Source organism: Aspergillus sclerotioniger, assembly GCF_003184525.1.
Source record: "Aspergillus sclerotioniger CBS 115572 chromosome Unknown BO94scaffold_3, whole genome shotgun sequence".
NCBI lineage: Eukaryota > Fungi > Ascomycota > Eurotiomycetes > Eurotiales > Aspergillaceae > Aspergillus > Aspergillus sclerotioniger.
This window is the reverse complement of record NW_020290993.1, coordinates 283,711-1,295,206: the sequence shown is the minus strand read 5'-3', so window position 1 is coordinate 1,295,206 and position 1,011,496 is coordinate 283,711. Positions and strand designations below refer to the sequence as shown.

Sequence of the window (1,011,496 nt, the reverse complement as noted above, 5' to 3'; positions counted from 1 at the left end):
AGCTTCCATGTGTGCAATTTGACGGTCTTGGGCTTCTTTCATACGGCCCCAGTACAGCTTCTGCTCCTCGAGATCTTTCTCGTACGCGGAGAGATTTCCTTTGAAGTAAGAGAGCTTTTGATCCCGCAGAATGATTATCTCTTCACAGGCAGCATTCAAAAAGTCCCTATCGTGTGATACTATCAACAAAGTCGTTCGTGAAGTTTCGCGCAGTTGCTGAAGGTATTTCTCCAACCAGACAACGCCCAGTAGATCGAGAAAATTCGTCGGCTCATCGAGAATCATGACATCTGGATTCTGGATTAATATGCTGGCTAGCATACACCGCATACGCCAGCCACCAGACAATTCCGAGAAGCTTTTATTAAGCGTCGCCTCTTGGAAACCGAGACCGGTCAGGATTTGACGGGCTTGTTGTTCGGTGTCGACAACATTCACCTATCATTCGATTGCTTAGCGATGGTTAATCACTGTGGTACATGGTACTTACGGCTTCGAACTGAGACTGTAGGTCTTGTAAAGTGTCCAGTGCAGCTTGGGTGTCCTCCTGGATTTCGTTTGCTTCCATTGTCTCCTTTGTCTGGTACAACCTGCGGTGCAGAGTTAGTCAATGTAGCTGAGATTTTGATTGGGTGAACTCACAGCTTGGAGGAAATGTTTTTCCTAGATTCGGCAGTTTTCAATTCCTTCCGTGCTTGCAAGCCTCTTGCTCCGCTCTTCAGATGTGCCATCTTTTGAGCCAGGAAAAGATCTCTTTCTGCATCTGCATGGCGGACGGTTCGAATGGCCCTCACAGGCTGCAATGGATCATCTGACTCGAAGCTCTTGGACAACACTTGAAACAATCAATGGTCGTTCAATGAAGCAAAGTTCTGCAGTGTACGATGGCACTTACAGTTCATTTTGTGAGTCACTTCATTTCTATATCGATCGCTGCTCATGACATACTCCAGCACTTTCCGCTGTGTACCATCATTGTTGTTATCCCCATGTTGAATATCGAGGCTATCCTGTGTTTGAGTATTGGTCTGTTGCAGGATTGCGATACGGGTGGCATGCGGTATACCCGGCACAAGCTTGTCGGCCATGGCTCGCAGAAGTGCTATAAAATAGTGTCAGCAGCAGACTTCGCTTTACCTTTCCATCTACCATCACCTAAGAGATAACCCACTTGACTTGCCAGTTCCATTTCGGCCTATCAACCCGTAGCAGACACCTGCTTTGAGACGCAGATGTGCATCAACTATAAGTTCCCTGGCTTCGGCCTTGGCCTTTGATCTTCCTTTAGGTTTCGATATTGAAGCATTGTCTCCATTCAAGGTAGATGAAACCGCGATAGTCAAACCCTCCACATCGACCTAAGGTATCGTAGCTCTGGCATTAGCCTTCTCATATAGTCAGAATTGCGTGTCAGTAGTCCTCGCACCTCTTGTGACGCCTTGTCGTGGAGATGGAAGCGGGTCTGTTTGCACGTAGCAATGATCATGATTGAAGCACGTTTGCGAAGATTGGATCAGATATAGTAGCTCTGGTCTGGGACGGAATTGAAGAAATGTGAGGGGCTAGTTGTGCACTGTTAAAGCTTGTCTTCCACCAAAATACCATGTAGCTGTGGCCTTCTGGTTATCTTTATAGTTCTCGATGAGGGCAAGGAGAATCGTGCATTGATAACTGTAAAACTGACATTCCGGAGGATGCCCCCCAAGGCCTGGTCCCTGTATGACCACTGCATTAAGAACTCAAGTCCCCACACGACTGGCCTCTGGATTGTTGATGAGGTTGTGTTCCGGCCGCGGGGGGTACCTGAGTGTAGAGTCGGGGTCCTAAACGGGAGTAGCCGATCTGCCACTCAAAGTCACAATTGGCAAAGAAGGTGGCAAGCCACCGAGATGCTTTGACTCATAGCATTTCCACTGACACATTCTCGCCTTTGACCTGGTTTAATTTCTTAATTCATTGAGCGGAGTGCATCTGGATTGATTGATTGATTGGGGCAAGCCCGGTCGAAGCCGACAGCACCATTGGGGAGTGATTAAATCCGGGCACTATACACCAAGTATCCCGGCAAGGGCCACTATTTGATTGATTATCTTCCTGCTTATACGGTCGCCAGGGAACAGCATCAATTGTCTTGGGGGGGAGGTGTCCAGGTCTTATGCCTTGGGGAGGACTGTACGGGTCAGCAGGGATCTTCTCTTGTGCAATGCTCCTGATGTATTGAACAAAAGGCGTACTCCAAGCCTGCTACAAGATATTGGAGATCCTACGGGTCCATCATTTCTCTTGGAAAAGAAAGTGGCGGCCACTTTCGTTGCTTCATTGAGCGAATTCACACTTAACAGCGCTCTATGCAAACGGCACCGAGAGGAAAACCGGAGATGGGGGAATTTTCACCATCCAACTTTCAATAGCATCCTTCTGAAGTCTAGCTCGTCAGTTGCAGTCAACCACAAGACCTGCTGTTATGATGTTTAAATGCCTCACTTGAGCGCCAATAGGCTGTGAGCCTGAGGTGTCGATGAAATTCCAAAATGGTTTAGCGCACTGGTGACAGTAAGCCAACGCGTCCCAACTCCGCTCATTCCCCCAGCCTGACCCTGACCGACCGAGTAGTCACTTTGAGGCAAAAGCATTCTGTTCCTGCAGAACAATCCCTGACACTCGGAGAATCACATGCGACAGAGACAAGACTCAAGATTCAAGCGAGGCCAGGCTAGTCCCATAGTGGAAAGCGATGCGAGCTCACCAAACCCGGAAAGCGGTAAACCGCCCGACAGGTCCCAAGTATAGGGACAGTCGATCATCTCTCTGCCTCATAACTTTGATTGGAGTCCCTGCATAGCAGGTGTGTGGGATGGGATCTGCAGACGATCCTCGGCGTTTCCAAGGGCTCCGAGGCACAGGAACGCGGGGTCAACTGGTCTCAAGCATTCAGCATGCACTATATTCATGTGCCACATCGTTCCATGTTCATCATTTGCTCCTTTAGGTGAAAGAGGCTCCCACCATAATTGATGTCTGATGCTTTTCTGTGCATCTGATTTTTGTTGGGAAAAAGGATCCGCACCTGATGTTTTGCATCTAGGTTTAATGGAGAGCTTTCACATGCTGTGGTATATCTCCTTCCGAGCCTCCGAAGGCTTCTATATTCAGTAATGATATAAAGCAAGGCTGTGCCATTCGCAAAGGCGGGCCATGGTGAGGAGGAGAAACACCGCCGTCATGACTACCACACGCAATCCCAAAGACTCGATGAAGTCCACATGGCGTACCGCCAACCGGGATCAATGGAACATCAGCCACTGGGCACTCGAGCTGCTTAATGCCCATCCCATTGAACTCGACCAGGCGGTGCCGGTACACTCCAAGCAGGACAAGATGCCGTATATGCCACAATTGTCTCTCAATTTTTGGGTGCTCTTCTACTCGTTCATCCCGCTCGCGATCAATCAGGCTTATATATCATACATGGGCCGCAACCTCGGCCCATTTGCTATCTTCAACCTCTACTTCTTTTCGTTCAACACAATCCTTGTTTACCAAATCCGAATTCTCCGTCGACTCGGCCACACCTATGGCTTCTTTGACGGCGACCAGCACGAGCGTGACGGTGTTCCTGACGTTGGTGTGGGGAAGGTTGCTGCCTCGCTCTACAAGACAACTGGTTCTCGCTTAGTTCTGTCGATCTACCTATCCTACAATGCCAGTCAAGCACCTCTGGACATGAACTGGGCATGGCTCCCTCTGGAGATTGGCCTATATGGGATTGTGCTGGACTTCTGGTTCTACTGGTATCACCGTCTTATGCACGACGTGGGCTTCCTCTGGAAGTACCATCGCACCCACCATCTCACGAAACACCCTAATCCCCTCCTCGCCGCCTATGCAGACCATGAACAGGAGTTCTTCGACATGGCCGGAGTACCGTTGATGACCTACCTGAGTCTCAGATTCTTGGGTCTACCTATAGGCTTCTATGAGTGGTGGATCTGCCATGAATACGTTGCGTTTGCTGAGGTCTTTGGGCATAGCGGTCTTCGTGTCCACATGACGGTGCCGTCGACGCTGAGTTGGTTGCTGCAGATGTTTGATGCGGAGATTGTCATCGAGGATCACGACCTCCATCACCGCAAAGGATGGCGGAAGAGCCACAATTACGGCAAACAGACTCGCCTTTGGGACCGCATCTTCGGCACGTGCCATGATCGTCTGGAGTCGGTCGATAGCAACATTGACTATACCAATACCCTCAATATGCCTCTTTTCTAGACTCGGTGGCATTCTCACACCCGCTGGTTCCATCCGGTGGTCCATACATGCAATGGTTCTTTGCAGTGGCCAATGAGGCTTGATCGAGAAGACATGGTCAGACGTTATGAAATTACGACAGCGATTATTATGATGGATTCCAGCGCAGGACACAAGTAATGGTACATATTTTCTACCATAAGCTACACTAGCTATTCAGCATAAACATTCAGTCATGCACATACCCTCATTCACTACAACTAAATCCCAATTTCAACCAGTCATATCTCCACAAACACCCACCTGCCATATTACCATAGTAAAACAACAACACAACAACACCCCAAACCTAGACCAAGTCTAGAACCCATCAAACATTACACATCCCCTACACAACCACCTCCACTGACACCATAACCTGCACCCCCAAACCAATCACTATCCCCCATCGCCTCCCCTCGCCACCAACCCCAAACATGACACCTCCCCTACGTATCCCCATCTCCAACTTCCAAGAATAGATCGCATCTAGAAGCCGCACCATCACCACCGTCCAATCCCGCCAAATCACGCAATTCAACCCCAAACACAATACACAATTATACACAGTATGCACAGTAGGAGAGATCGAACAAAGTAGATACGTACCCATGACCCAACACCAAACAAGACAAACCCCCCCCCCCCCGGTCCCGTCCCACGGAAACCCACACCTTCCATGTGGCGATGTAGCAAGATATCTTGTTTTCGATTCATAAGGAAAACACTAACATAGTATTGTGTACAGTTATGGTTTGATTCATTACGCGAGTTGATGTCAAGCGAGCAACATCATGACTTCATCCTCTCTACCGGGGGATACTATATAATCGGTGGGATTATTTGATCCCCTTACACTAATAATCTTCATCATCAGATCTCATCTACTTACATATCTATCTACCTACTTTATCTATACCTACCAACCAAGAATCAAAGAAATCAAAATGGCATCCAACACCAACCCCGGCAACTTCGCCAACCGCAGCTACGACGAAGTATCAGATATCGCCAAAAAGGGTGGTCAGGCTAGTCACTCGGGAGGTTTTGCGAGTATGGATCCTGATAAACAGGTACTTTTCCCTTCTTACATCCTATTCTTTTCTCTGTGGGGTGTATATTGGGGGATGTGGTGGGCTAACTGTTTGTTTCGTCAGCGCAACATCGCATCTCAAGGTGGTCAGGCTTCCTCTGGTAGTTTCCAGCCTGGAGATCCGAGAGCGAGAGCGGCGGGTCAGAAGGGTGGATCGAGGACTCAGTATGATCAGTATGATGAGCCGGAGGAGTAAACTCTCTTCTTAGTTCATGTCTTGGGGATAAGGGTTTGACTTTGAGATTGATGGGATGAATGTATGTATGGGTTTTATGTCATGTGAAAATGGTGTGATTGGCACCTACGAAATATATAATTTTGAATTGATTTATGTGTACTGCAAATGTGTTTTCTGGGGTTGAGTTGAGGTGTAGGTGTAGATGTGTGGTGGTAGGGGTGGTGGTGAGGGAGGATGAGGTGTGGTTGTGCAGTGACATCACAGTACTACCGCTTTCGGTTGCACAGCGGATGAGGTCATAACACTACATTTTGTATGTCATTGTTCGCCTTCAAACATCATTTAGAGCATTGGCATGTGGTGGCAATTTATACAGTTGCAATTGAAGTTGAATGAGTGTAACTTGAATGATGTGGGTGTAGGAGAGCTGCGAACGGTTGTGTTGTGTGTGCTCTTACTCCAGGCTATGTAGGATGGTTGCCTTTTCTGTCACTTCATATGCATCAGAGGAAGATCATGGTAGGTAATCATGGTGGTACTACAATCTGATGATTGTCAAGTCAGCTGCACAGGCAGCCTCGCAGAAAGCCTTATAGGGCTTGGAGTATCTGAAACCAGACACGGTCAATCCTCGGGAGACACAGAGACAACCGTGCTATTTTTTCTTCACGTTCAGTCTCAGCCACAGATCTGCAAATAGATCACGTCCAGTCTTCCAGAGGCAAAATTTGCACAAGACTATTCCCAGGATCTGCCATAGAAGCCTTAGAAGGAACGCTAGGGAACTGCATCGGTATAGTTTATCGTCTCGGTTGCCTAATAAGGTTATCACGATGCTGCGGCGTCGGCTGCGCCCATCAGGGGTTCTGGAGCTAGGAAGAGATTTGCTCGACTAGTAAAAGCTAAGAGCCGAGTCGACCCTCGAGCGCACAATCGGGCCTGGATCGACTCGGCTTTACCAAGACTGTACGCAGTATCCTACCTGGGACTGGTGGAACGACCCAAGGACAAGCATTTCCCCCGTTGAGAGGAGTTTCATCCATAGTTGATTCGCATCCGAAGCAGTTGCGAGGTCTAGAATTGGGTCCCCGGGAGAAGTTTCGGCCGGATCAGCGTTTCTTTGCCCCCTTGGTAAGGCCATGGAATCGCATGTTATCTGATCAGCCGTCTGCGACACGGCGGCGTGATAATGTGTCATGGTGTCAGACTCTGCTCGGACATCGGCGATACGCCCATTGTTCCTCATGTAGTACTTTTGTCCAACTGGCGTTGAATGCGCAGGACTGAAACCGGCCCTAAAAGTCTATCGATGGGAATCCTTCAGACTATCTACTAAGCGGGCCAAATGTTATGGGCCACCCAAAAGTTGAGACCGAACCACTGGGCGCGAGGCAAGAAGCAGAGGGGGGCCACTTTTCACTGTGAGTGGCTCGTCCATGGCAGCCCGGCGCCAAGCTTTATTTCCTGGGCTAAACCGCCTCGGGAAAGGTCCGGTCAGGGCAGGAAATCGGGGCCGTTACGCTTCCCCACCAGCCTACCAGGGGCCAGCAGACGGGGACACAATCAAACCTCTCAATTTCACCTGAAGAGAGTCGAGATCTCTTTCCATTGGTCATCCTAGAACACCCACTTGCATCAGACAGAGCAGCTGGATGTGGGCTCAACCCTCGACAGTCGTAGTCAACCAGGAGACTCTGTCGTTTCGCTCGTTCGAGACTGGCATGTTCCCCATCCCCCAGTGTCCGACCCATAGGTACGGAGTAGTAGACCCGTCGACAATGAAGACCGAAGACATTCCAGACTACCTACCTACTGAATGGGTATCTATCACCCCTTTTCACAGTTCACACGGTGCCAAATGTGGATTGGTGGACTAGTCCATCACAATTGCTGCAACCAGATCGAAGACGTCGCTTATATTGGGGCCGTCATTGGCTCAGCCCGAGCCACTAACGTCATAAAGTGACGATACATCGGAAGCCAATGTGAACGATAATGTGGCCGGCTACCAACGTGATTGGCGCGAATACATTGTAGGGAGCTGGAATTGTGCTCACCTCTGCCGCCGTTTCAGTGACTCGGAGAAATGGACTTGAAACGGCAAGGTGTCAGAAGGGAGGCAAAAGAGACGGGAAGACAATCAGTCCATTTGCAGGAGACTTCGGGGCAACCATCTAGGGGGCGGCTCGTGAAGAAATTCTCGCATGCCTTCACCTCCCATTCTCGTAAAGAGTCACCCGACGAAGTTTTCCGAGGGTCCTTTTAGGTTGGTCTACATGCTTCACGTCCGCCTAAAGTAGTAGCCGAGCAATCAATAGTAATAACATCCCACACCTGTCAAGGGGCAAGTAAACAAACACCCGATCTTATCGACGATCTCCTGATCGAACCTGGTTTTTGTTCAGAGGGGAGAGAGCGGGTGAAAACCGGTACTAGCTGGCACTAAGGCGCTGGTCCCTCAGGGAGAAGTGGAGGCCGTTCTCCTAGGGTGCTGCCCCCCGGAAGCCCTAAGGTACTCGATTTGCCTTAGCGTGAACACCCCCAGCCAATCACTGAGTTTTATAGGATGGGGCGGACCCTCTTCTCCGCTGAGTCAGCCAAAGGACGCGCAAGCTTTTACCTGATTTCTATTCCTGGCGTGGAGAAGTTGCCCACCTGGTCTCTTCGCTTCCCCTGGCTCAGTGGCTCTCTGGTTCAGTCTCGGCTGCCGTCCTTCCATTGCTGCTGCTGCGCTGCTCTGCTCCTGTTCCCTCCCCGGCGCGCTCGTTCTCTAGTCTTACCCACTGCCCGGCATCTCTCCAGCTCCCTCCTCGCGGGATCCATTCCTCCCTTCTTCTCTCCCTCCCTCATTAACTCGCTCATCCCGTCCGTCCGCCAACTTGGTCGATCCTCCAATTTTACCATCTCTCTACCATCATCATCACTACATACTACCACTACTCCTCTTCATCCTACTACTCCTACTATACTCCTAAAGATTTTGTTTCTCTCCACTATTTGCTATCTTACGTTATTATACTGCCTATTGTTTCGATATCCTCATAGACTACTTGTGTTTCCGTGATTACTACTCCTAGTAACCTCTTTGACCGACTCCCCCCCCTTTCAAACTTCCGGATCATCCTACTGTCTCTCGTTACCCCCCTGTGGCTTTCCGACCGTGCACTTAGGCGTAACGCGCTGCTCTTCGCTCTCGTTAACCCGGCAGCATCACTCAAACCACACTTTCACACAATCTCATCACCATGGCTACATTGGCGGAACATCCGGTCGTCGCACCGACATCCTTCGAACAGGACATCGAGTCCTTCCTCAACCTTGATCAACTTGCCTACACCTCCGCCGAACCAGCCCGGGCCAAGACCGCCCTGGTTAGTCAGCCAACCCTTCCAAGCACCGAGTTCAACGCAGGCGATGTACGAAGTGCTGGGTTTGCTTCAACGACAGCTCAACAAACACCGGTCGCATTTCAAGGCCCCAGTCACCAGTATGATGAACACAAGCAGCAAACTGGCCTTCCCCCGGGCGCTCTGGCTCATGCCATGACATTCAACAACCACATGAACGGCATGGGATATGGTGCTCCAAGCCCCGGGTTTGCGATGAACGGAGACATGTATGCCGGCAACCAGCTGAAGCGCGAGGATGTCCCCATGGACTTCAACAGCCCCCCTATGCGTAATCCTTCTGAGATGGACCTGGAGTCCGACAACATGGGACCCGTTCCCGCTTACTTTATTTCCCCCAACCCCAGCAACAAGAGTCAATTCGTCGACCCCAATGCTTTGGGAGGCCATGAGGTTGTCCCGGCCTCCACCCAAGTCGGCCGCATGTATCCGGGTATGCACCAGCAGCAGGCTGCGATGGCCAAGGCGGCTCAACAACAGAAGCACCATGAGTACCTTCGTCAGCAGCATCTCCAGCAGCAGCGCCGTGTGGAGGAACACATGCACCACAACGGAACCCCCCACAGCCAGACCCCTCGTCCTTCCAACCCTGCTGTGGATGAACGGATTTCCCGCCTTTTGCAACAAATGCGCCAGTCTGCCAGCTCGCCGGATGATTCGCCCTCTCCCCCTTCGATTCTGCCTCAGATGGCCAAAGCCAAGAAGGATGAGCAGGATATGGATGAGGACGAGAGGCTTTTGGCCAGCGAAGAAGGAAAGAAGCTCAGCAGCAAGGAGCGTCGCCAGCTCCGCAACAAGGTCTCAGCACGTGCTTTCCGCTCTCGCAGAAAGGGTATGGAATTTCCTGTTTTTAGTGTAATCACTTGATGAAGTAACTGACTCGGTTTCTAGAATACATTGGCCAGCTCGAGAGCGAGGTTGCAGCCAAGACCAACGAAGCCCACGAACTACGTCTGCAGAACCGGGCTCTCTTCGAGGAGAACGCCCGTCTCACCGATCTCGCCCGTATGCTGTTGTCGTCTCCCCAATTCTCCCAGTTTGTGGATGAAATGGGCCCCAACGGTCTTCCCCTGTCGAGCCAAATGCAGGCCCAGGCGCACCCTCAGCACCACCAGCAGCACCAACAACCCCAGCAGCAACAGCAGCCGCAACAACAGGCGCCAGCCATGTCGCAACCCCCCATGCAGCAGGCTCCTCAAGTCAGCATGGTCATGGTTCCCAACCAAGGACTTGATGTTTCTGCGATGGGCCTCAACAACGGGGGTTGGAACTCGGGAATTGATATGAACTTCGGCAATGCTTCCGTCTTCGCCGTCTTGGAGGTCCCGGAGCCCGTCATCGATACCGAGGCTCTCTCTGGAAAGTCCGACAGCATCATGGACTCATACCTTCCCAGCCTTCCCAGCTCGAAGGATGAGGCTCCTGTCCTGGAGTCTTTGCCATTCGTGAGTGAGGCCGAGCAGAAGTCGGATATTGGCGTCGAGAACCCCGATGTGGAGATCGATGAGTCGGACCCTGCTTTTGCCCTCTTCGCCGGCCTGCCTGCCATCCCTACGTCGCAATGGTCTGGTGCTTCGATCGACGGTGTCCTTGCTGAGAAGTCCGCCACTGTTTTCGAGCTTGTGGTCGATTCTAAGGATGCTGCCCAGCGTGTCGCCCAGCTCTGCCATAGCATGGAAGCCGCCTTCGAGCGCGTCTCCATGATGACTGCTCATCTTTCATGATTCCCCATGCCGCGCACTTTTGAGCCTTTTCCATACTGTAAAGCTGGTTCTTCCTCTGGTATCCATCTTTTCGCTCGTGGTTCCGAAGTTGGAATCCTCCATGTAGACACAAATGTCTTTCCTTTGTCTATGATCTTGTGACTATATACACTCTTCCTGCACTATGACATGGCTCTATTCTGCCTACAATCTTTTTTTTTCCATTTCTGCTTCTTTTTTCTCAGGGGTTCTGATGGGATGGCTTTGGGTGTATGGTCAAGGGCAGGCCTTTTGGATTGGAATCTGGGAATTTGGGGTACTGTTCGGACTGGTTAGGGAATACACTGAGATACAAATGAAATAAATCTAAAAGTTAAGAACCTACCGAGACTCCCTGCATTCATTCGTACTAAGTAAAAACTGCGGGCGATTCTTCATCTCGTAGGGATACTCCAACAATATCGGGGATCGGAGTAAGGAAGGTGGCGATCGTCCCGCGGCGGGAGCTCGTCAAAAAAAGTTGCCGGGCGGCGAGGCTCTGCGACTCATCCAGACCTCCTCTGACTCTTTCTCATTCATTCACATCGCTCCATCTTTTTGCTGGGCTCTCATTTCCCTCTGGCTGGACGGATGGAATGACTGTCCGTTGATCTTGTATTTATTCCTAATTCCATCCCTCACGAGCCAAGTTGGCTTCCCTTCTGCGGTCCGGGGCGCTACTCGCCAGTGTTTTTCGCGGAGTCGCCGTCACTCCCAGACGCCCCTCTCCGACCCTCCTCCGAACTTCGATTCCTCGAGATTATCGAGCCTATCGACCTAGGGCTAACCCGCAGAAGCGCAAGTCTGCCGAACAACGTGCGCCAGCAGCTTCTTCAACAGATCCTCGGATCAGTCGACCTCTCCTCGACCCCGACTCTATCCCACTACCGGCCCCCAAACTATCTTTCAAACGCGGACGGAATTTCCTTCTATACAATCCCAAAGCCTTTCAGACATCAGGGTTCGGTCCTCCACCGACGCCGCCAACGGGCAAGCATCCAATGAAGTCCTACTACGAAGTCCTGACCACGCCCACGGCTGATACTCCCGGCACTACGGTCCTTCTTCACTTTCCCGACAAGCGTTATTTCTTCGGGCAACTGTCTGAGGGCACTCAGCGCGCATGCACGGAGCGTGGTATTCGAATCACTTATCTGACCGATATCTTCCTCACGGGCCGGATAGACTGGAGCAACACGGGAGGCTTGATCGGGGTTATTCTTACGTTGGCTGATGGGATAGCCAGTTCGAACAGTGCTCTGGAGATTGCTGCACGTGAGAAAGAGGAACGGTTTAAAGACTCCGAGTCGAATGCAAACGGCAAGAAGAAACATGGCATGTCATACGCTGTCCATGACGGACAGTTGATCCCGCAGCGAGGAACCCTTACGATCCATGGAGGCCGCAATCTCACACACTCGCTGGCGACGGCAAGGAGGTTTGTCTTTCGTAAGGGTACGCCGGTATTCACGCGGGAATACGATTCGGAGGGCATGGCCAAAACGGGTGGTACTGAGACGGAGGACCCTTGTGAACAGCCTACATGGTCGGACAGCAATATCAAGGTCTGGGCCATGCCTATCAAGCCGTCCCCGGGGTTGCAGCCGCCAGTGTCCTCGCAAGTTCGTTCAATGAGCCCGAGAAAGAGGAGCCTCGATGAGTTCGAAGAGAACAACAGTGCGCTGGATTCCATTGACGCACGGACTCGGGATCAAGTCATCCGGCAGTCGGTGATCACCGACATGTTCAATTCGACATGGAGACTGGATGCTCTGCACGAAACCAAGCTGGCGGATGTCAAGATGCCGGCGGTGATGTTCGTTCGTAACCCGGTCACTAAGGATCTCGAGCAATACAAGGGACCTGCCCCTGGAAGCAATGAGCCCCTTCCCGATATCAATGTCCTCGTGCGTCAGCCTTGGCCAGGCGCGGCCGTCGAGAAGATCCCTCATACCACCTGGTGCCAGGAGTCCGTCTCTTATATTGTCCGGAGCCACGATATTCGGGGGAAATTTGACCCAAAGAAGGCTCAAGAGTTGAATGTCCGGAAGGGACCAGACTATGCGAAGTTGACTAGGGGAGAGAGTGTGGAGTCGCTGGATGGTAAAACTGTCACTCCGGACATGGTCCTGGCCCCAACGCGGTTAGGAAAGGGCATGGCAATTATCGATTTGCCCACTCCGGCTCACGTCGACGACCTAGTGAACCGGCCTGAGTGGAACTCCGCTGCTGCTACCACAAGCCTGGAGGCCTTCCTTTGGATCTTGGGTCCTGGCGTGGGAGATCACCCTCGGCTCCACGAGTTTGTGGCAAGAATGTCTCACTGCAAGCATACGGTGTCCAGTCAGGACTATTGTCCAAACTACCTGGCTATGAAGAGCATCGCTACGTCGACGACACGAATGGGCCTCTTGAGACCTGAGAGCTATCCGACCCTTGTTCACGACAATGTGACCCTTCCACAGCCGGGCACTACCACCTCGGAGAGCGCAAGAGATACGGCCAAGCCTATTCCCTTGCAGCCTGTGGCGCCCGGTGTCATCGTCGACATGGAGCCCCAGTTTGCACTCAATTATTCTGCAGTCGAGCCGCACTTTGATACCGGAAAGGTGGATCAACAGATGCCTCGTGCCATCGAACAGCGTATGAGCACCATCCGTAAACGGGTGAAGAAACCCGAATTCACGCAGAAGCTCGAAAACTTCCGCAAGGACCTCCCCGGATCCGACGTGGAGATTATCACGCTGGGCACCGGATCCTCCGCGCCGTCCAAGTACCGCAACGTCTCTGCAACTCTTCTCAACGTGCCTGGCTACGGCTACTATCTGCTCGACTGCGGTGAGAACACACTTGGTCAACTGAAGCGTGTCTTTGAACCAGAGAAACTCTGCGAGGTCTTGCAGAACCTGCGAATGATCTGGATCAGTCACCTCCACGCCGATCACCATCTCGGTACCGCTTCGGTCATCAGGGCCTGGTTCCAAGAGAACTATCCCGACGGGATCCCACCGACCAACGACGTGGAAATGGACATGTCCAAGATCCTGCAGGAAAAGCGCCTGTTCGTCGTGTCCGAACAAATGATGACCGGCTGGCTAGAGGAATACGCCGCCGTCGAGAATTACGGCTTCGGAAGGGTGATTCCATTGAGCGCCACGCCCTACCTGTATCAAGGCAACATCCGCACCCAATTCACCTACCGCCACTGCAGTGCGGACGGCTCCTATCCCAACCACCAGCTCGACAACACCAAGCCCTCCACCACCAGCCTCAGCTTCAACGACAACTCCTCCCCTCTCTCCGCCCTCCTCCGCGAAGCCACCGGCCTTTCCGACCTCCTAACCACCCGGGTCTCCCACTGCCGCGGCGCCATGGCCGTCTCCCTGGTCTTCCCCAACGGCTTCAAGGTCTCCTTCTCCGGCGACTGCCGACCCTCCTCCGGCTTCGCCACCATCGGCCGCGGCTCCACCGTCCTAATTCACGAAGCCACCTTCCAAGACGACATGGCCGTATCCGCCATCGCCAAGAAACACTCCACCCTCTCCGAAGCCCTCGAAGTCGGCCGTCTCATGAACGCCCGCGCCATCCTCCTCACCCACTTCAGCCAGCGATACCAGAAGCTCGCCCGCATCGAAGAAGGCCCTAACACCTCCACCTCCACTAGAGGCGAATCCAACCCCCACGTCGGCCAAGTCGGCCTCGACGTCCCCGACGTCCCCGACGACGAGCCCGAACCCACCCCCTCCACCAACAACGGTAACCGCCGCAATCCCTTCGGCGACATCAAAGTAACCCGTCGTCCGCGCCTCAGCGTCCCCATCGTCGCCGCCTTCGACTACATGCGTCTCCGCGTCGGCGACATGCCCATCGCACAAGCCCACGCCCCGGCGGTCGAAAAGCTCTTCGATCTCCTAGAACGCGCCGGCGCCGAAGAAGCCAACGAGCGGAGAGAAGCCGCCAAGCAGATCGTGGAGAATAGACAGAAGGCTAAGAAGGCGAAACAGGCGAAACATAAACAGGTTTCTACGAATGCTGCGGAAATGGAGATTGATCGGCCCGTGTCGGCAGCAGCGAAGACGAAGTCGATTTGGAGTGCTAGTGAGAGTGAGAGTGGGTGGAGTACCAGTGGGAGTGATAGTGAGGGGGAGAGGGTGAAGTTGCGGAGGAAGCGGAGGGGGAGTTCTAGACACGGTGATAACTAATTAAGTAGATAAGTACTAAGATGTTAGATTGGAAAAGATCGGTTTTCTTTCGGGGGACATATCATACTCAGATGGATGTTCTTTATGCATATTCTATATTCTTATTATTGTTCGAAAGAATATACACAACTGGTTACAGAGATATTATATGTGTGAGTTGGTTGTTTAAAGCACACATATAGCAAAAAAGGAAGATAGGGATGTGATCTGTAATAATATCTACTTTCTCTATGGGATAATCTAATCTTGATGGTGCAAAAGCAGATCCAAATGCAAGAAGGATTCCAAGATTCAGTTTCCCAATATACATACGGATGGAGCCTGCAGGCGTATGCCGTCATCCATAGCTCTAGAAGCCTGCAGTCGACTTCTCACTGTCGTCCTTACCGTACAGCCCCTCCCCGATGTTTTGCAGGCACTCCTGTCTCCAGTTCTTGGGGGTGAACTTGTCGACGATTTCCTTGAACGCTTCAAGGGTGCAGAAAGACTCGTCGCCGGGGAGATGGTTCTCGGCCTTGGCGGCGCAGCCGGGGATCCGGACGGGACGGTCATTGTATCGGATGCGGACATAGTGGGTGCGCAGGGATTGTTTGGATGATTCAGGGAAGGAAGACAGAGGGACGCGGGCCGTTTCGGATGGCTGGGGGGTATTGTTGGTAGTAGGGGAAGAGCCGGTCAGGAAGGAGAAGAGTCCGCTATTCTTTGGGGTGGCTTCGCTCGTGGGTGCGGGTGCTTGTGCTTGTGCTTGTTCTGCCTTGGAGAAGAGCTCGATGGCAACGGAGGATGTGAACGGAGGCCATATGCCGTCGAAGGCTCCTGTGCTGGAGAGGATGGCGGCGAGGGTCGTGTCGTGGCAACCGCTCATGGCGAACTTGATGGCCTTGCCGTTGTTGGGGGAGGATCCGGATGCGGAGGTCTCACTGCGCCAGCCGCCGTCGACGGCGGTGCTGACCATGCGGTCGACAACGTCGCCGAGCAGAGCTCCGATACCGAGTTTGCGGTACTCATTGCTCTCAGTGTATCCGGCGAACCATTCATCGACGGAGATCTTGTCAATGTATTCTCTGACCTTGCGGTCGTAGAACTCAGAGGGAAGCTTTGTTGCGGGTCCGTGAGCATCAGTGGCGTTGATTGTGTCCATGATTCCGCAAAGCTGGGGGTGACCGTTCACCGCGATTCTGGGGGAGCTTTCTGGCATCCATTTGGACAGGCGCTTGTTGATATAGTCCATCTGTTCGGTGTTGTCCCCTGAAAGATATTAGAAACGCTTCATGGGAAGTTCTTCTTTTTGTTTTCTTGATGCCATGTTTCTTGTTTCCTGTTTCGGGAAATGGGGTATAGACGTACATCTTTCTCCTGCTCTCTTTGCAAACAGTCTGGCAAGCTGTCTGAAACGACGGCAGTTCCCTTCATTAGGAAAGAGCGTTTCCTCCGAAACAGAGCGTGCAACGATCACCGGGGGTGGGAAGTCCTGTGTGCGAGCACTGGCGGGATACATGCCCCAGAAGGCTTGCTGAAGGGACTCAAGGGCACGGGGAATGGGAGTGGCACGAAGGTACATGTCCTCGGTGTCGGCTTTGATCTTAGGCATGAACCCCAGCTGATCGACATAGAGGTGTCGTAGACGCTGGCCGAGTGCAAAGGTTGTCTCTCGTCCTTTGTCTGTCAGCTCACCGTGCTGGCTGTTTACAGTCAGTAGGACTTCCTAGACGCTGACACATCTTCTTTAACTTGCCAGATTCCTTCTATATCACCGCCCGCTCCTACTGCAACCACGGATTGGTCCTTATCGCCAAATGCCTCCGTCTTCCTCCGCCATTGGAACCCGTTCCATGATGTGATATCCTTGTTGCTAGAAGCCATCTGGATCATCTGCCGCGCAACGTTGCAGTAAGGCCAATCTTTGTACAGAATAGGACGAATCAGTCAGAGTCATGTTAAGGGCGTTCGTTGAGTGGGAGTAATTACATGGAGCAAGTCCTGCCTTGGCGACATTAGCATGAAGAGACATCAATAGGAGGGATGGTTGCATACATTCTGAAATCGCGAAGAGACGGGTGTCCGTTCTCCTGGAAACAATTTGTTAAATTAAATCTGATATCAACGCATGACAGTCATGTTATCCTCACCATGACGAAGGAACTGGATGATGAATTAGCCTGCATCCAACCTGTGTATACGGCCGTTAGACCCGCCGTCCATTTGCCGGCACTTACCACTTGGACCAATTGGAGTTTCAGATCTTGGGGATAGAGCCGTTCCAGCTCCTCCTGGGAGTAGGGCTCACGGGGGATAAGGGTTGTCATTCGGAGGCCGTCTGCACTGACGCACCAGGCTAGAGTTCAGTGTGGAAGGAGAGAGCAACAACAACAACGGAGAGTTGAATGCTGGGGGACGGCGGAGAGGCGGTGATGACGCCAGGAGGCGGTCTAAGCGGGCCGCCAATCAGATGGACCCATCCGACCCCGAGGCTGACGGTTGATTGCTGGCGGGGATTTTCTCCATTGCATTGCTCGTCAGTCGTCAGGGGCTCGCATTATCTTATTATTAATTTACGAGGGACAGGACCCAGTCGATGCACGGCCGATCAGGGTCATTGGTTGCTAAGGTGCTCCAGGTTGGGGCCTATACTATGCTCCGTACCACGGTTTTGTTGATCGGGCGCAAGAATTGATTCGCGAATGCCAGTACCGTCTACTACCGGAGTTTCAAGAGGGGTCCGATGATGCCCAAGTTGCACGGACAATACGTCATTGTACAGCCCGATGGCCGAAAGATGAGTAGATAGTACCTAGAAGATGACACACCTTTGATAGTCACATAGGAATTAGTAAAAGTTTATGAGATGGAGAACCACTACCTCAACCTCTGGCCTATGCACCAAGATATATATCCGGTCACCAGGGTGTTGCAGTTGGAAATTAATGTTTCACCCCCCATGGTGTAGCACTGCAGCTGTATCACAACTAGATCGTCTGATTACAGACATGGGTCTGAGAGCGAGCAGAACAGACCATTGAAGTATAATTGTACACAGCCTCTCTGCACTTTCTGTCCACTTGGTGTTGTGAAAGCGGAAGAAACAGAAACACAAAGGCGGAGAGTGCAAGCAGTAGCATCTCTCCGTGCCAAGCCGCGACTCCCGAGCTTATCGCGTAGACGCACCGCATCTCTTTCATGATTCCTTATTGATTCCATTGGCATTGGCACTGGGGCACTGTCTGGCATTGAGACTCCCTGTGCTGTAAACTTACTCATCTCGCAACATCTCGAAGCACAGTTAGCATCATATCCCCTCCACTTTCCCGTGCAAGGCATCCGATCTGTGTGTTCTGCCTTCTGCCCGTGCCAGCCCGCCTATACATCTCGCTCGTATGATATAACCAGAGCATTGAGCCTCCATCCCGTGATTTCTTTCCTGTTTGGCTGAGTGGTCTTTTCGGCCATGAATTTCACACTTTTCTGAGCCACAACCATCTCATATCTCTTGTACGAACAAGCCACGCATCAATAACCCAAGAGAAATTGCTGTTGCTCGGCTATTGCCTTGCTCTGGTTCCTGTGTGAAGATCGTGAACACTGACTGGCATATTTGAATTGTCTCTCATCCTCTGACCCTCAGTCTCCTCTATCAAACTCCACCGATTGTTGTCTTGCCGTGGGGTACGTCGATCCCAGTAGTAAGCGTTTGCAACTTCCCTCCGATGTCTGCCACTGGCATATGCTGATCTCTTCCTATAGGTGGGTATTATCAGCTCTGGTAATTGCACGGAGGTTGCAGCCAACATTATAGCCATGGATGTAAGGATTATCACCCTACTTCTAATCCCTCTTCCCTGAAGGACTGTCGAGCTGTGGGCTTCGGCGGGCGTGTCTCTTCCTGGGGGTTCTGAATTTCTCTGTTGATCTTGATGTCTTTGTCCTTTTTTCTGTTGCTCGGTTCGTTCAAATGGCTCTGTGCTTTACTGGAGCTATCAAGACGTGATATTCAACATCGAATTGGAAGATTGGGAATGGGCTCAGTTCTTGATGTGAGAGTTCCTATGGGAGTCTTGGAGATGTCTGAGCAAAAAGGCAACACTGAACGTGACTTGCACGTGTCAAACATCCCTAGCAACCCTTAGGTCCTCCTCACGCCCTGTCACATTCAAGGCACGTGACATGGATTCAACATTCACACCGTGTGCTGCAACATGATCTCTTCTATCTTCTGTTTCACATCTTTTCTGTGCTAGCTTTTCGCGTGTTTGAAAAAGGCCATGGACTTGCCTCGTTGGATTGGACCTGGCCCGGAGGGATGTCTCTTCGGGAATCATACCCAACCTCCAGTCAAGTCTGACGCACAGCTAACGCTTGAGAACATTGTACAGGGAACAAGTCAATCCTTGGAGCAGCCCTCCGCGAATTCCGGTCATGCTCCTGCCAATAACGCCCAGGACGCTAAGCCTCGTCTGATGTTGATGGGCTTACGTCGGTAGGTATTTTTACCATTGATCCTGAAGCCCTCTAACCCTCTCCAGGAGCGGCAAGTCATCCATCGCCAGTGTTGTCTTTCACAAAATGCCACCCAATGAGACCCTATTCTTGGAGTCCACTACCCGTATCCAGAAAGATTCAATCCAGTGAGCACGCATGTCCCGTGCGATGGACACCAGGTTGACAAGACAAACAGCTCGTTCATGGACTTTCAGGTTTGGGATTTTCCGGGCCAGCTGGAATACCTTGAGCCGTCCTTCGATTTGGAGAATATCTTTGGAAGTCTGGGTGCACTTGTTTGGGTTATTGATGCTCAAGACGACTACCTAGATTCAGTGGCGCGGCTCAACCGCACGATCTTGACCGTCCAGCAATTCTATCCCAATATCAACATCGAAGTCTTCATCCACAAGGTGGATGGTCTTTCGGATGAATATCGCACCGACACGTTCCAGGACATTGTCCAGCTCATTTCGGACGAGCTCAGCGATGCCGGGTATGAGAACGCCCCAGTCCATTACTACTTAACATCTATCTACGACTACTCTGTCTTTGAGGCCTTTAGCAAGGTCATTCAGAAACTCATCCCCAACCTGTCGACGCTGGAGAACTTGATCAACACACTTGCCAACAACTGCGGTTTCGAGAAGACCTATCTCTTCGACGTTCTGAGCAAGATCTACATTGCATCCGACACTCGCCCTGTGGACATGTCCTGCTATGAGATGTGTTCGGATTACATTGACGTTATCGTGGACATTTCGGAACTATATTCCTGGGACCACCCAGACCGCAAGCCCAAAGGAGATCAGAACCAGGAAGCGGAAAGCCACGTTGTATTGCATGATGAGACTATGATCCATCTGCTGGAAATGAACAAGTAGGCAGCCAAGGATCCACCAATTGCCATGCTAATTTATGATAGGTATCTTTGTCTTGTCTCGGTTATTCGAAACCCGGAGTCTAAGGATAAGAAGGGTCTCATCGACATGAACTGCCGTACATTCCAGGAAGCTCTTAATGATGTGTTTTCTCGCAGCTGGGAACAGGTTCAGGAGGGCAGGGTAACTGAGGAGTGAACCATCTTCACCTTATCATCTGCATTGATTTGTTTTGTACCATTGTCCTTACTGTGGGGCTTAGCAGGGAGTAGCGAGACCAAGGATGACATGCCAACTCGGATGTCAGGCTCTATATTGAGACGTCGGGGACCTTTGAAGCTCGGGAAGTTTCAGTCTTCATGATGACTTGAGCTGAGGCTGGTACTTTGACGTATATTATCCAGTTGATAGTTTATACCAATGTATGTAAGTGCACTGTAGTCATGCCTCAGGCATCAAGACATCCACGCCAGGCCCCGCCCGGCGGAACTTTCATCCGGGCCAGCATAAAGCCATCTCGAATTCTTTTCTTCGCTAGTTTTTCTCCATCGCAATGCGTTAATTTTACGCCTTGACTTCAAAAATTGATTGAAGGATTTCTTTACCAGCGACACTAATACTAACATTCCAGCATTATCACTGCCACGCCTCTGACAACAAGACCATATGGTAAGTCGAACAAATTTTATTGCACAAGCAACACAATCCCCTCCCCAATCTCGATGATGAAAATCTTCCTACATTCGCAGTTTCCACGCTAGCCGTCGTCGAGAACCCATCTTAGGCGGCATTGTGCGTATTACTTCCTTGGATGTCTGACGAGATTATTGCCATGCTTTGTGCTTTATCCTTGAAGATTGAGCTTAGCTAACTGGATATAAGTCTAGTTCCTTCTACACTGCTACCAGCCATAAGCTTGGACATGAATATCAGATGGGATGAATAGTGGATATGAGCTAGGATATTGGTCTGAGCATGCGACAGTCAGGCGCTGTCGGATATTCTCCGTCCATTGTAGCATTATCTAGAATATGCATATGAACATTATGAAAAAGAACAATCATTTATACAATTATACTGCAAGTGAACCAAGACTAGAAGCATAGTACACCCGACCCTTAAATCTAAATCAGTAGAGCACTATACTCGGCACATGTCACACCATCCGACTCCGAAACAGCGAACGGAGAGCGCGGAAATACTAAGCCAAGCTACCTACCTTTCATCCTCCACCTATCCCTCGCCTCCAATTACCTACACCTACACCTATCTACCTACTTAACATCCCTTCCAACCCAATGGCCACCAACTAACCACCCACCAAATCCCTCCAAACGACATCACCGACACCATGTCCTCCGAACTACGCCAACGCCAGAAACAATCCTCATCCTCCAAATCACCCCCCAAACCCAAACCCTCCACCCCATCCAACAACAACAATGCCCGCGGCATCTCCATCCTCGACTTCCTCCGTGTCCTAGCGACACTCATAATCGCCACCCTCGGCCTATCCTACTACATGACAGGATCCGAATCCGTCCTATTCGGCTACAGACCCTGGTTCACACGATGGCCCGTCGTCCTCCGCTACATTGTACATCCCCTCCCCGTCCCCATCCCCATCCCCAGTCCCCTCCCCTCACCAAACTAACACCCATATCAAAAACAGGAAGGTCCCCTAACCCTAACCCCCTCCCAACTCTCCCTCTACAACGGCACCGACCTGACCCTCCCAATCTACCTCTCCGTAAACGGCACCATCTTCGACGTCTCCGCCAACCCCCTCGTCTACGGCGCAGGCGGCCACTACAACTTCTTCACGGGGAAAGATGCCACCCGGGCTTTCGTGACCGGTTGCTTCAAGGAAGATCTGACGCCTGATATGCGAGGCGTAGAGGAGATGTTCATTCCGATTGATGACCCGGAGGAAGAGAAGAAGTTGAGTAGTGGGGAGAGGAAGACGAGGAGGGAGCAGGATTTGAGAATCGCGAGGCAGAGAATTGCGAAGCAGGTGGCGCATTGGGAGGGGTTTTTTAGGAATCATAAGAGGTATTTTGAGGTGGGGAAGGTGGTGGGCATTGAGGAGTTTGTTGAGGAGGAGAGGGCGAGGGAGGGGGGAAGGTCAGGGAGCTTTGTACGGCGGCGAGGCAGCAGAGGGGGAGGAGGGATGCTGCTGGGAAGAAGTAGATAGAGGTAGATGGGAGGGGGAGGGGGTATGATTATTGGGGTTGGAGTATTATCGGATAGGATATGCTGGAACTACTATCAAGTGATAACCATAACCATGTGAAATGTACTCCGTTTTAGGCTTAAAGTATAGTGCCATGCTTCTTTACTACTTGAAAACACGGTCTCTCCTACTACCCCATCTTAAGACAGCCTCCTAATCAAAGTATACATCCATCCTACGCAATCCATCAAACCCTACGATACTCCAAAAAAATGAACAGATATAAGGTTGATTTCTCTCGTCAATTTCACTTGACACTAATCCATCATTTCGCCCGACCAGAACTTCCGAATTTTGAGTGATATCATTCGTAGCACAAAGAAACCGCAAGTTAAACATTCATAGCGTCATACGTTTACTCGGCGGTGACGGCGCGGGCTAATCAACAACGTCAGCTTTCACATCCCACCTCAAAAGTTTCCTGCCAGTGGCAATGGGGAACATACTGTAGATGTTCATCTTAGAGTGACCAACAACCTTCTTGATCTGTCCCTTCTCCTCAAGGTCAGCGAGGGCCTGACGGGCCAAGCTGCCGTTGATCTTGAGACGATCGACCAGGGTGGCGACAGTGATCAGACGGTAGGACTGAACATCCTTGTTGAGACGCTCAGCGGTCTGCTTCTCGAGGACGACGGCGTGCTGGGCCTTGTCCTTGACTGTATTGAAATACCAGTTAGTTCGGGATTCCTTCTTCCATCACACGATCTCTCCATCCAAGTACATCGTTGTTGTCTGTTCCTTCGCTATCGGGGTATATATCGACCGTGGACTCTTTCTTTCTTTCACTTCGATGGGGATAGAAACGGGGAATATAGCGTACCCTTGCCCTTGGACCACTTCTTTCTGGTAGGAGCCTGCGAAAAAAAACAGTTAATATTTACGACGACGACGACAAGGCAGCTGCGCCAGTGGTAACTCACCATTTTGACTGTCTGATGTAGCTGTTCGACGGAGGAGAGCTGCACAACAGATCGAACGGCTGGAAGTTTGAGTGCCCAAGTGCGAAATTCGAGTGGGGGATGACTCAGCGTCACGTGTGCTTGAACCCTAAGCCCTGGGATGTTGGGCCCGCTCGGTTAGCATTGGCTGTGGGCGGGGTGATGTGATTGGTCAGTTGGGGATGTCCGTGAGGATCTGGATGGGAGGTTTTCAGGTGGCTGGGCTGGTAGGTAGGTATAGATAGATGGGTTGTAGGTATCTGGACTTTGCTGGCCTGGGGGTAAATTAGGATTAACTCGGTTCTTCTATGTACATGTGTATTAGTGTTGTTTTCTGGGGTTTATTCCATAGAAATGGACTCGAAGCATCTCCGGAGCCTTGGTAGGATTAGATGCGCAGTACTAAGTATCATATGACGTTGCATGAATTAGATTAGTCGGTTATCACGGGGTAATTCGGATGCGGGTTCATAACGCATAGATCATTATCACGCCTATCTGCTCATGCTCGGACCGTAGCCGCTCCCCTTCGCCTTACCATTGATGGTACTGGTTACCTTGAACTGCGGTGACCCTTCGACCCTTTCAAGGTGACCCAGCGCATAATCGTCTGGCGTACCGAACCAGAACTTAGAATCGTCGTCCTCGTCGAAAGATAACCATCTCACATCGTATCTTCCGGTTTCGCTTCGCGAAACGGGAATGCGCGCAATTAGCGGTTGGCTGGCTGGGGACCAGTACCGAACAGCAGCGTAAGCAGTATTCGCTGTAGTAATAAGCAATTGCATCTTCGAGTGATGCCACACCACTTGTCTGACAGCGTGCTCGTGGATTAGAGCAGATAGCAGGACCGGGGTGCTTTCCAGGTCCCATATCCAGACAATATTCGGTCGCGTCTGATCGACAGTGCCTAGAAGAGTTCCGCTGGCACTAAAGGCCATGATCGACACGCCCCGAGGCGATCCGGATGGCTCAGTAGGCATGCCAAATGCAGAAGAGCTGGACGCTTCGGCATATTCCAGGTCCCCATCCCCGGCGTAGCGTTCCCGCCAGACACTGGGGGAATTGTGCTCTATTTGGAGCACATGGGAAAGCGTGATAGAGCAGGAAAACTAGGCCTGTCAGTTCCGTACAATACTCATAGTATATATCGGAGAAACTTACTGTTCGGGTCTTGAGGACATCAACAGTCCCATCGACCTTTCCAACCACCAGAAGCTCTGACACACCGCGTTGCCCGGTAACAGGGCTCCACTCTATCGCTCTAACACCAAGGTCGAGCGAGCTATCGAGCCCCGAAGGGCCACTGTAGGTTCTAAAAAGTTGTCCATCAGCCGTGAAAATCAGGACTCTGGTGCCCGCACTCGCAGCATCCCACACGGCTATCCACCTCCCATCCGGACTCCATTTGAGTCCTTGAGCATCTACCGTAGGCAGAACTGCTCGCCCGATAAGCTCGTAAGATCGAAATTCATGAATCGTGAGTAAATCAACGGCATCCGGCTTCAGAAGAACAGCGAATTGCCTTGTTTTGGGCCGATATCCGAAGCCATTATAGTTTGAAAATTTGGGGCTTCTGATGACCTGGCTGCGGCCGGAATCCAGTCCGAACACTGTGATTTTCGTATTCCAGGCGTGAAAGAAAATGATCTCATTTTCATCGCCGCCAAAGTCGACATATGTAGCGCCGGGCTCAATGCTTTCAATCTCTGCATGCAGTTGTATTGGGTCCAGCTGCCAGACCAGGATGCGTGCATCACTAGCACAAAGCACGCGTCTTCCTGGAGAGTTTACCCCTGCATAGGAGTGCGTGCTTGAAGGTAGGACGGGCTTTGATCTCGAGAACTTTAGAAATTTTGAGGCAGTGTCCTTAAGCTTGATAACTTGTATTTCTTTGAATTCAGGAGAAGCTGGGTCGAGGTGGATGGCCAAATCTTTGCCATTTAATTGTGCAGCATAGTCCCCATCTTCGGATAGAGATATTGAAGTTGAGACTGACGGTTATCAGCGTTGCCGTATGCTACCAAACAACGGGTATAAGCTCACCCCCTGCTCCGGTGGAGTCCATTGTTGATTGCCAGCTGCAGCGCGGTTCAGTGGCTGCTTTTTAGACACGGTGCAGAAGTTATAGTCTGTACATGTACACCTGGTACTATGCACATTCTAGGCGTTGTATTTCATCACAGCTCCGAGGATTTATGTTTCTGGGGATGTTTTGAAGGTTTCCATTATTGATCTGAACCCACTTATTCGACGGCGCCAAGGCTTCACAGTGGATTATCTAAGCAGGACTATGAAGCACAACTTCTACTGGCCATAGACAGGCTTCTTGCAACGGAATGGGAGAAAGTACAACCTCCATTAAAGTAGAGATAGGTCATGCCATTGCAAATAGAATAACTTTTGTACCTCGCATCCATCAGGCTGGTTGGTGCAATCCTGCGTGGCGTTTTGTGCTGTTCCCCAGCTGGATAAGATAAGAGGATCAACATTGATCCCTTCCGAAATAAATTAAACGGCGGGAAAAAAGCCCCCATCCGCATCATTTGCTACTCCAGAATCCACTTATCCGCAAATCGCAACCTCTTCAATTGCTCCTTTCGAGGACAAGGAGCTTCTCGACCGTAAACATTCGTGTCCCTCGGTCCCTACCCCCTTGGCTGGGGCACTTTATCCCCAAGTTTCTTCGCCCCAACGTGAAAATGGCCGCCCCGGAGACACACCCCGCTTCGCTAGGAAGCGTCGCAGACCAAAATGCGCCTGCGACCACACCTGCTGAACCGAAGAAGAAGCTCCTTGGTAGAGAGTTCTACCAGAGCATAGGAAGCCCAAAGTACATCGTTGCACCCATGGTGGACCGATCCGAGTTTGTAAGTCTCAACCGCAAGCTGTTTCACTGTTCGAACTAACGGTCTCGAGGCGTGGCGCATGCTCACTAGGTCGTTCATGTCACCCGAGGACCAGAAAAAGGTCCTCGCATACTCCCCAATGTACCATGCGCGCTTGTTCCGCGAGCAACCCAACGTCCGTGTCCAGCATTTCCATCCGACTCGTGCCTTTGCCGGCAAAGGCGACGATGAATCGCCATACCTCGATGGAAACCCTTCGATCGATCGCCCGCTGTTCGTACAGTTCTGCGCAAACGAGCCGGATGATTTTTTGGAGGCTGCTCGCCATGTCGTGCCTTACTGTGATGCTGTGGACTTGAACCTGGGATGTCCTCAGGGCATTGCGAGGAAGGGTCACTACGGAGCTTTCCTTCAGGAAGACTGGGACTTGATTCACAGGTTAATTAACCGACTGCATACCGAACTTCCGATCCCCATCACTGCAAAGTTCCGCATTCAGGAGACGAAAGAGAAGACTCTCGAATACGCGAAAATGATCTTGGCCGCCGGAGCAAGCATAATCACGGTACATGGACGGAGGAGAGAACAGAAAGGTCACAACACCGGAATCGCTGATTGGAGTTATATTCGTTACCTTCGCGACAATCTTCCCCCGGAGACTGTCATCTTCGCGAATGGCAACAACTTGAACTATGACGATTTGGACCGCTGTTTGGAAGCAACAGGGGCCGACGGCGTGATGAGCGCGGAAGGAAACTTGTCCGATCCATCGATCTTCAGCAAGCCACCTCCAGTCGGCAGTGAAGGACGGGAATACTGGCGAGGCAGGGATGGAAAGGGTGGATACCGCATCGATGCCATGCTAAGGCGGTACTTGGACATCATCTACAAGTACGTGCTTGAGCAGCCGGTCCCAGACAGGAAGCCTCTCTATCTCCCATCAGACGCGGTGGAAGAGGAGCCCGAGCAGGCAACCGAGTCTGCCGAGGAAGCAGAAGACGGCCCACCCAGAAAGAGACAGAAGCGCGACAAGTCGAAGAGGGCAAACTCTCCCAGTCTTGGTGTGATGCAAGGACATCTCTTCCAGCTTCTTCGTCCCATGGTCTCAGAACACACTAATGTCCGTGATGCGCTCGCGAGATCAAGACCCGGCGACATGCCAGCATTCGAAAACGTCCTCTCACTCGTCGAGCAGGCAATCAAGAAGGGTCTCAAAGAATACGAACAGTTCCCGGGACGCTTCGAGAAATCTCCTGATCAAGAATTGACCGGATCCAAGGCGACCATTGCCGAATACGGCAGACCCTGGTGGATCTGTCAACCACACATTCGACCACTCCCCGAGGAGGCTGTCGAGCTGGGAGCTCTTACCATCAAGAAAAAGGGCAACGACAAGGAGGAGAAGCCTCAGGCGGACGAATCGTCGGAGAAGGCCACCCCCGCCGAGGGATCTGCTACTCCTTCCGGGGATCCGAACAAGGCGACTACCCCGGACGCCCTGGTGAGCGGTTGATACGATTAGGAATTGGTGTTTTTGCGGAGTAACGGGGATAGCATTATACCCAAGCCGGGCATAGCTGACTATACATGTATATTTTTAGATATTAGAATATTAGACGCCAGACTACAATGGTACATAGACTACATTCTCATGATTCAGAACTCCATAATGCGCATTTATCCACATACCTCTGAAGTGTCCCTCAACCCATCATCCCCAACGTCTGGTATCATAACATAACTCTACTCCTTAAACTCCAAACTCCAACCCAACCCAAGCAAGTCTAACTAACCCATTCTAGAAATCCATCACAAGCTGCGGCGCCATCTTCTCCAAATCCTCAACCTAGCACATCACAATTAGCAACCTCATCAAACCCCACTCCCGAAACCCCCTTCACCCCAACCCAAAAACCAAAAAGAAAAGAGTCAAGAAAGCTCACCTCCAAAAACCCATCTCCAACACTAACCCCCTTCCCAACCGCCTCCCTCCTCTCAAACGCCGCTCTCGCCAACGCCTCCCTCACAAAAACATCCACATACTTCGCAACAACCGTATTAGCATCCTTTGCGATCTTCGTCTTCTGGTTCTGGAAATGGTGATGAAGTAACCTCGTTAACAACTTCGGGGGAATCACGGGGTCATTCGTCAGTACGGAATCAGATTTTGTCTCGTTGTGGATAATTTCTGCGAGGATGTAATCCGGTTCTGGTTCTGGGGATGCGGAAGGTGAAGAGGATGTGGATGAGGAGGAATCGGATTCGTTGTCGGAGGCGGGGGCGGAGACTGGGGCTTTGCCTTTGGATTTGGTTGAGGGGCGTGCGGGTTTGGATGTGGTTGTTGATGGGGCTGAGGATTTGGGGGCTCGGGGTTTGGGTTTCGTGGTTGGTTTGGACTTTGGTTTGGGCTTGGGTTTGGAGGCTGCTGGTGGTGGTGGTGAGGTTGGAGCGGGGGCCGGGGCGGAGGTCGAAACTGAGGCAGAGGCAGAGGCAGAGGTTCGGCTTGGAGGTTTGAAGGGGAGTTGGCGGCGCTTTAGCGCGGTCTTTCTTTCTGCGGGCATGTTGGTCGTGTTGGTCGTGTAGGTCGTGTGGTTTGTAGATTAGAGAGAGGTTCTTGGTGGCGTCGCGATGGGTCGGGATCGCGGTCCGTGACGCGAAGTCAGGTGATTTGCTATCTATATGGATCGTCATCGGCATTATCATTTTTCAGCGGGAATATTCTGTCCGTGAAGGGGTTTCATGTGCTCATTAATGAATGATGATAATACAGGGAAAATATGCGCTCGGCTGCAATGGTGACTGTTTCATCCAAGCCTGCTGTCCGCTCCAGATAAATATTTCTTCAGCAAAGCAACATAAAAACAACTCTGCCCTAGAGACTAATAATACAGAAACTCACTCCTCCTTCGGTTTCACAACAGTAACCTTGAGTCCTGAGCTCTTCAGAATTTCTTTCGAACGAGCCCACTCAACGCCAAATAACCCAGAGTTGAACTGACAGGACCAAAGCTCTGAAAGACCCTCAAGCTGATCAAGTTGTCTCTGCATATCTGCGACAGCAAGTCCGGTATTCTCCAAGATTGTGTCCTCAGGGCTGACCATCCTCCCGAAGCCGCGAGACGTAAAAAGGCAAATGATCCAGTGTCGCTTGCTAATCCCAGCTTCATAGTCTTTCTTCTGAGGTGGAATGATGAGAGCCGTGCCTTCTGGCACTCGAATCTTTCGCGCCCCTCCATCAATCAGAACAGTATTGTATCTGGGAGCAGATGAACATCTTCGACAATGGGAGCGGTAGATCTCGTATGCGGCAGGGTACTAATGAAGTGTCAGACAACTTAGCGACTGATGCCAACGTGGATATGGGCAGAGCAATCCCGGGCTTACTCTTTCTCGGAAAGCTTTTGCTATTCCCTTGCCCCAGGAACCACGACAGTTGCATGCATCTGAATTTCTTCCAGTTATTCAATGGATCACAAGCAGTCGGTCTGTCACGTACGGATCAGTCCTGTTCCGTCTGGTGCATCGAAAATGTTGCCTTGGATCTCCGAGACTCTGCCACGGACGGCGCTCGACTCCATCTGTCTAGGGTCACTGCGAATATCTTCTATGATGTTCTATCGTTCGTTTTAGGAATATGGGAGCATCAAGAGCAACAGAGTGAAAGAGACAGGTTGAGTACAGAAATAACAGCATCGAATGCAAAAGCAGAACGCGCTAAGGAACAAAAGAAAATGAAATCCAAGGAAGGTAGCTACAGTGAATACCTTCGACCCTTGTTGGCACCTGCGCACATTCTGCTCATAATTGCATAAGTGGTCCGTGAGAAAAGATACGGCACGTCAACGTGAATGATAGTGGCAGAGACACAGAGAAAGACAGAGTGGAGATAGAAAAAAAAAAAAAAAAACACCAAGAGTTAACTTTCAGTGAGTACAAACATCAAAAGCACAGATTACTGATTGTCCCCGGGCTGTTGGAGTCGTCCTGAGCCTTGCCGTGACAAAAAGTGCCGAAAGCCCTTTGGTTTCGTGCCCGACTTTGGCTTGCCCTCGTTCCTCAGAGCTTCGCTACATTGTGAATCCTTTCCTGTCACTGAGGATGCCTGCGTACCACCGCCACCGCAGGCCCATGATGAGGTTGTTGTAACAGAGATAGGTGCGCTCTGGGAGCTACTGGATTTCAGTCTTCTACTCATGGTTCGTGAGATGCTCCTAAATAACCCAGGACCGTGATCTGGAGAAGAGCGCTCCAAACGTGCGAGTTCGCCCATCATTGTCACCCCATTGGTCGCAAAGTTTTCCTCGGAGATTGGTATGTATAAGATGACTCCTCGGTTCGGTGCCACATGGATGATCTCTTGAAGAGCTGCCTGGATCAAAATGGTACTGCGGAGATTGGTTATTGGCGCGATGAGATACGGCAGTGCGAAGACCTTCATCAAGTATGCTGGCAGACTTGATTTTCCAAAATGAATGCATGCCTCTTCCTGGATGGTGGTCATCATAAAAGTCTCAGATTTCTGGAAAATGCGTGCCATATGGGACGAGATGTTTGAGACAAGCGACTCCAACTCTTTGACCTAAACATGGGGTTAGACACTAGACACAGTGGACACAGTGGCGTTGCTTTCACTGGAGACAACTCGGAGAGGATATACTGATACGCACCTTGGTGTTGATCTTGATCTCTACCACCACAACGGAGTCTTGGCTTATTTGAGATCTCGGCGACGTTAACGGACCCCGGGTGCTAAATGCGTCTTCGAAGTATTGGCTTCTAGTCTGAGTCATTGGCTTTTCCTCGACACTCTTCCGCTCGACGTGGGCTGGTCTGATATCCACAGGAGCACCTCCAGCCAGCGCAGGCGTGGACGTTTCATCATCATCCTTCTCCTCGAGAAACATGGACGGCCTCACAGGAGCCCTTTCCAATTTATTTTTCTGCTTGAGGGTTGTCTCGGAGACATTCACTGACGCAAATGCTTGAAACGTCACAGGTGACTGAAGGACAGGGACGGTGGGCGAGGCACTTCCTGAAGATGTGAGCGACGGGTTGTTGCGTCGTCTTCGCAGAGAAAAGTCGATCCTGTGGCGCCTCGAGGTCATTGCGGCGTATTTGAATATGAGGAGACCAGTTTTGGCTGCGAGTAATATGCGATTGTATGGGTTGTCTTAGGTGTCCTGGGATAGTCGGCCTGATGGTTGTCGAAAGGTGAAAGGAAAGGGACTTTGATGAGGAGCAAACATTATGAGCACTTCCTGTATTTGTAGCTCACTTGACTTACTCGACCATGTCCAAGTATAGCAGGAGCTAAGCAGTCTCGAACAAGGGTTTTCATGGGTATATAAAAGGCAACTACATTGTCTACTGTGCGTCATCGGTCGCAAATCAGCCGGGACTCAAACATGGAATGATCTTGACAGTGCACCATAACAGAGCCAGATATTGAATGTCGTATTCAACTAAGAAAAGCAAGATAGTCGAACGCAGAGTTTCCACTGAGGAATATCTTGTCGATTCTCCGTCTCCGATCCCATACAATCTCTCCATCCGAACTGCGTTTGATGTAGAGAATGCGATGCTGAGGAATGAACTCCTCGTCGGTTGTCTCTTTCTTCCATGAGTTGAAGCCAGCCTCCAGTCGTCCTTCGAATCGATCTTCATAGCCAATAATATAATTGGCAGGATCAAATGCATCGTCCCAGATGATTCGATTGATGATGTCTTAGTCTGAATTAGCAACACGCTAGTAAGTGAGCCTTGGCGAATTACCTGCTGCAGGACGGAGTCTATTTTCCACAGGCTCCGGCTTTGATCTGGTCGATCTGAAGGGAGTATAATCCGTTTCTGGGGTGAGCGTAGGGGATCTTGTTCGAGCTTCTGGCTGAGGAGTCGGGGTACGCTCCTTGCCTTGCTCCGGGACATCGTGTTGTCCCTGCTGTGTCTCTGGTAGGTCTGAAGCCATAATGTCGAGGAAAGTCGCTTTTTTATGTACTCAGTCTGGAGAGGATATTGAGATGTCTGCAACAGATGCTCCAGAGCATCTTTCCAGGAGGTTATATATTACTCTCAAGAGACACTCTGGACCACTGCATTGCCTACTACTGATCATTCACTTGTAACCATTTTGGATACAACTTAGGTGGTATTCCCCTGTGATGACTACAAGAAAAGCGCATTGCAGGATGTCTGACAGATCCACTGCACCGCCATATCCAACTGACGATGTCTTGTTGTCGCAGAGACTGGACAGTGAGTCAAATGGCCAAGGCTGAGCCCACTCCTGCGACGGTAAGATGACTCATATTGGAGTAAACACAAAGCTAAAGTGACGATGAGTCAGAGGGAGAGTGTGAATGACGACAAGACGACGGTGATACCGAAATAGAAAAGTAAGACTGCGACAAGGCATGCCAAAAAGAGATCATCAGCAAGGCTGGCTGAGTTGCGACAGAGCAGCTTGAAAAAAACAAAAAGAGAAAATTAACTCCGATAGGGGGAATCGAACCCCCGGCTGCCGTGTGAGAGACGGCGATGTTAGCCACTACACCATATCGGATCTTGTTATATGACGGCATTGTTTGATACATTATAAAGCAAAGTTTAACAATCACAACAACACATCCTCATCATCAGATCAACACGCAAAGAACATGTTAGTCCAAAATCAGGCCGTGCCATAGGATGGAATTGATATCATCACGCTCGTTCAGAATCCTGTCGGTGTTGACAGCGACGTCGGCGTCCTCAAGGTACAAGGTCTTGGCTCCAACGGTTGGTTCCCCTCGCGTGCCGGCCAACCCAGCTATTTTATCCCGCATTCGCGCAAACGCGTCCACCTCCGAGGTACAAAACATCATCCAACCATCATCCGCGAGCGTGGAGATGAACCCTGACAAGACCACATCAATATGAGTGACGCGACTACTTCCCTGCTCACAGAGCACTTCAGCTACACGCCCCTGGTCAGTATGGCCCCTTGCGCACTGGCACTCGAATACAACAGGCTGACTGGTCGCAGTCTCTCATCGACGACATTATCAACTCGATCAACAACCTAATCTACCAGGCCATCTCTAGTCTAGAGACCGGACTGCTGTCTACTCCTCCCGAACGATTGGGCTTTTCTCATGCGAACAATGGCTCGACTATACCCGACACCGATGAAGACGGGAATGTTGTTTACCCGGAGGCACAACTGGAGATTGAAAATGGGCTGCATCAGCTAGAAACGCTTCTCGAGGCGACGGTAGACAAGACTTTCGATAAGTTTGAGCTTTTCGTGCTGCGCAATACGTTCAAGATCCCAGATGATCTGATGGGGTGGATTCGATTGAAGCATTATGAGGTACGGTGCTCTAGAATGGTGTAACTATGCTCTGCGTCTTACTGACCTGTTTCTGTCGCTAGAATCTCAACATAGCTCCTCCGCCCGATGCCCCTACCCAAGAGACAATCACCGCGCAACGGAAGAAGCTACATGAAACCAAGAAACTGAACCGGGCGTTGAAGCAAGAGAGCGCACGTAATGAGGCTGCTATTGATCAGCTACGCTCGATTATAACAAAGACACAGGCCGCAAAGCAGGAGAATGAAGTCACGCCCAACGGCCAAAAGGACTTGGATTTGTCATTCTTGACTTCCAGCCTACCTGCTCAACAGCTACGCGTTGGCGTTACTGCCGGATCGAATACCCAACACACGCCAATCACAACAAACACTACGTTTATTTTGTCCCAGCTTCCTGCACTACATGCGCTGCTGAAGGAACTTCGACCCAAGTTGGCTACTCTACCACAGTCCGGAGAGAAAATGGAGACGGAGTCGAAAGCCGATGCGAGACAAGAATACATTGAGAGCAGGGTCAGGCTGCATCTCGAGCGGGCCGGTCAGCTGGCGGTCGGTAGCGATGGCAATACAGTTGTTGCGGGCCGTAAGATCGACATTACAGAAGCACAGGCCCTTGAGGCTGTCACAGGAATGCTTACGCAAGAGGATCAAAAGTCGGCCTAGAGAGGTGAACCACGGAAACTTAGAGAATTCCTTGTCGATTCTATTTCGCGCAGTCGATCAAGTTCATGCAGACCACGACACGCTCCACGTCTGCTGGTCCCGTCTGAATGGAACCACATCCACCTTGTCCGACTTCAGGATGTTCGGGATCTTCTCATCCTTCCTGTCAATGGTGATAAACTCCTTCTGCTCTTCGCCGATGCCATAGAACTTGCGGCCAAACTTGCTCATGAAGCCCTCAATGATCTCGGGGGTGATGTCTTCCTCCTTCAGGACGCCGTTCTGACAAGCCTGCTCGAAAGCGTCGATGACCAACTGAGTGGTGTGGGGCTGAGTGAACACACCAGCGGCGATCTTGTCGCCTCCTCTCTTGGAAACAGCGGGGTGGGGAGCGCTGTCGGAGCCGAAGAAGAACTTGGGGTTGCCGGAGGCTGCTGCCCGCAGAAGGGCATCACGATCCGCAGGTGTCTTGGCCACAGGCTTGCAGAAGCAGAACGGATCTCCAGCCCATGAATCGATGATGATCGACAGGTGGTGGGCCGTGACTGAGAGAATTGTTATTAAGCAATCTTCCAACAACGGGGAAATCCTCACTTGTTCCAGACACAGTAGGGCCGCACTTCTTCACAGCCTCCACTGCCGCAGCGGTTGTGCAGTGCTCGAGAATGATCCTCAGCTTAGGGAAACGCTCGTGCAGCTGCAGCAGGGTGGGAAGGAAGCGCTCCTCCGCCGTCAGGACCGTCACATCGCCCGTGGATGGGACTTCGCCATGCAGGTTGAGGATCATATCCTGACGCTCCATCTCAGCGAAGACGGGGTAGAACTGGGTGTAGTCGATCACGCCCGAAGAAGAGTTGGTAGTCACACCGGCAGGGTAACTCTTGACACCAGTGACGCCACGCTTCTTGGCTTCAATGATCGTCTCCGGGGTCACGGTCTCATGGAGATACAGAGACATGAGAAAGTTCACATTAGGCTCGATGGCCTGCAGGCGCTGCTTGTACTCAAGCGCCCGGTCAACAGTAGTCACCGGGGGGACCAAGTTCGGCTAATTGATAACATCCAAGTTACTATTTCATCCCAGCAAAGCATCAGTACAAAAGGGTAGTATAGAGTCGAATTTACCATAACATAAACCGTATTCACACCACCCTGTCTAATAGTCGGAGTCACAAGCTCCATCATATCACCATCACGAAGATGCACTTAACTCCACTCCATTAGCCATAACCATACACAGTACATATCAACTGCCACCCATTCCCCTCCCCACCTCCACCATTGGAAAAGACATCATCAAAACGCACCATGAAAGTCCGCCGAAGCGGGGAGCTTCACGCCCTGCAACTTGGAAAGAGGCATTGCAAATCCCGAATAATGAACCTTAGTACAACGAGATATAACCGATTGGGGTCTGAAAATGCGAGGAATCAGCATAAATCAATTGATTCCAATGATGGCTTGCCGCAGAAATGCCTCTTTTTCCCCGCCAATTTTTGTCGCGTGGGGGAAGTGGCCATCCATGACCGCCTTGAGTGTGATTGGTTGAGTGTGAAGGTGGGCATGTGATGTCACGGGTTCGGGTGGGTGGTGTCCACTTCCAGTTCCGATGTCCGGCATCCTGGTCCTTACCTAGGGGGTTCGATGTGTTTTGAGCTATCGGGGATGGAGTACGCTCGTTACTCACTGGTTCGAGGCATGTTGGCACTTGATTGCTTTGTTATTTTGATGAAAGATGGGAATTGAGAGCTTTGACAGATGATGAACTGACTCTGCAGCTTGTACGCCCATTGATGTCTTCGCGGCTTTGATGATTGAGATCCGTTGGTTTGGAGGTCAGCGTCATGTGACCTGATGTATACAAAACAGACTCCCAAAGGATACCTATGCCGCTCCTGAGTCTGTTGCTGAACGACTAATGCCCTAGTACTTGCGAAGGCGGGATGGCTCTTTATAGCGGCGCAGGCTTACTATAATCGTGGACTTGATTGACTTACCCTCTGCTAGTGCAATGCTCTATCGATCAACAACTACTGACCCGATACAATCGATGACCAGAACTTTGAATCGCGATTACCAGGAATCAAATCAATTTCAAACGAGTGCTACCAACATTGAAGTTCAAAACGCGATATACGACTACCCCTCACACTCTCCATGGAACCGGCCTGTCTGACCTGTCTGACCTGTCCACTCTGTCCCCTGATGAGGTGCTCTAACAGACAATCCTCGAAACTTAAGCCGGGCCACCAGTGGGCTGGCTACCGCTAGGCTGACTACCACCGGGCTGACCTCCACTTGACTGACCACCTCCAGGAGTGGACGAGCTGTCATCCACTGCAACACCACCGCTGGAGGTATAGATGAAGCTGTAGTTGGGGTCATAGGTGGCAGAAACATTAACAGCAACAGTCACCCATCCGAAGAGGCCATCATCCAAGTCGTCTCCGAGATAGACATAGTTCAGAACAGGATCCGAATCGGAATTTTCAGTCTCATCGGAGAAGACACGGTCCTCTGCGTTGGTGGTGAGGGTGACGGTATTGGTGTTGTATGGGTAAGTTGCCTCCACGTCGTCGATGAGATTCTGGTCCCAGAAGAGCTGACCAATGTGTGCGACGGTGCCTCCAGTAATGGTGTTGTTTTCAAGCACAGTCACATCCAGATGGGCGACCAAGTGATGATGGGTTGTGCGGCCGGAATAGTGGCCCGGAAAGAGGGTCTCGAAGGTGACCACACCATCCGAGTCAGTCTTCTGCACACCACGCAGGAAGGTGGTGTTCATGTTAGAAGTGTCATCGGTGTTTCCGTTTCCATTGGCGACGAGACCGGAGTAGACACCGGTGGCATTGCAATTCCAGATGTCCCAGTACAGCTCGGGGATTGGTTCGCATGTCTCGACATCGACAAACTGGCCCTCAATCACGACGGGCACACCCGACTGGCCTTCACCGAGGCTCGAGCGGATGTACTCGCCCGGGACATAGTAGGGACCAGTCTCACCCTCTGGGTTAAGGATGCAGGTGCTGGTATTGCCGAATATCTCGCTGACGGAAGAGCCGGGGGTGATATCGGATCCAGTCACAAGGTGGGATGTGTTGAGGACAGATTCAGTACTCCGCGCAGAGAGACGCCTCCGGTGAAGGTCCACCAAGGCTCTCCGGCGAGCTTCAGCGCGAGCATTGAGGCCACTACGCTCGAATTTGTCGGCGCACTTCTCCAAGCCGCGACGCATGTTGGCCTTGAACTCCAGGAGGTCAGAGTTGGCGCGCTTCTCCTGGTGGCCAGGATGAGCGGTCGCAAGAACCGCGCATCCAACGATGGCCAAATTGGCAACACTTTGGAGATGCATCTTCAATGAAGCTTAAGAGATGGTTCCAAGAGACCTAGAGCGGAAACAACGATATTTGCAGAAGTGAAGTTGAGTGAGATGGACAGCTGCTGGATGCCTACTCAGATGGCGTCGGATGAAGCGCTCTTTATATGCTGCTTCCTCCATCATGAGCACCGGTCTCAAGGAATGTGTTGCCGCTTCATGACGCAGTCTATACCCATCTTGGTGCGGACAAGTTTGCCATCGCACGGAGGATGCTCCCTTGTCGAAGCGATTCCAACCTCCAAGGTACTAGTAAATGTCGTCAGCAGTGGATGGAATAACGACGAGACTGTACTGATCCCTGCCTGTTCTCTCCAATGTTACCGGCGAGATTGGCGAGAAGTGTGCCCAAGCGATGCATCTACTCGTCGGCAGGGAGGATGACGAATCCCTCCGCCGGGCCAAGACCAACGGCCGCGGGGACGTTGCGATGAAGCTCGCCCGCCAAGACTGGCTAGGAAAACCCCAAACAACCCAACAAGCACAGGTGCCGCGTGTCATTACTATCCAGGAGCGAGTGATTCGCCTGTTTTCTGGGTACTCGCGAAGATCTGCGATCCACGGCTGAGAATTCATCCGCCATCGAATCGCACAAGATCCTGTGGTTTTGGCTCGTGGTCTAGGCGCAAGCCTGCCTACGTACGGAGCAAGGCCCGTTGTCTTGGCGAAGGAAGAGTTGTCTACAGCCCTAGTCCCCTGGTGGAGAGCTGCACTGGATAGAGGGTCTGGTTTATCCCATGACCTTTGGGATATGACCCCGCTGCCGACTCGGCATTTTGCATGTTTCATTTATACAATGTCATATGGAGACCCCAGAACGGCCATCCACAGGATATTCGAAAATGTTTGAGTTGTTGTTCACTGGATCAGGACTTGGGTGGCGAGTAGAGCATGTGCTGGATGAAAGCGCCCGAGGAAGATTGCACTGCTGACCCCGTCTGGCCAAGACTTGTACAATCAAGCTCCGTCTTGGACATTCGTGGCCATGGTTCAAGGTGGGTTGGATACAAGGACTACGACCCAGTCACGATCAAGGTATTGATCCCGTGGCATCTCTTCGCTCTACTTTTGAGTGGTGATCGGCTCCAGAATCAAAGAAGCGGTCCATAGTGGCTTTTCACTCATCGCATATCTCATTTCGTTAGATACAATATCCACCTATAGGCTGATTCCCCGGTTCCTAAGGCACGATGATCTGTGACGGAGAAACCTCCTGGCCCTTGAAGCTGCCATACCCAAACGGATCCTCAGTGCTGCCAAGCAGGGTGATGGGGTCTTTCATGTCAACATGACCGCAGTTTGGATGGCTGACCGAATACCCTAGCAAAGACTGCACCTCAGGTTCGTACGTTTTGGCGACATCCATGTCAACACCTAGCATCTGGTTCTCATCCGAGCGAAGTGAACCTCGAGTCATATGACAGGAATAGATAATCCTCCGCTCTGGAGGGTTTGTCTTATTCTCTCCAGCACCGTGCCAGATGCTTCCGATAATGAACACAGCATCGCCCTTGTTCATCTCGCAGGTTGAGCAGAGTGAACGGTCGGCAGGTCCACGAATAGCTGCCTCTGGCCACTTGTGGGAGCCGACAATGACCTGCGTCGCTCCATTTTCAAAGGTGGTGTCCTAGTCTTTGTATTAGCAATCAAATCACCAGTTTTCGCCCCCAAGCTAGGTGACGTTTCGGCTGCACACTTACGACGCCAGCAACAAGAAGACCCAGCAAAGAGCTTTCCCCACTACCCTCAAGGTGATCAAAGTGCTGTGCCATGTCATCGCGGTGGAGCTGCTGGGCTGTCGAGGGAGAACCGCGGTTGAAGGCTTCGGACACGGCCAGAACGGGATTAGACACGCAAGTGTACCTCTTTCCATCCCGGTAAACATTGCTATATTGCCGTCAGTATATAGCACGAGGTAAAGAGCAAGACGGACTCACGATTCTTCTCTCAGAAGAGCTTTGGCCGTCTCTCGGAACGTCGGGTGGTTGATTGCTTTATGAGCAAAGGTGGGTGATTTGCCTGCGAAGCCACTATATTCAAATGTCAATAACACCGAAAGATACCAATCATCATACAATAGACTCACCTGAGCGGAGGATCAGCGGCATCAAACAGCTTGCCCACGTAAGTACCCAGTTTGCCCCAGTAGGGCTGGGCCTCGGCATGAATCTGGTCGATGACCTCGGGACTCAGAAAGTTCTTGATGATGATTCCACCATCGCGCCGGATAACGTTGGCAATTTCTTTGATTGGGGCTGAGGCGTCCAACTCGACAACCTGGGGGTTGTTCGCCTGGTGTGGTGGATTAGGCATTTTGGTGGTGGGTAGTAGTGTTGAGTTTCTGTGCGGGGTAAGGTTGTTGGTTCACTGGCCGTGTAGCTGCTTCTCTCTGGCGAGTCAATCAATTTCATATATGCTGAGCTCTTGACCAAGATCTTGAATGTGTTGGTGCCACCTCGATTCTCAGAAAGTTGGATGGCATGGTGGCCAATCGCTTCCCAAACGGGTAACAATACACTATCGGGTCACTCGATAAGGAGGTTCCCGATAACGGCAAGCAACACTCGTTTATCGCCTATCGATACGAATCCCCTTCAAGACAAGATGGAGGCATTGCGCCTCGGTTATCGTCCCCCAAACCAAGGCATTCGAGGGGTACTGCAGTCTCTTCAGAAGTTGCAATGGAATACGTGCGACTAGTCACTCAATATACCCGACGTTCGATGCAATGTCGCTATAAGTGTCGTCGGCTTCGTCGAACTATTCGTTAAACAACAAGCCAGCTTCAATATCCAAGGACGAACCCCCAGTTCTGACATCAATCTCATCAGATTCCAATTTTGCCTCCCCTCCTAGCCCAAACCCGCCTCAAAATGCCTGCCACCGTGAAGCGATTCTCTGCCGTCGCCAATCCCCACGAGATTCATCAATACCTCAAGGCCGACGGCGTCGTGGTCATCGAAGATGCTGCTACACAGCAGACCATCGACTCAGTGATTGACGAGGTCGGCACAGTCCCAGGAGGCCAAACCTTCGCCCTTGCTGGCAAGAGCACGACTTTTGCCACGAGCCTTCTGATGAACCCTCTGTATATCGACCTCACGAAGCGAATCCTCACTGATACATGCATTATCTACTACGAAAACGAAAGAACGGTGTCGACCTCCGACCCTCAAGTCTCCCAAACCTCCATCATCACCGCGCAGCCCGGATCCGCTGCCTGGGGTCTTCGTCGGCATGATGAATGCCACCACATCACGCACCCTGCCAAGCGCGAAGCAGACTTTGGTATCGCATACGCAGCGACCGACATCACAACCAAGACCGGAGCCATCAGGGTGGTGATTGGCTCTAACAACTGGACGGATCTGCGTGATCCGACCAAGAAGGAAGAATATCTCGTCGAACTGCGTAAAGGCGATGCTTTGCTCTGGTGGGTCTACCTCTATCACTCATCTAAACCACAACTAACTAAATGGTTACTACAGGCTAGGATCTACCTACTTCGGCCAGACTGCCAACACTAGCTCCACCCAGACGAGCATCCTCCTCAGCGCCATTGCCACAGCTGGCTTCCGTCGTCAGGAAGAGAACCAATACCTTGCGATCCCGTGGGAGGTTGTAGAGAAATACCCAACCGAGGTCCAGCGGTTCCTTGGCTACTCTATCAGCCGTCCTTATGGCGGATCTGTGGAACATATGGAGCCCCTGGACTTTCTGAAGGTAAAGGGTGATTGGTCCAAATATATTCCTGTTGATCTCATCTAGTTCCTGGAATGATATCCCTGGGGACAGATTGTTCTGTCGGATTTAAAAACCAATGATAAAACAAAGGCATAGTAATCATGACTCTTATACAACAGATATAGCGCTGTAGATATCACGTATCGATATTGGTGCGCGATATTCATTACATTTAGAAAGTATAAATACTAAAATAATCAATATTTAAACATAATACACAGAAACCAACTACTAAGACCCTACCCTACTCAAATCAACCCAAATCCTTACCTCCAAAACAACAACAGCTAACTCCCCCCCCCCCCCCACACACACACTAAAACAAACCATACCTACAAGACGAAACCATATTCCAAACCCCCGAATCCAATAAATATAACCATTCCAGGCTCGGGTATATATAAACCTAACTAATACAGTAATATAAAACCAACAAACCCCCTTCCAAATCTCCACGACCTCCATCATCCATTTTCATTCCACTTCCACAACCAGCAACCCAGTAGATCGATCTGAACATGTATGAGCACTACTACCAAAACCACAATTAACTATTTATACTAACCTAATCCAAATAACGTCTTACCTCAATCTTCGAGTTTCAATCGCAGGAGGAATAAAGGGGATCATAACCCATAAGGTAATCCATAATGCAACGATTCTTTTTCTTGTTTTTGTGGTTCTGGTTGGGGATGGAGATGTGGGGGTTTTGTTGGAGTAGAAGCGTTGTTTGGGGATGGGGAATGGAGGGTTCATTGTTGTTGTTATTGGGTTAGATGGGTGGATTGTAATGGGTAGAGTGGGGGTGGGGTGGGCGATGGATGAGAAGAGAAGAATGGTATGTATTAATTAGGTTTTTTTGCTAGATGGTATGAGAAATAAGGGTAATGGCTACTGTTATGATCTGATATTGTAGAGATCGGGTGGGGTTCCCCGTTTGGGTTGTGATAGCCTATTCATCGATCATACGGTGACTGATATCTGAATATTCTCTAGATTTTTGTACAAGTATGATAAAGTACAGCTCCAAATAGATTTCTTGTATGATTCATCTATTCATGAAGATAAAAGCCATTTACAGCAATATGTTCAATTCCATGCCCAGATTTCTGATAATATCTCTCCATCTCGCTTCCCCCGTTTGATCATTGTCCAAGTACTCCCACACTCTCTTTAGAGTCAAAGTAATTGATAACGGACCTTGAAATGCTAACGAGGTATGCATTCTAGTCAAGCCGGTTTCGAAACACGTCCGAGATTCATCAGTCTGGCAATGAACCGCGATCATGAACACTGGAAAAAGACAGGCCTGGAACCAGGTCAACTTCCTAAAAGGCTCTATGGATGCCTCTACGCATGCCTGGATGTGGTAGTGGCTAGAGGCCAGACCGTATATATCACTGTAAGCATAGCATAGCATCCCTTGTCTCCAAACCTCAATGAAATGTTGAATGGAATCTGTATACTCTGGGTCGACGGCTGACACATCCGGCTGCCAGTTTTGGATTTTGATAATGAGATCAGTGACGTGGGGCATTAGTTCGAGTAGCTCGTCCATACTGTCTGGTGTCACTCGGAGGCGGTCGACTGTAATGGAATACTCGGTCGCTTCTCTCAAGAACAAATGCATACGGTAATCCGGGAGGTTGTCCCACCAGTGTGATTGATGACTGGCCATTTGGATATCGTCAACAACTCGATCGAGAGCCGAGGATGCTTTGCGGGTATATCAGCATGTGATCACCGCCATATGTGAATGGTGAGTTGCCTTACCCCCGTCGATGCATTTAAGTTCTTCGAATACAGCAGGAGGGAAGAAGCCTTTGACGAGCGTCCTACCCATTGTCACAGCCCAATTATATTGCAGCAATACGCATCGTAGTCCGGCATGCACTTGGCCGTTGGACCTGAGAAAGGCCCGCTCGAGCAGCCGACGGCAGCCGATCAGTTTGGAGCTCCATGCATCCAACCCAGTCCCGATAACCTATTCAGATCAGCCAACCATCAAGGCAGCACATAATGGCTACTCTTACATCGAAAATGACTGAAAGTAGGACCGTCGCACCGAGAGCCCAAGACTCGTCTTCTCGCGTCAGGGCATCGCGAAAGGAGTCTCTCATTGCCATTCGATAGGGCTTAATGGCAAAGTTGGGTAGCTGTCCAAGTTTCGAAAGATGCAAGGCAGAGGCGAAGAGGATCGCCTTGAGCAGCGGCTTGGATTCGGTCGCAAGTGTTCCGTATACCACTCGATATGGGTTTTGATCTGACTTGACCGGATACAGTCGCAATGCCAATATATTCATATCTGCCACTCGCATTGTCAATATGTCAACCACTGATCTATCCTTAAGCTTATGGGACGACTTTACAATGGCAATAAAGGTGCTGGTCGAAAGGGTCCCTCGGTGGTGCTTGTGGTGCCGGCTCATCGATGAACATGGCCATCTGTGGACTAAGTTCTTCTTGATTATTCTCGACAATCTGATTGTCTCCCTCGGCCCATGACTGAATGGTCTCTGGGATAATTGCAGGGTATGGTGCTGTGTCAGGATGTGGTGACGGATTGGGGGAGTTGCAGTCGAATGATGGGACCGGCTGCCTTGGAGAGGCCGATTCTGAAGTCTGGGAAGGGGATATTGGTTGGAGAAGCACCTCATTTGCAACATGAGTCATTATTCCCATATCGTCCGAGTTGATCCGAGGCTGTGGTTGCCTTCTCGGCTGGTTGCGTGTATTGCTATCGCCAGAGTCACCACCGGGACCATTCCTCCTTAACCGTGACACCATCTGACCTTTACGGCCGCTGTAGGCAGTAAAGTCCCCGAGAGCGATGCCATAACCTCCGCATTTCACCCCATGCAAGCGACAGTTCCAGCAGGCGGGTTTTCTTTCATCACATTTTTGGTGCCGTCTGCGACAAGTCCAGCAACCTGGACGAGCGTGAGACACAGCGACGAAACGATACTTGATAGGCAAAACAAACCGCTTCTTGATCTTTTGCCAAAGGTCTGGTTATGGTTATTGGTCGACATTCTGGGTGTGGTTGTAGAAAGAAAGAATGTTGGAGGGTGGTCCGAACCGCCGCAAGAAGGAAACCTTCAACCCCGCGTGGGGAAGAGACTCTCGGCATGATTCTGGGCTGGCTAATCACCCCCAAATCCACTCAACCACCCTCATTGTAATCAAATATACTCTTTGATCCTTGGCCATTTGGGTAAATAATGAGAATGGGATATGGTAGTAAGATCTCTAAAGGTCCTGAATCTCCCCCCATCCCCGTTATCGGCGGAGGCAGATAACTGACGGGATCGGAGCGATGAGAGGGGACGGTGAATCATCCTCCTCCATATAGATCGAAAGGATTATCTAGGTCAGAGGTCTACTAGATATATTTTTCTCGAGCCAACCTGGGGATTTTAGCTAAATCTGGGATTGTCTGCACCACTAGGTTACGTGATTCTCACATCAACATGTTTAGTATCTCGATGCACCTGAAACAGATTGTACTTTGAAACCTCAAGTCTAGTCTTTCCTTCGAGATCCAACTGCAGAATGTCCAAGCGCATACCGATAACCACCGGCAAGCATCTGTCTAGGCTATCGTACCCGATTTTAGAAAAGTCTGCGAGTATTCCCAGTGACAATCTCATACAAGCATCACCGCTATACCTGATTTGTGCGTAGCATGCTATCTATAGATGCTATCACACTGGAGACTGACAAAATTGGGAAGCGAACCATTGCTACCACAGATACTACGGTCACAATTATGATAACTAGAAGACCATGGCTTTGTGTATACAATGCGTAGTTCCCATCCAGGTTCAAAGCCAGCCAAGACTATCAAAAAACTGCCATGCCTCATCATTCAGACACCGGGAAAGAACCCATCCCACAACTTTTTGGGTTGTGGAGCGCCATCAGCCTGGGATGGCTGACTCTCAATGTCTTCGGAGGCATGTCCTTCATCATGTTTGTCGGGCTTTCGGCAGGGGGTCTTCCGGCTATTCTTTACGGATTGTACGTTGCCTACAAGTTCTTGTCTCGCGATAAACTATTAACGTTATAAAGCATCGGATCGTGTGCTGCGGTCTTATGTATCATCCTGACCTTTGCACAGTGTGCATCAGGGTTCTCAACAGCTGGTAAGCCTTACAGTTATCAGATCTGACATGTGCCTTGCTGACTGAAGATAGGGGGTGCCTATCACTATGCTTGCTTCTTGGTTCCAGATCAATATCGGCGTCAGGTTGCCTACCCGCTGGGATGGATGAAATATCTCGGTTGAATCTTTACTCATGCAGGCTGTTGCGCAATAGTCGCGACATTGGTATTGGGCTTGGTTAACCTCTGCCGCCCGGAGTTCGATGTCACGTCCAGATGGAAGCTGTTTCTGGTGTATCTGGCAGTGAACGGGTTGTGTTGGCTCTGCAACCTCTGGGGTGTCAAGGGTATCCCAACACTAGAGCTTATAGGATGTATGTTTATCTTGAATCCTGATACGATGGTGCTGACTGTCAAAGGCTATGCTACTGCTCTTGGATTCGTGGCATTCACCACCACCCTTCTAGTCAAGGCACTCAAGGCCGACCCAAGCTTTGTCTTTGTGGACATTAACAATGACACCGGGTGAGTTCTCTGTCCATATCATTGCATGTCTTAAGACCACAATAGATACAGCTCGAATAGCTTCGCCGTCCTGTTAGGGATGTTTACCAGCTTTTCAACCTTGATGGGACTCGACGGTCCTGCACATCTCGCGGAGCTTCATCAACCAAAAAAGCCTTTGCCCCGGATTATGCTAATAGTCATCTTTTCTCAATTTGTTGTTGGGGTTGTCTGGATTATTGTGTTGGGATTTTCGATCACCGATCTCGCAGCAATCACAAAAACCGCAACAGGGTCAGTGCTTCTGTCCAGTCCTTGATCACACGTTGACTGCCCAGTTTTCCAGAGTCCCTATACTGGAGCTAATCAGGCGCGCAACGGGAAGCAACGCTGCAGCGATCGTGTTTTGTTTGATTGTCATTATCAATAATACCGCCTCAGCACTCGGAAGCGCAGTCACGATGAGCAGACAAGGCTACGCGTTCGCTCGTGACGGCGGTTTGTTATGGAACTCCAAGTGCGTTGGCTAGGACAATAGTCCGCCTATGTAATCGCTAACCGTAAATAGGCTCATTGAGATGTCTCCTGGTTCTCATATGCCATTCTGGTCTATCAACCTGCCTTTGTTCCTAGTTGCCGCCGTGGGACTGATGTGAGCACTATTCGCCGATTTATAAAGTAACTTTGCTCAGTCTCGCAGTTACCTCTTCTCTGACGCCACATTTAACCCATCATCGGATCTCAAGCTACGTGCATGATTATCAGCTTCGGTAATACTCATTCCATCATCCCCGGAACTAAACGTTAATGAGAACAGGCTTTCCCAGCCTGGTCCTCCTTGTCACACGAGGCCGCCTACTGCCCGAAAATGATCGGTGGAATTTTGGCACATGGAGCATTCCCATATACGGAATTGCAGTTGGATATTCCGTTCTAGTGGTTATTGTTTCCTTCGTGCGTCTCTTTCAACTGCCACGTGCATTCAAACCTCTAATCATCTGAGTAGATTCCACAGTCGCATCCAGTGACAGCCGTAAATGTGAACTATACGGTGTTGGTCATGGGATGCTTTGCGATTGCCATGGGTTTGGGGTGGGTCTTTGAAGGCCGCAAACTCTTCTCTCCACCGGTTAACGACGAGGTTGTTGTTGCTACTTCTAGTACCCTAGACGGGCTCGATGTTGCTGAGGAAGAAGTGATAATCGACGGGATAACCAATGGTCAAGACAAGTATCATAGCTCTGCACATTGATTGTATTGTGAGAAGCTTGGGAACTCGATGTTAAGGGTGGCAGGCAGGAGTCCCGTTTGAATATGGTTTCTAGCGTATATTGGCTATAGAATACATCATAGATCAATAGAACTTATGTTATGATTGTGTTCTATCTAAAACAGCCGTAATCTCTAGATGAAGGATGAGGGTAGGCAGTTCTACGGCATACCAACCGGACTATCTGGATGATGGCCAGACTTTGTATCAACAATATTCAAACGAGTATATCTCCAACCGAAGCTATACACTTGGCCAACACACTTGTCTTTTCAGTGAATAATCCTGGGGTATCAGCACGCTCTAGCTTCTTTCGGTCACCTCCAGCGATAAGCGATAGGCCGGTTTCGGCTTGGCTTCTCAATCGCTGTATCTCCCATGGATTTGAACGGCAATCTGGACTAGATCCAGCAGCACCAGTGCGATGCAGTTACCCCGCCTTCCAGATGAAAACGGCAGCTGGCCTGGCTAAACTTCATGGCGCTGTTCATATGTATCAGCTGCCTATGGCTTGTCCCAATCTCTTTTACAACCCAACTCTGCCTGTTCACTGCCGAGCGAGACAGAGATTGGTACTTCCGCCAGGTACGAGAGCTGGGTGACTCAGCTTCAGGTAAAAGATGAGGGACGGTCATACAGATGATACTCTATCTGTTGTCAGCCGGGTGGTGACTGCGGAAGCTCAACAGCAGAGACTGGGGATTCCCGAGCCTGCACCCCCTGATCTGAGCCAGGCCAAACAGTACACAATCACCTGTCTGATCTTGATATGTAATTTTATACAGGCAAATCGTTAAGTTCCGCAGTGTCTATGCACTGGCATCTAACATTTGGTAGTTTCTGTCTATGTTTTCTACCGTGGCAGGAGGATTCGCATTCAACGCCAAACTTGGTCATGAAGCCAAACCAGGACAAGCAAACTGGATGGCTGCGGCATACTCGTATGTCCGATCATTTTGGTCAGTCATTGCATCTACTGACTGTTTCATGCTAGACTTCCTCAAAGTGCCTTCGTCCTCATTACCGGTCGTCTTGGAGCAATCTACGGTCACCAAAGATTACTACTACTTGGCTCTTTTACCATTACAATCTTCTCTCTGTGCAACGCTTTCTGCAACACCTACGTTTCATTCGTGGCGGCTCGCGCTCTCACTGGAATAGGAGGTGGCATTATCATGCCCAATGCCGTTGCTACCCTCACCATTATGGTCCCTCCTGGAAAGGCTCGCAATATCACATTGGCCATCTTTACAGCTACACCGCCAGTGGGTGCACTGGTCGGCGCATTGCTGGTTGGGGCCTTTCTTCAATACGCGGAGTGGAAATGGCATTTTATTCTCATGTAAGGCTATCCTGAACTGACGGCTATCTTGAAAATGCTGACTCTCTAGCGCGTGCCTCGGAGTCCCAGTGTTGGCGGGCTTGTTCTTCGTTCTGCCTCACGAAGAACCAGTGGATAAAGGTGGCAAGGCTGACCTAATTGGGGCTTTTCTCGGCCTTAGTGGGCTCTTATTGTTCAACATAGCCTGGAAGTAGGTCTACCTTTCTATGTCTTCTTTATTCTGACTGACTCGATCATAGTCAAGCTCCTTCCGGTGGATGGCAGACCCCATATATCATAGTGATCCTGATCCTATCAGTACTGCTGATGATAGGGGTTTCATCTGGGAGAGCAGATTTGCAGATGAGCCCATCATGCCTCTGGCCGTTTTCATAGCACCCAGCTTCAACGCCCTCATTTTCGTCGTTCTTTTTATCTACATGTCCGTTGGGATTTCGCTTTGGTACATGGTCGCCTGGCAACAGCTCATTCGAGGTTGGACTGTCTTGCATGTTGCAATCGGCTGGATCCCTTACGGAATTGGCGCTTCGATAGCTGTTACGCTTGCTGCATGGTTAATTACTGTTCTGGAGGCACAGTATATCCTGAGCCTTGGATGCCTCACGTCGATCGTCGCATGTGTCCTGTTAGCGACCATGCCAGAACAGCAGATCTACTGGGCGCAGGTCTTCCCTGCGACCGTCATTGGCAGTCTCTGTCCCGATTTCGTCTATGTCGCTGCACAAATTATTGCCAGTAACAGTGTTGGAAAGCGAGAGCAAGGTATTGCGAGCAGTCTGATAGGGACCCTTAACCTCTATGGGAATAGCTTGGGGTTGGGGTTTGATGGCACTATCGAGGTCCAGATTGCGAATAGTACGAATAGTGAGGCCACGGGAATCCGCGCTGGGCTGTGGTTTGGGGCTGCCTTGGGGATAACGGCTCCACTTATTGACCTGGAATTTGTGAGGATGTGGCAGCAGAGCATTTCATCTACTGAAGATGTCATGGGGGTTACAGAACACTCAACTGGAACCATGCAGGAACAAGAATGATAGATGCAATAGTAATGAGCAATGCCATTGCCATTAGAAAGCACCTAAAAGAATAAAATTCTTTCAATAAGATACATGCTTCAATCCTGTTTTCTTTCAGGTATTGAATTCTCCCCAAATATGGAATACTAAAGAAATACCTGTCGGCTTTTCTTCCCTCCTCGTATCCTCCCACATTCCCTCCGTGACTGCTGCAGGTCCCTGGTTCTAGAACTGCAAGAAAAAGAACGCAATAGGCTGTCAACCAGGATTCCTGCAGTCATAATCTCATCGACACTCCCTCTTCCAATCAAACATCCGACCCTCCGAACGATGACAATTAGTGTTCCCGAACATACCAATAGGCGAGCCGACGAAGACCCTGACATGTTACACAAACCGAGTGCTTTGTTCAACCTCCAGCTGTCATTCGCGCTGCAGGTTGCATCGACCTCTGCTAAGCGCCGAGGGGACCCTCCTGCATGCCGTCAGATTGAAGGATTCTGCATCCTCACGAGCTGCAGGAGACAGCAAATGAGCGGCGCGCAATCCCGCTGGGCGGCTATTAGGCTTTGATGGCTGGATGTCTACCTCTCCTATACATGTTTCATCTCCTCGTTCTCCAAGCGCCCTTATTTTTGGCAGCTGAAGATGCTGAAATGGTTGAAGAATTGATGGGATTTGAGTTGCATAAGTAGTTGGTGCTTGCAGCTTTCTTCGTTCTTTGTTTTGTGCATGTTCCTCTCATTTCTCTATTCATCTTTTTCTTCTTCTATCTTGCTTCAAGTTATCTAGCCTTCTGGCAAGGCTTTACCATTTTTCCCAACTTATTCCCAAATACCCATAACCCATTCACTAAAAAAGAAAGAAAGAAAGAAAATAAAAGAAAAGAAAATGACCTCCCTAACCTCCTCCCAAACCACCATCACCACCACCATCACCTCCCAACCCCTAACCCCACCCATCACCTCCATCGAAGCCGAATCCAAATTCCTCACTCGCACCCATCACCTCCGCCACACCCGTCTCGCCCTCGCCATCCTCACCTTCCTCGTCTCCATCCCCACCATCGCCTGCGAAGCCGTCGTCCTCCACCACTACCGCCAAACCGCCCCCTACACGCGCATCTGGCTATACCTCTGGCCCTTGAACCTGGATCTGCGTCCCACCATTGCTCTCCTGGCTTGTGGATGTGTGATTGCATTCCAAAACCTCCTATACATCATCACTGCTCTTCTTCCCTCTGTGAGTACTGCCCTACTCTATACCCTAAAACTGGAAATCAAGACTAATAGAAATAATCAACAGCCACACTCCCACATCCGCCGTCTCAACCTCCTCGCCGCTGCAACCGCCCTTTCGGGGTTCATCACCGCAGTAGTGGGTCTTCTGTTCGTGATATATCATCCTGGAGCGAGACATCCGAGCGGGTTTACGGAGAGTGAGACGTTGCATTCGTGGACGTGTAAGTGGGAGGAGATACGGGGGAATGGAACCACTGCCAGTGGTAGTGGGAGTGGGAATGGGAATGCTACCGCGCCGGTGCATTTCAAGCGTGATTGTGAGGTTACTACGGCGGCGTTTGGGTTGTTGAATGTTTTGCTTGGGTTGGAGGTTGTGATGGGGGTGGTGGTGGTTTTGGGATGGTGGGTTGGGAGAAGGGTGGAGAGGTGGAGGGTTGGGGATGGAGATGGGGTGAAGGGGGAGGAGAAGGGGGAGCGGACGATGAGTTTGGGGGAGGAGAGTGTGAGTGCGAGTGTGAGTGTGGGTGGGGTGGATAAGTATCCTGGGACTTGAGTGTAGGACTGTTGCTTAAGGAGATTGGGGGTGGTTGGATGTAGTGATAGGTAAGGGTGGTGATGGGTAGTATAAGTAATGTAGGTAGTTGACTTGACCTGACAAGAGTATGACACAATATAGTAAATCTCCTATTCACAGAACAAGAAACTACAACTTCGCTCTCCCCTTCGAACTATCCATCCTCACCCCCTCATCATCCTGCTCCGCCACCTCCAACACAGGAAACTCCTTGGGCATTATCCGTCTGGGACTCGCCCCAGGAACAACAGAGTACTTGGAGAAATCCTCCACCCCGCAATACTCCCGCAGGAAGTCTTCATCAAGGGCCAACATACCGTTAACAATATGTGCCGGGGTATTCAGAATCCCGAGAACGGCATCAGAGAAGATAGTCTGGTCTACTTGTAAGTATCTCAACCCACCAACCAACCAACCAACCCACTTCAACGGGAAAAAAAAAAGAAGAAGATCATACCGGCTTCCTCAAATCCTCCTTCAACGAACCCCCCGGATTCATCTCCGTAGCCGCACTCTCAATAGCCTAAACAACCATATCAGCCAACTTCACCCTCACCCCCACCCTCCACCCCAAAGAAACAAAACATACCGTAGCCGGCCAAAGACTAGTAACAGCCATATCCATCTTGCCCTCTCTGACAAAATCCATCGCCAGAGCCTTGGTAAGTACACTCATCGCCACCTTTCCTATACCCATACCCTTATTAGCCTACCTCCCCTCCCCTTCCTCCCATCCCCAACCAAAGAGAAGAACATACCCATAGCATACCCCCCCTTCCCCCTCCAAAACCTCGAATAAACCGGCGGCGAAACCACCACCACCCTCCCCCACCCCTGTTTCTCAAAAACCTCCAACACAGCCATAACCACCGCATACAGACCCTCCGGATTCACCTGTTGCATTAACTGGAATCGTTTTAGGGGCGTATTCCGGATCGAACCCCACCAGATCGCGCCCGAGTTATACACCACCACATCTAGCCGGTTGTTGGTGAGTGCGAGGGTGGAGGTCACTAGGGAGGTGATTTGGGTGGGTGAGCGCACGTCGACGCGAAGGGGGTAGGCTGTGCCGCCCTGAGATGTGATTTCTTGGGCGACGGTGTGGATTGTACTGTGTTGGGAGTTGGGGTTTGGTATTTTGAGATTGGTGCCCGGGGGAGAAGTTGTTTTGGCGGCGACGATTACTGGGGTTTTCTTTGTTAGTACTGTAGCTGTGGTTGGGTGACGGGGATGGGAGGAGGGTATGGTACCGGTGTAGTTATTCTTTGCGAGGTCGAGGGCGATTTGTCGGCCTATGCCCCGGGAGGCGCCGATGACGAGGGCGACGGGTTTGGTGGGGAGTGCGGTGGTGGACATTATGAGTGGATGGTGCTGAGGAGGGTAGGTTACGTAGGTTATTGGTGGTAGTTTGTTTGATATGGTGGAGGTGATATCTGGGAGCTGCTAGGGAGTTATATCCCCCTCTATCTCATGATTTCATCCTCGGTTGAGGGTGATTTGTCGAGCGCGGGTCGGCCCGTCGATATTAATTAGCATGGGGTTGTGGGTTCAGATTCAAATATCGAATGGAATATAGGGTATTATTATGAGAGAATGTCGATTTATACAATACCACCTCCACCTTTACCAGAATGATGAATAGCCTCTTATTCACTAATCTAGAGATAGATAGGTAGATAGCTGAGCTCTCCTTATCTCAACCTCGGCCCCATCACCTCCTTCCTATACTCACTCCGATTGGTCAGATCAATTACATAATTAATTCCCACCGCCCGGCAGAATCACCATCCAGCATCCCGATTTTCTACTCCCTCTACTCTCACCATACAATAACACTCCCATCTACCTACCATACCAATCATAACCTATCAAAATGCCTCCCGATCTAGCCTCCCTGACTGCCGAATATGACAACGACGATGACCAATACGACTCCGCCGAAGACTCCGACTTCCAGCTCGATGACGACGCACTTCCCGACGCCGAGTCGGGGATGTCTGATTCCGATGACGAGGAGGAGGTGACCGCGGAACCGGTAGCCAAGAAACGGAAGACGGGGGATAATAAAAATGCTCAGGGACCGGAGGAGTTGGATTCCGGGGACGAGGCGACGATTCAGAAGGCCAAGGCGAAGAAGGATAAGAAGAGGAAGGGTGATGAGGACGAGGATGAGGAGGGGGGAACGGGGGGGTTTGTGCGGACACGCGCGATGAAAATGAGGATGTATGTCTTTTCTCTTTTCTTTTGGTTTCTCTTTTTTGATGGTTCGGGGAAGGGAGGGGTACTGAGGAATAGGTCTGATGCTGATATCATGCAGAGGGGAAGAGCGCAAACCGCTTGCGAAGATCGATGGCGCTACGGTCGATGTGGAAGCGTTATGGGCGAAGATGAATGCTTCTGATTCGGGAATCGGGGGTTCGTTGTCCCAGGGTGAGAAGAAGGATGATGCTACGTCTGCGGATGGACAGAAGGATGGAGAGACGCGCGCGGATAATAATGGAACAACGACATCGGCACAAAAACCCCAGACAAACTACACCGAGGAGATGATCAAGATCAAACGGACATACAAATTTGCAGGGGAGATGATAACGGAGGAGAAGCTCGTGCCGAAGGATTCAGCGGAAGCGAAGCTTTTCTTAGCGGGCGAAAAGGAAGCAGAGACCGTCTCTGCTTCCGATATGGATCATAACAAAGAACCCATCAAACTGCTGCGTCGACCGCTTCGACGACCCTCTCGATTCGATCCGAATCCGACCGGCGCGATCAAGAAAAGCTGGGAGAAGATGCCCGCTACGGAGACAGCCGGACAGGAGAACGCCCGGGGACCGAAGATCAACACGGTCGAGAAATCTCGTCTGGATTGGGCGGCGTATGTGGATCAAGCGGGTATCAAGGACGAGCTCAACCTGCACAGCAAAGCCAAGGAAGGATTTCTGGGTCGGATGGATTTCTTGGATCGCGTCGGGGCCAATATCGAAGAGGAAAGGAGAAATGCTCGTTTGAAGGGACTTTGAATGTACCGCGTCTTCTTCTGAAACCTCAAACCTCTCACCGGCCCATCCCTGGCCATCCATCCCACGCGGATCAAAGCACATGCCAGAGGACCCATCAGCACCCCAGTCAGACACGTTCCCCCGTCCGCTCTCTGGGCTGGCTAGCCTACCAATACGCACGCGCGGCATATTATCTATCCTCCATAGCAAGAGGTAGGGCCAGACACGTGCGTAAAGCTTGGTCCACAGCACCGAGCGCACCTGCGGTTCGCTTACGTGGAGGACAGTCACTGATTGGATAGCGTATATTGCTATGCATTGAGTAGCATGCCACCCATTATGACTTGATTCCACCTGGGGGTGACGTGATGACTTCATATCGTTTATGGAGACGTGACCTGATGTCAATAACTATCCAGGATTGCTGGGCTTATCCAATAGCGAGATGTTGCCTACGCACGAGGTATAGAATTATGTGTTTAGGATTATGCTTAGGCCTCTATTTGGATCTTCTCTCAATCCGAGTCCCATACACCTATTTGTCTGGGCACATACGTTGCAGCATACATACAAGAGACATAGATGTAGATAGACAATCCGAATTGTATTCACAACGAGCGACTACTACGTACGCGAGCAAGCAATTCACAACTTTTCACCGTGCACGGTTTCCTTCTCCTACACCACTCCAGCAGCATCCGTCTTCTAAGCTATAGAGCTATCAAGCTAGACTAATCTAGTTCTTAAGACCTCTCTTGCGAGTAGCCCTCTTCTTGTATCCGTAGCCGTAGTCACCGTAGCCGTAGCCACCGTATCCGGAGCTGCCGGAGCCGGAGCCGGAACCAGAGCCAGAGCTGCTGCTTGACTTGGGAGGGTACTTGATGCCGGAGTCGTCGCAGTTGGAGTCCTCGACTGTAGAAATATTAGTTCACGCTTTATGATATCGGGATGGGTGACTTACGTCTCTCAGCAGCAACATAGGTTCCGTTGATGGCGCTGCCGCGGACGTTGAAGTAGTAGTACAGCTGGGAGATGGCACCGTCCTCGCAGCCGACGTAGGGAGGGTAGCCGTCGTGAATGGCGGCAAGGGCGTCCTCGATGTCGCTCAGCTTGTATGTGGTGTCCTCGGAGGGAGTGATGCCAGCGTCGGAGAGGGCCTGGTGTGGTTAGAATTGTTTGGAGAAGGTAGGAATGGGGGTGGGGGTGCATACGGTGTAAGAATCCAGGCCCTTGAAGAGGTCGACAACCTGCTGGAAGAAGTCGCCGACTTCCTCCTGAGCGTAGTAGTCGGTGTAGCAGCTGGGGTCGATGGTGTTGATGCAGGTTCCTGTGGGATTATGGGTTAGGTTTTAGATTTTGAAGGGGGATCAGGCTGGCTTACCGTGCTTGTTCCACTCGTGCTCCCAGAAGGTCTCATCCTCGTCGGAGCCCTCGTAGTCGGGCCAGTATTCCTCCATGTAGGACAGGAGCTCGGTGCGGCCTTGCTCCTTGAGGATGGCGGTGATGTTGCTGTACTCGCGGGAGTCGTCGCAGTACTCTTGGTAGGTGCCATCGCAGTTATCGGGCCTGAAAGTGTGTTAGTGGTGGTGTGAGATGGTTATATTGCCACATACCAGAGTCCGTGGATGGTCCAGGAGTCGGTCGGGCCATCGGACGGGTCGTAGTCCCAGAATTGGGTCTGCAGGAGGGAACCTCCAGGGGAGTTGAAGCAGCAGGAAGCGGTGTCATCGGCCGAGCAACTCAGAACGCTGTCCGAGGGGCAAGTGTCAATGCCAGCCAGCACACCGGAGCTGAGCTGCACGGCAGCCAGGGCGAGCATGCCCGCGGAAGGGATGAACGACATTTCGGGCATAAGGGATCGTAGACTTCGTAAAGTACAGAACACAGGATTGAATTGACAATTGAGAGGAATTGGGAGCAATTGGCCCATTTTATACTACGTACATCAGTAGCGTGTAGCTGCCCCATATACTCCGGTCCGACCTAGCAACCAGGCCACCTCAATATCGGTAGCGGGGAAGTCTGCCCCGATAGTGGTTGATAGCACATGTCCTGATAAGGAGCAGCTGATTTGCCGGAGTTGATCGAAGAGGCAGTCTTAAGATAGCGGAGGTCACCGTGAAGACCCGCACTGTTGCGAATGAGGAGGACGCGAATTGGCCAATTGATGGGGGTAGCGGTGGTCTGCAGAGTGCAGTCGGTCACCGTTCCAGCTGATCCGTCGGGGCGCCATCGGAGGTTAGGCCCGCAGAGTGGGTAGAGACCAGCCTAATTGATAAGTAGCGAGGCATTTGAGTCCCGAATCCCGTAGCAAAGCTTGCGTCGGTTCCTGCTTTGAGCTGAGGTCTGCCTTGATTCGCCCCGATCAGAGCGATCTGCAGGACCTAATGATCGATTAATTTCAGGAACCCGGCTGTCCGCCCGCCACGGACGAATGGCATGGCCAGCGTTCATGTTGGCTGATCCTGAGGGTTAGGCCCGGAGGCGAGCCGAATCATGAAGAGACGGACAAAGAGAGCACAACAGGGAAGATGGTCCTGCAGTACTCTGCTATCCGACACAAGCCGGCTTTTAAGAATAGGGGTGCAGCGGTATAGGATGGTTGATGCCGGGATTGAAAGCTTGTGTCACCAACTTGTTTCATCGGCCTTTCACCGAGTATCACACCCGACTCTGGTCTTGATCAGAGGTTATCATAGTGGAGAGTCAACAGTGGGCTCTGCTTGATTAGTGAGTATAACCGGAGATTAAGATGGCTGGAAACGCGAGCAGCATGTGATAACCATCTTATTATGTAGACCGCCAGCCCACACAGCCATGAATATCATGACATCAAACCCTGAGAGCAAGCAGTTCTTTACCCGTCTGATCCGACAATGCCGCCGGATGAGGAGAAAGGGAGGATGAGAGAAAGAGGAGAGATTCTTCTGGTGACCCCCGCTGGATGATGGCCTGAGGCATCCACGCCTTTCCCAATCGGCGTGACATCACGCCCATTTCCTAATCGGGATTGCCATCGCGCCCTTCTGCTGACAGTCGACGTCTCCAACACTCCACGGATTGACCCCAATTGACAAACATCATGCTTTCTTTCCATCTTCTTCGGCCTGAATCTGCTTCTATACCAATCAATCAGCATGAACAGCCAAGCCTAAAGCCCAACAAGCCCGCACCAGCGTCTACAATCCCATCTATACCAGCACTCTACAGTACAGCACAGCAATTAACCTAAGTACATACATATCCACCCAATCTTCAGATCCCATCTAGCTAACAAGCCCCCAAAGACAACCCCAGAAATTGCGCCATTCGAACAACTAATCCACACCAATCCCAACCCAACCACCAACACCCACCACACACAACACCCACAATCCCCACAAGACAAGAACCAGAACCACAAACCACTTCACTTCACTTCACTTCACCTCGCAACCCAAAGAAACAACCACCCAATCCAACCCACAAAATGACCACCCCAACCTACCACATAATCCCCGCCACCACCCCCTCCCACCTCACCACCGCCCGCACCCTCTTCACCACCTACGCCCAATACCTCAACATCGACCTAACCTTCCAAAACTTCGAAGCCGAGTTATCCTCTCTCCCAGGGAAATACAGTCCCCCGGATGGCGAAATCCTCCTCGCATACAGCAACACCTCCCCTCCGATGCCCCTCGGCTGCGTCGCTCTCCGTCCCCTCCCTTCGCCACCAGAATCACCGCGCCAATACTGCGAAGTGAAGCGACTGTATGTTGCCCCTGAGGCGCGGGGGTTGGGACTCGGCAGAGCGCTCGTGAATGCGATTGTGGAGAGGGCGAGGGAACTGGGCTATCGGGAGATGAGGCTTGATACGTTGAGGACGATGGAGGGGCCGGTGCGGTTGTATCAGAGTCTGGGGTTTGTGGAGATTGAGCCGTATTATGATGCGACTGCGGCGCCGTTGTATAAGGAGATGGTGTTTTTGGGGAGGGAGATTTGGGTGCAGGGGTGATTGCTATTTAGATGGGTGGTTTGGAAGGTTTGTGTTGGGATAGGTATTTTGATTTGTTTTAGAGTAATATTGCAATGGATAGACAACACTAATAAAGAGCGAAAAAGTATAGCTAGCATGTCTCTCAAAACTCAGACTGTTGAGCTTGAATTTTTTGGAATAGACACTCATCGCAGATAAACTGCATCATGCCAAAGAAAAGAGATCATCATAGTCAGAGAGACAATGCAAGCTATCCAAAACAACCAGAAACAATAGAAAACGCCATCATATCATTCCGGAATCCACCAAAACTTGTTCATAACCAAGCTGCAGGTGTCCCAGAAACTTTCAACGTTCCCTCGCATACAATAATAGACGGTGAGGATGTATGTTATCGCAGATCAATTGGTCCCAAGCCTGTTGGAGAACATCATCTTCCAAGGCATTGCGACTGCTTGCCAGCCACCTGGATGGGTGGGCATCTGCACGAGTAGGAAAGGAAGAGAAACGGTGAAGATTTTGCTGCGTGGGGGGTATTTATTTGAAGATGTTATGTAAGCAAGTAGCTAGTTTTGGTGTATTGATTAGTCAGAGTGGTTGTGCGTGGATTATGCTTGTGCATCATGGGTATACAGGTTCGAGGAGGAAATGGGTCAATGCAATAATCTTATAGATTATTGTTCTGGTGTTGATATATCATAGCTCTGTGCAATATATCAGCCCCTTGAAAAAACAATTTGGGTGGTGAAATGCGGTGCGGAGTATACTACACCTCCAAGCCCGTGGCCCTGTACAGCCCCCCATGAGGTCACAAATGCCGATTATCCCCCGGGAACATTTTCCTTGTTGCCATGCTAAATGCTAAGTGGTCTGACCCATGCAGGCACTCTTCAATAGGAAAAATCCACATGTGATATCACATACAGACAATAGTGTAACCGTTTCAGTGGGTGTCAAAGTTAATTTGGGAGATCTGAAAAAAGTAGTGGGAGGGATGATCCTAGGGTACGTGACTGCGTGCCGAGGTCGCACACACAATGCCTTTGTGTATGCGTTGGGTTGAGTGGAGGAGGTAAATGGACGGTCGAGAGACTTCACTATGCTGAATCCAGCAACCGGTGAGCAGTTCAGGTGATCACATCGTTGTAGGAAACCTTGCATATGGTCAGAGTCCCATGCTCGTTTGATTTCATAGATGGAAAGTAAGATCTATAGTTTGTCTGTGCACGCATTGCATTAGTGACATCGGATCTGCTGTCCGTTGTGCTGTTTCAATCCAAGGCTAGACGATCATCCGGGCATGGGTCAGCTAGACCAAGTCAGAGAAGGTTAAGGTCGCATCTGACGGTAGTAGTTATTATGCCATACTACTTCAATGTGTTCTTGCCAGGTGTATTCTTCTGCGCGTGTCGGGCTGATCATGTTGAATAGACGACATGGCGCTCGAGGCTGAAGTTACTTACCCGTCGAGAAATACTCTCCGTGGGGGTTGATAGGTTGTGGATGTTCGAGAATGAGGCGTGCTGCAAGCTCACTGCACGGAATGGGAGGGAAAGAAGGTAGAAAGGTAACGCTGCCGCAGAGCATTCATGCCGAGATAAGGCTAGATGCGTGCTTTGGTTGTACTTTGTATCAGCGATCTAGACTGTGGGCTGATGTAGATCTCCATCCAGCCATCATGATTCGAGGTCGAGAGACATGGCCACATTCCGGATGTATGGCAGGTCAGTGCGTAAGTGAGACTTGCTGCTAGTAGTCGTGGTCGAGTCAGGGCATGGAGGTGGAGGACTGCAGACAGAGTATCGAGCATGATCGCTGTGCCTGGGCCAAGGCAGCTACATACTGTTGATTGTTGGATCCTGTCCTCAAAGAAATTGATCAGCAGGCATGTAGCACAAGTGCTCAACTGGCGAGCTCAGCAGCATGAGGCGGTCTAATACCTACCATTAGGATGCCGATTGATAGTAGCCACACCCGCATGGGCATGAAATGTAATTCTAGCCTCGTCCCAAGCGAGCTGGCAAGTATTTCAAATGCGGTCCTGGATGGACCACTCAGGTCGAGAATTGAGTGATACAGAGAAGAGCTGAGAGTTGGAACGCCAACTTCATCTCCGGTTCTGTACTACAGGTTCCCGCCTTAGTCTGTATCACACCGGAGCCCAAGTCTTGTGAGACCCAAGCCGTCTCAGGACGGATGAACACGAATCCGAAGACGCTGACTTGGGAGGTGAGATCAGATCTACGAAGCCAGTGCAACCTACCTACAGGGTCGATTTCATTTGATGCCCGACACCTTGGAAATCAGTGGTCCACGTCCTCTAGTATCTGGTCAGAGTAGCCGTGGACATACCAGGCTCCAGCTGGCATCGTGTCGGTCTCATGGCAGAACGGGGAATCCCGGCGCGGAGCGGTGAACTTCATTGAGTGATCCGCAACAGCCAGCCGCCAAACAACGGCGTGGACGTGCCGTCGTCGAGAGAGAGAGAGAGCAAGTGGGAAAATCATTCCATCGGCAGGGCGGAATGGCGGACGGGCTGGCGGAGTTGGAGGCCCTCAGAGGCTCAGACCGAACGAACGGCAGGAGAAATACGTACTTCCCGTACCCATCACGGGACCTGGCATGTGGGACTATTGTTCCTAGACCCTTAGGCTCAGGTGGAATCCCGGTTGCTGGAATTCCTGGTGGAGTGCGACACTGGTCGAATGCTAATGCTTCAGGTAGACTAGGTTCAGGTTCATGTGCAACCAGCAAGATCCAGTTTGTCAATCGATAGATAGGCCGCGAGGACCGTCAGCCATGATCCATGGATGAGGGCCCCAGGCCCCAGTGACAAGCGGTAGGCGACCCGCCAATAGGGACAATGCCACCGCCTGGGAATGCGGGTCTCGGTGGGGAAGATCGACGGGCAAAGTGACCGGGCTAATGCATGTACCTACTTTAGTCGCTCCCGGCCGTCTTACTATGCCTGCGGTACCTACTGGATACATCCAGCCATCCATCCTCGTCATCCATTCCGCAACCCACTACTCAGTACTACGGAGTAGTAGGTACCGAGTCATATCTCCTGGCCTTCCCTCTCCCGCTGTCACTCGGTGCCAGGAAGACTAAGGGACTAGCCCTGGTCTCCTCCAGTCTCCACGCGTGGATGGATGAACCGAACACGTACCCTAAGTTACTATTACAACCAGTCTACCACCGTAGATGAGACGGTCTGGGTGTGATACGTTCCAGCTCCATCATCACACTGTTGGATCTCGGAGGCCACGCTAGCCCTCGTCGGCTGTAGCACCCTCTCAATCCCCCCCTCCCCCCATGAACCTGACGCATCAGATACCAGACAAAAATAGGTCGGCGAGAGCTCAAGACCACAGCGGAACCGCATCGGACCTGACAGAAAACTAGTCAGCGATTGCCTTGTTTCTGTGGTCGGTCTTCCCTGTTTTCCAGAATGGTTCAGATATCCAATGATTTTTATTACTTAGTAGGTATCTCGTATAGTGTTCAGTAGTGGATGAGACCAATCAGATAAAAAAGAACGCAAGTCAGGTCACTCCGATCGTGTACAAGTAAAGCCATGCCTTCCATGCCATTTTAGCCTTTCCATTTCAATGCAGGATTATCCAAATATAGGAAAGAGCCTCGCCAAAGCACATAAGTTTTGGGTCCAGGAAGGAACGGAAAAAAAAAAGGAAACAACAAAGGAAATGGTATGCGACATTCAATTAAACAAAGGAAATCGTCCGGTGTATATAGCCAGGAAATGTTTTACAAAAAAAAACGCCGTGAAGCGCCGACCGGGGTCTGTTTGGCCCTGTGTGTCTGTGCCCATCTAATGACCAAAAAGAGAACGGGCAACTGTTTGCCCAAGGGTATCATGCTTCGGTCCTCCGATATTAAACTCTATCTCCCCTCACTCCAACCACGCCTCCTCGCTCGTTTCACGAGCGTCGGACATGATGTCTTGGGATTTTGAGTTGTAGAGCGGTCGCCCGTCAGCAGTTAGTTGGCCCCGGTACTCCGGGTTGTAGTCCGGGCTGTTCTCATCCAGTGTCGCAACATAGCGGTTACGTCCACCACGCTTGCTGTGGGTCTTGGTGTAATGCGCGTTCAGGTTGTCGCTGCGCGAGAAAGCCCGCTCGCATCCAGGGACCCAGCACACATGCGGCTTCTCTTTGGAGTGGCTCTTCATGTGTCGCTTCAGGTGTTCTTGCCTCTTGAAGCGACCCTTGCAGTCAGGTTCCTTGCACTTGAACTGGACTTGCTTGATGATTGACGGTAGGTTTTCCAGACTCAGACTCTGCTTGGAGGACTGCTTCCTGGCAGTCTTCCTCGAGGGTTGACGTTGGACTCGGGCAAGGCCATCTCTGTAGACTGGTGATTGGTTGAAATCGTCCAGGTAGTCCATGCCACCCGAAAGGCGGCTCATGGGGGTATCGGTTCCAGAAGAAGTACCCAGGGAGGAACAACGCGCCGGGGTTGTCGGTGTGTGCGTCTTGAAGGTGTTGATGGAACCTGCGAATTCAGAGTAGGATGGCGGGGGTGTAACCGGGGCGACCTGCGACGGGGCAATGGTTTGGGGGGCAATCGAGTCTGTTGGCGGGGCCATCCAAGATATCATGTTGCTCATGGACATTGAGCTAGGGATTCTTTCAGACTGGTGGAAGATAGAACGCGACAAGCAAGGATTGGTCGCGGACTCGGGCAGGTAGGGTGCAGGGTGTTGACGGTAGTGGTTGCGGGCCATTGTTGGATACTGAGGCATTGCCTGGGGGTATGGAAGTCCATGGACGCCATGCTCATAGGCTTTCTGGGCCTCCGGGGGAATCCAGAAGTGCTCGACGTTCTCATCGTATCCGGTAAGGAAGTCGGTCATGGGCATCCGCTCCTGTGCTTCCATATGCCCATATGGCATGCCCATGCTATCGCTCGATGTCATGCTAGCCAAGCGAAAGGCGCTGCGCATCGGCGTCGACTCAGGGTGTCGTTCGTATGCTTGTGCGGGGAACGACCCCCTTCATGCCAGGCGGGGGAGGCCAAAGAGCCTTGACTGTATACACTCGTCGGAGTCGGGGTAGGCGACTCCATGGGGGAGAAGCTAGAAGCCATGGAGGGGCACTCGTTGGAACCCAGGGAGGTGCAGTCAACTTCGATGGTAAGGCGATCGGACATGTTACCCTGGGATCGCATGTCTTCGGTGTCTTCAATCAAATGATCCTTTCGATGCGGGGCGGGAGGGGCTTCGACTCTTCCACCTGTGCAAGGTATCGTTTAGTTTCTGTGGTCAAGGAAAGTAGAAGGAGAGTTTCGCAGGCGGAACGTCTCTCCGGGTTAGATGGGACGATATAAAGAGAGTTTGCAAGGTGCGGTATGTGGGTGCACAAGGTGATGTATGACACAAGGAGGGAGTAGTATTAATAGTATATGAGGGAATGTGGCGAGGCCCAGCGGAGGCGATATACAAGTGAGAGACGGTGGAGCAATGCGGGTTGGATTCAAGTGCAAGACAGATGACAAGAGAGAGAGGGAGAGAGAGAGAGGCACTGGGGTGGGCAGTGATGGCAAGAATGCGGAACGACAGACGAAGCTGCAGGAGACAACCAGCGGAAAGAATGAAGGAAGGTTGCCTCAGAGAAAGAGAGGAAAGGAAGGATGTATGTGAGGTTGAGGTTGGGGAATGGAGGAGGATGGACGAGGTGAAATAAACAAATCGGCCACCCATATATCAGGGAAGGCAGGAAAGGGTCGATCGCACTTACAACCAGAAGCCATTGCCCAGCTATTCCCCAAAGGAGAGGCCGGACGAAGAGACTAGAGTCAAAAAGAAAGCGAGAGGCGCGTCGCGTTCCTTTGGAGGTCTACGCAAGGCCAGGAATGTAGACTATAGAGTTCCTGGAGTAACAACCGCGAATCCCCGTTGGCCGAGGAGGGGCGATGGTTCCTGGATGGGGAGGCCGGGGTTTCGTAGGAGGCGCGACTGTCTCTCGATTAAAAGACACCGGGGCCTGGCGTTTGTCCCGGCTGGGTCGAGAGGGGGCTCGAGATCAAGGATGGAGATAAAGAGATGGAGAGAGGGGGGGGAAATCGATAAGCCTCCCTTGAACGCGCTTTTCTTGGGACCGGGTGGAGTGGCGGAGGGTCAATGAAGAGCGAGGATAAAGTGTCTCAGTCGCAGCGGAGGGATGTAGTTATAGGAAACGCCGGCTGGGCCAGCAAGGGGATCTGGATACAATTGAGAGGACGACGCAGGTGGGAAGGAAGGATGTCTTAGGATTATTAGATGGAAAGCGTAACTTTTTGGTCTAATATTGCACTGGCTTCCAAGGCTGAGGGTTCCTGGCGGGGTGTTGCAGGGGAGATTCTGGGGATTCCGTGGGAGGTTAAATGTTAAATCCTTTTTCAGGCGTCTCTATCGTCGATTTGCTGTTTCGGGCGAAGCAGCAGCAGGCCGGAAGGTGTGAAAAGACCATCCCTCACCTACCATTCTTTTCTTGTTTTATTATTATTATTATTATTCTTCTTATTATTATTTGTTCTTTTTTTTTACCCGTTTCCTTTTTATTTCACATTTTTAATTTTATTTCTCATTCAGGTTGATCTACCTCCACTACTAATTAACTTCCCCCCACCTTCTGGATCGACTCGGATTTTTTAATCTGTGGTTTCTTTTTTATTTTTTTTTATTAATTATTTTCTTTATCATTCCTGCATTGACGTTTATTGTTGGGATGGATCTTGTCTACCTATAGTACCTAGTCAGCAGTACCAAGGTTGTAGTTGATACTACCACTGCACTAGTCGTAGTACTTCCCTTAGCCCCCGGAATTGATAGGGTAGAATCGATTGGTCCTGCCCGTCGGTTCTGATCAAGTGGATCGTCATCATCGTTACGAGATCCCCTTCAAACCCATCAAATTGAAATTAATCATCTCATAATATTATGATATTACTATATGGTGTCAAGAGGAAAAGAAAAGAAAATAAAATAAAATAAAATAAAGAAGGAATCAGTAATAGAATAGTATTAATTACAAAGAATACAACCATCTCACCACCACCACCACCACGAACACCATCACCTCTCACTGGAAATACCGGCGCAGATAATAGCACCCAGATGCAACACGCCAATCCGTTTATTTTCCCCAGCACAGTGCCTGGGGAAAGAGTCACTCACTTTCCTCGCCCATGCCCCGAAAAAGAAAAGGAATGAATGCATGAGACGCAGATGGGAGAGAACCGCCGATGGAATGTTCCAATGTCAGAGCACCCAGCACATCACTGGGGCCAGGCAGGCGATGGGGACCGACTAAACCTTAACGCGGATCATGGAATTGGATCATCATCAGGTCGTCCAGATTCTCGGGATCTTCTCCGGGCAGAAGAAACCCACTTCCAAACCTACTTGCCAGCTGCTGGCTCGGGACACCTGCAAGTAGGCTATCGAAAGTAAAACACCGGCAGATACCAGGTCATTTCATCTTCTCCATTCCTTCTCCAGCATCGTCGTCGTACGACCGACTCTTCGGGGGGGTGGTCTGTCCCACGGTCATCGAACCGCAAAGACCCTGAATGATCGGCGTCACTCAACCTCTCCATGTGGAGCTACTGGAGGTTTCGCTTCGGCAATGAAACATGTATGCATACTAATTTCCATACACGACCATGCGACAAAACAAATGAAGCGGGAAGGCAACGAACGCAACGCTCTGGTAGGCTGGGTGAGGGTAAAACAAGCCCACCACCACCATCGTCATCAGCATCATTATCACCATCACCACCACCACCCCATCAACATCAACGAAGTCTTACACGCCCCCCCTCCCCCCCTCATTCTTAATTTTCTTGCTGGATCTACACCTTACAAACCATAATAGTATCGAGGGCATGTTTAGAACACGGTTCAGGTACACTTCTGACGCCACAGATTCCCTAACCATCAACGATCGTCTGCTGGTACCAACGCCACCGTCTAGACCATCGTCAAACCCTCAGTGCATTGTTGGAACTGGTGGCAGATAAGCGCACATCTACACCAACTCAAAACCCCTCAACGTTCAGTCCGTCGAGATTAATGGCTCCACTCCAGCCGAGACCTGATGAACTTTGCCCGAAGAGGGCAACACGCATGACAATAAGTCCACATCCACATCGATTGACTTGCGTTCAAGGGCAGCGGAGGGAAAAGGTAAAACGCAGGAGGGGCGAAAAGGGAAGAAAACAGGGCCAGCCACAGCACAAAGACAGACCAACACCGCTCCTATTCTTATGATGGTCGCATGCACGCATCTATCTACATAGAAGCAGCGTAGTATTGCGGATGGATACTATCTACATACTATCTGTTGGGTCAGGTACTGCCCGCGCCGCTCGGGAGTTCCCACCGTGGGGATTTTCTTATGGTTCCGTGGGCCGATCCAATCCAACAACCACGGTTTTATTGGCGTATATTTATTTCCACCTGACTTACACCCAACGTTTGCTTGACTCTTTGGTCTGTGCAAACCCGGACGAGTTTGCAGATGAGCCCTGATCTCTTAGGATTGTCGACTGCAGGCAGGCAGCATCCCGATTCCAATCCCGGCCAAACTCGAACGCTCCCGGCCAAACTCGAACGCTCCCGGCCAAACGACGATTGACCAGTTGCTCACGCACCGAGAGAATCGAGTAGTCTCAGAACCAAAGAAGAACCTGAAGAAGTCAATGAAACCGGATCTTCATACCTGGTTCCAAAGCGATGGGAATTAGTGATCCATGTAAGAATATGAGCGAGGGGGGTAAAGTTACTGGCCATCACTTGAAAACTTGGGTGGTTTATTCCGTTCTTGTGTCTAGCCAAATCCCGTAACCACCGAGGGTTTCGTACGACCTTAGTCGGGCTACCTACGTACGACGACTACGGGGGTCGAGAAACTTCCTCAGCTATCCACCACAGAAGTGGGTTTAAATGGAATGGGCGATTGTGCGAAACGATTGCCGGGATGATGCAGCAAAAAGGCCGAGTCCGGTCTTATCCATGTAGGCCACAGGCAGGTATTGGCGCCTGGGGCCTAAGACGACCTAACAATAATGACGCAGAAAGATACCTACTCTGTGTGTATTCCCCGGAGGACAACTGTACCTCTGTACTATACTCCATACATCCATACAGTACCCCGTATGTACTTTCCCTCCCCCCCATTCTGGGATCGACTAGAATAGGCATGAAGAGCAGCCGAAAGGCGCTTTGGCCGACGATCACTGATCGTACGCACATCATCCACCTGGACCAGTGGCCGGCGCCGACAACACTGGCTGGATCATGCAGGTTTGAAATCCGGCCTCCAGCCCCGGTGGGCCAGCCGCACCTATCAGAAACCCGCCAGCCTTGCCAGATGCCAACAGCCACTCGGGCCCTTCGCCCAGGAACGCTCCGGCCTACCGCTGGCCTATGGTGTTCCGCCGCGGTACTGATGTATGTACGTCGTACTATGTACCAGTCACTCTGGAATGTGGGGGTTGGGGCCTATCCACCAAATGTACCTAGTACCTACTGTGAGAAGTACTGAAGGTACCGGATACGTACCAGCATCGTATGTTACCTACTACTACTCTACTACTACTACCAGTAACTAGTTGTAGTATGGTATTAAGTGCAAAGCAGTAAATGGTAGTGCCACTCAACGTCTTCCTCACAGCGTCACCTTTTCCCCCTCCCGAGTCATACCCGATCGTCCCTTATCGTCACCACCGCCTCAATCCCGAGCATGACTGGCGGTTGGATTCTCCTGGTGTGCCACGTCCTGAAGGTACGTACAGCTCTGTGTACATACCTACTGACTACTACCTACCTAGTACTCTTCGCCTCCCCACCAGGTGCTTGTCCACTCACCCCATGACTGGCCTGATGCTTTACTCCCACCCCCCTTCCCCCCATTCTCAACGGTCGCTGGCTGACTCGAGAGCGATCCGAACAGGTAGATACTCTACTGCGTACGTTTGGCCACTATCTAGTGCGGGTGAAAGTTATTCTCGCCCCATTGAATCTTCCTCTTCGCGACCTTCCCCACCGGTGAGACGGCGAAGTTTCTGACTCGTCACGCGTCAGCCGATGCTTCGATTCTGGGCATAACTCCATTGCTCCATGCGAAGCCACCAGCTCGACGAGTCAATCGGTCGGACACGTTGCTTGCTTCCTTCTGAGTCTTGTGAACTCATATGATATCGTGCTGGGACCACTGAGCATGGGGATTCTGCACCACTGCTGGTTCCAGCGGCGACGGTCTCCGTTGCCTGTATCTTCCGAGCATCGTGGGCATTCCATGAAGAACGAAGATATGCTCCTCAATCACTCTCCTGTAGCTTCTCGTTGGCCTGGGTTTCAACGCTCTTCTCCAACTATGCGGCTTCTATGAACAAAACCTCTCATACACCGGAACCTATGGTAGTGCTTTCAGGTCTCAAAATCCGGTCGGAGATCATTGACAATGCGACCTGATGGCCCGATCAACGCTGCAATGTCACCTTCTGACTCAAGATAGACTGTCCAACCGCCATGTCTTACTCTTTGTTGTGTGTCGCAACCTGAAACCTACCCTGGTGTATCTTGGACCTACCTGCCAATGCCATCTTTGTTTACTTGGGCGGGGTCCAAGCGCTATTACCAAAAGCATATCGCTGTATGTGAGATATAGATACGAGGAGAGGTAATGTTTCCCTGCCTTAGTGGCGCGCACAGTCGAAACCCATTGACCCTCTCATTGTCGGCTTTCTGTCAGAGCCCCTCGCTAAGACTGGATAGGCAGTGGGAATCACAAAGGGGATAGGTCCTCATCGGCGCCACAAAGGAAAGAAAGTTTGCACCCGGTGCAACACTAATGAATGGTATCTGTGGGTAGTTTTGACAGCTCCCCTGCTTGGCTGTTCAGCGATATCCTGGGCTACTCAGATTCGGCCGAACCCTGAGCTAGTCTGGACTCACGGGTCACTTGAATTGCCATACTCATCTCAGGCTGCGGAGCCATCACAGCTCAGTCGATTGGCTCTCGGTCTGGAAGCGGCGGGAACGCTTTGGATAGATTTGAATCGTGCAGTGTCGCGGACCCGGTGGGCAGGTGTACTCCGCGAACGCTCCCCGAGCCCATACTATCTCTATTCTTGGTAGTTCGTACTCCATACTTCTCGGACTATTGGTGGTCATCGGCCGGTACTCAGCCACACCATCGAGACACTACTGAGCCACAATTGCGATGGCTCAGCCACTTGTGACTCGTCCTCCCCGCGATCGTTCCAGACGCGACCCATTTCCTGCGGAAGGAAGCAACCGCTGGTCGGGGCCTCCACTTTTCCCAATTTTTCGCGGTCATCACATCGGCCATGCCTCACCAAACGCCCGATGTTCTCGAAGGCTTCACTCACCGATCCGAGGACTGCGCGCCGCTGATCGTGACGAGTAACTACTAGTACCATTGATGAACGACCGTGCCTCGCAGCCAATGGCTAGCCGCATTGGGCGAATCTCGCAGGCTTGCCGGTTTTGGACGTGTAGCAACTTCTGCCTGAGTCTGGGTGATGATTCTAAATGTGGAGTGTGCAGGTCGCATCCCAGGACTATTTCTCGGGGATAATGGCCTCAGTCGACTGTTCCCTGCTGAATCCATCAATCAATCTAGCCCCGCGGCTTACTGTTTTTATCCCCCAAGGGATGCTGACGTCAAGCATCCCTTTGTGGCTGTCTTATCACCTAGACTATGTAGCTATGACCACCCGCTTTGATCAAACCCCGGATTTTCCATTGAACCCTGATCTTCGGCTCCCCTGTTTTCCCATGGAAAAGGTTTCCCAATCTGACGGTTGACCAATAAGTGAATCAGCGCTAAGGCCATCAATCGGGCTCTGCGCGGGTATCAAGGGAGGTAGGTCCCTCTTGTTGTCATCATGCAGCCGAGGACAGGCACACTGACCGCCTGGGATAGTCAGTGACCATGAATCTATTTGAAATGCGATTTTATCTAGGTTTATTGGCCAAACTTCCCGATCCCTTGCCAGGATATGATAATCGAACAGCCTTTTGTGATGGTTGTCCAGATGCCCCTGTGTTGTCCCGTGGTTTTCGTCGCAAATCCCACCAGACACAGGCGCCTGGTGTCCCAAGGGCGAACCCCTGCAGCACGGGCCTGTATGTCGCAAGGAGCTGACCGGACAATTCAAGGGCGTTGAGATCTTCGAAAGGGTTCCTGCGGTGAGATTCGACTCCACTGCACTGGCGATGCTGCCAAGACCACGATAAACCGGGTTCCTGGATATTCCCTCCCTTTCTGATCCTTATACCCACCGGCCAATATATTGAACCCAGATCCAGTCGGCCGCCCCTCGGTCTTCCGATTAGGAGCCGGAGAAATTGTCCCATTGCGGTTTCCTAGAAGCCAACGCCGAAGAAAGTCCATGGGTACGCCACTGCTGAAAACGCTTGTTCGGATCTACGTCGATTTTTCTAGATCTTGGGTTGTAAACGTGTGAAGAAGCAATTCTAACCGGGCTAGAATCAAGGTTCACTTCGAAGTCCTCCCTGATATAGACTGACCATGTCTAGAGCCTTCGATATTATCCGATCTCAAGCAGGGTACAGTTACATGGTCCGGCCGTTATTGATCATCTATTGAGAATAGAGACGGGGAAAAGAAGAGGAGGAGGCGAAAGTCTGCAACTCAACAGCAACAACGAGACGGATGGGGTTCACGATGACTAACGACTTCGACTCTTTTGGCCAGCAACGGGGCAAAGCCTCTCAATCACTCGCACAGCCACAGGTAGGATCTTCTGTGGCTGGACCCCCCTCGGGCTGAGATTACCTGTTCGGATGAGCCGTTTAGGCCTAACCGTCTCTCCGCCTACTGTCCGATCGGTCATCCTTGATTTGCATTGCAGCATTCCGTGTATAGAGTCTCGTTATCTCTCTCTCACGGCGGTGCTGTTCTCCCGGTCTAGGCTAGAGGTTGCAAGCCACCACCTTTGTGTCACTTGGCCTTCAGGCATTGCGACTAGGCCAATGGGCACAGCTCTTGGGTAATCAGCTGAAAATGACCAATTCAAAACAAACTTGGACTGGATCAACGTAGATGGTCATTGGAATATGTTCAGCATGCACTCTTGGAAGGTCAGGAGGACACTTCTCAGTTTGCTGCAGGTACGCTATTCAAGTGCACCGTTTCCTAGTAACCGTCCGTGACGGTGATTCTTGGCCTTTCTTCTGCCCTTCGTCTTGCCCTGGAGAAAGCCACTCGAATAATTGGCTGGTTCCTGACGGACGATCAGGAAAAGTCCACGGAGCATTAAGAAGCAGGATCAACACTGGGTGTTGCACAACAAGGCCCCATTCATGTCTCATCTGCGGCGCAACCCTCCCGTGCTTCGTTCTATTCCTGTTTCATCACCATCCATGCAAAACACGACCTAGAGTTATCAGCTGCAGTTCCCGTTCTCGAGGGCGAGTGGAGAGAAGCCCTGTAGGGGGCGGATCCCAATCGGGTGATCCAACCTCTGCTGCATCGTCCCCCTTGCGTCCCAGGCTTTTTTCCTTCCTCTGCCAAACCCCCCAATAAATGAAGCGGCCCGGGGCTCGCCATTGGCTGCTGGCCGCCATCTCATCAATCAGTCGACCAATATCGCCATTTTGAGTTGCATTGCATTGCATTGGCGTCGAGGGCCCCATTCTTGGCCATGGCCTATGGAGTCTTGCAGAACCCGGCTCGTCTGGGCAATCGATTCCCACCAACTACCCAACCCCACACACTCGTGCGCAACACCGCCATCTTTCCGTTCTTGTCCAACGGCGGTGGCTGTCTGGGGAGCATGGCAGGAGGAGGGTGTGCGAGACGGTCCTCGCGCAACTGCTTATCAAGTGGGCCATTCCACCACTACGTCATAATATTGATTTGCTCGGGCGCTGTACCACCAGCAGGCTATTGGCTGGAAATCCGGCTCTCCAGGGCTCCCTTAATTATTAGCTAATATATTGTTCCTGTTCCAGGGGTTCCTCCTCCTCGGCACATGACTGAAGGGCTTCTCTCCTTCGCGGGTCCGCCGAACATCAACCTACTATAGCATCACCAAACCCTAAAATCCGTTCGGGATTCAGAAAGGGCGGGTGTCATGAGCCACCGCTGCGAGCCACGTCCAAGCTTTAGCATCCTCAACCCAACCCGGTTAGTCCCTGGGTATCATGATGTCCCGTCTGGCTGGAATGTGCAGGCGACTAAAACCTAGCCATCCACAAGCCTTGATCCTACGGTGCGCGCCCCATCCCTCGCCCTGCTGAGGGCGCTATCGCGCCATGCGCGCACACCCTCTCTCATGCGTCCTAGCCATTTACACACATAGGTACATCATCCATGCAACTGTGACACAGGCTCAAAACTCAAAGTCAGCCTTGGAACCGCGGCGAGTGGTTCTTGAGCTTTCCTACTTGGGCATTTCGACACATACTTGGTCCGTGGGTGGCTCGGCCATGGCGCACGTACTGTATATCTGCAGTGGAGATCCTTGTAGATCCGTAGATCATCCTGGTGGACTGGGGCTGCTTGTTGTCCTCCCGGTTGCTTCCGCTGATAGTCTTGTGTTAGGATAGATAGCATGCGATCCGGTGAGCTGGTCCAACTCGACATCGACTTAGGTTCAAGCTATTATAGTAAACACGTTAATTTGCATCACACCTACACATATCCCATAAGCATACATAGTACGTATGGCAAACACCAGTATCGACGACCAGCAGAGAAGCTAAGACCACCACCACCGGGTCGAATCGGGTCACCTGGTCAGTTCCATCCCAGCAGACCGGTCCTACCTTGTTTTCATCCATCCATCCAACAAACTCAAACATACGCAGCAAAGCAAATGGAACAATCGGTGAATAAACCTACGTATTGTTTATAGTAACACTAGCAACCCAATTATCCCAACCCTCAACAATCCACACATCATCAAAGGAGATACATCCATACATCCATACATCCATACATACATACATACATACATAGTCCTGCAGCAAAGTAATGAGAAATTCAAACACAGCATCATCATTTTACTTTTACCTGTATGTTTTTAAATTGACATTAACTACGGAGTATGTTTTTGTTACCTACGATGTAGTATTAGATACTCAGTATCTTTTCTTTGGTAGAATGAGAGATACATGCTTTGGTGAATGTCTAGGGTGTATTTCTTGGGGCAGGAAGGGGGGGAAGGAATCATGGTGAAGGGTTTCGAGGATATTCTACCTTTTCCTCTCTCTCTCTCTCTCTATTGCTTGGATTGGCTATGTGTGTGTGTGTGTGTGTGTGTGTGTGTTTGTCTTGGTAGTAGTAGTGGTGGTAGTATCAGTAAGATTCACATACCAAAATCCCTAATCGCAGAAGCGTCTCTAATTCCCATTCATTGTAAAGGATATACCAGATTCCACTACTTCATTCCCAAGTGAGAGGAAACATTTTCGAATCTGGGCTCAGGGATTAGAGTAGGGTTGGGTTTGATGTTCTTGGGATGTTCCAACTAGATTGTATGTTTGAGATTGTATGTTCCTATAGAACAATATGGAGAAATACTAGAGGGTGGAGAGATCGCAGTATGGGAAACAGGAAAGGGAAGTTCATTATTGAATGCTAGAAGGAAAATATCATATTTATAAGTACAACGAAGATAGTTTAATCTATCCCATAGGCTTCAGAAACTATATAGTATATTCAAATCGTTGTGGTGTGATGACTATACATAACATTCCATCTAACGTCATCCTAGCTAAGTATATATCCAGAATAGTAATAACAAGAAAGATGCAAAAGTGAAAATGGGATATTATTATCGACGGATATAATCAATATAGTCAAGTCATACTGCATAACATATAAACCCAAGGTTAGGAAGTAGTATATCAGCTCACTTCGATTCTTCTGAGACATCAACATAAAAACACTCAAAGGGGACACCTGTACAAAAATGGTATCAAGTTTGTTGTTCCTTGCTCCCCCCCCTAAATTCAACCGGTCCGTTCCCGAGTGATACAAGCAAATCGCCAAACGCAAACCAGGAAGAGTAAAGTAAAAGCAAAGAAGACCTTACCAATAAGGTCCAAATCATACAAAACGCCAACCTCTTTTGCCTTGGATCCCAATTCCTTATGCACAGTCTCAAAATGTAGCAAGGTAAAAATAAGCAAGGTCTTGGATGATATGAAGAAGAACAAGGAGAAGAAGATGATGGATGTTGCATGAAAGGGTTCCAATGCGAAATTGTGTGTGGTCGTGGGAAGCATCATGCACTGCCCAAGTCCAATAGAATATAGAGAGAAGGTGAGGAATAGAGGGTAAGAATCAAAAAAAAAAAAGGCAGAAAAAAGCCTTGCGGCTGGTATAAGGCTCGTTATAACCAATGGTCGTGTTCAGCTGGGTTTGAGCATCTCTCAACTATTGCCCCTGTTCTGCATCATGTTTTGTTGTTGCTGTTGCATTACCTGGGCTTGGACAGCAGCAACCTGAGAGGCACGATGCTGAACCATGTCACGCTCTCGTCGCATGATCTCCTGAACCCAGATTTTGGCTGCATTCTCAAGGCCAGTGGTATATTGTTGTTGGATATGTTGTGGAAACTGTGCGGGCGAGCCGTATTGTGGCATATACTTGGCAGCCATTTCTTGCCGCAATCGAATCAATCGTTGAGCGTACAATTGTTGATAGCGCTGTGCAACACTGTTGGCTTGTGGGGCATTCGCTTGTCGCAGACCTCCGTTGGCCTGAGCCGCTGCCATTAGCATTTGTTGTTGAGGGTTCATATGTGGGCTGTTTTGGTGTACCTGTCCTTGTTGAGGTTGCGATTGCTGGCCTTGAACTTGCTGGTGCTGTTGCTGTTGTTGTTGTGCCTGCTGCTGCTGTTGTTGCTGCTGAGCCATGTGCATCTGTGCGAGCTGCGCACGCATTAACTGAGCCTGATACGCCTGAGGGTTGGGGAACTTTGGCTGCCCCTGGTAGTTTTGTTGCTGAGCCTGTAGCATCTGTTGCTGGTGGGCTTGGATATTCTGCTGCGCGTGCACGTTGGCATGCATCTGAGCCACCTGCTTGGGCGAAAACTGATTTTGTACCATATGACTTTGTTGCGCGAGGAGCTGCTGTCTTTGTTGTAACAGCATCTGCTGTTGCTGTTGTGGAGTGAGACCCATTCCATTGCTCATTTGCGGAGTTCCCATCATGGTGGCTTGGTTCAAGACAGGTGTAGGAGCCATGGTCGAGTGGCTTGGGCTGGCGTGGCTCATCCGCTGCGTTGGTGTGACGTTGCGCATGATAGGGGTAGAATGAGATAATGCTGGGGTGCCATTCAACTGAGGTGTTCCATGTCGGCTCTGTCCCTGCTGGCTCCTGGAAGGCGCCATGGGATGGCTCATAACTGTGGGGTGGGCGTGTTGGAGTGCAGATGGTGGCCTTGGAGGGCTTCCCGCTCCCTGCATCGAATTCGTCATGCTCATAGGGACACCCGGCTGTGCCGCTATCGTGTTGCCAACCACAGGCGAAGATATGTTGTGTGGTGTCTGATTGCGGACTACCGGCGAAGACTGAGGTGCTTGACTGATTCCGTTCGTTTGAGTCATTACATGCCGAGTCTGCTGCTGCTGCGCTGCAAGCTGTGCCTGAGCTTGCTGCGCTGCAACAAGCTGTCTTCGAGCTTCTTCCTTGGCGTGCTCCTCGGCCTGCCGTTGCTCCAGAGCACGGCGTCTCTCTCTCTCTTGCTCCTGCTGTTGCCGTTTGGCCAGCTCCTGTTTCAGCTTGACCTCGTGTTCTCGCTTCGCCTTCTCCTCATGCTGCATACGAATATTCTCTAGCGTCTTGAATCTTGAGAAGCGCGGCTCGAAAGGCGCGCCGCCGCCCGTATCATCCACAACAGCAGACTTCGGTCCTCCGGCACCACCTGCAGTTGTCGGTTCCAGTCGCTCGTCCATGATGAGCATGAATCTCTCTTCCTCGGCTGCCAGCGCCTCGTCAGCAGCAAGCTCAGCCACGGTGCGCTTCCGCCTCTTGGGTGATGGTGGCGGATCACGGTGAAGCGGGCTCTCCATGTGCTTCAATAGATCCTGCATAGCATCAAAGCTATGGACAGGATCTAAGAAGAGAGGGGGTGCTAGCGCTCTGGTCAATTTGGATTCACATTCCAGAAAATCCTGAGGTTCAACCATCATCTTCTGTCGTTTTGGGACAGGCCCGCGGTCAGACTGATTGGACGTCCCTGGAGACGAAGGTGCTGTAGATGAGGATTGGTGAGAGTGAGAAGTGGCATTGGACGCCTGCTGTCTTGCAGATTTGGGGTCGGGTGTAGTAGCAAGCAGTGTCAGCTCGGCCTGAAAAGAACGTGGAGTTGGATGGAGAACGGTAGTAAAGACTCGAGGTTTCGGAGGCTGTTTTGGCTGAGTGGAGTTCGACGAAGTTTCTTCCGCACGACTTCCTGGGTCGCCAGCTTGCTCACCGTTTGTTTTGATATCGTGCTGATTTGCGCTAGGTGCCTTCTCCCCGACGGGCTTTTCCGAGTTTAATTGGCTTTGTTTCGGGTATGGAACATAAGCCGATGGCGTGACATGCTCATTGTAGTTATGGATTGAGAATGGAGTGTTACTCTCATTTGACGCCGGGGCTGTCGATTTCCTTGCATGGGCCGACACCGACTTATGATCTACCACGCGAACGATCAGGCAGCCTGCAAATTATAGAGGTTAGCCAAGTTCACCAGACACACAGGCGACCCGGATGCATGTGGAAGCATGCCTTCATAGAATCGAACGTTGGCCCGCAACAGCTCCTCCATCATATCATGGGGAACGGTTCCGGCACGGATATGTTCGATGATGACCTTCATCTCGGAATTGTAAGGGAAGCTGCCATCTTGTTGCTCGAAGCGAAAGTGAGTCGGGTGGAGATGTAGAATGAGGGAAGGTGGGCTTTTGGCGAATTTCTTGAGGATGTAAGACGGCGTTTTGACTATAACACACCAGATAGTCAGTACACAGGGGCTCTTCGCATGTAGACCTGGCGGAAGCTCACCGTATGGCTCGGGACACCTGTTCCCGGCGCGACGATCATTGTCCATCGATAAGGTCCTCATTAATGGCTTCTGTGCTCGCGAAGCCTGGTCGCCATGAGTTTGCGCCTCCTTCTTCGGTCGGTTCGGAGATCGAGATCCCTTAGTCGAGGTCGTACCAGCATTAGCCGCGCCATTGGCGCCATTCAACGGCGGACCGGTTGCGGAGCTCGCCGATGTCGGTTGACTTGCGCCTGGAAGGCGTTTCGCGGTTGCAGGAGGGGATGAGATGGAAGACTGTTGGGACTTGACTCCGTTGACTCCGGTCTGGACGAAAGGCGGGGGCGGTCGCTTCATCTTAGGGGTATGCGAGGTGGGCTTGGAGATTGCCGTCGCCATAATGTCGAAAGTGAACCGCGACGCGATTACGGCCACAGGCTTCTGGATGCGACTTCGCGTGATCCGGGTCCAAAGGTGATGAGGACAGGCCGTGAATCGTGGTTGATGATAGAGCTGGAGCGCGAGACATGTGGGGAGCGGAGATCGGGGCCGCACGACAACGAACTGGCCCGAAGCAATGCGGACACTTGCACAAAGCGCGGGTCGCTACAGACAAAGGGTATGAAAGTCCATCGAACAAACACCTGCAAAGAAGGCAGGGGAGGCTCGGATCGAGGTGAGTCGGTCGACGGTCGGCTGGGGCTCTGCAAAGGGAGTTTGTATGATGCCAAGCCGCGGGCGACGTTGAAGGAGGTCGGGGTCACCTGACCCCCGCTTTCGGGTTAGTGTGTCACTGCCTCAATCTACCATGACGATGAGACGAGAATCAGAGAGGAGCTACGATTTCATTATGTACTTCACGCTTTATGTCCAGGCGTTCATGTCATTCACACACGTCTTCCACAAAAGACAATTCCATCCTGGCGGTTGGCATGCCATCAATATTCACACAGGCGTAAAACCATCTAGGGAAGTCACTCTTCATCTCATCAAGACAGGGGAATCAAAGAACAAAAACAACACAATCATCATGATAGCAGAGGAAGAGGCCAAGGAAGTAAACATAGGCGTCGTAGAAACGTCGAATGGGTGAGTGAGAACGCTAGTCGAGTCCCGATACCCGTCGTCGCCAATCATCGCCAATCCGGTGGACGTCCACCACATCAATCCGCTTGCCGATGCCAGTAGTGCCCTCCTTCTGCCACCATCTCTCGCCCTTGTCTGCAAGTGCCGACTCGTCATCACTGTCAACCAAGCCCCCGCGACCACCTTCACCCCCGACTACAACCACCACCTGTCGGACCCAGCCGGAGATAAGCTGTACAGACTCCCCTTCGCGCCCGGCCAAGGACTCCTGGACATAGACCGTGTCCGGAGAAAGGTGACGAACCAGATGCACGTACCCTGTCACGGTGCTGAAGGGCATGATTGTGTTCTCTTTCTCGACAAGTGCTTGAGCCTGTGTATACATTGTCTTAAATAGTGGTGTTGAGCCCTCCGGTTCATCCACCTGGCGAGATTCCGTGGCCGACTCTTCACCAGGCAGTTCACCAGAAGCCACAGCTTCTTCGGGAGCAATATTGGAATAGGACGAGGTAACAGACAAGGTGGGGTGGGATGAGCCGCCCTGGGTAGGAACATGCTTCAGTCCCGGCGCGTAGATCATGACGAATACCCTGGCTGTATCGAGGTTGACATGTTCGGGAAGGTGAGAAAGGATAGACTGCGTAGACAACATCAACACAATAATTATCGGGATCCGCGCCGTGCATTTAGACTTACTACATGGTGAGAGACGATCTCATCAGGGTCGACTTGCATTGACTCCGAGGAGACAACAATTGCGACGGTCTTCTTCTTACCAGCAGGTGTTGGGCCCCCGACAATGTCGCGACTGGGCAACGCCCCGGTCATCGTTGGCGCCGGCTGCTCCGCCCGATGAGCTCTCGATTCCATCTCCTCCGACCAGCGAGAATGGTCCTCAAAGTCACCCTTATCCTCCTCTCGGATCGATGTCAGCGCACCACCCATGAAAGCTCCCGCAGCAGCCATGCCCGCAGCGACTCTTTTACTAGCACCATCGAAGATCTGTTGAGGGCTGGGGGTGCGGCGCAGAGCTCCCTGCATGCGCGCCATCATGCTAGCATCATCTGAGATATTGCCATGTATATCTGTTGCTGTCGTTTGGGCATACTCGTCCGCATATTCGCCGCGAGGGTATTCCTCCGCGCCAGGACCGGGAGCGGGGAAGCTTTCATCGTCTCGGGGGGCGTCGCGGTCTTTATCGTCATCGTCATCGCTGCGCTCGCTCCAAACCCAGGCCGCTATACTGATTGTTGCGATGCCTACAGTGACGGCGAGAGGCACCCAGTATCCCAGGACGGTTCGTCTACCAGTGGCGCTGAAGCCGGCTCCGGCTCCGACCCGCCGGCGGCGAGCATCCTGGGAGTAAAAAGACATCGCGATCAATGAATGAGCTTGGTTAACAGTAGCGCATAGACTTGAATGGATCGCGGGAAGCTGCAAGTCACATCGCAAGTCGGATTCGCAAGCAGGAGGGGGCTGGGTATAGCGAGGCAGATGGGGGATAAGAAAGGAGGAGCTAGCTTGCTGCTGCCGCGCGGGCTGGCCTCGGACGAACCGAGAAACATGTGGCTGGTGATAGCCTCCCGCAGTTTACCGCGGGTGTTTTCTGCCAGGAGCAGCAACCTTGTTACGGTATGGTACGGCGACCTTCCCAGCATCCGTACTGACGGGACTGGCCGGGGTAGACCACTAGATTCCAAGTTCCCCCGGTTTGCACCCTTTGCCCCATTTGTGCAACGTACACAGTAGGTGTTGTGTGCATAACTCGGACGAATTTGATTTAGCTCTACAATCGGCACGTGGCTCTAGGTTCGAGACAATCGAAGCTCAAACATCATAGTAGTTGATTAGTTTAATGGTTACTCGATACCTAGTTAGCACTGGAATTTGAGTATCAGTTCTCCTGTGTCTCCTAAATACGCACTTCTCTCCTTCCTCCGATACCAAAGACTTGGCGGTATTGATGAGAATCGATCAAAGTAACCAACCACTTGCTACATGGCCAATGACAGAATGAATGAAGAGTGTGAAGCAGCTGAGGCTCCAGGCCTTCTATACATAATGGACGAAACGTGGCATGTCACCTGATTTTGTAGGAATCATCCGCAAATACTAGGTACATCCCAATTTTTTTCACATCGACTACTCCACTGATTGGTTAGTCTCCACGGTAATTATATACATCGGGCAAGGTCAACAAAACAGCATTGCTCCCACAGCCACAGCCTTTAACCCTCGAATTGCAGTACAGTATCGCATTTACCTGTCGGAGATCTTTTTCAAGCCCTCTTTCTATGGCTTATATATGTTGTATGTCACTGCGGACGGGGAACGAAGGATCGCTGGGATTTTGAGAGGAATGTTACTCTTTATTCACCACATATATCATTGGTAAGTATCAATCGCAAGGATGTCAGAGAAATGCCATGATGTCTAGACCGAAGATCTAGTTTTGGTGACTCGGATACAGAGAATGAGAAATTTATAGTTCTAGCTGAAGCTGACAAGAACTTGAAAGGGCATAGCTCTGCCGGAGGACCAAGGTGACGACAAGCGGACTTAGGTGTAGGCTCAACATATGTCCTGGTGTGGGAAATGGATCTTAACCGGGCAATGTCAATTCCAATAACGCTTATTATGATTAAATGCAGGAACTATCACTAGATGAAACGAATATTGTGAAAAAACAACGCCCCGCAATCCCCAGATGAAGAGCTGGTTAATGACAACTAAAAAGGCACTTTTATTTCAGAGTTTACTTGAGAGTTGAGATGGAGTACAAAGTGAAGTCGAAACATGTACACTTACACCTGAGAATGAACGGAACATCATGGACAAGAACGTATCTTTGACATAAGGCAGAGACAAATGAAATGGGCAAACATGTAAAGCACAGAATGAACAAGATGTAAGGGAAAGAAGAAGCGAAGCATCCGCGAAGCATATTGAAATTGACAAATGAGCTGAACACAAGACAGAGTCTGCTTTCCTCATATAATGTCTGGATAGTAGCTTCTATTATCAAGATCGTCGAGCTCAATAGCTTGGGTCGAGTCTGTCTCGGAATCGTATAGAATGAAGTCACACCCAAATGAAATATCCTGTTGGCATTCACATTCTAGGTCATAACCATTAGGGTCTATCTCCAGTTCAGTTGCGAGGAGATCTTGCAATGACTGCGGCTCTTCTGCAGGCAGATCGGGACAGGGATCGGATAGCATAAAATCATCCAGGGGTGTGTTCTCATTCACCGGATAGAGCACTGACGAGCTTTCATCTGGGGACCTTACTTGGAGGCTATGTTCTCGCATCATCTCAGAGGAAAGCAACCAGGGATTGCTTTCGACGGGGCTGGACTGGTATTCGAGGACGTCCGGCTCCATGTTGGGAGCAACTAGAGGGCTATCGGACGAGGTGACTGAGGCTATCACGTCAGCAGATTGCGAGAGTTGATCATCATCAGTAAATGATGCACTTTCCTGGTACTCATTCTCGGTCGCGGGCACTGACGTGTCGGCAGCGCTGTTTATGGGCGAGTTTTCACTATCATTGTCCATCGCGGTCTCCGATGGGTTGGTACGAGAGGATGCTTCGATACAGGGGACCCATCTTCCATCAGGAGAGTCTGACACCATGGACCAAGTCTCGTCGCCGGAGGAAGACGGGGGCGTTCTGTCGGGGCATGATTTTCTCCTAAGGATCCTTGGTCCTGTGTTGATTTTGGGTATCTTCCTGAGCCAATACATCGGCCCATTAGGACCGGGGACCATTTGAGCATTGGACCCTCGAGATGCTGACGCGGGATTGCTAACGAATGGGTCACTCTGGGCCACAGACGGATCCATTTGCACGAAAGGATGAGCCACCGGTGGCGTCTGAACCCTCTGCGCAGTTGCAGGAGTCTGATGCTCAGCTTCCGCCTGCTGGATGGTGGCGTAAGGGATATCATGTATAATCAGAGGCATCAAAGAGAAGTAAAAGTACGTGGACTTGGGTAGATAGTTAATCCACCGCACATTGAGGCCGAAGTCGCTTTCCTCATCTGTAAGTTGCAGTCAGCTATAATGGCATCGAACTCATAACCTATGATGTCCGTATGTTTTTAGATACCGCAGGTGTTCATATAAGACTCTTCTTCCAATGAATCTAGATATGGGTCCCCGGGGAGAAACCTAGCCCCAGGAGTGATTGGTTGTTCCCATCTTAAATGGTCTCCTCTAGCATAGAAATGAACCATAGAGTGTATGAACTCGCCATCGGTTACCGGAATATCGAGGATTATTTCTAGCATTTTCACGGACATCAGCTTCTCCTTGAACAACTTGTTGCAGTTGGTTAGTGGTGTAAGGCATTCAGGGCAAATAGAGGCATGTATGGCCGCGGCTGGGGCAATGTCTTGGTCAGGTCGACCTCCGAAAGGCACGAAAGCGTTCCACTGGGGATACAAGTGGTTGCATGTGAACCAGTGAATAGTTAACTGGCCCATTCTTCAGTATTGTAGTCACTGCTGGCTTGAGATGGGGAGGAAGATCTTGTAAGGAATGGAATCGGAGAAGAGTTTTTGAGGCCGTAGACGCGTCCTGGGGATGCAGATGCGTCTTGATCATATAGGAAACACCGTGCCAGAGGAGGCAGCTGACAGAAGTATGTGCTGTTAATAGAATGAAGGGCGTAGGCCTGGTGAAGGGCGTAACCCACGGCGACATCATAGTGCCAATGCAGTAAATGAGTCGTGCTGGTAGTCAAATGTATTGCCGCCGGCGATGGTGGATATTTTTATGGTTAACCAGGAAGTCAAAGAAAAATGAACAGATTTATCACATACTCTTGGCACAGCTCAAGCATGTTCACGATCCATACTCATGGCACCAGGATGTAGATCCGTGAACGATGGGTTGATATGAACTGAACCATTGTAAACGATGCACGGCACAGAACATAGCCTACTTGGCACTTGCTCATAAACGGTTTGTCTAGAGCCACAAAGCGATCCAGGGCCTGATATCATTTGATTTCAGGAATATAGCGAGCGTCACAGTAAACAAACATCTTTCTGTTGCTAATATGTGGCGGGGATCGCTAGATCATGTATCAAATGGAATTAGATTGTACCATCAATGGCTTTCGGGAAGGATACTTTGGACTCCATGATATTGTTGGGGGTTCCCTGCGAGGACTGCAGTCTACTCCTTCTATTCTCCACATTGTGTATCAAAACAGCCGTAGATAGACTGTTCATGCATTGGCAGATCTATGAAACATCGGACCATGATTTAACTTGCCGAACTAATGCAGAAACAGCATGACCCTGATCTATGATATTAAGGGAAGCCACACACTTCTGCTATATATTGCTGATGTCCGCGACGGCCTCTGGAGTATGCGCATGTGCATCGCCTAATAATGATGACTCGGTTAGCCCCCTAAAGGCTGATAGATGGCTGGGGCGGGAACTATGGCCATTCGGCTAAGGCAAATCTTCAGAGGCGATGCAGCGTTATTAAGTACCAAAAGCATGCGGGTCTCCACTACATGACTTCCCCACCCGGTCGAGCTCTGCCGTAGCTGATGCTTTTTTTGTTTCAAGGCGATGAGCTGCCATTGAAGAGCTGGGGCTTAGAATCCTCGAAAGACAGTCGGCCAAGTATGTCTGCTATCTGTCTAGGGGGTAAGTGAGTAGAGGCTCGGGTCAAGCAGACATCCGGCCACGGGATGGCATGATGACAATTTATCGTCAAGGTTGACCAGTTCAGTTCATGAAGCCGGTCCGGTTCACTAAATCCTTCTTCTTCCGAAACCCGTGGACCCCGCAGTGGGTCAAGATAGGAAGGTTTGTCTGAGACGATCCCGTCTGTTGTATCTCGGTTCTCAATACTACTTTGGAAGTAGGTAAGATCAATGGCGCGCATGGGGCAATTCAGATATGATGCTGTAAATGAAGAAGACCCGAATCTAATCAAATCTGATGATCATAGTTTCACCTCTTAATTTTCGTGTCAGGAGTTGTAGATAAAGGGATGGAGAGAGAATGAAAAAGGGTAAAAAAAGGTGCATGCAACAGCTGGGTTGTCCGTCCTTCCTTCCTTATCGACTTATCTCGGTGTGGATAAGATCCGGCAGACACTCGGTAACCCGCCCTGGACCACTACAATAAGCACGGAAAAGTGAGAGGTGAGAGCACTTCCAAGTAGTAGTCCCAAGGTCAAACGACTCGAAGGAAGGAAAGCGAGTGGTATCCTGCCGGGCGCACAAACCCCGCTTGGTGGCTTTCCAGTTGCAGCGACATGCAGATTCCGCTAATGGCTTAACCTCCTCGTTTTTGGCCCGAGCATCATGTTGCCGCAGTTACACCATCTTTTTTGATTGATTTTATTTAATTCTTATTCATGTTATTTTTCTTGAAGGGAAATAAGATAGGTCTCTTTCTTGTCCTGGAAGCGAAGGGCGGTGATTATTCCCAATCGAGGGATTTTCGTCCGGGTTGTATTTGAATAGTAAGTATCCTTGGCGGGTAGTTGTCAAGTGGTGGTGATTGTGGTGGTGGGATGGGAAATACGACGCCCAGTCAGATGACCGTGCCTGGCACAGGCACGCGAACCACATCGAGTTATCTAACCCACTCCGGCGAAGGGCAAAGAAACCAAGAACCCAAGAAACCAAGAAACAAGAAGGCCTGGATAAGAAGTGCGGAGTACCCTGTACCGACATCCCTATCAAGGTAGTATCTCCTATCGTACAGCTTGCAGGGGACCATGGATCACAACGGCTTATTATGCCAGGACAGATCAGAGGGTCGTCAGTGTTTCAGGTATATCCCGGGCACAATGCTTGTTGAGGCATGCAGTAGGTCGATGCTACTTATGCATAGTGAAGTGTCCTGCTTAGCCCGATCAAGCGGAAGGGCCTCGGGCAGGAAGGCTTGCTTGTCTGGATCAGATGCGAATCTTAATCTCGACCGCAGGACACTATCTGCCTCCTGGCTCGAAGATGGCGAGCGGGATTTTGATTCTGCTGCAACCAATCATATCCGTATCATCTATCCGTGAGGAATCATTGCTGCGGTGTCCCTTGTCCCTTGCCTGGGGACTCTACTTTGCGATAAGCATTGATGGGGTTCTGTCGGTATGCGCCCGAATGCCCGTTTGGCTTTGCCGTTTCCCTGGGTTGTGCTTGGAGGGGGCTCGGAGATAAAGACAGACTTAACCATCTCACCGTTACGATCGGACGATGGAGGAAATGCGGAAGAAGTACGGACGACGGAGTAATTGATTCTGGTTTCTGCCTAGAGTACGAATTGAACCAATATTTCCTTGTGAACTCTCTATGGATGGAGAGTACATACATACTTTAGGCGCTGTTACCGACCGGCGGTCATTTGGTGTCATCTAAAGGCGTCGGTTCGCGGCGCGGTCATAGCCAGTACTAGCTCGATACTTCTAAGGAATAGCACCAATAAGAAACAATAAAAGCCAGCAAGGCCACCTGGATTTTACCTAATTGTAATCAATTGCGAGTTGCGATGGTACTTCGGTGCTGCCCACTAGTGACTAACTCCTGTATGTACTCCACACTTTGGTTTCCCCGGATATAAGGGATTCACCGTTCGGAGAGGAAATACTATTGAAATCCAACACATGCGCTGTGCGCTCCTCTGCAATGGGCTAGGATTGCAATCCTCTTCGATTGGTCTATGATCGGCGCTCAAGATGTATTGGCTCGATTCCAGGTATTTATTTCCCCGCCCGCTTAACCGCTGCGTTCATCGTGACAGGAGATGCCGGCGGAATGTCGTTCAACATGTTCGCTGGTGTCAGCATCTACCCTAGCTGACCGGAAGCTACCATGCCCCTGCCACGTTACTCCCAACTTTCCAAGGCTTTTGGACAACCTATGATTTAAAGAGGACCGTGCGGCTGGCCATCCAATGGCAGGTTCCCTGTCAGACTATCTGGCCTTTTGAGGGATCTCCTGTACTCCGCATTGCTGCCGCTCCTTAGACTGTATCCGCTATTGACACTCTATCTATCACGTCAATGTGAGCTAGTCAAAGTGGTTCTCGAGAATGCAATGACCTGACAAAATGGTCGACCATGGCGCCGTACGGGGTAACTGACAGCCGTAAAAATGGTCCGACTAGGCACTAGGCAAACTAATATTCAGGCACATCGTGCAGGTTGGCCGGTTGCTTCAACGGTTAAGACAAACCACAAGCAGGGTTACCGAGGCAGTGGGTTCGTTTGAACTCCTTCTATATGGAGGGGTTTGAATACAAACCACCAATGGCGGTATGCTAAAACCACATCATGTCGTTCAAATGGGTACTTGCTCAGATTTTTGAGCTCAGTCCCGGCGTCCAGGTACAAGCGTTATATACTACCCCAAATTATAGCAACGTTGACCCAGTTTTCCAAGCACTCGGAAATTGTTTTACCTGATATCCGCTGGAGGATGGTCTCCGAGCTCCGATGCGTGTGTGAGTGACCGAGTGTGTGCTAAAGCAGTGGAACCGCCTACGGAGGATACTCCGCACCGTATGATGCTCCCTCCATAGCACGGAGCTTGGGATATCCATTTTCTTTTTCTTTCTACGTATCTATCCGTAATTCGTACCTTTAGGCGGCATACTTTTGAGCTCGTTCATAATCTGCTTCATATGCCGGCTCTCCACTTTCCATAGAGGCCCTTTCCGATTGTGGATTCGTGAAAAGGAGCCGGATGCGATGATTCCTGACTCGCTAACTTCGGACTCGGTCCAGGTTCCATGGTTTACAGTGTGTGATGGAAGGCCACGCGAACTAAAACCTGCCTGCCGATGCTGCAGGATCGGAGCATAGGGTATCTACCAGTTTCAACGGCGACTTGACTCCGATCCGATCACTTTGAAGCATTCTTGAGTACGGTGTAAACCCCTGCAAACGAGAACGGCGAAGGGAGAGGAGAGCCGATTGGCAAGCCTGCCGTGGAAGATGATTGCAGGATAGGCGATGATATGCGCCCGCCACTGCCGTCTGTCAGGTTAGGTCAAGAAGTGACGCGGTTGGAAGGCAAAGCCCCGAATGAGATGTTGAGATGGCGACGTTGCTTGCCGATCACGCGGGAACTCCTTACAGGGGATCTGCACTGGCACTAACCGGGGAGAGGTGAAAGATGGAGGAGGAGCTAATCCACACCTTGGGAGATTTGCAGCTCAGGCCTCATCTTTCTCGCGACGACGGTTGATAAAGATGCTCGGTCAATTGAAGGTATAGATAGGTGTCTAGGTCTTGCGGTGTGAGAATTCCCGCCGAGAAGGTAGGAAAACCTCGTACTGGTGAAATACCAGTGGGCCTTTTCACCACTCCCTCCGCATGCTCCGAGTTAACCGCGCCCGCAACTCATCCATGTACTCCGTCTTTCTAGGTACTAGTAGGTAGGCAGGCAGTAATTATCTGTACCCAAGCACCACATGTGATAGAAAGAACTCCAAGCGAATAGAAATTGTACATACTCCAAGCAGATGATCGTGGAGTGAGACCAGTCAGGTAGAGTTGCTCACCGACAGTCGAGGGGAAACTGGGATACGGCAGAAGGAACTCTTGTGGCTAAGCTATTGAAGCTTTTGAGCCCCTCCTCGCTTCGTGTGCTTTACAGCCAACAAATCCCCATAGACTTAGCTCTCATGCTCATCGACTCTATAAAGTAAATGAGAGATTTATCCATGATGGTTGTCCAGTCCTTTGGGTTGAGCCTCGCGAAAATATGCAGCCAAGGATCTGAGACCTTGTACCAAAATCCTCAAAAGAATATAGCGCATCCGGATTTTGTTAATATCGGTGATTGGGCCCACTGATCTTGGTAGTAAAGGACCTCGGGAGTTCTTTCCTGGTCGCGACCACCGTTCGTCAGGTGCAAGCTATGCAGGATCAACAGGATTGCCCATGACATATCCTCTAGAACGCGAAGAAACTGGAGAGCGTTGCATTCATTGTAAAGGACCCGGTATGTCAAATACCGGTCAATGCAGTGCGCTGCATCAATAGGCCCAAATTCTAATCTAGAGATTGACTGTGCATCGGTCTTGTTCGCAATTGATCAAACAGACCTGATCACTCTTAATCATTTCAAGCTCATTTTCTTTCCCCTCCCTCTAGCTAGTGGACTCTCTCCTCTTCTTGGCTATAGCGCGTGGTTAACAGGGAAGAATATGGTTTACCTCCATCACAGCCTTACTGTGCATCTCCCAATACCCATAAATTATCAATCAAGCTCAGCGATGAGTGGTCGCTTTATCAGCATAGATCATAGCTGACATCATGTACACAATTCATCGCAATGAGGGTTATAAAGTTTCGCGTGGGTTCAGGTATCTAATTGATCCGGGAATTTGATCCAGGGAACGATCCCATGGTACACAACCGGAAGTGTAGGAGGCTGCGACAAACCTCCGTACTGGTGGTCACTTCACGGCATTGGGACACGGACCGTGGGTTAGCGATTAGGTTACCCTTGGTGGAACAACCTGAACCGCGGAACTGTCTCACGGGAGGTTCCCACTGGTCGGAAGAGATTGGCATTCCCTCAATTGGACATGACCAGGAGAGTTTCCCTGTCACTGGTAATGTAGGGGGAAAATTCTTGATCTTCAACCTGATACAAGCTACACGGTTCGTTCTGCCTGGGATTTGGGGCGAGCAGGTCACTGATATTTAGTAATTCCTGCGTATGGCCAGATCTGGGGTGACGACGATCGGGGCCAAGATCGTTGCAGGATAATCTCCAGAGATATGATTTGTTTCACCAGAGACTCAACATCAGGGGGAGGAGGGAGGGAAGGTCCCTTTACTTAGGATTGCTATCTACGCTTTGTAGCAGTCTTCGCATCGCGTTAACTATTTTTGTATAATAATGACATTAATCGGTATTATACACAACAAGGATTGCCTAGCATCCGTCGTCCCAGCAGCCGAGGTACGCACCATTGTCACCTAGCGACTGTTACTAACTTACTACTACCTACATATAGATAGTACCTACTGGCTACTAGCTCTCTTCCCAGGCTGTTTCTCCGAGCTTCCGTGCTTGGGTTCCTTGGAGGCGGACCCCGTTTGGTAGTCATGGCGTGACAGCTAAGAATTTTAGTAGGCGTGTGGTCGCAAATCAGCTTCCAATTTGCTCACCCGATCGGACTATTCAGGTCGCTAGAAAGGACTAGATGGTCCCAGTGGTTATGGTCTCATGCACTCAGCACGTTCTGCGTTCCGTTGTTCTCCAATAAAAACCTGGTATCAATTTTTACCTTTTTGCCGCATCAGAGATGTTAAGCAGAACTGAACAAACAAATATGGAAAAAATAAAAAAATAGGAAATAAGAAGGCGGCTCTCCTAGGCGTACTTTACTATTGAGTATTGAGTGTACGGAGTAACCGGTACCTTTTTGACGACCAATACCTACAGTTACGGAGATCTGGTACCAAGTACACCGTATCGGAGAAGCCAATCCCCCACAAAGAACATCTCCTATCAGCAAGAATAATGATGAGCCGATGAGGCGAATGCAAAGACATCTTCCGTTAGACCCGCACATCATTCACCCAGTCGCATGTAGCGTCGCCTTCGATTACCTCCCACGGATGGAGCGGGTTTGGCATTGTTAGGGAGGGGGGGAGTTCTTGACCCGCTCTTAACGTAATATGGAGGTATTATTGGGGACGAATCGTGTGTGCGGTACAATGGTTACCGAATGGCAACAACGGCCGCAGAACTACATCCGCTAGTTCCCAGCCTAACTTTAGTACCAGTTACCAAGATGGAACCGGCCTTACCGTACAGCCCCAAAGGTGTCTTAGTCTCGCCCGTCCTGCTGGTCGAATCAGAATGGTTGGCTGATGCAGAAGGAAAAAGCGAGAGAGATTCAGGAGACGTCCAACCATTAATCTACCTGATAATATTAGGATCCATGATACGATAAGTGAATGATGCCACCATCTCGAGCCGAGCCAGGTGGGTTACCGCCATACTACTAGGTAGGATGATGGTACCTGAGCAGCTTGGATATGGCGAGTCCCTCTGGATTCTGGTATGACTTGCAGCTGCAATGAGAGTAATCGTAGAATACCTCATCCCTACTTGGACCTTGATATTCGAGATCAGAATCCTCAAAAGATTTTTATTCCCCAGGTGTAGATACAAACTACTTACGATACACTTCATCGGGGTTCCCCTCGTGGATTTTTAATCGGGCCCCCCCAAGTGATCTCTTTACTTTTTTTTTGCCCCTTCTCGGTTCTATGAACTTTGATCGAACAAGAGGGTGAACCAGATAACAAGAAAAATTTTTTTTTTATCCCAGGGCCATCGCTGGAGGGGCCCAAGTGAACATAGAAAAAAATAACCAGAGCGTAAAACGAAAAAGAAAAAGGAATACAGGCACGGTTCGGGAGGGTGTGTGCCTGGCGTTCCTTCTCGCGTTCTCTGGAAAATCCCGTCCGCCTGTCTCCGCCTGTCAGTCAGTCGGCCTCCCCTAAAGTTGAGAGCAAGTAGCAGCATCCCATCATTTCCATCCTCCCTCCCCCCCCAATTATCTCCCTATTCCCTTCCCTTCCCTCCCACACTCTCAACCCCTCTTGCTCTTCCTCTCCCCTCCTCTCCGACCCATCTTCATCTCTTCCCGTTCGTCTAGTTTTTCTTTTCCGTCCTTCCAGGCTCCCTCCCCCCTGAACGGCCCGTCTTCTGCTTGATTCAGAAGACAAGGTGCCTAGGATCTGGTTATCGTTTCCTTCTCGATCTCCTTTTCGGTTTTGGCATTGTTCCTTTCTTGTTTCTATTCCATCATTGTTTCTAGCTCTGGTTTCTTTTCTTCTCTGTACATGGCTCGACCGCTCTAGACAGCTTTTGCCATCCCTGGAGCCTTGTGTTCCTCACGTCGTACCTCGTCGCCAGCTCTCCTCCCTCCTCGATCGTCTGATCTGAGCCTTTCGTTTCTTTTGTCCTCCACGCCAGCATTCGTTTCCAAATCGACCAGCCGCTTTTCCTTAATTGTTGTATCAGTATAATTCATTCGGGGCATCTTCCGTGAGAACAGGTACAACCATCCCGCAGCCTGCCTTCCCCCACCCCCCCTTTCAAGACGGCAACCACAATCGCCTCAGAGAATCATCAGTCCTCGAGAGTCCAGCCAATCTGTGAACCCGCTTGTTCTTGTGCAATCCTGACTGACAACTGTGTGTAGTACAGAGTTCAACCCCTGTTGTCTTCTCCCTCTATTCCCTTTTACCCTTTCTATCTTCTCACTCGGCTTCATCTCGACGTTAGACTGGGTCCATCCGGTTTGGGTGCTGCGGATATCCGACGAGCGCGCCTTTCGACACATCTCATCCCGGAACGCCGCCCGCTACGCGTCGGATGCTGTTTCGTTCTGAGTAGTGGAGGAGAACACCATGGCTGCGTTGGTACAGACAATCCCCCAGCAAAGTGGCACGGTTTCTGTGCTTCAAACTCGACCATCATCTTCTTCCGGCACCTTCACAACTTCTTCCCAAACCTCGCAACAACAAAACCCGCGGAACTCGACGATGTCCTGGAACCCATATAACAATACCGGCAGCTCGGGAAACTACAGGGCAGGCCACCCGGTTGTGGCCCCCTACGCCTTTAACAGCAACCCCAACCTCTCGAATTCACCCAATATGCAAACCCGCCAGTCGCTGTCCCCTCATCTAAGGCCAGAGCACCGCACATCTTCTGCCCCTTCAGTGCCTCAAGGGTCTGCAAGTCCTGCCAACGTCGGAGTCAACTCGCGTCTTATCCATCCTGCAGCTGGTTCTGTATCAACTTCTTCCTCGAACTCCTCCGTCCATTCCTATATCTCGAAAGACGACTCTGCGATCCCGACTAGACAGCTACGTGCCGATCCCCCCTTGCGCCCGCTTTCTACCGTCAACCTACCTTCATCTTCCTCCTCGACCTTCATGAACATATCTTCACCCACCGTCGCCCGCCCGTCCCCCGACCGTTATCGTCGTGGAAACCGGCGACCGGATAATGCAGCGGGCGCACAGCCCGCATCGACGCAGCCGAATGGGCCTGGGTCAGCACGTGCTGCACCGATAGCCATGGACGATAGCTTTCTCCACTCCAGCGCCCCTAGCATCTCGGGGACGGTTATAGAGAGCCCTCGCCGCACTGGGCATGTTCGAGTGCCCAGTGCCGATGACACCTCTCGTGCAGACAAACCCCAGACAGAGTTGGCCAAAAGATATCGGCGCCGGAGCTGGGGAAACATTGATAATGCCGGTCTCATCAATATGCAGCTGCATTTGCCTACATCGTCCCCGACCCCGACAACAGGTGGGCATGATTACTTTGACCAGATCGCTCGACCCCGATCGGCTCAGTCTCACAGAGATGTTCAGGGAAGTATCCCATCCGCCAATTCCTCAAGCTCGTCTGTGCGTGATGCAGGACACATCGAGTCCGCATCCTCGTCCAGCAAAAGTGGCAATAAATTGGATGACAGCAAACGATCGACAAAACCATCGCCGCTGTCTCAGCCGGTTGAGGTTGACTCCAAGCCCCCGACTCCGAAGGCATCCCAACCCGCTACCAACCCGAAGCCGATCCCCACGGAGAGCCTTGCTACGCAACGTCTTGCGGAGATCACGCAGGGTGACCTTAAGCGGCCAGGGAAATCTAGACTGAGGAGGGCTTTCTCTTTTGGCAGCGCATCCGAACTTTTGAAGGCCTCCTCGCAAAGCAAGAAGGAAGCTTTAGCTGCCGAGAAGGCTCGCAGGGAACTCTTACAAGAAGAGCTGGGCCCAGAACAGGCGGCTATAGCCGAACAACAGGAGGCGAGCGGCTTAGGCGAAAGCATTTATTCCTCCCATCACCAGGGTCGCATATTCAACAGTTCCACGGACAATCTTTCCGTTTCATCGACAGCATCCTCCGCCTCAATCATGCTTCGCAAGATGGGGAAGGGAATGAAACGATCAACACGGTCGTTGGTGGGGCTGTTTCGCCCGAAATCGGTTGTGAGCACATCCTCGACAGATGGTGTCATTATTCAGCCAATGGCGCCCCAATTGTCCGTGGTCAATATCGAGGCAGAGAGGAAAAGCACAGCCATCACCTCAGACTCGCAGGACCACTCGCTTAGTAGCTCATTGCTTCCCAAGTTGGACTCCGACACATCGAACGCCGTGAGCCAGGAAGATGGAGCCCTTGACAAATCCCAGTCGCGTAAAAGCATTGTTGGAGGAGACAAGGAGCGGGCAGAGGTTCTGGCAGCAGTGAGGAAGGGCATACTTAAAAGTACGTTTTTCGAAACATGAAGTTTGCTGTGATTATGAGGTTGTCATACTAACACATGACCTCAGAAACTTACTCTGACCCGGCCAACGCTACCTATACGGTCAAGTCATCTGAGAACTCCACCGGCAATGACTCGCCGCATTCCAGCGTTCCTAGCACCCCTGAGGACCAGACACGGTCTGGTAATAGGCGGTCCGATGCAGTGAAGATTGCTGGCGAGGATGACTATCTATCAGAAGGACGGTTCCTCACTTCGGAGACAAAGAGTGCACCTATCACACCACAAGCTCTGATGCCAAAGAGTCTTGTTTTTAGCCCTCGGATTCAGTTCCACGAAACATGGCCGAGTGGAGAGTACGATCGACGAGGTGACATTGCAACATGTAACCGGTTGACTCCACTACTTGCCCAGCAAATCAAGGAAGAACTGAACAACTTCAAGATGGTGAGAACCCCAGCACACCTTGCTGCTTCAGATTGACGTGGATTGAATACTAACTTGACCTAGGAGATGGAGGTCCATGAGACATCAAAAATTTATACTCACTTCCTCTGAGTCGCTGCATTTCGAATGGCGTTCTTACTGCGTGTCTTGTGTTATTTACCCTCAGGAGGAGTGTTGGATCTATCAACGGCATGGTATTGAGCCTTGGTGGCTTCTAGACCTGTTTCCTTTTCACTAGAGATATTTTGGTTTCCGTTTTCAGTCCGGCCCCGACTCGGTGTTTAATTGTTCGCCGAGTTGGCGGATGCGACCGGTCGCCCTTTTGTTGCTTTTGCTATGCGTTCTGGGTGTTATGGCGACAGCAACTATCAGGTCTTGGTCTTGTCACTTTTTTCTCTTATCTTTTTTTTCTCTTTCGTTTTTCTGCGCATGGCGATTTATGGGGATTCTACCACAGCAAATGAAGAATAGTGGATCGGATGTTGGAGGCATCGCCTGTGAACCGTTTCGGATCATTTGGCTTCGATCTACGTCGCACCCAGGATTTGGGCTCCGATTTACTCTTGCACTTTATCCCCCGGCGGCCCGGCACGTTCATGGTTCCTGGTTTCTAATCTTATCCTTCTACTCCAGGCCCGTCCCCTGGTCGACCTTGCATCCGAGCCACCGAGCCACACCGTCTTTTAATCTCGTTTTGTTCTGCAAGCGTGAAAATTGGGCAGCATCTCTTTGCACATTGTCTCATAGTGTCATAGTGAATCCTTCGTTTCCTGTTTTGCACGCCCGATCCCTTTGTCGATGTGTTCTCCGTGTACAGCTTTCTGGAATTGGTCACGCAGTGGAGGGCTCACCATTACCGCTCAGCATTGGCTGGCCAGATCAATGCAATACCTTTTTGCAAGGCTTCTCGAACACCTGTCTCCGAATTGTAGACGCTTCATGGGAGTCGCATGTTTGCGATCCTAGCGCCTAGCAAACGCATCCCTTGTAGTTGTAGGTTCATAGGGTTGAAGTAGCCCACTTGCCCCTGGCTTGGTTGCTCTACCTTGCTATCCATCGTGACTAAAGAAAGTTTTTTATTGAGGATTGTACCGTGGCGGGAGGAAATTGAAGACCAGGTGAAGGGCGAGTGGCCGCACTAAATAAGGGCTAAGGGCCGAGGACCCCCACGCTTTCCACGGTTGAGGGATCGAATGCAACGCAGCCCCGTTGCCCTACCACGCGAGAGATCCCGAAAGTAGAAATCGCTCTGTCATCTGTAAGGTCTGAGGGGCCTGGATAGCAAACTGGAACCCGGTCCTTGCTCTCTATTTTGCCGAGGTGGACCCGATGAGGGTAAATGTTGGCCGGTCACGCAGGGTTAAAAAAACTCTCGGACTGGGGGTGCCATGTCATCGGACGGGGGAAGACGTCCTTAGCTTCGCACCGGACCCGGTATGACGGGATGTTCTTCGCTAGCTAGGTAGGTACTTTTGAGCCGTGGAGTTATCTAGTGGGCTGATTTGTTGCGGGTGTTGGGTGTTGGGGACCGGCTATATGGACGCTGATGATCAATCAATTAGCGGTGACTCCTGCGAGTCCTGCGGCTCCTGCGTAAAGGAAGGGATTAGGAATGATGACTGATGACCAACGAGAAGCTCCACGGTGGAGGCACCTATCATGTTTTATCCTTGAGGCCGGTTGAAGCCAAAGCCGGGGGTGAGGTAGGGAGGGATCTTCCGCTCTCGAGCGTCTTTCGGGCCGGGCTTCTTGGCTTTCTCGGGGCCAGTCTGGGGTTGCGCGAGCTCGGCTGGTCCGTTGATGTGGATGGTCTCATACTTTAGTGACTTTTAAGAAGCGAAGCATATCTAGTAAACAACGGATAAATATGATTCTGATTCGGACCAGCCACACGACGACGGAGATGCAAACAGCCGGCGAGGGGAGAGAGTGTGAGTGGAAGGAAGGAAGGAAGGACCCCCCCGTTGGCAGGGACCAGATCACGGGAACCCCCACGTTTTCCCTCCGCTTTTTTTCATCTTCTTCCTGGGCTTCACATCCCGGGTCTCTGCAATCTGCATCATCAGACATCAACATCATTATTCTCCTACCACTTCGGCAACCCCCACGCCAGTCGGGCCTCTCCACCGGGCATCCCACCAGTCGCGACGGTTCCCCTAATGATCCTGATCTCATCTCCAGACTCTGCCCCATCTCCCTCGTTTTTCCCCGACCTGTCTCGCCCCGCTTCGGGTTCCCCCATTGGCGGGGTTGGCATCTCTGCAGCTGGTCTCATTCCCGATCCCTTTTGCCATGTTTCCAACATGCGGCTTTTCCTCTCCCCCCCCCGGTCTCTGCCTCCCTTCCTTCGGGACCTTCGTCGGCTTGTTGCCGCTCGGTCTGCTAGTCCTCACACAAAAAGGTCCCTGATCCCGACTTCAACTGGCACCATGTCCCCGTCGATTTCCCTCCTCTTCTTTCCCATCTCCTTTCCCTCCTTCCCGTCCTTACTTCCCTATTCTTCTCTCCTCTCCTCCGCTCTTCTCTATCTATCTCGCGTTGTTCTTGTCTCTTCTTCTTGCCTCTTCGTGGGCCTAATTACACCACCCTAGACAACCATGTCCCCTAAAACCTCTCATGATATCGAACGGGATCTCGACAAGAGCCATGTTGACAACGTTGAGGTCGTTCCCAATGCTGTGGCCAACGCCGACAGGCCAAATCCCAAGAAGGAGGCTCCAGCCTATGTGGCTGGCCTGACTCCAGAGGAGCGTGAGAAGGCAGAGAGGGCCCTGGTCCGCAAGATCGACCTTCGCCTTCTGCCCATGATCATCATCATGTACATTCTCAACTACCTGGACCGAAACAACATTGTAAGTGACATATTCACCGCATCAACGCCTCTGGCCCTGTGCTAACTGTCTCCGGCTTACTAGGCAGCTGCCAAACTGGCCGGTCTTGTGTCCGACTTGAACTTGGTGGGTGTGGAGTATCAGACCTGCGTCAGTATCCTGTTTGTGGGGTATTTGTTGATGCAGAGTAGGTGCAAGCCACTTGTCATTGATATATTGGATACTAACGATAACAGTTCCATCTAATCTACTCCTCAACAAATTCGGAAAGCCTGCCCTCTACCTTCCCGGTGCGATGATGCTATGGGGTATAATCTCTACTTGCACAGCTGGGGCTCAGAGCTATGCGGGATTGGTCACTGTTCGCTTCTTCCTCGGTTTCGTGGAAGCTGCTTATTTCGTACGTATTCACCGACACGAAGAAGAAGAGTCTTCCAAAACACCTTACTAATTCAGTTTACTGTCCTCTAGCCTGGCTGTCTCTACTTCCTGAGTGCCTGGTATACTCGCAAGGAACTTGGATTCCGGACCGCAGCCCTCTACTCCGGCTCCCTCATTTCAGGCGCCTTCTCCGGTCTTATTGCAGCGGGAATTACTGAGAACATGGACTACAAGTTGGGTCTTCGAGCTTGGTTAGTAAGCCTGAGAGAAGCGCACTTCTACGAGGAATATAGATTCTAACTCTAGTATATCAGGCGCTGGCTCTTCATCATCGAAGGTGCAATCACTATCGTCGTCGCCTTCCTCTCAATCTTCATTCTGCCCAACTTCCCACGAACCACCGGGTGGCTCACCGAGGAAGAGAAAGAGCTGGCCGCTTGGAGGTTGGAGGAGGATATTGGCGAGGACGACTGGGTGGACAGTGAGCAGCAGACTTTCCTGCATGGAGTCCAGTTGGCTTTTACCGATATCAAGACTTGGATTCTGGTGAGTACATATCCAAATAGGGTCTCATCCCACGTTGCTTACCCTTCTAGATGCTGCTCATCTTGTGTATCGTCTCCTCTGCTTCCGTGACAAATTTCTTCCCGACCGTCGTCAAGACCCTCAACTACGGCAACATCGAGACGCTTCTTCTCACGGCCCCTCCGTACTGCCTGGCTGTAATCTGTGCTTTTGCCAATGCCTGGCATGCCGACCGCACTGGCGAGCGGTATTTCCACATTACGCTCCCTCTATACTTCTCTGTAGCAGCTTTCATCATCGCTGCTACAACCACCAGCATTGGCCCGCGTTATTTCTCCATGATGCTGATGGTCCCATCACTATACACGGGCTACGTGGTAGCCCTAGGCTGGATCTCGAGCACCCTTCCTCGTCCGGCCTCAAAGCGTGCCGCAGCTCTGGCAGGTATCAACTGTGTCAGTAATGCCAGCAGTATCTACGCCAGTTATATGTATCCCGACAGCGATGCCCCACGATACAGTATGTACCACCCTCAGTATCCCATGTCACCTTTTCCTTTTTCAATTTTCTGACCATCACAGTCACCGCTATGAGTGTCAACTGCGTCACCGCCTTCGTAGCCATTCTATCTGCAACCGCCCTCCGCTTCATCCTCGTCCGACTGAACAAGCAACTCGACCGTGGTGAGGGAATTAGCGGTGCTGTCTCCTCCGGAGGCATCCCGGGCCAGGCCAGCTCCAGGGGCTTCCGTTTCTTGGTTTAAAACACTTCTCACGTACAGAACCAAGTTGTTCTGGTTCGCTTTATACCCCGATCCGAGCAGGTTATGCTTTTGGTACATTACACAATATCCCCTGCTAGGACTTGGATTAAAGTAGTTCGCTTTTATGATGAACATGCACGATGCAATGTGATGCAAAGATTTTGGTTTGTCCTTTTGGATATTGAATGAAGACATACATATACTATATATATTACAGTGTTTGATCACACTACCCAAATCACACCTGGATTTATTTGAAGATAAACTTATTCATTCATACCCCCACTAACTTACACAATCAAGCATACTTCAGCCTCTCCTCACTCCACCCAGGCCGCAACTTACTCGTCTCCAACCCAGCCACATCCATCGAACTATCCGCAACATAATTCACCTTCCATCCAACACTAATCGCCGCTCCCGCCTCCGTCTGCGCCCACACCGCAACTCCAATCGTATTCTCTCCAGTGTAATCCAAAATACCCACCGGAACCGGGAAGTCAACCTGGTTGCCAATGTACGGATTAAACCGACCATACTGGTACCCGTTCACGAACAACTGTGCCCGGTACGCATTACTCGGGGCATTGGACGGAGTTCCAAGAACAAAGGAGATCGACACGTCCAGTCCCCGTGGAATATCCAGGGGAATCGTAGTGCGGAAGAATTTGACCGTCGCGCCGGTGAAGGAGAGGTTCTGTGCCGATGTGGACGGCCACGCGCTGTCGTCGAAGCCGGGGAGATGCCAGCCGACGCGCTCGGCGTAGAGTCCGTCTTCGTTCCAGGCGCCGCGGACGGGGTCGAGGTTGGATTCGCCGCCTGCGGTGCCGGCGACGCGCCAGTGGGTGAAGGCGTTGGAGTTGTCTGAGCTGAGGAGACGGGCTTCGAGGATTCCGCGGGGGTTTAGGGCCCCGGTGGTTTCGTCGTGGCCTGTGTCATCGTGGACGATGAGGAGGGTGTTTGAGGAGGTTGGGAGGGTGGCGTTGGGGAAGACGAAGGTTTGGTTGGCTTGTTCGATTGAGGCGTTGCCGAGGTAGGAGCCGATGAAGTGACCGTTCAGCCAGGCGGAGAAGCCGCTGGTTTGTGTTAGATGCTATTATTTTCTTGTCGGTTGTGTGTTTGTAGGGAGGGGGGTGCTTACAATGCGCTGCCTCCTTGGACGTTTAGGAAGACGCCGGAGGCGGTGCCGTTGAAGTAGCCGCGCCAGAGGCGGACGCCGTTGTGGAAGCCTGCGTGAGTGAGTATTTTGGGTTTCCTGCTTGGGAAGAAGAAGAGCTTACCGTATTCGTCGGCGTAGAGAACTGGTAGTGTGGCGGGTGGGCTGGGGTTGGCGGTCGTCATATGGTTGGCATCTTGGTCGCAAGGTTAGTGTCGCTCTCAAGTTTGAGTTAGAGTTTGTACTCACCAACCCACGCTGGACCGGAGGCATCGTACGTCGGGAGTACCTCCGGTAGGCTGTCGTTGACTTTCCACGATGAAAAGGTCGGCAATTGAATGGAAGGAGGCGCAGCGATAGTAGCCTTGAGACTACCATATGAGGTCTGAGACGTCTTCAACTGCTTTCCGTTCCATGTGACGGTTTTGACCTCATCGGATGCAAAGGCTTCCAGAGTCGTTTCATTGATGGAGTCGCCCTTGATTTCAAGTGTCGACGTTTCCAAGCTGACAGAGCGAACAAGATACGGACCTTGTATGAGGACTATCGATGGGTAAGCACGAGTTGATGAGGTAGGGAAATAGATGATATTACCAGCCTCATCCTCTGGAACGAGAGGGTCCTCAGTGAGGGCAGGGGCCCAGAAAGTGTAAGCTGCAGTCCTGTCCAGAAGAACTACTCGAATATCGCTGTCGAGCTGCAAGATACTCATGCCCTCGGACTGAGTAAAACCCACAGTGAGACTGTCACTTTCTGGATGGAAGTTGATACTTGAACAACCTTGACATTGAGCCACAGATCCCGTCTTCGCGCCCTTCACAGCGAATTCCCCGGACTCGCCTGTCGGCACCCAGAGTACAAGGGTCGGCTTGCCGTCGATGACGGCGTGAGTGAGGACTTCAGCAGTAGAATACAGGAGAGTCTCCGAGCCAAAGGCGAAATCAGTCACAATGATCTTAGACTGATGACCATTGAGACGGATTACGCCTCCAAGTCTGGGGACTGTTAGGGCCCCCACAGACGTATTGACACGCAGGTTGAAAGTCACGTCGGTGCCCACGGTTGAGTCTTGATGAAGCGTGACATAGAACCCAGCATTGGTTGCGGGGTTGCGCAACTCGTAGGCAGTGACAGCCGTGTTGTTCGTGTACTGCGTTCCATTACCGATAAGGTCGGTCATTGTCAGGTCTGGTGCACTGCGTGTAAACAGTGACAGCAATTTGGTCTCATAGTATTTGGATGCAATGGAGCGGTCCTCGGAGATCGGAGCGGAATAGTCATAGCTGGTTGCCGTCACAGGCGCAGCAATAGCGCCCCAGCTTGTTCCTCCGTACACCATGTAAAGACTCATGGCCGTCACCCGCTGGGCAATGTTCCACCGATAGAAGAGGTTGACGAAGTCCGCACCAGTGTCATCGCTGCATCCTCCCTCAGGGCCAGCCCATGGGTTATAAGAGCCGCCCTGGAACTCGGGCATGAATGATGGCACCGTCGGCGAGAATTCGAGGAAATAGTCGTAGTATTCAATCACCTGGTAAGCCACATACTCTCCATTCGTAGAAGTACACTGGCTAACATCACAAGTCCAGCACTAGAAAGGTCAGACAAGCCAATATTTGATCGCGACAAGCGACTCACCGAAGGATAGGAATCCAGGCCAACAACGTCGACGTTGCCTCCAGCACTGGACCAATCGCTACCCCAAGACATCGCATATAGATTAGGCTCATTTGCCGTAAAGGGCACAACGATACCGTTCTGGCGGGCGCTACTTTCAAGAAGCTCCATGTAGGTGATTGCGGTCTCGTTGGGATCCCTTTGGCTGGGGTCGCTGAGCCATTGATCGCCATATTCGTTCTCAATCTGGTAGCAGAAAGTATTATGACCATTTGTGATCTGGTACTGACTGGTGATCTCTGACATTTTCTCAAAGTATGGTTTCCATGCCGCAGTGTATCGCGTATCGTTGTTCCGCAGAGTTCCGTATTCGCCAGTCGTAAGCCAAAGGGGAAATCCGCCCGCGCTGGCTTCGGCGTTGATATAAGGACCAGGGCGTACCATCACATACATCCCAAGCTCCTTTGCAAGATCGAAAATCGGCGTAATATTACGAGCACCGGTGGAGAAGTCGACAGTGTGATTGTTCGGGGAATGCCACGCCCAGCTCGAGTAGATGGAAAAGGCAGTAAAGCCAGCAGCTTTGATCTTCTCCATGATATCTCTCCATAGCCCAGGGACCGGTATGCGCCAGTAATGAAACTCGCCAGAGAAAACGAAGACCCTTTGGCCCTGAATCATGAAACTGTAATGATCCCACTGCACGTCTGTAGTCAGGCCGTCATCGTGAAGTGGCCATCCAGTTTCTTCTGACTGATTCTGAGTAGCGGCCAGAAAGCCTATGCTTGAGAGCAGAAGAAGGCATAACTGGATGATTCGCGCCATGGCTGAACCTCACGCTTACCGTATGCGGGGACCAGGAATGGATGTCCTTCGAATATCGCGAAGAACGGACCGGGTCAAGAGGATCAATTTATAGCCCGCCGGCGCACGGCAAGGGCAGATTTTGGCATCAAATCTCTCAATAACCCAGGCCCCCGCCCTCCAGCTGGAATTGTGGCGTAGCGTTCATAACCCCATGGTCATTTCCAAAAGTCTCTGCAAGACCGAACGACATCGTCCGTACTCGGCCGCTACGTGAAGAGACTAGCGAGAGCCGAGCGGGCTCAGTGAATCCTTTAGGTGCGATGGAAAATGACTGGGCCGCAAAGCCGGATACACTGGGGAAGTCATCACGGACTGGGGCTTGAATGATGAAATGGTGCCGATTGCCCCAGTTTGACCAAGTGATGGTGAGAGTTTGAGGTGGAGCCAGGTCAGGGACCAAGGCCGTTGGCCCGGCGGAGTTGTCAGCCAACGTGGGGTGGACGTGTCTGTGGGGTGAGCTAGCCAGGGTTTTTCCTCCATTCACAGCACTGGCCGGGGGTGCAATTTTCCCGTGGGAATCCGATGGCTCGACAGCTGCCTAGAGATTATCTTCAGGGAGGTGGTGTGCCGAGGTACGAATGAGTGGCCATCGCGACCAAACTCAAGAACTCAGCATGTCAAGCGTGCAAATCCCCTTGAGTAGATAGATACACCTCCAAACGATGCGATCAAGAACGAGAGGCCCTCATTATGCGGGCGTGTTATCTGGGGAACCCGCGGGGGAACCAGAGCCTTCGGAATTGGACTGGGAAAGACGGAGAGGAGATGGAGAGAAGACGGACCCGAGATGGAGGGAGCCGGGCACATGACCCCACCCCCCCCGACGGGGAACTGGAAAGACCAGTCGAAAACGTGCACTTTCTATCCTTAAAATCGCTCAATTCCAAACTATTTATGACATTGACATAGGTTACAGTACTTTTCCAATCCCATCCTAAACCCCTAACAAAAAGCCTCCCCGTCCAGCTGAGGGTGATGTTCGAAAGAAGTGTATATACACACCACAAGGTCGGAGGGGATGATTATGAACAAGAACGGCGCAAGCAAGGGCAAACAATCCAAGAGGAGCCGTTCAGTGGGGGAGAATAAATACATTACAAAACCGTATACACCTGGACCCAGGGGTAAAGTCAGTACAGTACGAGGCTGCTGTCTGACGGAGGGCCGGCCAAGGACCAGCCAACCTCGCCGGGGCCCGGCGGCGGAGAGCCGCGGGGCTGGCAGGAATGCAGCATGGCCGAAAAAACCCGCGTGAGCAACCCGACCGACATATCATACATCACCGAACCGTCACAATGCAAGCATGGCCAATGCAGCGATTCGGCCCGAGGCGGCATGCTGCCCAGCCCCGAGAAAGATCTTCAAAGAGTATTTTAAACTTGGTTTCGAGTCCCTGACAAGTGACCCAAAACCAACGCTGCCGGGTCTTTAAGCCGACCGGTCCAAGACCTCGTAGGGGTTGGAGTCCTTGGTGTCCACAACAATGGCAGCAGAGCTCTGAATCTCTTCCTTGGTGGTCCGCTTGGCGCTCTTCTTGCTGGCAACGGTCGAGAAACCCGAGTCGGAGTCTTGATCACTGTTGCCGGCACGCGTCCTCTGCTTGGCAGCGGTAGCGCGGGTGCGGATGGGAGAGTTCTCGGCAGTCTTCTGCTGAGCCTTGGTCGCCCGGAGAGCCTTGACCTTGTTCACAGACTCATCCTCCGTGACTTCGCTGGTCTCTCCGCTCATCTCAGCCGCCTTCCGGATCTCGCGGCTCACACCCTTCAGAGCATCCAGTCCGGCTTTCTCGGCCGCGTGCATGTGGGTAGGTTGACGGGGACCGGGTTCCTTGCGGTAGAGGTACGAACGAACGAAGAAACGGGCGAAGAGGTAGGTCAAAGGCAGGAGGTACATAACATTGAGCCAGATGGCGAAACCCTGACCGCTGGTGTCCATGCAGGTAACCATCGGACCGACGTGGAGCACGCGAACAGCAGCAGAGCCTTCAGTGGCGCCCACATTCTCAGCAAGACCTTCGGCACCGGCAGCCCGGAAAGCAAGCTTCTTGATCCACGGCACCAATCCAGCGCCTGCAGCGCCAACAGCCACACCTGGGGTCTCAACAGGAGGGACAGGGGCAGACTGGCCCACGGGGAGCGTGTAGCTGAAAAACAGATAGGAGGCAGCCATGGCGGAGCCAATGACGAATTGAGTGATCTGCATGGTGGTCAAGGATCTCTTGATCACGGTGGGAATGCGAATACGCAGAGCAGTGAGGGTATAATAGGTGTACTAAATTCGACAGTCGGAATATATTAGCAATGAAACTAATCTAGCAAGAAGGGTGCGTCACACATACCATCAAAGCATGAATTCCAGAGTTGACCAGGGTGAAGATCCAGATCGGAGCCGCGACGTAACGAATACCAGCCCACATGCACATCATGGCACCGGCGTGGTGGTAAGTCTGCAGAGTCGAGCTCTTCTTACCCTTGGCCAGGATAATGACGGTATCGAGAACCTCGTAGAACTTGGACAGGTAGAAGATCCAGCCGAGGAAGGCCAATCCCTCGTTCCAGAGACGGCCGAGATCCGTGGAGTCCGGAACACCTCCCGCACCCAGACTGAGCTCCGGGTTGCGGAACATCCACTGGTCGGCTGTAGGGTCGTACGTGGCGGCATTTCCGTAACCACGGGGCCCGTTGATCTTGCACAGCGTATCGGCAACAGCCGCGACATAGTTGGGATCATCCCGAGTCGGCCACGAGTTACGGAAGGCCCGAATCATGCCAGCAAAAGTCCATGCGGAGTAAATGGCCAGGAAGACATTGTGTAGGATGACGAAGAGCTTAAACAGCCTAGTCTGGCTGAAACCCCATGGCTTGTATCCTCGACTCTTGTTCAGGCGATTGACGAGGACGACGGTCACGGCGTAGACACTCGCGATTGTGATAGGAACGCGCACGTCCAACAGCTGGTTGTAGAGCTCCGAAGGGATGTTGAAGGGCTGGTACCACGTCGGCTCGGAAACCACAGGAGCAGGAACGGTTGCCGGGAGCTCGCTGGGAGGGAAGTTCAGGAGGGATGCAGGAGGCAGGCCGACGCGGATGACGGCCGGGTTTGCCTCGCCGCCGACAGTGAAGTCGTACATGGTCGGGGCGCGAATGGTGGAGATTGAAATGGCCTGATGGTGAGGAAGGAGATAAGAAGCGTAGTGGGACCGATTTCAAGGGAGAAATAGAATTAACCGGACACCTTTAGAATCAATGGTGTAGACAAGCAGACGAGGCGAAAAAGAAAAGTCCCCAGGAAAATTTAAAAGGCCAAGTCCACACGCGCGACTGGTGGGAAGGGAGGCGCAAATCCCTCTGTGAATGGGGATAGACAATAATTGAAGGCGCGACCAAACCTTGCGACACGGCGAAGAGCAGGAGGAGAGGGAACGGTTGGTCAAAAGAACCGTGATCGCTGGCTACAAGAAAAAAGCAAGGCCGGACTGATTAATTCATAATTTCAGATCAGTCAATCTCCGGATTGCTGCGCCGTGGATCAATGAGAGTCGTGATGATCGCGGCGAGTGGAGCCGCGCAGCGTTTTGTTGGGAACTCGGCGGTCTTCAAACCTCGGCCCAACAAAGCATTGCTGGAGAGCTGAGCTCTGGCATGCTTGTGAATGTGAAGACGTGGCAGGCAGCGATAGAGAAATGCTGGATTATCCTGGTCGATAACCGTAGATGATAGTAGTCGAAATGGTTATCCTCGGTCCGCCGATCCTCTTTGATGCATGCCTTGTCTATAGTACATAGTAGTATCTACTCTATACTTCGGGTGTTTGTTTGTTCCTCACCTGACAACCTGCCCGTCGAATCCATTGAAAAAAAAAAAAAAAAAAATGAAATCCCCTGGAAGACGAGTCAGGGTTCAGCACTGTGTCCAATCTAATGGACCTCATGCCTCCTTACGGAGTATCTACTTATCAATCATCCACTATCTATCGGGATTATGCTGTCTTACAAGCATGACATCAACCGTCGGAGTTGACAGCCATCCAACATCATTGGGTTTTTCCTTTGCCCGCAGGCCAGATCCAAACTTCCAGAAGCAGTCCAGTGGATCCCGTGACCGCCACATGACTCGTGCGCTGACTCAGCACCTGACATCACTCAACCATCATTGATTCGAACAGGGCATAAGTAATAAAAGGATCATTATAGTTCCAGTGCCCTCGAAGGCGTTTTCTAGCGTCAATCACCATATTGTATCGTCACCGCAGACTGAGATCATCGATACTTCCCTCTGGCGGAGTAGACATGAGGTCATTTTGAAACGGTGTGATTCGTAACATGTGATGGAATTCCGGGGAAGTGGTAGGGCTGATATTGCATATCGACAACAGATATGCGTTCTCCTTCGGATATGTAGGACTGACTATAGAAATATATATGAAACAATAAGGCTATGCAATTGTACATATGCTAATGATACACGCTGACGGACACATCAACCCAGACCTCCGCTCAACGGGGTTTGGTGTTCAGTGGAAGCGGCGGCGGCGTCGGGGCTGTCCCGGCGACAGGCGTGGAACGCATCCCTGCCTTCTTCGGAGGAGGTGGAGGCGGGGCCTTCTTTTTAGCCAACGTATCCGTATCAACACTGAACGTGGAACGGTTTGCATTCGGATGCGGTGGCACTGGGGGTGCTTGATTTTTGGGGGCCTTCTGGTCATCAATGAATTTGTTGACTCGCTGGGAAATCCCGTACTTCTCATTCAGCCCATTCAGCTTCTGCTTTCCCGCTTGGATCTTATCGTTGTGCCGCTCCCGGAAATCATTGTAGGTAGACGAGCCACTTCTGGGGTCGGAGGCGGAAACGGATGGTGGCTCACTGCCATTTGTATTTGTTCGAGCAGGTGGGGGAGGCGCAGAAGCCGGAGAGCTCGACGACGAGGTCCTCAGTTGCGAGAAACGGCTTTGCAATTCGTTCACTGGTGCTTGACCGACAGAACCAGCAAGAGTTGGAGATGCAGAATTGCTATCTCGCTTCCATTGGTTGCCGTTGTTTCCTATTCCAAGAGCAGGCACCGAGACACCAGCCTGAGATATACGGGAAATAGCAGCTTGGTTCAAGTATCCCTCGGCTTGCGAGGGTGTCTGGGATTGTGGAGAGTAGGCCGGGGGTGGGGTAGGCGGATGCGGGGATGAAGTGGAATTGTTTCGAGAAGGGAGCCTAGGCGGAAGGCTGGGTGGAAGGCTCGGTTTTGGCCCGAGACTTGGAGAAGGTATGCGCTCTGCCGGAGAATCCATGCGTCTGACTGGGGGCGGCGGGAGATTGCTGGTATCTAGACCCGTCCGGTTCGCACGGTATGGCACCGGTGGAGGCGCCGGCTTTTGAGCCTCCTCCTCCTCTCTTTGCTCTTGCTGTTGCTGCTGGGCATGTTGTTGACTAGTCTGCTCCTGTGATAGCGGAGCACCTAGTCCTCTCCGATCTGGGGTCACCTCGTTGGGCAGAGCTGCCGCACCATGGTACTTGATATGTTTCGGCGGTGGTCCAAAAGATGCCGGGTCCTTGAGCGAAGATAGAGGTCTGGCGACACGTTCTTCACGATCGTCATCCTTGTCCTTCCCTTTCCCCATCCATCCCGCCTGCAGTCCGGATACAATCGTGTCAGCTAGGGACTTTAATGGTTGCCTGGATGGATGAGACAGACCACTTGATTGATGCCTTTGAAGTCGTTCCTCCAGCTCTCCTTCTTTCCTTCTCGGCCCTTAGGGTGCCAGCCCTCTTTCATAACACCTTTGAATCCACTCATGATCTGTAACAAGGTGTCCGACCAGTGGAGGAATACGTTGCAGCGGTGTGGAATGGTAGGTACTTAGGTTGTCGGATGACGCCGATCCGACCGGGACCGGAGCGAGATAAGAGCGAGAGGCAGTGCCGCCGTCCCCGCGCCTATCCAGATGCGGCTAGATCGCATGTCGGCGACTATCTCCAATCTCCGGTGTCATGTGATGATAGTCCTTGACCAACTGGTCAAGTCTTGACTACTTCTCTATTAACTTAGTTAATGATTGTCATGCTTACTCTTCTGACATGCTCTATTCTTAAAGATTATTTTCTAAAACATATCGGCTGGTCACCCGAAATGTGCGATGATCTTACCTCATCCCCATCCCCACTGGCTATCTGCGACGGTCAAAATCCTTCGGCCCCCATGTCGGGGCCACGCAACGCTGCTACGTCTCTGGTCTCCAACTCGGCGAGCTAATGCGTCGATCAGACCAGCGGACCGGTGATTGGAGCTAGGCTGCACTCCCAGGGCTATCAACTTAGCGGCCCTATGAGCACCACCCGTCCGCCATGAACCAAGGAAATTATTTGAATGAATGTCAGGCGCGTTGTTCTTTGTTCCCATAGGGCGGACATTCAACGGTCCTGGTCCACGACAGCGCTAGATGCGACCCCCTAGACAGCCTGGCGGCGCCTACCATATGAATGGCTAGGCCTCGAGGGGTAGTTATTCGTTTCGTCTAGAGATGCATGCGTGTCGTGCCTTATGGTAGGCAGCGCTTCGTGCTGGACTACCCTCTGCTGATTGGCAGTGGGCGGCCCTCCGTCCGAGGCTATACTTGGTAACCCTAGTCGTCCTTCACTAGAAGCTGCTGCGCCATGTCAGCCTTCCTTTGTGTTAGCTTGGGGGGTCTTTCTCCCCGTCTTTATTTCCTGGACGGGATCCGTACTTTTCTTTCTTTTTTCGTCGTATACATTTTCCCCTTCGCGTACCCATGCGTGTGGTCTCTGCCTTGTGACCGGCATGAACCACATCTACTGACATAACTTTGTTTGAGCCTGGAGAATCAACCTGAGGCTCGCATACCGTTGTCATACAGTAGGTTAGTGTGCTTATTCTCAGCCTCCCGTATTCGATGTTAACCATGAATATAGTTGAGACCAATCGGTCATATACTGACCACCTTGTGTCACCACACACATCACAATATACCGTCCATTGCAATTCCACCCGAGAGCTTATAAACCCATCACTGTGCTACAACACATCCGCGGAACAGGGTCAGTCAAGCACAGGACCCAGCAACTGGCAGGATGTCTGGCATGGACCAGACCAACGACAGACCTGGTGAATACTACACCACCGAGGCTCCCTGGGACACATACAGTACAACAGCCGAAGAATATGCCACTTCAACAAACGAGGTGGAATGGGGCACCACACGCGCCACGACAGCAACAACAGAACACTATCCCGGAGAAAGCACCACCACCGCACATCAATGGTCCCCATTCGTCACCGAGACATCGACCAGCGCTCAGCCCACGACCGCCACCGCAAGCACATCTCAATCATCCACAACATCGACAACCACCTCCTCCGCCTCCTCCAAAAGCAACAGTAGCAACAACACCAAAACCATCGCCATCGCCGTCCCCGTCGCAGTAGTCGGAGCAGCTATCATCGCGGCCCTACTCTTCTTCATCTTCAGACGCCGCCGCCAACGCAACCAACACCATAACCAACCCATCCCCCAAACCGACATGATGGCCGTCACCGTCCCTCGCGATATCCAACCCCCACCCAACAGATCCTCAACCTGGGAATTTGCCCCCACCAACTCTCACGATATACCCTTCTCAGGGCCCATCCCCGGCCGACCCATCACCACTACCACCCCTACTACCACCGACCAACCCCGCAACCTCGATCCGACCTCAAGCACCCACACCAACACCCTCCCTACCGAAGACCCCCTACAGCAGGAGCAACATCTCGCACCAACCGACTCCCGACCCGTAATTACCCCCACCATCCCCGCCTGGCCCGATCAAACCCAACCCCAACCCCAAAACAGACCCACCTCCCCCTTCGACCATCCCCTCGACGACGCTGTATCCGAGATCTCGCGCCGATCCAGAGACTTGGATGATATATCCTCTGTGTCGTCATTCGGGGAGGATGACGATGATGAGCGTCGACCGGCGATGCATCGTGCTTGAGATTTGGGTGCTTAGTTGGCGTTAGATGTGGATTATGAATGAATATGAGTACGAATATTATTGTGGATCTGGATTTGGATTTGAATTTGAATTATGGGATGGGTGGGTGGATCTAGGTAGTAGTATGTATTATCACTCGCTTTACATTTGATGAAAAAGACGAAGAAGAACGGTTGTTCTGTGAGGGAGAAAGGGTTGCATGCATATCATACCATACCATATCTACTGTCGCTATTGTACATACATGCATACATACTTACATAACGGGTTAGGACTAAATCAGAGGAATGGCAATTGAAGATGTTTGGGAGGGATTTATGACAGGGAGCTCAGGAGGGATATATATCTTTCTTGAAAAAATATCATGATAAGGAGGGAAATAATACAGGGAACAGAGGTAGTAGGTCTGTAGGGTGTTTTTTGGCCGATTGAGCATCTATATCAGAGTCGTAGGTCTACGCTCGCTCATTTGAAGGGATGGAAGTTTTGTAAGATGAAGTTTGTTCAAAATCTCAATGGCTATAATTGACAGCATATATACATAGGTTATGGATTATTTATAAAACCAACCACCACGAATCATCTACCCTTACCAAAGTCAGGCTGGTAGGCCTTCACCTTACCCCGAGACAATTCTCTCAAAGCCATAGTGGCATATTGACTAGATCCGAGCTGGAACTTGAGCACGATGGCGACCTTGTCCTGAGCATCGGAGGAGGACTGGGCCTCAGCAGGGGTTTCGGTCTTGCCCTTGAGCTTTTCCAGGTCGGTCTGGACGAATTGCTCGTCGTCTTGGGTGTAGACGCTCACGTCGACGGAGTAGTCCGGTCCTGGGCGGTTAAGCAATTTCCGGTAGCTGCCTGTTAGGCTGACTTCGCGCCACTTGCGACGCATGTCGAACGGGTCGAGACCGCCGCCTTGGGGACTGGCCATGAATTCCTTGTAGAAGTCGGTCATCTTGTTGGCGGGGTAGAGGACGTCGTAGCCGGGCATGGTGAGGACGACGTCGAAGATGCTGTATTTGCCGCTGGCGGCTTCTTCGGCGGTCAAGGCGCGCGCACGAGCGATTCCTTCGGAGACGTAGGCGTTGTCGCCCGCCTGTGGGGTGATGATGACTTCGCCATCCGCGTCAACTTCGCCCGCGGCGGCGGCGGCTTCGTTGGCGGAAGCCTCCTTGTGGGTGTGTTCGTGCACCAATACCAGGTCACCCTCCACCACCTTGTCGCCGTATAGGCGCCAGCGCTCACCAGCGGCAAAGTTCCACACCAGGGACTGGTAGGCGTGGACATACATCAGTCGCAGGTTACGTGGGATGGCTTGGAGAGCGCCGAGATAGTCGTTCTGGGCACGGCTGAGCTGACGCAGGACGGTTGATTCAGCCGAGAACTTGCGAGGCAGTTTCTCAAGAGTCTTGCCAATGTTGCCGGTGGTTTCGAAGATGTTGATGGCTTCCGCACGGGCCTTGTCATCCGAGCTCACGAGGGCCGTCGAGTTCTCGCCCTCCTTGGCTGCAGCCAAAGCATGAGAACTGTACTGGAGGATGGCGTCGCAGGCGCCCTTGAAGTCACCCTGGAGCATCTTGACGCCGACAGTATCGGTACGGGTAGCGAAGGTTCCGAAGCGTTGCAAGCCAAAGTAGTTGAAGTATCCTCTTTCGCGGAGGTTACGTAGTGCCGTTTCCACGAGCTCCTTTGATTTCGCAACGGCAGCCTCGCGGTCCGTGAAGTCGACTCCCGGAATATCGCACTCACGGAGAGTGATGACGAATTCGTTACCATTCAGATCTCCCAGGTCAAGCCCGTGCTTGCAATACTCGAAGTCGCCGACTGCGGCATTGCGGAGGGTAGGGTTCATCTTTGCGAGACGATCGGCCTGCAACCGGTGCGCACAAGCCCTCTGAACAGTCACACCGCGACGGTCCTTGGTTCCAGCAAACTGGAAGTTCTTTGTGTTGACCTTCAGCTGACGCGAAATGAAAGAAAGAACCTCCATAGTATCCTTGTTCTCCTTGTAGAGGGTGAAGTGCAGGTAGGGGCCGCCCAGCTCATCCCAGTTGAAGGGCACACGGGCGCGTCCATTACCACGCTCACCCTGCGCGTTGCGATTATTGCGGTTAGGCGCAGCCGAGATAGACATCATGCCTTCGCTATCGGTCTGGGACTCGAGTTGAGAGTTAAAGATGCGACGGATGGCCTGGTGCATCTTGATGCGGAGGTCGCGGTCGTTGACGACCACAGTGGGAAGCTTACCCAGATCACTCGGCTTCGACTTAGGGTTGGAAAGGGCGCGCTTGTTCAGCCCCAGAATCCGCTTGGTGGATTCTTCACCGAAGAGGGATTCCAGGAGCGCATTGTCTTCCTCTGAGATCTGGAACTCCGGGGTCTTCTCTGCGCTTGGCGTGACATCCTTCTCGGCGGACTCTTGCGATTTCTCCTGTTGAGTTTCTGCAGGCTTCTCCGTGGGCTTCTCGACAGGCTTGGCCTGTTCTTCTGGAGCGGGGATATCCTGTAGGTGCAGGACTTGGCCGGACGGCACGATCTCGTTGACGAGGAAATCGGTATATCTATCAGGAAAAGGTCAGTAAGCGCTAGGTTTGGCTCACGGTAAAGATGTCCTCACCTCTTCTTCAGAATTCCCGAGAACCCTACGTTGTCCGCGCTGACGAAGCCGGTGATGCCGACTTCGAGTTCCCTCGCCTCCTCCGCGGAGAGCTTGGCCGCGTCCGATTCCGCAATTACCTCGTCAGGGGACGGAAGCGTGGCATCATCGGTAACAGGGGCATTGTCGGTCTTGAGACGCTTCCGCGGCGACTCGATGATATCGGCGCCTTCCATAGCAACGGTGGTAGTGAAATCGAGTTGCAGTTGCAGTCAAGTGAAATCATGAACAGCCCCCCGGATTGAAAAGTTACCGTCACGGTTTTGCCTGCCCGCATCGGGTTAGAGTGGGGCTAGCCCTAGGGAGAATCCGGATTGGGAAGTCTGTTTACTTGATTATAGTAGTTACATCGAATGCGATCAATGCGTGTTTTGTGTAACACATAGAGAATAAGCGCTATTGCTGTAGCTATAATGCCCGGTATTATCCATGTATAGATTACCACCATCCTTTCTTTTTCCAGGTGCCTCCAAACCGATGATTTACACATGCATGCTTGCTACTGAATCCCTCTGAACCACTATGCCTTTGCCCATTTCCCCATACACTGATGGGCAACACACAGATACCACCCATTGACTTTCAAGCTATAGCTTCTTCAGCACTCACACAGACACCCTCTCTGATCTTATGAAACGGGGCCCAGGTCACCCGTCTCTGAACCGCTTCCCCAGATGCAGGGACAAGATCTCCTATTCCCGCATCCGCATCAACAGAAACGTTTACCCAGTCATGCGCCGAAGGAAGTGTCTCCGACAAAACGTCAAGAATAGTATCTGTAAACACCCCAGGCCCAGTAATACCCAGGATATCCTTCTCATTGTACTTCAATCCGTGAAAGAACCGGCCCAGTCTTTTATACTGTGCCGAATGCGCCAGAACCCGAACAATGACTTCTCGAAGCAACGGACTGAACCTTTTAGGCGCGAACATGGTATATTGGATAAAGCTGTAGGTCCTAGTCCAATGCCACTCGCGCATCATACGGGCCGAAGCATATGGTTCGTCGACTTCTATTCCGACGACTAGTGAGAATGTTGGGCCTGGGTGTGCCAATCTTGGGAAAGAATGGCTCGAGGTCTGGACATGCCTTGATCTGCTTTGCCAGGTATGTGTCAATGTCTGCGTAGTAGCCCCCGTGATACCAGAGTAAGAGGTATCGAAGGAGGTCTGCGCGAAGGACGTCGTGTGGGTAGGACGTATATAGGTCCTGAAGATCTGGCACGCTTGACAATTTGGCAATGAAGGCGTTGGCTTCTTTATCTGTTATGAGCTGTGCATTGTTGGTAAGATGTTCATTTTGAGCGGTAATTGTATGCATGTATTTACATTGTATCTCCACTCAATATTGTCCTCTTCGAACTTTATGGAGTCTTTTCCTCGGCCGTGATGGCTTACTTTCTCCCCAAGCATTATCTGCCAGATTACGTCATGCGCTCAATCGGCTCCCCCGTCTGCTGCTAGCATGGCTCGCTCTATATTACGAAGAGCATCGGATATCCTTCTTCCGTATTCAAAGTCGGGGTTTTGTCGGAAGGGAGACTGATAGACAAACCGAGGTTTGTCCTCGATATTTTGACGAGTGCGGGAACGGTCTGCGCCAGCGTTCTTCTGAATGTTGAGAGAAGCCGCTTTATAAATGTAGAGGAAGACCAAAAAGGCAATTAAGATCAGAAGAGGGGCCCGGCGACGTCTTGTAAGAGAGTCTACGTCTCCGCCGATGCTGCACGATCATGGCGATAACAGAATAGTTAATCAGCAGCCATCGAGCCGAGACGACATCTCAACTTGGGAGACTCAGTGTGCAGGGAGTAATAGGTTCTTTGTGCAAACGGAGGAAGAAGAAAACCACCCACACAGACAAAGTAGCGCAGGGCCCTTTACAGGGTTGTTCTTTGACCCAGGAAAGCCGTTCAGCCCAGAACCTGCATCGGCATGATCATCCCTGAGGGCCGTCGGAAATCAGGCATCTAAACCACTGAAATGATTTGGGTGCGAAAAGGGTTTAATGTGCTTCTTATATGCCTTGAGGTTGACTATTGAGGTGGCTGGGATGGTTAGTAGGCGTTGGGCTATCTTGTTATCTGCTCTCGGGGTTTCTGCGTCTGGCTGACATAAACAAATATCAACTTAGCCAAGGATGGTTAGCATTCTCTATGTTTCATTGTGGGGGGTGAAACTGGAGAACTGTATGCTTCTAATGAGATCTATACGATCGGATTCGCTATATGTTAGCAGGAAATGATACTATCACTCAAAGCCCGAGTCGGGCTCTATGGGATTCATCGAACCACTCCACCAAACCACAACGACAGGGCCGAAAGTCGGAGATAATCCAAAGAGGTTTTCAGTCCAATATCCCGTGGACATACCGCTATAGGTGGTTTTTAACATGGTGTCAGCAATGAAGGCCGCTTGGCCGCGGGCAAGGAGGATCCCATCGGGTATACAAGGATGAGTCCGGGATAATAGCTTCCATCCCGTCTGTGACGGAGGTGTCACTTGGTCACACTGGCTACCCAGGGACCTACCAGAAGGCACTACTATCCTCAGTGGTAATGGTCTCTCGAGTAGCAGCGACCTTGGTCCGACCCACCTTAATCCCTGCACATACTCGCTCTCAACTGTCGGGTTGTTATGGCGCAACAGCATCCCAGCAGTCGTACAAACTCTTTCAACGCTATTATCAATAACGAATCATCACCCCAAGAAGCAACATCTCTCTCGGGACCATTACCAGGAATGGCCGAGTCAATGACGGAGAACGACATTCGGACCTGAGAGAGCTCGTTTCCCATGGCATAGTCTTCCAAAACGAGGACAATCTTGATGACTATACGATCTTTGAAGGGATCGAATTCCCCATAGAGGAAATCAAGGCTATATACCCTGCATTTGACTTAGCGCCTGACACAACGCGTGAAAGTCGAGAGAAGTCGCACGTCGACTTCCCCGCCAATGGATCGGATTCTGTGAGTGTCGAGTAAGCGATGGTCTGGGACCCGATGGGGCCAGAAGTACGACTAACCTGAAATAGGGACGTTTTGTTCTGGGAGTTTGTCTATTGCGTATGTGTTTTTCGGTTCATCTTCTGGAGTCAAGACTTTCGTGATCAGGAAGATTGTTAACATGGTCGTTGATGGCTTATTACTAATTAGATCTGTGGCGCCCATCGACGGTATCCTTGAGAAGAGCGTCTATTGTGAATTCAGTGTGGAACTTTCCATGTCGTCTACATCCGCTTTGTGCTACAGCGACGAGCACCCATTCTGGTTACTGACATACTCGAAGAAGAGTGTCGTTGATGCAGGAGATGTCTTGGAATTATAGACTCTGGTATTAGCTCGGGCGTCTTATATCTATAGCTAATCTAATCATATATGTCTCGTATTCATCATGCTTCTCATAGTACGCCAAACAAAACAAAACGCTGGAATCATGTGAGGTGTTGCGACCTCACACATATTGAAACGTTAAGCCCAATCCAAATGCAGCCAACTAATTATAAAAAGGAATCACCTAGGGCCTGCCTCGTCTATCTTCGGTGGGTGCATTACTCACAGTCGATTGCGCACAGTGAGACAGTCTGTTGACTCGACACGGCCACCTGCCCAGGTGGACTTGATAGCCTGAACCACCCCCCTTGTCGCATTCCGAGCCTGATCGCGCGCCTTTCCGGCCTTTAAGAGCGATTCATATCGAGTATGAGTGTGTCGAATATGAGCCTCAACGGCCAGGTTCGCCTTGCGTTCATCCGATAAATTGGAGACCCGCCCAACACGCCCAGTGCCCTTGAGAAAGGCATGTTGGAGGACAGTGTCCAACGACTCCTCCGGCATCAACGGAAAGTGAGTGCGCAAGAGCTCGCGGGCTCGGCCCGAGTATTTCTCGTCACGAAGCTTAACAGCGTGGGCGCGAGACTTGGCTGTTTCAGCTGCAGATTGGAGAACGGCTGCATGAACATCGGCGGGGACACGGAGGCCAAGAGTGGTCTTGCCTCGATTATCCTGTGCAGGGTTAGCAACTGGCACCAGGGTACTAAGGGTAGCTTCCATCCTCACATAAACCACATAGACGATCTGACCCGACTCCTTTGTCTTAATTCGGCAATGGCGAGTAATGTAGACATCTCCCTTGGGGACAAACACATAGTGTGCAGGAGACACCTCTCGTTTAAAACAGTTCTGCCCACGATCTGGTGTTAGTGTCTAGTGATTGGCAGCCGGGGTTGCGCTAGGACATGCAGGCAAAGCAAGGGCAACGGGCGCATGGGCGATCAAAACCCTGCTACGGTACAAAGGAAAGAGGGACTCCAAGGGACCTCGACTCGAATACTCACCTTTTCCTGGGGTTCGGTCGATGGTGGAAGTATACTCAGTCTGGCATACCTCCCTACTTTGGGACTTCCGCGCTCAACAGGCTTGGTCTTGTTGCTCGTTGCAACGCCAGCCAAGTCGCCACGATCCCGTTTCTTTAGGAGGCTGTTCCTGCGAGCCTGGGCTAAGATGGACCGGGGCGATCTCGGCGTGATCGCACTCCTCCCAAGGATCTTTTTGCCACGGTTTATTCTTCTGGCGGCCCCGGACCGGGAGCCTTTCTTTGGGGTGCGCGACATCACTAGGGTCTTATAGAACGAAGGGAATGCTCATTCAGATAGGACTCTAGAACGATAGTATAACGGCGAGGAGTAAACCCAAACACGATCCAGACTTGTATGGTACACTTGTATTCTGAGGATGATGATGAGGATAATGATGCAATCTGGACTAGGTACTGGCTGCTTCTTTCTGGAGGGGCCAACAGTGGGTGAAGTCAACAAGCGCTTTGCAGGTGTTGGTGGGTCTTATAGGAAGGGGTAGTCAAGGAAATGGCCATAGTTGAGAGAACAATGGCGGGAATGTCCTTTTCTTTAATTCAAGAATCCATGCTGACCGGGAGTTTGCTTTGTAGTTTATTTCCTGCTTGACAGTAGTTCTGGCTGAAAGAAAGGTTGGGATCGATCCCGATGCCCAAGGAAGGAGTGACTTGACATAGCACAATTACGGTGGATAGAGAGCGAAGGAGCCTGAATCCACGAATGACCGATTCGGCATTTCCTCCTCCTTTTGGCCGGTGGATCTTGGCGGGGCTGTGGCGCCGCCGCTGTGGCTCAGCCGAAGGCCTGCAAGATCAGGCACTCAAGACGGATCTCCCCACAGGATCTATTACATGCTTGCTGTGTATTATTGTAGGTCTGCTTTTGCTGAGTATGCTTCGTCTAGATATAGTGAGTAAAACTTGCATGATAGGTGCTCTTACCCGTCTGTTACCTAGCCTATGCCGCTATGAAGCAACTAGCCTTGGGGTCTTTCAAGGAAGTTGTGTGTCTTGGCGCCGAAACGAAGATGTGGAGTAAACGGAGAACTCCCCATACTTAGCTATATTTACTTGAAGGCACAAGTATCTCTAACGTGGGTATAACCGAATAAAAGTCGACCCGTAATCAGAACAACAGGTGATGTATGCCAGAAGCGTCTGTAGAGGTATCATTATTGCCCCTCCACTTTATGCACCAGATGCATGGCATTGCGAAGCTACTGTAGGATTGATCGCATCGGTTTCGGACGGAATACCCGCTAGAGACCCATATCACCATGGGAAACCAACACGGTCCGTAAAGGGTGACCCATATATTATTATTGATTGTTGTCTGTGCATACTGCATGGAACGGAGCAGTATTTTTTTGCAATAGTCATAACCATGACTCTGCCCTTCGCTGGCATAACAGTTAGGTCATCCGCCGGGGCCTGGATCATGCGTACCATGAATAGCAGACGGTGATTATAAGGTACTACAACCTCATGTCATGCATCGCCAGAATCATGTGCAAGTACGGAGTGTCTACACTTGACTTTCCATGGGCAAGAGATAAGCATTGGCATTTTCCGGGGTGGGATCGAGTGTAGGTAGGCGAAAGGGTGGGAGGGGATGCTCAGCCCTTGCTGGTGTCTCCAACTTTAATCCGGCCAATGGTTCCTGAGGAGCTGCAAGATGGACAGCCTGGCAGGCACCAAGCCCGCACTACATCGAGATCATGTCAGGGGCTCTCTGAAATACAAATAATCAATGCGAGAGGGGAAAGACTGCCTACTAGCTGGCTGGATAGTATCGCGGTCGGTCCTGCGGGTTACACCGCAGGGCGTCTAACTACTACTGCAGGTCCCGTTGCTCGCATGCAGCTCTAGTGGCTGTGACGGAGGGGAAATGCTGGCTCGATCGTAAAGGGGGTGATGATGATGAAGAAGGTGAGATCCCGACCGATCATCACGGTAGGTGATTGAACCTCGGAAACGGCTTCCACATCTCAGGCGGATGCTTCAAAGTTCAACCTGCCCGCTAGACAATAGTCCCAGGAGATATCTGTACGAATGAAAATGAGCTCGGAAGAGAGGAACGGGATAGTAGCCAGGTACCAAGTACATAAGTAGGAGGTACTTTGGTTTAACCGACCGGGTGATTTCTCTATCGCCTGTCATAGGTTCCCCTATCCCACAGGAATGGACCAATGACGGCCGCGACGGACCACAGCATTGAAGTTCACATTAGAATAACAATCATCCAGATAGTCACTTACGACTACTATAGTGGTACTAGTAGTCTAGACTCAGTCCAGTTGGGTCGCCTCACGTCCGATCTTCGTGGCCCAATGAACCGCCGGGCGGGTCGCGGTGAACCCCCCAAAAGGGTTATATTACTTTGTCCATGCGACAAAATATTTCACTCGGGGCTGAAACACCCTCTCCGTATGGTCTCGACAGGTCGGGTGCGAGTCTTGGATCAGTCGAGTCTCCAATCCAACGGTTTCTAGAGGTGACCTCTTTTTGGGGTTGTTTGCCTACGTTTCCTGTCACCTCGCCTTTCCCGAAGTTGAAGCATGGATAGCTGCAGCGGGTGTAAATAGTGTCAACATAGCTCAGGAGCTGGAGGGAGGTAGGGATTAAATATTAAATAGTAGTAGTAGTAGTAGTATTATGGTTTATTTACTTGTACCAGAGAACACGGAGCTGATGGGTAGGTAGGTTTTAAAGAGTGGAATAATGTCGTCATCGGGTTGGGTCTCAAGCTCAGGAGATCGTAATTATAATTACGGGGAGCTATTAATATTCCGGGCAACCTGTCGCGACTCGCGAGAGTGAGACGTGGGATGGATCGAGGCTGGAGCTGAAAAAAGGCCCCAGTGGCCTCTGCCTGGCTACTACTACTAGCTTAGCGGTCGTCGTCGTGGCCGGAGTCGGGGATGAGGGACGAGACCCCAGGGCGTCCGAGGGTCGTTAGTGTTGTTGGCGGTGGTTGCAAGGCTCAATCTCCCGTCGCCCAATGCGGCCTGGATCGACGCTTTCGTAAGGGAGTCTTGCTCACCTCAAAACCTTGTTGGTGGATTCATACTACTTGTACGGAGTACGGAGTAGATAGACTCTCTTCATCGTCAGTTAGGGTTGACTGGTAGGAATCGATCTAAGCCGTAGTCCAGCGTAGTCCGGATGGACGGCGCCTTCAACGGATCGGGGCACTACATTTCTCGAGCCGGCCCCCCAGGAAGAAGTATCATAATGAAAGCAATAATACTAATAATGATTAGGATAGATACGGGGAAGAAAACAATCGAAGACGGATGCAGGTCCAGAGCCGGTGTCAGCACCAGCAACCAACCGATCACGCTGGAGACTGTGATAGACGACCCACGGAAATGGACCGCTGTTCCTTGTTCTTGGGACCACCGCTGGTGCCTTGAAGCGCGGTTGACTAGTCTTGGATTATGGATACGTTCGGTGGCATAATCTCGCTGAAAGGACCAGTCTCGCTCTTAGCTTCCATCGGTCCAGCTGGCTCGTATGGGATTCTCCGGGATGGAGCAGGATGATGATAGTGGGTGGTTTAGCACGAACCCAGGGTAACGTCTCTCTATCTACGGAGTATACCTACATTGATTACCTGGAGAGTATTATTGGGACTCTCCATTTCATACTCGGAACCAGAACCACTGAAATTTGATAGAACCATTTGGGATAAATACTAACACTTCATTCAATTTTTTTCATAGTTTGCGTTACAGTCCGGGGCCATTTGTATCCATCTGGTGCGTCATGATGGTCTCCGACGGAAAATCAGGTCGGTCGTGTGCAGCCGTGAAGGCCGCGGCCCATGTTCCCAGTTCATCTCACCAATCTCACCAAGGCCGAATCTCCACCAGCCAAAGTGGAGGACGATCGGGACGAGGCAAGGTGATTCGGGAGGGCCTCGATGGACAGGACTATAATGGCGGGGGTTTAAGATGGCAGGATCAACGACGATTATTCGGAGCAGCCTTATTTGTCACCAGAAGTGAAGGTACCAAGTCCTGGTTGCAGCAGAACCGGATCTTGACCCTCCAGCGAGCGTAGCAGTTCATACATACTCAGGAAGTACTCCGTAGTAAGAAGAAAAAAAAAAGTCCCCAGCGGTGGATCTGCGGATGTAAGTAAAAAGGAAAAAGAGGGCAAAAAAACTGTCAACTTATTACCAAATTACAAACAGAGGAAAACGAAAACACAAAATTTCCCATTCGGCTTCGCTTCCTTTTCTCTCTCCTTCTCAACAAGCCTATCTATCTATCTTTTGAATCCGATTCTCCTGATCTCCCTTTTTCCTTCCTACTGGTCAAGGGTGAGGAGAGCATCAAAGACAGTGAGCCCTGATCTAAACGCATTCCGCTCCTCCCTTTGTTCAGGACAGCTCCGTCGTTCTTGGAACCTTCATACTACTGCTACCAACCAACCAACCTTCAATCCCTCGAATCCCGACCTGCCTCCTCGACTCCTCTCCTCGACTCCTCCCTCTTTTTCTTTGTCTCCTTCTCCCGACCAGCCGCTGAATCCCTCCTTGAGCTCGACCATCGGACTATGTGCTAGCGGCCTCCCTTCATCCATCCCATCCGCTCCTTCGAAGGGTCACATCAATCCGTCTCTTGTCTGAACCTACCTACCTACTACTACTCCGTCCACTAGTTTTGGCTTCAATGACCCTGTGGAGGAGGCTTACATTCGTCGGCACAGCGATCCCTACCGAACCAACCCCTCCCATCTGACATTCCTGACGACCCCGAAGTATCTGGACTTCCTACAAGAGGGTTGCCTGGCAGCTTGTGCATTGTATGGTTGCTGGGATCACAACGTTGCTGACATGAGTTGGGATCAACCTGTTCACAGGTATGTCGGCTGAATTTCCTACACATATTGAATCACCGGCACAGGCGGGGCTATCTCTCTATCACCACACATCTTACTAGCTACCATATCTCTATCATATCGTTCCCCTTCCTTTTTTTTAATTTTTTTTGACCCTGCCAATCTCGAATTCGCTTATGTGCACATATATTTTTATACACCTTGGACCTGTGTGGCCGTGAATTCTGTGGATTGCGGAGCTCCTACCGAGCTCCGACCTTCCAGTGATAGCTAGTGTGCAACATGATGCTGACCGAACCTTCTTTCATGCTCAGCTTCAGCTATCCAAATGGTGAACCTCAGACCCCTACGAGGACCCCTCCAACCACCACAATCTTTGGCGATTCCGCTTTTCAGACACCCAAACTCGAATCTAGCTTCTTCGATCCCCGGGTAACGTGGGATACGTCGGACCCCTATGCCTCTAGCCCCGAGTTCCTCCGCACGCCGCAGAAGTTCGGGCTGAGCACCCCTTCCATCAACCCCCTCAGGTTGCCGGACACAGTTCCCGACCGACCGACAAATACAGAAGGCAATCTCCGGAGTGCCAAGGCGGAGCAGGACACGGATACGGCCAAGAGACGTCGTCCGTCTAGACCACATGGGCATTTTGGGGAGGATGGTCCTCGCACGGTGGATTCAGCCAAATCGGCAGCCACCATCCAGACACCCCCACCCAGCAGTGCGTCAAGGAAGAAGGTGACGGGACTCGACGAGGTCGCTGGTACAGGCCGCCGGCCGTCAGCCTCTAGTATGGTGGGTGGCCACTTGGAGACTCCAAGCCGATTACTGGGGGCTTCTCCGCGGCTCTTTGGCGACCTTGAATCGTCCCCCGACCCGTTCCAACTGGCATCCCTTGATCCGGTCACCTCACCTTTCTTCCCACAGCAGCGGCTATTCTGGGACCATGATTTCGATCACCATGCGGGCAACATGGGCCTGTCTGCCAGCGACATGTTCGATCCCCACGCCACCGATGCTTTCCACCTCAGCCACACTTCCATCCAGGACCCTCACATCCCCCAATTACCCACAATCGAAGGCAACATGGAACTTCCCGAATTCCATGGCAATGCATATAACCTCTCGTCGGGAGTAACCACTACTGACGCCGCCCTCTTCCCTGCTCCCTTCTCCACCTCCCCTCGCCGCCCCATCACAAAGGCAGAGGATCCAGCCATGTTTCTGAGCTCCCCTGCACGCCGCTTTGGAGGGCCTCAGCCGACCCCTGAGAAGCGGCTCTTTTCTAGACCGACACGCCAGCCCTACCATCATCAAACGGAGGAGTCTAAGAGAGAGGAGCTCCGCCGCGCTCGAAGTGTCAACCACCACATTCCAGTCTATGAGGATGAGGATGACGACGACTACACCCCCCGTCAGCCTAGGCCTACTCTGACTCGTAGCCTGACACACACCGCTATCACCGGGTCTGCTAATCGAGCGGTGTCTGGCTGCATGGCTTCTAGCAATGGAATCCGGAAGAGCCCATCCAAGGGTCGCTCATCTCCAATCAAGCCCGTTCGTCATCAGCTTTCCCGAGCCAATTCAGTGACTGCTAGCCTTCCTAGACGCTCCCAGTCCGTAGTCCTCAAAATAGGCAGAGACGGTAGAGCCAAAGCGGAGATGCAAGCCGTGGCCGAGTCATCTACGGGCTTGACGGACCCCATCACCGGGATGGATCTGGACGGATCCACCACGGAAAGCGAGTATGACTCGGTGGACTTTTGTGAATACCCGACGATTCCAAGCCGCAATCCCTCATTTGCCTTCTCTGACACTAGTGGAACGATGATTGCCCGCAGTGACTCTGGCTCGCGGCCTCATTCGAAGGGGTCTTATACCTCCACCGCTGCTTCGTCATCAGGACGGGCATCCCCTTGGGCTGGCGCCTGTCGGGGACCTTCTCGTCGACCACAATACAAGTCTACTCTGGATGACTGGAAACGGACCCCGAAAAACCAGTCCACCGTGTTGCATTCGGACCTGTCATATCTCAGTGCTGGTTCGCTCGGCGAGCCGTTTGCTGATCCGGAGGATGACAGTGGTGATGCCCAGCATGCACTCCGGAAGGTGCTCCAGGAGAAAGGCCGGATTGCTCGCCCTCACACGGTCAGCTATGGCTCACGGATCAGCCGGTCTGCACGCTCCCTCGCGCACCTCCGATCGTCTCCACCACGATTCGGTGCGGAGCTTGATCTCGCCTCACGAACCACCAACACATCGCCCACGACCATGACCGACCCCGATCTAGCCACACCTATTACGGACCGTTTCAGCAATCCAAGCAACGGGACCCGGTGCGTCTGTAATTCTATGGACAACGGTGGCCACCTGATGATCCAATGGTAAGCCCTGGTGATGACTGTCGATGAACAGGTACTAATTGATGGGCAGCGAATCGTGCAGTCACTGGTTGCATACCAAGTGCGTTGGACTGGAGCGGGCCAACCTGCCATCCGTGTACGTGTGCCTCTTCTGCGCCCAAACCCCGACTCGTCGGAATCATCGGATCCGGGGGCCTGTCGGTGCGGTTGGGCATGCACCCACGTCGCCCTTAGCTCATAAATCCTATCGATTTCGATGAAAGTAATGACCATGGCGTCCCACTGGCGTCTTCCCATTCTTCGTGTACCATTCTCGCAGAGTTTCTGTACGACTTGGCCTGCTTCCCGGGTGGGCTTTTTGCATTGGGTCTTGCCACGGAGCAGACCAGCGCCTTCATTCCCCTTTTGCCGGGTTTCCTTTGTTCATCTGTGTGCCAGAGCTTAGACATACCCCTTTCCTTGCGACGTACATTTTCCCGCTGTGGCGGCATGTATTCATCCCAGCTGCGACTACTGTGGATGTCTTTTCTAATTGTCCTATTAACTGTGTGGCGAGGGCTTTGTGATACCTGTATCGTGTATGTAGCCACTACTATTAACCGATCACGATCGATGACTACTATTACTACTGCTCCATCCATGTTCTATATACTTGGTATTCTGTGGGAATGATCTTATCAAGCGGAGCCAATGGGCGTTTGGTAACGAAATTACAATACAATCTTCAGGCGGTGAGATGTGCCTGGCGACTTCGGAGATTGACACATTCCGATTGGTGGACCTGGCGCTTATCGGCTCACCGCCCGCGATAGCACGTGGTTCCGCTGAATGATTTTCGCCTCCTCGTCGATGACTCCTCCGATCCTCCTCCTTTTCTGAGCGTCTCTGTCTTTCTCCTTCACGGCTCTTGATCCGCTTTGCAGATGTCCGCCTCCCTCCCCGGCAGTCGGGACCTCCCTCGGTCTCAATATGACTTGACAACCTACTGGGGCCGCGTGCGCCACGCGGCTGACCTCTCCGACCCGCGGTGAGTGGGGGAATTCGCCTGCGGTATTGCACTCGTGCTGACTTCTCCAGGATGTTGTTCGTATCCTCGTCGGGTCTGGAGCAGGCCAAGGCGATGGTCTCTTCGTACAAGCAGAACCATCTTCCGACGATGACCCCGGAATTGTGGCGTGCGAAGAAGGTGGTTGATTCCACGCTGCATCCTGGTGCGTACTCCCGCTGGATCACGAAATCCCAATATACTCATTACTCATCTGATTGACAGACACCGGCGAGCCGGTCTTCCTTCCCTTCCGCATGTCCTGCTATGTTCTGTCGAACTTGGTCGTAACAGCTGGTATGCTTACGCCCGGCCTGCAGGTAAGACACCAGCCCTGGACTGCTGACCTATGATTTTCAACCTGACCGTCCCCCAAGGCAACCGGTACCCTCCTTTGGCAGATTGCCAACCAGTCCCTCAATGTCGCCATCAACAACGCGAACGCGAACAAGTCCACCCCCCTGTCCGTCTCGCAGATGGCCAAGTCCTACATGATGGCGGTGTCGGCTTCTTGCTCCGTGGCCCTAGGTCTGAACGCCCTCGTGCCCCGACTGAAGGGCATCTCGCCGAACACGAAGCTCATCCTGGGTCGTCTGGTGCCGTTTGCGGCGGTGTCCAGTGCCAGTGCGCTCAACGTGTTCCTGATGCGCGGAGAGGAGATTCGTCAGGGTATCGATGTGTACCCGGTGCTGTCGGAGGTGGAGAAGAAGAAGCGTGAGGAGACGGGCGAGCCGGTGGAGAGTCTGGGCAAGAGCAAGAAGGCGGCGACGATCGCGGTGGGCGAGACGGCCATCAGTCGAGTGCTGAATGCCACGCCCATCATGGTGGTGCCGCCGTTGGTGCTGGTTCGGTTGGAGAAGACGGAGTGGTTGAAGGCGCGGCCGCGCATGATCATGCCGCTGAACCTGGGATTGGTGCTGGCAACGTCGCTGTTTGCGCTGCCGCTGGCGCTGGGAGCGTTCCCGCAGCGGCAGGCGATTAGCGCGACCAGTCTGGAGCCGGAGTTCTGGGAGAAGGGAGGAAAGGATGGGCAGGTGGAGTTTAACCGGGGAATGTGATACCTTAGCATTGCGTTAGATTGCTTAGACGGATAGATTGCATTTATCAACCAACTTGAAGAGTTCACTAAAATTCTTGCGTGGTTGCTATGCAGCCCGAGCATCATCAGTGTAGCCAGCCCTATAGGTAGCCAGCCAGCCCTATTAGGGTATCATCACTTACCCCCAACAGCGATACTTCCCTTCAATCTTCATTAAAAACTTATCCTACGAACAATCTACAAATAGAACAACACCATGACCCACATCCAACCTGGAAACTAAATAAATAACTACCAGCCACCTGATTAGCTGTCCCCAACGTAGCCTAGAAAAACCCTCGCCCAGAGAATATGGAGTCAACGATATGACTCACTCTAGTCTATATAAACTACCTGCTTACACCCTCTACCCTAACACTACTACTAACCATCACCACCATACCAAAGACCCAGCATTCACATTTACCTCCTACCGAACCCCAAACCCAAATCAGACGACTTGAAAGACTTGAAAAAACCTCAAGAAAAATGATCCACCCAACCACCTTCACCACCCCGCGTCTCACCCTCTCTCCACTCACCCCAGAAGACGTCCACGATCTTCACGATATTCGTAGTCGAGATGAGGTTATGAAATGGAGGTATGTACACCCCCTCCATCCACCTACCTACTTCCCTCCCTCCCCAAACCAACCAACCAACCAACACCCAAAACCTAAAATAAGATAAACAGTCTAAAAGGCACCCCGGACCCCACCCCCCAAACCACCCAAGAATGGCTCACCAGATTCCTATCCCCGGAGATCAGCCCAGATTTGGGTCCGAGGATATGTTACGCTATTCGCATCAACCCTACCACCACATCCCCACCCCCGCAAGGAAAAGTAATCGGCACTCTAGGCCTTCACACGGAACCGCACCCCACCACACCATCCAACAACCCCAAAGATATCTTCGAATTAGGATACATGTTCCATCCGTCCGTATGGGGAAGGGGGTATGCGAGTGAAGCCGTCTCGGCTGTCGTTGATCGATGGTTTTGTGATCCTGGGGCGGAAGATATACGCCAATTAAAGGAATTGCGGGAGAAGGAGAGGGAGGGGGTGGAGGTTGAGAAGGGGTTATTTGGGATTGTCAATCAGGGGAATGAGGCCAGTGTGGGGGTTTTGAGGAAGGTGGGGTTTACGGGGCCCGTGGAGGAGATGGTTGAGGGGGATGGAAGGAGGAGTTTTGTTTATTGGAGGGAGTTTTGATAGTAGTTCATTGTTGTTTGCTATAGGGGTGTATATATTAGAGGGAATGAATGGGGTTAGGGTTTGGAGGGAGTACTGTGTATATATGAGATAGTATGTAACTAAGGGTATCTATTAGCAGATGAGTCATACTCCCATCCCATTCGTAATGCTCATAAATAGCTATATATATACATCGGTAGTATCGTACAATGCACGTCTATCATGCATGCCTCATCACGGCCAGTGACAAGACCGTGTATAGCACGCACACACTACCTCGTCGAAGAGAAGTCAAATCATAGTCAACCCTATGCAGAAGATATTCCGTGTCATGTCACCAGCGCCCGTAGACGGTCAATAAGTCCGAGTATGGAAAATTCACATCGACGATGCTGAAAAGGAAAAATAAACGACGAAGCACAAATCCCACAAGCCCATCAGTCCAGGCCCCTGGACAATAGACGCGATAAATCAAACAAACGGGGGTATTTCCCTCCGGTAATAGATATGTCGTACTGCTTTTGTCCTCGCCGGGACCGACATGCCCCGGCCGACGTTGCGCTGTTCACAACACAACGGAAGCGTGCAAACCCCATACACCTGCCCGGCTGCGGGCAACTCCGTAAATCCATCCCATGTACCCTCCACCAATGCCATTACCCAGTCATCAAACGGCAGCTCGATTGCCGTCACTGCCATCCCGGAGGTATTATTCCAAAGTACCAATACTCTATCGCCTACCTGTACCCAGACAGGGCCGACGTGGCTCCCCCAGTAGTAGAAGGCTCGGCAGCGTCCATCGGGAAACTAACTCATCCTGCGCACGCAACTCCAACTAGTGGCGCTGATTATTGCGCTGCAGCTGCTCCCCAATCCGAAGGGCTTCGGTGCCGTCATCCACTAAGGACTCTTTGAACCACGGGTGCTTCAAAGCTTCCTTGGCGGTGATGCGGTTCTTCGGGTCATACACGAAGATCTGCTGGAGGAGATTAAGGAACAGTTTATGAAACTTGGTGTTGGTGGGGATGAATTCCTGCGCTTGGTTAGCAACCTGACCGACAGCTCGACCGTGAGGTCACATACCGGAAGCTGCTTCATCGCCCGCACGTACTTGCGGGAAGCCCGAGTCGTCTGCTCGTTCGGGTATTCGAGGCGATTGCGGTTGAAGTACCTGGGGATGGTCAGCGGAAACCCAGATGGAAGTCATGAATAGACAACATACTTGGCGGCCTGGTTCTGCCCTGTACCGCGTCCCCCCTGCATCACCTGCCTCACAAGGCGGGTGTCGATCCGATCCCCAATGACAGCTTCCATCATCGCTAAATGCTCCAGGTTGTCATGGGTTTGGAAAAGGGCGTCGCCTGTGAAGAACTCCACGAGGATGCAACCGATGCTCCAGATGTCGCAAGGGAAGCTCCAGCCCAAGTTCAGAATGATCTCGGGGGCCCGGTAATGCCGGGTCGACACGACAGACGAGTGATACTCATCATCGAACGTGGCAGACCCGAAATCAATCAGACGGATCTCGCTGTCTAACAGCACCCGTCTTTGACGAGCGCTCCGAGAAATGGCATGTGATGAAGAGGGGATGGTACGGTTATAGGTAAAGGTCTGGTAAGCGTTGTTGACGAGGAGGATATTTTCAGGTTTCAAGTCGGTATGGATGAGGTTCAGGTCGTGAAGGACTGCATCGGTCAGAAGCGAGCCTATATCAGGCAGAGAAAAAGCACTCACAAGCTACACTGGTAAATAGTTGCCGAGCAAAGTTCTGGATCTGGCTGCTGGGAAAAGGCACAAAGCCGTTTCCCTTGAGGAAATCGAAAACACTCTGCCCGAGCAGATCTGTCACAATGCAAATATGATTGCGATAGTCGAAACAGTCTCGCAGATGGATGCACTTGTTTCGGTTCTGCTTGTCATTGGAGGCCAATGTGGAGAGCACTCGAAGTTCGATTCGCGAAGCATCACGGTACTTCTGGATGGAGCGGATGATTTTGACTGCGCAGCGGGTCTTGCGCTGCTTGTCAAACGCCTCAACCACCTTGCCAAAGGTACCTTGTCCCAAGAGTTTGACGATCGAGTCTGCAATCACGTTAGTGTCAGCCCAAGGGATCAGACTTGGGCATCACTCACATCGGTCGGTCAGGGGTGTATTCGGATTGACGATATAGTGGCCATCGTCATCATCAAACTTCTCCCCGCGGCCGGCATACTGCACTCGCAGGTTAGAAGGCAACACACTGATGGCTAGCAGTCCAGTACTTACATCGCGTATCACAGGGACCGGGACGTCCTTGGCCTTGATGGGCGGCTTAGGTGGCGGAATGTAACTCAAGAACGCATCACCCGCGTTCTCTAACTCCTTTCGTTTCTGTTCGTCTCGAGCGGACTTTCGGGTAGTGACGCGTTTCCGTTTCTGGCCGACATTGGCATCTTCATAGATGATTCCATTGCTGGCTCCCGAACTTCCCTGCGAGAGGGAGGTGGGCGCGGTCGTATGTAGGGACGTAGTCCGATCGGTAGAAAGGGAAGCAGCCGAAGACTCTTCCCCATACTGTTGTGGATTAATCGAGAACGATGGCCGATCATAGTAACCAAGATCGTAGGCAGTATCGATGCCCGTGCGCCGCCTCTTGCCAGCGGGCTGAGGCACGGTGCCGTTGGTTGCTGTGGCCGTGGATGCCGTCGCGAGACTGCGCGAGGGGCCCTTGGACTGATCCGGAGGGGGGGTGTCGTCGATGACAATCACCTCCTTCGGGATGCCATTCTTGTAGAACTCGCCCCAGTTCGGCTTCCTCCTCCGGCTTGTCTGCGCTGTGGACCCAGCGCCCACGGCGTTGTGGGTCGGGGGCATTGTGGTTGTCGTGCTGATGGTTGTGGTTGTCGGGGTGGGTGCGGTAGGCATAATCTTTGGAGACTGGGTAAAAGGAAGGGTAGGTGTCGGTGCGGGAACGGCGTAGGGATATGAGGATGTGACGAGGCGAGTTGTGCCTGCAGCGGACGTGGTCGGAAACGATGCGTTCGGTTGGTAGGGTTGGTGATGGGGGTATCCGTAGTGTTGCTGATGCGGATGCGTCGCGGTAGCCGTTGAAGGGGTGGACATGATGCAAAGAAAAAGTATAATCCAGCCGTGGGGACAGACGGCGGATTGGGCCAGGAAGAGAGGAAGGAAGGGGAGGAGAAGTAGACGAGGAGGAGGGAGAGAGGGAAGTGGAGGGAAGAGGAGGAGGAGGTGGTGGTGGTTCACAGTCGCCCGGCTGGTAGTCGGCCGTCCGAATTGTCGTAGAAACAGCGGGCAGATTGTTGGAGTAGTAATCTCTCTACCTGGGAGCAGGGGACTCGAGCCAAGCCAGGTCGGATACCCGGGGGATTCTCGCGTCGATCCTAGCCAAATGATCACAGGGGATTGGGGCAATTGATGGGGGGTATAGGATAGAAAGAAACGGATTGATTGCAAAGAAGAAGAAGTCCAGATGAGAGAAGGAAAGGAAGAGGAGGGAAAAGAGGAAGAAGAGGAGGCGTGCGAAGATGGAGAAGATGGATGGCGAGGCGGTCGGTCGGGGTACGGTACGCCCAGTACGGTACGGATGAGCTCACGAAGGTCTCATTGGGTCACCGGTCGAGCCCAAATAAGAACCATTGAAGTGTTGCCGGATGGAGGGCATCGGCCTGGAGGGGATCAAAGAATGGAGAGGAGCGATGAAAGGGGGGGCAAGCCCGTGGTGGTCACCGTGGTGGTGCGAGGCAGGAATTTGCAGAAGCCAAAGACAACACGGCCTGGTGACTATCCGACACAGGCCGACAGATGCCAAAGAAAGCGAATAAAATGGGGGGGAAAGGAGCAGACAAAGGAATAGAATGAGGCGCGGCAATAATCAGAATCCTTTACTGAATTGAATTGTGTTGGCCTACAGCAAAGCGGCTACGAGGAGTATAACACTGGATGGACATACAAGGAGATTCAAGATCGAGACGGGAGGGAGAAGGCAGCGCACATCCTGTGTGCACGATGACAAGAGTCGAACACAGCCAGATACCGGACCACTAACCAGACACCGACTGCCAGACAGCCAGACCGGTGGCCCTCCTCACCATCAAGGGTCATGGTGGATGATGGCGCCTCGCCGCACGAGCACCAGAGAAGGTTCTTCGGTTACGACACACACACCCTCTTCATCATCCATTCAGTCAGTGTCATTGGGCCTGCTGGATCAATCAATCCTCCGAGCCTGTCTTCGGCTGAACACCCTCTTCGACTCCGTCGGTCTCTTGCCCTCTGACTGTCCCCCTTTTTCCGGTCCGTCTGGTGATCCAAAGTGAGCGGGATCATCTTATTGAGGGTGGTTCATAATAATCAATAGTAATTCCAATCCCAAACAACGATCTGGCACGGTTTTCGTTGGCGCAGATCGCAAGGCTCATCTAACCCAACCAGCCCCGGAGGCAAAACATAGCGCCGGAGTTGGGGCGAGTCTAGGCTTCCAAGCTCTGGATGACGCCCACCGGTTCAGTCCTTTCTTCCGCGAACCGAAATGTCAGATGTGAAACGCGGTGCACACTCCTCTCAGGGAATCGCGGTGGTGTCCAACCCATCCTCCCCATGGCTTGTCGAATGTCGACTTGTCTGGAAGGCATGTGTGGTGGTGCTGGTGGTCTGGTGGCAAGGCCGTCGTGGCCAAAGTTGCGCCTTGGGCACCTACCGACGGCCGCAGAGGGCTGCATGACATGCATTTCCCACCTCGTCGCAGCGCGCGATGCTCGTACCGCGTCCATCTTGCCTGGGAAAAGGTTTAATAATAACCCGGAGGAACGATGCTCTGGGTGATGACGCCGCGGGGGTGTGATTGGATTGGCTGCGGTGAATCTCCGCTTTTCGGCCTTTTCCCCCTTCCTTCCAATTCTTTAGTCCCTGATCTCTGACATCATCTCCCGAAGTTCATCCTCCCGTCTTGAAGTTGGGGTGGTATTCCGGCGGAGATGATCGTGCTCGTCCGGACCCCGCTTTGCTGCTCTGGCCTGCCGAAGGTAATCAATCAATCGTTGGGACTAACAGTAGTAACGAGGGGCGACAACGTGACGGGCACCAAGTGGTGGTGAGATCTGGTAGGAATCTTATTGGCACCGCCGCCCAACTCAAGCAAGTTCGTCATCCAGTCCGGCTGAAGGAGGCCTGCGGGTTTGGTTCCACCCGACCCCCGGAACGCTCTAGCGTCAACCCTAACCGAACCGGGGAAAGCCAGGCTTGGCATGCAGCCAGATGGCCTCAGGTACTAACCCGCTCGATATCTACCACTACGAGGGAGGCTATAGCATGCCATTCTAGATGTATTGTAGATGAGATGCGGTGACCGGACAACACGGAACAGTGCGGTTTCCATATCGTTTCTTTCATTTCTTTTCGTTTCGTTTTTATCTCCTCGTGACTCGGGTAGTGCCCCAGTTCCCTCCAAACGTCAGGTTGTCATCCTCCAAGCGTCAGATAGCACCGACCTGTCCGACAATCTCGACAGGCCGCAAGGACTGTTGTCGCCTCCTAGCCTTCTGAGCAGGAGATGAAGCACTCGAACCGCAACACCCTGACTTCCCTCCGTAACACAGGGGTATGAAAAGTAATACAGGCAAGATCGTGAAGACCCATGGCAATTAAACAGGGTAGTGAGAAAAGAAAGAGGACATCGTATGCAAAAGGATGACCCCGATAATAATCGGGTAGTCTCGATCGCATGGGGAAAGACAAGCAAATGCACATACAATGAATGGTAATCACGGATTGAGCGCTGCCGAGTATGCCACCTTGCCAAATAACCACGATCCTGCGCAGTTATCACGCGGAACCAAAATGGAACCTCAAACGCTGAAACGAGATGCCAGGTACTAGTGTCAATCTGCTCGGTCCTCCTTCACATCCTTTGAGTACGCTTTTTGGACGTGCCGGGGGCCTCTGCCATCCAGCTCAAGCATAAATAGGACGTCGCGGACCTGGATGCCGGCGCCCTTGTCCTTGTCCTCCCGCCAGGTGCCCAGACGTTTCGCGGGCGCAGCTGCGGGCTCACCGGAGCGCCCGGGCTTGTCGGTGCTAGCAGGCGGCGTGGCAGTGTTGACGCGTGATGGCGTGGAGAATCCGCTGCCGGTTGCTGACCCGCGATTCAGCCAAGAGTAAGATTTCTTAGTTCCGAACATGCGACCAGACAGCATGCTGTTGGTAGCCAGTCGTGCGGTCTCCACCGACTGCTGATGTTGCTGGGCCTCGCTGGCTTTCGCATCAATAAGCTTCCTGGCTTCCTTCTTGGATATCCCCTTTTTATCAAGACTAGGGGCCCTATCCCCGATCGGTGTAGAAGCACCGGAACCTGGAATCTCGACGGATTCCGCCCGGCTTGCTCCGCCTTCTCCCAGAATGGCACTCGCACTGCGCTTAGCACGTTTCGCAGCCCGGGCATCTTCGCTCGAGTTGTCCTTGTCCATGAGCAGGCGGTACCTCTCAGACATTGATTTGGTACCCTGTGGCTCAGTTGCTGATAATGGTCCTGGATTCTGGTCAGCTGGTCTGGAGTACACGGCGGGTGTAGTGGGGGTGCCTACGCTTGGCTGGAGTGCTTGGATTTTCAGCATTCCCATTGACAGCATTAGCCGTAGCCGCCACGTCCTTCCAATCAGCGGGAACAACTCCGTGCGAATGTGCGCGTCGACTTCTAGCAAGTGTTGAAGAATAATCGACCACCGTTCGCAGCCGCTCCTCACACGAAATAGACATCAAACTAAGGATATCCAGTAAAGGGGCGCCGGTTTGGTTCAAGATTGTCTGTCCAGAACGTATGATAGATGATCCATCGGGTCCAGTAACTTCGATGGGCTGTTGGCGGCCGGGTACGGGATGGTACAGGCCCTCTGCCGGGATACGAACACCCAGTTCAAACCCACGCTTCTGAAGCTTTTGCTCCAGAACTTTGGTCAATAGAAACGAGTGTTGTAAATGATACTGTGCGCGCCTAGCTGCTTCAGTGTCCTCTCGCGTTGGTTCATTGGGGTCTTTAAAAGGAGCAGGAGGCTGGGGCGGCGGCTCTGTGTAGTAAGTATCTTGTGTTGTAGGCGGCTTGTATGGCAACGGTTCGCCGAAACTAGGGGTGGTAGAAACGGTTCCGGTCGTAGATGCTTGTGAGGTGAAAGATGTGTTCACAGCGGGCGGTGGTGGCTGCTGTTGCGGGATCGGTGGCTGTTGAGGGCGAGGTGGTTGTTGAGCCTGCACGCCAGGGCCAGAATAACTGCTTGTCAGATAAGCCTCCTCTTCCCGGACATCAATACCCGATGAGGCCAGCACGTCAGTCAGCTCAGCAGCATCCGTTGCCTTTTCTGCCGGTCGAGATGGGGGTCCCATTGCGCCTGGAGGCGGAGGTGGAAGAGCCGGACTTTGAGGCATGCCGTTCATACCCATATTGGCTCCATTCATGGGAGCGGGTTGGTGCTGTGGCAGCTGAAGAGTCCCAAAGCTAGGTGAGGCATAAGGAGACTGAGACTGAGGAAGAGGTGAAAGGCGCTGCCGCTTGAAAGGTGGTGGGACACCTCCATTCACTGGCGACGGGGCACCAGGTGAAGGTGAGGAGCCCGGCGGGGAGAAGGACTGGGTGAGGTGTTGTTGTGATTGTGGCTGAGCCATGGTGACTGGAATTTGCAGCTTCAAAAAAGTGTCGATATTAGGAGGTCAACGGCCGAGTCAAGTCACGGCTTTGGACGCCGGATGGGGGAGTTTCGCGTTGTAAGTATATCTAGAACCGGGCGGACTGCTTTAACCGCCACCGCCACCAACCGGAACCATTTCAAGTCATCGGATGCGACATGGAAATCGGATACGAGGTCGTTCGGAATGTCCTGGCGAAGAGTCAAGCGCGGGTGAGAGAGAGAAGTCAACCGGGCCAACGATGTTGCTCTCGCGAACGGGAAGGGGAGCTTCGAGGTTTGCTCGTCGCGGCGATCCGCTCGGGAGCATCACGTGGCGGGCTTAGGTAAGGCCGCGCCGCCATGGCGGACCTGCGCTTCTTCTTTTTCGATCTCCGTGTTGTTGTTGCGCTCATTCACTGGGATTGTGTTAGAAGCAGAGCTTTCACACAGTCCGGATTGTTGCTCTAACCATCGCTACGGTGCTTGCTTGGCTGGCTATCTGATTCCCACCCAATCTTGGATTGTGCCCTGTGCATGCCATGCGCAGCCAATCCCGCGTTAATTGATACACGCCATACAGAACAGAGGCAGCTACTTGGGAGCACCCGTGCTTCTTGACTAACTTATACCTACGTGCGCCGCTGCGCTTGCTCGCTGGGACCTGGTACTTATACTGCTTGGCTAGTTCTAATCACCTGAAACCTCCCATCATGGCAACAAAACGGAAGGCGTCGGCTTTGAATGCCACTCTGGATGACGAACCGGTCGATCCAACAGATGAATTGGCCTTCTATTGCTTAGGTGGCGGAAATGAGGTCGGACGGTCATGTCATATTATCCAGTACAAGGGGAAAACGGTCATGGTGTGTGGTTCTTCACCCTGTTGGGTCTATATGTGAACCCTGCTGACTCCAGCCTCCTTAGCTTGACGCCGGCATGCATCCTGCGAAAGAAGGGTTCTCGGCTCTGCCCTTTTTTGACGAGTTTGATCTGAGCACGGTGGATATTCTTTTGATAAGCCAGTATGTGGGACAGTCTCTCCTTTGTTCTTCGAGTCACCCCTCCGTCCCTCCTGAGCAGCCACTTTTGTTCACCTCGGTGGGCGACATTCTATACCACTCTTTCTTCCATTTTACGTCCTTGGAAGCAATACTATTCAGTGCCGATATAGCCCCTACACCCGCTCATGTACTGAGAAACACAATACAATATATGCTAGCTATCCATCTTGTTTCATGCGTTGTATCGTTGCATCCATGCATTCCATGCAGTCTGCTCTGCTGTTGCATTTCAGCTCTTGCTCGGCGATCTTAATCGGACAGTCGGCTGATAGATATTCTCCTCGACCAATAGTTTTCATGTTGATCATTCTTCTGCGCTCCCTTATGTGCTCAGCAAGACCAATTTCAAGGGTCGGGTGTTCATGACGCACGCCACCAAAGCCATCTACAAATGGCTGATCCAGGATAATGTGCGTGTGAGCAATACGGCATCGTCCTCCGATCAACGGACTACGCTATATACCGAACATGACCATTTGTCTACGCTACCATTCATTGAGACGATCGATTTCAACACCACGCATACGATCAATAGCATTCGCATTACTCCCTTTCCGGCTGGCCACGTCCTCGGTGCTGCGATGTTCCTGATTTCGATAGCCGGTCTGAATATTCTCTTCACCGGCGACTACTCCCGTGAAGAAGACCGGCATTTAATCCCGGCCGAAGTTCCCAAGGGTGTGAAAATCGATGTGCTTATTACCGAGTCGACGTTCGGTATATCGTCGAATCCGCCCCGTCTGGAACGTGAAGCGGCCCTGATGAAAGCGATTACCGGTGTCCTAAATCGTGGAGGCAGAGTCTTAATGCCGGTGTTTGCCCTAGGTCGCGCTCAGGAGTTGTTGCTCATCCTTGATGAATATTGGGAGACCCATCCCGAACTCCAGAAGATTCCCATTTACTATATCGGAAATACGGCTCGCAGATGTATGGTCGTGTATCAAACATATATAGGTGCAATGAACGATAACATTAAGCGACTCTTCCGTCAACGTATGGCGGAGGCGGAAGCCAGCGGCGACAAGAGTATCAGTGCAGGACCCTGGGACTTCAGGTTTGTCAGAAGTCTGCGCAGCTTGGAACGTTTCGATGATGTAGGAGGATGTGTGATGCTAGCATCGCCGGGTATGCTGCAGACGGGGACAAGTAGGGAGCTCCTGGAGCGGTGGGCACCCAATGAACGCAACGGCGTTGTCATGACCGGCTACAGTGTTGAGGGCACGATGGCCAAGCAGATCCTTAACGAACCTGAGCAGATTCCTGCGGTGATGTCCAGAGCAACAGCGGGATTGGTGAGGCGTGGTATGACCGGAAATGAAGAGGAGCAGAAAGTCATGATCCCCAGAAGGTGTACTGTGGACGAGGTCAGTTTCGCAGCCCATGTAGATGGCGTTGAGAACAGAAATTTCATTGAGGAAGTCTCCGCCCCGGTCGTGGTATGTAGCCCTGTTAGATGGTTTGTGGTATACTCAGTTCACTCACCCTCCTTAGATCCTCGTCCACGGCGAAAAACACCAAATGATGCGCCTCAAATCGAAATTGCTCAGTCTTAATGCCGAGAAGACCGTCAAGGTCAAGGTCTACACACCGGCAAACTGCGAAGAAGTCCGCATTCCCTTCAAGAAGGACAAGATCGCGAAGGTGGTCGGTAGACTGGCTCAAATCGCGCCTCCATTGGAGGAAGACGATGGTCAACTTATGGGTGGTGTCCTTGTACAGAATGGATTCAACCTGTCGTTGATGGCACCGGATGATCTCCGCGAGTATGCCGGTTTGACAACCACTGCCATTACATGCAAGCAGCATATCACGTTGAGCTCTGCAAGCATGGATCTGATCAAGTGGGCTCTCGAGGGTACCTTCGGGGCCATCGAAGAGGTTGGCAACTCCCAACAGGAGATCATCAAGAAGGAACACGAAGGCAGTTCCGAGAAGCCCAACGGAGATGGGGCTAAAGAGGAAGCTGCCGATGAGGAGATCCCCATCGAAGGCACACAAACCTACCTTGTCATGGGCTGTGTGTTTATCCGATACTATCCTCGCACCCGTGAGGTCGAGCTTGAATGGGAAGGAAACATGATGAATGATGGAGTGGCTGATGCAGTAATGGCGGTTCTTCTGACTGTCGAGAGCAGCCCTGCCTCAGTGAAGCGTAGGTGCCTTTTGGATCTCATCATATATTGATTGCTAACCAACGCATATACAGAATCTGCGAAGCAGAAGCATCACCACCATCATCATCATGACGACACTATCCAGCTCCCTAACCCTCACTCACACCTAGGGCCAGAGGGGCGTTTTAGACGTCTCCTCATGATGCTCCAAGCACAGTTTGGATCGGAAATCGTTGCCATTGAGCGTCCACGACTACCTTCAAATAGCATCACAAACGGCAATGACGGTAAAGCTGAATCCGTTGAAAAGTCACCTGTGAAGGTAGAGGAGGACGAGGACGAGGACGCCTTGACGGAGCTGGAAGCGGTCGAGATTTCTCGTCTTCAGGCACTTGGCATTCCATTCCCGGGACTCGAGATCAAGGTTGACAAACATGTTGCCCGTATATGGCTAGAGGATCTTGAAGTGGAATGTGCCAATCCAGTGCTGAGGGATCGGATCCGAGTCGTCATTGAAAGAGCCGTGGAAACCGTGGCAAGCATGTGGACCGAGGGACCCCCGCCTGCGACGGCCACCAACGGAGAGAGCAAGGAGCAGGCCAAGGATGCTTCAGAGATCAAGGCTGCTGCGATTGAGGCCCAAGCTTGAACGAAGCCGTGGTGTGTAACATTAAATCTCCGTCTTTCCACGTTCATCCAGTCATACTTTTTCATAAGGCGAATCCCTAAGACTATACCCGGCTGAAGTTGCTCGGCATGCACAGGAAACAATAAACATAATGAATATACGTTGCCACTGCCATCAAGCAAGAAATATAACATCCATAGTCCGTATTTCATAAAACTCCACCAACCAATTAAGCCGTCTTCAACTTGGCAAAAACCACATCAACCACCTTCGCCGCCGTATCCACAATGATATCAATCTCCTCCTTGGAGACATTATACGGCGGCGCCAAAATAATATGATCCCCTCGCATGCAATCCACCGTCCCATTAGCAGCATACAACGAGACGCCAAACTCCGGATCCAGCCCCGTTTCCTGAATCTGAAACGCCACTCCCAACTCCGGCCCAAACGGCTCCTTAGTCTCCCTATCCTTAACGAACTCAATCTGCACCATCCACGTTAGCCCTCACTCACCATTATCAGATCAATCATGAGAACTTACCCCCCAAAACAACCCCTTCCCCCTAATATCCCCCACATTCGGATGCCCTCCCAACCGACTCCTCAACCCCTCCTCCAAATACTTCCCCATCGTCCTCACATTCTCCAGCAAATTGTCCCGTTTAATGACCTTCTGCACCGCCAACGCAGCAGCACACGCCACCGGATGCCCCTGATACGTCTGACCGTGTCGAAACACCCCCGTGCCTTTGTCCATCACATCCACGATTTTCTCCCCGATTAGCAGACCAGAAACGGGCGCGTACCCGCCTCCCAGTCCCTTACCGATAGTCTGGAGATCAGGCACCACGTTCTCTTGTTCCCACGCGTGGAGAGTCCCGCAACGACCCATCCCGCACATTACCTCGTCGAGAATAAACAATGCGCCGTGTTTCTCGCAGATGGATTTCATGGCGGGGAAGTATCCGGGCAGGGCGGCGACGGCGCCGAGGGCCTGTATTCATACTTCAGGTTAGTCGCTTGACCTCGTGCGCTGTAGGGAATTGGTAACGTACCGCCCCAACAACCGGCTCTGCGATGAACGCGCAGACATTCTCTGGTCCGACGCGCTGGAACTCCTCGTCTAGTTCTGTCGCTAGTCGGGCGACGTATTCTTCGTCGGACTCGCCCTGGGTTTTGCCTCGGTAGGGGTAGCAGGGAGAAACATGGGATGTGTTGCTTGACAGAAGAGGCTCAAAGGGCTCTCGACGAATCATATGTCCGCCGACTGATAGCGCGCCTAGAGTGACACCGTGGTAGGAGGGCTTTCGGGCGATGAATCGCGTGCGTTGGGGTTGGGGGGTGGGGAGTTCGAGGAAGTATTGCCGGGCTAGTTTTAGGGCTGCTTCGACGGCTTCGGAGCCTGTGGTGTATGATTACGGTTAGTAGGTCAATTTATGGAAGAGGAGGGGGTGGACGTACCGGAACTAACGACGAACAGCTTGGACATCTTGCCTCCTGTCGACTCGGTGAGAAGACGAGCGAGCTCTTCGGATGCCTCTGTTCCGAAAAACGCCGTATGGCAGTAGGATATCTGGTTGATCTGGTCGATCACGGCCTGGCTGACTTCCTCATGGCCATGGCCTAGACAGGATACGGCGGCACCGCCGGTCGAGTCGAGAAACTTGGTGCCATCTTCGAGGAAGATGTAACTGCCTTTACCGCCGATGGCTTTTTTGGGGACGAAGCGGGTGTTCCGGTGTAGGACTGAGCTGCTGGTCACGGAGTCTAGGTTATTGTTAGTTAGTTGAGATTGGGAGATCTTATCGGTGTCTGGGTTGGGGGTTTAGGGCTTACCTGACATGGTCATATTGAGGGTACTTGTGCTTAACTACTTAGAAGAGAAAAAACTGTAATCAATTTGAGAACATGTAACTGGAACAGTTTATCAGAATCCATGGTGAGAGCAAGTATTATGCTATTTATGCCTGCGATACGCACAGGCACCTTGTCTCCCCAGGCATCACCCTGTGACTCGGTGGATGTGGGGAGCGGCGGGGAATCGGCATGCCGATGGAGATCCCGAGAGACTGGTTGGCTGTCTCCGCCGACGGGGCCGATCGTGGAGTTGTGGTTATCGCGGCTGCTTAAGTCGTCGAGGGCTCCATCATACTACTACTATCTGCAGTAAGTTTCGGCGTATAGAAGACAGTAGATGGAGATAGGTCGAGTTATCTTATCATCTGTGGGAGATGGCTATCTCAAGGGCCCGATACAACACTGGTGTCTGCAGTTGATAGATACGGTGGTGACTCACTTTTGCAGCCTGCCATATTGTGCTGTCTGACTGCCTGTCAATCCTTTTTGGTTGGATGTGGTTATAGGACATGGACTACGGGTTATAATCTTGTTGGGTTTGTTAGCTTAAGGAGCTCTTTGTTCTTGTGGCCATTGGACAGTATACAATCATTCTATCTAAGCTTGTTCAACGAGATACTTCAAATCTGTCCTTTCTAGAATAGGAAAAGTTATCATCTTTGAGCTAGTTAGGCCTATACATTTTAATTGTTTGAGAAATAGATAACAGAGGTGAGCTCGCCCTTACATATGGCGGTGATTATTCCCGAATTGGCAATGACTATTCTCCGAGCAGTTGGGAGACAAAGTCTTATCTAGCAATGAAGCTAGAAATTGTGCATATATCTCTACAGTAAATTAAGATACAGCTTGTCATCACATTCAAAGCAATTCCTGACTGCATATAATGATTGTCTTCGAAATCAGCGACGATAGTACATCGCCAGAGCAATGCGGGCGGTGGGCAGCTCTCCGCTCCGCAGTGGTTGGCCACTAAAACTCCATTCCGCACAGAAAGGCCAGACTGCTTCACCAGAACGGCCTCCTGCTCAACCCCCCGCTTTCCAGGCTCATTGCCGTGTCTCGCCCGCATTATTCCTCCTCTCCGGTCCATTCACCCCCATTGAATCATCACCATGTCACGACACGCCCAAGTCGAGGAGGTTTACGACTCCGACCCCGAGGAGGTTGCTCCCTCCGACTCCTCGCCCGCCAACTTCCCCAATGAATCCATCCTCTCTGGTGCCGGAATCCCCATGACCGGCTCATTACCCATGAGACCCGCCCCTGAACCTCAGCGCGAAATCCCCAAACACTACCAGTGCCTGTATCCGATATATTTCGACAAGACGCGGTCCCGCGCCGAGGGCCGCAAGGTCGGAAGTGAGCTGGCGGTCGAGAACCCGCTGGCAAGGGACATTGTCGATGCGGTGCAGATGCTGGGCTTGAATGTTGGGTTCGAGCCGGAGAAGCTGCACCCGAAGGATTGGGCGAATCCGGGACGTGTGCGGGTGTTGTTGAAGAATGAGGAGGGGAAGCTGGTTAACTCGAGGATTAAGAATAGTAAGTTTATCTGCCCTCCGGTGTAGATTGAAGTCGCTGGCTTTGATGCTTGGGCCCTTGTCTAACCATTGCTACAGAGCACCATCTCTACGTCCTCGTGGCCCAGTACCTCAAAGCCCACCCCACCACCGAAGAATCCCCCTACCGTCTAAGAATCAGAGGACTCCCCATGCCCGAGAAATTGCCCGCCGCACCTTCGGCTCCTCGTGGATGGAAGATTGGGACTATTCTCCCGATACACTCTCCGGCTTACAGTGGTGGCGGAGTCAGCGATAACCCGCTCAAGGACGCCATGGCCGAGATGCAGGGCATGCAGGGCATGCCTGGCATGCCCCAGATACCTGGAATGCCGGACCTGGCTGGCTTGATGGGAGGAGGTCCGTCCGCGGCACCTGTTGAGAAGAAGAAGAAGGATAAGAAGAAGGGCAAGGCGTGAGGAGCTTCCTGATAGCTCTTCATGTGGTACATAGGCTTCTGATTGCATTGGCATGGGCGAAAGGCGTTTGTTGCTTCCTATATCGAGGGCATCTCTGCTGTTCTCTGGATACCAAGTCGAATGAAATGATATATGAGTGAGGTGGTCCTAATGTAATGCTTAATCGGTAGCACCCATAGCCTTCTGTAAACCCTCGTAGGACACTGACAGGGGAAAAATCAACTCTGTTAAAAGTCCAAGGTATCCAATTGACGCCATTGTTCGGCTTGCGTATATGGTCGCTGTCATTGGCCGAGGCGGAACCATCGCCGATAACGCTGTTTTACCCCAGAGTCACATCAGCATCACCCGATGTTCTTCTCAGCTTCATCCACGGCGCTGTCACTGCAGTCTCGCTCCCTCAGGTGACAAATCATCCGACCAGGACCCTACCTGTTTAGCCTCCCCACATGGGCTGAGACTCATGCACACTTCCCCATGAACCGCCCGCTCAGCCCCGTCGATGGATTACAGAACCCCGCCACTGCGACCGACGGACCATGAACACAAGCGCCTCGAGCGTTCTGTCCGGCTACGGGCAGACGAATGAAGACATCAAACCGAAGTTTCTTCTTAACTACGACTCCTCGCCTGCATCAGCTCCGTCCTCCACTGCCTCCAGGACCGGGAAACCTGGGAGTCGTCAGATCACCCGCAATCGCGCCAGCTACAGCTGCCATACCTGTCGGAGACGGAAGGTCAAATGCGACAAGGTACATGCACCCGAGTTTTTAGAATTGATTGGACTGAACTGAGTACTGGAATACTAGGTACATCCGATTTGCGGCAACTGCGTGAAAAACGGAACCGAATGTGTCTACGATACCGCGCCACAGAAGAACGTCGAGTCGCGCACCGGCCAGCCTAAGGATGGACATGGTGTGAAACGGAGGAGGGAATCCTCGCGACCAATCGAGGATGATATCAATGATATACAGTCAATTTATGGTCATTTGAGGCAGGATGGGGCTTCCGAGCAGCGGTCGCAAGCGATCGAAGCGCGTTTGGATAAACTCACGTCGATGATCGAGAGGCTCAGCAAATCCAACCAGCCATTGGATCCAGCAGAACGGCAATTGCTCGCGCAGAATATGAATCATGAGCAGGCAAAGGGGGATCCTCGCTTGGGTAACGCTCCGACCTTGAAGCCGCCCAGTGAGTCTCGTTCGGATAGTCCGCGTCGCGCGGCGGAGTCGAGTGGCGATGAATTCCCCATTCCTGCTGGCCACGCGACGGACTTGGTGGACCCCGTGGGGAGTCTGAATCTTGGTCACTTGAGTTTGGAGGATGGAGGAAGGTCGAGGTATGTGTTTTGTGTTCGGGCGCAGATGAGTTTCGGTGTAACCGTGGCATAGATATGTTGGGACGACTTATTGGGCTTATATCTCAGATGAGGTATGTGGAGCTTGCCCAGGCACTTTTTTCAAGCTCACGCTAATGGTTATTAGATCAATGAGCTCAATCAATTGCTGCAGGATCAAAATCGTTCTCACAATGAACGACCATTCAATCAGAGCCCCGCCGACGATGCGGCGGCAGAACCCATGGCTGCTACGCCGAGCCGTCAGTGGAAGGCATCGAGTGATGGTGTCCATGAATCGGCCGAAGCGAAGCTTACCAGAGGACAAACGTTCCAGAAGTCTGTACTGTTTCCCTCGAGCGAATCACCTTCGGTCAATGACAAAGTGGTTGAGCCAGAGATGCTGGAGAATATGCCCACGAAACGTCAAAGCCATATACTATACAAAGGATTCATGTCTGGAATACATGCCATTACCCCCGTTATCCACCCACCGACTGTCCTCAAGGTGTACAATTCCTTCTGGGATTGGTATGATTCCAGCAGCTACTCGGGAGAGCCCTGTCCTGACCCGTCATTCATTCCGTTGCTATATGCCATCTGGTATGGCGGGTCCGTCACAATATCCATCCGGACAATCAAGGCCGAGTTCAACGTACCCTCCCGCTCGGGGTTGTCGAAAGCATACAGCGAGGAAGTAACCCGGTGGCTGTCCAAGATCTCTTTCCCTCGGAGTCCGTCTCTGCAAGGACTGGCTGCGTATCTTCTCGTCCAGACGATTCTCTCCAAGGAAGAAGAGCCTCTAACAAGCAGTCTCTTCGTCAGCCTGGCCATGAGAGTTGCACAGACCATGGGCCTGCATCGAGATCCTGCTAATTTCAGCATTGGACCCTGCGACGCAGAGACTCGTCGCCGGATATGGTGGCATATTGTGCACATGGATGGCGTTGTGGCGATGTCTAGCGGTCTGCCCCCGTTGGTCAGTGACGATAACTACTGGGATGTTCGTGAGACTAGTGAAGTGAAAGACACGCTGCTTGGTAGTCCTGCTGCTGAAAAGTATGAGAGGCTTGTAATGACGGGCATGAGGCCACCGGATAATCCCGATGACCCGACCATATGTGGAGGACCTTCTACGGTGAACGTATACTACCTCTCAGCCCGGGGCAAGTATACGATGGCTCGTGAGTTCTCCGTGGGAGTTGTCTTAACTCTGATATCTAATGGATCACTGCAGGTGCTGTCCGCCGGATCATGAAGATCCAACTTGGTACAAAGCCGGTCACGCGGAGGGATATGGAAGAGCTGAGGTCAATCCTAGTCGATTTGCAATATAAGCTAAATTCGATTATCAACCGAATCCCGGAGGCAAAGTCCGTCGATACATCTTCTGTGTCATCTACGAGATCGTGGTCTCTGTCCTCACCGGCAGAGGTTCACACAGAACTCCCGGCAGATGGGCCCAACGGCTGTTTAGAGCAGTACCATTCGCCTGTCCTTGTATCCTTCCACAAATGGGCACGAATTCTCATGTCTCTCTTCATCGATAAAGTTAGTATGCCTTGGAGTGTGCTTGAACTGCTGCTAATTCAGTTCGCCAGGCTTTCTGCGTCGCCTATCAACCTTTTCTAAAGAACGCCAAAAGTCGGATCTGGCCAGCTGCAAGACAGAGGTAAGATTACCATCATTGATCTCAAATCAAATCAAAATGCCTAACAGAACACAGCGCACTTCGTCACTGTCATGGTTTCATGGAAAAATTCGTCTCACTTGCGACCGACCCCGACTTCCAGCCATTCCATTGGAGTTGGCCCGGGAATCATCAACCGATGCATGCGACCATGATCATGCTCATCGACCTCTATGAACGGCCCTATAGCCCCGAGGCTCCAAAGTCACGAGCGTATATTGACAAAATCTTCTCAATGACCGGCCCTGATGGCGGCGTTGTTGGTGGCGAAGATGGCATCTCAACCCAACGACCGCTGAAAGACGGCGGCCGTGAAGCATGGGACATGATCCGCCGACTGCGTCAGAAAGCATGGCAGAAAGCCGGCCTTGATCCTCACAAGCTGTGGTCCGAACAGGCGCAGATCCAAGCCGGCGTCACCTCCATCCCCGAAGACCATGCCAACGACCCCTGCTACTCCAGCGGCACCCCAACCGCCGCTTCACCCTCGATATACCCTGCCCTCCCCTCCCGACGACAACTAACCGACTTCTCCAAGACATTCTACAACATGACCCGCTCTCATCTACTCCCCAACCCAACCACCAACCTCCGTCACAGCCCTCTCCGCTACCAACTCCCCCCTCCAGCCCCTCCCTCCATCCTCCCCACCCCTCAAATGATCCCTCCTTCCCAATTCTCCCAATCCCCAACACCCCCCAAACACCCCATGGACACCTCTCCCCTCGCCACCACCCCCATCTCCTCTCCCGAAAGCATACCCCCTCTCAACCCTACCATCTTCACCAATACCTTCCCCCAAGCCCAGCCTCCCCCAGCCACTAATACACTCCCAGCGCCTCTGCCCTCCTTCATGGACACCACATCCGCCGCCGCGCTCTCCCCAACCAGTCAACCCATCACGGGGGTCCCCACCCCGCCGTCAATGGTGGACCCGAACTTAAACTTCGACTGGGACCAGTGGGACGCCGTTTTCGGCCAACACCTGCCCGTGGCCGACGAGCTTATGGAACTTGACCCCGTCACGGGATTCGAGTTCGGGGACCTGGGCAGTGCCGCCAGAGTGGTGCCTGGGGCGAGAACGGGGAATACTAGTTTGGCGGGGAGTGAGGCTGGGATGAGTGAGGTGCATGGGTCTGATTGGGTGGGATATTGTTGATTTTGATACTTGTTTGACTGAGCTAGCTGGTGTTGGGATATATCCTTCTTTTGGTTTATGTATATATTAATTTTTATTCATTTTGTGGGTCTTGTTTTTGGGAGGGTTTTGAATGAGGGTGTGCATATCCTTCTTTGTATAGAGTGATATTCTCAAATCTAGGTTTGAAATTTACGGATTACGCATGACAGAGACCTTAGAGCTGCGATTCTGGCAGTACGGCTTGTCGTGAATTATGGATTCAGACGGATGACACCATCAAGTAATATGAAGAAAAAAACGTAGTTATGGACTTCATGAGGCGTGACTTAATCAAGAAGGACGCAGCAAGAAATGCGACGCAGGAGCGATATTATATCGAGGTATGGGGATTAGAAATAGCCAGAAGTTGCAACGGAGATAGGGACATCTCCATCTTCACGCCCTGACGTCCACAACCCGTGGGTGCTCGCATAAGAATGATCGCATATTCTGTGTGTATCTCTTCTTATCTTTTTGATTCATGACAACAATTCTCCACATTTCTGTAAGGAGAATTTAGACCTTCATCTCCTCGAGACCGTGCTTCCAGAGGGTGGCGTAGGGGGTGACACCGTCCTCGCGGAAGTCAATCAGGATGTGCCTAGGTAGAGGGTTAGATTGAATTGCGGAGAGTCAAAGGTATAGGTGACATACATGGCATCACCATCCATGGACTGGCCCATGAGGACATCGTAGTTGTCGTAGTTGGCAAGGATCTTCTTGACGGCACCGGGGGCACCCTTCTTGAACTCATCGATGGTCTCCTGGGGAGCACCCTTCTCGGTGAGCTTGGTGAGGACCTTCTTCATGTAGGCTATAGGTGGAAGCATTAGCATGGAAGAGCATTGGAGCTAGAAGTAAAGAACATACTCTTGAGGTGAGCCTTGAAGGCATCCTTGGAGGGCTTAAGACCCTCCTCGACCTTGAGCCAGTTCATACGGAACTGGTCCTCAATGTCGTGGACCATGACGGACTCGCCCTCACCACCGGCATCATCATCACCACCCTCGGCGGAGGGGTTGGCACCCTCAAGCTCGAAGTCCTCGTTGGCCTTCTTGAGGTACTTGCGGCAGTCGCACTCGTAGAGGACACCGTCGACGGTCTTGATGTTGTAGGTATCGGCGAGAACCTCGTCATCGGAGATGATATCCTATCAGGAGAGGAATGTTAGTCTGTGATGGGAAGTGAGGGGTTGACGAAGCAACCCCGAGACGCAAACGGCGAGAAAAATGACAGGTAAGAGGCGAGGAGACCCCCAGGCTGCAGGAACTATGCAACTGTGGATGGTCGCATCGAGTGGGGTAAGACGATGGGACAAAGACGGACCTTGTAGATGATCATTTTGGCGGGTGGTGAATGTAGATGAGAAAGGTGGTATAGAAGGGAAAAGACAGATGAGGAGAGAGACGGAGGAAGAGGAGAAGAAGGGGGAGAAGGAGGAGGGGAAAATTGAAGATTAATATTTAGTGGCGCTTTTCCCTTCCAGTTTCTCGTGGTGGGGTTTTTTTCACGGTCGATTTTCCGTCGCTCGAGGGGCACCGCCGCGCTAGCCCCCTTTGGGCCTGGTCGACTCGTCTGGCCCAAAGCCCAATCCTTTGCCTGGCGACCATGGCAAAATTCAGGCAGCGGGGGCAAAAAAGATAAGGAAAGAAAATAGTAAAAAAAAAAAAGAAGAGAAATAATAACAGGGCTAGAAGTCTAGCTTGCCAAGCAGCAAAGATACACCATTGAAATCAATTCTCAGGAGGTTGCAATGTTGCGGGTTGCTCCAGCTCGGCTGACAGGCAGGACTAGTAGTAGGTCGATCTTCCAATCTTCCAATCTTCCAACTTACTCCGGATATTTCTCTGCCTGAGGCATCACTGCTGTGGCTAAGCGGCTTCCGGTATCTTACGGGCACGTATTTCCCATACCAAACGGCTCGGGGGCTGCAGTGCTGGTTGCAGAGCTGCCGCAGTCATACGGTGCAGTGATACCGTATGACTGGAGAGCTTACCAGGGCGGTACTATCATGCAGCTATCGGTCGGCCTCAGCAGCCCGTGGCGCCACTTCTTCCTTTCCGCCCGTGACTTTTCTGCTCTTTCTCTTATCCTTCACCACGCTGCTGACACTCCTTGGGTTGCTTCTATTGTTATTGTCTTCCGCGTTGCATTTGCCTCTTCTACTCTCCCGGCAGATGGTCATTGAGGCTTTTGGCCATTCTCTTCTGCCTCCTAATTAATCTCTCACACTACCCCATCGGTTCCTCGGCACTTGGTGCCATTGCGTCCCCTGATTTTGGTGGGCCTACTCGGCTTGGATCCCCGATCAGATATCTCCCCATCACCTGGTCACATTTCTGCTGTCCCACGGGCCTTAAAACCTCTGTTATATTTCTAGGTTACGTCCGGAGCCACTTCATCATTATTACATCTAATTCTGGTTTCGACTCTGAATACTTCCCTCTCGAACCGCTCTCGTAACCTTCAATCTCCGCAGCCGATGCGGTAATTCTTTCTAATATCCTTCACTTCTTGACTTGCGCAGCACCTGTGATCGTCTACATCCTACATCATGGCCACCAACGCGTCGGTCATTTTTGACCTCCCACCCCTCCCGACCTATTCCTTGACTCCGCGTCCTCCGGTCCTTGCCCCCATACCAGACAACATTCTGGCTCTGATGCTGCCCATTGTTGCCTACTGGGCTTTATCGATGGTGTATCACTACATTGACGTCAACGACTATTTCCCTCAATACCGTCTTCACACGCCAGCTGAAGTGCTGAAACGAAACCGGGTCACGCGCTGGGAGGTGGTGAGAGATGTCATACTCCAACAAGTTATCCAAACGATCGCGGGCTATGCAGTGAGCTATTTCGACCCTCCCGACTATCTGGGCAAAGAAGAGTACGACATTGCTGTATGGGCTCGCCGTATCCGCCTCATGCAAAGGGGCCTGCCTCACCTGTTGGCTCTATTTGGAGTCGATGCTCTGGGATTGGGGAAGAACCTGTCGCACAATGGTTGGACAATGCTGGGAGGAGCCATTGCAGGCGGGCACTATCCTGCCTTTACCCAGTCTATCATTCTGGATAGTGGTGTAGAAGCGGTGGCTCCCGCTTTCACGAGGTGGGAACTTTCGACGGCCAGCTTCATGTATTGGTTTTTTATTCCGGCGCTTCAGTTCATTTGGGGCGTCTGTGTCGTCGATACCTGGCAATATTTTCTGCACCGCGCGATGCACCTGAATCGGTGGCTCTATGGTAAGTGGGCGGTGCTCTTCCTCGCTATTCTAACCAGCCATCCAAGCTTGTGGACGCCGACTAATAGTTTCCCAGTTACCTTCCACTCCCGTCATCATCGCCTATACGTTCCGTACGCGTTCGGTGCCCTCTACAACCATCCCGTCGAAGGATTTCTCCTTGATACCGCTGGCACCGGCGTTGCATTTTTGACGGCTCGCATGTCCATTCGTCAGAGCATGTGGTTCTTCACCTTCTCCACCATCAAGACGGTTGACGATCACTGCGGCTACGCTTTCCCCTGGGACCCACTGCAGCACGTTACTTCCAACAATGCTGCCTACCATGACATCCACCACCAAAGCTGGGGGATCAAGACCAACTTTTCACAACCTTTCTTCATCTTCTGGGACCGTTGGTTCGGTACTCAGTGGCAGGGTGAAGTGAAGCTCCGCTACGAACGTTCTCGTGAGACTGCTCAGAAGCAGCTGGACAACGATGCTAGTTCCGCCACCAATTCTGGCGTTGACACTCCCGTGTCTGGGAGTGTCACTCCTGTAAGTGCTGTCCAGGAAGCACCGTCCGAGTCAGTCTCTCGCACCCGGCGCAGAAAGACTGTTACTCTGTCCCCCCATGTCGACGGCTTCAAAGGCGTGAACCACTCCGTCGCTAGCAGTGTCCTATAGCGGATGCTTCTTTCTTCGTCCATAATTGCCTATAATAATTCTCACCTTTTGCCTTCGCCGCTCAACGGGGGTCTTTGGAGTTGCAGGACGTCTCCTACTTCCGAATCCGCTGTCTGTTTATTGCTTAATTTTACGCTGTATTAATAGTCAGGTTGATGAGAACCTGTTACGGACCTGTACATTGTTTTCTTCCTACTGTTCGGTTTATCTGTTAATCAGAGCATTCCGCATGACCATGAAGATTGGAAATTGATGAGCACTTTCTTCTGTCTATTCCGCTCAACTTGTCTTCACCGATATGTACAAATTTTACTGATTCTACGGCTTACATCAAACTGAGTAATCTGCAGGCAAGGACGTATGTTCGACACAATGAAATGGCATTCTCATACGAAAGATAAGGAAATCTGCCAGCAGATCCCTTGTTAACTCTGTGTCCACCAAATCAGGTCGAAGCCTTTCTTCACGCTGGGTATTTCAACATCGGTTTCTTTCGTGTCGCAAAAACGATCACAGGCCCAGAAACGCAGCCCAGGAGCGCCGGCTAGACTGCGCGTTATCTTTTTCGCTACCGTGGTCTCCATCTTGGTGGTTGTCGTCTTCATCGCTATATTCGCTGGTATCTTCGTCGCTACCTTCATCGCTACCTTCGTGGTCTCTATCGTCGTTGCCATCTTCGTGGTCTTCAGCTTGGTGGTCGCCATCTTCATCACCATCCTTGCTGCTATCTTCGTCGCTACCTTCATCACCATCTCCGTGGTCTTCAGCTTGGTAGTAGCCGTCTTCATCACTATCTTCGCCGCCACTTTCGTGGTCTCTGTTTTTGTGGTCACCGTCTTCGTGGTCACCGTCTTCGTGGTCACCGTCTTCGTGGTCACCGTCTTCGTGGTCACCGTCTTCGTGGTCACCGTCTTCGTGGTCACCGTCTTCGTGGTCACCGTCTTCGTGGTCACCGTCTTCGTGGTCACCGTCTTCGTGGTCACCGTCTTCGTGGTCACCGTCTTCGTGGTCACCGTCTTCGTGGTCACCGTCTTCGTGGTCACCGTCTTCGTGGTCACCGTCCTCATTGCTGTCTTCGTCACCGTCCTCGTCGCTATCTCCCTGGTAGCCATCGTGGTGGTGGCCATTTTCGCAGTCACCGTCCTTGTCGCTTTCCTGGTCTTCATCTCTTTCCACTGGTCCATCGCTTACACCACTCTCGCTTAGAAGCAATAGATCTGACACGCTATTCATCAGTGGCTGGTATTCTTCTGCTGGCGCGGTCAGAATCATTTCTTGCCACATGGAATCATCTTGAAGGGTAGGATCTTGCGACTCAAAATCCCAGTGTTCACCAGAATCGCTCGATGTCAACGACAGCAACCGTCCTTCGCCACAGTTGACCGCCAATGGACGGGTGAGTGGTATACTCTCGACCGAACTCACTGGATCGGCTTCATCCGGGGTATAGCAGTACTTTGCGATAATACTGTCAGCAATGGTGTCATAGCTCTTGGGGCGCTCTCCCTTCGGGCATCCCAGGTCTTCCAGGAGCTCTTTTTGCTCACCCACGGTTTGATGGGGGGTGCTTGCGTTCCAGTAAATGACAATAGAACGGGGGATCTGCCTGCCAGTGCTCTCTCTTCTTGGCAGTTTCCGTCTTTGCGCTTTGGCGAAATTGTACGCTGCTTTTCTAGCGGTTTTGGCACTTAACGCCATGGCAGTGCTGCAACAATACAGCTCGGAAGCGGTTGCGTAATGTTCAATCCCCGCCTCAATTAGCGCAAGAAGCCTCGGGGGCCGATGGCTTCGTCTCGTTTGCCCGCGACTCAACATCGCGGCACGGAGATTTTGCAGGCTGAGTGGCGCAGTCACGATCCTTGCGATCATGCAAGCTTCGCATTTGTTCTGCTGGAATTTGTCTAGTTCTTTGGGATGTTCTGCCTTGGAATGGGGGGTTCCCCACATGCCGTTGATAGCGTTGAGAGCGCGCGTCAATGCCTTGATATCCTCTGTGAGATACTCTACGTACCATTTCAGGATGGCCAGGCGACGTGTGACTTCGCGCTTGAGGAGGTAGAAAGCATCGTTGATGATGCAAGGGTTCAAGTCTTCATGGGCATCGCAGAGGACAGCGGGAAATAGCTTGGATTGAGGGACCCACTGCATGATCATGCTTCGGCGTAGCTTCCAGGGGAGATTTCGGATGGTAGTTCTGACCGAGCCCGTGGATACTGCATCGCAGCCTTCGCCAAGGTCATGCGTTACGGGGGCGTTAACCTTCTCAGTCTTACTGTCGTCAGCCTTGTTGTCGTCAGTTTCATCATCCATGTCTCCCATGACTAGGACGCTGATGATCGAGTCCAGTTCATCCTTGGTGAGTTCTGTTATAGATAAAGGATACTTCTGTATCTTCGGCATTCTCGGCAGTTTTGGCATGGCGTTCTAGATATGGCTTCTTGGTGATCAAGAAGACGGCATGGGATCTGAAATGAGATAAGTCTAGGCTGCTTACATTTGAGGCCATTTTATAAGCCCCTCGGTGCGATGCCACCGAGGAAATCGGGCTGCAAAGAGGCACAAAGCGACATGACCCAGAGTTTTAACCAATAAAGACAGGGACTCATGGATATGCCGGGGATGCGCGAAGGTTTCTATGTAATCATATTCATATTGCGCCTTTGTTTTTGATAAGAGCAGTTGATGTCGGTCTGAACGGGGGGGCTTCACGTCCAGGGCTATGAGTATAGCACAAATAAGGTTTAGGCATGGGGTCTTTCTGACAATCTGCTGAAGATGACGGATCTAGGGACGTGCCATGATGCTTGATTCGTTGTGTTGTGGAACATTCCGCTTAGTGAGGCTACTGAACTATAATGATAGGATTTAAGCTGTTCTTCATGGAAAACTTGCTGGTACGTCTAGCGCATGAGATGGCACAGTCCAAGTATAGTGGTTATTCGGGTTGCTGCTGCTGCGCGTAAAATGGCATTCATCGTAATTGGAGTAGTCATCATATCGGTATCCGATGTGCTAAGCCATTGCCTATCAGCGGTGGTTATCGCGGATGTCACGTTTGATAGCGGGCATTAGCCTGGCCTTAGTGGCTGGGGCACGGGCTTAGTGTTGCCCGACAGCCAGTCAGAGGCCGTTGAAAGAATCCCAAGGAGGGGTTTGCCGATGCGCTCCCGTGCTTGTTCCTCGTGGATAGACAGTCATGGAGAGTACCAAGAACAACTCGTTGAAGGTTGCTCTGTTGTGTCGTCCACCAGGGGGATTGGCAGTACTCTACTCTGTACGGAATACAGCACAAGCAGGATAGCTGCCTCAGGCAGGACATGACTAAGCCGACGTTATCAAGATGCAGCAAATCGAGGCGATCCAAGGTTCGTTCCGGGGCAGAATTCGTCCGATCCATGAGATGGTCCACCGCTGTCGGCAAGGTCCGTCAAATTATTCCCTGGCGTTGAACCACCGCTTCCTCCGGCCTCTAATCCGGCCTTCCTCAGCTCCGACCGCAGTCAGCATAGCACTATCGGAGCTTTAGATCATGGGCAGTGTGCCGTTGGCCCGTGACTCACACTGATAAAGAGGCCTGGCCCCCCAATGCTGTCTGACAAGGTCCAGAGAGCTCTTGTCTGGTTATGACGCACGCTTGAACAGCCCATGAGTGAGCTTTGTTGCCCTTTGTGCTCCTTGCTTCCACCTCACAATGGAGCCCCTCGTGGCCATAGTGCCTGCAGCCATGGTGTCTTTAACGACCCAGGGCGGGGCTGGGGAGATAGGTCATATTCCTGACCCTGGTCTGGTGCAGAGGTAGGTTGATTCCTTGTAACGCGGTGGGCATGGCTTAATTAGCTTCTAGAGAGATATGGCAATACCGGACCCGGAAAGCCTCGGCTTTTGTTGGTGCTGGCAACTTGCACCTGGCGGCGTTGTTGTCGTCGTGGGTTGTGATCTTGCTGTCAATCAGTGTGCATTATGTTCGACACCACCGGACTAAATCGCGTGCTCCGAAGAGCTCCCCACATGGCCAGTCCGAAATCGTAATCTCCCTGCCGTTCGCGTTCGCGCATCTGGCTGCCGCGACAGCGGCCTGCTGTCTGGCCTGGATTGATATACACCTGGGAGGGAGTTGGAAACGGTCTCTTTTTCTGACCTATGTGGTTCTACTGGGTATTGTACGGCTCTGCTGCAAGAGCTATGGCTGCCGGCGTCATATGTATTGGCATATGAATGCAATGGCAGTGGGAGCGTTAGTTCTGGCAGTGGTGCAGGATATAGCACCAATGACTGTTATTGGGGCGACGTATCGACCAAGCTCTGTCGGAGCTGCTATTGTAGCCTGTTTGGCTGCAGTGGTGGCCGTCGCACTGGCTACGCCACGTCCGCGACGTGCGTTGGTGCATGACACGGAGACGGACGAGTTGGTGGAAGCGAAAGTCTCGCCTGAAGAGACGTGCTCCCTCTTCTCGTACTACTGCTCGTATGAGTGGATCACCTATGTGATCCTGCGGGGCTGTCAGAGGGATCTGACGCTGGATGATTTGCCTCCGCTACCTACATACGATGAGCCGTTGAAATGGCTGGAAAAGATCAAGAGGCAGCGTCTGAAAGGCGGAAAGACCTTCCGAACTCTGTGCCGGATGCTGAAGACTGAGATCAAGACGATGATGTTTTGGGCAGCATTTACGGCAGTGGTGGACTTTCTCGCCCCATACTCCATGCTGCGGCTGTTGGCCTATCTGGAGAATCCCCGGAGTGCGGTGTTGCACCCTGCGCTGTGGATTGCTCTCCTGTTTGTCGGACCAGCAACACGCTCCCTGTGTTACCAGCAGTACATCTTTACGGCTACCCGGCTGCTTGTTCGTGTTAATGTATCTCTAGTCCAGGAGCTGTATCAGACCGCTATGCGGTCGTACATCTACGACGAGTCGGTCGGTCAGTCTGATGAAGGAAAACAGGCCAAGTCGCGAAACCGGGCAGAGTCCAAGGGTGCTTCGAAATCAAGCCAGGCCAACCTGACCAGCTTAATGTCGTACGATGTCGACGCGATCTACAACTCTCGTGATATCTTCTACATTGCTACCGCGGGGCCAATCTCCACCACGCTTGCCCTGGTGTTTCTGTACCAGATGCTCGGATGGCCCTCGCTGTTTGGTGTCTTGATGCTGCTTTGTTTGTCGCCTCTTCCTGCGATGGCCTCACGGAAAGTGTCCCGCATCCAACGGTCCGTTATGCAAGCTACGGATGCCCGTCTATCGAAGATCTCCGAGTACTTGCAGTCGATCCGCACGTTGAAGTACTTTGGATGGGAGCATGCCGCGATGAGCTCCATCAACGATGTCCGTCGGGTTGAGCAGCGCCGCCTGTGGAGACGCAGCGTGTTTGTTGCGCTTATTTCCATGGCGGGAGAACTGCTGCCGCTGCTCAGCCTGCTGGTGATGTTCTCTGTGTACATCTTGTTTACGGATCTTCCGTTGCGGGCCCCGGTTGCCTTTACGTCTTTGTCCATCATGGAGACGCTGCGAGTTCAATTTATCTGGCTGTCCAATATCAGCCGGTACGCTGCACAAGGGTCCGAGTCGCTCCGCCGCGTCGACCGCTTCTTCGATACTGCCAGTGAGATCCAGCGGCATCCGGAAGGGCCATTGGAATTCAAGGATGCAACCTTTAGGCGGACCCCAATTGCTGCCTTTAGGTTGCAGAATCTATCCCTACGGTTTAAGCCGAACGCTCTCAACGTGGTTACAGGCCCCACTGGCTGCGGAAAGACATCGCTACTCCTGTCGTTCTTGGGCGAGACTGTCCTGGAATCCGGAACTGCTACTTGCCCGCGGGATGTCGCGTATGTGCCACAAGCGCCGTGGCTACAGAACGACACGATCCGCCAGAATATCATCTTCTATAGTCTGTTCGATGAAGCCCGGTATGCCATGGTCATCGAAGCCAGTGGTTTGGCGCAGGACCTGCGACAGCTCCCGGCTGGCGATTCGACCATGGTGGGAGAACGAGGAACCTCGCTTTCTGGCGGCCAGAAACAGCGGGTGTCTTTGGCCAGGGCTCTCTATTCACCGTCGAGCACGCTTCTCCTCGACGACATCTTCTCCGCCCTCGACACTCACACCACCAGTCTTGTCTATGAAAAGTGCTTCCGCAGTGGCTTGCTCAAAGACCGGACTGTTGTGCTGATCACCCACTATCCGGCTGCCATGCAGGATGCCGAGTTGGTAATCCGCTTGGAGCATGGCAAGATTGTCCCGGTTCGGGCTTTCAAGACACAGTCTCTATCGCAGTCCCCATCCACCACGCCAGGCACCGATACCGACTCTTCGGTGGCCGTGCCCGTGACCGAAACCCTGGATGCCCCGTCCGAGGGCCCTACAGCTGAGCCACCCGCTGTTGAGACCCGCATCGCTAAGGAAACATCTGCCACTGGGCGAGTGCCTCGCACATTAGGTAAGTCCGTAGACTGGATCTATATTATGCATGCTAACTAGTCCAGCGCTACGCTACATGCTGCTATTCGGCGGCCCCTCGTACGTTCCACTCGTTGTTGTCGCCACCATCTCGGTACAATTTGCCTACTTTGCCATTACATATTGGCTATCCATTTGGACAGGGGCGTACGAAAAGTACGAGCATCCAGACACGCTGTTCTACCTGGGTGTCTACGCCGCGTGCATCCTCACGTTTCTCTCGTTGCAGCTGTGCAACAATCTAATTTACCAATACGGCAGCTGGGTAGCAGCCAAGAAGACACACCACCGACTGGTGACAGCCGTACTGTCGGCCCCAATTGCATGGTTCGACCAGAATCCAATCGGACGCGCCATCAACCGGTTCGGAAATGATACTCGTTCCCTGGACACCGTTCTAGTCGAGTGGCTCCGCATGTCGATCGAGAACATGCTCCGGTTCCTACTACGGATTGCCAGCGTCGCATCCATCATGCCAATCTTTGCTCTCCCAGCGGCGGTTATTTGCTCGGCCGGTTTTCTCATCGGAGAGATGTACACGCGCGCACAGGTATCAATCAAGCGACTGACTTCGGTCAATTACTCCCCGGTGTTTTCCCATTTCACCGACTCACTGTCAGGGCTGAGCGTGATCCGAGCGAGACACGGTATGGACCAGGTATTCCAGAACCTGCTAGCGGATAAATTGGCAGTACATGCCCGCTCATCCGAGGCGCAATATAACTGCAACCGCTGGGTGTCCGTCCGCACGGATTTTTGTGCTGCCTCAGTGGCAGCCGCGGCCGGCTGCGTAGCGTACTTCTGGTCGGGGTCTGCCGGCCTAGTGGGTTTCTCACTCACGAACGCGATCGGCCTCAGCCAGACCATTCTGACGCTGGTTCGGACGATGAACGAGCTCGAGGTAGAGCTGAACTCGTTCCAGCGAATGATGGAGTACGCGGACATCGAACCGGAAGAGAAGCTAAGCGTGGAGGATCAACGCAAGGTAGAAGCACTACCCGCCAGCTGGCCGACATCCGGCCGAGTCGAGTTCACAGACGTCACCGCTCGATACCAAGCCGACGGGCCCGACGTGCTGCGCAAGGTATCCTTCGTAGCCTACCCAGGCGAACGCGTTGGTATTGTCGGCCGGACCGGAAGCGGCAAATCCACCCTCGGGCTATCACTTCTTCGATTCGTCGATATCGTAGGCGGCCAGGTGACCATCGACGGGGTAAACATCGACCAGATCCGACTGAACCGGCTACGCACGAGCGTGACGCTGATCCCGCAGGAACCGGTTCTCTTCTCAGGCGACGTGCAGTCCAATCTCGACCCGTTCGGCGAGTCAGACGAGACCGAGCTCCGCACGGCCCTGTCAGCGTGCACGACGATCAATGTACCCGGTGAGCCAGGCAAGGGGCTGCAGCCGCTATCACTGGACACGGCTGTAGCGGCCAATGGGGAGAACTTTAGCCAGGGACAGCGCCAGGTGCTGAGTCTGGCGCGGGCGATGTGCCGACGGTCAAAGGTGGTGTTGCTGGACGAGGCGACGGCGTCAGTGGACCATGAGACGGACATGCACATGCAGCGAGTACTGCGAGAGATGTTTTCCGACTGCACGATTATAGCGATTGCGCATCGATTGCGGACGATAATGGATTATGATCGGGTGATTGTGATGGGGGATGGGCAGATAATAGAGTATGTCCCCCTTCCCTCCCTTTTTCTGCCGTTGCTAGTGCTAACTAATTAGAAACGATTCACCTGCCAACTTGGTCTCCCAGAGGGGTGTGTTCTGGGAGATGTTGCGAAATACAGGAGAATATGAGGAATTGATAGAAATGATGGGCCAGGAAGTCGAGAGGTAGATAGATCATCTATCTGACTGAGTAGATAAAAAGATTATAGAGGATAGATACAGTAGGGTTATATAAAATAGCATTGATACACACATACAATCCATTACAATCCATTCCCTAAATCAAACTGTAGTAAATACGTACCTGGAAACCTACTCTAGGAACAATACCCCCTGGATTAGGATAAACCCACTAGAATAACTTATGCATTATAAAACAAAGATAAGACCCAATTTTCAATCAAGACGATATGGCCGAGCGGTCTAAGGCGATAGACTAGAAATCTATTCTCTTCGGAGGCGTCGGTTCAAATCCGACTGTCGTCGTTTTTTTCCCCCCACACCCCCCTTTCCTTTTTATTTTATTTATCTGTTTTTTTTGTTTGGATAGAAAACAAAGTTAATAATAGTGCATGATTAAATGAATTGGGGGTATTAGCGGGGAATAGTTCCTATTTACTAATCCTACGATAAGTGTTGTTGTTGATGCGGCTTCACAGGATAGATAGGGATAGATAGATAGATAGTACCTTACCACATTGATTCTGGTGTCTAGTACCTATATGGTTTGGTATAGTATATAGCTTGTTGGTATTTGAAGGTAGTTGGCTGTTACTACTGTGTGGAATAATAGCTTCCTTGGGACTAAGGTGTTATACTATTATATCAATGGGTTGTTACAGTTCACTTTTATATATTCGTATGCATGGAGGAAGTTGTATATTCGTTCATATGAATATATATTCCCTAACTGAACCACACAGTTATACACTGTGCTATGAGCTACTAGTTGCTATTGGAACGAGCCAACGAAAAGCCTTAAGTACTAATAGTAAGATTTACACCGAGAAGTATAACCTTAGAGTTACACTTTAATCAGTAAATCAACCTTCCCTTCCCAGGAAAGAGATGGGATGTTTATCCCACCAGCGGTATCCCTAAAAGCGCCCTCCATCGCGTTTCCCCCAAATAGGCCTATCAGCGCCTAGTGATCTTGAGTATCTAGATTGACGGACCAGATCAAGAGACCCTCGAGACAGCGCGATGTGAGGTATTCCTTCTTGGCCACTCAGTATCAAATAATATCCACTGAACATTGGACCCGTGCACCATCCATTACACGGAGGATACCTACCTCATCGTAGAATGTTTTTGATCCTAGCTGGCCTTCCTTACTGACTACCTGAGCTAAGTCAAGGCCCTCCTTGTTTCCGTCAAATGGATGTGGTATGGACCGGTCCATATATTCTTCTGGTCCCAAGTCCCATGAATGTCATAAGTCGTGATGTTGAATTAATCGACGTACTCATCGAGACTTATTATAATGAAGCAGTGCGGATATCAGTTGCTGGCAGGGTGAGCTGCCATCTAAGATTCTCTCTGTTGAAGGCTTCGTGGATTTTCGCACAAAGTAGGACTATGTTGTGTTGTTGATTTTTCACATTCACAGAGTGATGGTGTATATTGAAGGCATGGGTTCTTCTGTGTGTCACTTGTAGCTGGAAGTGTTGGTGGATAGATACTGCATGAGCCAACTTCAGCAGGTCCGGCACGGGTATAGGTTTGATAATTTCGGCGGCTATACTGATATTGGCATACTGTAGTTCATGGCAACATCTGTGCTCTTATCTGATGGGGGTTGTACAGTGCAATCCTAGCAGTACATACATGATGCCTGTAAGCGAAGAGACATTGGGCCGTACAACAGCACAGCCAACAAAGAAACAGTGAGGGTTTAGCTCTCAATCATCGCCCCCCAAGTCCCGTCATATCCCACCAATTCCGCCAAGCTGGCAGTACTGAGATGTGCCCCAGTCAAGCCCTCCAAATTGGCCACCCAAGGGTCCAAGCGATTCTCCCAAATAACCTCCGCATGTTCATCCAACCAAAGAATCTTGATCGTTCCTGATTCGATAGCTTCCCGATCCACCAAATAAACCCCAACCTGAATTCTCAGCCCTGCGTGTGCAAGGTTCCACCAATCTGCATCAATCTCAGCCTGCTCGACCATCCACGCATCATTCTGCACATTCTTGTACTGCAAATCGCCCCCCTCACCATCCATATCAACCACACCTCCGAAATCGGTAATTCCGGGCATACAGAAGATTACCCTGCGCCAATCATCCTCAAAGTTGTATCGAGTAGGATCGTCCAGGATTTTATTCCCGGAGATACCCCATCCTGGGACACCTGATTGTCGTTTTATCTGTGCGTATGTATTCTCGAGATGCGGGTCATAGCAGGTTCGGAGCCAGATAGTCTGCCAACCATCGCAGGTGACCAGACTACAGTTGCGCTCGTGGATGGTCTGGTGGGTGGCCAGTACGGACCGGATCGCTTCGCTGATGTTCGGGGGAGAGTACTCGGCCAGGTTCTGATAGGGCTGAATGAGAGGATGGATGAGTTGGGGATAGATCTTTGTAGGTTTGTCGTAGCGGAGGGGAGGAATGGATGAATGAAAGGCTGGAGGAACATACCCAGCGTTGAATTAGCGTTAGCTGTTGCCATTCCTCGACGAGAGATTCCCATTGTTGCTGATTGTCTACTGCGGCATTTGGGTCCCATTGTTCCTGGGGAGGTTAAGAAGCGAACAGGACTGGGTTAATGCAGTTTTGATGTAGGAGAACCAACGGAGAGGAAGATGTCAAATGGAAGATGGCCGTAGTTGGCGTCGGGTTGAAGCGTCTCTGACATTTGGGTAATTTGGAGGAAGGGAGAGTGAAGTGGGAAGAGTGAAGTGGGAGACTGAAGAGGGAGAGGAGAGTAAAGTGGGAGAGAGATGGAAGAAGGCCATCGTAGTCAGGTGCCACAAAGCCGCCTTTCCTGAACCTCTCCTCTCGACTTCCAGACCTCAACGTTTGTTTATCTTTCTTGATCTTCCAAGACAACTATGAAATAAACAACATCAAGAACTCTCCTCGGGCCACTTAACCACGACACTCTCCTCCCCCTCCAACACCACCTTCACCACCACCTTCCTCTCCAAATTCAACCCGATTTCATAACTCCCCGGATACACCACCCAGTCACCATTAACATCCACCCTGGCCAACCCCCCAATGGGCACTTCAATCCTCAACTCCCTGCTTTCCCCAGCCTCTATTTTTGCCAATCTCTCCCACCCCACCACCCATTTATTCGGATACGGCGCCGGGCCCGCATCACTCGTATTGGCAAATACCATGGCCGTGTAATCACTCTCCACGGTCCCCGTGTTGGTGATTTGGGCGGTGAAATTAAACAGTCCGTTCTGGGTGATAGTTTCCACGGCTTCGCCGGGATGGGGCTGCGAGAGGATATCTTGGATGTTGAATACTAGTGCTCTAGTGTTGTTGGTGGGTTGTTCGTCGAAAGTGGTATAGAACAATCCGTGACCAAACTCATACACACTCTCCCCGGTGTACCATTTATACGTCTGTCCGGGATTCCCGCTCTTGTTGTCTGGACGGAGACTCATGTCTAGTGCGGAAAAGGATTCTGCGTATGAAGCTGGGTATTGCGTCGTGACGAGTCTGCCGGCTGGGGCACGTACTCCGGTGAGGATATCGCGGAGGGCCGCGCCGCCGGATTGGCCTGGGTAACCACCCCAGATCAAGGCGGAGACGTTGGGGTTGGATTTGAGAGACGAGGAATCGACTTGTCCGCCGCCCATTTGGAGCACGATGAGGGGTTTGTTGGTGCTGCCGGCGTAGGTGGCTAGTTCGTGAATGAGGGAGAGTTGGTTGCCTGGCCAGGCGATGGATTCGCGGTCTAGGGCTTCGGCTTCGATGGTGTTGTCGATGCCTCCGGCGTAGATGATTACGTCCGAGGACTGGGCTGCGGACAGGGCGGCGGAGAAACCGGTGGTGTTGATGGAGGAGATGCCAGTGCCCGGGGCAAAGTGCACGGTGTAGCCGGAGGATTCGAATGCAGCGAGGGGGCTGATCAGGTAGGGAGGTGTGCCGTAGTAGTTGCCTTGGAGTTGGGTGGTGGCGTTGGCCCAGGGACCGATGAGGGCAATGCTGGTGTTGGCTGGGGAGGAGGTCAGGGGCAGAGTGGTTTGAGTATTCTTCAACAGCACAATGCCCTGCACAGCCGCCTCGTACGAGACGTTCCATGCGTCGGTGGAGACGACATCTGACCAGGAGAGATTGCGGTACGGGGATGGGGTGGAGTCAAAGTACCCCAGACGAACAAGAGTCGTGTACAACCGGATCAGACCACGTTCGATATCCGTGCGAGCGACTTCGCCAGCAATCACAGACTCGTTAAAGTGCCATTGGTAGGTGGTGCCGCAGTCAATGTCGGTGCCTGCGCGGAGGGCATCCGCGGCGGCTTGGGCTTCCGACGAGGCATATGCATGGGGGTTGTAGATATTGTAGACGGCATCGCAGTCACTGGACACATAGCCATCAGGCAAAAAGGAAAAGGTGTCGCGGAGGAGAGTCTGCAGGAGATACGGACTGGCGCAGGTGGGAATGCCATTGACGGCGTTGTAAGAGCACATGACGCTGTGGACATGGGCATCCCGGGCAGCAACGTGGAACTGGGGAGTATAGTATTCCGACAGATCCTGAGGCGAGATAATAACATCGTTGCCCAGCCGTGAATGATTGTGCCAGTTCTCCAGATCATAGCCCGCAAAGTGTTTGGCGGTGGCGGCCAGCTTGAGATGGGAACCATCGCCCTGGATGCCTGTGATGTACTCGTAGGCATATGCAGCCGCCAGAGTCACATCCTCTCCCGGAGTCTCCTGACCACGTCCCCAAACTGGATGACGGAAGGCATTGATGTTCGGGGCGTAGACATCTAGCCCGTAGCGGCCGGCGTTGTTGAAAGCACGTCCCTGCGTCGAGATGATGGAGGCGATCTGGTGGATGAGGGTGCGATTGAGGGCGGCGGTGGTCAGGATGGGCTGGGGGAATGAAGTCGCCCACTCGTAGGCCCCTGCATCGGTGAAGTTGGCTCGGTCGAGGCCATGCAGGGCTTCGCTCCATACCTGGTACGGAGGCAGGCCGAGTCGAGACACCCCCAGGCCCGAGTTGCCCGTGTTGGCAATGAGCTCCTCGAGGGTGAACAGCGAGATGAGGTTGGCTGCCCGTTCATAAGGCGTGGCCGACGTGTCGCACACGAGCTGCGAGCTCAGAGGACCTTGGCTGCAGTCCGGAAAGGACAGAGGCAGAGTGGCCACGCAGAGGGGCCACAGGTCCGGATTGGCCTCAATGGAGTAATTGACATAGCTGGTGTTGGCCTGGCCCAGAGCAGTGGGCAGCAGCGCTGCAAAGGCCAACAGAGCGGCCATTTTGAGTCAATGCACTGATTGAATGCTGTATGGCAGAAGACGAAGGGCCTCTGATGATTTAAGGGCAGATCGCGGAGGATCTCCGCGCGGGGTTTTAGCCTGAATGAATCTGGGGTTTAGCCGTGCTGATGACATGAAGAAGAAGATCCTTGTTATTATCACTGGGACTCGTATTATTATTAGGCCGAATAACCATCATCAGGGCGGCTAAATAGATGATGTCCTCCGTATGTAGGGTGACATCAGCCTCGGGCCCTAACTCAACCCCGAAATGCAGCAATTAGCAATTAGCAATTAGGTCCCAATATCCCTCACTCCACAAACCCTAAGCTCTCTCTCTCTCTCACTGCATCACTGCATCCATCACTGTAGCACATTCACCGTCTCAGGCCCCAACAACTCGCCCAATCTGCCCACCACATCGTCCACCTCCTCCATATTCAACACCACAGCTTCAATCTCGCGCTGTCTCTCCTCACCAATAACCCCCCTCGTCACAGCCCTCCACTTCTCCACCACCTCCTCATTCGACAACTCCGGATTCACCCCCCTGGGCGCCTTGAGCATCGTCTCCACCACCTCTCCATCCTCAAACGTAATCCTCACGCGCTGCGCCCACGAATAATCAAACTCATCCACCTCGCGACACTCCACCTTGCCAATCACCTCCCACAACTCCTCCCGATTCAACTTCCCCGGCGCAAACTGCCCAGGAACAATCTCCCCATCGACCACCTGCAATGCCACCGCATACGGCACACACATCTGTGCCGCCGTGACCGTCGCCGGCTTCTGCGGCGCCCATCCGCCCTTCTTCATCGCCGCGCGGGCCATTTCCGCCTCGATCCTCACCATAGTATCCCACTTCGCCATTCTCTCCGGATACAACCGCTGCAACTCGCGAATGCAATCCACCGTGCAGTGCGTCCCCGCCATCAACGCATACGGCTTCTGTCGAATCTTCTCCATCTGCCACGTCTCCCCGAGATTCTTACACACCTCCTCGGGGAAATACCTCGGTTCTTTCTCCGCCCCCAACGTAAACATCTGCAGGAATCCACCGTACGAACGATCAAAGATCTCCTTGATTCCCATGAAGCCCTGTCGAGCGAGATAGGAAGCAAGCACGCCGCTCCGCGCCGCAAATCCATGCTGCATGCGTTTCACCATGCTCTCGAACTGAGCGGACATGAGCCCGCAAGCCTGAGTGCAGGCCATGCCGAGGGCATCTTCGATTTGGTCCGCCGGTAGTCCGAGGAGTTTGGACACGGCGGCGGCGGAGGCCGCGGGGCCGAAGATAGCGCCCGAGTGCCAGCCGATGGTGAGCATGTGGGATCCCCCCAGGGCGTAGCCTACGCGAGGCCCGACTTCGTAGCCGGCTACCATGGCGGTTAGGAAGTCCGGGCCGGTGATGCGCTGGGTCGGGTGCTCTTGTTGGGCGGCGGCGAGGACGGCAGGCAGGATCACGGAGCTGGCGTGGATGGGGGCTTCGATGTGCACGTCGTCCAGGTCGAAGCCTTGGAGGAAGGTGCTGTTGAGGAGGGCGGCGGCGTTGGGGGGGAGGGTCTGTAGAATAGGTGTGAGTTTGGGGTTGAGGTGAGTTGGTAGGGTGGGCATACCTCGTTCCATCCGATTACAGTGCATTTGCCGGTGCCTTCGATGGCCGTGATGGTGTCGTGGGCCTTGACGGACCATGGCAGGCGGGAGCCCAGCAGGGCACAGCCCAAACCATCCAGCATGAGGTATTTGGCCCGCGTGCGGATCTCCTCGGGAATAGTGGCCGGCGAGAGGTCCTCCAGCCAGGTGGCTAGAGTACGAGTGGCCGAGGTGGCCGAGGTGGCAGGGGCAGTGTGTGCTGTCATGGTGTGATGGAATGTGACGGGATGTGATGAGATAGGATGGGATGGGATGGATGAGCTGGGGAAGAGGTGCTGAAGGGGAACAGGCAGCTCTTATAGACGGATCGGCTCGGTGCTGTAGACGGACTCGGAGTCTCAAAGAAAACCGAATCAACAGTTGACTGATGTCTATCCCTGAATGCATCAACAAGCTAACTTCTAGAAGCGAGAGCTATCTACGGACTACAGGATTTATCAGACTTCTGCATGCGCCCCGCCGATCCTCCGCCCCGCCATCAGCAGCCCGCTTGATAGCAGCTCTTATTATTGACGTCGATCCCGGTCGGCGGTTCTTAAGCCCGAACAGAGAGATGAAAGAAAGCACGCGCATATTATTAATCCCGAGCATCAAGACTCCCGAGACGATACCTAATGAAGCCCTAACAAAACAATTTACTCCGAACAAATGATCAACCCAGACTGCCTGTACAATTCAATCCCATCAATCAACCCATCCCAACCTCAGTTGGGCACGTACACCTGCAGTGGCCGCCACAAATCCGGTGCCCGTTCTAGTAGAGTAGTTAGTATCATCAATCACCATCTCAGGACAAAGCTATCTTACCAGTCTGCTCCTTCCAGTGCGCCATCACACCCGACACCCGCGAGCACGCCGCCAGAACCGTCGCAAATTGCGAGTTGATGCCCCTGTCATCGTCAGTAAGAAACTTCATCACACCATCGTCGGAGTCACTTACAGCGCCGTGTACACAAAACTTCCGTACAAGTCCGCGTTCGCCTGCAGATTGCGCTTGACAAAGTACTCATGCGTGCTAGCAATCCGGTCGATCTCCATCGCCACCTGCAGCACCGGGTCCATCTCGCGAATGTCCCGGTCCCGCGTCAGCTCCTCCAGCATTTCGCGCACGTACTTGGCCCGCGGGTCCAGCTGCTTGTAGATCCGGTGGCCGTAGCCCGACAGCCGGCACTCCTTGTTCACCACCTTCTCGATCAGCTTCGGCACATTCTCAACCCCGCCAATATCCCGCATCCCCCGGTACGCCGCGTCGATCGCACCCCCATGCAGCAGTCCGTAGGCCGCCATCGCACACGATGTCATCGACGACAGCGGGTCCGCCAGCGTCGACGACGTGTGCAGGAATGCCGACGTCGAGTTGGTCATCTCGTGGTCCGCGTACAGCGACCAGGCCTTGGTCAGGATCTCCGCCGCCTTCTCCCGCGTCACCGCCGGGTTGTTGTCCACGAACCGGCCCATGTACAAGATGTTCTCAATGTACGTCAGGTTGGGGTCCGCTTCCCGGAAGGTCTGTCCCGTCATGTGGCAGTGAGCCAGTGACGAAGCCACCGCCGTGATTGCCAGCGTGCGGATGATCTGCTCGTCCACCATCTCCGGGCGTCGGCTGTAAAGGTTGGCACCCGCGTGCGCTGGGATCAGCTCTGGCTGGTCCGCCAGGTAGCCTGTCAGGATCGCCCCGAGCACCACCATGGGTGGGGTCGTGCGTCTGTCCTAAGGTTAGCTGCATGCGCGACAATGCCAGGAGGGAAGCTTACGGGAAGGTGGCCACGAGCTGCTTCACGTTCTCCGGCACCACCAGCATCGCCTGGGAAATCCGACGCTGGAACCGCAGGCGCTGCTCGGGAGTGGGTAGTGAGCCCCAGATGAGCAGGTGGGTGATCTCCTCGTAGCTCTTGCCGATGACCGAGGCCAGGGGATGACCGCGGTACAGAATGATGCCTTCGTTACCATTGCTAGCAAGGTCAGTAGCCGTACACCATCGCCGGACCGAAACACATACATGTAAGTGATGCTGGACATCTTGACCGCCGTGTTGCGGTACCCCGGGTCAATCACCCGAAGGCCTTCCTCGAACTGCTGCCGAGGGCTCTTGCCGGCACGGTCCACACAGATCTGACGGAATCCCATGGCCGGCACCGAGTTGCGCACAATGGGAATCGTGTACTTGGAGCCGGTGCGGTTGTCTCGCACGGTCAGCGTGCCCTCACGCTCCCCAGGCAACTCTTGCTCCAGCAGGGCGTTGATGTAGTTGCCCTGCAATGGCAGGAAGCTCTTGCCGGCGTCGAAGAGACGGCCCAGCCAGGATGCCAGTGTGTATGCCATGGTGAAGAAGAAAGGATCGGATGGATTGCAAAGGAAGGTAATCGCTGTTGTTGCCCTGCTTCTACCTGGACTTGTCTGGATCTGAAGCACTTATTTGTACCTCGTCTGCCAGCTGCCGTCTGTCCGAAAAAAAAACACACGGACGCGGCCGGAATTGTTCAGAAGGACGAATGGATAGACCGAGATCGACGATCAAGCTTCGATCCATCGACTAGTGACAGCCTGCAGCAACTATCGTGGTCGATCCAAACACCGCTGTCCGACACGATGTGCCCGCCGGGCATAAAAGGCGGTTCCTTTTCAGTCCGTTTTGTTCGCCATCGCTTTCCTCCTTTCTCTGAACCAATCCAAACATTTCCTCCGAAGCCTATCGCCCCCTCAAACCTTCCCCGTGCGCTTCCTAGGACCATGTCTTCCTCCTCCGATCGGCAGTATGACGAGCCTATTACTCGCCTTGTCGAGTACGTCTACCATTACGAGGTGACCAGCGACCTGGCCATCCTCCGGGCCCGTCACGCCCTCATGGACGCCCTCGGTTGCGCACTCGAAACCCTTCAGCAGAGTCCCGAGTGTCGCGCCCTGATCGGGCCTTACACCCCCGGCCTGGTGGCCCCCTATGGCTTCAAGCTGCCGGGCACCTGTCACCAGCTCGATCCGGTCAAAGGCGCCTTCGACATGGCCACCTTGATTCGCTTCTTGGATCACAATGATGCATACCCCGGAGCCGAATGGGGTCACCCGTCGGGTATGTCCGCCTCTCCGAGGATCTGCAATTCCCAGAAGCTTGGGTGGATTAAGAGCTAACCGATCGACACAGATAACCTGGGCGCCATCCTGGCGGTCGCCGACTGGCTTAGCCGCACGGGCGCCACCAGCCAGCCACTGACTGTCCGGACGGTCCTGATCGCCATGATCAAGGCCTACGAGATCCAGGGCTGCTACCAAGTTCGGAATGCCTTCAACAAGGTGGGCCTGGACCACACCCTGCTCGTCAAGATTGCCTCCACGGCAGTTGTGGCGTGGCTGATGGGTCTGACGGAGGAACAAGCCGCCGTTGCTCTCTCCCATGCTTGGGCTGACGGCCACCCTCTGCGCATCTTCCGACAGAGTCCCAACGCAGGCCCACGCAAGGGCTGGGCTGCAGGCGATGCAGCCATGCGTGCCGTTCATTTGTGTCTGTTGGCTCGCGCCGGCCAGCCTGGCCTGCCCAGCGCGCTAACCGAACCGAACTGGGGCTTCCTGGCTGTCAGCTTCGGAGGAAAGGAGCTGCAGCTGCCACGGCCGTTCAAGACCCGGGTGATGGAGGAGGTGTTCTTCAAGCTGATCACAGCTGAAGGCCATGGTATTTCCGCGGTCCAGGCGGCCATGACGCTGGCAGAGACCATGGCGAGCCGGGGCATCGATCCCGCTACGCAGATCGACCGCATCGATATTCGCACACATGAGGCGGCCGTCCGCATCATCGACAAGCAAGGCCCGCTCACCAATGCCGCTGACCGCGACCACTGCATGCGGTACATGGTGTCGGTGGTCCTGCTCAAGAACGCAGTCATCGAGGCGGACGACTACCACGATACGAGTGCGTGGGCCCACGACCCGCGCGTCGAGGCCCTGCGCCAGCGGATCCGGATGGCTGAAGACCCACAGTTCACCTACGATTATCACCACAAGAAGTCGGGGGCCAGCGGACTCACCGTCTTTCTCACGAATGGAGAGCAGCTGGATGAGGTCGTCGTCGAATACCCCATCGGGCACCCGATGCACGCCGATACTTTGCCCAAGGTGCGCGCCAAGTTCGAACATAACATGCAGGGTATGTTTACGGCGGAGGAAACCAGCCGGGTGATCGACGCGATCCATCAAGATAGGCTGCCGGTGCATCGATTGGTTGACCTGCTGGGTCGCTGATCGGCGCACTAGGGCAGCGAGTGGGGGTGGAGCTTGATGATTTCTGCAGTAGCGAGTCTAGTGGCGCCTGATTTTTGGGACAAACTGTGCATAGTGCGAGATAGACAGGGATTAGAGTTTCCCACCGCAGTGGAACAATACTATTGAAATGTGATGTGCGGTGATGTGATAAGCTGTCAGATCTATCAGGTTATCAGCCCTCGTATGCATTATGCAACTTAAATTAGGAGCAAGGGATGGCTCCAATCGGCATTCTCCACGACGACATCGGACAGGTCTGATCTCGACAGCCGGAAAAAGCTTCCAACCGGGGGCGGAGTAAAGTGCCTCAACCCCGACTGCATGGGCTGTCACAACTGATCAACGCCTTCATTGCTTTTGCCCGTACTTTTGCGGCGCCTTTTAACTTTTGCCTGACTGCGTCCTTGTGGTGCCTTGCTTTTCTCAGCCGTCCAGAGACAATATATCATTAATAGACTCCAAGGCGCGGCCTTACTCCACGGCGAGAATTACTCCGATTCAGGCGTCCCAACCCAGTGGCGCCTATCAAAGTCGGACTGCTTGGATAGCCCTCGTAAGTCCATCGAGGAGGCTGAGGGGGTCCCTTCAAATGTCCCCGAATGGCGCATTTACCCCGGCTAACTTTTGCACACCTCAGTTGACACCGGACAGCATGCTTCTTCCCCTTGTTAGTGCACTGTTCCTCCTGGTGCTGGCCATCAGAAAAATCTCCTTGCGGTTACACTGTAGGTCCGTCGTCCCCTTGCAGTAAAGCAAATCTGACATGGAGCAGACCGCGCTCAGTCGCGCCGCCATGGCTGCCTTCCACCCCCGCAGGAGCGCCATCTGGACCCTGTTCTCGGCTTCGACGCTCTACGCAAGTCGGTCACGGCCGTGCGCGAGCACCGCCTTCTGACCTATATGCAGTCCCGGTTCCGTGAGACGGGATACACATTCGAATCTCGCACCCTGCGAAATGAGGTGCTGCATACGGCCGACCCCAAGAATCTGCAGGCCATCCTGGCCACCAACGCCAAAGACTTTTCCATCGGCAAGCGTAGAATGACGGCCTTCCGACCGTTGCTCGGCCACGGCATCTTTGCAGCTGATGGAAAGCAGTGGGAAAAGTCGCGTGGCCTACTCCGACCAAGCTTCACCCGCGATAACATTGCTGATCTGGACATCTTTGAGCGGCATGTCTGTCAGTTGCTCACCTGGATCCCCGCAAGTGGTAAAACGGTGAACCTGCAGGACTTGTTCTTCCGCATGGTTAGTTTTTCTGAAGAATCCCCTTGCAGCAATAGCGTTGCTGACTGACAGGAAGACTATTGACTCTGCCACGGACTTCCTCTTTGGCCAGACAGTCGGTACTCTCCAGGCTGAACGGTCCCCGGTTGCAACACAGTTCTCGCACGACTACCACAAGGCTCAGGACGGCGTTATTACTCGCGCACGATTGGGGTCGCTTATTCACCTGCAGCCCAATTTCAAACACGAGTTTAAGCGAGCTGTCGCTGGTTCCAGGGCCTATGTACACCGAATCGTGCAGGAAGCCGTCCGGGCACGTAGCACGCCCGGTGAAAAGAAGGTCCAACCCCCGGACTGCTTTCTAACTCAACTGGTCGAGCTCACCAGCAACGAGACTGAGATCACTGACCAGCTACTCAATGTCCTCCTCGCCGGTCGGGACACCACCGCCGGTTTGCTGTCTATCCAGTTCCACATCCTCGCCCGCCGACCGGACGTCTGGGCCAAGGTGAGGGAGGACGTATCCAGCTTGGAGGGCAGACAGCCATCGTTCCGCGAACTGCGTGATTTGAAATATGTGTCTTGGGTGATCAATGAGAGTGCGTCTTCCTACCTGCCTTCCTACTATAGAAAATCCGTACTGACAAGATCTGTCCAGCCCTCCGCCTCTACCCGATCATCCCCCGTAACCTCCGCAAGGCCGTCAACGACACCGTGCTTCCAACTGGTGGTGGCCCGGATGGTCAGTCCCCCATCTTCGTGTCCAAGGGCATGAATGTCACATTTGACGTATACACACTTCATCGACGGCCGGATCTCTACGGCCCCGATGCCGAGGAATTCAAGCCGGAGCGGTGGGAGACTCTGCGTCCTGGGTGGATGTATTTGCCATTTGGGGGCGGGCCTCGTAAATGCATTGGACAGCAATTCGCCTTGACACAGGTGGCATACACAACCGTTCGGTTGGCGCAGCGATTTGAGCGACTCGAGTCGAGAGATGCCAGACCATATGAAGAGGAGTTGACTATCACGCTTGCGAGTCGGTACGGGGCGCAGGTGGGGTGTTTTGCTGCGTAGATCTGGGGGACTGACTATAGATAGTTTCGGTTGCTGGGAGTATCGGATGGGAGACAATAGATATGTAAATGATTATTCGATGGGTTTAAAAGCACTGGACGAAGTGAAGTGAGAGGGGAAAGGGGACAAACACCCTAACAAAGATAAGGCGAGCAAGAATGCACCTGACCACGCTAGGCCACTCCGGGTCACCCCAGCAAAAGCAGCGAGATGCGTAGAATGCTTATAGTTCGAAATAGTTGATAGTTGGTACGGTGCGCGATTTTCTTCATGTATCTTCAGCCAGGACACTCCCTCCACAGAAAAATCAACTGGACCTTTGCATGATGCCGGGATAACTATATACACTCGTCCGACAAGTAGCGCCTACCCGTAATCAGCAATGGCTGATGCAGCGTCATCGGGACTAGGACTCGGAGGCCTTAGTCCCACCCGTCTTCACCTCCTTCTCTAGCGCATCCAATGCGGATGCATACCGCGCCTTGACCTCCTTCATGTTATCCAATTTGACTTGCACCTTTCCTACCTTGGTGGACCGAGTGATCTTCCCATCCACTCCCTTGGCGATCTGACTCGCAAACCACTTGCCCTCCCGGTGTGCCACAAGCGTCCACGCAGATCCTTCCTGACCGGCACGAGCGGTGCGACCAACCCGGTGCACGTACGTGGTAATGCTGGCTGGCACATCATAGTTGACAACATGCGTCAAGGACCGCAAGTCCAGACCTCGCGACGCACGGTCTGTCGCAATGATAACGGAGACCTTGCCCCGACTGTACGCCGTGAGTGTCTTGCGCGAGGCAGATGACTTGTTAGACTTGATGATCGTGCCTATGCGGTCCGCCAGAGAAGGTTCCACCAGCGCCAGCAGGCGAGCCAGTCGTGAGGCAGATTCGGACGATTTAGTAAAGACCAGGACTGTTGTCTGTGTGGGTCCTTGTTGATGCGTTTTCTTGTCTTCCGGCTCCGAGTCGCTGTCCGACGATTCCGATTCGTCGCTAGATTCATCCTCGTCGCTGGACTCATCGTCGGAGGTATCCTCGGAGTCCGAGGAGCCAGAACTGGTATCTGAGCCCGAATCTGAGTCCGAATCCGAGTCCGAATCCTCAGAGCTTGACTCGTCCGAAGTGTCATCGGAATCTGACTCGGAGCTGGAGTCTGAATCTGAATCATCAGATGCAGAGGCCTTGACGCTCTTGGTCTCAACCTTAATGTGTGACAGCAGGAGGCGCAGAAGATACAGTGGCTTCTTCGACTCGTCTCCCACCGTTAGGATGTGCTCCTTCAAGGTAGGTGGCAGGGTGAACTGTTCGTCCGAAGGCGCAAGCACACCGCTCTCGTCCTCATCCGTTGCAGCAGCGTCCGATCCAATAACGACCAGCTTGGGGTTGGCGAGATGCAGGGTATTCAGCTTCGTCACATCTCTGGTCATGGTGGCACTTAGAATCACTTTCCTCGGCTCTTTGCTCTGGACTGTGAGGCCGAGCTGGGACAGAAATTTTCCGGTAAAGCCAAAGGTCTCGCGAGACTTTCGGGCGTCCAAAGAGCCCATCACGACGTCGACCCATTCCTGGAAACTCTCGTTCAGCAGTCGATCCGCCTCATCAATGACAAGCCATTCGAGATTCTTCAGCGTGAATCCCTTGGTGTAGCGAAGATGGTCGACCAAACGACCGGGCGTACAGATGAGAATGTCAACATTAGGCTCCGGCCGGTGAACATAGCCTGGTAAAGTCTCGCTTAGATCACCGGCCTCGGAGACGTAGTCCTGCAGATTGAAGTTTGTCCAATCATCCCCCGTCATCTGAGGGAGCGGGAACGTCGGCGGGTCGTAAACCTCATCAACCCGCATCAGTGAACGTTGCTCGTCTTTGACCGCCACGTTGCCCACTGCGGATGCAACACGGAGGCCAGACCCAGCGGCACAGAGCTCACAAGCCTCTCTGGCCTGTTTTACAAGCTCCCGAGTAGGCACCACGATGAGGCCTCGTAAGCGAGGAGCAGGGAGCGACTCCAGCGCTGTAACCAGCGGTAGGACGTAGGACAACGTCTTTCCTGAACCTGTGGCGGCGGAAATGCAGAGGTCTCCCGGATGGTTCTTGGGACCTTTTAAGAGCAGCGGAATAACCGTCGACTGCACAGCGAATGCTTCCTTGTAGCCATTGCTCTCCAGAACTTGAAGGAGCTTAGAGTCGATTCCCAAATCAGCGAATTTGCTTCGGTCCTGAGCCGATGCACGCAGAGGATTAGCCAGCCACGGCGGAAGCGAGGAGTAGGTTGGCAATTCTTCCAGCTCCGGAGCGGCTTCTGGTTGTGGTAGCGGCTCCAGACCCTGCGCTATAACTGGCTCTGCTGTCGTTGGCTCCGTGGCCTCTGTATCCTTCTCGCTTTCTCGTGCCTTTTCCAGCTCCCGCGACTTTTTCGACTTTTCGAACTTGGACAGAATACCGGCAAACTTATTCTTCACGGGTTTTGTGTCGTCATCTGATGATGCGGGCTCCGGGCTTTTCCTGCTTTTCTTCGAGCCTTTGACCCCCTTCTCCTTGACGTCTTCGGTGTCGTCCGCGTCATAGGCCGCGTCCTTCATATCGACATCATCTCCAGTTGTGTCACCAACCGATGCGGTTCGTCGTTTCCCATCCTTGGATTTCTTCTTCTTCTTAGTGAGGCTGTCATCCGTGCTTGGAGTAGTCTTTTTGCTGCCGACCTGCGAGACAGCACTCTCTTTTTGGGTCGATATCTCTTGATTATCACTGTCGCTCGAAGATCCAGTCTGCTTTCTCTTCTTCCGGGTTTCATCGGACGGGGTAGATTTGGACGGAGAACTCTGATTCTTCTTGGATTTTTTGGTCGGGGTAGGTGTCGACTGAGCGACGGCGGAGCCATCGATGTCTCTCTTTCTCTTGTGGGATTTCTTGGTACTCGACGGGGTTTCTGAGCTTATCCGAGCAGCGTCATTCTGCGCCGAGTGACCACCAGCCATGATCGCAGTGTGAGCGTAGGGCCAGCGCGAAGTCGATAGGGAGGCGTGACTGCTGAACAGTCGGTGTTGCCAAACCAGCTCCGAATATTTCTTTTCCAGCGGGGAATCTTTGTCCTGGCAGAATCCTACCGCCTGGCTTGCCGCCAGGGTCTGGACCAATCCGGGGTTCATCGCGTTTCCAGCGCCGCATCTTCGATCGATGCCAGCTGCGCAACCCCTGACAGAACCGCCTCGGTTGATGCTGAACTGGTCCGAACATGGACATGCTGGAGTCTATCTCATGGCCATTGTCTAGGGTATCATTTGGCTAAATCAAAGACAACTGACCGCCATCATGCCATACAACATTGCGTGAGTGTCTGTTGCGGTCGGAGATGAGTATGTACTAACGGTTCCGCAGCATGGTCAGTGACTTTTTCTTCCCCCAGCCAGGTTGGTCTATTTGTCTTCTTATTGGTGTCTGCCGGTCAGTTGCTGATGTCTATAGGTGGGATTGAAAGTCACATCTACCAATTATCGACCGTGAGCATGCCGAACCATATCATCAAACCTCAGGCCAGCCAATACTCATCGAACTATAGAAGCTTATCGATCGCGGTCATAAAGTCATCATCATTACCCATGCCTACAAAGGACGAACCGGTGTCCGATACCTGACAAATGGGCTCAAGGTCTACCATGTGCCATTTTTTGTGATCTACCGGGAATCGACGATGCCGACGGTCTTTTCGTTCTTCCCCATCTTTCGAAACATCGTGATTCGTGAGCAGATACAGATCGTGCATGGACATGCGAGTTTGAGCAGCTTTTGTCACGAAGCTATCCTTCATGCTCGCACGATGGGTCTCCGGACGGTGTTTACCGACCACTCCCTATTTGGATTCGCCGATGCGGCGTCCATCCTCACCAACAAGCTGCTCAAGTTCATCCTGAGCGACGTGGACCACGTTATCTGTGTCAGCCATACATGGTAAGACAATTGTTGGGTATGTAGCGAGTTCGGCTGACTTTGTGGGTAGCAAAGAGAACACGGTTCTTCGAGCCTCCTTGGACCCGTTGATGGTCTCCGTCATCCCCAATGCGGTGGTTGCAGAGAACTTCCGACCCCCCGAGCCGCGGCCAATGCCGAGACCCATAGCACCCAATGACATCATCACAATCGTGGTCATCTCCCGCCTATTCTACAACAAGGGCACAGATCTTCTTATCGCCGCCATTCCTCGGATCCTTGCGTCCCACCCGAATGTCCGGTTCATCATTGCTGGATCAGGGCCTAAGGCCATTGATCTCGAGCAAATGCTAGAAAGAAATGTGCTTCAAGACAAGGTGGAAATGCTCGGCTCTGTCCGGCATGAAGAAGTTCGCGACGTGATGATTCGAGGCCACATTTATCTACACCCTAGTTTAACTGAAGCGTTCGGAACTGTACTGGTGGAAGCTGCCAGCTGTGGTCTGTACGTGGTGTGTACTCGCGTGGGAGGTATCCCGGAAGTGCTACCTCAGCACATGACAACCTTTGCAAAACCAGAGGAGGACGACATTGTGCTTGCTACCGGAAAAGCTATTGCAGCATTGCGTTCAAATAAAGTGCGGACGGATCGCTTTCATGACCAGGTGAAAATGATGTATTCCTGGACGGATGTGGCGCACCGTACAGAACGTGTCTACATGGGCATCTCCGGGGACATTAGCCCGGAGGAATTCTACGGCTACTACCCTGGACAGGGCTGGGAGGCAGGCCGTGATCGTGTGCGAAGCTTTGCACTCATCGACCGTCTGAAACGGTACTACGGCTGCGGAGTGTGGGCTGGCAAGCTGTTTTGCCTTTGCGTGGTGATCGACTTTTTGCTTTATGTCTTCTTGGAGATGTGGTTCCCCCGTGCGAACATTGACATAGCACGCAGCTGGCCCAAGAAGATCCACCAGGAGAACAAGCAACTCGGGAGTACATATAAAGGCGACCGTCTAGGGCCAGCGTCATGATTTAACGGGCATCTACATCAATCACGGCCATCTCTTCGAATTCAATTTGATTCGCTATGTATACACAAACAGCACGATACCCATATCGATAGACGCGGTGTTTTCATTAATACAAAGTTTCGTTAAAATAAGCATTTCTAAGCATCTTCAGTTCAGAATCCAACCAAGGTCCAGCCCGCGGGGATGCTCAATGCTTATGCCCTCTTCGTCGAAGGCTCATACTTCCACTCAGCCGCCGCCGTCTCCGCCGGCTCGGGGTTCCTATCCTCAGCCGCCAACGCGCCCTTGTCTCCGCGCTGACCAGGCCGAGCCTCATCGCGTTCAAGCCCGCGCTGACTCGGAATCTGCCTCTCAAACTTTTCGCTTTCTTGGGCGCCGACTTGCTGCAGACCCGCGCTCTGGCCCTTGCGACCGTGCTGTCCGTCATGGCGAAGCTCGTTACTCGTCTGGCCTGAGCCAGGGTGTCCCAGACCGGTGTGAACGTCCTGCGAAGTAGCGCCCATCAAAGTATCGCTTGCGGAGGTCTTGACAGACTCTTTGCCATGGCTCCGCTCTACATTGGGGTTCAGTGCCTGGCTGCCGGGCTCCCCAGCGGTGTTGGGCTGGTAAGAGCTGCTGGCGGGCGCAGTGCCGGGGGGATGGGTCTCAGCGCGGAATTCGGGGACGTAATCGCTAGGAGCAACCTTTCTGCCTATTTGGTGCTGCATGCTGTTAGCTACTAATACCATCTTTGACACAGGACATGCAACATACACCACCCTCTTCAAGAGGAGCGGTCGGCTTGACGGAGGGCTTGAATTCGCCCTGCTGGGGGTTGGCGACGGAGTCGACGTTCTGAAAGTGGCTCATGGTTACGTTGTGTCGTGAGAGAATTCGATTGAAATTATAGACGATAAAACAATTCGTGAATTTTAATTGATGTTGTCTGGAATGAATTAGCAGACAGTAACTGGCGCAACTTATATATGGCCGAGGTTGACTATGCTACCTAGTTAGGGCTTCACGGCTATGACGTCAAGGTGACCGGCGTTGACTTCATTGAGGCACCGTTGCTGGGATGTTGAGCAGACAAAGACGTCATGCACTGGCATCTCGAATGTCAATCGGCCCGGTTTCTGATCGCGTGCTTACCATGGATGCGTCGATGGTGGTGGTGATCGGGAAGTATGTGTTGGTGGGAAGTGTGGTCAGGGTCTCCGCTCGGATATTGCATCGAAATGTTTGTTGTTCCGTCATAGATCGATCGATTAAAGGCGAGCGGTGTTATTTTGTACATAACAGTAGCTGGATTTTGTTGAATTATTGGTGCTTTTATGTACTGTACTATTCATGTATGTGTGTGGATTATGGCCTTGATACAGCGACAAATATCTATCTACAGTCATGTATCATCCGCAACAATAATAACATGGAAATCAAATTAATGCAACAATCAGGTATCTTCCAGTATTCACATAGACCTCATAACGCCAGAAAACAACCTCATAACAAAAGCTTAAAGCACGCGCGGAAAATCCCCGCAACACTTCTCACAGATCTATACTCATCACCTGAATCACCACCCCCCATCACTTCATCAACGGCGGCCTCCCCTCCTTATTCCACTTGACTCTTGTCTGCACCCATTCCACCGCCTCCTGGACACCCGATCCCATCAACGCACTAACCGGCAAGACACGACTATCGCGGACCCCCGCCCCAGTCTCCCCCTCAAACACCTTACGCACAAACCCCTCCTTAATACGAACAACCTCCACCGAATCCTCCCGATCCTGCTTATTAGCAAGCACCAGAATCGGCACCCCGGCCACATCAGCATTCTGTAACACAGACTCCAGCACCTGACGACATTCGTCCAGCCGACCGAAGTCGCTCCCGGGCGCATTAATCCCCACCATTTCCTCTGTAAACACACTGGGATGGTTGCTCGACGGGCCGGAGGCAGAGCTCGGTCGTCGACTAGGAAGCCGAGTGATGTCTGGGTCTTGGCCGACGTCGGCGCTATCAACGACGAAGATGATGGCGTGACAGCTGGAGTAGTAGCTTTGCCAGAGATTCCGCATGGTGATTTGTCCCCCCACATCCCATATCTTCAGGTACATGTCTGGTAGGGAGATGGTCGCGACGTTTTGGCCGACCGTGGGGACGGTTTTACCGGGGTTGGGGGCGGGGGTGCCATCGGATCGAGGTTGGTAGAGGGCTTTAATTTGGGAGAGGAGGGTGGTTTTGCCTGCGTTGTCGAGACCGAGGAGGAGAACGGAGTATTCTGTTGATGGGTGGTTAGAATGGTGATGGGAGGAGGAACGGGGGGTATACTTGCCCTCCTTGCTGGTAGCGTACATATACAGCGACTTGGCCAGATGATACATGGTTGCAGCGGAGGGCGGACCTCCTCCGGTGGACGCGGCCTCGAATTCCAATTAGAACCGGCGGGACGAGAGGTCAGATAGGAGAATCATGGCAGCAGAAGAGGCCCTGATGCTTGGATTCCACTTGCTGCTTCGTCTTGCGCTTCGATCCGGTCTCTTGTCGGCGTTCGATGGCGATGGATGCCGAGGGTCCACGCGTCAGCCGCGTCTCGATCAGGAAGGTAGGGCATAGGGTAGAAAGACAACACACCCCAAGCCCTATTTTCCGGATGAGGCAGCCCCCGCAACGTCTGTTGCCGCGAGAGAATGGATTCATGCACTGTCGATCTCCCAATGGATGGACGTGGTCTTACTTGACAACCTTCGATGGGATGGGTGAATGCCTGTGCAGCAACAAGGACAGCAACTATTCACTTCGTATTCCCGGGAATAAGGCATCCTCCATCGGCCGACTTGTTGCCAGAGCCAGACCCTCAACGACCCCGGATGCGCCGGTGGCACGGAGCAACGGTCATCATTGGCAGCGATTGCCCCCACGTCCCTTGGCCGGATCCATACCTACTCGACTAAGTAACGATTACATCGTCTTGCTAAGCTGCTCGGCGGCGGCGAGTTTGTCAGCGATTCCCCAGGCCCTTGTCCGCTCGCGGAATCGGCATCCCCTCCCCTCCCTCGCCTTCTATGGTTGCCTTCCAAGTTTATTTTCTTCCTCCTCGTCAAATGTAACGGCCGCTCGATGGCCCTCCGGTTTCCTCTCCTGCGGCTGGAGGTAGTGGCTTCTTTGCGTTTCTCTAGCTTCTGCTGATTGGAACTTATCGCCTCCTATCGCATGTCGCAAACAGTATGCCCCGCGCTGGATGGGCGGCCGGAGGCACAAGATATGCCTGCAATAATGGAGACTGACACCATCATCGTCGGTATGTCGCCATCATCCTGCTATCGGAGAGGCTGGATTTTTCACTTTCCCCTGGTCCGTGTTATCGTGCTGACCAGATCCACAGGGAACGGGCCGTCAGCCATGATCTTGTCGTATCTGCTTCATGGCCATCTCCCTTACTATTCTGCAAATCCTCCACATCCTGATCCGCTTCTGCATGCGAAGCTCCGGGATTCCCCGGAGCTTCTCAGTCTGGATGTGCATGCTTTGACGGATCATTTCGCCGCCTCGAGACTATCCTACTCCACGCAGGCTCTTCCGGTGAATGTGCTCCTCGACACGCTGGTGCGCACTAGTGTGGATGTGGACGAGCTTGAGAGCACGACTAATGTCGAATGGCGGTTTGTGCCCGAAAAGGCCGTGCCCCATCTGGTCTTTGGAGACGCCCTGCATGGTGGTGGCCAGTGGACTGATAATCCTGTGCCTGCCAGCTGGGACATTCAGACCCTGAGCTATGCCTCGATGCTGTCTCTTCCTGGCTATTCCTTTGCGGAGCACCATAAGAAGGTGACAGGCAAGGATCTTCCTGCATATACTCGACCCAGTCGGGAAGAGACGGCAAGCTACTTCCGCACGTACCCCGAGGCGGTTCAGATCGATGATGTTTTCCAGTTCAATGAGACGCTGTCCGGTATCTCGCGGACAGAGAATGGCTTCTATATCCGCTCACATGACATTCACTGCAAGCATTTGGTCCTGGCCAGCGGAATTTTCACTCAGGTGCTCCAGCCAAGCCCGATGTTGCAGCCCTTGGCATCGATGCAGCCAATCCCGCAGACTCCGCTCTTGGTCATTGGCTCCGGGTTCTCCGCCGCGGATATCATCATATCCGCCCCTCAAGACCAAAAGATCATCCACGTCTTCAAATGGGATCCGGAAGGTCGGTCCTCGCCTCTGCGTGGCTGCCACCACCAAGCCTATCCCGAGTACGCGGGAGTCTACCGCCTGATGAAGCGAGCCGCGGTTGCAGCAGACCCCAGCAAGAAACGAGTGAAGATGCGACGGACTACGTCGACCCCTTTCTTAGAGACTCGTTCCTGGGATGAGATCTACGAAGGACTCCCAAACACCGAAATCGTTGGCGTCGAGATGCAGCAGGACCAGGCCATCGTCACATTTCGCCAGCCGGACGGGAGCACAATTACCCGTGCCGTTCGCGGAATGGTCTACGCCACCGGCCGACGAGGCAGCCTCGAGTACCTCGACCGCTCTCTCCTCAGCGAAGTTGTCGGGGGCAATACAGACACTGAAATTAGCCCTATTGTCTCCGCCCAGACTCTGCGCAGCAAAGCATGCGAGGACACCGAGGTTGCTCCGAACGTCTTCATCATCGGCAGTCTTACCGGCGACTCCCTGATCCGGTTCGCATACGGGAGCTGTGTCCAGGCTGCCGGGAAACTGATCGACGCACGTACTGGCAAAGAACGAGTCCGCAGTGGATCTAACAATACGTCCCGACCGCAGTCGTCGCTGGGGGTCATGCGCGGGATAGATGGACACGACATCACGCCGCCCAACGAGCTCCGCGCTGTAGATAACGACCGCATGGCATCTACATTACCGCAAAGAGTCATGCCGAATGGTCTGTGGAGATGGCTGTGGCGATGGTTTGACGTTCGCTGATGTGTAGCATATGCATACATGATAGAGATAGATGGTGTTGTTTGAATAGTGTACATATCGCATTGCCTCGGTGGCTGCTTTGATACTGAGTTGATTCGCGGTTGTCTTGTTTATATCACTGGCAATATACTATGTGTAGTTGATCTGTCCCAACTCTTGCTGAGAAGTCCTAGTAAGGATTGTATTACCAATCTTTCTCAAACAAACATGACTCCGCATTCCCTACATGCTCAATGACCAACCACCGCAGCAGCCCGCCTTACCTACTTCCGTCCCAAACACCAACTTCCACCGCATAATATTGCTAATATCAAATAACAATACAGAGTCGAGATTCTCGCTAATCTATACAGATGTATATACACAGACCCCGCCTTAATCTTACACACCCCACCAGAACAAGCCAGCAGTCCCACCCCATCAACCAAACCAAACCACTACCTCCCCACAACCCTCAACAATCACCAAACCAAGGATGCTCCAATGCCTCCTCAGCCGTAATCCTTCTCCTCGGATCCAGTCTCGCCATCCTCTCCACCAAATCCCTCAACTCAGGTTCCAACACCGTCCACCTTCTGATCGGCTTTATCGGATTCTCTGGCCCAAAAGTACTAACCAGTTCCAACATGCATTGGAAATACGGATTGTCTTCCCCGATATGTCCCAGGAACAGCTCTAGACCATCTATATCTGCGAAGTAGGATAGATGGAGGGGGAGGATATGGCGCCATGCGTCTTCAGTGTTGAGTTCGACGCCGGGGATGTAAAACGGCATGTGTTTGTGCATGACGTAGATTATCTATGCGTTAGGTAAGTAAGGATCACCAGATGAATTTGTGGATATGATGTTTGGGGTAAGGGTATACAAACCACCAAAGCAAAAGAAAACACATCCGAAGCTTGATCCTGACTAGCTCTTGCCCAACTCTCGGGACTTCTCCACATGGCGTTTCCGCAGAGAGGTCCTTTTATCCATTTTCCGGGGGGATGATCACTGAGTCCTCCAGATCGCCGATCTGGACTTGGGTTATAGTGGTGATTTCTTGGTCTGTGGTTGCCGGGGGAGTGTAGTCTATGAGGATGTTGTTGGGTTTGATGTCTGTGGGTGGTTGATTGTTAGTATTGTGATGTCTTCGGATTGGGTACTCAAGTTGGGGGGCATGTATGTAAACTTCCCAGTATGGTACATATTGTTAGCATGCATGTCGACTAGACCCTGTAGTGCGCTTCGGAGGATCTGCTTCCTTGTGGCTTGGGATAGATTCTTCTGGGGGAATTGGAGCAGGTTGGTCTTGAGGATGGGGTAAATGAATGTTTCGGATTCTTGGATGGTGTCGATTACGGTTCGGATGTTGGGGTAGGGGGATAGTTGGTTGTGGATGTCGCGCTGGTAGTCGAATTCGCCGGGATTAGGTTCTTGAGGATGTATTGTTTGGTTTGGGCGCTGCAAGAGTTAGTGCATTGCCTCTGGGTGGGGGAAGGGTGATCAATGGGTACCTCGCGCGGTACACATGCAAAGTGGTTTTCTCGGCGTGGAAAAGGACCTCTTCTATCTTGTAGGTTTGGTTGGTGTCGCTGGTGACGGTTGTGCCTGGTTCGAGGGGCTCTGCGCGAGAGGTGTATAGCAGGTTTCTGGTATATTGGCGAACATGGCAGGAAAGGGGAGGATGGAGTATGGAAGGGATGAGTCTGGGTAGGAGTGATGGTCGCGTTGAGATACGAGTAGGGATGGTTAGGATGGTGGTCATGATGGAGAGGAGCTACGGCGTTGCGGTGCACGTCGAAAGGATGATGTTGATAGCCTCGTATCGTATCCCTGTCGCGGCAGTAACAGGCGGTGACCAGACGACTTGGTAGAAATGCGCTATATAGTCAATTTGGGTGTACTTGTAGGCACTTGCTAATTGAATACATAGATATCTGCCATCTTGATAATGAAGGGTATAATATAGTACACGCTAGCCCATGATCTGCAACTGGTCATCCGGAGGCCACCGCGTCTGCGCAAAGCTGAGACATCTCTTGATGCTTTGTAGATATTTCCGGGTGATTTCGTCGCTCAAAATATGGGCCTGCTGATCGCTTTGATGCAGCTTTTCTCGTGCGGATCGCTCGTGGATACCCACCATGGTTACACCAATGGGCCATGCGCTGTGAGATGTTAGCCCAGTCCAGATAGAGGAATGAGGGATACGCACGCTTTTCCGATACTCAGCCGTAGATAGGCATCATTGGCATCGACATATCGCCGCTGCTGAGCCTTGGAGACAATCTCCACTACATGCTCCAGCACCCCGTTATCAATCTCGACCTTTTCGAACTTGCGAAACAACGGCTTCATATTCTCCCGCGACTGCACCATGGCATTATAGGCCTGTCGTCCCTGCAAGCTCTGCTTGACCGACACATCTCGCTTCGCCAGAGCCAGCTCCCACTCCCGCAGCACCATATTAAAGTACGACGCCAGCTGCCGGAAGAGGAATTTCTTCCCCTCCAAGTCCTTTGGCACCGTCTCAGGGATCTTCATTTCCACCTCCGGAACCAATTCCAACGTCGTAGGGATCGGGCCATCCGACAACTGCTGCTGTGGCGTCGACGCCCGCTGTACCAGCCGACGATACCGTCGCAGGCGTCCCTTGTGTGTCTCCCCGAATAATATGGCCGGCTCCTCCAATTCCCGCAACTTCTGCAACAGCTCCTCCTCGGGAATATCCTCCTCGCCATCCTTGTCCGCATCTTTATCGTCTCCTGCCTCGGTGGGTGGCAGTTCCGGTAATCCGAGTCTCTTCCTTCGCTCTCGTTCGCGGGATGCTTCCTCCTCCTCGCGCTTCTTCCGCGACTCCTCGGCCAGTTTGCGCTTCTTGTCTTCGCGCTCTTGGCGTCGCTCAGCCTCTTCATCCTCGAGTTTGCGTTTTTGGATGAGGCGCTCTTCTCGCTCGCGACTCAGCCGCTCCTGTTCTTCATTGTAGGCCGCTATGCGGGCGGCTTCGAGGTCGCCGCGACGGGTGTATTTGGGTTTGGCTGTATCCTGGGCGTCAGCTTTTGGCTTAGCCTTGGATATTTCCTTGGACATTAAAGCAGCAAAATCCATTTCCCTTCCTCTTTCTCCACCAGAGAAAAAAACGTGTAAAAAAAGTAGTCAATAGTGGCGTACAGTCAAGTCAAACCAAGTAGATAACAAACCAGCAAACGTCGCAAAGCGAGGTCCCGTCCGTTGTTCGGCAAACTTGCCGCGCCGCCTCCGCTCTCTCCTCCGCCTGCGGCATGTAGCTTTGCTCTGCTTTGCTTTGCTCTGCTCCAGCTCTACCTCAACCTCAACCTCAACCTCACACCTCACCATAAAACACAACACCACACTCATCAACCTCACCCTGCAATGAACTAGCACCCACACCTTCACACCAACTCACACCACAAACACAACACAACAAGCCCATCAAAAATGCCCCCCACGATCGACCGCCAATCCACGCCCCCCTTCCACCTCAAGCTCTTCTACCGCCTAAACAACTACCACCATCTCTCCGACTTTGCGCCCCAATCCTCCTCGTCTTCATTTAACAGCAACTACAACGGCCCCATAAGCGGTCCCAACGCGATCCGCGCGCGCAGCCCACTACCTCCCCCCTCCACCACCACCACAGGCAGTACTCTTCCATCCCACCTCCAAATCTACACCTGGCAATCATGCACCCTTCGCGAACTCTCCCAGCTGCTTACGTCCGCGTTGCCGAGTTTGCTCCCCGACCCGCCTGTCGGGACTAGACTCTGCTTTAGGCTCATTTATCCGGATACGAAGGGAGCTGCGATGATGGGGCCCGATGCGAGAGGTCGGTATCTTGCTAAGGAATTGGGGAGTGTGGTTGTGGGGCCTAGGGGGAGTTCGTTTGAGGGGGAGGAGGAGGAGAAGGAAGCGGGAGGCAAAGGGGTACGCATTCAGGGTCATGATGCTGAGAGGACGTTGCAGGAGGCGAGATTCGTCATTGGGGATTATGTGGATTGTGCGGTTTTGCCGCCCTTGGAGGATGGGTCGGTTGCGCCGCCGGTGAATGCGGGGAGGGGAATGGCGATGGGAGGGGGCATGAGGGCGTTTCCGGGGATGTGAGGGATAGAGGAGAGGGAGGGGGGAGGTGGAGGGCGGGATGGCGATGAGGGGGCCAGGTGGTGGTGGTGGGAGAGGGGAGAGGATTCCGCCGGGGGATTGGAGACGGGGGGAGAGGTTGCCGGAGGGGAGTCTTGGGGAGAGGAATGGTGGGGGTGGTGGTGGTGGTGGAGGAAGAGGGGGAGGAGGGGATGGGCGCCGTATTAGATAGGCTGGCTGGTTTGCTTTTTTTCTTATTGTTGTTTATGTGTATGTGTATGTGTATGTGTGATGTATGTTAGGAGTTGAGGATACCCGGCATCTATCTACCTTACGGAGGGAAGAACAGTGATCAAACCGGTAGAGTCGACTCGACACGGCTCCAACGAGAAAGTCAATAGACTCTCCAACAACGACAATGAAAATGCAAACTTCAGCGGTATAAAAGTAGTAGTAGTAGGTACACGTTCAGTCTCATCCATCATCATCAACACCCACTGAACTTTTCTCGCCAGCCGCAGACCATCACGGACGGAGCTGGACCTAAAACTCCACAATGGTATCGCCTCTACGCTTTCCGCGCAGGTTGTACAGACCCTGTTTCCGTTAACATCCTCACCAAATAACCCAATTATATCAGATACCCAACCACATACATCAGTCTTGTAGGCAACGTAGCCCAGAGAACTCGGGATCAGGACCATGTAGAGGAACGAGAACCAGGCATGACGCGGCGTCCACCGGAAGTACTTGTAACGGTTGGCAGTGAGGTCTGCTGGGGTTAGATACCAGTAATGCGACGAGTCTCATTGGCGGAGATCAGGGAACGGACCGTAGTATTTCTGGAGTGCCGGATCAAGGATCAGGGCTGCGGAGGTGTTAGTATAGGTAGGCTTGGAGAGGAATTGGGGTGGGACGTACACTTGCTGGGGCCGGCCATGGTTGCGGTTGTGGTTGGTGGTTGAATGTGCTGGTGATGGATGATGTTGAAGTGAGGCGGTCATGTGATGGATGTGGATGAGTCAGCGTGCATTGCATAGTCATGTAGTTGTGCATTATGCAGTTATACAGTTATGCATATCATGCAGCATGGTACAACAGTACTCCATACAGAGTAGTCGTAGATAAGATATAGATCCAGACTACAGCATTATAGCTACCTGCATAATACTTCACATAATTCTGTATATCGTATATCATTCATCGAACTCCTGCTACTGCTATCTCCTCCTACAAATCACAAAAATGGGTGCCCCACCATGGCGTCACAGAACATCCGAGGTTGAGTCTGCATTCATCTCAATCACATTCTCGGTCTAGACTAGAGCTGTACCTAGGTTCATACTACCCCTATCTCAGCACTTACACCTATACTTATATCTTATCACTCCCTCATACCATCACTACCACTACCACTACCACCACCAACACCAACACCAACACCACCATCACCATCGCCCAAAATGACCGACCCCAACAAAGGCACCAAACTCACCCTCTACTGGTACCCCAATCCCCCTCCCCCCAATCCCCTCAAACCCTCACTAAACCCCAAGAACCAGGCTCTCCCAATCCCGCTCCCACCGAATCCTCTTCCTCCTCGAACTTCTACACCTAACCTACGACTTAAAAATCTACCACCGCGGCCCGGACAAGCTCGCACCCCCCGAGCTCAAAGAAATCCACCCGCTCGGAAAATCCCCTCTCATGACAATCGAGCCCCCGAACAGCACCTCTCCAATCGTGCTCGCCGAATCAGGCGTCATCATCGAATACCTCCTCGAGCATTTCGGCTCGAACGCGGAGAAACCACTCATTCCGAAACGGTACAAAGAAGGGAATGAGGGCATGGTGGGCCAGGAAACTGAGGAATGGATGCGGTATAGATATTACATGCATTATGCGGAGGGATCTCTGATGCCGTTTTTGGTGATGCAGTTGGTTATGGATAGTATGTTTTTTCCCCCTCCCCTTATCCCTATTCTTGGTTGAAGATGGGAAAGGATGGTTGTGCTAATGGTGGTGGCGGTGGTGATGGTGATAGCTGTGAAAAACCCCCCCAGAATGCCCTTTTTCATCAAGCCTCTTCCGCGCCTTGTAGCAGGACAAGTGGAAAATGCTTTCTTGACGCGGAATATCACCGCGCATTTGGAGTTTCTGGAGGATCAGTTGAGGACGAGTCCTCAGGGTGGCAAGTATCTCTGTGGGACGGAGTTGACGGGGGCGGATATCATGATGAGTTTTCCGGTGATTGCGATGGCGGGGAGGGTGGATTTGAAGGGGTTTCCGTTGTTGAAGGGGTATGCGGAACGGATGCAGTTGGAGGAGGGGTATTTGGCTGCTGTTAGGAAGGTCGAGGAGATTGATGGGAAGTTTGATGCTTCGTTGTAGTTTTAGCTTCGTTTTGAAGGTTATGGGTTGGTTTGTATGTGCTGTTATGGTATGTTGTTTTATGTGATGTGATGTGATGTAATGTAATGAGTGTATTTAGGTAATTATATGTTCAGTTTGTATTGTGGTGCTGGGAATGATGGATTAGTGCAGTGCAGTGAAGGCATCATCTCCGTCCAATAGCCTCAACCTCGACCCCCAGCTTCTGCAGTTCTTTTCCGTCCAGACACCCCCGGCCGTCAAACACCCATTTCGGATCTTTCAAATTGTATGCGATGCGCGCCCACTCCAATGGCTCGCTGGCCACCCGTGGAGCCCGGGACCGGCATGCTGTGCAGTCATCACCGCAGACATCCTGCGGTGTCAGTCGGTAGGTCATCCTATGGAACACCCATGTATCGTCCTTAGGCGCGGGAGATAACATCTCGTCAAGACTCTCATACGCGTCGGAATCAGAGCGTGACCCCGTGCGCTTCCGGCCGTTCTTGAACTGGTCGCAGTCGGTCATCACGAGGACCGCGTGCGCCTGCGAGCAAGCCAGGTATGGATCGGTCAGGATCTTCACCCTCGTAGAGACCATCTCAGCACCGCAGGCAGCTTCGAGTTCTCGCAGGATGTCCTCCTCGTGGCAGAACAGATCGAAGATGGCTATCTCCGCGGGCCGCTCCTCCAGTAGCAACCGGATCACGTCGACAACAGGAGACTCACGTGTATCTCCCGTGTCCTTCTTGAATGCAAACCCTAGCACGGCGATCTTTCGGCCGGTCAAATTGCCATCGAACCGTTCGATGACTCGCCGTGCAAACCGCACGCACTGGTACTCGTTCATAGCGTTGACCTGGCGCCAGTAGTGTGCCACTTCTTCTAATCCTAGCGACTCGGCCAAGTATGCCAGACTGGCAATGTCCTTGCGGAAGCAGGACCCTCCGAACCCGACTCCCGCTTTCAAGAACTGGGATCCGATCCGCGCGTCCATGCCAATGGCGCGAGCCACCTGGTCGACTTCCGCCCCGGTCTTCTCACAGATGGCGCTGATCGAGTTGATGCTGCTGATGCGCTGCGCCAGCATCGCGTTAGCGACGAGCTTCGCCAGCTCCGACGACCATGCGTTGACCTGGAGGATCCGAGCGGGCGACACCCAGGATGCGTATAAATGTGCCAGCATGCGGGCAGCACGGCGACCAGACTGGGTTCCAGAGGAACCGATGAGGACGCGGTCCGGGCTGACGAGGTTCTCAATGGCTGAGCCTTCGGATAGGAACTCGGGGTTTGAGAGCACTTCGAACGGAACACCGGGGCGCAGGGTGGTTAACTATACCGTCAGAACTATCAGATATCATAGAAACAACCAGACATACCATTTGTCGCACCCTCTCTGCCGTTCCACACGGCACAGTGCTCTTCTCTACAACAGTTGCCCCCGGCTTTGCATGCAGCGCAATCTCCTGCACGGCCCCATCGACCGCAGTCATGTCGGTAGCTCTGCCCGCGCCCAGACCGAATGTCTTGGTAGGCGTGTTCACCGCTAGAAACACCATATCGGCTTGAGCAATGGCCGTCGAGTCGCACGTGAAGAACAGATTGGGCTGTCGTCTCGAGTACGCCTCGTTCGCATCCGCGACATCGGAGCCATCACGCGTAGCCCGAACTACATTGTACAGAGTGGGTTCATGTACCGGCAGATGGGATGACTTCCAGCTTTGGATGCGACGTGGGTCTCGGTCTAGCACCGTCACCTCGACAGATGGATTATACAGGGCGAGAATCGCGGCCGTAGGTCCGCCTGTAGAATTAGTTTCATCACGAAAACGAACAGTGCATCTCAGAAGCCTACCGACGTATCCTGCACCCACTACACATACGCTCTTGACGCGGTCGTCCGACAAGAGTTGCGAGCCGGCGCTCGCTGCATCAGGCGAGGAATGCACCACATCGTCTATCTTTGCAGCGCGAAACAACGGACTCGACGCCGCAGTGGTCGGACAAGTCGAGCTGTCATCCAAGCTCCATTCAAGGGAGCTCCGTGGCGAAGAAGCGACATCCATTACGACTGGGTGCTCTGGTGTAACCGTCCGGAAAATATCCGCCCTCACACGTAGATCTATCTAGGGAGAGGCAGGAGAAGAGGGGCGTATAAGCATCTCCCCGCACCTGGCACTGCAAGGTCATCCCTCAGCAGATAAGCGCTGGAACAGGGGTCCATAGTGGTCGCGCGCCTTGCCCGCATGGCAGTGGACGGAAACGTGATAAGCAAACAATGCGCTCGGGATCGCCACAGCCAGCAGATCGGTTGCCACAAAGTGGCATGGGTTGATGCACGCGGGGGGCATCACGGACTGCCACTGGGCCAGCATCTCGGGGGATGCAGGAGGATGCGTCGAGAGCGAGAAGGAAGGGAGGTCGTGCCGGTTGACGACAGAGACATTCTCCCCGGCCCACGTGCCCGCGTCCAGCACAGTGACACGAACACCGTACAACTCCCATTTCTGCGTTGCGGCACCATCTCCATGGGTCATCTGGAGACTGCACATTACCAGCCATCACCGCTGCACTCTGCGACCGCAATGCGCCAAACATAAGTACGTGCCTCGGGCACGCAGTGCCTTGATGGCCTGTCCACAGTTGCCCGCCATGCCGTCCTTCAACCCCCCATCCGATGACTTTCCCAGCATCCTCAAAGGAAAGAGGATTCTCCTGACCACCGAGTCATTGGGGCCTGTCAATGGCGTCAGTCGCACGACAGGCAAACTGATTGAATATCTCCGTCGCAATGGCGTCGACCTGGCTGTGGTTGCGCCGGACTTTGCCGGTCAACCATCACCATCACCATCATCACTATCATCATCATCACAAGCACAAGAACAACAAACCCTTCGTCTTCCCGGGTATCCCCTCCCCTACAATCCAGACCTCTCCCTGGTCTATCCCTTCCATCTAGTCAACAATATCTTCACGCAAACCTTCCAACCGGACCTGATCTACATCGCCAGCCCGGCCTCCCTGGGCTTCCAGATCCTCCTCCAACTGCGCCAACTACACAACCCCCCGCCAACTTTATTGAACTTCCAAACCGACCTCTCCTCCTACAGCGAGATCATCTTCCCCGGATGCCTCGCCCGCGTTGCTGTCTGGCTCCTCTCCATAGTGCAGGGCTACCTCTTCACCCACCCAAGCATCCACACAATCTTCTACCCCTGCAGCGCCGTTCTCACTTACCTCAAAACCACACATATGCCACTTTCCCGAACCTACCGTCTTGGCCGAGGCGTCGACACTACTCTCTTCCACCCCTCCCACCGCTCTCTTTCCCTCCGACAGACCCTAGCTCCCAATGGCGAAACCATCCTCCTAACCGTGTGCCGTCTAGCGCCCGAAAAGGGCTTCGAGTTCCTCGCTGACGCCATTATCTCCCTCCTCACCAGTACTGCTAAACCACCAGCATTCAAACTAGTCATCGTTGGAGGAAACCGTAACCCGGCTGTTACATCCCGGATTCAGGCCCTTTTCTCCGCCCCGGCAATCAAAGACCACGTCGTCTTCCTGGGCTTCTTGACTGGGATAGATCTAGCCCGTGCATACGCCTCTGCGGACCTCTTCCTGCACTGTTCCATCACGGAAACCTTCGGGCTAGTCGTGCTGGAGGCGATGGCAAGTGGATTACCCGTTATCGCGCGAGATCAAGGTGGTCCGTCGGATATCGTCCGGAACCAGGAAACAGGGTATTTGGTTCCGCAGACAGATGTGGCAGTGTTTGCAGGGTTGGTCGGGGAGATGGTTCGGGATGAGAGACTCAGGGGAAAGTTGGGGGTTAAGGCGCGGGCATATGCGGAAGAGATGACCTGGGAGAAGATTAATCGGCGGGTGGCGGGGAGGATGGCGGATGCGGTGGAGAGGAGTGCGGTAGAGGTGGGGACTGAGACGGCATTGTTAGAGGGGGGAAGTCGTATGGGGCTGTCGATAGGGGAGAGGATTCGGCTCGGGCTCGCAGTGGGTGTCGTGTATGCGATGTGGTTGGTGGCGGTGGTGCCCTTGATTGTGCATGGGCAGCGCATGGTGCCGAGGCTGTTGCGCAGAGTTCCCCTGCTGGGACGATTAATTCCTGCTTCTTACTAGAGGTCTGTTATGATGGCGTTAGATAGAATACATGTTAGATGAGAGCAATAGATTAAAGCGTATATGCAACAGCGCCGGTCTGTCTGTCTATAACATGCGCGCATTTATATACAGGATATCTTTATGATGGCTGCCACATTGTTCAGTGGCGGTACATCAGCAAGCAATATAATATCCATGGAGACTCGACCATTAGCTGAACTTCCGCTTGATCTCCTCCTCGCTGAACCGTCGGGTCTTCCGACGCAACATCTCCGCCAGCTCATCGTGCGTCATCCCGATCTGGTCGCCCATCGGGACCAGACACTTGGCCAGGTACCGGTAGTTCTTGCACATCAGGCATACTGTGATCATAATGTAGTCAATATTGCGGAAGACCAGCGCGTGCTCGGCGGCGTAGCGGTCCTTTTGGCGGAGGAAGGCCACGGGGTGGTCGCGCCAGTGGCGGCGGGGGTTCAGGTGGTGGGAGGTGTGGTAGCCGTCGTTGTAGCAGAAGCGGTTGCTCTGGATGGATTAGTATGGCATGAGAGGAGATGAATGAAAGCAAAGCGTGGGCAAACATACTGCTACGTCAATCAAAGTAATACTCGACCGAAAGTCCGAGTTGGGATCTGTCTCATCGACAAATGCATGTTGTCCCCAGTTGCCCACCATGAGACCCACGCGTAGCTGCAGGAATGGAAGAACAAAGACAAACAGCGTGGCCCTCCAGCTGACGTAGTTCCACATCAGGTACATCATCAGGTAGCTGCCGATCTCCCAGAATGCGGCCTTGAGGGCGAAGTAGACCTTGCCCTTGCGCAGGAAGTAGGTGGGCAGTTCCAGCCAGATGAAGAGATAGAAGCGGCCGACGTAGCAGGCAAAGTCGGCCAAGCTGTCACGCTGATACCGAATGGTCGAGGAGAGATCTTCAGGTCCGTTGCCTTCGACGTGGTGGTGCTTGACATGGTGGTAGTAATAAGAGTTCCAAGTGTGCCCCATCAGCGGGTCCGTGATGTAGGGGAACAGCAGATCGAACAACCACCAGAAGCGCTTCTTCAGAATCCCACCCATATGGATGTGCTGGTGCATCATCAGGGTGTAGGTTCCTACGTACCAGGATTGCATGAGCCAATGAAGGACGCCATGCACCCAATGGAAGTTGCAGAAGAGATAGATAGCACTTGGGATAGAGGTTGCGAAGTAGAGCAGGAGATGCGTGAGCATGACCACGTCGGTGTCCACACGGACGATGGAACGTGCGGTCTTGATATAGGGTTGCAGCACCCATTTATCCAGAAGAGGATGAAGCTTGACATCTTTCAAATCCCAGAAGAACCAGACCGTGGGGACAAAGTCGGCATGCTGGGGGTCATTGAAGGCCTCCAGTTTGCTGACGGTCGCGTCGGCATCTGAGTCCGCATGTGTTTCAACCGCTGGGTGTAACAATTAGCAAGATACCCGGGACAGCAGCGGCAAGGAGGCTATAGAGGTGGGTGTACCTGATCTCCTCTTTTTGGGGGGTGCCTGGCTATCCTTGAGCAACTCATCGAGGACCAGCCGATCGGGCGCTGTCAGGTACGGGTTGATATAAGTGGCGGGGTCCACCATGGTGAAAGAGAGGAACGAAGAGGTTGGCGGCAAACGAATGAGGTTCTGGCCCAAAAATCCTGTTGGAGGTGACAATGGAACAAGCTTTAACAAACCCGGAGAAAAGGGGGTGGGACCACGCTGACAGTCGAGGTGTCCACTTCAGCTGCAACTTGCGACCCGTCGAGGTCTAATGCATCCGGATTTACCGCAACGGCTGGAGATCTATCAGGCCATGCTTACACTTGACCGGACGCAAGATAGCTTAGTGTTGTCGATATAGGTAGTAATTGTTGGGTGGCTGTTTCTTCCGACGACCTGGCGGTACAGACTCGCAGAGACTTTTGGTGGGGTGGGCCGATCAGCATCATGATGAGCCCGGGAATCCAGGGATCTCGCTACCTGTCAGATTTTTTGTTCTGTCGGCTCTCTCGGCTGGAATGTGTAACGATACTTGATCGGTCGCTCAGGTATCTTGCAGTCTCCAGATCCGAGGCCTTCCACTGGGGGGATGGAGAATGGAGATGCCCACTTGGCGGCGGAGATGCGCGTCGCTTTTCCGAAAACAGCAAGTCCCGATATAGCTCGCGTCTCCCCGCCGATCATTGGCCTTACTTACTATTTCCCAATGCTTCAAGTTGAGTTGGTCAAGTAAGCATGGTTCAGGGACATGGGAATGTCTCAACTCTCAAGGATGAATTAAGCTCATCCACAAAACGTTCCATTGGACGAGTACAGGCAGTCAAACCACCAATTCAAATCGTGCCTGACTAGCCTCGATCTCGATCATAACATACACAAAACCTACTAGCAGTCACCCCGCATAAGCATAAAGGCCGATATCAAACATAGACCGAAACATTAAACCTAGACAATACACAGTAGGTAACTTTACGACCAACCCAGAATAAGCTCGGACAAAGTTACACTCCACGATTCACTACGTCATCCATCCCCTCACGTACAACATGTACAACTCCCCTCCCAACCTCACATCCCATCCTCACCACCTCCCCCATCACCAAACCACAGCCCATCTAAACAGTCACTACCAAAATGGAACTCACCCTCTTCTCCGCCAAATCCTACGACAAGCACTACTTCACCCAAACCCTCCAAACCTTCAACCCTCCCCTCTGCACCCTAACCACCCACCCCTTCGCCCTAACCTCCTCCACCGTCTCCCTCGCCCGCACCAGCACCGCCATCTGCGTCTTCGTCAACGACACCCTCGACGCCCCCGTTCTACACGCTCTCCACAGCTACGGCGTCCGAGCCATCCTCCTCCGCTGCGCCGGCTACAACAACATCGACCTCCCCCTTGCCGAATCCCTCGGCTTCTTCGTGGCCAATGTCCCCAGCTACTCCCCCGAAGCGGTCGCCGAGTTCGCCGTCGCCTTGATCCAAACCCTGAACCGCAAGACACACCGCGCCTATAACCGCGTCCGGGAGGGTAATTTCAACCTCGAGGGGTTCCTGGGCCTTACACTCCACAAGAAAACAGTGGGGGTTGTGGGTTTAGGACGAATCGGAATGTCTTTTGCGCGGATCATGAAAGGGTTTGGATGTACGCTTCTCGGCGCGGACCCGTTCGGCGGGGCGGAATTCACCCAGGAACTAGGCGGCGAGTATGTCAGTCTCGAGGAGTTATTGGGCCGGAGTGATATTGTGAGTTTGCATTGTCCGTTGACGGAAGGGACGAGACATATCATCAATAAGGAGAGTTTGGAGTTGTTGAAGAAGGGGGCGATGGTGGTGAATACGTCGAGGGGTGGGTTGGTGCATACGAGGGATGCGGTGGGGGCGCTGAAAGATGGTAGGTTGGGTGGGTTGGCGTTGGATGTGTATGAGGAAGAAGGGGATTTGTTTTATAATGATCATTCGGCGGAGATTATTCACGATGATACGCTGATGCGGTTGATGACGTTTCCGAATGTTTTGGTGTGTGGGCATCAGGCGTTTTTTACGAAGGAGGCGTTAGGGGAAATTGCCCAGGTGACGTTGGGGAACTTGGAGGATTTCTTGGCTAAGAGGTCATGTAGGAATTCATTGGTTAGGGAGGGGCATTTGTTGGTGGAGGGGGATAAAGAGCCGGTGAGGTTGTAGGGGGTTCGTTGGGATAGGGATTGGTACTGGGATATTGTGTGAAGAGCAGTGGCTTTCTTGTAAGTGGATGATCTAGTTGTATCTGCATCTTAGTATTCTAATAATCTGGGATCATCAGTTTTCTACCCTCTCGACATCTCTGGCTAACAGAGTTAGCAGGCCCTCTAAACATCATATTCAAAGCCCGGACTTGGCAGGCTGAGAGAGGGCCACTGGGCACATCTACTCCATTATACCCATCGCATCTAGGATCAGACAATGTAGTGATCTGCCCATCGCAAGTACAAGTACATGAAGGATGCGGGCGATATCCACATTTATCCCAACATTCTTTCCTGTGAGTAGTTATTATTAGGCCTGGCATTTATGAGTTAATGCAACTTACGACAATTCACATCCACCTGTGGAGGTAAACGGATATTCCTCGTCACCGGGTAGGTAGTAGTCATTTGCTCCCTCCATATATTCAGTGTAGTCTAGCATTTCCACGATCATGTCGTAGTCTGGGGGATCAATCATATAAGATTTCAACAGATCTTCTTCCCGGAAACACGGTCTGTCGATGTGTTTCTCGATTCTTCGCGCTATGCCGATAGCAGCCACATAAGATGGGTCAATAACCGCCCGGAGCAGCGGCCTCCATTCCTCTGGGAGGGCAAGGTAGATGGCCTGTTTCATCGCATGCATCTCTTCCTGCGGTGCTTCCCCGCTCAGAACAACTGCTCCAAAAGACTCAGTCATGTCATAGGTGAAGTTATCCTCTATAAAAGCCCAAAGTATTTGTTGGAATCTATAGAGGCCGGACTGGACATTTGATTAGCTTTAGCTCACAAGTAGCACAGTATAACAGTTGCCATGGGCTGTTGACCTTTTCTTCAGACTCATCATACTCATATGCAGTTACCACATGCTGCCCATCATAGATTCTGACGACATATTCGTCAACATAACCCACCCATAAGTTGACCAACCCCTCACGACCAATGTCTATGAAGAATATCGAATGGCTTTTGAGATACAAATCACAGCTCTCGGGGAGACTGAATCCTGCACATGTGTCAAGGCGATAGGCATCCCGCACCGCATCTAGATAGTCGGATCTGTACAAGCGATAATCCATGCTCGTTACATTTGTTTCAAAAACCGAGTCACAGAGATGGTTCCAAGAAACCGTGTCCAGGCCACGTGGAAGACTATATGCTGTGATGTTGATAGGCCGATGGAGATATTGGGCCGCTTGCTCCTTGACTTGATGAAGAAGAGCAGCGATCATCTCGGACTTGTCTGACGAGTAGCTAGGCGTGCTATGATCATTACTCAGAATATGTATTTCATCATCATAGCTACTATCATCCGCCTTTTTGTCAGTTGTCCTACGCTGCGCTACTCCATGGTCCTGTTGCTTACCGTCTGATCTTAGAATCAGCAAGTAGCTGTTTCATATGCTCCTGGTATTCTGGGGGCCCTTCTATCTTGACCAGAGGTATTGCTTCATCATCTCCGTTGACATAGGCTGCTGTGCTATCCATGACTATCAGTGTTGCAGTACGTGGCCGTAATTGGACATCGAACGTACATGTATGTCGGCCCAAGATTAATTCCTAGAGCTGTAATGTCACGAATTATTAAAAAAGCAGAGAGAGAATTGAATACGTGGCCGCTCTTACGATATTTATCTGAGGACACGACACAGACAACCAACTGCAAAACAATGCATAGCACAATGACTAGTCTCGCACGATCCAACATCGTTGTCTATTCAGAGACATGTCAATTTGAGGAGTGAGTTCGTCAATGAGACAACATAAGAAGGTATGATGATCGAAGAAGAGACGGTTGAGGTAGGGATGTCTAAAAGGTAGACGGAATTTGTGGTGGTACAACAAAGCTGGCCGGATGCTTCCAAATCATTCACGTCCCAACGGGCTCAGGCCTATCTCTTGCTTTGTTACCACCTGGCCCCTGTTAGCAATCATACAGGGAATGCAGCCATCTCTCTGATCTGTGCCTTTGGTTCAAAATCTCGATAATTCGACCCCTGGAAAGAAAAAACCGTCTCCAACTTAGATGTACTGAGATACTGAAGCACATGAACTGTATGGTATTTGCATTACTAACTTCATCTAACTGAAGCCAAAGAAGACTGCATTTCGAAGCTACCCATATCTAGTAATACGCACCAATGGCCCATAGGCTTATTTTTTAACTGGTCAGCGATGGCAGCCTAGTGGCACTAAGGCAGCCAACATGCACCTTCTCTCCCACTCCCATCCTGACGCTTCAATTATCGTACAACCCTCTAACCTTCTCGACTCTAAACGCATTGGTATTATCGTCCGACTTCCAGTTTTTTGCTTGGGTCTATCTATCAATTGCCCTTTTATCTTTCGTTCCCAAATCCCACTCATCAGCTCCCTTGCCATGTCTAACCAAATGGCAGTGCTACTATGAACGCGCGAACAGAGCCATGCGCGCCTTCAACAAGGCCCACGAACCTATCCTCAGGATCAGATAGTTCGACCTCTACATCAACATCAACAGCGTTGGCTCACTGAAAATTGTACCCAGCGATGCGTATGAACAGAATGAGTGGTACAGGTGGGTGTTCCAGATCCCGGGGTCCTCCCATTTCCGAGACAAAGGAAGCTTGGAAGCTAGCTACTGAAGGTAGAAAAAGCAAAACGTGTTCCGACGCGAAACTCACCACAAGCAGTCTGACCCATGTCCTCGATAGATTCTATAGCAAATCCACCACATGTACATTACTGACTCCAATCTATCATGTCTGACCCGGAATAAATGAATTCGACTTGTGTTTGAGCCTGCTACGGAGACACATATTGGATGACGGAGAGTTGAGCAAGTTATGGGTATTGTGTTGGGCCTACAAAGGTTTGCCTACGATACAGTGGGTTGAAGTCACAGTAAGGGGTATAACAATGCTTTTATGTATATCTTTACTAACACTAAACAATACCATTAGGGCAGGCTATTACATTACCGCCATATACTTTGAAGATCACCTATTCAGCCAAGGACATTACATGGCATCCTTCGCCAATGCATCACTATCAGGCTCGATTTCCTTGGGCCCGGTGTAGCTGCCCTGACGGATGAACCAGAATAGCGTGATAAAGATGGTGAATCCACCCGTGATCAGACAGGTGTAGTTCATCGTTTCGGCATCCACGGGCATCGAGAAGGGGAAAACGAAGATCACGATGAACACGATCATGTATAGGCAGGTGATGATGTTGACAATGTACCCCGTGATTCCACCCATCCAGAACCAGCCCCGGCGGACGCCCTGTCGGCCACGGAGCAAGTGCGGGAGAACGGCAGTGAGGTAGGAGAGGGTGGTCAGGACGACGAACGAGCTGACAAATGCACTGAATGCAGTCGAGTTTCCGACATAAATGCAGCCAAGGATGATGGCGATAACGCCGCAGACAAGGACAGAGTTGAGGGGGTTCTTGAACGTATGGTTGACCCGACCCAGGTAGCCGCTGAACGGCGTGGCACCGTCACGGGCCAGAGTCCAGAGCACACGACTCGATGTGAGATAGCAGCCAACAATGGCAACAAAGAGTGGCAGCATGGAGACGATGATCAGGCCGAGAGAGCCACCCCGAGAGCCGGTGATCTGGACGTAGATCTCGGTGAGGGGAAAGAGGTAAGGGGCATCGAGAACGGCATTCAGGTCGGTGATGCCGTAGAAGATAACAATGCAATAGAGGAGAGCAGTGAAGAAACCCATGACGTATTGAGCCAGCATGCCCAGGGGAATGTTCTTCCCCGGGTTGGGCACCTCCTCGGCCAGATGGGAGATGACATCAGGCGTTCCGACAGCGAAGGCGCCGTTGAGCATTCCCAGACAGAAGACGAAGCCGTCGCTACTATATCCAGCCTCGTTGAGCCAGTCGCGCCAGACAAAGTCGTTGGAGGCATAGGGCTGCCCGTTGACATGGGGCATCACGGCACAAACAATAACGGTGACAAGAAAGCCGCCGACGACCAGGAACCCGCCCAGCGATTCCACCATGGGCAGGGCGCGGTTAGCGAATGCGACCATGAAACAACAGGCTATGGAGCAAATCAGGTAGGCAATGAAGACATGCCAGCGCTGAATGACATATTCGGGATGAAACAAAGCGTATGCGGACACGACCTGGGTGCCGAGTATCTGAGTCGTCGAGGCAGCACCGAAGATCCAGGCTAGGAAGTTCCACCAGCCGGCGAAGAAACCGCAGACGCGACCATATTTTCCTGCCGTGATAGAGGCCCAGTGATACACTGCCGGTGTGAATCAGTTTCAGATTCCAGAGGTTATGAAGGGCAGGACGAACCTCCACCAGATGATGGCATGGACGAGGCCAGCTCAGCGAGGGATGCAGCGATGAACCAGTAAAAGACCGAGGCAGCGATCCTGTGAAACGATCAGCATCGATACTTGCACACAAGGCATTAGACGTACATCTCATAGATGACACCGGGTGGACCTCCATCATAGATGGCCGTGACCTAGAAACTGTCAGCGATCGGACGTCGGAAGAGGCAAATACTACATGACTCACGATACTTCCACCCAAAGCGATCCAGGTGTTCCCGCTGGTCAGGGCCAGCCCACAGATATTGATAAAGCCAAAATTGCGATCAAGTTCCTGCTTGTGACCGGAGGCGTTGATAGGTGCCGTCACTGATGACGGGCTGTCCGAATGTGATTCGGCCACGAGGGGATCGACATGTTGCTTGGGCTCGTGCTGGAACTCCATCGTGCTTGTCTTTCCAACCTTGGTGGACTCGCATAGATCGATAGCAGCGAGGGGTGGAAGGACTATTAAAGATCGGCCAGGAGCGCCGGTTCAGAATTTTCCGAGCTAAGGCACGATTAAATCCTCGCCTCAGAACCTAAATCATCAATTAAATGAGTTCAGGGATTCTGGCGGTTTATTGGCGACTCTGTCTCGATCGTACGACGGAGGAGCAAGGACGGCGTGTCCGTCTTGTCGCTAACACCGCGCGATCGGAAGCCAAGAGGACCGGTGCAAGCGACGGGTGAAGACATCAGATTGTGGATGGGTCGGCTTTTTAGTCCCTGCTTAGCTCTTGTCTAGTCGTCGGAGCTGAAAGTTTATTCGTGCGTTGGAGATTGCTTGGATATGGACTTTGCCCGAAGTCGAGCAGAGCAGGGATCGACAGCGTCCCATCCCCATCGTTCCATCGTTCTCCGTAGTATCGGGGAACGATGCATTATCGCCTAGGAGGAATGCACCAGGGATCTATCTATCTTGCTTGCATGAAGAACTGATATCTTCACGATAACCACCCCGCAACTTTTAAACAGACGTCAGCCCATTGTCCTTGTGGGATGCGATCGTTTCGTGGACCTCTACGGAGGACTCCAACCTTCACTTCGACCCCGGATTGAACCGTGGAAGCTGAACCAGAAAATGGGCATCACTTATTTGAGCATGCAAGGAACCATAGCCTGTCCACATTCAGTCACCATTCAGACAGCGAACCCTCTTGAATGATCTTCTGTTGGGTGTCTCCATCATGTCATCTCCAGCAAACAACATTCCTTAACCCCGAGACAGCAAGCGTTCTTGGTCAACATTCCGAGATGGACGCGGAAATGCTAACCGCATGACCGAGTGGTTCTATTTCTACTGCCGAATGATCGTCTATGTTGCCATCGTCCGTCACGCCGTCATGTTCTTGGCCCGGATCCTGCGTTCTGGCCTGTTAGTTCTGGCAGTTCCAGACACTGCACGCTTGCCACCGCGTCCTTGTCATGGCTTGAGGGGCGAAGGTGGCCGGCCCCCTCTCAGCGACAGGTTAAAGATTCACTCATGAGGCACTCTCAGAGCTGCTCTTCCTGCTCTTAATCTTCCGAGGTTGAACCGACGCCCGACAGAACAATCACTTTCATCTCCAATGTATGGTATATGACCACCCTCTGATTGCCAAGTAAATCAATCAAGCTTATAGTGAACCTAATTAATTTGACACAAAGCTAACTATAAAGCTAGAGGCAAAGAGTCTGTCCATCCGTTCCCACGGTTAACTCAAACTACGTAACCGGAAGTTCCGCCCGCAACATGTCTCAACTCAGCTCATCCTGAGTCGGTCAGCTTTCCCAATAATGTTCCAACACCGCGCATCCAGCTGAGGGGGGATGGAGTTTGGTCCCATTTAGCCTGCCATGGACCACGCCAGTTAAGCAACGAGGGCCGCATCCGGACCGGACCCCTGGAGCACAGATCACTCGGGAAGCCCCAGCCTCCGGTTAGACAAAGCAATTTGTCACAGCTATCGGCCATCATCCGTGATAAACACGCCTTGACTCCACTTCAACAGGCAGCTTCATCATGTTCGAACGTGATTCGCCCTGTCTTGATGCATAAATTGAGCTTGCAAACGTTGCGTAAGACAGAACTGCGCTAGTGAACTTCAATCCCCCGGGGTGGAGTTTGTAGCGCCTTCGGCACGCTTAGATTGAGACAGGTCGAAGTTTAATTCATTGCATTTGCTTCTGGACCTGTCTGTACCTGAGCCCGCACCGGGCTGGCCGGAAGTTAGCGGGTTGAGACCACAGGGCTGCAGTTTTTGCCTTGTGCTGACTGCTGTCGGCTCGTAAATTGCACGAGCAGGACCTGGTTCTGCAATCGCGGAATTATGGAAAGTTCCGATCTCTGTAGGTCATCTCGTCGGCTAAATTTGAGCCACCGTGTAGGAGTATCCCCGAGGATGCGATCTGCAGCTAATGAGACGAAGGGTGTTGAAACCAGCAGGATTTGTCAAGTTTCATAAAGTGTTTCGATCCTGGCTGCTGTTCCCGCCATGTAGCAACGGAAGGGATAAGTGCCGATCTATTTCCTCGTGCCTTTGCCCAGTGCTCGGCCGATACCTGCCCTGCTTGGACCCAAGGGGAAAAGTCTCCGATTCAAGCGCGAAGGCAAAGAGAATGACCAATCAGGAAGGCTTGATCGATACGCAACATTGCATGCTTTGCGACATGATATCGGTGACGAACAATAACCCTGCATAGCCAGCCATTTTTACTGGCCAAAAGTGCCAGAGGATCTGCCACCAACTTCATGTCCCATGAAGCCTTTCTACCAGGTTAACGGGGCAGAATGGACATTTCCGACACAGCTCTCTCCAAAACAGTTCTGATATGGGGCCTAACGTCGTCTGGGTGGCATCAAAAGTGCAGCCAAAGATCCTCGTTTAATTGACACTCTATGGTCAAGCTCATGGTAGGCTTGATGGATAGCAATCTAGAGCAATCTCAACGGGCAGATCTTGAATTCCGACAGATCAGTTCACTTGTCCTTCTCAATGAGATGCAGCCAAAACAAGCTTGCCATTCTTGAATGGTGGCAGCAGTCGCTCTTGATGCTACCCAGTTGAGTGTTTTCTGCGAAGCATGTTACTTCTCCGTTGGACCATACTGCCGGTTATGCACTTGACCATGTCTCCAGCTTTCTAGAACCAGTCTGGAGCACTTTGTCAAACTTCCCAGAACTGGGGCCTTGGCTTCAGAGACATTTTGTTCATGCTGCTGACCATCGAGACACGGGCGAGCTCAAGCCCATCTTTTCCTGACTGGAAGTACCCTTGCACCTAGGTCAAATGTTACCTCCGTTCAAGAGTTCCTGTATGACCTGATGGGGCCAAGCTTACATGACACACAGCCAGGATGCCTCTAATAGTGTGTATAGGCAATTCTGTTCATCTAGAGGGTATGGACGTACTTGAACTTGATGGTTCCCTGCCTCGGTTACTCTACTAGGCTTCTGTGTGGCATATCGCGTCGTCTGTACTCTCACATGCCAAACTGGTCCAAATTCTCCAATCTCTAGAGAGGGATGGTGTTGTTTGGATTTTCTTCCGAGATTGCAGAGCTTACGCATAATTCAGGTGAACACTAGATAAGCTGAGAGGCTTGACATGCGAGCCGCCTTTCCTACCAATCATCACAGTCGGCCGTATCTGTGTCACCGCATCCATTCAGAGGAGCACATGCTTTATTGGCCATACGTTAACGGTTTTCGTCATATCTGGATGTGGCTTGAGTGGACAATGGACAGATCTGGGGAGGGGTGCAGTCATTCGACTTGATTACCCAGGTCAAGGCGTCCCAGCGCCTTGGGGCCCGTCAGGCAAGCGATCGACTGTGAAGCAGAGCCTCTTGGTGTGGACATTCCGGTAAACTACAATGGGCCAGTCGAGGCTATTGTGCCATGGAGCTGTCATTCAAAGGACATGCCAGTGGCAGACGGACGCCATGCCTAGACCACCTGAAGGTCGGTCTTTCATTCCGGAACAAAGACCAGGCCGAGAATGAAGACTTCCAGATACGAGTACTAGGTCGGTCTAGCGATAACCTGCAATGCCCAACGACACCGTGCATGATCCTGGACAGTCACGATCCCTATCCGCTGCACTGTGCATCCTAGCACAGTGTGACCCCTCGCATACTCTGGATGACCTGTCGCAGGTTATCGCGAAGGCATAGGCGCGATAGCCCAGATTCACACGTGTCAAAGGCTAGGGATGAGTCGGAAGTGCGACCTACAAGTCCGACATGGTCGGACGAGTGAGATTTCCTGCGGAGTGGCAGATAGCATGTGGCCGAGCAGGTCCGCAGCAGGCTAAAGGCGGGGTATCCGCATCCATTAACTGGTAACCGCCATGAAGCTTATAGCGGTGACAGCTGGATGCAAGGCATGGGCCTTGGACGAAAACGGTCAATGCTCTATCTGACCTGTGCATACCCGGTGCGATGTTGGCATGATTCCGTTCAACGGGCGTAGTCTGCCTTGATCCCGAGCCCATCACCATTCTCACTTCTCAGATGACGCATGAATTGCATGAAGGGCAGACACGTGTCTGTCCATTTGGGTGCAGATCATGCTAGTGGACGGCCAGGCTCGGGACGTCCGCGATGCTCTCGTATCGAATCTGATCGGAACAAAAGAGGGGCAGCCGCATGTGACTCTGAATGCTGCAGACCCTGGTTGGCGTCGCCGAGTGCTGTGTCTCTTTGTCAGGCTGACCTGCCTGCCTACTCGGCCCGATCGTTGCACTTGTGGCTGATGCCCCCCCCCGCTTACGAGAGATGAAATATCAGAACTGGACAACGAGGGGGGAGCGCGGGGTTCTCCCGATCTTATCTCCAGCTACCAGGTTCTGCCAGCCATGTCGAGGGCATTCGAGACCGTCAATTCGGCCGATAAGCACTCCACCGAGAGGGATCACCGCGGCCAACTCACTCCCGGGTTAGATGCAGCAAATCCTCGACGCCAAATGCACCCGATCGATACTCGTGATGTCATGGCAGTTGAACTAGCGGGCATCACGGACAAACGCGGCTGCGCGAGGGGCTGAAAAAAAAAGTATAGAGGGGAGGGGTTATAGTGACTGGAGAGAAGAGAGGAAGGGAGAAAGAGAGGGGTAATCCAACCACCCCGCCATGGCGCTTTGGGCACCAACCCGCGCAGTAAACATTTCCATCCCTTTCAGTTTCAGCCCGTACAGAGTAGATACTATGAGAATCTAGCCAGAATCCAAACAAAGCCCCTCCTTCTCCCTTTGCTTCCAGGAATAAATATTCAATCCGATCGCTTACAAGCCCCCCTTTCCGCCATCCTAATGATGACCCGCTACAATACCTGCCTCTACCTACCACCGCCACAACAAAGACTACTACCAGCAGTCCACTAGCCAATTCGACGGGCTAGACGGGGCTAGAGCCCCGAACCCTGACAAATTCAATGGCATAATCCCCCGCTAAATATATTCCGCGTATCGATGCGCAAATTTTTCCGTCGGGATCTAGATCCATCCCATCCATCTTAAGTGCGGGAATTTACTGTGTCTTGTTTTTTTGTTGGACGGGGAGCCGACGGTAGTGGACTGTCAGGAATCAGGAATTAGGTAGTAGGGAAGTGGGAGTAGCGGGGTTTACTTCCTTGTTCTTCTTCCTTTGTAACCCTTGTTAGTGTTGGGGTCTAGGGTCTAGGGTCTAGTGTCTAGTGTCGGATGAGACGGAGAACTGAGAAGGGATGTTGTAGGTAGGGTTGGGGGCTGTTTGGGTTGAGTCTTTGACTTGGGGTCTGTGGTGATCTCAGTAGAGGATGTATTTCTCTATCTACCTAGGAGTGATATTGTTATCTTGAAAGATAATAGGTACTTACTCACTCACTCACTCACTCATCCACTCACATCGTATTCAACTCGATTGATGACTCTAATAGCTTCAATGTATCATATTTTCAACAAAATATCTATATCTACATCTTCCAAAGAAAATATCCAAATTCTAGATCGTATCTAGTACCTACCTCCCTACCTAACTGGGTATATTATCCTATACTAATGCCTAAGGCACAACCCCACCCACCACCCCAGGAAAACAATTCCAGATATGTCAGTGTCAGTGTCAAAGCACCTCAAAGCACCTACATACATACACACATACATACATACACCCTACAGACATCATGCACCGCACGCAACCCAACACCATCCTTCTTTTCCTTACCTGCCTTTGCTTTGAAGTAGCGTAAGCAGGTAGGTAGGTATGTATGTAGGTATGAAGTAGACTAGTTATGACAGATGATGCAAGGTTAAGCACGCAATGACACCTGGCAGACCGTGCGTATCTATCTATCTTCTTTACTTATCTGGGTTATCTTAGTGGTTGTTTTTTCTGACGTAGTGGTATCTGGGTGTGAATGGGTAGGCTTATTGATACGGAGGACTAGGTATGGGTATGGGTAAGGGTAAGGATGATATCATAGTTGAGGAGGGTGAGGCTCTGGTGTATCTAGTGATAAGTATGCATGGGTAGTAGTGGTAGTAGTATGTCGCTGGGTATGGGGTTTGATTGGTGGTGGTGAGGCCGGGGATTGAGGGGTTATTATTTGATGGGATATTGAGAGTCAGCGGAGTTGGGTGATTGGATTATCAAGTACTAGTATACTATTTCTAGTGAATGTTCTTGTTACTGGGTGGACTGGATAGTTGAGTTGGGTGTTGTTTGTAGATATATTTTGGTGTTAGAACGGTTCCTAGTGGGGATGAGTGCGATGCCAAGGAGGTGTACATTGCTCGAGTAGAATGTAGAGGGAACACTAAGGAGGGGATGTATATACTCGCTGTTTAGACTCCCTAGTGAATGCCATTGTACTCCTACCGAGTTGCAAGCGTTGGCAAGTGTTGGCATCAATAGATGTGACCTCGCCGAGATCCTCTCCAAGTATCTACGGAGTGGTACAGCAGCGACTAACCCGATCGAGTGCCGTGTGCAGCGATAGGCGAACCCCCCCAAAGATTGGACTGCAGCTGCAGCACCGTAAATCTCCTGTTGAGGTTGCACAACACATCCGCCCCAACTCTCCAGACTCGAAAATAGTCGACGATGCATCCAGCGGTTTCACTCATCAACCGGCCGAGTACATACGTACTCCACGCTATTTTAAGGTTGTAAACAGTAACGAGAATCAGTCTCCATCGCAAACATTGGTTCCGCGCACTGCCTATCTCCAGTCTAGTCGGTTCGGCTGTGTCTAGTGGCACGTACGCACCACTGACCACCCACTACGGATCGCTGGCTGCAACAGCTGTATACGTACTATGGCAGGCCCAGACGCCCACCGCCAGTGATCTTCGGATCATCGTTGTTCATCACCCCGATTTTGACTTTGGGGAAGGCTGAGGAGGGGCAAACCTCGGGCACGGAGGCTTCCACGAGTGTTCGATGAGATTACCGGTTTGGGATGGATCGACGAGCTGTCGAGTCCATCTGGTGAGAACCGTGGTTCGGGGCTGGGGAGGATGGAGGTGTCGGGTTGCGCGGATGCGGTAGAGTTTGGAGATGCCGAGATTTTTCCAGCTCTCCCCTTTGTCTGGTAGATGGTCCGGGGCCACTCTGTCAAAGGGTGATTGGTTGGTATATGATTGGCTTGAAGCTTCCTCCTCGTACTGTAGGTTGTTTTGGTTTTGCTCTCTTTGTACCGGAGCTCCGTTGGACTCAGGGGATAAAGGATGTACCTGCTTGCTGGAGGATCTGGCCTGTCGTCTTCTAATCTGATGGATCGCCCGTCTGGATGCTTGGCCTGGCGCTTAAACACGGAGTCGCCTCAGTTATCAGTCTGAACGCAGGTGCCTGCTCCTGGTTACATCCATGTTTGATGTCTAGCGGTCGATCCGGCGAAGCGCTTAAGCGGCCTGCTTCACAATGGCTCGAAATTGAGACCACCACAATTCCAGGCGCTTCCACATAACACCGGCGGCTATAGCAGTTCCCAGCGCCATCGTCGTCATTGCCTAAGCCGGACAATGCAATCCTGTAGGCTGGCAGGAGACATCCTGGATAGTCAGGTACTAGGCACATCCTGCCCGCCTGCCACCAGTCGCCTCCCGAGCTAGAGCTGCAGCGACAGGGATGTGATGGCCGAGGAAGACGCAGTGCATGTAAGTCCGCGGATGTCTTACATCCATGGCGGCGCCTGCACCAACCAGCAGGCGACCTGTCAGGAGTGGAATCCTCCACCAATTTAGGCTCACCGTAGCGGCTCCCACGCCGACTAGAATATTCGAGGCGGGATTCAGCTGGGGATTTCACCAACTGGGACACCGGGCACAGGGCACTGCACTGGCTGGGTGCCAGATGGCTGCTGCCTCGGTCGGATGCCGCGTTGATTGACAGGGCCCAGTTCGGGTGCAGTCCAATCAGTCGGATGGCAATCGTAAGGAGAGCGACTCCATTCTGGCTTCAAGCAAGTCAAAATGCTCAACGGCCGAGGTACACCGGAAGCACTAACCCTATGCGGCATCGAGGCCTCTACACGCGACGCGGTTCGTTGAATCTGTTACATAATCTCCTCGAGGCGGTTTGCCCGACGAGGCGCCCTGGAGAGGCGACGGGTTCGGGGTCTGTCCGTGCTGGGCTGGGGCACTGACCAATGGCAACGTGGCAAGTGCGGCTGAGCCAATGATGTTGCTGCGATAACGAGCTGCAGGAGGTCTCCAATCCGGAGGCGAGGTTTGAGAGATCCACCGCTTTAGGAAAGGCCGCTCTCCCGGTTAATTGGTTCCCACTTTCACTGTGCAAGCCATCCACCTGGTTGTCTCCGTGAGACCAGTCCCGTTCCCTCAGTCCCTTATCCGATCCGATTGATTGGCACGGGATGGTAGGACAACGGTCGGTCAGTCACCGCCAGAACAGTGGAATTTTAGGGGGCGCCTTGCAAGGGACGGGCAAATGATGGAGGGACCGCTCAATAACTGCACCGCTTCCCTCGATTATTGGGGAGTCCCGCTGTAGGTAGGGTACTACAACTAGGGCCGCAAACTGGTCCTTGTCCCGAGGTTGAGGAACACCCATGTACACAGTAGCATCTGGTCTCGTGAACTCTTCCTAACAGAGCAAGTCAGCGCGGTCAAGGCGGCCAGTGGACCCTCCAGTGCCGGGTGGAGTCCGCTGGCCAATGAGCGGCAATCCTATTTTGATTTGATGGGAGATTCACCGGTCGAGCGTTCCGTGGTCAGTAGCCGGTGCAGAGACGTCGTTCCCAGGTGCGACGATTATCCGAGGCCGGTTGGCGGTTGGCGGTTGGGGACTGACTGGATACTGGAGACTGGAGACTGGAGACTGGAGACTGGCGCACGCTACGATGGAGCAGCGGAGCCCTGATGCTTCAGCCGTCAAGAGCAAATTAGCCTTTGGAAATGAGATGGGAACGGGGACTGCATCGTGAGGAGGAGTGGGGAGAATGGGGATGGCCCAAAGGGGAAAGTTATCATATGCTGGAGTTGTCGAAGATGCCGTGTCAAAGGCGGGCAGGGCCAATGATGAACCGGTTGGCCACTCGACCGGGATGCATACTTGGTTGCTTCAGGTCGATCGGGAGGGAGATGATACAAAGTTGATTCGGGACTGCCCTGTACATACCGCGCGATGAATCATCGATGGCGGTATGTAGATTATTCGATACTGAAGATCCGCGATCGAAGGAATGCCAGTCAACGGACTGGACTGGACTGGACTGGAGGGAGCAAGAGGCGGTCAAGGGGAGCAGGGGGTGTTGTCATCATGACTTCGGCCAAAGGGACTGGCTCATGCAGCCATCCTGTCTGGCCGCTCTCGTCCATGTCCATACATCCTTCCATCCCTCCTTCCCTCCTTCCCTTCCATCCCGCACGGCAACGTCAATACCGTACAGGAATCGGGCAGCCAGCTGAGTCCCGTGAGATTAATTCCTACCATGTAGGTAGTAATATACGGAGACCAATGACTAGTCTACATGCGTCTCATATCAGACGGAATCCTCGTCATCCTCCTCATCAATAACAATAATAATAATACTGGCTGTTAAGAACGCCGTCAGAGTAACACTCCGGCGTTGTATCCGATTTCCCCCAAATCCCGGCCCAAGTAATAATAATAGATAGATGGAGGGTTGGGATCATTGAATGGCACACTAAGGAGGCCTCGGTAAAATGCCGTGCTGGTTTGGGGTTAGTTTGGTCTGAACCCGTCCGATCTGCTGTTACGGATTGGTAACGCCGGACGATCGGTACAGCTCCTGATCCTCCAGTTGTCCTGTTCTTCAGGTTCAGGGGGTCGGAAACATGAGACTTGGTAAAGAGAGGCTGCTGATTATCCGCGGTCAGCACCATCTTTCTACATGTAGAATATGAAATGTATATCTTGCAGATGAGGAGAATATTGTCCGAGAACAAGGGGGGGCAAGGTACATAGGTAGTTGCTCGGTAGGATGTACAATGTATGTAAGTAAGCATTCATCCTCCCTCCACTGTGGATGGATAGTGTGAAAGTAACTTCCGTCATCTCGTCACGATAACTTGCACCGGCCAGTCGTGTCGCCTCCGATCCTCCAACGGCTCCACCGGCTGCGTTTCTTCGGGACTTTCTAGCCTCAACCTACTTGTGTAGCCCCCCCATCGGAACTACCTATCGAATCCAAGCAAACGAGATGAGACGAGAGAGGGGGGGCAGGTTTTAATTAATTTCCATATTTTTATTATTATTATTCTACTACTATGAGTACTGCGTAGTGCTCGGGGGGACTCCATCGGACTAGCGCATCTCCACAATGCATGGCAAAATTCGCCCATTCCCTTTCCCTTCCCAGGTTGTCCATCCCCGTCCGGCGAGTGCCACTTAATAATTCATCCCATTCCTGCGGGCGTGCATTTAGACTATTAGTAGCCCTTCATCGCCCTCGTCTTTTCCCCTTCACTCGTCCCGATTAGATTCGAGTCCCACGACATCTCCTATCTGTCTATCGATACACTCTATACACTCTATACCTTCTATACTTGCTTCTCCACGTATCTGATTCGATTCCCTGGATCCATCTCACCCGCTGCTCATCAACGATTCCCAGCGTCATCGCGAACCTTATCCCACCCACCCGCTTGCCACTGCGATGCTCTTCTGGATCCGCCCAACTACTCTTCTGTCAATGGCCATTCGGATCTAAACTTACTACTGTTACTGTTGGCATCATCATCACCGTCAATTCACTCTCAACCTGTGAAGCAATCAACACTTAATTCCCTCACCTCGCCGCTACCACCACCTGCCATCACTACTACTCCTGCCTACCTCCTGTCCTCCCTACTTTCCACTCCACTACTTCCACTACTTCCACTACTCTTCTACTCTCCTCTCTACCACCATCTCGAATAATATTTCCACCCTTGTTTCAACACTTCTGATATCATATCGATCAAATGGCTACCCACGTTGTTACGGCGACTACCACCCCTGCTTTCACTGTCTACGGCCACCCTTCTCCTGTCAACTCGGCTGAGACTTCCCCCGCGAATAACTCGCCCACTTCTCCTCGCTACCAGCACTTCCCGCTTCAGTCGAAGCAGCTCCGTCCGCTCAAGGGTCCTCTCTATGTCCCGGCCGCTTTGCGCCCCATGGAGCGTCCCCAGAAGGCCTCCTCCCCACCGACTCCTCCCCGCAGTGTGCACGGTTCTCTCGACAGCCTGAACGAAGGTGAAGTTGGCGTTCCGGTCAGCCGTCGTTCAACCATGGAGAGCTATAACAGCGCCCCTGCCGTTAGCAAGCTGGCCGAGGATGAGTGGATGAAGAATGAGCACCTTGGTGAAGTGACTGGACTTCCCACTCGTGACCACTGGAAAGTAAGTGAATCCGATCACCCCTTCCGAACCCGGGTGGGCATGTCCGCTTTATAGTGTCGGCATTGCGCAAGCGGAGCTTGGTGTCGCGTGAGCGCCCAGTTGCGCGATATCGCGTAATTGCTATGACGACATTCGGCGGACCTCGCACAACACCCCTAGATCGTTGGAATCTTTGCTAACAAGCGACCTCTTCAGGCGGACTCTGCTTCTCCCAACTGCGACTCTCCTACCTGCCGCTCCTCCTTCGGCCTCTTCCTGCGTCGTCACCACTGTCGCCATTGCGGCCATGTGTTCTGCTCCTCCCACACTCCTCACGTCGTTCCGCTCGACCAGAATGCGCGCTTCCACCCCGACGGCGTCTCATCCCGTGCTTGCGACCTCTGCTGGAGCGCCTACCAGCGTTGGGAGGAGTCTCGCACCGAACGCCTGAGCAAGATCCAGAGCCTCATTGATGCGCAGAACCATGCCGCGGAGAGCGACAGTGAGAGTGATGATAACACCATCTCGGAGCACTCGGATTCCTCGCCGGACGAGGGTTCCAAGCCCGCCCTTGCTGGAGTGCTAGGCCACAACACCGAGATTGCCGCCAGTGTTCCTCGGGGCTGGAACTGGAGCACCTTCTAAACCATTACGACATCACGTGCTGATGACCATGTCTATATGCGCCCGTCGCCTTGCTCGACACTGCACGGGGGCCCTTCACTTCGTACATACCTGTTTTAGAACATATTTTCGTCGTTTCCGATGTGTTGCTACCGGCTTGCTTCACGGATTCGGACATTGCTGGGAGTTGGGACGATTATTGCGATTAATGGCTAATGGACTACGGGCGTTTGTTTGTTCGATTCTTTTGTGAGTTGCTGCGACCGATCGTCGTCAGATGCGGGGGGTTTCTTTTCTTAATCTTGTTTTCCTTTACTACTCAGGATACCCCGTCATGGTTGCTTATGAGCGGCGATCTCTTTGTTGGTTCCTTTTACGGCGCGGAGTTACCACTATGGTTATGCAATAGAACTATGAGACTGCCACCACTATCTCTTCAGTACTTCGTAGTCTATCCTTTACCATCTACCCATACATTGAACCACCAGACTAAGATAACTGAACCCTCCTCCACATCCCCACATGCTCAATTCCCTCCTCATCCCACCTTCCCAACCCCTCATCCGTCTCAAACCCCATCCGCGCATACATCCTCTCCACCTGCGTCTGCGCATGAACCAACACCAACCCCTTCCACTCCTTCTCCTTCTCCCCAGCAACCTCCGCATACGCCCTCTCAATCTCCTCCGCATGCCCCCTCGCCCATTCCAACGCCTCCTCCACCAGTGTCCGTCCCAGCCCATACCCCCTCCACTCCTTCAACACCGCCACCCGGGTGAGTTTCACGTACGGCTCATGCTCCGTATCCCATTTTGGCAGCGATCCCGCTGACTCAGGATGCGTGAGGGCCTCATGCGGTTCGTGCGGGGGTGGAACGAGACGGATCACCGCCACGGGTATCTTGCTTTCCGTTGGTGAGACTGGGGTGGTGGCGGAGGGTTGGGGCTCGTGGTAGATGACCCATTGCCAGCTGCGAGCATCGTCGTTGTCGATTTCGCCCTCCGGGGTGCAGTTTTGCTCGTTTATGAAGACCAGGGAGCGGATTATGAGGGCGTCGGTTAGGGGAACACCTGAACTGGTGGGTGTTGTTGGGGTGGGGAAAATGGGGAGGTTGAGGGGGGTGGATTTCCCTGGGGGTGGGATTAGGGTGGTTGTGAATGTTGGAGCCGGGGGGGACATTTTGGTGTTTGGTTGGTTTGGGAGGGAGGAGGAAGGAAGAGAGGGAGGTGGTGAGAGTTTGTGGAGGAGGGGATGGGGGGTTAAGTACTGAGCGGATGAAAGTGGCCTTGATAAGATGGAGGAAGTATACATGGTGGGTAGAAGCACGCCCTTCCTGTGACAACTGGATCTCGGTATGGTGGCGGAGGTGCTGTAAGGGGAAGTGGTTGGGTTGTATGTTACTAAAATGGTTCAGAGTTAATTTCATGGACATGGACCTATTAGGTTCTTTTTTTGATTGTCTAGTTGGTTGTTTCGGATTTCTTGAAGACACTTCCACACAGTTGGTCGTTATAGTCCGCCTCAGTAAGTGTAGATCGGACGGAGATGCGGAGATGCGGAGATAAGGATGCCGACTGGTTGGTGTTGATTGATCAGGTTGGGTGGAGGACTGGAAGGGTGGTGGTTGTACATCACATGGAGTCTGCATGCTGTAGACCTTGAGATATAGAAGTCTAGAGTTCATTATTAATCTTATTTAGCTTTTGCCGGTATAAATGTAGAAAATGGACTGGATGTCCTCCGCGGAGCCATCACCAACCAAACAATGCAAACACCAAGTTTTCCTGCATCGCATCGCATCGCAAATCCATCCAGCTTCCACCACCATCAACCATGCAATAACCACAATGTCTCTCTACTACGACGCCGTGTCGATCCTCACGGCCCCTGCCACAGGCGGCTCTTTCAAATCGCGCATCTACAATGCCCGCAACATCAAGGCCTCACCCGCACAAGTGTACGCCTTGATCATCGAAGCTTCAAAATGGGACATTCTGCTCAAAGAAGTCATTGAGGCAGCAGGGATCCTTAAACTGGAACCAAAGGTACTCCATACCCTACTCTCCCACACCTCACACCCCGCCAATATCCTACTTAACCATAAACCCTCTCGAGAACACCAACTAACCAATCCCTAAACAACCAGTTAACCCCCCTCCTCTCCCTCCTCCTCGTGCACGACCACCTCCTCACGAAATCCGGCCTCGCCGCAACCTCCACCCACCCCCTCCGTCTCGCCATCGAGCGCCACAAAACCCGTCTACGCGGCGAATTCACCAAAGCGCGCGTCCGCCGCGGCTGCGCCTCCATCCCAGACCTCAAAGATGCCATCCAGAAGGAGAAACTCGCCCTACAAGGTCCCCTCGCATCCATCTACCCCCGCTGGGTCCGCGTCAACAACCTCCTCACCACAATGTCCCACCAACTCACCACCACCTTCTCCGACTACGAAAAAGTCACCTCCCTAACAGACCTCACCATCCCCGGCCGCAAAACCATGCTCATCGACCCCCACGTCCCCGACCTAATCGCCGTAGCACCCGGAACGGAATTCATCTCCTCCCCGGCCTACAAAAACGGCGAAATCATCCTCCAAGACAAAGCCAGTTGCTTCCCCGCATATCTCCTCATCGGCGACAACACCTGGACTGGCGGCGGTTTACTAGATGGCTGCGCCGCACCAGGAAACAAAACAACCCACATGGCATCCTTGCTCGCCAAAACCAACACCAAAGGAAAACACCACATCTACTCAATGGACCAATCCCAACTCCGTGCGAAGACCCTCCAGAAAATGGTTTCCACCGCGGGCGCCAACAAATCAGTCACCGTCCTCGCCGGACAAGATTTCCTCGCCCTCGACCCAGAAGACCCCCGCTTCGAAGACGTAGAAGGCCTCCTCCTCGATCCTAGTTGCTCAGGAAGTGGAATCATCGGCCGCGACGATATCCCCAAACTAGTCCTCCCTGAATCCAACCCCACCACAGGTTCTTCTACCTCCTCCGGAGGAGCAAACAAAAAACGCAAACGCAGACCAGACGACGAAGGCACAAACGGCCGCGGAAAACCCACCACCAGCACAACCCAAACCAGCACCCCATCCGCAACCGACGAAAACGACGTCTCCGTCTCAGGAACAGACACAGACCGACTCCTCAAACTATCTAACTTGCAGACCCGGATCGTGGAACACGCGCTGAGTTTCCCGGCCGCGACCCGCGTCACGTATAGTACGTGCTCGATCCATCTGTTGGAGAACGAGGCGGTCGTGTCGCGGATTCTGGCGTCTAAGGTGGCGAAGAGGAGAGGGTGGAGGGTTCTGAGGAGGGATGAGCAGCCGGTTGGGATGAGGAAGTGGAAACATAGGGGGATTAGGGTTGATCGGGGGGTTGAGGGTGGGAATGGAGCTGGAGAGGATGGGAATGGGGCTGGGGCTGGGGCTGGGGTGGAGGTGAGACTGTCTGATGAGGAGTTGGAGGGTTGTTTGCGGTGTTGGCCCGGGGATGAAGAGGGGACGGGGGGGTTCTTTGTGGCTGGGTTTGTGAGGGATGGAGATGTGGAGGGTTCTGGTGGCGTTGAGATTGAGGATGGGAGTGAGGATAGGGGGAGGGATGAGGGTAAGGAAGAGGAAGAGGAAGATGACAAGGAAGAAGAGGATGACGAGTGGGAGGGATTCTCAGATTGATTCTCGTGGTCTATCGTAAAGCTAACTAACGGACATGTACAGTATATAAGATTCATGTATCTAGTATAGAGCATTAGGACCCCAGAAACGTCCTCATCCGATTGCGCGTTCGCTGCCGCGTAAACACGTCCAACTTGACTGCCACCATGATAAAATCCATACCATCGCCCTTCGCCCTCGGCTGCAGGCACAGTCGCCACTGTCCGTTGCGCACGACCCAAGGACGGTCAATGGAGCCTTCGTCGACGCGTTTGCGCTTTCTCTGCGGTTCCTCTGAGAGATGTTCCAGGCCAGGCGTATTGTCCCGGAGGATGTCGGGAAAGTATTCTCGTTCTCCATCAACGGTCATATCAGTGTCCATCGACAGCGAGGCCCACAGACGGTCTTCCGGTGGGGGCTGCGATCCATCCATCCCTGCTAGCCGGTTCTGGTTGGGTTTCTTGCTGGCGATTATCTGCAAGAGGCTGGTGATGCGGGTTTTCGTAGCGCCCAGAAAGGTGGGACGTCTGCTGGTCATGTCGAGGACGGTGCTTTCGTCGCCAATCTCGATGATCAAATCGTACTTCTTCTCGTCAATGAACGGCCGCGTATAGGTAACAAAGCCTGCGGACACGACGTCCGCCTGCATCGGGCCGGGAGGAAGAGGGATATCCTCGACATCAATGCCAGACCGACGGACGTCCTCGAGACGGATGATAATCTCATCCCGTTTGCGGACGGGGTTGAAGCTGATATGATGAGGTATAAGTTTCTGCTCCAGCCCACGTAGATGGAAGTAGCGACAATCTCGAAGGAGCTCTTCGCGATGCGATTCGCTTCGAATGTCCAAAGGATACCCGCGAAGGAGGTGGAGGAGCTGTGCAAAGACTTCCCCCGAACGGCTGGGGACGCTGGGGGGTGTGATCGCCGGTGGCCGCAGCAAACCTTGCCGGTCGAGCCCGGGAAATACTTCCGTCGGCGAGGCAAAAAAGGCCGCGAATCCCAACGTGAAGAAGTTCGGAGTATCACCAGGGCCGGAGAAGATGTCGCGAGGGATCTGGAAATTGCGACCACCAATTCGGACGAAGATCTCCGATTCGAACAGTTGGGAGATCAACCGAGGCACTGTGGAGATCAGCAACTACCTTCGCTTGCAAATGACCGGATGGCATCCATACAGCTGTAGAACTGGGCATCGGCGAAGAACTTCACGAATTGGGGCCCATCTTTGGGCAGGATATGGTAGCCTAGTCGAGCCAACACGGTTAACCAAGGTGCGACAATATCTCTCCGCGTAACATGATTCCTACCTTGCAGATGTTTGGCAATCTCCTGGAATGTAGTCGGATCCCGATCAATGTAGAGGGTTCTGACGTTGGAGACGTCTCCATGCAGGCGCAGCTGTTCTTCGAAGAAGCGGGAGAAATATGACGGGGCTCCAGAACGTTTAGTGACAGATCAGCCATGAGGACGACTGAGATGGGTCGACTGACCATCGGAAGCAATGGAGGCCCCTGAGAGCCGGAAGAGCTCCGTTCCTATCTGGATCGAAAAGACCTTCTCCGGCGGCAGCGTGCATTTGGGTTCCCGTCTGCTGGGCGACTGGCTCACGATCGGTCGTCCAGCCTCACTCGCCATCTCTGCAGTCGGAAAGTTGTTCTGATCAATGGAGCCCGTAACGAGGGATTGAATCCATGCGCATTCAGGCCCATCCATGCGTGGATGCGCAGCTGGGAATGCGCGGGCGCGGGCGCGTGCTGCAAGAACGGCCCCCCACGGTGTGATGCACGGTCGCAAATGAAAGCGGGCTTTCACACGAGGCCGGCTGTATGGTCCTTCGCTTCTCGAGGGATGGCTAGGCACATGCAGATAGATGAATCCAATCCAAAGCGATCGGTTGTGGTGGTGGAGTGCCAGGCCGATTGCGCCCGTTCGGATCGTCTCTGGGGAAGATGGAATCAACAAGTCCAGGGAAGAACACGACAAGAAAAGGGCGACAGGATCGACCCTGACAGAGGCATGCAGATGGAGGTGACCACTGGTGAATCACACCCGACCCAACAGCAACAGCATTGGTTGATGGCAACAGATTGAGCTGAAGTTACGCGCCCGGAGCTTCGGCGCAGGCATTCCGGGCTGGCCTCGAAGAAGGAACCGTCCGTCGTTTGGCTTTCGCTTTGTTCTCGCAGTCGGTCGGCCTTAACCAGGGTCATCAGGAGCTTGGATCATCGGAGTTCTGAGCAGCTGAAGAGGGAGCAATCATGGTCGAACAACACTCGTCTCCATCCCAAGCCACCCGTTGAAGTACCGCGGTTATGGCCTGGGCAGCCTGAGACCGTACATCATCTCACACGACATCATGACGCCGAATACAGTCCACCAGATTCATTCTCCGAGAGATTGACAGCCAAACGGATGGCAGCCCGTCTCACATGGCAAGCGCATCCAACGCAGTGAAATACTGCCGACGAATCTCGGTTGCGCCGATTCCCCGCATCAACAGACACTCTTTGGCCTCGGCGGATCCGCCAGCTGGCCATGGCAGCCAACCAGCACCACGCCAGCTTCTCGATGCTCTGGGCTTTGCTATAGACTTTCGGGCCCTGCCCCACTGGTATCCAGTCTGCAACTTTGCTGGCCATCTCAGGCCATCTCAGGCCCCTTTTCAGGGCTGCCTCGGTGGTTTGGGCTGATCGACGAGCCGCACAAATATGGGGTCGAGCCGTGTTTGCCATGCCTGGTGGAGGCCGATGAGCGAGTCGGATCGTATTTGGGAATTAGGGAGGGATCCATTGTGCTTTCCCCGTGGTTTTTAGGCTCCCCTCCCTGCAGTTCGCAAGCATTACTCCTCTGGGACCCCTGCTCGGATTTTCAGGAAGGCGCTCCTTTGTCCGCTAGTATTTGAGTGGCAGCTGGAGAGCTCATTTTCTCCTCCTCGACAACCGTGGGCTACCTTGCTACCATTTATCTGTGGCCATTGTCCTCGGTCCCCTGACCTCACTCGTTTGACCTGACTGTATCTATCATTAATTGAGCAGGGGGATAGCTGTGCCCAATGGCCGAATTGACCGTTCATTACGTCCCTCGGGATGTGACCCTCCCTCCCGTCTCATCCACGCCGGTGTTCACAGACCAACAATGGACGACTCTACTGGCCTTGGCTGACGCAGTCATTCCTTCGATTCGTAGCCCTACGGCGTACAAGTCGGCCTCGACCAAGGTGATACCGCATTCGGACCTGAACAGAACTCTCTCAACATTGACCAGAAGCATTGCCTCCCCTGACGCGGCTACCATTGCCATCCAGTACCTAGAGGAAGACGCATCGTCGAATCCTCGGTTCCGCGAGGGGCTGGAGCGCCTGTTCTCGCAATACGTGCATGAAGAAGGGAGAAATGGCTTGGGTTTCATCCTGAATGCTCTCAAGTACGCAATCCCGGTCTCGGGTGATCAGTGTGGAAGCTAACAGGACATGTCTAGTACACGAGCTGGTTCACTCGTCTTAACAGGGTCCGTGACCCCCATTCAGGATCAGCCTATCTATATCCGTGAAGAGATCTTCTGTGGATGGGAGACATCCCGGCTAAGTCCGCTGCGAGCCGTTTACCGGGCTCTCACGGGGGTCTTCAAGAGGACGTGGGTGACCTTCAGCCCGACTCTGTGCCCGGTCATTGGTTTCCCGAGAGTGCCGGTCCACGGGAAACCCGCCAATGGTTTCAAGTACAGTTTTCTACAATTCCCTTCCTCAGATGAACCGGAGATCATCGAGACCGATGTAATCATTGTCGGTAGTGGCTGTGGCGGCAGTGTGGCTGCGAAGAATCTCGCCGAAGCAGGCCACAAAGTCCTGGTGGTGGAGAAGGCATATCATTACACGTCAGATCATTTCCCCATGAACTTCAACGAGGGTTTTGTTAGCATGTTCGAGGGAGGGGGCGCTGTTGCGACCGACGATGGCTCACTGGCTGTCCTTGCCGGCTCAACCTGGGGTGGCGGTGGCACTGTCAACTGGTCCGCTTCTCTGCAAACGCAGGGCTTTGTGCGCGAGGAATGGGCCAAGATTGGCCTGCCGTTCTTCACCTCGGGGGAGTTCCAGAAATGCATGGATCGCGTCTCGGAACGGATGGGGGTCGATACCGAACATATCAAGCACAACAAGGCCAACCGCTTCTTACTCGAAGGCGCTCGGAGGCTAGGCTACTCCACAAAGACCGTGCCGCAGAACACGGGGCATGGTGAGCATTACTGTGGCTATTGTACGCTCGGCTGCCACTCGACCGGGAAAAAGGGCCCAACAGAGACGTTCTTGGCTGATGCTGCCACCGCCGGTGCAACTTTTGTCGAAGGCTTTCGTGCAGACAAAATTCTGTTTACCGACACTAAAGATGGTCAGGTTGCATCAGGTGTCGAGGGTATATGGAAATCGAGGGACGCCTACCTAGGGCGAACAGGCGTGACTGCAATCAGGCGAAAGGTCATCATTAAGGCGAAACGAGTTGTCGTTTCTTGCGGCACGCTGCAAAGCCCTCTGCTGCTCCTACGCAGCGGACTGAAAAATCCTCATATTGGCCGAAATCTCCACCTACATCCTGGTAAGTTGCATCCGTGAGAATGACAGTACGCAGTTACTGACGAGACATAGTCGCTATAGCGGGTGTGGTGTTGGAAGAGGAGATTCGCCCCTGGGAAGGCACTGCGTTGACCACCGTTGTCAACGAGTTCGAAAACCTCGATGGCCATGGACATGGTGTCAAAATCGAAGCCTTATCGATGTTGCCCGCCGCCTTTCTTCCCATCTTCCCCTGGCGCAATGGTCTTGATTACAAGATGTGGGCTCACAAGCTGCCCCGAACGGCCGGGTTGATCATGCTCGCCAGGGATCGAGGCTCTGGGCGAGTTTACCCCGATCCTGTCGATGGACGATGCCGGATCGACTATACGGTTTCCGCCTTTGACCGTAAACACATTGCCGATGCCTTGGTCGCCAGCGCGAAGATGGCCTTTGTAACTGGTGCGAAGGAGTTTCACACAACGTGGCGCGAAATGCCCCCTTTCATCCGCCCCGAGATGTCCGATGCAGAGGATCCCGAAGGTGCAAATAATGCAGCCCTCCAAGCGTGGATCGCGGAATTGCGGCGCAAGAGACCTCTCGATCCCGAGCGGACCATGTTTGCCAGTGCGCACCAGATGGGCACGTGTCGCATGGGCAAGTCTCCCCGGACGAGCGTGGTGGATTCCGATTGTCAGGTCTGGGGAACGCGAGGCTTGTATGTGGTGGATGCGTCGGTGTTTCCCAGCGCCAGCGGCGTCAACCCGATGATCACCAACATGGCCATTGCCGACTGGGCCAGTCGGAATCTTGCCCGATCACTGCGGAAGGACAGCGACAAAGCCGTCCTGGCCCGTTTGTAATGAGTGATGAGGAAGTTGCTTGGCTCCTATCGTTTGTGCATTCATACTTGGTACATTAATACTTGGAACCGCTGGTTGTGGCTGGATCCATGATGGTTCATATCACTAGCCGCGAGCGATACTCTATTCTTCCGTTGGAACAACGTCAATTGTATTATTTTTTCACTATTGTCATAAATCATTAATGTGTCTGATCCATCGGCCTAGTTGGCCTCCTTTCTTTTCTCGACAAAGTTCTTAGGACCAAAGGCCTCCTTGACATGCTCGCTGTCGAGGGTGCGCTCATACCAAGCCACCACGCCCGGGTAATTCTTGCGCATCTCCGCATCAATCACCATGCTGAAGCCCCAGTACAAGGCAGCTGCAACCGAGATATCCGCCAAGCTGACCTTGTCCGTGGCAATCCAGGAGCGACCAGCGAGGCGGTTCTCGAGGTACTCCAGGCTGCGGTTCAGCCTCTCCAATCCCTCCTTCTCGGTGTTGGCATTGAACTCCCGGAAACCGAGTCTCCAGTAAACCAGTTGGGCGATGCTGGCGTTCAGCTCGCCGTCGGCGAAACAGATCCACTGGCGGATCAGAGCCCGCTCGGCCGGGGTGGCACCCAGCAACTGTCCCGCGGCGGGTCCACTGTCGGCAACGTATTGAGTGATAGCATCCGACTCGACGAGCAGGGTACCGTCTGCGGCTTCGAAAGCAGGGACCTTGCCCATGGGGAACTTGGCGAGGAAGGAGGGTTCACGGTTGGTGACGCGCATGGTGAAGTCGGCGTGGGTGAGGGTCAGGCCGTTGAAGTTGGCAGCCGCCTGGGTCTGTGGTTTGGATTAGTGGGATGTTCGTAGAGAACCGGTGGTGGAGGGGTGTGGTTACCTTCATGACCCGGGGGTTGTCGGGGTAGCTGTAGATGGTTCCGAAAGAGGCCATTGTGGATGTGTGGATGGGATTGTTTGGGAAAGGAATTGTGGTTTGATGGTTGAGGATGGATTGATTGAAAGAATTGGAGGAGTTTAAATAAGGCTGCTAAGGACACGCAGTTATAGATGCCTGGAGGGCAGAGGGGCTTGATTCCTAAACATTGGACCCCGATGACAAATCAGCCGAATGGCGGTGGACTCTGAACCCCCCTGATGGAAAGCAATGGAAGGCAAGTCGATCGGTTGAGACGGAGTTACTGGTATGCTGAGTTGAGATCTACACCATCATTACTGCCTTCATCAGTCTGACCGGAGCGTCGTGGGACACTGATTCGTAGAATACGAGCGTTCTCTGCATGAGACGTCAGATAATCATTCCCGGTGTTCTCCGGGCTCCAAAATTGCTTTGAGGGTACGTAGGGTACGAAAAAAAAACAGAGAAGAAGATGGATATAAGTTGAAGATATACCGATCTGGTTCCTGAGTACCAGAGAGAAGTATATGATGGTTGATTACAAGGTTGGATGGCGTCATCCAAGCTAGGCGCCCGTCCATCGGGTCTGATTGGCATGTCGTCGCTTAAGGTTGTTGGATCCTCGATCCTTCCCTGGCGCGGGGGAGAATTGCCGATGCGTTAAGATAAGCTGCAGAAATCTCATGTATACTTATTTACTAGATATTGATGGGGATTGTTGTTGTCTCTTTAGCTGCTGTGTTTTGTTGAGGTTAGGATCCGAGTTGCACGGGAGGAACGTGACATTTTCGTTTGTGGACTCGACTACTTACTTATCCACATACTACTACACTTGAAGCAATGTAATTTTCCTTGCTGGCTCCTGGCAAGAGTTCGTGTCTGATACCTTAATCCCCATTTGAATCTCTAATCGGGCTTGAGTGCCTTCTCACTGAATGCCAGAATTAATTATTTCAACAAGCACCCAGGTAGGGAGGCACCTGCCACTGAGGTACTAATCTACGAGATATATGTGATATATGACAGTAGCGAAGACATTGCCATTCATCAGCCAAATTGCCACGCTGTTCCTCCATTTGACGCATACAGAATCACCTAGAACTATTTGCGTGAGATGAGGCTGAAGATATCAATCATCATGAGGAGCATTCATGATTCTTGGACTGGCTTGGATGAGAGCAGCTTGGTGGAGCTTATCAGCATGAAATGTAGGACAAGTATAAGGCATTTTACTGTGATTTGGTGTAGTTTGAGCGAGAGGGTATGAATTGGATGAGTACTGTTTGGAGATATTGATGATCAGTATGTCTGAGTCTTTGTTGGTTGGTATCAAAAAAGAGAAAGGATCAAATGTCCTGACAGTTGATGTCCATTGGACTATTGAGACATACATACTATGCCTTTGTCCTTGTTCCTTCGGTATTATAATCACCATAAGATACACAAAACCAACAGGGTATCAATCATAACAAACAAACCCCCTCCCCAAACCCAAATACTAACCCCTCCCCAAACACCCCTCACAAACCATCACCTTCCTCCTCCCTCTCTCTCTCCCTCTTTCTTTTCCCTCCTCATCCCTCTTCTCCATCTCCATCTCCACATCCACATCCACCCCCACCAACCCCATCACCCCCCACACCCACCACAAAAAACCCTCAACTCCCCATCCACCCTCACCAACGTCCCGACCGCATACCTCGCCTCTCCTCCTCCCCCATCTCCCCTATCTTCCCCCCTAGGCATCACCCCACACTCCAAACAAAACCTCTTCCCCCTCTCCTTGCACCTCGCATACCGTCCCCGTCCCTTCTTCAACATCCGATCCGCAAAGAACCGTCCCGGCCGAAGCCGTAAACAATATCGACAGGCATATAAATCGTGGGTTATTGCCCATGGGGAGGTCTCGGCGGAGAGGAGATCGGTGTGGGTTGGTGCGGGGAGGAGGGCCCGGAAGTAGGTGTTTGTTTGGCGGAGGGAGATGAGGGTGGTTGGGAGGCGGGGGAGGAAGGTGGTTATGTGGAGGTGGAGTTCTGGGGGGAGGGTTAGGAGGGTGGGTTTGTTGGGGTTGGGATTGGAGATTGATGGGGAGGGGGTGGTGGTGTTTGGGGTTGAGCTTGGGGGGTTGTTTGGATTGAAGGTGTTGGTTGTTGGTTTGGGGATGTGAGGTGGAGGTTTGTTTTGGGAGGATGCGGAAATGGGATTGAGGTGTGGTGGTGTTGGATGGTCGGTAGGTGATAGGTAGTGATAGTAGAGGTCATGATTCCCTTGGATTGGGGGTTAGAGATGAGCATAAGATGTTGCTGGGAATGAGGTTGGAAGTGAGGGAGAGGGATGGATGCGGGGGGTGATGTAATGTGTAAACCGTGGAGCTGGACAGACACGTGCTTGTGTCTTTGTATTTCCCGCAGGGGTGGTTGTTGAGGAACCGTGGTTCCGTGGTTCTAAATGCAGTAAGCTTGGAGGTCTACTGTATGTGGCATATGCATTCATTAGGTTCATCTTTTGTCTAGGTTCTGTCTAATCCTGTCGAGCAGGATCCTGAGCAGGCTTGTTCTGCAAATATTCATCAATCTCCGCCATAATCTCCGGTGTCAGACGTGGCAACAGCTTCAAACTCTCCACGTTGTCGACAACCTGTTCCGGTCTCGAGGCACCCGTGATAACAGATGAGACGTTCTCGTTCTTCAAGCACCATGCCAAAGCCAGCTGCGATAGCTTAACTTCCATTTTGTCCGCCAGTGCCTGAATCTGTTAGCCAAATCCCCTTTCATATCCACTGGCAGCTTACCTTCAGTCCGACAATCTTCTTGATATTACCCGCCCATTGCTCATTCTCCCAGTCCTGGCGCACACTGCTTGCAAACTTGTCGTTGCTCTCAGCGAACCGGGAGCCCGGGGGAGGCTGCGTCGTCGCATCATTGTACTTGCCACTGAGGAGACCCATCTTCAACGGCGAGAAAGTGGTCAAACCGATGCCGTACCGGGAGTACAGTCGCTGGTACTGGCCTTCCACCTTCTGCCGATCCAACATGTTGTACAGGGGCTGTTCGACAATGGGCGCGATCAGTCCCAGAGCCCTGGCAATGCCGCACGCTTCGCTGATCTCGTCCGCAGACCACTCCGATGTACCCCAGTAAAAGGCCCAGCCTTTCTCAATGACATGGTTGAAGGCCCGCACGGTCTCTTCCATGGGTGTGAGGCGATCGGGACGGTGGGCGTAGATGATGTCAACGTATTCGAGTTGTAGACGTTCGAGGGATGCTCGTGTGCCTTCGATGATGTGTTTGCGGGAAAGACCGTGGTTGTTAATGAGGATTTCGCCATTCGCGAGACCCCAGTTGAGCTGCTTTCGTCAATCCTGCACTTCTTCGGTCATGGAAGGGAAGTGACATACTTTGGTGGTGATGACAAGATCGCTGCGCTTCCAGCCAAACTTCTTAATGGCTTGACCCATGACGATCTCTGATTGTCCGCCTGCATAGCTCTCAGCTGTGTCAAAGAAGTTGATTCCCAAGTCGTAAGCTTGCTTCATGCAGTTGAAGGTAATTTCTGCGAGATTGAACAGTTAGCTGTCGGACACTCGCGGATTGGTTTAGGAATTGTACCGTTGTCGACATGTCCACCGAATCTATGGAACAAAAAGATTAGGTATGCTTCGACATTTCTCTCAGAAGATCAGCACTCACGTCAACCACCCTCCCAATCCAAGTGCAGAGACGTGTAGGCCTGAGTTGCCTACCCGCCGGTAGAGCATGTCGTTGTTCTTGTTAGGCCACGCCATAGTTTATGAGTATTATTAATTTCTGAGAGTGAGATGTCACAAACAGCAGATAGAGCAATGAGAAGAGTATTGAAAGGCAATCAATCCCACGAGGGGCAACGGACCAATTTATCTGCTAGGTTGCGACAGCCATTGCGTCGCGCCCGCGGAGGTGAAATCGCAAGTCCAAGACGATTGGCCAGTGGCACTACTCTCGACAAGAACCCCGGGGCCTCGTGCTGGGTCAAAGCCAATCATAGGGATAGCAGCGCATGGAGGGGCTAATGCGGAGGCCAGCAGAGGCGTCGGAGGAATACTCGGAGGGTCTTTTAGCCTGGGGACCGTTAGCATCGGCACTAGTGGCCTGGCCAGAGCTACCCAGGGTCTATCTTCTTACTGTGTATCGCAACTGAGTGTACGGAGTAGCAATAATGTAGTAGAGAATTGTCTCGGTGAAATTCTCGGGCGTAGATTAGCATGAGAGTGAAAGACGAGTCTGTAGCAAGATACCATGCTTGTCAGGTGACAAGCAGTTGCCGTTTAAAGTCCCAACGGCGACCAACTTTTACCTTCATCTTTGCTGGGATTTCTCTACGTGCCTCGTTCTTTGCTCTTTCTTATCTCCCTGAGTTGATCTAGACCTAAAATCTGTACATATACCAACAATTGCTTTGCAGCTGTCAAATTGAATGCCACAGCATCTGGTGAGGTATGAGGTCAATGCCACAGTTTCACAGCGAACTTCCTTCCTCTCCTGTGACTGCTACTCAGTATTGCTAATTCTATTCTCTTCCATTTCACAGATCCATACTATGCACCTCCATTGTTTGGAAAGGACACGATGCGTTGCTCACACTGTGCTGGGATGACTGCGTGCTGGGATGTCAGGCCCCGAGTGGGTCTGGACAATGGCGTGCCGCGTGGAGTGGAAGACGCAATCACCGCTATCGCCCGTTTGGCTTCATCGCAACAGCTTTCGCTGCAAAAAGATCGTAAGACAAGCAATCTAATGAACATCACATCGGAGTCACCCAGAACTGTTCCATTGAAAACTCGGATACGCCACGCCTGCACCAGTGCCTCGCTTCGAGCTGCACCACTCAAACAACGCATGGCTGCCCCGCAATGACCTCGGGGTGATTGGAGTCCCCTTGACGACCCGAATTGTCTGGAATATGCAGCGTCACGCTACTGGCTGATTTTCGGCTCAACTGACACCTGTCGCCGTCGAATCTTTCTCGACCTGCTCCTGCTTCATCCTGTCATGCCTTCGGCCAGAATACCTTGTTCTGCACCTGTGATTACACTACGCAAAGATGTCCTCCAGAACAAGCATAACCAAGAAGGCATGCGACGGATGTAAGATTCGAAAGATCCGATGTGGTGGTGGCCAACCATGCCGGTCCTGCTTCAATGCACGCATCAAATGCACCTACATTCGAGTCCAGCAGCCTCGTGGCCCCCAGAAGCTGCGTGCGACAACTAAATACCTCATAGACCAAGCGCAACGGGGAGTGGAAGTACATACTTCGTTACCCTCGGCTCCGCTGAGCGGGGAGGTGCTGGAAAATGACCACATCCCAACACCAGTGCCTCAGAAATGCGGCGCGACATCAGAAAGGTGCGTTACAATCCTACTTTATCCCCGCTTGGAATGAGCACACACTATTTCTGCTGCATACGCGAGCGGGCCCGAATATGTCAATCGCGACCACTGACTCTCCAAGCGTTCAGATCTCGGATACCCACCAACATCCTCGCCTCCCCGCTTTACATCTACCACGTGCGCATGTATCCCGTCTGGCCCATTGTGGATGTCGAAAGTGTCATGTCCATTTTACAACAAGATACTGAGGAGAAGGATCACGAAACCTACGCACTGACAACCGCCGTGGCAGCTGCAACAATTGCTCAGTTAAGGCTAGGGCAGAATTCCCTCCCCGACAAGTCGATAACTGCCGACACTTTTGCGGCAGAGTGCATGAAAGCCCGAAGATCCTGCGATTATCGATCGCGACTCAATCTGAATAATGTGCGGACAGCTTTCTTTCTGCATGTTTATTACGAAAACCAGCAGTCGGGCGCAAGCGAATCGCTCTTGTACTTGAGGGAAGCCATCACACTGGCTCAGATGATGTGCCTGCATCGCGAAGTTTCATACGGTGGCCTTTCTCCAGACGAGCAACAAATGCGGCGTCGAGTGCTATGGCTTCTGTTTGTCACAGAACGGTAAATAATCCGATCTTCTCTGCGCCATCAGTTCTAATCCATATCTAGTGGCGTCTGCATCCTCCACAAACTCCCTGTAGTCTTGAGGACCGATATTTCAACGCCAGAGCTTGATGCAAATGATGAGCCCCAGGTTCTCCCCGCATTTCTGAAGCTGCTCAATCTATTTCGCCTGTTTGAACAATCGAAGATGTTCGATATCATTGAGGATGATCATGGTGGAATGGAATCAATCTCAAATGAAATCCATAGCCTTGACAAACGGTTTCTGGGGATGCTGCAGGATAATCTGCAAGACGGGTCGGCCCTGCTGGACCACATCTCAGACGTTCAAAAGGCAGACCTCTGCGTCACCAGGCATTGGATGCGCATGATTCTGTGGAAAGTCTCGTCCAAGAAAAGGCCTGGCTCGTCATCTCACTGGCCGACATCTCCGTCCTTTCCGATATTAGTCGCAAAAGAGCTTTTAAACATAGTCTCTCAGCTGCCGAGAGCGGCAATTGAAGCCCACGGGCTCGGTATGGTATGTTGCTTTGGAGCCACAACAAGAAGGTCGTATCATTAACTATAGAGTGCAGGAGTTGAAACTATACGAGATTGCCAGCTCACTCGCCGATGCCGTAATAGATCTTGCAATGCTGCCTCGCGCCCCCACCTGGGACAATGAAAGCCGCCCCAGCAACATCCTAGCCCGACTGCACTCGATCCTATTCACCTTCAGAGGTGGGGGCAACAAGGAGCTAGCCGAGCTACTGTATAAGAAAATGGCAGATGCCCAGGCTAGAAGTGGTCCTGCGCTATCACTGCCAATAAGAGACCCGCATATACCAGTCAACAATAAAATGCTCCCTGGAACCACCGATTCTGTTCCAGGTGGAGAAAAGCTAGCCCATAAAGGGCCCACTGCTGCAGTGGAAGCTGCAAGTCCCATGCCTGACGACATCGATCCGATCGCCCATTGGTCGTCCCAGCACTCTGGTATGCAACCTATGGGGCATGAGTATTCTCAAGATAGTATCAGTCTGGGGCACGAGGCGAGCGGGTACAACGATCTGCAGTCACTGGAAGAGATGCTGTTTCCAGGGACCGCATTTCCGCCACAGCCTGACTATTCTCAATGTGCATATGACCCCTGTCTTAGCACTTCTCTACCATACTCCTTCTCACTGGACGATACGAGAAACACACCTTTGAGTCTACATTCACTGTCACCTTCTTTACCTTCCGGGTCAGTCGAGATGTTGATCAACGATTTTATCTCCCAGATCCCTGAGGGTCAATTCCCATCCGAGCACTACTTCTCGGGCAATGACTTCCTAGATCCAGCCTTGTCGGGTGAAGGCTTTCTGGCCTGACGTCCAACCCGCACACATTTGATGAGCACGCTCCTACCCGTATATACCCATTCTGCTATCCCCTCAGCATGTCATGAAATAAATGCAATTATATTATGTACCTATGAAATCCAATACCAGATCCAAGTTACCACATTTGGCAGCCAATCTGCCATATACACACTCGTCCATCAGTATTTAAAGCGGAAATCCAGCCGCTTATTCCCCTCCTTTTCGCGCGCCTCCTTGTCAGACTGATACAAGACTCGCTCCTCCGGAGACATAGCCTGCCACTTCCTCTCCTTCTGTCTATTCAAGTACCGCAACAGCTCGCGCTGAGCAACAAACACCACCAACGACAGCACACACAGGGAAATAAGCACCTTATTCCCTGTATAATAGTACGGCGAGTCACTCGACCGATAGATCTCTATTCACCAAGTTAGCAACCACACCCAACCCAACCCAACAACAGGGGGGGGGGGTGGAGAAACCACTCACGCGACGAAATAATCGACCCAACCTGCACAATAACATTATACGTCGCAGCCGTAATAGCCCTCTTCTTCACATCGAAAGTATTCTCCGAGATCCACGCCGACACAATCGGATGAAAATACGGATACCCGGAGATCATAGTCGAAATGGTAAATCGGGGCCAATTGTATCCGTGATCGGGTAATTTCAGTAATGCGATCAGCAGCGGGAGGGACCAGAATTCCCCGAAGAAGCAGTGGAAGGTGCGTTCGCCGAATATGTCGCTGCTTTTGGAGACCGCGAGCATGAGGATAATTTGGAGGGCGGCGGAGGGGATGGACAGCATGTTCGCGTCGAAGGTGTCAAAACCGAGGCGGGTGAGGGTCAGGGAGAGGTAGGATTGGATGGGGCTTTGGGGGATGTAGGCGACTAGGCCGATGAAGTAGAGACCCCACATTGAGGGGTCTTTCCAGGCGGAGAGGATATCGCGGAGTGTGGCGCGTTCGTTGATGTGTGTGAGGCCTTTGGAGGGGTCGTCGCGGAGGAGGCGCTGGAGTTGGGTGGTGAGTAGGGGTAGGGGGTTGGTATGGGGGAGGGGATGGGGGGCTTACGTTGATCATGATGACTTCTTCGCGCTCGGTGTACCAGGGTCGAGGGACCAGGACGCTTTTGGTGTTGGTTGGAGAGGTGGGGAGGTAGAATAGACTCTGTGTGTGGGTAGATGTTAGAGAGGGTTTGTTGGCTGGTTTAGAGGGGAGTGAGTGCGTACGACTAGTCCGATGAGGAACGTGAGTAGTCCATCGATGAGGAAAAGCCAGAACCAGCCTGACTTTCCTTGGACACCGCGCATCTGGAGGATTCCGGCGGCCAGAAGGGAGGAGACGATACGTGCGACCTAAAGAGGTGGTCAGCTTTGTTGATTGAGGGTTCAGTAATGGATGCGATACTCACGTTCAGCGTTGACCAGAAGAATGCCAGTCGGACCGAGAGTTCTTTGGTCTTATAGAAGTAGGTTGCAAAGAGAATTGTACCGGGAATAAAGCCACCCTCAAAGGCACCGATGAGAGCCCTGGTCACGTAGAAACCAGCCCGACTGGTCATCCAGGATTGGGTCCAGGATACCAAGCTCCATCCCAGCATCATGGTGGGAAGGACGCGTTTGAAACCGTAGCGTTTGATAAGAAGTTGGACTGGAAATTCGGCAGCCAGGAAGCAGACGAGTTGAATGGTGCTGCCCTACATGGTCATACGGTTAATGATGCGTTTTCAAACCAAGTTGGGATACTTACATTGTTGTAATCATCGGTCGTCATGCCCAGATCCGCGAGTAGGTGATCTGTGAGTGCGTTGGATAAATTTCCACGGTCGAGTTGGAGTCCGAAAAACTGCTCCTATTAGCAGTTGTTCGGATACAGTTGTTCATGCAATCTAGTATCGGCCATACCATAAAGCAGATCCAAGACAGCAACATCAGGTCGGTTTTCCAGACAAGCTTTCTCTCCTCCTTTGGCGTCCAGGTAGCAGTCGGGTCGAACCGATGGTACCCTTCGAATGATTCATGAGGAGGGGTGACACCAGCAAGGTGCTCCTGTCCAACCTCGATAGAATCCTTGGATGACTGCGAATCTTCGACATCCTGGGCTTTAAACGAGCCCTTGAAGCCCTGCTCGATGTCGGCCATGGCTGCTTCGACAAGTCTTCAGGCGATGAGGATACAGAAAAAAGCCGAAGTGGAGGAAGACCCAAGCGTGGGATTAACCTCCATGGCTAAATACTTATATATTTTAGATGACATGACGGTAGATATTATGGTGTAGTGCCAATATTCGCAATGGCGAAAGGCGATGGTTGCTCTCCCAGCCAACCAAATGCGTGGCGTTGGATGTTACTACAGCAGACGAATACCTTCAATCCAGAAGAAGACTAACTGGATTGCACCAGAGGGATCACCGAGCACATCATCGCCTAGTCGTATTTCAACGGCACCCTGGGAAATCCTGGCCAATGACCGTTAGGGGTTCCGGAGAAGCACCTGGAAAAAGATGGGTCTGATCGAATCAACCATATCCATCTGGTTTACTCCTGTTGAAGATCGCAGCTGCGCTTCCCCAGATGTCCTCTTCTTCCTGCAGCTCGGCAATATGAGGGAAACCATTCCTCATGGGGTCAATGGACGTGCTTCCCCAGGTTTGGCGTGTCGCTGTTGCTATTCTCGAGCCAGTGGCTGTCCACAACCACGCCGGGCAGAGACTTGCGCGGCTTGCGTGCGGCCACCGTTGATTCGGCGGGAGGGCCTTGTTAGCGGCCGGCACTAGAGCAACTGGCTGGCAGCAGCCCTCCGAGAATTTCGCCGATGCCCCGCCGATAACAGGCCCGGCGCGGTGTGACTGGTGGTCAGCGAGGAGACCCTTCACAGTTCACCCGTGCTGGATGCGGGGGAATCGTTGTCATCAGCATGGAACATGTGATAAGTGACAACCAGTCGATGGCATCGGTGTGTGGCACGATTGATTCTCGCTGTTTCCATGTTTTATCTTTCCGACACGCTTCTTTACCGAAGTGGAGATGATTCGTCGATGTCGTGATCGTAGCAAGGCATCCAAGTAGATACTCCCTAAACCTATCCGCTATATAACCGGTGGTGATTCCGCCAGGTGCCGTAGGCCGACTATATCCCAAGCAATTAGCCCTTCTGTTGTATTCAACACCATAATTCTGACGGACTAGCAATCATCATGCCTTCAGCCGTTCAGAATGCTGCCTCCTCGACAATCCGGGGAGGACACGAAGAGTCTCGTCCACGTATTTCAGAACCCCTGCAGTACTCAGGATCATTAGACTCGTATTCCCACCAGGACTTGACGCCGGTCATTGGCAGAGAGTACCTGGGTCTTCAGGTTGCAGAAATCCTCAAGTCGGAGAACTGCGACCAGGTTATCAAGGATCTCGCAGTGACAAGTATGTCCTTCACACTCCCAACGTCTCCGAATCCGGCAATCCTAACAATTCCCAGTCTCGAAACGAGGCGTCGTCTTCCTGCGCGACCAGAACATAACGCCCCAACAAATGCGAGAATTCGGCGAGAAGCTGACCCTCCTAGCCGGCTGCGTACGCATCCAGCCTCCCATCCCTTCGCAGAACAAACCCACTGACACCTACCTCCACAGCCCGAATCCTCCGGCCTCCACGTCCACCCCCTAACAGAAGAAGGCAGCGAACTCGGCGACCAAATCAGCGTCATCAGCAGCGAAAAGCAAAAGAAAGGTGGCGGTCTCACGCACCAACTCAGCGACACAAGCCGATTTGCCTCGGTGGGATGGCACACCGACATCAGTTTCGAGCGCGTACCTTCCGACTACGCAATGCTCAAGATTCACACTCTCCCTGAAACAGGCGGCGACACTCTCTGGGCCTCGGGATACGAGATCTATGACCGCTTGTCGCCGGAAATGGCTGCTTTTCTGGAGGGATTGACGGCGACCCACGATGCAAGCTTCTTTCATGATGAGGCGCGCAGGTTGGGGAATCCGTTGCGGAAGGGGATTCGAGGGTCGCCGCTTAATCAGGGAGAGGACCTTAAGGCCGTTCATCCCGTGATCAGGACTAACCGTATGTGATCATTCTTTCTTTGTTGGGGGTGACGGTGCTAATCAACGTTATAGCTGTGACGGGGTGGAAGTCGGTCTATGTGAATAAGGGTTTCACGAAGCGAATCAATGGTGTGACCAAGGATGAGTCGGATATGTTGTTGCAGTATCTTTTCAATGTAAGTTGGATGCCTCACATGGTGGTGGTGGTGGCTGCAGGAGTATGGAGGCTAATGCTCATGGTTGATAGCTGGTTACTCAAAACCACGACGCGCAGGTTCGCTTCAAGTGGAATAGGAATGATATGGCAGTTTGGGATAACAGATCCACTTGGCATTGCGCTACCTATGACTATGTCGAAGCCCGGGCTGGTGATCGGGTTTGCAGTCTGGGTGAGGCGCCTTATTTGGATCTTCAGTCCAAGTCGAGGAAGCAGGCCCTGTCGGAGGTTTAGGCTATGGTAGTTGGATGTAAATAATCAGTTCAAGTGGCAGGTACCACGGCTATGCAGTAATGAATCACAAAGAATGTGTTTTTGTCAGGCTCGGTGGTGGAGTATGATATTGAAGGTAGATACCAACAATGGTGTCTTGTTTTCGGTAGTAACTTGAGCATTATTTGTTAGTCTGAAACCAGCCATGCTTGAAAGGTTCATTCATGATTTAAAGCAAGTTCAAGGTCATATTATAAGATTTATGCCAGACAATTCTAGTCAATACTAACTATCCCAAAGCCAAAACGCCGGTGATTCTATCACCCCATAGTTCAACTGAGGAGTACCCATTCACTACAGGAGTACATGACTGAATCTGCAGCCTGGAGAAGCACCCCAGTGAATACCCAAACAAAAAAGAGAGAATGACCTCCTAAAATATAAAAGCAACGACAAATACCTGATCTGTCAAAGTCGAACTGAAAGGCCACACATGCAGCTAAATCATGCCTCATAAGGCTCTGACATGCGCATATAGTTCCAGCAAACTGCACTCTGTTAGAAACTCCCACACCAAACCTATCAACAAACTAATCGAATCACTTACTGCTATAGCCCATATCCTCACCAAACATTACATCATGGACATCTTCCCCATCCTTCGTCCCTTGGGCCGGGGTGTACGTAACTGCCGTCTTGCCCATAGCGAGTGCCATCACTGGAGGCACCTCCTGAAGACTGATATACTCCGGCTTAGTCTTTGATATCTCCGATAGCATAAGCTGATGGACATTATTGCCTGCATGATAGCCCATATGCATTGCGGCTCCGCAGCGTTTAATCCCCGACCAGGATGCCATATCACCGACGGCAAAGTGATGGTCCGCGTTGGGAACGTTTTGGGGGAATTGTGTGCTACGCAAGTTAGTCTCGACTGGGTACACACAAGGGAGGAAAGACGACATACGATGCTCGGATTTTTACATAACCATCTTCAGTCAATGCCTCTTTGGGAAGATAAGTCGACGTGGAAACGCTTTTCGAGACGGCGTTCATGACATGACCCGCATAGATATTTCTGCGATCGGCCAGCTCAAGCTTCCAAATGCGTCGTCCGCCCTCAGTCTCGATGGCCGTGATGTCAACAACCCGCTGTCGAAAGACCACCTTGACACCGGCCTCACGAAGAAGAGATCCCACCCGATCCTGGAACTCAGCCGGCAGAGGTTCTGCCGAGAGTACGCGATCGCGTGAGTGGATCAAGGTGATCTTCTTATCGGGATGAAGCATCCTCAATTCTGTCGCCATTTCGATTCCAACGGCGCCTATACAATCATATGAGCTATATCCAAGCACATCATGCACGAATCGACTCACCTCCTCCGATAACCACGATCCCATCTTGACTATTGCGAACCTCATCTGTGTGCTTCTTCGCCTCTTCCAAAAACTCTTCTCGACGGAGAGACTGAGGCACAGTCGGGAAGACACGACGCAGTCCAGAGCTAGCGATCAGGAAGTCGTACTTCTCCTTTCTGGTTTCCTTGGTGTGGGCATCGAGGATACGCGCTACTTTGCTTTGGCAGTCCACGGAGTTGACGCTACCCCTGAGAAACCGGATACTCGGAGAGTTCAAAGCTGGGATGTCTTCGAACTTTGTCCAGGACTTGGATGCATACTTCTCGCATGACAATGCCCGGGGAGAGCCGATTAGGTGGTCTAGGATGGTGTACGTATTAGCAACCTGCTGGGATATCGGAGGTGTGAGATAGATGAATGACACTCACAGAATCCATCCCGCTCATCTACTACGGTTATCTGGATGGGAATTTGTTTCTGAGGAGGTTGAGCATCGGGGGTGTGATTGAAGCGGGCAACTCGGCCATGAGACAAGTCCAGCAGGGTCAAAGCTGCGCTTAAGCCACCATAAGAGCCACCGACCACCAAGACGCGGAACTGTCGCGAGAGGGAAGAGACGCTTGTGACTGACGGCATGTTGGGCACTTAGTACAGAAGACCGAACGTTAAGAACAAGAAACACCCAAAAAAAGGAAGAGAGGAGATGGGCCAAATGATAAGGAGACAACAAACAAAAAGCACCCGAGGAAAACAGGAGGAAGCTCTGCTCTTAAGAACAGGGACGCAACAATTTCGCCGAAAGAGAAACACGTCCCGACACCAATCGCTACCGGTGGATCCAGCAGAGCCATTTCCTCTGAGCAATCGCAGATAACATCATTTCTCTATCGTGGGACGAACCGAAAGCTAACACAGGAAACCGACCAATATGCTGCGCAATACTCCACTGATTGGGGAAGAAAACGTCTGGAATCCACGGGCCAAGGTTTCCGGCCGGATACCACGGAGAACTAAGGAATAGTGGCTTATTGGCATATCTCCATCAGGATCAGCAATACGGTGGTGCTTTGGTGGATGTGGAATGCTGGACACCGGATCGTGTGATTCCGGATATTGCCAGAACTGGGTCCCAGACAACCAATGAGATCCGCTCTCCACTACGGTCCATCTTATCAGATGGGATTGCAGCGAGATCGGGGAGGAGTCCTTCCACGCGACTCATTCGAGAGCCTTGCTGTTTATGAGCCTCTTCATTATAGAAGACACACGGAATAAGAATGGAAAGCCCATTACACAAAAAATATCAAGAATACGAAGAAGTTGACCACTCAAAAAGAAAAATACCATCTCCACTGCCAAATCTCTCGGTCGGTCAATTATTATCTGATCCGCCTCGGCAACCCAGCTACCGCTACTGTTTCCTATTATGGAGTAGTGCTGCTCGCGTACCTATGCCCCTCTTCGGTCTTTCTTCCAATCAGTCAGTATTAAAGTTATCAGATGGAGGGGTTACCCCCATTGCGACGCATTTCGATCACCTAATTTAGAAAAATAGGCAGCCGTTCGACTATAATTAGTAGGCTTCTAGGGGTGATGCAAGAGGACAGATTGAAGCGAAGCTATTTACCCACCGTCCTTCCTAAACCCATTGTATCTGAGGATGATGTGCCGATGGGCAGTGGACATGCTTTATATCTCACATTTCGCATAATAAGTGTTACTCGCGGGCTTGTATGGCTTTTACTATTAGTGGAGGGCATTACGGAGAATGCAGTACAGAAAATTTTTTTGGTGGACTGTTGTTCTGTTGATCGCCTAGCGCCGTGCTCGCTCTTTCTTAGAATAATACTATCCCTATGCTGCTTATAGGAATCGATTACTCAAGATAGAACTCAAGGCGGGCAAGGCAACTATTCCCCTTTGTATAGCATATGGAGAGCTAGTCATGTGATACTTGTGCTCCATATTGGGAAAGGTGTTCGCTTGACAACCTGACATCAGTTTCCCCGCTCCGATAATAATCACATGACAGTCATCTTCTTTGTCCTCTTTGTCATGCGACTGGCGGAACTGGAACATCTAGTTATATTAACGTAACCAACGGTCGGACGGGCCACACGGTTGGGCGGGCCATCTGGTAATACCATACAAAAGATACTTTTTTAAACATAATATATCTCAACCATTATAGTCTAGAACGATTAGATTTCTTCTATATAGATTATAAATAATATGGAGAATATTTATATTCTTTTCAAAAATCCCTATGACTAGATTTAATAGCTTATTGTATTACGATTCCTGTATTTTATGTGTATTGTATGAGAATTTGATCTGACTATATAAAATAAAAATTTAAAAATCAGAAAAAAGTATGGGACATTTATTCTTACATATATAATCTATCTACAGAGTTAGAGCTTCTAAAGTGTAGTATTGATTGATAAATAATAGAATCAAAAAGACATCTTTTATATGGGATAGCAGGATGGCCCGCCCAACCGTGTGGCCCGTCCGACCGTTGATTACGTTACGGCAATTTTGTGGATGAATCAGCAGGTACTGTTTGCTGGGATTGGTTGGTAAATGGGTTTAGTTCGGATTGACTGTTATTTGGACAATAATGACCTGTGAGGTGGCCAAGTTGCCCGAATCTGCTGTTTCAATGAGACCTATAGGGATTACTGTGCGTGTATATGTATCATCTAGATGAGTCTACGCCGGTCTATGGTGTTGACATACAAGGACTGACCAGCACCCAGTTGTGAATTTTGGTCTAGTACTTGGCAAGTCGAGTGACTGCTTAGATATGGCACAGCGGCTATTACTGTTTCGATGAGCGGTGCGCAGCAAAATATATAACCATTGAGCCAAACTATTCTATCTATAGGTTCACCAAGACAAAACAGGTCGAACAAGCGCTCAATTGCAATGCAGTAATTCCCGTAGCGTCCCAAAGATACCCGGGATGCAAGTAGAACCAGTCCTCTCTTTGATATGAGAATCAACAACAGCACGACATATAATGGGAGCACATCTGCCAACAAAAGCGTACGTTTGCATTCCAAGAATTCATGATCCCAGCAGATCGGGATAGGGGCATAGCACAGGACAGAATAACAGATAGATAGCGATATGGGTGATATCAGATGGAGGCGGTAGGTAGTCCAGGAAACGCCCGCGACTTCCAGAACGATGATGATTATATTCAGTCGAGTACTCGGGACATTACCCCCACAATCGTCAGCCAGACATAACATGTACATTCATGTAAAGAAAGGGAATGCGGCGGCTGGCGGGCAGCTGATGAGCCACGGACTATAGTCCTCTATTGCACATCCATGCCCCGCTGCAGCGATGATTCGAGATCGTTGGGGTGGCCGCCGCCTGCGGCGAGCGCTTCCTGAGGCTTGGGTTCCTCATGCTTCCACCCACTCTGCTGGTTATCGGGAATGGGCACGTTGGTCTGCTGGGCAATCTGCTGCTGCTGCGCGGCGGCCTGCGCCTGCGACTGTTGCCGGACCAGGGCCCGGAACCGCACGACTTCGTCATAGATCATGTGGCGCATCTCCTGCACATCTTCGACAACCTCGAAATGGAAGTCGAAGGTCGTCGGGCAGGTTGGCTCATCCGAGGCATCGTGCCAGATTTGCAAGTAGGGGTGCTCCAGGGCCTCCTCAACCGAGATACGCGACGTAGGGTCGAAAGCGAGCATCCGGTCGAGCAGATCGAGAGCATCAGGGTTGGCGTTGGGGAAGAGACGCTGGAAAGGGATTTTAGGCATGAATGGCAAGTTGCGCACGTATTCCTGGGCACGAGGCGAGCCGATGCGGCTCAGCGTGTCCTCATTTGGAGTACCCAGATAGTGAAGAATCTGGTTGAGCTGGTCGACATAATCGCGACCCTTGAAGAAAGGACGGCCACCCAGGAGCTCGGCCAGGATGCAGCCAACGGACCAGACATCGACTGAAGGCTAATCAGCATACAGCACGGTAATAAAAAGAGAACAGAAGTACATACTGGCTTTGGTGTAACTCTGGAAGCTCAGCATAATTTCTGGCGCGCGGTACCATCTTGTCGCAACATATTCTGTCATGTATCCCGCATTCTCCTCAGGATCGATCGAAAAACCACGAGCCAGACCGAAATCGCAAATCTTCAGCTCGCAATCAGCGTTGACGAGTAGGTTACCGGGTTTCAAATCGCGGTGCAGGACGTTGGCCGAATGGATGTACTTGAGACCACAGAGGATCTGGTAAATGAAGGATTGGAAATGGGCATCGGTCAAGGGCTGTCCGGAGCGGATGATAGCGGCCAAATCGCATTCCATCAATTCTATTGAGGATCATAATTAGCGACAAGAATGGAAAGGGTGGGTGCAAAAGAACGGCTCACCTTCGTACAGGTACGTTTCGTTAAAGTTATCCGGGCGGGGAATGTCCATGTCATACAAACAGGTGATCTAAGCCAGAAAGCACTACATCAGAGACTGTAGACATGAAAGCAGAAGTTGGAAAAAAAAAAGAGGGATAACGCACATTGCGGTGGCCTCTAAAGTGCTGAAGCAACTTAATTTCTCTCAAGGCGCGCTTGGCCAAGATCTTCTTGCTGAAAACATTGGTGACCTTCTTGATGGCGACGCCCTCACCGGTTTGACCATTGGTGGCAGCGCTAATGTCGTTAGAATGAAAGAGGTTACTCTCATGAGTTTTCTTGCGATGGGTGACTCCGACGGAGGCCAAACCTACCAGACGATACCGTATGCGCCCTGACCCAGTTCCTTGGTGACAGTGTAGCGTTCATCGACGATGAAGTCCTGGTTGAAGACCTTAAAGACCTTGCGACCTTGCAAGTCGGACATGATGAACTGGAGCGAAAGGACTGGAAAGGATAATGAGAGGAAGGCGAGGTGAGGTAAGGCGGGGAAGGGTAAAGGGGAAATGTACGGCGTCTGGGAAGCCGATGAGGTAGGTAGGGAGAGAGTTGTTCCGATGGATGGCACCAGGTGGGGTAGCAGTTAATAGTCGACGTTGGCTGGGCCGGCGGTGGGTTGGGACTTGGCGGGAGCCTTGGGACTTGGGCGTCGGGGGAGAGACTACTAGAGACTGAATCCCTCCTGCGCTTGTCGGGTTTTTGGTTCCTCTTTGTCACTTTCTCCAGACAGGCCGGTTAGGGTCGCAGCCAGAGAACCAGTCAATTCACGAGGAATGGCGTCTGTCAGTCCGTTGTCTGGGTCGTGCCCCGCCAATGTCCGGGAGGGTCTGGATTACTCTGAAACAGGAGAACTCTGGAACTGCGAGATCAACAGAGACACGGGAGAAAAGCTCGGAGAAAAAGAAGTAGATGAGGCAATAAAAACTATAAAAAAAGTGAGAGAAAGAAGGGGAAAGAACCTCAGAGAGTTTTCCCTTTTTTAATTTTTTTTTCCTTTCTTCCCCTTGAGGTGATGAGATGTGACGGCATTACAGGGTGGTTTCTGATTGGGTCTAGGAAGCGCGCAGCGTGCAGTAGTAAGTAAGTAGTTGAGGGGAACGTACTATAGTCGGAGATGCTACGGAGTAGATGAGAGGAACAAATAATAGTATTTCATCTACCGAGAACGGTCCAGTTACGATGTGCTGGAGGCAGAAGCCTTAACCGACTGATTCACACAGCACTCGGAGGATTGAGGTGCGATCAACTGCTACTTACACAGTACTGGGTTGTGCTGGTGCCTGAGGCAGAAGCGAGCCTTTCGCTTATGGGCAACACCATCATCGTCTTCATTGTCAACGGTGATCTCAGTCATCGGGATTTGATTTCATTAAACCCAATGAATCGTCGAGATCCCACCATTGGTTTTGTATGAATATTCCATGCATCGTGACTACCAAACACTTGCGTATATTGAGCGTATACAATCTTACGATTCCTGCTGATCGCCATTATTTACACCGCAAAGGAATTCACAGGGAAGCTGGACAATGCATGAGATAGATAGGACAGTTGAAAAAGAAAAATGAGTACATAATATACATCACCCATCTCTACGGAGCATCGGTTGCCAATAGTAGCCATTCATGCTGCAAAGTTCCAAACCACCTCCAACACCTCAACCTTCTCAGGTACCACATCATTCACATACATCTGCCTCACTCTTTCTTTTTCTTGAACTGCATCCTTCAACCTGAACGATATCTTTTTCTCGTCTTTGCGTCGTAGCGGCCCCAAACTGAAGGTGAAAGGGTCCGGACCGGTATACTTGCTTGCGTTCCAGGTCTGCTCCATAGCGAGGGGGTCATCTGATATTGTCGAGTATTTGATCACCGAAAATCCGTTGACGAGGTACCATTCATCGGGCAATAGCCACCGATGGAGCAAGCATTCATCCCCACAAATGCTGGCTACCTTGCTGAGAGCTACCATGTCGGCCTGGAACCAAGATTTCCAGTGATGCACAGAGAGCGGTTGAGGCCGTCCAGCCTCGTAAAATCCAGACGCATCGCCACGCAAATCTACCTGGAAGAGATCTCGCTCCCAGGAGAGCTTGGTGTTCGTGTGCGCGTAGATACACTGCGAAAGCATGCGGTCACCGCCCGCTTTGAACGCGTAGCATTCATCAAACCAAGGCTGGAGCTCCGTGAGAAGCGGGATAGAGAGGAAGATCCCAGCACCACCGTACGCCATATAGCCGCTACTGTACAGCTGTTGCAAGTCCTCTGTTACAGCCCCGATATACTGGGGCTTTGTGGCATCATAGGTGGCTAGCCGATCTACTAGCCTCGTCATCGATGGGAAGAACGTATCGTCGTCCATCATAACCACCCACTGAGTGGACTTGTCTTTGTTTTGGTACAAATATCGGGTCAGATAGAAATATCGATCCAAACGTTCGTCCTCTTCCTGAAGAATAGTAAGACGGATCCCCAACGCCTCCGCCCGCTTCTGAGCCTCCTTCTCTGGACCTCCACGATCTACCACGGCCAAAATTCGAGCATTGCTACCTGCGGCCCAATGCGCAAAAGCATCCAGAGAGTCGAGTAAGCGATCAACGGATGTTGCAATGCCAAATATGATATGTGATGCATCTGGTCGGGCACTGGGCGTGGGTCCCTCAATCGTCACGGAGGCAGTACATCTGTCCGGCGACAGACCTTGTCGATGCTCTTCTGTGTCCAAACGCACAGTACTAAACTTTGGAAACCGAGCGCCAAGGGTGTCTGTATAACCAGTGAAATTCTCCGTTGGAGCGACGGCTATCTCTAACCGGGCATATTCTACCGTGGTGCTGGAGACGGAGTACTGTCGGAGACGATCGAGATCCACATAACAAGGATTGGTGTCATCGAGGGAAGGTGCTAGCGAGAGACTGGGATCAAGATCCGGAATTGGAGCGAGTTGGCTAGGCCTGGAGTAGAAAAACACTATGAAGCCTGCGGAGAAAAAGGCCGCCGCGAAGATTAGTACCGACGCCCTTGATTGGCGCCAGGAGCGACGGTTCAATGGCGGAGACATCATGGATCAGTCATGACGGTGATACGTCTGGATCTTCCCGAATGCAAGAGGTTGTTCACCGCAAGAAATCATTCTTCCCCGGGTTGAGAAGGAATCGACTCGGTCCCAAGGAGTGGGAAATGGGAATGGATGGCAAAAGGAAAACCCGTGACGTGGTACATAAACCCCGAGCTGTTTGGGGCGGGCGTCGGAATGGGCGGTCGGACCTCCGAAACTCAACCCGTGTGGCCAGCGAGGGTTTGAAACCAACTCACGGACTGCCGGACTGCCCGTTTCTATCACTGGATGGGACCGAATTCATGAATTATTGACGCTCAGGTAAACAATCACTAACTCTAACGCCCTAGCAAGTCTAAAATATCACCGTCTGCCATGGTTCAAGTGCACTTTTGCCCAGAAAGCTATAGGTACTATACACCTAGAAAGAAATACAACCCCCCGAAGCTCGTTCGTTCATCTGCTCAGTACTTGGTCTGTTCTTTTCAACTAACCTAACATCAATACCCGCATGGCCTCTTATGATCTAGTCTCTAAACCATGGTATATCGACACGTAGATCTCTAGTGTCCTTGATCAAGCAATGCAGATGCCGGAATGCAGATGATAAGCAGGAAGTAGGAAAGAATGGGTTTCTTTACAGAGAGTTGACCAGTCTCCGCTCCTTCCGCAGAGCCCGGAGCTTCTCGCGGGCCTCCTCAAGAGGAACCATCACGCCCATCTTCTGGGTGGCCGGGTCATCACGGTTACGGATGTTGACCGTGCGACTCTCCTTCTCGGAGGCGCCAACAACTGTTTTGTACAATCAGAGACCCGAAAAAAAGTATGTAGAAAATCTCGAGCATGGGAGGTAAACTTACCGAAGATGAAGTTATATTGTTGAAGCTGTCCAGTACGGATCTTCTTCTGCATGGTGTTGCCGCTGATGTCGATGTCCACGTTCAGCTTGTCGCCGCGCAGGATCGTCTGCAGCTCCTCAACATAGTCGTTGACAGCGGGCATGACGGGCACGATCAGGATTTGACGAGGGCTGAGCCAGAAAGGCCACTTGCCGCCAAAGTGCTCGATCAAGATTCCAAGGAAACGTTCAAAGCTGCCAATAATGGCACGGTGGATGACGACGGGGCGGGCGCGGCCAGAACCAGGCGCGCTGGGCTTGGTTTCACCTTCCTTACCGGCCTCATCGGTCACCGGGGCCTTCTCGGCCTTCTCGGCCTTCTCATTCGACATGTACTCGAGCTTGAAGTTGATAGGTGCCTGGTAATCAAGCTGGATCGTGGCGCACTGGAACTCTCGCTTAAGGGCATCAGCGATAGTGATGTCAATCTTCGGTCCATAGAAGGCACCGTCGCCCTCGTCGATAATCCAGTCATTGCCCTTGAACTTAGTCATGGCTGCCTTGAGCTGGGTCTCGGCGTTGTTCCAGGTCTCCAGTTCACCCAAGTACTTCTCGGGGCGGGTGGAAAGTTTCAGCTTGAAAGTAAAGCCAAACAGGCCGTAGATGGCCTGCAGGAAGTCGAATAGACCCTCGATTTCCGACATGATCTGAACGTCATTAGTTGATTGAGATTATCGCAGAGAAATTTCGATTCTCGACACTCACCTGGTCCTCGGTACAGAAAATGTGGGTGTCATCCTGCTGGAACTTGCGGACACGGGTAAGACCACTCAGGGCGCCGGACGCTTCGTTTCTGTGCAAGACACCAAAGTCGGCGATTCTGAGAGGAAGTTCTCTGTAACTTCTTTCACGGTGGCCAAAGAGCAGGAAGTGACCAGGGCAGTTCATAGGCTTGAGACCCCACTCCTTCTTCTCAACGTTGACCTTGAACATGTCGTCCTTGTAGTGGGCCCAGTGGCCGGACGTCTTCCAGAGGCTGACATCATACATGTTGGGGGTCTGAACCTCCTGGTAGCCCCGCTTGCGGTACTCTGAGCGCAAAAGAGACTGGAGAGCGTTGAAGATCTTGGTACCGTTGGGCAAGAGGAAAGGGCATCCCGGGGAAGCTTCGTCAAAGAAGAAAAGCTCTTGTTCCTTGCCAATTTTCAGGTGGCTGCGCTTCTCCGCCTCTTCCAAAAACTTCAAGTGTTCCTGCATCTGCTTCTTATCGGGGAAAGCAACACCGCGAATACGTTGCAAGGAGTCGTTGGTTTGGTCACCGAGGAAGTAAGCGGAAGAGTTCTTCGATATGTCAGCATTACATTTTTTGAGAATAAGTACACACCAATGCATACCTGCATGATCTTGAAGGTCTTGATCTTGCCGGTGCTCTGAATATGAGGGCCCCTGCACAGATCGACCAAGGTACCACACCTGTAGACAGTGCTCTTCTCTCCGGTCACCAGCTTATCGATGTAGTGCAACTTGTACTTGCTGTACGCGAACATCTTCTTGAGATTCTCTTTCGTAACCTCCAGTCTGTCGAAGCTCTGCTTTTCCTTGAAGATGCGGGAGGCTCTGCTGTCCAACGACGACCAATCGGATTCCCTGACGACACGGCTGCTTCACTATCAGCATCTCTGCTCAATCATACAACACCACCCATGCTTACTTGTCCGGCATAGCCATGTCATAGAAGAAGCCCTGGGGAGTAGGAGGCCCATGAGAAAGAAGACATCCGAATTCGCACTCACAGGCCTCGCCCAGAGTGTGCGCGCTAGAGTGCCAGAAAACCTCCCGGCCCTCGGGGTGGTCGAAGGGAACGTAAGAAACGGTACATTCGCCCTCTAACGGACGGCCCAAATCCCAGAGCTCCTTGCCAACCCTGGCGAGAACAACATTGGCGCTCAACTCCTTGGGCACGTTCTTCAGAAGCTGTGCGGGGGTGGTTTCCCAGGCGTTCGCGGTGACATTGATAGAGTTTCCATCACCAAGCTCCAGGGTGACGTTGATTTCAGGGTGGGGCTTGTTCTTGGTTTCCTCGAGAGATTGCTGCCACAGTTCCTCGAACAGATTGTTGCGCTCAATGATGAAATCGGGGAGAGAGCCGGCACCTGGCGCTGTCAACTGGTAAGGAGGGGTCATGGTGGCATTTGGCGGGGCAGACAGTCTCACCAGCAGGTTTGGCGTCGGCGGCGGGCCTGACAGGGAGGTCCTTTGAACCTTCAGAAGCCATGGCTGTATCCCGAAACGTCAGGGTAACGATCTGGGGGGTTGGACCGAGGAAGAGGGGTAAAACCAAACGATGCCTGACTTCCGCATAGAAATCGGACGATCATGAAACGCAAATCCACCGTGACTCAGTGAGTGACCGAAGGCGGTGAAGCACGTGACAGAAAACTGCCCTTGCGGCTAGCGACACTTTACCGTTTCGAGCTTCCCACCATTCGAAAACTTCTCCGGACTCCGAGATCCAGGTCGACCGCAACAACAGCAATTAAAGATGTCTTTCCGTGGAGGCCGTGGTTTTGCGTCTGGCGCCAACCGTGGCGGTTTCGGTAGCCGTGGAGGTGGGTTTTGCAGATTCCGAGAGGCGATTCTTGCGCTGAATAGGAGCTAACGAAAATTTCGTCGGATAGGTCGCGGAGGTTTCCAGGCGCCTATGGGCCCCCCTGCTCAAGTTCTGGGTAATTATACGCCAAATTACGGCCAGATTGATTGCGACTAATGTGGAATGATCAGAGATGGGAACTGTGATGCACGCTTGTGAAGGCGAGATGGTCTGCGAATCGATCAACCCGAAGATTCCTTACTTCAACGCCCCCATCTACCTCGAGAACAAAGTATGGTCGACTTAGACACTTCGGAATCGCATAATGGACTAATACATTCGTCTGATAGACCCCTATCGGCAAGGTCGACGAGGTTCTGGGCCCCATCAACCAGGTCTATTTCACCATCAAGCCCCAGGAAGGAATTGTCGCAACCTCCTTCAAGCCTGGTGACAAGGTCTACATCGGTGGAGATAAGCTCCTTCCTTTGGAGAAGTATGGGCTGCTATTTCTTGTTTATCATATGAACGCCACTGACTTTGTAACGCTAGGTTCCTTCCCAAGCCCAAGCCCGCTCCCGGTATGATATCAGACGTTCTTCGCAGCCATCGGATGTGCGTGATCCTAACTATAATGCAGGTGCTGCGAAGCCCAAGAGAGCTGGCGGTGGTGCCAGAGGTGGTCCTATGCGCGGTGGTCGGGGTGGCCGTGGTGGTCCTATGCGCGGTGGCCGTGGCGGCGCACCCAGGGGACGCGGTGGACCCCGTGGAGGTGGCTTCCGCGGTGGAAGCGGTGGTTTCGGAGGTGGTGGTTTCTCGCGGGGTGGCGGCAGAGGAGGACCTCGTGGAGGTGGTGGTTTCCGACGATAGACAGTCTCTGTCTTGCCTGGTAGTACTGTCTTATTACGGCGTTTTGGGAAAAGGGAGCTATTGCAGGAATTTATTTGTCTCTATATTCTTGTGCATCCTAGGAAAAATTTGCTGGTTCTCTGTACGCAGAGGCTGTCGTGAATCTCGGCCATCAAATTCATGTATTGCAACGATCGATTATGCCGAATATTATTGTTCTTTACCATCGTCCACTGCCTCATCAACCGGAGAGTACATGTGGCGCAGTAGTTCGTCAGTAACAGCCCAAAGTGGCTAGTGTGTGACTGTGGCGCAGGACAACACCGCCTTGCAATGACGTCTGGCCACGCCTGAGCCGTAGAATCTGTGCGCCTGTCAACACTTCTGAAGGCCGCTGCCTACCATTGCATCATTTCTTTTCCATTCTCACAACCTACCTCGACATTAACTTGACATACTCCGCTATATCGATCATTTGCTTTGAGAGCCTTTTCCGTTACTCATTTTCACTTGAGCATGTCTCGCAGGACTTCTGCCATGCCGTCAAATACTTCAACGACTAGCGGTGTCCCACCTGCGGGCGATGGTGGTGAGCCTGCATTCTTGCGATATGCCCCTCAAAGCTTGGAAAGCTAAAGGAAACTAGGTCAGGAAAAGCAGAAGATGCTTCTTTCGTCGGAAACGGGTCATTTCAGCATGATCAGGTTAGCCATCGGGACTTTGCTACTGGGAATCATACCAGGTTACTTACGCACATCAGGGCTTTGCACCTCGCAGATCTGGTGACTGAACTCAATGGTAACTCACCAGATGCCTCCGTGTCATCTATACGATGGCTAGGAATTCACAATCGCTAACACGTTTATAGGATTCTGTGGAGGCAAGCTCAAATTTTATCCAATCGACATCCATGACCCGACACTAACCGCTCATACATAGTGATGTCTGTCTTCTCCTCTATGCGCTACTGCCTTGGTGACCCCCACGATTACGGTGCGGTTTGGGCCGCTCTCATCTTCATGCCCTTTGGACTCTTCTTCGACTTCATGGACGGAAGGATCGCTCGGTGGAGGAAGAAGTCATCTCTCATGGGACAAGAGCTCGATTCATTGGCTGATCTGGTATGATTGTTCTACCTCAATTGTCGCGTTGCTCGGTTACTTACTATCCGCGCTTTTCGCTCTAGATTTCCTTTGGCATGGCACCCGCCGCAGCAGCTTTCGCACTCGGAATGCGCACCAGCCTCGACCATCTCTTCCTCTCCTTCTTCGTCCTTTGCGGCTTGACACGGTTGGCACGGTTCAATGTGACTGTTGCCGTTCTTCCCAAGGACAAGTCCGGCAAATCCAAATACTTCGAGGGCACCCCTATCCCAACAACCTTGTCCATTACCTTCTTCATGACATACTGTGTTTCTCAGGACTGGGTGCAGGAGAACCTACCACTTGGTCTTATCGCCGAGGGTACGGCATTCGAGTTCCATCCCCTGGTGCTACTATTTGTTCTGCACGGGTGTCTTATGGTCAGCAAAACGCTGCACATCCCTAAGCCGTAAAGGCAGGGATTGCTCATCGAGCAAGTGGAAAGCTTGTCTCAACCAGGATTCCCATTTTGATAGAAATGTCTTTTGCGAGCAATATATACCAAGGGAAACCAACAAAACAAAAAACAAAAGTGGACATGGAGCATTTGTCGAGAATAACGCAGTTGTCGAAATGAAAAACGATTTGCATTTTTTGCATAGTGTCTTGCGGTTATTATCTTATTGAGCATGGGGGCTCGGGTCAGAATATCATACCGGAGGATTGTCCCATCCGGGGCTGTTGTATTAGAGGGTCCAATCGTTGTCTTGGTACCTAACTTCTTCTTGCTGTAGTAGTACTTCTTAATTACTAACCTTAATCCCGGACATTCACTCCATAGGCAGGATAGAAAGAGTAAATAAAGCCTTTCCCCACATCCTCCTATACTTATATTATCCACGCAGTTTAAGATCTGCACTATCCTCACAGATCTGAGTATGTTATTAGCTGCATGCAAGCCCGTCACATAGGTAATCATCTCGATAGCCATTAGGGGGTAGGTTCTACAGAGCAGTAGTATGATCATCAACATCCGACGTATCATACATACATACAGTTATCAAAACATGCCACATGACCTATCTACCGTAAGCGGAGTCCTCAAGGACCCAAGCCACGTTGGCCTGAGATCCTGAGGAAGCAGCTCAGTCCGCTCGTGTTGATCAGGATCCATGGGGTTTAATGTGATGACGCTTGATCCTGCGGTCGATTGCTCCCTACGAAATATGGAGTGAAATAAGATCTAAGAGCCCCGTACTCGCCCGATTACGAAGTAAGCAAGTAATCATTGATAGTTATGTCTACGTCTTTACTCCCAGATATGTTGATTAAAGTATGGAGTGGATGCCCGACAACCGAGCAACGATGCACCTGAGGCCAATCCGCAGCCAAGTCCCATTCGTATTTCTGGACCCAAACCCGGGATTCTCTTGGCAAAGCAATAGAAAACCCTGCACTATCGGTTATTATTGCGTTGTGATTATCGAGGGTTTACCATTGACGGAGGGGGGGGGTTTAAAAATGGAAACCCAGGGAGAGACATCGTGGATCCTGGTGACACGTTCTAGACCTCGCCTAGAGTTTCATTTTGAGCTGGGACCAATCTCTCTCTTTCTCTTTGTGTGTGTGTGTCCTAGGTAGGTAGGTAGGTAGGTTTCTGGTTGGGTTTTTGACTCACCGTCTATCTTGCTCGGAGATGGTAATTCGCGCAATTCAGGAGGGCTTCCCGGACTTGGTATCCGGGGGGCCGAGAAAATTGTAAGTCAGTTGGGTTAGGTTGGGTGCCGTCGTTGCCGGGGATCTTCCTACCTATGCTCTGGATGGGGTCGGTTGGTGATGGTTTCTAATATTAATGTGGTTATTTTTTCCTTGCTTTTCTTTTCTTTTCTCTTCTTTGCCGGGGATTCCCGAGCGAGAAGTAGCTGGTGGATTGGGAGGGCGAGAAGCACATCCACTTTTATTCAAGTCAAGCCTTGCCAGTGCGACTGGGTGTTGAAGTAGTAAAGGTAGCACTGCATGCTTTGTGTTCATAGGACATATCTGGAGGAGTGCTGGGTATGTATTTGATATTCGTTCCTGAGCTTCATAGTTGCATCATGAAACACCCGATAAGCTTATTTGGCATGTGAATTGTGAACATGCTTCATACTTCTAGAATTCTTTCCATGCGCCGTGAAATTGGAGCAGTCTATCTCGCATAGTCCGTCTCCGAGGTCTGGCATGTGGAAGTTCCGAGGTGTATTGGGTACTAATGGTGGACATCTTTGTCAACAGGCTCGAGGGTGCAGGGTAATGGCCTAATGTGGCCGGTTGTTTCTCATTGAATAATGTCGCACCCAGTGACTCGTCACCCACTTCCTTGCCATCTATTGCAAACAAGTCAGCCCATCATAGTACGAAGTACAGAGTAGATCGTATCTACTAGACTGCCATGGTCGTCGAGCCGCCGTGTTAATGCATGCATTGAAGCTGTAGATATACGCGTCAAGGGGGGCGGAGAACCCTTACGTTGCGTTACGCCTTCCAGGCCTCTTCGATACGGGGCGAAGCTGCTGCAGGGGTTCCAGCGTCCAGGTCCACCGCACCCCGGAAACGACCCGACCGCTGGAACCGTCGAAACCATCCTGCTTTCCCATCGCATGTTTACACTTTACAATGATGCAAGAGGGCCCCATCTTGAAACCATACTGTCAAGAACACCGCCTTGCCCAAGTGAACCAAGTAAGTGGTCTTCACGGACTGCCGCAACTTGCAACGGCGGTGCCAAGCCGAGGAAAGTCGGACTCGAACTCCTCTCAGGGAGGGTCTGCCTGCACTAAAAACTGGAACGCTTCGGTGGTGACGGCGTAACGCCTAGCCCAAGGGTCCATTTCACCCACAACACCGACTTCCATTGGCAGAAAATGCGGATCCAGGATAAAAAAGGTCTAGCCTGAAATTTGCAACGCCCGTGATCGTTGATGGCCCCGGGTTTGGGCGGTTAATCCAGTCTCCTGGCCAGTGACATCCTCCGCCGTTCCTCGATGTGCCGGCTGAAGTTTGGGGGAACAGAATGAACACAATAATGACGGATGTTTGATGCTTCTGGGTTTGTGCCTCGATCTGATACCCATGACGCAAACTGGGGGGTAGGTTGATGGTACACAGTAGAACCGACCTTAGATTCTGGAGTTTTGCACGAAAATCGCCTTGCAAGTGGCCAGGAACTTGGCTGTCCCCGTCCCGGTTTGCATACACGCAAGGAATGGTGCAATGGGACTTTGTATGTGCAGAGTACAACTCATCACCGGTCGGTCAGGTTCTAAAGTCATCTGTCCATCAATGTCAATGGCTGGCGCCGGCACTTGGGAAGAGGTGCGACTGAGAGGTTTCTGTCCTACCTGGGCCATGAGTGCCCGAGGGCGTGCCGAGGATCCTTTCTATTTATAAATATACTCAGGCGATTCTTTCGCCTCTTCCAATTCTGGTCGGCCGCCGTCTTTTATCCAAATGGGTTCTTCTGCTTCCGATAACACCGCTTAGTAAATGACTGCCTGCCTGCCTGCCATGCCCCTTCAACGAGCACGCATGGAATGTAGCCATATTGAATTTACAATCCGAATACAGGAGGATGGAGTAGCATAGGTAGATAGTACTAGATCGATTGCTGGTATGCCCTATGAGTCGTACACACATTGCTGGCGAGGGACACTGCGGGTGTCATACCTCCCAAGTCCGGCCGGGGCATGGGATGCTAAGTAGGTATGTTCGGTGGCAGCAACGGAGAACTTGAGAAGAACAATTGCACCGGAGCGAGCATGTGCATACTCTCCCCTCTTTTGACTGAAATACAGCGCCGCCACCAGTGCTCACAGTCTCACACCCACCCATCGCATGACCGGGGAAGGTTTAGTGCATGCCAGCAACAGCTCCGCTGTGCCGCCCGTGTGGCCTGGAAGAGGAAAGGGATGAGCCCTGCCCCTGGAAGGATCGGCTGATGTAAGCCGGTCTGGCCGGAAGGGCGCTTCTGATTGGATCCAGGGCGGCAGGTACGCGGGAAGTGGTAAATTACCGCCCTGCGCATCCAGGGTCAGGTCCCGTCGGGGAACCACCTGGAAGCGTACCGCGTCTGAAATGGGGGGCTGTCATTGGGGGAGAAGGGAGGGAATGATGCTCGCTCCTCACGCTTTGTTTGTCCCTTTTTTTTCGCCTGGCCAGTAGGGAAAGTTAGTCCTACGGTAAGTAATAGGTAAGAAGTAGGTACTGTGTGTGTTGGACTAGTTAGTGAGTGGTGAGTGGTGGGTGATACCTCCCCCTACTAGTAGTAGTAGGTATCCGTAGGTATCCATGATCCAACCTGCGCCTCCTGTTTGTTGCCAGTTGGGCTAGTCTCAGTCTCACCCGTCAGTGCGTCGCTTAATGCCTTCCCAGTCCGTCCGTCCGTCCATCGTCGCCTGCCTGTCTGTCTGCGCAGTCACCCTATGAGTTCCCAGGAAGGAGACTGTCTGTCAATCGTTCTGTCGCTTCCCCTTCTTTGACCCTCTTTCCCTCCACCTCAACCTAGTCGCTCTTTTCGGCACTGCTATCGATCTGTGCATTCTTGTTTATTTCCCCTCGTTTCTTCATTCTCTCGCTCTTTTCAGAAGGTATTCATTCGGTTTGGCCTGGCTCCTCGAGCTTCTTCCCACGGCCATAATACAACCACGCCCTCCTCTCCTCCCTCTCACCCCCTGTTGCTGCGGGTGATTTCGACCCTGGCTGATTGACTGCCCTTCCTGAACCGCCCGTTCAGGCTCGCTCATTAAACCCTCTCCGACAGAAAGGGGTGCTTGAAACGACCGGTCCAAAGGGCCCTTCCCCGCCAGGGACCGCCTACTCCCAGCGCAGACACCACACTCTTTCATCGCTATCTTCACTCAAACTCCCATCTTACCTTCACTTGGTGGCCCTCTACTTCGCCCTACCCGACCGGATCTCCCACGTCAAGTCCAGGTCCCATACGTCACCCATCATCAGTATCGCCCCCCTGCCAACGTCTGCGCTATTCACTCCGGAGAATCGACGCGACCAGTCCAACTTTAGGACACAGGAGAGACAAAGAACAATCAGCTTTAAACTAGCTCTAAGAGGTTCCAAGGGTTACGCAGGTCGTCCCTTACCCTTCGATCGACCTCCTTGGCTGTGTCTAAAACAACCTCATATCGTCCCCCTTGTGATCGTTTCTTACGTCGACCATGTACCACACCACGAAATCCTTTACGATGCGGTCGGCTCTTAAGGCCTCGGCCCTTCTCCTTGCTATCAGTCTACCGGCGACATATGCTTATACAGAGGAATACAATGGTTGTTACTCCGACTCAACGCCACTGCAAGATCAGGGAACATACACATATCAGAGTGATGGATACTGCCAAAAGCTATGTTTAAAGAACAGCTATTCCGTCTTTGCCCTGCATAATGGACAGGACTGCCTCTGCGGTAATGAGCTACCAGCCGCCTCGGCGAAGGTTTCCGACAGCAAATGTAACATTGAATGTGCCGGTTGGCCTAGTGTGAACTGTACGCCCCCCATTTCGTTTCTTCTTTGTGTCCTCTGTTTACTAACGGCCTTAATACAGGTGGTGGCAGCAGCACCTACTCGGTTTATCTTACTGGTATCGACAACGACGTGGACAATTATTCGGCTTCGAGCACAACTACTTCCAGCACCGACAGCGAAACCTCTACAGCCACGACTCAACAACAAGCCCACGTTGTCACCAGTTCTGGCACCACGCAGACAGTATATGCGACAGCGGCAACTGAGACCGAGGCGTCGGCAACTCCAGCTGCCGAGAGTGCTACCGAACCTGCAGAGAAGAAGAATGGCTCGAGCGCCAACACAGCTGCCATTGCCGCGGGTGTTGTTGTTGGTGTGGTCGGAGCCTGTGCTCTTGCTGGCGCCGGTTTCTTCCTTTGGCGTTTCAAGAACCGCAAAGCGCAATACCGCCGTAGTGTTGGCGTTGACAACTATGGCAACCCGATGTCGCAGCACAACATGTCGGATTCTAGGTTTGACGGCGATTTTATGGCACAGCGACGTCAGAGCAATGGCAGCATCGACGATGACCAAGACTTTTCACGTCGGATCCTGCAGGTGAGCTTGGCTGCACGATGAACCGAAACGGGAAATTCTAGCTAACATGATATCTAGGTGACCAATCCCGATCGACGCTAGAAGGTGTATGATTCCAAGTCTCCTATGGACAATGCCGTGTGAACCATCTAGGTCCAATCTCTGCATTTTCCGAACGATTAAGCCATGCCCTTGTCTCATATTCTCTTACCTTCGATTCGACCTTCGCTTGTCACAATACGTTAAGCTTCATGAAAGCTGCTCTCTCCCTCTTTTCCTATTCTTGCCCGACCATTCAGCAACCTTGCGATATTAGTGCATGTCTGCAAACAGGATATGATGTCACCATCATTGGCTATGAAACATATCCCGCCCCAGTCTGGGTGCGGTTCATACTGCGCGTGGCGCGTAACAACCTGCCAGGAGCATCGCCCTGTAGGATTCACGGTGATTTCAACTCCCCGACAGCTTGGGGCTCCTTGACGACTATTCGGGTCGCTCTCGGATTACTGGTTGTGATTACACTGCTGACCTGGGAATTTTGTATCGCAAAGGCCTCTGGAGGTCAAGGCTCAACGAGTCGGGCTGAAGCAATCAGTCCAGGATCTCATATTTTGAAAAGGCGTTTGATGTGGGTTGTATTCTAGTCGGTTATCCTCGTGAGCAGCATTTATTACCCCCATACCTTCTGTTATTGAGCTGAGAACCCCATTTGTTCTATTTATGCGATGCTTGTTTCTATTGGCGATCTGCCGCTTTGCTTCATCACTGTGCTGCATCTAGTAGCTTTGGTGTGAAGACTGTAAGTAAGGTGACGGACAGACCTGTAGCTAATGTGAGGATGAATGGATACCATGTATTTTCCAATATCTACGGTATCAATAACTGCCGACCGCGGCTTGTCCTGATATGTAGCATTGTTGACAATATCCCACAACGCATCTCCCTGCCATGTTGTCTCATATCCTTACGCTCAAACACTCAGTCGTTATATAGTTTTACGTATCGAATATCTCCGCCCAACAAAGATGTGCAATTTGCACCACTTCAGCCGAATTAGTTGACCATCTGGAGCCCCCGACATATTTATATACTATTATATCACACCACACTGCAAATGAAGATACTACTTGAACCACATCCACCCACGAGACTATCATTACAATGAAATTAAATACTGTGTGACTTGAAAATCGGCTTGCGTGGGTCATGAGATTTATACTAATTATTACCTAGGTTTGTTGTCCCTACAAAGCATAAGTCGTTACTTATACCATAGACAAGTAAATGATCGATTGATTGGTAGTTGGTAAATGGGGGCTTTGTTTGTGTATTGTTTGAGATTGGGATATAAATAGTAGCTTCATGGTATAGTGTAGGAAATTTGTTTTGTTTGTGTTTTTTTTTTTTTTTTTTTGTTGAGGTTGGACGAGGTTGAGATGTATAGACTATGTGGGTATATATATTTGTGTGTGTGTGTGTGTGTGTGTGTGTGTGTGTGTGTGTGTGTGTGTGTGTGTGTGTGTGTGTGTGTCTGTTTGTGAACAGAGAGAGTGATGTTCGGACAGAAAATAACAATTGACAGTGTAATAGGGTAAGATGAAAAGATAGTAATGTCTTAGTTATGATTTATGGTTCGAATATTTGGGAGGTTGGTGGTTGGGTTCTTTGTTTGGAATGGTGGGGTGGATGAATGGATGGATGGATGGATGGATGGATGGATGGGGATGCCGACCGAGTTGGATTATTTCACTCTTGTGGATTACTATTTAATTCAGTAGATTATAGTGATTGGATTCTGTATGAAGAAGGAAGTGATATGGTTCGAGGTGTCGATTTTAGTGTATATCTCTGTTGATACATAAGGTCTTTTTGTTCTAACATACTCCGGTCTCTACAACTCTGGATTTATTAAATTCGTTGAGAAAGTGACGGATTGGATATGAAGTGGTAGGTAATCGGTGCAGTTTTAAACCAAGAGAGAGAAGTAGTTGTGTGCTACAAAAGGTGGCGTACGATACATCGACATACTCCAAGGGAGACACGGCAACGTACGTCACTGGAGTGGAACAAAGAACCGTCCAACAGGGATGCACGGTCCCTACCCAGAATGCGGGGAGACAGGTCAGAGTACTTAAGCATTCCTTGGTTCTTTGTCTGAAGGCTCTCGAGTCACTTCTTCACCTACTTCTGCTGACGATTGACACTGTGCACCGTGTATATATATCTATCCCTACATCTATATATCGAAACCGCACATATCTGCAAAGAAAGGGGAAACTGATATGTCTCGCAAACGCGATCCAAAGAACGAAAGGGGGGACGGTCTCCCCCTGAATGCGTCAGAGTCAGATCCAGACCGAGCGCCGAAGAAGTTCAAGTCGGCCCTCGGCTCCGGCGATAGCGATGAACAGTCCAGTGGTCTGGACCAATTCCTTCCATATCCGATCCACAAGGTCAATCGACTCCTGGAGCCCGGTCCCGTCCTGCTCGTGGCGACTGGCTCCTTCGCCAACAAGACGCACAACATAATGACAATGGGTTTCCACATGATGATTCAGCACGAAGGACCAACACTTGTCGGAGCCTGTATTGGGCCGTGGGATAAGAGTCACGGTAATCTAAACAAGACGGGCGAATGTGTGCTCGCCGTTCCGGCTGTGGAGATGTTGGAGAAGGTCGTTGACATTGGGAACTGCAGTGGGGAGGATGTCGATAAGTGGGAGACTTTTGGGGTAAACCCGGTGCCGGCTCCTGATCCTGATTTTGCTAATGGGTCTGGGGACCGAAAAGGGGCAGAGGAAGATAGAGCACGGGCACCGTTAGTTGGAGGAGAGGGGATCATTGCCAACATCCAATGTGTGGTTGAGGATGGAGCGTTGGTGGCGAGATACAATCTATGGGTGTTGAGGGTGATTGGCGCATGGATCAATAAAGACATGGATTTGGAATATGGCCAGGAAGACCAAACGCCAGGAGACGATGGTGGCTCTATTGGTGGTGGCAAATTAAGGAAGAGGGAGATGAACATGGCCCACCATCGCGGAGATGGAAGGTTTGTGGTTGACGGACAGGAGGTCGATATGAGGGACAGAATGGTCAAATGGAAGGAGTTTCAGGATTAGAAATGCCCTGGCTATTACACCGGATTGGGACTTGCAGCTGGATGTAACAGATCTCTGCATACTGTTTCATCTCATGTAACTATGTGCACCAGTATGCTGTTGGTGAGCAGACCGTAGGGATTGGAGGCAGTGATGAAACAGTCGTGACAGTCCTCTTACCTCTCTGATCCTAGTCAGCGCGCCCAAAGTCTTTGCCCTGTCGATAGTATCATGCTTAATTTGAGGTTGCAGGAACCACGAGCGAGTCAGCGACAAACACCGAGCCAACATGTTGGTTCCGCATGGTTCCTGTTGGTGGCTGTTTCTGTTGCACTGCGCACATAAGAGTTGGTTCCAATTGGAAGGAGCGTCAACCGCTGTCGGTGCAATACCGGAGTGGGATAATGCGGGCATGCTGGACAGTAATGACGACATTGCTGCCTACGTGAGGGGTCACCGAGTAGTTTGGACAGGGTTTCTACACCGTAGTTGATTGCCCGGAGTTCCCTGGAGATAAGGAGACCCTCGTGGCAACATCCCTGTCGTCTCGAAGCGCTGCATGATCGCCATCGTGCTCAGCAGGTCTCCGCAGCTGGCACACGTGTGGACGGATGAAACACTCCTGACGACATGCAGAAGACTGGGTCCAGGTCGGGGCGCCCGGCATATTAATCCGGGCGCAGTTAATTTGTTCTGAGCTTCTCATTAGTCGTCGGGTAAAGCCATTGTCCGAAGGATTCCTGAAATCATATATGACTAGTGCTCCATTGTTGCTAGCAGGGAAGTTAATCCTTCTGAGCGTTAGTCCGTGATAGGAAATGGCGGTGCACGAGCTGCGTGACACGAATGTTGCTAGCTTTGTCTGGCAAAGCGACTCTTCACAGGTTTGGCTGACGATTAAGGTCAATCCTAGGCTGGCCTGAGACGAAGTATATCTGGGCCCTTGCCGATTCACTCGATCTGACGCACATTGGTCATTCAGACCGCTTGAGGCATGCGAATGCCGGTTGACAAACGGAACACCAAAAAGACTGTATCAGTTCGTGGTCGAACCGGTTGATAGAAGTGAGATCAGACCATGTGGACATCTTCCATCGCAACGCATGGCACCCCTGTTCTGGGGGCGGAATGATGGGCCTCGTGGCTCTGTTGCCTGTAACCCTACTACAGGGTAGTTGCAGTAGCTTAAACGACATGCTGCACGAAGATGTACGTCTCCCAAAGTGGTATCCAACGTAACCCGTATGTTGGCGTATAGAATGTTCCACGCAGCATGGAAGTTCCTTCTTCACCAATAGCAGCTGGAAGAATTGCTGCGGCCGATCATCTTGCCTGGTATCCGGGGCGGCAATGTTACACCGTGTCGAGCCCGGTGTCGGCCACCATTCGCTGATGGGGGCCGTGCCAACAGGGGGGCGTGCTGACAGGGGCCATGATGACAGGGCGACTGTATTTTCCAAGATTGGAATTAGTTTGTGCCTATTATAGGACATCAGTAGGATACCCTGAAAATGACCGAACCAAGGGCGGAAAGAAACGCGATGAACGGGTTATACAGGGGTATACGGATAGCACATCTATGTCACGACCTGGATGAAGTTTGATGCCCGTGCAACTGTGGCTGTTGTGTGGGAACTGGGAACAGACACCGGAAGGGCCGTTCCGCTTCTTGAACAGCCAGGCTGGTCTGGATTGCCTCGAGTGTGTCGATCGCAGACATCATCGGCATTGGCCCGGTCGGACATCCCGGCCCTCGGCTGCCTTTGAGTGCAATGATGAGGCTGATTCGTCTGTTCGCGTAAGATTTTAAGACTTATGCAGCATACGTAGAGGTCCATGGGGGTGGACAATCATGCCAAACTCGACGAACTCGACTGGATTGCTTGGCAGTGGGGGGTATAGACATCTGCGTTAGAATGCGGACTCCCCGTACCTAGCCGTCTCTTCAGTCTTCATCTACTGCTAATTAGTCAAGGGGACCTTAGTAGGTGCGTAGTGCCATCGTTAGCTGGCTGGCTAGGAACCGTCCCCTGGTCCTCCTCCAAGATTAGCCCCAGTGGACGGCTCGAGCGACTTAATTACCTAGACTAGTCCAGTGCACGGCGTCCCCCGATCTTTTTTAGTTGATGCTAGTGTCTTTAGTAGGACGTTAGCTGCAGCGCTTGATGGCTAGTGAGTGCGCCGGACTTATCTGATGATAGCGCGCTGGGTTTTTTCGCGGGACAATTCCGTTCACCTCTCGACTTGGAGACTCGGGAAGCGCCCACTTACCGAAGTGAGGTGTAGACTGTGGAGGGTGTTGGGAAATATCAACCTCCTCTCCACTCCAACGAATAAGGACAGTGAGCGGAGCATGTTGTTATTGTTGTTGACCTTCAAGTTCCCTAGGTCAAAGAACATATCACGTTGTCTTTGGAGGCCAATGGCATTCACCAAATCAAGCCCAGCCATCCGACAGTTGTAGTGTGGAATACCTGCAGCAATGATTGCTTGCCATTTTCAAAAAAAAGATGGGGGATTATCTGCAAGGTAAGGTTCAACGTAGGTATGCCTTCAATGTACGGAGTGTTATTCTGCACAGTGTAGGCACATTCGGGCTATGATCGTCCGATGGGGATTCTGGAGAGTTGGAGACATGACGCCAATATTTCCAGGTGGTGGTGAAGCAGATTACCTAAGGCGTGACAGCCTCAGGCAAGGCAGATTCAGATTTGAGACTCTGATTGCTCATCTCTGTTACTCTTTCGATCGCTTGGGGGAAAAAAGCCTTAGACCCGCAAGAAGGGATGCTCGTTGATCATCTTAGCAAACTACATGGGAACTATGTCTCAGGTTCTTGGTGTACAGTGGTAAGGAGGTCTTCAACAGGTCGAGATGAGGTGAGATGGCCCGGTTTGTCATGCCACCTTACTCTGATTTCCCCTCCATGGAAGGAGAATGTCGAAGGTTTCGAATTGATGGAGTATGATTGCCCTTCTCGCGTGGTACCAGGGTTAGTCAAATCCTTGGGTGCGGATCATTACACAATAGGCCCGACGTGTCGCCAATATCTCTACGAAGATACGATCATCCTTGGACGATGAGGCCTTTCGGATCCAAGGCCGGTGAATGGAAGCTAAGATACGGGATCACGTTGCCGCCCTTGTAGTCCAAAACTGTAAATCCTCCAGGGCTCCAAAAGACCTTCAATTGATGGGGCATCCTGTGGACGGCAACCAGCGCACGGAGTACGGTGCCCGAACCACCACGACCCTCCCTCCCCCCCAAGGACTCGATACCTAGGACTTAGCAGAGATCAAGGATCTAGGCAAACCGGGACCGGGGCAGATTCTGGCTCCGGCGGAGGGGGTTAAGACCGCCGTATTCCGTTCTTTGCCGACAATCCGACAGACTTTACCGGATTGAGTATGACGACTCTAAACAGTATAGATACTCAACCAGGAGAACCGGATACACGGGCGCTGAGGATGCACGTTGTCATGGAAGCGTTTCAGGATTATCAGCAACCAGGTCAGATACTTCCGACGCAATGATGACTGCAGTAGTGATCGTTACTTTGCATCCCTAGTGCCGTGAGAACTCGAGTGTTCAAGGGAACCTTCGCGAGATGCCTGCAGCGCCTGGCGTTACGCTAGTAGGTACTGTACTTACCGCTTGGATACTGTGCTTACCTACTAGACGAGGATGTAGCCAATCAACCACCCCTGTCTACATTTAGCATGTTCATCATCTTCCCTGAACAGCTTAGTACATATACCGGTTTCAAGCTCTTGGTGGGGTGGAAACAGGCACATGACAGCTGAGGTCTTGATTATTGCCTAGATAGGTAGGTCAGGTGTATGTAAGTAGTCACTCTGCCTATCTGTCTAGTACTTACTTACAACAGGCCCCCAGACTACTGATGCTCCGTCCGTGATACTATGACAGCCGTATTCCATATCACCATGCGCATACGACATAGCTGAGTGGGTACCGAGTACTTCGAGTGCCCTCACTGGGCACCTCGTCTATGCTGTACATGGAAAGGAGAATGCCACCATGGATGGCTTTGACCATCTTGACGCATGGTAGCACTTAACACTAGCAGTGCTCAAGAGGTTGGCTCCAAGCCCACTAAGCCCGTGCCCGGCTCATTCTTTCTTCCCCACAGCTGGACCACGTTGTCGACTGGCCATCCCTCATTACCTCGTGGGCGAGAGGCCGGAAGGTGCCGCGGACTACTAACACGCCTATTGTTATTGTTAGCCTAAGGCTTATTCTGCTATCATGCCCGTACCTACAGGGGCATTAGTTGATGCAGATGGGATAATCAACCTGCACCATTCTCCCCGTATGTAGAAAAGCTTTGTGCTCGTTTCGGTGAGCCAGCTGGCCGTAAGATCAACTAGAACTCCCGAAATAACCCAAGCGGCCACATGGGCAGCATGAACTTGACCTGATCCTGTTCATAGCATATCAGCGGATCTGAACATTGTGGCATTCTAGGCGGATTGGTAGGGGAACATACCTATGGCTCCCACATGGGTGATCCTCCCACCCGTCTCATCGTCGCGCCTTGCGGGATCAGGATCCCGGCCTGGGGTCCCCTCCACGTGAAGGCCCGAGAGCCAGTGCGGGATGGGGGCGGCTGGGTGTGATGGCTATGCATGACAGCCCTTAGGTACGTCTAAGCCTGAGGCACCGGCTAGCAAGCAAACCCACAGTAGCTAAGCCGCCTCCTGCATTTTAATTAGATAGCTGGGCGACAAGTATCTATCCGTGTGCCGGTGTCAACTCCGGGGGGCCAATTCTATTCAGACTAGTTTCCCCGACAGGGCAGACTGCGATCCCTCCATCGGCATAGAGTGCTCATGGTCTCAGGACTTCACTACCTTCATTGCGATAGCAATAATTGACTTATCTCGGCCAAGGCCTTGAGCATGATCGCGAGTCATATAGACCGATCAATCATATTATACTATCTGTGCAACTCGCATTGCTGAAGCTCATTCGCGGATGCTGTTACTATCAGTCACTTAGGAACTCTTGGGTCGGGGAGTACAGGTTATATTCCCTGCTGCTAAGATTCACCGTAGAATCCCGCTTACCATGGGGGGCTTTAATCTGCTGGAAATCATACCATGTTGTCGATCCTAGACACATGGCCGCCAAGACAATCGGTGATTAATAGAATGCCTATTATGTGGCATTCATATTAACCCCCCTATAGTAGGGCTGTTATCAACAGTAATGACACGATAATAATAATCTATGGCTCATCTCGGCGTACGTCGGCCTCTATCGATGCCAAACTAAATCGTATTTGGCGGAACGAATCCACCCAGCCACAAGGTCATTGACGGAACGGAATTGCCGCGACCCTCAGATGGGGACAACAGGTCTAGGTCATACGGAAAAAACGGAGTAACTCTCTGTGACCTGGCTCTATTTTAGTTGACTTCAATCTCTCCTCTTTGCATGTTTGGTATGTAGTAGGACTTGGCCGATTAGGTCATCAGCTGCATGGTGAGCTAGAACAAGGCTTATTCACATTCTTCTCGAAGCGCAAGCGAGGCTCGGCTTGCAGAGCGAAGCACTCTGATCAACGACTTGAAACAGGCTAGAAGCTGAGTGAAGATAGAAAGTGGCAGGTTCGTTCTCCTCTTTCCTTCCGTGTAGGGAAACACAGGATGGTGAGAATGTTTGCCCCACAGGGCTGGACATTCTCGTTATCTCCCGTACACTATCTAATTGTACACAGTACTCAGCAAGGAGGTCCTTGGCACCTCGAGGCTCTCTTGTTAGACAGTAGAACTGCTAGGGACTATCTACTCTAAGATACCAACGGATAAGGTAATTGGTACCCCTCCGTCAGGGTATTATCTATTTATTACATTACACGGCTCCACTTAAGAAGCGGGTAATCCGAAGTGGGTAAGGCTAGTGTTTCCTGGCACTCAGATCCATCCGTTCATCATCCTCATATCCCTACCACTGAGTTCTCCGTACTGTGCTTAGGCTTACCTCCAGTCCAGCTTGGCATATTGATCCTGAGCAGCACACATTGCTGGGGTAACCTAATGACTGGCGGCTAGGTGTAAGTATCCTGAAAGCTGGCAGCTGGTCGTGTTCATGGCGAGGATGTAGAGTGCTTATCTCATTCTCAGCTAGTTATTCCCTTCACCGTGGTATCCTTTTCTCTTCTTCCCGTGCCCCTGCATCTGGGTGCTACCTAAGTCTTCCTCCCGTGGTCTGCAGACAGGTCAGGCCCCCAATGATGACAGGCACCAGATCACATGGTATTTAGGGTAGTGCGCATGCAACCTTTCATGAAACATCACTTGGCAGGCAGACTCAAACTGGCCGGCTATAGTCCGGTAGATTTGAAGATCGTCAACGGGGTTAGCCTTAGGCAACATCAACCTGGTGTCATCGCACGTGGTAATATTACAGGTCCCATTACTACTACTATGGGACCCAGTCGCCATATGGGACCGTGACCTGGCGCGCATATCGCTATTGGCAGATTGAGAATTGCAGCACACAGTGTCAGAATACAAGTCAACCCCCAACAGAGTAAGTAGTACAGACACCTGGGCTACTTGGCCCCATACTGATAAGACGACAACCACTCCACACACTAGAGGAGGCTCGATCGATCGTCTATGCTATGACAGTGGACACCGGGCGGGATCGGTTGCGAAGAGCCTGTCCGGTTAGGAAAGTAGCAAAGGCCATCTCAGGCTAGTGCAGCGCCGTTGAGAGGCTTTGTTGTTTGCAACAACGCGGTCGGGGAAAGGCATAAGGCTAACTGTGATATACAAAAACCCGTGCCCAAGAATCAAAAGATTATCGTCGGCTGCAGTAGATGGGTTGTTATTAGGAACCATCAAACATGGGTTTCCTGCAGTTGTAATTTTGAAACAGCCGAACTCTTATTCCGACATGGGCACCTCGAAGGGCGCGTGGCCCGGGCGATTGTTGGGGAGGCAGGGGAGGAGCAGCAGTAGGCGTGCCGTACCACCTACTGAACCCTATCGCTCTCGTCCGGATGTCAATTGTCAAATTCAAATGCACTGAGTGGGCTGCCCCACTTGGTCCACGTTCCAGTCTGGCTTGGATGGAGTATTGACGACCTTGGCCAGTGTGGCCCGTGGAGTACCTACGGAGTAGCCCGACTCTTTTAGCGGTTAAGCCTTTTCTCCTTTGGCTTAGGGCGCTTGTTAGTCTTTGGACTTTCGCAGACCATCTCCAAAGTGGAGCGCTCGAGGCTTGGAGGAAAAGCCTGAGGAGTGTCACCGAGGACGGCCTGCTGGGCTCTCCTAGTCAGACAAGTTCCTGCCGCTACTTTAGCATGCCTAAGTCGGTTGTTGGCTCGCAAGCTAGAGGACCACCGACCTGGCCAGAATGATGCGATCTCATATTGGCGTTAACCGAACTCTCCAATCAAGACGCTCGGGATACCAACAAGATTCCCACTTCCTATGCAGTTACAGTAATGATGGTCTTCAACCTCCATTTTCCTGCATGATGTCTGCTGAGTGCCGGCCTCTCCCTATCAACACTGCCTATATCCCGTACGGTGCCTCGTAGACTGCCCCCAAAGTCCAGTAGCCCACCTATCCTCCACCGTGTCAGCATTTCAATATAATAACAGCATAGGGGAACGAATGACCGGGAATGAGCAACTATGATGCAGTTGGTATCAACCAACTCGACAACGCCAGCCGTCTATAGAGTAGCCTTATCAAAGCCGTAGTACTGCTGCAATTACTCGCATAGACTCGTATACTCCAAGCTGACGGGATCGACTTGGTTGAAGTCTAGCCATGTGCACAGGGTATTGCCGGGGGGAGTGGGGTATCCCTTTCTCCCCTCTTTCTCCATACCTTCTCCGTAGTCCATGGTAGCCCAGCGTAATCCTCCTTCCCCTTTGGAAAGATGTCAAGTCTCGGAGTCCGTTAATTAATTTGATTTGGGCTGGGAAGTGGGAAGGCTAACTTTCCCTGATCCTCGTGGCGGCCGGGACTGGCGATCGGGAAAACCATGGTCCAGCTTATGCAGTGGAGAGAAAAAGGCCAACTGAACACGGGACCGTTGAAGTATACTGAGATGTGGTTCGTCCGTCCGGTTGGACTTGTAGACGAACAAGGCACAAAGAGACGTAGTATATCGTAATAATAATGTAGAAAGAATGAAAATACTTGGGCTTCTTCAGACCATCATGCAGAGCGCCTCAGCCGCACTCCAGCACTACTCCCCTTAGCTGCTGGTCGCTTGGGGATGTTGGCCTCGTGTCGGCTGTCATTTGCCCGTTGAACCAACGGGGCCCGTCTGGACGGTGGATGAGGCCAACCCAAAAGCGGGAATCCATCGTTCCTTCCTGCCCTGGTGCAGTATTGTACCATGACAAAATCCCTCCCGTCCCGGTTTTCTTCGTGTACTCCGTAATAGAATCATACTAGTAATCAGTAATCGTTCCCCTGACCGGTCCATTAGATAGATTGATCTGTCAAGAATCTGCATCGGGCCCGAAATGACTGAACAATAAATTCCAATTACTACTGAATCCAGTCTGATCAGTCGGTTAGCTTGGCAGATGGGCGGGTTTGCGGTGCCGTCGTGCCCCCCAGTCCAACATAGCCATGCTTAGTTGCTTGCTGTGATCACCCTGCAGTGCACTGGTTCGCTTACCACTGCAATACCCGCCTTAAGGTACATTCCCTCCCTGCCGTTCAGCAGACCAGCCCCAACGAGATTGGATGATAATCACATTGTCATATTTATTTTTATCTTTCTGATTATTTTACTCTATTTTTTCTTTTTTCTTTTTTTTTTCTGTTTCAATTCTAAATTTAATTTTGCAATCATAATATCTTATTTTATTTTATTTTAATTTCCTTCCAAATCATTTCCCCTCATGTCCGGCGATCGTTCGGGGGGGGGCCTCTTTTTCACCGGCCTAGCCACATCGGGTGGTTCTTGTATATCACTGCAGCAGCTCGAAAGCTGACCCTTTCTCTTCAGCCCACCCTGGGAGCCTCTCTGCCACCATTCCGTCCGTTTCAGATCCTCACTTTACTTTTTTTCCCCCATCTCCATCTCCATCTCACTGCCCCAAACCGGGCTTGCAGATGCGAGGCATTTTTCTTGCTTCATCTCTTCTGATCTCACCCTTGTGCTTCTGGACCGTTCCCCAATTCTGCTAGCATCGCTGCATCACAGCCCACCTTCCCACTTTCCCCCCATCCCAATCTCCACACTACCACATGTTCCGTTCCTGACAAGTTCTGGGTCTGTCACAGAATGATCAGGGGATCGTCTCCTTCAGGAACCAAAACTATATCTTCCACCCATTCGCCAATCTAACTCCTCTCTATTCTCACTTCACCACGCGAACTCTATAAAGTCAATTGTTCCTGCCCCTTCTTCCTCTAATCTACTACAACAACCAACAATTCTCCCAATCACTACTACTACATAAACAACAACTTTCTTCTGCAACAACTACTACAACAACAACATCATCATCATCACCACACACCACGGGCGGGCAGCAAAGCATTCACAATGCGTCGAAGCACTAATCAATCGGAGATCCCTCTCCCTATTACCTACACCCCAACCACACACCGCATCAGTAAAGCAAAGAAGGGAAAGCGGGTGCATGCCTGCGAATACCCAGGTTGCAACAAAGTGAGATCCATGAGACGCCATCAGAATCACACGACACGGAGCTAACACTTAGATTCAGGTCTTTACAAGAGCGGAGCACCGAAGGTAGGCTGTTGACCTGGTATCTCAATATCTAGCCTCATGTAAATGCTAACCTCTTGGTGTAGACGCCATGAGTTGAACCACAACCCAGAAGCATTATTCCGGTGTACCCACAGCCACTGCAAGAAGGCATTTCATCGTCCTGACCTTCTGGCACGCCACATGGAAAGACAGTTAGTCAATCTGCCGGGGGGACAGCTGATATAGCCTTGTATACTGACGAATATCTCTAGCGAATTGGAAGCACAGATGGATAGGACTGCGCAATGGCAACAACAGAGCCGTGCCCCCATCATTTCTGAGCCCTATGTGCCCAACGCTACGACGGTGCCCACAAGCCAAGGACCGTACCTGCCTGTAACCCAGCCGCAGAATGCGATGTCGGTTGGATCCCTCGTGGCCCCTGCTATACACCCGGACCTCTCCAACGACTGCGGCTTGATGTGGAACAGCGTGGAAATCCCATCTGGACACCAAACTCCCTTGTACCAGGGCCATCATCAGATTCACGAATCCGTTGAAGACAGTCGGTATTACGCTACCCCGGAAACGTGTCCGTCCCCTATCTCGGACGGAACTTCACTCTCAGTTCACTCCCACTCCCGTTCATCTGTTGTCTCCACACCGGTCACAGTCGTTGAACCGTATCCTGAGAGTCTGATGGAACCCGACCTGACTTCCTCGCCAATGTCCATGCAGTCGAACATGCGTTGCTGGGAACAGCAAGACACCAGCCTCCCTTCCCTGAGCATGATGCCGCTCCCCCTCACCGAAAGCCTTCTCCACCCGGTATGTCAATCAGAAGACATTTTATGATATGTTATGACTAACTATGACACCACAGACCATCCACTGCCCTTATCCATCTCCTGGCTGGTCAACCCCTCACCACTTGGCATACGACGATCATACTCTTCCGCCCGCAGCACTTCCGCCTGCGATGAACTGGAAGTCGTGGGCACTGTGAATACTAGCGAAGCCAGCACGAAGTGACGACCTTAATCACTTTAACACTGACCCCCAGCTAGCGGGCTCGCCGGTGCTTAATTGGGGCTTATGAGCCGTTTTTCTATACGACCGATGCGCTATTGCTTACCCTATCGGGGCACCCGTCATTGACGAGGCGCAGCGATGCGTACTAATCTTTCTGATACTCATAATCGGCGCGGATTCAGAATAATGCTACCAGAAAAAGGGGAAACGAGGATAATGAAGAGAGCAGCCATGGAGCCTCGACTTCAACCTGTTCTCCAACCTTTCAACTCAACAGAACTATAATACGACGATAATGCCGCGATGCACAAGACCACTTGAAGCCAGCATCGCAGGAACCACGAGACCTCACAAAACACCAAACACATATGGTCTGGTCCTCTAATTCTTGTGTTTATCCTTCCTTTAAGACTTTCCTACCCTTTCCTATGTTCTCTCTGCATATATCTCCTTTGTTACCTTGTCTGGGAAAAGCCCTGTTATTTGAACCTTCTTCTGCTCTTCTTCTCTTCTTCTCTTCTCTTCTTTGTTTATATATCTCCGATTCCCCAATTAGGGACTGGCTACTCAGCCTGGATTGGTGTCTATCTTCTTCTTCTCATGATTATATACCCCGGTTGTGGCTTTTCTTTTTTTTTACTTTGTTTGCGACGCGCACAAGTGATTATTCATATGTCATGCTATATTGAGTTATGTTATGGTTTACGCTTTGATTTTGTTTCTTGAATGCTTTATCCGAGCTAACGATGCTTTGTTTTGAAGCGAACCTGTACATGCCTGGATTGACTTTCTTATAACTTTTGTATATTAGATAGACTACACTTCTTGCAAGATCAATTGGTTCTAGAATTTGTTTTTCAGCATATCCTTTCAAAGCAGATAGAGTATGGAGATAGCGTTGAGCTGGTCACTCATATTCATAGATTTTCTAGAATGAGAGCGCCGTGCTGGACTGGTATCGAGAATTGCCCTTGCTTTCGCTGGGTTGCTGGGCATGTCTCGATATCAAAAAAAGTGGTGCGGAAGTTTGAGACTAGTACGAAGTGCTTTCAATCGTCTGAATGGACTTGGATTTTATTATGTGTAATTAGACATGATCTCATGTCATAGTGGAGGTATCTACATAGTAGGTAATTAGACCGCAATGGTGGTTCTATCGCTACTGTTGATATCAGTGCTCCTATACTGCTATCCACCAGGCAGGCAGCTACAAGAGTCTATGACGGCCATCATGACCATCTGGCCAAGACGTGCATCATCAACTAGCGCTCCACGACTCATCCCTGGCCAGAATGACTCTCCAACACCATCCACACCAGCTTCGGTGTTGCCCCCGCTCCTCTCTGACGAGATACTCGCCTGTTTCACGCTCATCCTCATGCTCAACCACACAAGCACCGACCGTGACTCGCTTCTTTGCTTTCTGTTTGACCCGTCCTCCGATGCCGATGATCTCTTGTCGGAAGTAGCCAGGCTCCTCTTCTTCGCGATGGTCCCATCCGTCACCAGTGTGGTTGAGGTGGCGTGGAGGACTCTGGCTGTGCCGATGCTCATAGTAGCGGCTGTAGTCAGGGGGGCTCCCTGATGCCTCGTCCGCTTCGCACTCTACCTCCAGCTCGATCTCTTGGGCCGCAAGGCAGTCCTCTCCGCGACCACACTTGACACCCTGACAGCCTTCTCCAATTCCTGTACCGAGACCGCCAAGGTATGTACTGTATCGAGTGCGCCATGTCCATACCCGACGGTAGGTTGTATCGTTGCTGCGTACTTGGTGTCCGCATTGATGGCAGAGCCATATAGCATCATTGCAGGAGCAGGGAGTACGCTGAAATGCAGAGACGATTGGCCGGGGAGGATGTGTGGACGGAGAAGTGTAGGTGTTAGGTGGATGTGTGTGCGCGTAAGCTGGGTCGATAAGGTCGCTTAATGGGGCCGTACGACAGGTGGTGCAGAGTCGACGAATGCGATGCTTGAGCATGTTGCTGGATGGAGGCTTTATGATGCAGTTCTAGGTGACATATGTCTTAGGACGACAACCGTATCACATAGCGTTCGACTGGATGGACTTACTCGGCATACAACTTTGGAACAGCGGCGACACTCAGCCACCATGTCTCGGGCACACTTAGCGACCTTGCCACTGGTCATGCGGCCAGAGCTCCTGGCATTCTGGCTGAGCAATCGCAGAACCGACTTGACACTGTTGGGAATAGCAGCCCCGCTATCCAACATGTCCGACAGCGTTTCGATGTATTCGTTCTCGCAACGCAAGGTCTGCTTGATCAATTGCTGGCGATATGGAGCCAGGTTGGCGTGGAACTGACGGCATGTTCGGGAAAGGGCGTGCAGAGTGTTCAAGTCCACCGAACGAGCCATCTCCTTGATGATTCTGTACCCGTAGTCAGCACAACATACCGAACCAGACACTGGAGCGGCCTGGTTCAAAGTGTCTCATACGGATAGCAGCTCAAAGCAGCTGAGAAAGCGTTCCGATTCGGGTTCTGTTGTTCTTTAGAAAGAGAAGAAATGTTGTGTAACGGATCTGCAGAGCGATCATCGTCTGCCGATACATCCGCTGAGTGATGAGGATCACCCGAACCAACGAGCAAAGGCTTGGAAAACCCGGGGGTGTGGGGTTCTTTGTAGGGATGAAGGAGGGTATGAGAGGGGCCCGATATATGATGCGTGCTGAGCACATCATCATCGTAGTCGATAAACACCACCATCCTGCGTCGAGGATAGAATGATGCAGTATGAGATGAAGAGTTTCACGTTCCACGGGAGCTCGCTACCCGGCGACAGTCTGAATAAACAACGGCAAATCCAGACAATCCAGATAGATCAATTCAGCTGGGCCATTATAGGCTTATATCGCGTAGAAACGAGCGTGTGTGTCCGTTGACCCGTGCAGTGGAATGATACGGCAGGAAATCATCCAGCTCCGGGTTCGGCGCGGGTCCTTCAGATCAACAGCAGTGGTTCGTCTCGGCGATCCAGAATCCGTGGCGGGTTTGGAAGTGGATCCGGCGGTTTCAGGCAGATTCTGCAGGGGACGGGGGAGGTAGAGAGATCATATCAGATCGTCCTCGTGGATCTCTGACCATCTTATCGGGGCGATGGAGGACGAGGAATCGAAGGATGAGCCGACGAGGCACCCCCTTGGATTGCCAACGTCACGCGTCGGCCGTCAGGTGCACGCCTTTCCCCATCCGGAAGGTGCTCTTCCCCTCCGCTCTTCGGCCGCTTCCTCGCTCTTTCTTTTCCTTCCTCCCTCCTCTTCTCGGGTCCTCGTTTCATTCCCTACATGGTCCTTGGGACGGATGCAGTGAGGAAAAGGCCTGAGTGCTCCTGGTGAGTTGATGCTCAGTTGTTTGCCTAGCCAATCCGATCCATGGATGCCTCTACGCCCGCCCCGGAGAGTCCCCCGAAGTATCCTCGGGAAATGCCCCGACTACCCCGATAAGATAGCGTCTCCAACGCGCCGGCGGGGTAAAAGCACGTCTTCCTTTGGCCGCACCGGGTTGATCAATGAATCCATCCCTTCGTTATCTTGTTCCCAGCCCGATTTAGTAGCCCTTAAAATTCCGCTCTTTTCCCTTCGATTCACCTCCGCCAGTTATCCTTTGAACCTGCTGTACTTCACGCGGAGCTCTACCAGACTGCAACCACTACCCGATAAGACGTCAAGATGCCTCTAAACTCCAAAGCTGTTTATTCTCGGCTCAACCCTGATTTCGCCCCTTTTTCGAGTCGAAGGAGTACTGTCCATAGCACCAAAGGCATCGTGTCTTGCACCCAGCCATTGGCGGCCGCCGCGGGTCAAAGAATTCTGAGTGAGGGGGGTAATGCTGCGGTATGTCGTGATTGAACTCGAAATTCCTTAAATGAATGCGCTGCTGACTTCTCAAAAAAGGATGCTGCTGTGGCCGTAGGTCAGTGTGGTACGTGTCTCTGAATATACTGGAAATTAATCACAACGTATCCAATAGCTGCTGCATTGAATATCACGGAACCCTCATCCACAGGAATCGGTGGTGACATGTTCTGTCTATTCTACGATGCCAAAACTAAGAAAGTTCATTCGTTGAACGGCTCTGGCCGCTATCCTGCCAATGCTACTCTTGACAAGATCCGTCAGGATCTGAAGATCGGCCCTAACGAGTCTGGGAGCATACCAATGACCAGCGTCCTGGCCGTCACAACCCCTGGTGCAGCTGCAGGATGGGTGGATACAGTCGAGAAGTTTGGCAGCGGAAAGCTGTCTTTAGAACAGATCCTACGTCCAGCCATCGAGCTAGGTGAGGACGGCTTCCCCGTGTCAGAGCTCGCATCTTTCTTTGTAAGCACATATTGCCATTTCGTGCTCGTCATCCACCGAATACTAATGTCTCTATAGTGGCATGAAAGCGAGCACTTGATTCGTAAAGCATCTCCAAATTACCATGAAATGCTCAAGCCCGATCCGAATGCTCAAGATGGTGTTAGGAGTCCTCGCCCCGGAGAGATCTTGAGAAACCCCACGCTGGCCCACACATTCCGAGCACTTGCCGCAGAAGGGAAGAAGGGATTCTATGAAGGACGGGTTGCGGAGGAATTGGTCAAAGTCGTCCAAGATCTGGGAGGCTACATAACTCTGGAAGATCTCAAGTACCATGCGGAAACGGGAAGCCAGGAAACAGAGGCCATCTCACTCAAGTTCACTGGCCAAGATATTGTGGAGAAGCAGGCCCCTGGCACATCCGATGAAATTAACCAAGGCGTGGAGATTTGGGAGCATCCGCCAAATGGACAAGGTATCGTTGCGCTTATGGCCTTGGGTATTCTTGAGGAACTAGAGCGTACGGGAAAGATCCCGAAGTTCACCGAGTCTCAGCACAATTCCGCCGAGTATCTACATGCTGTCATTGAAAGTCTCCGTATTGCATTTGCTGATGCTTCCTGGTGGGTCACTGATCCTGACGTGGAAAATGTCCCTAGCAAGGACCTCATATCGCGCGAATACCTGGCAGAGCGGGCTAAGCTGTTCAGCCCTCAAAAGGCCTCTGATATTCTTGACCATGGTAGCCCTGCCCACAATCATTGCGACACTGTCTATTTTGCAGTGACAGACAAGGAAGGAAATGGCATATCATTCATCAACAGCAACTACGGTGGATTTGGGACAAGCATTATACCCAAAGGATGCGGGTTTACGCTCCAAAATCGGGGAGCGAACTTCTCGCTGACCCCTGGGCATCCGAATGTTCTGGCCCCACACAAACGACCTTATCATACTATAATCCCGGCAATGATCACCAATGTCTCAGATGGTTCTCTGCATTCGGTATATGGTGTCATGGGTGGCTTCATGCAGCCGCAGGGACATGTTCAGGTCCTGCTCAACATGCTTGCATTCAATTATCATCCCCAGGCTGCACTCGACGCTCCTCGCATTTGCATTGCGGCTGGCACTCCCGAGATAGGGAAGACTATTGATCGAACAGTCTATGTTGAAGAAGGAGTCAGTAATGAAGCTGTCGAAGGCCTGAAGCAGTTGGGTCATCAGGTCAAGGTTCTGACTGGATGGAAAAGGGGCATGTTCGGCCGAGGACAGATTATCCGTTGCCATTACGATGATGGGAAGTTGATATACAGTGCTGGAAGTGACTTGAGAGGTGATGGAATGGCAATCCCGGTCTTGTGAAGCATATACTAGACTATCAAGAGATACGCATCCTAGGAGGGTAACCGATATATTGAATTATCATATCTCAAGCCCAGGAAAAGCTAATGACAGCTAAGGAAAACAGAACGCAAGGTAAACCCTCGTGAAACATGTAGCACTTTTTTTTTCCAGGGACAATAACTAAGATAGAGATATGACCATGGATGGAAGGGAAGTCATCATCATAATTTGCATGCAACATACATGAAACGGTAAGATACAGAAGAATAGAACCGAAATAGGCTAACATGACAACAAAACCCACAAGTGCCCCAATCCATATGCTATGATCGCTGATGCATACAATGAAGGGACTAACAAAGGAAATGTGTCAGGGGGAAAGTACATGAAAAGGTAAGGGGGAAAGAATAGAAAAAGGAAAACAGTGATCATAAGGCATAAGAAAACAAGAAGAACGAAAATCCAAGAACCGATCAGTGAGCAGCAATTGCAGCCTTGAAGAAGCCTTTTAATTTGGAAGGACCGCTCGGCGGGGGAGAAGGCTCGCGGCGATGCTTGTGATGACGATGGCGAGTTTCTCCACTGCGATAATGGCGACGTTGTTCGGACTCCTCTTTTGCCCTAGCTTCCTCCTCTTGTTGCTGCTGTTCGGCTTTTCTGCGCTCTCTGCGAGCCTCACGCCGGGCGCGGGCTTGGGCTTCTTCGTCGTTGTCGTCGGGACGCGATTCCCCGGAACGTTCGCTGCTGCTCTTGCCTTCTTGTGATTGGCGATGACTGCTGCTGTGGTGGCTGGAAGATGACCTTCTCTCGCGATTGTAGACATTGGCAGAGGCTTTAGCTCCGTTGATCTTCAATAGGGGACCGTTTGTGTCTGATTGCGCTTCAGCCATGTATTTGAGGAAGAACTTGGGCCCGGATTGCTGTGTATGGCGTGATGAAGACGACGAACTGCTTTTCCGCTTCATTTCCTGGCTTCCGGAGTGTTCGGAGCGTTGACTTGACCTAGCTGGTGCGGTTTCCTTTGCACTCATGGATCGTTCGGATTGTTCAGCGGAGTTTCCAGGTCGCTCAGAGCGCCTTGGACGCTCGCGCTCTTGTCTCCGCTCCCTATCGCGGGCTTCTTTGCGCTCGCGCTCGCGCTCTTGTTCTCGTTCCTGTTTGCGTTCTTCTCGTTTGCGCTCACGCTCTCGCTCCCGCTCTTGTTTGCGTTCTTCCTCTCGTCTGCGCTCTCGTACACGCTCTCGTTCTCGTTCGCGCTCTTGTCTGCGCTCTTCCTCTCGTTTCCGCTCTTGTCTGCGCTCTTCCTCCTGTTTCCGCTCTTGTCTGCGCTCCTCCTCCTGTTTCCGCTCTTTTTCGCGCTCTCGTTCTTGTTCTTGTACTCTTTGACGCTCCCGTTGGCGTTCCCTCTCTCTATCTCTTCCTCGCTCCGAAGATCGGTGCTCTTTCTCGACAACCTGAGTCTTCTGCTTTTGTTTCTCTTCATGTTGTCTCTTGGACTCCCTCAAAGCTTGCGCCCATCGGCCGGCAAGACCAACACGTTCAGTCTCCTGCCGTTTTAGTGACCGGCGTCCATCAGAGGAGCTTCTTGATTCCTTGCGATCGTAGTCGACTTCAGGCGATTTCCTGTGCCTCCTTCGTGCATTTGTCTGGTGAACTGCTGCGGCGGCTGCGGCAACAGCAGCGCCCCTGGCGGCGGCTCCAACTAGCGTATCTCCTGTCGAGGATTCAATAGCCTCGGTCTCTTCTGAAGGTTCCGAGCTCGGATCTGCCTCGTATCCTCCTTCACTTTCCCCAGTATCTTCTTCCGGAAGTGGCTCCGCGGGAGCTGATGGCTCAAGTGAGATTGATTTCTCGACGATTTCTGTCTCGGATTGAGTTGGCTGCTCCTCGGGAGTTGATTCTTCGATTGGAGCTTGTTCTTCGGCAGCAGGCTCTTCGACGGAAGCAGGTTCATTGGCAGGTTCATTGGCAGGTTCATTGGCAGGTTCATTGGCAGGTTCATTGGCAGGTTCATTGGCAGGTTCATTGGCAGGTTCATTGGCAGGTTCATTGGTAGGTTCATTGGCAGGTTCATTGGCAGCGGGCTCTTCGGCGGCGGGTTCTTCAGGAGCGGGTTCTTCGACTGGTGCCGGTTCTTTGACTGGTGCCGGTTCTTCAGCAGGAGCCGGTTCTTCAGCAGGAGCAGGTTCCTCAACAGGAGCGGGTTCCTCAACAGGAGCGGGTTCTTCAGCAGGAGCAGGCTCTTCGATGGGCGCTGGTTCCTCGACAGGAGCAGGTTCCTCAGCAGCGGGTTCTTCAAGAGGAGCAGGTTCCTCAGCAGCGGGTTCTTCGATGGGCACTGGTTCCTCAGCAGGAGCAGGTTCCTCGACAGGAGCGGGTTCCTCAGCAGCGGGTTCCTCAGCAGGAGCAGGCTCTTCGATGGGCGCTGCTTCTTCAGCAGGAGCGGGTTCTTCGGCAGGCACTGGTTCTTGAGAAGCAGGCTCCTCCACTACTGGTTCTTCTGCAGCAGGCTCCTCAGTGGGAGAGGCTTCTTCAGCGACAGGTTCCTCGACGTGAGGCTCGTCAGCAGGAGCAGGATCTTCGATTGCTGGGTCTTCGACTGCTGGCTCGTCGGCAGCGGGCACCTCCACTGGAGCCGGCTCCGCAGAAGCAGGTTCTTCAGCTAGTTCTGGCTCTCCAGGAGCAGACTCCTCCACGACTGGTTCTTCGGCAGCAGGTTCCTCAGCGGGAGGTATTTGTTCAACTGCAGGTTCCTCCACAGGGGATTCCGCACCGGGAGCAGGCTCTTCAGCTGCAGGTTCTTCAGCAGCGGGCTCATCTACGGCAGCCGGTTCTTCCGCCACAGCCTCGGCAGCAGGCTCGTCTGTCGATTTTTCAGCGGGTGAAGATTCATCAGGTGCGGACTCTTCAGCAGGCTGGTTTTCCTCGAGCGGTGCCTCGATAACCGCGTCTTCAGCCGCAGTAGACTCACCAGGCTCGGGCTCAGGTGGTGTCTCATCTGGAGCTGGAGGATCCTCGGCCGCAGGCTCTTTGATAGTAGTCTCAGCAGGAGCGGAATCCTCAGCCACAGCTTCAGTGGCCGACTCTTCTAAGGCAGGCTCTTCAGAAACGATATCACCACCTTCTTCTGCGAGCACTTCCTCACTAGATGGCGAGTCTTCAGAAGCTGCCTCCTCCGTAGTTTGCTCGGGTTGTTCTTCGACACAACCTGGCTCTTCTGTTGGCGCTTCCTCTGCGGGAGCTTCAGCGGGGGCATCCTCAGGTTCAGCGTGTTCATCAGCGGTAGCTTCCTTAATTGTGGCCTCGGCTTCTGGAGCTTCCTCTCCTATGGCTGGCTCTTCTGGAATCGATTCCTCGGCCGGTTTCTCCTCAGGCGCCGTCTCACCCTCCACTTCTTCCGAGCTAGGTGATTCCGGAGTTGTCTCCGCTGTCGCTGGGGGTTCATCGGTAGAGCCATCGACTGACTCAGGATTTGTTGCTTCCTCAGGCGGTGTCTCTTCACTCGATGCCTCTTCTGCTACTGGTTCCGCTGCTTCAATGATTTCCTCGGGGGTATCTGAAACTTCGGGCTCGTTTGCTGCGTTGTCAGCAACGGGCTCTTCGGCAGGCTCCTCTATGGGCGCAGTTTCTCCAGCAGGGATCTCAGCGGACCCTTCTTCTGCATCGTTGGTTGGGTCTTCTTCAGCGACAGGTAATTCAGAGGGCTCATTGGATGCTTTTTCGCCAGACTCAACATCCGCAGTGGCTTCATCAGCTGTTTCGGGGGTTGCAGTCTCATCGGAAGGAGAATCTTCCTCTGCAGCAACCGGCTCTTCCGGTCCCTGCTCTTCTGCTGGCGCTGACTCAGTATCAGGTTGAGCGTCAGTTTCGTCTGCCGCTGCATCCCCGGCCGGCTCTGGCGCACTCTCTTCCGCTGGTGCTTCCTCTGCGGGCTCTGTAGTATCAGACGAGTCTTCTGCAGCTTGAGGTTCCTGTTTTTCTTGAGCACAAGGCGGCTCTGTTGTATCTGGTTTTTGAGCGGGCTCGGGTGGCGCTTCGACCTCTGGCTCTTGGCCCTCTTCCTTAGATTCCGTAGTCGGCTCTTTGGGAGATGCAGCGCCACTATCGTTCGCTCCAGCATCGTCGGGGCTAGGGCCGTCGTCATTGTTCGGGGACGCAGCTTCTCCTTGTTCGTCGCTTTCCGCGGGAGACTCTGCAGTTGCATCTTGCCCATCATTGTCAACATCGACGTCGATCAAGTCTTCTGGTGTGACTTCCGGTGTGGCTTCAGCTTCGAGCTTGGCGTCTTCAGCCGCTTGCTTGTCGGCTTCTTCTTTTTCGGCTTCGACCTTGTCAAGTTCTGCGGAAGGATCACATTCTGGGAAGTCATCCTCGAAGTGTAAGGTCAGCTGGCTTTGGGAACCGATATTGTTATTGAGCGTACCATTGTTGGGGGCTTCAGTGTTCTCCTCAGGGGGCGTGTCGTCTACATCCGCCGGAGCAACTTCTTCGGCTTGTTCCAATTCTACGTCTTTTGCCTCATCCTCAACAGGTTGTTCGCTGGGAGAGCTATCCTCTGGTGTCTGAGCCGAGTCGTCTGCTTCTGGAGCGGGGCTTTCGCCTTCCTCTTTTGATTCGGTGGTCGCATCGCCGGAAGCTTCATCAGTCTCTAGGGGTGGCGTTGTCGTTTCCGATGAACCTGGTAATAATGATTAGGATGCAAATAGGACAATGATGACATGTACCGCATGAGTGGATGGAATAATACATGTTGCCGTGGGCCAAGGGAGTGGGGGGAGGGAGTAGAGGGAGGTATAACATACCTTCCGATTCAGGAGACGTTGAACCGTCAGCAGAGGTACTATCTGATCCTTCTTCTGGGGGACTCTCGGCGGCCGGGTCTTTCTCTGGTTCGACGGGGTTGTTGTTGTTGTTGTCCTGATCCTTAGCCGGCGTCAGATGATCCGTAGATGTAGCAGTGACAGGGTAATATGAAAATTGAAAAGTTTGACGGTCGAAGGTCTGATAGTGACGCTCGAAAGACTGGTACTCAAACTTGGGGAGCTGTGCATACTGGACCGGGTGGTGCTCCATCTTCTCCGACTTCAACCGCTGCTTCCGGGGCTAGATCAGGGGGGGAGTTTTGTTCTTTGGAAAGTGGAATGTCGTTTACCGGGAGCCGTTGCTTATTATTATTGTTCTTCTTCTTCTTGTTGTTTCCTTTTTTACCCATGGCATCGGATCAGTGGCGTTTCTTGGGCTCTGCTGACCACTTTTAGAATGGGTGTGACAAGCGAATATAAATCTATTGAAGAAATATGACATATGCCTGTCGGGTTCTAGACAGGGCGTAGAAGACAGGGGGATGGCGAATAAAGAATAACCAAAAATAGGGGCAACGCAAGAAAAAGGAATGTGAAACGAGGGAGATGTGTAATTGCTGGGTTTAGCTAGCGCTATAGTATGAGAGGCTGGACGCGCAAAGGAAAAAGCAGCATAGGCCCGATGGTCCGCCAACAACAGTGTGGTTCCTCTCGAGGACCAAGGCGAGGCGACGTATCGTAGTGCATCGGCTACCCAGTGCAATGGGACATTGTCCAGGCATGGCTCGGGCTTGGGGCTGGGAACGTCATGGACGAACTGCCCGACGGCATCTCTTATCATTGGGCCACGTTGTACGGGCCCCATGGCCCTCGCGGACGGACATAGAAAGAGGGTCTCTTCCGGAAGCATCACTGGGGCAAGGGGGAGAGCCGGTGGAGAGCCATCTGCAGCAGAAGCTTGCAGTAGCAAGCAGGTGGTGGCGGGGGAGGGGGGTGTGGATGAGGAGTGTGGTCCAGATAGGATGGCAAGACCGCAGGAATTGGATGCTTCGTAGGGTATGCCATTAGCGTGGTGGGGGTGGTGCCACAGCGCCATCGGGATACCCTTTGGCGTCCACTTTTTCTTGATTATTCTGTTTGCCTGTGTCCTCTTGCGGCCAGGAGCATTGAATAGTTCCAAAGTATTGTTGTTAGCCAATGCCCTGCAAGTACTTTGTACGGGGTAGAAAAGCAGTTGGCGTGAAAAAGCAATGGGTACAGGCAGAGACCTGCGCCTTGAGAATGCAAGGTCAAATGATTGATCTCAGGCCTAGTGAATAAACATAGCCAATCACGCCGGCACCCGGAACAATGAAAGGCGAAAAGCCATCAAAAGTGTAAGGGCGACTATGGTTACTCCGACCTGTTGAGTACACTCATCACCAACATTAGCATCCACACATCCTAGTACTCCGGAGACCGTCGAGAATTCATGCCCAACGATTGTTGCAGCAATAGCAATAGATTGGATGCATGGGACCAGGAAGATGGAGACTGGGTCCCTGGCAAAAAAGAAAGCTAGGGGGGTTGGGTGTAACTAGGGTGCGATGCCATGGCCATTGTCAGGATTACTGTTGCGACTGTGCTCTGTTCGGTGGGTAAGGGCGATCAATCATTGACAGCAGCAGCATCACTATCACCATCACGACAGAGGAGACGGGCGATGAGAGATGAAGATCTCAGCCCCATGATTATTGGTACCATACCATGGAAATCGAGACGAAGCCAGAAGAACCGGGAGGAAACGCCTGACGGAATAATGGAAAGGAATGGAAGGGGAGGAGAGGAGAAGGGATTCGCAACTCCACTGGACACTTCACCCGCCGCAGATCACTGGACCGCCCAACCCGGACTAGTGGCTTCCCCCCCGATCGCAACAATTCAACAATTCCCCTTCACATTCCCCCCAAATATTCCAGGTACTATGTAAGTAACAGTACTAGGCACCACAGACTTCCATCGTGTCTCCAGTCCTCGACGATATTCCCCGATCCTCGGGATCTATCTCTCTATCTATCTCTCTGGTGATAAGCATCTCGATGGGAAAGAAACCTAGTAGGATGATGGACTGTCGCACCCACCGATAAGTGAGGCGTTGCTGCTCTGGCAGTCGGTGAGTGGCTGTCGTCGCACCCACAATCAGGCCCGTTGAGGAGGCGTCGTGACTGATTAGATGGATAGCTGCAACACACAGCGGAATATCGTGATGCTAACCCGATTCCTCCGACACTTTTCTTGGCCACCCGCCCATCAGGCAAGCTGCCCAGCTTGCAGGCCTGCACAGTGCGTACAGTTGACGGCTCCGGCCCCGATCTGACTGGAGCTATACAATCCGCCGGCGTCAATGCCTCTTCTTCCCTCTGGCCAAAACCCCCTCCACGTCACCACTCACCAATCTATCTATTGCCATCGGAACTGCCGTCACAATCTGAGATACATCGATGTGTGCGAGATCTATCTGCGCCTGTCATTATTACTAGATCTTTCTATTGCCAGCGAGTTCGTCAGGTCAGGTCCAGATCGCCGATTGCCCGCAGATCTCTCCTAGGTACCCATTCTACGTAGCGTGCGCCCAAAGTACGGTCGTACAACTGCAGATGCCAGGTCCGACAAAATGTCATTTTCATCGTGACTTTACCACCCCAACCTTTCTTCCGTCAACGCGCCCACCACCCAATGATCCTGGTCGAGGCCGCCTTCGGTGTCATCCCACGCTGGTCAATGCAGCGGGCCGGAAATGGCTGCCTCGCTGCTCGATATCACCACCACCCCTGGCCATAGCCATCATATTAACCTCTAACCATTGAAATCGCTTATGCACCTTGCCGCTTCGTCCCGGCGGACCTCCTTGCTGGTCCCATCTCATCCACAATCCCTCGGTCCGTGGCTCTTTAGGCGAAATACCGTCGGAACCATACACGTACTATGTACTTCGTGCTTAGACCCGCACTGGGTCAGCCTGTGCTGTCAAGGTATCTGGCATCAAAAAACCTTCCCGCCTGCTAAGATACGAGAATGGGATTGTTGGAAGCGTGAGAGCTATCATAATCAACTACGCTCGCCTTTTCTATGGATTGTTTGGGTACCTACCGCTGCCGGCAGTGTAGACACTCGGGCGCAATATGAAACACTCATGAGGCTCCCAATTAGAATTGTTCCGGATTCGTCCAACCAGATATTGATTCGGACCATTTTATTGACATCAGCGTTCAACCCTCTAGTGTCATTGACCCATGCGATAGGTAAGTGTCGTTCGCCACAGCCTAGAAGAGGCATCTGGCCTCGCTTGGGCTTCGTTAAGTCTAAAAATAACAAGATTCATACTTTTAGGTATCCTCAAGCCGTAAAAGCCCCCGGAAGACGTTGAGCCATTCACACCTATTATGTCGGCGCGAATTTGACTCCTCAAGCCAGGCTCGGCTTTTCATGAAATTCGAAGACACCGGCGAATTTCCCGAGAAAAGAAAAAAAGCCAAGAAGGAAAGGCTATATGCAAACCGTCTAATATGATCATGACAATGCGTAACGATCACCAACAGAGTCTAGCCTGAGAAACCAGACCTTGGTACCCAATACAACGCTCCAGGCTCCATACCAAACGGCAAATTCAACCATAAAGGACGTCATTTTCTTAGCGCATCCATGGAATTTCTCCATCGAGGTCCGTAAACTTTCATCACAAAAAGGACGGAGCTGCTTGCAAACGCAACCAGGCCAAGGATGGTGAAAAGCCATCCGTTGCCAATGGCATCGATGATTGGGGCAGTGACTACTGAGCCCACACATGAGAAGATATTCCGCATGAAGTTGTTCAGTGCGACGCCTGCAGAGGACTTTTTGGGCATGAACTCTGTCAGCATGGTCGTTGCCATGCCGAAAATGAGCATTGATCCAACGCCAAAGAAGAAATTGGCAATCATCTAGGCAATATTAGTCAGGAAGGTGTCACGAAGTGTTGCAAAGCAGGACACAAGAAAGATCAGGTGCGTGCGGCAGTCATTGTCAGCCACCAGCAAGAACATACCGGTGCTAGCCAGAAGACGCCTCGGTCTGCACACCAACCATACCAAATTAGCCCAGCAGGATAGAGGACAGCTCCAAGCCAAGCATTCTCCCGCATCCGGTCTTCGGGATGGTAGATCAGCTTGCCATTTTCGTCGTATCGCTTTGCCTTCTTGGCCTCCCGTTGCATGATATTGTCCATCCAACGACCTCCAAAGGAGCTAGCAACAACATAGCCTAACGAGTTGGGAATATAAAGCAGGCCAACAATAATTGTACTGAAGTTGTATGGGCTAGCGCCGAATGTGTGCTCGACACTGACGTTTAGCACATACAGCGAGCCAAAGGTGATGCTCGCATAGTATACAGTTAGTAAAACTGGGGGATAGCGCAGGTAGAGAATGATTTTCAAGGGGTCGAGAAGAACCATTTTAAGGACCTTCAGCCACTTGGTGGTGAACCGAACAACCTTTCGAGAGGACACTCGGCTTAATTGGCGCTGGACCGGTTCCTCGTGCTCGTCTTTTATGTCCTGTGTCTGGGTTTTTGTGTTTGCCAGCGTTTCTGGGAGGGCGAAGAAGATAAACACCACGGTAAGACCTCCATAGGCAGCTAAAAACCACAACGTACTCCGCCAACTCCACCGTTCAGCTAACGCGCCACCCACAATAGGAGCTATCAAAGGTCCACATAGCGGACCTAGATAGAAGATGTTCATGGCTCGTCCTCTTTCTTGCGGGTCCCACAGATCCGCGATGGTTCCTGCGCCAACGGCCTGAACTGATGCAGATGCACCACCACTTAACATCCGTAGTACAATGAGCATAGCGATCGAACTAGAGATGGCGCATAGAGAGTTGAAGACGACGAAGAGGCTGAAGGAAACGAGATATATTGTTCGTCGCCCCAGTCTTTCGCTGAACGATGACCACCACAGTGGGAATATGGACATACTGAGCATGTACAGCGAAATCGATAAGTTTGTGACAGTGGTTGACGTGCCAAGCTCTTTGGATACTTGAGAAAGGGACGCTGTTCTTCCGGTAAGCGCACGGAGAAACGAAGTCAACATCAAGAGACACGATCGACTTACGGAAGAAGATTGAACTACCCATTGGGGCTGCAGCTCCGGCCACAGCGACCACGAAAGTGATGAACCATTTTGTCTTTCGGGGGTAAACCTTAGGGTTCTCTACCTCTGCCAGAAATGTGAGCTGACCAAATAGCCCTCTCCGCTTTAATCTCGGTACCACTACCGGAGGTTCTTGTTCTTCATTTGAGATAGAGCACACAGGTGCTTCCTCGTCTTTCCCTTCAATGACCGGAGTGTCGTCCGAGGCCTGAGAAATTGAGTCATGGGCGTGTTTCACATCGGTGATTTCGTCATCAGATCGGATTGCTTCAGGGTGACTGTGACCAGCAGGGGGGGCTTCCACCACCTCGGCTTCAGGAATTCCTTTCGTTGATGCCGCCATCTTCTGTCTTGTAGACCTCTTCCATATGAGATCTCGAGGATCCGAACGGCACGTCAAAGCTCGTCTCGCCCAGGGCCACAATAACAGTCGAAACAGGCCAAGAGAAAAAGAGAGAAAGGAGATAATACCATGCGCTAAATGGCCTTGCAGGCGATGTCACTGACTAATGGTCAATATGAGGCATAAGGGATGAGCTGCCAGGACTATGGCATAAGTATGGGAGCCGTGGTGAGAGAGTAAAAGGAAGGTCGGTCGCCCGCGATTAGATAGTAGAGAAAGTTGGAGTAGGAGTGGTGCCTCTGCCCAATTGTTATCTGCGGTGCCTGGTCCCTAAACAGGCAGGTAGGAATGGGCCCTCCCCCACCTGCCTCCAGTTGCATCTGATACCATTGGCTTGCATGCAAGACTTGGGGTATTGGGTGGGCATTGCTTAGATCCTGCCCGGATTCTTATCTGGACAGTAAGTATGTGCGCGACAGTGGTTTACTTATCGCCAGGGCTGTCATCAACATCTCCATATCATCTACCTTGTGATACTTAATTCATGTGATGATGAGGACGGTGATACATGTACACCGCCACGCAAATCGCACGCCATTATGATGACAAATTGAGTGAGAAATGTATGATGAATGTGTGATTCTCTAATATGGCACTTTACTAACCAGTGTTCTAGAGCCATGAGTCCATCAACCTAGCCCTCCCTCCATACCATAGGGGGCAAAGTCAAATCCAGGACTGGCCAGTCAGAGACGGTTCAACTTGTGCCGTCCCATCCGACGGCGGTCATTTCCGCCCCTGTGGGCACTAAGTATCTCCTTTGCCGAGGTCAGACTACTGATAGCCGGGGACGTTTCTGTCCCGCTTGGTGGTGGGGATGAAGAATGAGAATTAAGATTAACAGTAAAGCTGTATGGTATCTACCGAAAGCTGATAACACTTTCGTATAGGTATATCAGAATTCCATCTGCACATGGAGCATAATAACTTGGCCACTCGGTCTTCATTTTCCAGAACATACTATCTGTCACCCAGGTATCCTGATCTAGTAATGACCAAGCAGGATGTATTGATATAACTATCCCCATGTTACGCCACTATAATAAAGCTAATGAGAACATGGCTTTCCAATCTAGTGGATCCGGGATTTATTCGCTAGCCTTGACAACTTCACATTATCAGTAAGCTTTGCTCAGCCCTTCATCAAATAACCTGCTTCCGAAAACGGAATATTTTCATATTGCCAGCAGGCTACCTTGGTGGCAAGTCAAATAAGATATTTTGTGTCGTATATTAGCCAAAATAACACTACAATCTCTCTACAGACCCCCCAGAAACATATACAAAACAGTATACTACATAGACATCAACTCAATCCCCCATCATGTTCAACAATAGATATCCAGCCCCCGCAATCCATCCAAAACCCATGGACGACAACTGACCACCCACTCTACTAGTAGTGGATACTCCCTTCCATTTCCGCCAGCTTGCCCCACGCCCCTACCCTCAACCTCTAGACAATTCCACTCCAGAACACCAATTAACCCCAACATCCTCAACTACGTACACCCTACACCCAAAGTACCTATACAACTTCCCCCAGCAACCACTCACACCAAACCCCTGTCACCAATACCTCCATCCAACGCAGGGATCTACTCCACCACCACCACCACTATGTCTAACCCCGCCCAGCAATTCGTCCACAACACTCTAGCCAAATACCCCGGGGAGGAATACATCGACGGATGGGCCGAGATCTGGACCACGAACAATTCTCCTCCGTGGGATAAAGAATCCCCCAATCCGGCGTTGGAAGATACATTGACGCAGCAGCGGGCGACTATCGGTGGTGCGATTGCAACGGACGAAGAGGGGAAAAAGAAGTACAGGAAGAAGGCGTTGGTTCCGGGCTGTGGGAGGGGGGTTGATGTGCTTCTTTTGGCGAGTTTTGGGTATGATGCTTATGGATTGGAGTATAATGGTGCTGCGATTGAGGCGTGTAGGCAGGAGAATTTGAAGAGTACTAATAATGGGGATAAGTACCCTGTTAGGGATGTGGAGGTTGGGCGGGGAGAGGTGGTTTTTGTGCAGGGTGACTTTTTAAGGATGATTGGTTGAAAGAGTTGGGGTTGGGGTTGAATTGTTTTGATTTGGTTTATGATTATACGGTGAGTGTTGGGATCTCTTTACTAAGGTTACCTTGAGTGCTGGCCAAAGGCGCTGGGGTTCTACTGTAGTATATGGACGCTTGCTGATGGTACGATGGCAGTTCTTCTGCGCGCTGAGTCCCTCGATGCGGCCTGATTGGGCTCTTCGGCACACCCAACTATTGGCGCCTTCGCCACGAGGAAATTTGATCTGCCTTGAATATCCAAGACACAAGGACCCGTCGCTTCCGGGTCCTCCGTTTGGTCTCTCCTCGGAGGCTTACATGGAGCACCTCAGCCATCCCGGAGAGCAGATCTCGTATGACGCCCAGGGTCGAGGCAGAATGGACCCTCTCCGCGAACCAAGCGAGCGAGGACTGGAACGAGTGGCTTATTGGAAACCTGCTCGGACGCACGAAGTTGGCAAGAATTCCAATGGTGAGGTTCAGGATCGAGTTTCCATCTGGCGCCAGAGGTAAGGCCCTCATTGAGATTCCTGCGATTGGCAAGTATCTCCGAGGTGAGAGTCAATGCCTGAATTGGTCAATAACCCGATGTTCGATTGACTTTTGTTTATGCGCTTCTCTATGTATGTTTGGAGAGTGCGTTGTAATGCTCCCCAAGTCCGTATGTATGTCTGTAGTAAGCCAACCAGATGACCCGTTTGCTTCCCTCTTCACCTGGTACGTCATCGCCCGGTTCGATCTTTTCGATTCTTCCATCGCCCTGGATGACATTGATCTCAACGCCATATGCCCTCGCAATCGCTTGTAGCTCAAACTGGCCACCCCATTCGGCTGTCAACTTTATTTTCCTGGTGTACTGATCCAGAGGCTCCTCCATGAATGGTTCAAAGTCGTCTTTATGGTCGCTGATGAAGTCCGCGGCGACAGCTCTAACTGCCCGATACCCGTCGTGTTTTGCGGACGCCACTGTATCCACACGAGACTGGGTCGGAGGCTGGAGGATCATCCTCTTCGGATCGGGTTTCAGACCGATTCCTTGCTCGTCCAACTGACACGCAATGGCAGAGAAGAGACAGTGTCCATCAGGGTTTATTTCAACCTCCTTCAACTGCAAACGCTTGAACACGCCATCCATGACCTCTTTCTCATTTCCACGATGATCTGTCTGGTTTGCGGCCTCCTCCGCCGCAATCGCTGACTGGGCTGCTTGTTCCGCTGCACGACGCGCCAGACGGGCCTTTTGACGATTGGGCTTTTTGGGACGAGGACCGGAGGATTGCGGGGCAGTGGAAGGAGGGCTTTGCGGCGAAGACGTTGTCTCGGTGGTGGTATCTGCATTTTCGTGATCTGGTGAGCTGCTAGCTTCATCAGACGCGTTCAAACTGAGGTCTTCCAAGCCATCAACGGGCTGATCTGGCTCGCCGTTAAGTTGCGCGATCTCAGCTTGTTGTCGCTCGGAGACCTCTCTCTGAAGCCTCTCACACTCATCGTTGACTCCCTTGCGAGTTTTCTTGGTGGCAGACTTTTTCTTCTGGGTGATTCGAGCTTGGAGATCTTTTTGTTCCTTGCGGTGTTTAGCTAGTAGCTCCTCCATTCTTGGAGATGTGGGGGGTGCGGTTCCAAGTGAATATCTATAACTCTAGAAAATTTCGATAAAATGGACGAGAAACGAGTGAAATGTTAAACTATGCAAAGTGCGGACAAGGGTATCGTGGCTAAGTATGAACTTCAGTGCTGGACATGCAAATAGGTTGGATGAACCAATTGCTGCCCCGCCAGAGCCTTCCTGACTTTTCTCGACCATCCGGTCGGCTCCTTCCCGTCAAGCATTCCTTTGCGTTTGATACCTTAAGGCATCCAATGACCTGCTGAATCAAACGATCTTCTAGATGGGAGACTCTCCCTATAGGAGGAGTTGCATCAAATACCCAAACAAATTCTATCCTTATTGCATCGTTGTCCTGCTTGTCATTGCCATTGCCATGGCTTGCTGGTCATGTACTGTGAAAAGTACCGCATCATTGTTCCTCCGTTCCGCGCAGCCTCGGTATCTTTTACCAAGGCGCTCAGCAACGGCCGGCTGTTCGGGTACAACGCTGTTTCTATAAGGGGCGGATCGTCATCTCGGTCGAGCCTCGATCATGGATGGCTTATTATCAACGTGACCGATCCAACTCCATCATCGATACACAGTTTATTATCCTAGATCTACAACAATCTCCTCAATTTTTAATAGTTTATCACAACACACCATCACCATGGATGTTCAGAAGCTTTTTGACGTCAAGGTTCGTACTGTACTGCGGAGATGCAGAGTGGACGTCCCCGCTGTAGAGCTGACCCAGATGCCTAACAATGTACTTAGGGCAAAGTCGTGCTGGTCACTGGTGGCGCCAAAGGAATCGGTCGTATGATCTCAGAAGGCTTCGTAAAAAACGGTGCCACTGTCTATATCTCGTCGCGGGATGCAAAGGCTTGCGAGGCAGCCGTGAACGAGCTCAACGCGCTCGGCACGGGCAAGGCATATGCTATCCCTGCGAATTTCTACCAAGAGGAGGAGTGCAAAAAGCTGGCTACCGAAATTGCTAAGCGCGAAAGCAGTAAGTTCAAGCCCTAGTCGGCCACTTCCCAGGAGCCAGTGAATCGTGCAAGGAACTCTAGTTTAACCCTCCCTCCAGAGCTGCATGTTCTCGTCAACAACTCTGGATCCAACTGGGGCGCCCCGTACGATGAATATCCATCCTCTGCCTGGACGCGAGTACTCACGCTCAACCTTCATCGGGTATTCGACCTCACCAGACTTCTCACCCCCCTGCTGGAGAAGGCTGCCTCGTCTGGCGACCCGGCTCGCATCATCAACATCGGTAGTGTTGATGGTATAAGGGTCCCTGCTCTTGAAACCTTTGCCTACAGTGCTAGCAAGGCCGGACTGCACCACCTGAGTCGTGTCTTGGCACACCACCTTGGAAGAAGGAATATCACGTATGTGTAACTCCCACGTTGTCGCTGACCGACGAGGCTTGGACTAACCCGGCACTGCCTGCAGCTCAAACGCCTTGGCGTGTGGTCCTTTCGAAAGTAAGATGATGGCTGCCACCTTGAAAGAGCACCGAGAGACCATCGAGGCGAATGTCCCATTGGGTCGTATTGGTACCCCTGAGGATGTCGCGGGGGCTTGTTTGTTCTTGAGCAGCCGGGCTGGCTCGTATGTGAATGGAGCGACAATCACTCTGGATGGTGGTAGCGTAGTCGCTGCCAAGCTGTAAGCTGTAAGCCAAATAGGATGCGCCCTCCGAATAAAGGGATTATGTGCATGCATGAACAAAATCGATCTAAAGCTGTTTATAGAAGGTGTTACCTAGTCGATTGTGAATTCAACTTAGCACTCTTAACTTAAAGCAACGGTGGCTTGTCTGTGCCCCAGTCATGCAAACCATGATAGTTCAAACTCAGATTCAGGCCACCCGGCTCCTTCCTCGACTCTGTATGGCTTTGACATCATCCCGGGGTTGGCATATGACAGGAAAGTATGTCATGCTGACCCTATAGCTCTATTGCTGGGGGCATTGCACAAACCCTCCCCTGATACGGTGATTGATTGGCATTTGCCTGTCTTGCCTTCTCACCCCTCACAACCATCCATAGTGATTGTCTCCTGCAGCTGATGCACATTACAAAAGCAATTTGATGTTGTCCTGCAGCACCCACGCCCAAGGTTGCTGCGGCGATCTTCACTCGCCGTCAGCTACCTGCAAATCCTATCAACACTGTTGGCTCAGAAAATTCCCTCCTACATCTTGAACGTCTTTTTATCGTGCATCCATCTAAGCTCTGCTGACCGACCGCGTGGGGTTTCCGTGGTCTGTGATCGTATTGGTCTGGGCAAATCTCTCATCCAAACAGTTCTCGGCTTTATTGGCACAAAATAAAGGTCTCACAGCGGGCTCTCCGGGGGCCCTGGTCCCGGAAAACGAGTCAAAGAATACTATCGAAACTAGGTAATCCAAGCGTTCTAGTCTTGCGTTTCTGCCGTCTTTTGAACCTTGTGATTGGCTTGATTTTCAACGCGTTGTCGGGACCATTTACAATCCAGTCCCCAGTCTTTGAGCGCTCCTGTTGCCACACAATATGTGGAAGCTGCAGGTTAATTTTATCGCCTTGCATTGTGCGTTGCAGATTCTGGCGGCATCCGGTGGCCCAAGTTATGCTGATTCACTCGAACAGATGCATATATTATTTTCCTGGGTCTCCTGGGATTGGTCATTCTTTATCCCTATAGCAATCTCCGCGCAATTGATTCCTACTTCTTCGGGGTCAGCGCCTCGACCGAATCAGGATTGAACACGTCAGTCGACTATTTCTATATATATCTCCATTGGTCGCTTCTGGTTGGCAGGAGCAAGGACTGACGTGGGTGGTACCCTTAGTGTCGATGTAAAGGACTTGAAGCTTTACCAGCAGCTTTTCATCTACTTCGTTCCGATAGCCTCGAACATCGCATTCATAAACATCTTAGTGGTCGTTGTACGTCTCTACTGGTTTGAGAAACGGCTGAAACAGATCGGTAACTACTTCCTATGGGCTTCGGGCGTCATGTCGAACAGTCACTAATGCGATGACCTCCAACAGCTCCCGGAGTCCTTGATCGAAAGAATGCTTCGCCCAACTGTAGGGACGAATACCATGACCAAGAGGCAAATCCGAGGGTGTCAAGTGAACCTTTCACATCGGGGAATGAGCCAGCCAAATCAACAGAGATGAAAGATGGTGACAACGAGCGCGCTGTTGGGTTCAAGATTGGACACACAGTACCGGATGGGTAAGATAGTAATCGGTGCTTCTCTGCCCCATAGAGGTCACTGTTGATCATGGACTAGATCCAGAAACGACGGCAACGAATGCTCTGGAAACGACAGCTCGGAGTCCAACAATGTCAATATATCGCGGAGTATCTCCTTTGCGGATCATACCAGGGCACTCTATATTCCTTCACCGTGGGAGCGTGACAGAGGTACTTTGTTATATGGTCCTTTGGCGGCCAGGCCGTGGCTTATTGGCAACAGGGGTGCCCATAGCAGAAGTCCCGACAGGCCCGAGCGGAGATGGTAAGCTCGACTGCAGATGATCTTGGAAACGAGCAGGCCTAACAAAGACGCAGGAATTGACGAGGAAGACATCGAGACAAACCACGCGGGCTCTGGTGATACCAATCAGCTATCCAGAAATATTTCAGGTACTACAGGTAGGCCATTTGAAAGGGTAGCTTCATCTTTGTTCGTGCTTGGAAGACATCCTAGCAGAGCTCGAGAGCCATCGCTCCGGCCGGCCATATCCCTCTCCAAGGATGCAAACCTCCCTGAGCTCTCTGCACAAGCGACTCTTGGAAGGAACTCGCAATTTTACAATTTGACTGTCGCAGATAGAGAGCGCCTGGGCGGCATTGAGTATCGGAGCCTGAAGCTGCTTTTGAAGATTGTAATCGGTATGAGCAAGCAATCTTTCTGATTTCTTTTAACTGGGACTGAAAGGACGCTCATCTATAACTAATAGGTTATCTTGCTGGTCTTCATCTCGTTGGCGTAGTGTGCCTTGTCGCTTGGATTCTGCATGCGGATCCCAAGTATCGGGACTATCTCAATGAATGCGGACAGGACAAGGTCTGGTGGTGAGCCTAGTTCAAGATCACCCTTGCGAACAATCTGACGATGCTGATATTGTTAGGGCAATTTACTCAGCACAAACGATGGTCAGCAATCTTGGATATACCCTCACTCCGGACTCCATGGTGTCGTTCAACGATGCCGTCTTCCCCATGTTGCTCATGAGCTTTCTCGCTTATGCTGGTAACACCCTATATCCTTGCTGTCTGCGCCTTGTCATCTGGATTATGTTCAAATGTGCTCCCGAGAACTCTTCTCTTAAGGAATCACTTGATTTTCTACTGAAGTATCCACGCCGGTGCTATCTACTTCTTTTCCGCAGTAGGCCAACATGGATCCTTTTCGCCATCATCTTCGTGCTTAATTTCGTCGATGTCATCTTGATCTTGGTTCTCGATCTCAGCAACCCTGCAGTGGATGAGCTATCTCCTGGTCCTCGAGTTGCGGCCGCCATTTTTCAATCCGCATCTTCACGGCATACGGGAACTGCATCATTCAATCTCGCGGACGTGAATCCAGCAGTTCAATTCAGCTTACTTGTCATGATGTATATTTCGGTGTTCCCGATCGCTATCAGCGTGCGAGCCTCCAACATATACGAGGAGAAGGCAGTTGGGGTATTCTCGCCAGACACCGAGATGGACGAAGGCAACGGGAAGAGATATGTCTTGACGCATATGCGAAACCAACTCAGCTTTGATTTGTGGTATATTTTCCTTGGGATAATGTGCATCTGCATTGCGGAATCGCAGAAAATCATGGACCCATCCAAGCCGGTTCGTGGCCCTCCATTGACCGTTAGAAACAGGCGTCTAACCTACGGGAACAGGCATTCTCCGTGTTCGCGATATTCTTCGAAGTGGTCTCTGCCTAGTGAGTATAACCACGCCATGACCACGGTGGGTAGACGTACCTAACGGATGCATAGTGGAAACGTCGGCCTAAGCCTAGGATACCCGACCGTCTCCACCTCGTTCAGCGGACAGTTCGGTATATTCAGCAAAATTGTCATCTGCGCCATGATGATTCGTGGAAGACACCGTGGGCTGCCATATCAGCTCGACCGAGCGATTTTACTTCCCAGTGACCGACTTGTCGAGGATGATAAGGTCGAAACCAGGCCTGATATCCCACTGCCACGCATCCGAAGCATGGACCCCATGGACAGCAGACAGCTGAAATTGAAGAGATATCATACGAGATAACACCAAGATTGTCTGATGGATTGGGCCACTCCTTCAGGCCTTCTTGCTTTGCTGGGGGGGAGGTAAACATTGGATGGCATGGTGTATGTACATGTTGTCCCGCGTCGGAAGAGATCTAGAATGTACAGATTCTGGAAGATCGCCGTTCGGTTTCTCTGTAGATATATCGAGCGCCACGTCAAGGGGTTGACCAGCAGGTGCCAATAACCCACAGGCCTCTTTCAACATTCGGATTATTGAATTTTTTTTTCCCGCGTGACCCTCAGGATCCAGCGTTTGCTTTTTTTAGCTTTTCCTTTGTTTTTGTTTTTTTGTTTTTTTAACTCCCCCGATAACCCCTCCAGGGGAGGAAGATAAGTAAAATAGTAGATACATAAATGGGCTGCTAGAGTTGCCCGGAGGCAGCCGGGGAAATACCGAAGGGGGCCACTATTGAGTGGAGCGGCGACATCATCGGGCCCGTGGCGTCATAGTCTCCAAGGGAACTTCATTCTCTAGATATCTAGGCCCTCTCACTGAACCCCCCTCCGGCGACCATAATAATCATTTTGATTCTATTCTAAGCGACACCTTGCCTAGCCGGAGAGTACAAATTGCTTTGGAGATCTCCAGGAGGGTTCATCCTTTTCTTGGTTCCCCAACTAATTGCATGCACACCGCCGGTTGCACACAAACACAAACCACAAAACACAAAACCACCCAAGCGACATCGGGTGTGACGTACCCCCAAACTGCACGGGAGGAAGCTGACTGCCGCTGGTGGCCAAATCCCATCTGGGCGAAACTCTCTTTGTCGTGTGCTGTGACATTGTCCCAGCAGTCATCCAGACCCAACCTTCCTTGTCCTACCAACCCCCAGCTTTAGCGAGATTGTCTTCCGGTGCGATCGCAATCCCTTCCCTGGGTGAGTCTCGAGTCCGAGAAGTGTACAGCGCCACGAACGGGCCTAGCGTCTTCAATAATTGGCGTCGCGGTGTCACCCCTTAAACCGTCGGCCCATCCACCCCTGCCCGCATCCCCATTTCGCTCTAGCCTTTCGTCTACTCGACCTGTCATCGAACGTCTTTTCTCCCATCCTACAACCCCTGACGATGAGCTCGTCAAGTGCCCAACACCAAAGGAACGGCTCTCTCGATCCCTTCTCCGATCCCGATGTCTACTATGGCAACGAGGACAATGTCGCGCGTATGAGAGAACGTAAGCGAGCATTCTCCTCGGTGAGTTGGCAACTATTAGTCCCCCCCCCTTCCCTCTGAGATAAGCACAGAATCAGCCTTGCTAACTCCCATCGATGCCATTAAACAGACGCTCAAATCATTCAATCGGGACGATATTCAAGAATTTCTCGGAGGCGGGTTTCCTGCGAGAAGAGCCAGTCATGGTGCGCGAACGATGCATTTTTTGAGCTACACCGGAGTACATTGGCTGATTCACGTGCTATACAGATGAGACACCGGCAATTCCCCGCAAATTTCTCATTGATGTTGACACAACGCTCCACAGTCTCCTGGAGCGGGAGGACACGGACAGAAACATGCAGATAACCATCGAAGATGTGGGCCCCAAGGTATGTGTGACCTGTAATCTCGGAACTGCAGCCTCTACCGATAACTGACAACACATGCCTTTAGGTGTTCTCCGTCGGAACCGCCGCGTCTTCGGGATACAACCGATTCGACTTGCGGGGAACGTATATGCTTTCGAACCTCCTTCAGGAGCTCACAATTGCCAAAGACTACGGTCGCAAGCATATTGTGCTTGATGAGGCCCGTCTCAGTGAGAACCCGGTCGCACGCCTTTCTCGGCTGATCAAGAATTCGTTCTGGAACGCCCTGACACGGCGGATTGACGGGCACAACATTGCCGAAGCTGGCCGGGACCCCAAGGATTGGACTGACGACCCGCGACCTCGGGTCTATATCCCTCCGGGTGCCCCGGAACAGTATGAGTATTATAAGGGGATCGCAGAGTCACATCCAGAGCTACGCCTCGATGTGCAGCTGTTGGACTCTGATATCACGCCAGAGTACACCAGGAGGCTTAACAACAAACCCGGTCTTTTAGCCCTGGCGATGGAGAAGCATTATGACGAAGCCACCCAGAAGACCGAGTATAATGGAGTTCCGTTTGTGGTTCCGGGCGGAAGATTCAACGAACTCTACGGATGGGATAGCTATATGATGTCCTTGGGCTTGCTGGTCAGCAATAGAGTTGATCTGGCCAAAGGCATGGTGGTCAATTTCTGCTTTTGCATAAAGCATTACGCAAAGATCTTGAACGCAAACCGTTCTTACTACCTGATGCGTTCCCAGCCACCGTTCTTGACTGATATGGCTTTGCGTGTCTACGAACGGATCAAGAATGAGCCTGATTCTATGGAATTTCTCCGCAACGCAACACTTGCTGCGATCAAGGAATACTACAGCATCTGGACGGCTGAGCCGCGATTCGATCCGGTTTCCGGTCTTTCGAGATACCGTCCGGAAGGCGAGGGGGTGCCCCCCGAGACAGAGCCGACGCATTTTCTTCACATTCTCACGCCTTATGCCGAGAAACACGGCATGTCTTTCGAAGAGTTTGTTGAGGCTTACAACGAAAGAAAGATCGTGGAGCCTGAACTCGATGAGTACTTCCTCCACGACAGGGCTGTGCGAGAATCTGGGCACGACACAAGCTACCGCCTTGAGAGGGTCTGTGCCAACCTGGCCACGGTGGATCTGAATTCGCTGTTGTACAAGTATGAGGTGGATATCGCACGGATTATCCGCACTTACTTCAAGGACAAGCTCGACATTCCGCCCGAGTTCCGGACGGTGTCGACCCAAGACATTGCCAGCGAGTCCTCGTCGGTCTGGGACCGTCGTGCTCGGAGAAGAAAGATGAGAATGGACACTTATCTCTGGGATGAAGAGAAGGGGATGTATTTTGATTACGATACCGCTAAGCAGGAGCGGACTACGTATGAGAGTGCCACCACCTATTGGGCGATGTGGGCTGGTCTTGCGACCCCCGGTCAAGCGTCGCAGATGGTGAAGGCACTTACCCGGTTTGAGGCCTACGGAGGTCTGGTTTCGGGAACCGAAGAATCTCGGGGTGCCGTTGGCCTGGACCGGCCCAACCGGCAATGGGATTACCCATACGGATGGGCACCCCAGCAGATGCTGGCGTGGACCGGCCTGATGCGCTACGGCTACCAGGACGAAGCCGAGCGGCTGACTTATAAGTGGTTGTATATGATTACAAAGGCCTTTGTGGACTTCAACGGCGTCGTCGTCGAGAAATACGACGTCACTCGCCCTATCGACCCACACCGAGTGGATGCCGAGTACGGCAACCAGGGTGTGGACTTCAAGGGCGCTCCACGCGAAGGGTGAGATCTTCATTTGGACCCAGTTTCATTCCAACGTCACACTAACCGGTTCATTTTCTAGGTTCGGATGGGTCAATGCCAGCTATGTGTACGGGCTGGAGATCCTCAATGCCCACCAACGCCGCGCCCTCGGCGCCATCACGCCGTATGAGACGTATAACAAGGCTGTGGCCGTACAGGATGCTTAAAATTGGAGATAGAAAGAAACACGAAGAGGGGATGCATGATCGCATTTAGCGCGGCAATCTGTTTTCGCCCGTCGTGGCATTCGGCTTTTGCAAAAATGGGTTCAGCGGGCACAGTTTCTATGGCTTAGATAGGGGGGTTAAACATACTGGCGGGCGGGTATAGAGTCTGCATTGCCTGCTGGAATTGAGGCGACTGATATGTTACATGTTTGCACAGAAAGAAGGGAGCTTGCAATTATTTCGTGGTGGACATGACCAGACTAGATGTGACGTGTCTTGCTGGAGGCGGCGTTGGTTGCTTTTTTGGGTACTCTTTTCGTTCATAGCCATAAAGCCCATAAATAATTAGGTAGTCATGATCAGTAGTTCATTCAGTCAGTCTTTGAGCTTTGTGAGGTATCGAGCAACCGTTCCCTGGGCTAATCGAGCTCCCCGAGACGTAGGCAGATCAAGAAGAGCCCGCAAGGCGCCTGAGTCACATTCCAGAACCTCAGAAAATAGGCACCACAAAGAAAGTCAGATGGAAAAACTACCTAAACTAACCCACGGTCGATTTACATGTGAACCCACCCACCTCTTGTCTCCCCCACAGAGTTTCTCCGTCCAGCCAGCCCCGAACTTAGGCAACACGAATGATATCTATACGCATGCATCACCACCCGCACCTCCGAGCATCCAGCCCATCGATCTACATTTTATCCCTGTCATAGAGGCTACAGTTCTCCGAAACTAACCACCATCAAATGTGACAGATTGACAGGGCGATGAAACCCCTTCGGTCAACGTCCGAAATCTCCAACCCCCCGTATCTTATCCTTGACACGCAGTTGTCGTGTTCGCAAGAAAACGGAATAAAGCTCCTTGATTTCCCGATGTCATTCTCGTTGCGTGTCTGGGAAGAAGACTGGACGGGAGCTGAGGTTGATCTGGTTTCGTGGATCGGCTGTTGAGAGCCCTGTGATTGGTGTAGCGGATGCCGAGGTTGCTGCTGTTTGGGGTATGGCTGTATTGATGCCTGGAGGTGCTGGCGCTACGGTACGGCTGAATGTGGGGTAGATACCAAGGGTCTGGGGTGAGGCCAATTACAGTCAGGGGTGGGAGGTTGTTCGGGTGGTTGTGTGGTCACGTATTGTCATTGGGGGGGTAGGCTCGGAGCCAGACACATGCATCAACGTCATGGCCGTTCACAGTTCGTGTTGATGGTCAGGTAGGATTATGGTGGTGGTTGTTGATGGGATTTCAGTCTGGAGAGATTCGAATGAAGATGGACTTCATTGACAAGATGAGGCATTTCTCCTGCGGGTTATCAAGAATGCAGCTGCAAAGCCATCGGCGGTGGATGGACTCATAAACCAGCCAAGGGAAAGTGGCGACGGGGGGGCGACTGCCTCAGGCCGTCGCGGGCTTGGGCTGGTCCCTTTAGACCGAGGATCGAGCCTGACGAAGATCCTCTCTTCCGAACCACCACCACTCAGCTTCCCCGTTGGCCCCGGCCTGGCTTGTGAACCTGGGACACGGTTAACCTAATCGTTGTGACTCTCTTACGGTTTTCAAGATGCCCGGGGCCCCTGCCCTTCCTTCTTGTCCCGCTGAACCGAACGTTTACCGACCACTGGCCAGTCAATGGCTCTGACGCATCCAGATGGCGCATGCCAGCTGCTGGTCCTTAAGTACCTGGGTCTTTGGCTTGTGATTCCGGCTTGAGAATTTGTGTCTTTCCTCGAGTGCCCTTTTCTACCCTGTCTTCTGACTCTATCTCCCCTCTACCTCTACTTTCTTTTCTTGTGACTTGCTGGGATTGATCCTGGGGATTCTTCCTTCTATATAATCATCTTTGGATACACTGTATTATATATATCCATTGCAATTCAGACTTTTGCTTATCTTCTCTTGATCTCGTGACCTCCTATTCATACTCTACACAATGGGTTACCTCGAAGACGAAGACCGGAAGTACGTCGACGACGTCCAGGCCGTCCAGGCGTGGTGGCAAGACTCCAGATGGAGACACACAAAGCGTCCATTCACTGCTGAGCAGATTGTGGCCAAGCGCGGAAACCTGAAGATCGACTATCCTTCCAATGTTCAGAGCAAGAAGCTGTGGAAGATCTTGGAGAGCAACTTTGAGGTTTGCACCGCCCATGCTACTTCTCTGAGCCGTGCCTGAACTCACGTATTTCTTTAACAGAAAAAAGTCGCCAGTTTCACCTATGGCTGTCTCGACCCAACAATGGTCACCCAGATGGCCAAATACTTAGATACCGTCTACGTCTCTGGTTGGCAGAGCTCCTCCACTGCCTCGTCCACCGACGAACCATCTCCAGATCTTGCTGATTACCCTATGGTAGGTCTCGGAATATGTGACTGATTGGGGGATTATTGCTAAGATCCATTTGCAGAATACCGTTCCCAACAAGGTCAACCATCTGTTCATGGCTCAGCTATTCCATGACCGGAAACAGCGCGAGGAACGCATCACTACTCCCAAGGAGCAGCGGGGCAAGGTGGCCAACGTCGACTACCTGCGGCCCATCATCGCGGACGCCGACACTGGACATGGTGGTTTGACCGCGGTGATGAAGCTGACCAAGCTGTTCGTTGAGCGCGGCGCTGCTGGTATCCACATTGAAGACCAGGCCCCGGGTACGAAGAAGTGTGGCCACATGGCTGGAAAGGTGCTCGTGCCCATTAGCGAGCACATCAACCGACTGGTGGCTATCCGTGCGCAGGCGGATATCATGGGTATGTAGCCTTCCGTGTTGGTCAGCCGTGTGTGCATCAACTGACGTATGCTCAGGAACCGACCTGCTTGCCATTGCTCGAACTGACTCCGAAGCGGCCACCCTCATCACTTCCACCATCGATTACCGCGACCATGCCTTCGTCGTTGGTTCAACGAACCCGAACATCCAGCCCCTTAACGATCTGATGGTGGCTGCTGAGCTGGCTGGCAAGAACGGATTCGAGCTGCAAGCCATTGAAGACCAATGGGTTACGCAGGCCGGCCTGAAGCTGTTCAGCGACGCTGTCATCGAGACCATCAACAAGGGCGCACACGCCAACAAAAAGGCCGTCATTGACGACTACCTGAAGAAAGCCAAGGAAAAGAGCAATCGCGAAGCCCGTGAACTCGCCAAGAGCATCACCGGGGTCGACATCTACTGGGACTGGGACGCCCCTCGCACCCGGGAGGGCTTCTACCGGTACAAGGGAGGCACGCAGTGCGCCGTTAACCGGGCTATCGCCTACGGGCCCTTCGCGGACCTGATCTGGATGGAGAGCAAGCTTCCCGACTATGCTCAGGCGAAGGAGTTTGCTGATGGCGTTCACGCCGTGTGGCCCGAACAGAAGTGAGTGTTGTCTTGATTTTGACTGGCGCAGCAACGGACACTAACATGGGTGCTTAGGCTGGCGTACAACCTGTCGCCATCGTTCAACTGGAAGAAGGCAATGTCGCGCGATGAGCAGGAGACCTACATCCAGCGACTGGGTGCCTTGGGATACTGCTGGCAGTTCATCACCCTGGCGGGTCTGCACACGACGGCGCTGATCTCAGATCAGTTTGCGAAGGCGTACGCGAAGCAAGGTATGCGGGCATACGGCGAATTGGTGCAGGAGCCCGAGATGGAGCAGGGGGTGGATGTGGTTACACACCAGAAATGGAGTGGTGCCAATTACGTGGATAATCTGCTAAAGATGGTGACGGGCGGCATCAGCAGCACGGCGGCCATGGGGACGGGAGTGACAGAGGATCAGTTCAAGCACTGAGCGGAGGTGGGGGGGTAGATCAGCATGTTGCTTTTGAATTCTTAGTGTTAGCTTTTTTTATACCACATTGTTTCGACTTAAACCTTCTCTGGTGCAGCGTTTGAGGTGTACTCTGGATAAGCTACAGAGAGCTATCCGAAAGGAGGACGGCTTGCGAGCAAGTGGGTCTGGCGCATGACTCGAAGTCCTCGCAAGCTGAGGATCCTGGGAATGGGGGCATGTGAACCCCCGGTCAGCCAGGATCCTGCTGCGAGCGAAGGCGATCCCTCAGCTGGAAGATGGGCTGGCCTGGAGATCTCCTCGGCGGTGCCGCGGTCCAGATGGGTTCGCGAAGGCAAAAGGAGGGGGAGGGGGAGGGGGAGGGGGAAAGTGGCATGTGGCAGACCGGCTCGGTGAATTCCTCCATTATTGGGCCGGCTGCGGTCGGGGGTTTATATTTGGGAGGGATACGGGGAGGATCTCGTTTCCATACTCCATTGACCTGATCCCGTTCATTTCCTTCTCGTATTCTCAAACTCCCGTTGAAGGCACTACACGGAGACTATCTACTAGACTCTACTAGACAACCTGATAAAGCCCCGTGCGTCAGCCGTCAGGGGTCGGTGAAGCTCCGCAATTCTTCATCGCTTCGGCTCAACGGCCGCCTCCTGCATCCTGCATCCTTTTAACCAACCTCTCCTCTCCACCTGCTAGTTTCTACACCTCAGCACCTTATTTCACCATGGGCGCCATTGACATCCCCCCCATCCAGTACACCCCCGTCGACGAGGTCGCCGACCGGGTGGCACGAGCCAGAAAGACCTTCCACGAGCACCAGACTCGCGATGTGGAGTACCGACTGGTTCAGCTCCGTAAGCTCTACTGGGCGTAAGTCCTCCCAAATTGCCACCTTTCGGAGGCTCCTCCCCGCCAGGCTTTAATCTCTGGCTAATCTACTTGGTGCAACAGCATCAAGGACCGCACCGAGGAGATCCACGAGGCCCTGCGACTGGATCTGAACCGGCCGGTCTTCGAGGCCGTCATGGCCGAGAGCACCTGGCTGCTCAACGACATTGTGTTTGTGTGTCGCAATCTGCACAAATGGGTCAAGGACGAGAAGGCCGACGACATTGACCTCACCTTTAAGTTTACGAGTCCCAAGATTCGCAAGGATCCGCTGGGATGTGTGCTGGTCATTGGGTATGTTTTTCATTTCCGTTGGGAACTCGCTCCTTTTGGTTGGGCGACAGAAAAGACTAACAGCGACCGCGATGCGGCCAGTGCTTTCAACTATCCTTTCCAGTTGACGCTGGGCCCCGTCATTGGCGCCATCGCCGCCGGCAACACTGTCGTTGTCAAGCCTAGTGAAAAGGCCTCCAACAGCGCAGTCGTCATTCAGCAAATCATCGAGGCCGCCCTCGACCCCTCTGCCTACACCGTCGTCCAGGGAGCTATCCCCGAGACTCAGGCTCTGCTTGCCGAACGGTGGGACAAGATCTTCTTCACTGGTAGTGCTAACGTCGGTCGCATTGTCGCCAAGGCAGCCGCTCCCTATCTCACCCCCATTGTCCTGGAGCTGGGTGGCATTAACCCGGCTATCATCTCCAAGAATGCCGACGCGAGACTGGTTGCGCGCCGATTGTTCTGGCCCAAGCTGATGAACGCTGGCCAGCTCTGCACGTCGCAGAACTACCTGTTGGTCGAGAGACCTCTTGTTGATGCGGTTGTTGAGGAGTTCAAGAAGACTTACAAGGAGTTCTACCCCAAGGGAGCTAAAGATTCCTCGGATTTCTCTCACATCATCGACGATGCGTCCTTCCAGCGCATCAAGGCCATGATTGACAACACCAAGGGTAAGATCGTCATGGGAGGCAGCATGGATGAAAAGGAACGCTTCATCGAACCCACCGTCGTCGTGGTGGACTCTCCCGAAGACTCCATGATCACCCAGGAGAGCTTCGGTCCTCTTATCCCTATCCTTCCCGTTGACAGTATCGACCAAGCGGTTCAGATTGCCAACGGCGTCCAATCCACGCCTCTGGGTCTCTACCCGTTCGGCTCCAAGACCGAAGTTGAGAAGAGTATGTCTGCCCACGCCAATTGCAGCTATAGAGACTGACATGGTAACCCTACAGTCCTGTCGATGACCCGCTCCGGAGGTGTTGCCGTCAACGACGCCGCCCTGCACATCCCCACCCTCCAATTTGGCGGTGTTGGCGAGAGTGGTCAGGGTGCCTACCGAGGCAAGGCCAGTTTCGACGTCTTCGTGCACCGTCGTACCATCACGACCAGCCCCAGCTGGATCGAATCCTTCCTCGCTATTCGCTACCCGCCTTATGACGGCAAGGATGACCTGTTCAAGAAGGTCAGCACTCTGGTCCCCGACTTTGACCGCGACTGCAAGAAGGTCCGCCTCAGCTGGCTCCGGTACATCCTGACTTTGGGCGGCGGCACCGCCAAATCCGGTGCTGCGCGTGCCACGGTTGTTGCTGCTGGTAAGTGATTTCTCTTTACCATGGCTATACGTTTGAAATCTCTCCCACCCCTACCACTGCTCCACTCAACACGCGCTATCCCTTTCAAGATGCTTGATATGCTAGACTTCTTACCGTCCGCATCGACCATCAGACCGAGAGTGAAATCTAGCACGCACACCGTCCGCTTCATTACCATAGATGCAATACCCTGCGATACCACCCATACATCATGCATTCTCCTCTAATACTAATTCATCCCTTGTCTCTGTTATTTCCTTTGTCAAATATTTACAACTAATAAACACGACCATCATATACTTACATTTTTCATCTTCATCACCAGTTGCTTACTTCGCCCTCCAAATGCTCGAGCGCCGGTCCGCCAAACTCTAAACTCTCACAGGGTGCATGTTCTGTTCTGTTCTCTTCTGTTCTGATTGATTGAACTTATGGGACTTGGAGTAGCTATCCATCCTCATGATTGTATCATCGTGTACAGTTTTTCTTTGCTTTCAGCGTTGGCTAGGTTGGTTGGAATCCACAAATTGTGAGGTGGGGAGGGTGATTGATTTGATTGGACTTCATGTATGTATGTATGTTTGTATGTATGATTTTGGGGAGGGGGGATACTTTAGGTATGTACATATGTGAAATGTATTCTGAAGTTGCATTATCATTATGGAAGTATAACAAGTTCCTTGAGGCTGTATTTGGAATGGAATATGAGATGTAGATAAACTGTAGGTCACGTAGTACTTCGTTTTAGCTTTCGACCCTTTTTTATCTTCCCTTTTTCAGTTAGTAGGTTTTCTTTTCTATTCCTATAACTATGTTATATGTTTTATTTCCATAATCCCAACTCCAAAACACAATGCCTCCAAGTAGCCCATCCCATGGCAGCATGATTGTCGACTAAACCATGTCATCGCGCCTCCCGGGATTCCGCTCCACTGCCGCCGCGGAGGTGTGTGACACCACTACCTCGGTCGTAAGAATGATCCCCCGGGACTCTTGACGAGACAGTATATGTTCTTCGCTGGAATTGCTACTGTCACCGTAGGGACTTTTGGTGGTGGATTTCGTCGTGGCAAGGTGTCCGGGGCTCATCCGGGAACCCTCGCGGTCACCGCCAGGGTCCAACCCGCTGAGAGTTCCATTGCGAAGAGACTTCTGCTGGCCCTGGTGGGATCGCGATAACGAGTGCAGACGATACTGTTTGCTGCCGTATGTATATGGGCGCGTCTTCGTCTGGGACCCATAGCTACCCAGGACTTGCTTGAAGAGAGGCTTCAGGGTGGGCAGGCTGCCCGCGATAATGCCCATGTTAGACTCGACACTGGCATGAGACGCTGCGTTAGCACAAGTAACGACATCTAAATGAGACCACACACTCAAGCAACTTACACAACCCAGATCGTGAGGGTTGAATAATCCCACAAAAGATCCCCCGTGCGGCCGTAATTGGGCAGGACCGAAAGCTTCACTATCGCCGCGGCGCAGGCACTAAAGAGCAATGACTTGGGTTAGACTGTTTCCCGGCAGGTAATCCTTTGACAACAAAACTATAATGAAATATGCTCACAAAATTCCCAGTCCCAAGATGCAAATTAACGAGGCTTTGACACGCCGATTGACTTGCAGATGCCTGGAGCCGGGTCATTAGTCAAGGTATTGCCTGTGAAGGCAACAGGGAGTTGGCGTACCGCAGCATAATTGCTGGTAGGACGGCGAAAATGAGGTCGGTCAAGATATTGAGTCCTGGAAGGTATCAGCCTACAGCGCCTTCACTCTGAAGCAACCAAGATTCCGTCCATACCCGTATTTGTGTAGCTCAGCTTTAAGAGCTGTGTGGTCGTGAAACACTTTGACTTGACATTCTCATCCCAGATGGAGCGCATATCCTTGCACTCAAAAACGAGGGTCTGTCAAGAGAAATTAGATGTTTAATTGCGCAGAGGGGGGGAAATGGTTAGGACGGACCAAAAAAAATATTATAGTGTAGAGGGCCATGACGACTACCAAGTAGAACAATCAGCTTCTTGAAAATGGGCACCAGAAATATCGCAAAGATAGTGGAAAACATTTCCATCAGGATGATTCCATAGTCTTCTTCCTATGTCCCGAAAGTCCGCTTCACAATGTGATCTCTCGACGTAGCACGTAGTTGCTAGGTGACATACCCATAACAACCCAAATAAAGATCTTGTAACTCCGGCGTGGGGCAAAACGCAAGAGAAACAATCCAATTGAGATCTTGACGAGGCCTATCACCCACATATAGATAGCCTGGGTGGCAAAATTCAGATGCATCGCTATCGTGACCGTATTTTTGACATAGACCGTATGTCTTCCTGCGCCGTAGAGGACCTCTGGTATAACCACGGCCCACCCGGAGAGGGACTATACGACCACAAAGTCAGTTCTTTTATACAGCAACTGGAGATTTGATAATTGCGCTCCCGGGGGCTTTTACAAGTGCCATGGTCAGTACCATGATATAGTCCTAGACGCGGGTTAGAACCATGTTTTCCAACTAGCAATGTTTCTTTTGATACCTACATCGAGGCCTGCATTCCGGATGACGAAGACGCGGACATATACGCGGGCTAGTACCACGAAGAGTGCGACGATTGTGGTAATTGATGTGGCCGCCAGGATCTGGGGACCCTGACTCACATCAGGCAGGCCCGCGCCTCCCAGATGGGAACTTGCTGCCATAGCCACAGTCGACTCGGAAGGGTATGCTTGTCATTGCACAATCATTGAGTATTCATGGGAGATGGAGGAGGCAGCAGACGATATAGCATCGCGTCGAATTGGACCCGCAATATCAAAGCTTGGTAGTGGCTTTCACATGAGCTGCTGGCTCAGCATGCCGCCTGTAAGCTATGAAAACTTTAATTGCAGACGCTTCGCAAGAAATCGCTGAAGCTAGGATACTTCAGGTCATCGAAGTGGTACAGCCTTTTGCTGCAATAGAAGGAGCACCCGGAGCAGCTCCGAAGCTAAAAGTTGATTATCCATCGACTTCGTCTCCCAAAAGGCAATGGCTCCTTGTTCTGCTCGGTTCTTCCACCTTCGTCCTCTCTAGTGCTGATGTAGATAATCTCGCTTAGACCAAGCCAGGAGGCTCCAGTCGGATAGTTCGGTCCAGAAGGCCGCGGTTGTGCAGGGGTTCTCATTGTCCGAGGCCAATGGATTCGATTTCCAGGCGTCAGATACGGCTGGAGAGAGGAACGTGGCCAATGAGACAATTCTACCACTGAGTTTTGGAGCTTTAGGTAGAACTTCGGAACAACCCTACAGTTTTTAGGAGGTGGATCAAAGGAATCGTACCATCCGCGCATCCACTATCCAGATTAATAAAAACCGCGGCGACGCTAAACACAGACCGAGCCCAAGATCCCTGTAATTCGTACGTATATTGTTGAAAGCGCGGTTATCTCCGATGGCACAGCACTTTAGCGTGGAACTAGAGATAGGGTTCATCTAGATGTAATCAATTTCTCCCGCCTGGTCAAGCACCAAGACAAGACGGTCGTTCCATTAGGGGGCCCACGATTAAGTGCTGACCACAGAAGAGGCTGGGTAGTCAGGTAAAGAAAACAGACAGGAAATTAATCTCGTGTCCATCTGGTTCTAGGACACATCAACGAGGTTGAACCAGGGATGCCATTATTTATGAAGGCGGGCAGTAGACACTTGGACCACAAACGATCGCCAAGCGGGCCAGCATCACCGAGAGGCCATGATTCCACTTTTTCAGGCCGGTCAGTGTCAGTGTCGTTGGGGGGGATGGGGGGAAGTGGAAAGGCTGCGAGCTGACAATGTGGAGCGACTAAAGGAACAGACCTGCTTCGGGTCAGGGATTCCTTCGGGCCGGCCTTGCTTAGCGGGGTTCCGGTACCCGTAATTACCAGGTACGGCACGGCCATCAGGGTCCTTCCCAGTCCGGACCTTCCATCTCGTCCGGTTTGCCCTTCCCTCTTCGGCCATACGAACAAGTTAACAACAAACAATCAACATCCTAGACCTGACTAAGCTATACGATGCCCTCGCTAAGAATCCTTTACGAATTCATGGTGAATCATGGCCTCCTGGAAAAAAAGCCGGATCAGAGTCTGGAAGTGCCGGGTGGAGTAGCCAAGTCTCAGACAGACAGCGCATCGACCCAGTCCTTGGACTTTGGGGATGGCCGTTATCTCCATTTGGCATCCAGGCCATTAGGGCTTTGCTCTGTTTCTTGCCGGTCATCCGATCCCCGCCAGCGCCGTTGATAGCGACATACAATTATACATGTCTACCTACATGCAGGCTAACGGGGTCAAGCACTTAAATTGACGGCCATTCCCCCGCCTCGCCATGGTTTCTGTGCGCAGGCTTCTTCCCGTTCTGTCTCTGCCCTCTCATCTCCCAATCTTTCCAGGAGCTCAACGCCATGGTTGCCCTCAAGGCCCTCAGCTTGGGCCTTCTTGCTTCGCAAGCCTGGGCTGTGCCCACTGCCTCTCACAAGGCCACCTCGACAAGTGCTTCCCCCGCTGCATCCAGCTCCGCTGTAGCTGCCGCAGCCTCCACAATAGAGCAATTGGCCCGCCACGCCTACAAAGTGACGACCGACAATCTCCCCAGCCGCTCGGAAGACAGCCGGGCCTGCACCCTGGAAACCTTGCGCATCCGCCGTGACTGGAGGGATTTCTCCAGGCCGGAAAAGAAGGCCTATATCAAGTCCGTCCTTTGTCTGCAGGATCTGCCCGCTCGCACACCCTCGCATCTTGCAGCAGGTGCCAAGACTCGATATGATGACTTCCTGGCCACCCATATCAACCAGACCTTGGAGATTCACTACACGGTACGTCCATACACCCTGCAAACCTTGCCCAGTCCAGCCTGCAGAGACACTGACATGGCAATGAACACAGGGAACTTTCCTTGCATGGCACCGGTTCTTCACCTTCGAGTTTGAACAGGCTCTTCGGGACGAGTGCGGATACCGGGGCGACTTCCCGTGAGTTTCACCCCAATCTGGAACCCCCTTGACCCTCTAATCGATCGGAACTAACCCATCCACTCCAGCTACTGGAACTGGGGTGCCGACGCAGACGACATGGAGCACTCGGAGGTGTTCGATGGCAGCGACACCTCGATGTCGGGCAACGGGGCCTACATTCCCAACCAGAGCGACATCCACCTGTACCTGGGCGACTACCCGGCGATTGTGCTTCCCCCGGGCAGCGGCGGCGGCTGTGTGACCAGCGGGCCCTTCCAGAACTACACCGTCAACATGGGCCCCGCGGCTCTGTCTCTGCCCGGCGGCAACACCTCCTCGGTGGCCAACCCGCTGGACTACAACCCGCGCTGCCTCAAGCGCAGCCTGACCACCGCCATCTTGCAGCGCTACAACACCTACATAAAGATCGCCTCGCTACTCGTCGACAACAACGACATCTGGGATTTTGAAATGACCATGCAGGGTATCCCCGGCAGCGGCTCCATCGGCGTCCACGGCGCTGGCCACTACTCCATGGGCGGCGACCCCGGCCGTGACGTCTACGTGAGTCCCGGCGACCCCTCGTTCTGGCACCACCACGGCATGATCGACCGCGTCTGGTGGATCTGGCAGAACATGGACCTGGCGTCGCGTCAGACTGCTATCTCGGGAACAGGCACCTTCTTGAACGAGCCTGCCTCGGCCAACACCACCCTTGAGACTGTCATCAACATTGGGTACGCCAATGACAGGCCCCGCGCCATGAAGGAGCTCATGAGTACCACGGCCGGACTGTTCTGCTACGCATATCTCTAGATATACACTATAATAGTATATAGCCCTGGTAGACCAGACATCTCATGGAGTAATAATGTACTATAGATCCTTGAGAAAGAACATGATAGAACATCTGCCTATGATATAGTGCTCTAAACCGCTTTTGACCACCATCAAGATCAATAAAACCCAGATAGTGCTGTTTACCAGGTACAGTCGAGTGCTTCCAATACACTGATACTAGCCATCCATATCCAAATCTTAGATTCAATTGTAGTTAGATATATAACCAGAGAAGTATTCTTTCTTATCTTAGTTAGCATCGCCGTTCCACGCCCTTCCGACTCACACAGATATACTTCACCCCCTTGTAGGGCTTCACGCCCTCGCCTAGTCCACGACTCCGGCGCGGGTCAATGTTCAGACTTTCGACCTTGATGCCGGAAGGGAGCCAGCCTCGGACGGAGAACGAGACGGACGCGGAGTTGGGCATGAGGGTGGCGTTGAGTTGGGTCTTGGTTTTGCGAGGGGCCGAAAGGAAGATGGAGGATTCGGGGGGCGTGCGGGCGGGGGATTGTTTCTGTGATTGAGGCTGGGGCTGGGACTGGGACTGGGGGATAGATGATTCGGGTTGTGGAGAGGACAGGTCAACGGGAGGTGTTGGGGTGTGTGGTTCGGATGCGTCAAGAAGTTCTGGGTCTTCGGAAGGCAGGGCGAGGGGATCGGCGGGTGACGAGGCTGAAGCTGAAGCCTCTGCTGTCGCTGCTGCTGCTGCTGCACGGGAGGATGGTTTCTTGACGACCTTCTTCTTCTTCTTTTTCTTGATCTTGCGTTTCGTGGTGTCTGCTTCGGCGTTCTGGTAAGATGCACTGGCGTCATAGTAGCCTTGAAGGAGGTTGGCGTCTGCGTCGATTTCTTCCACGTCGTCATCCAGGTCATCGTCAGCATAGTGTCCCACAACGGTGCACCGGAGAGTCGCTGTCCCGGAAATTGTGCCGGCGTCTTTGGTCGGCACTCGCCATTCTAATGTGGCGCTGCCGGGCGAGAATAGGGCCTCTCCACGGCTTGCTTGCATGTCTGTGATGTTCCGAACCGTTTTGGGGATTGGGACGGTCACGACAACCTCTTCCAGTGCCGGCATTGACGAGTTCCCGCTTCCTCCGCCGAGAAAAGAGGGCGTCGACGTGCCTGATCCGCTTCTCCCGACTCCGGGTCGGTTGAAAGACGAATAGCCCGGGAAATTTGTGTTGAGAATGAGGCGGACCTCGAAGTCTGAGCCGGTTGGCCCAAGCGACCTGCGAACATCCACGAATGCAGGCAAGAAGAGCTTTTCCATATGACTCGGGGGCTGGTCAAGTCCGGGATCCATTGGCAATAGGTCCACCTCGTACCCGGCAAGGATGAACCGTCCATCTGGTGGTACAAAGCTGAGCTCTCCTGGGCGTTCCCGCCACCGCGCCAGTCTTACACATGGGTGAAATACTGGCAGCTCAAACTTTCGTCCCAGGACTTTTTGGCCTCCGGGCGCTGTCAAGGAAAGAAGCAGATCGGGTACTCCGGATATTTTGGCCGTAAAGGCGATCGTGCCGGAGGATATCGCAGAGATCAGCCGTCCCGATGGCGCTATCGTGACTGAAAGCGACTCTATGATATCAACGTATAGCTCGTTTGAGGTATGTCTCACTCCAGACTTTCTCCAGGGAATCGCAGGGCCTTGGGCGGCGGCGGCGGCCATCGATTGCTTCAAGGCATTGGGCTGTCCCAAGATCGGTGTCGATGATCTGCGTATTTGGCATTTTCAGTTAGTCCATGGTTAAGAAATAGAATGATTATACCCAAAAAAAGAAACAGCACCATTCTGCAACGGTCACTACGCACCCAGGCAATCCAACTCCACCTAACAGCTTCCCCATCCATCCCGGCATCTCCACCACCTCCTGCAGCGCATTGGGCTCGGTATTGCATACGATACCCGCATCGCACATTTCATGGAGCAGCTGCGCGACCACCTCATAGTTCGCCTGCAGCTTCGACGAAAGCAAGGGGGCTCCAACGAAGTCCTCGAGAACATCAACGACCCGATGCAAGAATTCCAGCACAAGCAGCGGTTCGGTATCGACCTCGGATAGCGCCAGGAACAATAAATTGGACTGGACTACTGAGAACACCGTCACCGGCGGCGTAGTACCCGGGATGTAGAGAAGCGAAGGGCGCGGAGCTGCATGGGCGAGATAGAGGGGGAGAATGGCCGGTGCGGAGGGAGGACGGGAGCGATAGACCTGTTCGACGATCGGATTGCTGGATGAACAGGACAGGTCAGTGACTGTTGCGTAACCAGAAGATTGGAAAGGACGGCATGCCTCTGCTCATCAAAGATGTAGAGCGCATCGATCTGGCCGCTCATGATGGCGATGGCGACCTATCCCGACCGGTGGGGGCGTAACGTAGTAGGAAGAGGTGGTCATGGTGCAGCATGATGGTTAGTGATCGATCGGCCCCCGTTTTAGTGGAGTCCAAAACCCCCCCGTTCTGCCGCCGATCCCCGCCTTCCCATGCATTTCCTTTGGGATGCGGCCCGTAGAGCTTGATCGAGCCTCGTCCGGACTGTCGCTAAACTCTTTCTCCGGCTTTCCTATCAGCTGATACCACATGGCCCCGCCCACCGAGAATACCGGCGCCTGGGATGTTCAGCCCAAGGACGCGAAGCGTGCGCTTGCAGAAGATGCCTATGATGACTGCCTTTCTTGCAGGGTGACCGGTGAGCTGTCCAGCGCACTCTCTTTGAGCGTCCCACCATGTGTCTTTCAGCAAAGTCTAAACGTTCATAGGATCCGCTGCATTCATCGGTCTCGGTGTGTACAGCTACTACTCTGGCATGAAGAACCTGAAGATGCAAGAAAAGACAATCATGCAAAGCGCAACCAAGTACAAGATGGCATCTCGGCAACTAGGAATCGCAACCATCTCGGCGACCCTGGTTGGCATGGGGCTTTGGAGGGCCTTCAACTGATATCCTCAGAACAACTTGTATATCATGTACTCTACTCATGGCGTTGGGTTTGTTTCGATGAAGGGAATGCACGTCAAGTCAAGCGCTACACTGTTCGTAATAGACAATATACAAGGCAGTAGATAGAAAGGATCGTACGATTAATATAACACTAGCCGCCTCACCGGGTATCACCGTGTCTGATAACCTCTATAAATTTAATAGATATGATGACCAAGGAAATGGGATAGGGAAAGGAGAATAAAACAAGAGGAAAGGAAGGAGGATATGAGTCACAAGTATAAGGTAAAGATGACAGGAGAGGAAAAACAACCCGTGGCCCGGAGTGCCACATGCAATACTCCCCCTAATGCACCGAAAGTAGAAGAGAGAGAAAACACAAGAAAGCAATCGACCGCTGCGTGACCGTAAGAATATGCTCGTCTAATCGTCGATACCACATCTTCTAGGTAAAGCGGCCACGTTTGCCGCCCCCGAACATGTCTCGATTGCCTAGCCCGGATAGGTCGAAGAAGTCTGGAACGGCAAGCTTTCGTTTCGAGCCAAGCCCGACGGATGATTCGCGAGGGGACGACCGAGGGTTCGGTCGTGAAAAGTTGTTGTGACGGTTTTGTTGCCGAGAGTTTCGAGATAAAACGGAGACGCTGACTGGGGCACCATCCTGAGACGCAGGAGTCGAGCTGTCCGATGTTTGCATGTCTATTTCTTGTTCTGGAAGTTGTGGGAAGGTTGGTCCAGCAGAGAAAGTAAAGATTGTGGGCCGATCGAAATCGTTGGTTTCGGAGGCATGGGACGAAGAAGGTGCTGGAGGCTGTTGCTGCGGTGGTGCTGCACTTTGCTCCTCCGCCACAGGTGATGCCGACTTGGATGGCTGCCGGATAGGTTCGGATTCCGGCTGTGCCTTCCGGGCTACAGCTGGTATCGCGCCTCTTGTTTGTTTCTCAACCTCATCGTCGTCGCTGGGGGCCCCAATACCATCACTCCGTTCTGTGGCCCATTGTCGAACCTTCCAGCCCTCTCCATCCCCAAGACCGAGGTTCTCTCGGTCTAGAAAGTGCAGTAGATCTTCAATTGCTTCTTGGTAGCCGGCTTGTTTGGCATGCGCTTGTTCGTAAACAGCATTCTTATAGAGGTTGGTGACGGACAAAGCGGCGGCCTTGAACGACTGCAGAAGTTGCTCAGGAGGCTGTGCTCGAGGTGTTGAGCTAGGCAGTGATGTGTTCAGAGATCTCATAGAGTCCATGGTGTGCTGGGTGGCGGCTGCTGGGGCAGCCTTTTGTGAAGGTGGAAGACAACAAATAACGTTGCCGTCACTAGGAGGGGTGACTTGAACCGTGCTTTGTGAACAGGGGTCAGGCAAGCCCCGAGGCAACCGAAAAGCAGTCGGATCACGAAAAGTAAGCCGATGAGGAAGAAAGAAAGAAACAGGCCCAAAGAGGGGCGATATAGAGGGAAAGAGGCAAGCTCCGGCAGCAAACAAAAGGACGTGGACTGGTGATGACCGATCGGAAAGGACGCTGGTGCAGCTGATCTTTCTTTGCGTCTGTCCCGGTAACGTGACCCACAGCGGGGAAACTGGTCTTCCGCCCCCTGCTGACTCATGACTGAGTCAGTAACGCCTCGCGTCTCCCGCCCAATCAGCGCGTGGCCTGGCCGCGCTTCTCCGATGAAATTCCATTTGCCATCCCATGAGCGCGACTGGCGGTGCTTCTTCGTTCTTTCATCATCCGTCATTGATTGTTCCCTCGTCACCTCCTTTACGCTTCTCCGGGCACATTCTTTCCCAACCGACCCTCTACAACCGGCCTCTCTACAGCTAGTGGGTCTAGATATTTCCATCGGTCTCATTGATAGCTCCGACCCTTGTTTGTCCTTATATCAAGTCGTGTCCCGCCTTGTATAGCGCCCAACACGTGCGCTAGGTGCGCTGTGGATGGTGATGGCTCCTTCGCTCGCCCCAACTCCCGGTTCGCCTTCACAGGCAGATACCCCAATGACAGATGCGAACCTTGAGCCCGTCACGTCAGTGCCGGTGGATAGCGCAGACGCGCCGATGACGGTGAGTTGGCGCAATTTCCTCTCTTTTGCGCAATGTATCATCGTCAAGCGCGTTCTCTTCGACGATGGAAGGCGCTCCTGCTGATAACCCGTCGGATATAGGGATATCAGGACACCCCAGACTACACGGTAAAAGCGTTCCCGTTGATTGCTGTTCGTCCGACCTACGACCCGGCTAACCCGACTTAGGATTCGGATACGAACCCCAATACCACGGCTAGCAGTGTTGCAGGCGACGCAGTGCCTTTGGATGGCCGGAGGCGGAGGTCTGAAGCCTTTCACATGAGGAAAAGTATTCTGGGCAAGAAGCACGGTCGTTTGGACGAATCTAAGGTACGCCAGCGCAATGGTCGTGTGTGTCTAGTCGCTTACGGTTGATGCTGTTGTAGGAAGATGACTCTATCCGACGATTTCGCTATCTTCTCGGTCTGACAGACTTGTTCCGTCATTTCATCGAAACAAACCCCAACCCGCGGATTAAGGAGATCATGGCCGAGATTGACCGGCAAAACGCCGAGGAGGAGGCAAAGGCTAAGAAGGGTACTGCGCGCTCGGGCGGTGCAGGCGGTGACAGACGTCGCAGGACAGAGCAGGAGGAAGATGCCGAACTGTTGAAGGACGAAAGAAGTGGCGGCGAAACCGGCACAGTCTTCCGGGACTCCCCACCGTTCGTCAAGGGCGAGATGCGTGATTACCAGATTGCAGGACTGAACTGGCTTGTCTCGCTGCATGAAAACGGTATCTCGGGTATTCTGGCCGACGAGATGGGTCTGGGCAAGACTTTGCAGACCATCTCCTTCCTTGGCTACCTCCGACATGTCTGCGATATTACTGGCCCACATCTCATCGCCGTTCCGAAGTCCACGCTTGATAACTGGAAGCGGGAGTTTGGAAAGTGGACACCCGAAGTCAATGTGCTTGTCCTCCAGGGTGACAAGGAGCAGCGGCACAAGTTAATCAATGAACGGCTCCTTGATGAGAATTTCGACGTTTGTATCACCAGTTATGAGATGGTTCTCCGGGAAAAGTCCCACCTGAAGAAGTTCGCATGGGAGTACATCATCATCGACGAAGCCCATCGGATCAAGAACGAGGAGTCTTCTCTTGCGCAGATTATCCGAGTTTTCCATTCCCGGAATCGACTACTGATCACCGGAACCCCGCTTCAGAATAATCTGCACGAGCTTTGGGCCCTTCTCAACTTTTTGTTGCCGGACGTATTCGGTGATTCGGAGGCATTTGACCAGTGGTTTTCCGGCCAAGACGCCGACCAGGACACTGTTGTACAACAGCTCCATCGCGTCTTGCGGCCTTTCTTGCTTCGTCGTGTCAAGAGCGACGTCGAAAAGAGCCTGCTCCCTAAGAAAGAGGTCAATCTATACGTGCCCATGTCGGAAATGCAGATCAAATGGTATCAGAAGATCCTCGAGAAGGATATCGATGCCGTTAACGGTGCCGCCGGCAAGCGGGAGTCGAAAACCCGTCTGCTGAACATTGTCATGCAGCTTCGCAAGTGTTGCAACCACCCTTATCTTTTTGAAGGGGCTGAACCTGGCCCTCCGTACACGACTGATGAGCACCTGGTCTATAATGCCGGCAAGATGGTCATTCTTGATAAGCTGCTATCGCGTATGCAGAAGCAGGGAAGTCGCGTACTCATCTTTTCTCAAATGAGTCGTGTCCTTGATATTTTGGAAGACTACTGCGTTTTCCGTGAGTACAATTACTGCCGTATTGATGGTACAACAGCCCATGAGGACCGTATCGCTGCGATCGACGATTACAACAAGCCAGGCTCGGAGAAGTTCGTCTTCCTCCTTACAACAAGAGCGGGAGGGTTGGGTATCAATCTGACAACTGCGGATATTGTTGTGCTCTACGATAGCGACTGGAACCCTCAGGCGGATCTGCAGGCTATGGACCGTGCTCATCGTATCGGCCAGACAAAGCAGGTTGTGGTATTCAGATTCGTCACGGAGGATGCGATCGAAGAAAAAGTATTAGAACGTGCTGCGCAGAAGCTCCGATTAGACCAGCTTGTCATCCAGCAGGGACGTGCCCAGCAACAGACCAAGAATGCCGCGTCCAAGGAGGAGTTACTCGGCATGATCCAGCACGGAGCTGCCAATGTCTTCAACACGAAGGGCAATGGTGGCAGCTTGTCCACAGAACACCAGATAACCGATGATGACATCGACAGCATTTTGCGCAAGGGTGAGGAACGGACTGCGGAACTAAACAAAAAGTACGAGAAACTTGGTATCGATGACTTGCAGAAATTCAGTTCTGAAAGCGCCTACGAATGGAACGGCAAAGATTTTACAGATCGCAAGAAGGACATCGGTATCAACTGGATCAACCCAGCGAAGCGAGAGCGAAAGGAACAGTTCTACTCGATCGACAAGTACTATCGCCAAGCTTTGGCTACTGGTGGTAGGACGGCCGATCCCAAACCAAAGGTTCCTCGGGCACCAAAGCAGATTGCTGTTCATGATTGGCAGTTCTTCCCACCTGGGCTCCAAGAGCTGCAGGAGAAGGAGACAGCCTACTTTCACAAAGAAATCGGATACAAAGTTCCGCTTCCTGACGGCCCTGAGGAAGAGTTGAGCGAGCGCGAGGCTGAGCGTGATCTGGAGCAACAAGAGATTGACAATGCGGTGCCGCTAACAGAAGAGGAACAGGCGGAGAAAGCGAGGATGTCTGAGGAGGGCTTTTCCACCTGGAACCGTCGGGATTTCCAGCAGTTCGTGAACGGTTCGGCCAAATTTGGCCGTACTGACTACGATGGCATCGCCACCGAAGTGGATAGTAAAGAACCGGATGAGATTGAGGAGTACGCGCAGGTGTTCTGGGAGCGCTACACGGAAATCCAAGATTATCCCAAGTACCTTCGTGTCATTGAGCAGGGTGAGGAGAAGGTACGGAAGATGAACCACCAACGCAAAATGCTTCGCAAGAAGATGGAGATGTACCGCGTTCCCCTCCAGCAGGTCAAGATCAACTACACTGTGTCTACCACCAACAAGAAAGTATACACGGAAGAGGAAGACCGGTTTTTGTTGGTGATGTTGGACAAGTATGGAGTTGATGGCGAAGGTCTCTACGAGAAGATTCGCGACGAGATTCGCGACTCCCCTCTGTTCCGCTTTGACTGGTTTTTCCTCAGTCGTACCCCAGTCGAGATCGGGCGTCGCTGCACCACCCTATTGAACACCGTTGCCAAGGAATTCGAAGCCGATGATGGAAAAACCAACGGGGAGAGCGGTAAAGGCCGAGGACGTGACCGCGACGATGATGAGGCGGAGGATGATGATGGCCCTCCAGCCAAGAAAAAGACAAAGGGCGGTGCAGTTGTAAGTCATCTTGTCAACTCTTTCGGTTGAAATCACTGTCGCTAACCAACTCACAGAACAAGCAGGTCAAAGCTGTCAAGGGAGGGAGCAAAGCAACTTCCACCTCGACGTCGCGCGCAGCCAGCGTCTCCTCTAACGCGGCCCCCAAATCCAGGAGTCGGAAGAAATGATATCTCGTATCTTCGGAGGTGGTCTAGGTGGGCGACGACTGGGATTGTTATGACTGTTCTGTAGACTGTTTGGGAAGCATTTTTGACAGAGGAAGGGGTTTATTGGTTCTTTTTGTTCCATATATGTCGGTCCGGCGTTGGCAGATAGATGCCATTGTAGTTTATGATTCATCTTCATTTATCTCCTTGACTCACATCTGTAAAATGACACTAAGCGGTCAAAACATTATATTGCTGTTATCTCGAAATCCGTGAGAGGCTGTTTTAGGCTCATGTATACTCCTTTATTTAGACCACCACGGCCTAAAGCCCCTGCCACCGAGATTCAAAGGGATACTTGAAGGGGGCGTGAGGGAATTACAATGAAGCTTATGGATGAAGACGCCAAACCCCTTCCATGAGCCAATCATACTCGTCTTATCGGCCTTAAAACCTCACCGCCCGGAGCGGCCGATAAGATAAACGTATCATTGTTGTTCCGCTCTGGATTTCGCGTTTGTCGGAGAAACGCGTCCGGCTGGAAGGACCTCAATATCACCCTGTTGGGAATTCGGGGGTGCAATCATGCTTCCGCGTATATCGCTTTTATGAGGCGCGTCCCTTCCAATCTTTTGCTCTAATCAAACACATCCTCGGTCTTGTTGTCTTCTGGTTTCATCTGTACTACCATCTGTGTGCTATCGCATTGTTCGGGCGGCCTTCTGTGCGCCAATCTATACTTTTTTTTCATCTTAATCTTCATACCGCTATATTTGTCCGACTCAAAGGATCATGGAAACTGGTCAGGCTGTGTCCGGAGAGGGCGAAAGGTCTCACTCGGACAACGAAAATGATTTGGTCATGGAACTTTTCGCCAAGTTCAATAATCCCACCAGTCGCCCAGAACAACCCGAACAACCTAAACCCGAGCCACTGGTGGTTGAAATACCAGGAGTCACAGCAAGCCATCTCTCTGAATATGAGTTTCTACCCGGCCATTTCGATGTCCGCTATGTCATTAGCGAAACATCTGAGGCAGATGCTGGGCTGAGCTATCAAGTGAGGCTTCAGAGTGGCGAGACAGAACTGGTGGGGGTTTCTTTGCGTTCACTGACTCTTATTTGGCCCTCACCTTGCTGACTCTATTCTCTCTCCAGATGTCCTTCGCGCATCTTCAGTCTCTCCAGAACGGACCCGAAGCTCTTTCTAATTTCCTTAACTACGGACCGGATCACTACGTCTCCTCTCGATCCCTCTCGGGTAGCTCTTCAGGAGAGCAATCCTCCTCTGATTCATATGCTCCCAATATGAGGCGTTCCCAACGGGCTACACGTGGTCGCCGATCTGGTTTTACGGCATTCTTTGAGGGCATTAGCAGTGATGACGATAAGCGTCGCAGGAGAAAGAGGGGGACGCCTTCAAGCGAGGATATAATTGCTTCAGCGGGGGCTACCTCTAAAGGACGTCGGGTACTACGACGCCGCACAAATAATATGCGCACGATCATGTCGGAGTCTGATGAGGAAAGCGACTATAGTGCACCTAAGGGCACACGATTTTCCACTAGGACAAGGAAGGCTGTGAGAAGAAATCTGCGCGAAAGAAACGAGGATGACATCTCTGAGAACGAGGATACTCCTAGGATGCAGAAGTTTTTTGGAGCCAAGGAAGTCTTTCGCAAGATCCCAGAGCATGACTCATTTCGCCAACGTCACCGGAATGCGTGCGAAGTCTGTCATATCATTGGAGACGATTATGCAAAAGGGCCTCTGGTGTTTTGCCAAGGGTGCACGAGTGCTTATCACCAAGCATGTTTAGGTCCACGGTCTGCGCGAGAACATCTCGTTACCAAAGTAGGAGAAGAGCTCTTTCTTCTGCAATGTCGGCGCTGTCTGGGGGTTTCGCACACAAAGGACCCATCCAGTCCGCACCAAGGCCGCTGCTCTATTTGCAATATCAAGGGAAATATGTCCAAGCCAATCAAAGAACGTCTAACACCCAAACAAGAACAACAGCTCCGGCAACAAAATGGAGGCAAAGATCCTATCACGCCTTATGATATGTCACGCGTTAATGATGTGGACAATGTATTTTTCCGCTGCACTACATGCCACAGAGCCTTTCACTTCGATCACCTGTCCGAAATCACGCATATGACCTGGCAGTGTCAGTGTTGTTCGTCGGCACCTGGAGAGGTCGGTGCGATAGTCGCATGGCGCCCAGTTGACCCTAAATCGGATGCTGCCAAGGAGGCAGATAAGGAATACCTCATTAAGTGGAAAAACAAATCGTACAACCATACCACCTGGATGCCGGGCAGCTGGGTTTGGGGGTTTGTGAACCATCATATGCGCCGGGCCTTTTTGAGGTCTGATAAAAGCCTCGAACCGCGTATGACCACCGAGGAAGCGATCCCGGATGACTTCTTGCTGGTGGATATTGTCTTCGATGTCAGGTTTTCTGGCACATCACCCGATACTGGTAATAAGCGGACCTTCGAAGCAGATGCTGCGCGGGTGGATGATGTGGCCGAGATGTATGTTAAATTCAAAGGTTTACCATATGAGGATGTCGCCTGGGATACGCCCCCTGATCGCAGCAACCCTGAAAGGTGGGAAAGCTTCAAAGCTGCGTTTGAAGACTGGGTCAAACGGGAATATACCCACATACCAAACCAAGAGAATCTAAGAAGACGTATTGCCCACGTCAGGAAGCAGAATTTTAGCTCCAATGTTGTCAAAAAGGGCCAGCCCGAAACGATGAGTGGTGGGGAGATTATGGATTATCAGAAGGATGGAGTGGATTGGCTCTATTACATGTGGTTCAAACAGCAGAACGCCATATTGGCTGATGAAATGGGTCTTGGCAAGACCATCCAGGTCATTGGCTTTTTTGCGACTCTTATCCAATACCATAAATGCTGGCCCTTCCTTGTCGTGGTACCGAACTCCACGTGCCCGAACTGGCGCAAGGAGATCAAGTCATGGGTTCCCTCAATGCGGGTAGTCACATACTATGGATCTGCACTCTCCCGGAAGCTTGCTCAGGATTATGAGATGTTTGCTGATGATGACCCTAACCTTCGGTGTCACGTCGTGGTGGCTTCTTATGAAACGTTGGTTGATGATGCATCCCGGAAAGTGCTGTCGAAAGTTCCCTGGGCTGGTCTTATCGTGGACGAGGGACAACGGCTGAAGAACGACAAGAGCCAACTCTATGATGCCTTGTCACGGATCAAGTTCCCTTTTAAGATTCTATTGACCGGCACGCCTCTTCAGAATAATATAAGAGAGCTGTTTAATCTCCTGCAATTCTGTGATCCATCCAAAAAGGCAGATGATCTAGAAAACGAGTATGGAAATCTCTCCCAGGAGAACATCTTGGAGTTGCATGAAATGATCCGCCCGTTTTTCCTGAGACGGACCAAAGCTCAGGTTCTCACATTCCTCCCTCCAGTTGCTCAGATCATCGTCCCCGTTTCGATGTCTGTGGTGCAGAAGAAGCTCTACAAATCGATACTGGCCAAGAATCCGCAACTGATCAAAGCCATCTTCCAGCGGAAAAAAGGCAAGCAAACATTGAAACAAACAGAAAAGCATAATCTGAACAATATTCTAATGCAATTGCGAAAATGCCTGTGCCATCCTTTTGTTTACAGCAGGGCCATCGAAGAGAAAACGGCCAACACGGCTGCATCGCACCGGCATTTGGTGGATGCAGCTGGTAAGTTTCAGCTTCTAGAGCTAATGCTACCAAAACTCAAAGTACGCGGTCACAGGGTTTTGATCTTTAGCCAATTCCTTGAGAATCTGGACATTGTTGAAGACTTTCTGGAAGGTCTTGGGTTGATGTATCTTCGCCTTGATGGGCGAATGACATCGCTCGAGAAGCAGAAAACAATTGAAGCATACAACGCGCAAGACTCGCCGTACTTTGCGTTTCTCCTGTCCACTCGATCGGGTGGCGTGGGGATCAATCTAGCTACCGCAGATACAGTCATTATCATGGACCCGGATTTCAATCCACACCAGGACATGCAGGCATTGTCCCGTGCTCATCGTATCGGACAAAAGAACAAGGTCCTTGTCTTTCAACTCATGACCCGAGGGAGTGCCGAGGAGAAAATCATGCAGATTGGCAAAAAGAAGATGGTCCTGGACCATGTTTTGATCGATCGAATGATTTCAGAGGAAGACGACGGGCGGGACCTCGAGACTATTCTACGGCACGGGGCCCAGGCCTTGTTTGACGACGATGACTCTGGCGATGTGCGCTATGATTCCGAATCGGTTGATAAGCTTCTTGACCGCAGTCAAGCCGAGCAGGCTAGAACATCTGATGAGAACAGCCACGAGTCTCAGTTCAGTTTTGCTCGAGTTTGGGCTAATGACAACCAGAACCTTGAGGATCAACTGCAGAATGTAGAGGAAGAGCCTGCCCCGAGTGCAGACGTTTGGGAAAAGATCCTACGAGAGCGAGAACAGGCAGCCGCCGAGGAAGCCCGACGAAAAGCCGAAACCCTTGGTCGGGGAAAGCGCAAACGGACGGCTGTGGACTATGCCAATGATGCACTAATGGAGTTATCGCCTGTCAAAGACCGCTCTGATGCTCAGGCGGAGAGCGACGTGGAGTTCAGAGCAGATGAGGCAGCGGTTTCGGAGTCTGATTCCGCGCCCGATCTAGACCCCGAAGAGATGGAACAGGTGGCCAAGAGGTCTAAAGGTGAGTGCCCTTGCATGTCTGAGAGAGGTCCTCCGATGAGAGGCTGACAATAGCCATAGTACGTCATTTCCACCGCGTGCCCCCGCAGAGCTTGCCCCCGCCGATGGATGGCAGTGTAGAGGCCAGTCCCTATCAAGGGCCACCCTGCATCGCATGCAACCAGGTCCACCCGGTCGGACATTGTCGCCTGAAAATGGCCGGGGTCGAGCACTGTCCGTTGTGTGGGCTCGCCCACTATGGATATTCGCGGACATGCCCCCATTTGCGATCGGAGGCTCAAATCCACCTAATGCTCCAGGCGCTGAAGCAGAGCAAGGAGGACCCCGAAACCGTGCAACTGGCTAAGAGATACTTGGGTGGCATCCGTAGTGATCTTGCACAGCGTAAGAGACGGCTGGCCACTAAGGCTGCATCAAGTCTCACAAATCATGGCGCCCCCACTAGTGCCGTTGCGACGGACTCGCCGGTGGTCGATCTCACAACGGATGATGGCCCGCAGCCGGCTTTTCAACAACCACCACAACAAGAACCACAACAACCCCCATTGTCGGTGCCCCTCAATCCCCCGCGACCCCTTCAGCCTCCTCCTTTTGAGAACCGGCCAGTCTAGCCACGGGCTCTAAACTGTTTCCGGAATAAGGTATTTGGATTGGCGCTACAGGTCACGGGTCCACGGCGGAAGTATCAGGTACTCATAGGCTACGAGATGTACATAAACTTATTAGACTTCAGGGGAAACCGCCAGAAGTGGAAGGATCCCCTCGAAATTCCAGGCGAGGAAGGCGCTAGTCACATGGCCGTCTTTCTGGTTGGTTTGGCCTTTTTTTTGTTTATCTATGTTTGTAACCTTCTATCTTTTTTTTCTCTCTTCTCTCTCTTGCCGTTGCGTTGCATTTGCATGCCCTCCGCCAGGCAACGATACCTTCATAGTCCATCCTACCACCGGCCGAAATCTCTAGAGACAGACACTGAGAGTCCGGGCCGTCTTTCTTCTGGGGAAAGGAGTGCAGTGGCTAGCTCACCGACGTGCCAAAGCTGCCAGCTTTGCTTCCCACCCGACAGCGCGACAGCCTCAGTGCAACGTCCTCATCACCGCTGGTAGGGTCATGGGGGGGCCACACCATCTCTCCTGGGACTAATCGCGGATTTCTTGGTGGGAGGCCGTTTGCTGCTGATTTGCTGGACGGGTGAACCTTGTGTCACCCCAACACCAACGGCCAGTATAGCCGTTTCTCCCGCCACGTTTTTATCGTCCGTCAGGGCTTGGATTCAAGGGCAATCGAGAGAATTGTTCCAAGACATAGGAACTGCAGATCGCACCCGAAGCTTCTGACGGCTCTCTGCAAGCAGACCAACCGCCCCCCAATATCATCGGTCTTGTGATCCCAGAGAGAAGGGGGTTCCGCTGCGGACAGGGACAGGGAAGTGGCAGAAAAGAAATTGCAGTGATGGCTGCTGGCAAATCCTTCAAACTTGGAAAAAAAAATGCGTCACTGCGCCCCAACCACGCTGATGGGAGAAGGGGAAAAAAACAAAATAAAGATAGAGGCAGCCCGTGTGCCCGAGAAGGGAGGCCTGCAGCCATCCGGGCAAGACGGTTGTACTGACCAACATCATCGGACAAACACTCACGGCATTGAGCCAGGACTGGGTCCGGTCTCTTTGGTCTGATGAAGGGGGGCTCTCTTCTTGACGCCCATCTGGGATGTCTGTTGTGCAGCCCTTTTTCTTCCCTTTTGGATGGCAGGCCACCGTTCTAGCGGCTCTCTCCTCTGTCTTGCAAGGAAAGTCTCCGAGGGCATCTCTGAGCCACCGATTTTAGCATCCCACCATGCTCGTCATTCTCTTCCTGCTGGCCACAGCCATTGTAGAAGCTAGACCCGTATTGTTTGAGCCTTGACCCGCGGTCTCGCCCGGCGCCCACCTGGCCTCGCAGAAACAAAGTTCTTGTGTCATGCGCAAACCCCTGCTGCCAGCGTGAGTGAATGTCAACACTATCTTTCTTGCCCATGCACGCCGGCAATTCACCACCCCTCTGAAACCCACGACTTGCTGGGTTTCTGCCATCTTACTTGAACATTCTTCTTTGTCTTCTTCGCCCTCCTCCTGCCCTCTCCCATCTTCCTTTCTCGCCTCTTGCCTTCTTCCCTGGTGGCATCTCTCTACATTCGTTTCACTTCACACTATTATCATTTCCGAACTCCCTCCCCCCAGCTCCCAGATCCCTGACCACCTTACCTGGTATCCCTGTTTCTTTTAGAATGTCGTCCCCTATCAAACCCCAGCATTTCTGCACCCGGCCGGATGGCGTTTCTACTCCGCTCATCGCGGTCGATGAGCTCCCTACACAGATTTCGATCCGCGGGGTCCCTCGGACTCTGCAGCCCGACCAAACCCGGGGGATGACGAGCCTTGGAACGGTGGCCCCTAGGAGATCTCGTACTTATGTGGTCGACTGTTCTGGTTACGCTCCGCGTTCCAGCCGCCCCCCTCAGGATTCCGATCAGCAGGCCATGGTTGTCCGGCTCCTCAGGGACGAAAGCCTCCCTGATTCATTGCGTCTGGCCATGGCCACTTTGCACCAACATGGCCTCCTACATGGCCTGCTTGACACGGACTCTTCGTGGGTGGGTTCGAGCGGTGGTGCTGGTGGTAATGGTGCTGGTGGCAATGGTGCTAATGGTGGTAATGGTGGTAATGGTGGTTCCAAGCAGGTATGTGTTACTCAATATGTAACCTTGCAAGGACTCTACGATAAGGAACTGAGCATGGCTGACCCTACCCCAGGGCCCTCAGATCAACCCCAAGAAGATCTTTTGTTCGTACTGGATCCGGCATGGAGAGTGCGATTACATCCAGCAAGGCAAGTCGACGGGTGCGTGTGGCGGGCTGGAGGATGGGATCACTAACGGCACGATAGGTTGCATTTATCGCCACATCATGCCCCTAGATCTGCAGACGTTGGATATGCTTGGCCTGCGCGATATTCCTCGGTGGTATCGCGAAAAATATAATATTCCGAGCCTGCTTTTGAACGGGCATCATCAACGATCCCTTCCCGACGTCGCAAACCTCTCCCCGATGGACAGCGCCGCGTTCCCCGAACTCCAGTATCCGACACGGCCGCAGATCGAGGGGGTGCCAGATATTCCTGAAATCCAAACCGAGATCAAGCAAGATGCAGCTGGCCCCTCTCTTCCCATGCCGCAGTCGTCGCTGGCGCTGCCTGGTCCTTCCCGGCCTGCTTACGAGTCGAGGAAGGCTCCCGGCTCTCAGAAGCACGGAGCGAAGCATCCTTCTGGCTCGAAAAGGCTTGATCTCATGTCACCTTTCGACAACACAGTCTCGGGCTTCCCTAATTATTCGACCGTGGGCTCTACATCCGGGAACATGTACGCCCTGGGTTATCCACGTTCCCAAGAGGCCGCTGCGTTCGCGGCGAACCCAAGCGGGCAGGGGAACGAATTCTTTAGAAACATTCAATCCTTGATGCCTGGTACTATGGCTGGAAACTCGGCATCTCCAATGGCTGGCCCCGCGCTCAGCGGTCTACCCCCTCAAGGCCGCTCCAGAAGGGCCCAGAGGTCTCGCCGTTTATATGAAGCACGCTCCAATGCTGCTAGCCCTAAACTCGGCAATACGGACGCCTTTGGTAGCTTCAATAGGAATCAAGGCCCAGCACTCTCGACCGTCCCGGCTCCAGTTCCCATGGCTTCACTCGCGTCTCGTCTTACCAGTCCGATCATCGGACCCCTTGTCGGTAACACGTCCGAGCCTCCTACTCGCGAATGCTCTCCTCGAATCGAGCCCGGCTCTCTTTCCACGAAATCCAGCCCCGATTTCCTGCGCACTCAAGTGAACCCAAGGGGACGAAGACCGAGTTTTGGTGCCATCGGTGCCATGAGGGGTCGTCGCCAGCAGTCGTCCAACGGCTCCTCCCCCAAAGACAACTCGTTCATGTCGGACTCGAAATTCCGTGATTAAGGACTAGCCCTACGAGAAGGGTGTCCATGACATCTACTGCGGCCCGAACAGACTTTGAGTACATACGAGACTATTGCGATTTTGATGACTTGTTACGATATGATACACAGCATGGCGATGAATTAAATATATCGATCAAACTACCGACACGACCTTATGAGTCCGGCGGGTGGGCGTTCTGGACATCATCAAGTCAAGAACTTGACCTCCAGTTCAATCCCTTTTCCAGTCCATACTCAGATTCTCTCCTCGCCCACTTCCTTCTCAATTCCTTTTCTTTCCATCTATGTGTTTCTTTCCCAGAGCTCCCATGTTGGATGAACATCGTGAAATTGCTTCTTTCCCTTTCCTTCTTCCTTCCGTCTTTCTTGTTTCTAGGGCTAACAATGCTATGACTAGTGGCCCAGTATGATTACATACATCATACACCCCTTGGTGAAAACAAAACATTAAAGAAAACATCTATTCAATGCTGACAACGCCGGTCTGGTGGGGAAAACAAGTTGTTAATATTGCCTTCTTCTTCTGTTCTTTATGCTTCTTCGTTGTAATTACTCGTTCGTTCTCTTTCCGAAGTTGCTACTTCGCTTTTCTATCTATGGATCTATGGTCTTTTTATTTAAAACTGTCTTTCTTGTATGGGGTATATTTATAGCAAATTGCTGCTGTGTTTATAATCTATCTTTCTTTTCTTTTTCTCACATGGGGAAGTAGTAAATCAGAAAATCATGACAGAATGTGAAATCAATCCTTGGCGACTATGTTGCTCCCTTGTCTCGTTGAGTATATGGGTGGTCGGTGTACTGTAGATATTGGACATACGATCAGGGAAGAACTAGGTAAGTGTCAAGATCATGATGAATGTGATATAATACATTGAGACATAATAAACGTCTAAGACAACCTTGCGAATATGCGCCGCCCTGTTTTGTTTGAGCTTACACGGGATCAAGAAAATACAGTAAACCCTCGAAACAGACACATCAGTTATGGACATACCCATTTCTCTCCCAGAGATCATGTGGTTCATTTCAACGGAGCTTCCTCTTCTGGGCCTTTGCGCCCAGTTTCACGGCGACCTTCTCCCGCTCTTCCGTGGCCTTTGCCTTCAAGGGAGGGTTCAGAGACGGCAGCGTCCGCGCCGCATGCAGAACGACCTTGTTCCCGTCCACAAACGCCTGCCGTTCAGCCAGTCTCTCTATACGTCTGGCTTCCAGCTGCTTTTTGCGCTGTGGCGTCATGGCCCACGACTCGGGGAAGCGGCGCGTGACCTTTGGCTTGTGGTGACGCACGTCGAGAGGGATGTCCGTGAACGCATCACCCTCCTTGGCCTCCTTGATCAATGCCTTAATGGTGTCACCCAGGTAGCGCTTGTTTTGCGCGCGGAGGGCGAACTTCTCGCAGGACATGCGCACGATATCGGTCTGGGGGTTGTAGCGGACACCCACGAGTTTGAGGAAGGTCTGGCGCTGGGCTTCGGTGAGGTACTTGGGAGTCAAGTCCTTGGAGGACAGCTCGACGACGACCTTGGGTTCGGCAGGATGCTGCTCACCCATGTATGTTGTGTAACGGAAGCGGAGGATGTGAGATTCGTGGGGAAGGGTGAAGGGTTGGGCGAGCTCTAAGGGACGAAAGAAGAGAAGACGATCAGCAAGGCCGCATTATCAGTTGACCAGAAGACAGATAGGATAGATGCATACGGCTCAGGAAGGGCATATCCCATGCGGCGATTCGAGTGTATTCTCGAATGTCGCGATGTTCTTCAAGTTGTGCGTACGCCATGCTAGTCATTTCGTCATCGTTGAAATCCTCATCGCCGTCTTCGACGATACAGAATTCATCCGTTTCATCTTCCGCCCAAAGTCCACCATTCTTTAGACGCCGTTTGTTGAACGAAAGGGGGTTGCTCTTGTCAATGTCCATGGCTTCGCGATCGAGCTCCGAAAACATGGCCGCCCGTTTCTGCGGGTCGTTGTATTCTGCGACAAGAAGGCGGTTCTCTTCGTCGAATTCCTGTCGCTCCTCCGGAGACAACATGTCATAACGTGCCCGCTCTTCACTAGACAATAGATCGGGCGAGTATTCAGCCACCGGGGGCAGGTCCTCCGGGCGAGGGTCCCTCGGAGGGTCAGGGATGGTCGGGTCTTCGGGCATGAAGGAGAGGGGAGTGGCGGAAAATTGGCGGACTGGGGTGATGAGGGGCCCTCTCCGGGCCAGGAAGGAGGCCGAGCGGCCCAAGGACCGAGCGAGGAAGGCCATTGGGGAGGGGCAGTCTGGGGAATTGGGATGGAATGGGATGCGCTGTGGATGAAGTCCGGCGGATGTTTTTCATTTCCCCCAACAGCCGCGTGCCACTAAACTGCTTCGGGAAGGGCCGCCCTGACCGCCGGCGATGGCTTCCTCGGGCGGCTTTCCTTCCTTCCACTCGCTCCGTGCCTCCCCTCCCCTCCCTTCCCCCCCTCCCTTCTCTCCACACCTCCCAACAATGTTGATCATCGAGTCGGTAGTATCGTCCAGGTCCCGACTCACGCTGCTATGATCCCTTCACCACTCACTGTCAACAAGCCCTAAACCACCCCCTCACCCACCCCGGATTCACAATGGGAGCTGCTGTAAAGGTATGCTTCATCACCGTCGGTGCTACGGCTTCTTTCCACCTTCTTCTACACTCCATCCTAGAGGATGACTTCCTGCTGGCACTGCGGCGACTGGAATTCACGCACTTGCTCATCCAGTATGGCAAGGATGGCCAATCTCTCTGGGACGCCTTCCAAAGCAGATGTCCGCCCGCCAGTGAGGGTCGACATGGACTGGAAATTGATGGCTTTGATTTCAACCAAGCCGGGCTGGACGCAGAGATGCGCCTGACTCGGGCCAGTCCCCCCGAGGGCCGGACTGGGGGGTTGATTATCAGTCATGCAGGTAATTCAACCATCTTAATGGATTCGTTCTCCTTCATCGACTCAAATGGCTGACATAGTCGTCGTCCAGGATCGGGAAGTATCCTTGGGGCCCTGCGACTGGGCGTGCCTCTTGTTGTTGTCCCCAACCCGACTTTGAAAGATAATCACCAGGAAGAACTGGCACAGGAACTCCAGAAGCAGGGATACGTAGTCGCGAGCGACTATCGGTAAGCTGTTCTCCGGCCCCAAGTGTCTGACGGCCCAAATTTACTGACTTTCTCAGGGACATGGCGAGCGCATTAGACCGTGCAGAGGGACTGCGAACCCGGATGCTGACTTGGCCGCCTGTGTGTGGAGTAAGCCAGAGGCGCCAACAAACGCTGGGGGACGTGATGTCTGACGAGCTAGGCTTCTTAGATTGAAGTCGCATTCGAGACTCTGTTGATCTCAGGGGTGAAGTCGCGTGAAGCGGCGCATTGACGGCGGTTGACCTGCAACTTGTCTATGCTCAATTCTTCACTATGGTGTGAGACCAGAAGCTTCGAGAGCATCGAGATCGTCTAGGATTTGAGATCCCCGGGGCCGAGGACCCTGAACCCGACCATATAATAGTGGAAGGAACGGTCATACGACCTGCTAGTGATTATAACAGCGCATGGAACGGTGAAGCGCCTACTATTAGACTTACCTACTACAACAATGCACCCATTAATTTAAGGCTCGTCAAGAGATAGCTATATCTGTAGACGTAGTACATAGCAGATAGCAGATAGCAGAGGCGGTGCTCCGGCGGTGGTCTGTGCTTGGGTCCCATCGAAGTCGCCCGGCCCAAAAACATACGCGCAGACCAACCCGCTGCGTTGCTTCTCCGTTCTGGCTTTCTCGGCTTCTCGACTGGACAGATTAGCAACTGAGCTTGAGAACTCTTCGGAGAAAGCTTTGCGATCTTGTTCGACGTCAACGTCACCCACCAGCAACCGACCAGGCCGCGGGGCCTTCTCCGTCCCTTCGCCCTTGACAACAAAACACCCGCTCCTTCGATCTCTCCTCCCCGACACCAACATTCTCCCACGCAATGGCAGAGGCCACCCTTCACAACGCCCCCATCGTCATCGACAATGGCAGCGGGACCATCCGCGCTGGCTTTGCCGGTGAGGAGATCCCATCCTGCTACTTCCCCTCGTTCGTGGGACGGCCCAAACATCCGCGGGTGATGGCCGGTGGTCTCGAAGGCGACGTCTTCATCGGACAGCGAGCTCAGGAATTGCGCGGCTTGCTCAAAATCCGCTATCCTCTAGAACATGGCATCGTAACGGACTGGGATGATATGGAGAAGATCTGGCACTACGTGTACGAGAACGAGCTTAAAACGCTGCCGGAAGAACACCCCGTGCTCCTCACCGAACCGCCGCTCAATCCGCGCAAGAACCGCGACGCTGCCGCCCAGATCATGTTTGAAACCTTTAACGTGCCCGCGCTGTACACTTCCATTCAGGCCGTGCTGTCGCTGTACGCGTCCGGTCGGACAACGGGTGTGGTCCTTGATTCAGGGGATGGAGTCTCCCATGCAGTGCCAGTGTTTGAGGGTTTCGCAATCCCCAACAGTATACGGCGGATCGATGTGGCAGGAAGGGACGTGACAGAGCAGCTTCAATTGTTGTTGCGGAAGAATGGGCATGTGCTTCATACCAGTGCGGAGAAGGAGGTCGTCCGCATGATCAAGGAGAAGGTGTGCTACGTTTCGTTGGATCCGAAGCGGGAGGAGAAGGACTGGATGAACAGTTATCACAAGTCAGAGACGAAGTCGGTGGATTACGCGTTGCCGGATGGACACAAGATCAAGGTATGTCTGTTTCTTTACTAGCTGGCTCGAGTGGCCCTAATGGCGACATCACAGATCGGACAAGAACGCTACCGTGCCCCGGAGATTCTCTTCGACCCGGAACTCATTGGCTTGGAGTACCCCGGTGTGCATCAGATCGTGCAGGATGCCATTACCCGGACGGATCTCGATCTGCGGAAGTCACTTTACCTGAACATCGTCCTGTCTGGTGGGTCAACGCTGTGCAAGAACTTCCCAGACCGATTGATGCGCGAGATCAAGCGCCTGGCCGTTGAGGACATGAAGATCCGGATCTCTGCCCCTGCGGAACGGAAGTACACGACCTGGATCGGAGGAGGTATCCTTGCTGGATTGAGCACGTTCCGGAAGGTAAGTTCCCCAGTCATCCCTGCCCGAGATACGAATCGCCCTCTCAACTGACGCACCAAATAGATGTGGGTAAGCGCAGACGAATGGCACGAAGACCCCGAGATCATCCACCGGAAATTCGCCTAGACATGCTGCATCCCACGACGAAACCAAATATCAGGGACATGCGCGATGGACGTATACACTCCCGCACCTGCGAATCTCTCAGGACCATGACAGGACACGTTTCCGCAAGACTCACGCACGCTACTAGAAAAGAGGTCAATGGCGATCCTGACAGCTGTCAGGGTTCCATACAGACCCCGCAGCTTTTAATAGATACCCCTCTTTCCTGTTCGCCTCGATTCAAGCTGCAATACCCATCTAACCACCTACGCGACTTTACACCCACTACAACATCATCTTCAAGTCATTGAAAGAGACCTCGGTGGCGAGCCTCTGTCTATGTATTTGCACACATCACCGATGAGCCCAGCCTCCCAGCTCACCCACCTTCTGCTACTTCTACGTTCCTCCGGACCATTTCCATAGCCACATCGACCCCGATTCTCTCTGAATCCAGGCCCCATCTCTCCAGGGACGACAAGAGACATGACAACCTCCATTTCCCTGCATTTGCTTTTTCTCCTTCCTTTTTCTTTCCCGCTGACCTTGTGTGACCCTCGGAAGTTTTGTGTAAATATTGGATGCATAGATGAAAATATACGAGTCCCTACTTACCCACGTTCCCCTTACATAGAATATCCCCAAATCCACTCAGTTACAGTGGAGAGAGACAAAAAGTCCGCGAAACCGAAGATCAGCTGACTAAGACCCAACAGTCACAGTCACAGTAACCTGGCCAGTGACCATTAAAAAGTCAAGTGCCAGACACATGGCAGTGCAAATGTCCATCCCTACCTACCTGGGTAGGTGGTTTGTTACCTGGGCCCGGGCTCGTCCATCAATCAACCCGAGTAAACAAACCACTCCCTCCTATCTATCTTACACAGTATTTAGCTACTTCCCCTCAAAGCGCGTTACTTATCTACTACATAGATACCTATCCATCTACCTCCCAGGAACCCCTTTCCCTAGGCGCGTTGTTCATCTCCTTCTTCCTTATTTAACTATCCTACCTCTCGAAATAATGACACGGTTGTTGTTTTGGTTGTTTACACGTCCCTTACATACATACGTACGTACCCGATATAAACAAAACTTAGAGAATAATCGGGACGTGTACGTGTTCGGCCTAGATACCTACTACCTATTTAAAAGTGAATATTGTTGTAAGTAAATTGTGTAGGTGGAGGGAGGTTCGTGAGCTGTCTGGATTGTGTTTGTTTTATTTTAGATGATACCTGCCACCCACCCTCTTACATGTTTCCTGGGGGTGAGTGAGTGAGTGAGTCATGTCATTGGGGTGTATTATGATGTCAAGTCACGACATTGGGTCGTCATGCGGTGCAGGGATGAAGTGCTGTATTTTTACAGGGTCACGTCGGGCTTTGGTGGTGAGGTAACAGTTTTGGATTGTTTATTGTTTACTGACGTGTTTGTGGAACACGGGGATTACAGTGGCAATGGAACGCTATGTTTGTGGGGTTTGTGGTGTTTTGGGGTTGATTTCACAGATAACTAGTAGCATACAGGAGAAATCGTGGCTCTATAGCCAACAACACAAAAAAAGCTGCTATGGTGGTGAAAGCAAGGATATGCAGAGATCCCATGCGGTGGAAAAAGACAAGATCCACTGGTTGTCCCAGAGAATCACAAAGGAACTAGCAGACAGGTCCATGTCAACGCCATGCTAATGTCCACGTGTAAAGACGAGACCATGGCTAAAGGGGTATCATGTTGAAAGAATTTGATGTGGAGGTTGAAGATTGGTAGAAGAGAAAGAAAATGAGGAGAGAGTGGGCGGAGAAGTAGCACCACAAATCAAGTCAGAAGTGGTTGAGTTTCGAGAGGATGAGGATGATTAAAGCCGTATTTAGATGAGATAGTAGGGACAATCCTCGTATGTCGAATTGGTTGAAAGAAAGAAGAAATCAAGAACTTTTTTTGGTGGTCGTGAGTCGTGAGTCATGATCTGCTAAGCGCAACGCTTGGAGGCAGGCAGCAATGGACACAATAGGTTGAAGAGAATCCCCTAGTCACACCTATGCCATGCCCCTGAGCTTGCCCCAGCCCTTCTCGATGCTGCGGAGAGCCCGTTCCCGAGTGGAACCGGAGCTGCTCGAGGTGCCATTGCTGCTGGCAGAGAACTTGCGGCTGAGGCTGCTGGAGGAGTCGTCGCTGAAGACCATGTTGCCGGCTCCACCACGGCCGACATGGTAGACGGGGGCGGCGCGGCGAATATCACGCTCAAGCTCCTCGTCAAAGCTGAAGATGGCGCGCTCGGTGCTGCTGTGGACGTTGCCAGCGCCACCACGGCCGGACTTGAAGGTGCTGGGGACATTGGAGTCCAGACGCGTCAGCGAGGCAGGACCGGTGGCCGTTCGAGAGTCGGTGGTCTTGGTGCCTCTCAGGTTGATGACATTGCCGGCACCTCCACGAGCCGTGTGCAGAGCTGGACGGGTGGTGTGGGGGACCGACGGGTGCGGTTCAACGACACGGTAATTCATTGATGCTGGCATGGTGGAAGGATGTGATGGGTGGTAGTTGTTGTTGTTGTGATTGTGGAGTGCAAGTAGTTGCGATGCGGGAAGTATATAAATCACAGTCTAAGCCGAATGACTCAAAGCACGGAAGCCCAATCCGGTAAGCGAAAATGGCGTAATGGACATGTAGACGCAACAGGGTCAATTGATGACGAGCTTGACAGGAAAGAGGGACCAAAGGTCAAGGCAGAGCCTGTAAAGTAGTAGTGGTGGTAGTGGTGGCGGTAGTAGTAGAAGTAGTAGGCAGATAGGCAGGCAAGTAGTAGAGAGCAATGAGGAACAAAAAAAAGTAGTCTTGCGTGACTATTAAAAGGAGCAGACTAGAAAATTTCCTCCTTTTGACTATTCATTTTTTTTAAAATTGTGAATGACTCCTCAAACTGCGCGATGCTGATGGAATCCACATCTATAGCCTGGAACCAGACCTCGCAGCGGGGAAGGAGTTATATAGTTGGACAGTTACCGGGGGAAGAGTCAGGTCGGCCCCCTTTGTGACGGCAGCCAGCCTCATGATTGCACCATGCCCTTTTGCGTGGTTTCCTTTTCCAGGCACCGCGCCAGGGTCACACCCTTGGCCCGGTGGAGCTGCCCAGCTGCTCCATCCCAATCGTGAATTCTGGGCTTTTATGCGCGCGCTACTCCATCATCACCGCTGCTTTCAGCCCTGCAAATTTTCTCTCTTCTTAGGGCGGCGGCGGGAACGTGCCGCTTTCACAGCCAGTCATTGCCCGCCTGCCTCCGATCCGGTATTCTGATTGGCTGTTCAGGGCGCCACCGCCCCTGCCCAGTGTGGCTGCTTTTGTGAATTTCTGTGCGATCATCTGACGAGCACGCGCCAGTCCAAGGCGTGGCGAAACGTAACAGAAATTGGCGCCGGAGCCAATCAGCAGCGACGGATGAGCCCGAGGGCTGGCTCTGGTGGTTTCCTGGGGGTAATGGAAACTGCTGAGGCGGTCACGCGTCATCGGCCAACACATTGCGTGAGGAGCTTTTGCTTTGACGATCCTGTCGGTCCCTCTTTCACCATCAATAGTAACACCTGGAGGGGCCATGGCATGCTGCATCAGGCGCATTTCCTTGGTCTTGGATGGAGTCCCAGACACCTACTAGGTACTACTAAACTACTATTAGCAATTGGAGGTTTACTACTAGTATCTAGTAGGCAGCAGCCAGCCAGACGAACACGTTCACCACAAGTAGTTCGTTGTTCACACCTCGATAATATCCAAGGCGAGCCTCGTGGCTTCTTCACTGTCAACCGGTCAACCGGATGGGCATGGAACATTATGCCATACTGCCAGGTTATTACTACTATTATTATTCCCCGCAGCAGTAGCTGAAATCGGAAGCAGCGTCGTTGCATCATGATTCGCGGTGCATTCTGAATTGGAAACGCCATGTCCTCGCTGGCTAAACTCTGATCCCCGGCAGTACCGAAGGGGCCCTTGAATGATGGCGAATGCATTGCCCAGTCAAGGCCCGGTTCATAATTCCCGGCTAATCAGGCACGCTGGCCGGCGTCTACGTGCAAAGTAGTAAGTAGGTACCAGGCAAAGAGCCCGATGCTACAGGCCCAACAGAGGCAGGAAAGTCTACCATGTACAGGAGATGATGGCATTGTGCATGAACGATTGAACGTCAACCGTCAAGACTGCAGGAGGGGCCAGTATGGACTCGATGGAGAACGGGAAGTCCCTCAGGTGAGACTAGAGTGACTAAGACTTTGCCGGCCTGCCGGTCGAGACCATTTTTAGTGCAGAGATTTTTCATGATGGAGACGGCTAGCGGAGATCATCAAACGACAGCCCCTCACCGCATTCCCCATCCTCAACTTCCTTGTTGGGCCCCATTTCCACCTCGTGTCGGCTGAGTCCTGAGGGCTGAGGGCTGAGGGCTGGCAGGATGGAGTCCTTCCTCGTAATGCTCACCAAAGTTCCATGAATTTGCAGAGCACTGGATTTTGAGGCCTCCCTCCCTCGTCGTCATGGGATTATGGATGACCCAAATGGAAAAATGAGGGAGTGCCTGAGGATCCCCACCACCCCCTCCACCACGCTAAACCCAAGCAGGACAGCTTCCCCAGACGCCCAAAATCTGGAACCATCGAGAGGGGGAAAATGCCGCCCGGAAATAATGCCTCATCTGCCTCAGGACTCAGGAGTGAGGAGTCAGAATCAGACACTCCCACGCCAATCTTTCTATAACGCTCATCATTATTATTAACCCACCCCCACCGAGTGAAACTAATATTAGTCAAATGAACTGGATACTAAGGACCAACTACTGAGGGGCTAGTGAGGCACTGCCGGACTGCAATTCCATTCCAGCATCTCCAGGGGGTCAGGGGTCAACCCCTGACTGGTCACTTCAGCCGAGCCGGTTGGACCGGCAAATGGCCGCCATTCCCGCCATCCCTGTCAACCGATGGACATTGGAAACGTCCCGAGGCTGGTGTCGAAGTCTCGCAGAAGGATTAGAGAGTAGAGACGTGTCGACTGTCGAGGACACGTCGTGGCTTCCCCGGATTTTCGCCCCGGAGCATACTAGTTGCCATGCAGGTTTCATCACCCATCACTCCCGGCTGACTGCCACACACGGGTCATGACGCACCCCAATTTTCCGAGCTGGACATTCCCCCTTCCTTCGGGCACATTCACTCCCCTCACTGACCTCGGAAGTTGTTGCCTGGAGGTTGCGGAAGCTTCCATGCCCCGCGAAACTCAGCGCCTGATGAGGTGCTCGTGTGCGTCTGTTCCAACCACGCTTAATGTTGTGACACTGTTCCTCGTATTTCCGGCATTCCTGGCTTGCCATTAGTAAAGGGATCAACAACAAGGCCACAGTCGTCCACGGGACCAGCGTATATTGCAGTCATTTTATCGAAATCCAGGATTCTCAATGTCCCTTGTTTCCGGCCTCTCAGCAGGTAGCTGCTAGTTACTACGCTACGAACCACTCCGCTCATAGTTGAGATCATGACCAAGGGCTGCTGAACGGCCTTTGACTGCCTATACGATGGTCAGACCTCCTAGCAACACGTTCGTCCTTGCGTCGTTCCTTCAACAACTTGTTGGGTGTCAAACTCACTACCGGTTTAAACCTGTCCCTCCAGGTGGTGTCATAAGAATGCATTGTTGATTCCCCAAATGAAACCCTCGCTTAAGCCTTGCTAAATTGGCAATCTCTCATAACTGACAAATTCCGCATCCTATCTATTCCACAGCTAGCACATGAACCCTTACTTGCTCTATGATATGTCGCACACTCCGAAGCAACCCTTCATGAGACCATTGGCAAACTTGTCATGAAATCGCCCCTCCTCTAGGCTCGCTGTACTTGGGAAATAAAAAGCGAAGAAAAGGTGTGAAAAAGATAAAACGCTATCTTCTAGCCATATCAATTGGCCGCAGATTGTGGTGCAATCTATCGATCAATATCGATCAACCCGCTCTTTGTAGCTCATATTGCCCGGAAATTATGGCCCTTTACTGACCTCTTCAAGAGGATATTTAATCTTCTATTGTTGTACTTCCTCGTGGCAATGGACATGACACTCAGTTACAATACCTACCTTAGGATTTATATACCCCAAAATATGTACTTTATACGATTTACGTCAATCCTAGCCCAACCGTTGCCCACTGAATAAGGGTCAGTGACTACTAGCTGGGTCACCTGTCAAAACTCCAATCGGATGGCTGAGGCGCATTATACAAGATAGTGCACGGGCTGGAAGGGTAGACAATATGGCGAACAGTTGTTTACTACTAGGTTGAATGACAAGCCTCGCAAACTAAGGACCCGGCGGTAGATTTATACAATCGACACCAATGCTGACGCTGTACAACGCAATCAACACAACCAAGAGTCAGACACCGACTCTGATCAACTAATGGAATAATTGATTAGTTTCTGACATTAATTGCGCATGATCTAAGCACCTTAGTTTTCCTTAACACAACATTTAGCACCATCCTTGCTGTCCCTGCTTCCAATCGTATAATAGCCGCAGTGCCCAGCTCGAAAGTCACCGGCATCCAATAGGGGAAGCAACGGACTTCACGGTGAAAATCTGTAGAGCTTATCAAAAAGTATCTATAGCGTACTATACAATAGAAACGACGAGGCCGGTATAAGTTCATGATAGCTGTGGCATAGGATGCTTGCATCTACAGATTAGAGCCTGAGGCCACCCGATCATGCCAGTATACTGCCGTGGCTGACCGCCTTCATATCGCATCGAACTCCGCCTCCAGCAGTCCGTCGCCATTCATTCTCTTCCGCTAACATCCTCGGTCTTTCGCGCTCATTTGCTCTCAAATCGAACCTTGTTACCCAGAAATATTGCATCTCTAGCCAATACAGCGTTGAACATCCCAAACCCGAGCTTTCTCTTCCACGCGCAACGCGCCACCTGAGCGCCGCCGACTCGAGCTTGATTTGCCTGCAAAGAGCAGCTGCTCCCTGAACATCAAGATGCCCAAATATAAGTTATTCCATGACCTCTTGATGAGCAAAAATCACTGACAGTCGCAGTACTCTTCTGTAGGACACCCTTGGCCACTGCCACATCCACCTCCGGACTGGACCACCGCGCATGCAATTCCTTCCATCGTTCCATCCAGCCATCATGTACACAGTCACCCTCCAGCTGACCAATGGCCTGACTATAGGTGACTACTGCGATGTCTACCTCACGCACGACTCCATGAGCGTGCGCAAGGCGCACAACTCTGGACGTAACCACCTGAGAAACGTCCTGGAATACTACCAACGTATGGCGGCCTCGTCACTCTCAGTCCACCCGAAAGAGTGCTAACTCGAGAAACAGAAATCGGACAAGAAAAGGCCCAATCGGTTATTGATTCCATTACGTCGTCCTATGCTGCCGAAGGCCAGGCCGTCCCGAACCCTGCAATGGCTCCCCCGGGAGCTTACCCTCCGCCATTCGGCTTCCCTGGTACGTCTCAACCATCACACCACATACGCCTCACCTTCAGCAAACCCATAAACTAACTCTCCACAGTCCGTCCAGGACAACTCCCCCCACCCCCGTTCGGAATGCCTCTTCCGGGCGGACCAGGTGGCGCACCGGGCATGCCTCCTCGTACGTCCACCCTCCCCATACAACCCAACATCCTACAAAACTAACCCCGTCCCATGAACAGCCCCCGGAGCAAGAGGCCTTCCCTTCCCCCCTCCCTTCCCCACAGCCGGCGGCGCCCCTCCCGCAGGTCTTCCTCCCCTCCCCAACATGCCCCCGGTGCTCAGGGTTTCCCTCCCCCACCCGGCGGTTTCCCGAACTTCCAAGCACCCCCTGGCGCTCCCGGTTTCCCGCCGATTCCTCCCCCGGGCCAGGGCCCAGTTGGATACAGCCCCAGCCCTACACCCGGTGTAGGCGGACCACCGGGACAGGATGGCTACGCGCCGCCTGGTATGAGCTCAAGTCTTCCTGGACCTCCTCCGGGACTGGGCGACAAGCGCTGATTCTTTATCTGATCGTCTATTTTTATGTTTCTATACCGATTGGGGACCGTCCTCTTTTTCCTTTTCTTTTTCTTTCCATTTCTTTACTCGACTATGTATGTGCCTATTAGATTTTTTTCTTTTCCCTTGTGATTTCATACCAGCGTTCTTTGGGAATTCGGTCATGCGATTCTTCCTATTATCTATTGAGAGGAAGGAAAAGTTGGTAAATCAGCAGAAATGAACGACATGTCTTGATTGATGGGTTCAATCAGCGTGCATGCATACGTATGTGTATGTGCATCATATATGGTCTGTTCTGGACTAAAACATTGAAACTGAACTCAATAATAGATCGAGTCTACATGCTACGGGGGACGCCCAAGGTGAATTTGAAAGGTCATGCGTTTGTGCAACGCATGGCATAGCATTATGATTTCTTTCCGTACATGAGGAAATCACACAATAATACAGGGATATCGGATCAGACAGTAAACAGACCCCCTGTCACTCAAAAAAACTTCACATATTCCGCAAAACCCAAGTACCGATCTCCAGATCCAGTATTTCAGAACGCCAGCGGTGAAAAAACATCGACAGAGAAAGGGGGAAAGAAAGGAAGATGCCTTGGTAGGGTTCGGAAGACAGCCAGAGCAAGTTAAAAGAAAAGAAAAGAAAATTTTCCTGTATATCACAGTATACGACAAGGAATGGTAGCCAAAGGCAGATGCACAGGCAAATGTGAGGAATCAAAAGCAAAACGCACATAGTGCGGGTGGATGCGGTCAGTAAAGCTAGAAAGGGCCCGAAGAATCAACCCATGCCCGCACTAAGCCATAACTTCATCTCAAGCAGGGCTAGAAAGCAATCGTATTATTCTTTCAGTGGTCATATCCTGCCCCCCTTTGCCATGGGCTGGGGTTGTTTTGTTGCCGGTATGCATGTGGGTTCTGAAAGGGGGAGCTGTTGTAGCCCCGTGGGACGGGAGATGGCGCCCGTCCGAAATTGGCATCGTAGCTTGGGGGGCCGTTCCGGATCGAATTGTTGTCGCTTGGGAATAGCGGCAAGGATGGGTCGACTGGGGAAACCGGGGAATGACGAGCGGTCTGGTTGGCCGGGGCCTCGGGGGCTTCGAGGTTCTGGCGGCTAACACTGGCACCGTTTCCGCTCGAGAAGGACGCATTATCATCCTCAAACGGGCTGGACTTGTATGGCGAAGGCTTCATGTCCCCGCGGGCGGTGGCGCCCAGGGCATCCAATTCGGTTGTCAGCTGACCTCCAGATTTGATGAACGAGCCCCGGTCATCTCTCATGGGCTGGTACCGCGTGTCGGGGTTCTTGGAAACGATGGCGTAGATAGATGCGATCAGGACGAGGATCAACAGCACTAGGGCAAACACAGCGTTGTATACGAAAAAGACAACACCCATAACACCGGTGACGATGCCAGGCTGGTTGAACACATTGGAGAAGAAAAGAAGGAAGATAACGTTGAGGAAGTTGATGGCAGCGATAGAGATGTTGTAGATGTTAGTTTTCTTGTCCATCCACGGTCGCAGGACGCTGACGCCAATGAGCATGCCGGCTTCGATGATGACGAGGGCGATCGTTTGCACAACCGGAGCTGGCTGGCTCAAGCCAATGAACATGCCCTTGATGAGAATATATCCCAAGAATGGAACGATGAAGTAGTATGCTGTTGCACGATATTGCACATACAAGAACCCCCACTTGTTCAAGCAGGTAGGGTCGGAGTAAAGGATATAAGCCGGGTTCTTGTGCATGATGACGGAGCGTTTGGCCAGATGCATGACCTTGACCGCAGCCCAACCCAGCGCTGCAACCACTGAAATAAACATGATCACGGCGAGAACCACCTCGGCAGCCGAGTCCACCTTGGTAAACTCCCACAAGCAGAGAACTGACATTTGGGGGAAGCCGATCAGGGTGAGCCGGAACAGGATTCCACGTGCGACGACCTTCCATCCGTTACGGAACTCCTGGAACTTATCACTCTTCATCTTGCCATTCTTGACAAGAAGCTCGCAGATAACCTTGAAAATGGCAACGAGCAACATTACCAAGGCGACGAACACGACAAAGAAGATCAGACCGGTCAAAAAGATATTCGTGGTTTCAATTCCAGCCTTGAAACCGACACGCTCAATACCACGAACAATGACACTAGAGTCCGTGGCTGTCTGGGTGCTTGCGGACGAACGTTTCTGATAATACTTGAAGTACCCAGTGGCTTTCCTCACAATGCCTTCTTCATCATCAGAGCGCTTGCGACGTTTGTAAAGCTGAACCGACGTCGTTGACAGGTCCGAAAGAAGCGTCGAGGCAGTCCCTCCGGTCGACCGTTGATACCAGGTGCAGATGTCTTCCAAGAAGCCGACATGGATAATACCCATACTCCACTGGAAATTCTGTGTCCATGACTCCACAATCGGAGGCATGTGAACTGATGTCATACCGATCATTGCTTGGGATTGCATGAAGCTGAAGAGGGAGAGTGCGTTAGCCGCGACGTGAGCAGCAGTATTCGAATGGCCCAAGCCCGAGGTGATAGCCGAGGCAGCCAGTCCTAAACCAGAGATAATTGCTGTCGTCCAGCCCACGCCCTTCTGATAGACTGTCTTGCCGTTTGAAAGGGACGCTTCGACACAAGTAATGCTTTCGCCGGTATCGGTGGAGTTGATGTAGATACGCACGTTGGCATCGAGATCCGGCACGGTGTAGGCGATGTCTACAAGAGGTGATCAGTGGACTAGGGCACACTTTGAGGGTACACTGAGTGCAGAGAGCACTCACTTGGAATGGACTTGACCACGGATTCAGGCACCGTGATGACAGCTTTAGGAACATCGATAGCACCAGCATTCATGGGACAAAGTCCCGAAATATCCATTTCACATGGGTCCAGAGTTTTGGTCAGAACCTGGATACCATAGGCCTCGAGAACAAGCTCCGCCGTCACCTTTCCCGAAATTGCCGACACTCCATCGAAGCTGAAGGAGAGCGAGCGGTTGCCCGGTGTAAAAGTGACACTGAAGTAGGTGGCTGTGAAGTTCGAACTGTCTTGACAGATACTAAGAGCATTGGATTCGATGAGCTTGACGGCGGCCGCCTGCGGGGAGTTGAGCAGGACGACCAAGAAACTGATGACGAGGGATATTAATCGCATTTTGGCCGGGATATGGCCGGGGACTGCCGCTGCAAAGGATAGCGAGGGCGTCCGTCGATGAGTGGGGGGTTAAGTAAGTAGGAATGTGAGAAACAGAGTCGGTCGAGCAGAAGGTGGTACTCCAGAGCACCAGCTTGGCGCGGCCGGATGCGGAAGTGTAGGAAGTCGGCGGATGGTGACCTCTCTCGTGCCTTGGGGTCCCCGCTGTCGAATTTGCGGAGGGTGGGATTCTAGGAAGCGTCGGATACGGCACTATGTAAGGATTGTCGCTAGACGGGGGTGGGATCCTGTTGCGATTACGGTTCACCACGTCATTGGTAGCCCAGGGCGCTTCTTTCCGTGCAGCAGAACAAAAGATCGGATGAAACGGGTATTATCGAGGTGAAAGAGCGATTGAAAAAGAAGTCGGTATATAAAATGAGCGACGGTCGGTGGTATAAAGAGGTTAAGAGAGTGTCGAGGTTGGGACTGAAACAACAAAGCGAGCGTGGATGGCGACACACAGTATGGCCGGGGGGGAGGATAGGTAGGTGGTTGCCTGAGTCTCTCCCTAAAAGCGGGAAGGGAAGGGAGGAGGGGGGTGGAAGGAGAGGAGGTGTTTCGCACCCTCGGGGGATCGAATTGGCGAAAGAGAGATGCAACGAAAAGAAGAGAAAAACAAGACAAGACCACAGGCGGAGGGGAAGGGAAGGAAGATGAGAAACCGTCGCCCTCTGGAAACACAGTCACAGCGCCGGACGTGTGTATTTTCTTCAGGGGAGCGAGCCTTCTGGTCGCAGGAGAGACGGCCGGAATGTTGGTTGTGAAACCACCGGGAGACCTCCAGGCGCTGACTCAGCACGGGGGCGGCACTCGGGGAGCAAATCAACGCCGGGACTGGGCGTGTCACGGGAAAGTGGAGAGAACCACCGCCGGGCGGAGTGCTGTACGGTACCGTATCCGCAAGGTAAGTTGGTCCCTGGTACAATTTAACCTGGTATGGAGCCTGGAAGAGTTACAACAACCGCCGCTCTATCAAGGATGAGGAACAATAAAAAGGGAACAGCTTCCAACGATGACTGTCTTGGGTGACAGTGCAGTAATAATGGGCGGCAAACCGAGCTCTTAGTAGTCCAATCAGCAAATACGCAGGGATGATGTCTACAATCCCTCACTCCGGGAACAAGGTCCGGAACGATCACAAGGTCCAACAAAGGTCAGAAGCATGGCAAAGCAGACAGAATACTAAGTAGTAACCATGCTGCTGCTGCTCAGCTGCCGACTTACATACTAATACCCGGGCCGGGGCGAGCAGCAGCTGCCAGGCCTGAAATGATCGGATCATCAGAGTCATGCCTCCTCCTTCATGGGCGGTACCAAACTGAAGTCATCGACTCGATTTTCCTGTCCCAATCTGCCCGACTCCAGCTGGTGCGCACGCGCGTCCCTCAGGGGGTTGGGTCTGGCCCAAATGCGGATGCCTACTTATGCTTTCCATACCCGCCGGGCCGCGCTCTGATTTGTCTAGCACCGGCGGGCTAGAGAAATTTTATGGCGCCGGGGGAGCCAAACGGCTGGCAATCATGGATGGTTCCATCCTCCCACCGCATTACGAAATTACCATCCTCCGTGCTTGTGGGGTGCAACCGCAGACTTGCAGACTTGCAGAGGTTAAAATCTGATGCCAGTGGATCTGGTCTGCCGTTGTTCGTCGTCCTGGATCGCAGTGTCTTGGAGTTGGTGCAGGTGCACAGTGGACACAGTCCATCCCATCCCACTTGCGCTTACTGTCCATCCGAAGATCTACACTCCCCTCTGTGCTGTTGTCTACGTAGGAGAGACTTCCAAGTTGTCGCTCACCACTGACCTCGTTCTCCGACTTTCGTCTGCCCCTCCTCCTTCTCTTTCGCCCTTTCTCACCGCCTATATCAGATCGCATACTGCTATTTATAACCTTGCATTTCCACGAGTCTTTGCGACGAGCCAATGAAACGCATTGCTGTGACTGAAACATCGTGGTGCGTACCGAACCAGCGCAAGGAGCAAGGTCAATGCAACGTAGCAGACCATCTCGATCGCGGCCACTAGCAAGAAAGCACGGCGGAATGAGGTCTCAGTACCCCGTACATATGAGATGTCAGGTCCTTTATCGATCACCTTGAACTGTCAAATCTCCAGCTGAGGTTATATTCCGGCCGATCTACCTTTGTTTCAACCGTGGACCTGGACCCTGTGCCTGTGCCTGTTCCTGGGGACCGTGTAAGGTAACACCGTGACCGTGTAACAACCCGACATGCTGCTGAGTAATTACCTGGTAAGGCCGTGGGATGGATGCTGTCTGTGTGTGTCTTGTCTCATGTCAGACGTCGATAACCTGCCTCAATGGGAGAGAGAGAAACGGCAGAGACGGGCCAATTGCTGTTCATGGGGTGACATGGGCCCGTGTTAATTGCTGTTGATCTGAAAGATCACCGGAATGGTAAGAAAGATCGTACTCGTATCATGAGATTGCCATACTACTGGTAGGTAGTATTATTGAACATGGACACGGTAGGGCGCCCCAGACTATGGACCAAACCATCCGTCAAGGGTTATGGCGACTATTTGTTCCGCCAGGGAAACTGCGCTGCACAGCCTCCTCCTTGCCCAATCTTCCAGAAACCAAACTATCTACTTGACCGATCCACCTATTTCCGATTTAATCAACTACAAACCAGCAATATGGCACATTATCGAGCTTAGTTCTCTCGCCATGAACTTATAGTTGTTATATTTCCATTCCCTTGTCTCCGAGCATCTTTCCAATTTCCACCCACACACACACACACATCCGGACACGCATCTATCTAGTTGAGATGACATCGCTTCCCGCATCCCTGATCAACACCAACCAAAGAGCAGATCACCAGGCCTGCCCGTCCGTGATCGCGCATCATGACGTCCTTTTTCCCCATTGATCATCTTTCCCAAGTCCCAACCCCGTATTTTTCTTCATTTCCCCCGGTGTGAATTTCCCACGAAGCAAAATCTCCCACTGACAACCTTCTTTTCTTTTACTCGCACATTGTGTTGGGACGGAAAAGACGCCCATCTTAGTGGATTAACTAACTATCAGGGTCCCGAAGCGCTGACGCCTCAACCTTGGGATGACGGAAGGCTCGTCCTATTTTTGGCTCCTGGCCTACGACTGCAGAACCAAGGATTGCGTGGCTCTCGGCTACGCCACTCTTCGAGATCTCGCCTGGCCGATTTCTTACGACCTGGTGATGGTGTTTCATGATGGATTTCAACTTTATTCTGGTTCGCTAGATAACTCCGCTTAGTTAGTACTACTGTGCAAAAGGGAGTTCATAATTAGATAATGTATCATAGCATAATTCTCATTGTCTTGATTGGAGTTTTACGCAAGATTATATATCTTGAAGGAAACAATACCTCCAAGTAGTATAGATTAGACTTCCCAGAAAATAACACTTCGAACGAATTGTATATCTTCATCTACCAATAAAACATTTCAAGTATACGCGCTGCTTATGGATATAACCTCCAATCCCAACGATCTACATTTAATCCAAGTCCTCCTCATACTATCACATCATTAGTACTATCTAGCAGAGAATACACAAAACCCTGCCTATTAACCCAGTAGCTGGTATCTAGTAATTGCTAGCCAAAGAACCCTTGAACTAATTCTTAATCTAATTTCACTTGTACTTTTCTATACCCTGAGCACTTGCCCCTTTGGTAATCCGCTAGACCATGTTGGAAATGCCATTATACTGATGCCTAAACTACGGCGCCTGGAGAAACCGAGACATGATGCCCATGCAGTGCTCAAGCAGAATGTTTTTTCTATAGGAAATGGGTAATGTCAATTGTCTACTACTGGTACAAGATATCATATCAACAACTAAGTTTGCAGCCGACTTTACCAACTACATTTGATGACGTGTCTTTGGATGCTTTACGTATTAGCCGCCCCCAAGGGGCCCGCACGAGAGACTTGGATGTCGTCCGTGCATCTCATAATGGTGTTCATGTTGCGTACAACTACGATAAATGTTCACAGGTTCAGTGACAGCGCATATTTGACTGACTTTTTTACGAAACCGGTGACAAATTGGAGTGTTTGAAGCGGCATAGAGAGAACAAGGCGCATTCATAGGTCAGCCTTGCGCTTTCTAGAACCTAGATGGGCACTAAGCTGTCAGTGGATGGAAATACTAAGTATAGGTCTACCTGAAACATTCGACAAGTCACCTTCAGTTCCTGAATAGTACGTTTTGTCTGTATGTTGAGAGCCAAGCTGCCGTCAGGGGCAGCCTGAATATTCCGAATGGTAGTTTGGCCAAGAGTATACGGAGTATGCCTAATCAGATAAGAAATAAAAAGGGGCGAGATGCACCACAGCCACAATTAGCGCTCAATAAGGTCTTGGGAGACTGGCATGGATTGGTTTTACGCAGCCTGTATCTTTTGGCCAAGCGGGCTGGATTTGTTCTTTGATAGCTGCAAACGCTGGAGAACGATGTGAAACATTCAATGTAAAGCACCGGGTACGGGTGGGGCGTACTTGATGCGGCATTTCATCGAATCTATTTCTCCTAGAGACTGGAAGTTCGCAATAGACATTTTGTTTAGCCACTAGTTAGAGGCCACCTGATTACCCTTAGGGGTTCACTGAAAGCCCCGGCTTTGCGTTGATGACCGAAAGTCCGAGTATTCAGGCTCGGAATTCGGAATTTCGGAATGAAATGCCTATGTAGTCAAAGAATAGTACCCACCCAATATCTATATGGAGTCAAAGTCTTGTCCAGGGGCAGAATGAGTATTACCATGGCCTCAAAGGGGCCCGAGTCGTCAGGCAGCTTGACGGGCGCGAATACGTAGATCTGAATATGGGAGCTGTCACATCCTATATCAGAGAGTTCACGCTCGTATGCCAGAGTTCCTGTCTGTTGAAGGGATTCTGGAGATGAAATGGGACCTGAAGACGGCTTGTTGCAATGAAAGTACTTCTATGTAACTGCCATTAGCTTATCTTTCAGTTTCTGGGGTTTGATAAAGATTCACCAAACATAGCATGTCAAGAACTGATATAGTATGAGCATAATTTCTAGTCACTGTCTTCCTAGCTTTTGCCGGGAGTCGTAGAGTCAATAGCTTGCAAAGAGGTCTCGAAGTGATATGCCATAGCTGCGTTGAATATTGTCAGAGTATAGAAGCAACTGCTGTTTGACAGGGCTACATCTAATCACATTAAGACCACTTGGTATGTTTCTCATTATTTGACGTTGGACAGATGTAGCAATCAGTGTATAATAGACGCCAAAGGGAGAAAACAGTGTGCGGAATGTATGGGTGGAAGAGACCATTCTGATGCCTCAGGCAGTAAGAGCACGGACTCGACGAGGACCAATTATCGCCCCTTATCAACACGTGACGCGGAGTTTGGCAGAACCGGACCAAAAAAAAGAGAAAAGAAAAAAAAGGCCTCCCAGCTTCACGTTCCAGACCTTTCCCTTACCTCGAATTTTTCTTCGCAAAGGGAACTCTCTCCGGAAGGTACTCAGTCAAGATGCCGATTCCTGTGGATTCCGCGAAATCTATCAACAAGAAGCGCAAGAGAAAGCACGGTGCGCGCGCTGCGACCGAGACCGAAGATGCTTCTCCGAAGCCCGCAGTCGAGAATGCCGCGACCGAAGTGACCGAGCCCTCCACTGAAAAGAAAAAGAAGACGAAGAAGGTCGAGTCTACTAAGGAGGCCGAGAAGGAAGAGAAGCCCAAGAAGCGCAAGGTCGACGACTCCGGCGACGAGGATGAGAACGACAGCGAGGAGGAAGTTCGCCAGGCCGACCCAGAGGATGAGGAAGAAGGCGAGGGCGAGGAAACTGGAAACGGTGCGGACCTTCCTTCGCTGGATGCTGTCCGTCTGCCTCAGACAGATAGCGAGCCGAAGAAATTCACGGAATTGAACCTTTCCGAGAAGACGATGAAGGGTATTCAGGATATGGGTTTCGAGACTATGACTGAGATTCAGCAACGTACCATTCCTCCGCTACTTGCTGGTCGTGATGTCCTTGGTGCCGCAAAGACGGGTTCCGGAAAGACTTTGTCTTTCTTGATTCCTGCTGTGGAGATGCTGAGCGCATTGCGTTTTAAGCCTCGCAACGGTGGGTTTATAATCCTTTTACTGGGCGCTCGTCCGATCGATGATGTGCTGACTCTTCTACTTAGGTACTGGTGTCCTTGTGGTTTCTCCTACCAGAGAATTGGCGCTCCAGATTTTCGGTGTTGCTAGAGAGTTGATGGCACACCACTCGCAAACATATGGTATCGTCATCGGAGGTGCGAACCGACGTGCGGAGGCAGAGAAGCTCACCAAGGGTGTCAACCTGCTCATTGCTACTCCCGGACGGTTGCTCGATCATCTGCAGAACACTCCTGGCTTTGTGTTCAAGAACCTGAAGACACTTGTTATTGGTAAGTACGACCTGATTACGCGTACAACAGGACAATGTTTTCTAACGCCGGTGCAGATGAGGCGGACCGTATTCTGGAAGTCGGTTTCGAGGACGAAATGCGTCAGATTGTCAAGATCCTGCCTTCCGAGGAGAGACAGACCATGCTGTTCTCTGCCACCCAGACCACGAAAGTCGAAGATTTGGCACGGATATCCCTGCGCCCTGGCCCTCTGTACATCAACGTCGACCACCGGAAAGAGCACAGCACGGTCGAGGGTCTGGAACAGGGTTACGTCATCTGTGAAGCTGATAAGCGTTTCTTGCTCCTTTTCTCGTTCCTCAAGCGCAACATTAAGAAGAAGATCATTGTTTTCTTCTCCAGCTGTAACTGCGTGAAGTACCATGCGGAGTTGCTCAACTACATCGACCTACCGGTGCTCGAACTCCACGGAAAGCAGAAGCAGCAGAAGCGGACCAACACATTCTTCGAGTTCTGCAATGCTAAGCAAGGAACTTTGATCTGCACTGATGTCGCTGCCAGAGGTTTGGATGTAAGTTCCCTACCAGCCTAATGGTTCTCGGAGTGTTATCTAACAGTAACCAGATTCCGGCTGTGGACTGGATTATCCAGTTTGACCCCCCGGATGACACCAGAGATTACGTCCACCGTGTCGGTCGTACGGCTCGTGGTGTCAACGGAAAGGGACGCAGTTTGATGTTCTTGCAGCCCTCCGAGGTTGGTTTCTTGAAGCATCTGAAGGAGGCTCGTGTTCCCGTTGTGGAATTCGATTTCCCGGCCAACAAGATCGTCAACGTTCAGTCTCAGCTCGAGAAGTTGATTGGTCAGAACTACTATCTGAACAAGGTGAGTTGTGTACTACCTAGTACCGTGTATAATTGTGTTCCCGTACTGACTCAACACCTCCAGTCCGCCAAGGAAGGTTACCGCGCCTACCTCCAGGCATATGCCTCCCACTCCCTCCGGTCTGTCTTCGATGTGCACAAGCTTGACCTGGTTAAGATTGCCAAGGGATTCGGGTTCTCGACGCCGCCGCGCATTGACATCCAGCTGGGATCCAGCTTGAGCCGGGACAAGAAGCAGCAGCAACAAGGACGACGGACCTACGGCAGCCAGCCCAAGGGACTGAAGTTCAAGCGGAAGCATGATGATGACTGAATTAGCTAAAAGCAGGTGTGTCGTGATTTGTTGAGACTTGGCATTTAGTTTCGGAGTTTACCCTGTGGATATCTGGACTTGTCTACATATAGTTATTTCAATTGTGTTTGATAGATATCTTTAAAAGCATTGCTTCAGCGTTAAGGTCTGTTTTGTACCCGTTGTAGACCAGTCAGTTTGCCATTTTAAAAGAATCCACATCTAGAACCGATCTGGCTAGAAGTGGCCTGACCAGCCCAAGCTTGCTAAGTGGGACAAAACGAAGGCCACTTCAGCAGGGGAGGATACACAAAGGCAGGTCAGGAGTGCGAATCAGTCTGCGAAGAGGGCCCCCGATTCTGCTTCCTTGACTATACCTAGCCTTCCTATCATACGAATGGAGTTTTTTACATTACCCCTCACAGATAGTAAAGCATATGAACAGCAGGATCCAATTGACCGAGCACCTTAGCTATTGGCATCCATTCCACACTACCTCCCAAATCCCAATAATTCATAATAAAACTAGCTACCTCCCCGATTGGATTGAATAAGCACATCCTTGGCAGCCAGAAGGGCTCACAGCCATCGATAGCTGCAATGCATGTCATTCATGTACGGTAGCCGGTACGAAATGAATCGGGCTAGCTGTTCGGTTGGCCTATGAATAGATAGTACTATCTAGACTGGGGTTGTGAATTGTGATAGGTGATCTTATCTACGGAGCACGAAGTACTGTGGTGTCATTGATACAGGGTGGAACTATCTATACATAGTAAGGTAGGTCAGGTAGGTATGTGTGGTAGATACTAGTCTGTCCATCGGGATTCGGAAGATAAATAAGATTTTGCGAAGAATGCGACTAATCGAGGAATGCTATCCGGGAAATTAAAGAAAGTTTAATGCGATGTTAGGTTGGATTCCTGAGGTAGTATATCGGGATGGTGGCTGCCTGTGTGGTGGAAAGGACGGCATCGACCGATGGGTAACTACTAGTAGTAGGTAGATAGATATCTCCTTCCAGCTTGCCACTCATCATGCATTGATAGTACTGGTTCTGTCTGTTCTAACGAATCCCATCACACAGAATTGACTTTGCTGACGGATGGTAACAGACCCTCCTGGAAGGTGAGTGGCATCTGGATGACCGGCAAACATGGAAGATCCTTGGAGTTATGCGAATCAACAGGATGGGTGGCTGGGTCTTGGGTAGTGATCAGTGATCATGGTGGCTGGGAAACTCATGAAAGGGAAGAAGGGACGGAACGGGATCCGCCGTCGAACTTTTCATCGGACGGGATATCCTGTGCCACCATCCCGGCAAAAGTACGGAACCCTGCTGCATCCAACGTTGCAAGTGGCAGTAAGCAGCACTGATCCTGACCGTCACCTGTCCTACAGTGTGATGATCGTTGCAATGGGCGTAAAGGCCACCAATCAGCGGGGTAAAGACAGGGCCGATGGATGTGATGAGTTGGCAGCCTTAACCGCCAATGGTTGATGGAGAGTCGGTCGTCTGGGAGACCGCCCGGGCCTTGAGGTGACTCTTCTTTCTTCTTTGCCATGAGGCGGGTCGGAGGGAGGGATGGAGGGAGGGGGAGGGCTCCACCCCTGCGATGACTTTGGTCGGACTTTCCTACCGTACCTACACTAGTCATGTTGTTCGGATGTTGATGCTGTCCGTGAGTAGCCTACTCCGCAGTGGTCTTCGGATTGTCCGGTCCCAGGTACAGCAGAAGATCGTGGCTCTACATGACGAGTCACATCGGGGGGCTCTGGACACTGCTGGCAGGGCTCGTGTTTCATGCTGTATAAATGGCAGCCAATTCCGGAGCATCACGATCCAGGTTTTTTCACCGTCAGGTTTCATCACCATGAGTCTCAGGAGGCAAAAACGCTCTCACACACCTGTACGATGGTAATAGGACCACCCAAGTCTGGGACTGGCAGACAGACAGGATACAGATCACATCTCGGGTCGCACTACGAAGGCAATAGCCCGCCCGTCCAGTGGAAATGGGTGGATATATGAATAAAAAAAAAATATTATCTCCCCGATGGCTCCTTACATTTTGGTGGTCTGGGACAAAACGGGAGTGGATGAGGGTTTAGGTTGTTCTTGAAGAAGCATAATCGGGAAGAAGGCGACACCGGGGATGAGGCAAGGCTGACGGCTCGCCAGTATTTATATCCTCTCAGCAGTGGGAGAGGGTCGGAGTGCAGTTGCTCGGTCACCATGCGTGGATCTCATCTGGTGGATGAGGATGGATGGACCCCGAGGGATACACACGTAGGAAGCAGTCCACTTCTATTGAACCCAACCGACGTTGCCGATAGCAATGGAACCCAAAGTGAAGTGAAAAGACCTCTTCAGACTGCGAGGCGACTATAAGAGCCCAGGAAGCGGGATAATCGCGAGGCTGGAGGGCAGAAGCTCAGCAGCATCTTCAGTCCGTTCAGTCCGATCAGTTGGGTTGCCAGCTCATCCAGGCCGTACCTTACTTAAGTTCCAGCGACATTTTCTTGTCTAGCCGGCCACTAACTAACTAAACCGCCATTATTATTATTATTATTATACTCTGCCAGCCTTCTCTTTTTTTCCCCTTCACCGTTTCCACCCATCCAGTATTGCCTTCTCCTCATTTTCTTTTTTTTTCTTCCCTCTCTTCACTCCTCTGGTTCGAGTTTTTCACCTGGGTTGGGTGTGCCCTGCAACCGACTCATTTCCCCAGCCCAGCCCGGAGTTCCATCCAATCCACCCAATGCACGGGCGACTCTTGCGGTGAATGCACATGGCCACCACCGACTACTGATTGATTGATTGATTATCCACACCGATTGTTGGCTTATCGCAAGTGAGGGAGCTTCCTCAATTCACCTACGCCCCTCGTCGTCTCTTTCCCTCTATCTTCCTGACCACCTTCTACTACTGCCATTTTGCGTTCCTCTCCTCCTCTACCTCCTCCACTGTTAATCCTGCTGTTGCTGCATATTCCTCCCAACCCCCCAGCGCTGGTACGCTTCTCCTCTTTGCTTTTTGTGATATTGCAGCCTCCCTCACAGCTGCCCTCTGCGTCCCCACCTGCTCTGATCGCCATCCTTCTCCCCATTCACATCATCTCCTGCCCAACCCATCCACCCGTCTGATTCCTTCTCCTCATCCGAGCTGCATATCGATCGGTCCGATCTGTAGTGACACTCCAATCTGTTAGCAGTCGGACCCAGTACCAGCCTTAATCCTTCCACTTACCGTACCCCCCCTGCACGCTTCCTGCCCCTGAAATCTTGCAAGTTCCTAAAACAGGAAATAAAAAGAAACAAGAAAAAGAAGAAAAAAAGAAAGAAACACAGAGACCAAGAATTTCCCCTCCCCCCTCCCAAAGCAGAGTATGGTCTTGTCTGGCTGAAAAGAAAAGAACCTTCGCTCTTTTCCTCCATCATGGGCGTCGACACCCGCAGACCGATCTTGCCTGCCCCCACTGAATCCATTGTCGATACCAACGGCAGCATCACAGGCACTGATCTGGCAACTGACATATCTCGCCGCACAGACAGGACCTCTTACTCCATTCCTGACGACGGGAGCCCCGTCACCATCCCCACTCGCCGGAAACACCGATCCCGCGGGGACGACTCCAAACTGTCCCGCTCATCGCAGCACTCCCAGACCTCCCTGCTCATCGAGTATTTCGAGGGCGGGAAGGGTTCTGGATCCCTAACTTCCCGGCCCAGCGTCCGCGTCCGAGTCACCCCTTCCTCCTCTCGGAAGCTTAAAGACAAGGATCACATCCAGATTACCGAATCGAGTGGGAACCGGAAACCGGTCTATTCCCGCCGCATCTCCCTCAGCGCGCCCCACAAGCACAAGGCGCTGGGTGAGTCGGGTGCCGATGACCATAGCATCAGCTCTTCCAACTCCGCCACCGACGAGAACCAGCCTCCTGGCCATTTGCCCCTAGAAATCGAACTGATGAATCGCGACCAAGGCAGTGAGCTCTCCGCCCTGTCTCGCGACACGAGGTACTTCCACCCAACCTCGGATATCTCCTCGATGCCCGCGGATAGCATGCTAGACGCCCCATCATCCGGTCCTCGTCGAAAACGCAGCCAGAGTCTATCAAGGGAGTCTAAAGAATACCTCAAAACCCCACGACGACAACGCAGTCGCAGTCTGAGCACCGAACGAATCGCTCATCGAGTTGCAGAGAAGCTCAGCAACGATCCTCGTGACGTCTCCAGGCAACGCCGGCGCGCCGAGAGAAGTAGATTCGAAGATAGCGATCACCTCCAAGATATGGATTCAAAGTCTCCTCGACGTCGGATAACCGACGATATGATGAGCCCGGAGTCCAGCCTTCTCAGTGCCTCGGCTGTGTCCTCTCATCGACGGTCCGGGGACCAGTACTCGTTTAAATCCGGCACGTCGAAGTCCTCGATTAACAATCCAAAGCTACTTGAAACCGTTGAAGACGCAATCCGGAGACTGATCTTACCGGAGCTGAAAGAACTTAAGAAGGATCAGAAGGTCATCTCCAACACGTCCAAATTTGACCGCGACATGAACGCCTCACACTCCTCCGCCAGCACGCCATCTCGGGATGAGCTGGGAAGGCGACTCTCCAAACATGCCAGTGCCCCCGACGTCCGAAAGCCCAAAGTCGTTCTTAACAAAGATAGTCGCGATGAAGGCATAATCCTTTCTGGCGACTCAGTTCCCTCCCAGAAGGAGCGCAGATCCAGTAAGGATAGCGAGAGAAGCCACGAGAGAATCCAAGATCTCGGATACATCAAATGGGCCAATCGGCCCGAGTTGACGGAGCAAGAAAAGTTGCGACGACAAAAAAGCAAAGGACTGCGATCAGCGGAAAAGGCTGCGCTCGTTGGGACGGCCCTGACCGCCGCAGCCCTCCAGCACCACGATTCACGATCAAGCCTCGGCAAGAGCGAGGGGAGAAGGAGAAGTAGTGGGCCCCGAAACCCTGGAAGTATTAACGAGACCGAACTAGTCTTCCAGAAGCACAATGTTGCCCCTATGCCGCTACGCAGTGCGATTGAATCAGACCTGACGAGAGCTTCTCTTCTCTCCGAGCAGACCGCAGAACCAACAGCTCGGTACGGGTCCCCATACAGTGACGCCAGGTTCCAGGAAGTATATCGCGACTCCCCAATTCAGCCGCTGTCTCCCGGAACCCGGACTCCGAATCGCACCCCTCTGGACACGCGATACGAGCTGAAGCTCAAGCACAGCAACCTGTCCAGCCACGACTTGTCGATCCACAGCCCCGCGAGTCGCTCGCCCGTTGGGGATGCCGCTATCGCAGCAGCTGCCGCAGCCAACCTGCTCGATACCCACTCCGAGAACCATGATCTCGATTACAGTGATCTGACAAGCCGTCGGCGCACACTCAGTCCGATACAAAGTGTGGCCAGCATTCAGAGCCAGTCTCCGGTCAAGCAGGACTTGACTCATTATGATAGGTACGATCATTCCGAAGATGAACGAGAATTGGAGCCGCGCCTCTCGATTGACTCTCTTTCGTCTGCGCCCAGCACGAACTTGGCAAGATCAACCCGTCCAGAAGGCCTTAGTATCACAAGCCAGACGGAGTCTCTACGCCGCCAGCAGGAACCCGGCCCCGAGCTCGGTTACGAGGAGACCCCCCGGCCATCCCCACGAGATGGAAGACACTGGGAGACAGAATCCGAAGATGACGAAGATGATGACCAAAACTCACTGGCAGAGACGGAGACTCAGAGCACTGTGGGTAAACGGATGACCGGGTACACCGACAGCGAGATCGACTACCATGACAAAGTGGATGAAGGCCGACCTGTCGCTGAAGGCCGTGGCAGCAACCCTCAATTTATGCATCCGGCGGCAGTCGAATCGGCAGTAGCCTCTCTCCTAGACCCTACGATTCTGGATACCAAGTCCAGTCAGTCTGGTGCGAATCGGTCCATGGCAGGAATCCCGGAACAAGAGGAGAGCCACGAACCCGTGCCTATGGAACAACCGGAGCCATCAATTCATGAATCTCGTCAAGGAAGCCCTCTTAAACAGCGCGAGGATGCTCCAAGTCCCGATGCTACCTCATTCCCTAGACGGATGGGTGCTACGTCGCCGCCTCAGAGCGTCACTCAGTCGCTGGACGACCCGGCCGAGCCGGCTCCTTTGTTCGCCGGTGGCCTGGATGACCTTGATGACGACCCAATGCCACATGCAGATGATCGAAGCCCGGATTCTGAATCAGAAATCAATACAAACCCTTCCATCATCCAAGGACCAGCGGCCCATGAGAACAGTTGGTCATTCAACCGGACGCCCTCAAAAGACGCTCCAGCTCCATCTCCTCTCTTTGACAAATCTGGTGCCGCTGCCGGCGCCGGCTTGGGCCTGGGATCGGTTGAGCAATCCCACTATGACCAGGACTACTATCCCGAGGACGAATATGCTGCGAATAACTACTACGATCAGCAGTACTCTAGAGGCCAGATGTTCGGCACGCCGCTCGGGGCCAAAGACGAGGGCTATGTCTCGGCCGCAAACCCTCGCTCCCCGAGTGTTGACACTCCCGAGCCTCTCAGCAAAGGCATTGCTGGGATTGATACAAACGGGATGGGTATGTTCGACAGCCCTATTGGAGGGGATGAATTCATGCCATCTCACCAGCGACAATTGAGTGGCTATTCCCAGGGAGTTGGATCACCCCTGTACGATAGTGCGACAGGGAAAGGAATTGACAGGATTCAGTCAAAGGATATCGTTGCCCTTATGGACCATGTAGGTCTTCACTTTCTGCTGTTGCATGTATCACTGCTGTTGCATGTATCACTGCTGACTATCTCAACAGCTCACTGTTCGCGATGCCCAGCGGAACGCCAGGGACACCGAGATCCTCGTGACTCTTGTTCGAAGCGCCGCCGAAATGCGCAATTCATTTGAGGAGATGAAGAAGTTCATTGCGCAACAAGACGGGATGCTCCTGGAAGCCAACGACCGGCAGCATGAGCGGACACATAGGGCTCTTGGCGGGCCACGTCCCCAACCGGTCAGCGTGCGCAGCGCTCGCCAGGTGCCGGTGGACGACGGGGATGACATGCGCTCAAAGCGGAAGAACATCTTTAAGCGTGCACTCAAGGGCCTGAGTCTCAAGAACTCCAATGACCTGACCAGGATCGAGGATATGCTCGAACAGCTACTTGATGAGGTCGAGGCTCTACGCATCGGCCAAGACGACAGGTACATGCGTGGAGGCAACCGGCCCGCCAGTGTAGACCCTGAGGGATATGAGCCGGAGGGTCACGCCGGGACTTCCTCCCCGGGAAACCAATCAGAGTATCTTTCGACATCCTCCCAGCCTGCTCTGGAACCACTTGTTGGAAATTCACTACGGAGGGGTGGCCTTGAGAACCGTGTCAGTACGGTCCCGGAGCTCGATGAAGACATGGAACTCGACGAACCGGGGGATTACTCCAGCCCTCCTATGCCCTCCCAAGAGCCTGTGAACAACCGTCTGGACCGAGCTGGCTCCGCTCCTGTGTCAACGCCCCCCCGTGAGCCCATGGCATCGGGCGCCCTCAGTAGCGAGGCCACACCGAAGACGACTGAGAAGGCTAAGAAGCACAAATCGAGCAGCTCTTCGTTCTTCCCGAAAATCTCCCGCTGGTCCAAGACCACGGCATCTTCAATGGGAGACAACATTCGCAATAGCATCCAACCTGGCCGCAAGGAGCGGGCGTCTTTTGATACATCGCGATCTGGTTCAGAGCTCGCACAGGGGCCATACAAGACCGACTACTATGACCACCAGGGCGACGACAGATTGCGCTCCACGTACACATTGGATGACCCGCAGCAGGAGAACCGACCTCCGTCGCCCCTAGTTCCGTCGCAAGCCTCGGAAGCCCCGAAGTACCGGGCACACCGGGGCAGTCTCGATCTCCACCACCCCCAGCCTCGCCAGGGGCCGTCTGGGCGATATCAGTCGCAGCTAGAAACGCAAGCCCAGGTCTACGGATCGCCTCCTGGTGCTCCTTCAGAACACTGGGGATCCAACCCTAGCTTGTCGGGGGTCAACGCGAACCCGCGCCATAGCGGTGCCAGTCGTCTGTCGCCCATCTCAGATGCAGGCTATTCGGAAGCGAGCTCGCGTCACACTGGACCGCCGAGGCCACCCAAGATCAAAGATGAGGGGCCACTGATCCCGGAGCGGCCGCCCAAAGTCAAGGAAGATGACGAGCGATCGTATATGGAACGAGTTGCTTCGCGGGTTAGTGTTAAAGTCTGGAAGGGACGCTTTAGTCGCATGATGCTGACCATATCTCTGTAGAGTTCTATCATGCGCTCTCCGCGTAGCACGCCCCCTCCCCGGAAGCCCACGGGGCCCCGTCCTCTGACGTCGGGCAGCCAGTACAGCCCTGCGCGGCGGAAGAGAAGCCAGTATCGTGCCAGTCCGGAGCAGGTGGACGACGACATTGACTAGTGACGTGACGCATTTTGAAATTTGATACCCAGCGATTTCCTCATTCTCGACAGTTATACGATTTTACCATGTTCACGATTTATGACCCGCGCGTTGTGATGATTCTTGCTTTCACGGTTACGACCAGTTGCATATGATGGGACGGTGGTTGTATGTTGCCTGAGAGAGGCATTGGGTGTAAACATTGCGGTGATGTTTCTGTACCATGTACTCATCTGTTTTATATGATTCCCTTCTTGCTGCATATTTGTGTCCTATGGGACGGTTGATAGTGCATAATGGTGGATGCATGGCTGCATGCGATGGAATGAAAAGTTGTCGCGTGTTCCGAAATTGGAGTCTTGACATCATCGGCTCTGCTGAGTTCTCCGCTGTATCAGCCACCGACGGACCGTGGCTAGGATGCGGGGTCGATGCGGAGATGCGAAGCTTATCAGGCGGTGTCTCATAGATAGTAGATTGACACAGACACTATAAGAGGACCAAGTATCCGGTACATCACCACCACCCTTTGTCTCTTTTCTACTTTTCTCCCTGTACTTCTCTACCCTACCCTACTTCGTATTAATTTCCCACCATGACCGATCCGCTCGACCTGGCCATCTGTGCCACCTGCGGCACACAATACTCGACCGCAACACCTCCCCCAACCTGCACCATCTGCGACGACCCTCGCCAATACGTCCCTCCCACCGGGTATCCTCCTCCCTCTCTCCCTCCCTACCCCCCACTTCCCTTCTCTCCCTAAAGAAATGAACAAATACAACTAACAACCAATACCACCACACAGCCAAACCTGGACCACCCTCCGCACCCTCCAAACCCCTACCCCCACTCCCGACACCACAACCACCACCCACTACACCAACACAATCACGCCCTCCCCAACCAACCCCAAATCCTCACCCTCCACACAACCCCCAAACTCGCCATCGGCCAACGCGCCTTCCTCCTACTCACCCCCCACGGCAACATCCTCTGGGACTGTCTCACCTACCTCGACGACCCCACCATCTCCCACATAACCTCCCTAGGCGGTATCTCCGCAATCATCATCTCCCATCCGCATTACTATACCACGCATCTAGTCTGGGCTGAGGCGTTTAATTGCCCCGTGTATTTGTCGGCGGAGGATAGGGAGTGGGTTATGCGGAGTGATGATAGTGGTAGGCAAGTCTTCTGGGCGGAGAAGGAGATGGAAGTTGTGAGGGGGTCTGGGGTGAGGGGGATTAAAACTGGGGGACATTTTCCAGGGAGTTCGGTGTTGTGGTGGGCTGGGGAGATGATGGGAGAAGGGAAGGGGAAGGGGAAGGGGGTGTTGTTGTTGGCGGATACGATTGGGACGGTGCCTAGTGGGATGGGGGATTATGGGGAGGGAGGGGGCAGGGGTGGAGTGAGGAAAGAGGGGATGGGATCATGGGTCAGGGTAGGATCACGTATACGTTTATGTGGAGTTTTCCGAATATGGTTTGTTCTTTCTTTTCTTTCTTTCTTTCTTTCTTTCTTTCTTTCTTTCTTTCTTGCTTGCTTGATTTCTTCGCTGTGGGTTGAGGATGGGGGTAGAGTGGGGGTTGGGTGGGGGTGTTGGCTAACTGATGATTGCAGATTCCGCTCCCTCCAGATGATGTGCATAATATTTGGAAGGCGCTCAAACATATCGAGTTTGGCCAGGCGTATGGGGCATTTGTGGGCATGGATACCGCGGGAAACTGCAAGCAACGACTATTGGACAGCGCAAAGATCTTCGTCAAGGCGATGGGATACTTGGACCATGCGATTCACGAGGAAGAATGTTCCTGATCTAACACATTGCATTTGGCTAGCTGCATTGCTCTGAAGCATTTACACCCAGCATGAACATCATCGGCGCAGTTGCATCCACCAGATAATACAAGGAATGATATACATGTTAACCCATCCCTGCCCTCACACATCGGTAAATGGCCTCACAGAGGTCCGCACCTCCTCGACCTTGGCGGTGTCATTGGTGGCACACTGCGCCGTTGCCAAAGAACTCAGCTCCAATCCATCGCTAATGGGAAACCGCCCGGGATAGCTGTCTGCTGAACGTGTCTGCTGCAGCTGCTCCATATCCAGTGTGACCTGGTCTGGCTGCGACTCATCCGCCAGCACGGTGTCCATCGACCACGGACGACTCATGATACTGAACCGCAACCTCTCCGACATGAATCCAGAGAACCGCACCCCCGGAAGCATGCTCTGGCGTTGGCTTGAGGAGTTCGAATGAGGATCACTAAGCGACAGGCTTCTCCGGACGACTGATGAGTAGACCGAGTCACTGGCGAGCGGCTGGTGGCCCAGAAAGTGTACGCTCGCTTGCGCGCTGGTGTGGTCGTCGTGCTCTCTCCCTCTGCCGGCGACGGCCAGATCCATACTTCGGCTGGTCACGCAATTCGACAGACGTACCACTCGCGAGGGCACAGGCATGAGCGGGATGGCCAAACCAGAAGAGGGGGCACTGTCGGCTGTGGTGGGTCTCATGTCCGCGGTGGAAGACAGACTATCATTGAGTAGGGTGCTCTCGGGCACGATAGTCAGGAGAATGTTGATGATGTGTTGCTCCCTGTAGCTGATGGCCTGGCCGACGTAACTAGTCGGGAATCTGGCAGAGTTCCTCCTCACTCCGGTGAGAGATGCTAGCACATTCAGGAGCTTGATGGTGAGCAGGGCTCGGAGTAGCGAGAGGATCTTGCGGAGGTTGATGGCGTTGAGGATGGAGGCGCGAGGCGCGGAAGGGGGCTCGTTGGCCGGCATGGTGATCGTCAGGGTGTATAAAATGGTCGGGACGAACGATGTGAAGAGAGATGGATGGAGAAGATCATTGTGAGGTGTCAGGTGGATTGCCTGGTTGGGCAGGATGTGGATGTGCAGCTGCAGGAAGGAGCTTTCCAGACTGCAGCTTCCGTAAAGCATGTTTTATGTAGACCAAGTCGAGGCAGTAAGTACGGAGTATACATACCTACTACTGGTATTAGTGGGAGTGAAGCTATAGTAGAGCTATAGTAGAGCCTGGCAAATGGCAGCGCAGCATCTCCGCACCACGCCATCCAAGCTCCACCGGCTATCTTATCAACGCCACTCACTCACTCTCGTCATTCTCCCTCCTCTTCCTCTTCCTCCTCCATTTTTCAATGTCCACATCCCAGTCCATCCTGCGTGTTCCTCGTCACCTCATGGCTTCCCTCGGCGACTACCCATTGCGTCAAAGGCGTTTTGCCCCCCTTAACCCCTCCAAACCGACTTCCTCCGCGCCCCCACTCAAAGGCATCGTCTTTGACGTAGACGGCACCTTATGGTATACCTCCCATATACACACATCTATTTTCACTTCTCAATCCCATTTCATCCAATCCTATCCCCCAAACTAACAAACCAACCCCCCTAGTCTCCCTCAAAACCACATGTTCACTGAAATGCGGTAATTCCCTCCCCCCCTACTCTCCCTATACATAGCACAGAATAAAAGGCTAACACAAAACAGAGCCGCCCTCAACATCGACAAAAAAGTCGACATCCTACACCACATCAGCCGACTCCCCACCCCAGAATCGCAACTCGAAGCCGCCAACAAAATCAAAGCCATTGAACGAACCGCCATGCGCACCCAACAACCTCAACCCGGGTTAGTCCAGTTAATGGATTTTCTCGAGGAGAGGGGGGTGAAACGCGCTTTGTGTACGAGGAATTTTGAGTATGTATTACCTTTCCTTACCTTAGTCTACCTTTCTTTTGTGGATAGCATTAGTCGATATCTGTTTGTTTGTCTATACGGATATGCAAATGTCAAATGTGAGGTTGGAATTGGTATCGATGTTAATATGCACTGAATTGTAGGGCCCCCGTCTTGCACCTCCTCAATAATCATCTCCCTGCCCACGTCTTCCTCCCTATCATCACTCGTGAAACACCTGGGTTAATGCCCAAGCCTGATCCCGCCGGGATATTGTTCATCGCGAACGAGTGGGGCTTGGATGGTGGGGCCGGGGGGTTGATCATGGTATGTTCACTTCATTTCGCTTCATTGGTTTCCTTTGAATGTAGGTGGGTAGGTAAGTTACTTGGCTAATGTTGGTGTAGGTGGGCGATAGTCTCGACGACATGACGGCTGGACATACCGCCGGCGCAGCAACAGTACTGCTTTTGAATGACCATAATGCGCATTTGAAAGACCATGCGCATACGGATCTGTGTATCGAGAGATTGGATGAGTTGATTGATATTCTGGATGAAGGGTTTGTAGGACATCGTGGTGGGGAAAAGGTTCCTACGGCTACGGATCAGGAGACAGAGTAAGGGATTCTAGAGTCTTGTACATTAAACATGGTTCGGAGCTGTACATATGGGACTCCTGGCTTTTAGGTGAAGGTGCAAGACGAGCAGCTTTTGATATACACATCAATCAATCAAACCCCGGGGTATAGCTGTACAAACAGGAAACGCCAACCGAGTCAACGACCTGTCTTCATTATTCATCACACCAAATCATCACAGTCGGAACTTGTCCCATGCCTTCTTGGCCGCACTCGGGAGCGGGCGATAGGCATCGCCGCCGCCGCCTCGCTTCCCGCCGCGCCCTCCTCCGCGGCCCCCGCCGCGTCCGGGGTTCCCGTTGCCTCTGGATGGAGGACGGTTCGGCAGTCCACCCCGTCCATTCGGCTGCCAGCTATCCCTTCCGCGTCCGCGCGTGGGACGGGGGTTGGGAGATAACGACCGCTGGCGGGAGTTATTGCCAGATGAGTAGTTGTTGTTGTTCCCTCTGTAACCGCTCGCAGGTGCCAGGTTCTTGTTCTGTCCAATGCCATTGCCAAACCGGATGTGGCCGCGATTGGCGCCTCGACTGACGGGTGGACGATGGTCTGGCCGGGCCATCATGTCGTCGCTGTCGGATGAGGGAGAGCGCTGGTCGGCGCGGCCCCGAATCTTCATGCCCCTTCCTTGACCTCGGGGTGCCCCACCGCCTCGCCGGGCACCCACGACCGAATTGATATTGGTGATCATGTTTGGGTCGACCCCGCGGAGGGTCCAGGATGAGGAGCGCAGTCCTCCTCCCAACGACGGGCAGTCGCCGATGATATGGCGGTTGCTGGTGCAGTGGGCACAGGATAGTGAGACGAGAACGGGCTCTGACGATGCTTCCTGGAGGGAGAATTTCCACATGAGATCGCAGTTCAACTCGAGGTGCTCTGATGATCCGCACAGGTCGCAGGGGAACTCGCTCGTGGAGCCCTTCAGGGGGGAAGGACAGCACTCTTGGTCGTGACCACGCTGGCGACACCTTTGGCATCTCCTCCAGGACGGGCAGAAACTGCTCTGGTGCTGGTTCCAGGCACCGCAATGTACGCACTATAAGGGTCAGTTGATGGTCTGGTTCGGTGAGTTCGAGTAGTACATACCTCCCGGGAGGGGCAGACTTGTGCCAGGTGCCCCTCGCGTAGACATTCTGTGCAGGCTATTGGTAGTTGTAGGTCGATGTCATTGACGTCGCGGTCATAGAATCTGTACTTCGCCTGAATGTCCATGTCGTCGCGATCCAGATCAGCGAGGGTGGAGGGAGAAGTCGGGTACTTCTTCGAGAAGCGGAGAAGCGCATCCTCTTTCGATTGTGTCTCAGTAGCGCCCTGTCCATGAGCGACCGTACCGCCTCCGCCGTCGGAAACTGGTAAAGCCTCGGGATCATAGTCGTCTTCGCCGTCTGGTGTGATAAGGCCATCCTCGTCCTGACCAAGGCTCTGACCGTTCCGAGACCCTATGTTCAGCAAGATCGAATCATCCGCTTCCGAATCCAGAGACTCCGAGTCATCTGAATCGCCAGAGAGCTGCATCTGACTGGACTCGTCCGAGCTCTCCTCATCCACCTCACCCTCTTCGATATCCTCGACATCATCCTGACCAGGTTTCGAGGCTTCCGCGTCGTCATCACCGCCGGACGAAGTAGACGCGCTGCGACTGCGCCAGAATTTGTCGTTGACGGCGTCAAACTGAGAAGTAGATTTGCTCTCGTCTGTCTTCCCGCGACTGCGAAGCGATGTGCGGATCGCACTCTTGTTCCCCTTGTTCCAGTTCACAGGTGGCGCCGGTGCGGTGGACGTGGACTCGGCCTGTGCATCACCACCTTCGGAGGAGTTGCCATCCGAGCTGTCGGAACCCGAAGAGGATGTGGTGTCTGGGTCTACATCGAGGGCTGCGGCGCTAAATGTCGCACCCTGAGGGACAAAGTCGCGGACATTGCGGGCATCGGCGGAGCCGTTGCGTCGTCGTCTTTTCCGCGGGTTCGGGTTGGAGTCCTGGGAGCTCTGGCGCGAGGACTGGTGGGAGCCGGTTGCCGGGGGGCGGGACGCAACCGCGGCCGTTCTGGAGTCGTTGTCGTCGGATAGTGAGTCTGGCATCCTGAGAAAGGCTGAAGGGGAAGAGGAAGGAACAGCGAGGTGCAGGCGTGAAGAAGCAACAGCGCGACGTTTAATTCGTGATTCGGGCAGATTTCGCGGATGGAAATTTACGGGGAACGGCAGCAACCATCAACGCGGGGGGGGGGCAGGTTTCGTACGGAGACGGTATGTATGGTCATTTTGGCTATCAAATGCATCAGGGGCAGATCGATCCGAGACGGAGGATTACGGCGTCGTCGTAGACTCATCGCGGGTGGTCTAGAACGATGAGATGCAGCAAAGCGTCCGCTTGGGGCTATTCTTAGCCATGCCGACGAAGATTGAGGATCGGCTCCCTGCCCCTCGGGATTTTGGCGCAGCTGGCATTTTTTTCTTCTCCTCGAGTCGTTCTTTTTCTTCCTTCTGGCATTGTGTCCTTAGTTTTTCCCGTGGAGATTCTGGACTTTTTTTTTGGCACCTCGGTAAGGTTACCCCTGTTCTGGTAATACGGAGACGTGCTCCCGTGACCAGCACCGCCGCCGATCGTCTTCAAGATCGCCTCCACGCCAGGCGAACATCAGCTTCCATCCAGCCAGCTTGCTCTCTCGTTGCCTCTCCGCCAGTCCGTCTTTTCTCTGCCACTCCCTCGCGATCTCTCCCTCTTCCTCCCGGTCACTCGAGTCGTCGACTTTCTGTCCGAATTCCCCCCTGGATCCCCCCGGTATCCGCTCAACACCGCCAAAGTGTCTTCTCTACTTGTTCCCCGTGCCATCTCCTTCCCCCCGGACGTCGACGCTGCGTCGCGCCGGTTGACCCCGGACTCCAACATGGCCCAGGGCAAGGCTGGACGGAGGAGACGCTCGAGTAGCATCATCTACCAGGAGCCTGCCGAATCCATTGAGCACACCAGCGACCAGGCCGCCCTGCCCAATCTGAATGCGAACTGGGTCAACGCCAAGGGTGAGTATTGGCCACCTCCACCTCCTCCTCCACCGTCGTCGACAACGCAACATGAGGGGTTCCTGCGGGGATTGTTTCCAAGTGGCTGACCACTTTGTACTACCAATCAGGTGCCTGGACCATCCATTTCGTCCTGATCGTTTGCCTCAAGATCTTCTACGACATCATCCCCGGCGTCTCACAGGAGACCTCATGGACCCTCACCAACATCAGCTACATGTTCGGATCCTTCCTCATGTTCCACTGGGTGCGGGGCATCCCCTTTGAATTCAACGCCGGCGCGTATGACAACCTCAACATGTGGGAGCAGATCGACAATGGAGATCAGTACACACCCACCAAGAAATTCCTCCTCTGCGTCCCCATTTGCCTCTTCCTCCTCAGCACGCATTATACCCACTACGACTTGACGTATTTCACCATCAACTTTCTCGCCACGCTGGGGGTGGTCATTCCGAAACTGCCTTTTGTACGTTTCCTCCTTTCTCTTTTGCGGATTTGAGTCATGGATGCTAATACCCATCTTAGTCGCACCGTCTGCGGATAGGTCTCTTCTCCGATATACCGGAAGAGTAGCCGCTCTCTTTACTTTTTCTTTCCCTTTTGCTTTTTGGCTTCTCCCCCATTTACTTGCTTTTATTCCCTTAACACTTGTGTGTTTTTATTGCTTCTTACTACTACTAAACTACTACTTATCCGTTCTTGATAATATTCTCCGCTTGGCGTCGCTGTCTCTTTCCTTTTACCCTCTCCGCCCTTCTCTATCTTCCTCTTCCTCTCTTTTTTTTCTCATCTCGCTTCTTTCCTTGTCTAAATTATCTACGCTTTCCAATCCGCGGGTTCTTATACCCAGCAACTGGGCGGCCGGACCCGTCGGAGAGTGCCGGAAAACAGAAAGAGATCGAATGAGCACTCGAGGAGGGCAAAGGGTAAAAAAAAGGGAAAATTGTGGTTCGGTTTTATAGAAAGGGTGATGGCGTGAATGGGGCGTGCGGAATAGATGAAGATTAGGGGGCCGGTCGGTTGGTTCTGGACTCTCTTCTCATCACCACTACACTCTATATAAGAAGATATTCTTTACTGCTGTGGTGTTTGATAGCGTAGTTCCATCGTGGTTTGCGGGCCTTAGGCAGCCGTGGAATTCTGTCGATGGCGTGATTAGAACGTAGTTCCGGAGTATTCTATATGCGTGATAGGCTGTATGCTTGTTTCGGACTTATTCAAGGCCGTCAACACAGCGGCATAAAGAGCTTCTAATACATTGCTCTAGTCACTTGGACTACATCAAAGTAGAATAATTTACCGAGCACAACATCTCTCCACGACCATGAAATACCTAACCTACCAACAACACCACTATCCAAGCTACTATACGGAGTATATCTATCTATCTATCGACCTAACTAGACTAGTCTCCTCAACACCCACAGCGTCAGAGTGAATTCTCAATGACCTCAACTCAATACTATAGCATTATAGGCCGCTTCAACGCAGTAATTAGATACTATCGTTGCTACCCCCATCCGTTCACCGCACAGAACGTTTCTTCTTGATTTCTCAGTGTAGACGTCTCTGCTGATTCGGAAATGTCGCTGAGGTTTGGGAGGTTTCGTATTCGGCGTAAGGGCGCTATGATCCAGCTGGTGATTCAAATGTCCCAACTGGGTTGGTTCTCATGAGTAGTGTGGGGTATTCAGGTAGCTCGTTGAGCAAGCAAACCCTAGACTCCTAGATAAGTATCACTTCCCAAGTTCATCAGAGTCAAGCTTGACCCCATGTAGGGAGCGTAAAGACACAAACCTCCCAGGTCATGGAATGCTGGTAGCAAACCTGACCCCGGAATTTCTGGCTGAGTGGAAATGGTTGGGAATCTTTGCAGAAAAGCATCCCCGAGGAACAGATAATCTCACCGTTCAATGATACTATCCCACCAAAGCCCCGATAGTTAGTAATCACATTATCAGACAGTCAAGGGACTTCTTCCCTTTAACCCGATCTAAGACTTACAGGAAGTGTATGGAAGCATCCCATAATCTGCATCTTCAAACCTGAAGACTATAGAATTGGAGAATACCTGCACCTGCATGCGGTTGGACGAACGAGTCTCCAGGTCGGTATTTCCCTCGTAAGCGAATAGATCTAATGGTACTGATAGTGGATTTTCCGATAGTACTGTCATGCTCGATGGAGATCAGAGGTCCTGGATTCTGTTTAGATTTGTTGAGTTAGCTCTCAACTAATGTAAGAAGAAGCTTTTGACTGTAAGCTGGTTTTGGTATTCGTCCATCATATCACTGCCATGTTCTGGTGGTAGTAATGACAATGATGAAATTGAAGCAGAGAGGGAAGGCTTGATGCAGTTTAGTATAGCGGTCGGTCATTTGATACCACGTCGGTATATGAATATCAAGATGTTCAATGATTGCTAGATTGGTTGTTGGTGGTGGTGAGGGGAGGAAGATGAAGCTATCGGGCAGGGAGGGAGGGGAAAGAGGCACTAGAACTAGAGGGTCAGCTGACTGCGTTGCTTTCAGTGAAGGAGCCTCAATCTCGATAGCAAAATAGCACTAAGCATGCTATCCCTTTTTATTGCAATCCAGGGGGTGATTCTTCTGAGAAAGTCCATGATTAAATGTCTTCCCTCTGCCATTCACAAGCTCAACGAGCTTCTTCACTTCGATGCGTTCAGTCAGGGTCTTCAAAGAGAAACACCGAGCAGGCCATGTAGAAGTCTTAGGAAAGAGAAATGTTCTCTCCGGTCTGGGAAAGGTAAGGGGCAGGTGGTGATACGAAGCAAGAAGGAAAGTTTGTTACTTGACTGGCTCGGGAAGACTCTGTATTGAAGTTCGAAGAACATGCCTCAGGAGAAATTGACAAACAACTTTTATTACTATCGGGTATATGACGCGACATGCAAGATTAGAGTGGCGGCCTACACATAAACCAGTATCCCTCGCATAGGGATCTTCTCCTATATACAGACATCCATGATATTAAACGCGCAATAACAAGAAGGATCATCAACACAAAAGGTCCCTCCTAATACCAGAGATCACCTTAGTCTTCATGCTCTCTCACCTCCTCTCTGCGTGCAGTCGGGGCCTGTGCCCCCTTCTTGATATCCGACAGGCCGTAGAATGCAATCATACCCATTCCGAGGAACGCACTCACACACGAGAACACCAGAGCCACGATACCCCGGGCCGTGAATCCACCGGGTAGCCAAGCGACCTGCTTGTTCTGGCCCGACAGGTCCGTGTAATCCTCGGTGTTTCCAGCCGCGTTTCCTTCATAGGCAATTCCTGCCGCTTCGCATACGTCGTAATGCTGCTGAGGAATGGTCACCCGTTCCTGGATCGCCAGGGGCGCCTCGATGAAGACCATCGCCAGACCCTGCGCCAAGTGCCAGTCAATGTGGCAGTGGAAGAACCACACTCCCGGGTTGTCGGCCTTGAAGCGGATCACGAAGTATCCCTGCGGCGGCAGGACGAAGGTGTCTCGGCGCGGGGGGTAGGCTGGGAAGGTGCTGTGGTTGGAGGCGTTGTATGTGACGGGATCCCCATCAGCGTAGTCGTAGAAATGCTCTCCGTAGCTGGGGAAACGGTCAACCATCTGGAAGGCATGGCCGTGGAGATGGAAGGGGTGAGAGCCAGTGTCGCCGTTGTTGAGAATGATCTCGACGACCTGGTCCTCGTCTAGCACCACGGAGTGGGTGTAGTCACCGTAGACGGTGGCATCGGTGGCGAGAGACCCGGCTGACATGACGGTGTACAGGGTGGGGACCTTGGGCTTGGTGTAGGAGATGTCGTTGAGGAAGGCGTAGTCTGCGCCGTTATCGAGGACTTGCATGGTGACGGTGAGCTCGAGGGAGACGTCGGGGTCCTCGAGAAGGGGCATCCTGTCGTAGGGAACGAGGCCCATATCGTCGTAGGGGTCCAGATCGGAGCAATCGGACACGGTCATCACGGCTTGCGGGAAGGAGGCACTGGAGTTGTATTCCAGCCAGTTGGTTTGGTTGAGCTTGAGGTCGGAGGGGATGGTGTCGAGCAGGACGGAGTCTGCCACGGTCACGATCGGGTAGTTCTTGTCCGTGGAGTTCTTCATGGTGACGAGAACAGAGTAGCGCTGGGCAGCAGAGATGTAGAGGATGTCGGCCTCGGCGGCATCAGTGTAGATACCGTCGATCTCGACGATGCGCATGGTATGATCCTCGATGTAGAAGTACTGCGCGACAAAGGCACCGATGTTGATCAGGCGTAGCAGGTATGTTTTGCCTGGTTCGACGGGGATCTTGGTGTTGAGGGTGTCGTTGAAGAGGAACGAGTCGGGAATGGGCTCGGCTCCCGTGGGATTGTCAACGGTGATGAAAGTCGGGGCGATCTCCTGGGTGAGCTCGTGGTACCAGTCTGTCATGGTGATGGTCAGGTCCTCGTCGTACTCATCGGCAAACCAGGAGCTATTGTCGTGCACAATCAAGGCCTGGCGGTAGCCATCGGGGTAGCAATAGTCGGTGTGGCAGTGGTACCAGTACGTGCCGTTCTGGTTGACGGTGAAGTTATACGTCATGGAGCTGCCAGGGGGCACCGGGCATTGGGTCACCAGGGCCGGTCCGTCCATGTCGGTGGTGTTGGTCTGGTACATGCCGTGGAAGTGAATGGACGTGCTCTTGTCGCCCAGTCCATTGTACATGTTCACCACCAGCTGGTCTCCCTTGTCCACCTCAATCACGGGTAAGGGCCATTGACCGTTGATGCCAACCACCTCTCGCTCGGCCAGGCCGTCTGGGTTGGCCGTGACCCAAGTAACATTGAAGTCATAAGTCACAGTTTTGGCCTGGCATTGGGCGAGGAACACGACGGCTGCGAGCCAGGAAAGCAGATGGCGGGGGAATGCCATCCTGTCTGTCCGCCTGAGATGAAGACGAGAGTTGTTCGGACAGGAAGGAAAAGAAAGAAAGAAAACGGGACGAGGGAAAGCCCTGCGCGTGGCTTCTATATACCTTTGACGCTTGGCAGGCCCTCGCCTTAGTGGAGCAGCGAGCAGGATCGATCATCCCACTTATCAATCAGTTGGGCCGTCGCCGGAAGGTGGTACATACTACGGGACATGACTACATGCATCCACGAATGCGAGGCGTGAGACGAATCAGATAGCCATCTGATATGGGAACCATTCCAACCATGGCCCAAACGGGCAGATTCTCGGAGTCCCACTCGAACAGCAGTCCCACCCCAGTTTTCTCCCCAGAACAAGTAGACTTGCCCGACTTGGCATCCTTGGCTACTTTATCTCCGACTACTTCTTGCTTAAAGGCGCCTGTCAGGGAGAATTTTTCATCTGCAAGCGAGCAGATGGCATTTTATCCACGCCCGACAGCATCTTATCATGGTGGCTGCTTGCTGGGCCGGGCTTATCTGATGCAATTTCTTGCCCTCCACCCCTGGTCGTGCCAAGAGCGGGTATTACACTAGTATCAGCCCTCGCTTTGTGGTTACTTGGTGGTTACTAGTCCATACGCCGTACATTGCCCTACTTCCGTCCGGTTTGGTATCGATCCGACTGATGGATCCCTGGACCTTGCCAATTTACTGTTTCTACCAGTCGATCTGCACACCGATTATTCACCGGAGAACTACAACCTCGCGAAATGCGATGGCAAATTACCGAAACTACCCGCATAACGCGGTTCGACCAGAAAAAAGCTCCATTTTCTACTTCATACAGCGAGTCTACCCGACCGCTACACAGCCCTAACCTCCGCTTCTCTCACAGACATCGACACCCCAGCACCAACCGCTTTCTCATTCCCACTGTTTCCCAGAATTCCGGGTTGCTCTACCGGATCGTCATTCTCTTCCAAGGGCCGGCGTAGGATCGTGGCTATCACCCGAGCCTTGAAACCCTGGTAGCGTGCAATCATAGGGTCAATGACGGGGATCGCTCCCTTCCGCTCGCGATACAGCATTGCAGCATAGGCAAGCATCACGCAGACCCAGAATAGATTATAGGCAATCACCGACCCCAGTGTTGCCGAGTTGGTCCATCCGAGCAAGGCATTGAAGATGCCCCAACCGCCGCCGCCGCCCAACTCGGGGTTACAGCAGTTAACGTGCCACACACTCTGCCTGATATCATAAGATCCAGGACCCGAGCCTGTTTCCGAGGCATCCCCGCCAATGATGTTGTTCCAAGCATTGTTCTGAAAGTACCACACGCCACGGGAGAACAATCCCGCGGCCACCAAGTATAGGAAGCAGGTCGAGACGATCAAGAAGAACTGCATGGTGGTTTCACTGCCTCCTCTACAACCCCGATGATTCATTAGCTTGGGTCATACCCATAATGGTCAGAGGATCACATACCGATAGATCAGATATCCAACTAAGCATCCCGCGATGAGACCACACACAACCGCTAGCGGGAACGATGTGGCTGGCAGGCCCAACCCGACACCTCCGACATAAACAACCGCCTCTAGTCCTTCACGAAGAACAGTGATAAAGGGCAGGATGAACATGACGTATTTCTCAAACCACATCTTGACTCGGCCCTTACGCGAGCTATTGGGCCGGTCGTGATGCTGGAGAGCTTTGGTAAGCTTCACCCGCCACTTTTCCTGCAGCTTCGACACCCGCAGCAGGGCTGCACCCATGACGGCAATAATGATCGAGGCTAAGATTCCCAAGACGCCTTCCCAGATATCTTCGGTGCTAGAGAAAGTGTCCGTTCCCAGGCTGTAGAACGCGCCGATCATACCGGCACCGACGCAGAGGCAGATGAACAAACCAAGTGCGCATCCTAGCCACACCTGGTGTGAAACGCACATAATCAGCAATAACTCTAGAGATCAACCGATGACTGACTTCCCAGCGACACTTACCTGTCTTTTGAGTCGTTTATACGTTTCGAGTTCTCCACTGCTCCCAAGCGTCTGCTTCAAGAACGCCAACAGAACAGACACAACAACACTTGTTTCCAGGCATTCTCGAAAGCAGATGAAAAAGACTGGCCAAAAGTCAGTAACTTCCTGGCCGCATTATAGCATGATGCTATGCCGTGGAGGTCCTACCAGTGACGGCAAAAACAGGGTTGTTGCCCATGTTGACGGCGGGTGCAGCAAGGGAAACCACAAGTCGACTGTGGATGGAAAGTTGTGCGCACGCGACAAATTTTTATCAGATCATCTTTCAGGATCAGGATACGAGACCCGCTGATTGATAAGTAGTCGCAGCTGCCCGGCCTTTCGCTTTCACGCCACGACGGACCGTTCATTACCTACCCCTCCTGAACAATCTTACGGGACGGTTTTACCGTATTGTGTGTAAACCTTGCTTCGATCGCCATGGGTATTGAGTGGTCCCTACTGTTGGGGGCAAAAGTTCATCGAGACCGTGTTTACCACCCCACTCTTCGAGCTGGTTGGATTGGATATCTGTCCCGCTTATCAGCACCAAAAAGCAACCTCAGCCACTCGCCGGCCATTCTATACACACGTGCAGGCTGAGGGAAGTGTATCCAGTGTCCAGATACTACTAATCGTTAAGCAGGTGGGACCATCCATAATCCTTGATTATTGATACGATACTAGGAATGTATGGGTCTTCTCCGGTGAGTCAGATCACGGTGAGACATCTGATAAATCGCCTACTTCTTTAGCTCGAAGCGGCGCAGAATCCGTACTCTTATTCGACCCTAAGCTTATGTTCCAGTACGGAGTACCGGAGTTGTGATTGGGAATGCGGATCGGCTACTAGGTACTAGGTTGAAGACGGCTCGCGTGCAGCTCCCTACCTATCTGGCTCATGTCAACCCACCATTTCAGAAGGATCTGAGACCGTCCTGGATGAAGGTTGTTTTCCCGAACTCTACACATATCGTGATGTCCATTGACTGCGGGATGTCAGATATCCCGACCATTGGGTGTGAATTGCCCCAACCCAACTATCGGGGTTCATGGCCCAATCTGTCAGCGGCAAGGGATGAGGTTGGGAAATGAACCGCCAACCATTGACTAGAGTCAAGCTTTCCCTCGCACGGAACAGTGGATCTCGGGTGGCGGGGCTCCGAACATCCTGGGTCCGAGTGAAAAGAGTATAGTCTTTCTCTGTGAATATCCATGGGACCACTGGGAAGGCACTTGGAAAGGGCCATGTGGTGCAGAAAATTCTCCGTTCAATGTTACAGCTAGTCCCTTCGTACTTGTCCGATTTAATTCGCAGCAGGTCAGATGGCAGGTTATACTGCAATGACCCGACTCCTGTGTTACCGCGGAAAGAAGCAGGTCGCTTGGCCTGGGCGATTGGCTGCTGAGTGCTGGAAACAGCTCATTTCTCGACCAGGAGGTATTCGTGGACGGCTTCCTGCATGGCAAATCTGCTCGACATCCTGCGTGACATTGGGATGGCTACTTGATCCCGCCAGGTGGGGGGTAATGGATACTACCTTTCCATGGGTTGATCGAATCCTTCCGTTCGAGGTATTGAGGACTAGAAAACAACATTCTCTGTGTATTGTACTACTAGTTGTAATGAAGCGTCTGTGCTGTCGATGGTTCTGGCACGGGCACATGCTTAGTGCTGGTGGGAGCAATGTCGACAACTACCTATCCTGGCGCATGGTTAGTGCGTGAAGTCGCAGAGCACACTGTAACCAAGCGCATATGGGCTACAAGGCTTCTTGCTGCTGCCTCGAGGAAAGTATATATGCACACAATTAATTGTCCAAGAACAAGGGTCATTGAAGAAGTAGCACGGTGAGCAGAGGCAAGGTAGTATGATTGATGGGGGGAAGGAAGATGATGGGTGTGAGACAATGGAAGTAGTTTTTTAGTACGGAAGAATCCCAAAAAGAAGTTACCAACGATATAGAGAACCTGAATAGACAGACAGACTGTCTGATAGGGAAAAATGTAATCAGCAAAAAGGTAAATCAAGCACACACGCCAATTGATGGCGCTGCTGGGAATCGAACCCAGGTCGAAACGGCGCTGCGGAAAACCACAACGTTTCATGATGACCACTACACTACAGCACCTTGATTTGTTGGAAACGCTGTCGCTAAAGTGTTTGATATTCCTAGAGCTGGGGCTCACAGTATTCAGACGGTATATAAAAATTGAGAGCATGTACTATAATCGGACAGCCGGGGATAGCAATCTGTTTCAAATCCCGCCTCTTGAACCCACGACATGAAGAACGAAAGAATTCCTTTTTGTAAAGCACCCACCGACTAGGCTTCTTCGGAACGGCATTGTCTGAAACAGCCAATCATGAGCCGCCGCACGCGCTGCTATCGATAAGCGTCGCGTCGGCATTCTTTATCATTCTGCCATCCATCAGTCCATCTCCATCTCCATCTCCTCCGCATCCCCTGCTTTCATCCATCATTGCCCCTCAATCCCGGCCTCGATGACGGTCCCAGATGCCTCAGAGGTAACTTTGCCTCTCTATCGTCCTGCAAAACCTGTCCCGTTCGAGCTGGCCCAACATGCCGCTATCTTCTTTGAAGAGAGACTCTGTCTGCCCCTCCGCATCGCCGCTCCTTTGTCCACATCTGACCATCCCATCCAGATACCCAAGCCCTCGACTTCCTGCTGAACATCCTCACCTCTGGCACTGTTGCCTCCGCCCCGGCATTTACTCCACCTGTCCAACAGCTCGCCGTGGCAGCCACCCTCCTCGTGCACCCTTCCACCACGACCCGCGCAAAAACCACCGAAGAGGAAGAAGCGCCTCAGGCGGCTTTACGTCTTCTTCGACTGACCAATACCCTCGTCGGACCCATTGCCTCTAAACTCGGCGTCGCCTTTACTTTCAACCATTTTGATGCCCCCCGCCATACAAGACGACGTCCCGCAGAGGAGGTCCCCGTGCCGACAGGCTTGTCCTCCGAGGACACGAAACCTTTGAACCTAGACCTCAGCCAGAAACACTCCATCTGGTCTAGTGCAGAAGATTTCTGGCATGTTGTTGGTTGGGCATTCAATTGTTCAGTCCATCATCGTCAGCGTTGGGCTCGATGGCAAGTCTGGCTAGAAATCATGTGTGATGTTTTGGAGAGTGACTGGAACGAACGGTTACGACAACAGAGCGAAGTCAAGCCCAGCGACACCACCACCACCACCACCAAAACAGCACCCACCGCATCCCCAACGAAGACCAGAAGCAAGAAAAAGCACAATCCCAAAGGTCAAGACGAAGACCACTCCCGCCAAATCCTCAAAGACAGCTTGATATTCCGCTACATCAGCGGGGCCAGCGCCACGTACGGTCGTAACCGGCGCATTGTCCGCTCCATCTTTGCAGACGGGGGCTCGACTTCCCGGAACGAATTCCGCGAAGTCTTCCACAACGAACTCAAACACGCAAAGACCGACACCAACAATAGCAAAAAGCGCAGCGCGCAGGTCAACATCGATGAAGAAGAGTTCGGCGACTACCTCACAGACGATGATGAGATCGAAGAAGATGACAACAACGAGGACGAGGAAGCCACCGACCCAGACCTCAACCTCACAACCTCAACAAAACGCCGTCAACCCAAACGGCCCCGACGAGCCCCACGCACCAAACCCAGAAAACCAGTAGCCCTAGGCCCCGGCATCAACACGCCTCCCGGCCCATATGGTGGCTCCGCCCCAAGCACTGGCATCATCGTGCCCATCGAAGAACTCCCCACCAAACACATTCCCTACATGCACGGCGACGTCGGCTTCTTCGGAGGCATGCGCTCCCTCTCTCTCCGCCAACGTCTCCTATACCTTCTCTCCACCGTCTCAGAATCCCTCCCCGACGACTTCGCCTCCCTCGAAGACCTCTACCACCTCTTCGCCGAAAACATCCGCCACCTCCCCCTCCCCATCTTCCAAGCCTTCGTCAGCCCATCCACGCTCCCCTACTTTTCCCCTGCCGCCAAAACCACACTCTGCGAATTCCTCCTCTTCCGAATGCGCGAGACCGCCGCCCCAGACACAGACGAGGAGTATCTCAACCAAGACAAACTGGAACGATGCTTCCTGCCCTATATGGCCAGCACGGCCAGTATCTCCGACAACGCCAAGATGTCCATCGCCCTCGAGTCACTGATCATTCTCCTCGCTGATAGCGATATGCTGCGCATCACGCCAGAGTTGCGCGACGCAGTCTTGGAGGGAAATCATCGACGGATTACACGGGCACGAGGAGAAGCGCGAAGAGGTGGTCAGGAGGCATTACAGTGGGCTGATGATATCGAGCGAACATGGTTGCTTGAGAGCGGGGAGCGCTTGTTGCTTCTCGTGGATGAGATTCTTTGCGGAAAAAAGGCCTATTCGGAGTAATTCGCTACTACTTCTCATTTCGGTTGTTTGTTGGTTGAGTGATTGCTTCTAGATGCGTTCGGGATAAGAGCGAGTAAAAGCGTGCTTTTCATTCATCGAATCATTGATTGATCTACCTCATACTCGCTGGTTGATCATCTACTGTCTAACCACCCGAGTACGTCCTTATAGTTTACTGTTAATGTATAGATACCCTCTTGAAAACTGCTGAGATTGTGAAATGTCTATCAAAATTTTTATCCTGACACACGGTCAGGTTGAATGAATAGATGAATATTTACATGCAAATTTTGAAACCAAAAACCAGAAATCACCCATGCATGCGCGCATCCGCCCAAAAGCAAACCTAGTAGTACCTAACCAAGACCGCGTAGGGTAAAAGGGTATATGAAACCTCGCAGCTCCGGAGGTGGATATCAATGGATGATGTTGATAGATGTAAGCTCGCCTTTTTGCAAGAGTACTTTACGGAGGCGGGCGTGGGCCAAGGATTTGTCGGCGTGCTCCAACGACTTTGGCAGCTGCCTCTTGGGTCTGTCTCTGGTCTTCTTCCCATTCCCGCTGGCGCTCTCGTTCACGCTCCATCTCGCGCTCCAGAAGGGACTTGGAGGCCCAGCCGCCGGCTTTGGTCTTCTCCTGGGCGGCTGCGCGACGGCTGTTCTCGGCGTCGACCTCTGCCGTTGTTGTGTAGTCCTGTGGACGGTGGGTGGCGGGCTTAGATGCAGTAGGGGGACGGTTCGAGGCGAGGAAGCGATCGACACGGCTATCTTGTGCCTGGGATTGAGCGGCGTAGGCGACGGGGTCAGGGAGGGGACGTGGTGACATAGATGACTTTACTTCGGTGGGTTCAGGGAGAGGCCGAGGCGGCATGGGTGGTTTCGCCTCGGTTGGCTCTGGAAGGGGCCGCGGGGGCATAGCCGGCGGGCCATCCAGCTCCTCAGCCAGTCCCTCACTGCGATGGTTCTGCCATTCGGTGCGGAGCATGCGGCGTTCCTGCTCCAGTGAAGACAAATCGTAGCTTGGCTTGGGAGGCACGGGAACCGGGCGAGGGCTTCGAGGAGACTGGGGTGATCCCGGGCCCTGTTCACGTTCGCGCTCGTACTGACGCTCTCTCTCCTTCGCCCGCTCCAGCTCACGTTCGAGTTCTCGGATCCGTTGCCTTTCGCGTGTCTCGCTGGATACTGGTTGGGTAGGACTCGGCAGACTAGCTTGGTATTGGCTGAGGAACTGCCCGTTGAGGCGGCTGTCGTGCGCCTCTCGCCGCTGTAGCCGTTCACGTTCCAGCCTTTCTTCCGTCTCCTTCTCTTCTCGCACACGTTGCTGTTCCTCCTCTTCCCACTTGCGTTGTTGCGCCTCCCAGCGTTTTCTCTCATCCTCAACGTTGCGGCGTTCTTTTTCCCTCTGACGGGCCGTTTCCTCTTCCCATCGGCGTTCCTCTTCTATGCGTGCACGCTCTTCATCCGCCTCACGCTCTTGTTGGAGACGACGCTCAGTTTCCTGCTTTTCCAAGAGCTGTCTTTCTTGTTCCTCCTGTCTCCGCTTTTCCTTCTCTGCCAAGCTAGGAACCCGAGGGGCCGCAGTGGTAATTTGCCGACGAGCCCCAAACGCGACACCCTGGTTGCCCTGATTGGCGCCACCCATGTAGCCGTACTGATGGATGTTCCAGGCCGGGGCCGTGACGACCTCATCTGACCTTTTGCTCCAACTGCTGACGGGCTTGGGGGACCTTGCTGGACTCGAGTGTCCGGACACACTCGACTTGGTGGGAGTGTACGCGCCTTGGCTGGAGCCGGTGGCATTCGGGCTCAAATTCGCTGCTTTGCTTTGGGGGCCTAGTGCGCGAGGGAACTTGCTAGGCTGAAGGGCATTGGCACGCCTGCTGAAAGACGTAAGACACTGCAGAACCTGTGCAGGATCCTTGGCTTCGTAGAGATCGACAGTGAGGAAGACATCATGAGGAAGAAGGCTGATGGGCTGAATTTGGCACGCGCGGAGGAAGTGGGAGATATTCTCCATTTGCACGAAGGGCATCGAGGACTGCTTGTACTTGACACCGGGGGAAACGGCCAGATTCACAAGCCTGGGAAGTCATTAGTAGCTATACAGATTGCTAGAATCTCGTCTTGATCTCACTTGCAAAGTGCAACACCATCTTTCAAAGCGTCAAGGAGATCCCCTGGCGGCAGCTTTTCGTGGAGCGCCTCTTCGATCCAGGTACGGACTTCCGCGGCTGCCTGCGGGGTATAGCGGGACAGGCGCAGATTGCGCAGGTCCTTGTCGAGCGAGGTGACGGAGGCCATATTCAAGTTCGAGCCGACTCGATCAAAATGCCAGGGACATGCAGACCGATTCGTGAAGCACAGTTAGGCAGCTGGGCGAAAAAAAATAGGGGGGAGGAGCTGTTTATAGTGGCTTCCGGTGGGACGAACGGCGGGACGTCACAGGGGTTCAGGAGGGGGCTGAGGGGAAGACGGATGAACCGGAAGATCGAAAGGGTCTGGATGGGAGGCAGAAGAAACGCGCGAGGCCAGCAAGATGGGCAGTGACGGATCCAAAAGATGCTGCAGCCTAAGAAGCTCGGGAAAAACAATCAGCAGCAACCGCGACAGACGAGGCCCTTGGCTGGAATGCGCCGTGGAATTTACCAGAAGAATACGCGCCGTGACGGCCCAATCTTACCGATGACGTCCTTCCGCCGCCATCCCCGTCGCTGCCTGCCTTTTCGGGCCCCAGGCCCAGGCCGCGGCAGCCATTGACCGGAGCCGTTTACCAATCACTACAACCCTCAGCCACCTCCACCATCGACTTTCCCATCGCACGGCCCCAATCTCCATCCATCACCTTTCCTCTCGCCCCAATGAGTCCAATCAACAGTCTCTGGTTCAAGTGGAAGAGCCTTCGACTACCCTGGCGAAGATCCTTCCTCGTCGGTATGTCGCGATCGACCTGACCTGTCTCTCCGATCCCACCCTCCCGTTTTATATATAGCTTCTAACGAACACTGCCCCGACACAGGCACCGATCTCTCCGGAAACACTTTCTGGGAATTCAAGGACAAGCTGAATGCCGGGCGTTTCCGCCGCATCGTCAGGACCGATCCCAAAACCCACTACAGTGATGTTCAAGTGAGCCGTGAGTTTTGTACCTCCCGATCAAAACGCAAGTCCAGCCACGACTAACATCCCACCGCCACAACTCCCAGCACAATGGCACCAATGGCTTCGCTACGTGCGCGCCGAACCCCCTTCCCTCGAAGAACAGCAACAAGACATCATCCGCCAGGTGCAGATGAAGGAGCTAGCTCGTCTGGCCGATGAACGCTGGGCCAGCAAACCATCCTACCTCGATATGCCCATATCCCAGCAACAACAGCAACCGCTTCCCGCAACAAATACGAGCGACGCGACCGTTACCCAAGCGAAGAGTCCGCAGAAGGCTCCGGCTGCCAAGCAAGATCCCTGGGCAAAGGCCGCGGCAGGTAACCCGGGTGATAACTGGCAGCCTGATTCGTGGAGTCCGACTAGTTCGAAGAAATGAGTGAAAGATCCGAAGATGAAGCTTGGTAGAATGGGATTGACGTCTCTGTTCGAGCTTCTCGTTGAAAACATCATTAGACCTGTCACGCCTAAAGGCATCTGGGTTGCCTTGCCGGGTTGCCGTCCGTTCCCGAATTGCGGAACACGCCCCCTTGTAAAACAAGCTGTTGGCGTGATTTGTCGGAATGCCGCTGACTTAGGCTGACTGGAGCGTTGCCATACGGTATTGGGATTTTTTCTCGGTCAAGTCTCTGGTTAAACGCCTCCATCTATGTATTTTATGAGTCGTTGTATCATGATCCGTGTATATTATGTCCATCTGCCGGACTGACTGTCCCAGACATCGGATGACTGTTACTGAATCTCTCCACTTTACATTACATTTCAGACGAACTTAAGATAATATGGTATATTATTTCCGCTGAATGCTTGACTTCAGTATCCACCTACTACTATCTGCATTTATAGATCGCTCGCTTCTGTTTCAACTGTGTTCCCATGTATGCAGTATTAGTGACATATATTATACGTAGTATCCAACCCGGGGAGGAAACCGAATGTCCGCCCATCTAACGCTTTTGATGATCCAACTCCCAAACCCTTTCCTTCCAACAGCGAAGAGGATAATCTGTTTGAAAACAACCGCTGCCTTGTATCGGGGGTAAAAAGCAATGATATAGTAAGACATGGATAAAACAAGTACTCGAATGGTATAACGCAGGCAGCCCCAACCGGCTAGAGTAACCAACACAAGTAACAGAACAGGAAAAGAATGAACAAATGGATATTACTATTACATGAATTAGCAAAAGATGGCTTCGAGAGCCTCGACATCGCCTCCGGCCTTCCGGACGGCTTGCAAAGCGGCTTCGCTCAGTTTGCGCCGTCTATCGCGGGCTTCTTGCTCGCGTCGTGCCTTAGTCTTGGAGCTGCCGCTGGGGGCAACACCGGTGAGGATCTTCTGGTGATCGTTGGGGGTGAAGTTCACGAATGACACGGTGACGGATTTGTTGCCTCCCTTGGGGCTTGTAGTGTGGAGTCCCTTGACTGGCTTGGGCATGTTCATGGAATTAGATAGCTTTCGGTTGAGGTTCTGGCGGTTGATTGTCCTCCTGCTTCCGTTATGCATGATGGTTCCATTCTTTGGAGAGGCGCCTGAGCCTGGAGATAGCGATGGTGGCCTGGAGTGAGTGGGTGGGATTTGTGGGGTGACGAAAGAGGATGAATCCACTGGAGCTGCTGTGCTGTGGGTATAGGGACGGCTGTCGTGGCCGTTAGGAGCGGAAGCCAGCCCGGACGACGGGAAGGACGAGTGGGTGTTAGATAAGTCGAACGACGAGGGGTCGAGTTGAATCATAAGTCCCCCTTGCAGCATGTCATTCTGGGTTGCAGGGTTCTGGATCGGCCGTTGCGCAGCTGGGGAGGCGACCATTTGCTGATATGACGGTTGTCGCTGGGGAACTCGAGATGTAATTGGTGACCACCATGCTTGGGTATCGTGCCCATTCAGGTCGGGAGTGCTGTACGGAAGCCCCGAAGAGGCAAGAGAGTCGGAATGCCACGAAGACATAGACTGAGGGCCCGAAGAATGTGGGGAGGAGAAGATCTCATCAGCTGAAGGGGGGCTTGAGGTGGGCAAGCCAGAGCTGCTTGACTGGCTTAAATATCTCGGAGGCTGCCCCGCTAGGGTAGCTGTTGAAGGCGAAGGCATGGAGATGGCAGGTGATGGGTTGAAGATGCCAGTGTCATAATGTGGAGGCATCTCTGCGGAAGGCTTGGATAGCGCTTCAGTGCGGTTCAGGTGCGCGGTGTCTGCCGCCATATTCTCCTGCTGAACGAGGATATCTGAGGGTGGTGGTGACAAGGGCAAGCGTTCATCCGAGTTACGGAAGCTGAAGTTGTTGAATCGCTGAGCCCAAGCTTCGGGGTACGCCATTCTGTTCCGTTGGATCTGCGATGAGCGGGGGATGCCGGGGGAGAAGCTCTGTTTTTGCAGCGGCCCACGGCGGTCATTAGGCTCACGATGACGGCGGATGGCCTTGGGCGTGATGCCAGCACTTTGGGCCTTGCGACTGGGAGTTGCTGGGGGAGTGGTTGGGGATCGGCGGGTTTCCGGAGCACAGGCTGTGGGCGGGGCTTCGAAGTTGACAGCTAGCTCGGAGACGGCAGAAGGATGAACAGTGTCCTGTAGAGAGAAATGGGGGTGACCCGTAGACGAGTCTGGATCGTGGGCCAGACACCAAAAGTCTTTACTCCAAGCGTGGGCGGCCTGATGGGGTTGCGTGGAGGTGGGGATGGCCGGAGAATGCTCGCCACAGTCGCTGGACAGCGACTCGAGCTGAAATATTTGGTCAAGATCGCCAGGGAACGAGACATCTTTGTTGCCATCCACGCTGGAGTTGTCCATATTGACGTACTGATTAAATAAATCCAAGTCATTCAAGGAATGGTCGAACTGGTGGGCGAACATGGTGCCGGGGGTTTGTTGGCTTTCCGTTTGCGGCGACAACCAGAGGAGCTGTCAGTCTGTCACAGGCTGACCCAACGAACACCTTGGGGCAGATCAGATATGACTGGCGACGCACACTGCGGGCAGTCCTAAAGCTTGATGCACAGTAAAGCTTGACGCAAGGCAAGGGCCGGGCGAACCTAGCCGGCGATCCGTTGAAGTGCCGGCGGTGGTGACGATGGCACGGAGTGATGATGGAATGTACCGCAGCCTGAGGAGGGGAGTGTTGGGCTGGTTTGACGAGTTGTCAATCGAAGAAAACAGTGCAGAAAATGCAAAGTAGACAAAGCAAACAAACAACAGACTGAGGGCTCCTATTTGAATTGCTACGACGGGCCCCAGCCTCTGGATTCTTCTCTGGATTCTGCATACATTCCAAGAGCTCTCAAGAAGGGCAAGATGCGCAGGGAATGTGCCATCAAGGAATACGCAGCTCCTCGATATGGCCCACCCCATCGCCCATTGCCTGAGCAGAGCAGCCCATGCCTATCCCACACGCTCCTGGTGCCAATCAGAGGGCCTGGAAACCTGGTGGCTGATTCGTGCCATCCACCGCCAGACACTCGCCGTCCAGTGGGCTCGGAGCACAGATGGCCACCCGCGGGAATGCAACCCTTACTATGCCAGAAACAGTGCGCATAGGTATCAGCAGGGCAGACATGGGCGGGTCCTAGAGGGACCAGCGAGTACATCACCAATGACACCGACTTGTTCATTGTTTGATAATCAATGCCGGCACCTGGATCGAACTATGAGTGTCACAATGGAGCTCGACCGGCTTCGACGGCTCGACGCGTCAAGGGACACGGTGGAGGTGTGGTCTAGCTGCTGACTGACACCTGGAGTGTAAGCGTCATTAGGTTGCTTTCCCCATCCCCAGTCGAATACGTAGGATAGCTGCCGCAATGATTTGCACTAAATTTCCCCGACCGATCCTTTGCTCCACGCCCTTCCCGTCTGGTGGAGCTAATGATCCTCGGGTACTCAAGGCGCTACCGTTGGTGAGCTGGCTGGCCTAGACATTGGAATGCTGGGTCTGGGAAGAATGCATACCCCCCGTAACAATGCATGAAAAGAAAGATTTGGCATCCCGAGCCACTCGTCCTCCTGTTTGCTTTTCATAATAGAGGTTAGCCTGAAAAAGCTTTTGGCAATAGATGTGCAGTTTGACTCTTTGCCTGCCTCAAGTTTCTATAATTATCCTCTTTTACGCGGCACGCCCTAGCGGTAGAAGGGAACGTAGCTATTCGCATGCAGCTTTAGCATGGACAGTCAGTGAGTGTGCTGAGCTTACTACTCCGTGCCCATTGGCATTGGTCCATGCTGAAGAATAAGCAGACCGGATCTTTGATTCGACTCGCGAGGTCGAACTCTAAGTTGGTACGATGTTTCATCGCCAGTCCTTTGTTCCTTGTCCTTAGATTGACAGTTTGATTGGCCAACCCCACGAGAGTTCATTAATGAACAAGTCTTGTCGCAGATGCAGCACCAATTCATTTCCCTTGCCAGGTGCCGAGTGGCTCTTTCTTTGTTCGAATTCCTCAGAACATGGTTGAGCTGTGGTCCATGATCTAATTCCGACGAACCACAAGTATTCGCATTTGGGACAAGGCCACGCAAATCCAGGAGACATGGATAAAAAGTGGTGTTATGAAGATGTCGAGTCAGAGGTCCGCCGAAACCGTCGTTCAGGCAGGAACAGTGAATCGAACAAGCCACTCGGAAGAATTCTTTCAGGGTGAAGCATGCCAAAGCCCAAACATAGATCCCCGAACGTGGTTAATGCAAGATGAATAAGATTAGATTCCCTGAAAGTATCGTAAGTCAGGCCCGACACGAATGGACAGGCTAGATGGTTCACACTGGAGTGAAAGCGAGGTGTTGCTGGGCATTGCCCGTTTAGGTAATCACTATGCCGTTGTCCACGAGATGGAGGGAACTTCCTCTTTCAACTTTCAAGAGTCAAGCAGCCCAGACTGATGTGGAGTCATGGGCCAAGCATAGACTATGGAGTGTATCCATCGGAGAAATCAGTCACCAGCAATGTCGAAATGCTACCTAGCAAGCCGCCCACCGCGTGTTGGTCTCTCCTCACCGGCGAAGAGTCCAGAGACTCCGGCACGGAACTACATGAAACTCCGAGCCGAGAAAAGACGACGTTGATTGGATCAAGTAGCGAGCCTTAGCCGCAAGCGCTAGACCAGATCTGGCCGCCCGAGGTCGGGCCGATGGCTACGCCGGAAGGGGAGGCAACAAGGCCCCAGGTCATGTGGTGATGACGGAAATCTGACTGACTACCGCGAGGTTCGCCTTGTTCCCATCCCTTTCTTTCCCCAGCACTGGTTACCGTGCTATTTCTCATCCATTCCAGACACTTCTCGACGAACTCCGTACAATCGTCGGGGTTTATCATTCTTAGGCTTCCTTTGAGGAACACTCCATTGACGGATTCTGTTCCTTACCCCTCTCGCCCCCCGCTGCAGCACTGTTCCTTACGCCTCCCCACGAAAAGTGGGCATGACCCTATAGCGCCAGGACCCCTCTTCGCGGATCAAGCACCCAACCGGCTTCCGAACAAGGCCAACCTCATCGTCATCTTCCACACAAGTTGACGTCTACCTGAATACCCAACGCGTGGTGTTTAGCTAGCAACGAATCCTGCGCTTCTTCTCTCACGCACAACCAACCAGTCTATATGTATCACGTCAAACAGTTCATCGAAATCGAACGTGTTTTCAAGAGCAAGAAGGGAGTCAAACCGTGTTTCTCGGCTGGAATCCAGAACAACCAAACGCGCATGCGCCACAACCTGAACTCATCCCCCAATTTGAAGTGAACAGACAAATACAGAAAATGTTTTACGCTATTTTCCTCAAGGGCCTTGTCGGCTCCCACTAGGTGGATTTATTCTTCACGCCTGTGCTTCACCATGGACCCCTCTAAACCCTTTGGAGGCCTTCGAAGCCATTTTCTGAATATCAAAACACTCTTCATTCATCTCGACCAAAGTTATTGACTTTTTTCGAGACTGCTTCACCTTTTCTCGTCCATTGGTCTTATTTGCAAAGATTGTTCAGCTTCGGCAAGAGGACCCCTGTGTTGTCAAAATGAGCAGTCAAAACATGAACAAAAAGTCATGGGAGTCTCTTTCTTCGACGTTCTCCCAGCTTGAAGTATCGATCTCTCATGACAGTTGCTATGCCTCGGATGAGGTCTCTGTCACATCAGCCAGTCAATTGGGTGCCTCGGCCTTGGCGCCTGCAACTGGACCCTCTGTCGGTTTCGTTTTAAAGCCCATCTTGAAAAGACCATACTCGGAAATTGAAGAGTCTGGGTCGGAGTCGGAGTCTGGCTATGCTTCGGAAGCCTCAGACTCTGAATATGACGCGATCTTCGAAGACAGTGATGATGACGACGATGATATATACTATGTCTCTGGATGGGACAAAGCATCCATAATGTCTGAATCATGTGATGAAGACGACGCGGAATCCTTTGCCGGATCTTTTATTTCTTTCGGGCCTGTGGTTCGATTTGACACAAATATACGCTACATCGACGCCCCAGTTCTGGACGACGAAGGTTCTGATGTCGAACTGACCTGTCATGAGCTGATGGAACGTGCACGAGCATCTGGTACGCTCCGATTCCAGGAGACATGCGACCGTGTCGAGGACGAGGACGAAGACGACAGCTTGCCCGAGTCAATGAGACAGCTTCCTGAAGAGCACCCTAGTGATGTCGTTGACCTGGACAAGAGACTATTCGTTGCCTACATGAATGGTATGCACGAGATCCCTGATCGCAAATACAGATCTCGTCTTCACAATCAGGCCAACGACTTCAGTATGGGTCGCTTGGAGTCACCATACCTGGACTTGGAAAGTGCCAGTGCCAATGGGGCCTACTTTGACAATGTGCTGAATCATGTCATTGGGCTTTTCCGCAACATCGTCGCTAAAGAGGATTTCGGCGAACTTGCCAGTCTTATCAACGAAGAAGCCCCTTCAGGACACCCTCTAGGCTCCAGCAGAAGTCAGGAGCTGCTGGCGAAGATTGAGCATATTCTCGCGGAGAGACTAGCGTGTGACGCCAATATTGGGCCGGACGAGCTGAGCTTCTTTGCCAGCGGCGTCGCGTATGCTTTGGAGAATTGGAGAGATTTCCTGGTACGCTAGATAAAGGTTGAGATCGTACAGCAGTTTGCTATGAGGGATGAAAACTACTGGAGACCCGATCGGGCTCAGCAGAGATTGAATTTGCTTGACATGATGCATGAGATGCCGGCTGTGTTTTACAAAAGCTCATGAGCGGGGTTTAAAATTCTTGATGATACTGTCTATAGCATGACAAATAAAAGTGCCTTTCCCAAAGTACCTAGCCACACAGCGGTCGTTGCGAACCTACCAAAGAGGGCAATAGCAACGACCGGGGCCATGACGAAGCATGAAGCATATGCCTGTCTCATTGTCGAACAGAAAATGAAACAGCTCAACATAATTCTCCGGTGTGCTGGCAGGCCACCCCAGCCCGTCCCGTCCCGTGCCTGTCGGACTCGAAACAAATCCCCATCTGTCAAGCAAGGCATATTGAGACCCAGCCCGTGTAGCTGTTACACAGAATGTATCCACCTGACATGAAACGACGAGGCTGGGGGGCCGATACCCCGACTCTTGCCGTGAAACGGATCGCTGGGGGGCCGTGGCACTGCATGAACTGGAGACACATCCATTTACCTCCGCGTATTCATCCCTCTAGCGCGTGTCAGCAAGTCACTCACTCACTGACTTACTAACTTGTACAGAATAGTGCCCCATAACCAATACCTATGCAAAGAAAAAGAAAAAAAGAACCGATGCTGATGTCAGGTATCTCGGTTTCTCCGTACGCAACAACGAATTAGAAAAAAGAGGCCTGGGATTAATTACTTTGCTTTGCTGTATGTAGTATTCGGTTCAGCTCAGCTTAGCCACCCGACCTTTAGGTTCATCTCCTCGCGTCGCTTCAGATTCAGCTTCAGCTTCGGAACAACGGAAATCGCCTACGCGGGTCATTAATTAACACTTTCCATGCTAACTACTTCTCGTCTAGTTACCGAAAGATGAAATCCCCCATCGAGCCACTTACATCATATGATTGGGTTGAGTACCTATGATGTAAGGGGTGATTTCTTGTGCAGGGTTACTAGACTTATGGGGTTTAGGTTGGTTTGGTGGTAGGTAAGTGCTACTTTATCCATCTACCTAACAAAACAGTACTTGTCTTGGGGGCGGGTTGGACTTTGGAGTTACATGTATGGAAGTATTTGAATTGTGGCTGCAGGGCTAGTTAGGTACATGGTATGCATGCGTGCATGCAAGTACTCACATGGTCGTAGTGAAGTACTCCGTGCCTATTCTCCGGTGAGATCTGGGCTTGTTGTTGTTGCTGTTCGTGTTGGTTTGGGGGCGTACACCCGATCGATCGAATTATCCCATCCCATCCCATCCTTGTTGTCGGTTCTCGGGTTAGTATCTGGTAGCTGTCTGGGTTTAGTTGCCTGTTGTGGGGAGGATTGTGTTACATTCATTCATTCTTTCTTTTTACTTCCCACAAGGACATTTTTTATCGATAGGAAAGGGAACCCGGGGAAATGTATCCGGGTTGGTTGGTTAGTGGTTGCTTGGCGCTTGTCAGCTGAGTCGAGGTACGGGTACAGAGTACTAGTACTTTGTACATGTTGTGGTACCCGTGCTTGATCAATACTGATGCATATTTACGGAGTAATGCCAACATATGAGATACTTTCTTGGCAAGGTGCTTGCATGTATGCATGCATGCTTTAGCGCGTGTAGGAAAGCAGGTCGTGTGTATGTGTTGGGTGTGTGGGATGGCAATCCATTTTTATACTCTTGGGGTGTATTCTATCTTGGATGGTGTGTTTTTCGTAGTACTAGGAGTACATTGAGTAGTAGGTACTTATTTATGGGGTGACTGAACCAGGAAGATCCTTGGAATGAAAAATGCGAAGTTGGAATTCTTACCCAAGATTCTGCGCATCGTGTTGGGCAGCAGGATCTCGTACTTTTGGGTAAATGGAGTCTATCTACGGAGGTACATTGACAGGGAGATAGTCTGCATGATAGTATAGTAGGCTATCTGGACACTATTGATTCTTATCTGTGGACTAACACGCCACTCCCGCTTACCAAAATGTAGAGTATTGTACGGAGTAGATTGACATCAATCTGTGTGATGGTTGGTGCGAATAGGGTCTTGTTGGAATGTATTATTGAGGGGCCTGGGTGGTCGAGTGTATGTACGGAGTACATGATCAGGCTATAGGTACTGGTAGTGTCGTGGGGCGGGTGGTGTGGGCATCTAAAACAGGGAAGTGATGGGGCAGTCCCATATCTTGTAAGCTTATTGCGCAGGATCGATATAGATTATAGCTGATCATGGATTTGACCATGTGTTTGCTTTTTATAGGACCTAAAATAGATCAAGGAATTTCATGTCAAGGTCTAGAACTTCGAATCGGATTCTCGAATCCTTCGAGATATACGTCCTTGGTACATGGTGACAGCTCCCCACTGCTTTTCTTTTTTTCTTAAGGAAATATAGATACTACCTATGGTAGCCGGTATATCTCCGAGCTATTGAGTTTGTATATCTAGTCTTGCGGGTAGCTACTTATTATAGCTACTGATTGAGTCATGGATCCATTTCCAGCTTGTGTGTAGGTAGGACCGTAGGTATGTGACCCTCAGATTAGACTAACCTGGCTGAGCTGAGACCTGAACTCAGCTGAAGCTCAGCCCAGCGAGTGGGTAGGGTGGCCATATTTACGATTGATTAAAATCGGTAGCCGGAAACCAATCACAGGCCACCCACCCCTGCTGTACCCGATTAACTATCCGCTGAGAGCCTTGTGTCCGATTCCAGCCATGATTGGGTGCATGGCCGGTCCACTAAGGTGAGTAAGAGGTGGTTTCGGATGCTTCTCGAGTTCCTGGATTATTATTACATGCATGGTTTCTGAAATCGCGCGATGGTGCGATGGTGGGGTGGGTGTGGTGGGTGTGGGATTTCAAATCTTTGCCGTTGGTACGGAGTACCTAGCAGGAAAGACAAAACAGGCAGGTAAAGTTGGGGACGGCACACGGAGCAGGCAGGAATTGACCCGTGCTCTCGAGTCAGCAGCTTATTGGGATGGTCGGAGGGTTTCGTGGTCCCGGATAGGCATATAAGATTTGTCAAGGCGTCCCTTAGCCTCATATCAGACTCAGTAGCGTATGGGGTAGATACGGAAAACCGAGAACGTGAGAGTCATGCATGATGCAGCATTATCGCTGCACCCACCCATGATCTACCTTGTCAAGCTGGAGATCGCCAGCTGAGTCTTTGTCACCGTTGGGTCCTCTGCGTGCCTCAAGGGAAGACGGCGATGACAGCACAGCTGGATTGGCTGGCATTTCTGGAAAAGCACCTTTTTTCGAGCCTCATTGCGTAATCGGGAATATCACTACCACTAGATACTAATTCTTCAGAGTCCTAAACGGTCATGATGCTCGTGGTGCTGGGGGTGGATCACTGTCCAGTGGCCCAGGGCACGGCCATATTCCGTTGACCCAGGGGTGGGATTTCACTGATTGGATTTAATAGTTGCAATCAGAGTTTGACTTGTGTAAGATGGGGCTGGTTATTTTCGGGAAGGATAAGAGGCGCCGAAACTTGGAACAGCCAATCGCCGGCTGTGACTATTTCTTGGGCCAAGAGGGTCCCGAGGATTTCACCCGGAACATTGCACGACATCTACTGGCCATATCCACGAGGGTGTTCAGTGAATCCATGACATATGTACCATTCATTGCTTTGGAGCGTCCATGATAATAGCGAGAGACGGAGCGGCCGAGCAGCGCAACGCGGGTCGGTTAAGCGGTTACAGAGCTACAGTAGCGCCCCTTTCCTGCAGTCGGGACGGTTTTAGGGTTTGTTTCGAAGGCTGAGTGGGGCGCTTTCGTTAGTTCGGAACTGGAGATCGTCGGGTTTCTTGGGGGCTTCGGTGCCTCTTCCTGATTGCTGCCATCCATCAGTCCAGCAGCACAAAAGGGAAAAAGAAACCAAGGCTTGCCTCCGTTCCGCCCAGTTTTCACCAAGTGCACGAACACTAGTCGTTGGGATTCCCATGGTTAATCGCCGCCGATATGTTACTACTTACTACTAGTTTTGTTGACGGACAGGTAGGACCACGTTGTGTTCCTGACTGACAGGGTAACGGCATCCTGGTGGCAACAACTGGCAACCTCCAATCGTATGTCGATCCCGACCGGCCGCCCGTGCCTGGAGAATTCCGACTCGTGGTGAGCCTAATCTCGCAAACTCAAATTGCATAGAAATCCCCGTCTAGTTAATAAGTACTAAGTAGTAGTTCTACTCCGGATGGTACCCCCCCAACTGCTGGTTCGAGTAACTGCAGTGACTGGCGCCGCGGATAAGACTTTTCAGTGCATGCAGCTCCTGGATGTCCTTTGATTAATTAGCCTTTACAAGTTCACAGAGACCATCTCCCTGCTCCACCCACCTTTGACCCTCATCGCTCATTTGCCTCTCGCACCCCTCCAGAAGCCGAATGGGTGGTATCCACCTCTCCTGATTTTGCTAGTGACCCTTTTAGCCCGGCCCGCGGGCTGTAACCGTAATGGTCAGGTTGATTATTTTATTATTGTGATTATTATAATTATCTTCTCGGATTTGGATAGGACAGGGACGGACGGTGTAAGTAGAACAGCTCTCTGTCTGTGACTCCTGAATCCTCCCAGCTGCTCCCATCATTATTCCCTCCGCCTTCCTTCTTTTCTTTCCCTCCCTCTTCCTCTTCTTTCACCTTCTCATTCATCAACGGTCTCTCCCTACAGGCCAGGTCTTGATTGATCTTTCGGAATCTTTTCCCCCAGGCCCCCTCCATCACCCTCCGACATGAGTCCGAGCTACTGTTAATTGGCTCCTTTCTTCGGGTACGTTCTAGCCGATGCACTATCGTGGCCCTGCATCCGCCCCGTTAGTACTCTGTACTTTTCTTTGCTTCTTCGGTCTCGCTTTGGGTTTTACCCTTTTTTCGCCTCCCCAATCCTCGCTTTTTGCTTTTGATCGTTTCGAATGGCTTGACGCCATCTTACGGCATCCGTCCAGAAGGCAGACTGCTCAAAGACAAATCACGAGAAAGGCCCCCAAACCGGGCTGTGCACCGGAGGTCGTATTGTTGGAAACGCTGACGAAGAATTGCTTATGCCTTATGATCTTAGGATGATCTAGCGTGCTATTTTCCTTTTCTTTTGGCCATTCGTTTTACCCTCGAAATTTCATACCGAATCGCTTTCTCTTCATCCTTCTCTTAATTTCACCCTTACGCCTTCGCTGCCTGTATGTGACCCAGCATCTCGACCATGCAGCACAGCAAAGGACTCGAGTCCCCGGAGCTGGGACGGACGGTCTCGCGCTCGCGCAGCACCAGCATGTCCAGCGACTCGCAAATATCCCGTACCCATCTGCTGGCTCCCCCACCTGTGATCCCCGCGCCCTCGTATATCGCATCGTCCGCGGCCGCCCAGATCATCACCGCCGACCAAGAGTTCAACGCCGCCGACTTTCTGGCCGATGATGAAGGCCATGGATCAAGTGCAAGTGCACTTGTAACCCGGGACGCCCTCTCTGCTCTGAATTCATTCCTCGATAATCTTCTGTTCAACATTCTGGCCGCGGCCAAGTCAACCCAATTAGTCAATATTCGCCCCGCGGTCGCGGAGGTTTTGAAGCCTCGACTCGCCAAGGAGATGGTTTCTGCGGCCGACGATGAGTTGAGCGAATACTTAGGAGGACCTGGAGACGGACAGATCGAGTACGGTGGCGGTCAAACCTCAATTGGAGATTTCGATCTCATTCGCTCATGGAAATTGACCCGTCTGCGATGTATGGTCTACACACGACTGGGTGACATGGAGGAAGATGACGAGGAGGATTATATCAACCAGGAAATGCTAGGCGAAGATGGGGGCGGCCTCCGGAGACTGGCAAGTCACGTTGGATACATTACACCCGCCGCTTCCATTTTCCTCACTTCTATCATTGAGCACATCGGCGAACAGGCTTTAGTTATTGCAGGCGAGACAGCTCGGTCGAGACTGTCAGCAAACCTTGGCAATGACAACGAATCAGTAGAGGCCGGTGCGAACCGGGGGAGTATGGACCGGCTGATCGTGGAGGACCATGACATGGAGAGGCTGGCCCTGAACCCAACTTTGGGGAGACTGTGGCGGACATGGAGAAAACGCATGCGAGGAGCCAACTTGTCCCGAGCAGTTTCTCGAGAATCTCTCCGACATCGCCAGAGCCTGATTTTCATGACGGGCAGTAGGAGGAGCAGTGCCGTCACGATAGGCGAGATCTCACCGCGGTCTGCATCATCGCGATCCGCGACCTCGCCGCTTTCAGAGACTCGGCCTGATGTTGACCCAGCTTTCATCCCACTGCCGGTGAGTGAGCACGATGTCCAGGAAATCGAAACCCCGAACTTTCTTCCAGAGCTCGACACCAGCGACATTCAGACGATGCAGGCTGTAGTGGCCCACAAGGTTCGACCTCACAGCTTGATGGTGCTCACGCTACCCTCGCCTAGATCGCCATCGTCGAACGGAAACTCCCCTCTCACTCCTAAAATCCAAACCGTAAAGATTACACGCCACGCTCGATCCCGGTCACTGCCCAATGCTGCTCCTGAGGAAGCATCGGAAGTTGAAGAACCTGCAGAGCGCTTATCTCCCACACCGTCTGAGGAGAAAAGGCGATTGGAAACAATGTACGAGCATGACGAGGATGATGAGCGGGACGTCGAACAGGAAACCCGGCCAGTGAAGGTTGACGCTGCGGCAAATAAACCAGAGACGGCCGACGAAAATGAGCCGGTCGATGCTAGCGCAAGCCCGTCGACTTCAGTTGCATCGGTTGAGGTAGCCACGAGTGAAGCTAGTAGTACTCCAGTATCGTCGCCTTCTCTAACCGAAGTGCTTGAGGAACACGAGACGGGTGAGAAACCCCAACCGGCAGCTGAGGAATCAACTACCCCTGGGCTTATCGACGAGGCGCCGGGGACGCAAGGGGTCGACTCCACCCCGGCCCAACCCGCCGCCGATCACGATGCGTCTCAAGCTCCTGATGCCGACCTGTCGACCGTCGAACACTCAGCCCCTCCAGCAGCTCAACCTTCCGCTGACGACTCAGCCTTGGATAGGCCTCCCCGACCGGTTTCGACTTCTGGAGAAAGTGCCTATTCGGACAGTTCGCGGACTCTGCCTTCCAAGTCCAGCCTGCCCCTTGTGAGAAGCGGCAGTCAGCATCGGTACGGGCGCTCGAGCCCAGGGATATCCTCCGTCAACTCCGGCATAGAGCGCGCCGCAGTTCAACGATTATCGGGGCGGCATTCCACTTCGATAGCTTCTTCCGTCTATTCCAAGACCCGCCGCTCTGGCAGTTTCAGCAGCAGCCGGGAGAGACGTCCAGTCACAGCCGGCTCTTCTACTTCTCAGGTTTCTAGCAAGTTAAAAGGTCTGATCGGTCGGCCTGGTGACTCCGGCTCGATTCGTCTCCGTAGCTCCTCCGAGGTAAGCAGGGTATCAACCAGAGAATCAGCGTACGACGATACTTCCGGCTTGGACGACTTGATTCGCAGTGAGGAAACGATCCATTTCACTCTGACACCAAAGAATATGAGAGAAATGGAGGTGAGTGAACGATAGTCCCCTTCCGACTTGCTCTTACTGACTCCTTGGCCTAGTTGCCGGATTCACCCAGATGGCGTGCCCAGCAACCAAGTACGGTTGATTTGACCGACTTGCAGAAGAGCACCACTCCACCCGCAGAGAACACTCCTCGATCGAGAACCTCTACAGCCTCCTCGAAAAGCATTGTGGACCTTCCAGTTCCACCAGTGCCTAAGTACCTCCAGCCGAAACCCCGATCCATCGAGATCCCCGCCATGAGCCCGCAGCAGAAATCGAATGCTGGACCGCCTCGGGACGCGAAGCAGAGCATTGAGTCTACCAGTGATTTCTCAAGCTTCCTGAAATCAACCGGGCCAAATACTCCAACCACTCCTGCGACGGTCGAAAGCACCCCGCTGAAGTCGCCGCGCTTGCGTCGGTTGTCTGATGCCACAGAGATAGCGAAGAAGCTCACTCGGCCTGCAAGTGGCGCTGTTTCTATTTCCAGTTCTGCTCGTAGCGGCCCTCGCATGGAAGCCCGCTCCGCTGTGGTTCCCAGAGGAGATCAAACGTCGGACTTGATAGATTTCATTCGGGAAGGCCCACCGACTACTGGGGCTCATCGTATCCCACGTACAGTGGCTCCGTTCAGGGATACCATGGACTCGGACGAATTACAAGCCATTGAACCTGGCCGCACGGGAACAGGAGCCCCCTCCGTGGCCAGTTCGATGGCCGGGAAGTCTATGGCCTCCGTCGGCTCTCATACGGGGCTCTTGGAATCAGCCAGTCGAACGAGCACCCCGACTGTCATGGCCAACGAAGCGATCACTATGTCTTCTGGCGCTGTGAGCGCGTCGGATGACTTCCGTCCGCCACGGACAAGGCGCCGGGTGCCCGACCCTTATGCCATTGACTTGGACGACGATGACCTTGATGATTTGCTTGAAGAGCCCAAGCCGAAACGTGAGGAGGAGAGTCTGATAGACTTTCTACGCAACGTACCTCCGCCTGAGGCTACACCTGCGCCACAGCCTTCGGCTACAAATACGAATTCCCGGCGAGGTTCGTCTGCCGGATTCGGCGGCGCGTCGGTGAAGGCTCGACTGCTTCGCAACACTTCCTCCGAAAAGACGCCCTTACCGAAAGCCTCCAAGAACACGCTGCGTCAGCAGTCAGACAGTTATGTGGGTGGTGCAGCGAATTATACCGTCAAGGTTAGCATGGAGCGCAATGGTGGAGGCATGAACGGTGCTTACGGCCTGAAGACCGCCTCGAGTCGACAGACCGAGACCAGCGCATTGGCTGATTTCTTGAAAAACACTGGACCTCCTGAGCCTCCTGTGACCAGGCCTCCTGTTCCTGTCAAAACAAAGGAATCGGGATTCGCGCGACTCTTTGTGCGTCGCAAGAAGGTTGAGGCCTAACGTACCTCACATCTCAATGCATCTTCTTTGATGCCCTCATTCATTACTCTCCTTTTTTCTCTCCGATAATTGCTATAAGCACGATATAACTAAGTGTTTGGCAAACGACATGTCTTGTTCACAGTTGTGGACCTTGATGACCGATACTTTCTCTTTATCTCATTACCCTTATCTTGTCTATATTGGAGCTTTACTCCTTCGCTCGGATCTTTCTTTTGAATTCCCCCTTTTTTGGATTGCAGCTTACTTCTGCACCCCCTGGACATATCACTCTTTACAGCGGTATTCTTTTTTTTTTTTTTTTTTCTGCGCTTGATTCCCCCTCTACAATTTCTCTTCTATCTTCTCTAATTTCTGAGACCCCTTTGTATTGTGCGCCTCCTCAGGAGGAGACTTTCATCCATAGCTACGATTGAAATCACCTGACTCCGGAAGGTTTGGGTGATTGATTCATGTGTCTCGAGCGACTTTGCTGAATACTTAATGCCATCCACCATATTATTATCTATTCATGTTGCTACGAAGCGCACCTACCTAGTAAGAGTATTTTGCCCGGCCATTTGTATAGATGTAAGGTCGTAATGCTGTTTCGATACGCGTGGGCCGATAACCGGAGAAACGTTCGGCCGGCCGATCGGGATCCCCTGGAGCGCGGCGTGGCATCAATAGCAGCACTCGTTGTCAATTCCCTAGACTTCACCGTCGGCCACTGCGACAATTGCCATTGACAATGGGGGCGACCCGTCTCACCATGCGCTCTCTCCTCGGCCTTCTTTTTCTCCTGTTTGTCCAGATCACCTCCGCCCTGAAATTCGACCTCTCTGCCGTGAGCGGGAAGAATGAGCGATGTATACGCAACTTTGTTTTCAAGGACCAGCTCGTGGTCGTCACGGCCATTGTGAGCGGCAATAAGGGTGATGGCCAGGTCGTTAACATGCATGTATGTGGGAATCTATACTTCCTCGCAGCTATTGTGCGGGCGGCCGCTAGAGACAGCTGTCTTGTGCCCCCGATTATTTTGCGTTGAGCTTTGCCGCTTGCCCAAGTTACACTCCACTGACAGGTTTCCTCTGGAATAGATCAAGGATGCATTGGGCAACGACCACGGTCGTCCCAAGGATATTGAGGGCGAGACTCGCCAGGCGTTCACCTCTCCCGCTGATACTGCATTCGACGTTTGCTTCGATAACCAGCTCACCACTCGTAGTACGTTTCATGGCCCCCATTCGGCTATCTCTTGACACGATAGAGATATAGATCGTTATGTGACATCTGTTGTGTGCTAACCAGATGGCAAACAGAAGCCATGGCAAACCCCTACAAGTCCATTGAGCTTGATGTCGACATCGGTGCCGATGCCCGTGATTGGTCCAGCATCCAGGTTCAGGAGAAGCTCAAGCCCGTCGAGACTGATCTCCGCCGTATCGAGGAGATGGTGGCCGAGATTGTCAGCGAGATGGAGTACCTGCGGGCTCGCGAGCAGAAGCTGCGCGACACCAACGAGAGCACGAACGAGCGTGTGAAGTGGTTCGCTTTCGGTACTATGGGCATGCTGGTTGGATTGGGTGCTTGGCAGGTCGTTTATCTGAGGGCTTACTTCAGGTATGTCTTTCTTCTTCCCTTGACTTGGTTTTTCATGCGGGCGACTAACTAATTTCCTATAGATCCAAGCATCTCATCTAGAGTTAACCAGTTTGAGTTCTTTATCATGGGGGGAGGAGGTTCCAGGCTGATGCTTTCTCTCTTATCATGACAAAATATGGAGTTTTCCAATGCATTTATCTAGTATCTTTGGCCTTATGTAGTCTTTCGATATACTTCACGGTACACTGTTTGAACATTGATGATAACTATGATAAGTTGCATGTATATTGGCTCTGGTGTCGGTATGGGTTTTCAGGAATCTAGCCATTCTAATTGCATACATAAGAAGCAACCCTGCAATCTGCCTACTGACTGTATGCGAAAGCCGATCAAATGTCAATAGATGCTTTGGTGACTCTGGAAGCCGATACGAGCTTGCTTCTGGAATCGTCACGACAATTGACTACACAAGCGATAACAGATCCTAGTGGTCCTGGAGGGCCAATTGGAGCATGCATTCATAGTATGCCAGCTGATCTGTAGTCATCGCAGCATCACAGAGGCAAGAATGCATCCAGTTGGAAATCGGCCGGCGACGGTTGGCGAACTGCCCTGCAAACAGTGCAAACGAGGTTTCTCCGGATGATGTCAACCCCGTCATTCTTCCGTTGCTACTCCGTACTTTATCGCTGACCTCCCCAGAATTTCGCAATAGATCTTTTCTTGCCTCTCCAGATACTGGATAGATCTACTGCAGCTATCATAGCGAAACACAATGTCCGCTCCCAGACTTATCAACCGCTTTATGCGGCCATCGACCTCCCCAATCTCCCTCACCACAACTTTTGCCCGGCGCTCCTTCGGCAACTCGGTTGTTCGTCGAAACGAAGTCAACCAGAACGATCGCGCACCGTCCACGGCCCCAGAGCACCGCAAGAACCAGACGAATAAGCCTCCCAATCCCAATGTTCCCAACACGACTTCCACCATGACCAAGGATTTCCCCAAGGTGGGTGCGAAGTCTGCACCGCCGGAGCTTCTGAACTCGGTCGACCCGAACTACAAGCCGGCGGATCCGTACCCCGGAAAAGTCGAGCACTATACCGGAGGTAGACAGGAGACTGGGGCCCAGAAGCCAGAACTCGGAGTCGGTGAGATGGAGGGTATCACCTTCAAGGTGGAGCCGCTGCGTCGGTCTGGCGAAGATGTGACTACCATGAGGGCTCGGTTGCTGTGTTCGTTTCCCCGTCTTCCCTGCTTTTGCTGACAATGGCTAATGCGATTGGGGATGGTACAGACCAGAGCCGGAAGCGCGGTATTCTTGAGTCTGATCTTTTGCTGTCTACTTTCGCCAATGTCTATCTGGCCGACATGAGCAAGGAGCAGTTGCAGGAGTACGACCGGTTCCTTGACGAGAATGACTGGGACATTTACTACTGGGCTACGCAGGATCCTCCGGCCGAAGGTGCGGAGAGTGCTGCTTCGTCTACTGATGCGGGTGCTCAGGATACGCCCACGGAGACGTGGAAGCGTACCGGAGCCAAGAGCGGCGAGTGGGCGCAGACAGTTGGTGCTTTCAAGGCTGCATACCGGCCCGTTCCGGCACGATGGGCCGACTCGAATGTGCTGCGACTCCTGCGTGATCATGTGCGGGATAACAGTGCCACGGGATTCCATGCAGCGAAGAGCAAGCGGACGGGAGGAGCTGGACTGGGACGGATGCCGAATGTTCAGGTGTTTGATCACTAAACATGAGACCGTCTTGAAGAGTGGAGGGGGTGTATATGTGGAGTTGCATGATAAATGGCGAAGGTGTACAGATAGTTATATCCGGTTTCTTTACAGGGCATGGGGGAGGAGGAGAGTACATAGTAAAAGCAGTGCCATTGTTCTTATCGTCCAGTTGTCGGGTGATGTCAGATGACAGGGCGGGCGGTGAGGTATCCACGTGACTCGCTTATCCGGGTTAGGGTTGGCGGTACCGCACAACAGCGAGCAGGGCTGGGCGCGCTAGTTAGGGCTCAGGCGTGTCTGCACCTCCATCCTCATGCTGTGATTTTTATCTCCCAGCCCAGAGTCAACGACAATTGCTCCGCCCGCGTTCATCCTCCTCTCTCCTCTCGCGGCCCCCTACCATCGTCTCGGAGACTCATCATGGCTGAGCAGCTGGTCCTTCGCGGTACCCTTGAGGGTCACAATGGCTGGGTTACCTGCCTGGCTACCTCTCTGGAGAAGTAAGGGCTCTACCGATTGATTGAATATTGCACACCTGAATATGCGTTATCTGCGAGACCGAACAAGTATGCATGTGCTGCCCACAAAGTGGTATATGGATGCGTTGTTGCAAGAAATGATCGCATTGGTTGAAAGTGGACAAAATGGGTTCTGACTTCTATGTTTTTCTTCCTGCATTATAGCCCCAACATGCTCCTCTCCGGCAGTCGCGACAAGACCCTGATCATCTGGAACCTGACCCGCGACGAGCAGGCCTACGGTTACCCCAAGCGCAGCCTTGAGGGTCACTCTCACATCGTCTCTGACTGTGTATGCCTCCGAACTCCGTCCCCAGAACATTCCCCCGTGTCTCGACCCCGCCAGAAAACGAACCGGAAAGGCGAAACAATGGCTGACTGTGGTGATTCTTGTGCGTATAGGTGATCTCCTCCGACGGTGCCTACGCTCTGTCCTCCTCCTGGGACAAGTCCCTCCGTCTGTGGGAGCTCTCCACTGGTGAGACCACCCGGACCTTCGTCGGCCACACCAACGACGTTCTCTCCGTTTCCTTCTCCGCCGACAACCGCCAGATTGTCTCCGCTTCCCGTGACCGTTCCATCAAGCTCTGGAACACCCTCGGTGACTGCAAGTTCACCATCACCGAGAAGGGCCACACCGAGTGGGTTTCCTGCGTCCGCTTCAGCCCCAACCCCCAGAACCCCGTTATCGTCTCCGCTGGTTGGGACAAGCTTGTCAAGGTACGTTCGGTCCTTACCACCTCGATATACATTCCCCGTTATCCAACACCATCGATACCACATCGATTCGTCCAAGTGATGTTTGCATATCTACGTATTTGCTACTTCAGAGCCTTTAACGGCCATGAGACAAAAATTCACCCAATGCCTGATGGACACCAAATAAACAAAATTCTGTTTATTATATCTTCTTTGTTTCCCCCGTTGTTCCGCTTATGTTTCTCGACTTGCGCGTCCGAGTCACAAGCTAACACCGAAACAATAGGTTTGGGAGCTCGCTTCCTGCCGTCTCCAGACCGACCACATCGGTCACACCGGCTACATCAACGCCGTCACCATCTCCCCCGATGGATCCCTCTGCGCCTCCGGTGGCAAGGACGGCACCACCATGCTCTGGGATCTCAACGAGTCCAAGCACCTCTACTCCCTCCACGCCGGTGACGAGATCCACGCCCTCGTCTTCTCCCCCAACCGTTACTGGCTCTGCGCTGCCACCTCCAGCAGCATCACCATCTTCGACCTCGAGAAGAAGAGCAAGGTTGACGAGCTCAAGCCCGAGTACATCGAGAAGGGCAAGAAGTCCCGCGAGCCCGAGTGTGTCAGCTTGGCCTGGAGCGCTGACGGCCAGACTCTGTTCGCTGGTTACACCGACAACAAGATCCGTGCTTGGGGTGTCATGTCGAGGGCATAGATGATGAAACGTCCCGTTAGGCGGAGGAGAGAACTAACTAAAACAAGATATCTTACTCATTTCTGTTTTTTTTTTCCACCTCATCTTTTTCCTTTTTAAACAAAAAATGGGCCGGCTTTGGTTGGGATTCTATGAGCCATGACTAGCAATGAAGTAAACCACCCCCCGGAAAGAAACCAAGGAGCTGCCTTCTTTCCCCCAGTCGTTGACGGGTGGGGGGACGCAATGGTTCGGGCTTTTCCTTTTTCTTAAAACGTAGGGTTTTTTTCTTCTCTTCTTGACATGTCTAGATTATTCGATTCGTCATAAAATTCGAAATGTCTGGAATCTTGTGATGGAGGATGATGATGGCATGGCACGTCATGCACATGTTCTAATACCCATTTAAAATGACTGTTAAGAAACATACCCCCAACACCCACCAGTCATGAAACTTCGTAGGCTTGGCTGCAGGCTGCTTGCTCCGCTTCCGCGGGTCTTGAATGCGGAGAGATCGAGATCGTTCCTTAGCATGATATGGGTATGGCCCGCTTGGTTCGGGTATGGTCGGTTCTTGAATTCATGTTCCACATGGCACTCTACATTTCTATGCTACTATGCTATACTACACCCCAATAATATACATGTTCCCGCGCGGGTATCATCAGCGGCCTCGGCCTCTTTCTTCCGTCAACATCACTTGGTCCCATTCATTTCCGGCTATTCACCTCTTTCAAGATCTCCGTGGTAAGTTCCACACCTTTATCCTCCTTGAGCTTCTTGAACGCTTCCCTGGCTTCGGTTAAATACTTCGTAGCTTCTCCACGCTTGTCCTGGAACGCGGCCAGCTCTCCCAGCATAAGTATGGACAGTGCGCAGCTGGCTTCGCATTCGCCATCCTCGTCGTCGGGGATCTTCTTAGCCCTGTTGAGGGCCTCCAGGGCCCACTTGCGCGACGTCTCGAAAGCCTCTTCCCGCGTGACACCCGGATCCGCGAGCGGACGACCAGTCATGGCAGCACTGCCGATGGCAGCACTGATATTGTGCATGAGCGTCACCTGCTTGCAGGACGGGTTTTTTCCTTCATCGGCCGAGACCAGGTCCAATGCGCGCAAAAACAAGGGCAGGGCATAATTGTTTTGGTCTTTCTCGTAGTGCATGTTGCCCAGCTCCGTCAGGGCCGTTGCTATCTCAGTTAAGGTCATCCAGTTGCCTCCACCCAAAGGACGGCCCGCCTTAGCCCGACGTTGCATCTCCCGAAGAGAAAAGTTCACCGCGAATTCTAGAGCTTCCTCCGCCTTGGCGTCATTCTGGACGTAATCGCTCCGATACAGCTCCGCCAGCTTCATCGATATTCCGACAATCTTCGCCAGTGTCTTGTCCAGTTGCTGCGCCGAATATGCTTCGATCTCGTTTATCTTATCATAAGCCTCGAGGATAGCCGGGTCTGCACTCAACGGCTCCGCGGCCTCCTCGCCCTTCTTCGCATCCTCGGGCCTCTCACCCCGATCAGCCTGATACTGAATGCCTATCTGTGTCCAGTGGCATGCATCCGCCTTTATCTTCTCCAAGACATCAATCGCCTTAGGAACAAGTCCCGCCTTCTCGAGCGTTACCGCAACCTGCAACTTAATCCCCATTACTTCGTCCGAGAACGGATGCATTTGTAATTCGCCCGCTATATGAAGCGCCTCCTTGTACGCCTTGATCGCCTTGTGTGGGTTCAAGTCCACATCCGTATAGTAGATCGCCGTGCGAAGCCGCTCCGCAACCGGTGCCGGAAACTTATGATATTGTGGCGCCACTTGGGTGGCCTCGACATAGGCGATGTAGGCAAATATTCCGGAGGCTGTGGCGACGGAGACCAACGCCAGGGGCATCAGAATAGGGTTCTTACGCCAGATGCCTTTGGAGGCTTCTTGATATCCGCGTTTCATCTTTTGTCCGAGCGAGAGGTGGCGGGTTTGGAGGGCGGAGGGTCGGAAGATCGAGGCAGTTCGGGTGATAGGGGTGACTGAGCGTGGACGAGTAGGTATCGAGCGTGTTGAGAACGCATGTTGGTGGTGGTGGTTATGTGTGATGATGGTTCGGGGCAAGGCGCTGGTGCGCCGGGCTGCTGCGCTGAACATTGTGTGGTTGCTTGTTTTGAGATACTCAATCAATGAGCGGTAAAGATAAGGTAGTCGATAGTCTAGCCAAAAAAAGTGTGGCCCTTTTGTATTAAATATAAGGGAAAGGTGGAGGTAAGACGATTGAACAGGAAGTGTTGGGAAGAAGAAATGGCCGGCAGAGAAAGATCGAGTCGAGAATCCGCCGATCCCAGGCGGTGGTCCAAGCTTCCCCGCCCTGGGCTGGAATGACGTCGCACCGTGCTTTCTTTCCCCGTCGCTTTCTGCACGCGATCGCTGCTTCTCTGGTCCATTTGTCGATCTGAGCTTCTAGTTTCCTTTTAAGAGGCTCAAAATGTGTGGACGGTATGCCTTGGGCGTGGTACGCACTAATCCTGAGCTCACCTGTGATTCAGCACAATATATATACCACTACCACGAACCCTACTAATTGACCCTACCAGCGCATGAACTTCATCCGCAATCGTCTACAAGACGAAGGCATGCAAGTTGATGAAGCCCCCGACGATGACGAAGTCCGTGAAACCTACAACTTCGCGCCGGGAAACAACGGTGTCGTCTATCGCGCCGACACACCCACAGAGAACCACCCAGACAATCTACAAGTACAATCCTGCCCAACCGGCAAGGGCGTCGCAGGGGAGCATGCTGCACACACCCACTACAAGCTTCAAAGCATGAGGTGGGGTCTCATTCCTTTCTGGACGAAGCGCAAACCCGACTACGGATCTCTCATGCGGACGATCAATTGCCGCGATGATTCGCTGTCCGAGGACAGGGGAATGTGGACGTTCATGAAACGCAAGAAACGGTGCATCGTGGTGTGTCAGGGGTTCTATGAATGGTTAAAGAAGGGCCCTGGGGGCAAGGAGAAGATCCCGCACTTTGTGAGAAGGAAGGATGGTGATTTGATGTTTTTTGCGGGGCTCTGGGACTGTGTTTCTTATGAAGGTGAGAACATTTCTCTCTGGGTTGAATGTGGATGGGTGTTGGGGTGGGTTGTGGCTTGGTTATGGTTGGGCTGACTGGGATCAGATTCGAGTGAGCAGCTCTACACTTATACAGTTATCACAACGGCATCGAGTCCGTATTTGAAGTTCCTGCATGACCGAATGCCGGTGATTCTGGAGCCCAATAGCGAAAAAATGAAGGCCTGGCTGGATCCGGGACGGACGAGTTGGACGGAGGAGTTGCAATCGGTTCTCAAGCCGTATGAGGGGGAACTGGAATGCTATCAGGTGCCGAAGGAGGTGGGGAAGGTGGGGAATAATTCCCCGGATTTTATTGTTCCCGTGAGCAGTAAGGAGAATAAGAGCAATATTGCAAATTTCTTTGCAAACGCGAGGAAGGGCAGGATGACGAAGGAGGAAGCACCTGACCTGCATGTGGTGAAAGAAGAACCAGGACAGGAAAAGGTGAAAGACGACAGGGCCACGAAAGAAGCGGAATGGAGCGAGGACAATGCCCCCAAACCGGTTCCCCGAGTCAAGAGAGAGCATTCTTCGGAGGTTGAGGCCAAGGAAACCAAGAAGCAGAAAACAGAGCCGAGTGCGGTTTCGAGTCTCGGGAATAGGTCACCGTCTAAACCGGCGACGCTGCCGGGGAAGAACATGCGCAGTTCCACCCATAATAGACCGGTGAAGAAGACCCCGGAGAAGAAGCTGACTGCAGGGACCCAGCGTATTACGAACTTTTTCCACAAGTGAGAGGGATGAAGATGGAACAAACTCATGATCTAACCTCTCAGGCTGGACCTGAGTTGGTCTTCTGTAATGTATGATCCAGATTGTGTAACTGCCAGCAGTTTGTATGGAAGGCCGTTCCACAAAAGCTAGGTTAATAATACATCCAAAGTATTGTACAAGGCTTCTGTCGCAGCCTATTGCGCCTCTTGCTCGCGCAGCCTCTTGACCAACTTTTCTCTCAAGAACGGGCTCAATCCGAAGCTGGTTCGATGTCAGTACCATGTAGATAATGATAATGGAAGATAAAACCTACATTCCATCCCGAGTCACGATCCGATAAGTTCCTTCTCAAGTCAGCCATAATCTATCGGCAGTTAATCAGTAGCACACCTACCACTCGGTTGATAATTTCCATTCCCTCCCACAAACTGCCCATTGCCATCAACTTCCAGACTCCCAAAGATATCCTCCGGCCTATTAACCCCGTCAGCAACGCCCGAATCCCAAACACAGTGACAGACATACCAAGCAATCCGACCATACTCCGGAGGCCTTCTGCTATCCGAAAGGTGAATCCAGCCTCCTCTCCCAGCCGAGCCAGCACCACCTTGACCGCTAGCTCCACCACTGGAATCACCGACCTCGCCGCGACGTCTCCTCCCGCGCGCACCAGTCATCAGCACCCCTCCGGAGGTCAAATTCGCGCCCGCCGTCGAGACCATCACCTGAGCCTGGGAAATAGCATCGGGGTCTTCGTGCCCATGCTCCGTAACAACTTCCTGGAGGACTTTGACGAATTTCGGGTTCTCTCTGAAGGAGTCGGGCGTAGGAGGAAGTTTGGAGGTTACGCCGAGGGCGAGGTCGGGGTTGGTTGGTTCAGATGGGAGGAGGGAAAGAACATTGGTTCCATTTTGGGGGAACACGTACTACATCAGTTGTGTCAGCACAATAACGGGCTGTAAATAGTCTTCATAGTATCGGATGTTCCAGTTGGTTTGGAGTACATACAATGTGAGAGTGGCCCTCCAGCGTCGACACAGCACGGAACTGTGTCCACTTGGGCGCCTGGCGGACAGATGACCTAAATCCCAGCATGATGTACTGTGAGAAATGCCAATTGCGACTGACACTGCAAGATGGTCTAGAATAGTTGAAAGCAATGGAAGGAGTGTCGAAGGCTATGACGCTGCACAGACAAACAGGACAAACTCATGTGACTGCGCGTTTTCGGCCGCGAGCAGCAGCGGCGGGCGCATTCAAACCATCGGTGATGCAGTCGTCAAGTGGGATTGCCTTGTCTTCGCCGGTGGTTCTTGATTGCGTTGCGGGCCAGTCTGTTATGGATGCTTTTCTCGTGACATCTTGACAATATAGCAGCGGTTTGCGCAAAGTCTACCATCGTTTTGATTTATCCGTGTTGATGCCATTCAAGACATGACGCCTACATGATTATTTGTCTTAGGCTGCTTGTTCCATTATCGCATGCGTGATACCCAATTTTCTTCTTTCTGGCTACTTTCTTATTTTTGCTATCTCAGGTGGATATACTACATTTGGTTCCTTGTTGCATATTGAATAGCTAGCCACCATGGCGACCCCATCTTCGAAACAGAATCCAGGAGCCACTCCCACGCATCTGACCTCGTCCCCTCGTCCACACATGGCCCGACCGATAGCGCACAAATCGCCGTCTACGAGAACCCCCTCGGCTTCTGGACCGGGTCACAACCAGCCTCCCGTCTCGACGCACCAGTACGCTACTCCTCTTGCTGTGACCGCCGGAGCCGAAGACCCCGTTACGTTCAGCTCCCCATCGGCTCTCCTCGCCCTCGGCGGGTATAGCGGGATCAGCCCGTCCCCTGCCGGTCACGATGGCCTGGTCGGCGCAGGCATGAACGACAATGATATCCAGGCGCTGGGCATGCAGGGATTGAAGCTCGGGGGTGCTCGGGACAGTGATGAGGAGCGCAGACGACACATTGAAGACGTGGTTCAGCTCTTCCGATCTCGGGTCTCTGGCCGGGGTGTGTGCAGAGAGGGCATTGAGCGGTTGGGTGATTTGGAAGGCTTCGAGTCGATTTGGCAGGAGGATAGTCTCAGCATTGCTGGGAACTTTGTCGACTTGGAGATTGACTTCCATCGAGGGTATAATGTAGTCAAGGGTGTCAGTCTGAAGTATGCGACGCCCGATTCTGCGGACGAGGAACGGCGGGAGGCTACGGCGGTTCTCAAGCGTCATTTGATACAGTCACCTGAGGAGGGGGACCGTGGTTCTTGGAAGCCTTTGAGCGGATTTCATGAGGATCTACAATGGCTGGCGAAACATGATAAACTCAGTCAGGAGGTTAATTGTTTTGAGGCCATTGAAGGGCTTTACGAGAGCCTGAAGCGCGTATGGGATTCCGAGTGGAATCATCGCACGTTTGCCGGTGTCTACGATCATCTTTGCAGTGGCTGGGTGGGGAGGCCGGGTCTGCATAGGGGAGGCCATATGGGTCTTGGTTTGGACTACTGGGTGCAGCAAGCACGCGTGTTGGATGCGAAACAGAAGAGGATGGCGGCGGAAGAAATGGAGATCGACCAGCCAAATGGACAGTCAGACGATGAGTCGGGCTTGGATGGAAAGTGGAGTGTTGTGGTTGAGTGTGAAGAGGGTTATCCTTCCCTCCGCGTGTCGAAGGAGTGGGTTGGGTCGGAGGTGCTGACGGTGGTTAACCACGACAATGGACCATCGTCGAGTGAGCCAGGGTCTGGTGCTGCAGTTGTCAACTGGGTCGACCCGCCGGCGACGTTAACTTCCAATCAAGACCACTCGGACGCTATGGCGCTTGAATCGGGCATGCTGGGCTCCTCTACTCCTAATCGTCGGTTTGTTGCCAAGTTGGAGCCGCCCTTGGATTTACCAATCCTGGCCGCGTCAGATATCTACCGACACCTGGGAATGCAACTGCCGCAAGAGTTTAAGATGGTCACCTACGATGGACTCCTAGCCCCGGGCTGGTCTCCTCTGTCCGCGGCCGGAGCCATGGGGTTGGGTCCTGAGGATGCGTCTCAGCTTGGTCGGAGAAGCCGGCGGATGTCTGTGCAGACAATTGACAGCGAGGGTAAATCGTGTACAAAACACCACAGCTATACTTTCCAGCCGTTTGAGTCTGTTGCTGGCCGAACCATGAGAGATTTCCCATTCTCGCATCCGAGGCAACTTGCCGATATTCTTCCGGTATGATTTAATGCTCGAATTGGGTCTGACATTACTGACATACATCATAGATCCTGCGCCAGTATGCGTTTCTAGCAAACTTGATTCGCAGCATCTTTAGTTCTTCATATAAACCCGACGAGGACAAAATCGACGACCAGGCTAATTCTTTGACAATCCTGTCTTTTTCCAGAGGAAAGTCAAAGAAGGAGGATGTCATTATTCTGAGCAACGAGGACCCGAACAAAAAGAGGCTTGATGAACTATTGGGAGGATTCAACAAAACAGCTGCTTTCCCGGGTGCTAAGGGTAAAGGTCCCGCGACTACTGGGGACGGACACTCGGATGTCAATTCTGCTATTGACGATGTCAAAGTAGAAGTTACGTTGCGGACGCAGCTAGGACAAGCGCCGGTGATTATGCTACTTTTTGCTTTGAATAATCCAGACGGATCATCTCAACCGGTCAACCTGGAGGCTGCATTGAGCAAGGTCTCTATTAGTCTGGAAGTCGGGCTGAATGGGCGGGTCGCAGTGGTGGATATGACGGGTCTGCTGGATGACGATGACACTGCCGCGGACAGCATGAACGAGCAATACCAGAATGAAGCTCTCGAGCTGCAGGCCAAAATTGCCAAAGTGCTGGAGATGTCGCAGGACATTGGAATCTTGGTGGAATGGATGTTGCGATGGGCGCGGCAGCGAAAGGGCCGCTGAAAGCCTTGCGATGTCCGAGACGGTTTGGGGGACATAGTCAGCTGCATCGGAGTGGAGAGCAATTTCATCCATCGGACAAAGCGGTGACGCAAGTTGGGATGTCCTCCGTGAGGAAAGGCACTAGTTTCATCCGTGGGGGGCTTGCCGAAGATTCCACCGACATTCTGGAAGCAGGCCGGCCCATTTTTCTCTGCATGGCTGTCATACACAGTCGGTCTGTAACACCCGATTATACCACCCTTGGGCCTGGCGCATGTGATGGAACCTAAGCTTAATCTGGGCATTTCTGGAACATTACTGCCATGTGCTGGGTGACTGCGGAGGATAGAGATTGAATCACCAACAGGATGACAGACAACCACCACCACGAAAAAAGAGACAGGCACGACGACGTGGAATTTTTGCAGATCTGATAAGCAACGTGACTGTCAGGGTCTAGACATGAGTGACTTCTCGGGAATCGGGACAGTAGCAGCTGCAGGGGGAAAGGGAGCCTCCGGAAGATCTAGACCGGGCATGATGACTACAATACCTACCTACAATACTACCTAGATAGCCAACTAGCAACGGTTCGTATACAGCCCAAAATCAGAAATGCGAATCCACTCTTGTGGCAGTCATAAGAATAGCCCAATTCAATAGCCCAGCCGATCTCTGAAACCGGCCAAGTCACAAGACAAACCGACCGACACATCGTATCAAACACCCGTCGGACTGTATGAGGGATTAATCCTCCCTTCCTTCGGGTTTCCCCACCCCCAACAACATGCAAGGAGGGCCTTTTTACATTGCATGTGCTTAAATTCACTCCCCAGCATTCCTCAATCAAGACAGACACAATACTACTTGCTTACTTATTTACTTTACCCCAATACAAAAAACAGTGTAGAGTTCATACAGCCATTACAAAAGAACAAAGAAGAATGAATTCCCCTGACCCAAAACAGCCAACATACCTACCTACCTATGTACCAAATGGAACATGAAGACCGACTGACCTGTCAAACAAATAAATGAATGAAAGACAATAAATTCCATCGGCTACGCTACCGTGTTCCACCCTCCCTCCCTCAAAAAAATCTTTTTTTTTTATTAATGAAATCCAAAGCATGGACCCCAACTACTATCTACTACTCAAAACACAAAAAAGCCAAAAGTAATAAATAAAACTACTGCTGCCCTGATCAACTGCGCGAATTACTCTCCCTGACTGACTGCCTAACTATGGAGCTCAGGTAGCTTTTTTCCTTCCGCCCCCGTTTCCCGCCCTTTTTTTTTAATACACTTTTATTTTCTTTTTTTGTTTGCGATGTGTGTAGTGTGTGGGTGGTTTGTTACATGTGTGTTTTTGGGGAATGGGAACTGGTGTGTTTTTCATTTTTGGGGATGGAATTCGAGTTGAGCTTTGTACGTAGTATCTATGTTGTATGTAGCTTGGTGGGTAGGCAGCTAGCTAGCTACCCCGTGTTTAACTTTAGGCACTGCACTGCACTGCATTGTATGTGGCATGCGGCCGAGATCGCTCTGCGCTCATCGCTCTGCGTTCTGGGTCTAGGTAGGTAGGTAGGTAGGTAGGTCTGAGCTCCCTGATGTGGTGGGTGTGGCTGGTGAGGGTGAAGATGATCGTCTTTGATTTGACGACTCATCTTGATTTCTATGCTACTGTCTTGTACTTGACTTCACTTGGGTGTATATACTCTGTATACTCTACTCACTATGACATTCTGCTCTACTTAGGTAGCATTGGTTGGTACCTTGGGTATGATCTCTACTATTCATTCATTTTTTGAGTCACTCAGTAGGATGAGCATTAAGGTTTATTCTCCTGCAGAGCATGCATAGAAGTAGGTAGGTAGGTAGGTGGGGTCTGTATATCATTTGAGCTGTCAAACTTCTGTCGGATAGTGTTCCTGGCAAGTATGTAGATGAGTGGTCACTGAGAGGGTTTGGTTTGCTCGAGCCTACTATTTGGGTAGGTTGTACGGAGGAATGGGGATATTGAATGTAGTACTATTGATAGTTGATGAGGGATTATGTGGTAGTGTTTATTCACATTTGGGTTTTGTGATGGGTGGTGAGCGATGGGCTCGAAGTTCTCGGAATAAGGGTTGATGTGTCTAATGATCGGCTTTATGCAGGTGTCGTATCCGGAACTCTGCTTGTGCAGGTACTATATTGTCGTGAGGATGGATGTGGATGATTACGACATCTGGGTTGGATATATGTCTATGAATAGCATCTACTCCCCACAGTGAAGTGTATACTGTGTATGGCAGAGGTAGAAGCCTAGTCAGGCACCTTACACAGTACACAGTCCTTGTGATGTTACTATTGAGTAGTCCAGTGAAATCATTGTCCTTGCAAGATTCTAAGTTATTGCTTCAGATTGATATCACTGTAAAGTGTGTGCCTTGATTCGGCCCGAAACCAGTCAGCGTGGTTTGTCATGGCGTCGGCCGACGGACCAATCATCACCGCCCGATAAGCTCGCGCCCTTCAAGTTCGTGATCTACAGGCAGAACCGTGTTCTGATTAGTTTTATCGCCCGTTTCATTGAGGGGTTAATTCGGATGGGGTGATAAATTTCTTTTCTGCTGGGCCGGTGAGGGATATATTGAATCTTCATGTGCTGAGAGGCTTGCATCGTGGACCGCCAGTCCACTGTTGCGACGCCCGAATCCATCTTGGTCTGCTAGTTTTTCACGAGGTGCATCGGCTGTTGGCCAGAATGCGTGTGGCAGGAATCTGGTCCACCTCGTACTTGGCATTACCACCCGAGTATATGCGGCCTGGTTTCTTTCAGTATGATTCTGATGCAACTGGGTCAGAATTGAAACTGGCATCAAAATCTAGATATGGGACGCAGGAGTGTGACCCGCTAAGCCCGACAGGGTTAGGGCATATACCGCGCCACTCTGGGCGGTGCACTCAGAGTCAGCCATCTTCATCCAAGATCCTCTGTCGATGACGCGGTGTAGTAATGAGGGTTTTATAGAGCACAGTGGCCAGTGGATTTAAGCTATGCTGCCCAGCGATGACATCGGATACCTCACATTGCCCGTATCTAGTGGGTGGTGGCTAGGAGGTAGGTAGTTATGACGTCCGCAGGGCTGATGGGGGAGAGGACATTCACCATTCCTGAAACTCCCGACTTGGCCTCTCTGTCATTTGCTGCCGCGGCCTTCATCCACCCCCGGCACACAAAGACTCCCGGAGAAAGGGACGCCCAAACCCACGATCGGACACTAACAGACAAATGGGTCACCGCAGAGCATCCGGAAGGAAATCCTGGGGTTGGACAAGGATACCTTACTTCGTCGTCACTCCTCAGAACTCAGGAGTAACCCTGGCCCTCCATTCACCCGCCCCCTTTTGACTTTTTTCCCTTTGGAACCGTTTTTCCCTCCACGCTCGGCCCTGGAGGCGGTGCACACCTGCGAGTAGCACACCGCGCTCACCTGATATTAGTCACAGAACCTAATTATAACTCCAGTTAACATGGAAACCGTGGCCGGTCTCGGGGCTCGCGGGCGGCTCTCTCGCCATTTTCCCTTCAGGAATGTTTTGCCACGCCCCACAGCCGGCAAATCGCCCAGTCGACTCGCGTTGCGAGGCAAGGCACCGGGGCATGGCCCTCTCTGGCTTTACCTGCTGTGTGTAACTGTATTTCCCAGTGTAAACTGTCAGCCGGGTGTATGCGTGTGTATGACTTCGGGCCTGGATAGGGGGACAATGGATATTGATGCCTTTTACGTGCGGTGCCAAACAGGCAAAGCGTCGCCAAGTGCTATCGTCCATGCGCGATTAAAAAAAAGGCAGATAAAAAAAATCAGTCGGCAGGCGCGCCATGATCCACCCACGCGACTCATGGCGGGGATTTGAGGGGCAGCCACTGATAAGAAATCCTCCCAATTTAGATAACCGCAGGTACAAGCGGGTGCCGGACCAGTACGTATCGCCCGAGTGTATTGCTCGTACCTTGAGATCGTGATTCTTGTTTCCTATCAACGGTATTCTTCCAGCATCTTTGATACCAGTGGTCATCTAGATAGATACTCGAGCAAGAGGGGAACAGCCCAGGCAATATGGAACTCGGCCACCATGCCCTCAATCAATATCCTCCCCCATGGCAGGACGAGATAAGCCGGGAAAGATAGAGACGGAACTGGACTTCCTTTCCTATCATTGTTATCCTGAGTTGCATCCATCATCCCTGACCTACCAATAAGAACCCATGTCAATGTGATTAGGCGCAGGCAACGTTCGAGCTATTCGGGTCCTGCAGCTGATATGCATCGGAGCCAACCACTCGTTGATAATTCCTCTTAGCAACCTATTGGGGTCGCTATCTCTGGATGACCGGCGGACAAGAAGGGTGAGAGGGATGGGTGAGGGATCATACAATATCATGATTACTTTTTGGAGGGGGAAACAAGGTCAGCCGACATGGCTGCGATGCGGTGTGCATATAGTGTGGGATGGGAGTTTCTTTTTTTTGTGCCCTGATCGTAGTGCTCTGAGCCTCTGTGGGCACCGGGAACAAGTGGACGCTCCTGACTTCAGATCACCATCGCGTGGGGTGGAAGATTATCTGGGGAAGGCCAACCGCTTCCCGGGTTCGAATGAGGTTACAGTGATTAATATTCCCAGTCATCGAGGGAGGGCCTGCCTATCAAAGTCTAGGCAGCCGGGATTACTACTCGCTTCTAGGAAATTATCCGACTGCAGTGGTACCTAGTACCTGTCCGCAGAGCTGTCGCCGACTGTCCTGGGAAAGAGGGGCGTCTTTTGTGCATCCATTTTACCCAAACGGGTAATATTGTGGCTTTCACGACGGATGCTCCAAGAGGGTGGACAAATGGGTTATTGCATTACGTGGAATGGACACCCCATCTTTATGGCGCACGCAATCTCTGCCAGTTCATCCTATCAATATATTAGCAATTTGTCTGTGGCTTCTGACAGCGTGGGCAAGCCCACGCTTGGAATAGGCCGGTGTACGTAGACTTGATATCGCAAAAGCCAGAGTCGGGTCTAGTCCTTACCATCGCCCGCCGATGGAAATGGTGGCGTAACAAACCCTGGTCTACCCTGCAGCCTTGCCGCATCTTCTTGTATCGATGCATCCGGCGAGCACGAATATGTCCAATTCCTGCCTTGAATGGAAGCCAGTGAATTCAGGAAAGCCATTCATAATTGCAGACAGACCGCGTCCCGTGAAGAGCTAAGTATGCGATCTGGATCGCTCAGGAAGCGAGTGACTCCTCGCATTGAATGCGATCGGGGGACTCGGCAATACGGGGCGGTGGAAAGCGTAATACGGACGGAGATGCCCAGCAACCGAAACGCAGCCGGAGCGTGACGGTAATTTTCAGAGTTATTTTTGAATTTCCAGGTCCATTTTTGTCGACTTTTGCCCCCCAGCCAAAGGGCGCCTTCCTCATTCTCTTAAATTTAAAGGATATCCCTCCCCACCCACAGAACCGCTGACTTACATCTCCATTCCTCCTCCTCACTCCGCCATTTTTTATCCAACGCTTCTCTCTCTTATATCTCAGGATCCTTCCTCTCTCTCGCTACCACCACTTACTCTCGATCAATCTCTTGATTGCCTCGCGCGTTTGTCGTTATCGCTTTTGATTGACTCATCGAAGTCTCTGCCAGCTTTGCATCAGCAAGCTCAAACAACCAAAAAAAGAATATATCTTAATCCCTCACACTTCACACACACTTCACAATGGTATGGCTGCCTCCAATCTCCTTCGGCTCCCCCGTCGGCATCACCGTGCCTGTTCCTTGGTTGAGAGCTGCTCGCTGACTCATACTTCTCTCATCATAGGCGTCTGGTGAAGCAACCGTCATCTCCAACACGGAGAATGTGCGTTCATCTTCTCGTTAATACCTTGCATTATCTTTCTTCAGCCGCGTTGCGGTTTTGAGGAAAATGCCATACTGACTGGCTGGAAACAGCTCATGAAGTACATGTCCCTCGACCAGCGAGGAACGGTTCAGGCTGAGTACGTCTGGATCGATGCTGTCGGTGGCTGCCGTAGCAAGACCAAGGTAAGCGCCTGCTTTGCTGCTTGTTCCCACGCGTATGCGCGACAATGGGTGTGGCCGTGTGTCATGGATGGGGACGAGAGGTTGTTGTTATCTTGCTCCCTCTACACCGATAAGCCCTGCGCACGGTGACCCGATCCTGCACGCGCCCGGCTGCACCCACCCGTGGCACGTGACCTGGCGCAACTCGGGCTAACGGATTGTCCCCCCGATCTAGACTCTCTCCAAGGCCGTCAAGTCGGTCGATGAACTCCCCGAGTGGAACTTCGACGGTTCCTCAACCGGCCAGGCCCCCGGTGACAACTCCGATGTCTACCTCCGCCCTGTTGCTATCTTCCCCGACCCCCTCCGCCTTGGCGACAACATCCTCGTCCTCTGTGAGACCTGGGACTCCGATGGATCCCCCAACAAGTACAACCACCGCCACGAGGCTAACCGCCTGATGGAGATCCACGCCAAGGAGGACTGGTGGTTCGGTCTGGAGCAGGAATACACTCTCCTCGGTACTGATGGCTGGCCTTACGGATGGCCCAAGGGTGGTTTCCCCGGTGCCCAGGGCCCCTACTACTGTGGTGTTGGTACCGGCAAGGTCTACTGCCGTGACATCGTTGAGGCTCACTACCGTGCCTGCCTGTACGCTGGTATTAAGATCTCCGGTATCAACGCTGAGGTCATGCCTTCCCAGTGGGAGTACCAGGTCGGCCCCTGCAACGGCATTGAGAGTGAGTTCCCGCGATTCCAATTATATTGCGACCATAAAAAAAAACATTAAACTAACTTGCTGTAGTGGGTGACCACCTTTGGATGTCCCGTTTCCTCCTCCACCGTGTCGCTGAAGAGTTCGGTGTCAGAATCTCCTTCGACCCTAAGCCCATCAAGGGTGACTGGAACGGAGCCGGTCTTCACTCCAACGTCTCTACCGCTGCCATGCGTGCTGAGGGTGGTATGAAGGTCATCGAGTCCGCCATGAAGAAGCTCGAGGCCCGCCACGTTGAGCACATCGCCGTTTACGGTGAGGGTAACGAGGAGCGTCTCACTGGCCGTCACGAGACCGGTAGCATTGACAAGTTCAGCTACGGTGTTGCTGACCGTGGTGGCTCCATCCGTATCCCTCGCCAGGTCGCCAAGGATGGCAAGGGTTACTTCGAGGACCGCCGTCCCGCTAGCAACGCCTGCCCCTACCAGATCACCGGTATCATTGTTGAGACTGTGAGTGGCCTTACCATGCTTCCATTGTGACCGATTACTGACTGCCTTTCAGCTTATGGGTGGCAACTAAATGCGTTACATACCGTTTGAAAATGTGAATACAACTTCATATTAGCGCTCGTATACCCTCCGGCGTCGATAGGGAGAACAATAGTGCGGCCTGGCACCATTGGAGCAAACATAGAATTTTTCATGGTAGTTCGGGATGTCTTCTTCTCCTGCCAGAGCTTGCCTTGCGATCCTTATCCTCTGCTGGTCTTGCATTTCGTTTCTTTCGTTATTGGGTTATGTGTTACGTACAGCATAGAGGACTTCGGAGGACCGACAGTCTCTTGAAAATGAATTGGTGGAACGTGCTTCTCGCACTGGAAGGATCGAGATAGATTAATGGCCATTTGCCAGGTAACATAGTGAATCACACTCATTGCCTATAGGCTCAACTTCAACGACCTACATTAACGCGTATCGGATGCACATTGCCAGCATAACTGTCTAACTATTACAGTGTCATGTATAGATCTCGAACTCGTCCCGAGAATAAGTACTATATAGATAAATGTACGGCCCACCCTCAGCGCGACTTCTTCCAGAACTTGAACATGCCGGATCCCAACCCATCCAGTCCTCTCTGCCTCGCCTCCCGTCTCGCCGCCCCATCAACAATCTTATCCGGATCCTCCTCCCCACCATCATTCTCAGCACTTCCCTGCCCCTTCTTCCTCCCATCCACCACCCTCAACAACACCTCCATCAACACCGCGGCCAAGATACTCGCGCACAAAATCCCCACCATCACCAAATTACTCTTCCGATACTTCGCCCTCCCCGTGGCCTCATAATCACTCTTCCACCCAGAATACAACGCATAAGTAGTCAATATACTACCCAGGTTACCCCATCCAGAGACCACAGCCGACGCGGCCGCAACACCGACCTCACCGTGGCGCTGTTGAAACACCTCTGCAGTCCAGGTCATGGTGACGGGGACTGTGGGGCCGAGACCGAAGCCAACGATCAAAAGACCGCCGTAGCGCGGCCAGGAGTTGGTGTCTGTGCCGGCGTAGGTGGTTAAAAGGAGGCCGAGGATTTGGAGGCATACGGGAATGGAGAAGAAGAGGGCGCGGTGGTGGTGGAAGCGGTCGGAGAAGGGGGTTATAAGGACGATGGCGATTAGGTCCATCTGTTTTTTTTTTGGTACTGTGGTTAGTGGGGATGGTTGGGTGGAAGAAGGGGGGGGGGGGGGGCAACTCACGATCCAGATTGGGGCGGAGAGGAGACTTAGGTCGATGCTGGAGAGGGAGGGGTTGATGGCTTCGATGATGATCGTGGCGTAGCTTTGGACGCCGATTCCCACGCCAACGACACCAAAGTACATGATGAGGAGGGGCCAGAGACGCCAGTCGAGGAATACGTAGAGGAGGTCTTTCCAGGTCCATTGGGCGCGGTGGTACACGCGCTTTAGGTCGTGGTAGTGGATTTCGGCGTCGCGGCCGGTCAGGGCGGGAGGGCTGCGCGGGAACCACCACAGGTATTTGCGGCTTGGGGGTTCAACGCCTGGGGCGAGGGGTCGGTCGGGGAGCCACCAGAGGAGGATGATTCCTACGGCGATGGTGATTACGCCGTAGACGAGGAACATCCATTGGAAGCCGACGTAGCCGCGCTCGCCGTCCATTTCTTGGAATCCGGCGGAGACGAGACCGACCACGGCTGCGGAGACTTGGGCGGCTGTGTAGTATTGGCCGATGCGTTTGCCCGTGCGGGATGGGGGGTAGAAGAGCGTTAGGTAGTAGGTCATGCCGGGCCACATGCCTGCGATGACGATGCCGAGGAGGAGGCGGAGGAGGCTGTGTTGTTGGTTAGTTGGTTGGGATTGTGCTGTGGGGGTGAGGACGTACTATAGACTCCATGCGGCTTTCATTGCGGTCATGCAGGTCCCGATGACACCCACGCTGATGACGATCCGACTCATCCACACGTGTGGGCTCAGTCGGGTCATGATCAGGTTGGATGGCAGGTCGAAGACGACATAGCAGACGTAGAACAGGGCCAGACCGGTAGAAATCTGGTGCGGTGTGCAGTGGAGGACAGAGCCCAGATCGTGACCGGCATCGGTGTTCATGGTTTGCGCAAGACTGACATTGGAGCGCACTGCGGCGCAGAGGAAGTAGAGGACCCAAAATGCGGGGATGATTCGGTAGTCCAATTTTCTATGAAAGTTAGAGGAAATTTGGATGCGAAGAGGAAGAGAAGCAGTCGAACCTGTAGATGCGCTCAATATCCGCGACATCGGGCTCGCTGCCCGTTTCGACGTCCCCGTCATGGCTGCTCAAAGATCGTTCGTGGATATCTTCGGGGTTGGGATGCTTTCCCAACCCATGGGTCTGGGACTGCGGTTCCATCAGGGACATGATGGAGCGAGTGAGAGCAGAATCTGCGGCCAGGATATTAACTCCAAAATTCAGTGGCGGGCACCATCGACGCCACAGCCGACAACTTACAAGGGTCAGAGAGAGGGTCGGCTCAGTAGATGCGACGAAGATGTCGGAGGAGACGGAGGGAAGAATGGGTGATAAGGATTGCGCTGGATACAGCTGCCAACCCCGCACTGACAGGACTTCGTGGCAAGTGGTGTGGTATGAAGACGGCAGTGATCAGCCCTGTGGAATTGCAGGCATGTTATTCTGGTGGATGCGCCAGGGATTTGTTGGGAGTAGAAGCGGGGAGAGCTTCGAGCTCGGAGAAAGCATGTGCTCACTGATTGATGGAGCTTTGGGAAACGAGAGAGGATGCGTACCTGGACAGAGACGGCCATGACGGATGCTGGAGAAGACAGGAAGGGAGAGCCCGAATCAATTGGAGCCAGCGACGGGGGGAAGAAGGGAGAAATGAGGGAACGCAAGGGACGAGCTGCTTGGATGGCGAGGCGTCGGATCGCCGAGTGATTGATAAAATCGCCAAGGCTCACAGACTAACAGAATTACAGAAGACTAACAGAGGCCCTAGCAATCTCAAGAGCGGAGACAAGTGCCGGACCAACGATGCCCCGGCTGCTCCATTCTCGTCAAGGGCGACGTTTTCGGCGGATAAACGAAGCGATGGAAAGATGCAGATGGGGATCCTGTTCGAACCCCCGACGGTCGGAAGAACCACTGTTTGACTGGTTGGTCACTCAACAATCAACATTAATTCAACCTCCTCAGCCAGTCCGCCGTGACTCATTCAACTCCCCAGACTTGGTTCCCACTTCCCCCCAGTATCAAGGTCGGGGTCACCAACAAAAAGTAAAAAAAAAAAAAAAAAACCAGAAAAAGCTTCAATCCGATGCCGGCGGTTTCCATTCGTCCGGGGAGGCCTGCAGGAGGTCTGCACGCTGCACCTCGATCTGCAACTCCAGTTGGACCGGTGACTGAATCCATGGCCCGGTGAATCGGTGATCCGGTCCTCTGCAGCGCTCCTCTTTATCTCACCTGGAGTCTAGACAATGTGTCCACCAACTCGTGACGTCGGAGCCACGGGAAGACCACTCATGAAGGCTCCACATTCCAGTGGGAGAGTCGTTGAACCAGAATCTGACGACATGATACCTCGGACTACTCCAGAACTGTAATGCCCACCGCGGAGGAAAATGGCCAATGGTGTCTTCCAGGATCGAGAATACCAGGCTGGTGTCAGTCTAGTAGTATATGACTCACAGTCAAGAACCGAGACAAGCACTATCAATTCAGCACATAATGTTAGCCATTTAGTTGCATTGAAGGATATCAAAAGTCACCAAAATTCGGAAAAATTCATTTCACAGACCTCTGAAGTCAACAGTATCGCCCCATGCTACTCACTGACTTTGTACTTAACCTCTGGCGATTGGTTGTTCTATAGAACTTGGGGGACAGTGTACCTGGAATGCCTTGAAGAGCAGAGAATGAGACAGGTCAGCATCGCAGTTTGTTCCATAGTATCGCAACGAAAGCCCTAGTGCTTTGTTAATGATCCCCTTGTATTCATGTTATTCTCGAGAGCACCTTAGAGCCCGCTGTATATCTCTGCGTCGACCAACGTTGATCTGCAAATATGAAGAGTAACACACAGAGTTAGTAATAGTACCCAATAGGTAGTTTATAAGTTGTGAAGGACACCTATATTCCTACATCATGAGTATCTCTTCATCCCAAGAGTGAGGCGACTTAGCAAGCACCTCGCTTCGAGATCTTGTAGTTCTACATCACGTATAGCATAACGCGATGAGAACTATAATCTGTTAACTTATGCAGGAGACACTATCCAGCTTCTCGGTATTTTCATCATCTGTAGAGCAGAGAGTTGGGTTAAAGGCGCCAGGGTTTGACAAAGGGACGCCGAGTCTGCTGAGCGACACAAATTAAGAGCCGCCGTAGTACCTGCTGGTCAGGTGCCATCACCCGGTATTCTCCTTTATTTCCATCTTCTGTCTCAAAAATTCGTCATGGAATCTAGTCAACTTCAACTACTTTCGAAAATCATAAGAACCAGTCATCGGAGTTGTTTATTCCTGTCGTTATGATGCATGCATGAGCTCGCAGCTTTAACGAATGATTGCACTAGGCTTTATATTACTTCTTCTCGCATCTGTTGGGAAGGTTAGTTGTGGTGATTAACCTTCAGATTTAGATTTATCCTTGGATTGATGGAATGCAAATGGGACCCGAGGAGTTCTAGAATGATGTGGCTCCCGGTAGGTAGTCTGCATCCCGCTACAAACTCTAAGATATGGCACTCAATGCGCAGCTGCATGAGGCTTGATTGGTGCATCCTTATGCAAGGGGTCATGAACTATGACAGGTCACACAGTACGGAGTACTGGCTGCTCTTATCATCTCTACTAGAGCTTGATCATGTGTGAGAAGTGAAAATAGCATGTTCCTGGTCTAATTACACAGAATCCATCGGGGTATATACTAAGCTGAACACTTAGGCCATGCAGCCCATCAAATCGTCACTATCATCATTCCTGTCCCAGAGAGATCGGGATAAAAGGCAACCAGCCTACAGCCGGGTAAGTCTACACCTTGACGCTGCTGGTGTTTTCGTCGCTGTCTTTTTCTGCATCCTTCGCATGATGGCTCAGCACACTCGTCCGGCGCACTGCGTCGTCTTCTACATCGTCCAGCGTACGCAGGAGTTCACCCCGCTTGCCGTACATGTGAGGCTCCTCGTTGGCGATCTTGACCACATTAAAGACATTGGTCGTCTTGCGGAAAATGCGGTCCATTTCTTCCAGGGATCGACGGGCGGTTTCTGGGTAGAAGAAGAGGACCACTGGAAAGATGAATGCATTGCTGCGAGGGGTCAGTATGAGAATGGCCACAGCGTGGGGCGACAAGGGCACGGGAACTTACATGACTGCAAAGATGATGTAGGTCTGATAGCCAATGTTGTCAAAGGCCACCGGCGTGATCATAACCACCAAGAAGTTGAAGATCCAGTTCGATGACGTGGCCAGCGCGTTGGCCGGAGCACGAATTCTCAGTGGTACAACTTCAGCCGGATACAGCCAGGTCATACCCAGCCAGCCGATGGCAAAGAACGTGTTGAAAACAAACAGGAAGACAATACAGGCGATGTTGGCTCCGTCGCTGCCGATGCTGGCAGTTATAGCAAGGATGATCATGGAAACTGACATTCCCGCTGCGCCAAAAAGCATCAGGGTCCGGCGGCCGAATTTTTCGATGGTAAATACGGCAATCCACGAGGCAAGGAAGTACTCTGTTCCGTTGCAAGCCGCGATTAGACGAGACATTTCGAGGCTCATACCTAGCTGAGTCTCGAGCACCACAGGAATGTAGTAAGTGATTAGATTGATACCCGAGATCTGCTGGAACATCTGGTTGACGTAGGCTAACACCACCCGGTGGAAGTGGCGGTCCTCGGTCATGGTAAACATGTCGCGGAATGAACCCTTGGCCATCTCCAAGACGGTGGCCTTGATAGCTGTGAATTCCGTCTCGATGAAGGTCTCGTCCCCATCGCCCAAGAGAGAATGTAGGACAGTCCTTGCTTCGTCTTCACGGCCCTTGAGAATCAGCCAACGGGGCGATTCGGGGAGAGAAAGGACGAAGAATAAGATGATAAGGGCGAAGAAAATCTGAAAGGCCAACGGGAATCTCCAGGCGACCTCATTGGGATCGGCAAACAGCAAGCCGAAGTCAATCCAGTAACTGATGGTGATACCGCAGGTGATCATGGCGCCTTCGATCATGACCAGCTGGCCACGACGGTTGGATTTACAACACTCTGACTGCCATGTGGGCACAGTCGACGTGTTCATGCCGTTTCCTGTTGTCAACGTATATTAGCACCTCTTTCGCTTGTTGACTGGCAACTTGTCTGTGCCCTCGTCCTACCTACCAAAACCAGTAACCAACCGTCCGACGATGAATTGGCCCAAGTCGTACGAAGTACATTGTAGCAGAGCCCCGATACACATGATGAATGAACCGACGAAGATTGTCTTGCGCCGACCAAGCATATTACCGATCCAGATTGTAGGGATTGATCCAGCGAAGCACCCTAGATTGTACGCAGCGACGACAACACCTAAATGAAAACGATCAGTCCACGACTCTGGGCAGGGAACGCGACAAATTATGAGATCGCGTACGTACCCTGGCGAGTGGACTGTGTGCTCCTTTCAGGAGCACTCAAGCTCTCGTAGTATGCGCCGTTGGTCGCAATGGTTGGGAAGTATTTGATAAACGAATCGAGGGTCAAGAGACCGCCCGTTACACCTTGATCATAGCCGAAAAGCAAGAAATCCATACCAGCGATAACGCTGATAGCGATTTGCAGCTTGCCTCCCGTGAGGCCCAAGTAGCTGCGTGCCATGTTGGATAGGCAGGACTTGCTCTCTCCACAGAAGTGTCAAGGCCGAATTCTAGGAGTTGATTGCAACCGAATTGTGAAGTTAAGAGTAGTACTAAAACACAACACCGCACAGTAAGAGTAGCAGTCAAGGAGAAGGCTCATTGGACGATATTGGGCTGCGCTTGGAGGAGAAAAAGAAATGGGAAGGAAGGAATCGAGAAAAACCGATCGACGAAACGGTCGCACGAGGGGCATGGTCGGGGGTTTTAAACAGAGCTGGAATCTCATGAGATTTTGATGGCCGACTGGACCATGGGGGAAAATCCATCAGAGAGCCCGCATGGATTCAGAAGTAAGAAACCCATTCGGGCGAGTCAGCCTGTCGAGCGCATGCATGCAGTGACTAGCTGGGTTTCGTGAGGTACAGGACTTTGTTACTCCGTCGTTAAGGCCAGCCAAGTACCATCCGGTTTGACTTTGAAAAGGACAAACCCACTGGACGGTCGAGACGAAGAGGTGGGGACTGCATTGGATCAGGAAGCTGGTTCTCGAAGCCTGCAACTGATTGGCCCTGTTGTTGAGTACTGGAGGGGAAGTCATCCCCACAGCTGCCATTCTCCGGATCAAGGATGAGGCCTCTGCCACCCCAGCTTTATTGCGTTGGAGTGCAGGAGGTAGCAGTGGGGTCCATTGGCTGTCGAGACCAACGGAGGAGTGACCGTTCCCCACATGGCTTCCCCCAGGCACACACCATCTTAGGCCATCTCAGGCCATCGCCGGCCACCGCGCGCCTTGACGAGTGGTGGACTGCTCGTCCGACTCCACCTCCACAATGGGCCGGTGTCGCGATCGGCGGGGGCTGAACGGGGCCGCGAACACTGCACGTATCATCTCACTACTACCTGGTAATCAGTCAAATCAATCCCCCTCCTTCCCCCAAAGCTTCCGCGATGCCGTCATGGTGGTCAGGATTCGCAGGTGGCTAGCCGTTTCTGGACAAACCGAGAGCGACGGTCGCTGGATTGTGTTTCGACCCGCGGTTGGACCAGTTCGGAGGAGTGCCAGCCGATATTCAATTGATACCCTCCTTCCTGCTTGGTGATTTTTTATTCTTCTTATCGAAATTATGCAATCCACCGGTAATGCTAATGTCCCGGCAGGTTACATTCTATGCTTTCCGTGGCTGGCGGAATAGATAACGGCCAGGCATCTGAGTCTGGGCGATTATAGGCCTTGTCATCGTCATCGGCCGGCTCGCGTGGGTTCTCGCGTGGGCAAAAATCAAGGAAGAGGAAACGATCGTAGGCGGGGAGGGCAGGATCGCATCGTCATCTCCCTGCTCATTTGACCTGACAGCTAGATCGCTCTGCTACGGTGCTAGGCCGAACCCCGTGGACCCTCCCGTGGCTGATTATTCAGAATCCGGGGATTTGGAGACTCCGCAAAGGGACTCCCTGACCACTTTACCGCTTTAAGCAAGGGCCACCCTCGGTTCGTTCCGCCTCGTGGTGGGTGTTGCGAAGGGCTCGCTCACGGCCTCACAGCTCAGTGTTATCCGCTCTCCTTACTTCGAGTACTGCTGATTTCTTCTCAGTGGCATATTGCCTCCGTAAGCAAACAATCATGCCGGAAGTTATTTTGCTTTATCCTTGCTCTCTTCTCTCTTCACGGGATTTGGGACCCAACTGAGACCCCTGCGGGCGGCCGTCTTGTCTTGTCCCGTAATATTCTCGTCGATGGGGCGCCTAGTCCCCATCGGTCGGACTGGCCTAATGCCGACCCAACTTTCCCCTCGCGCAGCCCGGATTCCGTGGGATGACATGGAGATGAATCTTGACCTTTTTGCATGCGGTTACACTCACTATGAGCCGTGTCCTCCAATCCTGGTTCGTTGGCTGTTGAATTAAGCTCCACTTCGCCCAGTACGCCGCTTCCCAGAGTGCCCCAGGGGGTACTAGGTAGAGTAAGTCTCCTGATGAATGAATTATTGTTTGCTAAACTCTCGCGGATCAACCAACCAGAGAGAGGAGACCATGCAGTCATCATGTCGGACTGAGGACAGGAAAGCTGCCGGGAAAGAGCGCATTACACCGACCTCCAGTCTGATCCAGGCCGAAGTCCTGCCGGTGTTGGCAACCTTAATCGCGGCATACAGAACGTTAGTCCAGACCTGGCCGAGGGCCGCCGAAACATCGGTCCAAAGGACGGTGGACGAGCGATGCTACAGAAGCGATCCCACAGCTTTCGAGCAATTTGGCCGGCCCGCTGAGGGAAATAACGCGCGACCCAAGCCGGGCATCTGACTGGCTTAGGGTGGCAATCCAACCCCCTCCCGGGCGGCCTAGTGCCTAGTAACCACTAACCCGGCTCGAGACAGTTGCCAAGCCAGTGTTTCCTCTCCCATTCCCCATCCGTGAAACTGCGCTCGGCCTCTCCGCAGTCTGGCTCTTCGGTTGTGGTCGAGTATATCTCCGGATTTCTCTGCGGCTTGCCAGATTTGGGTATCCCGCGTTGCCCATCGGGTTGGCCATGGGAGTACGACATCAGCAGGAATCGTTCCTATCCCCACCCCATGTGCGCCGTAAGTCGTCCGTTTCGCATCCTTCCAAACTGACCTGTCGCTGACCTTGCCTTGTTCATCGAACAGCCTGAGAAGCCCTTGCTTCATCCTTCTTTCGGTCGCTTTTATATCGCCTCGTGGTGCTCTGACACCCTCTCCAGTTCACATGGCAGCACGGAGATTAGCTTAAACGGCATACCGATCGCTTATGAACTATAGATGGCGAAAACCCCGCCAAGGCATTTGCACAGTCGTCCATCTTGAACCAGCGTAAATACCGGCCAGGCGAGGTGATTAATTGACACCAGCCATTTGGGATGTTACCCCGGCTAAACAATTAAGGATCATGATGCCTTGATTGGTGGGCAAGTATACAAGATGTACAACGGTCAAACCCTTCCACAAGGAGACAGGTCATTCTAATTCCCGCACGAATGAAAAGAACAGTTGGGGCAAATGGGTTTACGACACAGTTATTCCACTTTCATCAGGGTGCAAAGCATAACAAGCAATATTGTATGGCCTAATTGTGAATGCTTATCTGGGTACTTGACAAGTACCGCATAGGTACATGTCAATTGTGGGGCTACTAGATCGGATTAAGTCCTAAGCACCGATTCCTTCGGTGCCTGGGTCACGCTCGTGGTCTTGGCCGGAGGATGGCACGAGAGTTTTGTACCCTCACGGTGGAACGGCAAGTACCGCGTGCCTTTTGCAAACTTCCACCTTTTCTGCCCTGTAGAGTTTGGGCAGGTTTGATATGAAACCCGGAGTATGGTGAACAACCCCAGGTGTAAATACAGGCCACCAAACACATGCCAACGTACTCATCTCGAGATTTCAGTATAGCTTAGCGTAGCGCACCAAATGCCTGCGGCAATTCCAGCTCAGGTCATCACGCGATATCTCTAACTAACTTAGGCAGTAGGCCTAGCCGATCGTCGGTGCGCAAACACTCGGCTACGTACAAGGCTGAGCCACCGAATAAACCGGCCAGGTACTATAGGTAGGGTACCTTTGGAGCCGAAACACGGAGGTCAATGCTAAAGCTTAATGTGAGATGATGTCATTTCATTTCCGCTCCTCGTCTAGGATGCTCTGTAAACCAAGCTAGAGCCTTCGACCAATACAACGGAATTGCGAGAATTCAACAATCGCTCCAATAAGCCCGCATGTTAAGAGCACGCTACGAACTGCCGGGATATAAGTCGGACTTATTTTTTGGTGGATTAGATTGCCATACGGCTCGAACAACATCCTCAGAAAGTTGGTCATCCAGCACATATATGATTCAACACGGTATATTATCCAAAATCACAGTCCAATCAACAATGCTAGAAATACATTGAACAACTATCCAAGTAGATATGATGTTACTTCTTCGATCTTATAGAATTCAGATCAGTCCCTCTCTAGGCCCCCCCACTGCCATGTTCTGCACATGTAAGCCCCACTAATCCAAACCAATGACCCATACACATTCTTCAACGGACTCACCTAGATGTCCAAGTACCTTGTTATAAAGTATAAGCGCTTGGCTCCACACTCAGATCAAGATACTATACTGGTGTCAAGCTCAACGGCCATGCAGGCCGCGCTTTACGCATGACATGCAGATACGATGGCGCTATCCAGGATCAGATGGACCCCGTGGGTGTTTCTATCGAGCTAGGCTTTTACCATGCTGCGGTTCCTAAAAGTCTCTTTATTGGTAGACAGGATACCGCAGGCTGTTCTTCATTTGGCAAAACAGAATTCATTTATGGCTAGAGGTCACATGCCATGTAACACAGAACATGTTCACAACCCCTCACCACCAATACCTACACAATGAACCCCCCCAATTACGGGTCTCTTCCAACTTCCATCCACGAACGCGCCCTCCTACTCACTCTCGACGCATTTGGTATTCTATCCTACCCCAATCTTCACGTTCCATAATGATACGCCACCACTGGCCATGGATTTGGGTTACCACGCATCACTATCACCCCGAAAAAGGTCTAAGCAACCTTCAAGGATGCCGATAACGCACAAGCTGAGCGCTGGCTCAGATACGGCTATGCTTATGTGTTATGTGGGATATATGGCGGGCTGAACAGTGGTGGGAGGAGGTGATTCGGGCGAGTTTTGGGCGTGTTCTGGCTTCTGAAGCCGGCCACCTACGATGTTGATGTAGGTCTGGTTATGGCTAGTTGTGAAGCAGGCGAGGGCAATCTGAACCGACTCATATGTCACGTTGCAAAGCGACAGGCTCGATTGCTAGCGAGGGATTGGGTACCCCGTACGCACGCATGGTTCTACTCCAGCTGGAGTGGACGAGACAGATGACTGGGTTTGTGTCCATGTGGGGGAGGAATATGAGAAGGGCTATCGTGCTACTGTAAATGTCGGTTGGAAGAGTCACTTGATTCCTCATGGGAATGGACAGGGGTATCCTGCCAAGTCTATTGACTCGCTCTTGGATTTGATTGATGAGCTGAAGATTTAGGCATACACCGAAACCCCCTATGCACCTCGGAGATAGCGGGTAAGGATTTCCGCTTAAGTCCGAACCGAGGGTCTTCTGGATCTCGCATGTACATTGAGTTCTGAGCTGGTCTGACATCCTTGTAAACACAATTTTCACGGCCTAGGTACTGTGTACAGCTCTCGTGAGAATCTTCCAGGGTGAAAGACTTGCCAGCGATGATCTGATTCGTGATCAGCACCGCTAGTCGGCGGGCCAGCCTCGGGACAACCTTGATCCGTTGTTGATGGATTCCACTTTCGGGCTCGATGAGCTGAACACCATCATGGCCCATCTCATCCGATCTGGAGTACCTACCGCTTCTGCAGTCCATATTGAAATGGCATACTTAGTACCATGAGAAGACAGTCAAACTCCAATATGACTTCAACAGCATTCTCCGCTGGAGGAGATTCAATATGCCCATATCACTGGGATCTTCAGCTCCCTCGGGCCGGACTAGCTATTCGTCCATCTACGAGAGCCCGAGCAAGCCTTGTAGATCAGTGGGTACGTAGTGTCACAAAGCGGCCATCTCTGTGGCCCTACAGGACCTTATTTGCTTTTCCTAGAAGCCTAATTCCTGTCTATTGACTGACTTATGCGAGCACAAGCTGAAATAATTCTTGTTGAGTCGATTGACGGACAAGATGACTCCCGATTTGCGCGGGGCTCTTTCAAAAATGAGAAGTCGGGGTTTCGTTTCTCCCTGGCTTCTGTCTGTTGGGTGATCTTGCGCTTTGCTCAACTGTCGACCTTTCTCTCCTTATTGATTCTGAAACAGAGTATCTCATCGGCTGATCCTAGAGACCTTTATCGCTATCTTCATCAAAGTCAGACGATGGTCGTTCGACCCTAGGATGTCTGGGACAAAGGAAACCGGAGCAGAAAGTCACGGGAATGCGACTGGGAGAGATCCCGTCCCATCTCAACCGTGGACCACATCGTCAACCCTCTTCTTCGATCCCGGCACAATGGGTGGGACAAAGACACTCGGAGCCGGCGGCTTTAGGGAGGAACTTGAGAGAGATTCCGCTTCCACCCATGCGCAGTTGACATCCAAATATACGTCTACATCCCAGGTGGTGGAAGGAGGAACCATCTACGAATCAGGCAGGTTCGGGGATGATGTTGAAAGAAGTGTCCAGTTCTTCCATACACAGTCTGCCTCATCTGGATCATTTGCTACCTCCAAGGTGACCCGAGAGACTTATGGAACAAGTACCTCGGAGATAACAGAGAGAAACTTCGTTTCTTCTAGCATGCAGTCCGCGTCGCCAGAAGTTGCAAGGGTCATCGAAGGTGAAGGGACATTCGGAGACGAGGGCTTTGATGAGTATTTGGGGAAGGCATCAGTTACTTCCAAAGCCCAGGATACATCTTCAAATCCCTTGTTCGCATCTGGAGTCACCCAAGAGGCTTTTGGGACAGACCGGACTGAAACATTGAACAGAAATACCATCTCTTATGCGCAACCTACGTCCGTGAACTTTTCCTTTACATCCCGAGCCACTGAGGAAGGAGGGAACCATGGAGCACAAGGCTTCGAGAAGGGTCGTGGAGATGGGTACTTGCACACGCAGACCGCTTCGTCGGATTTACTTCCTACGGCAAGTCATACCAGGGGTGGTGAGGCCTCCAGCGGCCTTGCTATGCCTCATGCGCAGACTTTAACACCAGATCTCGTGTCTCAGGAACCTGGGAATGACGGGACATCCGAGGCAGCCAATATTATCGGAAGAACTAAAAGGGACTTCCTTATATCTCATGCGGAGCCTCCGTCATCGCCATCGATTCTTATAGCTGAAGATAATGTGATCAACGTGCCGATTGAAGCTGTCGATACTCAAAGAGCTACGGTGAATCATGCACCCGCATCTCCGCAGTCCTCGCCAGCTTTTCCTGTCAACATTCTTGCAACGACTGAAGCAACTGCCATGAGCGAAACAGACGCTTTCGATGATGCAGTCAATGAAGAACCTGGCCCAGCCCATGCAAACTCCACCCCTCCATCGGAAGTCTTATCCACAATGAGAGCAGAAAACGTCACGCACGAGGCGAGCAGGCATGGCAAAAATGCGGCCGAAAAGGAAACTCTTGTGTCTAAAGCTTGTTCGTTGTCAACCATAAGCTCTCCGGTAGAGGTAGAAAAGGCCGAGAGACCATTGGCTTTTACCGCACGTCGCGCATCCTTGAATCCGAATGAGGAGTCATATCTTGCTCAGTTCGCCACCACAGAAGAGGTTGCTCGACTCAGCAGTCTGGCAAATATCTCGCTGGGCGAAGAGTTGCTTAATCCAGGAGGCAAAGACTTTGACTTGTACAGGTGGCTGCGAAAGATTATGTACATGCTAAACCAAGACAGACTCCAAGAGAACGCCACGATAAAGTTTCACAATCTGCATGTCTCGGGGACTCGGTTTTCGCTGCGACGACAACAGACGGTCCTAGATGTGTTTTCCTCCCTGTTAAGGCCACGGGAGACATTCAACTTGGGACCCAAAACTCCCAAGCAAATCCTCTGGGATCTGAATGGCATTCTGAATAGTGGAGAATTGTTGCTTGTTCTCGGACGACCTGGATCCGGATGTAGTGCTGTCGCAAGAGCGCTGTGTGGAGAGCTTCGTGGATTAAAGCTGGATTCTGGATCAATCATTCACTATAGTGGCACTTCTCACCACGAAATACCCAAGGATTTCCAAGGGGTGATGCTTTACAACCCCGAAGTCGACAGACATTTCCCGCATCTGACAGTGGGACAGACGCTGGAGTTTGCGGCATCAGTGCGGACTCCTGCAGAGCAGGCTGCAACACGGACAGAGTATGCAAAGGCAATGACAAAAGTGGTCATGGCGGTGTTCGGTCTGAGCCACACCTATAGCACAAAAATCGGAAGTGAGTCTGTCCGCGGTGTGTCCGAAGGTGACCGCAAGCGAGTCAATATCGCCGAGATAGCTCTTTCAGGAGCAGCATTGGCTGCGTGGGATAAGCCAACCCGGAGCTTGGACTCGGCAGAGGCAACAAAATTCGTACAGTCTCTCAGGCTGTCTGCAGATCTAGGCTCGGCTACTCATGTTATGACCGCCTATCAAGCGAATCAGACCGCATACGATCTATTTGATCGGACTTTGTTATTATACGAGGGCCGTCAGATCTATTACGGTTCTGCCACCAAAGCGAGAGGCTTTTTCGAGCGCCAAGGGTGGTACTGTCCTCCACAGCTGGGTACTGCCGACTTTTTGACCTCTGTTACCAATGCTGCAGAGCGACAGCCGCGTCGGGGTATGGAGAACAAAGTGCCCCGGACCCCGGACGAATTCGCAGCGTATTGGTGTCAGTCCCCAGAATACCAGGAGTTACAGACAGAAATGGGTGCTAGCCAGCAAGTTGCAATGTCAAACGAAGAACGACCTGAGCCTAAGCAAGACAAACAGCAGAAACGCCCATTCTATGCACGGTCCAATCGAGCATATCCCAGCATAACAACGCAAGTCACGCTGACTACCAAACGCGCTTTTCAGCGGGCTTGGAACGAACGTGTTTCGGCGATGTACAAGCTTGTGGGAAACTTCATCATAGCACTGATTATCGGGTCAATGTTCTATAATACTCCCGCTACGACCTCCGGTTTCTTTTCCAAGGGTTCCGTGCTTTTATACATAGTGTTGCTGAATTCCTTCATGTCGCTGGCCGAAATAAGCAGCCAGCACTGCCAGCGTCCGGTTGTGGAAAAGCATGCCTCGTTTGGGTTTTATCAACCCATGGTCGAATCGGCCGCCGTTCTCTTGAGTGATATTCCGACCAAGTTTCTTCTGGTGTTGATCAACAATATCGTCATTTATTTCATGAGCAATCTTCGCCGCGAGCCGTCTCAGTTTTTCATATGCTTTCTATTCAACTTAGTACTCATCATTGTGACGAGCGCAGCTTTTCGATCGACAGCAGCAGTTACAAAAACTCTTGCACAAGCCATGGCTCTCGCCGGTGCGCTGGTGCTTCCGGTTACTGTATACACCGGTTTTATCATTCCTGTCCCCCGGATCCACAAGTGGTTCGACTTTATCCACGACATCAATCCGGCATACTACGCGTACGAGGCTCTTGTTGCCAACGAGTTTCATGGTCGGGGGTTTGACTGTGCTGACCTTGTACCCTCATATCCCATCCTTCAGGGTAATGCATTCATCTGCTCGGTTGTCGGAGCTGTTGCTGGCCGACGCACGGTTAGTGGTGACAAGTATATCTGGGCTACTTATAAGTATACCTATGACCACGTATGGAGAGACTTCGGCATCCTCATCGCTTTTCTGGTCGGGTGGATGATCGTATACTTTGCTGCGGCGCAGTTCATCGCATTTTCAAACGTCATAGTTGACACACCGCTTTTCCGTCGAGGAAATGAGCCTGGATTCCTCAAACATGGAGCAGACCAGGATGGGGATGAAGAATCTGGCCGACCCTCCATGAGTGCAAACCAGGACACGACTACCAATGTGCGAGACAATACCTTGCCCTCAAATACACCCCGACGGGAGATTCTCACCTGGCGCGATGTGACCTATAATATTGACACCAGCGGTGGACACCATCGGGTCCTGGACCAGGTGTCCGGCTGGGCCAAGTCAGGAACGATCACCGCACTGATGAGCATCAACAGCGTCGAGAGGACAACCCTTCTAGAGGTATTGGCACAACGCACTACCGTGGGTACTGTCAGCGGTGAAGTCTTTCTTAACAACTGGTCGTTAAGTTCGAATCTTCAGCGGAAAATAGGCTATGTTCAACAGCAGGACCTTCACCTAGAAACGGCAACTGTTCGTGAGACCTTGCGATTTAGTGCAATGCTACGCCAGCCATGCTCCGTTTCCAAGGAGGAGAAATATACGTATGTTGAAGAGATTATCAAGGTCCTGGATATGGAGGAATATGCCGAAGCTTTTGTGGGAGTTTTCGGGGAAGGGTTGAACACCAAACAACGCAAATTGTTGAGTATTGGCGTCGAAATGGCAGCGATGCCTAAGCTTTTGCTTTTAGACGCACCTAGCAGGTACAACTTCACGATTTCTTCTTTCTCTCTCTCATTTCGATACAGATCAACAGCTAAAATCACACAATAGTGGTCTTGACGCGCAAAGTATTAATGCCATCTACCGTGTTCTGCGGAAATTGGCCGATGCCGGACAAACCATTATCTGCACAGTTCAGGAACCCAGTCCAACCATTCTCAGGGAATTAGACCAGGTGCTATTCCTATCCAACGAGGGCAAGACAGTATATTTCGGACCCGTTGGCGAGAACGGCCAGACCCTGCTGGACTATTTCGAGTCCCACGGGAGTCACCGTACCTGCAGAACTGATGAAGATCCCGCCAAATACCTGCTCGAGACCATCAACGCAGCCACCAACAAACGCAGGGAGGCCTGGTCCGACATCTGGACCAGAAGCAGCGCTGCTGCCATTCAGGATGAGCTCGTCCGCATCCACGCGCACACCGAAGCACAAGATGATCAGCCAGACGACTACCAAGAATTCGCCACATCCCAATTCCTCCAACTCTTCATCGTCCTACGTCGCATGCTACAACAATACTGGCGCTCACCCCTCCACACCGCATCCCGGATAGTCCTGAACATCCTCGCAGCCCTCTTCATCGGCTTCTCCTTCTACAAACCCGGCACCTCCATCCGCGGCCTTCAAGAAACCATCTTCTCCGCCTTCATGCTCTGCACCCTCTTCGCCCCCCTCGTCCACCAAATCACCCCCCTCCTCACCACCAACCGCACCCTCTACGAGTCCCGCGAACGCCCCAGCAAAACCTACTCCGGCTTCGTCCTCCTCCTCGCCACCCTCCTCGTCGAACTCCTTTACCAAATCCCCCTCAGCATCTGCTTCTGGGCCAGCTACTCCTACGCCGTCACGGGCATCCTCTCCCCCCCACGCCAAGGCCTCCTCCTCCTCTTCTCCCTCCAATACTTCATCTCCGCCCTCTCCTTCGCCTTCCTCACCATCCCCACCTCTGCCCTCCTAACCGCCCTCCTCACCTTCATGTCCTTCACCTTCAACGGCGTCATGCAACCACCCCACGCCCTCCCCGGTTTCTGGCTGTTCATGTACCGCGTCTCCCCATTTACTTACTTCGTCAGCGGTGTAACAGCCACACAACTCCACGGTCGTGATATCACGTGCAGTGAGATCGAACTCTCCGTGTTTAATCCCCCGTTAGGGCAATCCTGTGGAGATTATTTGAATGAGTACCTGAAGACAGCAGCGGGTCGGTTACTGAATCCCGCTGCGACTAGCGATTGTCAGTATTGTCCTCTCTCGGTCGCGGATCAGTTCCTTGCTGAGAGGGAGTATAATTGGGATGAGAGGTGGAGGAATTTTGGCATCGGGTGGGCTTTTGTGGGGTTTAATTTTGGGGTTGCGGTTTTGGTTTATTATCTTGTGTGGAGGGTTGGGGTTTTGGATAGGCTTAGGAGGAGGAGGGATGTGTAATGGGGGTGATGGGTCGATGGGACGAGATGGAAGGGGTTGAGGTTTGATCCGACTTTTTTGGTAGGGTTGGACATTTGAGCCGTTTTGAGAAGGATTTAATGAGGTATTGTGGATGTTATAGCATCGTGTGTGTACTTGTTTTCGTATTTTAGTCTGGGTCTGATAGTTTTCAACTGTGCCACCACACTCGAAACAAGAACTAAGTAACCACTTTTTCACGGACAACTTGCTAGACAAACGGCATGACAGATACTTCTCTTTTCTGATTTCTAGAAGGGGTTAAGAAGAAGAGATGGTTCCGTCCTGCGTGCGAGTTCTGCAAGATGTAGGAAATCCCCGGTCCGGCCGGTCCCATGAAGTACGCAAAGCCAGAGCCTCAACAAAATCCATACCAGCTATCAAAGACCAACGAGCCGTCGAACGGGATGAAAAATCTATAGCCGATCAATGCACACACACAAGGTGTCAGGTATCGTCTCAAACGAACATTCCAACATTTTTGCACCGTGCTCCGACCGACATTATCGTTCATCCTGTTACCAAGCTGCCTCGGCATTCCATTCGCCGTCTTCTTCAGTTGGAGCAGATTTGCCCTGGGTATCGCCTCCAGCGTTCCAACCGTCATTCGCGGGCTCGTTGTTCGCGGGCTCGTTGTAACCGGTATCGTTCCAGCCGCCGTCCTGCGGAGCTTCGCCTTCGGCGGGGGCGGTAGGGCAACGTTTGACGGTATGGCCCACTAGTTGACTGTGGTTAGCATGTGCTTTAAAACTGATGACGGGGGGATCAACTTACTCTCGCCACAGTTGTTGCATTTGACCCGGGAATAGTCTCTCTTCTTAGGGCAGTCGCGGCTGAAGTGTCCGACTGTGGCAATGCGGGTTAGCTGTTCGATGGTAGCAAACGGTGTATATAACTCGGGGCTGTACCTTCGTCGCAGTTACGGCAAGTAACGGTGGAGACGTCACGGGGTTTGTCACAGTCGCGGGCAATGTGATCCTCGGATCTGTTCTGTTAGCGAGGTAAAAATCTGGAGAGCTTCGACTTACCCGCAGTTGCGGCAGGTCCTGGGAGCGGGAGCCTGCGGGCAGTCCTTCGCAAAATGGCCCACTATATTGTTGTCAGGTTAGTGTGAGGCCAGTTGTTATAGGGTTGGGTTATTTACTCTCATTGCAACGCTTGCATTCGACACCCTCCGCTGAGCGAGGATTGGGACAGTCTGCCGCTTTGTGCTCAGTAGATCTTGCTATGGTCAGTAAGATACCTTGGTACGAGTCTGAGGCCAACTTACCCGCAATTACGACAAGCGAAGACATTGCGACGTGGCTCAGGGCAATCGCGAGCACGATGTCCTTCGGCACTGCAGTTCACGCATTTAATACCGACACGCTCACGCTCCTCACGCTCTTCCTTGCAACTTCGCGAAATATGACCCATCTCTGCAAGCCATTAGCTATACGATTATCTTTCCAGACATGATCCCCAGCTTACGGCCACAGTTGCTGCACTTTGGAACTTGTCGATCATAGGGCAGGCCGGCGTCAGCCAGGCGATCGAGATTCTCCTCGGGTGACGATGGCCAACGTTCGGCAAGGTTGGCGCGTTGTGGCTTCGGACTGTAGTAAAAGCCCACCACGTAGGTGCAGTTCAGTTTGCCTTGCAAGTCGATAAGGCTGAGAATATCCGACACTTCCTTGTCCTATGGTGACCATAACCCATCAATGCTTATCCGTTCAGAAGAGAACGAAGGAAAGACTTACCAAGGCAATGAGGTAAATGTTAAACTTCTCTTCCCGCATTTTCTTCTCAATGTCGACGAAAGTGGCCTGTGGGAGCGCCTTGGAATAAACCTTGAGGCCCTATACTGTGTCAGCATATCGAAAACATTACAGCGGTCGCATTGGAAAAGGGAAAGTGAATAACGATGAGATAGATGTCTCCTACTTCGCGAAAATCTTCGAGATCACGCTCGTCGCTGGCCTTCTTCAGGACAGCCCAAGCCTCCTCCGGGAGCTTGTCTGGAATATGGTTTAAGTCAAAGCGACGATTCTCAGTGCAGTCGATGGTTTTGTGCCCTTCGGATCATTAGTACAGGTGTTTCATTGCAAGGTAACGGGGTTCAAACCTTCATTTTTGCAATTTTTACACACCTCGGGGGGTCTGTCAGGACATTCGGAAGCAGGGTGTCCTTCCTTCCCGCAGGTACGGCAAGTGCCCTTGAAGGCGCGAGGCTTGGTGCACTCCGCTTTGGAATGTCTAGTTTAGTGTCAGCGAAGGATTATTGCGATATTATCATGGTATCCTTACCCATCCTCACCACAGTTGAAGCATGCCATCCCCTTACGAGGTTCGGGACAATTACGTGCGAAGTGATCATCACTTCCACAGCTGTTCTTGGTTAGCAGGAGCGAGGGGCATAATAGAAGTCATAGAAATATTTACTTGCGGCACCGATTGTCATCTTCCTTGCCTCCACCCGATGGACCAAAGTCATCACCACCGAAGCCACGATCAGCGTCAAAACCACCAGGTCTGGCATTCTCATCGTTGCGAAATCCTATCGCTTTTGTTAGTAACGCGAACTCGGGGAGTGATCGTCGAGTCTTTGGAGAAACTCGTATCCTCTGGACGGGCATAGGGTGACTGTTCTCGGAATGGGACGCGTACCGCCATCGTTGCCATCATCCCAGCCTGGCTGCTCGTCAGGGACCCAGGTAGACATTTCGGCGTGCTCGTGTAAATATCGCTGATGCTAGAGGGACAGAAACTGTGAAATATCGTTGTTGGTTAGCATCAAGAGTCAAGATGACCTCCATATAATAAGAGAGTCAAAGGTCGAGTTTTAGGATTGGGGTGCAATGAGAAGCAACATAGCGTAAAATCCCGATGGCAGTGAGCAGGTGGACTTACACGTTCGGGAATCAGATGGAGCAAATGACTCGGGTGAAATGAGAGCCCGTAGAAAGGTTGGGGAATAGAGGAGAGTGAATATGAAGGATGGGAAAGAGGATGGAAAGGATGAGAGGATGAGAAAAGTGAGCCAGGGAGGGAAGAAACGGGGGAGGAAAGGAACTGGGCGACAGAAGAAGCCGGAGAGGGGATGCAAACGGTGACTACCGAAACAGCCACTGGGCGACAGCTCATTCACTCCTCTGCCGTCTAGGAGCAAACGGCGCGGAAGTCTATCGAGACTGTGAAACCTTCAGCTTTCAGATGTGGTTTTAATTCGCTGCCTTGAGTTGCTGACAACATGAAAACCTGAAAATTTCTCAGGAAGTCGATTGCTAAGTTGGGATTTTCCCACAGACATTGGACTGAGTCGCCCCTTTCTCTCAGTCATATAGCTGATAGTTGTTACAATGACGAGCCAAGATATTATTCTACCAGGCATTGTGTATTTTGAGATCTTAGAGTCCAGGGAAGGAATAGAGTTTGGTGTTCCAAAGGTACTAATTAGATACTATATCTATGACAAAAGCTTAATATATGAAGAAATTCAGCCTTCCCTAGTATTCCATAGACCAATCTAGACTATCGGAGACTAATGGTTCAATTGGCTAGGTCATTAGAAGAGATATAAACAAAGGAAGCTGAGATAGAAGAAGAGTGAAGTTGATCGAGACACCCAAGTATCCAAGCCAAAGTCAGTGTTTCCTAAGCGGACGCCCTCGCTTATAATTTCCGCTGCTTCGCACACGCCGAACTGATCAACAAACATGCCGCACAGGCAAACAACCACCACCAACCGTTCTGCAAACTCTTTGCATACACCTTAATGATAGAATGGTATAAGGTACCCGAGAACTCTGTTTTTACCTTCTGCACGTCCGCCAAGATGACACTGACCTGGTCCGACGTCAAGGATAATTTGCCCAGATTGGAGCGTAGCTCATTCTGATAAACGGCGGCAAAGATGGCGATTCCAAAGATATCACCCACGGTCTGCGTGAAGATCACCAACCCAGTGATCAGGCCGATGTACATGGGCTCGACAGAGAACTGTGACCCCACAAGTAGACCTTCCATCACAGCACCCTGTCCGATACCGATGATGATCAGCTCCACAATTGCCTCGGCGCGGCTGGTTCCCGCATTCCAGCGGGTGAGTAGACCGCTGATGAGAACAATCAGGACGGAGCCAACCCATGCGTTCGCCAGACTGAGACCGTACTTGCTAGTGACCCAGCCCGCGATTGGGTTGCCGATGGCTAGGCCCAGCATCATCGGAAGCAAAGCGACACCTGAGATGGTGGCTGAGTCACCATAGACAAGCTGGAAAAACTCCGGGACGTAGTACATCATACCCAGGAGATTTGCACCGTAAAAGAACTCGGCGAAAAAGATGGCAATAATGGCGCGGCTTCGCAAAAAGACGGGTGGCAGGAAGGGATCCTTGGCCCAGTGTTCCCAGACGACAAAGATCACGAGCAATGCAAATCCACCCACGAAACACCCGATCACGCGAGAGTCGCTCCAGGCGAAGGTATTGCCGCCCCAGGAAATTGCCAGAAGGAGACAGACGGTGCCTCCAATGAGGGTAATGGTGCCGGGGATGTCGAAGTTCTTGATACGATCTTTGTCGATCTTCGGACTGGGAATACGGAGAAAGAAAAAAGTGATGAGAAGACTGATTGGGGAGATACAGAGGTTTATGTAAAAGCACCAACGCCAAGTAACGTATCTGCAGAGGGTTGTCAGATATTTTAAGAGATGATATGCAGTGAGGTACATACTGGGAGAATGCACCACCAAGGAGGGGGCCGGCAACATCAGCTATTGCCCAGACCAAACCGGTGAATGAGACGTACTTCCCCACATCGCGAAGAGGTACTAGATCGGTCACGATAACCTGTCGCAAGAATTGTCAGTATCCAGGTTTTCAAAAGTTCTAGGTTGGCCTACATTGACCAGTCCATAGATGCCACCACCCCCAATGCCCTGAATTACACGAGACCAGATCAACATGTCCATGCTCTTGGAACCACCGCAGAGGCCGCTCCCAAGAATGAAGATAATAGTCCCAACCATGAACATACTCCGCCGACCGAAGATGTCGCCCAGCTTGCTGTATATTGGCAGAACAAGAGCGAAGGTGACGAGAAATCCGGTTCCGAGCCAGGAGGAGTTATTGTACGCATTGAATTCAGACGAGATGATAGGAACAGCAGTGGCGACAATATTGAAATCCAACGCAGCTAGAAGCATTCCAATATTGAGACTGGCGGAATATCATTGGTTAGATCCTTGACTTGAAGGGAAGGGCAATACAGAAACCGCGTACCCAAGCATAACAATCCAGAACTGTCTCAGAGATAGCCCAGCCTTTGCTCCCGGCCGCATATCTTCCTCTGGAAGTGCATCTGGGGCAGCACCTGCTTTCTCAATATCTGTGGAAGGAGTGGTAACTTCTCCTGAGCTCTCCCAGGGCAGGGCATGCTGCTTGTCGATCTCTGTATGCGCCGCCATCATGGAGCCTGCCTTCCGGGGGATGATTATTCTGATAGAAGCGGAACTCCGGAAGATGGGGGAAGCCAAGAGAAAGCTTGAGTCACTGAGTCTTTCATCTAGAGGGCATCGGACCTTACAGGTGTTGGGTGATTTTATAATGAAAAGAGAATGCTCCTATTCTACCTACTATTCTACCCAAGGCGCCGACGTACCTACTGCCCTGACAAATTAGAGTGGAATTGGTCGCCCCGGAGCGGCGAGACCCACCGATTTCCCCGACACCCCGGCCATTCACCGTATCTTTATTGGCTGTATTTGAGGTGGGGCCGCACACACTACCCAATGGACATGCTTCTGGCGGAGACTAAGGTGGTTAGTCCCGTCTTATCTGGGTTTCTCCCGTCGGTGCTTAATCATCCTCTTGATTTTCATCCCGATGCGTTGTTGTCAAACAAAGAGTCAAACACCTCTCGACGCATCATGCGCTGGTGATATTGTCTGCTTCTCACTAATACGAATTGCAACAAAAATCCCCCAAGGCCCAACTAGTATCTATCAGCTGCCTCCACCTCTATAGTACCAAAGCGCCCTTCGTCTTTTATCTGATCAGTGACAAGTCTAGCATCTTGCACGCCAGCTTCAGTTGCCGGGTAATAGCATCCAGCTGATAGTCTGTTAGCTAACATCGCCAGGATAACCGAGGGGTGGAAAGAACAGTCTTACATTGTCTTCCCACATTAGATTGAAATGATGGCCCGGAATATCGAGCACTCCACGAACCATTCCATCCGTCCTTTCCCATCCCAACATTCGCAGATGCCTCCATCGGTCAACCGATACTCGCGCGGGAGCATGTTCTTTCTCTGACTGCTCGTCCGGCACATACTCCTGGCACCGCAGAAGTAACACCGGGGGTGCAGCACCCATATTTGGGAACGATGACGACGTCCAGTCAGGCACAGACCACTTCTCAACCAATTTGTGCGCCCGCTTCATGGACCGGGAAACAAACATTCTTGTCTCTGGAGAACAGTTTGAATGAAGGAATGGACGTGGCGGGACAAGTTTGTCCGCTGGTCCGTGAGGATAGGGACTATCGATCATCACCACGCCCACGACATGAAATTGACCCTCACATTCCAGGATACGTGCAACCTCGAGGGCGATGAAACCACCTAGTGACCAACCCCCAAGTATAATCCGAGTGTTCGTCATTGTTGTTCGAATAAGATTTGCATAGACCCTTGCCATCTGAGGAAGCCCGGACCACATGCGTCCCGTAAAGAAGGATGGGTCTGCAATTCCATAGACTGGTCGACCAAGAGATCCCAAGTGATAGTAGGATATTGTCGTGCCTCCGCCATCATGGAAGAGTACCAGGGGGGTCGAATAAAGGCTATCCTTGGAAGGAGGCTGTATCAAACCGGGGTTAGGCTCCATTCTGCAAAATGATTGTTTTTGTCTCCTATAGAGATTCCTTGTCCCAGGAGGGACTACGCCACAATTTAACCAGACCATCCGAACTTGAGATCACCTACCATCTACAGCAAATCTCGTGTCAGCCGGCCGTGGCTCAGTCCCCGACCAGAATTTCCCTAGCATCACGACGCCCGGTTGGTGGCCGCATCCCACGTGCGAAACGGGAAGGGATCAGCTCCGAGCGGCAGCAACTCCGTAATCCCTGTTCTCCAATCTCACATAAGATCATAGCTGGCCAATGACTCATGATGTGCACAGGGCCTTCGGATCCTTGCGAATATGAAACACCCCGTTGGAATGAAAACTAACTGATGTCCATCTACTATTTTACTAGATAGTCAGAAAGAGCGTGTCACAGCGAAGTCAACGCCACAACTAAACTTGAAAACAGAATAACCATGACCACTTCAGTGACGCGTACGCTGATAATGGTTGGGCTGATAGCGCTCATGGAGCCTATCTCTGCCACCATGCTCTTTCCCTTCGTATACTTTATGGTGAAGGACTTCGATCCGAGCGACGTCGAGCATATCGGTCTTCGGGCAGGACTAGTCAGTATGTGTCTACTCAATATACCTCCAATTCACCTCCGATGGAAGATCTCTGTGATTGACCTTCGCCAGCTACTGCTTTCTTTATCCCACAAATGATCACCACTATTCCCTACGGGATCATATCAGACCGATATGGTCGCAAGCCAGTACTTCTAGCGGGTCTAATAGGAAGTGCCGTTTTTCTCGGTCTCTTTGGCCTCTCTCGCTCTCTTCCATGGGCGATTGCCAGCCGTGTCTTGTGTGGCTTCTTCAACGGTACTATTTTCCCCTTGTATCTCATCCTTCTTACACTCACAAATCACAGGAAACAGCCCAATCACCCGAACTGTCGCGGGGGAGATAGCCGACCGTGCTCATCTCAACCAGGGAAAAGTGTTTGCCATATTCGGTCTCACAGGAGCCCTCGGCTATGTAGTAGGTCCGATGATTGGAGGTGCCCTTGCGAAACCAGCAGAGCTATACGGACTCCGGGGACCTGGAAACATATTCGGAATATACCCCTACCTCTTGCCTTGCCTCATCGGTACGCTGATGATTCTCACCGTCACGATAATCAGTCTGTTTCTTCTCGAAGAAACTAACGACCGTGTACTCCGCAAAGATCCCGGGGGTGAGACGGCGGACGAAATCCAACCGTTGCTCCCATCATCCATTGTGAGCGACGGCAAGAGACATGGGCTACTGAGTCGTTCCATGATCGCCATGATGGTGAGTATTTTGTTTATGTGTCTACATGCCATCGCCTTCGACGAAGGTCTTCCTGTATTCCTAGCTTCGCCATCTACCACATCGCCGCCTGTCGGTCTTGGATTCACTTCAGCCCAGATCGCAAGAACGCTGTCATGTATGAGCCCAGTCCTTCTCTTAACACAATTTGTTGGGTATCCGATGTTGAGTCGCCACTTTCCTCCGCTAAGTTTGTGGCGATGGTCGGCGTTCATATACATCGTTTTTTATCCTCTGTTCTCTTTACTTCCCAGGCTTACAGCTCCGTCGGTGGATCGTCCGGCGCTTTGGGTGGTCTTGATGTTCATCATGACCGGCCGTTTCGCGGCCAATGTTGTTGCATATACTAGCATGGCTGTCATGGTAGGTTTTCTTTGTTTCGCAGATCTCATTGAAAGTCACTAAGTCCCTTTTTAGCTGAACCAGATGTCTCCTCCTGGTAAAAAGGGCACAACGATGGGGTCAGTCCTTCAATATCCAATACATCTCTTCACCTAAACATTGTTGTCGCTTCCAGCAATACTAATCTATCCTGTCTGTCATAGCATGGCTCAAACGGGAATGTCACTTGGTCGTGCAGTTGGTCCAGCTCTCGGTGGTATGGTCTGGTCTTGGAGTTTGTCTAATGGCCTTCCATTTCCCTTCGACTCCCATGCCTTGGTAGCTCTTCCCTCACCCTATCTTGCTTGTTGCGTTGCTAATATTTGTTCTGGTGTACAGTTCTATTTCCTGGCTGTACTAGGATGCTTGCAGGGAATTTCATCTCTATGGATCACCAAGGTAGCATCGGCTGGTGCATCGACTTGAGACTATTGAGGATGGTTTAGAAGATCAATTGTCATACAACGTCTATAAACTGGGTAAAATTAGATTATCAGTATATTATCTAGGAATTGAATATCGCATGTCCATCCTTAATGTGCTTGGAATTGAATCAATACGTTGGTTTTGCTCCATTAGCACCTCAGAAATAGATAACTACTGGTGTATCGTATCTAGAGACCCCATACCAAGCCAGAAAGTAGGGCTGTCGATGGAAATCGATCATAAGGCCTCTTTCCCATGCCGCCAGATACGATAGCTTACACCTCCTCGAGTGCAGATGTAAGACCTGTTTTCTCAGAAGGAATGACATGGTTTACTGCCGGCAGTGTCTCACCCCGATGGGGAATACTTCTCCGAGGCAGCCAAGTGTAAGAAGGATCCGCGGGACCGCCCAAGCGCCGCCAGGTGCGGGCAATCTCACTCCCAACACACCACGATGCCGTTCAGATCCACCCCGCTGCTCCGACATCCTTGCTTGAGTGTTCTTTTGCCTCATACTACGATGGATCAGAAATGAATGACGGACTTTGCCATTCACCGCGGCACGCCTCGTATACTCACCGGGTTGTCGCCGACGGGCCCGGAATCTAACACCAGTCGGCCTGAGCTAGACCTCGACAGACGACATCACTTTACGAGTTTAATCCAATTTACATTACCTGCATACGGCCAAAGGAGTAGTATAAAGCGAACATGATGCTAGTGGGGATGGTGGAAGGGATCTACACAGCAAACTAACTTGAGGCGCCTTGCTCACGGTAACGAAGACCAATCTCCTGCTGATTTTATCTATCCTAGTTGCAACCTCAGATCACATTAAAAAAAACCAATCACTCCGTCACATGCATCCAGCTATCGCTGAAACAATGCCGTCTGTGTGGTTCGCTTTGGTGGCCGCACCGGCGGTTGCAGTTCTGGTCTGGATCTGGCCTCACCTCAAGAGGGCTTCGCCTCCGCCAGGGATTCCAATCCTCTCTGGAACTGAGACCACTGACTACAGGCATCTGATTGAAGAGCAGTACACGAAGGTAAGCCGGGGCAAGGGAGGGGTTGAAGATCCAGAACTCTGGTCCGGAGACTAATGCAAAGCGTGCCGCCACCAGCATCCCAATCAGATCTATCTGCTCCAATCGCCATTTCGGCGTGTCTATGTGGTTCCCCCACGACTCGTCAACGAATACGCCTGGAAATCCGAGGACAAAGTTTGTAAGTGCCCCATCTTACTACAGATGATCAATCCGATGCAGCGGCTGACAGAGCCGCACAGCATCCGCCGTCGACCTGTGTGAGAGATTCTTGGGCCAATATACCTTGATTGGTTCGATGACTCCCGATCGACCAGGTAAGTACTATCTGCCTATCATATATTCTGGACTCGCCAACAGAGGGGATCCCTGCAATCTGACACGAAAAAAAGGTGATAGAACGCACACGGCAGTCACATATGCCAAAGGCTTGCTGACCCGCAGCATCAACCATGCCCTCCCAGGGGTGTATACCGATGTGGACACTCTACTAGATCGTGAAATAGGGAAAGACAAAAGTAAGAATGACCCTGGTCCTGTGCTAGTCCCCTAGAAGGAGCCCCAGTAACGAACTGACCGTGTAAGGCCGCACTGTCCACATACAAGCCGTCGTGCTGAATGTTTTCCTACACGTTTACGAGCGGGTATTTGTTGGTATTGATCTTGCACAAGATAAGACTTGGGTGAGTACCACCTTGGGATGGATCTGCATATGCCCCACAGCTAACTATTGGCTAGATGAGAACATGCGTCGAGTATCCCGGCGCTGCATTTCGAGCAGCATTAGCGTTGGCCAAGTATCACTGGAGTGTGCGCCCCATCGCTGCTCTCTTCATTCCGGAGATGAAGCTACTGCGAGTGCTCATTCGCATCCTTGATAGGTTCCTCCGTCCACTGCATCAGGTAGGTCGACAGTCACAAGGCACATTCTCGGAGAGCTGACAAAGAGGGCAATCAAGCAACGACAAGAATTGCTGAAACAAGTGGATGCCAAGAAACCCGTGGACATTATTCAGTCCTTTATGGATCATGCTGGAAAGGAGGCGACCAATACAACACTTTTGGTTGAGAGTATGGTAATGCTGAATATCGCTGGAATTCAGAGTACAGGTCGCGTGGTGTGTGCCTCTTTCCTCATTTGTCAAAGTTGCCTTGCTGATACAAACCCAAGCTGTTCCAAGCGCTTCTAGATCTTGCGGCTCACCCTGAATATATCCAACCTCTAAGAGATGAAGTAGCTGCCGCGATCGACAAGGAAGGTGGCGATCCGAACTTGTTGGCTACGGGATTGGCACGGTTGCAGAAGATGGACTCGTTTTTCAAGGAGTCCCAGCGCTTTCATCACGCTAATCTTTGTGAGTGTTACATTGCATATCGGCCATTCCGCTACCATCCACTCACAGTGTAATGATCAGTATCCGTATATCGCAAACTCATGCAGCCTCTAACCTTATCAAACGGGGTGACACTCCCGGCTAACTCATACATCGCCGTGCCTGGCTCCGTGTATTCGAGACTGTCAGATGACGGTACAGATCGACCATTTGACGGTTTTCAGTGGGCGCGGAAAAAAGGAGGGGGTGCGAGTGATAGCCGGTTAAACTACGCCTTCAGCGGGTAGGTGGCGGCCCTGTCTCATCCACTCCTCATGCATCATTTGCGCTAACCATGAGAGCAGCCCGGACTCTCTGGAATTTGGGGCTGGCAGCCATGCCTGCCCCGGTAGGCATTTTGCCGTAAACGTGCTGAAAGCAACCCTGTCCAGGATTCTGCTGCGCTATGATCTAAGCTTGCCACCGGGAACTGAACGGCCACGGGATCAGTTTAACCATCTGTTTGACCTGGTGCCGAATCCGGCGGCAGCTCTAGTGTGCACCCCACGGGGGATTGACCAATGATCAGGAATTTTCAAAGAGATTCACGTTGCTAACCTATCTCCATCTTTCGACTGGGGAAGGAAGAATCATATCTCGTTACCTAGATCACTTAGAATATCTAGCCTTGAGCGTCAAAATGTCATTCTTTTAATTAGTGCTTATGCCCAGCCCCATCTGGTGGTCTAATGCCACGTTGGCTATCTGTGGTCATTCCGGAGAGTGTGCTTTCAGCCCCCAAGTTTGTTTGCCGGCTCACAACTTACATGCATAATATCAAAATCAGCCCGCTCGGAAACAGGCCGCGTGGGAATGGCCGAGGGGTGATACCATGGACGTGACATGTGACAACCAGACAGCCATCTATGTGCGGCCAATTGGAAGTTATTGTCAGGCCAATGTTCTTCAGATGGATTTAGATCGCTTGCAGAAGGCTTCAAGTTGACAGATCGGCGACTAATATACGAGACTCACACGAAGTAGCCTACTCTGCAGGGAAAGGGTGGGCCAGTTCAGGCCATCGATTTCAGCCTGATCTTGCCTGAATACGGGATGCAAACAAACATCGGGAGGGATTCATGCCTCAGGCCGCATTTGCCCCGCGCGTCCCAACAACCCCATCCTAACAATGGCACTTATCCTAGACCCAGGACGCCTTGCTATCGAATTGGTCGGTTCGTAAGCAACTTGGCTGACCATTTTGAAGAATCTTGACTTACTCAGCACTAGTAAGCTATGGAGCTAACATCATCGAGCTCATACTGGCCGTGACTGACCAACTGAGGCTGGTCGCCGGGAGTGCATTGACCGCTCCACTTCTCGCCCATCATTTCTAATCCTTTCTGTCTGACATTTGACGTCTTCTTGCCAGATAACTCCCCCTTACTCTACTGGTATGATCATACTTCATAAGCTTATAAAGGCCCTCTTATATGGAAGCAGATGGGCTGAAATCCAGCCTTTCAAAGTCGTGAATCAGTCGCACAATGGTCTCCTCAATTCACCCCTACTCAGAGCCCACCGCGGATTACCTTCAGCCCACCAAGCCAAGGAAACAAGCCTGTTTGGTATATAACAATCTTCTTTCCACGTAATATCAATCAGGACGCTGAAACTTTCTTTCATACAAGGCATGTCGCCGACGCAAAAAACGATGCGATGTAAGTCCTCCGAGAAGAGACCCACGCCCCCGCATATTTTTGTCTCCACAGACTGACCCGGTGGTACATCTATGAACAGGGCAACCAGCCCGCATGCTCAGCATGCAGTGCATGGAACGTCGATTGCGTTTATGCATCCGGCCCCCAGAACATGTTCGATTATAATTTTCCCACTCCCAATAGTCCCCTGGGGATAGACCTGGCCTCTTTTGTCCACAATCTGCCACTCACACCTCTGGACTTTCCACTATCTCCACTTCCTTTGAATACAAGCCAGCTAGTGTCGGAGGATGGTGGGCCATCTCCGGACAGCCTGACATTGGTCGATTCCTCTTATCCTTCGTCGCGGAATCTCTCAACCGATCCTACATCCCCAGCACCATCGCCCGAGCAAACGGTCCAACTAGAAAACGAATTCTTTGCCCGGTACCATCCTCTTCTACCATCTATACACAAGCAAAGCTTTCAATCTCGTCCGCGTGGCCCGCAGGGGCCGTTGTTATCAAGGCCATTGGAGTGGGCCATCTTAGCCACCGCTGCAAGGACCCATCGTGACGTGAATGTCTCCTCCCAAGCAAGCGCTTTCTTACAAATTGCCGTCGACTCACTCACCCAAAGCCCTCTTCTCCAGGTACTAGTTCCCCGGGCACATTGCGTGATCTCATCAACTGACAGAAATATCAGGAAAATGTGTTGAAAAACTTGCAAGCAGCAGTGTGGTGCGTGTATTCGCTTTACAATGCTGGCGAGATAGCCAAGTCCGTGGTATTGCTGGCTCAGGCATACTCCTTGGCCTGTTTGAATGGACTGAATAGACTGGATGACCCCAGTCCCAACGTCCCGCTAGCAGTCCAGTTCTCTGCGCTTGAATCAGAAGAATGCCGCTGCACACTTTGGGCTCTCTTCATCCTTGACCGACATATCAACTTCCTAATGGGTCGCCATTTCGTCGTAGATGACACTCTCTGGTGCGTCAATTACCCTTTAGACGACCGCTCTCTTCAGTATGGCCTACGCCCGGACCCAGAACGCTACGATCGAGATCTTGCATCGCTGGCTTCAGAGAACCCCAATCTTTCAATTGGGACTTCTCTTACTCGTTTCGTTTGCAAAGCTAGCGTCATCCTAGGGCGCACAGTCAAATACAAGACTATAAACCCCATACCTACACATGCCGGTGATGCCCGCAGCCGCCTAGCGGACTTTCATGAGCTTCAGTCCGCACTGGCCTGCTTCTGGGTATCGCTTCCAGTTTACGTTCATAACATCAGTGAAGTTCCGCCGGAAAATGCGCTCCAATGTGTCTGGTTGCTGATCATTCTCCACACCTGCTCCACGGTGCTTTTCTACATAACTGAGGCAGAGCGCCGAAGCCCAGGAGATACCAATATGCCCACCCAACAACAGAATTTCCAGTGCTCCTACAAGTCTGTAGACAAGGTTGTGGCTACACTCCGTCAAATTTCAGGGCTTGCAACTGATGCGGTGTCGAATCCGATGCTAGCGTCCTCCTACTTTTTGTGCTGCCGTTTCATTTTGGTGCAGTGGCGTCTCTCGCAACAGCAGTCGTACCGACTGGATCTGAGCCTCGTTTCGAAAGTTTTGGAACGTATGGCTCAGGGACAGGCACATTTGCCGCGCATATACAAAAATGTCATTGACCAAGAGCTGGCGAGGAATATGCAGGAAGAAGGGATCGTTCTCCATTCGTTGTTGCCCACGGATCTCTGTTTTCTGATTTAGACTGGATATACCATAGATCTGGCGAAATACGATGCATTGATTGTATTTGACCATAGTTTGGGCAATGTTGGATATGTGCGTGATAAGGTTACATATATTTAAACGTATGGTTGCCGTGATGGACATCCATCTTTAACATGTGATTGAGCACACCTTGCTAGGAAAAACACAGAAATTTTTGTGGGAGTTCAACTCGTAAATCAGAGACTCGCCATTCTCTATATACAGTAGACATGAGGAAAACTCGTGGAATATGGGATCGGACAATCTCCAGTTTCATTGGGGGGGGAGGCCGCGTCGGCCCGGAAAAAGCATCCGTCCGAGGCGACGCGTCGGCAGGTCTACTCGGGAATCCAGCTTATCCACATTGTGAAAGACAAACAATCTGTGCCACTGTAGAGTAGTGCACTCATATGGATCTCTACTCACATCCACGTTTCTTGCTCAACGAATTTCTAGCATTAATACTTCAGGTCTGTCTCAGTACTACCGGAGGCGCTAACAAATTACAAGTTGAGTACCATCTGGCTTATGGGATTCTAAATGTCTCCGTCATCATTGGCATTTTCAAGGCAATGCTATTCCTCCTCCGTTATATCCATTAAAAAACTTCCACCTCCTTGAAAACTCAAAGAGCTTTTTTCCACAGAGAACTGACACCATGGTTGGGACCTCAGTCGCAGAAAGTGAAAATACATGACTTGCTCCTACAGTCCCAAGTGATATTGGAGAGACTCCCCCGAAACCTCACCGCATGGGTTGATCAGTTCAAATGGGAGCTGGACCTTCCATCTCTGTTGGATGTTTGTCAGAGTCTCAAAGGCATCGTGACAGTCTCGGATGGATTTCCTATCCACGTCATCACCACTGAGGACGTTACGGGACCCGACAGCATATCCTCCAAGGGGCCTGTCGAAGTAACTGAGCGCTAAGCGTCCAGCTTCACCATTGCCCAGGTCGAGGGCAGTCGCTACATAGTCCGAATCGATGGACGGTTTCGACGGGTCTTGGACCAGGTAATTGACGGCGTGGACTCGGCATTCCACAGCCGTGCAGTTGCCCGTTGAGGTATACTCAAACCAGTCGATCTGACGAGGCTTCGGCGAGCAATGAGAAGTGTCGGTATTTGGGACCGGGTCAAGCCACCTGCGCGGACGTATCAGTACCTAAGAACATTTGGCTCTGTTCGGATGCCAGCTTACCAGCCGAAACTGAAATAGCCTTGAGGAGTCACGTAGGAGAAGAAGTTCGCTCCAACATATTCGCTATCTTTAGGATGCACTGATACTGCGGAGGGATAAATCACAATGGAGGAGCCGTGAAAGAGAAAGTCGGCGACTCCCACCGAGGCAAGAGCCAGCAGGCCTGCAAATGATTGAAAGATCTGCATGGCTAATTGATGATTACGCCAAGTGTGGTCTTATTGAGTGGCAACAATTGGCAGACTCCACCTATTTATCACTCACTGCCATGGAAACCTCTAGCTACTGACGTACTGGAGGGTAAGGCGTCGTTCGGCGCCCAGTGCGGCCCGCGCTTAGTGGAGTCAACAGGGATATCGGGCCCCATGTTCGTATCCATACCGGCACTACTGCACCCGCGGCGGCATCAGATTATGTCCCGCCGTCATATGTGAGAAATGTCTGCCGACACGAACAGGTCCGAAAGTAAGCCGCAGCTGGGCCGAAACCCTAGAATGGGGGCCGTCAGACCGAGTGGGGATAGCTTCATGGCTCGAGTCTCTTGGGGTTTTACGTGAACAGTCTCCTACAATGTGGTTCACGTATAAACATTCATAAGCAGAACACTCTCCTACAGACCATTACCTGGCGTCAGTTATTCACTTCTCACATACTCCTCTCCAGACTTTCGTGAAGACAGAAACTAGTCCTAAACATGATACCTGTTTCATCTCCCGATATTGCCATAATAGGCATGTCCTGCCGCGTAGCAGGCGCCAATTCACCCTCAGAGCTTTGGAATGTGCTCGCGTCCTCAAAGGACGTTCGTACCGAAATCAGTCGGTTCAACTCGGATGGGTTCTACAAGCCTGACGGTGGTCCTCGAAAAGGTCTAACAAATGTCCGCCATGCTTATGTTATGCCCGATGGGGTTGACAAATTCGACAATACATTCTTCAAGATTTCGCCACTGGAGGCCGAGGCCATGGACCCCCAGCAACGCCTGTTGCTCGAGCTCACATACGAGGCAATTGAGAATGCTGGGGTTACACTCGACGAGTTTGAGGGGAGTGATACTGCTGTTTACGCTGGTAATGAAGCCCCTTCTAGTTTTAATGAGGTGATATGAATTTGACCGCACACAGGTATCTTTGGAAATGACTACCACACTAGTCTCCTACGAGATGTGGATGCGACTCCGAAATACATGTCCACAGGAACGTCAAACTCCATTGCTGCTAACCGTATTAGTTATGTGTTTGACTTGCATGGACCCAGTCTAGTCATCGACACGGCCTGTTCTTCGACAATGGTAGCCTTGCATCAGGCAGTGGCTGGTCTCAAGGCAGGGGAATCTAGCATGGCAGTTGTTTGCGGCGCAAATCTGATCATCAGCCCCGACATGTTCGTACACATGTCTGAGTTGGGCTTTTTGAGTCCTAGTGGCAGATGTCAATCCTTTGATGCAGCTGGGGATGGCTATGCTAGAGGGGAGGGTGTGATGGCCATCCTTCTGAAGCCTCTGAATGAAGCTCTGCAGAACGGTGATCCTATTCGAGCGGTGATCCGGGGCACAAGGATCAATCAAGATGGTCGCACACAAGGAATCAGCTTGCCGTCCTCTGAGGCACAACGACAGAATTTATTCTCACTGTACAAACAGCTCGAGTTGGATCCTGGTGGTGTTCAGTACATTGAGGCACATGTATGATTCACCTCTGATTTTGTGAGCCTAATCCAGACATGCTGACCAGGAATATCTCTCTAGGGTACCGGAACTGCAGTTGGAGATCCTCTAGAGATGTCTGCGATTGACGCCGTGTTTGGAGACTCACACTCGGTAGACAAACTGATAGTAGGATCAGTGAAGAGCAGTATTGGTCATCTTGAGTCCTGCGCTGCGTTGGTTGGGATAATCAAGACGGTCGAGGCGCTTGAGCGAGCCACTATCCCACCACAGATGCTATTCCGCACCCCTAACCCGAAGATAAATTTCGATCGGATATCCATTCCAACCAATCTAACGACTTGGCCGACAAGCACGGATGGATCTCGACGAGCAGGCGTCAACTCATTCGGCTTTGGCGGTACTAATGGCCATGCAGTTTTGGAGGCCTTTGACTCTACACATGCCGCTTCGAGGATACTTGATGAGAATAGACCATATCTGTTCAAGGTCTCAGCGGCCAATACGTCGTCTCTCGTGGGATTGTCAAAATCGATAGCCGATTACGTTGAGAGAGAACGACCAGCCTTGTGTGATCTCTCGCACACCCTTCTTTCTCGGCGATCGAATCTCAGGAAGCTGGCGTTTATTGTCGCGTCTTCTCACGATGAACTGGTTTCGAAACTGAGAGTTGAGCCCCAGGAGCTCGTGAGAAGCAACACTGCCAATAAAAAAGTGGCCTTCATCTTTACTGGCCAAGGTGCACAATGGCAAGTGATCATTTGGCTCAATCTATCAATCGGTTGGTTTTCCTGTGAGATCTCTCGCTAACATGTGGTTCTATCTAGGCCCCAGATGGGAAAGCAGTTGCTGGGGACATCTCCCCTGTTCCGAAGCGTCATTACCGATTGCGATAACGTCTTGCAATCTTTGCCTGACGCGCCATCGTGGAAGATTGCAGAGGAACTAGTCAAGTCTAAAGAGAAGTCCCGGTTAGCTAGAGCCAGCTTCTCACAGCCAATGTGCACTGCGTTGCAGATCGGACTGGTGGAGATCCTGAGATCCTGGGGCATCTCACCGAACGGTGTTGTTGGCCATTCTTCTGGGGAGATTGGAGCTGCCTACGCTGCAGGATTTCTCTCCCTTCGAGATGCTATTACCATCGCCTTTTATCGTGGTTTGTATCTGGGTGAAAATGCCCCTGTCAAGCGAGACGGTCCCGCCGGGGCTATGTGTGCCATTGGTCTGGGAGAAGCTGACTGCGCTAATATGCTTGAAAGGTACCAAGGAAAAGTCGTTCTTGCGGCTGTGAATTCACCAAGCAGCTGCACACTATCTGGCGATGTTGATGGGATCCAAAAGATCGTGGCAGAGTGTACTGAGAATGGTACATTCTGCCGGGCGCTGCGTGTTGACATGGGTATGTGGCTATATCAATTGGCCATTGTTTCATTATTTAACTGACAAATTAATCAGCATACCACTCCCATCACATGCTACCGTTAGCCCCAGCATACGAAAATGCAATGAACGCGGCGCATGTCCAACCCCTCAGTGGCAATCCAACAACGTGTGAGATGTTCTCCTCGGTGACTAGACAGAAGGTAACTAGCGGTGACTGTGTTCCCTCGTACTGGAGAGACAACATGGTGTCCTGTGTACGCTTTCTGGATGCATTAGGTCAGCTTGCTACCAATGTTAACCCGGATGTCTTTTTCGAAATCGGACCTCACCCGGCTTTGAAAGGGCCTGTTGGGGACGTCTTATCCAGCATGGGTAAGACCGAATACCAGTATTTCCACTCTTGCTTCCGTGGACAGCCAGATCATGAAGCAATGTTGAATACTGCTGGAAGCATGATAGCCGCGAATTTGCCGGTGTTGGCAAGCCGTGTTAATGCAGCCCAGACATGCCATGGCCTCAAGTCTACATACACCACAGGAAGGGTGCTCACAGACCTCCCTACCTACCACTGGGACCACTCGACAGGATTCTGGGCCGAGTCTCGATTGAGCAAGAATGTACGTGAGCGCCGATTTCCCCGCCATCAACTGCTGGGTACAAGGTTTCATAACGATATGCCGCTTGCCCCAAGGTGGAGGAACGTCTTTTGCTTACAGGATTTGGGCGATATTGCCCATACATTGGTAAGATTGTCTCAAATGAGAAAGAAGCAAGTTGTTAATCGATGGCTCTAGACCGACCGATCGTTTTATGGCTCAGTGGCAATAACCCTTTCTATGATTCTGGAAGCTGCACGGCAGATATTCATCGAGAATCAGCTGGACATGCCCCTGGTTCGGCTTCAGGATATTGCCTTTCAGCATCCAATACCATTCCCAGAGGATCCCGAGGCTCCAATGGAGATTCATCTGGTTATACACCAGGATACCGCCACTAGTGGATGGAGGCTTGAGATATTTTCTGCGCGTTCCCAAAGTGAAATGACATGGGTGAAGAACTGCACTTCTCGATTGAGCTTTTCTCGAGACGAAACTACACTTCCAGAATCTACAGAGTGTCAACATGACGAGGATAAACTAGAATACGCGCTATCTTTCGGGACGATGCAACACCCTGACCTTGATGACTTCTCCTTCAACAAAGATAGCGCCTACGGTCGGTTCTCGAACCCGGTCCTTGGATACGAGAATTACAAGGTCGACCCTGCCATTCTCTCTACAGTACTACAACTTCCTGAACTCGTTCTGCAGGCATCAGGACTTCCAGCAGCCTATCAGCTACTTGAGATCGGGACTTTGGAGCTAGATATCACGATGCCAGCGATCGAGAAAGGGTCATTCCAGGTGACATTCCCGACGCGGGGCACAACCGGCGGAAAGGCCGAACTGGCTGTTTATGGAGAATCCGGCCATGGCTTAGTCGTCCGAGGGATGTCTTTACAGCGGCAGAAGGTGATTCAGAAGGATCCTATTCTAAAGTCTTTGTTCTACAAAAGCCACCTACAGCCAGATATAATTCGTTTGTCGAGCACCAGCGCCTTGCACATCAAACGGGTAACGGAGCTTGTCACCGGAAAGTGGCCCATGTGCGATGTTGGAATAATCAATCTTGATTCAACAACGACTGCGACTTTACTCTCTGGCCTCCAGGGTATGGAATCGCATCAACGACCGAAATTCCGCTCATTGACCATAGTCGGTGATCATTCTGTGAAACAGTCTGATCGCGTGAGGACTCTGGATGGCTTGGACGGCTCTCTGAAGTTACACTGTCTGATAGGCAAAGCTTGTGATGTCCGGTCTTCCACATCTAATCTGTTGCAGAACGGTGTGGTCTGCGCACTGCTAGAAGACCATGAAGATGAAGCTTTCTTTTCGGAAACATTCGACTCGATCTGCGACGTGACGGGACTGGATGAAAAGACTTGGAGACTAGGACGGCTCAAGCCACATGCAAATGGGACGCTGGTTCCGGATAATGTGAAGGTTATTGCGCCATTTGACATTATCTCAGCGCCTTCCGTCGCCAATGCGAGCCCCAAATTCGAAGGCATTTTGCTGGAGACACAGACGCTCAAGCAATGGACAAGCGCCAACGCCTCCACTGATAGTTTCGACGCCATTATTGTTGACAGTGCAGACAAGTCAATCCTGGTGGATTGGAAAGGCGCCCAAATTCTACCTTGGCTGCAATTCGTGGTGGACCACGTCAAAGTGCTTCTCTGGGTATCCATAGCGGATGGTTTGGGCAACCTGTCAGGAAGTCTCCTGAAAACTCTGCAGTCAGAGTATCCCTCTGTCAGATTCGCCACCCTTATATTCAAGGGAGAAAAGGACATGGACTTTATTACTCGGACAACACTTGCCCTTTATGATGATATCATACACGGGGACCGCGAAATCCAGTACGTTGTTCAGGACCGGCGCTTCCACATTCTGCGATACCAGCCAGATGATGAGCTATCTGCAAGCGTGGGAATTATACCTCCAGTCCAGGAGGCTGCCAAGCGAAGCCCGCAGCTCTCTATACATCAGCTGACCTTGTCGGGTCCAAGATCGACCCTCCTTTTGAGTGAAAGAGCTGGCATTGATGTGGGTCGTCAACAAAATACATATCGGGTTGTTGTTGATACTAGTGTTGTGGATCTGGCCGATACGTACCGGTTTAACAATCGCAGTCTGTTGGATTCGCCGCACCTGGGGCGTTTCTTTGCCGGACGTGCTTACTCTGCTTTTGGATCTGACTCCTCCTTTATTCGGGTCGTGGGGTGGCATACGAATGCGCACCAGTCCGTTCTGGATCTGCCCGCATCACAGGTGTTCCCTATCCCTGAGGGGACTTCTGTGGTAGATGCTGTTGTGCAGTATGCGGCTTTTACTACAGCAGCGACTGTTTTAGGCGACATCGCGAGATGTCGTCGTGGAGACAGGCTGTATATACGCGTCGCCGGAGTCCTTGGCGAAGCATTGACAGCAACTGCAAAGCTCCTGGGAGTCACAGTTGTCTCAGAGGCTCGCAGCACGGATATAGTCATTGAGTATGCTAGTGAAAGAGGTCTACTATTGAATGGTGGCCCGGTTTGTCTGCAGAAATTGTCGGCCACCAATGCCTTCCACAACTCTGTTGCTTCACGGCTTGGCCCTCGATTAGCACTGAACAGTGTCGTGTCAACGTTCAACATCAAGGACCATCAGGTCGCCTTCGAGAGGGCAGTAGAACAGCCGTTTGCCGTTGTTCTCAGTCACTCCGAACATGATGACCTTGGCAATGCCATTACATGGTACCCTTCAAAGAAGCCTCTGTTCCGTGATGACGGTGCCTATATAATTATCGGAGGATCTGGAGGTCTTGGCCAATACTTGTGTTCATGGATGATTCAAAACGGGGCCAAGAACCTCTACATTCTGAGCCGTCGAGGAATTCTCGCCCCCGGCGCTCATGAGACAGTAGAGGCTATTGAGAGGCTCCATGGTCATCTGGAAGTATTGAGTGCAGACGCAACGGATTCCAGTGCTGTGCAAGAAGCCCTCGAGTCAATTCGACAGGTGATTCCTATTCGTGGCTGCCTCAACCTTGCAATGATTCTGAAGAACTCGCCTTTCTCAACGATGACAGATGAGCAGTGGGATGATGTCCTTCGAGTGAAGGTTGATACGACGTGGAACTTGCACCAGCATACATTGCAAGACGACTTGGACTTTTTCATCATGTTCTCCTCCATCAGTTCAATCTGTGGCAACAGAGCACAAGCCAATTATGCTACTGGCAATGCATTCCTCAATTCAATGGCTGAGTACCGCCATGGTTTAGGACTTCCCGGAACCGCTGTTGCACTGGGTGCTATGTCCGGTATCGGAGTCCTGGCAAATAATGAAGAACTACTTCGCATCCTTCGCCAGAGCGGCCTGGATATCGTTGATGCCAAAGGCCTGGAGAAAGTTATGGAGGCGGCTATTTTATCCTCCCAGTCCCGGGATCATGCGACTATCACCGTTGGTCTACAGATGTTCGAAACACTTGATGGCAAGGTTCAGGCAGAGTCAGACCAAACTCAAATCTTTTGGACTGAATGGCCTGAATTTGCCTGCTTAATGGACCACAAAGCCTCGGGGTCTGGAGCTGCCGCGGAGCTTTCTCTTCTCGATCAAGTGCTGGCGCTAGATTCCGATGCCGCATTGGGTGCGCTGCTCAAGGGATTCAGGGTATGTCTGTCGAATATTACCGGTCAGCACGAATCATCATTCGATCCTGCCTCTCCTCTCTCCATGTATGGACTGGACTCGTTGAATGCGGTGGGGGTGCGATACTGGTTCTTCAAAGAAATTGGTGTCGACCTTCCTGTGTTTGATGTTCTTGGCTGCACAAGCATCAATGCATTGCTTGCACGTGCCTATCAGAAGCTCGAGGGGCAGAAGTCTGCGACAGAGGCAATCAAGATACCGCAGCCGGTTGCTCACACTGAGGTGGCCGTGCGTCCTCTGTCACATTCTCAGCAACGGTTATGGTTCTTGTACAGATTTTTATCCGATAAGACGGTGTACAATCTTCTCTTGGTCTGCCATATAATCGGATGTGTTGATGCCACCAAGTTCGCCACAGCTTGGACGGTACTAATGGAACGGCATGAAGTTCTGCGATCGAAGATTGTTGACACGGCGGATGGATTGCAACAAATTCCGATTTCCGAGAGGGCGTTCCCGTTGACGGTTGTCGAGACCTCGGATGAAGATTTCCAGCAGCGAGAAGAAGCATTGACCCAGATAGCTAGAGTCCACAACTTTGACGTCGAAGGAGGTGAGCTGATTCGAGGGTGGCTGCTCAGATCGCCCACCAAGGCTCGCTTCTTCCTCGCTTCGAACCACCTTGCCTGGGATCGCTCCTCGGTTCCTACAATTTTTAGCGAGACTTCGGCAATCTACAAATTTCTCCTAGCTGGAGAGCAGCCAGAAGAACAGCTTCAACCAGTGCCTTTCCAGTTCATTGACTACACTCTTTGGCAAAATGATTGGTTGAACCAAGAAGCTCTTACCGCCCCAATGATAAGCTACTGGGAGAAGAAGCTCGCTGGGGTTCCCCAAGCCGTTTCCCTGTTGCCTTTTGCGTTGAAGGAGCAGCGACCATCTATGAAGGTATACGAGGTTGGCCGGGTGCAGCATATTCTGGATGCCGAATTAGCGACAAGTATTAAGAACTTTTGCAAGAGACATGCAGTTACGCCCTTCATGTTTGTTACCTCTGCTCTGGGTGCAGTTCTGAGCCGGTTGACTGGAGATGAGGATGTCGTCATTGGAATCACGGATGGTGATCGAGGACACTCGGCCTTTGATCAGCTGATTGGCTTTACGGTCAATATGTTGCCCTTGCGAAGTCACATCACCCGTCATATGCCCTACATGACATTCCTGGAGCAGTTCCGGACTACCTGTCTTGAGGCATATGAGCATCACGCGGTCCCATTTGATTACCTTCTGCAGAAGCTGAACATTTCCCGCAGTACTAGTCACAGCCCTGTCTTCCAGATCACAGTCAACTATCAAGTTCAAGGGGGCTTTCCTGAAGTCGACTTTGGGGAGTTCAAGTTCGCAGAGTACGATCATTACAATGCGAGATCCCAATCAGACATTGCCCTGGAGGTTGAAGAGTTGGGAACGGGTGAGCTTTTGTGTGGATGGGACTTTGATAGTTCCCTGTACGACGAAGCTGGTGTTCTGGAATTGGTAGAGATGTATCATCTCTTCATCCAAGATGTGATTGAGAAGGATGGCGCTGGTCAAATCGAGGATTTCCAACTAGTCTCGAGCGCTGACAAGGCTCGGATCGCATCCGCTCTACAACCGTCTTACGAGGATGAACCATCCTTGGAACAACTCAACCAGTCATTGTTCCCTGTTTTGTTTGCCGCTGCGGTCGGAGAGAATCCGAATAAGACGGCACTTATTGATTGCCACGGCAGCCTCAGCTACAGTGAGTTAAAGGCGCGCACGAATGCTGTGGCGAACACTTTGCTGGATAATGGGGCACGAATGGGGGATCGCATCGGTATCTGCTGCGAGCAAAGCAACTCCCTGGTCATTGCAGTTTACGGCATTCTCAGGGCCGGGTGTGTGTATGTCCCAATCGATCCTGACTTTCCTGCAGAGCGTATTTCCTGGATGATTGAAGATGTGGGGATCAGCAAGATACTCGTGGATGACTTGGGCGACAAGAAGAGTCAACAGATCTTGATGTGTGGCTTTGAGTTGGAACATCTATATGAGGTCGAAAAAGTCAGCCAGGAATCCAGCAGGATGGAGACACCTGTCTTGCCTCGGGAAATCGAGCCTTCGGATAATTTCTGCTGCATCTTCACGAGTGGAAGTACGGGTCGACCAAAGGGTGTGTATATTGGTCATGCCCAATTGCGATATCAGATGCATGGGTACAACAAATATATCGGCACATCTAGCGACGATTTGATCCTGCTGGCTTCAGCAATGGTGTTTGACATGTCACTTCCAGCCATTTTTGGGACGATTCAATATGGCGCCACCATGTTTGTTGCATCCAGAGAAGGTATATCATTGTTCGATATATTTGTGTCAAGATAGCTGACCTGTCAACGCAGCGCGATATTCTGCCATCGAGATGATCAGCACATTAATCACTCGGCAGATCACCAACTGCATATTTACCCCTACACAGGTCAAGGTCATGCTGCAAGCACCCAACAAGAAAGACCTCTCGCTTTGGACGAGTCTGCGGAGACTTGTACTAGGAGGGGAATCGGTATCCACTCATCTAGTCCGGGACTTTTTCGCCCTCGAGTTGCCGCAAGCCAGGTTCTTCAACGGATATGCGCCGTCTGAGACGACTGTTGTTAACACATTGAAAGAGTGAGCAACCACCCTAGATTTATTGTTGGGTCTAACCAGGGCATAGATTGTTTCCGGAAGATGCTGGAAGATCGGATATTCCACTTAACGTCCCGTTCTTCCCCGCACGTTTGTATATCCTCGACGAGGAAATGCGGCCGGCTCCATTCGGAGTTCCTGGCGAGCTGTATATTGGCGGCCCTAATGTCAACCGGGGATATGTGAACAGGCCTGAAATCACAGCAAAGGCTTTCCTCGACGACCCCTTTGCTCCAGAGTCGGAGATTCAGGCCGGCTTTGGCAAGCTCTATCGCACCGGAGATGCTTTTTGCCTTTCTCGAGACGGAACTGTGCGCGCTCTTGGGCGCATTGGCAGCGACCGTCAGGTCAAGATACGCTCCATGCGGGTTGAGCTCCAGGAAATAGAGAATGCGATCTGGTCCGCATACGAGGTCTTGCAAGAAGAAGGGGCCCCATCGCTATCGCTTGTGGCTGTTACGTATCACCGCAAGGGCGAACTTGATGGGCTTCTCGCGGCATACCTCGCACCGTCCGGGTCTGTTGAGGTATCAGATGATGAACAGCGGCATTTGACTGGCTATTTGCGACTCGCTCTCAAAGCCACCCTTCCTGTCCACATGCTGCCGGCAGCTTATGTGTTTGTCCGCGATTTGCCACGCACCATCACAGGAAAAATCGATCACTTGGCCATTTCCTCGTGGCAGGCACCGACAGTCAATGCAGCCAATGGGGTTAGTTCTCATGAGAATCTGAGCGAGACTGAAAGCATTGTTGCAAGTGTCTGGAAGAGCGTTCTGCATATTGGCGAGGCTCTGGGCCCTGCCGATGACTTGTTCGCTCTAGGTGGACACTCGTTGATCTTGCTTCAAATTCAAAGCGAGATTGCCGACAAATGCGGTGTTACCATCTCGCTTGCGGAGATGTTTGCGAATCCATCACTCAGGGAAATGGGGTATTTGCTAGCTCAGTATCAACGTGGTGACTACGATGGACATTCAAAAGAGGCCATTTCGGACGAACATGAACCGTCGGCAACCATCGACTGGCAGAAAGAGACATTGCTGCCCGGACCAACTTGGACGGTCGCATCCTCTGAAGCGGCCAACCCAGCTGCGATTGTTGTTACTGGCGCGACGACCATGATCGGTGCCCATTTCGTACATCTAATGTTGGCTTCGTCTACGGTCAATGTGCATTGTATTGGGGTGCAAGCGACCAGCGAGCATGAAGCCCGGGCCAGCGTCTTGTCCACCTTTTCCAAATGGAACTTACTAGACGTATCCAGTGCAGCGCTCGATGAAAGACTCTACGTATACCGTGGCAGTCTATCGCATCCTACTCTCGGGCTATCGGACGACATTGTACGCCATCTCGATGAGCAGGCAGACCAGGTTTACCATTTCGACTCGGACGTGTCCCTGTTGAAGAACTATGAGGCCCTCCGACCGACCAACATTGGCTCACTACATTTCCTTATCGACCTAGCCCGTGGATCCTCGGGCAAGGTAAAACCACTGCACTATTTGTCCAGCTGGGGAGTTCCGCACCTGCAATCATGGGCATCCAGCAGCCTGTCCAACCAAGGCTACATCGATGGCGAGAAAGAACTCACCAACCTGACCCCTGGCAGCGAAAACACCCTAGGATACCTAAAATGCCGCTGGGTGTGCGAGGCCCTGTTATATGAAGCAGCGAAACGGGGCCTTCCTGTGAGCATCTACCGCGCCTGCATGTGTGGTAGTGCGCCACTGTCAGGCCGCGGACTCGACCGAACCGACATCAACCGACGAATCCTCGAGGCCTGCTTACAGACCAGTCTTGTTCCTGATTTCCGGAGCGCCAATGGAGGCGGAATGAGCTGGATTTCGGTGGACTATTTGGTGCAGTCAATCAAGCATCTTTCCAGTGACTCGACCCCTGGGACTACAGGTCAGACACGCATCTTCAACTATCAAGCGGAGAAGCACATCCCGTACACGCAGTTGCCAGCGGTATTGGGTGGTGACCCAGCAGATGGCGGAGTGTCTCTAGCGGTGGTCCCACCAGCAGAATGGTTCAAGGGTCTTCGAGAGAGCCATAATCCTGAGATGATCATGCACGCAGAAGTGCTGGAGCAGTGGTTTGACGCCGGGTGGACTCCGTTTACATTGCAGGGAGAAACAAGTGGACGTCTTGTGGAGGTGGGATTGGTGGCGCCGACAGTAACTCGGGAGTTCCTTTTGAAGCAGGTTGTCGGGACGGTGGGATTCTAGTTGATTGCATAGGATGCCATGAGTTTTTATTGTTGGGAGTTTAGATGAGTTTTAGTTTGAAGTTCAAGATAATGATGTTGGGACTCACAGCCCCCAGTTAATCAGTCATGTCTTCTTCTTTCGTTTGTATGTCATGCTATGAAATTTCTCATACGACAAATAGAGATTCAACAGCATTTCATCCCACGGTCTTCTTGCTCAAACGCCTATAGCTATCACCACACAAATCAAATTCAATAAGCCTACATCATCTTGATAAATCTCTCTCTCTGCACCTGTCCCTCAACATCCCTTTCTCTGCTGCATCCATAAAAAAGTTCCATCCGCGGACCGATCTGTGTAACCACACCACGACCACACCAACCAGCAGACCAAAACAAAAAGAAATGATCAAAGCCTCAACAAACACCGACTACATGGAATTACTATCAAACTTCAAGCATGCTATCCCATCGCCCCTTTCCAGCAAACAAGTCCCAAAAGCAAGTTATGCTATTTATGCTGTACGGTACAGGATCAGTTTACAGTTCGCATGGCCATTCCGCGTTCGAGTCGTTGCTCAGGCTTTTCTTTCATTTTCCTTTCACTTTTGGGGGTTTTTTTTTTCTTTTGAGGGGTCGGATGTGATTAACTGAAATATCGTTTCTACTTTACTTCTCTTTCCTTTTTTAGAACGAAAAGAAAAGAAAAATGGGAGTGTTCTTAGTTAGACAGAGGGGTTGGGTACTACTGGCTTGATGTATGCCGAATGTACGGTTGTTGGGCGTTGAAGTGGAGTGGATAGATGAGCGGTGTGGAGGATCTAGGAACTAGGATTTAGGATCTGGGATGGTTGGTGATGGTGATGGTGTGGGGATGTTAGATGCGCTGTCAATATGCAGGTCAATTTTGAATGGTAGTGCAAGGGTTTGGTGCTGAAGGACGCTTTATATAGACAATTTAGGGGGGGTTGAGTGGAGTAAGAAGATTGCAAGGATACTGATGAGATGTAGGAGCAAATGTGTGTAGTTTTGTGGATTTGTTAAGTGGACATAGCAGGCTTGGAGCTGGTTGATAAGATTATGTGTATGTTTATGCAGTACTAGTATGCTTCGCTTCGCGATCCCCTTCATACTGCGTGTATTGCAAAGCCGTGGACCTGTCAGACACAAGCTCCAGAGCTTGACCGACAACGCCGACGATGTTCAAATCAATTACAAAAAGAAAACAAGCAGCCATGATCATAATTAGGAATCAACTCATCCGCGAAGTCAACTCTCTAACTCTCGCACACGTTTCACACTTGTTTTGACTCCGAGCGATAATCAGCTTCTTTTCCAGAACATCGATCTGATCCGATAGTATCTGGTTCGCGGACCGTTGCTGAGTCATCTCATCGGTATGTCTGTTCTCATCTTGTTGGAGGCGACGGATTGTTTGGAGGTGTTTTCTAACGTCTTCTTGCAGAGCCGCGATTTTGTCCTCTTTACCCTCGTTTAGCTGTTTGAGGGTGTCGACCTCCTCCTGTAAAGCAGATGCCACTCTCTCTGCGTCCCGAATCTTGAAATCCATAATCCTGTAGTCCCGAGTCGCCGAGTTCATGATTTGCACCCATACTGGTGGTGGTGGGAGTGCGTGGCTGGATACCTTGCTAGAAGTGCTGTGGTTGTCACTCGGGTTGATCTTTTGCTCTGTTCTCACTACACCGAGAGGCTTTGGGTTCTCAATGGTTGGACTTGCAGCAGGGACTACTTTTGTTGGGGCCACCTGCATGGGTCAGTATATCTCAATTCACGGGTTAGGTGCTATTCACCTTGGGGGATTTGGGATCAGTAGTTTCTTCCTCTTGATGGACATCATTGTTTGCGGCCTCTTCACCAGGAGCGGTCTCGATTGCAGGAGTACTTTTTTCTCGGTGACTGGTCGTCGGTTCCTGAGGCGTTTCCTCATCGGAATCACTCTCTGAACCCGAGCTAGAGGATTCATCATCCGATGATGCACTGTCATCTGTTTCTTCCACGAGACTCTTCTCAAAAGGAATATCGGTGGTTCTTTTGGTCTGCTTCCACGGCTGGTCATCCTGGGTGTCAGACAATGGGCGCTTAACCACTCTTCCATGTATCTTGGGTGTATCGGTCTGAATTTGACTCATTAGCTGTCATGAACACAGACAGGAGTCGCTATACGTACCATGTCTGATTTTTTCTTTTCCAGACTCATGATCTGTCCAGCCGTCAGTTACACTTAGCTCTGAACTCAAAAGTAAAACATACCGAATAAGCCTTCTGAAGAGCATTAAGACTCCTATTCGGAAAGAATTGCTACTAGTATTAGTACAACACAAACCAAGCCGACCTTAATCAAATACCTCGTGAAACCTCCCCCACGGTAGCGTAGAATGCTGAGATCGCAAAAACCACAAATGCTGTCTCTCGTCTTCCGTCCAGCGACCACTGGTCTTGACGGCTCGTCTTCTGCTTCTTCGTGGAACGATCGGCATGACGGTGTGGATGCTGTAAGCCAGACAATGTATTTATAGGACGTGGATGAAGTAGCAGGCAGAAGTCAGGGCGTACAGCAGGGATTCAAGTCGTTTGGGAGAGATGGTTCTTGAATTCAAAGTCTGGAACGGGTGCGGGCTGGAGATTGCAACAAGGCTGAATCAACAAAAATGGGCTCGAGCAATGGACTAGTCGAAGTGAAAGTTAAGAGGGGTAACCAAAGTAGAGTGTTAGTGCAACGGTGTGATAACAAGACGTGGTTCAATAGGTGGGCTGTGAAAGTACCCAATGTTATACCCCCTGGGATTCACGTCAGTGGTAACACGGTAAACAATAAACAAAACAAAGAAGTGGTATCTTTCAAGTGCTTATCTCAGTTTACCGGGTTAATTGGGGGGGACGGAAATAGGTGTTCGTATTTATTCTGTCAACTTTTTTTGTTTTGAGTGATACAAACACACTAGCATGTGCTATGAAGTGCAGCAACGCGTCGTCAGCCTCGTGCTGGTCTGTCAATGGACAGGTTACCATCCCTGTTCCTGTTAAATGAATCCAAGACTAGACTGCATAAGCGTGGTAAATAGACTTCTTGTGTGCAGTAGGCTGGTTTGATAGGTCAAAATTACCGCTAAGTCGTATTCAGGGGTTGCCAGGTGTTTTCAAACTCGCTGCTACCTGAACAGGTCACTCGTGGCTAGCATCAAACTCTGAACTTTTGATTGCTGGAATTAAGGTAAAGTGACCGAAAACCATGAGCGGGTTGGTTTTTTCTTAAGCGTATGCTATTTGTATACCATACGGCTGATCAGGATGTAAAGTTTAGCGGAAATGGTAAAACTAGATTCACTGTATGTAGCTGTGTTACTTCTCCTGATATTGTGTCGCTTGTCATCCTAAGAACACCCAAATAATTGCATTGTCCGACATTCCAGAAAACGTCCTCTTGCAGTGGTTGAGTGGCCATATTGGTGCCCAAGGCAGCCACCTAGTACATGTCCCGATATGTTTATTTTCAAAACCATGTCGCGCCAAGATTAATGGAATTCTTGTTTTGCATGTCTCCCACTGTAAGATGAATCTCTATGTTTTTATAGAAGCTCGATCAACATGCTTTTATCTAAAGAGTGCACCTTCAAAGGTCAAGTTATCTGAATCAAAATTACTACGAACTTGGGAGGTCAAAGCATTTTAGCCGTATCGATCAAGAATAAGCGCAAATCTGTACGATCGGAATGCAGGATTCCAGAGCGATGTCACCTGACTGCTTGCTTTTTCCCTGACAATGTTGACGGATCTCTAAAAATAACCAGGATTATATTATATGACACATCAATTCCTGACCGCTATGTTGGCGAATCCATATCTTGTATCTCAAATGTGATGTATCATCTTTAGGATGCAGGGATTTTGATTTGCAGTATACAGGTGCAATGCAAGTAATTCAGGGTATAGCATTGCTTACGGCCCTACAGTCAGCTGTCTATATCTACAATGATGTCCACTATTCACTAAAATGACATGGCTGATCTCTGGAACTATCCAGCCCAGGAAAGATTTCTCCGAGGATAACCTCGACTGAAAACATGATAAAAAGCACGATTAACTGGAAGCCCTTGTCACAGCCAGATTGATCTAGCTTGGGATATCTTCTTTTGACTGGGGGATCATCTGTCACCTACAAGGACCTCCGTGAAATTGATAATAAATATTGATCATTTCTATACATTCATATCTCTCTATATCATGCTTATAGTTAATATAGTGACCGACCAGACATGACTATACCCTCCCATGACTCTGCCGAAACAAGCCTGTCCGTTACATCTACCTGGATATCCCATATGTTCTCATCATATACCTCAAATATCGCAGCAACTCCTTTTCGCAATGACCGATGGATCCGACAAACCCAACGACCAGTCCACTACCCAGCCTGATCTTGAACAGCAGTCCAATCATCCAGCCTCACCAAATCACATCATTCACCCCAACAAGCCACTGAACAACTCTGTTCACAACACCCAATATGTCAACAGCCATCGCACCTACCCTGAACCTGACCAGTCATTCTCACCCCAACCCACAATGCCACCAACCCGTATCATCAATGACAGCTATAGCAAGACAACACTTCCAACACAGCCATCACACCCTCACTCAAATGCCTCGAAAACCAAACACCATAGAGAGTTCCAATAAGACGGGCAAGAACCACCACCCCATGGCGACAAGAAAAGCCATGTATCCCGACATTGAATCGACGTCGACATGAGTAACAACCCTAATATGCTGTTGTTATAGCTCCTGCTCTTGGTATTTCCGGGACACCTCTCCCCTCTAAGCCACAGACAAGCATGCACCCTGGCCATGTGCGTGGTGTCATTCGATCAGCTCTTTAAATAAGTGCCTTCGCTCGCATTTTAGCAGCATCTCTTCCTCGAAGCTATGCCGAAACCAGGTGCCTTGTTGAGTCAAGTCAATCAAGGTGACATCCTTGCATCAAGCCAAACAAAGTAATGTGGTCTCAGTCGTGGATATACCCGATAAGACGATTATGTGACCCCTGGTCGCGGGGTTGGCAGCCTTGTGAGCAACTAGAATAGCTCATCTCATAACTAGCAATCCACGGCCACCAGTTTGGATCAGCAGATTTCTTATAAATGGCTGCATGATCGGAGGATGGGTCAAGGATTCGTTGGTCGTACACATGTGGATCTGATCCTTGGTATCCCGTTTTCTGTGGGTGTTGGAATAGGTGTTTCCCCTTTAAGATGACTGGTGGATTTGCAGACAATGCGTTTGGGATGGTAATTTCCCACGCAGTGAGTGGGTTGGGTGTGTGTACTCCATATTTCGGGGGGGTTGTTATAGGCAGGAATGCCTGGAGTTGTTGGTATATAAGTTCGGGTTTTTCCTTCTGAGTCTCGAGATCATATTATTCTTTCTGTTTTCTTTTCTTCATGGGTATAGTTGTTGAGTCGGCTGGGAGGACCTGGGATGAATGAGTGTGATGGTGGTGAAGAAGGGTCTATGAACAGGTGGATTAAGGCCTTTATATAAACGTAGCTGCGCCTTGTATCACCCAGGTTTCGTGGATAGTTCCTACACTCGAGAGGTAGAATCCGTAGACATTTCCCGAACAATCGGAGTGTGTAGTGGGTTTTACCTGGTGTGGGTAGGTAGTATCCTATGTAAGAATATCATAAGGAGAAAGCCTGGTAACGATCGGTATGTTTCATTATTAAGTTACTTACTCAGTCCTTAGGTGTCTAATTTCTGGAAGAACATACAAAACGTATAAGCATAGCATCTCCGGTAAATTGATACCAACCACGCACCAAACCTCAATCTATATTCAGAGTGCTTCACCTTATCATGCTACTTTAGCCTCAATCTCAACAGGAATAGATAGTGGCCAATCCTCAATCATGAAAATATCCGAAACCACTTCAGGACCAGCTCTGATGCTTCCACCCCTTCTGTATTCGCATCCACGGAGATTTCACGGGATGAAGCAAAGCTAAATACTGAAGAATACTGCGCAACACCTTCAAGTAAGCTTGGAATATTTCGGAGGAGTTGGTTCATGTCCATTTAAGCTGTTGAATGAGGAAAAATATGACAGTTTCGATGGGATTCAGCTGATGCGTCTGTATGTGTTTAGAATGTAGATTTAAGAATTGAAAGTACCCCGTTTTTAATGGTAATATATTCTGAAGACATTGATTCAGCACTATGAATCCGACGTCTTTTGGTGACTCTTCAATTGAAGAGATGCAGATGGTCTCACTCTACCGTTCTCTCATCCAGAAATATGATTAAATCGTCTGGTATAAATTCTCAGGCTGTTTGCCGCATTCCATATAGTACGCTGGATATAGGCCCGTTTTGTATTAGACATAGAAAGGAGTGGTAAACGTGTGTAGTGTTCAGTTAAGTACAAAGTTATTCCCCGAAGCTGGTTTCACAGTCGAAGACAGCCTACGTCGGAGTCACGTCGGCCTTGCCCGCTACACTGTTGTTCGTGTCAATAGGAAGACACGGCAGACATTGTAGATGTCTGTAGACAAGTACGATGGAATTTATCATGTCAGTGTTGGGAGATCTGGTTGCGATAAAGCCATCATCCTATTAGATATAGATTTGGACAGTTTATGTTGCTGATGAAGTCTTGTGAATGTAGCTTGGTTGTCATAATATGCAGAATGTTTCCAATGGCTGCATGTACGATGAAAAAGACAACACAGCGATATGACGCATCTGTGATCAGCGGAATGTTTTGTTAGTATTATCTGGATTATACTTCGTCCACGATCAGCTCTCGCCACAGGAAATAGCATAACCCCTGTTTCATTCGTATGATCGTAAAACTCTGCTTTTTCAACCACTATTTCGGGAAAGTAAGTCATTCGTCTTTATCCTCCCCCATGCATTTCGGTTATAACCAATAACAGCGGGACCGGAGGTCTGGTGCAGGGTCTTGAGCGTTTTCCCAGCGAAGCTTGAGCCGTAACAAAAGGAGCCATAATTTATCGAAGACTGCCTCGTCGGAATCAGTGGAAATTGTTGAGATAAGGAATGTCTCCTTGCTTTTGAGAACGTGTGATAGTATGTCATAGTCTTATGACACGGTCTGATTATATGCGCGAAGCATAGATTTCGGATCCCTGGTGGTCCGATAAGACGTATAAATTGCCCACTGTGGGGGGGGTGATGACACAGCGGTATGTTAAAAATGCAGTTCCGCTTAATATAATCATGTTAAATATCATATTTCCTAGGGTAGAAGGACTAGATAACTGTGAGCATATTTGACGAGATCAGGGATATGTAAATGTGTTCTAGAAGCAAGACCAGAATGGACAAGCTGCCGAGTGAGCAAGTCAGGTAGTATAGAGCATTATCCTTCATTTCTCACTGAATAAACCCATACCCGAGATTGTTATTCGGGATATATCTGTTGATGTTCGTCCATATTGCATCGAATGAGTTTTCCTGCAACATGTCCAGTACCGCAGATTGTATCCTAATGTCGATCGATGTCTCACCAATGACCTTGGTCCATTTTAGGAATGTCTCTTGGAAAGCACAAACCAGCAGCATCAGACCTGTTGGCTGCAGCGTTGCCGACCACGTGCAGAAAACCAGAAAATGATCCTTCCGGGTTCAAGGCATGTGCCATACGCCAGATAGACTGCCACATCGAAGGGGATTAGGCTCAGCAGATGCAGCACACTGCAGTCGACGCTTTCTGTCGCCTGAGAACTTGACGTCAATGGAGTCAATCTTCATGCGGTATCTCTCCCGACAATGACCTCCACTTCCTCCATTATGGGATCCCATTTTAATCAGATGGTTCTTTCCTCTGTGTATTTACCTCATCAGTTACCAGCACAACCATAAGGCGCTCGTGCATTTGCAATCTCAGTGACTTTGTAACAGCCCGATTAGCTGCACGCGTTACCCAGCATTTTGCTATTGCGAAACTCTATCCCAGTCCCCTTCGTAGATCGACTTTGCTTTAGGCTGGTAAACTCTGTGGCAAGTTTCTAGAGGAATGTCGATGTTATTCAGTTGTGTATTCTTGAAGAACAGACGCGCATGGCGATTCTTTCTCGCGTGTTTCAATACCAAGATAACACAGCCAGCGGTTTGGTACGCGTTATCCCTCATGATGGAACAGAAGGCTGGAAACGACAGATAGCCCTGGGCGGTCTCTTGGATACGGTTCTTCGTACCATTGCTGGACATTCAGTAAGCAGAATACGCTTAAAGCATCTAATCAGCAAGAAACTTGACCTTGGGGCTATCCACAGAGACTGCTGTTTGAGCCACAAAGCATTCATATATTCATACAGAATGATTCATGACAAGATATATCACTACCAGCTTGCCAGTCCTTGCAAACGATTCTGCTGTTAAACCGAGACATAAGTTTGAAATGAAAGTATTCATCAAGACGTGTAGATCTCTCTTCGGTCTGTTGCAGTTTTCTACCGCTTGGTACACGCTGGAATCAAAGATATTGTGGACCACGGCCTTCTTTTACTCTTGACAGACCTTCTCAAATGCGCTGCACCAGTCAACTAGCATTTCAGGAGGGTAACGATCAACCAGATCGGCATCAGAACCATCTTGTATACCACCAGTAGGCTGGTCAAAGATATTCCAAGGTTCTGTCCTTGCTGCTGATCAGAGCATCTTAATGATCAACGTGAATTTGAATGCCTTGATAAACACTTTCTCCAGATTCATAGCTCTCCCATCTCTCAGCACGCATAGTTGGCTTGAGTAGTCTAATTCACTGTGCATAAATGGATGCAAGAGATGATGACATCTTTGTTGTATCGTGCATGGCACAGCTGAAAGTGTTATCCAATACTCTGTTTACTACGCTTTTTTGTTTTGCTGTGCTGTGCATAGCACATTTATTAATATCGTCAGGAGTGTCTTTGCTGTGGCACATCTTGCCAATGTTGTCTGGATCGGTCTGAAATGCGGTAATTGAAGATAAAAAGGTCTGCGCTGTCCAACTCGTAGGCAGCGTCCGTTTGCTTGTTCGGTATCCGCTTTCGACATGGCCATACTCATGGCATGTACATGCCAAAAATACCTTTGAAGGTTGAGCCCTGGTGAGTTGACCTGATACGATAGAAAGATAAGCACCACGTGCTTGCTCGATCATTGCTTTGTACGTTGATAGTTGCCTTACGTTTCTTGTGTCCATGCCGCTGTGGACCATCGCCACATCAAGTTTGGCCTCATAAAGCACAGCCATGACGTATATTTCCTCACCAGGGAAGTTAACCACAACGGTTTTTCTTCATCAAAGCATACTTTATCGCGTAGGTAAGCGATCATCAAGCTCATCGTTGCGGAACCTGTAAGTAAATTGACTAAACACCCTGATTCAACAGAGGAGAGTGTTCTGACCCAGACTATACCATTGCTGCTGCGCAAGCAAACAATCCTGCTATTCAGATAATTCGAATCGTACGTCAAGGTGCGACAATAGTAACAAAGTCTCGCCTTTTTCACACCAGGATCCATGTCGGATACATTGCCGTTGTGACTAACATCGTATAAGAGTAGATGTAAGTGGTTGACTTGGTTGATCAGGAGGGCATGGGTTAGTGCATCCATCACCTGTTTCACATCGGGGAAATTTGCATCGCTTTTTATCAAATGGCCTAATTTCTCTGACCGCAGTGGGCAATCGACGTCTTTGGTTTATACCCAAGTGTTGTTTGTCGAAATCAGGAATGTTCATGTAGCTGGATTGGCACTCCAATAGCTTGAATAGTCCTGTTTTGCACATTCCACTGTCTAACCGAGATGGTAAACATCGTATATGAGATACAGACCATCCATGTTCTATCTCCTATTGTCCAAATATGATAGATCGATCTTTTTAATCGGTAAAGAAAACAATTCAGGCCTCTGAGCAGCCGACAAATCGTTTCTCAGTGAACGTCTTGACTTGCTTCGTTCTCTTCCGAATATGTCAACATGTGGTATTCCTTTTTCTCAGGCAACCAACAAGTAGAATAATATCAACTGTATACCTGTGTCATCCCAACGTTAATATTGAGCTATGTCATGTTTCCATCTCAGGGATAGATCTGTGCTTTCTCCCAACACTTGCAAATCCCTATATAGAAGGGTTAAGAATCCATCCACATGCATAAATCACCCGTTGAGCTTGGATAATCGGGCAAGAGAGGAGACATATTTCAGGCCGGTGTTCCAAGGGTGGTTTGTCTTCCGGTCGTTTAACCGAGTGACCTACCTGATTGACCCCCTCCCTATAAAAGAATATAACCAGGGAATTCGAATCATGGATAGTGCGGTAACAGATATCCTGAGTCCAAAGCACCCCTAGCATCAACATATTAGCTTCTCCAATATGAACATCCCAACACCATACCACGTTAATCATAGTTGACTATAATAGTTTCTGTCACGAGATCATAAACCACCACACTGTCCGATTCATCAAACAGCAAATACCACCAACCCCCTCAACTTTCATCAGAACATACCAGCCCCGGTATTGAAAATAGGTTCCATCGCTCGAAACCCGTCGTGATGAGGGCGACGAGTATAATTTTAAACCCCTGATGTTACGTTATAAAAAGCCTTGAACGACTCGCTGAACCAATAGGCCTACTAGGAGTCATAATTGTCGCCTTTAATGATGTACTGATGCGCTTTATAGGAGAGATGGCTTCGTTGGTGGTTCGTCTGCCCTGGGATTTATTAAGACTAATGATGGATGTATAAGGGTTAGGTATTGTGCGGTGCTAATTCCGGGTTTTGGTGGATAATAAAGTCTTTTATTTTTGTTAGGAGATGGAGGATGTAAATGGTATGGAAAATTCCCTCTTGCGTTCAGCATCAACAGGTATATATGGGAATTGTAATTGGTAGGTTCGGTGGTTATCCTGTTGGTGTTCTTGGGATTTGGATTGAGGCTTGTAGATAAATAGTATAGATAGACGTGGTGGTATTGGTGTTGGGTTTCTGAATGGTTTTTGCATAGACAGATTTAGTGACTTGACTGCTGCATTAATTGTGGGTGGTAATTAGGGTTGTATGTCATATGTCAAAGATATTTAGTATAGATGATTAGGAGAAGAGGAAGAAGATGAGGAAGAAGGGGATGCAGGGATTATATATCCATCCAGGAAACTATATTGAATATGTTCAAGTATCTTCACCACCCAGAAACCACTGTAGATAGGTAATATCCATTATTTATTAACTCTTCATAATGACTTTACGAGTACCAAATATATTACTACATTGCTAATTACCATAGGCAGTAGTAGTTGGGCAATTGAATATATCGTCATATGAATATAACCATCACCACCCATTGATATTTTACAAGGCAGTTGATGAATCCAACATCAGCTACTAAATATTAAATTAACCCTCGAGATACAGATTACTATTCCCTAGATTTGTCAACCCGAACCATGGAACGCACCACACCCATGCTCTATCTCCGATCGGGAGGAAATTCCCCCAATCCAGCGAGATTAAGTCTCCGATGTGTTCGATAAAGTGCTGACGGTGTGAGTTAATCCCGGTTTATAAGTGTTTCATGAATTTAAGGAAGTCTCTAGCATACATTCAATTTCTTATTACTCGATAGTAGTAGTATTAGATCTAATGATTATAATAGAGCTTGAAGATGATATCTCTTAATCTGATAATAGACGATCTTGAATATGTAATACTTCATAGTGGTGAGCATTCTAATTTTCTACACGGGATTTACCCCGCCCTCGGACGTATCCCTAAATTCCGCGCTCAGATATTGTACCTGCCCGATGGCCACTATAGCCCCTTCTACAACACACACACCCTCATACCTGTTCCATCTTACCACCCCCAGAACATCTACTCAGACCCTCTCCTCAAAACCTGCTCCATCAGCCCTTCATTAACTCCCACCTCCACCTCCACCTCCCTCCCCCTCCTCACCCAATACCCATTAATAAACCTCACCTCCGTCTCCCGTCCATTCCTCAAATCCACCACCATCGAACAAACCGTCTCTCTCGTTTTCTCCAGAATCCCATTCACCGTGTCCTCCAACCTATCCACCGAAAACCGTTCCTCGACGCCAGGAATCCCCTGTAGCTCAGGCAAACGCAGCACGATATTGGATATCTCGGAGAGGATGGAACGTCGGAGATGGGGAAAGTTGAATAAAATAGCGTTTTTGGAATCGTGGAGCGCGCACACGGGGTTGCAGAAGGCGTTGACGGAGAGTTTTTCGAGTTGGATTTGCAGGAGAGCGGTGTAGGGGTATGATTCTGCGGTGAGGAGGGGGGAGAGGGGAGGGTTTGGAGCATGTAGTCTTTATTGGTGGTGGTGGGTGTGGTGGAGGAAGGGGATTGGGATGGGACAGCGCCGAGGGATATACTCGATGCACCTGTGTGAGTTGCGTTGAATGGAGAGGTGAGGGTCACGCCGTGGGAGATTACCCCCGTGATGTAGTTTGGTCTGGTCTCTGGGTCAGGGAAGAGGTGTTCGTTGACGTCGTCGATCATGCCGCAGCCGTTTTGGAGGAAGAGGATTGTGGAGGAGGAGGTGAGACGGGGTTTGAGGGATCGGAGGGCTGAGATGGCTTGGGTGGCTTTGACGGTGAGGATGAGGTGGGTTATTGTGGTGTTGGTTTCGATGAAGGAGGTGGTGATAGAGGAGGGGGAAGGAGTGTGCCATGTGCCTGTCGGGTGGTAGATTTCGACATCGTAGTTGTCGTGGGCGATGGATTTCCCGTCGAGGGTGGTGAGGGTAATTTGGCGGTTGTTTCGGAGGTAGTACTCGTAGAGGGACTGGCGATGGAGAAGCAGAGTGACTGCTGGGGGATTGGGAATGTCTTTGAGCCCGTGGGCTGTAAAGGTGCCGATGCTGCCGAGGCCGAGGACGTGGATCCGGGGAGATGCCATGGCGTGGTAGCGCCGCGTAAGGGGTCGAAGGGTTGAATTTAGGTGTCTGTAGATTGTCCACATGGTTGCTTCTGCTGTTATGCTGGCATGCTGGATTTTGTATTGTTGGGATTGGGTGTGCGCCCTACGCCCTACGCTGCAGACTTTGCCATTGCGCCCTATGTCGCGCCCACGCCCTTTGACTGCTATTCCTTTGCCACGATGTGATTATACAGGCAATGGTGAAGGAAAATAGGAAGAGAGTATTACAGGTGACACAATTCTCCTGCTTACGCTGAACTTCAAATCCAGCTGCTAATCACTTCACCGTGTCTGCAGTCCTTCCCTCCGTTCAACAATCCATCCAACACCGATCCTCGGTCTACTCAAAGCCGAAATTGGATAAACTTATAATCTTATACAGCATCAAGCATCTAATAAATATAACGATGCCGCCCGTGATGCCCAATCGTCCATACATCCCAACCCCCGTGTCGTCTCTCGGCCGCATCCTGTACGCATCGAATTTTACAAAATCCGCAACGGTAACATCAAAGTTACTGAAGCTGGTGAAACACAATTGAAGGGTACGCTTGTGTGGAGCAAGGCATGTCGCGCTACAGGTCCCCTGACGATTCAGGGCAGTGAACCGGTGTTGTCACGATGCAGTCCCCTGAACGCAGACATCCACTCCGGATTATCCGCAATGGTCTGATTCCACGTGTCCTCCGAGTCATACAGCAGACGTCGCGACTCCTGCTGGAACATCTCGTCGCTCGGAATTACCCCCTTCTTCATTTGTTCCTGCGCAAACCGACTCAGATGCAGCGTGAGCACCTGGGTAAACGAACTGAGCTGCTCCGGGGCCACGCCGGGCGCAATAGTCTGCAGTGGCGGGGGCATGGGAGCTACAGGCGTCGCTATCGAATTGGCCTCTTTCTCAGTTGAGTCCCAGCGTGCTCTGGAGGAAATCTGTGCAAAGTGATCTTGGGCATCACGGTTCGTAGCGGAAAAAGGAATGACGCTGTGGGATTCCGACCCGATCAGGTACGGAGGCAAGGCATTCACCACTTGGGCTGCAAAGTCCGGGGGAAACTCGTGCTCGCCTCGCCAGTCTGCCATCGTCGACCCAGTCCGAAAGTGCTCCGCCAGATGATCGACCCGTTGCTCCCAGGTATTCAGTGCCTGATCGCAGATGCCACAGCGGGACGAAATAGCAGATTGCCCAATTTTCCAATCATCGATATCTGGCGACGTGACGTTATGTACCAGCCGCAGATGCTGGACGAGGTGGTCTTTGCGGCGAAAGGAACGGCGAGTGCCCGACTCGCTTTCGCAGGCATCAGCTGCGTGCTCGAAGAGATGATCCGCGTCTGGATCGGTAGCACCACAGAACGCACAGAGTACTTCTTGCGCCGTAGAGGATTGTATCGTTGCTCCAAACGGAGCACAGTACCACGCTTCTAATGTCACATGAAGAGACTTTTCATGTCTTGCCCAGTCGTACTTGCTTTTGAATCGATCGCAGCAAAAGGTACAGCAGTATCTCCGCTCCTCCTTGACTCGGTGGCGCCGTTGTGGGTTCCTTTTTGCTCGTATCCGGTGTCGACGCCCTTGGACGGCCAATTGGTCCTGAGCAGACGAGCTAGAGCGTGCGGATTGCTGGGAGTCTCTAGAGGATGCACTGGATTCACCGCTGGTCGTCGAGGCCGCTCGTCTATATTGACGAAATGCATTGCTGCGTGATCCATGCTGGGTTGGTGCAGCTTTCAACGCATCTATGATGTCTGGAATCAAAGCAGATTCCTCTTCTGGTGGAGAATTGCGCCATCGTTCCATAGGATCAAGGGTTGCATTGGGGATAACAATCGGACTAGCACGTCTTTGATTTCGTGTCAGGTAACGACTTCTACGTCGTGGAAGCTGGCGAGGCAGAGTCACAGGGTCAGCGGGGTAGTTGCCAAGGTCGTTCAGTATTTTATGCTGTTCCTGGAAATTGAATGTGGCAATTGGCGAGTCCTGGAAGTCCAGATCATTCAGGAGCCAATCTGATATCGGCGGGTTTCCAGGTTCCTCGTCAGACGGTAGGTTGTAGGTCGTAGAAAGTAGTAGTTGAGGATCCAAAGGTTCTGCAAAGCTGGACTGGCGGACTCTGAGCAGAGCCGGATCGATTGATTCCGAATCATGGCTGGTAACTAATGGAAGTGAGCATGAATCATTTCAACCCCGTAGCGGTTCTCTCGCCTGTACCGTGGTTGGAATCGCCCATGGCAGACTTCGGTCGCCTCCTCGCATTCGGCCTTGCTGCTTTGCAGAAACGTCCTGATGGATGTCATGTGGAAGACTGGAAATGCAGACAAGTCAGGTGGCGCTTTAGAGGATTACATAACGTTGAAGTTTATTACATAATTGTTTCTTACCTACTATGATCAAAACCATGTATGGAGTCAATAAACTGAAACTTGACTGCCAAGGCTGACCTTATCAGAAAATAACGACCTGCCACCTGCATAACTTAGAGGGCTTCATCACCATTCATGATATAAAACATCCAGTATCCTCTCCCACATGGCAGATCTCCAAAATACATACACAACCAATCTGAACAACACTAATACCCCCCCGAAGACCTCACCCCCCCATCCTCCCCATTCGCAACCCTCAACTCCCCCAACATCCCACCCCGAATAACATTCACATCCGTCGTAATCGAAATCATATCAAACCCCTGTTCCGCACGTCTCCGTGAATCCACCCCATCGGTACCTTAACACACATCATTAGCCACACCATCAACCACCCATCCATACCTCCTCCAGGATCCTCCAGGATCAACTTACAAAAAATAGCAGCCACCTTCCCCGCCTTCTTCGCAGCAGCCAAGATCCGAGCAATAGCAGCCTCATGCTCCTCCCCTCCACGAGTCACACCCATCTGCTTGGCAAGATCAAAAGGTCCAATGAACAACACATCAATCCCATCCACAGCAGCGATCTTCTCCACATTTTCCACACCAGACCGCGATTCGATCTGAACACATACCGTCACGCCATCGTTGATCTTATCGTCGTAGTCGGGGCCCGGGTTGACGTCTCGCATCGAGTGAGGCGCGAACATGGGTCCGTACCCGCGGGTCCCGACGGGTGGGTATTTGGTGTATTTGACGATGTTGGCGGCGTCGGCCTATAACCCCATTAACATTATGCACAATGGGTATCAAGTGAGTGGGAGATAGGTATACCTCAGTATGACACATCGGCGTCATAATCCCATGCGCGCCCGCATCCAACGCCCGCTTAATCATCCATTCCTCTGCATAAGGGACACGGATAATCGGGCTGGCGTTTTCGGAGCCGATGGCGTTGTTTAACTACCCCGTCCATTACTTTCAGCACACTTCTCCCTATCATCACAATGCAGCTAGGGAAAACAAACGTCATAATAATGATAATCCGAAATCAATCCATGTTCAGCATCAACCAACACCCAGCTAAACTTCGTCGATGATCCGGATGCCCCGTGGAGGATTGTTTTGGCGACGGCGGAGCTGGGAAGCCTGCATTACATCACAGGTGTTGTTTAGTGGGGTTGGTAGGAATTGTGGCAATGCAATTGACTTACGTGAGCCAGAAGCCGAATGCGACCGAGGAGGCCTGGAAGCTGGTACGAATGGGAGTAGTGATGGACATGGTTGTTTGTTTTCTTGCTGGGTGGTAGGAGGGGAAAGAAGGAATTGGGGAACTTAACAGCTTGTTTTCATTGCGGGGAAAACGGGGTGGGGATGGTCGGGTTTCGGGGAAAAGAGGCCCGGAATCGGGGTCGGAAAAGGGTCGGAGGATGTCCGAGTGGGTGGGCGGGAAATCCTCTTGTTATCCGGATAACTGATGCGAAGATTGTTGTATTTCGTATTGTACAACATGATTATATTTCTTCTGTTTTTATGGGGGTGGTAGGTCTCGCTGCGACCATCTAGAGCTCAGAGATATCCGGCTGGCTTACTTACGGTCATAGGAAATCGGTAGGATGGATCAATGCAATAATTCACTATCTCGGCTATCGCTTGTCATGTAAAAGAATCGCAGACTATGATAATTCCCACCCAAAAAAGAGGAAAGAAATCACCACACTAGTGCCCATGCATCTACATACTTCTTAATCAACCCATTATCAATCAGATCCACACCCCCTCTTAGCGAACGGCTCGCTGCTTCTGTTTTCTCCATCGCAAAAGACAATCCCGAGCGACCAGGAGCATCGTTATCATATTTGTCTGCAAAAAAGTCCAGCAACTTGACCGATGGATTCTTCTGCGGATCCTGCTCAGACTCCCGCAGCCGCTGCACCCACTGTCTCTGGGGAAGGGTCTCGAACTTCAATCCCGCCTCGCGCAGAGCAGGCAACAGATCTTCCGTCCATCGGAAGGTTCTGGAGTTTTGTACATTGTACACCACATCAGGGTCTGAAACAAGGCGCTTTGCGGTATCACTCGGCAGGATCCCGCTCAGCTCCAGCACGGCATTCGCGACCACATCCACAGGGAGCCATGACGGCGTCTCATCCAAAGCCGGCAATACTCCCAGCGTCTTGGCGGTTTGAAGCAGCAGTGGAATCGCTTCCGTTGGGTTCCACTTTCCAGTCACGGTGTCGCCCACAATCTGCCCCAGTCGCAGAACCTTGGCAACCATCCCGGTTGTCTTGGCTGCTGCATGGACAATTCGCTCCGCAACTAGCTTGGATCGGGCATATCCCATGTTTTGAGCATGTGCAAGCTCGGGAATGGGCCCTTCGCTGATAGTTGCTGGGAGAGGCGTGGCAGCTGCGGCGGAGATTGAAGAGCAAAAGTAGAATTCGGCAGGAGACGGTCGTTCACTCGACAGACAGAGATTGATGAGATTTCGAATACCTCTGATATGTTGTTGTTCGAAGCTGCAAACACCCACGGTAAAGTTCACGGCCCAGGCGGAGTGGATCACATGTGTCAGGGAGCCCCGTAGTTCAGCAATGGTTGCTGACGGCAGGCCGAGATCTTCGTTGCCGAGCACCGAAGGGAAGGCGGCAATCTTGTACGCGTTGACAATGGGTAGACATCGTGAACATAAACTCGATAGAACGCGGTCTAACGCGTTGGGTACAGAGCTCGCACGTACAAGGCAGAATACCTTCTTCACCGAGGATTGCTGCAGAAGTCGTGAGAGGATGTATACCCCCAAAGAGCCAGTAGTGCCCGTGAGAAGCTAGAGATGTTAACATAGATTATAGTAGCGGATCGGCTAGTACTTACGACAACTTGCTCACTAGCTGGCCTGTTGACAAACGTCGAGTATTGTGTGATCAACCGAGACATGGCGTCTAACTCATCCTCCGAATCCCAGGCCTCTCCTGTCCGTGCTGCATACAAATGTGCGGCCAGCTTTCTGATTGTTCCGCAGTCAAAGATGACATTGTGTGCGAGGGTGGCAGATCCAACGTCAATTTGCGACTGGAGGATAGCACGCGCCTTGATGGCCTGCAAGCTGTCTACACCAGCCTCAAACAGATCTGTGCCGACCTTAATATCAGACAATCCAAGGTCAGTACGGAACAGATCCAGCAGAAAATGTTCCAGCTCAGGCAGTTCCAAAGCGCGGCGATTCTCATTGCTTTCAGCTCCAGTTTCGAGGCGCGTGTACGCCGCTTCAATCAAATCACTAAACTCCATATAGCAGCGGTTGCGAATCATGGTTCCCTTGTCGGTCATTGGATAAGACTGGCTGTGGTCCAAGATGATGACCATATTCCGCGATATTTGACTGAACGCCTCTGAATTTTGATTCGCTGCAGCAATGTCTGGCCAGATACGATCCAGAATCTCGTCAGATGAGAGACTGTGGCATGCCAAACTGGGCACCACGATCAAGCCCGGAATGGGCTTGGAAACCCCAAACACGAGGTTATCTTGTACGTAGACACTCTGTCGGATACGATGTTCGATCGGCACTGGGAGAACTTTCTCCCCATTGATCAGAGTGACTCGGTCGTCAATGCGTCCTAGATACTTCCAGGCATTAGGTATCGTAGGGTGCTTGAGGAAGGTATCCCGCGTGTGGAAAGAATTTGGAGGGTCGTCTGAATTGGAACTGACTTTGGATCGGAGACCATCGAGAACAATGCATTCATAAGAATTATCTTCAAGAGGTTTCCATCTCAAGAATAGCTCAACAGACTGCAGTGGCCGAAGATAATTCCAGGCTTTGTCTTTCAGGGGTCGCGCAGATGTCATCAATTGCCCAAGCTCGGTCGCTCCGTAGTGGCTGATCAATCGGACTCCAGCATTCACTAGCCGATCACCAAGATCATCCGGGCAGCTGCTCCCTCCAAAGAGGACCTGCTGGCACCTGGCTAGCTCATGGGTTCCTCCTTCGGTCTCACACAGCAGCTTCAAGACGTATGGCACGCCATGAAAACTCTCCGGGGCCGTGACCTTCATCGCTTCCAACACGTTATTCCCGGTCAGTGGAAGATTAGCGTTGTAGATGGATATACGCTTTCGTTTGAAAAGGGAGCGGAAGAAGGTGGAGAGGCCGTGGTTGTGGAATAGTGGCAATGTCAGTAGCGCTCGATAGCCTTTGCTCGTACTGTAGTTGGAGATGCAAGCACCATGGGTCTGGAAGATTGGTTTGGGAAGGCCGGTAGAGCCAGACGAATGGATGATAAAAGCCCACTTCTGACTCTCTTGCGCTGTTCCATCTCGTGCAGTATTTGGTTGCCACACTTCTTCGGAATAGTTCGCAAATTCTGGAATTGCAAATGCAGCTACTGAAGACTTCCCCATCATCTGTCCGACTGCTTTGGCATTGCCCTGGGCATGCACAATATTGGTACAGTTGGTGCGTTCGAGAAGATTGATATAAGCCTCAGTGCTCAGACGGGTCGACAATAACAAAACAGCATAGCCCATGCGGGACAATGCAAATAGTGACACAATATAATCGAGGTTGGAGGGTCCGAGGATAGAGACAACGCGGTTCTCGGTCGGGTGGGCGAACTAATGACCTTAGCATATTGATCGCCTACAACTTGTGATAGTTACCTCTGCAAGGCCGGCCTTCTTGTATTGTTTGACAGCACCATTGGCGAATCTGTCCAGATCGCGCGGGGTGTAGTAAACGTAATCGGTGACTCCATGCGCACTCTGTGGGTAGCCCACGAGGGGCTCATCGGGTGCGTCCCGCACGAGACTTCTCAAGACATCGTCAATGGTGTAGTAGGCGTAAGATTCCTCCGCTGGTGGGCTTGGGGGCAGCCTGTGGACGATCTCTGCTTTGCTGTCTCCTTTGAGAAGCGCGGACTCGAGGGTACATGCATGTAACATGATAGAGGATATCGCTGTCACAGCACGTGCGGATTGGATGGGTATATTGCAGATGAAAGACACTTCAAAATGTATGATAGAAACATGGATCGGGGTCATGGACTAAAATGTAAGTCCCCGGGGCCTTGTCCACGCGTAATGGGCATATCGGATACATCCCTCAATCCAGCGCTTATCCGACCATGTTCTTTTCCGGGCTCGGAAGGGAGCCACTCGGATAACGTGCCCGCAGGGAGTTGGAGCCGGAAATGGTGCACCCCAGACACGGCTGGTTTTATGCGCTAGAAATTAGTTTGACAGATGTGGCAGGGATGCTCATGATGCAGGAAGAACGGAATTCCAAGAAGTTCTGTCGCGAATCTATGGTCGCTAGTAAAGGATAATGCTTAGTCGCTCAGCTCCCGTCGTGGCAAAACAGGTAGTCTAATTCCCCCATCCCCGCTAGGGCCAAGGAGTCGAGTCCTTCCCAATCTGTCAGTCCAGATAAACCAGGCATGTTAAAGCTATCATCGGATCCATCTACCCATGAGGGATTAGACTCCATCACGGGGGGCACCATGAGGTTGCCACCGTGCAATTCCCCGGTTATTTCCATACTGCGACTTAACCCCTCAAAGTCGTTTAGTCGGACGCCTTCCTGGTGCCCCAGGGCCGCAGTCACCTGATCTCCGATGGCATCTGGTGCTTGATGGTTGTCATTTAGATTCAGTGTCATCCGAGCCTCTTGGCGAAGCTCCTCGAGAACAACAATGTAGCGCTGCACAAAGGAAGACTGAAATGCACAGCTGGAAAGGTCTCGTTGCGCGCACTCCCCGATTTGCAAATACTTGGAAATTTCCTCTGGATTTCCTTTCTGTGCAGCCAGCTGCATGACTCGTAGATACAGAATCATGATTGCGGAAAATGCATAATAATGGGTGAACTGTGTCTGCATTAGTTAACTGTCAGAGATAAAATGGCCACACCGTACCCAAAATGTGCTATACATTCGACATTTTTCACAAAGTTCGCGAATAATTGTGGCAATTTTCATAGCAGCCGTTAGACATATACTGATGTAATGCTCTATGGATTCACTTGAAAAGTCACTCCGTGACCTTTCTCGATCCATAGAGGTCCCAAAGTGTCTCAGAACAAAAGGTCTATAGAGCAGAATCTGTGCGTGGTAGAATGCCAGGTTGAGCACTGTATATTGCCGTTGATACGGGAGCATCAAAAGGTCGGCATTCGAGGCGTCAAGAAAGCTAGAAAGATCCTGCCGCCAGCAGGTGAGATCGGCACCGTGTTGAGCAGCGGCTGATATTTCTGCTTGAGAGCTACCCCTGCGGATGCCGTACATGTCGTGCAGTATACGGCCAATAATGACCGACAGCTTCGCATGATATAAAGGCGCTAGCATTATACTCTGCGCAGTCGACTCTGGGGCAAGAATGTGATCTTTGAAAATTCGTGAATCATCCACAACTGTAGGAAAGTCTTGGTCGATGTCATCGTCATGGAATATCCGTGGGCGACCTAAAGCAGCACTGAGATAGTTATCCAAGCTGTATGCACACCAGAAGACACGCTTCCGAGATTCAGAATCAATATGGTCGACACCGGCACCAATTTCACGCCTCCTCACGCAGTGCAACCCGATAGTCATAGCAAGTCGAGCAGTCGTGCCGAACAAACTCCAACAATGATTGATTCGAGACTGAGACAGGAGATAGAAGCATTGGGCTAGTCGTGCCTGGACACTCGTTATACGCACTGGTCCTGTCTCGGCTGAGAGCTGTTTTTCCGAGGCTGCAAAGTATGCCGCACTAGCATCAAAGAGTTATTTCAAACTCCTATAGACCCTCTTGGTAAGACAGACGAACCTACTGATCAAAGAACGGGCTGACGACTGATCCGAGTCGGGCTGGCTTTGCTTTGCTTGAGCGAAGACCATCAAAACCACGGCTCTTTTCCCCCGCACACTGGGACTGACAACCTCGGACGCTTGCACGGCGCTGTAGAATTCCTCAACCCAGCATTCAACCTGTGATTGAATAAGAAAGCGATGTGTGGGGAAAGCAAAATCGAAATATCGCGTAAGGAGTGCATTGGCCTCGTCTCGTGGAGGCAATAGCATGAAGGTCGACTCGGCTTCTGGCAATGGAGAGTCGCCAAACGTGAATATCGGGGTATTGATAGGCAGCGCGACATATTTGTGGAGTTTTCTTTGTGCTCGCAGTAGAAATGAGAGTCCAGATGAAGGGCCAACATAGTGACCCTCCAAGTCTGTTTGGTGAGGCTCGGGAGAGGCACGAGAGAGTGGATTGTCGACCGCCTCGTTCATCTCGGCCACTTTGCCACTTTCCACAATCCGGGAATATGGCAAAGAAGGTGATCCCACCTCAACTGTAGAACCTTGTTTCTGCTGCTCATCACTTTCTTGTACAGGCTGCTGGGAGATGCGAACCTGGGGCAGCTTGCCCCTGTTGTATTCGGCTGTGTACTCGCATGTTTTACTCGTTCGAACACAACTGGCGCAAGGTAAATTCCCAGTACAGCGTAACTTCTTCCTGAACCGAGAATTAGATATTCGAAAGATGAAAGTCCAATACTGACTTACTTCTTGCAAGCATCGCAAGCGCGAGTCACTCGTACGCGTTCTTTGTGGCATCGGCGCTTGCTCGCAGGTCCATCTGGCGACTCCATTGGGACTCTTGTTTGGGAGCTGCTAGAGGGACTATCCAAAATGTGAGATCTGGGGGACCAAGCGGCTTCGCCCGTATCTGGCTCAAGTCTCTGAATCACTGTTATGAAGTGGAGATGTGGAGATGTGGAGAGCAAAGGGACTGGGAACGGGACGAAGGAGTGGGCGGGGTAAGCCACCCGTTGGTTGCCCTAGGCACAGAAGGTTGTACGAGTGCTACCATGATGCGCAGGATACTACACCGCTGCCAGAGCAGCAAATTCCATAAATGTCATGTATTTTCCAGTATAAAGAGGATTTATCATGTACAGGACCTGTCAAAATCTTTATTCGGATTCGTATTAGAAAAATGGCATTACTTTCACGACTTCACCACTCTCTCCACTCGCCATCAGGTCCTTCGAAGCATGGACTACGCCAAGCTTTGGCATTAACTGCTGCAGCTCGAATTTTGTCTTCGTCTAGTTCAATCCCCAGGCCTGGTCCCCGCAGGAGATCCAGCATACCGTCTTTCACGGTCCACACATCACTGTTCTTAATATAGGTCTCAATGTCCGCTGAACCCTGGTTGTAGTGAATACCTATGCTCATCTCTTGAATTGCAAAGTTGGCCGACACCGCGTCAACCTGGATATTCGCAGCCAAGGCGATCGGACCGAGAGGGCAATGCGGCGCCAAAGCCACGTCGTAGGCCTCGGCCATTACCGCAATACGGCGCAGCTCCGATATACCCCCTACATGGCTGATGTCGGGCTGAAGAATGCTGACGGATGCCGATTCGAGGAAGGGTTTGATATCCCAGCGAGAGTGCAATCGTTCTCCGAGGGCAATAGGGATAGGAACCAATTTGGAGAGGGCGGCAACAGACTCCGGATGTTCGGAGAGCAAAGGCTCCTCAATAAACAACGGCTCGTGTGGAGCCAACTTATGCGCCAGCTGGATTGCCATTGCTTTGTGTACCCGTCCGTGAAAGTCTACTCCTGCATCAAGGCCAAGAGACTTGACAGTCTTGAGTCGCTCCACCGATGCGTTGAGCGCCTGGGGCGAGTCCAGCCAGCCAAGGTCTTCGGTTGCGTTCATCTTGACAGCCTTGAACCCCTGAGCGATTCGACCGCGACTGAAAGACAATTATTAGGGATGTCGAGGTTGAGGTAAGAAGGTGCCAAATCTCACGCTTGTATCTCCACATCTCTAGGGCGATCCCCGCCAATCCAAGCATAAACCCGCAATCGATCACGGACCTTGCCACCCAGGAGCTCGTAGATAGGTACACCGAACCGTCGAGCTGCAGCGATGAACCGAACATTAGCCTGTGTACCTTCAGTGTATGGTCGGATTGAGTCTCACCTTTTAGGTCCCATAAGGCGATATCAATACCAGATAGGGCACTCATTAGAATCGGTCCACCCCGATAGAAGCCCATGCGATAGCCATTCTGCCAGATATGCTCAATGTCACTACTTCAAGTGAGCATGTATCCCATGATGTCCAGGGGCAAGGTCGTACTTAGCATCCATGCCATTGAATCGCTCGATAAAGGCATCGATACAGCCCTCGACTGCCTCTGTATGGCCCTCTAGTGACGCTTCACCCCAACCAACATTCCCTTGTGAATCGGTGATTTTGACAAACAGCCATCGCGGAGGCACGCGAAAGTATTCGATTTGCGTGATTGGTGCCATTGCTTGTCGACCAATCTGTGATCGGAGGATGGGGTTTCAAACCTTTTGAGACTTTGATTAATGTCATATTCAGAGTAATCAGCCACGTTGCTGTTGAAGGCGAGTGGTGAGGAACTGTTTGCAACGTGTCGGAAAACTCCAAAGCGAGCTGTCGGAAAAGTCGCTCGGGAATGTTTCCGGAAACTTATCCGGCCGGTTGTTGCTGGATACGAGTCTCAGTTGATGCCTGGCATTTGGTAATTTCATGATTTGACCCGTTTCTTGAGTAAAGTCAACAATAACTGGGAATTTCCCCAGAATACGACATTGTCTTCAGGTCAATCATCCAAGCTTGAATGTGGTTATAGCGTCAATCAAGATGGTTATCCAGTAAAGATGACGACTTTCACAACAATCAAAGAACGGTCAGATGCGCGACGTGGTGATTACGGCGCTGCATCGGTGCTGGCACATCGACGTGACCGGCTACAACAATGAGAAGCAGGCCTGAGATTGAATCACGGCGTCTAGAGTACCCCGCTAAGAGGTCATGGAATACCCAACACGAGCCCCAGCACGTTGAGGAGGCCGTGGACCAGTCACTTCCAGCTCTCCGGACTGACTCCTTTCATCTCTACACGGTAACTTCAATCAACCACGTATGCAACCACTGGGATGATAAACTGACACGTCTCTTTCCGTCCATAGATCCATTTCCCTTGTCATTCCGATACTCCGCCACCGCTATCCACCCAAGCAGAAGATGACCTTGTTGACATGATCGACGTACTCAACAGACATATCCGGGCAGCGATGGAGTGACTTGTGGAAGGGGAGAGGATACCAGTATTGGTGTGAGCAATCTCACTCGGGGAGATGAAGACTTGCGGGGTTGTTCAAGAAGTATGCTCTTTTGTCACATTTGACGGCCGATTTGAAGACCCATATTGATCAGGGTTGCGACTTTCCGACAAGAAGAACGGCAATCACTCCCGCCCCTGCTTAGTGCGGTCGATGATACCCTGATAGTGTAATTGTTCGCAGCAGTGTTGATCAGCGCGGCTGTCCAGAGTGAAACGGCGTTTCTTCCTATGTCTATGACAACAGAAATGTCGCAACAACTTCCAAAGTAGGCTTGACAGGAACTTGAAATGTACAGTTCGTGCCTTGGAGCTTTTAGTAGCAGAGTTCATACCTTCCGAGGAAGAAGAGTGCAGTGGCGTGACAGCAAAAGAACTTCCTGCTTAGGCTTTAAGCGTTGTAGCCTGGGTGTAGTGCGCAATTTGTATAGAATGTTTCACTAATTTATTCCTGTCTGGTGATAAACATAGGGTTCTCGCTCGGGGACAGTGACCTGAATAAAGCTTGTTGAAGAAGTAACAAAGTCTATGGCCATGACCACTTATCCGATTTGACAAGCACCGGATATAGGCCAAATATGTCAGATTCCTCGACAGTCGGCTACGGCTGCCAAGGTTATCAAACCCCGCTTTGGATATCCGGAAAGAGCACAATCCTCGAACCCGACTGGTCATCAATTACCCCACGGGGAATCGAGTACTGCACACGCTCGGATGTGGGGAGGGACCCACGTCCGGCTTTTAAGAGCCAAGCGCCATGCCACGACCGCTGTGTTTGCTCCCATTATTCTCACCCGACAACCACTCTGGGTTCTGTAGATTTTCACTGAATACCTTCCTCACATTGTGTCTCGAACCGCATTCAATGGACAATGTCAAGACATCCGGGGCCGAACACATTGAGTTCCCCAAGACGGGAGACAACCCCAAAGACCCTGGTCCTGGAACAGTGCCAGCAGCTCTGTTGGGCTTGATGCCAGAGGAAATACAGCAACGGGAAAAGAAGCTAGTGAGAAAGGTTGATATCCGACTGCTGATTATGATGTTGGTCATGTATATTCTGAACTACCTGGATCGCAACAATATTGCAGCAGCAAAGCTGGCCGGTCTGCAAAAGGATTTGAACCTTACGGGGGACGAGTATCAGGTATGAGAACCCGAGCTTTGTGAACATGAAATGGAATCTGACTATAATTTGCAGGTTTGTGTCAGTATCCTGTTTGTTGGATATCTTCTTATGCAAGGTTGGTATCGCCTTTCTCGGTCATGTAGTCAGAGAGACTCATTGGCGTAGTTCCTTCGAATATGATTCTCAACAAACTTGGTAAACCTTCAATTTATCTGCCAGGATGTATGGTGGTGTGGGGTGTCATCTCGTGTTGCACTGCTGCCACGAAGGATTTTGCTGGCTTGGTTGTCGTTCGATTCTTCCTCGGCTTCGTCGAAGCTGCATACTTTGTAAGGACCCGTCTATCGCTTAACAGCTATTTGCTGACCTTCAGCCCGGCTGTCTCTATCTTCTTTCGGCCTGGTATACCCGGAAAGAATTGGTCAAACGGACCGCGTTGCTGTATGCGGGTTCATTAATTTCAGGTGCATTCTCCGGTTTGATTTCTGCTGGTATCACGAGTGGCTTGAACGGCGCACGAGGGATTGCAGCTTGGAGGTGGCTGTTTATCATCGAGGGATCACTGACGGTATACGTCACTGCTCTGGATCTTGAAAAAAGACAACTTCTGACCTTTTAGATCTTTGCGGCCTTGATCGCATTTTTCATCGTTCCTGATCTGCCCCGAACGACTCCGTGGCTGACCGACGATGAGAAAGTCCTTGCGGCCTGGAGGCTTGAAAAGGACATTGGCGAAGATGATTGGGTGGATAATGAACATCAAAGCATGTTCAATGGCGCAAAACTCGCCGTCAAGTAAGATGGATTGGCATCCTCGATTTTGACCATAGCTGACGACATCCGCGCAACAGGGACCCAAAGAGTTGGCTATTGCTTGGCGTCATCTATGGTTGCACTTCGGCAGGTTCTGTGACAACCTTCTTTCCAAGGTATGAAATGCTTTCATTTTAATGATCTAGGCCCGTTAGATTAATGCTTGCTTTCAGTGTGATGGCTGGACTTGGCAGGGACAACATTGATACCTTGCTTTTGACCACCCCTCCATATTTGATCGGCACAATCATCGTGTTGATACACGCCTGGAATGCGGATCGAACAGGCGAGCGATATTTACACATATGTCTTCCACCAATCATCGCCATTGTCTCGTTTGTCTTGGCTATGGCAGGCAATAACTTCGCTGCCCGATATGTGTAAGTCTGACAACACCTCGTACATAGCAGTTACTAACCGAGCACCCAGCGCGATGTGTATCATGCTTGGTAGTATCTATTCCGGTTACGTTGTGGCCCTAGGCTATATTTCAAACAGTAAGATGTCGTCGTGCAGGCTTAGAGCATACTTACTGACAGACACAGTCCTCCCGCGCCCGGCAGCAAAACGAGCCGCTGCTTTGGCTTTCATCAACTGTCTCAGCAACGTGTGTCAGATTTACACCCCTTACCTCTACTACGGTACGTATCTTGTCCACGATACATGCACTGTTACTGATGACATTCATAGACTCCGCCTCACCTCGGTATATCGTCGCGTTCAGTATCAACATCGGCATGCTTTCCATGACAATTGTATTTTCCACCATTCTGCGCATTTATCTTGGAAGATTGAATAAGCAACTTGATCAATTAGATGGTATTGACGCTGCTCCACGGGCTCGTGAGAATGAAGAGCACGGCTTGCCTGGAGCGGCAGTGAGAGAGGGATTCCGATTCCTGCTATAATTCAACAATTGCGTCTCTTGTTTGGTTACATCGACTTGCCTTTATCCTGAAATGCGCATTATGAATGAGGGACCGTTTCCTGCGCACACATGCAATCTTGATTTTCTGGTTGGAGGCTTCCTTTGCTCCTAGTTCTCCAACGCACCTGTATCTGGAGTTCGAGCGCCCCCAGTGTAGCCAGCTTTCGTCAAGACATTTATTCTGCATCACGAGCTAGAGTTAGCCACTGGCTTTAGTAAAGAGACGATCAACGTGGATGGTTAAAGCTCATAGAATGTCATCCAGGGGCGTGCTAGTCTCTATTTGACCTAAACGGTCCCAGAGAAAATTACATATAGCTACCTCACCCAGAGATTTTATAGGTCAGGCTGGAAACCGGTCTTTTCTTGATATTCGGAGGTTTCACTATGTCTGAAATAATTTTGGCCTGGTCAACTTGATGAAGACTAGCCGGGAGAAAAGCCAGACGAACTGCATCAGGTGATCTGCATCCAGTCACCACCATCATCGCACTCACTAGCATCAAGTTCCAGACAAATGCCAATGACGATTATCCTCCATACGCACATCAGGTTACTGTTGGTTCAAAGTCTATCCTGTATTTGTGTCAACTTCCAACCTCCCCAGTCATGGTTAGCTGCAGGGGCCCACGCACTAAATTCTCACGTCGCCAGCCTTGTCGATCGTAGAGTTCTTTGTTCCCCGTTGAAGCTCTTAGCCCCTGACCACCCCGCTAATTTGTCCTTTGCTTTATTTTTACTGAGACCTTGTGGAGTGTGCTACACACCGTATAGTGACTCCGGCGAGGTACAGGTAAGCTAGGTCAAGCTTTAATCTATTTAAGGCGCTGGAGCTTACTTATTTGTCCATTTGATTCAGTCCAATCCTCAATAATTCGGTCAGACTTTTCGATATCCTCGAGCTCTAGAACGCCCCTGGCCCCGATAACCTTGTACACCTCTACAATACCTTCCACCGCCCTCTCACAGACCACCCAAGAAATGGACACCATCCAAGGACAGAAGGAGGCTGTTGCAACCTTCCGAAAGCAATTTAAAAGTGCTCCCTGGATCCCCATATCCACGATGCAGGCTCAATCGTTCCGTGAAAGGCCCCTGAAGGGACCGATCCTAGTCAGCAAGATCGAGATTCCTCGTCCTGATCAGGAGGAGGGAGAGGCTTTACGCAGCCAGGTGTGGGACCTCTACAAAGCAAAGAGCAGAGGCGGAGAGAAGCTCGACCCCCCAGCACCATGCGCAAGCTACAAGGGTGAATGGATTGGAGTGATGAAGGATGGAAATGCTCCGTCGCCAGATATGAGCGAACACGAAAGGTTCAAGGCAATCGAGCAGAATAGCCCAAGCGACGTGACGCTGTTCTATCTGTCAGGGGGTGCCTGGTTGTAAGTGAACACACTATACCCCCACCTGGCCATGTTCCTAACAGGTAACTATGCAGTCGAGCCGGCCCACCTGGCGCTCGCCCACTGATCAAACAACTCTGCGACCGAAGCGGATCGCGTGTCTTCACCTTCCAGTATCGTCTCGTTCCACAGTATACCCTGCCGACTCTCCTGCTCGATGTCCTCGTCGCTTATCTTTACCTTCTCTCCCCTCCACCCGGGTCATTCCACAAACCCATAGACCCAGAAAAGTTGATCCTTGTCGGAGAATCCGGCGGCACGGACCTCCATCTCTACCTCCTTCAATTCCTCCAATCTCTTCTCCGCTCTTCAAATCTAACCATCCGGTTCAATAATCGGGACGTCCAGATCGCAATGCCAAAAGGTTGCGCATTTATCAGTCCCGGCTGCGACATGGCATTATCTCTTCCCTCTGTGAAGAAATTCGAACCATACGATTGGTTATCCGGAGGCGCGCCTTGGCTTCAACCAAATTTCCCGGCTGATGGTATCTGGCCGTCCAACCCCCCAAGAGGCGATCTTCACTGCGATAATTCCGCGCTTTGTCACCCACTGGTCGATCCCTCGACCTGGACGGATTGGACGGGTATGCCGCCGGTGTGGATTGCAGCTGGGGACGAGACGTATGCCGATGGAATCAAGTTCCTGGTGAAGAATCTTGAAGCGTCGGGGGTGTCTGTGACATTTGTGCAGTATGAGCATATGCCGCATGTTTGGAACGTGGTGATGCCTTTCCTGCCGCAGAGTAAACATGTGATGAAGTTGTGGGGGGAGGCTTGTAAGGGTTTTGCGGAAAGCAGCGCACCGAATTCGGCGGCTTACTACGTTAAGCTTGGGAAGTTGGAGACGGTCCCGATTGATATCAAACAGGTGTTGGATATTCCCAATGTTGAGGTTTTGAGGAGAATGACCACGGCTAAGAATGAACTGGCGAAGTTCGTATGGAAGGGACCGGCGACCGGATACGCAAAGCTGTGATATTTATATAAATACTCTCGACAACAGATTCCTCAATGCCCACAAACATATCCAACCCCATCTAAACAATCGGCTCCCTCGCCTCAAAAATCAACACCGACCCCACAATCTCACATTTCACATCCTTAAAATTCTCCCGTAAAGCATCAACAAACACCTCCGGCCGATCATCATAATTATCCAACCATTTCCAATTCAACCAGCGCAGAAACCCCCTTCCCAGGAATGAATGCCAGGCTCCACGGCCGAGGATCGTAGCGCCGAAAATAACCCCAGAGGGTGCGATGGCTGGCTTCAGCTTCTCGAAGACACTGGCTTTGGTTGCTGTTGAAGCGGGGAGAGTGTGCAGGAGGTAAGTTAGGGAGATTGAGTCGTAGAGGGAAGACGGGGGTGGTGGAGGAGGGATAGGGGAGGGGGATAGGATGTCGTGTTGGTGTGCGTGGACGGGAAGAGTGGGGTGGGATTGGTGTAGACGGGTGGTGGTTGAAGATAACGGGGCTGGTTCGATATCGAGGAGGGTGATTGTGCTTTCGGGGGTGTAGGTGTTGTGGACGAGGTAGTAGCCGCTGCCTGTGGTTTGTTAGGTATATTTAGATAAAGAGGGGACGGGGATGGGGAAGGGAAATACCGCAGCCTATATCACAATGATGACGGTCAACATTGCGTTGGTACAGAGGAAGTAATACTTCCTTGGTTGAACAGCGCCAGACTAGTGGCGTGACGGTGTGCAAAACCCATGCGTCGTAGACAAAGAGGAAGAAGGCTGGATAGTTGGCTTCGTTGAAGGGCCACATTGTTGGTAGCTAGGGCTATGTTATTGGAAGAAAAAAGTGATCAAGACAAAGAAAGAGTTTAGTATTTGGGGGTGGGGATGTCGATCTTATAACATATAAGCTGCTGAATGGACATTGGCTTGCACACTAATCACTAGTAGAATAGTCGGGTTTTGTTGGCTTCGGGACCCCACGGAATGGCCATGCTTGATGTTGTTTCGTCTGCTATCATTCCGCCTGTCTGCCCCACTGGACCTGGTAGGCTAGTGGGTATAGCCTCGCTGTTGATGCCAACATTGGATGGGAAATTTACATCCTGTGATACATCTTGGGCATATATCAAGGTGGTCAAGACTGCTCGTTACTCTAAACTTCTTTCAATCTACATCCTCATCCTATCTAATCGTATCGTTCAAAAGTCTCAACTTCTATCAAGTCCCGTGCACCCCACACTTCGGCATCCTGCCCCCACAGTAATCCTCCCCACTACGCGTCCTTCCTACCGAAGCAGCCTATCCAGCAGCAATGGCAGACAAGGCACATCTCGAACACCTCGCTGCAGATATCCAGCAAGCAGTCATCTCCTATGACCCGACTAATCCCACCAGTTGGATTCCCATCCAAGATGCGATGGAAAAGCTGCGTCGAGCCACCGAGCCACCACCAGTCTTCACTATGAAGCAGCGATTTCACGTATGCGCGTCATTTCCCTAGACTCGGACACCATACTAACAGCCTGTAGACCATCCAGAACATTTGCCTCGTTGCCGCACTTGAAATGGGCCTCCTTCAATCGCTGGCCGCAAAGAAAGGAGAGAATTTGACCGCTTCTCATCTGGCCCAAGAGTCGGGATATGACAAGGTCCTAATCGGTGCGTGACCCTCCCTCAATTATAACTCGAACTACGATTGACTTTCTAATAAGCCCGCATCATGCGAATGATGACCGCGATCGGGTTCGCCGACGAGACCGGATACCAGACGTATACCGCCAACCCAGTGACAATCTGCCAAAGCGAGCCAGGATCAATGGGAGGCGTTGTTCTAACGTACGTTTCCTCCCAAATAATAGCACAATAACTGACACCAACACCAGGAACGAACTGACCTTCCCCCTAGCAAGCAAAATCCGGGACTACCTCCACCAAAACAAGCCATGCGATATCTCCCAGACTCCCCCGGCCTACGACTTCGCCATGGGCGAGACAGTCTGGGAAACATTTACCAAGAACCCCGGATGGAAAAAAGGGTTCGATGATAGCATGACCGCTCGGAACAAAATCCTGTCTATCCCCTGGCATGTCAAGTTTCCAGTCAAGGAGCGACTTGCGGAGCGACAGTTGAGTACACCTCCTGTCATTGTGGACATTGGTGGGAACCAGGGGGTAGATTTGGAGCGATTTGCCCAGTCTTTCCCAGGCTTGGGGTGTCAGTTGATCTTGCAGGATTTGCCGCAGACATTGGAAGGAATCCCGGGTCCGCTGGATTCCAAGATCAAGCCACTTGTGTATGATTTCTTCACGGAACAGAAGGTTCGAGGTACGTTCTTGAGACCGATCCATTTCCGTGGGTGAGAGCTGACACCTCATAACAGGGGCCGATATATACTACCTAAAGTCCGTCCTCCACGATTGGGATGATATCGCCTCGCAGAAGATTCTCTCCAATACCGCCAAAGCCATGCAACCGCACTCGCGACTGTTGATCAATGAAATGGTCCTTGCGGATAGGAACGAGACGTTGGTGAGGGCAGACATGGACATGTTGATGTTGTTTTTGTCCAATGGTATGGAGCGCACCAAGACGCAGTGGACTGAAATGTTGGCCAGGGTGGAGCCCCCGTTGAAAATTGTGGAAATTTGGTCGGTGGTAGGGGACCAGCAGAGTGTTATTGAGACTTGTTTAGCAGAGTAGATGTTACAAGATATATCAACAGCTCCTATGGCTCAGTTGGTAGAGCGCATGACTAGTAATCATGAGGTCCGCGGTTCAAATCCGCGTGGGAGCATTTCTTTTTCTTTTTCTTTTTTTGCCGGGGCTCCACCGGGTTAGTGGGATGTTACTGGGATGAATTAATTAGAATAAATCGAACGTTGTTTCCCTTTTATTTTCTAGTTCGTTGGGTCACATGGAAATGCTTTGTCTTGGAACTGCAAGACATCAATTACAACGAGAGGACTTGCGGATAAATTCGACGTAGAAAAGCCATGATATAGTAATTACTATGGACCGAACCCATCGAAGTCTTAGTATATATAATGCCAAAACAGAATTTAAAAAAGCAGACTAACTTACCATTGCTGAACATTTTTTGTATGACTGAACTACTCCGTACTCCAATCTTAGTTTTATGCATATAACACGCGTCTCCAAACGAACTACCACCATAAGCTCTATAAGGGACGGCCTGCTTCACTCCCATTATCTCCACCCAAGTTCTACCCAATCAGTGCTAACAAGGAGCCATTGAGACCATCCAGATCAACGTAACCATTCTCTACATGATAGAGGTAGGGAAAGGAAAACCCCATTGCCAATCAAGTGAGATGGAACATAGATCAAGTAAATCTCACTCAAAAGGGCCTGCGGTTTTACACTGCCATCCTCCAGCCAAGGCTGCCCAGCCTTGCCCCGCATGTCCGCCCCTCCATCTTATGTTCCGTTCCGCTTCATCTCACCTCCAAGTCACACCAACGCAATGCGTCTTCTGCAGGTATCAGATCTAAAACTGTTAGACTTTCTACCAGACAGTATACCCCCTTATGCCATCCTCTCCCACACATGGGGCAAAGATGAAGTTCTCTTTGAAGATATTCTCCACCACACCGCCATCAACAAATCATCCTATGTCAAAGTGGAAGGGGCAGCAAAGCAAGCTTCTGCCAACAATCTAGAGTATGTGTGGATTGATAATTGCTGCATCGATAAAAGCAGCAGCGCCGAGCTCTCCGAGGCCTTGAACTCCATGTTTGCGTGGTATGAAAATGCCACCGTGTGCTACGCATATCTTTCGGATGTCCCCACTAATGTCAATGTCAACGACCCCGGCTCTGAATTCACGCGCAGTAGATGGTTTACTCGAGGTTTCACTCTTCAAGAACTGCTAGCCCCAAAAGAAGTCATTTTCTTTTCCTCCAACTGGGAAGTCATAGGGAAGAAGACCGAGCTGTATGAGATATTATCCACAATCACAGGTATCGGGGTTCAGTACCTCCGTCACAAGGCGCCTTTGTCTTCTGCTTCAATTGCCAATCGAATGTCTTGGGTGGCAAATCGAGAGACATCTAGGCCGGAAGATATCGCATATTGTCTCCTGGGGATTTTCAACATCAACATGCCATTATTGTATGGCGAACGCGACCGCGCGTTTATCCGTCTACAGGAGGAGATCATGCGTCAATCTGACGACCAGTCAATCTTTGCCTGGCGGGATCCCAACGCAGATCCCAATTCCTTTCATGGCCTGTTAGCCAGGTCGCCAAAACAATTCGCCTCCTCCAAGGACATCATTCCCTATGAAAACTGGGAAGTCCTCCCTCCGTACTCCATGACAAATCGCGGACTACGAATCGGTTTCCACCTCAAGAAACACTTAGAAGAAGAAGACATCTACATCGCCACTCTAAACTGCCCCATGCCACCAATATACCAAGACGGAACTTTTCTCGGCATATTTCTCAAAAAACTAGCCTCCGGCGACGAACAATACGCCCGCGTGAACATCACCGAATTCCACCCCATCCACAACGACCGCGGTCATCTACAAAACATCTTCGTTCGACAAACCATCCACAACGCCCTAACCATCGATCGAGGTATATTTCCCTACCACGTGGCCCAGCTCCGCAACGGCCCCCGATCCAACCCCCACATTCCAGACAACTCCGATGTCAATGTCATACAAGTCATCTTCCCTGAACTCTCCAACCAGATCCACCACTTCGCATCCGCAGAAACAACCCCCGAGTTTATCCACGCATCCGAAAAAGCCCGCAAAGACTGGCTCCCACCCAACCTTCCCCACCAATTCTCCCTACCCAAAACATCAAAATCACTAGCAGGAGCAGTGATACTCCAAAAACGCACCGACAACCAACGAGTCGCCATCCTGCTCGGATCCATGGAGGGATTCGATATCGGGTTCGATGCTATACCCATTGGACTTGATTTCGATATTAGCATACCCGCACAGCAAGCGCTGGGTATCCTTCAAGGTCGGTTTCAGCCCAAACCAGTAGGAAATATCATCCACTTGGGTAGGATTGGCATTATGATCCATGTCAGTTTATGGATTTACCACGGGATCAAATACTACATGGTAGATTTGATCATACATAGAGATACAAGTCAGACGTATACTCGCAGGATCAGTGGAAATAATCGTCGTGTACATCGGATTTCGATGTCGCATCCCGCGGTTTATCGTCTTCCGGGTGGTTCATAGTTGTCTTTTGGATTTTTGGCTGCGGGTGGTGATATGCTTCTGTTGGGGACATTGGGCCATGTCTTATTATATACTTTGAGGGTGCTATGTATCTCTGCTATATTACTTGTTACATATTGGTTCTTCTTACGTTGTCTGCTGTACATGCCAGATGGTTCAAGGTACGCCGCGAGAAGCCGTCGGGTCGGCCCGATCAGGGACCAGACCAATGGAATGCGATGGCAGGACCGATGCCGATGCCGATGCCGATGCCGATCCGATCTATATCTTCTGCTGCCCACAGTGCATACCATGTTATCGATATCATGAAAGACGATGAATATTGTGTTGGAACTATTTCACCTTGGAATTGTTCCACTAACCTGAGAGGTATCTCTTTTGGTCTAGTTGGGAAATTCTGTCATGTTACAGAGTGGGGATTATATCTACAATACACAATCTCCATCCACCATCTACTTCCTCTGCTCCTCCTGCAACAGCCGAATCTCCTCCAACAAAGCCCGTCCACCATTATCCAACAACCGCTGCGCGACCATCGCACCCAACGCCTCGGCCTCCTCATCCGTCCCGAACTCTGACGTCGCAGATTCACATAGCAGAGCAGTCCCATGGGGATGAATGATCGTGCCATCGAGACGCAACTGCACTGCCGAAGAAGACGACGATTGCACAACAGTACAATGCACCGCGACTGGCGACGAGCACCCACCCTGCAGCGTACGCAGCAAGGAGCGCTCCGCCAAACAAATCCGTCGGGTAGGCAAATCCTCGATTCTACGAACCATCGACTCAGTCCGCGTGTCATCTTTCCGAATCTCAATCCCCAGGGCCCCCTGCCCAACCGCATACGGGAACTCCGCCGGCGGCAGACGTTTCGTGATCCGATCATGCAGATTAATCCGAACCATACCCGCCGTAGCGAGAATAATCGCCGAGAAGGGACCTTCCGGGTCGTCTAGTTTGCGAAGACGAGTATCACTGCATACATACATCAGTAACCCACACCAAGCAACAAAACAACAAACCAAGATAGAGTAGGGTAAAGTCATACAGATTCCCTCTACACTCCTCAACCCTCAAATGCGGATACCGAAACCGCAACAGTGCCTTTCTCCGCGTAGAACTCGTCCCCACCACCGACCCACGCGGCAACTCCGCCAGATCCGTATACTGCGATCGCAGCCCCTCCTTCATCACCAACGCATCCGTGGGATCTTCCCGATGCACGATGGCCCCTAGACTGCAGGTATCGGGTAGTCGTGTTGGCATGTCCTTCAGGCAATGTACGAGGACGTCCAGTTCCCCGCCGCAGAGCTTCGCTTCCATCTCCTCGGTCCAGATGTTCTTGGCTGCGTCCGAGGGACCTGCGAATTTCAGGAACGGGCTGGTTTTGTCGGCGTCGCCGCGTACTACGACGGTTTTCCAGGGGAATTGGATGCCTGGGTGCGCTTTGGTTAGTTCTTTGGAGATGTGCTCGGCTTGGACGAGTGCGAGTTTGGAGTTGCGGGTGCCGAGGCGGAGGGATTGGGTGGGGGGTGTCATTTTGGATATAGGTGTAGATGGGTGGGAATTGGATGGTTGGAGGTTGAGAAGTAGTAGTGAAAGTCCAGTGAAAGTGGTGGTTAGATATAGCAGGAAATTAGTCAATGGTTGGATTTCATGACTAAGGAATCAGCACTTGTATGTTTCGAGACTAGTGGGTCGGATTGGAGGCCTCAGGATAGCATTTATATGCCGAGCACGGTCGAGATATCTTTCGATCACCTTTTGAAGATGAAATTTGTGCGGGTATTTCTGATTATAATGCACATGTGTTGATTGCTTCGATGCTCAGATGGCCGAAACAATGACCACAAATTGGAGGGTGGAGAGAATTCTTACCATCTGACACGATGTTCCAAGCTTATATGCTGTTAGAGAGACCAATTGTGTATGCATTTATCTCATCTTTGAGCTGATAGTCAAAAGGCTTCTACTCAATATGGACCTAGTTGTTCAGTCTGGAGATGAGTGCTTAGTCCGATTGAGACCCTCCCATGAGTACCTTGATAGATGTAGCTGTAGCCCTTTTGGACCAAGTACAAGTACTGGGATAGCAAATGCTGCAATTCGAGCATTCTTGTAGACTCAATCCCAGATCCATACATTGGTGCTCCATTTTCCCTCTTTATACCCCAGATGCATCCTTATCTTACTTATAAGATCTGCTCATCCAGCTCCACCAGGTATTGCGGGGACCAGCGGGGCGTTGGACCCTGACTAACCCCCTTTTCCGTAAACAGTGTAGGGCTTAGCCCCACGGGGATTCTTTGTCCCCCAAGTCCCAACTCAGGAGACAACCTTACTTCACAGAAGAAGTCAACAACACCATCACCATCCCAAGATGTACCTACCGATCCTGTTTCTCTTCCTAGGCTTCCAAGCTGTAGCAGAGCTATCACCCCAATATCTCGAGATCAACATCGGCGATGATACAATCTTAGAGCTACTGCGCGAGGTCGACGCAGCACAAAAGTCTGGAAACCACGAACTAGCCTCCCAGCTCAAGAAAAAAAATGAACGCAATACGGTCAGAGCCCCTTCCTTCAGACCATCACCAGTGGTCTGTTGAATGCTCGACGAGTGCCTATCTCGATTCCGAGATCGTTGCTGTCAATGACCCTGCCAATCCACCCAAGGAGATCGCATGGGCATTTCCATTCCTAGATGAGTACTGGAAGACGGACGATGGGGAGGATCTGCCGTACCCGGGTGACTTTAATCGGTTTAAGCATCCGGACGGATTTCGGATTCTGCGAGTGGATTATGATGCTTTGCCGGCGGGGGTGAGGAGGTGGAGAGAGGAAGAGATGGAGACGGCGGAGGAGATGGATCGCAAGCTTATTGCGGTGTTGGATGGTGTGGCGTTCTTTGCGCCGGGGGTTGTCACGTATTTGATGCCGCTGTTTGCCACGGCCGATGTGGTGGGGGGGCATAGTGCGTGTGAAGGTTGATCTTCCACTCATCGTATGTGATAAAATGCTGATTCTACTGAGCAGATGAACTCATGGATTTGACCAACTATCATGATCCTGTCAAACGTCGGACGGACTCGGCTCGTTTTGTGTTCCGGTATGGTGGAAGATCGCAGGTCGGAAACTCGATCAGAGTTCAGACTGTTGCGCAGAAGGAGATCAAGGATCAGAAGACCGGTCCTGGAAAGGATGAACTGTGATGACTTGTACTTCTCCCCAATTGACACAAAGGGGAGGCTATGTGGGGGCAAATACCGACATAGATGATAAGGATTGAGATAGTTTGATGGCCATTCCGAGTACTTGGTTCACATCCTCTGGAACGGAGGTATTACCTCTATACCGACAGCAGTCTGACCTTTGCACGAGAGTCCACTTCTTGGTCATATTTAGCGAGTTTTTTATGGATATTTGTAAGGTGTATACCTACACCATACGGACCACCATAGGACCCGTAGTATTACCTTTTCAGACCAAGTGGGTCGGGCTGCATGCTCTTCCCCTCATGGACCACTTACTCTCATCACAAGAATTCAGAGAATATTGAGTGAAGAACCATTCTCTTGTTCAGTCTCAAAAACATCTACCGAGGATCCAACATATTGGTTCCATTGCTAATGTTGGAGCGAGAACCCGCAAACGTTCCCCACCAGCACGCCATCCAACCCAATTTCAAACTCTCCTTCGATAGCTGAACACGGTTCAACATTCCAAAGATAGTGGCCTCTGCAACATGCCTCATTGGACAAAATTAACTTCGAAGGACCTCCCTGGTACGAGATACAGCTAATTGCCATGACTCGTGGTCGTGGACAACCCAACCTCATCAACGTCATCACTGTCCGCCGGAGTTATAAGAACAGCCCCGACACCCACCACACCCCCCCCTCACCTTTCCTACCTTATCTATCCTAACCATCAGCACAATGTCTCAACCACGCAAAGCCTTGATTGCTATCACCTCCGCCCATGCGCCCCTCTATCCAGAGGGCAAAGAGACCGGTACCGCCCTACCCCGCTCCCGCATCCACCTCATCTTCCTTTCGAGCTTTTACGAACTCTACTCATATCTCTCTTACATTACAGGTCTTTTCCTCACTGAAGCCCTACACCCATTTAACGTCTTCAAAGAAGCCGGTTTCGAAGTCGACCTGGTTTCCGAAACAGGCACCTACCAGCCCGACTGGCTGTCCCAGCAAAAGGATTGGCTCCCTGAGGAGGATCGAAAGGTCTGGGAGGATCACTCGAGCGAATTCCGATCGAAACTAGACAAGCTGTTGAAACCCAGTGATGTCCAAGCAGGCAGTGTAGGTGGAACATTCTCCCGGCAAACCAATCGCTCATAACGTTACTGTTTAGTATGGATTGTTTTTCGCCTCGGCCGGACACGCATCCTTGATCGATTACCCTGATGCTAAGGGCTTGCAAGCCATCGCTTCGAAGATCTATGGTGATGGTGGAATCGTTTCGGCTGTGTATGTCCTCTCATTTCCCCCTTTCTTGTAGAGAGCTTGGTAGCTAACGATAATCAGATGCCACGGAGGCGCCATCTTCCCTGGCATTCTGGACCCAAGTACCGGAAAGTCAATTATTGACGGTCGTAAAGTAACGGGCTTTACGACTCGCGGTGAAGAAGAAGGCGTCCTCGAGACAATTCAGAAGTGGAATAGGCCTACGATTGAGGCCTCTGCAGCTTCGTCTGGAGCGACTTGTATGTTTATATTCGTGCTTATTCGTACACAGCTGACAACTCTAGATGTATCGCCGGCTGGTCCTTGGGATACATTCACTATAACTGATGGAAGGATTGTGACGGGAGCAAACCCTGCGAGTGCTCATGTTACGGCTGAGGCTGCTGTAAAGGCTTTTGATGGGCTGTGATTGTGCTTACAGAAACAAACTATGCTCTGTGCGGACCGTTTACAGGGAACCTTCATCAATTTGCTAAAGACTCAATTGAAACAGTATGAGGATTAAAAATTACCTATCCTAACTAATGGAACACCAAGTCAGATTCATTACCTTATAATACAAAGTTGGTACTATGCAATCGAGCATCAGTGGGCTTTCAAGCCAGGTCGTCCGCCCATTCTTCTCTCTCCCTCAATAGCACACGTTCCCCTCGAGCGCGAACGCCGAAGAATATGAAGACTTTCGGAACATCCGGGGGCGGAGGTCGAGGCTCAAAGACCGCTTCTCGGCACAGATACAATATCAGATGATCATCGCTGACAAACTGGACTGACATCTCATGTTTTTCATGCCACGGGTTTCTCACTCGAATAACATTTCTGCTCGCATAGGCGGGGACGACAAAGGGTTCGAAGGTTGGCTCTGCCTCGGTTTCCAGCCATACGTTTCCATTGACGCGCCGCAGACCTGCAGGTGGAAGACCTTCCTTACGATTACCGCGCTGGTGCTCAAACTCGACAAACTTGATGAGAAAATCATTTTCATGTTCGGGGTTGTAGAAATGATCGAAGTATTCCAGGCAGAACAGTTCGAAATGTGTGTCGGCAATGTAAATGCGCGGGCCTCTTTGGCCATTCCGGAGAGACTCGTAAGAGCGTTTCACTTCGGCCATTTTTGTTTCTTCCCAGTCGCGCGCTTCTCTCCTTCTCTCCTTCAGGAGTTCTTCATACTCTGCTCTCATGGAGTCTTCCTCTCTTTCCCGCTCCAAGTCCACACTATGTTCCGATGCTGCTCCATCCTGGTCTGGTCCCTGGTTCTGTCGTAGAGGCTGTTGTTCCGGTTGCGTTTCACGACCCTGCCGTCTTCGCTCCTTTAGTCTTTGCCTGTGCCTCTGTCTCTTCGATTTCTTGATATTTCTTAGCTGCTGGCTGGTCAACTGCGTTTTCTTCTTAAGTTCTGTTTGCTCCTGTCCCAGGGCTGATATCTCCTTCTCCTGCTTTCTCTGCCTCTGCCTCTTTCGTTTCTGCGTCCTGCTCAGCTGCCTCTGCTGCTTCTGGCCCTGCTCTGGCTTTTGGTTCTCGGATGCAGTAAGCTTCGTCATCCTGAAATCTGTAGAGAATGTGGATTGTGGCCTGTATTGCAAGAACAAAGGGGATGGGCTTCGTTTCCGGTGCTCGGGACTTGAGTTTGTGGCTTAAGATCGGTCGCGAACACGACGCGTTAATCCAGTTCCTGATCGGCACTGGACATGTCAACCGCTTGTTTTCCTGTTTGGGTTTAGCTTGCGGTCTTGTCATTCCCCAGATTTGATCACACTAATCAATCAGTATCTAACCCTTTCAAGAAGGTGTAAAGTGGTGGACTCTACTACAGCCAAATGAGTCGTGGTTTCTTAGTCTTAGTAACAGTTGACCCTTTCTTTGCGCGGCTGCTATAAAGCCACCCTTTGGTGTAGGTTAATTTGCAGGTCATGGCCCGCGTACATTGTAAGAAATTGTGTGTGAATTCTCTATTGCTACTTGACATTGATCTCTGTGGAATTCTGCACTGGAAGTGCGGAAACCCCATAAATATATAGTAACCATCTAGTATCGCTGATGATCCTTCAAACATTTATCCCTAGCAGTCATGTGCTACACATTTAAGGATCTAGTCCATTCAAATTATTAAACTAATAAATCCTTCTCTTTTTTGGAAGGTAATAACCACTTCGTATTCCCTCCCACTTAGCTGAACCAAATGGAGTTGTGGTTGCACCCATAAATTTGCCTGCCTTATATTGTCAAATCTATAAGCCCCACTCACCCAACCCAGCATGTTAGCTCAGGGGAAGAGCGCCGGGCTCATAACCCGGAGGTACGTCTAACCGAATTTACCTTCCATCCGAACCACATCACTAACAATCACAAAGGTCCCTGGATCGAAACCAGGACATGCTATGTCTATCTTTCTTATTTTTTTCTTGCATCATCTATTCTTCGTTTTTACTCCTCTCTTCTCTTTCATGGTTCTTCTATTTTTCTTTTCTATCTTTCGTGGTAAAGATTTCCTCTATAGTTGTAATTCCTGACCCGATAAGTGTCTACTCCGTAGCCCAAAGTCCAGCAAAGTCTAGCATAGCAACCCCGAGTTTTACTGGAGCGAAAACCGTCGGGATCTCTATCTATCCACTCTTCCTGTGGACATGAGATATTTATCTTGATCCTATTGGGAGCTTCTACCAGTATTAATGCTTGCTTGCCTGCGATACGTTTCTCACATTAAATTCGTGCAACTCCATACTATGACTCATAAGTCTATCCAATCTCACCATTCTGTGTCGCAGTTACACGACCAAGCTCAGAATATTCTCTAGCCAACGAGCAAAATCCCCGGGTCATGCAACCTGCGAACTCTTCCCGAATAATCCGTTGCATCAATGCATCCGAAACAATCCACAATGAACTTCATCAAGACTCCCGATATTTCTCTCCCAAAATAGAGTCCGTGACAAGATAAAATAATCGGCCTGGATGACGCAGGAAAATGATTTAGTAGCATCTAGATAACCTCTCGTCAAACTCACAAGCCGTACTTCCCACGACGAGACGCATCCTCGATGAATAGCAAACACACTATCATGAGAAACATCCGCTGAGAAGTATCTAATGTAGCCTGGTACAGCCCGACCAAGCATATTGTTATGTACAGATGAAGTTATATAACTATAACAAGCAGCGAGCGCTAACCAGACCAGAGGTATAGTAGGGAATGGGGTGTGGGGGTTATGTATGATCATCCCTTATCTAAAGACCGCCCGCACAGCAGGACCATTGCTCCGTACTACGACCGGCTATATCAGGTCAATGAGAACAACAACTACTACTACTACTACTACATTAGTACTAATACATCTTGAAGCTTCCAAAAAGGACAACTACTTGTCGAACAAAGTCACTCCCGGCACCACCGCAGCGTTTACCACATACTCTGTAGTTCGTCTCTATCTCCAACCATAGAAAATCCCATCAGTAATACAGTATATCCGAAACCAGTACAAGGCAATGAACAACTTATACGCTTAAAACCCCCCAATTCCCCATAAAAACACACCAAAAACCACCCCCTCCAACCCCCAAACCCACCAAAAATCCCCCCAAAACGAAAGGAACCCCTACAAGGCCACCTTCCCAGATGCGCGAGCCCTACGTGGGGGTCGAACCCACAGCCTCAAGATCACCTAATCCTCGCATAAGATTTTTGACGTCTCATCGCACGGATTGCATAATAGATAGAAGTCTTGCGCGCTACCATTGCGCCAGCAGGGCTTTTTGATGGGTTTGCGGTGGAGAATACTGTTATTTTAATGGGTATTTTGCGTCTATTGGATGCTGGAGGGCCACGTTTGAGTCTGAAGTGGTGGCGTGGGGGAGGGGGGTTTTTTTTTCGGCGCTACGGGTTGTGGGTGGATCTTTGCGCTTGAGGAGGGGTTGGAGGGGTTGGAGGAGTTTGTGGGTTATGGATAGTATTATTAGGAGTTGCGCATGTCGTGGATGCATTTTGATGGATTTTAGTTTGGGTTTGGTATGGTAGTTGGTATATTCGGAGGAAAATTAATTCAGGTGTAGAGATCTGATGTTCCTGATGGGAAGTACTAGATGTACCGGAATTGGGTTTAAACGTACCGCGGAGTGAGATGTGACGCTAGCTATGTAGGGTCTAGCGGCGGCTAGATAATTTACTAAACTTGATCCAGATCAATTAAAATCTAATCAAATGATCACATATCAACCAACATACTAGTAGAATAACAAAAAAAAAAAAAGCCTGGCACAACCATTTCGGATCATTACAGGGAATATCGAATAGTTTATCTCCTTGTTCTTGTTTTGCTATCAAGCTACCACCTTGAGTACCACCATGATTATAAAGACAATCCTGTTTCCTGATACTTCCGCTTTACAGCGCAATTGAGAAGAGAGCTTATGAGGGATTTCAAAAGACCAGTTTAGATAAATCTGTTAGCTATATTGAAACGCTTCCATCACTGGTTTCTATGTTCCAAAAACATGTGGACGCATAGACTCCCAGAATTTGGCCACTCATACTAGCTGATGTTGGGATACAGTCTTCGTTCCGTCTGTTCTCCAGATGGTCACCGGTATATCGGTTTGGCCTACTAGTATGAACGTGACAGTTGATGCTCAGGTTTCTAAAGTATCCCATCGTAAAGACGAGACAACGCCTCCATCCACGAGGATGTCATTCCCCGTGATGAAAGATGACTCGGCACTAGCCAAGAACGCGACAGCATTCACAATGTCCTGTGGCGTCCCAACCCGACCAACAGGGCTCATAGCGATGAATTTCCCGGCTGGACCATCAATCTCCTGGCGTCCAGCGCCCGTTGAAATAACCCCGGGACTAACGGAATTGACTCTCCCTCCAACACGTCCCCATGCTTTAGCTGAAGCCTGCACACGAAGTAGATTTCCGCGCTTTGACAACCCATACGCCCGTGCAGGGCCATGAGGATCAGCCTTATCAATCTTCAGAGCGACGTGCTCTAACAACTGATTCCTAGGCGCTGTTGCAAGATGACGCTCTAGCTCCACTGGCAAGCCCGATCCCATGTGACCGGCCATACTCGCGGTACAGACCATGCTCGTTCCGGACTGCGACACCTCCAAGAAAGCTTCAAGAGCGTTGGCGGTGCCGAGAAGATTGACTGCGAGGATCTTTTGCGCAGAACTCCCCGATGGGGACAAGCCGGCGGTATGGATAACTGCTTCGATGGGTCCATGCGATGCAGCGGCCTGTGCGAAGCGGCTGACGGACACATAGTCGGATACATCCACCTGGAATGTTTCAACCGTGTAACCATCGTTTGTAAGGGTTTCCTGGGCTGTGGAGAGAATTTCCTTGGAGAAGTCGGCAATGTATAGTCGTCGACCGACACCAAGGCGTCGAGCGATGGCTAAGCCCATACCTCCGCATCCAAGGATGGCGATACTTCTGGTGGACATGGTTATGGTTGAATTTGTGCTTGAGGAAGGGGTGTTTGCCGATGAATAGTTGGAATAAGAAGGCGATGCTTGCTTTATATGTATGCGTGGGTTTGGTATGAGTAGCACCTTGGTAAGAACGCTGAATCTGCTGGCACAGCCTCAAACCAGCTAACCAAGTCTAGCAAGGCGAGTGGACTCTCGATCTTTACATCACAGTTTTCTTCGTGCCATCGTGCCGATCTTCCATCTTGGATCCGAACCCGAACCCGAACACGAGGCCGGTGGAGAATCGTAGATTTGGGTCTCCACTTTTAATCCCCTATTGTATAAATAACAAGAGAATGGATTATCTCTCCATGGCTTGATTTCAATCTCAATATTATTGAAACCAATTGATTCTAATATACCCGAGGCTGAACGGTGGAATGCTCAACACGAAGGTATCGCTGATGTGAGAGATGTTGAGATCAAGGATATTCGCGGCAAAGAGCACGAAATTACCTTGGATGTTTAAGGCTTTCAATTTGTTAAATATCAAGTGGATGGGGTTACGGATTGGAAGGACTAAAACTCAATTAGAGCAAATAGTTCATCCTGCTTTGGAAGATTTCATTAAGTGACTGTAAGTGCTATACCGATCATGGTAATAATGAAGAAAACAAGGATCTATTCACTTTCCCTTCTCTGATCAAATCTGCAGCACCGGTGCGTCTGAAGTTGTTGTGATTAGGATCTACAATTAGTTTTCTTCAAACAGAATAGAGAGATGTTATATGATATGTTTTGTGAAAAGTACTCCAAGATTCTTCACCCTTCAGCTATTACAAGTTATATATTTCTATATCTATCTCCATCCTGCTGTAATCATCCTTCCGGCTCGGAGGGTAACTTATCACCAGGTGATTCTTCATTAGTATGCTTGGCAGCTAACTTCCCATGTAATCTATGCCAGCTGTGAATATCCGACGTGTGATCTATATAGATCTTGTTAGCGGTTGCCGCCAGGATGGTCCCGTGACCCTCTGCCACCACTCAGCTTTTCGCTCGGTGGCCCCTTCGCACCCCAGTGGCCTCCCTCTATCAGGATATGAGCCCCTCCATCAGAAGCTGCAACATCCCCGTCACTGTCACTTCCGCTGCCACTGGTACGCCATTACAATACCTATCAATACGCAGGACTATTTCCGTGAACAGAAAGGAGTACCAGTCGGGCCTCGAGTGATAAGGGAAAGTCAGCCGGGAATCCAGCTGCAGGGGCAACTATGACAGTAGGGATCTACAATTAATGCAGCCGCGGCCCGGGGCGAGACCTACGATTGGGTAATTGATTGGCGGCTGTTTCGCCGGCATGTCACACGAATGAATGTCTTAGGCAAGGAGACAAATTCCGAGGTGGCAGAAGGGGCATTGATTGGAACAGATTGACCGGGTTCAACCATATGCCACGTCTGCAAGGTAGTATTGACAAGATTGAATGTTGGGCTGATTACAACCATGTCACACCTAGTCTGTTCCAGTGATCCGAATGCATAGCCCAATGGGGCTCGAGGGCAGCAGAAACCAGCCCAGCCCTATCACTACATTCATACCATATTAAGTACATTCTGGCCATTGCTATAGTCGTTTGCGGTGCAAGCATAACCACCGGGGAAATGACGGTTATGCGAGCCTTTGGTTGCGTTCGTCTTGAAGCAAGACCCCAATTGAAATATAAATTGGCCGCGAGTCCATCTCAACTTAGGGATCGTTACCAGACCTGTCTATCCAAGACCAGTGTCAAACTGAGCTCCAGTCCTTGCAACGACATCACACGTTCACAATGACCTTTATCATTACCGGGGTTCCGAGGGAGTGTGATCAACCTGAGGGTCCTCCCTTGCGCCGGGATATCGATAACTGGTATCTCGAGCAGACGGTTCCAAATAGCAAACGTATCCAGCTCACCCTATTCGTAGAAGCGCTGACCGCCTTGCAAAACACCGACTACACCGAAAAGCTGTCGTATTTCCGTCTGGCTGGTATCCATAGCGCTCCCTGGACAGAGTGGGATGGTGTACCTGGTCGCCCCTATAACCCCGACCACCCCGACAACGAAGGCCGGGGCTTTTGTGTGCATGGCAATTACACCTTTCCGACATGGCATCGAGCGTATCTGGCCTTGTATGAGGTGAGGCTTGCCTGGCCCGAGTGATGCTGAAAGCCTAACATGCTAACGGAACATATAGCAAGTCCTATCCGAAGCCATGGTTAGATTTATCAATCAATCTCATGTGCCCGCTCAGGTAAAAGAAGAGTGGTTGAATGAGGCAAAGCAATGGCGTCTCCCATACTGGGACTTTGCCCGGTTTCCCAAGCACCAACTCGACGGTCCTGAAGCCGACGAACTTCGACTGCCCATTCTGGCCACAATGCCCATGGTTACCGTCAGCGTGATTGGGCGCCAAGACAAGATAAGAAGGCCCAATCCTCTGTACAGGTTCTGTATGGACATCCCCATGGGCGAGTTGCAGCATCCATATCAGATCACCGCTCAACTGTCCAGTGGAGTCACTCTTCCAGTGGGTTCACTTCCCATTTCTTTTGGTACGGATTCTAACCTTGAATCTAGTTCGACCAATGCCAGTCCACCACCAAATACGGTCTTATGGCTGGGTATAACGAGGGAATCTGGTCTGATGGTGGCCAGGACTGGCAGCGGGCCAATCTGGCGTTGAATGAACATCCATGGTACCAAAACATGTATGCCTGGGATCTACTTCCAACCCTCCAGGACTCGACCTTCCGCCTGTTGACAACCCCATTGGAAAACTGGGGAATTTTCTCCAGCACCAAGTGGCATGACGATCGTGATATTGACATTCTGCCTACCAACTATATGAACATAGAGGCAATCCACAATAACGTCCATGTAGGTGATCGCAACCCCTTTTCAGGAGACTCCTTAGGCTAAGGCGCCGCAGAACTGGGTGGGAGGATTCATGTTTCGCCGTCCTGAGCAACATGATTTAAAGCTCTGGGGTGTCGGCCATATGAGCAATGTTCCTGTTGCTGCATTCGATCCTATTTTTTGGTTGCACCATTGGTAAGCCATCCTTCGAGCCACTGGCAACGTTCACTTTCGCACGAAACACGGATCCTAACACTGAGGGGCTGTAGCAATATTGACCGCCTCACTGCGATCTGGCAGTCGTTGAACCCTGACAAGTGGTTCGATGACGACAGTCAACAGTCACGGAACGATGATCTGAAACCCTTCCACAAGGACAACAACGCATTTTACAAGTCTGACGACGTGAGATACTGGCGAAAATTGAACTACGACTACGCGATCACCCAGATACCCGGCAACGACTTATGCCAAGTAAGAAATCCGGAGGAAATCGAGGACGACGTGCGCAGACTGTACGGGAGAAGGAGGGAAGACCTGTACAGAGGCAAACAGGAATATGTTCTAACCATCAAGTACAACCGGTAGGCAATTCCCCTCCATTCATTATGTGTCCAAACTCAGTCTCCACATGACCCGCTGACCGGACTTTCAGGCATGCATTGAAAGGCAGCCCTTTCCAAATTAACATTTTCCTGGGACCAGTAGACCCCAAAGATTTCTACGACTCTAGGTCCAGGAACTTCGTGGGCAGTGTTTTCAACTTCAGCGCCGCCATCAATAGCACCAACTGTGGCAACTGCATCCAACAAGAGAAAGAGGGTATTATGTCCGTGGCCCAGCTTCCGGCCACCTTGGCAGTTCATCACCACAAACATAACACCGACAACAAGGACAAGAAGATTCCGACCCCGCATTATGTCGTGGTCAATAGTCAGGGTCAGGTAAGAAGTCTCCAACCCCAAACCGAAAAATCCCTCTCTCCTCACTCACTATGGGTAATAGGCCGTAGATTTGAGTGACAACGTTCAAGTCGCTCTTTACGAGGGGGAGGAGCCAAGGGAAGGCGAACCTCCAGGCAACGGCCACAAGGGTAAATACAGCAAAGTGTCCGATGGAAAACCTGCCGAGGTGGATAAAAGGTATCGTGTAAAAGACATCGGCAGGCCGGCGACTCCCTCCTTTACCCCCTCCACTTCCTCCTCTTCTTCCCTTTCTTCTTCACCCCTCGTAATGGTTGCCCGAGATGAATGACGCAGAACATTGGCCGATATGCAGTCCCCATGAGGATATATGCAATCGACTGAATGCCATTCGGCATTCAGCTTGGGATGAGTCAATCATTATATCTATCTTTTATGCCGCATGCATTAACTTCATACGAAGTATACTAAGTATATCTAACGTGACATGTTCCACAACCTTGGTTGATGATGGATTAGGTTGGAGCCCACTCATCACCCTGATCAAACCATCTCACAGAGTATATACATATCCATCAAATCTAAAACGACCACCCCCCCTGCCGAAACATAAACCGACTCGGATCATACGCCTTGGCGATATTCTCCAATCGGGCTTGATTCGCACTTCCGTAACTGGCGTATACGTCTTGGTAATCTGCGGCGTCGTTCATGAAGAGGGGGTTGACCCTGTTGATTTATTATTAGCACACACACAGATATCTTGCCGCGTATAGCCCAATAAGGGAGGGGGGGGGGAGAGAGATACTCACGAAACCCAATCCACATCCCCACTCTTCCAATTCGTCGGTTTCGTGCCCTTCAACGTCTTTTCAAACGATTCCAGCGTTGTATCCGCCACTTGGCGCAAATACTCCGGACACGCATCATTACACACCGGGTTGATCCAGATCAGATCATTCTCGAACCAGAACCGATCCCCGTTATTCGGGTCCAGACCTAGTGCGTTCCCCCCACGCTCCGTCGAGGCACGGGCAATTCGCACAGACAAGGGCTGGGGAGTGAACGTCCCGATTTGGATATCCAGATTCCGAGAGGAATCGTTCTTGATCATGCTTTGGTACGTGGTCCAGTGAGTTTCGAGAAGTTGGGACATTTGAGCGGGGGGCATGTTGGGGAAGGTATTCACGCGGGCAGCGGCGTTGATGCCGTAGATTTTGGCGCCGCCGGCTTCGTTGGTGAGTTCGGTGTAGGATTGGGCTTTGGTGGTGGAAAAGAGGGATTCGATTTTGTCGAGGCCGACGAAGGCGTTGGCGGGGGGTTTGGAGCCGTCGTAGAAGAAGAAGAGGGTGGGGTTGGAGACGAGGGCGCCGGGGAGGCCGAAGTCGAAGGTGGGAATTACGGCGGCTTTGGCGTCTGGGTAGTCCCGTGTGAAGTTAGAGAGGGCTTCGAAGATTTGTTGTCGTTTGTCGGCGCTGTAGAATCGCATGCCGCCCCAGATTTGGCCGTTCGTGCCGAGCGGGTGGCCCTGGATGGTGAATTTGGTGACGATTCCGTACCGGTTGCCGCCGCCACGGAGGGCCCAGAAGAGGTCGGGGTGCGACGTGGTGTTGGCGTTGACGATGGTGCCGTTGGCGAGGACGACTTCGAAGTTCACGACGTTGTCACAGGCGAGACCCTGGTTGATTGATTGGTTAGGGCTGGGGTGGAAGGGAGAGAGGGGGTACATACGTATTGGGCAGAGTAGTAGGATAGACCTCCGCCGAGGGTGTAGCCAGCTACGCCGATGTTGGCTAGTCGGCCTCCCACGACGACTTGGTTCGTTTTCTCGGCCACGGTGTAGACGTCGCCCCAGCGGGCACCGGGGCCGACGTCGAAGGTTTGACCGTCGGGGTTGCGGGTGGTGGAGGAGAGGTTCTCGTTGAAGGAGAGAAGGACGCCGCCATTGGTGCTGGAGAAGCCCGCGTTGAAGTTGTGGCCGCCGGACTTGAGGGCAAATGGGGCAGTAGGGTATTTGTTCAGTTGCTGAACAGCGACGGACACCTGTTCTGCGTTGGCGGGGAAGAAGGCGCAGGCAGGACGGTTGTCGGCATTGACACCATTCCAGTATTCCTTGACAGTGTTGGTATAGTAGGACTGGTTCCAGAATGTCTCTGTGGCATAGGTTCCGGTGGGATCCCAGACAGTGTACTGAGGGTAGACGGTATGCAGGTGCTGGCATACAGACACAGCATCGGTGTTAGGGCCCGCTAGGACGGGGACCGCCACGGCCAGGAGAAGAGCGGCCGCTATCATGGTAGAAAAGAGTGTTGCTGGGGAGAAAAGGAAGAGAGGAGGGCAGCGTGGTCCGCTTAAAAGCCAGAGTCCGTATAGGAGTCGAGACCCAAAAATGGGCGACTTCGGGTCGTATTTCGTATTGCATTGAAGATCGGCACGGACCGGTTAGGGTTGAAACAGGGTGTCAGATGAGGATCTGCAGGGCCCTCGAAACGATGCCTCAAGTTTGGGGATTGCCCAGGATGCACATGGTTTCATGTTGCACGTATTTTGATTTATCTGCATTCATTTGCATTCATTTGCACGCACTCTGCATGCACTTCTCTTGTAGCAAGTTGCTGTGAGCCGTGAAGAAACACAATATCCAAAGAGGGGAGCTGTTGGGTGAAATCAAGATTTCTTGGCAAGTAGGCTCGTCCAATGTCCACATCCAAGGTTTAGGTCGTTGAGATGTTTCAACATCGTCTGCACGTGGCCGACAAATCGGGCTTATCTCGGATTCCACGAGGCTCCGGGCCAAGACGGAGATGCAAGGGCGTCAGGCATCAATGAGCAGGATCCCTTGCTTCTAGGCAGAGACGTGCTTGGCTGTCTTGATAAAGTGGTCTGCATGTCACCCAGACACGGCCACAACGATCACTCACTACCATATAGATAATCCCAGCATGTCAAGCTCGACGTGCCCCCCTCATGAGCCCTTGTTGTTGAAGAGGCAAATCATCCCGGATCACAGCCCCCAAGACTCCAAAAAGGCCCGTGTCAAAAGCGCATTCCATTCGAACCCGGTCCCTTGCCTCCAGCAGGGGTCACTCTTTAGACTGCCACAAGAAGTGCTCGAGCTGATCATCACTTTTGCCGCCCCATATTTCATTGAGACATGTGGCGGCCGAGAATACTACTTCAGCTATCGAACGGTGGCAGACCTGGCCCTCGTATGTCGTCGGCTGTACTGGATTGCTACTCCGATCCTCTACCGGAGCATTTCGCTTCAACTTATAGACACTTGGAGGCTCCACCACACCCTCCAGGCCAACCCAACGCTCCGCCAATATTGCCGGATCCTTTTCCTTGAGGCCAGCGTAATCCTGACGACCCCTGGGGACAATGTCAATATTGTGCAAGACATCGTTAGCTGGTTGACCAGCGTGAAGAAACTGCATATTTACTGTTCCTACCACTATGCAGAAGACGACCATGTCGACTATGTCGGCAGCCTGTGTGACACCCTTGCGAATGCTACCCAGAATATGCATGAACTTGACAGCCTTGAATGCATAGGAGTGGGATTCAATTGGGTGATGGGGGCTGTTCAATCCTCGTCCTTGAACGCGTTGACCATCCGGAGTGGCAGGCGGATCAAGAAAACTTTGAAATTACACCCGAAGAAAAGCCAAGACTCCTCTGTCACGAACTTATCGCTGGATGGGTGTCTTGAAGCTCCGGATGTCATGGCCCAGCTACTCCAATGGCCCAAAGCACTGTCCTCTTTCCACTTGACATGTTTCAACGTAAACGACGACAGTGTCAAATATAGCTTTTCCATGTTCGAGACATGGCTTCGAAAGCACGAGACTACTCTGCAGACCCTGACGTTATGTGGGCTCCCAAGTGACAACGCAAGTGAATGCGCTTTCAATGCCTCGGCATTTCCCCAGCTGGGGAGTCTGAGGCTGTCCCGATGGAACATGGGCACCAAGTTGTGGCTCTCAGACACGGATGCAGACAAACTGCTCGGGCCCAGTCTCAAAACGTTTACATGGGACTTCAGGAAGTTGACTGATCAGAAGGGAGCTTGGAAGGACTTCAGAGAGGAAGAGGAGAATTGGCTTAGAAAGTTTGCCCGAGCCGCGGTGGAGAAAAGGGCGGCGCTGAAATCCATCAGAATTGCATTTAGTCCATACGACAGTGGACAAGGCACGGTAGGATATCCTTGGGGCCGAATGGCTCGGGTTCGGGATGAGTTTGAGCCATACGGCGTGATAGTTACCTGGGATGCCCCTGTGCTGGAAGGGGATGATTGGCCGGGGGCTTCGCCGCAGTATGTGTACGCAGTGGATGAACTATGGGAACTCGTCAGTGATGACTGTCCAAGTCCTGGAGAGATGGAGACATTGCTTCAAGATGACTGTACTTTATGAGATTTCGAGATGATGAAATCTCGATGGAATGATTTTCAGCATAGATTATGTCGTGCTACAATCGTGAGAATGTTAGCTCATTCCTGCTAGTACGTCCGGGGTAACAAACTTACATCAATATACACGCATCCTACACTACACGCCCCAATAAAGATAAGATACAATTCAATTGAGTAAATCTAAGCCATACACGCTATAACCCGCAAGACAAACCCTCCCATCTTTCTCATCTTTCCTCCACCACTTACTTCCCCAAACTCACACCACTACCCCCGGAATCAGAACAAACTAAACAGAAAATAGAACCCCGAATTCACATCCAGCATGAATCCGAATCCCCGACTCCCAATATAATTCAATTCAATTTTCCAGTGATATCTCACTTGAAGAGCCTGCCCAGCAGACCCCCGGCAAGATTAGTCACAATGCCCCCGGAAAGCGCACTATTCGCGAATGTCGACGCCTGGCTGAATCGATCGCAGCGGGAGAATGCCACTGTGTTGGTGATGGTCAATGCGAGGGCAATTGCTATTCTTGTTAGATTCTATGCCGTATCTGGGAGGGAATTGTGGTACGTGTATTCTGGATTGGAGAAGGCACTGGGTGTACTCACCAACAAGACTCAACCAAATCACACTGCTCAACCGGATGATGGCCAGAATGGCGAGACCGATCCACAGCGCGGGCGTCACGTACAGACTCAACCAGAAGAAACGCTTATCCGTGGCGGTGATGGTCCGGGTTGTGGGATCGGAGGACTCAAAGACCCAGGTCGAGTCGCCGGTGGAAGTGTTGACTTCGTTCCACCAACGGAGGCCGACGAGGCGACGGCCGGCGATGTTCTTGAGGTAGTAGAAGTCGGCGGAGAGGAGGAGAAGGGTGAGGATGAAGACAAGGACACTAATCCGTTAGCAAATTTCAATGATAGCTGAGATGAGATAGATCCGATATATATGGGATTAAGCAGAGGGGTTCCAGCTGTAATTGGATGGAGAGGGACGTACAAGTTCTTGATGAAGAGCACGCCAAAGAGATACATCAGCAAGGCGCTGATGCGGAAGCCCAGGAAGAACATTAGGGTGATGGGATGGGAGCTGAGACGCCAGTTCAGGTCGCCCTGCTGCGGTTGAAGAGGTTGTGATTCCATAGTGAGACGTGAGACAGTAACTCCTCGTAGAAACGGTCCGATGCGCAAGATGGACGGCGTCAAGGAGCCTCCTGGCGAGGAGTAGCAATGAATGCGGCGGGATGGCGTTGATGCTGCGTGTCGCCTGACTGGGCGGTGGGGAGCGGCAGAATGGATCCACTCCGGTTGTTTGACACGCCCTCCGCATCATCTCCGACACGCGCGGTTCCAGTTCCACACGCTGCACACCGGCTGGCTCATGCTGCTTTTTATCCGTGCTGGAGAAAGGCGCATACCCGATGTACATCGCAAGGGATTAATGGGAGAGCCCAATGGCCCGAACTGGGGTACCCGAGCCTCCGATGAGGTCATCGGCTGTTCCTGACGGCTGGAGAAGCCTTTATGCGCAAACCGAGGATCTCTTAAAGTTGCGGGTCAATCCGCTGCATGCATTCATTCCCTCCTCTCCTCCACCGAGATAATCCTAAACCAACATCCTCTACCACGTACCATACTTGCTACTGGCATACTCACCTAAGCCACCATGGCAACCAGAAACACCCTCCGTCGGGCCCTGCTCTACAGTACGTCTCCCCACTTTATTTCTCCAACCCCAGCTCTCCCCGCATTTCCCCATCCACCACAATACCACACCTATCCCCCCATACTAACTCCATAACAATAGTCCCCGGCTCCTCCCAACGCTTCATCGACAAATCCCGCACCCTAACCGCCGACTGCGTGGCCTACGACCTCGAAGACAGCGTCACTCCGCACAAGAAAGCCGAAGCCCGGTCCCTGGTACGCCAGGCCCTCGACCAGCCCGCACCGCCGGGGATCCGCGAACGCGCAGTCCGGATCAACTCCGTAGACAGCGGTCTCGCCCTGAGCGATCTCACCGAAGTGGTAATTTCCTCCCCTCCCACTCCCCAATAATCACCCACTAACAAACTCCCAGCTCAAATCTCCCAACCTCACCACCCTCGTGATCCCCAAAGTCAACTCCCCCTCCGACCTAACCTTCATCACCGATGTAATTACCCACACTCTCTCCACCCAACCCCCCACTCCAACACCCAGACCCCCAATCTCCCTCCTGGCGCTCATCGAATCCGCCAAATCCCTCACCAGCCTCACGCAAATCACCTCTAGCACGCCCCTCCTCCAAGGATTGATTTTCGCAGCCGAGGACTTCGCTCTCGACCTCAGCATAACCCGTACCCCGTCTCTGAGAGAATTCTTGTTCGCGAGATCCATGATCGCTACTGCGGCAAGGGCAGCGGAGTTACCGTCTACAATCGATTTGGTTTGTACGGAGTATAAGGCGAAGGAGGGGGTGCCGAGGGTGTTAGAGGAGGAGTGTCAGGATGGGAGACGGCTAGGGTTTAATGGGAAGCAGTGTATTCATCCGTCGCAGGTGGAGACGGTCCAGGGGATCTTTGGGCCGGATAAGAATGAGGTCGAATGGGCGGTTAGAGTCTGTGTGGCGGATGAGAAGGCTGCGAGGATGGGGAGGGGGGCGTGGACGCTGGATGGGAAGATGATTGATGTGCCGGTGGCGGAGAAGGCGAGGGCGATTGTGAGGAAAGCGGAGGAGTGTGGGGTGAATGTTGGGAAGGTGAGGGAGAAGTGGAAGGGGCAGGAGCCCGAGTAGATTTATTGAATAGGGATGTGGGTGGGAATCTTTATGGATGAGATGGCTCTAGGGCTTATGTACACTCTCAGATAATATTGGCTGGTCATTACTGCTGAAGAGTGGAATAGATCCCGCAAGAATTAAAGAAGATGGTCTATGTATTACATCCCGTCACTGAAGCTTAGCCATTACATCGAATCCCGGTTCGGAGGCAGAACACAGTGAGGTGTTGATTAGATGCGTCAAAGAAAAGGGAGGTTGGAATGAGGTTGATTACGACTTCGCCTCCAAGTCTTCGCGCTTCAGCAGCTGGATCTTCCCCATCGTCAGCACTGGGACGTCCGCTTCAGCCTTGCCGTTGGCATCTTCCTCCAGACTCTTGGCTAGGGACTTGTCGTAGCTGGTGGGGTCAATCCCCAGAATTCCGCCAACATAGCCGCCCCGCTCGCCTGGCACGCTGAACTCGCGGAAAAGATACTTCCACTCATTCAGCCATGCCTTGACGGCCTTACCGATCTTGTCTTTGCCGTTCTTCGAATGGTGGCCTGTGCCCGTGATGGCGTAAACCACCCGCCGGCCTTCCCGCGCATGCTTCAGCAGAATCTTCTCCAGATATTCAATCGCCTCCTCCGGGTGCAGGCCATGCAGGTCGATGTAGAGTTCCTCCACCGAATCATCCAGTCCGGCCTCCACGATATGCTTGTTACGTTCTTCGTACAGCTGCCGTGCCGCTTCACGATGGCACTTGCGCATGGCCTCGTTCTCGGCCTGGCCGCGAAGAGACAGGGCCTTGGCAGCCCTGGCATCATTCCGGTTCCAAGCTTGGGCCGCACTAATACGACAGTCAGTTCCTGATTATTCAAAGTTAAATGTGACAACGTACCTCTGGAGGAACTTGTTCCTCACGGTGCCATGGCGGATGGCCTCCGTGCGATACTTGATATATTGTTGATTCGCTCGAGAACCGGTTTCAAGCCAAGGGATATTCTGCGGGGGTGGGATCGCCTGAGCTGCTGCGCTGTGTTCACGGCCTTTGATTCCGTCCCGGTTGGTTTTAGACGACGACTTGCCCTTCCCCGGCGCGGGGGATGGGGACATCCGGACAACATCAGCCAGTGACGTGGGCAAATTCTCTCGGCTCGGATTGTTTTCGCGATTATGTGGCCCCCGTTTGCCATGATGTTTCTTATTTTTGGCGCTGACAGCGGCAAGGGTGGGGAAGGCGTCGGGGTCATCGACCGACGGAGCAGCCGGATTCAGCTCACGATGCTGGTGTCGACTCCCGGGCCGGGAGTGAGGACGGGACAGATTGGTCATACTACCATTCCGCTTGCCGACGAGGTACTGCATCGCCTGGGGGCCGTTCTTGTTGCCGGAAAATGCTGACAAATGACCGGGATACTTGTGGATATACTGGCCACCCCATTGGTCTCCAACTCCGCCAGTAGATTGCAGCGGAGGGAACGCCTCGGAGGCGTTGTCCATGTGGAATGATGCGCCAGCCGCCCCTGGGCTGCCGTCTGCCACACTCAGGTTGGCCACGAGTGCGGAAGGATCATGTGAGAACGGGCAGCCGTCGCCGGCCAGGCAGTTCCCCATAACCCAATACCTGTGTGACACAAGTTGACATTAGTGTGCTGCTCTGGCTCGGGTCACCATCGGAACGCTCGGATATCAACTCACTTGCAAAGATGATTGGTCAAATCGTGACTAAACCGGCAATCGGCACGGAGACACTGGCCCGTAGACAACCAGTACTTGCACACAACGGGACTGCGACTGTGGCCCGGGGCGACGGTGATCTTCGGTTGTTCCATCGACATGGATTTTCCGACCACGACGTGGCTATCTTCCGCGAGTTGCGAAATGGGATCCCCATCATGTGGCTGTGACAGCGACGCAATAGTTGCGCCCAAATCGTAGCTATTGGCTTCCAGAGCCGTCTCAATTTCCTCATTGGTTCTTTTGTCTCCCAAGACAGTCCGCAGGATGTCGTGCGGACTCATGTCCGGGACAAACTCCGGTGCCGTAGCGCTCAGCGCCCCGGAGAGGCTCGCGGTCCCAATAGACGACGTTACGCTATTAGCGTCGTCCGCAACCAGCCAATCCACATTGCTATCGCTGCCTAGGTCACCATAGAAATCCGACACCTGGCTCTGGTCGGAGAATTCGTATGCGTTCAAGTTTGGGGAGTGAGGAATGGGCTGCGCGAGAGCAAGTCGGGGCGATGGACGAGGCGACGTGAAGGGCGATACCGTGGAGGACAGTGGTGGCCGCGGAAAGCCCGCTCGAGAGCTCTGGAGCCAGGAGGTACTCCCGGGGCTCGTTCCTAGGTTGGAATGAGGGGATAGCGGGGTCGCAGAGCGAGCCATCTGCCAGGGAGCAGGGGACGAGCGACGAATAACGGTGTGACGGGGCGGCGGAGGGGAGGAATCGGGCAAGGTGCGATTGCGATGACGCCAAAGAATATCGAGGACAACATTCTCCAAGGATGGGCCCGATAAAATGGTCTTTTCGCGTACAAAATCCTCAATTTTCTCGACCTGCTCTTCTTCGTCCAGAGCTTGATCCTGGAGGATGTTGAGACACTCCTCGAGGAAGTCGTCGGGAACCATGCTGGAAAATTGAGGGGACAAAGCAGGAGAGCGACGGATACACGGTGTGCAGACCGATGTGGGGTAATCGGCGATGGGAAGGGGGACAGCGATCAAGTCGAGGAGACAACAGCAAGCAAGTCAAGTTTAGTAATCTAGGGCCATGATTTTCCGAGGACGAGAGAATTCATGGGATGGAGAGGAAGCTTGAAAAGAGGGATGTTAGCAGGGTTGACGGGCGACAGGGGACAGGCTTGCAGTCCACGGGTGATTACATCGCATCTGCCGTCTTGCAATGATTGAGAACGGAGGAGTCGAACGAGGGAGAAAAACAGGAAACGAAGGAGATCCAAGTAAAAAGAGAAGGGAAAACACGGGGGGGGGGGAAGAAGATGATGATGATGATGATGAAGAAGGGACAGGGGAGTGCAACGAGAGAAAGAGAGAGAGAGAGAGAGAGACAGGGAGGGGTAAGAAGAGGACAGTCGGAGCGGAGGGAACAGGACTGAGCCAGAAGTACTTACCAGCAAGTAGGATGAGGAAGCCTTCCAGGAGGTACCTAAGTACCTACCTACACCTATGAGATTCCCCGACCAGGCCAGGCCAGTCAACCAGCCAGCCAACCAACCAACCAACGCCCTGGAAGCAGCTCGGGCTTTCTTTATTGACAGCAATCAATCATCGCTCCCCAATCCGGGTCGCGGTTTGACTCTGGACCAAAGAACGGCGGCGCTGTCACCCCCCTTTTTACCCCCCTGGTCCGTCCGTTCCATCCAGCCAGCGCCGGTGGATGTGGGGGATCTAGACTGGCTGCCACTCCTCCTCAGGGCGATCTGCCGATATTACTTACGCCCTTGGGATCGAGATGGGGTCTATCATTTCGTCCTTTCCCCAGTGGACCACATCACACAAGAAAAGTACCTCATTACAAGATGCACTCGGGATCCGGTTCTCCCCCCGACCATGTCACCCACCTTCTTGCATTCCCACCCGAAAGGAAATGCAGCCCCAGGCCAATAATACCGACCGGCTCGTACGGTGTTACAGCCTTGACGGGTAAGGATGGCTGACTAAGAGCATCCTTGATTTCCGCCTTCAGGCAGCCGCCCATCGGAATTCCCTTGAAGCTTCAATTATTAGCTGCTGCTGCGGTCCCTTCGCTCCTTCTAATATTATTCTCAATCCTCAGTCTGGCCTTCCTGGTGCTTACAGGAAATACTAGCTTAGTTCAATCGGCCTTAACAATCCATCATCATCATCACCACCATCATCATCATCTTTCTCACCCTCCCGTCATCCCAGCTGGCAGAAGCTCATTGACCAATTGCCGGCCAGCTCCCATTTCATCATCGCCCAGCTACCTCCAGCTAGCCGTCGTGGACGTCCCTCCCGCTATCCGCTCATGCCTCGTTACTAGACGGGGGCTTAGCTACGCCCTCCTTGATTAGTGCAAACTCGTCTGTTCTAGCACCCGTTGGGCATTCACTGCACCGTGTATATACTTTGCTGGATACCGGAGATCCAACACTGCGTACGGGTTTGCGCCCGGCCAATTTCTCTGCACCCATTCGCATCCGCCGATCTCTGCTACGGGCCGTGTCGTTGCTCAGGATATTGGATAACAAGCTAGATACGTCCTGATTTACTCCTCTCTTCGTGTCAACATGCCCGCGGATTATTCATCCACCGCCCGGGCGCTTTCCGTCTCAACGTCGTCCCCCGAACCTTTGTCCCCGTCAGAGGACGATGCCTATCCGCCTTGGAGCCGGCGAGCACCTGGCAGGCGGAACTCCGCCAGTCTTTCCGGCGGGCGAACCGCTACTCTCCGGGATCAACTCATAGACCGAGGGACTCAGATGTTGCACCGCATTCGGGAAGCATGGCGCAAGATGAATTTTTGGCAAAGAGTCGGGGCGGTGGCCGCTATCCTATTGGCCAATCTTCTTGGAATCGGCTTTCTGGTCTTCACCGGCAAGGTGTTTATTTGGATTCAGCCCGTTGCTGCACAATGGGAGAAGTCTTCTCTAGCGTACTTTGTTCTGTGGTTGTGTGTGTTCTTTGTCTCCTTTCCGCCCTTGGTTGGATGGTCCACCTTTGGAACTGTCGCGGGATACCTCTTTGGAGTCTGGAAGGGGTAAGTCTAGTGCCTTTCATTGATGTGTCAGGAGGCTAACACCTTGTTAGATGGCTTCTTTATGCTTCGGCGACCGTCCTCGGGTCGACTTGCTCTTTCATTGTGTCTCGGACGATTCTGTCCAAATTTGTCCGCCGCCTGACGGAACGCGATACCCGATTCGCGGCTCTGTCGTTGACACTCAAGTATGATGGGCTCAAACTGCTGTGTATGATCCGCCTGTGCCCTCTGCCCTACTCGGTATGCAATGGGGCGGTCTCAACCTTCCCCACGGTGAGCCCGTTGATGTATGGGCTGGCCACAGCGCTCATTTCTCCCAAACTGCTCGTCCCGGCTTTCATTGGCAACCGGTTGCGTGTACTGTCGGAAAATAATGAGGAGATGAGTGCGGGCTCGAAGGCCGTCAATATTTGCAGCATCATTGTTTCGATATCGATTGGAATTTTCACTGGTCTATATATCTATCGAAGGTAGGACGCCCTGAATGCCCCTCAGTATAGTCCCGCAGACTAACGTGGTGGATAAGAACTTTGGCCCGGGCCAAAGAGTTAGAAGCCAAGGAAAGGGAGGACATCCGGCACTCGCTCCAGGCTGACCACGCAGCCCGTCGTCCCCATGGTGCATTCTCCGAGGACCCGGATGTTGACATCGCGGCCACCACCCTTGCGCGCGACGAAGAAGCACAGATCGGATTCACCGATCTCGACGACGACCACGTGGACCTCGCGATTGACGACGAGAGCGGCAGTGAGACCTCCCCCCACCGTACCAAAGCCACACCGTATCGTGACGAGTTTACCGACAATGATTCAGATATCTTCCGGGACGGAGACGGGGCCAGTGAGGAGATGTATACCCTCCATACACACATGCGGAAGCCTTAGGGTCCCTAGGTCAACCTGGCCAGTTGATGGACCTGGGAGCCTACGTGATAGAAACTGCTCTTACGAGTGATGACAGCGACCCTGCTGGATGGGCATGACGGTTTATGGATAACCTTTGGTGTTTCGTAAATAATTATATTTGATTCTGGGTGACCGGGGTCTCTGCAATCTCGGGTGATGGCGCTCCTAGACCGTTCAGCAACGGTGATCTTGCTCTTTTGTAGCCGTAGGGTTTCTGCATGAGATTCGGCGTGGCGTGCCATCTATTTAATATAAAATGTATCTACTATGCCACTGGGGTGGCATGGAAGGAGGTCCACTCTGGCGCTGGCGTCACGGGAGGGTCCGGGGGGGCCGTGAGCAAGGGGGCAATAGTCCGATGGCGAAGCCTTGCACTATCTCTACTAGTTCATGAACGCCTATCGGGACGGGACGAAGAGATTTGGGGACGAATAACGGCGCTGGGAAAATGTCACCGGGGATGTCATGGAATGATGGAGAGAGACCAGAGGAATGCATCAAGGCAAGGGACGGTCGGACTGAGAAATACGCGGGGATCCGGGCGAATGTGGCGCCGAGTGGTGTGGTCGTCGTCTCGGGCTCGGCCTCAGCCTCAGCCTCTGCATCGCGGCTTTCTCCTGGTCGCCCCTTGATTCGCTGTCTGGCTGCTTTCCCCTCGCTGCTGGTATCCTTTCCCTGTGAGTCGGTCGCTACGTACGGGGATCTCTGCTATCTCCTTGTTTCCCGTTGCCCCAGTGCCAAATGCCCGCAAACGTGATGAGTTTGCTGATACGCATCGTCTCTCGACCTTCCTTAGCCTAAGTCCATCCACCAGGTAAGTCAACTGGTCATCTCCTAAACTGCTTTCTTATCAATCTGCCGGGCTGCTCGGGTGCTCTCCCAGCATATGATACCCTCCACAGGGCCGCTGACCTGATTTCAAGGTATATTTTACATCCGGATCCCGGCCTTTCCTTCCCTATCAAAAGGACTGAGTGTGATGGAATCCGCCATGGATGAATAAAATGAGACCCGGTAGTCACATAACTTCACGATATGGGTGGTCCATGGTATCAATCAGTCGTCATATCGTCCGTGTAGTTGGCCTGTAGGTCCGTGGAGGCCAAGCTCAGTGATAGAATACATCTGCTGAGAAGCCGCTTCAATCTTGCCAGCAATCATGAAAACGGCCGCAGCCGTTGGGACTCAGGGCCCAGAGGGCTATGCCTACGAGAGAAGTCAGCTTGACCAATACTTGCCGGCCAGTCTCAATGCTGCTGCAAGAGGCTTGCTGGCGCCACACCAAGCCGTCTTTGGCCCGAGGCCCCCGTCGCAATTGCCGCCAAAGCAGCTGGGCGGGCCGCCTCTGAACGGCCTCTCATATGCTAATGGAATCGCCAGTGGGATTGCCAATGGAACTCTCAATGGAATTGTCAATGGAACCGTCAATGGGCACGCCGATACCAGACCCGCTCCGAATGATGGAATGGTGGAAGGTCCCTCAGAAAGCAGTGGGATCCTCGAGACGGTCCAGGATCGCTTGCAGAGAGCAGACCCTTCCTCACACGGCCGCGAGACAAACTCAATCTGCGGACCCTCCAACGGTCTGGCGAGAGCTCCTTCCATTCCCCCCACCTCCAATCACACGTTAACGTCTCCATCATCACTCGTCAATATCCTACCGCCATCCTCATCCTCATCATCTGTGACCGCTGATCCCAAAGCTGCTGACAGTAGAGCTACAAGTGTGAAGTACCGCCCCCGGTCTTCCATACCTTCGAGAATGCCGACTGCAGTCTATGCTCAACAATGTGTGGCAGCGGCGTATGCGTCCCGGCTGAACCCATACGCTCTACACAAAGGGGAGCAGGAAATCCTTCAAGATCACTTATGCCATCTTCATGTCACCGTTTACTTGAATATCCGAAATGGTATCCTGCGTCTGTGGACAAGGAACCCCATGCTGAGTGTCTCGAAAGAAGAAGCCATGGGGTGTGCGAAGGACTATCGCTGGATGAACCTTGCCGCGTTCGCACATGAATGGCTCGTTCGCAACGGCTATATCAATTTTGGCTGTGTGGAAATTCCAGTCGCTCCCGAGCCCCCCAAGGGGGGTCAACCCAAGGAGGGTCCTGTAATCGTCGTAATTGGGGCAGGAACGGCGGGTTTGGGATGTGCGCGGCATCTGGAAGCTCTATTCAACCACTACCACGATGCGCTCACATCGCCACGGGTGATCGTCCTGGAAGGACGGCGCAGGATTGGGGGTCGTATCTACTCGCATCCTTTACGGAGCCTAGAGTCATCTACCTTGGGTCCTGGATTAGTCCCCAAGGCTGAAATGGGTGCCCAGATTATTGTCGGTTTTGATCACGGCAACCCCCTAGATCAGATTATCCGAGGCCAGCTCGCTCTCCCATATCATCTTTTGCGCGATATTTCCACAATCTATGACATTGATGGCTCACCGGTGGATGAAGCTCGAGATGCAACAGACGAGATGCTCTACAATGACATACTGGATCGGTCCGGGCTTTATCGGCACAAGTCAGTGATAGTGCCCACGGCGGAGGGTGACCGGGAGTTGATCGATTCCGGGCGTGATGTGTCGACCAGCGACGGCCTTACAGTGAGGCAATACGAAGAAGCTAGGGCTGCTGGGACTATCGGGCTCTTGTTTCCTGCAAAACGTATCCGGCGAGGAGTTGGCCACAAAACCACAGAAATCAAGCCGACAGGCGCCCCGTTGGCCGACTCTACCGACGTTGAAGAAAATCCGACTCAGCTCGCTTGTCAGACCATGGGTTGGAGCTTGAAATGTGGGACCTCTGTCAACGACACCATCAATTTGGACCCGGTAGCCAAAGCCTCAAAGTTCCAGACCTTGGGCGCCGTGATGAATGACGGTGTCCGGCAGTACCAGCATATGCTCCCACTGACTCCGAAAGATATGCGCCTGCTCAACTGGCATATGGCGAATTTGGAGTATGCGAATGCTTCGAATATCGGCAAACTCAGCCTTTCCGGATGGGACCAGGATATGGGAAACGAATTTGAGGGTGAGCACTCGCAGGTGGTAGGTGGATATCAGCAACTGCCGTACGGACTGTGGTCGTTGCCTACAAAGCTAGATGTCCGGACCAACAAAGTTGTCTCCAGGATCACCTACGACCACACGGGGCTGGGAAAGAACAGGACGGTGGTTCAATGCGAAGACGGCGAGTCGTTCGTTGCCGATCAGGTGGTCTTTACCGGCTCTCTTGGCATACTGAAGCATCGCTCTATCCAGTTTTCACCTCCCCTACCAGAGTGGAAAACGGGCGCGGTTGATCGCCTAGGCTTCGGAATCATGAACAAAGTGATCCTAGTATTCAACGAGCCTTTCTGGGATACGGAGCGTGACATGTTTGGGCTTCTCCGGGAACCCAACAATCGGAATAGTATGGTCCAGGAGGATTATGCAATGAATCGTGGCCGGTTCTACCTGTTCTGGAACTGCATGAAGACCACTGGTCTTCCAGTTCTCATTGCTTTAATGGCCGGGGATGCCGCGCATCAAGCAGAACGCACACCTGATGCCGAGCTCATTACGGAAGTGACCAGCCAGCTGCGCAATGTCTTCAAACATGCAGTCGTTCCGGACCCTCTAGAGACCATCGTTACCCGCTGGGGCACCGACAAGTTTACCCGAGGGAGCTACTCGTATGTCGCTGCACAGTCGCTTCCGGGAGACTATGACCTGATGGCTAAACCGATTGGCAACTTGCATTTTGCGGGAGAGGCCACCTGTGGCACTCACCCAGCCACCGTCCACGGCGCGTACTTATCTGGGCTCCGGGCTGCATCGGAAGTCATCGAGACCGTCCTCGGACCCATCGAAGTGCCTCATCCGCTGATTCCAGGGAAAGGCAAGACCCTCGATGTCAGCACCCTCACGGCAGCGCCTCAGAAGCGAAAGGAGCCGTCCTTGGACAATGGCACAGGGAGGTCCCAGGAACCCACTGGTGCAACACCCAACGGTACATCGCCCGAGGCCGCTCGTCGGAATGCATACGACAAAGCCATATGGGCGGCCATCCACGATGAGCTAGGCACAGCCCCCCCACGACCAGCCCGAACGGCGTTGAACCCGTTTCTTCTGTACCAGAAAGACTACTGGGGGAAGTGCCGCATGCAGTGTGACGAAGCCCGCCGCGCCGCGACCAAGGACCCCAACGCCAAGGCTGCGCGCGACGAGATCCGCCAAGCCCTAGGCCTTATGTGGCGGCAGGCCAGCAAAGAGGAGAAACGGCCGTACATCGAGCAAATTGAAGTAAACCGACAGACCAGCACGGAGATCTTGAACCGCTGGCGGAGCGACATGGCGGAATGGGAAAAGAAGTCGACCGAGATCAAGGAGCGGTGGTGCGCCGCCAATCCTCTAGCTAGCTGGGAGGCGCCGTCGAAAAGGTCAGCCCAAGCCTCGGATTCTACCATTCAGCCTGGAAATGCACAGCAACCTCATACCGCTCTACCCCACGGTGAACATCCAACCCCCGGGCCAGATACGCAAGCGAACGGCACCGCCCCTCCTGCAAACCAACATTGACGTGTTTTTCCGCTGTACAATTAACTACCTTTGTACACTCACTATCAATGCACCCAACTCATAAATCAGTGGACTCGGTGGGGGGGGGGGGGGATGAATAAATACCCTATTGCCTCCGACCATCCTCTGACATCATATTTATATGCTCAAACTGAGCTAGCTCATCCTACGAAGACCAGAATAAAAGGAAATGTCTTCGAAAAAATTACTTTATGATTCTTCTCTCTCTCTTCTACTCTATTGATTGTATTCACATTCGCATTCATGCAATCGATCGATCGATCGATCGAACCCCATCGAAATCCCGTGTATCACAAAACAAGACATGAACAAAAATATCGCTGGAAATCTAGAAATATAAACAGCCGTTAAGGTAAGCATTCAGCAAATGAAAAGATAAGAAATAAAAATGCGAAGAGGAAGATGAAGATGCAACACCCATAAGCCGTTTGTCTAAATGGGAAACCTGAACCTGAACCTGATCTAGATGGGTAGTAGAAAAGAGATCGGAAGATAGAGGGGTGAGTTAGGAGATTATGAGATGGATAGAATGGGAATAGATGCTTTCATGATGGTGGTGGTAGTGAATCGCTTAGAGAAGAGGGTTGGACTTGTATTCGGCACCAGTGCCCTGGGTGTCCTTTTCACTGCTGGTCACGGGCGCCTCCTCCTCGCCGGACTCGCGCTCGGCAATGTACTTCTCGGCCTCGAGAGCGGCAATGCAGCCGGATCCTGAGATTTTGTTAGCGGTTGTGAAGGTGGGTAAAGATATAAAATGGAGGGCTTACCGGCACTGGTGATGGCCTGGCGGTAGCGCTTGTCCTGGACGTCACCGCAGGCGAAGACACCCTCAACGCTGGTGAAGCTGGTGCCAGGCTGGGTAACAATGTATCCATCCTCGTCGAGCTTGATCTGGCCCTTGACCAGGGCGGTGGCGGGGTCGTGACCGACGGCGTAGAAGAGACCGTTGGCGTCGACGACCTCCTCCTCGCCAGAGACAACGTTCTTGACCTTGAGGTGGGTCATCAGGCCGTTGGCCTTCTCCTCACCGAGCACCTCGGTGGCGACGGAGTTGAAGCGGACGGTGACCTTGGGGTGGGCCAGGAGGCGGTTGGCCATGGCCTTGCTGGCACGGAGCTTGTCGCGACGGACCAGGACGGTGACGCTGCTACCGTACTTGGCCAGGAACATGGCCTCCTCAGCGGCGGAGTCACCACCACCAATGACGAAGAGGGGCTTGTTGCGGAAGATGGGCACAGCACCGTCACAGACGGCGCAGGCGCTGATACCGTTCTGCCAGTACTTCTGCTCGCCGGGGAGGTCGAGACGACGGGCGTTGGCACCGGTGGCGATGATGACGGCGTCAGCGGTGTGGGCCGGCTCGTCGGTGGGACCGTCACTCCATTCCGTCCACAGCTTGAAGGGTCTCTGGGAGAAGTCGACCTTGGTGATGGTCTCGGTGATGACCTCGGTGCCGAAGCGGACGGACTGCTTGCGCATGTTCTCCATCAGCTCGCCGCCGCCAATGCCGGCGGGGAAACCGGGGAAGTTCTCGATGTCGGTGGTGGTGGTGAGCTGTCCACCGGCGGCTGTGCCGTTGGCCAGCATACCCTCATAGAGGACGGGCTTGAGTTCGGCGCGCGAGAGGTAGATGGCGGCCGTGTGGGCGGCGGGGCCGGAGCCGATAACTGTGGTTCGCCCGCGGTTAGATTCTGCGTCCGCCCCTGACCCGCCGATTGTCGGAGGCAATACTTACTAACAACGTTGGTGTGCACCATTCTGGAGGATGAGGTGGAATTGACGCGCAGGGGCGTCGAGAGGGTAGATGGCGAGGAGTTTTGCTGGAAGGACGAGGCGGCAGCGGCGGTCAGTCCAAGAGATGAGCGAAGAGTGGAGGAGGAGAAACGACGAAAGGCGGAGGAAAACAGATTGGCGGTGTTTGATGTGAACTGGAGAGAAGAAGAGAAGAAGAATGGAGAGAGCGAGGAGAGGAAGAAGGGGGAAATATGAAGGGCAGCAGAAGGCAGAGGCGAAGAGGGGCGCTGGTGCAAGTTGCAACGGGCAGGTGGGGAATTCCCAAGGGCTGGCCACGCGCGATTAGCTAAGACCTGCCCAGCAACCACCTACTCACCAGTAGGGTTCTTTACTTACCTGGTAGTAGGTACTAGTAGTGTAGGTCTAGGTAGGTGGAGAAGCCAACTGCTTATCGAACACGCCGTGGCTGGACTATGGAGGTGATTGATTGATTGATAAGGCAGGCGAAGCAGGCGAGGCAGGAGGGAGCAACAAGGAAGGCCAAAGAACCGCCATGGAAATCCCCGGCCCGACCTCAGGCAACGCGGCTCACAAATCATCCCCGGCGAGACCCTCGCACGTGATCCCTGCTTACCAACCCGTGGCGGGTCGAGACCGGGACTATTACTACTCCGTAGATCCTCCGTATACCATCATCATCATCATTATCGTTATCGTTATCATGGTTCCGAATATCAACAGTGGCATTAGATATTATCGTCATCGTCATCATCATCGTCATCAATCATCAATCGTCGCGCATTCAATAACCTCAACTACTCCTTATTTCGACCGCCCAAACCACTTCTTCCGCTTGGGAACCTCGCCCTCACCCTCGCCCTCCTCTAGCCCTCCCTCCTGGCTCACAGGCACCAGCGTCTCCGGCAGCACGCCTCCTTCCCCAAGTGCATACGACTCCGGCTCATCGTCATCATCATCAAACTCATCGTCGTATTCCTCGTCCGTCAGACCATTCTCCGCATCCGTCTCTTCTCCTCCCGCCGTCTTGTCCCTCTTCTTGCTTCTCACCCCCAGCCATTTCCGCCATCCCTTGGCTACCGACGCCGCCGGCGGCTCGTATTCTATGTCCTCGTAGCGTAGTGCCGGCACAAGCAACTTGTACGGCGTCGTGATCCCCGCCGGGTCCTTCGGGTTGAGCTCCAGGTTTAGCGTGATCGCGAGACCCCCTCCAGATTGATCAACGCTCCCACGCCATTCCCCCGTTTGGACGCCTTCCGGCTGAGGGTCGTCGGCCGGCGGAGGATTGGACCGGGCTTGGGATCTCCTGCCGGATGGAAGGCCGCTTCGCCCATGTCGCCCCCTGTGAAGGCCCCGTCCATGCTCATCCGACGCGCAGGGGGCGTGTCCCCGAGATTGAAGTCCTTTGTCGGCGGCGGGCCCCGGAGGGACAGTCGTCGCAGTAGACCTGCGCGGGGAGCCTTGTCGCCGCGAGTAAGCGACAATGTCCGCTTCAGCTTGGCCGGGCGAGGTTCTTCCTCGGCGGTTCCAAATTGCGGTGTCGCGGGGGGTGTAGAGCCTAGAGACCGGTCAGATAAAGTTTCTTGCCGGTCTCGGATGAGAAGAGCAACTGGGGGTGGAACTTACCGGGCTGGTACTCCCGGATCGAACACCAATTCCGTCGTGGCAGCAACCGCTTGTTGTTCCGGGGCTTGTTATTCACGTCGTGGGTGAATATGGAGAGCATGTCCTCGTCGGTGTTGGTGTCAATGTGGTGCACGTGATTGCGCTTGTTGAGCGTGTCGGAAATCATCTCCGTCTCGGGCATGTCAGCAATGGCGGACGAGATCACGTTCGGCATGTATCGATAGTCCCGGTCCTTGGGCACGTTCAGCTTGGGGTTCGAATAGAACTGCCCGATTGCCGCCAGATGCACATCGCCACTGTAGCCAATCCCCGTCAGATATGTCTCTTAGAATGCCGAAGCGGGCCAGATCCTACCTCAGAATTGTCACCCGGACCGATTTCTCCGCGGCCAGATCTTGAAGATCTTCGATCAGATATGTCCGCTCGGCCTTGTGACGCTTGGCCGTCCAATGATCGTCGAAGATCTCGACCTTGGCGCCGGTCTTGTTCACCAGGCCGCCAAACAGGCCCGCCTTTCCGAGGGACTTGCGGCTGTTGAGGATGTTCTTCACCACGGCCTGCAGATGCATTAGAAACGCATTGGAATCGCAAGGTAGATGACATACCACTCTGGGATACGCAAGCGGAATACCCAGCGACACAATCAGGTGTCTGGTTTCACCCCGCACAATCTCCTGATGGCATCTGTCCCAGATCAGCTCGCCCGTCTCTTCGCAGATAATTTCGTCGGTCTACGCTCGCTGTTAGCATCGATCCAGTACTAGAGGTTCATCACATATCTCACCATTCGCTCCGTCCGACAATCCAACCCCAGGAATGCCACCCCGTCACCCAGAGACATAAACAAATGCCGGCTTCGCTGGTTGATATACGGTCCTGGTTTGGCGCCAAGGATCCAGCTGGGCTCCTCCGCTTCGGTTTCCTCGGGGACGCTGTGATGCTGGAACAGCAGGTAGTACTTGAACGCAATGCTGCCAAGCCCCGAGATGACCGGCGAGTTCATAAACTCCTCTGGGTAGGAGCCGAATCCCTCGATGATCTCATGGTCATTCCACATGTTGACCATGGGGATTTGCGAGTTGGCGAGGGAGAACAGGCCCTGAGAAAACCACGCCGAGTAGTTCTCCAAGTAAAAGTCCTCCAGTTCAGCCTTGAATTCGGCTGTGAAAGGTGACTCGTACTTCTCACTCAGGTTCTTGATCTTCACCCACTCCTGGAAGTGGGCCGTTTCCGCAATCACCTTGTCGTTGAAGATCTGATCGCCACCCCCGATCATCACGTGGAACGGGCGAGTCTGGTGTTCGTTCAAGACATCGCGCCAGAGGGGGTCTGGACCACTGAGCTTGTTGGAATCCACCGCGGGGCTAAAACCATTGCCGGTATGGAACATGACGTTCATGGACTGGCCTCGGGCTGGCACCCAGAAGCCTAGGGCCGGTCCCTGGTTCAGGCGGTAGGCGACCCGCTGTTGAGTAGGGCCCAGTTCAATCTCGATATTGAACCTCCAGAATGTGACATCCCTGCCCGGATCCGCGTACAAACGAGCTCCGGAGATCTCTTTGTAACTTCCAGCTGCCTCTCCGTCCATGGGATGGAGGCGACTGGCCGGGATGGGCTGCCCGACGCCCTCACTACTGTAGTCCATGATGCTGGGGGACATTTCATAGATTCCATCATCATTTTCAACAAACGAAAGATCTTCCCCTTCCACGGTATGTTCCACCGGCTTGACGTAGAGAGGTCGTCCATCCCGTCCCAACTTCATCAGCCCCGCAGCCGGATCAACATACTCGGGTGCCAGTTGAGCATCCTCCCCGTTGACCTGGACCGGCGGAGGAGCAAGGAGATCCATCGCCTGGGCGAACAGCCTCAGGGTTGGGCGTGACTCATAGCAGGAAAGCGAGTCTTGTGTCACGATCAAAACACTGCCTCTCCAGGTCTCCTTGTTGAACGGACCATTGGGCCCATCAATTCGAACCCGCTTCAGACCGGCATAGCGGAGCAGAGGTCCACTCTGTAGGAAAATCGACGGCTGAAAGCGCTTGTTGCCTGTATATAGCATATCATCAGTGACCGATGACCTCGTGACAATGCGCCGTTTCCCCAATTCCTTACCGGTTTGTTTTTGAGCGGAAGGCTTTTGGACAAAGCTATTCGGCAGGGCCCGACTGGTTCTGCGGTCGTTGCTTTCCCCGGTTTCCCACCAGGCTTTGCTTCGATCAGCATCAAATCGTTGGAAATCGAAGTCAGATGCTCCCAGCCTGGCCACGGACGCAGTCCGCCACTCGAATAGGGGAGGGGGTGTCGGCGGTGGCACATTAAACGAAACCTTGGGCTTCGACAGCGCGCTTGTCTCCATTACAGCACTCTGTGGCATCATCGGATTGGTATCGCCCATTCCACGCTCCATGCTAACATTGGCAGGTATAGGAAAGCCCGGTGCAACTCCAGTAGGATTCTTCATGATTCCCTGCTGGGCAGTTGTCCCCTGTATGGCAGGCCCTCTCTCCGGGGCAAGTTGTGGAGGTGACGTGTTCTGGAGGGCCGCCAGCTCAGGATATGGCAGTGCACGGCTTTGGGGTTGATTCGGGACAGCCTTTCTGGATGGGACCGCCATCCTAGGCTGTTCTGGAACCGCTGGGTCTTGAGCAACAGCCGGGTAAGCTTGCGCATCCCGTTGTTTGCCCTGGTTCATCGCCCGCGGGCCCATCGGGGGACCTTGGGCTTGGTGTTTCACCGAAACCGTTCGCCTAGGAGCGCTGCCCCTTCTCACAGGCGCATCTTGTAGTCTCTCATCAACATACCGAGCCTCTTCAAACGGCTGCTCTGCAGCGCTCTGAGGCGGTGGTGCTCTGCTGCGAGGAGGTCTCGCTCTTTCAGACGGGTTTTGTCCAGAGGGGTTGTATCCCGCCTGCCCTTCGGAAGCTGCATGTCGGTGATGTGAGCGCTTTGCTCTTGGCACTGGCTGGTCCGTATGCTCTGGCATGTCAAAAGGTTGCGCTGATGCTGTTGCGCGACTATCAGCTTCCCGTTTCATCCGTTCTCTCAATTTCATTTCAGCTTCTAGAGCCCGCGCTCGTTTCTCTTCCTTGCTAGCGCCAGTGTAAGTGACTTCGAGCTTTTGAAGGGGCGAACGGTCGGCAGCCCAATCACGCCGCTGCTCAGTGGTGGAGCGGATGGTACTCGACCGGCTTATCGGCGATGGCTGGCTATTTGAAGATGCAGGGGCCTTGAGAGCATCGTCTCCACGCTTCTCCCCTCTCGTGGTAGATGGTTTCGCACTTGTTTCGGACCATGCTGGGGGCTCCGATGCTGGGGGCTTGTCTTTCCACTCCATATCGTCTTCGGGGTAGATGTCTCTCCTGTAGCTTTTGCTTCTGGCAGAATACGAACGAGACCTGTGGTGGCTGTGGACGCGGCTGGAATTTGCCGGATACGGTGCTGGCGACGGTCTTGAAGTAGTGGAGTTGGCATAGAAGTCGTTGTCCTCGTAGTAGTCTGGAGCAACCGACTTGACGACATGGGATGGCTGCCTTTTGTGCGACGGGGCCGAATGGGCCCCATTGGTAGGGGCCCCAAAGCCTTCGTTGGCCATGCTTGCAGTGTAACACGCAGCAGTTGCTCCGCTTCACGAGGCTCCGCCGGCGATTGGAGGTGTGTTTGGGATGCGTGTTAGTATTCACCTCACTGTGATCGCATCCGACCACTCGGTCGTTGATGATAGCACAGTCAAAGTAAATGAACTGCAATCAATCCAAAGCGAAAGGATCGCTCAGTTGGTATAGAGAAATGGCTATATAGCGATGATTTTGCACCGCAGACGGGGGCCTAGTGGTCCTCCACGACTTTCGGGGTATACAAGGCGGATATCATAAATATAGTACTACAGATGGTGTGGGGGAATAAACACTCAACAACGGCCGAAGAATGGGGGGAACAAAACAATGGGAACGACAGTGAAAGGACGTGAAGAATGTCAGAAGGCAGAAGAGGGGAAAGGGACAAAGAAGAGAGAAAAACTGGAGCTCGGGGCAGAAGGCAGAAGGCCAACGCAAGTGGCATCCTCACGGGGGGCGGCCGTGATTGATTGATTGATCGATCGGGGATGTCAATCTAAACCGGTGGCTGGCAATTTGGGCCAAAACCCCAGCCCTCTTTTCTTTTCTTTTCTTTTCTTCTCCCCTTCGGCTCTTGCTGCGGGGCGCCCATCCACGAGCGCTGCCAGGTACTCGCCGTTTTTTTTTTTTTTTTTTTTTTTATCTCCTTTCCTTATTCTTCTTACCTTGAATGGTTTGAATCACCAGCCATCTTCGTTCGGATGATCTTTTCCATTTCTCTCCTCTTGCCAAATCACTCCCGTCAACGTCACCCCTTCCGCCACCTCAGATCAGCCGTCCTGGACTTCTTGGGCGGTCGGTTGTCAGTCAGGCCAGCCTTGGGGGAAATTATTGTCAATTAATCTCCTCTGTCATACCATCTGCCCCTGGTGTTCTGCTCATGGATCGTTGAGGGTGGCATCATAGGCAAGGCATTGCGCAGCCTGCCTTGAAAACGTAATGCACGTAATGCACTCAGACCGCGCGGGAGCATGGATCACCACGACCGGGTTGTTGAGGCCAATGCACATCTGTCGTGGATGTCTACTTCGAGGGCAGAGCTGTAACTTGTGTGACTACGTCTGCCCATCAGTCTCAGACGGTACACTTTCTCCTCGCCCTCCCTTACCAGCCCATTGCTGGATCCAGTGACTGCGGGTATTGTTTACGGCTTAGCGCTGGTCACCTGACCAACTATACAGCCCTTGCCGGATGGAGATAGCCGGCCATCGCGGTATTGAATTTACCTCGTATTTCGAACATTCGGAGGGTGAGTCGGGTTCAATGCTGACCCCGATGACTTGAGATAATGCGTTTTCTGTAGAAATTATCTTCTTCATCACTCAGATTCCTGACCCACCTAGTTACCTAAGTTGTAGAATTAAACTGGCATGTTAGGTAGGTGGTGCAGATGACGAGATATCACAGAAGAGGCATCATACGGGGGTGAAGTGAGGTATCAAAAGCTGAAATCCCGATACATGGGTCTTGTCTTTGCAGGATGCCCATAGATTCAGGCAAGCAATGAAGCTTTTGCAAGAAAACCTCTAGCCAATGGTGTTCCTCCACTCTTTCTGAGTCTTTGTATGAAATGGGAGGTCTGTAAACCCCTACTCGAGGGGTGGAGTGGCATGTTTCGACGGAGGCATTGCTTCGAGGATCTGGTGATCCAAGGAGCTAGAAGAGTGAAAAAGGTCAGCAGTTTAGCCAGGTTTGTTATCTAAGTCATAAGAAGCAGAAGGGAGAGCCATGGAAACCTCAATCGAAGTAAGGGCACTTCCCACTCCAGCCTGACTCGAGGCAGCACTGGTATGATGTTCTCGGAGCAATTGCACATCTCTTGTTCGCATGAAGCTGCTTCGGCAGATTCTTTGAGATACGGGAGGTTTAGGTGAATTGGCGTCAGGACATGTGTAAACAGATGAGGTGATGGCCTACGCGGTTGAAGCTGCCGAAGGTGAGACTCCTCTGCAGTAGGTATAAACTCGTTCAAGCACACGGGCTATCGAGCCCCATCGGAGTCTGTACAGCCATCTTTAGTCTTAGAAATTAACCCCTGAATCAATGAATGAGATTAGTCCTGCTTTCTTTCGCCACCCTGATTATTATGTGAGCTGAAGTAATGACTATGATGCAGGAGAAGAGGTGTACGTAGTCTGGTGCGCTTGGGTAAGCACCTGAGGAGAATCGAAGTGCATGATCTGCAGTTACTCTCAAGTTTCAAGGGATCAGGATGCGGAGGAAGGGTAGCTGGGAAGTCATGATGACGAAAGGAGAAGGGCCTTTTCAGTGAGAATTCATCAAGGAAACAGAAATACCATCGAATACTCATCATCGGAACATGTTCCAGGATGCCCATTGCCTGTTGAGATGCGAAAGAGCGGTGTCGTAGGATCCAGGCAGCCTGATGGGCAAGCGGGGAATGGAATGAGAAGTGAAAATCCAGGATCCGACACCATAAGAACCAACAGAAGCAAAGTGGTCAGGTGATTAGTTGGCCTAGAAGCGATACTTTAGCAATCTGACGGTGGTGATCGACGAAGTCTCCCGTGGTGAAAAACTACTAGGCAGTACTTGTCTCAAATTTGAAGGGCCCCCACAGCCAGGATGAGCCAGGAATTGAAATACGAGGAGGGATAGGCATCCACTCTTGTCAGTTGCGGCTCAGCGGCTCATGGCTGCCTGGCCTGGAAGCGGATGGAGGCTGTCACTCCGCTGCTGGGGCTAGTCATATGGTGCATATGAGTTGAAGGAATACGGAGTACAGAGTATAGACTCCCTACTAAGTCAGTGGCTTATTTAAGGTATGATGATTATCATGCAGATTGCCCCGGTGCAAGTTGGAGGGTTGCCACGTCAGCCTTCACCAGTAAGCACAGCATAGGTATGTAGGTAAGGTGCAGAAAAGATCTTCCGCAGACGGAGTAAATAATACTGCATTGGCCGGATGTTGATGATTCCGTGCACTAAGGATGAATTTGTCATGCCAGCAATCTTTCCGCTGACTACGTAGTACGTAGTCTTAATGGGCCACGGAATGGCGGCCGCGGTGGGGCCCGAGTGCTTATCAGGGACCCGGTGATAACCCTAATGCAACTGCGGCTGGCGTCTCCGTCGGGGGTCCTGTGAGCCAAGACCCATCGTGAATCCTGCCCTATTTCGGGCTCTGCAGAGCGGAAAAGAACCGGCCTGATGACAAAAGCCTCATTGGGATTCTATGTCAGCATCAATTCCCAGGTACTAGGCAGTCTGGTGGGCCAATGAATCTACTACTAGGCTCTGAGCTCCCTAGCTTACTAACCATCTCATCAAAACTGGCCGGCAGAGGACACTGGAGGTTACTTCTTGCGGCGGTCGCTGCGAGATAGTCCATCTAGCTCTGACTCTGGTTCTGTGCCCGCGATACAACGCTAAAGATGGTCCTGGAGAAGCACAGAATGCAATCAGAAGACGAAAAACACCCCTACAAGCCTCCCACGCCTGAGACCGATTCCGCGTCGTCGGAGAGCGCCCGCCACGATGGAACCGCATCCGTGCCAGCATCACAACTCGCGCCCTTCAGCAACACCCGCGCAAATTCCACCATTGTCGTCCTCACGGGGGTCAGCTTCCTCAACACCATGGGATCCGGCATCCTGACCGTGGCGCTCCCTAACATGTCGGCCGACCTCCACCTGAGTGAGGATATTATGCTATGGCCGGCATCGGTCTACGCGCTCGCGGCGGGCTGTACCCTGTTGCTCTTTGGTTCCATCGCCGATGCGGTGGGCGACAAACTCATCTGGTTGACTGGCAGCATTCTTTATGCGATTTTCACATTGGCTTGCGGGTTTACTCAGACGGGCAACCAGCTCATCGCCTTCCGGACGTTGTTGGGTCTCTGGATTGCCATGTGTTTGCCCTCAGCGGTCAGCTTGATGACGCGCAGTTGTCCGTCAGGCACGCGGCGGAACATTGGGTTTGCGTCAATGGGGATGGGTCAGCCTCTGGGCTACTCGGTAGGGCTGATCCTGGGGGGGGTGTTCGTCGACACCATCGGATGGCGCTACGGGTACTATATTAGTGCGATCATCAATGCCACCTTATCCGCCACGGCCTTCTGGGCGCTACCCGCCGTGAAACAGCGCGGTGGTGACGCATGGTACAAGAGAGTTGCAAGAATCGATTGGATTGGAGCAATCATCATCAGTGTTTCTCTGGCATTGCTGTGTTTTGTGATGGCGTAGGTGATCTCGCGACTTGCCCTATAACAGACCCCGGGTAACTGATTCGATGTGTTTCACAGTGAACTCTCCGGGAGTTATCGTAACATTCGCACTGGATACGTCATTGCGCTGCTGGTAATCTCCATTGTGCTGATTCCCACGTTTGTCGCTTGGATGGGATGGCGCCAGCGACGGGGGCAACCGGCCCTGATTCCCAACAGTATCTGGCAGAACACCACATTTACCTCAACTTGCATTATAGTGTTCTTTACCTGGGCGGTTTTCAATGCCTTCCAGTATTTTTCATCGCTCTAGTAAGGCTGAACTACCCTTCTGCTGAAGAAACCCGAGCAGCTGACCACAATGGGCAGTTTTCAAAACATTCAGCATCACTCCGCGCTCATCTCAGCCGTCATGTTCCTGCCGCTGGTGATTGTCGGGGCGATCACCAATCTCTTCACCGGGTACGTAGTCGACAAAGTCGAAGTTCGCACCCTGGTCTTTGTCTCTGCCTGCGTCAGCACCATCTCTCCTATCCTGATGGCATTGGTCAAGCCGAGTTGGGGGTATTGGCGGGGGCCATTCGTCGGGATGCTCCTGAGCCCGCTTCATCCAGACGGTAAGCTTCCCAGGATTTGTGACCGAATAAATGCGATCGAGGCCAGGATGATCCTGATCGACTAATCTGACAATGCAGTGCTGTTTACCGTGTCGAACCTGATCATCTCACAGGCCTATCCGGGGGAAAACCAAGGACTGGCCGGGGCCGTGTTTAATGCCGTTTCACAGATCGGCAATTCTGTCGGCTTAGCCATCAGCGCAGTAATTGCTGCCTCGGTTACAGCGCACTCGGACGGGGACCTGCTCAAGGGCTATCAAGCAGCCTATTGGCTCATGTTTGCGGCCATGATAGTGGTCTGTGTGGTCAGTTTTGTGGGACTCCGCTCCGGTGGAAAAGTGGGTGGCAAGAAAGATGAGTAGGATCAGCTGAAAACCAAATGAACACGCCGGAATACATGATATCCGAACCCGTTGTAGTGTTATCAGTGGACTGATGATGAAACAAAGGCCTTGTTCGTAGCCATTTCCGGCAAATAGGAAGCAGATCGAGGCGTTGCCTAGCGGCAGAGCCGTGATATTGCCCCGGTCTAGACCGACAAGATGATCTCTCTCCTGATAAGGCCGACGGAGATGCGTAGGAGCGAGTACGAAGCGGAATTGCACCGTCAAATCCTTCAGTCAGCCGCCGATTCTTCAGTAACGAGTTGCAGAATCCATCTATCCATTGGATTGCCGAGCCCTCACGTCAGATTTTGGCCTTCAAGTGGACCCAATCCCACAATATAGTAGCTGCCAATCGAGCATTAAGCTCAAACAAGCAGAATAATCATTCCACCCCCTGTAAGTTTCTTCTACAGGCCCTTAGCGTATCTATTATCTGGGTCTCTTGCTGAAATCCGACGGATGTCAACGAGATCCGACTAGCTTTCACTGTGCTTTCAGACTGCCAAGAACCGATTTGTTGGCGAGACGTTGGTTGTTGGGCCTTGTGAGCTGGGCTGCTAAGGTCATACATAGGGTTCATCCAGGATTAGTCGATGGTGGTGATCCCGCTCCGATCAGAACAACCAACACGACACCAATTGGATGCACCGTCCCGGATTAACCTTTCTGGGCAACAGTCTCATATGAATTTATTGCAAGTAAGCCGCACTGCCACTGGGTTAGGTCTGTGCTGAATGGTCACGGTTACTAGTTCCGATCAGAAAAAAAATAAGCAAGCGAACGGAGGTCGTATACTCCGTCAAGTCCGACCCTGCTCAGGATATTGAGCTTTTTGGCCCCAGGTTGCGCGGAGGATCCACAGTGTTCTGGTGTGTGAGTATCAAATCCTCATCATGCATCACAAAGGATGCCAGCGAATCCACAAGACCCAATGGAGGAGACCAATGAAGTCCGGCATTCCGGGCTGGAACGTCCAATCCACCGCCAATCCTCTTGCAGGAGCCTACACGGAGTACTTTGGCACGGGCTTTTGGGAATAGATTCACATCCACCTGGTTATGAGGATTCGCCGGTAGTGCTTTCGCCCGAGGGCTGCGTGGCAGGTCTGAAGAGTAAGAAGCGGTCTATGTTGGAGATCCTATAGCTCCTTCGCATATAAAAAGGCTCCAGAGCGCCCCTGGTTAGGACCCTACTCATATCAGAGTTCTCACTCGGGAATCAGCTCTTCTAGTCACAAGCAAACTCTTTGTGCATCATCATGTCTTCTTTCAAAGTGGTTATTGTCGGGGGTGGTCCTGTTGGCGCGTTGGCTGGACTATACGCTGCCCAGCGGGGATTTGAAGTTGAGATTTATGAAATGCGAGACGGTGCGTCTTCCTACCTACCCTAATTTCAAGGTTGCTTAAGGGTAAATCCTAACGGATGGAGGTCCAACTAGAGTACAATCAGCTTCATACTGCGACTGCCTTCTCTACCAAGAGTATCAGCCTGACCTTGTCTGAGCGAGGCATCAAGTCATTGCGTCAGAGTAAATGCAAGAACCTGGCGGAAAGGATCCTATCCAAGACTGTCCCCGTGTACGGTCGAATGGTACATGGCAAGACCAAAGCAGGATTGACCACGAGGCGGATTCCATATGATGTTCATGGGCAGGTATGACTGTGCTTCTTTCCCCTTCTGTTCTTGTCTTTTCCCCTGTCTGACATTCTTTATTTCCATGCAGGCTCTTTATGCTATCAGCCGCTCGGAAATTAATTACAGCCTACTTCGAGAGCTGTCCAAATTTCCCAATGTCCGTGTCTTCTATAAGCATAAGCTCAGTGGCTTGGACATGAAGCAGAAGTCTGCCACTTTCCAGAACATCACCAAGACCCATGAGCCGGACCATGAAACCAAGTTTGATTTACTCATCGGGGCTGATGGAGCCCATTCGACGACTCGTTTCCACCTCTCCCGCTATGCCAAAATAAACATCAGCCAGAAGTGGGAGGATATCTTCTGGTGCGAGCTCACCATACCTTCAGGGCATTCCCTTCCTCTGGACTGTCTTCATATGTGGCCCCAACACGATTTTATGTTGTTTGCTTGTCCAGATAAGGTATATCTTTTCTGAAACTCCCCCAAAAGTGGATATATCACTGACCCCATCTTCAGGAAGGAACACTTACCTGTAACCTATTTGCCCCCGAAAGCGTCTTTGTGGAGCTGAAGTCATCCGGAAGAATTGTGGAGTTCTTCGAGAAACATTTCCCTGGTATTACACCGGACCTCATCCCCACCGACAGCCTTCAAAAGCAGTTCCAGTCCAATCTTCACCATCCCATGATTGATATTCGGTGCTCTCCGTATCATTACCAGGACTCCTGTGTACTGATTGGTGATGCGGCGCATGCCATGGTCCCCTTCTACGGACAAGGCATGAACACTGGCTTTGAAGATGTCCGGATCCTTTTCGAAGATTTCCTAGATCAAAGGAAAAACCTGCCTTCCTTGCCGTACGATCTCTCTTTGACTCATTTGGTACAACAAAAAGAGCCACTCGACACCCCCGCAGCCATTGTGGGGGACTATCTCGAGCAGTATACCAAGTTCCGCCAGCCTGACGTCCACATAATCAACGAACTGGCCCTGCAGAACTACAAGGAGCTGAGACAAGGCGTTCTCAAAGTCTCCTACCGGGTCCGCAAGCAGATTGAGGAATTCTTGTGTTTCTATGCGCCCCAGCTCGGCTGGGCCACCCAGTACCGGATGGTGGCTTTTGAGACCATGCGATACACCGAGGTCTTGCGACAGGTCCGAAAGCAGGGGCTGATATTGAGCAGTGTGGCTTGGAGCTGTCTGGTAGCCTTTTCCATTTTCTGTCTGTTTTCCCTCCACCTTTCAAAAGCTATTGATGTTTTGATTTGAAAACGATGTATGAGACACAAAAGTGAAGTCTGGACTTAATGGCGCTTTCTGATGTTTTCTTGACGAAATATGTTCCTATTCCTCGATCCTGTGTTTTAGTTAGCTTCTCCGTCAGCGAATTTATGGTTTTCACAGTTTTGTTGTGGGATAACAGTACCAACTGCTGAACGTCCCTTCCAGCAAGTGCATGACCATATTGATCACTAGTACCTTAACTCTCTCATGACTGGAATCCCATCTACTTGGGTATATAAGCATTCTGTAACAGGGGATATAGAAGAGAGTAAGTGTTGTTGTGTAGACTACCCTCGTGGGTGTGGTGGAAGATAACTCAAATATCCCCAAGGTTAGGAGTGCGGAGCGAACTGTATAAAATGGAGCCACTGTCTCATCAGATCAAGTCAGGAGACTTGGAGGTTTGTTGTTGCATGAAGACTTGTAATATTTGGCGACCTGGAGAGATCTTCAGGCTTCTAATAGCTCATATGAGAACGATTGTCATGCAACCGAGTCGTTGAGCAGGCCAAAAGTGTTGTGTCCGGTTTCTGTCTCCATCTCTTTTGTATTGAAAGTCCGTATCACGTCTGTACCTTACAGTACCTGTCAGTAACCGGGAAGGGACAACGTTTTCTCCGGGGGCCAAGCTACAGGGGGTGGCCAAGAGACACCATGCCAGATAAGGTTAGAGGGGGCCAAGTCTACGGGCCTTCGTTTGAGATGTTTGAGCGGGTCGGGAAACTCTTCAGCGACTAGTTCCTCGGGACGACGTTGCTGGTCGGTCTTCAGCCCCGGGGCCGCGTAGGTGTATTCATTCTTGCCAGCTACTCAACTCCTTCTTCCTCTATCGATTCGATTTCGCGGGGTCTTACCCTCCCTACTTCCTAATACCTCCCAGCTGTTGTTTGTGTCATTGATCAAGTTTCCTCCTTTTTGCATTTCATTTTCTACGGACATACCGCTCTGGGTGACTTAGTTCCCTGCCTCTGCCGACAACGGGACCCGCCTCCTACGTGGTTCATGGCCATCACCCTAGTTGGCCTTATCTCATCTTACTGAGGGGGAGCCAGTTCGCTGCGCGCTCCCATTATGCGTCTTCCCGGCGGCGTCGCAACGGCCCTGGGCCTTTGCGCTGCTGCCTCCGCTTCGCTTCATCCTCGTCGCTCTTACGAGACCCACGATTACTTCGCTCTGCACCTCGATGAGTCCGCATCGCCGGCTGACGTCGCTCAACGCCTAGGTGCTCGCCACGAAGGCCCCGTCGGAGAATTACCTCTCCACCACACCTTTTCCATACCCAGAGAGAACAGTGACGATCTCGATACGCTGTTAGATCAATTGCGGGATAGGAGGCGGTTACGGCGACGCTCCGGAGACGCCGCTGCTAGTCTCCCCTCCTTGGCTGGGAGAGATGAGGGGCTGGATGGGATCCTTTGGTCCCAGAAGCTGGCCCCCCAGAAGAAACTCCATAAGAGAGTCCCCCCATCGATTAATGTGGCTAGGTCGCCGGCGAATCCCAAGGAGGATCCCGAAGCGACTCAGGCGCTGAAGCGGGTCGCATCGGAGCTAGGGATCGCGGACCCCATATTCAACGAACAATGGCATTTGTATAATACTGTGCAGCTGGGTCACGACCTTAATGTTACGGGGATCTGGTTGGAAGGTATCACAGGGAAGGGCGTTACTACGGCGATCGTTGATGACGGATTGGACATGTACAGCAACGATCTCAAGCCCAACTACTTTGCAGCGGGGTCCTATGACTACAACGACAAGTCGCCGGAGCCGAGACCGCGTCTTAGCGATGATCGACACGGTACCAGATGTGCGGGCGAAATTGGTGCGGCGAAGAACGACGTGTGCGGGGTCGGCGTTGCGTATGACAGTCGCATTTCTGGAATCCGAATCCTTTCCGCGCCTATTGACGACACGGACGAGGCGGCGGCCATCAACTACGCCTATCAAGATAACGACATCTACTCGTGTTCCTGGGGTCCCTATGATGATGGCGCCACAATGGAAGCGCCGGGAACCCTAATTAAGCGGGCTATGGTGAACGGCATTCAGAACGGTCGGGGTGGGAAAGGCTCGGTCTTTGTGTTCGCGGCTGGCAACGGTGCTAGTCATGATGACAATTGTAACTTCGATGGTTACACCAACAGCATTTACAGCATCACCGTGGGTGCAATTGATCGGGAGGGTCAACACCCAGCCTACTCGGAATCCTGTTCGGCTCAGTTGGTAGTCGCCTACAGCAGCGGCTCGAGCGATGCAATCCATACAACTGATGTGGGTGCGGACAAATGTTCCACTACACATGGTGGAACTTCGGCTGCAGGTCCATTGGCTGCGGGAACCGTGGCTCTGGCACTCAGCATGCGACCAGAATTGACTTGGCGTGATGTTCAGTATTTGATGATTGAGGCAGCGGTGCCTGTTCACGAAGATGATGGGAGCTGGCAGGCCACCAAGAATGGGAAGATGTTCAGCCATGACTGGGGATATGGCAAAGTGGATACATACACTTTGGTGCAACAGGCAAAGTCCTGGGACCTGGTGAAGCCTCAAGCATGGTTCAATTCCCCCTGGCAGCGGGTAGAGCATGACATTCCGCAGGGCGACCAGGGCCTGGCCAGCTCGTACGAGGTGACCGAAGAGATGATGAAGGAAGCCAATCTGGAAAGGCTGGAGCATGTCACGGTGACCATGAATGTCAACCACACCCGCCGCGGGGATCTCAGCGTGGAGTTGCGGAGCCCCGAGGGTCTGGTCAGTCACCTCAGCACGACCAGACGGCCAGACAATCAAAAAGTGGGCTATGTCGACTGGACCTTTATGAGCGTTGCTCATTGGTAAGCCTGTTCCTTATCTCCTTGTTATACATCGGTTTTGCTGATACTTCTTCAGGGGCGAGTCCGGAGTCGGGACCTGGACCGTGATTGTCAAGGATACCAATGTCAATGACAATACGGGGCAGTTCGTCGATTGGCGATTGAACCTATGGGGCGAGGCGCTTGACGGGACCAACCAACCCCTTCACCCTATGCCCACCGAACACGACGATGACCACAGCTATGAGGATGCGGTGGTGGCTACAACGAGCGTCAGCGCTGCTCCCACGAAAACGGACCCACCTGGCACGCCCACTGACGGCGTCGATCGCCCGGTGAACGTTAAGCCTTCGGCATCGGCACAACCGACGGGGACGATCGATGAGCCCCTCGAGGACGAACTCAAGGAGACCCCTGCTACGGAGATTAGCTCGACTGCGACCCCATCCCCGACCGCCGCGTCGGACAGCTTCCTGCCTTCGTTCTTCCCCACCTTTGGGGCGTCGAAGCGGACGCAAGCCTGGATCTATGCGGCGATCGGGTCCATCATCGTGTTCTGCATGGGGCTTGGAGTTTACTTCCACGTCCAGCGTCGGAAGCGCATCCGCAATGACAGCCGGGATGATTACGACTTTGAGATGATTGAGGACGAGGATGAGCTGCAGGCGATGAATGGACGGTCGAACCGCTCACGTCGGCGCGGCGGGGAGCTTTACAATGCTTTTGCGGGCGAGAGCGACGAGGAACCATTGTTTAGCGACGAGGATGATGAGCCATATCGGGATCGGGGGATCAGCGGCGAGCAGGAACGGGATGGCGCGGATGGGGAGCATCCTCGGCGGTGAATGGAGGTGGTGAGGATGAATGGGGGGAGAGGATGTTGCGTCGGGAAGTGATTTACTCCTTGGATGACCTGCTTTGAACTATTATCTGTGTAAGCTGCATGACGAGCGCGTATGTATATAGCCGGTATTGCCCTGCATGCATTTTGTGAGGTGTAGATATTGTGTATACTGTACACAGTAGTAGTAGAAGTGGAGAGAGGTCAGGCACGGGGTGGTGGTTGTGGTGGGGCTTGGCGATGACGCCGGTCTTCCCTCGAAGTACTACTAAGTACGTACCGTTGCACTTGCAGCTCCTCCTCGTCTCTCAGTCTCGCTCGCTCGCTCCCTCCGCATCGGACCCTTCCTTTACCGCCCGCCACCTCCTCCACTCCTCCACTCCTCCATCTTCTCCCACTTGGCCTTACTTCCGATCTTCCACTCTAGCCTAGGAACGGACCCGTCTAGCTTCTGCTGCCTTGCGTGTATCGTACCCGCTCGCCCCCAAGTCTGTTCTGCCGGCTCTAGGCGGCAACCCTCGATGGATCAGCACGACGACTTCGACAGCGTCTCATGGAGGCATGAGCCGGACAGCGATGTCTCGCGGCCCACCACCTCGGGAACCGATACTGAAGAATCGCCTGCATACAGCCACGATATCAATGGCAAACGAAGGATGAGCTCCGCTCAAGAGAACCCCCAGGCCGGCCCACTGGCCGACGCCGTGGACCTGGCAGGTATCGGCGACGGGGTGCTGGAGTGCTTGGTAGACTCGCCCTTGAAGGAGAACGACGGAACGAAAGACGCATACATATCGTACCTGGTTACTACTACGGTGGGTTTCCCTTGTCCTTTCCATCGCGATCTTGGAAGGAAGATGGTTGAGGCTGGACTCAGCCGGGTTGCCTAGCGCAGCTTGCATGATGATGGCGACCTCCCTCTGCTATCTACATATTGACTTAATGGCCACCACAGACCGATTTCAAGTCCTTCCAAAAACCCGAATTCACCGTGCGACGCAGATTCACAGACTTCTATTTCCTATACAAGACGCTCTACCGGGAGTATCCCGCCTGCGCCGTCCCGCCGCTGCCGGATAAGCATAAGATGGAGTATGTACGGGGCGATCGATTCGGGCCCGAATTCACCACCCGGCGGGCCTGGTCACTACATCGCTTCCTGAAGCGTCTTACTTTACATCCGGTGCTTCGTCGGGCTCCGTTGCTGGCAATCTTCCTTGAGTCCCCCGACTGGAATGCACATATGCGATTGAGAACAACTCGCAACTCAAACAGCTCCTCGGACGGCAGCGGGGTGCCCGGGATCTTCGACAACTTCACGGATACCTTTGTTAATGCATTTACCAAGGTGCACAAGCCGGACCGTCGGTTCATCGAGGTGCGAGAGAAGGCGGACAAGCTGGACGAGGATCTCAACCACGTGGAGAAGATCGTGGCTCGGGTAGCCCGGCGGGAATCGGACCTGGAGGCAGACTACAATGACCTTGCGACGCAATTTCGCAAACTCGTACCCCTAGAGCCAGAGGTGGAGGTCCCGTTACAGGTCTTCGCGGCCTCGGTGGAGGAAACGGGGCGTGGGCTCAAGACGCTCAAGGATCACACCGACCAGAGCTACCTGGGGTCCCTCCGGGATATGGAGGCTTATATTATCTCGCTCAAATCACTCCTGAAGACACGCGAGCAAAAGCAGCTCGACTTCGAAGCGCTGGTCGACTATCGGAACAAGGCGGTGGCGGAGCGGGACTCTCTGGCCTCCAACCCATCATCGTACTATGCCTCCAACCCGCTGACCTCCTCACCGGCCTCGTTCATCCGGTCGAAGATGGAAGACATGCGCGGGGTGGACCACGAGCAGTCGCGGCGCGAGCGAGTGCGGAAGTTGGAGCTCCGGATCGACGAGCTCACGCGCGAGGTCGAGTCGGCCAAGACGACGTCGGAGATGTTCGATGAGGAGGTGGTGCGGGAGGTGGCGGACTTTGAGCGGATCAAGGCGGTTGAGTTCCGGGATACGCTGGGGGCACTGTCGGAGAAGCACATTGAGTTCTACCAGGGGGTGCTGAACACATGGGAGCGGTTTGTGGCAGAGATGGAAGGGGATCTGGAAGAGGACCATGGAGAACAGGGCCCGGAGGAGAGTCGGTAGGTTGGTATGGAGCGGGTCTATCGTCTACGATTATTGTTTGAGTGATGTCGCACTAGCCTTGTTCTTCTCACGAGAGTTCTCTTTTCCCTGATTCCCGGAGGGGAGACTGTTGGTTCCATGAATATTACGATGTCTGTATCCATTCTGCCCATAGTACATGATTCGGAGTCTCCAGTAGCGAGACCGAGTCTGATGTCAACCGCCCACGAGGCGATCTCTGGCCCTCTGGCTCTCCGCCCATTCCAGATCCAAGGGACTGGGATCCCGCTGGCCGCGGGGATCCACCACGGCCGGATCCAACGCGCGAGTCGTATGTCGTCGAACGATATTCTATATGCGCTCCCTCTTGCATCAGACCAGACCCTCACGCGCACGCACAGCATAAAGAACAGAACTAAGTAAGGAATCATTGCACCCACCTGTCGATAGACTTGATTCGGTGTCTTGGTTTTGTTCTTCTCATCCCCGCCTGCCATTAGATGGAGGTAGACCTCATGGTCGTAGTCGATTTGGTGGGATTGCGGGTGGGCAAAGTTGGCGCTTAGATGCGGTTTCTGCTGTTGTTGCTGGGCATCTTTGGAGCCGGCTGACTTGGATGACATCGTTTAGTCCGGAAGAAGTAGTGTGTGGGTTTTGGTTTCTGAGAAGGATCGAGGTCAATTGAGTCGGTTAGGGCTGAGCTCGGGTTATAAAAAATGAGTCCCCTTTTCCCCCTCAGGAGGGAGGAATTAGGAGATGGAATGTCCGTGTCTGGTGGATTGTGGCGGAGTGAGTGCATGGGGGGCAGTGGCAGTGAGGGTGAGGGTGAGGGTGAGATCGGATGCTGAAGGCACCGGCATGTTGCATTGACAACGGATGTTTTCTTTTTGAAAATGGGTGGCATGTCGCCTGGTCGTACACGGTGGCCACCGTCAGCCCCCTGTCATTCTGATAGTATCTACAACATACATATCTCCGAAGTATGTACAGAGGGCATCGGGATTTGATGTGGTGACGATCTTCACGGAATCCTTCCATAGATACCAATCAATAATACCCCCGCCGTATCCCGCTTACGGTGGTACGAGCCCGGCCCCGGTGTTTGCCCTGTTTGCGCCATGATGGCCTGATGGCCTGAGGGCTTGCTTTGAGCTTCACTTTCCGCCGCGATCTGCTCGTCGCCGGTTTTCCGCCTCGCTCGCCCCTCATCTCTCTCCATCATGCGTCCTCTGTCTCGGACAGCCCTCCGGCCCTACGTCTGCCCCTCCTGCCAATTGGGCCGTCTCCCCGCCCGCAGGAGATACGCTTCCCACTCGTCCTCCAACGGCCCTGCTCCCGAAATCTACGATGTTGTCTGCGTCGGAGGTGGTCCTGCCGGGCTGGGCCTGTTGGCTGCTCTCCGTATGCTTGTCCCATGAAGCTCGATTGGGCCCCCGTTTCTCATGACTGACTTTCTGTAGGCGCTTTCCCCGCTACTTCCAAGCTGAAGGTCGCCTTGATCGAGACCCAGGACCTGCACAAAGCCCGCTCGTGGTCCCTCGATGCACAGCATTTCTCCAACCGCGTCAGCAGCCTCACGCCCTCCTCCGTGTCGTTCCTCAAGAAGATCGGCGCCTGGGACCATCTCGATACCTCCCGCGCACAGCCCTACCAGGAGATGCAAGTGTGGGATGGCGAAACTGGCTCGCGCATCTCCTTCGATTGGTCCATGGAGACCTCCGCATTTGAAGACCTCCGCACTGTCGCAACCATGACCGAGAACTCCAACCTCGTCCGCGCTCTGCTATCCCGCATCGCCGCCTCGGGAGACGAGAACCTCTCCCTCTTCTCCAACAGCACTGTTTCCTCCATCGCCAATGGCTCCGATAACCCTGACGGCCCTGACCTCTCGGCCTGGCCCGTCCTCTCCATCACGCCAACCGGCTCCGCACCCTCTCAACCGCCCACTCGCATCGCCGCACGCCTTCTCGTCGGCGCCGACGGCATCAACAGCCCTGTCCGCCGCTTCGCCGACATCGCCACTGATGGCTGGGACTACAATCGACACGGCATCGTCGCGAGCCTGTCCCTCGCCGATCTCGACCCCGCTCCATTCCCCGTCGGCATGAGAACCGCCTACCAGCGGTTCCTGCCCTCGCTGGGCGGACCAATCGCTCTACTCCCGCTCCCCAACAACCACGCGACCCTCGTCTGGTCCACCACCGTCGAAAACGCCGCCTACCTCAAATCCCTCTCGCCCAAGGCCTTCCTCGCCATGGTCAACGCCGCCTTCCGCCTCTCCGTGACCGACCTCCAATACATGTTGCGCATGGAACGCCCCGCCACAGCCGTCTCCGACCTCGAAGACCCGCACGAGAACGAACTCAGCTGGCGCCTCGAACACACTCCCCAACCCTCCCACATCCCACCCATGGTCACCGGCGTCCAGGAAGGCAGCGTCGCATCCTTCCCGCTCCGCTTCCGCCACGCCGCAACCTACGTGTCTCCCCGCGTGGCCCTTGTCGGCGACGCCGCCCACGTCATCCACCCGCTTGCCGGCCAGGGTCTGAACCTCGGCCTCGGCGACGTGGCCTCCCTCGCCCAGACGATCGAGTACGCCGTCCACCACGGCATGGATGTCGGAGACCTGCTCACCCTGGAACGCTACGCGGGCGACAGATACGCCACGAACGCCAAGATCGGCGGCGCCTGCGACGTCCTGCACAAGCTATACAATGTGCCCGGCAACGGGCCCGTAGCGTGGGCGCGCAGTCTAGGCTTGGATCTCGTTGACCGAGTTTCCTTCGTCAAGGGATTATTGATGAAGGGTGCAGAGGGCTGGTAGGTACGTAGTACAGCAGCAACAGCACTGGTACTCTTCCTCTATCCCTATCCAATCCTGATCATCCCATCTTTACTTTCGAGGATATGTATTGGTAAGTATGGTTGGGTCGATATGTATATTATACATTTTCCTTTATCATGTATGAATGAATGGGTATTACACACACGGTGACTACGGGAAATAGTTATATCAAGAACTATCCAGGACCCAAATCTGAATCCTGAGTCAACGCCCGACCTGACATAAGAATTAACAACCATCAATAGTCATTACGTAGGAGATGGATAGATGGATATTGGTTAAATTTATATAAAGGACGAGAAAGATCTCCTCTCTCGCTTCGAATCCATTCAAATAAGTTCAATTCGACTGCAATCTAATAAATATAAAAAAGAAAAGAAAAGAAAACTTGGGTATTGTATTTTGATATCTTCCATTTTTCTTCTTTGGTCTGTCGGCGCCCCCATTTTAATGACCCGTTGTAGGGCAGGTATGCATGCGTGCATGCATGGTTGTATGTATATGTGTATACTTTTGGCAGAGTTGAAAATAGATGGTTCCCCCGGTCTAGTAAACCTCCCTCTCTATGATGGCCTATGCATCGACCTTCAGGTCGCCCAGCTGCTGCGTAACGTCCGAGACACTCTCGCCCCGTTTCTTGGCCACCCGGGCCTTGACTTCGACCGGGAGGGCGGTCAGATCAACCAGCACGCCCTCCTTCTCTGGGTGTCCGTCTTCTAGACCCATCTCCTTGACGCGGACCTTGCCGGCGGCGAGCTCGTCTTCGCCGAGGATGATGGCGAAGGGGACGCCGGATTGCTCGGCGGCCTTGAATTGTTGAGGGAGCTTGGGCTTGACCTTGTAGGAGAATTCGGCCTAGATTAGGTGGTTAGTATGGGGTTGGGGAGGTGGTAGGGAGGAGGGTGTTCGTACCTTCACGCCAGCGTTCCATAGAGACTGACACACGCTCATCCGCTCCTTCAGCATGCCGGTGAATCCCTTGCCACCGAAGGCCATGACGTAGGCATCGACCTCGCTGCTGCGGAGCGCCTCCGCGCTCTTCTCCCGCTCGATGCGGGCCTTGGTGATGGAGAAGATACGGTCCACACCGAAGGACACACCCACACAGGGAATCTGTGCCTTGGGCAGGAACATGCCGACCAAGTTGTCGTAGCGTCCTCCAGCGGCGACACTGCCAACACCCAGAGTGGGGTCGTTGGAGCGGTCGTCGTCTTCCAGATTGCCGCCCTTGGACTTGCTCTTCTTGCCGGACTTCTGGACGGCCTGGGCCTCCGGTGCGGACGACGAGACGGCGGGCGCGGAACCCTCAGTGACGACCTCGTAGATGACACCGGTGTAGTAATCGAGACCACGGGCCAGACTCATATCGAAGGAGATCTTGTCCAGGACACCGAATGCCTCCAGGTAGTCCATAAGCAGACTCATGTCGTCCAGACCGGCCTTGGCGGAGGCGTTAGCCGTCAGGCCCTCGTCCTTGAGGAGGATGTCAAGCAAATCGCGGCCACCCTTCTGCACGACGTATGTCTCGATCTTATCAGCGACGGCAGCATCCAGACCCTTCTCCTCGACCATCTCCTTCCGCACATCCGCCCACGGCATCTTATCCAGCTTGTCGACGGCACTGGAGATGGGACGGATCTTATCCTCCGGCACACCGCACACCTGGAACACACCATCCAAAATCTTCCGGTGGTTGATCTTGATGTTATAGCGACCATTCCAGCCCAGCTCCTCGAAGACCTCGGTGACGATACGCAGAATCTCGGCATCGGGAACCATGGGGTCGAAGGTACCCGCAATATCGAAATCGCACTGGTAGAACTCGCGCATGCGACCCTTGCTGACAGCGGGCTGGTCGCGACGGTACACCTTGGCGATGTGGTAGCGCTTCATGCTGCGGACGTCGGGGTTCATGGCGAGCCAGCGGGCGAAGGGGACGGTAAGATCGTAGCGGAGGGAGCAGATCTCACCACCCTGGTCCTGCAGGTCGTAGATGAGCTTGGAGTCCTCGCCATACTTGCCGGCCAGAATCTCGCGCAGCTCGAAGACGGGGGTGTCGAGGGCGGTACCGCCGTGGCGCTTGAAGACATCGGCGATGGTGCTGAAGATGCGGTCGCGGAGGAGGGCGTCGGACCCGGACCAATCCTTGGTACCCTTGGGGGTCTTGAGGTTGAAGGAGAGCTTGGATTCCTTTTCTTTGGGCATGGTGGAGAGCGGACGGGAGGAGGGGTGAGGGGTAATGGACGAAGGGGAGGAAGATGGAAAAGTCGAGGAGGAAAGCAGAGAGTGGGAGAGGTAGTGGCGGTGGTGGGGGATGGTGGGGGCTTCGACCGTCTGCCGGATGTTTGGCCGCACGCTGGCTTGGTGGTGCTGCTGGCTGCTGCTGCTGCTCGCTGGGCCCCGGTGACTCTCCCCAATGGCTCGTCGGGCGGAGCGGACAAGGCCTGGTCGGAGTGAGCGGCTCATTCAAGGAATTGACTCTGACTCACACGTGTAAATGGGCCTGGCAGGACAGCAGCGCTGGGTTGGAAGCTGGTGTTTGGAGGCAAGTCAAAGTCGACGAATCGGTGGAAGAGGCTGTGACTCAGTTATTGGTTTGTTATTTATGTTATTGACTTTATGACATATACTAGCTCTACCTCTGATATCAAATCAGACACTTTGGCCGAGTGGTTAAGGCGCAGGCCTGCTACTACCTAACCGTACTAGCTGATTAGCCTGTGGGTTCGCCCGCCTGGGTTCGAGTCCCAGAGGTGTCGCATATCCTTTTTTGATGATATTTTTTCCAATATCCACCACCACAGCCACCATGATGAACCCTTTCCTCATGATTACTTACTTGGTTTCATTGTGGCTTGCACTTTTCTCACTAGTTCGTACCAAGACACTAGTAGTCAACATTTATCTTGTCTTAGTCTACTGTCTTGATAGTTGATTGTCTCTGTCCCACCCATCGCGGATAGTTTCTCCGCATCCAGCTCAACGTGGTAATAGGGCTCAACATCAGGGTAAGTCACATGGCGGACAGAACAGATATCCGCCTCTGGAAGATCCTCAATAGACGTGTCATCGACTTCCATCGAAGATCAAACTTGTGGAAAAGTTACAACTACCCGACATTTTCACTGGCAATAATAGTCATGAATATCCAGCCGGTTCGGGAGATGACCGAATAGAACATGCGACGTAGTACAGACTATGGGGTAGCAGGATACAAATGCCCCCCCTAGTCACTGTCGTTGTCTTGAGTCAGTCAAGTGAGATATGTAGTACGGAGTAATCAGGACCGCAATTTTCCGCACTCCATATGAGGATTCAAGTTCCGCCAAGCAAAAAAACATCAGCCTTTGATCGCTCCAATAACCGGACCAGAACTGGTTTGCTATGCACAAGTCCAGACAGCATCCCTGGCTGCCCGTTATAGTCCAGCCTATTCTGCGATCTGCCCCCGTGTAGATTCGAGCACATCCGGATGTCAACCCACATGGGCAGAACGCTTATTGGCGGAAGGCGGTCGCTGGATGTGAGGGCGGCACATGGTGTGATGTTACACTGACACCTTGCCGTAATTTTCTCTTCCGTTTGACCAGGCACTCCCCCCCATACTTACCAGGCAAAACTAGGTACACTCCGGAGTAGGCCGATGGAAGATTCCATTGAGACGCCCACAGCACTTAGCGCTACCCCAAGTGGGCTGCCACCCAATGACGTTATCTCCTGTTCTCATCGGACCCCGAGAAAGACCACCGATTTGTTGAGAGCGCGCTACCTAGATCCATGGGGCTTATCAATGACAGGGAAGAGGGATGATGTTACCTGGCTGGAGTATCAGCCGCTGCTGGGCTGACAGGCAGCGGATGCAATCGGTCGGTCACACAGTCGAGATTTGTGGTGGATGCAAGGGCTATTGTGAAACCTGCCATTCCATCCTTGTCAGCCAGCCTCGGCTGTTGCTTGCGCTTCTTTGCATCGCAGATGCACCCGGAATCGATCGGATCAAACTTTACCATGGATGCAATTGTCCCTTGACAGAATCGGAAACTGACACGAGCACGGAAGGAAAACAAACGGGCCCTGCTAAGGTACAATTACATCTACCCTTACAGCGCCTCCGGTTTGTATGACGCTAGTATCTCGAATGCTGGGGGTGATGGGGTAAGCGGGGCAAAGCAAATTATACGATTGGCTACAAGGCAGCCTTCTGATCCTTGAGTTTCCACGTGGTTCTGGTGTAGCGTCATACGGTATGTATGACAATGACATCGTACCTGTGTACAGCCTATGTACACTGGGTGGTATTGATTATCTAAAGAGAGGGCCCCGACCGTACCCCAGAAAGAGGGGAGGACGTAAGAAGACAGATGACGATTGCATGGTTTACGACTCGTATAGGGAAGTCTATATAGAATAAGGTCTAAGTCGGAATACACGTTGGTCTCCTGACCCCGTTCAGTGCCCCTGGTACCTCCCGGCCCCTTGGAAAAGAAAACCCCGGACGGATGCCGCTGCGACGACTTGCCAGCACGAAGCCGCTGCCAAGAACGCCGCCAGCCTGGACAGGCTACTAAAATCACGCATCTTATCCCGCTTCCATGACCGCTAGGCAGTGGTAGAATCATGCTTTCTCCCTGCCATCATCATTCGCCGTTGTTGTTCCGATCATCCTCCTTGCGTCCGCCGGCGATAACATACCTAGTTGGGTTGCCATACCTGCAGTGAACGGAGCATAGCCTCAAGCAATGCGACGCAACAGATGCGTTTCAGGTTGTACGGTCCGCACAAGGCTCATGGAAAGTTCAAGCTATGCCAATGGGCTGGCAACAAATCAGAGCCCTAGTCCTTGATATCGATGCAACCGCACCTCACTCCTTGTGTTTATATCACCCGACGGCCACTTGTTCTGCGCAAGCTTTTCGTCTTTTCTTACACATCGATACTTTGTGGATTCCGATCCTCTGCACCGCTATTTTTTTAGGAGCCTGGTTACACAGATCCGACTATGAATAGCATGTGTAGCCTGCTGACTTGACCCAAGAGCAGATGAGATGCTCCATGGTATTGACCGGGCCTTCGGGGTTAAGAGTTTAACTGGCGGAGTTTACACCGGAAGAGGAGAGGAGAACCACCGGGTATATTCCAGACAGACCAGTGGACCAAGCCCAACCCCCTCTTCTGGTTTTGTTGCATCGCACGGCGTAGAGAAGTGCGCTGTGGAGGAACCTTAATATATAGAACAAGTGACGTAGCACTAAGAGCCGGAGCCAGCCATAGGGGGAAACGAGCAAGCCCTCCACTCGACTTACTAGGATAATAAAGAAAAGAGTGAGGGGAACACATACGGGGCTTGTCGCGGATATTCCCCTGTGGACAGACACGTTCCGATGCGTGGGAGGACTTAAAAATCTCGAACCCACTGTAAAATACTCCGTACTGGTGGGTGGGTTCGTAAAGAATCGCGTCTGGTCAGATAAAGACTGACTCCGGGAGTCTCACTCATGGAGGGGATCATAGTCTGGACTGTAGATCGAGCTTAGTGTCTGCTTGTGTTCAACAGACTGCCTTGAATGGACCTGATTCTAGTTTCTACCTATTAGATATGTATAATGTAACGTCTTCCCCCCATTTGTCTCTCAAATCGAAAGGCTCCAAAACCGCTCGGGCCCGCGCACCCGCCCGTCATTACGGGCCCCCATGCCCAGTACAGCCGTATACCATACCAGTCACCGGTTGTGCATCGGAGACCGTGGTAATAATACCCAGGCAGATGTGTATAGTGTATACACTATACATCCTTACCTGTCCGGGCTAGAGGTTCCTGGCTTGACTTGACTTGGGGGAGTAATCCGCCCAAGTACCACGACGTAGCTCCCCTTCCTCCTCCTCCTCCTCTTCCCACTCGCTCGCTCTCTTCTCTTGCTCGTCCTTTTCCTCTGCTTCTCCGGCCTCCCCTCCTACCTGCGCCCTATTCTTACCATCCATTCTCTCCCCAGCGGATTTCAATTCGGCTGCGCCTCTCACCCTCCGACCGCAGCGTTCTCCACCTTCGATTCCGCCGCCCGTTCACGTTCCGCCCCATTCCTCGCTCACTCACCCACATCTCCAAGCCTTCCTCGACCCTCGTCGGATCCGCGGACCTCTGAAACCTTATGCTAGACACCTAGACGTTCTCCTCTTTGTTCTTTGTCGCTGCCAGCAATTGTTCTCGATCCCGTATCATAGAACCTACCTGTTGCTGTTCCAACTCCTCTCTCATCTCTACTTCGCTTTCTGGTTCCTGCCGTCGCATACTCGCTGGCTGGCCTGCGCGTGACTTGAACGCCTCATATTCACCCCCTTCGGTTCCGACGTCGGCTTTCTTATCCCGCCAAAGTTACCAGATGAAGCTGAACGCTAAGAAGTTCGAGACTTTGCGATAAACATGGGGTCTTTTCTGAGGAGTTTCCGGAGAGATGTGGTGAGTCCTGAATTAGTCGGCTTAGTCGTGCTCTTTTTTTCCCTCCCAGCGTTTTCTAGAATTTCTTCGTCTTTGGGTGTTGTCTTCGGTAGATCAAAATAGCCTGTCTACCTCGGCAATGCCCACAGATAGAGAGGCGCGCCCCAGCACACGAATGAATAGACCTGCTGCACCCTGGTTACGAATCTTCACAACCAACAGAATGCTAATGGACTTCTCTCTAGGGATCTGCCACTCCTTCGGTCGGGGCGACTCCCGCGAAGAAAGAACCCCAGGCGCTTCCGATGACCCCGCTGGAGAAGATGCTGCAAGATATGGGTTCAGTTCGCGAGGATGGTAGTGACAAGTTTTTTGGCATGGAAAACGTTAGTTTACCCATCTTGTGGCTTGTCCCCTGGCTTTTCAGTGTGACTAACTCCTGCTTGTGGTTTCCAGTATGGTAATACTTGGTGAGTTGCTGATCGATATCAACCTCCTTCGTCCTGACGGAGGGCAGGAGCGTCGTCGGAGGGCCGAATTGCTAATTGCCATTTGGACAGTTACTGCAACTCGATCTTGCAGTGTCTTTACTATTCAGTTCCATTCAGAGAAGCCGTCATCAACTATCCCACACGGACGCCGATAGAAAGCCTAGAAGCTGCGTTAGCGAAGAACCTCCGCTATCAGAATGCCGCCGCAAACCTGGAAGCCGAGGCACAAGCGGAGAAGCAGAAAGCCGCCAATGCTCAGCGTCCCGGGGCACCTCCCAGCCAGCCGCAGAAACCCGAAGACAAGGAGTCGCCGGAATACAAGAAGAAGATGGCATTGCAGACACTACCGCTGTTAGAAACGAAGAACAATGCGGCCAGTTATGGGATGTCTGAATCGCTATTTACTTCGCTCAAGGACATCTTCGAGTCTATCGTGGGGAGTCAGTCCAGGATTGGTATCATCCGACCGCAGCATTTTTTGGACGTCCTTCGCCGTGAGCATGAAATGTTTCGGTCGGCCATGCATCAGGATGCTCACGAATTCCTGAACCTTCTGCTCAACGAAGTAGTGGCGAATGTAGAGGCGGAAGCCATGAAGCAACCCATACCGAGCCTACCACCACCGGAAACCGCGGAGTCGTCCCAACAGTCGGTCAGCTCGGGATCTAAAACCCCCAACACGACGAGGTGGGTGCACGAGCTATTTGAGGGGACCTTAACGTCGGAAACGCAGTGCCTTACCTGTGAGAAAGTTTCCCAGCGTGACGAGATTTTCTTGGACTTGTCTGTGGATCTAGAACAGCACTCATCGGTTACATCTTGTTTAAGGAAGTTTTCGGCGGAGGAAATGCTCTGCGAAAGAAACAAGTTTCACTGTGACAATTGCGGGGGACTTCAGGAGGCGGAAAAGAGGATGAAGATCAAGCGACTGCCTCGAATTTTGGCTTTGCACCTCAAGCGTTTCAAGTATACCGAGGACCTCCAACGTCTCCAAAAGCTCTTCCATAGGGTCGTATACCCTTACCATCTTCGCCTCTTCAATACGACGGATGATGCAGAGGATCCGGATCGCCTATACGAGTTGTACGCAGTGGTCGTACACATCGGGGGCGGTCCTTACCACGGACACTATGTCGCCATTATCAAGACACAGGATCGCGGATGGCTGCTCTTCGATGATGAGATGGTGGAGCCTGTCGATAAAAATTATGTTCGCAATTTCTTCGGCGACAAGCCAGGCCTAGCATGCGCCTACGTCCTGTTCTACCAGGAGACTACATTGGAGGCTGTTTTGAAGGAGCAAGAATTGGAGAATATGAACTCGAACGTGGCCGATTCGTATGAGACTGCGGTGAAACAAAATGGCTCCCTTCAGCCACCGGGATTGGCTCATGTCCATAGTGCCTCGCAGATCCCTTTGCATGACGAACCCCAACGACACACGGGCCTCCGACGAGCCCCCACTGCGCCTCAGCTACCCACACATACAGAGCATACAGGTCCAGAGAGTGATGCTCCGAGTCCCGCGGTGGCAATTCCACCTCCGGTTCCGCCAATACCTGAAGTCCAGAACCCGCCGTTGAGCCCTAAAAAGAGTGACATCCAATCCAAAAAGGAACGGGCCAAAGAAGAAAAGGAGCGCAAGGCCGCCGAAAAAGAGCTAGAGAAGCAGCGCCGGAGAGAACAGGAAGCGAGAGTCAAGGAAAATCAGCGACGCGAGGAAGCGGAGTTGAAGGCTGCGCTCGAGGCCAGCAAAGCGTCCAAGGCAGATGAAGATCGACGCCATCCCCCCGATAACGGAAAGGATAGCGACTCGAAGAAGTCTGGCAACGGTCTCAGCCGTTTGAAACGGGGCAGCAAGAGCTTCAGTCAGCGCTTGGGCAAAGACAAAGAAAGTCGTGCTTCTTCATCCGGTCTGTCCTCAGTCCCCAGTGCCGAGCCCCTTACTCCAAACCATGTGCCACCTGAACATGCGCAGTCATTTTCACCCCGTAAGGCTTCTCCGAAGGAATCCCACATCGTGCACAAGCCTCTGGTGCACGATGACGAGCAAGATACTCTCAAGAGTCCCAAGGGCGATCGAGCCGGGCATGGCAAATGGCGAAGTTTCAGCATCCGGAAGAAATCGTTCAGCATCCTCTCATAAGACCTGCTTTTCGCCAATTGCTCCAAATGCATACATGCACATACTATACGCGTTCTTCTCGTACATATTTATCCTGATGTATCATCACCATTCTCTTCACCACCGGATCCATCCTCTATATGGCGATTGCTCGATGTGCGTACTTGTCGCCATTGGATGCTCTGTTTGATGCTGGTCCGGTTCCTGTCTTATTTTCCCATCTTTTGGCTCTGGCCTGCATTGTGATGTCTTCCAATTCCGCTTCTGCATGTCGTTTAGCCAATCGTTGCTTGTTTTCTCTTTGCTATCTCCTTGGACTGTTCGATCATGTGATACCCGTGCCTGGGTCACACAGCTGGGCAAGTGAGGCGTTAGGCGAGTTTGCTTTCTGGATCTGCAGTTATCTCTGGTTGTCGAATCTACCATTCAAAATGTGTTATGGAAATCGGGGTTACAGGCCTGTTTCGGGGTTATGACGGGGAACTTCAGCTGATGCAAAAGCACCCGAGCGGGCGCAGTTTCGTGTGGGAAGACCGTGATTTGACGTGGTACGATCACCTCATGTCTTGCTACGTTGAGCATTCCATCCTTTGTTCCGATGGGATAGACCATATGTATCAACATTGCACGGTATATAGACTGGTGCAAATACAATACGCATACGAAAGAGTCGCCTTCATCTAGCTGCTTCATTGGTTTCATACAAGGGAGTGTGTAGATCTGGAATTGTCCAGCTCATCCACTAATATCCCAGAAGCACCGACCAACCTTGTTGGCACAATGGCCCCTAGGGAGGGAGTTGGACCTGGCTAGCCAACACTCCAAGAAAAGCCTAGGTACGAGTCGAATCCCCATCGTCCGGCCCAGTCCCTTCTACAGCAGACATATCGCAAAGCCTTATAATATCAATGCAAACCTCATATCATTCAACCCAATCCATTTTCGTACAAAGTATAATATATCCCCTCAATAATCGGAAGCAGGAAGAACAATGCTGTATGTATATCCGAAACCCTCTCCCCAAACCCCTAAAAAACAATCGCACGCCTTTCTTCAACCCAGGATGAGCTCGTAAACGATGACTATCGTATTGATCACAATGAGGGGTACTAGAATCGCACTTGTTAGCTCTGTTTTGCTCCCCGCATAAGACAAGAACACGGGTATGTGATGTTGACGCGGATGTAGATGGGAGTATAAGTGTAGCTGTAGGTGATAAACATACTTCGCATAACGGTCCGAACACTGGCGATCAGATTAATTGTCTTGGCTTTGACACTGGTGGTATCGTAGGTTGCGCCGAAGGCTGGATCGCCTTGTGTGCGACCCCATCCGACTGTTTTATTTGAGTTAATTGAATTTGGATTCCTCTAGGATTTTAAGGGAACGTACTTCTGGCTAGGAAGCGGTCTTCGGAGAGGACAGCGAGCGAGTTGATGAGGAGGATGATGACTGCATGGAGTTAGTGAATGGGCTGCGGCGTTGGGTTGCTTGAGTGGTTATCGGAGCAGAGAGGGAGAAATAGCGCACCGTAGACGAGCTTCCCAAGGCCGAAGAAGAACATTTTGGGTGGTTGGGTGAGGACAGGAACCGGGCGTGGGATTAATGCTGTTGGTACAGCTGGAGTGGACGGAGATGCTGATGGCGGAGAGGCGGAGGAGAGGCGGAGAGCCGCGGCGGCAGTATGTATCGCATACGTATTTTTACCGGGGCGGGTTGTTGTCCTTTTCGAGAACTCATTTCCTACAAAGCACAGAAAGTGTCAATGGTGTCATCATGGGGAGAGATGTCGGTAGGTTCGCATGATATCCATGTGCTTTCCGCAGTGTTGGACAGAATCGCTGACCCCTTCCAGTCTTCCTGCTGCTGCTCGGCGCAATCCCGGCCCTCATCCTCCTCCATCTCGCCGCCGCTCCCTATACAAAGGTAGAGGAGTCGTTCCACATCCAGGCTATCCATGATATTCTGTCCTCGGGGATTCCCACTCGCAATGTCTCCGAGACGCTCCGCGCGGAATATGACCATTTCGCATTCCCCGGTGCCGTGCCCAGGACGTTCGTCGGTGCCGTGATACTGTCCGGGCTGTCGCAACCGTTCATCTGGTTGAAGGCCAATATCGACAGACAATTGCTCGGTAGGTGCTGCATCTCACCTTGACTTTGCGCCGATACTAACAACCGGACTCCAACTCAGCACGAGCTATCCTGGGCCTCTTCAATGCCGTCTCATTGTTGTCATTCGCTTCCGGTTTGCGACGCACTGCTGGCAAGACCACCGCCATCTGGTACCTGCTCTTCCAAGCCAGTCAGTTCCACGTCCTCTACTACGCATCGCGAACCCTATCCAACATGTTCGCCTTTGGCCTCACAACCCTGGCCCTACGCTATCTCCTCCCGGAGCCCGTCAGCTCTAAGACCTACAAGAAACGGTCCCGACTCTCACTATACCTAATAACCATCGCCGGCATCATCTTCCGCTCCGAACTGGCCATCTTCCTCGCAACCAACACCATCTTCCTCTTCGCAACCCGCCGAATCAGCGTCCAGCGCGAGATCATCCCCGCTGGCATCCTCGGCCTCATCGTCGGCCTAACCTCGACCGTCCTCGTCGACTCCTTCTTCTGGCAACAATTCCCCCTATGGCCCGAACTCGCGGCCTTCAAATTCAACGTCATCTCCGGCCAAGCCTCCGCCTGGGGCACCCATCCCTGGCACTTCTACTTCACCAACGCTGTCCCCCGTCTCCTCCTCAACCCTCTAACCTTCACCGTGGGAATCCCTCTCGCCCTCATCCAACCCGCAACCCGCTCCCTCGCAGCCTACACCCTCATCCCCTCCCTCATCTTCCTCGCCATCTACAGCGCCCAACCACACAAAGAATGGCGCTTCATCATCTACACCATCCCCCCACTCACCGCCGCCTCCGCCCTCGGAGCATCCTACATCTGGACCCATTGCGCCAAATCCCTCCTCTACCGTCTCCTCTCCCTCCTCATGCTCGCCTCCACTCTCGCCTCCTTCCTCCTCTCAACCTTCATTCTCCTCCCCGCCTCCTCAGCAAACTACCCCGGCGCTCACGCCCTCAACGCCCTCCACACACACGCTGACGCCAACACCGAGAACAACTCCCCTCTCATCTCCGTCTACTTAGGTAACCTCGCCTGCCAAACTGGCGTCACTCGCTTTCTTCAACACCCTTCCTCCTCATCCCCCTCTACCACCAACACCACAACGCCAGTCTGGCAGTACGACAAAACCGAAAACGAAACCATCAAATCTACCTCCGCTTTTTGGTCTCAGTTCAACTACGTCCTTATCGAGCCAGGCGAAGAGACAGAGAAGCTGATTGCTGCGTCTGGCTCCGGCTCTGGATCTGAGCAGTGGGAGGCCGTGGAGACGGTAGATGGGTTCGCTGGGTTGCGGATTGTCCGGCCTGGAGATGAGGCTGTTGGTGCGGTTGAGGGGAGGATTGTCGGGAAGGTGTTCGGTGCGGAAGGGGTAAGGTTGTGGGAGATGGGGAGAGAGTTTGTTAGGAGGGTGGTTACAAGGGGGTGGTGGGCTGAGTTGAGGATGGAGCCGAAGATTAGGATTTTGAGGCACGTGAGGGGGTGAAAGAGTGTAGGTTGGTGGATGGATTTATATACCCTAGTAGTTGGATTGTTGGAAATGAACAAAATGCACGATGGGATAGTTTATTGTTAGAATCAATGTGTACAGTATCATAACTATGCAGTATTTCCAGCCCTTTCATAAGGTAGCAGAACTATGTACAATGCTTCGCAAATTGGTAAAGGTTGGTATTGGTATTATTTCCGCTTCAACGATTCGGATTATCGATATCAATCAGCTTCGACACCTGCATCAGGCGCCGGTTCCTTCCAACCGGTCCAGTCGGTCTTCCAAATCCCGGACCCAGGGTTCGACTAGTTCGATGTTGTTCTTCATCGCTGTTTCTCCCTGGTTCATCTTCTCCTCAACCACCCGCAGCCCTTCGCGCCACTGCTCAATCTCCCGAGCCATGTCTGCTTGCCGCTTCTCCAATGTATCCAGCGACTCCGAGGCTTGTGCAGCCCCCGCATGGATGACGCGGAGCGAGCGGAGACGCTCCAACACGCTGGGAAGGATCGGGTGAAGAGACTGGATGGTGGGGATAGTCGCGTAGAGGGCTTGGATCTTGGTGGCTTGTTCGTCGCGCTGCGTGGCAGCGGGGTCGACCTCCGTGGCTGATGACGACGATACGGACATGTCGGAGGGCTCGATGGCGGCGGATGCGATGCGCGCATTCTGTGCCGCCTTGGCGGCGTCCACGGCGCGTTTGCGCGCAGATGCAAGGGCTTCCGTGTCGGCCGTAAGCTTTCTGACCCGGGAGGATAGGGTCTCAAGCTGGGGAGTTGTGACGGTGGTGGAAGGGGGAGCGGAGCCCATCGTTGGCACGGCCGAGACGGGGTTCGGGCCGACGAGGATATTCATGAGGGTGGATAGGCGGGATGTGAGATGGTCAAGGGCTGGGAGTACGGGCTGAAGCGCAGGCTCTGAGATTCCGTCACTGACGAAGGGATTCGATGAGTTCGAAAGCCCCATGGCGGCTTCGATGAGCGCCAGTCGGCCGTCAAATGCTGCCGCGTGGGCCAGCACACCAGTAGAGGGAGAAGCAGTAGTGTCAGGTTGTGTGGATTCAGCGTCCTGGTTGCTAGGGATAGTTGCCGAGGCTTCGGGCGTGGGTTTGGTAGTTATTCTCTGTGAGAGCATCGCAGCCGCTGAGTGTGACCCGGTGTCACTTCGGGAAGTATAGAGGTTATCCAATGCTCGACTCAGTTCAAGGACGCCGTCGCCCACCGCCTCTTTTCCATCAGCCGGAGCTTCAGTGATTTCTGTTTCCGATTGCCGAGCTGCCATCTCATCTTTCAATTCTTCCACTTCCCTGCGAAGGCGGGCGAGCTTCCTCTCCAAGCTTTCATCTTCGCCATCGCTAAAGTCTTCTGGGTCCTCCAAACCATTTTCTTGTCTGCGCCGTCGGCGGTTCTTGTTTTTGTATGCCTTGCGCTTCATCGCGATACTGTCTGAGAAATTGACATCACGGGCATCGACCGTGGCTCCTAAGAAATGAGCGCGTGCCTCATCGGCATTGATCCCCTCGCGATCGATATCGGAATTGGAGCCGGCATCATCGTCTGCGTTGGATGCGGTGCGGATAGTGGTAGTCTATGGATATAGTATTAGGAATGAGACGTCAGAGGCAATGCTCCAGGCGGGGTAGCTAACCGGTAGGGTGGACGCTTCGTCGGTCAGATCGGGGGTCTCGTAGATATCGGGCGCGAGGTCCTAGCCCAAACAACGGTGTTAGTCGGTTGGTCGAGATGCAACCGGGAGGAAGATGTAGGAGACTTACCAGGTCGGGAAGACCGGCATACTTCCTATTGAAGGACATGGCAGACCCTCACAATGGTAGTGCAATGGCCGAATGACAGCAGGGACTGACTGTTGAATGTTTGTTGCCGACATGCTGGAGGGTCCGGCCGGAGTTGCGTTGGCCTCCGCGCTGGCACGTGAAAGGGGCCTCGCCAGCCGGGGGGGCCTAAGGCAGGAAGCGGAGGGCCAAAGCCAAAGTCACCACAGGAACCTAATTCCAATCATCCCAGTTTCGTCTTGGACACAAGGTTGCTTGGACGTTTGACATTGAACCCAACCACCTATCATGATCTAGAGAAGAACTGAACCGGGGCTGGTTCAAAGGTTACCTGAAAGTGTCAGTCGGGCAGGAATTACTCCGCGCAACAACTCGATTCGATCAAAGGAAATACTCCGGCCCCGAGAGTGCCATGGCAGCCATGACAATGACCACGATCGATAATCATGAGAATCATGGTGTCTGGGGGATGTTGCAGTGGCACGTGTCAAATGCCTCGGCGGAAGCGGCGATCCGGCGATGAGCGAGCGCATGATGGAGAGACACTAAGAAGGAAGGCGCGCATCACATGAATCCCGATCTATATATTGCTGCTGTTCCTCCACCTCAGCCCATCCTCGTACTACACCACCGAGGTTCTTACCTTGCTCGTCCCTTGACTTTCTCCCACCATCTACTATCCATCCTTACCTGTCACCACCTACGTCCATCTGGTGAAGTCTATCTTATCGGACCCACCTATCACCCATCTACACCATGGCGGCTCCCGCAGACATCACCCTAAAGAACCTCAACGGCGAGTGGACGATGGTACATAGATGCCCTCACCAGAACCTCTCAGCATGGAGGTTGCCGTCATTTCCCCAAGACTGACCTCATCTGTTTTAGGACAAAACCCTGTCCAATCCCACAGAACCGATTCTCGAGCTGGTAAGTCCTGCAAACATCTCCCGTGAGCTCGAATGCTTGTGGACCAACGCAACATCCCTCGCTAATATACGGCCGTGACCGGATCAGCAAGGAATGGGTTGGCTCACGCGTAAGGCTCTCAGCGTCGCAACAGTCACCCTCTCCATCCATGAATATCCCGACGCCGCAGAACCGTCCATTATGCACATCGACATCGACCAAACTATCACCGGTGGTATCAAGGGTACAACCGAGAGGCGTATCAGCGATTCGAAGCCGCGAGAGCACCAAGATCACATCTTTGGCCACGTCAGGGGCCAGTCCCAGTTCTTCCGTGGGTCAAAGGGTGAGGACGGAAAGGCCCGCCCGTACCTGGAGTTCAACACCAAAAGCGACGAGCCCCTAGTCTTCAAGTTCTTGAGGGGGGAAGTTCTAGCTGATGGCAGTGAGTGTGAAGGTTTCATTGTAGAGGACATGGGCGAAGAGTTTGGCGAGGGCGAGGGCATCTGGTTCCAAAGCTTCGTGGAGAACCTGGATAGCGGGTGGACTGCCGAACAGGTTGGTCTTTCTCATTCTTTCTTATTGACGAGGACTAACATGGAGCACACGTAGATCTGGGGCTTTGAAATGATTGATGGCAAGCGCTACTACACCCGCCGTGTTGCCGTCGTCAAGGGCAAGACCTACAAGTTGGCCCGATTCGTCTACGCCTTCATCAAGCCTCGGGCTGAGTAAGGGCATCTGTGTAAGATGCTTGGGGTTAAAGCCGGCACGTCTTTTAGAATGATGGGTGATAGATCTGGAGGCTCCTCGTCATTGAGAACCTGAGGACAATGACAATGGAAGTCTGGAACTGTTGCTACTAGAAATGATTCAGGGAAACTAAGCATTATTACATCCCCTCCAACCCATTGACACATATCGTTCCTCGTAAAGTGCTTAGGGACCAAAGGGTACGGTAGTCGTGTATTCTACCAACTTGTTCCAGACTTAGCAGTATAATATGGTAGTGCTACCTAAGGTTCTTCCAATTCAATGCTGCATACATTTGCTAGAGATGTAGATGCAAATAACAGTGAGTCGGAGGCGATATTTAACAGTACAATTCCCTTCCAATATCGCTCTTTGCATGGAATAATCTGTTGGCTGTCACTTATGTTAAGTTCATACCAGTAGGCCAAAACGGAATTCCGCTGGCCATCTGGAGAACAGACGGAACGAAGACTCTGTGTCCCAACAACTTATAGCCTCTTCATCTAGTTTTATGATGGCGAAAAACCCATTCATCACTGCGTGGTTAGTCTGGGGGTTTGCAATTGAGTCAATTTGTACGTCCATTTGGCTATACCCAACACCCCTTTGAAAGAGTAGCAACGCTGCGCCTGAGGATTGAACTAAGATGCAATGGCAATTTGAAATTGGCACTCAAAAAACGACATCCAATTAAACCCGATAATTTAGCTAAATGGTATAAATCTCATATTCTGTAATCATTTTCTTTCGTCGGGCAATGACCTTACGAGTGAGTAGGCATCACCACGTGGGCCTTGGTGCTGATGGCATCCTCACTCCGCCACAAGCTGGTCACCGTCTTCTGCTGGGTGTAGAACTGCAGTCCAGGCTTGCCGTAGAAAGTGTTGGCACCACCACCAGCAATACTCTTCTTGTTGCCGGTGAAGGAGAACATGGGCAACGGGACAGGAATGGGCACATTGATGCCAACCTGGCCGGCTTCGATGTCCTTCTGGAACCGGGAGGCAGTAGAGCCGGAGCAAGTGAAGATGGCAGCACCATTACCGTATTCGTTCTTGTTGATAAGCTCAATCGCATCATCCAGAGTGGGCACTGAGAGGCAAACCAGGACAGGTCCAAAGATTTCCTCCTTGTAGCATTTCATCTCTGGAGTGACGTTGGTGATGATGGTAGGGCCGACCTGGAAACTAGTGATTAGAATACATGCCCTATCTAACATTTGGGAGGGGGCTTACAAAGTTGCCGTTGGGGTACTTCTCCGGCTTGTAGCCTCTACCATCCAGCAGGATGGTCGCACCCTCTTCTTCGGCGCTGGCGATAAGGTCTTCGATACGCTTCTTGCTTTCAGGGCTGATGACGGGGCCGAGATCAGCACCCTCTTCAAAACCGCCGTTAACATTCAAAGCCTTGGCCCGTTCGGCCATCTCAAGAAGCCAGTCCTTAGACTCGCCAACCATGACCACTGTGCTCAGGGCCATGCAACGTTGGCCAGCAGCACCAAACGCCGCTCCGACGATGGCGTTCAGGGTCTGGTTCTTGTTGCAGTCCGGAACCACAGCAGCATGGTTTTTGGCACCCAGGTTAGCCTGGACACGCTTACCGTTGGCAGAGCCCCGAGTGTAGATGTACTCTCCTGCACGGTTGCTGCCAACGAAGCTGATGGCCTTGATGGCGGGTTCGTCAAGGATAAAGTCGACTGTCTTTGCGGCACCATGGACGATGTTGATGACACCGGGAGGGAAGCCAGCTTCCCTGGCCAGCTCGGCCAGGATCATTGCAGCACCGGGGTCCCGCTCAGACGGCTTGAGGATAAGACAGTTGCCAGTCACGGTAGCGACGGGAATGCACCAAAGGGGAATCATTGCGGGGAAGTCTGTTGCGGGCGGTTAGCGTCGGAGAAAGCCAGCGTGGACTTGCATGACCATGCAGGCAGGACCACTCACTGAAAGGACAGATGGCTGCAACCACACCCAAGGGCTCTCTGTAGCTCCTAGTCTCCATGTCCTTGGCAACTTCCAACACCTCCCCCGTTAGCTGGGTGGTGATGCCACATGCTGTTTCGGCAACCTGAAGACCGCGGAGGACATCGCCCCTGGCATCGGCGAAGGTCTTGCCCTGCTCGAGCGTGATGGATGCGGCAAGCCGGTCCCAGTTCGCACGGATCAGGCTAACAAACTTGAACATGATTTGCTGTTTGGCGATGACGCTGGTAGCCCGCCACGCGGGGAAGGCCTTCTCGGCGGACTCGACGGCGGCCCGTAGTTCCTCATCGGTGCTTTGCGGCACCCGAGTAACAAGGTTGTTGGTAGCAGGATCATGCAGGTCGATCCATGTCGAAGCCGTGGAGGTCACAAACTGATTGTCCAGGAAGTTGGTAGTGTCGATGGGGTTGGCAATGGGAGTGTGGTCCGTCGGGTACTCGGTGGCGGTACTAGCCGCGGAGGTGGTTGCGGGGGTGAGCTGCTGAGCAGTGGCGTGGAGTCGACGGGTGGCGGCCATGGGAGCTGGTGAGGATGTAGAGAGCTTAGAAGCTGTAGATGAAGATGAAGCAGATGAGGAAGACAAGATAGCAGTCGAAAGACGGCGTGAGGACGAAGCTGCAGCGACTGATCTGGCGGTGGCCACGACCGTGCGGGGAGATGCAGCGCGGAGAGCGGGGATGGACCGGGCAAGTGACCGGCGGGCGGCCATGATGAATGAATCAGAGAATGAAAGGGATTGGGAATAAAAAACACCACGTAGGTAGTACAGAATATGGGGAATCCGTTCAGCAGAGAGAACCGGGGAGCATTCCAGGTAAGATAGGAAGCAGGGAGGGAGGCCAGAGGATAAATAGAGGAGGCCGGGGCAGCTGGAGTAAGGTACATCCACTCTTCCTCTGGACCCCCGTAAGGTACGGTCCCAGACATTCCGCCGAGGTTATGATAACGCTCGGCGCCACCGGCCAATCATGCGACCAACCGGAACGGCCTGCCTGATTGGGCCAGATCTATGTTCGTCTTCTTCGTCTTCAGCGGAGCTTGGAATATGATTCCAGATGGTATTCCCCGGAGGGCAATATACGAATATGACCTGAATCTCAATCAGTCGTGGGCTATGATCACACTGTCCACTGCCCATTGCCCGAGTCAATCACTGCACTCCTACGCTCTTGGGTGGCCTACGCCGATGTCGCCGCAAGACTGGTACCCCAGACGATCCGTCACAAAATTGTGACACCGCTTATAATCGGGAAACTCTCGAATTATGAACTAAAAAGACCAACGGTACTTTCTGCAGCTTGGCTACTTTACACGTCTTGCTCGCATTAACCTCCTCCTCAAAACGCCACCAACTGGAGGTCTGGTTCTCCTCTTCTCGGCAGCTGATACAACCCCCTGCCTGTCTGTCACCTTAAAATCAGAATGAATCATTGATTGAACGCTGCAGCAGAGGTATAAAGTTGAAACACAATGTGGTTTAGGATATCCCTGGTTTGTTTTTTTGCTCCTTTTCGCTTTTGGATGTCTTCTTCTCATTCTTCCCCTATTCACTATGGCTGCGCCAGTTTACTCGGCAGAGGACCGGGTAGTGCGCTTGGTAGCTCCACCCTTGCCAGTATCCGCGGAGGAGCTGGAGGCCTCACCAGTCTTCTCCTTGGTAGCTCCGGCAGCCTCCTTGCCCTTCTTGGCAGGAGCAGGAGCCGGGCTGCTGGCGCCAACGGCTCCAACGATGACCAGAACCATGGTAACGAGAAGAGCAGCCAGACCACCGGCCACATCGGGAACCTGCTTCACGGCGTTGATGGGGTCCTGCTTGGAGAGGCGGACGAAGTTGTCGACCTTCTCCTTGATGTGGCCAATGGGGTTCTCCTTGAAGCTAACGCTGGGCTCGACAACCTTCTCCTCAGGCTTGGGCTTGTTGGCTTCTTCCTCAGCCAGCTCAACGGGGTGCTTGACATCGAAAGTCTCCTTGCGCAGCTGCTCAGCATCCTCGGCGGAGTGACCAACGTAGATGTTGTCGAACAGGATGTCATTCTGCATGGTCCAGATCTCGAAACCAATCTGTATGATCATTAGTCGCGGAAGTCAGAAAACTGGTGGAGAAGTGGACTTACAGCGCCCATGGCCTCGAAGTTAGAGGGAGTCTTGTCCTCGAAGTAGGCGGGGTTGGCGATCTTGCGAGGAGCCCAGATACCCTTGTAGGCCGGGTTGTCAATCAAAGGAGCGGACCACTTGCCCTTGTAGTCGGGGTTCTTCTTCATAGGGGCGGTCCAGGGGCCACATCCAGAGGCCTCCTGGCACTTAGGGTTGGGAACGGTGGGGGGGACCCAGTCACCATCCTCCTCATCATCCCAATCCTCGGGCTTCTCGGCCTCGGGGTCAGGAATGCTGGAGGGCTCGTCCTCAAGCCAGTCTTCGGGGATGGTGGCCTCCTCGTCAACGATCTCGAAGGGAGCCTCCTCGTCCCAGTCCTCGGGCTTCGTAGCCTCAGGGTCGGCGATCTTGGCCTCATCAACCCAGTCGGCAGGCTTCTTGTCCTTGGGGTCATCGATCTCCTTCTCGGGGTTGACGGCAGGGGTGAAGTCCTCGAGCAAGTTACCCTCCTTGACGGACTCACCATCAATCAGGATCTGGAAGGTTTGGTCGGGGTTGACGACCAGGGTGTAGACGGAGGTGACCTTGGAGGTACGGGCCGCAGGAGGGGACTTGAGGTGTTTCTCCTCGTACTCGCCGGTCTTGGGGTTCTTGTGGCGGAAGATGAAGTGAACCTAGTAGAATATTGTCAGCTCCTGCTATAGGTTCCAATGCTCGGCAACGCGTTTTGCAAGATCGTACCTTGTTGGTGGCACCGCACTTGTCGGGACCGAACATGATCACGTAGGGAGACGAGTTCGAGAATTCGTCAAGGTGAAGCTGCTTGTTGTCCTGGAGAAGCTTCAGGTAGGCACCACCGCAAACGAGAGAGTCTAATACCACTATTAGCGCCCTGCGCGTATGGGTGTCGAGTCGCGTTACTTACTCTGCGGCTTCACCTCGTACTGGACAACGAGAGTCTTGTCCTTGTTGTCGATCTTCTTGGGGAACTTAGCCGAAATGGCGTGATGGGCAGCGACGTTCTTGACAACGAGACCCTTGTCTCCCTCGATACCCTTGAGGACCGAAGGCTCCTCGACAGACCATTCACCAACATAGGCCCAGTCTTCCTCCGACTTGGAGTCCTCCTTCTTCGCGTGAGAGGGAGTCCACCGGGAATCCCAGTCATCGGTGAACTGTTCCAAGAAAGGAGCCTCGATGGTGGTGGGCTGGAAGCGCGCAGTTAGCAGGATGCGACGACAACCTATACCGGCTGAAGATTACTCACGGTGAAAGTAGGCTTCTCCGCCACGGAGGTAGTTTCGGGCTGCTTCTCAGTCTCCTCAGCATGGGCCATGCCCATGATGGAGGCCGAGGAGACCAAGGCAGAAGTCAAAGCCGCGTTGAAACGCATGGTGGATGGCGATTGGCGCTCTTAAACCAGAACGTCCGGGAGGGTTTTCAAGGGAAGGGAAGAGGAAAACAAACAAGGCGAGCAAGCGCACCAGCAATTGAACCTCCGGGGATGGAGATGGTGGGGAAGAGAGATAAAGGCAAGCTCAACAATCAAGTAGCTGCACTGGGAATGGGGAAGGGGAAGGAGAAGAGAAAGAAAGGAACCGCTGGTGTGATGGTTATATAAGAAGACGCAAGGCAATGCATGAAGCTGGGAAGTTCAAGGTGGCCTCTTCCGCTGCCGCTGCTCCTTGGGGTAAAGTCCCGCCTGCCCGATCTGGTTAGTCGCGCTTCTCCAATGTTCTGCGGATGCAAATCGGTGCAAACCGCAGCCGCTGATTTGGTATTTGTCCGTCTCGGTATTATTACTACGATCTACTAGTAGATACAATGTAGAGCATGGCCGGCTGGCATTACATTTGATCAAGATTAATCAAAATGTCCGCTCCATTCACTCCAAGGATCCTTGCGCCCAAGTGCAACCAACAGATAAAAAGATCCGGCCCGGTCATCCTGCTCGTTCTCCATCCAGCACGGTGCTTGCTGGCTTTCCATCCGAGGCACTAGATTCTTCTCTACCTTCTCGGTCCACCAATGGCCGGCGATGGCGCGAGCACTCCCCGCTACCTTAATGCGTTAGTGAGGTGATTGCTGCTTCCCCTCCCCGCCGCCTGACATTTTTTCCTCGTCCTGTCATACATCCACTGCCTCGCCCGTACGACTTCAGGCTCGGTCATTGCATTCCTAGTATATAGTTCTCTTTTTTCCCATTCGAAGGAAACGAAGGCGCTCTACTAGTTTTACTGATATCCGCGACAGCACCTTGGCCGATCGTCCGAGCTATTCAATCTAATCGACAAAGCTTGCGGGGATCTCACAGCCGCTTGAAAGATCTATCAACATGGCCGAGGAAATCCAGCAGAAAAATAATGACCACTTGGTCCAGTCGGCTGACCCCGAGCACCCCGCCAACAAGATCCCTGACCTTTGTCGCCGGTTCTACAACTGGGGTTGGGTCACCGGCACCGGTGGTGGGGTAAGAATTGTCGCACATCGATCGCGACCATGATTCCTCGCTAATTGATCGTAATGGCTGCACATAGACCTCCATTCGCCATGGCGACCATATCTTCATTGCTCCTTCCGGTGTGCAGAAGGAGATGATGCAACCCGACAACATCTTCGTGCTTGAATTCCCTACGCCCAAGTACCCTCCTTCGGATCGCAAGTATATCCGCAAGCCGCTCAACCTGAACCCCTCCGCATGCACGCCACTGTTCCTTACGGCCTTTGAGCAGGGAGCTGGCTGCTGTATCCACACCCATTCTCAGTGGGCAGTTCTGGTGACGCTCCTGGTTGAGCGCGAGAAGGGTCCGGACGCCTGCTTCGAGATCAGCAACATTGAACAGATCAAGGGTATTCCCCGGGGCAAGGGAAAGGGCATGCTCGGTTTCTTCGATACGCTTAGCATTCCGATCATTGAGAACACTGCGTTCGAGGAAGACCTCACTGGAAGCTTGGAGAAGGCCATGGAGAAATACCCTGACACTTATGCTGTCCTGGTGAGGAGACATGGAATGTAAGTGTCATCTCCAATCATTTACTTGTCGGTGGTGGTAAGCTCATGAATATGTATAGCTACGTTTGGGGAGATAACGTCGCCAAGGCCAAGACCCAGTGCGAGAGTCTGGACTACATCTTCCAGCTTGCTGTGGAGATGCACAAGCTTGGTCTCCCATGGGTGAAATAAATACTCATAAAGAATATTTGGCCTGTACATCTGTCTGCGTGCTGCCTGTGTCGTATGACGCTCGCAGTTTGAGGTCTCTTTTTCCGGAGACAGCCTAACTATGATGACGATATGTATGAAACAAATACTACACTACTACACGAAATACTCGCAGAAACAATATTATTCAGTAGAATGCTGGGGCTGGGAAACCAAAGTAACATGCAATCGGGGAATGCGCTGGTTAAGATTGGAATCCATACCGCGGACCAATTTGTTTTTTTATGTCATTTGTTCAGGCCACGAAATCGTAAGCGTCCGTGCATCTTCCTCATGCCTTGATAGTCCGTATCTAAATGCACCTTTAGGCTCTTGCTGGGTCTCATGTCATAGTTGAATGCCCCAATGGAGAACATTGATCTTGGCGGGGGAACCCTAATCCGTAGTTGGACAACGGCGCGGATCATCGGGCTACGGCAACCTGGTCGCTCGCTCCAACTCCCCGGCTGCGGCCTCTCCCCAACACCTCCCACGATCTCTTGTTTTTATAGCTGATTTCACTCCGTAATTGACCCACTTTGTTTCTCAATCTACCACAGTTCAATCTCGGCATTTCCTATGGATCTCGACGCCGGCGACTCCCCGTGGGGCGGTAAGCAAGCAGGCAGTCACGGATACAATCGCATCTTGCTTCCTCTAACCCAAGCATGCAGACGTGCCTTCGCAATCAAGCAGCAGCCATAATGTTCCACGATCCGAAGCAGAAGAAGCTTGTACGATTCCTACTCTTTTCACCTCTATCAAACTGCTTCTCCACATGCACTAACTTGATGACGGTTCACAGCTCCCGAACAACCGATACAACAAGCTAGCTCCAATGCCCCCCGTTCTCCCGTACGACGAGGCCCACGAGGCACCCGAAGGATCAATGCGCAGGCGACAAAGCTAGAAGCGGTGGATGACTCGTTTGATCCGCTTGGTCCGCTCGGGGACAAGGCCGAGGGCAGTCCTCATGAACAGGCTCCTACCCCGCCCCAGAAGGAGGCCTTCTCAGGGCGCAATGTTCGACCGACATCATCTGCTTCCCAGGTGTCTACTGGAGCTACATTGGCGGATTCTGTGGACTTGGAAGAGGATGGTGCCGGATTTAGAGGGCCTCCGCCAGTACAACCCCCGAGTGATGTGGAAGGGTCGAAACGGCAATCCCAGCCCAGCATCAGCGTTGAAAAAGCTGCGAACCCGACCTTTGAAATTACTGTTGGCGATCCGCACAAAGTGGGCGATCTCACGAGTAGTCATATCGTGTATCAAGTGAGAACCAAGGTATGCTCGCCCTTGCTCCCTGGGCTGCTGTTGGACTCTGCTCATGCTGCACATAGACAACCTCCAAGGCATACCGACAGTCGGAGTTCACTGTCAGCCGCAGATACCGTGATTTCCTTTGGCTCTACAACTCGATGCACAACAACAACCCCGGCGTTGTGGTCCCCCCTCCTCCAGAGAAGCAGGCGGTGGGTCGTTTTGATACGAATTTCGTCGAGTCTAGACGAGCTGCTCTCGAGCGGATGCTGAACAAGATCGCGGCGCATCCTATCCTCCAGCATGATGGTGACCTTAAAATCTTCCTGGAGAGCGAAACCTTTAACATGGACGTAAAGAACAAGGAGAACAGAGAGCCTGATCTTGGCCAAAGCAAGGGCATGTTCAGCTCCTTTGGAATTAACGTCGGTGGTGGCGGGAAATTTGTCGAGCACGACGATGTAAGTTCATCGCTATCTACGCGGTCGGATTGATGTACTGACGGCACGTTAGTGGTTCCATGACCGGAAGATTTACCTTGATGCCCTGGAGAATCAGCTCAAGGCATTGATGAAATCTGTCGACACGGTGGTGGCGCAACGCAAGGGCTTGTCTGAGGCTGCTGGTGATTTTTCGGCATCCCTCCATGCGTTGGCGGCTGTCGAGTTGTCACCAACACTTTCCACCCCTCTGGACGGCCTTTCCGACCTCCAGCTACGTATTAGAGAGCTGTACGAACGCCAAGCCCAGCAGGATGTCCTTACTCTGGGAATCACCATCGACGAGTATCTTCGCTTGATTGGGAGTGTAAAGACAGCTTTCACTCAGCGACAGAAGGCTTTCCATAGCTGGCACGCGGCGGAGGCAGAAATGCAGAAGCGCAAACATAATCAGGAGAAGCTTCTCAGGCAGGGCAAGACGCAACAAGATCGTCTGACCCAGGTCAATGCCGATGTGGCGGATGCCGAACGAAAAGTTCACCAGGCGCGCCTGTTGTTCGAGGATATGGGCCGGCTAATGCGAAATGAGCTACAGCGATTCGAGAAGGAGAAGGTTGAGGACTTCAAGTCTGGCATTGAGACCTTTTTGGAGAGCGCAGTTGAAGCCCAGAAGGAGGTAAGCAACTACATGCCCCGACACCATTGTCCTAGCGGTTACTGACAGGTCTCGCAGCTGATTGAGCTCTGGGAGACGTTTCTCTTGCAACTCGATGCGGGCGAAGAAGGCAATCCTCTATACGGCAACGTGGGAGCGAGCGATGCTGCTGCGCCGCCTGCGGTCGAGGGAACTGCCGAAGCTACACCGACCGAAGAGGCATAGGCATCTGTACAAAAGAAAAGCAACGACTCGTTGATGTCCCATCCACCCTCCCCTTGCATTCCTATCCAACGTTAATTGTCACTCCGTCTACTTACTGTGAGATGCAGCGCACACTTGTTTTATCTTATGGCGAGTCTTTCCCACGTATGCAATCGGAACCCTATCTAGCAGCGTCCTGATATCAATGGTCCCCAATGTGGTTCCCAATGTAGCATTTAATCCTTCTACCTTGTTTGTTCCCACCAATTCAACGCCTCGGTTAGAGGCCATACCCTGGAAGCGGGAACCACCGATGCTGAAACTCCATTTGAATGGTATGGTGTACTGTACATAAAGCTGAACAAGATCTGTATCGTATAACAACAACATCGAACGAAAATCAATGAAACCCCCTAGCTCCCATCCCCATTCTAGCGCAATCCAATTAATTCTTCTTGCCCGGCTGCTGCTCCTCCTGGCCGAATGAACTGATCAGATCCAGCAGGTTGTCGTCCTCTTCTTCAGCGGCAGCGGCCTCCGCGGCAGCGGCCTCTTTGCTCTTTTCCGGTTGGTCCGTCTTCGATTCTGCTCCCTCCACGGGCGTGTTCACGTCCCAGCTGCGACCAAACTTGGCTCGGAAGGCCGCCAATCGACCGGCCTCATCATCTTCGACGCTCTTCAGCTTGCTTGAAGTCGGGTTCCAGAGCAGGGTGTTGCGCGTGTCACGGGTCGAGCGGTAGACGGGGACAGGGGAGGAAGTGCGATGAGTGAAGGTGCTACCATCGGTCATGGTAATCAGCTGGGTGAACTGGTAGGGGCGCTTGGGACGGCGGAGGAGAGTAGCATGTCGGCATTGCGAACAGATGAAGGTGGTGGAGGTCTGGACGCGGACGGTGGTGGCCGCGCTGCGGCGAAGAGGGGCGCTGAGGGACATGGTTTGCAGCCCGAGAGGAATTGAGAGGACGCCGGAGGGAGATCTGGATTGGCCTGGGAGGTGGAATTGGCTGGCTCGAGACCGGAGATGCGATGCTGCGGTTCTCTCCCTCTCTGTCTTTGGCCGACAAATTTGGGCGGACCGGCGGGATTATGTCAGCATCCCGTGCTGCTTTTTCTCGTCGCCGACTTGCAATCGGCCTGCATTGATCCAACGTCTCTCGTGCTCCGGTCCGGTGGCTAGCATGATTACCTATTGAACCGCTACTGGTATCCCGTCTGGGTCTTCATGATGACTTTGGAGGGCTCCGAGTGTCTTTTCTCTGCTTTCCTTCTTGTTCTCTTGCCCCTTTTTCCGTGAGCTTCGAGCTCCGTCCGCTGCGGGATAATGCTTCCGTACTCTCGAGCTATGCTTGCGGTCAGTCGGACGGCGAGCCATTGCACAGGTTAGTCCGGTCAATCACACGCTTTTGTAAGTGTACTCATCAATCTAATTGATCTCGTCTAAAGGACAATGTGCGCCTCTCATCCGAACGGCTCTCCGATCCGGACTACTGCAATCCCGCAGAACGGTCACCAACTTCGCCCCGAACACTAAGATTCCCTCCCAATCCGATTCAGCAGGAGCTCAGCATGCGAAGAATGAGACCCCCTCCGTGTCCGACCAGGTCCGTCTCTTGATGAGACGAGTCCCCTACCCTGTCGCCATCATCACAGCCACGGATCCCCACGGCCCGGCAGATAAGGCCTTCCGAGGAATGACCGTCTCCTCCTTCAACACCGTCACCCTTAGTCCGGAGCCTGTCATTTCATTCAATGTGCGCCGGCCTTCTGAGACACTCAGCGCCCTTCAATCATCGAAGCGCTTCCTCATTCACCTTCTGGCCCCCCGACAAGCAACGGCTACCCTCGCTCGGGACTTTTCCAGAGGCAATCATAACCTGTCCCTCTTGGCCGGTAAGAGCGACTATGAGTTCGTTTCGCATGACCATTCCATTCGCGGCGATGAAACCCCCACCAGACCACTGCCGCTGTTGCAGAGGAAGCAGGGCAGTGGGTCTGCGGACTCGGAGGACTTTCCATTCGTGTTGGAGTGTCAACTCCATCCACAGGGAATACAGGTTCATGACCATACCATCGTTGTGGGAACTGTCGTTCGAGCGCTGTCTGGACAGCTACCGAGTCTTGATTCGGAAACTAAGGCTGCAGACCTTTGTCTGACTTATGCCAATACACATTTTTGGGAAATGGGCCATGAGATATGAGAGGCGTCTGCCCGCCGTATGGTTTGACCTTCTTGGAGCCGAGATAAATACTTTGGTGCGGGCTAAACGACAACTAATCTCTAGAATTATGGTAATTGACATATATCACTTATCTTTGTAGAATATACTTCACATCGTGGGCTTTACAAGAACCTCGTTGGCAATGTCTTCGTTGTATGTCCATAGAAACTCACACAATAGTCATCAGCATATCCAGTCTTCTCACTCCACTTAAAGCTACATGCCCTTCAATTAATAGCTGCTGCAATGTATATTCAGCCCTACGTATATGATACTGGTGAGTGTATCACGGTAGTATCCTTGTAACGAATGAATCATAGCTCGAGTTGAATAGTATTGGGCCATCGCAATTGCCGAACTTCTCTAAAAATACACACAGGCAATGAACACCAGAGCATTCAAGTGAATCTTTTTCAGGCCAGGAGGTCAAAATAACACCATTCACACTAAATAAGCTTCATATGTCAACGGATGGTCACTACAAACAGTATAGCAGGTTGCGAAAGATTACCCTAAGAAGGACCTTATATATTGATATCAATATTCATGCATTGAATAGTAGCTAGAGTTTACATGTTCAGTCCAACTATCTACCACAAACCCCTTCGAAGTGCACCGTATAAGTGGGATATCTGGCCTGTATACAAAACATATCTTGGGGGTTTCTACCATTGCTGTTTACCTCCAAGGCTGGGTAGATCATGACTTATTGAAATGCAATGGACGTAAATGAAAGCAAGCTGGCATTGAATAAGGAATACAAAGTAAGACATCTGCAGAATATATACTCCATGCTTTTTCAGTAACACCAGTGCAGTCGCAACCAACCACTTACTCAAATTCACCGATGCGCAAACATTCAGCACGGGGAATTAGGGTTCTTCGGAGAAGGTTACTACTGCATCCAAGACAGCAGGGCCCCTTCCCTCCCAACATGGGGAATCCCTTGAAGAAGCCCAGTACATTGTAGAGGAAGCAAGAGGAGTAGACAGTATGTCTCCGTACAAAAAAGCATAAAAAATAGAAATATGCGACACCTCTGGGACTCGAACCCAGGCGGGCGAACCCACAGGCTAATCAGCTAGTACGGTGACGTAGTAGCAGGCCTGCGCCTTAACCACTCGGCCAAAGTGTCTAATCGATGTAGTTTGAGATGTTTTGTAAATTGATCAATTTCAATTAAACTAAGTATATAGTTCCAGTAGCACAGGTAGGAGTCGGAATTGGACTATAGCATGCTCTGTGTGTTGCGCGAGGTCCTTTTTATATAGATAGTCGCCGGGGTTTCTGGATACAAGAAACTTCCCTGTAAATCCCATCGTTTTATCGTGGTTTGGTTACGTGGTATTATTGTTTTAGGTCTCTATGGTATACTTTCTTACCTTTTGATGGTCTGTGAGAGGGTTGGGTAGCTTGTAGTTAAATAAGATGAGTAGCTTTGGCAAGAGTTATTTTACTGGATAATAGCTATGTAGCTATTGATAAGCTACCACTGTTTATATGCTTTGTCGGTTCATCGTCTTCATATCTCTTCTCTCTCCTCCCCAGAAAGCTAACTAGTCTGGCCGGGTCCAGCCTTTACATACTTCTCTGACTTGGCACCCTCCGTGTGAGAAATCCTGGCTAGAGCATACTCATCCTATACTATGATATCATTACTTCATAGTCCTTTTCCCTCCCTGTTTTCCACGGATAGAGGTGTTCAGGACACTTGCTAAGAACATTATCTCCTATCCCGTGGTGCCCGCAGACGACAAATCATTGCGAAACGTCATGGTAAGCAAACTGTGACTCTCCTTCAGAAACAGGTAGTCAAACGCTTATTAAGGGTCATATCTAACATGTTCTAATGGTTCTTTCAAGGACTCCTAAAGGGCTTTACCGGGTATTTAAAACACAGGGCCTGGATTCACACATGACATTGCTTGGACTTGTAATCTACACGTATTGTCCTCCACCCTCTCAAACCCTCCCCTTACTCATCTAACTCAGGCAGTGATTGTTGCAGAGTCTAAGTCATGTCATGTTATGAGTGTTCAAAAGCACCAGTCAGAAGTCGGGGCTTTGAGAATTGACAGGCTGGCTGGGGATATAATCTAGCACCAACTCGCACCGCAAAAAATCACATAGTGTGTATGAGTATAGAGGACTTACATGCACACTAGGCTGATGGGAGACAGAGATCCTTTGGCAGTCTGCTATGGTACTGGATTTGTGTTCTAGGCCTGGTATAATTCGTGATTGGCCCAGAGTAAGTATCCTAGTAGTATTCTCTCTAGAGGTTGCTCATACGTTATGGTATGAACCGTCCATATCCACACTATCTCTCTCCCGCATATGCCAAAAAATAGAAACATGCGACACCTCTGGGACTCGAACCCAGGCGGGCGAACCCACAGGCTAATCAGCTAGTACGGTGACGTAGTAGCAGGCCTGCGCCTTAACCACTCGGCCAAAGTGTCTGATTGGTTGATGGTCGAGATTCTGTTTTGGCAATCAATCCCTAGATGGTAATTAGGGGAATGTAGATGAGGTGGGGAGGTTAATACTTTTTTTGAAAGGATGCCCTGTGATAATTTATAGAATTCAGTAGGTTACTCGGTGATTTATTGAAAGCTGTTTATGAGTTAGGTTTTACGTAGGCTGTCTCTTGGACTAAGTATACCGGATATTGATGTGAATGCACTTGGTGGGTGGGGAGTACTGCTCGTTTGGGATAATGACATTGGCAAGTATGTAAGGTAACATGACTTTGGGTACTACTGTCGGATATTATGTAGATATTAGTACCCTGTATTATGTCTGAACTCGGTGGTTCTATGGTAATCTGCTCGTTTCGAGTAGAGCGGAGATATCTAGGTATGAGCAGGTTGTGTTAAGGTCCATTTGCAGGAGCTGCCAGTCAGTTTCTGGATTGAGGCAGTGCATCTCTCATAGGTTCATGTAGTTCCAAGTTTAATCATGTTGTGTTGCATTTTCTTATAGGATTATGGTAGGGGTGTGAATGTATGTCTGTGGGAATGATATGAGACACTATCAAGACGTATATAGGCCTAGTCACTGATGCTCTCACCTTGGTGGTAATACTAATCGTGAATGTTGAATGTCAAATATTGAATATAAAGAGTTAAGTGCTAGTCTCACTATTAAACAAGCAGTTAATACACCGAGTCAGTCCCGACGCCACATACTATTCAGTATCAACAAGTGTAGGTTCAATATCCAAGCCACACAAACGAAATAATTCAAGCAAATGCTCATTATTGAATTCCTATTCCCTCGTTAATCTTATTAGGTCTAGCAATTGCCTTTATCGACAGCGAGGTAAATAAAGCAAGTCGTAAAGTAGGCTAGTCCCCCGACCCTGGCACCTCGAGGCAAATCTCCAATTACATTGATCTCCTCTCCAATTAGCTGATATTCTCCTTCTCTGCCCCCTTAGCCATGCTTAGACACTTTGGCCGAGTGGTTAAGGCGCAGGCCTGCTACTACGTCACCGTACTAGCTGATTAGCCTGTGGGTTCGCCCGCCTGGGTTCGAGTCCCAGAGGTGTCGCTTACTCTTTTTACTATTTTTTGTTCCTGGCACATATATACTGATAAATATGGGTGGATAGGTAGGTGGAATAGGATGATCAATGGTTGCGTTGTTCCAACTTCCAACTGAAGCCTGAAGTCCCGATCTTTGAGGCTCGACCGGTCTCTCAGTTGTTCAATACACCCGGGAAAGAAACTGCACATAAAGACTGCCTCGTTGGTTGTAAGCTGTGTATGAGCCGTTCGGGGAGATTGTATATTGGGACCGGGGCTCTTTCAACGGGTTCTAGGAGATAGTCCTAGGGTCGTGCCTTGTTGATTTGCTACCATCTCTGCAGAACGGATGTACTACATTACGAATGGAAAAGGTTCGGCAAATTATGAATAGGCTCTACATATGACACAAGATTTGTTTGTTCACAGGCGATGGAATACCTGGACGAAGCCGCACGGCTGCGTGGACTCGTCGGGGCTGATCCGTGTCTGGTCCAAAGCACCCGGGCCAGGTAAACCACCATACAACCTTGAGTATCACGTCTGAAGATGAACACTACCTAGCAGTAACCGGAACCACACGCAACCAGGAACACGCCGGTTGGATTCCCTTAAAGAACCCATCAAGACTTGCCCCTCTACCTGGCCTAGTTGCCCTTACCACCTGCTGAGCTGGGACTGCCACTTCCACTGCCGCTTGCACCGCTGCTCCCGCTCCCACTGCCACTGCCACGACTGTCCGTCCGCTGAAACGGGGTGGAGATGGGTCTCATGATTGGGTTTGGAGTCACCCCCTCAGAGCCCGAATCCATCCGCTTCTCGGCGACCGTGTCGGACAGATCGAGCTGGAAGGGACCCCGACGGTTGGAGTCCAAGAAATCTGCACCGTAGAGACTGCTCCGCGCGGATCGGTTCGAGAAAGACCGGTCACGGTAGGTAAAGTCCGTGTCGAAGTAAGTGCCGGTGTTGCCAAGAGGAGAAGTTGGGAAGTGCTGCAAATATGGAACCTGGATCGGGCTGGCCGGGCGAGACGAAATGGCACCGGCCGGGGACGACGCATGCTGCAGCGGACTGGATTTCAGTGCGGGGAAACTCAGTCCCAAAAGAGATCGGGTGCTGGGCGCAGTCGTCGTCAAGGACCCCAAAGACATGCCGGACGTCTCGGTCAGAGAATTCGTGCCCGGCAGGTTCCCTTCAGGAGTAAGCGGGGCAGAATCCAAGAGTATCTGCTGCTGCTGTTGAATGGCTTGCTCAATAGCCGCAGCTTGCTGCCACAATTGATTGGTACGCAGTTGATAATCCTGTACAGAATGGCTGATGCTCGTGAATTGGTCGTTGAAATTGGCCTCCAACTTTGCCTGGTCTTGTTCCCTAGCAAACTGTTCGGCAGCACGACGTTCCCTCTCGTTGAGACCTTGCGCATTTGCAGAGACAATCCGCTCGTATTGCTCATTGACCCTTGTGCGACGGCCCTGAAGACGTTCTTTTCTCTGAATGGCAGAGTTCAACTCCGACTCCAATGACGACACCTCACGAGCAACAGCAGACCGCGCAGCAACGAGCTCTTCCTTGGCCAAGTTGAGTTGTTCCAACTCTTGATCGAACTTGGCCTTCTGGCTTGTCCATTCCTCAAGCTCCTCCTCGGGAATATTTTCCAGATTGTCGAGTTGGCTTTCGAGGGCGGCCGTGGCTTCTTCGGTTTGCTTGATGTTTCTTTCGAGCTGCAGCGAGCGCTGTTTCTGTCGGTTTTCATCGGTACCACTTTGCAGACGATGGTTGTAGTTATCCAGCTCTTTCTTGATCTTCGATATAACTAGCTTGTGGTCGTTTTTAGCTTTCCTTAACCGAGCACGTTTTTCATTCAGCTTGACCTCGGCATTGACGATCGAATTCTTGAGAGTGGTGGTTGGCGACGACGGGCGATAAGACGGTTGTGGCGGAGTGGGGACTGAAGAGACTGTGGGTGGCCAGAATGAGACAACTGTTTTAGACAAACTGAAGGCCAAACGAGGTATTCCCTTACCTTGTTCCGCGTCAGTTGCAGCAGGAGTCTTGACGCTCATGACACAGATCTCTTCATCAGTATCGGTCCGCATGAAGGAGCAAGTGTAGGCACAGTTAGGAGCGAGCCCTGAGACCTCACCCCGCCAGTGTACCGTGTTCGACCCTTTGGGGGCATCCTGTACTTTGGTGATAGTTGCGGTCGCCCACAATGCGCCGTTGACACAGACATAGAAAGGTTCCGTTTCTTCGTTGCCCAGACGCCCTGTTTCACAGACTCCAGAGACAGCGGGATCATCAAGTGAGGCAAAATCCCCCGCGGCAAACTTGATAGTAGAGCTATCGACTTCGGTTATCCAAACAAGTCCATCGTCCAACGAAATGCCCTGAAGATCTTCTTCTGTCATCGTAAGCCCCCTACCAGTCTTGTTCAAAGCCCTAGAATGCTCATATTCCCTCATCACCGTCACCTTCGTGCTCGCGAGTGCTGCCCAAAAGGGTTGACGGCTCCGGACCTGGTTGGCCTGCCTTCTGCGTTTCTTTGCCGAAATAAGTCTATCTCTGCCATCTTTATGGGTTGCGGGCGTAACGATTTGGCCATCGGCACCAATATAGGAGGAGACGCTAGCCCCGGACTCGAAGGCGGAATCAATTTGTGTTTGCGATCCGGCAGACGCTTCGGTATCAACGCGCTTGCCATTTCGAGGTGGAGCCGGAGAACGGTTTTTGGCCATCGATCTTCTCGCCATGGCGGTGCCTGCCTGTGCCAGGATGTGAACCGCAAGAAGGCTGCGCATCCAGCTTGGAGAGCTTTGTGGTTCCGTGCGCCGAAACTCGGGCGGCATGAGATGCGAGTATTGCGATAAGAGATCGGGCGAGACTATCTTTGCGGAGAGCAGGTGACCTAGAACAAAATCCTGTATACCTTTACTGCGGATAAGATGTAATACGAGAACAATGCCAACGCAAAGGGCATTGACCCCTCCATTCTTTCCCGACCCTCCTCCACCTAGCGTGATGGCAACTTGCACGTGAGCGAGATCGAGCGCAAAGTTCTGCGCCCATGTCCACATGAAAAGACCCCAGAAAAGCAAGCAGAACCCATCCATGGCGATCATTGTACCGAGAGATGGTGTTCCGGCAGGACCCTGGAAGATGTCGAAGTTGGATGTCAAGGAGCCAGACGATGCACCGCTGGGAGGCATGAAGGTCAGGGAAGCGAATAGGAACTGAACCAAAGTGAGAACCATAGGCGGCAGCTGCAGGAGAAAGATGAGGATGGCGATGGTGTCGTACATCGGGCAAGACTTGAGGATGGTCGAAGCTAGCTGGAGTGGATTGATAGAGCTCGACCTCTTCGAACCGGTCGCCGGCTTCTCCGTCCGACGCGACGCTTGGCTGGCGAGTGCGCCATTTTGGGGCACGGCGCCATTCGTCTGCCCATAAGACATGTCCGCGTTACCCTTAGCATAACCGTTTAACAAGCCACGCCCGTTTCCATCCACCTTCGAAGTTTCCGTAGTACCGTTGAGTTTGTTTGCTGTCGCTTGCGTCGAAATAAGAACCGAGTCACTGGAAGAGCGAGATGCGGGCCAGTCGACTTGAGTGGAGGGACCAGTGTTCGGGGCAGAGGTGCCGTTCGAGTTCCCATTCAAATTTCCATTGGATTTTTGCTTGTTCACTTTCTTTCCGGGACCGACGATACCATTCTCATGCCGATTGCTATGACTCTTCCTAGCCGTGGCCGATGAACGTGGCATGGACGAGGGAGCCTAACACCCAGGTCCGAGTCAGCTTGGCAGGGAGGAGCCAAGGACTTGGACCAGGCGAGAATTGAGGACGAAGACAGCGTCGAAAAGCAAGAGATTGGGGAGAAGAAGGGGTGGGTTAGTGGAAAGGAAAGGGAGGGGAGGTAGCACCCAGAAAGCGTGCGGGAAAAGGAATGACAAGAGGGGATAGAAAGTCGGTAAGGTAAGGACTAGGATGAGAAAAGGAAAGTCAGAATGATTCGGATTGGATATGGGGGAGGGTGAGTAAGAGAGGGTGGCGGGGGAGGAAAGAGAAGGGAAAAATGAATGAGGTTTGGTAGACTTTTGGGTCTGGATAGACGAGGCGGGAAAAAGACGAAACGAAAGGTTGGAAACGGATCGTCAGAGGGAAACGCTAAGGCAGCAAGGCGGCGACCGCTGGCCAATACTGCGCATTGCTCCTGCCTCAGGCATTCACACGTCCTGTCACGTACCGTATGTCTAGTTACTTCGCTCGTACGGTACATGACGTACGTCGCACAGCGCCGCCTTCCGGTTGGCTAGTGACTATCGAAACCCATCATTCATTCCTCGACCGATTTTTGAGGCGATCGGGATGGAGGTTGAGACCAGCCACGGAGATCGTTGAAGCCTAAACATCAATGGGGCTATTGCTTACTTCTTCCTTTGATGAGGTCCTGGCGGAGAGTCTAATTGCCCGGATATTCAACGCCCGTGTCCTCAATACAGTCAATTACAGGGGAGATTGACACCTGGCTCTTCAGCCACATCACTCCAAGAGTAAGCTCGCTCGACTCTCGAGGCATCGGTACTACTCAGTAGTAGTATGGGGGCCGGATACTAGCAGCAGCTTCCTTGGAGCGCTTGCTTTGACGGCTCCACCGCCGGGGACCTAAGCCTCCTGTTAATCTTAGTCTTACATGAGGCCACTTGCACCCGCCTTCAGCTCCCTTCCCTCTAACGCACTCAACGATGAATTGCTTGTTGGCATCGCTCGATCGATGAGGATCTCCATCCCAACCAATATAGTAAGATACCCATGTAAGCGGGCAGTGCGGATATTCCGGCGTCAGTTAAGTATACTTGTGAATGGCTATTGAGCTAGCTCTCCGGTCTAAGCATCTGTGGACTGATGGTTGCTGAAAAACGGCCTCGTAAGTCGGGGGGACTACGTGTTCATTCTGGTCTTCCTGCAATGCTGCTGCCATTGATAGGCCCGCGGATTTCAGCGCCATTTAATGTCCGTTTACCCCTCCTTCGCACGCAGTCACCCTACATATCACGTCTTACCCGCTACCCACTGACAAGACCCGGGGTTGCGCTTGATCGGGTAAACCAGGATTAGGACCTAACTAGACAGGACGATCTGGCGATCCCATCCTTCATGGGATATCCTCGTTGTTTGCTGTTCGCGCGCGCGATTCTCCGTACAAAGCCGTGAATAGACTGACAGCCCACATCTTCATCAATCCATTGGCAGTTGACAGTAGAGAGCTGTAGCCGTATCATCCCTATCGCATAGTTGGTTATCTGTTTATCAGCTAGTCTGCGTGTGATATCACGCAGAAGCACGGGGTACTTCATATGCCCTCCGGCTCGTGACTTGCAAGTCAAGATAAGCATATCCTAGCTTTCCAGTCAACGGGTTGTTGGCTTGTCAATTGACACTTGTGCGGGAGGTTGTACAGCTGATAGATAGATGAATGTTTGTAATGACTGTACACATGCCAAGTCCCGAGCAGCAGCCTGCAAGGAGATCATTGTCATGCCATTTGATTCCCGGTCAAAAGCAAGTAAGAAAGAAAAAGATCAGGGAGGCATGGTAGCAATTTGTAAGCCCGTCAGTGACACCGTCAATCTGGGGGATTGCCCATCTCCATCGGGAAATTGTCATCACAGACTGACATCTTGTGGAAGGTCCAAGGCATGAGATTAGATAAGCCCGTAAGCGTAAGTTTCCCGCTATATATAGGTAGTACCGTATTGTACCATGATGCGGTATTTCACCGAACAATCTCCACCCAGGTAACATCATCACTTCTTCGGTTTTCTTCCGGCAGAGCCGTCTATACTATGACGGGATGTCATTTGCCGGATAATCTGGCTGTCACAGGATAATTGGAATGTTCGTCATATGCTTTCTGCTGGGTTGGATGCAGCATGATAGGCAAAGCATCCTAAACCGATTGCGTTGTTCACGGACAAGAAAGATCGACTAGCCTTGGAATCGGATGGATGATCGACCGTTTCTACCCTAAAGTGGACAGTCGCGTCGACTAAATTGAAGGGTTTGCCGGTCGTGCCCCGCCAGCCTTGTCAGATGATACCAGGATTATCCCGTCCGTTGTCGTTGAGGGCTGTAACGACAGGGTATTGGACCCTTGATGCTAGCAGTAATACGGAGTATAACCAGATGCAGATACCAGTTGGTGGAGGTGCAGATTTTCCCATCTTATTACACCCCCTCATTCAGCACCATCATGAAATCCTACCGATTCGAGGCCATCAGTCCGGGCGCTGGCACTACTGATACCGATCCGGAAAAGCTTCCGATCAGAGACACTAGATGTGGTCTAGAAGAGAGTCTGTGGCGCAAAAGAAGCGGGTCAAGCCGTGACGAACCAACAAATTGCAATCGGATTCCACAGCAACCATGTCTTGTGTTACTGCAAAGAAAGGTGTGCCAGAGGTGTCGAGGTCGTCATCGAGTTTCAGTCTGTGACCTGAGATGAAAAGAAAGACGATCTCCCGGGAATCCTTATCTCTCCGTGCTGTGTATCATCCCCGCTGTGAAGAATCAGAGCCAGGGTAGGCATCACATGGCGGTTGCGGGTCTGAGCTTCGGTAGGTTATAGTTATCAGCTGCCGACAACCGAGCCGAGCCAGCGGCTTCAGACTTGACTTTCCGATTTCCAGAACACCGATGTTCTCCCGTGGTATTGAGTCGATCGGATGATTTATAGGGCGTATGCAGCAGCACTTCCTTGCAGCCAATATGAGTTGCGTCCCGGCGTTTTACTACAGCGATGCTGGCGGCAGGTTGACCGCACAGCATATTCGCTTTGCAAGAAGCCCTGGATCGACCAATGGCAGTTCAACCCAGGATGATTGTCTTGATCGAATATAGGGAGCAGTTTTTGTCCATCGATGACTGTCAGAATAACGGAAAGGATTGCATAGACTCATCTCTGACTCTCATCCTCTTCTCGAACCTCCAATTCACAGGTGAGGGGGATCTTGATATATTTTCTCAAGACAGACTTAGCAGAGTAGAGGACCTGTATTCGTAGTGATTTTCTGCCGCCGGAAGGCTCATGGCGGATATAGTTTTAGCAAAGAATCCACTGCCTTGATCTTTGTCGCTTGCTCTGGATAATTTATTCGTACTATAAGGAAATATAAGCACCCCCGATGGCGTTTCATCGAGCAAACTCAGGATGACGATGACCGTATTCCATAAGGAACAGACACACAGTTATCCAGATTCCTGGGTTGTGTCTCCATAATTGCGCTTGGGACTTTATTGCTAACCTCCCTCTGCTGACAATCTTACAATATCATAAAGGCGGCTTACGCAATTTGCAAGTTGAGACACCTAATCTCTCCAGACCTTATTTGATTCCACACGGAAGACTTCCAGTACCTAAAAGCTAACTAGTCAGAACGATCACTGAACTGGAAGATGCTGGGCGATCCACCAATGACAGGCAAGACTGATTGCCATCGTCGAATTTTCCGAGAGAGTGAATAGAGAGGACAGCGATCCTCATCTTCATTCCTACCATATCATTAGTTACAAACCTCACACCTTTCCGAAGTACCTAGAGGCTTGAACCATTTAGGAAACGTCTTGGGTTACATTTACCACATACCGCAAAGCAAGGGGGAAGGGGGGGGTTGACATTAGTGGAAACATTCCCATCTAGGCCTAGATCATCAGCCATCAAGTCAATATTAGCCCAGACTCATATGGACATGATCCAGCTGTCTCAGAATGACGGTTGCCCCGCATGTCCAGGGGTCATTACAGCATGACCCTTCTATACCTACCCACCCTTGAAACCTGGGGTTCTTGATATCTCTGCAAAGATGCAAGCTAATTTGGAATATCTTTGGTGAGCAAGCCGCACTGGTAAAGTATCGGTTTTAGTACAACCGGCAGAATGTCGTTCCTACATGTGGCTTAGTACTAGTGCAGTTATATTAAGCATCGAATCTATACATTGTGAGTAATAAGACCTTACTTCCACATCTATCTATTACTTGGAATAATATCCAAAAGCAGTCTACCCCCTGACATACAGGATAACGAAGGAGCGAGAATGAAATTACTTCTTCAAACCGCTTGGCGTATGCTATAGATAGATGCTTTCCGGAATAACGGATTTAATATCAGCCAGCAGGCTACGCAGATAGATGTTAGAGAGATTCGCATAAGTATACACCGTACTAAAGGTAGCTCATAAACCCGTCCAACATGAGGGTTAGAGTGCAATGGTTTGGTTTAAGAATCATAAGATAACATCGTCAGCGACACTGTTTACGCCAACGCTGAGATTTAGGAGCTATTCCAATTGATTTATTATACCACCAAAAAAGCCCAAATCGCAAACATTTATGATATTTAAATACCAGCACCAATCTGAGCCTAAACATTGAACATATATTTACATTGGGAAACTCCATGTATTGCGTGGCGTATTTATTATTCGTTCGACATAAAAATAGGACAAATATACCCGCAACCTTTTCGGCAAACCGTGGGTTGGCGATAGAGAACCATAATTTCTTGAAGTTGCTTTCCGTGGGTTGTATCTAATTCAGTGTTAAGAAATAACCGTTGGAATGGAATCAGGTACCAACCACCCGATTTAAGTCATTCACGGTCGTTTTCCAGTTAGCCGACAGCCCATGAATCCATTCGGTATGCATGATAAGACGCCGTCCCGTCGACTCCTTTCCCGGCCTGGAGAGGGCCGAGGCTGAGCCGGGTCCCCGCTGGGTGAGGCAAGCTTTGCTTGGCCCTCGGAAGGGCCACCGCCACCTCTAGTGAAGAGTACAGCCTGTAAAATTACATGTACTGTATGCAGTTCAGGTTCGTACATTACCAGTATGCTCGATACGGTACAGCTCCCTACGGCGCTCACAGTACGTGAGTTGTAACTGGATCTATACGAATGTCCTACGATCGATCATTCACATACATTGTTGATCTGAGTTCTGTCGGCATGCGAAGTTGCCTGGAAGCGGGAACCCGCTGCTGCGTCATTACTTCGCGGATCCGGTATCCTCGACCGCATCCTCCCGGTCCCAACTCTCCGTCTCCAGTGTGCGAACCCTCGATTCGATATCGAGTATACGCTGCTGCCAGAATTCCTTGGCCTGCTCCTGGAGCTTCCAGGTGGCTTTGAATTGCTCAAAGACGAACGGTGGGAGTTCCGTCTTCTTATTTGCCTTGTAGTCATACATGACTATGTCCTCGTGAACACGGGCAGCAGGTCGTTGGCGAGCCTCGGAGATTATCATGGCTTGAAGGTGGAACCCATGATGAGGTGATTTAGGGGAGGCCGGGTCATGCACTAGCTTATGGTACACTGTGACTTTATCGGGGTATGTCATGGGCTGTGAAGAGACGAGCTGTTAGCGAGTGGCTTCATTTCTCTGGACAGAAGCACCATACGAATTTGTAGTCGATTGTGATGCTTCGGAGAATTAGACCGATGCCTTTCGAGCTGACAAGATTTAACCACTCTCTCTTATGAGCCGGATCAATATGCATGGCGAAGTTGCGGGTATAGTATACCCGTGCCGTTTCCGCATATCGGGGGTATGTGACGTTGTTGACATGTCCTAAAAAGGTGCTCGTGAATGGTTAGAAATTGTGGCTCAATCTATTAGTCTGGGATATCACATACCCTTGTCTCATGAGTCAGTCAAGTTCAGTCAACGCTTGTATAGTCTGAGGTCTTACCATGCTATCCTGTTCGATTCAAGTCCAAACATTAGCATATGTGCACACTGGTATATGTAAACCTCCATATACCAAGTGCATATCTTACCATCTCTCCCCACGCGACCTTTTGCTGGAATAGACCCCTTCTCGTCTCATCGGTCAGATAGCCTTCGCTGCCAGCGACCAATTCCCGCCAGTCATTTGCTATTTGCTGCAATACCTCCCCAGCTTCTTGAATCTGCAGCGGCTTCAAGCCAAACATCATGCACCTGCCGATTCTTCGCTTGGTCATGGTCAGCCATCGGGGGTCTATGCCGTGGGGTTTCTTTGGTGTTGTTCCGGGTTCGGAGGCAGGGGCATTTTGCGATATAGTCGAGACGGAAAAGAGACGGACGGTGCGTAGTGAGTACTGAGAGGATATCGCAGCGAGTGACCGCCTCCTTATTGTTGGTAAGGACATCATGCTTCGCAATTAGGCGTGGTTGGTGATTGTGGTCTGAAGGAAGGTAGTTGTTCCCGGCTCATTAGTAGCCATGAGCTCTCACCTCGGCTAGTTGTCCGGCGGTTGGAGCTTCGGCTAACCCCGCGCATTCCTTCCCTCTCCGCGCGCTGGTACAACCCCTGGATCATCTAATCGCTTCTATGCTTCTTTTTCTTCTCACCTTTTTCCTTTGTGCCCTGTGATCGGCATTCTACTCTGTGATTCGTGCTTAATCATTGAAACAAGAAGAAATTGTGCCCCATAGAGCATCATACTTATTGGCATTGTTGCCAGCGAATATTGAGCGAATGCGGTGGCCAATGCTTGTTCGCGAGGAAGCTGAGTTTATATTTCTAGGCATCTCCCTATATCGTAGCAGTACGAAGTAGGTTGATTGCCATATATAAGATCCAAGCGTTGCAGATGCATTGTCCAGGCAGATGCAGAATATCGCCTCGCGGAGTCCCGATTTTCCTGATTAGCAGACACATAAAATGCGCATTTCTTCATTGAATCTGTAGGGAAGGTGGTTACACTGTCCCCAGACAGGTCTAAACAACTAAACGGTATGGTTCAATTACCGAAGGAGGCCCTCCTGTTATTTGGCGACACATTGATGACCTGCCCACAAAGTGCGCCCTAAGCGAGTGTTCGCGTGGATTTCGCCTTGAGCTTAGACCATTACGTTGTTCGTCTATCAAGAAACTGTCAGCTCGAGACCTGAAGGCTGGCGACTGCAGTTTGAGAAGGTCAATTGAGTACCTATGGTATCGTCCTTATCTAGCACCCTCTGTCCAGCATTTGGAAGTCGAACAGTCTCAGAAGTGTCCTTACGATGAGAAATTTTACCAAAGCGATAGCGAGGAAGATATTGGCGATTTCGCATCGATACATGATATGGTGACGGAAATATGCGACACTGACCAAGATAAGGATTGGTGGAGCTTGCATCTGCAAAATTCATGTGGATGGGCCTGGCTGGCGGTGCTACTGACTCGGTTGACTCATCTACAAAGCCTCTCGATCTCACATATCAAGGAGGGGTTTCTGTTGGATGTGCTGGTCAAAGCAGCAAAGCGCCAGCATCCGTTTGATAAGAGTACTCCGTTTCCATTCTTCCGGGACGTCGAGCTCACTTGTCCCCTAGAAAACGAGATGATCTGGTCGGATCATGCAATGCCCTTTTTCTATCTTCCGGCCGTCCGCAAGGTCAATGCGCTCAAGGTGTATGAAGGCTCCCCGGGGTCGTACACGAAGCCCGATTTCGCAGATCACAGGAGATCAGAATGCCCAGTCACGGAAATCAACCTAATCCATACGATCGCTTGTGATGATATAAATGACTGGATTGCAGCATGCAGTAAACTCGAGCACTTCCACCTTGAGTTTGGGATGATAAACTCTATCAAACACACGGAGGGATACAATCCACTCACAGCCCAAGCATTCCGTCGATCTCTCCTCTCAGCCAAGTATACCCCCAAGTCTCTGCGTCTAGAATTTCGCGTGTCGTACAAAACCTACTCGAAGCACCATGCTGAACAGAGCAAGATGAATCTTCCTTTTGGCTCGTTCAAAGAATTCCATGTTCTGGAAAATCTCTTCATGCGACATGCAAACCTCATAAGATCACCAAACACAGGTCCTATGAAGGAATATAGTCCTGATCATGAACTGCTTATCCAGATATTACCAAGATCACTCAAGTCTCTTGAAATTGTTGACATTATGGATAACACTTTCCCTGCTCTAGTATGGGATCTTGTAAAGCTAGTCACCCGACGTGAAGATATGCCTCAGTTGAGAAGCATTGTGCTCCATGTAAATGATGGAGATTCAGCAATCAACAAGGGCTTGATTGGAGTGATAGAATGCGCATGTCAGTCAACAGAAGTTTGTTTGACTATCAAAGGCAGTGCACCTATCAATAACTAGATGTCACTATAGGTTATGTTGGGATGTTCTTTCTCTCCGTCTGCTCTCCAAAGATCAGCGATATATCATTTTGGTCTACTGGTGAACCTTGACAGATTATGTGCTCTATCTTCATATTATATTTGCGTCGGGTTATATATAGAAATCAAGATACATCAATCTTTGGCCTACACAATTGCTTGAAAGCTGGGCCTCTCTGGCAGGTGATTGGCCTAGAAATTATTATTTTTTTTTTTTGATTATCACTTGTGCTTCTTCAATACTAGCTAATCGCATTATCACGCCAACTTGACATGACCTTACAGCTCTTCCAGCGGATAGGCAACTATATCTAAACTACCAGCCAACCCTTAGAGGCCCAACCATGAAAAAACCGACCCCGTAGTTCCCAGAAACCATTAATTCCTACAAACCCCATCAAAAACAGCCATACCAAAACCCTTGAAGTATACACCGCGGAAAGGCCCGATGTGCAGTGTCAGTATCCGTGCACACCCGGACCGGCAGCCCCTCCGAAACATTGAAATCGCGATTCCGTCCGTGCGACGTCACCGATAGCGTTCCGGCTAACGAAAGCTGGGGAGGGAACAAACAACTTCCTCGATTCTCCCACCTTCTTCAAAGATCCTAGCTCCTGCTTCTTCTAACTGACAACACCACTTACAATGACGAATCCAACACTTCGCTCACAGGTGATAAATATTTACAAGGGTATGTGTATGCCTTCTCAGTTTCCGGTCGTTCAGTTTGATCGACTTAATGCGGATCTTAAGTCTTTCTTCAACTAACACTCCGTTATCGGAAGAACTCCTCTTTCTTGGTCGCGAGTATCCGTTGGGCTACGAGTATTATCGGACTAGGTTACACAAAGCATTTTCTAGTCAGGCACATCTGGAAAATGAGGAACAGATTCGGAAGGGTATTGCGAGAGCGGAGTTTGTGAAAAAGGGTAGGTTGGGTTTCTTTCTCCAATTGGTTGCGCGGAATGATGAGAGATCAGATCTGATCGTTGGATGTTTATTGCAGAAATCGAAGCTTTGTGAGATACCCCACGTTTTCTTTCTGTCAGCCCCAATGGTTGTCGGGGTCCGCCATATCCTACGATGTCTTGTTTACAGGCGAACAAGCGAGTGAACGCCCTTGGCATATTATTCGAAAGGCTTGATAATGTCCATTGTTATTAAGTCCCGCCTATGGCCCAAGTACATCCGAATATTCATCATGTCATGATTCTCGAGATTGTACACGCTCGATAATGTCAACGTCAATACTGACGGAAAGCACCCAGGTACTATCTAAAGCGATATCGCACCTTGAAACAGCGCTATGATAATAAATGATGTCGGCCGTCCAACTTGTCGTGGGGCCTTATCAACACGTTCTCAAGAAGATTATACAGAAAAAGTAAATGCGAAATTGAAAGGAGAAAAGTGGGGGTATCACCAATATGAGAGAGCAATGGTCACGACGCTTTTCGTGTCTTCTTTCCCGCGTTCGCCAGAACACCAACAGTTGAGTTCGTATCCTCTCCGCCGAAAACTGTTTACTTCTTTCGACCCCACCAAGCGCTTACTTCTAAGCACTCCCCGTTCGCGAGGCCTCCCTTCTGAAACAAATCGGCGATCATGGCAGCCCACCACCTGTCCCATTCATCTCTGCTCTTGCCACTGGCTTCCATGAGGATAGGCTCCATGCCTTCAATCATCTGAATTACTGTCAAAAGGGCCGTGCGCCGAATGGACAATTGATCTGCAGTCAATTGCCTGCGCGATCCGACCGAATCCTTCCCTTGACCTTCACGTTCCCACCGTAGTTCTCCTAGCGGGATAGCGATGCGACGACTATCCACGCTCTCTAGAACATCGACCTCTGAGTTGAAGGACAGGCCGATTGTCGCACACGGCAACGCCGTCAATTTGCGACGGTCAAAAGCCTTTTCAACCCAAGAGTTATAGTCCTGGAAGAACTTGTTCTGCACTCTTGTGAACGGGGTAGCGGCGGAAAATGTGTAAGTTGCGGTCGCATCGGCCGTCTCCTGTTCCCTCGACGCTAATTTGCGGGCGGGCGCAGGGTTGGGAAGCAAGGATCGGAATACCCAGTCAGAGTCCCAAACTTCCAGAATCCCGCCGGATTTGAGGACCCTCAATGGCTCGCTTAGCCCGGACGCTTGCTGGGCCGGGCTAGAAGGACACATTCCTGCGTCCTTAATGAAGACAAAGTCGAAATAGTCGTCCGGGAAAGGGAGGCGAGGCTTTCGGAGGTCGTGTCTTCGGAATTGCCAATGCACGCCCTTTTTGCGCAGATCAGGTGCGACTGAGACGACGTCGATACCATGGAAGGACACGTTGCGGTGGCCGCGGCGGACGAAATATTCATGGCTCATGCTGGACCAGAGGCCCGAACCACATGCGAGTTCTAGAACCCGCTTGGGTGGTCGGTCGGCCATGTACGGGTTGCAGAAGGGGCCCCCGAACACGCGCATGAGCATCAGCGAGCGCAGGGTCTGACGATGTATCTCCTGAAGATCGCAGGGGAGAGGGTAGAGATTTTCGGGGTCTCTGAGGTATGTGCGATCCCCCTGGCGGACCAGGGGAAAGTTGGAGTAGTCATTGAGGGAGGTTAGGGAAGAGGTCGACGTCGCGGCGAGGGTTGGACCGGTCGAGCTGATAGTCGAATGAAGATCGGAGCCCGAAGTTGCGGCGGGCGCAAAAGTCGCGGGCCCATTTGACATCATATCCATTTTGACAGCGGAGATTGGGTTGTCATCGATCTGGTTCTGCTAGCAACCACGGTTTGCATTCTCGCATCCGACAAGGGCAGCGCAAATCGATCACGGACGGGGGAGGGACTCGAGTATTATGAACATGGTACTGTAATTGGAAGGGAAGGCGTAAGAGGCGAAGTGAAACAAGCGCGAGTCAGAAGGGCGGGGGAAGGAGGAAGAGAGAGTGAGGCAGTCCGGATACAGTTCCAGGCGGCCTCGACCCATGGGAAGAGACTGAGAGACCGAGGAGGAGAGGAGAAAGAGGAAGATGGAGGGGGGGCAAAAACCACATCGTGACCGAAAATGCAATCGCCCCGGCTCGATTAAATGAACCCCCCTTAGGGCCACTCCACTATGACTGCGACTGCCTTTCTGTTACCACTAATCATCTGGCGGGATTCCGGACAAGGCCCCCCAGAACTCTTTTGGGTAGTACTGCTCGGGAGTAAGTCGATTTCTAATTTTTTTTTTATTATTTTTATTATTTTTTCTTTTCCTTCTGCTAGTCGGTGCACGGTACGAATGTCTCTGCCGAACGAGTCCGGACGATGGAAACAAACGATGCGCCTGCTGGTGGTGGCGGAAAGGGTGCGTCCACTGCAGCCATCGTAGTATACCTAGACGCATCAAGTAGTACCTAGGTACTTATTACTACTCACTGCCTGCATAAGCTCTGCTGATCTAATAGATACCAGTCAAAGTTCTTCTGACTACTGATTTCTCCTGCAGCAGGATCCAAGATCAGCAGCCCGAGCGACGGATTATTGGCTCGATAATTTGCACTGACTGCTTGGAAGGGTGGCATCTGATCGCTCTCATGCAGAATCAGTAGAGTTGGGAGTTGGAAGCGACTCCGTATCCCCAGTCCGTTGGCGTGGTCTCGGCTACCCACCGGCCAAATCCGGGCCCTTGCCTGAAACTGAATGAATGGACAGGAAGGATCAAGGTTGCAGCGAGGAAAACGCCATCCATGGATCTAGTTGCAACCCAAAGTACGGCCGATCCAGCTGCTAACGAACTGATAACGATAACCGCCGCGATGAAACCGGGCACGTCCACCTTCAATACCCTGCTTCATCCCTTCCATGTTCACGGGTCGCCCTTTCAATTTCTAACGCCCGAATCCACCGGCCAGCCCACATAGAGCCCTGCGCGGACATACCGGCTGCTCGGAATAACCGCGGCAGGTTTTGACGAGCTTCAATTTGGCCCGTCTCCTGAGTAATCTTTCACTGCCTGGGGACGGAATCCGCCCGGGGGCCGAAAGGGCAAAAATGCATGAAGAAATGCATGGAGAAAACAATCAAATCTTAAGAGCACCAAATAAGAGCTTGGGAGACGGAAAGATCCTGGAACCCGCCTAGCCCAGTCTCAGGCTTTCCAGGCTACAACTAGGTAACGGAGAAGGCAAAAGGCAGGTAGCGACCGGCTCCTTGACATCATGATTGTAAATGTTGACGACTTATTTTGGGTAGCTTTGTGGATCTGAAGAATAATCCAGAGTCAGACTAGGAGTAATCTGTAGCAAGTAGCAACGACGGCGCAACCGACCCGACCACTCAATCGTCAACCAGTAATTAGACCAACCCAAATAATTCCGATGAAGGCTTCGGAGCAAGTCAACAAACGGGTAAGGAATAAGGGATGGGATGACAAGGACGAGTCCAGATCCTGGTTCATTGAACTAGTAACCCTACAACCAAATCACGGCCGTTTGTTGGGTTGAATTATATTAGCCTGGATGGTGGGAGCATTACCTATTACCTACTCAGACTTGCTTCCTCACGACAGAATAATCATGATCATAGACCATAATGAAGAATAAAAGTAAAAATAATGATCAAAACCATTGTTCTCCCACCCCCCCCAGTCCTGCAACGCTCCGCCATCCAGGATTATTATGCATGCCGGGACCACTCTTGGCCTGAAAAGACACGTGCTGGCACGGGTCACTTGTTGCCCTGTCAGGGATTGCCTCGAATATCATTAGTCCGACTACACTAGTAAATTAGTAGCGGTTGGATTGTTCCCGAGCTCTGGGCTTTTTCGGTGGTCCTTCTGGTGGCTTTTTATTTTTCTGGGCCCCCCTTTTTTTTCTTCCTTGTGGTTATTACTGTGGATTTATGTTGTGTTGTGACTAGCAGTCAATACGATACATGAGAAATCACATGCCATGCATAGCAGTCAATCATCTATCCCTAATCAACGTACCTACCTACTACTCCGTAGGAGTCATCAGATCCTACATACCTTACCATATAATCTCACCTGAATTTGTCAAGAATCAGTGAAATAAAATAAGCTGCTCCCGAACGTTACACCAACACCAGTCAGCAATAAAATAACATTGCTTGGGATGAGAATTCTTATTTGTCCGACTGGTCGGCTTTAATGCAAAGTATTGGCTTGTGTGCATGGTACAAGCTTTTTTGACATTGGTGGAGAGTACAGAGTGTTGAGGTTTGTCTTACTCAAGGTGATATGCTATTCGGTGCTTTGCTTGTTGCTTATTTCCGTGCTGTTATGTTTTTGACTCAAGGCCTGTTGTTCTATGATCTTACATTTTGTTGTGGATTTGATATGACTATATTAGGTATACTCCATAGCTATCTGGGTAGGTGTCTCACACCCAAACGTGCTTGTAGAGTGGACTGGGGAAAGGTTGAGTGCTCACTCCGATCCCAGCTAGATAGGTAGTCAAGATTGAAGACCAGTAAACTATATCATATCGATAGATCCTCTAGTGGTTTTCATAGCTAATGCAGATCATGAGCCGGGCTGTTTTTGGAATACCTTAAGTACATAGCATGTTGAATTTAGCGCTTGGCATCCGTACTGTAGACACGTTGAGAACCTGCCGAGAAATGGGTAGTTGGGATCTAGATATGCTGTTGAAGGGCTTGAAGGACTGTGTTGGGGAATCTTTGTGGATGGGTTGGTGTAGTGTAGATAGGTTTGTGTAGGTTGATATTTTTATTGAGATTTTTGGGATGGGGGAAGAAGGGTCGGTTGATCTTGGGTTGTTTAGCGATGTTTGTATATAGGATAGGCCTGACGTGTGTGAGAGTCAAGGGGAGGGATGGAGGGTGGTGGTGATTTATCTCCTGAGGGTGCTGTGTAGGTGTTGATTTGAGACTGAGGTCGTTATAGGTTAATCTAGGTAGCCTGGATTTGTATGCTTTGGGGTGATGATTTTGGGATTGGGAGATTGTGGTATAGCATTCGTTTAATTGTTACATTGCTTGTTACTTTCTGATGTACATAAATGGAAATGATACCGTGTATAGTTGGGTGGATGTATGTGTATGCAGTGTGACCGTTTGGATTCAGCCTAGAAGGGATGCTGGGCAATTCAATCAACACAACAGTCTAATTGCTGTAGCATTGATGGCCATGGGATAAGTAATAGCATGACCTCGGATGAATTCGGTTTCCGATTCAACTCGTTTGGTTATGATTGCTGTCCATGTTAATTTTCAGGTCAAGGCCACTAGATAATAGGCAGCATTCCAGCTACACATTGATCATTACGTACTGCCACACCCTCTTCATGACCTCGTATTCCTCGTGAAACTTATCACACCCGCACTGGGTTGGGTTTGCAAGGGGAATGGTGTTACAACGAAATGGGAAGAATGTCTCGGACACTTCTGGAAACATGGGCCCCTTAGAGCCCACATAACGAAGATTTGGGATCTGTGCATACCTTGCCCAATTAGCTCCGAGCTCTAAGTGTCAGTGATCGAAAGCAATAAAGGGATGCCATAGAACATAAGACTATCATATAGATAGCGAGGCGATCGGAACCAACCGAGTGAGCCGTGCTGCTATGTGGCTTTGATACGGGCTTCGTCATAGGGTCGCGGGAGCCTTGGTTGGCCCAGGGGGCGGGCGATATGGGCGGTTAATCTAGATAAGATAGGGAGCCAAGTCCCTCCATCGTCAGTGGGATTGAACATGGAATCGATGGCAAGGACAGGATAGGCTTGAAGGTTAGGATTGGCAGATGCTGTCAAAAGATGTCTCCGCATGCAGTAGACAAAAAAAAATAGCATGTTCTTGAAAGGTTCTCGATGCGTGTGCTGGAGTGCTTAAGTAGACACCTCCTTACTGGTGCAGTGACCCCCGCGGATCGCCTAGTCCCCTCAATAATTGGGAATATGGGGCAGTGAAGGCTACCCAGATCCTGCCCGGTTGCCATCCTGATTCACGGGGGGTTAAGACGAGGCCATTGTTCACTTGGTGAATGATGGGTAGATGGTTTGGAGAGATTTCATGACGATTGATCCAGACCGATCTCCAACCTCTGGAGAGTACAGATTGTAGCAAGTGGTTGAAATTGGAGGTGTCCTTCAAGTTGTCGCGAGGTGGTCTTGGCTTTGCCATTGGCGGCGAATCACGCCCGCCAGATGTGACATCACGTGACCAGAGCGACCTCCCGCCTTGGATGCAAACCACTTCGCAGCGTCTAGACAAGACTGTCTCATCCCAACAAGCTGCTGGCACCTTTGCTACATCTCTCGACCCGAATCTACGTGCGCATTGCCCGCTCTGCTCTAGCTGACTTGCGTCTGTGAGCCCAGTTTGACATTGATCCAGGTTGCTCGTCAGATCATTGCCTTTCGGTGCTCTCTGACTCGGTCGCCCGACGCCCGCCCCATCGTTCGATCCTCCATTGCCCTCCCGATCCCGACCCCCAGAACTGCAACTGAAGTCGTGTGATACGGACCCTAGTGAAATTGCGGCGGTCTTGATTCCAGCGTCTCGACTTTATTGGGGTGGTTCCGCTTCAGGACCCCATGTTGAAGAGAAGGAGAGAACGTATCCGATCCCCGACTCCTCCTCTCTCTCCTGCCACCGCCGCCTCCCAGAGCCCAGCCTTTCTCCCAGCAACTTCTCCTAGAAATCTCGAACCCGTCGACTCACGGTCTCGTCTGCCACGTTAAATGGCAGATGGTACCTACAGGTTCCAGCAGCCTGGGGCCGGGCAGTTCTTCTTCCAAACGCAAACACAACAACACAGTCACCAACGTCACCTCGTTCGAAACGGAACCAACTCCCCCACTGGAAGACTAAAATTCAGCCACGACACTCCTTCTCCCTCACGCTCCCCTCCTATCAATCAAGCAGCTGCCCTGAATCCATTCACTATGTACACCCAAACCCACCAAGGACAACATGTCATGATGAATGGCAGCCAGGCCCACCAGCGGTTTGGCATGCAGATCCCTAAGTTCCAATCGCAGAGCCATCACCCACATCCTGCACAGCAGCCCCATCATCACGCTCACCACAACCAAACGTCCCACAGCATCAATCACCAGCACAACTTCTCCAGTGGAGCGTTGGCCGCCGCTACTCCCCACTTCACTCCAGGTCCCCTTCAGAACGGTGCTCATGTCAACGTGGAAGAAGACATCGACGATACCCGGAACGAACATTGGCAGCTCCAGCTCCAGCTGGCTGCGGAGTCGCGACAGGCACACTCTCCCCATTACCATGCCCGCACAGTCGCACAGCAAGCCAAGGGCATCCCCATTGCGCCCTCCGAGCCACAAGAGAATGGGGGTAGCGATCGCAATGGTCTAGTCAAAACCAAGGCTGCTCCGAAGCAGGGCTGGTTTGCTCTTGATTTTGGTGGTCAGGGCCTACGCGCACTTTCGACATCTTTGTTTCACTATACTTTCCTTGAGAAATTGTACCTAAACCACAACAAGTTGAAGACAATCCCTCCGTCGATTGGGCAATTGCGGAAACTCACGCACTTGGACCTGTCAAGCAACGACCTCACAGAACTCCCGGAAGAAATTGGCATGCTTACTAGTCTGAAGCAGCTTCTTCTCTTCGACAACAATATCTGCACGCTCCCTTTCGAGATGGGCTATCTTTACAGATTAGAGATGCTAGGGATAGATGGAAACCCGTTGAACGAAGTCCTAAAATCCCAGGTTATCAAGGAGGGAACAAAGGCATTGGTTCGGTATTTGAGGGAAGAAATGCCAGGTTTGTGCTTGCTGTTGGAACACTTCTCGTGCACTTTGTACTAACATCAGCTTCAAAGTTCACCTTCCACCCCCCGATAGAGATTGGATCATCTTGGACGAGACCGCAAGCTCCGGCAACAATCCCAGCGAGAAGATAACCGTCCTTTCACACAATGCTCTCTGCGAAGCCTCTGCCACACCGACCCACTTCGGATATACTCCGTCCCGTGTTCTTTCATGGGAATTCCGACGTGAGCTCATTCTGAGCGAATTGAGATCGCACGACTCGGACATCATTTGTCTGCAGGAAATCGACCAAGGCAGTTACAATGGCTTCTTTAGAGAACAGCTAGCCTACAATGACTACAAAGGTGTATACTGGCCCAGAGGAAGAGCCATGGGTATGCAGGAGGAAGAAGCGAAGTTGGTCGATGGCTGTGCCACGTTCTTCAAGGGAAGCAAGTTCATCCTGCTCGATAAGCAAGTCATCAACTTCGGTCAAACAGCCGTGCGGCGACCGGATGCAAAGGGCCAAGATGACATCTACAATCGACTGTGGCAGAAGGATCACATCGCAGTGGTAATCTTCCTGGAAAACCGGCTGACAGGCTCCCGCTTCATTGTCGTGAACGCGCATCTCTACTGGGACCCGGCCTTCAAGGACGTCAAGCTCATTCAAACCGCCATTTTGATGGAGGAGATCACCAAGCTCTCCGACTCATACGCCAAATGGCCCGCCTGTACCGACAAGACTGCCTTCCGCTTCTCGGAAGCAGAAGGTGAGTCGGAGACTCCGCCGCCTGAACCTGCGCCGTCTATGGTGTATTCCAGCGGCGATCAGATTCCGCTCTTCATGTGCGGAGACTTCAACTCATCGCCTGGGTCGGCAGCATACAACTTGGTCGCACAAGGCGGGCTCACGGAGGCGCATCCGGACCTCGAAAAGCGGCTGTACGGTAATCTCAGCCGGGTCGGCATGACTCACCCGTTCAAGCTGAAGTCGGCATACAATTCGATTAACGAGCTGAGCTTCACCAACTACACCCCCGATTTTAAAGATATCCTGGACTATGTCTGGTTCTCATCTAATTCGCTGCATGTCTCGGCGTTACTTGGGGAGGTGGATAAGGAGTATTTGCAGAAGGTGCCTGGGTTCCCCAATTTTCATTTTCCAAGTGATCATATCGCATTATTTGCGGAGTTTACCGTTAAAGGGAAAAAGGGCAAGGTTGTGGAAGCGGATTTTGGACCGCAACGGAATTGAGGGAACGGAGCATGTCGAATCTTACGAGACTGGTGTTTGTGTAGCCGGTTTATCTTGTTATCTCGGAATCTTTGGGGGCCTTTCGCGTGTCTGTGGTGTTCTTTTACGTTGTCATGCTCTTGCCGCATCTTGTGCTTCTTTTTTTCCTTTCATTCTTCTTGCGCCTTTTCTTCCATTCTTGTGAGTTTACTTCTTGTTTACTGCTGTCGCCAACCGACTCTCGTTCAATCGAACCTGCGTATCCATGATCTTGGAAAGTAGTCACGGGCGCAGCAGTTTCACTTTCTCTCACTCTTACTCTTCACTCTCAGCACCGTCTTATCTTCGTCGTCCTCCCAGATTTGGTATGTGTTAGGATCTTATGCCTTTCTTAACGACGCTTCTTTTCTTCCCTTTCTCCCCTTCTCATTTCTCTGCCTGCCCACTCACATCTCCTCCATCATCTATTGTAGATTGGATCCCAAAGATGGATTCTTTCTTTCTTTCTTCCTTCCTGTTTCTCTCCTCTTTCTTTCCTCATCTCATTTTGCACTTAGGCGGGCGAATCGGTCTTGTGTGTATGCTTGTATCCTTAAGCGGCTTGTCGGTTGCTGGTCGCTGGTTGCGTGGTCTGGGGGTTCTTCTACCTAGGGGTTGGTTTTGGTTCCGTCGTCTTGGAACCACCTTTAACGTCTATAGTTGTGTTGTTTGTTATAACACCCTTGATGTAGAAAGAGAGAGGGGCTGACTTTGCCTTGTTGCTTATTCGATTCTATTCTATTCTTCGTTCTTTTTTGTTGTGGTGGTGTGTGTGTGTGTGTGTGTGTGTGTGTGTGGTGGTGGTAGCCCGACTTATCTGTATTCTCGGATGGGAGTTGTGCTTGTTTTTCTTTGATTGGGTGGTTGGGCCGTAGAATGTGTTGGTCATATTATATTAGGTAGTAGTAGGTAGGGAGGGTGTGAGTTATTGGATGAGTTCATCCGCTGTTCTTTCTCGCTGATGTTGGCTTGATATAAATGAGATAGTGTAGTAGTACAGTTTATTCATGAGTGTAGGTCTATGGTATGTATGATATGTATGGTACAAATGGGTATCCGATGTATAGAGGAGTAGATGGAGAAATAGGAAGGAAAGAAGTAAAGCTTTCCGCTCAGCTCTTCCGCGTATCCTCAATCTTTCTCCAGATGCCAACGAAGCCGCCGCCCACGATCCGCGATCCAACCTTGGGGCGACACACAAGCACACTGTTTTCTTCCTTGGGGGTCTCTTCGGGTGATACAGGAACAGTGACCGTACTGTCAGGAGTCTCGCCCTCGGGAGCGACCTCCTCCACGGAATCAGAACCCTCCTCGGCGGATTCAGCTGCAGAAGCCACGGATACATTCTCACGGGACTTCTTCACCGCATGCCGGACATCCCACGTTCGACCACCGCTGATTCCGTTTCCGAGCTCAACAACCTTATCCTGGACGAGAGGGAGTCTCTGTCGACGAATAAGCTCCACACAGTCGCCGATCTGCGTCACGCTGGGCATGAACACGGCCAAAAGGCCGTCTCGCTTCAGGATCGAAGCGACGTGAGGAATCCGCAAATGCGCGGATGGCATATCCAGAATCGCATATGACAGGAACGGCTCGACCTCGCTTTTATTAAAGGAGAGGAGCCCTGTCGGTGCGCGTTGTCTCTTCTGTTCAGCGATCCAGTCCTCCACGTGGCCGGCGTAGAAGTCCACGTTTCCGGTATAGATGCCTCGACGGAAGCCCCGAACTACGTTTTCGGCGTGGACGGATGTTTTGGGTGTCACGTCGACGCTGTGGATGATTGCTTTGCGCTGAGAGCGCCAGGCGTCCCAGTTTTCTTGGTCGGGGTTGACTGTTTCTGTCGTGCCATCTTTGGGGGGCTGTATCTTGCGTGTTGCTACCTCTCCAGGCTTGGTTGGTAGATAGGTGACTTGGGAGCTGTGGGGGAGTGGAGGAGGGATTGAATTGGCGCCTTGAATTGCGCGCGCCAGGTGGAGGGTTAGGGAGCCGTGGCCGGTGCCGGATTCGAGGATTTCTAGGGGTGGTTGGGGGTGGTCTGTTTCTTCGGCTGGAGGGCTGATGTGAATGTCTAGGAGGGAGACAATGAGATTGGCGTCTGCGGAGTAGATCTATTGGGGCTCGTTAATGAGGGCTGGGGTGCTCGGTGATGGTGTGTGTGATTGGGTCCGTACCGGCGTGACTAGACGGGGTGTCAAGGAAACGTATTCTTCGAGCGTGGGGAGGGAGAGTCGGTATTCAGGGCCTGTCAATGAAGTCGGTTGTTAGATTATGTTGGTTCTTTTCTGGATTGCAGAGACGAGAATACTGACCTTTACGCGCCTGAACCATATCCCGTACCCTCCGGCCGATGATATTGTCATGCTCCAATTGTCCCCGACGAGTGTCCGACTTCTGGCCCTTCCGCAAAGGCTTGCTTAACAGCGGCGTCTTGCCATTGATGATAACTCTGTCTCCCTCTATAAGAAGAATTCCATTGATTAATTTTGCGATGGCGCAAACGAGAACGGGTGAGCCGGCCTCTGCGAAGAAGATTGAGACATACCTTGGAAGAAGGAGAAATTGGTGTCGATTGAACGGGCATAACGAGGGACAGGTCTCGAGGGGGTCAGTCCCAAGACGCGACGCAATGATTGCAGCAGACGAGCCATTCCGAGTGCGATTCTGAAGGGACTGAGTGACGGGATCAAAAATCGGGACTACTAGTCGAGTCCTCCGGGAAGATACTCGGTTCGGCTAGACCCAGAACAGAAAAACCACCTGGGCAAAAACAAGGGCAGGATTGGCTCCACCGAAAAAAGACATTGGATGTTTAGTCTTAGTGTCGCGGTGGAATTATGGGGAACTCCGCATGGGTCCATTCAGGGCGATTGTCATTTGTCCCTCTGGAGGATGAATGCGACTATCCACTGATCGAGTCTAGTCGCTCGCCGCGGGGTCTCTGCTTTACTCCCAGCATCCCCTCGTCGCGCTCTGACATCTTCAAGCCCTCCACCAGCATCTCCGTCTTCATTCTCACCGGAAGTTCTTTGATCCTCCCTAATTGCGCCTGTCTGATCTGCTCCTCTCTGGGTTTCTGATTAGGTTTGTCGCCCCTGTTCCCTTTTCAGGGACGGAGTTATTCTCGACGGTTACATCCGAGTACTGTCCGATATTTCGCAATCAAGTATTCCTTTGATTTTTGCTTGCACTTTTCTCTTTCGTCGCGCGACTGGCATTTTTGCAGTGACGCTGACTCGGCTAGAATAAATCCCATCCAGTCCGTCACCATGAGTGCTTCTACGCTTCCATACATGAAGACGAGCCCAAAGCTCATCTTCTTCACCGATTTCGACGGAACTATCACACTCGAAGACAGTAAGTACGGATGAAGTCTGTCAGCGTCCAATCCAGACGAGTGTACCAGCTAATACTATTTGCAGGCAATGATGCTATGGTATTTACCCTTCTCGCATGCGCACTCTCGTCCCACTAACATTTCGCCGAAAGATTGATAACCTTGGCTACGGGTATGCAAAGCGTCGGCAAGGAAACGTGGCCGTTCTCGAAGGCACCATGAGCTTTCGGTATGTCGGACAAACAACTGTGCAGGGACCCTATTAACCCCTTACTACGCAGTGACGCTTTCCGTGATATGCTAGACAGCATCAAGACCCCCTACAATGAGTGCATCGAGTACCTCAAGAAGCACATGAAGCTGGATCCTCACTTCGTGGAGTTCTACAAATGGTCAAAGGAGAACAATGTACCGATCGTGGTGTTGTCCTCCGGGATGGTCCCCGTCATCAGCGCCCTGTTTGAGGAGTTCCTGGGTGGCAAACCGGACGACCACCTCTACATTGTCGCCAATGAGGTTGAGGGCCGTGATGGAAAGGATATTAACACCGAAGGTGGCTGGCAGATCAAATACCATGACGATAGGTAAGGAGACCCCTGAACCGTTCGATGGGGCCAAACCCTGACGTCATATTTCTAGCCACTTCGGCCACGACAAGTCCTTGGAAATCAAGCCGTACGCCGCACTGCCGGACAGTGTGCGCCCGACCTTATTGTACGCAGGAGATGGTGTGTCTGATTTATCCGCCGCCGCAGAGACTGATCTTCTGTTTGCCAAGAAGGACAAGGGTGGGTTTTCTCCAATTTCATTTACGGGCTTTGATTATGACCTGACTAACTCCGCTAGACTTGGTGACATTCTGCGAGCGCGAGAAAATCCCGTTCACCCTCTTTGAAAGCTGGGAGACCATTCTGTCTACGACCCAAGATATTCTGGGTGGCAAGGTCTCCGTCAAGACAGTGGCTCAGGATGGACTGGAGGCGGTCCACCGGGGAGCGAACAAGGTCTAATGCGCCGCACCAGGAACGGTAGTTAGCAGCGGCCTTTCATACTGTTAGATATAGATCGCTTGGGTATATACGCACCAGACACATAGTTTAGATATCATGTTAAGATAGAGGAATATACGGAGTATAGAACTCCGGATACCACCGGGTGCCATTTGTATCCCCAAGGGGACTAGTGTAGGGTTCTGGAGGGCCATACCCGAACTGGCTAGTGGCCGCCAATCCCGACCCGACTGGTCACTGACATGTGACCGACCGCCTTCCCAAAGGGATTGGCTCCGAGCCGAATGAATGAATAGGAAGGATATCCTCCGGACAACTGAACACCTTCTTTCCCCTCCAAACAAATTAATGGCTCCTTGAGATGACCTAGTATCAGGTCTTCTCTGTGGTGAGCCCCGAGATCTGTTCTGTGGCTTTATTTTTCACCATGCTCCTGCGCCCAGCCACTTCTCATCCGATTAGAACTGGCCAGGGGTACCAACCATTTCTAGCATGACACGCCGACTAGTATGTCCATTTACGTCTAGTGAGGCTTCGCCGCTAACCTGACATTGCTATAGGTTCGAGCGGGCGTGCAGCTCGCCATTTTTGCATCTTTTGTCGCTCTCCTCGTTGTGACCTTGGACAACAGATTTCGCGTCCTTCCTGCCTCCATCCATGGCCACCTCCCATCCCACTACGATGGCTACGCCATCACAGATGTCACCGTTGTGACTTGCTCCTCTATGAATGTCTTTTCCAACTGCCAGCCGAGCCAGGAGTCGTGGTCGCAAGTCGATAAAGACCTCTACCTTCGCACCGGTTGGACCTCAAGCGCATTCGTTCGATTCCAGCGAAAGAAAGAGGAAGAACTCCTCCCTACCGACAAGGTCGTCATTGACCTCAAAATAAGCCGACTCGTTCCCGAATATATCGAAGATCCCGAGGCCGAAGGCGAGACATGGGAGCAGAGACCGGGTGGCATCTGGCTGAGGCGAACCGCCAAGCGCCATGCGAGCGACTCCCAGAAGGCAATCACGGCTATCGATGTCCTCTTCGGCGCCGATGCAGTTGACCCGCGGATTGGCTGGGAGGTTAAAGATACCCCGCTGCTACTGGATAGCCGGACGGAGGGACTGGAAACCCGGATCAGCGTTCGACGCGGAAACCCTCCTAGAACCAAGAAGCCAGTGCCCAGAATAAATGAAAACGGGCGCTTCAAGATCATGCAGCTGGCAGACTTGCACCTGAGCACGGGCTTAGGTGCCTGTCGAGACCCTGTTCCGGCCGAGCCTGTTCCTGGGCAGAGATGCGAAGCCGATCCTCGAACGTTAGAATTCGTGGAGAGACTCTTAGACGAAGAGCAACCTGATTTCGTGGTACTGAGTGGTGATCAGGTGAATGGGGAGACCTCGAGGGACGCCCAGAGTGCTCTTTTCAAGTCCGTTAAACTGCTTGTTGATCGCAAGATTCCCTATGCGGCCATTTTTGGCAATCATGACGATGAGGGGGATCTAAAGCGGCCGGAGCTCATGACCATCCTAGAGGATCTACCATACTCCTTATCTACTGCAGGGCCAGAGGAGGTTGATGGAGTTGGGAACTATTATGTGGAGGTCCTTGGCCGCGGAAGCACAGCTCACTCCGCATTGACTCTCTACCTTCTCGACTCACACTCCTACTCTCCCGATGAACGGCAGTTCCGCGGGTATGACTGGATCAAGCCGAGTCAGATTCGGTGGTTCAAGAACACCGCCCAGGGGTTGAAGGCCAAACACCACGAGTACACGCACATGCACATGAACATGGCATTTATCCATATTCCGGTGCCCGAGTATCGCGATACTGGTAATTACTACCGAGGGAACTGGTCCGAGGTTCCAACAGCGCCGGGTTTCAACTCGGGCTTTAAGGATGCTCTTGAAGAAGAGGGCATCCTCTTCGTTAGCTGTGGACAGTGAGTGACATCTTCCCACCGTATCTACGACCTTCGCTAACCTGCTCCCAGTGATCATGTCAATGACTATTGCATGCTCAATAGGGACAACGAGGAGAAACCCTCCCTGTGGATGTGTTATGGAGGAGGCGCTGGCTTTGGAGGCTACGGAGGGTACGGGGGCTATGTGCGCCGCGTGCGGTTCTACGACTTTGACATGAACCCTGGCCGTGTGGTGACATACAAGCGGCTCGAGTATGGCGAGACGGAAGCAAAGATCGATGAGATGATGATCATCGACGGGGGAACTGTGAAGGGGCCCGAGCAAGAAAATTAAGCTTAAGTTGCCTCGTTGAGGCGGATTGCCCTTCCATCTCCTTCGAGCTGGGTTTCTCGAGGCGCTTGTGATGCAGGCTATTTGCATGATCGTACCCCAGGTTTCGCGTCTGTAACCAGATGGGCGTTTCTATACGATTCCGAACCGGCGGACACTTTGATTCTTTGTATTATAGTATTCGATTCGACATTTGCAGGGTTTTCGGCTGTGATTGCGGATTTTTCTTCCAAAAATTGATTTATATTCTCATTCTATCACCACCACTTTTCATAGTATACACGCTCCCCTTTCCCAAGGGACCCTCGAGACTCTCAACCAATTCATCGGTCATCCCCGGCGGACCACACACATAACACACCGTCTCCTCCACCTTGACCTTCCCATCAGACCCACTGATCGCCTTCTCCAAATCCCTCTGATTGATCCTCCGCGCATGCAGCGTCAAATCCTCACGCTCCCCAACAAGAAGAGCCTCCCCCTCCCCCTGCTCCAAATCCGTAACAAACAGATCCAACTCAATCCGCAACCTCCGAAACTGCGACTGCGACGCAATAATCTGTCGCAGACGCGAGAGAAACAAAACCTGCTCCAGACTTCTCCTCCCCCTATTCCCCTCTTCCCGAGGAAGTTTAGTCGAGTACAAAAACCGGATATTCAGATTCGGATGTTGAAGCGCCGTGGCCTCATCGTCACCGTTATTCAGATGCGAGAGCATAGATATCAATGGGCTGTTATAGTAGCCGTCAGCATCTACAATGCAGTATGGGTATAGTGTGGAGTGGTATGTACTTAATCCCCACACCACCCGCAATAAACACCACATTTCGAATCCTGGTTAAATCTACACCACTTGGAGGCCATACGAAACTGCCCCCGACACGGACGCTGAGTTCCGTGCCTAGGATCTCGTGCGCGGGGCGCCATAGCCATGCACTTGCTGGGTTTAGGGGTGCATGGCGAACAGCTAGTTCCAGGTATGGAGGTCGTCCGTGAGGGTCGATGGGCGGGTTGTCGGATTCGTCGACTGCGGTGATGGGGGGTTCTAGGGAGGGGAGGATTTGTGCGTCCGCGGGGGTGGAGGTGATGCTGAATCCGCCGGCGTTGGATATAGATGGGATGTGTACGTCTAGCCATTGGCCCGGGAGAAAGGTTAGGGGTTGGGGGTGGTGGTTGAGGATTATGGTCTGGGGTGGGTTTAGCGGATGTATGTAGTAGTAGTACTTCGGGGTAGGACTATGGGTATGGAGTGGATGGGTGAATGGATGGTGGGTTGTGGTAAATGCTACAGTTGGTAGGTATTATCATACTTGGTCTAGATCCTGGTCCTGGTCCTCATCTTCATTTTGGATTTCGGGGGGAATAGTCAGTTGGAGGAGTCGCACGGAGGGATTGACCTGCTCGATGTGCGAGAGTCGGACATTGTACAGGCGGTTTTGTCGGGGTTCGGCGGCGGTGCGCAGTTGATGGGGCTGGGAGCCCTTCCGGCTGGTCGGGGAGCTCATGTGGTGTGCTTGTCCTTGTCGGGTCACGGCTGACAGTCGGCGCTTAGAGAGGTTGGTTGGCGGGGGATAAAGAGGATGAGGTTGGAGGAGGACGAGGAGTTGATGGCTCGCCTGCAGTAGTTGTTGCGGTCTCCGCATCCGGAGGTCCAATGGTTGCGGTTGGTTGGTTGGGTGATGGGGAGTTTATGGGCTGCGTGATTGGGATAATTGTGTAGCATTTATTTCTTATGGAGGTATTCTGTACAGAGTAAGTAGAGAAATAATGGCTGATTTGGATGTTTAATTGAGAAAAGTTGTAGTTGACTGGAGATGGTGGATGGGGTAATGGATGACGTTTGGGGTGTCATGTGCCTCTTCCCTTTGGATGTTTGGTTTGTATTTCTACTTCCTCCTCCTCTTCTTTTACTTTGATCTCGATACCACAATATCAAAACCATGCTACAGAACCAACATGGGAACAGATGGTGTTCCTACTTGCAGCCAACTCCAGTCCCTCCAGTCCCAACAACCCCTCCTCCAATGCATTCATGCAGGCGCAATCACAACAGCACACGGTCTGCTGTCTCCACCCAGGCGCTTCGCACTCTGACAGGGCAGCACAGACATTCTCCCTAGGCAGATCCTGGATCCAGTCCCGTTGCTCAGAGGGCCGCTCGGAGCATGCAGATCGTCTTCCCCATCACACGCCTAGTGTGTGACGGCCGCCCACCAAACGGCCAGCTCTGCCGCCTCATTGGTGATGGACCCCCGACCTGGTGCCGATGCGGGCGCTTCCTAGACGACAAGCATTGGCCAGATGCAACCTGTGGGGAACATCTACTGCTTTTCCCGCTTTCCTTGCCCGCGATTGCATTACTGTGATAGCGCCCCTCTCCTCATCTGGGCCATGGGTAGAAGCTGGCGCTTCCGCGGCGCTCGACTTCTTATCTTCGCCATCGCCCCAGGATCGCCCGAAGCTTCCCTCTGGTAGCCATCTCGTCTCCTTACTCTTGTCCGTGTTTCATCGTTTGGCGTTCGATGCCAGTGAGCTGAACGTACAGCCAGCCGGCCTGGCCATCAGTCGCAAGCGAATCGAGCCCATACAAGCAGAACATAGCCCATTCATTGGCCTTTGTCATTGTGACTGCTTCTACTCGCAGGCTTGGACGACCTTCGGGCGCATCAATAATCAGCCATCATGCGTATCCAACGTATTCCACCGCTTCGTGAATTCTTCCCGACAAGATGGCGGAATCACAACATGATGTACATATTCATGACCGTCGAGTTGCCGCTGACGGTCATCATTCTCACGCTTACCGGTATCGCCTCTCATAACCTGTACCGGACTAAGTTATGGCAAGATGGTGCAGACAATGGGTTCAACAGTTCGCCAACCGACAGACTTTACGCTGCGGCCAACCATCAACCCTACACGACCCCCATTGTCTGGAGTTCATTGTACGTGGAAGCATTGTAGTTCCGGCTCAACAATTCGTATGTCATTGCTAACGCTAAAATAGCATTACGGAGTACAACCTCGTCCTGGGTATTCTGAGCGTCTTCATGTGGATTACCAAAATTCCTGTCCATATCCTTCATATGCTCACACCACCCTTGTCTGCCTTTATCCATGCTGGCATGATCGCCGTGTGGTGCTATTCCGCTCGTTATCAGGCCGGCCCCGATATGTCGGACCCTGAGCATCCTCAGCCGGGGGCACCATGGTACATCGCGAAAAAGTGCTCAGTGGCCGCGCACAAAGAAGACATCCATTATTGTGAGCAGGCCAAGGCATTGTTTGTGTTCTCAATCATAATCATGTGAGAATGCACCCTTTCCTGCCCTTCTTGCGGATCCAGCCAGCTGACATGTTCTATAGCTTCTACTATTTCGCTGTGCTCTGCCTCAGCCTGCGGAACTGCATCATGACGAAGGAAGAGCGGGAAGAACAGGCCGAGCGCGACGAGGAGCGGAAGACCATGAAAGAGTTTGAGGAGTTTGTTCTCCAGTCCCCTGGCCTTCCCAGGACTGCATCCTTGAGACAACCCGGCCCCATGCCCGGCAAGGCACCATTCCACCACATGATCCCCCGAAGCAACGATGCATCGTCATCGGACCTCCCACTTCGCCAACACTTCAGTTCGCCCAATCCCCGTCGCTCAATGCACCAAGAGTCGGCCGAGACCCTTTCCGGCCACCGAGCACAGTCCCAAACATCCTTTGTGCAGACGTCTGCCGTCTGATCGTCTGAACCGCGAATCATCCACAAGGACTAAAACCGCTACTCAATGCAAGGCTCAGTGCACGTGTCGGGGTCCGCGTGGTCTTTCGTCCTCTTACCCCTCAAGAGGATCTGCGTTAAGCCTAATGTGTCGGCCCGCATTGACTAAAGTATCGCTAAGCGATCGAATCCATCGTGGTCACCGTCACACACATTAGCTCTCCACTTTCGCCATATTCCCCCCATCTTTGCTTTCTATACCATCTTGCGCGCTCGTATCACCAGGGGTTCATTGTAGTTAATGATGTTGCAGTCCGTGTCTAGTGTAGTGATTAGGCATATAAGTCATGAGATCAGTTTCAAATCAGTATCTCCCAGGAATAGAGATAGTAGATAGGTCATGAGTCCAGTGCTGTGACAGCGCAGCCGCTAAAAAGTTCTGACCTGTCGCCGGGGCACAACAACAATAAGAACGACGCACGAAGGAATACATAGATAAGCAGGGGTATCCTCGCAGGGCTAACCGCCCCCTTCTGGCCAAAAATGCAGTGAAATGACAATTCATACAAACGCTAGTCCCACCCTTTCAGTTGTTCCGCCCTCCACTTACGACCCCGAGTCCTGGCGCTTTTTCTCCTTCTTCGCCCACCGTACTGTCCACCGCTGTTAGTTCATACCATGATACAGGGGGGTTAGGTAGGTGGAGGGGTAAACTTACATCCACATGCATTACAGAGGGTTTTGGGGCCTTCCGGACCTTTCCTCCATTCTGGGGAGTCGGAAGTCCCGCAATCGGTGCACATGTATTCGCCCTTCACCCGTTTCTTTCGGTCAAGCTCGATAGGGTTCTTGGGGGGTTGGGGGGTTGGGGGTGATTGTAGTGCTTGTTGTTGGTGTTCTGGGTGTTGTGGCGGCTGTGGCTGTTGCTGCTGCTGCTGTTGTTGTTGCTGCTGTTGGTCGGTTGGAGATTTCGACTCCATATTACAATGGACTAGACGACCATGGCGAACACCCGTACTCAGTCCCTGCGACCGCTCTCCCTCTCCATAGTACAATCCCGTCATGACCTCGATCCCGTCGATATGAGACATATCTTCGCTCTGCGGTAAATGATCCCCAACCTGTTCCAGGAATGAGCGCGAGTCGGTATCGTCCGCGTTGGTGACTGTATCCGACGACTCATTCTCCTCGCCAGACACAGACGTATCCCGCGTATTTGATTGCGTAAATGTGGACTGCGTCGTCGAGACGTACGTCTGACGGGTGGTGGTGGTAGTAGTGGTAGTAGTGGTCGTTGTCTGACCACCAGGAGCGGCTTGTCTCGCATTCAACTCCTCCTCTTCCTCTTCCTTCAATCGCGCTATGCGCTGGTTCAGTCGGACATTTTCAATCTTATGTTCCAGGAATGAATCAAGTAATTGCGACCCCCGCGTAGGATACGGTCGACAGACAAGGAAAATCCCCTTACACACCGGCTGCTGCTGTCGGGACTCTGCGGTCGCAGCAGCTCCCGCCGTCGTCATGTGCGGGTGTCCATGTGCTTCCAATAGACAGAAGGTATTATCAGGCCTACAAAGCCGGAAGTGGCAGCGGATTTCACGCCCGGTTTCAATGCACTCGTCAATCTCGTGCCCGAGGATGGGCTTGTCGTCCTCGTGGATGAAACGGGCGAAATCGCTCTCTTCCAGCACGCTTGTCTCAACCCCTGTGACATCGCTACAGGAGGGCGATGCATATAGAACCCGTCCATCGTGACTGAGGAGGAGGAGTAGGTCTTTCAATTCGCCCAGGACCCGCCCAGACCAGCCGTCATTGTTTGCTCCAGCTGGGCCTACTTCGGGGGAGGAGCGGCGAAGGTTGGTCCCCACCGGTGCGGCCAACGCCGCAGTAGTAGAAGCAGAAAGAGGAGCAGTAGTAGCAGCAGTAGCAGCAGCGGAGGATGAAGATGAAAGTTGAAGGAGACTTGCGGCGCCGAGGCTCATCGACCGAGGAATACTGCGCGTGTCCATGCTATACGGACCCGGCGATTTTGAGTTCGAGACTGGGGCTCGGAGACCGTATGTCTGGGTCGAAGTCTGGTTCTGCGCCACTCTTCCTCCTCGATGGAGCTCGAGTTCCATCGCTGGGCTGAACGGGATCAATCGATCAATCGGCTCCTCTTCCCGGGGCACTCCGTGTCTGGGGTAAAGGGTGGGAGGATGCCAGAAAGGAAGGGGAGGGGAGATAGCAAGGACGGCTGAACGAGCTCTTAGTCTTTGACTTTTCATGACCTGGGCGACATGGAAGCCGGGGCAGGAGGAACAAGGATCCAGGGCCGCGGTGGTGAACCAGTAGAGCTGTCAATTCCTGTACTTTTGGCCGGCCACTTCGTCATTGGTATCGCGGCACCGCGGCGGCTCCACTACGGCTGCCAATGAAATCCGCCGATGGGGCTGCCATGACGGCGCTTGCCGGCCAATCCCTGCGATCAGGGGTTTCCGCCGCGACAAAACCCCTGATTGGTCGCCCGTCGGGCCGGCCGGAGCTTTCCCGTCCTGTATTATGTACCATGTAGGCAGGATCCAGTCCCTTCATGCAGGGGGGAACCTGGTCGGTGCTGCACTTCTTGGGTACTCTTGCTGCTTTCTTGGGTCGCTACCAGTCGGACGGTGAGTTTGTCGTTCGTCCTGACTGGCCATCTACTCTTGACTATCTATAATCGACTCCTATCGTGTCCTCCACGGGAAATTATCTGCCTTCCGTTAGATCCGCTGGGGACGTGCATAGCGTAGCGTCGTCTAATTTTATCTCGTGCTCTGAGATCAGGCACCAATAATGACTGTGGTGTTTATGGTATGGAGCAGGTCAATTGGGAATGTACACCCGAACACAGGAATTGATACATTTCCTTCGTTGAGATTGCACGTACTGCTAACAGCGACAGCCATGCAATTACAGATGTCCGCACTACACTACCAGAGAGGAACTATACTCCTGCTTATATCTTCTAGTGGATGCATCTGCTCAGGGAACTGGTGGCGAGCGTCAGAGCAATGATATGAGCCTACGCGGACGGATCCAGAGCCTTACGCATCAATAACTATGGCTGCAGCATCCACACTTTCAGCAACTATCCAATTGACTTCATTGGTCTGAGAGATACTGCATTAAGAAGGCAGACGGCTATTAATGATCCAATAATATCCAACCCACATTACCACCACCCTTACCATTTGAAACCTCATAGACCTCGCCACTAACTAACCTACCTCACCATTCAACTTGCCTGGCACACCAAAGAAACCATGGCATTGAAACAGAGGTAGCCAGCATTTCACTCTGAAACATAATCATCAGCTCAGATCACACCCCACTGAATAAGACATCCACCCACCATTGAGCTTAGTTTGCATTTGCACCTCAGTCCACCTTGCACTTGCACTTCAATCCAGGGTGCACACAAGGGCAACGCGTGTGTCCACCGCGCTTGCACCAGCACATATGTGCATCATCGCACATACCGCTGCAGGTTTTCTGTTTGATTTACTCTCTTAGCATTGATTCATTGATCAGCTGGATACGCTTACAGGTTTCAAGGCATCATCGAGCTCGTCAGTGATGGGCAAGGACACATCATTGTCGTCGAGATCGTCAGCAGTCTCATTGAAGGTGTCGACGGGTGCAGTGGCAGCGTTGTCAGTGACGGTGTTTTCAACGTTGGCGACTGCGTTGGAGGTGTCAAGGGGAGTGGCCAGTCCGGCCTGAATGAACAGACCCAAAAGGGCGAAGAGGACGAAGATGTTCCTGAAGGTGAACATTTTGAGTGATGATGAGAGTAAATGGGATGGATGTGTTGGTTCTTAGGTAGAGGACTGGAGGGAAAGGGCTATGAGTGGGTTAGCATGAGAAAGGATGGGGTGGTGGAAAGGAGGATCATTTTATACAGGACATGTGGGACTATCGACGTGAATCCGATGTGGTCATGTGTGACGGCTATTGGATGGGTGATGTGCTGTCACTGGAGTCATTGTTCTGCTTTGATTGTATTTCATAGATGTGGAACATTGGGCCAGGTTATAGTGAAGAGACTACCATGAGTTTCACAGAGTCATAGAGGGTTTTATGACCCTAGATGCTTTTATCTAGACAAATAAAACCGATTACTATTCTCACGATATCAGATATGACACAAATCACTAGTCTTTGCTTTTTGCAGATCCAACATGTTAGCCCACAGTTCATAGTATCAGAAAAACAAACAAACATCCTCCTTCTCGGCACTCTAAACAGACTACACATCAATACCACCCCACCAATCCCCTCCAAAATAGCCAATTCCTTACCCTCCTCCCAACAATACCCGCTTTCTCCCCCCTCCCCCCCCCATTAAATTATCTACAAACCCCAGGAATTAATAGTATATACCACTTGTATTCCTAACACAAAACCCGATAATCATTAAACCATTAAACCCCAAAGTACCCAAATATCAACCCCTAAACCACATCCTAGATATCAACATTCAAGACCCATAAAGATAATAACGACAGTATAGTACCCACTACCAGGCACGTGACCTCGCGCCGCCTCCCCCGCGTCGTCCGACGCGCATCCCAAAGCCCAGCTAGCTTACCCGCGGTGGATCACGCAGCCATCGGGGAGGGTGTGTGCATGTTTCTGTTTTTGTTTCTTGAATCCGTGGAAGGTGTTTGTTCCTCAGTGTACGAAAATGTGAGCCTATTCCACACAAACTGATCTCAAACTTGATCGAAGTTGCTAATGGGAAAGCAGGTGTAAGTCTGTGTGAGCGAACAAAGAAACGAAATTTGTACTGATGCCGGATTAGCGAAGATTGATAAGTTGTCGATTTTGGGGTGAGATATCTTTATCTTCTATATCACATGGTAGACTGAAATGGATTTGATTGCTAACGATTTGGGTGGGTGTGTGGTGTGGTGTAGTGTTCGATCGTTCGATAATACTCGCAGCGAGACGATCCAGTTCCATACGCCGCTTACGTTGATTGTGGGGTATAATGGGTCGGGGAAGACGGTATGTTATATATTGGGTTGGATAAGATGGGATGGGATGGGATGGGATGAGATGGGATGGGATGGGGATGGTGTGGTATGGGTTGAAGTGAAGAGTTGGTGCTGATGGATGGAATAGACTATCATCGAGTGTCTCAAATATGCCACCACCGGAGACTTACCACCCAACAGTAAGGGTGGGGCGTTTATTCATGATCCGAAGGTATGATTACACTACACCATACGTTGGGATATGATGGGAATTGAAGGACGGATACTGAGATATGGCAGCTATGTGGCGAGAAAGAGGTCCTGGCGCAGGTGAAACTGTCTTTTAAAGGCACGTCGGGGGCGAAGATGGTTGCTACGAGAAGTTTACAACTTACGGTGAAGAAAACGACACGGCAGCAGAAGACATTAGAAGGGCAGTTGTTGATGGTCAAGGATGGAGAGAGGACGTCTATTTCCTCTCGCGTGGCGGAGTTGGATCAGATCATGCCTCAGTATCTGGGCGTGTCGAAGGCGATCCTGGACTCGGTGATATTCTGCCATCAGGATGAGAGTCTGTGGCCGATGAGCGAGCCGTCGGTTCTGAAGAAGAAGTTCGATGAGATCTTCGAGGCGATGAAGTATACCAAGGCGATCGATAATATCAAGTCTTTGCGGAAGAAGCAGAATGAGGAGCTGGCTAAGTACAAGATCATGGAGCAGCATGCCAAGGAGGATAAGGAGAAGGCGGACCGTGCGGAGAAGAGGTCGATTAAGCTCCAGGATGAGATTGAAGTGTTGCGTGACGAGACACATCAGCTCTCTCAGGAGATGCGTCGCGTGGCGGAGCTTGCTGATAAGGCGTGGAAGGAATCGGAAAGTTATTCCCAGATTCTGGGTGCTCTTGAAGGAAAGCGCATCGAGGCGAAGAGTATTCAGACGACGATTGATAATCTGAAAAGACATCTGGTCGAGCTCGATGACTCAGATGAATGGCTACAGTCGAACTTGGAGCAGTTCGAGTCCAGGCAGTTTCAATATCAGCAGCAGGAGGAGGCCCGAAAGGAGAACTACATGGAGCTCAAGGAGCAGATAGAGCAAACTCGACAGAGACTGGGCACTAAGCAGGCGGAGTATGGCAAGTTCGAGAACGACAAAGCCAATTTTGAGCGTCAGGTCGAGAGGCGACAGAGGATGACGAAAGAGATTGCACGGAACCACAATATTCGTGGGTTTGACAACGTTGTAGACCAGGCGGACGTCGATGAGTTCATGAGGAGAGCGCGGAAGATCTTGAAGGACCAGAATCAAGCACTGGATCGTGTCAAGAGGGAGGCTCAGAGCGAATTGCGCGAAGTCCAGGCAACCCTTAACCAGATTGGACAGCAGAAGTCTGCGCTACAAGAAAGTAAAAACGCAGCGAAGCGACAGATAGCCACGAATGACAAGGAGGCCGTCACCTATCAAAGCAGGCTCAACGAGATCAATGCGGATGAAGGTGTTCAGGCTGCGCTGGAGTCGAACATCGAAGATATCGGGTCTCGTTTGGGGCAAGCAAAGGAACGTGCGCGATCCGCATCCTGGGACAAGGAGATACAGAATGTGAATTCGCAGATCCGCGATCTCGAAGACGAGAGTTCGCGCTTGAATGCCGAGCTTATTGAGGCGACGAAGAAGGCTGGTGACTTGGCCCGATTAGACCACCTCAAGAAAGAGTTGAAGGAGCGTGAGCGCAGCTTGGAGACTATGAAAGGAGCCCACGACGAGCGCTTGTCAAAGTTCGTTAGTTCGAACTGGAACCCTGAATCTTTGGAGCAGGATTTCCAGCATGTGCTAGAGGAAGAATCCAGACATGTTTCGAGAGCGGAGCGTGAGCGGGATGGGGTCAGCAGAGAACTGGAACAGGTCGAGTTCAAGCTGAAAGGCGTCAAGAAAACATTGAGCCAGCGACAGAAAGAACTCAAGGAGTGTGTCGAGGAGATCCGAGAGGCTGTTGATGACGAACCCGAAGAATACCCTGGGATTGTCAAAGAACGTCAAGCCCAGCTCGATCTTGCCAGAAAGGACGCCGAGCAATATGCTGGGGTTGGCGAGTATATGATCACTTGTCTCGAAACTGCAAAATCGTCGAAGCTATGCAGGCTGTGTACGCGATCATTCAAATCTGACGCCGAGTTCCAGTCCTTCAAGAATAAATTGGAGGGTCTAGTCAAGAAGGCAAAGCGGGATGCCGAGGATGAAGATGTCCGCCATCTCGAGGAGGATCTCAATGCGGCCCGTGAAGCCAGCACTTCCTACGATACCTGGTGTCGTCTGAAACAAACAGAGATTCCAGATCTGGAGAAAGAGGAAGAACAGTATATTGCCCAACAGGACAAGCTTTTGGGTCAATTGGAAGAGCACGACAAAGTCGTTAGCGAGAAGACCGACAAAAAGAAAGATGTCGAATCGCTCTCAAAGACAGTCAGCACTATTGTCAGGTACGACAGTGAGATCAAGGCCATCCGCTCTCAGATACAAGACCTGTCTTCGAAACAGCAGGATGCCAATGCCTCACGCACTCTGGAAGACATCCAAGAAGAAATAGCTGGCATTGGGGAAAAGTCAAGAGCTTTGAAAAAAAATCTGTCGAAACTCACCCATGACAAGGAGCAAACATTGTCTGGTGTGAACAAGTTGGAGCTGCAGCTCCGAGACGTCAAGAGCAATCTGGACAACATAAAGTTCCAGCTCGAGCGAAAGGCGGACCTCCTTGCTCGCATAGAGGAATACAGAACCCTTAACAACCAGCAACGTGAGGCAATCGCGAAGGCGGACAAAGACATCGAAAACCTAAACCCCGAGTACCTCAAGGTCCAAGCCAAATACGATGATATCAGCCAGCGTGCCGAGGCGCGCGAGAAGGAGATGCAACAGGATATCTCTCAGCTCTACGAGAACGTACACCAACTCGAACTAGCCAACAAGGAAATCGACGCATACAACGAGCGAGGCGGCCCTAACCAACTCGAGCGCAGCCAACGCGAACTACAAACCATTGAGACCGAGATCAGCGATCTCGAAACCGAACAAGCCAACATCACCAAAGAAATCAACAAGATCTCCGCCCAGCTCAAAGACAGCGAAAACACCAAGCGCCAATACGTAGACAACCTAACCTACCGCCAGGCCACCCGATCCCTCGACAAAGTCACCGAGGAGATCGAGCAACTCACCGCACAAAACGCCGAAGTCGACCGAAGCCGCTTCAAAGAAGAATCCGAGCGCAGAGCCCGTGAACACAACGCCCTCGCAGCCAAACAAGCCAGCAAAATGGGCGAAATGAAATCCAAAGACGACCAACTAATGCAACTTCTTGCCGACTGGAACACCGACTACAAAGACGCAGCAGGCAAATACAAAGAAGCGCACATCAAAGTGGAAACAACCAAAGCCGCCGTCGACGACCTCGCCCGTTACGGCGGTGCCCTCGACAAAGCCATCATGAAATACCACGGGCTCAAAATGGAAGAAATCAACGCCATCATCAGCGAACTCTGGCAAAAGACCTACCGCGGCACCGACGTCGACACGATCCTCATCCGCTCCGACAACGAAAACGCCAAGGGCAACCGCTCCTACAACTACCGAGTCTGCATGGTCAAGCAGGGCGCCGAAATGGACATGCGAGGCCGCTGCAGTGCCGGTCAAAAAGTGCTTGCCAGTATCATCATCCGTCTCGCTCTGGCCGAATGCTTCGGTGTGAACTGCGGTCTGATTGCCCTTGATGAACCCACCACCAACCTCGATCGGGATAATATTCGCTCGCTTGCCGAATCGCTACATGATATCATTCGCACGAGACAGCAACAGGCAAATTTCCAGCTGATTGTTATTACCCATGACGAGGAGTTCTTGCGTCATATGCAGTGCGGTGACTTTAGTGATTACTATTATCGGGTTTCGCGCAATGAGAGGCAGAAGTCGATTATTGAGAGGCAGTCTATTGCTGAGGTATGTTCTTCCCCCCCCCTCTCTTTGTTTTTGGATCTAGGGTTGTTATGGTGGCATGGAACTAACGTCTCTTGCAGGTTATGTAACACTGCTCTGTTTAGTATCGATAATTTGGGCCAGTCGCTGGGGAAAGCCTGGGTTCGCTCATCACCCACATGCGGACTTTTAGTTACGATGAATGTAAATTAGCTGGTAAGGATGCACGATAGTCACCGAGCATGTGGCGTTAGGGAATGACATGATATTGCTACTTGAACATATCCCATGTATACTATATAACCAGAACTAGATCCAGTACACATGAAAGTGACTGCAAAATCACACTAGATCTTCACCTTCACCCTCGTTATCATCAAGCAACGGCACAAACCGGAAATCCACAAACGTCACAACAGGCGGAGGACCTCCTTTCAGAGGTCGCACACTGCTACCCCCATTGGCATCAAACTCGATCATGAATTGCAAACTCAATACTCCCTGTCGATCCCCGCGGATGCTTACTTTATTAGCCACTGCCATAGCGCGAGCCGCTTTCTGAATCAGCGCGAACTTGTAGTTCTGCTTAATGCGAGATCCCATCGACGACGGCGGACTGACAAGAAACGTCTCCGTGACCGTAGGGGCAAGTCTGGCTTTCTTCGCACGTGACCCCTCATCAGTTGAGCCTCGAGCATCACCTTCCTGGCCGTTTTCGACGGAGAATTCTACAGATGACTCGCTGAACGATCCACCAGTGCCGGTCAGCGCGAAATATGGTTCGCGGGTCGCGGACGCGGAGATCTTCAGCACTGTCGGACTGGCAGCAGCTAGTTCTGTGATGGCGTTGTGGAGCCAGGCGGAGCGCATGATGATCTTCATGATGATGGCATCGCGTTGGAGTGGGATGTCGATTTCGCTGTCTTCGGTTTCGTAGGTTGTCAATTCGCAGGTGGTTTTGATGCCGGTCTCTGAAAGAGTGATGCTGAGAGGGGAGCCTTCGCCCATGTATCGGATTGTACAGGAGCGGTCCAGGAGCAATGAAGGCGCTGAGAAGGCGTTGGCTCCGGATGGGTGTGTTGGCTGAACGCTGGATGCTCGTTTGACATTGGTACTGGTGGATGAGTCGTTGGTGCCGAAGATTTTCAGAGTCTCCAGTAGAGCGGATAACGAGACCACGAAGGAGGGGTAGTAGGTGGAGTCTGAAGCGGAGTCGTCGTCCGTTGTCCTTTCGTGTGGCACGGGTGGTGGGTTGAAGGCGTAACTGGTGAAGAGGGCTTTATCGAGGAAAGCGAGACCTTGTATGACCCGTAGCTCCTCCGCGGAGAAGCGGATCCCATCTGGTGTTATTTGCACGGTAGCTCGTGATGCGAAGCTAATGCATTGTAGTAAGGTATAGAGATGGTAGGCATTGCCGGAGACAGCAGTGAAAATGGGGTCCGCGTCCGCCATGATCTTGGATGGAGTTGGCTAAGCACGACAGCGCAATGTTGAGGGCTATGTTATGGTAGAAAGTTGCAAGGAGAGAGATTTGGTGATTATAAAGGTAACCCTTTGTTTGGTTTCAACTCTCCAGTGTATGGTACATGGGTATCTGGGAAACAACTGGAATTTTAAACGTAGACCCCAACGGCACAGATCATGAACACGGCTCCGAAGCTGGGCGCGAGAGGTTAGCGAACGGTGGTAGGGGGAGTGCGAGGACCGGAGGCTTACCCAAACGCCAAAGATGCCGGGACGCCGAAGGAAGCGATGCTGAGAAAGGACCGATCTGCGCAAGTCGTCAGTATATTGTTATGACATGTCAATTGTCAAGCGAATTGCTGTTCGGAGTACTAACTAAGTCCAAAGAGACCCGTGAGGATGAATGCTGCTCCAAGTCAGTGGCTGTTCCGCCGAGGGAGACCGGATCCGACTCACCAGCGACTAGTAGCGAGAAGCCGACGAAGAACTGGCTATCTTTGGCAACCGGAGGAGTAAAAGGGTTTGCAGAAGCTGCCACCCAGACTTCGTTCAGAGACATGAGGAGGTATGAGAGTCACACGACTTCAATGGATGGTGTATAAAGGAGAGCAGAGGGTCAGGAAGCAGAAACGAGGAGAAACTGGGAAGAGGGAGCTCCCTCAAGCTGTCGTCGTAATGGCATGGCCCCGACTAGTAATTGGTTATCTGGCTTGACGGCCCCGGATCAACATCCTCCCGCTCCGATCCCCGTATCGGCAGCCGCTGGACGTGGAGAGAGAGAGAGGTCCAAGAGGCTCTCTCCCCTCGGCGTCATCCCAGTTCGTTGCGCATCATGCCCGCAATCGCTTCAGAGAGTAAGTGTCCTGTCGCGCATTTCGGGTCTTTCTCTTGGCCAGCCTAGTGCATATACTGAGCTCGGGTACAGCTTCCAAGCGGAAAGCGTCGGAGGAGGCGCTCTCCCCAGATTCCCAGCAGCGGAGCAAGAAGGCGCGCACTGACTCCCCCGACAAGGAATCCAAGGCATGTTAAAGAACCTATCCCCATATGAAGCTTATTCCTAACTTATACCTTCTAGACCGACGATGAACTTTTGGATAAGCCGCCGCGAATTGTCCCCTTCCCGGAGAAGGTAAGCCCGCAGACCCGCCTACCGTTGATGGCGCTGACGCCATGATAGCCTGCAGTGCTCGAAGAACGTCGTGGTGAAATCGAATTTCGCGTGGTCAACAACGATGGCTCTCGCGATAGCTTTGTCGTTCTCACAGGCCTCAAATGTATCTTCCAGAAACAGCTCCCGAAAATGCCAAAAGACTATATCGCGCGACTGGTCTACGATAGGTCGCATCTTTCCTTGGCCATCGTCAAGCATCCACTGGAAGTTGTAGGGTGTGTACAAAGGCGAATATGGATGGTTTGTCTCGGCAAATACTGATGGAATATGTAGGGGAATCACATACCGGCCGTTCAACAGTCGCAGATTCGCCGAAATCGTCTTCTGCGCCATCTCTTCCGACCAGCAAGTCAAGGGATATGGTGCGCACCTGATGTCTCATCTCAAGGTAAGCTTGGCAGAATGTACCGAGGGGTTGCCCACTCATGTTTTGTGGACAGGATTACGTCAAGGCGACATCGGACATCATGCACTTCTTGACCTACGCCGACAACTACGCCATTGGATACTTCAAGAAGCAGGGATTTACGAAAGAGATTACGCTTGACAAGTCTGTGTGGATGGGTTATATCAAGGATTATGAGGGCGGTACCATCATGCAGTGCACAATGCTTCCTAAGATACGGTACCTCGAGGTCGGCCGCATGCTTCTGAAGCAGAAAGAAGCTGTCCACGCGAAGATCCGCGCCTTCAGTCGCTCGCATATTATCCATGTGCCGCCAAAGGAATGGAAGAATGGACCCTGTAAAATCGACCCATTGAGTATTCCGGCCATCAAAGAATCGGGGTGGTCACCGGACATGGATGAATTAGCACGTCAACCACGCCACGGACCAAACTACAACCAATTACTGCATCTCCTCAACGATATGCAGAACCACAGTGCGGCGTGGCCATTCACTCAACCGGTCAATCGTGATGAGGTGCCTGATTATTATGAAGTCATCAAGGAGCCCATGGACTTGTCCACAATGGAAGAGAAACACGAAAAGGACATGTATCCGACGCCGCAGGACTTCATCAAAGACGCCATGCTGATATTCGATAACTGCCGGAAATACAACAACGAGAACACACCCTATGCAAAGAGTGCCAATAAACTCGAAAAATTTATGTGGCAGCAGATACGAAATATACCCGAGTGGTCGGTAAGGGATCTGCTTCCGTACTATATTATTCTGCATCTGTTCCTTGCCTGCTAACATGCCACAGCATTTGGCCGATGGCCATTGATAGGCGATGGTGAACTTTGCGAGCATGCTGAAGCTTTCGGATGGCGTTTCGTTTCCTGTGGCATGAACAAATACCCCGGTGTTGAGAATATGGTGCAATCTAGCCTTTAGCCTTTCTCATCTTTTCATCTCGTCTTGTCATAATTGCCGACAATAATAGACATGTTGATCGGCTGCAGCCATGTTCAGAGATGCAGATTTGGTTGTTCCGTCCCTCCGCGATCTTTCACCATCCAAGGCTCCAGTTCTCGTCAGCAAGGTATGTGCCACTCAGATTTTCTGGGTCGCCCTCTGTGGCAGCGCGCACAACGACCTTGGCGCCATCACTTGCCTCCTTGACTCCCTGGCCACTGTTGAGGTTCGTGCGGCAGTAGCCTGGGGCAGCCGCTATGACGGCAATCTTTTCATCGGCCAGATTCACCGAGTATGCGACCGTGATCATATTTACCGCTGCTTTGCTGCTGCGGTAGTCAGGTATGAAAAAGGTCTTGGCGCTGGATGGGTGATTTTTCTTGCCCGCTCTGCTGATCAGGCCCTGCCCGGAGGTGACATTGACGATGCGGCGATCGGGATACGTCGACGCACGTAGAAGTGGGAGGAACACGTCCATGACAACCGCCATTCCGAACACGTTGACCTCGAAGATTTGACGGTACTGCTCACGCAGGGTTGTGTCTGGTGCCTGTGCAATACCTGCATTGTTGATCAGGATGTCCAACCGCCCGAATGCCTCTGACACAGTGTGGGCGGCAGCAGTGATGGATGCATCATCAGTCACATCGATTGTAATAGCTGTGAGAGCCGATTTGTCTGCTGCATCTGATTCCAGCTCCTTAACTGCAGCCTCAGCCTTCAACGCCGAGCGCGCCCCAACCAGCACGTGGAATTTGCCCGAATTGGCAAGCTGCCGTGCGGTTGCGAAGCCGATGCCTTGATTAGCGCCGGTAATGAGAGCAAGGACTTTGGAAGCCATTTTTTTCGTCTTGTGTAGAAACAACGAAGATTCAGACATGTGTGAGAGCGAATTCTGTCTAGAGTAGGTGGGATCTGATGCCATTAATATAGTTCTGGGTTTGCGGACCTCCGAGCTTCGAATCCCTTAACTCCGGGAAGGTGTATCTATTATCACCGGTATCCCGATGTAGTACTGACTGCCCGACTGCAGTAATCGCGCGTGGTGAGGACAGGTGTAGTCATTTGCTGGAGATTATGAGACGAGATCTATATCGGATTTATCGACGGATGTCCAGATACGCCCTCGCTATTAGGCAAGGACGTGTCGGACAGGAACATTCCTTCCTTCGATATGCCGTAGGTATTTGCCTGTGTGGTCAAGACATAGAAAAGACTCGATGATCGGAGACCCTGATAAGCCATATAGGAGCTTGAGGATGCAAGAACTCCGGGTATCATACTGCGTAGTGAGCCACCTGACCAGTGAACGCAGTTACCTCTGAATAAGAAGGTTCGATATGTTAAAAAGCCGGTACAATACTTCGGACTATGTACTAGGTTAGCCCGTAGAGATGGCGGTGAAGGGAAGCCTGCTGGATTCAGCCAGATCTTCTGATCAGTTTGTCGTATGTGTACTTTTCTGCCTCAATAAATACCAGTGTGCTCTAGGTAGAGATAGATAATAGTTACCAACTATCTAGATAGCGCACTATAAACAATGATATCATCGAGAACCTTAACAAAGTTAATGCCGTAACGGATCGCCGGATTATCATCGGCATGATTTCACTACGCTCCCACCCAAGCCATGCTATTCGATTAAATTATTGCCAGTGCACCGGCCTCGTTTTTGGGTGGCTGCGAATTGAAACGAGCGTGACCCGCCCCCAGCAATGGACATCGTCTAAAAATCTGCCTAGCCTACCAGCCACGGCCCTGCAATAATAAATTGATGGACCGACCGAGAACCAACGGTGCGGATCCGCCGCGGGTTGCTTTTTTTGGTGGAGGACGATCGAACCCGTCGGTTCATGCAGCGTGGATGCATAGGTGCATTCCACCTCCTGAACGGGTCTCCTTTTCTTCGTGTCACAGCTGCAAGACCACCAAGGACAGGATACATACAGTCGAAGCAGGATTGCATCCAACACCCTCCGCAGCAGCGTACTACCTAGCGAGGCAGAGCGCCCCCTTGGCGAGTGTCAAAAGATCGGCCGCAAGTGGGGGCAGTCATTTCGGAACAAAGTTGATGCGGGGAACCATTACTCGAGTAGGACTAAGGCACCCGCGGGCCCTCAGGCACTCGGGCGCTCAGCTGCGTCGACTCTCACGCCGACTGAGGCACCACTTAGTACTGACTGCCAGTTTCGCTGTCTGGTCGCCGTCGCGGGCTGGCCATCCACCACCTTCCCTCGCTCCTCCTCCTTGGCCTCGTCAATTTCTTCCCCTCCTCCCCTTCTTGCTGCTGCCTGAGATATCCACTTCCCGAGCTTCTGGATGGCTTGCGTTGCAACTCCCTGACCTCTCCTGCAGTCGGTCGGCTGTTTGTTTACTGCCTCGGAAAACCTTACGACCCTCTGCAGGGCCTCCTGGCTTGCACAGGCTCCAATCCGTCGTATCGCTGCAAAGTCCATGCCCAACTGCTAACTCCAACTGTTGACCGTCCTTCTTTTATCGTCGTCTCTCGCCAGCCTTTCGATCAATTGCGGACACAGCACGTCGGATCCCATCCCAATTGTCTCTCTGATCTCCTTTCCCCCCCATTCCAACCCTATTCCGACGTTCGCTCATTCCCCTTTTCGGCCCCTCATTGCGGCGCAAACACCTTTTGAGTTCGGCCCAGAAAACGAAAACCAACACCCCCAGCGATAGAGGTCCTCGACACTCATTCCACCATGTCGTCGCCCTCTCTTTCGAGCTTGGAGCAGCGAAATCGCCTCCCGACGCTCTTCGAAGTCCTCAGTCGTCGGACTCTCGCCCCCGTCGATCTATTTTCTTTCTATATTTACATGCGGGACCAACAACGCTCGGTCGATTATCTGGATTTCTGGTATGCTTAGGAAGATCATGTCATTGTTCTGCACGTGTCGCGTGCTTGTGAACTTTTAATAATCGATGACTTTAGGCTCGATGTCTCGCAACACATGTCCCTCTGCCGTCATTATGTTCGAGAGTTACGTCGGTCCGTCTTGGTGGCTACGCCTGATCTCGAAAAGGCCGACAGTAAAGGCTCCTCCGCTGCCTTGGATAACTTCGAGCATTTCAACGATATCCCGCTTGTTGAAGCGGGGCCTTCCACCTCGCGCCATGCCCTACACGACGTGGATGATCGGGATGCCGACCAAAGGTTGTCGGCATTTCTCCGCTCTGAAGGTCACACTTCCGGACACTCCCCTCAAAGCAGTCTCGGGTCGCAGAATGCTGCTCGCACCACCTCCTTTGAGCAGCCGCCTCGGGACAGCTCTGGGACACGGAATGACTCGCCTTCGCCAGGTCACACGGTGGCACGTGCCGATATTCGCGCCAGCGCAGAAAAGATCCTTTATACGTACCTGCTCCCCGGTGCAGAGAGAGAAATTGTTCTGCCTGAGGAGATGGTATCCTCCATAATCAACCTAATCGAGGACGACGGCAGAGACGACCCCGAAGTATTTGATCCCGCCAAGGACTATGTCTTTCAAGCAATGGAACGCGATGCTTTCCCAGGGTTTTTGCAGGCCAAGGCCCTAGGAAATCTGGTTCCCCTAACGATCATCGCACGGTTGGCATTTGCCTTGATCAGCTTTGGTGGCGGCTTCTGGGGTGCGTTCTACGTAGTTCTCCGCGATAAGCCAAGGCACATTCGTTGCTGGGTATGTAGCCAATCTTCCAAGCAGGCCGGATGTGATGCTAATCTTCAATCAGTTAATATTACCTTTTGCGGTGGCCTCTTACTTCATCGTGTCGTACCAGTACAAGATCGACCCGGTCATGGCATTCCTCGGCTATAGCGAGTACACCTTCATGAATTGGTCGCCAATCCGCGAACCGTATGTGCGCAAGCTGCTGAACAAACGCTCCACCGCCACCGCTCTGATTGCCTTTTTCGTTGCTGCCGCCTTGAGTATTTTGTTCATCTTCGTGCCCGGTACTATGCTCTAATCTCAGCAATGTTGCGTATACCCCGCTGGTTTCGTCTTGAAATCTGTTTTGATTTTCACGGCCGCGTGACCCCGCTTTTGGGTAGCATATATGTGCATTTGTCTATTTCTGAGCGTTAGTCAGCGGTCTTGCTTCTTGGGTCCAAGTTCAGCGCATGGATGCAAATATTATTCTTACGCCCCGAGTGAGCTCGAGGGACTCTAATGTGAGAAGCGGCAGATGCCCACCGTTTGGGGAACCAGAGACGTCTCTGGGCCCCAGCGGCGGGAATGCCATCCACCAACTACCCATGGACTGGCGTGACATCCCAGGTCCCTCGGGTCACGACGTTCATTCTCACCCTTTGTATATTGGGTTTTCTTTCACTGTTTATTTACCTCTACATAATACCCCTCGTCTGCTGGACTTGCATGTATGTTTAAACGATTTCTACTGAGGCTTCGGTGTTTTGGATAATCCACGGTAATTAGATTCTACCTTATGATATACTGATGCTATTCGCCTTGTTGGTCCGCGAGTGTCGCGGACAAGTCACCAATGGAACAAGTCATTTTTTGGTATTCATAAACCAGCATACAGATCAAGATAAGCTACCAGGCCATTCGCTATGATATGATAAAGCCAGAGCCCCCATAAAAACCTAGGCAATACCTAGATCCTTACGACTTCTTCCCCAAGACCCTTTTCGGATGCCTCGCCGCAGCCCCCAATCTCGCCGACCCAACCCCATCATCAATATCCATCCTCGACGATCCCAGCCCCTGCATATCCCCATCAAGCCCATACTCCCAATATCCATCATCATCAAACTCATCCGCACTAAACTCGCGCTTATTCCCACCTCCGAGTCCAACCCCACCTCCCCGAACATCCCTTCCATGCCATCCTCCTCCACCACCACCAGCACCACCACCCCCGGTCTTCTTCATCCCATCACCCATCTCATTCCCCCACGCACCAAGCGCCTTCTCAAACAACACCTTCCGCTCATGTTCCTCCGTCCTCCGCCGCGCAGACTCCGTCTTAATCCGTTGAATCTCCGTCTCAATATCCCCAATCACGTCCCCGCATCGCGTCTCCCACTGCGCCAAAACCCGAATCATCTTCCCCAGCGACTCGGGCTTTACATCGCGCAAAGGCGCCACGGAAGTAACGCTCACGGTTGGTGGGGTGGAGGCTGGAGAAAGCCGGGCGGTGATGAGTGAAGCGTAGATGGCTTTTGTGACGAGAGATTCGAGGTCTGAGGGGGCGGTGATGGAGAGGGAGGACATGAGGAAGGAGTAGGTTAGGGGTTTGATGGTGGTTGAGAGGGTGAGGAGCGATAGGAGGCGGAGTTTGAGCGTTTGGGTTGCGTTGAGGGGGGGAGATTGGGTGTTGCTGGGGGGTTGTTAGTTAGTATTTTGGATTTGGTTTTGGGAATGGGGGAAGGAGGGGAAGTACATTGGTAGTCTTGCCATGTGCCCCAGGCGAAGATCTCCAGGAGGGTAAGGTAGCTGGAGTATTCGGGGAGGGTATCGGGGGCCCGGAGAGATTGGATGGCTGGGGTGTTCAGGAGCTCGGCGAATACGTAGGTGTTTGGGTTGGAGGTCGCGTTGGTGATAAGGTTTGTGATGAAGCGGGGGGAGGTCGCGCTGTTGGAGTTGGCGAGGTGGATGAATGGTTGGAGGGCTTCGAGGGCCCGCGTGTGTATTTGGTCCATTGTGGTTGTTGGTGGGGAGGTGGTAGTGATGGTTGGTTTGGGGGGTGATTGGGTTGTGGTGTGAGGGTTGATATATCACTGAGCAGATTGTGGTGATGGGGGCCCCATCTGGTTGTGATACTGTTGGGGATGAGGGGTGAGGGATGAGGGATGAGGTGTTCTTGATGATGTGTTGATGGTGGTGGTGGTTGTGATGATGGTATGGGAGGGATGTCGGGATGTTCTCGGATGTTTGCATGGGATGCAAACCGTGGCGTCCATCCAACCATGGGATCTTGTACTTGGCTTCTTTGGGAGCTTAGATATTGTCAACAACCGTTCTTGGTTGTTATGGTGGATATGTTTGTTACTACTAAATGTTAGCCACAACGGCTTTGATTTACTGGAGACAGAGCCATTCCATTCAAGTTACATATCCGGTGACTTCTATCTAATCGAAACGAAGCCGGAGCATTGCCAAGTGTTTCACCCCCAGGACCTTTCAGTCCTTGTCTAAGTTTGATAGCCATGACAGCTGGTACGGAGTATTAGGACAAGGGATACGATAATATCAATGAGGCTTCTCGTGTCGCAGCATGTCTGGAGGCTCACCCGTGGTCATTTCCTCCGGTGTCTACCGTATTCTTCAGTCAGAGTTACACCGACCTCGTGTGATGACAGATAAGCGTCGAGAACGGTCATACCGTCATACAACCTGGACTGGATGCCTGATTGTCTTAGTGCGCATGCGTGGTGGCTTATTGACTGGTCTTGTAGTTACGGTTCACCTGACCGCTTTATTCATGGAACAATAGCGCTTGATGATAGAGAGGAAACCGACTGCTTGGCAACCGCACATGGCAGAATCCACTCCGGACCGACTCCCAAGTACATACATAGTAGTACATTCGAAGGCCGAGAAGAAGTTGTCCGAGTTCAACAAGTGGTCCCTGGCCATGAAATGCCTGGAATGGGCAATGCCCGCCGACTTGGCTCCAGCTGGGTTCGGGCGCAGGCGAGCCATGAGTGACGATACGATACCGGTAAGTTACGTAAGAGCGCGGGGCGGCGGAGGCGGCCTGACGCCATGCCGTGCGTATTTTTCTCTAGCGCCATCGCCTCGGTGGATTTGGACGAGCCTTCCATCATTCTACGATCTAATCTAAGCCGGCCGGTGGATGGTTGGATCCGGCCTGGAATGTCTTGCTCCTAGTGTTATTGTCCATTTTGATTAGCCATGTTCCCAGGTGTCTTAGGCTCTTAGCCTAGGTTCTTCCGTGTAGGCCAGCCATGTCCGGGTCTCCTCCGTAGTTAGCCTGAGTCTGCTTTTCTCCTCATTTAATTTGTCGCTGCAGCAGCTTAAAAGGCTTGGCTTATCCTTCCGTCGCATCCGGTCCGACTGTTCCTTTATCGAACGACCCTTGCGTGGGCTGTCCTTGTTGTCCCCTCCCTTTATAATACCATTATTGCCCCGGCCTTCTCCGCCCAAACGAACGTATGCGATAACATACCGGACTCCGACGTCCTTGTCCGGCCTCTTCCAGCAAACCGGCGCAACATGGCGGCCTCATCCTCCGCTCTGCTAAGCGCCGTGGACGGTGCCTCTTCTGCAGGCCGAACAGCAGCCCACATGGCTACCACAACCGTCAACGTGGAGGGGATGACGTGCGGTGCTTGCACGTCCGCCGTCGAGGGCGCCTTCAAAGGGGTGGAGGGTGTCGGCGAGGTAACCGTCAGCTTGATGATGGGCCGGGCTGTGGTACATCACGACCCGACACTGCTTCCTGCGGAAAAAATCGCCGAGATTATCGAGGACTCCGGCTTCGATGCAACGATCATCTCTACGGATAGTGCGTCTATGCCGGTAGACGGTTCCCGCGGTACCAGGGATAAAGTGTTTCAGCTGTCAACCACGACTTTGGCGGTAGAGGGCATGACGTGCGGCGCTTGCACCTCCGCGGTGGAAGGAGGATTGAAGGATACACCTGGTGTGAAATCAGTCAATGTCTCCCTGCTCTCGGAACGAGCAGTCGTGGAGCATGATGCTTCTCTCGTTACGCCGGACCAGATTGCGGCTATTATAGAGGACCGTGGTTTTGGCGCTAAGGTGCTGGAAACTGCAGCGACCGAGAGTGCCCTCCGCACCTCGCTGGATTCGCCAGCGTCTACGTCGTGCTTAATGGTCACGACGGTGTCTATAGATGGTATGACATGTGGTGCTTGTACATCGAGTGTACAGAATGCCTTCCATGGGGTGGATGGTTTAGTGCAATTTAACATCAGCTTGCTTGCAGAGCGTGCGATCATCACTCACGACCCTACTACTCTTACGTCCAAAAATATCGTCAGCATAATCGACGATGCCGGCTTCGATGCAGCAATTATTTCATCGGAAGCGCAGGCGCCCTCGTCAAAGGGCATCAGCCGGGTCACTCTCAGCCTTCACGGCTTGCGTGACGCTGCCTCGGCCTCGGCCTTGGAAGACACTCTGCTCCAGAGACCCGGTATCTCGTCGGCGTCTGTAAATATGGCCAACTTCCAGATCACATTGTCATACGAGTCCTCGACGGTTGGCATTCGTTCAATCGTCGAAGAAATTGAGGCGGCCGGGTACAATGCGTTGCTGTCGCAGTCGGATGACACCAATGCACAGCTGGAATCGCTCTCCAAAACCAAGGAGGTCCGGGAATGGAAGCGGTCATTTCTCTTTTCCGCTTCTTTTGCAGTCCCCGTGTTCCTGATCAACATGATACTGCCCATGTACCTTCCGGCCCTTGACTTTGGCCGTGTTCAACTCTGCTCCGGACTCTACCTTGGCGATGTCGCCTGTCTGCTACTCACTATCCCAGTACAATTCGGCATTGGAAAGCGGTTCTATGTAGCCAGCTATAAGTCCTTGAAACATCGCTCCCCGACCATGGACGTTCTCGTTATGCTGGGCACATCCGCTGCCTTCTTCTACAGCGTGTTTACGATGGGTGTTTCTCTTTTATTCAAAAATGATATGCGGCCAAGTACGGTTTTCGACACGAGCACGATGCTTATAACCTTTATCACTCTTGGAAGATGGCTGGAGAATCGGGCCAAGGGTCAAACATCGGCTGCGCTCTCTCGACTTATGTCTCTTGCGCCGTCGATGACAACGATATACGACGACCCCATTGCAGCGGAGAAACTCGCAGAGGAATGGGACTCTGCCAATACAGCCTCAAAGGAGCAGAAGTCGTCCTCAACTAATGAGCGTTCAGGTCCCGGGCACAAGATCATCCCGACTGAACTCATTGAAGTCGGGGATGTTGTGCTCCTGCATCCTGGTGACAAGGTGTCAGCTGATGGCATTGTCATTCGAGGAGAGAGTTATGTCGATGAGAGCATGATTACTGGTGAAGCTCTGCCGATCCACAAGGCCAAGGGCAGTGTTGTTAGCGCGGGTACGGTCAACGGCACGAGTTCTCTGGATTTCAAGGTTACTCGAGCCGGCAAAGATACTCAACTAAGCCAGATCGTCAAGTTGGTCCAAGATGCCCAAACCAGCCGGGCCCCTATCCAGCGGATGGCTGATGTTGTTGCTGGCTATTTCGTTCCTGCTATCATCAGTCTTGGTCTCGTTACCTTTTTCGGCTGGATGTTCATGAGCCATATCCTGCCTCATCCCCCCAAGGTCTTCTTGGCTGAAAGCAACGGAGGAAAGTTTATGGTCTGTCTCAAGCTCTGCATTTCGGTCATCGTCTTTGCCTGTCCATGTGCTCTGGGTCTCAGCACCCCTACGGCTGTCATGGTCGGCACTGGAGTTGGTGCGCAGCAGGGGATCCTAGTCAAGGGCGGCGCTGTCCTGGAAGCCGCGACAAAGATCAACCACGTAGTGTTCGACAAGACTGGGACTTTGACTACCGGGAAGATGAGCGTGGCTGAAGCCAAAATTGAATCACACTGGACGACTAACGACTGGCGCCGTAGACTCTGGTGGCTGATCGTCGGTCTTGCAGAAATGAGCAGCGAACATCCCATTGGCAGAGCCATTTTCTCTGCGGCTCAGACTGAATCTGGTCATCCAGGAGAAGGTGGTCTGCCAGGCAGCTTGGGAGACCTCGAAGCTTGCGTCGGAAAGGGAATCTCTGCCCTAGTCGAGCCCACCTCCAGTGCTGAGCGTATACGCTACCGTGTCTTGGTTGGAAACCTTCCCTTCTTGCGGTCGAGAGATGTATCCATCCCCCAATCGGCCGAGACCGAGAATACCGATAGCTTTACCCCCAAGTCTAAGGTCCCTGCCGGTATTACACAAATCCACGTCGCCATCGATAACCAATACGCTGGTTCGATCTTGCTCCGGGACACCGTGAAACTAACCGCACCTGCAGCAGTTGCCGCTCTGCATCGCATGGGAATCACCACCTCACTTATCACCGGTGACACCCATGCCACCGCGGTGTCCATTGCCTCGGCCGTGGGAATCCCGATAGAGGCAGTCCATGCCTCCGTCTCCCCCTCCGACAAGCAGTCTATAATCGCCTCGATGCAAGACTCCGGTGACCGGGTAGCCATGGTCGGCGATGGCATCAACGACTCGCCCGCCCTGGCCACTGCATCCGTCGGTATCGCCCTTGCCTCAGGCACCGACGTTGCCGTAGAAGCAGCCGACATCGTCCTCATGCGACCCGACGACCTCCTCTCCGTACCAGCAAGTCTCTCTCTATCCCGCTCAGTCTTCAACCGCATCAAATTAAACCTCATGTGGGCCTGTCTATACAACGTCATCGGCCTCCCCTTCGCAATGGGCCTCTTCCTCCCCTTCGGCTTCATGCTACCCCCCATGGCCGCCGGCGCCGCAATGGCCGCTTCCAGCGTCTCCGTCGTCGTGAGCAGCTTGCTCCTCAAATTCTGGCAACGACCCGGCTGGATGGACGCCGAGAAGCTCCAAAAGGACCTCGAAACCGCCGATGCCAGTTTCCAAGGCTCCCAGAAGAGCTGGTGGGAGGCCACCCTCTCCGTCACTGGCTCCAACGGCAGCAGGCGCTCATTCCAATGGGTTCGGGATCTCGCCACAGACGCCTGGTCGTACATGACCCACAAGAAGACAAGAGGCTCCAACCTAGACGAGGGCCACTACGTCCCTCTCCGAACGGTAGAACCGGTCTGATCTACGTTCTACCTCCCGGTTAATAATCTCCTTGAATGAATATGAATCAGTATCTATATATGATGGGTGGGTGTTCGGATGTTATGACCTCTTAATGATGAATATAAAGCCCCTTGATGTTGTATCTTGCTCTTTTAGCTTTTGTTTACATGATCTCGTGTCTGTGTATGACATTTTGCATTGATATACCTCTTTTGCGTGCCTCTGATGGTAGGCGCCCCCTGTTACATGGGTTTGATGGGACATGACATGAATTGTGTGTTCCTTGTGTCTCATCTTTGAACATGACGCGCTATGTATGATGATATTCGAACATATCATATCGGGTTTCGGCTTTTTTTTTGGATACGTACATTTGCTATAGGACGGTGAAGAAAAAAGCCAATGTCACGGTCGAGTCGTATCTGATCGTTCATTCTTGAATTCACTATGCAAGCTAGAGAGATGTAGGGGAGAGGCTATGAACTGAGAAGGCGCACGGACTGGACAAGCACGGCACGCTAATAGACTATCATACTACTCCCGACACTACGCCTGCTGCTGCTCTTTATTCGCTGTCTCAGATCCCGGAGTTTCCTCCCCTCCGGCTTTAGCATCTTCTAAAGCGATGTCTCCGTCTCCATCCGTAGACAGCTTGGCCGCTTCCTCGGACATTTGACTGTCTCCCTGGGTCAGGCCAGTCTGCTGCTGCTGACCTTGCTGGCCCGCAGTGTGCAGCTCAGACGCACCATCTTCAGCGCTTGAAAGATCCATTTCCACGCCCTTACCGTCCTGGAGACCCAGGTCCTCCACACCGAGTACAGATGGGCCTCGCGCATGGGGAATATCCTCCAACGCATCAGGCGGCGGAGACCCGCCTACGCCTTCGTTTCCATTTGTTTCCACCGTCTCCGCAGTCGAAGGAACAACTCCTGTCCCTGTTTGATCCGGCCCAGTGCCCTCTGCTGCCTGCGCAGGGAAGCTGGTATCCCCCATGACCGCACCGCTTTCATCCTCGCGCTCTGGCGACGCGGCAGCGTTACTCAACCATGGAATCGGAGTAAGGAGCGCCCCGCCTAGAGACTCATCACTGCCAAGCCCGTGGTCTGAGAACAGGAGCCCGGATTCTGTGCCGTTGAGAACCGCGCCGTTCGGCTGGGGAGCGGCGCTAGTCTGCGTCTGGAGGGGGAAAATATCCGCACCGCTGGTGACACAGACGACGCGGTCGACGGCGCGGATATACGCGGGAAGAGTGCGATAGTGCGCGGTTGGGCGAACAATCAGTTCTGCGAGGCGTTGGATAGTGTGTGGTGGTTTTGTGGCGAAGAGGGATCGTAGGGTAGATTTGATCGAAGCTAGGTGGAATTCGAGCGGTTGAGGAAGGGAAGGACCTTGCGATGACTGGGGTTGGGAGTCAGGGATGCGCTCGCTTGCGGGAGTTTGGTGCAGGGAGGTGGCGGTTGGTCTGGGAGGTGTTTGGAGGGTTGTGGATGATGCAGTGGTGTTGGGGTTCTGCGCGTAGGGAACGGTGGTATTCAAAGACTGTTGAATCTCGGGAGGGACCCGGGGCATGGGGAAGACATTGTATATGATCTAGGTACGCGAGGTAGGTCAGTCGGTGCTGGGGGTGTGTGAGAGGGAGGGTTGCGCACATGGTCCAACCGGTCAAGCAGGGGTTCGACCATGCTGGGCCATTTCTCACTGGAACGGGGATGTCAGCTCCGATTGCCCCGTTGATGTTTGTTTGGGGTGTGAATCGGCATACTAGTCCATCGAGCCACCATTGGCGACCACCTCGAGGGTTTCTTCATCTGCGATCGCGTCATCGGTCAGCTGGCTGGAGCTTGGAACGGTGCCTGAGGAGCTGATGAATGAAGGAAAGCTAATAGTGAAGGTCGAGATATGGGAGAAAGCAGCATTGCAGCTGGATAGCAACCATGGCGGTAGATTCGAACTTACCCAGCGACATGATCCAGCACTTCTGCGGCCAGCGATCTAAGATGCGACCAGAAAACGGGGGAGGAAAGAAGAGGAAAAGCAGCAATGACGGGCGGAATTGACATGGGCTCGATCTGGACACGCGGGGACGGCGGCTCCCCCGGCAACCGCAGGCTCTGATTGGGCCCGGCTGCCGCTTATCACAGGGGCACGTGACGGTTATCGGGCGGATTTTTTGCTCCGCCGTGGAGGGGCTCCTTTTCTCTTCCCCAGATCTCTCTGCCTGGTGCGTGCTGCTGCCTGCCTTTCTCGCTTCCCCTTCAACTTCATCCCTTCTACACATCATGTGGAACTCCCGCAAGGTGGGAATTCTCGGCGGAGGCCAATTGGGCCGTATGATGGTCGAATCGGCCAATCGCCTCAACATCCAGTGCAACGTCCTTGATGCGGAGAACTCCCCGGCCAAGCAGATTAGCGCCCACGATGACCATGTCACCGGCTCCTTCAAGGAGCGCGAAGCCGTCCGCGAACTGGCCAAGTCCTGCGACGTCGTGACCGCCGAGATCGAGCACGTCGATACCTATGCCCTCGAGGAGATTTCCTCCCAGGTCCGCATCGAGCCCAGTTGGCAGGCGATCCGGACCATCCAGAACAAGTTCAACCAGAAGGAGCACCTCCGGAACTATGGCATCCCCATGGCTGATCACCGCGAGCTCGTCGAGAACACTCCTGAGGAATTGGCCAAGGTTGGCGAGCAGCTTGGCTACCCCATGATGCTGAAGTCGAAGACCATGGCCTACGATGGACGCGGTGAGTCACCATCCCTTCCCCCATTACCACAATAGTCCCCACCAGCACCGATCACTAACAGGACTACTACTCTCCAGGAAACTTCTGTGTGCAAATGAAAGATGATATCCCCGAAGCCCTCGAGGCCCTCAAGGACCGCCCTCTGTACGCCGAGAAATGGGCGTACTTCAAGATGGTATACCCACCTTCCCTCGGGGCCCCACCTCCACACCTTATACCCGCTATCTAACACCCAACCCCAGGAACTCGCCGTGATGGTTGTGAAGACCAAGGACGAAGTCCTCTCATACCCCACCGTCGAAACCCTCCAGGAGGACTCTATCTGCAAGCTCGTCTACGCCCCCGCCCGCAACGTCTCCGACGCAATCAACCGCAAGGCGCAAGAACTCGCCCGTAAGGCCGTCGCCGCCTTCGAAGGCAAGGGTGTCTTTGGAGTCGAGATGTTCCTCCTGGACGACGATAGCCTTATCCTTTGTGAAATTGCCAGCCGTATCCACAACTCCGGCCACTACACCATCGAGGGTTGCGCCATGTCTCAATTCGAAGCCCACCTCCGCGCCATCCTCGACCTCCCCATCCCCGCTCAGAGCCTCGAGATCCGCCAACCTTCCATCATGCTCAACATCATCGGCGGCTCCGCCCCAGACACCCACCTCAAGGCCGCTGAGAGCGCCCTCTCTATCCCCAACGCCAGCATCCACCTTTACAGCAAGGGCGCCGCCAAACCCGGCCGCAAGATGGGCCACATCACCGTCACCGCAGCCACCATGCACGAAGCCGAAACCCACATCCAGCCTCTTATCGACGTCGTCGACGAGATCCGCTCCCAGCGCAGCGACGTCAAGACCAAGCCCCAGAAGTCCGGCCCCTCGAAGCCCGCCCCCTCCGTCGCGGTCATCATGGGCTCCGACAGTGACCTCAAGACCCTGGTGCCCGGTCTCAAGCTCCTGAGGGACTACTTCGGCATCGAGCCCGCCGTGGAAATCACCTCCGCTCACCGCACCCCTACCTACATGGCTGACTACTCTGCCAGTGCCGCGGCCCGCGGCATCAAGGTTATTATTGCTGCTGCAGGAGGTGCTGCTCACCTCCCTGGCATGTCTGCCGCCCATACCGCGCTCCCTGTGATCGGTGTCCCCGTGAAGGGTAGCTCCTTGGATGGCGTCGATAGTCTGTACAGCATTGTACAGATGCCTAGGGGTAAGTCGATCCCAATGTCCATATAATCACCCGTTATTGTTGCATACACGCCTGCAAAGTGCAGTCACCCCCCCGCTCTCGCACTATGCATGCTACATCCTTACCTTCCACCACACTCCCGATACTACGTATCTGGTCTAACAAGTCTTCAAACTTACAGGTGTTCCTGTCGCCACTGTCGGCATCAACAACAGCATTAACGCTGCCCTCCTGGCTGCCCGTATCATCGGCTCTTTTGACCCCGCCATTCAACGAAAGGTTGAGGCGTATGCTGAGAGTGCCCGGGCCGAGAACATGGAGTTGAAGGGCACCAAGCTGCGCGAGCTCGGATGGGAAAAGTACTTTGAGCAAATGTAATGGTTTTACGAATGAATGGGACAAAATGTTGAAAGTACATAGAGTATAAATTCTATACAAGGGGTAATGATTCAGCCATGTTTTCCTGGGGCCGATTCCCAACACTTGTAATGTGAAAACTGGGGTTATGTGCTGTAGCACCCGTGATCCACTACACAAGTACAGACAAACATATAAGCAGCAGGGGATATCAATATAGATTAATCATTACCTACTAGCACAATCATACTAATGACAAGATTAGGTTTGGATAACATATGAAAGAGAAATCGACAGTCGTAAACAAGGTATCAAAAAGTACACACCATACAGGCAAGATAACAGACGAAAGAGATACTTGAGTACCTTAGACAAGAAAGGATGGCGTAGATAGTTTGATCCATCTGCTCAACTCGACCTTTCTCTGCCATGAACCTATGCAGTCTGGGGATTGAAAGCAGTTTCGGCCCCTCGGACCGTGGTGTGAGCACCAGTCCCAGCGTGTCCGTTACTGAAAGCTTGGTTGACTTCATCAGAGAATTTTTGGGATGCTGCTGCGTGGTCATATGCCTTGGCATGTCCGTTCGAGTCAGGAACAGCATGTCTGCCATTCGTAACTCGCCCATCCATAGCTTTTCCGCCTCTGTTCGTCATGGTTGGTGCGCCGGTGACAGCTGTGGTGCCGTTGGTCGCTCCTCCATTTGTGTGTCTACCGTTAGTGACACCATTTTGGGCCGTGACACCATTGCTGGTCGCTCCACCATTGGTTACTCCGTCGACCCCGCCTTTCTCAGCAGGTGAAGCCCGCTTGCGAGAAATCTCGCCCGCCTTAGGGATATCAGTGGACTCCGAGGCGCTCCCAATGCTAAATATGGGAGATTCCCAGCGTTCTCCCTTCATCGCAAGCTCCTTGTACTCAGTGGCCTTGCTGGTGATACCACCAGGGAGCTTGATCTCAGGGAAGAGGGACTCGTGAAGGGTAGTAGCTGTCTGCACCTTGGTGTCACGCTTAGCAATCTCCTGCGCCTTTCGTCTCTTGTCCTCGTTCCTAGCGCGGAAGGCATCCAGGTAGCGAGAGTAGATGTTTGGCGCGTTTGCAGGATCCTGACTACTAGCTTCCTGTGCCTTCTTCGCCTCACTTTGAATGTCGTATGCAAAGGCGTCTCCCTTGGCAAAAGCGTCCCGGATTTGCTGTTCCAGTACCTTCTGCAGGGTTGGACGGACAACCCGGAACAGCAATGGCTTAAAGATGGTGAAAAGTGTCTTGTGTTTCGATTGCTTCAATTTGACGTTGAAGGAATCGATCTTCACGGACACCTTTTCCAACTTAATATAGTTCTGACGGTCTTCCTTCTGAGCGGTAGAGGCTGCAATCTTGAATCCAAAGCCTTCACCACCCAAGAAGATATCCATAACTCCAGTGTCCGTGATGGCAGGGAATCCCTGTTTTCGATTGATGTAGTAACTCACATCTGAAACGGCGTCAGCGAAAATGCACAAGAACATTTTGACTACCATTGAAAGAAAACATACCTCTGAGGTCAGCTTGGATGCCAGACACCGAAATCATGATCTTCAAAACCTATTGTCAGTCTACTTTACTCAGAACCTGTAAGGGATCTAGAACAAACCTTGTTGTCTCTCTTGTTGCTGATCTTCTTGCGTCCCCATCGGAAGTAGTTATCGCTGCCAAATTCCACAACGTTGGGCATTAAGTTATCACTTTCGATGACGAGGTTTTCCACAACCTTTGAAAGTCAGTCAAGTATATAGCTAAAACGTTAAGAATTGACTTACTACATCGGCTGAGGGATCGGACACTTCAATGCGTGGAACAGGGACGTAGCGAACATCCTCAAGGATAGCCGGCAAAATGACATCCCTTATGTCTCTGAGGAGGTGCTTCTTAAATGCCATGTTACCGCTCGTGTCGCGGCCAAGGTCATCAAAGAGCTTCTGCACTGAATCCCCGAAAGCCTTATTTTGAGGGTCCTTATTGAACTGGTCGCCAATGAACTTCATCTCATCGAGGATGCGATCGGTGTGGTCCCTGTAGCGGTCACGCAATAGGTAACGGCCATGATCCGTCAATTGATCCCACTGGCGAGTGCAATCGTCATCCATGATATAGCCTTGCTCCGTGAGGGTTTTCCTGCACAATTCATTAGAACCTTCTCCGCGTCCTCGTCTGTATATACTCACCGGATGAATGTGTCCATGTTCTTGAACCAACCCTTAAGCTCGGGGTCCCTATCCGCATCCCGATAGATGTTGTCCAGCGAGTCAAAGAGGTTATCAAGGGACGTGTTGTTGGCAAAACGCTCGAGCAAAGTCTGGCCAGATAAAGTTAGCCACTGGTCGACCGGCAGGACTGGCTGACATACTCTTAGATTGGTCTCCATTCTCTGGATTTTGTCCCCGCTTCTGAAGCCCTGAACTGATCCAGCACCCTGTTGAGACAAATTCCGTGTATGGCCACCATACTTCTCAGCCATGGAAAGAAGAGTTCGGATCGCCTGTTGGTCTATGTCACACACCCAGGATCAGCTACTTGCAGTTGCTCAACAGCTTATCAAGAACTTACAATCCGAATGACCTTGTACTTCAATAACCATCTTCTTCAAGCGCCAAATGGTTTGCTCCCGGCGTTCCTGAGGCACCTTTTCGGACAGGTAACCCTTGGTCCTCTCTCTGTATTCACGAGCACGACCCTTTGTCTCTTCGGGGACAGTTTCGGAAGCTTTTTGCTGGGCCCTTTCTGCCCCGGCAGCAACACCAGCACGCGCATCAACGTCCGACACTGATGAGGGCTCTTGACCACGGGTGGCAGCCTGGGCCGTGGTATCGGCGACTTCCTGCTTACCCTCCTAGTCATGTGTGAGTAGATGAGCACAATATTCTCAAGGGCCAGGAACCCACGTCTTTGTTTCTCTTGAAGCGAGCTCTAAATTGATCCTTGTGCTTTGAGAAGTCAGGCTGCTCGTGCCATACATTCTCTTCGGCCGGTTCGTCAATCTGAGCAAGCTGATCCGCCGACGGTCTAACCCGGTCCGCGGCCTTTTGGGAAACATCGCCAGCCATATCACGTGCAAGGGTCATAGCATCATTTACTGTGTGGATACTGTTAGTTTTTGGTCTTTCTGTATAGTCCAAATGAACTTACGCAGTTTCCGGAACTCCCCATTGGTGATCAGAAGCCTGCCAAGGGTCTTTAGACCTTCCAATGCCTCCTGTGCATCTTGCTGGGCCGAGTCCTTGGTTACAGGCACACCTGGTTTCTCCGTGTCCCCGGAGGAGATGTTCTGTGCCTCCCAAAGGAACTCCTGCAAGAGCTGGCCCTCGTTCTTGCTAAGTACGAGCTTTTTAGCATGTTCTATAACATGTCGGAGATCCTTGACCAGAGCCTGGCCTTCGCCGGAGAGTTCTTGGGACGGCGATGAGAGGGCCTTGGAAGTGAGAGCGCTGTTCAGAGCAACGTCGCATTGTTTGTTCTATTGTAGAAAACATGGTCAGTAGGCCCTATGATTCGAACAGTCAATGGTTTACACATACCGATGGGAGCTTGCCATTTTTGAAAGCTGCGTTGTGTCATATTAGCATTACAATTGCTCGAGGAAAGTCGCATTGGTTTACCTTGATAGATCCCATAGAGCTGCAGCTTTTGGTTGATGTCCTAGAAACGGCACACGGGTCAGAGGGGATGGCTTTCAGCATTCAAGGAGAACGACCAAGCATACCTGCTCCTTCTGCTGGGTGTTCAGGGGATAATTAACTGCTTTGGAAGGCATTGTGGCAGAAAAACTCAATTATTCGAAAACGCGCAACAATGTTCTTTTTGCGGTATGTATGTTGAAAGGCGGGATGTCGCAAGGGACCAGGAGCCACCAGGAGAAGGTGTTTGGCCAAGAAAGACAAAGTAAGATAAAGTACACGATGTGAAGAAGATCGGTGATAATTGACAACAAGGGATGAACGGTCGCGTCGCTGGGTATCTCCGGAATGAAGGACGCAGAAGACGGATTAGTATTAGTAGTAGTAGTAGTAGTTGTAGTTGTAGTCGTAGAGTTAGAATGGGGGAATGTGGGCAGAGGGGTATCAAATGGATAGATGGAAAGGTCAAAAAATCGAAGTTCTACGGATTAAATACTACGACGCATGCAGCGAAGGGAAGGAGCGCCCATGGGCAGCGGTGCCTGCCCCTTCGGACCAACCCACCTGCTTGACGTCATGGTGTCATGGTGACGAGAGGGACAAGGGACGGGCAATCAATCACTCCATCTGAGGAGGGATACATCGTCCCCGGCATCGACTCCCAGCACCGTTGGAGAGTTGGTGCGACCATGAATGAGGTCATCACCAAGCAGGGTTGCGCGCCAGTGAAGTCAAGGGCGGCCCGCGCCAACTCAGAAGATCTAGGCCGCAATCCATGGGGATCGGCGCTACGTGACAGGACTGGGGGCGCGGATCCTCCTTGACCATCATATTATTAAGTACAGAAAAAAAAAGTACTCCGTTCTGTTCAGCATGGACGGAGAGGAGAGGGGGGGGCTCAATTCCTGTCGAGAGCCATGGAGTGATCTCCCAACATGTGATTCATCCACGTCAGGGGAGCTGGGACGGCGTATGAGAATTCATCCGGGCACGTCCATCCCTGAAATGGCTGGGAGCTCTTCATCTCTCGACCAACCACATCAACAACAGGCTCGAAAAGCGGCAAGGCAAAACCTACTTATACTTCGTATCAAGACGGGCCAGGTCATGACGCACTCACGCAGAGTCTGATATCAGCCCCCCCCTGAAGGCACGCGGAAATCCTCTCCAGCTATCTATCCATCCATCCAGCAAGAAACGAAGAATTAACGTTCTTCTGCCTTATGGAGCTCACCAAAGTGGACGGAGGGTGACAGTGGCTCCACTCGTCTCCCTCCGCGACGCATCACCCTGACGTCATGAGCAGTCCACTAGCTCTGCCCTACCGTTTTTTTTTTTCCTATCGAGTGTTCACATAATATTAACTTGGTAACCGTAGCAATCTGTATCTACCTACACGATGCCCGATGATGATTGGGGAAAGTTTTCAGATGAAGTCAAGAGATGGAGAAGTAAGGGAGAACACGCGGTCTATCCCCTTTTGATCCAAAATTTTCAAACCAAATCACATGTTCTTATTCGAATCCCTTCCATTGACCTGCATAGAAGCCATGCCACAACTAAGAGTACAAGGTGCATGTTCAGCTTCCACCTAAGCACTTCGCTCTCTCCTAGATGAATGGATGGTCGATAGGTCGCTCAAGGATATCTATACAATTTGAACCAAATAACAAGCCACAGGGGCTGGCATTCCCGAGCATTTCTCAACTCCCCATGGTTTGGTAATAGCCCACATGGCCCAATATGATCGGCCCAGGAGGTTGTTGTTCGCAACCCTTGCAGCACAACCCTTCGTCTCCTCCCCCGCATCCCTAAGGGCTCATCCAAGCTGCGATTTCATTGTCCCCAAAGGCATCACACGATGAGAGTAAAGTACGGGATAGAAGAAGAGGAAGATGGAATCAAAGATACAGTATCCACAGAGGAAAGACAACCTTCGCGGAGTATAATTCAACCAACGTTACGTGGCAGGTGACCATGACTAAGAAATCAAGCTGGATAACCAAAGACACTGGCAAATTATAGGCATTATTGGTAGATCATGGACGGCACACTTTGCCTTGGCCCTCGCCGAGGGCCAAATTATCCAATATCAAACCCTAGGTATCCTGTTCCTGCAGGCACCAACGTAGAGTAGCCAGCCATGTAAGCTGCCGAACCCGTGAGATAAGGAGCGTGTGAATGTATTAGGCGTCTCTGAGCCAGTTCCGATATTTGCTGGAACTCTGCAAAGATGACGCTGGCCTCCCACTTCCTCGCGCCATATTGAAGGAGGTCATGCGTCTGACTGAGACACTCGGTAGCGCGCGCGTAAAAGCTCATGCAATCTTCCCCATTCAATATGAGAGGTTCGGGAACCTCAGGAGGGATAGATGGTAATGCAGGTATTGACGGGTTTAATAAAAGGTCATGGTTGCTCGTCATATCTCCAATGAATCGTCGAGCAATCTGGTATGCCCTTTCAATATCCAGGAAAGTCATTAAAGGTAACCAGGTGGGGTTCCTCAGCACATCATGGAGCTGGGCAATGTACCGCATACAGCAATCAAACAATGCAATCTTGCTGTAGTCACATAGTGCCGGCTTCCCATCACAGGGTGAGAGAATCATGACCGTTGTGTATATCAACTCCAATCGGTATAAGACGGGGAAATAATTCGGCGTATTGCTTGGGATGTTATCAAACCACTCATATGCTCTCGAACAGAGAGCCCAGGTCGATACCGGCGGTTGAAGAGACGTTTCATGTTCATGGAAGTACGTCCTTTGATAAGCTTCCGACAATATTCGTCGGATTCTGACTATGTGCCATGCAAGCTCCGAGCTGCGCAAAAAGATATGGCTCTTTTCGGTTAAGGAAGCATCTAAGGATGTGGTAGAAGACGGTAGAGCAACATTGACAGAATCGTCTGAGAATGAGAAAGTTCTTTCTGCGGCAGTGCTTATTCCCCTTTGATAAAATAGCAAGTATATGCATCAGCTCCAGCACATAGCAAGGGTGGGTATAAGATGACAAACCTATCCAAGCAATAGACACATTGAAAGACACGACGGCGAAGATCCAACTGTTCTGATGCTGACTGGACGTCTGAAGGTGGGTCCTGGTGCAAGCCTAGATCAACCATGACCCTGGCGGCCATCCCCACTAGGTACCAACCGCGGAAGTGTTTGGGATCAAACAAAGAATATTGGGCGAGCAGAAGGATTGATTGAATGCCGACTATAGTACCGGGGCGGACGACATCTTCTGCTTGTTTCAATGCTGCTGAAACATGAGATAAAGCTCTCTGGTAGTTCCTATCGCCATTCTCGAGAGCGATCGAGGCAGACGCAGTGGCCAATACCATATGCAAGATCCACTTGTCGAAAGGTTTGGCGAAACGCCCCCCAGCTTGATAAACAGCATCAACAGAGGCCCAAAAGCTCGTCTCCAGGAAAAAGGGAAGCTGTATATAGAGGTTGTCAAAGTAATGTTGTAGCAGGGGCGTTATTTCATGACGTGGAGGTAACGGTTGCGCTGCTGTTTTTGGTATCGGGTCAGCTTGTGACAAGGACAGAAGAAGATTGGCGAAAGAGGTGTTGGATGTAATCCCATGGAAATCTCTCGAAGTAGCATTGACGGATCTGACAAGCATGTGAGTTTCTGAAGCACGTTTGCGCCAGGTGCGGGGCCGACATACAGAAAGCCAAAGTCTCCAACGAGGTCATCAATATCGGTCACTTCCTTGCCGCCTTCCTGTACAACTGAGCCTGTCGATGAGATAGAAGTGATTGAACTCTGATGAGCGACACCTTTTTCGTCGACAGATAGTGATGCTTTCAGGCGGCGGAGATCTGAAATCTTCTTCTCGAGTCTTTCGCAGTAGCCCTCCAGGGAGGCAACATAGCTTCTCTCTTTTCCCCTAGCAAATTCATCACTTGCGCCAGAACATGTACTCGCTTTCCCCACCCTTTCGCACGCGGAGCAGGCCGGAAGCTTCCCATCACACTTGATCTTAGCTGTTCGGCATCTTGAGCAAGCAGCCACTGGTCGACTGACTTTGAGGAGTGGTTTATCCAAAAACGAAGTGGCCGACATGCTAATTATACATATTCTCTATTCCGTGCCGGTGATCAAACAATGTTTAGCAGCGAAAAGGGAGGCCAGTGCGCCCCAATGCCTTGCCTTATCAACCACGCTGTCAATGAAATGGTTACGCAAGAGGGATAAAATGTAACACCTACCAAGGAAGTATCAGCACGGATGGAAGCCCAAGAAACAGTATGTATAAGCGGCTCTTCCACAAAAGTGAGGGCAGTGTAGACTTGGTCAGAACCTGGTAGCACGTAGCCAAGTAGTTGTGTCAGTGAGGACTATCTCATTTATGTCGAAGGAAAGGTTCTGTAGAAATCTACTTGACAGGTGTTGGCAGGAGGAAAAGTGGAGAAAGCAGGAGATTCCTTTCAATGCCATAAATTTATTGCACCTTATTCTTGGTAGGTATATGGGTCAAGGGACGAGAACTCGAGGCAAGATTACTCACCAAGCACTAGCGCTATCAAGCTAGCCCAGAAGTTGGCGGGGAGGCTGGCTGAACGGCCACAGTAACAAGAGGGGCTCAACTGCCCCGAGCACAGAGGACTTGCGGGTGCTGAAAATCCCTAAGTAGGAGATCTGCCATGTACCCGAGATCGGAAAAGACAGGTGCCTTCAGATCGACTGGTGAAAGGTCTTCAAAGCAGATGACATTAGCAATCAGATCATAGCGGCTAGCAGGACTTGCAGAAGATGAGCCAGTTGCAGAGGGTGGAAGGGGAGAAAGGACAAGTACCGCAAGCCCTACGCAATTAGGGTCACGAGCTAGCGCAAAAGCAGGGGGGGTTTGTACCGTACCCGTCAGCCTCCTTAGATAGTACCTGAGCCAGACCTCCGCTTCAGCGTTTGCCCACCTTCCTGTGTTCGCTTGTCGTATTTTAGCAGGATATAAGGGACTAATGATACCAGTCTGGATTGATAGCTGGTGGCCTAACAAGATTCCCGAGATCCGACTGTACCAGGGAAGGAGGATGGGGGGCGGATTTTGGGGATTCTTATCAGGTATCATTGGTACGGTAAACTTGGGTTGCGAACTTGAGTTGCGACTTGTGACCACCCGCCCGGCCGCCAGCACCACGGACATCTGGCCCGAACGGTTCTGCTTTTAGGCGGTTGCTTTCATTGGGTGCCACACACCAATCTCCGGTCAAGGTTGGCTCCTGCTCGCACCCCTCCTTTCATCGCCCCAGTGGACCCCACCTCCCCCACGCGCAATGGGGGGGCTGGAAGCCTGGAATCTCCTGCGCGACTGGACGGCTTGGGGCGCCATTCATGTGCCTACTTATCCCATTGTATACTATCGAAGGTGATTTGGTTCGTCCTGCCTGGCTGATGGACCAACCTATACTGTATCGTTAGCAAGTGTTTTGGGCTGAGTATTATGCATAATCTTGCCGAAAAAGCTTCGGTCACCAGAGAAGGTGCTAGTAGCCTAGTACCGTGTCCGTATTACTAGTGAACTTCGTGCTGCAACACTCGGCACTTGGCCGGTCCAAAACAGGCAATAATGCCCCCTCGAGCAATGTTGATCGGGCAGGACATGTTTAAACTGACATGCTGGAATTGTGAGAGGATCGGCTTGAGTCGGATGAGCTCGTCAGCACCAATATGTTTTCCCACCGGCACATACCTGCCTATAGTAATATCTGCCTATGTCGCAGTGGCTGGAATTATGCAACCGGAATCCTTGCATCGAAACCGGTTACTCGGGGCGCTAAACTATTCATGAAACCACTATGTACATCACGACAATCCATCTGAGCTTTTTTTTGGGACGCAAAATAGCTCTACTGCAGTTTGTCGGTCAATGAAGTATTCCAGGACTAGCTTGGTTCAGTCGTGCTTCTTCGGTATGATTTCCTAGTTAGCATAAGGCCATAGGTATAGGACTCGGGCGATCACTGCCTAGTCAATTGAGTTAATTAACTAAGATTCTGACTTTTTGAAGGGAGTTGCAGACTTCCGCCCGTGCTTACCCAAATACCCTTTCTGGGTAGCTGTCCGAACTCCGAAGCTTGGATCAGATGGGCCATTATTCAGATCAGTACCATGGTAATATAACTCTCCTTCAACTTGTTGCTCTCGCGACTCTTATTCTCAATGAATGCGAAACTCCATTATGTTATTCGAAGGGTCGGCACCTTTCTCCATTTTTTCAGCTCAACTTATCCATATTACGAATATAGCAAACGAACATGTCAGTTCCTATCATAGAATTCTTACAAGGCCATGAAATAAATCATTTGCATCATGCATTTGCAACCGGTCTAGACTGGTCAAGACACCGCCTACCTAAATCTACTCCTTCGAACGCCTTACCGAGAGCTTTTGGCCCGGCAGAATGAGGGTGTGCGAGGAAGTAGTACTTATGTCATACCGACGTACAACTGCACCAACAGGCGGGTTCGAGTCCCGTGAGGAAGTCATCGACCCTGTTCCTTTTGCGCACTCACTCCTGTGGACGTTAATTTACTCCAAGACCCAACGTATTAATGTATCAAGGTGTGCTGAGGCTCGGGGAGTAAGCTAGGCTAGTGGGAACATACTGCGTTTTGCTTTGCTCAGTACTCCGTAATCAAGACTAGATCACCCGCCACCGCAGATCTTAGGGAAAGGTTATGCAACGATATGTGCTATCTACTGCGTCGACTACTAGTAGTAGTGTATAAAGCCTCGTGTCCCTGAGCCCTGAGGTCCCGAGCTAAGCTCTCTTGCTTGGCTTTTGGACTTTCTCGCAGCAAGCCCACCGACCGGATCTCGAAGGCAGTAATCCACCGGATAGTTTGGTACGGGGCCCACCGCACTGGACATCCACCCGTCAATTTCGAGGCCAGTCTTCGCAACCGGCCGCTGTGGGTGCCCGTAGTCCCGGTACGTGCGACGTCGGTCATCGGGGCGCTCTTTAGCGTGCCGTCGATCCAGGCGGGAGGTGGACCGAGGCCTGCTTCACTTCAGTTTCCACCTCACCCCCTCCTTTGCGCCCCATTTCAAATTCGCAACAGCAGAAATCGTGTACCTTTCTAGCGACCGAATGAGTACCTTCCGCCGGATTCCGCGATAGGTGCTAGCCGAGAATCTCAACCTGTGCAAACCCCTTGCTTCGTGCGGGTATTGCCGCCTACTCCTAGCAGCTGGTGCATGTTAGAGCGAACCCTGAACATGTCGAACGTGCTGTCTCGTCAAGTGCCCTATCAATATTTTACAATCGCGTGTGCTTGACGTTCGGACCTGGATTTATTCGAGCTCTGAAAGCCTCGGGCTAAATGCGATACATAGAATGCAGAGTGGATGTTACCTTCAACTGAACCCGAAAACCCTCAGTCAACCTAATATAGGGGTGCTTATGCACGACGTACACCATGGCCTCGCAGTTCAACTCTTCAAGTTCACGCCCACAATTTACGAACCCCTGGACAGATTCTCCATCAAAAATTATAGAACAATCCGATCATTCTCCCGATAGTCGGATTGCACATACTTTGACTGCTTGTACGCGGTGCAGACAGGTACGCATCCCTCTCACTCCACCACTGCCCTTACCACCCATCTTCATGACCATCTCCATTTGTTGTCTTAGTTCCTCTTCCCTCCATCTCTCATGGCTCAAGCTGGCGGTTCTAATTCGTATACAGCGCAAGTCTAGGTGCGATCCCGGAATCCCACGATGCTCTCCATGCGAACGCAGTAACGCCAAGTGTGTCTACTACGACTCGGCTCGTAAAAGCACGATCTCAAGGAACTATATCGTTTTGCTCCGGGAGAGAGCTCGCATGCTAGAGAAAGAGCTTGCTGAAGTGGAGAAAGAGTTCCAACATGCAGCGGATGCCGAACTCATGGTGCGTGGGGCAGGCCGCATTCGGTTCAAAGAGAATGATGAGTCGAGATATCTGGGGCCATCTAGCGGTATTGCGATCACGCGCCTCGTCATGGAAATGGCCAAGCAAAACACAGATTCCAAAAGCATCAAAGACGTCGTTCCTGAATTGACGGCGCAGGAGATTAAGGATGCTTTTGCACAAGAAAGCTCCAAGCCAACATCCAAAGTGTATCCCATGATCAGCTCGACACCTCAACCCAATCTACCTCCGAAACACATGACTTATAAACTCATTGATGTATTTGTCGTCAAGGGTACGTTTGCTTTCTATCCGATGCGCACCCCCCCTCCACGCAGCTGTTGACTCGCTATTTAGCCCAGGCAATGCTTCCGACATTACACGAACCCACGTTCCGCCAAGAAGCCGAAGAGGTGCTTAATGGGTCTGATGATCCCTGTCATAACTTCCAGCTACGGATGGTAATAGCCATCAGCATGCAGAAGATGAGCACTGTTTATGCAGGCCTGGCGGACAGCTATTATCTTGCGGCGCTACCATTCCTAGAAGCGTCTTTAAAACGAATGGACCTTAGATCCTTACAATGCCTTGCTCTGATAGCTCAATACTCAATGCTTACCCCCACGAGAACAGCTGCATATTGGGTGGTTGGAATGGCAGTCAAGTTATGTCAGGATTTAGGGCTTACTGATGAGTCGACTATTACGCGGTCTCCCAGCGGCCAGCTTTTGGATCCTTTGGAGATCGATATGCGGAGGCGGCTTTTCTGGATTGTCATTTCCATGGAGTACGGCCTTTCCCATAGCCTCGGTCGCCCGAACTGTTATTCAGTCTGTCACGACCACATCAACGTCGAGTTTTTCAACCCCGTGGAAGATAGATTCATCACCCGTGATGGCATCCTCCCAGGAGCGAAGATAATACTACCTAAGTGCATAGCAATCCACTTTTTGAGGATGCGACTCCTTCAGGCAGAGATTCGACGGACACTTTATCTGAATAAGCGCGATGTACCTGTGGATGACCAAGACCCATGGTTTTCGCAGATGCTTGAGAAAATGGATAAATGGGTAGCCTCTTGCCCTAAAAACGATGGCGGCAGTGGCCTGAGCGAAAAATGGTAAGGACCATCTGCATACATGTCATATGTCTGGCTGCTTATCTTAATGATGTTAACCGTCACAGGTTCCATGGAAGACGCAACACGATGATAGTTTTCATGTTCCGACCTTCCCCCCAGGTGCCCGAGCCTTCTGTCGATGCTGCACGAAAATGCTATGATGCGTCCGTCTTCAACGTAGCAATGCAAAGGGAACAAATTGCGACAGGATCTGTCGACCTGACCTGGATCTTCACGCAGAGTCTTTTCATGGCTTTGAACACTATCCTTTGGTCCCTCTCTTATCCTGACATTCGAAAGGAACACCCTATTGACGAAGTTAAACGCCATCTTGGCGTGGCACTGGATGCCATTGTGCTTGCTGCACAGAGATGGCCCGGTGTTGAATCGGCCTTGGTCCTTTACAGAAGTCTAGTTGCTGCTTGCCTCCGAGCTTATGCTACTGAAGAATCTTTTGTCGTCCATTCGCCGTCCAATCATGCAACTCCATCGTCATCTCAAGATGTTACAACTCCGCTGTCCGTTGCTAGCCCTGCAAGTACTTCAGCCTCCTTCCATTCACAGAGCGCCCGGGCTGCAAACTCGTCGATTCCCGATAGTAGCACATCGGCTGGCACATTCTCAAGGGGACCTTCGGCGGACCCATCATTTTCTTTCTCTCAGGGATCCACCTCCTCAGCCGTTGCAACTGAATCACTGAAGGCCGCGCAGCACCCATCATGGGATGCCCAACTCACTCCGCAATCCATGTCGACCACCACACAGCCATCTTTCAGCTCCCCAACTTACGATTTACCCGCACCCTCCTACACCGACTTGCCGTTCGACCCAACCACCCCATACAATCAATTTCCTTCCATCGTCCCTGGCTTGCCAGGCTGGGACCCCAATTTCAGCCCGGCCTCCACCATGGCTAGTCAGCTCGCGTATGTCGGTGCAGCTGTTGATCCCATGGGCTGGATCGACACGATAGGGGATCAATATTCCCAATACACAAACGGCGCATACCCGATGCCGCCGTGGCGGGGAAGAACGCTCAGCCACCAAGAGCAGATGGAGCTGATGGAGACATTGGAAGACAATATTCCTGATGTCTCCGCACAGCTCCTCGTGCAAGAGTCCGCGACATTTTACCAGTCGTGATAGGTCAGTCGTCAAAGCTCCTCCCCGGGGAGCTCGTTATGATTCAGTAAGATTCAGCGTGTTTGTTGCGTATTACCATGCGAGGATTATTGTCGCTCTGGTGTGCTTTTTCCTTTTTTGCGTTATCATATCTATTCTGGATGCATGGATCTCAATATACCCAAGGGTCATGTGGTGGGAAGTTGATGAGCTTCGTCGGGGTGTTTGGTCATTTCCGATCGCTACGTTCAGGATAAAAGGGACAATGGTTTCGGCAGGGGGATAAAATAAAATTAGTCTCACAAGTTATTGAGCGCACAGTGGCGACTCGAGAGCCGCCATACACACACATACATGCCGGCCAGTCTATTGTAATCTATAAATGGGACAATTCTAGAAGCAAGCAGGAAACTTCCGGGAGGAAAATGCAACGACACCAGGTAAAACCCCCGGATGGCTCTGCCGCTTTACTTCGGTTCAGGCGAGCGCCCGTCAGGGGCATCCATGAGAGCCACCGATTGAGGGCCATGTCTACAGGCCCCGTACTGTGTAGCATGTTTACATCCAGCGGATAAATCTCCTTGTACGGACGACCGGGCGATTGCAAGGATGTCTGCGATCTGCTACCATTATGGGAGGGGGAAAGTTGTAACTAGTTAGTTGAGGCGATTACCGAAGCATACGATACCCGAGCGTAATCCCGGATACCGGTATTAACCACGCGTATGGAAAGCGAATTACGGGCGCGGAGGCCGAAAGAGGGAAAATCGCAGAAATGAGGGCGCGTCACGTGCGCAAGCCGGGGCTCTTGCCGTCATCCAACATCTCGCCGTCCGTTTCTCCTCCAGTTGCGGACCACAGGGTTTCCCTTCCAACGCCTTCTTCCACCTCTGCTCACCCCCGCCAGTGATATACTCGCCCTTAGACCACGCCATCCACTTTTTCGCCGGTCTCTGCCTTGGGGCCTTCTATTGTCCGAATATACAGCCCGATTCTACCTCGACTCATTGGAATGTGTGACTTTTGAGACGGCCGTGGAACGTTCTGCTCGCCCGCTTGAGCGCACCTCGACCGGCGTGTCCCCATTTCCTCCTCGTCTCTGTCCTAGCCTGAATTTGCCGTGATCTGCTCTCGTGTTGAAGATCTTCGATCTAGGTCTTCCTTTCGCGGGGCTCGGGCTGCTCAGGCTTTGGCCAACCTCTTTTGTCACCCTGCCTTCAAATCTCCATGTCTGATCGCGCCTCCTCGGCATCATTTCGAGTAGGGCCTCCATCACCATCGTCTCCCGCCGCAGGGTCGCTCAAGCAGACCCAGCCTCTGGCGTATCTATCCGATCATTTTCCCCAGTCTCCGACATCACCTCCGTTGATGTCGGTAAGCGCTCAGAACTATGCCAGCCATCTCGTATCCTCGCAGGCATCACCTAACCAGGCGACCCCACAACCCGCAAATCTCTCATCCCCACCGTCCTCTGCTCCGATGTCTGCTCAAGCCTCGCAACAACCGCCGGTAGGTACAGCAAACTCGTTCCCGACGCCGGCAAGCAGCGTGAGCGGGCACATCCCAAGTGCAAATTCGTTTGATGACTCTGAGAATTTCGATAAGCCGATTGGGCCGGGAATCGGCGATACTAGTGCGACCACTGCGACTATGAATGCAGTAGCAATGCAACAGGCCGAACACAGACGGACCGATCATGACCGGCAACCAGGAGGGATGGATATTGGAGTCCGCGATTTCGCCGTGGGCGGCGCCAGTGACGCTATGGAGATTGATAGCGAGGTACCAGCTTCGTCTATCCGCAGTGGGCCAAGTCTAGAGTCTCTGCAGAAGGACTTCTCGTCGGCCTTTCATTTGTGCAAAAGCTGTAAGAGCTCCCCAGTCCTTGGCGTGGCTGTTGCCGTCATGCGTAATGCACTCTTTCCCATATGACATTTGGATTGAGTTATGTTAACATGTGTGGCCTTATGAACTTTACAGCCCATATTGCGACTGGTCCGGACCCGTCGCTGGATCTGATTTCTTTGTACGGGTTAGGTCCAGTGGCAAAGTCTGTTGCCCGAATGGATCCTGTGACAGGCGAGAAGATCAATAGGCTCAGGAAGTCCTATGAGGGAAAATTGAAGGGTCTGGGCCTCGCAGGAAGGAATAAACCTGTAAAGAACGAGCCTGGTGCGCCCGGCGGGCTCAGGCATATGACCATGTGGCCCGAAGAAGAGTGGCAGAACCAGAAAGTTTTTGGAAAAGAGATCAGAGTAGCAGACATTGATTCTGCGCTGCACAATCTGCAGATGAAGGCCATGAAGATGGAGCCGGGTACGGTCCCGAACAACGAGTATTGGGAGGACGTACTGGGTCATGAAAAACCATCCAAGCATGCAGGTGGTGGCGATGCCGGCAAGAAATCCGTCGCACCGCCTCCCAATGGCATTCGAGTCACGCAGCCGAACGGAACTCCGGTGCCTTTTTCGGAACCGGATCGATCTCGACCCAGCCGGGGGCGTAAAAGACATTACGACGACAACAGTTTTGTTGGCTACGGCGAAGGTTACGCTGACGACGATGACGATGGAGCATTTTACTCGAACAGTGAAGGAATGGGGAAGAAAAAACGCAAGAAGGTAGGACATTCGGATGGTGCTGGCTTTTTGACATACTGATCACCATTGCTTTTCTCCAAAAGGACCATGTCTCGAAGATATCTACCCCTCTGCCTGACCGAGGTGGAAGTTACGGGGTTGGTATGTTTGGGATCGGGGCCAGATGACCGAACTGGACGGGAACTTGACGGGATGAAAAGCAGTGTGACTTGTTCGTTTCTTTTCTTTGCCTTACTTGACTTGGCTTCATGCATAGGTTCCAGTTCTAAAATGAGGGCTAGACTTGGTGGGCTTGCTCTTGCATGCGAAATGCTGGGCAGGTTCTGCAGGCCGTGGTCATGTCCTCGACTACTCGTTAATTCTCCGTACAAATTTTGCATCACGGTGCTGGATATACCCGGCTTTCACAATGGGATGGCGTTGGAGGAGTCATGATTCGTTGCGGCACGGTTTTTCCTGTTTCTTTGCTTGCGCTATTGCTGTGTTTGTGCTTTCGGATGGCCGAGAGCTGGAGTTGTAATGACAATCTTGGGGTTTGCCGCTGCCCTCGACAGACTCCGTTGTTATATTTTGATTTCTTCATTCCTTGGTGCGGCTACTGCCAGCAACAGGTTGAGCATGTATTTCTTTGCGTCCGTGGAGATATGGCGGATGCTTGGGCGCAGTACAGGACGCTAAGTTGGCATCGATGATGCGTGTGATACAATATTAGATGGATAAGAATAAATCTGCGTTTGACGTGGACTATAATATACCCTATCAACCCAACCAATACCCACTTAACTCCTCCAAACTCTTCTCCCCAATCTCCTGATGCCGATTCTCCTCCCACACCGTTCCTCCCTTCCCAAACCGATTCGCCATATGTCCTAAAAAGAAATCCAGATTCTCACGACACTGCGGAAACGCCTCCCGAAACACCTCATACAGTTCCTTCACCCCCATCTTCTCAGACGCATAGGTCACCTTCTCACCAAACAGACGCAAATACCGTCTCGTATGGGCCAAATCGGCCTCCGCATCCAACTCCCACCCGGCCTCCATATGTCCGGGGATAATCTTGACCGGATGCAACTGTTCAATCATATCGAGAGTCTTAAGCCATGCATCGAGCAGCTTCGGGGATTCAGTTTCTTCGACCCTATTCCACACACACACACACACACATTAGCACATCCCCCTTCCCCCCCCAACCCAAACCCAACCAAGGGAATGGAAAAAAAAAACTAACCAAACATGCCCACTCCTCCCAAAAACCACATCCCCCGCAACCACCGTCCTATTCCCCGGAATCCAAAAAACCGTCTGCTCAACACTATCACCCTGCACCGGGCCCAACAACACCACTACCTCCCCATCCAAACAAAAGAAACTAAACGGGTAGGGATCTGGTTTCCTTGGCGTCGCAGGGACAAGTTCCTCCCCCAGAGCATTCGGCCAATAGGTTCGTTTCTGGTCGTATTCGTTGTTGATTCGGGAGAGGACGTAAGGGGCGGCGTAGAACTTTGCCTCGGGGAAGGCGGATAGGATGGGGTTTGCGGAGAAGTAGTGGTCTGGGTGGTGGTGGGTGAGGAAGATTGCGACTGGGGGGTGTGGGGTGAGGGTTTTTATCCAGGTTAGGGTTGCTTGGGCGTCGGGGAGGAGGAAGGGAGGGTCGATTAGTAGGGAGGTGGTGGGGGTGGTGAGGAGGGTGGTTAGGGAGGAGAGGCCGGATGTGGAGGAGGGGTGGTGGTGGGTTTGGATCATTGTGGTTGATATTTGGGTTGGGTGGGGGGAAAGGGAGGAGGTTTTGGTAGAGCAGGGCTGGAGGCTTTTTCTAGGGTTGGATATAAGAAGATTTCTCTCCGCATGGCGGTTGCGTCATTCTGACCTGGGCTTGACAGAAAGGTTGGTATAGTTGGTTTGATATAGTTTGTTGCAGGGTGAGGGCTTAGAATTGATTGTGATGAGGAAGCAATGGGTCGTGGTGGATTTATTCGTTTGATATCGGCGTGCCCGGGCTAGAATGTTGTCAATATGACACTGCGGGTTGAAGCTAAAGTTTGCGGTATATTTGCCCAGCAGAGGCATCATCAAAGTAGGTAATTAAATTAAGCAGAAGCGGGGTAACAAGACAATGGAATTGTCTCAGCCACCAACTGTGTTATTAATCCTTCCCGGGGTATAATATTTAAACTCAACGCCAATCATATGCCCCTATTACATCTCGATAAAGAAGAATAAAGCCAATGGTATCAAAGTCACCCGTTAATGGTATCCCCAGATTCAGACGAACACCACCACCGGACAAGCAATCTCAACGCCTCCACATCTTCAGTCCGCATGTCGTAGAATTGGCTCTTTCGGATAACCATGTTGGTCCCATCGAAGTGAGCGAGGAGGATACGGACCTGTCTTGGCCCCATATAGGATAGAATCATGACCTGTATGATACATCAACACTAGTCAATAGCAATGGATGTGAGATGAGAGACCTACCGGAGTAACTAAGTGCTTAGCATAAATGCGGAGATTGAGCAGCTTCTCCATGCTCTTGCAGATACACTCCAGTTCCCACCGTGTGAGCCTGTCATTCCCATCGATGTTGCTCGCCATCATGCACTTGAAATAAGGCTGCTTGGGGCTATGGCTGGTGGCTGTGCTGAGCCAGCGAATATCGGCACCTACCACATCCCAAAGCTCCTCATCGCTAGGACTACAAAACAGCCGGTCAGTATCACCCCACGGAGGTCATTCGAGGAAATACTAACTCTGACGGCAGTTTACTACTATTACTGGACTCACTGAAGATACTATCTTCAGTGAGCCCAGTAAATATAACACTCTGGATATATTCTTCGACATAATTGGCAACACCTTCCGCCCAGTAGACTGTCTCCACGGTGAAATCATCTTGCGGATCATATGGTGGGAAGTCCATTTCCAACAACTCAGGGTCTGGGTCAGGGAAGTTGTTCTTCATGGGCTTGAAATAACATGGCTCGAAGCACGGCATTCCGTCCACGTCTAGCGTCATGGGAAGCACCTGGACCTGGATGCGCTCTAGGTCTTGGTCCTCACATTGGACAGTCTCCAAGCCTCGAACGCCTTTCCAGATATTCCGGACAGCGGTGCGACGGGCTGCATGCTTGGGTGACTCTCTATATTGGACCATGATTTGGTGGGGATTCTGAAATTGTATGAAATCGAAGGATATGTCACTTCATCGGTGAGGTGGTAGTAGAGCGGCTCGAACTACATGGCCGGGAGGTCAAAATAACGTTATATTGCCGGGGCGACGTCTACACACCTCTGACCTGGAACCGGAGCATTAATCCAGGTATTGACAGCAGTATGACTGTGCACCTTGTCCGATTGATCAAAGATACTATCATTCCTTGTTCCTCCTGACAATGTATGAGATTGGCCCACCAGGCAACTTATACAGAAGCCAGCAGCATCAAACCGCAAACCGCACACACACGACACATACTTCTAGACAGAAACCACGAATCTCATCATACCTCAAGCATAAAACACTCATTGTCAACAAAACCTCCCTCGATCCAACAACACGATCTACAACCTGAAGTGGGGCATCCTTATCGCACCGCTTATCAGTTCCCCCTCTCTAGCAGCAAATGCCGAACCAACCTCAACCAATCCCGTCTCCGGTATTTGTTGCGAACCAACCCCGAACACCACCAGACCTCCTATAACCTACCTCTCTCCAGCATCCTAATCCCAATCCCTACAACCAACCTCTATAACCTACCTCCAATCCACCCACTTCAAAAAAAAGATGGACCCCCTAACCCAAGCTCTCACCAAAATCGACACCCTGCATTCCCTCGACCCCACCAAAACCACCCCCACCAACACCCCCTACGAACTGCACTACGCCCAAAAAATGACCAGCTATCTCTACAAACACACATCCAACCCCTCCCCCACGCTCCAACTCGCCATCCGCGCCCAACACCTCAAACGCTGGGAAGTGCCGCGCGCCTCCTACCCAGCCGGAAAAGCAGGCTACTATGCATGGCGCACGGGACTCGCCCGCCGCCAAGCCGAAATCGCAATGGGAGTGTGTCTGGAGAGTGGGATTGGGGAGGCGGATGCAGCGCGCGTGGGCGCGTTGATTCGCAAGGAGGGATTGCGGGGCGGGGAGGATGCAGAGGCGCAGGTGTTGGAGGATGTAGCGTGTTTGGTGTTTTTGGATGATCAGTTGGAGGGGTTTGAGGGCGCGTGGGAGGAGGAGAAGGTCGTGGCGATTTTGAGGAAGACGTGGGGGAAGATGTCGGAGCGGGGAAGGGAGTTGGCGCTTGGGATGGAGGAGATGGGGGGGAGGGCGAGGGAGTTGGTTGGGTTGGCTTTGGGAGGGTAGATTTTTTTCTTGTGCTTTTTTTTGGGGGGGGGTATAGATTATGTATACTTGCATAGTATGGCTGGTTATATCAGTTATGAATTCTACTACTATAGGTTATGTAAATTAGAGACGTGGAGGTTGATTGAGAGAGAGAATTAGATTTGAATTGAATGAAGTGGAATGAAAAAGCCGCTCTATAGTGGTATCTATGGTACAGTAGTAGTCGTTAAGGGCATAATGGGGAACTTTTGGTGTGGAGATGATTAGGCGCAGGTAGGTGGTGGGTGGGTAGTGGGTGATATGTCGATGGAGGGAGGAGGTTATGCGTCAATCAACCGGACCAGAGCAATGGCTGCCCCCGCAGCCACTCCGCCCACAAAACACATCTGCACGCCTCCCTTGATGCCCGCGACGATGTTGTCGCGCCCAGTCCAGCCGCGCACCACACACGTCTTGATGTATCCGAAGGCGAGCAGCGTGATCGCCATGACTCCGATGCTCATGTACAATGCCACAATCACTTGGTCCACGATGAAGTACGGGATGAGCGGGATGAAGCCGCCCACGAAGTAGCCCAGTGCGAGTGTAATGGCAGAGATCCATGCCTGGTTGCAATCGGGCTGGGATTCCTTGTGGTGAAAGCTGACCAGGAAGTCGAGGAGGTGGTCTTCGGAAGCGTGGAGGGAGGTGTTGATCTGAGCGATGGTGTCTTCGGGGAGACGGTAGGAGGCGAAGATGGATTGGACGATGGCGCTTGTTTCGGATGGTGAGGTGTGGATGAGTTCTTTTGCTTCGCGGACGGTGGTTTCGTAGGATTCTCTGTGGATTGTTAGATTGGGCTAGAGGGGTTTCAGTGGAATCGAACGTACGCTTCACTCTTCGCGCCGACATATCCTCCCAGACCCATGGAGATGGCACCCGCTGTCAATTCGGCCAATCCTCCCAGCACGACGACCTTGGTGTTTCCCAGCGCTGAGAGACCAGCGCTCAGCGCGAACGGCACCGTCAAGCCATCCGATAGGCCGAGAATGGCATCGGAAACAATACGCGGGTTGATGCGCGATCGCGAACTGCTGGTGCTGGCGGTGGTGCTGTCGGAGTCGGAAACGGGAGAGGCAGAGCGGAATGTATCGTAGGATCGTTGAGCTTCGAGGTCCTGATCGCCCGGGAGGGTATCGGTATCGTCATTGGAGAGTAGTGGTTTTCCTAGTCTTGTTAGTCCAGTTGGACAATGATTGCTCTTGCAGGAAACGAACCATAAGGAATAGCCTGTTTTTGCTTTTCGCTAGGAAAGAGTCTTTGCTTCAGGAATAAAAGCGCCATTGCGGAGAAAAGTATTGGCTGGGTTGCCTGAGGCCTGACGTCAGAAGCCGCAATCGATAGCCGAATCTAGACCGCTCAACAATCCCGGTAAGGCTGAAGGATTGTTTCTAGAAACCGAAGCTGGACGAGGCAAAGCAGATGGGATAGAAGCGAGCTGGATAGGATTCAGGGCTTGATGAGCGACAATCTAGGTGAAAAACCTTCTGGAAGCACAGATATTTATAAGGGCCCCTCCTCTTATGGCAGCGACAATCAACTTTTCTGATTGTTCTTCAGACCCTTCCAGGCTACCTTGGGGCCGGCCAATCACAAGCTGGGTAATAGTCAGCTCCCGCAGATCTCGGCGCAAAGCACAGCAATCCTTCGGGGTTAAGCCAATACCCCGAGCCTGATTGGTGCTCAGGCAGCATCGCTGACATTTACCACGGCCATTACTGGCCAGCTGGAGCTAGCTTGCTGCTCTATTACGCATTCGGGGTCGGTATGCGAGGCGGAGTCGGTCTCCGACGCGGATTCAGGCAGTCCGAGAGGGGATACACCGAGACTACCAGCTACGTAGGCGTGGCGATGCAGGTAATCTCTGGCTGAGAGGTCAGTGCTCGACCTTAGTGATTTCAGAGTGAGATGCGGTACGCGATGTCATTGTCTGCCCTGTTGCTTCACTGTTGGTAGTTGACGTAAATGATGGGGACAGTGATGCCCTCATAATCTTAACGATGGCGTGCACCATGACATCAAACTTTATAATTACGACTTGCTATTGATAGCGATTCAGGGAAAGACCCTGGCAGAAATACTATGATGAAAGGACAACAGCTAATATTCCTGGGGGCTGCAGACCGACACCAAACCTCCTGGTTTGAATATCCCCGTCTAGTGCCAAGCGCTGAGACATCCTCAAATTTGGAATCTCGCCCTGGACATTGTTGGATCCACCCAACTGGATTATCAAGCGCCTAGCCCGCTTCCATCTAGACGACTGGTCTTACTAAGACCATACGTATCCTACTGTGTACGGAGTAGCAAGAAGTGGGCCCTACGACAACGATCAGCAAGATAAGCAAGTCTATCATCCTGAGTTTCAAGGGAACGCTTACTCCACAACAGCTATAGCTCTTGGAGCACACTCCACACACTCCTGTTCCAACTTACAAGGAAAGAGTGGAAAAGTCCTCCTCCACTGCCAAGCGTCCTAATAACCAGCTACCATCCGAGCAGTCACAGGGAGTTTCATCTGCACTTATAGGGGCGTCTCAGTGAAGGTGGATTGTAAGAGTGACTATGTGGAGAGTCTCGAGACAGTGAAGCATGGTAGAATTGCAGTTGTCCTCAGTGACGAATATAAATGGACTTGTTATCGCTATACTACCCGTAGTGCCAAGTCTAGCCACCTCTGGGACTTATGATAAGTCTGTAATTAACAACCCGGGGTAATATGGTGTGGCTGACAACCTCTAATAGCTAAGGATCAATAACCTACGAGCTCTAGTCACAATACTATATGGCTATAATTCACCATTCTATATACTTAGCATCATACCCTGCCTATATATCCAACCTTAACATAACACAACAATATGATATATTATTGGACTCATAACAGCCAGCTCCATGCAAAGCACTATCGAAATTATCTCAATTCCAAGTCCACTTCATCATAAATTCCAAAGCAGCAAAACAATCTATATCATGTCGCCCATACCACATCATACACCCTTCTACCCCTTCCAAGCTAATATACACAGACCCCGAATCATCACAACACAATCGCCAACCCCAGAATCCCCGCAGCCCCAACCACCCCCGCCGCCATAGCCGTCGGCGCAGGAGCCCCACCATGCGATGTCGACGTCGAAGGCGAAGCAGTATCAAACGCAGTCGACAGGTACGACTTGACGTCTCCATTGAGACTACTATACCAAGATGGAAAGTGTCCATCCTTCCACTCACTAGTGACCGATGACCAGGCCGTAAGGTTGGACATCTCGGAGAGGAAGGAAGTCGGGACAGCAGTGATGAGCACGGACTCGATGGAGCTAGGCAATGTGGGGATATTGGTGGGCATTGAGATAGTTTGGGTGGCTCTGTGGGCGGAATTGAGCTGTTAGTTCTACCTTCATGGATATATGGGGTAGGGATTAGGACATACAAATCGCTAAGGGATTTAAGGAGGAGGTCGGATTCATTGGAGTCGTCTGTTGCGAGGGCTGGCGAGGGATCGGGAGATGCGAGGGATAGGGCGGAGAGGATGATGATGGAGAAGAGCTTGAAGTGCATCGTTGTTGGGAGGGTATATACTGGTTGTCAATTGAGGTTGTTGCTGGGGAGAGTGATATGTTGGAGAGGAGGGTTATAGAGTAGGGGATGGTGGGTTAAGTACTCGAGCTGCTTTTTATCATGCTCATCTCTAGTCTACTAGGCAGCCTCAGCCACTGCAGGTGTACGTTACTATAAACTCCGAGTCGAAGGCAGCGATCTGCATCGTATCTAGACACCGGGACGTCGATTGAGGCAGGTTAGATATACATATCGAATGCGGCAGAAAATAGCACATAGGATTGAATTAGATTATGATCTCCTCAGAAGCAGACCGTTCTCATATAACATCTCGTATCGACGAGACTGTGTTAGAGAAGGCAGATGCCATCCCACGGGGTAAACCTTGGTCCTGTAGATCCGGTAGAGCACGCCGTTGGGGCTGTTGAATTGAGCCACAACCACTATACCCAGCAGAAATGACGTATACTCAACAAACTAAAGAGACTCTGTGATCTGAATACACTTCATCATGGTAGAGTGAGCCATGCAGGATCAACTAACTGGTAGGTATGGTCGAAGTAAGATGATGTGTTGTTGAGACCGACGGGCAGCCGATCTCGCCCGAAGTGGGATACGAGGGGCCACTGGAACCAACCTTCGACTACGACTAGGAGTATCTATTCTCCTTCTTGTTCTTTTCTTCTTCCGTTCTTCCTCCTCTGTCTCCCGAACTTGGTTTCATTGCTAAATATAACCCCAATAGCGGCTTTCATTCAACATTTCTTTTGTTGTTGTCGTCCTTGCTTTGTTGCTGCGCCGTGTCGTTGCCTACCGGTGCTTCGAAAGAGCAGTACTGACGTACCAGGTTGAAGCCAGACGATAACCTGTGCCTACAATCCAACCATTTACGAAAATAAAGCACGAATCGCGATATGCCACGTTCTCTCGAATCAAAGCTCTGGCTCCAAACCGACCTACAACAAGCCCATCTCGCCCACCACGACTCCCTAATACTATATGAAACCCCAGGCACCAACGCGGGGTGAAGACGGTTTGGTGTTCCCGGTCACTCGCTTGCCGACCAATCAGAACGTATGATTCTACCCGCATCTCCTATATAGCCCATCGTAAAGATATCCAAGTGCCTTCGGGCATTTGGTCAATTTGAAACGATACAGAGAAGATTAGCATGGCCCCTGCACTAAGGATGACACGCTCAATCAAAGAGAAGCTACCAGTTTTTTTGTAACCTTTACCGGGTTCATATGTAGGTAGGAGGTTTTTCCTCTACAAAGCGGTGTTCTCGGATAGGCCGGGGGTTCGAGACGCTTCGTCGACGCTTTCTTTTTTTTTTAATCATCCCGGCCTTTGCTGGTCGCAAGGTATCGACTACGCAGGCTACATCACGATCAAACAAACCAGATATTTACTGTAGGAGCATGACTTATTGGATGGACGTGCAGGTCGATCTGGTATATATACACGATATGAAAATCAAAGCTGACAGAAAGAACGCGATCAAGCTCCTCCCTCCCGCTTGGCATATTCCTCCTCCATCCTTTCCTCGTACAGTCTGTCCGCTTCCTCCTTACTCAAGGGTCTGTCGTCCTCTGCGCCTGTAGATAGATAGTCCGGTATCGTCGAAGTGTTTTGGTCCATGCCAGAGCCGAAGACTGCCCCGGTGATGTTGGTTCCCGTTGCAGCGAGACGGTTAACGGAGTCGGAGACTCGGTCGGAGGTGTTGGTTGAGGTGGGCTCGTCCTTGTGCGGCATTTTGAGTAGTGGGATTGTGAGTTGGGTATTCCTTTTGGTAGAGGTAGATGATGCGATAGGAGGATATAAAGAGGGGTGATGTGTCTTAAGTGGTGCGGAGGTTGAAGGGAGAGATGTTGTTATTATATCCGTACAGTGGCAAGATACAACGTCATATGTGGGGAGCTTACCAACTGAGTAATAGGTAGCTGACAGGAACACGGCGAATATGCCAGTCTCTGACTTCAGCAACAACCAGACTCTGGAATATACAGCATAGGTGTTTCTAAGCTAGGAGGGATACCATTTACAATTACAAGCCTCTTCCCCACCCTCGAGCCACTGGCCCAAGAACTGATGAAAAGGATATGATCTCCGAAGAGAGAAGTGCCAAAGAATACGCCTGTCAATGACCCGTAGGCCGTTGAACAGACTGTTCCGCCGCGCTGTGCAATGCAGGGACCAATCTGTGGTGAACCGCCTTCTTGATCGCAGTCACCCAAACAAGGTAAGTATGAAGAAAAAAAGAAGAAAAAGGTCAAAAGGGAGTCGAGGGGAAGGAGATTATATAGGACTGGGTGGGGTGGCCGGATGGCGCTAGCGGTAAGCGAGCTCGGGAGGGTCAGGTGATGTACTATTGGACACGCCTTGCATCTCAGGCTGCGGAACGAATGGTACGGAGTATACCTAGATAAGCTCTAGCGGGAGAATGGAATAAAGCTATGCAGTTTCCGCTATTTAGCATGCTCATTGCCCGGAGTGTATATGATTACTTGTATGGCTTGTGCCTATGAGATTTCCCCTTTATGTGCGTACAACGTGTTAAGGTTCGATTAAATATAGCTACCACTCAGCAGCACTATTATATGCAAATAGTCCAGGCAATAAGTACATAAACGGCTATGATAAGAGCTTCACTGAATGCTAATCCCTCGAATTACATGCCTGCCATGGCTTTCTCTGATCCTGCTCACTCAGCACTAAGGGCAAGACACGCATCCACCGCCAACCCAACCCTGTACACCAGTGTCAGCTACTTCGCCTTCAACACCCATAGGCAGGAACAGCTTACCTTCCCTCCTTCATCTTGACAACATCATCAATTACATCACGGTCGAGGTTGGGGAACATGTTAGACAGCGTCTCTACGACATTATTGTGCTCGACACGGTGAATCCTCCGTGCCTCTGCATCCTCAGCACTGGCTTGACGGACAGCGGCATCTTGAGAGCCCGCCCTGGCAACTTGCGGAGGGGCTGCACTACGTGCCCTCTCGACCGATCGCCGGCCTTCGCTGCTATTTCGAGGAGGCTGGTACACGTTCGGTGTCAGACGTGGAGATGCACCAGACTGTGTCGGCCGCTCCTGTGGCGACTCTGGCTCGTCCGAAAAGATCCTTCCGATGGTCGACAACGGCTTCTGGATCGTTCGCAGAAGCCCTGCAACTGGTGCCGTATCTTCATCGCTAGACTGCGGTGCTTCTCGCACCGCCGTGCGTTGTGTATCCACAGAGCTTCGCGGTGCGGATTGGGAGCCTTCAGCGGAACGTCCTGACGATTTTCGCTCATAAGTCTCAGACTCGCGGTTTTGCTGGGCAATAGCGGAGACAGCTGCTTCAACGCTTCGCTCAAACTCTTCGTCGCTCACTGTCAGGCTCGTCCGGTCTAGTGTCTCAATGAACTGGATCGCTCCGGACTATGAATGGGTCAGAACATGCCATGAGCTAAGAGATATTCCAGCGTACCAAAGACGACAGGTAATAACCGGCTTCCCCTCCAAGTTTATCCTGGTTGCGAAACCGCAGGATATATTGTATGTTGGATACCAGGTGATCAGGGTTGGCCTGCAGCACCACATAAATCAAAAGCGGCACAAAAGAATCGGCTGACGTATCCGATCTCTTCGAGTTCCTCAGCAAACCTGGGCAGACGTTAGCAACCATATCATGCCAGTCCTGCATCAGGGCCGATACTCACCGAAAATCACTTTACAGCAGTTCAAGATGCAGATAACCTTGTCGCGGGGAGCTCGATAGCCGTTGATTTTCAACAGTTCTGTACCCAGTTAGAGGGCATCAAACATGCAGAAGAGACATAACCTACCCTGCTGGGCTAGATTCAAGAAGCGGCGGCCGTGACCGCTCACTGGCGGTATGTCCAGATGCTCCTCCTTTACCCAACTGTATATCCGCATCTTCTGGGCCAGCACATCATCACGCTCTATATCCTCCTGGTGCTGTCCCCGCCTCCACGGGCCGTGCATCCTCTCCATCTCGCGCCGTTTGCTTCTACTTGCGCTCCGTGGGATTGTGGGCGGACCAGGGATAGCGGGAGAAAACGTTTGGGAGTATAGTCTATTCATTACAAGCTTCTCCATCCCTTCTTTGGCATTGTCGAACTCACTGTCGGACACATCGCGCCAGACTTCACACTGAGCCATTTTGTTCGTGATGAACACCAAGAAATCGCTGATGATTTTGACTTGTTCATGGACCATCCACTGTCTCTTCCCAAACTCGTGGAGGAAGGAGCGCAGGAATTTGGCAACTGGGTCCGCAGTGCGGTGACGCAACTGCTCTAAGAACCGATGGAAATCAAAGGGCTGGTCGGGCTCAGGCTCGGGGGGTGGAGGAATCGTCGATGTTGACGAGCGCCGGCTCAACTTCGCTTCGTCGGCCACGGAATTCCTGGGAAGCTTTGCGGGTTGTTTCTCAGCCGAGATGGATGATACCCCTGTGGTAGGCTTGGGTGTCCGCGAGTCGTCAATCGCCGTTTTACTGTGATCCAGACTCGACTGGCGAGGTGGGAAGTGACTTTGCCCGCCTAGAAACTGCTCGGCCAGTTCCAGCCGAGGGGACATGATCTGTTCCTGCCCATCGCCATGCGTAGAGTCCTGGAATTGATCCATGATACTCTGAATTTCCGACTGGGAGTCACTATCTCCGCCAGTAGTATTCTTCCTTCCATCTTGTTCATTTCCAGGAACTTCCGGTAATTCCTTCTCGGTCAACTCGGTCGCGGGCGAGTGTGTAATTGCAGAGTGAGGGTTCGGGGTCAGGTAGGGATCGTCCTTTGCTGGAGGCGTAGGAGGTATCTCCGCGGGAGGCGACAAAATAGGTTCTGGTGTTGTCGTCAATATGGAAAGCCCCTTCATGCGCTCTGGAAGCGTCTCACGGGGGAGCGGTAGGGGACTCGAGGGATCTATTGCGGATGGCATCGGAGCCACGTTTGGAGACGTCGCACTGGTCTGCGCTTCGCTCTCAACGGTTCTCTTCATCTCGTCCTGGTTGGCCTCCGACAGTTTTGGAAGGTCATTCTGTAGCTGCGCCGCAGGTTCGAGGCCCGTGGCATTCACTTGTTCAGTTGTACCCCCCTCGTTGAGAGTGGCCGGCTGAACCTCCCCATGACCACTAGGAGCCGGGGATTCCGAGGGTTCTGTCGCAGACATAAGCAACCTGCATGCACGCCAAATTCAAATTAGATATTGATTGAGCCTCGTTAGGTAGAAACACGGGTCATCATGAGGGGGAGTATCCGGAGAAGTGGTTCCCGGGGTTGTCACGTAGCAGACCACAAATGTCTGGACAGCTCAGACCGGTGATAGATCGTAAGGCGCCTAACTCAATCAGAGTAGGACTCAGAGAGACAATGCCCGAAGGAATAGCCCAACAGGGGGAAGTGAGCTCCAACAGCGCCAAAGATGTCAGCCCGCAATCAGCGGCGGGGGATCATCGTTCCCCCGACATCCGGCGCTCTTGTTTCTCTTTCCTTTGCTCCTCCTCCACCTCAACTCCTCCCCGCCAGCCCCTCGCTTACGGTCTGATGCTGCCATGTGTGGGATTTTCTTCTCACTGAGTGCTTCAGGAGCTGTGCTTCCGAACGAGGAGACCTGCTGCTTGTTGCGGGACCGCGGACCGGACAACTACCATGTTCATAATGTTGAACGAAAGGTGACTAACACACGGTCAAGCAATGAGCCCATTTCTGTTCATCTGACCTTTGTTTCTACGGTCTTGTCTATTAGGGGGGACTGTCTTGTTCCTCAGCCATTAGTGGATGCTACAACCCAGTCCGTGTTATGCTTCAATGGTGACGCCTGGAAGATAGCAGGTGAACCCATACAGGGCAACGATGCGGAGCTCATCTTCAAGCTGTTACTACAGGCTGTAAACATCCATCCGAATACAGATTCGTCAGCGGACTCTTGTACGAGTGCTGTTCAGGGCGTCCTGGATGTTATCAGTAGCATCTCCGGCCCCTTTGCCTTTGTGTTCTACGATGCGGTCAATTCCAAGCTTTTCTTCACCAGGGACTCTCTTGGACGGCGCTCTCTACTTCAAGGCGTTGATGAGACCGGGACCTTCAAAATATGCAGTCTCTGCGATGGCACGTCTTCCACCCACTTCAGTGAGGTCGAGACAGACGGAGTATATATGATTGACTTTGAACATACTATTTTCCAGGACGACTCGACCTCAACAGCTAATGCTGGTACACCTTTGTTTGCGGCAAGTTGCATACAAACATTACTCTGGGATCAGAAACAATCTGACCGCCCTCTTCGCCCTGTATGCAATATTCCTTCCACTTTGATTCCCGAAAGCTAACAATCGGCTTAGAAAAATCCAATTCCTCCCATGAATCAGTCTACACCGGAAGGAGTCCCTCCTTTACTAAATGTTGAAACCATTGCCGTTAAAGAACTTGAAGAGAAGCTACGTCAATCATTGGCGTTACGGATCCAGAATGTACGCGAGCCACCTACCACATCATTGAAAAGCAATGTGAAAGTTGCAGTGCTGTTTTCCGGGGGTCTCGATTGCACACTACTTGCTAGACTCTCCCATGAGATTCTCCCGGAGGATGAAGTCATCGATTTGCTCAACGTTGCGTTCGAAAACCCGCGCGTTGCGGCCGCAGCGGCAGGCAAAGGAGAGGCAGCTGGTTCTGTGTATGAGAACTGCCCCGATCGTATCACCGGCCGAGCAGCATTCGCCGAATTGCAAAAAGTATGTCCCGGTCGCAACTGGCGATTTGTGGCAATAGATATTCCATACGTGGAGACCGTTGCACACCGCGACACCGTGAAACGGCTGATGCGACCCCACAATACCGAGATGGATCTCTCTATTGCCTGCGCATTATATTTCGCCTCTCGTGGGCAAGGTCTGGCCTTTGACAGTCGACAGGACGATGCCCAACCCGCGCAATATACCACCTCCGCCCGAGTGCTCCTGTCTGGCCTTGGTGCAGATGAGTTATTTGCAGGATACTCAAGGCATGGAGTGGCGTTCTCTCGAAATGGATTCGAAGGCCTCATCGGCGAAATCAATCTTGATGTCAGTCGCCTGGGAAAGCGAAACCTTGGTCGTGATAACCGAGTCATTGCACACTGGGGTCGCGAAGCGAGATTTCCTTTCCTTGACGAAGAGTTCGTATCCTGGGTGGTACAGCTTCCTGTCTGGGAGAAGTGTGGTTTCGGAACCCCCTCACCAGCAGACGATTCACCAGAGGCAGGGCTTGATTTAGAGAAAAAGGCCCTCCGTCTAGTCGCTCTGAGACTCGGTATGACCAACGTGGCCCGGGAAAAGAAGCGAGCAATCCAATTCGGATCCCGAACAGCCAAGATGGAGAAAAGCAAAGTGAAAGGGACCGACGCACTCACCTGAATAGACTTTCTTTTTTCAACCCCAATTTCCCCACCCCAGAACGTCTCTTGACGTACAATAACACACCCTACCAACCCCCTCAACCACCCCCAGACCAGCGATGATGACAACTCGAGATCAGATACTTCTGAGACCGCCTCTTCGATCTAGCCTCCATTCACCACTCTTTCGATTGGCCCTCAAGCAGATATGCTTCCCTATTCCTCATAGCACACTCATCGCCACATCTGTTCTGTTCCCTGCGGATTGCAACCGCCTTTCCATTACCCTGGGAACTCCCTGCGCCGTGAACGGAGCGGGATTCCAGACAGTGATGGAACAGGACCGGTACTTCCCCTTCGCAAGTTGGCAGTATCGACGAAAGTCTAATGAGTGTGTTGGATGTGGGATGTCATCCTGTTGGTAGGTTGGGCGTGAGGGTATGGATGGTCCGAGCAGACAAGGGGTTGTTGTCCATGAGGTACGTAAAAAGGCAAGTCTGAGCTGAGTCGTTTACACATACACATATATACACTCAAGGCATAACCCGATCAACGGGTCATGCGGCCTTCTTGACGATGGTATATAGAAAATAGACGTGGGATTTACTAGCAGATCTAACAGTGCTATTGGTTGTTCTACGTACTTTGCAATAGTGAAAAGATTGACAGAAAAGCCTACTCAGGATATGATTGTTACATGTAAGTCAATGTGCACATAGTGGCGATTGAATTGATGATACCATAAGTCACAGTCTGGTGCGCAAGCGCAGTAATAACAAAACTCGGATCAATCAAGTACAAGAAGTAGATTATTAGTGGCCACGAGTCAATCCCGATAATTGGGAGACATCAGAACCGGCCTGAGCAGAATGCAAAAAACCATCAACAAACCCTCAGCATGAACTGGGGAAGAATAAATCGCAGCAGCAGATGCAGACAAGCCGATCTACCGGTAAGTACAAAGAGTATGCTCGATAGTAGCCGAGCAAGAACAAAAGGAAACTTTTCCGCTGTCGGAAGCATCAGCTTGATAGCTGATGCTTCCGACAGCTATTGACTAGAGGCTCAACGCCCCCGTCCACAGGACCCGCTAGGAGACAGAATAGCACAATGAGCACAATACAGAAACCAAAACCGTATATCCAACCCAAGATGAAAACCCAATAACTTTTATATTCAGTTCGAGCCGTTTTCGGCCACGTTTCGCCAGTATTCCTCGCGCTGCTGGGACTCTTCAAGCAACTTCTCGAGCTCCTCAATTCGGCGCTCCATCTCGCCTTGACGCTCGAGCTTTCGAGCGCGAGACTTGCGAGCAGCTTCAGTATTGCGGGCTCGTTTCATTGCAGCGGGATCCGCAGAGTCAAACTTGATTGGCGGCAAAGGCTTGCGCTGACGAGCATTGACACCAGCCACCGTAGAATGCTTGATGCCTTGACGGGACGGGGCAGGGGACATAGATGGCGCGGGAGATGCGCTGGCACGGATCACAGGAGACGGAGGTGGGCCGGTCGTTTTGGGCTGCTGAAGCGAGGCAGCGAGTTCAAGGGCGGCCGCATCCAGATCCAGGGAGAATCCATCCTGAGGAAACAGGGACTCCCACTCCTCGGGTGCTGCATTCAGATCCATCTCAGTGTTGATCATGGGAGATGTGTTCTGACTGAAGTAACCGGGAGTATCCAAGGGAGGAGTGCTCAGGTCAGTGAAAGTAGCCGATGGGGGAGCCGAGGCATCGATGAACAGGTCCCTAGGCGAGACGGTACCTGGTGGCGCGGCGTCCCCCATCTGGCTAAAGATTGAGTTGGAAATCTGAGGCGAGAGCATGGCGGACTCTGGGGAGCTGAAATCGTCCCCAAAGCGGTTGGACTGAATGTCAAAAAGTTCTGGGAAATCTGGGGCGGTATTAGCACGGCAAATCCAAGCCAGTACTTGCATATTGGCCGGCTCACCTTGGGCAATGTTCGGAGTAGACATGATGCGGCGATTTTTCCAATAAAGTGCGTATTGTTTTTTTAATTGTTGATTGCGCTGGTTCACAAAAGCGGAGTAGTTTGCCGCCCTGTCGTTGAATAAAGGGACGGGTGGACGGTCGGAATAGGCAGTGTTGTTGACTGCGGGAGTGGAATTCGAAGCGGCGGGTGTTGCGTACCGACGCGCAAAGTGCTTTCGCAGAGAAGGATGATACCAAGAAGCAGATGACAGAGGATACCCGGTAGATTGCGGTGCTAATCTGGCCGAAAAAGGAACCTGCGCAGGCGAACCTGAAAGCTGCTGGTGCAAAGCTGATGGTTGTCTTCTAACAGGATGTCCTGGCTGGACTAGAGTAGGTTGAAACGCGGATAATCTAGGGGCGGAATTGAGTGCTGGAGCACGCGAGTCCCTGGGTTGCTGCTGGGGACACGGAGCGGGAAAGAGCACAAAGTCCTCTGGCAATGGACTGGGGTTGCTGTTGTTGTTGTCGCGTAAGATCGAATTCGTTGGAGCCGAAGGCTGCTGGGGCGGGGGCGTGGGGAGCCATGTTTGCTGGTTGAGATCCGTGGTGAACGACGTAAAGTCGAACGGGAGAATGCTGTTCGTGGAACTTGAGCTACGCAAAGCGATGCTGAAGTTCAGAGGTCCTGGGACAGGAGACTCTGAGGGGGGGGAAGAGAGGTTGGGAAAAGACGAGGTCCGAAGAGGATCTATGATGTCTGTCTCGTACGAGAAAGACGTAGCTGGTGCGGGGGGTGCGTTTAGCAGGCCATCTTGGAAGGCAGGAGATTCAGATGCTGTATAGATATGATGCTGTATGGTGACGGGTTGGAATAAACAATAGAAATGATGTGGAGAGGAGGAAGAGAGGATGAAAAAGAAGAGAGAAAAAAGGAGGGAGGAAAAGGGAAGCGCCAGGCAGCGACGGGAAGCCAGGCACTTCTTAACTGTGTGTGTGCGGTCTTCGCCGGCTCCCAGAGCCAATCGCCGCCGACTCGACCCCCGCCCAGAGCACTAGCCTTATCAGGCATGGTCTATCTGACGCGGTCAGCAGGTGTGAGTCATAGGGCCGGATGATCTGGTGATTGGCTGCCCGGCCCAGATGGTGGACCCCGCAGGAGCCCCAGGCATTCCCGTGCCCGGAGCAGGCAGTCTCAGACTGTGTGTCGTACCAGGCAGGTACACATGGGCTCTCCTCCATCCAGCCAGCGATGGGGATGTCACTCGCAGGTCACTGGTCCAGTGTTCTCGACTTGGATTCCTGGACTGAGCACTGTCTGTCTCTAAACTCCACCGCCAGAAGGAAGGCCGCGCGACGCTCGATGATGAAACCGGTTCGCACCCGTGCCGCCGACCGGACCCATTGGCCAACCAGCGGGCAGGCTGCATCCTTTGGCCTCCATCACAGCCCGTCGGGGTCTGCATTGGTGCAGTGCCCGGGGGATGCCTTTGGGGCTGAGCCTGAGCCTCATGTCTCACCGTCCACGAATGGGACAAGCTCCTCAATCATTGCTTTTGTCCCCGTGCGACTTGTCTCTTTGTGCTGTACAAAGTAAGTTCCAACTACTAGTTGCTACACAGTGCTTGCTTCCTACACAGTAGATAGAGGACCCCGACCGGAAGATGGCCGGCCGGGATTAATCAGCCGGGCGGCCGGAGATGGCCTTTTCCCAATTCTCTCCCCGCTCTGCAGCCCCTCGCCAAAGTCGCTCAAAGGGCGTGGAATTCCACTTGGGTCAAACTCTATCAGGACACCGGGACGTTCCGGCCTTCGTCTGACCATGAATGGTTTGATTAGCGGTCGTTAGCGGCTTGGGACCCTATAGAATATTTGCTGGTGTCAACTAGATAGATTGGAGAGGGGCATGAGAATCAGGGAATTTCCTGTCCGGCAGGGATACGGACGGAGTACGTAGGGTCGGGCTGATTATCTCCGGGGATGTGCGTCGTATCTTCCGAGCGGAGCTTCAAGTCAGGGAGGAGGAAATCAGTGCGATTAGTAATGGACGGGACCAACCGGTCCATGTGAAACTTAAAAAGTCAATTGCAGGAATCATCACTCTGGTCTCTTTCACCTGAAGCAGGAATTTGGTTCAGAGTCTACATAGTAGAAATGAGAAAGACATGGGTGGTACGGTGCACGCAGTAGGTAGAGAGAAGATAGATAGGCAATAACTCCGATATCAGGGCCCACCACAGTTGACCAGGCGAAGGAATCAATATCGTCGGATACCATACCCAAGTACTCCCGTAGGCATGTACATGTCCCTGTCCCTTACCGTTGCAATCTACTTCGAGTGGAGATGCCAATTGGCGTGCATACATCTGCCGTGCGCGCCTCCGTATGCAGGCCAGCTCTCCCAATCCCAGGCAGCCGTCGATGACGACGTCTTGTCAGCTCTGTCTCGGGTCGATGATGCATGATCAGCACTAGGTGGTATTGAGGGAAAAATTCCAACATCTCGACCAAGCTTTTCCGTGTGCTGCGGATTTACTTCGTGCTGCAGGATACACTGACCGCAGTACAACCAGTCCCTTCCGTTTCAGCTAAGGAAGAGCCTTGCGAGAGTAGGTTGATTTAGCGATGGCCAGAATCCTTTTTGCTTGTCCACCTTTCCAGCCGCCTTTCCTCTCCTGTCAGATTGGTACTGGTGATTTTGGCGCTAGGTATCTAGGTGCCAGGGCCAGGCAGTCAGGGTCGCGTGGGTAGTGGTCCAGTGTGGACTCGATATCCACCAGGTCGTGAAGAATTCTTACCGACTTTAGAGTAAATATAGCAATCCCAAATCGGTACAGTTCCCTTCGGAGTTCCGCGTGGTTAGCGGAGCCCATAGAAATCAAGATGGGGTAGGTAGGTAGGTAATGGTATAGGTAAGGACAAGGAGCAAAGAATCTCTGACTCTATTATTATGGTGACTTTGCGTATACCTACATCGAGAAGGAAGGCACCACTGACTGCAACCACAAGACACTTGTCTTCATGGCTGCTTTCACTATCAGGATACTGTCCCCAACCCCATTGGATCCCAGGTCACAGCTGACGATATCTAATCGGGCCAACCTTCACCCGTCCCTCTATCAAGTACCAAGCCAACGAATCCCCCCACCCTCCCAGCTGCCTTCGACGACCCTCTCCCCAGATCTACAGTACAACAACTAGCCAACCAATGACACAAACCAGTTCCATCCCACGCCATCACAAACAAGCTCTGCCAGGCACCCACGTATGCAACCGCCCATCAAGAACGGCCAAGTAAGCCACAAGGATCCAAGAACCCGGATGCCTAGAAACCTATATCACCTATGAATCTAGACTACTTACATACCAGGCATCCAAATCAATAACTCCCTTGCCAAGAGAACATCCTGGATCCTACCAGGCATACATATCTATGCTCTGGATAAACCTAATCCCCAGGCACCAGCAAACCTGATCCCGAAGCCACATGCTTTGTTCCAATTTACATGTGAAAATCGAAGCCTACGAACTGACTGATAACTGTGTAGGCAGCACCCTACCCCCCCGGGTCCCCCAATCCCTATCTCGGCTCCAGATCAGATCAGAAACACAAACTGCACGGGACAGAGACATTGTCTCGGATGACGAAGTGGCATCTGCCCACATGCTAGGTCTGCATGCAGAAGCAATCAGCCGGGTAACTCCTACATATGTATACAAGCGTAGATGGTACAGCCTAGCGGGATTCGATCCATGCTATTCAATGTACTAGTAACCCTCACTCTTCTTATCGGATATCAGACAGCTACTGGTATTCCACAGACATTGCTGGATAGCATTCAACTACTTACCGGGGTGAGTTATATATAGGAATCTTGATACCATCAAGCATATAGATTCCGTATATTTAGACATTGACATTGACTGAATTCCAAGTATCAGTCGGAAAATTTGCTTGATTCGATGGCCAGGTTACACAAACGGCCAGAGTAAGCAGGCTACTTCGATGTCAACGCTGATTGGGGGCCAAAAAACAATGATAGACAATCAAATGAGAGGCCACTGTACACTGGACATTGTGTTTGAAAACAAAAAGAGAAATTGAGCTCCGATAGGGGGAATCGAACCCCCGGCTGCCGTGTGAGAGACGGCGATGTTAGCCACTACACCATATCGGATGGTTGTTGAAGATAAATTTCTGTTATACATTAATAAGCGGCTTTATATTTCAACAGTCAAGGAGAGGTCCCTGCATACTCGGTACCCGTACCTTAAAGCTTACACTGAAGAATCCCCACCCTGTAGACCAAGTGGACCACCATCTCAGACATACGAGTACGACGACGAACCAGTGGGATACGCTACGACCAAGTCACCTGAAACAGGCAAACAACGAGTTGCTAACAATGCGTGAATTCTATTAATTATTATCTCATGATGCTGTGCCATGTATACACGGCGCTATGAGCACGCTGTCACACCATGTAGCCACGGTAGTCGACGGTTTGGGTCAATTTGAGTGGAGGGAGGTTCCAACGTCAGACATCAGCCCCGCGCCCATCCAACCAGCAAAGAGGACCCTTCCTCCCATTAGGGGTATCAAGACAAATGCATTAAACAGCAACATGAACGAATCACGGAAACAAAAGAACAATAATCAGCGGCAAGTGGTATCAATCTAGTTTGGTCGGCGCACAACATGAACACACAAGGCCAGTTGGGTATCCTTGCGAAACGCATATCATCAACGAATGGAACGCAGCACCAGACGCGCCATAGACATCAGGGCTCGGAAATGACCGCCAAAGCAGCAGAGGGTATCATTGACACTCAATCTGGTCGACCTCGCTTGGGACAAGACAAGGAAACCAAAAAGGTGGCAGTGGAGACATCAATTAAGCGCAAAAAGTAACAATCGTGGATTTTTTTTTCTTGGATGTATTTTTCTCTTCCGATTTTCCATTTTTATAACAATTGATCATGGAGGTGTCGAAGGGTTGGGATACGAATACCGTTGGTCCCACCATTTCTCATACTCGACATCTCTGCGGGAAGCGCTTCATGCAGCAGCCTGGACAGGAGTGGAAGTCGAGGCAACGTTGACAGGCTTGTTCTCCTCCGCAGCAGTCTCAGCGGGCTGAGCACTCTCCTCAGCAGGGGACTCAGGGACGGTGGCCTCCTTGGGAGCCTCAGCCTTGGCCTCGGCCTCACTGTCCTTGACTTCCGACTTCACGGCCTTGCTGGGCTTGCGGAAGATGCCACCGAGCTTGTTGCCCTTGGGCTTGGGCTCGCCATCGGCACCCTCGTTGTCAGAGTCACCCTTCTTCTTGCCGAAGTTACCGAAGAAAGAGGTACGGCGCTTGTCCTTGGGGGTCTCCGCAACAGGGGACTGAGCGGGAGTGGCGTCCTTGGCAGCCTCAGCCTCAGCGGGAGCGGTCACGCTCTCGGGCTCGATGGGCTTCACAGCAGCCTCCTCGACGGGGTTATCCAACTGAGGGGCAGTGCTAGCAACAGGGGTCTCTGCGGGAGCAGTAGCCTCCTTCTCCGACTTCTCGTGAGAGGGGCTGGTGACCTTCTGGAAGAAGTTGCCGAAGAGAGAGGCGCGCTTGGACTTGTGCTCAGCCTTCTTCTCTTCCTTGTCCTCCTTCTTCTCCTCCTTTTCCTCCTTCTTGTCGCTAGCCTCAGCAGGAGTAGTAGCAGCGGCTATGATGATGTTAGCATTGTAAACGTTTCCAGCGACTCGGAGTGACATACGCTCAGCGCTCTCGGCAGCGGCAGAAGCCTCGGCGGCGGGGGCCTCAGTGGCAGCCTCAGCGGGCTTGGCCTCCTCAGCCTTATCTTCCTCAGCAGGCGCAGTCTCCTCCTTAGCCTCCTCCTTCTTGCCAAGCAGGGTTCCGAAGATGCTGGCCCTCTTACGAGACTGGGAGCGGCTCTTGGAGGTAGCCTCCTTCTCCTTCTTGTCCTCAACGGGGGCGGCCTCCTCCTTGGGCTCAGCCTTCTTAGCGGGCTCAGCGACAGCAGGCTTGCCTGATGATTGTTAGCCTTCTATTTATTCCTCTGCATATTGATGATGCGACTTACTCAGCTTCTCAAGCTCAGCCTTGTAACCTTCGCTAGAGGTGACGGCCTCCTTCTCAGCCTTAGCCTCAGCAGACTTGGCCTCGAGGGCAGCAATCCAGCTGTCACGCTCGGAAGCGCCGGCGGCCTGGAAGGTGTGCTTCTGGCCGTTGACCTTGAAGTGCAGCTCACTGGAGCCCTCCTTGGCGATGTCGGAAACCTCAGCCTGTCCATGATGTCAGTAAACCGGCGCAATCGTTATCCGTGGCTCCAGGTACTGACCAAGTTGAAGATACCGGCGGGAGCGGCCTTGTCCTCTGCGCGCTTGGTGAAGAACAGAAGGCCCTTGCCGGTCTGGCTAGCCCAGGCGGCAATGGGGTTGGCGATGGCGGCCTTCTCGTTCTGGTGGAAGGCAGAAAGCTGCTTAGCCTCGACGGCGTCATCGCTGAAGTAGAAGAAGCGCTTAGCGAAACGCAGACCCCTGTTGTGTCACACATGATTAGTCACTGCATGTTGTATTCCTGTCGCAACAAGTGGCGCCTTACTTGACGAGACCGGGAGCCTTGTAACCCAGGACGCCCTCAGATGCGGGGGTCACCTCCTCTTGCTTGGCCTCCTCCTTGGGCTCCTCGGCGGGGGCATCAGCCTTGGACTCCTCAGCGGCGGCGGGAGCAGCCTCGGTGGCCTCAGCGGGAGTTTCCTGGGGGACCTCTGAAGCGGCAGTCTCGGTGGCCGGGGCCTCGGTGGCAGCAGGCGCTTCAGTAGCAGGAGCAATAGCGGGTGAGGCCGCGGGAGTCTCCTCAACGGGCTTCTGAGCTTCAGACATGGTGTCGGGTAGTGATTAGGCGGGTAATTATAGTCAGTAGAGATGGATTAAATGAGAGCTATGGAAGCTGGCGAAGCTCCGGAATTAAAGGCGCGCGTCGAGCAGGGTATCTCTTAAGGGGTATCTCAACAGAAGGAAACAAAAGCTCTTTCAGCGCAAAGCCAGAAGAGCTCGGGTATCACAATGAAGGGGAAAAGTTGGGTGGGAAAGAAACGAACCCGGACGGTCAGTCACGATTAGAATGAATATGGGAAGAGAAGAGAAGAAGAGCAGAAGGGAAGAGGAAGGAAGCGACAAGAAAAGAGGGGAGAAAAAGAAGGAGAAGGGGCGAAAGGAGGGCCACGGCGAGGGCGAAAATGAAAGGGTGTGGGCGACCAGGCCTGGTCATTGGCGCATCGTCCAAAACAGGCAGGGAGCTGCAGGGCGGCACTAGAGCCTAGACTGAAAGAGGGTGGGCCTGATGCTGGGATGGCTACTCCCGCGCTAGGTAATCTTGGGTTTAGCGGGGCTTGGGTGGGTGGGTGGATGGTGTGGACTGTGTGTCTGTTTCTTTTTTATTTTCTTTTTTCTTTTTTTTTTTTTCATTTTCCGTTTAGTTCTTTTACCTAAGAAATCAGGGGTTGCCCCATTACACTCATTGATTGACCCATCCTCATCAGACCACACAACCACAAACCACACAACCACCACCATTCATTCATTCATTCTTTTTCTTCACGCCGGGATTCGGGATTGTACACAGTATGTATGTATCCTGCAGATCGACCTCGTACCTTACTGGAAGTCGACTCCGAATGGGTTACCTAAGTCATGGCAGGGAATCCCGGAGTAACTCCGTCACCATGATAGTAGCCGATCAAAAGGTGTCCATCGATGGGGAAGAGGGCCGGCTATTGGGTCCAAACTATAAACCAGGCCGCCGGCAGGTAATCCTCTAAACGAAAAATTTTCTGGACGATGGCTCCTGCGTCGCGCGAGCTTGCCCATCGCCCAATAATAGGTAATAAATCCTCACCCTGGGCCCCTATGAAGTCAAAGGGCGGTTGAAACCATGGTGAATCGTTCCCCAAGACAGTCACTCCTGGGAGAAGCTCCCTTCTAGTGACAGGTCAGCAGCAGCTCTCTCCATCCGTAGATAGTACCTAGTAGTAGTAACTGGCTACCCGCCGTGCAGATTAACGGCTCGAGCTGGGTTTAACCCGCTGCTGACATGATCACTTTATCACCGATGATCCCATCCCATTCCCCTCCAACAATGGAAAACCACATCCGAAAGTTCATACGAAAATTATATATAAGGTAATTCTATCGGAAATCTGAACGACCTCGTTAGACCACTTTTGAAGACGCGATGTTTACTCGTATCACCTGGTCACCGTGTTTGTGGGACCCAGCCACCCATCCGGTTCTGATCCATGGTCTCCTATTCAGATCATCCTGGTGGGTTTAGCTTGAAGCTGGTCCGTTACACAACCATGGTTGAGTCAGTTGGCTGTTCCAATATCCAGACAAGTGGCATCTTCAGAGTTCAGCGCTCTCCTCCTGCCATCCTTCACCTTCAAGCCATGGGAGGAAGGAGTAAGACAAGCGGCCATGGGCTGTATCAAATTCATCTCAAATATCCATGTTTCACATATACAGCTCGAAAGCAGGACTTTTTCTGCCCAACTGATCCACAAGATCTCGAGGCATCTCCGTAGTCTGCGATTAGTTCCGACTATGGCATGTTAGTCAGGTGTTAAGCGCCGGGCTATGGAGGGCCACTACTGCTGGGATTCCGAGTTTTAGTCTACCTATCCTGCCCATAGGGAGCAATCTATTAGACGCTCGGTTACCGACCAGTCGTCCTTTCGGTTAACGATGTGCAGGATCTGTTCGAGAGGAATCAATTATCGTCGTCATCCTCCGAGGGCGAACCTGTTTATCTCAGGTATGGGAGAGAAATCCCCATCCATGCGATGATGCGACAGACAGGCAGCCCCTCGTGACAGCCCGGCATTGTTGCGAATTCGGGGGCCAACCAGGGGCGGGACACACCCTCCATCTCAGGCTACCTTGCCTTGCCTTATCCGTGGGATTTTGCGGCCAGTAGCAGATGGCTCGCGTGACAGTAGTACTACTACTAGTACTCTGATGATGTCTTCATTTCCACACCTTAATAGGTCCCCTTCCGACTTGTGGCTTTGCGACCCGTCGCAGCAACTTCTCCCCGACGCCGATAATTCCTACTACTACTCCCGTACAGATTATGGAATAAGCATCATTTCTAAAGTGTACCAGCGAAAAATTAAAAAAAGATCGAAAAATTCCACATCCACCCGACAAGGTCCATCAGTTCACTCGTTCGTACTTCTTACTTACCTTAGTAGGGGTTAATGACTGGATAGCGCCATGGCGGGCGGACGAGCGCCCCACATCCACCAACGCTATCATCATCCCCTGTCTCAAGTTCACCTAACTGACTGGTTCTGAAGCTCTGAACAGGAGCGACGCAAATAACACCACCTCCTATCTGTCTTCTCCTACGGAGTACTCCTAGATAAGCCACTCACCCTAGAATCAAACACACACATAATTAGATAGTTCTACCTCAAAATCAAGCTTGAAGCAACCCCTCCCTTTCTCCCCTCCAACCCAACCTAGGTACACCCCTCCGTACCTTGGACCTATCTAAACCCTACCCAATGAATCATGCGTACCTCGTTGCCCCCAAACCACAACACGCAGTCATCTCTACCACGGAACCAACAATCCCTACATCCATACATACCTACCTACATCATATGTCAAAACACCGTCAGCGTCAGTGCAGCAAGCAGCGATCACGATGATCTCTCGCCTATCATAGCATACCCGGAATAGGCAATCCAGTCAACGCCCGTGACTCGAGCATACTTTACCTACCTACCTACCCAGTAGTAGATATCTACCTAGCTTCCAATCAACCTAGATACTAACCACTAGGGCAAGTACTTACCTTCCCGTCCGCACCATTCCAACGGATTGGACTTTACTGGACAGGGCGGTAAGAAAGTGGACCCGGGTCAGCACCCCCTTTTTCGCCGTTTCGACAATCAAACCCAACGACTGCTTGTTGTCCCGGCCGCACTTGGAGCCAATCAGACCACCGTCGATCTGATGATCAGGCTTGGCCCGTGTTGCGATTGTAATTGATAGCCCTTTCTTTCTTTCTTTTTGGAGTTGTACATACATACACAGTACCTACCTACCTACGTACCTGTAGAGTCGGGGGTTTTTCCCCTCAGGAAGATCCGTAGCAAGAGGGGAAGAGCAATCAATCAGTCAATCAATCAATCAATCACAACCCATTACTTAAATCCATTCACCACCCCTGTAAGTATACATATGCAAAGTAGCCACATAGAACAAAAGTACCTACCTACATACCTACATAACCCCGTATCTACTCAGCAGTGCAGACCAGTCTTAGTTCGTATGAATGACATCCTCCGAACTGAAGCAAAACATTCCGCCCCAGATGTAAGTTGATGTTGATTGCGCCATCTTGCATCTCCCAACCCAACCCAACCCAACCCAACCCAACCCGGCCCCGAAAATTCCGGCCCCCAAACCTACCACATTTTCTATCGGCTATCCAATTAAAGGATAGTATGTATGTACTCCGGAAGCGAATTTCCTGAAGAATACTTCCTATGATGCCATGCAACCAAGTTCGGTGATTTAGGATAAATAAACCTACTAACTACTATACAATAACAATATACTACCTAGAAGACAGCAATGTATTATTATCGAAAGTTGACAAAGAAACAGACAAGTATCTACTGCATGACCATCCATCCCGCTAATCCACACCCCCAAAAAACCACATGACTTTCTGCGCACAGCCAACATAACGTGACCCCTCACCAACCCACCCGCCTGCGGATGATTTTCAACCCAAAGTACGAGAGATATTGGCGTGCTTTTAGTTAGTTTGTCACTTGACTCAAGTACGAGGGGGGGTTGATTCCACTGCCCCTCAGTGACGAACTGACGATAGATAAGCGGTGGGAGGGAGGGGCAGGTCGCCTGACTGGCTCGGGCTTTGTCACGCCATTGTTCGATCGATCATTGTGTGCAGGGTCGATGCCTTTTATGATTGGTGGGCGGGGCTCGTTTCCATGTACTCTGTATCACTTCAGGGTATTGGTATTGTCCAACCCGAGTACGAAGGCTAAGGCTATGTTAGTGGTTCGGCTCATTCCTTCGGCGGTCATGCGCCGGCTAGTATGACTCCTCTTGTTCATGGAGCTCGGTGGTTGCGTGAGCGCCTACTCTTCTGGTGGCTGTTGTATACATTGGTGGGAAATGCTACGTTCTTGTCTGTGTATATGTAATCAAGTATGGTATTTGATGCCTTCCACATTAGGTCATTACATATGCACTGTATCTCCACCAAGATGCGAACAAACATATATGGATGTTCCGATTACAAGACGAATAATTATGTCAAGCTGCTGTCGTAAGAACATATCTGGGTGAGGTCAGTATTGATCAGTTTCAGAGTCATAGGCGTCACTTACGAAGTAATACTGTCCATCCGCTCCGTTGTGAGTTTGAGACTAACTGTCAGCAGCTCTCGCGCGATCTCTGGCTCACGCTCGCGTAACGTTTGCCATTTCTCGGCCGTCAGGCACCAGCTCACGCAATCCTGTTCGGCCTTGACTGTCGCTGTGCGTCGCGTGTCGCTGAAAAATGGCAACTCGCCGCAAGGCCTCCCGGCTACGATGATTTCGAAATAGCGCCCCTGGGGCAGCTCATACTCTGCGCGTAGCATTCCCGACTCCAGCAGGTAGAAGCCCTTGGGGATGTCGCCTTCGTGGAATAGCACGGTGCCGGCCGCATAGCTCTCGCGGACGAAGTACGTACAAGCCTTGAACCAGAAATCTTCATTGCGTGACGTCAAGCCCTGAAATGTCTGTAGGAGAAGCGGAAGGGGCTGTCGCATTGCGGACCATGCTGCCGGCTGAACAACCGCAATTTCGTTCTCGTGAAGAGTCGTTCTAGCGGCTTGCTGCAAGTATCGCTGACGAGGCGAACTCACCACCGCGTCGCCAAGATGAGACTGACCTTGAGCCGCAGGGACTTCAAGAAAAGCCGTCGATTTGTTCTTTCCATTCAACAAGGCTTCCCTGTGGCTGTAGAAGACCTTCAGGTAGTCATTCTCACAGAACTCAAGCGCTGAATTCAGATCTTCAAATATCTCAACGTCATTCGCAGACTCAAAAAGTCCCACGTTCTGGAGGCTTCTTCCGACATCTCCTTCCACGTCGAGGCCTGAGATCGTCATCTGTACATTGCGTTTCCTGAGAATACGGTTAATGCGAGTGAACGCTTCTGCTGCAGAGAAGTCGATGCCATAAACACGGGAGAAGTCCAGAATCAGGAATCTGATAGGGCGTTGATTGAACGCTTCCTCCTCGATAAGGCCCCGCATGGTATTCTCCACGCTCACGATGGTCCCGAAGAACAGGTATCCACCAAGCTTGATGATGAGCGTCTGGTGTCCTGCTTCCTTCAGGAACCGTTGCTGGATAGGCGGGCGCCTGACTGTTGAGCCTGTGATTTTACCCGAGAACGTGGCGCGAATGGCGGATTTGCGTGAAGTCTGAACCACGAAGCTCAGGCAGGCGAGGATGATGCCGACGAAGATACCAACGACAAAGTCCCAAGCACCCATAGTCGCGACAATGATGACAACCTGCAAGGTCAGCTGAAAGAAATATTAGCAAGATAAGTGTCAGGCCTACCGTCAGATACTCATGCCGGTGCAATTTGCCCCATGTGTCAACCAAAGCCTCTTGCATCAGCTCGATACCCAGCAGGAATATGAGTGCCCCAACAACCATGACTGGGATAAATCCGACGATAACTGGGCCAACAACAAGAATTCCTGCAGTAGCAGCTGCAAGCATGACCCCTGCCAATCGAGAGTTACCACCACTATCAATGAACAGAAGGCTGTTCGTGTATACAAGGTAGTTCTGATACATGTCAGCACTTTGGCTCTCAGTTGAGGCTCGAATATAGCTACCTGGATACTCCCAGCAAAGCCAGACAGCGCATTGGTGACACCGTGAGCAATAAGTTCACGGTCAACATTGAGATTGTCTTCACCGGTTGAAATGCCAAGTGCTGGGACATTGATCGGAACGTGAAGCACTCCAAAGAAGGTGAGTGCAAACATTGCGGGGATGGTATCAAGGAATGCAGACCAATCGACAGCGGAGAAGTCTGGGACGGTCAGTGTGTGGCATGCCCGCAAAAGTGCGCATTTATCACTCACCATAGAGGGTATAGAAGTGGTACCATGGGTTTGATGAAGAAGGAGCATCGAAGACCCATCCCCTGCCGCGCAAAGAACTCATAGATACGCCGGCACTGAGTTTTACAATATAGAATACAACTGCCACCACGATGAAATATCCACCAACCAAGAAGTTGGAACGCAAGAAACGCTTCAGAACAAGAAGGCCAATTGCAAGCAACAAAGGTATCGTCCATAGGAAGATTGAGTCCAGCTGCATGAGCTTTTCCAGCGTTTTCAAAGTGAACTCGAAAGAGCCCGGTAGTCGAGCGGAAACTTCAACACCCGTAAGGAGCAAAAAGAAGCCCACACCACCGATGCATCCAATTAGAATGTGCCGGGGGAAGAACCCGATTAGCGCACCAAGTTTACAAGTTCCCATCAAGAAGAACACCAAACCGGTGAGAATGGAACTGACCGAGAAGGACAGGATCGTCGTTGCCAGGACAGCTTGCGGGTTGTCCTGGCCAACCCGGTTTAGAATTGTGAAGGCCATCTGGTGGAAGAATGGGACAACCTCGATCATTTCACTTCCGATCCCTCCCTTGAAGATGGAGCCTCCACATGAGAAGACCAGCTGTGAAATTATCGTGCTGACGTAGAACATAGAGATACCGTCAGAGCCGAGGTCAGAAAAGACCGGCTCACTTAGTGGGAAAAGAATCATCCCGTACGAAAGGGCGTCGAGGATGTTGAGCAGAAGGCCCAAAAATACCGACGGCAGGAGGCTAAGCGGATAGACAATCCCTTCTCTCCATACCGTCTGTCCGTCCCACGACTTAGGATTTGCTAGCACCCGGACACCCATCTTAAGTTGATGGAGAGCTCTAGGAACCGCGTCCATCTCACCTTTCCCTGCACGGCCCTGGTTTTCAATGTCACCAATCGCTCCATAACCCTGGAAGGGTCCCGCATGTGTCGTCTTAGGCAACAGTGATGCCTGTTCGGTAGTAGGCGCCCCTCCGGCTGCAGCTATCAGAGGATGATCTTCGGATACTTCACTCTCGCTCAACTCATCCCAACTGGCAGTTCTGTCTGGGTGGTCTTGGTCGATTTCGGGGCCATCGGGGCTACGGATCAGCTGTGTCAGGACCGACGAACCGGTGGTGACAATCGAGGAAGGACCGGGCTCCAGGTTTGTTCTCCTTGGTGCTGCGAAACTCAGAGCTGGAGACGACGGGCGGTTTGGACTCTGAGAGGGCTGAAAGATATCTAAAGACGGAGGAAGGGCACTCGATTCATGAGACAAGGCGAAGGAAGCCAGCTCGGCTGTTTGCTCCCTAAGACCGTGAGAGGAATAATGCGCCGGATCTAGATTGCAGAGTCAGGATGAATCACCGAGCAATTGGAAAGGCTTCGAGGGAGGAAAAGAAAGAGGAAGGGAAAACCCCCGTAGCTCCGTACCCGCTGGACTATGGAATGACCGGTGGAAAAAAGACCGGCTTGGAGTTCGAAAGCTGGTGCCGCCAGACACCATTGACTCCAAGCCCGATGATCGCGGCGGACTGCCATTGTTAGCATGCTCGACCGGAATTTCCGTCCCCTCGGGGTCTACATCATCCTCCAGAGGAGAGCGATGAGGGGACAACCCGGATATGCGGAAGTCGCCGCTGTCTCGGGAGCGAAGGACACCCATCGTGAACCGCAAACGGAAGGTAGACTGTCGCGAGGGATCGCCTCACGCAAACAGTCTGCGCGTGTCGGACGCAAAACACTACCGAGGAGGAGATCAAGCCCGCAGGCTGCAAGGCTTGTGATCGTTTGGCGACAAGAAAAGTGTGAGAAGGAGGGGAGATGATATCAAATGACGCAAGAATTTGATAGATAGACAGCCCGTTGGCATTGCTTCGCTATTGGAGGACGGGGTGAGGGGGAAAGGATAGAGTGCGACGCCAGCAAGGAGGAGAGGGAGGGAAAGCCGACGATGGAGGCCAGAAGGGTCCGGAAGGACTCAATGAGGCCCAGGCATGGACTTCCACTTTCCACGTCGTTATCGGAGCTGGCGGGCGGAAGTGACTAAAAAAGCCTTATCACGGGCAAGGCACGACTGTCACCGGCCCACCATTCTGACGGGACCGATCTCAACCGGACCTTAGAGGCCTGGGGACGGTCGCTAGCTGGCCGACAGACATTCACCCTGGTTTAGTTCGGTCTTTTGGGGGCCTCGGGGAGGGGAAATGTCGTAAGTCAAAGTGTCACAATTGGCTGCAGGCGAGGACGAAGGAGCTTGGGCGCACGCCGCCGATGATAGGCCCAGACGCTTCCCACCTTTCACACTCATTAGGTAAGCACTGCGCCGCCGTCAACGGTGCTGCAGCTGCGAAATTGATTGGTGATGGCCCAATTACTCTACGCAATTTGATAATTTTCCAGTTATAGCGCCCACTAGTAAGTAAACACGCATGCAGCCAACTGCCGGAGTTACGAGGGATGGTGGAATAATAAATCAGGAGACTGCTACGAAGTTTACCCATGGTAGCTAGACCGTCCTGTACCGTACTCATTCTCAGGCATCAATAATCAATGGGTATCATAAGACATAACTTGCATGATCTGAAACTCTCCCCCCTCATTCAACCAAGACGCTCCAGGAACCCTTGGGCAATGAGTCGTTCAACGTCCCCTTGCCGTACGTAAAGTTGACTGTTCTTCGTCAAATTGATCACCCTGTGCAATGTCAGCATTCCGGCCCGCCGATCATCAACAAGCGCGAGGGGCGCCATAAATGCCTCACATACCCATACTCGGTCTGAATTTCCCCCGCATCTTTCAAGACCCTCACGTCTATGAATAGATCCTTCGGGGGTTCCAAGCTCCCCGTAAGATCAATATCCGTCCACTGCCCCTTGTACGCCGCGAGCAGATCACTATACTGGCGGAAATACTCTTCCTCCTCGGGACTCAACGAACTGTGGTTCCCACTGGCAGAGCCCATCGCTGCATGTCCCCCCGTCCCCTGGCCTGATGTGCCTCCGGCCCCTTCCTCTGCTGTCGGCAGCTGCTGTTCGAGCAAATCCACACCCGTCCAACACAGCTCCTCGAGCTTCTCAGCGCGAACGCGGTGATACGCGAGGAGACATCGTTTATTGCGACGCATGCAGAGGTGGTCGACCAGGAGGGCACATGCAATAGCTGGTTCTTGTGAGGGGTTGAAGCTGCCTTCGAATGGGCTGAGGAGGTGTGCGACGTCACGGTCGAGGTCGCGTACCTCGCGAGCTACAGCACGGACTAGTTCGGTTTGGTAGGGAGGGAGATGGGTAAGGGCTTGAGTGCGTTTGGCATGTTGGACCTGTTTGTGGGTTTTGTTAGCAAGGGGTATTCATGGAGTATAGCGTGGAAAGTACGTACGAGTTTGTTTCCATGTTCGCCGTACATGACGGATAGAGGTGACTATCCGCCGTGGCTGTAGATGAGCCTTGACGCGTTCTCTGACTGTGGTGGATGTGGTAAAGATTAGCCAGACACGACCGGTGCGCTAGATCGATAAGATGTAATTCGATTGGTATCAAACTGGAATTCAGGGTTCAACTAAGGTCGAAGATAAGTCTTGCCAGGGAAGCGTTGCGGATCGCTTGGCCGCCGCCCGATCGAAGATCTACACGTGACGTACGGATCGCGTGCCTGCCAAGCCTGCTGTTGAGGTGCGATGGCCAACCCAAACTAGACTTCAGCCAACTGCTAGATGCACTGACGTTATGTTCCTCTGGAGTCATGGCTGATTCCAGGAAAGCAGACGTCATGTCCGAAGCTGATTCTACCATGCGTCTCCAACCCAGCTGTGTTGTAGGCCAGTGAATGTCTGCGAGTTTCATCACATCCTACAGTATCCTTGAGATACGCATTTAACGCAAGGCTTCGTCCGACAAGCTAGCTATAGAGACGACAGCAATTTTTTATGAAAACACCGGCTAATATGGACCAGACTACGCCACGACTCGAATAGGCATAGCATCGGCTTGTATTTGCCGAATAAGCCAATGCAGCAGTGCCGGCGTTTCCCACCGGGGCTAATCATGCAGCGTCAATTGGGGGAACTCAGCGCAACATTGATTGATGTTACTTTTTTCAACATGCCATGACATGGTGGCTACGTTGAGCAATATGTAATACGCTAGGCTAGGGTGATGATGTCGAGATAGGTGATATTGTTCATTTACTTGACGGTTCTCCCGACATAACAAAGAGTAGTAACTGAAAGTGACAAAGCGAAACTAGAGAAACCTATTTACAAAAAAGCCAGATGACTGGCCATTTTAGACTCGTTATCGGAATTCCTTGGCCGATTCCCTCAGGTGAGTCGTGTGAGCTCTGGATTTAACCACTCAGTAGGAGATACAGCCCGGCAATTGACGTGAGGAGGAATTCATCAACTACTTCTTAACAATACCCAGCAACGCTCTTTGCTTGCTTGGCAAGACATGGCTCAATATAAAACCATGCCATAGCCCAAGGATATCAGGAGTAGGAACACTTTCCAATTCTTCCCCATTCAAAGACCTGCAGCAACATCTCTCGATAGACCCAGGATTATCAGCTTCAAAATGAGTTTCGGCGGCCGAGAACTGTGCGCCTCTATTGCGCGCATCTTGGATAATGCCCAGGTTCCTAATGTCCTATGGGGTAGGCTCTTGGAATCCGCGTACGGATTTATGGATCATTTGAATGTAAGTCGCATCCTAGATTAACGAGGCCACTGTCACTAATCAGAACAAGCTCCCCGTCGTATCCTTCATTATCCCTGATAAGATGATTGATAGCGCGTACCAAGCTCTTATGACAGAGCCCTTACTCAACGAATGCAAGGGTGAACACTGCGAACATTATTACCACCAATCTGGAGACCCCAGGGAAAGGACGATGAAGCCTGCGAGACATCTTTACCTTCCTTTAGATCTAAATATGAAGTACTACCATCCATATATTGTCTTGGAGCTTTACCGGGAATCGGATATTCTCTTAGGATTCCCGGCCATTCCCTTGGGCACTCCACCGCATCACGACGAATACTACATGTCGACAGACGATAAGCGACTGCCCGATATTATGGGAGACTGCGGCCGATTTAACCACCCCAAAGGAAATGGGGACGAGACTTTCAATCCGGAGAAGTACCCATTCAAGGTCCTAACTGTCACGAAGGCGGTCGAAAACCTCATTCTCTTGCGATGCCGAGACAAGGGCTATCATGAGCATTGCGATCGACTATGGTCTGAGATGTTGGAGCACATTCGCATCCAAGTCGTGGGATGTGGAACAGTTGAGATTGGCAAGTTGGAAGAAGGCTTCCAGAAGATCTGGGATAATACAGGTGTAATGAATCGCTCTCCTGATTCTTTGGTGGATGATCTGAGAGAGAAACTTAAGGAGGAGAATGCCCTGCCACCTCCTTTGCCGAACGATGACTGCGGGTGCCGTCCCGAACAGGAGGAAAAGATTTGAGGAGGAGATCAGGAAGATACTGTCCTGACGGCCCTACCTTTGCTATTGTGGCTAACACTTTCCTTCAATTTGCTTTGCCGTTATATGCCTAGATTGACTCCAATTTGGCTTCATGGTTTGATTTGCTCTTTACTACGCTTGATACTTGCTCGCTAGTCGCATGATATGATAAATAAATACACTCATTGCTCGCGCCTATTCTCTCATTGCGTAATATCTACAGCCGACGAAAAGTATCATTGGCAAGTCCCTTAGATACCAATACAAGTATACTTGATGAACACTTGATCCAACCACACCACCACCTATACATACCATCCATCAAACTCATATTTACACTCATCACCACATCCATTGCTACATCGGAGACTCCCACATTCTTCTACAGAAATCAGGTACTCCTAATGTACCTCCCCGCATACATGCCATCCCGCCCATACAACACAGCTGCCTAGATCCCATTCTATCCCAAGCATATCCACTTACAAATAATATACACTCTCTAATTTACCAGAGATCAGTCCCCTATCAAATCTCACATATCCTGCACCCTTTTCCTAATCCATAGTCATTCCTATCACATTTAACCTCAACTTTCCTTCACTTCCTACTAACAAAACCCACCCCAGCCCCCGCTGTTATATCATCTCGTCCCATGATATATTGATGAAAGCACCTACAACCTCAGCCCAACCACCGAACCAAACCACCCCAAAATATCACAAACACAAGTGAATATCCCCACGACCCCGCCCTAACCCGACCACCCAGCAGATTTACTTTCTCATGCAGCCACAAACTCTATAAGAATATTCATCATGTAAGCATATAGTAGGTTTGTTCAATGTATGTATGTATCTAGCCCGACTAATGAATAGGATAGTAACCGTACGAAAGCAAATCAAAAACAGGTATACTTTCGGAACGACCATGGGCATTTTTTTTCAATCTTTGGAATAGGGGAAGATCTCAGTTAAAGGTATATCAGAATCTTGTAGACAAAGGTACGGTATAATCTGGGTGGATAATTGATAAGTACTGTAGAAAATGAGGTATCAAACAGATGAGATATACGGTGACGTAATTGGATTGAGCGCGATGTATCATGCATATGATACAGCTGAGGGTGGAGGGTGGGGCTGTGGGATGGGTTATTCTTGGTGAAGGGGTAGAAGGATAAAGTTGGGGTTGGGTGGGGGCCTGACGGACAAGTATGTTGCAGAAGAAAAGGGAATTTAATCTGTTCTTTGTGTTACTTGCCAGCTTCTGAGTGGAATGGTGGGGAAGACTTGGTGGGTATTCACTGGTATATTATAACACAGGTGGCTATCATGGTAGTAGTAACACAATGTAAATTATCTGTGTGGAATTAATTCGGTTGTGAAATCCAGCTCACTAAATACACCACTATCAAGTTTGAACACATAAAACAATCAATTGAACTGTGATGGTATCCTCCTGTTATCATGCAATGTCCAAACGATCTAATGCATCAAACCCGTAACTACCATGAGGGAATCACAATAGTTTCAACAGAACTGCCACCCAGGAAACACAAGGCCATATCCATACCATAACCGTCCGTATCATGCCATAACCCAAAGAACCGAAAGATAGATCCCAGTCAACAGACAAAGTGGTGTGTGTTAAAGACCAGGGTAAATGATAAACAGCGCCAGGCCGCCTTTTAGAGTAAAATCTCCATGCCTTTGAAACTCCGTCCTGAGAAATTGCAAATAAACAGATGTCCACCTCAAGAGATAGTATTAAATAAAAGATTCACTGATAGAAGGGCTTTCATCACCGTCGTCACGGATTTCAAATGATCCTTAGTACGCTGTGCCCTGGTTGATCCAGGTGTCAAACTCGCCAGTGGGACCATCAAGGGCTGGATCAGTTTCCAGAGAGTGCAAACCCGGATGATAGGCTCCCGCGGAATAAGAAACTGAATTGGGGCCTAGTGACGATGTGGTAGGGGGGTAGAGGTGGATCGGCGACTCTTGCCACATGTAGTGCGAACCGCCAAACAGCTGACTTGGGCTTTGAAGCTCGGTCTGCAAAGTCAACAGTTGGGGATCCAGCTGTCCATCGCTCGGCATCGAGGTGGACGGTTGGAGAAGATCATGATGTGCAGCACCAGGAAGGGCGGCCAGCGGTGTAGATGATGTGGCGTATTGGATTCCATGTAAGCCATTTTTCTTGAACCGGACGTCTTCCACGTGTGGCATGAGGGCCGCATGGATCGTCTGTTGCAGGTAATGCGACGGCTCAGAGGAAGGTAGCATGCCAGAGTGCGATCGCCCATGGTTGGTCGCATGCCAGGAGGACGAAGGGAGATAGCCATCTGAAGGCAAGAGACCGTGATCGGCAAAGTCGAAAGGTGTTATTTCGCGGCTGTCCCACCCGCTACTGCCGACTTCTGAAGCGCTCATGGCACGGTTTTGGAACACAGCTGGGCTGGAGCCAGGCGTGTTGGCTAGTGGTCGTTCATCTTCGCTCCCGGGTCGTTTCTTCTTGTCTTTCGACGGTGAGAATTTGTACCCAGGATGCGCTTTCAGGTGGTTACTCTTCTCGATACTGGCCATAAGTTCGTATTTCTCACGGATTTCCCGGGATTCCAGCCGCCAGCTGTCACCCGCTACTTCAGACACCACTTGATGGTTGTTCTGTCCGAGCATCTTCTTGATCCGTTCCGCGTATGCCGCTCGATAGAGCATGAATGAGTTCATCGGTCTGGCAACCTTTCCGTGCTTCTTGACCACTTCCTCATGTCGCTTTTCGATCGATCGATTCACTTCAAGTTCCATGTTTCGAATCGGGACATTGGTGAGATGCTTTGTGACCTCGCTCAAAGGGCCATTGAGATGGGCTTTGGTTTCCTTCCTGGTCCTATTCCTGCGACGCACTCTAGGAGTTCTGGCTACCCTTGCCCGTGTCACTTGCTTATGAGTTGGAGGAGAACTCCAGCGTGACACCGAGTCTGGTGCCAGGCCCTCGTCTGCAGCTGGGGGTGGCGTGTTAACCTGGAGGCCATTGGCTGCCATCTGAGTTGCAATCAGTCAACTGTCCGTTCTTGCTAACCTGTGATAACAAGATAGACCTACCGGGTTCTGCATTGACAGGGCTCGAGGATAGTCACTGGAAGAGACATACTGCGATGGGGGAGAAGTGTAGTCCTAGAGCACGATTAGTCTCGAGCGGGTGGGGTTACATGCAGTGCTGAGTGCTTGCCTGGGAGTGTAATCTGTGTTCATGTGTCACCTCGCCAGGTGCATGGGTTCCATGTAACGCAGAGGCTGCATAGGCGTCATGGTGGCCATAGACTGGCTGGAGGATGCCACAGGAGTTCCGATGAGCATCGGAGGCGGGATCTCCATCAGTTGACTGAGGCGGGGAAGGTGGCGGACCGCGAATGAACCTCGCCGTAGCAGCAGTAGCCATCTTGCAAGACGGGAGAGATCAAAGACGAGCAAATAAAGGATGTAAAGGCGTCGGAGATCAAAGAAAGAGGTAGGAAAAGGTAGTGAAAGGTAGCGTAGCAAAGAAAGAGGAGGGGAGAGGTCTCTTCTTCCGGGAAACGAAGAGGTGTGTAGGTAGTAGGTCAAAGAATGCGACAGCCAGTTGTGGGTCGGGCACAACTAGGCGAACAAGGAGCTCAGAAGAGCACAAAGAGCTACTGAAGAGTCGTACACCACAGGGAGGATATGCATTTGAGGGCTCTCGGCAGGGTTACAATCCAACAGGGATTTCCCACAACCCGGGTGGAAATGAAGAGGGGAACTGGAATGGAAGAAGGGGGCAGCAAAGCAAGCGAGAGGCGGGCAAAGACAGGCGGCAGCCAATGGAGCAATTGAAATGAACAGGGGAGACGAAGCAACGGCGGAAGCAGCCGTCAAAGGGTGACAATGAAGGTCAGAACAGGAGAAGTCGGTTGAAAGGGCGGGGAACAGGAAGAAAAAGCTACAGACGAGGATCTGGAGAAGTAGAATGGGTAACAGGTAGAAGAGGAGGGGAGGTGGAAGTGGAGGTGGAAGTGGAGGTGGAGCTCGAAGAAAGTGGAAGTGAAAGTGAAAGTAAAAGTGGAGGAGGAATCACAGCAAACCAGAGCGGCACAACAAGTGAGTAGTTCAAAGTGTTAACACTGGTTGTTTTGGAGTGAATGGGAGAAAGGAAGGACAAGGAAACCGATGCGGATTTGGGGCGGATATCAAGCAGTTTAAGGCGGGATGGATATTGCAGCGCGAAGTTCTAGATGGGCATGACAACCGTGGGATCTACCAGCGGCTGAAACCCTGACGGTGGCCTCTGCTGGCCGGCGGCGGTGGTTCCTTCGATGTTGGCACGGGGCTGCTGGATGCCATCCTCTTTGTTCCACTATTCTGGGACCGGAGTCGGACATGGATGCGTTCCCTTTGGTATTCATTCGCCCATTGATGTGATTTGATTTCCATTTTATTTTAGCATCACTTCGCTTGTTCTACCACTCCCTTTCTCCTGGGGCACCCATACGTTTATTTTCGGATCCTCCCATTCACACGTCTTTCCCCTGTTTATTCTCCTACGGCTACTGCTTCTAGATTTCTCTTTGTGCCAAATCTAGGTTCCTTCTCGCTTCCAGAAGCCCAGATGGGGGTGAGTGAGAGGGGAAGGGAGGGGGAGGAGGAGGAGGGAGAAGGAGGGGGCAAATCGCGGGCTTGAGGCTGTTCAGATCCTGAGTCAGGGAGGTTACTAAATGCGGACATGCATCTACCCGGGCACGCATTGGGTTTACAACTCTTATCATGTCTCTGATTATTGAGCTTGGATTGCTGAACAAGCCTGCCAGTCATAGCGAGGGGGGTCGTTAAGGGGAGAAAATAGCAAGGGTAGGGTCGGTATTTTCATTACATGGAGAACACACTGGGCCCATAAGTGAATTTGGATCGTGGATCAAATCATACGTCCTAATAAAATATTAATTAAATCTGAATTTCGGCGAGTGGGAACCCAATTAAAATGCCAATTTTAAAATTAAAAAATAATTAACGACGAGACTGACAGTCTAACGTTCGGGCATTCGTCCCACCTTTTGCCCATCAGGTCATTAGTACGATCTACTATCTATCCGGGGATAGCCACTAAAGTAGTAGGCAGTGACACTGGTCGAATTTGGCCCAATGCTCAAGGAGCAATACCCGGCCCCAGGTGTGCCCACCTCGAGTAAAGGTCTAGATAATGATGGACCTGTCATCTATTGTGGTAGAGACAGGTTTGTCCGATTCTCAAGAAGATATAGAAATACGAGTAGGAAGAAGGGGCAAAAGAAAAACAGAGAAAGAAAAAAAAGGGAAGGGAAAAAAAGTCTAAAGAGGCAAGTGAATGAAGTAATAAAAGAGATATTATAATCCAAAATGGAAAGAAAGCACAAATGACAAGCCATCAAAGCGATCATTAAGATTGCCGACTCGCATAAAACAAGATGAGAGTCGGACAGCAGAAACTATCTGAGCTTAACTCCATGGTAAACTCCACGGATCTTGGGCCTCCCCGTCCGAACAGTCTGGAACTATGAATGTCTGCATGATATCTACACCATTGACCAACCAGACATCCCTATAGTAAGCCCCCATTAATATCCATCCATCAAGATTTGTAGAAGAATATCAGTAGGCTGAATGTGAGTTCGGACGAGCCGACAGCAAGGAGGTTTCTGACCTTCATCCCCAGAAATCGACATCCATCAGCATCGTCACCACCCGCATCGACCTGTTTCCCCTCCAGCTTTCGGGACGTCCACCTAGGCTCTGCTTTCTCCGCATCCGCACATCGCCGAGGCAGAGCTTGCCTCTTCCCCCCTGGACCCCCGGGCGAGGTGTTCGAGTACGTATGTAGGTATCTGGAAAAGGTAGGCACTTAGTGCAAATCAAGGACATACTATTGCTTGGCCTATACCCCACAATTGAGTCAGTCGATCGTCGTGCCTAGTATTCTTGCTTATTCCGAGGAAAAAATAGCCAGCCAACGTTAGGGCCTCGGGGACATAGGTCGGAGACATAGTACTAGGCAGCGTTCAGGATGGCTATTGGGCCACATACCGGTCCGAGGGATGCCGCTGAGAGATGCTACGTGAGAGACATCCGTCAGGTGTAGAACCAGTGGAAGGCGGTTTGCCATGTTGGTTCGGGTGCGAGCAGGTCCATGTTTAGTGAAGGCCAAGACCAACTCAGACAGAGAGAGGGGCGCAGGTCATTTCGTGTGCAGGTTGCGATATTTCTTTCTTATTGGAAACATGTCTATCAGTCAACATGAATAGAAAGGGAAGACATGGTGTGTACATCCCAGTCACATTATCTTCTCAGCGATCGCATCCATCGTCCTCTCGAAATTAGGTTTGGCCGTGGGCTCAGTTGCCCGACATCCGATCAGAGAACCCCCCAAAATTACACTAACCGGTAAGAGCATGAGCAGCATCGGGGACCAAGGATACAAAATTACGCCACGCGATTGCTATTGGTTTACCCATTGGCTGGGCTAAGGTAGCCGGCGGACTAGGACTGGCTCCAGCAGATCACTGAGCAAAGCTAACGTCATGTATTGAAAGTCACTAGCCCATTTGGGTAGCTTGAGCTGGCGGGATCGTGTCCGTGAGGCCGCTGGTGGGGTATTACCAAATACGTCCTAGAATGTGGGCTACGTCCAGCTAGGCCGGCACGGGCGACGCCGCGGCAGGAGGATTGGCTCCAGTGCCAGTGGAGTCGCGGTGGGTAACTCTCCATACTAATTGAACCAGGCAGGATTGTACCTGCGCTATTTTGGTGCGACGTAATTGTGCTATGTAGAGCATTGACATGACTGGGGGAGGGAAAATACAGATAGAGCCGTAACCAAACGATCATGGGGTAACATAACTCCTTACGTTCTAGTTCTGTATCGGAGCTACGTAAGTTGTTCCCTGCATGCTGTTAGTCTGCTAGTGGCCATTCTGACAGGGGTTCTGCATGCAGTATTATGCATTGCAGCTTAGCTTGGCTGGCTCGGCTGGGACTACGGCGCGACTGTTTATTTCCGGCATTCTGATTATCCCCGTCTTCGGGTATGGGCTATCCTGACAGTTGGATCCTTTTCGGTCACGTGTGACAGCCACCCACTATGGCGGTGGGGTGGAGCGATCACCAAATTCCGAGAGGTTGTCATACTATTGCTTCTATATAGCATACCATCTCTGCATCAATTCCGTTTTTGTGCAATCGGGGAATTGACGCTCTAGCCGCCATTGGGCTGTCATGTCGTACCAACAATGTGCACTAATTGTCAACAGCCAGTGATTGGCATGAGACGTGCAGCACAGCCGATACGTGTGGCTGCGACAATATCAAAAACACAATTACCTCCACAGATAGGCCCCCTACGTATCTCCGGGGGTTGGACTGGACGAGATCGCAACAACCCACAGATCGCCGGCCTCCACTTATGGCTGATCCACTTTGCAAAGTCCTCTTTCCAATCGATCCACCCCCTTCTCCCCATTCATTGTGTGAGATCCTCCCGTACCAGCTGAAGGGACGGCCTGAAGGGCGCATAGCTAGCTAGCATGATCTGCGGCTGCAAGAGTGGGCTGCTAGGTTCTGATGGACCCGCGAAGAGGGCCCGATGGCTTGCGCAGGAACCAAAGTTGCCCTGCGTAATCATTCTTTGTTCGGACTTTCTCGACTATCCCTGAGTATTCTCGGGCGCAGGAACGTTGCTGAAGAAGAAACCTTAGTGGAAACCATTTCCTTCGTTCCTTGTTCTTGAAAGGGGTCTGAGCGAGGAACTTACTTCCTGGGGCGTTTTATCTTATCGAGTTTGTCCATTGGTCCCATGGGTCGCATGCACGGTCACTTCGTGTAGACCTTCTGACAGCCCGTCCCGCTCCCTCGAGGGGGGAGAGATGGAACGAGTAACATGAGTAGCCTTCTGTAACTGCTTGGCGCCGCATCTGGATGGGAGGGTTATACAGATGGGGTGGCTTGCGCCCAGAGGCTCCCTCCAAACGTTATCATTGCGTTTCCGGAGGATTTACCCATTCAGTGTGGTTGGTGTCACCCAAGAAACCTGAACCTCCAGGCTGCTTCCAGTTGCAAGAGGGATTGACACAGGGATCTGATTGGCTTTGCCATGGCCCATCGCAGCCACCCACACCACTCCCAAGCGTTCGATGGTCTTCTAGAAGGTCATTAGATCCACGCCAAGCAGCGCACCTTTCCAAGTCCGGTGCCCCTCCTTCCCCAAGCCCCCTCGGTAAAGTGAATTTAACGCATGGCGAAGAATCTGACGGTCTGCTGACTAGTAAGTTCCTTGACGCGCCAAGCACCCCGTCGTCTTCATTCAGCCCACCTAGTACCTACATTGATGGGCCACCGCCTCGAGGGTCAGTGTATGACTGAGTCGAGATCAACAAGCAGAGGCAGCTAAGAATAACAGTTGCATCCCAAAATACTTCGCGGTTTCAAATGGGCACTGCCGAGCCCCCTGCTTTATCCGTTTCAGGTCGTGATCTCTTTCATCAATGATTGCAAATGATTGCAAATGATGACAATGGGGAGGGGTGGAAATGAGCCAAGCGTCGAATATATGAAGAATGACAGGGTGTGAGGGTTATCATAGGTACGTCATTCCCACATTGGGGCCTACGAATATCTCCGAGATGCTCGGGGTAGCGCCACCCCTTCTGCAGGGATTAGGGCTGGGCAGGAGCCGTCGAAACTCCCCAAGTCACGGGATAGGCATGACACGGAGTGGAACCAGAGGGGCGCAGCCTGGCATGTGCAATAATACATGGAGTACGTATGCTCGAGGGCAGCCTGTGGCGCACTCAGATAGGCACGAAGCGGTACCCCAACTCATGCGGACTACCTCGTGACCAGCCAGGAGCCAGTGAGCAGCTCTGCACTCACCGATTTTGACCAGATACGCCCTTACCGCTAGATAGCAGACACCACAGGCTGTGATTGAATGGAAAACGTGGCTCAAGACATGGGGATTGTCGGTCAACCACAACAGCACCGTTGAACCACCATGCATACAAACCACATATCTGGCGCTTACTTCGGGCAGGCCACGGGCTCGGCTGGAAGGAAGTTCCCTAGGCAAGACGGCGGCCGGGGTCCCAACAGGCCGCCCGTCTCAGGTCGCACTAACGACCCGACCTGCTCTCTTGCCAGGTAGCGTGGCCATCGATTGGCTGGTGGATTGGATCGTCCTGCACGATGTGACTTTAGCAAGTTTTGCGACTCTATACCTGACACATTTAGGACCCGACAGTTTGGGTATTGGTCAGTTGGAGTGAGCAGGATTCGACTAGTGCCTGAGTCACCGTTCCTCCCAGCAGTACAAGCGACAGTCAGGCCGACGTCACTATCCGGTCACTGTCTGGTTGGTTGCACAGACCGAGAGGATTTCCAGAATCCGGCTACTCCATTCTACCATTTTTATGGAAGAGGATCTGCCTTGATACCCCCCACTCTTGGGAATTTGGGAATGACAGCTCTGTTCCGCACAGTCCAACAGTTTGTACACACCGTATCTTCTACGTTATTGGTAAGTTTTCCCAGGTAGGCTCCGTACGACGGGACGTTTAGCGGGTGTACACCTCAGGAGATTTGAAGTAATACAAATGCTGGGTTGCGCTGCAACATACCAGCGGCGACTATGACACTAGAGGGGAAATGACACAATGGGTGATGCAAGTATTCAGGCGAAGGAATTAAGGTTGATATTCCAACGGGGGATACAATACGGACAAGCCGTGCCAACTTAAGTAAGCCAGAGTAGGCAGGCAGGGAAGAACATCATCATCAGACAAGCCCGACGCAATTGACGATCTGCAACATTGAATGAGCGGTTTCATGTTACACTAACAGAGGACTGCCAGACGACACTTGGACGGGGGGAGCTGATTACCCCGACCACCCGCTTGTGCATGCATAACCGATTTGGAGAACGTCCAGCGACACCTCAGGCCCAGTCTAGACCGAGCGCTTCTAGACTAGTGTGGTATCAGTGCTGTATGTAGTATGTACTAGGTAGATAGGTAGTAACGACGTCGTTCCACGGGCCCACCAGACCCCGCTAAATTACGGTAGCTTAGCCTCCGCGCAACCACCAGTGGGGCCCAGCCGGGCAAGCCCCTGGGAAGGCGGATCTGCCCTCAACCAAGAAGCCATTGGTTGACGTTGGTAAAAAATCCCATCGACCACCAGCAGCACATCGAGCAAGTACTCGAAGGGGACCTCCGATTCCAAGCAGTGGTAATAAATCAATCACACCACATCGACCAGTCATTGGCTTTCTCGCTTCTAACGACGACTATCTTGCAGCATCACGCCGCCTCCCGGCCTTCTCCCCAACCAACCAGCTGACATACTCATTCACAAGTCACTGGTACACGGGACCAAGTTCTCCGTAGCCCTGTGGAGCAGGTACCATGTACGGACTACGGAGTCCATCCCAAGCTATCCATATCTGGAGAAGGTTCGCGAATAAGCGCCTATGAGGCTATGACTTACGAACACATAATAGTCTCTTAGTTAAATTAAAATAGGGGAACCGGGCCGTTCTACCTACTTACTTAGCAGTTAGCATCGTCATACAACGCATCCACCACCACCAACCTACTCCTACTCCTACTCCGTACTACGTACAGAAGTCTTGCCCGTAGTCAGTCCCCAGCACAATTAGGTATTATACGGAGTACTCCGTAGGGCCTCCTCTCCTCTCACCTATCTAAGTACTATTCCGTCCGTACCGCCGGTGGATCCGAGAGCCACCACCACCACCACCACCACCGCCAGGCCCATTCTCCTCCCAACTACCCACTACGGCGTAGCACCTACCTAGATACATAGCACTTACCTACCTATATTCAAGAAACCCAATCAAACCAATACCACCAACATCTCTCAGCTCACTCACCTGGCAGCCATGCATACCCATCTCCAATGATATCTCACCCCATCTGAGACATCACCCCGTAGTGTAGTCATACATATTCCCCGTCCAATAAGCCTCTTGAATGCTGCGCCGCAATGCGCAGCCGCCAGCCTTGCCAGGCAATCCCACATATACCTAGTATCTGTACTCCAAATTTGTCATTACCAACGAACAGGAACTAAGAAAACTAACAAATAGAAGGGGATGTGAGTAGTAGATGGTTCAGCCTTACACGTAGCGTTATCATTATCATTTTTATTACTGCGAAAATCGAGTCGAGTCGGTGAGACTTGTTCGGCAAACAGGGAATGGATGGAAACGAAACCAACGGACGGATGGAGACGAGACAAGACGAGACGAGAGATAAGGTATGGGGTGGTTTGAACTTTGAAGAGCCACATGAGCAAGGCCCGAGATCAACCTACACATACCTACTTACACTCAGACCCAGACCCATATCTTGAAAAGATGTGTGCAACAACGCGGGCGCCCGACCCGAACATCTAGTCCTATCCTATCCTATCTCTTCTCCTCTTAGATACCCCTTTGGTAGATAGATGGACAGACAGTAAAGTAAGTTACCCGTGACGCCTCCCATACGAAGCCCAACGCCCCAGAGCTAAGTAGCCTGTCGATAAAGGTAGGTAGACAATAAGTACCCCTTCTCAGTCAATTACCACCAAAGGTACAAGCAAGGTACTACCCGAGAGACCGACGGACCGCTTACGAATCCTCCCGCTTGGTAACAAACTCCCGTCAGTCACACCACCACCCAGCCAACACCGAACCTTGTGTATTTCCCCGGTCAGAGTGTATTCGCCCTTATACCGAGCCAAGTCTAGCTAGTGTGTGTATGATTGTATGTATGTGCGTATGCTATCTCCGACCCAGAAGATCGTCCGGAACGGTTCCAGTGGAGCGCAGCAGGGCGCGCGAGGTGGTGGTGGTGCGCGCAAATCCTAAATATGGTTTCGCTCGCATCCGATGACCGGCCTTGAGTGGACGGGAAAAGTCGGGTTCCAGTGTTTGGTGCCAGAAGGCGCCGGAATCCTTCCATGCAGGTGGGTAATTGATCACATTTGCTGTCGCAATATGCACTGGTGGTTTATGTGTAGCGTTCCATTTTTGAGACTTCCGGGGTACATACTGTATCGAGGATGGATGATCTATCCGTGTTCGTGAATTTGTTCGCCGGTAGTGGTGGGTTGTTGGTGGTTGGTCTTTGGATTTATATACTGTTCTGATCTTTCAATTGGTGTACCGTTATGCTTGTTGGCGATGTATATCAAGGGATAAATATGGGAGGTGTGTGCCTGACCGCGGAAATATCGGCGTTTGAGCGATTTATTGAGGCGTGAGGCTTGAGGCTGTTGTGAGTTAGTCGCGCTACAAGTCTGCCTACCTATCTGATTTCATGCCTGTGTCGATCTGTTCTGTGTCTGCCTGCTAGACACCGACACCTATGAGAATGAAATGCGAGTAGTATACTAGCATGTAGGTATGGTGAGCTTGAGGCTCAGTCCACGCAGTCCGTACCCATGGTACTAATGACTAGTGTGTACCGCACGGAGTAGGATACGGAGGACCGTCTAGACCGTGCACTCCACTCGCCAGATCCCCCACCGGACTCGGACTCGGATCCGGTCGGAGTCGGGCAAGCTGCCCTCATCTCCGGGCGGAATTAACGAGTCGACTATGTGGTGACTTATTAATTCATCAATCATTTCAGGCCGCATTCCCCGAAAAGGAGGCTAGGCTAATTTCTGTGTTCGGGTCATTCCGCCAGGGTCGAGACTCGGTTCAACATATTCTCTATTCACTAGTTGCGAGTAGTGAGCGTTGCTAGGATTTAGGAGGTGGGTTGGGGGGAACTCGAGTCCCTCAAGGGGAAGGGGCAACCAGTTTGCTAAGGCAGGATAAGGCAGCACTAAGCTGACAAAGTACTACCATTGTAATCAACAATATCCTTGTATGCCTAAGGTTGAGGGCGAGTGTTTGTCTCACCCCCAGGGTATATTGTAGGTATTGTCAGCACACATGGGCTTCGCAACAAATTGATCAATCAAATATCAACCAAGCAGGTAGTTTATTAACAAATGGGAATATGTGCATGGACTCCTATAGCAAACGAGTCAGCCAATACTGCTTGTTTTATAGGTAGGGGAAGACGTAGCCGAATAAGTCCGTTGAAAGCCCAACCGCCCATCTATCCAGCTGTTGAAGCGGCCTAACCTACCCAATCAGACCCTGGCTGCTTGTCGCGTCTGCAGGAGTACACATGATGTAGGCAGATATTTAACACGCCCAAACGCAATATATCTTGCATGCAGTGTGATGTGCCAAGCTGCACATTGGTCCAGATCGGAATTGATAGGCACCCTGTCCCCAGACTTGACAGGTGACAGATCTGTGATGATATGATATGTATGCACGGAGATAAAGCCGAGCATGGGGTGCCACTAAGTGCGCCTTGACTATATCTGCCTGCTTGTCGGCTTTCACAGACAGGGATTTATGCGAGTATCGTCGGCATCACCTGCTGTTTGGGGCATCACGAAATTGAATTTGATTGCTACCCGGATAGCTATTGTTTGTTGATGCAGTTAAGGTGCATGCTTATATATATGTATGCACACGTACCCTGCTGGTTGCCTCAGGGTAGATTGTCAATCGGACGGATTTGCAAAGGGTCGGAGCAATATATATTTTCTCAGTAGGTGGTGCTTGGGGGGCTTGGGGGCCTTGTTGATGTTTGATTGTGTGCTTCTGATATAGTATTTGCGGTAACACCTGCAGGTGACTAGATGACAATCTGCTGTAAAGGTGTACTTCTTGATGGTCATTGACCAAAGAGGCTTCAAGGAATATAAGCATCTCACTTTTATTACATCTAGTCCATGTCTACTTCACGTCCGTATTCAACCACATCCCTCTATAGCTCAGAATCCTGCAACGCCACCATTCAGTATATCAAGTAAGGCAGTGAAAACAGACCAACGGTACCAACCATGCAAGGATTTTAGCACAATGTGAACTAGCGCATTATCTTGACTAGTGCGCACATCGAATAGCAGCAATGATTTCAGATAAAAAGAGTAATGAATTATACCAGTGATCAACAGTTGGCTCTGTCCAGCCTCGATGACTACGGGAGACAAAAGGGAAGAAACAAGAAACACAAAGCCTGCTCACATGCCTTTGTGTCTCCAAAGAAGGTGACCAGCTTTTCTGTGCTGAAAGGTCGACACACCGAAACACATTGAACAGGTCCTTGGTGAATAGTGATCAGTAATGAATCCAAGGAGACAATGCCGAAAGACGGACTGGTTCAATATCGAGCGAGGGGTATATTCAAAAGCTAATCAAGCCCCCAGCCACTAAGAATTTATGAAGGCTGTCATTTAGGCCTTCATTTCGGGCCGGGCTGAGGGGATGGAGCAGGCTGTTGAGCAACCGCAGGTGGCCCTAAAGGTGGTATACGGTTGAGCGATGGTGACGACATCACCGATGATTGACCGTTAGTTCCGTGCAATTGGGCCTGCAGCAGGGCGTTCTCTCTCTGCCTGCGTTCCTCTTGCTCAGGTGTCATGCATTTCACCGGCGGGGGAATCGGTGCGTCGGGCGAGCTTCGGCCCATCAACTTAGGACTTGGCTCGAGCTTTTGGATCGGAGGAAGAACAGGAGCACCTGTAACACTGCCGGAAGTCACAGGTCGGGGGGATTGTTTGGTCGGACTGATTCCCGAAAACGGTATACCGTGGGAACTCTGTGGAGGCGAAGACCGACTGGCAGTTGGTGTGGCCATAAAAGACGGACGCCCATTATGTAGGGAAGAGAAGGAAGCGTGGTTGCCTGTGTTTGGTCGTGGGGTGTGTTGTTGACCATACGGTGTCCACGGGGCGGAATGATCTGACGGCGCTACAGGCGGGAACCCCGCAAGAGGGCCAACGTCTCGATTGCCCTGAGTTGGAGACATGGATGGGCGGTTTTGGATAGGAGAGGGTAAAGTGGGACTCCGCACAGAGTGAGAGGATGAAGGTCGTCGCGCAGGAAAGGAGCTATTGAAAGAGTCGCCACCATGGGGCGGTAGATGCATAGCTTGGTGCATGGAAGGCAGTTTCGGCAGCTGCTCTTTAGATGACGGGGTGAAACCATTCGCACCCTTCGACGGAGAAAATGGAGCCCGAGGGGAGCTACATGACGTCGTGTGTGCAGACTGAGGCCGGCGCTCGGGGGATGGAGGGGGGAACGAAACGACTTGGGAGGGATTTTGAGAGGTGGAAGGCAGTGAGGAGAGTTGCTTTTGAGGAGACCCGATGGAAGGCATTTGGAAAGCGTGTTGGGCTTCTTTAATTGACGGTGTAGGAGGCTGATCCACGTCCGGACCTTTGATCTTTGTGTCTCCCTCAACAGCAGTCGAGGATGGCGAGGTCGAGCCGACGCGGAATTTCAACGGCGGGATTTTGGGCATTTTTGCTTCCTCTTCACGTCGCTTGCAGTCTTCGCACACAAAGTGGAAGTCTTCCCGTTCTGCTTCGTCCTTGCGAATTCCAAGACATTTGCTGTGCTGCCATACATTGCAATTTTCGCACGCAACACTGTGCGAGCCATCGTCCTTTCGAGGGTCAGCACACTTTTCGCAAACGTTCAAAACTATGATCGCGGCTTACCAGGTTTTGACCATGCACACCACAGCCCGAGCAGTCGAATATCCACTGGTCCTCCTGCGAAAGGTCCTCGAGATTCTTACGATATTTCTCCATTTCTGCTTGAAGATGCCTCTCAGAAGCTCTGCTTTCACCCCTGGCAACCTTCTCCTGCTCTTCTTGTATGCGCTGGAGCTCGTTTTCATGTAGAATGCGCTTCCTCTCGCGATCCTTGATACGTTGTTCACGGGTCATAATGCGCGAGCGTCTTTCCGCCTCAATCTTCTTCACTCTTTCGTCTTCCTTAAGAGCTGCGGCTAGTTCTGTCTCACGCTTACGTGTTGCTTCAGCAGCCTCACGTTCCTGGCGTTCTTTCTCAGCCTTTCCAGCGAGGCGACTGGATCGTTTAGCGCCGGCGAGCATCTGCATGTTGAGAAGCTCCTTCTCCCGCTTCTGTTTTTGCCGTTGTTGAGATTCCTCTTCCTTTTCGATAATTGGCATGACTTGTTCGTCAATCCTATCTCGCAGGATCTTCTCATCAGGATCCCTAGTCTTCCGAATAGACTCTAGGAACTGTTGGTAATCCGAAAGTGTAACGGCAATGCATTCCCACGACATCGCTTCATAAGGGTCTGTGGCATCGCCGTTAACAACATTGCTCTCTTCATCAGATTCTTCGATAGGATCTGCTCCTGTAACCTTTCTCCGTTTCGATGCTCTCATGGCGCGGGCACTCTTTCTCCTTGACTTCGACTTAGCCGGTTTCGGCGGAGGAATAGGGGGATCGGTGCGACGATAGAGCCTGTTGTCGTCGAGTATATAGTAGTAGCGACCTTCGCGATCGTAGCCTACTTCCTCGATACGCTAGCAAACAGTCAGCAGGGATACCAGTGACCTAGAGTATTATCAGATAGAACCCACCCACTGCGTTTGATCCAACTCTCGCTGCTCCGGCATCTTTTCGCGAATGCGATCGGGATTCCAGAATGTCCAAATAGACAGCTGGTGCAGGACGCGCAATTTCAAAAAGACATCAAAATCGAGGAACCTATTCGGGACTTCCTCATACCCGAAAGGGTTGGGAATGTGCGGTGCTTTCGCATTGTACTGGCGTCGCGTATATTCATCAAAATTATCGAAGCTAAGATCAAACATATCCTATTAGCATAGCTACTTTTATAGCCAGAGCAGCGGTGCACATACGTGAGGCCCCGATGCGACGAGACCCATTTTAAAAGACAGAGTCCAATATCCAGTAATTTCTCCGAAGAGGTAGGCTTAAGACACTCATTCTCCAAGTCCTATAAACGTCATATCGAAACAATGGGTTAGCATTCACCAAACGCGCGCAAGGGCACAGGCAACTCGGGATGTAACTTGTTCCTGCTCACCTCAATCCCAAAATCCTCATCAATCTTCATGAGTTTCCCAAATATGGCAATATATTGCATCAGGTTCGCAAACTCCCAGCAGTTGCGAAGCTGTTGAAGTAAGCCCGGCTCCTCAGGTGGCTGCTCTGGGGCAGCGTCCACCTCGGAGCGGGCGCGCTTTCGCGATACCATCGAGGCGGATATGGACCATTAAAGGCGCCGCAGCGCAGGACGAAATTCCAACGGAGCGGCGGATCTGCGGATACGATGGGCGAGCTAGACGGAAAAATTGATCGGAGCGTGTATGTAAAAAGGATATGGCACGTAGAGGTTCCAGTTAAATGGCGCAACAAGTGGATATTGGACGTGATCGACAGCGGAGTGAAGACAGGAAATCGCCAGGGCGGGCGTGTCGGGCTGGGCAGAAGAGATGAGCTCACAGAATCGCCGGGCGGCGCGTCGAGACCCCAGTCAGGTGACCTCCACCCGCCGATTGGTCGATCCCGTGCCGATAAGCCTCTCACTTTCGATGCAATCCGATTTCTCGCCTTCTACCATGGCACTCTACATGATTTCGCACTTCGGTTCAAGATACTCTCATTATTAACAATAGTGTAGGTCCAGATTGGCTGAGCCCGCAATAAACAGACTATCATAAGAATAGCTCGCATCCGTATGTAGTCAAGTCAGGCAAATGAAACAAGCAGTAGGCAGAACCAGCACCAACCAACGAAACATAAAACTAGATCTTGGTATCTCGCTCAAAGAGGGTCTATCTCACTCAGATGAAGGATGGGGAATGGGGAACATAGAGGACAAGCAAAATGCACATAGACAGATAGCGCCATCCGAATCCACGCCACCGTACAGCCATACCATTATGACCGAAATGGGAACGAAGTGTTCGACACAGAAACAGAAAGTGGGGGAAATCGAGCAAGCCACAGTAAGCCAGGGACAGGGAAGAATAATAAACGAGGAGCAGAAAAGCAAAACCTTTTAAAACATAATAAGACACAGAACCCCCAAGCCCAGTGCTCCCATACCGCCCATGTCTTCTCTTTTCTCTCTTTTTTTTTTTTTTTTTTTTTTTTGCAACTTTTCTTTGATCTCATCATTGCATTGCCATCCCACACAGTTTGCGCCTTGTGATCCGTGTTTCGCCTGAGCCCGCCCGATGCATGTCGTAAGGTTGTCAAATAAACCAAGTAAACCAAAAGGGAAACAAATGCTTTTGAACTTTTTACATCGCAACACCGGGTGCGCCATCGGAGACGTTATCCGAAAGGTTGATGAGAAGCTGCGCAAGGCAGCGCTTGGTGGCGGCATCATCGCGAAGTACCGAGGAGAACGTCGCATCACGTAAAGGCTCGGGGAGACACTGGCGCAACGCCTCTCGCGCCCTACTGTTATCACTCAGGCTACGGAAGTCAGCATTTGATATGGAAGCAAAGTATATTTGCGTGAGACAGGGGATGTTATTAAGATATGACTCACCGAAGGAAGCAGCGCACGACATGCTTGAGCAGTCGCACAGTCTGTTGCTCCACGAGTTGAGTAACCATGTTACTCAGCACTGTCCCAACAGCATAGAATCTCTCGTAAGTCGCGCAAATGTATGCGAGGCCGATGTCATCTAGGAGAATCTTTTGTACGATGAAGATCGCGACAGTCTTGCTCAGCTCGGAGCCGGTCTCCATGATGCGAAGGCAAAGCGGGATGATCTCTGTAGTGAGGAGGAAGTTGATGACATCGGATGAGTCGTTCTTGACCAGCGCTCCGATCACACCGAGCGAGGTGAGACGGAGGTATTCAAAGGGGCGCGACTTTGATGTCGTGTTGAGGAAGGGATAGAGGAAAAGAGGAATATGAGCTATTCGGATAGGATGTTGTCAGTCAGAACTCAACGGTAGGGTGGTCTTAGGGGCTTACTGCGTACCATTTAGAAATAAGGTGCGAGTATCATTGTGGGAAGCAACGCACTGCAGCAGAGCGAGCGCGTTGCAAACCCGATTTGATGCAGCAGCAGTCAATTGCGAAGGGTTCAACAAAGGGTATACGGAGATGATCTCCTGTAGTAAAGCGGTCATGACGCCTTGTACCCGGCCCGTTAGTTGCCACCGACCAAAATCCGATCAAAGGGAGCCCATACCGAAAGAATGCCAAATAACCAGCGCAAGTTCCGGAACTTGCTCTCTCTTCTTGCTGAGCTCCATAAGAGCTGCTTCTCTGCGATTCGGATCGAGGAGTTCCGCGACCCAGATGAAAACCTTGCGATTCTCATCACTGATGCCACCATCCATCACTGACACCGCACCGGGCAAAGCGCCGTCTCCGCCCATGCCCCTGCACCGGCACCTTGGGCGGGATTGCCGGCACCAGCATTTCCAGCCATAGCGATACGGGTATAATGTTGTTGTTGAGCGGCTGCGGCTGCGGCTGCAGCCGCCTGAACTTGGGCATGCTGTTGGGCGACCAACGAAGAATGCTGTTGCTGAGCCTGGTGCGGGTGGCTTTGATGGTGCTGCTGTTGCTGCAACCAGGACGGGTCAGCCTGCGGATACTGATGCTGATGAGAGAAGACGTGCTGAGTCTGCGTTTGGAGCATGGCGGGCCGGCGAAGAATCGGAGCTCAACGGGACTCGTAATCCTCAGGAGGGAAGACTTGACAGCCCTGGGCGATCGGGGAAAGGCCGGACAAGGGCAGAGTGAGTTATGATGTCGTTTAGGTATTGTCAGGATGGGATACTCGGGAGCAGCCTCATGGATAATGTGGTTCTGTATACAATAGCGAAGACTGGGGGGTGTCGATGGGGGGGGGGAGGGGGGATTGACTGCGGGATTGAAGGACAGACGGAGCGTGAAATGATGGATGGATGGCTTGGGTCTACGGGAGGCGGGGAGTCGCAGGTTCCGCCCGGTCAGTTTGTGCCGTCTGGGAGGTGCCGAGCTTCCCTCTGGACCGACCCTGTCCTCAACAGTTTCAATTGGAATAAACTGAGCCCGATGGTCGGTAACTGGGATCAACTCACTGTCGCTTCACCCACCTTCCCTTACTGCCAGATTGACTGAGTCTATGATGTAAATGATGCCATATCCTGAATTGGCATGCTGACCGTTGATGGCCGCCTTGCAGCTGCAGTTACCTGGAAGGCGCACGAGTCACTCCGGCAGGTGCATGATTATCAAGAGTCGGCCTTGAATCCAGGGATGCACGGGCACTAGCTATCTAGTAGTTGAGAGCTAGGAACTCTGGTTCAGTACCTCATACCGGAAATGCGTGTAATTATCCCTGGTCCCGGCTCTAAGGGGACGTGCTCGGGGCTGTACCTGCAGTTCTGGCTGTGTAGCCGGAGGTCCCTGTTCTCGGCTCTTAACATCTCCCATCCGATATGCTCCCTCCTAATCGCCTGACAAGGGATGTAAGATCCAAGGTTTGCTACTAATCTCCCGATCGAATAGTTTTGGTATGTGCAACATTATTCATGGTCAATTTATGTTCAGTCTCGTATTTACATATCGCTTGCTTTCCGTTTCCCTCCATACAAAGGCTGCAGGTGGGTTGAAAGGGAATAGGAAGGGATAAAAAGCAAAGCTTTAGAGAAAGAATGAGGTAAAAAAAAAGCAGGGAATCAGAAAGCGCCCAAGGCATTAGAACATGAAGACATATCTCATCATCGTACATTGCACGTCACCCATAACCCCATATCAACGCCATTTCATGCACATTCAAATCAAAAGAAAAACAGAAAGAAAAATAAAAGTGACATAACAGGGACTCATTGTACTCCGTATTCGGAAAGTCATCTCTTTTTCGTAAGTTGGTTTCATCATATCATGATCTTCGTGATCGCGTCCGAGATCTTCTAGTTCGTCTAGTGTCTCTTGTCCGTCGATCTTCTGTCACTACCGTGCTTCCTACAATACTGTTAGCAAAATTGATTCAGGACAAATATCACGGAGCAGTACTGACCATCGTTGGTATAGTAGTCGGAAGAGTAGTAGTAATAGCTGCTCGGGTACGAGTAATCGGTCTTCTCATCCTCGTCCCGATTGTCTCTGCGCCTCTTCAACCCTAGACACAGCGCAAGCGCACCCAGAACGATTCCAATAGTCGCCAAAGCACCCATACCGGACTTTTTCTGTTTACCACCACCACCTGCTGTAGACGCTGCGGGTCGACTGCCAAACCAAGTACGCTGCTCGGGCCTAGCGCCGGAAGAATGATGATGACGACGACGCTCTTCGACATAGGTCGTCTCTCTCCTCTTCCTACCACCACCGAGCCCCAGACAAGCGAGAATGGAATCCAGTGCTCCACGGCAACACATACAAGCACAAAGGAGCAGCAAGAGAAATACACCAGCAATTGTTCCGATAACAATGCCCGCGATTGCTCCGCCGCTGAGTCCTCCGCTCGAGTCTTTCTCAACCAACGGCGTTCCACCTGTACTTACGGGGGCGATAAAAGGCTCGGTAGTTGTGGCTGTGTGAGTGGCAGTTGACAATGTGGTTCCGCGTACGGGTGGTGTGGCAGTCGCAGTCGCCCAGATTGACGTACTTCCCAGGATACATTGATTGTCGGAACAGACATATGCAGCACCGCAACAGCTGCTACCGCAGACCGTCTCGCCATATGCAGCATTGCAACTCGAGGTCGATGTCGCCGAAATGTAGGAGCTCCATGTTGAAGTGAAGGTGGCACGCTCGGTCTCGGTCACGACATATGTGGTGGTGAAATACTCCCAGCTGCCGCTGCTGACACACTCGGCTTCGCCATCACTGTTGGTGCTGCATGTCTCGCTTGCACTGCAGCAAAGCTGGCTATAATAACCGCAAGGGTTCGAGCAGCGCTTCTCTAGAGTAGCCTCGTCGAGACTTTCCTCAGATTCTGATGGCGATGCTGTTGAGAGTTGAAATTGGCTTAGTAGGGCCAGTATAGATATGGTAGATTGAAGTATGCGAGACGCATGCATGGCGAAGGAAGAACGTTAGATGTTTGGCAACCACGAGGCCAGCCCACGATGCGACTGGAATTAGTAATTTGAATTCCGATCGCTGCCAGGGACAACGTCCTGCCCCGGTGTCCGACTCGATGGATTCGTTGTATGACAAGTGAGGTATGGAATGAAAGACAGCAAACGGGGCCGGAGGAAGCCAAGCAATATCTGGAATGCGAGAGACTATCACAAATATCTAGCTTGCAGAGTGGAAATTGCAAGAATGAGTCTAAAGAGGGGAAAAAAAGTATTGGGGGTCGGGCGAAGAGAGAAGAGCAAGGTGCCATCCTCCGAGCAGGCCGTCCGCTGTTCTTGATCCCAGCCTCCGTCCAGTCGACTTCCCAACCACCGCATTTCCTGCGACCACCACCACCAATCACTGCAACGCCGAGTGAATCAGCGATGAAGATAAACTTAGATCACAAATAAAAAAGGAAATTCTGGAGGCTGGGATGCCCACTTTTTTTTGGTCTCTGCATTGTGTTGCCCCGCCATGATCCAATCGTAGAGAAGTGGCAGAGGATAATGCCGTTGCTGCCCCTCCCATCACCAACTCTCCCCGCCCTCAGTTCCTGACAGCGTCATCCTCGCTGCACCAATAGTCTCCGTGGGAGAAAGTCCGGAACCTGGACAGTCTGGGCCTATTGTGTTGGTGGTTCCACCGCCAGATTATTATTATCCCGTGATAAGTCGGTCTAGCCAACGCATTCCTTGATTTGACCGAGTCCCGTCCGTCAGGTACTGGCTGCATGTTCCAATCCTCCGTCGTCGGCACGTATCAGGTATCCAAGCGGAGTACCTTCACTTCCTACGTGTCGCCCAACGGAGTGAACCCATATTTGGGCCGTGATTTGGTGTGGATGACTCCATCTGCAGATGCATGTAGGAGTCCGCCTGGCCTATTATCTGAGCTAACATAATCTGTTCCTGCTCCGTGTACTTTTTACAATAAGCCCTAACAATGATGCGGTGGTGAAGCGGTGTGGCCCGGGCACGACGCCTGTGCCTGCATCTATTAATCAATGCAAAGCAGGTTGTGATTGCAACAACTCCAAGAGGGGCGCCAGTTGTTTAGTTTGTTTCATTGCTATCCTAGATGCTATTGCTATATACACAGAACGCCAGAAGAGTGCCAGATTCGTAACCCCATAGACTCTTTACCATCGCATATCATCAATCAATCAGTTCGTATGTCCGTCATTTTCATCTAGAATCGTGCGTGCAATTCTTCAAATCCAAAACAGTAGATCGCATGATCGTCGACCTTGAAGGGTGCCAGCAGGCGTATGTCCAGATCTCATATACTCATATTCACATAAATTCCAATGCTCGCCGAAGCTTCACATAAACATCCCGGCCAGTCCAATGAGCATGCCGAAGAAAAGATCCTCGAGGCTGGAGCTCCGTTTTGGGGACGTTCCCCGGTTCGTGTATACATCGGTGTTGTAGCTGCTGCAGTACCCTATGCTGAGACCGTGACAGGCCTCCAAACTCAGACTGGAGCATGTTGATATAGCTGCCGAAGCTCCTCCACCGGCACGGGTGACGCCTCCACCTTCTGCAGCCACGGTCACCGCGTAGCCTCCTCCAAGCTCCGAAAGACAGCCTGTATACTCGCTCTGACACAGGGAATAGTATGATGAGCAAACACGGGCATTGGCAAATGTTGTCGGTATGTCGACAAAAGGATAAGCCCCGGCAATTGTAGAACCCGTGAGAGTGACACTCGTCCCATCTGTAGTTTGAGTAGCTGTTGCTGTTTGAGGGAATCGGAAGCTGCTAGTTGAACCTCCAACCACGGCTCCAGTCTCGGACAGTGTACCCGTACAGCTTGCTCCGGTCGGACAGCAAGCAATGTTGTTAGCGGCGTCATGAGTGCATGTTGTACCATCGGAACAACAAATGTTCGAGTGGCCCAGATTTGAGCAAGAGTCATAGCCGTAAGGACAGTTATCGTTCCGCTTCCTCAACAATTGTAACACTTCGAAGGCTCTCCGATCTGCGTCTGCATTGCGGGGAGGATAAAATGGCACAATGTCGACTGATGGAGCCGGCGTCGTCTCTATCGATAACACAATGGAAGCGAAGAATGTGGCCGAGATCCACCCCGAAAGCTTCATTGTCAAGGCTAGGGCTATGGCGCGCCCGCCGGATATGATACAACAAGATAGCAGAAGATATAGGTCGAGATAACCCTTGATTAATGGTCGCAGTTGTGAATTTGCGACCAGTCCGATCGTACAATGTGTCGAACGATGGTATTTTGTGACGACTCGAGGGCGGCGATCAACAGATTACTAAAAGCGGTAGAGATGTAGATGTTAGCAGGGGTCGATCAGGGAGGTTGGCTTGCAAGAAGCTCAACGAATGGGGCAGTGGGCGGCCGATAGCTCACATACGTGTCGCTCAATTCCCCTCCTCTAAGTATTGATTCTTTCCGAGATTTCTTCTCTGGAGCAAGCCGGTTCGGACACCGGGCGGAGTGGGTGATGGACGCTTCATCTTTAGGTTGTTCAGGCAGCGCCGGGTCCACTGCGATCCCCTGCCACAGCAACGGAGCGTCCCCGGTGGCCCCTCAATAATAGCCAGCCGCCCGTGCGAGAAGCCCAGGTCGCTCCTATTTTTGGCTCGCATTGGTTGAAAATCAGCATCCGGTCAGGAAATCACCCGGGATTCCGGCGGTGTCCCTGATCGCTATCTAGGTATCGCCGAGTGGATAAATTCTGCTCCAGACTCCGCTCAGGGTCTGCTAACCACATGATGTCATTCTTTCCACATCGAGATCAGTTCTGAATGAGCGGGCTTTTTAGCTGGTTATCAGTTAGATAGACTCAGGCATTCTCTATCGGCTGGTTACACAAACAGACAATTCTTTCAGAAGGTGATACCAGTCGGGTTCCTCCACGCACCTCGAGAATTGTAAAGCATGTGATCATCAGCCTTAGGCGCATCAGTGAAAAAGCATTAATGCAGCTGATGCATTATCGCTCCGTGACGGTGTTAATGCAACCAGTCTTTCTCACCCCTCCTTTTTACCTGATGATTACCTCCGAAGCTATACGACATTGCTAAATAAGCCAGTATGTCTTCTATTGATGATTCTGCTCAGATGAAGATTCCCGTTGTGGACTTTTCATCGTGGTACAACACCCAGGATGAATCCTCTCGTCAACGAGTCGCACATGAACTCGTTGAGGCTTGCCAAAAAGTCGGGTTTGTGTATATTGTGAACCATTCTCTGACTGAAACCACCCTTGTTGCAACATTTGACTGGATGAGACGCTTCTTCGAACTCTCGGACGAACAGAAGATGCAGGCTCCTCACCCTGAGGGTTGGGCTGTGCATCGAGGTTACTCATGGCCCGGTCTGGAAAAGGTCACTCAAGTCATGAGCAACGGTGATTATGAAGAGTCCCGGGAAAAGCTGAGGGAGGTTCCTGATGTCAAGGTTTGTTAGATTTTACATCACCTCCGTGAGCTGATACACAAGCATTCCCCCAAGAATATCGTCATCCAGTCGTTGAGGTTTGGATTGACGTTGAGCACAGGAAATCTGCGACATTGGCAGTGAAAATAATACCGATCAGCCAAACCAGTGGATACCTAAAGAAACACTTCCTGGGTTCCAGGCCTTCATGGTCAGGTTTTACGAAGAGTGTCATAAGGTTGGCAGTGAGATTTTGCGTGCTCTGGCTACAGGTCTTGATTTGGAAGACGAATACTACCTAACAAAAAAACATTCGGGCTACAACAACCAGCTCCGGTTGCTGCACTACCTGCCTGTTCCAGCTGAAGATCTGGAGAAAGAACGAACATCCCGGTGCCCAGCACATACAGATTGGAGTTCAATAACATTGCTCTTCCAGGATGACTGTGGCGGACTGGAAGTAGAGGATGTTTCTCGACCAGGAACATTTGCCCCCGCTAATCCCTTGAAGAATGCCATCGTCATGAACGTTGGTGATCTTTTACAAAGGTGGAGCAATAGTTGGTCCTGCCTTTGTCGCAGACTCGTTAGCACAAATGACAAACAACTGGGGATATCTGACTGATAATACAGATCGCCTTCGGTCAACCAACCACCGTGTCAGACTACCCCAGCTCTCAGACCGGTTTGAGGGGCCGAATCGGATGACACGTGAGCGCTATTCGATCCCTTACTTCATGTCTCCCGATCCAGATATGGTCATTGAATGCATTCCGTCATGCATGAGTGAGGAAAACCCGGCCAAGTATAAGCCGATCACCCAGGCTGAGTATAACCAAATGCGTGCTTCTATGATGTACTAGGATTTGTTATTATAGTTATTTTACTAAATGGCTACCTATGACCGATTTCAGATCAATTTAGACGGTCATTGTACCTGAGTAGTTGTTCTGCCATAGAACCCTAAGCCCTACTTAGATGTCCAAATTCGGATAATCTACCGCCCGGACCTCGGAGCCAATAACAGCGGACGGCCGATGAGATGAGTTCATCGTTGAGCTCGATCAGTACCATAACCAACAAACAACCTTTTCAATCACTCCGATACCCGAACCACTTGGCGTCTTAACTGATAGCAGAGTCGACCCAACTGTGACCTCCCTATATACGCGCTCACCTTAACCCCGGCAACGCCAAATCTACCAACCCCAGATTACCCCTCAATACCAAAGCGGGACTCCCCTCCCTGCCCAAGATGTCCATCCCAAACGAAGCTCTGCAAAAGGTGCCTTCTCCCAGTTAGCCCATCGGCGGTCCATCACTAATCCTAGTTTAAACACTCAGCTTCTGCGAGAAATCGAAGCCCAAGCGATCAGCTCCCAGCAACAAATCGGCGTTACCAAGGCGCAGATCACAACCAAGCAGAGAGACATCCGCATGTTGGAACTCACATCGAAGGAGATCAGTACTTTGCCTAAGGATACAAGGGTGTATGAGGGGGTAGGAAAGATGTGAGTGTGTCCGACAGTTCTCCTATCCCTGTTGGGAGTCCTACGAAGGCGACATAACCACGAAGTCATGCTAACGGATACTGTGCTTACAGGTTTGTGGGAGTGCCCATGAACACGATCGATAAGCGTTTGTCAAGCGAGAGCGGAGACCTGAAATCAGAGATCACCGGCTTGGAGAAGAAGCTCCATTACCTAGAGATGACGCATAAGAATAGCCGGGAGAATCTGGAGCAGATCCTGAAGTCCGGCGGGAAGGCGTGAGGGGCTGTCTTGTTGGCTGCTGGGATATGAAAGTAGGGCAAATCATACTGATAATCGATGCCGTTATGTTAGGCGTACCCCCCTTTTCTGGAAATAGGGGATGATTGGAACGGCATCCTCAGATAGCTGCACGGAGAATACTGGACTCCAGGACGAAGGTCCCGGGCGGTAGTCTCCGGACGCTGCATTGCATTCTGGTGGTCCTTTCGAAGTGTACCGGAAAGACCGGCTACCGGTGGCTATGGTATGTTTTGCTGCATGCGCTGAGCACTCGGCGTTCTCCGGACCGGGACTTAGTGATCTATAGATGTATCTGACTATGTATCACTAGTCATAGCATATGAAATATAGGGTTTCCTGCTTTACTCACAAGAATGAGATCTTGAATCACAATGGACCATCTAGATCATGACCTGGCTTCGAAATGAATATGCTGTGTAACTATGGCTAACAGTCATGTTCTCTGAGGTATGAGACACTGGCCTCCCTAGGCCCCCAGTCCTAGGTTGCATTTAGCATGCCACAGTTGACCAACATTATAATAGCGCCTCGATCAGTCATTGGTTCACCATGTGTGCTCTAGAATCCTTTACTTCAGGTCGCCTCGAAGAGTCCCCACTTTAGAAGCACTAGGTAGCACAGAATCATCGTCATGCAATGTGACACAAGCTGGGAATTCCATGGAGTTCAAGTCCAGAATCAGGTAATAGACATGATATTCATGGCTCATCATTTAGGAATAGTCTGATGTGTCTCATATCCCAAGGTCTCACGGTATGAGAGGTAAGTCTCAGCCTTGTCTCAGCTGCATGTGATTATTCACCGGTCCTCAAGGATCTAGCAAAGCGGCTCACGCGATGACAATGGGCTCAACCTCTCACGTCATTGGATATAGAAAACTTCCGGAGGATTCCAGTACCTCAGCTTCATCCCAATACCCCCGAGACTAGTGCACGGGGATTCGCGCTATATTCTGACGAAGATCCTTGGCTCTTGAGATCGTGCAGTACGAATGCTTATTTGGGGATATTGTGTTTCTCTATATGACTTTCTGCGCTAATGACATTTGTGGTCCCAATTCGTTGCGGAGAATGCGAGTCTGGGTCTTCAACACCTGTTGCCATTTTCAAAATGGGTAAAAGCCGGGATATCTGCATTCGATATATTAAATCCATGTACTTTCCCTATTTGCGGAAATCCACGACTTTCGCCAAGCACGGCAAGAACGAGGCTTGATACCGTGTCTCAGGTTCTGAGCGGTACATACAAGCTGGTGGATGGGAAGGATCGAACCTCCCACCTGGAAAGCGAGGAATGAAGACCACTGCAGGCACCAGACTTACTCACATAGTAAGCGCTAGTTTAACGTCGATTAATAAATCCCCACAAGGTCAATGTTGGGAAGCCAGTGTCTTATCGAATACGGACTACGCCCCACTGCATATCGCTCTGCCACGCGAATGTCGGAAGGATTGCGTCCACGTGGTGTTCCTGGACCAGATCCAATGCCCACCACTGCTTCTCATCGATTGATCCTCCAATGCCTACGCCATTAACTACTCGACTTGTTGGTCCTGCATATAATACATATCGGTATAGAATCGTCATCATGCGTAAATGATGCCCGTCAATTCAGAGCCGCCACCACACTAGATCCTCTGAGTGCTTTGGGCAGTGCGGCCAAATACGAGATCCTGGTCTACAAGCTTCAGATCATGTCTTGTCTGAGCCACCCAACATTCCTGCAAATCAATAATATGGGGAACAAGGTTGGCGATGACGGAGAATTATGGCCAACATACATTGATGACGATCTTTCTCTATAGTGCCGATCACTCAGGCAGTGAAGCAAGCACTCGGGAAGCGAGTATAAGAATAAGCTGGATGGCCAAAGGTTGAGCAACAAGCAGAAACATCATTCATATTCTCTTTACAAGAACTTCTTGAACCACAATCATGCAGTTCCTTTCAATCTTGACTTCCTCCTTCCTTGCAGTCGGCCTCACGGCTGCATCGACCCCCTCCGGCTTCACGCCGTCTGTCGAAGCGGATGTAGGCGTCATTTTCTCGGTTGATGGGAGCCATCTCACTCTTGAATCTGGAACATTAATCAGTCAGAACTGTAAGCCTACATGCTCTTTCCGTCTACACACCTTTGAAACCCGAACTCACACCCTTGCCTTAGGGACCGTCAATGCTCCTACTCTGTACCTGGAGGATACTACCTCGACAGATGGCGAGTATACCATCATCATGGTTGACCCAAAAATCAACGAGGATGGCGTCACGATGGCCGCTCTGCACTGGTATCAGCCAGACTTGGTCTACTCCTCTGGTGTTCTGACAATCAGCAACACGTCCGCCCCAAGCGCAGAATATGTCTACCCGACACCGCTGGAAGGACCAGCGCATGATTATACCTTGCTGCTGTACAGCCAGCCAAAAGACTACTCCCTGCCTGCCTGTCTTGAGAGCTTGCTGCCTGCAACTGATGCTGCGCGTCTTGGGTTCAACGTTGAAGATTTCGAAGAAGTGACAGGTCTGGGTACCCCGGTGGCGGCGAACTGGTTCCAGGTTGTGAACCCGACGCCTGCAACTACTACAATTGCAGTTACATCCACCTTTCTGTCTACATACGCGTGTGAAGCAACTGCTACTGCCAGTTCATGAGGATAAGCCGAAAATTGCTGAGCAGACCTTGAGCGCAGATGCGCATGGGTTCTATATGTACCATAACTATAGACATTTGTCCTGGATATGAACTGCAAATCACAATTCTCTGTAAGGTTACCATAGGGATACACTGCCACTTAGCTATTGATTGACATTACCTGAAGTACTAGGGTGCGTAAGTACATATTACACGATAAATTCTTTTTGAAGATGAGCCTCAACATGAAACGGCCCCCAAACGAAGGATCGGGGGCTTTGGCTAAAAAATTGTCCGCGCCCCTCGGCCATGATAAGCATTGTCAGACTTTGGCGTTTGGAAATATTCCGACCCTTCCTACTAGGCTGACATCGTAAGACGATGTTTGACCAAATCAGCCCCCATCCTGAGCACAATCTCACTCCCCGGTCAAGTTAAAACAGATCAACAAACTCCATGAACAAGTGTTGTTACCTTAGAATATTACCAACTGTGCAGAGACACATCCTTGCCCAAATAATATCTGTATTGTTTCATGTTCACTTCAACCTAGCCTCTACAACCCCAACGGACATTTCAGGCGTACGCCACACCTTGACCAATCTCAAGCCCGAAATATCCAAGAGATGAGCCCAATCCTTCTCAGTCCGTTCGCGACCACCAATGGTCATCACAGCTTGATCCATCCAGGCATGAAACATCGTCGCTCCCACTTCCGGAACAACGCATTCAGTAATCAGCACGCGAGACTTTTCTCTGTCCATTGCCGCTGCCAGGTTGGATAAGATTTTCTGGGCCTCGGGTTCGTTGGGCCAGTCATGGAGACAACGTCGGAGGTAGTAAGCCAGGGCTCCTAAGTTGAATGTGTTAGTTTATAGAGGTGTGTTGAAGATGAGAGTCATGGGAATACGCACCCTTAACCGGCTGAGGTTGGAAAAAGTCATGAGCCATAGCCTCGATCCCATATTTTTCGTTCTCGTCCCCATTATTCTGGATTACGTGTGCTTCGTCTTGAAGAATGAACCGGCCCTTGAGATCAGGTGCGCTTTCCTTAATTTGGCGGATAACGTGGCCTCGTCCGCCACCGACGTCAACTAGGGTTACTGTATCATCGCTCGCGAGGGGACCTAGTTCTTCAGCAATTGGATATATACCCACGGTGGGTAGATTCGAATCCGAAGCCGTCATCGCATCACTCAAGCGGCTGAGGCGATCGGGGAATTGAGCGACATGTTCGAACATGGTTTTGCCTTCGCAGTCGTGAGCGAATGTGTATTGGTTGCTGCGTGGGCTAATTTCATGTTTCCAGTTCTTTTGGCGAAAGAATTCGTGGCTTTGGAACATGGGAGGGGCATATTCGTCAACTCTGGCCAGGTGGTTAGCTATATGGTTGGCGCGAGGTAATGATCTATTTAATAGTACGTGAGGTTGTATACTGCCCTCATTTGCGGGGCAAGGTAGATTTCCGAGAAAGGTGTGTGGGCGTATTGTTCCTCTCCAGTTTCTTGGAAAGGGCCGATTGGGGTGACAGCGCGCATATACCGGACTATCCGGGGTCTTGTTAGGGGGGTTCGATAAGGGAGGCCAAATAGGTTGTTCATAACGTACCAATCAATTCCTTGTCCACGCCTGTCTTTTCCGATATCTCGGCAGCAGAGATACTCTTGCCTCCGGTGGGGATGGCGTGGAATACGCCAGCCTCCAGGAGTGTTCTGATGGCTCCCATATGGACAGCCTGGCAAACAGTTCATAACCTTCTGTATCAATACGTGATAAGGTGGCCTACATTCTCGAGGTGCGCGAAAAGTGCATCTGCGGGACCCCGGAGGGTCTGTACGAGACGGGTTGCCTTGATCATCAGACTGTAACGATCCTCGACTGATAGATTCTCCTGGGACTTTTTTGCAGCAGATATAAGCTGGTCCAGGCTCTGCTGGACAGCCTCAACCTTGTGGCCAGTGTCTCCCATTTTGATTATAGTAATATGAGATTGTTTTTCCGAGAGCTGTGATGCGCAAAGGACAGACGTTTTACTACATCATCTGAAAAGATGAGGGGATCAGAGATCTTACTTATGATAAGAAGCCTCATGGTCGGGCTGACACCATGCCACCTCCGAAGAATAGAATAGTACTGCCGATTTGTATCCACCCCTCACATTCTGCAGTTTTCTATTGGGCTTGTGTGGGGATTCATTGACTTGCTGAGGGGGTGGACAGTACTTTGTACTGAAGTGGAGATTATCATGATCGAACCTAAAGTAGACCAATCAAGATAGTAGGAATGTTGCGGGAGCTTGATTCACGGATGAATAGACCTCAGCGGATCTGATCCACTTCTTCCTATTGGAATATGGTGCCGCTTCCCTCTTCTAAGCACTAGTATCAAAAAGTGACATGTCGAATTCCCGGAGTTTTATGGTCCTGCAATGAGAAGTTGATTCCAAGGGATTGAGAAGAAAGAAGAGAGACTACTCGACTCTGAGGCGTTATCATACTAATAGGCTGCTCCTACGTTAAGGGGTATGCAATATGAAGTAGGTAGTATGTACTACATTCCATTCCAGGGCAGGGGTTCCCCGTGGGGTAGATGATCGAGTTGTCAACAATACGCCGATCCCTCGGTTCGCAGCCCCACCAAAAGCACAGGCCGATTGCGGAGTATCATAGTAGTGTGACAAAGGTAGAGATGTAGGACTTTTGCTTATAATTCCAGCTTTCTTTATGTCTGGAAAGCTTCAAGATTCTAGATGATAGCACACTTCTGTCAGGTCGATAGGCAAAGTTTGATATTGTGTACTCGAGAGGCTTGCCTACCAAGTACGCACATAGGTGTCTGGTTTCTTCAGCTCCCTGGCTAAGTCCTTGTTGCAGATACTAGGTATATCACAACCGACCACATCGAATTACTTGGTCGTCCGATTTCTCGGTCTTATCTTATTTGCCTTCAACCCAGGAATATTTCTTTCTGTGCTACAACTTTCTCTATATGCCACTCTCGTACAACTTGGGCAGCGCTCGTGCCTCGCGCACGACACTCTTCCAGGCTATTGAAAACTTGGACGATTCGAGAAAAAGAAGGTATACCATCACTATCAACGTCTTGAGTAAGAATGTTGATGTACATGATACAAGGAGACGTCACTCCTCATAAGTTCACAAACCCGCGAGTTGCAGACTGGTTGGGAATGGTTGAAGCTCGAAATTTACCCAAGTATCACAGGAATAATTTAAGCCAATACAAAATGAGATGCTGTTGCACTTACGTGTGGGAGTTGATGCTGGGCATGCATATGTGCATGGAATGTAGAGGAGGTAGAAGTGAAAGAAGGGGGGGGTTATACTCCAAGAGGTTGACTTGTGCCTCAGGAACACTGTAACAAACCACCAAGAAAGTTTCCAGTCTTATGACATGTTGGGACATTCTTTCTCCGTCTGTTCTCCAAAGGTCAGCGGTATATCATTTTGGTCTACTGGTATGAACTTGACATAATTCAGTCACGTTCTCAGCCACTGAAGCTTCCACCTTGTCTCCCAAATCAATTCTTCGTGTTACATTTAATCACCCAACAGTGAAGACAACGAGCCAGTGTGTGGATGACAGGAGAGATTGCAATCGAAAATACGAGCCTGTGTATCATATGCATGATACGGTGGCATATAAGCAACACTATTTGGCTGCTCTTTCTCTAGCATCTGCAACACACCACGCTCAAGCCCCCAAGCTACCTCCTTCCTACCCTTTCCAAATGGATGCCACCACCATCGTGTTCCGCGACAACTACCACCCTCCCATACTCTAGGCAATGCACAGGCACTACCAAGGTGGTTTCGAGGCCAGCGGAAACCAAGTAATCCTTTTAGTTTTGTCAGTTTTCTTCTCGTTCCGGTTAGACAGCCGCCGTAGGCAACATACACACACCATGCTATTTTGACTGAACTTCATGTCCCTAGGGGACAAACAACATCATCACTCTACTACAGTGGGTAGACCAACCAAGCAACCCCGTTAATGGGCAAAGCCCTTCAAAGACAGACCTAGACGGTTCCAAATCAGAGGCGTGGTGGAAATGTGGTGGAACTCAGCCCTGGCTTGCATCACTTGGTGTTCAACTCTCAAACCTTTTCCAATTACTCAACATAATGAGTGTACCCCATTCTCCACTAGACTACCCCTCAACAGCTGAGAAGACACACGCAGCAACTCCGACCGACCTTGAATACGGTATATACGCCATGCGGCTATATCTTCCCGCCGTGGTACAGGCGGGCACCTGGAGCGTCAGGGCAACGCCGTTCATTGCCATCTTCCAGCCGTCAAGGGTCCACTTTTTCATATAGCGGGCGCAAATGAAGGATCCTGTTCTATGCAAGAGTTCCATGATGCGGTCCAGCCTAGTCTTAAATGGGACAACTTGTCTCAGTGCACCTTGTCCAGACCACACCATACAGAACATGACGCTGAGGGCAAGGTTGTTGCTCGAAGGCCAGCATTAATGGCTGGCTGTCCGCATTCTACATGATTTCATGATGTGGAAGGAACTGAGACAGGATCAACTATCTCGTGCTCCGTAACGACGATCTGCCCAGAGGCTAGGATGTTCTATGCAAGAATCAGCTCGTGGTGACGTTGATATTGTGCGACGTGCGGCTAATTTTAGATATTTCCACAGCGATCGCCTCTATTGCAGCAACCGCCTCTAACGCGGTCATCAAAACTGTGCCCTGCATTGGACACTATCATTGGGGGCGGCTCGTTTAGACTAAGAGACAATAGCAGTCTAGATCCGATGCGTGCAATTACGCACGTACACATGGCAAATAGAAATGCAAGATTCTCCACCCAGACGCAACAATACGAGGGGGGACTGACAGGCCCCCATCAAGAATCCCTTGCATCCTGCATAACGAGACTATTGATCATGTTGTCCCTCAAAAATAGTCCTATCCATTGTTCTACGTAATGCTGAGGTCGTTAACGCGGGCTATTCGTCAAGTTTCTCGTTCACCTGGTTGAGTCTGCATCTCGGGGAAATCCGCAATACGGAAAACTGAACGCCTAACCTAACTTCGAAAATATAAGTACGTCGCCTCGACTCGAGAGATGGGAACAACTCCAAGATTCTGGCATCCGAGACAACTGTCAATTATCTTACCACCTGTCTTCAATCCTGCCCAAGCACCTCGCCTTCAACATGCAGTTTCTTTTCTTCCTCGCTGCAGCTCTAAGTATTGGCGCCGGAACCTTGGCTTCACCTGCGCCAGCTGCTCGGAGCCTCGATACACGGACTTATCATTGGCATGGATGTGCTGCGGGAATTGAGGTATGTCTCTTCTTTCCCCTACATTGTCAATGTAAAAACAAAGGTAGGTTGCGGATTACAACTGACTCGGCTTGAAGTGTCACTCGGACGAGGACTGCCGCATGAACTCGGATTGCACGCAGACTGCGCAGGGGGTAAGTGTACTATAGCAGGTCTGGGTCTTTTTTTGGACACTAGGAAGCTGATATAAAATGTACAGAAGCCCAATAATATCCACTGTGGCCAGGAAAATTACCCCTTCGCTTGCTGGGCGGTAAGTAACTGTCATTCAATCATCTCTTTGTCTCGCATATTCTATCTCTTGGGAATCCAGTTCCCGAAATGATACTAACATACACTTGTAGGAGTGGAATACCTAGTCGTCAAGGTTTGCGAACACTAGCTCGATTTTTTTTCTATCAATAACGAGCTAGATGGTAGTTGTAGTGAATGATGGCCATGAGGTGACGTCTCCGGGGACTACGATGGAATGAGTTTACGGGCTTTCAGAAAGAGCCCAATGGGATTCATGATGTATTTCTCATTGTTGACAATTTGGGAAATTGTTTATCTGCTTGTTTCATTTCTCTAATCTGTCTTGGTATTGTACGAGCCACACTGAGATTGTAGCAGCCAACATTCAACTACTCACCGGCTTCTCAGCCAAGTCTATGCTCTTGTACGATCGTAAGGCCACATAACTACCTAGCTCAACCCTTAGCATACCCTAACTGTACTGAAATAATTACATGGCAAGTGGCTATACACGACAAAAGATCTTGGGGATATACGTAGCTCGGATTCTCTTAACTCTTTGAGTTATTGCCATGTCTATAAGTTCTCCCTACATCCGTCTGTTGATTTACTCTTCATGATTCTGTATATAGATATCATACTTTTGAACTGGTCACACTATTTGAGAAAAGCCCTAGAAGTGAAGAAATCCCCGCACTAGCTGTGAGATGCTCGCTTGAGCGCGTCTTCTCTATCGACATCGAGCTGCAACCCGGGCTTGGCGATGTCTACTCCGTTATGCGGACAATAGATCACCCGCTATGTGTGTTGCAGTTTGGCATGTTCAGAAGTGACACTCCGTATGGTCTAATTCTAAAGCCTACTGAAGCTTACATTTGTGGGTTTCCCTTCCGATATGTAAGGGCTTGAACAAGATTATACGTCTCTTAGATGCTAGGCCTTTCTGGTGCCTAAGATTATGTATAAGTATTAGAATGGGACTTTTGTTGTTACGTTGAGTTGGAGAGCGCAGATCATGCGGAGTTAGTATTTGACCGCACCGAGCTGCAACTGGGAGTAGTCAGGCCCAAAATACTCCGTACTCTGTGTGCTTCACTAGCAACCCTCCTAAGGGATTTGAGATTAACGGATTCATGACAGGGCTTGCCGTCATTTGGGCTCTGCGGGTGCTGCAATCTCCTTCTGTTTCTGTATCAAATACTGGCCCGAGGCTTTGGGGTTTCTGGGGAGTCAGATGATGGCGTGGATGTAGGGGACGGCGTGGGTTGCGGATATAACATACGCGATCTTCTTTTGGCGGTTTTAACAACGAGAGAAGGCGCTGAAGGTAGAGTAGAAATCATAGACCGTGGTGGGAAACGGTTAAATTCAAGTGTCTAATGTACTAGGGATGGCAGCTGCCGAGAACTGGATATGCTCATTCTTATAGCACAGAATTGGAGCTTTCCTTCGACGGCAACATCGGGCTCAAATAATCCAGGACAGTAGCGATCTCTTATAAGCACAACGGCGCGTCCTTACTGCAGTCTGTCAATTTGATTTAACCATCATCCTGGATACTTGGATGGTAGGTATATCGAATGGTGTTGGAGAATATTGGCCCCGCGCTTTAAACATGGATGCTACAGTCTGATTAAAGATACCACATTCAAACCTTATATTCATTAGATATCTCACATCTCACCAAGCCCAGCTTACTCAGAAAAGGAAGTACATAGTCTGTTTTGCATCGATTTACGCGATGTAATGAAGAATATGGGTGTCCGAGGCTACGGCTGAAAGATGAAACATCTACTTAAGACTTCACTTCTGCTAGAAGATATACCCCTCGACTGCATTATAATCATCCAAAAATATTACTGGATTCTACTACATGCGATGAAAACAATGGAGCCATGGCATTCTGTGCAAACGCCAGGGTTACCCAGGCACCTGATCTCAACAAATCAAAGGATTCAGGACTGTCACCGGGATGAATATAAAGGTCACAGGACCGTACCGTCCTTGTCTCAAGTAAATCATCATTCTACTCTTTCCAAGCTCATGCCCTGTTCTACCCATCATATCGCACTTCCCTATACACGATGGACGCATTTGATCTCTCCACAGCCCCTCCAGAATTCCAAGCCTGGGGCGCCACCATCTTTGCATGCAATGCCTATACCAATATAATCTGGCTCTACGTGTATTATGGCATGATATACAGATCCTACAAAGACAAATCCTTCAGCATGCCTCTTATTTCCCAATGCCTTAACATCGCATGGGAACTGACTTTCGGCTACCTATGCTCTCTGGATCACTGGCTGGTAACTCTCTCCTTCCAAGCCGCTTTCATCAGCAACTGTGGTGTCATCTACGCGGCAATCAAGTACGGTGCCGAAGAATGGGACCGATCCCCCATGATACAGCGCAACCTGGTCTGGTTGTACATAGGTGGAACACTCTTGGCATTGGCGGGCCATCTTTCTATAGTTGCGGAGATCGGAGCGATCAAGGCCTGCTTTATGAATGCGATTGTCTGCCAGGCAATTCTCAGTGTTGGATGTTTCTGCCAGCTCTTGATTCGGGAGAGCACGCGTGGTTTCTCCCTCAATCTATGGTGCGTGTGTCTGTTGGAGAATCACTAATCTCGAGGCTAACTGTCATTCGTAGGTTCTTCCGTTTCACAGGGTCCTTGACCTTAATTCCGGAGTTTTATCTTCGCGGGAAATACTGGCCCGAGGCTTTTGGCTACCTAGAACAGCCTTTTATGCTTTGGTGTTGCTATATTTATATGGGCTTTGATCTGATTTATCCGGTGGTCTTTTGGTATATACAGAAGCGTGAGAAGGAGGGGGAGTTGGCCAAAAGTCTTAAGGATAGGTAAAGTCATCTGGTTGTCGGTCGGTGAGAGGCAGACAATGGTGGATGTGAAACTGTGAGGGGACTAAGATTTGGTGGTCCTTTTTGGTCTTTCTCTAATGAAGCCTATTCAGTGTTGGAGCGGAAGGACCCATTACAATTTGTATTTGAGCAGCACTTTATTTCTTTTTCTTTTTGGTTTATTTCTTGCGTTCTTGTTTGCTTAAGCATCCTGTACCATCGAGCGTAGTACAGAATGGAAGATGATTACTTGTTCGAAACTTTTTCTTGCTGACCCTGGATTCTTGAAAATGGATTGATTGGGTCGGGGGAGGGGAAGAGTGAGGCGGGCGCTGTGGGGAAAGGAGTATACGATGCAGAATGGCTTTGCAAGCTGTGACAGCTAACGATAACTTCGATGGGCTTTTTTAACTGTGGCCAAGGAATTTGTCAAATTGCTAGACTCAAGTAAGCTTATTACTCTACGGAGTAATTCATCTTGAAATTTTGCTCTTTTTCTATCCTTGATTCTTATGCACCTAGGAGAACCATCTTTCTTGTGCGAGGTGAATTCCTGGATTTGGCGCGCTTGACAGAGGTGGCGGTGGCTGATTGCGATACATGTATAAGCCTCTATTCTTAGGTACCTGAAGGGAAAAGAGTGGGTGTCGGTGAGTTGTAAGCCTGCAATCCAGCCTCGGCCCACAAGGCTGTGAATTCATTCGTGGGACTCAGGATTCGACCATGGTTAGTTATCTTTTGGTAGGGTACACAACAAAGTCAACCCGAAATTGCATCATCTGTCACCTGAGTCGGGTGCGTTGTTGATTGGTGAATCCAGTGATGACTTGGTCAGTGACTGCCTGGTCATCCTGGATGCCTGCTGAGTTTGTTCAGGGTATCTTAATCGGCTTAGGTTGGGAGATACGGTACAGTACCTCCACTCACTAGCCAGTAGCCAGACTAGTAGTTAGGTTGTCAGGTACCCTTTCCCGCTGTGTCAGTCCAGGGTCCATGGATACGCCGGCGGTTAGGCCCGTAGATTTCCCTGGGTGAGAGAGGCTGAGAGCCGACTATTTCCTAGTCCTACCTCTCTATGTAGATAACCAGGGGATCTTACCCAAGACTAGGCAATTGACTGGCATGGGTCGCGCCTTAGACGCCCGACCTCCCACAGGTCGTCGCGAAGATACCACCAGTGCTCCGTAACAGTGATGGGATAACAGATTCACTAGTTTCAACAGCCGCTGACGTTCCACGATCAAAAACTAATTCTATAGCCTCAGTGTCTCCTGCATCTAAGGCCAAGGTCCACCGTATTTCGAGGGCTTTCTGCCTATGATTGAGAGATGATGGGAAGTACCTGATTCCTACTAGTAGATTGTTGCCGCCCGCAGCTGATCAGGTCGGCCCAATGGTGCCAATCCCCCACTTCAGCTGAGCGAAGCGTCCGCGTTTACGAGGCACGAGGAGCCACTGCCCTTTTCTTGTTTTTCCTCCTATTTGATCACTGGCCTTCCAGCTTTTCCTTTCTTTTCTCCTTCTCTTTCTCTTTTCCACCTACTTCGTACTTTGACTTCTATCGCCAAATCATCTGGACTTTGAACGGCGTGAGTGCCCTGGTCGAACACAGGTTCTGTCGTCGCCCAGCCTCTCCCCCCGCCATCGACGTCACAGCTCTCGACCATTGAGACACCCCGCTTATCCTATACCCACCACCCTCGATCGCGCACACACCACCTCAGAGGCAGTGAAAGCCTGGCCAAAATCAAACCGAAGGGATCAGGCAGACCAGACAGAGAAGCACCATGGCTTACTCCAGTTACGGCGGCAGGCGTCATATTCTTACTGACTCGGAGTCTGAGTACTCCGAGTCAGACTACTCGATGATCGAGACGAGCCCTCGCCAACATATCATGACTCGTCGGCGTTCAATCTCCCGCCAACGCTATGCCCCCAACTACAGCAATGACTATCTTCGCCCCGTGATCCATGATTCCCACATTCATCGCTCGGCATCCACCGGGGCCCGTCGTCGCTCCGATCGCAGTAGCGAGCGCAACCAGCCCGTCTCCGTCTACGTCGACGTCCAGAACAAATACGACGCTAAAGCTGATGCTAAAACGGATGCTAAGAGCGATGCCAAGAATGATGCCCGCAACAAGAGCGCCAGCAAAAGCCGTAAGCAGGAACACAAGCAGCTGCAGAATTATATCGACCCCTACGAGTCCGAGGATGAGACCCGGCTGCGCGATCATCGGCGAGCTCGGACTCGCCCGAGTAGCGTTTCCCGGGAGGGGTCAGCACGGCCGCATTCTCGTGATTACGAGCTCGTGATCGATCAGCATCTTCTTGGAAAGAGCGATTCACGGCAGGACCTGGAGCTCCAACGCCAGCAGCAGGAGATCACTCATCTGGAGCATGAACTGGCTCGGCATAAGGAGTATGCCCAGCACCAGCAGCTCCAACGGCATCAGGCCCGCGAATATGAGCTTGCGCTCGATCAGCGGCTACTTGAAAAGAATGATGTACGGCAGGACCTGGAGCTCCAGCGTCAGCAGCAGGAGATCGCGCGTCTGGAGCGTGAGCTCGCTCGGCATAAGGAGCACTCTCAGCACCACCAGCAACAGTTGCAGCAAGTGCAGCCGCCGCCACCACCGCCAGCGCCGGCGTCGGCGCCGCAACCACAGCCACAGCCGCATCACCATAATCATCGGGGGCATCATGAGCTTCGTCTTTACAGGGAAGAGGATGATTGGTATGAGGAAGAGATCAGTGACCGGCTGCGGCGGTTGGAGCGATTCGAGAAGAAGCAGCGCCAAGAAGAAGAGCAGCGTGAGGCAGAACATCGCTATAAGTTGATCAAGTTCGAAGAGGCTCAGCGTCATGCTGCGGAGCAAGAGGAGCTCAAGCATAAAATACGTCAGAGGAAACTCGAAGAGCTCCAACAACAGATGGATGAGGATGCGGAGCGTGAGCGCATCAGGAAGCAGATCCGCGACGAAGATGCGAGAAGGATCCTCGAAGAACAAGATCGTGCCCGCAAGGAGGCCGCTATGAAACAGGCTGCTATTGATGAGTGGAAGCTGAACGAAGAGCGGAGAATGATTGCCGAGCGGGAGGAAAGAAAGAGGCGTGACCACGAGTTCAGGGAGAGATTGAAGCTCGAGTTCGGCTACGACGAACAGCAGATCGAGAAGATAATCAAGAAGGAGAAGGAGCCGGAGAAGCCAAAAGAGCCTGAGAAAAAGGCGGAGCCCGAAAAACCAAAGGAGCCGGAGAAGGAGAAGGAGAAGGAGAAAGAGAAAGAGAAAGAGAAGGAAAAAGAAAAGGAACCCGAGCCCCAAAGGACCACCTGGATCAAGGTATGTCTTCCTAACCTCTCCAAGGCCTAACTTTTAGTCTAACTCACTGGCCTAGGTTCATCGCAAACATCTCCTCCCCGATACCTTGATTGCTTACCGTCTGCCCTGGGATTGGGATGATGTAAGTTTAGCCCACCATTTCCTGCTACGATTTGTCAATACTGACTGCCTTCACAACAGCTCGACGGCAACTACATCATTATCAAGCAATGGATCTCAGAAGATTTTCAAGAGGAGCTCTTCGCGCACACGCGGCGTCTGCGTGAGGGCAAGCTCGTCACTCAACACTCGAGCACCCTGACCGAGCTCAAGGTGAATGACCGAAAGAAGGACAAACTGTATCTTGTCCGCAAGAAGAATCCCAGTTCCTCCAAGGCCTGGATCTTCACTTAAGCCCACAACGTGATTATATCGTATACGAAGTTTGATACCATGATCTGCTTGATTTGGTTTCGTTTTGCATATATCTGTTCTGCTGTGTTCTTTTCTTATTTATTCTGAAGACTGATACGATTGTCTTGTCTCATACAACATGTGGATATGTGATTTGCCATGCTGTCATGATTGATCTTTTCTTCTCGTGAGTTGGGATTGAACAACAGTTTTATATATGATACAATGATGAATAATGAAGATCCGATGCAAACCCGTATCCGAACCCATTTCTATGCCCGTGACAATAACAAAGCAAACTCAAACACTGACTCATCACTCCCGTAACAGAGAGGCAAATATATAGATGCCATCTATACCCCCTTACCCCACTGCACCTCAGCCCGAAGAATCAACTCCTCATAGACCGTCCACGCAAGCGCAGAACTAAGCGCCTTCCTCGTGATCCGCAACCCCAGGCCCCCAAACAAACTCCGTATTCCATCCTCCTGCACCATCAACCTCGCGGCCCGGACCATATTCCCATACCGTCCCGGCAGCAACTGCAACCGAGTCTTGACCGCATCAAACGGATTCGTAATCGCCGTAGCCAGCCCAGCCGCCAACCCCCCAGAGACGAAATTGATTGACGACGACTTCATCGGCTGCTGATCGGCCGACGAATTCGCCAGACCTGCTAACCGCCTCTTCAATTGCTCGTAGAACAGCACATATAGACCCGCGTACGGCGCATCTCGCGCCGCCGTAGCCCCGAACCCGGAGAACAGGCCCCGGATTCCCTCTGTGTGGACGATATCGCGCCCTGCGCTGACAAGACTGCGGTAGGCGTAGTAGTCCGATTCGTAGCGCACTTTCAGCACGGTCACGGGCATCATGACGAAGCCGGCGGCGACACGGGCTGCGGCCCCGGTGGTGAGGTTGGCGGTGTTGGAGAGTTTGGGGAGGGCGGAGGAGGAGCTATTGGTGATTTGGACCGGGGTGTTGGATTGGGCGAGGCCGGTTCGGAGGGCGTTAAGACTGGTGAAGTATAGGGCTGAGCCGAAGCCCGTGCGGAGGGCGGAGGGGAGGGTGCCGCGCCATAGATTGCGGATGGGGTGAGGGGAAGAGAGGATGGTCTTGATGGTTGGGAAGAGGGAGGCGTTTTGGGATTGTTGGAGGCGGGTTTTGAGCAGGTCGGCGGGTTGTAGGAGAATAGAGGATGTGAGGCCTGAAAAGAGGCCTGCGGCGAAGTGGAAGGTGGTTTTGGAGGCTGTTTGGTTGGCTAATGGTTAGGGTTTGCTATGTGGTGAGGATAGATAGATAGGTGGATGGACGTACAGGTTGAGGTTGTTTTCACCTGCGTTACGGCGTAGGCCGCATTGTTTGACATTGCTTCGGGTCCTGCAGCTGATGCTGGAGGCTCGGATAGGTGTAGGAGGGGTTTAGAAGGGTCCGCGTGAGGAGCTCAATTCATTCGGGGCGCTGTGTGATGGAGGCTGAGGAAGAATTTGAGATTTGAGACAGACCGCATACAAGCGGTGGCGGTCACATTGATGGTGATCAGGATAACATCGCAGTTTTATATAGTATATGATCCGTTGAGAGGAGGTGGTAAATAAGAGAATTATTTCACAGCAGATTAGAAAGAAGGTGAGAATTTCGAACAGACGGTGTAGATATGAGACGGAGGAGTCGTGTTTTCCCCGAAGCGGACGGGTGTTGGTGAAGTCATCAGGCCCGGGCGGAAAGCATCTGGATTGGCTGCCGATCACCAGCCACAACTGTCGCGGCCGTTCGTCGCGTCTGACTTCCGACCTGTCCGGTGTAAGGACCTGCCACAACGAAGAATAGGTACAGGTACGGATTCACGTTAAGGTTAATGTACCTGTGCAGCGTCTGACAGGAACTGGAGCAGTAGAACTTGTAAACTTGGTACGGACAGCAGTCTTCAGGCGTCTTTGTTCAGTTGGGCGGATATAGGTAAAGTTCTAGCGCCTACCTCTATGGACCACAGGGCTGATCTTGTTACTACAGGGAATCTGACTACTATTCCCCACGCTAAACTGCTTAGCAGCTTCAGACAATCCAATCCAGGGCCCTCTTCCGACCAGGTGCCGAGTCACCTTGGCCAATGCATGCAGAAGAATGCAGGCAGGAGTGGCCATTCCACTTGCCCGCACCCACGTACTCTGTAGGGCGCCGTAATCTTACCGCCCATTGTTCCCGATGCAGTTCGTCCAGCCCAGTCTGGCCAATCAGGACCCTGTAAAATCATTGGCATACCGGCCTAGGCGGAGGGGTCGCAGATCGAGCGTAATTAATCGACGTCACGGGTCCGGTAAGGCAGAGTAAGGTAAGTTCCATGGCCACCTCCTCCTCCAGTTGTCGACAAACTGCCTTTTTCGCTCTGGGACTTTTCTCCCTCTTTCAAATTGCCTCCTGCTATGCCCGCCGGCCAGTAACTCTGTCGCTCCGTTGTCGTCCACCAGAGACGTCGCCAACGCCCTCATCCCTGCGGAGAAGACTGTCTCCGTTCATCATGTCTCTATGGTCCTCTCTCCCGCATATTCCGTATCCGCCCTCTAGGGAAGGATATTGGAGCCCCGTCACGTCGACACTGAATTGGTGCGAAGAGGTATGTAGTGCTCAGCCCCGCCTCGCTCTCGGTTTTGATTGTGTTATGATCGGTTGCTAACCATGCGAATGTGATAGGACTACTATGCTACCATCTATTCCGCAGAGATCGTTAATACCCTGACAAACCTGCTGTTTATGGCGCTCGGAATCAAGGGCTTCCTGAGCTGTCGCCGCAATGGTCATGACTCGATCTTCCAGGTGGCATACTGCGGCTATCTGCTAGTCGGAACGGGCAGCTTCCTCTTTCACTCGACGTTAAAATGCAAGTAATATTCCGTGGCGGGGGATGGTAACCAGGGTCCGTGTTGCTGACGGGTACATTCTCACATAGACCCCATGCAGCTTGTTGATGAACTGTCCATGATTTACACCACGTGTTTGATGTGCTATGCATCCTTCTCATACTCCAGGACGACTGGCATCCGCATCTTCTTAGGCATCTTCCTTTCCAGCTTGGCGATCTTTATTACCCTCTACTACCACTACCTCCAGGATCCCTTGTTTCACCAAAATGCATACGGCATCTTGACAGCCATCGTCCTCATACGCAGTATGTACACCATGGAGGTGACGCTTCGTCCTCGCTGGCGCCATTCCACTGAGGAGGACAGACTGGCGCACGAAAAGCAAGGCCTGCCTGTCCCGACCAAAGAGCACCAACATTACGAAAATGTGCGGGATCTCAAGACCCTCAAGACGATGTGGTTCATGGTTATCTACGGCTTGAGCGTGTTTCTGGGCGGGTTCGCTATCTGGGGCTTGGACAACGTCTTCTGTTCTAAGATCCGCGGATGGCGCCGGGAAGTGGGTCTTCCTTGGGGTATCCTTTTGGAAGGCCATGGCTGGTGGTATGTTCGCCAAGGTATCGTGCATCCGGTACTCTCCATATACTAATTTGCTTACTAGGCATGTGATGACTGGCATTGGGGCGTATCTCTACCTCGTTTGGGGCATCTGGCTCCGTCACTGCTTAAACAAACGCCAAGAAGAGTTTTATCTGTGGTGGCCTCATTTCTGGAATTTCCCCGAGATTCTCCGCACCAGCACCCTAGGCCAGACCGAGAATGGCAGTGCCAAGAAGTCAAACTAGATTGGCTCGCTACACCCTGATTTCACTATCACTTAGACCCGATCGAGGGGCATCGAGGACCGGAGCTTCGAGCCTTCGCGTGTCGGCAGGTTTGACCGATAAAATCGCTTATAGATATCAGTTCTGAGCCACTCAGAAACGTATCTCTTATATAGCCTATAGATAAGAACTGAGAACAGAGAAACCAATGTAGAATCATTCATTGAGGGTATCCTGTTAGGTATATACGCGTATCATTGGGCATGTGTATGTGTAGTTACCTCTTTGTCTTGATCAGAAAACAAGTTCTATACGTCTGCCAGAGACACCTAGCAATCTACTCACGGCCAAGATCCCTAAGCGAGCGACTGAGCATTCACAACTTTGACTTTGGAGGACTCTTCTTTGGCCGCTCGGGAGCGGGAACATGATCCTTCCAACGAGGATCAATCGTCACCTTCTCGAGCTTCGATTTCTGACTCCACTGTTCCCGAAACTCTCTCTCCTCGGTTCGCCATCGTTCGATTTCAGCACCCAACCATTTACCTGCCGCATCTGCACATTGTATGGGAGCCTCCTGAGCAAGAAGATGACCAAATTCAGCCAGATAAACATCGCGCACCCGGCCAGCAGGAGCCCCACCACTGCCCCCAAGCCCCGTACCAGTGGCGGCCATTTTATCCGCCATCATTTCAGGAAGACACATGTCAGATTTACCGGCGAAGAGATAGCAGACGCTTGGACGAAGATGCGGGAGCATGGCGAAGACTCGCGACGGTTCGGGGCGGTAAAATGGCCATGAACCGAGGTGATCGGGATTGAGATCCGGATGGGTCACTTTGTTCACAAGGACTTTCTTTCCCGGGGGGCCGTCGTAATTAGGACGCGAGAAAGTGAAGACTTCTTGATGGAGGGTCGTTCTAATCGTGACGGGGCGATCGTTGTTTTCCTCATTTATCTTGGATTCGTCTAGTTGGTAGATGGCCGTGGGCAGTTCGCGGAGACCGTATTTGATCCAGCGGTCGAGGACGCGGGAGTCCCAGGCTTGGTAGAAAGGGTTTCTATTGAAGGCTTCTAGGGCGGCTTTTCGGGATGGCCATATGTCTCGTCGGTAGGTCGATAGTTGGGTTGTTTTAGTAATCCTTTCTCTCTGTCGGATGGCCATTTCGTATCCGTCCAGTTGGGTGGATTCGCGTTGGATTACGGGGTCGAGAAGGACTAGGGTGTGGATGAGACGTGGATGGATTAAGCATAGCTGTGCGCTGGGGGAGCATTAGGATCTTCTTGCGTGGGAGGGTTGAAAGGACCTACAGGTGTGCGCCGCCCATGCTGTGGCCAATTCCCACGATTGGGCGGGGCATTTCCTTGCGTTTGACATTGATAAGGTGAAGGAGGTCCCTGGGGTGGTCAAACCAGCTTGCTGTTTTGCATCTTGTCAGTATTGGTTATCGAGTGGCGACAAGGAGAGAAAACATACGGTCATTTCCCAAGAGATCCTCGTTCACTACGCTGCTTTCGCCCTGATGCGCTACATCTGCCATCCAAATGCTTCTGAGTCGGAACCCATTGGCTTTCGACCGGGCATATAATTCTTCCCACAGGGGTTCGTAGAGCTCCTGGTGGATGAGTTAGCTACTATGTATCCCAATGCGACACCACTTCTTAAGCGAGGTTCTCTAACCTTGGGAAACCCATTGGCATGGGCCGCAAGAATTGTTACATCTCCTGGTTGAGGATCAGGGTTGTCGAGTGGAATATATTGTTTGACAATCAGATTCAATACATCTTCCTGCTCGTTGGCCGTAGCTGCGGGATACTCCCGAATATGTTGGCATTCGACGATATGCTCAACAATGCGAAAAGGGCCACAGGGGGATGATGTTAACGACATGACGTGTGTTTTTTATTGAATGATATATAGACCATGCAGTATTGGGGAGTAACAATGGTATATATGGAAAACAGGAAACGGGGTGACATTATTCCCCAGATTCGGAGGCTTGGAACTGCCGGGGCTCACGATGAACCGAGGCTGTTCGATGACGGCCCGTGGAAGCTGGTGGGGCCCGAATGATACCGTTAGTTACAGTACAGGAATACAGGTATGGCTCGGTCATCGGAGGTTTTGCCTTACAAATTGCGCTATTCTTGATGATGGCAAAGTAGCGAGCTTCTTCCACATCACTAGGCAAGATGGCCGAGTTGGTCCAAGGCGTCAGGTTAAGGTCAACCTTAATATTCAGCTTCACAGCTTCCTGATCATCGTTTGATGGCGTGGGTTCGAATCCCACTCTTGTCATATCTTTTTGCATTTTTTCTTGGTGCTCTCTCTGCATGCACTGTCTGATGTTATCTATAAAATGTATCTACTTTCTTTCTTCGTACGCCATCTTTCGCGAATTATTATATGGAACATGTGTAACATCAAATTACCCATTCGATACTAATTACACTGTAATGTGCTTGCCAGGGTAGTTTGAAGACGGAGCTAGATATGTATCGCAACCCATGTATAAACATGGGGGCCTGGAGGGCCTGGAGCTACTACCAAGCCCTACGATGTATACACAGCATGTGAATGTCAAATCAGTCCACCCTATTCTGTACTCCATACTCGGTACAATGGGGCCTTATCATCCATTCTGTCGACCCCCCGGTACCTAATTCACTTGGGGTGTCATCCTTACTAATTCTGTCTGCACATGCAAACCATAAGGACCATCAATGAGCAGAATAAGCTCGACCGGCTACTACATAAACACGTCGCGGTAGCACTCGATCTGTCACTTTCCTCAAAGCGCGTCAGGCCCGACAAATCGGGTAAATTACATTCACGGCAAGTAAACGAAACAATGTATTGTAGGTCACATATACAGCTTCCAGACCAGAATAGAGTACTACAAATGCAAATAAAGAACCATCACATGAACAATGACAAGATCTAGACCTGGGCACGACTGTATTTGACATCACTTATTGACGATCTGCGATGTGTCTTATCTGCACGTGATCTGGTGTCGCGCGTCTGCGCGTCGCATCGCAAACCAAAAGAGCCCGACAGGCGCTTTCTCGTTCTGAGGTAGACTATCGATCAGCAAATGTCACCCTCTTCTCTTGAAACGCACCACCCCTACCATATTGACTCATACTGAGAGGTAAACTCCCCACAATGGCAGACCAGGAGGAAGAGCTTCAACTCTTCAGTCAGTGCAAAGTCTGTATAATATGCTCCAAAGATCTTAGTGCCGATACGGCACATCAGGTATGACCTGCGCTAATATTCCTCCGACTAAATAATTGCAACTGACTAATGAATACTGATAACTATAGCTTGCATCCACAGTCGAAGAATATGGCGGTGAAACTGTCATATACGAACCGCCAGCCACCTTCCCACCCCTCTCTGAATTCACCCACCTTCTGTCCTGCACGGTCGACTTCCCTGCATTCGATGCGGCCAGCGATGCTTTGATACCGGTCGTCAAGCCCCATTGGCTGCATGCATGTCTTTCAAAGAGAAAGCTGGCCAACCCGCGGCAATATAGTCCGGACCCGAGACTGTTCCTGAACGATGTGGTGATCACTTGCGGTGATATACCGGGTGGCGATAAGGAGGCTATAATCGGAGGTGTACTGGCAAAAGGAGGAATTTACAGCCCCAAGGTCTCTCAGCAGGTCACGCATCTGGTTGATTTGACCGCAGACTCTGATAAGGCTCGACTGGTCGTTGCGAAGAAGTTGAATATCAAGATAGTGCTTCCGCATTGGTAAGGCGAGTCCTCGTTGAGGATGGCTCAGTCTAACGAGTGATCTATAGGTTTGACGATTGCCTAAAGCTTGGAAGAAGGATTGATGAGCGTCCATATACCCTTCCAGACCCGGAAATTTTACGTGCAGCTCCAGATGCGCCCATACGCTCCTCAGAAAATCGTGACATCATCGGCGCATCCACGACAAATCCAGCTACCCTACCTTCATCAGTCAAATCGCCCGAGACGCAGCCCAGCCTTACCGTATTTCAAGACAAGCATGTCATGCTCTCCTCGGACCTTGGCATCGGGCCTCGTCTACTCGGATCGATCGAAGAAATCATCAATAATGGCGGGGGCTCTGTCACAACAGATGTCTCCAAGGCGGACATCCTGATCTGTCGCTATAGAGAAGGGTTCGCATACCGCACGGCATCGAGGCTGAACAAGGACGTCGGAAACCTATCATGGCTTTACCACATGATGACTTACAACACTTGGACGTCTCCCCTACGGCGATTACTACACTACCCCGTATCGCGCTCTGGGATCCCGGGCTTCAAGGGATTCAAGGTCAGTCTGTCCAACTATGTTGGAGAGGCTAGAGCCTACCTGGAGAATTTGATTACTGCAACGGGCGCAGAGTGCACGAAGACGCTGAAGCAAGAAAACACCCATCTTGTGACTGCCCATGGGAACAGCGAGAAATGCGCCGCTGCAAAAGAGTGGGGGTTGCACGTTGTCAACCACCTGTGGCTGGAAGAGAGCTACGCAAAATGGAAACTACAACCAGTATCTGATCCTCGCTACACCCACTTCCCCAAGAGGACGAATCTAGGCGAAGTTGTTGGACAGACCAGGCTGGACAGGTCGATCCTTGAGAGCCTATTCTTCCCGTCTGAGACGCAAGCCCGAGTCACGGCCAGCCCTCGACGAGCGATGCAGACCAAGGAACAGAATACCGTAGCTAAGTCAACGGATACCATGCAACCACCATCAGCAAAGGTGACAGAATCCGAGAGCGAAGTACCACCACCACAGAGTGCGACACCGCGTCCAGTCGGCAAATCGCGGAAGGCTGGCGAAACCCCGAAATTACAGACGCCGCGTGCTCGGCTTGCATCTGAAGGCAAGGAAAATGAAACGCCATCGACGACAAGCAGCCGTAGGTCGAAGGATGCCGCAACCGCTCGACTGCATGAGATCGCACCGGATATTGCCTTGTATGAAAAAGAGAAGAAGCGTGTTGGTGGTGTGATTTATGGTGGTCGACGGAAGACCGATGAGGATCGGGTCACACTCAACAATAGCAAGAAGCGACGGTCAATGGAGGCGGGGGAAGAGAGCGACGAAGAGGATACGACGGAAGCAAAGAGGCAGAAGAAGTCGAAGCCTCCTGTCGCAATGCACCTCTTAATTACAGGGTACCAAAAATGGGTTGGAAACGCGAAGAAGGAAGACTCAGATAAGGTTTGTTTACCTATATATACGCTGTTAACCGAGAAATTGTCTAATGATGAATAGCGCCAACTTCGTGATCTTGGTGTCCTGGTTGTCCAAGATGCTCGGAGATGCTCCCATCTTGCGGCTCCATCCATCCTACGAACCCCCAAGTTCGTCAATGCGCTCGCATACGGCCCGGTGATTATGAACATTGAATTTATCACGCAGTGCCTCAAACGGGACGAACTTCTGGACCCTGCAGATTTTCCCCTGAAAGACGAAGCCTCCGAGAAGAAATACGGATTCTCTCTGGAAGCAGCAAAAGCAAACGCCAAGCAGAACAAAAACAAGCTCCTGCGCGGGTACCAGATCTATTGTGTGGAAACGATTCGTGGCGGGTTTGATGCGTTCAAATCCATTGTGGATGCCAATGGAGGAGAGTGCTCCCTATTCCGCGGCCGTGTTTCGTACCGGTCACAGCGGGAGGAGAGCGACGAGAGCTCGGGAGACGACGATCGCAGCCGGAAGGAGACATATTTGCTGAGCAGCACTGCTGTAGACCACGTCAAGTTGTGGCCGCGGTTCCGCCAGATGGTACTGAGCACAGGCAAAACGCCGCGGATTGTCCGCGTGGACTGGCTCCTTGATATTGCCATGTCACAAACGTCGCATACAGCAGATGCATATGAGCTGAATGAGGACATGGCGGAAGACATGGAGCAGTAGTGGTATCAGATTGGTGTTAGGAGTGCTCGATGACATATTTGCTTGTATTGGCGGCGGATATTCGCATAGCTCTTTCGGGGTCATTGCCTAGATTTTGTATGTATAACCCTTACTTTCATATGAAGATAGTTGCCCATCCACAGCGTTTCCCAAGGACATTTATGAATCAATGAATCGAGAGCGGCGCCATCTCCTTAAAAGAACTTGACACCCTCTTGGCCCTCACCACCGAAGACCTGTGCTTTTCCTCGTTTCACGAGAACATTAAGGGACTTGAGCATCACATCCGGATCCATCCCATGCCATTCTGTTCAAGTCAGTTACCACGCCACACCACACCACACTCCGCAACAAGTGACCACCTACCTTGCGACATCGTAGCCTCCCCCTCCAACAACTCATACACCGTAAGCACCACATTCTTCTGGCCCGTATTCTCCACCTAGCCAACAATTAGCAACTGCACTATCCCCCTCATCCATTCCATATGAAATGATAAATAGATAGAATGCATACCCAATCCGCAACAACCCCCGCCCACTCCTCCGGCCTCCTCCACCAAATCCACGCCACCGTCTTATTATTACTCCCCCCATCAATCCACTCAGCCCTTTTCCCTCCCCCACCCTCCTCTTCACCCCTCGCCATCCAATCCAGAATATCCCGCGCATCGCTCAACGATATCCGTTTCCGCAACGTCGCGTTATGAAATAGCGGGGACTCGATGGCCTCGATCACCGAGAGTCGGTATGTCCGGTGATGCCGACACCAGGATTGTATCAAGGAGGACCATTTCTGGAGTTGAGATGTGCGTGTGGTGCTGTTGGGTTGCGGGGTGAAGAAGGCCGGGAAGGAATAGGTGAGGGGGAATTGGAAGGGAGGGGTTGTTGTTGTGGTGGTGGTCATTTCCGTTGTGTCTGATGTATATCTCCCTGATGGTATTATCTCTCGAGTCGCTGGGTTATGTTATTAATCCAAAGTATAGCCCCCCTAAAAACAGCTTTCAATAAGTAGATAGTAAAGATAGTGGTTTGTCGTGTTGGTGGTGGCCGTGATCGATAAGCCCAGCCCAGCCTAGCCCACCCGAACGTCACCGCCAGCCAACCTACCTACCAATTTCTCTCCGCCCTTGAAATTTCCGCACCTCCGCAATCACCGCAACCCCTCTAAGACCAAACAAAACCCCTCATCGCTTCTTCCCCTCAATTGTCCCAAGTTCAAACATCTCTCACAACAAATAATGTCGCAACCTCCCGCGAAGCGCCAAAAGCGCGCCGAATATCGCAAACAAGCTGCCGAAGCGGTCGTCGCGACACCGGATGAATCAGCTAAGATTAAGCTGCCCAAGAAGAAGTTCTATCGGCAGCGGGCCCATGCGAATCCGTTTTCGGATCATCAGTTGAATTAGTATGTTGGTTTGGTGGTTTGGGGGTTTAAGATGGGGGTGGGGGAGGGTGTGGCATTATGCTGACTTCTTCTTTTTTTCAGTCCTCTTAGCCCGGCGCATATGGATTGGGCATCGCATTTCCCGGCTTTTGTGAACCCTGATCCCGCACAGACTAATCCAATTGGAACGAGGAAGTTGCTTAAGGATGTGGAGGTCGTGGATATTGGGTGTGGGTTTGGTGGGTTGCTTGTTGGGTTGGCGGGGTTGTTGCCCGAGACGTTGATGGTTGGTATGTATTGTCCTGTGTCTTATCTGGTTCAAAAGGGAATGGATGCATGAGGGAGGAGAGAGATATGGTGAGCTAACATGGTTCTATAGGGATGGAAATCCGTGTCGCCGTCCTCGACTATCTAAGCACTCGTATTCAAGCGCTCCGCGTGCAACAACAGCAACAGCAACCGAAAACACAATCGCAGTCGCAGTCGCAACCTCCCTCTTCTACCTCGACCCCTGCCCCTACCACCCCTGTGGCTGATACACCGGCCGACGCTCCGGCCACCCCGGACCCGAATACCAGTACCGATCTCGTCCCCGGAGGTTACCAGAATATCTCTGCGATTCGCAGCAACACGATGAAGTTCTTCCCGAACTTTTTCAATAAGCATCAGCTCTCGAAGATCTTTATCTGTTTCCCGGATCCGCATTTCAAGGCGAGGAAGCACAAGGCGCGCATTATCTCGGAGACGCTGAATGCTGAGTATGCGTATGCGCTGCGGCCTGGGGGTTTGTTGTATACGATTACGGATGTGGAGGAGTATCATCATTGGATTTTGAGACATTTCCGGGATGAAACTGTCGTTGAGGAGGGGGAGAATGAGGGCCCGACGGTGAAGGAGTTGTTTGAACGGGTGTCTGAGGAGGAGTTGGAGAAGGATGAGTGTGTTCAGGTGATGAGGGAGGCGACGGAGGAAGGAAAGAAGGTCACAAGGAATAACGGAAACAAGTATGTGGCTGTGTTTAGGAGGAAGCAGGACCCGGAGTGGGCTTGAGGGCCCTGGATTGCGGGAATTTCTTGAGTTGATAGACTTGCTTTGAGATAAAAGTTAGATCTGGATGTTTATGGTACTTGTGTGACCTTGCCGGGATGCTAATGCACAGTTATATGGTTCCACTGCTTTCAATTGAAGTTGCAAGCCTATATACAGTGGCGTCCTCCCCTCGGTGGGTCTATGGTGCACCTCATAAAATTGGTGCCAGATGCCTGGACTTCAATAAATGTGCTGTCACCGGCTGATATTCCGTACCATCACACGCGCCCCATGGCGTCAGTACGACGAAACCAGATATGTATCGCAATAAAGACGACCACTCCAAGGGCAAGCATGGCGGAGATAACCGAGAATCCCATGATATACTTCGGACTGTCCGACGAAGGAAACAGATACTGCGATTGATTGATTAGAACTGTCTGTCGTAGTTAAAGATTGTTCATACCGATCCGTATATTTGAGCCAGATTGCCTAGAGCATTTACCAGCGCAAGGCTGACACCTCTTACCTGTGGATGCATGTTTGCAAAGGCGGATGATGCATAGGCAAGCGTGCCTCCATTCGTTGCCCACAACCCGGCGGCCATAAGAACCAGAAGGACATATCGCGCAGTGTAATTATATACGAGGCAGACTGCAACAGAACAAGCTAGTGATGCAGCCAGCCAGCAAGCGATGACAAGACCCCTCCACTGGGGAGCTTTATCGCTGAAGTAAGCTGTGATTGCGGTGCAGACAAAAGCGACTGCGTAAATGGGTACCGTTAGGAAATTTACCCTTTCAGTGGATGAGTCGCCGAAAAGACCTGCCACAAGTGTGGGATAAAAGTATGACAGTGTGCTGGAGCCGACAATCACCTACTCAATGTCAGAATTGGGACCAGTGCAAGTAGGAAAACGGCTACTATACCATATACCCGACCACAAATCCCCATGTTCGCCAATCTCTGGCCGACTTTATAACGGCGTGCCAGTGAGACAACTGGACGCTGTCTTCGGTCATGGCAGTGACATCGTCTGTTGTAAGCCGTGAAACAGCTATATAACGCTCTCTCTCCGATAGTCGTCTCGAGGTGGCTGGAAAGTCTGGCAGGATGAATGCACATATTATTGCGACTCCCACAGTTGCAGACCCCTCGACGATGAACAGCCACCGCCATCCTCTAATTCCATGCGCTCCTTCCAGACCTTGAATAATACCTGCTGCTAAAAGAGCCCCGAAGGCTCCCGACAAGATTGCGGCAGATATATAAACGCCAAACCTCTTCGACTGTTCAGTTCGTTTATACCAAGACGAGAGAACAAGGAGGACACCGGGTGCGAATCCTGCTTCGACACAGCCTATTGGAATCAGAATGATGTCCCTTCCATGATCCATACTCATGCAATACTGAAAAGAACATCTCACCTATCAAGGTGCGTAAAACAACCAGATGCTTGAAGTCTTTTATCACGCTCATCAAGCAGGTCAATGTCCCCCAAACCACCATGATGCCCGATAGGAACAACGAAGGGCGCGAGTGGCTTAGGATTAAACTGCGGCGTTTCACCAACGGTTATCATTTAGGCACACTTCCAGGGAGTAGATGCGGAACTTACTTGCTAGGTACTTCGAAGATGACATATCCGATGAAGAAGACAACAAGGGCAATTGAATATTGACCCGATGTCAGGTCCAGATCCGTTTGCATTCCTGATATTTTTGCGTTGCCGATACTTACGTACCCCAATTAGCAGGTAGTTTGTAGGGATAGCGCAGTGGCAGCTGTGACAGAAGACATACTTGGTTCGATCCATGTAAGAGAGTAGGTACATGATCCAAATTGTTGGAAGCAATGTCAAGTCGACCTTCCGAACAAGATCTTTCTCTTCTTTGGAAGAATAGGATGGAATTGTCACATTCTCTATTTCTTCCGTGAACGAGGCATCGCCCTTGATCTGAGAATCAGAGTCTCCCGCCATTGGAAGCTGAAGAGCTTTTCTAGAGTGACCAAATCATGAAAATCTTATTGAGAACCGAATGGAAAGCAGGAATAGCTAGCTCCGACTGGCTTACATCGCAATTGTCAGAGCACCGATTCATCGAAGGATATTTATGCCGGCTCGACACCCGGCTTCTATGCCGAATTTGAATGGGGGAATGATATGGTGCGTCGGAAGACATCGCTCGACATGGGGGAGACGTCATTTGATCTAGGTAGCAGCTATATCCTTCAGTCCCAGTGGGGAAGTCATATGCATCTGTAGTCGTGGTAGCATTAGACGCGAGGCAATGATAGCAATGAGGATGCGATCCCCGCAGAGCTTAATTTCCCCGCAAAGCTGGGGTTGGCATCAAGCAAGCTGACAGGGGGTGGGTGCCTCGACTCGAGGCATCGCCTCCTTGCATCTTGCAGCCCCGAGGGAGGGTCTATCTGCCTATGGTTTTCTCTCACATGGAGGTTGCCACGAGACGAGTCAAAGCCCCGAGCCGAGGCGAGGGGAGAGTAACGCGAAGTCTCCTTCCTCTTCCGAACTACGTATTCATCCGAAAGCTCCGAAGGCAATGACCGAAACCCGCCGCGACTGGCACGATTAATTCAAGGATTATAACGATGCTTCAAACCAAAATGCATTGTTTAGTTAACTCATTCGCTATCGAAACACCTAAGCATATGCTCTTGCGAAACTCCCGCTGGATGCTATGCAGATGACAATTCATAGAAATCGCAGACAATGCGGAAAAACCAAAGTAACCTCAGCCCATGCTCGTTACCAAGCACTGCACCCCATCGTACGCCGATCGTCATACCGATCATAACGTCAGTCGTCCATCGGCAGACAGCTCCAGAGGCCCCAAACTCCGACATTCATCATTCGGTAAAGAAAAAAAAAATACGTTATGGCGACGCCTTCAACCGGATTCCCTCACATCTCTCACAAACAGCCAGCTGGACTGGCCCGCCAATGATACGTCCCTTGGCTGTTCTTTTAGGCTCGCCTTCGCGAACGAAGTATCGACCGTCGGGGCCGAATCCATCGCCGCATTCGTGGCAGACAAAGCACTGATCATGCCACTGCCCCCCAATTGCGCTTATCACGACATCGTCCAGCACAGGCTTCTTGCATCCAATACACCGAGGAGCTGTGCGACGAGAGTGGCAGTGCAAGCACCATGCAAAACCATCCTTTTCTACAAACGGCGTTTCCGCATTGAAAGGCTAGAAAAGAAGATCCGTTAGCATCCGCCAATCTCAAATTAGAAGGGAAGGCCGTACATCACCACATTCGGCACAGAAGAAGTGCCCAACGTGCCACTCAGCTCCACAGGCAACTACCACTTCTCCTTCTATTGGGGTCTTGCAGCTCTTGCACCTTGGGCTGAATGACTCATGGAAGTCAAGGTGACAGTAGAACCTCGGCGCATGAGCCTCTTCATCATCGGCAGGAGCTTCCGCGAGCCGCTCCTTACGACTTGCCTCGGGTTCCTCATAGAATGCAACACACTCCAGGGCAGTCTGGCACTGGTGACACACGAAACACTCGGGGTGGAATCGCGCCCCAGCAGCGGTCACAATCTTACCTGCAATTGGCAGAGAGCAAGCCTCACACGTCGCGGTGGGAACACCGGAGCGGGCGTAGGTGGACAACCAGCGACTCTGCAGTCCTGTTGTGGGCTTCTTCGGAGATCGGCTGGGGGGGTTGTTATTTCTCGATGAATTTGACGATGATTTCGCGCTAGTCGCTGGGCTCTGGGATGGACCGGCCATCTCAGAGATAGTAGGCTCCTTGTTATCTGGCAAATTGATAACCGGAATAGATGGCGCCTCAGATACTTCAATCGTCGGTGCAGCAGGCTCCGGAGAAGGCGCCATAGGGGTTGCGTCCCACCCTTTCAAACCGTCCTGGTTACGCGGATTCTGCGCCTCAGTTGGCTTCCAAGAAGGATCGAAACTCACGATCGGTCGGCCGGCACGATCACTCACGGCAGTTGGCATAGGCAGCCGAGTGCTCCGATCTCTCAGTTTCTTGCTAGTAGCTGCTCGAATATCGTCGCTGCGGATCTCCAGTCCATCTTTCATATAGATCTCCTGCTCCTCTAACCCGGAGGTTGGCGCGGAGGGTTGCGAGAGCGGGTCGTTCATTCTATACTCGGGGTTTCTTGATTGGGTTGGGGGATTCTTATGGATTTCAAAGCGAGACAGCTTGTCAACAAAGGAAAGGCCGCTAAACCGACCAGGAAGCGGACGTGACCCGCGAGGAAGAGCGTTTCGTGGCTTATTCTTCAAAGCTGACGAGTCTGACCTTGAGAAATCGGGACGGGTATCCTCGTCCTTCCGAGGAGACAATTGAGGCTCCTCGTATATTTGGTCGTTCGGGTTTCTGAAGATACCCTTAGATGAGTCCCTACCGACATTCGCCAAACCCAACCCATGGCTGGTGCTCGTATGCTGGGTTGTGTCTTCTTCCCGCGGCAACGCAAAGTTGACCTTCAGGTTTTTCCGTAGTGTTCCATTCTTCTTAGGGCTCGGAATCTCCTCTTCTAAGATAGGTTGTTGTTCATGCGCCGTCTTTTCACCCGACCCTCGGGAGCCGCTAGTACCGTTGTAGCTCACGGTTGATCCCTGGTACGCAAGACGGCGGCTGCCCCGCCGTGGAGTTGGGGAGCCCAGCCTCTCACCATGTGAAGAGTAACTATTCCTATCTGGACTTTTCCGGACCGCATCCAAGTCGGGGTTATGGTACGGTGCATATGGGTTCTTATAAGGCACACCGGGGTTTTGATGCATCCACACCAGCTCAGTAGCCTCATCTTGAGCAGCTTCGTGGAGCTCGATGTCATCGTGTAGGTCCATCTCTTGTAACGCATCCCGCAACGACTTTGCTTCCTCCTTCTCTATCCGTCGTTGAGGACTCTCGCGATAAGCCGTTTTGGGAGAGGTAGGGACAACACGACTGAAGGCGCGAGCTGGTGAGACATTCTGCCGTAGAGGGACTGTTCTCGGTTCTTGGACTAACGGGCGCCCGGCGGGGCTGCCCAGCGCGCCCCGGGATGACGTTGGCCTATGGTTCGAGAGCGAGCTGGTGGCCCGAGGATGCTCGACCTCGGCTGGTGGTGTGCTTGAGTACACACTCGAATGCCCATACGATGACATTGCAGATGCCGCCCGCGGAGGGAGATCTTCACGAGCGTCGGAAGATGACCCTGTCGGTCTCATAGGGAGCGGCCTTGATCCGCCGGGACGCGTGGGACGATTTGTCCGCAGATCTTTCAGATAGGTCGCTGTCAGGCCAGATATTAATATTGATACGTCAACCACAAACGGTCACTCGGCCAACATTCTCAGAAGAGGCCAGCAATTCTCCGAACCAGTTTCGCAGCGTAAACACATACCGATCTGATCGTTGGACATGTAAGTTGGGCCAGGAGGGGAGAATTTCCGCTGGCCGTCTTTGGCCTTCTGAAACGGAGGCCGGTACATCATGCTGGCCATGAAAGTTGTTCCTAAAGGGTCATACCAAGGGGAGTATCAGGAAGGGGTAGGATGATGAGTTGGCTCTCAGCAGCAGAGCTATGAAGTAAGTGTCTAATATAATCGAACAGAGCCAATGAGATTCGAAAGGGTGGCTGGGGAGTGGACCAGGGATGGAATGAACTAGAGAGATCGGATCAGCCCAACTAGATCCGCTTTCCTTGCTTAAAGGCGATGAAGGGTTATGCTTAGAAAGGTTAGCGAGTTAGCGCGCATAGAAGAGAGTGGTTAGTGAGTGATTAGTTTAATATTAATCTCATGGATGCGAGTTGCTTTAGTGATAGGCAGGGGGTCGGACGGAGGAAGAAGAAGCTATGACCATTACCCGCCGAGGCACAACAACGTGCCTGACCAAACACTGCAAACACCAGGTGCCGGTTCTCAAGGCAACGCGGGGCTGTCTTACTGTTTGTTCAGCTGCCTTGGGCGCTATCTAGTATCTATCTATCTAGCCTATCTATCAATAATCACGGAGTACCCAATTCCTAGCGCAAACACCAACAGCCCAAGACTCCCCGCGAACTATCCCCCTTTTGGCGAAGCACCATCCTGCCAAACAGTCTAGCCAGCAAACCGTTGTTTCACTGAATGCACCATGTCGGGCAGGTCTCATCATCACGAGACGTCTGACGCGTGCAGGACATGCCAAGTCGCCATCTCTCGATTTCTCCGACTTACTGTATAGGTAAGTGGCTCGCATGTCCAGACTGTCAATCACGGCGATTCGACCACGTCTTACCACTTCATGCAGGAACTGCTGGAAAAGACTGTCTCTGACCTTGAAGCAGTTAACCCTCTGAAGTAGGAATGCCACATTTGTTATTCTTAGTCCTTGGAACAGGCACGTCAGATACATCTCATGGGAGTCATTGTGACGATACTTGCAACCGGTTGACGCTACTCCTATAGTCAGGATTGCCGACTTATGAGTCAACACGCAATGAATCATTCGCACAGAAGCCTTCTGGAAAAGGCCGAGTCTGCCACTCAACGGAACCATGAGCCAATTAGCTGGGACCCTCATGGTTCCCTGTGTACGTTGCACTCTGCTGCTGTGCAACCCGCCTTGGAACGACAAACTCATTTCCATAAACTTCCAGTTTCGCCGCTCCGGGCTCAAACACCGGTCCTTTATTGACCTGACAGCCGGTATTGGATCTAAATACCTTGCGTAGTCATTGCCTTCCTTATAGCTCACAGTGGACAAGATCGTCATGTCACCATGATCATCCGTCTCGCTCCTAACGGAAGAGACAAGGCTTTCTAGCCTTTCAGCGGAAGAAGAGGATGACCCGATGGATCTGAAAATTCGGACGGATGATCCGGTTATCATTGCCACCGTCTGTAGAAAAATTCTCTCACTGGAACCGGGTCAGCATGATCGACGCCGTAGAAGAGTGTTTTCTGCAAGGCCGGTGCAGGCGGCTGTCCTGATGAAAAGTCTCGACCACGTATTGCAATGCCTGAGTATAGGAATACGTGACAAGTCAAATCCCGAAATCGCGGTTCCTCGTCTCATATAATAGCAAGCTCACGACGTGGACAACATGGATGTATGCACATGGTTTGGATATCTAAGAGGAACCTATGCTGCGAATCGGGCCTTGTAGCACTCAAACGCTCAAAATTGAGCTATCGCTTACCGCTCCACCTTCTTATTTCCCCATCGACATCTCATCTAAGCTGCAGGGAATCAATTCCCTGCTCTCGAGTGAACCGCCTCGTGTTCTCCAGACTCCGCCCCGGGTTAATCGGCACAACGGTTGCGCTAACTGGACCCATGGGCGCCATCTTGCTCACGCCCGGGTGAAAGTCAACCCAATCAACAGACCAGGCAGAGCCGGGGGCACTCGGACTAATTACCGAACTGTATGTGGCCAAGGACCCAGTGACTGGTTCAGTATGCCTGACGATCTTGTTTCCTTTTAGGCCTTCTATGACACATCGGCGTCTTTTAAACCTTGCCTTTTCCTGGAGTCGTGCTTTAAATCCTGCGATATGTGGTGCTTTGATCTCTACCCCGCTGAACGTTCTCTTTTGCTCTAGCACTTGACTTTCTTGGCTGCCATTGCAGCTTCATGTGAATGTTCGATAGAGCCCTCGATGCCGTACCTGGAAGTCAACGATTGTGGTCTAGAGCAGCGTGTTGTATTCTCCTAACCTATCTCATCTCAGCATCAAAACATGGCTGATAATACGCCAATCGACATCATCCACTCGGAAGACTATGATGAAACTCCAGGCCTAGTTCCTCTGTCTCTAGACCAGCAACAAGATTCGACTCCCAAAGACGCAGAAAGCAAAGACGAACAACATATTCTTCCCGACGGCGGTTATGGCTGGGTTTGTGTCGCGTGCGTCTTCTGGATCAATGCCCACACGTGGGGAATCAACAGTGTGGGTTCTTCTGGATCCCTTCTCCGCTTCAAGACTAACGGACTTCATTTCCCGAACTATAGAGCTACGGCGTCTTCCTCTCCTACTACCTATCTCACAATGTTTTCCCCAACGGTTCTGCTTTAGCCTATGCCTTTACCGGCGGTCTCAGCATCTCCTGCGCCCTCCTGGTAGCTCCTCTCGCAACATCTCTCATCCACGTTTCCGGAACCCGTCTAGTCCTAAACCTCGGCGTCTTCTTCGAAACCGTCTCCCTAATCGGCTCCTCCTTCGCCACAGAACTTTGGCACATTTTCCTCAGCCAAGGCGTCTGCTTCGGATGGGGCATGGGCTTCCTCTTCGTCGGGAGCGTAGGCATAACCCCTCAATGGTTCCACCGCCGCCGCAGTCTAGCAATGGGCATCAATGCAGCCGGCTCAGGCATAGGAGGCCTAATCTACTCGCTCGCAGTCGGCGCCATAATCCCCAGACTAGGTCTAAGCTGGGCCTTCCGAATCCTAGGAATCATCGCCTGCATCGTCAACCTAGTATGCGCCAATCTACTAAGAGACCGTAACCACGACATCGGAAGCCGCCATCACGCATTCTCCTTCCCCCTCCTCAAACGACCCGAATTCCTCCTTTTCCTAGGCTGGGGCATTTTCAGCATGCTAGGCTATGTTGCCCTCCTATTCAGCGTTGCCAACTTCGCCCTCTCCGTCGGTCTCTCCCCACACCAGGGCAGCGTCGTCAGTGCGCTGCTCAACCTCGGTCAAGGCCTAGGACGACCCATCGTAGGCATGTTCAGCGATAAACTAGGCCGAATCAACATCGCCACGTTCCTCACCTTTCTATGTGGCTTATTCTGCCTAGTGATATGGACATTCGCCCGCAGTATGGGCGTGGTTTCATTCTTCGCTATCCTCGTCGGCACAGTAGCAGGTACCTACTGGGCAACGGTAACCCCCGTGCTGGCGGAGATTATCGGCTTGCGAGACCTTCCCAGCGGGTTGAGCATTACTTGGCTCGTGTTGGTGCCCCCCACGACCGTGTCTGAGGCTATTGCTCTTGTGTTGCGGGATAATGGCTCAAATGGCTCGGCTTATTTAAGAGTACAGATTTTCACTGGGTTTATGTATATTGGTGGCGCGGTGTGTTTGTGGCTTGTGCGAGGGTGGAAGATTGGGGAATTGGTGCGGTCTGAGAAGAAAGATGCGCCGTCTTCTGCTGGTGTGATGGTTGCTGATGGGAAGAAAGAGGGGGTCCCTGCGCAGGGGGGTGAGAAGTATGAACCTCCGGTTGGGATTCCTGCGCCAGATGCGAAGGAGGGTGAGCTCTGGTCACCGGTTCATCTATTGAGGGAGATGGTGGCTTTGAGGAGGGTTTAGTCTACAAAAGAAAAAGATGGGAAGGACAGAGCACGAAAGACTAGACTAGACTAGACTGGACTAGACACAAGATTACTGTCTAGATTGACATTCTAGAATAAAATTGCGTTGTTCAAGAAGAAACATAAACATATGGATTCTACATAAGCACCGCTAGACGCCTTATAGTCGTGGTGAGGTTGCATACCCAATATTCATTACTTGGAAACTTTTAGTCTAGGCATCGCTGCCCAAGATCAGTATTCTGACTCTCCTCTTTCCTGCACCGCGACCACCTTCTTCCTTCACGGAGCTGACGTTGACGTTGACCTTCTGGAAGAGTTCCACAGTCGAAACGTGTTCGGAGTCGGATTGTCCCTTGTTTGACACGCGCAGAGTATACTCTTCGTTGTCGAAGTCGCTCTGTCGGCGCGTCACCAGCTCCCGTCGTTCTTCGACAGTGCGGAGAGCGCTGTCACCCGGGAGCACGAAGTCCTCCAAGCGAACGACACCTTCGATGCCGAATCGCGGAACGAATACCACGACACCGTTTTCGAAGACACGCATGACGTATCCCTCCTCTTCAATGCCGCCGTCCACGCCATCCGCTGCCATCTTCTCGCCGCGCGCCTTGAGCGCCTGTCCGACGTAGTATTCGATGCTGGCGCGGCCCGCAAACTGGGCGTTGCGGTGACGGTAGTTGATGTTCCGGCAGATATCCTCAAGCCGGTTCCGAGTCATGACTCCTTCAACGACAGCGCGGCCATCTTCGCCTTCGTAGTTGATCGCCGAAGCGAGTTGGCGGTGGACCAACAGATCCGCGTAACGTCTGATGGGGGAGGTGAAGTGCGTGTAGATGGGTGAGGCGAGACCGTAGTGACGGAATTCGGACTCGGCGTGGGCTCCTGCGCAGAAGTACTCGGCGGAGGTCATGCAGCGTGTAGCGAGAATGCGGACCAGGGTGTTGAAGAAGGGGTTCTTCTCGTCCACACAACGGTCGAGGGAGTCGGCGAGGGCACGGGAGCTCGACACATCGAGTCTCATGTCCCGCTTCTTGGTAAGCTGGTTGATAATCTCTTCAAAGTTTTGCGGGGGAGGGGTGGCGTGGCGACGGAGCATGGCGGTTTGGGAAAAGGTGCTGTAGATCTTGGAAGCGACTGTGATGTTGGCGTGAAGCATGAATTCCTCGACGAGACTGTTTGTCTCGAGCATGGCTTTCGTCTTTACGTCTGTGAGTGGGTCACCGACTTCATCATTGTCGGCCTCGATCCGGACTTCTGGCGAGGCGAGATTCAGTGCACCTGCATCCATGCGCTTCTGTCGGAGGATCTTGGAGAAGCGGAGCAGAGTACGCATGCTTTCGGTGAGTTCGTCTTTCTGTGAAGGGTCGTCGATGCGCTTCTGGGCCTTCTCGTAACTGAAGGCTTCGCGAGAGCGGATGACGGACTTGGTGAAGTCCGCGGAAACGACTTCTGCGTTGGGCGTCATTTCCCATAGGACGGAGAAGGCGTAGCGCTCCACGTAGGGCTTGAGGGAACAAAGATCTGTACCGAGCAGGTGCGGCAACATGTCGATACGCTTATCTACCAGGTAGACTGTTGTTCCACGGAGACTAGCCTCCAGGTCCATCGCATTGTTTGGCTTGACAAAGTGAGACACATCTGCAATGTGGACACCGACTTCGAAGTTTCCGTTCGGTAATGGCCGTGCGTGCAAAGCGTCATCGATATCTTGACAACCTGGCGGATCGATACTGCAGATGAGGAGATCTCTAAGATCTCTTCGTCCCTTCCAGCCTATATCCTCCTTGCTAGCCGGTACTCTCCAGTCATGGCCCTCGGCAGGGAGGCAGTCGAGAACAGCCTTCGGGAATGGCTTGTATTGCACATCGTACTCAAGGAGCAAAGCTTCTGTCTCAGCTCCCTTAGTCTCGAGTTCTCCCAATGACCGGATAAAATGGCCAGTAGGGTACCTGGAATCGCGGTCCCAAGCGTCGATAGTGACCAGGATTCGTTGGCCCAAAAGATCGCCACCTTGTCTGGTACGGACTCTAATTTTTGGCACGCGTTTGTCCATAGGAAGCACGAAGACGTTCTGCTGGCGGCGACCGGAGCTAGCCTGAGCGCCTGTCGATCCTGCATCGACATGTCCGACATATTGACGCCAGTTGCGTTTCATAACCCCGACCACCTTGGCTGTTGGTTGCGGTCTTCCCTCTGAACTCTTCCCATGAGCCTTCCTAACCTCTTCTTGCAATGCCTTCCGTTCCCTCTCCGTCACCACCGCCTCGGTATCATCTGCATCGGGGTTGTCATTCTTCGTGACAGCCTCTTCGTCGACAAGTTTGGTTGAAGGGGACTTCCACTGGTCCTTGGGAAGTACTTCAATTACCACAACATCTCCGGAGATAGCTCTGTTGCTGTTATCGCGACCCAGAATGAGCAAGGGCTTGTCAAATGCCGGGGTGTTGACTGAGCCCTCCAAGTAGTTGTACGGCGACACGTTGAATACTCCCTGGTGCAACGTTCCGGCCCTTATGCCTGTCATGAGCTTTGACATCGAGTAGTATTCTGGGTAGAAAAGCTCGCCGCGGGCACCCTTCACTTCCCTGGCCTCCTTCGACTCGTTGATCATGTCAAGCAGCCTGTCGGAGTCCTCTAGACCTGATACATAGTCCGACAATGACAATGCCGTCACATCCTCATCCTTCGCTTTACGAAGGTTTTCCTTGTCATCAGTGATGACAACAATAGCCGGGATGTCATTCTTTTTTCCCTTTCTCGCCGTTGTCTTGAGATGCTCTGTATACCACTTCGCCACCGTTCGCACCGCTCTGTCATTTCTGTCGTTTATCGACTCATCGGGGCCCCTCCGAACATGGGTCTCCAGTCGGAACTCGTTAAAGAAGAGGTAGAAACGCTTTTCGTCGGTCTTGATCAGAGAGAGCAGACGGTTGTAGAGGGGCAGCGACTGGTTCTTCAGCTCCTCGAGGACGGTTTGGAGAATGATGACATCGTAGAAGGCTCCGGTATGTTCGAAAAGATCCATGCCATTTAGCAATGCATTCGTATCAGGGACGAGGTAGTGGCCGCGGGGGAAAGCGGTGGTGCCCGCAGGATGCTCCGAAAGCACGAACGGCGAAACTATTGTCGCATTAGCCACTGAACTAAATAAATGTGCATTTCATGTTCCTTACTGTTTCCATTAGCATCCGCTGGCGCAGTAGACGGGCATATCGAGCAAAGCTTGGATGAGCAAGGGATATCCTGTCTGAGGTAGAGTTCGCGAACGATCTTTTGAACTTTTCCACTTTTCGTGGATCTCACGAAGACTTTGCTGGTGACATTTGCTGCCTGCGGGTTAGAGGAGAAGTCTCTCCGAAGGCTCTTCATCTTGCCTGGATAGCGACCGCACTTTTGGCAGGTCGTTGAGTCTTGCGGTAAGTGTCGGTTTTTCAAGCCGTTGGTGGACTCCGTGACGTTTGCTCAGATCTGGATCCGCGACCTGAAGCGGGATCCAGACGTTTGCCCCCGATCGGGAAAGTCTGCCGAGTGCCGACGGGGAAGTAGTTAATCGCATCGGGGTCTCTCGTGAGTCGTGATAAGCATTCTATATCCCGTCATCAACGTCAAAGTACTTGTGAACATCCCACCCTTGTTTGCATAATCTCGAGCAACGGATACCTATAGCCATGGTTCTCGCAGTAAGTGTTTAATTTCGTCAAGTAGCTTTCCTATATCTACGGAGTACCCCGAGCCTAATATACATTTCTCACAGGCCGTGGGGCAAATCTGCTCGACTGCAAGTCTTGCTGCAAACTTGGCGCAATGTCAAACGTTGGTGCGCAAAGCAGCTGCGGCTGGTGCTAAAGTAATAAATTCTGCCTCCATTATATGGCTTAATGCATTTGTTCTCAGCCTGCGTTGAACTGATATCTTATCAGGCATTGTTTCTTCCCGAGGCCTCGGACTATATCGCTTCCTCGCCTACAGAGAGTACTTCTCTAGTACGCTCTGTGCAAGACAGTGAATTTGTACTGGGCCTCCAGAAAGAAGCGAAGCTGGCCAGTCTGCATATCAATGTAGGAATCCACGAACCGGCAGCGAACGGAAGAATCAAAAACACCCTTATTTGGATCGATGAAAAGGGCGATATTACGCAACGCTACCAGAAAATCCATTTGTTCGATGTGGAAATCAAGGACGGACCAGTATTGAAGGAGAGCGCGTGAGTTGATGTTTTAGAAACACATTATTATCGATTCCAGCTAACCATATATGAAGGAGCGTCGAGAAGGGGATGGAGATGTTACCCCCGTTTGAAACACCCGTCGGGCGTGTTGGCTTGTCTATCTGCTTTGATGTAAGTTAGAGGTGGTCAATCAAAGAAAAATGCCTTGGCAGCCCCGCTCACACACGGCCTTCGACAGTTACGCTTCCCCGAGATAAGTCTGGCGTTACGGCGACAGAAGGCTCAGATCGTCACCTATCCATCAGCTTTCACGGTTCCTACCGGAACGGCACATTGGGAAACTCTGCTACGCGCCAGAGCTATCGAGACACAGTCCTATGTAGTAGCCGCTGCGCAGGCTGGACCTCACAACGAGAAGAGGAGAAGCTACGGCCATTCCATGATCATCAATCCATGGGGAGAGGTTGTGGCGAAACTTGGAGATGAGTATCAGGAGCCGCAGATCGCGGCCGCAGATATTGATTTGGATCTCCTTGCCAAAGTTAGGAGGGAGATGCCACTACTCAGGAGAACGGATATATACCCAGAAGTATAGTCCTTAGATTTGACCTAGCGTAGTCCAACAAGATTTGTAGATAGTGATTCATACGAAGAAATCAATGTCGACTTTTGTTGAGTAACACCGAAAATATACCGAGTAACCCAGTGCCAATACCGCTGGCGACCGAAATATATGCCGTATGTATCCATCTAGAGGTAAAAGAATCTAGACCTCCCGTTTTCGGAACATTGTCAAACACGTCAATGATAGGAATCCAGGATATCGGATGACAGATACACGCAGGAAAATGGAAGCGAACAGTGAAATGAAATAAAAGCCCTGTCTAGGATCGGACGTCATGTGCCTACCGACACCACTCAAACGAAAATTGTCTTCCACGCCCGACCACTCTATGTACAAAGTACAAGAAATTTCCGGACCAAAACGCTCTACTGGCGCTGGACCTTGTCAGGGTCCTCCAGAATGCCTTCGGCCTCCAGCCGCCGGCGAGCTTCTTCAAGTGCCCATGTTTGTATCCTAAGATTATGTCAGTCTACAGCCACCGATTCATTGGGACGGGAAAGATATGATGCCAGGGTGTATCCAAGTCAGCTGCCATATCAGAGACGGGGATGAACATACGAGGTGTCTGGCTTGAAGACATATGCGACACCAGCAACGAGCAGACTGCCGATGAATCCATAGTACCACAGGTTCTCCCAGCCTTCCTTCACGTACTTCTGGCCCGGCTTGAGGCCAAAGAGATAGCCGGTGGGAGGGTCATAATGGTCACCGCGGAGGTTGCTTCGGGTCGAGAAACCCTGGATGTTCTGGGCCCGGCGGGGAACACAGCGAGCGCGAAGGCAATGCGACAACGGACGAGCAGACATTGTGAGTATGTGAAGGGTCTGTTGCAATTCAGAAACCCCTAGTTTTCGAACTGGATGATAAGGGACAGGCGGTGGCGGGTGAGGATTCCTGTCGGGTATGGCGAGGCAACGACCGGTGGGAAATTATGCCGAGGTTGAGGATCCGTTCGACCAGCGACAACGATAGTCGACCCAATTGAGTGATTTCAAATATCACTGCTTTCGTTGGAGCGGCAGAAGCGGCAGGTGGAGGGGTGATGTGACGGTCAAGCGGTTGATGTTCAGAAGCCGCAAAAGGCCGATGACTGCTGTGGATTCTGCCGCTAGTCCCAATCAGGAAAATTCCCATGCCGCCTTTTGGCCTGACGTTACAGGCATTAGTAAACATACACCTGAGGCAGGAACACTCGACGCGCGACGCGTTCGAGACCAATTAGAGTGGCTTATCGCATCGTGCATCGGAGCTGCCATTGCATGCACCGACCAAGTATGGTTTGGATTAACACTCCTCTTTCCTGAACCTGCCATTTATGACTCGTATCAAGAAAGACTCTGATATTCATCTTTGAACTGCAGGTACTGATTGCAGAAAACGGAATTATTGAGGATCCACTTGGTATGCTCTTGCTGACCATCTAGGCCTTTCGTCTAGAGATGCCCCATTACCTTCTAAGTCCCGAAAAGCACCAACTATAAGCACGATGGATAGAGGCACCGACTCATACAAGCTATCCTCGCAATCTCGGTCGAAACTAAACGCTTTCCGGTACGGCAAACGAGATGGACTGAGTCCGAATAAAACTCCCCAGAAGACTGGGTCAGAACCTGGCCATGCGAACAAGGAAAATCAGACATCTTGGTTAAATGGGGTGGTGGGAAATGAGCGACCAGAGACAGGAAATCAGAAACACCCAACCGAGACAAAGGAATCAAAGACACTGAAGGAATGCCCCCACACTCCAGGAAACCGAATCCCTCTGGCAGATCTGATCAGCAATGCAGAGGATGCCTTTAACCAGGCTCCAATGCAGGAACTTACCCCAGAAGACTATGTCATCTGGCAGCATGTGCCTGTGAGCTCGAATCAGGATGGAATGTCCCAGACCCCTGCAACAAGGAGCAAGAAGCGCCGCCACAGTTCGTCCCCGACTAGTTCTCCCCTGGCAGGGACTTCGAAAAGTAGACGAAGAGGATCTCTCGACCTACAGAACTATCAGGGACTTATCAAGACCCCTCAAAATGACCTCGCCACCGACCTATGGAATAGCTATGTGAGCAAAACTCTTGCCAACGGCAATGGAGAACTACTTCAGCCACGCCTCACAAATCTCCTTTCTTCTTCACCCCAAACCCCAGCATCGATGCGTACGGGTCGGGATTCTTCAGGTCTCAGACGATCGAATAGCTGCATGGCTGAATGGCCTAGCTCGAGAGCCAAGCGGAGACGGGTCGATAGAGAAAAGTTCGGAACAGGACGCAGCATATTCTCACGGACGAGGAGTAATGTTATCGACTCAGGGAACCACCAGGGCCCCGATATCAGTTCTCTTGTGAAGAAAATTGAGGAAACTTTGCAAAAGGTGCCCAGGCCACCGCCAGACATCTCTGACTCGTCTCCTATTCCAGCGCGCAACCATGTTCGACGTAATAGGTCGGCGTCTCCGACAGAAGATAGAAAAGGTCCAGCACCACCTTCAAGGAAGACAAGCCAAGTGCAAGAACCTAGGGTTATTCATGCTGTGCCTCAAGACAGGAAACCTTTGGAAGAATCTTCGTCTGATTACGGGGATGACGACTTTGACCAGGACTTCTTTGATCTTGCAGAAGCTTCCATTGACCCCTTTGTGGATGCCGATTCCCCTCACCACGGCAATGTAGCTCCGAGCGAAAACCGTGAGAACAACAGCGCTCCGACGGAAATCCGCCTTCCAGCACAAGAACCAAAGAAGACTGATGTGATGAATACAAGAAATGACGTGGACAGGTCGACCAATAACGAAGACACTTTTGATGCTGACGAGTTTGACGATGATTTCGATGGCATTTCGGATAGTATGGAAGATCTTCTCGCTGAATGTGATAAGACTCCAAGTATGAAACTGGCAAACCCCATGTCTGTGGAGCCATTGGTCCCCAAGCAAACGATGCCCGTGGCTGGATATGGGAAGCTTCCTGCAGGGAAATCTGGTTCGCTCAATCAAACGAACATGAGTACAGAGTCACTCTCTGGTGATGAATTTGACGATGATGGCTTAGACTTGGAGGCTATCGAACAGTCTATGGTGCACTCGGAAGCAGTCGGATCAAACAATGTTCGTCATTTTTAAGTGGGTACACATGTTACATACTTGCTAAGTCTTATGCATAGAACATTAAAGGCCGACAAGCCATCAAGCGCTACCTTATTGTTGATATTGCCGAGTCTGCGTATAAAACCCCCAGAGGACGCGTTCAGCCAGAACAGGTCTGTCACCGCAAATCCTGGCAGGATTGAATTGCTGACTGACCTTAATGAAAGATGCTTCTTGTACAGGATGAGAGGACAAAAGAAAGGAGAGGCATCATCCTTCGAGAGTCATGGTGCGAGAGCCCGTGCGTCAAGGAGTCCTATATCCACCTAATAGGAGATTTCGATGCGACAGGACATTGCATCGTGGATGACTCCAACAACATGGTGATCCTGCATCCAGACCACCTGGTCTCTGCAACTGTCGTGGCAGACTCGATTAGTTGCCAGCGTCGCGCGGTTCTCCAAGATCGCATCAAATACACATCTGATCTGGGAAAGGCGCAAGTCTTTGGAAATATCTTCCACGAGGTCTTCCAGGAAGCTATCAAAGTCAACAATTGGGACACGGACTCGCTAAGGTCCATGATTGAGGCCGTGACTATCAAGCGCATGGAAGATCTATACTTAATCCGCATGAGTATCCCGGAGGCCGTTGAATACGTGATGAGCAGGATACCGGGCGTGCAGGCCTGGGCAGAGCGTTTCCTTAGGGCCAGACCAAGTGTGAGTTGAACCAGTGTTCAAGTAAAGCAGCCATACTGACTGTTCACAAAACAGGCAGAATCATTGGTTGAAGATCGTGGCAGCTCCAAGCTTAGTTTAAGTATCAACAAACTCCTTGAGGTCGAAGAGCACATTTGGTCCCCAATGTATGGGCTGAAAGGCAATGTTGATGCCACTGTGCAAGTTGCCTGTAATGATGGAGAGAGTGACAAAAACCTGGTCATACCTCTTGAGCTCAAAACAGGGAACAGGGATACGAACCAGGCTCACAGGGCTCAGACAGCTCTTTACACCTTATTGCTTTCTGATCGATACGGTAAGCGTCTCGTGTTGTTACTAAAACAGCACTAGCTAGGAGCTGACACCTGGTGTATAGATGTGGAGTGTACATTCGGACTGCTATACTACCTCGAAACAACGAAGATTCTACGGATTCGTGGCATCCGGCATGAGCTCCTCCAGATGATTCAGCAACGGAACCGCATAGTCGGGTATATGCGCCAGAGAAACGAACTGCCGCCGATGGCCAAAAAGTCCTCATTTTGCAATAAGTGTTATTCGAAGACACCTTGCTTTATCTATCACAAGCTCGCAGACGACGGTGATGGCGAGACCAGCGGTCTCGGCGATGATTTTGTCAAAGCCATGGACCACCTGACCTCTAATGATCGCGACTTTTTCAAGAAATGGGATGATTTGCTCACAAAAGAGGAGAAAAGCATGATTCGGTTCAAGCGTGAGCTTTGGACATTGCTTAGCAGTGAGCGCGAGGCCCTGGGCCGATGCTTTGGCAATGTCGTGATAGATCCTCGTTCCACTTATGAGGAAAAGGACGGACCCAAGATTAACCGCTTTCGATACACTTTCGTCAAAAAAGAGGCGCACTCATCATTTTCATTTACCGAGTCTCAGCTCACCCTTGGAGAACCTATCGTGGTTTCTGATGAGAAAGGCCATTTTGCGCTTGCAAACGGATACGTCGTCCAAGTCAGCCGAAGACACATCACCGTCGCAGTAGACAGGCGACTGCACAATGCCAGGACAAGGACTAAGGGCTTCGATGCCAAATGTAACCAATCTTTTAAGGGCATGATGGAGATACTCGAGGACGGTGTCTCTTCGTCGCCAGCTGAGTCGGAAGAAGAGCCAGTCTACCGTCTGGACAAGGATGAGTTCAGTAACGGCATGGCAATTGTCCGGACGAACCTGCTTTCCATGATGGAAAGAGACCTATTCCAAGCCCAACAGCTGAGGCGGTTGATTGTTCAAGGGGAAGCACCTGCTTTCAGAACTGCCGTATCTGGATATAGCCTGTCCGAAGCTGATAAGGCAACCCTAAATGTTGACCAGAGACAAGCAATTGACAAGGTCATGAGTGCTAAGGACTATGCCTTGGTTCTTGGGATGCCCGGTACTGGCAAGACAACTACCATCGCTCATATCATCCGTGCTTTGGTAGCGCAAGGAAAGAGCGTCCTTTTGACTTCGTACACCCACACAGCGGTCGATAACATCCTACTAAAAATCAAGGATGACAACTTCCGCATCTTGCGAATCGGCGCTCCTGCAAAAGTGCACCCCGATGTCCAGCAATTTGCTGACTTGGCAGCGGTGCCTAAAAATACCATGGAGGAGCTGAAAGCCTCATATGAAGACTCTCAGGTGGTAGCGACAACCTGCCTCGGAGTCAGCCATGGCATATTCACCCAACGCATCTTCGACTACTGTATAGTTGATGAGGCTTCTCAGATAACGCTTCCTGTGTGTCTGGGGCCTATCCGAATGGCCAGAACATTCATTCTCGTCGGTGACCACTACCAACTGCCTCCGCTGGTACAGAACAAAGAGGCCCAAGAAGGCGGGCTGGATGTTAGCCTTTTCAAGTTACTCTCCGATTTGCATCCTGAGTCGGTCGTCAACCTCGAACACCAGTATCGAATGTGCGAGGATGTCATGCTCCTCTCTAACACACTCATCTACTCTGGCCGCCTGAAATGCGGAACCCCAGAGGTTGCAGCGCGCTCTCTGACCGTCCCAAATATCGGCGGTCTTAAGCAGTATCATCCCGGTGCGTTTCCTCCGTCGCCAAGTCAACGACAGCTTTGCTTGGGCACAAGTCAGGGTCGCTGCTGGCTCAGAGACCTGGTCCAACCGTCTGCCAAGACTCGGCTTGTCAACACGGACACGCTTTCTACACCAGCACGAGACGTTGCAAACGGTCCGCGGATTGTAAATCCTACCGAAGCAATTATTTGCAGCCGGCTCGTCGAAGCCTTTATCTCCTGTGGTATTCCAGCGCGCAGCATAGGTGTTATAACACTCTATCGGAGTCAATTGTCGCTTCTAAAACAGAACCTGAGTCGCTACTTGCCGGAGCTTGAAATGCACACAGCAGACAAGTTCCAGGGACGAGACAAAGAAGTCATCATTCTGAGTTGTGTGCGGAGCAACGCGGACAAGAATGTCGGTGACCTGCTCCGTGACTGGAGACGTGTCAATGTTGCTTTTACTAGAGCACGAACGAAGCTTCTCGTTGTCGGAAGCAAGAGTACCCTACGTGACGGCAACGAGCTTCTAGGGAAATACGTCAAACTGGTTCAAGGCAGAGGGTGGATCTATGACTTACCCAAGGATGCCTTGGCGGATCATATTTTTGAATCCGAAACGATCTCGACACAGCCCGGTCCAGGCAGATCAACACCTAGTCCGAAGGACCCCATTTCGTCTAAAAAGATGGCTCGGAACCCCTTAGGCCCTGTTCAGACTCGACTATCGCCGAGTGGGTTGAGAAAACCCGCTAAAAGGGGTGCGAAGTTGATGAGTGGTAGTAAAGTTCTTGGAAATCGCCCTGTACTGCAAGACATGGTCAATGACCTTATCGGGTAATCATTCTTCATGTTTTGATTATTATGTTATCTCTGCCTGTTCTTTTGCAATATTGTTTGGCGTGTATTGGTTATGGACTCTGGGGTGGGCTAATATATGGAAACCACTGGGAAGTACGATTTTGGATACCAACGAACATGAATGATACGTTGAACAGGGTAAGAACTTAATATTTTCTGGTACTCAATATATTCTGTAAACTTTTATGCGATTCCAATCAAATCTGAACACAAAAGTGATACTAGTTTTGGGGTATATGGAGTGAAAGTAATTCTACGAAAACCTACTACATGTTAAACAGCGACATATAGGACACTATAGAATCGAAGCACCAACGAACTCCCAACAGATATAGTGTCGACCACCGCTCTTAGAAGAGCCGTCTACATCTCCCATCTTCTCTTGCTTTGATGTAGACGCCGGAAGCACCATTACTGTATATCCATCGTACCCCTCCACAGCCTCCTTTCCCAACGCACTGGAGGAAAGCGCAAACCAGGCGGACGCATCATTACCCTTTGGGGCAGTTTCCCGTCTAAATAAAGCAGGTTAGCAAATCTCTTAAAGCCACACAGGAAAGCCATTAAAGCATACATTAATGCGACAAACAACTGCATGATCCACCGAGAAGGAATAAGACCACGCCACTTCAAAGTAACCAGATTGGATGGCTTCGCATCATCCGAATCTGGGACACTGTAACGGCATAGGTATGGATCCACATCATCTGCGGCCGTTACTCGAGGCGATTCGAGAGATACCAGTGCAAGCCACTCGGAGATCTCGTTGCAGTGGTCTTCTAATTGCGCTGAACTGGTCTCTTCTGTGATGTTTATCCCCTGGAAGGGTGGAACGAGAGTATTGAGGCGTTCGGTGATGACAGGCTCACAGTTGATGATTTGTGGGTGGTTGCCCTTTAGGGAGAGGTCGTCTGTTTTGTATTAGTACATGATGCGAAGTCAACTAGTCATGGTCCTTGGAATGGAATCCAGTACCTTCGGCAACGCCGTTCGATCCCGATGCCAGGTCGAAGAAAAGCCATGCTACAGATTGGTTCAGAACGTTCTTGAAGGCCCATACAATTCTCTCGAAGCCCTTCTTTCCGTGAACCATTGAGGGGAGTCGAAGGTTGATCTCCACGACTGTTGGGGGTTTTGTCAGCATGCGTGCAATGACTTATGGCGATCGTTGACTCCTGGAAGGGCTTTGAAAGCACGTACTGTATCGCTCTTTGGCATGTTTCCTTCCTCCACTGCGGATCGGCTTTCCTGTGAGTCCCGTTCGCTCGAAGATTTCCTTGCCAAGTTCCAGTTTTAAGATACCTGAAAAACTGTTAGCCAAGAAGGTCCGTTGTACGGTCTGTCTGGGAACCACAAACCATCTTTGAGTGTGAAGACATTGTCTGAGCCGGAGCGGCCCTCTGATATCATGAGAATGTTTCCTGCGATGCTTGTGTCAGCTTCTGCATTCGCAGCATCCTAGATAGCAGGCGATGGAAGAAAGAAAAGGCAAAGAATACCAATCTTGATATAGGTATTGAAAAAGTCACCCTCGAGTAGAGACGATAGTGACATGAAAACCCTAGCATATCGCAGTTTTTGAAGTTTGCTCTGCAGAGTGTCTTGGATATCCGAGTAGATCTCGTTTGGCAGAATGACATCAACCTGTGCAACGGTTAGATTAATGCCAACAGACAAATCGGACAAATACCACCAGATTCTACAGGAGGAAATACGAGGCAATCAAACATTGCAAACATAATTGGGTGTCTTACCGTATGGATGTATGGACGGCCTAGAATGGCCGAGAAAGGTGACCGCTTTGTGGGTGGCTGCCTTGGATCGATAAAAGCAGGCAGTTGAGCTATGGTGGTGTAGCATTTTTCGCGCCTAGACGCGTCATCTTCAAAGTCGAGCATGACTATAGGAAGGCGATGAAAGGGGTTCTGGGTATTTTGTCGATTCGACAGTCAGACAGTCCGGCGCAGTCTTAGATGCTGGTAGATGAAAAGTGTGGTTGAGCTCGGAGAGAATTTTCCAGCCCTATACGGTGGTTGCCAGGCACAGTGTAGGATGAGTAGAGGACTAGGTTCATTAGCCAGTAGTGTTTTATGGATTCGAGTACGCAGATCCAAATGAGCTTTTGTATAGTTAGGACATATACTACTGGCTGATAACCATGACAATTGCTGCATGGAATGTTCTGCCAGGTCACCTGACCGTATACTGTACGGAAGTTCGAATTGTCTGGAACTGGGTGAATGTACTGATACTCCAGGCAGACTGACCTCGGTTGAATAATTCCAGGTGATATTAAATGAGTTTATCAAGCAGATTGGTCCTAATACCTTACAAACCGTTGAGCTAGTCAGAGCAATGTGGCCAACTGGCGAATGCATGCTGTGCCTGCATTATGTCATCTCACCCCCCAACTTGCGGCCGAGCTCCAGCCAATCACCGAGCGCATCACGGCCTCTGCGGGCATCGAGCGATCACCGCGCGCAGTAGCTCTCTCAAGCCTCCCCGCAGTCAAGCAGCGCATCTTTGCAATTGTTCCCGGAGACTACTTTCCATACTGACAGCTACCCTCTCACTCTTTTTGTGAGACACCCCCTTTCACTCTCCCTACCGCAGCCCCTCGGGGCATCCGTCCAGGCTGCTGCTGCCGCAATCGCGAACCCGTCAGCAGCAGCAACAATCACTCAAAGACCACCTCTGCAATGGCTCCTCCTCGACGGAACCTCCTCCCCAAAGACCGATTTGCACACGCATTCGGGGGTCTCAAAACGCAAAACTATCATGACCCTGCTTCTCGCGGACCAGGTTCTCATACGTGCGTTCCCATCTCAAAAACCACCATCGATGCATCAAAACGAACTTCATACTGACGCAACCCATCGCACACTCTAGAATTCGCACAATAGCATGGAATCCCACCGGCCAGCTCGTCGCCACCGGCTCCGCAGACCGTACCCTCCGAATCTGGAACCCCGAGCGCTCGCAGGTCAAATACTCGACCGAACTGCGCGGCCATACAGCCGGCATCGAGAAAGTCGTATTCAACCCCGTTCGAGACTCGGAATTAGCCAGCTGCTCGACAGATGGCACCGTTCGTCTCTGGGATGTCCGGTCGAAGACCTGCGTGAGCCGTCTCGACGTTGGAGGCGAGGCATTCACCCTGTCCTGGTCTGCTGATGGTAGCGTCATGGTCGTCGGTAGAAAGGTGAGCAATCAACAAATAACCAACCCACCCACCCAGCCACCCACGAAAAAGGTAGAACCTATCAATTAACAACCACTACCAGGATGACACCCTCATCCCCATCTCCGTCGAATCCCCATCCACCCCAACCATCCTATCCGACGGAACAACAACAACAACATCCATAACGCAACAAAAGCCCACCCTCACCCCATCATCAACAACCTACAAAGCCCTAGAACCACACCCCCAACCCATCCAAACCAACGCAACCACCTTCTCCCACCACGTCTCCACCCCTTCCTCCCCAGACCTCCACCTCTTCGCCACCACCGGCGAAGGCACCGTCAAACTCATCTCCTACCCATCCTTCGACGTCCTCCACACCCTCCACGCCCACACATCCGCCTGCCTTTCCATCTCCCTCGCTCCTACGGGCCGCTACCTCGCCGTGGGCGGTAGCGACGCCCTCATCTCCCTCTGGGACACAACAGACTGGATCTGCAAACGCACAGTATCGAGTAATAACGGTGGGGCTGTACGCGGCGTGAGCTGGAGTTTCGATGGGAGATTCATCTGCGGTGCGTGCGATGAGTCAGGTTGCGGTGGTAATGGGTTGGAGATTTTCCATGCTGAAACGGGGGAAAGTGTTTATACGGTGCCGACGGGTGGGAATGTCAATTCGGGGATTCCGGCTGTTGCGTGGCATCCGTCGAGGTATTGGTTGGCGTATTCTACGTCTGCGGATGGGTCGGGGCCGGGGGGTTTGAAAATTGTGGGGGCTGCTGGGGGTGGGGGGTTGTAGATTGGTTGGACGTGGATAGAGGATGATGATGGGGGGGAGGGGGGTGTTTTTTTGTTGGTTGGTTTGAGGGCGTTTTGAGGTGTGTAGGGTATATTGAGCTTATGATGTTTACGGCGGATGTTAAGCATGGCATAGGGCATTGAATAGAAATCGTGTTCCTATAGTATTATCACTTTGATGGATTTGGGTAGTTATCGGATGTTTGTTTCATTGGCAAAGGGAAGATGTAGTAAATAGATAGGTAGCCTTGTTGTAGCCTTGTTGTAGCCTTGTTATATGCTCTAGGTTTATGTCTTTGGAGAATGAACAAAAAGGACCAATAGTACCCCCAAACTCCATCATCAGTCATCAGTCAGAATCATAGACCACGTCATCAGGATCGTTAACAAGGCCATTGCGACTTCGATATTGATCGCAAAGCTCAACGGGGCAGGTTTAGCCCCTGCCACGATTCCCAGTCCCCAGAAGTGAGGAGCTGTGTCCATTGAGCGTCATTGAGGCCCCCGAAACCGCTAGCCGGGGTATCCATATTCCCGCTGGTGAGGTCTGAGACAGCAATGTTGGGAGTATCCCACGCAGGAGGATCTGAGAGCTGAATCCCGGGCTCTGTAGACTCAAGCGGGGTTGACTGGTTGGGGAAGGAGGGGCTGGTGAATTGAAATGGGGCGAATATGCTGGGCGAGAAGAATTGGGGATCAAGAGGGAGTTGCTGCGATGGAGTGTAATTGGATCCCATGTAAGATGATGAGGTCGGCTGTGCAGGTATGGAGTTGGGAGGTAGATTGTTGGCGCTGTTAGTGGGATCTTGTGATGGGCTTATGTTCGTTGGTTTGCCATTTCTGGTTGTTGCGATATGATCGGGAGTTGTTTCTGATAGCGTTTCGGTGGTGGTCTGCCGACTTGAAAGCGAGGATGGGGTAAGCCCTATAATGCTCGGGAATACGTCTGGAGATAATCCATCGGCTGGTGCTCTTGGCTGGCTTGTACTATCGGGGGATGGGTCACCACTTGCACGAGCCTAAAGAGTCATCGGTTAGTAGCTTCTCTTGAAGGGGGAAGGATGTTCTCACGCTAGGTATACGAGATGTGAAACACGCCTTGCCATCCCGAATATCGCCAAAGGCTGTCCCTCCAATGTCAAGATCAAGTTGAGCGATGAACGATTCAGCTAATGGGTTTCTTTCTTTCAGGGCTTGCAGGGAAGACAAGGCGAATTGGAGCGAGGAACGAGCTGCCGAGTCGTCGGGGCGAAACTTGAGATACTGGATGAAGACACGTGCAGCCACGTAGATGCAGAAAGCCATGAAAGGGTTCATCTGCGTTCAATGAGCACGACATAATGACCAAGGTTTTTCTGCTGACTTACGATGCTCAGGTCCAGATGGCTTATCATCTTCATTATGTTGGAGATTTGATCGGCAGCTAGTATACATCTTCGCTTGCACTCCGTTGCAATCTGCTCCGGCATTTTGTTCTTCTCAGCTTTGAAGATAGCAGCCTGGTGCAGGCAGATGGTTGCTGTGTGAATGGCCATGTTGCAGAATATCACGTTTGGGTCGGTTGTCGCGACTGTCAGTCGGAGATGGCTCGGCATGGCAAGGGCAAAATGAAGCAAGATGTTATCAAGGGCCCGGTGTCGCTGCCAATATCCTCCAGTGAGGTCATGGTCTTTATCCCCGGGGTCAGGTCGATGGAGATGCGTTATATTTCTGCCGAACATGCACGCTAGAACGACCACGCCTCCAAATGGAGACAACAAAGAAATGTCCCCACCATTCTGGGCTTCTGAAAGACTTATAGATTGTTGCGGCTTGTTTTGAAGGAAAGACTCCTCAGAGGCGGGAAGGTTCGTGGATATCTATTAAGCTCAGTCAGGAAAAGATGTCTCCGAAGAGAGGCGTAGAGAATGGAGCAACTGACATCTCTTTCGTCGATCGTGACAGGCCATCCAGTGCCAACGCTTGCGTACCGGTCAACGCAGAACGTCAACCAAAATACCCTCCTTCGCTCTTCCTTCTCGGTCCAGTCCTTGGGAGGTAATAGGGTTTTTTTAACATCGAGACCCTGTCCATCTAAGCGATTCAAGCCCATCATCAATGCCAGTCTGGCAGCCTGGCCCGCACTTAGCCACGCTCGGGGAAAGAGCATCATTTTGAACTCGTACGTGGTGATAAGCAGCCAGGTTTGACAATGCGCCAAAGTCACCACACACTCCCCGAACCCTTTCAATTCGTCTAACTCGGCATACTTACGAGCCCGCAGGTAGAAGATATTATGCAGACTGGAATATTTGTCGGTAACAGACGCTGCATGACACCACATCATATACTGCAGACAAATAGGAGGCCGTGAGCCGGGTGCGAGAATTGTAGCAGCCAGATACCTTGCACGGTGTATCATGGGCATTCCCGGATAGACTTTTTCGAAGTATATCGTGGTCCTGCACAGTGTTAAGCTACAGGCAACAAGGTGGAATATATAGAGGACATACAGCTCATCAATAACCTCACGCGTTGGGAGAGGCTCCTCCAGCCCCAGGCTTATCAACTCCCCTTCATTTTCGGCCCTACTGCTTGCTCTTGTCTGCTGGAACACTTGCACGGAAAGAGCAGGATCGGTCGCTCCTTCGGGGGACGACATAGAAACATCATCCTGGGGAAACGCGCCGGGCGCGTCAGGTGAATCGTTTGTCGCTGGGACGATGAGACCGTTCCCTTGGGTTGACCATATTCTTGTTTCCTGACTCTTAAGTAAAGTTTCGACCTGGGCTGCATGCGAAGACCGATGTCAGCAACGGAGATGGAGAGATTGGCGCTCATGTGGCACAATCCAGGGTTGGAATGGAAGCTGTCAAGCATCAGCATACGTACCCAGTCGTGCTTCTAACTGCTTCACATAACCCCGTTTTGGACCGCTTTTCTTGCGCACTTCATCGAATATGCATTCATGGCCCAACCGAGAGCATGTCCCGCAACTGGGTCTCTTTCCGTCGCATCTTAACTTCCTCCTTCGGCACAGTACGCATGCGATGCGCTTGGGGCGGGGAATATAATGGCTATCTGCGTCGCTCTGCCCTGCGGTAATCGGCGGGGTATCTTCATATGCTGTATTCCGTGGTGGCTGAGACGAAGAAGCTTGGGTTCCAAAGTGCTGTACTAGACTGTTGAGACTATCTGCCATGGCCGGGCGCGCGGGACGGAAGAGAAGCTGAGGTGTCGTCCAATATAGCCGGATAGGTAGACACAGCGTTGCCGCACTGGAGATGCTGTATCCCGATCATGGATATCCGGAGGTCATCGGACTTGTGAAAGAGACAAGCACCATCCAAAGGAAACGGACTGTCAAGTTACAGGGATTTTAGGCGCACTGTTGAGCTTATGTCGGTTAGGCCAAGGACGCTACAACGACTGGATCGGAACCACGAATCCCTCTCTTGTTAGTCAGAGATCATGCCAGTGAAGCGTCTGTCGCGGTTACAAGGCAAGCTGGAGAAACAGATGCTCACCACAGCTCTCCAAGCATTTAAAGGCAGTCTTCAGTCTTGACTGTAGTAAGTTTTGGAGGTGGGCGCGCGGTGTTCTTTCTCCACTACTTCCGGCACAACTCAGGCAGTTTCCGCCAGTTCTAGACCGAGACTCCATCCACTCGATGAGGCTCCACGTACGCCACATGCTATGTCGATGTTAATGAGCGCTGCACATGTCTTCGCAGATCAGCCCTCTTATGATAGAATCCTATGTTTACAGAAAACAAGTCCTTTAATGTAGAAGGATTGTATTCTAACCCCATGTAGTGTACAAGAGAAACGCCGGAGCATAAAGAGACATGAAGGGTACCGCGATGAGAAGCAGAGTGGCTGGAGTATAGACAGCTGGAGCCCTCTATAGTAGCCAAGACAGAACTAAGTATAATACAACAAGATGAAAAGGCGATGAGTCCCCCACAATCTGAAGCCAAGCACAAATTGAAAGCGCCTTGCGGAGATATGAAAGATTTCGGAGTATCCGTGCTCTGCTTCACCCAGCTCTTAGCCTGAATGGTGATGGATTCATTCTGAGAAAAACCGTAATATTGCCATAAGGAAGAGCAAGGAACAAGGGAGAATGTACATGATCGCGATTGTTCAGTGGTATCCACGACGACGCTTGCCATGGTTGCGCTCTCTTGGGGTAACCACAGCCTTGTTGATCTTCCACTTGGGACGAGTCTTGTAGCCGGATTTCGCCTATACGCAGACTGGGTTAGCATTGAGAACTTATAAGCAAAGACGGTAGCGAAGCTTGAATACATACCGGCAAACCCCAAGGACTCTTCGGGTCAACGTTACCCTTCGACTTGCCTCGACCACCACCATGAGGATGTTCGGCTGCGTTCATGGCAAGACCACGAACTGTGGGCCGAATGTTCAGCCAACGGGACCGACCAGCCTTTCCGAGTTGGCGATATTGGTGGTTGGGGTTACTAGCAACGCCAACAGTTGCGCAGCAGTCCTTGTGAATGTATCGGATTTCACCACTCTGTAGACGGATGGTCACATGTTGGGAAATGCGGTCCTTTCTTTGCTTCTCGCGTTGCGTCAGAGGCTTCTTCTCCACGGCCTCCCCATCGGGGCCGTCGTTATGTTCACGCTTGGCCTTGATATCGATACCCTTGGCGAGGACCGTTGCAAAAGTACCAGCGCTACGGCAGAGCTGGCCTCCCTCGCCCGGGCGCAGACCAACGTTGAAAACAAGAGTACCGACGGGCATCATGTTCAACGGCAAGCAATTTCCTCTCCATGCGGTTCTGGCAGCAAGAACACCAGGGTCTACAGCACCTCCCATGCTCTTCCAGAGTTCATCCGGGATACCAGACATGAAACTGTGAACAACATCACCAGCGCGCATGCCCTCCGCGGCCAAGATATAACTCAGCTTCTGAGTCTCCTGACTACGGACAAGGGCGATGTGAGCGCTCCGACCAGGGTCATGTTCAATGCGCTCCACCAGGTGCGGGCCGGGGGCGGCACGCGCAAAATCGACCATTCGTATACGGCGCTTATGACCACCACCATGATGCCGGACGGTCACTCTACCAGTGTTGTTTCGACCACCCTTGCTTTGACCACGTTTGGGGAACGTCAACTTTTGGACCGGGCGTCCTTTCCACAGGTGGTCATTGACCGGTCTGCGCAAATGTCTGATACCGGGGGTGCGAGGCGTGTAGGAACGTAGGAGGATACCCGTATCATCACGAGTAGGGGGAGGAGCAAAGGCGATACTCGGGTCAAACATCGGACTCGAAGACTCATCGGCGGACGGATTCTCTCGTTCGCGGATAACAGTCGAGTAAGCTCGGGATGGGATAACCGAAGACAGACATCTGAAAGGAAGCCGAAGGCCCGTCAGGGCCATCCGAGGCTGAAGCATGTTGGGCGGGGAAAGGTAGGGAGTAAGTCTGGAGGAATTGAGGTCAATCAAGCGTGATCGGAGATGTCAAACCGATGCCGCAAATAGTACACAGTGTAGCAAGCTACTGCTCAAACATGCTTAAGAACAAAGACCAAAACAAGGAATGGGCAAAATCGGCGTCCCTAACACCACGAACCGCAACACCCTGCTCAATTGGAGTGTTGTTGGGGGCACCAATGACGATCGTAGCACTTCCACTCGTTCTCCGGAGTGAAAATGTCTGGCATGGTTTGGAGGTGTGGCTTGCCGTTAGAGCACATGACTTTGATGCACCGCCACAGCGGGTATGACTAAGTGTGGCACAGTCGCTGACGAGCCGGCGCGACACGGCAACACGTCCAGACGGGTACGGGAAAGTGTGCAAGGGAAAGTCCTGAGCGGTTGCCGCGCAACAGGCCATTTGTTTTGGCCATTGTGGCCGCGCTACATCACGTTTCGATCGCGACGGGCGTTTCGAGGTGTCTTCCTGCCTGGGTCATCTCAGGCATCTACCGTGGATGACGATCCGCCCTCTTCCATGAGGGACTAACGTGACTGTACCATTACCATCCAGCCTGCACCCCTTCGACCCAATCCACCCGCAACCCAGCGCCCTTTCCCCGAGAAAGTCTGCGAGGATAGTCACGTCCGTCATACATACGCATACACGTACATATACAGAACCACTGAACCATAGACTTGCTTCTTTTAATGCTCTCTTCCCCCCCCTTTGGCTGCCGTCTCTTCCCGTCTGTCACTCTTCCTTCCCTCCTCCACTTTTCCCTAATATCCCTCAATTGGCATTCACCGTACATACCATAATAATACCTGGGACCGTGACTATTGTCCACAGGCTTTGCATATACACGACGTTGTACAGCAGTTAATAATCCGCAATCCACGCGATCCAACTGGGTTTTGCTGTGGGGCATCTTTCCCAGCCTGGCCAGTTTCCACGCTAAGACTAGGGCCAAACATCGCCTTTGCCCTGTCAAGTTTACCACCTTTTCCTACTCCTCTCCATCATCATCTACTCCAGGGAGGCGACCACCACCCCGACAAAACCCCGGTTTTCTGGCTTAATTCTCGCGTCATTGCCAATAAACAACCCTATCATCCTACTACATCTTCATTTAACCATACCTTTGGGCCGTTCCCGCCGCGAAAAGTTACGTGACTCGAGTCTTGGGAGCTCCTGTCAATAGCGTCAACAAAGTCATATATGCTACGATTCTGAGGCTACGCCTGCCGAATCCCTTCCAAGTACCCGACTATTCGGCTTCAGAAACCTTGCATTTTCTCTGATTGATTGGGGTTGGACACATATTCACGCGTGGTACGTGCAAATCTACCTTCCCGTCCTCAGGTATTTGAGCTCCACTGGGGTACTCCGTAACCACTCCGGAATGCTGACTAGACTCCAACTGCCTGCAGAACCATACTCTTGCATTCAACTCTTATTCTCTCTTCTACCCTTCTGATTATCCCTTCTTCTTTCTTCCCCTCCTCTCATAATGCCACCTGTAAGTTGCTGACCTCACTACGCGTCATGTTATGACTCGATCGCGAACTCGATGGGCTTGAAGCTCCATCTAGTACGCGCGGTAGCTAACTGGCCACCAGGCTCGAAGCCTTCGCACGAGAGGCACGATGAACGAGAACGATGAGAACGGGCCCTCGACGCGCCTGACACGGGCCAAGGCCGCTGCCCTGTCAGCGGGTGACGCCCCGGCTCCCGCCGCTAAGAAGCCGCTCCAGACGAAGAAGGCCGCCACCACCACCACTACCACCACTGCCGGACCTCAGAGAAGACGCGCCGCCCTTGGGGATGTGAGCAATGTTTCCAAGACGGAGAATGGGGAGACCAAGGAATCTAAGAAGCCTGCTGCGACAAAGGTTGGCTTGACGTCAAAGGCGACATTGCAGGCTGGTGGGGTTCAGAAGCTTACTCGCAACAACTCATCACGCTCCGCCCTTGGACCTAAGGACAGCAACCCGAAGAAGCCGGCTACAGAAGTAAAGCGCCCTGGCAGTGGATCGGGCACGAAGCGGACATCCAGCGAAAAGGCCATTCAGGAAAAGGCACTAGAGGAGGAACGGCCACGGAAAAAGGTCGACATCGAGAAGAAGGTCACCGAGAAGAAGACTGTCACTGAGAAGGTCTCCAGTTCGAAGGAGGATGTTAATGTTCCGGTTGACCCCAAGGTTCTGCAAAAGCCTGCCGACGACTATGTTGACGACCTGGACGCCGAAGACCTTGACGATCCTTTGATGGCAGCTGAATATGTTGTCGACATCTTCGAATATTTGAAAGATCTTGAGCTGGAGACCTTGCCCAATGCTGAGTACATCGAACACCAACCCGATCTCGAGTGGAAAATGCGCGGCATCCTTGTCGACTGGCTCATCGAGGTCCACACTCGCTTCCGTCTCCTTCCCGAGACACTCTTCCTTGCGGTCAATATCATCGACCGCTTTCTGTCCGCGGAAGTGGTGGCTTTGGACCGTCTTCAGCTGGTTGGTGTCGCCGCCATGTTCATCGCATCCAAATACGAGGAGGTTCTTTCGCCGCACGTTGCCAACTTTAGCCATGTCGCAGACGAAACCTTTACCGACAGGGAGATCTTGGATGCCGAGCGTCACATTCTTGCTACCCTTGAGTACAACATGAGCTACCCCAACCCGATGAACTTCCTCCGTCGGATCTCGAAAGCGGACAACTACGATATCCAGACCCGTACTCTTGGCAAGTACCTCATGGAAATCAGCCTTCTGGACCACCGTTTTATGGGCTTCCGTCAAAGCCATGTGGCTGCTGCCGCTATGTACCTGGCTCGCCTCATTCTCGACCGGGGTGTCTGGGTAAGTTCCGGCGCCATGTTTGCCTCTTTCATCACACTGACTTTTGTAGGATGCTACCCTGGCCCACTACGCCGGATACGAGGAAGAGGAGATCATCCCTGTCTTCCATCTGATGATCGATTATCTTCACCGCCCTGTCTGCCATGAGGCATTTTTCAAGAAGTATGCCAGCAAGAAGTTCTTGAAGGGTACGTCATCTTTAACATTGACTTTGGCCACGGAGTACTGACATGGTGACCAGCATCCATCCTCACCCGGCAATGGGCGAAGAAATACCACCACCTGTATATCAGCAGCTCGCTGTCAGAGCCGTACGCTTTTATTAAAGACTCAGAATGAGTGAGATGCGGCTTCCTGGTGACTTAATATCGGCGTCTGGCAGAACGACCGAGGATCGGAGTTTGTTGATTCCATATGATGGTATTTCATTCGTGATGGTATTAGGCACCTCTTGCATATGTTTATGAACGGCATTTTCTGTTTTCGGTTGCGGATGTTTGCATCTTCGTTTCTTCCAGGGGTGTCCGGCGCACGTCTGGTTCTTTTCCTCTGCTGTTGTGCGATTTTCTTCATTTTTGGTAGTGCCTGGGTTGTTTCGCACTTGCTCTGATACCTTACATAACCTTCTCCCGTCTTACCCTGTGTGTGTTCCAGGCATCGGGCAACTCCAAGGACGGAAATTTACTCGCTTCTTTTCACTTTTGGATTCAAAATTTCTTGTTCGGCGTGGGCTACACCTCGGTCCCTTTTACGCAGCCCCTTAGGGACCGAGACGATCTATTTGTTACAACACTATATTGGTCCAAGGCATACGGGATAAAAAATGCCATACAGCTGGTCTCTGACGACAAATGCATCGGGGGGAAACCCAGGAGTGAGGGAAGGGGATAAAAGGCTTCTTTTTGGTATTAGTCGTTCACATTGAGTTAGCGGGGGACTTGGGATGGAGTGGTGGGGAGGGCTGCTGTCAGTAATGTGCGTTTAAGATGGTTAATTAAGCCTTAAACTGCCAGAAATCTCTTGAATATCTTCGTCATCCCAATGTCCGAATCTGATTTTCATGCGTGAAGCAATGGCCACCTAGATAGGGTCCGGCCACTTTGGGGTTGAACCGAGGCTCGGCTCCTAGGCTCACCACCGTTCTTCATCTCCATGCCTCCTGGCCCTTCTGCACGGCAACCAAATCGCGAATTCCTATCTTTGATACCCCTCGCGACGATCAATTCCCCTCTTTTAACTTTCAAGAGCGCCGCATATTTCCCGACCGTTGCGTTGCTCGCAGGAACGACCAATACCCGACATCCACCTCAGCCACCACTTCAACCTTCTTCCATTACCACAGTAATCCCTTCACAACAAACACCACCCACCACCACCTACCGTTTCTCTCTACTAGTAACAAACCATGCCAACAACAGCAGCAGCTTCCTGCCCCTTCTGCACCATCGCACAAACATACCCCCCATTCCCCCCAATGACATTCCTCCATCTGCAGAATTCCATCAACAATGATCTAAATACTATAGTTTCGCTGCCTACTACACCTAGTACTACTGGGGGTAGTAGTAGTAGTAGTAACCTGGTTGGGTTGGGCCCAGGACAAGCACATCTCATCCTGTCTACGCCTCATGTCCTCGCTTTCTTGGATATTATGCCTTTGACGAGAGGTCATGTATTGCTTGTGCCGAGAGTGCATTGTGAGAGGTTGGGGGATGTGGGGGTTGGGGTGGGGAGGGAGGTACGTATTTTGTTGGTTTTGATTGGATTCTTTTGGATTGTTGGTTCGGGTATTTTTATTTATTTAGATTGATTGGTTGGTTGGTTGATTGAGGGGATTTGTTGTGTTGTGTTGTGTTGGGCTGTGTAAATGGGTGGGTGTAGAACTATGCGGCTAATATAGATACTCTGTATCGAAAACTAGATCGGACAATGGCTCCCTGTTATCTCTCGGGTCGTGATGAGGGTGCTTTTTGGGACCGGGGAGGAGGAGAAGGTGGATTGGTGTTGGAATGTGGTGCAGAATAATGGTATGTTTCTATCCCTATCTCTCTCTCTCTTTGTGTGTTTTTTGTTTCTTTTGTAGGTGGAAGCTGGGGCTAGATACCTACCTATAATGGTTATTGTAATGTCTTGGATGTGGAATGGGGTGCTACGTGCCGGGCCCTTCTACCTAAGGTGATTAATTACTGATAATCCGGGATAGGTGTTAGGGCCGCGCAGCAGGTTCCGCATGTTCATTTTCATGTTATTCCCAGGCCGCCTGATAGGCCGGTGACGGGGTCGGTTAAGGCTCATATGAGTTATGTTATGTTTGGGCGGGGGCAGAGGGAGGATTTGGATGATGAGGAGGGGGAGACTCTTGCTAGGTTGTTGAGGGGGGAGTTGGCGAGGGAGGTTCAGCGGGTGAAGAGGGAGGAGGGGGTTGATTTGGAGGGGGGTTTTGGAGTGGGTAATGCGAAGGGGAAGCTTTGATTGTTTGTGTGGATGGTGGGTTGTTGAGGAGTGGATGGTTATGGGCGGGTAGATGTTGTGATGCTTTTTTGGGTGGAGTAATGGTTCATTGCTTTTGTTGAGGGTTCTATTCAAGAAGTTCATTTCATCATGAGGCTGAGCTTTCTCTTCCAGACTTGGAGTCTGTGTCGTGCTGGTTCTTTGTGAAGTACTGTATATTTGTTAGATTTGGATAGACTTCTGGAGGGAGGCTAGGTACCTTTCTCCTGAAGGCATTCAGTTGATCCGCGTAGACTCCCTCAGCGTCATGCATTTGCCGACCCTTGGAAACATCCGAGACTTGTCCTTCGGGCAGTCTTCGGTAAGTGATGAGTCGCCGGGACCCTGGTTATCGTCAGTTATATTCCTTTATCCCGTATGAGGGAATCTCGTGATACTCACAGCTGTAGAACGGTTGGACGGACACGTTCAGGACCTCCAGGTTCGGGTGCATCGGAACGGGGATTTCTATCTCGTCATTCGAAGTCGGCATCCACATGGCCATGCGTCCGTTGGTGACCAGTGATCTAACAGCAAAGTTGAGGATATCGTTGAGCATGGCCTCGAAGCCGTAGGGCTTCTTGGGTGCGATGTATCCGGGTTGGCTGGTGCATGTTAGCTGAGCACCCCAAGAAACAATCCAAACCATCACCGCAAAAACATACTAGTGAGCCGGTTTCCCATCAATCATGACCTCCTCACTCTTCAAACCCTCACGTCTCCCAAGAACTCTGAGTCCCTCACGAACACCATAAGGCGGATCGCAAACAATACCATCCAGGAACTGGTTCGAGCGCAAAGGCGTATTGGTAAGATCAGAAGTAAAAACATCCATAAACCTACCCACCATACCATATTGCTGAAAATTCGACAACACGCCCATCGTCCCACCCCTCTCCATCATCTCCCTACCCCGAAAACTCCGCCCATCAATATCCGACCCAAACGTCTCCGCCCCAAAATGCGACATCGCCACCAGGAAGCTCCCCGTCCCAACGAAGGGATCATAGAAGAGCTTCCCCGGTGCCGCATGCGCCATATTAGCCGTGATGAGCGTCAACTCCGCATCCATCGAAGTGGTGCTAATATACTTCCTCTTCTTGAGGTCATATTTATTGACGACATCCCGACTGCTATTCGCAATCCAACGTCCAAAGTAAATAACCTCTGGCTCTTCTCCATGGGGCCGAGGAGTACCGGGAGAGGAAACATCCAGTCCGTAATCCTCAAACACCCAGAAATCCTGATCTGGGTTCTTCATCCGAATAGCGCCCTTGAATCCCAGGAAAGAGAAGGACTGGATGATCTGGCGCTTCTGGTCATTGCTGCGCTTTCCTGCGAAACTGTCAATGACGAATCGGAATGACGAGTCCTGGTACTGGGCCCAGCGATCCTCCGTCCGCCTGCGGACGTCGGCGTAAACTTCCTCGAAGTTGGTGCCTTGGCCCCAGAGTTCGAAGATATCCTTGGCTATGATGCTTCGGCTGATTACCGCGCGAGCGGCTGCTTCATCGGGTAGTCTGATGATGCAGAATGGGGACTGGTGGTGGGAGTTAGTAACGTGCTTATGGCATTGTAAAGAGTGGGATATTCATTGGTGTGGGGAGGGGATTAAGGATCATCATTACCCGTTCTTTTCGCGGGGTGGGATCGCACAAAGCAGCATGTTACATTGAAACATGAAGAATAATGTAAAATAATAGGAGGAGATTATAACGTACGTTCTTATCGTAGTATAGGAATTCCACCTCCACGCCTGCCAGGTCAGCCAGCGCCTGGATTTCGGGCTGCCGAAAAGACTCGTGGGCCTGGGCGAAGCGAATCAAATACTCCATCGTTGATTGCGGTCTCCCTCGCCACTGATTTATGGACAGATTAATACTGAGGGAGTTATGATACACAGCTGGATTGGCTTCGGGAGAATAGTGTCTGGTTCTCTGGGAGTGCTGGGTGCTCAATGGCCGTTGGCTGGAACGGAAATGAATTTTCCTGCTGTTCCAGTCGATTGGATGGTTGATCGGGAACCCGCCAGTCTGCCCCTACTGTCATACACTCATCTCTCTGCTGGTATCAACGCGAGATATTGGTATATTGGAAAATCATAACAATTAACAAATATGAAGCAGGCTGCTGCCACGCAAGTCAAACATAAATACATTGAAACAATATCCATACATGCCCTAGTAGCTATATGTATCCGATTGATCGTCACTCTTACATGATGTATATTTCCGAACAAAAGCCCGCACAAACCGTTCAATAAACCTACAGTTACGCCGTTCCTGGCATCGACAGAGCCAGGGATAACCTGGACCAAACGCCGCCGCTATGCGCCGACAACCTTAAACACATGTCGTGACTCGTAACCCTCCACTGGAAGCACGTCAACCTTCTCGTCTGCTGGAATCATTTCATGCTTCAATTCCCATCCGGCCCGGCGACACAACTCAGACACCACCACGTCGCAGTCGCCAAGCAGATCGATATCAAACTCCGTATGGGATACGGGCTGAGTCCTTATTAGTCCAGCACTAGAAACAGTTGTGAGCCACCACTTACAGTACGAGAGATATAGAGCTGAGGAACAGTGCGAGGCAAAACGCCAGGGACTTCCGCCACGGGGGCGACTTTCAACGAAGTCCCAATGACAATGACAAGATCTACCCGATCACGGTCGTGGTGTAGTAGCCGGTGGCCGAATTCATCGGGGAGATCTTCCCCAAAGAAGGTGATGTCGGGCTAAAGTGATTGATATCAGCATATGCAAAAGGGAACGAACGTGTGCAGGATACGGATCTCAACCAACCTTCATGACCCCAGCAGTAGGTATTTCGTAGTCGTCATCGGAGCTGTCCCCAGCCATGTCCTTTCGGTTTCTGTGGACGCCGTTGCTGTTACGCTTTCTTTTAATACCGGAGTCTTCCGCAAAGTTTGAGGGGCAAGAGGTACACTGAGGAATGATCCCCTTCTTAATCTCATCAAAAATTTCATCACCCATGACCTTATGATGGCACTTGACACATGTAGCCGTGGCAAATGACCCATGGCATTGCACGATATTCTCGGGTAGCACCCCGGCATTGGCTTCGATGTTGTCGATATTCTGGGTGTAGTTGGTCAACAGCTTCCCCTTATCTTGCAGTAGTCGAATAAATGCATGAGTTGGCGAGAATTTCTTCTCGGTGGGTAATATGTCCTTTGCGATGGAGAAGAAGATGCTTGGATCTTCGCGGAACACCTGGATATCAAAGACTTCCTGTGGATCGCTAAGACCCAAATGCGCCAACTGTGAGTAAAGACCAGTGTCCTTTGACCGGAAATCGGGAATTCCTAGGCTGGTGGAAATCTGATCGCCTGTCAGCATACATATGCCTCTGACAAGGGGCACGGCATTCTGGTTGACATACACCTGCGCCCGTCAAAACCACAATGTTCTTGCACTCTTTGAGCAACCTGACTGCATCATCGATTGTATTGTACTGAGGGAGCTTGGGACGCCTTGAGAACTCGCGCGAGATCGCAATAGCCAGTAACGGGTGGAAGGCCTCGTCCGGCGCGCCGTCGAGGAAGGCAGGTGGCAAGATCCCAAACGCAGTACACAGCTTCTTCGCGGTCACTTTATCTTGTCCCAGAGTTTCTTCGACGAAGGCTGCCTTTCCAATTTCATGGAGTCGTTTCCGATACGCGATGGCCTCCTCCAAAGTGCAGGCATCAGGGACTAGAACAGGGCGCGGTCAGTGCGCGCATAGACAAGACATCATATAGTGCTTACCACCCTCACGAAGCTGCTCGTCGCGCAGGACCTGAATAGCATCTTCGTACAGAGACTGAGTCTCCCACTCATCGCCTGAGCCGCCGCTCTCGGTCTCATACTCAGACTGAGACACTTCTTCCTTTCGAGCGGTTATGTTCTCCGTTGCGGTGCCGGCCTTTGATACATCCGCGGAGGCCACCTCGAGCACCGGGTTCTTCAGCGGGGAACTCTCCCCGCTGGGGGATGAAACGAGGTCCATCCTATATTGGAAGATAGGGCACTTCCAGCGACCTAGAACGACTCCTCAATCACATTGAGCTGTTTGCCACGCGAAGTCGAATTGCCGGAATAAATTTGGCTTTCGTTATCTCCGGGGGGAAAGCGGTCGGATTCTACTTTATCCGGCGCCGTCTGCTGATGGAGAGACTATCGCAGCTACTGCCCCTGGACTGGTGTAGGTTAGATTGGAAGATATGCCCTTTTATATTGGTATCATGACAAAGAAAGTTCGTAACAACAGAACATGCAACTTTTATGAGTCAGCCATTTCGTGATCGCTATCGGATTCCACCTCAATCTCCTCGTCCTCCCAATCTTCGTCCTCACCCTCCTCGGCCTCATCATCAATGTCCTCGCCTATCTCTTTGTTCATCTCTTGGACCAATTCCAGTGCGTGCTCCTTGAGTCTCTCATCTTCATATTGAACAAGGTCGTACAGCGTCAAGCTTTGCTTGAGCCATTCACGGCTGGCCACGAGCGATGCCTGCCGCCTAGCCTCCGGGGTATTGTCCTCGTCTTGGACCTCTTCTGGGTCTTCGGGTGCTTGTTGCTTCATGGCCAGGAGCTGCAGGCACCATCCTCCAAGATACCATGCCTCCACACTCTGGTCGTCTTCCAAGATCAGGCGTTCCAGCACTCCCAGAGCTTCAAGTTCCAAGCCGACCTCCATCAGGAGACGGGAAAGACTAATTCTTGTCGCGAAATCGGGGATATTCAAGTCCTCAGGCGGCAGGTCTTTCCAAAGTTCGAGACTCCTTCTGAGTGCTGCTTGGGCCTGCTCCGTACGTAGCTGCGAAATCCGAATCGATGCAAGGGTTTGTAGGACTTCGGGCGCATTCGGAGCAACAAGAAGGGCTTCCGTGATGAGGGACTCGCAACGGGTTTCTGCATCTTCTTCCCACCTAGGATCTGTTAGCCAGCCTTCCAGACGACAGAGCTTAGCTCCAAGAGTGACTTACGAAAGATCGGTCATATAGATCTCAGCAACTCCGCATAGGGCATTTGCCATCTTGCCCTTCTTTTCCACCAGTTGAACCGCTTCCTCAGGCCCGGGGTTCTGTTCCAACTGTTGAATAATATGTCTGAGAGACGACACACCCTTCTCGAACCACTGAACGCTGTCTTTCCCACCGAGTTCGCTCAATTGAGCAAGCCATAGGAACTTCTCGGCGCCCCCTCCCTGAGACTCGGGTATCGTGCCATTCGGATCAAGCTCGATTGCATGCATAAAGTGTTTCTTCGCAGCATCGATGTTGCCGAGCTCAACGTAGATTTCGCCAACCGTATTCAGAGCCACTAATTGAGTTGGAGAGTTGGCCGGTGCATTGTTGAGGGCTTGCTGAGCCAATTCAAGCGCCGCATCTGGTTGCCCGGTCTGAAGCTGTGTCGTCGCCTGCTCGAGGAGCTTCGTAGGGTCTTCGTTCATTTTCTGTTTCGAAACCGAGCCGCCGGCGCTCAGAACGGACTTTGCGCGAGATTTGGATGTCTTCTTGTTGTGAGGTCTTGACTTTCCCATGGTCTATCGACTGTAACAGAATTATATAGCAGATGAGGTTGAAACGCTAATCAAGAACAAAGAATAGAAGGAAGGAAAAAGATCAATAAGAATACCAAGTACAAAACCTTGGAGCTTTCGATTTCGTCAAGGCGGAGCATGGAAATTCCCTTTTTCGGGCGGGACAAATTTGGGCGTTTCCTTATCTGTTTGTCCCGTTTGCATGTGGGATCGCGGCGCCGGTATTCTACTTGCCCACGGACGACCGAATTCATTTCCCCAAGCACGAGCCCTCCAACATATAGACCGCACGGCAAAGGACCGCTTTCTCGGTCTGTCCTGTGATACATTATACAGCTAGATTCAAGTGTTTGGAACTTGAATCTTCAGCCTTTCTCTTTGTCCCCAGAATCTAGAACCGACAATACCCCTCCAGCCCCGCCGGCGGCAGAATTCAAGCACTATGGGCCGCGAAGACCAGATCGAAGAGCGCGAAGTGCTCGACTCGATTTTCCCCGAAGAAATTACAGGTTAGTGTTGTCGCCATAAGTATTCCGACTGCATTCAGTGATCTTATTTGGACGACAAGCCCGCTGACAGACCTGCCTTAGACATTTCTGACACCTCATACCGGATATCAATTGCTCTGGAAGCACCCGAAAATGACGTCGAAGAAGCAGAGCAGCCTGTCCTGGTTCTGCAAGTTACATACCCGGAAGATTATCCCGATGTCGCCCCCGAACTAGAGTTGACCGCACCCCCGAACGCACCGAAACACCCCCGACTAGATATCCAGGAGGATCGCGATCAGCTTCTCGAGACTCTGCAACCGACCATTGAAGAGAATATGGGTATGGCGATGGTATTCACACTGGTCAGTGCGTTGAAGGAGAGTGCCGAGCTTCTCATGTCGGAGCGCGTAAATGCCGTCCACGCCGAAAAAGAGATGGAGGCTGCGAAGAGGGAGGAGGAAGAGAATCGGAAATTCCAAGGTACCGCTGTTAACCGGGAGACGTTCTTGGAGTGGCGGGACAAGTTTATGAAAGAGATGGAGGAGGAAGAGAAGAGGAAGCGCGAAGAGAAAGAGGCGGAGGAGAAGAAGGCCAACAAGAAGACTCCGGGCAAAGAAGAGAAGAAGCTTACGGGCAAGCAGTTGTGGGAGAGAGGTCTTGCTGGAAGGGCAGACTTTGATGAGGATGAAGAGGATGGTATGCCCGCTGCTGTAGAGAAAATGAAGATAGCTGCTTAAGAGCTTGGTGTCTCTAGATGAGATTACTGGCGAGAATCAATTTCCCTTATTGACAGGGATCAAGCCACGAGAAGTTGGTTTCTATAATTCGATCATAATTTACATGTGCAATGATTGGTATATAGCTGGCTATCAAGTGAAAATACTCTGGTTGAGCCCAGTTTAGTCAACTTTCTTCGTATCTGGTGATGGAGCCATGCCTTCACTGTTGTTGCTTGCTAAGTTCGGGCTGCTGCTTCGTCTCTTCAGGCTGCTGCTTCGTCTCTTCAGGCTGTTGCTTCGCCTCTTCTTCGGGCTGCTGCTTCGCCTCTTCTTCAGGCTGTTGCTTCACCTCTTCTTCGGGCTGTTGCTTCACCTCTTCTTCGGGCTGCTGCTTCGCCTCTTCAGCTCGTTGCTTCGCCTCTGCTTCGGCCAGTTTGCGTTCTTCAAGGACGATATTCCACATGGCTTCCGCAGTTTCCTTGACCTTCCTATCACCCTCTGCTATCACATCTTGCACCTCCTTCAAAGAAACCTCGACCGCTTCAGCCCATGTAGCTTCTTCCTCATGACCAGTCAATGCATCCCACGCATCCTCGTCTATAGCTATCGGCAACTCGGTCTCCAGTCTCTTCAAACGCTCCATCCTCTTCCAGCGTCTTTCAAGTTTCGAATTTATAACTGCGCTGAGGAACTTCGGCTGTGGCTTCTTGATGCGCAGAAACGGGATACCACGCGCATTGACAAGTTGAGGAATCCGGCGTATCCCACTCACAACAGGCCGAGGGCGTGAAAGGATGGGTTCAGCATCCGGATGTCGTTTGGCAGTCGATTGCTGGAATTTCACATTCTCTCGCTTCCTCAGTTCCAATTTACCCACAATTTTTGGCGGTCTCGCCTTAGCCACTGCCGCCTGCCATTCGGCTTTTCGTTGCTTTGCCAATTTGTGCTTGGTTATGATGTTTTTGATCCGGTTGACGTAGACTTGACTGCATTGTGATGCGGCGTGTAATATGTCGAGGGCCTGTATTTGCGAAAACCGGAAGGTTTAGATTCTGGATGGGTTGCTGCGGAGTCGAGTTTCAACGCACCTGGTATCCTACTTTCAGGCAATTCGCTGTTTGAGACGGACTTTGAAGGTCTTTGTACCTATGGAACCTATTTTGTATATACGGCTTGCACAAATTGAGCTCATCTGGAGCACCTTCTGGTAATCTGCCGCATTGCCGGAGAAGCGCTCGGTAAAGTGCTCGAGCTGTCAGGAGAAAGGCTTGTTAGTCGCTTTTCGTACTTTGTGCTAGAAACAAACCCCGGCATAGTCAAACTTACTGGCAAAACGGTGAGCAGGCGTTTGCTTGGGTACAACTAATTTGTGCATTGCCGAGAATATAACATGGTCTAAAATTAATGTTCTGGACTGTTATCGGAGGCATGCCGCCGGATGATGTCACGTGCAACCCAAAGGGGTGTGTGCATGTATCTACTCCGTAGGATCTCTCAATATCCTGGGCCTGCAGTCGAGTTCAACAATTCCAGGGCTTGGCCTTAAGGCTGCATTACCGAGTCAACCATACCAGATGATGGCTCAGATTTGAGTGCAACTGCGCAACTGCGCAACTGATGTCATCTTTATTTACTATCTGATCTAGAACACACAGGAAAGATACGCTTTGGGATATACTTCTATTTCTTGGTCATGATCTAGCCGGTATCGGCGCTTTCGGGCACTCTCACAAGTACAACTGGTAGCCCACTAAAAACAAGGGTCAAGTTGTTTCAGCAAGTATAACCTGGCGATGAGGGGGGCAAGAAGATCATACTGTGCAACGTTCTAAAAGGTTGAATTGCAGGTAGGCTTCAAACGAAACCACGCCGATGCCCGCCCGTTATGCATAGACTGTACACGCTCTAATAAGCCAACGAAGAAAAGTGCATATGAATCTGACTCAAAAACCAACCATTATACTCCCTCAAACCCGAACATTTTATAATGCCGTTGTTTTAGAAGTTTGAGCCCTCCGGAGGCTGTGGGAGCTTCTTGTGCTGGGGAAGGGCCATATATCTGGAGATGATGAGTTTCACGGATCTGATTGTTGGAAATTAGAACACCACGTACCTTCTAAGCTCGACCAGGATGGTCTCCATGGTGTACTCGCGCTTCCACTGAGCCAGACAGGGCAGCTTAGTGGGATCAACCTGGGATGGTGTTAGGGACTTGGGCTCCTTCACTTAGGAACAATCGGAACATGGCGGAATCTTTACCTTGCCAGTTCGGGCATCAACGCACGGCAGATTGACACGGGAAACAAATTGAATGGTGGGAGGGTTATCAGGATAGTCCGGGCCACAGTGGATGTTGACACTGTAGATTCTGTTTTCGTGGACACTCTGCGCTCATTCCTCAGTGTGTTAGTGATGCTGGTGTACTGTATACCCGGGTTGCGCTAGGCAGCGTTGGACGAACATGAGGGGGGCCGAGGATAGTTCCATTCCAGTTGCTCATCATCATATCTTCACCATCTGCCAGTCCGTAGGAGCATGACTCTAGTTCAATGAAAAATGAATATGTTAGCAAGATGCTATTCTGGGTCTGTAAGCAGGATGGCACTCTCACCTGCTCCCAAGCCCTTTTCACCCTTCTCGAGCTCCTCCAGCAATCTGAAGTTCCGGGGCACCTTAGCCGCCATTGTGTGATAAGAGGATCGGTTCGACTGGATTTCACGATAGCTCGGAAGAAAAGTTGTGGGGGAGACCGTAGACGTTTCGATCCTCGGGGCGGAGGAGGGGCACTGCCTTATCCCACTTCAAGCAATCGGAGGCTTGCGTATCTGGTCCCGCCGGATTCCTGAAGGAAACCCCACACGTGATGATAACGGCTGCTAAAGTCACGTGGCAGCTCTATCTCCGCGGGTGCCTTGGCGCTCCTCAAGAGGTCACTCCTGATGCAATGCTTCTGGGTTGTTTATTTGAGCTGGTCATTGATTGCCGAGGCTGGTACAAGCTTACATTGACACAGGCCGTTAAATGAAACATATGGTTCTAATATCGTCGTGCTTCAGGTACCTAGCTTTGTACTCGGTTGCTCCAGCCAGTGACCCAACCACATGAAGCCACATCTGCCTAGCGTTACTATTTGATTGATAGCGACTGGCATCGGCTATGTTCTGATCCAGAACTCCGGTAGAAATGTCCTCCCAATTTCTGCAGGCAGAGCTCTTGAACCTGATCCAGGAATCCAAGAGGAGGAACACTGACCTGCGAAATGTATGTTTATCCGTTTTGCTAAATGGACGCTCGAACTCCCGTACTGACTAGAATGTAGGCGGCTGAAGAATCCCTTAATGAATTGAAGGCACTGCCTTCTACATCCGAAGCGCAGATTTCAGCAGGTGAGCTTTTGTGGCCCACATGCATGTGCGGTTAAAGAAACACGTACGCTGAGGCTCCAAAGACCTAGTGCGTAAACCTAAGTTCGCGAATCCATTCATTCTTGCCTGCCACAGTCGCCATGCGAAACTTGCAGGCATCGGGGTCGTATGCCTGCAAAGGCTAGTTGCTTCGCGGTCGCTACCTTCTGAGCGATTGAAAGATGTTCTGGCTGGGTTGAAGGAGACCACGAACATGAGTGAGTGAGTGTCTAAAGCATTATGTTTTATACTAACGCTGCGAAGGCCTGGATATTCAGCTCAAAATTCTGCAATCGTTACCTTCTTTGCTGCAGCATTATTCCAATGACCTAGGAGGAGACCTCTTGGTGAGCACTTTGGAGATTTGTGCTACTCTACAAGGGAACAAGATGCTTGCGGTTTCTAGTACTGCCGCAGCCACGTTGCAGCAACTGGTCGTGTCGACATTCGAGCGTGTTTCGATTGAAGACAGTCAGTGACCGTATATCCCGGCGCATTAATGCGGCCCATCTCTGACATCGGTGCCAGAAAACTTCAATAAATCGACGCCGACGACTACTGTGAAAGTCGACGGGAACCCAATAAACGTAGGGTACTTTGCATACGATGCTTTACGGGTAAGATTCCTTTTGGATTGAATAAGGATCCATGATTAACTACTTAAAAGGTGCTGGACGACCTCTGTCGACTGATCGATGGTGAACCCCTGTATTTTCTTCGAATCAAGTCTCTCTCTTCAACATTCACTCTAGAGCTTATCGAGAGCATACTGGTCAACAGCGGGAAACTTTTTGTTGTCCATGCCGAGCTAACCCAGGTCCTGCGAGTTCGACTTATGCCAATGATTGTAAGGTATCTGTCTGAAAGACACGGCTTCTCTCAGACTGTTCGCGTCAGTCGAATTCTCTTAGTACTTCTCAAGCGCCATATGTCTCTCCTACCTGCGGAGTGCGAGATGGCCCTCGGGCTTTTGACGCATCTACTTGAGCCTGATGGGAACTCGCCTTGGAAGCGAGTCCTCTGCATGGAAGTTTTCCGAGGCTTGTATCTCGAGCCAGGTCTGGTGAGGCTCATGTATTCCTTGTACGACAGAGATGACCGCAGGAAGAATATCCTCAGAGACCATATGGCTTCTCTTGTTCGCCTGGCTTCCGAAAAGCCTTCTTTGATTGGGCTCAGCAGCCAGTCAACCGTGCCTTTCCGTGCCGAGCATTCGAGATCTATTACCGAAGATCAAATTACGCTCGAGGCTGGTGGAGTTGCTGGTGTTATCGGAGCCACCGTTCCCTCAACCGACACTGATGTACCGGGAATCAGCAGTCAGTGGAGCGTGGTTCGCACGCCATATATGGAGTTGCTTGACAAGACCGATCCTCCTCCCCCTCCTGATACGTATATTTACAGTCTTGTACTCAACTGCATCAGTAGTTTTGCTGAAGGCCTCGCAAAATTCATACTCCCTTTGACAGTACCCGATTTGAAGCAAAAGAGGCGAAGTCGTATTGCGAGCCCTCATCCAGACGGTGGCTCTTCCCGGCCCTCACAGGATCTCCAGAGGACGAATTCCTCGAAAGGGTCTCAAACGTTGAGTCCCAAAAAATCATCTATACCGATCAATCCTCTCCAGTTAGAGTCACATCCTCAGCTCCCGGCAATCCAAAGCTGTGCTGGTATTATTGAGAATTGTTGGCCGGCCATACTCGCTGCCTGCTCAACATTTCTCTATGCATCTCTCGACGATGACTTTTATCACAACCTTGTCCGGTCATTCCAGAAGCTAGCTCATGTGGCTGGCCTTCTTAGGTTGTCTACGCCGCGTGATGCGTTTCTGACAACGCTCGGGAAGGCAGCCATGCCAGCAGAGGCAAGTAGCACGAGGCCTGCGACCACTGCGGTGACTACCACAGCTGCTTCTCAATCAAATCCAACGACGGATGAGAAGTCGAAGAGCTCACAGGCGTCGCTTGCCGGTTCCCCATTACCAGCTGAGACTTCCAGTGCGCCTTCTGACATCGCATTCGTGTCCCTCAGTACCCGGAACCTCCTGTGCTTGCGCGCTTTACTTAATCTGGGCATAGCTCTAGGTCCTACTTTAGACCAGCCGGCCTGGTCAATAATCTTAGGGACACTTCAAGACACAGACTTGCTGATAGGAATGGCTTCCACGAAGTCGCAAGCCTCAACCAGTAGCTCTGGGGAAGTTCTGTCTGGTTCTGGTTCTGATGTGCCCAAGGCTAATCTCGGTTCCGAGATCTTGGCCGTGCAGACAGCTTCTGCTAAAATGCTGGAGAGTACCAACGACTACCCTAGTGATTCATTTCAAGAGATTTTGACTGCCCTCCTCGATCTGTCCGGGACAGTTGAAGAGCCAACTCAAGAGTCGCCTGAGAATGTGTCAAACGCAGTCCTTTCGCCTCAGTCCCGCTCTAATCTAATGCGCAAAAGTACACACCGCGTATCGCGCTCTATGGGGAAGTCTAGGACACAGGATGAGCTATTGAGGTTTGTTCTCGAGAAAGCAAATGAATTGGCTAGAGCAAACCTCGAACGGTTTTCGTCACTAGCTGAAAGTGACCAAGACGCTTGGCAACTTCTTACGGGAAGATTGATGTCAAGCGCAGCGGACAGATCGAACATCCAAAAGCTTCGTCTACGAGCCAACGAGGTACTGAATGGCGTTGTTTTTCAGACCTTGAAGCAGACGGATAGCAGTGACGTCTCCGAACGGAATGCACGGCAGATGAGAAATCTTCAGACACTCAAGCTTCAAGTTCAATTGCTCTATGATGCAGGTGCGTGCTCAGCAGGGTCACCTTCAGCACCTGTGGCCGAAGTTCATGAACAGAGCTTGGAGACCTTGAAGGGTATCCTTGAACAATATGCGGAAACATTCGCTGAGGGGTGGTCCATCGTCTTTGATCTCATCTCAAGCGTTTTTGGTGAAACGAAGGGGACAGATGCACCTAGAAAAGGGCGTCAGCCATCGTCGACAGCCAACTCGCCTCGACTCGTTCGTGTGGCATATAAGTCTCTGCAGCTTATAGCCTCCGACTTTATCTCCCTACTTCCGTTACCCTGTCGGTTGAATCTTGTGGACTCCTTTTCGAAGTTTGCCTTGCAACAGCAGGATTTCAATATCTCACTGACAACTACATCGTCTTTCTGGAATGTGTCCGACTTTCTTCAAGGACAGATCGAGCATTTTTGCATCGAGACTCATGTTGATTCCTCGGTGACTGAGGATACGCTTGCAGGCCTAGCTAAGGGGGATGATCCTGCTGTCTCGCGTAACGCACTGTGGCTATTGCTTCTTCTACGAATAGTTGACCTCACCACAGACAGCAGGCCAGAGATTCGTAACTGCGCGATCCAGACTCTATTAAGAATATTCGATGCCTACGGCCAGCAACTGTCGCCCAAAGCATGGCGCTTGTGTCTCAACCGTGTGCTGTTTCGAATGGTGGAAGAAATAGAAACCGAGCTCACACTTACACGGGGCAAGAATAGCAGCCGCACTCCGGATGAACTTAAGGCGTGGGTTGAGACCACGGTCGTCATGATAAAGGGGGCTTCCGATCTCATCACCACTTTCTTCGAACCAATTGTTCAAGATGACTTGTTTGATCAGTCCTGGGAACGCCTGCTCGGCTACTTCCGGAAATTGATCGGCTTACGTCTCTTAGAATTCAGTGAAGGTGTATACTCCAGTCTGTCGAACATTCTTCTTCGTGTACAGACGCCCTCTGGGCTAAGCAAACAGGCTCTGAATTCCACTTGGTTGCTATGGGTAGATGGACACCCAGCCGACAAAGAAGATTTACTAGATTTGGAGCGCCCGAATCAAGATGCGGCCATAGCATACCTCGAGTCATTCCAACAGATCTATCGGTTATACAAGGTTGATCTTGAAGGGGAGCGTGTTGAAAGCATTCTCGGGCATCTGCGTCTTCTTGCATGGAATTCAATATCCCCTCCATACTCACCAGACATTGACCGCTCATCGCGCCTCCAGACAATGATTATTGACTGCTTGAAGACACTATGCATCGAGAAAGACAATTCGCAGCCAGAAATTCTCTCATGTCTTGCCGATTTTGCGGATTCACCATTATCGAGATGGTCCCCTGAGAGTGACTCGAAGAAACCAACCTATCTTGCCTTTTCCAAATCTGCGATAGATCTCCTCAGCTGGTACATCGCGGATCATGGTATCAAGCAAGACATATTCACAAATGGAGCACTAGCGACAGCTCTTGAGCATCTCGCGCACCCAATAGTCCAAAGATATGAATGGCCAGGAAAGGATCGCGAACCAAGCCTTTGGCGCCAGTCAATCACAGCGGCTTTGAACGTTCTCCAAGTTGCGATTCCTTACATGGAGACACAATACGACAACCCAGATCAGCCGGAAATCCAGCGTTTCTGGAAGCAGGCAGTCAACATTGCAAGCGGCATCGTCACTGCCCGGGGCTATCGAACCGCCCCCCTTCCACGAGCCACCATCCTAGCCGACGAGTCCTTTGATATTGCTGCTTTCGAGCGACTCAAAACGCTCATCATCCCATCACTCGGGGCGTCCGTCATCCCAGACTCAATCCGCCGCGAATTCTCAAGCGCCCTATTACACTCCTCCTTCATCTACCTTCCCCAACGATTCGACATCCCTACCAAATCCCTCCAAGACGAGCCTCTGAGCGGCATATACGAAATCCGACCCGGAAGAACCTTCGAACCCCCACCAACATCACGCACCAAAATGGCATACGTGGTGATTGACACGCTCTTCGAATTGGCATCCACACCAACACAAGACGCCAACAACAACACCAACCACACCCCTCACAAACCACCGCTCGCGTCACCCTCGCCCAATCTATCTCCCCATACCTGATTCTCCGCTGCGCCGTCTCCCTAAAAGGCTACATCGCAGACCAACCCCTACGCGGCCTGATGCCACAGCCCACACCTGCGCGCAAATCCCTCCTACATCTCCTCCACGGCATGGTAGATCTGCACAGCGAGCCGTCGGCGATCCCTCCGCTCCCAACGACAACCAAGACCGCCACCGGAATCCCGAACGAATCAGCCCCCGCGAGCAACACCGACCAGGACCACAAAAAGCACCTTGCATGGATCTACCCGCTCGTTGTGCGGGCCGTGCCGGTAGCCGGGAAGGAGCAAGATGACGGCGAGGTTCTTCAGGCTCTCGGGAAGGTTTTACATGAGGTTGGTGGTGGTGGGTATGTGTAATGTATAGACGGGATTTTATTTTTCCCGTTTCGTGTGTATGTGTGTCTGGTATTCGATCTTTTGATTAGCTTTGCTTAGCTTGTGGGACGCATTTATAGATGATCGGTTTCATATAGCAAGCGTTGTTTTCTTTGTTTGTCTGATTTTTTTAAAGCCTTGTTGTATGTATGACTAGTATAGTTATTACAATTGCATGTTTCTGAGTGTTAGATTGTGGTTTTTTGTGTTTTGAGGTGCTTGCTGCCTTTTGTCCTTTCGGGCCTGTGAGGAAAGTACATGGGTGGGATTAAGTATAGACATATTCGTAATGAGTTTCATGTTGGTGAGATTTCATGATAAACAGGGTTTGGGTACAGAAGTACAGCGACGGAAGGGTATATGGAGAACATCAAACGAAGCCTGATACAGCAGCCCATGACGGTCTATTCGCTACAATGTGAGATGGATGAATCTCGTGGACTAAGCCGCAGGGGCTGAGATTTGCTGGCTGAATTGGGGCTGATGGTCTCCTCCGCGTCCAGGCCCGGCGGTCGCGGAACCCGCGGGCAGCTGTTGCTGTTGCTGTTGAAGGAGCTGCTGCTGCTGGATCTGTTGCTGCTGAGCGATCTGGGGCGTGATGGCGATTTCGGGAGCTTGACGGTAGAGGACAATTTCGGATTGCTTGAAATACCGGCGGGCATCTGGATAGGTTTGGTGTCAGGTCAGTATCCATACATGTAAATGACGGTCGAAACTTCCGGAAGGTGAAAACGGGAGGGAACTGGGGCCGGTGGGGCCACCACGCGAGACCGTCATCGCTTGAGGTTTAGCGTGGGGGTGGCAATGGGGGTACCCATCTGTGGCCAGATTGCAGCTTCCGGCCCGATCAAGGGTCAATAGCCGACCGGCTAATGACCTGGAAAGTGGGATGCCGTGGGATGCTGTGGGATGGTATGGCCAGGCCAGGAGGTGGGCCGGCGAGCTAGTCACTCTTGCATCCAAGACCTGGTTTCACATGCGTGGGATGACAAGTGGTTCTCCCACGCAAACACCAGGCGGTAATTATGGACGGCAACCGCAAAACAAGACCAAAACGCAAACGAAACTCATATAGATGCAGCAACGTACCTTCGTCGATAAGCACCAGACTGAGGTAATAACGTGTCGAGTACTTCTTGTTCACATCGCGGAAGGTCGGGGTGAGGTCGAATCCTCCGAGGAACAGACGGATGGGAATGGTTTCACCTAGAAGAGGTCAGGAGCTGTCTAGTCGCGATAATCCCGCAAGTGTGACGTGTTGGATGTCTGGGGACCAGACGAGTCCGAGCCACCAACTTACCTCGGGAAGGCGACCCATCCATGATCTGCGTGCAGCAAGTTAGTGCTTTGTACGTTATGCAGAGGTTCGCACTGCATGCAAACATACCTCAAACCGCACCAGCGTCTCACTTTCGTTGTATTGGTTTGGCGCAGAGCCGGTGGTCTCACGTCGGATAATCGACAGTTCCATGTGTTTGATCTTCAACCGCACGAGGAGGAAGTAGATGCGTCCAACAATGACGTCCTTGAGGTGGTACTTGGATTTGGAGTATTCAAACTCGATGTGCAGGCAGTCCTCAATACCGACATCCATCTTGATGGGGCTGTTGGTCTCGGGGGGCATGCGATAGGAGTAGACCCAGAGGTCCTTCTCCCGAATCACATCCGCCATGCGCCTGGAGACCGTCACGCGGACAAAGTATCGTAGCTTGACGTTAATACCGTTGTACGACTCGTATTGCTTTTCAATGTTCTTGAAGTTGAATGGGAAGGTCTGAGGGTGTTGCAGTTCTCCGGGGGCTGCGAGCTCCTGTACCAGCGAGAGGAATTCGTAATGGTTGCCGCGGTCGTAGAACATCTCTGATAGCGAAGTCCATGTCAGCAATTTGCCTCGAAGCGCCAGGGTAGATAGAATATGGAGATGGAGATGCAGTATGCCCATCATGCGAGCCAATGTGCCATACCGATTGTGCCAATGAACTGCACTTTGATGCCGGTGTGCTCCAGGCGCTTTCCATCCTTGGGTCTGACAGTCACAGCTCCCTTAACAGACTCTCCATCCATGTAGAGAGGGACCCTCTCGCGACGGCCCTTGTCGAGCTTGACGTCAACCGTCTGGCGCTCATCGCTGTCTTCGAGGACCACATCGATGTCGAGGGGGGTGGAGAAGAAGAGGGAGGTCATCGTGGGCGAGATTCCAAGGGGTGAGGGAGTTATAAGAGAGTCAATCAGCTGGCAAGAACGCAGTGCACTCGGTAAAGCGGCCTATGGAATGCGATATCACACAATGGCCATGTCGCGCCCGGCTTCATCTGGTTAGACGGCATCTTGACTGCCTGGCGGTGGGATCACCGCCCGTATCATCGCTTAGGTAAGCACACCCGTCACCCATCCATACTATATACTATACCATCTGCCATCCACCACCATCCTCCCTCCTACCATGACTGCGACATCAGGGGAGGATGTCAGTATTAAAGCTCTTTTGTTTGAGCCTCCAATTTGCTAGAAAATGAGATGGCTCTGGTAAATTCCTTTACTAGCAGCGTACGATGCCGGTATTACCATGCTTGTTTCAAAGGATGTGTCAAGTCACAGCAACTATACAACTTCACACCACAAGGTCGACATGGTCCTGAAGGAGGAATTTACTTTTCCGGACGAGGCAGTTTTGTCCGCCATCGCTGTTGCGCAGCAGATGACCGTCACTGAAACACTACGAGAATGAGCCGGAGCACAGAGAAGCAAATATGGCCTGGTTGTACGTTGCGCTGGCAGCAAGACTGCCTGACCACTCCAAGGAGTCCAAGCAGGGAAGTTCGGCGGGGAGTTTACCTGTATTCGATTCGCAGGCCTGCAATCAAAGTTTCCCCAGACTGAGCCACGGCCGCCCGCCTGCACGCCACACCTCCAGCGGTGAGCATGCGGAATCAATCATCGGCTGCCAGATACGACGGCATAGCTCTGACTGGTTCGCAAGAGAAATGGGATTCTGCATCTTTACCCTGGTTTGGTTGGGCCATACTGTCACACAAAAGGCAGTGGAGTTAAACTGAAAGTGATACCAGTGATGGAAGGCTTAGATCTGACCTGTCTTTTGGCAAGTTGGGCTGGCGCGAAAGCTACCCCCAGACTAGACAGGTCTATTTCCCGCAGCGTCCACGGGAACAGATATCGGCAGGTTGGAGAGATGCTTTGTTCGCCAGTCGGATGATGGAGACCGGAGGGTTGAGCTTGGCGAAGCCGATCCTGAACACAGCAGACATCACTCCTATCCGTTGTTGTATCTAATCTGCATGGACTACCGGGGTGATCCAGGTCCCTTTCCCTTTCCTTTTACCTGTGACTGCACGGTGATTAGGGTCCGAGGATGGAATTCCCTGGGAAGCGCCGTGGAAAACGACCCTTTCGGGGACGGTGACCCAATACCCAGAACAGAATAGCGTGGGGGTCCTCGCCATTACCCGTCCCGGTACCGTCAGTGACGGAGCCAGACGTACGAAATTACCATTCCGAATCCCCGGTTGCACAACACCCAGTGACATCATGGCGGATGGCCGGACAAGTGCGCCGTCGCCCTCCATTGGCGCGATGCTGGAATTGACGAGTGCCTGATGAGGTGACACAGATTGCGATAGCCTCGCCAGGCAGACTGACCCTGCGGGAAGAATTCCCCTGTTTCTGCTGCCGGGCAGAGACAGGGTAAAAGGGGGTCCGTGAGATTGTTGCCAATTGCGCGCGTACTTTGTACGAGCGGTATGGAGGTGTGTATGCGACAATACGACATGCTACCGATCGGATCTCCCGCTAATGACCAGACCGCCGGACTCCTGAGTCTTTCCTCATGCCTCATGGCCGGTTTATCCCCCACTCGCCGTTTCGCAGCCCCCCCCACTTGCATGCCCTACTATTGCGCCTGGAACTGCTGCGATTGCATCTGATTCGGTGGCGGCCGTGTTGAATCGGTCCCGATTCACACAGCCATGACGATGCGGTTGGAGTGGAACATTTCTGGCAATTTCCGACCCGCCGTCCAGCCTGATCCATCAAGCAGAACCTGGCTGAATGCTGATATTTGAGTTAGAAAAACTGAAGAAAAACCAGAAAAAACAAGTGCCAATGACTGCCGTGCCCGGCTGACCCACATGGATTTCATACTTGAAGGAGATTTATTATAGCCGCCCTGGAACTATCAATAATCATTTAATCCCTCGCTCTCCTTTATATATAGCCGATGACTCCATTCCCCTCGACTTGTATCATTCTCTTCTCTCAGTTCCTCTTCCTCGTCGGGTGACCCTTGCGCACTATAGACATCCCTCCGTATCCGCTCTCCATACATTCCCTACTTCCCGCTGGTTAAACACCCAATTTATCCACGGTTCGCTAGGACGTCATACATCCCAACTGCGCTTTAACTCAACCTCACAAACCATCCACAATGCTCTCCGCCGGTGAACGGCCCCAACCCGCCATGACCAACGGCGCCGCAGTAGTAGATACCACACGCGGCCCGGTCAACAAAAGCCCACTGTCCAACACCCACAACTCCATGTGGACCAAGACGAGTGCTCCCCAGCCCGAGCAAATCCAACACATCTGGGTCGTGACCGGGCCCGCTGGATGCGGGAAAAGCACCGTAGGAAAGAGCATTCAACAAGCCCTTGGAGTTCCCTTCCTGGAGGGTGATGATGTACGTCTTTACCCCCATCCAACCTTCATCTACACCCACCCATACATACCTACATACAACCCCCACACACCTACACAACCCTATCCAAACCACCCCCACCTCCACCTCTACACCCAACACACACACATATACTAACACCAATCAAAAAAACAGTTCCACCCCCTCCCCAACAAAGAAAAAATGTCCTCCGGCATCCCCCTCACCGACGCCGACAGATGGGACTGGCTCATATCTCTCCGCAACGCCGCCATCTCCGCGCTCTCCCCCAGCGAAGCCAACAACTTCCACCCCCCGTCGGGCGTCGTGGTCGCCTGTTCAGCCCTGAAGCAGAAATACCGGGACGTGATGCGGGTCGCGGCGTACGGGTCCCCGTCTGTGCAAATCCACTTTATATACTTGAAGCTGGATGAGCAGATGTTGTTGCAGAGGGTGATGAATCGGCAGGCGCATTATATGAAGAGTAGTATGGTGCAGTCGCAGTTGCAGGATTTGGAGGAGCCGTTGGGTGAGTGGGATGCTCTCACGGTGGATGTTAGGGCCGATCAGGGGGAGGTGCAGAAGGAGGTGTTGGGGTTGGTGGCGGGGGTGTTGGCGGGGTATCATCATTGAATGATTGAAGGAATTTGGATTTGCTTTGTTTTGTTGTTTGGGTTTGGGGTTTGATGGGGTTGGGGTGTTTTTGTTTTGTTTTTTGTTTTTGTTTTAGGTTTGGGTTTGGTTTGGGTTTGGTTTGGTTTGGTTTGGTTTGATAGAGATTTGTTTTTTGTTGGGTTGAGGGAGTTTTAGTTTGTGGGTTGGTTGGTTGATTGGTTGGTTGATACCTTGGTTTTCTTTTGGATATATAGTTGTGTTTTGCTTATGATTGGTTTACTATGTTTTGGAATGAATGTGGTTAAGTATGATAAATGTATCTCCGGTTGGTGTTTTCTTAGAGCAAACTACGGGAACGTGCCTAGGATGGGTAGGTTGTATACTATGAGTCGGTGTGTTTCCTGGTGGCTCGAATAGAAACGAAGAGAATACATACTAGATTGTTGATGGACATGACATGGTATGCTTCTCACCTCTTTGGGAGAGTCATGATACCAACATAGAACGAGAGAAGGAGAAGGAAATGAAAGGCAAGGAAAAGAAAGACGCTCAGGCATCGCTTCACATTCTAGTCATTGAGGCAACCTCATCCTGCTCGCTTGACCGTCCTTACGTACCGGAGAAAACAAACAAATACACAAAATAAACAATGTGCAAAGCCCCAGGAAGGTTTGAACCAAGAACCTTGACCGACTCGAGCGCTTGTCAATCTTCTGCGTATCTGGACTGGGAATAACCACCACCTGCTGCTGATTACGGGATCCTGTCTTAGATATCACCGCAGAAGACCTTGATCCATCTCTCAAATTCATCTTTCCACTTCTTTTCCTTCAGATCGATGGTTTCGCCACCGGCAATGAGAGGGATAAGCCGACGACTAGGCTCGGGATTTGTGCATTGCGAAGCCGCCTCAACCAGATACGGGTGAGCATCGGCTCCGAGAGTCGGGGCCTCCGCACACTGGTAGACATAGAAGAATAGCCTGATCCTTGTGGAAAATGCCAGAATCATGGGATGTCCTGGGACGGAGACTGCATTGTCGGTCTTGCTTGGCCTCTTTTGGGAGTGAAGATGATGCAAAGCATACTTCATCATCACATCCCACTCTTGAGGACTTTCATCATGCGCATGGCGGATAAAGCAGTTTAATCCGTTGTGATAATAATCCATGCGTAGCTGACGGAACTTTGGGGGAAGAAGACAGCTGTAGCTCGCGCCACGAATTAGGGCGGAGCTGTACATCCTACTAGGCGCTGCACCGATGCTCTGAATTATGTTGGCGAGATACTTACCCCAGCCACATTCCAGTGACCCGACATACATATAATCTTCAATGTCAAATAGACGCTCGGGTGCGGAGTCATGGTAGTCGGTGCTGAAATAATGACACTCCCTGTGAAGTATTAGGCTTGCCTAACCTGGAGGACCATCGTAACTTACTGTTTGGGCATCTCTATCTTCTTCGAGTAAGGGAGTGACCTCGAAGTCGCCTCTGAGAAGCACAGGCGCAAGTCATCCAAGACGGTCCGCCTGGTGGAACTTTCTATCCCAATTACGGGACTCAAGTTCAGTCCTTTACTTCTGGCGGTGCTAGGCCACATTTGTGACGTGCGCTTTTCCAGTTTGGAGTGGATCTTCTTCCCTGATTGCAAATCTTCCAAGATGAAGCTTCCTTCGGAGGAGTCGAAGCCAACAACAGCGTATTCATCATTTAAGCGAAGCTCCCGGTCACTGAGTCTTCGAGAGTATGCTGACACTGTACCAAGTGCACGATAGGTCTGGGTATCAGAGAGCTTCATAATGGCCCCCAGAACCTCATTGGGGAAGATAGTCGAATGTGTACCTTTTAGATCATGATGGGTAGCTGCATCGAAGAATCGCAAAGTTGCAAGAAAGGCACTCACTGCCTGCCTCTTCTGCACTTGAAAGCCCCTTGTTCCTGTTCGAGGGCCATTTGCATATCGAGAGTTTTCGTCGTCGAAGTCAATTAGAGCCATCAAAGGAGACCTGTTAACATGGATGGTGCCATCCGAGCCCTTTTGGACATGAAGCAACACCACATCTATAATTGAGAATACCATGGCATAGAAGCCTACGAGTCCCTGTTTCAGACCAGCCTCCACAACCTCGGCAACGGACGCCTCTTCAACCTCGACCGAGTCCAGCCCAGAAGCCAGATACACAAGTACATTTTTCAGCCAGTACATTCTGCCTTCAGGTGCTGAGCCAGGCCGGACGCCCGGAAGGTGAGACTCGTATAAGAACCGTGGAAGGATGGTTACGGGGTGGCAAGATGCTGTCAGGCTGGGAGAAACATTGCGACGATCCAGGTAGTAGCCTTCCCCTATATGGTTTTGGTCGAAGTTGCGAATGCATTCAAAAGACACCTCACCAGCAGCAACAGATAACACAGCAAAGGCGATCTCCCTGAACGCGAAGTGACTGGGTTCCCATTCCAGCACGTAACCATCCAGGAGTTCTCTATATTGATCATTGATAAGCGAGAAGGTAGCATCCAGCAAGGATTCGCGTGTCACGGAAATATCATCTTGATTGTAGAAGGTCTCCAGTGCGATCACACAGACATCGAATTGGTGGTATCTCTCTTTCGAGGCGCTGTCTATTTCTGGCTTCCAGATAAGATCAGCAACTAGCTCTTTGGGCGTGCAACTATCGGCTACCCGACGGTGCCGATGATCTGTGCCAAGGTACTTGATCCAGGCATCCCCATGGGGAATCTTGTTCAATGAGAGATGCAGGGAGTTATCAATGGTTAAAACTTCCCGGTCTAGGTCAAGTGTGTAGGTCCACTCAATACACAAATCAGCTAAGCCTGGAAGCACTGCTTGTAAAGGGGGCAGTTCGAGCCGGTCATCGACAGCCCAGAAGCTCTTTGTATACCGTTCAATCAGAGCGACACTGGAGTCTTCATGCTGGCTTGTTTGGATGGTGACAGGAAGAGCCTGTGTTTCAAGCTGCTTAACAAGCTGAGCATAGACCCCCCGCATAAATTGGAACCATTCTGACCGGGGGTTAACTGAATAATGCGCAGACTCACACAGGGTAGCAAATAACTTACCTTGGTATTTCTCTGGATCCTGGGGTATCTCGTTTACTATAGCAACGCCTAAGCCCTCAGGGTAGCTGTCAAGCTGGTTATAGTAGACGAAGTATCGACCGCAGCAGCGGATGAAGAAAAGGCCCCGGGTACCCATGGCGGTTAGAAAGGGGCTCAAAAGTGGTCAAGCAGAGAGAACTTTGAGGGAAAGAAGATGGAAAAAGTAAGCGGAGCTGTAGTTGAATAGGAGGAGATGCGGGGTTAAGGGTGGGAAAGGCAAGTGAATGTGGCTTGGAAGTCGGTTGAAAGCCATTCTCCAGGCTCCAGCACATCCACCCAACACACGGTGCGTAAATAAAGCGCAGACAGAACGCAAGGGGATGCTTTAGAAGGATGGGAAAGACAAGAGAAAGCAGTGGAAGGTGCGGCTTATATCACGTTCCTCTAGAGCGGCATAAACAGACAGTCTCCGACAGTCTCCTACAACAGGCAACCACCTCCTGCAGGCTGCTACCTCCGCCTGATTTGGATCGCATGATGCAATCAGTCCAACTACAATATTTTTCATGGTGGAAACTTCCATCAAATTGGGTGCAAACATGTGCTTCATTCACAGTCCTCTATGTATGTAGCCTTCAGAGCTAATTATCAACCATCACGGACGAAATTATCGGGCTATGTCTATGTATAAGCTATCGCAAGCTCAAAAGCATCTGCTCTGGCGATTCAATGAGTTGCCGGACCACGTTGGCCATCCGGGCCATGGTCGCACCGTCCACCACTCGATGATCGGCACTCCAACTAAAGTTCACCAGCTCGCCTTTCGTAATATGGCCTGCATCATCGAAAACAGGTACTGTTCTGGCCTTGCCAATGCCAAGGATCGCCATCTCATTCGGTATGACTACCGGTGAGACGTATGTACCTCCGATATTACCGATATTGGAAACAGTGATTGTGCCACCGCTGAGATCTGCAGGTGTAAGTTTCCCTTCTTTTGCGCGTGCATTCAAGCGCACGATTTCCGAGGCAATGTCTAGGATTGAGCGACTACCGACATCCTTGATGTTGGGGACCAACAGCCCCTGAGGAGTGTCCATGGCGACGCCGATGTTGTGTTTTGACCGCATGATCAACCTCGGTTTGGCAGAATCACTTGTGTCAATCTTTGCATTGAGGAGCGGGTACTCGTTCAGAGCGAGAGACATGGCCTTTATGACAAAGGAAAGCAAGCTGATTTTCCTGGGGTCTTTGGGATCATTGGCTAGCTTCTTCCTTATCACCGTGACAGTGTCAATGTTAAGCTCATCCGTGTAAAGGAATTGTGGAGTTTCCAAGGTCCGCGTCATGGTTTTGAACATCTGAGACTGGATTGGCGTCAGTTTAGCTACTGTCTCATCCTGCACTTCCGAGACTGTAGACAGCGCTGCAGGTGCCAAGTCCCGCTGTGCAATAAATCGCTGCACGTCTTCCTTCAGGACGCGGCCATCTTTGCCTGTTCCTCGAACATCTTCAATGTTCACACTGTGTATCTTCAGCAGTCCACGAACGGCTGGAGTAGCCAATGTTGCATACGGCGACTTGTATGTATTATTGGTGCTTTCTTTCGCCGGAGTAGATGTAGCTTGGACAGGCTGCAGTGGTCTGGACTCTGTGGGTGCAGGGGTGGCTGGTACCGGCTCGATTTTGGGTGCAGGTGGTGGGCTATCGTCCGGATACTTCCCTGCCTCAACTTCTATATCGCAGAGTGCCTATAAAACAAGATAAGAAGTTAGTGAGACCACCTCGTGTGCATTCTACACGTGAATTATTCTCGTTACCTTCCCGGTAGGGACTGTGTCATCCGCCTGGAAATGGAGCTTCTTGACCACGCCTTCGTACCTCGAGGTGATCTATAGCCGTTAGCTGGATTTCGAGGATAATATCATAAGAATGAAGGAACCCACGTCATCTACTGCTTTATCCGACTGGTATTGACAGAGAGGCTTCCACTCCTCAATATATGCCCCCTCCTCAACGTACCATTGAATAATCTGGACTTCCGTTATCCCTGCGGGGTGAAAGGGGGGTAAGCAACCGACAATAAAAGCGCATGGAATGAGGGCGAAGGAACGAGATGGGGGCAATGTAGAATGTCAACATACCTTCACCCACATCCTTTAGTACCTGAGACTTAATCCCCCACAGAGGCAAGGCAGCATGGAATTGGCGACGAGGAAGAGGTAATGTCTGGCACCGGAAGGCCCTTGGCCTCTGACATGACCGGAGAGCCCAGGAAAAGCTTCCACTAGAGCGCAGGATATTCATGGTCAATCCGGTGTCAGTTCGAGGATGTCAAAGACTGGGATCATATGGGGGAAGAGAAATGAAGGCAGCATTCCGGCTGCACGATGGGTGATAGGGAGCAGGCAAGTATGCCCTGTTATCCAGGTGTCGCCGACGGCCGACGGTAACCGACGCCCAGCATCATGCCACGTGATGTTACTCCGCATTTCCACCTCCGCCCGCACTCCGGGCCGCCAGTTGTTCCACTTCCGCCATTAAAGCCTGGCACGTGCGGGCCGATCTATACCAGTCAATTGCCTGCTTTCTCTCCATCTCAGACTCCTAATAAACCTCGGCGCGGCTGACTCTAAGAGTTTACAAAGATGTATGGCCGATCGTGGGTAAGCGTGACAGTTCGCGCTCAGCGGAAGTTTATTAAGGGTCGACCATCGCTTTGACAAAACAAAACACACAGTCCACTGTCTGGATTACCCACCCCAAGGTTTCCTAGTTTCGATGGGGATTCTAGGGTGATTGCTAGATAATCAACAACCAAACCAGTCAAGACGCCGCACTGGGCTGTATTAATCCTGGGGTTTGGGGGAGGTGAGACCAACCGTCAGCTGAACCTCCCTTGGCATGTTCTTCGGGTGGTGGATCGGGATTACGGGAAGCCTTACGACGCAGGGCTGATCATCATCAACCACTTCGACTCCCTCGGTGATGGCGTGGGCCAAGATAGCAAACATTGACATCCTGACTCGCAAACTCCGTGAGATCCAATTCGCCTATGTACTTGGGCGGGCTTTGATCTGGTTCGCATTCGTGCCCCTGGAAACGGTCCAGCCCCGGCGTACCGCCTCGGCGGGAGATCCTACACCAGTGGATGCCGGTCTTCATTGGCGCAGTCCCTATCAGAATCCCCATACCACCAGGCACCCCAGCTTACCCAGGCCAATAACGGGCCTTGATTTCGCCCAGACAGCCCTGATACCTCAGCCTTTTCCTTGGGGTCAGCTCCCCTTCGCCAGCCTGCTAAATTATAAAGTTTAGTTGATCGGTTCTGCTAGAAATCTGTCCTAAATGCCTTGTTTACTCCACCGTCCACGGCGACGCCAACCACATAACAACGCAACATCCGCGCTACAAAGCGATCGAGGGGAAAATATGGAGGCCGAACATCTTACCATTCGCAATCTTACGTCCACTCCAATCACATTGAAGCATATCGAACGCTTCCATGCGCCTGGGAGATCTTTTGACGATGTCCATACCTTTGCCAGGAATTTCACACGGGTTTTGACCAATGTTACACGCGCGGATACGCCAGTTGCAGCGTTGACCGATGATACCCAGCCTTTTGTTCAAGAAGATGTTGATATCCATGTTGCACCTTTTGAGTCGGTCCAGACCGAGCTTCCCCCGTTTATTGATTCGAAAAAGGAGCGAATGCGCTGGGTCTTCGAGGTGGAAGGGGAACGGCATCAAATTCAGACCCCAGTCCCGACTACTGAAACTGCTACTATGAAAGCGCTGTGCGATGACCCTAAGTTCAAGTTGACCGGAATTTACGTGACAGCAGCATCCCACCTCACTCTATACTCTTCAGCCAATTTGAATGCCTGGATGGGCGAGCTAAAGGATGACACACTGCTTTCCTCTCTTTCGATTCCAGGCACGCACAACTCCCCAACCTGCCATGTTGCGGCACCGTCTGTTCGGTGCCAAGCAGTCAGCCCTCAGGAACAGCTCAGGAACGGTGTTCGATTCTTCGATATCCGAGTGCAGCCTCAATATCCAGAAGACCCCGAAAAAGATGAACTTGTCCTTGTGCACAGCGTCTTCCCCATCTCTTTAACCGGCAACAAATACTTCCGCGAGTTGATGCGTGAAGTTGACGAGTTCCTCGAGAACAACCCCTCAGAAACACTTATCATCTCCCTCAAACGCGAAGGCCCAGGAAACCATACCGATGAACAGTTGAGTAGGATCATCAACGACCATTACGCACATTCAGAAAGCAGGTGGTACACAGAGCCCAAGATCCCCACCCTAGGTGAAGTACGCGGAAAGGTCGTTCTCGTGCGTCGGTTCAACATCCTGGACGACCTGAAAGAAATGCATGACGGAAAGGGGTGGTGCATCGATGCCAGTGGTTGGGCGGATAATTGCTCTGAAGCCACCTGTCCCAGCGGACAGCTCTGCATTCAAGATTTCTACGAGGTCATGGAAACCAAGAACATCGACAAGAAGATCCAGTATGTGCGGGAGCAATGTGAACGCGCAGGCCGGACTCAATACCCGTTCGGTGTGCTTCCAGATCCTCTAGCAACACAAGCACATCCCTTCTATGTCAATTTCCTGAGCGCCAGCAACTTCTGGAAAATGGGAACTTGGCCCGAGAAGATCGCAGCCAAGCTGAATCCCGCCACCGTGGAGCATCTATGCAGGATGCACGGAGAAGGTGACGGGGACTGGTCCACTGGTATCCTTGTTACAGACTGGGTGGGCTTAGATGGTGATTGGGATCTTGTTCGATGCATCGTGGGTATGAATGCCCGGCTTCTGTGGAGACAGTTGCAGGATGACGAGCAACACAGTGACAGCGATTAGAGGGCTGTTTGAACAGGAGTCGTGCAAAATGACACTATGATTTGTTGCGTATAATTACCCCGTTTTCTCTCTGTGACAGAGCTGATGAAAGGATTCAATTATTCAAGAGGCAGTATCTTCTTTCGGTAGCCGAAGTCAAGACAAAGGATTACATTAAGTATCTACACAAAAGCAACTTGCAATAGCAGATTTACCAATGACAGAACAGACGAAAGGAGTATATAATTGTACCTAGAACTATGACTCCGGTTCTAATGAAACTTCATGTGCTAAAACAATCATGGTCTTGAAGGGTAAAAGGAAAAAATGGGGGAAATACACGGCATTTTATTATACATGGAAAGCCCGGGAGACGAAACAGGTTATACTGTTCAAGCAGACTCACCCTTGTCCTCACCCTCGGGCTTAGGGTTCTCCTTCTCCTCCATATCCTGCTTTCTGCTCTCAATTGTAAAGTAAAGGCTCTTGCCAGCACCCTCCAGAGTACTCGTAATGCTGGATCCCATGCTCTGCAGGGCCATGACAAGCTGTGACCGCAAGCCATCCATACCGCCCTCGATACTGGTGACCCACTTGGCCTGCTCGACGTCGAAGACCTGGCCGTCCATACGAGCAGCAATCAGAGACAGCTTGTTCAAACCGTTCTGAGTGGGCAGCTCATGCCAGCCCGGGTTGGCCTTTCGCGTGGGCGTAGGAAGCCCAACGGACTTGGGAGCCAGAACCTGCAACGCGGCCTTCAGGTGTTCGGGGGAGACGTGAGGGATGGTGAGCACGGCCACGGGTCCGATAAGGAGTTGCGTAAGCTCATGTCTGCCCTTCGTGTTCCGGATGGCGTTATGGACAGCGCGGGAAAGGTCGTGGGAGAGAGACGGGTCGTCGCGCGATCCGACGAGGGAGATTTCGGCAGATGTTTGCGTGACGGGGTCGACTGCTCTGGGGACCTTGCTGTTTTCTAGCGCGGCCTGGTTGGGTCGGAAGTATTCCACAATGCGGAGGGCGACCTCGAAGATGCGCGTCTGGACGGTCTGGATCTTGATGTGCGGAGCCAAGGCTGGGGCGGTCCGGCCCTCCGAGGCAATCTGCTCGTCCACTTTCTGCATGGCCTTGCTCAGCTCTCGGCGGATGGCGGACCATTCGATTGATTGGAGGTTGTCGTGCTGCAGGAAGACCATGAGAGGCGAGGTGCGGATGATAGAGGTGTATTGTCGGAGGAGCTGGGACCGGCGGTATTCGGGGTTTCGGTGCGAAGGAGGCTGCGAGGGAGGGAATTGGGCGATGGGGACGGGGGAGTGTGTCATTTGTTCGATTGATGCGGCCGGGGTCGTCGCTGTGGCTGCGGTGCTGGCATATCTGGCAGCAATCGGGAGCTCATGCTGATAGAGCCTCTGTCGGCGGACCGGCTGGGAGATGCGGCCGCTGGAGAGGCGTACGCGAGGCGGCATTGTGGAGGTAGAAGAGGAGAGTCGGGGAGCGAGGGCAATTGAGGATGGTGCAGCACAGCGGGCAGATCGAAGCCGGACGAGATCAGTCCAAGCCCGTGGAATTGGCGATACCGGCGACAAGAGCAGCGTCTGGAGGATTGCCGGCTGGACGAAAATATGGCACGAAATCTTGAGGTCCCAAAGCGGGTTAGCCTAGGCCATGGGCGGTAGGATTCTGCCGGGCGCAAACGATGACTCTTTGTTCTGCGGTCAGCGGCGCGACCCAAACTCCCGAATCCTCCGTCTTACTTCCTGATCCTGAGGGGCCCTGTGAGGAAACCGTGACTCAATTGATTATATAGGGGCTTTTTCAGTGTTTTGTTCTCAATTGTTCCAGCTCAAGGCAAAATGTCCGCCCAAACCCACGACCAGAAGCCGCAGCATGTCTCCATCTCACCCCTCCTCAAGAGACTCGCATACCCCGCTACGGAACGCCGGGTTGAAGCTTCTGAGATTGCTTCAGCATTCGCCCTGATTTTCGAAGACGGTATTTCCCATATCCAGACGGCAGCCCTCCTGACACTCTTGCACTCCACGGGATTGGACCGTGATGCCGAAGTCATCGCCAAGTGCTCCCACCGCATGCGCGATGCCGCTCGCCAGGTTGACCGGCCTACTTTGAAGGCTGCTATCAGTTCGCGGGCCAAGAAGGAGGGTAACTACAGGGGTGGTCTGGTAAGTGATATCAGCTGTGTCTAGCGCTAAATTGGACCATACACCTGACGTTTTGGTGCGCCTCTAGTGTGATATTGTTGGTACCGGTGGAGATTCGCATTCTACCTTCAACATTTCCACAACCTCTTCGATCATCGCTTCCCCTCTTCTCATGACCGCCAAACACGGTAACCGGGCGCAGACCTCTTTCTCCGGATCCGCCGACGTCCTGAACGCCATTACTCCCGTTCCCCCGAAGATTGGCGCAATCACCGCCGAGAACCTAAGCCAGGTCTATGCCGAGACCAACTACTCCTTCCTCTTTGCCCCCAACTTCCACTTTGGAATGATGTACGCGGACCCTGTGCGTCGTGGACTCGGACTCCGGACAATCTTCAACCTGATGGGACCGCTCGCCAACCCAGTGGATTGGGCCATCGAGGCGCGTGTTGTTGGTGTGGCTTACCAGAGCTTGGGACCGGTGTTTGTGGAGGCTTTGCGACAGAATGGCTGCAAGAAGGCGCTTGTTGTTTGCGGTGAAGAGGATTTGGATGAGATCAGCTGCGCAGGAAAGACAAACTGCTGGCAATTATCGGAATATCCTAACCCTGCCTATGACAACTCCCACGATGATGATTGCTCCTGTGATGACGAAGAGGTCCCCCGCACTCTGGTCAAGATGGAAACGTTCCAATTGGAGCCGGCCGATTTCGGCCTGCCAACCCATCCCCTTTCCGATGTGGGTGGCAGAAAGATGCCCAAGGACAACGCAGCTAAGCTTATGAGCATTCTGCGGAATGAGCTGCCTCGTGACGACCCAATCCTGAGCTTTGTGCTTATGAACGTGGGCGCCCTTCTGACGGTGTCGGGTATCTGCGAAGCGGACACTAGCAACATGGGCCCTGGCGATGACGGCCAGGTCATCACCGAGCGTGGCCCCGGTGGTGGACGCTGGAAGGAGGGCGTTCGGCGAGCTCGGTGGGCCGTCGAGAGCGGCGCCGCGCTCAAGTCCTTCGAGCACTTCATTGAAGTCACGAACAAACTCTAATTACACCTTCAAGTATAAATCCTTGATTCTCATCTTCTCATGTTTCTTTGTTCTTCCAGCACTCCGTCGCCAAAATGAAAAGCCACGGCTTGAATATAGGAATTTTGGGTATTTATAGATAGTATAGGGTAGTTGTAACCGCCAACGCGCATTGGCTATGACGAAGTCATGGTATAATCCTTGCAGATACGAATTAATTGCCTGGACAAGGTGATGACTCCAAAGCAAACTGCATCCGTCCTCGACAAGAAAGCCACTCGCACATTCCTCCATCTGCCTCCTACCCCTCCAACCCAACCAACAAAACAAGCAACAGAAAAGAAACTCCCAAGCGCCACCAAATGCACATCATTGTAAACGCAATCAGAACCAGGCGCAAGCCCAGCCCCTCTCCTCCCATAACATCACACCACACCGAATCTTATCGCATCGCATCGAATGAAAAACCGGTTCACCGCGCCTCGAACTGAACCATTCTACACACACAAACCCCATGTCAGCATACATCTCACACCCTCCAAAGAAAACACCAAAAACGGAAAGAGGGAAAAAAAAAAGTCTCACCTCTTCGTCCTCTCCTTATACAAAACCCGATGACCGCACTCCTTACACCGGATCTGATCTCCTCTCTTCAAAGAAACACGGGAATTGCATTCGCCGCACAGGTACGCGACCACCGGACCGTCCAGAGACCCGGCGCCAGCGTCACCGCCACTGAAGGCGTTCTGGGCGCCCATGTTGGGGACTTGGTATTGTTCGCGAGACATGGTTGTTGGTGGTGGAGTAGTGGGAGAGGTAGGTTGGTTGGTGGGTAAGTGGATTGTTGGGTTGGTGTTGTCGGGGAGGTAAAGTGATGGGTTGGTTTGTTCTGGAACTTTTTTGGGTTGCTGGATGCGGTTAGGGTGATGGGGTGGGATAGGTAAGCAGGTAAGGTGGGTGGGTGGGTGCATAACTGGTTCTGCGGTTGGGGTTAGTAAGCGGGTGGGTTGTGCGTGGGTGTTTATGCATGATTCTGTGAGGGGACTTTCTTAATAGGAATTGGGAGTTTTGGGCTGAGGAGTGATATTATGGTTGGTTGTTCTCTATTATTTATGTGTGTTGAACATGTAGGTGATGTATGCTGTCAAGCTGCTTGTATGACTGCGGTAGATAAGCTTTCGCCTGGCTCTTATGTACATTCTGATGCTCAAGTCGGCAGAATCATGTATTTTTAATTAGTTATCGTCAATTGCTTGATTGTGCAATTAATATCTAACATCGCGCATCTAAACGGTTACAGCATGCCAAACCAGCTGTGACACCAGCTGTGAACCAACAGGGACTTGGTATCTCTCTATATCCGATGCCGCCAGACTTTCTGCCGATGAGATAAATGCACGCATGTCCGCAATGTCATCCAAAATATCACAGGGTATATGTCATAAAATTGAAAAAGCAAGTAGAAACGGACTACCAACCACCGCCGATCTTTCCAGCAAGCTCGGCAACACGGGTAGTATCGTTCACAGCGGTCTGGGGTTTGCCGACATCACTTTCCACCTCGCGATATGTGGTATAGGCCAGCTTTGAAAGAGGGATATCCATGAAGTCGGACCAATAACGCAAGGCACTATGAATCTTGTCTTCCTTCTCCAGGATGGATAGAGTCTGCGGCTGGCCTTCAACCTCGTATTCGGAATCAGATTCTGCAGAGTAATATGCCTCGTCCACACGCGCAAGCCAGGCGCGTTGCTCATGTGGTGTAGGCTTCGACGAAGAGTCGGGCACTTCGCTTGAGGCCGTCGGCTGTACGCTCGAATTAGCTTCGCGGGCATCCTCAATGCGTATCTGACCTCCTCCATTTGTACACCCTCCAGGACATGCCATGACTTCTACATAGGTGTAATCTGTGCCAGCACCAGCAGCCGCAGCACTCCGACCGACCGGCTGTCGACGATTACCTCCAGGAAGTCGCGATGCTCGTGCTGGTTTGAGCTTCCTGACAAGGTTCTGAATGTTCCGGAAACCGTAATAGCGAGCTGCTTTCAGGATAGGCGTGCGCTCAGACGACATGAGGACGTACTCAACTACATCGGCATTCCTTCCTCGTTGAGTCACGATCTCACTGCCTGGGTTCCGGGCTTGGAAGGTCTGAAGGACGTGATGGAGGTATCCTCCGGAGGTACCTGCGGCAGTGGTCTGTCTCGGGGAACTTTTGGAAAACAGGAAACCATCCAGAGTCTTGTCTGGGAACGATGGTGTGAAGGATTGAGGAACGGGTTTGAACGGTAGACTAGGAAGAGAAATGCCCCTGGATGATGCCAGACTGAGTAGTTCGCGTGAAGTGATTACACAGTCAACATCACGAACAGGTGTATGATTTTCATCCTTGGCAGACACCCATGAAGCATCGGTGAGCTCTTCGCGACTGGCCTCGAGCTTTTTGTCGAAGCAAGGCATGATGGCCAAATGCCAAATGCGAGAAGCGGAAATGCCGAGTGATTTACTTAAAACGGTCTTGAGGAATGTTCCTGCCAATGCCTGGGGAGACTTAAGTCGGGACAAGTGCGGGAGGATGAAAGGATGTGTCTTCTCAGCATAGCAAATCCAGCCAGGACAAGCGGACGAGAGAATAGGCCGCTTCGGAAGTGCGCTGTTTGCACCGGAGATATTTGGATCGGATGTCAAACTCTCACTGACTTCATTTGATGTAAGAGCCAACACAGCTTCACGCAGAATATTAGTGTCAACAACCCATGTGAAACCGCTGCCATTTTTGCCTCCAGCCTTCAAACCATGGGGACCACTGAGGAACTGATGGATCATGTATGTTGCCTCCTTTTCGGTGATCCCATAAGTCGCTGCTAAGCTTGCTCTCACTTGAGGACTGACACTTGCGACAAATACCTGGCCTTCATCGCTGGTCGCTCCAAGCCCCTGTGGAGATGTTCCATCTTCGCGGATTAGTGGGAGCTCCGGATGCGCGTCCAGGGTGTTGAGGACCTCTGCATGCGATTGCAACGATATGAGCACGGCTTCGGCGGAAGTGACACACCCAGAGCATGCAAGGCAGTCCGTTAATGAGATCTGTGCTGGAGGAAGATTTTCAGGCTCAACCTTGTCTTCTGTGGTCACCTCATACGGATTCTAACAAATTATAAATCAGCGGCCATTCATTGGAGGAAGTGGGGAATGGGATGAACAAGAGGATATGTACATACGTCTGCTTTCGAAACATCCTTTGCAGGGAGTGTTTCCACGGGCTTAATGCACGCAACTCCCGGAGAAATGAAGTCATTCAAGTCGTCCGCCGACAGGATGGCACTCATTGTGGCGGAGGCCCAAGACTCCAATCTTGATGAGCAGATATAGCAGAAACGCCACTCCGCAGCGGGCTCAGATGCTTGTGCTACGACGCCGGGTTCACCGATTCAACGCCGTTAAAACTTCGGATTGGATCCAGTATTCAAGGATAAGACCCGTTTGCAGTGAGTGTGAGGCAGGAGGAAGAAGAAATGCAACTGTGACTATGAACGAGGAAGATGGATGCTTTGTCATCTGCAGTGGCGACGAACCCTTCTGATTACAGCACTTATCGGCTGCCCCGCGATCGGCGCTGATAAGCTCACCGCCTGCAGACTCCGCCCGACAGGCACTCGTGTTCTGCCGCGCCTTCGTGTTGCCCCTCGAATACGATTTAGGCGGCCGATCAACACTTAGCCTCGTCTCCCAGCCTTGCTGCCTAAGTCAGTCTAAATTGATGGGTCATGTGAGAGGCAATTGAATTCAGACGGACAAATAGTCATATAAATCCGCCGATGATAATTCGGATATTGACAGCGGGCTAGATAAAATGAGTCCAAAGCTATTATCGGATTATTTTCGACCCGTGAACAGGCGATCCCGGTCCGTCACCAGAACTGATAGGAGAACATTATTGAGATCCACCGCAGAAGAAACACAAGCACTCCTTCCCGGCATACTGAGTGTAATGCCTCAGGCACCTCCAACGGCGCAATACTGTCCACGCACCAGATACCCAGCCTTGAATCCAAGGTTCAGCCCGAAACTATCCACTCATGTCGAGGTCCTGTTCGGAGACACATTCGACATCGCAATCAGACTTAGCAATCCCTCCAGACAGTTCCGGCATAGTGGCACGCAGAATGTGTGTGTTTTGAACATGGCCAATGAAGAAAATCCAGGCGGCGGTTGGCTCAATGGGGCTATGGCCCAGGAAGAAGCTCTGTGCTATCGAAGCAGTCTCAGTTTGACGCTCAAACGACGGTACTATCCTATAGGAGAACGAGACTCCATCTACTCTCCAACGGTCATTGTATTTCGTGAAAGCTTCACGCAAGGCCACGGGTTGATGGACTTGCAGAAGTCCGAGCTTCTTCCTGTTGTGAGCGTGATCAGTGTGGCCGCGCTAGAACAACCAGAGGTGGATGATGCGACGAGACCACCAAGATTTAAGCATAGTTCGGATCGGGAATTGACAAAAGATAAAATGCGGACCATTCTCCGCATATCAGGGTATAAGAAGCACCGAAGGATTGTTCTAGGAGCACTGGGTTGTGGCGCATTTGCAAATCCGAATGTTGAGGTTGCGGAGTGCTGGTCCGAGGTTTTGCAAGAGCGCGAATTTCAAGGATGGTGGGAGAAGATTGTGTTTGCAGTCTTGGATGACATGTCCAAAGTTGCCCAAGGTGATAGCAATTTTGATGTCTTCCGAGAAAGACTGCATGGGTTGAAGGTCTAAACGAATTGACCGGACAGATGGTAAAGATGTCAAAGACGATAATTTCTATAGTGATTTGTCACAGGCTTCATCTTGCAGGTTCTCTGTTGAGACCACGATTTCAGTGTCCATATCAAAGAGCACGATAGATCATATATCTCATTTCCTAAGCCGGTTTGAGCGCCTCCTTGTAGAGGGCTCTGCTTCTGCCGGCTTAGTCTTCGTCTCATCTTCGTCTTCAGTCTTGATGGTCTTCTTGTTCTGTCTCTTGGATCCCGTCTTTTTGGGTTTGGCATCCTCTTCGCTGGCTTCGGACTCGCTCTCTTCCTTGATAACTGATGCCCGCTTCCGCTTTGGCTTACTCGGTGCATCGCTGACATCGTCATTCTTGATTTCTTTGGCTACTGGCCCTGTCTTCTTCTGAACGCTCGGAACCACTGCGCTGGTTCTACCGCCCACCGTAAGGAAAGTAATCTTTTCCCCATTTGGCAGCACAAATGAGGCATTTTTCTTGCCTTTACTCCAGCGATGCTTGAACAACCAGTTGGCCGGGAACTTTTCAGAGTCCGCTAGTAGGTCCACAGATGTTGAGCAGACGTAATGTAGCGCTGAATGGAGCTCCTTGATCTGGTCGTCATCCAAGGTGTTGCTGTACTGCTCAGGATGGATCTTGGCGTGATAGAGAATTTCGTCTCTGGACTTCGGTCAGGTTTGATCCTTCAGACTTCATGGAAGACAAAATGAGACCTACCCCATCCAATTGCCGATTCCGCTTATGTTTGCTTGGTCGAGGAGAAGTGGTTTTACGGGGACCTTTTTGCTCCTTAGCTTCTTCGCTAGCCACTCCTTCGTCACAATATCTTTATCCGCGACTGGATCCGGCCCATTCTCTTTCAGTGGACTGTATTTACGGATCTCGTCTGCAGGACAGTCTACCAGGCGTATCCTCCCAAGTCGACGAAAATCAACAAAAGCAGCCTCTGTCTTTGGGTCCCCGTCGGTCTCGAGCAAGAACTTCCAATACTTTGGTGGCCACTCCTTATCTTCCGGCTTGTCTGTCCGATAGTAATATGTGTTGGCATTCCGGATTTTCAGCCAGCCCGCCATGCCAAAATGCATCACAGCATGAGGCGGTGATGACATAGTAATCCAGAAGTACTTGCCCTGTTGTCCAGCACCAACAACTTTCTTTCCTTCCATTGCTTTTTGGAACTCGGCGGCGGTGGTTCCGGCTTTACCGTAGATGATATCATCGTTCTGCACAGACACCTTGGAAAGGACCTTGCCAACAAGATGTTGGCGAAGGAAATGAACTATGCGCGACACTTCCGCTAGCTCGGGCATGACGTCCAAGGTGAAGGTGATTCGGTATGATGTGACAATTTTCGCGCACACAAAGTACTCTCCAGGGTCGATCAAGGATGCAGATGAATTAGGATTATAAAACGCCTAGCTCTGGGAGAAGATGATGTTGAATGTCATGGCACGCGTCGACAATCACGTAGTCCCGTGATTCCAGGATGCTAACCGGTTCAGGCAACCTGCTGGGATCCCAGAGCGAAATACGGCACGCGGGCCGAGCCTCATAGGAACTTCCACTTACGCTCTGCTAGCACTGATGGGGCTTGCTTAAAACATCGCTTGCTAATTTCTTATTAGCTTCGCCCATCTTTCGGAGTTTTTGTAATATCACACCAGTTCTCCGAGGTGCATTTGTCGGGACAGCGCCGTTTGTCACTTGGGGCTCTATATATCCGCCACTGAGCCTATACATCTCGCTTGTCACGTCATTGTAACATACAGCCTCCAAAGTGGAGTGGTTTTGGAAGGAAACCTCCAGGTCAGACGGTGACTCTGGAGAGATCGAGCATCAGAAAATGTCTCAAGAATCGTCGACGTCGGCTCCTCGTCTAACCCCACAATTCTGCTTCAACGAGAGGTTGCTCAGAGGTATGTTCAGCTATGGCTATTGCCGGGTTTACGACGGCAACAAAGCAAGACTGATCAGTATATGAGCTACCTTACAGATTTCCTACGACTTTCCAGATCAACCATAGACGATTCGATCACGCAGAATCTCAATGCATTGTACGCACCAGCCCGACAAGGTTTCGATCCTTCTTCAACAGCCATTCGCCAAATAGACGCCAGAGAAGGCAGACAGATCGACGACACTTCTTGCCAGGGCTTCAAGGATAATGTGCTATTTCCGTCCTGGCAAGTTCGATCGGACGTGCTGAACTACTGCGCCGGAGTGGCTACGAGCCCCGATCCGGAAGACCCGGATCTCATACTCCGACAGACGGAATCTGCTCTGGACCGTGAGCGGGTTGTCGACGACCGGTTAGACCCTTACACGGCCCGTTTCTTGCCTCGGGAGGCACGAACGGAGTCATTGGCCAATCTCGTTCGGACTCAACGGAGCGTCGAAGAAATCATACGCGCGCGCACATGGGGTCTAGTATCCGACAGATGTAGTGGTTCGTCGGAAGGCTGGCAAGAAGCTCTTAACAAATGGCGTGAGAATAAACAGCGGGAAACGGCGCCACCGTCGACAGAATAATCTGATGATCGTCGGCATCACACTGGTTGTTATGGCATGGGTTCTGGCTAAGAACTCCAGCCTTCAATCCGGGTGTTCCCAGCAGTAGTTGCTTTTGGCTCCTATTGGCTGGTGACAAACTTCGCTTCCTATGGGCTGATTATGTATATGATGTTGTAAGATAGGTGCATATGAGGGCGTTTCTTGTTGGAATTTGGAGTTCGGACTGGAGGCATAGCTAAAACCCAGCTCATGAGTAGACATATACTGTACCAAAAGAACCAATTTTCGTATCGAACCATCTGTCGGAGTATCGAGGAGTGTAAATCGGCGACAATGGGGGGACGGGCGTTGCAGATGCAGCCAGGCCGCTCGGATAATAATTTCGACTGGCGCCGGGCTGCCCTCGAGGGCGGCGGTCGGCAAGAACCTTCGAGTTGAGTGATCGCTTCAGACATACCAATCGAACCGGCCGAACTGGTGAATCCGAGGATCGGGCAGGGGCTACATTTTTATACCCTCTGGGACGTGCATCTTGTCGGAGTGTTGGCCATAGCTTATCGCTGCCTGATCGACTAATCGTCGTCCATCGTCATTCCTCCCCCGCGCACCTCGAGCTTCCGTCTTCGCACAGTCACTTGGCAAGTCCTCCACTAACCACCACCGGCCACCACAACCACCATGCCGCAACCATTGAACTCCAAGGATGCGTCCTTGTTCCGCCAAGTGGTTCGCCACTACGAGAACAAGCAACATAAGAAGGGTGGGTTTGCGATTCAAATTGGACACGCTGGAGGTCTCCGCAAGCCGGCAGGAAAGCTAACTCTGCTATACTTCGTACAGGCATCAAGACCGCTGAACAGATCCTCAGGAAGAACCCGAACCATGGCGACACCCTGGCAATGAAGGCTCTTATCATGAGCAACATGGGACAGCAAGAGGAGGCCTTTGTGCTCGCCAAAGAAGCTCTGAAGAACGATATGAAATCGCACATCTGCTGGCACGTGTACGGATTGCTGTATCGAGCCGAAAAGAACTACGAAGAGGCAATCAAGGCCTACCGCTTTGCTCTGCGTATCGAGCCGGAGTCTCAGCCCATCCAGCGTGACCTTGCGCTGCTTCAAATGCAAATGCGCGATTACCAAGGCTACATACAGAGCAGGAAAACCATGCTGCAGGCTCGTCCCGGATTCCGTCAAAACTGGACCGCTCTCGCGATTGCACACCACCTCTCCGGAGATCTGGAGGAGGCCGAGAAAGTGTTGACGACTTACGAGGAGACGCTGAAGATCCCCCCGCCCACGTCAGATATGGAACACTCGGAAGCCGTCTTGTACAAGAACTCAATTATGGCCGAGGCTGGCAAGGTGGAACAGGCGCTGGAACACCTTGAAAAGGTTGGACACCGGATTTCGGACGTGCTTGCTGTGATGGAGTTGAAGGCAGACTACCTTTTGCGACTGGACCGCAAGGCCGAAGCGGAGGCAGCGTACACCGCACTCCTCGACCGGAACCCTGAGAATTCGCTCTACTACGACGCCTTGATCCGGGCGAAGGGTATTACTAGCGATGACCACAAAACCCAGAAAGCCGTCTATGATTCGTGGGTGGAGAAGAACCCCCGTGGTGATGCACCTCGCAGAATCCCCTTGGATTTCTTGGAAGGCGACGACTTCAAGCAGGCTGCCGATGTCTACTTGCAGCGTATGCTTAAGAAGGGCGTTCCCTCTCTCTTCGCCAACATCAAGTCCCTTTACAGCAACCCGGCCAAGCGCGACACAGTGCAGGAGCTGGTTGAAGGCTACGTCGCGACGAGGTCCGCCGAAGGTCAATCGGATGACGACAACGCTGAATTCCTTTCTTCTTCCTATTACTTCCTCGCCCAGCACTACAACTATTCCCTCAGCCGCGACTTGACCAAGGCCATGGAGAATGTTGACAAGGCCATCGAGCTGTCGCCCAAGGCCGTTGAGTATCAGTTGACCAAGGCCAGGATATGGAAGCACTACGGAAACCTGGAGAAGGCGGCAGAGGAGATGGAGAAGGCTAGGCAGCTGGATGAGAAGGATCGCCACATCAACTCAAAGGCCGCCAAGTATCAACTCCGCAACAACGACAACGACAAGGGTCTCGACAACATGAGCAAGTTTACTCGCAATGAAACTGTTGGCGGAGCCTTGGGTGATCTCCACGAGATGCAGTGTGTCTGGTACCTGACCGAGGATGGTGAGGCGTACCTGCGTCAGAAGAAGCTTGGCCTTGCGCTGAAGCGATTCCATGCTGTGTACAACATCTTCGACACCTGGCAAGAGGATCAGTTCGATTTCCACAGCTTCTCCCTTCGCAAGGGTATGATCCGTGCGTATGTGGACATGGTTCGCTGGGAAGACCGCCTGCGTGAGCACCCGTTCTACACCCGGATGGCTGTCTCTGCTATCAAGTCATACCTGCTCCTTCACGACCAGCCCGACCTTGCCCATGGACCGCTACCCAACGGCACCGTCGATGACGACAACGAGCGCAAGAAGGCTGTCAAGAAGGCCAAGAAGGAGCAACAACGCCTGGAGAAGCTTGAAGCGGAGAAGCGTGAGGCCAGAAAGGCAGCAAGCACAAAGAGTGTTGACGGTGAAGTGAAGAAGGAAGACCCTGACCCGCTCGGCAACAAGCTTGTCCAGACGCAAGATCCACTCAAGGATGCGACCAAGTTCCTGACTCCCCTGCTGGAACTTAGCCCTAAGAGCATTGAGGCGCAGAGTCTTGGATTCGAGGTCTACCTTAGAAGAGGTGTGTTCTCCCCGAGACGTAGAGTATTGACCAAACTAACCACCACCCCAGGTAAGCATGCACTTGCCCTCAAGTGCCTGACCGCCATCCAGGCCATCGACGCATCCCACCCGACTCTTCATGTCCAAACCCTCCGGTTCCGCAAGGCTTTGGATAGCCTCCCCGAGCCACTCGCGCCTCAAGTGGCTGAGGCCGTCAACGCCGAGTTCGAGGCCCTGCTCCCCAAGGGCCAAAACCTCGAGGAGTGGAACGACACCTTCCTCTCGACCCACAAGGAGAGTATCCCTCACCAACAAGCCGGCCTCACCTGCCGCCAGCTCCTGAAGCCCGACACCAAGCCTCAGTGCGAACAAGACCTTACCTCCACCCTCGACTCCAAGGACATCACCATCGAGACTGCCCTTGCAGGCCTGGAGCTGCTGAACGAGTGGGGAAGCACCCAAGCCGCAAAGACCGCTTACGCTGAGAAGGCCAGCAGCAAGTGGCCCGAGGCCACCCTGTTCCGCCTCGACTAAGGGACACCCAGCTTCTTGGTACTCACCTTGCTTTATTTGACCTGTAACATGATTGGCGGAAACAACACCATTTTTGTCCTTATTCATCTTCTTCCTTATCCTTAGAACCGAACAACCACAGTCGGTTGTTGTGCTGGATACCTGGACGTACAGTACATATATAACAGGTACTTAACCCAGGTAGGATGTGAGGCTGGGGAGAACCAAATTCATACACGGCAAAAAAGCTCTCGACCATTAGTATGAGCACTAGACCTCAATGATAAATAGATTAAATCAGAGTAAATCATGTGCCATTACCAACACCATTCGGTTCATACTATTACTACTATCGAGTGATGTTAGTACTAGTATTTTGTGAGAACGACAGGTTATGTTGATGTTGCTTGCGTGGCAGGAATATATTTCGACGCTTCATAGAAACAACCGTTTCTGTATGAACTTACAAGGATCATCCATTATCTCTAGGTATTGAAAGGATCGTGGACCATCCAGGATGATGTTTGAATTTCGACTAATATACAGTGAAAAGGAGATGATAGTACAAATAGCTAGACACAGACAGAACTAGAACATACACGTTTCCCATGCAATGATTCGTATCACCCAAAAGAAGAAGAGGAAAATAGCAAGACATAAATGTTGTCTATATACCTTAACCCGACACATGTAGAGAAATCTATTTTTCTATTTATGGTGGTTTGTGTCCGCTGAGTGGATTACTCTTCGTCGAGGTTGCCCAGGATAGGCTTTCTCTTCAGAGTTTCTTCGTCTTCGCCGTATCCGTACTTGATCCACATGTGTTTCCAGAAGGGGACAGGGACGGGTCGCTCCTCGCCAAGGATGTATTCCTGGTTTTCGAGGATGCGCTGAGCCCGGGCTTCTTCCTCTGGGGACATTGTGTAGCGGTGCATGCGGGATGCGATGCGGGGGTCGAGGACGATGTCGTTTAGCCATTCGTGCTCCTTGTCTGGGTTGGCTTCGTCCTTGCGGTGGACGGACTTGTGCCATTCCTTTTCTTCGTCTTCGAGGATGCTTTGTTGTTCGTAGGTCGTGCCTAGGGTGTCGTCGGAGGTGGCGACGGGGGCGTCGGAGTCAGAGTCGAAGGTGGAGGAGCCGGTGGTGTAAGGGCGGCTGTAGGAGGCTAGGACCATGGCTGCGACGTCGCGGCCAACGCTCTCGGCGAGGTGGCGCTGGTTGAGGTATCGGTAGAGTCTGATGGGGGTGTTCAGGAAGCCCAGAATGTGGGGGAAGGCGATGGGGGTGGAGCCTTCAAGAGATGGAGGGAGAGTTGGGGGGAGAGGTTGTGAGGAGTAGTCGGTGGGAGACAAATAGGTTGGGGTTGGGCCGGTGGGTTTGGCGGGCTTTTCGTCCTTCTTCTCCTTCTCGGGGGCGTTCGCGTCTCCTTCTGGCTTGTTCTCTGACGATGTCTCTGTGGCGGGTGTGCCTTCGGTGGGAGTGGCCGTTTCCGCAACTTCAGGGGAGGAAGCGGGCTCCTCAGTGGGAGGAGGGGGAGGAGGGTCCAGAGGTCCCAGCCAGCCTTCGTGCAGACCACGAATATATTCCTTCCATGTGTGACGACCAATGATCAGATCACCCTTAGGGCCAGGCTCCTCCGTCACGCCAATCTGCGTCCTGGCGGCCATGACAATATCCTCTTTGTTGGTTTCTTCCACCACGGTGCTGGGTTCGCCTACCTTGCGTCTGAACTTGCGGATGCGCTCCGCGAAGCCAGCACGGATATCGCCTTCCCTTCTGCCTTCAATGACTTGGTAGTCTAGTGCCGCTGCGACGAGGATCGGCTTGACGTATTCTTTGAAGTGGTCGCGGGCTACGCGGAGACCGTCGCCTGGAGGGGCGGACAGGAAAACGGTGATTTTGCGTCGGGTTTGCTCGATAGGGAGAGTCTCTTTGGAGAGGTGGGCAACAAGATCCCCCCATTTGCGTTGCGCACGGCGTTTCTCTTTACGGTCGTAGATTACAGCCGCGGCAAAGGAGCCGGTGACGGTGAAGAAGATCATCCAGTTGCGGGAGGGGAGTTTCATGCGAATATTGGGCATGCCTTTGAGCTTATTAGGTTTATAGATATTGACTGGGAGAACGAGAGGCTATACCGAGCATTCTGAAGGCCGGGTTGGGAGCCTTGGGAGCGCTGCTCGAGGCCGCGGACTGGGCCGGGCCTGAGGCCGGGGCGGCATTGGAGGACTCCGCCATGGTAGAAGCGTGAGGAGGTAAGAGTTGCAGAGCAGGTCAGGTTATATAGATAGAATGCAACCTAGGAGAGTAAAACAGACAACAGGGCGCAAAAGCCACTCCTCATGGCATGTTAGTGAAGGGAAATGCATGGCAGCCGAAAAAGTTCGGGATGCTCTGCGCAGCTCCGTCGGGGCGAGGTTTATCCGAGGCCAGGATCCCGAGTATAGGCCGGTTGGGAGGCTCGCAGATGCACCCCAGCCATTACTCACAGTTGGATTGTTCGTAGATGTTGGTTTATTAGGATGGGGTATATGGAGTAGAGGATTCAAGTAGCTCTAGGTAATATCTCCTGCGCCCGTAAATTAGGGATAACCTGTAGGGGAGATGTTCTTTGTATGCCTGTTGAAATATGTCTGCCCACTTTCTGTAGCATCCTTGTGGACCTTGAAGCATCAAACTGTCAAATTGAGCACGTGTGCCAATGTGTATAGCAGCAGTGATTCATGGTTGTGAAGCAGAGTGACATGGGAGGTGGCATTCGTGGCACCAACCGGGCGCCGTACGAGTCTGGACCATCGCCCTGCCTCAGGCCGCGGGCGAAACCATCGATCGGGTTTCCCCCTCCCCCGTGCTGCTGATCGCGATAGTCAGTTTCCCTGTGGTTGCTGCTTTATTTGTTGCACTGGCATCGGGATCCTGTACACAGGACTATTATTACTGACTCGGGACCTGTCTTGCTGGACTCCTGCTCGGTCTCAAGAGCAGTTCTCCTTGCCCGACTGGAACTGTGTCAGAAACGACCGCCACCGTGCCTGGGCCTCTCCACTGCATTTCCCCCCCCCCCCCCCCCCCCTCTCTAACCAACTAAGGGACACGGAGAAGCGCTCCCTGAAGGTGCCTGTCGAAGCCCCCTTCGCCTCCTGAGGCCACCGCTCCTTCGGACTCTTCTCCCCCTCCCCCTGGAAACCCCGTTCCCATCCAATTCTTTTCTCTTATCGCCTCCCTTCCTTCGTCCCAGTCCCTCCCACTCCCCCCGCAATCTCTATCCTTCGTTTGGTAGTCGGGGAGGAAGTTTTCCACCATGGACCCCAACAACAACAACCGTCTCCACCTGAATTTCGGGTACAATGATCGTGGTTTCAATGCGGCGGCGGCCAACAACCGCGCCTATCCCACTACCCCCTCCGCCTTCCCCCAGCCGATCTACCAAAACCAGGGTCCCCAGGATTATATGGACGCCCAGAACGGTGCTTATGCTCAAGGGGGTTATTTCATGGCCAATCCTTACCAAGCTCAGGCGGCGTACGGCCAGCCGCATTACGGCCAGAACCTGCAGTCCCCTCAGCCCGCCTACCAATCCCGCATGGGGTACAGTGCCAACGATGGTACCAACGGCTTGATCCAGCAGTTTTCCAACCAGGATCTGAACTCTCCTCGCTCGGGTTTCTTTGCTCGTTCGGCCTCTCCGGCTCAGCGACCCCGAACGGCCGGTTCCCCCGCCCCCGGGCAGCAACAGCCGGGTCACCTGGCGCCCCCTATGCCTCGTAGCCCTCGCACCCCCGCCGAGAACGAAGCTGGAGAACTCCAGCGGTACCCCGAACGATACTCCGAGAATGTCCACAAGCGTGGTAAGGCGGCCAAGGAGTTGGTCAGCGTGTTCTTCAATGAGAATATTGAGCGCGCGCGCGATCGCAACATGCGGTAAGTAACCACCCATCTTCCTCGCTCATTTGTGTGTGGCCGGGTACGCTGACTCGGATGTTTTCCATAGGTCTGCTGAGCTGGACAAGATGATCCGCGAGCCGAGTATCCCCAAGGAGACCAAGTGCAAGGAGGCCGAGGTGCTGGCAAAGAAAGAGTCGAACTTCCTCCGATTCCTGCGTACCAAGGAGACCCCGCAGAACTTCCAGACCATCAAGATCATCGGAAAGGGTGCTTTTGGTGAGGTGAAGCTCGTACAACGGAAGACCGATGGCAAGATCTATGCGCTGAAGTCGTTGATCAAGACGGAGATGTTTAAGAAGGACCAGCTGGCTCACGTTCGTGCGGAGCGTGATATCCTGGCTGACTCCAAGGACAACCCGTGGTTGGTGAAGCTGCACGCTTCCTTCCAGGACTCGGCGTATTTGTATCTGCTGATGGAGTTCTTGCCTGGTGGTGACTTGATGACCATGTTGATCAAGTACGAAATTTTCTCCGAGGACATCACTCGTTTCTATATGGCAGAGATCGTGATGGCGATTGAGGCGGTTCATAAACTTGGCTTCCTTCACCGGTAAGTACTGGCACCCGCCCGGAGTGTGCCAAAATGTGCACACCTCAAGATGACATGTGCTAATTGATCCAATCATTAGTGATATCAAGCCTGATAACATTCTTTTGGATCGCGGTGGTCACGTCAAATTGACAGATTTTGGTCTTTCCACGGGAGGAAAGAAGACGCATGACAACTCATACTACCAGAATCTGCTCAAGAACTCAACTTCCAAGGACAAGAACCGCAACTCCGGCTACTTCAATGACGCGATCAACCTGACTGTGTCCAACCGTGGACAAATTAACACGTGGAGAAAGTCCCGTCGTGCCATGGCGTACTCGACAGTCGGTACCCCCGACTACATTGCTCCCGAGATCTTCAATGGCCAAGGGTACACCTACCTGTGCGATTGGTGGTCTGTTGGTGCGATCATGTTTGAGTGCCTTGTGGGTTGGCCCCCATTCTGCGCGGAAGACACCACCGACACCTACCGTAAGATCGTGAACTGGAGGGAATGTCTTTACTTCCCAGAGGAACTCACCCTGTCGCGGGATTCTGAAGGTCTCATCCGGAGGTAAGCTCACCCGCCTCATACACATGTTCCCAATGCTAATCTGGATCAGTTTCCTGTGTGATGCGGAGCACCGTGTTGGAAGCGAAGGTGGCCAATTTGGCGGCGCAACGCAAATCAAGAACCACCCCTTCTTCCGGGGTGTGGTCTGGGAGCAACTGCGCAACATCCGCGCGCCTTTCGAACCGAGACTGAGCTCGAACATTGACGTGTCGTACTTCCCGATTGACGAGATTCCTCAGGAGGATACCAGCGCCATCCACCGTGCTCAGGCTCGCGCCATGCCGGACGAGCAGGAGGCAGAGATGAGCCTTCCGTTCATCGGGTACACGTACAAAGCGTTCAACGCCTTCCAGGGAAATTGAGGATAAAGTCGACGACCGAGGTTTTTGTGAACCCAAGATAGATGTCATTGAAGAGTCCGAGAGCGGGCGGGCTTGCATTGATGGCTTTTCAGTGGCGCATATAGGTTCTGATCTCGGTATGACCTTGTGCATCAGTTTCATCCAGCATCTAGCGCATTTGATTTCGCCTCCGTTGGTCACGACCTAGCATTATTCACTTCCATTTACCTTATTGTTATTGCATCCGTGTCGCGAGACGACGATTGCTAGTTACCGACTGTATCTAGCCGGAAGGATACATATGAGTGGAAAATCAAGATCATGTATTAGAAGAAAACCGCGATACAGGACATCTGTCCAATTTTCAGCTAGCAGGCTGCCAGTTTGGCCTCAATGCATTCAGGATCGTGGGTGAACGAGTCATTCTCCAGTAGAACAGTAGATATGGCATGTACCAGTAGACGCAAAAGAGGGCATGGTATTTGATAAAAAGCCTCTCTAACCCAGATCACACAACAATGGTATGTAAGAACAATAGCCCCATTATTTTGCCAGCATAGTAAACAAGAACCGTGAAACGCCCAGATCCCTTCTTCAATATAACAACAACAATAGCATAGCAACAATAAGCGCAGTTCACTCCCCCCACCCCTCCCAATACCCCCTCCATCCCCACCAAAAACCAATCAAGCCTTCGACTCCATCGGCGCCAACCCCGGCACCCCGGAAAACCTCTCCTCCCTCTCCGTCTTAAACATAATCTGAACCCAAAACTCCTTACTATCCTCATCAAACCAAGTCCAATACCTTCCCTCTCGACGATCAATCTCCCTGGCCTGCAACTTAAACCCACACGTCTGATACGGCTCCGCCGCCACCACCAAATACTGAAAATTCTTATCCGGCGGCTCCTCCACCTTCTGCTCGAACGCCGACATAAACCGCACCTTGGGCGTCACTCCCGGCGTAATCTCCTGATACTGCAACTGAAACAACATCCCGAGCTGTCTCGTCAACGGATCCCGAATCTTCGTGATCTTGTACCCTGGTCGTCCGATCTTGATCGTCTGCTTCTTGACTTGTACGCCCATTGCGCCGGCAATAGACGACGGGTCTTGGTTCTTGCCTTCGCGTTGTTCGCGGGCGGCGCGACGAGCCAGGTTCGTTTGATGCTTGCGGCCTTGCGTGTGGGCGAGGTAGGAGCCGTCATTTTGGTGGACGGTTAGGCAGAGTCGACATTCGAAACTGCCGACGTGGTTCTTGAAGAAGTAGGGGTCTTTTTCGAGGTCGATGGTTTCCAGGGCGAGTTTGCGCAGACGTTCGCGTCGGTCGGCGTTTGTGGCGGATTGGGAGGCTACGCCGCCGCCGCCGAATTTGGAACCGGCGCGGTTCTGGGAGGGTTGGTTAGTGGGTGGATGGGAGGGGGGGGGGAGGGGGACGTACCTGGTAATCCATGGTGTCGGGGTTGAGGTTGTAGAGGTGATGGAGGTGATATCAGGTTCTGGATCGCGGCGAGGAAGTTCTCCGCTGCGGTAGCTGGGTGTATGCCTGAGGCAGAAGGGTGCTGTAAGCGAGGGGTGGGCTGCGATTGGTCGAGCGGGAAGGTGGGAAATCCGTCACATGCTGGAGGGAACTGTACTTGGCCGGAGCGTAGTTGGATGGTTTACGATAGGAAGATATTGGGAAATGGAATCGGCTCAGGTAGGTCAGCGGCGGTCTTATGCCGGGGATTTGTGTACTGTTCGTTACGTGGGATCAGTCGAGGGTACATCTGGGGAGTGGTTGGGAGTCGAATGGGATGATCCGACTCGGGGGAAGCATTCGGGGGAGCATCGCGGGGTGAGGTATTTCACATGTAGGTGCATATTCCTATTTCCGGTTGCAGATAATGTTCAGATTGTGGTGTTGCTTGGATTATAGGCTCATATATTGCAGGTAAAAGCAAACACCCTACAGCTGGATCATTCGTGCGTCCGTCTCGACCAGCAGATAAACCTCGGGGTTTTCTTGAGGCGCTGCGCGAGAAGTACGCGTCTGAGACCCTTGATGAAGACCTGGCTAGACAGAAGCAGGGTGAGAGTGCTACAGACGATGCTCTGCACAAGCCTATTGAGATCAGTGGCAAGGTCGTTGAGGAAGTTGGTTTCGACAAGATCCGGAAGCAGCTTGCCAGGCTTCAGGAACTGAAGATCGTGCTTCTTGATGGGTTACGAGTGGTTGGTGTTCTACACGATGCAGAAGTCGAAGAGGTTGAATCTGCATATGCCGAGATCGAGCAGACCTGTCCAGAAATTACCGAGCTGGATCTGAGCCAGAACTTGTTGACGTCTTGGAGCGGCGTGGCTCGGATATGTAAACGGTTGAAGCTATTGAAGAGACTGAAGTTGATGTAGGTAGAGCCGAAATAGGGTGATTGGGAAGCTAACATGGTAACAGTGGAAACCGACTTGGTCCTCTCGAGGAAGGGTTAAAGTTCGAGGGAATCACAGCCCTCCATATTGACGAAACGTTTCTTACATGGGAGGAGATATCAGCTTTGACGTATCAATTTCCAGCCCTGACGTCTCTCTCTGCTTCGGCAAATCAAATCTCCATGCTATCGATGCCACTATCCAACAGCATCACACGCCTCACTCTGGAAAACAATGACCTCACCTCCTTATCCAGTATCAAATCTCTCACCCCACTACCAAGCCTAGAGCATCTTTCTCTTCGCGGAAATAGCATCTCCACCGTTTACAACTCTCCGGTTGATAAGTTTCAATTCTCGCACAGTCTCCACTCCCTCGATATCTCCCGCAACAAAATCACTACTTGGGATTTTGTCAACCAACTATCATCCGTATTCCCCGGTTTAGATACCCTTCGAATATCCGGGAACCCACTTTATGACCAGCCCATCGGACCATCTCACATAACTGGGGTGCCAGAGAAACCCATGACAGTGGACGAAGCATACATGTTGACGCTCTCTCGCATTGCGTCTCTACAGCTCCTCAACTATGGTAAGATCACTGCCAAGGACCGAAATAATGGCGAGCTATACTACCTCTCTCTTATCGGAAAGGAGCTGTCTGCTTTCCCGGAGACAGCAGAGTCACGCATTCTTGCCGCGCATCCGCGGTATCGGGAACTGTGCGAGCTGTACGGCCAGCCTGTGATCAGGAGAGTCGAGTCTGGACCAGGCGCCGCTGTCAACCCGCGGTCTGTTGCTGCGCGGTTGGTGAAATTGGTATTCCATCTATCCCAGACAGGCATTGTACAGGGTGAGAACACTGGCACTTCGGGAAGCACACAGGAAGCTGTGAAGATTAAGGAAGTGCCTCGATCCTTCGACACATACCAACTCAAAGCAATTGTTTCTCGTCTCTTCGGACTTCCTCCGTATGGGTTCAAGTTGATTTGGGAGACTGATGAGCTGGACCCAGTGAGCAAGGAGAAAATGGAAGATGACGAGGGCTGGGATAGTGAGGATGAGGGAGGTCTCGACAGTGCTATAGAGAAGGATGAAAAGTCGACTGAGGAATCGGGCTTTGTCAAGCGGGAGGTAGAGCTGGTGGATACTACCAAGGATATCGGGTTCTGGTTTCAGTCTGACTTGGTTGAAGCAAGGATCAGGGTAGAAGTTTGATCATGACTGATTAGAAGATACTGCTCAATAGAAAGCAATGCCCCTCATACATGGCTTTGGGATCTAATTCACTCAAGGATGTACCTGGCGGAACGAGTCGAGTCATGTGCCTACTCAGTCTGCCACCTTTTTTCTTCTTCCATCTTCCCGCACCAGAAATCTTCTTCCTCTGACTTCTCAGCAACTATCCCTTCATCTATAACTACGTGTCTAGCCCCATAAGCATCAAGTGATGAGTCTTCGTACAGTGGACCACATTGAGCTTCACTAAGATTGAGGCCGTGGTTAACAGTACCCAATACGTTGCAAAAGTGAGTCCGCCAGTGGCTCAAACGGAGTTAAGAAAGTTTGCTTGTGCTTCTATATCTCTCAATTTGAGTCAACAAAGCAGGGACTTGTCAGCAATTAGCGTCAAGCAACCTTATCTCTTCCACAGGGGCAACGTTCAGATGGAGAAGAACAGAATATGCTTAACTTTTATCCCCTTTTGCGAACCAAAATTGACGATGCTATTCCTTGGTGCGCCAATCACAGGATCCACACCGGGCACTAATTGCTGACACTTGCAATTATTTGACTGCGATCCATGGCTCCGTCCAGATCTATAGGCTCGACGGGAGGTTGTGGCGAGTGTTACCTCTGTACTTGACGACATTTAAGGAGGGCATAAACATGGCTGAAGATGGTTATCTCCGTGCAGAGCGGATCAGAGTGCCATCTTCTGTCTGCTTGAGACACGATGTGATGGAGTCTCTAACATATATAAAGCTCTCCAAGGCCTCTTCATTCCTCCTCCCCGATCAAGCATTCAGAACTTCATATCTTAACGCTTCTTCAATCTCCCAACTCCTTAACCACCACCATGACCACCCGTTACGAGGCAGTCCATAAAAAACCCCAAGGTCCAGGCGATGCTCGCCCAACTGCCATGCAGATCATCCACGACGAAAGCCTAGAAGGCCAACTAACAGGCCTCCCAATCCTAATCACCGGAGCATCAGCCGGCATTGGTGTCGAAACCGCAAAAGCCCTCTTCCCCACCGGCGCGACCCTCTATCTAACAGCCTGCGACCTCAACAAAGCCACCCAAGCCCTCGGCAACGATCTATCTCCTCCCCACGCGTGCACCTCCTCGAACTGGATCTCTCATCCCTAGACAGCGTCCGTACCTGCGCCTCCAACCTCCTCTCCAAAACCCAAACCCTAAACATCCTCATCGCCAACGCCGGCATCATGGCCACCCCCGAAGGCCGCACAAAAGACAACAATGAACTCCAATTCGGCACCAACTACCTCAGCCTCTTCCTTCTCTTCCTCATCCTCCGCCCTGCCCTCCTCTCCGCCGCCACTCCCAAACTCCCCTCCCGAGTAATCCTCCTCTCCTCTATCGCCCACCGCTCCTCAGAAGTCAACTTCTCCAACATCAACCTCGACAACGAATACGAGAAGTGGAAAGCCTACGCCCAAAGCAAATGCGCTATGCTCTGGACCGCCAACGAAATCGACCGTCGCTATGCAGCTCAGAACCTCCGCGCATTCAGCGTCCAACCTGGCGGTATCCAGACCGGTCTGCTGAAACACATGTCCGAGGAAGAGAAAACCGGACTCACCTCAGACCCAAAACTAGGTCCCCAGATCAAAAGCCCCGAGCAAGGCGCAGCCACGACACTCTGGGGAGCTATCTCGAAATCCCTTCACGGTGTGGGTGGGAGGTATCTCGAGGACGTACAAATCGCCAAGCCGTTCGATGCGAGTGAGGGACACTGGGCGCCGGGGTATTCTCCGCATGCTTATAGCCCAGAGAAGGAGAAGATGCTGTGGGAGGTTTCGTTGGGGTTGGTTGGTGTTGATGAGTGAGAGGATTACAGAATCGTCTACATACCATAGTATATCTTCAACTCGAGCTGCCCTCCGAGACACTCGACTGACTACATCAATCACATATAATCCCGCTAAAGACTAAACCAGCGGAAACTTCAACAATATCCGAAAGAACGATACCTGTACATAAAACCTCCCACATACGTTTCCATAGACCAAACACCACCCAACTTCAAAAGCAAGCACAATAAAAGCTAACCCCAACTCCACAACCAAGCCCTACATCTAAACATACAAGAAGCAAAGATCAAGAACCCGTATCTTTCGTGCCTGTCTACACAGTACCTACTGTCCAGTCCATTCCATACCCCCTTCCCAGATAACTCCCAACCCCCCAACATGATTCGTCAACCACCCATATAACTAGTCCCAAACCCCCCCATCACATTCTTCCCTTGTGCCTTTTGGGTAGATTCTTCCATACCTACCTACTTACCTACCTAATCCACCACCGCATCAACAACCATCAATCTTACGTCCATGAGTAAAACCATACAAAAGGACAGCTTTTCCACCCCCATCCCCTCACAAAAGAAATCCCCACCACTGTATATAATAACTGCATGTAGTATAACGCCCCTTATCCGGACCTACCCGCCCCCCTGCCTCTAAGCGCGGAGGTCATTTAATCCTGCTTGCTATCTACCTATCTAGTACTAGGTAATTAATAATCCAAATCGACAAGGAAGTGAATTCATCGTCGAAAAGTACTCCGTATTCAATTAGGACTTTTGGTTTAGTCTCGGGGGTGGGAATCCTAGGTGCTGTAGACTGGCGTGGGTATAGGCGATGGGACGTGGGGTTAATGTGCTCTTTTTTTACCCTCTTTTGGGGTTGTTTTGGTATGTAGGTATCTATTTGAGGAGTAATAGAAATGGGCATAGGATACTTCGTAGGTTGGATTAGTTGTGGTAGGATTAATAGCCTGAGGTGAGGATTTCGGGTTGTTATGTTTTCTTGGCTCATGCACGGTGCGCTTGGGGGGCCTGAGGCTCTTGGGGTTGGAAAGCTTGAGTGGACGTTTGGTTGTTGATGATTATGGGGATTTGGAGGTTTTGCAAGGATAGTGCTATTGACTGGTGTAATGAAGTTGTTTGCTGTAACTTGGAACTGGTCATTTTGTGATCGGATGGCGTGATTGGATGTCATAAGGAGTAGATAGAATGGGGAAGGGTAACCCCCTATGTAGATGATGATATGTAGAAGGTAAAACTATATGGTATAAGAAGAATGTAAATAAGGGTTTTTTGCTGCCCACAGTAAGCAGGTGTCCTGGAACCCGACACGCCATATCGATTCTCTCGATATAGTCGTGTCATGAAAGAATGGCTGCCAACTTGGGATTGGTCATAATCCCAGTGACATAAAAGTAAGAACGCAACCCGACAATCCATGATGAACACTGGTGGATTGATCTCTCGCTCCGTTTTGTTTCTTGCCTGTCGGTTTAGATAGCTTCCGATTGAGGCTCTCCATCCTTAAAGAGCAGTGGTCCTCTGTTCCTGATCTGCTCCCCTTTCCACGTAAATACCCAGATACAAAATGGATACAAGACCACAGGAAGCGCCGCGAACACGATATACGGAACTTTCGGCCCACCAGGTCCTTCGAGCCACTGTGGCAGATAGAAAGGGACATGGAATGTCTGGATGGCGAAAAAGAATTGAAACACAATTGCGACCTCCGCTGCGTCGTCTGGATAGCAGTCCGTCATGTAGGTCAAAAGAACAGTGACCAGGAGCTCCTGTCCGAAGGTGAATAGACCGATTCCAGTTAGGGCGGAGGCCCAGCTGTTACCGTATTCGAGCTCGAGTCCGTACAGGAGCAGACCGGCCTAAAGAAAAGTAAGAAAGAACCGGGGCTTATTTTCACTGAATTTAGACTTACTGAGATGGTGATGAGCCCCGTCCACACGAGATGGAGTAACCGTTCTGGCTTCCATTCTTGGCCACGACGTATGGAATATTTGGCAAGCATATCGCACAATGGTCCCCCGAAAATTTCCCCTAAGCCGGCCCCAATAACACCTGAAAAATAGCAGAAGCCAATCTGGGCTAGATTAAACTGCCAGCGACTGTCCTTGCCAAAATTAAGGGCGAAACCCGCTGTGTTGCCGACTTCGGTCATGTTCGCCACTGAAAACCAGAAGGACGGAAGGACAACGGTAGGATAGGCAAACATTTTGTAAGGCTTACGGAAGGTTTGAGCCCAGGTCTCGTGCTGTGGAACCGCTGGAATGCGAAATTTTAGAAGGGAGAGGAAAGTGTTTTGCTTTTGTTCCGAGGGATTGGGCACGGCTGTACCATTTTCGTCTCGTGTGTAGGTCGTTTCCGGGACTACAGAGGGCAAATAGAATAAGCAGAGTAACGAAAATGAGAATATGGGACGGGTGGCTTACCGAAGCAGACTTGAGCGATGAATTGCACAGCGTAAAGGATGGCTGCGATGTACATGGACCACCGCCATCCGAGGGCTTGACTATAAGCAATCGAGCCCCCAGCGACTCCGCCTATGTATGGTCCAACGACGAGCAGCATGCTGTTCACACCCATTCGGGATCCCTTGTCGTGGAGGAAGAACATATCGGAAATGGCAGCAGGAGCGATGGACAGCCCAACGCTGCCTCCTAAAGTCATGACCATGCGGCAGCTTAGAGCTTGTGCGTACGTCTGAGATCGAGCCACTCCAATCGCACTGGCCAGGGCAATCAGATTCCCAATCAGAAGAACAGGGCGTCGGCCAATTCGATGGCTCAAAGGGATCCAAAAGAAGGACGTGATCGCATTCAAGATGGGTGGCGCAGATCCAATGTACGTCGCGGTCGACTTGTGTACTCCGAATTCGTTGGCCAGTTCCAGGGCGTCGGGCGCCTAGAATTCTCGATTAGAGGGTGAAATGCGAAATCAGGGATGTCAGTGAAGCTACAATTAGAGTGGCCGAGAACTTGACCAGAAACGATTCGAACGCAAGAACAACCAGAGCCGCATGTTTCGTGAAGGCGCTCCAATTCTGTAGGCAACCACTTTACCGTCAGAGTATCACATATGTGTGATATGTGGGAGGAAAAACGCACCAGGGGGTCATCTGGGTCGTCACTGGGTTGAGGGACGAGGGGGATGCCCTGAGCGGTCGTCTTGACTCTGGTATTGACCTCCCTGTCGCCTGATGACAGACTTCGTTGATCACCATTGACTGCATCTCCTTCTTGACCACCATCCTTCCTTCGCACCGAGGTAAAAGTCTTACCGGCTAATCCCGAGGTGTGAGGATGGGGGGTTGTTTCTGGAGCATGCATCCTTTCCGCGACTGCACGAGTACCAACGAGGCAAGAATATCACGACGCTCAAGGGCCAAATTCAGGGCCCTGTACCATGTACATGGACTCCATTTGTTGCCATAGCTGGGATTTGAGGGCCTGGCGGCATTGTGCGTGTGTAAGCCTGGCTGCTGGCTGGCCTTATCTCGCGTTGGCGCTATCTGGCTCGGTCTCGCACGCTAAAGCGTTGGTTGCATAAGGCTTGCTCTCAATGGCCTAGATTGTCTCAAACACCCTGGTCAAGTCGAGAGGGGAAAGCCCGACTCCGGGACTTTATAATGATCCCATCGGAACACCGGCAGCGTGTGCCACCCCTTTCGTTTTTCTGTTTTCTTCAGCATCTCTCCGGTCAGCCCCGCTGATTTCTTTGTCTCTCGCCGACATGGATGCTGCCACCAGAAAAATAAGTCGTCGGGTTCCACTCGAGTCTCGACAACGCACGCAGCATAGCTGTGATCGGTGTAAGTCGAGGAAACAAAAATGTCATCAGGTTCCGGGAGAAGACCGCTGTCGGCACTGCGAGCGCTATAACTATGATTGTACCACCAATAAGCCGCGAAAACAAAGAATCTATGGCAGTGTAGACCTTGTGCGTTCCCGAATTGAAGCGCTGGAGGGACTGGTGAAGAAGCTCATTCCGGATGCAGACCTCTCCTCTGTCGACAGCATGCGGGAAATCGAACGGTCGCTGAACAATTCACTCCCAGAAATGGGGTGCAGCAAGTCTCGTTCTCCACAGCCTCAGTCAATCCAGGAGAAGCAACCAGACTCGGTGGATCTGAATGAAGAGCTGGTGAAGGATCAGCAGGGCCAGGAGCAGTATATCGGTCCGGCAAGCTCCTACTTCTTTCAGATGAAACTTCGAACCCTCCTGGGGAGCCATCGCCAAGGTCCAAAGTGTCATATGTTACTCTTCGGTCGCAATCCTTCCGAGGAGAACTTGATGGGATCTGCATATGCAGTCCTCACGGAAACCGAGATTCGAGAAATTCCAATGCCCTCGCAAATGGGTGTCGGCGTCGGGGCTGTCCCCTACCCAGTGCCCTTGCTTGACACTACTGTCATTGATGGGCTCATTCGGGCCTATTTCGATTACGTCAATGTCGATTTCCCTATCCTGCATGAGGCTTCCTTCCTGCACACGTTTGACATATGGCGGGTTTCTCCTCATTCAGTTGAACGACCATGGGTGTGTGGTCTTCTATGTGTATTGATCCTGGGTCGACGAATTAGCCCGCTTGGAACGGCTGAGACTCAGCAGCAGAAGTGGTGGACTCACATCGAATTGATCCTACCCAGCATAATCTTCACATCCAATATTCACTCAATCCAGGCATTCATGCTAGCTGCTCTGCATTTGCATAACACGAACCACCGTGATGCATGCTGGACACTGACTGGAGCGGCGGCCCGCATCGCAATTGCCATTGGACTTCATCGGGACGAAACCATCTGCAAGGGCCCGCGGCTAGCTCAGGAGCTCAGGAAATCACTTTGGTGGACACTGTACAGCTTTGAGCAGATACAGGTCTCCTCTCATGACCGGCCTAGCGCTATAGAAGACACACTGTGCTCCACCACATCGCCCCATGAGAGGACTCTGGGCGTAGGAACCCCCTACTGGCCCCCGGATTACACAATCTGGTCGACACAGCTTGTATCCATCTTGAGCCGCGTATGCCGCGCACTGCCGAATGCCACGAGCGAAGCTGGCCTCGCTGCTCTCCTCTCCCCCGTGTCTGGGTTGCTTGGGGATCTAGCCCGATGGCATGATTCGCTACCACAGCACCTGTCTCTCAGTGTACTCGACATCCTGCCGAATGAATACGTGAGACCGGTTCTCCTGCTGCATATCCAGTATCATTACACTGTCTCTTTGCTCACTCGCTACTCCTTGTTGCGATATCTTGGTACCAGATCCGAAATGTTGTCCGCGGAGCCGAAGCAAAGAATTATCGAGACGGCAGCCAAGATTTGTTGCGAATCTGGCCGCAAAAGCTGCGAGCTGTTGTTGCAGCTGGATGCACGTGGGAAGTTCAATGCCGTGACTTGGTGGGATATCTATTTCGTATACTCATCAACATTGGTCCTGACGGTGAGCATCATGTGGGATCGAGCAACTCGGCAATGTGAGGCTCCTGATAATGGAGCACTTTCTCTGCTCCACGATTGCGCTGCTGTTGTTACCCTTCACTCACTCAATCCCATGGTCCCGGGTACTATGCGTCGCTGGATCGGAATCATCTGTGATCTTGACGTTCTTGCACACGAGAAGCTGGGTCCAGCACCGAAGGTACCTTTCAACAACCAGAGTGAATTTATCTCTTATCCGAGCACAGCGAATGCCATTGTCGATCCCGCTCCATCAAACTTCGGGACAATTCCACCTTATTATAACAATGGGGCGGGAATGCAGTCAAGCGTCGAGCAATACTATCCCCCAATGAATCAACCGATGATGTCTTCGCATGAAATCCACAATAACCCGGTACTGGAGATGCCATATATGAACGATAACAATGGGTATGTCTCCTGGGACTCAATCGAAAGTATGTTACTGGGGGCGGAGGCATATAATCCTCCGTTTGACTGGAGGATGTGAGATCCGTTTATGTTGAGGGTGGTCAGGAGTAAATGGCGACCTGGATGAAGACGTCTGCGAAAGGTTGAAGCAAGCCTGTTCGGATGTTGGTGTGGAAACATTCCTATTTTTTCCTTGAGTACAACGTGTAAATACTTTCCTATGTTGAGTTATGTCGTTAAGTGTCCTTACCCAGAAATCCCCTGAGTTTTTCTTAGATATATCAGTCAGTAGCTGCTCAATACATATTAAGCATCCCTTCAAATGACTGTCCATCGGGAAGGTCTGATGCTGTCCTGGTGGGGTCACCTAATGCCAAATGAATGGTGTTGAACCACCATAGAACTTCAAGCGGAACGAACCAAGGACTGTTTCAGCGGCATTAAGCATGTGGCTCGCAGGGCCACACATCATAATCCGGACTGCACAACTGCACCCTTAGATTTCTGCAGCAGATTACCAACAAGCCGGCTCGATATCAACGTTCACATTATGCTCATAGATCCAAAGAAAGCGCCGATTGAGCTTGCCGTTGATTGTGTCCATGTCCGTGCCCAGTTGCGGATGCGTGAGTCTCATAGCTCGTGGTGACAAAGGCCTGTGCTCAGAGTTGCCGAATACCGTCAGGAACGAAGAATGCCTCGATGATTTCCAAATGACTCTTTTCGAAGACCCCAAGTGTGAGTTATGATGAGAGTATCGCTCAGCATTAGTCGTTTGATGAATCCAATCAAATGGCGTGGACCAAGTGTCCCAGAAGACAGATCTGCTCGTCGTGATGAGTGGTTGTGGTCTTGACGTGTTCGGGAAGAGGGTCTCTCGGATGGCTTGGCTTGTCGCTCCTCCCTCTCACCCCTCCATATTCCATGGCCACATCTGCCCTCATAATATGGATCGCTGGCTTCAGAAAAGATACTTGAGGGTTTCTGTAGATTTTCAAAGAAGTAACTGCCGATTTCTGGGTACATGGATGCCGTAGAAGCGAGACTCCCACAATGCGGGTCACCGCGTGCATGCAAGCCGCAGTGCCATGTCAAATATGGCAGCTCTCCGCGATCGGTAGCCGCGATGCTGTAACATACCGATCCCTTTGTGATATACATCCTCTGTACTCAGTTTTACTCTGTATATTGCTGGATCTATGAGTACTGGACCCTTCATAATCATTCTCAACGTCTTAAATGTTACGAGAGGGGTGCCCCCCCCCAGGTGTTAAAACTTCATCCGGGGCGAAGTCAAAATTACCAGGACAGAATAGAAGGAGAAAACCACTATTTCTAGCCGCGGCATCTGCATCTAGTGCAGCGGTATATTCGTCGGCATTTACATAATAACTACAGGCAATCACAAGATATCACTCATGGTTTGCCTTTTGTTGACCCGCAGAGATGCGATGACGCGCGGGGAGAGGAATTCAATGAGTGCTCTGTGCTCGACTCGGCCCCTTAACATCCGGGAAGGATACCGGCATCGGAACGACAGTAGCGACCAATTCTTTGCTGAAAATGACTCACTGATCATCGGCAAAACTCATTATCTGTCGCCAAGTACCACCAGAGCTATTGGAACTGACCAGCTCGAAGTCAGTATGTTGTGAGGAATGGTCCTTGAGTTAGACCAAAGTCACCCCTGGTAAACTTGACAAGTGGCTGGATCAAAATAGCTGAAGTTGACTCGCACTTCTGCCACATAGTAGAAAATATAGAGGAAACTGCGTGTATTCTGTAAAAGTCATGCCTTGAGAATTACCGAGAGTTGGTAGAGTCGATGCCTAATAATCGGACCTGAAGTGCCTTCGTGCATAAATAAAATTACCCCGATTATGAGTTGTAACCGCAGATACTGCGCCCAGCCTAGATTTCAGTGTAGTAGCCTGTAATAGAGCGTATGTCAGTCAAACATGGAGTGTAAATCGACAAGGGAGAAGATGATATCCACTTTCCAAGAATCCCTCTGATGGCCTCGGGGTACACGACTCACGAAACTTCAACAGGCATGAGAAGACTTCTAAGCGGTAGCAAAGGTTGCCCTGAAAGCCCAGCTGAGTATCGATCTTGCGGTGGCGGGCGGACTTTCCGTGTCGAGCGGGTTTAGCGGGTGGTTTAAAGCCGAACAAGCAGCGTTGGAGTATACCCTGGCCAGATTGTTGCAGGAAGAGGAACATGTGACAGCTTCTAGTGTCCGTGTGTATTCGACCGCTTGGTGCTGGCGTTCTTCAAGTGGATCGTAGGACAAATAAGAGAACCTTGACATGAAAACCAACAGAAGATGCCCACTGAACTCTGTTCACACATCAGTCATAGACTTCTGATGGGCAGCAGTACCCTAATACTGTACGAACTAGCACTGGCCCTCTTGATGGTTTAAGATATTGATCGCGACAATGGAACAGATGACATGGTTACACTAGAGGTCGTTAGTCCGCTTTGGATTTCCAGGTTGATACCAAACAAGGCACGTTCCAGCGCGTTAGTAGTGAATCACCAAGACAGTTGCTGGCTTGCCCCGCGATTTAGGAACATTCTTAGACCAGACGGTTAGCCCCCTAGAACCTGCACGTATCCTCTTGTTATATATATCAAGGTTGAAGGTAATGTAACCACTAACCATGTAGTACAAATGATGGAAATGAATGCAATTCCAACACGCACGGCAACTATAAGAGTTGAGTCTTGTAATATCTCAGAAAAATGACACTGTTTCATTGAGACAACCGATGTACCAGGGAATAGGCATCGAGAGTCAGTCTTGGTAACGGTTTCTCGGGCTGGCGATCGCAAGCCTCGCTGGATTTTCACGGCTGTAGTAACCGTGAGGTCAGCATTAACCTGTTTACTGATAGAGGAACTTTCAATGAAGAGAACCTGTTTCATTGAGCCCATGGAGGCACCAGAAGACGACTATGCTATCATCAAGAGGCCTGTGTGTAGTAGATGGCGGGTCCACCTCCGGGATGAGGTCAACGGCAAGCGATTGCGGCCATCGAGCAGATTATGCGGACAATATACCGCCTTGTAGACCGCAAAGGCTAGGCTTTTCCCGGGCTACTTGCAATGACTGATTCTGCCGGCAGAACAATGGATTTCCCACAACTTGCCTTGCCCGATGGCCTCAATGGTTGCAATATGGTGAATGTGGGAAAGAGACAAGAAGCTAGTAAACAATGCTGGAGTTGTAAAGTCAAGTAAAGTGTGTCGCCGGACACTTTCCATCCTAGAATACAGCCAACAATGGAAACAACGCAACTATCTAGGAGTCGAGAAAGCAAAGTCACCTACCCTCTTCGTCGTTGGAAAAGAACTGAATTCCTGTTTTAACCTCAATGCGGTAAGCGCCCACACACCCCCTGACTGTGATAGAATTTTCTGAGATCAAGAAGCCAGGTGCTCATGCCACTGATCCATCCAGCAAATCATCTCGAGACCTCCAATACCGCGCAACCCCTGACAGCCATCTAGTCCAGCCAAGTCCGAAATGCCGATCGCTCGAGCCTCAATAGTAAAAATGGCAACCGGATCTCAAGCACGAATCACAAGGCGTTTCTCCGATAGTCTGATTAGCCTGGATCCGTTTCAGTTCGTTGTCAGTGCTTGACTGGAACCCTCCGAGATAACCTACCGTCGACGCTAAACCCGTTGTGTCTGAGAGCTCGGGCGTTCCTATTGGTGTGCTCGCAAATGACATCATAGGATTGGAGGCTAGTCCGGGAAAGGAATAGTCTGATATCTAGATCTTGGGGCCGGCGAGTAGAAGGGACAAGAATAGCCCATCGTGGGAAGTGACAGGTGAAGGGATTTTGGCTAGGGAAAGACTATAAATGCTGCTGTTTCTCGTGAGGATGGAGGGGATATCAGACAAGCATTCCTTCTTTTTCTCTACTATCTTTCGGCTCGGTCTTTGAGGCTTCTTCGCTCTTTTACTATATGCGATTATCTTTGGAATATTAGTGTTGACTACTACAACAACAACTTGGATAACTTTCATTCATTCATTACTATTCTACAGTGAGTCTCACCCATGTCTATATTTCCATACTTTGACTAATCCACCCACTCCCATAGACCTCCAACACAAACCATCCAAACCACCCACCCAAACCTCCATCATGGGCGTCGGTCGTGAAGCCATCATCTTCTTCGTCATCCTCGGCTGCGTGGCAGCCACCATCGCAGGCTACTCCATCCACTTCCTCATGACGAACGGGTTCTACGGCACAGAAAGAAACCTGGATTGCACCCCGGAGCAAAGAGTCTACATGCGGCAGCTACGACTACGAGACCTACACTGGATGGCACGAGACCATGGTCTGAAATACGAAGTCCCGGTCCCTCCGGTATAAGGGCTAGTTTACATTCATATGTTGGGGTTACACATTGGTTGCATTTACGGGGGAACGGCAATGGCGTTTGGGTCTGCGGGATATAAATTGGGATAGTCAAGTGTGTTCATTATACATAGCAGTCTATGGCATTTACATTGATCTGGGTGGATCCTGTAAGTATTAGTGCATGTTTATTGTTTATTAAGTTTGCTTGGGTTCGATTCCGAAACGTGGTTGATACTAGGGACCTACGGGGCGCTTTAGCTTTCTTTGCGGAGGGCTGTCTAGCAATCTCTGGCGGGAACTTGTGTTGAGATTTTGAGATTTTGAGATTATGAGACTAACCCCAGGCGCGGGTTATCTTGCCTCGTGGTTTATTTTAAGCCTTTTTCTTGTCCTGACTTAATCTCTTAGTGTTTTGTGTGTCGATCCAGTTGAACGCTATTAGCCCGACAGCATCCGGCTTCCTTGCATCTAGACCATACCACTTTCCCCTTTTCGAGGAACTCGTTTTGAATGCTAGATCACTAGATTGCTTGTTTGTGTAGGGTTACCAACCATCCCAAACGGGGATTGAAAGACCTTAGTAAATTATGCCAGTATCACTACGGAGTAGCGACTTTCACACAAGACTGTTTGTTGACAACTCCATACAGCTCTTTCTACCATTTTGAACTTCAGCTAGTGACCACGGTAACAACCCCTATGTAGACTTCCGGGATCGATTATACGATGTCTCCACACTGTATACAAAGAAAACTGCAGGGTCTTTCGGAAGAAGCGTACTAGTACCAGAACAGTAGATGACTGCCCGGGCCGGGGTTCTGTGAGCGGGCCGAGAACACTATTTTGGGGGTTCCATTTGCGCTAATGCCACCCAGAAATCGCCTCAATCGCGTGCGTTCCATAATGTGGAGTCGTGCACATACCAGTTGAACGGCTGCTAACTTGCTTTTCGGCTTTGTCCTGGATAGGAAATAATGAGCCCTATACGTGGGGTCAATAGCATGACTATTTAGGTAGAATTGCGAATCGTCGCATTCATGTCCAGGCCACGATGGGAAAGCCCGAGGACCGTACCCTGATATGGCTTCCGGGTTGGATTTAGAGATTGTGGTAGAGGTGGTGGGTGATCGTGGTTTCATACCTCCCCCTTTTTTTTTCAACCTGTCCGCCATCTTGTTCCAGAATGAACTGCGTCAATAGGACAGTGCACATACATGGGCCTCATATCTCATGCTCATAACTCATTCATTCATGCTTGACCCTAGACAGGAAAACAACACCGAAACTCCGACTCCAGCCTCGCTGTAGCCATGCGATGAGATCCATCCGGCCAAACCCAGTCTAGACTGAGATTCAATTCATCTAGAACAGCTGCTCCTCCACATCACGCTCATCGAATGGATCCCCGAACTCATCTACCAGCATTGCCCATTAGCGACTGCACAACACACAATCATCCTTTGAAATGCATACCCAAGTTGAAGTCCTGGTCAATCACATACTCCATGGCGCGTTGATATTCCTCCTCCGCGCGCTTATTCATCCACGACGCGCCCGGGGCCGTTTGCTGATCCGCCTGCTGTGTCTGCGTAGCCAAGGGGGAGTCGATAGGCCCCGACGGACCAAAGCTCGTTCCCTGCCCGCCCACCGTGTTGGTCTGAGTCTGTGAGCCGGGCGGGGAGAGTTCCGAGCCCCCGAACGGGGGACGAGTGTTGGAGAGCTTGTTGGTGGGGGTGCGGGTGCGGGTGCCGGGATGGGAGTCTTCGGAGAGTGCATGAGAGGATTCAGGAGAAGAAGCCATTTGGGAATCCCCGTCTAGGTCTGGATGTCGTTAGCTCGGGGTGCTTATGAAGACGTAGATATCGCGGGGTGGATAGTTCGGAGCTGGTGAATTCGATGCAGACGGCGGGGAGCTGGAGGAGAAAGAGGGTGGAGATACAGACCGGTGGCCATGGCGATGTGGGAAGCAGAGCAAACAAATGCAAGTCAAACAAGGAACAACAAACGATGGGACTGGGGACGAGTGAATGTTGGGGGGATGCAGATCGAGGTCGGCAAGTGACCATAAGATGGAGGTGCGGCGTTTGCCCAGGCATCTTAACTAAGCACCCAAAGGCGGCAACCGTGATTTTCCTCCGCCTTTCTTCTCCTCTTCTCTCTCTTTTCTCCCCCTCTTTCTTACCCCTCGGTCATTCTCTCCTTTAGCTTGTGCCACCTGGCCCTCTTGGCTAATATATAGGACGCCTGTTTTGGTATTTTGATTAGATTCTACTGTTTGAGTCTTGTTGCGTTCGTTCGTTCTAGACCCTGTTTCAGAAGCCACCCATATCCCTGGCCATGAGCGCAAAGCCCTCAAGTGGCCCCGACGCGTGGGAGCAAGACTGGGAGAGCCAAGCCGATGTATGTATCTGCCTTGAATTGGAGCGACTCATGCACATCCTCAAACCTGCATAATGCGGCCACCTCTACAATTGTCGGTCTGACCATATTTTCTGTCAGACTCTTGCGGCCGAACCCGCCCCGCCTCCGCAGGAGAAGAAAGTCTCCTCCAAAGTCTCCAAGGCCCAGCGCAGAGCTCAACAGGCCGAGTTCAATCGCCAACTGTGGGCGGAAGCGTATGTACACTACAACCATGGGTATACTGTCGCAGAAAATCGTCTGACCGTTACGCTGTCATAGTGATTCACCTCAGACATTCCACTTCCTAGAGGCGCGGTCAAGCGTTCCTCTCAAGCAAGAATTCAAACCTACCGTCACGGTTCTCAGTCGGAACCCCCAGATAGCCACACGCCAATCATCATCCGCTGTAGACGCCGCGGGTGCTGGTATCAGACGGTTGGGGTTGAATGAAGATGACGACTCCGACGAAGAAGGCAGGGCTTCTCAACCTACTGCCGAGGAGCGACAGGCTATTGCACTGCGCAATCTGGAAGAAAAGCAGCGCAAGTATGAGGAGGCACGCGAAAGACTATTTGGGAGCCCGTCCGCCCCCACTTCGGGCGCGTCGTCGCCACGCAGTTCTACCCCTCCTAAGCAGCACGATGGTCGGGGAAAAGGCAGAAGCCGCGGGAACGGGCGAGACAACAATCGGGATAAGCGGGACTCATCTGCTGCTTCAGGGAAGGCTAAGCAGCTCTACGATCCTGGATCTCCGAAACCGAACTCGACTTATGGACCACGGAAGGAGAAGCAGAGCGGTATCCGAAAGGAGGAAGACTCCCAATCTCCGAAGCAGCCGATCCGCAGTCCTCGAGGCCCCGATAGCAGTGGGAGAGGCGGATTTAGGATGGGCAACAGGGGTGCCCGAGGGGGCTAGACTACGAAAAGCGCCACAGCAAAACAATCCCTCCGCCAAGAATTGGCGTATTGCAGCCGGGCGTGTTAATGGGGATGCGACTTCAGGTCGCTGCTCAAGAATTGTATTCGGCATGCTAGGTGGCATCACAGTGACCTGCAACAAACTAGGGCAGACCCCTTCCGGAGTTGATTGCATTGGCAACCTGAGACGTGTTGGGTCGGTTTTCTAGGGACGTCAGCTTGGTGATCGCATATCTCATAAATCTACTTACGGGCATATCGCTCATAGCTATCCAGATAGAGCTCGTCGGTGCTGGTGGTGGCCTGGATGTGCTCATTGTTCTCGATTGCGTCTACCCAGGCACCCCAGCGACTGCCAGGTTCCGGGTCTGGCCAGCCGCGATAGGGCTTCAGGGCGCGGCGCAATCGGATTATCCAAGGGGCTACCTGGACATCCACGAACGAGACACGAGGGCCAAGAAAGAACGGTCCCTGCGCATCTGCGGCTGTGACCAATGTGTTGAACGCATCTCGGAGCTCTTGCGCGTTGGCTATCTGCTTCTGCGTGTCTTGTTCTTGGAGGACACGGTAGAAGTTGGGAACAATGTGACGGTTGATCTGCAATTATCAGCGGTGATAGGTGGGACACAAGGCACAAGAGACTTACAAAGTCTGTCCACAGTCGGCAATGCGCCCTCAGCTTGGCGTCTCCGGGCGGGAGCAGTGGTGGTCCAACATTCAGATCTTCTAACTGAGGAGCATGTTAGGACCAAGTTGGTTCAATAGGTGGTGGATCACTTACGTATTCTAGCAATACGGAGCTCTCATATGAGCCCCAATCCCCGTGCCGCAATGCTGGGACTAGACCCCGGGGGTTCACATCCAGCAAGGACTGGGGTTTTTTATAAGGGTCGACCTCAATGTACTGATAAGGGATACCCTTGACCTCCAAGGCGATCCAGACGCGCTGTACAAACGGGCTGGCAGTGGTTCATCAGCCTTGGAATCGGTGTATATAATGATTTAAACTTTAGAATTGGCGTACCAAAAGCAACTGCCATACAGTTTCAGCTCATCGTCTTGGGAGCGGTTCGCGACAGTCCGGGCAGCCAGGCCGGTGGCTTTGGTGTGGTATTGTTTCTGCGTCTCGTTCTGCGTGGCCATTGCTCTGGTCTGTGCACGGAAACAATCAGAACGAAATACAACCAATCTTGTGCTAGCAATGGAGGGAACGCGGCTGGACAAGCCACCAAATGGCAATGTTTTCAACTGCAGGAGGGGTCTGAGAAACATGATGTGATGGTGTTGCAGATAAGCGGGGAAGGCCCAACCGGTGCAGTCCGCGAGAGGCACACCCGCCGAGTGACGTAACACAACGCCAGGGTCAAGGCACACACTCCAACAAGAACTAGAACCAGAACCATCAATAGACTCAACTCACAGAAAGCGACCTCTTTTTCTCCCTCACCTCCTTCAACAAGTACCTCTGCACACTATTCTTCTTCACCCGATCACTCTCCTCCAACGTATGCCGATGCCCCCCACTCACCCCATCATTCTTCCCATTCGCCCCATTCCCATTAACCCGTTGAATGGTGAAAAACCGCTGCCCATTAACCCCGGGGTGACCCTCCGGCAACGGCGGATTCAAACTCGGCGTCAGTAACCCAAACGGCTGGTTCTGTTGATCCCTGAGACCAGACTCCGCCGTAGGATGGAGCATTGAGCCGCCGGCTCCCGGTAGCGAACCCGAGACCCCGACCCCGAGCACACTAAGGCCCGCATCCGTCCCCGATGACCCCATCACATCATGCCCCGGAAAATACTCCGTGATTTTGATCTTCACGTCACAGAGATCGCGCTGACGGGCCGTGCGCTTCCGTTTCTTTTTGTTGGGGTCGTTGGATTTGGGTGTTCCGGGGGGTCGGCCTTTTAGTCGACAGTCCCAGTAGTGGGAGATTAGGGGTTTGCGTTTGTAGTGTTGGGTGGAGCGGTGGGAGTAGACGTTGTCGATGTGTGGGAAGTATGTTAGGAATCTGGGGTCGTTAGAGTGTATCTGGGGCTGGGGATGGGGCTGGGGAGTTGAAGAGGTGACGCACTGCTCTTCACTTAGGACGATCATCTCGTCGACGTTGAAAAGTCGCTCTCGCCATGCATCTAGATCTGGGGGGTCGATAATGGTGCGAATGTCGACGTGTTGGTCGGGTCGTTTCACGAGGGATTGGAGATGGGGTTGTTGGTCGTGGTGATGGTTAAGATCATGTTGTTGCTGGGGATGCTGAGACGGTCGAGAGTAGTCGAGACCTTCGACAGCACATTGTAGCCCATGAAGTGAGTCTTCGTCGATGTCTTGACCCTGAGATGGATCTAGCTGCGGGTCCTGGTGTTGAGCGGCCAGGGTCGACGCGTCTTCTGCGACGGAAGTGAGAGAGGGATGGAGGAGGGTTGAGGCTGCAGTATGTAATGCTGTATCAGCCTCGGAAGCGAGGGATGGGTGGTCCATGATGGTAGACTAGATGTTTGATACTGGATGCTAGTGATGACGCTGCTTTAAAAGTGTGGAGGGCGAAAAGGCGGGGGTTGAGGCGGCGATTTGTTGGCGGTGGGTTGCCGCTTTGGGCATAGCGGCTTCGTGATCGCCGTGTTTTGTTTGCGAAGCGCGCTAGCGCTGAGCAATACTAGGTTCGGTCCTACTAGGGAAGTTTCCAGCTCCAAGACTTCTCATTAGTCTGATAGTTTGCTCAATTTCAGCTTCCTGACTGGTTATTTGATTTACGTGATTTAAACTATATTGCCAGTACTCACCGCTTCAGCCCAACAAGGGTCTCGGAGGGGGTCGGGGGGGGGGAAGGCCTCCCAGTCTATATTCAGACCGTAGGTCTGAACCAGGTCTTTATGTAGATTCAGGCTGTAGGTCTGAATTAAGTACTGCGTTTTTAAATGCTTGACTGAGCCCTTTAGGAGCGTTTAACAGAGCCCTTTAAATGTGCTTGATGAAGCTCTTTAGAAGCGCTCAACGGAGCCCTTTAGTAGCGCTCGGCGGAGCTCTTTAGTAGCCCTTTACATGCGCTTGACGAAGCTCTTTAAATGCATGTTGCTTACTAAGGCGCTTCGCAATGCCTTGGGCTGGGGGCTTCCCGCAGGCCAGGACCTAGTTGATCAAACATTCCCCGGAGTGTCAACGTGCTTCTGAAGAGCAGCATGGTCTGGGAGCTACAGAGTACTCAAAGTATAATTTTAACTCGACATCGCCATGATTGTTCACTACAAATCGAGCTTGTCAGGTCATGGACTAACACTGACTACGTTTCTTAACTGGAACGGATATACTCAGGTCCCAGTGCGTGAATAGTCTCGAGAAGACCAGCCAAGGAGATTTCTAACTACTGAAACAATGTTACACAGAGGAAATTAGGCAAATACCAAAGGACGGAAACCAGCCTATAAATGGTGCACTACCCCTCTCTGGTGCTCGCTCAGGCCCTTCTGCCAGAATCCGCTCGTGGTCCATAAAATACTTGGCTTCAAGACGTGCTATACAGCCCAATCACCCATTTAGATCCTGACAGTCTATATCCTTCTACGTATGGATATTGTTACAGATTGAAGCCTGGACGAGCATCTACAGTGAAGCCCGGAAAGTAAGGGGCTAAGTCTGATGTCTCTCACAGAGGATCTCAGCTACAGGAGTGGAACCATTTTAATAGGCAAAAGTCTACCACAAGTCCTGTTCAACGACGCAAACGACCCTGTGGGCTATTCCGCAGAGGTGATTAGATCATTAATCTAGTTCGACAGACGGATGAGACTGACCTGACTCAGTACAAATTCCAGTACTGGCAGAGAATGCAGCGCTGTGCAATTTAATCCACAAAATTCAGGCGTCCCGTTCCATGTTTAGGTATGTATCGCATACACATGAGCAACATGGACAGGGTAATGTAACCGTGTCTTAGATCTAAGCGGTAGATCTGAGAGCTTTCATCGGAAACACTGGATACTGCCAATGCTCTCGGGAGGTTTTTCCTACTACGTCTGTCCATATCTTTCGGTTCATACGCACTGACCAGTAGGGTACGCAAACAACGAGGCGAGGCTGCGAGAATTTGGAATCACAACTCTCTGAATGCACGAGTCGACCCACCAAGACAACATAATTCGTGCTGATCTCGTAAGGCTACAATACATTTTCTTCAAGGGCCTTATCCATGCACGAAAGAGGCAATCCGTGCATATTTTAGGAAGGCAGCCTATATATCTACGAACTTATGTCCTCCAGCAGTCTTCGATATGTATACACATGTGCAGGAGAGTGGTGATACATTACTGCAGAATTTGCGCCGTATAGCCCGCTCGACGTGCTGGATTGTTTGGCGAATTGGCAACGAAAATTGAAAATGACAGGCCTGGCGCACAGCTATTTGGTCCATGCGGAACACCTTCCTCTCCTGGTCCTTCGCGTCCCCGGAATGTTTCTGGCATTAGAGGCAGTGGTGACGTTCTACAGTTAGGGTAGTCGAGAAGGAAATCATCGTGACGGAAAAGGCCATACCGGAGTCCCTGATACATCGAGCAGTCCTCCTAAGCGATATGATAAGAGCTACTGAGTGACGTTCGCGTCCTCCATGGTCCGATGTGTATGAAAGCCCTTCCATTGCTGCTTCCAGAGCCTGACGACCCATCGAGGTTGGATGCGGATCTGGATACCACGTCGGGCACGGAGTGATGACAAGGGCTATAGATATGGGATTCTTGAGCCGCCCATGCACACCGAAGCACAGGAGCGTAGCAGCCGGGGTCCTGAATCGACATACAGGAGAATCCTGGCTTTGGTTAGGTTCCACGCATGCAACACCGGATGGCAGTCAGCGATTCCTCTGTGGTGCTCTTTGCAAAGAGAACTTTACGTCACAAACATGTGTGCAAGTCCGATCGGAATCAAAACAACTTACGTTATAGACTTTGGATCCAATGTGCTTCGTCCAGACCAGCAGTTTGATACGGGTCCGGAAGTGGTCAGAAAGTTAGCCAATGATGATCATCGCTTCCAACGGGACCGGGAGCTAAGACTCGACGGGATCATACTACGTTGTGTTACGTTTAGGCTTTGTGTCCCAACCATCCACCCTCATAAGCCTGAACCATGGACAGCAAAAATGGCTAGACCACAATCCTCCTGTTGAGGATACCGTTGGGCTGGAAAACTTGCTTAGCTTCCATTGTATGCAACTTGGGCTTAGTCGATCAGTCCTAGGAGCCTCGACTTGATCCGCTTCAGCAGCGGCGCGGAAAAGCTAGCATTACCAGCGAGATGCTCATTGAGGCTACGTCCTCTTGAGCAAAGGTACAGACGCAGAGCTGTATGCTGTGAGAATAACTCGATGACTCCTTCACACATAGCGTGACAGTTGCATGCAGATGCATATTCAAAGATGTCACCAAACCGAAGCCTATGTTATGTACGGCCTAGACTTCTCAAAGCCAGGAACATTCAATTTGCAGTGTCGACGTATTCGTCCCGTGTGTCCATTTGCCGTCCCCCGCCGGTACCACCTCACTTCTAGATCAACCGCTTCGCATGGAATCATCGATCAGTAACTATCACCCAAGGATCTCCCGAGGATATATCTCTCCCAACAAAGGATTACCTACTGATGAATGAAAATGGTTATATCATCTCGAATATGCACGGATACGGCAACCTGCAGTTGTGTTCCAGACAAGTCGCCATCTCTATGCGCAACTACAGGAGAAATTGCTAGTCGTATACGCAAAGACTGTTCTGTGTTTGAATACTGTGCATCTCGATCGGTCCGAATTATCCACTCCGTACTTGCTCAGGAAACTTTACCCTGTCTTTGCTTTGGGTCTCTACACATCGTTCTCCATGCGTGAGGTACGGTGACATGTGGATGTAGCATGCACTTCGAGGCGGAAATGTCTGCCTCATGGCTTACTCTCATCCATGGATGCCAGAAGAGCTGTGGACATGGTAAATCTTTGTCTATCGACGCAGCTATGCTCTAGACTAGATTTGGTAGTCCCGCATGACCGTTCCCGGAGATATTGACGTAGGCGATTTGCTCTCCTATGCTATATAAGCTCCCTTTACAGACTGATTTCAGAGCAACCGACCTCGAACTTCAAACTACCTCGAATCATATCATTCATAAAAGCAACTCATCCAAACTATCCGACATGGAACAGCAGCCCGCGCCCCGAAAGAAATTCACCCTCATTGGGAACCATTCGAAAGATGTTATCGGATTCCCTAAGACTGCATCTGGCTCGGGGAATGCCGTCCTCTCTGAAATGCGAGGTGGAGTCCATTTATTGCGTTACTTCCTCAAGAATCTTCTGGGATTGGATGAGGACGACGACATGAACCCAGGTTCGGGGCAGCCAAACTCATTCATTGAATTATTCAAGAGCAAGAGAAAAGACGAGAACGACGTCGAAAAAGAATACTACCAAGTGCGGCGCCATCTTCATGTGGAGAAGAACCCTCCCAGTCGAATTCAAGAACCTTTGGAGAACAATCCTGAAGGTGCTGATATAGATGATGTGATGATTATCATGCTTGAAGAGCCATGTGCTCCCAACGGGGGCAGCTTCGGTGAGGGCAATGTACTTAGGGTTGGCCCTGTTCGAGACACAAATCTGAATACTACTATCACAACGTTCACGGGTGTCCTGGTCTGCAAGATGCCTTACCCCTCATACGATGGGCCTCGTGGACAATCTCCATTGATGGAGGCATTCAAAACCCGGGCCAACAACAACCGCGATACGGTCATAATTATCGACGCTGACGATCTTCGGAGGAAGGGAGCCAAGATTAGTCGCCATTTGTCTTGGGCCAAAACGGCAGAAGACCTAGACAAGTTTTTGCCATGACGATGACAAACTTGCTCAGGATCTTAGACTGCTCCGAGAAAATGCCCATCTCATTGTTCGTTTCGACTGCGACGGTGTTATTTACAGATACAGTGCACATCTGCCCGACAATGCAGCAAACAATCCGACAGATGGCCTGCAACTTTACTATATAAACTCCAAATTTGCGGAGGGCGACTACATGCATTATAAGTCTGGCCCGATGACCGGGACGGCCACGGCCTTCACAGCGGCAGTCGCCTTCAAGCTTGCCAATCCAGAGCCAATCGCACGTAATATGAAGGAGGCAATACTAGGTGGATTAGAAAAAGCCTGTCTTTTGGTGTCAGAAGGGTTCAAAGAGCATACTGGTGGCCAACCTTTCAAATACCCGCAGCTGTCTAGCGAAATCACTCTCGCTGAATTCAACCCACCAGAAGCGCCTGTGCTCATACCGTCAGGAGAGAGTGATTTTAGCATTTTAACTCATAGATACCAGACGACAGAGGCACGTCTTGCGAAAGCTAAACTCATTGTTACAGAAGGCCCAGAGGTCGCACTCTCTGATGTGCCCACGGCTGAATTTGGGAAGCTGTTGACTGTCGACCGGGAGGAAATGGAAAAGTTCCGGGCGATTGCTAACCTGGTTAGTGAGTACATGGAAAAGCAGCAGACCAAACCTCTATCGATCGGTGTCTTTGGACGTCCAGGCTCAGGAAAATCGTTTGGTGTTGAAGAGGTTATCAACGCAGTGGCTCAGCATCAGGGTAAAGGAGTGCAGAAGTTGAAGTTCAACCTGTCCCAGTTCATTGAGTACTCCGACCTGTTGGCCGCTTTCCAGAAGGTTCGCGATCAAACCTTCTCGAACAAAATGCCTGTGGTCATGTTCGACGAGTTTGACTGTTCATTTGCCGGCAAGCCACTCGGATGGCTCCAATACTTCCTCGCCCCCATGCAGGATGGTCAATACCTTCAACACGGAGATCTTCGACCTCTAGGGTCAGCCATCTTTATCTTTGTCGGAGGTACATCTTCAACATATGATGATTTCTGTGCGACCCTTGGTGACCGGGAAGCTGTGGCCGCGAAGAAGCCCGATTTCGCGAGCCGCCTGCGTGGCTCAGTTGATATTTGGGGCCCGGATATGCTCAGCTCTAGAAACAGTGGCGACAAAACATACAGCATTCGACGCGCGATAATTCTTCGTTCCCTGCTTGAAAAACATAAATTGTTGACGAAAACCGCGACAGGCTATAAATTCAAGGTGACAGATTCTGTCCTCAATGCACTGCTGTGTGTTAGTAGATTCAGTCACGGCACCCGCTCTCTCGAAGGCATCATTCAAGCGAGCCAGATAATCCGTGGAGAGGAATTCACCGCCGCTGCGCTTCCGTCGGACGATCGCCTGGGCTTACAAGTCAACACAACGGAATTTGCGGAATGGCTGAACGGCTGGCGGGCGGGGAACGAGGGCATCAGACAGCTTATCAGAAACACAATCCGAGATGAAATAAAGAAGGACTCAATGCAAGGAACCGACGGTGTGACCGGATTGTCACTAAGCTTGTTGGAACAGATCGCATTGAGCGAGGTTTTTTCAGAGCATTTCTCGCTTTTCTTGGACGACGGCAAAGCCCAGGAACTTGGAGGAAGGGTCAGAGACCTCACACGAGACAGACCTGCCATAGCAAAGGGTGTGTATGACTCTTTGACAGTTATAAAGTCCAAGCGTGGTTCCGTCTCCCAGATGCTGCCTTGGCGGTTTATCGTGGATCAGTGCAGAGAACAGGACCCGCCGACATCGAGCTGGTATCACAAGGTCGCCGATGCTATCGTGCAAGCGCTAGCCCCCGCAGTTGAAGACGAGGACGAAGACGAAGACCGAGTCATACCCCCCCGTCCCCAGCCTCAGCCAGAGGGGTCTGATGATGATGAAGTTCACATCCGGTACTTCGGAATCCTCCCTGGCAGTGCGGATGATCCATTCGCAACCTATTAGTCAACTCCCAGCCAGGGAGAAAAGGAAGACCCGAGTCTTCTTCCAAAACCCATGCCGAGCAATACGATTAACTGATCCTTATTCAACACTATCACTTAATAAACGCGCAGTCTCTCCTTTTACACAATGCTATCTTCTTTGACGACTAATCTTTCTGTTTTGTCAATTTGGACTACAGGTACCAATTGGACTACCATGCTCTTACCAACTCTATATACGTTGAATCAGTAATAATAATAAGTAGTAATCAATTTTGACCAACCCTAACTTTTATCCCCTCCCTCCCTCCATTCCCCTCTCACCACCCCCATCCATCCATCTGTCTCCCCCCAAAACCCACCCCAAGCCAACAAACACAAAGTTAATACCCCTCCTCATCAACACTAAACTCCCTATACATAGTCAAACTAAACCTGGCAAACGCACTCCTCGCCCGAATCTCCCTCCCAAAGCGCGAAAAAAGCGGCGGCACAGCACAAAACACCGTCGCGACAGCCGCCAACACCGAGACCGTGAAATTCGCCCCAAGTCTATCCAACATAGGAGCCGAAATCAACGGCAACGCAGCGGACAACAACGCCCGGACCAAACTCAACGCCGCGAGTCCACTCGCCGCATAACTCAGATAACTATCCGTTAGATACCCACCCAACACATAATCAATTTCATTTAAGCTATACCCTGCGAGAACCAACGCCACGATAGAAATCAGCCAAGGGAGATGAGTAACAGCGGGGGGAATCGTCCAGGCGAAGAGCCACAACGCGGCAGCGAGGATCGGCGCCCCGATCCAGAACCCGGTGAGTTTGTCTTCGGGGAGGAGCGGACGGCCTTGGTGGCGGTGGTGGGCGATGATGCGGAGGTCGAGACAGCGGGTGAGCAGGCCGAGGGTTAGGCCGAGGCCGATGGCGATGAAGGGGAGGCAGGATTGCTTGGGGGTGAAGCCGAAGGATTGGTAGATGGGGGGCAGGGCTTCGGTGAAGAGGTAGACGAGGGCGATGGCGATGGCGCTGATGATGGAGACGATGAAGATGATGAGTTCGGTGAAGAGGAGGCGGATAGGGCGGAAGAGGGCGATGCGGACGAAGCTGCGTAGGTTGGGAGCTTTGTCGGGGTTGAGGCCTTCTAGGGTGGGGATTTTGGTGACTTTGCGGAGGGTGCTTACTTCGGTGGCGAGGAGGAGGGAGGGGCGCGATTCGTGCAGGGTTAGGAGGAGGAGGGTGAGGATGCCGGTTACGATGGCTGCCAGGTAGAACATCCAGCGCCTGGGTTGGGGTTAGTGAGATAGATAGGTAGAGGTGGTGGTTGGGAGGGGAGGGGTACCAGTTGGTGTCAGCTACGACAAAGGTGCTGAGGATGGGCCCGACGACGAGGCCCAGATTGGCGAACATGGTCCAGATGCAGATCACCCAGACGCGTTCGCGTGAGTTGAAGATATCTTCGATGCTGCCGACGACGACGGTGGTGGGGATGGCGGAGAGGAAGCCGCAGAACAGTCGGCCGATCACGACGCCGACGAGGGATGGGACTGATGCGATGACGATGCAGAAGAGGCTGTATAAGGCGGAGCTGGCCACGTAGAGCTTCTTGCGTCCAAAAACCTCCGAGTAGGGTGGGAAGACGACGCCCCCGATGGCTTGGCCGATGAGGTATCTGGGACATCAGTATGGGTTGAGTGAAAGGGTGAGGGACTGACATGGAGACGAAGAGAAAGATGGATAGCTCTTTGGGGATGTTGAACTCATGGACAGCATGGTTGGCCGCCGTAGACTAAGTCTTCAGTAAGTGGATATCCAAGGGATCAGGGCACCTACCCCGGCAGTGCTGATTGCAGTACTGGAATGGTCAGTCTCCAGACGCTGATACCAGGAAGATGCCTACGTGAAGAACTCCAGGAATATAATCAGCGTCGTATCGTACACCTTGCGTCTCAAGCTCCAGTTCCGAGGGTGTCGACAGTTCCCCAACGCCCACTGGATGTGCAGCCCATCAGGGGCCAGTTTCAAGCCATACTGTGGAAGTAGCGTCAGCAGAGTCTCCTTCTCGCTCTCCACGGGGGCCGTGGTAATTCGGGTAGCAGGCTTCATGGCGAGGAGGGAGTAATAGGGTACTGGGCACGATGCGGGGATAGATAGGGGATGGACTATATAGGGGATGGTGGTGTTTTTCGGAGCTTCCTGAAGCACAGGCCCCGAGGTAGGGTACATACTCTCCAGCTGAGACCATCCGCTGGCAATCGGTCTGTAACCAAGTCGCACAGACGCCGGTTCATTATAATACGGGGCTGTTCCGTCCGGGGAAGCAGTCGATTTCTGGCTCTAGATCCAGTGTACCCACGGCTATTGTCGGTGGCAACAAGTATTGTGGACAAGAATGCCACGATCCAACCCAGAAACGCTGGTTGTTTGTGCTGCACAGTTCTCCGTGATCTTCATCTAGGTTCGTTCCGGTACCACGTCGGGAGGTAAACAGGAATGGCATTCGCATGTGCGAGACACCCTTGGGTCCAATTGGCGCGCTTGTTTCAACCCTAACCTGTCTGTAGGAGGTTAGATCTGTGCACCACATCTGTGCAGCGTGGCCCAGAATTGGACCTTAGTCTACAGGCGGAGGTCAGGAAACTTTCAGGCATCGCTTAAATTCGGATATAGCCTAGCCAATCAACACCCTATTCTCCCAGCTCTAGCGTAACGCGACCTCTATCATAGCCCCTAGGCATCATCTCCATCGTTGTCACCATCGTTATCACCATCGTTGTCGCCATCATCCTTTGACGCACGGCTGTTACCATTGTAGGCCAGAAGGTTAGGGCTATTGGAGACATTGGTAACAACGTTCCGCGTGGCCAATGCCTTGAGGCGGGCAGTCGCGGCCCCAGGAGTGGCTAGCTCCTCCAGGCCCATCAGATAAATAACCAAGCCTGTCACATGGGGGGTGGACATCGATGTGCCAGAAATGGTGTTGGTGGCCGAGTTGGACCCAATCCAGGCCGAAAGAACGTTCTCTCCAGGCGCAAAGAGGTCAACCACGGGACCGTAGTTCGAAAAGGAGGCACGAGCATTGCTTCTGTTGATGGCGGCAACCGTGACAGCATCAGGTGCAGAAGCCGGGCTCGTCCGTGATGCATCTCTCTGCAGTGTGTGTCAGTGGAGATTATTCTCCGGATGTGGCGAGTTTGGGAGAGCTCACATTCTCATTTCCAGCTGCGACAACTGAAAGAACACCATCACCAAACGCGCTCTCGACGGCGTTGTTGAAAGCATAGGAATAGCCCCCACCTATTTCGGTTAACACACATGTGCATAAATGGGGCCATAACATACCAAGACTCATATTGATAGCAGCCTTGCTGGTGCGGTTCTTGCCCACAATATCATTGACAGCCCAATTGAACCCATCCAAAATGACCGACGTCGAGCTTGATTCACCGACAAACACCTTCACGGACAAGATATGGGCTTTCTTGGAAACGCCATATGTTTTGCCGCCGATGGTCCCTGCGACATGCGTGCCGTGTCCGACGCTGTCAACGTGCTGGCCACCGGCGGCATTGTATGCCAGGCTGGCACGGCCACCAAACTCCTCATGCGTCGCAAGAATACCAGTATCCACTACATAGGCGTAGGTGCCCTCGCCGGCACTGTCATCATAGATGTAATCGGTGCTAGAGGCTCCCCGGTGGGAGATGCTACCCAAGCCCCAAGGGGCTCGCCGTTCTGTGACCAGAGTATCGAGGTACCAGACCTGGTCGTCCTCCACAGAAGCTACCTGCACGCACAAATCAGTCCCGTTCTCATGAGCAGAAGGTCTCAACAAACATCGGCGTGTCTGCGGATCTCCTCGATGGTAGCCTCATCGAAAGAGCCTGCATATCCAGCAAATTGGTTGATCTTGTACGTCCTCTCGATTCCGACGGGGAGGTTGTTATCGGATGTACTACGGCCTGCTAGGCTGCGCCTATGAAGCTCCGTTGCCCATTCTGCATGGGATTCGATTCTTGCGTCAGCAAGACCCGGCTTAAAGGTGACAATGTATTTTCCGGGGATCGTCTCAATAGTCTGGTGAGGCTCCTGCCCTGTAACACCAAAGACAGCAGGCAAAAGGGCACCGAGCAGTAGCAGAGCACGTTTAAAGGAAGCCATCTGGGCTGGATAGTCGCACGGCGATGAGAATATCAATCTAAACAGAAAATCCGAGCAAGATAGTGTAATGGGCTGGTCCTTTTATATCCTTGTGGACCCAGGCCTGCATCCCGTCGCCGGGCTCACTGAGCCCAGTCATACTCATTTCTTGATTTAGGCCAAGCGGGAACGGGTCAGAAGGCACTGGAGTGTGTTTAAAACTCAGAGGGTGACATTGCGTCCTCGGACGACTTGGTTGTGCTTCATCAGGGAAAGTACCACGCATGCAGAGGGTGCCGATACGGGCGCAGGGATAATGTCGCCAGGCACTCTTCAGCGGGGTTAGGTCGACCAGCCATCTGTCAAGCAACTCCATGATCCGTTAATGAAATTCTTATCTAGACCAGTGTCTTGAACCTCTTTCTTAGTGGCGTCACCAATGTGTGATCTCCAATCCTTTTCTATTTGACGAACCTATCCTTCTTTCCCAAACCTTAGACTTGCCGCAGCTGCAGCAGAGCTCAGAGATGTTGATGTCGTGCAATGAGCCTTGAAGAGGCGGGGATGGCCAACCATCTGTCTCATACAGCCAATGTGACCCTCCAATGCTTGGCATCTTCACGCGATATCTCTTGCTATACAAGGCGGATATCTCTGCCAGGATATTTCATTGATTGGAGGGAAATGAGCGACATTTGGAATTGCGCCATAGGAACCTGGCATTTGCGCATGAGCTGGAGCTTGGTTACCCAGAGTTGCACAGCATTCGGACACGAAAATAGCCTCGAATAAACTTGTGTATGCCATCGCAGTATTAACAGTCCTGTCCCTTCCCACGGCGTAAGAATGTATTGGTATCCGATGCTCTTGTGATGAAATCTTTCAACCACTTAAAAGGCCACGATCAAAGTATGGTGCCACCGATGTAGCCTATGAGTAGCATGTGCCTCGGCAGATCCCCTGATGCATCCAAATTAGATTAAGCCAGCGTTGTTACTTGAGCTGGTGAGAAGATCCAGGTTCCAGCCGGTCAGGGGCTAGTGTCGATTCAGTGCGAAGCTCATCGGGCCCGGGGAAATTACACCAGCGCGGTCCGCCTGAGGCCGTACACAAATATAGGTATATGTAGAGCAACATCAGTGGTCACCGTCGAACAGTCAATGGTCCTGGGGCCGTGGCAGCAGGGACGTGAAGCAGGTCCCCTGCATTTGTAACATTGGTAACCCGTCCAACATCATGGGGTCGAGTGTAAGGTTCCAGATGATCATTGTCAGTGTCTCTCCGTGCCGTGCAGCACTGACGGCCAATGCCACCTGCCAGCCTTTCCCCTGCAGACCGGAGTCAGTCAAGCTACCTTGGCATGTCTGGTGATAGCGGGATGGAGGCTGTCTGACGGATGCAAATCAATTTGGAAGATGAGGGTTGCATTGTGACAACGGCCAGAGCGGCACTGACCGGGATATCATCTCTCAGGCCAGTCAATAATATGAGTTAACACAGGAGAGGGGGTAGAAGGGGATTGGCGTTGGGAGCTCAAGGTTGCAAGCGCGTCTTGGCTGAGCTTCGTTGCACGGGCCCCGTGATATCTCGGGGACCCCGTCTATGGAGATACAAGGAATCGTTAATGGGCTGCCGGTGCATCCTTAGTGCTCATTGTCGTCTTGACATATCCTGGCCTAGGAACGGCTGAAACAATATACTGTAGGAAGAATGTAAGGCACGCATGTGGACCAAGAAAGAGATTTGGCAATTCGCTCAGGAGGCGGGTAGATTGTGAAGATGGAGCTGGATTGTAGGACAATTCAAAATCAGCAAAAGGATCAGGTGACCCGGCCTGCTTACAGTGATACAGCGGCCTAAGGCTCCCCGCAATCTTCAGAAATATTGATGACACTCAGTATCAAAGAGATAGGTATATTTAACTGTCGATGACTATCCAGAACCGCTATCTATTACCTATGAACCTCATTTCTAGTACAAGTCCGCGCGACATCAGATTTACAATCCCTTCCCATGCTTCTTCGCCGCCTCTTTGTTAGCAAATGGAAAACCAGTCGTCCTCTTATCCGCGCCCGTCTTCCGACTAATCTTCCCATTGCTGCTCGCAAACAGCGCACACCAGATTCCCAGCGAAGCAAGAGCACCTGAGCCCAGCATTCCAAATCCGAACGCCAGCTGTCCCTTCTCCGCCCACCAGGCATAGGCATAGCCTGCTGAGATGAAATGGAATACGGTCGTCACCTGCATCGTGGGTACGGCATAGGGGGCCTTGGGGTCGGAGTCGTCTGTGGTGACGGGATCCGTGATAGAGGCGGTCAGGGGGATGGAGCCCGTCAGCATGACAGTTAATATGGCGATGGTGAGAAGACCAAAGCCGAAGCAGCGGGAGAGGTAGGTCTCAATGTCTGGTATCTGCGTTAGTTTTAGTTCTTTCAAAGAAGCCCAATGCGCTTACCAGTAGGCTGCCTGCTTTCCTTCTCTAGCATTGTGGTCATCATCTCCGGGACTGCGATGAGGGCGAAGCTCTGGAGAGTGAGCCATCCCGCCGTCGAGTATGTGTAGGCGTAAAAGACCTGTTGAGCTCCAGTATTAGCATTAATCGTGCAGCTGATTGTCGTGGTGCTGCAAGGGATTGAAGCTTACATCCATGGTGTATGATGTCTCTTGGTTGGTTCGCTAGTGCGTTGTCTTAGTAGAGAACTTTTGGGGGATTATAGTGTCCGGCAGCCAATAAATTGAGCAATGTACCTGGACAGGAGCACCGGCGGTTCTTGGGGTCGTTATAAAGGCCGAGATTTCTCGTGAGGTCATTGCTAGCTCAGCCCAATGATGTCATCCATTCCCGGGCAGATTCGCAGCTGAGTCATCCAGCTGCAGAACATCCAGGCACTGTGCCTGGTTCATTTCTAGTCAAGTGAATTGAGTGAGAATTCCTGGGTTAATACACTATAGTCCAGTTCAATTGCTTGAAGCTTTTCCAAAAATGCAATATGATGGGCATTTGCACATGTTCAGGTATTCATACAACCTGATAACTCGAAGCCGTGCATCAGTACGAACAACACCAAGGTCGCTTTGAATCAGTGATTAATAATCTCTAATCATTTATTCATGAATCGATCAATAAGGACCAGATATCAACGCCTTCGTAAACACCGATATGAAGTAGATCAAATGCATATATCCTAAGCCCAACCTCACTGGTTGATGCTGCTCGCGCGCAAATACCGCGCGAAACTGTTGTCCGCATCGGAAGGAGTGCCGCTCTGACCTTCCAGCGCATCCTTATACCGCTGCGTGAGCCCTTCGCTGTCACCAGCTGGGGGAACAGCACTGTATCCATCATCATCGGAATCGTCGTCATCATCATCTCTCTGTGCAGCATCTTCCTCTTCTTCGGCCTCGCTGACAGTCTCGGCTTCGGTGTCCTTGCGCTTGCCTCGGCTAGAGCCCGAAACGCTCATATCCTTCATCAGTTTGCCCAGCTCCAGCTCCCGTTGCGCCGCCTTGGTCTCTTCGCGCTCCTTCTTCTTGCGCTCCAGTTCGGGCTTGTAGTCGCGCTCAAACTCTTGGCGCTTCTCCTCCACGGCCGCAAAGAATTCATCAATACCATCACCCGTCATGGAGCTCACTCCGACAACGTTCAGATGGCGGTAGAACTCCTCGAGCATCAAGCTCATGCTGTTCAGAAGCGAGCCCATGTATCCGCTTCCGGCACCAAAGCCACCTGCTCCGCCTTCCGTGCCAAAAGCACCCGACTCCTCTTCTTCCCGTAGCGCCTGCTGGAACGCATCGAAATCGGACATCCATTCCTTGGCAAACTCGGCATCCTGTACATCAGTCTTGTTGAAGACGAGGATCATCGGCAGCTTAGTCTTGTACAGGATACTGCAGGCGTAGAGCATGTTGCTCATGAAGGTGCTCGTGGAGCTGGTACGGGGGGTATCAATGACATAGGCGATAACGGTAGGGAACGAGGAGGCCAGGGTTTCGAGGAGAATGCTTCCAGACGCGCTCCACACGAAGACCTCGATCTGTCCGGGGGTGTCGACGAGGATGTGCTCGATGGGCTTGGCGGAGGGGGTCTCCGGGTTCGGGGCGGTGCGCTTCTCCAGCAGGGAGATGATCTGGTCGACTTTCGTGGCAAACAGGTTGAGGGAGGTCAAGATACCGCCGTTGGGGCCGAGGTTGTATTGCTTCATGACCTCTCTGTAGTTGATCGAGTCGCGGATGTCAATGTTGCTCTCGAAGGGAACGGAGTAGACGGCGGGGTCGAGGTTGAGTACGTAGGGGACCGTCTTCTTGGAATGGAGATGGGAGTTGATTCTCTGCATGAAGGTCGTCTTTCCAGAACCTAGTTATAGCGCGTTGTTGTTAGCAAAGACAATCCTCAGATAGAAGCAGTAGCAAGAGTATCAGCATACCTGCCATGCCGACGCAGACGACGGCCACGGGTGCTTGCGCCATGGTTAGATCTGGGGAGAGTGGAAGCTATCGGACAGTAAGGTGATATTTATGCGATCCGAGGAGCCGAGAACTTCCAAAGCCAACTTTGACAGGATGGAGGGGAACAGCGATGAAGATGGCGGGGAGGCCGAAAAATTGATGCGTCGCGGGGATGGAGATCGGCTCGGGTGGAGTCTGGACCGCCCAGACGTCATTCCTTCCGCAGCCTTTTCCTCACTCCTTCACCATCTTCCAGTTACTAGCTTCAACCATCACAATGACGCTTGAAGATTTCGAGAAATCGCTGGCGGAGGATCAACAACGCAGACACGAGAGGAGTGACAGGGACAAGCATCGCCATCGGGACCGCGACCGCGACCGCAGCCGAGAGCGCTCGAAACACCACCGCCGTCACCGTTCATCCCGGTCGAGGGAGCGCGACCACGAGCGACGTCGAGAGTCACGACGCAGTGAAGACAGTGGACACCGTCATAAGCGATCGCGCCACTCGGAACACGGGGATGATCGCGACCATGCACACAAGCGTCGACACCGCGACAGCAGAGACGAGGAAGCGGAAGCGCCTGCTCCGAAGGAAGTCGTTCAAGAAGAACCTACACGCTTGAAGAGGGATGCCTGGATGGAGGGGCCGTCAGGTCTAGATATTGACTACGTTCAGCGACGCAATACGACGCGTTTGGAGGAGGAGCCGAAGCCGAAGATGCTCCAAGCGGACTTTGAGCTCAAAATTCACAGCAAGGAGCTCAATACCCATCTACGTGATTTGAAGGATGGCAAAGCTCTTGAAGAAGTTGAGGAGGAGCCAGCACAACATGAGGTCGATTATACTTTTGGGGACGCCGGTTCGCAGTGGAGAATGACCCGACTAAAGGCCGTCTACAGGGAGGCAGAGGAGACCGGAAAGTCCGTCGAGGAGGTTGCGTTGAACCGCTTTGGGGATATACGCTCGTTTGATGATGCACGAGAGGAAGAAGCCGAACTGGATCGCCGTGACAGATACGGCGAAGGCTACGTGGGCAAGGAGAAGCCCACGGGTGAACTGTTTCAGGAGAGGAAGCTTGAGGAGAATGTCCACCGCGATCCCCATGAGCATGTTCGCAGTCCAAGCAAGGAACTTGATGCCCAGGGTCAAGGCAAGCCGGTGGAAACTGTGCCGCCACAAAACACCACTCAACACCTGGATCTGACGGCACTCAACCGACTGAAGGCACAGATGATGAAGGCCAAGATCAGGGGTGCGCCAGATGCAGCAGAGCTCGAAGAGCGCTACAACGCGGCCGCGGCGGCCATGTCCAACCGGAAGGAGTCCGATGTGGTGGTGCTCGGCGTGATGGAGAACCGAATGCTGGCTGGCACCCGCAACGAGGTCAAGGCGGTCGACAACCGCCGCGGCCGTGAGCGTGGCAAGGTGGAGGAGAACGACGAAATGACTATCGAGGATATGGTCCAGGAAGAACGACGGACCCGGGGACAGTTTGGAGGCGACGGACGCCGGATGGCAGAGAGAATCGCCAAGGATGCCAAGTTTGAGGTGAGCTTTTGCGCTGATTCTCCAAATGCATGCTAACATGTCTCAGAATGACCTGGAATACATGGACGACAATGCCTCCAAGCTAGCGAAGCGGGTGCACCGATCCGAGATCGACATCAAGAACATCACCATCAACGAGCTGCAGAAGATGAACCGTATCCTCGATAATTGCCCCCTCTGCCACCATGAGGACACGAACACGCCTCCTATTGCACCCGTGGTGTCTTTGGCGACTCGGGTCTACCTCTCTCTTCCCACCGAGCCCGAGCTCAACGAGAGCTGTGCCACGATTGTTCCTATCCAGCATCGGACGAATCTGCTCGAATGCGATGATGACGAGTGGGAGGAGATTCGGAACTTTATGAAGAGTCTGACGCGTATGTACCACGACCAGGGCCGCGACGTTATTTTCTACGAGAACGCAGCGCAGCCCCATCGGAAGAGGCACGCGGCGATGGAGGTGGTGCCGCTGCCATACAGCCTTGGAGAGACATCTCCAGCGTTCTTCAAGGAGGCGATCCTATCGTCGGACGCAGAGTGGTCGCAGCACCGGAAGCTGATCGACACACTAGCCAAGTCGAAGCAGGGGATGGGCCGGAGCGCGTTCCGGAGATCGATTGCCAAGGAGATGCCGTACTTCCATGTGTGGTTCCAGCTGGACGGGGGGCTGGGCCATGTAGTGGAGGACGAGAACCGATGGCCGAAAGGAGATCTTTTCGCCCGAGAAGTGCTGGGCGGCATGCTGGATGTGGCGCCGGATGTCATCAAGCGGCAGGGCCGCTGGCAGCGCGGGGGCGATCGGCGTGTGCCAGTCTTCCAGAAGCGCTGGAGAAAGTTTGATTGGACACGGGTGTTGGTGGAGGGATGAGATTCCTCATTATTCTAGTCACGCACGTATTTGTATGACTCACTTGGTTGAACTATATCCAATGCAGTAGTAAGATGCCTCTGTATAGATTGCCCGCACCAACCGGAGCTGAAGCCGAGGGGTTTCAACATCACAACGATATCGGAAGCGGGGCCGTGGGGGTACCTTTTCTTTTCCTATCTCTCTGTCTCTGTCTTCCCTCGTTGTAGTTCTTATACCCAGCATCGCTTCCTATCCGGGTATACAGTTCCGGCCAGATCTTCACGTAGTTAGTTCCCACCCACTTGACTTCATTGTGGTGGTTCCGACCCAGCCCTCCCCCACCCGGTATATAACCCCCCGAGGTACTTTGGCACCCCCACGACTCTCCTCCATCTAACTCTCCCAGACACTATCATCCTCACTCTTCCCCACCCTCAAAACAAAACAACATAACAAAAGAAACAATGGGCTCCAGCGACCCCAAACCCAAGGTTCTCCTCCTGGGAGACATCATCCAGTACGTCCACCTACCCCCTACCTCCCACCCGGCATACACGTTACACAGCATCATCATTCCCCGCATCACAACAATCCCCTCCACCCCAAACCCCGTTCCTCCTCCCCATCCACACACCCAGCACCAAACCCAAGCCCTCATCACCAAATACATACTAACAAAAGAACAGCGCCCACACCACCTGGTCGTCCCTTTCCACCATCGCCGACCTAATCCGCCCCACAGCCACCAACCGCACCGACTTCATCCAAGAATGTCAATCGGGCCAATTCGACGGCGTCGTAGCCGCCTACCGCACCTTCGACTCCGTCAAAATCACCGGTCTATTCGATGAGGAACTCGTCAATGTATTGCCTAAGTCGTTGGTGTTTTTGGCGCATTGCGGTACCTTCCCCCCACCTCCTCTACCCTTCCACATCCCATTCCCAAGCGACGCCCCCCCCCCCCCCCCTCCCCAAAATAACCTACGGCGGAAATCATATTAACAAGAAGAAATAAACCCCAGGAGCCGGCTACGACCAAATCGACCCGCACGCATGTACCGCCCGGTCCCCCCCAATCCGCATCTCCAACGTCCCGACGGCCGTCGACGACGCCACCGCCGACGTCAACATGTTCCTGATCCTGGGAGCACTCCGAAACTTCAACTACGGGATGCATGCTCTCCGGGAAGGTAACTGGCGAGGCAAGCCCGCCCCTGTACTGGGCCATGATCCCCAGGGAAAAGTCCTGGGTATCTTAGGTATGGGTGGTATTGGACGCAACTTGAAGAAGAAGGCCGAGGCGTTCGGGATGAAGGTGATTTATCATAATCGACGGGAATTGAGTGAGGAGTTGGCCGATGGGGCTAAGTATGTGGGGTTTGAGGAGTTGTTGGCGCAGAGTGATGTGGTTAGTTTGAATTTGCCGTTGAATGTGAGTGTTTCCTTTCTTTGGGGGTGGAGGGGGTGTGGCTAATGGGTTTGGGTATAGAAACATACCCGGCATATTATCAGCACGGCAGAGTTCGAGAAGATGAAGGATGGGGTGGTGATTGTCAATACCGCGCGCGGGGCGGTCATGGATGAGGCGGCGCTGGTACAGGCTCTTGATAGTGGGAAGGTGTATTCGGCCGGTCTGGATGTTTTTGAGGAGGAGCCGAAGGTGCATCCTGGGTTGGTGAGCAATCCTAAGGTGCTTCTGGTGCCGCATATGGGGACTTGGACGGTTGAGGTGAGTGCTCTGATTATCTCTTCAGTGATGATGATGGTGATGATGGTGATGATGGCGATGCTAATTGTTAGACGCAAACCTCCATGGAAGAGTGGGCGATTGAGAATGTCCGGTTGGCGCTGGAGACGGGCAAGCTGAAGAGCCCCGTGCCCGAGCAGGCAGATCTATGAGCTTGCAGGAGACAGCTGTACATACGCTAGACTATGATAGACTCCCATGAGGGATATATACAGGGTTTGTTGTTCATTAATTCATTCTCTGCAAACTTTCATTCACCATCCGGAACCATGAAGAAAAAAAGAAAAAAAGAATAGGCAAGATCAAGAACCACCTCCTTTTCGAACGATGCAGCCGTAACGCCGTGAACTGCCTTCCAGCTGCAGACAAACCTGAAGCGAATCAACTCCGGAGTCGTGATGCGACGGCTTTCCCGTCCCCCCCGCCCGGTAAACCCGGACCAACCAAGGCCCCTCCAATCGGAGCCACAGGGGTAAACAGGTAAAGCTAACAAATGAGCAAGAAAATAAATGTCTAGTTAAACATCATCAAACGGTAGTCGCCAATCGCTTTTTTCATATTACAGGTCGCAAATAGTATCGTCAGTGCGCACCTCCGCGCGGAATCACTCCCGCGACACAATCCAGGACCGCACCACCATGCCGCAAAGGCGCTTGATCACCTGGGTCGTGCCTTTCCCGCCAGCCTCCTGCTCCAGGAACTTCTGCGCCACATACAACTTCGCCCCAGCGTCCTTTTCGTTCGTCGGGATCGGCTGTGGAAAGCTGCGGGGAAAGTCCGCCCACCGCTGGCCCAGGTGGCGCGCAATTGCAATCGAGTAGATCACATCCCGGTTCTCAAATGTGTCCAGCAGCGTGCGGCAGCGTGCCAGCGTGTCGTCAATCTCCTTGGCAGAGCTGGCTTCGTTGTCGTGCAGGGTCAAGAAGTGCCCGATCGCGGTCCAGAAATCCAACGACCGCTGCATCAGCTGGTCGGGCAGAGAAGGAGGGTTTGCGGCGGGCTCCCGGGTCGGGAACTGCCCCAAGGGGTTGGCGTCCAAATATTCACCAGTGATCATAGCCTCAATAACATCCAACCGCTTGGCAGCAGCCAGGAGGTCGTATTCCGGTTGAGTCCCCGAAGATACGTTCATCACGTGGCGGCACAGAGTCATGGAGCTCCAGACCACCGACGCTTCGAAGCTCTCCAGCCGGGCGAGCACATTGGGATCGGCCAGGTTGGGATCGTTGAACGCATCGATCAACGCCGAGTATTCAGCCATGAGCTGTGCGTTCGCCAGAAGATGTGACAGAGCTTTCTCCTGGAACCAGCGAGTCTCGAAGAACTTGTCAATGGCGGGGGCATACGTTGCCAAAAACACGGCCTGAATTTCTTCCAGACGGTTGGGCGGGAGGGAGGTGATCGGGTGCGGGGGTGGAGGAGGAATGCCGCGGAGCGCGAGGAGTTCGCTGAGATGGACTTGTTTGACTGCAGCCTGTTAGTGGATGGACACCGGGACATCACCTAAGACACGTACGTCTGATGTTGGTAGGCTCCGACGGGGTGCCACTGGTGTTGGTCATGGCCGGATTGACCGTTGGCTGCAACCCCCCCTCCACGGCATGCTGGATGCTGGCCATGTTCGACGAGTTATTCACGTCCAGCGACGGATCAATGGCGGCGCCGTAGTTGTATTGTTCACTCGGCGGGGCGGGCGATTCGGATGGGGCAAAGGGTTGGGAAGCTGCTGGCATGTAGCCCGGAGGAGCGGCGGGATAGGACGTCGAGGGATCCTGAGGATTGACGACTAGGGAAGGATGAGGATTGGGAGCCGGCTGAATGGCCGAGGGGGTAGGCTGTTGCTTAAACACCGGGTCGTAGCCTAAGCATTCACGCTTGCTCTTGACACAGTTGCGGCACACAGGATGGCCTTCGTCACACTGCGTGAATTTGTTAGTGGCAAGACTCAACCGGGAGAAGATGCCTCCTTGCTCGAGAATAGAGAATAGAGGTAAATAAAAAGATCCGAGGGAAGCAACGAAGGGAGGCGACAAAAAAAGGCAGAGAGTATGCACGGGCGGGGAGTAGCGATAGGCGAGTGGGCGCAACAACAACAAGCGACAGGTGGGGTTGGTCGGTCTGCACAAAGCGGGAGTGCAAGCGAAACGCCGCAGCATGTTTTTGTGGCCCGCCGCCTCGACTCTTCTCCCCGCTCCCTTCACACGGCTTCCTCCCCTCCCCCAATCTCCCCTCCCATACCCCTAGTAAAGGGTGTTTTTTTCCTGGTGGTTTCCGGCACGTACCTTGATTCGTCGCTTACGACATGTGAGACACCCCGTCTTCGTCCGTCGCTTCACCTCTTTTTTATGCCTCCCCCCCGACAGCAGCTTGTTTGGGTCTCCAGGTAACTGGTAGCGCATCTGCGCATTCGTGCTCATCCCCATCTGTCCGACGTTGGTCGGGTATCCGGTCATATACTGGCCCACCGAGGCCATCGGGGGCATGTTGGAGGGCATCGGGGAGCCAATAGGAGCCTGTGGGATCTGCGAGGATTGTCCGTGGGGATCCATCGTCTGCATCGAAGGGGTGTTCATCGATGTTGAATGACCCTGGTGGCTGTTGTACATATCAGGACTCTGCTGGTGCTGCTGATACTGCTGGGACTGTCCCTGCGCATGTTGCTGGTGCTGCTGTGGGGCATGCTGGGAGGGCGAGTGCTGCGCATACTGTTGATGATACTGCGGCTGTGGCTGTTGGGGCTGACCCTGTGGCGTTTGCGATTGTTGCTGCGCCGACTGCAGGTGGGTGCCATTCGCGGGAGAATGGTACGTAGGAGCCGGAGTCGAAGACTGGCCCGACTGTTCGGTAAAATCGTAGCTGGTCCCATGCACCGAATTTGTAGCCTCTGACCCATGACCGTCGTTCAAAGATTTGGTGTCGAAGGAGAAGTCGGGCTCCCCACCCGTTAGATTCGTGTCCGTAGCCGGCAAGGTGGTGTCCAGCGGGGGCAGCGAAGTGTCAATAGGCGGCAAAGACGGTATCGTCGCGTCTATCGGGGGGAGGGCGTGATCTAGGCTAGGTAAGTGGTCGTCCATTGCCGGCATCGTGGCATCGATTGGAGGGAGCGACGTGTCTATTGGCGGAAGCGATGTGTCCGCCGTTGGTTCAGTGGTGTCGGCAGAGGGTATATCGGTCGACTCAGGAGCCGGGTTGGGCGGCTCCCCCGACGTGTTGGTCGGCTCTATCGTTTCCGCCATCTCGATTGTGGGGGGACTTCACTGCAGCCTGATGCAATGAAGTGAAATGACACCGACGATGGGTTCCGATGACGACAAACTCTGGCCGGCGGTCACGGAGAAATCTGCGGATGGAAGAACTTGCAGGGGTGCGGCGACCGCGAGGTGCTATTTTCTCTAGTCTGGAAGACGGGCGTGTTAGTGACCAGACCACGGCCCAAATATTCTATGCACCCTTTCAGAACCACCAATGCTGCAAACAGTGTTATCCGGCCGTGGAGGTAGGGGAAGGATGGTTGAGGTCTTTTGGGGTCGCGATGGTCGGGGACGGAGTGGGCCGAGGATGGTTCTCCAGGATTTGACCGCGCATCGGAGGAGGTTCAGGTGCTTGGCTTGATCGATCGGGGACCAGTATTCCAAGTGAACAGCTCGCAACCGCATCATTCCTCGAATGTGTCAATCGGATGTCGATGCTGGGATCGGAGCCCAGGTGATGTTGAATGCGACCGTCTGAAAGTTCTCGCCCAGGTGGCACCTCCAGCGCGACCCCAGTTGGGGTTCCCAGTTGGAGCCATCCCAGGCCATCCAGACTGATTCAATTCCGAAAGTAATAATGAAACCTGCGATCGAGCAGGAGGGCAAAATGGAGGGGGCAGCGAAGAGGCGGGCGCGTTTCGGGAGGCAGAAGATCGGGGCAGGCAAATGGGAAAGAAGCTCTCGTTTACTTACCATGCACTGGGCCAGATAAGCGAAAAGAAGCGAGCCGAATGACTATAGCACCAAAACACGCAATTCGGCACCAGACTGCCTCCGCATCGGGGGTGGGGGTGGACAAGGGGATTGCGATAAATTTGTTGTTGCGCATGCAAAAGAGAATGGAAAGAGAAGAGAGCTTCGGGCCCGCTGAAGACAGTCAAGTCTCTCCCCGGACTTTGCCAGCGCTGCCAGTTTTGCGCCAAATTTCCCAGCGCTGAAAAAAAACCACCCAAGCCAACCAGTGGCAACGCTGCCGCCAGCCAGCCAGCCTACAGATGCTTCGCAGCAGCACCCCCGTCGCATCGATATTCTCTGTGATTTAGACTCGAGTTTACACATTGCTGCGATTGCGCTATTATGAACAAATTCAGAAAGTGGATAGTGTCATTATCACCAGTCTTCGTCCTGTCACCCAACAACCGCAATCATCTGACATCCATCTATTTCCCATCTGTCCAGCCCATATACTAGTGTCCAACCATGTCTAGCACTAGTACTACGTGCATCAAGCTGTTGAGAATAGTCTCCTATTCCAGGCTGTAGACATGACCCTGTAAAGCAGACATATCGCGACGTTCTGCTTGCGGATATCCCAGGGAGTAATCATCGCCTCGCACTGGCCTTGGTGGTCCATGCACTCCAGATCGGCCTTTTCTTCATATCCATGTTTTGATACCATCCGACGTTTCCAATAGATGCTCAACAGTCATCCATTTATCGCCATGTCCTGGTGATAATATTCATGGACCGTGCATCGGAATCGCATCGCTATCAGCCATCTCCAGTAACCAACCCCAGGAGGAGTGAAGGCGGTGTTCAGCAACCTGTATCGATTCGTTACTGTATAGCATCAGAGCACAATGCACAATGTAGAATCGTCGGTATAGGACGGTTTCATCGTAGCTCCGTAAAAGCTTGTCATTTAAGTATTGGCCATTACTTCCTCATCACCTTGGCCTTGCGCTTTTTGAAAACAACGCCTGCAGCCGGCGCCTCCTCGGGCTCGTCTTTGACTGCAGGAGTCGAGGACCCGGCCTCGGTTTCTTCCTGCTTGATCTGCGACGGCTCACCAGCCTCGGGAGCTGCCACATCCCCCTCTGACTTGACCGGCACGAACTGACTCTTAGTAGAGTCTGGCTCTTCCTCGGGTTTCGGATCTGGATCTGCAGTTTTCGAAGGCTTGGCCTTCTTGATATCCTTTGTTGACTGTAGAAGTGCGTCGAGATCAGTGTCTTCTGCCGCGCCTGGGTACTGGAGAGTCCGAGAGCCCCAGCCCTTGCTCACAAATCTTTCGGCTTCCCGTTTCGCTTCTTCCTCCTCCTCATCGCGCTCTTCGTGTTTACGCTTCCGTACACCTAACGATTGGCTGGCCTTTGCATCATCCCGAGGTTGAACGACTTTCTCCGCCACCGTCTGCCATTCTCCGGCCAACGCCATCTCCCTGCGGAATTCATCTGGAATGGCAACACCCATCTCTGCTAGTTGTGCCATCTGTCGCTTTCGCTCCTCGATGGAGACAGGTCGCTCCTGGGGTTGGGGAGCTGGTACGGGAGCCCGTTTCCAGGGCGCCGCATCGCCGTCTTTCCCGCCCGCCGAAGATCCGGCCACGGTCTGTCGCAGGCGTTCGACCTCATTCTTGGCTCTTTGGGTTTCACGCTGTTGTTGCTCATTGTTCCGATGGATGTCGCGGAGGAATCGCTTTAGGTTGCCTTGATGCTTGGCTGTGGCCTCGTGTTGGGACTTTTCAAAGGCAGTATCGCGGATAAAGATCTTGCACTGTTTGCACCAAACTTTGGGCTTGCTGGGGTTAGTGATACGAAGGGGCAGAAGTGAGAGTAAGCCAAGCAATCTTACCGCTGATTTCCAATACTCCGCCATGACTGTAAACGAGTTGCTCTGCCTTTTGTGCCGAGGAGAGGGTAGACTGGATGTCGCAGGATGATATCACGCCGGCAGGCTTGTCCCCGACACGCACTAGTCCCGAAATGGTAATCACTGTAGACCCCTGGTGCCTACTTAAATCCTCTCTCTTCAATGCAGAACAAGCACAGCAATTGCCTTTGACAGACTGCTGAAGGACGTCATCTCGGGGCTTTGCTATTATGGCCCATCGCTACGAATTTGGTGGACCGTAAGTATCCTCCGTCCTGACACTGACATTGACTGATTGCTGTAGCCTAGGAGCCGCCGCCATCACCTTTGGCCTGCCGGTACTTCTGTACTTCTTTGCTTTCAACTGCAATGATGTCTCGGGCTGTCCGGTCCCTTCTCTTTTGAACCCTCGTACCCTTACTTGGGACAAATGGGCAGCCGAGGCTGGGTGGCCTGCAGATGGAATCCGGAACCTCTTCAACTGGAAAGTCACCGGTATAGTTCTGGCATACTATATGTTGAATTTATTACTATGGAAATTTCTCCCTGCGCAACAAGTCCACGGCACTAAGCTTGAGCATCACGGCCGTCCCCTTCAGTATCGTATGAATGGTGATTATACCCGCGTCTCTTCTATTCAACTCTGAATTCCGCTGATGGCTTCCTGACAGCGTTCTTTACCAGTGCCGTCCTCTTATCCGTCTGTGCTGTTGGTACATACCTCCAAGGCGCCGAATTCCCGGTCTGGACATACATCACGGACCACTATGTGCAGATTTTGACCGCCAATTTATTGATATCTTATGTACTTTCTACCTATCTCTACATCCGCAGCTTCAGCGTGGACACCAATTACCCCAACGGGAATCTCCGCGAACTCGCTGCGGGCGGTGATACAGGAAATTTGATCTATGACTTCTTCATTGGCCGGGAATTGAATCCTCGGGTCACCCTCCCAATGTTCGGAGAGGTCGATATCAAGACCTGGTGCGAGGTTTATCCCGGGTTGACCGGCTGGATCCTGCTCGATCTAGCCTTTATTGCCAAGCAATATCGCACCTACGGTTATGTCTCCGACAGTATCGTCTTCATCACCTGTTTCCAAGCCTTCTACGTTCTGAACGGTCAGTACAACGAACCCGGCATTTTGACCATGATCGATATTACCACCGATGGCATGGGTTTTATGCTGTCATTTGGCGATCTCGTTTGGGTGCCTTTCCTGTACTCAACACAGTGCCGGTATCTGTCCGTCTATCCTCTGCAGCTGGGGTGGATTAACATCGCTGCTGTGAGCGGTGTTTTTGCTCTGGGGCTGTACATCTTCCGGGCTGCAAATAATCAGAAGCACGTCTTCCGTACGCAGCCTACTGACCCGAGTGTGGCGGGATTGTCGTATATCCAGACCAAGCGGGGAACCAGACTGCTCACGGCCGGGTGGTGGGGCTTATCTCGCCATATCAATTATTTTGGCGATTGGGTGCAGGCATTACCTTTCAGCTTACCGACAGGCGTGGCTGGCTATATGATTCTACCGGCGGGGAGTATGGCTGTTTCTCACGGTTTCCAGATGCTGGACGGGCGCGAGGTGATCCAGGGGGAAGCCTACAGTTGGGGGTTGATCTTCACCTACTTCTACGTGCTTTATTTTGCAATCCTACTGATTCACCGGGAGCGTAGGGATGATGCCATGTGTGCTGCAAAATACGGAGAGGACTGGGAGAAGTATAGTAGGACGGTGCGGTGGAGGATTCTACCATGGGTATATTGATGCATTTGGCTTGTATCACAGATAGTCGAAAGGCGATGAGAAGATTGACCAACCAAAAACTTCTCAGGGTCTAATGCACTCAAAGTAACAGGCTCTAAAGGATCCACCAACCATCTACCTACTTAATACTCCGCCTGTGTTCAACACCAAGATGATGCCGTCGATCCCGGGCTGGTTGGCAGGGCAACGACCCAGCCGGGGCCGGACCACAACAGCAAATCCACTCCGCTCGCCGCTCATTCATCTCGCCATCATTGAGTCCGTGTTATTGAATCCTATTGATAAACTGACTATTTACACGGCATCAGTACTTCACATCGATATCCTTCACACAATCTCTATTCCCAGTCGGCCTCGATCTCCGTGCCTCTTCCGGGGCTGCTTGACGTCAGCGCCAGCCACATTCCGTCGCGCCTCAATAATGAAGATGGCCGACTTTGTCTGTCCTTCAGACGCATTCCGGGCGTGGTGAGTTCCCTCGTGGAGTTCTGGCTGTCGATAGCTCCGTATCTTCCTCTACCTATTGGGAGGCACTGTGTGAGATGCGTGACGCCACAACATGTCGTGGCTACCCCTTTTTTACCGCCATCATGTCCTTCTTACCTGATCGATGCCTCACCCTGACCTTACTAACGCCACCCTCGACACAGTCCCCCACACCTACGGACCAATTTTTCTCAAGAAGACACACGATTCCGATTTACACCCGTCAAGACCGCCAAAACCGCTCCCCGCGTCTGGGAGCGCAAGCCGTCGACCGCATTCCGGGCACGCGGCAAGTCGCGTAAAGTCTGGAAACGCTTTCGCTCCTCCTTCAACAGCATGAAGGCTCTGCAGCAGTTGACTGCGGCGGACCGTCACACTATCGACTACGACCTGCATTTGGAAATCAACACATCCCGGAACCCCGGCCTATTTCGCGGTGTCAAGCGCCGATGTTTTGCCCTGGAGGCGGACGACTTGGAGGATGGGGTGCGCGGGCGTTCTTTTCTAGAGACAAAGTGGGAGTTGGGTGTTAATGGACGACGACGTGAGTTATCTCCCTATGGAGATTGATCGGGGCTAACGGTCACAGGCAAACTACCCCTCGTTTACAGTGATTTTGTCGACATTTCCGATGAGCCGGTGGAATACGATAGTCTTCAGCCACAAGAGTCTGGTGATGATGCGAGCAACGTGCCGGAGGTGCCCACGTCGACGTTGGAGGAAGCTCTCGCGGAGAACCCTGCAGATGAGGACGAATGCTGCAGTCGGATGCCGGAAACCCCCACCAGACTGGCGGCCGACGCAGCCTATCCCCGCACGCTACATGGCCAGTCGCCGCTAGTGTTCAGTGGGATGACTGACAGCCCAGCACTCATAAACCCCCACGAGGTCAACGTACAACCGGCTTTGGATCTCTCCGATGCGAGTGCAGAAGTGCCTACGACGAAAGATGACCATGGCGAACAGGCGGTTACTACGATGATCGGTGATCAACCCGACGAACAGCCCACCACCTTGATTACAGACACCGTGAAAGAGGAGGCACCTGCTACGATAAACGTCCCCGTGCCGGATTTGACGGTCGAACAGGAATCGACCCTGGTCCGGTCCGCCCTCCGAAGCTCATTGGACGGAGAGGACACCGAGTTGCTAAACAACTTTTTGTCCAAGGCAAAGGCCAAGCGCGAGGCCAAAGCTGCCGCTATGATCGCTCCGGATGCAGAAAAGACTGAGCAGGAGGTGTCGGTCGCGGTCGCGGTCGCGTCTCCGACTCCACCGTCGCGCCGTGCGCTGGAGAATCTCGACGCGAACTCACCATCACCTCAGAAGCCTCAGCTGTCGCCGACCAAGCCACAGGACGAGGAAAACACGCAACCTTCTAGCCCTCGCCGGAGTAGCCGACCACGCCCGAGCCGCGCTTCCTCGCTACTGACGACCATCACCGCCGCGGCAGCCGTGCGCAACACCCTCTCTCTGCGCCGTGCCAAGGGCACCGAATTTATCTTCCTGCAACGCACCGAGGCGCAGGAGCTAGCGCTCGAGACACGGCGGAATACGCGACTCAACAAGGGCAATGCGTTGATGCCAAAGTTCGTTCTGCAGGCGCTAGCACGTAAATCCCCGGAGGCCAAGAAAGAGAGCTCCCCTTGCACCGAGGATAGGTCGGGAGATGACTCGGGACGATCACGCAAGAAGAAGCATGTAGCCTGGAACGACCACCGGCTGGTGCAGTTTGAGGGTGAAGAAGATGGTGCGAAGGGCGATGGGCATGACGTTGGCAACGGCGGAAGCAAGGGCCAAAGCCCCGAGAAAAGAAAGGCAGCCAGTAGCCGGACGACGCGGTCGCAAGTGGCGCAGAAGAGTGGTGGGGAGGATGGCGCCGATGCAGCTACCGCAGCGCCTACTGCACCCGCTACTGCAACGCCTCGGACGCGGCGCGTGCGCCGGCTGGGGCCCGGAGCAGCCAAACCCGACTCGGGTGCTACCGTGGGTGTGTCGTCACCCACCAGCAGCGACGACACCTCTGCAAGCTGTGATCACCGCAAGAAGCTGACCCCGAAATCGCCAAGACGGGCGCCCGCAACACCATCTAAGGCTGCGGGCGAAAGCATCAAGACATCACTGCGCAGTAGTAGCGCAAAGACGAACCTGCTGAAGATCAACGCTGGGTCAACGCCAGTGCCTCGGAAAATGCGCCCGCGCCCGTGATAGCTTGTGAATTTTGGAGTTTAGCTTGTACATATGGATGGTGTTATGGAAGGTGGCGTCTGATTATGTGCTGGATTGCTACATACTATCTTAATATTGCTTATCGGTTCTACTGCGTAGCACATACTTGCAAACCTCCTCCACCTAACCCAAATACTCAGTAATCAGCATACGCGATAAAGCATACCCATAAGGCCTAGCCCGACCAAACCATGTATTTCACATTCCAGCCTTGCATATAACATCCTCAACCACCTCCTCACAGACCCCCATGCAAGGACGATCCCCCGCCTTGAGAATGCAACCGCACAGTATGGAGTACTCTGTATGGATATTACATATGTTATATCACCCTATTAAGCTGTGCGTCCTGTGTACATGCTTTGGCTGTTTTGATTCTGCATGATGATGCACGCTGCATATTCAGGTTTGTTTATTCCTAGATATGAGACTGTGATTCAGGTCTGGTGGTGCGGAATAGGATTGGGGTTCTTGGTTGCTGGATAGGTAGGGGACTGAAAAAGGAGATATGATAGGATGAGGATCCTTGTAGCTGGTAGGTACTACCTAGGACTACTAGGTAACTAGGGAGGTGTTGTTGTTTCAGGCTATAGCCAGTGAGAGGGTATGAGAGCTACATGGATTCTTATTATTTATCATGGCATTTATTGGCTGCTATACTGGTATTAAGAATAACCCAAGACATGATAGAATATGAGGGATTTAATACACATTGTAGGAAATCCGACATTTCTTAATTACTATATTTCCAATTGTAGAAAAAGTGAAGGTGTGATTTACCACCCAGTGTCGTGCTCGATAAGCAAGCAGTGCAGAAAATATATTTTTTTCTTATCTGAACTAAGCATGATGTTTTATCGCGATAAGGTTCACCTCACCTCAGCTAAACTCTCTGTGTTTACAGTTTACACCTCTCAAATTGTATAGTATTTCCTGCAAGCACAAGCACAAACATCTGCAGGGTTTATAGTACTTACAATTCTTGAGATCCTGGTTGTAGTATTATCCCTAATACATTACTATACTGTTAAGAATAACCATACGATTTACTGTACTCGATAATCCCAAATCTGATTCAATATTATTCACTCATTCTTATCTCCATCTCAAACATACCCAACCCAACCCAACCCAGCCTACCCACCTACCTACCCCTCCCACCTTCAATTCAATACGAGATCAATCCACACCCACATCACCACCACCACCCACCTCTACACAGCAGATAGGCAGGCAGGCAAGTAGGTAGGTATAGCCAACACCGCTAATCCGCAGATCAAGACAAACAAAGTTCAACCCAGCCCGGGATTAGATTCCCTTTTCTAGAACCGGACCAACCTATTCTTCAAAAATATTGATTGCGCATAGGGCGGCCACATAATAGTAGTCTAGTAATTGGCACTGCCTGCCACCTACGTAGTTTATGGATCCGTACCTTAAGATAAAATAGGAATCCGTTAATGGATGGATGTAATTGAACGTTGTGATTGCTCGGAAGTAAATACATAGTACTTACACCAACCAGGCACGGAGATCTCCTCGACCAATTAAGCAAGCAACCAAGCCCGGTTTGAGTCCGAACTCCTACCTAGAAAATAGATATCTCAAGGTAGGTACAGCGAATGATATGTTATGCTATGGTCCCAGATAAGTAAGTGGTAGTAGTAGGAGTAAATAACTCGGTATACACTCCGGTATCCAACACCAAGTGGAGTACGTAGAAGCATCGATAACAATAATCCCTCATTTAGTATCTACCTACCTACCTAGTACCTACGTAGGAACTAGTTCCTAAGAAGAATGAATATGAACCTTCCACGTCACAATCTTCTAGTTCTACCACTTATTCTAATCCTACCTCCTAAGCTACGAATTATGGATGTATGTACCTACATCCCACTTAGTTACATACACTACACTACACACTAGTACCAAGTAGTATTACCTCCAAGCCACCCCCAACCCAACCAATTACTAACTATTACTATCTAGGCTAGGTACAGTAGTAGGGTTAGGTTACTACTAGCCTAGGAGATAGGTAGGTTAGGGCAAGCCCACCACCGTGACCATAGTAGGTAAAGGCCGTATCCACCGAAATACATCCGTCGGCAGGTCTTCCTTCCTTCCCAACACGGCGCCTCGGTGTTAGGGCTTGCCCGGATTAGCCCACCGAAGGGCCAAACCACCCGATATCTTCCGAATAGGTAACCTAACTTGATTGGGTTAGGGGTGTTTTCAAGGTGCTTGTGGGATATGTGGCTGCTTCTACTATATTTTTATGGCTATGATGTTGGTGTGCATAAGATGATGATTAAATGGTGGGTTGGTGATGGGCGATTAGGGATCTAGATGCTTCTATTTAGGGAGTATATGAATATACTGTGTAGGAGGTATGTGAGTGGTTTCTTGTTTGTTGTTTACTGTGTAGGTGGAATGACGTCATGGCGGATTGCAGGAGGACAGTCCTCCGAGTCCCGTCCACTTGCATGCGTTATTCGGCTCGCTATGCATGCATGGTTTCATTGGGAAATTCATTGGCTATGAGATGACAATTATGGGTGATGGTATGTGTTACATACAAGTACAAAGTATCAGATTTGTTTGTATGTATTTATTCGTAACTAGACTTGAACTGCTAGCTATTTTGGGGTTTGTTTTTCATCCACACGTAGCTCATTGTATGTCAACAGCTAATCCGCTGCACCGTAGACATGTATATTTATGACCCGCATAAATCTATCTAAGCCGACAGGTTCTTGGCCGTCTCCTCGGGCCACACATCGTATCCAAATGTGTCCTTCATGTTGACGAAGCGGAAGTGACGGCCCTCGGCCACCTTGTTGACCGCCTCGAAATCCTCATCCGACAGCTCAATGGTCTTGAAGTTGGACTCGATACGAGCAGGGTTCGAGCTCTTGGGGAGCACCACGTAGCCGCGGCGAAGACCCCAGGCAATCAGCACCTGGGCCAGGGTGTTGCCGCCCTTCTTGGCGACGTCGTTCAGCGTCTGGTTCTCGCTGACGCGCTCACCGGTCGTGGGCACCTGGTTCTGGGAGCCCAGAGGCGAGTACGCCGCCGGCAGGATGTCGTGCTTGAAGCAGTAGTCGATCAGCTCGGTGTTGGGCAGGAAGGGGTGGATCTCGATCTGGTTGACGTGAGGCTTGATCTCGGCGAACTTGAAGAGCTTCTCCAGATCGGGGATGGTCCAGTTGGACACACCGATCGCACGGGCCTTGCCCTCCTTGTAGAGTTCCTCCACGGCCCTCCAGGTGGGCTCGGGGTTCTCAGTGAGATCCTTGAGGATCACGTACTACGGGAGTCGGTTAGCTGCGGCGATCGCGGGGGGGAGCGAGCGAATTACCTTGCCATCGGCGCCAATCTTGGGCTTCTCCTGCGTCTCCTTCTCGGCGGCAATGGGCCAGTGGACAAGGAACAGGTCAATGTAGTCGAGTCCGAACCGCTCGAGGGAGTTGTTGAGGGACCACTTGACATCCTCGGGGCGGTGCAGGTGGTTCCAGACCTTGGTGCAGATGAAGATGTCCTCACGCTTGACGGACGGGTTGGCCTTCAGGAAGTCCCTGAGGGCGTCACCGACCTCTTGCTCGTTCAGGTAGTACCAGGCACAGTCGAGGTGACGGTATCCGGTCTGCAGGGCGACGGTGACGGCCTTGTATGTCTCGCCCACGGCGCCCTCGCTGGCGAAGGTGCCGAAGCCGACGCCGGGGATCTTGACGCCGTTGCTGAGAGTGAAGGTCTGTCCGGAAGACATGGTTGCGGGGGGTATCTCAGAAGTTGGAGAGGAAAATGGGTATAATTGGGAGGAGAAAAGAGCAGGGGGGAAGGAGGACGAGTACAAATAGAGGGTGGGCGTGGGAGGTGACTGGGAAAGTGGGGTGGAGGGGTGTTGCGTTGAAGAGAGGGGTATGATGCTATTGCTTCCGTCGTGGTGGTGGTGCTTGTGCCTAATTATCTGCAGCTCGTTTCTTTTTTGCCTTTTTCGGTGTGCAATTGCCTTCTCCCACCTTCTGGACCGCCATCACCGCCATCACCACCATCGAGAACCATCCTGATGCTGTACCCGCTGGAGTTGAGCTCTCACGGTGTCAGCAGCGAGCTTCTCATGACGGCATGAGTACCATGGGCCTGAGGACTCCATCCGGCATCCACCGTCCACTAGTGCTGTGTACTGTCTGTGTACTGTGCAAAAACCCGCTGCTAACCCATGACATCACTGCGGGCGCTGGTTCGAAACGGCGCGAGCGTTTGACCCACCGCCGCCCGCTCGATCGTCATCGGCTCCAGCGATCTCTGGCTCATCCATGGTGGAATGCATCCCACCGCCAATGAAACCACGGGCTCAGTCCCGCCGCCCCCTCCTGTCCACTCACCATGCATCCGCTTCTCGTGCCGACCACTGAGGATCCGTCCTGGGTGGTTCGTCCTGCGAACAAATTTCAGCTGTGGCCAATCAATACCTTGATAACCTGGTGATGCCACTCCCCAGCAAGCCTCCCGCCCCGCCGCGGTGGGCAATTCAGGCTGCCATCTGCAGCCACGATGCGCAAGTGGTGTGAAGAGTGGGAATCGGTTTAATGCCTCAGAGACACCGAAACACCAGCGGCCGGAAAGGGCAAGGGGGTATGGGGGTATGGGGCGGTCATAAATTACCGCCAGCCAGGGTCCAGCGGTCAGGGGGTGGAAAGATTACGGGTCCACGGCTTGCAGCTAATCACTGGCGGGTGAATGACGACGATAATTCCTAGGGATGCTGATACGCCCCTCGGTGGAGCCTGCTCCGTATGGCTGCACGCAGGACAACAACCCTCGAGTCGTCGCCGGGGGGGTATCGAGTGGTACGCACTCTCTCCTTGTCCCTCCGTCCGCTCAACCAGACCGCCACGGTTGTGAACAAAGCTTGTTATATATTATCCAGCGTTGCCCTCGTTTGCCTCTTCTTCTTTTCTTCCATCCTCATCCTCATCCTCATCCATCCTCTTCCACTCTTCTCGGAGACATTGCTTGCAGCGTTTCCTCCCCGAGTGATATCATCCATCTCTATCTTATCACCTCCCCCCCCTCCTTAAATACCGGTCCCTCCACCTTCTGGACCTTCCAATTCCCTCAATTGAACCTTTTACGACCTCAGTTCTATCATCATGCCTCGCTTTGAAGACGCCGACTTTGCCGTGGACGCTGCTCCTGCTCCCGGTGCTCGTTCCCCCCGGGATGCCCGTGGCAGCGCCGCTGGCTCTTTGCCCATCCCCAGCGATGCTGGCAACACTGTTGAGATCCCTGCTACTCGCAGCTCCATCAGCGATGCTGCCCAGTTCATGCACAACCTGAGCTTTGCTCCCTCTTCCCGGGATCGTCGTGCATCCCGCAACTCCTTCGGCACTTCTCTCCCCATCCCCAGATCTCCCCGTGTCTCTCGTCTGTCGTCCGTGGTCACTGCCGATGTCTCTCGTGACATCCTGGCCTCCCAAATCCAGGACATGAACAAGGAGAAGACCGCCGCCGCCAAGAACATGGCTTTTGCCTTCGACATTGACGGTGTCTTGGCCCACGGTAACGAGGCCATTGAGGAGGCCAAGGAGGCCCTCGCCATCCTGAACGGCGACAACGAGCTCGGTGTTAAGATCCCTTACATTCTCCTTACCAACGGTGGTGGTAAGACCGAGGAGGAGCGTTGCGCTCAGCTCACCGAGGTCCTCGGCTGCCCCATCTCTACCGACCAGTTCATCCAGTCTCACACCCCAATGCAGGCGTTGGCGGAGTACTACGACACTGTCCTGGTGTGCGGTGGTGAGGGTCAGAAGATCCGTCAGGTCGCCGAGAACTACGGCTTCAAGAACGTCGTCCACCCCAAGGATGTCCTCGCCTGGGACCCCACCGTCTCTCCCTGGCGCTGCTTCTCCGAGGAGGATCGTCTCGAGGCCAAGCCCCGCGACTTCTCCAAGGTCAAGTTCGATGCTATCCTGGTCTTCGCCGACTCCCGCGACTACGCCACCGACATGCAGCTCATCATGGACCTGCTCCTGGCTGACGACGGCAAGATGCTGACCCGCTCCGAGGACCCCGTTGCCAACCGCATCCCCGTCTACTTCTCCCAGGGTGACCTGGTCTTCCCCACCGACCACAAGGGTCCCCCCCGTCTGACCCAGGGTCTGTTCCGTATCTCCATTGAGGCTCAGTACAAGGCCCTCACCGGTGTCGATCTGGAGCGTGTCGTCTACGGCAAGCCCGAGCGCGCCACTTACACTTACGCCGACGAGGTGCTGAAGGCCTGGATGGAGCAGCTCCACAACGAGGCCCGCGTGCCCGAGAACGTCTACATGGTTGGTGACAACCCGGCCTCCGACATCTGCGGTGGTAACATGCACGGCTGGAACACTTGCTTGGTGCGCACCGGTGTGTTCCAGGGTGGTGACAACGACGAGAGCAACCCCGCCAACTTCGGTGTCTTCCCCCACGTTCTTGAGGCCGTCAAGACCGCCATCCGCAAGGAGCTCGGCCAGGACTTCAAGTTGAAGTGGAACCCCAAGGTCAACCCCGTCCTCCACGGCGACGGTGCCTCCGCTGTCGAGTAAACGCATCACTGCGTGACTATTTCTTCTCTTCCCACCCATTTTTCATCTTGGTTCGCATCTTGATCGATGTTAGACATTTATTTCTTTGCATGTTACGGCTTACGGGTTTGGACTACTGATATCCATCGTCGCTCCTGGGCCAAAAAAGTCACAGCGAGCCGACCGATTTTGTTTGCGATTTTACTTTTAGACTGTTTTATTTTCCTTATTTTTTGGTGACAATCATGCACCTGCATGCTAGGCAATGCAATGCAATGCAGCGTCAATGCAACCTGTGTTTTCTTCCACTCATACATTCCTATGATGTCTCCTCCACTGGGCTGGTTAGATGGATTAGTTCGGGTTTAGACTTTTCTAGTTTGGTTACATATATATGAATCCACGACCCTGCCTGCACTGTTGCAGCCGGTTGTTCTCTCTCCATCGCCGTTCTCAGATACCTTTTCAGTTGTAAAACCTTAGATGCCTCGGGATCCGACCCGTCAAAACTTTGGTACCGAGTCATGACGACATTGACACCGCGTGCGGTCGCCCGCGAACTTAATTTTCTTGTTCGAAAACCTCCGTTCCTCGGTTGAGTTGACAGGTTCATCTCGGTTTGTGGTCCAATAGCATCGTGTGTATTTCAGCGGGTTCCGACTAGGGACATACTGAACCTAGATACCTAGTATACGGACAAAGTACAGTATGCGGGTTTGAGCCGAGTCATTACATTTCCGTATTCCGCTCCGGGCCCGAGGGGTATGTTGCTGCAGTGGATTGGTTAGTTAAGGGCCCGGAATATTTCGGGTGAATGGATGGATGCCGACCGACCGATCGGGTAGGCCTCCCTCATGCCGGGGGTTTTATACGTGGATATTGGATACAAGTAAGCACTATAGAAATGATTTGATTGATCTGGACCGAGTAAGCACGGGATCTGGAATAACCGAGAAGTAAAGTAGTAGATAGGATTATATCCGGATTGGATTTTATTCGATTCAATTGAAAAATTTGGGGTTGTTGTCGCTCGTCCGGTTGAAGATGCTCCCGGGCGGGAAAATATACTTCAGTGTAGATTGTGGATACTAGGCTAAATACGCCCATACGGAGGAAACTAGACTAGACTTGCAGAATGCAGATACTAGGTATTAGTTTGCAGGGATTTGGGGTTGGGGTTACATTGGATGGGGTAAGTTGAGGGGTAAACTAGAACCAGTAGGGTAGGGATGGGAAGGGTGTGGGGGTGTTGGTGCATAGAAGCAGAGAGGATTGGATGGAGGGGTACGTAGTTTACTGTACGTAGTTTACAGTGTAGGGATAAGTTTGTCGATTGGAGTATTTTGGGGTGGGAGGTAGTAGTAGGGATGATGTTGGGGTTGAGGAGGTTGGTTTAGTTGGTTTGAAGAGAGGAGAGGGTAGAGTATTAGAGTATTGGGGTTCTAGTTTGTATTCTAATGGGGGTTTGATTGATTTTGGTTAGGTTTAATGGAGAAAAGCTTTCGTGTGGTCAATTTTTGAAATATTGGTGTGATTTCAATGCGACAGAAATAGAAGTGAAGATAATGTTGTCGAGCTGTATAGAGACAGAATGGGGTACACAAATTGGTACCAGAACGGAGTATTGTATAGTTGACAGGTGTAATGCATGCAGCTGGAAGGTCTAGAAAGCTTCACATTACTAGCGATGGATCTCACGTTAAACAGAACGTAGGTTTGATAAGAGGAAAAGAGCCATATTGAATTTATCTTTTGCTCTGCAGCTATGTGATATTGTGTATACTTCCTGCTTGACCAGTAGGCCAATCACCTGACCCTGACCCCTTGTTCAGTTATCTCTTGTGCCATCTCTCTTCTTCGCTACCTCCATCACTTGGTCATTCTTCACAACGAGCAAACACTCTATCGAAGACCCAAAGAAACCATTCACCGATTGATTACTCAACTGGCTTGATGCACCTTGTTGTGTGGATACAAGCATGGTCACTGCCAACAGATTTTTTGGCCTCAGTTGACAGCAGTCAGCTCACATACTACATGGTTTCATAACCTGCCCCCCCCCTCTTGAAAGCATCAAGAGTTTTTGCCTCTGCAAAGGTATGTTTGCTTCGGGTCTGTGTCGATGGCATTTTGCTTCGCACGTACAATACTAGTAACTGTCTCCGCATCCTAGTTCTCTGCACGATGAAATCAATGAACGCTGCTGACATCCTACTTTTTACTTGGAATAGCGCTGTGAGTAATGAGCCGAGGCAGCTTCTGATATGACGTTGGGTTAGCGACATGAATCCTGCTACGAACAGCTCTGGCTGACGACTACAAAAATGTGGGCAGACAGCTGTCAGCAATGCCAACCACCCGAAAAGTAGACGTGCATCATGGGACGCAAGGTATGTGACGGAAAAAGTCTCCGACTTCAGGACTGACATCAGTAGGTGGATCAGCACAGTCATCAAGGGATACTCCTAAAACTACGGGGTTATACTACACGATCACCAGGACAGGTATCGCCAGCCTTGAAAACAAGCTCGAAACCTTCCTTCTGGTGGATAGAAGCGGCGGGAGATTAGATTTATCGTTGCGCTCGATAACCCTTCAATAACATGGCCATCTTGATCCTTGAGAGGAGTCCCGAGATTGTTAGAGATCGGCATGGTCTATCCCTTGTGCTACAGTCCAGCTGGAGAAACTCTACAGTACATGAATCCCTGCTGCCTTGCGCTATTCACTAAGATGGACGTGACCGATGACATCGCTTAGTCTACCATGAAGGTGGCATTCAACGAACCAAAGAGTGATGGCCCTTAAACAACGACAGCGGACGAAAGTCTCTGACCCGAGACGGAAGGTTGTGCAACCCTCTGATATTTTACATTATCCATGATTGGGCTGCCTCGCAAGGGACTGAGTAAGGGGATGAGTGAATTCTACTAGATCCTGTTTTCCGACAGAAGAGCGTACCATCAACTTGTCCGGCTCAGCTCACTGGAAAGTACAAGAAGTCGTGATCCGAGTCTGCTATGGGGTAGTAATCGGGGAACACCAAATCCAAAATCCAGTACCCCTGCACTATCCTCTCATTTATCCTGCTAACATAGCTGCACCGGAAAACTGATTGAAAGGTCAACTCTTTACTCAGCACTGATGGACCGCACCGCAGATTCTCCCCTCGGGGACCATGCTCTAGAGCAGATTGCCATTGTAGGCATGGGTAAATATCAGCCAGTACCCATGCTTAGATGGTACATGCTGATGGAATAGCATGCCGCCTCCCTGGGGCCATCACCTCCCCCGCAAGCTTTTGGGATGCTATGGTCAATAAGAGATCTGTTCAAACCCCATCCGTGCCGAAAAGTCGGTTCAATATCGACGCGTTCTATCACGAGAATCTGAACAGACCGGGTAGTTTCGATGCCCGTGGAGGCTATTTTCTTGACGGCAGCCCTCATGACTTCGATCCAAGATTCTTCGACATGTCGCCAATTGAGGCAATGTGGCTCGACCCGCAGCAACGACGCATTCTCGAAGTTGCATACGAATGCCTTGAAAACGCCGGTATAACGCTGGACGAGGTGGCCGGAAAAAACATCGGGGTGTTTGTGGGCTGTTTTACGTCGGACTACCAGCAAATGCTTCATCGGGAACCTGATTTTCGTCATGAATATTCCGCAACCGGGACCGATCCTGGCCTGATCAGTGCGAGAGTCTGTAATGTTTTCGACTTACACGGACCAAGGTGAGTGATAGGACTGACATGATTCTAAGGTGTGAGTAGGTGACTGAAGAACCAGCGCCGTCATCAACACTGCTTGTTCATCGTCGATCACTGCGATCCACCATGCGTGCCAGACACTGCGCGCCGGAGAATGCGATGGTGTAGTTGCTGCGGGCGTGAATCTGATCATTTCAGTCGATCAACACCTCAATACCGCCAAGCTGGGGATCCTGTCTCCAACGTCCACTTGCCACACGTTTGATGCTGCCGCGGACGGATATGGCCGTGGCGAGGGGGCGGGCGCCATTTACCTGCGCAGACTCTCCGATGCAGTTCGTGATGGCAATCCAATTCGAGCAATCATTCGCGGCTCAGCCGTCAATACGTGAGAGTTCTGAGCCTGGCACTAAACGTGTGACAAGACACTAATTCAGGCTAGAAATGGAAAGGCCAAAGATCAGGGTATTACCCACCCAAGTCTCGAGGGCCAGGAGCGAGTACTTCGGACTGCTTATGAACGGGCTGGCCTGGATCCAACTGAGACGCTTTATGTTGAATGCCACGGTAAAGTGATCTGGCCTGGCTGTAATGAGGAATACTGAACTCGCAGGAACGGGCACACCCGTTGGAGACCCTATTGAAGTCCATGCCATTGCTAGAGGAATGAATGATCGACGGAGCTGCGAGCAGCCTTTGCGGCTGGGAGCAGTAAGACTTTCCTACATTGACTCATAGAACCATATTAATCCTCCAAGGTCAAAGCGAATATTGGTCATAGTGAGGCTGCATCTGGTATCTTTGCTGTGATCAAAGCAGCTATGGTCGTGGAGTCCGCTGTCATGCCAGGGGTAGCAGGGTTCAACCTGCTCAACCCAGCCAGTTTGTTACCCGTGATCGAACCCCGGAGAACAACCGTACTGACCATTTTCTAGTCAAAGAAACAGAGTGGAATGTAAAAATAAACGTGGATACTACGCCGTGGCCTGAGTGCCCACTGACTCGGCGGGTTGGTGTATCATCATTCGGCTATGCTGGCACCAACGGCCATTTGATATTGGAGGCCGGGCACTCTGGCCACGGGCAGGAAAGGTCCACAGCAGGATATACGTGTTCTTGCATTAACGAGGTTCTAGTATGTTTTACAGCCCACGACCGAGCTACCCTGGAGAGAAACATTAGGGCTCACGCGGATATCGCCGAACGGTTTTACCTTCCAGACCTGGCCTACACCCTCAATTGTCATCGGACGCACTTTTCACACAGAGCCTTCACCATCGCCCAAGACAGCGAATCGAGGGATTTCAACCTGCCGGCCTTCGAGTTCGGTTTGGCAGAAGCTCCTGCCCAGATTGCCTTTGTTTTCACGGGGCAGGGGGCCCAGTGGCTTGGAATGGGAAGGGATGCTATGTGCATCTTGCCTACATTCTCCGCAAGCATTAGGTCTCTGGACAAGTTCCTGCAGAATTTGCACCCCCCAGTAGCATGGTCCATAGAGGAGTCCTTACTAGGGAACATCGATTCGGAACGTTTGATCGAGCCCGATGTTGCACAAGCATTATGTACAGCAGTTCAGATTGCTATTGTCGACCAGCTACGGAAATGGGGGATTGTCCCATCTGCTGTGGTCGGACACTCATCTGGGGAGATAGCCGCAGCGTATGCAGCCGGTTTGTTATCTGCCTTGGACGCTTTTAAGACCGCTTTTTATCGAGGACTTGCAGTTTCACAAGAGAGTCCCCAAGGATCGATGCTTGCTGTGGGTCTCGGGGTCGAGGCGATCGAGTTCTATGTCCGTGACACGGATGTCGTAATTGCATGCGAGAATTCCGCCGAGAGCGTGACATTGAGCGGCCCAGCGAGTGCAATTCAGCAGGCCCAAACCAAGCTTGCTACTGCAGGGGTATTTGTGAGAGAGCTGACAACAGGCCGGCCTTATCACTCGCCAGCGATGAATGTCATGGGTCCAGTCTACGAACAACTTCTTACAGAGGGCACTCCGGAGAATGATTCATCTGCAACCCCACTACGACTATCGAAGGTCCCAATGGTCTCTTCTGTAACGGGACTTCAGGTCCATGAGACGGACCTTAAACCCAGATACTGGGTAGAGAATCTAACCAGCCGGGTTCGCTTCCATGCAGCGGTAACGGAGTTGTGCACCATGGAAGACCTGCAGGGATTGAATTACTTGGTTGAGATTGGACCTCATCCAGCCCTTGCTGGACCGCTGAAGCAGATCACGACGGGCAACAAGCTCACATCGCATATCAAGTACATCCCGAGCTTTGTCAGGGGATCTAATTCTTGCAATGACTTGCTGAGGACCGCCGGACGGCTGTTCCTCGCCGGATACAATGTCAGCTTGAAGGACATAACTGACGATCTATCCAACGAGCAAAGGCCTCGACTGCTGGTTGATTTGCCACCGTACCAGTGAAATTATACAAAAACATACTGGCGGGAACCAAGGGTGAGCCTGGAACAGCGTGAAGAATCAAGTCCTCGACATGATCTGTTGGGAAGGCGAGTTGCCGGCCTCTCCAATGACACTTGTGTTTGGAAAAATATTCTACGAGTTCGGGATGTGCCATGGTCGAGGGACCATCGCGTAAGTAGCGCATCTGTATCATTATGGTCTATCTAACCGCATAGGCAGGTTGGAAAGGAGCTTTTGCTGCCCGGTGCTGCGTACCTTGCCCTGGCTATTGAAGCCTTGTGGCAAATTAGCGATATGCAATTTAGCAGTAAGGGTGTCTGTTTGAAACAGGTTTCTTTCCAACAGGGGCTTGTGGTACCGGAGAGCGATCGCGGAATTGAGATAGTGACCCGATTGCTGCCTCAGAGTCAGAGTGAACCAGGCTGGTATTCGTTCACCGTCGAATCTCATCTTGACAAGCACTGGACCACCCATTGCAGTGGTTATATATCGGCAAACAAGAGACCCCCCCAAGGAGATGCGCGAATAAATGATCATATTGTCGAGACTCTCCACAACCGCACTCCGCCTAGCAGGTGGTATCTGACATTCGGCCGAGTCGGGGTTGATTATGGCCGCTCCTTTCAGTGCTTGGGAGAGGTCAGATCCAATCACCGGGACTTTGCAGCCGCGAGTAAGGTCGCCTTGAAGACAGATTGTGGCACGATGACTGGCGAGTCCAGGTACATCTTGCACCCGGGAACCATCGATACCTGCCTCCAGCTTGCCATCATCTCATTCGAGAAAGGCCGATACAATGTCATGCCATGCAGCACACTCCCGCTACGAGTTGAGGAGATGGCTATTACCTCTCCTGGGGAAGAAGAACAGGGTGATGCGTTCGCTTGGACGGACGAGTGCCAGAGCCCCTTCTTCCGCTCCAACATACAACTTTTCACCGCGCGTGGTCTCCCTATCCTGGAGTGTAAGGGGGTTAGGTTCAAGGAGCAGGAACTGAATTTGAGTAAACAGTTGACAACAGTCATTCCAGGCCAACAGTACATGCAAACCGAGTGGAAACCAGACATCGACTATACTGATGAGATTCTGAAAAATACACCATACAAATCACTTCCAGACGCCGTGGTGGAATTAATCAGGCTTATTGATCACAAGCGGCCAGTTCAAAGAGCCTTGCTCTTTGAAGAAGATGACTGTGACCTTATTGAAGCCGTGGCGTCTCAGTTGCCCGTCGGTAGCCTGACAATTGCGGAAACATCTGCAGGGAAGGTGGAAGAGGGATTGCCGGTCGCCAGGGAAAATAACATATCGATAGTCCCTGTCTCGCCGCATATTGCTGAGTGGTCATCAAGCCTGCCCACCAGTCAAGATCTTATAATTGTCAGAGACCGACAGAGCTCAGAGATGACCCAAGCCCTGCATGCTATGCTAAAACCCGGTGGTCGTCTGTTGATACTGCGAAATGGGAACATACCGGAGCACAGATGCCTTGACTGCTCTTGCAGCTTCTTCGAGCCAGTGCTAGAGCTCTCTATCTCAGGCTTCAATCTGTTGCTCTCTCCAGAGTTGAACAATGGAGAGAGCCGAGAATCGGAGAAAACATTCACAATTGTGGTCAAAGAGAACAAAGACCAGTTTCTACTTAGAGAGCTCGTGGAGGAGCTAGACGATCAGATAGAGACGGTGAATTTGGAGGATCTCTGCGATCTTGGTAATGTGCCTCATGGACGCATAGCCATCTTCGATGTGGATGGAAGTATTCTCACTGACCTTACCGAGGCGCAGTTTGATGTGGTCAAGAAATTAGCCCTATCCGAGGGAAATGCTTTTATCTGGGTTACCTTCGGGGTTCACCAAGGCCGCACTGTCGAAGGCGGGTTGAGTTTGGGATTTCTGCGTGGAATCAGATCTGAGCATCCCGCAGCTCAGATTGTATCATTAGATGTGGACTGGGAAGAGACGGCTCCGAACATTGGGCGGGCTATGACAGCAGCCCTGGGAGTCGCAGCTCCTCGGTCTTTGGGTTCTGAGACGGAGTTCTGGCTTCACAATGGTGTCCTGCACATTAGCAGAATAACTTCATGGGCATGCCCGGGTACATCCCGCGACCGACAGACTGTTGAGCTGCCGTTAAATACGCCATTGAAGAGCGAGTATATCAACGGGGTGTTGGTTTTTAAAGCCGATGAGGAAGTTCAAAGGGGCCTCGAAGCGGATGAGATGTGTGTCCAGGTGGAGATGACCGAGTTCCAGGCTACTCAACACCGCACCGAGCAGCCTGTGATTGTGGTCGGTCGCTCTCTGGATAACGACAACGAATCTACACCACGGGTAGTGACCTTTGCAACCCAGAATGGATACTCCACCATTGTGAGGGCAAGGAGAGATGCGTGCTTAGCTTGTGAAGACCTTGGCCCAGCACTTCTGTGCGCCACCCTTCCCTCCTTATGTAAGGTCCTTATTTCGATGGAGTGGCTGGGACGAGCTCAGAAGAATGACCACATTGTGCTTTTGCACATGCCGCTACCATTTGTGCAATTGGCGGCACTGCTCTGCCAGGACCTGGGAGTCCAACTTACTGTTGTTGTAGAGGCACCTGAAGAGAGAGCCCGATTTCATCGAGACTCCCTACTTGGCTCTGTCTCGATTATCGTGGTTCAAGACCCATCTGTATATTGCAAGACAGCCCTTGTCAAAGGTACGGGCAAACCGTCATTGGTTATTTCGGAATCCTTGTGGGCTCTTGCTCGGGAGGCATGGAAATGCATATCGACGGCAGGTCGATTTGTCTTATGCGATGGAGAGGTGGGAGGGACCCTTGATCCAACGCCTTTTACCAGAGGTGCTTCTTTCCTAACTATGGGTTATGATCCCCTTGCTCTAAGACCGGAGGGGGCGGTTGAGGTGTTACAGGAAGGACTGGAATTCATCAGGCAGAACAAGGACATCTGGCCGTCCGGTGCACAGGTGTACAGCATTGACCAACTGCCTTCTCTGTCCAGCAGCGAACTGTTTGTCCGTTCAGATAACGAAGGTAGGGCGGTGCAATTTCGATATGGCGAAAGCACTATCCAAGTAAGTAGATTATATTCTCATGGTCCCCTGTCTAACAAAACCAGGTTCAATCGTCAGTTAGCCGCGTTTGGCTTTCTTCAGAGGCAGTATACCTGCTGGTTGGAGGGCTTGGCGGAATTGGCAGCAGTCTTGCTCGTTGGATGGTCGAGCGAGGCTGTCGACATTTCGTCTTCGTGTCACGCTCTGGTATGAAACGGCCAAAGGCAGCGGAGACTGTCAAGTGGATTGAGAGAACTGGTGCGTCGGTACAAGTCTTTCAGGCCGACGCTGGCAACGAGGCGGATATGAGGGCCATTGTCGCTCGCGTGACGAAGAAACATCAAATCCGCGGCGTGGTGCATGCTGCAATGGTGCTGCAGGTAAGCACACCCACATCATCCCCGTTTATCTTATTAATGGTGTCTAGGATGGCATGTTGCATGGAATGACGACAGCACAGTACAGCGCTGCCGTCACTGCCAAGCTTAAAATCGCCCAGGTCCTTCACTCTGTTCTTTCAAGCACCCCCTTGGACTTTTTCATTATGACCAGCTCGATCTCAGCTACTGTAGGCACTCCGGGCCAGACCAACTACAATGCCGGCAACAGCTTCTTGGATGCTTTTGCAAGATATCGTCGGTCTCTTGGGATACCGGCCTGCTCTTTAGCGCTGTCTATGCTTCTAGACGTCGGGGTCGTGGCGGAAAACGAGAGTATTGAGGACTATCTTCTCCAATTGGGGTTTTATGGGATTGACGAGATAGAGATGCTAGAGGGGCTTGAAATTGCCATGTCTCCCAGCAGTCCCAGCCATATTATCCTGGGGCTTGATCCCTGTCGTCTGCACCAGTCTGCCACGCGCATGTTTTGTCATGGAGATGCTCGTCTGCGTGGGGTGCAACGAGACCTGGATCTCTTGCAAGTGTCATTGCCTTCCGCCAAGGGCATTACTGGGCCGCAGGTTACCAAAGACTCGCAGGATTATGAAACATGGGTGGCGTCTGTTGGTGAACAGATTATGCAGAAATGTGCTGATGTGCTGGGGCGTGATATTGCGGAGATTGAATTCGAGCGAGGGTCAATAGCCTCGTATGGTCTGGACAGTGTGATCAGTGTGGAACTGCAACAGTGGCTGATTGCAGAATTTGGGTTGGAATTGAGCTTCCATGCATTCACTGCACCTGATCTGACCTTTAAAGTGCTCACGGAACGAGCCATCCGTTATTTGAGTGGTTTTAACCAGACATGACCTGCATGCCAAGGAAGTGATGAGTATGACTGAATAACATGTTCACATATACTGGGTTGGTAAATTTAAGTACCATGCCAGATGTCGTCCATGAGACTAATCTAGCATTCTAGAGAATAGATCTTTATTTCCATGAAGCACCATATGTATCCCTAACCTCTGGAAGTTTCCAACTCGACTAAAAGAGATATTACCCAGTCCCAGAAATGACTAGAATGATGTATTGTCCCTAAAATCTACCTGACATCATAAAAGCATCACTCGGATTCAGGATCCTTCTACAATTTCCTCCCTACTTCAAACCCCGACCCACCTCGTATACTGCATCCTCCCACACCGACCCTCACACGATATCTTCCCCATTTCACTGCCCATCATGACCCGTCACTTTCCTACCACTACCCGTGCACACCCACGTGATACTCAGCGTATCACTCTATGCTTCCCAGGCTCCTTTCTGTTTCCTCACATCTCACCTCACCCTCCCATCCACCAAACACACTCACCTTCATCTTCTACTATCTCTCCACCATCACCACCACTACTATCACAATTAACCCTCAGAGCCATGACCTTCTCACCAACCACCACCACCAACACCAACCCCAACCCCAACCTCAACCTCACCAACACACCCACCACCACCACCACTACAACCACCAATCTCAACCCAACCCCCAAACCCTCCCGCCTCCCCCGAATCACCCCCATCCTCCCCGGCCTCTACCTCGGCAACCTCCCCGCCCTCCAAACCCCCACCCTCCTGCACGAACACAACATCACCGCCATCGTCTCCCTCACCACCTCCCCCTGGGTGCAAGACCCGACTCTCCTCCTGGAAATCGGCATCCCATCATCTCACCATAAATGTCTCCCCGTTCTGGACTCCCTCGTCCAGGACCTCCTACGTCATATGTCTGAGATCTGTGAATTTATCGACGAGATGGCGTGTCCGGAGCTACGAGCTTGCACTACATTGCCGAATACCAACAAGGATGTGGATGAGAAAGCGGTGGTGACGGGACCAGCTGAGCCTGAAACCAATGTGAGCGGGGAATGGGGCGTCCTCGTGCATTGTGATTTCGGCCGATCTCGATCCGCGACGATCATCATTGCGTACTTGATGCGGAAGTTCAAGATTAGTGTGGATGAGGCGTTGGGGTTTGTGTTGGCCAGACAGAAGGTTAAGCCTAACAAGAGCTTTTTGGGACAGTTGGGGGTTTGGGGGGAGGTGGGGTATGAGGTTTGGGTGGGTGAGAATGACGATGATGATGATGGGAATATGTATGCGTTTGAGGATAGTGATGGAGAGTGGGAACGGGGGAAGGGGAACGGGAAGGGGAAGAAGGTGCCGAAGAAGGCGTATGGGGAGTATTTGCTTGATAGGTCGGAGAGGTTGTGGGAGATGGGGTTTATGTGAGTGATTTTCTTTTCCTTGTGGAGGTTGTTTAACAAGAGGCTAATGGGAGAATATGTAGCAGACGCATGTTATGATGGTGTGGGCTGCAGTCGGCATATCTGGCGGTCACTTGCTTTTATTTTATTTGCTTTGCTGTATCTCTTTTCTTCTTTTCTAATTGCGAAGATATCATAAAAGGGGAGTATAATACTTACCTAACTAGCTAGATACCCGCTGTCAAGAACTATATACACAGTCTTGCTTTCACTTGAGCTACCATGTTTCCGTCAGAGTCAATTCAACTATCAGGAAGAACCCAATCAGCACACTTTATCCCTTACCTAGGGAAGAATAATGAGTGGGATTTCAAGAGGCTAGGTTAGTACTTGTTTGGCGTGATGTGGGTGGATTGAAAATATGAAAAACAATCCCATTTTATATTTCTCCGAATAGTTCACTAAACCCCCCTTCTCCATCAAAGACAGTGAAAAATTAATTAATCCCTCTTCAACCCTACCCTGCCCGTCCCCCTGAGCCCCCAGAATCCCACACCCGTACAAAAAACCATCACCCCAAACATAGTCCAGAAACTAGCCCGGTAGCCATCCATCAGAGCCTTGACTTCCTCGGAAAGAGAAGTCTGGCTTGGGTTTAAGGATGAGTCAAAAGAAGGAAGAGGCGCCCTCCAGGAACAAACATGTGGAGTCCTCGCACCCGACCCGCCTATAGGAAAAGCTTACTCGAACATGCACACGAGTCTTCTCTCAGTCTCCTATTGGTTGGAGAGACGTTTATCATTGTGATAGGGCTCCTCACAACATGGAGTTGGAGTTCGTATCCGGGAGAAACTGGCCGTAGTTGAGTCTTCATATTTCGTAGTCGTCACAGGCAACTGAAGATGATCTGGATTCATCCACCCACGGCAAAGATCTGAGAACAACAACAGTCCTAACAAGCTTCATCCTTGCGCGCCACCACCAACAACTCTCGAAACCTGCTACTTCCCATCCCAGCCAGATCTCTTGGATTCCCGTCCTCGACAATACTCCCTCTGTCCAACAAGAGAACCCGGTCAAAGGCCAAGACTACATCTAGCCGATGTGAGACCATAATGATGGTGTATCCAGCAAATTCTCTGTCAATAACTTTCCACAATGCACGGTCTGTCTCCAAGTCGACATTGGAACTTATTTCATCCAATAGCAAGATGCCTCCTAGCTCTGGGGTCTGGTGCGACTGTGCCTCAGCGTGCTGTCGGGAGCGGATGCGCCTCCTCAAAACCGTACGGGCAATGCTAAACAATTGCTTCTGGCCTTGACTGAGCCTACCGGGGCTTAACCCCGCTGATAGTCCACCCTGCTTCTGAACCAATGATCATAGGTCTAAAACTTGCCAGGAGCAGATCCAGGCGACCATGGAAAATGAGACCATAAATAGGCCGGTGGCCGCGTTTCTTGTTTCATCGTGCAATCATAATGAACAGGGGGCACTTTTGAGCATAAGCCACCAAAGTACGAATCAATCTTCCTTGCCAGTGGACAGGTTGGACGCCGATCCTTATTGGACTTCTGGTTAGTGGCGAGATCTTTCCGTCTTTTTCGAGAAGGCGTCATCGATTGGACCAGCCCAGTGAGCTGTTGAAAGGCTTATTCGCATGTAAGAGTGTGGAGCTTGGACGCAGCCAAGATCTATTACTGAGGCTTATCCGAAGGAAGGCAGCATTCCGTACGTCCCCTTCAATCTGTAGCGCCTGCGAGCTGCTCGACCAGAGGGGTGATCGATCCAGCGGCCAAAATTCGGCCAGTCTAGGTCCGAGGTGGAGTTGTCCTAGCAAGTCATTGGCGCGGTCACGCTGGATAGGTAGCTAGGAACAAGCCCAGGTCTAGATTGAGTCAAGGCATGATCCACAAATAGCATGCCGCCAATAAAGAAAAGATGAAGTGTGCCATAAGGGGTGATCCTTAAGCACTAGTTGAAGCCCAACCAGGGGTGGGCTAAGAAGTACCGTCCTAGGCGGTACTCCGATCTAAAATGTGGTTACCTAGATATTCCGGGTTATCACCAGCCCTCCAAGGGAGTAACCTTGACAAGAAGTCCATTCGCCGGTCTAGCTGTCACAGACCGGGTGACTTTCATGTTCCTTTCATCTAAAAGCTGTTCATCTTTCAATTCAAATTCGAATCTTCCTACCAAAGCAGCCAGCAGAATGGCAAATTGGGCCTTTGCAAAGGATCGTCCGATGCAGCTTCGGGGCCCGTGAAGAAAGGTCATCGTAGCATAATTACTTCGGTCATCAGATGCCATCCACCGATCGGGATTGAACTCCCGCGCATCTAGGCCCCATAGGTTTGCATCTCGGTTTGTGGCACGAGGGACTAGCATTATCTTCGTCCCCTTGGGCACCGGCTGGGCTAGGATCGTGGTGTCAATCGCCGCCTCGCGAACTGTGAGCGGGACAGGGGAGAAATAGCGCAGGACCTCGTCACACACAGCATTGAGGTGGACCATGGTATCAATATTGTGGCTTGTGAAGTTGCTCGCGTAGTTATCAGGGCTCGGGAGCCTTTCACGGATTTCGCGACGAAGTGTTGTCTGGACACCGGGATGCACGCAGAGCGAGTAGATAGCCCAAGTGATGGCCGTTGCCGTTGTCTCATGACCCGCCGCCAAGAAGGTCATAAGTTGATCAATGAGGTGGTCTTCGCTGAAGCCCCCGTTTTGAAGTGCAACGCTGAGGATGTTTCGATTGTCAAGGGCGCCACTATCTCGAAGATGCTCAGATTCCTGACGGATGAGCTCTGCACATACTCCACGAATCGTTCGGGCTGCGTCCTGGATATCTTTATTGCGTCGAAGCGGCAGCCAATCCACCAGCCAACCGGGAAAGAAGAGACGCAAGATGGCAAGAAAAATGCTTCTTTTGGAGGAATGGAAAACCAAACTGTACGCCCGCATCAGGCCCGTGTTAGGGTCGCGAACTGCACCAAAGTCTCGACCCATGCCCGCAATGCCAATCATGTCTAGCGTTGCTCGACTGGCCCACTCAGCGATATCAAGAATCCCGGTGGTGACCGGGGTGGACCTATTCGCCCTCTGAGCCGTGAGTTGTTCTGCACTTGACAGATGATCGGTCATCGTGGCAACCACCTCCCGTGACTTGTCCCAAAACACCGCATACAGGTTCTTGATGTGACGGAACGAGAAGGCAGGTGCAAGTATCTTTCTCTGGGTTTGATGCTCGTTCCCCTCCGCTAATAAGAGCCCTACGCCTAGCACCTGTTTGAGCTCGTTGACTAACCAACGGGGCTTTTTGAAGTCGTAGCACTTGGTCGTCAGAACTTCCGCGAAAGCCTCGGGGGAAGTCACCAATAGCCGGTCGGAATTTAGCAACGTCCGGTAACGAATGAGTCCATTGTTCGGAATGGAATTGACCCTGTATATCCCACTACTGATCAGCATCAGCCAGAGCGGACGAGGAGTTGTGAGATAACTACTGTACCAGTCACATTGGGGTCTTCCGCGGGGCTCGGTATAAAGTCGGAGGCGTTGATTCAAGCTCCAGACCCCGCCATTAGGTGATGGCAGATGTCGCAGCGGGGAACAGAAGTTGGGCCATATAAAGCGGGACCAAGTGACCCACGCCAGGAGAAGCAGTAGGGGGGTTTGGTACCAAGAGGAGACGTCAGAAGATAGACTGATCCCCGCCATCGGCATATGCAACAATAATACCGCTAGTCGCACTTAAACAGATACCAAGAGGCGTGGATACAGCGAGGGCGTATGAGTGAGGGGGAGAGAAAGGGGTTGTCTTCCTCCCGGCGTATCAAGCGTGTTTATGTTGTTTGTTGTTGGGCTTGGTACCCGATTGATCCCTGCAACTTGCCTGAGTCCGCAGTCAGAAACATACTAGTACGAGGTGGAGATTGGCCAATCATCCAGCCACCCACTAATCCAGTGCCCGTAATCTCACACCTGGGACGGATTGGACACTCGATCGGTCTAGAGGAGAAATGATTACTTCAAGATTCAAACTGAGGTGACCGATAATTCTGGAAAGCGTAATACATAAGAGTGCTTGCTGGCCACAGTCAGCGTCGGTGACACGACTCAGTGGAATTATATGTGCTGTGACACCCTACGCACTATCGCCTTGAGCTCCCACCTCTACGAACTCCAGTATTTCCACAACTTGCGCAGGACTCGTCAACGGCATCGGATTCTGTTGGCAGCACCAATCATTCATGCTCCTTTCCGCAACCTGCAAGAACTTCTCCCTGCCGATACCTACCTCGGCCAAGCTTCGGGGTAGACCCAGCGCTCGGATGATCCGATCCAACACCTGACTAAGGTCCGCTGTGTCTTCCTTTAGACCCCGGTTCAGGAGGACCTTGGCGATTATAGGTTCGGACCAGAAGGCTTCGTTGAGTAAGGTTTTCTGTTGGGCTTGGACGGCAGGCTTGTTGAACTTGGCTACAGCGGGCATAATGATCGCGCTGGTTTCACCGTGGCTAACGCCCAGAGCACCGAGTTGATGACCAATTCCATGGCTTGCGCCGGCTGGACCGTGATAAAAGAATGAGCTTTTAATGGCTAGCATGCTCCCCTCTTGTGCCGATAATCGGGCTTCCAGATTGTGAGGGGAGTCGATGGTGTGTAGGAGTGCGGGGAGGAGTAATCGGATGGCGCGCACTGCGCAGTCTTGTGCTTCGACATTGGCGCGTGAGCCGCCTGCGTAGGATTCAACGCAGTGGTCGAGGGCTCGGATCCCTGTGCCTATCCATGTTCGGAGGGGTGTGGAGGTGGTTAGGACTGGGTCCCAGATGATTAGGGACGGTCCGGGGGCAGTGCGATCATAGACCAGGTACTTGTGAAAAGTTGTGGGATCAACACCTGCGGCGATTGGGAGGTTGAATTCCCCGCCGGAGAGTGTGGTTGGTATGCATATGATCTTTAGTAGGTTTGACTCGCGGTTAGGTTCCCAGGAAGGAAGGGATCCTTTGAATTGTATGCCCTCCTGCGTTTCGGATATCAAGGCATCCATAGTTGTTATTCCCCTGGAATTTGCCTGGTTAGGGATTAGATGCGCGGATGTATTTTGCAGTGAGTGCACCTTACAAAAACCACTATCTTTGCTGCATCAATTAAAGTTCCACCTCCTACGGCGATTAGGCAGTCTGCCCGGCATGCTTTCACTTGGGCTGCAAGCTCGAGGACTTCGGTCAGCAGCGTGTGTGGCTGCATTCCCTGGCGTGTTCCAACTACCATAGGCCCCAAAGCATTCTCCAGGCGAGTCAGGGCATCTGTCTGGCGACTGAGAGACCCACTTGCTACCACGAATGCCTTGCTGCAACCGAGAGTAGATGTGAGATGCTTGGCACAGGCTTCTTCAAATGGAAGACCATGACTGACAATTGGGAAGGTCGAGCCGGGTAAATAAGAAACAATGGTCTCGGTGCTTTTTTCCATCTTGATTGATTGTTCGGGTAGAATTGGGGGCGTGTTCTGGGGTCGATTGTGATTTATAGCATTGGATGCCTATTCTCACACGTGTAATTCTGTAAAGGCTAATGCAGTTCTTGTCAGCACAGTATTAAATGTTTCCGGTCGCGTTTGGCAACTGGTCCTACCTTCTACTGTCACATACGTTGTACAAGAAATGCTCCTCCACCGTCGCATCGTACAAATCTTGGCGCTTCTGTAGCACAGTGCAGAAGGACCTAGCCAACTAGGGACCCATCAAAGGATACAAAATTGCACTCTTTCTTCCAAACGAGCTTGAGTTCGTCGGGGCCTTTCTCTCTTGGTCCGTCTGCTGGCCCTAACCGCTCCATGAAAGTTGCAGTGCGGAGGGAGGAATATTAGGAATACTCCGTTGGTTGCGTACACGTCTTCTGGTCAGTATAGGAGAAGCAGGCTCTGGTTACCTGCGGACCAGAGGGAGTCAAGCTATACTTCGAAAGGGAACAAGGCATCATCGACAAGAAGGCAGATGTCGCTAGGGAAGTGCCAATATCCCAATCAAGCAAAATTAACCCCGGGGGTAAGACGCTCCTCCTATTCCCCAGTCGCACCATAGGAGGACCGAAACCTATCACTCTCGGTCATGAGGACCTCCTCATTGCGATGCTTTCCATGATTGACGCCCATGGGTTGCTTCTATAGATGGGCGTTGTTCCATATAATCGGTCTGGAAGGTTATCTGATGCCCTGCGAGACACTAGTGTGTTGGCCAACGAACTAGGTGCTATAGGAAAGTTGTGTATTTGTGCAAAGAGTATCTGGTCCCGTAGATAATTCTGCGGTGAACAAAGCAACTTTTTTAGCTGGTAGATTCATCCGCACTAACGATATTGGGGTCATCAAGGAGGATGCGTATTTGCAAATTAACTGAGAGAACCAAACAGGTTATCAACAACCCGGGAGGGGGGTGGGGAGATCAGTTCCAGTGCTATGAGAATGAGCCTGCTCTGTTGTCGATTGGAAAAAGAGAGGGAATCATCGTGCTTTCGGACTCTTGACAAAAGGTACGGAGAAGACACGAATAAAGGTCCCGAAGTGGTCATATATTCTGACCCTTGCTCAGTCGACTATTTGGTCCGATGGGTGGAGTTGCTGTGATTGTTGAGTCTGGGAAAGAGGTTACTTCCCACATGTGGGGCCAGGCGGCGATTTCCAAACCCCAAAATATCCAAGACATTCGCTCATGTTTACTCCACTGGCAATAGAAGTAACTTGTCTCCCACCACTGATATGCCTATGCCACCAAAATCTCATAGTCGATACGATTCCTACCAACAGACGTATCTACCCATTTGAATAAATAAATTTGACAAGAGAACAGACCTCATGTCAAAGACTAGTCTTCTCAAATTAGGCATGAGATCACAACAACTCCATAGAACAGAATACACGAGGTAGTGAAGTATTAGCAAATTCAATGCTACCCAGCAGTGGGCCGAGGGCATAAATGAAAACATCCAGCATTCAAGGCTTTATGGCAGTCCATTCTATTGCGATCGCTGATGATGCCTTGCGACCTTCCAGTCCCAATACGTGCCTATAAGTGGCCAGACCAGCGAGATAATCAAGCCCATGCACCAGTCCAACAAGGGAGAGTCCCGCGGACTTGGTCCTCGCATGTTATTCAGGAGTAACCGGGTCTGCAAATCAGTTGGGATAAAGTAGCACCCGGTATCCAGCCCCGCGAGGATTCGTTGGGCGACATCTCGAGCTGTTAGTCCACCCTCATCATTCATTGTACCTTCGAGCTCTTTGCACAGGTCCGGCTTGCGGGTTTGTTCTCTGTAGAAGTTGTCCGTATAGATCGTCCCTGGAAAGCTACAATGAATTCGTATGGACCCGGAGGGAGAGTACATGAGACTTTCCTGTCTGAGAGTATCGGCCAAGGCTCTAATTGCTGCTTTTGATGGCGAGTACGCGGCGTATCCTGGGACCGCCACCAACGCAGCCGTAGAGGCAGTGAAGACAATATGACGGGGTTCCTGAGCATGACTGCGCCCTCCTTCAAGCTCAAGATCGGTCTTCCATACCTTCATGACAGCGTGGGTTATGTATGCGGAAGTGAGATAATTCTTTTCCATGCAGCTTTGGATAGAGGTCGCAGAAATATCAGCAAAGTACCCAACCTCCTCGTCTGTGCCGCCTGCGGTGCAGAAGAGCGCGGATATGTGCTTTTCGAACCCGTTGACGAATTTTGACACCTATTGACGGCATTCTTAGCCCACACCTTTATTTTGATTATTGTACCACTGACCTCTTCGCTGTTTGTAAGGTCCAAGCTTTGGATACCTAGGACCTGTTGCTCGTGCACTTTAGCCGCTTCCATGTCTCTCGCAATCCTCTCCAAGGCATCATAGGAGCGCGCAATTGCTGTCACATGTGCTCCTATTATCAAACGGTCAATGCGTATCGTGTCAGCCACAACATCCAGCTAAGTACCTCTTTCCACCAGTGCTAAGCAGATTTCCCTTCCTAGTCCTTTGGAGCCGCCTGCCACGAGGACATACTGAGTTGTATCAGTCTCACGGCCAGAATGTGACAGCGAGCGCGATACGATACCTTCCCCTGCATGTCGAACAGGTTGTTGCTCCTGGGCACCAAACGGGCCGCTACTGCGGAGAACATGGCCTTCCAAAGTTTTTCGCTAGTATTGGGAAGTCAGAATGATAGAATTAAGCTTATTGGAGGAATGGTACGTTCCAAATTCCTTTCGGTCTTCACCCGGAGCGTGACCGTGGATGTGGTTGAGACTAGCGGGTGGAGGGGCCGCGTGGGCGTGACTCTTTCGCCGACCGAGAACGGGAAGCCGACCGGAGTTCCCCTTTCGGCCTCTTAGCATCAACAAATGTTCTTGGATTGACGTCCCCACCTCTAGTAACCTTTTCTCTCGGTCTCTAGGATTTCCCACCAATACCTCCATTACAGCCCCAGATTTGTCAGCCTCTACGTTGAGCTCAGGGACACGCCGAGTCTCAAAAGTATATTTGCTCTGGCTGGTACCACTTTCGACAGCTACCTTCGATAGACCTTCAAGATCCAGCAGGTACTCTCTTCAAGATCATATCTGCAGAAACAGCGATACTTCAGCTGTGTTGACCTTGCACGTCTGGCCTAACGGCGAATTCATCGCCCATTTGAATATTTCCACCCAATTAGCAACACACGGCATTCACAGCAGGTTACTTAATGGCACGGTAAAACGAGCTACAGAGCAAAAGGTCAGTTGTCTCTGGATAAACTCTCCACAACTTCATATATACATCATCATGGTTGTAACTGATATGGTACGTCTGTTGAATACATGTCATTTCACATCATCATATTTCCGTCATGTTGAAACGCCAGAAATTAATCATCTCAACTCAACCCTTCGCTTAGGGTTGTCCCCAGATTTCATCTGCAATCTGCCGGGTCAAAGCAAGCTTGTTCTTCTCATCTTCCACGCTGAGAGGATATCCACTTTCGTGGGTGCTGAATCCGCACTGAGGACTGATGCAGATCCGGTTCAGTGCCTCCTCGCGCGTCTCCCCACTGCCGGCGCTCACGAAATCAGCGGCCTTGTAGATACGCTCCTTCATGGCTTCCTTGTCCTCCAGCTCCCGAAGCTTGGTGCTAATGACACCAACAACGACGTTCTTGTTCTTGGGCAGAAACTTGAGCGGCTCGAAGCCACCTGCCCGCTCCGTGTCGTACTCGAGGTAGAAGGTGTTCATATTCAGGTTCTCAAACAGCTCCTTGGCAATGATATCGTACGATCCTTCCGCAAAGTGTCGACCACCGATGAAGTTGCCCCGGCACAAATGAATACCGGTGTGCATGTCGGCAGGGATCTTGCTCAGGCAGTCGTTGTACAGCTGGATGTAGGCATCCAGCAGATCCTCGACGGTGCCGGTGTTGTCCTTGTCGTCTTCCCAGCCCTGGCGGAACTCCTTGGAGCAGAAGTACGCCATGCCGGGGTCGTCAAACTGGACGTTTCTCAACCCAGCCTTGTAAAGTGCATCCAGCTCGGCCTGATACACCTTGGTCACATCTTGGAAGTACTCTGTGTCGTTGGCGTAAGCCTCGGGCGTATAAGCCTTACCCTGCTTGTAACGCATGTGGAACCACGCGGGAGTGATCATAGTCAGCTTGATGTTGCCCCACTCGCTCTCGGGCAGAGCCTGCTGGACCAGCTTCAGCTCGTGCATGTTCGACAGCGACTTCTCTGGGTTCCAGGAGAGCTTGGACCCAGCGATCACCGAGTCGCCGGGCATGACCTTACGGTCTTTTTCGATCAGACTGACCACGTCGGGGTGGTAGAGTCTGAACATCGAAGCCTCGGCGTCTTGCAAACGAATTGTTCCTGGTACCTGTTAGCAGTGGCAACAATCCAAACGATGACATCATACCCTCGAACTCATCCCACATTTGTCCCCAGAAACGAGTCCGGTTGTACTCTCCGGAGGTGACGGCCTTGTAGCCCAGCTCCTGCTGCAACTTGACCACATCACGGACAGTCTCCTCCTCCACGGCGTGCAAACCGGCAGCTTCTTCAGAGATGCCTGTGTCACGGATCTTCTCACGAACAGCAAGCAGGTTGTCCGGACGGAGCAAGGACCCCATATGTTCGGCCCTGAAGGGCGGAGCACTAAGCAATTGGTTGGCCATGATGTCTTGAGAGGTTGTGTGTTTAGAGAGAATAATTCTGGACATTCTTTTAGGTCCCTGGATGGCAAAAGCTCCCACACTTTGGAACTAAAATGTGGGGCTTCGGCAATACGTGCAGATGTGGGGTCTGCAACTACCGAAAGCTAATTCAGCGTCGCTATCTGTAAACGATTGGAAGAATATTCTTCCCTGCGGGCTTCCCCATGTGGGGTCGATCTTGCATACATGAACCATCCACATGATCTGCTCCTTCAGTCCGACTTGGACCCGGATTTTACGCCTGCTGAGGACCCCTTTCCTGCAAACATAGATTGCGCTGCCCAGGGTGCAGGCCAGGCGAATGACCCTTGGATATCTTCAGGGTCCTCACTGCACAGCAAATGATCCACCACCGCGATGAAGATGTACGCGCCGACTCCAGTGAAGATATGCCACCTGTCATACACCATTAGCTTTTCTTCAAGGGATAAAATAACACAACAATAACATACCATCCATGAAGTTCCAGCAGAAAAGCCCACGGCAGACCGATTGCATGTCGTGTGCTTCTCAGCAACCCACATATCCACCCATCGGCCAGCCAAACGGCGAATCCTAGCTCGAAAATAACTATATCGAGTTAGGATCATCTATATCTAAACAGAGTGATATCATACCAGCACCAAACCGCACCATCCCCCAAACCTGCCTCCGTGCCGCTGAATCCTTTGGCGTCCGGGTAGTAATAAGCTGCATCGTACGGACCCCGATGACAGTCACACTAACCACAAAAGCCACAGAATGTAGAATCAACTCATCCGTGATCACATGGACGGCAACGAGGCCTAACAAACTCAAGCTAAGGAGTACCCCCACAAGTACTGATGTCCTGCGAGAAGCATTGACAGTCATGACGCGATGGAGGACAGGTGTCGTCGTAAGAAGCATAGACACATCATCCACTACACCTCGAACCATTAACAATACACCCCAACCCAAACCCCACCGGAAGAAAACTCACTCATCTGGGTATGATACTTAAGGTTCATATGAAAAGCCGCGGAAGCTATACCAACGCCCATCAGCCCCCAATATGGGAGAACACGGGAGACATCGGTATTTGATTTTCGTCGGAGATAGCTGATGCCATAGATCGCATAGAACACTGCCTCTTCGTTAGTTTCTTCCGTCACAATATAGAATCGCAACGCACCATAGACAAGATTCGTCAGAGTATTAATGAACTCGGCAATATATCTCGTCACTAGATAATCCTATTTCCGGAAGAGAAGAATTAATATCAACCCCAATCATACCCCACGTTGAATCTATACCACCTACCTCCTCACAAAAGCTTTACTAATTAGCAATCTCAGACCTAAACCAAGGGGTGGTGGTATACTAACTTGGCATTCGAAGTCGTCGCACCCCAAAACGAGCTGTGAGAATCCATCTTGAACCCAACACATACCCAGAGAAAAATCATCCCGTGGCGGACGCGACGCGGGTCATGTACGATTTATAAACAACCCCAAGCGGATCGATTAGGCATTAGCAGATACTAGCTCATGCATCACCACCACCCTATGAATCCTGACCCCCACCATTCGGATCCGACGGCATCCCGATGATCCCGTCCCTGTCATTGCATCTCGATCTGCGGGCCATTTCACCGACCGTTGGGACACTAACCTTTTGCGATCTGGGAGGGGATTAAAGTCTCCAATCAGGGAAGTTTTATTAGGACTGGCTGATCCACATGGTGGGTGATCCTTTGGATTGATTAGGTAGTGCTTGCGAGGTTAACTACTAGTAGTAGTTAGTACTGGATGACGTGAGCTGAGTCAGCGGTTTGATACCAAGCTTAGCAAAAGGGTGGGATATACTGATGTGAATGGTTTAGGGAGGTTTACAGGTGAGATGTTGTTATGGGTTAGATGTTTGGTGATCTAGGAAGATTATCTTGATGTGTGGGAGATCATATCCAAAAGACGCACTAATGCTGGCTCTCTGCTCGTTCCAAAGCTGCCACCAGGGCGCCCATATTCGGAGGACAGCCCAAGAAATTCTCCAGCATCTGGAGTAAGTCCTGCTGGCTGCCGCCGTATTGCAGAATCTCGCGACGGTATTTCTCCCACTTGTCTTTTTGGAACGGATCGGCAGCGAATACGGAAATAAAGACATCCTGGGCCATTGCGGTGCAGCTTTGCTATGTTAGCAGAGGCATGAATTGCACAACGTGAAGAAACATACCACAAATAGGCATAGTAACACACGTCGTAGCCTGCCGTCAGATGACTGAACGTGCCAAAGGCATATCCATCTCGGCAGTCGGAAAAGTCCATGCCTTCGATCTCTTCGCGGAGGTCATACCAGAGTTTCTGCACGTTTAGGTTGGCAATCTCTGCTTCCGTGTGGAGACTGTGTATTTCTAGGTCGAAAATGGAGATTGAACTATTGAGAGATATTAGCATGTCTTCGTGCACACCTAGGGAGACATACAGCTGGTACAGGTGATACAGGCCTCGGTTCAGGTAACGGTGCTTGATCAGGCGATCGACCAAGTCCTCTGGAATCTTATTTGGCGGATCGGGTGCGCCGGGATGTTGTTTGCGCCACTCAATCAAGTAATTCGGATCCAGGGTAGTGTAGTGGCCGCTGAGGCCCTGTAGAACCTCTTTCATCCAGCACCAGTTCTCGAGCATCATGCTCGGCATCTCTCCGAAATCAGGAGGGAGTCGGTAGCCATGAAAGCGGACATACTTTGTTTGTGCGAGGAGATCGTGGATTCCATGGCCCATTTCTGTGTGATGTTAGGGGGCTTTCCAGGTGGTGTAATCTGGCTTACCATGGAAGAGAGTCACGACTTGGTGGTGTTTGAGCAAGGCACAGCTTGAGGGGGTCGGAGTTGGGAAGGAACACATTAGACTGGTGGCCGGGTATTGCCGAGTGCCATCTGGCCGGAGGTATCCCTGACATCAATCTATCAGGTCGGGTTGAGCATGCGCATTAGGAGGGTGAGGCATACACATTGGAGATTCACGCTCTGGTTGCCACGATACTTGTTCTCCCTCCATAGCAAATCAAAGTAGAGATACCCAATGAACTGCTCACTTGGCGTACTCTCCCAGACCGAGAATACGCGGACAGACTCATGCCAAAGGCCCTCCTTCTCAGCTTTGACAGGATCGAACCGGAGGCCTAGTACCGACGCGAAGATTCCTAACATTCCTCTGGCGGTTTGTTCGAGGGGGAAGAACTGCGATAGCTGGAGTTGGTCAATAGCAGCCTCCTGTTCCACCAACCGCGCGTAGTACAATTTATCCCATGGCGGAAACCCCTGCTCCGGACGATCGGGATCATATCCCTTCTCTCGCAGGTCCTCCAGCCTCCGTCGCTGTAACACCGCAATCTCATCTTTACCCCGAGATCCCAGCGTTGTTTTGAGTTCCGTTAGAAACCCGCGCAGCCATTCCGAGTCCTTCACCATGCGTCGCTGCAACCGAAACTCCGTATGGGTGGAATAGTGCAATCGATGAGCCTGCCGTGCCCGTCGCTGGATGATATCTTCGAACAGAGGCTGGTTCTCCTTTAATTTCCGATTGTCAGCCAAGAACATCTTCTTGCGGGTCTCCAAATGACGGGCATGGGTCAAAACCGCGATCGTGCCTCCATTGGCAAAGGGCACGAATAGCCTGTCATCAATGTGACCCCCCTCTGACGTCCACTTCTCCAGCTCACTCGCAGGAAGCCCTTCCAGCTCGTCGCGGGTAAGCCAGACCCCTCCATTCTCCCTCGATAGATTTTCTTGGAACTTTCTCTCCACCTCCGCGATTCCTGTCCCCTCGCGCAAGAACTCCTCCACTTCCTCTCCACCCAACACCCCATGTCCCGCCATTCGATATTCTAATAACTCCCGCTCGAGCAAGTGCTGGGATTCCGCATCCAGTGCATCGAAATCCTCCTGCTTGTCACGGACGGCCTGCAGGAGGTGAAAGAAATCCGCGTCGGCGATCCACTCCGCACGCGCGTTGGAGTAGAGACCGAGGGCTGTGTGGACGGCATCCTGCGTGGCGCGCGACGGTGCGCCGTACTGCAACATGTCGATCATGGCCAGTTGTCCTTGGACGGCATTTTCCACCTCTGCCAGTGGGATGAGGGTGTTGGTGAAGGTGGCGGTTGTGGGAGTGATGGTTTGTAGGATGGATTTGCGCGTATTGGTGAGTTGGTTGATGATGTCCTGCATGAGAGGAAGGATTTGATCAGTGGAGGGAACGCTGGGGAGGAGAGACATGATGGATAATAGGAACTAGATTGGAATATTGCTTGAACATGGAGGAGGTGAAGAGGGAAGAAGGAGATAATAAAAGGGAAGAAAGATAATACTACTTACTAGTAGCCGTGCCGCTTGGGTCCCTCCGCCGTAAGATTGGATTCTGTTGATCCCATCCATGGCATAGACCCACCACTATTATCAGCGTGCTATGCACGTAGTCACAGGGCTAACATAGCCCAACAACAAATGCAGGGGCTAAAGGCCGTGGATTGGACAATTAGCATCAATTCCGTGCGGGGAGAGGGACGCATCCGAACGAATCCGTGGATCCCGTCGGGCCTCCGTCGGCCATCGGCGTACAACATATGCACCATCGGTGGTCAGATGATGGGAATGAATCTGATGTCATCCTTTCAGGAGCCTAGTTTCTTTACAGCTCTGGAAAGGGATATCGCTGAATTAAATACAAGGTATGTACTCGATATTGACATGCTACGCGGACATGTAGCTTCATCTGGTTCCTAGATCCTACGCGTATGCTTTGTTTATGAACCATAAGCAATGACAAAGAAAGTTCTGTCTCACCTTACTTGCAATCCTACCAGCCCGGAGGCTGCCTCTTTCAACGGTATGTTCCACAAATGTTTCGCAGACCTCCCTCTCTAGGAGACAACATAACCCTCCCCAACTCTTCGGTTGATCCTTATTTGAACCCGTCAATTATCTGAGGACAGACCACCTGCAGTTCACTACATGTCAGAACAATGGATCTTCTACCCTATGAAATCCTTTGCAAGATTGCCTCCTATCTAGCGTACAGCCAAGATCCAGAAAGAAAACCGTTTTATGCGTCCGGGCCTTGGGATTCCCCCAACCTTGCCTTATATTCTACTATTTCAAGGAAGTGGCAGGTAGTTGTGGAGCATATTATTTGGGAATGGGTCCTCCTCTTAAAAGCTGACTCCACGGCCAAGCTCGCCGAATACACGAGAGGGAGTCCCGCGCGGCATGCCAGAGTTGGATACATTCGACATATTCTCTGGGAGGTCCAAGTGAGCACGTCTCAGATTGAACAGACATTCCATGATCATTTCTGGGACCGGGCAAAAAAGCTTGTCGCTTGTCATACTCAGCAGTTCTGTATCTCCCTCCTCCCCTTATTCCAGGTTTTGCATTCCTGGGACAGACAAAATCCTGGCCTCGAGCTGATCCTTTCTGAATGTGAACCGGTTTCTTTACCCTTCTATGGCCGTGAAGCAGGTAATAATGTCAGCCTATACGATATGAAACATCTTTACGTTGCCGGACGGCACCCGATGATGTTTTATCTGACTGCGAAGAACCTCAAAAGGTTCCCTAAACCACGATGCATCACATCGCTTCAGATCTCTAAGATAACGCCACTTTTCATTTGGCCATCCGCAGTCCTCCAGATTGTGAATATCCTACCGAATGTGAATGATGTCTCATTCATCAACTTTGTCTGGGAAGACACTTTTCACAAAGCTCTATCCGATCTAAGAGAGGGTACTTTTTTGCCTGATTCGTTTCCCTCCAAATGTCGTTCTGTGCCTGTCAGTCTGGACTAACTCGCTTCTGCTGAAATGTAGATACCGCGAAGCATCTGGCTCAGGTACCGCGCTCTGTGGAAACATTTAGATATACCAGCTGCTTCAGCCAAAGGCACTGCTACAATCCCACTGGCAATTCAATCAACTGCCTAATGGGTTCCGATAAGCTGGATAATCACTCAATCGCACTGCGCAAATTTAGCACACAGCTACGAGAGCTCCGACTCCATAACGTCCGGATTAGCAGCGCCCTCTTTTGGCCATCAGGAGAAAACGATACCGATACTCCATACTGGCCAAAACTTGAAGTAATCAAAGTCCTTGATATACCTCCCCTCAACGCCGACGGTAAATTTTGCTGTTCTTTTGCCCTTCCGAGAAAATTGAGCACCTCTTTTCCATTCAATCATTGACTAATGCTTACATAGGAACTTGGATGATTCATAATGACCCATTGAAGGTTGTAGGATGCGCCGAACTCGCACGGCAGATGTGGGCCGCCTGGAGGAATCCATATTCTGCTGGTCGTTGGTACGGTCAGCGAGGGCTCATACAGAGTACCGAGGTGGACACGCTCTACCAGGCCATGGGTAAAGCGGCGCACCAGATGCCCCGTCTACGACTTTTGGAGTCCTCATTCTGTACGGAGTCCGATGTGTCCCGTGAATGCTTGAGATTTGAACGTGACGACCTGACGGGACATGGCCACCTGATCATTACCACGGAGTGGAAGTATCGTCTGGGAGAAGAAGTGATATCAGCATGGGGGTTGGAGGGAAAGAAGGCTGAGGAGTTTCGTCGCACTTGGAATGTCAGATACCCGTGGCACCCATGCCGGTCGGATAAGTGGGAATAATATTGCTTTGCACTGGACATTGAATAATTGATCGCTTGGTTGTCATAGTTGAAGAGATAAAATGTTCACCGTTTTACTTGACGTTTAACTCAATGCCTTCCCTAATTCCTTCTCCCGCCGTGTCTCCATTGAGATACCTCACTGGGTTCTTCAAACATCGGGCAACATCCAGTACCACCCCAAACCGACCACCAACTCTTAAAAAAGCTTATAGTAACATCATCCACGAATAGCATCATGAGTATCAACTACCCCACCCCATCATTTCCCCAAAACAGACGACCAATCCTCCTTCTTCATCCACTCCTCCAAACTCGTCATCGGACATTCAACCCCAGCCTATGCACACATCAGCAGCCACATCACTCCCCTCATAACCCACGACACTCACATTCTCTATATCCCTCGCCATCAACAACCCCTCATCACCACCATCATATCCCGGATCCGTCGAATAAGTAAACATATCCCCCACCTCCCGTCCAAACTCCCGATCAGGAGTCCTCTCCATCAACTCCTTTAAAGTAATCTGTCGATATCGGGCAGGAACCCCATTGACCTCCCCCCACAACCTCATATACTCCGACCAACTACACCTCGTCCCACACGCCATATAACTCTTCCCGGGGGGCATCTTCGCCACCGCATACACAAAATTCCCCATATCAGCCTGAACATCCAAATGAGGAACCACTGCATCCGGTGCCGTCGTGAACGTCATCTCATACCCAACTTTCCCTTCATCCGTGACGTTCTAAAACAAGTCAGCTGCAGAGCACACAAAGTTTTCGATAACCCACCTTCGCGAAATAAGCCCCCGGAACCAACCGATAACTCCCCACAAAATACCCCGTCTGCACACACGACATCTTCCCCGCCAACTCGGGATACTTCTCCCTCACATAATCCGGAAACACCTCCGCCTTAGCATCAAAATGATACACCTCGGTCAATCTCCCCCCACTACACCGTCCCGCATGACTCAACGTTGAAACAATAAACCCGTTCTCGTCGAGAGAATCAACGGTCGTTGCCGCCGCGTCGGCAATATTCTTCCCCTGTTGGAGTTCCACCTCGTATGCGTATCTCCGACATGAAATGCCCAATTCAATGGCCTTTTGGCGACCGTCCGGCCGGAAGAACGGTTCCCAGTAGTTGGTTACGCTGAAGATAAGGTTTGCGTCTTTGAATGCGGGGATGAGGGTTTGGGGGTCGTCGAGATCGGCGGGGATGAGCTCAATGCCTTGGGCGTAGAGGGCTTGGGCTGTCGGGGATGATGGGTTCCGGGTTATGCCGCGGATATGGTAGGTTGGGTCGCGAAGGAAGCGCTGCGCGATGGAGTGGCCTTGATTGCCAGTTATGCCGATTATGATGATGGTTTTTGTGGGCATGATGGTGGTTGTGGTGTTGGGTGGTGGATGTTGAGTTTGTGGTCAAGGTATGGGTGTGGGGAGATGGGGTGGTTGGATGGGGTACTTTGATTACCCCGCTTTGACGGGAAGAGGCATTGCTTTGCTTTAGTTTATTCCCATTATTGGCTTGAGATCTGATGTTCGTTTCGTTATTTCCCTTGTATAATATTTTGGTTGCTAACATTAACAGCTACCAGGTTGCACTCTTCAATATCTCATCTCTGGCTGAGTCTAACGCAAGTTCCTCATTGATTCTTGACCCAGGAGTAAGGGTGGTTAGTCTAAAGCATCTGTACTACCTTTGCTATAGGTGAATCGTATCGAAATCCATATATACATTACGTGGGATCCCGGATTTGCCATCCGGAGCCATCTCGGTTCTCTTCCTCCGCATCTGCGGAGCTTCAGCTTCGGTAGATGCAACGCTCACTTTTACTATTCACGAACTTCCCCTACATTCTTGGAAGTTTCAAAAGTCATGTCTATGATATTCTAAAAGCCTGAATATTCTATATGGCTATTGAATTGAACTCTCTTCATGGTTTCAGGGAGGTTCTTTCCGGTGATTGAAGAAGGCTTCACAAGGAAACTCTGCTGATTTCTAGTTTTATCATTTGCTTATAGGTGACGCATACCCAACACCTCCCTCCGAAACATTCTGGGATATTGATATCGGCTCAAAATACGGGTTGCCTATAATATCGTCACAGGGGTGGTAAGTCAGCTTCCCGATAGTCAGCTATGTGAGAAGCCAGTGACACCTTTCATTGAGCAGCAGGCCATAGACGTCATCTCGGGAAAATGCCTCGAGGCTTCCTCAACGGTTTTGCGGGTGCTTCCCCATGGAATCTCGGAACCACGGGCTTGTGCATATGTAAGCCATGGTTTTGTATCGCTCTTCCAGAGACACAAATGGCATTCGGTGGAACAAGGTACTCATAATCAGTTGACACGGTACGAGACATATTCGATGTTTGTAAGGGCGTCTTCACCTCACACGATACCAATCTATCCGGATTACAAGGCACGTACTCCCCTACTCTGACATTCGGCCACATTTTTGTTGAACAGCGAAAACAACGCTCAGTCATTATAACCTATATCAGCAACATCGCTATATCGCTTACCATAACGCTCACACTCAAGACTAACAAAATCACGCGATGCCCTTGATCACAAGAACACCTGTGGACCTCTCACATGCGCCGCCCGCCAAAGCCACAATAAACAAAAGAACATGGTCATAAAAAGTACAATAGCATAACGGTCATCACTGCGTTTCCGCCTGTCTCACACCCACTTGCAACATCTTGAATCCCCATTGCTGCATCTTGAACTGATCAAAGACGCCATAAGGATCCAAAAACACCTTCGGGCTCTGCATCTGACTTGCAATACCCTGCCATCGGACCTTTTCATGCCCGAATGTCTCCCAGTCCGTATGAAGAACAACAGCACTGCATCCCGCACATGCCGCCTCCACTGACTCAGCGACTGTAACAGTCTCGAGAGACGCATTGCTCACACGCAACGTATTCTCTAGCTGGTCTGCAGGAATAAATGGGTCATGGATGCTCACTTGCACCCCGTTGCTCGTCAGGTCTCGGATCAGACCCAGTGCCACGGAGTACTGGCTGTTGTTCTCCTTCGGGGTGAATCCCAAAATCGCAATCTTTTGCTCTGTGAGATCGCCGGATAACTGCGACAACACTCGCTTGGCAATGCGTCGATTGTGGGAATCGTTCATGCGAAGGACGGCTCGCCAGTACTCTGCAACTTGCTGCAATCCTAGCTCGCGAGCAAGATAGACCAGGCAGAGAACCTCAGTCTGCAGGTGTGAACTGCCAAAGCCAAAGCCGACTCGCTGCGGTAGTCCCAGGGTCTGGGTGATGTGGTTGATGTTGGCGTTGGTTGACTCGCAGATGGCACTTAGTGAGTGAAGACTGCTGATCTGCTGGGCGAGGAATGCGTTCGCGGCTATTTTACCGAGTTCGGAAGACCATGCATCCATGGTGATGATGCGCTCTTCGGGGATCCAAGGAATGTATAGCTGCTTAAGTGCTTTCAGGGCTTCAGGAGACATGTCTTCGGAGAAAATGTGGCCGATGATGACTCGCGGAGGGTAAAGAAGGTCGTGGAGGGCAGTGCCCGGGACAAGAAAGTCGGGGTTGGATAACACATCGAATGAGGCCGATGGGGACGCAGATTTGCGCAACTGCGTCTGTTAGTATGTATATTGCCCATATGGATGGCTGCTCACGATCTTTTTCATCCGTTGGACGACGCCACAAGGTGCTGTGCTCTTTTGGACAATAATCTTGTGGCCAGTTGATACTTGGGCAATTGCTCGGATGGCATACTCTAACTGTGACAGGTCCAGACGCTCTTTTTCATCAATCTGTCTCACTATTAGCGATTGATTGTCATTCTTGGATGTATGTCCCACCGTTATGGTCGACGATGTTTCTGCACAAAGGAAGATCAAGTCTGCTGCGACCACGCCCGCGTGGACACTTGTCGAGAATGTCAAGTTTGCCAATTTCCGTTTTCGGGGTTGGACGCTCTCAATCGACTGCTCTGTAACAGCTGCCGCATCCAAATCGAGTCCTGGCGCCTCTTCAAACAGCAGCTCGTCCAGCCCTGGCTCGAACACCGGGAGGCGATCAGAGTTCCAGGCCGCGATGAGAGCCGCATCGTTGTCAACCACGCAGAACTGGACATGAGGATTTTGAGAGGCGAGCACGGCTGCCGTCAATGCACCTGACCGACAATTAGTACTCCTCTTAAGTTCTTGCAGAAGACCCATCCTTACCCACATGTCCGGCCCCAATGATACAAGCATTTCGAACATTCTCAACTTTCTTTCGCGGTAGAGGCTGAAGCTCAGTCTCTTCCACACTATCAGAGTATGTGTGACCCTTGACGACCACCCGGGGCTCTGCGCCTTCGATGGCCTTGTGTTTACGTCGTGAAAAAAGCAAAGTTAGACTCGCCAGGACGAACAGCAGTGGAATGAATGGCATCATTACGGCGTACGTCCACAAAGGACCAACTGACCACCCTCCCCTTTGCACCGGCCGGGACTCTCGTTCATGAGAATTAAAGCAGAGGGGGACGCGTGTGGGAGTTGGGCGTGTCGTGGTCAAAGGGCGGTCTGGTCGCAACTAGCCACCTCATCCGAGCCATCATTGCCCCAAAAACATCCGACGGACTTGCGGTCGCGCCATTGGACATGGCTTTTGTCCATATACGTGGACGTGCTCGTGGCGCAACTTGAACCCACCCTGGCTAACGCTACTGGATCCCTGCCGCCGTTGATTGGCACAGCGGATCCGGATGATCGCTACCTCGACCCACCAATTGAAGAACCGTCTGAATTTAGAAGCCTCACTTTCTCTATTGAGGTCAGTGCTTTTGATACATTTTTTGAGTTCCACGATGGGCTCACAAATTATCCAGAGCAAAATAAATCAGCATCGACATTTCTCGGTCGGTGTTTCAGGAGTCCATTCCATCTGATGAAGTGTAAGCCACCTCCAAGATGGCGACGCTTGTGTAACATGTGTCCCAACATATTGGATGGTTATTTGCCCTGCCAGAACCCTGTGAATACCCGATGGTCCAAAATAGAATAGTGAAACAAACTGCCAATATGAGCCCAATCTCGGCGCAACATGGCCAGCCTTAATAATAAGGCTTGAATGTTGTCGTGAATTCCGCCATTGATGGAGTCGTCGGATCCGAGAGATGATCAGAATTTACATTCGTTATTGAGCTAGGGATCCTGCGATACCAGACGCCTGCACGATAATCCTTCTGGTGGGCGTGGTTCATCTGCAGATAAGCGATTGGCGAAATGGGCCTGGATGTGGATCCAGTGAACGTTTTCGCAGGAATATCGAGGTGCTCATCTCGCACCATGGGCGTCATCCCAAATTTCACACCTCGATCGCTCTAGTATGATCATTAACTCAATTGGCATTGTCACCATACCATGACTGCGAGGATAGTATCAATCAGGGGCCATCAAAGCCCTAAGCATCATTGCCCTACGGTCGCTTCAAGTCATCCCCAGGACAGGGCCTTTTATCTTCGGCGGCCCGTTTTCTATCAACACTGAGACGATTCCCAAAAACTGATGATGTGGGACATGGTTGCTATCTGGTCTGCTGCTAGCTTGGAAGGATCCCGTTTTGCGTTCCATTCAATGATTCGCACGGTCGTGGAAGCCAAGCATATGGTGATCCTAGCTTCAACTTCTTGCAGATATAGATGTCAGGCATAAAGACCGAGCGCCAGCCGTCTATCTTAGGAAACGGGTGGCTCACAGAAGTACAATGCATGCAAGGTCCACACTTATCCCGAAGCAGGCTAGTGCATTGAGCTTCACGGTGGCATTCAGGCAAAATGGATGCATCCCTGCTAAGCAATGGTCTTCTAGACCCACAAATTCTGTTCCCTTTATGCCCAATCAACATCGGGGAAGGCAGTTCTTATGCAGGTGTGCCTTGTCAAACATATGCAACCAGATGAAGCCTACATAACATCTGATGTGATCAACAGTTCATATGCGATAGATGGAAAGAATATCCTCTCCAGAAAAGACAGTTACCGTAACCGAGTCTTCATTTTCTTCAGAATATAGCTGAAGCTTGGCTGGTGAACATGGTACCGCTGCAAGATCAACATGCAGCTGGTCACATCCATTAGAACTCCTCTGCATCCTTGCAGGGCTACACTTTGTTATTCGCTCCGCATATGAATTCATTCCATCTAACGTGATAGCCATGTAACAGGGAAGATACTCTCTCTGCCATACTCCCGGAAGAGGTTATCCCGCTCCGACCCCGCCATGCAGTGGCGGCCAATCAGCTCCCGACGGGCCTGCGGCAGCGATCGGGGCCAGTTCTGGAAGCCGAGGCCGTAGATAAGACAAGCTCCTCGGCATCCACGATCCGCTCCGCCTCATTCCTCACACCCATGAAGTCACAGGCATACAGGAGCAAGCGAAGAAAGATGTCCAAGCTATCCCACAACCTCAAGGCGCTAATCAACGCCCCTGCAGCACGCCCCAACACCGTGCCTGCTCCGCGCAACATCCAGTCTGTGTACAAGAACATCCAGCAAAGCGCACAATCACAGAACCTCTCCCAACCATCATGGCTAGCTCTATCGGTGAGTCCATACCCAGCTAACATCATCAGACATCATATCTAACAATATCTCTGCTTTATAGACAGCAACCACAATGACCATGAACTCCCCCGAATCCCTCTCCGAACTCTTCCAACTAGCCAGCACCTCCCAATCCCCCAAAGAAAGCATCGCAACCGCCGAATTCATGCGCGAAGTCGGTCTCAAATGCATCAGCTTCAACGGCATCCCACGAACCATCAACTGTCTCAACGCCTTCAAAGCCAGTCTTCCTGAGTCCATCAGTTCTCAACTATCACAAACCCCAACCCGCACACCCACCCAAGACAACATCCACGAGATCTGCACCAGGGGCCAGAACCTCTGGGACTCGATCTACCGGCCCTTCGAGACAAAACTTTACAATAAGCTAGGGGACTCGCATCCCGACCTGCCAGTTCACATCCTAAACTTCAACTACGGTGCTCTGCTCTCGGACCCTGCGCGGAGCACCGGTGCGAATGTAGGCAGACTCGCGACGTCGATTGTGGCTGTGTCTTGTCTTCGTGCACAGACGGGTGTGGGTCCCCAGGTGACCTCACATGTGTTTGGATTGCGAAAGGCCGTGGAGGACGGCACGTGGGTGAATGATGTGGAGAGTGAGGAGGGAGCCAAGTGGTTGGCTAGTGATGAGGGTAACACTTGGATAATAAATAGTGTGGATGATATTGTGGAGTCTATTAGTGAGGGGATGGGCTCGAACTTTGCTCCTGCTAGGTCGGCGAAGATATAAGCTTCCGGCTTTTGTGTTTGTTTGGATATATCATGTTTTTGTATGATAACAGCCTATTGGCTTCTTAGTTTCCTATCTGCTGATAGATAGATATTTTGCTTCATTATATGATTTCTTATAACTACTTCCTCAACAGCTACTGTGTCAATACAGTCGCCTGGAAAGACGAGAGACATCAATTCCCTAAACCAAAACAGAAATAATGAGAAAAGTGAAAAAGCACAAGCATATACAAAACGAGTATATAGTATCTTACCACTAGAGAGATTATTCCAAGGGTCCATCTACATCCTTCATCTATATTATCTATTCTAGAGTACGAAATTTGTCTATCTAATAAAAGACTAGCCTTCTGGGCCTAGAGAATACATCGAGAGCTACCAAGTCCAGCAAGCAAAATGTCATTTGTCTACCAAACATTACAAAAAAAAAAACCTGAAAGCTTGTAGCTTAGTTACAGGAATTTGCTCTTCGACGCAAAACAAACCATACCCGTCTTCCTTTGTCCTATACGGAGATCTTGGATAATGTATGATACATGGGACCCAAAACAAACCCTCCCCTCCGCAAGCCAGACATACACCAACCCACCCACCCTCAAATCGACCAACATCGGATACATAAAACAATCTTCCTCTCCTAAGAACTCAACATTATACCCAAGACAAATTCTACCCCCACCCATCCATAAGACTAGTGAGAGTACTCACTCCCCCAAGCAATCCCCCTCAACCCTTTCCCTTCATCCTATACAACACAATCCGATACTCCGTTCCATCGGGATATCCTTCCAACGACTCCCTAAACTCCAGAAGGTTATGCAGGGGCCGAAGGTTGGGGGGTCTTCGAGTTGGATGTGTAGTGGGATAGAGGGGTTGAGATTGATGAAGGTTGCGACCGTTTTGGATTGTATTTCGAGGTGATGGTTAAGGTTACGTGGGGGTTTGGGAATTGGATGGTGGTTATGTGTTGTAGGATGGAGATGTGGTTATGGGGTAGATGGGGTTATTTATGTGGTGGGAAGTGAAGTGAAGTGAAGATAATGCATTCGACACTTTGGCATCTGGACTTGCAGTAAATCAGATTATTGGTATCATACATAGTAGATTTCATCGAAGCTTGTACTATGTCTTTCCTGTCCGATGATTACGATGAGATGGAGATGTTTATGGGTCTGGAGTAGAGACTGCCGGGATGAAGATTGGTCGATTGATTGATACGGCGTCAGATTGGCTAATCACATCAATGGTAGATTCTACTCCGGACCTACATGGAGGTGATATCACCGGGATCTCGCAGTATAAACGATATTAGTGGACCGGAAGGTGGCATATGGTTTGAGTTCTTTTCTCTTGAGTAGGCTGCGGTGAAGAAAATTATCCTTTCGGGAATTGGAGAACGACATCCGGCGCAACAGCTGGATGGGCGTTATCAGACGGTTACCCTGTAGCGACAGGCAATGTCTGGATTCGGGTTCCCCAGATATGTCAACAGATGACCTGGAAGCAGCTTCTTCAGAAACAATCAATCGACCTGAGCGGGATATTTGCTTCAAAGGAATCTTCCTGAGAGAAATCTTGACACGGTTAGCTTTCTCAAACTCTCAAAATAGTGTAGGAGGTCTCTTACCCTAATCCAATCAAGACTGCTCCTATTCCTCCCATCACCACACCTAACCAAAAGCCTACAGCACTACTCTGTCGCATATCCGATCCGTCAATTTTGCGCAAAATAACCTTGCCATAAGCTGCTGCTGCCGCCGCAGCATAATAACGCCATGCGTCCCGCTTATGCGTATCGGCATAGTTGCATATACCACGCACAACTAAACAAGGAATTTCATCCACAATTCCTGCTGCTTCCATCTCAAAGCAGACCGCATCGTCATGCCCCCGCCGTAGACGATCTCGAACCTGCGGGTCCTTGACCACGCCGTTTCCAGAGAGAATAAGGCCGCGGTGAACATAGGGCTGGTGGTGAGGACGCATGGGTCGAGATACGTGTTTTCTCTCAGTGGACGCTTCGCAGCCACTGCAATCGTCTCCTTTATTGATGTGGTGAAATACTGCATCATATAAGATGTCCTTGTTGCCTGGACGCGCATATTTAGGCCGCGCAGTTAAGTTTTTCAAGACATTGCTCAGTGGACTTCTTTCCATTATCTCGTCTTCTTCTAGAGATCCGTCTGCGCTGATTAGGATTGATGGGGGTTTGTTGGCACATGCTTTGAGCACGAATCGGTCTTGTTCGTATTTGCCAAAGTCGTACTCGAGGATGCCGGGGTGGTTGTCGCCTGGAATGCCGATGACGATATCGCCTAGACGGATATCGTGTCTTGGAGGACGTGGAATACCGCCTCCGGTGCCGATGCTCAGAGCGAATTGTACGTTTGGGAATTGCTGTCTGACTGTCGCTGCACAATGGGCGGCCTTGACGGGTCCGATGCGATGGGGTCTGGTGAGGATAATATTGTGGTTCCCGATACGTCCGAAGGAATAGATATAGTTCTTTGGACCTATGCATGTTGGATGACATGTAAACTCTTCGTCAAAGATGTACTTGATTGCGACTGCCTCGAATGCCAGGGTGCAGAATATCGCTACTGTGATCGCTTCGGAAGGTATCTCTTTGATACTTGTGCACTGAAACATTTCGTCCAATGATGCTGCATGGGTGCTGTATATTGACTCGGATATAATTCCAGGTAGGATCTAGCGGCCAGATTAATAGAAGCTGCAAAAAAGTTGATATGAATTAGTGGCGAGGCTACTCTCGCCTCGGACAGCCTTCTGAGCCCGCTCGGCGCTTATATCTCCGGCGCTTCGTTGTGTTAATACCCCGCTTCATCGCCATTCCCCATAAGCGCCAGCCTGACGGATGAGATGTCGATAGACATCACAGTTGGCAACACTATCCCACGAGATATTAGTCGGCGATGTGTAGATGCTAGATGTTCTTTAGTTGCCACACGGGTAGATGCTAGCACGCGTGAAAGGGTCCAACATCTAGAACGATTCAGGATACAGCCTGGGACCAATATATCAATCAGTCTCATGGAGAAGGCCAGCCTGAGAAGAGACATGGCATACTTAATGGCCTTCCAGTGCCTTCACGTCTGTTGATACCCAGGTAGCTGTAGTTTCATATCAGCGCGGACCTGAATAGTGTTCAGAGCAACTTCCAGACGATCGCGTCGGTGTTCATCCCAGCAAGAGACAGTCGATCTTGAGTATAAAGAAGTTCGCCGAACCATTGCATCATGCTAGATGTCAGTTCATGATACCCACAACACCTTGGCGTGTCGCTGATACGAGTAAAACCCCTGCGGAATGCCCATGCCAACCAAGAATATGTTCCACCACACAGTCAGCATCGAAGTAAGCAGATCGTGAGTCGCAGTGCTAGTTGTTCCAGACGCCAAGCTGACTACTCAATGACTCAACGTCGGACAGCTGATCGCAGTTAAGATCGAGGACAAGAATTTGTCTAGCTTCCACGTACGACCTCATCGGCGATAAATGTTTTGTGCTTTCAGCCAATCAATGGCAACGGTTTCGGTTCGAGGTTCGAGATTCGAAGAAAGCCTGTATATTAATCTTCATGAGTGTATTCTTTAGCCGTGGTAACGCATTCGACGTGCTCCGCTTGGCTATTGTAGGCGTCATCGATCATGCTGCTGCTCCGCCTTCCTTTCGGAGTCTATCTGTCTGGTCTGTAAGTCGTAGATCTGGATCGGATATAGTATCATTGTGTATTTCTCGGCAGCCTGTGGTGACGAAGCATGCTCATATCCTGTTGCGCAGTCTCCTGTCTGGGTTGTCGCTGAGCATAGTCTTGATCAACGCTGAGCATCCTTGTTATTCTGCCAAACTTGATTCCTCCGCCCGCATCACCGCCCTCAGAGAACCAATGTTAGGCATAGGAAATCAAAGGCGCCGGATCAACAGGGTTCCGGCCCGAATCAATCACGTCAAAGGCCCCGCCCCCTATCGGACCGAACCAATGACAGGGACGGCAAAGGAGGGGCAGCGTCCCCAAGGTCCTCACGAATTCGAAAACTCTTGAGATGAACCGCCGCTTTCCTCCAAGGTCCCCATTTGATGCAACCTCGCGCCTTACCCGGAACGGAACCAAGTCTCAGTCGTCCGCCACGATGGAGGCCTTTCTCGGTTTAAGTCCGGGTCTTCCTTCTGTGTTATTCAATTCTCTTCTCATTTTCCTGAGTTCTTTATGTTCTTGGGTGGACGGGTTGTTGGTTAATTGAGCGTGACTCTGCAGTGTCGGAATTGGCTGCTAAGCGATCGTTATCTGGACCCCCACGCGAGCCACCAAGGTCCTCAACACCGTGCAACGCCAACCATCGCCGGCGTCTTTGACGTGGACCAGCCTTAAGGACCTTGGGGACGGTCGACTTGACTGAACGACCAGACGCACACACGATCCCAATTTAAGAGCGGAGGACCTTGCAGACGACTCCCTCCAGCAATTTCGACCATTGCATTCCTCCTCCACGTGCCTTGCTTCCGCCATCCTCCTGTCACACCATTCTGCACTGCCATTGGGTCGGAACCCTGTCAGACGTCGTCTCGATCATCCCTACCTAGTATCCGGGCGGCCCGTGCCATCTCAGCGGCAAACGACAGGCGGATTAGATAAATATATGGTGGAAATAATGGAGCCTCTTCATACCCTGGTCGCAAGGGACTCTTGTGAATCCGGCAATGACTTCGACGGCCGCATGGGCCTGCGTATCTCTTCAATCTTTGTCATCCTCATTGGTTCAGCATGCGGAGCTCTGTTCCCTGTCATGGCCCGGGGGTTCAAGGACTCCAAAATTGCAAAATGCGCCTTCTTCATTGCCAAATACTTTGGCTCCGGTGTCATTATTGCCACGGCATTCATCCATCTTCTGGCACCGGCAGAAGAGGCGCTAACGGATTCCTGCCTGACGGGCCCAATCACAGAATACTCATGGGTCGAGGGCATTGTCCTCATGACAATTGTCGTCTTATTCTTCGTGGAGCTAATGGTCATGCGATTCGCACGTTTCGGACACGGCCACGCTCATGACGATGAAGAAGACGACCACCACCACGTGGAGATGGAGCATTCCGTCTCCCCATCTCCAGCTGAATCAGTGGACTTGAAGGGCCACATGCCAGGAGAGGACCATCTCGGCCACTCCCGCGAACACCACGACATCGAGCACGGGAAGAAACATTCCGATCTGGAGGAATACATGGCTCAATTAACCTCCATCTTCATTCTAGAGTTCGGAATCATCTTCCACTCCATTTTCATCGGATTGACCCTGGCAACCACCGGCTCAGAATTCGTCACCCTCTACGTCGTCCTCGTCTTCCACCAAACCTTCGAAGGTATGGGTCTAGGCTCCCGTCTGGCTACGGTCCCTTGGCCCAAGTCCAAAAAATGGACCCCTTACCTCCTAGGTCTCGGCTACGGCATCTCCACCCCGATCTCCATCGCAATCGGTCTGGGTGTGCGCAATTCCTATGCCTCTGACGGCGCCACGACGTTGATCGTCAGCGGTGTCTTCGACTCCATTTCCGCCGGTATTCTCATCTACACCGCCTTGGTGGAGCTCCTCGCGCACGAATTCATGTTTAGCACCTCGATGCGCAAAGCCCCGATCCACATTGTCCTGGCCGCCTTCGGCCTCCTCTGTCTGGGATCTTTGTTAATGGCCCTGTTGGGTAAATGGGCTTGATGTCCTCCACAAACAAAATCTTTGTTCTTTGTACATATATATATATAGATACATTTCATGAAAATACATTGTATATGAACATATCCTATCCCTAATAAAAATCAACGAACATCGCCCCCTGGTAGATTCTTTACAATATTTACACCATGATTATCCATAGTTTGTATACAGTGCAAACCTGTGAACCAAGACTCATACCAAGTCGGCTGGATGGTGTAGTTGGTTATCACGTATGCTTCACACGCATAAGGTCCTGGGATCGAGCCCCAGTCTAGTCACTTTTTTGTCCGCTTCTTTTTGCTCTTCCGGCTACCGCCTAACCACCAAATTAACCTACTACATGAAGTACAGGTTTAATTAGTAGTGTTTATTTAGTATGCATCAAATTGAACTTGGCAGATTAGCATGTTTTCGGGGATCTTATCTAGTAGCTAAAGTGTACAGGGATTTCTACAAGCATGTAGGTCAAGGAATCTTTTATAGCTACGCCAGTAAAGAAGTTAAGCGCCGTTGAAAGGATTCTGGCAAGGACTTTTGAAGTGTTTAACAAAGCCTTTTAAAAGGCTCAACCAAGCACTTCAAAGGATTCTGTCAAGCACCTAAAGTTGGAGTACTTGATTCAGACCTACTCCGTACAGTCTGAACATACATTCTCTTGGGACAGGCGTATTCCTCTCCGTCTGTTCTCCAGATAGATGCGATACCATATCGTTTTGGGTCTACACATTCTAGAGGGGTTCTATCTCCCCTTCAGATCCCCTTCTTCGGTTAAAGCAATAAGCACTAACAAAGTGGATTGAGTTATGTTATTTGTGAAAAGTAAAAACCAATGACAGGCCAATTTTGTGAAGGAAATAGAACTGTGAACTTGTCTAGTTTCTCAGCGATAGCGTCGAGAAAATAAACAAATTGCTGACATGAGAAGCTAGGAGTGATATCCTTGCTTAATCAAAGTGGGCAAGTCGAGCCCGGGAATATATTTAGTCAAAGACCCAAAGTCGGATAAGAAACATGAGTTCTCGCAATAGCGGGCGAATGTCGTATTCTTCTTCATCGGATTAGGCCACTCTGGGGACTTGCACGACGTGATCTGATTCGTGAGACCTTTGAAATTCAGTCCCTGATAAGGGGCTGTAGGCCGTGGGTCAAGTATATGCATGTCTTTCATATACCGTGTCAGAGTTCCAATCACCCTACTTTGGCACTCAGAACTGCACCCCCGATGGCGGCCTGAAGTGAAGTCCTCGAAGACTGAATAGACTTTCGAGACTTGCTTCTCGATGAACTTGTGTCTGTCTTCATTCATTGATTCTGAGAGTTTATTAAAAGATGAAACAATGTAGAGTTTCAGTACCTCTTACCGATAATTTTCTCGGGGATCGGAAGCCCCCAACCGTCTATCAACCCTTCACTCGATGACATGGCAATCGCTGTTGATAGTCTAAATTTGGAAGGCTCGCGGAAGCACCAGGTTACCCAGACCCACAACATCAGGTCTCGACAATAAGTCTCAGCGATGTCTTTGTCCAAGGCCTTCATCCAGGTCTCCGTAAATGCAACCATAAGTTCCCTGCATCCGTAGTAATGAAGTACGACGGCGACTTTGGCGAGCATCTCAAGGGAGAGCTCTTGTGGGATGTCATCGTATTGTTCATGTATCACACGAAGAATAATCAACAGTGCCTCTATATCCCAGCCTTCGGCAGCTATCTTAACGGGGCCGGGTTTTATATACCTGTTTCACCCCAGCCAGCCTTCGGTGAGGGGTTTGTTGAATTCTAAAGAACACAGCCTTAGACGCTCCCCGGAGACTTGGATACGGAAATGGTTCTCGTTCCGTGGCTCACTGAGTGGCTCTTCCCCTCGTGCGAAAGGGGCGTTCGGATTTCGTAGCACTATGGTCACATTGCCGTTGGGGTCAATGATATGGGTAGGGGGTGCAGTAGTTGTCGAAATCTTGGATGTTTAAAAATGGGTTCGTTCAGAGTAAGAGAAGGAGAGAAGCAGAGAGGTTGGAAGATCAATATTCGTTCAAAGCAAGAGAAGAAGAGGGGCAGAGAGGTGGAAGGTCAGTGTTGCATTTCAGAAAGCCAGGCGGGGTACTTATCATTTCCGGCGCGTGTAACTGCTTACGACAACTTGTGTCACCCACAATTGGTTTGTTTGCATAGAGCAGAGTCTGTGAGGGAATAGTTAGCTTGGTTTGGGAAGACAAATCATTAAGCTGGAATCCATAAGAAGTGCGTATGGAGAAGATAGCCGGAGGGGTCCTTTGGACCTCCGAAAGAAGCGACTGCGTGGATGCTTGCCTCCACGGTGTTTAGCAGTCTATACCAGTAACAAAAACTATATACCGCTGATCTCTGGAGAACAGACAGAGAGAATGGATGTTCCAACAGCAGTTGTAATGGAATGCGAGCTTGGCAAGTAAAATGACGATGAAGAATTCTATCAAGTTAGCCTTGGGCCTGCCTTCCTATTCCGCTCAGTGCCCTAACCCAAGCGTTCCATACTGCTTAACAAACTCCTCAAACATCCTGTTCAATGCCAGCAGGTTCAACGGATCCTTATCATTATCCTGATCCATATAGCACAGCATGTTATGAATCTCGAACGAGATAGCAAGGATAACCCCCAGCTCAGCTTCCATAGATACCTGTTCTCCTGTATCCTCATCCCCAGTCGACTCATTCCACTGCTTTGCATATTCCTCACAAAAGTGCCTCTTCTCATCTTCCATATAAGGTCGACAGTCGGCAATCTTGGTCTCCTCATCAAACCACTGAAACATCTTTTGCAGAAAGTGTCCCCCAATATCAAACGCTCGGTAATTCTGAAAGACGAATTCGAAATCGATAAGAACCACTTTGCTTTCTCCTTGCTGAGGGTTATTCTTCACCATCGTATTCCTCAGTTGAACATCGTGGATGCACCAGCCTTTCTTCGCTCCAATGGTGTCCAACCTGTCTATGACTCGTCGTAGTCTGGACACAAAGTCATAGTCAACAAGCTCGTCCATACTGACGCCCCCTTCCTTGGCCAACCTCTTCAACTTCTCCATCTTATAATACCGTCCCAGCTCTGGAACGACGATATCGCAATACGCCCGAACGGGGTTTCCCTTCAATTGCGTTGTCATGGCATGAAAAGCAGCATGTGCTCTTGCAACCTCCCCTCTGATCTCTGCATTTTCCACGTCTTCCGGCGCCAGGGGACGTGCATCCAGGAATTCATCAATCCTCCCGAATGTGCCATCCGGTGTTTGGAAGAATCCATATACCTTGGCTCCGAGACCAGATTGGCCGTACTCATAGCATAGTTGTGCTTCCTCGTGTTTAGTAGGAACTAAGTGCTTGAAGACTTCGATTTCACCGTCCAGTGGGCCGTGGATCTTGAAGAATACTTTCAGGGGTTCGGAAAAGGTGGTGTTCTCTGGGACTGGTCGTGACACTATGCAGTTTGTGTTGGCGTAGCCGGTGGTATATTTCACTGTCAGGGTTTCTGGGTCCACGTGAGGCCACTCGGTGGGGAGGAATGTGCTGATGATTTCTTTGAATGTAGTCTTGGGTAATGGGGTGTCTTTCGGGATGGATACGGGGATGGTTGTGCAGGTTGCCATTTTGTCTTATTTTATTGTGTCTGAAACAATGGATATTCTGAGATAAGTTTGGTTGTCGAACAGTTACTGTAAATAATAGTGGACACAAGATGGAGATGATATCTACAACCGTGGTAGAGCAAGGCTTATCTATCTACCATTTGAAGATCCGTACTCAATACAAGACAAAGAAAAGTATGCATGCTTTTTATGAGTCATCCGCTTACATCCTGAGTCATCACACACTTCTATGATACATATCTCTATTCCAAAGTAACAGGGACACAAACCAATAAAACACAACAAATACCTAACACCAAAAATCATATTCACCCCATCTACTCCGTATCTACTACTACATAGTAGGTAGCAGTAGCGGGTGCCCATAGCCCGCCATACCCGCACCGGACGGACAACCGACGGCTCATCCACATCCCCTCCCATCCATCCAATTAGCAGCCCAGCCACCCGCACCGCAACCACCGTAACCTCCGCGGCCTACCTACCAACCAACTACCTCCGCACCTTCACCTCCGGTATACGTATCCTCCTCCCACCACCACCACCACCAACCCACTACTTTCCCTCTCCTCGAACCCCCAATCAATCAATCAATTACTCAACCAACCAAAATGAAATTCCTCCCCCTCCTAACCCTCACCCTCACCACCCTCACCACCGCCACCCCCCTCCTCATCGAAGTCACCGAATCCGTCTCCTGCACCCGCAAAACCCAAAACGGGGATAATGTCGCCATGCACTACCGGGGCACCCTCGCCTCGGATGGATCCGAGTTCGATGCGAGCTATAACCGTGGCCAGCCGTTGAAGTTTAAATTGGGGTCGGGGAGGGTTATTAAGGGGTTTGTTCTTTCCTTCTTCCTTGGTTTGCTGAGAGCCCCCCCCCCCAGGGGGGGGAGGAGGGAAAAGGGGTTACTTAAGGATAATGCTAATTGAGCTTTGTGTAGATGGGATCAAGGACTGCTGGACATGTGCATCGGGGAGAAGCGCAAGTTGACGATTCCGCCTGAATACGGATATGGGGATCGTGGAGTAGGACCGATTCCGGGGGGTGCGACGTTGGTTTTTGAGACGGAGTTGGTGGGGATTGATGGGGTGGGGAAGGATGAGTTGTAATTTAGTCTTCTCTTCTTTTCTTTAGGGAAGAGGAGGATGTGAAGGGATGTAGTCTATGTATTGTATCTAAGGGTATCATCTATAGTAGATTACACTGGTCATAGCAAGGAATGACCAGAATGAGAGGCAAAGAATGGATCAATCCATCGCGTCCAGTTTATTCTCGTTGGGTTCTTCAGTCTCGGAAACTAGAATCCCAACGAGACATTCGCCCAGGATGGCATCCCAGTTCACCCATGGATGGATCTCGAAGAATAACTTCCCCGAGTCTTTTCCTGCGCCGCGAAGCAATTCCCCCTTTCCGCCGGGGTGGAACGGTATGTATGGTGTGATGTTGTAAACCTTCCCCTGGTATGATGTCCATGCATCCGCGCCCTTTCGCCCGTTCTGTGTCTTCAACATCGACGGTGTCACCCGGATCAATGTCGGAGGGAGATTCTCGCCCCGTAGCTTGTTGTTCGGGTTGGATGTCAGCGCGGCCCAGTCCAATGGCGAGTATCCCGGTTCGAGAACCGCTCGTTTCGAAGAACTCGATGGTTTCGCGGTCACCTTGGTTGGCGCTAATGTGCTGCTTGAGAGACGGCTGGGCGGGACGCGCAACGAAGCTGCAGCAGAGGGTGGCGGACGCAGTGAGCTTGTGGTATTCGGGCGTGGAGGAAATTGTCCTGGTGAAGAGGGTTGGTTCTGGGACACTATCGGACGGAGACGAGGTGGGGCAGGAGGAGGCATCAGGGAGGAGGTTTTCGCTGCAGTCGGTTGCTGTGGCGGAGGAGGCGGAGGCATGAGGATGTTGTCGCCCATCTTTGGCTGTTCAGAAGGGGGCTTCATCGCATTTTGAGTTTGATCGCCGCCAGACGGGGGAGGGGCTGCTCGGTCGACGGGGATTTCTAGTTGAAAGGAGGGCACGTCGAGTGCTGGCGCAGTTGCAGATGCCTTGGGAGTTGTCTCGGAATCTTTTGCAAGGTCATCTTCCTCTTGAGCGGGCTTTGCTTCACTGTTGCCTTTTGTTTCCTCTGTCGCGCGAGCCGCAGGGATGGACGCCTTCGGTGGCTCTGATGCTGGGGCCTCAGGAGCCCAGGTCCCGGGGGGGTGATAGTATAAAAAGAAGCATGCTGTTGCAATAAGGGTTGCGACCCCTACCCAGCCCATGCTGGATGTTTAGTCTAATGATAGGAGATGGGGATGCTGGAATGTGAGCCTGAGATGCCAAAGCCGCGGAAGGATGGTCACGTGTGGTTCTTCTATTTTAGGCGTATGATGATTAGTAATGGATGTGCATCCAGGCCTCATTTTGTATTTGTATTTGTAATGTCCTCCAGGGATTGGAAACAGTAATTCATAATTGCATGCATAGTAGCTAATGATCTATGCCTTTGAGGATGTCTCACTGTCAGGATCTGTAGTCAAAGCATATTTGCTGACGGTTGAGTCAAGTTGCTTTTTCAAAACTATCTTCTCCGTACGCTACTTGGGACTGCTGCCAATTCCTTCCAAACTAATCTTATCAGGTCTCTGAAAACGAAATTAGGCTGTTGAAAGTCGGCTTCGATTGTATATTGCTTATTTTGTTATCCAGTCTCTTCATGATGTGTTCATGTCAATAATGGTACTACAAAATATATTTTTGTAGCCTGGAAGTTCAGAACTCTTTGCCTAAATTCTGAGAAAAAGTCGGATACACCGTCACACACAGAATCTATCATCTTTTTGATCTCTCTAATGAGTATGTACCTGATCTGCATTTCTACAATCACACTCCCTATCTACTCCGTACCTACCTACTACTATCTAGTATCTATCTTGAGGCTTCAACGGTGGGGCCCCAGACAGCCCCACTTTAGCCGCACGGCGGAACAACGCAGGGCCGGACTGCAAACAGGGTAAACAGTGCATCACGTGTCGAATAAGCGTCATCAACGCGCCTGCCGAGTGAGAACTGAGCACAGCCTACCAAGGCACCAAGATGCTTGGGCCAGATGCTGGACGTGGAACGGTCTTCTACACCTAACTGTTCGTCATGGCGAGGCGTACCGCCACTACTCGCTCCGCAAGAGCGGGAGCTTCTAGCCGTCCGCGGAGGCGGCAACAAGACCAAGAACATGACATCCCCGAGGTCTACCGGGAGATGCTAGCAGAGGCTGAAGCTCGAGAACAATCCCAGCCAGAGGATGCACCACGCAAGAGGAGGAAGCTTGCTGGTCAAAAATCCGTATCCAGCCCTCGGCCCTTGAGTCGAGAAGTCACTCCACAAGACACCCAACCAGCTCACCATGTCCAGACGGTGTATGATTCTCCATCATCATCCGAAGAATCGGATATGGAATGGGAAGAGGTTGATATCCACCAGACTTCATATAATAATCAAACCGACGATACGTCTATCCAGGTCACTCTGGATCGGCCTGAGGATCAAAAGCGCAAAGTAGTCCCACGGCGAAGGGTGATCACAGCTGCAGAGAAGCAACTGAGATTAAACATACATAAGGTCCACTTGCTTTGTCTTCTGCTTCACGTGCAGATACGTAACCTCTGGTGCAACAATGAGGAAGTACAGGTGCGTTTCAGCTGTCTTGTCTGGTGAATGGCACGCGCTTTAAGGGGCAATGTGGGAGGCAGCAACAGAAGGCTGCACTGTAGATTACTATAGGGAACTGATTGGGATCTGACAATATCAATAGGGCTTCCTTAAACGGATGCTGCCGAAACAGATTATTGGCCTACTGCACCCGTCAGAAAAAAGGCCACAGCAGACCAGGTCAACAACCTTCGTTGATGGATTGAATCAAGCTAGTGATGCATTCAATAGAAGGTTCAAGGTGACAGCACCGGGGCTGAAACGCCCTTTCTGGATAGATAATCCTGACTCTTTGAAGAAACGAGCAGTAGGTCGCAAACAGGATACAGCAAGCAGACTCTGACTTCCACAGGAACATATTATAAGCGACGCTGAGATCTTCCTCTCGCGGGAAGACTTTACAAAACAAGCAAAAACATTGCAAGGCTCACGAGACTTTGGCGCTCAATTATTTTGCGCTTTACTACGGTCCGTGGGAGTGGAGGCAAGGCTTGTCTGTTCTCTGCAGCCATTGCCATTCTCGGGCACGACCAAGGATGTAACGCCGCCTGTAGTCCCTGACAATCTTCCTACTTCGTCAGACAGCCCTGGTAGGTCAGCTGGAGAAGCACGAATTTCCCAGCGCTCTAATTTGCGAAGAATTGGCCGTCCACAGTTCGCACCTCAACGCCCCAGAACTCCTACCAGAAGTAAGCCCTGCATGCAATTAATACTAGTATGAAGCTGAGCAGAGATGCAAGGTTCGCCCAACGTTATCCGAGAGTCATCACACCCGATCTTCTGGGTTGAAGCCTTGAATGAGGCACTCAACAAATGGATCCCTATTGATACTTTGGTTACCAAGTCCTTAGGAAAGCCTTCCAAGTTTGAGCCTCCAGCAAGCGATCCATACAATATCATGAGCTACGTGGTAGCATTTGAGGACGATGCTTCCGCCAGGGATGTTACCAGGAGGTATGCAAAGGCTTTTAATGCAAAAACTCGCAAGTTGCGCATTGAATCAGTCAAGAGCCATGTAAATTGGTGGAACAAGGCGCTGCTCTTTTACGAGAAGCCTTTTCTGGAAGATCGAGATGAGTTGGAGATTAGCGAGCTTACTTCAAAGATGGCTGCTGAGCCGATGCCTCGAAATATCCAAGATTTCAAGGGCCATCCATTCTACGCCCTGGAACGACATCTTCGTCGGAACGAAGTTGTCTTTCCAAAACGGGTTATTGGACAAGTCACCCTTGGAAAAACAGGAACCAAAAACCAGGTCCTGGAACCTGTGTATCGTCGATCCGACGTACATGCCCTCCGGAGCGCAGATCGCTGGTACCGTCTGGGACGGGATATTAAGACCGGCGAGCAGCCGCTGAAGTGTGTCCCTTCGAGGAAGCCACAAGCGGAGCCATTTGACGAGGCGGATGAGTCCATCGCCGAAACACCCCTGTATGCTTATTGCCAGACACAGATATACCAGCCCCCACCAGTGGTTCGAGGGAGAATACCCAAGAATATGTATGGAAATCTGGATGTATTTGTACCAAGTATGGTACCTCCTGGTGGTGTCCACATCACTCATCCTGATGCTGCATACGCTGCCAAGCTTCTCGCCATTGACTATGCGGACGCGGTTACAGGTTTCAACTTCAGTGGACGCCACGGAACTGCGATACTCCAGGGAGTTGTCATTGCCAGCGAATATCAAGAGGCACTTGAAGAAGTGATTGGGGGTTTGGAGAGTGAAAAGATGGAAGCCGAACTAGAAAGAAAGTCCGCCGAAGCACTCCGATTGTGGAGACACTTTCTCCTTAAACTACGCATTGCAGAAAGGGTCAAAGGCTATATGGTAGAGGGTGACACGGAAGAGAACCCCAAAGACGTTGAGGATGTGGAACAATTGGGCGGCGGGTTTCTCCCAGAGCCTGAAGAGGCAATGATGGATAATATGGAACTCTCAGAAACCCAAGAGCACTCAGATAAAGACATATCCATGTCTGCCGCGCCTGATGTGCTTGGTGGAGGGTTTATACCGGAAGCAAGCGCCAATGAGGTGCCATTACCCCTTGACAACAATCCAAGGGGGGCGCATACGAATCACCCGACGGAATTTCCACAATACAGCCTGGTTGTTGTGCCCAAGATTGGAATTCCAGATCAGACAACTTCAATCCAAGGCTTCACAGGTGCTCCTAGGAATACAGGCCTTCTCCCAGAAAGCCAAAGAGAGGAACTAGGGTACCCGCCACAGGTTGGAAACCACCCATCCGATGCATCCTTTGTCAAAGCCACTCCGACGATTTTCGAATCCACCTATTCCCAGGCTGCTTCACAAGCAGACTCGCGTTCTCCTACTCCTGGAATTACCAGCCAGGAAACGCACAGCGACGAAGAAACATCATTACTGTCACAAGATCCGGAAGACGAAGACGCGATTCCCGAATGGCTGATGTCAGATTGATTGCATGACCCTTGTGATTTTGGCATGATTGGATAAGCCCACCTGCTCGAAAACGGGGTGGTATCGGGGCTCCTACTAGCGGTATGCATATTTTGGGATATTGCACTTTTTGGACTTGGAAAATACATTCAGTGTATGCATACATAATGAACAGAGTGTTGTACAGTTGTATCAAAGAATCTTGTATATAAATAGGTTGTTCAGATGTTGAGGCCGTGAGACATTCTTTTTCTCCGGGCTTGGAATTAGAGCGTGTATTATCGTCTATACTGTCATGAACACGCGTGTTGTTACTGGTTATTGTAATGCTAAATCCTATAAATGTTATGTCAATGGAGGTTATCGCATAATACGGAGCGAAATAGAGTGTATAGACCACCAAGTCAAGCCTTAACACATCATTCACCGATGCTAACACCATCACGTAAGGGATGTACATCCGTCCTTGATGATTAAGACAGCATCAAACCGTCAAGTCATTTGAGCTCTACATACATCTAGTAGAACACTATCTGCAAACACCATCAAAAATCTATTTATAACCCCTTGACTCCATCCTGAAACTGATGAAGATCATATTCATCCGGATAAGTTTCTAGAATCCGTTTCAGCTCTTGCTTCTGCGCCTCTGCTTCCTCGGTTAATTCCTCGTATACGCCCTCGAATGCTTCCCGAAGAGGGGGTTTCTTCTCTCGTTCGGCTTCGCCAAATTCCTTGAGGACGGCTTTTCGGAGCTGATCTCGGGTATCTCGCTCGAGGTCCTCGTTCCAGTGGCCTTCGTTTTCTAGCCATTTTCGGAGTCGGATGATGGGGTTGTCGCGGCGTTTCCAGTCTTCGACTTCGACTCGCGCGCGATAGGCGAAGCTGTCGTCGCTGGTGCTGTGGTGGGAGACTCGGTAGCTCATGGCTTCGATTAGGACGGGTTTGCCGCCGTCTTGGAGGGCGATGCGGCGGGCTTCGCGCATGGCTTCGTAGACGGCGAAGATGTCGTTGCCGTCCACTCGGATGGTGTCGATCCCGTAGCCGATGCCGCGACTGGCGATCCCGTCGCCGCGGTATTGTTCTAGGGTGGGGGTGGAGATGGCGTAGCCGTTGTTGCGGCAGATGAAGACTACCGGGCAGGATCGAGTAGCGGCGATGTTGAGCCCTGCATGGAAGTCGCCTTCGCTGGCGGCGCCTTCGCCAAAGTAGCAGGCTACAATGCGGGGTGGTGTGTCGGGATTTTGGAGGGCTTGGAGTTTCAAGGCGTAGGCGGCTCCGGAGGCTTGGGGGATTTGGGTTGCTAAGGGGGAGGAGATGGTGTGCTGGGAGGGTTAGATTTGGGTGTTGATGGGGTGGGGATTGAACGAACGGTTCGGGGATAGTTGCAGCCATAGTGGACGGGCATGTTGCGACCTTTGCTGTTGTCGTAGCGGTTGGCGAAGAGTTGGCTCATGAAGTCTTTAAGAGTGAAACCTCGTTGCTGGAAGACTCCGGCTTCACGGTACTGGGCGAATGCGACATCGTCTGGGGTCAGAGCTGCGGCGGACCCGACGCTGATTCCTTCTTCGCCGGCGGAGACCTAGGATATTGTTAATGTGGCACTGGGAGAGCGGGTGAGGGGTAAGCGCATACCATGTAGAAGCTTAGCCGACCCTGTCGTTGCGCCTCGAACATTATTACATCCATGACACTCACTGGTTGCGTCAGATCGGAGCAGCAGTGAGCCTTGTGTTACCAACCAGTCAACATGTTTTTATACCACGACAGTATTTCCTCCTTTGGCACATCGATGGACTTTCGCGACTTGTCGACCAGGACACCGTCTGAATCCATGACTCGGTAGGTAGGGATATTCGGCATCTCGGAGGGGTTGATGAAGGCCATGTCGGTGGTAAACTTGCTATTGATTGCACCTGGAAAGCGGACACTGTTTTGGTCAGCTCAGTCTTGTCATCGGGCACGTCCAAGGTGGAGGTATGGAATTGATCTACCGGTCCGATCCAGGGCGCTGTGATATAGAACCGCTCCATCGCCGAGGAACCTTCGATAGCGGTTGTGAAGCACGCAATAGACGTGCCGACCGGAGAGTCAGCATGATGAGGGTATTTGCAAGGAGATCCAGCCCCGAGTGGTTACGAAGGGCCGTGGTGAGGTTGATAACCCCGGCGAGGGATGCTGGGGAATGCGGAGGCCGCGGTTGGCCTCGGCCCTGACGTCGGTCGGCTTATCCTCCCCGCCGATAACCGCGGTTTGCACCGTTTGTTCGCCGGTGATAAGCAGCCCGATCGGGAAGGCACGCGGTCAGGTGATGGCCGCCGTTGATGCCTGTCTGCCGCCTGTCTGCCTCTTCCTTTCTCATCTGCTTCACGTCCGGTTGTTTGTGGGAGAATATATCCCTACTTGCTTTGGTGATGAGCTAAGCCATGCTACACCGTCTGGACCATTACGCAAGGGACTCACGGCGTACCTGGTACTAACCGCAGCGCTAATCGCATGATGATTGGTCAACCTCGCTACACGATGGCTGGCCAGCTGTGATCCGTGACAAGGAGCGAGACTACCTGGACTAAAGCATCGATGCATCTAGAGACTGCCTAGTACATGCAGGGAACCTGCAGTCACACTTGCGTCCCTGGAACAACTCACCCGCAGAATGCAGATCCATTCCGCCTGCCCGTGTTGACTGACTATTTATTTACCTCCCACCCGCTCGACATGCTCCAGCACACTTTTATCTTTCAACATGTGTCTACGGTCCCTTCGTTTACTGGCTTGCCTATCATGGCTGTCTCTGGCGACGGCGACTAACCTCTATGCCACCCACTATAACGGCAACGTCTACACCCTTTCTCTGGATTGCAGCAATGACACCTACTCGCTTTCTCTGGCCTCCTCGTTGGAAACCTGTGGCTCTATGCCCAGCTGGCTGACCTTCGACTCGGAATCGCGCATTCTATACTGCTCCGACGAAACCGGTGATGCGTCCGCCAATGGATCATTGACCGCCCTTACTGCCAACCAAGATGGCACTCTGACGGAGACTGCGACTGTTGTGGCTCCTGGTGGCGGCGTGAATAGTGTCATTTATAGCGGAGATGACGGTGACCAATACCTAGCCATCGCGCATTAGTATGTACCATTGTAGCATTCGTCAGAGTATACTAATGCTCTCAGTGCTGGATCAACTGTGTCCACATTTCCCCTTCCTTTGAGTTCAGCTACGCAGGCGCTCCAGGTATTCCGCTATAATCTCTCCCAGCCTGGGGTGAACCCACAGCAAGATGCGCCTCATCCACATCAGGTTTTCCTGGACCCGACTGGGTCATTTGTCCTCTCTCCAGACCTGGGAGCCGACCTCGTCCGCGTGTACGCCATCGACAAATCCAGTGGTCAGTTGGACAGTCGCTGCCCTGATATCGCCTATCCTGCTGGTAGTGGACCCCGACATGGCCTCTTCTGGACCACCGAGCACTCGGTCCTCACCAGCCAATTGAATACCCGGCAGCAGGACAGTTTTCTGCTGTATATTGTTAATGAGCTGGATGGTCATCTCAAGGCATTCACAGTCACGTACACGTCTGATTGTCTTGATTTTGAAGAGATTCAGTCGTTTGTGCCGTATGCCGAGAACCAGCTGCCGGAGGGAGCTACCCCATCCGAGATCCGCCAAGGCGGTAGCTCTCTGTATGTGTCGATCCGGAGTGATCATGGTTTCCCACCAAATGACTCCATGGCTAATCTGGATCACTCCTCGAATGGTACTGTCACCTTCCACGAACTGACATCTGCGTACGGCACCGTTCCGCGAACGTTTGTGATAAACAAAGCCGGAGACCTGATTGCCATTGGCGATCAATCCTCATCGAATATTGCTATCGTGACGCGAGACCCTCAGACCGGCAAACTGGGAGAAGCAGTGGCTACCTTGCAGGTTGGGGAACCCGGCGAGGTTGGTACGGCCACGGGCCTGAGCAGTGTGATATGGGATGAATAGTTAGTGAGAGATTACTGCAGTTTCTTGATGCGGATTAGTGAATAGTGCGTGATCGAGATGCTTCTCTCACTTCAAAATGACACCTTGCTAGACTATCATGATTTAAGCCTAATTCGTCATAGGATATTACTATAGTAAAAGATCACGCCCATGAAGATCATGGTTAGGCAATAACCATGGTACCACTGAACAACTGCAGTACGTGGCTGCTTTCTCCGCAGCAAGCATAGTGATCAGTCATTAAGTCCTCATTGGAAGACGCACATCTCAGCCGCCCAAAAAAGGGCCCCTTGCCCCCATTCCCAAAAGTTGTCCTTGCCACAGTGCCAGTGGAGGAGGATCATCCGACCAACAGAGTAGCCGAGAGCCGAGTGCACCAGAAGCGGGGGCGATGGCGTGATCTGCTGATTGGCCTGCGCCCGCGGATAAACCGCCGCCCCACTGCAACGATCTAATCGGAGCCAATAGGGCGGGGCCCCTCTCCAAAGCCGCGTGCCACCAGCCGATTGCCGATGGCCATAGTACGGGGTAAGCTGCCATCATTCAAATACCCCTCCCTGTCCTCGCTCATTGAGGCTGCCAGTCTCATGTAAGTTTCATACTCTTGTCTGTCATCTCACCATGGCCCCGAAACGCCCCAATTTTCTCGTGGTTGTCGCCGATGACCTGGGCTTCTCCGACATAGGCTGCTATGGAGGAGAGATCCGTACGCCTAACCTTAACCGCCTGGCCCAGGAAGGCGTCCGGTTCACAGACTTTCATGCTGCTGCTGCATGCTCGTATGTTCCTCTACTCAACATCGGTCCGCCTTAACTAACCGCTCAGTCCCACCCGCGCCATGATCATGACGGGAACCGACCACCACATTGCCGGCCTGGGAAACCTGGTTGAATGGACCAACATCTCCGGGCAGAACGGCCCCAAGGGTGCTCAGATGAGTACTGCCCCTCAGCGTGGCATGCCCGGCTATGAGGGCTACCTCAACGAGCGCGTCGTTGCCCTACCTGAAGTCCTCCGTGACGCCGGCTACCACACGCTCATGTCGGGCAAATGGCATCTAGGCCTGACTCCAGAGCGCTCCCCCTACCGCCGGGGCTTTGACCGTTCTCTCGCTCACCTCCCTGCCTGCTCCAACCACTACGCATACGAGCCCCAGCTCCAAGGCACCGACGAAACCCCCACCTTCCTCGAAGCCAGCTACATCGCTCTACACATGGAAGACGACAAATACGTCAAGAAGCTCCCCGATGACTGGTACTCCTCCGACGGCTACGGCGATAAAATGCGTGAATACCTTCAAGACTGGCATGACCGTGGCGATGACCGTCCCTTCTTCGCCTACCTCCCATTCACAGCTCCACACTGGCCTCTCCAAGCCCCCCGCGAGTACATCGACCACTACCGCGGCGTCTACGACGATGGTCCCGACGCTCTCCGCCTCAAGCGCCTCGAACGCCTCAAAGCCCTCGGCATGATCAGTCCGGACGTTGAAGCCCACCCCGTCGTCGCCGACGAAGACGAATCCAAACCCTGGGATCAATTTACCCCGGAGGAAAAGAAACTCTCCTGCACCGCCATGGAGGTTTTCGCTGGCATGGTTGAATGCATCGACTCCAACGTCGGCAAAGTCGTCGACTACCTTGCCTCCATTGACGAACTCGACAACACCTTCGTCTGTTTCATGTCCGACAACGGCGCTGAAGGCGCCGCCTACGAAGCCTACCCCATGGTCCAAAGTGGCGTCATGCCCCACCTACAAAAATACTACGACAACTCTCTTGAAAACCTTGGCAACTACAATTCCTTCATCTGGTACGGTCCTCGTTGGGCCCAAGCTGCCACCGCCCCATCCCGACTCTACAAAGCCTACACCACCGAAGGCGGCGTCCGCGTGCCTTTCCTTGCCCGCTTTCCCACCTCCATCACCACCGACTCTCACGTCAAATCCGGCTCCATCACAGACCAATTCGCCACCGTCATGGACCTAGCCCCATCCATCCTCGACATGGCCGGCATTTCCCACCCCGCTCCGTCCTACCAGGGGCGTGAGATCGTCCCCATGCGCGGTAAATCCTTCTACCCCTGGGCTGCGGGCACTAATCCCCGTATCCACGAAAAAGATTTCATCCAAGGCTGGGAAACCTGCGGCAGGGCCGCTCTACGTTTCGCCGACTGGAAGATCGTATATATTCCCAAGCCGAAGGGCCCGGAGCGCTGGCAACTGTATAACCTGGCCAAGGACCCCGGGGAGATTCATGACCTGGCGGAGCAGGAACCGGAGAGGTTAAAGCAGTTGCTCAAACTCTGGGATCAATATGTAATTGAGACAGGGGTTATTCCGCTGAATCCAGATCTAGGGGAGTTCTTGGAGGCTACTGAGGCGCAGATGCCGGAGAACGCCTGGATGGAATTTGATTATTGGAAGAATGGGGCGAGAGATGCGCCGGAGAAGTTTACGAGGAAGCCACCGCGGTTTCAGAGGGCTGTGAAGCAGTTCTAATTCACTTGTGTTTTTGATTAGCGCGTTTGATTTTGAACTGCGTGATATGGCTGGCCATAAGACGAGTTGGATTGAGGAATTAAGTAAATGCATCTGATTATCAATTACCACCAACTTCATATACTTCGTGTGTTGTTCCGAGATTTAGATTCAACAGATATAGAAAGAAGACAGAAAGAGAGGCATACATCCACGTGAATTACACTTATGCCCTCTCTAGTACTTCAGCCACATCGTCCATCTTATCCTCAAGAATACTACTTAGATCAACGATATCAAAACGATCTCTCCGTCTGCATACACAAATCCAACAAGCATTGGGGACACGCTAAGAGACGATACTAATCACAAATCAGACCATATTATTATACTTTATAACACCTGTATTGCCGGGACTACCTACCTCAATCTCGACGGTCTCTAAGAAAGAAGTAAAAAACCAGCTTGTTGCTTTTTGAACCAATGGTTACTATTTAGGTGACGCCTTTCAGCCCAGACTTCTGGATCGGAGTAACCTTGGAGACTAAATCCGTCGCCATGTCGCAATTAATGATTTCTAGAATTGAGAATAAGGAAGATAAGAAGAATGATGAGGGTGAGTAGATTGTTTATGTCGATATCCAGGAGAACACTTGACAGTGTATGTACAGGCTTTGCAACGAGCTGTGACAATACTAAACATAAGTATGGTATCAGGGTAGTACCTCAGGTGCAAACGAGGCATCAAATGGGTGCCTAGGGTGCCCGTAGCAGCAGAATGATGGCGCATTGTGTCACTCCCGCTTTAGCTGCTTCTCAGCCAGACCATCCACCATGGGTATGTGCATCCACCGAGAGTGGCTCATTATGGGTCCCCCCAAAAGAAAGCAATCATCCAATCTGCCTCTCCGACGCTCTGCACGCCTGAAAGCCCGTCGTACATGTGAACCCGATGACTTGCAGCCCAAAGGACCCTCCACTGAGGTCTCAAACAATGTCCTCACAGCTGCCAAAGATCGCATTGCCCGCTACACAGATCAGAGGCGCCCTCACGAGGACAGCCTGAAACCAGGACTTGCTGCATTTCTAGCCTGGCTGCCTGACGGCGGCAGGGAGGCGATCGCGGAAGATATAGTTAATGCAATCACCGATGACCAACTCTATGCGGTCTTCTCAACCCTCTTAACCGCCATACTCATACCGAGTAAGTCAAACCTCCAGCCGAACCAGCACTGCTAACTAGAAAAGTGAAAACTCGGCCCCAAGTAGGCAGTTTTCCCTCGGTGGAGGCCGTCGCTGAGACTAGAGACCAGCTCACTGAGGATCAAATTTGTATGGAACATGATGGCTATTGCTGCGTAGTTACCGGAGATCTGAACACAGACACATGGAAAAAGAGAGGGCACCCGGACAACGTGTACTTTGGGCCCGTGGAGGTGGCACATATCATTCCTCTCTCTTATGCCTCCTGGCACTATTCTGTAGTAGGTTCCTCCTGCGATCATCTAGATTCTATATACTGACCATGAAGGAACCGCCACACCAGACCTCTACCGCCTGGGAAGTACTCTGGCGCTGCTTTCCTCGTATCCGCCAGGCGGGAATGACAGTCGAATCCATCAACAGCCCGATCTACGGCGGGCATTAGCGGCCATCAGGCAATAATGAATTTTTGTGTTGAAGTATGCTCACCGCTGACCTCACCACTAGATGATACTTATCATTACTCTACGTACAGTGCTTTATTTTCAATCATGGTATTAATTATAATACGTCCAACCATTGATCTTAAGCCGTACAAGGCTGAAATTATTAATCTATTTTATTAAAATCAATCTATAAGTAATATTACTTTTACTATTAAAGTTAAATACCACATACAAGTCCGTGAGCGTATAATCAAGAATTACTTGAATAATTAAGAATCAGTAAGTATGATTGTATTAGTTACTACTGATTCTTCTCTATATAATCAAATCAAGAAGTTGTTTTTTATTAGATACATGAAATTGAAAAAATAAAGCAATATTAATAACTAACTAGAAAGACTTCTGCTAGGAAAACTTCTGCTTACACAGGATAAAAATAATGATAATATAATAATCTATATAATCAGATACGTGATTGTTACAGACCCCTGCTAGTCAGGTTACTAGCGGAGCGGACTTGTTGGGCAGAAAAGTGACGACAAGGCAGGACTCGGACAACCAGCAGCTCTTATCGAGTAGAATCCCGGTCTGAGTAACGTCCGGAGCGGCGCTGTGTCACATGACTATCTATCATTGAATCTACTATTGAGGGTATACAGAAGGTATACAGGAATCCAGAAACATGATTAGATCAATCCTTGATCTACCTTAAATAGTATATGATATGGTATATAAAGGATAGAATATAAGGACACTCTTGTTACGGACCCCTGCTAGCTGAACAACTAGTAAGGCGGGTATGGCAGGCAGAAGGCCACATCCGGACGGAAGGGGGCTCTTATCAAGGAGGATCCCGACCTGAACCGTCAGGCAGCACGGATCACGTGACCATGGTATACAGACAGGCATGTGGTATATAACATACCACCATGGTCTATGACTACCAAGCAGGTATACGATAGACCCAATAGTATACGGAATGGTATACAAGAGACGGATATATAAGGACACTCCTTCATGTACTTAGTTAGTTCTATTCTTCATGCTCAATTATAATTATCTTTAAGTAACCTACGTTTTGATAGAGCTTAGTAACAACACTCATCTGCACTCACTTACGGATAGCTGCGCGGCATTATCTAGCCTTACTTCTCTTCTTCTGTTCAGATCAAGTCATCTTTAGATAGTCAATAACCTGACTATCTTTGATTTAGTTCATAAGGTACGTATTGGAACGGGAGCTAAGCTAATAAAAATAGGGAGAAGTAATCCTAGGATTTAATATATTGAGTACCAGTCAGTACAAGTATTATCTAGTAATAAACTAATCATTATATTAACTATATTAAATATATCACGAGCGCCTCAGCAGCAGGGCCCGACAACTAAGGAACTAATAGATATAGTTGGTCAGCTACAAGAAAGTATCACAGTCTTAAAACAAAAGAACCAGCTACTCAAAGGTTGCTTGTTAGTCAAATCTGTCAAGGTCTGACTACCTGAGTCATTCAACAGTAAATGAGCGAAGCTCAGGGCTTTCTTGACCTAGTTAGACTTATATCTTAACATAAACAAGAAAAAGCTTAAGAATAAAGAAAATAAGATCTTTTTTATATTTATCTACCTTACCGGAGCAGTATTTAATTAGTTTAAATTATATATCTATAAATAACAAGAAAAGTTGATAAATAATCAGAACAATAATATAAAACAACTTTTCACTAGTTATACCAGATTTAAATAGTATCTTGAACAGATATTCAGAAATATTAATATAATATAAAATATTGAGTAAAAATTATAATAATTTAAATAAACGGGATCAGTATCTGTGTATACTTCAGAGTTTCAGTAAGTTATTAATCACCTAGACTAGGATGATAACACTTATATTTCACAATTTAAAGAAGGACTCAAGATAAAGATCTAAAAGAAGATTATTTAATAAGAACAACCGGACACCTTGGTTAAGATGATTAAAACAGTAATAAAGATTAATAACAAGCTATACAACTTCAACATAAAACAACAAGAGGATCAGTAAACCAGCGGGTCTACACCTTAACACAATAACCAGCCAGGTTACCGAGCCAATAACAGAAGGTCGGCACAACCTAGAAGCTTGGGATACGAAGATCCCTACAGGCTGAAGCCCATGGAGCTGGATACAGCACAGCATCAGACTCAAGAGACTCAAGTATCCAAGAAGGAACTCGAACAGCGCAAACAAGACCGCTTATACTTTAGCTGCGACAAAGTAGGTCACCAGTCAAAGAACTGTAGTCAGAAACAGCAACAGCCTCAGAAGCAATTGAGAGCTATGAACCAAGATCAAGGCAGAGAAGCCTATGATATCACCGCCATTTAGCACGAAGTTTAGACAGAATCTATAACATAAATATTCAGTAATAAAAAGCTATATACTATTCAGCATGATCAGCTATTAGAGAACAGAACGCATCATGATTAGTTAAGATAACAGGCCATTCTAGATAAGTCAACAGTACCATCTAGTCAACAAGAGGATTAATAATTATCTATATTATTAATTTGAACCATAGAAGTCAATAATAACAGTTATAAGCCAGTTTCAAGGAATAACTATCCTAGTATAGTTTAAGACAAGGACGAACTGTCAGATAAAGAGTATAATATATTATTTAAAGACTTTAAACCCAGTAAGAAAAGACTTAGCAAGATACCTGATACCTCTGAAAAACCCTTATCAGAAATTAGTAAACTCTATCCATCATAGTAAGATAAGGATAAGAAGAACTAGAAAAATAATTAAGAAAACATTATTTATTAATTAAACCATATTTTAAAGGAGATTTTAAAGAATCCAGTATAATTCTGTCTAGAGCTTAAAATAATTATACAGCATTATCTATATTAAGATTTAAAATATTAAAAATCATAAAATAAGACTTAGAAGCAATATCTACAGAGATGCCCTTATCATCTAAAAGTTTGTTTAACATATGGATAAGATAATATAGACTATTATTATCAGCTATCAGAGATTAGCCAGAAGATAAATATTACTAGAACAGAGTCTTGATATAACAAATCATATCTATACATTTATTTTAAAAAAAGTAAAGATTATTAAAAACATAATAAACTTCCTTGGCTTGTATGCTATACAAACACATGCTTAATATACCATGATTAGAAGTACATCATCAACTACTAATCTAGAATACTGGAAGTGGTTAGGACTAAGGCAAGCCATTGTCTATGCAATATTTTTGATTATATATATAAAGAATATTAGAGACATTCTTACTACAGATTAATATATTGGCTAGCATGTTTTAATAATCAGTGTATAATACATTACGCAGTAAAAATAAAAGGCTTAAGATTTTCAAAAAGATATCTACAGTAATTAGAACCTAACTAGCCAGAACAGTAATTAGCAATCACAAAATCAGGACCATATTTAAAGATTCAAGTAATCATATTAAATCAACTAGTCCAAGTACTGGTAGATTCTAGAATAACTGGAAACTTCATACACCCAAGATTTATATAATAGCTTGAGATATTTAGATAATAGAAAGAAAAACTTAAACTGATCACAGAACTAAACAGAGAAAATTTAGAAACTCTTATATTAATAGTCAAGTCAGGACTGATACTTATAACTATAAAGGATTACTACAAGTATATAGACTTTAATATGATATCTTTAAAACAGTATAATATTATGTTAAAGATTCCATGACTCAGAAATCATAATCTATAGATTAATTAAAAGACTAAGAATCTCTAATTCACAAATTATGATTGCCCAAGATAACACTAGCAAGGACTAGATATGGAGTCTGGATCCGTATAGCCTACTACTCAGTAAGAAGCTGAAGTAAGGATTAAATAACTTAGCAAGAAAAGGTTAAGATCGTTATAAAAGCTTAACACGCCAGGTATCAAAGATAATTTAGAGAAAAATAATACTTCAAGTATAGTCACATAAATAATAACAGTAATCAAGCTATCACAGAGAGATTAGCTCATAGAATTATTAAAATAAGTACTAATAATAATAAAAAAATACCGCGAGTACAGCATTAACAGCTATAATATAAAGATTAAGATGACTGTCCAGGGACTAGAAGATTTATAGGAACTTCTAGCTGCAGTCAAGAATAACGCGCAGATTCCATTATAGTATAAGAGATTTAAGGACTTGTTTAAACAGCTAGAGCAATCTGAATTACCTCAGTATAAAAAGCATGACCATACTATATCTATAAAGAAAAGAAAGTTATCAGTATATAGAAAGATTTATCCAATATCTAAAAAGAAATCACAGACACTATAAGAATATATTGATAACTAGCTGGCTAAAGATAACATCAGGCCTTCAAAATCACCAGCAGGATATAGAGTCCTATTTATACCAAAAAAAGACAGTAGTTTACAGCTATATGTGGATTATCAGCCATTGAATGCTATTATAATCAAGGATCAGCACCCGTTATCTTTAATTTCAGAAATCTAAGATAAGATATAAAAAACAAAGTAATTTACTAAACTTAATATTACGGATGCATATTATCGTATATATATTATAAAAGATAAAGAATGGAAGACCATGTTTAGAACAAAGTATAAATACTTTGAATACTTGATTATACTATTTAGGCTTACCAACGCACCAGCATTATTTTAATAATATATTAATAAAGTTCTTGAAGAATATCTTGACAGATTTATAATTACTTATTTAAATAACATATTAATCTTCTTAAAGACTGAGAAAGAATATATAAGACATGTAAGACTAGTTTTATATAAATTATATCTATATTAGTTATAATACAAGCTGAAAAAGTATAAATTTTATATACAGAAGACAGAGTTTCTAAAATATTAAATATTTATAAAAGAAATCTATACTAAGTAAGTAAAAATGTAAGTTATACAGGATTAATCTTAATCTAAAAATCTAAAAGAATTATAACAGTTTATTAGATTAGTTAATTACTATTGATAATTCGTGAACAGATACGCCATCCATATAATACCATTCTTTAAGCTTATAAAGAAGTTGAAAAAGTATTAGTAAAAAGAACCACAGTAGAGCATGTTTAAAGATATTAAGTAATAACTTATCATATTACTAGTACTAGTACAGCACAATCCAGAAAGAGAAATAACCATTAAAACCAACATATCAGACTATGCTGTTAATATACGTATGACACAACCCGGAGAAGACAGAAAATTAAGACTAATTATATTTTATTTAAGAAAGTTAGTTCAAGTAGAACTCAACTATAACATTCATGATAAGAAATTACTAGCTATAGTAATAATATTCAAGCAGTAGAGAGTCTATCTTGAAAAAGTAAAACATACTATTATTGTAAAGACAGACCATAAGAACTTGACCTACTTCATGACAACTAAAGAGTTGACTAAAAAACAGGCATGATGGGCTGAGATTCTGTTATAATATAACTTCAGAATCATATACTGTAAGAAAGTAGAGAATAAACATGCAGATATACTAAGCCATAGACCAGACTATAAATTAAATAAAAAAACTATCAAACTAGCCATCCTGAAGCAGAATACGGATAGATTAATCATCTATAACAAGACTAATCTAGTAACAATGTTGGAAATAGATAGTAATCTAATTAAGTAATTAGCTAAAGATATAAAAAATAATAAAACACTCCAGAAAATAAGCAAGAACTTACTAGATAAGATTATTATTAATAAAGATAGACTAGTATACTTTCACGGATTAATCTTTATACTAATGTTACGGACCCCTGCTAGCTGAACAACTAGTAAGGCGGGTATGTCAGGCAGAAGGCCACATCCGGACGGAAGGGGGCTCTTATCAAAGAGGATCCCAACCCGAATCATCAGGCAGCACGGATCACGTGACCATGGTATACGGACAAGCATGTGGTATATAACATACTATCATGATCTATAACTACCAAGTAGATATACAACAGACCCGATGGTATATACAATGATATACGGAGAACAGATATATAAAGACACTCCTTCACGTACTTAGTTAGTTCTGTTCTTTGTGCTCAATCCACTTATTTTTAAATAACCATATGTTTTGGTAGAGCTTAGTGACAATACTTGTCTATACTTACTTACAGATAGCTGCACGGCACTATCTAGCCTTATTTCTCTTCTCTTATTCAGATCAAGTTATCTTTAGATAGTCAACAGCCTGACTATCTTTGATTCAGTTCACAAGGTACATATCAAAACGGGAGCTAAGCTAACAGGAACAGGGAGAAGCGATCCTAGGGTTTGATATATTAAGCACCGTCAGTACAAGTGTTACCCAGTGACAATTAATCATTATATTAATTATATTAAACACATCGCGAGCGCCTCAGCAGCAGGGCCCAATAATCAAGAAACTGATGGACATAATTGGTCAGCTATAAGAAAGCATCACAGCCTTAGAACAAAAGAACCAGTTACTTGAAGATTGCTTATTAGTTAAATCTATCAAGGTCCGATCATCCGAGCCATTCAACGGCAAATGAGCGAAGCTCAGAGCTTTCTTGACCTAGTTAGACTTGTATCTCAACATAAACAAGGAAAAGCTCAAGAATAAAGAGAACAAGATCTTTTTTATATCTACTTACCTTACTGAAGCGGTATTTAATTAGTTCGAACCATATATCCGCAAGTGATAAGAAAAGTTAGTAAGTAATTAAAATAATAATATAAAATAACTTTTTACTAGTTACGCTAGATTTAAACAGTATTTTAAACAGATATTTAAAGATATTAATATAGTATAAAATACTGAGCGAAAGTTATAATAACTTAAGTAGATAAGATTAGTATCTGTATATACTTTAGAGTTTTAGCAAGTTATCAATCATCTAGACTAGGATGATAATACTTATATTTTATGATTTAAAGAAAGACTTAAGATAGAGATCCAAGAGAAGATCATTTGGCAAGAATAACTGGATATCTTGGTTAAGATGATTGAAGCAGTAGTAAAGATTGATAACAAGCTATATAACTTTAATATAAAATAATGAGAGAGTTGGTAAACCAGCAGGTCTATATCTCAATACAATAACCAGCCAGGTTACCGAGCCAATAACAGAAGATCAACACAACCTAGAAGCTTAGAATATAAAGATCCCTACAGGCTGAAGCCCATGGAGCTGGATGCAGCACAACATTAGACTTAAGAGACTCAAGTGTTTAAGAAGAAACTTAAACAGTGTAAACAAGACTGCTTATGCTTCAGCTGCGGCAAAGCAGGTTATTAATTAAAGAACTGTAGTCAGAAACAGCCTCAGAAGTAATTAAGAGCTATGTATCAGGATCAAGACAGAGAAGTCTATGATATTATTATTATTCAGTACAAGATTTAGACAGAATCTGCAATGTAGATATTAGATAACAAGAAGCTATATATTATTCAGCATGGTCGGCTGTTAGAGAACAAGACATACTGTGATTAATTAAGATAATAAGCTATTCTAGATGAATCAACAGTATTATTCAGTTAATAAGAGAATTAATGATTATCTATATCATTGGTTTAGATTATAGAAATTAATAATAACAATTATGAGTCAGTTCCGAGGAGTGACTATCCTAATATAGTTTGGAACAAGAATAAACTATTGAATAAAGAGTATAATATATTATTTAAAGATCTTGAACCTAGTAAAGAGAGACTTAGTAAGATATCTGATACTTCTAAAAAATCTTTATCAGAACTTAATAAACTCTGTTTATTACAGTAAGATGAGAATAAGAAAAACCAGAAAAATGATTAAAAGAATGTTGTTTACTGGTTAGACTGTATTTTGAAGGAGATCTTAGAGAATCTAGCATGATTTTATCTAGAACTTAAGATGATTATGCAGTATTACCTATATTAAGATTTAAAATATTGGAAATTATAGAATAAGACTTAGAAATAATATTTACAGAGATATTTTTATTATCTGAAAGTTTGTTTAACATATAGACAAGATAATACAGACTATTATTATCAGTTATTAGAGATTAGTTAGAAAGTAAACATTACGGGAACAGAGCCTTGATATAATAAACCATATTTATATATTTATTTTAAAAAAAGTAAAGATTATTAAAGATATAATAAACTTTCTTGACTTATATATTACATGAATACATGCTTAATATACTATAATTAAAAGTACATTACTAACTATTAATCTAGAATACTGGAAGTAGTTAGGGCTAAGGTAAGCTACTGTTTATATAATATCTTTAGTTATACGTATAAAGAGTATTAGAGATATCCTTACTACAGATTAATATATTAGCTGGCATGTTTCGACAATCAGTATATAATATACTACGTGATAAAGATAGAAGGCTTGAGATTTTTAAAAAGATATCTACAGTAATTAGAACCTAACTGGCCGGAACAGCAGTTAGTAGTTACTAAATCAGGACTATATCTGAAGATCTAAGCAGTTATATTAGATTAACCAGCCCAAGTACTGGTAGATTCTGGAATGACCAGGAACTTCATGTATCCTGGATTCATGTAATAGCTTAAGATATTTAAACAATAAAAAAAAGAATCTGAACTGATTGCAGGACTAAATAGAGAGAATTTAGAAACTCTTATATTAATAATTAAGTCAGGACTAATATTTATGACTGTAAAGAGTCACTACAAGCACATAGACTTTAACATGATATCTTTAAGATAGTATGATATTGTGTTAGGGATTTCATGACTCAGGAATCATAATCTATAGATTAATTAGAAGACTGAGAGTCTCTAATTCATGAATTATAATTGTCTAAGATAATACTAGCAAGGACTAGATATGGGATCTGAATCTATACAGCCCGCTACTTAGCATAGAGCTGAAGCAAGGACTAAGCAATCTAATAAAAGAAGGTTAAGATCATTATAAAAGCCTAATATGCTAGATATCAGAGATAACTTAAAGAAAAATAACACCTTAAGTATAGTCACACAAGTAATAACAGCAACTAAGCTATTATAGAAAGATTAACTTATAGAATTATTGAGATGGATATTAATAATAATAGAAAAGTACTGTGAATATAGTATTAACAGTTTTAACATAGAGATTGAGATGACTATCCAGAGACTAGAAGATTTATAGAAACTTCTAGCTGTGGTCAAGAATGACGCGCAGATTTTACTATAGTATAAGAGATTTAAGGACTTGTTCAAGTAGTTAGAGTAACCTGAATTATCTTAGTATAGAAAGTATGACTATATTATTCTATTAAAGAAAGAAAAGTTATCAGTATATAGAAAGATTTATCTAATATTTAAAAAGAAATTGCAGGTACTACAAGAATATATTAATAACTAACTGATTAAAGATAATATTAGGTCTTTAAAGTCACCAGCAGAATATGGAGTCTTATTTATACTAAAAAAGAACAGCAGTTTACAGTTATATATGGATTATCAGCCACTAAATATCATTATAATCAAGAATCAGTATTTGTTATCTTTAATTTCAGAAATCCAAGACAAGATATAAAGAACAAAGTGGTTCATTAAACTTAATATTATAGATATATATTATCATATACGCATTATAGAAGATAAAGAATGAAAAACCGCATTCAGAATAAAGTATAGATACTTTAAGTACTTGATTATATTATTTAGACTTATCAACGCACCAGTGTTATTTCAGTAATATATTAATAAGGTTTTTAGAGAATATCTTGATAAGTTTATAATTATTTACTTAAATAATATATTAATTTTCTTAAAGACTGAGAAAAAATATGTAAGATATATAAGACTAGTTCTACATAAACTATGTCTATATTAGTTATAATATAAACTGAAGAAGTGTGAATTCTATATATAGGAGATGAAGTTTCTGAGATATTAGATATCTATAAAGAGAATCTATACTGAATAAGCTAAAGTGCAAGCCATACAGGATTAGCCTTAATCTAGGAATCTGAAAGAACTACAGCAGTTTATCAGATTAGTTAATTATTATTAATAATTTGTAGACAGATATGCTATCTATATAACACCATTCTTCAAGCTTATAAAGAAGTTAAAAAAGTATTAGTAGAAAGAACCACAGCAGAGCGCGTTTAAAGATATTAAGTAATGACTTATCATATTACTAGTACTAGTACAGCACGATCTAAAGAAAGAAACAACTATTAAAATCAATATATTAGACTATATTATTAATATGTGTATAACACAATCTAGAGAAGACAGAAAGCTGAGACTGATTATATTTTACTTAAGGAAGTTGGTTCAAGCGGAACTCAACTACGACATTCATAATAAGGAATTACTAGCTATAATAGTAATATTTAAGTAGTGGAGGATCTATCTTGAAGGAGTAAAGTATACTGTTATTATAAAGACAGACCATAAGAACTTGACTTACTTTATAATAATTAAAGAGTTGACCAGAAGATAGGCATGATAGGCTGAGATTCTGTCATAATATGACTTCAGAATCATATACTATAAGGAAGTAGAGAATAAATATATAGATATACTGAGCCGCAGGCCAGATTATAAACTAAATAGAAAGATTATTAAACCGGCCATTCTAAAGCAGAACACGGATGGGTTAATCAGCTATAATAAGATTAATCTAGTAGTAATGTTGGAAATAGGCAGCAATCTAATTAAGTGATTAGCTGAAGGTATAAAAAATGATAAAATACTTTAAGAAATAAGTAAGGACTCACCAGACAAGATCATTATTAATAAAGATAGATTAGTATATTTTTATAGATTAATCTTTATACTAACCGCGATGAGGATAGAGATTATGGCTAGATATTATGATAAACCGTTTAAGGGTTATCTAGGAGTAGAAAAGATAACTGAACTAATCATGAGAAATTACTATATTCTGAATCTTAGACAGAAAGTACGTGATTATGTTAGACAATATAAGACTTATATTAAGAATAAGTCTGTAAAGTATTAGCTCTATAAATAAATGTAAGTATAGAAGGCGCTATAACAGTTATAAAAATAGATAATAATTAACTTTATTAGTCTACTACCGGAATTGGAGGGGTTTGATATTATTATAGTTATTATTAATTATCTTATCAAATATATTTATCTTGTATTAAGTAAGATGATAATAATAGTAATATAGATAGTAAAACTGTTTTTAGAAAATATTGTTATATACTATAAGATACTAAAGTATATTACATTAAATCAAGACAAATTATTTATCTTAAAGTTCTGGAGATTACTCACAGATCTTATAGAAATTAAAAAATAAATAATAATAACTTATTATCTGCAGACGAATGGGCAAATAAAAAGAATTAACTAAATAATTAAGCAATATCTAAGATATTATATAAATTATTAGTAAAATGATTGAATAAATCTGTTACTGATAGTACAGTTCTTATACAATAATACCAGTTACTTGATTATTAGAGTTTCACTGTTTTATACTAATTACGGATATCACCCGAGGTTTCTAGAGATACTATTAGAAAGATAATAAGTTATTAATATAGTTAGAAATATTGTTATATTTATGGAAAACATATATTTACAGTTATCTTGAGATATCAAGTTTATGAACTTATACAGCAAGATATACTATAATTATAGATACAGAAGAAAACCTGATTTTAAAAGAGGGGAGAAGGTATTTCTACTTCAAAGAAATATTAAGATAAAATAACTAAGTCAGAAACTTGACTATTACAAGCTAGGACTATTTATTATTGAAAACAAGAAGAGACTGGTTAACTATAAGTTGAGGTTGCTAAAATCGATAAACAAAATTCACCCAGTATTTTATATCTTATTGTTGGAACCTGTATCAAAGAATGCTAAAATTACAGAGAATATGGAGATTGACAACAACACAGAGAAAGAATATAAAGTTAAAAAGATCCTAGACTACAAGAAGATTAGCGGCAGATTAAAGTATCTAGTAAAATGGGTAGGATATAATATCTCAGAAAATATGTGGAAACCTATCAAGAATTTGACAGGCTGTCACCAGCTTGTGGAGCAGTACCACCGACAGACAGGTCGAAGTTCGCCCAGAAAGAAGGGGAAAAGGAAACCAAGGGACGCAGCCGACCTGGACGAGGGACACGCACCTTTATGTTCTTGAGGACAAGAACCTCGAAGGAGGGGAGGTGGTGTTACGGACCCCTGCTAGCTGAATAACTAGTAAGGCGGGTATATCAGGCAGAAGGCCACATCTGGACAGAAGAGGGCTCTTATCAAAGAGGATCCCAACCTGAATCATCAGGCAGCACGGATCACGTGACCATGGTATACGGACAAGTATGTGGTATACAACATACCATCATGGTCTATGACTACCAAGTGGGTATACGATAGACCCGATGGTATATGCAATAGTATACAGGGAACAGATATATAAGGACACTCCTTCATATACTTAGTTAGTTCTGTTCTTCATGCTCAATCCACTTGTCTTTAAGTAACCATACATTTTGATAGAGCTTAATAACAATACTCATCCGCACTTACTTACGGATAGCTGCGCGGCACTATCTGGCCTTACTTCTCTTCTCTTGTTTAGATTAAGTCGTCTTTAGATAGTCAACAGCCTGACTACCTTTGATTCAGTTCACAAGGTACGTATCGGAACGGGAGCTAAGCTAACAGGAACAGGGAGAAGCGATCCTAGGGTTTGACAACTAACTACAATGAGAATAAAGATTATGGCTAGATATTATGATGGACTGCTTAAGGATTATTTAAAAATAGAAAAGATAACTAAACTAATTACAAGGAATTATTACATTCTAAACCTTAAATAGAAAATATGTGATTATGTTAAACAATGTGAGACTTATATTAAAAATAAGTCTGCAAGATATTAATCCTATAGATAAATACAAGTACAGGAGGCGCCACAACAGCTATAAAAATAGATAATAATTAACTTTGTTAATCCACTACCAGAATTAGAAGAATTTAACACTATCACGGTCATTACTAATTATCTTACTAAATATATCTATCTTATATTAAGTAAGATAATAATAACAGTAATACAGATAGCAGAACTATTTTTAAAAAATATTATTATATATCATGGAATACTAAAGTATATTATATTAAATCAAGATAAGTTATTTACCTTAAAATTCTGGAGATTACTTACAGATCTTATAAGAATAAAAAAATAAATAATAACAGCTTACCACCCGCAGATGAATAGGCAAATAGAAAGGATTAACTAGATAATTAAATAATATCTGAAATATTATATAAACTACTAGTAGAATAATTAAGTAAATCTATTACTAATAGTACAGTTTTTATATAATAATACCAGTTACTTAACTATTAGAGTATCATTATTCTACACTAATTACAGATATCATCTAAGATTTCTAGAAATACTATTAGAAAGGCAGCAAGTTACTAATATAGCTAAAGATATTGTTATATTTATAGGAAACATATATCTACAGTTATTCCAAGACATTAAGTTTATAAACTTATGCAGTAAGATATACTATAATCATAGATATAAAAGAAAACCTGATTTTAAAAGAGGAAAAAAGATGTTTCTACTCCGCAGAAACATTAAGATAAAACAATCAAATCAGAAACTTGACTATTATAAGCTAGGACTATTTATTATTAAAAATAAGAAAAAACTAGTTAACTATAAGTTAAGATTGCCAAAATCAATAAGCAAAATTTATTCAGTATTTTATATCTTATTATTAGAACCTGTATTAAAGAACACTAGAATCGCAGAAAATGTGGAGATTAACAATGATATAGAGAAAGAATATAAAGTTAAAAAGATTCTGGATTACAAGAAGATTAGTAACAGGTTAAAATATCTAGTAAAATAGGTAAGATATAATATCTTAGAGAACACATGAAAATCTATCAAGAATTTAACAGACTGCTACCAGCTTGTGGAGCAGTACTACTAATAAACAGGTCAAAGTTCGCCCAGAAAGAAGGAGAACTAACTAACTGAGTCAGACTAGGAGTATCTAACACAGCGGCAAGTTGAGCAGTATTGTATTTATCAGCCAGACACTCTAGCTCTCGGAGGTCCTCGGTGCTTGGAGGATCCTCATCATCCAGTTATTTTAACATATTCGAGTCATGATCTAACATCCGACTACCATGATTCTTTAAAAACTTGCGATGTTTTCACAACTGCTTTATTTTCACAAATAATAGCTTAATCTACTCTTCAAATCACTGTGAAATCGCTTTTCATATTTCCGGCCACAATAAGTACAGGCCGCGCAATTTCGGTTTTTGGAATCCATGAAACAAGGAAGACTGTGGGAATCGCACTAAGTGCAAGGAAAGTCAACCTGGATGCTGTTATAAATAATCCAGTCAGCCTGTTAACAGCGCTCCTTGTAACGATTACACAGAAGCATGATGATCCATCTTGAAAAAAAAGAAACCAAGGACTCAGCCAACCTGGGCGAGGGACACACACCTTTATATTCTTGAGGACAAGAACCTCAAAGAAGGGGAGATGATGTTATAGACCCCTGCTAGCTGAATAACTAGTAAGACAGGTATGACAGGCAGAAAGCCACATCCAGACAGAAGGGGGCTCTTATCAAGGAGGATCCTGACCTGAACCATCAGGCAGCACGGATCACGTGATCATGATATACAGACAGGCATATGGTATACAACATATCACCATGGTCTATGATTACCAAGCAGATATATGATAGACCCAATGGTATACAGAATGGTATACGAGAGACAGATATATAAAGACACTTCTTTATATACTTAATTAGTTCTGTTCTTCATGCTTAATTATAATTGTCTTTAAGTAACCTACATTTTGGTAGAGCTTAGTGACAACACTCGTCCGCACTCACTTACGGATAGCTGCACAGCACTATCTGGCCTTACTTCTCTTCTTCTGTTCAGATCAAGTCATCTTTAGATAGTCAACAACCTGACTACCTTTGATTCAGTTCACAAGGTACGTATTGGAACGGGAGCTAAGCTAACAGGAACAGGGAGAAGCGATCCTAGGGTTTGACAACTCTTTCATGTACTTAGCTAGTTCTGTTCTTCATGCTTAATATAATTATCTTTAAGTAATTATATGTTTTGGAAAGCTTAGTGATAATATTTATCTGTACTTACTTATAGATAGCTGTACAGCACTATCTGGCCTTACTTCTCTTCTCTTGTTTAGGACCAGTCACCTTAGATAGTCATCAGTCTAACTTGTCTCGATTCAGTTTGAAGGTATGTATTGGAACGGAAGTTAAGTTAATAAAAATAGGAAGAAGTAATCCTAGGATTTAATATATTAAGCACCAGTTAGTACAAGTATTATTCTGTAATAACTATTTATTATATTAACTATATTAAACTTATCGCGCGCCCCACAGCAGCAGGGCTTAATAATATAAGAACTAATAGATATGATTAGTCAGTTATAAGAAAGCATCACTATCTTAAAATGATAAAACTAGTTACTTAAAGATTACTTGACAGTTAAATCTGTTAAGATCTGACCACCAGAACCATTTAACAGTAATTAAGCAAAGCTCAGGACTTTTTTAACCCAGTTAGACTTATATCTCAGTATGAATAGAGAAAAGCTCAGAAATAAGATTAAGAAGATTCTTTTTATATTTATCTACCTAACTAAAATAATATTTAATTAGTTTAAACTATATATTTACAAGTATTAAGAAAAGTTGATAAATAATCAGAATAATAATACAAAGTAAATCTTTATTAGTTATACCAGATTCAAGTAGTGTCTTAAACAGATATTTAAAAATATTAATATAGTATAAAATACTAAGAAAAAATTATAGTGACTTAAGCAGACTAGATCAGTATTTAAGTATGCTTCAGAGTTTTTATAAATTATTAATTATTTAAACTAGAATAACAATATCTATATTACATGATTCAAAGAAGGACTCAAGATAGAGATTCAAGAGAAACTTATCTGGTAAGAATAACTGAATATATTGTTAAAGATGATTGAAGCAGTAATTAAGATTAATAACAAGTTATATAAATATAATATAAAATATAAAAAAGGCTGATAGACCAGCAGGTCTATATCTTAATAAAATAGTTAATCAGGTTACTGAGCTAATAACAGAAGGTCGGCACAACCTAGAAGCTTGGGATATAAAGATTTCTATAGACTAAAACCAATGAAGCTAGATACAGCACAGCATCAGACTCAATAAAATAAAGTATTTAAGAAGGAACTTGAACAGCATAAAAGAGACCGCTTGTGCTTCAGCTGCGGCAAAGCAGGTCACCAGTCAAAGGACTGTAGTCAGAAACAGCCTCAGAAGCAGTTGAGAGCTACGAACCAAGATCAAGGCAGAGGAGCCTATGATGTCACCGCCATTCAGCACGACGTATTGGAACGGAAGCTAAGCTAACAAGAACAGGGAGAAGCGATCCTAGGGTTTGACACATTGAGCACCAGTCAGCACGACGTTTGGACGGAATCCGCGACGCGGATACCAGGTAGCAAGAAGCTACATGCTATTCAGCATGGACAACTGTCAGAGGACAGGGTGTACCATGATCAGTTAAGATAACAGGCCACCATAGATAAGCCAACAGTATCATTAAGTTAACAAGAAAATTAATAATTATCTGTATCATTAGCTTGGACCACAGAAGTTGATGACAGTAATAAGCCAGTTCTAAGGAATAACTATCCCAGTATAGTTTGAGATGAATTCAATCTGTTAAATAAAGAGTATAATATTTAGTTTAAAGGCCTTAGACCCAGTAAAAAAAGACTTAATAAGATATCTGATATTCTGGAAAAACCCTTATCAGAAATTAGTAAATCCTGTCTAATATAGTAAGATAAGGATAAAGATAACTAGATGAATAATAAGAAAGATATTGCTTATTAGTTAGACCACATCTTAAAGAAGATCTTGGAGAATCTAGTATAATTCTATCTAAAGCTTAAGAAGATTATGCAGCATTGCCCACATTAAGATTTAAAATATTGAAAATCATAAAATAAGACTTAAAAACAATATTTATAAAGATGTTTCTATTATCTGAAAGTTTGTCTAACATATGAATAAGATAATATAAATTATTATTATTAATTATTAAAGATTAGCCAGAAGATATATATTGTAGGAACAGAACCTTAGTATAATAAATCATATTTATACATATATTTTAAAGAAAGTAAGGATTATTAGAAATATAATGAACTTCCTTGACTTATATATTATATAAATATATACTTAATATACTATAATTAAAAATATATTATTAACTATTAATCTAGAATACTGGAAATAATCAGAATTAAGATAAATTATTATTTATATCTTATCTTTAATTGCGCATGCAAAGAGTATTAATAATATTTTTATTATAGATTAATATATTGGTTAACATGTTTTAATAATCAGTATATAATATATTATATAGTAAAGATAGAAAACTTAAGATTTTTAAAAAGATATTCAAGACAGTTAGAACCTAACTAGCCAAGATAGTAGTTAGCAGCCACTGAGTCAGGGCTATATTTAAAGATCTAAGCAGTTATATTAGATTAATCAGCCTAAGTACTGGTAAACTCTAGAGTGACTAGAAACTTTATAAACCTGTGATTTATATAATAACTTAAGATACTTAGATAATAGAAAGCAGAACCTGAACTGATTATAGGATTAAACAGAGAGAATTTGGAAATTCTTGTATTAATCATTAAATCAGAAACTATATTTATAACTGTAAAAAGTCACTACAAGTATATTGATTTCAAAATAATATTTTTAAGACAGTATAATATTATATTAAGGATTTTATGACTCAGAAATCATAATCTACAGATTAATTAAAAGACTGAGAGTCTCTAGTTTACAAATTATGATTGTCTAAGATAATACCAGCAAGGACTAGGTATGGAATCTAGATCTATACAGTCTATTACTCAGTAAGAAGCTAAATGTCAAACCCTAGGATCGCTTCTCCCTGTTCCTGTTAGCTTAGCTCCCGTTCCAATACGTACCTTTGAACTGAATCAAGGTAAGTCAGGCTGATGACTATCTAAGAGGTGACTGGTCTTGAATAAGAGAAGAGAAGTAAGGCCAGATAGTGCCGCGCAGCTATCCGTAAGTAAGTGCGGACGAGTGTTGTCGCTAAGCTTTACCAAAACTTATGGTTACTTAAAGACAATTGTAGAGTGGATTGAGCACGAAGAACAGAACTAACTAAGTACATGAAAGAGTGTCCTTATATCCTATCCTTCGTATACCATTTCGTATACCATTCAGGGTAGATCGAGGGTCGATCCAATCACGTACGGATCCCGTATACCATATCGTATACCCTCGATGGTAGATCCGATGGTAGATGGTCATGTGACACAGCGTTGCTTCGGACATTACTCCGACCAGGATTCTACTCGATAAGAGTTGCTGGTTGCCCGAGTCCTGCCTTGTCATCGCTTTCTGCCTGACGAGTCCGCTCCGCTAGTAACCTGGCTAGCAGGGGTCTGTAACAGCTTTCTTATAACTGACTAATCATACTTATCAGTTCTTATATTGTCAGGCCCTGCTGCTATGGGGCGCGCAATGAGTTCAATATAGTTAATATAATAAATAATTATTATTAGATAATACTCATACTAACTGGTGCTCAATATATCAAACCCTAGGATCGCTTCTCCCTGTTTCTATTAGTTTAGCTCCCGTTCCAATACATATCTTTAAACTGAATCGAGGTAAGTCAGACTAATGATTATCTAAAGATGACTGGTCTTGAACAAGAGAAGAGAAGTAAGGCCAGATAGTGCCGCGCAGCTATCTGTAAGTAAGTGCAGATAAGTATTATTATTAAGCTTTTATTAAAATATATGGTTACTTAAAGATAGTTATATTAAGTATGAAAAATAGAACTAACTAAGTATATGAAAGAGTGTCCTTATATCCTATTCTTTATATACTATATTATATATCATCCAGAGTAGATCAAGGATTAATCTAATCATGTTCCTGGATTCCAGTATATCTTCCGCATATCCTTGATAATAGATCTGATGGTAGATAATCATGTGACACAGTGCCGCTCCGAACGTTACTCAGACCAGGATTCTACTTGATAAGAGCTGCTGGTCGTCCGAGTCCTGCCTTGTCGTCACTTTTCTGCCTAACAAGTCCGCTCCGCTAGTATCCTGGCTAGCAGGGGTCTGTAACACATATCTTGAAAAAGATCTTAAAGAATCTAGCATGATTCTGTCTAGAGCTTAAGAAGATTATGCAGCATTGCCTATATTAAGATTTAAAATATTAAGAATCATGAAATAAGACTTAGGAACAATATCTATAGAGATGCTCCTGTTATCTAGAAATTTATTCAATATATAGATAAGATAATACAGACTACTATTACTAGTTATTAGAAATTAGTTAAAAGATACACATTACAGAAACAGAATCTTAATATAATAAACCATATCTGTACATATATTCTAAAGAAAGTAAGGATTATTAAAAGCATAATGAACTTTCTTAGCTTATATATTATATAAATACATGCTTAATATATTATAATTAAAAATATATTATTAACTATCAATCTAAGATACTGGAAGTAATTAGAACTAAGATAAGCTATTATCTATATTTAATCTTTAATTACACATGTAAAGAATACCAGGGACACTCTTATTATAGATTAATATATTAACTAGCATGTTTTAATAATTAATATATAATATATTACACAGTAAAGATAAAAGGCTCAAGATTTTTAAGAAGATACCCAAGACAGTTAGAACCTAACTAGCCAGAATAGTAATTAGTAGCTACTGAATCAGGACCATATCTGAAAATCTAAACAGTCATATTAAATTAACCAGCCCAAGTACTGGTAGACTCTGGAACAACTAGGAACTTTATGAACCCATGATTTATACAACAGCTTAAGATACTTAGATAATAGAAAGCAGAATCTGAACTAATTATAAAACTAAATAGAAAGAATTTAGAAACTCTTATATTAACAGTCAAGTTAGAAACTATATTTATAATTATAAAATATTACTATAAGTATATAAACTTTGATATAATATCTTTAAAACAGTATAATATTATATTAAGGATTCTATAACTCAAAAATCATAATCCATAGATTAATTAAAAGACTGAGAATCTCTAATTCATAAATTATGATTACTCAAGACAACACCAGCAAGGACCAGATATAGAATCTAGATCTATACAGCCTACTATTTAGTAAGAAGCTGAAGTAAGGACTAAATAATCTATAAGAAGATTAAAATCACTATAAAAACCTAACACACCAGGTATTAAAGATAACTTAAAGAAACATAACATCTTAAGTATAGTTATATAAGTAATAGTAATAATTAAGTCATTATAACAAGATTAGCTTATAAAATTATTAAAATAGATATCAACAATAACAAAAAAGTATTAAGAGTATAGTATTAACAGCTCTAATACAGAGATCAAGATATTAAAACAGGGACTAGAAGATTCATGAGAATTTTTAGCTATAATTAAGAATAATATACATATTTTACTACAGTATAAGAGATTCAAGAATCTGTTTAAATAATCAGAATAACCTGAATTATCTCAGCACGGAAAGCATGACCATATTATTTTTATTAAGAAAAAAAAGTCACTAGTATATAAAAAGATTTATCTAATATCTAAAAAAGAATTGCAGATACTATAAGAATATATTAATAATTAATTAATAAAAGATAATATTAAGTCTTCAAAGTTGTCAGCAGAATATAAAGTTCTATTTATACTAAAGAAAGACAGTAATTTACAGCTATATATGGATTATTAGTTACTAAATACTATCATAATCAAGAATTGATATCTGTTATCTTTGATTTTAGAAATATAAGATAAGATATAAAAAATAAAGTAATTTACTAAGCTTAATATTATAGATATATATTATTATATATATATTATAGAAGATAAAGAATAGAAGACTACATTCAGAATAAAGTACAGATACTTTAAATACTTGATTATATTATTTAGACTTATCAACGCACTAATATTATTTTAATAATATATTAACAAGATTCTAAAAGAACATCTTAATAAATTTATAATTACTTATCTAGATAATATATTAATCTTTTCAAAGACCAAGAAAGAATATATTAAATATATAAGATTAATTCTGTATAAACTATACTTATATTAGTTATAATATAAGTTAAAGAAATATGAATTCTATATATAGAAAATAAAGTTTCTGGAATATTAGATATCTATAAAGAGAATCTATATTAAATAAGCTAAAATATAAGCTATATAAGATTAGTCTTAATCTAAGAATCTGAAAGAACTACAGCAGTTTATTAGATTGATTAATTATTATTAATAATTTATAGACGGATACACTATCTATATAATATTATTTTTTAAGCTTATAAAGAAATTAAAAAAGTATTAATAAAGAGAATCATAGTAAAGTATATTTGAAGATATTAAGTAATGACTTATTATATTACCAGTACTTATACAGCATGATCTAGAAAAAGAAATCACTATCAAGACTAATATATTAAATTATATTATTAAGATATATATAACATAATCCAGGGAAGATAGAAAGCTAAGACTAATTATATTTTATTTAAGAAAGTTAGTTTAAGCAGAACTTAACTATAATATCTATAATAAGGAATTACTGGTTATTATGATAGTATTTAAGTAATAAAGGATCTATCTTAAAAAAATAAAGTATATTATTATTATAAAGACAGATCATAAAAACTTAACTTATTTTATAATAATCAAAGAGTTGACTAGAAGATAGGTAAGATAGGCTAAGATTTTGTTATAATATAATTTCAGGATTATATATTATAAAAAAGTAGAGAATAAATATATAAATATATTAAATCATAGATCAGACTATAAACTAAATAAGAAAACTATTAAGCTGGCTATCTTAAAGCAAAACGCAGATAAGTTAATCAGTTATAATAAAGCTAATCTAGCAGTAATATTGAAAATAGACAGCAATCTAACCAGATAATTAATTAATATTATTAAGAAAAATAAGATATTTTAAAAAATAAGTAAGGACTTACCGAATAAGATTATCATTAATAAAGATAGACTAGCATACTTTTACAGATTAATCTTTATACTAATTATTATAAGGACAGAGATTATGATTAAATACTATAATAAACTATTCAAGGATTACTTAGAAATTGAAAAGACTATAGAATTAATTATAAGAAATTACTATATTCTGAACCTCAGATAGAAAGTATATGATTATATTAAATAATATAAGACTTATATTAGAAATAAGTCTGTAAGATACTAATCTTATAAATAAATATAAGTATAAAAGGCGCCACAGCAGCTATAAAAATAGATAATAATTAACTTTATTAATTTATTATTAAAATCAGAAGAATTTAATACTATCACAATCATTACTAATCATCTTATTAAATATATCTATCTTATATTAAGTAAAATAATAATAACAGTAATATAGATAATAAAATTATTTTTTAAAAACATTATTACAAATCACAGAATGCCAAAGTATATTATATTAAATAAAGATAAGTTATTTATCTTAAAGTTCTGGAGATTACTCGCAGATCTTATAAAAATTAAAGAATAAATAATAACGGCTTACTACCCGTAAATAAATAAGTAAATAAAAAGAATTAATCAGATAATTAAGCAATATCTGAGACATTATATAAATTACTAGTAAAATAATTAGATAAATCTATTACTGATAGTATAGTTCTTATATAATAATACTAGTTACTTAATAGTTAGAGTCTTACTGTTTTATACTAATTATAATTACTATCTAAGATTTCTAGAAAAATTATTAAAAAAGTAATCAGTTATTAATATAGCTGAAAATATTATTGTATTCACAGAAAACATATATATCCAGTTATCTAGAAATATGGAGTTTATGAATCTATAAAGTAAGATCTATTATGATTATAGATATAAAAAGAAACCTGATCTAAAAAAGGAGAGAGAAAGTATTCTTATTTTACAGAAATATTAAGATAAAATAACTAAGTCAGAAGCTTAATTATTACAAGTTAAGACTATTTATTATTAAAAATAAGAAAAGACTAGTTAACTACAAGTTGAGGTTGCCAAAATCAATGAGCAAAATTTATTCAGTATTTTATATCTTATTATTAGAACCTGTATCAAAGAATACTAGAATTATAAAAGATATAAAGATTAATAATAATACAGAATAAGAATATAAAGTTAAAAAAATCCTGAACTATAAAAAGATTAATAACAAGTTATATTACTTAATAAAATAGAAAGAATATAATACTTTAGAAAATATGTAAGAATCTATCAAGAAGTTAACAGGCTGCCACCAGCTTGTAAAGCAGTATTACTAATAGATAGATTAAAATTCGCCTAAAAAAAAGAAGAACTAACTAACTAAGTCAGGCTAAAGTTGTCTGATACAGCAATAAGTTAAGCAATATTATGCTTATTAGCTAGACACTCCAGCTCCCGGAGATCCTCAGCACTTGAAAAATCCTTCTTATCTATTTACTCTAATATATTTAAATCATGATTTAACATCTATTTATTATAATCATTTAAAAACTGTTATTGCTTAAATAAACAAGCTACTTTGATAAAAATATAGGCCTATTTAACTAGAGCTTTAGTAAGTTTATTTTATATATCTAATTAATTTTATTTTAACTTATTCCACTCTCTATTATTATGAAACTGTTTTTCATACTTCTAACTACAACAAGTACAAGCAGTATAATTTTAACTCTTTAAATCTATAATATAAGAAATACTCTTCAGAAAATAATATTTATAAGAACTTTTAATAATATAATTATTTTTATAAATCTTATTAGACTAATAAATACGCTCCTTCACCTGATCATAATTAACATGATAACAAGACATATTGGCCTATTATGGAAAGAAGAAAACTGAGAAAACCTAACTAATATACAGGAAGAGCATGCATCTTTATATCTCTTAAGAACAAGAAACCTTGAAGAAGGGGAAGTAATGTTACAGACCCCTGCTAGCCAGGTCACTAGTAGAGCGGACTTGTTAGGCAGAAAGCGTTAACAAGGCAAGTCTCAGACAATCAGTAACTCTTATTAAGAAGGATCCCGGTCTGAGTAATATCTGGAGCAGCGTTGTGTTACATGATTATCTATCATCAGATCTACTATTGAGAGTATATGGAAAGTATACTGGAATCTAGAAGCATGATTAAATTAACCCTCAATCTACCCTGAGTAGTATATGATATGATATATAGAGGATAGGATATAAGGATACTTCTTCATATACTTAGCTAGTTCTGTTCTTCATGCTCAATACAATCATCTTTAAGTAATCATATATTTAGAAAGCTTAGTGATAATACTCATCCATACTTACAGATAGCTGCGCAGCACTATCTGGCCTTACTTCTCTTCTCACGTTCAGGACCAGTCACCTTTAGATAGTCATCAGTCTGCCTCTACCTTGATTCAGTTCGCAGGTACGTATCTCGGCAAAGCTAAGCTAACAGGAACAGGGAGAAGCGATCCTAGGGTTTGACAATCTTTTTATAACTTTTTTAACTTAAATTAATTTCTAATTAGTAGTTGGTATGGAGTGGTTGATTGTAAATTATAAATATTAATTAAGATTAAGATTCTCAGTATTATAGAAAGGGTTTGATATTTAATATTCTTATAATTATAACTCTGTAAAAGTATTATAGAGATTCTTTATAACTGTCAAACCCTAGGATCGCTTCTCCCTGTTCCTGTTAGCTTAGCTTCTGTTCCGAGTCATACCTTTGAACTGGATCAAGGTAAGTCAGGTCGATGACTATCTAAAGAGAACTGGTCCTGAACAGAAAAAGAGAAATAAGGCCAGATAGTGCCGTGCAGCTATCCATAAGTAAGTACAGACAAGTATTATCACTAAGCTTTACTAAACATATGGTTACTTAAAGATAGTGTTATTGAGTATGAAGAACAGAACTAACTAACTATATGAAAGAGTGTCCTTATATCCTATTCTTTATATACTATTTCATATATTATTTAGGATAGATTAAGAATTAATCTAATCATGTTTCAGGGTTCTATATACCATATCATATATTCTTAATAATAGATCTGATAGTAGATGGTCATGTGACACAGCGCTGCCTCAGACATTACTCTGACCGGGATATTACTTAATAAGAGTTACTAATTGCCTGAGTCCTGTCTAATCATTACTTTCTGCCTGACAGGTCCGCTTCACTAGTAACCTGGCTAGCAAGGGTCTATAACATCACTCTCCCTTCTTCAAGATTTCTTATCCTCAAGAGACATAAAGATATATGTCCCTCCTGTATCAGTTTGAGTTTTCAATTTCTTTTTCTATAATAGATCATCATGTCTTGTCATAATATTAATCGTGATCAGGTAAAGAAACGTATCTATTAGTTTAATAAGATCTATAATAACAGCTTTGTTACTAAGAACTCCTGCAAACATTGTTTCTTAAGAAGTATTTCTTATATTATGAATTTAAAAAGCCAAAATTGTGCTGCCTGCACTTATCATAATCAAAAATATAAAAAGTAATTTTATAGTAATAGAGAGTGGAATAAGCTGAAACACAATCAATCAGATATACAAAATAAACTTACTAAGATTCTTGTTAAACAGGCCCGTATTACTGCCAAGATGGCTTGTTTATTTAAGCAACAGCAGTTCCTAAAAGATCATGGTAAGTAAATGTTGGATCACGACTTAACTATTTTGAAGTGGTTAGATAATAAGGATCTCTCAAGCACTGAGGATCTTCGGGAGCTTGAGTATCTGACTAATAAATATAATACTACTCAACTTGCCGCTACGTCAGACAATCCTAGTCTGATTCAGTTAGTTAGTTCCCCTTCTTTCTGAGCAAACTTTAACTTATTTATTAATAGTACTGCTTCACAAGCTGGTAGCAGCTTATCAGATTCTTAATAAGTTTCCACATGTTTTCTGAGGTATTATATTCTTCTTATTTACTAAATATTATAATCTATCACTAATCTTCCTGTAATCTAAGATCTTTTTAACTTTATATTCTTATTCTATATTATCATTAATCTCCATGTTTTCTACAATTCTAGCGTTTTTTGGTATAGGTTCCAATAATAAGATATAAAACACTGGGTGAATTCTATTCATTAATTTTAATAATCTTAACCTGTAATTAACTAGTCTTTTCTTGTTCTTGATAACAAATAGTTCTAGCTTGTAATGATTAAGCTTCTAACTTGATTATTTTATCTTGATATTTCTGCAGAGTAGAAACACTTTCTTCTCTCTTTTTAAGTCAGGTTTCTTTCTATATCTGTGATCATAGTATATCTTATTACATAAGTTCATAAACTTAATATCTTAAAATAATTATAAATATATGTTTTTTATAAATATAATAATATTTTTAACTATATCAGTAACTTATTATTTCTCTAATAATATTTCCAGAAACCTTGGATAGTAACTGTAATTAGTATAAAATAATAAAACTCTAATGATTAAGTGACTGGTATTATTATATAAGAACTGTATTATTAATAATAAGTTTGCTTAATCATCTTGCTGATAATTCACGTAATATCTTAAATATTGTTTAATTATCTGATTAATCCTTTCTATTTGCCTATTTATTTGCGGGTAATAAGCTGTTGTTATTTATTCTTTAATTTCTATAAGATCTGCAAGTAATCTCTAGAACTTTAAGATAAATAACTTATCTTAATCTAATATAATGTACTTTAGCATCCTATAATATGCGATAATATATCTTAAAAATAGTTCTACTATCTGTATTACTGATATCATTATCTTACTTAATACTAGATAGATATATTTAATAAGATAATTAGTGATGATTATAATCATATCAAATCCCTCTAATTTAGATAGTGGATTAACAAAGTCAATTATTATCTATTTTTATAGCTGTTGTAGCACCTTCTATACTTATATTTATCTATAGGATTAGTATCTTGTAGGCTTATCTTTAATATAAGTCTTATATTATCTAATATAATCGCGTACTTTCTATCTAAGGTTTAGAATATAGTAATTTCTTGTAATTAGTTCAGTTATCTTTTCCACTTCTAAATGACCCTTAAATAGTCCGTCATAGTATCTAGCCATAATCTCTATTCTCATTGTGGTTAGTATAAAGATTAACCTATAAAAGTAGGCTAGTTTATTTTTATTGATAGTGATCTTGTCTGGTAAGCCCTTACTTATCTCTTAGAATATTTTATCTTTCTTAATGGCTTCAGCTAATTATCTGGTTAGATTACTGTCTATCTCTAGTATTATTACTAAATTAGTTTTATTATAACTGATCGACCCATCCATATTTTGCTTTAGAATGGCTGGTTTAATAATCTTTTTGTCTAGTTCATAGTCTGGCCTGTAGCTTAATATATCTATATATCCATTCTCTGCTTTCTTACAGTATATAATTCTGAAGTCATATTATAACAAAATCTTAGCCCATCATGCCTGCCTTCTGGTCAATTCTTTGGTTATTGTGAAGTAGGTTAAGTTCTTATGGTCTATCTTTATAATAACAATATACTTTACTTCTCTAAGATAGACTCTCCACTGCTTAAACACTACTATTATAGCTAGTAATTTCTTGTTATGAATGTCATAGTTGAGTTCTACTTGAACCAACTTTCTTAAATAAAATATAATCAGTCTCAGCTTTCTGTCTTCTCTGGACTGCGTTATACGCATATTAACAGTATAATCTAATATATCAGTCTTAATAGTGATTTCTTTCTCTGGATTATGCTGTATAAATACTAGTAATATGATAAGTTGCTGCTTGATATCTTTAAACATGCTCTGCTATGGTTCTTTCTACTAATATTTCTTTAATTTCTTTATAAATTTAAAGAGTAGTATTATATGGATAGTGTATCCGTCTATAAATCATTAATAATAATTAATTAATCTAATAAACTGCTGTAGTTCTTTTAGATTTCTAGATTAAGACTAATCCTGTATGACTTATACTTTAGCTTGCTCAGTATAGATTCTCTTTATAGATATCTAATATCCTAGGAACTCTATTTCCTGTATATAGAATTCACACTTTTTCAGCTTATATTATAACTGATATAAGCATAATTTATATAGAACTAGTCTTATATACCTCACATGTTCTTTCTCAGTTTTTAAGAAGATTAATATATTATTTAGATAAGTAATTATAAATCTGTCAAGATATTCTCCAAGAACCTTGTTAATATATTACTAAAATAATGCTGGTGTATTAGTAAGCCTAAATAATATAATCAAGTACTTAAAATATCTATACTTTATTTTAAACATGGTTTTCCATTCTTTATCTTCTGTGATGCGTATATAATAATATATATTTATAATATCAAGCTTAATAAACTACTTTATTTCTTATATCTTATCTTGGATTTCCGAAATCAAAGATAACAGGTATTGATTCTTAATCATAATAATATTCAGTGACTAATAATCTATATATAATTATAAACTATTATTCTTTTTCAGTATGAATAGGACTCCATATCTGGCTAGTGACTTTGAAGGCCTGATATTATCTTTAGCCAGCTAATTATTAATATATTCTTATAATATCTATAATTTCTTTTCAGATATTAGATAGATCTTTCTATATACTAGTAACTTTTCTTTCTTTATAAGAATAGTATGGTTATACTTCCCATGCTGAGATAATTCAGATTATTCTAACTGCTTGAATAAGTCTTCAAACCTCTTATACTATGATAGAATCTATATATTATTCTTGACTACAGCTAGAAGTTCCTATAAATCTTCTAATCCCTGGATAGTCATCTTGATCTCTATATTAATACTGTTAATACTATATTCTCAGTACTCTTTAGTTATTGTTAGTGCCTATCCTGATAATTCTATAAGCCAGTCTCTCTATAATAGCTTAGTTGCTGTTATTACTTATATAATTATACTTAAGGTGCTATTTTTCTTTAAGTTATCTTTAATGCCTGGCGTGTTAGACTTTTATAGTATTCTCAACCTTTTTTTAATAAGTTATTTAATCCTTACTTTAGTTTCTTGCTGTATAACAGGCTGTACAGATCTAAACCCTATATCTAGTTCTTGCTGGTGTTATCTTGGGCAATCATAATTCATGAATTAGAGATTCTTAGTCTTTCAATCAATCTATGAATTATGATTTTTAAATTATAAAATCTTTAATATAATATTATACTATTCTAAAGGTGTTATATCAAAGTCTATATACTTGTAATAATCCTTTATAATTATAGATATAGTTCCTGACTTAATTATTAATATAAGAGTTTCCAAATTCTCTTTATTTAGTCTTATAATTAGTTCAAATTCTGCTTTCTATTATCTAAGTATCTTAAGCTATTATATAAATCGCGGGTTCATAAAGTTCCCAGTTGCTCCAGAATCTACTAATACTTGAGCTGGTTAATTTAATATAACTGCTTAGATTTTCAGATATGGTCCTAATTTAGTAACTACTAACTGCTGTTCCGGCTAGTTAAGTGCTAATTATTATAAATATCTTCTTAAAAATCTTGAACCTTCTATCTTTACCATGTAGTATATTATATACTAATTATTAAAACATGCTAGCTAATGTATTAATCTATAATAAAAGTATTTTTAATATCTTTTACACACATAACCAAAAATAAAGTATAAATAATGACTTATCTTAGCCCTAATTACTTCCGGTATCTTAGATTAATAATTAATAATATATTTCTAATTATAATATATTAAGCATGTATTTATATAATATATAAGCTAAAAGAGTTTATTATATCTCTAATAATCTTTACTTTTTTTAAAATAAATGTATAAATATGATTTATTATATCAAGATTTCGTTTCTGTAATATTTATCTTTTAATTAATCTTTAATAACTAGTAATAATAGTCCGTGTTATCTCATCCACATGTTAAACAAATTTCTGAATAATAAGAATATCTTTATAAATACTGTTTCCAAGTCTTGTTTTATGATTTCTAATATCTTAAATCCTAATGTAGGCAATGCTATATGATTATTTTAAACTTTAGATAGAATCATACTAGATTTTCTAAGATCTTCTTCAAAATATAGTCTAATTAATAAGTAATATCTTTTTTATTATTCTTTTAATTCTTCTTATCCTTGTCTCGCTGTAATGGACAGGGTTTACTAATTTCTGATAAAGATTTTTCCAGGATATTAAGTATCTTGTTAAGTCTCTTTTTACTAGGTTCAAGATCTTCAAGCAGAGTACCGTATTCTTTATTTAATGATTTAAATTCATTCTAAACTATATTAGGATAATTGTTCCTTAAAACTGGCTTATAATTATTATTATTAATTTTTATAGTCTAAACTAATAGTATAGATAATTACTAATTGTCAAACCCTAGGATCGCTTCTCCCTGTTCCTGTTAGCTTAGCTCCCGTTCCGATACGTACCTTGTGAACTGAATCAAAGGTAGTCAGGCTGTTGACTATCTAAAGGTGACTTGATCTGAACAAGAGAAGAGAAGTAAGGCCAGATAATGCCGCGCAGTTATCCGTAAGTAAGTACGGATGAGTGTTGTCGCTAAGCTCTATCAAAACGTATGGTTACTTAAAGACAAGTGGATTGAGCATGAAGAACAGAACTAACTAAGTATATAAAGAAGTGTCCTTATATATCCGTTCCCCGTATACTATTGTATATACCATCGGGTCTGTCATATATCCACTTGGTAGTTATAGACCATGATGGTATGTTGTATATTACATGCTTATCTGTATACCATGGTCACGTGATCCGTACTGCCTGATGATTTAGATTAGGATCCTCTTTGATAAGAGCCCCCTTCCGTCTAGATGTGGCCTTCTGCCTGATATACCCGCCTTATTAGTTGTTCAGCTAGCAGGGGTCTGTAACACCACCTCCCCTCCTTTAAGATTCTTGTCCTCAAGAACATAAAGATGCGTGTCTCTCATCCAGGTCAGCTGCATCTCTTAATTTCCTTTTCTTCTTAAGATAAATCACCATGCCTCTGCATAATTGTTACAAGAAATACTGTCAGCAGGCTGACTAGATTATTCATAACAGCATCCAGGTCGACTTTTCTTACACTTAGTACGATTCCCACAGTCTTCCTTGTTTCATGGATTCCAAAAACCGAAATTATGCGGCCTGCACTCGTCGTGGCCGAAAATATAAAAAGCGATTTTACAGTGATTCTGAGTGGGATAAGCTTTAATATAATGAAGAAAAGATAGCTCAAGAGATTAAAGAGACTGAAGAACAGATTAAGCTATTATTTACAAAAATAAAGCAATTGCGAAAATATCACAGATTTCTAAAGAATCATGGTAGTCAGATGTTAAATCATAACTCAAATATGTTAGAATAACTGGATAATAAGGATCCTCTAAGCACCGAGAACCTCTGAGAGCTAGAATATCTGACTAATAAATATAACACTGCTTAACTTGCTGCTGCGTCAGACACTCCTAGTCTGACTCAGTTAGTTAGTTCCCCTTCTTTCTAGGCAAACTTCAACCTGTCTGTCAATGATACTGCTCCACAAGCTAGTAACAGCCTGTCAAATTCTTGATAGGTTCCCATATATTTTCTGAAATATCATATTCTACCTATTTTACTAAATACTTTAACTTATTACTAATCTTCTTATAGTCCAGGATCTTTTTAACTTTGTATTTTTTTTCTATATTATTATCAATCTTCACATTCTCTGCGATTCTAGCGTTCTTTAGTACAGATTTCAATAATAAGATATAAAATACTAGATAAATTTTGTTCATTGATTTTGACAACCTTAACTTATAGTTGACCAGTCTCTTCTTATCTTTAATAATAAATAATCCTAGCTTGTAATGATCAAGCTTCTGACTTAATCATTTTATCTTAATATTTCTTTAAAGTAAGAACATCTTTTCTTCTTTTTTAAGATCAGGTTCCCTTCTGTGTCTGTAATTATAATATATCTTATTATATAAGTTTATAAACTCAATATCTTAAAATAACTGTAAGTATATGTTTTTTATAAACATAATAATATCCCCAGCTATATTAGTAATTTATTATCTTTTTAATAACATCTTTAAAAATCTCAGGTGATATTTGTAATTAGTATAAAATAGTGAAACTCTAATAATTAAGTAACTAATATTATTATATAAGAACTGTATTATTAATAATAGATTTATCTAATTATTTTACTGATAGTTTATATAGTGTTTCAGATATTGTTTAATTATCTAATTAATTCTTTCTATTTACTCATTCATCTGCAGGTAATAAGTTATTATTATTTATTTTTTAATTTTTATAAGATCTGTAAGTGATCTCCAGAATTTTAAGATAAATAACTTATCTTGATCTAATATAATATACTTTAATATCTTATAATATATAATAATATTTTCTAAAAACAGTTCTACTATCTATATTACTGTTATTATTATCTTACTTAATATAAGATAGATATATTTAGTAAGATGATTAGTGATGACTGTAATAATATTAAACCCCTTTAATTCTGGTAGTAGATTAATAAAGTTAATTATTATCTATTTTTATAGCTATTATAGCACCTTCTGTACTTACATCTATCTATAAGACTGATATCTTATAGACTTATTCTTAATATAAATCTTATATTGTCTAATATAATCACATACTTTCTGTCTAAGGTTTGGAATGTAGTAATTCTTTATAATTAGTTCAGTTATCTTTTTTACTTTTAGATAATTCTTAAGCAGTTTATTATAATATTTAGCCATAATCTCTGTCCTTATCGCGGTTAATATAAAGATTAATCTATAAAAGTATATTAGTCTATCTTTATTAATAATAATCTTGTTTAGTAAGTCCTTGCTCATTTCCTGGAGTATTTTATTATTTTTTATATCTTTAATCAATTACTTGATTAAGTTGCTGCTTATTTTTAATATTACTGCTAGATTAGTCTTATTATAGCTGATTAATCTATCCATGTTTTGCTTTAAGATGGCTGATTTAATAGCCTTTTTACTTAGTTTATAATCTGGCCTGTAGCTTAGTATATCTACATGTTTATTCTCTACTTTCTTATAATATATAATTCTGAAATCATATTATGATAAAATCTTAGCCTATCATGCCTGTCTTCTGATCAACTCTTTGGTTATTATGAAATAAGTTAAGTTCTTATGGTCTATCTTTATAATGATAGTATGCTTTACTTCTTCAAGATAGATCCTTTATTACTTAAATACTACTATTATAGTTAGTAATTCCTTGTCGTGAATGTTGTAGTTAAGTTCTACTTAAACTAACTTTCTTGAGTAGAATATAATCAATCTCAGCTTTTTGTCTTCTCTAGATTGTGTTATACGCATACTAACAGCATAATCTGATATATTGATTTTAATAGTTATTTCTTTTTCTAGGTTGTGCTGTACTAATACTAATAATATAATAAGTTACTACTTGATATTTTTAAACATATTCTGTTATGGTTCTTTTTACTGGTATTCTTTTAACTTTTTTATAAGCTTAAAGAATGGTATTATATAGATAGCATATCTATCTATAAATTATTAATAGTAATTAACTAATCCAATAAACTGCTGTAGTTCTTTTAGATTTCTAGATTAGGACTAATCCTATATAACTTATACTTTAGCTTACTTAGTATGGATTTTCTTTATAGATATCTAATATTTCAGAAACTCTGTCTTCTATATATGGAATTTACACTTCTTTAACTTATATTATAACTAATATAAATATAATTTATATAGAACTAGTCTTACATATCTTATATATTCTTTCTCAGTCTTTAAGAAGATCAATATATTATTTAAGTAAGTAATTATAAACTTATCAAAATATTCTTCAAGAACCTTGTTAATATATTACTAAAATAACGCTGGTGTGTTGATAAGCCTGAATAATATAATCAAATATTTAAAGTATCTATATTTTATTTTAAACACGGTTTTCCATTCTTTATCTTCTATAATGTATATATGATAATATACATCTATAATATTAAGTTTAATAAACTACTTTATTTCTTATATCTTATCTTGGATTTCTAAAATCAAAGATAACAGATACTAATCCTTAATTATGATAGTATTCAGTGACTGATAATCCATACATAGTCATAAACTGCTGTTCTTTTTTAATATAAATAAGACTCCATGTTTTGCTGGTAACTTCAAAGGCTTAATATTATCTTTAGCTAGCTGATTATCAATATATTCTTATAATATTTGTAATTTCTTTTTAGATATTAGATAAATCTTTTTATATATTAATAACTTTTCTTTCTCTAATAAAATAGTATGATCATGCTTTTTATGTTGAGATAATTCAGATTATTCTGGCTGCTTAAATAAGTTCTTAAATCTCTTATACTATAATAAAATCTGTGTATTATTCTTGACCACAGTTAGAAATTCCCATAAATCTTTTAATTTCTGGATAATCATCTTAATCTCTATATCAGAGCTGTTAATACTGTATTTATAATACTCTTTTATTATTATTAATACCTATTCTGATAATTTTATAAGCTAATCTCTCTGTAATAGCTTGATTGCTGTTATTACTTATATAATTATACTTGAGATGTTATTTTTCTCTAAGTTACCTCTGATATCTAATGTGTTAGACTTTTATAGCAATCTCAATCTCTTTTTACTAAGTTATTTAGTTCTTACTTCAGCTCTATACTGAGTAGCGGGCCGTATAGATCCAGACCCTATACCTGGTCCTTGCTGGTATCATCTTGGGCAATCATAATTCATAAATTAGAGACTCTCAGTCTTTCAATCAATCTATAGATTATGATTCTTAAGCTATAAAATCTTTAATACAATGTTATACTATTTTAAAAATATTATATTAAAGTCTATACACTCATAATAACCCTTTACAGTTATAAATACTGGTTCTAACTTGACTGTTAATATAAGAGTTTCTAAATTCTCTTTATTTAGTTCTGCGATCAGTTCAGATTCTTTTTTTTATTATCTAAATATTTTAAGCTGTTATATAAATCCAGGGTGTATGAAGTTCCCGGTCACTCCAGAATCTACCAGTACTTGGGCTAGTTAATCTAATATAACTGCTTGGATCTTCAGATATAGTTCTGATTTAGTAACTACTAACTATTATTTTAGCTAATTAGGTTTTAACTATTATGAATGTCTTCTTAGAAATCTCGAGTCTTTTATCTTTACTATATAATATATTATATATTAATCATCAAAACATGCTAGTTAATATATTAATTTATGATAAGAATATTTCTAGTATTCTTTACACGCGTAATTAAAAATATTATATAAATAGTGGCTTATCTTAGTCTTAACTACTTCCAGTACCCTAGATCAGTAGTTAGTAATATACTTTTAATCATAATATATTAAACATGTATTTATATAATATACAAGCTAAGGGAGTTTATCATGTTTTTAATAATCTCTACTTTCTTTAAAATAAATATATAAATATGGTTTATCATATTAAGACTCTGTTCCTGTAATATTTATTTTTTAATTAATCTCTAATAACTAATAATAATAGTCTGTATTGTCTTGTCTATATATTAAACAAACTTCCAGGTGATAAGGATATCTTTATAGATATTATTTTCAAGTCTTATTCTATGATTCTTAATATTTTAAATCCTAATGTGGGTAATGTTATATGATTATCTTGAACTCTAGACAGAATTATGCTAGATTCTTTAAAATCTTCTTTAAAATATGGTCTAATCAGTAAATAATATTTTCTTAATCATTCTTCTAGTTCTTCTTGTCCTTGTCTCACTGTGATAAACAGAGTTTATTAAGTTTTAATAAGGGTTTTTTAGGGGTATCAGATATCTTGTTAAGTCTTTTCTTACTAGATTCAAGATTTTTAAGTAGTATATTATATTCTTTATCTGATGATTTGTTCTTATTCTAAACTATATTAGGATAGTTGCTTCTTGGAACTAGCTTATAATTATTATTATTAACTTCTGTAGTCTAAATCAATGGTATAGATAATTATCAATTATCTTATTAACTGGATAATACTATTGACTTATCTAGAGTAATCTGTTATCTTAACTAATCATAATATATCCTATCCTTTAATAATTAACCATGTTAAATGATATGTAGCTTCTTACTACCTAATATTTATATTATAGATTCTGTCTAAACCTTGTGCTGAATAGTGGTGATATTATAGACTTCTCTATCTTGATCCTGATATATAACTCTCAATTGCTTTTAAGGCTGTTTCTGACTACAGTTCTTTAACTAATGATCTGCTTTGCCGTAGCTGAAGCACAAGTAGTCTTGTTTACACTATTTAAGTTCCTTCTTAAATACTTAAGTCTCTTAAGTCTAATACTGTACTGCATCCAGCTCCATAGGCTTTAGCCTATAGAGATCTTCGTATCCCAAGCTTCTAGATTATGCCAACCTTTCGTTATTGGCTCGGTAACCTGGCTGATTATTATATTAAGATATAGACCCGCTGGTCTACTGACCCTCTTATTATTTTATATTAAAGTTATATAGCTTATTATCAATCTTTACTACTGCTTTAATTATCTTAACCAAGATATCCAGTTATTCTTGCTAAATAATCTTCTCTTAAATCTTTATCTTAAGTTCTTTTTTAAATCATGAAATATAAGTATTATCATTCCAGTCTAGATGATTAATAACTTGCTGAAACTCTGAAATATATACAGATACTGATTCTATCTGCTTAAATTATTATAACTTTTACTTAATATTTTATACTATATTAATATCTCTGAATATCTGTTCAAGACACTATTTAAATCTGGTATAACTAGTGAAAAATTGTTTTATATTATTATCCTGATTACTTACTGATTTTTCTTGTTGTTTGTGGATATATAGTTTGAACTAATTAAATACTGCTTTAATAAGATAAGTAGACGTAAAAAAGATCTTATTCTTTTTATTCTTGAGCTTTTCCTTGTTTATGTTAAGATATAAGTCTAACTGGATCAAGAAAGCTCTAAGCTTTGCTTATTTACTGTTAAATAGCTTGGATAATCAGACCTTAACAGATTTAACTAATAAATAACCTTCGAGTAACTAGTTCTTTTATTTTAAGGCCGTAATGCTTTCTTGTAGCTGACCAATCATGTCTATTAATTCCTTAGTCGTCGGGCCCTGCTGCTGAGGCGCTTGCAATATGTTTAATATAGTTAATATAATGATTAATTATTACTGGATAATACTTGTACTGACAGTGTTCAATATGTTAAATCCTAGGATTACTTCTCCCTATTTCTGTTAGCTTAGCTCCCGTTCTGATACATATCTTGTGAACTGAATCAAAGATAGTCAGACTATTGACTATCTAAAGATGACTTGATCTGAACAAGAGAAGAGAAGTAAGACCAGATAGTGCCGTGTAGCTATCTATAAGTAAGTACAGACAAGTATTGTCACTAAGCTCTATCAAAATATATGATTACTTAAAGATAAGTAGATTGAGCACGAAGAACAGAACTAACTAAGTATATAAAAGAATGTTCTTATATATCTGTTCTCTGTATACCATTACATATATCATCAAGTCTGTCATATACCTACTTGATAATTATAGACCATGATGATATATTATATACCACATGCTTATCCGTATACCATGGTCACGTGATCCATACTGCCTGATGATTCGGGTTGGGATCCTCTTTGATAAGAGCCCCCTTCCGTCCGGATGTGGCCTTCTGCCTGACATACCCGCCTTACTAGTTGTTCAGCTAGCAGGGGTCCGTAACAGTGACCACGATAGACATGTCACTGACACATTATAACATGGCAGCGCTATGACAGGACATGGCGGCGCTACAACAGAACATGGCAGCACTACAACATAATATATTAACGACATGATATATCATGGCAATGCCATGACAAAGGATAGAATATAAGGACACTCTCTCATGTATTTAGCTAGTTCTGTTCTTCGTGCTCAATTCATATTGTCTTTAAGTAACCATATGTTTTGATAAAAGCTTAGTAATAATACTCATCCACACTCACTTACAGATAGCTGCGAGGCACTATCTAGCCTTACTTCTCTTCTTTTATTTAGGACCAGTCTCTTTAGATAGTCATCAATCTGACTTACCTTGATTCAGTTCACAGGTACGCCTTGGAATAGAAGCTAAGCTAACAGGAACAGGGAGAAGCGATCCTAGGGTTTGACATTATTATCTTAATCTAAATAATTAATAACTTACAAAAACTCTAAAGTATACTTAGATACTGATCCAGTCTGCTTGAGTTATTATAACTTTTATTCAATATTCTGTACTATATCAATGTCTCCAAATATTTATTTAAGATACTGTTTAAATCTGGTATAACTAGTAAAGAGTTATTTTATATCATTATTCTGGTTACTTACCAATTTTTCTTATTATTTATAAATATACAGTTCAAACTAATTAAATACTGTTTCAGTCAGATAAGTGTCAAACCCTAGGATCGCTTCTCCCTGTTCCTGTTAGCTTAGCTCCTGTTCCGATACATACCTGTGAACTGAATCAAGGTAAGTCAGGTTGATGACTATCTAAAGATGACTTGATCTGAACAAGAGAAGAGAAGTAAGGCCAGATAGTGCCGCACAGCTATCCGTAAGTGAGTACAGACAAGTGTTATTGCTAAGCTTTATCAAAACATGGGTTACTTAAAGATAATGTTAATTGAGCACGAAGAACAGAACTAACTAAGTACATGAAAGAGTGTCCTTATATCCTATCCCTCGTCATGGCATCGCCATGATATGTCATGTCGCCGATATGCTATGTCGTAGCGCTGCCATGTCCTGTCGTAGCGCTGCCATGTCCTGTCGTAGCGCTGCCATGTCCTGTCGTAGCGCTGCCATGCCCTGTCGTAGCGCTGCCATGTTATAGCGTGTCGGTGATATGTCCGTTGTGGTCACGTGTTGTGTAACCGTCCTGGTTTGCAGGTTACTCAGATCGGGATTCTACTTGATAAGAGTCCTCGCCTTCCGGGCGTAGCCTTCTGCCTAACGAGTCCGCCTTACTAGTTCGTTCAGCTAGCAGGGGTCCGTAACAATAAGTAAACATGAAAAAGATCTTGTCTTTCTTATTCTTGAGCTTTTTCTTGTTTATGTTAAGATACAGATCTAACTGGGTCAAGAAAGTCCTGAGCTTTGCTCAATTGCTGTCAAATGGCTTGGATGGTCAGACCTTAACAGATTTAACTGTTAAATAATCTTTAAGTAACTAGTTTTATTATTCTAAGACAGTGATGCTTTCTTGTAACTGATTAACCATATCCATCAGTTTCTGTATTATCAGGCCCGGCTGCTGTAGGGCGCGTGATAAACTTGATATAGTTAATATAATAAATAATTATTACTGAGTAATACTCATACTAACTGGTACTTAACGTATTAAACCCTAAGATCACTTCTTCCTGTTCCTGTTAGCTTAGCTTCTATTCTGAGTCGTATCTTTGAACTGGATCAAGATAAGTGTTACGGACCCCTGCTAGCTGAACAACTAGTAAGGCGGGTATGTCAGGCAGAAGGCCACATCCGGACGGAAGGGGACTCTTATCAAGGAAGATCCCGACCCGAACTGTCAGGCAACACGGATCATGTGATCATGGTATATGAATAAGCATGTAGTATACAACATATCATCATGGTTTATGATTATTAAGTAGGTATATAATAGACCTGATGGTATATAGAATGATATATAGAGAACGGATATATAAGGACACTTTTTCATGTACTTAACTAGTTCTGTTCTTTATGCTCAATTAACATTATCTTTAAGTAACCTATATTTTGATAGAGTTTAATAACAATACTCATCTGCACTTACTTACAGATAGCTATATAGTACTATCTAGCCTTACTTCTCTTTTCTTGTTCAGATCAAGTTATCTTTAGATAGTTAACAGCCTGACTATCTTTGATTCAGTTTACAAGGTATGTATTAGAATGGGAGCTAAACTAACAGGAACAGGGAAAAGCGATCTTAGGGTTTGATATATTGAGTATCAGTCAGTATGAGTATTATCTAGTAATAATTAGTCATTATATTGATTATATTGAACACATCATGAGTGCCTCAGCAGCAGGGCCCGATGACTAAGAAACTGATGGACATGGTTAGTCAGCTATAAGAAAGCATCACGGTCTTAAAATAAAAGAACCAGTTACTTAAAGATTGCTTATTAGTTAAATCTGTTAAGATCTGACTACCTGAGCCATTTGATAGTAAATAAGCGAAGCTCAGGGCTTTCTTGACCCAGTTAGACTTATATCTTAACATAAATAAGAAAAAGCTTAAGAATAAGAAGAACAAGATCTTTTTTATGTTTACTTATCTTATTAGAATAATATTTAATTAATTTGAACCGTATATCCGCGAGTGATAAGAAAAGTTAATAAGTAATTAGAATAATAATATAAAATAATTTTTTACTAGTTATACCAGATTTAAATAGTGTCTTGAATAGATCTTTAGAGATATTAATATAATATAAAATACTGAGTAAAAATTATAGTAACTTAAGTAGACAGGATCAGTATCTATATATATTTTAGAGTTTTAATAAATTATTAGTCACCTAGATTAGAATAATAATACTTATATTTTATGATTTAAAAAAGAACTCAAGATAGAGATCCAAGAAAAGATCATTTAGTAAGAATAACCAGACATCTTGGCTAAGATGATTAAAATAGTAATAAAGATTGATAATAATGTTACAGACCCCTGCTAGCCAGGTTACTAGCAGAAGCGGACTCGTCAGGCAGAAAGGTAACGACCAGGAAGGACTCGGGCAGCCAGCAACTCTTATTGAGTAAGATCCCGGTTGGGGTAACACCCGAGGCAGCGCTGTGTCACGTGACCATCTACCATCAGATCTACCATCAAGAGTATACGATATGGTATACGGAATCCAGGAACGTGATTGGATCGACCCTCGATCTACCCTGAATGGTATACAAAATAGTATACGAAGGATAGGATATAAGGACACTCTTTCATGTACTTAGCTAGTTCTGTTCTTCATGCTCAATTTTAACTGTCTTTAAGTAACCTATATTTTAGTAGAAGCTTAGTGACAACACTCGTCCGCACTTACTTACAGATAGCTGCACAGCACTATCTGGCCTTACTTCTCTTCTTCTGTTTAGATCAAGTCACCTTTAGATAGTCAATAACCTGACTACCTTTGATTCAGTTCACAAGGTACGTATCGGAACGGGAGCTAAGTTAACAGGAACAGGGAGAAGCAATCCTAGGGTTTAATACATTAAGCACCAGTCAGTATGAGTATTACCCAGTGATAACTAGTCATCATATCAACTACATCGAACACATCGCGAGCGCCTCAGCAGCAGGGCCCGACAACCAAGGAACTGATAGACATGATTAGTCAGCTGCAAGAAAGCATCACGGCCTTAGAACAAAAAAACCAGTTACTCGAAGATCACTTATCAGTCAAATCTATTAAGGTCCGACCATCCAAGCCATTCAACAGCAAACGAGCAAAGCTCAGGGCTTTCTTGACCCAGTTAGACTTGTACCTCAACATGAACAAGGAAAAGCTCAAAAATAAAGAGAACAAGATCTTTTTTACATCTACTTACCTTACCGGAGCGGTATTTAATTAATTCAAATCATACATCCGCAAATAATAAGAGAAGTTAGTAAATAATCAGAACAATAATATAAAATGACTTTTTACTAGTTATACCAGATTTAAACAGCGTCTTAAACAGACATTCAAAGACATTAATACAGCACAAAATACTGAACAAAAGTTATAGTAATTTAAATAAATAGGATCAATATCTGTATATACTTCAGAGTTTCAGCAAGTCATCAGTTACCTAGACTGGAATAATAACACTTATATTTCATGATTTAAAGAAAGACTCAAGATAAAGATCCAAGAAAAGATCATTTGGCAAGAACAACTGGACACCTTGACCAAGATAATCAAAGCAACAGTGAAGATCGATAATAAGCTATATAACTTTAATATAAAATAACAAGAGGATTAATAGACCAGCGAGTCTACACCTTGACGCAATAACCAGCCAGGTTACCAAGCTAATAACAGAAAGTCAGCACAACCTAGAAGCTTGGAATACGAAGATCCTTACAGGCCGAAGCCCATGGAGCTGGATGCGGCACAGCATCAGACTCAAGAGACTCAAGTATCCAAGAAGGAACTCGAACAGCATAAATAAGACTGCTTGTGCTTCAGCTGCAGCAAAGCAGGTCACCAGTCAAAAGACTGCAATCAAAAACAGCAACAGCCTTAAAAGCAATTAAGGACTACACACCAAGATCAAGACAGAGAAGCCTATAATATCACCGTCATTCAGTACAAGGTTTAGACGGATTCCGCGACGCGGACATTAGATAACAAGAAGTTACATACTATTCAGCATGGTCAACTATCAGAGAACAGGACATACTGTGATTAGTTAAGACAACAGGCCACACCGGATAAGTCAACAGTACCACCTAGTCAACAAAAAGATTGACAATTATCTGTACCATTAACTTAGACTATAGAAGTCAATAATAACAGTTATAAGCCAGTTCCGAGGAACGACTATCCTAATATAGTTTAAAATAAAGACAAACTATTAGATAAAGAGTATAATATACTGCTTGAAGACCTTAAATCTAGTAAAAAGAGATTCAGTGAGATACCCGATATCCTTAAAAAACCTTTATCAGAATTTAATAAACTCTGTTCATCGCAGCAAGACAAGGACAAGAAGAACTAAAAGAATGATTAAGAAAATGTTACTTATTAATTAGACCGTATCTTAAAGAAGATCTCGGAGAATCCAGCATGATTCTGTCTAAAGCTTAAGATAATTATACAGTATTGTTTATATTAGGATTTGAAATATTGGAAATCATGGAATAAGACTTGGAAATAATATCTATAGAGATGTTCTTATTATCTAGAAGTTTGTTTAACATGTGGATGAGATAATACAGACTATTATTACTAGTTATCAGAGATTAATCAGAAAGTAAACATTGCAGGAACGGAGTCTTGATATGATAAACCATATCTATATATTTATTTTAAAGAAAGTAGAGGTTATTAGAGATATGATAAACTCTCTTGGCTCATGTGCTATATGAATACATGCTTAATATACCATGATTAAAAGTACATTATTAACTACTGATCTAGGGTACTGGAAGTGATTAGGACTAAGACAAGTTACTATCTATGTAATATCTTTGGATGCGCGTGTAAAGGATATTAAAGACACCCTTACCACAGATTAATATATTAGCTGGCATGTTTTAATGATTAGTATATAATATACTATATAGTAAAGATAGAAGGCTCGAGATTTTTAAAAAGACACTCACAGCAGTTAGAACCTAACTAGCTAGAACAGTAATTAGTAGTTACAGAGTTAGGACCATATCTGAAGATTCAAGCAGTCATATTAAATTAACTAGCCCAAGTACTAGTAGATTCTGGAGTAACTAGGAACTTTATATACCCTGGATTCATGTAATAACTTAAGATACTTAGATAACAGAAAATAAAATCTAAACCAATCACAAAACTAAACAGAGAGAATTTAGGAACTTTTACATTAATAATTAAGTCAGGACTGGTATCTATAACTGTAAAGAATCACTATAAGTATATAGACTTCAACGTGATATCTTTAAAATAGTATAATATTATATTAAGGATTCTATAACTCAGGAATCATAACTTACAGATTGATTAGAAGACTGAGAGTCTCTAATTCATGAATTATGATTACCCAAGATAACACCAGCAAGGACTAGATATAGGGTCTAGATCCGTACAGCCCGTTACTCAGCATAGAGCTGAAGCAAGGACTAAGCAATCTAATAAGGGAAGGTTAAGATTGCCATGAAAGCCTAACGCGCCAGGTATCAGAGATAACTTAGAGGAAAATAACATCTCAAGTATAGTTATATAAGTAATAACAGTAATTAAGTCATTACAGAGAGATCGGTTTATGGAATTATCAGAATAAATATTAATAATAACAGAAGAGTACCGCGAGTACAGCATTAATAGCTCTAATATAGAGATCAAGATGACTGTCCAGGAACTAGAAGATTTATAGAAACTTCTAGCTATGATTAAGAGTAATATACAGATTCCACCATAGTATAAGAGATTTGAGGACTTGTTCAAGTAGCTAGAGTAACCTGAATTATCTCAGCACAGAAAGCATGACCACACTATTTCTATAGAGAAAGAAAAGTCACTGGTATGTAGAAAGATTTATCTAATATCTGAAAGGAAATCGCAGGCATTATAGGAATATATTGATAACCAGCTAGCTAAAGATAATATCAGATCTTCAAAATCACTAGCAGGATATGGAGTCTTATTTGTACTGAAAAAAGACAGTAGTTTACAGCTATATATGAATTATCAGCCACTAAATGCTATCATAATCAAGAATCAGCACCCATTATCTTTGATTTTAGAAATATAAAACAAGATATAAGAAATAAAGTGGTTCACCAAACTTGATATCATGGATGTATATTATCATATACACATTATAGAAGATAAAGAATGGAAAACCGCGTTCAGAACAAAGTATAAATACTTTAAGTACTTGATTATACTATTTAGACTTACTAACACACCAGTGTTATTTTAGTAATATATTAATAAAGTTCTTAGAGAATATCTTGACAGATTTATAATCACTTATTTAAATAATATATTAATCTTTTTAAAGACTGAGAAAGAACACATAAGACATATAAGACTAGTTTTATATAAACTATATCTATATTAATTATAATATAAGTTAAAGAAGTATAAATTCTATATACAGAAGACAGAATTCTTAGAATATTAGATATTTACAGAGAGAATCTATACTGAGCGAGCAAAAGTGCAAGTCATACAGAATTAACCTTAATCTAGAAATCTGAAAGAACTACAGTAGTTTATCAGATTAATTAATTATTATTAATAATTTGTAGACAGATACACTATCTACATAATACTACTCTTCAAGCTTATAAAGAAGTTGAAAAAGTACTAGTAGAAAGAACCACAGTAGAGTACGTTTGAAGATATTAAGCAGTAACTTACTATATCACTAGTACTAGTACAGCACGATCTAGAGAAAGAAATAATTATTAAAATCAATATATCAAACTATACTGTTAATATGCATATAACGCAACCCGGAGAAGATAGAAAGCTAAGACTGATTATATTTTATTTAAGAAAGTTAGTTCAAGCAGAACTCAACTACGACATTCATAACAAGAAATTACTAGTTATAATAATAACATTCAAGCAGTGGAGGGTCTATCTTAAAAAAGTAAAGTACACCATTATTATAAAGATAGACCATAAGAACTTAACCTACTTTATAATAATCAAAGAGTTGACCAGAAGGCAGGCACGATGGACTAAGATTTTATTATAATATAACTTCAGAATTATATACTACAAGAAAGTAGAAAATAAACACGCAAATACACTGAACCGCAGGCCAGACTATGAATTAAGTAGAAAGATTATCAAACTAGCCATCCTGAAGCGAAACACGGATGGGTTGATTAGCTATAATAAGACTAATTTAACAGCAATATTGGAAATAGGCAGCAATCTAATTAAGTGATTAGCTGAAGGCATAAAAAATAATAAAATACTTTAAGAAATAAGTAAGAACTTACTAGATAAGATTATTATTAATAAAAATAGACTAGTGTACTTTTACAGATTAATCTTTGTACTAACTATAATGAAAATAAAGATTATGGCTAAATACTATGATAAACCACTTAAGAATCATCTAGAAGTGGAAAAGATAACTAAATTAATCATGAGAAATTACTATATCCCGAATCTCAGACAAAAAATACGTGATTATGTTAAACAATATAAAACTTATATTAGAAATAAGCCTGTGAGATACCAACCCTACAGATAAATATAAGTACAGGAGGCGCCACAACAGTTATAAAAATAGATAATAATTAACTTTATTAATCTACTACCGAAATCAGAAGGATTTAATATTATCACGGTTATCACTGATCATCTCACCAAATATATCTATCTTATATCAAGCAAGATAATAATAACAGCAATACAGATAGTAGAACTATTTCTAGAAAATATTATTGCATACTATAAAATACCAAAGTACATCATATCGGATTAAGACAAGTTATTTATCTCAAAGTTCTGAAGATTACTTACAGATCTCATAAGAATAAAAGAATAAATAATAATGGCTTACCACCTGCAGACAAATAAACAAACAGAAAGGATTAATCAGATAATTAAATAATATCTAAGACACTACGTGAACTACCAGTAAAATAATTAAATAAATCTATTACTAATAATACAGTTTTTATACAACAATACCAGTCACTCAACCATTAGAGTCTCACTGTTCTATACTAATTACAGATATTATCTAAAGTTTCTAAAAACACCATTAAAAAGATAGCAAGTTACTGATATAACTAAGAATATTATTATATTTATAGAAAACATACATCTACAGTTATTTCAAGACATTAAGTTCATAAACTTATATAATAAGATATACTACAATCACAGACACAGAAGGAAACCTAACCTTAAAAGAAAAAAGAAGATATTCTTACTCCGCAGAAACATCAAGACAAAATAACCAAGTCAGAAGCTTGACTATTACAAGCTAGGACTATTTATTATTAAAGATAAAAAGGGACTGGTTAATTACAAGTTAAGGTTACCAAAATCAATAAACAGAATTTATCCAGTATTTCATATCTCATTATTAGAACCTGCACCAAAGAACGCTAAAATCACAGAAAATATGGAGATTGATGATAACACAGAGAAAGAATACAAAGTCAAAAAGATCCTAGACTATAAGAAGATTAATAATAGATCAAAGTATCTAGTAAAATGGATAGGGTATAATACCTCAGAAAACACATGGAAACCTATCGAGAATTTGACAGGCTGTCACCAGCTTGTGGAGCAGTACCACTGACAGACAGGTCAAAGTTCGCCCAGAACAAAGAAAAACCAACCAACTGAGTCAGACTAGGAGTGTCTGACGCAGCGGCAAGTTAAGCAGCGTCATGTTCGTCAGCCAGACGCTCTAGCTCTCGAAGATCCTCAGCGCTTGGGAGATCCTCCTCATCCAGCCACTCCAACACAGTCGAATCATGATCCAACATCCGCTCACCACGATCTTTTAAAAACTGCTATTACTTGAACAAGCGAGCCACTTTGGCAGCAATACAGGCCTGTTCAGCAAGGGCCTCAGCAAGTTCGTTTTACACATCTGATTAATTATGTTTTAAATCATTTTACTTCTTATCACTGTAAAATCATTTTTCACATTTTCAGCCATAACAAGTATAGACAGCACAATTTCAGCTCTTCAAATCCATAATACAAGAAATACCTCTCAGAAAACAATATTCACAGGAACTTTCAGTGATAAAACTGTTATCATAAATCTTATTAGACTGACAGATACATTCCTTCATCTAATCACGATTAGCACAACGACGAGACATGATGGACCATCATAGAAAAAAGAGAAATTAAGAAAACTCAACCAACACAGGAGAAACACGTACCTTTATATCTCTTAAGAATAAGAAACCTTGAAGAAGGAAGAGTGATGTTACAGACCCCTGCTAGCCAGGTTACTAGCAGAAACAGACTCATCAGGTAGAAAGGTAACAACCAGAAAGGACTCGGGCAGCCAGTAACTCTTATTAAGTAAGATCCTGGTTGGGATAACACCCGAGGCAGCGCTGTGTCATGTGACTATCTACCATCAGATCTACCATCAAGGGTATACGATATGGTATACAGAATCCAGGAACATGATTGGATCAACCCTTGATCTATCCTGAATGGTATATGAAATGGTATACAAAGGATAGGATATAAGGATACTCTTTCATGTACTTAGCTAGTTCTGTTCTTCGTGCTCAATTTTAACTGTCTTTAAGTAACCTATATTTTGGTAGAAGCTTAGTGACAATACTCGTCCGCACTTACTTACGGATAGCTGCGCGGCACTATCTGGCCTTACTTCTCTTCTTCTGTTCAGATCAAGTCACCTTTAGATAGTCAACAACCTGACTACCTTTGATTCAGTTCACAAGGTACGTATCGGAACGGGAGCTAAGCTAACAGGAACAGGGAGAAGCGATCCTAGGGTTTGACAAATAAGCTGTATAACTTCAACATAAAATGATAAGAGAATCAGTAAACCAGTGGATCTATATCTTAATATAATAGCCAGCCAGATTACCAAGCTAATAACAGAAGGTCAGTACAACCTAGGAGCTTGGGATACGAAGATCCCTATAGGCCGAAGCCCATGAAGCTGGATGCAGCACAGCATCAGACTCAACAGACTCAAGTATTTAAGGAGGAACTCGAACAGCACAAACAAGACTGCTTGTGCTTTAGCTGCAGCAAAGCAAGTCACTAGTTAAAGAACTATAGTCAGAAACAGTAACAGCCTCAGAAGCAATTGAGGGCTACGCACCAGGATCAAGGCAGAGAAGTCTATAATATTATTACTATTTAATACAAAGTTTAGACAAAATCTGTAATACAGATATTAAATAATAAGAAACTATATATTATTTAGTATGGTTAGCTGTCAGAGAATAAAATATATTATGATTAATTAAGATAACAAGCCATACTGGATAAATCAACAGTATTATCTAGTTAATAAAAGGATTAATAATTATCTATATTATTAATTTAGACTATAAAAGTTAATAATAATAATTATAAACTAGTTTTAAGAAACAACTATCCCAGTATAGTTTAAAATAAGAATAAACTATTAGATAAAAAGTATAGTACACTACTTAAAGGCCTTAAATCTAGTAAGAAAAGACTTAGCAAGATACCTAATATCTTTAAAAAATCTTTATCAAAAATTAGTAAACTTTGTTTATTACAGTAAGATAAGAATAAGAAGAACTAGAAGAATGATTAAAAAAATATTACTTATTAATTAGACTATATTTTAAAAGAGATCTTAGAGAATTTAGCATGATTCTGCCTAGAGCTTAAGATAATTATACAGCATTATCCACATTGGGATTTAAAATGTTAGAAATCATGAAATAAGACTTAAAAATAATATCTACAGAGATATCCTTATTACCCAGAAGTTTGTTTAACATATGGACAAGATAACACGGATTATTATTACCAGCTATTAAAGATTAACTAAAAGATAAATATTACTAGAATAGAGTCTTAATATAATAAATCATGTTTGTATATTTATTTTAAAGAAAGTAGAGATTATTAAAGATATAATAAACTTTCTTGGCTTGTGTACTATACAAACACATGCTTAATATATTATGATTGGAAGTATATTACTAACTATTAACTTAAGATACTGGAAGTGGTTAGGACTAAGACAAGCCACTGTTTATATAATATCTTTAAATACGTGTGTAAAGAGTACCAGAAATACTTTTATTATAGATTAATATATTAACTAGCATATTTTAATAATCAGTATATAATATATTATACAGTAAAGATAAAAGATTCAAGATTTTTAAAAAGATACTTACAGTAGTTAAAACCTAATTAACCAGAATAGTAATTAGTAGTTACAGAATCAGGATTATATCTAAAGATTTAAGCAGTCATATTAGATTAATCAGCCCAAGTACTAGTAGATTCTGGAATAACCAGAAACTTTATGTACCCGGGATTTATATAACAGCTTAGAATACTTAGACAATAAAAAGAAGAATCTAAACTAATTATAGAACTAAATAAAGAGAATTTAAAAACTCTTATATTAATAATTAAGTTAAAAACTGTATTTATAACTGTAAAGAATCATTACAAGTGTATAGACTTTAACATGATATTTTTAAAATAGTATAATATTATGTTAGGGATTTTATGACTTAGAAATCATAATTTACAGATTAATTAAAAGACTGAGAGTCTCTAATTCATAAATTATGATTGCCCAAGATAATACCAGCAAGAACTAGATATAAGATCTGGATCTGTATAGCCTGCTACTTAATAAGGAGTTGAAACAAGGATTAAGTAATTTAGTAAGAGAAGGTTAAGATTATTATAAAAGCCTAACATGCCAGGTATTAGAGATAACTTAGAGGAAAATAACATCTTAAGTATAGTTATATAAGTAATAACAGTAATTAAGTCATTATAAAAAGATTGGCTTATAGAATTATCAAAATAGGTATTAATAATAATAGAAGAGTACTACAAGTATAGTATTAACAGCTCTAATATAAAGATTAAGATAATTATTTAGAGATTAGAAGATTCATGGAAACTTCTAGCTATAGTCAAGAATAACATACAGATTTTACTATAATATAAGAGATTTAAGAACTTATTCAAGTAATTAGAATAACTTGAATTATCTCAGCACGGAAAGCATAATCATATTATTTTTATAAAGAAAGAAAAGTTATTAATATATAAAAAGATTTACTTAATATCTAAAAAAAAATTGCAGATATTACAAGAATATATTAATAATTAACTAATTAAAGATAATATTAGGCCTTCAAAGTCACTAGTAAGATATAAAGTCTTATTTATATTAAAAAAAAACAGCAGTTTACAGCTATATATGGATTATCAGCCATTAAATATTATTATAATCAAGGATTAACACCTGTTATCTTTGATTTTGGAAATCTAAGATAAAATATAAGAAATAAAGTAGTTTATTAAACTCAATATCACGGATGTATATTATCATATATATATTATAAAAGATAAAGAATGGAAAACTATATTTAGAATAAAGTATAGATACTTTAAGTACTTGATTATACTATTTAGGCTTACTAACGCACCAGCATTATTTTAGTAATATATTAATAAAATTCTTAGAAAATATCTTGACAGGTTTATGATTACTTATCTAGATAATATATTGATCTTCTTGAAAACTAAGAAAGAATATATAAAATATATAAGACTAGTTCTATATAAACTATATCTATATTAATTATAATATAAACTAAAAAAGTATAAATTCTATATACAGAAAACAGAGTTTCTAGAATACTGGATATCTACAGAGAGAATCTATATTAAATAAGCTAAAGTATAAGCCATACAGGATTAATCTTAACCTAGAAATCTGAAAGAACTATAGCAGTTTATTAGATTAATTAACTATTATTAATAATTTGTGGACGGATACACTATCTATATAACACCATTCTTCAAGCTTATAAAGAAATTAAAAAAATATCTATAAAAAGAACCACAGCAGAGCATGTTTAAAAATATTAAACAGTAACTTACTATATTATTAGTACTAGTATAGCACAATCTAGAGAAAGAAACAACTATTAAAATCAACATATCAGACTACACTGTTGGTATGCGTATAACACAACCCGGAGAAGACAGAAAGCCAAGACTGATTATATTTTATTTAAGAAAGTTAGTTTAAGTAAAACTCAACTATGACATTCATAATAAGAAATTACTAGTTATAGTAGTAGCGTTCAAGCAGTGGAAGGTCTATCTTAAAAGAGTAAAGTATACTATTATTATAAAGATAGACTATAAGAACTTAATCTACTTCACAATAATCAAAGAGTTGACCAGAAGATAAGCATGATAGGCTGAGATTCTGTCATAATATAACTTCAGAATTATATACTATAAGAAAATAGAGAATAGATATACAGATACACTAAGCCACAAGCCAGACTATGAATTAGATAAAAAGATTATTAAACCAGCCATTCTGAAACAAAATACAAATAAGTCAATCAGCTATAATAAGACTAATTTAATAATAATATTAAAAATAGATAATAATCTAATCAAGCAATTAGCTGAAGATATAAAAAATAATAAAATACTTTAAAAAATAAGCAAGGACTTACCAGACAAGATTATTATTAATAAAGATAGATTAGCACACTTTCACGGATTAATCTTTATATTAATTATAATAAGAACAGAGATTGTGACTAGACACTATAATAGACCGCTTAAGAGTTATCTAAAAGTTAAAAAGATAACTAAACTAATTATAAGGAATTACTATATTCCAAATCTCAGATAGAAAATATATAATTATATTAAATAATACAAGACTTATATCAGAAATAAGCTTATAAGATATTAATTCTATAGATAAATATAAGTACAGAAGGCGCTATAACAGTTATAGAAATAGATAATAATTGATTTTATTAATTTACTACCAAAATTAGAAGGGTTTAACACTATTACGGTCATTACTAATTATCTTATTAAATATATTTATCTTATATTAAACAAGATGATAATAATAGTAATACAGATAATAAAACTGTTTTTAAAAAATATTATTATATACTATAAGATACTAAAGTACATTATATCAGATCAAGACAAATTATTTATCTTAAAATTCTAAAGATTACTTGCAGATCTTATAAAAATAAAAGAATAAATAATAATAGCTTACCACCCGCAGACGAATAAGCAAATAGAAAGGATTAATTAAGTAATTAAATAATATCTAAAACACTATATAAACTACTAGTAGGATGATTAGATAAACCTGTTACTGATAGTATAATTCTTATATAATAATACCAGTTACTTAATTATTAGAGTCTTACTGTTTTATATTAATTACAGATATTATTTGAGATTTCTAAAAATATTATTAAAGAAGCAGTAAGTTACTGATATAGTCAAGAATATTATTATATTTATAGAAAACATATATCTATAATTATTCTGAGATATTAAGTTTATAAACTTGTATAGCAAGATATATTATAATCATAAATATAGAAAAGAACCTGATTTTAAAAGAGGGGAAAAGATATTCTTACTCTATAAAAATATTAAAATAAAATAACTAAATCAGAAGCTTAACCATCACAAGCTAGGACTATTTATTATTAAAGATAAGAAGAGACTGGTTAACTATAAGTTAAGATTGCTAAAATCAATAAACAGAATTTACCCAGTATTTTATATCTCATTATTGGAACCCGTACCAAAGAACACTAGAATTGTAGAAAATATGGAGATTAATAATAATACAGAATAAGAATATAAAGTTAAAAAGATCCTAGATTACAAGAAGATTAGCAGCAGACCAAAGTATCTGGTAAAATAGGTAGAATATAATATCTCAGAAAACACATGGAAACCTATCAAGAATTTAACAGACTGTTACCAGCTTGTGGAGCAGTACTACTAACAGACAGGTCGAAGTTTGCCCAGAAAGAAGAGGAACCAACTAACTGAGTCAGACTAGGAGTATCTGACACAGCGGCAAGTTGAGCAGTATTGTATTTATTAATCAGATACTCTAGCTCTTAGAGATCCTCGGTGCTTGGAGGATCCTTATCATTCAGTTATTCCAACACATTTGAGTCATGATCTAATATCTAACCACCATAATCTTTCAGAAATCTGTAATGTTTTCACAACTGCTTCATTTTCATAAATAATAGCTCAATCTACTCTTCAGTCTCTTCAATCTCCTAAGCTATCTTTTCTTTATCATGTTAAAGCTTATCCTACTCAGAATCACTGTGAAATCATTTTTCACACTTTCAGCCACAACGAGTGCAGGCCGCACAATTTCGGTTTTTGGAATCCATGAAACAAGAAAAACTGTAGGAATCGCACCAAGTACAAGGAAAGTCAACCTGGATACCGTTACAAACAATCCGGTCAGTCTGCTGACAGTACTCCTTGTAATGATTACGCAGAGGCATGATGATCCATCTTAAAGGAAAAAAGAGACTAAAAAGACTCAAGCCGACCTGGACGAGGAACACGCACCTTTATGTTCTTGAGGACAAGAACCTCAAAGGAGGGGAGATGGTATTACAGACCCCTGCTAGCTAAACAACTAGTAAGACAGGTATGTCAGGCAGAAGGCCACATCTGGACGGAAGGGGACTCTTATCAAGGAAGATCCTAACCTGAACCATCAGGCAACACGGATCACGTGACCATGGTATATAGATAAGCATGTGATATATAACATATTATCATGGTCTATAATTACCAAGTGGGTATACGATAGACCTGATAGTATACAGAATGGTATACGGGGAACAGATATATAAGGACACTCCTTCACGTACTTAGCTAGTTCTGTTCTTCGTGCTCAATTAACATTGTCTTTAAGTAACCTACATTTTGGTAGAGCTTAGCGACAATACTTGTCCGCACTTACTTACGGATAGCTGCGCGGCACTATCTGGCCTTACTTCTCTTCTCTTGTTCAGATCAAGTCACCTTTAGATAGTCAACAGCCTGACTACCTTTGATTCAGTTCACAAGGTACGTATCGGAACGGGAGCTAAGCTAACAGGAACAGGGAGAAGCGATCCTAGGGTTTGACAATAAGTCAGGTCAATGATTATCTAAAGAGAACTGGTCCTGAACAGAAGAAGAGAAGTAAGGCCAGATAGTGCCGCGCAGCTATCCATAAGTAAGTATAGATAAGTATTATTATTAAGCTTTATTAAATATATGGTTACTTAAAGACAGTATTATTGAGTATGAAGAACAGAACTAACTAACTATATGAAAGAGTATCCTTATATCCTATTCTTTATATACTATTTTATATACCATTCAGGATAGATTAAAGATCAATCTAATCATGTTTCGGGGTTCCATATACCATATCATATACCCTTAATAGTAGATCTGATGATAGATGGTCACATAACACAGTGCTACCTCGGACGTTACTCCAACCGGGATGTTACTCAATAAGAGTTGCTGATTGCCCGAGTCTTGCCTGGTCATTACTTTCTGCCTGACGGGTCCGCTTCGCTAGTAACCTGGCTAGCAGGGGTCTGTAACAATAATTTAAAATTTTACAGAAATGTTTTAAATTATACTTGATAATAAATATAGCAGTGCTTTATAATAAAGAGCTAGATTTATAATCTGTTAAAATATAAAGCTGAAGAAACTAAGTAATATTAATATAACTAGCTAGGAGGCTTCTGTATACGCGGGATGAAAAGGACAATAACACAGTGGCCAACGTGATGTGGCACGTGACGTGCTTGCCTACTGACCAACCGGCTGTCCGGACAGGATCTAATCAGACTTCCTACTCGTTCTGCTGGCAGTAAACACAAAAAATCATTATTGCCCGATGGCCGCTAATGCCCGCCGTACTGATCAATGGCCTCAGCTTACGCGACACCGTGCAACGCCCGTTCGATTATTTCGCCATCGCCTTCAGACCGACCGTGAGTACCCCGAACCCTGTCTAGCGGAAAAGCGTCTGACTTACTGATAGGATACTCCAAATATCTACGAACGCGTTTTATTTTGCAATTATCCGACAAGGGATCGGACGATACTGCCCGCGAGTGACAGGATCGAGTTCAAGCAGGCACCTGGCGCGGAGGACTTGGAGCTGCCCAGCGCGACACTGCTGGACTGTCATTACCGCCTTGCTGAGATCTTCAATGCGTCTGACATCGACGAGACGATTCACCAGCACTTGCGCCGCTTGGAGAACCTAAAGGACACCGCGGGAGACGAGTTGCGTGCGGACGGGGGGACCGACATTGGGGAAATCTTCAAGGTGGCTCTCTGGGAGAGGATACCGTAGGGTGGCTGTTTTGTGTTGGTTCTACATATCCCTGAGTGTGATCGCCATGCCTTCTCCGGTAGTCCCGATGAGGAACTTGTATTTATTCATATATTCTTATTTCTGCCCGCCGTGTCTGACCCTGGAACCAAAGGATCTTCATATTCCGTTCCTCCCCCCTACCAACCAAACTCCACCAGAGTCCCTTCATCATCAATTACCTTCCCAAACAACTTTCCCAAGTCACCCTCGATAGCCGCACGAACAATCGGCCTCGCTCCCTCTCCAGCCGACTTGACTCCCTGCCCACCCCCAAACAGTACCAGATCCTAAATCACAGCTACCGTAGCGTCTTAGTTACTTGATAACTCCTTTCCATCCCAGTAAGCAAAGTCAGTATCTAATCAGGCTATACAATCTTACACGGCGGAAGTACAATACTCACATGAATGTTCGGTACTGTATACGACCTGTGCTAACTAATACCTGAACCTTATCTAAAACAGTCCCTGAGGTAGACCGAAGTAGGTTAGCTGCCGAAACGATGGTCATACGTGCAATACAACGCAGTGGTTGCTCTCGACGTCTGCTATCCTACCCAACGCGACGTGGTAGTTCTTCTGACACACTCCTGGCGGCTAGAGAGCCTAAAACCTCTGTTAGAATCAGGCTGAGCTACAGTCCGGTATGTTTCACACATCTACTGGCTCTCAGGTGGTGTAGGGCACACGAGGCTGACTCGGTGGTCGAGGAGACATTGCCGCCGAGGCACGCTGAAACGATTAGCTGGCTCGAGCAACGCATGATCAGGCGGCAAGTTATATTTA

General features: G+C 50.5%; 356 protein-coding genes and 13 non-coding genes across 369 annotated transcripts in view; 176 read left to right on the top strand and 193 right to left on the bottom strand.

Annotated features, from left to right (window-relative positions):
- The window catches only part of BO94DRAFT_225488 (ABC-F family ATP-binding cassette domain-containing protein), a 3,245-nt gene extending 1,484 nt beyond the window's left edge, over positions 1 to 1,761 (bottom strand). Inside the window, exons 1-6 of the mRNA XM_025606254.1 lie at positions 1,427 to 1,761; positions 1,172 to 1,358; positions 896 to 1,102; positions 643 to 835; positions 491 to 590; positions 1 to 438 (exon numbers count right to left, since the gene is read on the bottom strand). The exon at positions 1 to 438 is cut by the window's left edge and continues 657 nt beyond it. Coding sequence (XP_025472108.1) covers positions 1 to 438; positions 491 to 590; positions 643 to 835; positions 896 to 1,102; positions 1,172 to 1,358; positions 1,427 to 1,486 — 1,185 coding nt within the window. The 5' untranslated portion in view covers positions 1,487 to 1,761. The remainder of the gene's footprint in view (positions 439 to 490; positions 591 to 642; positions 836 to 895; positions 1,103 to 1,171; positions 1,359 to 1,426) is intronic.
- Positions 1,762 to 3,222: 1,461 nt separating this feature from the next.
- On the top strand, positions 3,223 to 4,269 carry BO94DRAFT_571932 (sterol desaturase family protein; the record flags this gene model as incomplete). The annotated part of the gene is made up of 1 exon (XM_025614895.1): positions 3,223 to 4,269. The coding sequence occupies one exon, from the start codon at positions 3,223 to 3,225 to the stop codon at positions 4,267 to 4,269; it is 1,047 nt and encodes a 348-aa protein (XP_025472107.1).
- Positions 4,270 to 5,169: 900 nt separating this feature from the next.
- On the top strand, positions 5,170 to 5,663 carry BO94DRAFT_531264 (general stress protein). The gene is made up of 2 exons (XM_025610859.1): positions 5,170 to 5,360; positions 5,445 to 5,663. The coding sequence occupies exons 1-2, from the start codon at positions 5,235 to 5,237 to the stop codon at positions 5,574 to 5,576; spliced, it is 258 nt and encodes an 85-aa protein (XP_025472106.1). The 5' UTR covers positions 5,170 to 5,234; the 3' UTR covers positions 5,577 to 5,663.
- A 3,050-nt stretch (positions 5,664 to 8,713) lies between these two features.
- BO94DRAFT_225380 (bZIP transcription factor) lies at positions 8,714 to 10,771 on the top strand. Its single transcript, XM_025606253.1, has 2 exons — positions 8,714 to 9,797; positions 9,857 to 10,771. Exons 1-2 carry the CDS (start codon positions 8,804 to 8,806, stop codon positions 10,687 to 10,689), a joined length of 1,827 nt encoding a protein of 608 aa, XP_025472105.1. The 5' UTR covers positions 8,714 to 8,803; the 3' UTR covers positions 10,690 to 10,771.
- A 155-nt stretch (positions 10,772 to 10,926) lies between these two features.
- On the top strand, positions 10,927 to 15,088 carry BO94DRAFT_606673 (tRNA processing endoribonuclease Trz1; the record flags this gene model as incomplete). Its single annotated transcript, XM_025616521.1, has 2 exons — positions 10,927 to 10,943; positions 11,561 to 15,088. 2 exons carry the CDS (start codon positions 10,927 to 10,929, stop codon positions 14,907 to 14,909), a joined length of 3,366 nt encoding a protein of 1,121 aa, XP_025472104.1. The 3' UTR covers positions 14,910 to 15,088.
- Positions 15,089 to 15,106: 18 nt separating this feature from the next.
- Positions 15,107 to 17,275, bottom strand: BO94DRAFT_531260 (putative acid phosphatase). The gene is made up of 7 exons (XM_025610858.1): positions 17,126 to 17,275; positions 17,039 to 17,051; positions 16,944 to 16,978; positions 16,878 to 16,893; positions 16,645 to 16,810; positions 16,257 to 16,591; positions 15,107 to 16,157 (listed from the first exon to the last, which is right to left on the bottom strand). Exons 1-7 carry the CDS (start codon positions 17,213 to 17,215, stop codon positions 15,259 to 15,261), a joined length of 1,554 nt encoding a protein of 517 aa, XP_025472103.1. The 5' UTR covers positions 17,216 to 17,275; the 3' UTR covers positions 15,107 to 15,258.
- Positions 17,276 to 19,168: 1,893 nt separating this feature from the next.
- Positions 19,169 to 20,464, top strand: BO94DRAFT_456393 (GTR/RAG family Ras-related GTP-binding protein; the record flags this gene model as incomplete). Its single annotated transcript, XM_025607697.1, has 4 exons — positions 19,169 to 19,383; positions 19,430 to 19,531; positions 19,582 to 20,265; positions 20,311 to 20,464. The coding sequence occupies 4 exons, from the start codon at positions 19,169 to 19,171 to the stop codon at positions 20,462 to 20,464; spliced, it is 1,155 nt and encodes a 384-aa protein (XP_025472102.1).
- A 1,019-nt stretch (positions 20,465 to 21,483) lies between these two features.
- On the top strand, positions 21,484 to 22,463 carry BO94DRAFT_620799 (putative heme/steroid binding domain protein; the record flags this gene model as incomplete). The annotated part of the gene is made up of 2 exons (XM_025616957.1): positions 21,484 to 21,863; positions 21,939 to 22,463. Exons 1-2 carry the CDS (start codon positions 21,618 to 21,620, stop codon positions 22,458 to 22,460), a joined length of 768 nt encoding a protein of 255 aa, XP_025472101.1. The 5' UTR covers positions 21,484 to 21,617.
- Positions 22,464 to 22,943: 480 nt separating this feature from the next.
- BO94DRAFT_425797 (40S ribosomal protein eS25) lies at positions 22,944 to 23,344 on the bottom strand (the record flags this gene model as incomplete). The annotated part of the gene is made up of 2 exons (XM_025607441.1): positions 22,944 to 23,155; positions 23,320 to 23,344. Coding segments are annotated over 2 exons (237 nt in total), but the record flags the coding sequence as incomplete, so codon positions are not given.
- A 587-nt stretch (positions 23,345 to 23,931) lies between these two features.
- BO94DRAFT_542585 (WD40 repeat domain-containing protein) lies at positions 23,932 to 25,505 on the bottom strand (the record flags this gene model as incomplete). The annotated part of the gene is made up of 3 exons (XM_025613099.1): positions 23,932 to 24,549; positions 24,602 to 25,431; positions 25,484 to 25,505. 3 exons carry the CDS (start codon positions 25,503 to 25,505, stop codon positions 23,932 to 23,934), a joined length of 1,470 nt encoding a protein of 489 aa, XP_025472099.1.
- A 496-nt stretch (positions 25,506 to 26,001) lies between these two features.
- Positions 26,002 to 27,931, top strand: BO94DRAFT_484115 (tRNA-dihydrouridine synthase family protein). Its single transcript, XM_025608947.1, has 2 exons — positions 26,002 to 26,307; positions 26,357 to 27,931. Exons 1-2 carry the CDS (start codon positions 26,140 to 26,142, stop codon positions 27,797 to 27,799), a joined length of 1,611 nt encoding a protein of 536 aa, XP_025472098.1. The 5' UTR covers positions 26,002 to 26,139; the 3' UTR covers positions 27,800 to 27,931.
- Positions 27,926 to 28,875, bottom strand: BO94DRAFT_531255 (CENP-X/MHF2 family protein). Its single transcript, XM_025610857.1, has 2 exons — positions 28,230 to 28,875; positions 27,926 to 28,132 (listed from the first exon to the last, which is right to left on the bottom strand). Exons 1-2 carry the CDS (start codon positions 28,845 to 28,847, stop codon positions 28,085 to 28,087), a joined length of 666 nt encoding a protein of 221 aa, XP_025472097.1. The 5' UTR covers positions 28,848 to 28,875; the 3' UTR covers positions 27,926 to 28,084.
- Positions 28,876 to 29,181: 306 nt separating this feature from the next.
- On the bottom strand, positions 29,182 to 30,168 carry BO94DRAFT_606657 (phosphatase; the record flags this gene model as incomplete). The annotated part of the gene is made up of 3 exons (XM_025616520.1): positions 29,783 to 30,168; positions 29,671 to 29,729; positions 29,182 to 29,601 (listed from the first exon to the last, which is right to left on the bottom strand). Exons 1-3 carry the CDS (start codon positions 29,862 to 29,864, stop codon positions 29,182 to 29,184), a joined length of 561 nt encoding a protein of 186 aa, XP_025472096.1. The 5' UTR covers positions 29,865 to 30,168.
- Positions 30,169 to 30,222: 54 nt separating this feature from the next.
- Positions 30,223 to 31,391, bottom strand: BO94DRAFT_620795 (MIF domain protein; the record flags this gene model as incomplete). The annotated part of the gene is made up of 2 exons (XM_025616956.1): positions 30,223 to 30,865; positions 30,954 to 31,391. 2 exons carry the CDS (start codon positions 31,389 to 31,391, stop codon positions 30,239 to 30,241), a joined length of 1,065 nt encoding a protein of 354 aa, XP_025472095.1. The 3' UTR covers positions 30,223 to 30,238.
- A 275-nt stretch (positions 31,392 to 31,666) lies between these two features.
- On the bottom strand, positions 31,667 to 32,721 carry BO94DRAFT_531254 (DUF504 domain-containing protein). Its single transcript, XM_025610856.1, has 2 exons — positions 32,059 to 32,721; positions 31,667 to 32,010 (listed from the first exon to the last, which is right to left on the bottom strand). The coding sequence occupies exons 1-2, from the start codon at positions 32,249 to 32,251 to the stop codon at positions 31,745 to 31,747; spliced, it is 459 nt and encodes a 152-aa protein (XP_025472094.1). The 5' UTR covers positions 32,252 to 32,721; the 3' UTR covers positions 31,667 to 31,744.
- Positions 32,722 to 32,773: 52 nt separating this feature from the next.
- On the bottom strand, positions 32,774 to 32,845 carry BO94DRAFT_t59. The gene has a single exon. It is a non-coding gene; the product is annotated as a tRNA-Glu (tRNA).
- Positions 32,846 to 33,197: 352 nt separating this feature from the next.
- BO94DRAFT_553242 (MIND complex subunit MTW1) lies at positions 33,198 to 34,299 on the top strand (the record flags this gene model as incomplete). Its single annotated transcript, XM_025613644.1, has 3 exons — positions 33,198 to 33,251; positions 33,308 to 33,634; positions 33,697 to 34,299. The coding sequence occupies 3 exons, from the start codon at positions 33,198 to 33,200 to the stop codon at positions 34,297 to 34,299; spliced, it is 984 nt and encodes a 327-aa protein (XP_025472093.1).
- A 63-nt stretch (positions 34,300 to 34,362) lies between these two features.
- BO94DRAFT_456045 (dihydroorotase) lies at positions 34,363 to 35,661 on the bottom strand (the record flags this gene model as incomplete). The annotated part of the gene is made up of 4 exons (XM_025607687.1): positions 34,363 to 34,868; positions 34,894 to 35,347; positions 35,425 to 35,504; positions 35,607 to 35,661. 4 exons carry the CDS (start codon positions 35,659 to 35,661, stop codon positions 34,363 to 34,365), a joined length of 1,095 nt encoding a protein of 364 aa, XP_025472092.1.
- An 844-nt stretch (positions 35,662 to 36,505) lies between these two features.
- On the bottom strand, positions 36,506 to 37,787 carry BO94DRAFT_225122 (intradiol ring-cleavage dioxygenase). Its single transcript, XM_025606251.1, has one exon. It carries the CDS (start codon positions 37,649 to 37,651, stop codon positions 36,536 to 36,538), a length of 1,116 nt encoding a protein of 371 aa, XP_025472091.1. The 5' UTR covers positions 37,652 to 37,787; the 3' UTR covers positions 36,506 to 36,535.
- Position 37,788: 1 nt separating this feature from the next.
- On the bottom strand, positions 37,789 to 38,660 carry BO94DRAFT_225151 (uncharacterized protein). The gene has a single exon (XM_025606252.1). It carries the CDS (start codon positions 38,462 to 38,464, stop codon positions 37,925 to 37,927), a length of 540 nt encoding a protein of 179 aa, XP_025472090.1. The 5' UTR covers positions 38,465 to 38,660; the 3' UTR covers positions 37,789 to 37,924.
- Positions 38,661 to 38,855: 195 nt separating this feature from the next.
- On the bottom strand, positions 38,856 to 40,323 carry BO94DRAFT_620790 (phytanoyl-CoA dioxygenase family protein; the record flags this gene model as incomplete). Its single annotated transcript, XM_025616955.1, has 4 exons — positions 39,762 to 40,323; positions 39,613 to 39,705; positions 39,376 to 39,562; positions 38,856 to 39,302 (listed from the first exon to the last, which is right to left on the bottom strand). The coding sequence occupies exons 1-4, from the start codon at positions 39,986 to 39,988 to the stop codon at positions 38,856 to 38,858; spliced, it is 954 nt and encodes a 317-aa protein (XP_025472089.1). The 5' UTR covers positions 39,989 to 40,323.
- A 2-nt stretch (positions 40,324 to 40,325) lies between these two features.
- BO94DRAFT_606653 (uncharacterized protein) lies at positions 40,326 to 41,443 on the top strand (the record flags this gene model as incomplete). The annotated part of the gene is made up of 2 exons (XM_025616519.1): positions 40,326 to 41,153; positions 41,203 to 41,443. Exons 1-2 carry the CDS (start codon positions 40,549 to 40,551, stop codon positions 41,441 to 41,443), a joined length of 846 nt encoding a protein of 281 aa, XP_025472088.1. The 5' UTR covers positions 40,326 to 40,548.
- A 1,043-nt stretch (positions 41,444 to 42,486) lies between these two features.
- BO94DRAFT_620788 (Zn(II)2Cys6 transcription factor) lies at positions 42,487 to 44,456 on the bottom strand. The gene is made up of 5 exons (XM_025616954.1): positions 44,403 to 44,456; positions 43,789 to 44,349; positions 43,453 to 43,724; positions 43,193 to 43,403; positions 42,487 to 43,135 (listed from the first exon to the last, which is right to left on the bottom strand). Exons 1-5 carry the CDS (start codon positions 44,449 to 44,451, stop codon positions 42,495 to 42,497), a joined length of 1,734 nt encoding a protein of 577 aa, XP_025472087.1. The 5' UTR covers positions 44,452 to 44,456; the 3' UTR covers positions 42,487 to 42,494.
- A 907-nt stretch (positions 44,457 to 45,363) lies between these two features.
- Positions 45,364 to 47,279, top strand: BO94DRAFT_553237 (uncharacterized protein; the record flags this gene model as incomplete). The annotated part of the gene is made up of 10 exons (XM_025613643.1): positions 45,364 to 45,439; positions 45,616 to 45,702; positions 45,724 to 45,897; positions 45,943 to 46,048; positions 46,094 to 46,321; positions 46,374 to 46,544; positions 46,596 to 46,679; positions 46,793 to 46,797; positions 46,845 to 46,981; positions 47,034 to 47,279. 10 exons carry the CDS (start codon positions 45,364 to 45,366, stop codon positions 47,277 to 47,279), a joined length of 1,314 nt encoding a protein of 437 aa, XP_025472086.1.
- Positions 47,280 to 47,917: 638 nt separating this feature from the next.
- BO94DRAFT_562961 (MFS general substrate transporter) lies at positions 47,918 to 49,710 on the top strand (the record flags this gene model as incomplete). Its single annotated transcript, XM_025614323.1, has 7 exons — positions 47,918 to 48,082; positions 48,135 to 48,238; positions 48,292 to 48,639; positions 48,689 to 48,829; positions 48,879 to 48,936; positions 48,969 to 49,591; positions 49,662 to 49,710. 7 exons carry the CDS (start codon positions 47,918 to 47,920, stop codon positions 49,708 to 49,710), a joined length of 1,488 nt encoding a protein of 495 aa, XP_025472085.1.
- Positions 49,711 to 50,424: 714 nt separating this feature from the next.
- Positions 50,425 to 51,551, top strand: BO94DRAFT_225068 (uncharacterized protein). Its single transcript, XM_025606250.1, has 3 exons — positions 50,425 to 50,897; positions 50,961 to 51,232; positions 51,473 to 51,551. Exons 1-3 carry the CDS (start codon positions 50,547 to 50,549, stop codon positions 51,501 to 51,503), a joined length of 654 nt encoding a protein of 217 aa, XP_025472084.1. The 5' UTR covers positions 50,425 to 50,546; the 3' UTR covers positions 51,504 to 51,551.
- Positions 51,530 to 52,949, bottom strand: BO94DRAFT_484093 (short chain dehydrogenase family protein). Its single transcript, XM_025608946.1, has 5 exons — positions 52,721 to 52,949; positions 52,229 to 52,654; positions 52,060 to 52,157; positions 51,928 to 51,993; positions 51,530 to 51,845 (listed from the first exon to the last, which is right to left on the bottom strand). Exons 1-5 carry the CDS (start codon positions 52,824 to 52,826, stop codon positions 51,600 to 51,602), a joined length of 942 nt encoding a protein of 313 aa, XP_025472083.1. The 5' UTR covers positions 52,827 to 52,949; the 3' UTR covers positions 51,530 to 51,599.
- Positions 52,950 to 53,463: 514 nt separating this feature from the next.
- On the top strand, positions 53,464 to 54,487 carry swc5 (putative Swr1p complex component (Swc5); the record flags this gene model as incomplete). The annotated part of the gene is made up of 2 exons (XM_025607681.1): positions 53,464 to 53,693; positions 53,788 to 54,487. The coding sequence occupies 2 exons, from the start codon at positions 53,464 to 53,466 to the stop codon at positions 54,485 to 54,487; spliced, it is 930 nt and encodes a 309-aa protein (XP_025472082.1).
- A 174-nt stretch (positions 54,488 to 54,661) lies between these two features.
- BO94DRAFT_224953 (uncharacterized protein) lies at positions 54,662 to 55,292 on the top strand. The gene has a single exon (XM_025606249.1). The coding sequence runs from the start codon at positions 54,835 to 54,837 to the stop codon at positions 55,180 to 55,182; it is 348 nt and encodes a 115-aa protein (XP_025472081.1). The 5' UTR covers positions 54,662 to 54,834; the 3' UTR covers positions 55,183 to 55,292.
- Positions 55,203 to 56,309, bottom strand: BO94DRAFT_581653 (T2 family ribonuclease; the record flags this gene model as incomplete). Its single annotated transcript, XM_025615419.1, has 5 exons — positions 55,203 to 55,378; positions 55,428 to 55,623; positions 55,678 to 55,793; positions 55,848 to 56,032; positions 56,080 to 56,309. The coding sequence occupies 5 exons, from the start codon at positions 56,307 to 56,309 to the stop codon at positions 55,203 to 55,205; spliced, it is 903 nt and encodes a 300-aa protein (XP_025472080.1).
- A 1,208-nt stretch (positions 56,310 to 57,517) lies between these two features.
- Positions 57,518 to 58,582, top strand: BO94DRAFT_484085 (GNAT family N-acetyltransferase). The gene is made up of 2 exons (XM_025608945.1): positions 57,518 to 57,698; positions 57,754 to 58,582. Exon 2 carries the CDS (start codon positions 57,936 to 57,938, stop codon positions 58,461 to 58,463), a length of 528 nt encoding a protein of 175 aa, XP_025472079.1. The 5' UTR covers positions 57,518 to 57,698; positions 57,754 to 57,935; the 3' UTR covers positions 58,464 to 58,582.
- A 3,776-nt stretch (positions 58,583 to 62,358) lies between these two features.
- Positions 62,359 to 64,217, bottom strand: brlA (C2H2 type transcription factor BrlA; the record flags this gene model as incomplete). The annotated part of the gene is made up of 3 exons (XM_025613642.1): positions 62,359 to 63,420; positions 63,504 to 63,700; positions 64,205 to 64,217. 3 exons carry the CDS (start codon positions 64,215 to 64,217, stop codon positions 62,359 to 62,361), a joined length of 1,272 nt encoding a protein of 423 aa, XP_025472078.1.
- A 3,297-nt stretch (positions 64,218 to 67,514) lies between these two features.
- BO94DRAFT_542566 (uncharacterized protein) lies at positions 67,515 to 68,323 on the top strand (the record flags this gene model as incomplete). Its single annotated transcript, XM_025613097.1, has 5 exons — positions 67,515 to 67,602; positions 67,647 to 67,752; positions 67,773 to 67,903; positions 68,123 to 68,233; positions 68,280 to 68,323. 5 exons carry the CDS (start codon positions 67,515 to 67,517, stop codon positions 68,321 to 68,323), a joined length of 480 nt encoding a protein of 159 aa, XP_025472077.1.
- Positions 68,324 to 72,271: 3,948 nt separating this feature from the next.
- BO94DRAFT_224819 (uncharacterized protein) lies at positions 72,272 to 73,085 on the top strand. Its single transcript, XM_025606248.1, has 3 exons — positions 72,272 to 72,324; positions 72,454 to 72,713; positions 72,804 to 73,085. Exons 2-3 carry the CDS (start codon positions 72,646 to 72,648, stop codon positions 73,048 to 73,050), a joined length of 315 nt encoding a protein of 104 aa, XP_025472076.1. The 5' UTR covers positions 72,272 to 72,324; positions 72,454 to 72,645; the 3' UTR covers positions 73,051 to 73,085.
- Positions 73,086 to 74,344: 1,259 nt separating this feature from the next.
- BO94DRAFT_224775 (uncharacterized protein) lies at positions 74,345 to 74,785 on the bottom strand. The gene has a single exon (XM_025606246.1). The coding sequence runs from the start codon at positions 74,688 to 74,690 to the stop codon at positions 74,424 to 74,426; it is 267 nt and encodes an 88-aa protein (XP_025472075.1). The 5' UTR covers positions 74,691 to 74,785; the 3' UTR covers positions 74,345 to 74,423.
- On the bottom strand, positions 74,786 to 78,177 carry BO94DRAFT_224778 (uncharacterized protein). Its single transcript, XM_025606247.1, has 3 exons — positions 77,501 to 78,177; positions 77,225 to 77,437; positions 74,786 to 77,156 (listed from the first exon to the last, which is right to left on the bottom strand). The coding sequence occupies exons 1-3, from the start codon at positions 77,874 to 77,876 to the stop codon at positions 74,881 to 74,883; spliced, it is 2,865 nt and encodes a 954-aa protein (XP_025472074.1). The 5' UTR covers positions 77,877 to 78,177; the 3' UTR covers positions 74,786 to 74,880.
- A 136-nt stretch (positions 78,178 to 78,313) lies between these two features.
- BO94DRAFT_531241 (uncharacterized protein) lies at positions 78,314 to 80,050 on the bottom strand. Its single transcript, XM_025610855.1, has 2 exons — positions 79,260 to 80,050; positions 78,314 to 79,200 (listed from the first exon to the last, which is right to left on the bottom strand). The coding sequence occupies exons 1-2, from the start codon at positions 79,935 to 79,937 to the stop codon at positions 78,580 to 78,582; spliced, it is 1,299 nt and encodes a 432-aa protein (XP_025472073.1). The 5' UTR covers positions 79,938 to 80,050; the 3' UTR covers positions 78,314 to 78,579.
- Positions 80,051 to 81,553: 1,503 nt separating this feature from the next.
- On the bottom strand, positions 81,554 to 83,049 carry BO94DRAFT_542564 (uncharacterized protein; the record flags this gene model as incomplete). The annotated part of the gene is made up of 2 exons (XM_025613096.1): positions 81,554 to 82,605; positions 82,674 to 83,049. 2 exons carry the CDS (start codon positions 83,047 to 83,049, stop codon positions 81,554 to 81,556), a joined length of 1,428 nt encoding a protein of 475 aa, XP_025472072.1.
- A 758-nt stretch (positions 83,050 to 83,807) lies between these two features.
- On the top strand, positions 83,808 to 84,090 carry BO94DRAFT_224736 (uncharacterized protein). Its single transcript, XM_025606245.1, has one exon. The coding sequence runs from the start codon at positions 83,879 to 83,881 to the stop codon at positions 84,032 to 84,034; it is 156 nt and encodes a 51-aa protein (XP_025472071.1). The 5' UTR covers positions 83,808 to 83,878; the 3' UTR covers positions 84,035 to 84,090.
- A 7,402-nt stretch (positions 84,091 to 91,492) lies between these two features.
- Positions 91,493 to 94,462, top strand: BO94DRAFT_531236 (uncharacterized protein). Its single transcript, XM_025610854.1, has 2 exons — positions 91,493 to 93,851; positions 93,917 to 94,462. The coding sequence occupies exons 1-2, from the start codon at positions 91,979 to 91,981 to the stop codon at positions 94,330 to 94,332; spliced, it is 2,289 nt and encodes a 762-aa protein (XP_025472070.1). The 5' UTR covers positions 91,493 to 91,978; the 3' UTR covers positions 94,333 to 94,462.
- A 2,326-nt stretch (positions 94,463 to 96,788) lies between these two features.
- On the top strand, positions 96,789 to 99,064 carry BO94DRAFT_224559 (putative MFS transporter). Its single transcript, XM_025606244.1, has 7 exons — positions 96,789 to 97,148; positions 97,212 to 97,314; positions 97,364 to 97,527; positions 97,599 to 97,759; positions 97,823 to 98,054; positions 98,105 to 98,552; positions 98,615 to 99,064. Exons 1-7 carry the CDS (start codon positions 96,894 to 96,896, stop codon positions 98,794 to 98,796), a joined length of 1,545 nt encoding a protein of 514 aa, XP_025472069.1. The 5' UTR covers positions 96,789 to 96,893; the 3' UTR covers positions 98,797 to 99,064.
- Positions 99,065 to 99,094: 30 nt separating this feature from the next.
- Positions 99,095 to 102,394, bottom strand: BO94DRAFT_542561 (glycoside hydrolase family 35 protein; the record flags this gene model as incomplete). The annotated part of the gene is made up of 5 exons (XM_025613095.1): positions 99,095 to 99,872; positions 99,938 to 100,025; positions 100,077 to 100,148; positions 100,202 to 101,543; positions 101,591 to 102,394. The coding sequence occupies 5 exons, from the start codon at positions 102,392 to 102,394 to the stop codon at positions 99,095 to 99,097; spliced, it is 3,084 nt and encodes a 1,027-aa protein (XP_025472068.1).
- Positions 102,395 to 103,777: 1,383 nt separating this feature from the next.
- BO94DRAFT_224416 (elongation of very long chain fatty acids protein) lies at positions 103,778 to 105,749 on the bottom strand. The gene is made up of 2 exons (XM_025606243.1): positions 104,775 to 105,749; positions 103,778 to 104,707 (listed from the first exon to the last, which is right to left on the bottom strand). Exons 1-2 carry the CDS (start codon positions 105,564 to 105,566, stop codon positions 103,865 to 103,867), a joined length of 1,635 nt encoding a protein of 544 aa, XP_025472067.1. The 5' UTR covers positions 105,567 to 105,749; the 3' UTR covers positions 103,778 to 103,864.
- A 1,070-nt stretch (positions 105,750 to 106,819) lies between these two features.
- BO94DRAFT_531228 (uncharacterized protein) lies at positions 106,820 to 108,290 on the bottom strand. The gene is made up of 2 exons (XM_025610853.1): positions 108,122 to 108,290; positions 106,820 to 108,056 (listed from the first exon to the last, which is right to left on the bottom strand). The coding sequence occupies exons 1-2, from the start codon at positions 108,221 to 108,223 to the stop codon at positions 106,932 to 106,934; spliced, it is 1,227 nt and encodes a 408-aa protein (XP_025472066.1). The 5' UTR covers positions 108,224 to 108,290; the 3' UTR covers positions 106,820 to 106,931.
- A 757-nt stretch (positions 108,291 to 109,047) lies between these two features.
- On the top strand, positions 109,048 to 110,790 carry BO94DRAFT_571899 (uncharacterized protein). The gene is made up of 2 exons (XM_025614894.1): positions 109,048 to 109,304; positions 109,357 to 110,790. The coding sequence occupies exon 2, from the start codon at positions 109,516 to 109,518 to the stop codon at positions 110,422 to 110,424; it is 909 nt and encodes a 302-aa protein (XP_025472065.1). The 5' UTR covers positions 109,048 to 109,304; positions 109,357 to 109,515; the 3' UTR covers positions 110,425 to 110,790.
- A 132-nt stretch (positions 110,791 to 110,922) lies between these two features.
- BO94DRAFT_508496 (pseudouridine synthase PUS7) lies at positions 110,923 to 113,299 on the bottom strand. Its single transcript, XM_025609667.1, has 2 exons — positions 113,044 to 113,299; positions 110,923 to 112,987 (listed from the first exon to the last, which is right to left on the bottom strand). The coding sequence occupies exons 1-2, from the start codon at positions 113,256 to 113,258 to the stop codon at positions 111,004 to 111,006; spliced, it is 2,199 nt and encodes a 732-aa protein (XP_025472064.1). The 5' UTR covers positions 113,259 to 113,299; the 3' UTR covers positions 110,923 to 111,003.
- A 221-nt stretch (positions 113,300 to 113,520) lies between these two features.
- On the bottom strand, positions 113,521 to 115,880 carry BO94DRAFT_553220 (uncharacterized protein; the record flags this gene model as incomplete). The annotated part of the gene is made up of 7 exons (XM_025613641.1): positions 113,521 to 113,661; positions 113,692 to 114,125; positions 114,169 to 114,355; positions 114,412 to 114,518; positions 114,567 to 114,775; positions 115,455 to 115,456; positions 115,749 to 115,880. The coding sequence occupies 7 exons, from the start codon at positions 115,878 to 115,880 to the stop codon at positions 113,521 to 113,523; spliced, it is 1,212 nt and encodes a 403-aa protein (XP_025472063.1).
- Positions 115,881 to 116,399: 519 nt separating this feature from the next.
- BO94DRAFT_224334 (DUF2293 domain-containing protein) lies at positions 116,400 to 118,138 on the bottom strand. The gene is made up of 3 exons (XM_025606242.1): positions 117,422 to 118,138; positions 117,144 to 117,266; positions 116,400 to 117,089 (listed from the first exon to the last, which is right to left on the bottom strand). Exons 1-3 carry the CDS (start codon positions 117,695 to 117,697, stop codon positions 116,640 to 116,642), a joined length of 849 nt encoding a protein of 282 aa, XP_025472062.1. The 5' UTR covers positions 117,698 to 118,138; the 3' UTR covers positions 116,400 to 116,639.
- A 4,430-nt stretch (positions 118,139 to 122,568) lies between these two features.
- Positions 122,569 to 124,909, top strand: BO94DRAFT_456280 (PHD finger domain protein; the record flags this gene model as incomplete). Its single annotated transcript, XM_025607693.1, has 2 exons — positions 122,569 to 124,670; positions 124,720 to 124,909. 2 exons carry the CDS (start codon positions 122,569 to 122,571, stop codon positions 124,907 to 124,909), a joined length of 2,292 nt encoding a protein of 763 aa, XP_025472061.1.
- Positions 124,910 to 125,518: 609 nt separating this feature from the next.
- BO94DRAFT_508488 (sideroflexin family transporter) lies at positions 125,519 to 126,820 on the top strand. The gene is made up of 4 exons (XM_025609666.1): positions 125,519 to 125,676; positions 125,727 to 125,860; positions 125,920 to 126,014; positions 126,072 to 126,820. The coding sequence occupies exons 1-4, from the start codon at positions 125,573 to 125,575 to the stop codon at positions 126,750 to 126,752; spliced, it is 1,014 nt and encodes a 337-aa protein (XP_025472060.1). The 5' UTR covers positions 125,519 to 125,572; the 3' UTR covers positions 126,753 to 126,820.
- A 344-nt stretch (positions 126,821 to 127,164) lies between these two features.
- On the top strand, positions 127,165 to 128,092 carry BO94DRAFT_571895 (GNAT family N-acetyltransferase). Its single transcript, XM_025614893.1, has 2 exons — positions 127,165 to 127,374; positions 127,467 to 128,092. Exons 1-2 carry the CDS (start codon positions 127,262 to 127,264, stop codon positions 127,984 to 127,986), a joined length of 633 nt encoding a protein of 210 aa, XP_025472059.1. The 5' UTR covers positions 127,165 to 127,261; the 3' UTR covers positions 127,987 to 128,092.
- Positions 128,093 to 128,803: 711 nt separating this feature from the next.
- Positions 128,804 to 131,071, bottom strand: BO94DRAFT_456421 (putative protein kinase (Lkh1); the record flags this gene model as incomplete). Its single annotated transcript, XM_025607700.1, has 6 exons — positions 128,804 to 129,001; positions 129,052 to 129,139; positions 129,191 to 129,653; positions 129,703 to 130,050; positions 130,102 to 130,180; positions 130,235 to 131,071. The coding sequence occupies 6 exons, from the start codon at positions 131,069 to 131,071 to the stop codon at positions 128,804 to 128,806; spliced, it is 2,013 nt and encodes a 670-aa protein (XP_025472058.1).
- A 2,777-nt stretch (positions 131,072 to 133,848) lies between these two features.
- BO94DRAFT_571893 (uncharacterized protein) lies at positions 133,849 to 135,894 on the bottom strand (the record flags this gene model as incomplete). Its single annotated transcript, XM_025614892.1, has 2 exons — positions 134,551 to 135,894; positions 133,849 to 134,495 (listed from the first exon to the last, which is right to left on the bottom strand). Exons 1-2 carry the CDS (start codon positions 135,620 to 135,622, stop codon positions 133,849 to 133,851), a joined length of 1,719 nt encoding a protein of 572 aa, XP_025472057.1. The 5' UTR covers positions 135,623 to 135,894.
- A 128-nt stretch (positions 135,895 to 136,022) lies between these two features.
- On the top strand, positions 136,023 to 139,624 carry ysh1 (cleavage polyadenylation factor subunit YSH1). The gene is made up of 5 exons (XM_025610852.1): positions 136,023 to 136,487; positions 136,549 to 136,646; positions 136,978 to 138,121; positions 138,177 to 138,837; positions 138,892 to 139,624. The coding sequence occupies exons 1-5, from the start codon at positions 136,335 to 136,337 to the stop codon at positions 139,446 to 139,448; spliced, it is 2,613 nt and encodes an 870-aa protein (XP_025472056.1). The 5' UTR covers positions 136,023 to 136,334; the 3' UTR covers positions 139,449 to 139,624.
- Positions 139,525 to 141,359, bottom strand: BO94DRAFT_571891 (aminotransferase, class III). Its single transcript, XM_025614891.1, has 5 exons — positions 141,267 to 141,359; positions 140,892 to 141,197; positions 140,486 to 140,832; positions 139,972 to 140,424; positions 139,525 to 139,914 (listed from the first exon to the last, which is right to left on the bottom strand). The coding sequence occupies exons 1-5, from the start codon at positions 141,277 to 141,279 to the stop codon at positions 139,657 to 139,659; spliced, it is 1,377 nt and encodes a 458-aa protein (XP_025472055.1). The 5' UTR covers positions 141,280 to 141,359; the 3' UTR covers positions 139,525 to 139,656.
- Positions 141,360 to 142,267: 908 nt separating this feature from the next.
- Positions 142,268 to 147,633, top strand: BO94DRAFT_484038 (uncharacterized protein). Its single transcript, XM_025608944.1, has 9 exons — positions 142,268 to 142,829; positions 142,907 to 143,206; positions 143,779 to 144,017; positions 144,075 to 144,607; positions 144,660 to 144,699; positions 144,753 to 145,788; positions 145,842 to 146,155; positions 146,206 to 146,276; positions 146,331 to 147,633. Exons 1-9 carry the CDS (start codon positions 142,403 to 142,405, stop codon positions 147,451 to 147,453), a joined length of 4,083 nt encoding a protein of 1,360 aa, XP_025472054.1. The 5' UTR covers positions 142,268 to 142,402; the 3' UTR covers positions 147,454 to 147,633.
- On the bottom strand, positions 147,595 to 149,153 carry BO94DRAFT_531213 (translationally-controlled tumor protein). The gene is made up of 4 exons (XM_025610851.1): positions 148,801 to 149,153; positions 148,345 to 148,624; positions 148,129 to 148,288; positions 147,595 to 148,075 (listed from the first exon to the last, which is right to left on the bottom strand). Exons 1-4 carry the CDS (start codon positions 148,813 to 148,815, stop codon positions 147,991 to 147,993), a joined length of 540 nt encoding a protein of 179 aa, XP_025472053.1. The 5' UTR covers positions 148,816 to 149,153; the 3' UTR covers positions 147,595 to 147,990.
- A 709-nt stretch (positions 149,154 to 149,862) lies between these two features.
- On the top strand, positions 149,863 to 151,639 carry sur2 (sphingosine hydroxylase). Its single transcript, XM_025606239.1, has 2 exons — positions 149,863 to 150,719; positions 150,795 to 151,639. The coding sequence occupies exons 1-2, from the start codon at positions 150,029 to 150,031 to the stop codon at positions 151,382 to 151,384; spliced, it is 1,281 nt and encodes a 426-aa protein (XP_025472052.1). The 5' UTR covers positions 149,863 to 150,028; the 3' UTR covers positions 151,385 to 151,639.
- BO94DRAFT_224077 (uncharacterized protein) lies at positions 151,633 to 154,132 on the bottom strand. Its single transcript, XM_025606240.1, has one exon. It carries the CDS (start codon positions 153,800 to 153,802, stop codon positions 151,895 to 151,897), a length of 1,908 nt encoding a protein of 635 aa, XP_025472051.1. The 5' UTR covers positions 153,803 to 154,132; the 3' UTR covers positions 151,633 to 151,894.
- A 634-nt stretch (positions 154,133 to 154,766) lies between these two features.
- BO94DRAFT_484027 (putative ABC multidrug transporter) lies at positions 154,767 to 159,770 on the top strand. The gene is made up of 4 exons (XM_025608943.1): positions 154,767 to 155,179; positions 155,229 to 157,822; positions 157,869 to 159,525; positions 159,578 to 159,770. The coding sequence occupies exons 1-4, from the start codon at positions 155,076 to 155,078 to the stop codon at positions 159,690 to 159,692; spliced, it is 4,470 nt and encodes a 1,489-aa protein (XP_025472050.1). The 5' UTR covers positions 154,767 to 155,075; the 3' UTR covers positions 159,693 to 159,770.
- Positions 159,771 to 159,927: 157 nt separating this feature from the next.
- Positions 159,928 to 160,009, top strand: BO94DRAFT_t65. Its single transcript has one exon. It is a non-coding gene; the product is annotated as a tRNA-Ser (tRNA).
- Positions 160,010 to 161,306: 1,297 nt separating this feature from the next.
- Positions 161,307 to 162,379, bottom strand: BO94DRAFT_508457 (uncharacterized protein; the record flags this gene model as incomplete). The annotated part of the gene is made up of 3 exons (XM_025609665.1): positions 161,307 to 162,068; positions 162,163 to 162,255; positions 162,317 to 162,379. The coding sequence occupies 3 exons, from the start codon at positions 162,377 to 162,379 to the stop codon at positions 161,418 to 161,420; spliced, it is 807 nt and encodes a 268-aa protein (XP_025472049.1). The 3' UTR covers positions 161,307 to 161,417.
- Positions 162,380 to 162,498: 119 nt separating this feature from the next.
- On the bottom strand, positions 162,499 to 164,966 carry xlnD (beta-xylosidase XylA; the record flags this gene model as incomplete). Its single annotated transcript, XM_025609664.1, has 1 exon — positions 162,499 to 164,966. The coding sequence occupies one exon, from the start codon at positions 164,964 to 164,966 to the stop codon at positions 162,591 to 162,593; it is 2,376 nt and encodes a 791-aa protein (XP_025472048.1). The 3' UTR covers positions 162,499 to 162,590.
- A 148-nt stretch (positions 164,967 to 165,114) lies between these two features.
- On the bottom strand, positions 165,115 to 167,008 carry BO94DRAFT_531208 (MmgE/PrpD family protein). Its single transcript, XM_025610850.1, has 2 exons — positions 166,586 to 167,008; positions 165,115 to 166,532 (listed from the first exon to the last, which is right to left on the bottom strand). Exons 1-2 carry the CDS (start codon positions 166,826 to 166,828, stop codon positions 165,330 to 165,332), a joined length of 1,446 nt encoding a protein of 481 aa, XP_025472047.1. The 5' UTR covers positions 166,829 to 167,008; the 3' UTR covers positions 165,115 to 165,329.
- A 178-nt stretch (positions 167,009 to 167,186) lies between these two features.
- Positions 167,187 to 169,152, bottom strand: BO94DRAFT_508448 (citrate synthase; the record flags this gene model as incomplete). The annotated part of the gene is given in 6 exon segments (XM_025609663.1): positions 167,187 to 167,376; positions 167,430 to 167,512; positions 167,563 to 168,327; positions 168,377 to 168,574; positions 168,622 to 169,002; positions 169,016 to 169,152. 6 exon segments carry the CDS (start codon positions 169,150 to 169,152, stop codon positions 167,327 to 167,329), a joined length of 1,614 nt encoding a protein of 537 aa, XP_025472046.1. The 3' UTR covers positions 167,187 to 167,326.
- Positions 169,153 to 169,352: 200 nt separating this feature from the next.
- BO94DRAFT_553203 (2-methylcitrate dehydratase) lies at positions 169,353 to 170,852 on the top strand (the record flags this gene model as incomplete). Its single annotated transcript, XM_025613640.1, has 2 exons — positions 169,353 to 169,689; positions 169,762 to 170,852. The coding sequence occupies 2 exons, from the start codon at positions 169,353 to 169,355 to the stop codon at positions 170,850 to 170,852; spliced, it is 1,428 nt and encodes a 475-aa protein (XP_025472045.1).
- Positions 170,853 to 171,525: 673 nt separating this feature from the next.
- BO94DRAFT_553202 (cytochrome P450) lies at positions 171,526 to 173,177 on the top strand (the record flags this gene model as incomplete). Its single annotated transcript, XM_025613639.1, has 4 exons — positions 171,526 to 171,598; positions 171,646 to 172,121; positions 172,177 to 172,699; positions 172,759 to 173,177. The coding sequence occupies 4 exons, from the start codon at positions 171,526 to 171,528 to the stop codon at positions 173,175 to 173,177; spliced, it is 1,491 nt and encodes a 496-aa protein (XP_025472044.1).
- Positions 173,178 to 173,368: 191 nt separating this feature from the next.
- Positions 173,369 to 176,218, bottom strand: BO94DRAFT_531205 (putative ATP-dependent RNA helicase DBP6). Its single transcript, XM_025610849.1, has one exon. It carries the CDS (start codon positions 176,158 to 176,160, stop codon positions 173,584 to 173,586), a length of 2,577 nt encoding a protein of 858 aa, XP_025472043.1. The 5' UTR covers positions 176,161 to 176,218; the 3' UTR covers positions 173,369 to 173,583.
- A 159-nt stretch (positions 176,219 to 176,377) lies between these two features.
- BO94DRAFT_223782 (phosphatidylinositol N-acetylglucosaminyltransferase subunit A/GPI3) lies at positions 176,378 to 178,240 on the top strand. The gene is made up of 5 exons (XM_025606238.1): positions 176,378 to 176,511; positions 176,561 to 176,592; positions 176,648 to 176,682; positions 176,742 to 177,130; positions 177,180 to 178,240. The coding sequence occupies exons 1-5, from the start codon at positions 176,495 to 176,497 to the stop codon at positions 178,141 to 178,143; spliced, it is 1,437 nt and encodes a 478-aa protein (XP_025472042.1). The 5' UTR covers positions 176,378 to 176,494; the 3' UTR covers positions 178,144 to 178,240.
- A 103-nt stretch (positions 178,241 to 178,343) lies between these two features.
- BO94DRAFT_484006 (uncharacterized protein) lies at positions 178,344 to 179,068 on the bottom strand (the record flags this gene model as incomplete). The annotated part of the gene is made up of 2 exons (XM_025608942.1): positions 178,897 to 179,068; positions 178,344 to 178,844 (listed from the first exon to the last, which is right to left on the bottom strand). Coding segments are annotated over exons 1-2 (597 nt in total), but the record flags the coding sequence as incomplete, so codon positions are not given.
- A 448-nt stretch (positions 179,069 to 179,516) lies between these two features.
- BO94DRAFT_531202 (ADP-ribosylation factor family protein) lies at positions 179,517 to 180,888 on the bottom strand. Its single transcript, XM_025610848.1, has 2 exons — positions 180,464 to 180,888; positions 179,517 to 180,409 (listed from the first exon to the last, which is right to left on the bottom strand). Exons 1-2 carry the CDS (start codon positions 180,510 to 180,512, stop codon positions 179,712 to 179,714), a joined length of 747 nt encoding a protein of 248 aa, XP_025472040.1. The 5' UTR covers positions 180,513 to 180,888; the 3' UTR covers positions 179,517 to 179,711.
- A 516-nt stretch (positions 180,889 to 181,404) lies between these two features.
- On the top strand, positions 181,405 to 183,072 carry BO94DRAFT_581615 (uncharacterized protein; the record flags this gene model as incomplete). The annotated part of the gene is made up of 2 exons (XM_025615418.1): positions 181,405 to 181,429; positions 181,514 to 183,072. 2 exons carry the CDS (start codon positions 181,405 to 181,407, stop codon positions 183,070 to 183,072), a joined length of 1,584 nt encoding a protein of 527 aa, XP_025472039.1.
- A 373-nt stretch (positions 183,073 to 183,445) lies between these two features.
- Positions 183,446 to 184,820, bottom strand: BO94DRAFT_571877 (kinase-like protein; the record flags this gene model as incomplete). Its single annotated transcript, XM_025614890.1, has 4 exons — positions 183,446 to 183,871; positions 183,943 to 184,171; positions 184,260 to 184,516; positions 184,584 to 184,820. The coding sequence occupies 4 exons, from the start codon at positions 184,818 to 184,820 to the stop codon at positions 183,527 to 183,529; spliced, it is 1,068 nt and encodes a 355-aa protein (XP_025472038.1). The 3' UTR covers positions 183,446 to 183,526.
- Positions 184,821 to 184,874: 54 nt separating this feature from the next.
- Positions 184,875 to 186,247, bottom strand: BO94DRAFT_508429 (mRNA splicing protein PRP18). The gene is made up of 2 exons (XM_025609662.1): positions 185,271 to 186,247; positions 184,875 to 185,223 (listed from the first exon to the last, which is right to left on the bottom strand). Exons 1-2 carry the CDS (start codon positions 186,161 to 186,163, stop codon positions 185,031 to 185,033), a joined length of 1,086 nt encoding a protein of 361 aa, XP_025472037.1. The 5' UTR covers positions 186,164 to 186,247; the 3' UTR covers positions 184,875 to 185,030.
- A 124-nt stretch (positions 186,248 to 186,371) lies between these two features.
- BO94DRAFT_562921 (SAP18 family protein) lies at positions 186,372 to 187,385 on the top strand (the record flags this gene model as incomplete). The annotated part of the gene is made up of 2 exons (XM_025614322.1): positions 186,372 to 187,173; positions 187,226 to 187,385. The coding sequence occupies exons 1-2, from the start codon at positions 186,515 to 186,517 to the stop codon at positions 187,383 to 187,385; spliced, it is 819 nt and encodes a 272-aa protein (XP_025472036.1). The 5' UTR covers positions 186,372 to 186,514.
- A 311-nt stretch (positions 187,386 to 187,696) lies between these two features.
- Positions 187,697 to 188,093, bottom strand: BO94DRAFT_581611 (NADH:ubiquinone oxidoreductase 6.6kD subunit; the record flags this gene model as incomplete). The annotated part of the gene is made up of 4 exons (XM_025615417.1): positions 187,697 to 187,750; positions 187,810 to 187,925; positions 187,986 to 188,021; positions 188,075 to 188,093. 4 exons carry the CDS (start codon positions 188,091 to 188,093, stop codon positions 187,697 to 187,699), a joined length of 225 nt encoding a protein of 74 aa, XP_025472035.1.
- Positions 188,094 to 188,300: 207 nt separating this feature from the next.
- BO94DRAFT_531199 (glutathione S-transferase) lies at positions 188,301 to 189,608 on the top strand. Its single transcript, XM_025610847.1, has 3 exons — positions 188,301 to 188,657; positions 188,716 to 189,104; positions 189,198 to 189,608. The coding sequence occupies exons 1-3, from the start codon at positions 188,617 to 188,619 to the stop codon at positions 189,542 to 189,544; spliced, it is 777 nt and encodes a 258-aa protein (XP_025472034.1). The 5' UTR covers positions 188,301 to 188,616; the 3' UTR covers positions 189,545 to 189,608.
- A 19-nt stretch (positions 189,609 to 189,627) lies between these two features.
- Positions 189,628 to 191,723, bottom strand: ugd1 (UDP-glucose dehydrogenase). The gene is made up of 2 exons (XM_025606237.1): positions 190,903 to 191,723; positions 189,628 to 190,856 (listed from the first exon to the last, which is right to left on the bottom strand). Exons 1-2 carry the CDS (start codon positions 191,587 to 191,589, stop codon positions 189,711 to 189,713), a joined length of 1,833 nt encoding a protein of 610 aa, XP_025472033.1. The 5' UTR covers positions 191,590 to 191,723; the 3' UTR covers positions 189,628 to 189,710.
- BO94DRAFT_581608 (uncharacterized protein) lies at positions 191,710 to 192,060 on the bottom strand (the record flags this gene model as incomplete). Its single annotated transcript, XM_025615416.1, has 1 exon — positions 191,710 to 192,060. One exon carries the CDS (start codon positions 192,058 to 192,060, stop codon positions 191,710 to 191,712), a length of 351 nt encoding a protein of 116 aa, XP_025472032.1.
- Positions 192,061 to 192,175: 115 nt separating this feature from the next.
- Positions 192,176 to 193,432, top strand: BO94DRAFT_446694 (glycosyltransferase family 4 protein; the record flags this gene model as incomplete). The annotated part of the gene is made up of 1 exon (XM_025607522.1): positions 192,176 to 193,432. A coding segment is annotated over one exon (1,257 nt), but the record flags the coding sequence as incomplete, so codon positions are not given.
- A 264-nt stretch (positions 193,433 to 193,696) lies between these two features.
- BO94DRAFT_531195 (fatty acid desaturase) lies at positions 193,697 to 195,721 on the bottom strand. Its single transcript, XM_025610846.1, has 3 exons — positions 195,139 to 195,721; positions 194,222 to 195,072; positions 193,697 to 194,161 (listed from the first exon to the last, which is right to left on the bottom strand). The coding sequence occupies exons 1-3, from the start codon at positions 195,245 to 195,247 to the stop codon at positions 193,850 to 193,852; spliced, it is 1,272 nt and encodes a 423-aa protein (XP_025472030.1). The 5' UTR covers positions 195,248 to 195,721; the 3' UTR covers positions 193,697 to 193,849.
- A 478-nt stretch (positions 195,722 to 196,199) lies between these two features.
- BO94DRAFT_531194 (2-hydroxyacid dehydrogenase) lies at positions 196,200 to 197,442 on the top strand. The gene has a single exon (XM_025610845.1). The coding sequence runs from the start codon at positions 196,283 to 196,285 to the stop codon at positions 197,330 to 197,332; it is 1,050 nt and encodes a 349-aa protein (XP_025472029.1). The 5' UTR covers positions 196,200 to 196,282; the 3' UTR covers positions 197,333 to 197,442.
- A 12-nt stretch (positions 197,443 to 197,454) lies between these two features.
- BO94DRAFT_620739 (uncharacterized protein) lies at positions 197,455 to 198,861 on the bottom strand (the record flags this gene model as incomplete). The annotated part of the gene is made up of 3 exons (XM_025616953.1): positions 197,455 to 198,136; positions 198,201 to 198,678; positions 198,740 to 198,861. 3 exons carry the CDS (start codon positions 198,859 to 198,861, stop codon positions 197,714 to 197,716), a joined length of 1,023 nt encoding a protein of 340 aa, XP_025472028.1. The 3' UTR covers positions 197,455 to 197,713.
- A 1,399-nt stretch (positions 198,862 to 200,260) lies between these two features.
- BO94DRAFT_531193 (amino acid transporter) lies at positions 200,261 to 202,400 on the bottom strand. Its single transcript, XM_025610844.1, has 4 exons — positions 201,907 to 202,400; positions 201,807 to 201,853; positions 201,679 to 201,758; positions 200,261 to 201,625 (listed from the first exon to the last, which is right to left on the bottom strand). Exons 1-4 carry the CDS (start codon positions 202,102 to 202,104, stop codon positions 200,373 to 200,375), a joined length of 1,578 nt encoding a protein of 525 aa, XP_025472027.1. The 5' UTR covers positions 202,105 to 202,400; the 3' UTR covers positions 200,261 to 200,372.
- Positions 202,401 to 213,106: 10,706 nt separating this feature from the next.
- BO94DRAFT_553187 (FYVE zinc finger domain-containing protein) lies at positions 213,107 to 214,150 on the top strand (the record flags this gene model as incomplete). The annotated part of the gene is made up of 2 exons (XM_025613638.1): positions 213,107 to 213,526; positions 213,722 to 214,150. The coding sequence occupies 2 exons, from the start codon at positions 213,107 to 213,109 to the stop codon at positions 214,148 to 214,150; spliced, it is 849 nt and encodes a 282-aa protein (XP_025472026.1).
- Positions 214,151 to 214,568: 418 nt separating this feature from the next.
- On the bottom strand, positions 214,569 to 215,441 carry BO94DRAFT_531188 (GNAT family N-acetyltransferase). Its single transcript, XM_025610843.1, has one exon. The coding sequence runs from the start codon at positions 215,306 to 215,308 to the stop codon at positions 214,619 to 214,621; it is 690 nt and encodes a 229-aa protein (XP_025472025.1). The 5' UTR covers positions 215,309 to 215,441; the 3' UTR covers positions 214,569 to 214,618.
- Positions 215,442 to 215,959: 518 nt separating this feature from the next.
- BO94DRAFT_483963 (rRNA (cytosine-C5-)-methyltransferase RCM1) lies at positions 215,960 to 217,814 on the top strand (the record flags this gene model as incomplete). Its single annotated transcript, XM_025608941.1, has 3 exons — positions 215,960 to 216,174; positions 216,276 to 217,651; positions 217,739 to 217,814. The coding sequence occupies exons 1-3, from the start codon at positions 215,977 to 215,979 to the stop codon at positions 217,812 to 217,814; spliced, it is 1,650 nt and encodes a 549-aa protein (XP_025472024.1). The 5' UTR covers positions 215,960 to 215,976.
- A 73-nt stretch (positions 217,815 to 217,887) lies between these two features.
- Positions 217,888 to 219,431, bottom strand: BO94DRAFT_553184 (uncharacterized protein; the record flags this gene model as incomplete). The annotated part of the gene is made up of 4 exons (XM_025613637.1): positions 217,888 to 218,918; positions 218,972 to 219,040; positions 219,104 to 219,229; positions 219,287 to 219,431. The coding sequence occupies 4 exons, from the start codon at positions 219,429 to 219,431 to the stop codon at positions 217,888 to 217,890; spliced, it is 1,371 nt and encodes a 456-aa protein (XP_025472023.1).
- Positions 219,432 to 220,688: 1,257 nt separating this feature from the next.
- On the top strand, positions 220,689 to 223,335 carry BO94DRAFT_223409 (long-chain fatty alcohol dehydrogenase). Its single transcript, XM_025606236.1, has 3 exons — positions 220,689 to 221,219; positions 221,274 to 222,385; positions 222,436 to 223,335. The coding sequence occupies exons 1-3, from the start codon at positions 220,849 to 220,851 to the stop codon at positions 223,203 to 223,205; spliced, it is 2,253 nt and encodes a 750-aa protein (XP_025472022.1). The 5' UTR covers positions 220,689 to 220,848; the 3' UTR covers positions 223,206 to 223,335.
- BO94DRAFT_223397 (glutathione S-transferase family protein) lies at positions 223,336 to 224,346 on the bottom strand. The gene is made up of 2 exons (XM_025606235.1): positions 224,073 to 224,346; positions 223,336 to 224,014 (listed from the first exon to the last, which is right to left on the bottom strand). Exons 1-2 carry the CDS (start codon positions 224,124 to 224,126, stop codon positions 223,409 to 223,411), a joined length of 660 nt encoding a protein of 219 aa, XP_025472021.1. The 5' UTR covers positions 224,127 to 224,346; the 3' UTR covers positions 223,336 to 223,408.
- Positions 224,347 to 226,041: 1,695 nt separating this feature from the next.
- BO94DRAFT_223389 (uncharacterized protein) lies at positions 226,042 to 226,494 on the bottom strand. Its single transcript, XM_025606234.1, has one exon. It carries the CDS (start codon positions 226,382 to 226,384, stop codon positions 226,136 to 226,138), a length of 249 nt encoding a protein of 82 aa, XP_025472020.1. The 5' UTR covers positions 226,385 to 226,494; the 3' UTR covers positions 226,042 to 226,135.
- Positions 226,495 to 226,566: 72 nt separating this feature from the next.
- Positions 226,567 to 228,182, bottom strand: BO94DRAFT_508386 (putative voltage-gated K+ channel beta subunit (KCNAB)). Its single transcript, XM_025609661.1, has 5 exons — positions 227,780 to 228,182; positions 227,699 to 227,721; positions 227,488 to 227,642; positions 226,882 to 227,436; positions 226,567 to 226,835 (listed from the first exon to the last, which is right to left on the bottom strand). The coding sequence occupies exons 1-5, from the start codon at positions 227,872 to 227,874 to the stop codon at positions 226,611 to 226,613; spliced, it is 1,053 nt and encodes a 350-aa protein (XP_025472019.1). The 5' UTR covers positions 227,875 to 228,182; the 3' UTR covers positions 226,567 to 226,610.
- Positions 228,183 to 229,068: 886 nt separating this feature from the next.
- On the top strand, positions 229,069 to 231,648 carry BO94DRAFT_223339 (Zn(II)2Cys6 transcription factor). Its single transcript, XM_025606233.1, has 4 exons — positions 229,069 to 229,474; positions 229,588 to 230,082; positions 230,131 to 230,605; positions 230,661 to 231,648. Exons 1-4 carry the CDS (start codon positions 229,170 to 229,172, stop codon positions 231,435 to 231,437), a joined length of 2,052 nt encoding a protein of 683 aa, XP_025472018.1. The 5' UTR covers positions 229,069 to 229,169; the 3' UTR covers positions 231,438 to 231,648.
- On the bottom strand, positions 231,608 to 233,574 carry BO94DRAFT_456281 (putative MFS transporter; the record flags this gene model as incomplete). The annotated part of the gene is made up of 7 exons (XM_025607694.1): positions 231,608 to 231,846; positions 231,882 to 232,443; positions 232,505 to 232,600; positions 232,663 to 232,788; positions 232,845 to 233,129; positions 233,183 to 233,278; positions 233,338 to 233,574. 7 exons carry the CDS (start codon positions 233,572 to 233,574, stop codon positions 231,608 to 231,610), a joined length of 1,641 nt encoding a protein of 546 aa, XP_025472017.1.
- A 996-nt stretch (positions 233,575 to 234,570) lies between these two features.
- On the top strand, positions 234,571 to 236,006 carry BO94DRAFT_508377 (TauD/TfdA dioxygenase family protein). The gene is made up of 5 exons (XM_025609660.1): positions 234,571 to 234,851; positions 234,907 to 235,001; positions 235,061 to 235,502; positions 235,556 to 235,659; positions 235,731 to 236,006. Exons 1-5 carry the CDS (start codon positions 234,629 to 234,631, stop codon positions 235,932 to 235,934), a joined length of 1,068 nt encoding a protein of 355 aa, XP_025472016.1. The 5' UTR covers positions 234,571 to 234,628; the 3' UTR covers positions 235,935 to 236,006.
- Positions 236,007 to 236,181: 175 nt separating this feature from the next.
- BO94DRAFT_508375 (putative pyridine nucleotide-disulfide oxidoreductase AMID-like) lies at positions 236,182 to 238,338 on the bottom strand. Its single transcript, XM_025609659.1, has 5 exons — positions 237,701 to 238,338; positions 237,291 to 237,632; positions 236,881 to 237,238; positions 236,521 to 236,828; positions 236,182 to 236,461 (listed from the first exon to the last, which is right to left on the bottom strand). The coding sequence occupies exons 1-5, from the start codon at positions 237,906 to 237,908 to the stop codon at positions 236,418 to 236,420; spliced, it is 1,260 nt and encodes a 419-aa protein (XP_025472015.1). The 5' UTR covers positions 237,909 to 238,338; the 3' UTR covers positions 236,182 to 236,417.
- A 2,262-nt stretch (positions 238,339 to 240,600) lies between these two features.
- mpkA (mitogen-activated serine/threonine-protein kinase SLT2) lies at positions 240,601 to 242,133 on the bottom strand (the record flags this gene model as incomplete). The annotated part of the gene is made up of 5 exons (XM_025607683.1): positions 240,601 to 241,238; positions 241,293 to 241,607; positions 241,668 to 241,734; positions 241,811 to 241,943; positions 242,021 to 242,133. The coding sequence occupies 5 exons, from the start codon at positions 242,131 to 242,133 to the stop codon at positions 240,601 to 240,603; spliced, it is 1,266 nt and encodes a 421-aa protein (XP_025472014.1).
- A 1,005-nt stretch (positions 242,134 to 243,138) lies between these two features.
- On the bottom strand, positions 243,139 to 244,887 carry BO94DRAFT_531176 (glycosyltransferase family 31 protein). Its single transcript, XM_025610842.1, has one exon. The coding sequence runs from the start codon at positions 244,764 to 244,766 to the stop codon at positions 243,330 to 243,332; it is 1,437 nt and encodes a 478-aa protein (XP_025472013.1). The 5' UTR covers positions 244,767 to 244,887; the 3' UTR covers positions 243,139 to 243,329.
- A 169-nt stretch (positions 244,888 to 245,056) lies between these two features.
- Positions 245,057 to 247,958, bottom strand: BO94DRAFT_571854 (threonine--tRNA ligase THS1). Its single transcript, XM_025614889.1, has 5 exons — positions 247,313 to 247,958; positions 246,996 to 247,260; positions 246,367 to 246,942; positions 245,624 to 246,308; positions 245,057 to 245,555 (listed from the first exon to the last, which is right to left on the bottom strand). Exons 1-5 carry the CDS (start codon positions 247,783 to 247,785, stop codon positions 245,401 to 245,403), a joined length of 2,154 nt encoding a protein of 717 aa, XP_025472012.1. The 5' UTR covers positions 247,786 to 247,958; the 3' UTR covers positions 245,057 to 245,400.
- A 160-nt stretch (positions 247,959 to 248,118) lies between these two features.
- Positions 248,119 to 249,264, top strand: BO94DRAFT_531174 (H/ACA ribonucleoprotein complex subunit GAR1/NAF1). Its single transcript, XM_025610841.1, has 6 exons — positions 248,119 to 248,210; positions 248,280 to 248,327; positions 248,383 to 248,483; positions 248,542 to 248,687; positions 248,744 to 248,772; positions 248,832 to 249,264. The coding sequence occupies exons 1-6, from the start codon at positions 248,144 to 248,146 to the stop codon at positions 249,059 to 249,061; spliced, it is 621 nt and encodes a 206-aa protein (XP_025472011.1). The 5' UTR covers positions 248,119 to 248,143; the 3' UTR covers positions 249,062 to 249,264.
- Positions 249,265 to 249,416: 152 nt separating this feature from the next.
- On the top strand, positions 249,417 to 250,957 carry BO94DRAFT_620721 (CDP-diacylglycerol-serine O-phosphatidyltransferase). The gene is made up of 6 exons (XM_025616952.1): positions 249,417 to 249,629; positions 249,687 to 249,744; positions 249,801 to 249,838; positions 249,909 to 249,920; positions 249,980 to 250,161; positions 250,227 to 250,957. The coding sequence occupies exons 1-6, from the start codon at positions 249,557 to 249,559 to the stop codon at positions 250,593 to 250,595; spliced, it is 732 nt and encodes a 243-aa protein (XP_025472010.1). The 5' UTR covers positions 249,417 to 249,556; the 3' UTR covers positions 250,596 to 250,957.
- A 4,213-nt stretch (positions 250,958 to 255,170) lies between these two features.
- BO94DRAFT_222980 (WSC domain-containing protein) lies at positions 255,171 to 256,631 on the top strand. Its single transcript, XM_025606229.1, has 3 exons — positions 255,171 to 255,660; positions 255,720 to 256,237; positions 256,295 to 256,631. Exons 1-3 carry the CDS (start codon positions 255,336 to 255,338, stop codon positions 256,316 to 256,318), a joined length of 867 nt encoding a protein of 288 aa, XP_025472009.1. The 5' UTR covers positions 255,171 to 255,335; the 3' UTR covers positions 256,319 to 256,631.
- Positions 256,632 to 258,395: 1,764 nt separating this feature from the next.
- On the top strand, positions 258,396 to 259,545 carry BO94DRAFT_531169 (flavin reductase family protein). The gene has a single exon (XM_025610840.1). The coding sequence runs from the start codon at positions 258,502 to 258,504 to the stop codon at positions 259,339 to 259,341; it is 840 nt and encodes a 279-aa protein (XP_025472008.1). The 5' UTR covers positions 258,396 to 258,501; the 3' UTR covers positions 259,342 to 259,545.
- Positions 259,546 to 268,869: 9,324 nt separating this feature from the next.
- Positions 268,870 to 270,043, top strand: BO94DRAFT_553170 (uncharacterized protein; the record flags this gene model as incomplete). The annotated part of the gene is made up of 5 exons (XM_025613636.1): positions 268,870 to 268,995; positions 269,048 to 269,079; positions 269,142 to 269,249; positions 269,310 to 269,865; positions 269,921 to 270,043. The coding sequence occupies 5 exons, from the start codon at positions 268,870 to 268,872 to the stop codon at positions 270,041 to 270,043; spliced, it is 945 nt and encodes a 314-aa protein (XP_025472007.1).
- Positions 270,044 to 271,126: 1,083 nt separating this feature from the next.
- BO94DRAFT_620717 (uncharacterized protein) lies at positions 271,127 to 272,795 on the bottom strand (the record flags this gene model as incomplete). The annotated part of the gene is made up of 3 exons (XM_025616951.1): positions 271,127 to 272,077; positions 272,140 to 272,458; positions 272,527 to 272,795. 3 exons carry the CDS (start codon positions 272,793 to 272,795, stop codon positions 271,328 to 271,330), a joined length of 1,338 nt encoding a protein of 445 aa, XP_025472006.1. The 3' UTR covers positions 271,127 to 271,327.
- A 563-nt stretch (positions 272,796 to 273,358) lies between these two features.
- BO94DRAFT_483917 (gamma-glutamyltransferase family protein) lies at positions 273,359 to 275,837 on the top strand. Its single transcript, XM_025608940.1, has 4 exons — positions 273,359 to 273,922; positions 273,983 to 274,001; positions 274,059 to 274,408; positions 274,466 to 275,837. The coding sequence occupies exons 1-4, from the start codon at positions 273,758 to 273,760 to the stop codon at positions 275,750 to 275,752; spliced, it is 1,821 nt and encodes a 606-aa protein (XP_025472005.1). The 5' UTR covers positions 273,359 to 273,757; the 3' UTR covers positions 275,753 to 275,837.
- Positions 275,838 to 275,884: 47 nt separating this feature from the next.
- On the bottom strand, positions 275,885 to 277,100 carry BO94DRAFT_222507 (uncharacterized protein). Its single transcript, XM_025606228.1, has 2 exons — positions 276,504 to 277,100; positions 275,885 to 276,228 (listed from the first exon to the last, which is right to left on the bottom strand). Exons 1-2 carry the CDS (start codon positions 276,763 to 276,765, stop codon positions 276,017 to 276,019), a joined length of 474 nt encoding a protein of 157 aa, XP_025472004.1. The 5' UTR covers positions 276,766 to 277,100; the 3' UTR covers positions 275,885 to 276,016.
- On the bottom strand, positions 277,101 to 281,172 carry BO94DRAFT_222506 (PE repeat family protein). The gene is made up of 5 exons (XM_025606227.1): positions 280,788 to 281,172; positions 280,537 to 280,657; positions 280,158 to 280,412; positions 277,948 to 280,091; positions 277,101 to 277,514 (listed from the first exon to the last, which is right to left on the bottom strand). The coding sequence occupies exons 1-5, from the start codon at positions 280,944 to 280,946 to the stop codon at positions 277,437 to 277,439; spliced, it is 2,757 nt and encodes a 918-aa protein (XP_025472003.1). The 5' UTR covers positions 280,947 to 281,172; the 3' UTR covers positions 277,101 to 277,436.
- Positions 281,173 to 281,913: 741 nt separating this feature from the next.
- BO94DRAFT_531162 (uncharacterized protein) lies at positions 281,914 to 282,683 on the top strand. Its single transcript, XM_025610839.1, has one exon. The coding sequence runs from the start codon at positions 282,335 to 282,337 to the stop codon at positions 282,503 to 282,505; it is 171 nt and encodes a 56-aa protein (XP_025472002.1). The 5' UTR covers positions 281,914 to 282,334; the 3' UTR covers positions 282,506 to 282,683.
- A 1,515-nt stretch (positions 282,684 to 284,198) lies between these two features.
- BO94DRAFT_581579 (MFS transporter) lies at positions 284,199 to 286,052 on the bottom strand (the record flags this gene model as incomplete). Its single annotated transcript, XM_025615415.1, has 3 exons — positions 284,199 to 284,495; positions 284,600 to 285,609; positions 285,671 to 286,052. 3 exons carry the CDS (start codon positions 286,050 to 286,052, stop codon positions 284,199 to 284,201), a joined length of 1,689 nt encoding a protein of 562 aa, XP_025472001.1.
- Positions 286,053 to 287,732: 1,680 nt separating this feature from the next.
- On the top strand, positions 287,733 to 288,684 carry BO94DRAFT_455880 (putative thiol methyltransferase; the record flags this gene model as incomplete). Its single annotated transcript, XM_025607678.1, has 3 exons — positions 287,733 to 288,134; positions 288,164 to 288,226; positions 288,328 to 288,684. The coding sequence occupies 3 exons, from the start codon at positions 287,733 to 287,735 to the stop codon at positions 288,682 to 288,684; spliced, it is 822 nt and encodes a 273-aa protein (XP_025472000.1).
- On the bottom strand, positions 288,327 to 289,911 carry BO94DRAFT_531159 (deubiquitinase OTU2). The gene has a single exon (XM_025610838.1). It carries the CDS (start codon positions 289,763 to 289,765, stop codon positions 288,791 to 288,793), a length of 975 nt encoding a protein of 324 aa, XP_025471999.1. The 5' UTR covers positions 289,766 to 289,911; the 3' UTR covers positions 288,327 to 288,790.
- Positions 289,912 to 289,942: 31 nt separating this feature from the next.
- On the top strand, positions 289,943 to 291,587 carry BO94DRAFT_562891 (short chain dehydrogenase/reductase family). The gene is made up of 4 exons (XM_025614321.1): positions 289,943 to 290,459; positions 290,537 to 290,771; positions 290,850 to 291,153; positions 291,218 to 291,587. Exons 1-4 carry the CDS (start codon positions 290,430 to 290,432, stop codon positions 291,435 to 291,437), a joined length of 789 nt encoding a protein of 262 aa, XP_025471998.1. The 5' UTR covers positions 289,943 to 290,429; the 3' UTR covers positions 291,438 to 291,587.
- A 712-nt stretch (positions 291,588 to 292,299) lies between these two features.
- Positions 292,300 to 295,036, top strand: BO94DRAFT_456335 (putative potassium uptake transporter; the record flags this gene model as incomplete). The annotated part of the gene is made up of 11 exons (XM_025607695.1): positions 292,300 to 292,336; positions 292,396 to 292,516; positions 292,599 to 292,735; positions 292,801 to 292,990; positions 293,049 to 293,182; positions 293,235 to 293,276; positions 293,324 to 293,653; positions 293,722 to 293,836; positions 293,893 to 294,607; positions 294,661 to 294,704; positions 294,760 to 295,036. The coding sequence occupies 11 exons, from the start codon at positions 292,300 to 292,302 to the stop codon at positions 295,034 to 295,036; spliced, it is 2,142 nt and encodes a 713-aa protein (XP_025471997.1).
- A 1,091-nt stretch (positions 295,037 to 296,127) lies between these two features.
- BO94DRAFT_457011 (alpha,alpha-trehalase) lies at positions 296,128 to 298,594 on the top strand (the record flags this gene model as incomplete). Its single annotated transcript, XM_025607724.1, has 5 exons — positions 296,128 to 296,253; positions 296,342 to 296,417; positions 296,482 to 296,603; positions 296,668 to 298,406; positions 298,468 to 298,594. 5 exons carry the CDS (start codon positions 296,128 to 296,130, stop codon positions 298,592 to 298,594), a joined length of 2,190 nt encoding a protein of 729 aa, XP_025471996.1.
- A 1,924-nt stretch (positions 298,595 to 300,518) lies between these two features.
- On the top strand, positions 300,519 to 302,362 carry BO94DRAFT_456578 (isocitrate lyase 1; the record flags this gene model as incomplete). The annotated part of the gene is made up of 5 exons (XM_025607708.1): positions 300,519 to 300,722; positions 300,783 to 300,938; positions 300,994 to 301,336; positions 301,392 to 301,944; positions 302,002 to 302,362. The coding sequence occupies 5 exons, from the start codon at positions 300,519 to 300,521 to the stop codon at positions 302,360 to 302,362; spliced, it is 1,617 nt and encodes a 538-aa protein (XP_025471995.1).
- A 480-nt stretch (positions 302,363 to 302,842) lies between these two features.
- BO94DRAFT_531150 (hexadecenal dehydrogenase) lies at positions 302,843 to 305,494 on the top strand. The gene is made up of 5 exons (XM_025610837.1): positions 302,843 to 303,229; positions 303,311 to 303,541; positions 303,623 to 304,422; positions 304,477 to 304,836; positions 305,162 to 305,494. The coding sequence occupies exons 1-5, from the start codon at positions 303,084 to 303,086 to the stop codon at positions 305,209 to 305,211; spliced, it is 1,587 nt and encodes a 528-aa protein (XP_025471994.1). The 5' UTR covers positions 302,843 to 303,083; the 3' UTR covers positions 305,212 to 305,494.
- A 236-nt stretch (positions 305,495 to 305,730) lies between these two features.
- On the bottom strand, positions 305,731 to 307,536 carry BO94DRAFT_455896 (uncharacterized protein; the record flags this gene model as incomplete). The annotated part of the gene is made up of 9 exons (XM_025607679.1): positions 305,731 to 306,154; positions 306,223 to 306,321; positions 306,401 to 306,463; positions 306,522 to 306,576; positions 306,635 to 306,740; positions 306,799 to 306,833; positions 306,999 to 307,218; positions 307,292 to 307,321; positions 307,378 to 307,536. 9 exons carry the CDS (start codon positions 307,534 to 307,536, stop codon positions 305,731 to 305,733), a joined length of 1,191 nt encoding a protein of 396 aa, XP_025471993.1.
- A 1,291-nt stretch (positions 307,537 to 308,827) lies between these two features.
- On the top strand, positions 308,828 to 310,693 carry BO94DRAFT_508324 (tyrosinase family protein). Its single transcript, XM_025609658.1, has 3 exons — positions 308,828 to 309,667; positions 309,738 to 309,823; positions 309,892 to 310,693. Exons 1-3 carry the CDS (start codon positions 309,257 to 309,259, stop codon positions 310,619 to 310,621), a joined length of 1,227 nt encoding a protein of 408 aa, XP_025471992.1. The 5' UTR covers positions 308,828 to 309,256; the 3' UTR covers positions 310,622 to 310,693.
- Positions 310,694 to 313,042, bottom strand: BO94DRAFT_483886 (putative AP-3 adaptor complex subunit mu). The gene is made up of 3 exons (XM_025608939.1): positions 312,943 to 313,042; positions 312,461 to 312,880; positions 310,694 to 312,363 (listed from the first exon to the last, which is right to left on the bottom strand). Exons 1-3 carry the CDS (start codon positions 312,984 to 312,986, stop codon positions 310,899 to 310,901), a joined length of 1,929 nt encoding a protein of 642 aa, XP_025471991.1. The 5' UTR covers positions 312,987 to 313,042; the 3' UTR covers positions 310,694 to 310,898.
- Positions 313,043 to 313,184: 142 nt separating this feature from the next.
- On the top strand, positions 313,185 to 313,744 carry BO94DRAFT_531145 (uncharacterized protein). The gene is made up of 2 exons (XM_025610836.1): positions 313,185 to 313,340; positions 313,411 to 313,744. The coding sequence occupies exons 1-2, from the start codon at positions 313,232 to 313,234 to the stop codon at positions 313,590 to 313,592; spliced, it is 291 nt and encodes a 96-aa protein (XP_025471990.1). The 5' UTR covers positions 313,185 to 313,231; the 3' UTR covers positions 313,593 to 313,744.
- BO94DRAFT_620702 (uncharacterized protein) lies at positions 313,673 to 315,094 on the bottom strand. The gene has a single exon (XM_025616950.1). It carries the CDS (start codon positions 314,833 to 314,835, stop codon positions 314,038 to 314,040), a length of 798 nt encoding a protein of 265 aa, XP_025471989.1. The 5' UTR covers positions 314,836 to 315,094; the 3' UTR covers positions 313,673 to 314,037.
- A 203-nt stretch (positions 315,095 to 315,297) lies between these two features.
- Positions 315,298 to 319,383, top strand: BO94DRAFT_531144 (putative SNF2 family helicase/ATPase). Its single transcript, XM_025610835.1, has 5 exons — positions 315,298 to 315,651; positions 315,753 to 315,779; positions 315,840 to 315,983; positions 316,040 to 319,003; positions 319,060 to 319,383. The coding sequence occupies exons 1-5, from the start codon at positions 315,532 to 315,534 to the stop codon at positions 319,171 to 319,173; spliced, it is 3,369 nt and encodes a 1,122-aa protein (XP_025471988.1). The 5' UTR covers positions 315,298 to 315,531; the 3' UTR covers positions 319,174 to 319,383.
- A 561-nt stretch (positions 319,384 to 319,944) lies between these two features.
- Positions 319,945 to 324,699, top strand: BO94DRAFT_620700 (putative chromatin remodeling complex subunit (Chd3); the record flags this gene model as incomplete). Its single annotated transcript, XM_025616949.1, has 3 exons — positions 319,945 to 320,241; positions 320,310 to 323,874; positions 323,934 to 324,699. 3 exons carry the CDS (start codon positions 319,945 to 319,947, stop codon positions 324,482 to 324,484), a joined length of 4,413 nt encoding a protein of 1,470 aa, XP_025471987.1. The 3' UTR covers positions 324,485 to 324,699.
- Positions 324,700 to 325,993: 1,294 nt separating this feature from the next.
- BO94DRAFT_620699 (uncharacterized protein) lies at positions 325,994 to 327,858 on the top strand (the record flags this gene model as incomplete). The annotated part of the gene is made up of 3 exons (XM_025616948.1): positions 325,994 to 326,588; positions 326,662 to 326,749; positions 326,795 to 327,858. The coding sequence occupies exons 1-3, from the start codon at positions 326,136 to 326,138 to the stop codon at positions 327,856 to 327,858; spliced, it is 1,605 nt and encodes a 534-aa protein (XP_025471986.1). The 5' UTR covers positions 325,994 to 326,135.
- Positions 327,859 to 328,529: 671 nt separating this feature from the next.
- On the bottom strand, positions 328,530 to 330,150 carry BO94DRAFT_531142 (mitochondrial 37S ribosomal protein mS35). The gene is made up of 2 exons (XM_025610834.1): positions 329,559 to 330,150; positions 328,530 to 329,479 (listed from the first exon to the last, which is right to left on the bottom strand). Exons 1-2 carry the CDS (start codon positions 330,115 to 330,117, stop codon positions 328,890 to 328,892), a joined length of 1,149 nt encoding a protein of 382 aa, XP_025471985.1. The 5' UTR covers positions 330,118 to 330,150; the 3' UTR covers positions 328,530 to 328,889.
- A 153-nt stretch (positions 330,151 to 330,303) lies between these two features.
- Positions 330,304 to 331,486, top strand: alg13 (N-acetylglucosaminyldiphosphodolichol N-acetylglucosaminyltransferase catalytic subunit ALG13). Its single transcript, XM_025608938.1, has 3 exons — positions 330,304 to 330,780; positions 330,850 to 330,988; positions 331,045 to 331,486. Exons 1-3 carry the CDS (start codon positions 330,459 to 330,461, stop codon positions 331,181 to 331,183), a joined length of 600 nt encoding a protein of 199 aa, XP_025471984.1. The 5' UTR covers positions 330,304 to 330,458; the 3' UTR covers positions 331,184 to 331,486.
- Positions 331,487 to 331,756: 270 nt separating this feature from the next.
- Positions 331,757 to 333,238, top strand: BO94DRAFT_221756 (actin-related protein ArpA). Its single transcript, XM_025606226.1, has 3 exons — positions 331,757 to 332,604; positions 332,659 to 332,973; positions 333,037 to 333,238. Exons 1-3 carry the CDS (start codon positions 331,837 to 331,839, stop codon positions 333,097 to 333,099), a joined length of 1,146 nt encoding a protein of 381 aa, XP_025471983.1. The 5' UTR covers positions 331,757 to 331,836; the 3' UTR covers positions 333,100 to 333,238.
- A 1,879-nt stretch (positions 333,239 to 335,117) lies between these two features.
- BO94DRAFT_456447 (DUF3602 domain-containing protein) lies at positions 335,118 to 335,594 on the bottom strand (the record flags this gene model as incomplete). Its single annotated transcript, XM_025607702.1, has 1 exon — positions 335,118 to 335,594. The coding sequence occupies one exon, from the start codon at positions 335,592 to 335,594 to the stop codon at positions 335,118 to 335,120; it is 477 nt and encodes a 158-aa protein (XP_025471982.1).
- A 4,654-nt stretch (positions 335,595 to 340,248) lies between these two features.
- On the top strand, positions 340,249 to 341,016 carry BO94DRAFT_581559 (putative U1 snRNP complex component Yhc1; the record flags this gene model as incomplete). The annotated part of the gene is made up of 4 exons (XM_025615414.1): positions 340,249 to 340,393; positions 340,450 to 340,578; positions 340,645 to 340,725; positions 340,787 to 341,016. 4 exons carry the CDS (start codon positions 340,249 to 340,251, stop codon positions 341,014 to 341,016), a joined length of 585 nt encoding a protein of 194 aa, XP_025471981.1.
- Positions 341,017 to 341,535: 519 nt separating this feature from the next.
- On the bottom strand, positions 341,536 to 344,479 carry BO94DRAFT_221649 (transient receptor potential ion channel family protein). Its single transcript, XM_025606224.1, has 2 exons — positions 343,899 to 344,479; positions 341,536 to 343,833 (listed from the first exon to the last, which is right to left on the bottom strand). The coding sequence occupies exons 1-2, from the start codon at positions 344,269 to 344,271 to the stop codon at positions 341,966 to 341,968; spliced, it is 2,241 nt and encodes a 746-aa protein (XP_025471980.1). The 5' UTR covers positions 344,272 to 344,479; the 3' UTR covers positions 341,536 to 341,965.
- A 5,277-nt stretch (positions 344,480 to 349,756) lies between these two features.
- Positions 349,757 to 352,145, top strand: has1 (ATP-dependent RNA helicase HAS1). Its single transcript, XM_025614888.1, has 5 exons — positions 349,757 to 350,423; positions 350,488 to 350,733; positions 350,790 to 351,265; positions 351,319 to 351,579; positions 351,643 to 352,145. Exons 1-5 carry the CDS (start codon positions 349,829 to 349,831, stop codon positions 351,889 to 351,891), a joined length of 1,827 nt encoding a protein of 608 aa, XP_025471979.1. The 5' UTR covers positions 349,757 to 349,828; the 3' UTR covers positions 351,892 to 352,145.
- Positions 352,146 to 355,309: 3,164 nt separating this feature from the next.
- On the top strand, positions 355,310 to 360,462 carry BO94DRAFT_606437 (uncharacterized protein; the record flags this gene model as incomplete). Its single annotated transcript, XM_025616518.1, has 3 exons — positions 355,310 to 358,651; positions 358,722 to 360,140; positions 360,201 to 360,462. 3 exons carry the CDS (start codon positions 355,310 to 355,312, stop codon positions 360,351 to 360,353), a joined length of 4,914 nt encoding a protein of 1,637 aa, XP_025471978.1. The 3' UTR covers positions 360,354 to 360,462.
- Positions 360,463 to 360,930: 468 nt separating this feature from the next.
- Positions 360,931 to 362,216, top strand: BO94DRAFT_606433 (putative metallo-beta-lactamase domain protein; the record flags this gene model as incomplete). The annotated part of the gene is made up of 4 exons (XM_025616517.1): positions 360,931 to 361,049; positions 361,104 to 361,698; positions 361,740 to 361,820; positions 361,959 to 362,216. 4 exons carry the CDS (start codon positions 360,931 to 360,933, stop codon positions 362,151 to 362,153), a joined length of 990 nt encoding a protein of 329 aa, XP_025471977.1. The 3' UTR covers positions 362,154 to 362,216.
- Positions 362,217 to 362,279: 63 nt separating this feature from the next.
- Positions 362,280 to 363,128, bottom strand: BO94DRAFT_581554 (uncharacterized protein; the record flags this gene model as incomplete). Its single annotated transcript, XM_025615413.1, has 1 exon — positions 362,280 to 363,128. The coding sequence occupies one exon, from the start codon at positions 363,126 to 363,128 to the stop codon at positions 362,280 to 362,282; it is 849 nt and encodes a 282-aa protein (XP_025471976.1).
- A 419-nt stretch (positions 363,129 to 363,547) lies between these two features.
- Positions 363,548 to 364,873, top strand: BO94DRAFT_562871 (putative haloacid dehalogenase-like hydrolase; the record flags this gene model as incomplete). Its single annotated transcript, XM_025614320.1, has 4 exons — positions 363,548 to 363,652; positions 363,833 to 364,065; positions 364,209 to 364,371; positions 364,452 to 364,873. The coding sequence occupies 4 exons, from the start codon at positions 363,548 to 363,550 to the stop codon at positions 364,665 to 364,667; spliced, it is 717 nt and encodes a 238-aa protein (XP_025471975.1). The 3' UTR covers positions 364,668 to 364,873.
- On the bottom strand, positions 364,664 to 366,840 carry BO94DRAFT_531128 (zinc knuckle domain protein). The gene is made up of 2 exons (XM_025610833.1): positions 365,768 to 366,840; positions 364,664 to 365,717 (listed from the first exon to the last, which is right to left on the bottom strand). Exons 1-2 carry the CDS (start codon positions 366,758 to 366,760, stop codon positions 364,860 to 364,862), a joined length of 1,851 nt encoding a protein of 616 aa, XP_025471974.1. The 5' UTR covers positions 366,761 to 366,840; the 3' UTR covers positions 364,664 to 364,859.
- Positions 366,841 to 367,566: 726 nt separating this feature from the next.
- On the top strand, positions 367,567 to 368,275 carry BO94DRAFT_542473 (ORMDL family protein; the record flags this gene model as incomplete). The annotated part of the gene is made up of 3 exons (XM_025613094.1): positions 367,567 to 367,699; positions 367,810 to 368,168; positions 368,228 to 368,275. The coding sequence occupies 3 exons, from the start codon at positions 367,567 to 367,569 to the stop codon at positions 368,273 to 368,275; spliced, it is 540 nt and encodes a 179-aa protein (XP_025471973.1).
- Positions 368,276 to 370,591: 2,316 nt separating this feature from the next.
- Positions 370,592 to 372,626, bottom strand: fetC (putative ferrooxidoreductase Fet3). The gene has a single exon (XM_025610832.1). The coding sequence runs from the start codon at positions 372,593 to 372,595 to the stop codon at positions 370,757 to 370,759; it is 1,839 nt and encodes a 612-aa protein (XP_025471972.1). The 5' UTR covers positions 372,596 to 372,626; the 3' UTR covers positions 370,592 to 370,756.
- Positions 372,627 to 373,393: 767 nt separating this feature from the next.
- Positions 373,394 to 374,928, bottom strand: BO94DRAFT_483848 (FTR1 family protein). Its single transcript, XM_025608937.1, has 4 exons — positions 374,769 to 374,928; positions 374,580 to 374,704; positions 374,062 to 374,507; positions 373,394 to 374,001 (listed from the first exon to the last, which is right to left on the bottom strand). Exons 1-4 carry the CDS (start codon positions 374,797 to 374,799, stop codon positions 373,440 to 373,442), a joined length of 1,164 nt encoding a protein of 387 aa, XP_025471971.1. The 5' UTR covers positions 374,800 to 374,928; the 3' UTR covers positions 373,394 to 373,439.
- Positions 374,929 to 376,648: 1,720 nt separating this feature from the next.
- On the bottom strand, positions 376,649 to 376,732 carry BO94DRAFT_t58. Its single transcript has one exon. It is a non-coding gene; the product is annotated as a tRNA-His (tRNA).
- Positions 376,733 to 377,041: 309 nt separating this feature from the next.
- BO94DRAFT_508280 (uncharacterized protein) lies at positions 377,042 to 379,226 on the top strand. The gene is made up of 2 exons (XM_025609656.1): positions 377,042 to 377,215; positions 377,269 to 379,226. The coding sequence occupies exons 1-2, from the start codon at positions 377,107 to 377,109 to the stop codon at positions 379,014 to 379,016; spliced, it is 1,857 nt and encodes a 618-aa protein (XP_025471970.1). The 5' UTR covers positions 377,042 to 377,106; the 3' UTR covers positions 379,017 to 379,226.
- Positions 379,227 to 379,481: 255 nt separating this feature from the next.
- Positions 379,482 to 381,597, bottom strand: BO94DRAFT_508275 (calponin homology domain protein; the record flags this gene model as incomplete). The annotated part of the gene is made up of 2 exons (XM_025609655.1): positions 381,150 to 381,597; positions 379,482 to 381,096 (listed from the first exon to the last, which is right to left on the bottom strand). The coding sequence occupies exons 1-2, from the start codon at positions 381,314 to 381,316 to the stop codon at positions 379,482 to 379,484; spliced, it is 1,782 nt and encodes a 593-aa protein (XP_025471969.1). The 5' UTR covers positions 381,317 to 381,597.
- A 255-nt stretch (positions 381,598 to 381,852) lies between these two features.
- On the top strand, positions 381,853 to 382,953 carry BO94DRAFT_531120 (uncharacterized protein). Its single transcript, XM_025610831.1, has 3 exons — positions 381,853 to 381,946; positions 382,032 to 382,148; positions 382,219 to 382,953. Exons 1-3 carry the CDS (start codon positions 381,874 to 381,876, stop codon positions 382,551 to 382,553), a joined length of 525 nt encoding a protein of 174 aa, XP_025471968.1. The 5' UTR covers positions 381,853 to 381,873; the 3' UTR covers positions 382,554 to 382,953.
- Positions 382,954 to 382,989: 36 nt separating this feature from the next.
- On the bottom strand, positions 382,990 to 385,392 carry wetA (developmental regulatory protein WetA). Its single transcript, XM_025610830.1, has one exon. The coding sequence runs from the start codon at positions 385,020 to 385,022 to the stop codon at positions 383,355 to 383,357; it is 1,668 nt and encodes a 555-aa protein (XP_025471967.1). The 5' UTR covers positions 385,023 to 385,392; the 3' UTR covers positions 382,990 to 383,354.
- Positions 385,393 to 387,920: 2,528 nt separating this feature from the next.
- BO94DRAFT_221181 (uncharacterized protein) lies at positions 387,921 to 389,323 on the top strand. The gene has a single exon (XM_025606223.1). It carries the CDS (start codon positions 388,169 to 388,171, stop codon positions 389,237 to 389,239), a length of 1,071 nt encoding a protein of 356 aa, XP_025471966.1. The 5' UTR covers positions 387,921 to 388,168; the 3' UTR covers positions 389,240 to 389,323.
- A 5,047-nt stretch (positions 389,324 to 394,370) lies between these two features.
- BO94DRAFT_221160 (uncharacterized protein) lies at positions 394,371 to 398,268 on the top strand. The gene is made up of 2 exons (XM_025606222.1): positions 394,371 to 396,817; positions 396,871 to 398,268. The coding sequence occupies exons 1-2, from the start codon at positions 394,487 to 394,489 to the stop codon at positions 398,221 to 398,223; spliced, it is 3,684 nt and encodes a 1,227-aa protein (XP_025471965.1). The 5' UTR covers positions 394,371 to 394,486; the 3' UTR covers positions 398,224 to 398,268.
- Positions 398,269 to 398,974: 706 nt separating this feature from the next.
- Positions 398,975 to 403,470, top strand: BO94DRAFT_553134 (40S ribosomal RACK1 domain-containing protein; the record flags this gene model as incomplete). Its single annotated transcript, XM_025613635.1, has 10 exons — positions 398,975 to 399,163; positions 399,303 to 399,429; positions 399,525 to 399,825; positions 400,242 to 400,297; positions 400,698 to 401,042; positions 401,105 to 401,543; positions 401,955 to 402,041; positions 402,225 to 402,351; positions 402,462 to 402,779; positions 403,045 to 403,470. The coding sequence occupies 10 exons, from the start codon at positions 398,975 to 398,977 to the stop codon at positions 403,468 to 403,470; spliced, it is 2,415 nt and encodes an 804-aa protein (XP_025471964.1).
- Positions 403,471 to 404,033: 563 nt separating this feature from the next.
- Positions 404,034 to 405,603, bottom strand: BO94DRAFT_508254 (TPR domain protein). Its single transcript, XM_025609654.1, has one exon. It carries the CDS (start codon positions 405,576 to 405,578, stop codon positions 404,160 to 404,162), a length of 1,419 nt encoding a protein of 472 aa, XP_025471963.1. The 5' UTR covers positions 405,579 to 405,603; the 3' UTR covers positions 404,034 to 404,159.
- Positions 405,604 to 405,852: 249 nt separating this feature from the next.
- On the top strand, positions 405,853 to 407,680 carry BO94DRAFT_531110 (SOS response-associated peptidase). The gene is made up of 5 exons (XM_025610829.1): positions 405,853 to 405,938; positions 406,021 to 406,527; positions 406,612 to 407,524; positions 407,577 to 407,607; positions 407,658 to 407,680. The coding sequence occupies exons 1-3, from the start codon at positions 405,913 to 405,915 to the stop codon at positions 407,282 to 407,284; spliced, it is 1,206 nt and encodes a 401-aa protein (XP_025471962.1). The 5' UTR covers positions 405,853 to 405,912; the 3' UTR covers positions 407,285 to 407,524; positions 407,577 to 407,607; positions 407,658 to 407,680.
- Positions 407,371 to 408,403, bottom strand: BO94DRAFT_220987 (uncharacterized protein). Its single transcript, XM_025606221.1, has 5 exons — positions 408,272 to 408,403; positions 407,789 to 408,189; positions 407,658 to 407,737; positions 407,577 to 407,607; positions 407,371 to 407,524 (listed from the first exon to the last, which is right to left on the bottom strand). Exons 1-5 carry the CDS (start codon positions 408,356 to 408,358, stop codon positions 407,458 to 407,460), a joined length of 666 nt encoding a protein of 221 aa, XP_025471961.1. The 5' UTR covers positions 408,359 to 408,403; the 3' UTR covers positions 407,371 to 407,457.
- Positions 408,404 to 408,541: 138 nt separating this feature from the next.
- BO94DRAFT_562857 (glutamine synthetase) lies at positions 408,542 to 418,849 on the top strand. Its single transcript, XM_025614319.1, has 6 exons — positions 408,542 to 410,483; positions 410,534 to 411,133; positions 417,149 to 417,241; positions 417,456 to 417,960; positions 418,026 to 418,447; positions 418,500 to 418,849. The coding sequence occupies exons 1-6, from the start codon at positions 408,852 to 408,854 to the stop codon at positions 418,515 to 418,517; spliced, it is 3,270 nt and encodes a 1,089-aa protein (XP_025471960.1). The 5' UTR covers positions 408,542 to 408,851; the 3' UTR covers positions 418,518 to 418,849.
- Positions 418,850 to 418,922: 73 nt separating this feature from the next.
- On the bottom strand, positions 418,923 to 421,101 carry BO94DRAFT_220889 (putative MFS transporter). The gene is made up of 4 exons (XM_025606220.1): positions 420,707 to 421,101; positions 420,343 to 420,654; positions 419,700 to 420,291; positions 418,923 to 419,627 (listed from the first exon to the last, which is right to left on the bottom strand). The coding sequence occupies exons 1-4, from the start codon at positions 420,853 to 420,855 to the stop codon at positions 419,019 to 419,021; spliced, it is 1,662 nt and encodes a 553-aa protein (XP_025471959.1). The 5' UTR covers positions 420,856 to 421,101; the 3' UTR covers positions 418,923 to 419,018.
- A 2,215-nt stretch (positions 421,102 to 423,316) lies between these two features.
- On the bottom strand, positions 423,317 to 425,571 carry BO94DRAFT_531101 (sugar porter family MFS transporter). Its single transcript, XM_025610828.1, has 4 exons — positions 425,086 to 425,571; positions 424,829 to 425,017; positions 423,820 to 424,756; positions 423,317 to 423,759 (listed from the first exon to the last, which is right to left on the bottom strand). Exons 1-4 carry the CDS (start codon positions 425,303 to 425,305, stop codon positions 423,483 to 423,485), a joined length of 1,623 nt encoding a protein of 540 aa, XP_025471958.1. The 5' UTR covers positions 425,306 to 425,571; the 3' UTR covers positions 423,317 to 423,482.
- A 5,424-nt stretch (positions 425,572 to 430,995) lies between these two features.
- BO94DRAFT_483800 (uncharacterized protein) lies at positions 430,996 to 437,038 on the top strand. Its single transcript, XM_025608936.1, has 3 exons — positions 430,996 to 432,371; positions 432,507 to 435,400; positions 435,471 to 437,038. The coding sequence occupies exons 1-3, from the start codon at positions 431,214 to 431,216 to the stop codon at positions 436,846 to 436,848; spliced, it is 5,430 nt and encodes a 1,809-aa protein (XP_025471957.1). The 5' UTR covers positions 430,996 to 431,213; the 3' UTR covers positions 436,849 to 437,038.
- On the bottom strand, positions 437,009 to 438,263 carry BO94DRAFT_531097 (uncharacterized protein; the record flags this gene model as incomplete). Its single annotated transcript, XM_025610827.1, has 6 exons — positions 438,137 to 438,263; positions 438,011 to 438,087; positions 437,895 to 437,955; positions 437,775 to 437,851; positions 437,641 to 437,712; positions 437,009 to 437,584 (listed from the first exon to the last, which is right to left on the bottom strand). Coding segments are annotated over exons 2-6 (416 nt in total), but the record flags the coding sequence as incomplete, so codon positions are not given.
- A 2,137-nt stretch (positions 438,264 to 440,400) lies between these two features.
- On the bottom strand, positions 440,401 to 442,185 carry BO94DRAFT_562851 (MDR family MFS transporter; the record flags this gene model as incomplete). The annotated part of the gene is made up of 4 exons (XM_025614318.1): positions 440,401 to 441,526; positions 441,579 to 441,694; positions 441,748 to 442,063; positions 442,127 to 442,185. 4 exons carry the CDS (start codon positions 442,183 to 442,185, stop codon positions 440,518 to 440,520), a joined length of 1,500 nt encoding a protein of 499 aa, XP_025471955.1. The 3' UTR covers positions 440,401 to 440,517.
- Positions 442,186 to 442,761: 576 nt separating this feature from the next.
- Positions 442,762 to 443,849, bottom strand: BO94DRAFT_531095 (thioesterase domain-containing protein). The gene is made up of 2 exons (XM_025610826.1): positions 443,017 to 443,849; positions 442,762 to 442,957 (listed from the first exon to the last, which is right to left on the bottom strand). The coding sequence occupies exons 1-2, from the start codon at positions 443,731 to 443,733 to the stop codon at positions 442,892 to 442,894; spliced, it is 783 nt and encodes a 260-aa protein (XP_025471954.1). The 5' UTR covers positions 443,734 to 443,849; the 3' UTR covers positions 442,762 to 442,891.
- A 187-nt stretch (positions 443,850 to 444,036) lies between these two features.
- On the top strand, positions 444,037 to 445,959 carry BO94DRAFT_620664 (MFS transporter). The gene is made up of 6 exons (XM_025616947.1): positions 444,037 to 444,327; positions 444,396 to 444,581; positions 444,631 to 445,415; positions 445,470 to 445,513; positions 445,598 to 445,712; positions 445,773 to 445,959. Exons 1-6 carry the CDS (start codon positions 444,171 to 444,173, stop codon positions 445,857 to 445,859), a joined length of 1,374 nt encoding a protein of 457 aa, XP_025471953.1. The 5' UTR covers positions 444,037 to 444,170; the 3' UTR covers positions 445,860 to 445,959.
- A 345-nt stretch (positions 445,960 to 446,304) lies between these two features.
- On the top strand, positions 446,305 to 448,921 carry BO94DRAFT_531093 (cytochrome P450). Its single transcript, XM_025610825.1, has 10 exons — positions 446,305 to 446,905; positions 446,981 to 447,083; positions 447,145 to 447,219; positions 447,295 to 447,420; positions 447,488 to 447,585; positions 447,641 to 447,805; positions 447,862 to 448,020; positions 448,074 to 448,257; positions 448,318 to 448,519; positions 448,581 to 448,921. The coding sequence occupies exons 1-10, from the start codon at positions 446,744 to 446,746 to the stop codon at positions 448,798 to 448,800; spliced, it is 1,494 nt and encodes a 497-aa protein (XP_025471952.1). The 5' UTR covers positions 446,305 to 446,743; the 3' UTR covers positions 448,801 to 448,921.
- A 797-nt stretch (positions 448,922 to 449,718) lies between these two features.
- On the top strand, positions 449,719 to 451,862 carry BO94DRAFT_562849 (uncharacterized protein). The gene is made up of 4 exons (XM_025614317.1): positions 449,719 to 449,842; positions 449,903 to 449,936; positions 450,016 to 450,567; positions 450,621 to 451,862. The coding sequence occupies exons 1-4, from the start codon at positions 449,763 to 449,765 to the stop codon at positions 451,677 to 451,679; spliced, it is 1,725 nt and encodes a 574-aa protein (XP_025471951.1). The 5' UTR covers positions 449,719 to 449,762; the 3' UTR covers positions 451,680 to 451,862.
- A 368-nt stretch (positions 451,863 to 452,230) lies between these two features.
- BO94DRAFT_620661 (uncharacterized protein) lies at positions 452,231 to 453,087 on the bottom strand. Its single transcript, XM_025616946.1, has 2 exons — positions 452,882 to 453,087; positions 452,231 to 452,825 (listed from the first exon to the last, which is right to left on the bottom strand). Exons 1-2 carry the CDS (start codon positions 453,067 to 453,069, stop codon positions 452,387 to 452,389), a joined length of 627 nt encoding a protein of 208 aa, XP_025471950.1. The 5' UTR covers positions 453,070 to 453,087; the 3' UTR covers positions 452,231 to 452,386.
- Positions 453,088 to 453,575: 488 nt separating this feature from the next.
- BO94DRAFT_620660 (putative polyketide synthase) lies at positions 453,576 to 465,269 on the top strand (the record flags this gene model as incomplete). The annotated part of the gene is made up of 8 exons (XM_025616945.1): positions 453,576 to 453,951; positions 454,006 to 454,565; positions 454,629 to 455,300; positions 455,382 to 455,946; positions 456,003 to 456,673; positions 456,725 to 462,542; positions 462,595 to 462,862; positions 462,909 to 465,269. 8 exons carry the CDS (start codon positions 453,576 to 453,578, stop codon positions 465,112 to 465,114), a joined length of 11,136 nt encoding a protein of 3,711 aa, XP_025471949.1. The 3' UTR covers positions 465,115 to 465,269.
- An 870-nt stretch (positions 465,270 to 466,139) lies between these two features.
- On the bottom strand, positions 466,140 to 467,947 carry BO94DRAFT_571789 (uncharacterized protein). The gene is made up of 5 exons (XM_025614887.1): positions 467,462 to 467,947; positions 467,367 to 467,414; positions 467,284 to 467,316; positions 466,907 to 467,230; positions 466,140 to 466,860 (listed from the first exon to the last, which is right to left on the bottom strand). The coding sequence occupies exons 1-5, from the start codon at positions 467,591 to 467,593 to the stop codon at positions 466,348 to 466,350; spliced, it is 1,050 nt and encodes a 349-aa protein (XP_025471948.1). The 5' UTR covers positions 467,594 to 467,947; the 3' UTR covers positions 466,140 to 466,347.
- A 1,534-nt stretch (positions 467,948 to 469,481) lies between these two features.
- BO94DRAFT_542443 (uncharacterized protein) lies at positions 469,482 to 469,793 on the top strand (the record flags this gene model as incomplete). Its single annotated transcript, XM_025613093.1, has 1 exon — positions 469,482 to 469,793. The coding sequence occupies one exon, from the start codon at positions 469,482 to 469,484 to the stop codon at positions 469,791 to 469,793; it is 312 nt and encodes a 103-aa protein (XP_025471947.1).
- Positions 469,794 to 473,895: 4,102 nt separating this feature from the next.
- Positions 473,896 to 474,372, bottom strand: BO94DRAFT_542442 (uncharacterized protein; the record flags this gene model as incomplete). Its single annotated transcript, XM_025613092.1, has 1 exon — positions 473,896 to 474,372. The coding sequence occupies one exon, from the start codon at positions 474,370 to 474,372 to the stop codon at positions 473,896 to 473,898; it is 477 nt and encodes a 158-aa protein (XP_025471946.1).
- A 2,630-nt stretch (positions 474,373 to 477,002) lies between these two features.
- BO94DRAFT_562846 (ketopantoate reductase family protein) lies at positions 477,003 to 478,057 on the bottom strand (the record flags this gene model as incomplete). Its single annotated transcript, XM_025614316.1, has 2 exons — positions 477,003 to 477,421; positions 477,532 to 478,057. 2 exons carry the CDS (start codon positions 478,055 to 478,057, stop codon positions 477,003 to 477,005), a joined length of 945 nt encoding a protein of 314 aa, XP_025471945.1.
- A 301-nt stretch (positions 478,058 to 478,358) lies between these two features.
- On the bottom strand, positions 478,359 to 481,774 carry BO94DRAFT_571787 (uncharacterized protein). Its single transcript, XM_025614886.1, has 6 exons — positions 481,658 to 481,774; positions 481,472 to 481,592; positions 481,278 to 481,406; positions 480,877 to 481,219; positions 480,287 to 480,380; positions 478,359 to 480,224 (listed from the first exon to the last, which is right to left on the bottom strand). Exons 1-6 carry the CDS (start codon positions 481,723 to 481,725, stop codon positions 478,673 to 478,675), a joined length of 2,307 nt encoding a protein of 768 aa, XP_025471944.1. The 5' UTR covers positions 481,726 to 481,774; the 3' UTR covers positions 478,359 to 478,672.
- Positions 481,775 to 482,154: 380 nt separating this feature from the next.
- On the bottom strand, positions 482,155 to 485,387 carry BO94DRAFT_508212 (NRPS-like enzyme; the record flags this gene model as incomplete). The annotated part of the gene is made up of 3 exons (XM_025609653.1): positions 482,155 to 483,270; positions 483,318 to 485,060; positions 485,106 to 485,387. The coding sequence occupies 3 exons, from the start codon at positions 485,385 to 485,387 to the stop codon at positions 482,155 to 482,157; spliced, it is 3,141 nt and encodes a 1,046-aa protein (XP_025471943.1).
- Positions 485,388 to 485,503: 116 nt separating this feature from the next.
- BO94DRAFT_483776 (Zn(II)2Cys6 transcription factor) lies at positions 485,504 to 488,072 on the bottom strand (the record flags this gene model as incomplete). The annotated part of the gene is made up of 4 exons (XM_025608935.1): positions 485,504 to 486,309; positions 486,358 to 487,192; positions 487,250 to 487,936; positions 487,987 to 488,072. The coding sequence occupies 4 exons, from the start codon at positions 488,070 to 488,072 to the stop codon at positions 485,782 to 485,784; spliced, it is 2,136 nt and encodes a 711-aa protein (XP_025471942.1). The 3' UTR covers positions 485,504 to 485,781.
- A 367-nt stretch (positions 488,073 to 488,439) lies between these two features.
- Positions 488,440 to 489,752, bottom strand: BO94DRAFT_606344 (enolase C-terminal domain-like protein; the record flags this gene model as incomplete). The annotated part of the gene is made up of 4 exons (XM_025616516.1): positions 488,440 to 489,187; positions 489,244 to 489,355; positions 489,418 to 489,527; positions 489,577 to 489,752. The coding sequence occupies 4 exons, from the start codon at positions 489,750 to 489,752 to the stop codon at positions 488,440 to 488,442; spliced, it is 1,146 nt and encodes a 381-aa protein (XP_025471941.1).
- Positions 489,753 to 491,456: 1,704 nt separating this feature from the next.
- On the top strand, positions 491,457 to 493,441 carry BO94DRAFT_456245 (MFS general substrate transporter; the record flags this gene model as incomplete). Its single annotated transcript, XM_025607692.1, has 10 exons — positions 491,457 to 491,738; positions 491,793 to 491,835; positions 491,886 to 492,049; positions 492,094 to 492,288; positions 492,340 to 492,515; positions 492,572 to 492,649; positions 492,707 to 492,913; positions 492,963 to 493,030; positions 493,079 to 493,174; positions 493,224 to 493,441. 10 exons carry the CDS (start codon positions 491,457 to 491,459, stop codon positions 493,439 to 493,441), a joined length of 1,527 nt encoding a protein of 508 aa, XP_025471940.1.
- Positions 493,442 to 493,913: 472 nt separating this feature from the next.
- On the top strand, positions 493,914 to 494,353 carry BO94DRAFT_220452 (uncharacterized protein). The gene has a single exon (XM_025606219.1). It carries the CDS (start codon positions 493,979 to 493,981, stop codon positions 494,261 to 494,263), a length of 285 nt encoding a protein of 94 aa, XP_025471939.1. The 5' UTR covers positions 493,914 to 493,978; the 3' UTR covers positions 494,264 to 494,353.
- BO94DRAFT_531086 (alpha/beta-hydrolase) lies at positions 494,270 to 496,195 on the top strand. The gene is made up of 2 exons (XM_025610824.1): positions 494,270 to 494,843; positions 494,900 to 496,195. The coding sequence occupies exons 1-2, from the start codon at positions 494,443 to 494,445 to the stop codon at positions 495,840 to 495,842; spliced, it is 1,344 nt and encodes a 447-aa protein (XP_025471938.1). The 5' UTR covers positions 494,270 to 494,442; the 3' UTR covers positions 495,843 to 496,195.
- Positions 495,788 to 496,660, bottom strand: BO94DRAFT_531085 (class I SAM-dependent methyltransferase). Its single transcript, XM_025610823.1, has 2 exons — positions 496,471 to 496,660; positions 495,788 to 496,412 (listed from the first exon to the last, which is right to left on the bottom strand). Exons 1-2 carry the CDS (start codon positions 496,634 to 496,636, stop codon positions 495,904 to 495,906), a joined length of 675 nt encoding a protein of 224 aa, XP_025471937.1. The 5' UTR covers positions 496,637 to 496,660; the 3' UTR covers positions 495,788 to 495,903.
- Positions 496,661 to 497,059: 399 nt separating this feature from the next.
- BO94DRAFT_508205 (S-adenosyl-L-methionine-dependent methyltransferase) lies at positions 497,060 to 498,524 on the top strand (the record flags this gene model as incomplete). Its single annotated transcript, XM_025609652.1, has 5 exons — positions 497,060 to 497,308; positions 497,358 to 497,487; positions 497,541 to 497,664; positions 497,712 to 498,154; positions 498,210 to 498,524. Coding segments are annotated over exons 1-5 (1,179 nt in total), but the record flags the coding sequence as incomplete, so codon positions are not given.
- A 26-nt stretch (positions 498,525 to 498,550) lies between these two features.
- Positions 498,551 to 498,623, top strand: BO94DRAFT_t66. The gene has a single exon. It is a non-coding gene; the product is annotated as a tRNA-Thr (tRNA).
- Positions 498,624 to 499,313: 690 nt separating this feature from the next.
- Positions 499,314 to 500,042, top strand: BO94DRAFT_456534 (HET-domain-containing protein; the record flags this gene model as incomplete). Its single annotated transcript, XM_025607705.1, has 1 exon — positions 499,314 to 500,042. A coding segment is annotated over one exon (729 nt), but the record flags the coding sequence as incomplete, so codon positions are not given.
- A 1,346-nt stretch (positions 500,043 to 501,388) lies between these two features.
- Positions 501,389 to 502,675, bottom strand: BO94DRAFT_562840 (porphobilinogen deaminase). Its single transcript, XM_025614315.1, has 2 exons — positions 502,111 to 502,675; positions 501,389 to 502,037 (listed from the first exon to the last, which is right to left on the bottom strand). Exons 1-2 carry the CDS (start codon positions 502,599 to 502,601, stop codon positions 501,512 to 501,514), a joined length of 1,017 nt encoding a protein of 338 aa, XP_025471934.1. The 5' UTR covers positions 502,602 to 502,675; the 3' UTR covers positions 501,389 to 501,511.
- Positions 502,676 to 503,416: 741 nt separating this feature from the next.
- BO94DRAFT_620649 (uncharacterized protein) lies at positions 503,417 to 504,470 on the top strand. The gene is made up of 2 exons (XM_025616944.1): positions 503,417 to 504,047; positions 504,098 to 504,470. The coding sequence occupies exons 1-2, from the start codon at positions 503,615 to 503,617 to the stop codon at positions 504,271 to 504,273; spliced, it is 609 nt and encodes a 202-aa protein (XP_025471933.1). The 5' UTR covers positions 503,417 to 503,614; the 3' UTR covers positions 504,274 to 504,470.
- Positions 504,471 to 504,994: 524 nt separating this feature from the next.
- Positions 504,995 to 505,954, top strand: BO94DRAFT_508201 (class I glutamine amidotransferase-like protein; the record flags this gene model as incomplete). Its single annotated transcript, XM_025609651.1, has 5 exons — positions 504,995 to 505,075; positions 505,160 to 505,380; positions 505,433 to 505,548; positions 505,606 to 505,784; positions 505,830 to 505,954. Exons 1-5 carry the CDS (start codon positions 505,000 to 505,002, stop codon positions 505,952 to 505,954), a joined length of 717 nt encoding a protein of 238 aa, XP_025471932.1. The 5' UTR covers positions 504,995 to 504,999.
- A 91-nt stretch (positions 505,955 to 506,045) lies between these two features.
- Positions 506,046 to 507,192, bottom strand: BO94DRAFT_220408 (uncharacterized protein). The gene has a single exon (XM_025606218.1). The coding sequence runs from the start codon at positions 507,084 to 507,086 to the stop codon at positions 506,142 to 506,144; it is 945 nt and encodes a 314-aa protein (XP_025471931.1). The 5' UTR covers positions 507,087 to 507,192; the 3' UTR covers positions 506,046 to 506,141.
- A 605-nt stretch (positions 507,193 to 507,797) lies between these two features.
- BO94DRAFT_t67 lies at positions 507,798 to 507,924 on the top strand. Its single transcript has one exon. It is a non-coding gene; the product is annotated as a tRNA-Met (tRNA).
- A 1,241-nt stretch (positions 507,925 to 509,165) lies between these two features.
- Positions 509,166 to 509,292, bottom strand: BO94DRAFT_t57. Its single transcript has one exon. It is a non-coding gene; the product is annotated as a tRNA-Arg (tRNA).
- A 696-nt stretch (positions 509,293 to 509,988) lies between these two features.
- Positions 509,989 to 511,140, bottom strand: BO94DRAFT_531081 (short-chain alcohol dehydrogenase like protein). Its single transcript, XM_025610822.1, has one exon. The coding sequence runs from the start codon at positions 510,988 to 510,990 to the stop codon at positions 510,169 to 510,171; it is 822 nt and encodes a 273-aa protein (XP_025471930.1). The 5' UTR covers positions 510,991 to 511,140; the 3' UTR covers positions 509,989 to 510,168.
- Positions 511,141 to 512,791: 1,651 nt separating this feature from the next.
- On the top strand, positions 512,792 to 515,246 carry tyr1 (tyrosinase; the record flags this gene model as incomplete). Its single annotated transcript, XM_025616943.1, has 7 exons — positions 512,792 to 513,139; positions 513,198 to 513,530; positions 513,581 to 513,880; positions 513,933 to 514,054; positions 514,129 to 514,443; positions 514,515 to 514,803; positions 514,865 to 515,246. The coding sequence occupies 7 exons, from the start codon at positions 512,792 to 512,794 to the stop codon at positions 515,111 to 515,113; spliced, it is 1,956 nt and encodes a 651-aa protein (XP_025471929.1). The 3' UTR covers positions 515,114 to 515,246.
- Positions 515,218 to 517,164, bottom strand: BO94DRAFT_483761 (FAD-binding oxidoreductase). The gene is made up of 3 exons (XM_025608934.1): positions 516,514 to 517,164; positions 515,595 to 516,460; positions 515,218 to 515,511 (listed from the first exon to the last, which is right to left on the bottom strand). Exons 1-3 carry the CDS (start codon positions 517,075 to 517,077, stop codon positions 515,364 to 515,366), a joined length of 1,578 nt encoding a protein of 525 aa, XP_025471928.1. The 5' UTR covers positions 517,078 to 517,164; the 3' UTR covers positions 515,218 to 515,363.
- Positions 517,165 to 517,400: 236 nt separating this feature from the next.
- Positions 517,401 to 519,197, top strand: BO94DRAFT_606328 (uncharacterized protein; the record flags this gene model as incomplete). Its single annotated transcript, XM_025616515.1, has 1 exon — positions 517,401 to 519,197. Exon 1 carries the CDS (start codon positions 517,725 to 517,727, stop codon positions 519,195 to 519,197), a length of 1,473 nt encoding a protein of 490 aa, XP_025471927.1. The 5' UTR covers positions 517,401 to 517,724.
- A 160-nt stretch (positions 519,198 to 519,357) lies between these two features.
- On the bottom strand, positions 519,358 to 520,419 carry BO94DRAFT_483756 (DUF846 domain-containing protein). Its single transcript, XM_025608933.1, has 3 exons — positions 520,202 to 520,419; positions 519,811 to 520,097; positions 519,358 to 519,725 (listed from the first exon to the last, which is right to left on the bottom strand). The coding sequence occupies exons 1-3, from the start codon at positions 520,342 to 520,344 to the stop codon at positions 519,577 to 519,579; spliced, it is 579 nt and encodes a 192-aa protein (XP_025471926.1). The 5' UTR covers positions 520,345 to 520,419; the 3' UTR covers positions 519,358 to 519,576.
- Positions 520,420 to 520,554: 135 nt separating this feature from the next.
- On the top strand, positions 520,555 to 522,105 carry BO94DRAFT_571773 (HpcH/HpaI aldolase/citrate lyase family protein). The gene is made up of 3 exons (XM_025614885.1): positions 520,555 to 520,907; positions 521,009 to 521,229; positions 521,282 to 522,105. The coding sequence occupies exons 1-3, from the start codon at positions 520,868 to 520,870 to the stop codon at positions 521,975 to 521,977; spliced, it is 957 nt and encodes a 318-aa protein (XP_025471925.1). The 5' UTR covers positions 520,555 to 520,867; the 3' UTR covers positions 521,978 to 522,105.
- Positions 521,746 to 524,887, bottom strand: BO94DRAFT_220370 (CCCH zinc finger and SMR domain protein). The gene is made up of 4 exons (XM_025606216.1): positions 524,829 to 524,887; positions 523,643 to 524,759; positions 522,843 to 523,568; positions 521,746 to 522,791 (listed from the first exon to the last, which is right to left on the bottom strand). The coding sequence occupies exons 2-4, from the start codon at positions 524,572 to 524,574 to the stop codon at positions 522,233 to 522,235; spliced, it is 2,217 nt and encodes a 738-aa protein (XP_025471924.1). The 5' UTR covers positions 524,575 to 524,759; positions 524,829 to 524,887; the 3' UTR covers positions 521,746 to 522,232.
- A 1,008-nt stretch (positions 524,888 to 525,895) lies between these two features.
- BO94DRAFT_220381 (TVP38/TMEM64 family protein) lies at positions 525,896 to 527,691 on the top strand. The gene is made up of 3 exons (XM_025606217.1): positions 525,896 to 526,687; positions 526,738 to 527,157; positions 527,214 to 527,691. The coding sequence occupies exons 1-3, from the start codon at positions 526,218 to 526,220 to the stop codon at positions 527,569 to 527,571; spliced, it is 1,248 nt and encodes a 415-aa protein (XP_025471923.1). The 5' UTR covers positions 525,896 to 526,217; the 3' UTR covers positions 527,572 to 527,691.
- A 1,663-nt stretch (positions 527,692 to 529,354) lies between these two features.
- aof2 (putative lysine-specific histone demethylase Aof2) lies at positions 529,355 to 532,159 on the top strand (the record flags this gene model as incomplete). The annotated part of the gene is made up of 1 exon (XM_025607717.1): positions 529,355 to 532,159. The coding sequence occupies one exon, from the start codon at positions 529,355 to 529,357 to the stop codon at positions 532,157 to 532,159; it is 2,805 nt and encodes a 934-aa protein (XP_025471922.1).
- Positions 532,160 to 532,353: 194 nt separating this feature from the next.
- Positions 532,354 to 534,415, bottom strand: trr1 (thioredoxin-disulfide reductase TRR1). The gene is made up of 4 exons (XM_025610821.1): positions 534,311 to 534,415; positions 533,916 to 534,242; positions 532,948 to 533,847; positions 532,354 to 532,891 (listed from the first exon to the last, which is right to left on the bottom strand). The coding sequence occupies exons 2-4, from the start codon at positions 533,935 to 533,937 to the stop codon at positions 532,752 to 532,754; spliced, it is 1,062 nt and encodes a 353-aa protein (XP_025471921.1). The 5' UTR covers positions 533,938 to 534,242; positions 534,311 to 534,415; the 3' UTR covers positions 532,354 to 532,751.
- Positions 534,416 to 535,397: 982 nt separating this feature from the next.
- Positions 535,398 to 539,651, bottom strand: BO94DRAFT_531069 (uncharacterized protein). Its single transcript, XM_025610820.1, has 4 exons — positions 536,343 to 539,651; positions 536,164 to 536,289; positions 535,913 to 536,115; positions 535,398 to 535,854 (listed from the first exon to the last, which is right to left on the bottom strand). The coding sequence occupies exons 1-4, from the start codon at positions 539,151 to 539,153 to the stop codon at positions 535,491 to 535,493; spliced, it is 3,504 nt and encodes a 1,167-aa protein (XP_025471920.1). The 5' UTR covers positions 539,154 to 539,651; the 3' UTR covers positions 535,398 to 535,490.
- A 2,940-nt stretch (positions 539,652 to 542,591) lies between these two features.
- Positions 542,592 to 544,340, top strand: BO94DRAFT_456956 (MFS general substrate transporter; the record flags this gene model as incomplete). Its single annotated transcript, XM_025607722.1, has 4 exons — positions 542,592 to 543,376; positions 543,440 to 543,673; positions 543,731 to 543,978; positions 544,057 to 544,340. 4 exons carry the CDS (start codon positions 542,592 to 542,594, stop codon positions 544,338 to 544,340), a joined length of 1,551 nt encoding a protein of 516 aa, XP_025471919.1.
- A 1,282-nt stretch (positions 544,341 to 545,622) lies between these two features.
- On the top strand, positions 545,623 to 547,271 carry BO94DRAFT_456779 (FAD-dependent oxidoreductase; the record flags this gene model as incomplete). Its single annotated transcript, XM_025607718.1, has 4 exons — positions 545,623 to 545,731; positions 545,803 to 546,017; positions 546,088 to 546,462; positions 546,519 to 547,271. The coding sequence occupies 4 exons, from the start codon at positions 545,623 to 545,625 to the stop codon at positions 547,269 to 547,271; spliced, it is 1,452 nt and encodes a 483-aa protein (XP_025471918.1).
- Positions 547,272 to 548,031: 760 nt separating this feature from the next.
- On the top strand, positions 548,032 to 551,148 carry kexB (kexin kexB). The gene is made up of 2 exons (XM_025610819.1): positions 548,032 to 550,120; positions 550,176 to 551,148. Exons 1-2 carry the CDS (start codon positions 548,358 to 548,360, stop codon positions 550,942 to 550,944), a joined length of 2,532 nt encoding a protein of 843 aa, XP_025471917.1. The 5' UTR covers positions 548,032 to 548,357; the 3' UTR covers positions 550,945 to 551,148.
- Positions 551,149 to 551,245: 97 nt separating this feature from the next.
- On the top strand, positions 551,246 to 553,394 carry BO94DRAFT_531064 (sorting nexin-4). Its single transcript, XM_025610818.1, has 2 exons — positions 551,246 to 551,755; positions 551,896 to 553,394. Exons 1-2 carry the CDS (start codon positions 551,462 to 551,464, stop codon positions 553,081 to 553,083), a joined length of 1,482 nt encoding a protein of 493 aa, XP_025471916.1. The 5' UTR covers positions 551,246 to 551,461; the 3' UTR covers positions 553,084 to 553,394.
- On the bottom strand, positions 553,130 to 554,062 carry BO94DRAFT_531063 (uncharacterized protein). The gene is made up of 2 exons (XM_025610817.1): positions 553,503 to 554,062; positions 553,130 to 553,413 (listed from the first exon to the last, which is right to left on the bottom strand). Exons 1-2 carry the CDS (start codon positions 553,683 to 553,685, stop codon positions 553,279 to 553,281), a joined length of 318 nt encoding a protein of 105 aa, XP_025471915.1. The 5' UTR covers positions 553,686 to 554,062; the 3' UTR covers positions 553,130 to 553,278.
- On the bottom strand, positions 553,672 to 554,183 carry BO94DRAFT_219955 (uncharacterized protein). Its single transcript, XM_025606215.1, has one exon. The coding sequence runs from the start codon at positions 554,098 to 554,100 to the stop codon at positions 553,798 to 553,800; it is 303 nt and encodes a 100-aa protein (XP_025471914.1). The 5' UTR covers positions 554,101 to 554,183; the 3' UTR covers positions 553,672 to 553,797.
- Positions 553,985 to 555,908, top strand: BO94DRAFT_219949 (putative ubiquinone biosynthesis monooxgenase (Coq6)). Its single transcript, XM_025606214.1, has 2 exons — positions 553,985 to 554,463; positions 554,523 to 555,908. Exons 1-2 carry the CDS (start codon positions 554,283 to 554,285, stop codon positions 555,884 to 555,886), a joined length of 1,545 nt encoding a protein of 514 aa, XP_025471913.1. The 5' UTR covers positions 553,985 to 554,282; the 3' UTR covers positions 555,887 to 555,908.
- Positions 555,909 to 556,480: 572 nt separating this feature from the next.
- Positions 556,481 to 558,112, bottom strand: BO94DRAFT_456566 (histidine--tRNA ligase; the record flags this gene model as incomplete). The annotated part of the gene is made up of 2 exons (XM_025607707.1): positions 556,481 to 556,762; positions 556,820 to 558,112. The coding sequence occupies 2 exons, from the start codon at positions 558,110 to 558,112 to the stop codon at positions 556,481 to 556,483; spliced, it is 1,575 nt and encodes a 524-aa protein (XP_025471912.1).
- Positions 558,113 to 558,562: 450 nt separating this feature from the next.
- Positions 558,563 to 558,666, top strand: BO94DRAFT_t68. The gene has a single exon. It is a non-coding gene; the product is annotated as a tRNA-Ser (tRNA).
- A 3,979-nt stretch (positions 558,667 to 562,645) lies between these two features.
- On the top strand, positions 562,646 to 564,977 carry creB (ubiquitin C-terminal hydrolase CreB; the record flags this gene model as incomplete). Its single annotated transcript, XM_025613091.1, has 2 exons — positions 562,646 to 562,726; positions 562,923 to 564,977. 2 exons carry the CDS (start codon positions 562,646 to 562,648, stop codon positions 564,975 to 564,977), a joined length of 2,136 nt encoding a protein of 711 aa, XP_025471911.1.
- An 887-nt stretch (positions 564,978 to 565,864) lies between these two features.
- On the bottom strand, positions 565,865 to 566,595 carry BO94DRAFT_531057 (YOS1 family protein). Its single transcript, XM_025610816.1, has 4 exons — positions 566,487 to 566,595; positions 566,349 to 566,408; positions 566,182 to 566,292; positions 565,865 to 566,065 (listed from the first exon to the last, which is right to left on the bottom strand). Exons 1-4 carry the CDS (start codon positions 566,518 to 566,520, stop codon positions 566,010 to 566,012), a joined length of 261 nt encoding a protein of 86 aa, XP_025471910.1. The 5' UTR covers positions 566,521 to 566,595; the 3' UTR covers positions 565,865 to 566,009.
- Positions 566,596 to 566,731: 136 nt separating this feature from the next.
- Positions 566,732 to 568,622, top strand: BO94DRAFT_531056 (dolichyl-P-Man:Man(7)GlcNAc(2)-PP-dolichol alpha-1,6-mannosyltransferase; the record flags this gene model as incomplete). The annotated part of the gene is made up of 3 exons (XM_025610815.1): positions 566,732 to 566,748; positions 566,812 to 567,090; positions 567,150 to 568,622. Coding segments are annotated over 3 exons (1,714 nt in total), but the record flags the coding sequence as incomplete, so codon positions are not given.
- Positions 568,623 to 568,635: 13 nt separating this feature from the next.
- On the bottom strand, positions 568,636 to 570,763 carry BO94DRAFT_531055 (dynactin subunit 2). The gene is made up of 3 exons (XM_025610814.1): positions 570,345 to 570,763; positions 570,218 to 570,277; positions 568,636 to 570,157 (listed from the first exon to the last, which is right to left on the bottom strand). Exons 1-3 carry the CDS (start codon positions 570,381 to 570,383, stop codon positions 568,817 to 568,819), a joined length of 1,440 nt encoding a protein of 479 aa, XP_025471908.1. The 5' UTR covers positions 570,384 to 570,763; the 3' UTR covers positions 568,636 to 568,816.
- Positions 570,764 to 570,874: 111 nt separating this feature from the next.
- BO94DRAFT_219764 (uncharacterized protein) lies at positions 570,875 to 572,221 on the top strand. Its single transcript, XM_025606213.1, has 4 exons — positions 570,875 to 571,172; positions 571,251 to 571,292; positions 571,380 to 571,829; positions 571,884 to 572,221. The coding sequence occupies exons 1-4, from the start codon at positions 571,119 to 571,121 to the stop codon at positions 572,004 to 572,006; spliced, it is 669 nt and encodes a 222-aa protein (XP_025471907.1). The 5' UTR covers positions 570,875 to 571,118; the 3' UTR covers positions 572,007 to 572,221.
- A 251-nt stretch (positions 572,222 to 572,472) lies between these two features.
- Positions 572,473 to 574,862, bottom strand: BO94DRAFT_531052 (CoA-acylating methylmalonate-semialdehyde dehydrogenase). The gene is made up of 3 exons (XM_025610813.1): positions 573,968 to 574,862; positions 573,260 to 573,897; positions 572,473 to 573,204 (listed from the first exon to the last, which is right to left on the bottom strand). Exons 1-3 carry the CDS (start codon positions 574,713 to 574,715, stop codon positions 572,788 to 572,790), a joined length of 1,803 nt encoding a protein of 600 aa, XP_025471906.1. The 5' UTR covers positions 574,716 to 574,862; the 3' UTR covers positions 572,473 to 572,787.
- Positions 574,863 to 575,247: 385 nt separating this feature from the next.
- On the bottom strand, positions 575,248 to 577,740 carry clxA (calnexin). Its single transcript, XM_025610812.1, has 5 exons — positions 577,368 to 577,740; positions 577,026 to 577,308; positions 576,842 to 576,972; positions 576,121 to 576,774; positions 575,248 to 576,067 (listed from the first exon to the last, which is right to left on the bottom strand). Exons 1-5 carry the CDS (start codon positions 577,491 to 577,493, stop codon positions 575,573 to 575,575), a joined length of 1,689 nt encoding a protein of 562 aa, XP_025471905.1. The 5' UTR covers positions 577,494 to 577,740; the 3' UTR covers positions 575,248 to 575,572.
- A 371-nt stretch (positions 577,741 to 578,111) lies between these two features.
- Positions 578,112 to 579,505, top strand: mde1 (methylthioribulose 1-phosphate dehydratase MDE1). Its single transcript, XM_025616942.1, has 4 exons — positions 578,112 to 578,281; positions 578,354 to 578,570; positions 578,638 to 579,113; positions 579,173 to 579,505. The coding sequence occupies exons 2-4, from the start codon at positions 578,436 to 578,438 to the stop codon at positions 579,282 to 579,284; spliced, it is 723 nt and encodes a 240-aa protein (XP_025471904.1). The 5' UTR covers positions 578,112 to 578,281; positions 578,354 to 578,435; the 3' UTR covers positions 579,285 to 579,505.
- A 267-nt stretch (positions 579,506 to 579,772) lies between these two features.
- Positions 579,773 to 582,258, top strand: BO94DRAFT_531047 (sorting nexin 1). Its single transcript, XM_025610811.1, has 6 exons — positions 579,773 to 579,915; positions 579,977 to 580,036; positions 580,108 to 580,586; positions 580,643 to 581,023; positions 581,076 to 581,678; positions 581,736 to 582,258. The coding sequence occupies exons 1-6, from the start codon at positions 579,882 to 579,884 to the stop codon at positions 581,880 to 581,882; spliced, it is 1,704 nt and encodes a 567-aa protein (XP_025471903.1). The 5' UTR covers positions 579,773 to 579,881; the 3' UTR covers positions 581,883 to 582,258.
- Positions 582,099 to 582,888, bottom strand: BO94DRAFT_531046 (mitochondrial 54S ribosomal protein bL31m). The gene has a single exon (XM_025610810.1). The coding sequence runs from the start codon at positions 582,793 to 582,795 to the stop codon at positions 582,307 to 582,309; it is 489 nt and encodes a 162-aa protein (XP_025471902.1). The 5' UTR covers positions 582,796 to 582,888; the 3' UTR covers positions 582,099 to 582,306.
- A 128-nt stretch (positions 582,889 to 583,016) lies between these two features.
- On the top strand, positions 583,017 to 584,249 carry BO94DRAFT_620619 (flavin reductase family protein). The gene is made up of 2 exons (XM_025616941.1): positions 583,017 to 583,240; positions 583,305 to 584,249. Exons 1-2 carry the CDS (start codon positions 583,183 to 583,185, stop codon positions 584,057 to 584,059), a joined length of 813 nt encoding a protein of 270 aa, XP_025471901.1. The 5' UTR covers positions 583,017 to 583,182; the 3' UTR covers positions 584,060 to 584,249.
- An 862-nt stretch (positions 584,250 to 585,111) lies between these two features.
- On the bottom strand, positions 585,112 to 585,215 carry BO94DRAFT_t56. Its single transcript has one exon. It is a non-coding gene; the product is annotated as a tRNA-Ser (tRNA).
- Positions 585,216 to 586,438: 1,223 nt separating this feature from the next.
- On the bottom strand, positions 586,439 to 586,542 carry BO94DRAFT_t55. The gene has a single exon. It is a non-coding gene; the product is annotated as a tRNA-Ser (tRNA).
- A 989-nt stretch (positions 586,543 to 587,531) lies between these two features.
- Positions 587,532 to 587,635, top strand: BO94DRAFT_t69. The gene has a single exon. It is a non-coding gene; the product is annotated as a tRNA-Ser (tRNA).
- Positions 587,636 to 588,257: 622 nt separating this feature from the next.
- On the bottom strand, positions 588,258 to 591,751 carry BO94DRAFT_508125 (putative ubiquitination network signaling protein; the record flags this gene model as incomplete). Its single annotated transcript, XM_025609650.1, has 2 exons — positions 589,634 to 591,751; positions 588,258 to 589,567 (listed from the first exon to the last, which is right to left on the bottom strand). The coding sequence occupies exons 1-2, from the start codon at positions 591,369 to 591,371 to the stop codon at positions 588,258 to 588,260; spliced, it is 3,048 nt and encodes a 1,015-aa protein (XP_025471900.1). The 5' UTR covers positions 591,372 to 591,751.
- Positions 591,752 to 596,418: 4,667 nt separating this feature from the next.
- On the bottom strand, positions 596,419 to 597,844 carry BO94DRAFT_531042 (thioesterase family protein). Its single transcript, XM_025610809.1, has 4 exons — positions 597,440 to 597,844; positions 597,351 to 597,360; positions 597,061 to 597,230; positions 596,419 to 597,002 (listed from the first exon to the last, which is right to left on the bottom strand). Exons 1-4 carry the CDS (start codon positions 597,593 to 597,595, stop codon positions 596,649 to 596,651), a joined length of 690 nt encoding a protein of 229 aa, XP_025471899.1. The 5' UTR covers positions 597,596 to 597,844; the 3' UTR covers positions 596,419 to 596,648.
- Positions 597,597 to 599,749, top strand: BO94DRAFT_581477 (uncharacterized protein; the record flags this gene model as incomplete). The annotated part of the gene is made up of 2 exons (XM_025615412.1): positions 597,597 to 597,728; positions 598,613 to 599,749. 2 exons carry the CDS (start codon positions 597,597 to 597,599, stop codon positions 599,747 to 599,749), a joined length of 1,269 nt encoding a protein of 422 aa, XP_025471898.1.
- Positions 599,750 to 600,376: 627 nt separating this feature from the next.
- BO94DRAFT_531041 (electron transfer flavoprotein regulatory factor 1) lies at positions 600,377 to 601,097 on the top strand (the record flags this gene model as incomplete). The annotated part of the gene is made up of 3 exons (XM_025610808.1): positions 600,377 to 600,698; positions 600,776 to 600,788; positions 601,038 to 601,097. Coding segments are annotated over exons 1-3 (251 nt in total), but the record flags the coding sequence as incomplete, so codon positions are not given.
- BO94DRAFT_531040 (SAM binding motif-containing protein) lies at positions 600,918 to 602,785 on the bottom strand. Its single transcript, XM_025610807.1, has one exon. The coding sequence runs from the start codon at positions 602,487 to 602,489 to the stop codon at positions 601,293 to 601,295; it is 1,197 nt and encodes a 398-aa protein (XP_025471896.1). The 5' UTR covers positions 602,490 to 602,785; the 3' UTR covers positions 600,918 to 601,292.
- A 4,562-nt stretch (positions 602,786 to 607,347) lies between these two features.
- Positions 607,348 to 609,942, top strand: BO94DRAFT_219448 (CCR4-Not complex 3'-5'-exoribonuclease subunit Ccr4). Its single transcript, XM_025606212.1, has 2 exons — positions 607,348 to 608,516; positions 608,575 to 609,942. The coding sequence occupies exons 1-2, from the start codon at positions 607,460 to 607,462 to the stop codon at positions 609,759 to 609,761; spliced, it is 2,244 nt and encodes a 747-aa protein (XP_025471895.1). The 5' UTR covers positions 607,348 to 607,459; the 3' UTR covers positions 609,762 to 609,942.
- An 834-nt stretch (positions 609,943 to 610,776) lies between these two features.
- BO94DRAFT_531036 (tRNA (adenine-N(1)-)-methyltransferase) lies at positions 610,777 to 612,444 on the bottom strand. The gene is made up of 4 exons (XM_025610806.1): positions 612,325 to 612,444; positions 612,092 to 612,238; positions 611,954 to 612,024; positions 610,777 to 611,890 (listed from the first exon to the last, which is right to left on the bottom strand). Exons 1-4 carry the CDS (start codon positions 612,428 to 612,430, stop codon positions 610,892 to 610,894), a joined length of 1,323 nt encoding a protein of 440 aa, XP_025471894.1. The 5' UTR covers positions 612,431 to 612,444; the 3' UTR covers positions 610,777 to 610,891.
- A 169-nt stretch (positions 612,445 to 612,613) lies between these two features.
- On the top strand, positions 612,614 to 613,136 carry BO94DRAFT_531034 (uncharacterized protein; the record flags this gene model as incomplete). The annotated part of the gene is made up of 1 exon (XM_025610805.1): positions 612,614 to 613,136. The coding sequence occupies one exon, from the start codon at positions 612,617 to 612,619 to the stop codon at positions 612,857 to 612,859; it is 243 nt and encodes an 80-aa protein (XP_025471893.1). The 3' UTR covers positions 612,860 to 613,136.
- Positions 612,739 to 614,271, top strand: BO94DRAFT_531033 (putative Phosphoserine phosphatase). The gene is made up of 7 exons (XM_025610804.1): positions 612,739 to 612,863; positions 613,024 to 613,136; positions 613,202 to 613,215; positions 613,269 to 613,345; positions 613,398 to 613,700; positions 613,756 to 613,904; positions 613,963 to 614,271. The coding sequence occupies exons 2-7, from the start codon at positions 613,049 to 613,051 to the stop codon at positions 614,124 to 614,126; spliced, it is 795 nt and encodes a 264-aa protein (XP_025471892.1). The 5' UTR covers positions 612,739 to 612,863; positions 613,024 to 613,048; the 3' UTR covers positions 614,127 to 614,271.
- A 168-nt stretch (positions 614,272 to 614,439) lies between these two features.
- Positions 614,440 to 616,634, top strand: BO94DRAFT_483676 (metallophosphoesterase family protein). Its single transcript, XM_025608932.1, has 3 exons — positions 614,440 to 614,633; positions 614,687 to 616,062; positions 616,114 to 616,634. Exons 1-3 carry the CDS (start codon positions 614,619 to 614,621, stop codon positions 616,376 to 616,378), a joined length of 1,656 nt encoding a protein of 551 aa, XP_025471891.1. The 5' UTR covers positions 614,440 to 614,618; the 3' UTR covers positions 616,379 to 616,634.
- Positions 616,633 to 617,880, bottom strand: BO94DRAFT_553075 (FAD-dependent oxidoreductase; the record flags this gene model as incomplete). Its single annotated transcript, XM_025613634.1, has 4 exons — positions 616,633 to 616,659; positions 616,695 to 617,106; positions 617,168 to 617,562; positions 617,686 to 617,880. The coding sequence occupies 4 exons, from the start codon at positions 617,878 to 617,880 to the stop codon at positions 616,633 to 616,635; spliced, it is 1,029 nt and encodes a 342-aa protein (XP_025471890.1).
- Positions 617,881 to 618,954: 1,074 nt separating this feature from the next.
- On the top strand, positions 618,955 to 620,440 carry BO94DRAFT_219338 (uncharacterized protein). The gene is made up of 3 exons (XM_025606211.1): positions 618,955 to 619,320; positions 619,383 to 619,682; positions 619,742 to 620,440. Exons 1-3 carry the CDS (start codon positions 619,058 to 619,060, stop codon positions 620,103 to 620,105), a joined length of 927 nt encoding a protein of 308 aa, XP_025471889.1. The 5' UTR covers positions 618,955 to 619,057; the 3' UTR covers positions 620,106 to 620,440.
- Positions 620,441 to 620,689: 249 nt separating this feature from the next.
- Positions 620,690 to 622,203, bottom strand: BO94DRAFT_581469 (GATA transcription factor LreB; the record flags this gene model as incomplete). The annotated part of the gene is made up of 2 exons (XM_025615411.1): positions 620,690 to 620,736; positions 620,802 to 622,203. 2 exons carry the CDS (start codon positions 622,201 to 622,203, stop codon positions 620,690 to 620,692), a joined length of 1,449 nt encoding a protein of 482 aa, XP_025471888.1.
- Positions 622,204 to 623,490: 1,287 nt separating this feature from the next.
- Positions 623,491 to 624,147, bottom strand: BO94DRAFT_531027 (uncharacterized protein). The gene has a single exon (XM_025610803.1). It carries the CDS (start codon positions 623,878 to 623,880, stop codon positions 623,632 to 623,634), a length of 249 nt encoding a protein of 82 aa, XP_025471887.1. The 5' UTR covers positions 623,881 to 624,147; the 3' UTR covers positions 623,491 to 623,631.
- An 8-nt stretch (positions 624,148 to 624,155) lies between these two features.
- Positions 624,156 to 629,362, top strand: BO94DRAFT_553072 (MRX complex DNA-binding subunit; the record flags this gene model as incomplete). Its single annotated transcript, XM_025613633.1, has 17 exons — positions 624,156 to 624,159; positions 624,909 to 624,936; positions 625,024 to 625,114; positions 625,232 to 625,315; positions 625,384 to 625,436; positions 625,467 to 625,479; positions 625,501 to 625,523; positions 625,548 to 627,568; positions 627,602 to 627,745; positions 627,776 to 627,874; positions 627,902 to 627,923; positions 627,960 to 628,020; positions 628,048 to 628,224; positions 628,249 to 628,354; positions 628,376 to 628,534; positions 628,559 to 629,073; positions 629,357 to 629,362. The coding sequence occupies 17 exons, from the start codon at positions 624,156 to 624,158 to the stop codon at positions 629,360 to 629,362; spliced, it is 3,606 nt and encodes a 1,201-aa protein (XP_025471886.1).
- A 29-nt stretch (positions 629,363 to 629,391) lies between these two features.
- On the bottom strand, positions 629,392 to 631,169 carry BO94DRAFT_508097 (putative DNA repair protein Rad1; the record flags this gene model as incomplete). The annotated part of the gene is given in 6 exon segments (XM_025609649.1): positions 629,392 to 630,519; positions 630,619 to 630,654; positions 630,669 to 630,708; positions 630,766 to 630,820; positions 630,890 to 630,919; positions 630,970 to 631,169. The coding sequence occupies 6 exon segments, from the start codon at positions 631,070 to 631,072 to the stop codon at positions 629,392 to 629,394; spliced, it is 1,392 nt and encodes a 463-aa protein (XP_025471885.1). The 5' UTR covers positions 631,073 to 631,169.
- Positions 631,170 to 631,303: 134 nt separating this feature from the next.
- On the top strand, positions 631,304 to 633,014 carry gcnE (histone acetyltransferase GCN5). The gene is made up of 6 exons (XM_025606210.1): positions 631,304 to 631,367; positions 631,439 to 631,533; positions 631,589 to 631,642; positions 631,691 to 631,899; positions 631,958 to 632,072; positions 632,125 to 633,014. Exons 1-6 carry the CDS (start codon positions 631,346 to 631,348, stop codon positions 632,884 to 632,886), a joined length of 1,257 nt encoding a protein of 418 aa, XP_025471884.1. The 5' UTR covers positions 631,304 to 631,345; the 3' UTR covers positions 632,887 to 633,014.
- A 128-nt stretch (positions 633,015 to 633,142) lies between these two features.
- On the bottom strand, positions 633,143 to 633,889 carry BO94DRAFT_581463 (short-chain dehydrogenase; the record flags this gene model as incomplete). The annotated part of the gene is made up of 1 exon (XM_025615410.1): positions 633,143 to 633,889. The coding sequence occupies one exon, from the start codon at positions 633,887 to 633,889 to the stop codon at positions 633,143 to 633,145; it is 747 nt and encodes a 248-aa protein (XP_025471883.1).
- A 1,759-nt stretch (positions 633,890 to 635,648) lies between these two features.
- Positions 635,649 to 637,341, top strand: rgsB (putative RGS domain protein (Rax1)). The gene is made up of 3 exons (XM_025606209.1): positions 635,649 to 635,920; positions 635,996 to 636,722; positions 636,775 to 637,341. The coding sequence occupies exons 1-3, from the start codon at positions 635,766 to 635,768 to the stop codon at positions 637,009 to 637,011; spliced, it is 1,119 nt and encodes a 372-aa protein (XP_025471882.1). The 5' UTR covers positions 635,649 to 635,765; the 3' UTR covers positions 637,012 to 637,341.
- A 329-nt stretch (positions 637,342 to 637,670) lies between these two features.
- Positions 637,671 to 638,710, bottom strand: BO94DRAFT_553067 (uncharacterized protein; the record flags this gene model as incomplete). The annotated part of the gene is made up of 2 exons (XM_025613632.1): positions 637,671 to 638,251; positions 638,452 to 638,710. 2 exons carry the CDS (start codon positions 638,708 to 638,710, stop codon positions 637,671 to 637,673), a joined length of 840 nt encoding a protein of 279 aa, XP_025471881.1.
- A 1,109-nt stretch (positions 638,711 to 639,819) lies between these two features.
- On the top strand, positions 639,820 to 644,227 carry ctpA (Cu(2+)-transporting P-type ATPase CCC2). The gene has a single exon (XM_025610802.1). It carries the CDS (start codon positions 640,248 to 640,250, stop codon positions 643,824 to 643,826), a length of 3,579 nt encoding a protein of 1,192 aa, XP_025471880.1. The 5' UTR covers positions 639,820 to 640,247; the 3' UTR covers positions 643,827 to 644,227.
- On the bottom strand, positions 644,217 to 645,816 carry BO94DRAFT_531019 (uncharacterized protein). Its single transcript, XM_025610801.1, has 4 exons — positions 645,765 to 645,816; positions 645,571 to 645,616; positions 645,458 to 645,506; positions 644,217 to 645,398 (listed from the first exon to the last, which is right to left on the bottom strand). The coding sequence occupies exons 1-4, from the start codon at positions 645,772 to 645,774 to the stop codon at positions 644,355 to 644,357; spliced, it is 1,149 nt and encodes a 382-aa protein (XP_025471879.1). The 5' UTR covers positions 645,775 to 645,816; the 3' UTR covers positions 644,217 to 644,354.
- A 204-nt stretch (positions 645,817 to 646,020) lies between these two features.
- BO94DRAFT_483652 (phosphoribosylaminoimidazole carboxylase ADE2) lies at positions 646,021 to 648,198 on the top strand. Its single transcript, XM_025608931.1, has 4 exons — positions 646,021 to 646,553; positions 646,631 to 646,728; positions 646,796 to 647,753; positions 647,914 to 648,198. The coding sequence occupies exons 1-4, from the start codon at positions 646,088 to 646,090 to the stop codon at positions 648,108 to 648,110; spliced, it is 1,719 nt and encodes a 572-aa protein (XP_025471878.1). The 5' UTR covers positions 646,021 to 646,087; the 3' UTR covers positions 648,111 to 648,198.
- Positions 648,199 to 648,337: 139 nt separating this feature from the next.
- Positions 648,338 to 651,967, bottom strand: BO94DRAFT_218982 (uncharacterized protein). Its single transcript, XM_025606208.1, has 12 exons — positions 651,827 to 651,967; positions 651,723 to 651,762; positions 651,642 to 651,667; positions 651,253 to 651,580; positions 651,009 to 651,199; positions 650,674 to 650,944; positions 650,474 to 650,613; positions 650,292 to 650,422; positions 649,887 to 650,241; positions 649,721 to 649,837; positions 649,623 to 649,671; positions 648,338 to 649,561 (listed from the first exon to the last, which is right to left on the bottom strand). The coding sequence occupies exons 1-12, from the start codon at positions 651,875 to 651,877 to the stop codon at positions 648,525 to 648,527; spliced, it is 2,736 nt and encodes a 911-aa protein (XP_025471877.1). The 5' UTR covers positions 651,878 to 651,967; the 3' UTR covers positions 648,338 to 648,524.
- Positions 651,968 to 653,822: 1,855 nt separating this feature from the next.
- On the bottom strand, positions 653,823 to 655,818 carry BO94DRAFT_553062 (Zn(II)2Cys6 transcription factor; the record flags this gene model as incomplete). Its single annotated transcript, XM_025613631.1, has 3 exons — positions 653,823 to 654,690; positions 654,759 to 655,364; positions 655,421 to 655,818. The coding sequence occupies 3 exons, from the start codon at positions 655,816 to 655,818 to the stop codon at positions 653,823 to 653,825; spliced, it is 1,872 nt and encodes a 623-aa protein (XP_025471876.1).
- A 2,958-nt stretch (positions 655,819 to 658,776) lies between these two features.
- BO94DRAFT_508080 (putative C6 transcription factor) lies at positions 658,777 to 662,245 on the top strand. The gene is made up of 4 exons (XM_025609648.1): positions 658,777 to 659,321; positions 659,448 to 659,946; positions 660,009 to 660,771; positions 660,837 to 662,245. The coding sequence occupies exons 1-4, from the start codon at positions 659,175 to 659,177 to the stop codon at positions 661,912 to 661,914; spliced, it is 2,487 nt and encodes an 828-aa protein (XP_025471875.1). The 5' UTR covers positions 658,777 to 659,174; the 3' UTR covers positions 661,915 to 662,245.
- A 729-nt stretch (positions 662,246 to 662,974) lies between these two features.
- BO94DRAFT_218824 (uncharacterized protein) lies at positions 662,975 to 664,820 on the top strand. The gene is made up of 3 exons (XM_025606207.1): positions 662,975 to 663,760; positions 663,874 to 664,514; positions 664,750 to 664,820. Exons 1-3 carry the CDS (start codon positions 663,121 to 663,123, stop codon positions 664,765 to 664,767), a joined length of 1,299 nt encoding a protein of 432 aa, XP_025471874.1. The 5' UTR covers positions 662,975 to 663,120; the 3' UTR covers positions 664,768 to 664,820.
- Positions 664,739 to 665,218, top strand: BO94DRAFT_218803 (uncharacterized protein). Its single transcript, XM_025606206.1, has one exon. The coding sequence runs from the start codon at positions 664,925 to 664,927 to the stop codon at positions 665,183 to 665,185; it is 261 nt and encodes an 86-aa protein (XP_025471873.1). The 5' UTR covers positions 664,739 to 664,924; the 3' UTR covers positions 665,186 to 665,218.
- A 34-nt stretch (positions 665,219 to 665,252) lies between these two features.
- BO94DRAFT_483639 (MBL fold metallo-hydrolase) lies at positions 665,253 to 666,239 on the bottom strand (the record flags this gene model as incomplete). The annotated part of the gene is made up of 2 exons (XM_025608930.1): positions 665,253 to 665,634; positions 665,725 to 666,239. The coding sequence occupies 2 exons, from the start codon at positions 666,237 to 666,239 to the stop codon at positions 665,253 to 665,255; spliced, it is 897 nt and encodes a 298-aa protein (XP_025471872.1).
- A 494-nt stretch (positions 666,240 to 666,733) lies between these two features.
- BO94DRAFT_606270 (uncharacterized protein) lies at positions 666,734 to 667,721 on the bottom strand (the record flags this gene model as incomplete). The annotated part of the gene is made up of 3 exons (XM_025616514.1): positions 667,244 to 667,721; positions 666,972 to 667,188; positions 666,734 to 666,916 (listed from the first exon to the last, which is right to left on the bottom strand). Exons 1-3 carry the CDS (start codon positions 667,645 to 667,647, stop codon positions 666,734 to 666,736), a joined length of 804 nt encoding a protein of 267 aa, XP_025471871.1. The 5' UTR covers positions 667,648 to 667,721.
- A 450-nt stretch (positions 667,722 to 668,171) lies between these two features.
- On the top strand, positions 668,172 to 668,808 carry BO94DRAFT_531011 (DUF4202 domain-containing protein; the record flags this gene model as incomplete). The annotated part of the gene is made up of 1 exon (XM_025610800.1): positions 668,172 to 668,808. A coding segment is annotated over exon 1 (422 nt), but the record flags the coding sequence as incomplete, so codon positions are not given.
- A 180-nt stretch (positions 668,809 to 668,988) lies between these two features.
- BO94DRAFT_508068 (VIT1/CCC1 transporter family protein) lies at positions 668,989 to 670,356 on the bottom strand. Its single transcript, XM_025609647.1, has 3 exons — positions 670,098 to 670,356; positions 669,711 to 670,047; positions 668,989 to 669,660 (listed from the first exon to the last, which is right to left on the bottom strand). Exons 1-3 carry the CDS (start codon positions 670,162 to 670,164, stop codon positions 669,162 to 669,164), a joined length of 903 nt encoding a protein of 300 aa, XP_025471869.1. The 5' UTR covers positions 670,165 to 670,356; the 3' UTR covers positions 668,989 to 669,161.
- Positions 670,357 to 671,821: 1,465 nt separating this feature from the next.
- BO94DRAFT_620591 (uncharacterized protein) lies at positions 671,822 to 672,441 on the bottom strand (the record flags this gene model as incomplete). Its single annotated transcript, XM_025616940.1, has 2 exons — positions 671,822 to 672,248; positions 672,314 to 672,441. 2 exons carry the CDS (start codon positions 672,439 to 672,441, stop codon positions 671,921 to 671,923), a joined length of 456 nt encoding a protein of 151 aa, XP_025471868.1. The 3' UTR covers positions 671,822 to 671,920.
- Positions 672,442 to 673,847: 1,406 nt separating this feature from the next.
- On the bottom strand, positions 673,848 to 674,609 carry BO94DRAFT_531009 (uncharacterized protein). The gene has a single exon (XM_025610799.1). It carries the CDS (start codon positions 674,194 to 674,196, stop codon positions 673,942 to 673,944), a length of 255 nt encoding a protein of 84 aa, XP_025471867.1. The 5' UTR covers positions 674,197 to 674,609; the 3' UTR covers positions 673,848 to 673,941.
- Positions 674,610 to 674,983: 374 nt separating this feature from the next.
- Positions 674,984 to 677,833, bottom strand: BO94DRAFT_531008 (guanine nucleotide exchange factor VPS9). The gene is made up of 5 exons (XM_025610798.1): positions 676,278 to 677,833; positions 676,152 to 676,229; positions 675,920 to 676,095; positions 675,248 to 675,870; positions 674,984 to 675,191 (listed from the first exon to the last, which is right to left on the bottom strand). Exons 1-5 carry the CDS (start codon positions 677,620 to 677,622, stop codon positions 675,146 to 675,148), a joined length of 2,268 nt encoding a protein of 755 aa, XP_025471866.1. The 5' UTR covers positions 677,623 to 677,833; the 3' UTR covers positions 674,984 to 675,145.
- A 171-nt stretch (positions 677,834 to 678,004) lies between these two features.
- BO94DRAFT_456232 (asparagine synthetase domain-containing protein) lies at positions 678,005 to 679,843 on the top strand (the record flags this gene model as incomplete). Its single annotated transcript, XM_025607691.1, has 2 exons — positions 678,005 to 678,742; positions 678,794 to 679,843. The coding sequence occupies 2 exons, from the start codon at positions 678,005 to 678,007 to the stop codon at positions 679,841 to 679,843; spliced, it is 1,788 nt and encodes a 595-aa protein (XP_025471865.1).
- Positions 679,844 to 681,000: 1,157 nt separating this feature from the next.
- On the bottom strand, positions 681,001 to 683,302 carry cpcA (amino acid starvation-responsive transcription factor GCN4; the record flags this gene model as incomplete). The annotated part of the gene is made up of 3 exons (XM_025615409.1): positions 681,001 to 681,713; positions 681,771 to 682,454; positions 683,272 to 683,302. 3 exons carry the CDS (start codon positions 683,300 to 683,302, stop codon positions 681,001 to 681,003), a joined length of 1,428 nt encoding a protein of 475 aa, XP_025471864.1.
- Positions 683,303 to 685,857: 2,555 nt separating this feature from the next.
- BO94DRAFT_t54 lies at positions 685,858 to 685,929 on the bottom strand. The gene has a single exon. It is a non-coding gene; the product is annotated as a tRNA-Glu (tRNA).
- Positions 685,930 to 686,810: 881 nt separating this feature from the next.
- BO94DRAFT_456836 (uncharacterized protein) lies at positions 686,811 to 688,634 on the bottom strand (the record flags this gene model as incomplete). The annotated part of the gene is made up of 5 exons (XM_025607719.1): positions 686,811 to 687,454; positions 687,506 to 687,778; positions 687,833 to 688,034; positions 688,091 to 688,289; positions 688,354 to 688,634. 5 exons carry the CDS (start codon positions 688,632 to 688,634, stop codon positions 686,811 to 686,813), a joined length of 1,599 nt encoding a protein of 532 aa, XP_025471863.1.
- A 4,473-nt stretch (positions 688,635 to 693,107) lies between these two features.
- BO94DRAFT_581444 (sulfate transporter family protein) lies at positions 693,108 to 696,601 on the bottom strand (the record flags this gene model as incomplete). The annotated part of the gene is made up of 6 exons (XM_025615408.1): positions 693,108 to 693,132; positions 693,182 to 694,359; positions 694,409 to 694,642; positions 694,693 to 694,892; positions 694,945 to 696,276; positions 696,370 to 696,601. The coding sequence occupies 6 exons, from the start codon at positions 696,599 to 696,601 to the stop codon at positions 693,108 to 693,110; spliced, it is 3,201 nt and encodes a 1,066-aa protein (XP_025471862.1).
- Positions 696,602 to 697,538: 937 nt separating this feature from the next.
- Positions 697,539 to 698,340, bottom strand: BO94DRAFT_581443 (DNA replication protein PSF1; the record flags this gene model as incomplete). Its single annotated transcript, XM_025615407.1, has 3 exons — positions 697,539 to 697,632; positions 697,704 to 698,254; positions 698,314 to 698,340. 3 exons carry the CDS (start codon positions 698,338 to 698,340, stop codon positions 697,539 to 697,541), a joined length of 672 nt encoding a protein of 223 aa, XP_025471861.1.
- A 747-nt stretch (positions 698,341 to 699,087) lies between these two features.
- BO94DRAFT_218645 (uncharacterized protein) lies at positions 699,088 to 700,448 on the top strand. The gene is made up of 3 exons (XM_025606205.1): positions 699,088 to 699,104; positions 699,172 to 699,629; positions 699,679 to 700,448. The coding sequence occupies exons 2-3, from the start codon at positions 699,507 to 699,509 to the stop codon at positions 700,402 to 700,404; spliced, it is 849 nt and encodes a 282-aa protein (XP_025471860.1). The 5' UTR covers positions 699,088 to 699,104; positions 699,172 to 699,506; the 3' UTR covers positions 700,405 to 700,448.
- A 1,785-nt stretch (positions 700,449 to 702,233) lies between these two features.
- On the bottom strand, positions 702,234 to 703,845 carry BO94DRAFT_553051 (HMG box protein; the record flags this gene model as incomplete). The annotated part of the gene is made up of 3 exons (XM_025613630.1): positions 702,234 to 703,448; positions 703,509 to 703,580; positions 703,666 to 703,845. The coding sequence occupies 3 exons, from the start codon at positions 703,843 to 703,845 to the stop codon at positions 702,234 to 702,236; spliced, it is 1,467 nt and encodes a 488-aa protein (XP_025471859.1).
- Positions 703,846 to 714,763: 10,918 nt separating this feature from the next.
- Positions 714,764 to 717,562, bottom strand: BO94DRAFT_553050 (putative PHD finger domain protein; the record flags this gene model as incomplete). Its single annotated transcript, XM_025613629.1, has 5 exons — positions 714,764 to 715,969; positions 716,025 to 716,864; positions 716,922 to 717,141; positions 717,204 to 717,301; positions 717,392 to 717,562. 5 exons carry the CDS (start codon positions 717,560 to 717,562, stop codon positions 714,764 to 714,766), a joined length of 2,535 nt encoding a protein of 844 aa, XP_025471858.1.
- A 582-nt stretch (positions 717,563 to 718,144) lies between these two features.
- On the bottom strand, positions 718,145 to 719,978 carry BO94DRAFT_606212 (Rcd1-like cell differentiation family protein). Its single transcript, XM_025616513.1, has 4 exons — positions 719,523 to 719,978; positions 719,310 to 719,465; positions 718,868 to 719,243; positions 718,145 to 718,791 (listed from the first exon to the last, which is right to left on the bottom strand). Exons 1-4 carry the CDS (start codon positions 719,710 to 719,712, stop codon positions 718,614 to 718,616), a joined length of 900 nt encoding a protein of 299 aa, XP_025471857.1. The 5' UTR covers positions 719,713 to 719,978; the 3' UTR covers positions 718,145 to 718,613.
- Positions 719,979 to 721,245: 1,267 nt separating this feature from the next.
- Positions 721,246 to 722,346, bottom strand: BO94DRAFT_581437 (uncharacterized protein; the record flags this gene model as incomplete). Its single annotated transcript, XM_025615406.1, has 2 exons — positions 721,246 to 721,288; positions 721,340 to 722,346. 2 exons carry the CDS (start codon positions 722,344 to 722,346, stop codon positions 721,246 to 721,248), a joined length of 1,050 nt encoding a protein of 349 aa, XP_025471856.1.
- A 1,270-nt stretch (positions 722,347 to 723,616) lies between these two features.
- On the bottom strand, positions 723,617 to 724,633 carry BO94DRAFT_217309 (uncharacterized protein). The gene has a single exon (XM_025606202.1). It carries the CDS (start codon positions 724,488 to 724,490, stop codon positions 723,711 to 723,713), a length of 780 nt encoding a protein of 259 aa, XP_025471855.1. The 5' UTR covers positions 724,491 to 724,633; the 3' UTR covers positions 723,617 to 723,710.
- An 846-nt stretch (positions 724,634 to 725,479) lies between these two features.
- On the top strand, positions 725,480 to 726,660 carry BO94DRAFT_456728 (isopenicillin N synthase family dioxygenase; the record flags this gene model as incomplete). Its single annotated transcript, XM_025607713.1, has 3 exons — positions 725,480 to 725,818; positions 725,919 to 726,357; positions 726,431 to 726,660. 3 exons carry the CDS (start codon positions 725,480 to 725,482, stop codon positions 726,658 to 726,660), a joined length of 1,008 nt encoding a protein of 335 aa, XP_025471854.1.
- Positions 726,661 to 726,858: 198 nt separating this feature from the next.
- On the top strand, positions 726,859 to 727,966 carry BO94DRAFT_530983 (putative prefoldin subunit 1). The gene is made up of 3 exons (XM_025610797.1): positions 726,859 to 727,082; positions 727,142 to 727,308; positions 727,401 to 727,966. The coding sequence occupies exons 1-3, from the start codon at positions 727,053 to 727,055 to the stop codon at positions 727,567 to 727,569; spliced, it is 366 nt and encodes a 121-aa protein (XP_025471853.1). The 5' UTR covers positions 726,859 to 727,052; the 3' UTR covers positions 727,570 to 727,966.
- A 1,559-nt stretch (positions 727,967 to 729,525) lies between these two features.
- On the top strand, positions 729,526 to 730,239 carry BO94DRAFT_581433 (YbhB/YbcL family Raf kinase inhibitor-like protein; the record flags this gene model as incomplete). The annotated part of the gene is made up of 2 exons (XM_025615405.1): positions 729,526 to 729,691; positions 729,755 to 730,239. The coding sequence occupies 2 exons, from the start codon at positions 729,526 to 729,528 to the stop codon at positions 730,237 to 730,239; spliced, it is 651 nt and encodes a 216-aa protein (XP_025471852.1).
- Positions 730,240 to 730,434: 195 nt separating this feature from the next.
- Positions 730,435 to 732,253, bottom strand: BO94DRAFT_508040 (O-methyltransferase). Its single transcript, XM_025609646.1, has 5 exons — positions 732,006 to 732,253; positions 731,828 to 731,954; positions 731,642 to 731,765; positions 731,134 to 731,585; positions 730,435 to 731,072 (listed from the first exon to the last, which is right to left on the bottom strand). The coding sequence occupies exons 1-5, from the start codon at positions 732,186 to 732,188 to the stop codon at positions 730,759 to 730,761; spliced, it is 1,200 nt and encodes a 399-aa protein (XP_025471851.1). The 5' UTR covers positions 732,189 to 732,253; the 3' UTR covers positions 730,435 to 730,758.
- Positions 732,254 to 735,338: 3,085 nt separating this feature from the next.
- Positions 735,339 to 736,187, top strand: BO94DRAFT_530976 (uncharacterized protein). The gene is made up of 4 exons (XM_025610796.1): positions 735,339 to 735,542; positions 735,620 to 735,676; positions 735,742 to 735,795; positions 735,887 to 736,187. Exons 1-4 carry the CDS (start codon positions 735,414 to 735,416, stop codon positions 735,899 to 735,901), a joined length of 255 nt encoding a protein of 84 aa, XP_025471850.1. The 5' UTR covers positions 735,339 to 735,413; the 3' UTR covers positions 735,902 to 736,187.
- Positions 736,188 to 737,849: 1,662 nt separating this feature from the next.
- On the top strand, positions 737,850 to 738,792 carry BO94DRAFT_571712 (uncharacterized protein). Its single transcript, XM_025614884.1, has 2 exons — positions 737,850 to 738,378; positions 738,432 to 738,792. The coding sequence occupies exons 1-2, from the start codon at positions 737,861 to 737,863 to the stop codon at positions 738,643 to 738,645; spliced, it is 732 nt and encodes a 243-aa protein (XP_025471849.1). The 5' UTR covers positions 737,850 to 737,860; the 3' UTR covers positions 738,646 to 738,792.
- Positions 738,793 to 739,945: 1,153 nt separating this feature from the next.
- On the top strand, positions 739,946 to 742,643 carry BO94DRAFT_530975 (uncharacterized protein). The gene is made up of 3 exons (XM_025610795.1): positions 739,946 to 741,985; positions 742,041 to 742,106; positions 742,166 to 742,643. The coding sequence occupies exons 1-3, from the start codon at positions 740,429 to 740,431 to the stop codon at positions 742,376 to 742,378; spliced, it is 1,836 nt and encodes a 611-aa protein (XP_025471848.1). The 5' UTR covers positions 739,946 to 740,428; the 3' UTR covers positions 742,379 to 742,643.
- A 100-nt stretch (positions 742,644 to 742,743) lies between these two features.
- On the bottom strand, positions 742,744 to 743,747 carry BO94DRAFT_483597 (putative mitochondrial carrier protein; the record flags this gene model as incomplete). The annotated part of the gene is made up of 2 exons (XM_025608929.1): positions 742,744 to 743,627; positions 743,696 to 743,747. Coding segments are annotated over 2 exons (936 nt in total), but the record flags the coding sequence as incomplete, so codon positions are not given.
- Positions 743,748 to 744,685: 938 nt separating this feature from the next.
- On the top strand, positions 744,686 to 746,292 carry BO94DRAFT_530974 (ceramidase). Its single transcript, XM_025610794.1, has 4 exons — positions 744,686 to 744,992; positions 745,070 to 745,256; positions 745,326 to 745,842; positions 745,901 to 746,292. Exons 1-4 carry the CDS (start codon positions 744,720 to 744,722, stop codon positions 746,082 to 746,084), a joined length of 1,161 nt encoding a protein of 386 aa, XP_025471846.1. The 5' UTR covers positions 744,686 to 744,719; the 3' UTR covers positions 746,085 to 746,292.
- A 2-nt stretch (positions 746,293 to 746,294) lies between these two features.
- Positions 746,295 to 748,010, bottom strand: BO94DRAFT_620569 (putative toxin biosynthesis protein). Its single transcript, XM_025616939.1, has 4 exons — positions 747,745 to 748,010; positions 747,541 to 747,679; positions 747,375 to 747,483; positions 746,295 to 747,325 (listed from the first exon to the last, which is right to left on the bottom strand). The coding sequence occupies exons 1-4, from the start codon at positions 747,952 to 747,954 to the stop codon at positions 746,440 to 746,442; spliced, it is 1,344 nt and encodes a 447-aa protein (XP_025471845.1). The 5' UTR covers positions 747,955 to 748,010; the 3' UTR covers positions 746,295 to 746,439.
- A 32-nt stretch (positions 748,011 to 748,042) lies between these two features.
- Positions 748,043 to 748,375, bottom strand: BO94DRAFT_581426 (uncharacterized protein; the record flags this gene model as incomplete). Its single annotated transcript, XM_025615404.1, has 1 exon — positions 748,043 to 748,375. The coding sequence occupies one exon, from the start codon at positions 748,373 to 748,375 to the stop codon at positions 748,043 to 748,045; it is 333 nt and encodes a 110-aa protein (XP_025471844.1).
- Positions 748,251 to 748,362, top strand: BO94DRAFT_t70. Its single transcript has one exon. It is a non-coding gene; the product is annotated as a tRNA-Leu (tRNA).
- A 782-nt stretch (positions 748,376 to 749,157) lies between the features above and the next one.
- Positions 749,158 to 752,368, top strand: BO94DRAFT_483593 (BRCT domain protein). The gene is made up of 5 exons (XM_025608928.1): positions 749,158 to 749,325; positions 749,394 to 749,830; positions 749,881 to 751,282; positions 751,337 to 752,290; positions 752,350 to 752,368. The coding sequence occupies exons 1-4, from the start codon at positions 749,233 to 749,235 to the stop codon at positions 751,979 to 751,981; spliced, it is 2,577 nt and encodes an 858-aa protein (XP_025471843.1). The 5' UTR covers positions 749,158 to 749,232; the 3' UTR covers positions 751,982 to 752,290; positions 752,350 to 752,368.
- BO94DRAFT_456746 (ESCRT-II subunit protein VPS25) lies at positions 752,176 to 752,887 on the bottom strand (the record flags this gene model as incomplete). Its single annotated transcript, XM_025607715.1, has 3 exons — positions 752,176 to 752,288; positions 752,348 to 752,423; positions 752,498 to 752,887. The coding sequence occupies 3 exons, from the start codon at positions 752,885 to 752,887 to the stop codon at positions 752,176 to 752,178; spliced, it is 579 nt and encodes a 192-aa protein (XP_025471842.1).
- Positions 752,888 to 753,130: 243 nt separating this feature from the next.
- trm8 (tRNA (guanine46-N7)-methyltransferase) lies at positions 753,131 to 754,652 on the top strand. Its single transcript, XM_025616938.1, has 3 exons — positions 753,131 to 753,388; positions 753,470 to 753,657; positions 753,747 to 754,652. Exons 1-3 carry the CDS (start codon positions 753,222 to 753,224, stop codon positions 754,415 to 754,417), a joined length of 1,026 nt encoding a protein of 341 aa, XP_025471841.1. The 5' UTR covers positions 753,131 to 753,221; the 3' UTR covers positions 754,418 to 754,652.
- BO94DRAFT_606202 (vitamin H transporter) lies at positions 754,546 to 756,377 on the bottom strand (the record flags this gene model as incomplete). Its single annotated transcript, XM_025616512.1, has 6 exons — positions 754,546 to 754,812; positions 754,863 to 755,273; positions 755,326 to 755,756; positions 755,824 to 755,951; positions 756,015 to 756,131; positions 756,199 to 756,377. 6 exons carry the CDS (start codon positions 756,375 to 756,377, stop codon positions 754,675 to 754,677), a joined length of 1,404 nt encoding a protein of 467 aa, XP_025471840.1. The 3' UTR covers positions 754,546 to 754,674.
- A 917-nt stretch (positions 756,378 to 757,294) lies between these two features.
- BO94DRAFT_456412 (LIM domain protein) lies at positions 757,295 to 759,550 on the bottom strand (the record flags this gene model as incomplete). The annotated part of the gene is made up of 2 exons (XM_025607699.1): positions 757,295 to 757,615; positions 757,673 to 759,550. 2 exons carry the CDS (start codon positions 759,548 to 759,550, stop codon positions 757,295 to 757,297), a joined length of 2,199 nt encoding a protein of 732 aa, XP_025471839.1.
- Positions 759,551 to 760,207: 657 nt separating this feature from the next.
- On the bottom strand, positions 760,208 to 761,097 carry BO94DRAFT_530968 (uncharacterized protein). Its single transcript, XM_025610793.1, has one exon. It carries the CDS (start codon positions 760,950 to 760,952, stop codon positions 760,389 to 760,391), a length of 564 nt encoding a protein of 187 aa, XP_025471838.1. The 5' UTR covers positions 760,953 to 761,097; the 3' UTR covers positions 760,208 to 760,388.
- A 1,015-nt stretch (positions 761,098 to 762,112) lies between these two features.
- Positions 762,113 to 763,692, top strand: BO94DRAFT_553036 (MCT family MFS transporter; the record flags this gene model as incomplete). The annotated part of the gene is made up of 2 exons (XM_025613628.1): positions 762,113 to 762,325; positions 762,388 to 763,692. 2 exons carry the CDS (start codon positions 762,113 to 762,115, stop codon positions 763,690 to 763,692), a joined length of 1,518 nt encoding a protein of 505 aa, XP_025471837.1.
- A 92-nt stretch (positions 763,693 to 763,784) lies between these two features.
- Positions 763,785 to 767,137, bottom strand: BO94DRAFT_483574 (exosome catalytic subunit DIS3). Its single transcript, XM_025608927.1, has 2 exons — positions 766,868 to 767,137; positions 763,785 to 766,814 (listed from the first exon to the last, which is right to left on the bottom strand). Exons 1-2 carry the CDS (start codon positions 767,061 to 767,063, stop codon positions 763,909 to 763,911), a joined length of 3,102 nt encoding a protein of 1,033 aa, XP_025471836.1. The 5' UTR covers positions 767,064 to 767,137; the 3' UTR covers positions 763,785 to 763,908.
- Positions 767,138 to 767,287: 150 nt separating this feature from the next.
- BO94DRAFT_530965 (carbon-nitrogen hydrolase family protein) lies at positions 767,288 to 768,527 on the top strand. Its single transcript, XM_025610792.1, has 5 exons — positions 767,288 to 767,374; positions 767,449 to 767,541; positions 767,615 to 767,898; positions 767,955 to 768,033; positions 768,101 to 768,527. The coding sequence occupies exons 1-5, from the start codon at positions 767,363 to 767,365 to the stop codon at positions 768,455 to 768,457; spliced, it is 825 nt and encodes a 274-aa protein (XP_025471835.1). The 5' UTR covers positions 767,288 to 767,362; the 3' UTR covers positions 768,458 to 768,527.
- BO94DRAFT_530964 (uncharacterized protein) lies at positions 768,445 to 769,538 on the bottom strand. Its single transcript, XM_025610791.1, has 2 exons — positions 769,046 to 769,538; positions 768,445 to 768,940 (listed from the first exon to the last, which is right to left on the bottom strand). Exons 1-2 carry the CDS (start codon positions 769,291 to 769,293, stop codon positions 768,853 to 768,855), a joined length of 336 nt encoding a protein of 111 aa, XP_025471834.1. The 5' UTR covers positions 769,294 to 769,538; the 3' UTR covers positions 768,445 to 768,852.
- Positions 769,539 to 769,759: 221 nt separating this feature from the next.
- Positions 769,760 to 771,605, top strand: BO94DRAFT_483566 (bifunctional ATP-dependent DNA helicase/ssDNA endodeoxyribonuclease DNA2). The gene is made up of 2 exons (XM_025608926.1): positions 769,760 to 769,848; positions 769,912 to 771,605. Exon 2 carries the CDS (start codon positions 769,974 to 769,976, stop codon positions 771,597 to 771,599), a length of 1,626 nt encoding a protein of 541 aa, XP_025471833.1. The 5' UTR covers positions 769,760 to 769,848; positions 769,912 to 769,973; the 3' UTR covers positions 771,600 to 771,605.
- Positions 771,606 to 775,486: 3,881 nt separating this feature from the next.
- On the bottom strand, positions 775,487 to 777,089 carry BO94DRAFT_456164 (ribonuclease P protein subunit p40; the record flags this gene model as incomplete). The annotated part of the gene is made up of 7 exons (XM_025607689.1): positions 775,487 to 775,706; positions 775,766 to 776,102; positions 776,167 to 776,313; positions 776,392 to 776,493; positions 776,550 to 776,612; positions 776,691 to 776,781; positions 776,946 to 777,089. 7 exons carry the CDS (start codon positions 777,087 to 777,089, stop codon positions 775,487 to 775,489), a joined length of 1,104 nt encoding a protein of 367 aa, XP_025471832.1.
- A 607-nt stretch (positions 777,090 to 777,696) lies between these two features.
- On the top strand, positions 777,697 to 779,177 carry BO94DRAFT_507997 (WD repeat-containing protein; the record flags this gene model as incomplete). Its single annotated transcript, XM_025609645.1, has 3 exons — positions 777,697 to 778,003; positions 778,081 to 778,393; positions 778,476 to 779,177. The coding sequence occupies exons 1-3, from the start codon at positions 777,891 to 777,893 to the stop codon at positions 779,175 to 779,177; spliced, it is 1,128 nt and encodes a 375-aa protein (XP_025471831.1). The 5' UTR covers positions 777,697 to 777,890.
- Positions 779,178 to 780,178: 1,001 nt separating this feature from the next.
- On the bottom strand, positions 780,179 to 782,357 carry BO94DRAFT_456838 (putative C6 transcription factor Prf; the record flags this gene model as incomplete). The annotated part of the gene is made up of 5 exons (XM_025607720.1): positions 780,179 to 780,493; positions 780,544 to 781,035; positions 781,098 to 781,617; positions 781,669 to 781,945; positions 782,048 to 782,357. 5 exons carry the CDS (start codon positions 782,355 to 782,357, stop codon positions 780,179 to 780,181), a joined length of 1,914 nt encoding a protein of 637 aa, XP_025471830.1.
- A 580-nt stretch (positions 782,358 to 782,937) lies between these two features.
- BO94DRAFT_483558 (mitochondrial 54S ribosomal protein uL2m) lies at positions 782,938 to 784,838 on the bottom strand. The gene is made up of 2 exons (XM_025608925.1): positions 783,470 to 784,838; positions 782,938 to 783,402 (listed from the first exon to the last, which is right to left on the bottom strand). Exons 1-2 carry the CDS (start codon positions 784,583 to 784,585, stop codon positions 783,301 to 783,303), a joined length of 1,218 nt encoding a protein of 405 aa, XP_025471829.1. The 5' UTR covers positions 784,586 to 784,838; the 3' UTR covers positions 782,938 to 783,300.
- A 1,418-nt stretch (positions 784,839 to 786,256) lies between these two features.
- Positions 786,257 to 787,807, top strand: BO94DRAFT_456630 (B-type cyclin nimE; the record flags this gene model as incomplete). Its single annotated transcript, XM_025607709.1, has 3 exons — positions 786,257 to 787,468; positions 787,518 to 787,656; positions 787,710 to 787,807. The coding sequence occupies 3 exons, from the start codon at positions 786,257 to 786,259 to the stop codon at positions 787,805 to 787,807; spliced, it is 1,449 nt and encodes a 482-aa protein (XP_025471828.1).
- A 2,205-nt stretch (positions 787,808 to 790,012) lies between these two features.
- Positions 790,013 to 791,920, bottom strand: BO94DRAFT_483551 (tRNA (guanine-N2-)-methyltransferase). The gene is made up of 5 exons (XM_025608924.1): positions 791,680 to 791,920; positions 790,624 to 791,498; positions 790,361 to 790,563; positions 790,179 to 790,303; positions 790,013 to 790,130 (listed from the first exon to the last, which is right to left on the bottom strand). The coding sequence occupies exons 1-5, from the start codon at positions 791,791 to 791,793 to the stop codon at positions 790,068 to 790,070; spliced, it is 1,380 nt and encodes a 459-aa protein (XP_025471827.1). The 5' UTR covers positions 791,794 to 791,920; the 3' UTR covers positions 790,013 to 790,067.
- Positions 791,921 to 792,090: 170 nt separating this feature from the next.
- On the bottom strand, positions 792,091 to 794,082 carry BO94DRAFT_507984 (putative histone deacetylase SIR2). Its single transcript, XM_025609644.1, has 5 exons — positions 793,731 to 794,082; positions 793,366 to 793,676; positions 792,765 to 793,304; positions 792,518 to 792,697; positions 792,091 to 792,467 (listed from the first exon to the last, which is right to left on the bottom strand). The coding sequence occupies exons 1-5, from the start codon at positions 793,969 to 793,971 to the stop codon at positions 792,285 to 792,287; spliced, it is 1,455 nt and encodes a 484-aa protein (XP_025471826.1). The 5' UTR covers positions 793,972 to 794,082; the 3' UTR covers positions 792,091 to 792,284.
- Positions 794,083 to 794,182: 100 nt separating this feature from the next.
- On the bottom strand, positions 794,183 to 795,634 carry BO94DRAFT_507981 (ACL4 family protein). Its single transcript, XM_025609643.1, has 2 exons — positions 794,951 to 795,634; positions 794,183 to 794,893 (listed from the first exon to the last, which is right to left on the bottom strand). The coding sequence occupies exons 1-2, from the start codon at positions 795,505 to 795,507 to the stop codon at positions 794,245 to 794,247; spliced, it is 1,206 nt and encodes a 401-aa protein (XP_025471825.1). The 5' UTR covers positions 795,508 to 795,634; the 3' UTR covers positions 794,183 to 794,244.
- A 114-nt stretch (positions 795,635 to 795,748) lies between these two features.
- On the top strand, positions 795,749 to 796,840 carry BO94DRAFT_507978 (RWD domain-containing protein). The gene is made up of 2 exons (XM_025609642.1): positions 795,749 to 796,016; positions 796,098 to 796,840. Exons 1-2 carry the CDS (start codon positions 795,950 to 795,952, stop codon positions 796,733 to 796,735), a joined length of 705 nt encoding a protein of 234 aa, XP_025471824.1. The 5' UTR covers positions 795,749 to 795,949; the 3' UTR covers positions 796,736 to 796,840.
- A 286-nt stretch (positions 796,841 to 797,126) lies between these two features.
- Positions 797,127 to 798,092, bottom strand: BO94DRAFT_424253 (LYR motif-containing protein; the record flags this gene model as incomplete). The annotated part of the gene is made up of 3 exons (XM_025607428.1): positions 797,127 to 797,738; positions 797,806 to 797,963; positions 798,020 to 798,092. Coding segments are annotated over 3 exons (843 nt in total), but the record flags the coding sequence as incomplete, so codon positions are not given.
- Positions 798,093 to 798,472: 380 nt separating this feature from the next.
- Positions 798,473 to 799,543, bottom strand: BO94DRAFT_530949 (E2 ubiquitin-conjugating protein MMS2). The gene is made up of 5 exons (XM_025610790.1): positions 799,329 to 799,543; positions 799,179 to 799,258; positions 798,977 to 799,102; positions 798,831 to 798,910; positions 798,473 to 798,776 (listed from the first exon to the last, which is right to left on the bottom strand). Exons 1-5 carry the CDS (start codon positions 799,399 to 799,401, stop codon positions 798,716 to 798,718), a joined length of 420 nt encoding a protein of 139 aa, XP_025471822.1. The 5' UTR covers positions 799,402 to 799,543; the 3' UTR covers positions 798,473 to 798,715.
- Positions 799,544 to 799,900: 357 nt separating this feature from the next.
- BO94DRAFT_581404 (endosomal peripheral membrane protein) lies at positions 799,901 to 805,012 on the top strand (the record flags this gene model as incomplete). Its single annotated transcript, XM_025615403.1, has 6 exons — positions 799,901 to 799,978; positions 800,037 to 800,103; positions 800,166 to 800,339; positions 800,386 to 800,592; positions 800,650 to 800,738; positions 800,789 to 805,012. The coding sequence occupies 6 exons, from the start codon at positions 799,901 to 799,903 to the stop codon at positions 805,010 to 805,012; spliced, it is 4,839 nt and encodes a 1,612-aa protein (XP_025471821.1).
- Positions 805,013 to 805,071: 59 nt separating this feature from the next.
- Positions 805,072 to 805,371, top strand: BO94DRAFT_581403 (uncharacterized protein; the record flags this gene model as incomplete). Its single annotated transcript, XM_025615402.1, has 1 exon — positions 805,072 to 805,371. The coding sequence occupies one exon, from the start codon at positions 805,072 to 805,074 to the stop codon at positions 805,369 to 805,371; it is 300 nt and encodes a 99-aa protein (XP_025471820.1).
- A 154-nt stretch (positions 805,372 to 805,525) lies between these two features.
- BO94DRAFT_483538 (vacuolar protein sorting-associated protein 26) lies at positions 805,526 to 807,816 on the bottom strand. The gene is made up of 5 exons (XM_025608923.1): positions 807,354 to 807,816; positions 806,777 to 807,249; positions 806,690 to 806,714; positions 806,479 to 806,595; positions 805,526 to 806,051 (listed from the first exon to the last, which is right to left on the bottom strand). Exons 1-5 carry the CDS (start codon positions 807,571 to 807,573, stop codon positions 805,831 to 805,833), a joined length of 1,056 nt encoding a protein of 351 aa, XP_025471819.1. The 5' UTR covers positions 807,574 to 807,816; the 3' UTR covers positions 805,526 to 805,830.
- A 1,744-nt stretch (positions 807,817 to 809,560) lies between these two features.
- On the top strand, positions 809,561 to 811,044 carry BO94DRAFT_216831 (gluconokinase). The gene is made up of 2 exons (XM_025606200.1): positions 809,561 to 810,082; positions 810,236 to 811,044. The coding sequence occupies exons 1-2, from the start codon at positions 809,831 to 809,833 to the stop codon at positions 810,689 to 810,691; spliced, it is 708 nt and encodes a 235-aa protein (XP_025471818.1). The 5' UTR covers positions 809,561 to 809,830; the 3' UTR covers positions 810,692 to 811,044.
- Positions 811,044 to 814,121, bottom strand: BO94DRAFT_530944 (uncharacterized protein). The gene is made up of 3 exons (XM_025610789.1): positions 813,753 to 814,121; positions 812,114 to 813,695; positions 811,044 to 812,066 (listed from the first exon to the last, which is right to left on the bottom strand). Exons 1-3 carry the CDS (start codon positions 813,886 to 813,888, stop codon positions 811,442 to 811,444), a joined length of 2,343 nt encoding a protein of 780 aa, XP_025471817.1. The 5' UTR covers positions 813,889 to 814,121; the 3' UTR covers positions 811,044 to 811,441.
- Positions 814,122 to 814,303: 182 nt separating this feature from the next.
- BO94DRAFT_562751 (putative 2-oxo acid dehydrogenases acyltransferase) lies at positions 814,304 to 816,130 on the bottom strand. Its single transcript, XM_025614314.1, has 4 exons — positions 815,876 to 816,130; positions 815,678 to 815,781; positions 815,552 to 815,623; positions 814,304 to 815,482 (listed from the first exon to the last, which is right to left on the bottom strand). The coding sequence occupies exons 1-4, from the start codon at positions 816,036 to 816,038 to the stop codon at positions 814,424 to 814,426; spliced, it is 1,398 nt and encodes a 465-aa protein (XP_025471816.1). The 5' UTR covers positions 816,039 to 816,130; the 3' UTR covers positions 814,304 to 814,423.
- Positions 816,131 to 817,163: 1,033 nt separating this feature from the next.
- Positions 817,164 to 818,609, top strand: BO94DRAFT_542327 (phosphatidylinositol-specific phospholipase C; the record flags this gene model as incomplete). Its single annotated transcript, XM_025613090.1, has 1 exon — positions 817,164 to 818,609. One exon carries the CDS (start codon positions 817,164 to 817,166, stop codon positions 818,607 to 818,609), a length of 1,446 nt encoding a protein of 481 aa, XP_025471815.1.
- A 200-nt stretch (positions 818,610 to 818,809) lies between these two features.
- BO94DRAFT_530941 (mitochondrial 54S ribosomal protein uL10m) lies at positions 818,810 to 820,189 on the bottom strand. Its single transcript, XM_025610788.1, has one exon. It carries the CDS (start codon positions 820,049 to 820,051, stop codon positions 818,981 to 818,983), a length of 1,071 nt encoding a protein of 356 aa, XP_025471814.1. The 5' UTR covers positions 820,052 to 820,189; the 3' UTR covers positions 818,810 to 818,980.
- A 149-nt stretch (positions 820,190 to 820,338) lies between these two features.
- Positions 820,339 to 821,985, top strand: BO94DRAFT_530940 (anthranilate phosphoribosyltransferase). Its single transcript, XM_025610787.1, has 2 exons — positions 820,339 to 820,765; positions 820,833 to 821,985. The coding sequence occupies exons 1-2, from the start codon at positions 820,439 to 820,441 to the stop codon at positions 821,790 to 821,792; spliced, it is 1,287 nt and encodes a 428-aa protein (XP_025471813.1). The 5' UTR covers positions 820,339 to 820,438; the 3' UTR covers positions 821,793 to 821,985.
- BO94DRAFT_530939 (Rpo12/RPC10 RNA polymerase subunit family protein) lies at positions 821,826 to 822,593 on the bottom strand. Its single transcript, XM_025610786.1, has 2 exons — positions 822,357 to 822,593; positions 821,826 to 822,268 (listed from the first exon to the last, which is right to left on the bottom strand). Exons 1-2 carry the CDS (start codon positions 822,557 to 822,559, stop codon positions 822,244 to 822,246), a joined length of 228 nt encoding a protein of 75 aa, XP_025471812.1. The 5' UTR covers positions 822,560 to 822,593; the 3' UTR covers positions 821,826 to 822,243.
- A 325-nt stretch (positions 822,594 to 822,918) lies between these two features.
- nar1 (iron-sulfur cluster assembly protein NAR1) lies at positions 822,919 to 825,342 on the bottom strand. The gene is made up of 2 exons (XM_025616937.1): positions 824,993 to 825,342; positions 822,919 to 824,918 (listed from the first exon to the last, which is right to left on the bottom strand). The coding sequence occupies exons 1-2, from the start codon at positions 825,098 to 825,100 to the stop codon at positions 823,242 to 823,244; spliced, it is 1,785 nt and encodes a 594-aa protein (XP_025471811.1). The 5' UTR covers positions 825,101 to 825,342; the 3' UTR covers positions 822,919 to 823,241.
- Positions 825,343 to 825,467: 125 nt separating this feature from the next.
- On the top strand, positions 825,468 to 826,957 carry BO94DRAFT_530937 (uncharacterized protein). Its single transcript, XM_025610785.1, has one exon. The coding sequence runs from the start codon at positions 825,625 to 825,627 to the stop codon at positions 826,531 to 826,533; it is 909 nt and encodes a 302-aa protein (XP_025471810.1). The 5' UTR covers positions 825,468 to 825,624; the 3' UTR covers positions 826,534 to 826,957.
- Positions 826,672 to 827,856, bottom strand: BO94DRAFT_542321 (putative formamidopyrimidine-DNA glycosylase; the record flags this gene model as incomplete). Its single annotated transcript, XM_025613089.1, has 2 exons — positions 826,672 to 827,206; positions 827,264 to 827,856. The coding sequence occupies 2 exons, from the start codon at positions 827,854 to 827,856 to the stop codon at positions 826,672 to 826,674; spliced, it is 1,128 nt and encodes a 375-aa protein (XP_025471809.1).
- A 244-nt stretch (positions 827,857 to 828,100) lies between these two features.
- Positions 828,101 to 829,334, top strand: BO94DRAFT_530934 (MIX23 family protein). The gene is made up of 2 exons (XM_025610784.1): positions 828,101 to 828,462; positions 828,540 to 829,334. The coding sequence occupies exons 1-2, from the start codon at positions 828,390 to 828,392 to the stop codon at positions 829,073 to 829,075; spliced, it is 609 nt and encodes a 202-aa protein (XP_025471808.1). The 5' UTR covers positions 828,101 to 828,389; the 3' UTR covers positions 829,076 to 829,334.
- A 140-nt stretch (positions 829,335 to 829,474) lies between these two features.
- Positions 829,475 to 832,635, top strand: BO94DRAFT_571674 (peptide alpha-N-acetyltransferase complex A subunit NAT1). The gene is made up of 3 exons (XM_025614883.1): positions 829,475 to 829,817; positions 829,898 to 831,838; positions 831,890 to 832,635. The coding sequence occupies exons 1-3, from the start codon at positions 829,736 to 829,738 to the stop codon at positions 832,351 to 832,353; spliced, it is 2,487 nt and encodes an 828-aa protein (XP_025471807.1). The 5' UTR covers positions 829,475 to 829,735; the 3' UTR covers positions 832,354 to 832,635.
- Positions 832,636 to 832,844: 209 nt separating this feature from the next.
- BO94DRAFT_620533 (Tim22-complex subunit TIM54) lies at positions 832,845 to 834,683 on the bottom strand. The gene is made up of 2 exons (XM_025616936.1): positions 834,468 to 834,683; positions 832,845 to 834,415 (listed from the first exon to the last, which is right to left on the bottom strand). Exons 1-2 carry the CDS (start codon positions 834,565 to 834,567, stop codon positions 833,073 to 833,075), a joined length of 1,443 nt encoding a protein of 480 aa, XP_025471806.1. The 5' UTR covers positions 834,568 to 834,683; the 3' UTR covers positions 832,845 to 833,072.
- A 734-nt stretch (positions 834,684 to 835,417) lies between these two features.
- On the top strand, positions 835,418 to 838,142 carry BO94DRAFT_507934 (serine/threonine protein kinase CBK1). Its single transcript, XM_025609641.1, has 4 exons — positions 835,418 to 836,250; positions 836,321 to 836,824; positions 836,904 to 837,380; positions 837,430 to 838,142. The coding sequence occupies exons 1-4, from the start codon at positions 835,631 to 835,633 to the stop codon at positions 837,740 to 837,742; spliced, it is 1,914 nt and encodes a 637-aa protein (XP_025471805.1). The 5' UTR covers positions 835,418 to 835,630; the 3' UTR covers positions 837,743 to 838,142.
- Positions 838,143 to 838,385: 243 nt separating this feature from the next.
- Positions 838,386 to 839,222, bottom strand: BO94DRAFT_571671 (spliceosome assembly protein PRP11). Its single transcript, XM_025614882.1, has 2 exons — positions 839,165 to 839,222; positions 838,386 to 839,112 (listed from the first exon to the last, which is right to left on the bottom strand). Exons 1-2 carry the CDS (start codon positions 839,174 to 839,176, stop codon positions 838,408 to 838,410), a joined length of 717 nt encoding a protein of 238 aa, XP_025471804.1. The 5' UTR covers positions 839,177 to 839,222; the 3' UTR covers positions 838,386 to 838,407.
- Positions 839,165 to 841,459, top strand: BO94DRAFT_216683 (putative tubulin-specific chaperone). The gene is made up of 3 exons (XM_025606199.1): positions 839,165 to 839,576; positions 839,657 to 840,110; positions 840,158 to 841,459. Exons 1-3 carry the CDS (start codon positions 839,342 to 839,344, stop codon positions 841,350 to 841,352), a joined length of 1,884 nt encoding a protein of 627 aa, XP_025471803.1. The 5' UTR covers positions 839,165 to 839,341; the 3' UTR covers positions 841,353 to 841,459.
- Positions 841,460 to 842,013: 554 nt separating this feature from the next.
- BO94DRAFT_606167 (short-chain dehydrogenase) lies at positions 842,014 to 843,209 on the top strand (the record flags this gene model as incomplete). Its single annotated transcript, XM_025616511.1, has 2 exons — positions 842,014 to 842,474; positions 842,513 to 843,209. Exons 1-2 carry the CDS (start codon positions 842,215 to 842,217, stop codon positions 843,207 to 843,209), a joined length of 957 nt encoding a protein of 318 aa, XP_025471802.1. The 5' UTR covers positions 842,014 to 842,214.
- Positions 843,210 to 844,680: 1,471 nt separating this feature from the next.
- Positions 844,681 to 846,528, bottom strand: BO94DRAFT_581384 (MFS general substrate transporter; the record flags this gene model as incomplete). Its single annotated transcript, XM_025615401.1, has 5 exons — positions 844,681 to 845,067; positions 845,121 to 845,569; positions 845,632 to 846,103; positions 846,159 to 846,242; positions 846,307 to 846,528. The coding sequence occupies 5 exons, from the start codon at positions 846,526 to 846,528 to the stop codon at positions 844,681 to 844,683; spliced, it is 1,614 nt and encodes a 537-aa protein (XP_025471801.1).
- Positions 846,529 to 846,874: 346 nt separating this feature from the next.
- BO94DRAFT_530928 (uncharacterized protein) lies at positions 846,875 to 849,344 on the top strand. Its single transcript, XM_025610783.1, has one exon. The coding sequence runs from the start codon at positions 846,932 to 846,934 to the stop codon at positions 849,149 to 849,151; it is 2,220 nt and encodes a 739-aa protein (XP_025471800.1). The 5' UTR covers positions 846,875 to 846,931; the 3' UTR covers positions 849,152 to 849,344.
- Positions 849,345 to 851,525: 2,181 nt separating this feature from the next.
- BO94DRAFT_216636 (uncharacterized protein) lies at positions 851,526 to 852,162 on the bottom strand. Its single transcript, XM_025606198.1, has one exon. It carries the CDS (start codon positions 852,010 to 852,012, stop codon positions 851,668 to 851,670), a length of 345 nt encoding a protein of 114 aa, XP_025471799.1. The 5' UTR covers positions 852,013 to 852,162; the 3' UTR covers positions 851,526 to 851,667.
- An 831-nt stretch (positions 852,163 to 852,993) lies between these two features.
- Positions 852,994 to 853,849, top strand: BO94DRAFT_530924 (uncharacterized protein). The gene is made up of 2 exons (XM_025610782.1): positions 852,994 to 853,134; positions 853,192 to 853,849. Exon 2 carries the CDS (start codon positions 853,236 to 853,238, stop codon positions 853,467 to 853,469), a length of 234 nt encoding a protein of 77 aa, XP_025471798.1. The 5' UTR covers positions 852,994 to 853,134; positions 853,192 to 853,235; the 3' UTR covers positions 853,470 to 853,849.
- Positions 853,850 to 854,819: 970 nt separating this feature from the next.
- Positions 854,820 to 855,410, bottom strand: BO94DRAFT_581381 (uncharacterized protein; the record flags this gene model as incomplete). Its single annotated transcript, XM_025615400.1, has 3 exons — positions 854,820 to 854,872; positions 854,931 to 855,278; positions 855,401 to 855,410. 3 exons carry the CDS (start codon positions 855,408 to 855,410, stop codon positions 854,820 to 854,822), a joined length of 411 nt encoding a protein of 136 aa, XP_025471797.1.
- Positions 855,411 to 855,794: 384 nt separating this feature from the next.
- Positions 855,795 to 856,773, top strand: BO94DRAFT_542310 (uncharacterized protein; the record flags this gene model as incomplete). The annotated part of the gene is made up of 3 exons (XM_025613088.1): positions 855,795 to 855,857; positions 855,957 to 856,072; positions 856,137 to 856,773. The coding sequence occupies 3 exons, from the start codon at positions 855,795 to 855,797 to the stop codon at positions 856,771 to 856,773; spliced, it is 816 nt and encodes a 271-aa protein (XP_025471796.1).
- Positions 856,774 to 856,918: 145 nt separating this feature from the next.
- Positions 856,919 to 859,298, bottom strand: BO94DRAFT_507923 (glutathione S-transferase family protein; the record flags this gene model as incomplete). The annotated part of the gene is made up of 7 exons (XM_025609640.1): positions 858,854 to 859,298; positions 858,196 to 858,790; positions 857,800 to 857,927; positions 857,557 to 857,734; positions 857,422 to 857,505; positions 857,027 to 857,372; positions 856,919 to 856,980 (listed from the first exon to the last, which is right to left on the bottom strand). The coding sequence occupies exons 1-7, from the start codon at positions 859,255 to 859,257 to the stop codon at positions 856,919 to 856,921; spliced, it is 1,797 nt and encodes a 598-aa protein (XP_025471795.1). The 5' UTR covers positions 859,258 to 859,298.
- Positions 859,299 to 862,952: 3,654 nt separating this feature from the next.
- BO94DRAFT_542308 (uncharacterized protein) lies at positions 862,953 to 863,651 on the top strand (the record flags this gene model as incomplete). Its single annotated transcript, XM_025613087.1, has 1 exon — positions 862,953 to 863,651. One exon carries the CDS (start codon positions 862,953 to 862,955, stop codon positions 863,649 to 863,651), a length of 699 nt encoding a protein of 232 aa, XP_025471794.1.
- Positions 863,652 to 863,742: 91 nt separating this feature from the next.
- Positions 863,743 to 865,724, top strand: BO94DRAFT_216503 (uncharacterized protein). Its single transcript, XM_025606197.1, has one exon. The coding sequence runs from the start codon at positions 863,833 to 863,835 to the stop codon at positions 865,627 to 865,629; it is 1,797 nt and encodes a 598-aa protein (XP_025471793.1). The 5' UTR covers positions 863,743 to 863,832; the 3' UTR covers positions 865,630 to 865,724.
- A 266-nt stretch (positions 865,725 to 865,990) lies between these two features.
- Positions 865,991 to 867,716, bottom strand: BO94DRAFT_562736 (putative MFS multidrug transporter; the record flags this gene model as incomplete). Its single annotated transcript, XM_025614313.1, has 5 exons — positions 865,991 to 866,894; positions 866,953 to 867,282; positions 867,326 to 867,399; positions 867,444 to 867,465; positions 867,511 to 867,716. The coding sequence occupies 5 exons, from the start codon at positions 867,714 to 867,716 to the stop codon at positions 865,991 to 865,993; spliced, it is 1,536 nt and encodes a 511-aa protein (XP_025471792.1).
- Positions 867,717 to 868,254: 538 nt separating this feature from the next.
- Positions 868,255 to 870,032, bottom strand: BO94DRAFT_216471 (S8 family peptidase). The gene is made up of 4 exons (XM_025606196.1): positions 869,448 to 870,032; positions 868,953 to 869,397; positions 868,819 to 868,907; positions 868,255 to 868,760 (listed from the first exon to the last, which is right to left on the bottom strand). Exons 1-4 carry the CDS (start codon positions 869,769 to 869,771, stop codon positions 868,341 to 868,343), a joined length of 1,278 nt encoding a protein of 425 aa, XP_025471791.1. The 5' UTR covers positions 869,772 to 870,032; the 3' UTR covers positions 868,255 to 868,340.
- Positions 870,033 to 871,659: 1,627 nt separating this feature from the next.
- Positions 871,660 to 872,532, bottom strand: BO94DRAFT_530916 (uncharacterized protein). Its single transcript, XM_025610781.1, has 3 exons — positions 872,394 to 872,532; positions 872,206 to 872,323; positions 871,660 to 872,155 (listed from the first exon to the last, which is right to left on the bottom strand). Exons 1-3 carry the CDS (start codon positions 872,397 to 872,399, stop codon positions 871,749 to 871,751), a joined length of 531 nt encoding a protein of 176 aa, XP_025471790.1. The 5' UTR covers positions 872,400 to 872,532; the 3' UTR covers positions 871,660 to 871,748.
- Positions 872,533 to 872,860: 328 nt separating this feature from the next.
- Positions 872,861 to 874,339, bottom strand: BO94DRAFT_483479 (putative ATP binding protein). Its single transcript, XM_025608922.1, has 2 exons — positions 874,175 to 874,339; positions 872,861 to 874,104 (listed from the first exon to the last, which is right to left on the bottom strand). The coding sequence occupies exons 1-2, from the start codon at positions 874,215 to 874,217 to the stop codon at positions 872,948 to 872,950; spliced, it is 1,200 nt and encodes a 399-aa protein (XP_025471789.1). The 5' UTR covers positions 874,218 to 874,339; the 3' UTR covers positions 872,861 to 872,947.
- A 102-nt stretch (positions 874,340 to 874,441) lies between these two features.
- On the top strand, positions 874,442 to 876,775 carry BO94DRAFT_483476 (putative cell cycle control protein (Cwf19)). The gene is made up of 2 exons (XM_025608921.1): positions 874,442 to 875,748; positions 875,795 to 876,775. The coding sequence occupies exons 1-2, from the start codon at positions 874,474 to 874,476 to the stop codon at positions 876,614 to 876,616; spliced, it is 2,097 nt and encodes a 698-aa protein (XP_025471788.1). The 5' UTR covers positions 874,442 to 874,473; the 3' UTR covers positions 876,617 to 876,775.
- A 226-nt stretch (positions 876,776 to 877,001) lies between these two features.
- On the top strand, positions 877,002 to 878,577 carry BO94DRAFT_530912 (D-mandelate dehydrogenase-like dehydrogenase). Its single transcript, XM_025610780.1, has 5 exons — positions 877,002 to 877,115; positions 877,285 to 877,499; positions 877,621 to 878,030; positions 878,088 to 878,327; positions 878,399 to 878,577. The coding sequence occupies exons 1-5, from the start codon at positions 877,063 to 877,065 to the stop codon at positions 878,495 to 878,497; spliced, it is 1,017 nt and encodes a 338-aa protein (XP_025471787.1). The 5' UTR covers positions 877,002 to 877,062; the 3' UTR covers positions 878,498 to 878,577.
- A 372-nt stretch (positions 878,578 to 878,949) lies between these two features.
- BO94DRAFT_542300 (putative C6 finger domain protein) lies at positions 878,950 to 881,581 on the bottom strand (the record flags this gene model as incomplete). Its single annotated transcript, XM_025613086.1, has 3 exons — positions 878,950 to 879,812; positions 879,862 to 880,585; positions 880,628 to 881,581. The coding sequence occupies 3 exons, from the start codon at positions 881,579 to 881,581 to the stop codon at positions 878,950 to 878,952; spliced, it is 2,541 nt and encodes an 846-aa protein (XP_025471786.1).
- Positions 881,582 to 882,167: 586 nt separating this feature from the next.
- BO94DRAFT_216414 (uncharacterized protein) lies at positions 882,168 to 882,738 on the bottom strand. Its single transcript, XM_025606195.1, has one exon. It carries the CDS (start codon positions 882,653 to 882,655, stop codon positions 882,332 to 882,334), a length of 324 nt encoding a protein of 107 aa, XP_025471785.1. The 5' UTR covers positions 882,656 to 882,738; the 3' UTR covers positions 882,168 to 882,331.
- Positions 882,739 to 883,252: 514 nt separating this feature from the next.
- Positions 883,253 to 884,194, bottom strand: BO94DRAFT_455968 (putative formin binding protein; the record flags this gene model as incomplete). The annotated part of the gene is made up of 2 exons (XM_025607684.1): positions 883,253 to 884,113; positions 884,171 to 884,194. 2 exons carry the CDS (start codon positions 884,192 to 884,194, stop codon positions 883,253 to 883,255), a joined length of 885 nt encoding a protein of 294 aa, XP_025471784.1.
- Positions 884,195 to 884,418: 224 nt separating this feature from the next.
- BO94DRAFT_552993 (ERG4/ERG24 ergosterol biosynthesis protein) lies at positions 884,419 to 885,959 on the top strand (the record flags this gene model as incomplete). The annotated part of the gene is made up of 3 exons (XM_025613627.1): positions 884,419 to 884,447; positions 884,493 to 884,800; positions 884,860 to 885,959. The coding sequence occupies 3 exons, from the start codon at positions 884,419 to 884,421 to the stop codon at positions 885,957 to 885,959; spliced, it is 1,437 nt and encodes a 478-aa protein (XP_025471783.1).
- A 421-nt stretch (positions 885,960 to 886,380) lies between these two features.
- Positions 886,381 to 888,653, top strand: BO94DRAFT_456210 (uncharacterized protein; the record flags this gene model as incomplete). Its single annotated transcript, XM_025607690.1, has 3 exons — positions 886,381 to 886,427; positions 886,610 to 886,989; positions 887,035 to 888,653. 3 exons carry the CDS (start codon positions 886,381 to 886,383, stop codon positions 888,651 to 888,653), a joined length of 2,046 nt encoding a protein of 681 aa, XP_025471782.1.
- Positions 888,654 to 891,263: 2,610 nt separating this feature from the next.
- gldB (putative glycerol dehydrogenase (GldB)) lies at positions 891,264 to 892,796 on the bottom strand (the record flags this gene model as incomplete). Its single annotated transcript, XM_025610779.1, has 3 exons — positions 891,264 to 891,984; positions 892,036 to 892,666; positions 892,774 to 892,796. The coding sequence occupies 3 exons, from the start codon at positions 892,794 to 892,796 to the stop codon at positions 891,415 to 891,417; spliced, it is 1,224 nt and encodes a 407-aa protein (XP_025471781.1). The 3' UTR covers positions 891,264 to 891,414.
- Positions 892,797 to 893,517: 721 nt separating this feature from the next.
- BO94DRAFT_530905 (phosphatidyl synthase) lies at positions 893,518 to 895,684 on the top strand. Its single transcript, XM_025610778.1, has one exon. It carries the CDS (start codon positions 893,831 to 893,833, stop codon positions 895,259 to 895,261), a length of 1,431 nt encoding a protein of 476 aa, XP_025471780.1. The 5' UTR covers positions 893,518 to 893,830; the 3' UTR covers positions 895,262 to 895,684.
- On the bottom strand, positions 895,365 to 895,940 carry BO94DRAFT_216294 (uncharacterized protein). The gene has a single exon (XM_025606194.1). The coding sequence runs from the start codon at positions 895,851 to 895,853 to the stop codon at positions 895,560 to 895,562; it is 294 nt and encodes a 97-aa protein (XP_025471779.1). The 5' UTR covers positions 895,854 to 895,940; the 3' UTR covers positions 895,365 to 895,559.
- Positions 895,941 to 898,058: 2,118 nt separating this feature from the next.
- Positions 898,059 to 905,835, top strand: BO94DRAFT_606120 (type I polyketide synthase). Its single transcript, XM_025616510.1, has 11 exons — positions 898,059 to 898,451; positions 898,502 to 898,976; positions 899,032 to 899,340; positions 899,395 to 899,519; positions 899,566 to 899,663; positions 899,711 to 899,834; positions 899,888 to 901,382; positions 901,425 to 901,563; positions 901,612 to 904,467; positions 904,512 to 904,826; positions 904,874 to 905,835. Exons 1-11 carry the CDS (start codon positions 898,385 to 898,387, stop codon positions 905,693 to 905,695), a joined length of 6,825 nt encoding a protein of 2,274 aa, XP_025471778.1. The 5' UTR covers positions 898,059 to 898,384; the 3' UTR covers positions 905,696 to 905,835.
- A 428-nt stretch (positions 905,836 to 906,263) lies between these two features.
- BO94DRAFT_581364 (dual specificity protein phosphatase family protein) lies at positions 906,264 to 907,115 on the top strand (the record flags this gene model as incomplete). Its single annotated transcript, XM_025615399.1, has 1 exon — positions 906,264 to 907,115. One exon carries the CDS (start codon positions 906,264 to 906,266, stop codon positions 907,113 to 907,115), a length of 852 nt encoding a protein of 283 aa, XP_025471777.1.
- Positions 907,116 to 909,152: 2,037 nt separating this feature from the next.
- BO94DRAFT_455987 (cytochrome P450) lies at positions 909,153 to 910,802 on the bottom strand (the record flags this gene model as incomplete). The annotated part of the gene is made up of 2 exons (XM_025607685.1): positions 909,153 to 910,527; positions 910,594 to 910,802. The coding sequence occupies 2 exons, from the start codon at positions 910,800 to 910,802 to the stop codon at positions 909,153 to 909,155; spliced, it is 1,584 nt and encodes a 527-aa protein (XP_025471776.1).
- Positions 910,803 to 911,111: 309 nt separating this feature from the next.
- On the bottom strand, positions 911,112 to 912,560 carry BO94DRAFT_606116 (iron-containing alcohol dehydrogenase; the record flags this gene model as incomplete). Its single annotated transcript, XM_025616509.1, has 2 exons — positions 911,112 to 912,148; positions 912,205 to 912,560. The coding sequence occupies 2 exons, from the start codon at positions 912,558 to 912,560 to the stop codon at positions 911,230 to 911,232; spliced, it is 1,275 nt and encodes a 424-aa protein (XP_025471775.1). The 3' UTR covers positions 911,112 to 911,229.
- Positions 912,561 to 913,900: 1,340 nt separating this feature from the next.
- On the bottom strand, positions 913,901 to 915,348 carry BO94DRAFT_562721 (NAD(P)-binding protein). Its single transcript, XM_025614312.1, has 4 exons — positions 915,174 to 915,348; positions 915,054 to 915,120; positions 914,869 to 914,999; positions 913,901 to 914,815 (listed from the first exon to the last, which is right to left on the bottom strand). Exons 1-4 carry the CDS (start codon positions 915,237 to 915,239, stop codon positions 914,102 to 914,104), a joined length of 978 nt encoding a protein of 325 aa, XP_025471774.1. The 5' UTR covers positions 915,240 to 915,348; the 3' UTR covers positions 913,901 to 914,101.
- A 640-nt stretch (positions 915,349 to 915,988) lies between these two features.
- BO94DRAFT_581360 (cobalamin-independent methionine synthase II family protein) lies at positions 915,989 to 917,261 on the bottom strand (the record flags this gene model as incomplete). The annotated part of the gene is made up of 2 exons (XM_025615398.1): positions 915,989 to 916,956; positions 917,003 to 917,261. The coding sequence occupies 2 exons, from the start codon at positions 917,259 to 917,261 to the stop codon at positions 915,989 to 915,991; spliced, it is 1,227 nt and encodes a 408-aa protein (XP_025471773.1).
- A 251-nt stretch (positions 917,262 to 917,512) lies between these two features.
- BO94DRAFT_455958 (ceramidase) lies at positions 917,513 to 918,693 on the bottom strand (the record flags this gene model as incomplete). Its single annotated transcript, XM_025607682.1, has 7 exons — positions 917,513 to 917,696; positions 917,753 to 917,870; positions 917,918 to 918,202; positions 918,262 to 918,405; positions 918,454 to 918,514; positions 918,582 to 918,594; positions 918,647 to 918,693. The coding sequence occupies 7 exons, from the start codon at positions 918,691 to 918,693 to the stop codon at positions 917,513 to 917,515; spliced, it is 852 nt and encodes a 283-aa protein (XP_025471772.1).
- Positions 918,694 to 919,031: 338 nt separating this feature from the next.
- On the bottom strand, positions 919,032 to 921,578 carry BO94DRAFT_530898 (M3 family metallopeptidase). The gene is made up of 5 exons (XM_025610777.1): positions 920,269 to 921,578; positions 920,089 to 920,212; positions 919,743 to 920,043; positions 919,494 to 919,694; positions 919,032 to 919,444 (listed from the first exon to the last, which is right to left on the bottom strand). Exons 1-5 carry the CDS (start codon positions 921,532 to 921,534, stop codon positions 919,237 to 919,239), a joined length of 2,100 nt encoding a protein of 699 aa, XP_025471771.1. The 5' UTR covers positions 921,535 to 921,578; the 3' UTR covers positions 919,032 to 919,236.
- Positions 921,579 to 921,935: 357 nt separating this feature from the next.
- Positions 921,936 to 924,062, top strand: BO94DRAFT_216000 (uncharacterized protein). Its single transcript, XM_025606193.1, has 4 exons — positions 921,936 to 922,144; positions 922,251 to 923,043; positions 923,127 to 923,435; positions 923,516 to 924,062. Exons 2-4 carry the CDS (start codon positions 922,281 to 922,283, stop codon positions 923,941 to 923,943), a joined length of 1,500 nt encoding a protein of 499 aa, XP_025471770.1. The 5' UTR covers positions 921,936 to 922,144; positions 922,251 to 922,280; the 3' UTR covers positions 923,944 to 924,062.
- Positions 923,965 to 925,388, bottom strand: BO94DRAFT_530897 (NAD(P)-binding protein). The gene is made up of 3 exons (XM_025610776.1): positions 924,744 to 925,388; positions 924,335 to 924,697; positions 923,965 to 924,282 (listed from the first exon to the last, which is right to left on the bottom strand). Exons 1-3 carry the CDS (start codon positions 925,332 to 925,334, stop codon positions 924,205 to 924,207), a joined length of 1,032 nt encoding a protein of 343 aa, XP_025471769.1. The 5' UTR covers positions 925,335 to 925,388; the 3' UTR covers positions 923,965 to 924,204.
- Positions 925,389 to 926,625: 1,237 nt separating this feature from the next.
- Positions 926,626 to 928,494, bottom strand: ugd2 (putative UDP-glucose dehydrogenase Ugd1; the record flags this gene model as incomplete). The annotated part of the gene is made up of 5 exons (XM_025609639.1): positions 928,168 to 928,494; positions 927,980 to 928,115; positions 927,802 to 927,916; positions 927,616 to 927,753; positions 926,626 to 927,570 (listed from the first exon to the last, which is right to left on the bottom strand). The coding sequence occupies exons 1-5, from the start codon at positions 928,379 to 928,381 to the stop codon at positions 926,626 to 926,628; spliced, it is 1,548 nt and encodes a 515-aa protein (XP_025471768.1). The 5' UTR covers positions 928,382 to 928,494.
- Positions 928,284 to 928,957, top strand: BO94DRAFT_215907 (uncharacterized protein). The gene is made up of 2 exons (XM_025606192.1): positions 928,284 to 928,759; positions 928,815 to 928,957. Exons 1-2 carry the CDS (start codon positions 928,448 to 928,450, stop codon positions 928,872 to 928,874), a joined length of 372 nt encoding a protein of 123 aa, XP_025471767.1. The 5' UTR covers positions 928,284 to 928,447; the 3' UTR covers positions 928,875 to 928,957.
- Positions 928,958 to 929,406, bottom strand: BO94DRAFT_215891 (uncharacterized protein). The gene has a single exon (XM_025606191.1). The coding sequence runs from the start codon at positions 929,283 to 929,285 to the stop codon at positions 929,040 to 929,042; it is 246 nt and encodes an 81-aa protein (XP_025471766.1). The 5' UTR covers positions 929,286 to 929,406; the 3' UTR covers positions 928,958 to 929,039.
- Positions 929,407 to 930,334: 928 nt separating this feature from the next.
- On the top strand, positions 930,335 to 931,400 carry BO94DRAFT_530890 (uncharacterized protein). Its single transcript, XM_025610775.1, has 2 exons — positions 930,335 to 930,530; positions 930,592 to 931,400. The coding sequence occupies exons 1-2, from the start codon at positions 930,372 to 930,374 to the stop codon at positions 931,279 to 931,281; spliced, it is 849 nt and encodes a 282-aa protein (XP_025471765.1). The 5' UTR covers positions 930,335 to 930,371; the 3' UTR covers positions 931,282 to 931,400.
- Positions 931,401 to 932,629: 1,229 nt separating this feature from the next.
- Positions 932,630 to 934,408, bottom strand: BO94DRAFT_215874 (5'-methylthioadenosine/S-adenosylhomocysteine nucleosidase family protein). Its single transcript, XM_025606190.1, has 3 exons — positions 934,362 to 934,408; positions 932,911 to 934,308; positions 932,630 to 932,857 (listed from the first exon to the last, which is right to left on the bottom strand). Exons 2-3 carry the CDS (start codon positions 933,930 to 933,932, stop codon positions 932,833 to 932,835), a joined length of 1,047 nt encoding a protein of 348 aa, XP_025471764.1. The 5' UTR covers positions 933,933 to 934,308; positions 934,362 to 934,408; the 3' UTR covers positions 932,630 to 932,832.
- A 1,545-nt stretch (positions 934,409 to 935,953) lies between these two features.
- zrfB (low-affinity Zn(2+) transporter ZRT2) lies at positions 935,954 to 937,009 on the top strand (the record flags this gene model as incomplete). Its single annotated transcript, XM_025613085.1, has 1 exon — positions 935,954 to 937,009. One exon carries the CDS (start codon positions 935,954 to 935,956, stop codon positions 937,007 to 937,009), a length of 1,056 nt encoding a protein of 351 aa, XP_025471763.1.
- A 204-nt stretch (positions 937,010 to 937,213) lies between these two features.
- Positions 937,214 to 937,287, top strand: BO94DRAFT_t71. Its single transcript has one exon. It is a non-coding gene; the product is annotated as a tRNA-Val (tRNA).
- Positions 937,288 to 937,934: 647 nt separating this feature from the next.
- Positions 937,935 to 938,743, bottom strand: BO94DRAFT_456440 (uncharacterized protein; the record flags this gene model as incomplete). The annotated part of the gene is made up of 2 exons (XM_025607701.1): positions 937,935 to 938,320; positions 938,371 to 938,743. Coding segments are annotated over 2 exons (759 nt in total), but the record flags the coding sequence as incomplete, so codon positions are not given.
- Positions 938,744 to 939,348: 605 nt separating this feature from the next.
- On the bottom strand, positions 939,349 to 940,759 carry BO94DRAFT_215847 (putative choline kinase). Its single transcript, XM_025606189.1, has one exon. The coding sequence runs from the start codon at positions 940,626 to 940,628 to the stop codon at positions 939,495 to 939,497; it is 1,134 nt and encodes a 377-aa protein (XP_025471761.1). The 5' UTR covers positions 940,629 to 940,759; the 3' UTR covers positions 939,349 to 939,494.
- Positions 940,760 to 940,917: 158 nt separating this feature from the next.
- On the top strand, positions 940,918 to 942,002 carry fkbp3 (peptidylprolyl isomerase family protein FPR2). The gene is made up of 2 exons (XM_025610774.1): positions 940,918 to 941,469; positions 941,575 to 942,002. Exons 1-2 carry the CDS (start codon positions 941,240 to 941,242, stop codon positions 941,741 to 941,743), a joined length of 399 nt encoding a protein of 132 aa, XP_025471760.1. The 5' UTR covers positions 940,918 to 941,239; the 3' UTR covers positions 941,744 to 942,002.
- Positions 941,723 to 942,976, bottom strand: BO94DRAFT_215843 (uncharacterized protein). Its single transcript, XM_025606188.1, has one exon. It carries the CDS (start codon positions 942,890 to 942,892, stop codon positions 941,882 to 941,884), a length of 1,011 nt encoding a protein of 336 aa, XP_025471759.1. The 5' UTR covers positions 942,893 to 942,976; the 3' UTR covers positions 941,723 to 941,881.
- Positions 942,977 to 943,760: 784 nt separating this feature from the next.
- Positions 943,761 to 946,761, top strand: BO94DRAFT_552971 (putative DNA repair protein Rad4; the record flags this gene model as incomplete). The annotated part of the gene is made up of 4 exons (XM_025613626.1): positions 943,761 to 944,297; positions 944,422 to 944,625; positions 944,671 to 945,007; positions 945,050 to 946,761. The coding sequence occupies 4 exons, from the start codon at positions 943,761 to 943,763 to the stop codon at positions 946,759 to 946,761; spliced, it is 2,790 nt and encodes a 929-aa protein (XP_025471758.1).
- Positions 946,762 to 947,095: 334 nt separating this feature from the next.
- BO94DRAFT_483413 (thiamine pyrophosphate-dependent dehydrogenase E1 component subunit alpha) lies at positions 947,096 to 948,886 on the bottom strand. The gene is made up of 5 exons (XM_025608920.1): positions 948,735 to 948,886; positions 948,483 to 948,670; positions 948,376 to 948,437; positions 948,113 to 948,322; positions 947,096 to 948,065 (listed from the first exon to the last, which is right to left on the bottom strand). The coding sequence occupies exons 1-5, from the start codon at positions 948,836 to 948,838 to the stop codon at positions 947,298 to 947,300; spliced, it is 1,332 nt and encodes a 443-aa protein (XP_025471757.1). The 5' UTR covers positions 948,839 to 948,886; the 3' UTR covers positions 947,096 to 947,297.
- Positions 948,887 to 949,111: 225 nt separating this feature from the next.
- BO94DRAFT_483412 (lactonase family protein) lies at positions 949,112 to 951,039 on the top strand. The gene is made up of 3 exons (XM_025608919.1): positions 949,112 to 949,872; positions 949,918 to 950,935; positions 950,996 to 951,039. The coding sequence occupies exons 1-2, from the start codon at positions 949,487 to 949,489 to the stop codon at positions 950,735 to 950,737; spliced, it is 1,206 nt and encodes a 401-aa protein (XP_025471756.1). The 5' UTR covers positions 949,112 to 949,486; the 3' UTR covers positions 950,738 to 950,935; positions 950,996 to 951,039.
- A 287-nt stretch (positions 951,040 to 951,326) lies between these two features.
- BO94DRAFT_562707 (arylsulfatase) lies at positions 951,327 to 953,423 on the top strand. The gene is made up of 2 exons (XM_025614311.1): positions 951,327 to 951,516; positions 951,563 to 953,423. The coding sequence occupies exons 1-2, from the start codon at positions 951,359 to 951,361 to the stop codon at positions 953,235 to 953,237; spliced, it is 1,833 nt and encodes a 610-aa protein (XP_025471755.1). The 5' UTR covers positions 951,327 to 951,358; the 3' UTR covers positions 953,238 to 953,423.
- A 660-nt stretch (positions 953,424 to 954,083) lies between these two features.
- BO94DRAFT_620492 (uncharacterized protein) lies at positions 954,084 to 954,864 on the top strand (the record flags this gene model as incomplete). The annotated part of the gene is made up of 3 exons (XM_025616935.1): positions 954,084 to 954,420; positions 954,465 to 954,700; positions 954,748 to 954,864. The coding sequence occupies 3 exons, from the start codon at positions 954,084 to 954,086 to the stop codon at positions 954,862 to 954,864; spliced, it is 690 nt and encodes a 229-aa protein (XP_025471754.1).
- A 55,328-nt stretch (positions 954,865 to 1,010,192) lies between these two features.
- BO94DRAFT_530880 (uncharacterized protein) lies at positions 1,010,193 to 1,010,917 on the top strand. Its single transcript, XM_025610773.1, has 3 exons — positions 1,010,193 to 1,010,322; positions 1,010,373 to 1,010,781; positions 1,010,828 to 1,010,917. The coding sequence occupies exons 1-2, from the start codon at positions 1,010,236 to 1,010,238 to the stop codon at positions 1,010,688 to 1,010,690; spliced, it is 405 nt and encodes a 134-aa protein (XP_025471753.1). The 5' UTR covers positions 1,010,193 to 1,010,235; the 3' UTR covers positions 1,010,691 to 1,010,781; positions 1,010,828 to 1,010,917.
- Positions 1,010,918 to 1,011,496: the final 579 nt, after the last annotated feature.

Excerpts from the sequence above, each read along its gene's own strand:
- BO94DRAFT_531264 (XM_025610859.1), top strand. The coding sequence starts at position 5,235 with ATGGCATCCAACACCAACCCCGGCAACTTCGCCAACCGCAGCTACGAC. Across the intron at positions 5,361-5,444 it reads GTATGGATCCTGATAAACAG|CGCAACATCGCATCTCAAGG; the intron begins GTACTTTTCCCT and ends TTGTTTCGTCAG.
- BO94DRAFT_225380 (XM_025606253.1), top strand. The coding sequence starts at position 8,804 with ATGGCTACATTGGCGGAACATCCGGTCGTCGCACCGACATCCTTCGAA. Across the intron at positions 9,798-9,856 it reads TTTCCGCTCTCGCAGAAAGG|AATACATTGGCCAGCTCGAG; the intron begins GTATGGAATTTC and ends CTCGGTTTCTAG.
- BO94DRAFT_531260 (XM_025610858.1), bottom strand. The coding sequence starts at position 17,215 with ATGACAACCCTTATCCCCCGTGAGCCCTACTCCCAGGAGGAGCTGGAA. Across the intron at positions 16,592-16,644 it reads GGTGATATAGAAGGAATCTG|CCAGCACGGTGAGCTGACAG; the intron begins GCAAGTTAAAGA and ends GACTGTAAACAG. Across the intron at positions 16,158-16,256 it reads AAAGAGAGCAGGAGAAAGAT|GGGACAACACCGAACAGATG; the intron begins GTACGTCTATAC and ends AATATCTTTCAG.
- BO94DRAFT_484115 (XM_025608947.1), top strand. The coding sequence starts at position 26,140 with ATGGCCGCCCCGGAGACACACCCCGCTTCGCTAGGAAGCGTCGCAGAC. Across the intron at positions 26,308-26,356 it reads TGGTGGACCGATCCGAGTTT|GCGTGGCGCATGCTCACTAG; the intron begins GTAAGTCTCAAC and ends AACGGTCTCGAG.
- BO94DRAFT_531255 (XM_025610857.1), bottom strand. The coding sequence starts at position 28,847 with ATGCCCGCAGAAAGAAAGACCGCGCTAAAGCGCCGCCAACTCCCCTTC. Across the intron at positions 28,133-28,229 it reads TTGGAGATGGGTTTTTGGAG|GTTGAGGATTTGGAGAAGAT; the intron begins GTGAGCTTTCTT and ends GTGATGTGCTAG.
- BO94DRAFT_531254 (XM_025610856.1), bottom strand. The coding sequence starts at position 32,251 with ATGGCTTCAGACCTACCAGAGACACAGCAGGGACAACACGATGTCCCG. Across the intron at positions 32,011-32,058 it reads TAGACTCCGTCCTGCAGCAG|ACATCATCAATCGAATCATC; the intron begins GTAATTCGCCAA and ends ATTCAGACTAAG.
- BO94DRAFT_225122 (XM_025606251.1), bottom strand. The coding sequence starts at position 37,651 with ATGCATCTCCAAAGTGTTGCCAATTTGGCCATCGTTGGATGCGCGGTT.
- BO94DRAFT_225151 (XM_025606252.1), bottom strand. The coding sequence starts at position 38,464 with ATGAAACATGCAAAATGCCGAGTCGGCAGCGGGGTCATATCCCAAAGG.
- BO94DRAFT_620788 (XM_025616954.1), bottom strand. The coding sequence starts at position 44,451 with ATGTCGACCAATAACCATAACCAGACCTTTGGCAAAAGATCAAGAAGC. Across the intron at positions 43,725-43,788 it reads CCAGCACCTTTATTGCCATT|ATATGAATATATTGGCATTG; the intron begins GTAAAGTCGTCC and ends TGCGAGTGGCAG. Across the intron at positions 43,404-43,452 it reads TACTTTCAGTCATTTTCGAT|GTTATCGGGACTGGGTTGGA; the intron begins GTAAGAGTAGCC and ends TGATCTGAATAG.
- BO94DRAFT_225068 (XM_025606250.1), top strand. The coding sequence starts at position 50,547 with ATGACCTCCCTAACCTCCTCCCAAACCACCATCACCACCACCATCACC. Across the intron at positions 50,898-50,960 it reads TCACTGCTCTTCTTCCCTCT|CCACACTCCCACATCCGCCG; the intron begins GTGAGTACTGCC and ends AATAATCAACAG. Across the intron at positions 51,233-51,472 it reads TGTGAGGTTACTACGGCGGC|ATTGGGGGTGGTTGGATGTA; the intron begins GTTTGGGTTGTT and ends TTGCTTAAGGAG.
- BO94DRAFT_484093 (XM_025608946.1), bottom strand. The coding sequence starts at position 52,826 with ATGTCCACCACCGCACTCCCCACCAAACCCGTCGCCCTCGTCATCGGC. Across the intron at positions 52,655-52,720 it reads CGCAAAGAATAACTACACCG|TAATCGTCGCCGCCAAAACA; the intron begins GTACCATACCCT and ends AGAAAACCCCAG. Across the intron at positions 51,846-51,927 it reads AGGAGGATTTGAGGAAGCCG|ACTATCTTCTCTGATGCCGT; the intron begins GTATGATCTTCT and ends CAAGTAGACCAG.
- BO94DRAFT_224953 (XM_025606249.1), top strand. The coding sequence starts at position 54,835 with ATGACTTCATATCGTTTATGGAGACGTGACCTGATGTCAATAACTATC.
- BO94DRAFT_484085 (XM_025608945.1), top strand. The coding sequence starts at position 57,936 with ATGACCACCCCAACCTACCACATAATCCCCGCCACCACCCCCTCCCAC.
- BO94DRAFT_224819 (XM_025606248.1), top strand. The coding sequence starts at position 72,646 with ATGATGTCCCGTCTGGCTGGAATGTGCAGGCGACTAAAACCTAGCCAT. Across the intron at positions 72,714-72,803 it reads CCACAAGCCTTGATCCTACG|GTACATCATCCATGCAACTG; the intron begins GTGCGCGCCCCA and ends TTACACACATAG.
- BO94DRAFT_224775 (XM_025606246.1), bottom strand. The coding sequence starts at position 74,690 with ATGCAACATCCATCATCTTCTTCTCCTTGTTCTTCTTCATATCATCCA.
- BO94DRAFT_224778 (XM_025606247.1), bottom strand. The coding sequence starts at position 77,876 with ATGGCGACGGCAATCTCCAAGCCCACCTCGCATACCCCTAAGATGAAG. Across the intron at positions 77,438-77,500 it reads CAGGTGTCCCGAGCCATACG|TCAAAACGCCGTCTTACATC; the intron begins GTGAGCTTCCGC and ends GGTGTGTTATAG. Across the intron at positions 77,157-77,224 it reads CAACGTTCGATTCTATGAAG|GCTGCCTGATCGTTCGCGTG; the intron begins GCATGCTTCCAC and ends TATAATTTGCAG.
- BO94DRAFT_531241 (XM_025610855.1), bottom strand. The coding sequence starts at position 79,937 with ATGTCTTTTTACTCCCAGGATGCTCGCCGCCGGCGGGTCGGAGCCGGA. Across the intron at positions 79,201-79,259 it reads AGATCGTCTCTCACCATGTA|TCTATCCTTTCTCACCTTCC; the intron begins GTAAGTCTAAAT and ends TTGTCTACGCAG.
- BO94DRAFT_224736 (XM_025606245.1), top strand. The coding sequence starts at position 83,879 with ATGATATTAAGGGAAGCCACACACTTCTGCTATATATTGCTGATGTCC.
- BO94DRAFT_531236 (XM_025610854.1), top strand. The coding sequence starts at position 91,979 with ATGGCTGCGTTGGTACAGACAATCCCCCAGCAAAGTGGCACGGTTTCT. Across the intron at positions 93,852-93,916 it reads GAGGAAGGGCATACTTAAAA|AAACTTACTCTGACCCGGCC; the intron begins GTACGTTTTTCG and ends ACATGACCTCAG.
- BO94DRAFT_224559 (XM_025606244.1), top strand. The coding sequence starts at position 96,894 with ATGTCCCCTAAAACCTCTCATGATATCGAACGGGATCTCGACAAGAGC. Across the intron at positions 98,055-98,104 it reads ATATCAAGACTTGGATTCTG|ATGCTGCTCATCTTGTGTAT; the intron begins GTGAGTACATAT and ends TTACCCTTCTAG. Across the intron at positions 98,553-98,614 it reads CAGCGATGCCCCACGATACA|TCACCGCTATGAGTGTCAAC; the intron begins GTATGTACCACC and ends TGACCATCACAG.
- BO94DRAFT_224416 (XM_025606243.1), bottom strand. The coding sequence starts at position 105,566 with ATGTACGACTTCACTGTCGGCGGCGAGGCAAACCCGGCCGTCATCCGC. Across the intron at positions 104,708-104,774 it reads CTGGAATTCATGCTTTGATG|TACACCTATTATACCCTCAC; the intron begins GTATGTGTGACG and ends TGTCGAATTTAG.
- BO94DRAFT_531228 (XM_025610853.1), bottom strand. The coding sequence starts at position 108,223 with ATGAGTGGATTCAAAGGTGTTATGAAAGAGGGCTGGCACCCTAAGGGC. Across the intron at positions 108,057-108,121 it reads TCAAAGGCATCAATCAAGTG|GCGGGATGGATGGGGAAAGG; the intron begins GTCTGTCTCATC and ends TCCGGACTGCAG.
- BO94DRAFT_571899 (XM_025614894.1), top strand. The coding sequence starts at position 109,516 with ATGTCTGGCATGGACCAGACCAACGACAGACCTGGTGAATACTACACC.
- BO94DRAFT_508496 (XM_025609667.1), bottom strand. The coding sequence starts at position 113,258 with ATGGAAGGCGCCGATATCATCGAGTCGCCGCGGAAGCGTCTCAAGACC. Across the intron at positions 112,988-113,043 it reads TCGGGAATTCTGAAGAAGAG|ATATACCGATTTCCTCGTCA; the intron begins GTGAGGACATCT and ends TTTTCCTGATAG.
- BO94DRAFT_224334 (XM_025606242.1), bottom strand. The coding sequence starts at position 117,697 with ATGTCGCGCACCCCAAAGAAAGGCTCCCGGTCCGGGGCCGCCAGAAGA. Across the intron at positions 117,267-117,421 it reads CGACCGAACCCCAGGAAAAG|AACTGTTTTAAACGAGAGGT; the intron begins GTGAGTATTCGA and ends GATCGTGGGCAG. Across the intron at positions 117,090-117,143 it reads AGATCGTCTATGTGGTTTAT|GATAATCGAGGCAAGACCAC; the intron begins GTGAGGATGGAA and ends AACCCTGCACAG.
- BO94DRAFT_508488 (XM_025609666.1), top strand. The coding sequence starts at position 125,573 with ATGTCCGCCTCCCTCCCCGGCAGTCGGGACCTCCCTCGGTCTCAATAT. Across the intron at positions 125,677-125,726 it reads GCTGACCTCTCCGACCCGCG|GATGTTGTTCGTATCCTCGT; the intron begins GTGAGTGGGGGA and ends TGACTTCTCCAG. Across the intron at positions 126,015-126,071 it reads TGCTTACGCCCGGCCTGCAG|GCAACCGGTACCCTCCTTTG; the intron begins GTAAGACACCAG and ends CCGTCCCCCAAG.
- BO94DRAFT_571895 (XM_025614893.1), top strand. The coding sequence starts at position 127,262 with ATGATCCACCCAACCACCTTCACCACCCCGCGTCTCACCCTCTCTCCA. Across the intron at positions 127,375-127,466 it reads GATGAGGTTATGAAATGGAG|TCTAAAAGGCACCCCGGACC; the intron begins GTATGTACACCC and ends TAAGATAAACAG.
- ysh1 (XM_025610852.1), top strand. The coding sequence starts at position 136,335 with ATGGCAACAAAACGGAAGGCGTCGGCTTTGAATGCCACTCTGGATGAC. Across the intron at positions 136,488-136,548 it reads ACAAGGGGAAAACGGTCATG|CTTGACGCCGGCATGCATCC; the intron begins GTGTGTGGTTCT and ends CAGCCTCCTTAG. Across the intron at positions 138,122-138,176 it reads AAGTCTCCGCCCCGGTCGTG|ATCCTCGTCCACGGCGAAAA; the intron begins GTATGTAGCCCT and ends CACCCTCCTTAG.
- BO94DRAFT_571891 (XM_025614891.1), bottom strand. Across the intron at positions 140,833-140,891 it reads GCTGTTCGTCGTTAGTTCCG|GCTCCGAAGCCGTCGAAGCA; the intron begins GTACGTCCACCC and ends CATACACCACAG. Across the intron at positions 140,425-140,485 it reads CAGAGCCGGTTGTTGGGGCG|GCCCTCGGCGCCGTCGCCGC; the intron begins GTACGTTACCAA and ends GTATGAATACAG.
- BO94DRAFT_484038 (XM_025608944.1), top strand. The coding sequence starts at position 142,403 with ATGTCACGACACGCCCAAGTCGAGGAGGTTTACGACTCCGACCCCGAG. Across the intron at positions 142,830-142,906 it reads TAACTCGAGGATTAAGAATA|AGCACCATCTCTACGTCCTC; the intron begins GTAAGTTTATCT and ends CCATTGCTACAG. Across the intron at positions 145,789-145,841 it reads GGGCAAGTATACGATGGCTC|GTGCTGTCCGCCGGATCATG; the intron begins GTGAGTTCTCCG and ends GGATCACTGCAG.
- BO94DRAFT_531213 (XM_025610851.1), bottom strand. Across the intron at positions 148,289-148,344 it reads CTTCAAGGCTCACCTCAAGA|CCTACATGAAGAAGGTCCTC; the intron begins GTATGTTCTTTA and ends TTCCACCTATAG. Across the intron at positions 148,076-148,128 it reads TCCATGGATGGTGATGCCAT|GCACATCCTGATTGACTTCC; the intron begins GTATGTCACCTA and ends CCCTCTACCTAG.
- sur2 (XM_025606239.1), top strand. The coding sequence starts at position 150,029 with ATGGCCACCAACGCGTCGGTCATTTTTGACCTCCCACCCCTCCCGACC. Across the intron at positions 150,720-150,794 it reads CCTGAATCGGTGGCTCTATG|TTACCTTCCACTCCCGTCAT; the intron begins GTAAGTGGGCGG and ends ATAGTTTCCCAG.
- BO94DRAFT_224077 (XM_025606240.1), bottom strand. The coding sequence starts at position 153,802 with ATGCCAAAACTGCCGAGAATGCCGAAGATACAGAAGTATCCTTTATCT.
- BO94DRAFT_484027 (XM_025608943.1), top strand. The coding sequence starts at position 155,076 with ATGGAGCCCCTCGTGGCCATAGTGCCTGCAGCCATGGTGTCTTTAACG. Across the intron at positions 155,180-155,228 it reads GACCCTGGTCTGGTGCAGAG|AGAGATATGGCAATACCGGA; the intron begins GTAGGTTGATTC and ends ATTAGCTTCTAG. Across the intron at positions 159,526-159,577 it reads GGGGATGGGCAGATAATAGA|AAACGATTCACCTGCCAACT; the intron begins GTATGTCCCCCT and ends CTAACTAATTAG.
- BO94DRAFT_531208 (XM_025610850.1), bottom strand. The coding sequence starts at position 166,828 with ATGACAGCACACACTGCCCCTGCCACCTCGGCCACCTCGGCCACTCGT. Across the intron at positions 166,533-166,585 it reads CTGTAATCGGATGGAACGAG|ACCCTCCCCCCCAACGCCGC; the intron begins GTATGCCCACCC and ends CCTATTCTACAG.
- BO94DRAFT_531205 (XM_025610849.1), bottom strand. The coding sequence starts at position 176,160 with ATGGCTGGTGGTCACTCGGCGCAGAATGACGCTGCTCGGATAAGCTCA.
- BO94DRAFT_223782 (XM_025606238.1), top strand. Across the intron at positions 176,593-176,647 it reads CTTTTTCTTCCCCCAGCCAG|GTGGGATTGAAAGTCACATC; the intron begins GTTGGTCTATTT and ends TGATGTCTATAG. Across the intron at positions 176,683-176,741 it reads ACATCTACCAATTATCGACC|AAGCTTATCGATCGCGGTCA; the intron begins GTGAGCATGCCG and ends ATCGAACTATAG.
- BO94DRAFT_531202 (XM_025610848.1), bottom strand. The coding sequence starts at position 180,512 with ATGTATCATCTGGCCAAGTCGCTGTATATGTACGCTACCAGCAAGGAG. Across the intron at positions 180,410-180,463 it reads GTACGCTACCAGCAAGGAGG|AATACTCCGTTCTCCTCCTC; the intron begins GCAAGTATACCC and ends ACCCATCAACAG.
- BO94DRAFT_508429 (XM_025609662.1), bottom strand. The coding sequence starts at position 186,163 with ATGGATTTTGCTGCTTTAATGTCCAAGGAAATATCCAAGGCTAAGCCA. Across the intron at positions 185,224-185,270 it reads CGGCTGAGTATCGGAAAAGC|CGCATGGCCCATTGGTGTAA; the intron begins GTGCGTATCCCT and ends AACATCTCACAG.
- BO94DRAFT_531199 (XM_025610847.1), top strand. The coding sequence starts at position 188,617 with ATGACCGACCCCAACAAAGGCACCAAACTCACCCTCTACTG. Across the intron at positions 188,658-188,715 it reads ACCAAACTCACCCTCTACTG|GCTCTCCCAATCCCGCTCCC; the intron begins GTACCCCAATCC and ends CCCAAGAACCAG. Across the intron at positions 189,105-189,197 it reads GATGCAGTTGGTTATGGATA|CTGTGAAAAACCCCCCCAGA; the intron begins GTATGTTTTTTC and ends TGATGGTGATAG.
- ugd1 (XM_025606237.1), bottom strand. The coding sequence starts at position 191,589 with ATGGATGTCGCTTCTTCGCCACGGAGCTCCCTTGAATGGAGCTTGGAT. Across the intron at positions 190,857-190,902 it reads CAGAGAGGGTGCGACAAATG|TTAACCACCCTGCGCCCCGG; the intron begins GTATGTCTGGTT and ends CTGACGGTATAG.
- BO94DRAFT_531195 (XM_025610846.1), bottom strand. The coding sequence starts at position 195,247 with ATGGTGGACCCCGCCACTTATATCAACCCGTACCTGACAGCGCCCGAT. Across the intron at positions 195,073-195,138 it reads CCCCAAAAAGAGGAGATCAG|CGGTTGAAACACATGCGGAC; the intron begins GTACACCCACCT and ends TGTTACACCCAG. Across the intron at positions 194,162-194,221 it reads TTACTTTGATTGACGTAGCA|AGCAACCGCTTCTGCTACAA; the intron begins GTATGTTTGCCC and ends TAATCCATCCAG.
- BO94DRAFT_531194 (XM_025610845.1), top strand. The coding sequence starts at position 196,283 with ATGGAACTCACCCTCTTCTCCGCCAAATCCTACGACAAGCACTACTTC.
- BO94DRAFT_531193 (XM_025610844.1), bottom strand. The coding sequence starts at position 202,104 with ATGGAGTTCCAGCACGAGCCCAAGCAACATGTCGATCCCCTCGTGGCC. Across the intron at positions 201,854-201,906 it reads TCGCTTTGGGTGGAAGTATC|GTCACGGCCATCTATGATGG; the intron begins GTGAGTCATGTA and ends GACAGTTTCTAG. Across the intron at positions 201,626-201,678 it reads CATGCCATCATCTGGTGGAG|TGTATCACTGGGCCTCTATC; the intron begins GTTCGTCCTGCC and ends TCACACCGGCAG.
- BO94DRAFT_531188 (XM_025610843.1), bottom strand. The coding sequence starts at position 215,308 with ATGTCCCCCCCGGCTCCAACATTCACAACCACCCTAATCCCACCCCCA.
- BO94DRAFT_223409 (XM_025606236.1), top strand. The coding sequence starts at position 220,849 with ATGGCCGAATTGACCGTTCATTACGTCCCTCGGGATGTGACCCTCCCT. Across the intron at positions 221,220-221,273 it reads TTCATCCTGAATGCTCTCAA|TACACGAGCTGGTTCACTCG; the intron begins GTACGCAATCCC and ends GGACATGTCTAG. Across the intron at positions 222,386-222,435 it reads AAATCTCCACCTACATCCTG|TCGCTATAGCGGGTGTGGTG; the intron begins GTAAGTTGCATC and ends GACGAGACATAG.
- BO94DRAFT_223397 (XM_025606235.1), bottom strand. The coding sequence starts at position 224,126 with ATGGCCTCTTTCGGAACCATCTACAGCTACCCCGACAACCCCCGGGTC. Across the intron at positions 224,015-224,072 it reads ACAACCCCCGGGTCATGAAG|ACCCAGGCGGCTGCCAACTT; the intron begins GTAACCACACCC and ends TCCAAACCACAG.
- BO94DRAFT_223389 (XM_025606234.1), bottom strand. The coding sequence starts at position 226,384 with ATGCTCATCTCTAACCCCCAATCCAAGGGAATCATGACCTCTACTATC.
- BO94DRAFT_508386 (XM_025609661.1), bottom strand. The coding sequence starts at position 227,874 with ATGGCGTGGCCTAACAAGAACAACGACATGCTCTACCGGCGGGTAGGC. Across the intron at positions 227,722-227,779 it reads GGATTGGGAGGGTGGTTGAC|ATTCGGTGGACATGTCGACA; the intron begins GTGAGTGCTGAT and ends TTTGTTCCATAG. Across the intron at positions 226,836-226,881 it reads AGAAGATTGTCGGACTGAAG|GCACTGGCGGACAAAATGGA; the intron begins GTAAGCTGCCAG and ends TAACAGATTCAG.
- BO94DRAFT_223339 (XM_025606233.1), top strand. The coding sequence starts at position 229,170 with ATGTCCTCCAGAACAAGCATAACCAAGAAGGCATGCGACGGATGTAAG. Across the intron at positions 229,475-229,587 it reads TGCGGCGCGACATCAGAAAG|ATCTCGGATACCCACCAACA; the intron begins GTGCGTTACAAT and ends CCAAGCGTTCAG. Across the intron at positions 230,083-230,130 it reads CTTCTGTTTGTCACAGAACG|TGGCGTCTGCATCCTCCACA; the intron begins GTAAATAATCCG and ends ATCCATATCTAG.
- BO94DRAFT_508377 (XM_025609660.1), top strand. The coding sequence starts at position 234,629 with ATGCCTTCAGCCGTTCAGAATGCTGCCTCCTCGACAATCCGGGGAGGA. Across the intron at positions 234,852-234,906 it reads CAAGGATCTCGCAGTGACAA|TCTCGAAACGAGGCGTCGTC; the intron begins GTATGTCCTTCA and ends AACAATTCCCAG. Across the intron at positions 235,503-235,555 it reads TCCCGTGATCAGGACTAACC|CTGTGACGGGGTGGAAGTCG; the intron begins GTATGTGATCAT and ends TCAACGTTATAG.
- BO94DRAFT_508375 (XM_025609659.1), bottom strand. The coding sequence starts at position 237,908 with ATGCCGTCAGTCACAAGCGTCTCTTCCCTCTCGCGACAGTTCCGCGTC. Across the intron at positions 237,239-237,290 it reads GATCGTGGTTATCGGAGGAG|GCGCCGTTGGAATCGAAATG; the intron begins GTGAGTCGATTC and ends ATGATTGTATAG. Across the intron at positions 236,462-236,520 it reads TGAGGATATGGGCTATAGCA|TTTGCTGGAACTATATGCGC; the intron begins GTAAGTGATTCG and ends AACAGAGTGCAG.
- BO94DRAFT_531176 (XM_025610842.1), bottom strand. The coding sequence starts at position 244,766 with ATGTCTCCGCCATTGAACCGTCGCTCCTGGCGCCAATCAAGGGCGTCG.
- BO94DRAFT_571854 (XM_025614889.1), bottom strand. The coding sequence starts at position 247,785 with ATGACCCCTCCTTACCAGTTGACAGCGCCAGGTGCCGGCTCTCTCCCC. Across the intron at positions 246,943-246,995 it reads AGACCTTCAAGATCATGCAG|AACTCTTCCGCTTACTTCCT; the intron begins GTATGCATTGGT and ends GACATATCGAAG. Across the intron at positions 245,556-245,623 it reads ACAATATAACTTCATCTTCG|TTGTTGGCGCCTCCGAGAAG; the intron begins GTAAGTTTACCT and ends TGTACAAAACAG.
- BO94DRAFT_531174 (XM_025610841.1), top strand. The coding sequence starts at position 248,144 with ATGTCTTTCCGTGGAGGCCGTGGTTTTGCGTCTGGCGCCAACCGTGGC. Across the intron at positions 248,688-248,743 it reads AAGCTCCTTCCTTTGGAGAA|GTTCCTTCCCAAGCCCAAGC; the intron begins GTATGGGCTGCT and ends TTGTAACGCTAG. Across the intron at positions 248,773-248,831 it reads CAAGCCCAAGCCCGCTCCCG|GTGCTGCGAAGCCCAAGAGA; the intron begins GTATGATATCAG and ends ACTATAATGCAG.
- BO94DRAFT_620721 (XM_025616952.1), top strand. The coding sequence starts at position 249,557 with ATGTCTCGCAGGACTTCTGCCATGCCGTCAAATACTTCAACGACTAGC. Across the intron at positions 249,745-249,800 it reads GGTCATTTCAGCATGATCAG|GGCTTTGCACCTCGCAGATC; the intron begins GTTAGCCATCGG and ends TACGCACATCAG. Across the intron at positions 250,162-250,226 it reads TCGATTCATTGGCTGATCTG|ATTTCCTTTGGCATGGCACC; the intron begins GTATGATTGTTC and ends TTTTCGCTCTAG.
- BO94DRAFT_222980 (XM_025606229.1), top strand. The coding sequence starts at position 255,336 with ATGTACCACACCACGAAATCCTTTACGATGCGGTCGGCTCTTAAGGCC. Across the intron at positions 255,661-255,719 it reads CGGTTGGCCTAGTGTGAACT|GTGGTGGCAGCAGCACCTAC; the intron begins GTACGCCCCCCA and ends GCCTTAATACAG. Across the intron at positions 256,238-256,294 it reads TTTCACGTCGGATCCTGCAG|GTGACCAATCCCGATCGACG; the intron begins GTGAGCTTGGCT and ends CATGATATCTAG.
- BO94DRAFT_531169 (XM_025610840.1), top strand. The coding sequence starts at position 258,502 with ATGTCTCGCAAACGCGATCCAAAGAACGAAAGGGGGGACGGTCTCCCC.
- BO94DRAFT_483917 (XM_025608940.1), top strand. The coding sequence starts at position 273,758 with ATGCCTCTAAACTCCAAAGCTGTTTATTCTCGGCTCAACCCTGATTTC. Across the intron at positions 274,409-274,465 it reads CAGAGCTCGCATCTTTCTTT|TGGCATGAAAGCGAGCACTT; the intron begins GTAAGCACATAT and ends ATGTCTCTATAG.
- BO94DRAFT_222507 (XM_025606228.1), bottom strand. The coding sequence starts at position 276,765 with ATGAGTGCAAAGGAAACCGCACCAGCTAGGTCAAGTCAACGCTCCGAA. Across the intron at positions 276,229-276,503 it reads CCACCACAGCAGCAGTCATC|GCTGCAATTGCTGCTCACTG; the intron begins GCCAATCACAAG and ends GGCTTCTTCAAG.
- BO94DRAFT_222506 (XM_025606227.1), bottom strand. The coding sequence starts at position 280,946 with ATGGGTAAAAAAGGAAACAACAAGAAGAAGAAGAACAATAATAATAAG. Across the intron at positions 280,413-280,536 it reads AACGTCTCCTGAATCGGAAG|GTTCATCGGAAACGACAACG; the intron begins GTATGTTATACC and ends CATTATTACCAG. Across the intron at positions 277,515-277,947 it reads CTGCTGAAGAACCCGCTCCT|GAGGATACGAGGCAGATCCG; the intron begins GTTGAGGAACCC and ends GGGAAAGTGAAG.
- BO94DRAFT_531162 (XM_025610839.1), top strand. The coding sequence starts at position 282,335 with ATGGAAAGGAATGGAAGGGGAGGAGAGGAGAAGGGATTCGCAACTCCA.
- BO94DRAFT_531159 (XM_025610838.1), bottom strand. The coding sequence starts at position 289,765 with ATGGAGGAGCTACTAGCTAAACACCGCAAGGAACAAAAAGATCTCCAA.
- BO94DRAFT_562891 (XM_025614321.1), top strand. The coding sequence starts at position 290,430 with ATGGATGTTCAGAAGCTTTTTGACGTCAAG. Across the intron at positions 290,772-290,849 it reads AATTGCTAAGCGCGAAAGCA|AGCTGCATGTTCTCGTCAAC; the intron begins GTAAGTTCAAGC and ends CCCTCCCTCCAG. Across the intron at positions 291,154-291,217 it reads CTTGGAAGAAGGAATATCAC|CTCAAACGCCTTGGCGTGTG; the intron begins GTATGTGTAACT and ends CACTGCCTGCAG.
- BO94DRAFT_531150 (XM_025610837.1), top strand. The coding sequence starts at position 303,084 with ATGGGCGCCATTGACATCCCCCCCATCCAGTACACCCCCGTCGACGAG. Across the intron at positions 303,230-303,310 it reads CTCCGTAAGCTCTACTGGGC|CATCAAGGACCGCACCGAGG; the intron begins GTAAGTCCTCCC and ends TTGGTGCAACAG. Across the intron at positions 304,423-304,476 it reads CAAGACCGAAGTTGAGAAGA|TCCTGTCGATGACCCGCTCC; the intron begins GTATGTCTGCCC and ends GTAACCCTACAG.
- BO94DRAFT_508324 (XM_025609658.1), top strand. The coding sequence starts at position 309,257 with ATGGTTGCCCTCAAGGCCCTCAGCTTGGGCCTTCTTGCTTCGCAAGCC. Across the intron at positions 309,668-309,737 it reads CCTTGGAGATTCACTACACG|GGAACTTTCCTTGCATGGCA; the intron begins GTACGTCCATAC and ends CAATGAACACAG. Across the intron at positions 309,824-309,891 it reads GGATACCGGGGCGACTTCCC|CTACTGGAACTGGGGTGCCG; the intron begins GTGAGTTTCACC and ends CATCCACTCCAG.
- BO94DRAFT_483886 (XM_025608939.1), bottom strand. The coding sequence starts at position 312,986 with ATGAGCGGCCAGATCGATGCGCTCTACATCTTTGATGAGCAGAG. Across the intron at positions 312,881-312,942 it reads TACATCTTTGATGAGCAGAG|CAATCCGATCGTCGAACAGG; the intron begins GCATGCCGTCCT and ends CTGTTCATCCAG. Across the intron at positions 312,364-312,460 it reads GGTGGAGTTGGATTGCCTGG|ATCATCGACACCGATCTTGG; the intron begins GTGCGTAGTGAC and ends CCAAATACGCAG.
- BO94DRAFT_531145 (XM_025610836.1), top strand. The coding sequence starts at position 313,232 with ATGGCCCCGCCCACCGAGAATACCGGCGCCTGGGATGTTCAGCCCAAG. Across the intron at positions 313,341-313,410 it reads CCTTTCTTGCAGGGTGACCG|GATCCGCTGCATTCATCGGT; the intron begins GTGAGCTGTCCA and ends AAACGTTCATAG.
- BO94DRAFT_620702 (XM_025616950.1), bottom strand. The coding sequence starts at position 314,835 with ATGGACTCTATGAGATCTCTGAACACATCACTGCCTAGCTCAACACCT.
- BO94DRAFT_531144 (XM_025610835.1), top strand. The coding sequence starts at position 315,532 with ATGGCTCCTTCGCTCGCCCCAACTCCCGGTTCGCCTTCACAGGCAGAT. Across the intron at positions 315,984-316,039 it reads GTCGTTTGGACGAATCTAAG|GAAGATGACTCTATCCGACG; the intron begins GTACGCCAGCGC and ends ATGCTGTTGTAG. Across the intron at positions 319,004-319,059 it reads AGACAAAGGGCGGTGCAGTT|AACAAGCAGGTCAAAGCTGT; the intron begins GTAAGTCATCTT and ends ACCAACTCACAG.
- BO94DRAFT_531142 (XM_025610834.1), bottom strand. The coding sequence starts at position 330,117 with ATGGCCTTCCTCGCTCGGTCCTTGGGCCGCTCGGCCTCCTTCCTGGCC. Across the intron at positions 329,480-329,558 it reads GGATATGCCCTTCCTGAGCC|AGCTCGCCCAACCCTTCACC; the intron begins GTATGCATCTAT and ends TTCGTCCCTTAG.
- alg13 (XM_025608938.1), top strand. The coding sequence starts at position 330,459 with ATGGGAGCTGCTGTAAAGGTATGCTTCATCACCGTCGGTGCTACGGCT. Across the intron at positions 330,781-330,849 it reads GTTGATTATCAGTCATGCAG|GATCGGGAAGTATCCTTGGG; the intron begins GTAATTCAACCA and ends GTCGTCGTCCAG. Across the intron at positions 330,989-331,044 it reads GTAGTCGCGAGCGACTATCG|GGACATGGCGAGCGCATTAG; the intron begins GTAAGCTGTTCT and ends TGACTTTCTCAG.
- BO94DRAFT_221756 (XM_025606226.1), top strand. The coding sequence starts at position 331,837 with ATGGCAGAGGCCACCCTTCACAACGCCCCCATCGTCATCGACAATGGC. Across the intron at positions 332,605-332,658 it reads CGGATGGACACAAGATCAAG|ATCGGACAAGAACGCTACCG; the intron begins GTATGTCTGTTT and ends GCGACATCACAG. Across the intron at positions 332,974-333,036 it reads GATTGAGCACGTTCCGGAAG|ATGTGGGTAAGCGCAGACGA; the intron begins GTAAGTTCCCCA and ends CGCACCAAATAG.
- BO94DRAFT_221649 (XM_025606224.1), bottom strand. The coding sequence starts at position 344,271 with ATGCGATTAATATCCCTCGTCATCAGTTTCTTGGTCGTCCTGCTCAAC. Across the intron at positions 343,834-343,898 it reads CGTGGTCAAGTCCATTCCAA|ACATCGCCTACACCGTGCCG; the intron begins GTGAGTGCTCTC and ends CACCTCTTGTAG.
- has1 (XM_025614888.1), top strand. The coding sequence starts at position 349,829 with ATGCCGATTCCTGTGGATTCCGCGAAATCTATCAACAAGAAGCGCAAG. Across the intron at positions 350,424-350,487 it reads GCGTTTTAAGCCTCGCAACG|GTACTGGTGTCCTTGTGGTT; the intron begins GTGGGTTTATAA and ends TCTTCTACTTAG. Across the intron at positions 351,266-351,318 it reads TCGCTGCCAGAGGTTTGGAT|ATTCCGGCTGTGGACTGGAT; the intron begins GTAAGTTCCCTA and ends AACAGTAACCAG.
- BO94DRAFT_531128 (XM_025610833.1), bottom strand. The coding sequence starts at position 366,760 with ATGCCAGACTCACTATCCGACGACAACGACTCCAGAACGGCCGCGGTT. Across the intron at positions 365,718-365,767 it reads AAGTCTGCCCCTCCCGGGAG|TGCGTACATTGCGGTGCCTG; the intron begins GTATGTACTACT and ends TGACCCTTATAG.
- fetC (XM_025610832.1), bottom strand. The coding sequence starts at position 372,595 with ATGGCATTCCCCCGCCATCTGCTTTCCTGGCTCGCAGCCGTCGTGTTC.
- BO94DRAFT_483848 (XM_025608937.1), bottom strand. The coding sequence starts at position 374,799 with ATGGGCAACAACCCTGTTTTTGCCGTCACTG. Across the intron at positions 374,705-374,768 it reads CCCTGTTTTTGCCGTCACTG|TCTTTTTCATCTGCTTTCGA; the intron begins GTAGGACCTCCA and ends ACTTTTGGCCAG. Across the intron at positions 374,508-374,579 it reads ATAAACGACTCAAAAGACAG|GTGTGGCTAGGATGCGCACT; the intron begins GTAAGTGTCGCT and ends GTTTCACACCAG.
- BO94DRAFT_508280 (XM_025609656.1), top strand. The coding sequence starts at position 377,107 with ATGACGGTCCCAGATGCCTCAGAGGTAACTTTGCCTCTCTATCGTCCT. Across the intron at positions 377,216-377,268 it reads CTTCTTTGAAGAGAGACTCT|ATACCCAAGCCCTCGACTTC; the intron begins GTCTGCCCCTCC and ends CATCCCATCCAG.
- BO94DRAFT_531120 (XM_025610831.1), top strand. The coding sequence starts at position 381,874 with ATGAGTCCAATCAACAGTCTCTGGTTCAAGTGGAAGAGCCTTCGACTA. Across the intron at positions 381,947-382,031 it reads GCGAAGATCCTTCCTCGTCG|GCACCGATCTCTCCGGAAAC; the intron begins GTATGTCGCGAT and ends GCCCCGACACAG. Across the intron at positions 382,149-382,218 it reads CAGTGATGTTCAAGTGAGCC|CACAATGGCACCAATGGCTT; the intron begins GTGAGTTTTGTA and ends CACAACTCCCAG.
- wetA (XM_025610830.1), bottom strand. The coding sequence starts at position 385,022 with ATGTTCGCCCACCAGTTCGACCATTCCTTGAATGACTTGGATTTATTT.
- BO94DRAFT_221181 (XM_025606223.1), top strand. The coding sequence starts at position 388,169 with ATGAGCAGTCAAAACATGAACAAAAAGTCATGGGAGTCTCTTTCTTCG.
- BO94DRAFT_221160 (XM_025606222.1), top strand. The coding sequence starts at position 394,487 with ATGCAGCACAGCAAAGGACTCGAGTCCCCGGAGCTGGGACGGACGGTC. Across the intron at positions 396,818-396,870 it reads AGAATATGAGAGAAATGGAG|TTGCCGGATTCACCCAGATG; the intron begins GTGAGTGAACGA and ends TCCTTGGCCTAG.
- BO94DRAFT_508254 (XM_025609654.1), bottom strand. The coding sequence starts at position 405,578 with ATGTTCAGCGCAGCAGCCCGGCGCACCAGCGCCTTGCCCCGAACCATC.
- BO94DRAFT_531110 (XM_025610829.1), top strand. The coding sequence starts at position 405,913 with ATGTGTGGACGGTATGCCTTGGGCGT. Across the intron at positions 405,939-406,020 it reads GGACGGTATGCCTTGGGCGT|GCGCATGAACTTCATCCGCA; the intron begins GGTACGCACTAA and ends TTGACCCTACCA. Across the intron at positions 406,528-406,611 it reads TGGGACTGTGTTTCTTATGA|AGATTCGAGTGAGCAGCTCT; the intron begins AGGTGAGAACAT and ends CTGACTGGGATC.
- BO94DRAFT_220987 (XM_025606221.1), bottom strand. The coding sequence starts at position 408,358 with ATGCTGGGATTTAGGTCATCTGTCCGCCAGGCGCCCAAGTGGACACAG. Across the intron at positions 407,738-407,788 it reads GAGTATGGTCGGATTGCTTG|GCCGGAGGATATCTTTGGGA; the intron begins GTATGTCTGTCA and ends CGGGGTTAATAG. Across the intron at positions 407,525-407,576 it reads ATCGTGACTCGGGATGGAAT|CTTCGGATTGAGCCCGTTCT; the intron begins GTAGGTTTTATC and ends ACATCGAACCAG.
- BO94DRAFT_562857 (XM_025614319.1), top strand. The coding sequence starts at position 408,852 with ATGGCGACCCCATCTTCGAAACAGAATCCAGGAGCCACTCCCACGCAT. Across the intron at positions 411,134-417,148 it reads CGCAGGACATTGGAATCTTG|CTCATGAAGTACATGTCCCT; the intron begins GTGGAATGGATG and ends GGCTGGAAACAG. Across the intron at positions 417,961-418,025 it reads CCCCTGCAACGGCATTGAGA|TGGGTGACCACCTTTGGATG; the intron begins GTGAGTTCCCGC and ends AACTTGCTGTAG.
- BO94DRAFT_220889 (XM_025606220.1), bottom strand. The coding sequence starts at position 420,855 with ATGTCCCTGATGGAACCGCAGTCCCAGACCCATGGGTTGGGAAAGCAT. Across the intron at positions 420,655-420,706 it reads GATATTGAGCGCATCTACAG|AAAATTGGACTACCGAATCA; the intron begins GTTCGACTGCTT and ends TAACTTTCATAG. Across the intron at positions 420,292-420,342 it reads AAAGCCGCATGGAGTCTATA|CCTCCTCCGCCTCCTCCTCG; the intron begins GTACGTCCTCAC and ends CCAACAACACAG.
- BO94DRAFT_531101 (XM_025610828.1), bottom strand. The coding sequence starts at position 425,305 with ATGGCACGCAGCTACTTGGGCCTCACGGGAGGCAAGCTGCAAATCGCT. Across the intron at positions 425,018-425,085 it reads CACACAGTCCACTCGCCAGG|GTGTTGTCGTCGCTGCGTAC; the intron begins GTACGTACGCGA and ends GTTTTCATTTAG. Across the intron at positions 423,760-423,819 it reads TACATCATCTTTGCAGTCAT|CAATGCATTCATCTTTCCAG; the intron begins GTAAGTTCCCGT and ends GACCCCTCGCAG.
- BO94DRAFT_483800 (XM_025608936.1), top strand. The coding sequence starts at position 431,214 with ATGTCTGGGACAAAGGAAACCGGAGCAGAAAGTCACGGGAATGCGACT. Across the intron at positions 432,372-432,506 it reads ACTCCACCCCTCCATCGGAA|GCCGAGAGACCATTGGCTTT; the intron begins GTCTTATCCACA and ends GAGGTAGAAAAG. Across the intron at positions 435,401-435,470 it reads CTTTTAGACGCACCTAGCAG|TGGTCTTGACGCGCAAAGTA; the intron begins GTACAACTTCAC and ends ATCACACAATAG.
- BO94DRAFT_531095 (XM_025610826.1), bottom strand. The coding sequence starts at position 443,733 with ATGGAGCCTAACCCCGGTTTGATACAGCCTCCTTCCAAGGATAGCCTT. Across the intron at positions 442,958-443,016 it reads ATCTAATGTGGGAAGACAAT|CTGGATGCTATTACCCGGCA; the intron begins GTAAGACTGTTC and ends ACAGACTATCAG.
- BO94DRAFT_620664 (XM_025616947.1), top strand. The coding sequence starts at position 444,171 with ATGACCACTTCAGTGACGCGTACGCTGATAATGGTTGGGCTGATAGCG. Across the intron at positions 444,328-444,395 it reads TCTTCGGGCAGGACTAGTCA|CTACTGCTTTCTTTATCCCA; the intron begins GTATGTGTCTAC and ends GACCTTCGCCAG. Across the intron at positions 444,582-444,630 it reads CTTGTGTGGCTTCTTCAACG|GAAACAGCCCAATCACCCGA; the intron begins GTACTATTTTCC and ends CACAAATCACAG.
- BO94DRAFT_531093 (XM_025610825.1), top strand. The coding sequence starts at position 446,744 with ATGCCGTCTGTGTGGTTCGCTTTGGTGGCCGCACCGGCGGTTGCAGTT. Across the intron at positions 447,586-447,640 it reads TTGCACAAGATAAGACTTGG|ATGAGAACATGCGTCGAGTA; the intron begins GTGAGTACCACC and ends ACTATTGGCTAG. Across the intron at positions 448,258-448,317 it reads CTTTCATCACGCTAATCTTT|TATCCGTATATCGCAAACTC; the intron begins GTGAGTGTTACA and ends TGTAATGATCAG.
- BO94DRAFT_562849 (XM_025614317.1), top strand. The coding sequence starts at position 449,763 with ATGGTCTCCTCAATTCACCCCTACTCAGAGCCCACCGCGGATTACCTT. Across the intron at positions 449,843-449,902 it reads CCAAGGAAACAAGCCTGTTT|CAAGGCATGTCGCCGACGCA; the intron begins GGTATATAACAA and ends CTTTCTTTCATA. Across the intron at positions 450,568-450,620 it reads CCCAAAGCCCTCTTCTCCAG|GAAAATGTGTTGAAAAACTT; the intron begins GTACTAGTTCCC and ends CAGAAATATCAG.
- BO94DRAFT_620661 (XM_025616946.1), bottom strand. The coding sequence starts at position 453,069 with ATGCAGATCTTTCAATCATTTGCAGGCCTGCTGGCTCTTGCCTCGGTG. Across the intron at positions 452,826-452,881 it reads GGCTATTTCAGTTTCGGCTG|GTGGCTTGACCCGGTCCCAA; the intron begins GTAAGCTGGCAT and ends ACGTCCGCGCAG.
- BO94DRAFT_571789 (XM_025614887.1), bottom strand. The coding sequence starts at position 467,593 with ATGCCGATCGTTCCACGAAGAAGCAGAAGACGAGCCGTCAAGACCAGT. Across the intron at positions 467,415-467,461 it reads CGTGGGGGAGGTTTCACGAG|CAATTCTTTCCGAATAGGAG; the intron begins GTATTTGATTAA and ends TAATACTAGTAG. Across the intron at positions 467,231-467,283 it reads AAAAGAAAAAATCAGACATG|ACCGATACACCCAAGATACA; the intron begins GTACGTATAGCG and ends AGTCAAATTCAG.
- BO94DRAFT_571787 (XM_025614886.1), bottom strand. The coding sequence starts at position 481,725 with ATGTCCATCACTACTCCCATTCGTACCAGCTTCCAGGCCTCCTCGGTC. Across the intron at positions 481,407-481,471 it reads CGGATTATCATTATTATGAC|TTAAACAACGCCATCGGCTC; the intron begins GTTTGTTTTCCC and ends TGGACGGGGTAG. Across the intron at positions 480,225-480,286 it reads CATGGGCGATTCCAACCACG|CCATGATTCGGAATCAATCG; the intron begins GTACAGGCGAGA and ends ATTAGTTACCAG.
- BO94DRAFT_220452 (XM_025606219.1), top strand. The coding sequence starts at position 493,979 with ATGCCAATGACGATTATCCTCCATACGCACATCAGGTTACTGTTGGTT.
- BO94DRAFT_531086 (XM_025610824.1), top strand. The coding sequence starts at position 494,443 with ATGGACACCATCCAAGGACAGAAGGAGGCTGTTGCAACCTTCCGAAAG. Across the intron at positions 494,844-494,899 it reads CTGTCAGGGGGTGCCTGGTT|TCGAGCCGGCCCACCTGGCG; the intron begins GTAAGTGAACAC and ends GTAACTATGCAG.
- BO94DRAFT_531085 (XM_025610823.1), bottom strand. The coding sequence starts at position 496,636 with ATGTGGCCCTTCAACGAAGCCAACTATCCAGCCTTCTTCCTCTTTGTC. Across the intron at positions 496,413-496,470 it reads TCATTGTGATATAGGCTGCG|GCAGCGGCTACTACCTCGTC; the intron begins GTATTTCCCTTC and ends AACAAACCACAG.
- BO94DRAFT_562840 (XM_025614315.1), bottom strand. The coding sequence starts at position 502,601 with ATGACACCCCCCACCCAATCCCTCCGCCTCGGCACCCGCAACTCCAAA. Across the intron at positions 502,038-502,110 it reads GAGGAGTGTAGAGGGAATCT|TGATACTCGTCTTCGCAAAC; the intron begins GTATGACTTTAC and ends GTATGTATGCAG.
- BO94DRAFT_620649 (XM_025616944.1), top strand. The coding sequence starts at position 503,615 with ATGAACGCAATACGGTCAGAGCCCCTTCCTTCAGACCATCACCAGTGG. Across the intron at positions 504,048-504,097 it reads GGGGCATAGTGCGTGTGAAG|ATGAACTCATGGATTTGACC; the intron begins GTTGATCTTCCA and ends TCTACTGAGCAG.
- BO94DRAFT_220408 (XM_025606218.1), bottom strand. The coding sequence starts at position 507,086 with ATGACGAAGCTTACTGCATCCGAGAACCAAAAGCCAGAGCAGGGCCAG.
- BO94DRAFT_531081 (XM_025610822.1), bottom strand. The coding sequence starts at position 510,990 with ATGTCCACCAGAAGTATCGCCATCCTTGGATGCGGAGGTATGGGCTTA.
- BO94DRAFT_483761 (XM_025608934.1), bottom strand. The coding sequence starts at position 517,077 with ATGATAGCGGCCGCTCTTCTCCTGGCCGTGGCGGTCCCCGTCCTAGCG. Across the intron at positions 516,461-516,513 it reads CCTACTACTCTGCCCAATAC|GGTCTCGCCTGTGACAACGT; the intron begins GTATGTACCCCC and ends TCAATCAACCAG. Across the intron at positions 515,512-515,594 it reads GGGGATGTGGATTGGGTTTC|GGTCAACCCCCTCTTCATGA; the intron begins GTGAGTATCTCT and ends ATAAATCAACAG.
- BO94DRAFT_483756 (XM_025608933.1), bottom strand. The coding sequence starts at position 520,344 with ATGGAATCACAACCTCTTCAACCGCAGCAGGGCGACCTGAACTGGCGT. Across the intron at positions 520,098-520,201 it reads GTGCTCTTCATCAAGAACTT|TGTCCTTGTCTTCATCCTCA; the intron begins GTACGTCCCTCT and ends CTAACGGATTAG. Across the intron at positions 519,726-519,810 it reads GATTTGGTTGAGTCTTGTTG|CAATTGCCCTCGCATTGACC; the intron begins GTGAGTACACCC and ends TAACAAGAATAG.
- BO94DRAFT_571773 (XM_025614885.1), top strand. The coding sequence starts at position 520,868 with ATGGCAACCAGAAACACCCTCCGTCGGGCCCTGCTCTACA. Across the intron at positions 520,908-521,008 it reads CCGTCGGGCCCTGCTCTACA|TCCCCGGCTCCTCCCAACGC; the intron begins GTACGTCTCCCC and ends CCATAACAATAG. Across the intron at positions 521,230-521,281 it reads TGAGCGATCTCACCGAAGTG|CTCAAATCTCCCAACCTCAC; the intron begins GTAATTTCCTCC and ends ACAAACTCCCAG.
- BO94DRAFT_220370 (XM_025606216.1), bottom strand. The coding sequence starts at position 524,574 with ATGGTTCCCGACGACTTCCTCGAGGAGTGTCTCAACATCCTCCAGGAT. Across the intron at positions 523,569-523,642 it reads TTGACCAATCATCTTTGCAA|GTATTGGGTTATGGGGAACT; the intron begins GTGAGTTGATAT and ends TGTGTCACACAG. Across the intron at positions 522,792-522,842 it reads AGGAACAAGTTCCTCCAGAG|TGCGGCCCAAGCTTGGAACC; the intron begins GTACGTTGTCAC and ends CTGTCGTATTAG.
- BO94DRAFT_220381 (XM_025606217.1), top strand. The coding sequence starts at position 526,218 with ATGCCCGCGGATTATTCATCCACCGCCCGGGCGCTTTCCGTCTCAACG. Across the intron at positions 526,688-526,737 it reads CTCTTTGGAGTCTGGAAGGG|ATGGCTTCTTTATGCTTCGG; the intron begins GTAAGTCTAGTG and ends ACACCTTGTTAG. Across the intron at positions 527,158-527,213 it reads GGTCTATATATCTATCGAAG|AACTTTGGCCCGGGCCAAAG; the intron begins GTAGGACGCCCT and ends GTGGTGGATAAG.
- trr1 (XM_025610821.1), bottom strand. The coding sequence starts at position 533,937 with ATGGTGCACACCAACGTTGTTA. Across the intron at positions 533,848-533,915 it reads GGTGCACACCAACGTTGTTA|TTATCGGCTCCGGCCCCGCC; the intron begins GTAAGTATTGCC and ends GGCGAACCACAG. Across the intron at positions 532,892-532,947 it reads CCAGGCCATCACCAGTGCCG|GATCCGGCTGCATTGCCGCT; the intron begins GTAAGCCCTCCA and ends ACAAAATCTCAG.
- BO94DRAFT_531069 (XM_025610820.1), bottom strand. The coding sequence starts at position 539,153 with ATGGCCAACGAAGGCTTTGGGGCCCCTACCAATGGGGCCCATTCGGCC. Across the intron at positions 536,290-536,342 it reads ATTGTCGGACGGAGCGAATG|ACCGACGAAATTATCTGCGA; the intron begins GTGAGATATGTG and ends CAGCGAGCGTAG. Across the intron at positions 535,855-535,912 it reads GTCCGGGTGACAATTCTGAG|TGGCGATGTGCATCTGGCGG; the intron begins GTAGGATCTGGC and ends GATTGGCTACAG.
- kexB (XM_025610819.1), top strand. The coding sequence starts at position 548,358 with ATGCGTCTTCCCGGCGGCGTCGCAACGGCCCTGGGCCTTTGCGCTGCT. Across the intron at positions 550,121-550,175 it reads TTTATGAGCGTTGCTCATTG|GGGCGAGTCCGGAGTCGGGA; the intron begins GTAAGCCTGTTC and ends ATACTTCTTCAG.
- BO94DRAFT_531064 (XM_025610818.1), top strand. The coding sequence starts at position 551,462 with ATGGATCAGCACGACGACTTCGACAGCGTCTCATGGAGGCATGAGCCG. Across the intron at positions 551,756-551,895 it reads CGTACCTGGTTACTACTACG|ACCGATTTCAAGTCCTTCCA; the intron begins GTGGGTTTCCCT and ends TGGCCACCACAG.
- BO94DRAFT_531063 (XM_025610817.1), bottom strand. The coding sequence starts at position 553,685 with ATGTCATCCAAGTCAGCCGGCTCCAAAGATGCCCAGCAACAACAGCAG. Across the intron at positions 553,414-553,502 it reads CGAATCAAGTCTATCGACAG|AATATCGTTCGACGACATAC; the intron begins GTGGGTGCAATG and ends GAGCGCATATAG.
- BO94DRAFT_219955 (XM_025606215.1), bottom strand. The coding sequence starts at position 554,100 with ATGGAAGGATTCCGTGAAGATCGTCACCACATCAAATCCCGATGCCCT.
- BO94DRAFT_219949 (XM_025606214.1), top strand. The coding sequence starts at position 554,283 with ATGCGTCCTCTGTCTCGGACAGCCCTCCGGCCCTACGTCTGCCCCTCC. Across the intron at positions 554,464-554,522 it reads GGGCCTGTTGGCTGCTCTCC|GCGCTTTCCCCGCTACTTCC; the intron begins GTATGCTTGTCC and ends GACTTTCTGTAG.
- BO94DRAFT_531057 (XM_025610816.1), bottom strand. The coding sequence starts at position 566,520 with ATGTTCTTCTTCGGCCTTGGGAAGCTCGTCTACG. Across the intron at positions 566,409-566,486 it reads CCTTGGGAAGCTCGTCTACG|TCATCATCCTCCTCATCAAC; the intron begins GTGCGCTATTTC and ends AACTCCATGCAG. Across the intron at positions 566,293-566,348 it reads AGACCGCTTCCTAGCCAGAA|TCGGATGGGGTCGCACACAA; the intron begins GTACGTTCCCTT and ends CAAATAAAACAG.
- BO94DRAFT_531055 (XM_025610814.1), bottom strand. The coding sequence starts at position 570,383 with ATGTCCTTCAATAGGAAGTATGCCGGTCTTCCCGACCTG. Across the intron at positions 570,278-570,344 it reads ATGCCGGTCTTCCCGACCTG|GACCTCGCGCCCGATATCTA; the intron begins GTAAGTCTCCTA and ends TGTTTGGGCTAG. Across the intron at positions 570,158-570,217 it reads ACGAAGCGTCCACCCTACCG|ACTACCACTATCCGCACCGC; the intron begins GTTAGCTACCCC and ends CTATATCCATAG.
- BO94DRAFT_219764 (XM_025606213.1), top strand. The coding sequence starts at position 571,119 with ATGGCGGCTCCCGCAGACATCACCCTAAAGAACCTCAACGGCGAGTGG. Across the intron at positions 571,173-571,250 it reads TCAACGGCGAGTGGACGATG|GACAAAACCCTGTCCAATCC; the intron begins GTACATAGATGC and ends CATCTGTTTTAG. Across the intron at positions 571,830-571,883 it reads GCGGGTGGACTGCCGAACAG|ATCTGGGGCTTTGAAATGAT; the intron begins GTTGGTCTTTCT and ends GAGCACACGTAG.
- BO94DRAFT_531052 (XM_025610813.1), bottom strand. The coding sequence starts at position 574,715 with ATGGCCGCCCGCCGGTCACTTGCCCGGTCCATCCCCGCTCTCCGCGCT. Across the intron at positions 573,898-573,967 it reads TGCAGCCATCTGTCCTTTCA|ACTTCCCCGCAATGATTCCC; the intron begins GTGAGTGGTCCT and ends CGCCCGCAACAG. Across the intron at positions 573,205-573,259 it reads AGTACCCCAACGGCAACTTT|GTCGGCCCTACCATCATCAC; the intron begins GTAAGCCCCCTC and ends ACTAGTTTCCAG.
- clxA (XM_025610812.1), bottom strand. The coding sequence starts at position 577,493 with ATGCGTTTCAACGCGGCTTTGACTTCTGCCTTGGTCTCCTCGGCCTCC. Across the intron at positions 577,309-577,367 it reads CGGAGAAGCCTACTTTCACC|CCCACCACCATCGAGGCTCC; the intron begins GTGAGTAATCTT and ends GCGCGCTTCCAG. Across the intron at positions 576,068-576,120 it reads ACTTCGAGGCCATGGGCGCT|ATTGGTTTCGAGATCTGGAC; the intron begins GTAAGTCCACTT and ends ATGATCATACAG.
- mde1 (XM_025616942.1), top strand. The coding sequence starts at position 578,436 with ATGGCCGAGGAAATCCAGCAGAAAAATAATGACCACTTGGTCCAGTCG. Across the intron at positions 578,571-578,637 it reads TCACCGGCACCGGTGGTGGG|ACCTCCATTCGCCATGGCGA; the intron begins GTAAGAATTGTC and ends GGCTGCACATAG. Across the intron at positions 579,114-579,172 it reads CTGGTGAGGAGACATGGAAT|CTACGTTTGGGGAGATAACG; the intron begins GTAAGTGTCATC and ends GAATATGTATAG.
- BO94DRAFT_531047 (XM_025610811.1), top strand. The coding sequence starts at position 579,882 with ATGGATCTCGACGCCGGCGACTCCCCGTGGGGCG. Across the intron at positions 581,024-581,075 it reads AATTTGTCGAGCACGACGAT|TGGTTCCATGACCGGAAGAT; the intron begins GTAAGTTCATCG and ends ACGGCACGTTAG. Across the intron at positions 581,679-581,735 it reads CAGTTGAAGCCCAGAAGGAG|CTGATTGAGCTCTGGGAGAC; the intron begins GTAAGCAACTAC and ends CAGGTCTCGCAG.
- BO94DRAFT_531046 (XM_025610810.1), bottom strand. The coding sequence starts at position 582,795 with ATGTCCCTCAGCGCCCCTCTTCGCCGCAGCGCGGCCACCACCGTCCGC.
- BO94DRAFT_620619 (XM_025616941.1), top strand. The coding sequence starts at position 583,183 with ATGCTTCCGTACTCTCGAGCTATGCTTGCGGTCAGTCGGACGGCGAGC. Across the intron at positions 583,241-583,304 it reads GACGGCGAGCCATTGCACAG|GACAATGTGCGCCTCTCATC; the intron begins GTTAGTCCGGTC and ends TCTCGTCTAAAG.
- BO94DRAFT_531042 (XM_025610809.1), bottom strand. The coding sequence starts at position 597,595 with ATGTTTGGCTTGAAGCCGCTGCAGATTCAAGAAGCTGGGGAGGTATTG. Across the intron at positions 597,003-597,060 it reads TCACAATCGACTACAAATTC|CCCATGACATACCCCGATAA; the intron begins GTATGGTGCTTC and ends GTCTCTTCACAG.
- BO94DRAFT_531040 (XM_025610807.1), bottom strand. The coding sequence starts at position 602,489 with ATGGATATGATGTCAAATGGGCCCGCGACTTTTGCGCCCGCCGCAACT.
- BO94DRAFT_219448 (XM_025606212.1), top strand. The coding sequence starts at position 607,460 with ATGGCAGATGGTACCTACAGGTTCCAGCAGCCTGGGGCCGGGCAGTTC. Across the intron at positions 608,517-608,574 it reads TTTGAGGGAAGAAATGCCAG|TTCACCTTCCACCCCCCGAT; the intron begins GTTTGTGCTTGC and ends TCAGCTTCAAAG.
- BO94DRAFT_531036 (XM_025610806.1), bottom strand. The coding sequence starts at position 612,430 with ATGGCTCGTCTGCTGCAATCATTGCGTCGCGTCTTGGGACTGACCCCC. Across the intron at positions 612,239-612,324 it reads CAATTTCTCCTTCTTCCAAG|AGGGAGACAGAGTTATCATC; the intron begins GTATGTCTCAAT and ends TTCTTCTTATAG. Across the intron at positions 612,025-612,091 it reads TATGGTTCAGGCGCGTAAAG|GCCCTGAATACCGACTCTCC; the intron begins GTCAGTATTCTC and ends CTTCATTGACAG.
- BO94DRAFT_531033 (XM_025610804.1), top strand. The coding sequence starts at position 613,049 with ATGAGTGCTTCTACGCTTCCATACATGAAGACGAGCCCAAAGCTCATC. Across the intron at positions 613,346-613,397 it reads GAAGGCACCATGAGCTTTCG|TGACGCTTTCCGTGATATGC; the intron begins GTATGTCGGACA and ends CTTACTACGCAG. Across the intron at positions 613,701-613,755 it reads ATCAAATACCATGACGATAG|CCACTTCGGCCACGACAAGT; the intron begins GTAAGGAGACCC and ends TCATATTTCTAG.
- BO94DRAFT_483676 (XM_025608932.1), top strand. Across the intron at positions 616,063-616,113 it reads CTCTTCGTTAGCTGTGGACA|TGATCATGTCAATGACTATT; the intron begins GTGAGTGACATC and ends ACCTGCTCCCAG.
- BO94DRAFT_219338 (XM_025606211.1), top strand. The coding sequence starts at position 619,058 with ATGCGTATCCAACGTATTCCACCGCTTCGTGAATTCTTCCCGACAAGA. Across the intron at positions 619,321-619,382 it reads CCCATTGTCTGGAGTTCATT|CATTACGGAGTACAACCTCG; the intron begins GTACGTGGAAGC and ends ACGCTAAAATAG. Across the intron at positions 619,683-619,741 it reads GTGTTCTCAATCATAATCAT|CTTCTACTATTTCGCTGTGC; the intron begins GTGAGAATGCAC and ends CATGTTCTATAG.
- BO94DRAFT_531027 (XM_025610803.1), bottom strand. The coding sequence starts at position 623,880 with ATGTTCACCTTCAGGAACATCTTCGTCCTCTTCGCCCTTTTGGGTCTG.
- gcnE (XM_025606210.1), top strand. The coding sequence starts at position 631,346 with ATGCCCGCAATCGCTTCAGAGA. Across the intron at positions 631,368-631,438 it reads GCCCGCAATCGCTTCAGAGA|CTTCCAAGCGGAAAGCGTCG; the intron begins GTAAGTGTCCTG and ends GCTCGGGTACAG. Across the intron at positions 632,073-632,124 it reads ACCTGATGTCTCATCTCAAG|GATTACGTCAAGGCGACATC; the intron begins GTAAGCTTGGCA and ends TTTTGTGGACAG.
- rgsB (XM_025606209.1), top strand. The coding sequence starts at position 635,766 with ATGTCGTCGCCCTCTCTTTCGAGCTTGGAGCAGCGAAATCGCCTCCCG. Across the intron at positions 635,921-635,995 it reads GTCGATTATCTGGATTTCTG|GCTCGATGTCTCGCAACACA; the intron begins GTATGCTTAGGA and ends CGATGACTTTAG. Across the intron at positions 636,723-636,774 it reads CAAGGCACATTCGTTGCTGG|TTAATATTACCTTTTGCGGT; the intron begins GTATGTAGCCAA and ends ATCTTCAATCAG.
- ctpA (XM_025610802.1), top strand. The coding sequence starts at position 640,248 with ATGGCGGCCTCATCCTCCGCTCTGCTAAGCGCCGTGGACGGTGCCTCT.
- BO94DRAFT_531019 (XM_025610801.1), bottom strand. Across the intron at positions 645,507-645,570 it reads AATGGTGGCTCGATGGACTA|TGAGAAATGGCCCAGCATGG; the intron begins GTATGCCGATTC and ends TCCCCGTTCCAG. Across the intron at positions 645,399-645,457 it reads TGCTTGACCGGTTGGACCAT|ATCATATACAATGTCTTCCC; the intron begins GTGCGCAACCCT and ends TCGCGTACCTAG.
- BO94DRAFT_483652 (XM_025608931.1), top strand. The coding sequence starts at position 646,088 with ATGTGGAACTCCCGCAAGGTGGGAATTCTCGGCGGAGGCCAATTGGGC. Across the intron at positions 646,554-646,630 it reads CATGGCCTACGATGGACGCG|GAAACTTCTGTGTGCAAATG; the intron begins GTGAGTCACCAT and ends ACTACTCTCCAG. Across the intron at positions 646,729-646,795 it reads AATGGGCGTACTTCAAGATG|GAACTCGCCGTGATGGTTGT; the intron begins GTATACCCACCT and ends ACCCAACCCCAG.
- BO94DRAFT_218982 (XM_025606208.1), bottom strand. The coding sequence starts at position 651,877 with ATGCCTTCCAAAGCAGTTAATTATCCCCTGAACACCCAGCAGAAGGAG. Across the intron at positions 650,945-651,008 it reads GCTTCAAGAGAAACAAAGAC|GAAGTCGCCGATACCACGGC; the intron begins GTGGGTTCCTGG and ends GAGGGTAAGCAG. Across the intron at positions 649,838-649,886 it reads CCGATCCCTCAGCCGATGTA|GTTGTGGAAAACCTCGTCAT; the intron begins GTAAGTCAATTC and ends TGACTTTCAAAG.
- BO94DRAFT_508080 (XM_025609648.1), top strand. The coding sequence starts at position 659,175 with ATGGCCTCGCAGTTCAACTCTTCAAGTTCACGCCCACAATTTACGAAC. Across the intron at positions 659,322-659,447 it reads CTTGTACGCGGTGCAGACAG|CGCAAGTCTAGGTGCGATCC; the intron begins GTACGCATCCCT and ends ATTCGTATACAG. Across the intron at positions 660,772-660,836 it reads AGTGGCCTGAGCGAAAAATG|GTTCCATGGAAGACGCAACA; the intron begins GTAAGGACCATC and ends TAACCGTCACAG.
- BO94DRAFT_218824 (XM_025606207.1), top strand. The coding sequence starts at position 663,121 with ATGTCTGATCGCGCCTCCTCGGCATCATTTCGAGTAGGGCCTCCATCA. Across the intron at positions 663,761-663,873 it reads CTTTCATTTGTGCAAAAGCT|CCCATATTGCGACTGGTCCG; the intron begins GTAAGAGCTCCC and ends TGAACTTTACAG.
- BO94DRAFT_218803 (XM_025606206.1), top strand. The coding sequence starts at position 664,925 with ATGATTCGTTGCGGCACGGTTTTTCCTGTTTCTTTGCTTGCGCTATTG.
- BO94DRAFT_508068 (XM_025609647.1), bottom strand. The coding sequence starts at position 670,164 with ATGGCGCTTTTATTCCTGAAGCAAAGACTCTTTCCTAGCGAAAAGCAA. Across the intron at positions 670,048-670,097 it reads AAAACAGGCTATTCCTTATG|GAAAACCACTACTCTCCAAT; the intron begins GTTCGTTTCCTG and ends TAACAAGACTAG. Across the intron at positions 669,661-669,710 it reads GTCGGCGCGAAGAGTGAAGC|AGAATCCTACGAAACCACCG; the intron begins GTACGTTCGATT and ends AACAATCCACAG.
- BO94DRAFT_531009 (XM_025610799.1), bottom strand. The coding sequence starts at position 674,196 with ATGCCGCACAAGGACGAGCCCACCTCAACCAACACCTCCGACCGAGTC.
- BO94DRAFT_531008 (XM_025610798.1), bottom strand. The coding sequence starts at position 677,622 with ATGTCTGCGACAGAACCCTCGGAATCCCCGGCTCCTAGTGGTCATGGG. Across the intron at positions 676,096-676,151 it reads CTGCTGTAAAGTGATTTTCG|GTTTGCTGAGGAACTCGAAG; the intron begins GTGAGTATCGGC and ends ACGTCTGCCCAG. Across the intron at positions 675,192-675,247 it reads GTCAAGATGAAGGAGGGAAG|GGTTGGGTTGGCGGTGGATG; the intron begins GTAAGCTGTTCC and ends ACTGGTGTACAG.
- BO94DRAFT_218645 (XM_025606205.1), top strand. The coding sequence starts at position 699,507 with ATGAGTTTCGGCGGCCGAGAACTGTGCGCCTCTATTGCGCGCATCTTG. Across the intron at positions 699,630-699,678 it reads GATTTATGGATCATTTGAAT|CTCCCCGTCGTATCCTTCAT; the intron begins GTAAGTCGCATC and ends AATCAGAACAAG.
- BO94DRAFT_606212 (XM_025616513.1), bottom strand. The coding sequence starts at position 719,712 with ATGGGCGGAGACGGCGCTTTGCCCGGTGCGGTGTCAGTGATGGATGGT. Across the intron at positions 719,244-719,309 it reads TCGCACCTTATTTCTAAATG|CTCATATTCCTCTTTTCCTC; the intron begins GTACGCAGTAAG and ends CTATCCGAATAG. Across the intron at positions 718,792-718,867 it reads GTCGTGCGCTGCTTCCTTCG|CCTGAGTGATAACAGTAGGG; the intron begins GTGAGTCATATC and ends TGACTTCCGTAG.
- BO94DRAFT_217309 (XM_025606202.1), bottom strand. The coding sequence starts at position 724,490 with ATGAAGCTTTCGGGGTGGATCTCGGCCACATTCTTCGCTTCCATTGTG.
- BO94DRAFT_530983 (XM_025610797.1), top strand. The coding sequence starts at position 727,053 with ATGTCCATCCCAAACGAAGCTCTGCAAAAG. Across the intron at positions 727,083-727,141 it reads CAAACGAAGCTCTGCAAAAG|CTTCTGCGAGAAATCGAAGC; the intron begins GTGCCTTCTCCC and ends TTAAACACTCAG. Across the intron at positions 727,309-727,400 it reads TATGAGGGGGTAGGAAAGAT|GTTTGTGGGAGTGCCCATGA; the intron begins GTGAGTGTGTCC and ends CTGTGCTTACAG.
- BO94DRAFT_508040 (XM_025609646.1), bottom strand. The coding sequence starts at position 732,188 with ATGGGAGACACTGGCCACAAGGTTGAGGCTGTCCAGCAGAGCCTGGAC. Across the intron at positions 731,766-731,827 it reads CGTGGACAAGGAATTGATTG|TCCGGTATATGCGCGCTGTC; the intron begins GTACGTTATGAA and ends GACCCCGGATAG. Across the intron at positions 731,586-731,641 it reads AGGGCAGTATACAACCTCAC|AGTTGACGAATATGCCCCTC; the intron begins GTACTATTAAAT and ends CCACCTGGCCAG.
- BO94DRAFT_530976 (XM_025610796.1), top strand. The coding sequence starts at position 735,414 with ATGCAGTTTCTTTTCTTCCTCGCTGCAGCTCTAAGTATTGGCGCCGGA. Across the intron at positions 735,543-735,619 it reads GATGTGCTGCGGGAATTGAG|TGTCACTCGGACGAGGACTG; the intron begins GTATGTCTCTTC and ends CTCGGCTTGAAG. Across the intron at positions 735,677-735,741 it reads GCACGCAGACTGCGCAGGGG|AAGCCCAATAATATCCACTG; the intron begins GTAAGTGTACTA and ends TAAAATGTACAG.
- BO94DRAFT_571712 (XM_025614884.1), top strand. The coding sequence starts at position 737,861 with ATGGACGCATTTGATCTCTCCACAGCCCCTCCAGAATTCCAAGCCTGG. Across the intron at positions 738,379-738,431 it reads GGTTTCTCCCTCAATCTATG|GTTCTTCCGTTTCACAGGGT; the intron begins GTGCGTGTGTCT and ends TGTCATTCGTAG.
- BO94DRAFT_530975 (XM_025610795.1), top strand. The coding sequence starts at position 740,429 with ATGGCTTACTCCAGTTACGGCGGCAGGCGTCATATTCTTACTGACTCG. Across the intron at positions 741,986-742,040 it reads AAAGGACCACCTGGATCAAG|GTTCATCGCAAACATCTCCT; the intron begins GTATGTCTTCCT and ends TCACTGGCCTAG. Across the intron at positions 742,107-742,165 it reads TGCCCTGGGATTGGGATGAT|CTCGACGGCAACTACATCAT; the intron begins GTAAGTTTAGCC and ends CCTTCACAACAG.
- BO94DRAFT_530974 (XM_025610794.1), top strand. The coding sequence starts at position 744,720 with ATGGCCACCTCCTCCTCCAGTTGTCGACAAACTGCCTTTTTCGCTCTG. Across the intron at positions 744,993-745,069 it reads CACTGAATTGGTGCGAAGAG|GACTACTATGCTACCATCTA; the intron begins GTATGTAGTGCT and ends CGAATGTGATAG. Across the intron at positions 745,843-745,900 it reads TTGGAAGGCCATGGCTGGTG|GCATGTGATGACTGGCATTG; the intron begins GTATGTTCGCCA and ends TTTGCTTACTAG.
- BO94DRAFT_620569 (XM_025616939.1), bottom strand. The coding sequence starts at position 747,954 with ATGTCGTTAACATCATCCCCCTGTGGCCCTTTTCGCATTGTTGAGCAT. Across the intron at positions 747,484-747,540 it reads GGATCTCTTGGGAAATGACC|CAAGCTGGTTTGACCACCCC; the intron begins GTATGTTTTCTC and ends GATGCAAAACAG. Across the intron at positions 747,326-747,374 it reads AGCATGGGCGGCGCACACCT|CGCACAGCTATGCTTAATCC; the intron begins GTAGGTCCTTTC and ends ATGCTCCCCCAG.
- BO94DRAFT_483593 (XM_025608928.1), top strand. The coding sequence starts at position 749,233 with ATGGCAGACCAGGAGGAAGAGCTTCAACTCTTCAGTCAGTGCAAAGTC. Across the intron at positions 749,326-749,393 it reads GTGCCGATACGGCACATCAG|CTTGCATCCACAGTCGAAGA; the intron begins GTATGACCTGCG and ends TGATAACTATAG. Across the intron at positions 749,831-749,880 it reads AAGATAGTGCTTCCGCATTG|GTTTGACGATTGCCTAAAGC; the intron begins GTAAGGCGAGTC and ends AGTGATCTATAG.
- trm8 (XM_025616938.1), top strand. The coding sequence starts at position 753,222 with ATGTCGCAACCTCCCGCGAAGCGCCAAAAGCGCGCCGAATATCGCAAA. Across the intron at positions 753,389-753,469 it reads TCGGATCATCAGTTGAATTA|TCCTCTTAGCCCGGCGCATA; the intron begins GTATGTTGGTTT and ends TCTTTTTTTCAG. Across the intron at positions 753,658-753,746 it reads GCCCGAGACGTTGATGGTTG|GGATGGAAATCCGTGTCGCC; the intron begins GTATGTATTGTC and ends ATGGTTCTATAG.
- BO94DRAFT_530968 (XM_025610793.1), bottom strand. The coding sequence starts at position 760,952 with ATGAGGGTCCCAGCTAATTGGCTCATGGTTCCGTTGAGTGGCAGACTC.
- BO94DRAFT_483574 (XM_025608927.1), bottom strand. The coding sequence starts at position 767,063 with ATGAAGAGCCTTCGGAGAGACTTCTCCTCTAACCCGCAGGCAGCAAAT. Across the intron at positions 766,815-766,867 it reads AGCGGATGCTAATGGAAACA|TTTCGCCGTTCGTGCTTTCG; the intron begins GTAAGGAACATG and ends ATGCGACAATAG.
- BO94DRAFT_530965 (XM_025610792.1), top strand. Across the intron at positions 767,542-767,614 it reads CAGCTGCGGCTGGTGCTAAA|GCATTGTTTCTTCCCGAGGC; the intron begins GTAATAAATTCT and ends ATATCTTATCAG. Across the intron at positions 768,034-768,100 it reads GCTTGTCTATCTGCTTTGAT|TTACGCTTCCCCGAGATAAG; the intron begins GTAAGTTAGAGG and ends GGCCTTCGACAG.
- BO94DRAFT_530964 (XM_025610791.1), bottom strand. The coding sequence starts at position 769,293 with ATGTCTGCTCGTCCGTTGTCGCATTGCCTTCGCGCTCGCTGTGTTCCC. Across the intron at positions 768,941-769,045 it reads GTCTTCAAGCCAGACACCTC|GATACAAACATGGGCACTTG; the intron begins GTATGTTCATCC and ends ACATAATCTTAG.
- BO94DRAFT_483566 (XM_025608926.1), top strand. The coding sequence starts at position 769,974 with ATGGATAGAGGCACCGACTCATACAAGCTATCCTCGCAATCTCGGTCG.
- BO94DRAFT_483558 (XM_025608925.1), bottom strand. The coding sequence starts at position 784,585 with ATGCTTCAGCCTCGGATGGCCCTGACGGGCCTTCGGCTTCCTTTCAGA. Across the intron at positions 783,403-783,469 it reads AGAGTCCTTGGGGTTTGCCG|GCGAAATCCGGCTACAAGAC; the intron begins GTATGTATTCAA and ends GTCTGCGTATAG.
- BO94DRAFT_483551 (XM_025608924.1), bottom strand. The coding sequence starts at position 791,793 with ATGGAGTATTTGATTCGCTTCGCCCAGGCCCACGAGTCTTTTCGGCAG. Across the intron at positions 790,304-790,360 it reads CGTCCAACCGTTCTACAGCT|GGTCCCGGCGACTCATCACT; the intron begins GTGAGTATCACG and ends GACGATAACCAG. Across the intron at positions 790,131-790,178 it reads TGAATGCCTTCAGGAGAAAG|TACTTCACAAAGAACCAGCA; the intron begins GTACCTAGCCTC and ends ACAAATATACAG.
- BO94DRAFT_507984 (XM_025609644.1), bottom strand. The coding sequence starts at position 793,971 with ATGGACCTCGTTTCATCCCCCAGCGGGGAGAGTTCCCCGCTGAAGAAC. Across the intron at positions 793,305-793,365 it reads TGGTTTTGACGGGCGCAGGT|ATTTCCACCAGCCTAGGAAT; the intron begins GTATGTCAACCA and ends ACAGGCGATCAG. Across the intron at positions 792,468-792,517 it reads AGCTCTATATCTCTCGTACT|CCCGTATCCCATACGGAGTT; the intron begins GTAAGTGGTGGC and ends ATAAGGACTCAG.
- BO94DRAFT_507981 (XM_025609643.1), bottom strand. The coding sequence starts at position 795,507 with ATGGGAAAGTCAAGACCTCACAACAAGAAGACATCCAAATCTCGCGCA. Across the intron at positions 794,894-794,950 it reads ATCTATATGACCGATCTTTC|GTGGGAAGAAGATGCAGAAA; the intron begins GTAAGTCACTCT and ends AACAGATCCTAG.
- BO94DRAFT_507978 (XM_025609642.1), top strand. The coding sequence starts at position 795,950 with ATGGGCCGCGAAGACCAGATCGAAGAGCGCGAAGTGCTCGACTCGATT. Across the intron at positions 796,017-796,097 it reads TTTCCCCGAAGAAATTACAG|ACATTTCTGACACCTCATAC; the intron begins GTTAGTGTTGTC and ends GACCTGCCTTAG.
- BO94DRAFT_530949 (XM_025610790.1), bottom strand. The coding sequence starts at position 799,401 with ATGGCGGCTAAGGTGCCCCGGAACTTCAGATTGCTGGAGGAGCTCGAG. Across the intron at positions 799,103-799,178 it reads CTATCCTCGGCCCCCCTCAT|AGTGTCCACGAAAACAGAAT; the intron begins GTTCGTCCAACG and ends GAATGAGCGCAG. Across the intron at positions 798,777-798,830 it reads ATCCTGGTCGAGCTTAGAAG|ATATATGGCCCTTCCCCAGC; the intron begins GTACGTGGTGTT and ends CATCATCTCCAG.
- BO94DRAFT_483538 (XM_025608923.1), bottom strand. The coding sequence starts at position 807,573 with ATGACCTCCCTCTTCTTCTCCACCCCCCTCGACATCGATGTGGTCCTC. Across the intron at positions 807,250-807,353 it reads GCAGTTCATTGGCACAATCG|AGATGTTCTACGACCGCGGC; the intron begins GTATGGCACATT and ends CTTCGCTATCAG. Across the intron at positions 806,715-806,776 it reads AGACGCTGGTGCGGTTTGAG|ATCATGGATGGGTCGCCTTC; the intron begins GTATGTTTGCAT and ends TGCTGCACGCAG.
- BO94DRAFT_216831 (XM_025606200.1), top strand. The coding sequence starts at position 809,831 with ATGCTCTCCGCCGGTGAACGGCCCCAACCCGCCATGACCAACGGCGCC. Across the intron at positions 810,083-810,235 it reads CCTTCCTGGAGGGTGATGAT|TTCCACCCCCTCCCCAACAA; the intron begins GTACGTCTTTAC and ends TCAAAAAAACAG.
- BO94DRAFT_530944 (XM_025610789.1), bottom strand. The coding sequence starts at position 813,888 with ATGGGTACCCGGGGCCTTTTCTTCATCCGCTGCTGCGGTCGATACTTC. Across the intron at positions 813,696-813,752 it reads GGATCCAGAGAAATACCAAG|AATGGTTCCAATTTATGCGG; the intron begins GTAAGTTATTTG and ends ACCCCCGGTCAG. Across the intron at positions 812,067-812,113 it reads AAGATAGAGATGCCCAAACA|GGAGTGTCATTATTTCAGCA; the intron begins GTAAGTTACGAT and ends AATACTTCACAG.
- BO94DRAFT_562751 (XM_025614314.1), bottom strand. The coding sequence starts at position 816,038 with ATGAATATCCTGCGCTCTAGTGGAAGCTTTTCCTGGGCTCTCCGGTCA. Across the intron at positions 815,624-815,677 it reads CGGATAAAGCAGTAGATGAC|ATCACCTCGAGGTACGAAGG; the intron begins GTGGGTTCCTTC and ends TAACGGCTATAG. Across the intron at positions 815,483-815,551 it reads ACACAGTCCCTACCGGGAAG|GCACTCTGCGATATAGAAGT; the intron begins GTAACGAGAATA and ends CTTGTTTTATAG.
- BO94DRAFT_530941 (XM_025610788.1), bottom strand. The coding sequence starts at position 820,051 with ATGCCGCCTCGCGTACGCCTCTCCAGCGGCCGCATCTCCCAGCCGGTC.
- BO94DRAFT_530940 (XM_025610787.1), top strand. The coding sequence starts at position 820,439 with ATGTCCGCCCAAACCCACGACCAGAAGCCGCAGCATGTCTCCATCTCA. Across the intron at positions 820,766-820,832 it reads GTAACTACAGGGGTGGTCTG|TGTGATATTGTTGGTACCGG; the intron begins GTAAGTGATATC and ends GTGCGCCTCTAG.
- BO94DRAFT_530939 (XM_025610786.1), bottom strand. The coding sequence starts at position 822,559 with ATGTCTCGCGAACAATACCAAGTCCCCAACATGGGCGCCCAGAACGCC. Across the intron at positions 822,269-822,356 it reads TATAAGGAGAGGACGAAGAG|AATGGTTCAGTTCGAGGCGC; the intron begins GTGAGACTTTTT and ends TTGTGTGTGTAG.
- nar1 (XM_025616937.1), bottom strand. The coding sequence starts at position 825,100 with ATGAGTGCCATCCTGTCGGCGGACGACTTGAATGACTTCATTTCTCCG. Across the intron at positions 824,919-824,992 it reads AGGATGTTTCGAAAGCAGAC|AATCCGTATGAGGTGACCAC; the intron begins GTATGTACATAT and ends ATAATTTGTTAG.
- BO94DRAFT_530937 (XM_025610785.1), top strand. The coding sequence starts at position 825,625 with ATGAGTCCAAAGCTATTATCGGATTATTTTCGACCCGTGAACAGGCGA.
- BO94DRAFT_530934 (XM_025610784.1), top strand. The coding sequence starts at position 828,390 with ATGTCTCAAGAATCGTCGACGTCGGCTCCTCGTCTAACCCCACAATTC. Across the intron at positions 828,463-828,539 it reads CAACGAGAGGTTGCTCAGAG|ATTTCCTACGACTTTCCAGA; the intron begins GTATGTTCAGCT and ends GCTACCTTACAG.
- BO94DRAFT_571674 (XM_025614883.1), top strand. The coding sequence starts at position 829,736 with ATGCCGCAACCATTGAACTCCAAGGATGCGTCCTTGTTCCGCCAAGTG. Across the intron at positions 829,818-829,897 it reads GAACAAGCAACATAAGAAGG|GCATCAAGACCGCTGAACAG; the intron begins GTGGGTTTGCGA and ends TACTTCGTACAG. Across the intron at positions 831,839-831,889 it reads CGAGGTCTACCTTAGAAGAG|GTAAGCATGCACTTGCCCTC; the intron begins GTGTGTTCTCCC and ends CCACCACCCCAG.
- BO94DRAFT_620533 (XM_025616936.1), bottom strand. The coding sequence starts at position 834,567 with ATGGCGGAGTCCTCCAATGCCGCCCCGGCCTCAGGCCCGGCCCAGTCC. Across the intron at positions 834,416-834,467 it reads CCCGGCCTTCAGAATGCTCG|GCATGCCCAATATTCGCATG; the intron begins GTATAGCCTCTC and ends ATAAGCTCAAAG.
- BO94DRAFT_507934 (XM_025609641.1), top strand. The coding sequence starts at position 835,631 with ATGGACCCCAACAACAACAACCGTCTCCACCTGAATTTCGGGTACAAT. Across the intron at positions 836,251-836,320 it reads GCGCGCGATCGCAACATGCG|GTCTGCTGAGCTGGACAAGA; the intron begins GTAAGTAACCAC and ends TGTTTTCCATAG. Across the intron at positions 836,825-836,903 it reads AAACTTGGCTTCCTTCACCG|TGATATCAAGCCTGATAACA; the intron begins GTAAGTACTGGC and ends TCCAATCATTAG.
- BO94DRAFT_216683 (XM_025606199.1), top strand. The coding sequence starts at position 839,342 with ATGCTGGAGGGAACTGTACTTGGCCGGAGCGTAGTTGGATGGTTTACG. Across the intron at positions 839,577-839,656 it reads CGGGGTGAGGTATTTCACAT|GTAAAAGCAAACACCCTACA; the intron begins GTAGGTGCATAT and ends CATATATTGCAG. Across the intron at positions 840,111-840,157 it reads TTGAAGAGACTGAAGTTGAT|TGGAAACCGACTTGGTCCTC; the intron begins GTAGGTAGAGCC and ends ACATGGTAACAG.
- BO94DRAFT_530928 (XM_025610783.1), top strand. The coding sequence starts at position 846,932 with ATGGATGCTGCCACCAGAAAAATAAGTCGTCGGGTTCCACTCGAGTCT.
- BO94DRAFT_216636 (XM_025606198.1), bottom strand. The coding sequence starts at position 852,012 with ATGGGCTCAATGAAACAGGTTCTCTTCATTGAAAGTTCCTCTATCAGT.
- BO94DRAFT_530924 (XM_025610782.1), top strand. The coding sequence starts at position 853,236 with ATGGGCGTCGGTCGTGAAGCCATCATCTTCTTCGTCATCCTCGGCTGC.
- BO94DRAFT_216503 (XM_025606197.1), top strand. The coding sequence starts at position 863,833 with ATGCATTATAAGTCTGGCCCGATGACCGGGACGGCCACGGCCTTCACA.
- BO94DRAFT_216471 (XM_025606196.1), bottom strand. The coding sequence starts at position 869,771 with ATGGCTTCCTTTAAACGTGCTCTGCTACTGCTCGGTGCCCTTTTGCCT. Across the intron at positions 869,398-869,447 it reads AGATCCGCAGACACGCCGAT|GTAGCTTCTGTGGAGGACGA; the intron begins GTTTGTTGAGAC and ends TTGTGCGTGCAG. Across the intron at positions 868,908-868,952 it reads TGCTATCAATATGAGTCTTG|GTGGGGGCTATTCCTATGCT; the intron begins GTATGTTATGGC and ends TAACCGAAATAG.
- BO94DRAFT_530916 (XM_025610781.1), bottom strand. Across the intron at positions 872,156-872,205 it reads GGAAAGCAGGCAGCCTACTG|ACATTGAGACCTACCTCTCC; the intron begins GTAAGCGCATTG and ends CGCAGATACCAG.
- BO94DRAFT_483479 (XM_025608922.1), bottom strand. The coding sequence starts at position 874,217 with ATGGCGCAAGCACCCGTGGCCGTCGTCTGCGTCGGCATGGCAG. Across the intron at positions 874,105-874,174 it reads CGTCTGCGTCGGCATGGCAG|GTTCTGGAAAGACGACCTTC; the intron begins GTATGCTGATAC and ends CGCTATAACTAG.
- BO94DRAFT_483476 (XM_025608921.1), top strand. The coding sequence starts at position 874,474 with ATGACGCTTGAAGATTTCGAGAAATCGCTGGCGGAGGATCAACAACGC. Across the intron at positions 875,749-875,794 it reads CCAAGGATGCCAAGTTTGAG|AATGACCTGGAATACATGGA; the intron begins GTGAGCTTTTGC and ends AACATGTCTCAG.
- BO94DRAFT_530912 (XM_025610780.1), top strand. The coding sequence starts at position 877,063 with ATGGGCTCCAGCGACCCCAAACCCAAGGTTCTCCTCCTGGGAGACATC. Across the intron at positions 877,500-877,620 it reads GGTGTTTTTGGCGCATTGCG|GAGCCGGCTACGACCAAATC; the intron begins GTACCTTCCCCC and ends AATAAACCCCAG. Across the intron at positions 878,031-878,087 it reads GTTTGAATTTGCCGTTGAAT|AAACATACCCGGCATATTAT; the intron begins GTGAGTGTTTCC and ends GTTTGGGTATAG.
- BO94DRAFT_216414 (XM_025606195.1), bottom strand. The coding sequence starts at position 882,655 with ATGTGTAAACTCGAGTCTAAATCACAGAGAATATCGATGCGACGGGGG.
- BO94DRAFT_530905 (XM_025610778.1), top strand. The coding sequence starts at position 893,831 with ATGCCTCGCTTTGAAGACGCCGACTTTGCCGTGGACGCTGCTCCTGCT.
- BO94DRAFT_216294 (XM_025606194.1), bottom strand. The coding sequence starts at position 895,853 with ATGAACCTGTCAACTCAACCGAGGAACGGAGGTTTTCGAACAAGAAAA.
- BO94DRAFT_606120 (XM_025616510.1), top strand. The coding sequence starts at position 898,385 with ATGGACCGCACCGCAGATTCTCCCCTCGGGGACCATGCTCTAGAGCAG. Across the intron at positions 899,341-899,394 it reads CGCGGCTCAGCCGTCAATAC|AAATGGAAAGGCCAAAGATC; the intron begins GTGAGAGTTCTG and ends AATTCAGGCTAG. Across the intron at positions 901,564-901,611 it reads CATGGTCGAGGGACCATCGC|GTTGGAAAGGAGCTTTTGCT; the intron begins GTAAGTAGCGCA and ends CCGCATAGGCAG.
- BO94DRAFT_562721 (XM_025614312.1), bottom strand. The coding sequence starts at position 915,239 with ATGTTCTCCGCAGTAGCGGCCCGTTTGGTGCCCAGGAGCAACAACCTG. Across the intron at positions 915,000-915,053 it reads CTTAGCACTGGTGGAAAGAG|GAGCACATGTGACAGCAATT; the intron begins GTACTTAGCTGG and ends GTTTGATAATAG. Across the intron at positions 914,816-914,868 it reads ACCTTACAAACAGCGAAGAG|GTGTCAAAATTCGTCAACGG; the intron begins GTCAGTGGTACA and ends TGCCGTCAATAG.
- BO94DRAFT_530898 (XM_025610777.1), bottom strand. The coding sequence starts at position 921,534 with ATGTCTCTCCTCCCCAGCGTTCCCTCCACTGATCAAATCCTTCCTCTC. Across the intron at positions 920,213-920,268 it reads AGAGCGTGAATCTCCAATGT|GGATACCTCCGGCCAGATGG; the intron begins GTATGCCTCACC and ends GATTGATGTCAG. Across the intron at positions 919,445-919,493 it reads TGTTACTATGCCTATTTGTG|CTGCACCGCAATGGCCCAGG; the intron begins GTATGTTTCTTC and ends AACATAGCAAAG.
- BO94DRAFT_216000 (XM_025606193.1), top strand. The coding sequence starts at position 922,281 with ATGGATCTTCTACCCTATGAAATCCTTTGCAAGATTGCCTCCTATCTA. Across the intron at positions 923,044-923,126 it reads TCTATCCGATCTAAGAGAGG|ATACCGCGAAGCATCTGGCT; the intron begins GTACTTTTTTGC and ends GCTGAAATGTAG. Across the intron at positions 923,436-923,515 it reads ACCTCCCCTCAACGCCGACG|GAACTTGGATGATTCATAAT; the intron begins GTAAATTTTGCT and ends ATGCTTACATAG.
- BO94DRAFT_530897 (XM_025610776.1), bottom strand. The coding sequence starts at position 925,334 with ATGCCCACAAAAACCATCATCATAATCGGCATAACTGGCAATCAAGGC. Across the intron at positions 924,698-924,743 it reads CGGGGGCTTATTTCGCGAAG|AACGTCACGGATGAAGGGAA; the intron begins GTGGGTTATCGA and ends GACTTGTTTTAG. Across the intron at positions 924,283-924,334 it reads TGGCGAGGGATATAGAGAAT|GCTGGGGTTGAATGTCCGAT; the intron begins GTGAGTGTCGTG and ends ATGTGTGCATAG.
- BO94DRAFT_215907 (XM_025606192.1), top strand. The coding sequence starts at position 928,448 with ATGAGAATTAAAGCAGAGGGGGACGCGTGTGGGAGTTGGGCGTGTCGT. Across the intron at positions 928,760-928,814 it reads GCCTCACTTTCTCTATTGAG|AGCAAAATAAATCAGCATCG; the intron begins GTCAGTGCTTTT and ends CAAATTATCCAG.
- BO94DRAFT_215891 (XM_025606191.1), bottom strand. The coding sequence starts at position 929,285 with ATGACGCCCATGGTGCGAGATGAGCACCTCGATATTCCTGCGAAAACG.
- BO94DRAFT_530890 (XM_025610775.1), top strand. The coding sequence starts at position 930,372 with ATGTCCAAGCTATCCCACAACCTCAAGGCGCTAATCAACGCCCCTGCA. Across the intron at positions 930,531-930,591 it reads CATCATGGCTAGCTCTATCG|ACAGCAACCACAATGACCAT; the intron begins GTGAGTCCATAC and ends TCTGCTTTATAG.
- BO94DRAFT_215874 (XM_025606190.1), bottom strand. The coding sequence starts at position 933,932 with ATGTTTCAGTGCACAAGTATCAAAGAGATACCTTCCGAAGCGATCACA. Across the intron at positions 932,858-932,910 it reads GCAGTCTTGATTGGATTAGG|ATTTCTCTCAGGAAGATTCC; the intron begins GTAAGAGACCTC and ends AACCGTGTCAAG.
- BO94DRAFT_215847 (XM_025606189.1), bottom strand. The coding sequence starts at position 940,628 with ATGGCAACCTGCACAACCATCCCCGTATCCATCCCGAAAGACACCCCA.
- fkbp3 (XM_025610774.1), top strand. The coding sequence starts at position 941,240 with ATGAAATTCCTCCCCCTCCTAACCCTCACCCTCACCACCCTCACCACC. Across the intron at positions 941,470-941,574 it reads TCGGGGAGGGTTATTAAGGG|ATGGGATCAAGGACTGCTGG; the intron begins GTTTGTTCTTTC and ends AGCTTTGTGTAG.
- BO94DRAFT_215843 (XM_025606188.1), bottom strand. The coding sequence starts at position 942,892 with ATGGGCTGGGTAGGGGTCGCAACCCTTATTGCAACAGCATGCTTCTTT.
- BO94DRAFT_483413 (XM_025608920.1), bottom strand. The coding sequence starts at position 948,838 with ATGCTGACTCTCCGGTCGGCACGTCTATTGCGTGCTTCACAACCGCTA. Across the intron at positions 948,671-948,734 it reads CAGCGCCCTGGATCGGACCG|TGTCCGCTTTCCAGGTGCAA; the intron begins GTAGATCAATTC and ends TGACCAAAACAG. Across the intron at positions 948,438-948,482 it reads GTATAAAAACATGTTGACTG|TGAGTGTCATGGATGTAATA; the intron begins GTTGGTAACACA and ends TGACGCAACCAG.
- BO94DRAFT_483412 (XM_025608919.1), top strand. The coding sequence starts at position 949,487 with ATGTGTCTACGGTCCCTTCGTTTACTGGCTTGCCTATCATGGCTGTCT. Across the intron at positions 949,873-949,917 it reads TACCTAGCCATCGCGCATTA|TGCTGGATCAACTGTGTCCA; the intron begins GTATGTACCATT and ends TAATGCTCTCAG.
- BO94DRAFT_562707 (XM_025614311.1), top strand. The coding sequence starts at position 951,359 with ATGGCCCCGAAACGCCCCAATTTTCTCGTGGTTGTCGCCGATGACCTG. Across the intron at positions 951,517-951,562 it reads CATGCTGCTGCTGCATGCTC|TCCCACCCGCGCCATGATCA; the intron begins GTATGTTCCTCT and ends CTAACCGCTCAG.
- BO94DRAFT_530880 (XM_025610773.1), top strand. The coding sequence starts at position 1,010,236 with ATGCCCGCCGTACTGATCAATGGCCTCAGCTTACGCGACACCGTGCAA. Across the intron at positions 1,010,323-1,010,372 it reads CCATCGCCTTCAGACCGACC|GATACTCCAAATATCTACGA; the intron begins GTGAGTACCCCG and ends ACTTACTGATAG.